We start from the raw sequence: 1,153,433 nt of genomic DNA, 5'->3' as shown, positions 1-1,153,433 counted from the left end.
TAGGAGACATGCAAAGCTCCTACTATACCACTGGTGTCATATGCACAATATCATAAGAAAACACAATACACAGATATACTAAAAATAAAGGTACTTTATTTTTATGACAATATGCCAAAATTATCTCAGTGAGTACCCTCTGTATGAGGATGCCAAATATACACAAGATATATGTACACAATACCAAAAATATGTATTAATAGCAAAAGGAAGTAATGCAAGCAATGTAAAGTTACAGTAGATTGCAATAGGAGCACATAGGTATAGGGCAACACAAACCATATACTCCAAAAGTGGAATGCGAACCACGAATGGACCCCAAACCTATGTGAGCTTGTAGAGGGTCGCTGGGACTGTAAGAAAACAGTGAGGGTTAGAAAAATAGCCCACCCCAAGACCCTGAAAAGTAGGTGTAAAGTGAACCTATAACCCCCAGAGAGCACAGAAGTCGTGATAGGGGGTTTCTGCAAGGAAGACCAACACCAGCAAAGCAACAACAGTGGATTTCCGGACCTGAGTACCTGTGAAACAAGGGGACCAAGTCCAAGAGTCGCGACAATGTCGAGAGTGGGCAGATGCCTAGGAAATGCCAGCTGAGGGTGCAAAGAAGCTGCCACCGGATGGAAGAAGATTTGGTTTCTGCAAGAACGAAGAGGACTAGGAACTTCCCCTTTGGAGGATGGATGTCCCACGTCGTGAAGAAGCTTGCAGAGGTGTTCCCACGCAGAAAGACCGCAAACAAACCTTGCTAGCTGTAAGGGTCGCGGTTATGGATTTTGGATGCTGCTGTGGCCCAGGAGGGACCAGGATGTTGCCATTTGGATGAAGAGACAGAGGGGGCACCCAGCAAGTCAGGGAGCCCTCACAGAAGCAGGCAGCACCCGCAGAAGTACCGGATCAGGCACTTAGAAGAGGAGTGAACCGGAGTCCACCCGAAGTCAGAAAAGGGAGTCCCACAACGGCGGAGGACAACTCAGAAGGTAGTGCACTGCAGGTTAGAGTGTCGGGGACCCAGGCTTGGCTGTGCACGAAGGAAATCCTGGAAGAGTGCACAGGAGCCGGAGCAGCTGCAAATCACGCGGTACCCAGCAATGCAGTCTAGCATGGGGAAGCAACGACTTACCTCCACCAAACTTGGACTGAAGAGTCACTGGACTGTGGGAGTCACTTGGACAGAATTGCTGAGTTCCAGGGGCCACGCTCGTTGTGCTGAGAGGGGACCCAGAGGACCGGTGATGCAGTCTTTTGTTGCCTGCGGTTGCAGGGGGAAGATTCCGTCGACCCACAGGAGATTTTTTCAGAGCTCCTGGTGCAAGAAGGAGGCAGGCTACCCCCAGAGCATGCACCACCAGGAAACAGGCGAGAAAGCCAGCAGGATGAAGCGATACAAGGTTGCAGTAGTCGTCTTTGCTACTTTGTTGCGGTTTTGCAGGCGTCCTGAGCAGTCAGAGGTCGATCCTTTGGCAGAAGGTGAAGAGAGAGATGCAGAGGAACTCTGGTGAGCTCTTGCATTCGGTATCTGAAGAATTCCCCAAAGCAGAGACCCTAAATAGCCAGAAAAGGAGGTTTGGCTACCTAGGAAGGAGGATAGGCTAGTAAGACAGGTAAGAGCCTATCAGAAGGAGTCTCTGATGTCACCTGCTGGCCCTGGCCACTCTGAGCAGTCCAGTGTGCCAGCACACCTCTGAATCCAAGATGGCAGAGGTCTGGGGCACGCTGGAGGAGCTCTGGTCACTCCCCTTTCCTTTGTCCAGTTTCGCGCCAGAGCAGGGCTGGGGGATCCCTGAACCGGGGTAGACTGGCTTATGCAGAGATGGGCACCATCTTTTCCCATCAAAGCATTTCCAGAGGCTGGGGGAGGCTACTCCTCCCTAGCCCTGACACCTTTTTCCAAAGGGAGAGGGTGTAACACCCTCTCTCTGAGGAAGTCCTTTGTTCTGCCTTCCTGGGCCAAGCCTGGCTGGACCCCAGGAGGGCAGAAACCTGTCTGACGGGTTGGCAGCAGCAGCAGCTGCAGTGAAACCCCGGGAAAGGCAGTTTGGCAGTACCCCGGTCTGTGCTAGAGACTCGGGGGATCATGGAATTGTCTCCCCAATGCCAGAATGGCATTGGGGTGACAATTCCATGATCTTAGACATGTTACATGGCCCTGTTCGGAGTTACCATTGTGATGCTATACGTAGGTAGTGACCTATGTATAGTGCACACGTGAAATGGTGTCCCCGCACTCACAAAGTCCGGGGAATTTGCCCTGAACGATGTGGGGGCACCTTGGCTAGTGCCAGGGTGCCCACACACTAAGTAACTTAGCACCCAACCTTCACCAGGTAAAGGTTGACATATAGGTGACTTATAAGTTACTTAAGTGCAGTGGTAAATGGCTGTCAAATAACGTGGACGTTATTTCACTCGGGCTGCATTGGCAGGCCTGTGTAGGAATTGTCAGAGCTCCCTATGGGTGGCAAAAGAAATACTGCAGCCCACAGGGATCTCCTGGAACCCCAATACCCTGGGTACCTCAGTACCATATACTAGGGAATTATAAGGGTGTTCCAGTATGCCAATGTGAATTTGTGAAATTGGTCACTAGCCTGTTAGTGACAATTTAGAAAGCAGAGAGCATAACCACTGAGGTTTTGGTTAGCAGAGCCTCAGTGAGACAGTTAGTCATCACACAGGGAACACATACACAGCACACTTATGAGCACTGGGGCCCTGGCTGGCAGGGTCCCAGTGACACATACACTAAAATAACATATATACATTGAAATATGGGGGTAACATGCCAGGCAAGATGGTACTTTCCTACACATTTGCTCAGTATTCACTAGAGCCCAATAACAAGTCAAAAACTGTTTTTCAAAAGGAGTATAGCCCTCCCCAAAGTCAGATAGTTTTCTAGTCCAAAGCCCTGGGGGCACCCTCGTCCTCACCTGTTTCTGCCACATACTCAAGTTGGCATATTGTCCCTGATTCACATGTAAATCAGTGTTTCCCTCTTACACTGCGCAGAAATCTAAAGTCTGTTGAATTATTTCATTTGCCAAATCAAAATCACACAGCTGCTCTTCACTCCATTCAAACTCATGTTTTTTCCTAGTTACTTTGTACCAGAGTGTTAAGATTTTACTCAGATGAGGGCTATACTGTTTCCAAAAATCAAACAATCTCAAGAAACTCAGTGTCTCTTGCTTAGTGCAAATAGTAGAAAACTCCAAAATCTTCTGTTTTACTTGTGACAACATCTGTCTATGTTCTGGATTCCACTGAATTCTCAGAAACTGCACATTTTGCGACAGTACCTCTGTCTTGTCTGAATTAATTATACACATCGTACTCTGCAAAAGTGGTCTGAATATACCGGTAACATCGTCAGCTTTTTGCTCAGTGTAATCTTTTAAAGAATGCACTTTAACTCCTGCCAAAAACTGTGGGCTGCTCTGCACACCGAGAACAACGCTCTTCACATGAGGCTCACACTGCCCTCCACCTTTTTTAACCTCCTCATTACTGGAATGTGAAAAGTCAGATTCTCCTGTAACAGCTTTGTAAATTTCAGCTTTATCTTGCAATAATTTGTCCTGGCTAATTTGCTCACCTACATTCTTATTTTCATGTTCTAACTGTTTACATTTCTCATGTATTTTTCTGTAAGCAGACAAAAGCATCCAAACCCTCCAGTCAAGAACAAAAGGGACATTACTCCTTTCAAAAAGCACCTTTTCTAGATATGAAAACGCTTTTGTTTTATCCAAGCACTCATTCCAAAACTTAGAAAGTCTTGATAAACAAGAAAACATGTTTGTCACAGCACCATAAGGCAGTTTAACTTCACATGCATTTTCCAACATAGTCTGCGGTTCTTCCTTTAATTCTCTAAACAACAAAAAATTACACTTTTAAATTATGCACTTCTAATCTCCAATTCCACTCCCAGACTGACAACTCTACGCCAAAATGTTTTGCTTTCACTAATGACCGAGCTGACAAAAATCTCTGGAATGCACTTCTTAGTTTAAAGAAGACATTTATTATTACTTCATGAGGTTCCTGAGAGAGGAGATTAGTAGGTTGGAGGCACACATTTAAAAATAGTCACAGCAATGAAAGAAAAATATATAAAAGTGATTCTCAACTGCAAGGTACACAGCAAATATATGTGATTATATTATAGCATAACTGCCAAGCAAAGAATAAAGTGAGAATTAATCACCGTAGGGCCTATCACTGCTCTTCATCTTTCTCATGCCAGCAAGTTGATGACCCCTGTTCAACTGCGAGAAATAGTTTTTCCACCCTCACGGTAGGTCAGGCAGTTGACGTCCACTCCTGTCTGAAGTCTTGGAAAATCCCCCCTCGCTGCAGCCCAGGGGCACCTTTAATAGATTAAATAATCATGGGAAAAAGCCTTCCAAAAGGCCCTTCCCTCTCAGATGTGAATATTCAAAACATGCTGGCTACTGAGTTGGAAGAAACAACGTCGGAAGTTGGCCAAGTTTTCAAGGCTCTCTCTCCCACGGCCGAGTTCTTCCCTGCACCAAAGAAAAACACAAAATATGCGCTTCCTTATCATGCTATCGTGTTCAGTAAGAGAAAATACGAAAAACACAGGCTTAGTTTACCATGTGGAAAAACACAGCTCATCTGCAATGTCTCAACTGCAATGTCTAACCCCATTATAAAGCCAATAGGCAGCTTAAATGAATACAAAATGTAATGTGTAACGCCACGATAAAGCCAACAGGCAACTAAACTGAATACAAAATGTAATCTGCAACTGGTGAACATTGAACAACTAATATGCACAGTGGTGAAACACAAAGTCAATGGTCAAACATACTCTTTTTCACTACAGACCCAATGCCTCCCATCTGGGCTTCTGCTTGCCAGTTAGCCCTCGGCACCATTTGGGCCCTCTGCATCCGCTCAGGACACCAGATTGACTTTGGTACCGGTTCCCTTCCCCTGCTCCACATCCTACACCGAAACGTGATCAACCCTTATGCCAGCACTGTCAGCTCCAGACAGTGATGGCCAACCCATACTGCTGTCTGATGCTGAGATAACATTGTCCCACACTCCTCTTTCTGAGCCACAATACTTTTATCTTCCTTCTGACTCAGACACAGTGTTTCTACATCCTGGTAGAGCTTAGTTTTTTCATGAACTTTTCAACACAGTTTCAGACAAAGGGGGCTATGCTGCTGGATATGAGTTGCCCAAACATAGTCAGAGGAAATTGGTATGAGGATCTCCAGGATGCAAGTGGTTTGGATACCTCCCCAGACACTGGCCTACTTTCTCTCCCCCTAGACCTGCCACAGAAGAAAGTGCCTCCTTCACTATGGTTATGTGAAGGACAATGAAAGACTTTGATCTTTACCTACCCACTCTGCATGTTAAGACCAGTGTTCTGACTGAGGTTTTGCAGCCTTCCCAGTTGAGTTCTGAGCTTCTCCTCTTATTCAAAGAGGCTTTTACATATACACTTTTGCATTCCAGGGCCATACTGTGTTCCACCCTCCCTATCACAAGATGTCATCACCCTGCTCCTGGCGACCTTGCATTCCTCACTCAGCACCCACTCCTGTATGCCTTGTGGAGCATGCTTCAGCCAGAGGAGTGAACCCAAGTTCTTTTCCCACTACTCCCCCTGACAAGGAATTGAAGAGGATAGAGACCTTTAATAAGAGGCTTTTCTCCTTTGGCTGTTCTTTCCGTGGACGCCAGCTGTTTTTTAGGCCATTATTCTCACTCCTTGTTGGACTCTGGCCCATGTGTTGTCCATGGTTCCGGAAGAAACCAGGATCATTCTTTCCCAGGTAATTTAAGATGGTCATGATGCAGCAAAGTTCACCATCTGCTGCGGGCTGGATACTACTGATTACATCAATTAAGCTATTGACACTAGTATGGCTATTCACTGACACATCTGGATAAATCCAGCTGGCTTTCAGGAGGTGTTCAAGGCAGTCTTATGAAGATGCTATTTACTATTTCTCAAATCGCTGCCGCACCTCCCACCATCTTCAGATCCAAACAGTGCACTACAATTAAGTACATTGTGCAGAGTGTCCAGTGGATCCCCATTTGGTTTTGCAGAGGCAAAAGTAGACAGGAGTAATGCTCTATTTTGTGGTATTGTGGCTGAGCACTTATGCTTATCTGAGGGTAGTGCTAAGCATTTATTGTACTCACAGAGGTAATAAATGAGACCCACACTCAAAGAATAAATTGAAGGCCAATTTAGAAAAATAATATTTTTCTTATATATGCTTCAAACCCACGAACTTCGTAATCAGGTAAGTAGAATTTTAAACATAAATACTTTGCAGTTTCAGAAATCAGCACTTAGTGCAATTTTCAGAGTTCTCTCAATGTAATCATGGTTCACAATGATTTAAGGGGTCGACTTCAGGTAACAAAGGTAAGTACTGGAAACTAATCAGAACCACACCAACAGGTCACACCGGGCAGAACTGGGACGGCCAGGTGCAGAGGTGCAGTTAGGCGTTTGGTTCCCAATGGTTCTCTATAGGAGTTGGGCCTCATGACATAAACACTGCAGGCTCTAGATAAGAAGCCAGAGACAACAAGTAGGTAGGCAGTAGACTTGGGGTGCTCATGGACTTAGGTGCACCTTTGGTCCTCTTCACCTCATCCCAGGGGCGACGGATGCAGGGTGTCTTTAGGTGTCAGGTTTTCTCATCCAGGAGCACTCGCAGTGAGGGGTTTGGCGTGTTGAGACTGCAGGCTTCGTTGGGAAAAAACACCAGGAGTGGACCCAGGGAGGACTCAAGCTCTTAGGAACCAGGGGACATCATTGGCACCAGTGACCAACTTCAGATGGGGTCAGGGGCGACGGGTGCAATGGTTGCTGGATGTGACGGGTTTCCTCTCACCACAAGGCTGTGGGAGAGGGGGCCTGGGTGCAGAGGCTGCAGGCATCTCAGGTGAGTCCATGATGGGTGAGACCTGACTGGACTCGGTCTCTGGGCAGCTGGGGACTCGTGTTGGCACAGTTGGTTGGCTTCACCTCTGGTCATGGACGTTGGGTGCAGTGGTCACTTCAGGTGTTGGATCTTTGGGGTTCCATCAGCTGCAGAGTCTTTTCCGTGGAGTTTCTTGTTGTAGAGCAGGTCCACTGCTCACAGGAGACTTGAGTCTTTATTGAAGGCTGTATGAGTTGGCTTCTTGGGCAGAGTCCATTGAGATCAGCAGTCAGTCCAGCGTGGTCAGCTGCTTCTTGTTTTCCTCTTCTGCAGGTGCTATTCTTCTTTGTCTTTATCTTAGTCGGTCATCAGTATCTGAGCTCTAGCGTTCAAGTGTGCCACCGAAATACTAAATTTACGGGTGTTACAAGGAGTGCCAGGTGGTAGCCAATGGGCTGACCACCTTTAGGGTGACTACACCCTTCTTATGACCACTTCTGCTGGGAAGTAGGTGGCCTAATTCCTTCCAAACAAGATGGAGGAATTTAAAATTTTGTGACCCCTTCAGCTTGTCCCCCTCCTAATCTGTCTAATTTTCCCACCTGTGTTGCTGTCAAAAGTGGGGCCACGAGGGGAGAGTGGTCATCTCTGCCATTTGGAGAGACCTGGGTCACATTACAAAGGCGGCAAAGCCTTTGAAGCTTCTATAGGAAAGTACCATCTTGCCTGGCATGTTACCCCCATTTTCACTGTATATATGTTGTTTTAGTTGTATGTGTCACTGGGACCCTGCCAGCCAGGGCCCCAGTGCTCATAAGTGTGGCTGAATGTGTTACCTGTGTTATGACTAACTGTCTCACTGAGGCTCTGCTAATCAGAACCTCAGTGGTTATGCTCTCTCATTTCTTTCAAATTGTCACTAACAGGCTAGTGACCAATTTTACCAATTTACATTGGCTTACTGGAACACCCTTATAATTCCCTAGTATATGGTACTGAGGTACCCAGGATATTGGGGTTCCAGGAGATCCCTATGGGCTGCAGCATTTCTTTTGCCACCCATAGGGAGCTCTGACAATTCTTACACAGGCCTGCCACTGCAGCCTGAGTGAAATAACGTCCACGTTATTTCACAGCCATTTTACACTGCACTTAAGTAACTTATAAGTCACCTATATGTCTAACCTTTACCTCGTAAAGGTTGGGTGCTAAGTTACTTAGTGTGTGGGCACCCTGGCACTAGCCAAGGTGCCCCCACATTGTTCAGGGCCAATTCCCCGGACTTTGTGAGTGCGGGGACACCATTACACGCGTGCACTACATATAGGTCACTCCCTATATGTAGCTTCACAATTGTAACTCCGAATATGGCCATGTTGTGAGAAGGTAGCCTCTTTCTAGCCTTGTTACCCCCACTTTTGGCCTGTTTGTGAGTGTATGTCAGGGTGTTTGTCACTGTTTTCACTGTCTCACTGAGATCCTGATAGCCAGGCCTCAGTGCTCATAGTGAAAACACTATGTTTTCAGTATGTTTGTTCTGTGTCACTGGGATCCTGCTAGTCAGGACCCCAGTGCTCATAGGTTTGTGGCCTATATGTATGTGTCACTGGGACCCTGTCACACAGGGCCCCAGTGCTCATAGGTGTGCATGTATATGTTCCCTGTGTGGTGCCTAACTGTCTCACTGAGGCTCTGCTAACCAGAACCTCAGTGGTTATGCTCTCTCATTACTTTCAAATTGTCACTAACAGGCTAGTGACCAATTTTACCAATTTACATTGGCTTACTGGAACACCCTTATAATTCCCTAATATATGATACTGAGGTACCCAGGGTATTGGGGTTCCAGGAGATCCCTATGGGCTGCAGCATTTCTTTTGCCACCCATAGGGAGCTCTGACTATTCTTACACAGGCCTGCCACTGCAGCCTGAGTGAAATAACGTCCACGTTATTTCACAGCCATTTTACACTGCACTTAAGTAACTTATAAGTCACCTATATGTCTAACCTTTACCTGGTAAAGGTTAGGTGCAAAGTTACTTAGTGTGAGGGCACCCTGGCACTAGCCAAGGTGCCCCCACATTGTTCAGAGCCAATTCCCTGAACTTTGTGAGTGCGGGGACACCATTACACGCGTGCACTACATATAGGTCACTACCTATATGTAGCTTCACCATGGTAACTCCGAATATGGCCATGTAACATGTCTATGATCATGGAATTGCCCCCTCTATACCATCCTGGCATAGTTGGCACAATCCCATGATCCCAGTGGTCTGTAGCACAGACCCTGGTACTGCCAAACTGCCCTTCCTGGGGTTTCACTGCAGCTGCTGCTGCTGCCAACCCCTCAGACAGGCAGCTGCCCTCCTGGGGACCAGCCAGGCCTGGCCCAGGATGGCAGAACAAAGAACTTCCTCTGAGAGAGGGTGTGACACCCTCTCCCTTTGGAAAATGGTGTGAAGGCAGGGGAGGAGTAGCCTCCCCCAGCCTCTGGAAATGCTTTGTTGGGCACAGAGGTGCCCAATTCTGCATAAGCCAGTCTACACCGGTTCAGGGACCCCTTAGCCCCTGCTCTGGCACGAAACTGGACAAAGGAAAGGGGAGTGACCACTCCCCTGACCTGCACCTCCCCTGGGAGGTGTCCAGAGCTCCTCCAGTGTGCTCCAGACCTCTGCCATCTTGGAAACAGAGGTGCTGCTGGCACACTGGACTGCTCTGAGTGGCCAGTGCCACCAGGTGACGTCAGAGACTCCTGCTGATAGGCTCCTTCCGGTGTTAGTAGCCTTTCCTCTCTCCTAGGTAGCCAAACCCTCTTTTCTGGCTATTTAGGGTCTCTGTCTCTGGGGAAACTTTAGATAACGAATGCATGAGCTCAGCCGAGTTCCTCTGCATCTCCCTCTTCACCTTCTGATAAGGAATCGACCGCTGACCGCGCTGGAAGCCTGCAAACCTGCAACATAGTAGCAAAGACGACTACTGCAACTCTGTAACGCTGATCCTGCCGCCTTCTCGACTGTTTTCCTGCTTGTGCATGCTGTGGGGGTAGTCTGCCTCCTCTCTGCACCAGAAGCTCCGAAGAAATCTCCCGTGGGTCGACGGAATCTTCCCCCTGCAACCGCAGGCACCAAAAAGCTGCATTACCGGTCCCTTGGGTCTCCTCTCAGCACGACGAGCGAGGTCCCTCGAATCCAGCGACACCGTCCAAGTGACCCCCACAGTCCAGTGACTCTTCAGCCCAAGTTTGGTGGAGGTAAGTCCTTGCCTCACCTCGCTGGGCTGCATTGCTGGGAACCGCGACTTTGCAAGCTTCTCCGGCCCCTGTGCACTTCCGGCGGAAATCCTTCGTGCACAGCCAAGCCTGGGTCCACGGCACTCTAACCTGCATTGCACGACTTTCTAAGTTGGTCTCCGGCGACGTGGGACTCCTTTGTGCAACTTCGGCGAGCACCGTTTCACGCATCCTCGTAGTGCCTGTTTCTGGCACTTCTCCGGGTGCTACCTGCTTCAGTGAGGGCTCTTTGTCTTGCTCGACGTCCCCTCTCTCTGCAGGTCCAATTTGCGACCTTCTGGTCCCTCCTGGGCCCCAGCAGCGTCCAAAAACGCCAAACGCACGATTTGCGTGTAGCAAGGCTTGTTGGCGTCCATCCGGCGGGAAAACACTTCTGCACGACTCTCCAAGGCGTGGGGGATCCATCCTCCAAAGGGGAAGTCTCTAGCCCTTGTCGTTCCTGCAGTATTCACAGTTCTTCAGCCTAGTAAGAGCTTCTTTGCACCAACCGCTGGCATTTCTTGGGCATCTGCCCATCTCCGAGCTGCTTGTGACTTTTGGACTTGGTCCACTTGTTCCACAGGTACCCTCAGACAGGAATCCATCGTTGTTGCATTGCAGATTTGTGTTTTCCTTGCATTCTCCCTCTAACACGACTATTTTGTCCTTAGGGGAACTTTGGTGCACTTTGCACTCACTTTTCAGGGTCTTGGGGAGGGTTATTTTGCTAACTCTCACTATTTTCTAATAGTCCCAGCGACCCTCTACAAGGTCACATAGGTTTGGGGTCCATTCGTGGTTCGCATTCCACTTCTGGAGTATATGGTTTGTGTTGCCCCTATCCCTATGTTTCCCCATTGCATCCTATTGTAACTATACATTGTTTGCACTGTTTTCTAAGACTATACTGCATATTTTTGCTATTATGTATATATATCTTGTGTATATTTCCTATCCTCTCACTGAGGGTACACTCTAAGATACTTTGGCATATTGTCATAAAAATAAAGTACCTTTATTTTTAGTATAACTGTGTATTGTGTTTTCTTATGATATTGTGCATATGACACTAAGTGGTACTGTAGTAGCTTCACACGTCTCCTAGTTCAGCCTGAGCTGCTTTGCTAAGCTACCATTATCTATCAGCCTAAGCTGCTAGACACCCTATACACTAATAAGGGATAACTGGGCCTGGTGCAAGGTGCAAGTACCCCTTGGTACTCACTACAAGCCAGTCCAGCCTCCTACACATGTAACATGTCTATGATCATGGAATTGCCCCCTCTATGCCATCCTGGCATAGTTGGCACAATCCCATGATCCTACAGGTCTGTAGCTCAGACCTCGGTACTGCCAAACTGCCTTTCCCGGGGTTTCACTGCAGCTGCTGCTGCTGCCAACCCCTCAGACAGGTTTCTGCCCTCCTGGGGTCCAGCCAGGCTTGGCCCAGGAAGGCAGAACAAAGGACTTCCTCAGAGATAGGGTGTTACACCCTCTCCCTTTGGAAAATGGTGTTAAGGCAGGGGAGGAGTAGCCTCCCCCAGCCTCTGGAAATGCTTTCATGGGCACACATGGTGCCCATTTCTGCATAAGCCAGTCTACACCGGTTCAGGGACCCCTCAGCCCTGCTCTGGCGCGAAACTGGACAAAGGAAAGGGGAGTGACCACTCCCCTGACCTGCACCTCCCCTGGGAGGTGCCCAGAGCTCCTCCAGTGTGCTCCAGACCTCTGCTATCTTGGAAACAGAGGTGCTGCTGGCACACTGGACTGCTCTGAGTGGCCAGTGCCAGCAGGTGACGTCAGAGACTCCTTCTGATAGGCTCCTTCAGGTGTTGCTAGCCTATCCTCTCTCCTAAGTAGCCAAACCCTCTTTTCTGGCTATTTAGGGTCTCTGTCTTTGGGGATTCCTTAGATAACGAATGCAAGAGCTCATCCGAGTTCCTCTGCATCTCTCTCTTCACCTTCTGCCAAGGAATCAACTGCTGACCGCGCTGGAAGCCTGCAAATCTGCAACAAAGTAGCAAAGACGACTACTGCAACTCTGTAACGCTGATCCTGCCGCCATTCTCGACTGCTTTCCTGGTGGTGCATGCTGTGGGGTAGTCTGCCTCCTCTCTGCACTAGAAGCTCCGAAGAAATCTCCCGTGGGTCGACGGAATCGTCCCCCTGCAACCGCAGGCACCAAAGAACTGCATCACCGGTACCCTGGGTCTCCTCTCAGCACGACGAGCGAGGTCCCTTGAATCCAGCAACTCTGTCCAAGTGACTCCCACAGTCCAGTGACTCTTCAGTCCAAGTTTGTTGGAGGTAAGTCCTTGCCTCCCCACACCAGACTGCATTGCTGGGAACCGCGACTTTTGCAGCTACTCCGGCCTCCGTGCACTTCCGGCAGAAATCCTTTGTGCACAGTCCAGCCTGGGTCCACGGCACTCTAACCTGCATTGCACGACCTCCTAACTTGTCCTCTGGCGACGTGGGACTCCTTTGTGCAACTTCGGGTGAGCACCGTTTCACTCCACTTTGTAGTGCCTGTTCTGGCACTTCTGCGGGTGATGCCTGCTTCTGAGAGGGCTCCTTGTCTTGCTCGACGGCCCCTCTGTCCCCAGACGCAAATGGCGACATCCTGGTCCCTCCTGGGCCACAGCAGCATCCAAAAACCCTAACCGCACGATTTGCAGCTAGCAAGGCTTGTTGGCCGTCTTTCTTCAGGAAAACACTTTTGCACGACTCTCCACGGCGTGGGGGATCCATCCTCCAAAGGGGAAGTCTCTAGCCCTTGTCGTTCCTACAGAACCTTCAGCGTCTACTGTCCAGTGGCAGCTTCTTTGCATCCACAGCTGGCATTTCCTGGGCATCTGCCCATCTCCGACTTGCTTGTGACTTTTGGACTTGGTCCCCTTTTCCACAGGTACCCTCAACTGGAAATCCATTGTTGTTGCATTGCTGGTTTGTGTCTTTCCTGCAGAATTCCCCTATCATGACTTCTATGTCCTTTGGGGAACCTTAGTGCACTTTGCACTCACTTTTCAGGGTCTTGGGGTGGGCTATTTTTCTAACCCTAACTGTTTTCTTACAGTCCCAGCGACCCTCTACAAGGTCACATAGGTTTGGGGTCCATTCGTGGTTCGCATTCCACTTTTGGAGTATATGGTTTGTGTTGCCCCTATCCCTATGTGTCCCCATTGCATCCTATTGTAACTATACATTGTTTGCACTGTTTTCTAATACTATTACTGCATATTTTGGTATTGTGTACATATATCTTGTGTATATTTGCTATCCTCATACTGAGGGTACTCTCTGAGATACTTTTGGCATATTGTCATAAAAATAAAGTACCTTTATTTTTAGTATATCTGTGTATTGTGTTTTCTTATGATATTGTGCATATGACACTAGTGGTACTGTAGGAGCTTCACTCGTCTCCTAGTTCAGCCTAAGCTGCTCTGCTAAGCTACCATTATCTATCAGCCTAAGCTGCTAGACACCCTATACACTAATAAGGGATAACTCGGCCTGGTGCAAGGTGTAAGTACCCCTTGGTACTCACTACAAGCCAGTCCAGCCTCCTACATTGGTTGTGCAGTGGTGGGATAAGTGCTCTGTAACTACTTACCACTTTTGTCATTGTACTTTTCATAAGAGAAAAATATACAAAACAAGTTCAGTGTATGTACACCTAACCAAAAAGTTTTGCATTTCTTTTCTCACTTCTTTTCTAAAGTGCTGAAAAGTACTTCTAAACTTTCAAAAAGTTCTTAAAAAGTTTTTTAAGTTTTTTTTCCTGTCTTTCTAAAAGTTCTGACAAACTTTTTTTCCTTTTTCTGTCACTAAAACACTTTCTAAAATGTCTGGCACAGGCCAAACTGTTCATCTGTCCAAACTTGCTTATGATCACCTTAGCTGGAAAGTGTAGGAGGCTGGACTGGCTTGTAGTGAGTACCAAGGGGTACTTGCACCTTGCACCAGGCCCAGTTATCCCTTATTAGTGTATAGGGTGTCTAGCAGCATAGGCTGATAGATAATGGTAGCTTAGCAGAGCAGTTTAGGCTGAACTAGGAGGCGAGTGAAGCTCCTACAGTACCACTAGTGTCATATGCACAATATCATAAGAAAATACAATACACAGATATACTAAAAATAAAGGTACTTTATTTTTATGACAATATGCCAAAAGTATCTCAGTGAGTACCCTCAGTATGAGGGTAGCAAATATACACAAGATATATGTACACAATACCAAAATATGCAGTAATAGTATTAGAAAACAGTGCAAACAATGTATAGTTACAATAGGATGCAATGGAGACACATAGGGATAGGGGCAACACAAACCATATACTCCAAAAGTGGAATGCGAACCACGAATGGACCCCAAACCTATGTGACCTTGTAGAGGGTCGCTGGGACTATTAGAAAATAGTAATGGTTAGAAAAATAGCCCACCCCAAGACCCTGAAAAGTGAGTGCAAAGTGCACTAAAGTTCCCCAAAGGACATAGAAGTCGTGATAGGGGAATTCTGCAGGAAAGACACAAATCAGCAATGCAACAACGATGGATTTCCAGTCGAGGGTACCTGTGGAACAAGGGGACCAAGTCCAAAAGTCACAAGCAAGTCGGAGATGGGCAGATGCCCAGGAAATGCCAGCTGTGGGTGCAAAGAAGCTGCTACTGGACAGTAGAAGCTGGAGATTCTGCAGGAACGACAAGGGCTAGGAACTTCCCCTTTGGAGGACGGATCCCCCACGCCGTGGAGAGTCGTGCAGAAGTGTTTTCCTGAAGAAAGACCACCAACAAGCCTTGCTAGATGCAAATCGTGCGGTTAGGGTTTTTGGGTGCTGCTGTGGCCCAGGAGGGGCCAGGATGTCGCCAATTGCGTCTGGGGACAGAGGGGGCGTCGAGCAAGACAAGGAGCCCTCTCAGCAGCAGGCAGCACCCGCAGAAGTGCCAGAAACAGGCACTACAAGGATGCGTGAAACGGTGCTCACCCGAAGTCGCACAAAGGAGTCCCACGTCGCCGGAGGACAACTTAGGAGGTCGTGCAATGCAGGTTAGAGTGCCGTGGACCCAGGCTGGACTGTGCACAAAGGATTTCTGCCGGAAGTGCACGGAGGCCGGAGTAGCTGCAAAAGTCGCGGTTCCCAGAAATGCAGTCTGGCGTGGGGAGGCAAGGACTTACCTCCACCAAACTTGGACTGAAGAGTCACTGGACTGTGGGAGTCACTTGGACAGAGTTGCTGGATTCAAGGGACCTCGCTCGTCGTGCTGAGAGGAGACCCAAGGTACCGGTGATGCAGTTCTTTGGTGCCTGCAGTTGCAGGGGGACGATTCCGTCGACCCACAGGAGATTTCTTCGGAGCTTCTGGTGCAGAGAGGAGGCAGACTACCCCCACAGCATGCACCACCAGGAAAACAGTTGAGAAGGCGGCAGGATCAGCGTTACAGAGTTGCAGTAGTCGTCTTTGCTACTTTGTTGCAGTTTTGCAGGCTTCCAGCGCGGTCAGCAGTCGATTCCTTGGCAGAAGGTGAAGAGAGAGATGCAGAGGAACTCGGATGTGCTCTTGCATTCGTTATCTAAGGAATCCCAAGAGACAGAGACCCTAAAAAGCCAGAAAAGAGGGTTTGGCTACTGAGGAGAGAGGATAGGCTAGCAACACCTGAAGGAGCCTATCAGAAGGAGTCTCTGACGTCACCTGATGGCACTGTCCAGTCCAGTGTGCCAGCAGCACCTCTGTTTCCAAGATGGCAGAGGTCTGGAGCACACTGGTGGAGCTCTGGGCACCTCCCAGGGGAGGTACAGGTCAGGGGAGTGGTCACTCCCCTTTGTCCAGTTTCCCGCCAGAGCAGGGCTAAGGGGTCCCTGAACCGGTGTAGACTGGCTTATGCAGAAATGGGCACCATGTGTGCCCATGAAAGCATTTCCAGAGGCTGGGGGAGGCTACTCCTCCCCTGCCTTCACACCATTTTCCAAAGGGAGAGGGTGTAACACCCTCTCCCAGAGGAAGCCCTTTGTTCTGCCATCCTGGGCCAGGCCTGGCTGGACCCCAGGAGGGCAGAAGCCTGTCTGAGGGGTTGGCAGCAGCAGCAGCTGCAGTGAAACCCCGGGAAAGGCAGTTTGGCAGTACCAGGGTCTGTGCTACAGACCACTGGGATCATGGGATTGTGCCAACTATGCCAGGATGGTATAGAGGGGGCAATTCCATGATCATAGACATGTTACATGGCCATATTCGGAGTTACCATTGTGAAGCTACATATAGGTAGTGACCTATATGTAGTGCACGCGTGTAATGGTGTCCCCGCACTCACAAAGTCCGGGGAATTGGCCCTGAACAATGTGGGAGCACCTTGGCTAGTGCCAGGGTGCCCTCACACTAAGTAACTTTGCACCTAACCTTTACCAGGTAAAGGATAGACATATAGGTGACTTATAAGTTACTTAAGTGCAGTGTAAAATGGCTGTGAAATAACGTGGACGTTATTTGACTCAGGCTGCAGTGGCAGGCCTGTGTAAGATTTGTCAGAGCTCCCTATGGGTGGCAAAAGAAATGCTGCAGCCCATAGGGATCTCCTGGAACCCCAATACCCTGGGTACCTCAGTACCATATACTAGGGAATTATAAGGGTGTTCCAGTAAGCCAATGTAAATTGGTAAAATTGGTCACTAGCCTGTTAGTGACAATTTGAAAGAAATGAGAGAGCATAACCACTGAGGTTCTGATTAGCAGAGCCTCAGTGAGACAGTTAGTCATAACACAAGTAACACATTCAGGCACACTTATGAGCACTGGGGCCCTGGCTGGCAGGGTCCCAGTGACACATACAACTAAAACAACATATATACAGTGAAAAATGGGGGTAACATGCCAGGCAAGATAGTACTTTCCTACACAACCCCTCCCCCCCAAACGAAGGACAATAAGACTAGCCATGACCTGATGAGTCTTCATTGTCTAAGTGGAAATATCTGGAGAGTCCATCTGCATTGGAGTGGCTACTCCCAGGTCTATGTTCCACTGTATAGTCCATTCCCTGTAGGGATATGGACCACCTCAACAATTTAGGATTTTCACCTTTCATTTGTTTTAGCCAAAGTAGAGGTTTGTGGTCTGTCTGAACAATGAAGTGAGTGCCAAACAGGTATGGCCTCAACTTCTTCAGTGCCCAGACCACAGCAAAGGCCTACCTCTCAATGGCAGACCAACGCTTTTCTCTAGGGGTCAAACTTCTACTAATAAAAGCAACAGGTTGAACCTGGCCCTCAGAATTAAGTTGTGATAGGACTGCCCCTACTCCTAATTCAGATGCATCAGTTTGGACATAGAATTTTTTAGAGTAACAAGGGCTTTTCAGGACAGGTGCAGAGCACATGGCCTGCTTCAGCTCCTCAAAAGCTTTCTGACAGTTTGCTGTCCATAATACCTTTTTAGGCATCTTTTTGGATGTGAGGTCATTAAGAGGGGCTGCAATGGAGCCATAGTTCTTAATGAACCTCCTGTAATACCCAGTGAGGCCTAGGAAGGCTCTCACCTGAGTCTGAGTAGTAGGGGGAACCCAATCTATAATAGTTTGGATTTTCCCCTGAAGTGGTGCAATCTGTTCCCCACCAACAAGGTGTCCCAGATAAACCACCTTCCCCTGCCCTATCTGGCACTTTGAAGCCTTGATAGTGAGGCCTGCCTTTTGCAGGGCCTCTAAAACTTTCCATAGGTGGACCAGGTGATCATCCCAACTGGAGCTAAAGACAGCTATATCGTCCAGATATGCTGAACTAAAAGCTTCCAGCCCTTGCAAGACTGTGTTCACCAACCTCTGAAAAGTGGCAGGTGCATTTTTCAATCCAAAAGGCATTACTGTGAATTGGTAATGGCCTCCAATGGTTGAAAATGCAGTTTTAGGTTTAGCATCTTCTGATAATTTGATCTGCCAATACCCTGCAGTCAAATCAAAAGTGCTTAGATACTTGGCAGATGCCAGTGTATCTATGAGCTCATCTGCCCTGGGTATAGGGTGAGCATCAGTTTTGGTTACCTGGTTGAGACCTCTGTAGTCAACACAAAACCGCATTTCTTTCTTTCCATCCTTGGAATGAGGTTTTGGTGCAAGTACCACAGGAGAAGCCCATGGACTTTCAGAGGGCTCAACCACTCCCAGTTCTAACATTTTCTGCACCTCTTGCTTTATGCAGTCCCTGACATGGTCAGGCTGCCTATAGATTTTACTTTTGACAGGCAAGCTGTCTCCAGTATCTATAGTGTGCTCACACCAAGAAGTGGTACCTGGCACAGTAGAGAAGAGTTCAGAAAACTGACCCATGAGATTTATGCAATGGTCTTTCTGCTCAGCAGTAAGACAATCAGCCAAAACTACACCTTCCACAAGAGCATCTTGTTCTGTGGAAGAGAAGAGATCAGGTAGAGGATCACTGTCTTCTTCCTGTCCCTCATCAGTTGCCATGAGCAGGGTGAGATCAGTCCTGTCATAGTAGGGTTTAAGGCAATTGACATGGAGCACCCTAAGGGGACTCCTGGCAGTGCCTAAGTCAACTAAGTAGGTGACTTCACCCTTTTTCTCAACAATTGTGTGAGGTCCACTCCATTTATCTTGGAGTGATCTTGGGGCCACAGGCTCCAAGACCCACACTTTCTGCCCTGGTTTGTACTGAACCAAAACAGCCTTCTGGTCATGCCATTGCTTTTGGAGCTCTTGGCTGGCCTGAAGGTTTTTACTGGCCTTTTTCATGTACTCAGCCATCCTTGATCTGAGGCCAAGTACATAATCCACAATATCTTGCTTTGGAGCTTTTAAAGGTTGTTCCCAACCCTCCTTGACAAGTGTTAGTGGACCCCTAACAGGGTGTCTAAAGAGGAGTTCAAAGGGGCTGAAGCCCACTCCTTTCTGGGGTACCTCTCTGTAGGCAAAAAGGAGGCATGGTAACAGGATATCCCATCTCCTGCAGAGTTTTTCAGGGAGACCCATAATCATGCCTTTGAGAGTTTTGTTAAATATCTCCACCAGTCCATTTGTTTGTGGATGATAGGGTGTAGTGAACTTGTAAGTCACACCACACTCCTTCCACATGGCCTTTAAGTAAGCAGACATGAAATTGCTTCCTCTGTCTGATACTACTTCCTTTGGGAAGCCCACCCTAGAAAATATTCCCAGGAGGGCCTATGCCACTGCAGGTGCTGTAGTGGTCCTTAAAGGAATTGCTTCAGGATATCTTGTGGCATGGTCCACTACCACCAAGATAAATCTATTGCCTGAAGCAGTAGGAGGGTCAAGGGGGCCAACTATGTCAACCCCTACCCTTTCAAAGGGAACCCCAACCACAGGCAATCGAATAAGGTGTGCCTTTGGGGTGCCACCTGTCTTGCCACTGGCTTGACAGGTTTCACAGGACTTACAAAACTCTTTTGTGTCCTCAGACATTCTAGGCCAATGAAACAAGGGAACAAGCCTGTCCCAAGTTTTCATTTGTCCCAGATGTCCAGCTAGGGGAATGTCGTGGGCTAGAGTTAGGAGGAACTTTCTGTACTCCTGAGGAATCACTAACCTCCTGGCAGTTCCAGGTTTAGGATCCCTTGCTTCAGTGTACAAGAGGTTGTCCTCCCAGTAAACTCTGTGAGAGTCACTGACATCCCCATTAGCTTGTTTGACAGCTTGCTGTCTTAGACCCTCTAGTGTGGGACAGGTTTGCTGTGCCACACTCAGCTCCTCCCTGGCAGGCCCCCCTTCACCCAAAAGCTCAGCAGTGTCTGCTTCCAGCTCCTCTGGTGTAGGTTCTGCACAGGGTGGAAATTCTTCTTCCTCAGAGGTAGAATCCACTGTAGAGGGAGGGATAGTAGGAAGTGTTTTACTTCTACTAGCCCTAGCTTTAGGGAGCACTTGGTCCATTGTTCCAGGATCCAAGTCACCCAGTCCTTTTTGCTTTTTGGCCTGAGCCCTGGTTAAAGCAAAAATATGCCCTGGGATGCCCAGCATTGCTGCATGGGCCTCCAACTCCACATCTGACCAAGCTGATGTCTCCAAATCATTTCCTAGTAGACAGTCTACAGGTAAATCTGTGGCTACCACAACTTTCTTTGGACCAGTAACCCCCCCCCCCCCCCCAGTTGAGATTTACAACAGCTATGGGGTGGCTAAGTGTGTTGTTGTGAGCATCGGTTACTTGGTACTGGTGACCAAGTAGGTGTTGTTCAGGGTGGACCAGTTTCTCTATCACCATTGTGACACTGGCACCTCTGTCCCTGTAGGCCTGAACCTCAACACCATTTATTAGGGGTAGCTGCTTGTACTTATTGTAGGAGGCTGGACTGGCTTGTAGTGAGTACCAAGGGGTACTTGCACCTTGCACCAGGCCCAGTTATCCCTTATTAGTGTATAGGGTGTCTAGCAGCTTAGGCTGATAGATAATGGTAGCTTAGCAGAGCAGCTTAGGCTGAACTAGGAGACGTGTGAAGCTACTACAGTACCACTTAGTGTCATATGCACAATATCATAAGAAAACACAATACACAGTTATACTAAAAATAAAGGTACTTTATTTTTATGACAATATGCCAAAGTATCTTAGAGTGCACCCTCAGTGAGAGGATAGGAAATATACACAAGATATATATACACAATAGCAAAAATATGCAGTATAGTCTTAGAAAACAGTGCAAACAATGTATAGTTACAATAGGATGCAATGGGGAAACATAGGGATAGGGGCAACACAAACCATATACTCCAGAAGTGGAATGCGAACCACGAATGGACCCCAAACCTATGTGACCTTGTAGAGGGTCGCTGGGACTATTAGAAAATAGTGAGAGTTAGAAAAATAACCCTCCCCAAGACCCTGAAAAGTGAGTGCAAAGTGCACTAAAGTTCCCCTAAGGACAAAATAGTTGTGTTAGAGGAATAATGCAGGAAAGACACAAACCAGCAATGCAACAACTGTGGATTTCCAATCTAGGGTACCTGTGGAACAAGGGGACCAAGTCCAAAAGTCACAAGCAAGTCGGAGATGGGCAGATGCCCAGGAAATGCCAGCTGCGGGTGCAAAGAAGCTTCGACTGGACAGAAGAAGCTGAGGTTTCTGCAGGAACGAAAAGGGCTAGAGACTTCCCCTTTGGTGGACGGATCCCTCTCGCCTTGGAAAGTCGTGCAGAAGTGTTTTCCCGCCGGAAGGACGCCAACAAGCCTTGCTACACGCAAATCGTGCGTTTGGCGTTTTTGGACGCTGCTGGGGCCCAGGAGGGACCAGGAGGTCGCAAATTGGACCTGAAGAGAGAGGGGACGTCGAGCAAGACAAAGAGCCCTCCATGAAGCAGGTAGCACCCGGAGAAGTGCCAGAAACAGGCACTACGAGGATGCGTGAAACGGTGCTCGCCGAAGTTGCACAAAGGAGTCCCACGTCGCCGGAGACCAACTTAGAAAGTCGTGCAATGCAGGTTAGAGTGCCGTGGACCCAGGCTTGGCTGTGCACAAAGTATTTCCGCCGGAAGTGCACAGGGGCCGGAGTAGCTGCAAAGTCGCGGTTCCCAGCAATGCAGCCCAGCGAGGTGAGGCAAGGACTTACCTCCACCAAACTTGGGCTGAAGAGTCACTGGACTGTGGGGGTCACTTGGACAGAGTCGCTGGATTCGAGGGACCTCGCTCGTCGTGCTGAGAGGAGACCCAAGGGACCGGTAATGCAGCTTTTTGGTGCCTGCGGTTGCAGGGGGAAGATTCCGTCGACCCACGTGAGATTTCTTCGGAGCTTCTGGTGCAGAGAGGAGGCAGGCTACCCCCACAGCATGCACAAGCAGGAAAACAGTCGAGAAGGCGGCAGGATCAGCGTTACAGAGTTGCAGTAGTCGTCTTTGCTACTATGTTGCAGGTTTCCAGGCTTCCAGCGCGGTCAGCGGTCGTTTCCTTATCAGAAGGTGAAGAGAGAGATGCAGAGGAACTCGGCTGAGCTCATGCATTCGTTATCTAAAGTTTCCCCAGAGACAGAGACCCTAAATAGCCAGAAAAGAGGGTTTGGCTACCTAGGAGAGAGGAAAGGCTACTAACACCTGAAGGAGCCTATCAGCAGGAGTCTCTGACGTCACCTGGTGGCACTGGCCACTCAGAGCAGTCCAGTGTGCCAGCAGCACCTCTGTTTCCAAGATGGCAGAGGTCTGGAGCACACTGGAGGAGCTCTGGACACCTCCCAGGGGAAGTGCAGGTCAGGGGAGTGGTCACTCCCCTTTCCTTTGTCCAGTTTCGCGCCAGAGCAGGGGCTAAGGGGTCCCTGAACCGGTGTAGACTGGCTTATGCAGAATTGGGCACATCTGTGCCCAACAAAGCATTTCCAGAGGCTGGGGGAGGCTACTCCTCCCCTGCCTTCACACCATTTTCCAAAGGGAGAGGGTGTCACACCCTCTCTCAGAGGAAGTTCTTTGTTCTGCCATCCTGGGCCAGGCCTGGCTGGACCCCAGGAGGGCAGCTGCCTGTCTGAGAGGTTGGCAGCAGCTGCAGTGAAACCCCAGGAAGGGCAGTTTGGCAGTACCAGGGTCTGTGCTACAGACCACTGGGATCATGGGATTGTGCCAACTATGCCAGGATGGCATAGAGGGGGCAATTCCATGATCATAGACATGTTACATGGCCATATTCGGAGTTACCATTGTGAAGCTACATATAGGTAGTGACCTATATGTAGTGCACGCGTGTAATGGTGTCCCCGCACTCACAAAGTTCAGGGAATTGGCTCTGAACAATGTGGGGGCACCTTGGCTAGTGCCAGGGTGCCCTCACACTAAGTAACTTTGCACCTAACCTTTACCAGGTAAAGGTTAGACATATAGGTGACTTATAAGTTACTTAAGTGCAGTGTAAAATGGCTGTGAAATAACGTGGACGTTATTTCACTCAGGCTGCAGTGGCAGGCCTGTGTAAGAATTGTCAGAGCTCCCTATGGGTGGCAAAAGAAATGCTGCAGCCCATAGGGATCTCCTGGAACCCCAATACCCTGGGTACCTTAGTACCATATACTAGGGAATTATAAGGGTGTTCCAGTAAGCCAATGTAAATTGGTAAAAATGGTCACTAGCCTGTCAGTGACAATTTGGAAGTAATGAGAGAGCATAACCACTGAGGTTCTGGTTAGCAGAGCCTCAGTGAGACAGTTAGGCACCACACAGGGAACATACACATGCACACCTATGAGCACTGGGGCCCTGTGTGACAGGGTCCCAGTGACACATACATATAGGCCACAAACCTATGAGCACTGGGGTCCTGACCAGCAGGATCCCAGTGACACATAACAAACATACTGAAAACATAGTGTTTTCACTATGAGCACTGAGGCCTGGCTATCAGGATCCCAGTGAGACAGTGAAAACAGTGACAAACATCCTGACATACACTCACAAACAGGCCAAAAGTGGGGGTAACAAGGCTAGAAAGAGGCTACCTTCTCACACAATCCCCCCCCAAACGAAGGACAATAAGGCTAACCTTGGCCAGTTGAGACTTTATTGTCTAAGTGGTGATAAGTAGAGAGTAGCTCTGCAATAGACTGGTTACTCCCTTTATCATCCACTATATGGTTACTTCCCTGTGGGGATGTAAACCACCCTGTTTGAAGTTTTTTAGCTAAGCAACAATGTGAAGATGTATTTTCAGAGTTTCTATCAGTAAGTTTTAGGTTAGAGCAGTGGGAATTGTCCACTGAACCTATTTGTAGTGATGGAAATGCCAGACAGGAATGCTGTCTCAGAAAAGCCATAGCTGGGCAAAAACTTTGTCCATCTGGCTGGAAGAGAGAACAGGGATGCTGTTTCTCTTGAGTTGGAGCAGGGCAGGGATGCTGTCCTATGAGCTCCACACTAGGGCAGGGATGCTGTCCTAAGTGTTGTGAGGTAGTGCAGGGTTTCTGCACTAAAGTTTCTCTGGGAGGGTTGGAGGGATGCTCCATGTTAACTAAAATGGTGTTGTTTTTCTCACCAATGTTAGTTATCCCACAGAGAGGTACTTCCACCTCAGGGAGTTCAGCTTTGCCAGCTGATGATTCCCTTGGAACAGGTGCCACCCCAGGAGAGGTTTCTCCCACCACAGGAATAGTATCCTGAATGGTAGGGTGGTTAGGGGATACTGTGATACCCTTTTTACCTGTTGATGGAGAGGGATCCTGAGTTTTCAGGTCTTCTCTCCTTTGCTTTTTCATTTCACTTGAAATGAGAGGGAACAATTCCTCAGGGATGCCCAGCATGGCTGCATGGGCATAGAACTCTACATCAGCCCAACCTGAGGCCTCTAGGTCATTACCTAAGAGACAGTCTACAGGTAAGCTAGGTGATACCACCACCTGCTTAGGGCCAGTAACTCCACCCCAACTAAACTGAATTATAGCTAAGGGAAGAAACTTAGTGGAGTTATGGACATCAATAATCTTATACTGTTGTCCAATGATGTGTTGTTCAGGAGGCACTAGGTTTTCAGTCACCAAAGTGAAACTGGCACCTGTGTCCCTGTAGGCCAAGGCCTCAACACCATTTATTGAAACTGTCTGCCTGTACTTATCCATTGTAAGGGGACAAGCAGCCAGTGTGGCAAGGCCAGTGCCACTAGGTGTGACAGAAACTGTCTTGGGACTGATTACATCAGTTTCCACTATGGACCCATAAGTGAACCCAACTACACCCTTTGCTTGACTGTTGCCAGCAGTCCCACCACTAGTACCACTACTGCTAGGGGCACTAGAGCTTGATGTATTAGTGGTGGTAGGCTCAGGGGGTTTACCTGGACAGGACTTATCCCCTGGCCTATGGCCTCTATTTTTACACACAAAGCACCAAGGCTTTTTAATGTGTGCAGGTTGGGAAGAAGAGGAAGAATTTGTTTTATCCCCACCCTCTGAAGAGTGTTTAAGATTTGAAGTGGGATCTTTGGTTTTACCCTTATCCCCATGCTTATCTTGAGATTTTTCACCATCTTTCTTCTTATTGCCATCTTTGTCACCCCCTGTATGAACTTTTCTGTTCACCCTTGTTCTGACCCATTTGTCTGCCTTCTTTCCCAATTCTTGGGGAGAGGTCAGATCAGAGTCTACCAGGTACTGGTGCAACAAATCAGACACACAATTATTAAGTATATGCTCTCTCAGGATTGTGTTATACAGGCTTTCATAATCATTAACTTTACTGCCATGTAACCACCTCTCCAAGGCCTTCACTGAATGGTCAATGAAATCAACCCAGTCTTGTGAAGACTCCTTTTTGGTCTCTCTGAACTTTATCCTGTACTGTTCAGTGGTTAAGCCATAACCATCCAGGAGTGCATTCTTAAGAACTTGGAAATTATTAGCATCATTTTCTTTTACAGTAAGGAGCCTATCCCTACCTTTTCCACTAAATGATAGCCATAGGATAGCAGCCCACTGCCTTTGAGGGACATCCTGTACAACACAGGCCCTCTCAAGTGCAGCAAACCACTTGTTAATGTCATCCCCCTCCTTATAAGGGGGAACTATCTTGTGCAGATTCCTGGAATCATGCTCTTTTGCAGGATGACTATGGGGAATACTGCTGCTGCCACCATGGGTATCTAAACCCAACTTCTGTCTTTCCTTCTCTAATTCAAAAGACTGTCTATCCAAATCCAGCTGTTGCTTTTTAAGCTTCAGTCTGGTTTGTTCCACCCTCAACTTATTGAGTTCCCTCTCTAACATTCTGTCATCAGGGTTGGTGGGAGGGACATTTCTAGAAACAGAGCTATGATGGGAATGAACAGAAGGAGACCTGTCCCTTACAGAAGCCAACTTAACAGCTTGGTTTACAGAAACATTACTACCAGTATGGTGAGAATAAATGCTTTTGCTATGATGTGAGACAACACTATTTCTTTGGTGTGGCTCATCATCATTACCATCTATGCTAGATTGTCTAGTAATGGGCAGGCTAGGAAGTTTCTTTCCTGAATCTTTTCCTGGGGGAGTCCCTGAATCAGATTGGGAACTATTAGGTACTTTTTCAACAGATGGGCCACCTCTGGCCTTATCCTGTTCTCTAAGCATGTTAATTAACAGTTCCAAGGCAGGATTCTTCCCTACACTCAAACCTCTCTCTATACAGAGACTCCTTGCTCTTTTCCAGCTAAGGTTGTCATATGCAAGTTTGGACAGATCAACACTTTGGCCTGTGCCAGACATTTTTTAGAGAGAGTTAAAGTGATAGAGAAAGAGACAAAAGTTTTCAGAACTTTTTGGAAAGACAGAAAAAAACTTTTTAAACTTTTAAGAACTTTTTGAAAGTTTAGAAGTACTTTTCAGCACTTAGAAAAGAGTGAAAAGAGGAAATGCAAAACTTTTTGGTTAGGTGTACATACACTGAACTTGTTTTGTATATTTTTCTCTTATGAAAAGTACAATGACAAAAGTGGTAAGTAGTCTCAAACCACTTATCCCACCGCTGCACAACCAATGTAGGAGGCTGGACTGGCTTGTAGTGAGTACCCAGGGGGTACTTGCACCTTGCACCAGGCCCAGTTATCCCTTATTAGTGTATAGGGTGTCTAGCAGCAAAGGCTGATAGATAATGGTAGCTTAGCAGAGCAGCTTAGGCTGAACTAGGCGACGAGTGAAGCTCCTACAGTACCACTAGTGTCATATGCACAATATCATAAGAAAATACAATACACAGATATACTAAAAATAAAGGTACTTTATTTTTATGACAATATGTCAAAAGTATCTCAGTGAGTACCCTCAGTATGAGGATAGCAAATATACACAAGATATATGTACACAATACCAAAATATGCAGTAATAGTATTAGAAAACAGTGCAAACAATGTATAGTTACAATAGGATGCAATGGAGACACATAGGGATAGGGGCAACACAAACCATATACTCCAAAATTGGAATGCGAACCACGAATGGACCCCAAACCTATGTGACCTTGTAGAGGGTCGCTGGGACTATTAGAAAATAGTAAGGGTTAGAAAAATAGCCAACCCCAAGACCCTGAAAAGTGAGTGCAAAGTGCACTAAAGTTCCCCAAAGGACATAGAAGTCGTGATAGGGGAATTCTGCAGGAAAGACACAAATCAGCAATGCAACAACGATGGATTTCCAGTCGAGGGTACCTGTGGAACAAGGAGACCAAGTCCAAAAGTCACAAGCAAGTCGGAGATGGGCAGATGCCCAGGAAATACCAGCTGTGGGTGCAAAGAAGCTGCTACTGGACAGTAGAAGCTGGAGATTCTGCAGGAACGACAAGGGCTAGGAACTTCCCCTTTGGAGGACGGATCCCGCACACTGTGGAGAGTCGTGCAGAAGTGTTTTCCTGAAGAAAGACCACCAACAAGCCTTGCTAGCTGCAAATCGTGCAGTTAGGGTTTTTGGGTGCTGCTGTGGCCCAGGAGGGACCAGGATGTCGCCAATTGCGTCTGGGGACAGACGGGGCATGGAGCAAGACAAGGAGCCCTCTCAGCAGCAGGCAGCACCCGCAGAAGTGCCAGAAACAGGCACTACGAGGATGCATGAAACAGTGCTCACCCGAAGTCGCACAAAGGAGTCCCACGTCGCTGGAGGAAAACTTAGGAGGTCGTGCAATGCAGGTTAGAGTGCCGTGGACCCAGGCTGGACTGTGCACAAAGGATTTCCGCCGGAAGAGCACGGAGGCCGGAGTAGCTGCAAAAGTCGCGGTTCCCAGCAATGCAGTCTGGTGTGGGGAGGCAAGGACTTACCTCCAACAAACTTGGACTGAAGAGTCACTGGACTGTGGGAGTCACTTGGACAGAGCTGCTGGATTCAAGGGACCTCGCTCGTCGTGCTGAGAGGAGACCCAAGGTACCGGTGATGCAGTTCTTTGGTGCCTGCGGTTGCAGGGGGACGGTTCCGTCGACCCACGGGAGATTTATTCGGAGCTTCTAGTGCAGAGAGGAGGCAGACTACCCCCACAGCATGCACCACCAGGAAAACAGTCGAGAAGGCGGCAGGATCAGCATTACAGAGTTGCAGTAGTCGTCTTCGCTACTTTGTTGCAGTTTTGCAGGCTTCCAGCGCGGTCAGCAGTCGATTCCTTGGCAGAAGGTGAAGAGAGAGATGCAGAGGAACTCGGATGAGCTCTTGCATTCGTTATCTAAGGAATCCCAAGAGACAGAGACCCTAAATAGCCAGAAAAGAGGGTTTGGCTACCTAGGAGAGAGGATAGGCTAGCAACACCTGAAGGAGCCTATCAGAAGGAGTCTCTGACGTCACCTGATGGCACTAGCCACTCAGAGCAGTCCAGTGTGCCAGCATCACCTCTGTTTCCAAGATGGCAGAGGTCTGGAGCACACTGGAGGAGCTCTGGGCACCTCCCAGGGGAGGTACAGGTCAGGGGAGTGGTCACTCCCCTTCCCTTTGTCCAGTTTCGCGCCAGAGCAGGGCTAAGGGGTCCCTGAACCGGTGTAGACTGGCTTATGCAGAAATGGGCACCATGTGTGCCCATGAAAGCATTTCCAGAGGCTGGGGGAGGCTACTCCTCCCCTGCCTTAACACCATTTTCCAAAGGGAGAGGGTGTAACACCCTCTCTCAGAGGAAGTCCTTTGTTCTGCCATCCTGGGCCAGGCCTGGCTGGACCCCAGGAGGGCAGAAGCCTGTCTGAGGGGTTGGCAGCAGTAGCAGCTGCAGTGAAACCCTGAGAAAGGCAGTTTGGCAGTACCAGGGTCTGTGCTACAGACCACTGGGATCATGGGATTGTGCCAACTATGCCAGGATGGTATAGAGGGGGCAATTCCATGATCATAGACATGTTACATGGCCATATTCGGAGTTACCATTGTGAAGCTACATATAGGTAGTGACCTATATGTAGTGCACGCGTGTAATGGTGTCCCCGCACTCACAAAGTCCGGGGAATTGGCCCTGAACAATGTGGGGGCACCTTGGCTAGTGCCAGGGTGCCCTCACACTAAGTAACTTTGCACCTAACCTTTACCAGGTAAAGGATAGACATATAGGTGACTTATAAGTTACTTAAGTGCAGTGTAAAATGGCTGTGAAATAACGTGGACGTTATTTAACTCAGGCTGCAGTGGCAGGCCTGTGTAAGATTTGTCAGAGCTCCCTATGGGTGGCAAAAGAAATGCTGCAGCCCATAGGGATCTCCTGGAACCCCAATACCCTGGGTACCTCAGTACCATATACTAGGGAATTATAAGGGTGTTCCAGTAAGCCAATGTAAATTGGTAAAATTGGTCACTAGCCTGTTAGTGACAATTTGAAAGAAATGAGAGAGCATAACCACTGAGGTTCTGATTAGCATAGCCTCAGTGAGACAGTTAGTCATAACACAGGTAACACATTCAGGCACACTTATGAGCACTGGGGCCCTGACTGGCAGGGTCCCAGTGACACATACAACTAAAACAACATATATACAGTGAAAAATGGGGGTTACATGCCAGGCAAGATGGTACTTTCCTACAGAAAGGAGCAAGGAGTCTCTGCATAGAAAGAGGTTTAAGTGTAGGGAAGAATCCCCCCAGAGAACTATTGGTTAACATGCTTATAGAACAGGATAAGGCTAGAGGTGCCCCATCTGTTGAAAAAGTAGCTAATGGTTCACAATCTGATCCAGGGACACCCCTAGAAAAAGAGTCAGGAAAGAAACTTCCTAGCCTGCCCATTACAAGACAGCCTAGCATAGTTGGTACTGATGTAGAGTCACACCATACTGATAGTGTTGTCTCACATCATAGCAAGAGTATTCCTTCACATCATAGTAGAAGTGATGTTTCTGTTAACCAAGCTGTTAGGATGCCCTCTGTAAGGGACGGTTCTCCTTCTGTACATTCTCACCATACTTCTGTTTCAAGGAATGTCCCACCCACCCACCCTGATGACAGATTGTTAGAAAGGGAGCTCAATAGATTGAGAGTGGAACAAACCAGACTGAAGCTCAAGAAGCAACAGCTGGATTTGGATAGACAGTCCTTAGAAGTGGAAAGGGAAAGACAGAAATTGGGTTTAGAAACCCATGGTGGCAGCAGCAGTATTCCCAATAGTCATCCTGCAAAAGAGCATGATTCTAGGAATCTGCACAAGATAGTTCCCCCTTATAAGGAGGGGGATGACATTAACAAGTGGTTTGCTGCACTTGAGAGGGCCTGTGCTGTACAGGATGTCCCTCAAAGGCAGTGGGCTGCTATCCTATGGCTATCATTTAGTGGAAAGGGTAGGGATAGGCTCCTTACTGTGAAAGAAAGTGAAGCCAATGATTGCAAAGTTCTTAAGAATGCACTCCTGGATGGCTATGGCTTAACCACTGAACAGTACAGGATGAAGTTCAGAGAGACCAAAAAGGAGTCTTTACAAGACTGGGTTGATTTTGTTGACCATTCAGTGAAGGCCTTGGAGGGGTGGTTATATGGCAGTAAAGTTACTGATTATGAAAGCCTGTATAACTTGATCCTGAGAGAGCATATACTTAATAACTGTGTGTCTGATTTGTTACACCAGTACCTGGTGGACTCTGATCTGACCTCTCCCCAAGAATTGGGAAAGAAGGCAGACAAATGGGTCAGAACAAGGGTGAACAGAAAAGTTCATACAGGTGGTGACAAAGATGGCAACAAGAAGAAGGATGGTAAGTCTTCTGACAAGGGTGGGGACAAATCTGAAAATGAGACTTCATCAGGCCCACAAAAACACTCTGGTGGGGGTGGTGGGCCCAAATCCTCTTCTAATCAAAACAAAGAAAAGAAACCATGGTGCTATTTATGTAAAATAAAAGGCCATTGGACAACAGATCCCAGTTGTCCAAAGAAAAGCACCAAGCCTCCTACCACTACAACCCCTACTGCTACACCTAGTGTCCCTACTAATAGCAGTGGTGGTGGGAGCAAACCTACTAATAGCCAATCCAAGGGAGTAGCTGGGCTCACTTTTGGTAACTTAGTTGGGGTTGGTCTTGTTAGGGAGACCACAGAGGCTGTGTTAGTCTCTGAGGGGGCTATTGATTTAGCCACCTTAGTTGCTTGTCCCCTTAACATGGATAAGTACAAGCAGCTACCCCTAATAAATGGTGTTGAGGTTCAGGCCTACAGGGACACTGGTGCCAGTGTTACCATGGTAATAGGGAAACTGGTCCACCCTGAACAACACCTACTAGGTCACCAGTACCAAGTAACCGATGCTCACAACAACACACTTAGCCACCCCATGGCTGTTGTAAATCTCAACTGGGGGGGGTTACTGGTCCAAAGAAAGTTGTGGTAGCCTCAGATTTACCTGTAGACTGTCTACTAGGAAATGATTTGGAGACATCAGCTTGGTCAGATGTGGAGTTGGAGGCCCATGCAGCAATGCTGGGCATCCCAGGGCATATTTTTGCTTTAACCAGGGCTCAGGCCAAAAAGCAAAAAGGACAGGGTGGCTTGGATCCTGGAACAATGGACCAAGTGCTCCCTAAAGCTAGGGCTAGTAGAAGTAAAGCACTACCTACTATCCCTCCCTCTACAGTGGATTCTACTTCTGAGGAAGAAGAATTTCCACCCTGTGCAGAACCTACACCAGAGGAGCTGGAAGCAGACACTGCTGAGCTTTTGGGTGAAGGGGGGCCTGCCAGGGAGGAGCTGAGTGTGGCACAGCAAACCTGTCCCACACTAGAGGGTCTAAGACAGCAAGCTGTCAAACAAGCTAATGGGGATGTCAGTGACTCTCACAGAGTTTACTGGGAGGACAACCTCTTGTACACTGAAGCAAGGGATCCTAAACCTGGAACTGCCAGGAGGTTAGTGATTCCTCAGGAGTACAGAAAGTTCCTCCTAACTCTAGCCCACGATATTCCCCTAGCTGGACATTTGGGACAAATGAAAACTTGGGACAGACTTGTTCCCTTGTTTCATTGGCCTAGAATGTCAGAGGACACAAAATAATGTTTTCTTACAGTCCCAGCGACCCTCTACAAGGTCACATAGGTTTGGGGTCCATTCGTGGTTTGCATTCCACTTTTGGAGTATATGGTTTGTGTTGCCCCTATCCCTATGTTTCCCCATTGCATCCTATTGTACCTATACATTGTTTGCACTGTTTTCTAATACTATTACTGCATATTTTGGTATTGTGTACATATATCTTGTGTATATTTGCTATCCTCATACTGAGGGTACTCACTGAGATACTTTTGGCATATTGTCATAAAAATAAAGTACCTTTATTTTTAGTATATCTGTGTATTGTGTTTTCTTATGATATTGTGCATATGACACTAGTGGTACTGTAGGAGCTTCACTCGTCTCCTAGTTCAGCCTAAGCTGCTCTGCTAAGCTACCATTATCTATCAGCCTAAGCCGCTAGACACCCTATACACTAATAAGGGATAACTGGGCCTGGTGCAAGGTGTAAGTACCCCTTGGTACTCACTACAATCCAGTCCAGCCTCCTACAGCTTCCCACCCTGGAATTTCCATCATGCCTGGGTGGGGTGGTAACACCTCCGCCCAGTGCAGGCTTTTGTCTCAGGCCCTCAAGAGCACTGGCTTTCACCTTGGGGGCCAGAAACGTGTCTGTGGTGGCTGAAGTGGACAGAGGCAGTCAGTCAGCTCACTAGTCATTGGTAGGTTTTCAGGGGGCACCTCTAAGGTACCCTCGGTGTGCTTTTATTAATAAACCCATCACTGGGACCAATGAGGTTGTATTATTCTGAGATGTATGATATCAAATATCCCAGGATTTAGAGAAGCTATCATGTAGCTGGGGAACTCGTTATGATCAGTGTCCAGCACATGCTTTTAAAATTGCTCCCCTGTTCACTTACTATGTCTCAGAATCAACAGAGACATAGCAGGGGCATATCTGCTCATGCACTTAGGCCCTCACATGTGCCTTGACACACCTAGCCTCAGGGGTGACTTATACCTGGCATATGCAGTGATAAGGGACCTGGCACACAAGGGTGTGTGACAGGTCATGTTTTCAATTTAGCCTGCACCAACACATGCAGTCTGCGATGGCAGGACAATGTGGGTTTGGTGAGGGGTCCCTGGGGGGTGGCACAATTGCTGCTGCAGCCCTCAGAGACCTTCCTCGTCCAACCGGATGTGACCTATTGTGACCCTCCGCATCTTCAGCTCTGTGTTACAGGATAAATAACCCTATCAGTCAGCTCCTTCATCTATAGTCAGTTTCTAGTGGTTTGGCGCCAGGTTAGCGTCTGAGGCCTCCACTTCCTCAACCCTCTCCCTTGTGGTCTGCTTGTAATAAGCCCAAACTTACTGAGACTGAGCCAATGTCCTGTTGCCGTGTAGCCTTAGTGTCCACAATGCAGCAAGGATTTTTTCCAGTTGGGCATTGATTGCTTCTAATGAGGACCCAGGTTCCATCAAGCCAATAGTTGGGGCCTGAGAGTGGGTCCCAGTGGCACCCCCTTCTGCCTGGTTCTCAATTTACCCATGGTTGAAGGGTGAGCAGGTGGGCCTCCAAGGTCACGGAAGGCAGCTCCGGTGCCTCCCAAGGTAAGGCCCTTCTCACAAAGCTGAAGGTAAGGCCCTTCTCATAGAGCTGAAGGCAAGTCTGGAAGACCAGGGAGGGGGAAGTGGTGAGCGGGAGTCAGACGAACTCCAAAAGTCCAGAGCTGCAAAGGGGGGATGTGAGAAAGTAGCCTCTTTCTAGCCTTGTTACCCCCACTTTTGGCCTGTTTGTGAGTGTATGTCAGGGTGTTTTCACTGTTTCACTGGGATCCTGCTAGCCAGGGCCCAGTGCTCATAGTGAAAACCCTATGTTTTCAGTATGTTTGTTATGTGTCACTGGGACCCTGCTAGTCAGGACCCCAGTGCTCATAAGTTTGTGGCCTATATGTATGTGTTCCATGTGTGATGCCTAACTGTCTCACTGAGGCTCTGCTAACCAGAACCTCAGTGGTTATGCTCTCTCTTTACAAATTGTCACTAACAGGCTAGTGACCAATTTCACCAATTTACATTGGCATACTGGAACACCCTTATAATTCCCTAGTATATGGTACTGAGGTACCCAGGGTATTGGGGTTCCAGGAGATCCCTATGGGCTGCAGCATTTCTTGTGCCACCCATAGGGAGCTCTGACAATTCTTACACAGGCCTGCCAGTGCAGCCTGAGTGAAATAACGTCCACGTTATTTCACAGCCATTTACCACTGCACTTAAGTAACTTATAAGTCACCTATATGTCTAACCTTTACCTGGTAAAGGTTGGGTGCTAAGTTACTTAGTGTGTGGGCACCCTGGCACTAGCCAAGGTGCTCCCACATTGTTCAGGGCAAATTCCCCGGACTTTGTGAGTGCGGGGACACCATTACACGCGTGCACTATACATATGTCACGACATATGTATAGCGTCACAATGGTAACTCCGAACATGGCCATGTAACATGTCTAAGATCATGGAATTGTCACCCCAATGACATTCTGGCATTGGGGAGACAATTCCATGATCCCCGAGTCTCTAGCTCAGACCCGGGTACTGCCAAACTACTTTTCCCGGGGTTTCACTGCAGCTGATGCTGCTGCCAACCCCTCAGACAGGTTTCTGCCCTCCTGGGGTCCAGCCAGGCTTGGCCCAGGAAGGCAGAACAAAGGACTTCCTCAGAGAGAGGGTGTTACACCCTCTCCCTTTGGAAAAAGGTGTCAGGGCTGGGGAGGAGTAGCCTCCCCCAGCCTCTGGAAATGCTTTGATGGGCACAGATGGTGCCCATCTCTGCATAAGCCAGTCTACACCGGTTCAGGGATCCCCCAGCCCTGCTCTGGTGCGAAACTGGACAAAGGAAAGAGGAGTGACCACTCCCCTGACCTGCACCTCCCCTGGGAGGTGCCCAGAGCTCCTCCAGTGTGCTCCAGACCTCTGCCATCTTGGAAACAGAGGTGCTGCTGGCACACTGGACTACTCTGAGTGGCCAGTGCCAGCAGGTGACGTCAGAGACTCCTTCTGATAGGCTCCTTCAGGTGTTGCTAGCCTATCCTCTCTCCTAAGTAGCCAAACCTCCTTTTCTGGCTATTTAGGGTCTCTGCTTTGGGGAATTCTTTAGATAACGAATGCAAGAGCTCATCAGAGTTCCTCTGCATCTCTCTCTTCACCTTCTGCCAAGGAATCGACTGCTGACCACGCTGGAAGCCTGCAAAACTGCAGCAAAGTAGCAAAGACGACTACTGCGACCTTGTAACGCTGATCCTGCCGCCTTCTCGACTGTTTTCCTGGTGGTGCATGCTGTGGGGGTAGTCTGCCTCCTCTCTGCACTAGAAGCTCCGAAGAAATCTCCCGAGGGTCGACGGAATCGTCCCCCTGCAACCGCAGGCACCAAAGAACTGCATCACCGGTCCTCTGGGTCTCCTCTCAGCATGACGAGCGAGGTCCCTTGAACTCAGCAACTCTGTCCAAGTGACTCCCACAGTGTAGTGACTCTTCAGTCCAAGTTTGGTGGAGGTAAGTCCTTGCCTCATCCACGCTAAACTGCATTGCTGGGAACTGCTTGTTTTGCAGCTACTCCGGCTCCTGTGCACTCTTCCAGGATTTCCTTTGTGCACAGCCAAGCCTGGGTCCCCGGCACTCTAACCTGCAGTGCACGACCTCCTGAGTTGTCCTCTGGCATCGTGGGACCCTCTTTTGTGACTTCGGGTGAGCTCCGGTTCACTCCACTTCGTAGTGCCTGTTCCAGCACTTCTGCGGGTGCTGCTTGCTTCTGAGTGGGCTGCTTGTCTTGCTGGGCACCCCCTCTGTCTCCTCACGCAATTGGCGACATCCTGGTCCCTCCTGGGCTACAGCAGTATCCAAAAACCCTAACCGCGACCCTTGCAGCTAGCAAGGCTTGTTTGCGGTCTTTCTGCATGGAAACACCTCTGCACGACTCTTCACGATGTGGGACATCCATCCTCCAAAGGGGAAGTTTCTATCCCTTGTCGTTCTTGCAGAATCCACAGCTTCTACCATCCAGTGGCAGCTTCTTTGCACCCACAGCTGGCATTTCCTGGGCATCTGCCCACTCCCGACTTGATCGTGACTTTTGGACCTGGTCCCCTTGTTCCACAGGTACTCTCGTCAGGAAATCCATCGTTGTTGCATTGCTGGTGTTGGTCTTCCTTGTAGAATTCCCCTATCACAACTTCTGTGCTCTTTGGGGAACTTAGGTGCACTTTGCACCCACTTTTCAGGGTCTTGGGGTGGGCTATTTTTCTAACCCTCACTGTTTTCTTACAGTCCCAGCGACCCTGTACAAGGTCACATAGGTTTGGGGTCCATTCGTGGTTCGCATTCCACTTCTAGAGTATATGGTTTGTGTTGCCCCTATCCCTATGTGCCCCCATTGCATTCTATTGTGACTATACATTGTTTGCACTGTTTTCTATTGCTATTACTGCATAATTTTGGTATTGTGTACATATATCTTGTGTATATTTGCTATCCTCATACTGAGGGTACTCACTGAGATACTTTGGCATATTGTCATAAAAATAAAATACCTTTATTTTTAGTATATCTGTGTATTGTGTTTTCTTATGATATTGTGCATATGACACTAGTGGTACTGTAGGAGCTTCACTCGTCTCCTAGTTCAGCCTAAGCTGCTCTGCTAAGCTACCTTTTCTATCAGCCTAAGCTGCTAGACACCCCTCTACACTAATAAGGGATACCTGGGCCTGGTGCAAGGTGTAAGTACCTCTTGGTACCCACCACAAGCCAGTCCAGCCTCCTACATTGGTTGTGCAGCGGTGGGATAAGTACTTGCAACTACTTACCACTTTGTCATTTTGTACTTTTCATAAGAGAAAGATATACAAAACAAGTTCAGTGTATGTACACCTAACCAAAACGTTTTGCTTTTCTTCTCTTACTCTTTTACTAAGTGCTGAAAAGTACCTCTAAACTTTCAAAAAGTTGTAAAAGTTTTTTCTGTTCTTTAAAACGTTCTGAAACTCTTTCTTTCTTTTTCTGTCCCTTAAACTCTTGTCTATCATGTCTGGTACAGGCCAAACTCTTCATCTGGCCAGCATAGCTTATGACAACCTTAGCTGGAAGGAAGCAAGGAGTCTCTGCATAGATAGAGGTTTAGGGGTAGGGAAGAATCCCTCAAGACAACTGTTAGTCAATATGCTCATTGAACAAGATAAGACCTTAGTTGGCACTTCTGGTGAGAAATTAGCTGATGGTTCCCACTCTGATTCTGGGTCACCCCTAGTAAAGGAGTTAGAAGGGAACCTTCCCAGCCTGCCCCCTAGCAAGCCACCTAGCATGGCTGGTACTAATGTGACTTCACATCACAGTAAGAGTGTTACTTCTCATCACAGTAGGAGTGTTACTTCTGTGGCCAGAATGTTAGAGTGCCATCTGTTAGGGACAGGTCTCCCTCTGTTCATTCTCACCATTCTTCTGTGTCAAGGCATGCCCAACCCACCCTCCCTGAAGACAGAATGTTAGAAAGGGAGCTCAATAAATTGAGAGTGGAAGAGTCCAGGCTGAAGCTTAAAAAGCAACAGCTGGATCTAGACAGGGAAGCATTTGACTTAGAAAAAGAAATACAGAGGTTGGGGTTTGGACCCCATGGTGGCAGCAGCAGTATTCCAAATAGTCATCCTGCAAAAGAGCATGATTCTAGGAATCTGCACAAGATAGTTCCCCCTTACAAGGAGGGGGATGACATTAACAAGTGGTTTGCTGCACTTGAGAGGGCCTGTGTTGTACAGGAGGTCCCTCAAATGCAGTGGGCTGCTATCCTATGGCTATCTTTCAGTGGAAAGGGTAGGGATAGGCTCCTTACTGTGAAGGAAAGTGAAGCCAATAATTTTCCAATTCTTAAGAATGCACTCCTAGATGGTTATGGCTTAACCACTGAACAGTACAGGATCAAGTTCAGAGAAACCAAAAAGGAGTCTTCACAAGACTGGGTAGACTTTGTTCACCATTCAGTGAAGGCCTTGGAGGGGTGGTTACATGGCAGTAAAGTTTCTGACTATGAAAGCCTGTATAACTTAATCCTGAGAGAGCATATTCTTAATAATTGTGTGTCTGATTTGTTGCACCAATATCTAGTGGACTCAGATCTGACCTCTCCCCAAGAATTGGGAAAGAAGGCAGACAAATGGGTCAGAACAAGAGTGAACAGAAAAGTTAATTCAGGTGGTGACAAGGATGGCAAGAAGAAAGATGGTGAGAAATCTCAGGATAAGCATGGGGATAAGGGTAAAACCAAAGATCCTTCTTCAAATCCTAAACACTCTTCAGGGGGTGGGGATAAAACAAATTCTTCCTCTTCTTCTCAACCCACACACATTAAAAAGCCTTGGTGCTTTGTGTGTAAAAACAGAGGCCATAGGCCAGGGGATAAGTCCTGTCCAGGTAAACCCCCTGAGCCTACCACCACTAATACATCAAGCTCTAGTGCCCCTAGCAGTAGTGGTACTCGTGGTGGGACTGCTGGCAACAGTCAAGTTAAGGGTATAGTTGGGTTCACTTATGGGTCCATCATAGAAACTGGGGTAGTCAGTCCCAAGACAGTTTCTGTCACACCCAGTGGCATTGGCCTTGCCACACTGGCTGCTTGTCCCCTTACAATGGATAAGTACAGGCAGACAATTTCAATAAATGGTGTTGAGGCCCAGGCCTACAGGGACACAGGTGCCAGTATCACTTTGGTGACTGAAAAGCTTGTGGCTCCTGAACAACACATCATTGGACAACAGTATAAGATTATTGATGTCCATAACTCCACTAAGTTTCTTCCCTTAGCTATAGTTTGTAGGAGGCTGGACTGGCTTGTAGTGAGTACCAAGGGGTACTTGCACCTTGCACCAGGCCCAGTTATCCCTTATTAGTGTATAGGGTGTCTAGCAGCTTAGGCTGATAGATAATGGTAGCTTAGCAGAGCAGCTTAGGCTGAACTAGGAGACGTGTGAAGCTACTACAGTACCACTTAGTGTCATATGCACAATATCATAAGAAAACACAATACACAGTTATACTAAAAATAAAGGTACTTTATTTTTATGACAATATGCCAAAGTATCTTAGAGTGTACCCTCAGTGAGAGGATAGGAAATATACACAAGATATATATACACAATAGCAAAAATATGCAGTATAGTCTTAGAAAACAATGCAAACAATGTATAGTTACAATAGGATGCAATGGGGAAACATAGGGATATGGGCAACACAAACCATATACTCCAGAAGTGGAATGCGAACCACGAATGGACCCCAAACCTATGTGACCTTGTAGAGGGTCGCTGGGACTATTAGAAAATAGTGAGAGTTAGAAAAATAACCCTCCCCAAGACCCTGAAAAGTGAGTGCAAGGTGCACCAAAGTTCCCCTAAGGACAAAATAGTCGTGTTAGAGGGAAAATGCAAGGAAAACACAATTCAGCAGTGCAACAACGATGGATTCCTGACTGAGGGTACCTGTGGAACAAGGGGACCAAGTCCAAAAGTCACAAGCAACTCGGAGATGGGCAGATGCCCAAGAAATGCCAGCGGTTGGTGCAAAGAAGCTCTTACTAGGCTGAAGAACTGTGAATACTGCAGGAACGACAAGGGCTAGAGACTTCCCCTTTGGAGGATGGATCCCCCACGCCTTGGAGAGTCGTGCAGAAGTGTTTTCCCGCCGGATGGACGCCAACAAGCCTTGCTACACGCAAATCGTGCGTTTGACGTTTTTGGACGCTGCTGGGGCCCAGGAGGGACCAGGAGGTCGCAAATTGGACCTGCAGAGAGAGGGGACGTCGAGCAAGACAAAGAGCCCTCACTGAAGCAGGTAGCACCCGGAGAAGTGCCAGAAACAGGCACTACGAGGATGCGTGAAACGGTGCTCGCCGAAGTTGCACAAAGGAGTCCCACGTCGCCGGAGACCAACTTAGAAAGTCGTGCAATGCAGGTTAGAGTGCCGTGGACCCAGGCTTGGCTGTGCACGAAGGATTTCCGCCGGAAGTGCACAGGGGCCGGAGTAGCTTGCAAAGTCGCGGTTCCCAGCAATGCAGCCCAGCGAGGTGAGGCAAGGACTTACCTCCACCAAACTTGGGCTGAAGAGTCACTGGACTGTGGGGGTCACTTGGACGGTGTCGCTGGATTCGAGGGACCTCGCTCGTCGTGCTGAGAGGAGACCCAAGGGACCGGTAATGCAGCTTTTTGGTGCCTGCGGTTGCAGGGGGAAGATTCCGTCGACCCACGGGAGATTTCTTCGGAGCTTCTGGTGCAGAGAGGAGGCAGGCTACCCCCACAGCATGCACAAGCAGGAAAACAGTCGAGAAGGCGGCAGGATCAGCGTTACAGAGTTGCAGTAGTCGTCTTTGCTACTATGTTGCAGGTTTGCAGGCTTCCAGCGCGGTCAGCGGTCGATTCCTTATCAGAAGGTGAAGAGAGAGATGCAGAGGAACTCGGCTGAGCTCATGCATTCGTTATCTAAAGTTTCCCCAGAGACAGAGACCCTAAATAGCCAGAAAAGAGGGTTTGGCTACCTAGGAGAGAGGAAAGGCTACTAACACCTGAAGGAGCCTATCACAAGGAGTCTCTGACGTCACCTGGTGGCACTGGCCACTCAGAGCAGTCCAGTGTGCCAGCAGCACCTCTGTTTCCAAGATGGCAGAGGTCTGGAGCACACTGGAGGAGCTCTGGACACCTCCCAGGGGAGGTGCAGGTCAGGGGAGTGGTCACTCCCCTTTCCTTTGTCCAGTTTCGCGCCAGAGCAGGGGCTAAGGGGTCCCTGAACCGGTGTAGACTGGCTTATGCAGAATTGGGCACATCTGTGCCCAACAAAGCATTTCCAGAGGCTGGGGGAGGCTACTCCTCCCCTGCCTTCACACCATTTTCCAAAGGGAGAGGGTGTCACACCCTCTCTCAGAGGAAGTTCTTTGTTCTGCCATCCTGGGCCAGGCCTGGCTGGACCCCAGGAGGGCAGCTGCCTGTCTGAGGGGTTGGCAGCAGCAGCAGCTGCAGTGAAACCCCAGGAAGGGCAGTCTGGCAGTACCAGGGTCTGTGCTAAAGACCACTGGGATCATGGAATTGTACCAACAATGCCAGGATGGCATAGAGGGGGCAATTCCATGATCATAGACATGTTACATGGCCATATTCGGAGTTACCATGGTGAAGCTACATATAGGTAGTGACCTATATGTAGTGCACGCGTGTAATGGTGTCCCCGCACTCACAAAGTTCAGTGAATTGGCTCTGAACAATGTGGGGGCACCTTGGCTAGTGCCAGGGTGCCCTCACACTAAGTAACTTTGCACCTAACCTTTACCAGGTAAAGGTTAGACATATAGGTGACTTATAAGTTACTTAAGTGCAGTGTAAAATGGCTGTGAAATAACGTGGACGTTATTTCACTCAGGCTGCAGTGGCAGGCCTGTGTAAGAATTGTCAGAGCTCCCTGTGGGTGGCAAAAGAAATGCTGCAGCCCATAGGGATCTCCTGGAACCCCAATACCTCAGTACCATATACTAGGGAATTATAAGGGTGTTCCAGTAAGCCAATGTAAATTGGTAAAATTGGTCACTAGCCTGTTAGTGACAATTTAGAAAGAAATGAGAGAGCATAACCACTGAGGTTCTGATTAGCAGAGCCTCAGTGAGACAGTTAGTCACTACACAGGTAACACATTCAGGCACACTTATGAGCACTGGGGCCCTGGGTTACCAGGGTCCCAGTGACACATACGACTAAAACAACATATATACAGTGAAAAATGGGGGTAACATGCCAGGCAAGATGGTACTTTCCTACACAACCCCCCCCCAAACGAAGGACAATAAGACTAGCCATTACCTGATGAGTCTTCATTGTCTAAGTGGAAATATCTGGAGAGTCCATCTGCATTGGAGTAGCTACTCCAAGGTCTATGTTCCACTGTATAGTCCATTCCCTGTAGGGATATGGACCACCTCAACAATTTAGGATTTTCACCTTTCATTTGTTTTAGCCAAAGTAGAGGTTTGTGGTCTGTCTGAACAATGAAGTGAGTGCCAAACAGGTATGGCCTCAACTTCTTCAGAGCCCAGACCACAGCAAAGGCCTCCCTCTCAATGGCAGACCAACGCTTTTCTCTAGGGGTCAACCTTCTACTAATAAAAGCAACAGGTTGATCCTGGCCCTCAGAATTAAGTTGTGATAGGACTGCCCCTACTCCTAATTCAGATGCATCAGTTTGGACATAGAATTTTTTAGAGTAACAAGGGCTTTTCAGGACAGGTGCAGAGCACATGGCCTGCTTCAGCTCCTCAAAAGCTTTCTGACAGCTTGCTGTCCATAATACCTTTTTAGGCATTTTCTTGGACGTGAGGTCATTAAGAGGGGCTGCAATGGAGCCATAGTTCTTAATGAACCTCCTGTAATACCCAGTGAGGCCTAGGAAGGCTCTCACCTGAGTCTGAGTGGTAGGGGGAACCCAATCAATAATTGTTTGGATTTTCCCCTGCAGTGGTGCAATCTGTTCCCCACCAACAAGGTGTCCCAGATAAACCACCTTACCCTGCCCTATCTGGCACTTTGAAGCCTTGATAGTGAGGCCTGCCTTTTGCAGAGCCTCCAAAACTTTCCATAGGTGGACCAGGTGATCATCCCAGCTGGAGCTAAAGACAGCTATATCATCCAAATATGCTGCACTGAAAGCTTCCAGCCCTTGCAGGACTGTGTTCACCAACCTCTGAAAAGTGGCAGGTGCATTTTTCAAACCAAAAGGCATTACAGTAAACTGGTAATGTCCTCCAATGGTAGAAAATGCAGTCTTAGGTTTAGCATCTTCTGACAATTTGATCTGCCAATACCCTGCAGTCAAATCAAAAGTGCTTAGATACTTGGCAGATGCCAGTGTATCTATGAGCTCATCTGCCCTGGGTATAGGGTGAGCATCAGTTTTGGTTACCAAGTTGAGACCTCTATAGTCTACACAAAACCGCATTTCTTTCTTTCCATCTTTAGAATTGGGTTTTGGTACCAGTACCACAGGAGAAGCCCATGGACTGTCAGAGTGCTCAACCACTCCTAGTTCCAACATTTTCTGAACTTCTTGCTTTATGCAGTCCCTGACATGGTCAGGCTGCCTATAGATCTTACTTTTGACAGGTAAACTGTCTCCAGTATCTATAGTGTGCTCACACCAAGAAGTGGTGCCTGGCACAATGGAGAAGAGTTCTGAAAATTGTCCTAGGAGATTTATGCAATTATCTTTCTGCTCAGCAGTAAGACAATCAGCCAAAACTACACCTTCCACAAGAGCATCTTGTTCTGTGGAAGAGAAGAGATCAGGTAGAGGATCACTGTCTTCTTCCTGTCCCTCATCTGTTGCCATGAGCAGGGTGAGATCAGCCCTGTCATAGTAGGGTTTCAGGCGGTTGACATGGAGCACCCTAAGGGGACTCCTGGCAGTGCCTAAGTCAACCAAGTAGGTGACTTCACCCTTCTTTTCAACAATTGTGTGGGGTCCACTCCATTTATCTTGGAGTGCTCTTGGGGCCACAGGCTCCAAGACCCACACTTTCTGCCCTGGTTGGTACTGAACCAAAACAGCCTTCTGATCATGCCATTGCTTCTGGAGCTCTTGGCTGGCCTGAAGGTTTTTACTGGCCTTTTTCATGTACTCAGCCATCCTTGATCTGAGGCCAAGTACATAATCCACAATATCCTGCTTAGGAGCTTTTAAAGGTTGTTCCCAACCCTCCTTTACAAGTGTGAGTGGACCCCTAACAGGGTGTCCAAAAAGAAGTTCAAAGGGGCTGAAGCCCACTCCTTTTTGGGGTACCTCCCTGTAGGCAAAAAGGAGGCATGGTAGAAGGATATCCCATCTCCTGCGGAGTTTTTCAGGGAGTCCCATAATCATGCCTTTGAGAGTTTTATTAAATCTCTCTACCAGTCCATTTGTTTGTGGATGATAGGGTGTTGTGAACTTGTAAGTTACACCACACTCCTTCCACATGGCCTTTAAGTATGCAGACATGAAATTGCTTCCTCTGTCTGATACTACTTCCTTTGGGAAGCCCACCCTGGAAAATATTCCCAGGAGGGCCTTTGCCACTGCAGGAGCTGTAGTGGTCCTTAAAGGAATAGCTTCAGGATATCTTGTGGCATGGTCCACTACCACCAAGATAAACCTATTGCCTGAAGCAGTAGGAGGGTCAAGGGGGCCAACTATGTCAACCCCTACCCTTTCAAAGGGAACCCCAACCACAGGCAGTGGGATAAGGGGTGCCTTTGGAGTGCCACCTGTCTTGCCACTGGCTTGACAGGTTTCACAGGACTTACTAAATTCTTTTGTGTCCTCAGACATCCTAGGCCAATGAAACAATGGTACCAATCTGTCCCAAGTTTTCATTTGACCCAGGTGCCCAGCTAAGGGAATGTCATGTGCCAGTGTTAGGAGGAACGTTCTGTACTCCTGAGGAATCACTAATCTCCTGGCAGCTCCAGGTTTAGGATCCCTATGCTCAGTGTACAAGAGGTTGTCCTCCCAGTAAACTCTGTGAGAGTCACTGACATCCCCATTAGCCTGTTTGACAGCTTGCTGTCTGAGACCCTCTAATGTGGGACAGGTTTGCTGTGCCACACTCAGCTCCTCTCTGGCAGGCCCCACTTCACCCAAAAGCTCAGCAGTGTCTGCTTCCAGCTCCTCTGGTGTAGGTTCTGCACAGGGAGGGAATTCTTCTTCCTCAGAAGTAGAATCCACTGTAGAGGGAGGGATAGTAGGAAGTGATTTGCTTCTACTAGCCCTAGCTTTAGGGAGCACTTGGTCCATTGTTCCAGGATCCAAGCTTCCCTGTCCTTTTTGCTTTTTGGCCTGAGCCCTTGTCAAAGCAAAAATATGCCCTGGGATGCCCAGCATTGCTGCATGGGCCTCCAACTCCACATCTGACCAAGCTGATGTCTCCAAATCATTCCCTAATAGACAGTCTACAGGTAAATCTGAAGCTACCACAACTTTCTTTGGACCAGTTACCCCCCCCCCAGTTGAGATTTACAACAGCCATGGGGTGGCTTTGTGTTATGTTGTGAGCATCGGTTACTTGGTACTGGTGTCCAAGTATGTGTTGTTCAGGGTGCACCAGTTTCTCAATCACCATTGTGACACTGGCACCTGTGTCCCTGTAGGCCTGGACCTCAACACCATTTATTAGGGTTAGTTGCTTGTACTTCTCCAAGTTATGGGGGCAAGCAACCAAAGTGGCTAAATCAATAGCCCCTTCAGAGACTAAAGTAGCCTCTGTGGTCTCCCTAATCAGACCAACCCCAACTAAATTACCAAAAGTGAGCCCAGCTACTCCCTTGGATTGGCTATTAGTAGGTTTGCTCCCACCACCACTGCTATTAGTAGGGACACTAGGTGTAGCAGTAGGGGTAGTAGTGGTAGGAGCTGTGGTGCCTTTCTTTGGACAACTGGGATCTGTTGTCCAATGGCCTTTTATTTTACATAAATAGCACCATGGTTTCTTTTCCTTGTTCTGATTAAAGGAGGATTTGGACCCACCACCCCCACCAGAGTTTTTTTGTGGGCCTGATGAAGACTCATTTTTAGATTTGTCCCCACCCTTGTCAGAAGACTTACCATCCTTCTTTTTGTTGCCATCTTTGTCACCCCCTGTATGAACTTTTCTGTTCACTCTTGTTCTGACCCATTTGTCTGCCTTCTTTCCCAATTCTTGGGGAGAGGTCAGATCAGAGTCCACTAAGTACTGGTGCAACAAATCAGACACACAATTATTAAGAATATGCTCTCTCAGGATCAAGTTATACAGGCTGTCATAATCAGTAACTTTACTGCCATGTAACCACCCCTCCAAGGCCTTCACTGCCTGGTCAATGAAATCAACCCAGTCTTGTGAAGACTCCTTTTTGGTCTCTCTGAACTTTATCCTGTACTGTTCAGTGGTTAAGCCATAACCATCCAGGAGTGCATTCTTAAGAACTTGGAAATTATTGGCATCATTTTCTTTCACTGTAAGGAGCCTATCCCTACCTTTTCCACTAAATGATAGCCATAGGATAGCAGCCCACTGCTTTTGAGGGACATCCTGTACAGCACAGGCCCTCTCAAGTGCAGCAAACCACTTGTTAATGTCATCCCCCTCCTTATAAGGGGGAACTATCTTGTGCAGATTCCTGGAATCATGCTCTTTTGCAGGATGACTATGGGGAATACTGCTGCTGCCACCATGGGTATCTAAACCCAACTTCTGTCTTTCCCTCTCTATTTCTAAAGACTGTCTATCCAAATCCAGCTGTTGCTTCTTGAGCTTCAGTCTGGTTTGTTCCACTCTCAATCTATTGAGCTCCCTTTCTAACAATCTGTCATCAGGGTGGGTGGGAGGGACATTTCTAGATACAGAGGTATGATGGGAATGAACAGAAGGAGACCTGTCCCTTACAGAGGGCACCCTAACAGCTTGGCTACCAGCATAATGTGAGAGCACATCATCAGTATGGTGTGATTCAACCTCTGTACCAACTATGCTAGACTGTCTAGTAATGGGCAGGCTGAGAAGTTTCTTTCCTGAACCTTTTCCTGGGGGAGTCCCTGGATCAGATTGAGAACCATTAGCTACTTTTTCTACAGATTGGGCACTTATGGCCTTATCCTGTACTCTAAGCATATTAATTAACAGTTCTAAGGAAGGATTCTTCCCTACACTCAAACCTCTCTCTATGCAGAGACTCCTTGCTCCTTTCCAGCTAAGGTGATCATATGCAAGTTTGGACAGTTCAACATTTTTTCCTGTGCCAGACATTTTTTAGAGAGAGTTAAAGTGATAGAAAAAGAGAAAAAAGTTTTCAGAACTTTTTGGAAAGACAGAAAAAACTTTTTAAACTTTTAAGAACTTTTTGAAAGTTTAGGAGTACTTTTCAGCACTTAGAAAAGAGTGAAAAGAGGAAATGCAAAACTTTTTGGCTATGTGTATATACACTGACCTTGTTTTGTATATTTTTCTCTTATGAACAGTACAATGACAAGAGTGGTAAGTAGTCTCAAGCACTTATCCCACCACTGCACAACCAATGTAGGAGGCTGGACTGGCTTGTAGTGAGTACCAAGGGGTACTTGCACCTTGCACCAGGCCCAGTTATCCCTTATTAGTGTATAGGGTGTCTAGCAGCTTAGGCTGATAGATAATGGTAGCTTAGCAGAGCAGCTTAGGCTGAACTAGGAGACGTGTGAAGCTACTACAGTACCACTTAGTGTCATATGCACAATATCATAAGAAAACACAATACACAGTTATACTAAAAATAAAGGTACTTTATTTTTATGACAATATGCCAAAGTATCTTAGAGTGTACCCTCAGTGAGAGGATAGGAAATATACACAAGATATATATACACAATAGCAAAAATATGCAGTATAGTCTTAGAAAACAGTGCAAACAATGTATAGTTACAATAGGATGCAATGGGGAAACATAGGGATAGGGGCAACACAAACCATATACTCCAGAAGTGGAATGCGAACCACGAATGGACCCCAAACCTATGTGACCTTGTAGAGGGTCGCTGGGACTATTAGAAAATAGTGAGAGTTAGAAAAATAACCCTCCCCAAGACCCTGAAAAGTGAGTGCAAGGTGCACCAAAGTTCCCCTAAGGACAAAATAGTCGTGTTAGAGGGAAAATGCAAGGAAAACACAAATCAGCAATGCAACAACGATGGATTCCTGACTGAGGGTACCTGTGGAACAAGGGGACCAAGTCCAAAAGTCACAAGCAACTCGGAGATGGGCAGATGCCCAAGAAATGCCAGCGGTTGGTGCAAAGAAGCTCTTACTAGGCTGAAGAACTGTGAATACTGCAGGAACGACAAGGGCTAGAGACTTCCCCTTTGGAGGATGGATCCCCCACGCCTTGGAGAGTCGTGCAGAAGTGTTTTCCCGCCGGATGGACGCCAACAAGCCTTGCTACACGCAAATCGTGCGTTTGGCGTTTTTGGACGCTGCTGGGGCCCAGGAGGGACCAGGAGGTCGCAAATTGGACCTGCAGAGAGAGGGGACGTCGAGCAAGACAAAGCGCCCTCATTGAAGCAGGTAGCTCCCGGAGAAGTGCCAGAAACAGGCACTACGAGGATGCGTGAAACGGTGCTCGCCGAAGTTGCACAAAGGAGTCCCACGTCGCCGGAGACCAACTTAGAAAGTCGTGCAATGCAGGTTAGAGTGCCGTGGACCCAGGCTTGGCTGTGCACGAAGGATTTCCGCCGGAAGTGCACAGGGGCCGGAGTAGCTTGCAAAGTCGCGGTTCCCAGCAATGCAGCCCAGCGAGGTGAGGCAAGGACTTACCTCCACCAAACTTGGGCTGAAGAGTCACTGGACTGTGGGGGTCACTTGGACGGTGTCGCTGGATTCGAGGGACCTCGCTCGTCGTGCTGAGAGGAGACCCAAGGGACCGGTAATGCAGCTTTTTGGTGCCTGCGGTTGCAGGGGGAAGATTCCGTCGACCCACGGGAGATTTCTTCGGAGCTTCTGGTGCAGAGAGGAGGCAGGCTACCCCCACAGCATGCACAAGCAGGAAAACAGTCGAGAAGGCAGCAGGATCAGCGTTACAGAGTTGCAGTAGTCGTCTTTGCTACTATGTTGCAGGTTTGCAGGCTTCCAGCGCGGTCAGCGGTCGATTCCTTATCAGAAGGTGAAGAGAGAGATGCAGAAGAACTCGGCTGAGCTCATGCATTCGTTATCTAAAGTTTCCCCAGAGACAGAGACCCTAAATAGCCAGAAAAGAGGGTTTGGCTACCTAGGAGAGAGGAAAGGCTACTAACACCTGAAGGAGCCTATCACAAGGAGTCTCTGACGTCACCTGGTGGCACTGGCCACTCAGAGCAGTCCAGTGTGCCAGCAGCACCTCTGTTTCCAAGATGGCAGAGGTCTGGAGCACACTGGAGGAGCTCTGGACACCTCCCAGGGGAGGTGCAGGTCAGGGGAGAGGTCACTCCCCTTTCCTTTGTCCAGTTTCGCGCCAGAGCAGGGGCTAAGGGGTCCCTGAACCGGTGTAGACTGGCTTATGCAGAATTGGGCACATCTGTGCCCAACAAAGCATTTCCAGAGGCTGGGGGAGGCTACTCCTCCCCTGCCTTCACACCATTTTCCAAAGGGAGAGGGTGTCACACTCTCTCTCAGAGGAAGTTCTTTGTTCTGCCATCCTGGGCCAGGCCTGGCTGGACCCCAGGAGGGCAGCTGCCTGTCTGAGGGGTTGGCAGCAGCAGCAGCTGCAGTGAAACCCCAGGAAGGGCAGTCTGGCAGTACCAGGGTCTGTGCTACAGACCACTGGGATCATGGAATTGTACCAACAATGCCAGGATGGCATAGAGGGGGCAATTCCATGATCATAGACATGTTACATGGCCATATTCGGAGTTACCATGGTGAAGCTACATATAGGTAGTGACCTATATGTAGTGCACGCGTGTAATGGTGTCCCCGCACTCACAAAGTTCAGTGAATTGGCTCTGAACAATGTGGGGGCACCTTGGCTAGTGCCAGGGTGCCCTCACACTAAGTAACTTTGCACCTAACCTTTACCAGGTAAAGGTTAGACATATAGGTGACTTATAAGTTACTTAAGTGCAGTGTAAAATGGCTGTGAAATAACGTTGACGTTATTTCACTCAGGCTGCAGTGGCAGGCCTGTGTAAGAATTGTCAGAGCTCCCTATTGGTGGCAAAAGAAATGCTGCAGCCCATAGGGATCTCCTGGAACCCCAATACCCTGGGTACCTCAGTACCATATACTAGGGAATTATAAGGGTGTTCCAGTAAGCCAATGTAAATTGGTAAAATTGGTCACTAGCCTGTTAGTGACAATTTAGAAAGAAATGAGAGAGCATAACCACTGAGGTTCTGATTAGCAGAGCCTCAGTGAGACAGTTAGTCACTACACAGGTAACACATTCAGGCACACTTATGAGCACTGGGGCCCTGGGTTACCAGGGTCCCAGTGACACATACAACTAAAACAACATATATACAGTGAAAAATGGGGGTAACATGCCAGGCAAGATGGTACTTTCCTACATAGTTCAGCTTAGTTGGGGTGGAGTTACTGGCCCTAAGCAGGTGGTAGTATCACCTAGCTTACCTGTAGATTTTCTCTTAGGTAATGACCTAGAGGCCTCAGGTTGGGCTGATGTAGAGTTTTATACCCATGCAGCCATGCTGGGTATCCCTGAGGAATTGTTCCCTCTCATTTCTACTGAAATGAAAAAGCAAAGGAGAGAAGGCCTGAAAACTCAGGATCCCTCTCCAACAACAAGTACAAAGGGTATCACAGTATCCCCTAACCACCCTGCCATTCAGGATACCATTCCTGTGGTGGGAGAAACCTCTCCTGGGGTGGCACCTGTTCCAAGGGAATCATCAGCTGGCATAGCTGTACTCCCTGAGGTGGAAGTACCTCTCTGTGGGATAACTCATATTGGTGAGAAAAAGAGCACCATTTTTGTTAACATGGAGCATCCCTCCAACCCTCCCAGAGAAACTTTAGTGCAGAAACCCTGCACTGCCTCACAACACTTAGGACAGCATCCCTGCCCTAGTGTGGTGCTCAGAGGACAGCATCCCTGCCCTGCTCCAACTCAAGAGAAACAGCATCCCTGTTCTCTCTTCCAGCCATATGGACAACATTTTTGCCGAGCTATGGCTTTACTGAGACAGCATCCCTGTCTGGCATTCTCATCACTAGAAATAGGTTCAGTGGACAATTCCCACTGCTCTAAACTAAAACTTACTGATAGAAACTCTGAAAATATATCTTCACATTGTTGCCTAGCTAAAAAACTTCAAACAGGGTGGTTTACATCCCCACAGGGAAGTAACCATATAGTGGATGATAAAGGGAGTAACCAGTCTATTGCAGAGCTACTCTCTACTTATCACCACTTAGACAATAAAGTCTCAACTGGCCAAGGTTAGCCTTATTGTCCTTCGTTTGGGGGGGGGGGTTGTGTGAGAAAGTAGCCTCTTTCTAGCCTTGTTACCCCCACATTTGGCCTGTTTGTGAGTGTATGTCAGGGTGTTTTCACTGTTTCACTGGGATCCTGCTAGCCAGGGCCCAGTGCTCATAGTGAAAACCCTATGTTTTCAGTATGTTTGTTATGTGTCACTGGGACCCTGCTAGTCATGACCCCAGTGCTCATAAGTTTGTGGCCTATATGTATGTGTTCCCTGTGTGATGCCTAACTGTCTCACTAAGGCTCTGCTAACCAGAACCTCAGTGGTTATGCTCTCTCTTTACAAATTGTCACTAACAGGCTAGTGACCAATTTCACCAATTTACATTGGCATACTGGAACACCCTTATAATTCCCTAGTATATGGTACTGAGGTACCCAGGGTATTGGGGTTCCAGGAGATCCCTATGGGCTGCAGCATTTCTTGTGCCACCCATAGGGAGATCTGACAATTCTTACACAGGCCTGCCAGTGCAGCCTGAGTGAAATAACGTCCACGTTATTTCACAGCCATTTACCACTGCACTTAAGTAACTTATAAGTCACCTATATGTCTAACCTTTACCTGGTAAAGGTTGGGTGCTAAGTTACTTAGTGTGTGGGCACCCTGGCACTAGCCAAGGTGCTCCCACATTGTTCAGGGCAAATTCCCCAGACTTTGTGAGTGCGGGGACACCATTACACGCGTGCACTATACATATGTCACAACATATGTATAGCGTCACAATGGTAACTCCGAACATGGCCATGTAACATGTCTAAGATCATGGAATTGTCACCCCAATGCCATTCTGTCATTGGGGAGACAATTCCATGATCCCCTGAGTCTCTAGCTCAGACCCGGGTACTGCCAAACTACTTTTCCCGGGGTTTCACTGCAGCTGCTGCTGCTGCCAACCCCTCAGACAGGTTTCTGCCCTCCTGGGGTCCAGCCAGGCTTGGCCCAGGAAGGCAGAACAAAGGACTTCCTCAGAGAGAGGGTGTTACACCCTCTCCCTTTGGAAAAAGGTGTCAGGGCTGTGGAGGAGTAGCCTCCCCCAGCCTCTGGAAATGCTTTGATGGGCACAGATGGTGCCCATCTCTGCATAAGCCAGTCTACACCGGTTCAGGGATCCCCCAGCCCTGCTCTGGCGCGAAACTGGACAAAGGAAAGGGGAGTGACCACTCCCCTGACCTGCACCTCCCCTGGGAGGTGCCCAGAGCTCCTCCAGTGTGCTCCAGACCTCTGCCATGTTGAAAACAGAGGTGCTGCTGGCACACTGGACTACTCTGAGTGGCCAGTGCCAGCAGGTGACGTCAGAGACTCCTTCTGATATGCTCCTCCAGGTGTTGCTAGCCTATCCTCTCTCCTAAGTAGCCAAACCTCCTTTTCTGGCTATTTAGGGTCTCTGCTTTGGGGAATTCTTTAGATAACGAATGCAAGAACTCATCAGAGTTCCTCTGCATCTCTCTCTTCACCTTCTGCCAAGGAATCGACTGCTGACCGCGCTGGAAGCCTGCAAAACTGCAACAAAGTAGCAAAGACGACTACTGTGACCTTGTAACGCTGATCCTGCCGCCTTCTCTACTGTTTTCCTGGTGGTGCATGCTGTGGAGGTAGTCTGCCTCCTCTCTGCACTAGAAGCTCCGAAGAAATCTCCTGTGGGTCGACGGAATCTTCCTCCTGCAACCGCAGGCACCAAAGAACTGCATCACCGGTCCTCTGAGTCTCCACTCAGCACGACGAGCGAGGTCCCTTGAACTCAGCAACTCTGTCCAAGTGACTCCCACAGTCCAGTGACTCTTCAGTCCAAGTTTGGTGGAGGTAAGTCCTTGCCTCCCCACGCTAGACTGCATTGCTGGGAACCCACGTGTTTTGCAGCTATTCCAGCTCCTGTGCACTCTTCCAGGATTTCCTTTGTGCACAGCCAAGCCTGGGTCCCCGGCACTCTAACCTGCAGTGCAAGACCTCCTGAGTTGTCCTCTGGCATCGTGGGACCCTCTTTCGTGACTTCGGGTGAGCTCCGGTTCACTCCACTTCGTAGTGCCTGTTCCAGCACTTCTGCGGGTGCTGCTTGCTTCTGAGTGGGCTGCTTGTCTTGCTGGGCACCCCCTCTGTCTCCTCACGCAATTGGCGACATCCTGGTCCCTCCTGGGCTACAGCAGTATCCAAAAACCCTAACCGTGACCCTTGCAGCTAGCAAGGCTTGTTTGCGGTCTTTCTGCATGGAAACACCTCTGCACGACTCTTCACGATGTGGGACATCCATCCTCCAAAGGGGAAGTTTCTATCCCTTGTCGTTCTTGCAGAATCCACAGCTTCTACCATCCAGTGGCAGCTTCTTTGCACCCACAGCTGGCATTTCCTGGGCATCTGCCCACTCCCGACTTGATCGTGACTTTTGGACCTGGTCCCCTTGTTCCACAGGTACTCTCGTCAGGAAATCCATCGTTGTTGCATTGCTGGTGTTGGTCTTCCTTGCAGAATTCCCCTATCACGACTTCTGTGCTCTTTGGGGAACTTAGGTGCACTTTGCACCCACTTTTCAGGGTCTTGGGGTGGGCTATTTTTCTAACCCTCACTGTTTTCTTACAGTCCCAGCGACCCTCTACAAGTTCACATAGGTTTGGGGTCCATTCGTGGTTCGCATTCCACTTCTAGAGTATATGGTTTGTGTTGCCCCTATCCCTATGTGCCCCCATTGCATTCTATTGTGACTATACATTGTTTGCACTGTTTTCTATTGCTATTACTGTATAATTTTGGTATTGTGTACATATATCTTGTGTATATTTGCTATCCTCATACTGAGGGTACTCACTGAGATACTTTGGCATATTGTCATAAAAATAAAGTACCTTTATTTTTAGTATATCTGTGTATTGTGTTTTCTTATGATATTGTGCATATGACACTAGTGGTACTGTAGGAGCTTCACTCGCCTCCTAGTTCAGCCTAAGCTGCTCTGCTAAGCTACCTTTTCTATCAGCCTAAGCTGCTAGACACCCCTCTAGACTAATAAGGGATACCTGGGCCTGGTGCAAGGTGTAAGTACCTCTTGGTACCCACTACAAGCCAGTCCAGCCTCCTACAGGGGAGCAGAAGGCCTGCGGGGAATCAGGCACAATCAGATATCAATGTAGCGCAATGCAGTTCTTTCCCCGGTGCACCTGGCCAATGGGTATGTCAGTATGGCCCTCAGTAGGTCAGACCAGCAGAACCAGTCTACGGTCTCCTCCAGCAGGCAGGTCTGCTAAGGGAGTAATGGCCAGATACAACCTTGTCTGCTAGGAGACCCGAAGACCAGCAGCAAGGGCCACAAGATTCTCCAAACACCTCACAAGCACCCACTGCCTCTGGGCCCCAGGTCTCCACTCTCAGGAATGAGCAGCCTGCAGCGATAAGTGGGCCTAGGCCCTGGCCTCCATTGCTTCTCCACAATCATGCCAGGGCCCGTGTTAGGCCTCGAGTCCCTCACTCTTCTTCCCAGCCATGTCTAGGCCTCAGTGTTCTCAAGGAGGGGGAATCAGACCCCAGCGCTCTGTCTGGGGGCTCCGTCCTCTGGCGCCTAGGCCCCTCAAGGGAGGCCCCATCCTCTTCAGAGGCGGTAGTCCGGTCTCCAACTTCCACAGGGGCCCCTCTCGTTTATACTCATTGGGGTCGCCACTGTGCCCTCACAGGTTCAGGGGCTGTTTGCCAGGGTGCAGCAAGTCTTGTCAAAGGGACCCCTGTCCACTCCCTCCAGGTAGGAATCAGAAGTCTGTGGTCCAATGCAATTGGGCGCTCACTGCGGGTCCACACAGCAGGTCAGGTCCGATGTGAGCGCAGCTCCCAACCCACACCCACCATTTTCAGGCCTAAGAGGCTCTGTCACCTGAAAGGCCCCTCCTGCCTCGCTCGCTTCTGGGCTCTCTCATGGGCAGCAGAGCTCCAAGGCGGTTGTCACCACTCGTTGGGCATGAATCGCATCTCATGGCTGTGTTTGGGTCCTGATGGTAGAGGGTAAAGTACCTTCTGGCGCAGAGCAACAGACTCATACATCTGCCATCTTAGGCTCAGCAGCAACGCCCCCCACCCATTTTGCATTTTGACCAACAACCGTCCTCTTAGTGAATGTCAAGGCTGACTAGTGCATGCCAGCCCATAGATAATATCAAACCTGGTCGTCCAGAGGCATCCATCAAGCATCTATCACGCAGTTGTTAAAATGCAAAAGGGGTATTATTTCTTTCTTTAAACATGACACATGGAATCGCTTAAACTTATTCAGCGTGTCATGTTTCAAGAAAAACATACCATGGGCCTCTTTTGCATTTTGACTAACACCCTGGCACCAGGTCACACTTGTGGAGCCCAGAAGAGAAGGAAAGGAGAAGAGCCAATGTGAGGGGCACCAGGAAACGAGCCAATACGAGGAGAGCAGTGCCCGCACCACAATAAAGTAAATAGAGCAAAATATGAGAATATGCCATAATGAATATGGTACTGTATTCACAATAATGGCTTGCTTTGGCTCGTACAATGTGAATGGCCTCATGTGCAGTTTACACTGCACAAGACCATGACTCAGCCCTCCCTGCCCCCCCCCTAAACAAAAGGAGACACTGAGGTGCGGAGGCCAGACGAACCTTGCTTTCAGTTCGTTCTCAGTTCTCTGTGAAGGTCGACTCTGCTATATGTGCCTATATATTAATAAATATATTATTAAATGAATATTTAGTGGCAGGCGGACAAAGACAATATGACCCGGAGGCAGGAGGCCATCAGGAACTATGGGCAAGACTGCATTTCCCAAAATATTCTTATAGACTATAGTAGAACTGACTATGACAGCCCCCCGCCCCACGTGACTCGGTGCTGGGGTCCTCCCCACAGTAGGGGCTGCAGGGCCTTACGGTATGCTCCTGGCACCACCCAGAGCTTACATTGGTAACCAGTACATTCCGTCTGCCTTGGGACAGCCTTCTGGGAGAGGTGGAAGTGAGAGGTGTCTGGTTTCTATCGGCTCATATCAATCCTCTGGAGCTGAAGGCCATCCACTTGGCATTGAAAGCCTTCCTGTTTTCCATCAATGGGAAGCTAGTGCAGGTTCTCACACACAACACCACCGCCAAACGGTAGACCAACAAGCAGGGCAGGGTGGGATCATAGATTGTATGGCAGGAGATTTTGCGGTTCTGTACATGGCTAGACCGCCAAGGAATTTTCCAGTGACAAACCATCTGGTGAGTTTCTTTAATTCCAGAGCAGACCAATTAAACCCTCAGTGCCTTGAGGATTATGAATGGCAGTTACATTTGTAGGTAGCGTAGGGTCTTTTCTGTGAATAGGAAAAACCCTGGCCGGATTTCATCTCCATCACCATTAACCCACAATGTTGGATCTTTTGAGTGCTGGCGTTCCAAAGATCATCAATACAGAGCAGTGAGCTAAATAGACCACGCACCTCCCCCTTGTCCCAATGTGTCATACTGTCGTGCTCTCAACAAAAACACCTACTGCTCCAAAGGTGCAACCAAAAGAGGTCAAAAGGCCATATAATACAGTTGGAGGAGCACCAACAACAAATTTAAAAAAGTTGAATCCTTGAAGCAGATCTCTTCCAACACAGAGTTTATTTTCTTCTTACAACGAAAAGCAGCCAACGCGTTTCGTTCACCCCAAGTGAACTTCCTCAGGGCTGTAAAACAGACATATATACGATGTACGTATTCCTCATTAATAACATGACACAACATCATAGCCTAAACATATGATGAAACAACTGTGACTCTACATTTTACTATTCAAAGATAGGATTGAAAAGTAATACCCTAAACACCTCAATAACACGTTGAAAAACATTTATAAAGACATCAGTGCCACAGTGCATATTAAATATTTAGAATTAAAAAAACAAATATCCACATAAGACTCATAACAATGAAAAATAAACAGGTTTTTTTTTACCATGGGTCCAGTTTATAATTCTAATTGAACAAACGGAGTTCCCCCAGAGCTTGGGTGTACGAATATTTCCTACATCATTGCACTATTACATTCATTAATTAGGTGTATGTTCCCATACTGCTGTTTGATATGGATATATTATCCCTAATGAGAGCAATCGTATTCCCTTAATACAATAATCCAATTTGAAGTGATTGTAATGAAAAATGGGGCTTAAATAGAAAGGGCTGTTAGACATATTATGAGCCACCATAAGATACAGCAAAGGGATACATATAAAACTATTATTTAGCTACACCGTGCTAAACATTATTGTATTTCCAAAGTCTTATCCCTAAATCATGTCTAAGGTGAATTCAATAAGCATATACCACCCCTAGATGTAACACAAGGAGACTAGTTACATACCAATTGTATTGCTGGAGTTCCAAAGTTGTCTCATGTGAGGAGCCACATTCCCCACAGAATGAAACTCAGGACTCCTATAAGTTTTTCCACTGATACCTCTCCTGTCCCTAGTTCTGAAGAACCGACTGGACCCAAGTCATCCTAATAGCCCTAGATTAGGCTCGGAGAGTCTGGTATTCCGACCTCCTCAGCAGAAGTATCTATCCTCTGATCAGCCTTCCCCTTTGTGAGGATCTCCTGTAACAGCAGTAGGGCAGGGTTACTGCTGAAAAGTTTTCTGGATCCAGTCTGGCGTCTTGGGAAGTATTCAAAAGATGAGGAATGTGAGGTTAAAGTCTCTACCAGAAACCTTTTTTCTTTTTCTTTTTTGAGTCCTCATACATAGCCAAATACAGACAAGAGAAGCCACATCACGTTCTGGCCCTGGACCTCAGCCTGGTGGTCCACCAGAGCTCAGGTAGCGAGCGGCCCCATCAGACTTAGGGGGAAGGCAGAACCAGTCCACCCCCATCCTCCTAGTTGTTAGATCTTAAAGACTTAGGCGGTCATTATGAACATGGCGGGAAAGACCGCCGATCACCCTGTCGGCGGTGAACAGAATCCCGCCGTTGGTGGTGAATGGAAACCCACCATATAATGAACGAAAAACCCAACCCCGCCAAAAATCCCCAGATCACCACTCCCTGCCATGACTCTGTCGGCAGGAATCCCGGACCACCCCACCCGCCACCGCCAAGCACACCCACATCCCACTCTCCAAATAATGATGCACAAATCACCTCGGCGGACAGTGTAGGCCAGACGACCATTGGCAGCTGCGACTGCCACCTGCGGCAAGTGGATTCAACAGCAAGAAGTGCACACATTGGATAGGCGTCTGACCCACACACCTGACACACATCCAGAACCCCATAAACACCCCCAGACACACCCCACAAGCAGGACAAGAAGACGGAGAGCACCAGAGCCAGACAGTGAACACCAGCATACAGGAGACGCACATCGACCCACAGAAGAGCACCCTTACCTCATTCCCAGTCCCGACACCATCCACCACACTCGTCATGTCCCCCCCCAAAAATCCACGCTTCACCGAAAGCGAGTTAAGGACCATGGTGGATGAGATCTTGAAGGTGGAGCCACCTATCTTCGGGCCGAGGTGCAGCACACACCCATCGCCCAGAAATTGGAGCTGTGGCAGACCATTGTGAACAGGGTGAATGCAGTGGGACACCATCCACGCACCAGGGACGACATCCGGAAGAGATGGAACGACCTGCGGGGGAAGGTCCGGGGCATGGCATCCAGGCACCATATCGCAGTGCAGGTTACTGGGGGAGGACCGCCACCAACACCACCCGACTACACCGACTGGGAGGAAGAGGTACTGGCCATCCTGCACCCAGAGGGACTCACAGGACTCACTGGAGGAATGGACTCGGGTAAGCCATCTACAATTAACCCATATCTACCACAGCTGCAATGCATGCACCACCCCACCCCACCCACACCCACCTGGACTTACACCCCACCCAGCCATTACCCACTACATCCACCCGCTGCATGACCTCAAACCCACTAACAGGCCCACATAACTCCCGCTGTGCACATCCACCCACCCCTGCACGTACCCACAATGGAACAATACCCCCCACCACAATGCAACCCCACGCTGTCTCTAAATGCATTGTGAACCCTACAAAGGCACACTGGAAGGCCACTGAAAGTAACACCAGCACAAAATAGCCCAGTCCTGTACACCTCAAACCTTCATGCATATGTAACAGACATGTCTATGTCCCCCAACAGGCACCACCACCCATGCAACCCTAATGGATGGGACATGGAGTGCCACTTCCCTCCAGGGAGACAGAGGCACCTCACAAGACACTGGCGAAGGATCCCTGGACACTGATGAGCAGGCAGGCCCCTCACACAGTCCTGGACTCTCACTATGCAGCACCATCCACCCACGAAACCACTGTCACCCCTACCACCCAGTTAAGACCAGCAGCCCAGTACAAGTGGTACTGCCAGACATGTGCAGGGGACACAGGCACAGGGGGCTAGGGCAAGGGTCTCAGTGGGCCAGGGGCGAGGCCACAGGATGGATGCAGCAGCCCAGGACATTAGTTCAGAGGTATTGGGGGCCTACCAACATACCCAAGACAGGTTGGCACAGATTGTGTCCACCCTGGAGCAAAGTCATAGGATGCAGCAGGAACAACACCAACAGGCCATGGAGCAGTGGTAAGAGAACAATGCCACAATGGCCACCATAGCAGGAGCACTGCTGCAGTTGGTCAAAAACCAGTCTGACACCCACACCGGACAAGAGGCCCCCACAACAGCCCTGGACAACCAGCATCAGATGACCCAAGCAGCAGAAACATCCCAGGAACTATCTTCCCAGAAATCCCAAGGGCCAACCATGTCCCCCCAAGAAGCTCCACAACAGGTGCCCAAACGTACTCCCAGACCAAGATATGGCACTGGAAACCCAGCTAAGAACAAGGCCCCCTCCAACAATTGACAAATGCAAAGCAACCATCCCTCCCATTCCCCAACAACACTTAGCTGAGGGCAATTTGAAGTACTGTTTGACAAAATCGACCCATCAATACTACCAACAAGGCTGCCACCATGTTGGTTTTGAGGACCCCCCACCCTTACGACTCCCATCACTGTAAATAGCACAATTCACTCACTTCTACCAATAAAACACATTTCACACCTGTAACACTGTCCCCTGTCTTAAATTGTGAACAAAGTGGAGTATGGATGCAACTGGCAAAGGACAACTTTATTGGCAATTCTGTGCATGCTGGTAGTCCTGTGGGCCCAAATGGTGGCAAAGAGGGAATGCATATATTTTCAGTCAGTACCATGCAGAAGTGGGCAATGTATCGCCTATCATGACCAACCCCCCCTATATGACAGAGCACACTGACAGTATTAGTCACTAACCCCAATGACAGGCTTAAGTCCCACACAGTTATTGGAAGTAGAGTTGTATCAGTTGGTTCCTGGAATTGACATCTTCCCCTTCCTCATCCTCACCATTGCTCTCCTCACCTCTCTGAGGTAGCTGATCAGGACCTATAGCACCCTCCACCTCCAAGAGGGGGATAGAATGTCTCACTGCCACGTTGTGCAGCATGCAGCAGGCCACTACTATTCTACACACCTTATCAGGCCAATAGGCCAGGGAACCCCCAGAGATATGTAGACACAGGAATCTAGCCTTCAGGAGAACTATAGTTCGCTCTATTACCCTCCTAGTACGTCCATGGGCCTCATTGTAATTCCTCTCTGCATCCGTCCTGGTATTCCTCACTGGTGTCAGGAGCCAACGCAAGTTTGGATAGCCAGGATCACCTACAAAATGGTGCAATACAGACTCGTCATTGTTATGTCCCTTAGTGAGACAGGCTGTTTTTCTGCAATGTGTCAGTTAGTGACAGGCAAACTTACCTATGATCCACCCTCTGTCCTCTTGTAGTTGTTCCATCTTCTGTGGCACACTACTGTTCCTCAACACAAAGGAATCATGGACTGAACCTGGAAAAATGGCATTCACATGGGAAATTTACTGGTCGGCAGTACATACCAATTAGATGTTCATGGAGTGAAAGTTCTTCCTGTTTCTGTACACCTGTTCACTCACTCTTGGGGGGATGATAGCTATGTGTGTGCCATCGATGGCACCTATGACATGGGGAATGTTGGCAAAGGCATAGAAGTCAGACTTGATGGCAGGGAGGTCAGTACTTTGGGGAAATCTCACATAAGATTGCAGATGTAGTACAAATGCATTCAGAAATCTTGTCAGTACCTGGCTGAACATTGGCTGTGAAAAACCAGCACCCATGCCCACTGTCACTTAAAATGAGCCTGTGGCCAGGAAATGGAGTGCGGAGAGCACCTGCACTTCAATTGGAATGGCATGCTGATTACGATTTCCCAGAGTTAGTGCAGGATCCAGTAATGCACAAAGGTCCTGAATAGTTCCACATGTGAGTCTGTAAGTGATTATGATCGCATGCTCCACCATGGTCCCCAAATCCACAAGTGGTCTGTACACTGATGGTGCCCTTCCTCGCCACAAGGGTCGGTACCTACGAGGGGTTACAAAAAGGAGTGATGAAAACTCATACATAGGCACACTTGTCATCATTTTTGCACGCCATTGTTCATTGCGGTGTCTCTACAATAACTGCTACCTGATAGATATAAATTTACATCACAATGAGGGAAAAGAGTATTTCATGTGTGCTACAATACTGAATGGACAGAGGCCTAGATGCTTCATGTGGCTAGTAGGGCCTGCATTGTGAGTATTAATGAATTGCAGATGCGTAGGTAAAGCCAAAATGTCTGTCCACTTTTGTTCTGCCCTTTCGTTGTGGAAGTGACCTCATACTGCTAGTGGTTGACATCACAGCATAAGGCGGTGTTTACCGCTGTTCGCACCCTCATTGGTTAACATGGATGCCAATAGGGAATCCTGGCGTATCATGATCGCCGCCGGCATTGTGGGTGCACACCGCCGCGGAACGTATGTGTGTTCATCATCGTTTGATCACTTGACTCCCTGATCTCGTGCGAACAGCTACTCCACTCTGTGTACTGCTGTGAACTGCCTCTGGCTATGGTTGTGCCACGTGTTGCAGTGGAAAGGGCCCCGGCCTTCACCCAGGAAGAACCGGAGAAGCTAGTGGACGGGGTCCTGCCCCTGTACGCAAAAATGTATGGATGGCCAGAGGTACAGGTGAGTCTTGGTTTCGGGGTCACTGTGTGTGTGTGTATAGGAAAGTACCATCTTGCCTGGCATGTTACCCCCATTCTTCACCGTATGAATGTTGTTTTAGCCCTTATGTCACTGGGATCCTACCTGGCAGGACCCCAGTGCTCGTAGTATGTGCCCTGTATGTGTTCCGTGTGTGGGGCATAACTGTATCACTGAGGCTCTGCTAACCAGAACCTCAGTGTTTATGCTCTCTCTGCTTTCTAAATTTGTGACTGCAGGCTAGTGGCTAAATTTACCAATTCTCATTGGGCACACTGGTACACCCATATAATTCCCTTGAATATGGTACTAAGGTACCCAGGGTATTGGGGTTCGGGAGATCCCTATGGGCTGCAGCATTTCTTTTGCCACCCATATGGAGCTCAGACAATTCTTACACAGGCCTGCCACTGCAGCCTGAGTGAAATAACGTCCACATTATTTCACAGCCATTTTTCACTGCACAAAAGTAACTTATAAGTCACCTATATGTTTAACCTTCACCTGGTGAAGGTTGGGTGCAAAGTTACTTAGTGTGTGGGCACCCTGGCACTAGCCAAGGTGCCCCCACATCGTTCAGGGCAAATTCCCTGAACTTTGTGAGTGCGGGGACACAATACACACGTGCACTATACATAGGTCACAACCTATGTATAGCGTCACAATGGTAACTCAGAACATGGCCATGTAACATGTCTAAGATCATGGAATTGTCACCCTAATACCATTCTGGTATTGGGGGGACAATTCCATGATCCCCGGGTCTCCAGCACAGAACCCGGGTGCTGCCAAACTGCCTTTCCAGGGTTTTCACTGCAGCTGCTGCTGCTGCCAACCCCTCAGACAGGATTCTGCCCTCCTGGGGTCTGGGCAGTCCCAGCCCAGGAAGGCAGAACAAAGGATTTCCTCTGAGAGAGGGTGTTACACCCTCTCCCTTTGGAAATATGTGTGAAGGGCTGGGGAGGAGTAGCCTCCCCCAGCCTCTGGAAATGCTTTGATGGGCACAGATGGTGCCCATCTCTGCATAAGCCAGTCTACACCGGTTCAGGGTTCCCCCAGCCCTGCTCTGGCATGAAACTGGAGAAAGGAAAGGGGAGTGACCACTCCCCTGACCAGTACCTCCCAGGGGAGGTGCCCAGAGCTCCTCCAGTGTGTCCCAGACCTCTGCCATCTTGGAAACAGAGGTGTTGGGGTCACACTGGACTGCTCTGAGTGGCCAGTGCAAGAAGGTGACGTCAGAGACCCTTCCTGATAGGTGCTTACCTCTCTCTGTTGCCAATCCTCCTCTGAGGGCTATTTAGGGTCTCTCCTGTGGGCTTCTTATCAGATAACGAATTCAAGAGCTCACCAGAGTTCCTCTGCACTTCCTTCTTCAACTTCTGCCAAGGATCGACCGCTGACTGCTTGTCAAAGCCCAGCTCACCTGAGTTCTTGTTCAGTTCTGATGGAGGTTGAAGACAATCCGACCCCACCCTGAAACTGCTTGTTCCAGCACACTAGTTTTTAACACAGTGCACTAAGAACAGAAGCTCAAGGGTAGGGGCGAAGTGGATAAAATAAAAAAGAGAGACAACACCGTTCTTGCGTTTCCACTGTTGAAGTGCTGCACAAATCTGCAGCCCTTTCTGACTTCTGTAGAAACTGGTGCCTAATGAAACATAAACAAAGAACAGATAAGTGCAACCTATTCCTAAATGGGTTCCTGACTATCCCTTTATTTATTAGAAATTCTCTTCTAAAAGTACCTCTTGGATCCTGGTCTCGAGTTTCCAGGTTTGGAATGTGTTACTGCTCTGGGATGTGCTTTCTATTACTGTAAAGCTTCTAAAACATTAAACAAATACCGTTATCAGAATTACCAATATCAAACATTCATCTTAATATAACTAAAGCCTAAATTCCCAATAGCAGACTCACTTTTCCCATATCTCCAGAATCTTTTGGAAAACAAATACTGTACTTTTACATCAAAATACAGCATGTAATTTGTGCAAGTCCTTGATTTACTGTTTGCCTTGCTGTTAATGGTTTCCACTGTTCGATTCTTAAAAGTTCCATAAAAAAAAAACAATGTTTGTTTCACAAAGCTCCGCAAGGTATTCTTGCAACAAAGAGCCTGAATCACAATGTTCGTGGAAGGTATCTTGCTTCAAACCGTCCACACACGAATCCAGAAATTGTTGTCAAAGTTCCTTCAGGTAATAAAAAGTTTTGCACTTACTTGTTGCTGGCAAGAGATACTGATCAGTCTAACCTTGTCTTCTTTCTCTTTTGCAGGTTGTTTGTAGGAGAGAGGCTGAGGCAAGGAGGAACCGGAAACCAGAAGAAGGAAGAGCCAGCAGCTGCGCCCATTGAAGCCAATGAAAGTCTGTAGAGAGCAGGAGTGCCAGCGCCGAGGGATCTGTTCTCAGGTAAGCAGGAGGTAGACGAGCACAAGCACTGGGTGAGGCTCGGGGGCTGCCTTTTATAGATAGGGCTGGGTGTGGTTCGAAGAGCTGGGTGTGGTTTGAAGGGCTGGGTGTGGTCCTCACATGCTGCACATGTTCTTGAAAGGTGAGCAGAGCTGGGTGTGGTTTGAAGGGCTGGGTGTGGTCCTCACATGCTGCACATGTTCTTGAAAGGTGTGCAGAGTTTCAGTTATTATGCAAATGAGTTGAATTAACACATGGCCTAGGGAGGAGTGTTTTAAAGAAGCCTTGGTAAAAGCAAGGCCCAATGTGTAAACAAAACAGCACATTAAACAACATACACAGAAGCCTAAGGGGGGGGGGAAGGTGAGATAACAAGAAAGGGTTTGAATAGTAAGTTTAAAAGGGAGCTATTACAGAACCCACTAGTGCAGTGAGAGGGGACATGCTCTTTGCTGTGCACAAACCCTAACAGTTGCCCCCCTCAAAGGCCCTCCTACAGGACGGGGTTTTCCTGGGTTTTTTAAATAAAAACGTCTAATCAGCTGTGGGGCATGTACATATGATGCTGGTTCCCATGAATTCTCAGATTCATCATATCCTTTCCATTCTACTAAATAAAACAGACGTCCACTAATTCTTTTTGAGTCTTTTATGCTTTTCACTTCATATTCTAGATTTCCCTTAATTGGTATGGGTGGAGGTGGTGGTTCAGGTCGGGTTTTTGGGTTGTACGGCTTAAGCAAGGACACATGGAATGTAGTATGTACTGGATATTCTTTTGGTAAATCTAATTTTACTGTTACCGGGTTTACTATGGCAGTTATACTAAAGGGTCCAATGAAACGTGGTTGCAGCTTTCGGGATCCCTCTATGTTTAGGTTCTTTGTGGAGAGCCATACCTTGTCACCAATTTTATACATTGGGGCCTCAGATCTGTGTTTGTCTGCTTGTCTTTTCATGCTTTCCTTGTACTTTAATAAATGTTTCCTGGCTTTGTCTTGTATGTCACCTAACCTCGTTAGTCTATCCGTTACTGTAGGCAACAGGGACTCTTCTAACAAAATGGGTATAGCTCTTGGATGATACCCCTGCAAGAAATAGAATGGTGAGCAAAGTAGAGCTGAATGCTCAGTATTATTATAAACAAACTCCGCTACAGGGAGAGCTTCCAACCATTCACTAGAATAATTAGCCAATAAACAACGTAGCGTTTGAAGTAAGGTTTGGTTCAGTCGTTCAGTCTGTCCATCTGTCTCTGGGTGGAAAGCAGTGGATAATGCCACATCTATTTTCAGTTTTTCACATAATTTTTTCCAAAATCTAGAGTTGAACTGGCTCCCTCGATCTGACACCACTTTGCTTGGCAAACCATGTAAACGCACAATTTCCCTTATAAAAATATCGGCAAATTCTGCCGCCGTGGGTAATTTCCGTAATGGTACAAAATGTGCCATTTTAGATAAAAAATCCACTATAACCAACACTGTTGTGAAGGATTTTACAGGTGGTAAGCCTACAATAAAGTCTACGCTCACAGTGTGCCAAGGTTGCTTGGGTGTTGGCATTGGTATTAACAAGCCGTCAGGGGCCTTATGAGAAGATTTATGTCTTGCACAAATTGGACAGGTAGTGACAAATTGCTTAATGTCCTTTCTTATAGTGTCCCACCAAAAGTGTTTTTGCACATTTTCCAGGGTTTTTACCCAACCAGGATGACCTGCCAACGGTGAGGCGTGATGCCAAATTATCACCTGTGTTTGTAATTCAGAGGTGGGCACTAACAGCATGTTGTCGTGATACAATAAACCTCGTTGTATTGTGTTATGGGAATCCTTTAACCAATCCTGAGGTGCTATTTGCATGTGTGCATTATATAGATCTGTGATGAAATCCTTCTGTTGTACTGGTGCCAAAAAGTTTTGGGGAGGAATAATGGGTTCTCCTATTTTATCTTGTTTCATGTCTGAGGTATGTCCGTATCTAGATAACACATCAGATTGAATTTGTTGTGCACCTGGTCTATAGGTTATAACAAAGTCAAATGTGCTAAAAAAAATTAACCAGCGCATCTGACGTGGTGTTAGTGCTTTAAGTGATCCAAAAAACTGTAGGTTCTTATGGTCAGAAAAGATTGTAACTGGGTACTTGGCTCCCATTAAATGATGCCTCCATTCTGAAAAGGCTACTTTGATAGCTAGTAGTTCCCTTTCAGCCACAGTGTAATTTTGTTCAGCTGGTAATAACTTTTTGGAATAGAAGGCTATAGGATGTAACTGGCCATCTACTATATCTCGTTGAGAGAGAACTCCTCCTAAAGCTACTTGTGAAGCATCCGCTTCAACAAAAAAGGGCAAGTCAGGATCAGGATGTTTCAGAATTGGGGCTGAAGTGAACTTTTGTTTTAGGAGTTGAAAGGCGTGTGCCGCCTCATCAGTCCAAAGAAATCGTTGCCCTTTCCGCAACAAGGTAGTTATTGGGGCCGCAATGTCTGCAAAATGTGCAATAAACCTCCTATAAAAATTGGCGAAACCCAGAAATTTCTGAATATCTTTTACAAAGGATGGTTCTGGCCAATCAGCAATAGCACTGATTTTCTTTACATCCATAGTTATTCCTTGAGGTGACAGGCAGTATCCTAAAAAGTCCACCTTGCTGACATTAAAAGTACACTTTTCTAACTTAGCAAAAAGATGATTTTCTTTTAACTTTGATAATACTGCACGAACATGTTGGGTATGTTCTTCTGAGTTCTTAGAGTAAATGAGGATGTCGTCTATGTATACTATGACACAAACGTCCAGGAATTCGTGTAGGACCTCATTTATAAAGAACTGAAAGGCCGCAGGGGCATTACATAACCCAAAGGGCATTACTGTGTACTCAAATAAACCAAACTTTGTCTTGAAAGCTGTCTTCCACTCATCCCCCTCTTTTACTCGGACCAGGTGGTAAGCTCCCCGCAGATCTAGTTTAGTGTATACAGTAGAATGTCTTAATTGATCCAACAACACAGGTATTAGAGGAAGAGGATATTTATTCTTTATTGTAGCCTTATTTAGTCCTCTATAATCGATACACGCGCGCAGGGATTTATCCGGCTTCGGGATAAAAAAGAGTGGAGATGATACCGGAGATGTGGAATGACGGATGAACCCAGACTGTAGTAGGTCATCTAGGTAGGTTCTTAAGTATTTGGTTTCTTCGTCAGTCAAAGCATATACTCTGTTATTAGGTAAAGGGGCCCCTGGGATAAGATCTATACGGCAGTCATAAGACCGATGTGGGGGCAGCACACTAGCCTTTACTGGATCAAAGACGTCTTTAAAGTCAGAATATTCAGGAGGGAGACTTGGTTCATCTTGTGTAACACTAGCACAGTGTAATACTGTGCTCTGTTCTGTACCTGCTTCTTGATAGCAATTGGTTCTACAGAAAGAGGAATCCAAAGTAACAGTTCTATTCACCCAGTCAATTTTTGGGTTATGAGTTGTTAACCAGGGTACCCCGAGAATCAAACCAAAATTAGGAGTATCTATCAGATCAAAGCTAATCACCTCTGTGTGCCCGTTCTGACAGACCATAACAAGTGGACTTGTTTGTTTTGTGATTAATCCAGAGGTCAATTCTGACCCATCCACTGCACATACTGCTTCTGGACAAGGCTTTAAGCACATAGGAAGTCCTAAGTTTTCAGCTAACTTATTATCCACAAAATTTCCTGTCGCGCCTGAGTCCAGTAGGACAGGGAGAGAATGCCTCACTTGGGTAGTAACAATTAAAACGACCTGAATTATGAAATGTCTAGGTATGTGCGGTACCATGAAGGCTGCAGCATTAGAGGTTTGATTAAGATGTTTTCTCGAACAAGTAACCTCTCCCCTTGTCGAGCTTAATCGTTTCCCGAATCAGTTGAGGAGGTGGAGGAAACAGCACCCTTTTGTGGAGTTTTAGGCTTTACTGGACATTCTCTGGCAAAGTGACCTGCCCTGCCACAATATAAACATAATTGAAGTTTTCTCCTTCTTTCTTTTTCCTCTGATGTGAGTGGACCTCTGAGTGTCCCTATTTGCATAGGCTCAGGTTCAGGGAGTTTATTATCTGTGTCTTTCTTCTCGTGTTTAATAAAAGTTAACCGTGATTCCAGTTTGTATTTATCTCCCTTTCTTTCTCCTAGTCTATGTTCTAATTTCACAACTAAATCTACAAAGTCCGAATAGTCTTCTGGCAAATCAACGATATGAGCCAGCGCGTCTTTTAACTCGTCTCTCAAACCTTTATAAAAAAGGGAGACACGCTTTCCTTCTGGCCACTGTGTCTCGGTGAGTAAACGATTAAAACTAGTGAGATAGGTCAATAAATCCTTGTTACCTTGTTTAAGATTTAAAAGCTCATTATCACTTGCCTGCATGAAAGTGTGTTTTGCAAAAAGGCTGGTCATGGTACGTTTAAATTGATTCCAATTATGGAGGATGGGATCATCTCTATCCACGAAAGGAATTGACCAATTGGCTGCAGTGCCACCCAAATAAGACAAGACGAATGCCACTTTCGTAGCATCAGTAGGGAACTGTTGTGGCTTACAAACGAAGTGTAATTGACATTGATGGATAAAAACATGGAATTTGTTACTATCTCCATGAAAACGTTCAGGTGCTGCTAAGGGCACAGCATTAGGAACATTAACAGTAACCTCAACTGGGGGAGGCAAAGTTGTATGTTTTGATGGCGCCCCTGTCTCTGAGGTGGTTTTAAACAAAGGCGTAAAAGCTGTGTTCCACTGAGATCCCCTAAATTTATACCTGCTTAAATCCTGTTTTAAAGAGGTATTCTCCATCTTTAATCTCTCTATTTCCTCTTGCATATGTTGTAAGATGCCAGACACTGATTCATTATGAGCCAAGCCCTCATTTAGGGCCTGCGCCATATCCGTGACGTCAATGCCCTCTATTTCTTCCCCGGTATTCATCGTCCACCAGAACTGAATTTTTTTAAGGCTTGTGCTTCTGTCAAAGCCCAGCTCACCTGAGTTCTTGTTCAGTTCTGATGGAGGTTGAAGACAATCCGACCCAACCCTGAAACTGCTTGTTCCAGCACACTAGTTTTTAACACAGTGCACTAAGAACAGAAGCTCAAGGGTAGGGGCGAAGTGGATAAAATAAAAAAGAGAGACAACACCGTTCTTGCGTTTCCACTGTTGAAGTGCTGCACAAATCTGCAGCCCTTTCTGACTTCTGTAGAAACTGGTGCCTAATGAAACATAAACAAAGAACAGATAAGTGCAACCTATTCCTAAATGGGTTCCTGACTATCCCTTTATTTATTAGAAATTCTCTTCTAAAAGTACCTCTTGGATCCTGGTCTCGAGTTTCCAGGTTTGGAATGTGTTACTGCTCTGGGATGTGCTTTCTATTACTGTAAAGCTTCTAAAACATTAAACAAATACCGTTATCAGAATTACCAATATCAAACATTCATCTTAATATAACTAAAGCCTAAATTCCCAATAGCAGACTCACTTTTCCCATATCTCCAGAATCTTTTGGAAAACAAATACTGTACTTTTACATCAAAATACAGCATGTAATTTGTGCAAGTCCTTGATTTACTGTTTGCCTTGCTGTTAATGGTTTCCACTGTTCGATTCTTAAAAGTTCCATAAAAAAAAAACAATGTTTGTTTCACAAAGCTCCGCAAGGTATTCTTGCAACAAAGAGCCTGAATCACAATGTTCGTGGAAGGTATCTTGCTTCAAACCGTCCACACACGAATCCAGAAATTGTTGTCAAAGTTCCTTCAGGTAATAAAAAGTTTTGCACTTACTTGTTGCTGGCAAGAGATACTGATCAGTCTAACCTTGTCTTCTTTCTCTTTTGCAGGTTGTTTGTAGGAGAGAGGCTGAGGCAAGGAGGAACCGGAAACCAGAAGAAGGAAGAGCCAGCAGCTGCGCCCATTGAAGCCAATGAAAGTCTGTAGAGAGCAGGAGTGCCAGCGCCGAGGGATCTGTTCTCAGGTAAGCAGGAGGTAGACGAGCACAAGCACTGGGTGAGGCTCGGGGGCTGCCTTTTATAGATAGGGCTGGGTGTGGTTCGAAGAGCTGGGTGTGGTTTGAAGGGCTGGGTGTGGTCCTCACATGCTGCACATGTTCTTGAAAGGTGAGCAGAGCTGGGTGTGGTTTGAAGGGCTGGGTGTGGTCCTCACATGCTGCACATGTTCTTGAAAGGTGTGCAGAGTTTCAGTTATTATGCAAATGAGTTGAATTAACACATGGCCTAGGGAGGAGTGTTTTAAAGAAGCCTTGGTAAAAGCAAGGCCCAATGTGTAAACAAAACAGCACATTAAACAACATACACAGAAGCCTAAGGGGGGGGGAAGGTGAGATAACAAGAAAGGGTTTGAATAGTAAGTTTAAAAGGGAGCTATTACAGAACCCACTAGTGCAGTGAGAGGGGACATGCTCTTTGCTGTGCACAAACCCTAACACTGCTCCAGGACGCCTGCAAAACCGCAACAAAGTAGCAAGAGGACTACCAGCAACATTGTAGCGCCACATTGTGTCGGTTTTCTCAACTTTTTCCTGGTGGTGCATGCTCTGAGGGCTGTCTGCCTTCACCCTGCACTGGAAGTGAAGAAGAAATCTCCAGTGGGTCGACAGAATCTTCCCCCTGCCAACGCAGGTACCAAACGTCTGCATTACCGGTCCTCTGGGTCCCCTCTCATCTTGACGAGCGTGGTCTCTGGAACACAGGAGCTGGAGCCGAGTGCCCCCGACAGTCCAGTGGCCCTTCTGTTCAAATATGGTGGAAGTAAGTCCTTGCCTCCCCACGCCAGACAGTAATCCTGTGTACTGCGTGAACTGCAGCTGCTAGGGCTTCTGTGCACTTTTGCAAGACTTCCTTCGTGCACAACCTAGCCCAGGTCCCCAGCACTCCATCCTGCATTGCCCAACTCGCTGAGTTGTCCTCCGACTTTGTGAGACCCCCTTTTGTTGTGCTGAGACAACCTCTGTGCTCAGATCTTCTGAACGCCTGTTCAGGTGCTTCTGCATGTGCTGCCTGCTTCTGTGTGGGCTCACTTTGTTGCTGAGCGCCCCCTCTGTTTCTCCCTCCAAGGGGTGACCTCCTGGTCCTTCCTGGGCCCTGGCAGCAACCAAAATCCTCAACCATGACTCTTGCATCTAGCAAGGCTTGTTTGTGGTCTTTCTGCGTGGAAACAACTCTGCATCTTCCAGCACGCCGTGGGACATCTTCTGACCAAACCAGAAGTTCCTGGCACCTTCCATTGTTGCAGAATCTTCGGCTTCTTCCACCCAGAGGCAGCCCTTTTGCACCTTCATACGGGGTTTAGTGGGCTCCTACCCCCCCTGGACACTTGCATGACTCTTGGACTTGGTCCCCTTCCTTTGCAGGTCCTGAGGTCCAGGAATCCGTCTTCAGTGCTTTGCAGGCAGTTGTTGTTGTTGCAGAATCCCCTAACTCGACTTTACTGTCTTTCTGGGGTAGTAGGGTAACTTTACTCCTACTTTTCAGGGTTTTGGGGTGGGTATCTTGGACACCCTTAGTGTTTTCTTACACTCCCAGCTACCCTCTACACACTACGCTAGGCCTGGGGTCCATTCGTGGGTCGCATTCCATTTTTGGAACATATGGTTTGTGTTGCCCCTAGGCCTATTCTCTCCTATTGCATTATATTGTGTTCTACAGTGTTTGCACTACTTTTCTAACTGTTTACTTACCTGATTTTGGTTTGTGTGTGTATATTTTGTGTATATTACTTACCTTCTAAGGGAATATATCCTCTGAGATACTTTTGGCATATTGTCACTATAATAAACTACCTTTATTTTTAGTAACTCTGAGTATTGTGTTTCTTATGATATAGTGCTAAGTGATATAAGTGGTATAGTAGGAGCTTTGCATGTCTCCTAGTTCAGCCTAAGCTGCTCTGCTATAGCTACTTCTATCAGCCTAAACTGCTAGAACACTACTAATCTACTAATAAGGGATAACTAGACCTGGCACAGGGTGTAAGTACCACTAGGTACCCACTATAAGCCAGGCCAGCCTCCTACAGTTGATTGCACATATGTTTGCTTCTCTGAGCCTGCAAGGGCCATAGTGCATGGCATACTGCGTGCGACTGTCCTGTATGTCTGAGAGTACTGTCCGTCGCATAGTGGACGATTAGCCTGCTGTTCCTATTGTGCAAGTGCCTGAACTCTGTGTTCCATTTCTGTGTCGCCCTTTTAGGTCAGCGCCCACCAGAAGAGGGCGCATTTGCATGCTATCGCCAAGGAGGTACAGACATTGGGGGGTCTACAACCGGCGGAGCACCCACTGTAGAAAGAGGTGGGGGTACCTGCGGCGCTGGGCGCAAAAGATCAGTGAAGCCCAGCTGGGGAAGTCCTCCCAACGTGGAAGGGGTTCCCGTAGGGCACTGACCCCCCTCATGCGACAGTTCCTATCGGTGGCGTACCCAGACCTGGATGGCCATGGGCATAGTGAACAGTGCTGCCTGTTGGGTGTGTTTTCTGGCTGGGTGTATGTCTGGCCATTATGTACCTGCATTCAGCTATTTACAAGTGTCTCTCCTGTTTTGTCTCCCCATCCCTGTTCTCTTGTGTTGGTTTGGTACAGCATCAACATCAGGCGAGGGAGCTGAGGCACCGGCACGTGGGGAGGCAGCGGCCCACGGATCCTCCGAGGCAGAGACAACCGACACCCAGGGGACCATTGGGTGGGAGGGCGAGGGAACTTCCACGGGGGAGGCTACTACCACAGGAGGTAGTGACTCTGAGACCTCCTCCAATAGGGGCCCCCCGGCGGTGGCGGACCCTAGTGCACACACCACTACCATTACATCTTCCGCCACCCCATTCCATCACCGCCCTCCCTTCTGCTCCCCACTGAGTTGCCCATGCCTGCCCACCCAGAAAGGTGGGCATCTCCTGCATCCCAGGCACCTCCTCCCATGCCCCGGTCAGCCCTGCTGCCCTCACAGAGGAGGCTATGGACCTCCTGAGAACCATCTCTGTAGGGCAGACAACCATCGTCAATGCCATCCAGGGGCTAGCATCAGAGGTGCAGCAGACAAGTGTCTATCTGGATGGCATTCACAGTGCTGTGTCTGCCCTACAGAGACCTTTTCAGGCTCTGGCCTCCTCTTGGACGGCAGCCAGTTTCCCTGGCCATTCCGTCCCCCCTCCAACCTCCTCTACCCCTTCCAGCACCCCACTCCCTTCACCCGTCCAAAGTACACATTCAGACACACTGACAAGCACATCAACACACAAGAAGTACACTTCAAAACACAAGCACCATACATCCCACCACAAGCAATCACACAGCCAACAGACACCTTCACACACAATAACGTCCACTTCCCCCAGTGTGCCCACCTCTTCCGCCTCCCTGTCTGTCACCTCTACATCCACACCCTCATGCACTGCACCTTCACTCACTGTTACTGCTCCTCTTTCTGCACTCACCACAATAGCAGACATCCATACATGCACCCAATACACCACACCTGCACTCACCACCTCTACTGTAGTTGACACATGCAGCACACTCACCAGACTTGCAGACACCCGCACAACATACATCTACACTAGCTGTCTGTCTTCTCCCACTGTGTCCACCCCCACCTCCCAAGACACACACACGCACCAAGATACCCACCCATCAGACATCCACCACACCACAGCATACTGAGCAGTCACCTGCACCAACTACACGCACCCATACACCACATACATCCACTCCCTCTGCCTCCACTTCCATGCCCTCATCCACGCCCACCCCAATTGCTCCAAAGAAACTTTTCCTCTCCCGTGCTGACCTCTTCCAACCCACTGGCCCACCCCGTCTGGCCCCCAAACGTGCTCACCTTGCCCTTTCCGATCCTTCCACATCACAGCCCACCCCTGTCCGCCCTTCACATCCCTGTGCCCTTTCCCAAGATAAGAAAAACAGCCCGACAGAGCCTAGGCCATCCAGCTCCACCCTAGCCAAACAGCCCCCACCCCTTCAAAGGAGAAGCCCACCCCCGCTCCACCTTTACAAAGAAAGTCAAAGGCCCACCCCGCCGAAAATCCCCACCCCCACCACCCTCTGTCCCCCTTCCTTGAGGTGCCTGGATGCCCATATGGTGCCCCATTATGTTGAGTACCAAGCACTTGTGGGAGTCAGGTTGGGCCCGTTGTGGCCCATGACAATTGTCAATATACGGACTGGCCATTGGCCCTGTTTAAACTGTTTGTCTCTGTGAGCTTGTGATGAAAGTTTCTGTGTGGCCTGTGTTTGGCCTGCACGCCGTTAAACCCTGGTCATTTGTTTCACTTTTTTATGGGTGTGGGGATTTTGTATGTACTATGGTCAAGTTGGATTAGGCTTGTGTACCTCTCGCTGTGGGGTGTATGACTTGTGCTGCTATGAAGGGTTAGGGGGGTGTTGAGGGTGGGTGGAGTGGTGGGTATGTAACTGTGCCCTTTCCTCCCTTGTTTCGTAGGTTGCGGTACTTACCGTTGTCGTCTTCGTCGGCGGTCTCGGTCGTGGAGGTATATGGCAAGGAGCAGGGCTGGCATGATCTGCAGCTCTCTATTCATGGCTGCCGCAGCGCGTTCTGTAGGACTCCGGTGCGTGGGTCCTTTCTGCCTGGCTTTGTGTGGTGGTAGTTCCCGCCCCCGAACTGGTGGCGGAATGGTGGTTCATAATTTGATGGGCGGGTTGGGCCTTTCCAACGGCCTGTGGGCGGACTCTGCCATCGTCTTCGGCACTCCTCTCCTGACGGTGGGTGGTTCGCGGGATGCGTGTGTTTCATTTGGATCTTTATTTGGTGGTCCGGACCGCTCCTCTGTTGGGAGTTTCTACCGCCACCGCCAGCGGAGCGGAATGGACCGCCATGTTCATAATGAGGGCCTTAATCATTGGACTCTTACCGAAACCAAGACTCAAGTCTAATTAGTTCACACTGCCCTAATGCCTGCAGCAATGGTTCTATAAAAAACAAAAAAGGGTTCCCACATTCTAAGGGACCTATCCGAGCCATTACTACAGTCTAAATCAGAAATTTTCTTAACTGACAACAACCAATCCCTATGGGTGGGGGGGAGACTAGAGATCCACTTAATACATATTCCCCGCGGGGCTATCAGAACCAAATAGAAAAAGAGATGCATCAGAGGTATCTCCAGTCTAACACACAAACTACTCTTGGCAGTCTCATATAACCCAAAGACAGCCATTGGCAGAGTTATCTCATTACGCCTATTTATAATAGACAAGATCGACTTACCCACTTGTTCCCAAAAAGTATGAATCCTTGGGCACAGCCACCAAAGATGAATATCATCTGCACCCTCTAGGTCACACTTCGGGCAGCTACTCTTACCTTGAGGATCTATTCTAGCAAGCCTTTTAGGTGTCCAATAAGCCCAATATATGGTGAACAGGTGGTTCCACCTCAGGGGGGCAGACTTAACCACAGACCAGAGAACCTTCATGGAGGCCCGCCAAAAATAAGGAAGATCAAGTGCGGGAAACACCAGGTCCCATCCCTCTGTAGAGGGTGGGCAAGACGCATCTTCAGCTTGTATAAATGCCTAATACCCCTTTGAAACCTCTTTCTTTTGGCTCTGTGGACTGGTAATTTCCTTCTCCCATCCCGTAGAATACCCAGCCTCAGGTTCTCCATGCAGCCAACCTTTAATTTGCACGTACTTGAACCTAGATAATTTAGCATTAGATACTTCAGATAAGAATTCCCAAGAGCTAACAGAGCCCTCACTGACTAGTTGTCCCCACTGCACAATTCCTCCCTCTATCAATGGCTTAGCTAATACATCCTGGAGACACAGCGGAGTACCGGGAGAATTCCAGATTGGGGCCAACTCACTGTAATATGTGATACCCAGTCTTCTTCTTACTGCATACCAGATGCTGCAGGCATTAAAAAGAGTTTTTAGTCTAACTTTTTTGTAATACTTGGGGTGGCCAAATCTATAAAGAAACTGTGTACCCTTGTCCCGGAAACACCCTATCAGTGCCTGAAGTCGAGGGGAAAGATACTCCTTTAAAGAAGTGATCTCGCGTTTTTCAGCTGGAATGCCCAGTAGTAAAGCTGAAAACCCGGAAATGCAATTCCTCCATCTAGCTTTTTCTTTCTCAGTTTTTTCCATGCTATTCAGGGTTTTTTATAGGACCAAATTAAGCTAACTAATACCCCTGCAATCGCCTAAGCCATTCATTTTTAAAAGTTAAAGGGATAGCGTTAAAGTTAAAGGTGAATTTTGGCAGTACTACCATCTTTATTAAATTAGTTCTACCTAAAATAGAAAGGTGTAGGTGTGACCACTGAAGGAGTAACTTCTTTGTTTCCCTAGATGATGCTCGAAATTCACTTGAGCCATCTCTGCCAGATTCTTTACCACTTTGACACCTAAATATCGGATTTCGTCTTTCTCCAATGGGTTATCCAAAGGGCCATTTTAAGTGATTACTTCAGATTTATCTGTGTTAATTAAATAACCTGATATTTCTCCAAAAATAACAATGATTTCCAAAAGTGCTGGAAGAGCACATTGGGGGTTCTGTGTGCATATCAAAAGATCATCCGCATATAGAGCTTCCTTCAGGACCCAGCCGTGGTGTTGAAAAGGTGTGATTCTCTGATCTGCCCTGATTCTCCTACCAGTCAATATAAAGATTAAAGAGAAGAGGGGAGAGAAGGCAACCCGGTCGTGTCCCCCATTCCATCTTAAAATGTGGGGATGGAATGTCATTAACCAGAACCCGAGCTGATGGAGCCTTGTAAATAGTTTTAATTGCATTAAGAAAATTTTCACCCAAGTTATTACAGTTCGTTACCGCCTGCAGGATGAGCCAGCTCACTCGGGTCAAAAGCCTTGGCAGCATCAATTGTGGATATAGTTAGAGGCATGTTAAAAGTGTATGCAATATCAATTGCAGCAACTAGATCGTGGGTCAGGTCCCATAGATGTTGATTTCTCATGAAGCCTTTCTGGTTAATATGCACTAAATCACTGATCACATTATCCAACCTCCTTGCAAGCAGTTGCGCAAAATGTTTATAATCATTATTGAGCAGTGAAATAGGTCTGTAGGACTCACATTTTCTAGCATCTTTCTGAGGCTTTAGTATTAAGGTTATAATAGCTTCATTCCAGGAGGACGGGACCGTGAGAATCAAGTTCATTAACTGGATCAAGACTGGCGCAAGCTTGTCTCTCAGAAGTTTATATACTTCGGCAGGTATTTCGTCTGGACCGGGAGCCTTCCCATTTTTCAAACCAGCAATAACACTGTCCATCTCGCAAGGGAGAAAGCATTGATTGAGGCTCAAATTCTTAACTGAATCTAACCTGGGGAGTGTGTATCCCTTCAACCATTCTTCATTCGCCTCTGCTGAAATCACTGAGTCGTCTCTATATAGTTCAGAAAAATACTTGACAAATTCTCCTATAATGTCTTGGTCTTCTGAGGAGATTCTGCCATTTTCACCTAGTGTTACTCCTTTAATCCTATTCCTGATGTTATCAGACCTAGCCTTCCAAGCTAATAACTTGCCACAGCCTTCGCCATACTCAAAATGCGCCAGTTTGCTGGCTTCCCATCTACTCTTCACAATTGATTCTAAGAAGACCTCGAGTGAACTTTGGGCTTCCTGGATTTGATACTGTCGGTCTGCCTGCGTTATTGCGTCCTGAGAGGATAATCTTTGGGCTTGCAGGGTATGAAGTTTACTCTCAAGAGTCTCTATTGTTGTTCTGGTTCTCTTGGCTCTAAAAGCAGCGTAGCAAATCAGTTTTCCAGGGATAACGGCATTATATGCTTCCCAAACTGTGGCTATTTGAGCGGAACCTAAGTTGATCTAAAAAAATTCCTTGGAATCCCTTTTCAACTTTAAGACAAACTCTTCTTCCCTCAGGAGAGAATGATCCAGTGTCCATCTAGTGCAGGTACGAGAGTCAGACAGACTTATAGTCAGCTGAATGGCTGAGTGGTCCGAGAGATGTCTTGGCTAGTGGGAAATTGCCATTAGGTTATTTCAAAGTTTAATGTCTATCAGAAAGAAGTCAATTCTGGAAGCATGCCCGAGTTTCTTATTCCAAAAAGTGAACTCCTTGGTCTGTCCCATTCTGTTTCGCCAAGCATCAGTCAGGCTAAAATGTTCCATTATATTGTGTAAGCAAGCTCTCATATTAGGTGTACTAAAAGCCGATCTGGGGATAGACCTATCTATGGAAGGATTAAGCAAAACATTAAAGTTGCTCGTAGAGATCCCTAAGTGGGCCCGGGTCATCCACGTTAGGACCATAATACGATACTAAAGTGTGTTGGAGCCCTCCTAACTTAATATTTGCCAAGACCCATCTCTCCCTAGGTTCATCACCGATGTCTGTCAGCTGACTTCAAATGCTATTCTTCACTATAATAGCGACCCCTTTCACATTGCAAGATTGATGAGTACAAGCAAAGTGGGTGATCCATCTTTCTGACTTAAGAATACTCATCCATTCCTCATGTCTTAAATGGGTCTCCTGCAGGAGAATGATCTGGCTATCAGACAGTCTTAAGAACTCCAGAATTCTACTTCTACTGCTCACTCTAAGGCCATTTACATTCCAAGTCAACATTTAAGTTTAGATACATCGCCAGAGTACATCATCATGTCCTTATCCAAATAAGAATAAGAACCTCTTATCTGACCTCAACAGTTATACAATAGTGCAAGGAATCATTTTTTTTTTCATTTTCCCCCTTCCGCTATCTACCCATTGTGACCTTAATCGGATTGTTAAAAAAAAATAACATACTACTGTAGGAAAGTACCATCTTGCCTGGCATGTTACCCCCATATTTCACTGTATATATGTTGTTTTATTGTATGTGTCACTGGGACCTTGCCAGCCAGGGCCCCAGTGTTCATAAGTGTGCCCTGTATGTGTTCCCTGTGTGATGACTAACTGTCTCACTGAGGCTCTGCTAACCAGAACCTCAGTGGTTATGCTCTCTCTGCCTTCCAAATTGTCACTAACAGGCTAGTGACCAATTTCACCAATTCACATTGGCATACTGGAACACCCTTATAATTCCCTAGTATATGGTACTGAGGTACCCATGGTATTGGGGTTCCAGGAGATCCCTATGGGCTGCAGCATTTCTTTTGCTACCCATAGGGAGCTCTGACAATTCTTACACAGGCCTGCCACTGCAGCCTGAGTAAAATAACGTCCACGTTATTTCACAGCCATTTACCACTGCACTTAAGTAACTTATAAGTCACCTATATGTCTAACCTTCACCTGGTGAAGGTTGGGTGCTAAGTTACTTAGTGTGTGGGCACCCTGGCACTAGCCAAGGTGCCCCCACATCATTCAGGGCAAATTCCCCAGACTTTGTGAGTGCGGGGACACCATTTCATGCGTGCACTATACATAGGTCACTACCTATGTATAGCGTCACAATGGTAACTCCGAACATGGCCATGTAACATGTCTAAGATCATGGAATTGTCACCCCAATGCCATTCTGGCATTGGGGAGACAATTCCATGATCCCCCGAGTCTCTAGCACAGACCCGGGTACTGCCAAACTGGCTTTCCCGGGGTTTCACTGCAGCTGCTGCTGCTGCCAACCCCTCAGACAGGTTTCTGCCCTCCTGGGGTCCAGCCAGGCCTGGCCCAGGAAGGCAGAACAGAGGACTTCCTCAGAGAGAGGGTGTTACACCCTCTCCCTTTGGAAAAGGTGTCAGGGCTGGGGAGGAGTAGCCTCCCCCAGCCTCTGGAAATGCTTTGATGGGCACAGATGGTGCCCATCTCTGCATAAGCCAGTCTACACCGGTTCAGGGATCCCCCAGCCCTGCTCTGGCGCGAAACTGGACAAAGGAAAGGGGAGTGACCACTCCCCTCACCTGCACCTCCCAGGGGAGGTGCCCAGAGCTCCTCCAGTGTGTTCCAGACCTCTGCCATCTTGGAAACAGAGGTGTTGCTGGCACACTGGACTGCTCTGAGTGGCCAGTGCCATCAGGTGATGTCAGAGACTCCTTCTGATAGGCTCTTACCTGCGTTACTAACCTATCCTCCTTCCTAGGTAGCCAAACCTCCTTTTCTGGCTATTTAGGGTCTCTGCTTTGGGGAATTCTTCATATACCGAATGCAAGAGCTCACCAGAGTTCCTCTGCATCTCTCTCTTCACCTTCTGCCAAAGGATCGACCGCTGACTGCTCAGGACGCCTTCAAAACTGCAACAAAGTAGCAAAGACGACTACTGCAACCTTGTATCGCTTCTCCTGCCACCTTCTCAACTGTTTCCTGGTGGTGCATGCTCTGGGGGTAGCCTGCCTCCTCTCTGCACCAGGAGCTCTAAAGAAATCTCCAGTGGGACGACGGAATCTTCCCCCTGCAACCGCAGGCAACTAAAGGACTGCATCACCGGTCCTCTGGGTCCCCTCTCAGCACGACGAGCGGGGTCCCTGGAACTCAGCAACCATGTCCAAGTGCCTCCCACAGTCCAGTGACTCTTCAGTCCAAGTTTGGTGGAGGTAAGTCCTTGCCTCCCCACGCTAGACTGCATTGCTGGGTACCGCATGATTTTCAGCTGCTCCGGCTCCTGTGCACTCTTCCAGGATTTCCTTCGTGCACAGCCAAGCCTGGGTCCCCGACACTCTAACCTGCAGTGCACAACCTTCTGAGTTGTCCTCCGGCGTCGTGGGACTCCCTTTTTTGTCTTCGGGTGGACTCCGGTTAATTCCTCTTCCAAGTGCCTGTTCCGGTACTTCTGCGGGTGCTGCCTGCTTCTGTGAGGGCTCCCTGACTTGCTGGGCGCCCCCCTCTGTCTCCTCATCCAAGTGGCGACATCCTGGTCCCTCCTGGGCCACAGCAGCATCCAAAAACCCTAACCGCGACCCTTTCAGCTAGCAAGGTTTGTTTGCGGTCTTTCTGCGTGGGAACACCTCTGCAAGCTTCTTCACGACATGGGACATCCATCCTCCAAAGGGGAAGTTTCTAGCCCTCTTCGTTCTTGCAGAATCCACAGCTTCTACCATCCGGTGGCAGCTTCTTTGCACCCTCAGCTGGCATTTCCTGGGCATCTGCCCACTCTCGACATTGTCGCGACTCTTGGACTTGGTCCCCTTGTTTTTGCAGGTACTCAGGTCCGGAAATCCACTGTTGTTGCTTTGCTGGTGTTTGTCTTCCTTGCAGAAACCCCCTATCATGGCTTCTGTGCTCTCTGGGGGTTATAGGTGCACTTTACACCTACTTTTCAGGGTCTTGGGGTGGGCTATTTTTCTAACCCTCACTGTTTTCTTACAGTCCCAGCGACCCTCTACAAGCTCTCATAGGTTTGGGGTCCATTTGTGGTTCGCATTCCACTTTTGGAGTATATGGTTTGTGTTGCCCCTATACCTATGTGCTCCTATTGCAATCTACTGTAACTTTACATTGCTTGCATTACTTCCTTTTGCTATTACTGCATATTTTTGGTATTGTGTACATATATCTTGTGTATATTTGGCATCCTCATACTGAGGGTACTCACTGAGATACTTTTGGCATATTGTCATAAAAATAAAGTACCTTTATTTTTAGTATATCTGCGTATTATGTTTTCTTATGATATTGTGCATATGACACCAGTGGTATAGTAGGAGCTTTTCATGTCTCCTAGTTCAGCCTAAGCTGCTCTGCTATAGCTACCTTCTATCAGGCTAAGCTGCTAGAAACACCTCTTCTACACTAATAAGGGATAACTGGACCTGGTACAGAGTGTAGGTACCCCTTGGTTACCACTACAAGCCAGGCCAGCCTCCTACATACCCTTCCCCAAACCTTCCCTGGGGAACCCTCCTTGAAACCTTATTGGGTGGCTCATACTACCCTTAGGCCCCAGCCCACAGCAACAGACTAGCTCTCCCCCTTTATCTGATCAATCAAAACCTTTGCTTCTTGGGGATCACGAAAATTATACATTTTGTTTTTCCACATTACCCTCAAAGTGGCGGGGAACCTCAATTGTGGAGTGGCACCCAAAGACTTAGGGGGTCATTCCAACCCTGGCGGTCGGTGTTAAAGCGGCGGCCAACCCGCCAACAGGCAGGCGGTAAAAAAAATGGAATTCTGACCCTGGCGGGAACCGCCAACACAGGCCGCCACTTTAACACTCCGACCGCCACGGCGGGGCAAACAAACAGCGCGGCGGTCACCGCCAACAGACAGGTGGCAGACAATGTACCGCCCACCCTATCACGACCCACCAATCCGCCACCTTTTCCGGGGCGGGAGCCCCGCCGATAAAAACACGGCGGAAACAGACCACGAACGGGAAAACGCTCACCTCGATACACTCCACGAGGAATCTGGACAGCATGGAACCCGAATTAAACATCCTACCAGCGATTGTCTACCTGCTCCTCTACCAAGAGCACGAACGCCGCCGCAGGAGACAACGGTGAGTACTGCACCTACGACACAGGGGAGGGGGAGGAAAAAAGATTACGGGCAAACACATACGCGACCCCCCCCCCCAAATCCCCACTCACCAATGCAGAGCAACAAGTCTGAGTTACACCCCCCAAACCCCCCGGAATAATTCAAAGACAAAATAAAATGATCATTAAAATAGAAGTATATTAAAGCATATTTGAACTTAAGTGAAATATGAAATTTATAAAATAAATAAATCACAACATGAACAATGTATACATAGTCCAAAAGTCCGGCACATATTGGCTACATGCCATTGTTCGTGGGCCAATGTGCATAAACACATGGGCAAAGCCCACACACGAGACCCGATTCCATTGGAGAGAACACTGCTGGGGCATCAGATAATAAAACCACAGGCACCTCAGGGGGAAGGGAAGGGGGGGCACCTCAGCCACATGAGTCCACGACGCCAGATCCACGAGGGGCCTCCATGCCCACTGTACCATCCTGGGGAGTGCAAAGCCACAGTCCATCAGGTGGATTACAGACTCCACTGGTTATGGAGGAGGCATGGTGCCCAGAGTGCTTCGTGAAGCCCTGCCCGACACAGATACAGCCCTGCCAATGGGCCAGCGGTGCTTGAGATGAAGGGCCCAGCGGAGCGGTGCTTGACAGGAGGGGCCCAGCGGAGCGGTGCAGAGACGGCGGGGTCCAGCGGAGCGGTACTTGAGATGAAGGGCCCAGCGGAGCGGTGCTTGACAGGAAGGGCCCAGCGGAGCGGTGCCTGACAGGAGGGGCCCAGCGGAGCGGTGCAGAGACGGCGGGGCCCAGTGGAGCGGTGCTTGAGATGAAGGGCCCAGCGGAGCGGTGCTTGACAGGAAGGACCCAGCGGAGCGGTGCATGAGATGAAGGGCCCAGCGGAGCGGTGCCTGACAGGAGGGGCCCAGCGGAGCGGTGCAGAGACGGCGGGGCCCAGCGGAGCGGTGCTTGACAGGAAGGGCCCAGCGGAGCGGTGCAGAGACGGCGGGGCCCAGCGGAGCGGTGCTTGAGATGAAGGGCCCAGCGGAGCGGTGCTTGACAGGAAGGGCCCAGCGGAGCGGTGCTTGAGATGAAGGGCCCAGCGGAGCGGTGCCTGACAGGAGGGGCCCAGCGGAGCGGTGTAGAGACGGCGGGGCCCAGCGGAGCGGTGCTTGACAGGAAGGGCCCAGCGGAGCGGTGCTTGACAGGAAGGGCCCAGCGGAGCGGTGCAGAGACGGCGGGGCCCAGCGGAGCGGTGCTTGACAGGAAGGGCCCAGCGGAGCGGTGCTTGACAGGAAGGGCCCAGCGGAGCGCTGCTTGACAGGAAGGGCCCAGCGGAGCGGTGCAGAGACGGCGGGGCCCAGCGGAGCGGTGCTTGAGATGAAGGGCCCAGCGGAGCGGTGCTTGACAGGAAGGGCCCAGCGGAGCGGTGCTTGAGATGAAGGGCCCAGCGGAGCGGTGCCTGACAGGAGGGGCCCAGCGGAGCGGTGCAGAGACGGCGGGGCCCAGCGGAGCGGTGCTTGAGATGAAGGGCCCAGCGGAGCGGTGCCTGACAGGAGGGGCCCAGCGGAGCGGTGCTTGAGATGAAGGGCCCAGCGGAGCAGTGCTTGACAGGAAGGGCCCAGCGGAGCGGTGCTTGACAGGAAGGGCCCAGCGGAGCGGTACAGAGACGGCGGGGCCCTGTTCAGCGGTGCTTCTCTTGGCGGGGCCCTGTTCAGCGGTGCTTCTCACGGCGGGGCCCTGTTCAGCGGTGCTTCTCTTCGCGGGGCCCTGTTCAGCGGTGCTTCTCACGGCGGGGCCCTGTTCAGCGGTGCTTGTCTTGTGTTCCTAGGGAACCAGATCTGGGCAATTATTCCCGCTCAGTCGCCATCCGACCTATCGCTTGCGGGGCCCTCCTTTGCTGGACTCCTGGTCCCGTGGGTGTCCTCCGTCACACCCCAAATGGGGCTGGTGGGGCCCTCCTGGGCAGCTCGCCTGCTGCCGGACTTGTCCGCCCTGCTGCCCTTGCCCCCCTTGGCCGAATCTCTGGGGCCCTTGCCTCCCTTTGTGGATGGGCCAGGTGACGGTGCAAGGGTGGTGTCCTTGGGGGCAGCCGTCTCAGGCCTGTCGCGCCGGCCCTTCCCTTTTTTGGTTCTTTTCCCAGGGGGTGGGCTGGCTGTCCCCTTGCTGCTGGCCAGTGTTCCTGCCCTAGGAGCTGGTGGACTCCAATAGCCCTGAACGATGGTCCTAGTAGGTGCAGGGCTTGTGGTGGCTGAGGTGCTGTTTGGACTCTTACGAGATGGAGGGGGTGGGTCAGGTGATGCAAAGAGGTTAATTTTGGAGAGGAACAACTTTTTAGGAGCAATGGGAAGGGTAGGTGCAGTGGGTATGGGAGTGGAGGGAGAGGATGTGATTGTAGGAGAGTCAAGTGTGCTGTCTTTGGGTGCAGGTGCTTGTGCTGGAGGCTGTGGTGAGGTGGATGGCTGTTGGGTGGGTGGCTGCCGGCGTTTGTGTGGCTTGGAAGAGGGAGTGACAGACAAACTGGGAGAGGCCACAGGGGACGTGTAAATGGCAGTGGGGGTGGTGACTGCACGTGTGCGGACTGTTCCGGTGGGTGTGGTGGTGATGGACGTAGTGGCTGATGGTGGTGTGCATGCAGGTGTGAGTGGAGACGTCACAGGGAGGGAGGAGGGAGACGAGGAGGAGGGGGACACAGAGGAGGCAGTGGCTGTTGGCATGTCTGCATGTGGATGTTGCTTGGGTGAATGCTTGTGTGATCTGTGGTGCTTATGTCTGGATGAGCTGCCCTTGGGTGTTGAGGTGTGTGCAGGCTGGTCTGTAGATGTGTCTGGGATAGGCAGAGGAACAGGGGAGTGGGACTGGGTTGAGGAAGTTGGAGGGGGAGGCTAGAGACAGGGACAATTGCTGCCGTCAGTGCTGAGGCCAGAGCGTTGAACGATCGCTGATGGGCTGCCTGACCCGAATGAATGCCCTCCAGGTATGCATTGCTCCGATGCACCTCCCTTTCTACCCCCTGGATGGCATTCAAAAGGGTAGACTGCCCAACAATGAGCGTCTGAAGGAGGTCAATGATCTCCGCACTGAGGGCAGCAGGGGTAACTGGGGCAGGACCTGAGGTGCCAGGGGCGAAGGAGATGGCCGGCTTCCTGCCCGAGCGGGCACGGGGCGGAAGCTGAGGGGCTGCTGGGAGGGTGGAGCTGGTGCGCTGGGTGGCGGCTGTACCTGTTGTTGCGGTGGGCACGGATGTTGCCGCCACCACAAGGGAGCTCCCTTCCGAGGACGTGTCGGTGTCACTGACGTCTCCATGGGTCCCCGTTGTGGAGCCCCCCTCGCACTCCGTCTCACTGGTTAACTCCGAGTTGGTTGCAGGGCCCTCCGGGGCCATGTGAGATGCAGCTCCCTCGTGCGCCGATGCCACTTCTCCTCCGCCTGATGATGCTAATGCACACATGAACAGGAAAACCAAAAAAAAGGGGGGGGGGGAGAAGAAAGAAAGACATGTTGAGTGCATGCATTGGCGGCACCGTTGGCGGAGAGGACAGACACAGAAGCCCTCTGCACTACGCCGCTCATTCGGGGTACACTACTCAATTATAGTGACTTGGCCTACAAGTCTATGGCCGACAAATGCACACATAGGTGAGCCCGGGCCATGGATAGCTGTACTTAGCACCCTACAGAGGTGGGGGTGGGGGCACAGGGCCATGTCTAACGGAGGGGCCTAGCCTACAGAAACCGCCCTGGCCTAGAGATAGCCACAGCCCTCCTCCCCCACCCAGACGCCTCCACTGTGCGCTAATATAGCGGAATGTGCTGATACTCACCCCCTTGTGTCTGCTGTGATGTCCTCACGCGCCCATCCAAATCGGGGTAGGCCACCGCCAGGATCCGGGACATCAGGGGGGTCAATTGACGACTTGCACCCCTCCTACGTTGGGAGGCCATCCCCAGCAGAGCCTTGGCGGTCTTTCTGCTCCCGCGGCGGATGTCCTCCCACCTCTTGCGGCAGTGGGTGCGCTGTCTGTTGTGGACCCCCAGGGCCCGGACGTCGTTGGCGATGGCACGCCAAATGTCGATCTTCTGATGGCCGCTGACCTATGTGACATGTACAGGGTGGAAAAAGAAATATCATCACTTTTCTGCATGGTCGATGTGCGCGGCCCCCCCTCCCCAACCTTGCCATGTGGCACATGCTCTCATCTGTCGTGCGTTGCACTCCTCATTTGCTCCCCTCCCCACCATCTTACATCCACCCCACTCAACACAGGCATAGCCCATACTACGTGCTCCCAGTGTACTTACCTGTTGGTCTGGAGGACCGTAGAGTAGCGCATACTGGGGGAGGACCCCATCAACAAGTTTATCCAATTCCTCAGATGTGAAGGCAGGGGCCCTTTCCCCAGTCGCAGCAGCCATTGTCTCTTCCAGACCGAGTTCACAGCAGCACTTGCAGTATAGGTCCTCTCCTGTGGATGATCAGGTCTCGAGTGATTAAGCAAGTAGAAAATGGCGGTCACGCCCGCGGCGGTGCGTACCGCGGCGGGACATACCGCAACCGCCGGCGCACATCGTCATTGCCTCCTGAGACCCATAGGGTTCAATGTTAACCAATGCTGCTTTGCGCCACGGTCTTCGACCGCCTACCGCCACGGTGTGCCACGCCAGCGCATTGACCTCACATCCCATTGTCACACTTCACAGGTCAGGCAGCCGCCATTTCAAGGGCCCACATGGCTGAATTTCTACGGCGTCACACAGGCCTAGGCCTTGCATTGCCACTCATACAAGCCATTCAATGCATAGCGAATCGTGTACTGTGCAAGCTGTGGTTACGTACCTGTGGGTTGCTTGACTCTGTGCTCCATGTTGTCCTTCCTAGGCACCGTCCGCTGGGACTTGCGAGGAGATGGAGGAATCCTCCCGTGTACAGACCGCTGGTGGACCTGTCGACAATGGAAGAAAGACATGTCATACTTACATACAGACTTGACCGAGCCACTATACAGGAACTGTGTGCCCAGCTGGAGCCAGACCTGATGTCCCCCATTCGCCAACCCACAGGGATTCCCCCTCTGGTGCAGGTTCTGTCAGTACTCCATTTTTTGGCAAGTGGATCATTCCAAACAACAGTGGCCATATCATCAGGGATGTCTCAGCCTATGTTTTCTAAGGTTTTGTCCAGAGTGTTGTTTGCCCTGATGAAATACATGCGGAGCTACATTGTTTTCCCTGAGGTGGCCGATTTGGCTACAGTGAAGGGTGATTTCTATGCCCTTGGACATATCCCCAACATCATTGGTGCCATTGATGGGACCCATGTGGCCTTGGTTCCCCCCAGTGGAAGTAAGCAGGTGTACAGGAACAGAAAAAGTTATCATTCTATGAATGTCCAGGTGGTCTGTTTGGCTGACCAGTACATCTCCCATGTGTAGGAAAGTACCATCTTGCCTGGCATGTTACCCCCATTTTTCACTGTATATATGTTGTTTTAGTTGTATGTGTCACTGGGACCCTGGTAACCCAGGGCCCCAGTGCTCATAAGTGTGCCTGAATGTGTTACCTGTGTAGTGACTAACTGTCTCACTGAGGCTCTGCTAATCAGAACCTCAGTGGTTATGCTCTCTCATTTCTTTCCAAATTGTCACTAACAGGCTAGTGACCATTTTTACCAATTTACATTGGCTTACTGGAACACCCTTATAATTCCCTAGTATATGGTACTGAGGTACCCAGGGTATTGGGGTTCCAGGAAATCCCTATGGGCTGCAGCATTTCTTTTGCCACCCATAGGGAGCTCTGACAATTCTTACACAGGCCTGCCACTGCAGCCTGAGTGAAATAACGTCCACGTTATTTCACAGCCATTTTACACTGCACTTAAGTAACTTATAAGTCACCTATATGTCTAACCTTTACCTGGTAAAGGTTAGGTGCAAAGTTACTTAGTGTGAGGGCACCCTGGCACTAGCCAAGGTGCCCCCACATTGTTCAGAGCCAATTCCCTGAACTTTGTGAGTGCGGGGACACCATTACACGCGTGCACTACATATAGGTCACTACCTATATGTAGCTTCACAATGGTAACTCCGAATATGGCCATGTAACATGTCTATGATCATGGAATTGCCCCCTCTATGCCATCCTGGCATAGTTGGCACAATCCCATGATCCCAGTGGTCTGTAGCACAGACCCTGGTACTGCCAAACTGCCCTTCCTGGGGTTTCACTGCAGCTGCTGCTGCTGCCAACCCCTCAGACAGGCATCTGCCCTCCTGGGGTCCAGCCAGGCCTGGCCCAGGATGGCAGAACAAAGGACTTCCTCTGAGAGAGGGTGTTACACCCTCTCCCTTTGGAAAATGGTGTGAAGGCAGGGGAGGAGTAGCCTCCCCCAGCCTCTGGAAATGCTTTCTTGGGCACAGATGTGCCCAATTCTGCATAAGCCAGTCTACACCGGTTCAGGGACCCCTTAGCCCCTGCTCTGGCGCGAAACTGGACAAAGGAAAGGGGAGTGACCACTCCCCTGACCTGCACCTCCCCTGGGAGGTGTCCAGAGCTCCTCCAGTGTGCTCCAGACCTCTGCCATCTTGGAAACAGAGGTGCTGCTGGCACACTGGACTGCTCTGAGTGGCCAGTGCCACCAGGTGACGTCAGAGACTCCTGCTGATAGGCTCCTTCAGGTGTTAGTAGCCTATCCTCTCTCCTAGGTAGCCAAACCCTCTTTTCTGGCTATTTAGGGTCTCTGGGCCTGATTACAACTTTGGAGGACGGTGTTAATCCGTTCCAAATGTGACGGATATACCACCTACCGTATTACGAGTCCATTATATCTTATGGAACTCGTAATACGGTAGGTGGTAAATCCGTCACATTTGGGACGGATTAACACCGTCCTCCAAAGTTGTAATCAGGCCCTCTGTCTCTGGGGAAACTTTAGATAACGAATGCAAGAGCTCATCCGAGTTCCTCTGCATCTCTCTCTTCACCTTCTGCCAAGGAATCGACTGCTGACCGCGCTGGAAGCCTGCAAACCTGCAACATAGTAGCAAAGACGACTACTGCAACTCTGTAACGCTGATCCTGCCGCCTTCTCGACTGTTTTCCTGCTTGTGCACGCTGTGGGGGTAGTCTGCCTCCTCTCTGCACCAGAAGCTCCGAAGAAATCTCCCGTGGGTCGACGGAATCTTCCCCCTGCAACCGCAGGCACCAAAAAGCTGCATTACCGGTCCCTTGGGTCTCCTCTCAGCACGACGAGCGAGGTCCCTCGAATCCAGCGACTCTGTCCAAGCGACCCCCACAGTCCAGTGACTCTTCAGTCCAAATTTGGTGGAGGTAAGTCCTTGCCTCACCTCGCTGGGCTGCATTGCTGGGAACCGCGACTTTTGCACCTACCCCGGCCCCTGTGCACTTCCGGCGGAAATCCTTTGTGCACAGCCAAGCCTGGGTCCACGGCACTCTAACCTGCATTGCACGACTTTCTAAGTTGGTCTCCGGCGACGTGGGACTCCTTTGTGCGACTTCGGGTGAGCACCGTTTCACGCATCCTCGTAGTGCCTGTTTCTGGCACTTCTCTGGGTGCTACCTGCTGCTGAGAGGGCTACTTGTCTTGCTCGACGTCCCCTCTCTCTCCTGGTCCAATTTGCGACCTCCTGGTCCCTCCAGGGCCACAGCAGCGTCCAAAAACGCTAACCGCACGATTTGCAGCTAGCAAGGCTTGTTGGCGTTCTTTCGGCGGGAAAACACTTCTGCACGACTCTCCACGGCGAGAGGGATCCGTCCACCAAAGGGGAAGTCTCTAGCCCTTTTCGTTCCTGCAGAAACCTCAGCTTCTTCTATCCAGTAGAAGCTTCTTTGCATCCACAGCATGCATTTCCTGGGCATATGCCCATCTCCGACTTGCTTGTGACTTTTGGACTTGGTCCCCTTGTTCCACAGGTACCCTAGATTGGAAATCCACAGTTGTTGCATTGTTGGTTTGTGTCTTTCCTGCATGATTCCTCTAACACGACTTCTTTGTCCTTAGGGGAACTTTAGTGCACTTTGCACTCACTTTTCAGGGTCTTGGGGAGGGTTATTTTTCTAACTCTCACTATTTTCTAATAGTCCCAGCGACCCTCTACAAGGTCACATAGGTTTGGGGTCCATTCGTGGTTCGCATTCCACTTTTGGAGTATATGGTTTGTGTTGCCCCTATCCCTATGTGTCCCCATTGCATCCTATTGTAACTATACATTGTTTGCACTGTTTTCTAAGACTATACTGCATATTTTTGCTATTGTGTATATATATCTTGTGTATATTTCCTATCCTCTCACTGAGGGTACACTCTAAGATACTTTGGCATATTGTCATAAAAATAAAGTACCTTTATTTTTAGTATAACTGTGTATTGTGTTTTCTTATGATATTGTGCATATGACACTAAGTGGTACTGTAGTAGCTTCACACGTCTCCTAGTTCAGCCTAAGCTGCTCTGCTAAGCTACCATTATCTATCAGCCTAAGCTGCTAGACACCCTATACACTAATAAGGGATAACTGGGCCTGGTGCAAGGTGCAAGTACCCCTAGGTACTCACTACAAGCCAGTCCAGCCTCCTACATTGGTTGTGCAGCGGTGGGATAAGTGCTTTGAGACTACTTACCACTCTTGTCATTGTACTTTTCATAAGAGAAAAATATACAAAACAATGTCAGTGTATATACACATAGCCAAAAAGTTTTGCATTTCCTCTTTTCACTCTTTTCTAAGTGCTGAAAAGTACTTCTAACTTTCTAAAAAGTTCTAAAAAGTTTTAAAAGTTTTTTTCTCTGTCTTTCTAAAAGCTCTGACAAACTTTTTATCTTTTTCTATCACTTTAACTCTCTCTAAAAATGTCTGGCACAGGCCAAAATGTTGATCTGTCCAAACTTGCATATGACCACCTTAGCTGGAAAGGAGCAAGGAGTCTCTGCACAGAGAGAGGTTTGAGTGTAGGGAAGAATCCTTCCTTAGAACTGTTAATTAACATGCTTAGAGAACAGGATAAGGCCATAAGTGCCCCATCTGTTGAAAAAGTAGCTAATGGTTCTCAATCTGATCCAGGGACTCCCCCAGGAAAAGATTCAGGAAAGAAACTTCCTAGCCTGCCCATTACTAGACAGTCTAGCATAGTTGGTAATGATGATGAGCCACACCATATAAATAGTGTTGTCTCACATCATAGCAAAAGCATTTATTCTCACCATACTGGTAGTGATGTTTCTGTTAGCCAAGCTGTTAGGGTGGCTTCTGTAAGGGACAGGTCTCCTTCTGTCCATTCTCACCATACTTCTGTTTCAAGGCATGTCCCTCCCACCCACCCTGATGACAGATTGTTAGATAGGGAGCTCAATAGATTGAGAGTGGAACAAACCAGACTGAAGCTCAAGAAGCAACAGCTGGATTTGGATAGACAGACTTTAGAAGTAGAGAAGGAGAGACAGAAACTGGGTTTAGAAACCCATGGTGGCAGCAGCAGTATTCCCCATAGTCATCCTGTAAAAGAGCATGATTCCAGGAATCTGCACAAGATAGTTCCCCCTTACAAGGAGGGGGATGACATTAACAAGTGGTTTGCTGCACTTGAGAGGGCCTGTGTTGTACAGGATGTCCCTCAAAGGCAGTGGGCTGCTATCCTATGGCTATCATTTAGTGGAAAAGGTAGGGATAGGCTCCTTACTGTGAAAGAAAATGATGCTAATAATTTCCAAGTTCTTAAGAATGCACTCCTGGATGGTTATGGCTTAACCACTGAACAATACAGGATAAAGTTCAGAGAGACCAAAAAGGAGTCTTCACAAGACTGGATTGATTTCATTGACCATTCAGTGAAGGCCTTGGAGGGGTGGTTACATGGCAGTAAAGTTACTGATTATGACAGCCTGTATAACTTGATCCTGAGAGAGCATATTCTTAATAATTGTGTGTCTGATTTGTTGCACCAGTACTTGGTGGACTCTGATCTGACCTCTCCCCAAGAATAGGGAAAGAAGGCAGACAAATGGGTCAGAACAAGGGTGAACAGAAAAGTTCATACAGGGGGTGACAAAGATGGCAACAAAAAGAAGGATGGTAAGTCTTCTGACAAGGGTGGGGACAAATCTAAAAATGAGTCTTCATCAGGCCCACAAAAACACTCTGGTGGGGGTGGTGGGCCCAAATCCTCCTTTAATCAGAACAAGGAAAAGAAACCATGGTGCTATTTATGTCAAATAAAAGGCCATTGGACAACAGATCCCAGTTGTCCAAAGAAAGGCACCAAGCCTCCTACCACTACAACCCCTACTGCTACACCTAGTGTCCCTACTAATAGCAGTGGTGGTGGGAGCAAACCTACTAATAGCCAATCCAAGGGAGTAGCTGGGCTCACTATTGGTAACTTAGTTGGGGTTGGCCTTGTTAGGGAGGCCACAGAGGCTGTGTTAGTCTCTGAGGGGGCTATTGATTTAGCCACCTTAGTTGCTTGTCCCCTTAATATGGATAAGTACAAGCAGCATCCCCTAATAAATGGTGTTGAGGTTCAGGCCTACAGGGACACTGGTGCCAGTGTGACTATGGTCATAGAGAAACTGGTCCACCCTGAACAACACCTACTTGGTCACCAGTACCAAGTAACCGATGCTCACAACAACACACTTAGCCACCCCATGGCTGTTGTTAATCTCAACTGGGGGGGGGGTTACTGGTCCAAAGAAAGTTGTGGTAGCTTCAGATTTACCTGTAGACTGTCTATTAGGGAATGATTTGGAGACATCAGCTTGGTCAGATGTGGAGTTGGAGGCCCATGCAGCAATGCTGGGCATCCCAGGGCATATTTTTGCTTTGACAAGGGCTCAGGCCAAAAAGCAAAAAGGACAGGGAAGCTTGGATCCTGGAACAATGGACCAAGTGCTCCCTAAAGCTAGGGCTAGTAGAAGCAAACCACTTCCTACTATCCCTCCCTCTACAGTGGATTCAACTTCTGAGGAAGAAGAATTCCCTCCCTGTGCAGAACCTACACCAGAGGAGCTGGAAGCAGACACTGCTGAGCTTTTGGGTGAAGGGGGGCCTGCCAGAGAGGAGCTGAGTGTGGCACAGCAAACCTGTCCCACATTAGAGGGTCTCAGACAGCAAGCTGTCAAACAGGCTAATGGGGATGTCAGTGACTCTCACAGAGTTTACTGGGAGGACAACCTCTTGTACACTGAGCATAGGGATCCTAAACCTGGAGCTGCCAGGAGATTAGTGATTCCTCAGGAGTACAGAAAGTTCCTCCTAACCCTGGCACATGACATTCCCTTAGCTGGGCATCTAGGACAAATGAAAACTTGGGACAGACTTGTTCCCCTGTTTCATTGGCCTAGAATGTCTGAGGACACAAAGGAATTTTGTAAGTCCTGTGAAACCTGTCAAGCCAGTGGCAAGACAGGTGGCACCCCAAAGGCACCCCTTATTCCACTGCCTGTGGTTGGGGTTCCCTTTGAAAGGGTAGGGGTTGACATAGTTGGCCCCCTTGACCCTCCTACTGCTTCAGGCAATAGATTTATCTTGGTGGTAGTGGACCATGCCACAAGATATCCTGAAGCTATTCCTTTAAGGACCACTACAGCACCTGCAGTGGCAAATGCCCTCCTGGGAATATTTTCCAGGGTGGGCTTCCCAAAGGAAGTAGTATCAGACAGGGGAAGCAATTTCATGTCTGCATACTTAAAGGCCATGTGGAAGGAGTGTGGTGTAACGTACAAGTTCACAACACCCTATCATCCACAAACAAATGGACTGGTGGAGAGATTTAATAAAACTCTCAAAGGCATGATTATGGGTCTCCCTGAAAAACTCCGCAGGAGATGGGATATCCTTCTACCATGCCTCCTTTTTACCTACAGGGAGGTACCCCAGAAAGGAGTGGGCTTCAGCCCCTTTGAACTTCTTTTTGGACACCCTGTTAGGGGTCCACTCACACTTGTAAAGGAGGGTTGGGAACAACCTTTAAAAGCTCCTAAGCAGGATATTGTGGATTATGTACTTGGCCTCAGATCAAGGATGGCTGAGTACATGAAAAAGGCCAGTAAAAACCTTCAGGCCAGCCAAGAGCTCCAGAAGCAATGGCATGATCAGAAGGCTGTTTTGGTTCAGTACCAACCAGGGCAGAAAGTGTGGGTCTTGGAGCCTGTGGCCCCAAGAGCACTCCAAGATAAATGGAGTGGACCCCACACAATTGTTGAAAAGAAGGGAGAAGTCACCTATTTAGTTGACTTAGGCGCTGCCAGGAGTCCCCTTAGGGTGCTCCATGTCAACCGCCTGAAACCCTACTATGACAGGGCTGATCTCACCCTGCTCATGGCAACTGATGAGGGACAGGAAGAAGACAGTGATCCTCTACCTGATCTCTTCTCTTCCACAGAACAAGATGCTCTTGTGGAAGGTGTAGTTTTGGCTGATTGTCTTACTGCTGAGCAGAAAGATAATTGCATAAATCTCCTAGATCAATTCTCTGAACTCTTCTCTACTGTGCCAGGTACCACTTCTTGGTGTGAGCACACTATAGATACTGGAGACAGTTTACCTGTCAAAAGTAAGATCTATAGGCAGCCTGACCATGTCAGGGACTGCATAAAGCAAGAGGTCCAGAAAATGTTAGAACTAGGAGTAGTTGAGCACTCTGACAGTCCATGGGCTTCTCCTGTGGTACTGGTACCAAAACCCCATTCCAAAGATGGAAAGAAGGAAATGCGGTTTTGTGTAGACTATAGAGGTCTCAACTTGGTAACCAAAACTGATGCTCACCCTATACCCAGGGCAGATGAGCTCATAGATACACTGGCATCTGCCAAGTATCTAAGCACTTTTGATTTGACTGCAGGGTATTGGCAGATCAAATTGTCAGAAGATGCAAAACCTAAGACTGCATTTTCTACCATTGGAGGACATTACCAGTTTACTGTAATGCCTTTTGGTTTGAAAAATGCACCTGCCACTTTTCAGAGGTTGGTGAACACAGTCCTACAAGGGCTGGAAGCTTTCAGTGCAGCATATTTGGACGATATAGCTGTCTTTAGCTCCAGCTGGGATGATCACCTGGTCCACCTATGGAAAGTTTTGGAGGCCCTGCAAAAGGCAGGCCTCACTATCAAGGCTTCAAAGTGCCAGATAGGGCAGGGTAAGGTGGTTTATCTGGGACACCTTGTTGGTGGGGAACAGATTGCACCACTTCAGGGGAAAATCCAAACAATTATTGATTGGGTTCCCCCTACCACTCAGACTCAGGTGAGAGCCTTCCTAGGCCTCACTGGGTATTACAGGAGGTTCATTAAGAACTATGGCTCCATTGCAGCCCCTCTTAATGACCTCACATCCAAGAAAATGCCTAAAAAGGTATTATGGACAGCAAACTGTCAGAAAGCTTTTGAGGAGCTGAAGCAGGCCATGTGCTCTGCACCTGTCCTGAAAAGCCCTTGTTACTCTAAAAAATTCTATGTCCAAACTGATGCATCTGAATTAGGAGTAGGGGCAGTCCTATCACAACTTAATTCTGAGGGCCAGGATCAACCTGTTGCTTTTATTAGTAGGAGGTTGACCCCTAGAGAAAAGCGTTGGTCTGCCATTGAGAGGGAGGCGTTTGCTGTGGTCTGGGCACCGAAGAAGTTGAGGCCATACCTGTTTGGTACTCACTTCATTGTTCAGACAGACCACAAACCTCTACGTTGGCTAAAACAAATGAAAGGTGAAAATCCTAAATTGTTGAGGTGGTCCATATCCCTACAGGGAATGGACTATACAGTGGAACATAGACCTGGGAGTAGCCACTCCAATGCAGATGGACTCTCCAGATATTTCCACTTAGACAATGAAGACTCATCAGGTCATGGCTAGTCTTATTGTCCTTCGTTTGGGGGGGGGTTGTGTAGGAAAGTACCATCTTGCCTGGCATGTTACCCCCATTTTTCACTGTATATATGTTGTTTTAGTTGTATGTGTCACTGGGACCCTGGTAACCCAGGGCCCCAGTGCTCATAAGTGTGCCTGAATGTGTTACCTGTGTAGTGACTAACTGTCTCACTGAGGCTCTGCTAATCAGAACCTCAGTGGTTATGCTCTCTCATTTCTTTCCAAATTGTCACTAACAGGCTAGTGACCATTTTTACCAATTTACATTGGCTTACTGGAACACCCTTATAATTCCCTAGTATATGGTACTGAGGTACCCAGGGTATTGGGGTTCCAGGAGATCCCTATGGGCTGCAGCATTTCTTTTGCCACCCATAGGGAGCTCTGACAATTCTTACACAGGCCTGCCACTGCAGCCTGAGTGAAATAACGTCCACGTTATTTCACAGCCATTTTACACTGCACTTAAGTAACTTATAAGTCACCTATATGTCTAACCTTTACCTGGTAAAGGTTAGGTGCAAAGTTACTTAGTGTGAGGGCACCCTGGCACTAGCCAAGGTGCCCCCACATTGTTCAGAGCCAATTCCCTGAACTTTGTGAGTGCGGGGACACCATTACACGCGTGCACTACATATAGGTCACTACCTATATGTAGCTTCACAATGGTAACTCCGAATATGGCCATGTAACATGTCTATGATCATGGAATTGCCCCCTCTATACCATCCTGGCATAGTTGGCACAATCCCATGATCCCAGTGGTCTGTAGCACAGACCCTGGTACTGCCAAACTGCCCTTCCTGGGGTTTCACTGCAGCTGCTGCTGCTGCCAACCCCTCAGACAGGCATCTGCCCTCCTGGGGTCCAGCCAGGCCTGGCCCAGGATGGCAGAACAAATAACTTCCTCTGAGAGAGGGTGTGACACCCTCTCCCTTTGGAAAATGGTGTGAAGGCAGGGGAGGAGTAGCCTCCCCCAGCCTCTGGAAATGCTTTCTTGGGCAGAGATGTGCCCAATTCTGCATAAGCCAGTCTACACCGGTTCAGGGGACCCCTTAGCCCTGCTCTGGCGCGAAACTGGACAAAGGAAAGGGGAGTGACCACTCCCCTGACCTGCACCTCCCCTGGGAGGTGTCCAGAGCTCCTCCAGTGTGCTCCAGACCTCTGCCATCTTGGAAACAGAGGTGCTGCTGGCACACTGGACTGCTCTGAGTGGCCAGTGCCACCAGGTGACGTCAGAGACTCCTGCTGATAGGCTCCTTCAGGTGTTAGTAGCCTATCCTCTCTCCTAGGTAGCCAAACCCTCTTTTCTGGCTATTTAGGGTCTCTGTCTCTGGGGAAACTTTAGATAACGAATGCAAGAGCTCATCCGAGTTCCTCTGCATCTCTCTCTTCACCTTCTGCCAAGGAATCGACTGCTGACCGCGCTGGAAGCCTGCAAACCTGCAACATAGTAGCAAAGACGACTACTGCAACTCTGTAACGCTGATCCTGCCGCCTTCTCGACTGTTTTCCTGCTTGTGCATGCTGTGGGGGTAGTCTGCCTCCTCTCTGCACCAAAAGCTCCGAAGAAATCTCCCGTGGGTCGACGGAATCTTCCCCCTGCAACCGCAGGCACCAAAAAGCTGCATTACCGGTCCCTTGGTCCTCCTCTCAGCACGACGAGCGAGGTCCCTCGAATCCAGCGACTCTGTCCAAGTGACCCCCACAGTCCAGTGACTCTTCAGTCCAAGTTTGGTGGAGGTAAGTCCTTGCCTCACCTCGCTGGGCTGCATTGCTGGAAACCGCGACTTTTGCAGCTACTCCGGCCCCTGTGCACTTCCGGCGGAAATCCTTTGTGCACAGCCAAGCCTGGGTCCACGGCACTCTAACCTGCATTGCACGACTTTCTAAGTTGGTCTCTGGCGATGTGGGACTCCTTTGTGCGACTTCGGGTGAGCACCGTTTCACGCATCCTCGTAGTGCCTGTTTCTGGCACTTCTCCGGGTGCTACCTGCTTCAGAGAGGGCTCCTTGTCTTGATCGACGTCCCCTCTATCTGCTGGTCCAATTTGCAACCTCCTGGTCCCTCCTGGGCCTCAGCAGCATCCAAAAACGCTAACCGCAGGATTTGCAGCTAGCAAGGCTTGTTGACGTTCTTTTGGCGAGAAAACACTTCTGCACGACTCTCTATGGCGAGAGGGATCCGTCCACCAAAGGGGAAGTCTCTAGCCCTTTTCGTTCCTGCAGAAACCTCAGCTTCTTCTGTCCAGTAGAAGCTTCTTTGCACCCGCAGCTGGCATTTCCTGGGCATCTGCCCATCTCCGACTTGCTTGTGACTTTTGGACTTGGTCCCCTTGTTCCACAGGTACCCTAGATTGGAAATCCACAGTTGTTGCATTGTTGGTTTGTGTCTTTCCTGCATTATTCCTCTAACACGACTTCTTTGTCCTTAGGGGAACTTTAGTGCACTTTGCACTCACTTTTCAGGGTCTTGGGGAGGGTTATTTTTCTAACTCTCACTATTTTCTAATAGTCCCAGCGACCCTCTACAAGGTCACATAGGTTTGGGGTCCATTCATGGTTCGCATTCCACTTTTGGAGTATATGGTTTGTGTTGCCCCTATCCCTATGTTTCCCCATTGCATCCTATCTTAACTATACATTGTTTGCACTGTTTTCTAAGACTATACTGCATATTTTTGCTATTGTGTATATATATCTTGTGTATATTTCCTATCCTCTCACTGAGGGTACACTCTAAGATACTTTGGCATATTGTCATAAAAATAAAGTACCTTTATTTTTAGTATAACTGTGTATTGTGTTTTCTTATGATATTGTGCATATGACACTAAGTGGTACTGTAGTAGCTTCACACGTCTCCTAGTTCAGCCTAAGCTGCTCTGCTAAGCTACCATTATCTATCAGCCTAAGCTGCTAGACACCCTATACACTAATAAGGGATAACTGGGCCTGGTGCAAGGTGCAAGTACCCCTAGGTACTCACTACAAGCCAGTCCAGCCTCCTACACCTAGGATGTCTGAGGACACAAAAGAATTTTGTAAGTCCTGTGAAACCTGTCAAGCCAGTGGCAAGACAGGTGGCACCCCAAAGGCACCCCTTATTCCACTGCCTGTGGTTGGGGTTCCCTTAAAAAGGGTAGGGGTTGACATAGTTGGCCCCCTTGACCCTCCTACTGCTTCAGGCAATAGATTTATCTTGGTGGTAGTGGACCATGCCACAAGATATCCTGAAGCTATTCCTTTAAGGACCACTACAGCACCTGCAGTGGCAAAGGCCCTCCTGGGAATATTTTCCAGGGTGGGCTTCCCAAAGGAAGTAGTATCAGACAGGGGAAGCAATTTCATGTCTGCATACTTAAAGGCCATGTGGAAGGAGTGTGGTGTAACATACAAGTTCACAACACCCTATCATCCACAAACAAATGGACTGGTGGAGAGGTTTAATAAAACTCTCAAAGGCATGATTATGGGTCTCCCTGAAAAACTCCGCAGGAGATGGGATATCCTTCTACCATGCCTCCTTTTTGCCTACAGGGAGGTACCCCAGAAAGGAGTGGGCTTCAGCCCCTTTGAACTTCTTTTTGGACACCCTGTTAGGGGTCCACTCACACTTGTAAAGGAGGGTTGGGAACAACCTTTAAAAGCTCCTAAGCAGGATATTGTGGATTATGTACTTGGCTTCAGATCAAGAATGGCTGAGTACATGAAAAAGGCCAGTAAAAACCTTCAGGCCAGCCAAGAGCTCCAGAAGCAATGGCATGATCAGAAGGCTGTTTTGGTTCAGTACCAACCAGGGCAGAAAGTGTGGGTCTTGGAGCCTGTGGCCCCAAGAGCACTCCAAGATAAATGGAGTGGTCCCCACACAATTGTTGAAAAGAAGGGAGAAGTCACCTATTTAGTTGACTTAGGCACTGCCAGGAGTCCCCTTAGGGTGCTCCATGTCAACCGCCTGAAACCCTACTATGACAGGGCTGATCTCACCCTGCTCATGGCAACTGATGAGGGACAGGAAGAAGACAGTGATCCTCTACCTGATCTCTTCTCTTCCACAGAACAAGATGCTCTTGTGGAAGGTGTAGTTTTGGCTGACTGTCTTACTGCTGAGCAGAAAGACAATTGCATAAATCTCCTAGATCAATTCTCTGAACTCTTCTCTACTGTGCCAGGTACCACTTCTTGGTGTGAGCACACTATAGATACTGGAGACAGCTTGCCTGTCAAAAGTAAGATCTATAGGCAGCCTGACCATGTCAGGGACTGCATAAAGCAAGAGGTCCAGAAAATGTTGGAACTAGGAGTGGTTGAGCACTCTGACAGTCCATGGGCTTCTCCTGTGGTACTAGTACCAAAACCCCATTCCAAAGATGGAAAGAAGGAAATGCGGTTTTGTGTAGACTATAGAGGTCTCAACGTGGTAACCAAAACTGATGCTCACCCTATACCCAGGGCAGATGAGCTCATAGATACACTGGCATCTGCCAAGTATCTAAGCACTTTTGATTTGACTGCAGGGTATTGGCAGATCAAATTGTCAGAAGATGCTAAACCTAAGACTGCATTTTCTACCATTGGAGGACATTACCAGTTTACTGTAATGCCTTTTGGTTTGAAAAATGCACCTGCCACTTTTCAGAGGCTGGTGAACACAGTCCTGCAAGGGCTGGAAGCTTTCAGTGCAGCATATTTGGACGATATAGCTGTCTTTAGCTCCAGCTGGGATGATCACCTGGTCCACCTATGGAAAGTTTTGGAGGCCCTGCAAAAGGCAGGCCTCACTATCAAGGCTTCAAAGTGCCAGATAGGGCAGGGTAAGGTGGTTTATCTGGGACACCTTGTTGGTGGGGAACAGATTGCACCACTTCAGGGGGAAATCCAAACAATTATTGATTGGGTTCCCCCTACCACTCAGACTCAGGTGAGAGCCTTCCTAGGCCTCACTGGGTATTACAGGAGGTTCATTAAGAACTATGGCTCCATTGCAGCCCCTCTTAATGACCTCACATCCAAGAAAATGCCTAAAAAGGTATTATGGACAGCAAACTGTCAGAAAGCTTTTGAGGAGCTGAAGCAGGCCATGTGCTCTGCACCTGTCCTGAAAAGCCCTTGTTACTCTAAACAGTTCTATGTCCAAACTGATGCATCTGAATTAGGAGTAGGGGCAGTCCTATCACAACTTAATTCTGAGGGCCAGGATCAACCTGTTGCTTTTATTAGTAGGAGGTTGACCCCTAGAGAAAAGCGTTGGTCTGCCATTGAGAGGGAGGCCTTTGCTGTGGTCTGGGCACTGAAGAAGTTGAGGCCATACCTGTTTGGCACTCACTTCATTGTTCAGACAGACCACAAACCTCTACTTTGGCTAAAACAAATGAAAGGTGAAAATCCTAAATTGTTGAGGTGGTCCATATCCCTACAGGGAAAGGACTATACAGTGGAACATAGGCTTGGGAGTAGCCACTCCAATGCAGATGGACTCTCCAGATATTTCCACTTAGACAATGAAGACTCATCAGGTCATGGCTAGTCTTATTGTCCTTCGTTTGGGGGGGGGGGTTGTGTAGGAAAGTACCATCTTGCCTGGCATGTTACCCCCATTTTTCACTGTATATATGTTGTTTTAGTTGTATGTGTCACTGGGACCCTGGTAACCCAGGGCCCCAGTGCTCATAAGTGTGCCTGAATGTGTTACCTGTGTAGTGACTAACTGTCTCACTGAGGCTCTGCTAATCAGAACCTCAGTGGTTATGCTCTCTCATTTCTTTCCAAATTGTCACTAACAGGCTAGTGACCATTTTTACCAATTTACATTGGCTTACTGGAACACCCTTATAATTCCCTAGTATATGGTACTGAGGTACCCAGGGTATTGGGGTTCCAGGAGATCCCTATGGGCTGCAGCAATTCTTTTGCCACCCATAGGGAGCTCTGACAATTCTTACACAGGCCTGCCACTGCAGCCTGAGTGAAATAACGTCCACGTTATTTCACAGCCATTTTACACTGCACTTAAGTAACTTATAAGTCACCTATATGTCTAACCTTTACCTGGTAAAGGTTAGGTGCAAAGTTGCTTAGTGTGAGGGCACCCTGGCACTAGCCAAGGTGCCCCCACATTGTTCAGAGCCAATTCCCTGAACTTTGTGAGTGCGGGGACACCATTACACGCGTGCACTGGCTTCACAATGGTAACTCCGAATATGGCCATGTAACATGTCTATGATCATGGAATTGCCCCCTCTATGCCATCCTGGCATAGTTGGCACAATCCCATGATCCCAGTGGTCTGTAGCACAGACCCTGGTACTGCCAAACTGCCCTTCCTGGGGTTTCACTGCAGCTGCTGCTGCTGCCAACCCCTCAGACAGGCATCTGCCCTCCTGGGGTCCAGCCAGGCCTGGCCCAGGATGGCAGAACAAAGGACTTCCTCTGAGAGAGGGTTTTACACCCTCTCCCTTTGGAAAATGGTGTGAAGGCAGGGGAGGAGTAGCCTCCCCCAGCCTCTGGAAATGCTTTCTTGGGCACAGATGTGCCCAATTCTGCATAAGCCAGTCTACACCGGTTCAGGGACCCCTTAGCCCCTGCTCTGGCGCGAAACTGGACAAAGGAAAGGGGAGTGACCACTCCCCTGACCTGCACCTCCCCTGGGAGGTGTCCAGAGCTCCTCCAGTGTGCTCCAGACCTCTGCCATCTTGGAAACAGAGGTGCTGCTGGCACACTGGACTGCTCTGAGTGGCCAGTGCCACCAGGTGACGTCAGAGACTCCTGCTGATAGGCTCCTTCAGGTGTTAGTAGCCTATCCTCTCTCCTAGGTAGCCAAACCCTCTTTTCTGGCTATTTAGGGTCTCTGTCTCTGGGGAAACTTTAGATAACGAATGCAAGAGCTCATCCGAGTTCCTCTGCATCTCTCTCTTCACCTTCTGCCAAGGAATCGACTGCTGACCGTGCTGGAAGCCTGCAAACCTGCAACATAGTAGCAAAGACAACTACTGCAACTCTGTAACGCTGATCCTGCCACCTTCTCGACTGTTTTCCTGCTTGTGCATGCTGTGGGGGTAGTCTGCCTCCTCTCTGCACCAGAAGCTCCGAAGAAATCTCCCGTGGGTCGACGGAATCTTCCCCCTGCAACCGCAGGCACCAAAAAGCTGCATTACCCTTCCCTTGGGTCTCCTCTCAGCACGACGAGCGAGGTCCCTCGAATGCAGCGACTCTGTCCAAGCGACCCCCACAGTCAAGTGACTCTTCAGTCCAAGTTTGGTGGAGGTAAGTCCTTGCCTCACCTCGCTGGGCTGCATTGCTGGGAACCGCGACTTTTGCAGCTACCCCGGCCCCTGTGCACTTCCGGCAGAAATCCTTTGTGCACAGCCAAGCCTGGGTCCACGGCACTCTAACCTGCATTGCACGACTTTCTAAGTTGGTCTCCGGCGACGTGGGACTCCTTTGTGCGACTTCGGGTGAGCATCGTTTCACGCATCATCGTAGTGCCTGTTTCTGGCACTTCTCCGGGTGCTACCTGCTGCTGAGAGGGCTCCTTGTCTTGCTCGATGTCCCCTCTCTCTCCTGGTCCCTCCAGGGCCACAGCAGCGTCCAAAAACGCTAACTGCACAATTTGCAGCTAGCAAGGCTTGTTGGCGTTCTTTCGGCGGGAAAACACTTCTGCACGACTCTCCACGGCGAGAGGGATCCGTCCACCAAAGGGGAAGTCTCTAGCCCTTTTCGTTCCTGCAGAAACCTCAGCTTCTTCTGTCCAGTAGAAGCTTCTTTGCATCCACAGCTGGCATTTCCTGGGCATATGCCCATCTCCGACTTGCTTGTGACTTTTGGACTTGGTCCCCTTGTTCCACAGGTACCCTAGATTGGAAATCCACAGTTGTTGCATTGTTGGTTTGTGTCTTTCCTGCATGATTCCTCTAACACGACTTCTTTGTCCTTAGGGGAACTTTAGTGCACTTTGCACTCACTTTTCAGGGTCTTGGGGAGGGTTATTTTTCTAACGCTCACTATTTTCTAATAGTCCCAGCGACCCTCTACAAGGTCACATAGGTTTGGGGTCCATTCGTGGTTCGCATTCCACTTTTGGAGTATATGGTTTGTGTTGCCCCTATCCCTATGTTTCCCCATTGCATCCTATTGTAACTATACATTGTTTGCACTGTTTTCTAAGACTATACTGCATATTTTTGCTATTGTGTATATATATCTTGTGTATATTTCCTATCCTCTCACTGAGCGTACACTCTAAGATACTTTGGCATATTGTCATAAAAATAAAGTACCTTTATTTTTAGTATAACTGTGTATTGTGTTTTCTTATGATATTGTACATATGACACTAAGTGGTACTGTAGTAGCTTCACACGTCTCCTAGTTCAGCCTAAGCTGCTCTGCTAAGCTACCATTATCTATCAGCCTAAGCTGCTAGACACCCTATACACTAATAAGGGATAACTGGGCCTGGTGCAAGGTGCGAGTACCCCTTGGTACTCACTACAAGCCAGTCCAGCCTCCTACACCATGTAAATGCCAAGTTCCCTGGGTCAGTGCATGACGCGTACATCAGGCGAAATAGCAGCATCCCTTTTGTGATGGAACAGCTACAGAGACACCGTGTGTGGCTAATAGGTGACTCTGGTTACCCCAACCTGTCGTGGCTACTTACCCCAGTGAGGAATCCCAGGACAAGGGCAGAGGAACGCTACAATGAGGCCCATGGGCGAACTAGGAGGATTATAGAAAGAACCTTCGGCCTCCTGAAGGCCAGGTTTAGGTGCCTGCATATGACAGGGGGATCCCTAATGTACTCACCAAAGAAGGTGTGCCATATCATCGTGGCCTGCTGTATGCTTCACAACCTGGCTTTGCGACGCCAGGTGCCTTTCCTGCAGGAGGATGGTCCAGATGGTGGTGTTGTAGCAGCTGTGGAGCCTGTGGAGAGTGAAGAGGAGGAGGACGACGGGGACGACACAGACAACAGGGACACAGTGATACAACAGTATTTTCAGTAGCACACAGGTACGAATCAACCACGCCATTTTACATTTACTTAAAGTCTCCTGCCTCTCTACTGTCTGAGTTCCCCCCCAGTTCCTGTTAACTGAGTTGTGACTTTCCCTTCCGTTTTCAGAGCTGTGGGCCCCACTGCGTGACCTCTGCTTTGTTTGCCCATGGACTACAGCTGTGTGACAGTGGTATGTTGTCATCACAATGTAACTGAACATTTTGGCACCGTTATGTCTAATACATTTGTTCAAAATACAAGCAGACTTCAGATTTTTTTTGTGCAAGAAGTGATTTAATTAAAGTGCTAAATTTAAGGAACATGATTGTAAAACGGGGATGGGTGATGGTGGAGTAATGTTCATGGCAGAGTCCAGTTCTCAGTCGCACAGGTGCATTGTCCATATGCCTGTGGAAGGATGGAGCAGGGGCAGTTCAAGGTTGGACAGGGTGACAATGTGGGACAGTGGGATGACATCAGGGGGTATCGTTTGCTGGCGGGGGTCTTGGCATCCTACTCTGTCTTCTTGTGAGATCTCAGGTTCCGCTTGCGGGGTGGTTCTTCTTCTGCAGGAGGTGGGGTTCTGGTGGCCTGTTGTTGTGTGGGGGCCTCCTGTCCACTAGCGCCGGCGGAGGTGGCAGGCTGTTCCTGGTCCAGGCTAGTGACATGGGCCCTTTGTGGTGCCACATGGTCCCGCAATGTGGTGACTATCTGGTTTAGGGCCACGACGATGGTCCCCATTGCGGAACTAATGTTCCTCAGTTCCTCTCTGAACCCCTTGTACTGTTGCTCCTGCATGACCTGGATCTCCTGGAACCTGGCCAGTACCGTAGCCATCGTCTCCTGGGAGTGGTGGTATGCTCCCATGATGGAGGAGAGGGCCTCTTGGAGAGTCGGTTCCCTGGGCCTGTCCCCCCCCTGTCACACAGCAGCCCTCCCAGTTCCCCTGTTTCCCTGGGCCTCTGTCCCCTGGACGGTGTGCCCACTACCACTGCCCCCAGGTCCCTGTTGTTGTTGGGGTGGTGGGTCAACCTGGGTGCCCTGTAGTGGTGGACACACCGCTGATTGACGTGTCCTGGGGACAGAGGCATGGCCCCGCTGGGTGGGAGCTGTGCTGGTGTTCCCAGAGGGGGTTACGTCTGGTGTAGCCTGTGGCTGTCTGTGGGGAACCGACTGTCTCGAGGTCCCCGATGGGCCGGGCTGGTCATCAGGGTCCAGGGAGACAGAGCTGCTGTCATCACTGGGGGCCTCTTCTGGGGGTGGGATGGACATCTCTGGACCCTCCGTGGCGGTGTGGTGGCGTTCGGGTCCTGCAGGGGTATAAGAGTATGGTTATTGCTTCTGTGTGTGGCATTTCGTGTAATGGGTGGGTGGCTGTGTACCCCAGTGCTGGCATTCCCTTGTGGGGGCTTTTGTGACGGTGGCTTGTGGGGGTGATGGGTGTGTGCAGTGGGCATGCTTTGGGGATGGGTGTCCATGCTTTGGGGACGCACGCAGGGCTAGGTTTTGGGATGGGTTGGATGTGATGGTGAGCCATTTTCAAGGAGTTGGTGTGATGGGGGTGGGGGTGAGGGTGGGGGTATGATTTGGCATGCAGGTGGGGTGGGGGGAATGGAGTAGTGAAGATTTGACTTACCAGAGTCCATTCCTCCGCCTACTCCTGCGAGGCCCTCAGGATGCAGGATGTGCAAGACTTCCTCCTCCCATGCTGTGAATTCTGGGGGAGTAGGTGGGGGTCCGCCGCCAGTCCGCTGTACCGCAATGTTGTGCCTTGATACCATGGAACGCACCTTCCCCCGTAGGTCGTTCCACTGCTTCCTGATGTCGTCCCGATTGCGTGGATGCTGTCCCACAGCATTGACCCTGTCCACTATTCTTTGCCATAGCTCCATCTTCCTGGCAATGGTGGTGTGCTGCACCTGTGCCCCGAAGAGCTGGGGCTCTACACTAACTATTTCCTCCACCATGACCCTGAGTTCTGCGTCAGAGAACCTGGGGTGTCTTTGGGGTGCCATGGGGTGGTGTGGATGAGGTGAGGGGTGGTGTATGTGTTGTAGAGTGTGGTGAGTGTGGTGGTGTATGGTGTTTTGTGCATGGAAATTGTGCGGGTGATGTTGTGATTTGCCTCTGTGTGATGGTCTACTCTATGCTGTGCTCTCTCTCTCTGTCCTTCACTCGCAATTGTGGTCGTAAGGGTTTGTGGGTGATGTGGGTGTGTGTTTTATATTTAATTGGGTGTGTGGGAGTGGTGTGTGTATGTGTCTCAGGTGTGTGTATTTTGAATTATCCAATGTGGTTGTGTTTTGTAAAGGTGTGTGTATTTTGACCGCGGCGGTGTGTACCGCCAATGGAATACCGCGGTTGAAAGACCGCGGCAGGGATTTGTGGGTCGGAATGGTATGGGCGTATTTCTGTTGGCGTGACGGTGGAGGTTTGGTCATCGCCAGTTTCCCGCTGACCTTTGGTGTGGCGGACTTTTGTGGATGTCTGGTTTTTGGCGGTTTGCCAGTTGCGGGTCAGAATAACCGTGGCGGTTTACCGCGGCCGCGGCGGTGTTATGGCGGCCTCCTGGCCGGCGGTAAGCGACTTTTACCGCTTAGGTCAGAATGACCCCCTTAAACTCCTGCAAAGCCTTCCCCAGCTCCCAACGTCGATCTAACGTTGCCCTAGACATATCAGATCTTATTAGGAATGACCAACCCTCATGCCGAAAACCCTGGACTTTGAGAGCTTCTGCAAGAATCAATTCCTTTACTGGATATGAGGCAAAATTGACGAGCACCTTTCTAGGTTTCTCCTTGTCAGGATTTCTCTTGAAAGGGTCTCGATGGACTCTCTGAATTTCTGAGGCCAGATCATGGGAGGTCACCGTCGGGATATGGTCTTTGATCAAGGCTATTATGAAGTCTTTAAAATTGTCCCCTTCCACACCTTCTGGAATATTAAAAAATCTGAGATTATTCCTCCTACAGTGATTTTCCAGGGATTCCCGTTTCTCTCTCAGGTCCTTCTGACTTTGTTTCAGTGTTTGAACCTCATGAGAATTAAACTCCACTTCTGCCTGTAGTGCCCCTATAGAGGATTCCATAGTCGCTAGTCTCTCCGTAGGATTAGGGATTTTCGCATCTAGACCATCACAGAGCCCCTGGATTTTAGCTTGGTTGGATTCAGAAACGGCAAATTTGTCTCTCATCTCATGCAGTAACGACTGGAGGAGAGAATCCGTATGTGCTACATTAGTTCTATCGGACTCTACCTCACATGGAAGCACAGAAGCCTCTACCAGAAACCTTGTTACCAAAGGTAAGTAAGTTATTCATTATGAATACTTTGAATACGATATGCAATCACTCATTCATCCATGCGATGTAATCCCTTAATTTATTAACCATTGACTCACTGACTCATCTCCATAATGACACACATACACATTCGTCATCCATAAAAGTTTCATTTTAAAGAAACTTAATTTGTTGGCTTTGTCGGTGCTTATTATAAATAGTGTCAAGAAAGCCTCTTATGTAGCAGTTAACTTGCTGGAAGGTTACAAGCTTGAGAATATGTTCTGTGTCCAGTTTAAAGTTTAAGGAGCATTTACAGTTTTTCTGCAATGTATTATAAAAGAGCTTCCAAAACTCTTGCAACCAATCAAAGCTTTTTCTGTTTCTTCTTTTTGTTTTAGGTGTGAAAATTAATTTACTGAATACTAGTGACATGGAAGCAATAGAAGGAATTATCTAAGGCCAGGTGGCTAGAATGGGTGCACTAAGAAACTCTTACTCTGAATTATATCAGTTTCTATTCTTATAATATTGATGTTTGCTATACGACTTGGTTTATTATGAAGAGTAAATAAAAAACAACTTGCATTTACGTTTGTTTGTGGAATTCAGCGTTATTTCCCTATTCGAATAGGAGTGACATTCCAAATGTACATCCATTCAACTACAAAATTGTTGGCATCAGTCATGCAGCACCTGCAGCACAGGAGGGGTTGCTTCCGCCCTTCCTGGGAGGGATTCATTTCCATTACCAAATAAAATCTGTGAGATGTGGAAGACTCAAGGTCAAGGTCCCTTCATCATAATCTGCGGTGGAGGACATCATTTTGAATTACTCCACTGACTCACTTCTGGCACCTGGCATAAGGAGCTGAGAGAGTTTATACACAATTGAACAGTTGTTAGCCACACACAAGGTGCAGCTTCGGGGAAGGGGGTGTTTGGGGTGTGACACTTCCAAATACATGCAACCATGACTTGGTAGTTGGGTATGGGGGCCCTGAGATGGGTCTGCTGTGCCTGTGCCATTGTTTCTCTGCATGCACCTAGAATAAAAGAAAAAACAGTAACCTTTGATATAAAACAGCTGAGAGAAAGAAAGCACAGATATAAATCTGGTGGCTAAATTCAAAACAGTGAAACCAGATAAACCGGAATCAATACCAGCTTCCCTGCTTGTACAAATTGTATAATTATAGGGAAAACATTTATTTCACAGAGCCCCTTTTTTCCTTATTGTCACTCTGAGAACCTGGCCTGGTTTGTAGTAGGTACCAGAGGTACTTACACCTTATACCAGGTCCAGTGATCCACCTCAGGGAAATGTAGGCAATGTCTAGCAGCTTAGGCTGTCTAGAGGTAGCTGTAGCTGAACAGCCAAAGCTGAACTAGGAGACATGCAAAGCTCTTGCAATACCACTTGTAGTCACACAGTACTTACACACAAGAAAGACAATACTCAGTGTTAGCAAAAATAAAGGTCCTTTATTTCAGTGACACAAGGCCAAAAATATCTTAGAGGCTATACTCCCTTAGGAGGTAAGTATTACACACAATATATACACTAGTAACCAAAATCAGGTAAGTAGACACTGATAAAATAGTGCAGACAGTGAAAAACACAATAGACTGCAATGGGCCTAGGGGGAACACAAACCATATACTAAAATAATGGAATGCGAATGTCGGTTTCCCACCTAGGCAAGTGTAGTGTGTAGAAGGGCGCTAGGAGTGTAAGAAAACACCAAAGGTAAGCCAAATACCCCACCCCAGAGCCCAGGAAGGTAGGAGTAAAGTACAGCAAGTTTCCTCATAACACTCTACAAGTTGAGAGAAAAGATATTGCAAAAACCAAGCAAGATTGCAAGACACCAATGATGGATTCCTGGACCTGAAGACCTGTGGGGAGAGGAAGACAAGTCCAGAGGTCGATGAAGAGTCCAGGAAGAACAGGAGCCCCTGCTAACCCGGGTGAAGGTGCAAAGTGGATTTTCCGGTTGGAAGAAAAAGTCAGAAATGCACCAAAGAAGACAGCTGCAGGTTCCTGGTTGGTGCAGGAGATGTCTCACGTCGAGTAGAAGAATGCATGCTGGTTTTCATCGTTGGATTCTGCCAACAAGCCTTGGCTCACCAACAAACGCGTTTGGTGGGAAAAGGCGCTACCCGGGCCCAGGAGGCACCTAGGGGTCCTGACTCAGGATGAGGAGAGAGAGGCCGAAGTGACCCTGACTGTCCAAAGGTCCAGCTGTCCAAATTTGGTGGAGGTAAAAGCTTGCCTCCGTGCCATTCAGTAGCCCTGTGCACTGCGCCTTCTGCAGCTCCTTGGGTCTCTGTGCACTTCTTCCAATAATCCTTCGTGCATAGCGTAGCCCAGGTCCCCAACACTCTATCCTGCGATGCTCAGCTCCCTGAGTTATTCACCGGCAGCGTGCGTTTTTGCATAATCCATTACCATGACTTATAGTGTGTTCTGAGGAAACTTGCTGTATTTTACTCCTACTTTCCTGGGCTCTGGGGTGGGGTATTTTACTTACCTTTGGTGTTTTCTTACACTCCCAGTGGCCCTCTAGACACTACAATTGCCTAGGTGGGAAACCAATATTCGCATTCCACTATTTTAGTATATGGTTTGTGTTCCACCTAGGCCCATTGCAATCTACTGTGTTTTTCACTGTCTGCACTATTTTATGAGTGTTTAATTACCTGCTTTTGGTTACTAGTGTATATTGTGTATAATACCTCCTAAGGGAGCATAGCCTCTAAGGTATATTTGACCTTGTGTCACTGAAATAAAGTACCTTTATTTTTGCTAACACTGAGTATTGTCTTTCTTGTGTGTAAGTACTGTGTTCCCAAAGCTGTGCATGTCTCCTAGTTAAGCCTTGGCTGGTCAGCTACAGCTACCTCTGGACAGCCTAAGCTGCTAGATACTGCCTACATTTCACTAATAAGGGATAACTGGACCTGGTATAAGGTGTAAGTACCTACGGTATCCACTACAAACCAGGCCAGCCTCCTACGATTTGTTTTAACCATAAGAGAGGTTTGCGTTCTGTCTGAACTATAAACTGAATCCCAAATAAGTATGGTCTCAACTTTTTCAGGGCCCAGACCATAGCAAAGGCCTCCCTGTAGGAAAGTACCATCTTGCCTGGCATGTTACCCCCATATTTCACTGTATATATGTTGTGTTAGTGTATGTGTAACTGGGACTCTGCCAGCCAGGGCCCCAGAGCTCATAACTGTGCCCTGTATGTGTTCCCTGTGTGATGACTGTAGGAGGCTGGCCTGGCTTGTAGTGGGTACCAAGGGGTACTTACACTCTGTACCAGGTCCAGTTATCCCTTATTAGTGTAGAAGAGGTGTTTCTAGCAGCTTAGGCTGATAGAAGGTAGCTATAGCAGAGCAGCTCAGGCTGAACTAGGAGACATGCAAAGCTCCTACTATACCACTGGTGTCATATGCACAATATCATAAGAAAACACAATACACAGATATATTAAAAATAAAGGTACTTTATTTTTATGACAATATGCTAAAAGTATCTCAGTGAGTACCCTCAGTATGAGGATGCCAAATATACACAAGATATATGTACACAATACCAAAAATATGCAGTAATAGCAAAAGGAAGTAATGCAAGCAATGTAAAGTTACAGTAGATTGCAATAGGAGCACATAGGTATAGGGGCAACACAAACCATATACTCCAAAAGTGGAATGCGAACCACGAATGGACCCCAAACCTATGTGAGCTTGTAGAGGGTCGCGGGGACTGTAAGAAAACAGTGAGGGCTAGAAAAATAGCCCACCCCAAGACCCTGAAAGGTAGGTGTAAAGTGCACCTACTACCCCCAGAGAGCACAGAAGTCGTGATTGGGGGATTCTGCAGGAAGAACAAACACCAATAATGCAACAACAGTGGATTTCCGGACCTGAGTACCTGTAAGACAAGGGGACCAAGTCCAATAGTCGCGACAGTGTCGAAAGTGGGCAGATGCCCAGGAAATGCCAGCTGAGGGTGCAAAGAAGCTGCCACCGGATTGAAGAAGCTTTGGTTTCTGCAAGAACGAAGAGGACTTGCAGAGATCTTCCCACGCAGAAAGACCGCAAACAAGCCTTGCTAGCTGCAAGGGTCGCGGTTAGGGTTTTTGGGTGCTGCTGTGGCCCGAGAGGGACCAGGATGTCGCCACTTGGATGAGGAGACAGAGGGGGCGCCCAGCAAGTCAGGGAGCCCTAGCAGAAGCAGGCAGCACCCACATGTAGGAAAGTACCATCTTGCCTGGCATGTTACCCCCATATGTCACTGTATATATGTTGTTTTAGTGTATGTGTCACTGGGACCCTGCCAGCCAGGGCCCCAGTGCTCATAAGTGTGCCCTGTATGTGTTCCCTGTGTGATGACTAACTGTCTCACTGAGGCTCTGCTAACCAGAACCTCAGTGGTTATGCTCTCTCTGCTTTCCAAATTGTCACTAACAGGCTAGTGACCAATTTCACCAATTCACATTGGCATACTGGAACACCCTTATAATTCCCTAGTATATGGTACTGAGGTACCCAGGGTATTGGGGTTCCAGGAGATCCCTATGAGCTGCAGCATTTTGTTTTCTACCCATAGGGAGCTCTGACAATTATTACACAGGCCTGCCACTGCAGCCCGAGTGAAATAACGTCCACGTTATTTCACAGCCATTTACGACTGCACTTAAGTAACTTATAAGTCACCTATATGTCTAACCTTCACCTGGTGAAGGTTGGGTGCAAAGTTACTTAGTGTGTGGGCACCCTGGCACCAGCCAAGGTGCCCCCACATTGTTCAGGGCAAATTCCCTGGACTTTGTGAGTGCGGGGACACCATTACATGCGTGCACTATACATAGGTAACTACCTATGTATAGCGTCACAATGGTAACTCCGAAAATGGCCATGTAACATGTCTAAGATCATGGAATTGTCACCCCAATGCCATTCTGGCATTGGGGAGACAATTCCATGATCCCCCGAGTCTCTAGCACAAACCCGGGTACTGCCAAACTGCCTTTCCCGGGGATTCACTGCAGCTGCTGCCAACCCCTCAGACCGGTTTCTGCCCTCCTGGGGTCCAGCCAGGCCTGGCCCAGGAAGGCAGAACAAAGGACTTCCTCAGAGAGAGGGTGTTACACCCTCTCCCTTTGGAAAAAGGTGTCAGGGCTGGGGAGGAGTAGCCTCCCCCAGCCTCTGGAAATGCTTTGATGGACACAGATGGTGCCCATCTCTGCATAAGCCAGTCTACACCGGTTCAAGGATCCCCCAGCCCTGCTCTGGCGCGAAACTGGACAAAGGAAAGGGGAGTGACCACTTCCCTGACCTGCACCTCCCAGGGGAGGTGCCCAGAGCTCCTCCAGTGTGCTCCAGACCTCTGCCATCTTGGAAACAGAGGTGTCGCTGGCACACTGGACTGCTCTAAGTGGCCAGTGCCATCAGGTGACGTCAGAGACTCCTTCTGATAGGCTCTTACCTGTGTTACTAGCCTATCCTCCTTCCTAGGTAGCCAAACCTCCTTTTCTGGCTATTTAGGGTCTCTGCTTTGGGGAATTCTTCAGATACCGAATGCAAGAGCTCACCAGAGTTCCTCTGCATCTCTCTCTTTACCTTCTGCCAAAGGATCGACCGCTGACTGCTCAGGACGCCTGCAAAACCGCAACAAAGTATCAAAGACGACTACTGCAACCTTGTATCACTGATCCTGCCGCCTTCTCGACTGTTTCCTGGTGGTGCATGCTCTGGGGGTAGCCTGCCTCCTTTCTGCACCAGGAGCTCTGAAGAAATCTTCAGTGGGTCGACGGAATCTTCCCCCTGCAACCGCAGGCAACAAAAGACTGCATCACCGGTCCTCTGGGTCCCCTCTCAGCATGACGAGCGTGGTCCCTGGAACTCAGCAACTCTGTCCAAGTGACTCCCACAGTCCAGTGACTCTTCAGTCCAAGTTTGGTGGAGGTAAGTCCTTGCCTCCCCACGCTAGACTGCATTGCTGGGTACCACGTGATTTGCAGCTGCTCCGGCTCCTGTGCACTCTTCCAGGATTTCCTTTGTGCACAGCCAAGCCTGGGTCCCTGACACTCTAACCTGCAGTGCACAACCTTCTGAGTTGTCCTGCGGCGTTGTGGGACTCCCTTTTGTGTCTTAGGGTGGACTCCGGTTCACTCCTCTTCCAAGTGCCTGTTCTGGTACTTCTGCGGGTGCTGCCTGCTTCTGTGGAGGCTCCCGGACTTGCTGGGCGCCCCCTCTGTCTCCTCATCCAAGTGGCAACATCCTGGTTCCTCCTGGGCCACAGCAGCATCCAAAAACCCCAACTGCGATCCTTGCAGCTAGCAAGGCTTGTTTGCAGTCTTTCTGCGTGGGAACACCTCTGCAAGCTTCTTCACGACGTGGGACATCCATCCTCCAAAGGGGAAGTTTCTAGCCCTCTTCGTTCTTGCAGAATCCACAGCTTCTACCATCCGGTGGCAGCTTCTTTGCACCCTCAGCTGGCATTTCCTGGGCATCTGCCCACCCTCTACATTGTCGCGACTCTTGGACTTGTTCCACAGGTACTCAGGTCCGGAAATCCACTTTGGTTGCTTTGCTGGTGTTGGTCTTCCTTGCAGAAACACCCTATCACGACTTTTGTGCTCTCTGGGGGTTATAGGTGCACTTTACACCTACTTTTCAGGGTCTTGGGGTGGGCTAGTTTTTCCACCCTCACTGTTTTCTTACAGTGCCAGCGACCCTCTACAAGCTCACATAGGTTTGGGGTCCATTCGTGGTTCGCAATCCACTTTTGGAGTATATGGTTTGTGTTGCCCCTACACCTATGTGCTCCTATTGCAATCTATTGTAACTTTACACTGCTTGCATTACTTCCTTTTGCTATTACTGCATATTCTTGGTATTGTGTACATATATCTTTTGTATATTTGGCATCCTCATACTGAGGGTACTCACTGAGATACTTTTGGCATATTGTCATAAAAATAAAGTACCTTTATTTTTAGTATATCTGTGTATTGTGTTTTCTTATGATATTGTGCATATGACACCAGTGGTATAGTAGGAGCTTTGCATGTCTCCTAGTTCAGCCTAAGCTGCTCTGCTATAGCTACCTTCTATCAGCCTAAGCTGCTAGAAACACCTCTTCTATACTAAAAAGGGATACCTGGACCTGGTACAGAGTGTAAGTACCCCTTGGTACCCACTACAAGCCAGGCCAGCCTCCTACATGGGTTGTGCAGCGGTGGGATAAGTACTTGCAACTACTTACCACTTTGTCATATTGTACTTTACATATGAGAAAAATATACAAAACAAGTTCAGTGTATGTACACCTAACCAAAAAGTTTTGCTTTTCTTCTTTTACACTATCTGCTAAGTGCTGAAAAGTACTCCAAAACTTTCAAAAAAGTTTCAAAAGTTTGAAAAAGTTTTTTTCCTGTTCTTTAAAAAGTCCTGAAACTTTTTCTATCTTTTATCTGTCTGTAAACCTTTTTCTATCATGTCTGGTGTAGGAACTACTCTTAATTTGGTCAATACTACTTATGACCACCTTAACTTTAAGAGCCTAAGGAGTCTCTGCATTGATAGAGGTTTAGTGGTATGTAAGAACCCTTCTAGAGAGTTAGGGCCAGATGTAGGAAAGGTTTAGCGACTCGCAAACGGCGAAAAACACCGTTTGCGAGTCGCTAAACCCCATCTGGTATGTAGAAATGCATTTTGCGAGTCAGAACCGACTCGCAAAATGCATTTCCGAGTCGCAAATAGGAAGGGGTGTTCCCTTCCTATTTGCGAGTCGCAGTGGTATGCAATTCCATTTGCGACGGACTGGCAGTTACCATCCACTTGAAGTGGATGGTAACTCACTCGCAAACGGGAAGGGGTCCCAATGGGACCCCTTCCCCTTTGTGACTGGACCTAATAATAATTTTTCAGAGCAGGCAGTGGTCCAATGGACCACTACCTGCCCTGAAAAATACCGAAACAAAAGGTTTCGGTTTATTTTTCAAAGTGCAGCTCGTTTTCCTTTAAGGAAAACGGATTGCACTTTGAAAAAAAAAAAAATGCTTTATTTAAAAGCAGTCACGGACACGGAGGTCTGCTGTTCCCAGCAGGCCTCCATCCCCGTGAGTGCCCTGAGTCGCTATGGGGTCGCAAAATGCGACCCACCTCATTAATATTAATGAGGTGGGTCTTTGCGACCCCATAGCGACTCGCAGAAGGTGTCTGAGACACCTTTCTGCATCCCAAATTGCGACTTGCAATTTGCGAGTCGCAGGGACTCGCAAATTGCAAGTCGCAATTTGGGAGTTTCCTACATCTGGCCCTTACTGTCTAATATGCTTATTGAGAATGATAAGGCCCAGAGTGGCACCTCATCTGAAAAGTTGATAGATAGCTCACACTCTGACTCAGGAGAGCCCCCAGTAGGAGTGTTGCAGGGTTCCCTTCTTAATTTGCCCCTTAGCAGACCACCTAGCAATGCTGGTAGTAATAGAGGCTCCCATCACAGTAGGGATGTTTTTATTCCTGGAGGCCAGGTTGTTAGAGTGCCAACTGTTAGGGACATTTCTCCCTCTGCACATTCAAATCTTTCTTCTGTGTCAAAACATTCCCAACCCACCCACCCTGATGACAAGATGTTAGAAAGGGAACTCAATAAATTGAGAGTGGAAGAGACCAGGCTGAAGCTTAAACAGCAACAGCTGGCTCTAGACAGGGAATCCCTAGACTTAGAAAAAGAGAGACAGAGGTTGGGGTTTGGACCCCATGGTGGCAGCAGCAGTATTCCAGATAGCAATCCTGTGAGAGAACATGATTCTAGGAATCTGCATAAGATAGTTCCCCCTTACATGGAGGGGGATGACATTAACAAGTGGTTTGCTGCACTTGAGAGGGCCTGTATGGTACAGGGGGTCCCTCAAAGGCAGTGGGCTGCTATCCTATGGCTATCTTTCAGTGGAAAGGGTAGGGATAGGCTCCTTACTGTTAAGGAAAGTGATGCCAATAATTTTACAGTTTTGAAGAATGCACTCTTGGATGGATTTGGCTTAACCACTGAACAATACAGGATTAAGTTCAGAGAAACCAGAAAAGAGTCCTCACAAGACTAGGTAGACTTTGTTGACTATTCAGTGAAGGCCTTGGAGGGGAGGTGTAGACTGGTCTCGGCGACTGCGTCTTCCCTACCTCGGAACCGCCATCATTCCTCCAGTTCCTTCGATACGGCGTTGCGTTCCCCTAGCAACGAGGGGACGCTACGTCGCGGCAGCAGCGTCAACTTCCTGGTTAGGGAAGTTGAAAAGAAGACGGACTACGCTTCTTCAGGGGTGAACGCCACGGAGAAGACGCCGACCGGTGGACTGACAGAACCAGAGACAGCGAGCCCGAACACACAGGAGCCCTTCAGCGGAGCGTGCGACCAGACGCCAATTGCAGCAGCCGGAGAGATACAAAAGACGCGAGAGTCCCGCCACGACCCCGGAGGGTCGTGGCTTTGGAAGGTACGGTCCCTCCTAGGGACAAGAGGGTCACCGGGAAACGCGGGCACTGGGGAAGGGAAACAGGGAGGCGGGAGAAAGGGAAGAGAGGGCCACTGAACCACAGAAAAGGGAGGGCAGAAGACCGAGGAATTGTACAGGCACCAGAACCCACCCTTTCACTGTGACACTTTCTCACCAACCCACCCTGCTTGCTTCCTTCCCCCTGTAGATCACAATAACAGTACCCCGATCCCACAGAAGGACTTACCCGTTTCTTTCTTTTTCCTCTATGCTCCCGGAAACCGCCTGAGAGGTCCACATTCCCCACCGTCACGACAGCCCGGAGAAAAGACCTAAGAAGAAAGAAGAAAATAATTAGAACGAGTGACAGGAAGAATCAATTGTAAACAAAAATAGAAATATCGAACAAAGTAAATTCTCTGTGAACACGAAATAGAGAATAAAAATATACGATAAGATCCGTGTACCACTTCTCCGACTCAGTTCCTATATGCGCTCGTATACACCAGCCTACCACAGTGGTGTCAGAAGTAGGATCTTTTGAAATCCCTGGTAGGCTAACGAGCTGTAGACATCATGAGCGAATCTCCAACCCTTGAGGACATGATCAAACAACTCGCAGAAGGACAAAGACATCTGCAGTTGGTGTGGGAAGCACATCAAAGAGAGGCCAAGGAGGACAGGGAGGCTTTACAATCGGCCTTAAAGAGTCAGGCTACGATTTTAGCCAATAATCAACTGGTACATGAAACCGCATTACAAAAGTTAACCGATACAATAGCCGCCAGTAAAGTACATCCCAACGTCCCTTGCTCGGTCCTGCAAAAGTACCAGGAAGGCGAGGACCCAGATTCCTTTTTTACAAACTTTGAGCGGGTAGCCTCATCCGCTCAATGGCCAGAAGACCGATGGGGTCAGTATGTGGCACCCCTACTTACTGGGTTCCTACAAATAGCATATCAATCCGCCAATCCTGACGGCACCACTTCCTACAAAGATAAAAAAAAGTATTCTTGCACGAGTAGGCCATGATACGGAATACTATCGGTTAAAGTTCAGGAAAGTAAAGTGGGGTACGAACGAAGACCCTCGCTCCTACTTCCGGGTGAAGGACTTGGCTCTGAAATGGTTGGGACCTATAGGGACAACCAGGGAGGATGTCATTAAGACTATTATTTTGGAACAATATTTGGATTCCTTACCCCCTAGCACCAAGAATTGGATCAGGCAACACCCAAAGGTGGACACTGAGGTCGCTATAGACTTGGCCTGTGCTTACCATCGCTCCGCGGAAGTCAAACCCTTATCACCAAGACCCTTCCTAAAAAAAAACACACCTCCACCAAAACCAGTTCCCAGGTACCTTCCGGAAGAATCCCGGTTCCCTAAACCAGTGGAACATCACCCTATGCAGTCCCCACAATGTTTCCACTGCGGAGATTGGGGTCATATTGCAAGGGTATGTCCTAGGAAAGCAGAAGGACCGGAACCCATGGAGATTGGGGTCACTTGTCGTAGAGTCCTCTGTACCGGAAAAGGAAATGAGAAATTTAAACACGTTGTCAAAATAAATGGACAGCCCATCTCTGCGTTAATAGACTCGGGATGCAGCCAGTCGGTAATCCGGAAAGATCTAATAAACCTTAATAATCCAGCCACAGATCAATGGGTCTCTATCTGTTGTATACATGGAGATAAAGGAAATTACCCCCTGGCACTGGTCAAAGATGAATGGGGTCCATTTCAAGATCTTGTCCCAATAGGGGTTATGGATCGATTAATAGAAGACTGTATTATAGGAACTGACTATGTCCGATTCTACAATCTTTTAGATCAGACCCGTGTCCAGACCGCAATCCCAGAGTGGTGGACCGAAGCCCCTTTCTTCAATTGTACCATTGAAGGCCCTCCCAACCGTAAGAAACTCACTCGAACAGAGAAAAGACGAGAGAAAGCACGATATCAGGAAGCCCGAGAGACCAAGGGGGACCATAAGATAGTGGCAGAAATTAGCAGCGCACCCATGTCCTTTCGGGCCAGCCAGAGAGAAGACCCTACCCTTACACATGCATGGAACTCGGCCAAAACAGAGATCACCAATGAGGTGGGTCCTTATTTTCTTGTCCAAAAAAATCTCCTTTATAGAATAACCACGACTGTCACGGGAGAAACGAAGCAACAACTAGTAGTCCCTGAACCATATCAAGCCCAAGTACTATTTTTAGCCCATAATCAACCTGGGGGAGGTCATTATGGCCGAGAAAAAACAGAAGAATATCTCATGCGTAGATTTTATTGGCCCGGGGTTTATGCCCAGACAAGAAGATATTGCTCCCAATGTCCTAGATGCCAGCTTACTGAACCAGGAATGCCCAGAAAAGCACCTCTATACCCTTTACCCATTATTGATGTCCCTTTTAGCAGGGTGGGTATGGACCTAGTTGGTCCACTGCTTCCCTCCTCTAAAGGACACACCTATATCTTAGTTATAGTGGACTACGCGACTAGATACCCCGAAGCTATTCCCTTGTCCAGTATGACAACAAAAACAGTAGCGCAAGCCATGATAACAGTTTTTTCCCGAACAGGTTTCCCTCAGGAGATACTGACAGATCAGGGTACACCTTTTATGTCAAAACTCATGAAACAGATATGTCAGATATTAGGAATTACCCAACTGAAGACCTCGGTCTACCACCCCCAAACAGACGGGTTGGTAGAACGATATAACGCAGTATCAAGACATTGTTACGGAAAACCATAGACGATTCCGGTCGCGACTGGGATCAGAAGCTCCCCTTGGTCCTTTATGCTATACGAACACACGAACAGTCTTCTACGGGTCACAGTCCGTTTGAATTGGTATTCGGGAGACAACCTCGTTGTCTCCTAGATATGGCCGCCGAGACATGGGAAGAGGAACAGGAAGAAGGGAAACCCCTGCTTGACTATGTCCACCAACTAAAAAGTCAATTACAAACTCTATGGGAAGATGTCCATAGACATTTAACGACGGCTCAAACACAGCAAAAGAACTACTATGATAAGGGAAGCAAATTACGCTCTTTCCTCCCAAATGACCAGGTCCTCATAATGCGGCCCACATCTGACCATAAATTAATTGCTAAATGGCAAGGACCCTATAGGTTCATTAGAGCAGTCTCTCCTGTTACCTACCTCATAGAGGTAAATACCCACCGAGGAAAACACAGATTTACCATATCAATTTACTAAAACAATGGAGACCTACAGATGAGGCAGAGAATCAAACAGCCCCTAGTTGTTTTGTCTCACCGTCCAAAGAACTAGATGTAGAACTATGCCCTCTAAGAAAAACAAGTCCAGAAGGGAAACCCGGTATCAATATGGCGCTAACTGAAACTGAGAAACATCAACTATATACACTTTTAAAACAACATCCCCATTTCTTTTCAGAAATACCGGGTAAAACTCCTCTGATCCACCACAATATTAAAACACCAGTAGGACACATAGTACGCCTTTGCCCTTATCGCATACTTGAGGCACGGAAGCCTATAATCGAAGACGAAATTAAAAAAATGTTAGCACTAGGTGTCATTGAACCCTCTAACAGTCCCTGGAATTCTCCTGTAGTACTTGTTCCAAAACCCGACGGTTCTTTTAGATTTTGTATCGATTTTCGCAAACTTAATGATATCTCTCTATTCGATACGTACCCTATTCCTAGAGTCGATGACATCTTGGAAAAACTAGGGAAGGCCCGCTACTTATCCACCCTTGATTTGACAAAGGGGTATTGGCAAATTCCCCTTGCACCAGACACTAAGGAAAAGACAGCCTTCTCAACCTCATCCGGCCTCTACCAATTCACAGTTGTACCTTTTGGTCTCCACGGCGCTCCTGCGACATTCCAGTGCCTGATGGATCAGGTCTTAAAGCCATTTCAGAACTTTACCGCAGCATACCTAGACGACATTGTCATTTATAGCAACACCTGGCACGATCACTTACTACATCTTCATGAGATTTTTTCCGCTTTAACAGAGGCCGGTTTAACAGCCAATCCCAAGAAATGTATATTGGGGAACACTGAAATCTCATACCTAGGTTACGTGATAGGGAACGGCACCCTTCAACCGCAAAAAAACAAAGTTGAGGCCATACTCCAAGCAACGAAACCAATAACAAAAAAAGATTTACGATCGTTCTTAGGGTTAGTAGGGTACTATCGACGATTCATTCCCAACTATTCAACCATTGCAGCTCCTCTGTCTGACCTACTGACTAAACACAGCCCCACGAGACTCGCACAGTTCACCGAAACCCAGAATCGTAGTTTTGAACGGTTAAAACATTCCCTTACCACGGACCCGATACTGAAATGTCCTGATTTTTCTAAAACTTTCCACCTGTATACTGATGCCTCGGGCGTCGGTCTCGGGGCTGTACTCACTCAACCCGATGATGACGGATTCGACCACCCAGTGGTCTTTATAAGTAGAAAACTTTTTCCAAGGGAGACCCACTACCCTACTATTGAAAAAGAATGTCTCGCCATTAAATGGGCGATTGAATCCCTGCAATATTATCTTTTGGGCAGATCCTTCGTCCTGTACACTGACCATGCCCCTCTCACATGGCTCGCCTCTCACAAAGACTCTAACTCTAGAGTGTTAAGATGGTTCCTAGAACTACAACCATTTACATTCCAGGTCCGCCACATTCCTGGCTCACAACAAGGTCCCGCCGACTACCTCTCACGGTTTCCTCCTTCCTCCTCCTCGATCCTCGAGCAGTCCCGATCATGGGAAGGGGACTGTAGACAGGTCTCGGCGACCGCGTCTTCCCTACCTCGGAACCGCCATCATTCCTCCAGCTCCCTCGATACGGCGTTGCGTTCCCCTAGCAACGAGGGGACGCTACGTTGCGGCAGCAGCGTCAACTTCCTGGTTACGGAAGTTGAAAAGAAGACGGACTACGCTTCTACAGGGGTGAACGCCACGGAGAAGACGCCGACCGGTGGACTGACAGAACCAGAGACAGCAAGCCCGAACACACAGGAGCCCTTCAGCGGAGCGTGCAACCAGACGCCGATTGCAGCAGCCGGAGAGATACAAAAGACGCCGGAGGGTCGTGGCTTTGGAAGGTACAAGAGGGTCACCGGGAAACGCGGGCACTGGGGAAGGGAAACAGGGAGGTGGGAGAAAGGGAAGAGAGGGCCACTGAACCACAGAAAAGGGAGGGCGGAAGACCGAGGAATTGTACAGGCACCAGAACCCACCCTTTCACTGTGACACCTTCTCACCAACCCACCCTGCTTGCTTCCTTCCCCCTGTAGATCACAATAACAGTACCCCGATCCCACAGAAGGACTTACCCGTTTCTTTCTTTTTCCTCTATGCTCCCGGAAACTGCCTGAGAGGTCCACATTCCCCACCGTCACGACAGCCCAGAGAAAAGACCTAAGAAGAAAGAAGAAAATAATTAGAACGAGTGACAGGAAGAATCAATTGTAAACAAAAATAGAAATATCGAACAAAGTAAATTCTTTGTGAACACGAAATAGAGAATAAAAATATACGATAAGATCCGTGTACCACTTCTCCGACTCAGTTGCTATATGCGCTCGTATACACCAGCCTTCCACAGGAGGTTACATGGCAGTAAAGTTTCTGACTATGAAAGCCTGTACAATCTAATCTTGAGAGAGCATATTCTGAATAACTGTGTGTCTGATTTGTTACACCAATATCTAGTGGACTCAGATCTGACCTCTCCCCAAGAATTAGGAAAGAAGGCAGACAAATGGGTCAGAACAAGAGTGAACAGAAAAGTTCATACAGGGGGTGACAAGGATGGCAAGAAGAAGGATGGTAAGTCTTCAGACAAGGGTGGGAACAAATCTAAAAATGTGTCTTCATCAGGCCCACAAAAACACTCTGGTGGGGGTGGTGGGTCCAAATCCTCTTCTAATCAAGTAAAGAAACCATGGTGCTATTTATGTAAAGTAAAAGGCCATTGGACAACTGATGTCAGTTGTCCAAAGAAAAGCACCAAGCCTCCCACTACCACAACCCCTGCTGCAACCTCTAGTGCCCCTAGTAATAGCAGTGGTGGTGGGAACAAACCTACTAATAGCCAATCCAAGGGAGAAGCTGGGCTTACTTTTGGTAATTTAGTTGGGGTTGGTCTTGTTAGGGAGACCACAGAGGCTGTGTTAGTCTCTGAAGGTGCCATTGATTTTGCCACCTTAGTTGCTTGTCCCCTTAACATGGATAAGTACAAGCAACTTCCCCTAATCAATGGTGTTGAGGTTCAGGCCTACAGGGACACAGGTGCCAGTGTTACCATGGTAATAGAGAAACTGGTACACCCGGAACAACACCTACTTGGTCAGCAGTACCAAGTGACAGACGCTCATAACAACACTCTTAGCCACCCCATGGCTGATGTGAATCTCAACTTGGGGGGGAGGGGTTACTGGTCCAAAGAAAGTTGTGGTTGCGTCAGATTTACCTGTAGACTGTCTACTAGGGAATGATTTAGAGACATCAGCTTGGGCAGAAGTGGAGTTGGAGGCTCATGCAGCAATGCTGGGCATTCCGGGGCATATTTTTGCTTTGACAAGGGCTCAGGCCAAAAAGCAAAAAGGACAGGGTGACTTGGATCCTGGAACAATGGACCAAGAGCTCCCTAAAGCTAGGGTTAGTAAGGGTAAATCCCTACCCACTATCCCTCCCTCTACAGATGATTCTACTTCTGAGGAAGAATAATTTCCCCCCTGTGCAGAACCTTCACCAGAGGAGCTGGCAGCAGACACTGCTGAGCTTTTGGGTGGAGGGGGGCCTGCCAGGGAGGAGCTGAGTGTGGCACAGCAAACCTGTCCCACATTAGAGGGTCTAAGACAGCAAGCTGTCAAACAACAAAATGGGGATGTCAGTGATTCACATAGAGTTTACTGGGAGGACAACCTCTTGTACACAGAGGCAAGGGACCCAAAACCTGGAGCAGCCAGGAGATTGGTCATTCCCCTGCAGTAGAGAGAGTTCCTCCTAACTATGGCACACGACATTCCCTTGGCTGGACATTTGGGTCAGATTAAAACATGGGAAAGGCTTGTCCCCCTGTTTCACTGGCCTAGGATGTCAGAGGACACAAAAGACTTTTGTAAGTCCTGCGTGACCTGCCAAGCCAGTGGCAAGACTGGTGGCACCCCAAAGGCTCCCCTTATTCCACTGCCTGTGGTTGGGGTTCCTTTTGAAAGGGTAGGGGTTGACATAGTTGGCCCCCTTGACCCTCCTACTGCTTCATGCAATAGGTTTGTCTTGGTGGTAGTGGACCATGCCACAAGATAGCCTGAAGCAATTCCTCTAAGGACCACTACAGCTCCTGCAGTGGCAAAAGCCCTCCTGGGAATCTTTTCCAGGGTGGGTTTCCCAAAAGAGGTTGTATCAGACAGGCGTAGCAACTTTATGTCTGCACACTTAAAGGCCATGTGGAAGGAATGTGGTGTAACATACAAATTCACCACACCTTGTCATCCACAAACAAATGGACTGGTAGAGAGGTTTAATAAAACTCTCAAAGGAATGATAATGAGACTCCCTGAAAAACTCAGGAGGAGATGGGATGTCCTGTTACCTTGCCTCCTTTTTGCTTACAGGGAGGTACCCCAGTAAGGACTGGGCTTCAGCCCCTTTGAACTCCTATTTGGACACCCTGTAAGAGGTCCCCTAACACTTGTGAAGGAGGTTTGGGAACAACTTTTAACAGTTCCAAAGCAAGACATAGTGGACGATGTACTCGGCCTAAGATCCAGAATGGCTGAGTACATGACAAAGGCCAGTAAAAACCTTCAGGGCAGCCAAGAGCTCCAAAAGCAATGGCATGACCAGAAGGCTGTTGTGATTCAGTACCAACCAGGACAGAAGGTGTGAGTATTGGAGCCTGTGGCCCCAAGAGCACTCCAAGACAAATGGAGTGGTCCCCACATCATTGTTGAAAAGAAGGGAGAAGTCACCTATTTGGTTGACCTGGGCACTGCCAGGAGTCCCCTTAGGGTGCTCCATGTCAATCGCCTACTATGACAGGGCTGATCTCACCCTGCTCATGGCAACAGATGAAGGACAGGAAGATGAGAGTGACCCTCTCCATGATCTATTCTCTTCCACAGAACAGGATGCTCTAGTGGAAGGTGTAGTTTTGGCAGACTGTCTTACTGCTAAGCAGAAAGACAACTGCATAAATCTCCTGGGTCAATTTTCTGAACTCTTTTCTACTGTGCCAGGCACCACTTCTTGGTGTGAGCACACTATGGATACTGGAGACAGCATGCCTGTCAAAAGTAAGATCTATAGGCAGCCTGACCATGTCAGGGACTGCATAAAACAAGAAGTTCAGAAAATGCTTGAACTAGGAGTGGTTGAACATTCTGAAAGCCCACGGGCCTCTCCTGTGGTGGTTGTACCAAAGCCTCACTCAAAAGATGGGAAAAGAGAGATGAGGCTTTGTGTAGATTACAGAGGTCTCAACCAGGTAACTAAAACTGATGCTCACCCTATACCCAGGGCAGATGAGCTCATAGATACACTGGCATCTGCCAAGTATCTAAGCACCTTTGATTTGACTGCAGGGTATTGGAAGATCAAGTTATCAGAGGATGCTAAAGCAAAAACTGCATTTTCGACTATTGGAGGGCACTACCAATTCACAGTAATGCACTTTGGTTTGAAAAATTCACCTGCCACTTTTCAGAGGTTGGTGAATACAGTCCTGCAAGGGTTGGAAGCTTTTAGTGCAGCATATCTAGATGATATAGCTGTCTTTCGCTCTACCTGGGATGATCACCTGGTCCACCTCTGGAAAGTTTTGGAGGCCCTGCAAAAGGCAGGCCTCACTATCAAGGCTTCAAAGTGCCAGATAGGGCAGGGGAAAGTGGTTTATCTGGGACACCTGGTAGGTGGAGAACAGATTGCACCACTTCAGGGGAAAATCCAAACTATCATGGATTGGGTTCCCCCTACAACTCAGACCCAGGTGAGAGCCTTCTTAGGCCTCACTGGGTATTACAGGAGGTTCATTAAGAACTATGGCTCCATTGCAGCCCCACTTAATGACCTCACCTCCAAGAAAATGCCTAAAAAGGTATTGTGGACAGCTAGCTGTCAGAAAGCTTTTGAGGAGCTGAAACAGGCCATGTGCACTGCACCTGTCCTAAAAAGCCCATGTTACTCCAAGAAATTCATTGTTCAAACTGATGCATCTGAATTAGGGGTAGGGGCAGTCTTATCACAACTCAATTCTGAGGGCCAGGATCAACCTGTTGCTTTTATCAGCCGGAGGTTGACCCCTAGAGAAAAGCGTTGGTCTGCCATAGAGAGGGAGGCCTTTGCTGTGGTCTGGGCACTGAAGAAGTTGAGGCCATACCTGTTTGGCACTCACTTCATTGTTCAGACAGACCACAAACCTCTACTTTGGCTAAAACAAATGAAAGGTGAAAACCCTAAATTGTTGATGTTGTCCATATCTCTACAGGGAATAGACAATACAGTGGAACATAGACCTGGGAGTACCCACTCCAATGCAGATGGACTCTCCAGATATTTCCACTTAGACAATGAAGACTCATCAGGTCATGGCTAGTCTTATTGTCCTTCGCTTTGGGGGGGTGGGGTTGTGTAGGAAAGTACCATCTTGCCTGGCATGTTACCCCCATATTTCACTGTATATATGTTGTTTTGGTGTATATGTCACTGGGACCCTGCCAGCCAGGGCCCCAGTGCTCATAAGTGTGCCCTGTATGTGTTCCCTGTGTGATGACTAACTGTCTCACTGAGGCTCTGTTAACCAGAACCTCATTGGTTATGCTCTCTCTGCTTTCCAAATTGTTACTAACAGTCTAGTGACCAATTTCACCAATTCACATTGGCATACTGGAACACCCTTATAATTCCCTAGTATATGGTACTGAGGTACCCAGGGTAATGGGGTTCCAGGAGATCCCTATGGGCTGCAGCATTTCTTTTGCCACCCATAGGGAGCTCTGACAATTCTTACACAGGCCTGCCACTGCAGCCTGAGTGAAATAACATCCACGTTATTTCACAGCCATTTACCACTGCACTTAAGTAACTTATAAGTCACCTATATGTCTAACCTTCATCTGGTGAAGGTTGGGTGCAAAGTTACTTAGTGTGTGGGCACCCTGGCAATAGCCAAGGTGCCCCCACATTGTTCAGGGCAAATTCCCCGGACTTTGTGAGTGCGGGGACACCATTACACACGTGCACTATACATAGGTCACTACCTATGTATAGCGTCACAATTGTAACTCCGAACATGGCCATGTAACATGTCTAAGATCATGGAATTGTCACCACAATGCCATTCTGGAATTGGGGAGACAATTCCATGATCCCCCGAGTCTCTAGCACAGACCCGGGTACTGCCAAACTGCCTTTCCCGGGGTTTCACGGCAGCTGCTGCCAACCCCTCAGACAGGTTTCTGCCCTCCTGGGGTCCAGCCATGCTTGGCCCAGGAAGGCAGAACAAAGGACTTCCTCAGAGAGAGGGTGTTACACCCTCTCCCTTTGAAAAATGGTGTTAGGGCTGGGGAGGAGTAGCCTCCCCCAGCCTCTGGAAATGCTTTCATGGGCACAGATGGTGCCCATTTCTGCATAAGCCAGTCTACACCGGTTCAGGGACCCCTCAGCCCTGCTCTGGCGCGAAACTGGACAAAGGAAAGGGGAGTGACCACTCCCCTGACCTGCACCTCCCCTGGGAGGTGCCCAGAGCTCCTCCAGTGTGCTCCAGACCTCTGCCATCTTGGAAACAGAGGTGCGGATGGCACACTGGACAGCTCTGAGTGGCCAGTGCCATCAGGTGACGTCAGAGACTCCTTCTTATAGGCTCCTTCAGGTGTTGCTAGCCTATCTTCTCTCCTAAGTAGCCAAACCCTCTTTTCTGGCTATTTAGGGTCTCTGCTTTGGGGATTTCCTTAGATAACGAATGCAAGAGCTCATCCGAGTTCCTCTGCATCTCTCTCTTCACCTTCTGCCAAGGAATCGACTGCTGACCGCGCTGGAAGCCTGCAAAACTGCAACAAAGTAGCGAAGACGACTACTGCAACTCTGTAACGCTGATCCTGCCGCCTTCTCAACTGTTTTCCTGGTGGTGCATGCTGTGGGGGTAGTCTGCCTCCTCTCTGCACTAGAAGCTCCGAAGAAATCTCCCATGTGTCGACGGAATCGTCCCCCTGAAACCGCAGGCACCAAAGAACTGCATCACCGGTACCCTGGGTCTCCTCTCAGCACGACGAGCGAGGTCCCTTGAATCCAGCAACTCTGTCCAAGTGACTCCCACAGTCCAGTGACTCTTCAGTCCAAGATTGGTGGAGGTAAGTCCTTGCCTCCCCACGCCAGACTGCATTGCTGGGAACCGCGACTTTTGCAGCTACTCCGGCCTCCGTGCACTTCCGGTGGAAATCCTTTGTGCACAGTCCAGCCTGGGTCCACGGCACTCTAACATGCATTGCACGACCTCCTAAGTTGTCCTCTGGCGACGTGGGACTCCTTTGTGCGACTTCGGGTGAGCACTGTTTCACTAAACTTTGTAGTGCCTGTTCCGGCACTTCTGCGGGTGCTGCCTGCTTCTGAGAGGGCTCCTTGTCTTGCTCGACGCCCCCTCTGTCCCCAGACGCAATTGGCGACATCCTGGTCCCTCCTGGGCCCCAGCAGCATCCAAAAACCCTAACCGTACGATTTGCAGCTAGCAAGGCTTGTTGGCGGTCTTTCTTCAGGAAAACACTTCTGCACGACTCTCCACGGCGTGGGGGATCCATCCTCAAAAGGGGAAGTCTCTAGCCCTTGTCGTTCCTGCAGAACCTTCAGCTTCTACTGTCCAGTAGCAGCTTCTTTTCATCCACAGCTGGCATTTCCTGGGCATCTGCCCATCTCCGACTTGCTTGTGACTTTTGGACTTGGTCCCCTTGTTCCACAGGTATCCTCAACTGGAAATCCATCGTTGTTGCATTGCTGGTTTGTGTCTTTCCTGCAGAATTCCCCTATCACGACTTCTATGTCCTTTGGGGAACTTTAGTGCACTTTGCACTCACTTTTCAGGGTCTTGGGGTTGGCTATTTTTCTAACCCTTACTATTTTCTAATAGTCCCAGTGACCCTCTACAAGATCACATAGGTTTGGGGTCCATTCGTGGTTCGCATTCCACTTTTGGAGTATATGGTTTGTGTTGCCCCTATCCCTATGTGTCCCCATTGCATCCTATTGTAACTATACATTGTTTGCACTGTTTTCTAATACTATTACTGAATATTTTGGTATTGTGTACATATATCTTGTGTATATTTGCTATCCTCATACTGAGGGTACTCACTGAGATACTTTTGGCATATTGTCATAAAAATAAAGTACCTTTATTTTTAGTATATCTGTGTATTGTGTTTTCTTATGATATTGTGCATATGACACTAGTGGTACTGTAGGAGCTTCACTCGTCTCCTACTTCAGCCTAAGCTGCTCTGCTAAGCTACCATTATCTATCAGCCTAAGCTGCTAGACACCCTATACACTAATAAGGGATAACTGGGCCTGGTGCAAGGTGTAAGTACCCCTTGGTACTCACTACAAGCCAGTCCAGCCTCCTATAAATGTGAATTGGTGAAATTGGTCACTAGCCTGTTAGTGACAATTTGGAAGGCAGAGAGAGCATAACCACTGAGGTTCTGCTTAGCAGAGCCTCAGTGAGACAGTTAGTCATCACACAGGGAACAAATACAGGGCACACTTATGAGCGCTGGGGCCCTGGCTGGCAGGGTCCCAGTGACACATACACTAAAACAACATATATACAGTGAAATATGGGGGTAACATGCCAGGCAAGATGGTACTTTCCTACACAACCCCCCCCCCTCAAACGAAGGACAATAAGACTAGCCATGACCTGATGAGTCTTCATTGTCTAAGTGGAAATATCTGGAGAGTCCATCTGCATTGGAGTGGGTACTCCGAGGTCTATGTTCCACTGTATAGTCCATTCCCTGTAGAGATATGGACCACCTCAACAATTTAGGGTTTTCACCTTTCATTTGTTTTAGCCAAAGTAGAGGTTTGTGGTATGTCTGAACAATGAAGTGGGTGCCAAACAGGTATGGCCTCAACTTCTTCAGTGCCCAGACCACAGCAAAGGCCTCCCTCTCTATGGCTGACCAACGCTTTTCTCTAGGGGTCAACCTCCTGCTGATAAAAGCAACAGGTTGATCCTGGCCCTCAGAATTTAGTTGTGATAAGACTGCCCCTACCCCTAATTCAGATGCACCAGTTTGAACAATGAATTTCTTGGAGTAACATGGGCTTTTTAGGACAGGTGCAGTGCACATGGCCTGTTTCAGCTCCTCAAACGCTTTCTGACAGCTAGCTGTCCACAATACCTTTTTAGGCATCTTCTTGGAAGTGAGGTCATTAACTGGGGCTGCAATGGAGCCATAGTTCTTAATGAACCTCCTGTAATACCCAGTGAGGCCAAAGAAGGCTCTCATCTGGGTCTGAGTTGTAGGGGGAACCCAATCTATGATAGTTTGGATTTTCCCCTGAAGTGGTGCAATCTGTTCTCCACCTACCAGGTGTCCCAGATAAACCACTTTCCCCTGCCCTATCTGGCACTTTGAAGCCTTGATAGTGAGGCCTGCCTTTTGCAGGGCCTCCAAAACTTCCCACAGGTGGACCAGGTGATCATCCCAGGTGGAGCTAAAGACAGTTATATCATCTAGATATGCTGCACTAAAAGACTCCAACCCCTGCAGGACTGTATTCACCAACCTCTGAAAAGTGGCAGGTGCATTTTTCAAACCAAAGGGCATTACTGTGAATTGGTAGTGCCCTCCAATAGTCGAAAATGCAGTTTTTGCTTTAGCATCCTCTGATAACTTGATCTGCCAATATCCTGCAGTCAAATCAAAGGTGCTTAGATACTTGGCAGAAGCCAGTGTATCTATTAGCTCATCTGCCCTTGGTATAGGTTGAGCATCAGTTTTTATTACCTGGTTGAGACCTCTGTAATCTACACAAAACCTCATTTCCCTTTTTCCATCTTTGGAGTGAGGCTTTGGGTCAAGCACCACAGGAGAGGCCCATGGGCTTTCAGAATGTTCAACCACTCCCAGTTCAAGCATTTTCTGAACTTCTTGTTTTATGCAGTCCCTGACATGGTCAGGCTGCCTATAGATCTTACTTTTGACAGGCATGCTGTCTCCAGTATCTCCAGTGTGCTCACACCAAGAAGTGGTGCCTGGCACAGTAGAAAAGAGTTCAGAAAACTGACCTAGGAGATTTATGCAGTTGTCTTTCTGCTCAGCAATAAGACAGTCTGCCAAAACTACACCTTCCACTAGAGCATATTGTTCTATGGAAGAGAAAAGATCAGGGAGAGGGTCAATCTCTTCTTCCTGTCCTTCATCTGTTGCCATGAGCAGGGTGAGATCAGCCCTGTCATAGTAGGGTTTTAGGCGATTGACATGGAGCACCCTAAGGGCACTCCTGGCAGTGCCCAGGTCAACCAAGTAGGGGACCTCTCCCTTCTTTTCAACAATGATGTGGGGTCCATTCCATTTGTATTGGAGTGCTCTTGGGGCCACAGGGTCCAATACCCACACCTTCTGTCCTGGTTGGTACTGAATCAGAACAGCCTTCTGGTCATGCCATTGCTTTTGGAGCTCTTGGCTGGCCTGAAGGTTTTTACTGGCCTTTTTGATATACTCAGCCGTTCTGGATCTTAGGCCGAGTACATAGTCCACTATGTCTTGCTTAAAGGTTGTTCCCAACCCTCCTTCACAAGTATTAGGGGACCTCTTACGGGGTGTCCAAATAGGAGTTCAAAGGGGCTGAAGCCCACTCCTTTCTGAGGTACCTCCCTGTAAGCAAAAAGGAGGCAAGGTAACAGGACATCCCATCTCCTCCTGAGTTTTTCAGGGAGTCCCATTATCATTCCTTTGAGAGTTTTATTAAACCTCTCTACCAGTCCATTTGTTTGTGGATGATAAGGTGTGGTGAATTTGTATGTTACACCACATTCCTTCCACATGGCCTTCAAGTATGCAGACATAAAGTTGCTACCCCTGTCTGATACAACCTCTTTTGGGAAACCCACCCTGGAAAAGATTCCCAGGAGGGCTTTTCCCACTGCAGGTGCTTTAGTGGTCCTTAGAGGAATTGCTTCAGGATATCTTGGGCATGGTCCACTACCACCAAGATAAACCTATTGCCTGAAGCAGTAGGAGGGTCAAGGGGGCCAACTATGTCAACCCCTACCCTTTCAAAGGGAACCCCAACCACAGGCAGTGGAATAAGGGGAGCCTTTGGGGTACCACGAGTCTTGCCACTGGCTTGGCAGGTCACACAGGACTTACAAAAATCCTTTGTGTCCTCTGACATCCTAGGCCAGGGAAACAGGGGGACAAGCCTTTCCCATGTTTTAATCTGACCCAAATGTCCAGCCAAGGGAATGTCACGTGCCAGAGTTAGGAGGAACTCTCTGTACTGCAGGGGAATGACCAATCTCCTGGCTGCTCCAGGTTTTGGGTCCCTTGCCTCTGTGTACAAGAGGTTGTCCTCCCAGTAAACTCTATGTGAGTCACTGACATCCCCATTTTGCTGTTTGACAGCTTGCTGTCTTAGACCCTCTAATGTGGGACAGGTTTGCTGTGCCACACTCAGCTCCTCCCTGGCAGGCCCCCCTCCACCCAAAAGCTCAGCAGTGTCTGCTGCCTGCTCCTCTGGTGAAGGTTCTGCACAGAGGGGGAATTCTTCTTCCTCAGAAGTTGAATCATCTGTAGAGGGAGGGATAGTGGGTATGGATTTACCCTTACTAACCCTAGCTTTAGGGAGAACTTGGTCCATTGTTTCAGGATCCATGTCACCCTGTCCTTTTTGCTTTTTGGTCTGAGCCCTTGTCAAAGCAAAAATATGCCCAGGAATGCCCAGCATTGCTGCATGAACCTCCAACCCCACTTCTGCCCAAGTTGATGTCTCTAAATCATTCCCTAGTAGACAGTCTACAGGTAAATCTGAGGCCACCACAACTTTCTTTGGACCAGTAACCACCCCCCACCCCCCAGTTGAGATTCACAACAGCCATGGGGTGGCTAAGAGTGTTGTTATGAGCGTCTGTCACTTGGTTCTGGTGACCAAGTAGGTGTTGTTCAGGGTGTACCAATTTCTCTATTACCATGGTAACAATGGCACCTGTGTCCCTGTAGGCCTGAACCTCAACACCATTGATTAAGGGAAGTTGCTTGTACTTATCCATATTAAGGGGACAAGCAACCAAGGTGGCCAAATCAATGGCACCTTCAGAGACTAACACAGCCTCTGTGGGCTCCCTAACAAGACCGACCCCAACTAAATTACCAAAAGTGAGCCCAGCTACTCCCTTGGATTGGCTATTAGTAGGTTAGCTCCCACCACCACTGCTATTACTAGGGGCACTAGAGGTTGCAGTAGGGGTTGTGGTAGTGGGAGGCTTGGTGCTTTTCTTTGGACAACTGGCATCAGTTGTCCAATGGCCTTTTACTTTACATAAATAGCACCATGGTTTCTTTACTTGATTAGAAGAGGATTTGGACCCACCACCCCCACCAGAGTGTTTTTGTGGGCCTGATTAAGGCTCATTTTTAGATTTGTCCCCACCCTTGTCTGAAGACTTACCATCCTTCTTCTTGCCATCCTTGTCACCCCCTGTATGAACTTTTGTGTTCACTCTTGTTCTGACCCATTTGTCTGCCTTCTTTCCCAATTCTTCGGGAGAGGTCATATCTGAGTCCACTAGATATTGGTGTAACAAATCAGACACACAGTTATTCAGAATATGCTCTCTCAGGATTAGATTGTACAGGCTTTCATAGTCAGAAACTTTACTGCCATGTAACCACCCCTCCAAGGCCTTCACTGAATAGTCAACAAAGTCTACCCAGTCTTGTGAGGGCTCTTATCTGGTTTCTCTGAACTTAATCCTGTATTGTTCAGTGGTTAAGCCAAATCCATCCAAAAGTGCATTCTTCAAAACTGTACAATTATTGGCATCACGTTCCTTCACAGTAAGGAGCCTATCCCTACCCTTTCCACTGAAAGATAGCCATAGGATAGCAGCCCACTGCCTTTGAGGGACCCCCTGTACCATACAGGCCCTCTCAAGTGCAGCAAACCACTGTAGGAGGCTGGACTGGCTTGTAGTGAGTACCAAGGGGTACTTGCACCTTGCACCAGGCCCAGTTATCCCTTATTAGTGTATAGGGTGTCTAGCAGCTTAGGCTGATAGATAATGGTAGCTTAGCAGAGCAGCTTAGGCTGAACTAGGAGACGTGTGAAGCTACTACAGTACCACTTAGTGTCATATGCACAATATCATAAGAAAACACAATACACAGTTATACTAAAAATAAAGGTACTTTATTTTTATGACAATATGCCAAAGTATCTTAGAGTGTACCCTCAGTGAGAGGATAGGAAATATACACAAGATATATATACACAATAGCAAAAATATGCAGTATAGTCTTAGAAAACAGGGCAAACAATGTATAGTTACAATAGGATGCAATGGGGAAACATAGGGATAGGGGCAACACAAACCATATACTCCAAAAGTGGAATGCGAACCACGAATGGACCCCAAACCTATGTGACCTTGTAGAGGGTCGCTGGGACTATTAGAAAATAGTGAGAGTTAGAAAAATAACCCTCCCCAAGACCCTGAAAAGTGAGTGCAAAGTGCACTAAAGTTCCCCTAAGGACAAAGTAGTCGTGTTAGAGGAATAATGCAGGAAAGACACAAACCAGCAATGCAACAACTGTGGATTTCCAATCTAGGGTACCTGTGGAACAAGGGGACCAAGTCCAAAAGTCACAAGCAAGTCGGAGATGGGAAGATGCCCAGGAAATGCCAGCTGCGGGTGCAAAGAAGCTTCTACTGGACAGAAGAAGCTGAGGTTTCTGCAGGAACGAAAAGGGCTAGAGACTTCCCCTTTGATGGACGGATCCCTCTCGCCTTGGAGAGTCGTGCAGAAGTGTTTTCCCGCCGGAAGGACGCCAACAAGCCTTGCTAGTCGCAAATTGTGCGTTTGGCGTTTTTGGACGCTGCTGGGGCCCAGGAGGGACCAGGAGGTCGCAAATTGGACCTGAAGAGAGAGGGGACGTCGAGCAAGACAAAGAGCCCTCACTGAAGCAGGTAGCACCCGGAGAAGTGCCAGAAACAGGCACTACGATGGTGCGTGAAACGGTGCTCGCCGAAGTTGCACAAAGGAGTCCCACGTCGCCGGAGACCAACTTAGAAAGTCGTGCAATGCAGGTTAGAGTGCCGTGGACCCAGGCTTGGCTGTGCACAAAGGATTTCCGCCGGAAGTGCACAGGGGCCGGAGTAGCTGCAAAGTCGCGGTTCCCAGCAATGCAGCCCAGCGAGGTGAGGCAAGGACTTACCTCCACCAAACTTGGGCTGAAGAGTCACTGGACTGTGGGGGTCACTTGGACAGAGTCGCTGGATTCGAGGGACCTCGCTCGTCGTGCTGAGAGGAGACCCAAGGGACCCGTAATGCAGCTTTTTGGTGCCTGCAGTTGCAGGGGGAAGATTCTGTCGACCCACGGGAGATTTCTTCGGAGCTTCTGGTGCAGAGAGGAGGCAGGCTACCCCCACAGCATGCACAAGCAGGAAAACAGTCGAGAAGGCGGCAGGATCAGCGTTACAGAGTTGCAGTAGTCGTCTTTGCTACTATGTTGCAGGTTTGCAGGCTTCCAGCGCGGTCAGCGGTCGTTTCCTTATCAGAAGGTGAAGAGAGAGATGCAGAGGAACTCGGATGAGCTCTTGCATTCGTTATCTAAAGTTTCCCCAGAGGCAGAGACCCTAAATAGCCAGAAAAGAGGGTTTGGCTACCTAGGAGAGAGGATAGGCTAGCAACACCTGAGGGAGCCTATCACAAGGAGTCTCTGACGTCGCCTGGTGGCACTGGCCACTCAGAGCAGTCCAGTGTGCCAGCAGCACCTCTGTTTCCAAGATGGCAGAGGTCTGGAGCACACTGGAGGAGCTCTGGACACCTCCCAGGGGAGGTGCAGGTCAGGGGAGTGGTCACTCCCCTTTCCTTTGTCCAGTTTCGCGCCAGAGCAGGGCTAAGGGGTCCCCTGAACCGGTGTAGACTGGCTTATGCAGAATTGGGCACATCTGTGCCCAACAAAGCATTTCCAGAGGCTGGGGGAGGCTACTCCTCCCCTGCCTTCACACCATTTTCCAAAGGGAGAGGGTGTCACACCCTCTCTCAGAGGAAGTTCTTTGTTCTGCCATCCTGGGCCAGGCCTGGCTGGACCCCAGGAGGGCAGCTGCCTGTCTGAGGGGTTGGCAGCAGCAGCAGCTGCAGTGAAACCCCAGGAAGGGCAGTTTGGCAGTACCAGGGTCTGTGCTACAGACCACTGGGATCATGGGATTGTGCCAACTATGCCAGGATGGCATAGAGGGGGCAATTCCATGATCATAGACATGTTACATGGCCATATTCGGAGTTACCATTGTGAAGCTACATATAGGTAGTGACCTATATGTAGTGCACGCGTGTAATGGTGTCCCCGCGCTCACAAAGTTCAGGGAATTGGCTCTGAACAATGTGGGGGCACCTTGGCTAGTGCCAGGGTGCCCTCACACTAAGTAACTTTGCACCTAACCTTTACCAGGTAAAGGTTAGACATATAGGTGACTTATAAGTTACTTAAGTGCAGTGTAAAATGGCTGTGAAATAACGTGGACGTTATTTCACTCAGGCTGCAGTGGCAGGCCTGTGTAAGAATTGTCAGAGCTCCCTATGGGTGGCAAAAGAAATGCTGCAGCCCATAGGGATCTCCTGGAACCCCAATACCCTGGGTACCTCAGTACCATATACTAGGGAATTATAAGGGTGTTCCAGTAAGCCAATGTAAATTGGTAAAAATGGTCACTAGCCTGTCAGTGACAATTTGGAAAGAAATGAGAGAGCATAACCACTGAGGTTCTGGTTAGCAGAGCCTCAGTGAGACAGTTAGTCACTACACAGGTAACACATTCAGGCACACTTATGAGCACTGGGGCCCTGGGTTACCAGGGTCCCAGTGACACATACAACTAAAACAACAAATGTACAGTGAAAAATGGGGGTAACATGCCAGGCAAGATGGTACTTTCCTACAACCACTTGTTAATGTCATCCCCCTCCTTGTAAGGGGGAACTATCTTGTGCAGATTCCTTGAATCATGCTCTTTCACAGGATTGCTATCAGGAATACTGCTGCTGCCACTATGGGGTCCAAACCCCAACCTCGGTCTCTCTTTTTCTAAGTCTAGGGATTCCCTGTCTAGAGCCAGCTGTTGCTGTTTAAGCTTCAGCCTGGTCTCTTTCACTCTCAACTTATTGAGTTCCCTTTCTAATATCTTGTCATCAGGGTGGGTGGGTTGGGAATGTTTTGACACAGAAGAAATATTTGAATGAGCAGAGGGAGACCTGTCCCTAACAGTTGGCACCCTAACAACCTGGCCTCCAGAAACAAAAACATCCCTACTGTGATGGGAGCTTCTATTACTACCAGCATTGCTAGGTGGTCTGCTAAGGGGCAGATTAAGAAGGGAACCCTGTAGCACTCTATCAAGGGGCTCCCCTGAGTCAGAGTGTGAGCTATCTTTCAACTTTTCAGATGAGGTGCCAACCTGGTCCTTATCATTCTCAATAAGCATATTAGACAGTAACTCTCTAGAAGGGTTCTTCCCTACCACTAAACCTCTATCAATGCAGAGACTCCCTAGGCTCTTAAAGTTAAGGTGGTCATAAGTTGTATTGACCAAATTAAGAGGGGTTCTGTAGGAGGCTGGCCTGGTTTGTAGTGGTACCAAGGGGTACTTACACTCTGCACCAGGTCCAGTTATCCCTTATTAGTGTAGAAGAGGTGTCTAGCAGCTTAGGCTGATAGAAAAGGTAGCTTAGCAGAGCAGCTTAGGCTGAACTAGGAGACGTGTAAAGCTCCCACTATACCACTGGTGTCATATGCACAGTATCATAAGAAAACACAATACACAGATATACTAAAAATAAAGGTACTTTATTTTTATGACAATATCCCAAAAGTATCTCAGTGAGTACCCTCAGTATGAGGATAGCAAATATACACAAGATATATGTACACAATACCAAAATTATGCAGTAATAGCAATAGAAAGCAATGCAAGCAATGTACAGTCACAATAGATTGCAATGAGAGCACATAGGTATAGGGGCAACACAAACCATATACTCTAGAAGTGGAATGCGAACCACGAATGGACCCCAAACCTATGTGAGCTTGTAGAGGGTCGCTGGGACTGTAAGAAAACAGTGAGGGTTAGAAAAATAGCCAACCCCAAGACCCTGAAAAGTGGGTGCAAAGTGCACCTAAGTTCCCCAGAGAGCACAGAAGTTGTGATAGGGGAATTCTGCAAGGAAGACCAACACCAGCAATGCAACAACGATGGATTTCCGGACGAGAGTACCTGTGGAACAAGGGGACCAAGTCCAAAAGTCACGATCAAGTCGGAAGTGGGCAGATGCCCAGGAAATGCCAGTTGTGGGTGCAAAGAAGCTGCCACCGGATGGTAGAAGCTGTGGATTCTGCAAGAACGAAGAGGACTAGGAACTTCCCCTTTGGAGGATGGATGTCCCACGTCGTGAAGAAGCTTGCAGAGGTGTTTCCATGCAGAAAGACCGTAAACAAGCCTTGCTAGCTGCAAGGGTCGCGGTTAGGGTTTTTGGATGCTGCTGTGGCCCAGGAGGGACCAAGATGTCGCCAATTGCGTGAGGAGACAGAGGGGGCGTCCAGCAAGATAAAGAGCCCACTCAGAAGCAAGCAGCACCCGCAGAAGTGCTGGAACAGGCACTACGAAGAGGAGTGAACCGGAGCTCGCCCGAAGTCACAAAGGAAGGTCCCACGACGCCGGAGGACAACTCAGGAGGTCGTGCGCTGCAGGTTATAGTGTCGGGGACCCAGGCTTGGCTGTGCACAAAGGAAATCCTGGAAGAGTGCACAGGAGCCGGAGAAGCTGCAAATCACGCGGTACCCAGCAATGCAGTCTAGCGTGGGGAGGCAAGGACTTACCTCCACCAAATTTGGACTGAAGAGTCACTGGACTGTGGGAGTCACTTGGACCGAGTTGCTGAGTTCCAGGGACCACGATCGTCGTGCTGAGAGGGGACCCAGAGGACCGGTGATGCAGTCTTTTGGTGCCTGCGGTTGCAGGGGGAGGATTCCGTCCTCCCACGGGAGATTTCTTCGGAGCTTCTAGTGCAGAGAGGAGGCAGACTACCCCCACAGCATGCACCACCAGGAAAACAGTCGAGAATGCGGCCGGATCAGCGATTCAAGGTCGCAGTAGTCGTCTTTGCTACTTTGTTGCAGTTTTGCAGGCTTCCAGAGCAGTCAGCGGTCGATTCCTTGGCAGAAGGTGAAGAGAGAGATGCAGAGGAACTCTGATGAGCTCTTGCATTCGTTATCTGAAGAATTCCCCAAAGCAGAGACCCTAAATTGCTAGAAAAGGAGGTTTGGCTACTTAGGAGAGAGGATAGGCTAGTAACACCTGTAGGAGCCTATCAGAAGGAGTCTCTGACGTCACCTGCTGGCACTAGCCACTCAGAACAGTCCAGTGTGCCAGCAGCACCTCTGTTTCCAATATGGCAGAGGTCTGGAGCACACTGGAGGAGCTCTGGGCACCTCCAAGGGGAGGTGCAGGTCAGGGGAGTGGTCACTCCCCTTTCCTTTGTCCAGTTTCGCGCCAGAGCAGGGCTGGGGGATCCCTGAACCGGTGTAGACTGGCTTATGCAGAAATGGGCACCATCTGTGCCCATGAAAGCATTTCCAGAGGCTGGGGGAGGCTACTCCTCCCCAGCCCTGACACCTTTTTCCAAAGGGAGAGGGTGTAACACCCTCTCTCTGAGGAAGTCCTTTGTTCTGCCTTCCTGGACCAAGCCTGGCTGGACCCCAGGAGGGCAGAAACCTGTCTGAGGGGTTGGCAGCAGCAGCAGCTGCAGTGAAACCCCGGGAAAGGTAGTTTGGCAGTACCCGGTCTGTGCTAGAGACTCGGGGGATTATGGAATTGCCTCCCCAATGCCAGAATGGCATTGGGGTGACAATTCCATGATCTTAGACATGTTACATGGCCATGTTCGGAGTTACCATTGTGACGCTATACATATGTCGTGACATATGTATAGTGCCCGCATGTAATGGTGTCCCCGCACTCACAAAGTCCGGAGAATTTGCCCTGAACAATGTGGGGACACCTTGGCTAGTGCCAGGGTGCCCACACACTAAGTAACTTAGCACCCAACCTTTACCAGGTAAAGGTTAGACATATAGGTGACTTATAAGTCACAGTGCAGTGGTAAATGGCTGTGAAATAACGTGGACGTTATTTCACTCAGGCTGCAGTGGCAGGCCTGTGTAAGAATTGTCAGAGTTCCCTATGGGTGGCAAAAGAAATGCTGCAGCCCATAGGGATCTCCTGGAACCCCAATACCCTGGGTACCTCAGTACCATATACTAGGGAATTATAAGGGTGTTCCAGTATGCCAATGTAAATTGGTGAAATTGGTCACTAGCCTGTTAGTGACAATTTGGAAAGAAATGAGAGAGCATAACCACTGAGGTTCTGGTTAGCAGAGCCTCAGTGAGACAGTTAGTCATAACACAGGTAACACATACAGGGCACACTTATGGGCACTGGGGCCCTGGCTGGCAGGGTCCCAGTGACACATACAACTAAAACAACATATATACAGTGAAATATGGGGGTAACATGCCAGGCAAGATGGTACTTTCCTACAGGTTCCTACACCAGACATGATAGAAGAACGTTTAGGGACAGATAACAGAGAGAAAAAGTTTAAGGACTTTTTAAAGAACAGAAAAAAAAACTTTTTCAACTTATTGAAACTTTTAGAAAGTTTAGGAGTACTTTTCAGCACTTAGCAGATAGTGTAAGAGAAGAAAAGCAAAACTTTTTGGTTAGGTGTACACATACTGACTTTGTTTTGTATATTATTCTCTTATGAAAAGTACAAAATGACAAAGTGGTAAGTAGTTGCAAGTACTTATCCCACCGCTGCACAACCAATGTAGGAGGCTGGCCTGGCTTGTAGTGGGTACCAAGGAGTACTTACATTCTGTACCAGGTCCAGTTATTCCTTATTAGTGTAGAAGAGGTGTTTCTAGCAGCTTAGGCTGATAGAAGGTAGCTATAGCAGAGCAGCTTAGGCTGAACTTGGAGGCATGCAAAGCTCCTACTATACCACTGGTGTCATATGCACAATATCATAAGAAAACACAATACACAGATATACTAAAAATAAAGGTACTTTATTTTTATGACAATATGCCAAAAGTATCTCAGTGAGTACCCTCAGTATGAGGATGCCAAATATACACAAGATATATGTACACAATACCAAAAATATGCAGTAATAGCAAAAGGACGTAATGCAAGCAATGTAAAATTACAGTAGATTGCAATAGGAGCACATAGGTATAGGGGCAACACAAACCATATACTTCAAAAGTGGAATGCGAACCACGAATGGACCCCAAACCTATGTGAGCTTGTAGAGGGTCGCTGGGACTGTAAGAAAACAGTGAGGGTTAGAAAAATAGCCCACCCCAAGACCCTGAAAAGTAGGTGTAAAGTGCACCTATAACCCCCAGAGAGCAAATAAGTCGTGATAGGGGGTTTCTGCAAGGAAGACCAACACCAGCAAAGCAACCAAAGTGGATTTGCGGACCTGAGTACCTGTGGAACAAGGGGACCAAGTCCAAGAGTCGCGACAATGTCGAGAGTGGGCAGATGCCCAGGAAATGCCAGCTGAGGGTGCAAAGAAGCTGCCACTGTATGGTAGAAGCTGTGGATTCTGCAAGAACGAAGAGGGCTAGAAACTTCCCCTTTGGAGGATGGATGTCCCACGTTGTGAAGAAGCTTGCAGAGGTGTTCCCACGCAGAAAGACCGCAAACAAGCCTTGCTAGCTGCAATGGTCGCGGTTAGGGTTTTTGGATGCTGGTGTGGCCCAGGAGGGACCAGGATGTCGCCACTTGGATGAGGAGACAGAGGGGGCGCCCAGCAAGTCAGGGAGCCCTGCACAGAAGCAGGCAGCACCCGCAGAAGTACCGGAACAGGCACTTAGAAGATGAGTGAACCAGAGTCCACGCGAAGTCACAAAAGGGAGTCCCACGACGCCGGAGGACAACTCAGGAGGTTGTGCACTGCAGGTTAGAGTGTCGGGGACCCAGGCTTGGCTGTGCACGAAGGAAATCCTGGAAGAGTGCACAGGAGCCGGAGCATCTGCAAATCACGCAGTACCCAGCAATGCAGTCTAGCGAGGGGAGGCAAGGACTTACAACTATGTCAACCCCTACCCTTTCAAAGGGGACCCCAACCACAGGTAGTGGAATAAGGGGAGCCTTTGGTGTGCTACCGGTCTTGCCACTGGCTTGGCAGGTCACAGAAGACTTGCAAAAATCTTTACTGTCCTCTGACATCCTAGGCCAGTGAAACAGGGGGACAAGCCTTTACCATGTTATGATCTGGCCCAAATGCCCAGCCAAAGGAATGTCATGTGCAAGAGTTAGGAGGAACTCTCTGTACTGCAGGGGAATGACCAATCTCCTGGCTGCTCCAGGTTTTGGGTCCCTTGCCTCGGTGTACAAGAGATTGTCCTCCCAGTAAACTCTATGTGAGTCACTGAAATCCCCATTTTGCTGCTTGACATCTTGCTGTCTGAGACCCTCTAGTGTGGGACAGGTTTGCTGTGCCACACTCAGCTCTTCCCTTGCAGGCCCCCCTCCACCCAAAAGCTCAGCAGTGTCTGCTGCCAGCTCATCTGGTGAAGGTTCTGCACAGGGAGGAAATTCTTCTTCCTCAGAAGGAGAATCATCTGTAGAGGGAGGGATAGTGGGTAGGGATTTACCCTTGTTACCCCTAGCCTTAGGGAGCACTTGGTCCATTGTTCCAGGATCCAAGTTACCCTGTCATTTTTGCTTTTTGGCCTGAGCCCTTGTCAAAGCAAAAATATGCCCAGGAATGCCCAGCATTGCTGCATGAGCCTCCAACTCCACTTCTGCCCAAGCTGATGTCTCTAAATCGTTCCCTAGTAGACAGTCTACAGGTAAATCTGAGGCAACCACAACTTTCTTTGGACCAGTAAGCCTCCCCCCCCCAGTTGAGATTTACAACAGCCATGGGGTGGCTAAGAGTGTTGTTATGAGCGTCTGTCTCTTGGTACTGGTGACCAAGTAGGTGTTGTTCAGGGTGTACCAGTTTCTCTATTACTATGTTAACACTGGCACCTGTGTCCCTGTAGGCCTGAACCTCAACACCATTTATTAGGGGAAGTTGCTTGTACTTATCCATATTAAGGGGACAAGCAACCAAGGTGGCCAATTCAATGGCACCTTCAGAGACTAACACAGCCTCTGTGGTCTCCCTAACAAGACCAACCCCAACTAAATTACCAAAAGTGAGCCCAGCTACTCCCTTGGATTGGCTATTAGTAGGTTTGCTCCCACCACCACGGCTATTACTAGGGGCACTAGGTGTAGCAGTAGGGGTTGTGGTAGTGGGAGGCTTGGTGCTTTTCTTTGGACAACTGGCATCAGTTGTCCAATGGCCTTTTACTTTACATAAATAGCACCATGGTTTCTTTACTTGATTAGAAGAGGATTTGGACCCACCACCCCCACCAGAGTGTTTTTGTGGGCCTGATGAAGACTCATTTTTGATTTGTCCCCACCCTTGTCTGAAGACTTACCATCCTTCTTCTTGCCATCCTTGTCACCCCCTGTATGAACTTTTCTGTTCACTCTTGTTCTGACCCATTTGTCTGCCTTCTTTCCCAATTCTTGGGGAGAGGTCAGATCTGAGTCCACTAGATATTGGTGTAACAAATCAGACACACAGTTATTCAGAATATGCTCTCTCAGGGTCAGATTATACAGGCTTTCATAGTCAGAAACTTTACTGCCATGTAATACCCCTCCAAGGCCTTCACTGAATAGTCAACAAAGTCTACCCAGTCTTGTGAGGACTCTTTTCTGGTTTCTCTGAACTTAATCCTGTAGTGTTCAGTGGTTAAGCCAAATCCATCCAAGAGTTTCATTCTTTAAAACTGTAAAATTATTGGCATCACTTTCCTTCACAGTAAGGAGCCTATCCCTTCCCTTTCCACTGAAAGATAGCCATAGGATAGCAGCCCACTGCCTTTGAGGGACCCCCTGTACAACACAGGCCCTCTCAAGTGCAGCAAACCACTTGTTAATGTCATCCTCCTCCTTGTAAGGGGGAACTATCTTATGCAGATTCCTAGAATCATGCTCTTTCACAGGATTACTATCTGGAATACTGCTGCTGACACCATGGGGTCCTAACCCCAACCTCTGTCTCTCTTTCTCTAAGTCTAAAGATTCCCTGTCTAGAGCCAGCTGTTGCTGTTTAAGCTTCAGCCTGGACTCTTCCACTCTCAATCTATTGAGTTCCCTTTCTAACAATCTGTCATCACGGTGGGTGGGTTGGGCATGCTTTGACACAGAAGAATGATGTGAATGAACAGAGGGAGACCTGCCCCTAACAGTTGGCACTCTAACAACTTGGCCTGCAGGAATAATATCCCTACTGTGATGTGAGCTCACATTACTACCAGCTATACTAGGTGGTCTGCTAAGGGGCAGGTTGGGAAGGTCACCTTCTAACACTCTTACTGGGGGTGCACCTGAGTCAGAGTGTGAACCATCTCCTAACTTCTCAATGGATGTGCCAGCTAAGGCCTTATCATTCTCAATAAGCATGTTAGATAACAATTCTCTAGAGGGATTCTTTCCCACCCCTAAACCTCTATCAATGCAGAGACTCCTTAAACCCTTCCAGTTAAGGTGGTCATAAGCTGAGCTGACCAAGTTATTTGAAGTTTCTACATCAGACATGATAGAAGAAAGGTTTAGGGACAGATAAAAGAGAGAAAAAGTTTCAGGACTTTTTAAGGAAACAGAAAAAAAACTTTTTCAACTTTTTAGAAACTTTTTGAAAGTTTAGAGGTACTTTTCAGCACTTAACAGATAGTGTAAAAGAAGAAAAGCAAAACTTTTTGGTTAGGTGTACATACACTGAACTTGTTTTGTATATTATTCTCTTATGAAAAGTACACAATGACAAAGTGCTAAGTAGTTACAAGTACTTATCCCACCGCTGCACAACCAATGTAGGAGGCTGGCCTGGCTTGTAGTGGGTACCAAGGGGTACTTACACTCTGTACCAGGTCCAGTTATCCCTTATTAGTGTAGAAGAGGTGTTTCTAGCAGCTTAGGCTGATAGAAGGTAGCTATAGCAGAGCAGCTTAGGCGAACTAGGAGACATGCAAAGCTCCTACTATACCACTGGTGTCATATGCACAATATCACAAGAAAACACAATACACAGATATACTAAAAATAAAGGTACTTTATTTTTATGACAATATGCCAAAAGTATTGCAGTGAGTACCCTCAGTATGAGGATGCCAAATATACACAAGATATATGTACACAATACCAAAAATATGTAGTAATAGCAAAAGGAAGTAATGCAAGCAATGTAAAGTTACATTAGATTGCAATAGGAGCACATAGGTATAGGGGCAACACAAACCATATACTCCAAAAGTGGAATGCGAACTACGAATGGACTCCAAACCTACGTGAGCTTGTAGAGGGTCGCTGGGGCTGTAAGAAAACAGTGAGGGTTAGAAAAATAGCCCACCCCAAGACCCTGAAAAGTAGGTGTGAAGTGCACCTATATTCCCCAGAGAGCACAGAAGTCGTGATAGGGGAATTCTGCAAGGAAGACCAACACCAGCAATGCAATCAAAGTGGATTTCCGGACGAGAGTACCTGTGGAACAAGGGGACCACGTCCAAGAGTCGCAACAAAGTCGAGAGTGGGCAGATGCCCACGAAATGCCAGCTGAAGGTGCAAAGAAGCTGCCACCAGATGGTAGAAGCTGTGGATTCTGCAAGAACGAAGAGGACTAGGAACTTCCCCTTTGGAGGATGGATGCTGCTGTGGCCCAGGAGGGACCAGGATGTCGCCACTTGGATGAGGAGCCAGAGGGGGCGCCCAGCAAGTCAGGGAGCCCTCACAGAAGCAGGCAGCACCTGCAGAAGTACTGGACAAGGCACGTGGAAGAGGAGTGAACCGGAGCTCACCCGAAGACACAAAAGGGAGTCCCACGACGCCGGAGGACAACTCAGGAGGTTGTGCACTGCAGGTTAGAGTGTCGGGGACCCAGGCTTGGCTGTGCACGAAGGAAATCCTGGAAGAGTGCAAAGGAGCCGGAGGAGCTGCAAATCACGCGGTACCCAGCAATGCAGTCTAGCGTGGGGAGGAAAGGACTTACCTCCACCAAACTTGGACTGAAGAGTCACTGGACTGTGGGAGTCACTTGGACAGAGTTGCTGAGTTCCAGGGACCACGCTCGCCGTGCTGAGAGGGGACCCAGAGGACCGGTGATGCAGTCTTTTGCTGCCTGCGGTTGCAGCGGGAAGATTCCATCGTCCACCGGGAGATTTCTTCAGAGCTCCTGGTGCAAGAAGGAGGCAGGCTACCCCCAGAGCATGCACCACCAGGAAACAGGTGAGAAAGCAGAAGGATAAGCGATACAAGGTTGCAGTAGTCGTCTTTGCTACTTTGTTGCAGTTTTGCAGGAGTCCTGAGCAGTCAGCGGTCGATCCTTTGGCAGAAGGTGAAGAGAGAGATGCAGAGGAACTCTGATGAGCTCTTGCATTCGTTATCTAAAGAATTCCCCAAAGCAGAGACCTTAAATAGCCAGAAAAGGAGGTTTGGCTACCTAGGAAGGAGGATAGGCAAGCAACACAGGTAAGAGCCTATCAGAAGGAGTCTCTGACGTCACCTGCTGGCACTGGCCACTCAGAGCAGTCCAGTGTGCCAGCAGCACCTCTGTTTCCAAGATGGCAGAGGTCTGGAGAAACACTGGAGGAGCTCTGGGCACCTCCCCTGGAAGGTGCAGGTCAGGGGAGTGGTCACTCCCCTTTCCTTTGTCCAGTTTTGCGCCAGAGCAGGGCTGGGGGATCCCTCAACTGGTGTAGACTGGCTTATGCAGAGATGGGCACCATCTGTGCCCTTCAAAGCATTTCCAGAGGCTGGGGGAGGCTACTCCTCCCCAGCCCTGACACCTTTTTCCAAAGGGAGAGGGGGTAACACCCTCTCTCTGAGGAAGTCCTTTGTTCTGCCTTCCTGGGCAAGGCCTGGCTGGACCCCAGGAGGGCAGAAACCTGTCTGAGGGGTTGGCAGCAGCAGCAAAACCCCGGGAAAGGCAGTTTGGCAGTACCCGGGTCTGTGCTAGAGACTCGGGGATCATGGAATTGTCTCCCCAATGCCAGAATGGCATTGGGGTGACAATTCCATGATCTTAGACATGTTACGTGGCCATGTTCGGAGTTACCATTGTGACGCTATACATAGGTAGTGACCTATGTATAGTGCACGCGTGAAATGGTGTCCCCGCACTCACAAAGTCCGGGGAATTTGCCCTGAACGATGTGGGGGCACCTTGGCTAGTGCCAGGGTGCCCACACACTAAGTAACTTTGCACCCAACCTTCACCAGGTGAAGGTTAGACATATAGGTGACTTATAAGTTACTTAAGTGCAGTGGTAAATGGCTGTGAAATAACGTGGACGTTATTTCACTCAGGTTGCAGTGGCAGGCCTGTGTAAGAATTGTCAGAGCTCCCTATGGGTAGCAAAAGAAATGCTGCAGCCCATAGGGATCTCCTGGAACCCCAATACCCTGGGTACCTCAGTACCATATACTAGGGAATTATAAGTGTGTTCCAGTATGCCAATGTGAATTGGTGAAATTGGTCACTAGCCTGTTAGTGAGAATTTGAAAAGCAAAGAGAGCATAACCACTGAGTTTCTGGTTAGCAGAGCCTCAGTGAGACAGTTAGTCATCACACAGGGATCACATACAGGGCACACTTATGAGCACTGGGGCCCTGGCTGTCAGGGTCCCAGTGACACCTACACTAAAACAACATATATACAGTGAAATATGGGGGTAACATGCCAGGCAAGATGGTACTTTCCTACACAGGCCCAGGGAACCGACACTCCACGAGGCACTCTCCAACATCATGAGAGCATACCACCATTCCCAGGAGACCATGGGCATGGTACTGGACAAGTTTCAGGAGACCCAGCGGCTGCAGGAGGAACACTGCCTGGGGATCAGGGAGGACTTGAAGTCCATTAACACCACCCTGGTCACCATTGCAGGGGTGCTGGCAGACCTTGTCAACACCATGAGGGACACAGTGGGACACAAACGGGCCCCCTGACACTAGCCTGGACGATGAGGAGCCCTCCACCTCCGCCGGCGCTAGTGGACAGGAGGCACCGCCACAGGACCAACAGGCCACCAGCACCCCACCCCCTGCAGAAGGAGAACCACCCCACGAACGATCCCTGAGATCCAGGAACAAGACAGAGAACATTGCCAAGACCCCCCACCAGGAAATAAGACCCTCCTGAATATCACCCTTCTGTCCCACGTTGTCACCCTGTCTACCTTAAACTGCCATTGCTCCCCTTCCTATGCCCCATTGGACAATGCACCTGTGAGACCAAGAGACTGGACTCTGCCATGGACATTCCTCCACCATCACCCCAGTCCATTGCACACACCCCTCCACTTATTAGCACAGAAATAAACACCCTTGAATCATCAAACAATCTGGAGTCAGTCTGTGCTTTCACAAATGTGTAATTGCAACATCTATGAAATATAGCAATGTCAATGTACTTGTTCACATGCCAGTGTTACACATCTGTAGACAAGCAGTAAACATAGCATAGGGCACAAATTGGGACCCAGATCTGTGAAATGGAAAGCCAAAGTGACAAGTCAGGGTCCATACACAGAGGTAAAAAGGCAGATTTATGCTAGGTCCTACAATAGTATGAGATGTGGGAAGCAGTTCCATCCTCTTACCTGTGTCTCACTGGAAGTATTGCATGATGATGCTGTTTCGGTTGTCTACATCTTCTTCTTCTGCCTCCTCTTCTTCACTGTCCACAGGCTCCACAGCTGCCACAAGACCACCATCAGGCCCATCCTCCTGCAGAAAAGGCACATGGCATTGCAAAGCCAGGTTGTGCAACATACAGCAGGCCACGATGATCTGGCACACCTTCTTCAGTGAGTAGTATAGGGATCCACCTGTCAGACGGAGGCACCGGAATCTGGCCTTCAGGGGGCCGAAGGTGTGCTCTATTATTCTCCTAGTTCGCCCATGTGCCTCATTGTAGCGTTCCTCTGCACTTGTCCTGGGATTCCTCACTGGGGTCAGTAGCCATGACAGGTTGGGATAACCAGAGTCACTTGCAAATATCGAGGGACAACTGTTAGACATCCTCCAAACATTAGGGAATCTCCCATACCCAGACAGAAAATGAAACTGTGTGGGGACTTTAGGCTCACCTATTAACCACACCCGGTGCCTCTGGAGTTGCCCCATCACATAAGGGATGCTGCTATTCCTCAAAATGTAAGCATCATGCACTGAGCCAGGATACTTGGCACTCACATGGGAGATGTTCTGGTCTGCCAAACACACCATCTGCACATTCATAGAATGGTAGCTTTTGCGGTTTCTGTACACCTGTTCATTCCTGAGGGGGGGAACAAGTGCCACATGTGTACCATCAATGGCACCAATGATGTTGGGGATATGTCCCAGGGCATAAAAGTCACCTTTCACTGTGGGCAAATCCTCCACCTGAGGGAAAGCGATGTAGCTGCGCATGTGTTTCAGCAGGGCAGATAACACTCTGGACAACACGTTAGAGAACATTGGCTGGGACATCCCTGATGCCATGGCTACTGTTGTCTGAAAAGACCCACTGGCCAGGAAATGGAGTACTGACAGGACCTGCACTAGAGGATGTATTCCTGTGGGATGGCAGATGGCTGACATCAGGTCAGGCTCCAACTGGGCACACAGTTCCTGGATTGTTGCACGATCAAGTCTGTAAGTGATAATTATGTGTCTGTCTTCCATTGTCGACAGGTCCACCAGGGGTCTGTACACCGGAGGATGCCGCCATCTCATCACCTGCCCCAGTGGACGTGCCCTATGGAGGAGAACGGTGAGCAGAGGGTCATACAACACATAGGTTTCACAAGGCTGTTTAGCATAATAGTGAACTATTCTTTGTGTGCCTTGTCTGTCCGTATTCATGGCCTAAATAGGTGTGACGCAGTTATTTGGCCTGCCATGTGGCCCCCTGAAATGGCGGCTGCCTGACGTGTAAGGTGGGACAAGGGGAAATGGGGTAACTGCGCTGGCGTTGTACACCGTCGCGGTAGGCGGTCAAAGACCACGGCGCAATTCACCATTGGTTATCATTGGGCCCTATGGGTTCCAGGAGCCAATGACGATGTACGCCGGCAGTGACGGTACACACTGCCGCGGACGTGACCGCCATTTTCTATCAGTTCCTTCACTTGATACCTGACCTTCATCAGGAGAGGACCTACACTGCAAGTGCTGCTGTGACCTGTGTCTGGAAGCGACAATGGCTACAGTGTCTGGAGAAAGGGCCCCTGCTTTCATTGTGGAGGAGTTGGAGAAACCGGTGGATGGGGTCCTCCCCCAGTATACGCAACTGTACGGTCCTCCAGACAAACAGGTGAGTAAACTGTGTGCATGGTGGATGGCACATGATTGTATGGAGTGTCCTAGATGGAAGAGACAGGGGGGGACAGGCCAGCATGTGAGGATGGTGTGTGTATGTATTTCTGGGCCAGGGTGGGAGGTTTGTGGCCAATGTGTGAGAAGAACTGTACGGGAGAGTAACATCCATTTTAACTTCACGTTTCCTCTAGATCAGCGCCCATCAGAAGAAGGGGATTTGGCATGCCATTGTCAAGTCAGTGCGGTCCCTGGGTGTCTACCATAGACGGAGCACCCACTGCCGGAAAAGATGGGAGGACTTGGCCTGCTTGACCAAGAAGACAGTGGAGGCCCAGCTGGGGATGGCCTCCCAATGCTGAAGGGGTGCCCGTCGCACCATGACCCCCCTGATGTACCTGATCCTGGCGGTGGCATATCCTGAGTTGGATGGGCGCTTGAGGGCATCACAGCAGCCACAAGGGGGTGAGTACACTCTCATTCAGCTGTCTCTGCGCGCATTACGAGGTGTCTGGGTGGGGGAGGTGGGCTGTGGGTTCCCCTAGGCCAGGGCAGACGCGCAAAAGTAGATCCATTGATTTGTAGCCTCATTTCCTGTCCAACCCCAAAGGTAATATTTGCCCTCTACACCTAGTCAAGCTCCTATGGCTTCCAGCTGTGCATAATATGGTTTCCGACCCTCCAACTTCCTCTACCCAGACCCAATCCACTGTACCTCAGCCTATCCCAAGCACACCATCAGACAAGCATGCACACTCATCAACACACAATAGTGGACATGGCAAACATAAGCACCACACATCCCACCGGCATTCACACAAGCACCATCTCCATGCAGACACACCAACATCCACTGCCTCCACTGCACCTGCCACTTTTCAGAGGTTGGTGAACACAGTCCTGCAAGGGCTGGAAGCTTTCAGTGCAGCATATTTGGACGATATAGCTGTCTTTAGCTCCAGCTGGGATGATCACCTGGTCCACCTATGGAAAGTTTTGGAGGCCCTGCAAAAGGCAGGCCTCACTATCAAGGCTTCAAAGTGCCAGATAGAGCAGGGTAAGGTGGTTTATCTGGGACACCTTGTTGGTGGGGAACAGATTGCACCACTTCAGGGGAAAATCCAAACAATTATTGATTGGGTTCCCCCTACCACTCAGACTCAGGTAAGAGCCTTTCTAGGCCTCACTGGGTATTACAGGAGGTTCATTAAGAACTATGGCTCCATTGCAGCCCCTCTTAATGACCTCACATCCAAGAAAATGCCTAAAAAGGTATTATGGACAGCAAACTGTCAGAAAGCTTTTGAGGAGCTGAAGCAGGCCATGTGCTCTGCACCTGTCCTGAAAAGCCCTTGTTACTCTAAAATATTTTATGTCCAAACTGATGCATCTGAATTAGGAGTAGGGGCAGTCCTATCACAACTTAATTCTGAGGGCCAGGATCAACCTGTTGCTTTTATTAGTAGGAGGTGGACCCCTAGAGAAAAGCGTTGGTCTGCCATTGAGAGGGAGGCCTTTGCTGTGGTCTGGGCTCTGAAGAAGTTGAGGCCATACCTGTTTGGCACTCACTTCATTGTTCAGACAGACCACAAACCTCTACTTTGGCTAAAACAAATGAAAGGTGAAAATCCTAAATTGTTGAGGTGGTCCATATCCCTACAGGAAATGGACTATACAGTGGAACATAGACCTGGGAGTAGCCACTCCAATGCAGATGGACTCTCCAGATATTTCCACTTAGACAATGAAGACTCATCAGGTCATGGCTAGTCTTATTGTCCTTCGTTTGGGGGGGGGTTGTGTAGGAAAGTACCATCTTGCCTGGCATGTTACCCCCATTTTTCACTGTATATATGTTGTTTTAGTTGTATGTGTCACTGGGACCCTGGTAACCCAGGGCCCCAGTGCTCATAAGTGTGCCTGAATGTGTTACCTGTGTAGTGACTAACTGTCTCACTGAGGCTCTGCTAATCAGAACCTCAGTGGTTATGCTCTCTCATTTCTTTCCAAATTGTCACTAACAGGCTAGTGACCATTTTTACCAATTTACATTGGCTTACTGGAACACCCTTATAATTCCCTAGTATATGGTACTGAGGTACCCAGGGTATTGGGGTTCCAGGAGATCCCTATGGGCTGCAGCATTTCTTTTGCCACCCATAGGGAGCTCTGACAATTCTTACACAGGCCTGCCACTGCAGCCTGAGTGAAATAACGTCCACGTTATTTCACAGCCATTTTACACTGCACTTAAGTAACTTATAAGTCACCTATATGTCTAACCTTTACCTGGTAAAGGTTAGGTGCAAAGTTACTTAGTGTGTGGGCACCCTGGCACTAGCCAAGGTGCCCCCACATTGTTCAGAGCCAATTCACTGAACTTTGTGAGTGCGGGGACACCATTACACGCGTGCACTACATATAGGTCACTACCTATATGTAGCTTCACAATGGTAACTCCGAAAATGGCCATGTAACATGTCTATGATCATGGAATTGCCCCCTCTATGCCATCCTGGCATAGTTGGCACAATCCCATGATCCCAGTGGTCTGTAGCACAGACCCTGGTACTGCCAAACTGCCCTTCCTGGGGTTTCACTGCAGCTGCTGCTGCTGCCAACCTCTCAGACAGGCATCTGCCCTCCTGGGGTCCAGCCAGGCCTGGCCCAGGATGGCAGAACAAAGAACTTCCTCTGAGAGAGGGTGTGACACCCTCTCCCTTTGGAAAATGGTGTGAAGGCAGGGGAGGAGTAGCCTCCCCCAGCCTCTGGAAATGCTTTGTTGGGCACAGAGGTGCCCAATTCTGCATAAGCCAGTCTACACCGGTTCAGGGACCCCTTAGCCCCTGCTCTGGCGCGAAACTGGACAAAGGAAAGGGGAGTGACCACTCCCCTGACCTGCACCTCCCCTGGGAGGTGTCCAGAGCTCCTCCAGTGTGCTCCAGACCTCTGCCATCTTGGAAACAGAGGTGCTGCTGGCACACTGGACTGCTCTGAGTGGCCAGTGCCACCAGGTGACGTCAGAGACTCCTGCTGATAGGCTCCTTCAGGTGTTAGTAGCCTATCCTCTCTCCTAGGTAGCCAAACCCTCTTTTCTGGCTATTTAGGGTCTCTGTCTCTGGGGAAACTTCAGATAACGAATGCAAGAGCTCATCCGAGTTCCTCTGCATCTCTCTCTTCACCTTCTGATAAGGAATCGACTGCTGACCGCGCTGGAAGCCTGCAAACCTGCAACATAGTAGCAAAGACAACTACTGCAACTCTGTAACGCTGATCCTGCCGCCTTCTCTACTGTTTTCCTGCTTGTGCATGCTGTGGGGGTAGTCTGCCTCCTCTCTGCACCAGAAGCTCCGAAGAAATCTCCCGTGGGTCGACGGAATCTTCCCCCTGCAACCGCAGGCACCAAAAAGCTGCATTACCGGTCCCTTGGGTCTCCTCTCAGCACGACGAGCGAGGTCCCTCGAATCCAGCGACTCTGTCCAAGTGACCCCCACAGTCCAGTGACTCTTCAGTCCAAGTTTGGTGGAGGTAAGTCCTTGCCTCACCTCGCTGGGATGCATTGCTGGGAACCGCGACTTTGCAGCTACTCCGGCCCCTGTGCACTTACGGCGGAAATCCTTTGTGCACAGCCAAGCCTGGGTCCACGGCACTCTAACCTGCATTGCACGACTTTCTAAGTTGGTCTCCGGCGACGTGGGACTCCTTTGTGCAACTTCGGCGAGCACCGTTTCACGCATCCTCGTAGTGCCTGTTTCTGGCATTTCTCCGGGTGCTACCTGCTTCAGTGAGGGCTCTTTGTCTTGCTCGACGTCCCCTCTCTCTTCAGGTCCAATTTGCGACCTCCTGGTCCCTCCTGGGCCCCAGCAGCGCCCAAAAACGCCAAACGCACGATTTGCAACTAGCAAGGCTTGTTGGCGTTCTTTCGGCGGGAAAACACTTCTGCACCACTCTCCACGGCGAGAGGGATCCGTCCACCAAAGGGGAAGTCTCTAGCCCTTTTCGTTCCTGCAGAAACCTCAGCTTCTTCTGTCCAGTAGAAGCTTCTTTGCACCCGCAGCTGGCATTTCCTGGGCATCTGCCCATCTCCGACTTGCTTGTGACTTTTGGACTTGGTCCCCTTGTTCCACAGGTACCCTAGATTGGAAATCCACAGTTGTTGCATTGCTGGTTTGTGTCTTTCCTGCATTATTCCTCTAACACGACTTCTTTGTCCTTAGGGGAACTTTAGTGCACTTTGCACTCACTTTTCAGGGTCTTGGGGAGGGTTATTTTTCTAACTCTCACTATTTTCTAATAGTCCCAGCGACCCTCTACAAGGTCACATAGGTTTGGGGTCCATTCGTGGTTCGCATTCCACTTTTGGAGTATATGGTTTGTGTTGCCCCTATCCCTATGTTTCCCCATTGCATCCTATTGTAACTATACATTGTTTGCACTGTTTTCTAAGACTATACTGCATATTTTTGCTATTGTGTATATATATCTTGTGTATATTTCCTATCCTCTCACTGAGGGTACACTCTAAGATACTTTGGCATATTGTCATAAAAATAAAGTACCTTTATTTTTAGTATAACTGTGTATTGTGTTTTCTTATGATATTGTGCATATGACACTAGGTGGTACTGTAGTAGCTTCACACGTCTCCTAGTTCAGCCTAAGCTGCTCTGCTAAGCTACCATTATCTATCAGCCTAAGCTGCTAGACACCCTATACACTAATAAGGGATAACTGGGCCTGGTGCAAGGTGCAAGTACCCCTTGGTACTCACTACAAGCCAGTCCAGCCTCCTACACCGCTCACGTGCAATCACCACCCCACTACCATTAACACATCCCCTGTATCCTCTCCCAGTGTGTCTGTCAGCCCTCCTCCCAAACTACACAAACGCAGGCACACACCCACCCAACAGCCATCCACCTCACAACAGCCTCCGGCCCATGCATTTTCACCCAAATTCAGCAGACGTACACCTCCTACAACCACTACCTCTTCCTCCACTCCCAAACCCCCTCCATCTTCCTGTAGGAGGCTGGACTGGCTTGTAGTGAGTACCAAGGGGTACTTGCACCTTGCACCAGGCCCTGTTATCCCTTATTAGTGTATAGGGTGTCTAGCAGCTTAGGCTGATAGATAATGGTAGCTTAGCAGAGCAGCTTAGGCTGAACTAGGAGACGTGTGAAGCTACTACAGTACCACTTAGTGTCATATGCACAATATCATAAGAAAACACAATACACAGTTATACTAAAAATAAAGGTACTTTATTTTTATGACAATATGCCAAAGTATCTTAGAGGGTACCCTCAGTGAGAGGATAGGAAATATACACAAGATATATATACACAATAGCAAAAATATGCAGTATAGTCTTAGAAAACAGTGCAAACAATGTATAGTTACAATAGGATGCAATGGGGAAACATAGGGATAGGGGCAACACAAACCATATACTCCAGAAGTGGAATGCGAACCACGAATGGACCCCAAACCTATGTGACCTTGTAGAGGGTCGCTGGGACTATTAGAAAATAGTGAGAGTTAGAAAAATAACCCTCCCCAAGACCCTGAAAAGTGAGTGCAAAGTGCACTAAAGTTCCCCTAAGGACAAAATAGTCGTGTTAGAGGGAGAATGCAAGGAAAACACAAATCAGCAATGCAACAACGATGGATTCCTGACTGAGGGTACCTGTGGAACAAGGGGACCAAGTCCAAAAGTCACAAGCAGCTCGGAGATGGGCAGATGCCCAAGAAATGCCAGCGGTTGGTGCAAAGAAGCTTTTACTAGGCTGAAGAACTGTGAATACTGCAGGAACGACAAGGGCTAGAGACTTCCCCTTTGGAGGATGGATCCCCCACGCCTTGGAGAGTCGTGCAGAAGTGTTTTCCCGCCGGATGGACGCCAACAAGCCTTGCTACACGCAAATCGTGCGTTTGGCGTTTTTGGACGCAGCTGGGGCCCAGGAGGGACCAGGAGGTCGCAAATTGGACCTGCAGAGAGAGGGGACGTCGAGCAAGACAAAGAGCCCCCACTGAAGCAGGTAGCACCCGGAGAAGTGCCAGAAACAGGCACTACGAGGATGCGTGAAACGGTGCTCGCCGAAGTTGCACAAAGGAGTCCCACGTCGCCGGAGACCAACTTAGAAAGTCGTGCAATGCAGGTTAGAGTGCCGTGGACCCAGGCTTGGCTGTGCACACAGGATTTCCGCCGGAAGTGCACAGGGGCCGGAGTAGCTTGCAAAGTCGCGGTTCCCAGCAATGCAGCCCAGCGAGGTGAGGCAAGGACTTACCTCCACCAAACTTGGGCTGAAGAGTCACTGGACTGTGGGGGTCACTTGGACAGCGTCGCTGGATTCGAGGGACCTCGCTCGTCGTGCTGAGAGGAGACCCAAGGGACCGGTAATGCAGCTTTTTGGTGCCTGCGGTTGCAGAGGGAAGATTCCGTCGACCCACGGGAGATTTCTTCGGAGCTTCTGGTGCAGAGAGGAGGCAGACTACCCCCACAGCATGCACAAGCAGGAAAACAGTCGAGAAGGCGGCAGGATCAGCGTTACAGAGTTGCAGTAGTCGTCTTTGCTACTATGTTGCAGGTTTGCAGGCTTCCAGCGCGGTCAGCGGTCGATTCCTTATCAGAAGGTGAAGAGGGAGATGCAGAGGAACTCGGCTGAGCTCATGCATTCGTTATCTGAAGTTTCCCCAGAGACAGAGACCCTAAATAGCCAGAAAAGAGGGTTTGGCTACCTAGGAGAGAGGAAAGGCTACTAACACCTGAAGGAGCCTATCACAAGGAGTCTCTGACGTCACCTGGTGGCACTGGCCACTCAGAGCAGTCCAGTGTGCCAGCAGCACCTCTGTTTCCAAGATGGCAGAGGTCTGGAGCACACTGGAGGAGCTCTGGACACCTCCCAGGGGAGGTGCAGGTCAGGGGAGTGGTCACTCCCTTTTCCTTTGTCCAGTTTCGCGCCAGAGCAGGGGCTAAGGGGTCCCTGAACCGGTGTAGACTGGCTTATGCAGAATTGGGCACATCTGTGCCCAACAAAGCATTTCCAGAGGCTGGGGGAGGCTACTCCTCCCCTGCCTTCACACCATTTTCCAAAGGGAGAGGGTGTCACACCCTCTCTCAGAGGAAGTTCTTTGTTCTGCCATCCTGGGCCAGGCCTGGCTGGACCCCAGGAGGGAAGCTGCCTGTCTGAGGGGTTGGCAGCAGCAGCAGCTGCAGAGAAACCCCAGGAAGGGCAGTCTGGCAGTACCAGGGTCTGTGCTACAGACCACTGGGATCATGGAATTGTACCAACAATGCCAGGATGGCATAGAGGGGGCAATTCCATGATCATAGACATGTTACATGGCCATATTCGGAGTTACCATGGTGAAGCTACATATAGGTAGTGACCTATATGTAGTGCACGCGTGTAATGGTGTCCCCGCACTCACAAAGTTCAGTGAATTGGCTCTGAGCAATGTGGGGGCACCTTGGCTAGTGCCAGGGTGCCCTCACACTAAGTAACTTTGCACCTAACCTTTACCAGGTAAAGGTTAGACATATAGGTGACTTATAAGTTACTTAAGTGCAGTGTAAAATGGCTGTGAAATAACGTGGACGTTATTTCACTCAGGCTGCAGTGGCAGGCCTGTGTAAGATTTGTCAGAGCTCCCTATGGGTGGCAAAAGAAATGCTGCAGCCCATAGGGATCTCCTGGAACCCCAATACCCTGGGTACCTCAGTACCATATACTAGGGAATTATAAGGGTGTTCCAGTAAGCCAATGTAAATTGGTAAAAATGGTCACTAGCCTGTCAGTGACAATTTGGAAAGAAATGAGAGAGCATAACCACTGAGGTTCTGATTAGCAGAGCCTCAGTGAGACAGTTAGTCACTACACAGGTAACACATTCAGGCACACTTATGAGCACTGGGGCCCTGGGTTACCAGGGTCCCAGTGACACATACAACTAAAACAACATATATACAGTGAAAGATGGGGGTAACATGCCAGGCAAGATGGTACTTTCCTACACAACCCCCCCCCCAAACGAAGGACAATAAGACTAGCCATTACCTGATGAGTCTTCATTGTCTAAGTGGAAATATCTGGAGAGTCCATCTGCATTGGAGTGGCTACTCCCAGGTCTATGTTCCACTGTATAGTCCATTCCCTGTAGGGATATGGACCACCTCAACAATTTAGGATTTTCACCTTTCATTTGTTTTAGCCAAAGTAGAGGTTTGTGGTCTGTCTGAACAATGAAGTGAGTGCCAAACAGGTATGGCCTCAACTTCTTCAGAGCCCAGACCACAGCAAAGGCCTCCCTCTCAATGGCAGACCAACGCTTTTCTCTAGGGGTCAACCTTCTACTAATAAAAGCAACAGGTTGATCCTGGCCCTCAGAATTAAGTTGTGATAGGACTGCCCCTACTCCTAATTCAGATGCATCAGTTTGGACATAGAATTTTTTAGAGTAACAAGGGCTTTTCAGGACAGGTGCAGAGCACATGGCCTGCTTCAGCTCCTCAAAAGCTTTCTGACAGTTTGCTGTCCATAATACCTTTTTAGGCATTTTCTTGGATGTGAGGTCATTAAGAGGGGCTGCAATGGAGCCATAGTTCTTAATGAACCTCCTGTAATACCCAGTGAGGCCTAGGAAGGCTCTCACCTGAGTCTGAGTGGTAGGGGGAACCCAATCAATAATAGTTTGGATTTTCCCCTGAAGTGGTGCAATCTGTTCCCCACCAACAAGGTGTCCCAGATAAACCACCTTACCCTGCCCTATCTGGCACTTTGAAGCCTTGATAGTGAGGCCTGCCTTTTGCAGGGCCTCCAAAACTTTCCATAGGTGGACCAGGTGATCATCCCAGCTGGAGCTAAATACAGCTATATCATCCAAATATGCTGCACTGAAAGCTTCCAGCCCTTGCAGGACTGTGTTCACCAACCTCTGAAAAGTGGCAGGTGCATTTTTCAAACCAAAAGGCATTACAGTAAACTGGTAATGTCCTCCAATGGTAGAAAATGCAGTCTTAGATTTAGCATCTTCTGACAATTTGATCTGCCAATACCCTGCAGTCAAATCAAAAGTGCTTACATACTTGGCAGATGCCAGTGTATCTATGAGCTCATCTGCCCTGGGTATAGGGTGAGCATCAGTTTTGGTTACCAAGTTGAGACCTCTATAGTCGACACAAAACCTAATTTCCTTCTTTCCATCTTTAGAATTGGGTTTTGGTACCAGTACCACAGGAGAAGCCCATGGACTGTCAGAGTGCTCAACCACTCCTAGTTCCAACATCTTCTGAACTTCTTGCTTTATGCAGTCCCTGACATGGTCAGGCTGCCTATAGATCTTACTTTTGACAGGTAAACTGTCTCCAGTATCTATAGTGTGCTCACACCAAGAAGTGGTGCCTGGCACAATGGAGAAGAGTTCTGAAAATTGTCCTAGGAGATTTATGCAATTATCTTTCTGCTCAGCAGTAAGACAATCAGCCAAAACTACCCCTTCCACAAGAGCATCTTGTTCTGTGGAAGAGAAGAGATCAGGTAGAGGATCACTGTCTTCTTCCTGTCCCTCATCTGTTGCCATGAGCAGGGTGAGATCAGCCCTGTCATAGTAGGGTTTCAGGCGGTTGACATGGAGCACCCTAAGGGGACTCCTGGCAGTGCCTAAGTCAACCAAGAAGGTGACTTCACCCTTCTTTTCAACAATTGTGTGGGGTCCACTCCATTTATCTTGGAGTGCTCTTGGGGCCACAGGCTCCAAGACCCACACTTTCTGCCCTGGTTGGTACTGAACCAAAACAGCCTTCTGATCATGCCATTGCTTCTGGAGCTCTTGGCTGGCCTGAAGGTTTTTACTGGCCTTTTTCATGTACTCAGCCATCCTTGATCTGAGGCCAAGTACATAATCCACAATATCCTGCTTAGGAGCTTTTAGAGGTTGTTCCCAACCCTCCTTTACAAGTGTGAGTGGACCCCTAACAGGGTGTCCAAAAAGAAGTTCAAAGGGGCTGAAGCCCACTCCTTTCTGGGGTACCTCCCTGTAGGCAAAAAGGAGGCATGGTAGAAGGATATCCCATCTCCTGCGGAGTTTTTCAGGGAGTCCCATAATCATGCCTTTGAGAGTTTTATTAAATCTCTCCACCAGTCCATTTGTTTGTGGATGATAGGGTGTTGTGAACTTGTAAGTTACACCACACTCCTTCCACATGGCCTTTAAGTATGCAGACATGAAATTGCTTCCTCTGTCTGATACTACTTCCTTTGGGAAGCCCACCCTGGAAAATATTCCCAGGAGGGCCTTTGCCACTGCAGGAGCTGTAGTGGTCCTTAAAGGAATAGCTTCAGGATATCTTGTGGCATGGTCCACTACCACCAAGATAAACCTATTGCCTGAAGCAGTAGGAGGGTCAAGGGGGCCAACTATGTCAACCCCTACCCTTTCAAAGGGAACCCCAACCACAGGCAGTGGGATAAGGGGTGCCTTTGGAGTGCCACCTGTCTTGCCACTGGCTTGACAGGTTTCACAGGACTTACAAAATTCTTTTGTGTCCTCAGACATCCTAGGCCAATGAAACAATGGTACCAATCTGTCCCAAGTTTTCATTTGACCCAGGTGCCCAGCTAAGGGAATGTCATGTGCCAGTGTTAGGAGGAACTTTCTGTACTCCTGAGGAATCACTAATCTCCTGGCAGCTCCAGGTTTAGGATCCCTATGCTCAGTGTACAAGAGGTTGTCCTCCCAGTAAACTCTGTGTGAGTCACTGACATCCCCATTAGCCTGTTTGACAGCTTGCTGTCTGAGACCCTCTAATGTGGGACAGGTTTGCTGTGCCACACTCAGCTCCTCTCTGGCAGGCCCCCCTTCACCCAAAAGCTCAGCAGTGTCTGCTTCCAGCTCCTCTGGTGTAGGTTCTGCACAGGGAGGGAATTCTTCTTCCTCAGAAGTAGAATCCACTGTAGAGGGAGGGATAGTAGGAAGTGGTTTGCTTCTACTAGCCCTAGCTTTAGGGAGCACTTGGTCCATTGTTCCAGGATCCAAGCTTCCCTGTCCTTTTTGCTTTTTGGCCTGAGCCCTTGTCAAAGCAAAAATATGCCCTGGGATGCCCAGCATTGCTGCATGGGCCTCCAACTCCACATCTGACCAAGCTGATGTCTCCAAATCGTTCCCTAATAGACAGTCTACAGGTAAATCTGAAGCTACCACAACTTTCTTTGGACCAGATACCCCCCCCCCAGTTGAGATTTACAACAGCCATGGGGTGGCTTTGTGTTATGTTGTGAGCATCGGTTACTTGGTACTGGTGTCCAAGTATGTGTTGTTCAGGGTGCACCAGTTTCTCAATCACCATTGTGACACTGGCACCTGTGTCCCTGTAGGCCTGGACCTCAACACCATTTATTAGGGTTAGTTGCTTGTACTTCTCCAAGTTATGGGGGCAAGCAACCAAAGTGGCTAAGTCAATAGCCCCTTCAGAGACTAAAGTAGCCTCTGTGGTCTCCCTAATCAGACCAACCCCAACTAAATTACCAAAAGTGAGCCCAGCTACTCCCTTGGATTGGCTATTAGTAGGTTTGCTCCCACCACCACTGCTATTAGTAGGGACACTAGGTGTAGCAGTAGGGGTTGTAGTGGTAGGAGCTGTGGTGCCTTTCTTTGGACAACTGGGATCTGTTGTCCAATGGCCTTTTATCTTACATAAATAGCACCATGGTTTCTTTTCCTTGTTCTGATTAAAGGAGGATTTGGACCCACCACCCCCCCCAGAGTGTTTTTGTGGGCCTGATGAAGACTCATTTTTAGATTTGTCCCCACCCTTGTCAGAAGACTTACCATCCTTCTTTTTGTTGCCATCTTTGTCACCCCCTGTATGAACTTTTCTGTTCACTCTTGTTCTGACCCATTTGTCTGCCTTCTTTCCCAATTCTTGGGGAGAGGTCAGATCAGAGTCCACCAAGTACTGGTGCAACAAATCAGACACACAATTATTAAGAATATGCTCTCTCAGGATCAAGTTATACAGGCTGTCATAATCAGTAACTTTACTGCCATGTAACCACCCCTCCAAGGCCTTCACTGCCTGGTCAATGAAATCAACCCAGTCTTGTGAAGACTCCTTTTTGGTATCTCTGAACTTTATCCTGTACTGTTCAGTGGTTAAGCCATAACCATCCAGGAGTGCATTCTTAAGAACTTGGAAATTATTAGCATCATTTTCTTTTACAGTAAGGAGCCTATCCCTACCTTTTCCAGTGAATGATAGCCATAGGATAGCAGCCCACTGCTTTTGAGGGACATCCTGTACAGCACAGGCCCTCTCAAGTGCAGCAAACCACTTGTTAATGTCATCCCCCTCCTTATAAGGGGGAACTATCTTGTGCAGATTCCTGGAATCATGCTCTTTTGCAGGATGACTATGGGGAATACTGCTGCTGCCACCATGGGTATCTAAACATATCTTCTGTCTTTCCCTCTCTATTTCTAAAGACTGTCTATCCAAATCCAGCTGTTGCTTCTTGAGCTTCAGTCTGGTTTGCTCCACTCTCAATCTATTGAGCTCCCTTTCTAACAATCTGTCATCAGGGTGGGTGGGAGGGACATTTCTAGATACAGAGGTATGATGGGAATGAACAGAAGGAGACCTGTCCCTTACAAGGGGCACCCTAACAGCTTGGCTACCAGCATAATGTGAGAGCACATCATCAGTATGATGTGATTCAACCTCTGTACCAACTATGCTAGACTGTCTAGTAATGGGCAGGCTGAGAAGTTTCTTTCCTGAACCTTTTCCTGGGGGAGTCCCTGGATCAGATTGAGAACCATTAGCTACTTTTTCTACAGATTGGGCACTTATGGCCTTATCCTGTACTCTAAGCATATTAATTAACAGTTCTAAGGAAGGATTCTTCCCTACACTCAAACCTCTCTCTATGCAGAGACTCCTTGCTCCTTTCCAGCTAAGGTGATCATATGCAAGTTTGGACAGTTCAACTTTTTGGCCTGTGCCAGACATTTTTAGAGAGAGTTAAAGTGATAGACAAAGAGAAAAAAGTTTTCAGAACTTTTTGGAAAGACAGAAAAAAAACTTTTTAAACTTTTAAGAACTTTTTGAAAGTTTAGAAGTACTTTTCAGCACTTAGAAAAGAGTGAAAAGAGGAAATGCAAAACTTTTTGGCTATGTGTATATACACTGACCTTGTTTTGTATATTTTTCTCCTATGAAAAGTACAATGACAAGAGTGGTAAGTAGTCTCAAAGCACTTATCCCACCGCTGCACAACCAATGTAGGAGGCTGGACTGGCTTGTAGTGAGTACCAAGGGGTACTTGCACCTTGCACCAGGCCCAGTTATCCCTTATTAGTGTATAGGGTGTCTAGCAGCTTAGGCTGATAGATAATGGTAGCTTAGCAGAGCAGCTTAGGCTGAACTAGGAGACGTGTGAAGCTACTACAGTACCACTTAGTGTCATATGCACAATATCATAAGAAAACACAATACACAGTTATACTAAAAATAAAGGTACTTTATTTTTATGACAATATGCCAAAGTATCTTAGAGGGTACCCTCAGTGAGAGGATAGGAAATATACACAAGATATATATACACAATAGCAAAAATATGCAGTACAGTCTTAGAAAACAGTGCAAACAATGTATAGTTACAATAGGATGCAATGGGGCAACATAGGGATAGGGGCAACACAAACCATATAATCCAGAAGTGGAATGCGAACCACGAATGGACCCCAAACCTATGTGACCTTGTAGAGGGTCGCTGGGACTATTAGAAAATAGTGAGAGTTAGAAAAATAACCCTCCCCAAGACCCTGAAAAATGAGTGCAAAGTGCACTAAAGTTCCCCTAAGGACAAAATAGTCGTGTTAGAGGGAGAATGCAAGGAAAACACAAATCAGCAATGCAACAACGATGGATTCCTGACTGAGGGTACCTGTGGAACAAGGGGACCAAGTCCAAAAGTCACAAGCAGCTCGGAGATGGGCAGATGCCCAAGAAATGCCAGCAGTTGGTGCAAAGAAGCTCTTACTAGGCTGAAGAACTGTGAATACTGCAGGAACGACAAGGGCTAGAGACTTCCCCTTTGGAGGATGGATCCCCCACGCCTTGGAGAGTCGTGCAGAAGTGTTTTCCCGCCGGATGGACGCCAACAAGCCTTGCTATACGCAAATCGTGCGTTTGGCGTTTTTGGACGCAGCTGGGGCCCAGGAGGGACCAGGAGGTCGCAAATTGGACCTGCAGAGAGAGGGGACGTCGAGCAAGACAAAGAGCCCTCACTGAAGCAGGTAGCACCCGGAGAAGTGCCAGAAACAGGCACTACGAGGATGCGTGAAACGGTGCTCGCCGAAGTTGCACAAAGGAGTCGCCGGAGACCAACTTAGAAAGTCGTGCAATGCAGGTTAGAGTGCCGTGGACCCAGGCTTGGCTGTGCACACAGGATTTCCGCCGGAAGTGCACAGGGGCCGGAGTAGCTTGCAAAGTCGCGGTTCCCAGCAATGCAGCCCAGCGAGGTGAGGCAAGGACTTACCTCCACCAAACTTGGGCTGAAGAGTCACTGGACTGTGGGGGTCACTTGGACAGCGTCGCTGGATTCGAGGGACCTCGCTCGTCGTGCTGAGAGGAGACCCAAGGGACCGGTAATGCAGCTTTTTGGTGCCTGCGGTTGCAGGGGGAAGATTCCGTCGACCCACGGAGATTTCTTCGGAGCTTCTGGTGCAGAGAGGAGGCAGACTACCCCCACAGCATGCACAAGCAGGAAAACAGTCGAGAAGGCGGCAGGATCAGCGTTACAGAGTTGCAGTAGTCGTCTTTGCTACTATGTTGCAGGTTTGCAGGCTTCCAGCGCGGTCAGCGGTCGATTCCTTATCAGAAGGTGAAGAGGGAGATGCAGAGGAACTCGGCTGAGCTCATGCATTCGTTATCTGAAGTTTCCCCAGAGACAGAGACCCTAAATAGCCAGAAAAGAGGGTTTGGCTACCTAGGAGAGAGGAAAGGCTACTAACACCTGAAGGAGCCTATCACAAGGAGTCTCTGACGTCACCTGGTGGCACTGGCCACTCAGAGCAGTCCAGTGTGCCAGCAGCACCTCTGTTTCCAAGATGGCAGAGGTCTGGAGCACACTGGAGGAGCTCTGGACACCTCCCAGGGGAGGTGCAGGTCAGGGGAGTGGTCACTCCCCTTTCCTTTGTCCAGTTTCGCACCAGAGCAGGGGCTAAGGGGTCCCTGAACCGGTGTAGACTGGCTTATGCAGAATTGGGCACATCTGTGCCCAACAAAGCATTTCCAGAGGCTGGGGGAGGCTACTCCTCCCCTGCCTTCACACCATTTTCCAAAGGGAGAGGGTGTCACACCCTCTCTCAGAGGAAGTTCTTTGTTCTGCCATCCTGGGCCAGGCCTGGCTGGACCCCAGGAGGGCAGCTGCCTGTCTGAGGGGTTGGCAGCAGCAGCAGCTGCAGAGAAACCCCAGGAAGGGCAGTCTGGCAGTACCAGGGTCTGTGCTACAGACCACTGGGATCATGGAATTGTACCAACAATGCCAGGATGGCATAGAGGGGGCAATTCCATGATCATAGACATGTTACATGGCCATATTCGGAGTTACCATGGTGAAGCTACATATAGGTAGTGACCTATATGTAGTGCACGCGTGTAATGGTGTCCCCGCACTCACAAAGTTCAGTGAATTGGCTCTGAGCAATGTGGGGGCACCTTGGCTAGTGCCAGGGTGCCCTCACACTAAGTAACTTTGCACCTAACCTTTACCAGGTAAAGGTTAGACATATAGGTGACTTATAAGTTACTTAAGTGCAGTGTAAAATGGCTGTGAAATAACGTGGACGTTATTTCACTCAGGCTGCAGTGGCAGGCCTGTGTAAGATTTGTCAGAGCTCCCTATGGGTGGCAAAAGAAATGCTGCAGCCCATAGGGATCTCCTGGAACCCCAATACCCTGGGTACCTCAGTACCATATACTAGGGAATTATAAGGGTGTTCCAGTAAGCCAATGTAAATTGGTAAAAATGGTCACTAGCCTGTCAGTGACAATTTGGAAAGAAATGAGAGAGCATAACCACTGAGGTTCTGATTAGCAGAGCCTCAGTGAGACAGTTAGTCACTACACAGGTAACACATTCAGGCACACTTATGAGCACTGGGGCCCTGGGTTACCAGGGTCCCAGTGACACATACAACTAAAACAACATATATACAGTGAAAGATGGGGGTAACATGCCAGGCAAGATGGTACTTTCCTACACAACCCCCCCCCCCAAACGAAGGACAATAAGACTAGCCATTACCTGATGAGTCTTCATTGTCTAAGTGGAAATATCTGGAGAGTCCATCTGCATTGGAGTGGCTACTCCCAGGTCTATGTTCCACTGTATAGTCCATTCCCTGTAGGGATATGGACCACCTCAACAATTTAGGATTTTCACCTTTCATTTGTTTTAGCCAAAGTAGAGGTTTGTGGTCTGTCTGAACAATGAAGTGAGTGCCAAACAGGTATGGCCTCAACTTCTTCAGAGCCCAGACCACAGCAAAGGCCTCCCTCTCAATGGCAGACCAACGCTTTTCTCTAGGGGTCAACCTTCTACTAATAAAAGCAACAGGTTGATCCTGGCCCTCAGAATTAAGTTGTGATAGGACTGCCCCTACTCCTAATTCAGATGCATCAGTTTGGACATAGAATTTTTTAGAGTAACAAGGGCTTTTCAGGACAGGTGCAGAGCACATGGCCTGCTTCAGCTCCTCAAAAGCTTTCTGACAGTTTGCTGTCCATAATACCTTTTTAGGCATTTTCTTGGATGTGAGGTCATTAAGAGGGGCTGCAATGGAGCCATAGTTCTTAATGAACCTCCTGTAATACCCAGTGAGGCCTAGGAAGGCTCTCACCTGAGTCTGAGTGGTAGGGGGAACCCAATCAATAATAGTTTGGATTTTCCCCTGAAGTGGTGCAATCTGTTCCCCACCAACAAGGTGTCCCAGATAAACCACCTTACCCTGCCCTATCTGGCACTTTGAAGCCTTGATAGTGAGGCCTGCCTTTTGCAGGGCCTCCAAAACTTTCCATAGGTGGACCAGGTGATCATCCCAGCTGGAGCTAAATACAGCTATATCATCCAAATATGCTGCACTGAAAGCTTCCAGCCCTTGCAGGACTGTGTTCACCAACCTCTGAAAAGTGGCAGGTGCATTTTTCAAACCAAAAGGCATTACAGTAAACTGGTAATGTCCTCCAATGGTAGAAAATGCAGTCTTAGATTTAGCATCTTCTGACAATTTGATCTGCCAATACCCTGCAGTCAAATCAAAAGTGCTTACATACTTGGCAGATGCCAGTGTATCTATGAGCTCATCTGCCCTGGGTATAGGGTGAGCATCAGTTTTGGTTACCAAGTTGAGACCTCTATAGTCGACACAAAACCTAATTTCCTTCTTTCCATCTTTAGAATTGGGTTTTGGTACCAGTACCACAGGAGAAGCCCATGGACTGTCAGAGTGCTCAACCACTCCTAGTTCCAACATCTTCTGAACTTCTTGCTTTATGCAGTCCCTGACATGGTCAGGCTGCCTATAGATCTTACTTTTGACAGGTAAACTGTCTCCAGTATCTATAGTGTGCTCACACCAAGAAGTGGTGCCTGGCACAATGGAGAAGAGTTCTGAAAATTGTCCTAGGAGATTTATGCAATTATCTTTCTGCTCAGCAGTAAGACAATCAGCCAAAACTACCCCTTCCACAAGAGCATCTTGTTCTGTGGAAGAGAAGAGATCAGGTAGAGGATCACTGTCTTCTTCCTGTCCCTCATCTGTTGCCATGAGCAGGGTGAGATCAGCCCTGTCATAGTAGGGTTTCAGGCGGTTGACATGGAGCACCCTAAGGGGACTCCTGGCAGTGCCTAAGTCAACCAAGTAGGTGACTTCACCCTTCTTTTCAACAATTGTGTGGGGTCCACTCCATTTATCTTGGAGTGCTCTTGGGGCCACAGGCTCCAAGACCCACACTTTCTGCCCTGGTTGGTACTGAACCAAAACAGCCTTCTGATCATGCCATTGCTTCTGGAGCTCTTGGCTGGCCTGAAGGTTTTTACTGGCCTTTTTCATGTACTCAGCCATCCTTGATCTGAGGCCAAGTACATAATCCACAATATCCTGCTTAGGAGCTTTTAGAGGTTGTTCCCAACCCTCCTTTACAAGTGTGAGTGGACCCCTAACAGGGTGTCCAAAAAGAAGTTCAAAGGGGCTGAAGCCCACTCCTTTCTGGGGTACCTCCCTGTAGGCAAAAAGGAGGCATGGTAGAAGGATATCCCATCTCCTGCGGAGTTTTTCAGGGAGTCCCATAATCATGCCTTTGAGAGTTTTATTAAATCTCTCCACCAGTCCATTTGTTTGTGGATGATAGGGTGTTGTGAACTTGTAAGTTACACCACACTCCTTCCACATGGCCTTTAAGTATGCAGACATGAAATTGCTTCCTCTGTCTGATACTACTTCCTTTGGGAAGCCCACCCTGGAAAATATTCCCAGGAGGGCCTTTGCCACTGCAGGAGCTGTAGTGGTCCTTAAAGGAATAGCTTCAGGATATCTTGTGGCATGGTCCACTACCACCAAGATAAACCTATTGCCTGAAGCAGTAGGAGGGTCAAGGGGGCCAACTATGTCAACCCCTACCCTTTCAAAGGGAACCCCAACCACAGGCAGTGGGATAAGGGGTGCCTTTGGAGTGCCACCTGTCTTGCCACTGGCTTGACAGGTTTCACAGGACTTACAAAATTCTTTTGTGTCCTCAGACATCCTAGGCCAATGAAACAATGGTACCAATCTGTCCCAAGTTTTCATTTGACCCAGGTGCCCAGCTAAGGGAATGTCATGTGCCAGTGTTAGGAGGAACTTTCTGTACTCCTGAGGAATCACTAATCTCCTGGCAGCTCCAGGTTTAGGATCCCTATGCTCAGTGTACAAGAGGTTGTCCTCCCAGTAAACTCTGTGTGAGTCACTGACATCCCCATTAGCCTGTTTGACAGCTTGCTGTCTGAGACCCTCTAATGTGGGACAGGTTTGCTGTGCCACACTCAGCTCCTCTCTGGCAGGCCCCCCTTCACCCAAAAGCTCAGCAGTGTCTGCTTCCAGCTCCTCTGGTGTAGGTTCTGCACAGGGAGGGAATTCTTCTTCCTCAGAAGTAGAATCCACTGTAGAGGGAGGGATAGTAGGAAGTGGTTTGCTTCTACTAGCCCTAGCTTTAGGGAGCACTTGGTCCATTGTTCCAGGATCCAAGCTTCCCTGTCCTTTTTGCTTTTTGGCCTGAGCCCTTGTCAAAGCAAAAATATGCCCTGGGATGCCCAGCATTGCTGCATGGGCCTCCAACTCCACATCTGACCAAGCTGATGTCTCCAAATCGTTCCCTAATAGACAGTCTACAGGTAAATCTGAAGCTACCACAACATTCTTTGGACCAGATACCCCCCCCAGTTGAGATTTACAACAGCCATGGGGTGGCTTTGTGTTATGTTGTGAGCATCGGTTACTTGGTACTGGTGTCCAAGTATGTGTTGTTCAGGGTGCACCAGTTTCTCAATCACCATTGTGACACTGGCACCTGTGTCCCTGTAGGCCTGGACCTCAACACCATTTATTAGGGTTAGTTGCTTGTACTTCTCCAAGTTATGGGGGCAAGCAACCAAAGTGGCTAAGTCAATAGCCCCTTCAGAGACTAAAGTAGCCTCTGTGGTCTCCCTAATCAGACCAACCCCAACTAAATTACCAAAAGTGAGCCCAGCTACTCCCTTGGATTGGCTATTAGTAGGTTTGCTCCCACCACCACTGCTATTAGTAGGGACACTAGGTGTAGCAGTAGGGGTTGTAGTGGTAGGAGCTGTGGTGCCTTTCTTTGGACAACTGGGATCTGTTGTCCAATGGCCTTTTATCTTACATAAATAGCACCATGGTTTCTTTTCCTTGTTCTGATTAAAGGAGGATTTGGACCCACCACCCCCCCCAGAGTGTTTTTGTGGGCCTGATGAAGACTCATTTTTAGATTTGTCCCCACCCTTGTCAGAAGACTTACCATCCTTCTTTTTGTTGCCATCTTTGTCACCCCCTGTATGAACTTTTCTGTTCACTCTTGTTCTGACCCATTTGTCTGCCTTCTTTCCCAATTCTTGGGGAGAGGTCAGATCAGAGTCCACCAAGTACTGGTGCAACAAATCAGACACACAATTATTAAGAATATGCTCTCTCAGGATCAAGTTATACAGGCTGTCATAATCAGTAACTTTACTGCCATGTAACCACCCCTCCAAGGCCTTCACTGCCTGGTCAATGAAATCAACCCAGTCTTGTGAAGACTCCTTTTTGGTATCTCTGAACTTTATCCTGTACTGTTCAGTGGTTAAGCCATAACCATCCAGGAGTGCATTCTTAAGAACTTGGAAATTATTAGCATCATTTTCTTTTACAGTAAGGAGCCTATCCCTACCTTTTCCAGTGAATGATAGCCATAGGATAGCAGCCCACTGCTTTTGAGGGACATCCTGTACAGCACAGGCCCTCTCAAGTGCAGCAAACCACTTGTTAATGTCATCCCCCTCCTTATAAGGGGGAACTATCTTGTGCAGATTCCTGGAATCATGCTCTTTTGCAGGATGAGTATGGGGAATACTGCTGCTGCCACCATGGGTATCTAAACCCATCTTCTGTCTTTCCCTCTCTATTTCTAAAGACTGTCTATCCAAATCCAGCTGTTGCTTCTTGAGCTTCAGTCTGGTTTGCTCCACTCTCAATCTATTGAGCTCCCTTTCTAACAATCTGTCATCAGGGTGGGTGGGAGGGACATTTCTAGATACAGAGGTATGATGGGAATGAACAGAAGGAGACCTGTCCCTTACAAGGGGCACCCTAACAGCTTGGCTACCAGCATAATGTGAGAGCACATCATCAGTATGATGTGATTCAACCTCTGTACCAACTATGCTAGACTGTCTAGTAATGGGCAGGCTGAGAAGTTTCTTTCCTGAACCTTTTCCTGGGGGAGTCCCTGGATCAGATTGAGAACCATTAGCTACTTTTTCTACAGATTGGGCACTTATGGCCTTATCCTGTACTCTAAGCATATTAATTAACAGTTCTAAGGAAGGATTCTTCCCTACACTCAAACCTCTCTCTATGCAGAGACTCCTTGCTCCTTTCCAGCTAAGGTGATCATATGCAAGTTTGGACAGTTCAACTTTTTGGCCTGTGCCAGACATTTTTAGAGAGAGTTAAAGTGATAGACAAAGAGAAAAAAGTTTTCAGAACTTTTTGGAAAGACAGAAAAAAAACTTTTTAAACTTTTAAGAACTTTTTGAAAGTTTAGAAGTACTTTTCAGCACTTAGAAAAGAGTGAAAAGAGGAAATGCAAAACTTTTTGGCTATGTGTATATACACTGACCTTGTTTTGTATATTTTTCTCCTATGAAAAGTACAATGACAAGAGTGGTAAGTAGTCTCAAAGCACTTATCCCACCGCTGCACAACCAATGTAGGAGGCTGGACTGGCTTGTAGTGAGTACCAAGGGGTACTTGCACCTTGCACCAGGCCCAGTTATCCCTTATTAGTGTATAGGGTGTCTAGCAGCTTAGGCTGATAGATAATGGTAGCTTAGCAGAGCAGCTTAGGCTGAACTAGGAGACGTGTGAAGCTACTACAGTACCACTTAGTGTCATATGCACAATATCATAAGAAAACACAATACACAGTTATACTAAAAATAAAGGTACTTTATTTTTATGACAATATGCCAAAGTATCTTAGAGGGTACCCTCAGTGAGAGGATAGGAAATATACACAAGATATATATACACAATAGCAAAAATATGCAGTATAGTCTTAGAAAACAGTGCAAACAATGTATAGTTACAATAGGATGCAATGGGGAAACATAGGGATAGGGGCAACACAAACCATATACTCCAGAAGTGGAATGCGAACCACGAATGGACCCCAAACCTATGTGACCTTGTAGAGGGTCGCTGGGACTATTAGAAAATAGTGAGAGTTAGAAAAATAACCCTCCCCAAGACCCTGAAAAGTGAGTGCAAAGTGCACTAAAGTTCCCCTAAGGACAAAATAGTCGTGTTAGAGGGAGAATGCAAGGAAAACACAAATCAGCAATGCAACAACAATGGATTCCTGACTGAGGGTACCTGTGGAACAAGGGGACCAAGTCCAAAAGTCACAAGCAGCTCGGAGATGGGCAGATGCCCAAGAAATGCCAGCGGTTGGTGCAAAGAAGCTCTTACTAGGCTGAAGAACTGTGAATACTGCAGGAACGACAAGGGCTAGAGACTTCCCCTTTGGAGGATGGATCCCCCACGCCTTGGAGAGTCGTGCAGAAGTGTTTTCCCGCCGGATGGACGCCAACAAGCCTTGCTACACGCAAATCGTGCGTTTGGCGTTTTTGGACGCAGCTGGGGCCCAGGAGGGACCAGGAGGTCGCAAATTGGACCTGCAGAGAGAGGGGACGTCGAGCAAGACAAAGAGCCCTCACTGAAGCAGGTAGCACCCGGAGAAGTGCCAGAAACAGGCACTACGAGGATGCGTGAAACGGTGCTCGCCGAAGTTGCACAAAGGAGTCCCACGTGGCCGGAGACCAACTTAGAAAGTCGTGCAATGCAGGTTAGAGTGCCGTGGACCCAGGCTTGGCTGTGCACACAGGATTTCCGCCGGAAGTGCACAGGGGCCGGAGTAGCTTGCAAAGTCGCGGTTCCCAGCAATGCAGCCCAGCGAGGTGAGGCAAGGACTTACCTCCACCAAACTTGGGCTGAAGAGTCACTGGACTGTGGGGGTCACTTGGACAGCGTCGCTGGATTCGAGGGACCTCGCTCGTCGTGCTGAGAGGAGACCCAAGGGACCGGTAATGCAGCTTTTTGGTGCCTGCGGTTGCAGGGGGAAGATTCCGTCGACCCACGGGAGATTTCTTCGGAGCTTCTGGTGCAGAGAGGAGGCAGACTACCCCCACAGCATGCACAAGCAGGAAAACAGTCGAGAAGGCGGCAGGATCAGCGTTACAGAGTTGCAGTAGTCGTCTTTGCTACTATGTTGCAGGTTTGCAGGCTTCCAGCGCTGTAAGCGGTCGATTCCTTATCAGAAGGTGAAGAGGGAGATGCAGAGGAACTCGGCTGAGCTCATGCATTCGTTATCTGAAGTTTCCCCAGAGACAGAGACCCTAAATAGCCAGAAAAGAGGGTTTGGCTACCTAGGAGAGAGGAAAGGCTACTAACACCTGAAGGAGCCTATCACAAGGAGTCTCTGACGTCACCTGGTGGCACTGGCCACTCAGAGCAGTCCAGTGTGCCAGCAGCACCTCTGTTTCCAAGATGGCAGAGGTCTGGAGCACACTGGAGGAGCTCTGGACACCTCCCAGGGGAGGTGCAGGTCAGGGGAGTGGTCACTCCCCTTTCCTTTGTCCAGTTTCGCGCCAGAGCAGGGGCTAAGGGGTCCCTGAACCGGTGTAGACTGGCTTATGCAGAATTGGGCACATCTGTGCCCAACAAAGCATTTCCAGAGGCTGGGGGAGGCTACTCCTCCCCTGCCTTCACACCATTTTCCAAAGGGAGAGGGTGTCACACCCTCTCTCAGAGGAAGTTCTTTGTTCTGGCATCCTGGGCCAGGCCTGGCTGGACCCCAGGAGGGCAGCTGCCTGTCTGAGGGGTTGGCAGCAGCAGCAGCTGCAGAGAAACCCCAGGAAGGGCAGTCTGGCAGTACCAGGGTCTGTGCTACAGACCACTGGGATCATGGAATTGTACCAACAATGCCAGGATGGCATAGAGGGGGCAATTCCATGATCATAGACATGTTACATGGCCATATTCGGAGTTACCATGGTGAAGCTACATATAGGTAGTGACCTATATGTAGTGCACGCGTGTAATGGTGTCCCCGCACTCACAAAGTTCAGTGAATTGGCTCTGAGCAATGTGGGGGCACCTTGGCTAGTGCCAGGGTGCCCTCACACTAAGTAACTTTGCACCTAACCTTTACCAGGTAAAGGTTAGACATATAGGTGACTTATAAGTTACTTAAGTGCAGTGTAAAATGGCTGTGAAATAACGTGGACGTTATTTCACTCAGGCTGCAGTGGCAGGCCTGTGTAAGATTTGTCAGAGCTCCCTATGGGTGGCAAAAGAAATGCTGCAGCCCATAGGGATCTCCTGGAACCCCAATACCCTGGGTACCTCAGTACCATATACTAGGGAATTATAAGGGTGTTCCAGTAAGCCAATGTAAATTGGTAAAAATGGTCACTAGCCTGTCAGTGACAATTTGGAAAGAAATGAGAGAGCATAACCACTGAGGTTCTGATTAGCAGAGCCTCAGTGAGACAGTTAGTCACTACACAGGTAACACATTCAGGCACACTTATGAGCACTGGGGCCCTGGGTTACCAGGGTCCCAGTGACACATACAACTAAAACAACATATATACAGTGAAAGATGGGGGTAACATGCCAGGCAAGATGGTACTTTCCTACACTTCCCGTCCCAGTGTGTCTAAGAAACTCTTCATCGCAAACTTTGACCTCTTCCGTACACCTCCCCCCCGTCCTTCCCCTAGGGCCAGGCTGTCCAGGTCCCAGCACCTCAGCCACCAAATCCTCCAGCACAGTGGTCTCAGCAAGTCTGGTCACATCGCGGGCAGTACCCATCAGGATTGCCAGTGTCCCACCTAGCGAGGCCAAGGAGCATGCCGTTCCTCCACCTGCCAAGGTGAAGAAGGTGCCCACATGCCGGAGGGAGAAGCCGCTCCTACCAGCAAGCAAGGGCTCCTCCAAGCCAAAAGGGGACAGTGGCAAGGCACCAGCAGCGACATCAAAGGTGGGGAAGGGACACAAGTCAAAGAGCAGGTCAGGACAGGGCTCGGAGGCTCCGGCTGAGGAACCAGAATCACCCCTTCTGTCAACCACAACATCAACCAGTACGGCGGTGGACACCGCCACCTGCACCGCCACCAGCACCACCACCTGCACGTCTGCTGCCTCAGCAACAGTCCCCAACATCATCTCCAGTGGGCAGCCATCCGAGGCTGCAGGAGACGTCCTGCTGCGCCCCTCAACAGGTGCAGACACATGCACCACCGCCAGCACCTCTGCCACAGACACCGCCGCAAGCACCGCCACCAGCCCCGCGACGTGCTCAGACAGTGCCACCACAGCTGACATGGCAATCATCCCCAGTGGCCAGCCGTCCGAGTCTGCAGGAGACATCCTGGACTCTGCCCAGCATACATGAGGCATGACTCCCAGCACTGTTTGTACCAGCAGGTGGCAGGCGAAGTCGCAGCAGGGTGGAGTGTGCCTCTGCCTCCATGGGGTATCATGCTACCTGTTCCCAGGCAATCTCATGGCACACACACCCAGGTGAGGGAATGGGACCTGCCACACTGCATGTGAAGCACTCTGTGCACCAAGCCCCTTCCAGAACCAGTGGAGATTCACATCCACTACCTCTGTCCTTGGCAGGATGAAGCACTCTGGGCACAAAGCCCCCTCCAGAACCAGTGGAGATTCACATCCACTACCTCTGTCCTTGGCAGGATGAAGCACTCTGGGCACCAAGCCCTCTCCAGAACCAGTGGAGATTCACATCCACTACCTCTGTCCTTGGCAGGATGAAGCACTCTGGGCACCGAGACTGTAGCTTAGCAATCCCCAGGATAAAGCAGTGGGCAAACCACCCACTTGAGAGACTTGAGAGACTGTGGCTTAGCCCTCCCAGGATAAAGCAGTGGGCAAACCACCCTCTGGAGAGACTTGAGAGAATGTGGCTTTGCACTCCCCAGGACCAATCAGTGGGCATGGAGCCCCCTCGTGGAGCAGTGGTGTAGTCCATTCATCCGGCTGAGGTGCCCCCCCTCCCCCTGAGGTGCCTGTTTATTTTCCATCTAATGCCCCTGCATTGTTCTCTCTGTTTTGAGTCAGGGATCTTGTGTGGGCTTCGCCCATGCATTTTGGCACACTGATCCACGGACAATGATTTCATTAATATCCGGACTTGTGTAGTTGGTGTACATACTTGTATATACTGATTTTTGAATTTGGCTTATCTGATATTTAATTGATTACACTTGTTACAATAATTTCCTTTTGTCCTTGCGTTCTTCCAGGGGGTGACGGGGTGTATGTGTAATGTTGCTGCATGTATTTGTGTGTATGGTGTTGTGGGTGAGGGTGGGGGGTGGGGGTGTTGCGTGTTGCGTGTGTGTGTCACTCTCTTTTCCCTCCCCCCCTCCCCTGTGTGCTAGGTGCAGTACTCACTGTGGTCGCCGCAGGCGTCTTTGCTGCTCCTGATACAAGAGGAGGTAGACCAGCATGGGCAGAACCTGTAACTCGGGCTCCATGGCATCCTGGTTGTTCGTAAAGTGTCGAAAGGTGAGTGGTTTCCGTTCCAAGTCCTGTTTCCGCAATGCTTTTGATGGCCTTGGTACCGCCCCAGAAAAGGTGGCGGATAGGCGTGTTGTAATACAGTGGGCGGAACCCTGTGTTCTGCCTGTCTGTTGGCGGTTACTGCTGCAGTGTTTGTTTCTACCGCCGCAGCAGTCGGAGTGTTAAAGTGGCTGTCTATGTTGGCGGTTTCCGCCATGGTCGTGATTCCATTTTGTTTTCCGCTGGCCTGTGGCGGTATTACCGCTGCTTTAACACCGACAGCCAGGGTTGTAATGAGGGCCAATGTCTTCTTGATGATTAATAAAGATTGATTAATAAAAAGGAAAAGTTTATCATATGATTAGAATTGTAATCACTAGGGAAAAAAATTATTAACCTTTTCCATGAGTGATGGTTATTTCTGATTAATATGTTTTTTTTTCTTGGTTCCTTGAGTGTTGATATTGATTTATTGATGCTGATTATTGGTTCAGTAATCACTGCATGATTAGGATACTCCATGCGATTCAAAAGGTTCATCGACCTATACGCGTCCCTTTGTAAGTTTACTTACTAAGGATCAGGTGCGCTAGCTTATGTGTCAGGAAGGAAACCCCGGCAGACACGGAATATCATTTTTAACGTAGTACTGGATTGCATGTTACATGAACCCAGTACCAGATGGTTACTGGAATGTTATATTAAATTGGCTTTGATGTAGTTCATGCCTCGAAATTAACCAAAGCAGCTATGCACTCACACTTTCTCTTGTTGTTAGTGGGGTTTCCTTTAGAATTGTGTATGTTGTATAGATCTTATTTCCTGCTTCAAATTTTAATGGAGTTACTCATACGTTTGTATTCTCTGGAATGGTTTTATAGTGTAATGTTTGTCAAATACCCCTATTTTGAGATTTGTTTGCAAATCGCGAAATGGCTAAAGGATGGAGGGTCTGTCTAAAGGAAACAGCGCACTGTCCAATGGCGTAACTAAATTGGGCATTTGTTACGTCACTGACACTGTCTCACTGACGCCTAAAAACAAGCATTTGCAATGCAACGGGTCTCGCGGTTGCTCATGTTAGAGCTGATAGTGTTGTAAACTCCTAACCCGACTTTTCACCTATCTGCAAAAGTGCATTTATGTAAGTAACCCAAAAAAGTGCAATTAACTATGTAAAGCGCTCGACTTCTGCCAAGCGAAATCGTGCTAGTAAATTAGAGAAAAAGTAGTCCACGAGCAGGACAGAAAACAGCGAGCCTCGCATGTTTTCTGTACTTGGTCCAGTGCTTTAAATGGGCCGGTACTGAGTACCGTCACTTTTTTATTTTGAGAGGGTGAGTACCGGCACATCTCAGGAAAAACGTAATACTTTTAATTGGAGAGTACCGGCACTTCTCGGAAACAAGTAGGTACTCTGGCACAGAGTACCTTCACTTTAATTTTTCAGTTTCAAACACTGACTTGGTCGATGCGCTGGAGGAGGGCTAGCCACCGGAAAAGGCATGATGTATGCATGCCTTCGACTAATGAAAGCAAGCAGATTTTATTAGGCAAGCCCACGAACCAATGAAAAACACTGACGTGAAGTCGACAGGGTTCCAAGCCCTTTTCTAAACACTAAATCGTCTCGCTGCGATACGCATGCGCGACCCTAACTAGGTGCTCTATTTAGACTCGTCTCAGTTTGGTTCATGCCATGTGTGTGTGTTTTTTTTTTATTTTTTAGAACGGGACGGTCAGTGAGCCAAAGACCGTTGGTGGGCTGGCTGCCAGCACCCACCTGATGTTGCTATACTTCTAAACAGAAATAAAAGTTAATTACTCTCCTTCATTCCTGGGAGTACTTCCTTTTCCTAGGAACTAGTTGTCAAGTCTTCCCACGCCCCCAAGCAGTTACGTCGTATGCATGCTTCATCATAGTCCGTTTTCGATGCCTCATCATGTCTGCTATGTACTTGTCTCGGATTGATGACGTTCTGAGGCGGGGGTACATTTTTAAGAGTTAACCAGTTCTGTGCGACGTTTCGATTATTTTAAGATGGAACGGCTGCTTCGAATGTCCCGTTTCGTGAGGTTGCGCGCACCCCCGTTTTCTCATCTGAGGCATGTTTTTAAGTACTATTGTAGTTGGAGAAGCAGGTCGCTGGTCCGGAAGCAGAGTCACTTTTTTATCGGTGAGAGAAACGTAATACCTTTAGTGACGATAGTTGATTGGATACTAATGGCAAGTGATAGAATATTCCAAAATGTACTTGGTTACGAAGACGACGTGGGATCTGAGGGCCGTACAGTATAGGAAGGAGCAAGGCTCGCCGCGCGCCTGGCACTACGTTAAAAGGTCTGCACTGTATTTGAACTTGGAGGTTGGTGCATCTAAAACGTCGAGCTGGCTTTTCACCATAGTTTGTGTTTTAAGCGCGAGAAAGACGACAGTGAATATATAATCCAAAAGTTTGTCATTTTTAACGTCTTATTTATGTTGTAGGACATTTGTCGTTTAATGTAAATACCAAATATTATGATGGCTTAGTGCTGTCTTATCCATCCTAAGTAACACGGCGGGCGTAAACTCTCATGGAAAGGTTTTAAGTGCTGGAGCCACCAAGTGACTAATTTGCGAGCAGACACCGAATGACGGGGATGAAGTGACAATGTGCAGTTTGTAACATTTTTGCTAAAGAACAAATACGTTCATGTTTAGAGAAAAAATGTGACTACTTCCAAAAGGAGAAAGATGAAAAGTGGGGCTGAGAATAACGGAAAAGCGAAGGTAGAACGTGTGACAGGGAAGAAAAGGAGTGACAATTTAGAGAAAAAAGAGGGGTGGGAAGTTAAAACAGTAATAGAGAGGTGCTAGAGATAAAATGTGTGAAAGAGGGACAAAAAGACAGTAAGAGGGAAGAGAGACTAAGAAACAGAAGACATGGTAAGAACCGGGGACCATGTATTTTGGATAGCAGATAGGGATAATCCTAAAACTTGAGGAAGTAGTTGAAAATTAGGTATTTACAACACTGCAGTTATTGTAATGAATCATAAAAAACTTAGCTAGTTCCTATCGATGTACAGGAAGCCTAGCAGCAACTTTAAGTGAAAATTGTTCATAGTAGTGTTAAGACTGTCCACGCTAGAAGAAGTAGTGTGGTGATCTAGTGCAGCTCATGATGCCTAGGAATGTTCATGGGGGATTCTATGTTCCATGATTGAATGTGTATGTTTGAGTAAACGACAGTTGGCCTGGTGCTGCTATGATGAAGACATGAATAAACACTTTCTCCTGAATACATACAGCATTGGTGCATTTTATTGTTATTATGCACATCTAGTTCCCGTAATTTTGGCGACGGTTTCGACAATGAACCTAGTCAGCTGTACTAATCGAGCTGGAGAATGACCGCTTATCGTACTACTGGATGCTAGTGAAGTGAGTAATTGAGTGTTTAAACTCTATAATGAACTAATTAATGTTGTTTCTTAAAATAGCTATGTGAAGTGACTTGATTGTGAAGTGGAGTGCCCGAATGTGATTGATTATAACGCTACGTGTTGTAACCCGAGATGAACTTCAAATTTGACAATTACATTGGTTAGTGAAAACGACATCACATTTTTGGGAGCACATTGGGGGAGTGTCCGGGCGTACTTCAGTCTTAGTTGATTGCACTGGCATAATTACAAAAAAATAACAGTTTCAAAGTGGACTTAGTCCTGTAGTGCACACTATCCACCATAATAGGCAACATCCTGAAGGGTGCGAAGAGTTCATGTGCTCCAGCGCAAACAGAGAAGACAGTTGTCTTCTCTGCCATTGTGCACTTCAGCATCTCAGACAATCAACACGCCATCACCAAGCACCACAGCCTCCCCCACCGCAGCTGAGGCAAGATAACAGAGACACTGTGAAATCAGGCCTTCAGCACTACCCAACCCAAAGTATCATCAGACTTCAACCAGGCTGTTCACAATTTCTCCTCCTGGATCACCAAAAGTGCAGTTGCTCTGCTGAAACCAGCAAAAACCTGCAAAACAGTAAAATGTTAGTTGGTTCGCCCCAGAGCTCAGAACCACCAAATGCAACTGCTACCAACTTGAGAAGTGATGGCTGCACCCCCACCTACAGAGCCTCTCACTAATCAGCTCTCAGCAAATACCACAGGCTCATCAAGGAAGCCAGGAGAGCAACCATCAAAGCCTGTATCAAGACAGACAACCACACAAAGCAGCTCTTCAAAATAGTCAATGATTTCTCTAACCCGAGAGCCACAGAAAACACCACCCACCCCTCCCAAGATATCTCCAACTCCCTTTCTGTATACTTCCACAACAAGATTGTTACAATCAACAATTCCCCCCCCCCCCCCCCCCAATCTCAAATCCACCATTCTCAGCCTGGACAACCTCAACCAACCAGCAACTAGCGCACTCCATCTGAATAATCACCTGGTCTCCATTCACCACTCAGACCACCACAGCCATCATGTCCTTCTTGCACTTGGGGCACCCTTCGACCCCTGCTCCCACAGCCTCTTCAACCTCGGGTCCAACCCTGTCGGCACGAATCACACCAGCATTGTCAACACCTCCATCTCCACAGCAGTCTTCCCGAATGGATGCAAACGCAGAGGTCTGACTCCTCCTAAAGAAACCCTCTTCTGACCCCAGCGATCTAAAAAAATTATCTGATTTCCATGTGCTCCTTTATCCATCCAAAGTACTTGAGGAAGCCGTCTACAAACAGCTCACCGTATACCTAGAATGCAGCCACCTACTTGATGCCTCAATATCTGGTTTCAGTGCCAACCACAGCACCAAGACCGTGCTGATCGCAGCCACAGACATCAGAACTCTCCTCAACCACGGAGAAACCGTGGCCCTGATTCTCCTCTACCTCTGCTGCATTCAGCACCGTCCCCCACGCACACAGAGCATCCAGCTGCCTCCCTTCACCTCAGGACCCAAGAACATCATATGCCTTGTACCCCAAGGATCATCCCTCAGCCCACCGTTTAACGTCTACATGACCACCCTTGTAGATGTCATTAGATCCCACGGATTCAACATAATCTACTCAGACAACACTCTACCCAAAAACCCCTCTAATGCCAAAACCAGCTTCAATGACACCAAGATCAATGTAGCAAACTGGATGAGAGGGAACTGCCTAAAGCTCAACTCCGACAAGACACAAGTACTGATCTTTGGAAGGAACATCTCTGTCTGGAACCAGAGCTGGTGGCCCGCAGAACTTGGTCCCACACTGACACCAACTGACCATGCACGCCTCCTAGGCATCATCCTTGACAACGAGCTGACCATGAAACAACAAATCAATGCAGTGACCGCCTCCTGCTTCCACATCGTTTGCATGCTCCGCAAAATCTTTAGATGGCTCCCTATCATTACCAGAAAGATCATCACCCAAGTCCACGTAACAAGTTGCATCAACTACACCAACGCCCTCTATGCTGGCACCGGCATTTCCACCTAGTTCCTCAGAAGACTCCAGATCAACCATACAGACTGTTGCCAGAGTCATCCTGGACCTCCCCAAGTGGATCCACGTCACCTCCCACCTCAGAAAACTTCACTGGCTCCCCATCTGAAAGAGATGCCAGTTCAAGATCCTCATGCATGCCTACAAAATCAAGGACCACCCTACATCAACAAGTGACTGAAATTATTCCATCTACCTAACAATTAGCCAAAGATGTGGAGTAATAGGACGCAAAGCTAGCACTGCCACAAGCCCCCCTCTGATCCTTATCTCTGAAATATATAAAGCACAAATCCGTGCTGCGGCCCTATATGGAGCAGAACTTTGGGGATTACATAGACAGATGGATAGTCTCCAAACCAAAGAAAACAACTTCCTCAGACACATATCTAGACTGGGGAGGGGCACGCCAATGCTCCCCCTCAGACTGGACCTGGGCTTAAATAGTATCAAAGATATAGCCTATCTAAGACCACTCCTGTATTGGGTCAGACTATGGAAAACAGACGAACTTGAACCCTACAGGGCAGCAGTTAAAGAACTATTACCACCTCATCACGGATGGGAAAAGGTACGGTGGCTCAGGGAGATGAAAGTGGCATGGACCAAACTGAGACTATCCCAGTACTGGGAGAACCCCGAGATGATTCCTGGCAGTGCTAAACGCCTGATCAAAGAACATTATTGGGCAAAAATCAACGAGGAATCTCTCGGTTCACATGTGTCAGGTCGGCTGACAGCTGAATTCCTGCTGGTCAAACACGTTCCCTTCCCTGAAAGCTCCCTGGATCTACCCATACCAGCCCGTGCTCGCTCGCTACTACTCCAGCTCAGGTACGGGACATTGGCGGTTAATAGCTACACGGCTGGTTGGTCGACTAACAGTTCCCCATCGGACAAATGCATAAATTGTCATTTATGCAAGGAAACAGCTGAACACATCCTATTTTTCTGCCCTCTGTACAAAGGTCCCCGAGGGAAGTGGATTATTCCCTTGTGCAGAACACTCCAACCACTATCCCGCAACAGTCTATTCAGAATATGTAAATACGACACTTCCATACTGATAATCAGCGCTGTTTCTAAATATCTGGCAGCAGCATGGAAAATTCGTAATAGGACTATTCTTGATTTTAACTCACTGTTTGAAGAGCTGTCTTGAAAACAGTAAATCAGCATCCTGTCATATCAGCCTTGGGCTCTAATTGTAAACCGCGAATTATTGAGCACAAAAAAAAAAAAACGTATCTCTGAATAAGTGCTATATTGAGTTATTTTAACTAAAGTGTTTTATAAATTTAAAATTATACTTAATTTTATAAATTGTCAAGATGCAATTTATTGGATTAATTAACCCAAAAAACTAATTAACCTAGAGCATCAGCCACCACTGACTGACTTCTTAAATTTTTTAACCAGTTTTACTGTCTGGAGTTTCAATGCCTGATTTTATATAGAGATGTGCCACACCACAGCTTTTACGTTATCATTATTCTACTGTTCAGGGTTATGTACAGGGTAAGATCCAGAGACTATTCCGAGCACCTCTTTCACCCCTCCTATTTATGTAATCTTTCTCAGGCAGCTACTGGACCCCTACTTTTTTTTTACTATTGTTCCTTTTATTGTGTACTGGTTTATGGTTTTTATCTTACTGTACGTATGTATATATTTTTTAAATCTTTTAAATGGCCCAAATTTGGACCGAATAAACTATTGATTGATTGATATTCCATCTACCTACCAAAAAAAAAAACTTTGCTCCTCCTCTCTTGCCCTCGGCCCAGTATCCATCGCAGCGGGGGCTGAGCCTTCTCCTACTTCATTGCTAAGTCTTAGAACAAACTGCCCATCCACCTTGAACTGCGCCCTCCCTAATGGACTTAAGAAAGAAACTTAAGGCCTGGCTTTTGATGTAGACACAGCAGACCGGCACCCGATACCCCTAGGGAGTAGCAGTGCTGCGCTTTACAAATGACTGATTGATCGCACATATGCAGTGAGCTGAAATTTATCGCCTGTTCAGCTTTCAGTTATGCTCGCACTGTTCCAGGGCCGTTTGTGGTTTAGTGGAGTGGCACATAGTGGGTGCCATCTTTGTGCATTTCAATGATGCGCACACTAATGATCAACCTACAACAATGATAGCTGTTTGTTATTATGTGATAATCACACTTTAGTCACTGTGTGGTACAAGGAATTTGTACGTACTGTTCAATAACACATTCACTAAACTCATCGTATCTACACTTGTTTGTTGTGCCAACATAATATATTAACCCCTTCGCTGCCAGGCCACTGTTGTCCCCCCCCCCCCCCCCTCCTGCCTCAGGTGGGCAGACATTTTCTTACGCTATTTGGGGCAGTTCGCGCTTAGGCCCTCATAACTTTTTTTCCACATAAGCTACCCGCGGCAAATTTGCATCTTTTTTCTTGTTTTTTTTTTTTTCTTTTTTCAACATCCTAGGGATTCTAGAGGTACCCAGAGTTTGTGGGTTCCCCTGAAGGAGATAAGAAATTAGCCAAAATACAGCGAAAATTAATAAAACAAAACAAAGTGCTGCAGATGAAGGCTTGTGGTTTTTCCCCCTGAAAAAGGCATCAACAAAGGGTTTGCGGTACTAAAATCGCCATCTTCCAGGAACAGGCAGACTTGAATCAGAAAACCCAAATTTCAACACAATTTTGGCATTTTAGTGGGACATACCCCATTTTTACTATTTTTTTTTTTTTTTTTTTTTTTTTTTTTTTTGGTGCTTTCAGCCTCCTTCCAGTTAGTGACCGAAATGGGTATGAAACCAATGCTGGATCCCGGAAAGCTAAACATTTCTGAAAAGTTGACAACATTCTGAATTCAGCAAGGGGTAATTTGTTTAGATCCTACAAAGGCTTCCTACAGAAAATAATAGCTGAAAGGAAAATATATTGAAACTGAGGTGAAAAAAACAGCCATTTTTCTCCATGTTTTACTCTAACTTTTTACTGCGATGTCAGATTTTTTAAAGCAATATACCGTGACATCTCCTGGACTCTTCTGGTTGCGGGGATATATAGAGCTTGTAGGTTCATCGAGAACCCTAGGTACCCATAGCCAATAAAGGAGCTGCACCTTGCAATGGGTTTTCATTCTATACCGGGTATACAGTACTTCATTAGGTGTCAAGAAAACCTCTGTATTTCCAAAATGGGCACAAGGTAAGGTGTTGAGAAACAGTGGTTATTTGCTCATCTCTGAATTCCGGGATGCCCATACTAGCATGTGAATTACAGGGCATTTCTCAAGTAGAAGTCTTCTTTTTTTTTTTTTTTTTTTTTTTTTTTTTTTTTTTTTACACACACTGTCCTACATTTAGGAGGAGAAAATGTAGAGAAGGACAATGGGCAATAACACTTGTTTTGCTATTCTGTGTTCCCCCAAGTCTCCCAATACAAATGGTACCTCACTTGTGTGGGTAGGCCTAGCGCTGCAACAGGAAATGCCCCAAAACACAACGTGGACATATCACATTTTCCCAAAGAAAACAGAGCTGTTTTTTTGCAAAGTGCCTAGCTGTGGATTTTTGCCTCTAGCTCAGTTGGCACCCAGGGAAACCTAGCAAACCTGCACATTTTTGAAAACTAGACACCTAGGGGAATCCACGATGGGGTGACTTGTGGGGCTCTCACCAGGTTCTGTTACCCAGAATCCTTTGCAAACCTCAAAATTCGGCCCCAAAAAAATGTTTCCTCTCATTTTGGTGTCAGAAAGTTCTGGAAACTAAGAGGAGACACAAATTTCCTTCCACCCAGTGCTCCCCCAAGTCTCCCGATAAAAATGGTACCTCACTTCTGTGGGTTGGCCTTGCGCCCGCGACAGGAAACGCCCCAAAACACTATCTGGACACATCAAAATTATCAAATACAAACTACCTGATTTTGCGGGGGGTGCACCTGTTTTTTTGGTCCTGGGCTTATCAGCCATCTAGGGTAACCTACCAAATCCAGACATTTCTGAAAACCAGACACTCAAGGATGTCCAGGGAAGTGTGACTTGTGTGGATCCCCAATGTTTTCTTACCCAGAAGCCTTAGCAAAACTCAAATTTAGCTAAAAAAAAAAAAATCAAATTTTTCCCACATTTCTGTGTGGGATCACCGCACTGGGACAAATTTCCTACTGCCCGACGTTCCCCTCAGTCTCCCGATAAAAATGACAACTCCCTTCTGTAGGTGGGCCAAGTGCCTGTGACAGGGAAGAGCTGAAAACATGTCAAATTGAGGGGGAACCAAAGCGGGTCTGTAGGAAGTTGGCTCTGTATGTACTATGTCAAAGTAAGAAATAGCATGCACAGAGTCCAAGGGTTCCCCTTAGAGGTATGATAGTGGCAAAAAGAGATAATTCTAATGCTCTATTTTGTGGTAGTGTGGTCGAGCAGTAGGCTTATCAGAGGGTAGTGTTAAGCATTTGTTGTACACACACAGGCAATAAATGAGGAACACACACTCAAAGACAATTCCAGGCCAATAGGTTTTTGTATAGAAAAATATATTTTCTTAGTTTATTTTAAGAACCACAGGTTCAAGAGTTACAAACAATAATTTAAATGAAAGGAATTTCACTTAGGAACTTTGAATTAGCAAAATAGCATATACAGTTTTCACACAAATGGCAAATAGCTATTTTAAAACTAGACACTGTACAATTTTTAACAGTTCCTGGGGGAGGTAAGTGTTTGTTAGTTTTGAAGGTAAGTAAACCACCTACGGGGTTCAAAGTTGGGTCCAAGGTAGCCCACCGTTGAGGGTTCAGAGCAACCCCAAAGTTACCACACCAGCAGCTCAGGGCCGGTCAGGTGCAGAGGTCAAAGTGGTGCCCAAAACGCATAGGCTTCAATGGAGAAGGGGGTGCCCCGGTTCCAGTCTGCCAGCAGGTAAGTACCCACGTCTTCGGAGGGCAAACCAGGGGGGTTTTGTAGGGCACTGAGGGGGACACAAGTCAGCACAAAAAGTACACCCTCAGCGGCACGGGGCGGCCGGGTGCAGTGTGCAAACAGGCGTCTGGTTCGCAATAGGTTTCAATGGGATACCAAGGGGTCTCTTTAGCGATGCGGGGGGGGTGTTCCTCGGAGTAGCCACCACCTGGGCAAGGGAGAGGGCCACCTGGGGGTCGCTCCTGCACTGGAGGTCGGATCTTTCAGGTCCTGGGGGCTGCGGGTGCAGTGTCTTTACCAGGCATTGGGTCTTTGAAGCAGGCAGTTGCTGTCGGGGAGCCTCGGGTTTCCCTCTGCAGGCGTCGCTGTGGGTGCTCGGGGGGGGGTCAACTCTGGCTAGTCACGGTCTCGTAGTCGCCGGGGAGTCCTCCCTGTGGTGTTCTCCACAAGTCGAGCCCGGGGCGTCGGGTGCAGAGTGCAAAGCCTCACATTTCTGGCGGGAAACGTGTGTTGTTTCAAAGTTACTTCTTTGTTGTGAAGTTGCAGTCTTTGTGGCGCAGAGCCACTGTCTCAGGAGTTCTTGGTCCTTCTAGATGCAGGCTAGTCCTCTGAGGCTTCAGAGGTCGCTGGACCCTGTGGAACGTGTCGCTGGAGCAGTGTCTTTAGAAGTGGGGAGACAGGCCGGTAGAGCTGGGGCCAAAGCAGTTTGTGTCTCCGTCTTCTCTGCAGGTTTTCAGCTCAGCAGTCCTTCTTCTTCTTAGGTTGCAGGAATCTATCTTGCTGTGTTCTGGGAGCCCCTAAATACTCGATTTAGGGGTGTGTTTAGGTCTGTGGGGTTAGTAGCCAATGACTACTAGCCCTGAGGGTGGCTACACCCTCTTTGTGCCTCCTCCCGGTGGGGAGGGGGGCACATCCCTATCCCTATTGGGGGAATCCTCCATCTGCAAGATGTAGGATTTCTAAAAGTCAGTCACCTCAGCTCGGGACACCTTAGGGGGTGTCCTGGCTGGCCAGTGACTCCTCCTTGTTTTTCTCATTATCTCCTCCGGCCTTGCCGCCAAAAGTGGGGCTGTGGCCGGAGGGGGCGGGCAACTCCACTAGCTGGAGTGCCCTGGGGTGCTGTAACAAAGGGGGTGAGCCTTTGAGGCTCACCGCCAGGTGTTACAGTTCCTGCAGGGGGAGGTGAGAAGCACCTCCACCCAGTACAGGCTTTACTAGCCACAGAGTGACAAAGGCACTCTCCCCATGTGGCCAGCAACATGTCTGGTGTGTGGCAGGCTGCTAAAACTAGTCAGCCCACACTGGTAGTCGGTTAAGGTTTCAGGGGGCACCTCTAAGGTGCCCTCTGGGGTGTATGTTACAATAAAATGTACACTGGCATCAGTGTGTATTTATTGTGCTGAGAAGTTTGATACCAAACTTCACAGTTTTCAGTGTAGCTATTATGGTGCTGTGGAGTTCGTGCATGACAGACTCCCAGACCATATACTCTTATGGCTACCCTGCACTTACAATGTCTAAGGTTTTGCTTAGACACTGTAGGGGCATAGTGCTCATGCACTTATGCCCTCACCTACGGTATAGTGCACCCTGCCTTAGGGCTGAAAGGCGCGCTAGAGGGGTGACTGATCTATACCTGTAGGCAGTGTGAGGTTGGCATGGCACCCTGAGGGGAGTGCCATGTCGACTTAGTCGGTTTATCCCCACTAGCACACACAAGCTGGCAAGCAGTGTGTCTGTGCTGAGTGAGGGGTGCCCAGGGTGGCATAAGACATGCTGCAGCCCTTAGAGACCTTCCCTGGCATCAGGGCCCTTGCTACCAGGGGTACGAGTTACAAGGGACTTACCTGGATGCCAGGGTGTACCAATTGTGGAAACAAAAGTACAGGTTAGGGAAAGAACACTGGTGCTGGGGCCTGATTAGCAGGCCTCAGCACACTTTCAAATCATAACTTGGCATCAGCAAAGGCAAAAAGTCAGGGGGTAACCATGCCAAGGAGGCATTTCCTTACAGGGTCCAAAAGGGCAGTTTGAAAAAAACATTTTTAGACTGACAAGTGCAGCAGAATGTTTATCGGTATAGACGAGACAGTTTTGGGTGGCAGGAAGTTTGTGGATTTCTGCAGATTCCGGAACGTTCCAGCGCAAAAAAATGTGGGAAAAATGTGTGATTTCCAGCAAAGTTAGAGGTTTGCAGGGCATTGTGGGTAAGAAAATGGTACAGGGTGCATGTGAAGCACACAACCCTGGAATCAACTGGATGTTTAGTTTTCAGATGTGTCTAGGTCTTGTGGATTTTTCTACATGGCAGCATCCCAAAGTCCAAAAAGTGGAGCCCTCACCATTCCAAGTGGGACGATTATGAGCGTTACCTAGCGCTCATGGCCCAAATGTAAAACCCAAAATAATCAAATGTCCTCTTCCTTGTCGTGGGATAAGATGTTTTAGTGTGTGGGGTAGGGCTGAAAGACTGTTACCCCATTCAGTTGGGGTGGGGGCATAACCAGGCCTATACTGGTTGGAAGCCACCTCCCCGCTTTTTTTTTTTTGTTGGTAATTTCCTAGCATCTAGTAGACTTTCTGCCCCCCCCGGGGTGTGGATCGGGGGGTAATTGCCCAGTCTGCCGACTTGTGGGCAGAACAACTTTGGCCCCATTTATTTGGGGTGGGTGTGTGGCCATACCCCCACCCTCTTATTTTGAAAGAAAAATATTCCCTGGTCTCTGGTGGGCTTTAGATGGGCCTTCCAAAAATAGGCCGATTTGCCCCCAAGGGGGGCAGATATAGCCAACAGTAATGTGCCCCCATGGGGAGCAACCCTTGCCCAAGGGACTGCCCCCCCCCCCAACAAAACACACACACCAATCCCTGGTGTCTAGTGGTTTCTGCCCCCCTTGGGGGCAGATTGGCCTAACAAAAATAGGCCGATCTGCCCATAAGAGGGGCAGAAATAGCCTAAATACAATTTGCCCCCCCCCCCGGGGAGCGACACTTGCCTAAGGGGTAGCTCCCCATTCATAAAAACATAAAGTAAAAAAAATATATATATATATATATATACACACACACAGGGAGTGCAGAATTATTAGGCAAATTAGTATTTTGACCACATCATCCTCTTTATGCATGTTGTCTTACTCCAAGCTGTATAGGCTCGAAAGCCTACTACCAATTAAGCATATTAGGTGATGTGCATCTCTGTAATGAGAAGGGGTGTGGTCTAATGACATCAACACCCTATATCAGGTGTGCATAATTATTAGGCAACTTCCTTTCCTTTGGCAAAATGGGTCAAAAGAAGGACTTGACAGGCTCAGAAAAGTCCAAAATAGTGAGATATCTTGCAGAGGGATGCAGCACTCTTAAAATTGCAAAGCTTCTGAAGCGTGATCATCGAACAATCAAGCGTTTCATTCAAAATAGTCAACAGGGTCGCAAGAAGCGTGTGGAAAAACCAAGGCGCAAAATAACTGCCCATGAACTGAGAAAAGTCAAGCGTGCAGCTGCCACGATGCCACTTGCCACCAGTTTGGCCATATTTCAGAGCTGCAACATCACTGGAGTGCCCAAAAGCACAAGGTGTGCAATACTCAGAGGCATGGCCAAGGTAAGAAAGGCTGAAAGACGACCACCACTGAACAAGACACACAAGCTGAAACGTCAAGACTGGGCCAAGAAATATCTCAAGACTGATTTTTCTAAGGTTTTATGGACTGATGAAATGAGAGTGAGTCTTGATGGGCCAGATGGATGGGCCCGTGGCTGGATTGGTAAAGGGCAGAGAGCTCCAGTCCGACTCAGACGCCAGCAAGGTGGAGGTGGAGTACTGGTTTGGGCTGGTATCATCAAAGATGAGCTTGTGGGGCCTTTTCGGGTTGAGGATGGAGTCAAGCTCAACTCCCAGTCCTACTGCCAGTTCCTGGAAGACACCTTCTTCAAGCAGTGGTACAGGAAGAAGTCTGCATCCTTCAAGAAAAACATGATTTTCATGCAGGACAATGCTCCATCACACGCGTCCAAGTACTCCACAGCGTGGCTGGCAAGAAAGGGTATAAAAGAAGGAAATCTAATGACATGGCCTCCTTGTTCACCTGATCTGAACCCCATTGAGAACCTGTGGTCCATCATCAAATGTGAGATTTACAAGGAGGGAAAACAGTACACCTCTCTGAACAGTGTCTGGGAGGCTGTGGTTGCTGCTGCACGCAATGTTGATGGTGAACAGATCAAAACACTGACAGAATCCATGGATGGCAGGCTTTTGAGTGTCCTTGCAAAGAAAGGTGGCTATATTGGTCACTGATTTGTTTTTGTTTTGTTTTTGAATGTCAGAAATGTATATTTGTGAATGTTGAGATGTTATATTGGTTTCACTGGTAATGAAAAATAATTGAAATGGGTATATATTTTTTTTTGTTAAGTTGCCTAATAATTATGCACAGTGATAGTCACCTGCACACACAGATATCCCCCTTACATAGCTAAATCTAAAAACAAACTAAAAACTACTTCCAAAAATATTCAGTTTTGATATTAATGAGTTTTTTGGGTTCATTGAGAACATGGTTGTTGTTCAATAATAAAATTAATCCTCAAAAATACAACTTGCCTAATAATTCTGCACTCCCTGTGTGTGTGTATGTGTATATATATATATATATATATATATATATATATATATATATATATATATAATCTCTATCTATTCCGGGTTTTCTGTCTCGCCCCTGGGGGCAGACATGGCCTAAAAATATTTTGCCCATCCTGGGGAGCGACCGTTGGCCAAGGGGGCGCTCTCCTTATGTGTAAGTATAAAAACAATAAAAAGTCCCTGGTGTCTAGTGGTTTCTGCCAAATAATTTGCCCCCCTGGGAAGCGACCCTTGCCTAAGGGGTCGCTCCCCACATTAAAAAATAAACAAAAAATTATCCATGGTGTTTCTGGCCCCTGGGGGCAGAGCGACCTAATTATGTTAGGCCGATATGCCCCTCGGTGGGGCAGAAATGGGCTAAAAATAATATAGCCCCCTAGGGAGCGACCCTTGCCCAAGGGGCTGCTCCCTTTTATTGAAAATACCTAAAAAATAAATAAAGCATTTCTCTTCCAGGATCTGAGGTGACCTGATAGGTCAGCGTGCGATTTGCACGTGAACGTCATCAGACTTCACTGGGGGGGGGGGGGGGTTTTGGTCGGCGGTGGAATGGGAAGCGGAAGCATTTCCCCTTCCATCCCCGACTGGGGTGTGTGGGAGGGAGGCCCACGATGGGCCAGGTACAGTACGAGCTGGTCTCGTCCCAGGCAGACGTCGACCATGTGCCTGGACGAGACCAGCTCGTCCTGGGCATGGGAGGGGTTAAAGACAACAACAAATACCTTGTGTGTATTTTTCTGTGATTTGCTCCCTGCAATTATCCCACATTTACCAAAGTCTCCAGATGAGTTTCGAACAAGTGGGACTGCTGCGGTTGTCATCTTGGAAGGCGTGGCACAGAAGACCATTTATTCAGTGATGTGCACATTTATCAAGCATGTTTCTTTTGACAGTGATGCACACACTATATTAGCAAACAGCTTATCACTATTACACATGAGACAAATTTCATTCTTGGGAAGTGTGCCACATAATGCGCACACTCAAATGACTAACCTTGCACAAAAGTTGTGTAATGTTGTTAGGGTGAGAGTACAACCATAAAGTAACCGTGATAAATATCCTTTGCATCTGATGAAAGAAAATGGTATTCAGTGACAGCCATGCGGAGTGTGAATGTGCCTCCGCCATTTATGCAGGTGCCAGGTGAAACGCCCATTAAGTGGAAGACTTAATACAGGGCGTTTACAAAAGACCTGGCGGCAATTTGGGGAAATAGATATTGTCCTGAAAGATTTTTTTATTAGAGCATCATTTAGAATTTGAATGGTAGGCAATTTATGAACATGTGCCTCCCATAGTATAGGATGCTTCTAAAGAAGGAATTGAGCTGGATGAATATCAGGAGGCAGTACAATATTTAAAAACACAGATTAACACTCAACCTAGTCTGATAGTGAACAGGCACAAGATTTCACACCTGAGCAGCACCAGGAAGAGTCAGTTGATACATTTGTTACTGCTTTACGAATGCTAGCTGCAGACTGTGAATTTGAGAAATTTGCAACTCAACTACTCAAAGCCTAAATTGTTGTCAGGTGTTGGGACAAGAAAGTCCAAGTAAAATCGCTCACTCTAAAAAAAAAAAAAAAATCCATCCTTAGTGGAGACTATTGACATTGTAAAAAGCATTGAGATTTTGCGCAAAGCATCTAAAGAACTAGTTGAAAGAGAACCTAGGGGTGAGCGTTGTAACAGTTAAAAAATACTAAGGGACACAATGCATGGAAAAAAGGATCGGTAAAGAAAAAAAAAGAAGGGAACAAACCAGAAAAAGTAACCATTTTTCAAACGAAAAAAGTTTGTTTTCGTTGGGGGTTTCCCAACCACACACACTACAGGTCGGCAATGTCCACCCAAAAATGTAAATTGTTGGATTTGTGGCAAATTTGCCAAGCTTTACCAGAGGAACAAGAGCAGGGTAGGCACAGTAACTCAGAATGACAGTGGGACAGAATGGAACAAGTTATGTGAAAATATTAGAGAGATGATTTTGATTGTACATGAAGGTGATGAGTTGGAGTATGTTGACCCATATTATGAAGTGGTAGTTGATAAAGAATTACGTTTATTTTGTAGATTAAGGTGCAAAAATGACAATAATTAAGGGTAGAAGGAGTTATTACCAACAGATAGATGTCCAGTATCTTTTGATGGAAATAAGATTGACCTGGTGGGTTATTTTGAGTGTTCTTTACAGTTTAGACAGAAAAAATTTGAGTAAGTTGTTTGTGGCAAGAAAGGGGTTGAACATTTCGGGTTTATACCACCAAGATTTATTAGGGAAGACACTGACACCTGGAAGGAAAGTGCAAGTGTAATTTGTGAAAGACCAACTGGACACGTCAACCAAAGGGTTGAATCAAGAAAAATTTAAAGGAGTGTTTAAGAGTGGTTTGGGAAATATTAAAGACTTCAAGCACCAGATCAGAGTGAAGGATGGCTAGTTCCTGTTAAACATAAGATGAAGAATTTACCTTTCAGTTTTAGGGAAGAATTGGCAGAGATGCTGAGGAAAATGACCAAAGACGAAATGATTGAACTCGTGCAGTCCTCATTATGGGTGTCACCTTTGGTGATTGATAAGAAATATAGTGTAGTGTTAAGAATTTGTGTTGATTTGTGGAGTTTGAATAAAGTTATATGGGTAGATTCACTTCTATCAAGTATTGATGATATTGTCACAGAGTTTTTCTGGGTCAAAGGTGTTCAATAAGATTGTCTTGGCATCAGCCTATTGCCATGTTAAATTGGATCATACTAGCAGACGCTTGAAGGCATTTGTTTCACCATCTGTTTTTCAAAGTATCATGGAATCGGTCTGGCAAGGGGTTAAAGGTGTGGTCATGTTTAAGGGTGACGTATTCATAGATGCAAAAGATATCCAAGAGCATGATAGTGTTACAAATGGTGTTTGAAAGACTAAACATAGCAGGTATTGTTGCAAACGTTAAGGAGTTTGTTTTGCAAAGTCTAGCATGGAATATTTTAGACATGTCATTTCTGAGGAAGGTGTCGAACCTGACTTCCAGGGTTGGTGGATGCCAATAGACAGGCTCATGTTCCCTAGACTAAGAAAAAAGTTTACACTTTTTCATGGGTTTTCGAGTTTTACACCGTTTAATTAAGGAGTTCTCAGAGAAGACAGAACATTTATGATTGCTACTCAAGAAGAATAAGGTTTTTGAGTGGAATGAGAGTTGCAACGCAGAATTTAAACTGTTAAAACAGGAAAGTGGGTCAGCAATGGGTTTAGCACCTTTTAATGCTAATGGTCAATGTTTGATCACAATGGTTGCCAGTAACGATGGGTTAGGTGTGACATTGTCAAAGTTGACCTCTAAAGGGAAAAAGATTATCGGTTTTGCCTTGGGTACACCAATGGATAATGAGAAGATATTTTCTGTCATCGGGAAGGAGTTAATGGCATGCTGCTGGGTAGTTGAGCACTTGACGAGTTCTGTTTGGGAAACAAAATTTACTTTGATTACAGATTACAAGCCATTAGTAAATAACCCCAGTGGTGGTGTGATCAAGGCTCAGACTCCAAGAATAGCTAGGTTAAGTTATAAATTGCTTCAGTACCTTTTTGATGTTCATCATATAGATGGTGGAAGAAATGAGGGCGGATTATCTGTCAAGAGCACAGCAAGGGTGTGATGGTTCACCTTTATCCCAAAATAAAGACGGTGATGAGGAATGTCTCATTGCCTCCATTGATATATATATTGTGACAGTGGTTTTGGTGAAAGTGAGCGGTTTGTCACATGTTTCTGAACAAGCTTGAGATCCTCATCCTCCATCAAACCTTCAGAGGGAAGGCCAAAGGAGAAACTTCTACATCCCAATTTACATCCATAGCTGAAGGTGGCGGATGAGCTTACTTTGGAAAAAAGAAATATGGTGATGAGAGGGGACAAGTTTATGCCACCAAGGTGTTCATGCAGCATACCCATACGTGTTGGCCATGGTGGTCATTTAGGCCTGATGATGCCTAAGAGGAATATTAGATTAGTTTATTGATAGCCCAGCATGGATATTGGAATTCATGGGTGTGGAATTTAACAAAATATCTTCTTGTCCATGGGACAGGTTGCTTCATAAATCTACTTGTCCAGTAAAACATCTACTTGTCCCTTCGGCGCCACGTAGTGCAGCGACAAACTATGGCCGCAATCTCATTATGTAAGAGCTCTGATAATAGCCTCTGTGATTATGCCAGGTCTAATACTCTAGTAGGGCTTGAATACTAGCAATTTCAAGCCTTACTATAGCAATTGCTTTTATTTTGCCACCTTTCTGCAGATCTACATACTTGGGTTGGAGTAAGTAGTAAACAATACTTCCAGGGCTGGAATGCCTTTGATTCTCTCCAAGCCTACTAACTTGCATGTTTTAAGGATTTTCACCAGCTCTTCTCTAATCTTTCCCCCTACTGAGAAAGGATGGAAATTTACTCCTGATAAGGGCAAAAGCGGAAGTTCTATCAGGGTTGGGGAAAAAAATGTGGTTGGAGGAAAGTGAACTTGTAAACGCTCAATAGATTTTCACATGAGCAAATCTAAATTTGCTCGTGCTAAAATACAGTTCACAAATATTTCTAGGAGTACGATTTCCTGGTCTACTTCTGTAAATTCTTGTCCCTTCATGAAAGCCACTAATGCAAAGACAAACATCATGGGTGCACTTTTGTGACTTTCTTAAATTGGGCCCTAATTAGGTCTGGCATTAGCCAAGACAATTTGTTTTTATTAAAATTCTGTTTTTCTCTCTATCTGTTGATCAACTGGCTTAGCTGTGAGTGATGGTTTTCTACAAGGAGCATATTGGCACAGAAAATAGTTTTGTTCCGTGCTAGGAAGTATTGTGGCAATGTGTGCTTTTTGAGACCAAACTTTTTGCCAAAGATTTACAATGGCAAGAGAATAGCAGCTCCTACAGCAATAAAGTGTTGCAAAAGCTATGTCAAAACAAGACACGCATTGACAAAACCGAAAGACTGACCACCAATGTCAGATTGGCTTTGCCAGTGCTTGCTATATTCATGTTTCCCATAATCTTGTTGATGGTTTTTCATCATGAATATTTTTGGAAAATGCTAGCATGCATCAACACATTTTACTAAAAGATACTTTGAAAAATAGTACCTAAAATTTCACAGTAATTTAGCCAAACTTTTTTTTTCTACTTGCATTTTTTTCTGAACATTTTATTTTGAAAGCAAATAATCATCTTTCTTGCTTATAAGCTTCAGCCAACATTTGCATCTAATCCAATATCATCCTGGGAGCATTAGACAAAGCCTCATATTAAACTTTGAAATGAGTGGAACCACTGTCAGTAGTGCAGTGTGACCTTACAATGTTTAATAAGAGCGCACACCCTAATAATAAAGACTTTGCATAAGTGAACCATAAATACAAATTCAAACAGCATTAACATATAGGCACAAATATTACCTGAACTGCAGACAGTTTCCTTCCCTGTAAATTGACAGCCAAAAAGTTTGTGCTTAAGAGGGTTGGGCCTGCTTGTCCCAAGGACAAAATAAACATGAAAACTTGTCGCCATTGACCCCTAACAATATGTCCTGGGCGTTGGGCTATAGGAATTCTACACCCCTGAAATTGTTCAAGCAGTCAGTGAGTGTGGATCTGTGCCTTTAGTGATAAATCTCTGATGACAAGTATTCCACATCTTCATCCTGTCGAGTTTCCTGAATGTCTGTGGTCAAAGTTGTCAATAGATTTTATTGTGCCATTCAGGGCTGTTCCTCAAAATAAGAGAGATGCTGGGGTGGTCGTTGATTAGGACAGCAAATGTTGAGAGGTTGATGTGCCTAACACCAAAGCAGTAATATTCATTTTCCACAATTTCTTTTTCTTTATTAGAGAAGGCTTCCCTTAGACAATGGGGTGCAATTTGTCTCTAGCGAAATGAGACAGACGTGTGGTGTGATTCACAAATGTCTGTCATTGTATCACTCACAGGCAAAGGTTTGGTGGAGAAGATGAATCAAATGTTGGCAGAATGTGCAGTGGGCGGTCAAAAATGAGATCAGTATGTGCAGAGCTGTTGAGGGCACGCTTTTTTCCCACCGTACTACTCCTAGTAGTGTAACAGACAAAACACCTTTTGAGATCATGAGGGGTCGTTTACCTTCTCTTCCAATGTGTCCATCATGGTTGAAGATTTGGAGGTCTAAGACTGAGCATGAATGGATCAAAGATTTTGAAACTTTATCAAAGATGGAAAGAAGTCAGACAAAAACGAGAGTATTTACTTTAAATAAAAAAAATGGAACCAGTAAAACAAGTGGTAGAATTTAAATGGGGATTGGCTTGCATCGGAGAACCAGTACATGTACAACATGCGTTGGTAAAGCCAATCAGTAATCCACGAGCTATAGGCGTTGTCAGTGTTAATGTGTTTTAGCTGTGTGTTATGCATTGACTCTAAACCCTGCCTTCTTTTGTGTACGGTGCTGTTTATTTTGACATACAGGTTGTCGGCAGAAGAAAATAATGTTATAGCTGGTGTTGGCCGTTATTTGACAGTGGGTCAGAGAGAGCAATATGGGCGAAGGTAGAAGGGGACAGAACGACACAGAGGAGAGTAGAAGGTAAGGTACACTGAGGGGTGCGCAGAAGCAAATGGTGCTTCAGAGTGACAGCGCACTGGTGAGAGAAGCATATAGGAGAGACTGCCATGCGCTGCTGGTGTGCTATATGAGAAAGCAAAGAACAATTGAACTTTTGTTGGAGAATTGCAGTGCAACATTTGCTTTTTCCAACATCAAACATTTTACACCTTCTGCTACCCAACCAATTGTTTCATACCATTTTGGGTCAGTTTAAAGTTCATATTTAGTAAAAAATAATAGTGGAATCATTTTTTTCTTTGTTTTTATGTCCATCTTCTTCCATTCCCATCGCTTTATGCAGCTAAATATAAACCACTGACATTCTAATGTTATCTCCAAGACTATAATATCTTCCGTACTAACATCAAAGTAAGTGCTTAATTTCCTCAGGTATAGAAATGATTCTGAGGGAACCGAAAACACTGCATGTCAAACCAAATAAATATAACACGATATAGGAGGCATGGCTAAGCATGATGGCCGACTGGATGTCGGTCCATGAGCTCTCGTCCACATCTAGTAAATATCCTTGCTAAATCCTGTCCTGATGCAGACATCCACCAACTGTGGTGCCTTCTGAGGCCCCCCCCCTACCGTCTGCCTGGGGGCCGGGGAATTGGTCAGTGCAGTGGGGACTTCTTTAGGTGCCCTGCCACGCTGCATGGATGAGTACCTTGAGGGCCGGTGAGCAGAGGCCACCATAGAGGTGTTGCAGAGTGGTGTCCCCTGTGTGCTGGGACCATACTATAAGGTGCGGTTGCCACCCATATCCTCCCTAAAACCAATAAAACTTCTTTGTGGACTCTCCGGGGCCTGCAGGCTGCGACCTCCTCCGAGTGGCACTGGAAGAAGTGATTGTGGACCGTGAGGTTGATGAGCAGAGTCGGCCACAGGAGCACTGAGGAGCTCTGGAGGCCTAGAGTCCTGTGTGGGCTGAGGAGTGGATCTCGCCCGCTGATACCATCCTCATGGGGGCCAGAAGTGTGACTAACCATCTCCTTAAGTGAGTCTGTTACAGACGGGGGCCCCCCTTTGGGCCACTTGAGACTGTCAATGGTGGGAGTGGCTGCGGAGGAGCCCCCAACTGCGGTCGAGGCGGCCCCGGGAGCGGGAGGCCCTCTTTGGAAAGACTGAGCAGGGAGCGCGGGTCCTTGGAGGGTGGCCTAGTGGCTGATTGTGGGCTCCCTTGGGTGGAGGTGGAGGGACCGGGAAGCCAGCTGAGTGGTGGCGCTGCTTAGTGTAGAGGGCCGGCCTGGTCCCTGAGGCCTGCAAATCAGCCGTGATCTGCAGGGACTGGAGTGCGTAGAGCTGATCTAGTAGAGATTGAGGTCTGTTGTGGGGGGGGGGGGGCAGAGATCTGATGGCGGCGCTGTGGGCATAGGAGTGTGATTTCTGCCCTGCTCCTAGAGTGCCCAGGCTACGCGGCAAGTGAGACTGCCAAGGTTGGAGTGGACACCTGGTGCATGGGGCTTTCATCATTGAGTGGTCATTGTGCACATTGGACTTCCCCCCCTTCCCCCCCCCAGGCGTTGATTTAGGGTAGCCACCACAGCGGCAGGTGACTCCGAGAGTGGGGTACAGACGGGAGAACCCCTAGGGGACACTTTCAAGGATCCTGCAGATTGGGGCTTGTGGACTGCACCTTGCACATATCCCCTGGAAAGGTGAGCAGCCCTCTGGAGGCGCTGGTTATCGCATCCACCGTGGTCAAAGATAAATGCTCCCAAGATGCAACAGAGGAACAAGATTCTCAATTATACACAGGTCCTGCTGCTTCTGCTGTTGGGGGAGGGGAGGTACTGCTAGCGACCCCTCTGGATCAAAGAAGGGGGAGCAGCGATGCTCCTCCATGACTGACCTCATGGTGACGATCCAAGGCTCGAAGATGGAAGTGATCAATAAGATTGAGACATTTGCTATTGAGGTAAACTTACTTCGCACAGATCTGCGTAAAGTCTCTGATGTCCTGGCTGGGGCGAAACAGAATGTGGATGCCCTCCAGCAAGAAGTCCTTTACCTCTGATCAACGGTAGTTGACCTCCAGAAATTGACGGCACGTCTGGAGGAACACATTGAGGACTCGGGGTGGGGGGGGAGGGGAGGGGGGGGGGGGGTGTCTCCCGGAGGAACAGTTTCCACGCGTATTTTTTTTAATTTTTTTTAATTTATTTATTTTTTTAGAAGGTGGAGGGACCATCCACTGAATTGTTCCTAATGGAGTGGATAACGACATCTCTCATGCCCTAAAAGCTTTCTAAATTTTTCACAATATAGCGGGCTCACAGAGCACTTGCCCCCTCCGCCATAGCCCAGAGCCCCACCGAGGGCCATTATTGCTAAAATTTTTCATTTCCAGGCTAGGGATATGATTCTGCAATGGGTCAGAGTGCAGCTTCCTCCGAGGTTACTGAAGAGGCCAATATTAATGGGTACAGGACCAGAGAAAGCCGTTTCTGGCTGTCCATTATTATTATTATTTTTTTTTTTTTAAATGAGACCTTAACTATTCCAGGCCAAGCTCAGAGTGTAACATGGAGGTTCAGTAATCTTATTCTTCAGCCGGGCGGAAGCTAGTGACTGGCTGGGCGCTCTCCCGCAGCCCGTGGGTCAGAATCCGGGCCACCGGGATCGGGACACCCTTGCTATCCAGAACCAGTCTGCCCATCCAGGGAGAAGAAAAGGTGGACGGAGAAGGGCTGAGTTGAATAAAGGTTTGTTCGGATGGTACCTTGACGGCAACTGCTGATGTACCTGACACAGAGGAGTCCTTTCATAGGCAGAGCAGTGCTTCCGAGGCATCACGTGATACCACTGTTATGGTTTGATCCCAATCACTAGGATGAGGCTTTGCTCTGGGACTGCGAGCACCCAGGGAGGTGGTGCCGTTTTCTAAATGTGGCTTGGCAATAGAATCTCTCGGGTGTGTTACTCGGGGGTGATGCTAGTATGAAAACCGGGGGCAAGTGACTCCTAACAGGTGGCGGCGGTTGGCTGCCTGGTGGACTTTGATGAGGAGAGTACCGCATGAGGGAATATTGATGTTGATATTTTTTCCTTGGGCTTATATTTGGGGACAGGAGTCTCTAGCAGTGAATTGGGAGATGCAGAGGGGGGGAGTTTGAGTGCATTCTGCCTTGCATCCTCTCCGATATCCTCACCTCTAGCGTAGCAGACAAGTTTTAATACTGTTTGAGATTTTGAATTAATTGTTTTTTCCAGTTGGGGTAATTGCCCCGTTAGACAAGCACCCTTTCACATTTTTCCATCTAAAACGCTATGAGACTTCAATAGCATTTTTACAGGACACACATATCTGGGGGGACCGTATCCGATTTCCGGACGGAGATGGAAGGGACAGATATATGCAAGCTCTTACTCCGGATACGCAAGAGGAGTGTTAATTTGGGTAGCTCTGGGGGTACCTTTCCTACACACAGACCATGTGATGGATCCATAGGGTCGGTACGTGGTCATATATAAATTGCAGTAAGGGCGTGAGGTGTGCTTGATTAATGTATATGCACACACTGTCCCACATTTTACTCTTCTGAAGCCCAGGCAGCAGCCCCCTTCCTTACTGCCGATGTAATCTTAGCTGTGGATTGAAAGTGTGTTCTGGATGGCGACATGGCCTGTCTCCTCCTCACCAACATACTTAACCCCATATAACTGAGGCAGTGAACAATATGATGCATGAATTGCAGCTCTGGGACATCATGAGGGCCTGTAATCCACAAACCCTACAATTTTCATGTTGTACCCCCACCGCTGGCACCCGTAGCCAATTGGATTATTATCCAATCTCAGGGAAGCTAGCTCCCAGTGTGTCCAATGTTGTATACTTGCTGTGATTTGTCAGGCCACTCCCTGGTGCTTTTAACTCTCTGGAATACTACTGGGAGACCACTGATTCTGTAATGGCGCCTACAAGCAGAGGCGTTGTCGAACGCCCCCACCCCCTTTTGATCACACACTTGGAAATTCACTGACCCTTTATTTCCAGGACAATTGGGGTACGTCAAATAGCAAGGTCACTGATGAGGAGGCGATGAAGTCAGTCATTTGAGGTGTCTATCTTAAGATGACTTATGGGGTTCGCCAGCAACTGAAAAGAGATATCAAGATCCTCAAAAAAGATCTGGGGGACATTGCAAAGGACCTCCTGTTCAAACTTGAGTGATTAGGAGAGTGGTGCAGTGCCTGCAAATCCTTACTTGATAACTGGTGTAGATTAGATAAACACCTTTATACAGCTTATCACCAATGGCCTCCACGCGGAGGGGGATAAAACAGGGGCCATGTTAGTTCGGACATTTAGTCTGCACGTAGAGGGCCATTAATGAGGTGTTTCGCTCACATCTCAGTCTCCGCTACGCTCACCCACCACTGATAAGCTTGAGTATTATTGAGGACTGTTTGTCAGTCAGTGCTCTTGGCGCTCATGGGCCAGCGGTGCTTGTGGCGGCGGTGTCCTGTTCAGCGGTGCTTGTGGCGGCGGTGTCCTTTGCAGCGGTGCTTGTGGCGGCGGTGTCCTTGGCAGCGACTGAGCTGCTGGCGGTCCTGTCTGGGCCAGCGGGGCTGGTGCTGGCGTTTTGCCTCCTGGCTAGCCGGGCTGGTGCTGGCAGTCCTGTCTGGGCCAGCGGGGCTGGTGCTGGCGGTCCTGTCTGGGCCCTGTCCGCGCCAGCGGGCTGCTGCTGGTGGGGCTGATGGCGGTCTTCCCAGACTTGCCGGGTTTCTTGTGCCCCTTCCCCACCTTGGAAGGTGTTGCAGCGGACTCCACACTCCCACCTTTACCCCTGGGAGCGGCTTTGGTGGCTGGTGTCATCCCCCTCTCCTTCCGGGCACTGTCCAACTTATTATGCTTGACAGGTGGGGGACTGTCCGTGCTGTGGCTCCTTGCCACACTGGCTGCCCTGGTGCACTCCAGAATCCGGTGACTACTGGCACCACTGATCCCGCCGATGTCGTGGCTGAGGTGCTAGGTTGAGACCTGGAGAGTCAGGCCCTAGGAGACTGACTGGGTGGGGGAGGTGAGGGAAAGAGGTCAAGGGTTGACAGGAAAAGTTTCTTGGGAACACTGGGACGGGTAGCTGGAGGGGGTTTGGGAGTGGAGGAAGAGGTTGTGGTTGTAGGAGGTGTACGTTTGGTGACTGTGGGTGAAGGTGAGTGCGCTGGAGGCTGTCGTGAGGTGTATGGCTGTTGGGTGGGTGTGTGCCTTCGTTTGTTCACCTTGAGAGGTGACGTCACAGACACACTGGGAGAGGACACGGGATGTGTGAATGGTAGTGGGGGTGGTGACTGCAAGTGAGCGGGGTGTGGTGGTGTGTGTGCTGGTGATGGGAGTAGTGGCTGTAGATGTAGTGCATGCAGGTGTGAGTGGAGACGAGACTGGGAGGGAGGAGGAGGGGAACACAGTGGAGGCTGTGGATGTTGCTATGTCTGCATGTGTGTGATGTTTGCGTGAGTGCCTGTGGGATGTGTGGTGCTTATGTTTGCCAGAGCTTCCTTTGTATGTTTGGGTGTGTGCATGCTGGTCTGATGGTGTGCTTGGGGGTAGGCTGAGGTACAGGGGTGTGGGTCTAGGTGGAGGAATTTGGAGGTGGGAGGCTAGAGACGGGGACAATGGCTGCCATCAGTGCTGAGGCCAGAGTCTGAAAAGCTCGCTGAACGGCTGCCTGACCAGAATAAATGCCCTCCAGGAATGCATTTGTTTGTTGCAACTGTCTCTCTACACCCTGGATGGCATTCAAAATGGTAGACTGCCCAACAGTGAGGGACCTGAGGAGGTCAATGGCCTCCTCACTGAGGGCAGCAGGGGTGACTGGGGCAGGGCCTGAGGTGCCTGGGGCGAAGGAGATGCCCACCCTCCTGGGTGAGCAGGCACAGGGCAAAGGCTGAGGGGCTGCTGGGAGGGTGGTGCTGGTAGGGGGGGGCAGCTGTACCTGTAGATGTGGGGGGCACAGATGGGCCCGCCACCACAAGGGAGCTCCCATCTGAGGATGAGTCCGTATCACTGGTGTCCGCTCCTGTCCCCGCCATGGAGCTCCCCTCGCCCTCCGTCCCACTGGTGAAATCAGACTCCGTAGTGTTGCCCTCCAGGGCTGTGTGGGATGCAGCTCCCTCTTGCTCCGGTGCCACTGCTCCTCCGCCTGATGATGCTAATGCACACAAGAACAGGGAGACCACAAAAAGGGGGGGGGGCCACAGAAGAAAGACATGTTGAGTGCATTCATTACCGCTACCATTGGCGGACACGACAGACACAGAAGCCCCCCGCACTACGCCACGCACTTGGGGTCCACTATGCAATCCCTGGGACATGGCCTACAAGGCTATGGCCGACATCTGCACACATGGATGTCACAGGAACCTGACTAGGTGTAGTTAGCACTGTACCCAGGTGGGGTGGGGTGCCACAGGGCCTGCCTGAAAAAGGGGACCTAACTAGCGCACACGCCCTGGCTTAGGGGAACCCACAGCCCACCTCCCCCACCCAGACACCTCCACTGCACGCTGAATCAGCAGAATGAGAGTGTACTCACCCCCTTGTTGCTGCAGTGATGCCCTCAAGCACCCATCCAACTCTGGGTAAGCCACCGCCAGGATCCTGAACATCAGAGGGGGTCATGGTGCAACAGGCACCCCTCCCACGTTGGGAGGCCATCCCCAGCTGGGCCACCGCCGTCTTCTTGCTCCAGCGGTGAACGACCTCCCATCTCTTACGGCAGTGGGTGCTCCTTCTGTGATAGCCCCCAGGGTCCGGACGTCCTTGCCGATGGCACGCCAGATATCCTTCTTCTGGTGGGCGCTGACATACATTAATTGTACAGGGGAAAACGAGAAGTTATTACCAACTGCACCGTCAGTCTTTGGCCCGCATCCCTACCCTTGCCATGTGGCACATGCATTCACCGTCGTTTCATGCATGCCTCATTTCCCCCCACCCCCCCACCATCTTTCATCCACCCCACTCCACACAGGCATAGCTCATACAGCAGACTTCCAGTGTACTGTTTGTCTGGAGGACCGTAGAGTAGCGTGTACTGGGGAGGACCCCATCCACAAGTTTCTCCAACTCCTCCTATATGAAGGCAGGGGCCCTTTCCCCAGACGCACGAGCCATTGTCTCTTCCAGACTGAAGTCACAGCAGCACTTGCAGTGTAGGTCCTCTCCTGTCGAAGATCAGATATCGAGTGATTGGGCAACTCCAGAGGCACAGTGTGTGGCTATTAGGTGAGCACCTGGAACCAAATCAGTGGGAATAGTTGTCTGGGTGTGGGGATATCCCTACAGGTTAGTGTGTGTCTAACAGTTGTCCCTCGCCATTTGCAGGTGACTCTGGTTACCCCAACCTGTCATGGCTACTGACCCCAGTGAGGAATCCCAGGACAAGGGCAGAGGAACGCTACAATGAGGCCTATGGGCGGACTAGGAGAATTATAGAGAGGACCTTCGGCCTCCTAAAGGCCAGATTCAGGTGCCTCCATATGACCGGTGGCTTCCTATTCTACTCACCAATGAAGGTATGCCAGATCATCGTGGCCTGCTGTATGCTTCACAACTTAGCTTTGTGACGACAGGTGCCTTTTCTGCAGGAAGATGGTCCAGCTGGAGGTGTTGTGGCAGCTGTGGAGCCTGTGGACAGTGAAGAGGAGGAAGCAGAAGAAGAGGACATCGACAACAGGAACTCAGTTATCCTGCAATACTTCCAGTGAGACACAGGTAAGAAGACAAACCTGCCTACTGCATGTAATTTAACACTACCACCTCTCTTCTGTCTGTCCTTTTCACCCAGTGTATGGTCACTGAGTTTTCAATTTCCCTTACGATTTCACAGATGTGGGTCCCACTGTGTGACATCTGCTTTGTTTCCTCATGGAATAGAGCTGTGTGACATAGGTATGTTGACATTACAATTAAAAGAGCATTTTGTCACTGTAATGGCTAATACACTATTTCGAAATCGCAGACAGACTCCAGATTGTTTTGTGCTTTAAGGGTGTTTATTTTAGTGCTCAATATTGGAGAATGGTGAGGGGTGATGGTAGAGGAATGTCCATGGCAGAGTCCAGTCTATTTGTTTCACAGGTGCATTGTCCAAAGGGGCATAGGAAGTGTAGCTGGGGCAGTTTGAGGATGGATGGGGTGACAAGGTGGGACAAAAGGGTGACATTCAGGGTGGTCTCATTTCTTGGCGGGGGTCTTGGCATCGTTCTCTGTCTTTGTCCTGGATCTCAGGGACCGTTTGAGGGGTAGTTCTCCATCTGCAGGAGGTGGGGTGCTGGTGTGGTGGTCCTGTGGCGGTGCCTCCTGTCCACTAGCGCCGGCAGTTCATCGTCCAGGCTAATGTCAGGGGCCCCTTGTTGTGCCACAGTGTCCCTCCTGGTGTTGAGGACTTCCTTCAGCACCCCTACGATGGTGCACAGGGTGGAATTGATGGATCTGAGTTCCTCCCTGAAGCCCAATTACTGTTCCTCCTGCAGCCGCTGGGTCTCCTGAAACTTGGCCAGTACCATTGCCATTGTCTCCTGGGAATGATGGTATACTCCCATGATGTTGGAGAGGGCCTCGTGGAGAGTGGGTTGCCTGGGCCTGTCCTCCCCCTGTCGCACAGCAGCCCTCCCAGTTCCCCTGTGTTCCTGGGCCTCTGTCCCCTGAACGGTGTGCCCACTACCACTGCCCCCAGGTCCCTGTTGGGATGGTGGGTTAGCCTGGGTTCCCTGTAGTGGTGGACACACTGCTGATTGACAAGTCCTGGGGACAGAGGTATGGGCCTGCTGGGTGGGTGCTGTGCTGGAGTTTCCAGAGGGGGGAAGCTCTGTGGTGGCCTGTGACTTTGTGAGGGGATCAGACTGTCCCGAGGTCCCAGATGGGCCGGGCTGGTCATCTAGATCCAGTTGGACAGAGCTGCTGTCATCACTGTGGGCCTCTTCTGTTGGTTGTGTGGACCCTCCTGTGCGATGACGTTGGGTAGGGGTCCTGCAGGGGTGTAAAAGCATGATTATTGCATCTGTGTGTACCATGGTGTGCAATGGGTGGGTGACCGTGTACCCCAGTACTTGCATTCCTGTGTGGGACCTTGTGTGATGATGGTTTAGGGGGTGTATGGGTATGTGCTGTGGCCATGCATTGGTGATGGGTGTCCATGCTTTGGTGTTGCATGCAGGGCTTGGTGTTGGGATGTGTGATTTGTGATAGTGGGACATGTGTGAGGAGTTGGGGTGAGGGTGGGGGTATGTCATAGCATGCAGGTAGGGTGGGGGATAAGGTATTAAGGTTTGACTTACCAGAGTCCATTCCTCGAGCTACTCCTTTGAGCCCCTCAGGATGCAGTATAGCCAAGACCTGCTCCTCCCATGTTGTTAGTTGTGGGGGAGGAGGTGGGGGTCCGCCGCCAGTCCTCTGTACCGCAAGGTGGTGTCTGGATACCACGGAACGCACCTTCCCCCGTAGGTCGTTCCACCTCTTCCTGATGTCATCCCTATTTCTTGGGTGCTGTCCCACTGCGTTGACCCTGTCCACTATTCTGCACCATAGCTCCATCTTCCTAGCAACGGAGGTGTGCTGCACCTGTGATCCGAATAGCTGTGGCTCTACCCGGATGATTTTCTCCACCATGACCCTGAGCTCCTCCTCAGAGAACCTGGGGTGTCTTTGCCGTGCCATGGGGTGGTGTGGGTGATGTGTGGAGAAAGTGTGTTGTGATCTGTGGGGTGATATTTAGTGGTGTGTTGTGTGGGGTGCGTGGATGTTATGTGGGTGATGGTGTTGTGTGCCTGTTGGCGTGACGGTGGAGGTTTTGTTATCGCCAGTTTATCACTGACCTTTGGTGTGGCGGACTTGTGTGGGTGTCTGGATTTTGGCGGATTCCGAGCTGTGCGTCATAATTACTGCAGCGGAATTCCGCGGCCGCGGCGGTGTGTTGGCGGTCTTCGGCACGGCGGTAAGCGGCTTTTACTGCCAATGTTGTAATGACCCCCTATGTTTCTTAAACTGCTCCCTTTTTTTTTCTTATTATTCCTCTCACCCTCATAATTTTATTCAGTGAGTCTTTTCACACCAACCTGGAGGTCTCTCCTTGCTCGTTCATGTTAACTACACTCCTGGTGATGGCAGGGAGGAAGACTCCTCATCTCTCATTTATACAGAGAGTTGCACGAGGACTTGCCAGGGAAACCCAGGCTGGTTCAGGCTAGATGGGAGGACGTGGTGCCAGAACTCCTACCCGAGCGTGATTGGGGACATATTCATGAGGGGGTACGTCTGGCTAGCTCTAATGCCTGTCTCAATACTTTTTAACTTTACAACTTCAGCAAGATTCCACCAATTACCTCCTTCAACTTGGATGGCATTGGCAAGAATCTTCAAAACTCTAACAGGTCTCCCATTTTAGCTCCCCCCCCCCCCCCCCTCCTTTTTTTTTTTTTTTTTTTTTTTTACATGTGTTGGTGACCTAATACAAACCATATTTCCAACTTGTAAAGGTGTTAATTTGAGACACTTTTTTGTTTCATACCATTTCTTTTGTTTTTGTTGAATTTGATTCATGGTTTCTCTTACCACCTGCATCAAACTTGTCACATCAGAATTATTGTTTTAAATCCCTTTGCCATCCACACTGGTCTAAAGCTTGTTTTTGCCATTCTTCCCCTTAAAACTCAAAAGGAGGGACTTTTGTAGATGAGTGAGGTGTTGTTGTGTAAAAACAAAATTGTACTATTTAAAGACTTCTCTATATCATGGTGTCCATTTTTGGCCCACTTAATACACTCACTACAACCCGATTCATCCTCTCCACCAGACCATTGGTTTGTGGATGATAAAGAGAACTCTTCACATGTTTAATGCAACAAGATTCCGCAAACTTTTCAAAATCATGGCTTACACATTGAGTACATTATCTGAAATGAGTCTCTGGGAAAACGTCTCTCATAAACATTTCCTTAAGGAAATCAACTGCTACTCTAGTGGTAGTTTCCTTAACCATTTTAGTCTTGGGCCTTTTAGATGCATAATCCATCAACACCAAAATGTACTTAGTACCACAAGATAATGCATCGTAAGGTCCCATAACGTCAATCCCTAACTTTTCCCATGGCCTGTCTGGACACTTGATGGGCATAAAAGGAGGTGTGAATGCTTTCAAACTTTTATGAGCTGATCCACAAACACAACAATTGCCAGTTAACTCCTCCACATCCATTTTTGGCCACCAAAATGTTTCATTAATACGACGACGGTAAGGGACATCCCCAAATGGCCCGCATGTGCCTTCTTGATAATATCCACTCTGACTGAATGTGTTGGAATAATCTTATCCGTACATAACATTCCACCTTCAATAGAAATCTCACTACTTACTTTACAGTAAGGTTGCAACAACAGAGACATTTCTCACAGGGCCACCCATTTCTAACCATTTTGCAAACTTGTTGCAAAATACCATCTGTCATCGCAAGCATCCATTCATTCTCTATGCATGTACACATATCAGGTACATCCATAGCTGCTACTATACAATCTTCCTTCACCAGATCAGAAAATTCTACTACTTCTTCATCTTCTTTCTTTTGCGGAAAATATGACAAATAGTCAACTTTTCCATTCTTTCTCCTGTAAGATAGTCCGAATCAAACTGATAAAGTTTTGAGAGTAACCTCAGAATTCTGGGGGTACAGCACTTATTCCCTCCACTACCCAGTATACTGACGTAAGGGTTTACGGTCAGTTAACAACTTGAAACGCTTTCCCCAAATATATTATCTAAACTTTTTACTGGCCCATGCACATTCTAATAGTTCCTTCTCGAAAACAGAATATTGAAGTTCCGCTTCTCTGAGCAAGATACAAAAGCCACTGTCTTTTCAGAGCGATAGACTTCTTGTGTTAACATAGCTCCTAGACCTACTTGACTGGCATCAACAGTAATACATCATGATTGTTTGGGGTCAAAAAGTTTGAGAGCTCCACTCTGACCTAGCATCACTTTAATTTCTTGAAATGCTTTTATACACTTGTTCTACCACACAAACTATTCCTTTCTTGAACAACTTGCTAGTAGGACACACCTTGGTAGCAAAGTCTGGCATGTATCTGGAGTAAAACTCCCATAAATCAGGTAAAAATGTAACCCCTGTTTTGTCTGTTGGCGGAGGAGCCATGTTGATTGCATCAACTAAACCTGGTCTCAGTTTGATTCCTTCCGCAGAATTCACATGTCCTAAGTACTCAACTTCTGTGCATCCAAACTTAGACTTTTCTGTTTCCAGTACCTCGCCTTGTTTTTGAAAAAACGCTTAATATTTTCTTGTTTGGCATCATCAACCACAGAAGCAATTTCAGGCTCTGATTTGTTCTCGGATTCCACAACACAAACTGTATTTTTGTTTTGTGGCTTTTTTATTTTTTTTTTTAAACACACTTTTAGAAAAATGCTCCAATTTTTTTTTTTGTTGTTATAAGAAACCTTAATTGCTGGACACTCTTCCCTCCGCCCCTTTTGCATGTGGAGTGTTATCCCACCAAAAGCATAAGTGTATTGGTGAACCCAGAGTTAAAGCTCTTGTTTGGTCTTACCCCCCTTCTGCACAGGTTTGATGATTGCAGCTACTTTAAGCATTTCAATTGGGTGATCATCAAGCTCCTTTTTAAGGAGGCTTGTGAAATCTCCATGCTTTTTGCTACCTTGATGGTCTCTTCAAGAGTTGGATTACTCATGGCTAATACGTTCTGCCTGATTTGTTTGTCTTTACATTGACACACAAACTGATCTCTGATAAGTTGGTCCATGAAAGTTTCAAATATGCGAATGGAAGCAAGTCTACGTAGTACTGAAATGTATGACTCCACACCTTCTCTTTCATTTTGTTTTCTTTAAAAAAAAAAATTGTCTCAAGACTATAAGACTGGGTTGCTTGTCAAACCTATTCTTCAGTTTCAAAACAGCTGTTTTATATTCATCTAAAGAATTATCAACCTCTTGTACAGGTGCATCAGGTAGGTGTTTGTAGACCGATCTACCTTCAAACCCTAAAGTTTGAAGAATACATTTTTTCCTTTCTGGACTCAATCTTAAGGCTATTATAGTGCCTAAATACATTTCAAATGTATCAAACCATACATCCTACTTAACAGGAGGTTAACCTGGCGTATCTAATAATGCTGGTGGTGGTGGCGAAACCCCTAGAATATTAGACATGCTTTATGTTAAAATAACTTAATATTATACGAGTGCTGTTTGAATCCTTTTTCTATAAGATAATATAGTAAGGTGTGCGAATCACAGTGATCCGCACTGTGAGATAAAGCACAGTATTTACGTAAAAATAGTATGGTATGTGAATCTCTGCGATCTGCTCTCCTAAAGCAAAACAAAGCACAGTCAGCCATATAGAAACAAAACACGTTGCTTAAAACAAAAAAAACAAAACCTGGGTATCCTTGATTAGCTGTGCGCATCACCGCGATCCGCACCTTGACTGACGAAGCTCAGCAGACGACCGGCAAACTGTGGCGCTCGCAAGTCAGGCAGTGTCTAACCGGAACGTCTCACTCGTAGGACAGCATACAGAAAGGCATCACAAACTGGCAGATTCAGGCAGAATCGGAAAATGTCTGCACGTAAAACGCGATGATGTGGCTCTACGAACCAGGAACCACTCATTCTGCGCACGACATACGAAGATAACTTCACAAACAGGTAGGATCAGGCTGAATAGTAAAAGGTCTGTGCGTCCGACGTAGCGGATTCCTCACCGCAAATCATCACCGGGTTTTCACAGAATGTAATATTGCCAATAATATGCAAATTATGGTAAGATACGAGTTCCTTCACCGCTCCATGTTCCTCCTTCACTGCTCCGCATCCACTGCAGGGTTAATTATTACTGCTGCAGTCTCAGCTCTACGGTGCTGAGTAATCCAATTACGATATTCTCCACAAGCTGACAAAATCAGAAAAGTAGGCAAATCCAGGGTGGTACTGTTCTGTGCTTAACTCCTCCTTATGTTCCAAAAAATCTTCCTGTACAAAATAAGAAATAATTTCACAAACAAACCACACGTAGGTCCGTGCGTATAGTCAGTTCATTGTCAAAAATCCTGCAGTAAGTACTTTGACCACAGGATGAACATAAGTACTGGTTTATTAGTAGAGGCTACACGGTTGTGGAGCAGCGCAGCCAGCGTACATCCAGATCATCTTATGTTCATAGAATAACTGTCCAACATTTCCACTATCAACATTCTAAGAATGTTCCTACTCGCAGTCCAGCACCAGAATGTATTACATCATCACAGTTCTACAAAGTGCCTCTATCTATCATGGGGAGGATTGCTGTGTCTAAAATGATACTGCTCCCTCATTGTCTTTACACACTCCAGGGATAATTTTATATTATCCTCAGAGTGCTTTAAAATAATTAACAGTATCATCATAGCTCTACTATGGGTGGATAAATGCAAATGCATAAGTGTCCCCATACTGCAATGGACGGGACGAATAAAGGTTCCTAACGTGGAGTTGTATTATATGTCCACACATTTACAGCATGCTTTCCCTTGGCTTGATCTGGGGAATCCAAGGAGAAAGCCTTGTTGAGAGGTTCCTATGTGAAGGGTGAGCTTCTGGTGCTTCTAATGCCGAGCTCCAGGGTTCCCCCCCAGGCACTCCGTAGCTGTTAAGACAGGTGGCGGATGTAGGAGGCTGGCCTGGCTTGTAGTGGGTACCAAGGGGTACTTACACTCTGTGCCAGGTCCAGTTATCCCTTATTAGTGTAGAAGAAGTGTTTCTAGCAGCTTAGGCTGATAGAAGGTAGCTATAGCAGAGCAGCTTAGGCTGAACTAGGAGACATGCAAAGCTCCTACTATACCACTGGTGTCATATGCACAACATCATAAGAAAACACAATACAGAGATATACTAAAAATAAAGGTACTTTATTTTTATGACAATATGCCAAAAGTATCTCAGTGAGTACCCTCAGTATGAGGATGCCAAATATACACGATATATGTACACAATACCAAAAATATGCAGTAATAGCAAAAGGAAGTAATGCAAGCAATGTAAAGTTACAGTAGATTGCAATAGGAGCACATAGGTATAGGGGCAACACAAACCATATACTCCAAAAGTGGAATGTGAACCACGAATGGACCCCAAACCTATGTGAGCTTGTAGAGGGTTGCTGGGACTGTAAGAAAACAGTGAGGGTTAGAAAAATAGCCCACCCCAAGACCGTGAAAAGTAGGTGTAAAGTGCACCTATAACCCCCAGAGAGCACAGAAGTCGTGATAGGGGGTTTCTGCAAGGAAGACCAACACCAGCAAAGCAACAACAGTGGATTTCCGGACCCAAGTACCTGTGAAACAAGGGGACCAAGTCCAAGAGTCGCGACAATGTCGTGAGTGGGCAGATGCCCAGGAAATGCCAGCGGAGGGTGCAAAGAAGCTGCCACCGGATGGTAGAAGCTGTGGATTCTGCAAGAACGAAGAGGACTAGGAACTTCCCCTTTGGAGGATGGATGTCCCACGTCGTGCAGAAGCTTGCAGAGGTGTTCCCAGGCAGAAAGACCGCAAACAAGCCTTGCTAGCTGAAAGGGTCGGGGTTAGGGTTTATGGTTGCTGCTGTGGCCCAGGAGGGACCAGGATGTCGCCACTTGGATGAGGAGACAGAGGGTGCGCCCAGCAAGTCAGGGAGCCCTTACAGAAGCAGGCACTTGGAAGAGGAGTGAACCGGAGTCCACCCGAAGTCAGAAAAGGGAGTCCCATGGTGCCGGAGGACAACTCAGAAGGTTGTGCACTGCAGGTTAGTGTCTGGGACCCAGGCTTGGCTGTTCACAAAGGAAATGCTGGAAGAGTGCACAGGAGCCGGAGCAGCTGCAAATCACGCGGTACCCAGCAATGCAGTCTAGCGTGGGGAGGCAAGGACTTGCCTCCACCAAACTTGGACTGAAGAGTCACTGGACTGTGGGAGTCACTTGGACAGAGTTGCTGAGTTCCAGGAACCATGCTCGTCGTGCTGAGAGGGGACCCAGAGGACTGGTGATGCAGTCTTTTGTTGCCTGCGGTTGCAGGGGGAGGATTCCGTCGTCCCACGGGAGATTTCTTCAGAGCTCCTGGTGCAGAGAGGAGGCAGGCTACCCCCAGAGCATGCACCACCAGGAAACAGGCGAGAAAGCGGCAGGGTCAGCGATACAAGGTTCCAGTAGTCGTATTTGCTACTTTGTTGCGGTTTTGCAGGTGTCCTGAGCAGTCAGCAGTCGATCCTTTGGCAGAAGGTGAAGAGAGAGATGCAGAGGAACTCTGGTGAGCTCTTGCATTCGGTATCTGAAGAATTCCCCAAAGCAGAGACCCTAAATAGCCAGAAAAGGAGGTTTGGCTACCTAGGAAGGAGGATAGGCTAGTAACACAGGTAAGAGCCTATCAGAAGGAGTCTCTGACGTCACCTGCTGGCCCTGGCCACTCAGAGCAGTCCAGTGTGCCAGCAGACCTCTGAATCCAAGATGGCAGAGGTCTGGGGCACGCTGGAGGAGCTCTGGGCACCTCCCCTGGGAGGTGCAGGTCAGGGAAGTGGTCACTCCCCTTTCCTTTGTCCAGTTTCGCGCCAGAGCAGGGCTGGGGGATCCCTGAACCGGTGTAGACTGGCTTATGCAGAGATGGGCACCATCTGTGCCCATCAAAGCATTTCCAGAGGCTGGGGGAGGCTACTCCTCCCCAGTCCTGACACCTTTTTCCAAAAGGAGAGGGTTTAACACCCTCTCTCTGAGGAAGTCCTTTGTTCTGCCTTCCTGGGCCAGGCCTGGCTGGACCCCAGGAGGGCAGAAACCTGTCTGAGGGGTTGGCAGCAGCTGCAGTGAAACCCCGGGAAAGGCAGTTTGGAAGTACCCAGGTCTGTGCTAGAGACTCTGGGGATCATGGAATTGTCTCTCCAATTCCAGAATGGCATTGGGGTGACAATTCCATGATCTTAGACATGTTACATGGCCATGTTCGGAGTTACCATTGTGACTCTATACATAGGCAGTGACCTATGTATAGTGCACGCGTGTAATGGTGTCCCCGCACTCACAAAGTCTGGGGAATTTGCCCTGAACAATGTGGGGGCACCTTGGCTAGTGCCAGGGTGCCCACACACTAAGTAACTGAGCACCCAACCTTCACCAGGTGAAGGTTAGACATCTAGGTGACTTATAAGTTACTTAAGTGCAGTGGTAAATGGCTGTGAAATAACGTGGACGTTATTTCACTCAGGCTGCAGTGGCAGGCCTGTGTAAGAATTGTCAGAGCTCCCTATGGGTGGCAAAAGAAATGCTGCAGCCCATAGGGATCTCCTGGAAATTTAGAAAGCAGAGAGAGCATAACCACTGAGGTTCTGGTTAGCAGAGCCTCAGTTAGACAGTTAGTCATCACACAGGGAACACATACAGGGCACACTTATGAGCACTGGGGCCCTGTCTGGCAGGCTCCCAGTGACACATACACTAAAACAACATATATATACAGTGAAATATGGGGGTAACATGCCAGGCACGATGGTACTTTCCTACAGCGGACATGTGGGAGGGTGCTGTTAAGAGGGTTATCCAACAGGAACTATTGTCCTCTAACCTGCCCCTTTGGGTCCTCCAACCATTTCACAAAATGGCAGAATCCATGACAGTCCAAAGATGGAGTCTGCACTACTCTAAGTGACCTCTACCCAGAGGGCCACTTTATAACGATGATAGAGGCGTTTGATACATTCCAACTTGGGCCAGACCAATTCCTGCAGTATAGCAAAATCTCTACAACAGCGAGGGAACTCTGACCCACCTTCCTGGAGGTCTCTCCTTGCTCGTTCATGTTAACTACACTCCTGGTGATGGCAGGGAGGAAGACTCCTCATCTCTCATTTATACAGAGAGTTGCACGAGGACTTGCCAGGGAAACCCAGGCTGGTTCAGGCTAGATGGGAGGACGTGGTGCCAGAACTCCTACCCGAGCGTGATTGGGGACATATTCATGAGGGGGTACGTCTGGCTAGCTCTAATGCCTGTCTCAAACTTATACAATAAAATTGTATTCACCAAATGTGTCTCTCCCCTAGGACGCTTCATGTGATATACTCTACATCCCATGACGAATGTCCACGTTGTCCTGAACCTGGAGCCGATTTTGTGCATTTGGTGTGGAAATGCATGGTTCTCTTGACATATGGGAGACCATTAATAGAGCCTCCAGCTGGAAGCTGCAATTAACACTGCAATCATTTAGCCTAAACCTTATCCCATCTCCTGCTACTAAAAAACAAAAACAAATCAATAGGAAGTTTTGTTTTCTTAAGCCTTATGTCGGCTAACTCCAAATAGCCAGACTTTGGCTGAACCAGGAGCCACCTAGACTGGAGGCTTAGTTGCTGAATGTCAGTGAATAGGCCATTGCTGAAGAAATCCAAATGTTACGTTATGTTATGTTAATTCAATTTGTATAGCGCATAGCTACCTGAAGGCCTCCCAGCGCTTTAACAGAACCTGAAGTCAGAAGATGCAAGAAGTTAGTATAGCCATGTTTTCAATAGCCGCCTGAAGCTAAGTTCCTGGTCAGTGAGACGAAGGGGTAGAGGCAGAGAATTCCATAGCCTTGTCCCTAAAAATGACAGAGACCTACCACCCCATCTGGCCCTTTTTATATGCCGGACTGCTGGTAGGGCAGATGAGGACCCAAGGTTTCTTGATGGTTTATAAAACATTGCCAGAGATTGTAAATGTGGCGGACCTTAATCATGTAGAGATCTATGTATATAGCAAAGGGCCTTAAATTGAATACGTTGCTCAACTCGAAGGCAATGCAGGGTTTGAAGAGCAGATTGAGCAGATTTGTATTTAGGGATATTGAAGATCAATCTAGCGGCCATATTCTGAACCACTTGAAGCTTCCTCTTAACGTATTTTGGGGACCCTAAAAAAAGGCATTCCCATAGTCCAGTCGGGAACTAATCAGTGACCGAATAATAAGTCTCTTGGCCATGAAGGGAAGAATTTTCAACACCTTCCTTAGAAGTCTGAATATACCAAAGCACACGGCTGAGGTTTTCTTTGCCTGTTGGTCCATGGCTATCCATGGGTCAAGCCAAATCCCAAGGCTCTTAATCTATTCCTTGGGGGCAGGCAGCTCTCTCAAATACTGCATACTAGAGGAAGATGGTGATAGCAGAACTTGAGAGCCCAAAAAATGACAATGACAACCCAGATAATTGCAATAAAATACAAACCAGAGGAAATTTGCAAAGCAAATGAGTCGAATACAAAAAGTCCATTGACGATGTATAGGAGTCCAGAGCTTATATTGCTAAAACCATTTGTCACAAATGTAGTGTTTGTTTTTTGTAAGATACCCAACATGTCAAAAATAGGTTGGATATTTAGTGGTCAGTAGACAGACAATTTAAGCTGGAGATTGGGTTTGTAGGTCGAAAAAAATAGAGCTGCTGAATATTGACATTCCGATTTTGCTAAAGTGCATTGGTGATAAAGCAATAATAGGTCAAAATGGACCTCTGAAGTCCTACGTTTAGGTGAAAAGAGTAAAACACCACAGCGTTTCCCGGCTTACATTTAACATGTTTTACATCATCCAGCATTTTCTAAGACCCTCATCACTAGTGGCAATGTAACTGGTGTGGTATATTTCGCACCTACTAAAATCTGAGTGCAGTGAGTCAAAATTTTAACTTGTGGATTTTGGTTCTTGCTGTACCAAAATTCTAACTTTCTAGTAAATTCTGGGGAGTTTCCCTCGATAAAAGTTGGCAGGGTTGGCCTGATAATTATCGCAAAACTCAAAATTGCAATATGTTCAATAACAGCAGTTATTGCACGTTTTACAACTAACTGGGCAGTCCTAGTGAGAACGTAAGAGTACTTGCTTCTCCAGATGTTTCTTTATTTTTGTCTTTAATGCAACATACAACTCTTTTATAGTGCTTATCGTGCACTGAGAAGGTTCTAGGTTTCTGGGTGTGTTCAACCTCTCAGTGGACGTTTATGACTAGGCACGATCAAGACAGCTGGAGTTGAAGATTAATGCAGTGTACGTTTTTTGCGATGCCTGTCAGTAGGTCATGCTGTTCAGACTAGATGATCAATCGATCCGTGGCCTCTCCTCCGAGCATACAGGGCAATGGTTGTATATGTATTAATTTTAATTTACATTTTACTTGAAAGTGTGTTAAGTAGATACACAGTTGTTGAAATACTGACTGTTAGAAAAAGAAAATGCACGGTGTGGGGGTGAGAGAGCTAACGAGGTCATGGTGAAGGGTAGGTGTTTTAAAGGATAGAGTAACAAAACAATGAAGTGGAATTAAATGATGTCTGAGACTTACAAATCAATAATTTCAAAAACATGGCGAGAGAAAGGGCATATTTGACTAACAGACTGAGAGATGACAGTGGAAAGTGGTGTGGAATGAACAAGACACTTTGAAGACAACTCTTTTCCACTGACCTTAGTAATGTTTAATTTAGTCTAATATTTTTAGAATTGAAAATTTAAAATCTAATTTACGAAATAATAATCATTATTGTTGCTCGTTTGTCAGGTACTGCTAAAAGCATTGGCAAAATAAATAGTTCTGGCTCACTTTAGGTGTATGCTGTTGTTTTGTATATCTGAATGAATTAGAATACTCGCTGTGTTAAGCACGTATTCTAGTACGTGTTTTAAGCCCCACCCGTAGAGAGACCCCCCCCCTTCTTTGAAATGATTCCCTATTATGCTTCATAGGCAGTGTCCACTTCAGAGACTCACCTCCCTCCGCTTTCATCCCATTTAAAGCACTAGTAATTATCTGTTTGTCTCTGAGCTAAACATATCATACTGAATGAAACCTCATAGTCCTTCCGTTCGGTAATAACTGTGCAATGTAAACTAGTCATACAAAACAATTGAGTTTACTATAAACACTGCATTGAAACCGTAGAATGAATCCTAATTAGACCATAACCCTTTGCTACTATTTGGGGCTCCATACCAGTAAAGGGAGCTCTACTCATCCCCTTCACAGTAGGTCTGTCAGCATAGTCTTGGAATCGCATTTAAACAAAAGGTCTAACCTCACGTAACCAATAATGCATCTGAAAAAGGAGAACAGATTCACCTTGCAGTGTACTGTTCTTCATCTTCATCTTCATCTTGTCTCAGGGGCAAGGACTGCAGCCCGAACACAGGAACTCCATTCTGAGACTCTTTAGGCTTTTCTTCTTCAGCTACTTGTGAGTGAGGAAACGGTGTCATCTAGTTACAAGACAGGGTCTTGCATCTCTGTTCACTTTGATTAGCCTTCTTTTTAGGCTAGTGGAAACTATATACCACTGAAGTAGTGTGATGCACCATTTTAGACGTTATTACCTTCAACTGATTTTAGATGATTGTTCCATGAAAGATTGCCCAAGTAATCTTCTGTGAAATTGTGGCAGTTTCAATATATCACTTTCATGCAACTTATAAAGGAAACCCTTCAAATTGATAAGATGTTTGACATTGATTTCTTTGTCACATTGTGTTTAAAATATCCAGCAGTTGAGGTTAATTTATATTGAATTGTGTGTGTGTGTGCGCGCAATTTTTCTTTCGTGTTGTATTTAGATTTAAATAATCATTCCCGGGGAGTGAAAACACAGCACTATAAAAATCAATTTTAAAGCTATTGAGGTAACTCAGTAAGCTAACTAAGCACTCTTAATTGAAATACAATTAATGCAAGTCACAGGATCAGATCCTGCCATCACTGGCACAACCATTTTTATCCATTCAAAGTTGATTAAACTACCACCACTGATTTGGATAATTTTAAGAGCTGTTCCTAACAGACTTACGAAAACGTACAACTATGCTAGCAAGTAATTTATCAAGGGCAAGTTTTTTTTAATTTTTTTTTTTTTACCAAGAATGTTCAGCATAACCACACAGAATTGTTCTGAATGGGGTGGTAGCTGGCCACAATCAGAAACTTTGTAACTTTTTTTCATTTTGTTCATCTTGAGATATGTTAGAATCAATAGAGTCCTTGCATAACTGTCTTTCTTGGTCCTTAAATATAAATATTGCATGGTAGATTGCTGCGCCTAGCAATGACTGCAGCGCACAGAGACCCTTCATTGGAGCACACAGATAAAAAAAAAATAGTGAACATTGCTGGTGACCCTCCATTATTCTGTTTGTTTGCAGATGGAAGGGATGCAAAGATGACAATAGGACGACCAGACATTGTGTCAGCAAATGACTTAGCATTGAACACTATGCATTTGTCTGAATGAAAGGTCCTTAATGCCCCTGTTACAAGGCATTGCTGCCCAACAGACAGTCTTTTGAGGCAAATCCACAGGAATAGAAGTATGAATTGATTACAGGCGCAATATATTTATACTGATTGATGGAGCAGTGGCTTGATGTGGATAACGATTGGGATGAATTGTATAGAAGACACCTTAAGCCTACCCCCCCCTCATGTTAAGGCTGTTAAGGTGACCCCACCCCCCTTTTTTTGGGGGGGGGGGTCAGTCCCAGGCAGGTGGTGGTCCCCAGGACCGAAACCTGCCCAGGGATGGGGGGGGAGGGGTACAGGCAGGCACCCCTCTCCCCTTCAAATAATTGGCTGGGCCCTGGCAGATGGGGTCCCCAGGGCCTAAGTCGGCCCAGGCAGTGGGGGCGCGTGACCCCCCTCTTTATTTTTTGTGGATTGGCCAGGCCCCAGGGGAGCCGAATTTGGCCCAGTGAGAGGGTCTGTGTACCACCCCCCCTCATGGGTTGCCTAGGTATGGGGTGGGGGAGTGGGGAGACAGGGACTGGCCACAGGCCATGCTGTGCGGCCAACCCTCCACACGTGTGTGGCATGGGTTTGAGTGCCTACTGGATGGCTGGCAGCAGGGTTGGATTAATGTAACATAATTTAATATTACTTATGATTAATTTTACCTAATGTTAAAAAAAAAAAAAAAACTAGCAATTCACTGAAAAAAGCAAAAGTTACATGGATTTTAGAGTTAGGTTTTACATGCACAAAACCATTGCAATTCAACATTTATAGTTATCAAAAGAATCTGTAACTCATGCCTTAAGGTAACTGTAGCTTGTTCCCTCGCAATCCACTCACACTTAACCCACTTATTAAATCAGTAATCACACCATTCAAAATATAACTGCAATATTTGAAATAAAATTATTGATGAGAGAACTGCATGGCGGGCGCACGGACCTACATTTTTCTCTTCCATGATGGGAGTTGTTAAAGCTCCTGCCAAGCGAAAGCAAACTATCTCCAAAGAACGGGAGACAGGGAGCTGGACCCAGGGCCATTAATGGCGCTAGGAGTGGGGGGGGGCAGGCGCCCCCCCCCCCCCTCCTTTCAGTTTGTACAGGTTGGCCCCAGGGAGGTGGTAGTCCCAGGTGCTTAATATTGCCCGGGAGGGGGCCACGCACACCCCTTCCACATGATCTATTGGACTCCTTCGGGTTGGCGATCAGTGGCTGGCACCAGTGTCCCTCCATGTGCTGGTGGCTTCTGAGGAACTCCTTTTTTATTTACTTCCCAGCCGTTGGTGTGCCTGTAGGGTCGGGCGGGGTGACTGCCTTAAGTTACTGCGCTTGTTGCCCACACACTTCTTCGGAGGTCCGTCACTGCCCTGTGGAATGCCACCCTTTCTGTATGCTGCTGTACTCCAGATCCTGTTGTGCTTGCATGTAAGCTGTGATCACATCCTGGGAGCTGCTGGAGCCTTGAAGTTGTGTTACCATGCTTGCATTGCCTGGCATCACCTCTGAAATCTAATCCAGCCGAGTAGTTGCTTAAATGAACACGTATTCCTAAATAGCTTATTAACATGTGTTTTATAGAAGCATAACAAGTAATTTACCAGAAGAGAGAAATTCATATTCTACCCTTTAATGCTGTCGCAGGTGCCTTCAGAGTCTGCTTTTTTGTATATCTGTCAGGTCTGCATTATTATCAGGGCCATATCCGTGTTCTGTTCTCCTGAGGCAGCACACGGACCCACAGTCTCACATCTTTCTCCTACAGCAGTGGGTGCTCTGGTATCTCGGATTCGGGTCTGGTAATTAGACCTCTGCAGACCAAGGCCAGTCTCTCTTGATGTCCCTGGAGGGATGCTTGCGGAAATCAATGACAAAGCCATCTACATGCCCACCTCTCCCACAGACACACCAGGTGCTATCCATATGCCCACCTCTCACACAGACATACCACCTCTCACACAGAGTAGTAGCTCCCCACAATGGTGCTTAATGTCTCTCATAGAGGGCGAGCGTGCATCCCAACATTTGAGATGATGAAAACAGGAAGTTTTTGAAAAAAAATAATAGGAAAGATGTATTTCTCTCATTCTATTGAAGGAGAGCTAATTTCGGTGCGAGAGACAGCCAAAAACAAAGCAATTTTTTACTTTAAAAATTGGGAGTCTTCCGTCTGAATCAGGTCGATTGGAATGAATAGGCAAGTGTCACACTTTGGAGTGGTCTTGTTCATTGAATACGAGTCTCACACTTTTGGGCAAAGTCACACTTGCTGGCCTAAAAATCCACAACTGAAACAGGAGCACAGTCTGACGGACTGTGTATCTCTCAATGAGTGCACTCTTGCGCACTGAATGGAAATTCCACAACTTGGTGAAAAGGCACAAATAAACTTGAATTGGCCCTGTCATAGCATTTTTTAAAAATAAAATTGAACCCATGTAACACAACAGCTCGACTGCTGTACAACATGAAAAAAGTATTGGTAAAGGCAATAGGTTTCTCATAGGCGACACCTATTGGCTTTGCCAATGCTTGTTAGGGTTTAGGGTGGGTAAGGCTTTTTTGGGTGGCAAGGGTAGTTTTAGGGTTTTGGGGTGGGTATGATTTAGGGGTTGTGAAATAAAATGGATTGTCACATAAGAGCAGTCAGGTTGGGATATTCACAGCAAATCTGACAATTTTACTTTGGATTCGCCTACAAAGGTTTTGCACTTTGGTTCATTATTTCGTTTGGCTCCAGCAACCCACTTAGGGCAAAATGAAAAAATTGCAGGACCACCACAACCAGCATGCACTGCTCACTTGAGAGGCCCACTGGGGCGGACTTGTATTTAAAGAGAATAATCAGGTGCCTGTAATTAGACAAGCTGAAGCCATGCCGGTCTTTTCAGTAAGAAAGAAATGCCTGGAACACTTCCAGCACTGGCTGCACCTATGAGGGTGAAACACTTTTATATTTTTCTCTGCTGAAGAAAGGATTGACCTAGAAACACGTGTCCAGAGATGATTTTATAACTTAAGGCCTGGAATAATGAAACTGCTTAAAGAATTCACTGTGAGTTGCTGGCTTTGCTTTTTCTTCCCGTTTATATAACCTGTTGGGAGTGCGCTTTCACATGAGGACAACTTCGTTTTTGATATATATATTCGGTGGCATATGTAGCTGCAGATACACATGCTGTGCATTATCCTGCCATCTAGTGTTGGGCTCTGAGTGTTACAAGTTGTTTTTCTTTGAAGAAGTCTTTTCAAGTCACGAGACCGAGGGACTCCTCCCTTTTCGGCTCCATTGCGCATGGGCGTCGACTCCATCTTAGACTGTTTTCTTTCCGCCATCTGGTTCGGACGTGTTCCTCTTTGCTCTGTATTTCGAATCGGGAAAGTTAGCTAAATATCGAAAATTCGACAGTATTGTTCGCGCTTGGTACCGGTTTAGTGTAAGCGTATCGACACCGATAGTAGAAGCGCTCAGACGGCCCTTCGGGGCTTCCGCTCTCCTGCGGGGCCTGGTCGGCCCGACCGCATCCATTGACGAAACTAATGGACCGGGACCCCCTTCCGCTGCTGTCCGAAGTGCCACTTCAAGTATCCCTATACAGACCAACACTTTGTCTGTAATCTGTGTTTATCACCAGAACACAGGGAGGATACTTGTGAGGCCTGTCTGGCGTTTCGATCAAAAAAGACCCAACGTGATCGAAGAGCGAGAAGACTTCAAATGGCGTTGACACCGAGAGAACAACTCGACTTCGAAGAGGAGGACAGAATTTCCATCCAGGGGACGTACTCTGACGAATCCGAAAGCGAACGACCCACGACGGTGCAGAAAACAGTGAGTAAAACTGCCCCGTCCAAAACTCACACAAAGATCGTAAAGGCCAAGGGAATGCCACAGCCAGCAGGCCATGGCTTAACCCATCGAAAAAAAGGTGACCAAACATCGAAAGCCGAAAAAGGCCAAAGAATTGCCGAAGACATCCGACTCCGGTCAAGATTCAGGCACCGAACGATCTCCGCACAGAGAGTGCGACTCACCCAAGGTGAGAAAAGTAATGTCGGAACCGAAAAAGACTTTCTCAGAAGCATCGGTACCGAAACAAGCGGCTTCGGAGCCGAAAAGAAGCTCTTACACAGAAGAGCAAGGACTTTCCAGCCAAATGCATGAAAAACACAGATTTGAGCAGGAAATAAGTATGGGGGAACCAGACCATACGCAAAGGAGGTTGCATATCCAGAAAGAGACTGGAAAAATACAAACTCTTCCTCCAATCAAAACCAAACGAAAGCTGGCATTTCAAGAGTCAGAAATGCAGCCAAAGGCGAAAGTGGCCAGAGATAAAACCCCACCACCGAGGTTTTCGCCACAACCTTCCCCACTACACTCACCACTTCTGTCCCCGGTAACAACACCTCCAAGGCAGTCACCTACGCATACAGGGATGACACAGGATGATCCGGATGAATGGGACTTATATGATGCTCCAGTATCGGACAATAGCCCAGATTGTTACCCAACAAGGCCGTCCCCTCCAGAGGACAGTACTGCATATACGCAGGTACTATCAAGGGCAGCTACGTTCCACAATGTAGCAATGCATTCAGTGTCAATAGAGGATGATTTCCTGTTCAACACCTTGGCATCCACCCACACTTCCTACCAGAGTCTGCCAATGCTCCCGGGCATGCCCAAGCACGCAAAACAGGTATTCCAGGAGCCAGTTAAAGGAAGGGCTATCACGCCTAGGGTGGAGAAAAAATACATGCCTCCCCCAACGGACCCTGTGTTTATAACACAGCAACTTACACCAGACTCAGTGGTTGTAGGAGCAGCAAGAAAGAGGGCAAACTCTCAATCGTCAGACGCTCTACCGCCTGACAAAGAGAGTAGGAAGTTTGATGCAGCGGGCAAACGAGTGGCAGCACAGGAAGCCAATCAATGGCGGATCGCAAACTCACAAGCCCTACTGGCTCGCTACGACAGGGCACACTGGGACAAGATGCAACATATTATACAGCACTTGCCCAAAGAACACTAGAAACGTGCCCAACAGGTTGTGAAAGAAGCACAAGCAATATCCAACAACCAAATAAGGTCCGCATTAGACTCTGCAGACACAGCAGCACGAACAGTCAACACTGCGGTAACCATTCGCAGGCATGCATGGTTACGAAACTCTGGATTCAAGCCAGAAATCCAACAAGGTGTGTTAAACATGCCTTTTAACCAAGAAAAATTGTTTGGGCCCGAGGTGGACACAGCAATTGATAAATTAAAGAAGGACACGGACACGGCCAAAGCCATGAGTGCGCTCTACTCCCCACAGAGCAGACACATATTTAGAAACCCACATTTTAGAGGGGGGTTTCGTATGCAAACAGCAGAGCCTTCCACCTCGCAAACCAGACCCACCTATCAGGGACAATACCAGAGAGGAGGGTTTCGAGGCTCATATAGGGCTGGACAATTCCCAAGAGCAAGGAGAACATTCCAAACACCTAAGACAAGTCAAACCAAACAGTGACTTCAATGTCCCAAAACCCCAACACTTAACACCAGTGGGGGGGTGAATTACTGCATATTACCTAAACTGGAGACACATGACTACGGACACATGGGTCCTAGCCATTATCCAACATGATTATTGCATAGAATTCATAAATTTCCCGCCAGATGTGCCCCCAAGGGCACACAATATGTCCAAACAACACTTAGACCTGTTACAACTAGAGGTCCAAGCATTGGTACAAAAACAAGCAATAGTTAGTACCCAACCATCAGAAAGGAACAGGTGTCTACTCACTATATTTCCTAATTCCAAAGAAAGACAAAACGTTAAGACCCGTATTAGACCTCAGAACGCTGAATCTCTTCATCAAGTCAGATCACTTCCACATGGTAACACTTCAAGACGTGGTTCCCTTACTAAAAAAAAGAGGACTACATGTCAACGTTAGATCTCAAGGATGCATACTTTCACATACCCATACATCCTTCTCACAGAAAATACTTAAGGTTTGTAATACACGGCGAGCACTATCAATTCAAAGTGTTACCATTCGGGATAACAACAGCCCCAAGGGTATTCACAAAATGCCTTGCAGTAGTAGCCGCTCAAATAAGGAGACAGCACATGCACGTATTCCCATACTTAGACGACTGGTTAATAAAAACCAACACTCAACAACAGTGTCTTCTTCACACGCAATACGTTATTGAAACTCTACACAAACTAGGATTTTCTATAAATTACCAAAAATCACATCTGCAGCCATCCCAAATACAACAATACTTGGGAGCAACACTCAACACACAAAAAGCGCGATTGCCACTCCAAGTCCACAAAGGGTACAAGCGTTCCAAAATATAACATTAAACATACAGCCAAACCAACACTACCAAGTAAAGTTTGTAACGAAACTTCTAGGCATGATGTCTTCATGCATAGCCATTGTCCCAAACGCGAGATTACACATGCGGCCCTTACAACAGTGCCTAGCAAAACAATGGACACAAGCACAGGGTCAACTCCAAGATCTAGTGTTGGTAGACCGCCAGACACACTTCTCGCTTCAATGGTGGAACCCTATAAATTTAAACCAAGGGTGGCCATTCCAGGACCCAGTGCCTCAAGACGTGATCACAACAGATGCTTCCATGATGGGGTGGGGAGCACACCTCAACCAGCCCAGCATACAGGGACAATGGGCCAATCAACAAAAACAGCTGCACATAAATCATTTAGAACTGTTGGCAGTGTTTCTAGCATTAAAAGCATTTCAACCACTGATAGCCCACAAACACATTCTTGTCAAAACCGACAACATGACGACAATGTATTACCTCAACAAACAAGGAGGGACACACTTGTCACAACTGTGTCTATTAGCACAGAAAATTTGGCATTGGGCAATTCACAATCACATTTGCCTAATAGAACAATACATCCCAGGCATTCAGAACCAGTTGGCCGACAATCTCAGTTGAGATCACCAACAAACACGAATGGGAAATTCATCCCCAGATCCTACAAGATTACTTTCTACGCTGGGGAACACCACAAATAGACCTATTCGCAACAAAAGAAAACGCAAAATGCCAAAACTTCGCATCCAGGTACCCACAGCCTCACTCCCAGGGCAATGCGTTATGGATGAGTTGGTCAGGGATATTTGCTTACGCTTTTCCCCCTCTCCCACTCATTCCTTATCTGGTAAACAAACTAACTCAAAACAAACTCAAACTAATATTTATAGCACCAACCTGGGCCTGCCAACCGTGGTACACAACACTGCTAGACTTATCAGTAGTGCCTCACATCAAATTACCAAACAGGCCAGATCTGTTAACTCAACACAAACAACAGATCAGACACCCGAATCCAGCATCGCTCAATCTAGCGATCTGGCTCCTGAAGTCTTAGAATTCGGACATCTAAACCTCACACAGGAATATATGGAGGTCATCAAACAGGCTAGAAAACCTACTACAAGACATTGCTACGCAAATAAATGGAAGCGATTTGTTTATTACTGTCATAATAACCAAATTCAACCATTACACGCTTCCGCTACACACATTGTAAGCTACTTACTACACTTACAAAATCTAAATTAGCTTTTTCATCCATTAAAATACATCTCACAGCAATTTCAGCTTATCTGCAAATTACACATTCAACTTCACTATTTAGGATCCCAGTCATAAAAGCTTTTATGGAGAACACCACCAGTTCCTTCGTGGATCCTCCATATTGTATTAACGTGACTCATGGGTTCACCATTCGAACCCATGCACTCTTGTGAAATGCAATACTTAACTTGGAAAGTAGCCTTCCTAATAGCTATCACATCTCTCAGAAGAGTAAGTGAAATACAAGCCTTTACCATACAGGAACCCTTTATACAAATACACAAACATAAAGTGGTTCTACGTACAAATCCAAATTGTTTGCCAAAAGTTATATCACCGTTCCACTTAAACCAAACTGTGGAACTCCCACTGTTTTTTCCACAACCAGACTCCGTAGCTGAAAGAGCATTACATACATTAGACATAAAAAGAGCTCTAATGTACTACATTGATAGAACCAAACCGTTTCGCAAAACAAAACAATTGTTTGTAGCTTGTGTAGGAGGCTGGACTGGCTTGTAGTGAGTACCAAGGGGTACTTACACCTTGCACCAGGCCCAGTTATCCCTTATTAGTGTATAGGGTGTCTAGCAGCATAGGCTGATAGATAATGGTATCTTAGCAGAGCAGCTTAGGCTGAACTAGGAGACGAGTGAAGCTCCTACAGTACCACTAGTGTCATATGCACAATATCATAAGAAAACACAATACACAGATATACTAAAAATAAAGATACTTTATTTTTATGACAATATGCCAAAAGTATCTCAGTGAGTACCCTCAGTATGAGGATAGCAAATATACACAAGATATATGTACACAATACCCAAATATGCAGTAATAGTATTAGAAAACAGTGCAAACAATGTATAGTTACAATAGGATGCAATGGGGACACCTAGGGATAGGGGCAATACAAACCATATACTCCAAAAGTGGAATGCGAACCACGAATGGACCCCAAACCTATGTGACCTTGTAGAGGGTCGCTGGGACTGTAAGAAAACAGTTAGGGTTAGAAAAATAGCCCACCCCAAGACCCTGAAAAGTGAGTGCAAATTGCACTAAAGTTCCCCAAAGGACTTATAAGTCGTGATAGGGGAATTCTGCAGGAAAGACACAAATCAGCAATGCAACAACGATGGCTTTCCAAACGAGGGTACCTGTGGAACAAGGGGACCAAGTCCAAAAGTCACAAGCAAGTCGGAGATGGGCAGATGCCCAGGAAATGCCAGCTGTGGGTGCAAAGAAGCTGCTACTGGACAGTAGAAGCTGAAGATTCTGCAGGAACGACAAGGGCTAGGAGCTTCCCCTTTGGAGGACGGATCCCCCACGCCGTGGAGAGTCGTGCAGAAGTGTTTTCCTGAAGAAAGACCGCCAACAAGCCTTGCTAGCTGCAAATCGTGCGGTTAGGGTTTTTGGATGCTGCTGTGGCCCAGGAGGGACCAGGATGTCGCCAATTGCGTCTGGGGACAGAGGGGGCGTCAAGCAAGACAAGGAGCCCTCTCAGAAGCAGGCAGCACCCGCAGAAGTGCCGGAACAGGCACTACGAAGTGGAGAGAAACGGTGCTCACCCGAAGTCGCACAAAGGAGTCCCACGTCGCCGGAGGACAACTTAGGAGGTCGTGCAATGCAGGTTAGAGTGCCGTGGACCCAGGCTGGACTGTGCACAAAGGATTTCCGCCGGAAGTGCACGGAGGCCAGAGTAGCTGCAAAAGTCGCGGTTCCCAGCAATGCAGTCTGGCGTGGGGAGGCAAGGACTTACCTCCACCAAACTTGGACTGAAGAGTCACTGGACTGTGGGAGTCACTTGGACAGAGTTGCTGGATTCAAGGGACCTCGCTCGTCGTGCTGAGAGGAGACCCAGGGTACCGGTGATGCAGTTCTTTGGTGCCTGCGGTTGCAGGGGGACGATTCCGTCGACCCACGGGAGATTTCTTCGGAGCTTCTAGTGCAGAGAGGAGGCAGACTACCCCCACAGCATGCACCACCAGGAAAGCAGTCGAGAAGGCGGCAGGATCAGCGTTACAGAGTTGCAGTAGTCGTCTTTGCTACTTTGTTGCAGTTTTGCAGGCTTCCAGCACGGTCAGCTGTCGATTCCTTGGCAGAAGGTGAAGAGAGAGATGCAGAGGAACTCGGATGAGCTCTTGCATTCGTTATCTAAGGAAATCCCCAAAGCAGAGACCCTAAATAGCCAGAAAAGAGGGTTTGGTTACTTAGGAGAGAAGATAGGCTAGCAACACCTGAAGGAGCCTATCAGAAGGAGTCTTTGACGTCACCTGATGGCACTGGCCACTCAGAGCAGTCCAGTGTGCCAGCAACACCTCTGTTTCCAAGATTGCAGAGGTCTGGAGCACACTGGAGGAGCTCTGGGCACCTCCCAGGGGAGGTACAGGTCAGGGGAGTGGTCACTCCCCTTTCCTTTGTCCAGTTTCGCGCCAGAGCAGGGCTAAGGGGTCCCTGAACCGGTGTAGACTGGCTTATGCAGAAATGGGCACCATGTGTGCCCATGAAAGCATTTCCAGAGGCTGGGGGAGGCTACTCCTCCCCTGCCTTCACACCATTTTCCAAAGGGAGAGGGTGTAACACCCTCTCTCAAAGGAATTCCTTTGTTCTGCCATCCTGGGCCAGGCCTGGCTGGACCCCAGGAGAGCAGAAGCCTGTCTGAGGGGCTGGCAGCAGCAGCAGCTGCAGTGAAACCCCGGGAAAGGCAGTTTGGCAGTACCAGGGTCTGTGCTACAGACCACTGGGATCATGGGATTGTGCCAACTATGCCAGGATGGCATAGAGGGGGCAATTCCATGATCATAGACCTGTTACATGGCCATATTCGGAGTTACCATTGTGAAGCTACATATAGGTAGTGACCTATATCTAGTGCACGTGTGTAATGGTGTCCCCGCACTCACAAAGTCTGGGGAATTGGCCCTGAACAATGTGGGGGCACCTTGGCTAGTGCCAGGGTGCCCTCACACTAAGTAACTTTGCACCTAACCTTTACCAGGTAAAGGTTAGACATATAGGTGACTTATAAGTTACTTAAGTGCAGTGTAAAATGGCTGTGAAATAACGTGGACGTTATTTCACTCAGGCTGCAGTGGCAGGCCTGTTTAAGAATTGTCAGAGCTCCCTATGGGTGGCAAAAGAAATGCTGCAGCCCATAGGGATCTCCTGGAACCCCAATACCCTGGGTATCTCAGTACCATATTCTAGGGAATTATAAGGGTGTTCCAGTAAGCCAATATAAATTGGTAAAATTGGTCACTAGCCTGTTAGTGACAATTTGAAAGAAATGAGAGAGCATAACCACTGAGGTTCTGATTAGCAGAGCCTCAGTGAGACAGTTAGTCATAACACAGGTAACACATACAGGCACACTTATGAGCACTGGGGCCCTGGCTGGCAGGGTCCCAGTGACACATACAACTAAAACAACACATATACAGTGAAAAATGGGGTTAACATGCCAGGCAAGATGGTACTTTCCTACACAACCCCCCCCCCCCCCCCCCCCCCCCCCCCCCAAACGAAGGACAATAAGACTAGCCAGGACCTGATGAGTCTTCATTGTCTAAGTGGAAATATCTGGAGAGTCCATCTGCATTGGAGTGGCTACTCCCAGGTCTATGTTCCACTGTGGGATATGGACCACCTCAACAATTTAGGGTTTTCACCTTTCATTTGTTTTGGCCAAAGTAGAGGTTTGTGGTCTGTCTGAACAATGAAGTGAGTGCCAAACAGGTATGGCCTCAACTTCTTCAGTGCCCAGACCACAGCAAAGGCCTCTCTCTCAATGGCAGACCAACGCTTTTCTCTAGGGGTCAACCTCCTACTAATAAAAGCAACAGGTTGATCCTGACCCTCAGAATTAAGTTGTGATAGGACTGCCCCTACTCCTAATTCAGATGCATCAGTTTGGACATAGAATTTTTTTAGAGTAACAAGGGCTTTTCAGGACAGGTGCAGAGCACATGGCCTGCTTCAGCTCCTCAAAAGCTTTCTGACAGTTTGCTGTCCACAATACCTTTTTAGGCATTTGCTTGGATGTGAGGTCATTAAGAGGGGCTGCAATGGAGCCATAGTTCTTAATGAACCTCCTGTAATACCCAGTGAGGCCTAGGAAGGCTCTCACCTGAGTCTGAGTAGTAGGGGGAACCCCATCTATAATAGTTTGGATTTTTCCCCTGAAGTGGTGCAATCTGTTCCCCCACCAACAAGGTGTCCCAGATAAACCACCTTTCCCTGCCCTATCTGGCACTTTGAAGCCTTGATAGTGAGGCCTGCCTTTTGCAGGGCCTCTAAAACTTTCCATATGTGGACCAGGTGATCATCCCAGCTGGAGCTAAAGACAGCTATATCGTCCAAATATGCTGCACTAAAAGCTTCCAGCCCTTGCAGGACTGTGTTCACCAACCTCTGAAAAGTGGCAGGTGCATTTTTCAATCCAAAAGGCATTACTGTGAATTGGTAATGGCCTCCAATGGTAGAAAATGCAGTCTTAGGTTTAGCATCTTCTGACAATTTGATCTGCCAATACCCTGCAGTCAAATCAAAAGTGCTTAGATACTTGGCAGATGCCAGTGTATCTATGAGGTCATCTGCCCTGGGTATAGGGTGAGCATCAGTTTTGGTTACCTGGTTGAGACCTCTGTAGTTTACAGAAAACCGCATTTCTTTCTTTCCATCCTTGGAATGAGGTTTTGGTACAAGTACCATAGGAGAAGCCCATGGACTTTCAGAGTGCTCAACCACTCCCAGTTCTAACATTTTCTGCACCTCTTGCTTTATGCAGTCTTTGACATGGTCTGGCTGCCTATAGATCTTACTTTTGACAGGCAAGCTGTCTCCAGTATCTATAGTGTGCTCACACCAAGAAGTGGTACCTGGCACAGTAGAGAAGAGTTCAGAAAACTGACCCAGGAGATTTATGCAATGGTCTTTCTGCTCAGCAGTAAGACAATCTGCCAAAATTACACCTTCCACTAGAGCATCTTGTTCTGTGGAAGAGAAGAGATCAGGTAGAGGATCACTGTCTTCTTCCTGTCCCTCATCAGTTGCCATGAGCAGGGTGAGATCAGCCCTGTCATAGTAGGGTTTCAGGCAATTGACATGGAGCACCCTAAGGGGACTCCTGGCAGTGCCTAAGTCAACTAAGTAGGTGACTTTACCCTTTTTCTCAACAATTGTGTGGGGTCCACTCCATTTATCTTGGAGTGCTCTTGGGGCCACAGGCTCCAAGACCCACACTTTCTGCCCTGGTTTGTACTGAACCAAAACAGCCTTCTGGTCATGCCATTGCTTCTGGAGCTCTTGGCTGGCCTGAAGGTTTTTACTGGCCTTTTTCATGTACTCAGCCATCCTTGATCTTAGGCCAAGTACATAATCCACAATATCTTGCTTTGAAGCTTTTAAAGGTTGTTCCCAACCCTCCTTGACAAGTGTTAGTGGACCCCTAACAGGGTGTCCAAAGAGGAGTTCAAAGGGGCTAAAGCCCACTCCTTTCTGGGGTACCTCCCTGTAGGCAAAAAGGAGGCGTGGTAAAAGGATATCCCATCTTCTGCGGAGTTTTTCAGGGAGTCCCATAATCATGCCTTTGAGAGTTTTGTTAAATCTCTCCACCAGTCCATTTGTTTGTGGATGATAGGGTGTAGTGAACTTGTAAGTCACACCACACTCCTTCCACATTGCCTTTAAGTAAGTAGAGAAGAAATTGCTTCCCCTGTCTGATACCACCTCTTTTGGGAAGCCCACCCTGGAAAATATTCCCAGGAGGGCCTTTGCCACTGCAGGTGCTGTAGTGGTCCTTAGAGGAATTGCTTCAGGATATCTTGTGGCATGGTCCACTACCACCAAGATAAACCTATTGCCTGAAGCAGTAGGAGGGTCAAGGGGGCCAACTATGTTAACTCCTACCCTTTCAAAGGGAACCCTAACCACAGGCAGTGGGATTTGGGGTGCCACCGGTCTTGCCACTGGCTTGACAGGTTTCACAGGACTTACAAAATTCCTTTGTGTCCTCTGACATTCTAGGCCAATGAAACAAGGGAACAAGTCTGTCCCACGTTTTCATTTGCCCCAAATGCCCAGCTAGGGGAATGTCGTGGGCTAGAGTTAGGAGGAACTTTCTGTACTCCTGAGGAATCACTAACCTCCTGGCAGTTCCAGGTTTAGGATCCCTTGCTTCAGTGTACAAGAGGTTGTCCTCCCAGTAAACTCTGTGAGAGTCACTGACATCCCCATTAGCTTGTTTGACAGCTTGCTGTCTTAGACCCTCTAGTGTGGGACAGGTCTGCTGTGCCACACTCGGCTCCTCCCTGGCAGGCCCCCCTTCACCCAAAAGCTCAGCAGTGTCTGCTTCCAGCTCCTCTGGTGTAGGTTCTGCACAGGGTGGAAATTCTTCTTCCTCAGAAGTAGAATCCACTGTAGAGGGAGGGATAGTAGGTAGTGCTTTACTTCTACTGGCCCTAGCTTTAGGGAGCACTTGGTCCATTGTTCCAGGATCCAAGTCACCCTGTCCTTTTTGCTTTTTGGCCTGAGCCCTGGTTAAAGCAAAAATATGCCCTGGGATGCCCAGCATTGCTGCATGGGCCTCCAACTCCACATCTGACCAAGCTGATGTCTCCAAATCATTTCCTAGTAGACAGTCTACAGGTAAATCTGAGGCTACCACAACTTTCTTTGGACCAGTAACCCCCCCCCCCCCCCCCCGGTTGAGATTTACAACAGCCATGGGGTGGCTAAGTGTGTTGTTGTGAGCATCGGTTACTTGGTACTGGTGACCAAGTAGGTGTTGTTCAGGGTGGACCAGTTTCTCTATCACCATTGTGCCACTGGCACCTGTGTCCCTGTAGGCCTGAACCTCAACACCATTTATTAGGGGTAGTTGCTTGTACTTATCCATGTTAAGGGGACAAGCAACCAAGGTGGCTAAATCAATAGCCCCCTCAGAGACTAACACAGCCTCTGTGGTCTCCCTAATCAGACCAACCCCAACTACGTTACCAAAAGTGAGCCCAGCTACTCCCTTGGATTGGCTATTAGTAGGTTTGCTCCCACCACCACTGCTATTAGTAGGGACACTAGGTGTAGCAGTAGGGGTTGTAGTGGTAGGAGGCTTGGTGCTCTTTTTTGGGCAACTGGGATCAGTTGTCCAATGGCCTTTTATTTTACATAAATAGCACCATGGTTTCTTTTCTTTGTTTTGATTTGAAGAGGATTTGGGCCCACCACCCCCACCAGAGTGTTTTTGTGGGCCTGATGAAGACTCATTTTTAGATTTGTCCCCACCCTTGTCTGAAGACTTACCATCCTTCTTCTTGTTGCCATCTTTGTCACCTCTTGTATGAACTTTTCTGTTCACCCTTGTTCTGACCCATTTGTCTGCCTTCTTTCCCAATTCCTGGGGAGAGGTCAGATCAGAGTCCACCAAGTACTGGTGCAACAAATCAGACACACAATTATTAAGAATATGCTCTCTCAGGATCAAGTTATACAGGCTGTCCTAATCAGTAACTTTACTGCCATGTAACCACCCCTCCAAGGCCTTCACTGAATGGTCAATGAAATCAACCCAGTCTTGTGAAGACTCCTTTTTGGTCTCTCTGAACTTTATCCTGTACTGTTCAGTGGTTAAGCCATAACCATCCAGGAGTGCATTATTAAGAACTGTAAAAGTATTGGCATCACTTTCTTTCACAGTAAGGAGCCTATCCCTACCTTTTCCACTAAATGATAGCCATAGGATAGCAGCCCACTGCCTTTGAGGGACATCCTGTACTAACTTTTTGGTTAGGTGTACATACACTGAACTTGTTTTGTATATTTTTCTGTTATGAAAAGTACAATGACAAAAGTGGTAAGTAGTCTCAAAGCACTTATCCCAGTGCGTGGGCTAGAGTGACGTCCTCGTCGACGTGCAGAGACTAGGAAGAAGATTTCCGTCGAATGCTGGCGCCATGGGAGTATTCATTAGGTGAGGAATCCACAGGTAGCTAATGTATCCACCAGAAAAGTCGTTACCGAAGGTAAGTAACTCGTTCTTCTGGCCCCCAGACTCTGGATCACTCTACCTCTGGAGCTGTGTCTTTTGGAGCATGAAGGCCTGGCTTTTTGGTGTCCGAATATCCCGGTCAGTATTATTCTGACCACCGATTGTGTCGATGGCAGCTCTGGGAGGCTTCCGGGTAGTCATATGCTATATAAGACCAATAGAATAGTTCTAGAGGTTCGTACCTAACCCTAGGTCTATACTGAGAGCATAGCGGGTGTTCCCTTTTGCCTTGCCCAATCTAAGGAATGAGCCTTAGCCCCATCCCTGGAGATAATGTCAGGAGTCGGCCTGCAGTGTGGATGACAATCCTCTTGAGAAGCTGGAAGTTTAGCACTGGCAAACCTGCATGCCAGATACAGCATTTGTCCCAGGATGGTTGCTGCTGGAATTGCCTCTGCCCCTTCGGGGTCAGTTATATAGTAAACCCACACTGTGCTGGTAGGACATTTCTGATGTTAACAGCTGTGTCCTGAATGGCCAACACAAGAACCGAGATATTTTGTACAGTGTTCTTACCCTTGAACAAAATGTTCTGATTACATTTCAAGAAAAGGCTAACTAAACAACTAGTTTGTGCAGTATATTCCTTTTTTCCCTAACATTTCTGATATTGATTTTGTAATCAAACAACAATACAAATATAACATCCCACCTAGACCCCCCCCCCAGATCCAGATAGAGGTATTACTTTGCTTATGTGTTTCCCTGATAATTAGGGCATGATATTCAAACAGCATAAATAGAACTGTATACAGCACAGTTGGTGGTGCTGAAGGTCTGTGGACAAACCTCCCCTCAAACTTTCCAGCTTGCTCTTTTCATTCATTGACAGAACTCATTCCATTCTCCACAATTTCTTGCTGTAAGTGGACCTCCATTATGTCCTGCTCAGTTCTACCCCACTGGTCAGTCCAGCTGTCTACCAATCTATGTCTTACCCAACATTCCACTTGCATCCATCGGGGTAGTTTCCACAGCCATTGTTTCCAAGTGGTTGATTTGGTTAGTCATCCATCGTAGTTCTATACATTTCTCCTCAGTCAGTTCTGCTGTACTTTTATACTATGTTTGTCTCTGTGTGTACTGTTGTCTGGATGGGGTAAAGAACTGATATTTTGCGTTCAGCCAGAACCCTGAGTGGGCCCGACCTTCGCAAGTGTGTTGTGTGTCGCACCCGAAGTATCTGTTGGGTTTCTCAATGTCAGCAATATATCATCTGGATAAAGCAAGATGACCTCCTGTTTACCTCCCACAAGGATCCTGGTATCTTCGTGTCTGAAGCGTGTAAGTTGGACTAGTGATTCAGTAACTACAGCGAATAGCAACAGTTAGAGGGGGGACCTCTGTCTAGCCCCTCTCTATTGGCCAGTTGTCTGAGATTCTGTGGCCTACCATCACTCTTTCTGTGCTGTTCATGTACAGCAATGCCACCCTCTTCAAGTAATCTGCTCCCAGATCATACCTGCGCAACATTTGTTTCATTAATGTCCAGTTGATACTATCCAAGGCCTTTTAAGCATCCAGACTGGCTATCACACAGGGTTCCATCCCTTTTGATGCTTGTTCCATATTAAGGAATGCCTTCCAAATAATAGCGGTGGTGGTAAGGCCACCCACAAACCCCGATTGATCCCTCTCATCTACTTTAGATAGTCATTGCACCAGTATTTTTATATACACACTGATCATCGATAGGGGGCGGTAGTATTTACAGTTTGTCGGGTCCCTGCCTGATTTGGACTGAACTACCATATTGGCCTCCGTCAGCAATTCTGGTAGCACACCCTTTTCGAAGGCTTCCATGTACATGGCCAGCAGTGGCTCACACAGCAGATCCACGTACGCCTGGTAGAACTGGACAATATGCCCATTTATACCTGGTGTCTTCCCCGTATCCATGTGTTTGATGGCCCATCTTATGTCTTACTCGTCAAGTGGTGCATTCAGTGTTGCTCTTGCATCCTTATCTAATTTAGGGATATGTACTTCTTTGAGGATAGTTGCTATGCCTACACCGTCATCCTGGCCGTTTTTTCAAATCGGCCAAAATATCCCCCTGGGCAGTCAGGGAGACTTCATTTTTATCTTTGGATTCCACAGCATTTCTACCTCTCTCTCTATTAACCAGCCAGGTTAACAGCCTACCAGGGCGGTCCCCCTGTTTGTGTTGCATTTCTGTACACATCTTATAATTGTGCTTCCCAAGGGGGTCCCAGACCTCATCTAGCCTCCCCCTGCAGCCCTTGTCACGTTTCTCACATCTCTTCAGTACGTGGGGCTTGGCTGGCAATGTCCTCAATCTGTTGTTCTAGTTTTTGTGACTGTGTTTTCCATGGATTTGCCCACCCCAAATGTTGTGGCCAGGCATTTTCCCCGTAAGGTTACCTTGAAGGCCTCCCAGAGCATCCCATCCGATAACACTGTACCTGTGTTTATAGCAAAGAACCCCTGTATCACCTCCCTAATTTCCTCCTGAAACACCTAGTCTAGTAACGTTCGAGGCTGTAGATGCCACTGTGGTACTGATGCCACATAATACTTGGTTTAACAGCTCTACTGTGAGTGGAGTGTGGTTTGACAATGTTCAGTCGAAGTAGTGGGTCACACCAAGTTGCATAATTTGTTCTGGGTCGACAAACACATCTGTCCTAGAGAATGTCCAATGCTGGGGGGGTGGTGAGGAACAGAGGGGTTAGAAATAATAACCTCTTGTATTGGCATGCTGTGTCCTCCATAGCTCCAATACGTTGTGTGTCTATAGCCTCTAGTAGGGCCCTGGGGGATCTGCCAAGTGGTCCAGTGTTAGGCCTGGTGCTTTTGCTGTCACCCATCCATAGTATGTCGTGGTGAGCGTATGATTTTGGGATTTGTTCCACTGTCTCAACAAAATCGGGCATGTTGACATTTTGGGCATGTGCGTTTAGAAGCACTGTGCGTCTGCATCCTACATACTGGCCATCTGCTGCCTTTAGTTCAACAGTTGTTCTGAGGGGGGAACACTAGCATCCACCCACAATAACAGCCTGCGTGCCGAGGAAGTGAAACTAGAATACCATAATCTACCGTCCATTTAGTCTGCAATTTCTTGGGGTAGTAGGTGTCTCTTGTAACATCACTAATTTTACCTGGTGTTTCCTTGCCAAAGACCAGATTCTCTGTCGCTTAATGGGATTCTGTATCCCTTTAACGTTCCAGGATAACGGTGTCATCCCCATGTATGCACGTGACCCAGGCTTCTCTCTCTGGTTATCTGAAACAAATACCTCCTTAAGCAACAAACTATCCGTGATACCCTTCCTCCTCTCTCCCATGTGGCCCACCCCAACTTGGCCTCCACAATCGACCCATATGATGTCATCATCCCCCTCCCCCTGAACTGCTCCTACTGCAATACCCCAGCAGTCCCCCTGTGGGGATGCCTCTGTAGTCTCGCCCTGAGATCTCACACAAACGTTGGAGAGTAGTATTGTAATGCATGCCTCTCTGATCACAGCTGACTCAAGACATTCTCAGTCTGATGTAAAGCACCCCCCTTTGGGCTTGGACATAATACCATCAGTGATCCTCCCCACCCCCTATCAAAGCCCCATGCCAGTAGTTACGTGGTTCCCCTCAGTTCTCCAGTCAATGACTTGCAGCAAACTGCATAGAGTCCTCTGCGTTATCAAAGAAGTGTCTCTTCCCTTGGATATCTCAGATCTCGTCCCTTTGTTTCTGCGTCACTCCATGAACGACCTCCATCTCCATTGGGTGGCCACTCCATATTCCGGGTAGGAAGAAATCCAGTTTCCATTATGCTCTGTTACCCTGTTGTTTCGCCACTGCCAATGTGCTCACCTTATCTTTGTATTGTAGCATGTGCGGTGGGGCCCCTGGTTTGGGTCTGCCACCTGGTGTTCTGTGGGCTCTGTCCACCGGCAGCTCCCCTCATCTCCCAGCACAGGTAAGACCGTGACCAGCCAAGATTCAAGGAACTGTTCCAGTGGAGTGGTCTTTGTCCCCGCAGGTGAGCCAAGTATGCAGACATATTTGCTTCTCGACCGGTCCTCCAAGTCTACCAGTTATGCTGCTGCACCTATAGTTTCCTGTCCTGATCTTCCAGTTGACTAGTGTGCGCCAGATCACCTTGTCCATGCCATCGGCTCTAATTCCCAAATCTTTTACACAGTTCCTTAGCTTGTCCATATCTTGGTGTTGTAGCACCACTATGAAGACCACCCCCTGTGTTTTCCTGTTTTCTCTGTAATGGCCTTGTTGCCTTGTTGCCTTCCTGGATTACATTTTCAATAACCAGGTTTGACAGAGGTGAGAGGTGCCCCCATGTTGGGCTCCTGGTTAGGGACAGCGTTCTGTGCCATTCTGGCCAGTCCTTCCTCAATAGAGTGGCAGGTTTTAGAGGCCATACCCTAGCCCCCTTTGGGCTTTGGTGGCATTCATGTCTGGCAGTGGGACGCTCATGAGGTTGGGGCCCTTGGCAAATCAGTCAGTCCCCAACTGCACCCACTGGGAGCAAGGGGACAAAGCCATGCAGCGTGTCAGTTGGGGCGAGGTGAACCCCTTACCCCAAATCCCCAGGGCCACCACTCGAGCAGCCATCTGGGCCAGCCTTAAAAGTGCATGTGGTGGGCTGTGCAGTTGTGTATGGTTAGTGGGGTGATCCAATTCTGGGTAGGTAGTCTTGTCCAAGTGTGAGCCCCCATGCATGTTTCACTGAGGAGCCCTCTGCTAAGAGAGCTCCATGTCAGTCTTTTCAATTTTCGAATATAGGAGAAGCTGGGTTGGATGATTTGGTTAATCTCTTGGCCTCAATTTTGCTTCGTGTTCATGGGGGCGATGATCATACCGTTATAATTGTGCAGTACATTTTTTTGCCGTGGAGGGGTGTAGGTGGATTCGCTGTCCTAGGGGCTTCTCCGTGCAGTGGATCCTATGTGTCTCCCTAATAGATGTAAGGCACCCTGGGGCCGTTAGGCCTGAAAGTTGCCCACCTCTGTGCCATGTAGCCCCTCCCCTTCTCCGATCAGGAGTGCCACCAGCTCCATAAGCCTCCCGGAATTGCCTGTGCTAGGGGATGCCTCACTTTCCCCCTGCATCTGTCTGAGCATGTGTAGTGGGGGCTGGTGGCAGTCATCCCTTCCCCTCGATGTGCCTCAATTTACGCTCTCCATGCTGCACCTCCCTTCAACCGCCGGCGCCACAGACAGCACTAGTCACCTGGAATCGTTTGAGGCCGTCCCTTCAGAGGTACCACGCCACTTGCTGCCAGTGATCCAGTCTTAACCCGCGGGTACCTTCTGTGGAGCTCCGGTTCCGGATCCACAGGTGGGCGGCTGTCCCCGCAATCCGTGCTGCAGTCTCTTCACGGTCCAAGCGCTGAGCCCGGTCACCGTGGTCCCGCTGTGTACTTTATGGGGCGGGTGATCACTGTCTCCTAAGTCTTGAGAACCCACCATTCTCAGTCTCTTAGAGATTGAGGCGAAGGAGCTGGCCCTGAAATAAACAAAAAAAAGACCCTAAAAGAGTAGAGGGTATAGGTGGGGATGAAACCCCAAAGACATGGTGGTAGCAACCAGGATCCAGAGGTGCATACAGGTGGTACTTTTGATCCCAGGTTGCCCAAGGTTATTGTTCCTATGTTTGTAGAAGGGTATGCCAGGCAAATGGCTGGCTTCCTGTGAGAAAGCTCCCAGGATGAGAATGGGGGGACTTAACATGGGGGGGGGGGGGCTCTTCTTTTGGAAACTGATTCCAGCAGTAAAGAGAAATACTGTTTACCACCTCATCCCCCAGTGTCAAGTCATACTCGCATGAAGGAGGCTCTCATTGAGCTATTTGATTTCACCCCAGAGTATAGGCTTAAGTTAAGGAACATACACAAGGGGTCAACACAGACACGGGTGGCCATTTCGATGGCTTTGTGATGTCACTCGAAGGCTGTATGAAGGATAACAAGGTAGATACTTACGAGGGGCTTTACAATTTAGGAGTAAACAAGCACATAATCCACAAACTGTACCTCAGAGAAGTTACTCCAGCATCTGGTTGATACAGTTTTTTCTAGCTCTTGAGAGCTGAGCAAGTAAACTGATGAATGAGTTAGAATAAGAGTAACCAAGAAGTCCAGGGTTGGGGAGGGAGGGGGGCTGTTAAGCTGGTGATTCTTGAGGTTGGTAGCAATCACCTCCATTACCCTGAGGTGAATGGAATCCCCACCTCTGCCCTGAAAAACCCTGGTGTTAGTCACTCCATAGTGGTGGTCTGTTTAGTGTCCCCAGACAAGTATTTGCCAGGAGAGGTAAAGAAAGTAAGGGCACCCCCAGGGGAGGTCACAAACAAAACTGTGGCCATAGCCACCCTAGAAGTAGGGGGTACCCGTATCTGGCATAGGGTGGTATCAGTCCTGAGCTCCCCCTAGATTGCATCCTAGGCAGTGACCTCGAAGAGGTTGGTCTGAACCCGTTGGTGGCAGCCTTCCAGCGTGCTGCCCAACCCAAGGATCCTGGAGGGCCCTGTCTCTAAGGTTAGGGGACAGAGGACCCAGACAAAAAGTAAAAGTAGGAAAGGAAGACCACTGTTAACAATGACCTAGGAAGTCAAGGGCATTCTGCCCCAGTGAGGGAACACCCTACGTATAATAGATACAGGGCAACTGGCCTGCCTCTTTACACTTATAACATAGTCATCAGGACCAGGGCAGAAATTTCTCATGTTTATAATCTCCCACTTTTAATAAATACTTCTCATATAAACTGATTTGCTAAGTTGAAACACTTCTGCATGTTAAAGTAACACACTATCTTGAATCTGGAAGATAATTTAACATATTCTAATGTGATGTTTGTTGCTTGATTTACATGTCAAATATTTTGTGGGCTTGTCTCATCATTCGTCTTCGATCCAGAGCCGACTCTTGGCTCAGCTCTCCCTGTTAATTTGTTGGCTTGCCAACCTCTACTCACTACTTGCTCTGGGCTGCAGTCAGTTGTTAATTTGTGCTCCCTCCATTTCCATGACACAGATTGTCTGTACCTCAGTCTAGTGAAAAGAGAAACCATACATGTCACCACCTCTTTAAGTGGAATGAAAAAAGTGGGAAGGCTCTGAAACGGGCATGGCAAAAAAGGCTAACTGTTACTGTGGTTTGTTGAATGTGAAGTGGTCTTCAGAGTGTCACAATCACCTTCTCACCTGTAAGAAGTGCATTTTCATTTACATTTACCATGTTGTTTTTAAAGCATTTTGTACCCCCTTCTCATACTTTGGCATACAATCACAGTTACAGTGCCAACGTTGCTCTGTGGGTTCTGCAGCAGGGCCAACCGTTGGATGCACGATATTCTGAACATCTTTGTGATTCATTAAAAGGTATTGTGCAAGTCTCTTACTTCCAACAACCTCAACTCCAGAGCTGTCCATCATGTCCCATTATAAACACCTACCTGCAACCTGAGCTTGCATTGATGCAAAACTCCCAGCATATAAAAATAAATATTGCAACATACAAAAAGCTGTCTCAGGGTGTCAGAACAGGTATTTGATGACTATGCCACTCTGTATTAATTCAATTTTGTTAGACTGCATACTTTCCATTAGGTCTGCCCACAGGAGGAAACAGATGCATGTTTATGCAACAAGTGCAACACTAATCTGTGATACGGCAGAGAGAACATTGTATTTGTGTAGTTGGTGCTAGCTTCCCAGTTTGTTTGTATTCATTTTTAGCAACCAACCCTACTGAGATGCTGAGTAATGGAACACAACAAATTCATACGCTTTGAAGTTGAGTACAAAATTACACTTCTAATGAGTACCTACTTGTCTGTGGAACAAGTTTTCCTAAATCTGCTAGTCCTGTCAAAAAATCCTCTTGTCCATTTATTGTCACGTAACATGGCTACACATATTGGCAGCAATATCATTATATAAGAGCTCTGATAATAGTCTCTCTGACAATACCAGAACTCATGCTATAGAGGAGTTTGAATACTAGCTGTTCCCTTAGTTTGCCATCTTTTTGCTGATATAGGTACTGGGGCTGAAGGTAGCAGTAAGCAATACAAGCTTTGAATGCCCTTTTGAGTCTGTGCAAACCTGCTAACTAGCATGTTTTAGGAGTTTTGACAAGCTCTTCTCTCATCTTTTCCCTTGCTAGGAATAGTTTGAAGTTTACTCCTTACAAGGGCGTAAGTAAAACTTTTGGGGAAAAAAGTTCACTCAAATAATGAATGAGCAATAAAGATGTCATTAAATCTTGTTTTTATCTCGTCACATTGGCTTGGCATTCAGGCAGAGGTCAACAGTCAATTTGTCTTTCTACTGTTACTCGTCCTTCTCTGACTTTGAAGTTAGAGGATTTTGTGAAGTGAACTATGTGACAATTGTGTTGTGCATTAAAATGGGAAATGTGCTGCCTAAAATGAGAGTTCACTACCACATCATGCTTTAGTAATATATTTATTAAAAGTGAGTTTTTAAACATGAACTCTGAACTATTCTTGCCCTGATGACAATGCGATCAGTGAACTAAGAGGCAACCCAGAGGTCATGTGTACCCTATATGTGGGCTCGATCTTCTTAGACATGGAGCAAAGTTTTAGTCTAGTAAATAAAAAACATTTTTTACAGTGGACATTGTGAACTTGCATATTTGAATGTGCTCTTGTATGCGATAATGAAGGAAAAGGTGGCTACATAAAATGTAATATTTGCTTGGGATCACAGTTTGAGACCAGTTTAAGGGTTAAGTACATTACAGTTTGATCGAGTAGATCATTCATGTTACTAGACCTGCAGGTCTGATAAAAGTTTTATGATTGTTTGAGGCTTGATCAATTATTATTATTTACATAGCCACCCTGGTTTGTTCATATGGTTTATAGCCATGTTGCAGCAGAGGCACAATTGCTCACTGCTCTGTATTGGACTCTAGGGACCTTTCACAGTTGTTTATTTAGTTTAGAATATATTGCTTACTTCTTTGGCCATTCAGTTCTATTTCATTTTTATTTATTTGTAATCATCTTTCTGTGATTGTTTTCCTACGACACGTTCTGATAAGTACCTTAAATCTTAAATTACAGGTACCCATTATGAAGGGTTTTTCCTGAAATGCTTTGGGTCTACGATGAAATGGAATACCGTTGTTTACTGTTATTCTGAATAGTAACACGCTGCAGACACACTTTTGAGTAGCATTTCACAAGAACTTTGTAGAGTGCCACATTCAAGACTTTAATAAAGGAACAGTGGAAGAATTGTGCACTATTGTTTCCTTCAGTGTTTATCTTGTTTAAATTGGAAGCCTGTGAATCAGTAGGTTGTGCGTCTTGGGTCTGGTCAACTGTTCAGATATCAGCTATTGACTTTAGCAATGTTGATGTCTTGACGTTGCGTTTTTGACCATTTTCTGTTTCAGGTGCCATGCCCACCAACACAAGTGAGGTACCATTTTGATTGTGAGACATGTGGGAACACTGGGCATTAGGAAATCCATTGCTCTGCACATTCCAGTACTTTCATTCACAGAAATTTGAAGGAAATGTGTGGTTTTAGCCTATGTTTGAGGTTTGCAATGGCTTCTTGGTTAGAAAACCTGGTGGGAGCTACACAAGTCACCCCCCTCTGGATTCCCCTTGTCTAGTTTGCAAAATATCTGGTAAAAGTCAAACTGCGCACCCACCCATTATTCGAGTACACGCATATACTGAGTGTTTAGATTTGGTACAAGGGTGAGTGTAAAGTTCAAAATATAAGTTTCATTAACAAATGACTCCACGCAATTTAAAACTTAAAAATCCATGTTAATAATAAGCTAATTGAAATTTCAAAGCCCTGAACCTTTGACTCGCAGCTTGTGAGATGTAGCGTCCAGGCAAGGCACCAACTGCATTTCAGGCCTTTTAGATTACTTTCATGTGTCGCACACAGAAAAACATTGAAACCGTCGGCTGCAGGCCCAACACATTGCAACACTCACAACAACAAATGGCGCCATTGAGGGGTCCTTCACTTTCATACATCTACAAGACTGACAAAACAGTCAGACCACCAATCATCCACTCATCACCCAACTTACAAACACCAGCAGCAAGTCACTCCAACATTTGCACTGCCAGTTAGCCTCCACTACACACCCTTTCAGCCGCCGCTACACATACAACAGCCTGATGAAACACCACTACACACACACCGTCAGTGAATCACCAACAGCATGGAGACACACACACACACACACACACACACACACACACACACACACACACACACACACACACACACACACCACCGCTACAAACTGTGCCAGCCAGCCATCAGCACACACACACAAACGCTGCCAGCTGTCAACCAGATCACAGTGAATCTCCGTGCCACCTTCATTTCTAAAACATTTCCAGAATGAACAAGCTCCACATTCAAAGCAGATAAGGAACAACAAATTAAACAAACTGAAGACAGCACATTAATTAAATTTTTGAGCACTGGGGCCCTGGCTGGCAGGCTCCCATTGTCACATAGACTAAAACAACATATATACAGTGAAATATGGGTGTAACATGCCAGGCAAGATGGTACTTTCCTACAATGTGCTACAGGTGTTTCTAAACATGTGAAACAATTGGCAACCTGGAGTCAAAACAGAAAATATATAGCAAAACAGAGCATAGTGTTGGTTGCCTTTCGTTGTTATGGTTGTTCCCAGTACTTGAGTTGTGTATGTGACAGTGTAAAACACATGGGCACATACTGGATAGGATTAGGACATTCAACTCTCCTTTCATGCTCCTCTTTGGACACAGACTCTTCCTCTCCAACAAGGAAAGTATTTTTGTGTATTGGTGGAATGTATTCAGGAAAGTGGAGATCTTTCAGTCTGGTTACATCCTCAACTACTCAACTACTGTTTGTGACAGACAAACTAGATTATAGAACTCTTGATTACTCTAATGCAAGAAGGCTGACTGTTAGAGACCGTGGAGGGTGCCAAATGAACAGCCAACTTCTTGTACCAGAAATGAACTTTTGAGGAGGATTGCAAGGCTCCAGTCTTTGATTTAATCTTTCCACACCGTCCAGAATGCTCACTGGGTTGTGCAGATATGCTACCTGACCCCAGATAGTCACAGGTGATGTATTTTCATTAAGAATAGTTGTGAGCATGTCGACAACTCTTCTGTCCAAACCCTTCAAAACAAGTAGGTCATGGCTGTCTAAAGTACTGCTCTGTCCCTTTGATGTTTCTTACATTCATTCAGGGTAAGCTTTAGTGTTAGAATGCATTGTGCCGTATGCCACAGTGCCCACTTTAAACACTTCTTCAAATAATTGTACCCTGTGTAGATATTTTCCACATATAAATGGTAACCTTTGCCAAAAAGTTCCCACGTAGTTGATTTCACTATCTCAAAAAATGGAAGGACTATCAGGGAGTCAATTGAAGAATCTCCCTGAAATTATTATACACAAATCCAGTGGCTTTTCACACAATATATACAGCTTAATACCATAATACACTCTTTTGCTGGGTATGTACGGTCTGAAACTCCAACCATGCATGAACAGGGCCAGAGACTTGTCCATAGATATTTCTTGATAAGGAATGTGGACCTCTGAGAAATGATCAACTAAATGGTTGAGGACAAGCTGAAACTTGAAGAGGCAGTCACAGTCAGGGTGATCTTGTTTGTGGTGATCTTGTGGCAACAATGTAGCATTATCCACAAATTGCAGCATCGACTGCAGATGCAAATACCGATCTTGAGTCATGGTTGCTGGAAAAATAGTTGCAGTCATGGGACTAGTAGACCAATATAAAGACAGCAATGGCTTTCTTAGCAACCCGTCAAACCCTAGAACTGCTTCATCTCATGTAGACTTGTAGGAGTCCCTTGAGAAGCTCTAGAGTGGGTCTTAAGCATGTCACTGTTGTCCCTCAAACACTGCTCTGTATACAAATAAATTTGCTCAGCAGTATCATCTAAAAGCACATCAGCAGGAAAGAGCTGGAAGAAAAATGCCAAGAGTTCTCTGTATTAACTTTACGCCCTTCAACCCCACCAAAGGCAGGCCAGAGTTCCGCACTTCTATTGGGAAGCCTTCCAGCTCTTGGGTGCAGTCCAGTTTGCTCTTGCTGCGCTACAGGCACGTCAAGGTCATCCTATAAATAAGGCACTTCATCAACGCTAATAGTTGAATCATCAGATGATGATTTCTCTTGGACACAACGTTCACTGTTGGAATCTTTCAATCATCATAACTGTAACCAAAGAACAGAGAACTATGAACACTGCTTCAAACTGGAAATCAACAAAATGACTGTATCAAACAGCAAATACAGCTGTTGAAGTATAACAATTGGGAAAGAAGCTATCAATAAAAACAACACAAAGAACATCCTACTTCTAAACAATACCTAGAAACCTCTTGGCTTGCACCACAGACAGCTAGACTGAATATCAACCGGTATCTAGAATGTGCACTGTTTGGGACGGCCCAGCATTGCCACCTGACATGAGGTGCATCTACCTGAACCTGAGCCCCTCTGGGCTGCACCATGCACCCAGGAGTATCCTTGATGACCTTTCAACAGGCCCCCAATGGCCCCCAAAGTATCACAACCTTGCCTAATTGTGACAGTGTTATCACCTGGTACTGGATCCTGCCACCTCCCCAAAATTGGTAGGTTAGTGTAGGCAAGTCCACTTTGCCAGTAATGGGGAGGGAGGGCAGCCCTGTGAGAGCTAACTGGCCCATGACTTTAACACAGATTGCCACCAGACAGTAGAAGACTTTATTGCCTGTATTGCTGGCTGGGCTAACAGCATACCCCCTCACCACTGAGCTGGTGCCTCCATATTGCAACCACAGATTTTGAGGGGTTACACTTGGGAAGACTGTAACTACCTTTTTCTTATTTGCTTTCTGTAAACTTATTCTTGACATTTGTTAGAAGAGTGGCACATTGGTTAAAACAGTCCTCCATAGACCTTAGACTACATTACATCTTATTCTATACTTTAGTTACAACCCACCCTTCAGGAACTACAACAGCTGGTAACAATGAGGTTCTCTTTCTATTTAATTTTCTGTATGCAGATCTACTGGGCCTGGCTGGAGAGACAACCAGGGTTCACATCTGGGGTCCCACTTTTATCCTCTGAGTTCTGCACCCATACCTCTCCTAATCTCCTTTTTCCTCTTGCCACAAACTGGCATCACCCTTCTACTGTTCATGGAAACAGCCTCCATGACAAGACCCTGCATATGCCAATGAAGAGAGCATTCCACCGCCACCCCCCAGGACTGCCGCACAGGACACATCTTCATTTTCAACTTCAGGCCCAGACAAACTAGATGGCATGTTCCAGGCCAGTGAAAACACCAAAAGATCCCTTGGCGCAGTTGCAATAGAAGTTAATCTATTGCAGATGGCCAAGGAAAACTGGAGGACAGTTTCTCACAAGCTGAAAAAGGTGCCTCTGGTTTGCAATCTCACACTACAGAACTTCAACAGCAACTCTTAGACCTGGTGAAGAGGGTTCACTTTCTTGAGGTTTGGGCTGAGGATGTGAAGGGTTGCTCTTTGCTCAATAACATCCAAGTTATGGGGATGCCTGAGAGTGCTGAAGGCTCAGATGTAGTTGAATTTCTAGAATCCTGGTTTAAAGAATGACCTCAGGTCATGCCCTCTTTGCTTTATTCTCCATTAAACAGGCCCATCTCCTCCCAGCCTGCCACCCTCCTCTGGTTGCCCTGCCACCACAGATTGTCACACACATAGTGCTTTTCTGTGACCGAGATGTCACCTTTAATGCCACTAGACAAGCTGGGAACTTAGAGAAGTACATTTATCGCGCTTTATGGAGACAACCTCCTGCTCTTTCTGGCTGATCGCAGTGCGACAGGCCCCTGATGTCCCCCGGATCCTCCAGCTTTGTGTACCGCTTCTTCCAGAGCTCACTTGGGCCCTCAACCTTAACTCATTGAGGATAGCCCTATGTATAATGATGATACTCCCTAGATCTTATGTTTTCCAGAACGTCCCGATTTATCTGCCACATCACTGGTTTAAAGCCCTTGATGACTTTGCCTCAGCATTTCTTTGTGGCAACTCCAGGCCTAGCCTGGCTCTTGCCTACTGCCAACGTGCACCTTAAGACGGGGGTGACTAATCACTACTTCTATTACCTGATTGTTCAACTCGTAGTGATCGAGTGGTTCTCTGGGTGGGGGGGGGAGATTTCAGATTTAGCCTATCACTATAGCTCACACCCTGGAGTTCCCCTGAATAGGAGCGATGATGTACAGGTTCCCTGTTCCTACCACTGTCCCAACAGTGATCAGGACCTTGTTCCTCATGTGTAAAGCTGCTCTCTGACAGATGCACTGGGAGACTTAACTGACACACCAGATACCATTGTGGCATGGTACCTGGGTGAGGGACGTGGCTGCACTGCAGGGGTTCCAGAAATGGGCCCTTATCTGCATCACCCAATTGGGTGATATCTGGCCCGGGTCCCACATTTGTTCATTCCAGGAATTACAAGATGTCTACTCTGTGCGACCCACACAGTTTTACAGATACTTGCAACTCCGACACGCAACTGCCCATGTTCCCCAAGAAGCTCCGTCATCGGAGTTCAGTCCACTGGAGGCCAAAGACCTGATGGTTACCCTGGAGAAGGGAGGCATACCACAGATTTACCGCACCCTCATTAACAATGTACCTACCACTTTAGACCACATTGGGACAGGTGCTTGGGCCCCTTGGAGATTGATGATTGACCCAATGCCATTTTGGCTCCTCCAGGTCATAACCATATCTTCCAGTCTGAGATTAATTCAAACTTGTTATCTTTACTGCACCTGCCTCACTCCCCTCCGATTGCACTGAGCTGATTTTCTCTCGAGCCCTGCTTGCTCTCGGTTCACAGAGACCACTGCTGATTTTTGCCATATGGTATGGTCCTGCACACCAATCCACAAATACTGGGTGGAAATAGTGGGAGAACTCACTCATGTTCTGGGTTGACAGGTCCCAGATACTCCTTTGGTTCTACCTTTGGGGTTTTTGGAGGGCTTTGGGCAGACAGGGCGTTCCTAGGTACCTCTGCCATGGTAGCCAAACAAAATAGAGCAGTTAAGTGGAAAAGTCCTACGCCTCCAACCCTACCACAATAGTGCAAAGGGCTGGATCTGTGTGCTATGCAGGAAAAACGCATATGAGGCAAAGAGGCTGTCCAAAGCATGATCGGGTTTGGGGTGAATGTTTTGGGAATATAGGTTGATGTGAGTACCTTTAATCTCCTTCCTATGGCTGTCTTTTGTTGCGCACCTGTTGCGGGTACATTACTCATGTTACATGGTTGTCACAAATTTTATTTGAAATGTACCCTGTTCAGATTTCTGAGAAAACTGTACCACTGTTAGTAAAAAACAAAGTTGGTTATCAAACTATATGTATATATGTATATATATGTATATATGTTTGATGGCATGTGTAGCTGCAGATACACATGCTGTACATTATCCTGCCATCTAGTGTTGGGCTCGGAGTGTTACAAGTTGTTTTTCTTCGAAGAACTCTTTTCGAGTCACGAGACCGAGGGACTCCTCCCCTTTCGGCTCCATTGTGCATGGGAGTCGACTCCATCTTAGATTGTTTTTTTTTTTTCCGCCATCGAGTTCGGGCGTGTTCCTCTTCGCTCCGTATTTCGGTTCAGAAAAGTTAGTTAAACGGAAAATTCGACGGTATTGTTTGCGATCGGTATCGGGTTAGGCATAGCACATCGACACCGAAGAAAAGAAGAACTCCGGCAGCCCTTCGGGGCTTCCACTCCTCGACAGGGCCTGGTCGGCCCGACCGCGTGCATCTTCAAGGCTCATGGAACGGACCCCATTCCGCTTCTGCCCCAAATGCCACGCTAAGTATCCTTACACAGACCAATATTTGGTCTGTAATCTGTGTTTGTCCCCTGAACACAAAGAGGATACGTGCGAGGCCTGTCGGGCATTTCAGCCCAAGAAGACGCTGCACGACCGGAGAGCTCGAAGGCTTTAAATGGCGTCAACACCGGCCGGACACCCCGACTTCGAAGAGCAGGAGACATTCTCCATCCCAGATTCGGACGAGCCCGAGAGTGAGCAGCCGACGAGGCAACAAACCGTGAGTAAACAAGCCCCGGCCAAAACTCACTCGAAAATCATGAAGGCCCAGGGGACGCCACCGCCGACAGGCCATTGCTTTACCTGAAAGCACGGTGACCAAGCATCGTCACCAAAAAGGGGCACACAGCAGCCGAAGACATCCGACTCCGGCCGAGATACCGGCTCAGAAAATACTCGGCACTGAGATACCGGCTCCGACCAAACTCGGCACTGAGAGATTGGCACCCCAAAATCAAAAAAGGTTTCCTCGGAGCCGAAAGACTACTGAGAAGGTGTTGGTGCCTAAACACCCAGCCTCAGAGCCGAAACAAAGCTCCTATACAGAGGAACAGGGCCTTTCCTCACAACTACAAGGCCACAAGTTTGGACAAGAACTGGAGATGGCAGAGCCAGACCATACACAGAGGAGGCTCCACATACAAAAAGACACAGGGAAAATAAGAACTCTTCCCCCAATTAAAATGAAGCGGAAGCTCGCATTCCATGAAATGGAAATGCAGCCACAAGCAAAGGTGGCGAAAGAAAAAACACCACCACATTTTTCGCCACAGCCATCGCCACTGCCCTCACCACCCCAATAGCAACACCCCCAATGATGCAGTCACCAACGCACACAGGGATGAGCCAAGATGACCCAGATGCATGGGCTCTGTACGATGCACCAGTCTCTGATAATAGTCCGGACTCCTACCCAGCAAGGCCATCACCACCAGAGGACAGTACTGCTCATATGCAGGTGGTTTCCAGGGCAGCTACTTTCCATAACGTAGCATTACATTCGGAACCTATAGAAGATGATTTTTTTATTCAATACCCTGTCATCAACACATAGCCAATACCAAAGCTTGCCAATGTTACCAGGCATGTTGAAACACGTCAAACAGGTGTTTCAAGACCCGGTCAAGAGCAGAGCCATCACACCTAGGGTGGAGAAGAAATATAAACCTCCCCCTACGGACCCTGTTTACATTATGCAAAAACTAACTCCTGATTCAGTGGTAGTAGGAGTGGCCCGGTGAAGGGCAAACTCAGACTTCTGGAGACGCACCACCACCCGACAATGAAAGTCGGAAATTCGATGCAGCAGGCAAAAGGGTGGCAGCACAGGCAGCCAATCAATGGCGAATTGCTAATTCGCAAGCTCTACTGGCAAGATACGACAGTGCACACTGGGACGAAATGCAACATTTCATTGAACACCTTCCCAAAGAGTTCCAGAAGCGTGCCAAACAGGTTGTAGAGGAGGGCCAAAGTATCTCCAACAACCAAATAAGATCGGCTATGGACTCAGCAGACACAGCCGCCAGAACAGTAAACACGGCGGTCACCATTCGGAGACACGCATGGCTACGCACCTCCGGATTTAAGCCAGAGATCCAGCAGGCTGTGCTGAATATGCCTTTCAGCGGACAATAATTGTTTGGGCCGGAGGTGGATACAGCTGTAGACAAACTAAAGAAAGACACTGACAGGGCCAAAGCCATGGGTGCACTCTACTCCCCACAGAGCAGAGGCACTTTTATGAAGCCACACTTTAGAGGGGGGTTTCGGGCCCAAGCCACAGAACCTTCCACCTCACAGGGCAGACCCACATACCAGGGCCAATACCAAAGAGGAGGTTTTCGGGGACAATATAGGGGTGGACAGTTCCCTAAACCAAGAGGGAAATTCCAAAGCTCAAAAACACCACAAACTAAACAGTGACTCCAACGTCACAAACCCCCAACACATAACACCTGTGGGGGGGGAGACTCACAGAGTATTACCAAAATTGGCAAAACATAACTACAGACTTGTGGGTTCTAGCCATTATCCAACATGGTTATTGCATAGAATTCTGACAATTACCACCAAATGTGCCTCCAAGAGCACACAACCTGTCCAAACAAAACTTGGATCTGTTACAAATAGAAGTCCAAGCATTGTTACAAAAAGAAGCAATAGAACTAGTACCCAACCATCAAAAAGGAACAGGTGTTTACTTCCCTGTATTTCCTAATTCCAAAAAAGGACAAAACACTGAGACCCATATTAGACCTCAGAACACTAAATCTTTACATCAAATCAGATCACTTTCACATGGTTACACTTCAAGACGTGATTCCCTTGCCTTGCTCAAACAACAGGACTACATGTCAACATTAGATCTCAAGGATGCTTACTTCCACATACCCATACATCCTTCCCACAGGAAATACTTAAGGTTTGCAATCCAAGGCGTACATTACCAATTCAAAGTGTTACCGTTCGGGATAACAATAGCACCAATACTATTCACAGAATGCCTTGCAGTAGTAGCTGCTCATATCAGGAGGCAGCACATGCACGTATTCCCTTACTTAGACAATTGGTTAATAAAAACCTGCACTCGGCAACAGTGTCTTCTACACACAAAATACGTCATAGAAACCCTTCACAAGCTAGGGTTCTCTATAAATTACCAAAAGTCACATCTACAACCGTGTCAAATACAACAATACTTAGGAGCAACAATCAACACACAGAAAGGGATTGCCACTCCAAGTCCACAAAGGGTACAATCATTCCAAAATGTAATACTAAACATACACCCAAACCAACACTATCAGGTGAGGTTTGTGATGAAACTTCTAGGCATGATGTCTTCATGCATAGCCATTGTCCCAAACGCAAGACTACACATGTGGCCCTTACAACAGTGCCTAGCAACACAATGGACACAAGCACAGGGTCAACTTCAAGATCTAGTGTTGATAGACCGCCAAACACACTCCTCGCTTCAATGGTGGAAGCCTATAAATTTAAACCAAGGGCAGCCATTCCAAGACCCTGTGCCTCAATCCGTGATCACAACAGATGCTTCGATGGTAGGGTGGGGAGCACACCTCAACCAGCACAGCATACAGGAACAATGGGACGCTCAACAAAGCCAACTTCATATAAATCATCTAGAACTGCTAGCAGTGTTTCTAGCGCTGAAAGCATTTAAACCGTTAATAGCCCACAAACACATTCTTGTCAAAACAGACAACATGACGACAATGTATTACCTAAACAAACAGGGAGGGACACACTCATCACAACTGTGTCTTTTAGCACAAAGGATTTGGCATTGGGCGATTCACAATCACATTCGCCTAATAGCACAGTACATCCAAGGAATTCAGAACCAGTTAGCCGACAATCTCAGTCGAGATCACCAACAAACCCACGAATGGGAAATTCATCCCCAGACACTACAAACTTACTTTCGAAGGTGGGAAACACCGCAAATAGACCTATTCACAACAAAAGAAAACTCAAAATGCCAAAACTTTGCGTCCAGGTATCCACACCCTCACTCCAAGGGCAATGCGTTATGGATAAGTTGGTCAGGGATATTTGCTTACGCTTTTCCCCCTCTCCCACTCCTTCCGTATCTAGTAAACAAATTGAGTCAAAACAAACTCAAACTCATACTAATAGCACCAACTTGGGCTCGCCAACCATGGTACACAACACTACTAGATCTGTCAGTAGTACCTCATATCAAACTACCAAACAGACCAGATCTGTTAACTCAACACAAACAACAGATCAGACACCCGAATCCAGCATCGCTCAATCTAGCAATCTGGCTCCTGAAGTCCTGACACTTAGACCTTACTCAAGAATGTATGTAGGTCATTAAACAGGCTAGGAAACCTACTACAAGACACTGTTATGCAAATAAATGGAAATGATTTGTTTATTACTACTATAATAATCAAATTCAACCACTACATGTGTCCGCAAAAAACATTGTAAGCTACTTATTACACTTACAAAAATCGAAGCTAGCTTTTTCATCCATTAAAATACATCTCACAGCAATATCTGCCTATCTGCAGATTACACATTCAACATCACTCTTTAGAATCCCAGTCATCAAAGCATTTATGGAGGGTCTAAAGAGAATCATACCCCCGAGAACACCACCAGTTCCCTCATGGAACCTCAGTATTGTATTAACACGACTCATGGGTCCACCATTTGAACCCATGCACTCTTGTGAGATGCAATACTTAACCTGGAAAGTAGCCTTCCTAATAGCTATCACATCTCTTAGAAGAGTAAGTGAAATACAAGCATTTACTATACAAGTATCCTTTATACAAATACCACAAACATAAAGTGGTTCTACGCACAAATCCCAAATTTTTACCAAAAGTTATATCACCGTTCCACCTAAACCAAACCGTGGAACTCCCAGTCTTTTTTCCACAACCAGACTCGGTAGCCGAAAGAGCCCTACATACATTAGACATCAAAAGGGCACTAATGTATTACATTGATAGGACAAAACAATTTCGCAAGACAAAACAATTGTTTGTAGCCTTCCAAAAACCTCATGCAGAAAATCCAATATCCAAACAAGGCATTGCCAGATGGATAGTGAAATGTATTCAAACTTCCTATGTGAAACAAAGAGAGACCTGCCTATTACACCAAAGGCACACTCCACTAGAAAGAAAGGCACCACAATGGCCTTTCTAGGGAATATACCTATGTCAGAAATCTGTAAGGCAGCCACATGGTCTACGCCTCATACATTCACAAAACATTACTGTGTAGATGTGTTAACAACACAACAAGCCACAGTAGGACAGGCAGTATTATGAACATTATTTCAAACAACTTCAACTCCTACAGGCTAAGCCACCGCTTTTGGGGAGATAACTGCTTACTAGTCTATGCACAGCATGTGTATCTGCAGCTACACATGCCATCGAACGGAAAAGTCCCTTACCCAGTGTACATCTGTTCATGGCATGAGACGCTGCAGATTCACATGCGCCCTCCCGCCTCCCCGGGACCCTGTAGCCGTTATAAGTTGATAAATTATATATATTATTTGCTGAAAAAACTTGTACATTTGTAAATATATATCACTTTTAGACACATTATGTACATACATACTTACTCCATTGCATGGGCACCTTTACTATATACACAACTCCTACTTCACCCTCTGCGGGGAAAAACAATCTAAGATGGAGTCGACGCCCATGCACAATGGAGCCGAAAGGGGAGGAGTCCCTCGGTCTCGTGACTCGAAAATACTTCTTCGAAGAAAAACCACTTGTAACACTTCGAGCCCAACACAGGACCGACACTTTGGATTTGTTTAAATACAACGATGGTGCCCGGCATATGGGTTTGATTCTGAAGATAGCAAGGAGATACTTATCTCTTGCCTGTGTACATACACTGTAAAATTTTATGACAAAGGAGTCGGACTTCCAAAGCGCCTAGTGCTCTCTTCACTTAAAACATTACCTATTTTGCTGATGTGGCCCTGATTCTCGGGGCCCGGAGACTTTGCTCTTTCTACAGTTTGTTTACTTTACGAGGCACGGTGAGCACAAGATAATTTGTAGATCTCATTTTAACTGGGAACATGGAGATTGTGTTTACACAAGGGGATTTGAGATGCACGTTCGGCATTTCCATTTAGAAGAACTGTGAATTCATGCAGGAATGTGCTTAAACATCATATGCTCGACAAATCAGTATATTGTTTTTTGAATACGAGGATGTAATATTTTTTAAGAACGTGACACTTTGAGCATGAAGTCAACCCGTATATTTATAACCCGGTATTTCACACGTTTTCATTCAGCAGTAAACATGAACGTGCAGCGAAGGAGCACTGCTTCCTTTGGCTTGTAGCTGAAAGTTATCTGGGAGTTATTAACATCGGCAAAGAACTGTGATTTCATTCAGGAATGTGTTGTATTACCACATGCTCTATAAATCAGCACATTGTCTAACTTTGGATCCGAGGATGGCGTATTTTCAAAAACGAAATTTTGATCATGTAGCTAATCTGCAAATTTTTGAAACTTTGGATTTCACATACGTTTTCAATTAGCAGTAAAATGAACGTGCAGCGAAGGAGAAGCCTCTCCATTTGGCTCACAGCTGAAAGTTATATGGGAACTATAAATACCAGCATCCTGCTCGTCTATTAAGATGACAGAAACCACCAGGAAGAAGACTGATGTCGAAATGCGTCGTGGTGCCAGATATAGCCTCAACCAGCATTAAGAGGAATAAATGTGCAGTTGATTGCAATCTCCGGGAGTGCAGCGTTTTCTTCTCCTTGTTATATTTAGGGTTTGGTCCTTTACCCTAACGCAGCACCGGCAGTTAGGCACATCGTTGTTCCAGGACCGACACTTTGGAGATATATATATATATATATATACAGACCAACTCTGGTGGGCGAATAAGGAGATACAATACCTGGCCATCTATTTCTATCACTAATGTCTAATTGGAAAGCAATTTGTCCAGGACCGTTGTCTCTCTGAAGAGACAGATTGTTTTTTGGGGGGGCCCGTCCACTTTCCATTATTGAGGAAATTGCCATTTGTTAAATGGTAGTGCTGCCAAGACTCCTGTTATGAAATTTTACCACTTTGCCTTACTAGTGGTCATTTCATGAATTGGACATGCTGTTTGGTGCTACTGACAATGCAGTGTGGAGTTGGCCCCATCTCTTCGCCTACCAGTAGATCAAGGAAGCCTAGGAGAGCCCTATTTCACATCCTATTTAAAAACCAATTACAGTGGGTGGTGCCTCTCCTCTCACGGCTCGCCCTTGAGGAGACAGGAGCGACACGACCCATCGACCTCTGCAGATCACCAGTGTTAATTACCTTGTACACCCCAGATCTAAACAGACTCCTAACTGTTCCAAACTGGTACCTGTAATTCACTGTTGTATAATACGTTGCTGCAGAATTACAAAAGACCCTTCTCCTTATGCATCTAATGTAACAGCACTGGGTCTCCCCAGATCCTAGGGAACACTAGGTAAAGCATACTTGACCCCATTGACAAGGATTGGTATAGAGACCCTAGAAAATCTGGTTTAAGTTGCTAAACTTTGGATCCCTACAATACCAGTATACTTTGCCTGAGGATCAATTTCTTATCTATGAGCAGTTAGTCCACCTAATTAGAACCACCCGGGTGAACATAGATTCTCAACCCCCAATGCATACTTTACTCCAGACCCTCTACTCCATTGAACCTGGTAGACAATGTATCAGCTGGCTCTCTATACCCATACAATCATCGACCCCAGATCCGCTTGAAACCGCACTGCGGTACATGGGAACCCGAATTTGCAATATCCCTTTGTATTAAAGTGTGCGACTCCAAATGAGCATCTCATAAAATATCAAGAAGCACCAAATTTAAATTCATTGAATTCTTTACCTCACACAGAGCATACCTTTCTCCCGAACGGATAAATAGAATACTCCTGGGCTCTGCTGCGTCCTGGTCACAATTACTTTCCCTAAAAGCTGATTTTTATTTATTTCTTTTTAACACTACATGTTGTGGACCTGTCTGTCACTTCCTGTTTTGTGTAGGCCTGCACGGATTTTTGACCTTAGTCACATCTTTCTCTGCATTTGATACTTGGTCTGCTTGTGCTCTGGGACTATACAAGCAACCTAAAACTCACAGGGGTGTTGCCTGTTTTGTGTACCTGGGTTTCCTCATTGCAGAATGAGTGATTACATAATGGTGAAAGGCCCCTACTCCACCACTGGTCCTGTCCTGGAGGCGCACCTTAATACAATAGGTGAAATCCAAAAGCAAGTCCTTGCACAGGGAGGAAGCTAGGGTCTTATGCACGCACCCAATTGCTATCTCCTGGGACGATATTTGGTCCTACCTAAAGTCTGCTTCACACAAAGGTCTTCTGTCTTCATTTTTTATGTTCTGTTTATTAGTATTTGAGTTAATGACAAACCATACAGACAACAACACATACTACATGTGTGTTACTGCTCCACAGAAACGGTGCTATTTAGCGTCACAAATTGTGTTTTACAGAGAAGAAGGTTGCCGTGAGGAACTGTGTAGTGTTCTGGCTCGCAGCATCGGCGCGCTGTGTTTTCTTTGATCCGCGCGCCGCTCTCGCGAACCGGTTCGGCACGAGACGCGTTCTGTCAACGCTCCGTGCCTAACGAATTTGTTTTAAAAATGTGAAGAGAGCGTCGGAAGAAGCTGGACAAAGGAGCTTCCCTGTTATATGTTGCTAGGGTGGTTTCTATAAATAAATAAATCTGGACGAAATCCACTTACGTTTGAGCGGCTTCATTACGACATTTGTGGCGACGAGGAGAAAAACCACCCAACGAACCCACAAGTCAAGATTTGGAGGTGTTTTCCTTTCGTCATGAGCAGCGCTGTGAGTCTAAACCCCGCCCCTACAACTAGAAAGCTAACCTTAAGACTCTAATTCTGTTTTTTTTGTGGCCTCTCCAACAAAGCCTCATTTTACAACTAGAGCGCTAACTTCTTTTTGTGAATTTTGTTGTGGATCAGAACAAACGCCATTTTTTCTTTTACTAAAGATTTCTGAACATTTATTTTTAAAGCAGAAGACTTTTTAAATTGTTGATTGTTACCTACATAAAGTATTTGCTCTGGAATCAGTATGCAGGCTGTTACACCTCCACCACCTTTTTTAGAAACTCCTGGTGAACCACCTATCACATGGAAACGTTGGTTTGATTTTGCTTCCAGAGTCAGACCTATCTCAAACTTACTGAAAGCGAAAGTAGATTTTAATTGGAATAGAGATTGCATTGAAGCATTTGAATGGATTAAACTTCAGCTTTCCAAATGTGTGGGACTGAAACCGTTTAATCCTGAGCTGAAGTCTGTACTCACTGTTGATGCCAGTAATGTGGGTTTAGGTGCAGTTCTTATGCAACAAACCCCTGATGGTGAAAACACTGTGGGTTTTGCTTCCAGAGTCCTAAGAGATTCGGATTACCTGTATTCGGTTATTGAAAAGGAGCTCTTAGCCTGCTGGTGGGCGATAGAGAAATTCTGCACTTATCTCTGGGGTACTAAGTTTTTGCTCCAGACAGACCACAAACCTCTCATTTTTATATTAAGTGGGAGGAATGTAAAAAATTGTTCGCCCAGGATTGCAAGGTTCTCCGCTCGTCTCCTTCAATTTCAATTTGATATTCAGCATATTTCTGGTGGAAAAAATGCACGAGCTGACTTTCTGTCTAGGTTCCCTGCGGTTTCCCCATCACAGGTCTTAAAAGATGAATGTGACGATGAGAGTTGCATAATAGCTTCTCTTGAATTGGATGATGCTGGTCCATTTTCTGAAGCAGAATGGATTTCGGCTACAGATAGTGATCCTGTCTTGAAAAACGTTTCTAAATTTATCAGTGAGGGGTGGCCTAAGGAGAAGTCTTTGGAACCGGATATTCAGCCTTTTAAAAAAATTTATGAAGAATTATCATTGGAGGGCGGATTGGTTATGAGATCGGACAAGTTGATACCCCCTCATGTTTTCAAACAACAAATAATAACAAAAGCCCATGAGGGACACCTAGGTTCGACTTTCACTAAACGTAGGTTACGTTCATTTTTCTGGTGGCCCCAAATGGATACAGAAATAGATAATCTAGTCAAGGGTTGTGTTATTTGCGCATCTAGCGATAAAGTTCTTAAAACATCTGTACCACCCTTAATGCCCATTGAACTGCCGGAGAGACCCTGGGTGAAACTAGGTGTTGATTTGATTGGTCCTTTTTACACCCTGCCGTCAAATGCTAAGTTTGCTTTAGTCCTATTAGATTATTACTCAAAATGGCCAGAAGTTAGGTTTATTAGCGAACCAAATTCAAAAGCTGTGGTGAAATTTATTAGAGATGTGTGCATGAGGGAGGGTTTCCCCGAATACATTGTTTCTGATAACGGGGTGCAATTTGTTTCCAATGAAGTGGAACAGTTTTTCAGGAGTAGTAGTATTAAACACCTAAAAAGTTCTTTGTTTCACCCTCAAACTAATGGCCTTGTAGAACGCTTTAATCGGGTCCTGGGTGATTGTATTAAATGGGCCATACAGAACAAAGTTGACAATCACTCTGCTACTCAATCAATGTTGTGGTTCTATAGGACTACACCCCAGTCTTCCCCTTTGGTTTCTCCTTTCGAATTATTACGAGGTAGGAAACCAGCCACTGAGTTTAAGCCTGCGTGGATGTTCAAGTTATTGAAACAAGAGGTGTGTGTCCAAAGCTTAGATCATTTTGTGAGAAGGAATGTAGCAAGGGCTCAAATTTCACAAAAACTCCATTATGATGAAAGGAGGAAAGTGTCTGATTTGGAGGTGAATGCGGGAGATTTCGTGAAAATCAAATTTGGGGGTTTCATCAAGAAATGTGACTCAAAGTTTTCGTCACCGGTTTTAGTCAACAAAGTATGTGGAAATGCTGTCAGGGTTGAGGGTGGTCATTGGTGGAACAAGTCTAAGGTTGTGAAAGTTCTTCCTCCAGCCATATGAGCCTGTTAGTTGGTGATGCTGAGCGTCATAAAAATTGTGATTTTCAGGATGATGGTTCGAATGAGCGTGAGGGTGCAGGCAAGGTTCGTGATGATTTCTCCATGGTACGCAGAAGTACTCGTATAAGACGTAAGCCTTACAGATTTAGATGAATATATGTATTGTTATTTTTTGTATTCCTTTGGAATATTGCTGTTATAAATTCAATTGTTCTTTGCCTCTCGTTGTTTTATGTTTTTTTTTTGTTTTTTGTCAATACTTATATTCCATTGTAATTGTCTAAATAGAGTTGTTTAGTGTAGGAGGCTGGACTGGCTTGTAGTGAGTACCAAGGGGTACTTGCACCTTGCACCAGGCCCAGTTATCCCTTATTAGTGTATAGGGTGTCTAGCAGCTTAGGCTGATAGATAATGGTAGCTTAGCAGAGCAGCTTAGGCTGAACTAGGAGACGTGTGAAGCTACTACAGTACCACCTAGTGTCATATGCACAATATCATAAGAATACACAGTTATACTAAAAATAAAGGTACTTTATTTTTATGACAATATGCCAAAGTATCTTAGAGTGTACCCTCAGTGAGAGGATAGGAAATATACACAAGATATATATACACAATAGCAAAAATATGCAGTATAGTCTTAGAAAACAGTGCAAACAATGTATAGTTACAATAGGATGCAATGGGGAAACATAGGGATAGGGGCAACACAAACCATATACTCAAAGTGGAATGCGAACCACGAATGGACCTCAAACCTATGTGACCTTGTAGAGGGTCGCTGGGACTATTAGAAAATAGTGAGAGTTAAAAAAATAACCCTCCCCAAGACCCTGAAAAGTGAGTGCAAAGTGCACTAAAGTTCCCCCAAGGACAAAGAAGTCGTGTTAGAGGAATAATGCAGGAAAGACACAAACCAGCAATGCAACAACTGTGGATTTCCAATCTAGGGTACCTGTGGAACAAGGGGACCAAGTCCAAAAGTCACAAGCAAGTCGGAGATGGGCAGATGCCCAGGAAATGCCAGCTGCGGGTGCAAAGAAACTTCTACTGGACAGAAGAAGCTGAGGTTTCTGCAGGAACGAAAAGGGCTAGAGACTTCCCCTTTGGTGGACGGATCCCTCTCGCCGTGGAGAGTCGTGCAGAAGTGTTTTCCTGCCGAAAGAACGCCAACAAGCCTTGCTAGCTGCAAATCGTGCGTTTGGCGTTTTTGGACGCTGCTGGGGCCCAGGAGGTCGCAAATTGGACCTGAAGAGAGAGGGGATGTCGAGCAAGACAAAGAGCCCTCACTGAAGCAGGTAGCACCCGGAGAAGTGCCAGAAACAGGCACTACGAGGATGCGTGAAACGGTGCTCACCGAAGTTGCACAAAGGAGTCCCACGTCGCCGGAGACCAACTTAGAAAGTCGTGCAATGCAGGTTAGAGTGCCGTGGACCCAGGCTTGGCTGTGCACAAAGGATTTCCACCGGAAGTGCACAGGGGCCGGAGTAGCTGCAAAGTCGCGGTTCCCAGCAATGCAGCCCAGCGAGGTGAGGCAAGGACTTACCTCCACCAAACTTGGACTGAAGAGTCACTGGACTGTGGGGGTCACTTGGACAGAGTCGCTGGATTCGAGGGACCTCGCTCGTCGTGCTGAGAGGAGACCCAAGGGACCGGTAATGCAGCTTTTTGGTGCCTGCGGTTGCAGGGGGAAGATTCCGTCGACCCACGGAGATTTCTTCGGAGCTTCTGGTGCAGAGAGGAGGCAGACTACCCCCACAGCATGCACAAGCAGGAAAACAGTCGAGAAGGCGGCAGGATCAGCGTTACAGAGTTGCAGTAGTCGTCTTTGCTACTATGTTGCAGGTTTGCAGGCTTCCAGCGCGGTCAGCAGTCGATTCCTTATCAGAAGGTGAAGAGAGAGATGCAGAGGAACTCGGATGAGCTCTTGCATTCGTTATCTGAAGTTTCCCCAGAGACAGAGACCCTAAATAGCCAGAAAAGAGGGTTTGGCTACCTAGGAGAGAGGATAGGCTACTAACACCTGAAGGAGCCTATCAGCAGGAGTCTCTGACGTCACCTGGTGGCACTGGCCACTCAGAGCAGTCCAGTGTGCCAGCAGCACCTCTGTTTCCAAGATGGCAGAGGTCTGGAGCACACTGGAGGAGCTCTGGACACCTCCCAGGGGAGGTGCATGTCAGGGGAGTGGTCACTCCCCTTTCCTTTGTCCAGTTTCGCGCCAGAGCAGGGGCTAAGGGGTCCCTGAACCGGTGTAGAATGGCTTATGCAGAATTGGGCACCTCTGTGCCCAACAAAGCATTTCCAGAGGCTGGGGGAGGCTACTCCTCCCCTGCCTTCACACAATTTTCCAAAGGGAGAGGGTGTCACACCCTCTCTCAGAGGAAGTTCTTTGTTCTGCCATCCTGGGCCAGGCCTGGCTGGACCCCAGGAGGGCAGATGCCTGTCTGAGGGGTTGGCAGCAGCAGCAGCTGCAGTGAAACCCCAGGAAGGGCAGTTTGGCAGTACCAGGGTCTGTGCTACAGACCACTGGGATCATGGGATTGTGCCAACTATGACAGGATGGCATAGAGGGGGTAATTCCATGATCATAGACATGTTACATGGCCATATTCGGAGTTACCATTGTGAAGCTACATATAGGTAGTGACCTATATGTAGTGAACGCGTGTAATGGTGTCCCCGCACTCACAAAGTTCAGGGAATTGGCTCTGAACAATGTGGGGGCACCTTGGCTAGTGCCAGGGTGCCCTCACACTAAGTAACTTTGCACCTAACCTTTACCAGGTAAAGGTTAGACATATAGGTGACTTATAAGTTACTTAAGTGCAGTGTAAAAATGGCTGTGAAATAACGTGGACGTTATTTCACTCAGGCTGCAGTGGCAGGCCTGTGTAAGAATTGTCAGAGCTCCCTATGGGTGGCAAAAGAAATGCTGCAGCCCATAGGGATCTCCTGGAACCCCAATGCCCTGGGTACCTCAGTACCATATACTAGGGAATTATAAGGGTGTTCCAGTAAGCCAATGTAAATTGGTAAAAATGGTCACTAGCCTGTTAGTGACAATTTGGAAAGAAATGAGAGAGCATAACCACTGAGGTTCTGATTAGCAGAGCCTCAGTGAGACAGTTAGGCACTACACAGGGAACACACACACATATAGGCCACAAACTTATGAGCACTGGGGTCCTGACTAGCAGGGTCCCAGTGACACATAACAAACATACTGAAAACATAGGGTTTTCACTATGAGCACTGGGCCCTGGCAAGCAGGATCCCAGTGATACAGTGAAAACACCCTGACATACACTCACAAACAGGCCCAAAGTGGGGGTAACAAGGCTAGAAAGAGGCTACTTTCTCACATTTAGTATAACTACAAGTTGTATTAGTGCTATATTCTGAGTGTAGTATGTATAGTTTTCCAATGTACGGTTATATGTTTTCTCTTCCTTTTTGTTTTTTTGGAAGAAGAAAACCCATGTAGTGTTCTGGCTCGCGGCATCGGCGCGCAGTGTTTTCTTTGATCCGCGCACCGCTCTCGCGAACCGGTTCGGCACAAGACGCGTTCTGTCAACGCTCCGTGCCGCCCGAATTCGTTTTAAAAATGTGAAGAGAGCGTTGGAAGAAGCTGGACAAAGGAGCTTCCCTGTTATATGTTGCTAGGGTGGTTTCTATAAATAAATAAATCTGGACGAAATCCACTTACGTTTGAGCGGCTTCATTACGACAAACTGGCCTCAAATTAACATGCAAGCGTCTGTAGGTGGGAGGACAACCACATAGGAGAAAACATTTGATACAAGCATAATAGTCCAGCAGGAGGGTGAGCTACATAGTCATCAAGAAGCAAACAATTCAATTTTTGAGTAATAAAACAGTCAAAGTAATACAACAATCAAAGAAACCTGAGCTCTCGGCTACATACTCTGCATCTGGTCAGGATAGCACATGAGTAAGCTAGTCAATATAATAGTCCTAGATCCTGGAACATAGTGCACAGGGAACAAGTCTGACACCCCATGTTGGCCCAGTGATTAAGTTGGGCGTTGATCATCTGCCGCTCGCACTCCACCTTCTAGTAGGCTAATAGGGTCTTCAGTGGCATGTTGTGTGGTAGTCTGGAAATCACTCAGGATGGTGTCCCAAATGAGGTCATAAGGTATTTGTGCAGCCTTGGATTATCTTCCCTGTGCAGGGTGCCACTCTCCACCTGGGCCCATGTGATGCTGGCCTGCGTCCAGGCTGCCAGAGCTGGAGGCTTGTGTGATTTTCAGTGTTGAATAATAGGGCGCTGGCTGTCAGCAGTCCAGGAGCAGGAGGTTGACCCCATGTTTCTTGTACCTGTGATGAAGACCTAGGAGACATTTTTCCCACGTATGTAGTGCAGAGCTCCCCCTAACACGTGGATAAATGATGTGTGACACCCCGCCAGTAGCCGCAAAGGGGCAGACAGGTCCATAGCGTATGGAGTAGGTCTGCCTCAACTAGTTGACAGCGAGGACACGCAGCATCTGTATTTGGGATTTGGGAGTCAAATAAATGGAAATGGCCTGGGGCAAGCCTTCGTCTTCCATCAAAGACTTGCTTGGGAGTAGGGTACCATCACGTTAAAGATCCTCCTGGGTGTGGAGCCCCACTGCATGCCAAGCGGTCAGTTCCGCCAGCGATGTAATGTTGTGTCCCCTGGGTGTATTTAACAGGGCTATCACCAGTGCCTGGGGTATCCTCTATTGTGTGAGGTAAAGACATCGGTGGAAGCAGCGATATGCCACTTCCAAGTGCACAAGGTTGGGTGTGGGTATCCGGGGTGCAAGAATGAAACTTGTGAAGAGTGTTGAGTATGCTCCAGGCGGATACCGTCATGGCAGTCAGCCAGTTGTAAGCCTTCTAGCCATTTACCCACCCATTTGAGTTGGGAGGTGAGGTAGTACTGTCGAGGCTTGGTACTGCAAGCCCGCCCTGGTCTCTAGGCAAGTAAAGTTTTGAGAGCGCTGCTCTGAAACAAGATTTGTTCCAAATGAATCTCTCAATAATCTTTCAAAAATGCGAAAAAAGGGTAGTTGGCTGTAAAGGGGGAGATTGACAAATAGTAAAAAAGGAAGGGGAGGACATCCATTTTATGAAAGTCTATTCGGCCTGTTACTGACAATGGTAGCGTTTGCCAGAAGGTCATCTGAGTCCTGAGGGAGATGGTAACTCATGTGATTGCCAGCAAATAGGTAAGTGAGTGATACATCCAGATGCCGAAGTACCGTAACGTAGTAGGTTGCCAAGCTATTGGAACCTCGTTTAGGGTAAAATTTGGGTTCGGCACCATGTGCTTGAAGGGGAACAGGCAAGATTTAGCCCAATTGACCTTCAGGACAGAGAGATCAGCAAAGTGATTGTGTGTCAGGGTGATTGTAGTAGGGATTGAGTGTACATCTCTGAGGTAAAGGAGCAGATCATCTGCATAGAGAGAGATTGAATGGATTCCGTAATCCAGGGGAATACCCCAGTCTTCACCCTGTTCCAGAAGGGCCATGGCCAGTGGTTCATTTATCAGGGAAAACAGGAGCGGGGAAAGTGGGCAACCCTGTCTGGTTCCTCTGCATTGGTGGATTGGCTCCGACTTGAAGGAGCCCGTCTTAACCCTGTTTAAGGGCTAGGTATAGAGCAATTTAACAAATCGAAAAAAAAATGGATTCCCAATATTTTAGCACAGTAGCGTTTCAAACAGGAATGCCCACTCCAGAGTCAAAGGCCTTCTCTAGATCGATTACAAGGCATCCTGCCTGGGGCCACTGGTGCAGAGCATACTTTAGGACATAAAAGAAAGGCTGCAGGTTGAGAGAAGTATTGCGAGGGTGGACCCATTCTGATCTGGATGGATCTGTGTCGGAGCTAGGAGTGCTAGCTGATCCACAAGGATTTTGGCCAACGCTTGATAATCTGTATTAAGCAGCGTCAGGGGTCTGTATGAACCCAATGCAGATGGATCCCTACCTGGTTTGAGAAGGGAGATGAGCAATTCCTCGTTAAGTGAAGTAGGGAGGCATGAGGCTGTTGAGGTCTCTTCACACAACATTTGTAAGCGAGGGGCAAGGAGAGGAGCGTAAGCTTTGTAAAATTAGGCAGGCTGTCTGGGCCAGGGGGTCCTGCTTATGGCGAGGGTCCCTATGGATTCCTGTATTTCAAGAAGTGTGATGGTCTTCAAGTTCTGTCCATTGTGCCTGCGTGATATGGAGCACGGGCACAGTAGAGAGAAGGTAACCAACGTCATCTAGATTGTCACTGGACACCGACTGGTATGAGGTATAGCAGCGTTTCCGCAGCAGACCTCAGTGCAATAATGGAGAGTTTCAGTTGTTCGTCGTGCTAACAGCCATGCCAACAACTGGCCAGATCGATCGGCCATGGTGTGATTTTGAGCCAAGTGGGCAGCAAAGTTGAGAGAATGGAGCCTCTCTAATAGCAAAGTGTGTTTGTACCGCTGCCAGGTAGCGAGAATTCGCTGTGTCGTGCATCATCTGGGGTTCATGTTCTAGGAGCTTACATTCATTTTAGGATATGTCTTTGCCGTGCTGTTTGCGCATGTTCCAGTTCACCCTTAAGCAATGGCCTCTGAGTGTCACTTAAACCACGCCCCACTTCACTTGATCTAATAGTTGCTGTTTCATTATGGAGTTCAAAATAATCTGTGATAACAGAGCTAAGTGAGGCCTGTAAGGGGGGGGAGTCTTCTAACGCTGCTGTTTGCAACCGCCAATCGAGAATAATAAGAGCGTCTGTGTCCCACATGAATTGTAAATATTGGGGATTATGATCGGTGTGGGTGCGGCCTAATTAATCAGTGTGTGTGATAGAGGGGAGAAGGTTAGGTGTACCGCCCAGCCGATTTGATTCTGACATGTAAGTGGTGTGGCAAAGAGAAAAAGGAGTAAACTCTTGCATTTGCATATCACAAGTGCTAAATGTCAACTGTTTGCGGTGCTGAAGCCAGCATTGCAGTGCCTGTTTGTTGGAGGTCATGGCAGTGGAGGAAATGAGCTATCGGTGTCAGTGCTCGAAACACAATGGAAGTCACGGAACTCCACTCTAGTGGGATAGCGTACCAGACAAGTTTTGGAGAAATGAGGCCTTGTCTGTCTTAGGTGCATATATGGTGCCTATGAGAAGATGGCAACCGTCCAAACGGCCCTTTACGAATACATTCCGCCTTCTACATCCACAACTACATCTTCCGTCGTAAAGGGGACCTCTGGCTTAACCCAAATCAGTACGCCCCTGGTATAGGGGAAGAAATTAGTGGCAAATGCCAGACTGTGCCATCGCCTTTGATGCTTTGTTGCTTAAATGTGTGTTAAATGCGTTTCTTGCAACAGCGCTGGGTGGGTGGAGCAGCGTTTGATATGAGTAGACTTCCTATCGGCTCGAGGGGTATGCCTTCCCTGCACAATCCTGGTTATGAGGTTAGTGTGAGTCATGTTGTCATTGAAGGAGAATGCAGCGATCAACTACCTCACATCCATTGGGTGGCCCATGCATGAGCAGTGTTGGCATCATGTAGATGTGAGCAGCAGGGTCGGGTCCTATATAACAGAAGAGTTTAACCGGGAAAAAAACCAAGAGATAAGTGAATACCATCAGAGCAGAGTGATGGCATGTATCCGCCCAAACAGCAGAACTGCGTGTCCCGAAGGCCCTCAAGACCTGGCTGTTTGAATAAGCTTCTTGGACCTGCAAGCGCCAGGATACCCTATCGGGTGATTAGTTGCGTTTATAAATCAATACACACAACAAAGAGGGAGCAAGGAGGGTAGGTCCGACAGCCAAAGATGGGGGTCCCTAATGCAATGAGGATGATTGTGCACCAGCTATCGGTAAGTAAACAGTTCCCCAGCTGGACCAGGTAGCTGTGTTTCATCGGCATAACAAATCAAGGAAGTGTAGGAACGGGCAACTGTAAAGAAATAACAAAAAAGGTTAGAAGAGCACAGATACTATCAGTAGGCCACAGTGAACACAAACTTGACGTGTTAGCTGAAAGTGGTTAGGTGTTTTTTTTTTTTTTTTTAGGTTTCACACAAGCTTTATTCGGCCAGCAGACCATCAAAGCAATACAATACGAATAAATAATCATCATGAATAAAACAATACGAATCTACCATAAACCAAGTTTAAGAAAAAATAATAAAATCCATTCTTGCCCAACTTAAAAACAGTTAAGAACATTGTAGATAGAAGTTACGTATACGCCATGCCGCTAATAAAAACTTGCTTACAGCATAAATTAACACACTTGAATTGTGACTTTTTAAAATCCTCCGAGCTAAAGCACATTTTCTTAACTTCATTTCCCGACAAATTTTGCGGATCCATTTAGACCTTGGGGTTAAATAAGCAGGGCAAAAAAACATAAAATGCTCTACTGTTTCAGAGAAATTGCCACACAGTATCAGACGTTAAATTGGATCCCCAGCTGCTCGTCAAGGCCATCAATGGTAATGTTCCAAAGCGGAATCTGGCATACAGTCCTTTGCCTAATAGGTCAGGTATTCTATCTAGGTATTATTCAAATTCAGGGTACCATTTAAAATCAATAAAGAGATTGGTTAAACGACCACTAGATTTGTGGGAAATATAGTTGTTCCGTATATAAGACCAGTAGGCTCCCTTCAATACTTTTACATGGGATTTCTCCAGTTGATGAGGATTCTCCCATAAATCTCTCAGTCCCAATGTACAAAACCAGCTGGATACATGTTTGATCCATGGGATAGAGGTGGAATTAGACCATTTTAGCAATTCTAGAAGTGAGGACTTGTATACGACCAGTTCAGGGACTATCCATAACCTCACCCAATACAACAAAGGACGTAAGACGATTAGATCAGCCATTCGTTTAACCCTAAGTCTAGAAATAAGGGGATTAATGGGGTGCTAATCGGGCATGCACATAAAGCCCGTGCAAAGCTATTCTCAATTTTAGTAATTCTGCTACAATCTGACATGCCCCAAATCTCTGCACCATAGGCAGCAGCACCCTGCGCCTTGGCCACATAAATCTTTATTGCTGGAGAAACAGCTTTGGCAATCGTGCTCCTATAAAGGCGCAATATGGATGCTGCCCGATGTTGCAGAAGCCCAGCACTCTTGCTAACCTGTTCCTCCCAATGAAGTAAATCTGTGAGCCTCACACCCAGGTAATCGATGGAGCTAACCTGGTCCAAAATAACACCATCTAACCTTATAGTGCATTTCTTCTGAGGGCCGGAGCGAAGCACCATCAATTTAGTTTTCTTCAGGTTCAGCTCTAGACCAGAATTCCAACAAAATGAATTTGTCCACGAGAATTTGTAAACCCATGGGGGTTTTTGAAATGAGTAAGGAATCATCCGCAAAAAGGAGAATAGGAATTTTCTGATTGACTAAAGTAGGAGCATCATTCTGACATGCCCTTAATTCTTGCACCACCTCGTTAATAAATAGAGAAAACAGGAGTGGTGCTAGCACACACCCCTGTCGAACGCCTCTTTTAATAGGGAATTTGTTAGTCAGTTCACCTTGGTTAGCCCACCTCAATTGCGCATATGTGTCTTCATGCATGCGTTTCAATAGGTGAATTATATTAGCTGGTATCCCTATTTTGTATAGCACTTCCCAAAGTTTCCCTCTTGGGACCAAATCAAAGGCAGAACGCAAATCAACAAAGGCAACATATAAGGTTTGCTTTGCCAGAAATACATATTTCCAATGTAACACAGCCAACCTGAAGGCCTGGTCTACCGTACTTATTTTAGGCCGGAAACCCGCCTGCAGCGGTGAAAGAATCTGCTGTTCCGTGACCCAGCTTGATAGTCTACCTAGAAGCTGTTTGGCAGAGATTTTTTGCAAATTATCAATTAAACTGACCGGTCTAAAGTTGGTTGGGAGATTTGAGTTACCCTTTTTGTAGATGGGAATAATTTCGGCACCCTTCCACGTCTCGGGAATCTGCCCTCCTTCACGACAACACCACCATCCTCACCTGGAACCCAACCACCACCGAGGAAACCACCCGCATCATGAACTCCATCCACTCAGGATCACCATCCGACCCCTGCCCGCACCACATCTTCAACAAAGCCGACAACATCATCGCACCCCACCTCCGAGACGTCATCAACGCGTCCTTTACCACCACCACCTTCCCGGAGAACTGGAAACACGCCGAAATCAACGCCCTCCTAAAAAAAAACAACAGCAGACCCCACCGAACTCAAAAACCTCCGGCCCATCTCGCTCCTACCGTTCCCCGCCAAAGTGATTGAGAAAATCGTCAACGCTCAACTCACCACCGCCCTGGAAACCAACGACTCTCTCGACCCCTCACAGTTCGGCTTCAGAGCTAATCACAGCACCGAGACCGCCCTCATTGCAGCCACGAACGACATCAGATCCCTGACCGACAAAGGAGAAACTGTGGCCCTCATCCTCCTGGACCTCTCTGCAGCCTTCGACACGGTATGCCACCGTACCCTGATACGCCGCCTCAGCAACGCCGGCATCAGAGGCAAGGCCCTGGAATGGATCATCTCCTTCCTCTCCGGAAGAACTCAGAGTCCGCCTCCCCCCCTTCAGATCCACAGCCACGGAGATCATCTGCGGCGTCCCCCAAGGATCCTCCCTCAGCCCCACCCTCTTCAACATCTACATGACCCCCCTGGCGAACATCGCACGAAAACACGGACTCAACCTCATATCCTACGCCGACGACACCCAGCTCATCTTATCCCTCACCAACAACCCCACCTCAGCAAGAGCCAGACTACACGAAGGCATGAAGGAAGTAGCGAACTGGATGACAGACAGCCGGCTTAAACTGAATACAGAGAAGACGGAGGTCCTCATCCTCTGCCCTACACCAACCGCCTGGGACGACTCCTGGTGGCCTCCCGCCCTAGGCAGCACTCCCCAACCCACCGACCACGCACGCAACCTCGGCTTCATCCTGGACTCTTCCCTCTCCATGACCAGACAGGTCAACTCGGTGACCACGGCATGCTTCAACACCCTCCGCATGCTCTGCAAGATCTTCCGCTGGATCCCCACCGACACCAGGAAGACAGTCACCCACGCCCTCGTCACCAGTCGCTTGGACTATGGGAACACTCTGTACGCCGGCATCACCATCAAGCTGCAGAGGAAACTTCAACGAATCCAGAACGCTGCCGCACGACTCATCCTGAACATACCCCGCCACCACCACATCTCCGGACACCTGAAGAAACTTCACTGGCTACCAGTCAACAAGAGGATCACCTTCAGACTCCTCACCCACGCACACAAAGCCCTGCACAACCTCGGACCAAAACTCATCAACCACCGCGTCTCCTTCTACACTCCTCCGCGCACCCTACGCTCGACCGGACAAGCCCTGGCAGCCGTACCCCGCATCCGCAAAGCCACCGCCGGAGGAAGATCCTTTTCTTTCCTGGCAGCGAAGACCTGGAACTCTCTTCCCAGCCATCTTCGTGCCATACAGGACCACCTCTCCTTCAGAAGGCAGCTCAAGACCTGGCTCTTCAAGCACTGACCCCCCCCCCCCCCCAGCGCCTTGAGACCCTTACGGGTGAGTAGCGCGCTTTATAAATGTGATTGATTGATTGATTGATTTATAAATGTGATTGAGTACGGCCATTACAAGCCCTGAGGCCAAACTTTAAACATAGTGAGGCCAACTGAGCTGCAACACATGAACGTGGGCAAGGGCTATCACCATTCAATTGTGGAATCCCCCATAATTCATCCTCTTCCACAGTTAAATCACTAAAATATTCAGAGGGTTCGAAGGTACAATTTAGTATAGTATCTAAAAAAGAGTAGAGTTAAAATATGTGATTCTGATCCTCGTGAAACTGATTGGGCGTATACGTTTATAAGAGTAATGTTAAAATTCGGTTGGAAAGAGATTTGTAGACCCATCAAATCCACACAGTCAAATTTTAAGACCTTATAATCACATTGAAGATTTGGATTTAAAAGAATTAAAAGTCCCCCTTGTGCACGACCTGTTGCTTTCTCAGATGGCTGTGCAGGGATATTAAAAGAAAGGAACCCATCTATACTAGTTCGACCCTCAACCCAAGTTTCTTGGAAGAGACATACATCTTGGGACTTTATATAAGTAACCCAATCAATATCGTCCAATTTCCTAGCAAGGCCAGCAAGATTCCAAGTCATTATGGATAAACCAATAGTGTCTATTTTAATGTCATAGGTTGAGGGAGAAGCATCCTTGTAGTTCAACTCATTAGCAGTGGTCTTGTCAAAACTATTTATTTGAGATTCCTCTAAAGTGTCCCTGTTGAGAGCTTTTTGGGCAGAAGACAGTCATACAGAACCATGGTGCGTGTGTTCGCCGTTCTCCCTGGAATCTCTCCTATAATCATGGGCATTATGACCATACACAGGGGCCTGATTTAAATCAACTAGTTTGGAGATTAACATGATGCCTTCTACTTTTAGCCCCTTGAACTGGCACATGCGTGCAACAAATTCAATGAGTTGAAAGTGGTTATGTGGAGCATAGTTCAGATAATGTTGTCACCAGAGGGCCATGTGGCTAATGAGACATTGTTGCTGAAGAATTTGCCAGAGTTTGCCAGAGTTGTCAGGGTCAGAGTTCTGGGTGGTATCTCAGATAGTAGCTCTGATAGTAGCTAATATTTGTAAATCACAACTTTATTATAATATTTTTTGCTCCATATTGGGGGAAGCATTAGGATGAGGGAAACATTGTGGTTGGTGTTGGCGCCCACAACGCCGACCCCCCAGTGGGACAGCAAGGCACTGCCAACTCAATTGAGGATTGACAAGTAACTGCAAGCATGGGCGACTCCAGCCAGTCCCAGGCATCTCTTTGGGGATTCAAAAAAGCGTGTTGTTCTCTCAGTGACAGCACAAAAGCATGCAGTAAACACTAGTATTTTAAATCCAGGTTACGGAGGCAATGTTTAACAGTCAAGGAAGAGTTCCGGGAAAAACATTACATGGCCATTGTCAACGATGATGTCTTTCAGTTTCTGTGTTTCTTGTAAGATGTATTCACGGTCACAGTAATGAAACAGACGGAACAGTAGTGGTGTAGGATTGCAGCCAGAAGGGTTGTTTTTGTGTCTGAACCTGTTCGGCATGTTCAGTTGAGAAGAACTGCAATAGAGCAGTTGGAGGCAGTAAATCATGCATCCAGTGTTCAATGTATGCTACTGCGTCTTGCCTCTCAACCCCCTTGGGAAGGCCAACTAGGCAGACATTGTTCCTCCTGGAGCAGCCTTCCACATCCTCTACCCTGCACTTCAGGGTGTGCACATGCTCCACGAGCTCTTCGAGGGTCAACTCCACTTCATGGGACTTTGGCTGGAGCTCAGCAAGAGTTTGTTCTGTAGCATGGACCTTATCGGCTAGCTTGTGGTCGTTGGTGTTAAGTGTGAGGTCAGCTGCCACATAGTCAATTGTGCTTTCCAGGGAGGCCCTGGCTTTCTCAACTGCTTCCAAGACAATATCCGATTTGTCCTCAGTGGATGGTAGCTGGGGAGGTACGATGGGTCAGGACCACTAGTCGCAGCGCCAACAGTAGCAGGCGTGCAAGTTGGTGTATTCTTAGTGCCCGAGTGGGGGGCACCCCATGGTGGTACAATAAACGGATGGAGTTTAAGTGAAGGGGCCAGGTTACTGCACCAAAGAGCCCGCTCTCGGACACCTGTGGACTCCCATAGATGCCGCAGCACAAGCAGACCAGTTTTTCCGGGTGATGTCACACATTAGGAAAGGTATTGGCGTGGATGGTGGTGAAGAGAGCAGGAGTGGGTGCCTGCAAAGTTTAAGCATGTGTCAGTCTGATGCAGGTGGCCAATCTGGGTATGGCGGTTCAGGCGGTGAAGGACCAGTGAGGGTGTGGCACAATTGAGGCTTGGTCCTAACAGGGCAAGGCACCCTTCGTTGTGGTATTCCAGGGGTAAAGTGGTCACTTTTGCAACCAGTTGTATTGCAGTCACTCCAGGTCACTGTAAGAAAGGGCCTGCTTGCAGGCGCTGTTGGGTACAAAGAGGTGCTGTAGCACCAGCAGCCTGGTATGCCCGAGGGTCTCTGGTTGTTGTGTGCTTGAGTCTCTGGAGGACTAAGATACAGACTCAGGGCAGAGTGGGGAAGTGCAGCAGATAGTTTTCAGGTAGCCAGTGGCAGGTGGTGCATATGATGAAATGTGGATAAATGGGGTTTACAAGCGGAACCTCACTATATTGCGTCCTCTATTTTGGCTGTGCAAGCCCCCCCTACCTCCTGAGCCACACTTTGACTTGATAATTTGTACTATCTCGTGCACCTTTTACTGCATTTCTCTTCATCCTGGCCTGTAGTTACTGTCCCTGCACTAACATTCTCAAACTTATTTTACCCTATGCCTTAGCTCCCCTCAGACAATTAGTAGTGCCCTTATTCATTTAGTTGATTTAACAAGCACACCATTAACTCCAATAGCTTGACTAGCTAAGGTGCATTGTCGATGCACTGCTATTTTGGTACGATCTACAATTAAATATGTGGTTCAATTGTACTTGATGTAAGGAATAAGAAAATTCAGGAACCACTTTCAATATTGATGCTAGCGTTGCTGTTAATATCTCAACTACCAAACTATAGAACAATTATAGAGATGGCTAAAAGTCATGAATGGTCGCAAAGTTGAGAATAGAAGTACTAATGCAGAGATTTGTAGCATTTGTAGTCAAACTTTTGGTAATGATAGCCACATGGGGAGAATACTTTAGAAGGTTCAAGATGTGTTTGTTCCACTTATTTTCCTTACTTTAAATTATGACTGGCAATTGGAAAGGGCTGTAGAAATTGTGGGAAAGTAGGGCATTTTGCCCAAATCTGGCCTTGGGATAAGAGATCTAACAAGTATCACAACAACCAAGAAGCTTATACTACAGGTTCTAAGGGTGAAACACATCCAGTTTTAAACAGCCCTCCTATAAGTGATGTTTCAGAAGATAGTGATTTGTCCTGGTGAAAAAAGTCTCAGTTCAGGGTAAGACATTGGTATTAATGGTGGATTCTGGTTCATCTGGGACCATCATCACCAAAGAATACTTAACAGAAAACTTTGAAGAATTAAGTTAAGTCCTTGTGATACAGTAGCTAGAAATTTCAATGGTACCAGAATAGATATGTTTTGATTTTACAAGGTGGACCTGAAGTTTAAAGATCACTCAGCTAGGATTATCGATGTATTGCTACTATGGAAATGAATGTACTAGGATGGAACGATGTATGGATGTTGGATATAGTACTCTATCGTGAGAATAAAGAAAACAAGATCTTTAAACGTTCCTCGGAACATGAGTAGGATGAGGTAATGTTTTCTGAAGTATTTCCAAACAGTTCAGACAAATTAAAGAGTTTAATGCATGAAGTTTTTTTTATAATCGTGCTGTCAAACACATTAGACAGACACAGGTGTACATTTTGAATGTACGTCAAGAACTAAGTATTATTAAACAAACTCATACAAGAAAAAATAATTGAGGAAATAGATTCTTCGAGTGGGTATCTCCTGTTGCATTGGCTAAGAAGGCAAGATTTTGTTTAAATTTAGACAGGACGTTGAATTCCAACTTTTCGCTGGATTGTCACCCCTCCCCAACATTAATAAACTTGTGCCCCTGCATGAGGGAGCAAAGGTTTTCAACCAGCACATCATCAAATCACTTTAAATTCAGAATCTTTTTATTTGACTGCCTTTTTTGATGCCACAATGACTTTATCAGTATAAGGAGAGTGCCTTTTGGGTTGGGGCATGCAGTATCAGTTTTCCAGTGAGTGATTCATCATTTTTTTTTAAAGAATGTTGTGATACTTTTGTGAAATGCTTACAAGATAATATTCTTGTTTTCTCTTCCAATGTGAATTCACATAAGATGCATTTATTTGAAGTGTGCTAGACTTAAAGATCACAACCTCACTTTGAATGGAGAAACCTGCAATCTCTTTGTGACAAAGTTATATACTTGGCCACACGATTTCAGGGTAAGGCATACTTTCCAAAGAATGTATAGTAGATGCTATCAGAAATGTGTCCGCGCATTTTCTGGTCTTTGCAGATATTTCAGCAAATTTGTAGATATTTTTTCAGAAAGATAGAACCTTTGAGAATGCTGATGAGAAATAACACTGAATTCAGATGGACAGAAATCCAACAGGTTGCTTCTAACACTTATGAAATGACTATTGCAAAGGCCCTATTCCCTAACCTTTTCCCCACAACAAACAATGTGTGATGAAGCCTGAGGATAGTATGTATATCATAGGGGCAGTACTGGAATCTAACTTTTGCATCTAGGGAACTGAATAGTCCAGAGCTGAAATACGCAGTTCTAGAAAAAGTTCTCCTGGCTGAACTCTGGAGTGTGTGGAACACTAGAAACTTTATTTGGGGGCACAGCTGTGTTCTTTTGACAGATCACACACCACTGCTGGGTATCCTATTCTCAGGTGGAGGGTCACGTTCCATAGCTTGAACCTCTAGATTGTTCTGTAGGTTGCAGGAATGCTGATTTGGAATATGTAACAGTAAAAGAATGTGTTATAATTATTGTCTGTTGATACTTCCATGTGACAGATTGAAAATCGGGAATAATGTTAAATTGGTGTGGTAGCAAGAGTTGAAAGTGTGACGGCTGGATTTTCTCTTGGCATTACTGAAAGTACTTGGGTAGAAGCTGAAAGGAACGATTCATTTTTTAAAGAAGTGAAGTCCTTTAAGAGACAAGTGGCCAAAACACACAATATTACATTCAGAATCGGGTCCAATTTGGAGTATTTTAGTAGAGTTATCTGTGGAAGGTGAACTATTTTATATGTCTGGGAAGGGTGTGTTCCCCGTGCAGGGTTTGTGCAAATATTTTGCACATAGGACTTCTTGATCCTGGAATGTTTATGATGAAAAGATTATTAAGGTAACATTTTTTATGGCTGACTTTAGATAAAGATGGTGGACCTATTGGTAAGGAATGTGGATGAGTGCAGCTGAAGTGAAAGAGCAGAAAGACACAACTTTGCTCTTTTAAATACATTGTAATGGCTAAGAGTTCCCTGCAAAAAGCTAGCCATGGACATATAGGGTCTTTTCAGTTGTCTTCCCAACGCGTCATGTTTTGCTGAGGTTAACGATTTCTCAAAGCTGCCAGAAATAAAATTTGTGAGTCACATAACTAGTCTGATGGAAATGTAATTTCTTAACTACCTTTTTTCAAAAGAAGGCACTCTATAATGGTGTCCGGTTAGCTTGCTGTGAAATTAAACAATGTGTGAATTCTGTGTATCAAACATATTACCACATCATAGTATGATCCTCAATATATTGATCAAGTGGAACAATTTAACATGGCAATGAATGATAGTATCACCTTGGCCACAAATAATGGAGTAGATGGGAAGGATTTTTTAAGTACGGAACTGTGGGCATATAGGGTGATCACATATGGAAGCACTGAAGAAACTAGCCAAAATACATCAATGTTGTTTTTTTAAAAAGAAAATGGAAAACAGAGCTGCAGAAGAAGGCTTGTGGTTTTTGTCCCCTGAAAATGGCATCAGCAAAGGGTTTGAGTTACTAAAATCACCATCTTCCCAGCTATCAGGAACAGGCAGACTTGAATCCGAAAATCACATTTTTCAACATAATTTTGGCATTTTACTGGGACATACCCCATTTTTAGTGTTGAGCCTGCATCAGCATGCGCTTGCGCATGCGTATCTCTTGCGATACGCTGTAGTAGTTAGAAAAGGGCTCGAAGCCCCGCCCATGTCACGTCAGTGTCTTTCATTTGTTCACAAAGGCTTGCCTTTTAAAATCTGCTTGCTTTCATTAGTGGAAGGCAGGCATACGTCATGCCGTTTCCGGTGGTTAGCCCTCCTTAAGTGCAGCGACCAAGTACTGAAAACATACGAGGCTCGCTGTTTTCCGTCCCGTTTGTGGACTACTTTTTCTCTTTTTTTGCAATACGATTTCGCTGGGCAGAAGTTGAGCGCTTTGCATGACTTCGACCCTGTTACATAGTTAATTGCACTTTTGCCTGTTAAATAGATAATTGCAATTTTGCCGATAGGTTTCACTACGAGTGAACTGTAGCTGCGCGATCATGCTCTTTTATTTCTCCATTTAATGATGCAAGAAAAGTCAGTTTGGGAGTTTACAACTGCTAATAGCTCTAACTCTGAGTAATGTGAGACCTATTGCATTGCAAATGCTTGTTACTATTTTTGGTGCTTTTAGCCTCCTTCCAGTTAGAGACATAAATGGGTGTGAAACCAATGCTGGATCCTGGTCAGCTAAACATTTCTAAAAAGTAGACAAAATTCTGAATTCAGAAAGGGGTCATTTGTGTGTCATCCTTCAAAGGTTTTCCTGCAGAAAATAACGGCTGAAATAAAAAAAAAAATGAAATTGAGGTGAAAACAGCAATTTTTCTCCACGTTTTGCTCTGCAACTGTTTCCTGTGATGTCAGATTTTCAAAAGCGATATCGCATTACATCTGCTGGATTCTTCTGGTTGTGGGGATATATAGGGTTTTGTAGGTTCATCAAGAACTCTAGGTACCCAGAGCCAATAAAGGAGCTGCACCTTGCAATTGGTTTTCCTTGTATACCAGGTATATAGCAATTCATTTGCTGAAATATAAAGAGTGAAAAATAGGGATCAAGGAAACCTCTGTATTTCCAAAATGGGCACAAGATAAGGTGTTGAGAAGCAGTGGTTAATTGCATATCCTTGAATTCCGGGGTCCCCATACTAGCATGTGAATTAAAGGGCATTTCTCAAATAGATGTCTTTTTTACACACTGCCTTACATTTGGAAGGAGAAAATGTAGAGAATGACAAAACCTAGCAACCTATATATTTTTGAAAACTAGACACCTAGGGAATTCAGAATGGGGTGACTTGCGAGTCTCTCACCAGGTTGTGTTATCCACAATCCTTTGCAAACCTCAAAATTTGGCAAAAAACACACCTTTTCCTCAGATTTCGGTGATGGAAAGTTCTGGAATCGGAGAGGAGCCACAAAGTTCCATCCACCCAGCATTCCCCCAAGTCTCTGGATAAAAGTACCTCACTTGTGTTGGAAGGCCTAGTGCCCACGACAGAAAATGACCCAAAAAACAACATGGACACACCACATTTTCGCAAAGAAAACAGACCTGTTCTTTGCAAAGTGCCTAGCTGTGGATTTTGGCCTCTGACTCAGCCGGCACCTAGCGAAACCTACCAAACCTGTAAAAAATATATATTTTTTTTAAACTAGACACCTAGGCGAATCCAAGATAAGGTGACTTGTGGTGCTCTCACCAGGTTGTGTAACCCATAATCCTTTGCAAACCTAAATTTGGCAAAAAAACCCTTTTCTTCACATTTCAGTGCTGCAAAGCTCTGGAATCTGAGGGGAGCCACACACTTCCGTCTACCCAGCATTCCCCCAGGTCTAATGATTAAAAAAAAAAAAAAAAAAAAAAAAAAATGGTACCTCACTTTTGTATTAGGCCAAGTTCCTGCGACAGGAAATGCACTAAAACAATATGTGGACACATCAAAATTATCAAATACAAATTACCTGTTTTTTTTGGGGTCGCTCCCCTCCCTTTATAAAAATAAACCAAAAAAAACAAACATCCCTGGTGTTTAGTGGCATTCCTGAGAGGCGTGCAAAGGAAAGGCCTTTCCTTTCCATGCCTCCATGACCTCCCCTACCCCCCTACTGAGGAGAAACTAATCTGTTTCTCCTCAGTCGCGCTGGAAGCCATGCTTTCAGCGTGGTGGGAGGCGACCTCTGATGAGGGACGCAGACGTCAGTGGAGGGGGTTCAGGGGGGTCGTCTGTGACAGTGGAAGCGATTCCCCTTTCATCCCTGCCCTGAGAGGGCTGGAGGGGGAGTGCTCATGCTCCAGTACAAAAACGCAATGGTTACGTCCTAGGCACAGGAGCACTTTCCTAAAACTTTGACAGTCTTTCCTGATGCGAATCTTCAACGGAATCTCATTCCAAAGGGCTGCCCCTTGAACTCTGAAAGATCCTTTTCCCCCATTTGGAGCAACTGGTAGAGGGACACGCAGGTGCCTATGGTGCTTGAGCGCAGTGATGCAGTAAGTAGGTAACGCTAACATTTCCATTTGGAGATTAGATTGGTGAAGGCTCTCTCGTACTAGGTTTTCTTGGACCTTTTGCAAGCGTCAGATATATTTTTGGGTAGATGCCAATTTGTCATTAAACAAATCTGATTGCATAAAGTTATTAGTGAACGTGATTTTGTGAGTGTAAGTTAAGAAAGACATAATGCGTTGAAGAGCTATATATATATATATATATATATATATATATATATATATATATATATATATATATATATATATATATATATTGAAGAGCAGTCGGGATAGGTTGAGCCTAAAGGTACACCCCAAAGAGAAGTCGTTGAAAAAGAGGAATTGTCCATTTGAATAATCTGCATGTGCTCTGCCTGATGCAAATGACAAATGTTTATATTCTACATATCTTGCTCGTATTAATATAATCGGTACTCAACAGGTGTCTATTTAAGTTAATCACAGATTAGAGGGGAAGGCTAGTGTTGTAGCTTTGTTAAAAACGATTTTGTCAAAAACATGCTTTCACTTTGTGCTGGCAAGACAACAGTTAGTTAAACAGAAATGTCTGTGTAAACCGGGCTGGTTAAGTTCAACCTTTCATTTTCCCTAATTATATGGATTAAGTGCCCTCGTATTTGGTAATTGTAACATCTGCTCTTTTCTGTGCTACTAAATGTGCAAACAGCAAGGAATGAACAAAATGTTATTTTTCACAATGGCACTTGCTTCCCTTCTTTGAGTAATGGACAAAATGACCCCTTTTGTGCCGTGCCTTTACCCTTCATAAAAACAGCGACTGGTAGAGATCTCCATCAGTACAGCTATGAGCCAACAAGAATAGAATTAAAAGTAAAATATTGAACAATAACACTCGGTTGCAGGTGTTGTAACCCAACCAAATAGTTCTTGCCAAAAAGCAAAAAATAATGATGAGCAAATATTGTGAGATTTTGGTCTTCCCCCAAACCTGTGCTGACTCTGGTAGTAAGAAGGTGGACTTAAGACTATTTACCGGTTTGATGGTGGCCCAAAAGGAAACCTTTGCTTTTGACACTAGCTGCCTCCTTGGGAAAGTAAGGGAAGGAGGTGGATGGAAGAAATGTCACCTGAGCCCCTAGTGGCTTAAACTTGCTCTACGAATAGTGTTGCTTCATTCACTCCATTCAGAGTCCCAAAACGTCACCTTGAACCGCTGCAGGAACCCAGAGACTCTGATTTCTTCCAGTCTTTTTGATGGCAATACACCAAGAGCCCCTACTGCATTTCAGTTGCTGTTGTGATTCTCTTCTCTAATGAGGCTGACACAGGAAGCTGTAAGCATCCCTCTCATATTTCTACGAACAGAGCCCATCTCTCCCCACCCCCCTTTCTTATGACCGTAGCTTTGAGATTGTTTATAAACAACCCAGACTTGGAATATTTGAGAGATTCTGTGATCACAAATCCCTGTCTCCTGTGGAGCAGAATACTCTGGAGCATGCTTCTCCACCCAGTAGCTTGTGAACTAATGCAGCTCTCCAGCTACCTTTTAACTACTGTAGCTCTTCGGCTACCTGTGAGTAGCTCTCCTGAATGCAGCCCAGAAGATTAAATTAGAAGCTTTTGTTTTGGTGAAATAATATGTATGTATATTAAAATTGAAACGTGTGTTTTTGAAATTAGAATGTGTTTATTTTTAGAACTCCTAATATCCAAAGTGTATTTTATCTTGCTGCCACTGGCATTGCAGCTATTGCTGTTACGTATTACCAGTATAGAGGCATTTCAAATATACAAAGCCTTTTTTGCGTTACTGCTGGCAGCCCTGCACCACATTTCACTGCTGCTAATCTTGCATATGTTGATAACTAATTTATTTTTGTCTGATGTAGTCAACACTAATATCTGTAGCTCGGGAGAGTTCCATTGAACAGAAATAGCTCTTATTACTTAAGTGGTTCAAGACCCCTAGTCCAGAGTCACTGTACAGCACGGCTAAAAATCTTTGTTGAAGTCAGTAGGTCTCATAGGTGAGACCTAGTGGCTTTGCCAAATGCTTGTTTGCCAACATAGCCCTTTCAGTTTGATTTCTTGTTCTGTTTTGATATCTCTTTTGGGCCACTCTCTTTGTCTGTTAGGTGGCATAATGCCGCATAATCACTGTTAATATGGTGGGTAAAAAAATAGTTTTTTTTTTCCCTGCTCATGACCGAACCCCCTTCCTAATCTGCCCAGCTCTAACATTCCAAGAAGCCTTTCTGGCTTATTAGCCAGTTGTATTCAGCAGGCGTGTCTTGACTCTGCCAAAAGTGTCTTAACATTATAAGGAGCCATTTGGCAGTTACGCAAGCACTGATTGAAGATGTCGGTGATTGTATGGCACAGTCAGCAGTTATTCTGACATCATTGTGCTTTTTTTAATTGGGCGTCCATGTGTATGTGTCTGGGATTTCCATCCATCAGTGTATGTAGTTTTGCCTCATTTGTAATTTAAAATGGTGTGTGGGTTATTATGTAGCAGGTAAATAACTTAGTTTGAACATGCTTACGATCTTGGCATTGTTTTATTTGTATGGAAGGGAGTGCCAAAGAACTTTGCCTTTTTTGTTGAGCTCGATTGCTAATTGTCTGCCTTATGTAGATTGATTTCTAGGCTGCCAGGTAAATAGTTGTGATGCAGTGTCATGGTTGTGATGGTAAGTATGTTCAGACTGACTTTTTTCCCCAATGGTTCTATGAACTATGTATGAAGGAATTCTTGCAAGAATTCCTGGTAGTTATATCTGCTTTGTGTTGTAATGTGTGCAACGGCTAGAATAAGAACTCTGAATGGAAAGGTACTATGTAATGGCTATTTTTTGGATGGGAAGACCAGTGTTGGGTAGAGCAACAGCCAAATACATGGGCTAGGAGTTCGGTCCAGTGTGTTCTGTTGGTTTAATTGTGTTATCATGGTGGCACATACGGTGTGTGAGCAAGGAACTATATGGCATATTGTGCCCTATTAGATATTTGTAAAGAGCGAGTCACTTACCATTGGTAACGCTTTTTCTGGTGGATACACTAGCTACCTGTGGATTCCTCACCTAATGAATTCTCCCGATGCGTAGCATTCGATGGAAACTTCTCTCCAGCTCTGCACGTCGGCGAGGACGTCACCATTGCCCGACTCCACGGGGCTCCACCGGACGTCATCGGGGCAATAAGAGGCCCTTGCCGGCGTGCTGACGTCAGTTTACGCCATTTTTGACGTGCCATTGAAACAAATAGAGAAACATGGACATTCCAAGCACTTCATAACTGTATCCAATAAACCTTTATGGAAAAAGCAAAAGCCAATAATAGAAACAATAGCAATGCACCTTTGTAAAAGTTCTGCACAATTATATATATAACATATATATGTTCGATGGCATGTGTAGCTGCAGATACACATGCTGTGCATTATCCTGCCATCTAGTGTTGGGCTCAGAGTGTTACAAGTTGTTTTTCTTCGAAGAAGTCTTTTTGAGTCACGAGACAGAGGGACTCCTCCCTTTAGGCTCCATTGCGTATGGGCGTCAACTCCATCTTACATTGTTTTCTTTCCGCCATCGGGTTCGGGCGTGTTCCTCTTCGCTCCGTATTTCGAATCGGGAAAGTTAGCTAAATATCGAAAATTTTACGGTATTGTTTGCGCTCGGGACCGGTTTCGTGTTAGCGTATCGACACCGATAGTAGAAGCGGCCCTTCGCGGCTTCTGCTCTTCAGCGGGCCTGGTCGGCCCGACTTCATCCATCGATGAAACTAGTGGACCGGACCCCCTTCCGCTTCTGTCCGAAGTGCCACTCGAAGTATCCTTATACACACCAACACTCGGTCTGTAATCTGTGTCTATCACCAGAACACAGGGAGGATACTTGTGAGGCCTGTCGGGCGTTTCGATCTAAAAAAGACTCTACGGGATCGAAGAGCCAGAAGACTACAAATGGCGTCGACACTGAGAGAACAACTTGACGTCGAAGAGGAGGAAAGAATTTCCATCCAGGGGACGGACTCAGACGATTCCGAAAGTGAGCGACCCACGATGATGCAGAAAACAGTGAGTAAAACTGCCCCGTCCAAGACTCACACAAAGATTGTTAAGGCCAAGGGGATGCCACCGCCAGCAGGCCATGGCTTAACCCATCGAAAAGAGGGTGACCAAACATCGGCACCGAAAAAGGCCAAAGACTTGCCGAAGACATCCGACTCCGGTCGGGATTCAGACACCGAACGATCTCGACACCAAGAGTTCGACTCACCCAAGGTGAGGAAAGTAACGTCGCAACCGAAAAAGGCTTTATCGGAAGCATCGGTACTGAAAAAAGTGGCTTCGCAGCCGAAAAGAAGCTCTTACACAGAAGAGCAAGGACTTTCCAGCCAAATGCATGAACACAGATTTGAGCAGGAAATAAGTATGGGGGAACCAGACCATACCCAAAGGAGGTTGCATATCCAGAAAGAGACTGGAAAAATACAAACTCTTCCTCCAATTAAAACCAAAAGAAAGCTGGCATTTCATGAGTCAGAAATGCAGCCGAAGGCAAAGGTGGCAAGAGATAAAACCCCACCACGAAGGTTTTCGCCACAACCTTCTCCACTACACTCACCACAGCTGTCCCCGGTAACAACACCTCCAATGCAGTCACCTACTCATACAGGGATGACACAGGATGATACGGATGCAAGGGACTTATGATGCTCCAGTATCAGACAACAGCCCAGATTTTTACCCAACAAGGCCGTCACCTCCAGAGGACAGTGCTGCATATACGCAGGTGCTATCAAGGGCAGCTACATTCCACAATGTAGCAATGCATTCAGAGCCAATAGAGGATGATTTCCTATTCAACACCTTGGCATCCACCCACACTTCATACCAGAGTCTGCCAATATTCCTGGGCATGCTCAAGTACGCAAAACAGGTCTTCCAAGACCCAGTTAAGGGAAGGGCTATTACGCCTAGGGTGGAGAAAAAATACAAACCTCCCCCAACGGACCCTGTGTTTATAACACAGCAGCTTACACCAGACTCTGTGGTTGTAGGAGCAGCAAGAAAAAGGGCAAACTCTCAATCGTCAGGAGACGCACCACCGCCTGACAAAGAGAGTAGGAAGTTTGATCCAGTGGGCAAACGTGTGGCAGCACAGGCAGCCAATCGATGGCGGATTGCAGACTCACAAGCCCTGCTGGCTCGCTAAGACAGGGCACACTGGGACGAGATGCAACTCATTATACAACACTTGCCCAAAGAACACCAAAACAGGTTGTGGAAGAAGGACCAGCAATATCCAACCACCAAATAAGACCCGCATTAGACTCTGCAGACACAGCAGCACGAACAGTCAACACTGCGGTAACCATTCGCAGGCATGCATGGTTAAGAAGCTCCGGCTTCATACCAGAAATTCAACAAGCTGTGTTAAACATGCCTCTTAACCAGGAACAATTGTTTGGGCCAGAAGTGGACACTGCAATTGAAAAATTAAAGAAGGACACTGACACGGCCAAAGCCTTGGGCGCGCTCTACTCCCCACAGAGCAGAGGCACATTTAGAAAGCCACAATTTAGAGGGGGGTTTTGAATGCAAACACCAGAGCCTTCCACCTCGCAAACCAGACCTAACTATCAGGGACAATACCAGAGAGAAGTGTTTCGTGGCTCATACAGAGGTGGACAATTCCCAAGAGGAAGGGGAAAATTCCAAACACCTCAGACAAATCAAACCAAACAGTGACTTCAATGTCACAAAACCCCAACACTTATCACCAGTGGGGGGGGGAGACTTACCACATACTACCAAAACTGGACACACATAACTACGGACGCATGGGTCCTAGCCATTATCCAACATGGTTATTGCATAGAATTCATAAATTTCCCGCCAGATGTGCCCCCAAGTGCACAAAATATGTCCAAACAACACTTAGACCTATTACAACTAGAGGTCCAAGCATTATTACAAAAACAAGCAATAGAGTTAGTACCCAAACATCAGAAAGGAACAGGTGTCTACTCACTATATTTCCTAATTCCAAAAAAAGGACAAAATGTTAAGACCTATATTAGACCTCAGAACACTGAATCTCTTCATCAAGTCAGATCACTTTCACATGGTAACACTTCAAGACGTGGTTCCCTTACTAAAAAAAAGAGGATTTCATGTCAACGTTAGATCTCAAGGATGCCTACTTTCACATACTCATACATCCTTCCCACAGAAAATACTTAAGGTTTGTAATACACGGCGTACACTATCAATTCAAAGTGTTACCATTCGGGATAACAACAGCCCCAAGGGTATTCACAAAATGCCTTGCAGTAGTAGCCGCTCACATAAGGAGACAGCACATGCACGTATTCCCATACTTAGACGACTGGTTAATAAAAACCAGCACTCAACAACAGTGTCTTCTTCACACGCAATATGTTATAGAAACTCTACACAAACTAGGATTTTCTATAAATTACCAAAAATCACATCTGCAGCCATCCCGAATACAACAGTACTTGGGAGCAACACTCAACACACAAAAAGCGATTGCCACGCCAAGTCCACAGAGTACAAGCGTTCCAAAATATAACATCAAACATACAGCCAAACCAACACTACCAAGTAAGGTTTGTAATGAAACTTCTAGGCATGGTGTCTTCATGCATAGCCATTGTTCCAAACGTAAGATTATACATGCGGCCTTTACAACAGTGCCTAGCAAAACAATGGACACAGGCACAGGGTCATCTCCAAGATCTAGTGTTGATAGACCGCCAGACACACTTCTCGCTTCAATGGTGGAATCCTATCAATTTAAACAAAGCGCGGCCATTCCAGGACCCAGTGCCTCAAGATGTGATCACAACAGATGCTTCCATGATGGGGAGCACACCTCAACAAGCACAGCATACTGGGACAATGGGGCAATCAACTAAAACAATTCCACATAAATCATTTAGAACTGTTGGCAGTGTTTCTAGCATTAAAAGCATTTCAACCACTAATAGCCCTCAAACACATTCTTGTCAAAACCGACAACATGACAACAATGTATTATCTCAACAACGAGGGACACACTTGTCACAACTGTGTCTCTTAGCCCAAAAAGTTTGGCATTGGGCAATTCACAATCACATTCGCCTAATAGCACAATACATCCCAGGCATTCAGAACCAGTTGGCCGACAATCTCAGTCGAGATCATCAGCAAACACACGAATGGGAAATTCATCCCCAGATCCTACAGGATTACTTCCAACGCTGGGGAACACCAAAAATAGACCTATTTGCAACAAAAGAAAACGCAAAATGCCAAAACTTTGCGTCCAGGTACCCACACCCTTAATCAAAGGGCAATGCGTTATGGATCAGTTGGTCAGGGATATTTGCTTATGCTTTTCCCCCTCTCCCACTCCTTCCTTATCTGGTAAACAAACTAAGTCAAAACAAACTAATTCTCATAGCACCAACCTGGGCTCACCAACCGTGGTACACAACACTACTGGACCTATCTGTAGTACCTCACATCAAATTACCTAACAGGCCAGATCTGTTAATTCAACACAAACAACAGATCCGACATCCAAATCCAGCATCGCTCAATCTAGCAATCTGGCTCCTGAAGTCTTAGAATTTGGGCACTTAGACCTTACACAAGAATGAATGGAGGTCATTAAACAAGCTAGAAAACCTACTACAAGACATTGTTACGCAAACAAATGGAAAAGATTTGTTCATTACTGCCACAATAATCAAATTCAACCACTACATGCTTCCGCAAAGGACATTGTAAGCTATTTATTACACTTACAAAAGTCTAAGCTAGCATTCTCTTCAATTAAAATACATCTCACAGCAATATCTGCCTATCTGCAGATTACACATTCAACATCGCTTTTTAGAATCCCAGTCCTAAAAGCATTTATGGGGGGATTAAAAAGAATCATACCCCCGAGAACACTACCAGTACCTTCGTGGAACTTTAATATTGTATTAACACGACTCATGGGACCACCATTTGAACCCATGCACTCTTGTGAAATGCAATACTTAACTTGGAATGTAGCCTTTCTAATAGCTATCACATCACTTAGAAGAGTAAGTGAGATACAAGCATTTAATATACAAGAACCCTTTATACAAATACATAAACATAAAGTGGTTCTCCGTACAAATCCCAAATTCCTACCAAAGGTTATATCCTCATTCCACCTAAACCAAACGGTGGAACTCCCAGTCTTCTTTCCACAACCAGACTCAGTAGCCGAAAGAGCCTTCCATACATTGGACATAAAAAGAGCACCAATGTATTACATTGACAGAACAAAACAATTTTGTAAAACAAAACAATTGTTCGTAGCCTTCCAAAAACCTCATGCAGGTAATCCTATATCCAAACAAGGCATTGCCAGATGGATAGTTAAATGTATTCAAACTTGCTATATTAAAGCAAAAAGAGATTTACCTATTACACCAAGAGCACATTCCACTAGGAAAAAAGGCGCCACAGTGGCTTTTTTAGGAAATATACCTATGACAGAAATTTGTAAGGCAGCCACCTGGTCTACGCCTCATACATTCACGAAGCATTACTGTGTAGATGTGCTAACACAACAAGCCACAGTAGGACAGGCTGTATTAAGAACATTATTTCAAACAACTACAGGCTAAGCCACCGCTTTTGGGGAGATTACTGCTTATTAGTCTATGCACAGCATATGTATCTGCAGCTACACATGCCATCGAACGGAAAATGTCACTTACCCAGTGTACATCTGTTCGTGGCATGAGACGCTGCAGATTCACATGCGCCCTCCCACCTCCCCGGGAGCCTGTAGCCGTTAGAAGTTGAATAAAAACTATAAATTTGTAAATAAATATTATTTTAATACACATTATGTACATACATACCTACTCCATTGCATGGGCACATTTATTATATTCACAACTCCTACCTCACCCTCTTCGGGGAAAACAATCTAAGATGGAGTTGATGCCCATGCGCAGTGGAGCCGAAAGGGAGGAGTTCCTCGGTCTCGTGACTCGAAAATACTTCTTCGAAGAAAAACAACTTGTAACACTCCGAGCCCAACACTAGATGGCAGGATAATGCACAGCATGTGAATCTGCAGCGTCTCATGCCACGAACAGATGTACACTGGGTAAGTGACATTTTCCATATATATATATATATATATAGGGCCATGAGGAATCCACAGGTAGCTAGTGTATCCACCAGAAACAGCGTTACCGAAGGTAAGTAACTTGCTCTTCTGATGGATACAACTACCTGTGGATTACTCACCTAATGAATAGTCCTAAAGCAGTACCACCTCGGAGGAGGGTGTCCGTCTGGTCATTCCAAGTACTCATGCAGCATAGACCGCGCAAAATGACCATCCCTCCTCACCGCTGAATCCAAGCAATAATGCTTAACAAAGGTGTGGAGGGAAGACCAAGTTGCGTCCTTACAAATGTCCGCCACTGGAACACCTCTAGCCAGGGCCAATGTGGTCGACTTGGCCCTGGTGGAATGGGCTCTGACCCCCTCAGGAGGATCCTTCTTCGCCAATGAATAACATATCTTAATACAAAGAACGACCCACCTGGACAGCGTTAGTTTGTGGACAGCCTTCCCCTTCCTCTTTCCCACGTATCCAATAAGAGTTGGTCATCCAAGCGGAACTCTCTCGTCCTGTGTATGTAAAAGCTGAGAGCCCTCCTAGGATCCAGTAGATGGAGTCTCTCCTCCTCCTTAGATGGATGCAGAGGAGGGTAGAATGTTGAGAGAGTGATGGATTGTCCCAAATGAAACTGAGTCACTACCTTGGGGAGGAAAGCCGCCCTGGTCCTCAGAACCACTTTGTCCTTATGAAAGGTTGTAATAGGTGGGTGAACAGAAAGCGCCTGAAGCTCACTCACACGTCTAGCCGACGTGATGGCCGTCAGAAACACAGTTTTTAGAACTAAAAACCTTAAAGGGCAAGAATGAAGTGGCTCAAAAGGAGAGCCCATCAAAAAGGTTAACACCAGATTTAAATCCCACTGGGGCATGATAAACGGAGTGAGAGGAAACCTACTGGTAAGCCCCTTCAAAACGTCAACACTAAAGGGGATTTGAACAAAGAGTGTTGATCAGGAAGACTTAATAAGGCCGAAAGAGCCAAAAGATAGCCTTTGACAGTGGCCACAGCGCAACCTCGCCGCGCCAATGACAAAGCAAACATCAATATATGACAGATGGGCACTTAAGGGATTAATTTGTCGCTCTCCACACCAATGAACAAATTTAGCCCATCTTCCCGCATAGACAGGCTTGGTGGAGTGTTGCCGGGCCGATAAAATAACTTCCACCACATCCGATGGGAGAGAAAAGGAACTCTGATTGCCCCGTTCAATATCCAGGCATGAAAGTGCATGCTCTGGAGGTGGGGGTGTAGAACCTGCCCCTGCGACTGCGAGAGGAGGTCTGCCCTGTGAGGGAGACTGAGCGGAGGGCACAGTGAGAGTTGGAGTAGGTCTGCATACCACACCCTTTGTGGCCATTCCGGAGCTATTAGAATGACTTGGGCCCGGTCTTGGCGAATCTTCCTGAGAAACCGAGGAATCAAGGGTATGGGAAAAACGCATAAAGCAACTGGCCGCACCAGGACATCTGAAACGCGTCCCGCAACGCTCCCTGCATCAGATACTGAAGGCTGCAGAACAACGGGCAGTGCGCGTTCTCCAGAGTGGCAAATAGGTCTATCCGGGTAAAACCCCACATCCGAAAGATGTAAAGAACCAGATCCGGGTGAAGACGCCACTCGTGATCGTCTGAGAAGAGCCGACTGAGACCGTCCGCACGCACGTTTTGAACCCCGGCCAGATGGTTTGCTATTATGCAAAGCCGATGGTCCTGTGCCCAGGACCAGAGCTGCAGAGCCTCTCTGCAGAGAAGGTACAACCCTACTCCTCTCTGCTTGTTGATGTACCACATCGCGGTTGTGTTGTCCGTCAGGACTTGAACCGACTGTCCGCAAAGGACAGGGAGGAAGGCCTTGAGGGCCAAACGAATCGCCCGCAGTTCCAGCAGATAGATATGAAACATCTGCTCCACTGGAGACCAACGACCCTTGATCTCCAGGTCCCCCAGATGAGCTCCCCACCCCAAAGTGGAGGCATCCTTTATCACTGTGGTCACTGGAGGAGGCAGCAAAAACTGCTTTCCTTGAGACAGGTTGCCGCCCGCAGCCCACCATTGTAGATCCGCAGCAGTGTCTCTGGAGATCTTTATCGACTCCTCAAGATCCCCTCTGTGTTAAAACCACTGCCTGCGGAGGCACCACTGAAGAGCCCTCATGTGCCAGCGTGCATGAGTGACCAACAGAATGCAAGAAGCGAACAAACCGAGCAAACAAAGGACCTTTTATGACCGGAACAACCGCTCCTTCTTGAAACATCGGAATCAACTCCTGAATGTCCTGAATCCACTGTGGCGGAGGAAAGGCCCGATTCAATGTAGTGTCCAGTACTGCCCCAATGAATAGGAGGCTTTGAGAGGGCTCCAGGTGAGACTTGGCAACATTTATTGAAAAGCCCAGACTGAACAACAACTGGGTTGCCAGCTGCAGATGATGCAACACAAGCTCTGGAGACTTGGCTTTGATCAACCAATCGTCCAGGTAAGGGAATACCGCTATCCCTTTCCTTCTGAGGTCTGCTGCAACAACCGCCATCACCTTCGTGAAGACCCGAGGTGCGGAAGTAAGACCAAAAGGAAGGACCGCAAACTGGTAGTGTTGTGACCCTACCACAAAAAGTGCGACTTGAGAATGGGAATATGGAAATAAGCATCCTGCAAGTCGACCAACACCATCCAATCCTCCTTGTTCAACGCCATAAGTACCTGTGCTAGAGTCAGCATTTTGAATTTCTCCTGCTTGAGGAACCAATTCAAAATCCTCAGGTCCAAGATAGGTCTCAAACGACCATCCTTTTTGGGGATCAGAAAGTACCTTGAATAACATCCCTGACCCCTCTCCTGCTCGGGAACCAACTCCACTGCACCTTTTGACAATAGGGATAGATCCTCGTGTTCTAGCAACAGGAGATGATCTTCTGAACATAAGGAAGGACGGGGAGGGAAGGGAGGAGGAATCTCCCGAAAGGGAAGGGCATAGCCTTTCCTTACCACGCTGATGACCCAGGAATTGGATGTTATGGACTCCCACATGGGAAGAAAAAGAGACAACCTTCCCCCTACCTGAGAGGCATGGGACGCGATGGTGAGAGGACTAGGGCTGCTTTCCCTGTTGCATCCCCCCTGAGGAAGAGGAAGGGTGCTGATGCTGGGTGGCCCCTACCCCGCCCCCTAAATGATCTATAAGGGAGGCTTGAAGACTGCTGGCCTACCTGCTGCGATCTCCCATCGATCTCTGAAGCCCTTCGTCCAAAAACTCACAGCCGCCTAAAGGACCTAAAAGGGGTCGAAACAGCCTGCAGGCCCAAGGATTTAGCAGTGGCTCTACACTCCTTAAAGCGCTCTAACGCAGAGTCCGCTTTAGAGCCAAACAATTTAGCCCCATCAAAAGGCAAGTCCAAGAGCGTGGCCTGAACATCCGATGAGAATCCAGATGTGCGCAACCAAGCATGGCGCCTGGTGGCAATAGAGGTCCCAATGGCTCTAGCAACAGAGTCCGCGGTGTCCAGCCCTGACTGTATGACTTGGGTAGCTGCTGCCTGGGCATCCGAGAGGAGACCATGCAAGTCTTGGGGCATGTACGGTAACGCTGTATTTGCCGCATCCATTATTGCGTGAATGTATCTGCCAAGGATACACGTAGCATTAGCAGATTTCAATGCTATGCTACACGCGGAGAAAACCTTTTTGGCCGACTGGCACACCAGGAAAGGAGCCAGGAACAGATCGAGAAGAATAGGATGCCTGTACGACCAGACTCTCTAGAGATGGATGTTTAGAAAGAAATTCAGGGTCTCCAGGTGCTGACCAATACCGTCTGGCCACAGACCTGCTCACTGCCGACGAAGAAACCGGTTTCTTCCACACCTCTCCTATGGGATCCATGAGAGCTTCATTGAATGGTAACAATGGATCCGCAATGGCCGTGGCAGGATGAAGCACCTCCGTCAGGATATTAGTTTTAACTTGCGCCATAGGAAGGGGGAGTTCCAGGAAATCAGCAGCCTTCCTGATGACGGGATGGAACGTGGCTGCTTCCTCAGTATACTCCCCCTGGCGAGGCCAGATCCCACTCTGGGGAAGTATCCAGTCCACTGGCCGTATCCAACCCCTGAAACTCACTCTGGGGCTCCGCAATATCCCCCTCCTCAAGGAGCTGCCTCTGGTACTCCCTCTCCTCCAACAACCTGAGGACCTTCCTCCTGGACCGCAATTTGGCCTCCAACCCCGGCGTCGACATGGAGTGTAACGACGTCGGAGAGTGGTGCAGAGAAGGCGTCACCACAGGATCTCAGCATTCTCCCGACGCCGTAGATGGATCCATTGGCGCCGTGGACACACAACCTGCACCCATCTACTCCATACGGCTTCGGGACTCCTCCAACTCACCGGACACCGCGTCAAAGGCCTCTCCCTCGACGTGCCGGGCTAGTGTCTCCTGCCGGACAGAACGGCATAAACGGCGTCGGCCTGTATGGAGCCGGAACGCCTAAGTTAAAGCCGGCGCACCACCCCCCGGAGCCATGTTCTGGAAAATAGCAAACATGGCATTAGGAAATGCTGCCGGATCCGTACCCGGAGCCAGGAATGCAGGATAGTCTTGAGGAGCCGGCGCCGGACTCGAATCCGGAGCGCCTGGAGGTGCCGGAGAAGCATGTTGACTCTGAGTCTCCACCACCTCAAAGACCAACGGTGCCAGAGAAGACTGCGGAGTCAACGGTTGAGGAGACACCGTCGGGCTGACCTCCCAGGACTTTCGGTGTCGGGGTGATGGAGACCTCGACTCCGACCAGCCTCTGGATCGACGCCTGGAGTCACGATGACGCCGCTTCATGTGACTTGACTACCAAGACGATGATCTATGGTGCAGTTTTCTCTCCTTCTTAGCTTTTGCTAAGAACAATTTAGCCTCACGTTCTTTCAAGTCTTTCGGGTTCATTTTTTGGCATGAACCACATTCCTGGACGTCGTGTTCTGAACTCAGGCAATAAAGACAGTCGTTATGGGGGTCAGTCACTGACATCTGACCGCCGCATTCCCTGCAGGGCTTGATGCCCGACTTCTTCGGGCCGACATGTCGACAAAAATACGAAGTATCCCTTCTGAACAGCAAACGATACAGGTAGCTGGAAAAGTAACCGTTATCGAAGGCATGGAAAAAAGGGAACTGACGTCAGCACGCCGGCGAGGGCCTCTTATTGCCCCAATAATGTCAGGCGGAGCCGTGTGGAGTCAGGCAATTGTGACGTACTCGCCGACGTGTAGAGCTGGAGAGAAGTTTCCGTCGAATGCTACGCATGGGGAGAATTCATTAGGTGAGGAATCCACAGGTAGTTGTATCCATCAGAAATTGTCTAATATTTTTTTCAAAAGTTTGAAAGTGCACATTCCCTTGGAGACCTTGGCAACTTAGATTTGAGGTTGGCTTTGGGTATTTTCCATACTTTCAGCAATGTATACAGTGCAGACCTAGCCAGAGGGGCAGCGTAGCTGTGTGTGTGCGTTTTCATAAAAAGTTAGTATTTATCGTGCATTCAGCAGTTGGAATGGTAAAATGCACAGAAGAAAAGCCTTGTTAGCAGGCACAGCTTTTGACTTAATCCATTCTTCTTAAATTAATGTGGAAGCCTTGAACCATAATTTAGCCATGAAAACTCGAGGGACGTTTCTAGTGTAAAAAAATAAAAAAAAATTGACTGTTTGAGACCTTTCCTAACTGCACACCAGAGTTGTTAGTTTTGTCTTTCTTCCTTGCAGACCTTGATAAACAACTTGTCAAGTTCCACAAAACTTTGAAAGAAGCCCTTCCGACCAGCGACTGGACCCCTTTTGAGAAATCTGGTGATTTGCCTCCAGAGCGTGCGGATATTGTGATAGTTGGTGGTGGAGTGATTGGGTGGTCTATTGCCTACTGGCTGAAGAAGTTGGAGATGGTTCGCGAGGGTGTTAGAGTGCTGGTGGTGGAGAAAGATCCCACGGTAGGTTTTGTTGTATTCTCTGTTCTAGTGTCAGTTTTCATTAAAGTCTCTGGTCTTTTATGTAGGTTGATTTTAGTGATACATTTTATGTTATGACACGAATTACCAAGGCGGAGTAGTACAGATTGAAATGCAGAATCCCATCTTTCCATTTGTTAGAATTCTAAGGTGGGAGTTATGGCTTGCCATGCAAGCAAGATGACTGCCCAAGAGAGCAAATCCTGTATAATAACTGCTGTTAACGTGCATGTTAGGGGCTGAAAACTGCAGTTCTCTTCCAGGGCATCTCGCTCAATCGAAACAATTGACACTCCCAACAATCGCAGACTATGTCTAGGCTAAGAAGTTCACATTTTACTTTAATTTTTAAAATGAAAACATTCACTGTCATATCAGTCACCATAGAGTACTGACTCACTTCACACATTCATTGTGTCTGACTCTGCTATCGGTGTGCAAGGCCGATTTTGTAACATGGGTGATTGAACCGATTCAAGTTCAAGTTTTCGAAGGGAAAACCTTTAAAAAATAAACAGCTTTGGGGAAAGGTAGCCGCCTCATAAGACAAGATTTTATTGGTCCTTGTGAGGCACGCTTTGTGCATCGGTGTAGTAGTATTAACTGTAAAAGGAACTGTGCAGCTGACCAAGAGACAAAAGCTGTGAATCAGACTGCCCGAGTAGCAGCCTTAACTAGATCTCAAATGAAGTTCTACACATATCTTTACAGCCATAAATCCAGCCACGTAAACTGGGGAACCTGCTGCAGGTTTTCTTCCTAGATGCTCCTAAACTCTTAATTGAGAAACCATTGCGTTCGTTATCACAAAAGGAGTGGGGGACGGAGTAATACCTAATAGTCTGTCTAGTTAGTTTTAATCAAGAAGCATGTGAGGGGTTGGCTTCTGCACATACAGGGATAAAAGCTACCATAGCCATGCTACAGCAACGCTATTGGTGGCCTAATTTATTTAAACAGAGTAGGGACTATGTTAGACAGAGTGCCATTTGGTAGCAAATTAAACCCTCTACTGTTAGAAAACCCTCACCAGCTCCCCACATGATCTCCAATATCCCTTCTGAGTCATTTATTTGGACCATATCGGTCTCTTAAATTTGGCTAACTTATTTAAATACATATTGATAGTTATTTGATGCATGTTCTCAATTCCTATGGTTTTGACCACAGAGAAATGCAAATTCTTCAGCAGTCGCAAAAGATTCGCAGTGCCTTGTGTCAGTCAGGGCAAATCATTCAGGTAATGGTCCTGCGTTTGCCTCCAAGGCTTAAACGGATTTAATGTCTGTTCTGGGAGTTTGTCTGCAATTCAGCAAACCGTTAGGAGCTGAATAGAATGGTGTTGTAGAGATGGCTGATGGCGTAGTTAAGTAAGTTTTGACTGCTAAGGTGTTTAGTGATGTCTTAGTTGATACCATAATTTGTAAGCCGTTCAGAGAGCATTGAATAACTTGCATAGACGAATATAGGGAGGAATCACTCCATACAAGGTTCTCTTCAGAGTTCCTATGTTAGATAATTCTGTAAAAGTGTCGGTTGAAGATGAATTTGACTTGGAGCAATAGTGAATGTTTGATAATGTATATAAGAAGGGAGAGACAAGCTGTCAAACACAAACCACTCTGACGCCACCACCTGTGAAGAGAAAGTCATTACTGCTGCCGATGGGTGGGGTCCCAAAGTTGGGGATCTCGTTTGGGAGAAAATCCATGACAAGGAACCTTTTGAACCTTCTTACACAACAGACCACCCTTTGCTGTTCTTGCAGTAAAAGACAACAGAACTGTTATCATGCCTCCTTTGCCTGGATCAAGAAGCAGCAGACAGGTGTTTATCGACCAACAAAATGATATTGCTAGTCCTCTTAATCCATCCGCCGCAGACACTAATAAGGATTCAGACTAGTGTCTCCCAGCCTTTACCTTCTCTGGATACCATACCACCTGAACAGAGCAGTAACATTTCTAGCTCAACTTCTCAGCCAGAGATGTTTGAGCGTTACACACTACGCAGAACACTGAATGTAACAAACACAGCTGATGCTGCTGACGTGACAATTGATATCGTAGTAGACCATTGTCTACTACGATATTCCACATGATGCTCCTTCATTGAACTGGTACCTTTTTTGAGAATTCTGGGGAGCCAATGATTCCGAAAATGACTCTGGATATTTCTCTGAAGATTTTTCAACCCCTTTTGCAGTCACTCATTGCCAAAGACTGCTTTGTGCCTGTCAGTGGTTTTGTGGCACTCATGATTTCTCCGTGGTCCTGTGCTTAGATTCACATTATGTGGTTGTCAGTGATATTCGTCGTTCTACTGCTACTCAGCAGACATTTTGTTCCTATAAGAACAATTGAATTACCTGTGGTTCGAAAAACTATAGCCTCACTCTGCATCCCACAAAACCTTAAGAGGTTTTGTATGCTGCAAACTTTACAGCCTATCCTGTGCCAGCAGACATAGCCTTGGAAAAGCTCCATATCAGATTATGGGACCCACAGACATTTCAATTGCCTCGTGTGATAAAGTTTTCAATGAATGATGTTATACCTGGTTCTCTTCTGATGGATACAACTACCTGTGGATTCCTCACCTAATGAATACTCCCATGGCGCCAGCATTCGACGGAAATCTTCTTCCTAGCTTCTGCACGTCGACGTCACTCTAGCCCGCGCGACGCCTTCTGACGTCATACAGGCAATAAGAGGTCCTCGCCGACGTCAGTTCCCTTTTTTCCGTGCATTCGAAACGGTTATCTTCGAGGGAGCTACTGTTACTTTCGTAGTTACAGTGTATTTTCTGCTGCGTAGTTCTTCTCTGCGGTAATAATGTCTCAGAGAAAGTCGGGTTTCAAGCCCTGTCGAGAGTGTGGGGGCAAGATGTCCGTTACAGATCCTCACTCCGACTGTCTATGGTGTTTGAGCTCCGACCACGACGTCGCGACTTGCGATTCATGTCAGCACATGAATCCGAAGGCCCTCAAAGAACGTGAGGCTAAACTATTCATGGCGAAGTCGAACAGAAAGGAAAAACATCATAAAAAGTCTTCTTCGCCAAGGTCTCATCGGCGTCCTCGAGACTCCTGGCGCCGTAGAGATTCACGGCGTCATTCCAGCAAGGAGACTCGTTCAAGGTCGCCTTCGGCTCGGCGTCGGAGAACTTGGGAGGTCAGTCCCACGGTCACGCCGCATCCATCGACGCCGTTGCCCTCTCCGGCGTCACCGACTTCGCCTGGACAGGCGTCTGTGATTGAGGTGATGCAGCCTCTGGTGTTGTCTCCGGCGTCGCAGACGTCGAGGTCGGGGTCGCCTTCGATCCAGGCACCCCAGTATCCGGCTTTTCCCACCCCTGGAGCCGATAGTACCGCATTCCTGAATGCGATGTATACCATCTTTCAACAGATGGCTCCAGGGGGTGCTCTGGCTGGTCCTTCGGGGCCTTTGGCCTTTTCATTGGGTGATCCTGCGCCTCTACGGCCGGCACCCTTAATGCCCTTTCTCCCTTTTGGGAATGTGGGCTCGGCGCCGGTGGCCGCTCCGGTGGCTTCAGAGGGATTGGCCCCAGAGGTTTCCATCCCGTCGACGTCAGGATTTCGTCCTGTGACTCCGGTGGGTCCATCGGCTCCAAGATCTCTTCGTCCTGCTCCTTCAACGGCGCCGAAGCTGCCTGTGGCGCCGGACGCGGCGTCTGATACTTCTGGAGATCGGCACCGATCTTCGACTTCGGCGGAGGCCATGTCGACTCCGCGTATCGAGCAGAGACTACATTCGAGGAGGCGTGCTCTCCGTCTTTTGGTACAGCAGGAGTACCAACGAGTCCTGGAGGAAGGAGAGGTTGAGGACTCTGGTGATGGATTGCATGGTCTGGATACGGCCAGTGGGCTGGATACTTCCCCTGAGTGGGACCTTTCATCTCCAGGGGAGTATACGGAGGAGGCTGCTACCTTTCACGCTGTGGTAAGGAAGGCAGCTAACTTTCTGGACCTGCCTTTGCCGGTGGCAGAGGCGAAGCAGAATTTATTGACGGATGTATTGCATCCGGCCTCTGCTGCAGCAGAGCCTCTCTTGCCGTTTAATGAGGCTTTGCTTGATCCGGTGTTAGAGGTGTGGAAGAAGCCAGTATCTTCCTCGGCGGTTCATAGAGCTGTGGCCAGGAGATATCGAGCTGCACCATCTGACCCTGGCTTTCTTTCTAGACACCCTACGCCGGAGAGCTTGGTGGTGCAAGCCTCCTGTTCATCGAAGTCAGCGCCTGGATCTTTCCCGACGGTACCTGGAGACAGGGACTCCAAAAAGCTGGATGCACAATCCAAGAAAATATTTTCATCTTGCAGTTTGGCGTTGAAGGCCACCAACGCAACTTGCATTCTGGGGAGATACATCCATGCTCTTATGGACGATATTTCATCTTCATTTACGGAGCTTCCCCAGGGACTCTTGGATGTTGTCTCTGACGCCCAGGCTGCCGCAACCCAGATTATCCAGTCTGGGCTGGACACGACCGACTCGGTGGCTAGGGCGATGGGCACGGCGGTGGTGGGAAGGAGACAGGCCTGGCTCTGTAATTCAGGGTTATCTGCGGACGTGCAGTCGACCCTATTGGACCTCCCGTTTGATGGGGACAAACTGTTTGGAGCCAAGGCAGATTCGGCCTTGGAGCGATTTAAAGAGAGCAGGGCCACAGCCAAATCGTTAGGGCTGCAAGCTCCTTCTTCCTCTGCCTCTTCCAGGTTTTTCAGGAGGTTTCGTGGATTTGGGCGTGGCTCTTCCTCCTCTTCCTTTCGGGGGAGATGCCAGCAACCCGCCTCTTCCCACCCCTATAGATCATTTAGAGGGAGAGGTAGGGCCCGCACCAGAGGAGCCTCTAAACAGCACTTTGCCTCTTCCTCGTCCTCTGGAGGGGTGCAGCAGGGAAAGCAGCCTTAGGCTTCCACCATTTCCCACTCACTCCTCTCCTGTAGGGGGAAGGTTACGGCATTTTCTCCACAAGGTGGAGACTATTGCAACGGACACTTGGGTTATCAGTATTGTGGGAAAAGGCTACACCCTTCCCTTTCGGGAGTTTCCGCCCCCCATCCCGCCCCGCCCATCTTGTTGTTCAGAAGAACACCTCCTGTTGCTAGAACAGGAGGTTCAAGTCCTCCTTTCAAAGGGCGCGGTGGAGTTAGTCCCAGAGCAGGAAAGGGGTCGAGGTTGTTACTCAAGGTACTTCCTGATTCCCAAGAAGGATGGTCGGTTGAGACCGATCCTGGATCTGAGGATCTTGAATTGGTTCCTCAAACAGGAAAAGTTCAAGATGCTGGCCCTAGCACAGGTGCTTTTGGCGTTGAACAAAAGATTGGATGGTGTCTGTCGACTTGCAGGACGCTTATTTTCATATCCCGATACTCAAGTCGCACAGGAAGTATCTCCGGTTTGTGGTAGGGTCGCAGCACTATCAGTTTGCGGTCCTCCCGTTTGGTCTTACTTCAGCACCTCGAGTTTTCACGAAGGTGATGTCGGTGGCTGCGGCAGAGCTCAGAAGGAAGGGGATAGCAGTATTCCCTTACTTTGACGACTGGTTGATCAAAGCCAAGTCTCCGGAGCTTGTGTCGCATCATCTGCAGTCAACAACCCAGTTGTTGTTCGACCTGGGCTTTTTGGTGAACGTGCCCAAATCTCACCTGGAGCCCTCTCAGCGCTGCCTGTTCATAGGGGCAGTACTGGATACAACATTGAATCGAGCCTTTCCTCCGCCTCAGCGGATTCAAGATATTCAGGAATTGGTTCCAATGTTTCGAAATGGAGCGGTAGTTCCAGTCCTCAAGGTCTTTCGTCTGCTCGGTCTGTTTGCCTCCTGCATACTGTTGGTCACGCATGCTCGCTGGCATATGAGGGCTCTTCAGTGGTGCCTCCGAAGGCAGTGGCCTCAACACAAGGGAGATCTAGAAGGTGTGGTCAAGATCTCCAGAGATGCTGCTGTGGACTTGAAGTGGTGGATTGCGAGCAACAATCTTTCACAAGGAAAGCCGTTCGCGCAGTCGCCACCAGTGGCCACGGTCATAACGGATGCTTCCACTCTAGGGTGGGGAGCTCATCTGGGGGATCTGGAGATCAAAGGACTTTGGTCTCCATAGGAACAGATGTTTCATATCAATCTGTTAGAGTTACGGGCTGTACGTCTGGCTCTCAAGGCCTTCCTCCCTTCCCTTCGTGGTCAGTCGGTACAGGTCCTGACGGACAATACTACCACGATGTGGTACATCAACAAACCGGGAGGAGTAGGGTCGTACCTTCTCTGCAGAGAAGCTCTTCGACTATGGTCCTGGGCAAAGGACCATCAGATTTGCTTGGTAGCAAATCATCTGGCCGGGGTCTTGAATGTACGTGCGGACAGTCCCCGTCGCCAATTCTCGGCCGACCACGAGTGGCGTCTCCATCCAGATCAAGTCCGTTTAATCTTCCAGATGTGGGGGTTTCCTTGGATAGATCTGTTTGCCACTCTGGAGAACGCGCATTGTCCGTTATTCTGCAGCCTCCAGTATCCGGTGCAGGGTACATTGGGGGATGCGTTTCTGATAACCTGGTGCGACCAGTTGCTTTACGCGTTTCCCCCCCATACACTTGATTCCCCGAGTATTGAGGAAGATTCGCCAAGACCGGGCCCAAGTCATCTTAATAGCTCCGGATTGGCCAAGGAGGCTGTGGTACTCCGACCTTCTCCAACTCTCGCTGTGCCCTCTGCTCCGTCTCCCTCTCAGGGCAGACCTCCTCTCGCAGTCGCAGGGGCAGGTTTTACACCCCAACCTCCAGAGTCTACACCTACATGCCTGGAGATTGAACGGGGCAACCTGAGTTCCTTCTCTCTCCCGCCTGATGTAGTGGATGTTATATTAGCGGCCAGGCGACACTCCACTAAATCTATCTACGCTAATAGGTGGTCTAAATTTGTTATGTGGTGTGGAGAGAGACCGATTGATCCCTTACATGCTCATCTGTCTGACGTTTTGTCTTTTGCTCTGTCTCTAGCGCAGAAAGGTTGTGCGGTGGCTACCATTAAGGGTTATTTGTCGGCTTTGTCAGCCTTCATTTGTCTTCCAGACCAACCATCGTTATTTAAATCCCCTATTGTTCTCAGATTCTTGAAAGGTCTTCTAAATAAATATCCTCCAAAACCATTCGTTATGCCTCAATGGGATTTGTCCTTGGTCCTCACTTTCCTTATGGGGTCCCCTTTTGAGCCTATGCATTCTTGCCCCTTAAGGTATTTAGTTATTAAAACAGTCTTCCTGGTGCCTATAACATCTGCAAGGAGAGTGAGTGAGTTGCAAGCCTTATCAGTAAAACCCCCTTATACAACTTTTTATGGGGATAAGGTGGTGTTGAGGACCAAGGCTGCTTTCCTCCCGAAGGTTGTTTCACCTTTCCATTTGGCCCAGACAATTACTTTGTCCACGTTCTATCCTCCGCCTCATCCTTCTAAGGAGGAAGAGAGACTACATCGCTTGGACCCAAAGAGGGCGTTAAGCTTCTTCATTGATAGAACGAAGGATTTCAGGCTGGAGGATCAGCTGTTCATCGGATACGTGGGCAAGAGGAGAGGAAAGGCAGTCCACAAGAGAACACTCTCCAGGTGGGTTGTTCTTTGCATTAAAATCTGTTACTCTTTGGCAAAGAAGGATCCTCCTGATGGCATTAGAGCTCATTCCACCAGAGCTAAGTCGGCCACTTCGGCCTTGGCCAGGGGTGTTCCTGTGGTCGAAATCTGCAAGGCCACAACTTGGTCGTCCCTTCACACTTTTGCGAAACATTACTGTTTGGACTCTGAGGTCAGAAGGGATGGCCATTTTGCACGGTCAGTGCTGCAGGATTTCTTGGTTTGACCATTTTGGCACCCACCACCGGGCGTGGTACTGCTTTGGGACTCTATTCATTAGGTGAGGAATCCACAGGTAGTTGTATCCATCAGAAGAACGAGTTACTTACCTTCGGTAACGACTTTTCTGGTGGATACATTAGCTACCTGTGGATTCCTCACGGTCCCACCCGCCTCCCCGATGCCTTTCTGGTCTTACCAAGTAATCCTTGAGTGCGCTCCTCTTGGTCTTCAAGGCTGCAATAGATTTTGTATATATGGATACTTGTGTGTGTGTGTGTGTGTGTGTATATAATATATATATATGTATATAATATATCTTTTTGTATATACATGATTTGCATATATTTGTTTGATTTAAAAAAAAAAAAAAAAAAAAAAATAGTTATATTAAATCTACAGCCATTTTATTGCAATGTTGTGTGATTTACAATGTTATGGGATGTTGCCTTGCTCTTTCATTGCATTGGGTTATTATTCTCATGCACGTAAACAATTTTGGTACTGACGTCGGCACGTCGGCGAGGACCTCTTATTGCCTGTATGACGTCAGACGGCGTCGCGCGGACTAGAGTGACGTCCTCGTCGACGTGCAGAAGCTAGGAAGAAAATTTCCGTTGAATGCTGGCGCCATGGGATTATTCATTAGGTGAGGAATCCACAGGTAGCTAATGTATCCACCAGAAAAGTCGTTACCGAAGGTAAGTAACTCGTTCTTTTAGAAGATTGAGACTGTTAAAATAATTATATCTGATTTACAGGCATATGCTACTTGGAATAATAAGCATCCTTATTTAAATTCAGCATAATACAAATAAATGTATTGTTATCATCACTATGCAACTTATTTCATACATAGGACTAACTGTCCTAGAGAAATATACAATTACACACAATGGGAACATTGTGAGGCTCCACCTCCTGAGAGCCATTTTCTGAAAGAAATTACCTTACTTTCAGTGTTAAGTAGTCAGTTAGCCTTTTATTTTACACAGAAGCCACAGCAATTTCCGAAAAACCTAATCACTATCCACCAAATGATTTACTCCACGGAATTTAGTCAAAACCTGGCTATTTGAGGGTATGGGTATTGGAAAGCAAATGTTGATGAGAAGAGCATGTGGGAAACCAAACTCTTGCAGATTCAATGTAGTGAAGCCATAGCGAAGCCCAGCAAACTACTTACCTGGGATTTGGAACAATAATGGATTTAAAGAAACCTTCTATTCCCCAAGTTAGTCTGACTCTGTTCAGTAACTGGCAAATTCCTTCAGACATAAATAATGTGATACTAAATGGAACGTATAATTAATCAGTCTCCTGTTGAAGATTTAGCCTTATGGGCTTATAATTCTTAAACATGCATGCAGTGTTTCCTTTACAACACTCCTGGACCCAAACTTAATCGTCCTGATCTCCTTTTTTAAATACACTAAATACACAAAACACCTGTAGTGGTTACCACATATAGTGTAGGCAAATTAGGCCAACAGTGGATAGAACACTCTAGTTTCCCTGCAGTGAAGGAATACTCCTCTATTAATGAAAATATGATATTTTCTAAGTGTCTTCTGTGATCACTTCCTCAAAGAAATAAGATTTCTTGCCACAGGAATATATGCCACATACACCAAATTAAATATTTTGAAAAGGAAGCTGCATAACGAATTGGGCAACTAGATAAGGAAAACATACAAACAGTGTTTAAGGTTATTGAAATGGAATGCAACACATTCTAATAGAGTGTACCCGCTAAATCACATTTTGCCCCCAGCCGTGGACCTCATGAAAGGAGATCTGAAACTGTTACAACAGACAGGCTCAGTTTAAAGCTATTATACAACTAAAGCTGGCATTACAAACACTTCAAGTTTAGTGCCTTTGCAACTTCTTAATGAAGCAGCTTTATTCAAACCATATAATTTGACATTCATGCAAAAAACAGTGGCCAAGAAAGAACTCATAAAACTCTATTAAGTTAGAATAAATTGAAGATGCACCATTTACAGTCAGTGTCACGCCACCTATTACCTGGTTAACACATGAATACTATTTCCCTACCCATAACAGCCTTTCATTTTCATGATTGTCAAAAACAGAAATCAGTTTGGTTGGCATGAAATTATGCACAATTCACAACTATTCCATTCATGGAAATTACCTTTCACCCACATCCATTCAAATGAAAATGAAGATGGCACTGTATATATCAGTTTAGAAAAATGCAGAAATCCACTTGGACACTCCCTTTTGTGCAACTCCATATCATTGCATAGAGTGGGTAGCTCTTTGATGCCAGGGATAAATTGTGTTTTATCTGTATACCCTATGATCTCTATTCCCACACACCATGAACTTCTGAATAATATTTCTCATTTATTTTTAACAAATGTTCCTTGCTGTGGGTTGGTACTGGGACAGCCATACCAGATAAAGGTTTCGGAAACAATACAGTGTTATGGAAAGACCTTGTATCCTCCGCCTAGCAATGTTGTTAGAAACATCTTTTGGCCTAGTACAAGTATGAAATCTATACGTTTTGGTGACTTCAACAGACTGTTGTCTGTTCTCTTAGAAAAAGAAGCCCCTTTGACTTTAGGGGTTGAAGTTTATAATCTGCAGACAGCCAAGGCGGCTACAGAAATTCGGCAGCTGCTAAACAGACCACACCTGACACATTTTGCAGATATTGTGCAAACAATATTTAGTTCATCTGTAACAACTTGTGTTAGACATCTTTTTAAAAACATTGGATCTGGTCTAGGTACTGGATTTAAAGCAGCATTTAAATGGATTCCATCATTTTATTTTTTTTAATTTTCTGTTCTCCAGCCTTTTTGGAGGATTTCCAATTATAATATTGCCAATCAGCAGGGATATTGTCATCATTCTCTTGTTCCTCCAAGGTAATCAGCAACATGGAGTACCCATATCCAAATGAGAAAAGTTGCAGAGACTTTAGTACGCTACCTGGGACATGCTCGACTATCTGAACTCGGTGAGAACTGGATGCTCACCTTTCGTAAATTTAATGCTACACAACAAAAGTCTATCTTGTAGCGCTTAACCTGTCTGACTGACATCTTGGACTTACATCTGGAGCAGCCCCAAGTGGCTTATCTTGAAACGGATTTGATCTTACATCCTCTATATGAGCACAGGAGCAGTGCCAAACAATGCACAGGTCCCTTTCATAGGATGCTACCTATGACGGAGCAGTATCACCAGTGACACTTCAACACAGCTCTTGACAAATGGCTTGAATCATTGTTATTTTTCGAGCCTCCTGGGAAGGAGCCACAACCAGCATCAAGTGCCTCAGATAAGCAACCAGTTGCTGGTCCATCAAACACACAGACTATTGTCCATAAACATGCTTTTCACCCGTATCCTACATATGCACCCGACGATGTCAGCTTATCCTCTGAGGAGTAAACGTAAGAATTAAGTCGACCAACGAATCATGACCTCTATCCATCATATGTACCACAAAGCCTATACGAACTAAGAAATGAAAAGAAAATATTTTTTTCTTTATTGATGGACTTTTATTTATGCCTTTTTTATACTGCTTATTTTTTATCTGCCCTAGCTACATTATAGCTGGTATATTTTTTGCCCAACACGCTTAACATGGTTTGGATAGCTTATGAAATATGGTTTTACTAGCTGTAACACACGGATTACAATTATTCATGCTTCGCTATGTTAACTATATATTATCTCATGTTTACTTGTTTTATTTCTCTTTTTTGTCTGCAATGCAAAATTGGTTTTTATATTATAAACACTACATATAAATGTTTCAGACATGTATCTGATCCTAGATAATAATGGACGGTAACTTGAGATAATGAATTTCTCTACACATTAGTTACATTCCTACTGTTTAGACACGCCCCTGTAATGTCACATGCAGCCATTCTAGCCAGGGATGACTTAAAGTCTCAAATGTCCAATTCCATAGTGTGTAGGCCTGACTCCATCTTGGTTCATGGAGATCAGCATCTTCCTTAATTTTGACAATGGAAGCATCCATATTTCCTGATCTAAGCAGAGACATGTCTGCCTTTTAACACAGATGTTGCCAGACCTTCTTTCTAGGTATTGTGATATAGTCAGCTTCTTTGATTGACATAGATACAACATCTAATACATTTGTCTGAGTCAAATGCCTAAACCTCATTATGTCAAGGTTAAATTAGAACACATACAGACATAAGTAATACTTCTGTGTCAATTAAACATTAACTAGGTTCTTGAGGGGCGACAATACTGAGTCTTTCACATTAATTGCTGGTGTGTTGAACCAAGATTCCCTGTGGGTGGGAGAATACACCTTGTAGAGTTACACCAAAGTCGTAACTTAAGCATCAGGGGGGACTATACTGTGCTGTGTGCTGACTATGTCCTTCTCTACAAGAGCAATCCACAGAACACCGGCACCATTTTATGCACATGCTTGAACTCCACAGTAAAGCTTCAGGTCTAAAATTAAACTGGACCAAGTCCACATTTGTTCCAGTTAAGGGCGACCCCGGAGAATTAGATTGGTGGTCCCACCTCATGCTATCCCCTGAGAGTTTTAAGCACCAGTGGGTCCTTGTATCCTTAAGTCCAAAATAAACATGGAACCTTTATCTTCATCGACTCATGGACAGGGCCCATAGGGAGCTGGACTGATGGCCAGTCCTGCTTATGTATACCTTGGGCCTTGTGAGCGCATATAAAATTAATCTTTTCCCCAGGTGGTGGCATTTTTATTTCTTGTTCTATATATTTGTCTTTACAGGCTAACACTTTCCGTGGTTAATACTCTCCCAGTAGTACTAATTCAGCTCACATTTGAAGGCCTACATGATTCTGAACACACAAGCATTGCAGACCTTGAGTTGCTAAACAATTTCAGAGGACATTTTTAAAGGGGATTATTTTAGGACATATGGCCTGATGTTACCCTTGTGACTTACGCTTCACTTCAAGACTATTGAACACATCTCTGATTTTCATTGGTTGTTGGTCTCAAGTGGAATGTTGAGTCCACTTCAACCTCTTGGAGCTGAGGGTAGTCTTTTAGGTTTTACCTCATTTTTAGGGTGCATTTAGTGGAAACTGATGCATTCCATGACGAACCATACTTGCTCACAGGAATACCTGAATAAACAAGAAGGTGTAAGCGTCTCTGTAACAGCACTCTCTAGTGCATGTATTCATCCTTCCTTAAGGTTAAAGTCTGCAGTACGCATTTCCTCCAATCCTGCTTGTCCAGAATGTTTTTCAAGAAATAAGACTTCATAAAGCCCAAGTGAATTTATTTGTGTCTGGGTGGCAACTTTGATTTCCCAGCCTTACACAGCTGGCACAGGAAACAGTCAATGAAAGCTTCCCCTGATGTAGGATCTTCTCATTGAAATCCAGACAGATTGGTCAATACATGATTTCAGTCTTTCGACTTTAAACCTTCACACTTAAATGTCAGGTTCTTAACTTTAGGTATGTAAGACTTACTGCAGATGTTATTGAAATATTAAAACAAAAATGGACTATCTTAAATGTCAACTTAGTATTGCACTATGCTCTTCATTCAATGTTCTTGTTCATTTAACAGTTTGTATGAATGGAAATGGATCTGTCTTTTGGTCTTGATTGCGTGGTTCCTCCTAGTTGACAGTGGAAGGAATGGTTACATAGATGGATTAGTTTGGTCGAATCAGAATTTAGCAGCGAAGAGAGCAGAGGTAGCTTCTTTTGTATGGTGGAATTGTAAGGACATTATCTGATCACAGAAAATGGATTGAAATATTGACTAATGGTTACACAGGCAGTGCTTGGGAAGCTATAATTGTATCTTGGAATGTTAGTGATCTGGAATAATCCTTGTAGCAGCACGGTTTGGTTTCCTGTCTCAGTAGCCTAGTAATAAATATTGTTTTCCTCCAAGAATCTGAGCAGCTGTGTTGGAGACGTGAGTTCTTTGATAAAGCCTGGTGGCAGTTTTTTCTCCGATTATTGCAATTGCTCTAAGATATTCACCACTGGGCTGGATTTACTTTAGGCCGAAATGTGTTTTTATTTTAACCCCTTCGCTGCCAGGCCTTTTGCTCTCCTGTGTTAAGCCTTTTTTTTGACTATTTGGGGCAGTTTGCGCTTAGGCTCTCATAAGTTTTTGTCCACATAAGCTATCCACGCCAAATTTTCGTCCTTTTTTTCCAACATCCTAGGGATTCTAGGGGTACCCAGAGTTTGTGGGTTTCCCTGGAGGAGACCAAGAAATTAGCCAAAAGACATCAAACATTTCTTATTTTTTATTTTTTAAGGGCTGCAGAAGAAGGCTTGTGTTTTTTTCCCCTGAAAATGGCATCAACAAAGGGTTTGCGGTGCTAAAATCATCATCTTGCCAGCTTTCAGGAACAGGCAGACTTGAATCAGAAATCCACATTTTTCAACACAATTTATGCTTTTTACTGGGACATACCCCAGTTATACTATTTTTTTGTGCTTTCAGCCTCCTTCCAGCTGGTGACAGAAATGGGTGTTAAACCAGTGATGGATCCCGGACAGCTAAACATTTTTGAAAGATAAACAAAATTCTGAATTCAGCAAGGGGTCATTTGTGTAGATCCTACTAGATTTTCCTGCAGAAAATAACAGCTGAAATAATAAAATATTGAAATTCAGGTGAAAAAACCCAGCCATTTTTCTCCATGTTTTACTCTATATCTTTTTCCTGCAATGTTTGATTTTTTGACAGAAATATACCGTTATGTCTGCTGGACTCTGCTGGTTGTGGGGATAAATAGGGCTTGTAGGTTCATCAAGAACGCTAGGTACCAAGAGCCAATAAAGGAGCTACACCTTGCAATGGGTTTTCATTCTATACCGGTTATACAGCAATTCATTTGCTGAAATATAAAGAGTGAAAAATAGGTATCAGGAAAACCTTTGTATTTCAGAATAGGGTGTTGAGAAGCAGTGGCTATTTGCACATCTCTGAATTCCGGGGTGCCCATACTAGCATGTGAATTACAAGGCATTTCTCAAATAGATGTCTTTTTTTTTTTTTGACACAGTCTTACTTTTGGAAGGAAAAAACGTAGAGAAAGACAAGGGGCAATAACACTTGTTTTGCTATTCTGTGTTCCCGCAAGTCTCCCGATAAAAGTGGTACCTCACTTGCGTGGGTAGGCCTAATGCTTGCGATAGGCAACGCAACGTGGACACATCACATTTTTACATTGAAATCTGATGTGTTTTTTGCAAAGTGCCTAGCTGTAGATTTTGGCCTCTAGCTCAGCCGGTACCTAGGGAAACCTACTGCATTTTTAAAAACTAGACACCTATGGGAATCCAAGATGGGGTGACTTGTTCTCTCACCAGGCTCTGTTACCCAGAATCCTTTACAAACCTCAAAATTTGGCCAAAAGAACACTTTTTCCTCACATTTCGGTGACAAAGTTCTGGAATCTGAGAGGAGCCACAAATTTCCTTCCACCCACCGTTTCCCCAAGTCTCTCGATAAAAATGGTACCTCACTTGTGTGGGTAGGCCTAGTCTAGTGCCTGTGAAAGGAAATGCCCCTAAACACTATCTGGACACATAAAAATTTCCTTGGGCAAGGGTCGCTCCCCGAGGGGCCAAATTATTTTTAGGCCTCTTCTGCCCCCAGGGGTGGCAGAAACCTCTAGACACCAGAGACATATATATATATATATATATATATATATATATATATATATATATATATATATATATTTTATTTATCTTATGTTTTTATGTATCGGGAGCGACCCCTTAGGCAAAGGTCTAATTTTGCCCCCTGGGGAGCGTCCCTTGCCCAAGGGCCCGCTCCGCTAATGAGTAAGTCTGGGAAAAACAATTCCCTGGTGTCTAGTGGGCATTTCTGCTGCCTGATCGCATCGCGATCGGACAGCAGAAATGCTTGCAGAGACATGAAAGGAAAGGCCTTTCCTTTCTTTTCATGCCTCTGCTTGCCCCCTCCTCCCGAGTGAAAGGGAAATGCAGAGCATTTCTCTTCCAGGGGATCCTCATCAATAGTCATAAACATTGAATATTCCCGCCCTTGTGCGGGGACCCCGGAGCATGTATATATAAAATACATACATATTATCATGTGTAAAACAGCAATGCAGGCTATAATCATAAATAGGCTAAAATGCTTTATTTCTATGCAAGTTTTTTTTTTTTTTTTTTTTTTTAATATTATAAAATCACAATAGATCATAAATATCTACCTAAGCCCCAAAAACTGGACTTAGGGAAGTAAACAACAGTAAATAGCAGAGAAAAATAGAAAAAAACACATTGAAAAACAATGAAGCATTCTTAGAAAATAGGCTGCATGCAGGTTAACACAGGAGAACCATAAAAACTTTGGCACCGTGCCTTTAAGACCCTGAGCACCTCCAGTATCCCACCATGCCTCAGGGGTGAAGGGAAGGTGACAGTTGGTTCAGTTAGGTCAGTTCTTTTTTCCGGCTTCTTCTGAGAGGATCCTGGAGCATTGAGCTCTCAGTTTTTCTGAGTTTTTTCTTCAGAAAAATCCCTAAAAATAGTGTTTTTCCTGTTTACTCGACAGATAACATCTTTTGTCTGAGTTTGGCAGTCTTTTCTGACAGAAAATGCCATCTCTTTTTGTAAAATGTCCTTGTGGGAAGAAGAAAGCCCAGTCAGACCCACACTCTCTGTGTATTGTCTGCCTGCCACAGAGTCACTGTCCTGACACCTGCAAGTATTGTAAGAAGATGTCAAGGAGGACTCTCAAAGACAGAGAGAAAATCAGGCTACATGGGCTTCAGGAGAGGAAAAAGTCAACATCCGCTTCACTTCCCAGGCCTACAACAGAAGGAATGGCCAGATCGACGTCGACAGGTAGGATTGTGCCTGTTTGTTCTCCATCGACGTCATCGGCGCCACCGTCTCACCGGCATAGATCGCCGTCGACGGTGACCAGACCGACGTCGAGGGACAAAGCGTCGAAGCATGGACAGCACAGGGGTACATCTCCGTCGACGGCAGACCGCCGTTCGGCGTCGAGCCATCTCCGGCGCTCCCGTTCGCCGTCGAGAACATCTCGCCCCTTGGCGTCGAAGGACACAACGCCAAAAACACCACGACGGCATGAACATCCGCCGTCGACCACTCGCCACTCAACGTCGAGACACACGACGGCGAGTAGGTCCAGGTCCCGCGATCGGCGTCCAGACATTCAACGTCGAGACCTTCGACGTCAAGACCTTCGACGTCGAGAACAGACCAGCCATCGCAACTTTCGACGTCGAGGATGCAATCGACGTCGACACAACCTTCAGCTGTCACAGGCAGTAGAGCCAGCGGATAAAGCTCCCTCACCGGTGGTCTCTATACGGAGTGCATCATCCCATTCCAGAGCGGGCTCATCGGGGCATGTTTCTCCCATCACTCTATCACCTAGATGGTTAGAGAGCCTGAATAGACCGGCAGCATCCCCGGATTCCCAATACTCTAGGATGTATTCTCCTACTGCCTCATTACCTAGAACGCCATCGCCTACAGCTAGAGCAGGACGGGCTCGTTCTGCTTCTCGTCAGCCGACCACAAGACCTGCACACTCTGCTACAGCTTCTCGTAGCAGGTCTCGTTCCCGAAGGAGAACCAGGTCGCGAACACCACACAGAAGATCACCTTCTTGGTCTTCTTCAGGATCGTCTGTTGGGCGCTACTCCCCCACACTGACAGATTCTCCACCTGCTAGGATCTCACCGGTGGATGATATCACCACTTTTAATGAGGTTCTTTTAAGGGGAGCGCAGAAACTAAATATTGAGGTACCGGAGCCGGCCACCTCATCCTCGGTTATCTTTGAGACCCTACAACACAGATCAGTCTAGAGAAAACTGCTGCCACTAGTACCGGGTTTGCTACAACCTACTATGGACACCTTTCTGACTCCAGCCACTCAAGTCTGCCCCGGCTAGGATTCAAAAGAAGTACAAAGCTCCGGAGCAAGATCCTTTATTCCTGCGGAAGGATCCGCCACCAGACTCTGTTATCTTAGCCGCAGCCAGAAAAACACTCTGTGGCATCATCTTCCACAGTCCCCCCGGATAAGGAGAGCAGACACCTAGACTCCCTGGGGAGAAAGATGTGCGGTACGGCGGCATCTGCTATGAAGGTCTCCAGCGCCTCAGCACTTCTGGGCAGATATGACCGCTCTCTGTGGGACTCACTCCACAGATTTACAGAAAAGTTGCCCAGGGAAGATAGACAGGACTTCCAGGAAATCTTGCAGGAAGGGGGCCTAGTATCTAACCAGGTCATCAGCGCGGCGGCGGACGGGGCGGATTTGGCTGCGCATGGGTAAGCGCACGGAATCTGTGCTAGGAGGTCTTCCTGGCTACGGCTCACGGGTCTGAAACAGGAAGCACAGCAACGCATTTTAAACCTCCCATTCAGCGGGAATTCGTTGTTCGGTACCCACGCGGATGAAGAGATGGCCCGAATGAAAACGGAGGTGGACACTATGAGGGCAGTGGGCCTGGAACGTAAGAAAGACTTCAGGCGGAGGTACAGGCCGTACGACAGACGACCATTCCAGCAGAGGGTTCAAACCCCTCACTGGTCTCAGAGGCCACAACAACGACAGGGACGTCCCCTGTTTCAGGCACGTAGACCCACAAGAGACCGAGGGGCAAGTAGACCTCAACAGTCTACAGCAAAGACACCAACAAAGCAATGAAGCATTGCTTCCCTCAGCACTGTGCACCACTCCGGTGGGGGGGAAGTATTACGCATCATCTTCACGAGTGGCACTCCATCACAAGAGACAAATGGGTGCTCAATATTGTCGAACCTGGCTATTCTCTCCTTTTCAAAAAACCTCCGCCACACTTGCCGCCAGCAAGATGTTTTCCTTCTCATCTCAGCCTGCTACGCAAGGAAGTTCTTGCACTCCTACAAAAGAAAGCTGTAGAAAAGGTTCCTCCGGCACAAAAAGGAAAAGGGGTGTACTCCCGTTACTTTCTGGTGGCGAAAAAAGGTCAACAGGGCATCTTCAGGCCAATTCTGGACTTACGGCTCCTGAACAAGTACATAAGAAAACAGAAGTTCAGGATGCTAGCCCTTCACCAGATTGTTCCGCAACTGCATCAGGGAGACTGGATGTGCTCCATCGACCTACAGGATGCATATTTTCACATCCCAATAGCATCCAAACATCGGAAATTCTTACGTTTCCAGATAGCGTCACAGCACTACCAATTCAGAGTCCTACCATTCGGCCTGAAGTCTGCAACCCGAGTCTTTTCAAAATGTGTAGCAATGGTAGCGGCACATCTTCGAAGGCAAAAAATATTCGTCTACCCCTACCTGGGCGACTGGCTATTGAAGGCTTCCTCTCCGGATCAGGCGAGAAAACATCGAGACATTGTACTAAGAACTTTCGAGTCTCTAGGTCTTCAAATCAACCACAACAAGTCAACCTTGATTCCAACACAAAACCTCCACTACCTGGGAGCTATACTAAACACAGAGCTCCAAAGAGTGTATCCTTCGGAGGAACGACTTTTATCAATCCACAGGAAGTGTCAACAACTATTAACAGCCGATGCACCTACTGCTCGTCAGGTGACATCGCTTCTGGGCTCCATGGCTTCAAGCATCTTCATTGTCCCGAATGCCAGGCTACACATGAGGCCCCTTCAGGAGGCATTAGAGAACAACTGGAGCCAAAAGACTGGTCGCTGGGAGGACAGAGTACGACTACCAGCAGCGGCTTTTCAATCACTACAATGGTGGATGCAAAGACCTCACCTGTCGATAGGTTCTCCGTTTCACCAGACAATTCCAGCCGACACTCTGGTAACGGATGCGTCTCTTCAGGGTTGGGGTGCTCATCTGGGTTCCTTCCAAGCTCAGGGTCTGTGGTCCGACAAGGAAAAGAACTATCACATAAATCTACTGGAGCTCAGAGCGGTCCATCTGGCTCTCAAATCTTTCTCTCCATTGGTTCAGGGGAAATCTCTCCTAATTCAGACAGACAATACAACCACAATGTATTACCTGAACAAACAGGGGGGAACAAGATCACTACCTCTGTCTCGAGAGTCCCAAACGATATGGCATTGGCTCCTGGCCAGGGGAATGTCTATCACAGCGATACACCTGCCAGGTCAGCAAAACGTAGAGGCAGATTTCCTGAGCAGACATCTAGAAGACGCGCATGACTGGGTCCTACACGACGAAGTCGTCGAGGACATCTTCGGTCAATGGGGTCGACCCCAGTTGGATCTCTTTGCAGACGAAGCAAACAAGAAATGCCCAGACTTCGCATCCAGGTTCTGCCGTCCGGGATCTCAAGGGAATGCCCTGTTGATCAACTGGTCAGGGATATTTCTCTACGCCTTTCCACCGATTCCCCTCATACCGGCAGTAATCAACAAACTTTACAACTCCAGAACCAGAATGATTCTGATAGCGCCACAATGGCCCCGCCAATTCTGGTACACGGATCTACTCAACTTATCGGAAAAACCTCACAGGAGGTTGCCGTGCAGACCGGATCTCCTGAGCAGAATGGAAGGCAGAATCCTACATCCCAACCTTCCCTCTCTGAGCTTGACAGCATGGCTCCTGAATTCCTACAGTATGGGCAACTAGGGCTCTCACAGGAGTGCATGAACATCTTGAAAGAGTCAAAACGACCTTCCACGCGGCGTTCTTACGCTTTTAAGTGGAAGAGATTTTACATCTGGTGCTCTCAACCAGGTATAAATCCCATACGAGCTCAGGAGGATGTCATACTGTCCTATTTGCTTCATCTGGCGAAGTCTGGTCTGCAGGTATCTTCTATTAAGGTTCATTTGTCTGCGATTACAGCGTATCGTAAGTCGCCTTCTCAGGAATCCTTCTTTACGATACCTGTAGTCAAGGATTTCTTAGAAGGCTTGAAAAAGGTTTTTCCTCCCATTCGGAGACCTTCTCCTCCATGGGAACTGAATGTAGTCCTGTCAAAACTTATGGGCCCTCCCTTTGAACCTATCCACAAGGCCTCTTTACAGCACCTTACGTGGAAGACGGCTTTTTTGGTGGCCATTACTTCAGCGAGGAGGGTCAGCGAAATTCAGGCTCTGTCTTGCAGAGAACCGTACACGGTTTTTCACGATAATAGAGTGGTTCTGCGAACTCACCCATCTTTCCTTCCGAAGGTGGTGTCAGAATTCCATATCAATCAGACTATATCTTTACCGACTTTCTTTCCCAATCCGGAGACTCCGGCTGAGAAAGCATTGCATTCTTTAGACTTGAAAAGAGTGCTGAAATTCTATTTGGACAAAACAAAACCGATTAGACATTCTAACCATTTGTTTCTGAATTATGGTCATTTAAGAACAGGAGAGGCAGCGTCTAAACGAACGATATCAAGATGCATTGTGTCTTGTATTGTTAACACTTACCAACTGGCTAATAAGCAATTACTGGCTAGGCCAAAAGCGCATTCCACAAGGGGAAAAGCGGCTACTGCTGCCCTCCTTAACAATGTACCAATTTCCGAGATTTGTAAGGCTGCTACATGGAAGTCTGTGCATACCTTTACTAAGCATTACTGTTTAGACTCGGATGCAAGAGCGGATGCCCAGGTGGGGCAGGCCTCTCTTAGAAATCTATTTGCATGAATATGTATTCTTTCCTGCACTTCTTTCAGACAGTCCGCAGAGTTTAGGGATGGGCTTGCTAATCTATTCAATGTTTATGACTATTGATGAGGATCCCCTGGAAGAGAAGGATAAGTTACTTACCTGTAAATCCTAGTTCTCTTCCAGGGGTATCCTCATCAAAGTCATAAACAACCCACCCTCCTCCCCGGACTCAAGTCTCCTAGAAGTGCAGGACAGATTATCTTTCTGATCAGTTACACAGATTGTCACCGTAAAAAAGTACTGACCTAACTGTGAACCAACTGTCACCTTCCCTTCACCCCTGAGGCATGGTGGGATACTGGAGGTGCTCACGGTCTTAAAGGCACGGTGCCAAAGTTTTTATGGTTCTCCTGTGTTAACCTGCATGCAGCCTATTGGCTAAGAATGCTTCATTGTTTTTCAATGTGTTTTTTTCTATTTTTCTCTGCTATTTACTGCTGTTTACTTCCCTAAGTCCAGTTTTTGGGGCTTAGGTAGATATTTATGATCTATTGTGATTTTATAATATAAAAAAAAAAAAAAAAAAACTTGCATAGAAATAAAGCATTTTAGCCTATTTATGATTATAGCCTGCATTGCTGTTTTACACATGATAATATGTATGTATTTTATATATATATGCTCCGGGGTCCCCGCACAAGGGCGGGAATATTCAATGTTTATGACTTTGATGAGGATACCCCTGGAAGAGAACTAGGATTTACAGGTAAGTAACTTATCCTTCTCTTCCACATCGCGCTGGATGGGAGGTTACTTCTGATGCGGTCCGTCATCATACGTCACTGGGGGGGGGGGGGGTCGGGTCGGGATGGAAGGGAAAGCAATCTCCTCTTCCTGCCCAGCCATGGGGGGGGGAGGGGGGATGTTGAGCCGACTGAGGGAGCGCTAGCAAGCGCCGGTGCCGGGACGTAATGATTACGTCCTCGGTACAGGAGCACTGTAACGAGAAAATACACAAATTCTTCCCTACCACCAAAGACAGCAATGAATTACTCCTTTTACCAACTAGGTATTTGGGCATTCATGTTTTTTTCTGTCTTGTGCGGAGAGGCTGTCTAGGCATGTGGCATGCAGTCATCTTCACTTGTGGTGATTTAAATTACCCTAAGACAACAAGTGCAGATGAGTTTTCTCAGTTTAGATGACGGGAAACATAGGAATGGTGTTCAGTGTGTCTCAGTGTTATGAACTCTACAAGCAGTAGTCGGTGATGTTCTCTATTTCCAGCAGATACCAGAGTCCATAGTACCATTTTAATAATGGGGAAAAGGTTTGCTTATTGGCCAGGCAAAGTATGACATCTTGGGACTGGCAGTGTGGAACATGTATATACAAGAAAAAGTAATCAGAGGTAACTAATTGCACATCTGACAGGGCCTCTGACCTAAACATTTCCAAACTTTCACGCAATAACTATCAAGCAAGCTCTGGGTGCAGGGATGGGAGAGAATTGTGAATTTTTCAGTATTCAAAACTTGAATAAAAATTCAGGCAGGTGTAATAGATCAGTCTAGCTATACTCAACCATAAATCACAAAATGTCTGAACAATTCCACCACAAAAACACAATTGGGAGGACGGGGTTCTTGTAACGGGGGCAGGTCAGTAGTGTATCATTTGTAGCACTATGCCCCTCGTGAGCCTCAACTAGAGGCGAGACAAGGGTGGACTAAGGTGTATGGAATCGAAGGGGAATTTCCTTTACGGACTAGGTGGTCTTACACACTCTATGGTGTCATGCTTCATCATATGACCACCTAGCCCCACCCAGGTAGGACAATGCCACCTGGGCGGACTCAACCTCATTGTTAAAGGAACAGGAGGGAGTGCGTAAATCAATTCTGGTTCTGGAAAAGGGATCCAGCTAGACTAAGAAATAAAAACACCTAAACAGATACCTATGTAAGTATTTTAATAGAAGGTTCTGTTTGATGTGATTAAAAAGAGGACTGGGACACCAAAGTGAGAGTGATGACTCACTGGGTCTCCTATCTAAAAGGAAGAAACCGACATGTTTCTGCCCTCAAAATTGAGCTATGGAAGGTCTCAGGGCATTCATCAGGGCGAAGGATCCCTGCTATACATGCTTAGTAAGCGTTTGATAGATAGTAACAATTAAATAGAAATAATAATAAGTGACACCCGGATGGGCGGGGGGGGGGGCCTACCTTGCCGAGGAAATACCTGGGGAGTACCTAAAGGAAGTAAAACAAATCAGTCCGGTACTAGGGGTGACAAAGTGACACAGCAATACACAGCAATCCACAACACACGTGAATGGGAGCATGCAAGATGCAGCAATACTGGGTGCGTAAGGCATACTTCACATAAGTAATGGTATGGCACGTCATAGCGTGAAGGACAACAAGAAGGGGAGAATTTCTTACCCTATCACAAGAGGCTATTAGCCTCCGGTGTCCAGGAGAGGGAGCGTCCCCTTATAGTCAGACTCTAAGGATAGGGAAAGAAGGAATAAAAAGGGAAGAAGCCACATGAGAGGAAAAGGGGCAGACAGGGGATGGGGACCCCTAGGAAAACGAGGGCAAGGCCCTGGAATGTAGGACACCTATGCGGGTCCAGAACCTAAGATTAAAGGTAGAGGCATGGACAGGAAGAAGAATTAGTAAAAAGGGGGCTTATACTAAATAAAGGGGGAAGGGTAGAAAAAGGGAGGGGGAGAACAAAGGAAAGAGTTGAGTAACACAAAAGATTAATAATGATATAGGCAAGGAAAAACCAGGAACACTGCAACACATGCAAGAAAGTGAAGCAGTGGGGAAGAAGTAGAGGAAAAAAGAGGGGGAAAAGTAGAGAAATTCTTATCTGTACGTCCAATGGTGGCCGGCTCACTCACTGCATCAAAGGCGGGCGCTCTCTATGCGCCTAGACCGACCTCTCACAGGACCGCTTGAATAAAGTGGCCTGCGAGAGACTGGTAGTTATAGTATCATTGATTGCCGTAAAGGAGCCTCGGGTGCTGGTGCTCACCGTCGCGGCCCACGGTCCAGGCCCTAATTGGACGCGACTGGCGGAAGTTCGTTCGTCCAGCGAAAACGCGCCTCAACGTTGTGAGGGCAGGCGCCCGGAAGGACATTGCCGGTATGCCCCGGAGGCGATAGTACCCGGGGTGGCCGAAGAGGCAGGGAGGCAGCGAGGCAGCGCCCTCGCGAGGGACAGCGTCATGAAAGGCGCGGGGGACGCCAGGAGATGTAGTTTCCCGGCGGCCGAAGAGACAGAGCCCTCGCGCGGGACAGCGTCATGAAGGGCGCGGTCCCCGCGGGGGCCGCAGGGAGAAGTAGTTTCCCGGCTAGCGCGACAGTGGAAGGTCCCCGGTAGCCTACCGCCTGGGAGACAGGCAGGAGGCAAAGAGAGAGAGGGGGGAGGGGGGATGTTGAAAGAGGGGAAGTGTGGAGGGGGAGGGGAGAGGAAAGGTATGGCAAGAGGGTGAGACGAGGCAGAAAAAAGGGGGGGAAAAAAGAGAAAGAAGGAGAAAGAAAGGAGAAAAAAGGGGAAACAAACCAAGAAGGGGGGGGAAAGGAAGAGAGACCAAGGATGGGGAAGGGGAGGGGGTGCAAGAACACAAGGAGGGGAAAAGGAATTAGCGGTGCTGGGGAAGGGGGAAAAGAGGGAAGAGGGGGGAAAAAAGGGGTGGGAGGGAGGAGAGGAGAGAAGGCATGTGCAGAAGGGGGGGGGCAGGGAAGGCTAGGACTGAAAGAGTATATAGGTCATGAGAAAGGTCTAATGTTGGAGAGAGAACCAGGGTATCTCATCATTCAGACCCACCGTATCGGTGTGTAGCCTCCAAATCCAGCGTTGTTCAGCCCTAAACAGGTTATTTGACATGTTGGGGGTTGTGAGTGGAAATTGTTTGAGAATCGTCCATGACATATCGTCTGGAGAGTGATTTTTTTTTAACAGGAAATGGCTGGTAGGTTGTTTTTTTTTGCGTCTCGCTTGCACCGAATCGTACTTCTATGCACACAGATTCTGGTGCTGACCTTTCTAGTGGTCATACCCACATATTTGAGTGGGCAAGGGCATTTGATAAGATAGACTACGTTCTTGCTGTTACAATTCGTAAGTGATTTTTGAACCCCTGGGTTTTTTAGGTCAAGGTTGATGGAGGTGGATCTACGTGTAAGGCAGCACACGCTGCAGTTGCCACACGGGTAGTGGCCTGTGGGAGGTGAGGTCTGCCAATGCGTAGTCTGTGTTGTATGAGGCTTATCTTTAGGTCTTGTATGAACCACTATATCGCGTATATTGGTTGCCCTTTTATACGCATGTAGTGGCAGTTCAAAGGGTAAACCACCTGATGTGAGGATCTTCCAATTGTCTTTTATGATCTTCTGAATTGTGTTGGATAGAGGGTTGAACGTGGTGACACACACAATTTTCTCAAGGTCTGGTTTGGATGTTTGGGGTTGCAACAACTGATCCCTGTTATTGTTGCGTGCTCTCTTACGGGCTCTCCTGATCAAGTGTGGGGGGTAGTCCTTGGTGTATAACTTGTTGGTTAACTTATCAGCGTGTTTGTGGTAGTCAGCCGTAGACGAGCAGTTCCGTCTCAGACGTAGGAACTGGCCGACTGGGAGGTTATCTCTCAGAACTCGTGGGTGGAAACTCTGGTATTGTAGCAGATTGTTACAGTCCGTCGGTTTATAGTACACTTCTGTAGACAAACCACCATCGTGTTCGTAGATGAGTAGGTCAAGGAACGGTAGTCTATTATCACCTATGTTCATGGTGAAGGTGAGGAAGGGATTGGCCCCGTTGAGCCAGACGGCGAAAGCGAGGGCCTCTTCCTTACTGCCAGTCCATATCAGCAGTACGTCGTCAATGTATCTCATCCAGAGTTTTATCTGGTCTCGGTAGGGGTTGTCATCGTTGAGGACCACCAGTTTCTCGAAATTGTTGACATACAAGCAAGCCAAACTGGGGGCAAAAGTGCTGCCCATAGATGTCCCTTGTGTCTGTAGGAAGAAACTCTCTTCAAATTTGAAGAAGTTTCTTGTAAGAGCAAGGTGCGCTAGGTCCAGTACGAAACCCGGGGGGGGGGTTTGGATTCATCAATATTTGCTTCTAGGAGGTTGCTTATCACTTCCAGAGTGGCTTCTTGGGGGATGTTTGTATATAGCGATTCCACGTCTAGGGTGATCAGGAGTTCTTTTGTCTTGTCAAAGGACAAGGATTCCAGTAACAGTAGGACATGGGTGGCGTCCTTGAGTTAAGTCGGGATTCTTTTAACCAATGGTTGTAGGAAGAAATCCACAAACTTAGACAGGGGCTCTAACACTGAGCCTATCCCAGATACTATAGGTCTCCCGCGGGGTGGAATCTTTTCTTTGTGTACTTTTGGTAAGATATAGAAGTATGGGATTTTCGGATTAGCTTGTATTAGAAAGGCTGCCTCGTGTTCTGTGAGACAGTTATTCTCCGTCCCTTTTGTCACTAGGAAGGCAATTTCTTCTTGGATATCCGGTGTAGGGTCACGAGCCAGACTTTATAATGTTTGGTGTTGCCCAGAAGTCGCTCACATTCATCTTTGTACATTTTGTGTGGGAGAATCACCGTTGCCCCACCCTTGTCCGCTGGTTTTATAATAATGCTTGGGTCGGCTGTTAGGCTCTTGAGTGCCTCTTGCTCCTCCTTGCTCATGTTATGGAATATTTTGTTAGATGACTCAGCGAGCCCATTGATCTTAAGGGACACTGACTTCTCGAATGCCAGCACTTCAGGGGGCATTTGACCTGCTGCGGGACAGAAAGTCGACTTAGGTCGCAGGCCTGTGTTTTGCTCAGGGGTCTCTTATTCCTTCCCAAGGAAGAAGGTTTTTAAGCGAATCTTGTGGAACAAGCCTGCTAATTCTGTTCTGGTTTTAAACAAATCGACTTGTGGGGTAGGCACAACATTCAGACCTTTACTTAAAGCTCGAGTTTCGGCTTGACTTAATGACCGTTTGCTTAAGTTAATGATATTGATTGTTTTATCTGCGTCTAGTTTGGCTGTCTTGCTCGTCCCTGGGGTGGCCTCCCTGTATGTTGGGTTTTCCATGGTATCCTCTTTTCGGCGCCACTGCACTTCTTTTCTCCTCCCTTTGCCCCTCCCGTGACCTCTGTCTAAAAAAGGAGGTGGGGGGTTGGAGTAGGACCATTGGGCAGGGTGCTGCAGAAAGGGTGCTTGGTATTGTGGTGGGGGCCATACTGATTAGGCCAACCCTATTGTTGGTTGAAATATGGGGGGCAAGGGGGTTGCAATTCCATCTTCATCTTTTGTGTTTTGTTTATTGATCCATAACGAAAGTTCATGCAAAAACATAAAATTCCTTGTCACTTCTTTAAAAAAAAATCAGTTTTGAGGCTTCACAAAAGCTAATTCATCATATCATCCAGAACATCATAATCGCCTTCAAAATATGTACTTCTCATTTTGTCCAACACAATGTCACAATCTCCCACATTCATTTCATGAAAATGTAATTTTCAGATTATATCAAATTGTCCTCGGTAAAACTGTTTTCACATTTCTGAAGGTTCAGATCATCCTGGAGAGTGCACCAGAACACACGTGTACAAAACAATTTTACCAGCTTGTCATCCTGCATGTTGAGGAATGCACTTAAGTAAGTTTGAAATTTCAGACAGAGCCACAACATGTGTATAAGAGTACCACTGTCCGCCTGCAGCCCCTCAGGTCTTCATTTGTCCAATTACCACAGTTTCACTGGGGTTTGGTATAAATAGTCAGCTGTTTTGGCTAGGGTTTCTTTTGCTGTAGCAGATCTTGATGGTATGCATCCAAACATACCAACTCTTTCCCATCGCTTTTGAGTGTGGTTTTCAGAACGTTACCCAGCTAAAGGGGACACTGTTTAACATTAGTTTTAGATTGCTGTCTTTAGAGAGGTTCCACTGTTCATATTTAGTCGGTGGATGACTAGTCAAGGCTTCAGTTGTGGAGTGCAGCACCCCAGTGTCTGACTTGCGTGTAGTGATAGCACCTGGCCTCTGACATGTTGAAGTTTTTATTTGCTAGACACTTCTAGCTGCAGATTACTTATCTTGGCATAATTCCCAGGCGACAGACTGAATCCAGAAACTTTTCAGGCAGTATCACTGCAAGACCGTCGGTTGCATTCGTGCCAGAAGTGACGTGACAGTTGCTATATATGCGCCACGCCAGTGCACTGACAGCTCTTTTCTTTCCATGTTACTCTGTCGAATCCGGAGAGAGCTACCTCCTGTCATTTTTTTCGACAGACTCTTTTCAATGTTTTGTCAAGACTATTTTTTGGCACATGTATTCCAGTGTGTAGCGATTTTCCCCCAAGAAATCGGTGGGGTTTAAACTCTGTGGATCCTGTCACAGACAGATGTCTGTGACAAACCCCCATCTGGTTTGCCTGTGACTGCTATGCCATGAACCTCAAGTCACCAAGTTAGTGCTCCTTGAAGCTCCTAGTTGCCAGTCGACTCCAAGATGCTCCAGTTGCGAGGAAGATCCTGGGCCCTGTTCAGGGAGTTGTTCCAAGTGCTTGTCTTAGCGCTCAAAGTTGTCAAATCACCAAATTCCAAGAAATAGAAGAAGTTAAAGCTCTCTTCAATTATACTGTGCTGGTTCAAATCTTCTGAGGAGCTGTAAGAATGTCACTCTAGGCCACGCTTCCACACAGAGCCTGACTCTGGGTCTGCTCCACATCTGTCTGAGTTTTCCAGAGCAAGGGTGAACCCCCCCCCCCAAAAAAAACCTCTGTGAATTGTATGAGGCCATGCACTACATTTTTTGGCCAGCCGAGTCCACCCTCTGCGCCTGATGGGCCCTCTGAATCTGGTGCTGGATCTGGAACAGCTCTGACTGTGAAACCGCAAATTTATCTAGAGCTTGTTCCAGTAATGATGTTCCCGATGCTGCTGACCCAATCATTATAGCTGATTCTAATGCAAAGCCAGGCTGGCGTTGCCTGATGCTGAATCCACTGGCAGCAAGAAGTTTACCTTTTGAGAGCTAGTGCTTCCCTTTCTCGACAGGCCTGAGACAAGGCAGATTTAGCGTTGGAACAGCCAAGCTACTGCCAGGTCCTTGGGGCCTCTCCATGGCCCCATGCAACACCAATTCTGTCTTTTGCCTGTTCCGTGGCTATTGGTGTGGTCCCATGGCGCCGGAGAACAACTCAGCGAGTTGAGTGTCGCAGGGTGGAGTGCTGGGGACCTGGGCCAGGCTGAGCATAAAGGAATTTTACAAAGAGTGCACAGAGGCCTCAGGAGGTGAAAAAGACAGGGGTACTGTCGTTCTCAGGGAAGGCAAGGTCTTATCTCCTCCAAATGGCGTCAGCAGGACCTCAGGACAATCTGTCGATTATGTCCTCCCTTTGTGTCCTTAGGAGCACGCTCGTCGCTGTGAGAGGAGTCCCAGGGTACCGGTCGTCGCCTTGGAAGGTGCCTGCTTGGAGCAGGGGAGTGACTCGTCACTTCACGGGAGATTTCTTTGGTACTTCTGGTGCAGGATGAAGGTAGGGAGTCCTCCGAGCATGCACACCGTGGAAACTGTTGCAGTTGCTGACTTGGAGCTGAGGTTACTGAAGAAAAGTGTCTCTTGTAGACACTTTGTTGCAATTACAGTGTTTCTTGGAGCAGGCTGTGGTTGATCCGCAGAGGATGCTGAAGTTGTTGCAGAGGATTCCTGAAGGAAACTTGGAAGCAGAATCTGAACAGAACCCACAGGAGAGACCCTAAATAGCCCTGTTAGGGGGATTGGCTACCTTATCAGGTATGGACCTATCAGGAGGGGTCTCTGACATCACCTGCTGGCACTGGCCATTCACAGCCCTCCAGAGTGCACCCACCCCTTGCAAACCAAGATGGCTGAACTCTGGGACACACTGGAGGAGCTCTGGGCACCACCCCTGGGGTGGTGATGGACAGGGGAGTAGTCACTCTCCTTTCCTTTGTCTAGTTTCCCGCCAAAGCAGGGGAGAAGGGGTCCCTGAATCAGTGTAGACGGGTTTATGCAAGGAGGACCCAATCTGTGCCTTCACAGCATTTCCAGAGACTGGGGGAGGCTACCCCTCCCCAGCCTGTAACAAATATTTCCAAAGGGAGAGGGTGTAACACCCTACTCTCAGAGGAAATGCTTTGTTCTGCCTTCCTGGAACTGGGCTGCCCAAGACCCCAGGAGGGCAGAACCCGGTCTGTGAGGTGAACGAGCTGTAGCTGCAGTGCAAGCCTCAGAGAGCTGGTTTGGCAGTACTGGGGGTCCATGGTGGAGCCCCCAGGATGCATGGAATTGGCTCCCCAAAACCAGATTTGGAATCGGGGGACAATTCCATGATCTTAGACGTGTTACATGGCCATATTCAGAGTTACCATTGTGAAGCTACATATAGATATTGACCTATATGTAGTGCACACATGTAATGGCGTCCCCATACTCACAAAGTCCTGGGAAATGGCCTTGAACTATGTGGAGGCACCTTTGCTAGTGCTAGTAACTTTGCACCTAACCTTCAGCAAGTGAAGGTTAGACATATAGGTGACGTATAAGTTACTTAAGTCCAGTGAAAATGGCTGTGAAATAGTGTGTGCACTATTTCACGCAGGCTGCAATGGCAGTCCTGTGTAAGGGTTTGTCTGAGCTCCCTATGGGTGGCAAAAGAAATGCTGCAGCCCATATGGATCTCCTGGAACCCAGATGTCCTGGGTACCTAGGGGGTCGGGGTAACCATGCTAGAAAGAGGCATCTTTATCACACTTGGTGGGACAACCGGCCAGACTTAAAACTAGTCAGTGTATGCCCCAACACCCCATCCCCCCACCCCTACCCATGTTCAGCAGCCAGTCTCCAAATCACTTTAGTTTGCCCTCATTCCAATAATGGTGGCAGGTCCCACCTCACTAACCTTCTGCCAGCCCATAACATGGGACAAATGGTTACTTCAGATTGTTCAGTGGGGTTACTCTGTCTGTTTTCTAAAAACTGTGCTGCCCAGGCCCCCATCTACAGACAGGCTGGCAGAGAGCCACCCCCTCCCTGCTCAGTCAGGATGTACATGCTCTTTTGACCAAAGGAGTCATTGAGAGGGTGTTGGATTCCAGAATAGGTCGCAGTTGCGATTCCTGCTACTGGCTCAGGTTCTGTCTGCACTAGACCCTGCAAGGTTGAGCTGGACTTGCAGGAGTCCTAATTCCATATTCCTGTCCTGCCCACAAGCGCTATTTGCGGTTCATTATCAGTTTGCTGTGATCCATCTTCTCCCTATTCGTGCCACTCGGGTGTTCACTAAGGTGATGGCAGGGGTTATGAAAAGCCTGCGGAGGTCAAAGGTTTGTCTTCCTCTCACTTGACATCTGGCTGTTGAAAGATGGCTTGCCCCAGACTGTCGTCTCCCACCTCAAGACTATGGCAGACCTTCTGCCTTTGGTGGAGTTCACGAAACATTTACCAGAGTTGCACTGTAGGAAAGTACCATCTTACCTGGCATGTTACCCCCATATTTCACTGTATATATGTTGTTTTAGTCTGTGTCACTGGGACCCTGCCAGGCAGGGTCCCAGTGCTCATAAGTATGTGCCCTGTATGTGTTCCCTGTGTGATGCCTAACTGTCTCACTGAGGCTCTGCTAACCAGAACCTCAGTGGTTATGCTCTCTCTGCTTTCCAAATTTGTCACGAACAGGATGTGACTAAATTTACCAGTTCACATTGGCATACTGGTACACCCATATAATTCCCTATTATATGGTACTGAGGTACCCAGGGTATTGAGGTTCCAGGAGATCCCTATGGGCTGCAGCATTTCTTTTGCCACCCATAGGGAGCTCTGACAATTCTTACACAGGCCTGCCACTGCAGCCTGCGTGAAATAACGTCCACGTTATTTCACAGCCATTTACCACTGCACATAAGTAACTTCTAAGTCACCTATATGTCTAACCCTCACCTGGTGAAGGTTGGGTGCCAAGTTACTTAGTGTGTGGACACCCTGGCACTAGCCAAGGTGCCCCCACATCGTTCAGGGCAAATTCCCCAGACTTTTTACACACGTGCACCATACATAGGTCACTACCTATGTATAGCTTCACAATTATAACTCTGAACATGACCATGTAACATGTCTAAGATCATGGGATTGTCACCCCAATACCATTCTGGCATTGGGGGGACAATTCCATGATCCCCCGGGTCTCTAGCGCAAAACCCGGGTACTGCCAAACTGCCTTTCCGGGGTCTCCACTGCAGCTGCTGCTGCTGCCAACCCCTCAGAAAGGTTTCTGCCCTCCTTGGGTCCAGGCAGCCCTGGCCCAGGAAGGCAGAACAAAGGATTTCCTCTGAGAGAGGGTGTTACACCTTCTCCCTTTGGAAATAGGTGTGAAGGGCTGGGGAGGAGTAGCCTCCCCAGCCTCTGGAAATGCTTTGAAGGGTACAGATGGTGCCCATCTCTGTATAAGCCAGTCTACACCGCTTCAGGGATCCCCCAGCACTGCTCTGGCGTGAAACTGGACAAAGGAAAGGGGAGTGACCACTCCCCTGACTAGTACCTCCCAGGGGAGGTGCCCAGAGCTCCTCCAGTGTGTCCCAGACCTCTGCCATCTTGGAAACAGAGGTGTTGGGGGCACACTGGACTGCTCTGAGTGGCCAGTGCCAGCAGGTGATGTCAGAGGCTCCTTCTGATAGGCTCTTAGCTCTCTTGGTAGCCAATCCTCCTAACTTGGTAGTCAAACCTCCTTTTCTGGCTATTTAGGGTCTCTGCTTTGGGGAATTGTTCAGATAACGAATGCAAGAGCTCACCAGAGTTCCTCTGCATCTCCCTCTTTGACTTCTACCAAGGATCGACCAATGACTGCTCCAGGATGCCTGCAAAACCGCAACAAAGTAGCAAGACGACTACCAGCAACATTGTAGCGCCTAGTCCTGCTGGCTTTCTCAACTGTTTCCTGGTGGTGCATGCTCTGGGGGCAGCCTGCCTTCACCCTGCACCAGAAGTTCCGAAGAAATCTCCTGTGGGTCGACGGAATCTTCCCCCTGCTAACGCAGGCACCAAAAGACTGCAGCACTGGTCCTCTGGGTCTCCTCTCATCGAAACTAGCGTGGTCCCTGGAACACAGCAACTCTGTCCAATTGACTCCCACAGTCCAGTGACTCTTCAGTCCAAGTTTGGTGGAGGTAAGTCCTTACCACCCCACGCTAGACTGCAAAGCTGTGTACCACGTGATTTGCAGCTGCTCCGGCTCCTGTGCACTCTTCCAGGATTTCCATTGTGCACAGCCAAGCCTGGGTCCCCAGCACTCCGTCCTGCAGTGCACAACCTTCTGAGTTGTCCTCCGACGACGTGGGACTCCCTTTTGTAACTTCGCATGGACTCCGGTTCACTCTTCTTCCAAGTGCCTGTTGGGGGAATTCAGCGGGTGCTGCCTGCTTCTGTGAGGGCTCTCTGAGTTGCTGAGCGCCCCCTCTGTCTCCTCCTCCAAAAGGCGACATCCTGGTCCTTCCTGGTCCTCAGCAGCACCCAAAAACTTCTACTGCGACCCTTGCAGCTAGCAAGGCTTGTTTGTGGTCTTTCTGTGTGGGAACACCTCTGCAAGCTTCATTGCGACGTGGGACATCAGTCTTCGAAAGGAGAAGTCCCTAGTCCTCTTCTTTCTTGCAGAACTCCAAGCTTCTTCCAACTGGAGGCAGCTTCCTTGCACCTTCATCCGGGGTTTCCTGGGCTCCTGCCCCCCCTGGACACTGTTGCGACTATTGGACTTGGTCCCCTTGTCTTACAGGTACTCAGGTCCGGACATCCGTTGTCAGTGCACTGCTGGTGTTTGTTCTTCCTGCAGAATCCCCCTATCATGACTTCTTTGCTCTCTGGGGGTAGTATGTGCACTTTACTCCTACTTTTCAGGGTCTTGGGGTGGGGTATTTTTCTAACCCTAACTGTTTTCTTACAGTCCCAGTGACCCTCTACAAGCTCACATAGGTTTGGGGTCCATTCGTGGTTTGCATTCCACTTTTGGAGTATATGGTTTGTGTTGCCTCTATACCTATGTTCTCCTATTGCAACCTATTGTAATTCTACCCGGTTTGCATTACTTTTCTTGCTCTTACTTACCTGATTTGGGTTTGTGTACATATAACTTGTGTATAGTACTTACCTTCTTACTGAGGGTACTCACTGAGATACTTTTGGCATATTGTCATAAAAATAAAGTACCTTTATTTTTAGTAACTCTGTGTATTGTGTTTTCTTCTGATATTGAGCTATGATAAAAGTGGTATAGTAGGAGCTTTGCATGTCTCCTAGTTCAGCCTAAGCTGCTTTGCCATAGCTACCTTCTCTGTCTAAGCTGCTAGAACCACCTCTTCTACACTAATAAGGGATAACTGGACCTGGCACAGGGTGTAAGTACCTCTGGTACCCACTACAAGCCAGGCCAGCCTCCTACATGCACCTGTCTCCCTCTCAGACGATCTTTCATTGGAGCTATTCTGGATATAGTGCAGTTTTAGGCTTATTCTCCGGTGCGGCGAGTCCAAGATACTCAGGCTAGGATTCCAAGGTATCATAGCCTGACTCTGAAGCTCAGGAACAACTGGGCCCAAGTTATTCTTGTGGCTCTGGATTGGACACAGAGTATGGTATCCAGAACTCCTGAGCAAGAGCATCGGTCCTCTGGTCAGGCTGCCCCTTTGGGAGGATTTACTGTTGCACCAACAGGACAGGCTCCTTCAGCTGAAGTTGTGCACGCTCCACCTTCATATGTGAAGATGGAGCAGTTGGCAGTTTTTGACCTCCCCCCCTGAAGTCTGTGATGTTGTGGCAGCCAGCTGTCTCTTAACCGAGACAGTATACACCTTTTTGGGTCCCTTATCTGAAGTTTTGTAGTTTGATCTCACATTGGCTCCATAAGGCTTTACTTTGGGCACCGTTGAAGGGTACCGTTAAGCCATATTGGCATTCTTGGGGTTTCTAGATCGCTCTCCCTGTTCAAATCCCCTGTTGCCCTTTTCCCTTATGAACCTTAGAAACTGCCTTTCTAGGGCCATTAAATCAGCCAGGGGAATTAGTGAGCTGCAAGGGTTTGTGCAGCCTCCTTATATATCTTTCTTCCCAGGTTTACTGGTTCTGAAAATAGGTGCCTCTTTCCACCTGAAAGTGGTGACAACTTTTCAGGTGGACCAGACCCTCTCCTTTCCTACCTCTTGCTCCACCTTACCCTTCCAAAGAAGAGCAGAGACTCCACTGACTGGCCCCAAAAAGAGCATTGTCGTTTTACATTTATCATACCAGAGAGTTCCAGATGGACAGTCAACTTTCCATTCTGTTGTTTGAGGGCAAAGAAAGGGAAGGTCATGCAGAAACGGACCATCTCGAGATGAATAGTATCCTGCATCAAGATCTACTACATTTCGGCAAAGAAACAACCCCCTGAGGGCTTGCATGCTCATTCAAGCAGAGCCAAGGTTGCAAATACTGCGTTAGCTTGTGTAGTCTCTGTCCTGGGCATCTATTGGGCTGCAGCGTGTGCGACTCTGCACACTATCATGAAACACTATTTAGCTGACCACTACAAACCAGGAACGGGATCGAACACACGACAGTTGGACTTATCATGGTCCTGGTACAAACCTTGATTCGTTACCAAGGTGTACCGTCAAATATATATTGATATATCCACACATGTGATAAGCATGTTCTACACCGAATATTACAAGACGACCATATTGTGACACAGATCAAATAACTTACAGTCTTTAATGAGCCTTGAAAAAGTTGTTTTCACGACAAAACACGTGTCGGCCGTATATGCATGGATTGGTACAACGTTTGCTGTTCTCATTGAATACCCAAGAAGAATAAAGGACTTACATTTGGAATGCTTGGATGTGCTGTGGTTCTTTCAACTTAAATCACGAAACACTATTGTCTGGACATTCTGGTGTGTCGTAACAGACGCATTGCCTTATTTGTCCTCCAGGGGTTTCTTGTCTATATCTGGTAGCAGACCCACCTCCGGAGCGATATTGCTTGGGTATCTATTGTAAGGTAAGGAATCTGTGGCTAGAAGTGTCTGTCAAATGAGAAAATTATTATCTTCTGTAACAACTTAGCTAGTAGAGGCTCTAACTAGCGGCATATTCCTTATCAATCTTTCCACTCTGCAAATGTATTACATCATATATGGTTGGTTATTCTTAAGAAGTCCTTGGTGTCTGCACACTGGTACTGCAACAGCCTTCACAGTTCTGCCCTTCTGGCATTGAAAGGTCATGAAAAGTAACAAACGTCAGTGGACTTGGGTGGCACTTTTATAGGCACTGTACATGTCACTCTGACGCGTAGCCGAGTTACTGCTTGAAAAGTTTCCAGATCCATTCTGACACCTGAGGGTTATTTTAAGTTAAGGGATCGCCTGCTAGATACAGTCTCTACTAGATAAAACATTACTAAAGGCAAGTGTCTTATTCTTTTATGACACCTCTGTTGACACCACAGTCTGAAGACGTTGCTATTGATTGTTTGGGTCAATTCAGGATTTGCCAGAAATGACAGCAGAGGGAACATCTAAACTACTTTGTCCAAGGCCACCATCTTCCACATGGCTAAGATGGTTCCGGGGAAAGGCAAGGAAAACCGTCCCCATTCTCTGCTTTTTTCCAGAAGCCATGGTCCCTGGTAAGTGTGAGTTCAAGCTGTTGTTTGGTCCTTAAAGCACTATTGCTTCTCTGATTCAGCATGCTCCCATTTGACTATGTAAAGCTGTTGTGCTGCCTGCTAATATTGCCCAATGTTTGTGTTGGTCGCCGATGTTGTTATTCTCCAGGTAATGCATTACTGCACCTGCCTGATCATCTGTTTTGTAGTGGGCTATCCATCATCTGTTAGGTGCCTGTTTTGTTGGTTCTGCAGTGTTGGTATGATTGAGGCATGGTCTGAGCATGAAATGTGCTCCATCTAGGTAGATGTAAAATTCTGAGAAACTGCTCCTGTGACCAGAAAGTGATCCCGTTCGGCGTACGTATGGTGGGTCTCTTAATGATGCAATAATGTTCAAGAGTGCTACCCTTTGCAGAGAAGTTAAGCATTTTCTGCTACCCTTAGAGCATCATCTGGAATCATCCACAGCTGTGTGTGGCTCCGGGGTCTTCCGCCTCAACCTGGTGAAACGCAGAACTCGCACTACAGTATACCCTTGGGTTGTCTGCTAGACATTCTGGTTTGGCCTCCTCACACCCGATGATGTGATAAACACCCCAGTAAAATATGCACAAAAAAAAAGTGTTGGATGGAATGCTTCAATTAATCTCTGCCACTGATAATTACTTGGACCCGCATTCCACTCTGTTGTTATTTTGCACACCATGCCGCCTCAATTTGGACCCAACCATATGCAAGTCATTCTTGACCCTGATCCAGTGAGAGCAGTCCAGCCCGAACTGCCACGCCAGGTTCTCCCTGAACTGGAACACAAGCAACCTAGTTCTGGTTTCATCCTTCTTGGGGCTCACCAGACAGGTATAGCTTGGTCCCAGTGACAGTGTGTCCACGGGACCCATGTCTGGGCATACCCATTCCCAGCTATGTCCACAGAGGCCTTAACAGCTACATCAAACAGAAGAAAATGTTGATGTATCTCACATCCAGGTACTCAAACATTGCACTACTTCAGGAGACATACCTAGCTGCCATCGCAAATTGCAGAAAGATTATGATGGAAAAGTTATATTTGCTCTAGTACCTCACTCTAGGAGGGGTGGAACAGCTGTTCTTTTACTCAAGTGTGTTGTGGGTCATGATATAAAGGCCTGGGCCAATCCAGATGATGGATACATTTTTGCTAAACTCAAGATGCAATCTGTAGGACTGCAAACCTGTGTACTGCGATGATTTGCAGCTACTCCGGCTCCTGTGCACTCTTCCAGGATTTCCTTCGTGCACAGCCTAGCCCCCCAGCACTCCGTCCTGCAGTGCTCAACCCGCTGAGTTGGCCTCCGACATCGTGGCACCCTCCTTTGTGACTCTGAGCCAGCTGCAGTTCACAAATCTTCTAAGTGCCTGCTCCAGTACTTCTGCGGGTGCTGCCTGCTTCTGCGGGGGTTCTCTGAGTTGCTGAGCGCCCCCTCTGTCTCCTCCTCCAAGGCGGCGACATCCTGGTCCTTCCTGGTCCCCAGCAGCACCCAAAATCCTCAACCGCGACTCTTGCAGCTAGCAAGGCTTGTTTGCAATATTTCTGCCTGGAAACACTTCTGCAACCTCCAGCATGCCGTGGGACATCTGTCATCCAAAGGAGAAGTTCCTAGCTCTTTTTGTTGTTACAGAATCTTCGGCTTCTTCCACCCGAAGGCAGCCCTTTTGCACCTTCAGCCTGAGTTTTGTGGGCGCCTGCCCCCACTGGACACTATCGCGACTGTTGGACTTGGTCCCCTTCCTTTACAGGTCCTCAGGTCCAGGAATCCGTCTTCAGTGTTTTGCTGGTGCTTGTGATTCTTGCAGAATCCCCCATCACGACTATTCTGTCTTTCTGAGGTAGTAGGGTAACTTTACTCCTACTTTTCAGGGTCTTGGGGTGGGGTATCTTGGACACCCTTACTGTGTTCTCACAGTCCCAGCGACCCTCTACAACCTCCCATAGGTCTGGGGTGCATTCGTGATTTGCATTCCACTTTTGGAGTATATGGTTTGTGTTGTCCCTAGACCTATGTCTACCTATTGTGATTCTACATTGTTTGCACTACTTTTCTTACTGTTACTTACCTGTTTTGGGTTTGTGTAAATATAACTTGTGTATAGTACTTACCTTCTTACTGAGGGTACTCACTGAGATACTTTTGGCATATTGTCACTAAAATAAAGTACCTTTATTTGTAGTAACTCTGAGAATTGTGTTTTCTTATGATATTGTGCTATATGATATAAGTGGTATAGTAGGAGCTTTGCATGTCTCCTAGTTCAACCTAAGCTGCTTTGCCATAGCTACCCCTAACAGCCTAAGCTGCTAGAAACACCTCTCCTACTAATAAGGGATAACTGGACCTGGCACAAGGTGTAATTACCACAAGGTACCCGCTATAAGCCAGGCCAGCCTCCTACACAATCTGACTCTATCATTGTGAATAGCAAATATGCCTCAAATATCCAAACTTCACAGAATGTTATGTGAATTGGGCCACACTAAAATCCTGAAAGGTAGTGATTTGAATATCTCTGGACGGCCAAAACTGATTAGTAACGGAGACTAACTGGTTTTGTTGCATCGCTTCAAAGATCACGCTCTTCTGGCTCCAAGGTACCTTCTACATCCTAGAGACAAACACTTCACATTTCACTCCTGTCCACATCACATAGAGGCAAGAATCTGCTATTCCCTAGTCTCTGGATCTCATGTACCTGATCTCCCCATTTGAGACCACAACTTCTTGGATCATTACCTCAAACTAATAGAACTAGCCTTTGACGTCCTTCGACTGCCCAATGGAGATTGACGGATGCCAACTTGGAAATTCAAAGACCCAGAAGTGAATCCCAATCTGAAACAGCAATTGCAGTTTTTCCTGTCGACTGATGGCAAATTTATAACCTCGCACAAAAATGTTATGAGCACCCAGCAAAGCATTCGTGAAGGGGCCAATCCATGAGCGACTATGTTCTTCACCTGTGACGAAATAGAGGCGTGACATTGAAAGTCATGTACAAATCCTATCCGAACTATATTGATGGCTACCAATTTCAGACAGCCTCAAGCATCTGTTGCTAGCCAAGATGGACCTAACCTCTGCCTTCACCTCTCAGGAAGAGAAGGAGCTGGGTCCTTTAATCAATTAAAATTGCCCCGCGTTATTGCAGAATCTGCTAATATATTTGAAAGCGACATCCCTGACAGTGAAGTAGAAGAAGCCATCAAGACTATGCATTCTGGCAAAGCTCCACAGAATATGGCTTCTCCGTCAAATATTACAAGAAGAGTGTGCAGGTGATAACTCCCTTGTGTGTAAAGTGTTGAGATTGGAGATACTTCCAGTCACAGTTTAACAACTCTTGCACATAGAAGGATAAGTACCTGCATCATTGTGGTAGATACTGTCCCATATCATTAATATCGATATCAAAATTCTAGTGAATATCCTGGAACCACAACTGTGCAGGCTCATCCCCTTGCTAATTTATGGAAACAAAGGTGGATTTTTCCAGAACCGTTCCTCAGCTAATCAAGTGAGACTGCTGTCTCATGTTTTCTGGCAGATAAAACGGACCAGATTGTAGTATCCATAGACAGAGTCGAAAGGCCATACCTATTTCGAACTCTAAAACAAGCATGTTTAAAAAAGCTTTTGGAAGGAAACAGGCCATTAGTTGTGTGACCTGCACAAGGTCCACATTTGACCTCCACTGAGAACCAAACACCCCACTGTAGCAATTGACTTTCTCAAGGTAGCAGAGGAGACACGTCCAAGGCCTACTCAAGGGAGGTGGTGTGGACCAGTAATTACCATTTGCTGGCAACCTTCAATAGTTGTCCAGTCTGTGCTTTCTCTTTAGAAAAGTAAAAGTACATTTGTTAAACACACACACATGCACACTCTCCTCAGTAGTGTGCAGTAATGTACAAATATACAGAAGGCTGATGGAACTACCCTTTGACATTGTGTAATTACTTCTGACCACCTAAAGGGGTCGAGATCAACAACTCGAATGTAAAAAACCATCATATGAGGAGTAAATGTGGTAATCAATCATAGCTATGTATTAAGGCACTTTGTTAATAAAGCATATACATTTTGATCATTAATCAGGGTCAACATTATTATTTCAGTAAAGCATTTAACAATGAACTTTTCTTGTCTGTGTGTTTTTTAAATACGTCCAACCTTTGTAAATGCAGCTATAATAACAGCTCCTAGAGGGTATCACATTTTGATCTCAAAACATGTAACCACAAACTTCACCCGAGAGGGTGTTGTACGACCTGTACATGCTTTCAGACACATTTATGCCACAATAACTGTGACCATAAACGTAGCCTCTAGAGAGCATTGCACTCCCAGCTGTAGAGCCCATGCTCCAGACTAAGGATTGCTTGGAATTCATGACAAAACCTAGGATGGTCTTCTTTTTCCGGACAGTGCTGATCATTACTTTTAACAATGTCTTTGCAGGTGGGGCAGGCTCACCTCCAGTAGGGGGAGGTAGTGTGGTGGCACTCCCCTATCCCTCGTCACTTCATTGGGGATCCCAGGCCCTTCCCTTGAAGGGGCCTGGAGTTGGGGATCCCAGACCCCATGAATGAACCCTGGATGGGGATCCCTGGGCCTTTGCACGCTGCGGAGGGGGACCCATGCACACCCCATCCCAAATTTGGAAATTTAGCACAGTCCTTTTGGAGACACCTGGCTCTTGCCCACCCTGTGGTCAGTTATAAAGGCTGCAGTAGAGTTCAATGGCGCTGGGGCATCAAAAGTCACATTCTTCTTCTGCTGATATCTCAGGGCCAGTTGGGCCTATTTGCTCCATCTACGGCTTATTCTTCTCCTGGTGGTGAGCCCTTGCCACTTGCCTTGGCCTCCTGACCTCTAAGGGGATACTTTGCAGGGAGCTGATTACACTGGCTCCCTGCGTCAGCCTTTGTCTTTTGGAGCTTCTCTCCACCTTGGTGCAGAAGCCCAGTCTTCCCTCCGACTGGTCCTCGGAGGGTGTAAGGTGACCAAATTCCCTGCTCCTGGATGGAGCCCCATTGCGATTGGGTGTCCTCAGTCCAGAAGGGCATCAGGGGTTTTTGCTTCAAAGTGTCAATGTCTGCCTCCATCCAGTCTCTGTGTCCAGCAGCAAATCACAAGCAAGAGAATGTTCCCCCTTCCACAAAACCTTATAAGTGAGGGATGAAAGTTCCAGAAGTGAGGCATCTCTGGCCTATCGTGGGGGTGCCACATTACTCCTCCACCCCCTGTCTCAACCCTCCTGCACAGACTCCCGTACAGTTAAAAATGTTGTCACCAGGGTCTCACTAGCCACATCTGCTCTGGGGGCCTCAGCACTGCCCACTGCTGACATCCTTGACAGAGCCTTTCCCACTAGGTCTTTGAAGGGAGCCCCCTCCTGTGTTGGCTCCAGAGGTCTGATCTCCCTCCTTTATTCAGTGGTCTTGGGCTGACCTATCCCTGCTACTGTGTGACAGCTGATTGATGCAGATCTTTCCTTCCCACCCCTTTCCTCCTCACAAGCTGAGTGAAGCACTGCTAATAGTGCCCTTTGTGTGGGGAAGCCTTTGTCCTTGCTTTTGGAGAGAAATGTAATTAACATATCACAGGAGGGTGACCAAAAGTCTGGGCTCGGATTCTGAGCTGAGCCAGAGAAATATGACAATCCTGAATGACCCATAAGCTTTACAGATCTTTTTGGAACTCTCATATTCTGGTTTGGCATACTGATTCTGCCCCAGTTTGGCAAATCTCTAGTCTTTGTAGGCCGAAGATGCGCTGAGCTGCATTCTAAGGCAGTCTTGCCCAGAGGTGTATAATGGAGTGTCACCATACAAGATGGTAAACCAGACAGACATTCCTTATGAGTGTACACTAACATTATGAGGCCTACTCCAGGTCAGTGTGCAACCCTGCAGAGTCACTTCTGCACCAGGCTACCTGTGACCGAGCAGCTCATGAAGGGCATCTCCCAGGTGGCCCTTACCCTTGCTGCATCACAGCAGCCTTGTCCAAAAAGGCAGACCCTTGCGTTAAACGCTCACAGTTCATTTACCATGAGTTTACCATGGCTAAGCCGCCAGCTGTGGGGCTCACTAACAACAAGAAAGTCACATTCCAGTTGGTCACAACACAAAAAAACAGCTATTTGCTGAGCAGAGCCAATCACCTTACAGCTTTCTTCAAAAGGTTTGCCTGCTTTACCATACTCCAACAATTATGATTGTCTGCAACGTCTACCAATCAGATCAGTTCACTATTGCCAGAGGTCCCCGCCATTGTTGTTGCTGGTAAAAATGTAAATTAGCACTTGTATAGCGCACTACTCACCCGTTAGGGTCTCAAGGCGCTGTACTCATACCGCTATGGAACCCCTCCTGGCTTTTCCCTGTGAGGCGCCCACTCCTGAGCACCCCCAGGGTGAAGCCAGGCATCCAAGCGCTGTTGGGGCCGTTGTGGAGATTAAGCAAGCTATTGCCCAGAGTTGCAGAGTGGGACCCATGAATTAGATTAGGCACCCAGGTGAGAATTATCTGGTCAAGGGGAATTGAGCCCAAGACCTGCCGAAGCGGGACTTGAACCCTGGTCTTGAGCCAGAGCTCTGCTTCAGGGTCTGCCGCTCTAACCATTGAGCCACACTTCTCCACCTCTTCTTTTCCTGTTAGTACTTAAACCCCTGTAAAAGAAGATATACTAAATCCGTAACAAGCATTACTACAGTGGTGGTGGAAACCAAACTGCTCCTCTATGCACACAACATCTTGGTCCTTATTAATAATCCAGTAACCTTACTCTCTCATATTCAGGATATTCACTTTTGACCAATTTTCTGGCTACCAAATAACGTAAGGCTCTACCATTAAATCATAAACCACCCTCCACTGTAGCACTGCACATGGTACAACACTGTGATTAAATAAATAGGAATTCATGTTGGTCAGTACCTAGCACTGTCTGCCATATAAAACATGGAAGGCCTCTTCATGAGAAGGATACTTCACTTCGCCAAATGGTCTCACCTTAAACTGTCCTTATGTGGTCAAAAACAGACAGCCAAAATGGTGACAGCACCCCATTTCAGGTACCCATTTGGAATGATACCAACATGCATTCTGAACCATTTGATCAATGAACTGGATAAAGTGATCAAAGGCTATATCAGGGATGGTCTAAATCCTCGGCTCTTGCCCACTAAACTGCAAGCAGACATGGCATCATGTGGTTTGTGATTACCTGATATGTAACTTTACTACAAAACACACTACCTTGTGAATCTGGTGTATTTTTTCCTCCAGTGATCTGGAGCAGCTCGAATGGGTAACAATAGAATTACATCTTATGGGTCGACAGACCCCAAATGGTCACACTATATAGAGACATACAAACACAGAAAGGTAAAGGAACCCTCCTGATCGAGTAAACACTCTGAACATTGATGGTGCCACCCAAACTCATCCTACACCCATACCTACATGCTGACACCATGCTCTGGAACAACAAAAAAAGTACACTGAAATGGAGAGACTGCCGAATAGGCTGTTGAGGACGAATGGCTAAAAACCTTTGCACTTTATAGTACTCCATGACAAATTCCAATTGAATGGAAGGCAACAATGGAATTTCTTACAGTTATGCCACTGTTTGCAGCCATTGCTAGCTCCATTACCCAGCCCCCTTCAGCAACCCACAGTTTTTGACTATCTTTGGAAATGAGGTCTCATCAGTATTGTTCTCTGGGATGTACAAAGTCTTGATAGGAGGACACCATTCATGGCCTCTCCGATCCTATCTGAGAAATAATTGGCAGACCAAAATTGGAAAGGTCTACTAGGGTGCTGATTAGAAAAACCCCTTAAAATACATGACAGTGGTCTTTGGCTATCTCAGCTCAAGCGTACTTTATACAAGTTATTGCAGAACTGGCACTGGACCCCCCCAGAGACTGCGTCAGGCCAGCCTAACTCACATGATGGACTGTTGAAGATGTAGACACCAAGACAGAGACATTCAATATTTGCTATGGACCACCTGCTCTTCTCTCCAATAATTTTGGTGCAAGGTACTTGCCTCCATGAAAACTACTAGCTAACTTCTACTTCCTCCTACAGCAGAATGTATCTTTCTACATGACCCTATCAACATTTCAGATCTCACTAGACAAACCGAGAGATGGATTGTTACAGCTTTAGTGGTAGCCATGATGGCTATCCTTTGTAGAAGTAAGCAATGCACCTCTCCTACATACAATGACTGATTCTGTGATATGGTAATTACAGCTACTCAGAAACATCATTTAACATCTTCTGGATCAAACGGCCATATTTGATTGTATTTGTCTGCATTTTTAGTAGTGAACCCCCCTCAATCCCCAGTGACTGGGTGGAATCCTCACAGTCCTACTCATGGTATCTTCTAAGTGTTTGTGTGTTTCCCACTGATCAATATTTTTAGCCCAGCCATGGATTGGTCTTGTACGAAAAGATGCTAGTAGATGAAAGCAGCAGGATGCACGTTTGACTATTTGCACTTACTTGATCCAAGTTGTACAACTTGCATTGTATCTTGTAGGCCTTCAAACATGAACTGTATGCATTGTACCATGATAAACCTAGTAATAAAATAAAAAATGAAAAAAAAAATAATAAAATGGATGGCTATGGGATATTCCATGTGGTAAAGAGGGCGAAGAAAGCATTTTTTCAGATGGGCATTTCAACAGAACATTGTGTGAATTTAAGCATGCATTAATCCAAGACCTTGTCAGAGCAATGTTGCCACTCTTGCCAGACTGAAATTATCTGACTGACCTTATTTTTATCAGTATCTCCTTTGACCTGACTACTTATAGTTTTGTTTCTTGTATTGCTTTTCTCCTAGTACTCAAGAGCCTCCACTGTCCTGTCTGTGGGAGGGATCCGGCAGCAGTTCTCAATGCCCGAAAACATACAGATGTCCTTGTTCTCTGCCCATTTCCTACGAAATATAAATGTACGAAGACCACGTGGTAATTTATTTGGGGTTATGAGTTTTGTGGAGAGAGGCATTTTTTTAAATTAATGTAGCAGTTTTAGGTCCTGTCTACTAGACAGCACATGACATACTGTTAGCTTATTGTTAGCCTGCCCACCGCTTACCATTGGTTGGCTTTGTCACACCCATTTTTTTTTGCTTTTTATCTGTGAAATTGTGTGGGCTTTACTTCCTCTACTTTGCTTTGTCCCTCTCCTAAAGCAGGCTCACCCCCCATCCCTCCAACGATGCATTGTATACCATTCTGCACACAGCCAATCATTGCTCAAGATTATATGGTCTTTTGTGTCAGTCTCAGTTGTCTTGCTACTGTATGTTGCTCTCTTTCCTTTCTGTGTTCTCCCACCCTCAGGAGATTTTTGTTTTTGCTGCTGGTACATTGGTTACTTGTCTTCTTCCCGAATGCAGCATTGCAAACAGAGCCATTTCCAATAGACTTCTAGTAGTAGATTCCTTAGCTTTTGACTTTCCCCCCGGAGGGATGTGTAATTCCTATAGCCCAACAGTAGGTCATATTGTTTAGGGTCAATAACAACAAGTTGTCAAGTTTATTTTGTCCTTTGGCCAAGTAGGCCCAACCTCCTGCAACATACACGCTTTCGCTGTCAGTTGACAGGGAAGGGAACTGTCTACAGTTAAGGTAATATTTGTGTCCATAAGGGTGATGCTGTTTGAACTTGTATCTATGGTTCATTAATGCAGACCATTTATTGTTCGGGTGAGTAATCTAAAAAAACATTGGAAGGTCACACTGCACTACTGACAGTAGTTCCAGTAAAAAAAAGAAAAAAAAAAAGTATGCACACGTTTAAAAAGTTAAAAAATATGATGCTACATATAATACCCCTAGACTGCACTCTGATTAGATGCAAATGTTTGCAGGAGCTTTTAAGCAAGGTTTATGATTCTTTGTTTCAAAATAAAATGTTACGAAAATAATCCAAGTAGGTAAAAAAGGTTTTGCTAAATTACTGTGAAATTTTAGTTGTTTTTTGAAGCAGTATTTAGTAAACTGTGTTGATGCATCCTAGGATTTCCAAAGCAACATTCATAATGGAAAATCAGTGTAATCATTTTCAGCAAGATTATGGGAAACATGAAAATAAACAAGCCCAGGCAAAGCCAACATAGATGAAATTGGTGGTCAGTCTTTTGGTTTTAGCAATGCCTGTTTTGTTTTGACATGGCTTTTGTAGCACTTTATTGTTGCCGGAGCTGTAAGGCACTCACCATTGTAACAAACTTTGGCATAAAGCACAAAAAAAAGAAATTGGTCTTAAAAAGCACACATTGCTACAGTATTTCCTGGCACTGAACAAAACTACTTTGTGTGCTAATATGAACCTTGTGGAAGAGCAGAATGCTGTCACTCCCAGTAAAGCCAGCTGATAGATGGATAGAGAGAGAAATTTAATTTTAATAAAAACTAAATGTTTTGGCTAACGCTAGACCTAATTGGGGGCTCAATTCTTAAAGAAAGTCACAAAAGTGCAGCCATGGTATGTGTCTTTGCATTACTGGCTTTATGAATTCACAACAATTTGTGTTAAGTAGACCAGGAAATCATACTCCTAGAACATACTTGTGAACTGTATCTTAGCACAAGCAAATATGGATGTGTAGATTTGTTCATGCAAAATTCTATTGAGCATTTACAAGTTCACTTTCCCGCCAGCCACTTTTTCCCAAACCTGGAAGAACTTCTATTTCTGCCCTTGTCGGAAGTAAATTTCCAGCCTTTCTTGGTATGGGAAAAGATTAGGGAAGAGCTGGTTAAAATCTTCAAACATGCATGTTAGTAGGTTTGCACAGACTCAAAGGCATTCAAGCCCTGGAACTAATGCTTACTGCGCGGAGAGGTAAGAAAATTGCTGAAGTAGCACTTGAAATTGCTAGTATTCAAGCCCTACTATAGTATTAGCGCTGGCATAATCAAAAAGGCTATTATCAGAGCTCTCACAGAACGAGATTGCTGCCATAATTTGTTGCCGCACTATATGGCACCAAAGAGACAAGTAGATTTTTTTTTTAAAGGACAAGTAGATTTATGAAGCATACTGTCCCATGGACTGTAGGAAGCTTGCCTGGTGTGTGGTATACACCTATGGTCTTATCACCTTCTACCAGGTCCAGGTATCCCCTATTAGTGAAGTGTATGCAGTGCCTTGGAAGCCAGGGCTCTCCAGAGGTAGCTGTGGATGAGCAGCTAAGACTTATCTAGGAGACATGCAAAGCTTATGTAATACCACTATAGCCACACAGCACTATCACACATTAAAGAACCACACAGTGTTCCAAAAAAAAGGTACTTTACTATGGTAACACAAATATTAGAATACTAGTAGGCAGTCTCCACAACTGGAGGTAAGTAAACACTCTAAATATATACCCAATAGCAATCCGTACGGAGCATAAAAGCAACAAGCATTGGTGAAACTAATAGCAAATAGTGTAGGCCCTAGGAGGGGTCAAACCATATACTACGTAAGTGGAATGCGAGATACATTCCCCAAGCAAGGATGTGGAATCGTTAGAGGGGAGCTGGAGAAACTAGGAACCACAAAATGTGAGTACCAGAATGACCCCCAGCAACTAGGAGAGTACCTGGTTTTCTCCAAAACCAACAGGAGGATTTAGGAAAAGGATTGTGCAGGACCCAGAATAGACTAGGAGAAACCAAATGTGGATTCTGGCAGCAGAGAACCTGCAAAGGAAGGGGACCAAGTCCAGTTCGTGATGGAGTGTCCTGTGGGTGCAGGAGCCACTACCCACCCTACTCTGGGTGCAGGGCCAGGTCAACAGGGGAAGAAGACCAGCTGTGCAGCGCAGGAGATGAAGAGGAGTCCCTGAACAAATGCATATGGTGTCCCACTTCAGATGTCGGATTGCAGTGGGTCAGTGGTGCTGGAGAACCACCAACAAGCCCTGGCAAATGCAAAAGAAGAAACAGAAGAGTTGCAGGGCTGAAGAGGACCAGCAGGGTTCAGTGGGCTAGACCCTTGGAGAGGAGTCCAGGGTGACCCTCAGCAGTCTGGAAAGTCAGCAGAAGCAGTCTCAGTCCCCACAGGCAACCCACTGGCAGCAGGCATAGTAAGTCAGTGAGGCCCAGTTAGCCCACCTGAAGAAGAGTCCCACGTCACTGGAGCAGCAAATAGGAGACTGTGCTTGGCAGGAAGAAGTGCTAGGGGCAGGGGATACATGGAGCCTGAATATCCTTTGGAGCAGGAGCAAACAAGCCTCGGTATTTGCTGAAGTCGCATTGCACAGGGGTACGTCCTGTAAAGAGAGGCAAGGGCTTACTGTCTCCCAAGTTAGACAGCTGGCAGAGAGGACCAAGAGGACAACATTAGACCACTACCTGTGATGTAGGATTCACGCAGTTCCGAAGGAGAGGCAATCCATGCAGCCGGTCGTCTATACATTTGTTGCCTGTAGATGCAGGGGAGTGACTCTTTCACTCCAAGGGAGATTCCTTCTTACTTCTTGGTGCAGGCTGGAGTCTCGTCGACCTCCGAGGATGCACAGCCGGGGAAATGTTGCAGTTGCTAGAAGGAGCCGGAGAAACAATTTTGCAAAGTGGAGTTGTCCTAGTTGAAGATTGTTGGTTCATGAAGAGTCCATTTGCATTTCCAGTGGCCAGAAGATGAAGTAAACAATGCAGAGTATTCATGGTGGAATCTTGAACGTCGAATTTGAGGACCCACGCAAGAGGGGGAGACCCTAAATAGCCCTTGAAGGGGGATTGGTCACCTAGCAAGGTGACCACCTATCAGGAGGGGGCTGTGATGTCACTTGCCTGACCTGGTCACTCAGATGCTCCAAGGTGCCTCTGCACATCTTGGATTCAAAATGGCAGAATCCAGTGCCCATATGGAGGAGCTCTGGGCACCACCCCTGGGGCGGAGATGGACAGGGGAGTTGTCACTCCCCTTTCCTTTGTCCAGTTTCCGTGGACTGATGCAAACTGGTTTATGTAAGGAGAGCACCAAATGTGCCCTTCAAAGCATACCAGTGGTTTGGGAAGGCTACCACTCCCAAGACATGTAATACCTATTTCCATGAAAGAGGGTGTTACCTCCCTCTCTCACAGGAAATCCTTTGTTCTGCCTTCCTCTGCCTGAACTGGTCAAGCAGCAGGAGGGCAGAGACCTATTTGAGGGGTGGCAGCAGTGCAGGCTGCCTGGAAAACCCAAGAAGACTCAAAGGAGCAGTGCATAGAATCATACAACCAATACTGGCAACAGTATTGGGGTATGATTCCGACATGTTTGATACCAAAGATGCCCAAGTTCGGAGTTACCATTATGTAGCTGGACACAGGTTATGACGTGTCCAGTACACTGGTAAAATGGCTTCCCCGCTCTTATGAAGTCCAGTGCAATGGAACTGACGTTGGTAGGGGTACCTCTGCTCATGCAGGGATGCCCTTACACACAGGGTCCTGCACCCTGCCTCTGGGCTAGGAGAGCCTGCCATAGGGGTGACTTACAGTGACCTGTGGTGAAAGGCTGCATGCACCTTTTCACACAGGTTGGGATGGCAGGCCTGCAGACACAATTTACATTGGCTGTAGGAGGCTGGCCTGGCTTGTAGTGGGTACCAAAGGTACTTGCACCTTGTGCCAGGTCCAGTTATCCCTTATTAGTGTAGAAGAGGTGTTTCTAGCAGCTTAGGCTGATAAAAAGTAGCTATAGCAGAACAGCTTATGCTGAACTAGGAGACATGCAAAGCTCCTACTATACCACTGGTGTCATATGCACAATATCATAAGAAAACACAAAACACAGATATACTAAAAATAAAGGTACTTTATTTTTATGACAATATGCCAAAAGTATCTCAGTGTGTACCCTCAGTATGAGGATGCCAAATATACACAAGATATATGTACACAATACCAAAATTATGCAGTAATAGCAAAAGGAAGTAATGCAAGCAGTGTAAAGTTACAATAGATTGCAATAGGAGCACATAGGTATAGGGGCAACACAAACCATATACTCCAAAAGTGGAATGCGAACCACGAATGGACCCCAAACCTATGTGAGCTTGTAGAGGGTCGCTGGGACTGTAAGAAAACAGTGAGGGTTAGAAAAATAGCCCACCCCAAGACCCTGTAAGGTAGGTGTAAAGTGCACCTACTACCCCCAGAGAGCACAGAAGTCGTGATAGGGGGATTCTGCAAGGAAAACCAACACCAGCAATGCAACAACAGTGGATTTCCGGACCTGAGTACCTGTAAGACAACGGGACCAAGTCCAATAGTAGCAACAGTGTCGAGAGTGGGAAGGACCCCAGGAAATGCCAGCTGAGGGTGCAAGGAAGCTGCCACCGGATGGAAGAAGCTTGGTGTTTTGCAAGAACGAAGAGGACTAGGGACGTCCCCTTTGGAGGATGGATGTCCCACGTTGTGAAGGAGCTTGCAGAGGTGTTCCCGTGCAGAAAGACCGCAAACAATCCTTGCTAGCTGCAAGGGTCGCGGTTAGGGTTTTTGGATGCTGCTGTGGCCCAGGAGGGACCAGGATGTCGCCACTTAGATGAGGAGACAGAGGGGGCGCCCAGCAAGTCGGGGAGCCCTCACAGAAGCAGGCAGCACCCGCAGAAGTACCAGAACAGGCACTTGGAAGAGGAGTGAACCGGAGTCCACGCGAAGTCACAAAAGGGAGTCCCACAACACTAGAGGACAACTCAGAAGGTTGTGCACTGCAGGTTGGTGTGTCGGGGACCCAGGCTTGGCTGTGCACAAAGGAAATCCTGGAAGAGTGCACAGGAGCCGGAGCAGCTGCAAATCCGCGGTTCCCAGCAATGCAGTCTAGCGTGGGGAGGCAAGGACTTACCTCCACCAAACTTGGACTGAAGAGTCACTGGACTGTGGGAGCCACTTGGGCAGAGTTGCTGAGTTCCAGGAACCACGCTCGTCGTGCTGAGAGGGGACCCAGAGGACCGGTGATGCAGTCTTTTGTTGCCTGCGGTTGCAGGGGGAAGATTCCGTCGACCCACGGGAGATTTCTTCAGAGCTCCTGGTGCAGAGAGGAGGCAGGCTACCCCCAGAGCATGCACCACCAGGAAACAGTCAAGAAAGCCTGCAGGATGAAGCGATACAAGGTTGCAGTAGTCATCTTTGCTACTTTGTTGCGGTTTTGCAGGCGTCCTGAGCAGTCAGCGGTCGATCCTTTAGCAGAAGGTGAAGAGGGAGATGCAGAGGAACTCTGGTGAGCTCTTGCATTCGGTATCTGAAGAATTCCCCAAAGCAGAGACCCTAAATAGCCAGAAAAGGAGGTTTGGCTACCTAGGAAGGAGGATTGGGTACTAAGAGAGGTAAGAGCCTATCAGAAGGAGTCTCTGACGTCACCTGCTGGCACTGGCCACTCAGAGAAGTCCAGTTTGCCAGCAACACCTCTATTTCCAAGATGGCAGAGGTCTGGGGCACACTGGAGGAGCTCTGGGCACCTCCCCTGGGAGGTGCAGGTCAGGGGAGTGGTCACTCCCCTTTCCTTTGTCCAGTTTTGCGCCAGAGCAGGGCTGCGGGGATCCCTAAACTGGTGTAGACTGGCTTATGCAGAGATGGGCAGCATCTGTGCCCATCAAAGCATTTCCAGAGGCTGGGGGAGGCTACTCCTCCCCAGCCATCATACCTATTTCCAAAGGGAGAGGGTGTCACACCCTCTCTCAGAGAAAATCCTTTGTTCTGCCTTCCTGGGCCAGGGCTGCCTGGACCCCAGGAGGGCAGAAACCTGTCTGAGGGGTTGGCAGGAGTTGCAGTGGAGACCCAGGAAAGGCAGTTTGGCAGTACCCGGGTTCTGTGCTAGAGACCCAGGGGATCATGGAATTGTCTCCCCAATGCCAGAATGACATTGGGGTGACAATTCCATGATCTTAGACATGTTACATGGCCATGTTCGGAGTTACCATTGTGACGCTATACATAGGTAGTGACCCATGTATAGTGCACGCGTGTAATGGTGTCCCCGCACTCAGTCCGGGGAATTTGCCCTGAACGATGTGGGGCACCTTGGCTAGTGCCAGGGTGCCCACACACTAAGTAACTTTGCACCCAACCTTCACCAGGTGAAGGTTAGACATATAGGTGACTTATAAGTTACTTAAGTGCAGTGGTAAATGGCTGTGAAATAACGTGGATGTTATTTCACTCAGGCTGCACTGGCAGACCTGTGTAAGAATAGTCAGATCTCCCTATGGGTGGCAAAAGAAATGCTGCAGCCCATAGGGATCTCCTGGAACCCCAATACCCTGGGTACGTCAGTACCATATACTAGGGAATTATATGGGTGTACCAGTATGCCAATGTGAATTGGTGAAATTGGTCACTAGCCTGTTAGTGACAATTTGGAAAGCAGAGAGCGCATAACCACTGAGATTCTGGTTAGCAGAGCCTCAGTGAAACAGTTAGGCATCACACAGGGAACACATACATATAGGCCACAAACTTATGAGCACTGAGATCCTGGCTAGCAGGGTCCCAGTGACACATATCAAACATACTGAGAACATAGGGTTTTCACTATGAGCACTGGGCCCTGGCTAGCAGGATCCCAGTGAGACAGTGAAAACACCCTGACATATACTCACAAACAGGCCAAAAGTGGGGGTAGCAAGGCGAGAAAGAGCCTACTTTCTCACATCGGCTCCCATAGGAGGCACAATATATGCAGCAGCCTATGGGGAGCCCCAGTGCCCTGTGTACCCAAGTACCGTATACTATGGACTTTTAAGGGGGCAGTATGCCAATTGTGGGGTGTGTAAAGTCCTAGAACACAAATTTAGAAGGTGAGAGCACAATCACTGGGGTCCTGGTTAGCAGGATCCCAGGGAAAACAGTTTAAGCATACAGATAGCAGGCAAAAAGTGGTGGTAACCATGCCAAAAAAATGATACTTTCCTACATGGACAAGCAGATATTTTATTAAATTCCACACCCCTGTCCCCAGGCATTTGACTGCATCTGGAAACGTTTCAGTAGTGCTGTCCGATGATGCCATGTGGATCTGCACTGATGATGATCTGCTCCAGAAATGATGTGCGGAGCCTATATGGGTACCACCCCTGAGTGCTGATGTCATTTTCTTTACTTCTGTGCTACCAAACACAGGTCCAGAGCTCCCTTTATGTGTCTCTGACATTTACGTAGTAGTTTTACTCAATGTGCTGTGAATGCGAACCCTAACAATAACAGGTTTTAAGCCCTGTAGGGACTATCACAAACAAATGTCTGTGGCAGAAACCCACCAGGTGTGCTGGAATACGACTCCAAGTCCTTATGGGATTGCATATCGATGAACTCAATGGCCATCAGGCGATGTGAATCTTTACATTACCAAGCATAAAGAAACTCTTTCCCAGGACCGCTGCAAGTAACGGTCCACATGAAAAATTCCCTTTCTCAAAGCCAACAAAGTCACTCTAGAGGCCGGTGTCAGTCATGGTCTAAATCATCAGATAAGTCTAAAATGAAACACAAGAAAGCAAAGTGGGATTCTGCTCTCTTGCATTTATCTGAAGAGGCTGACTCCACAGCTCTAAATCTTACTCTTGCAGTTGGCATATAGTTTTTTTTTTTTTTGCAGCCGATCCTGCAGCTGGTTCTGGCACAACCTTAGTTTCTGGGGCCAACAGCCACGTCCTATCAGATGAGAGAGTTTTGCACAGCTATACTCTGGATCTTCGATCCCTTCCCACTACGTCTGGTGCACCTTCTGTCCCGAACCGGCCGAGAGGTCCTCTATCTAGAGTACCACCGACTGGTTCCTCTTTCCGACAGTTGGACCGTGTGAGCCCATCTTGCCACCAGACCCCCTTCAGGCACCATGAGCAATGCTGGCCTTAGGCTGTCAGATGCTGACAACATCAGTGCTGGAGGAGGAGGTCCAATAATTCTCTCTGATGCCAAGTGGACACAGGTCTGACCTTGACCGAAGTTGTGCCCGATACAGCCTGAGGTGCCACTTCCCAACTTTATTTCTCACCTCCATAAGGGAGAACTCATTGCATTCCCTTTTTGGTATGGACTTGGCAAACAAATATAACCAGAGTGATGGTTAGCCCTACCAGGATGACAATATTTATTATGGCTTAGAGGAGACTAGTGGTCTTGATACCTACTAGAAATGGACCAACTCCACCACCTGGACCGGCCACAGAGGCCTCCATTTTCTACCTGGTAGTACATACGGCGGCAGAAGTTCTTGACCTCCAGTTCCTCCCCTTGAAAGTTAAGTCCAATGTATTTACAGATGTTTGCCAACAGAGGCAAACCTCTTCTATGCCCCTTCTTCCATATAATGTGGCCTGACAGATGCTTCATAGGGGGGGGGCTGGGGTCAAGCGTAGGCTTTGCCCCCCCCCCCCCCCCCTCCTACCCCCTAATCAATCATCCGATTGCAAGGTGCCGTTGCCCTGCTCCAAGTGACCCTGCTTTTCTTTTGCAGACCCTTCCCCTGAAAGTCTAGTGGTGAAAGCCTCTACAAGGAGGTCTAATCCCATAACCTTGCCTACCACTACCCCCTTCCAGGAAATCTAAGCATGTGTAAACATTTCAGAAATAAGTATTTTCCTCTACCAGTCTGGCACACCAGCTGCTTGTTGGGACTTTATTCCCATGCCCTTTATGACTCGGTAGCGCAAGTCTTAACTGGTGTACCTGAAGTTCTGCAACCTGTTCTCACGAAGGCAATTTAAGACTATCAGTATGCTGCCAAGGTCATGATTCATTGTGGCTTGGACACCACCAGTGCCATTGGGTGGGCAATCAGCACCAGTCTTGCCATTTGCCTCCAGGCATGGCTACGATTGACTGGGTTCTCAGGCAGTCCATGTCCTGATGGATATGCCCTTCGACAGGACTTGCCTGTTTGGGGTTAAGACTGATTCTGCAGCAGTGTGTTTTAAAGAGAACGGCCAGTCCGCCAAACCTCGCCAAGTGCAACATTTCTGTGGCTCCTTTTGCGGAGCTGGTAGAGATGTTCCTTACTGCCAGCGTGTCCACTCTCAAAAAAGTAACTCAGTAATTTCGCTGTCGAGAGCTTGGTGCCTCCTGTGGCCAAATTCATTGGTCTGCTCAGTCTAACCCTCGCTCTGCAACCCCACCTGCCAAACTATTTTAGCATGTCCTTTCAACAGCACAGCCTGCCCAGTTTGAGATAAAATTCAACTAATCTTCCCAGATTTGCAGTCAATAAGATTAAACAGGTGGGTTCAACAGTTTTGTTGGAAGGGTGCCCGCATCGGAAGTAGAATGTGGATATTATTCCATTTCTTTCTGGTGTCCTAGAAAGATGGAGGCCTCTTGCTCCTTTTTTTTTTTTTCTTCTTTTTTTTGAGACCTACCCCCTCTCAACACTGACTTCCAGAAGGAGATATTCAAAATGCTCTTGAACCTCAAGACTAGATGATGATATTGGACCTACAGAACTGCTATTTCCATATACTACTTGTCGGCCTACCAGCACTACATTTAGTTTGTAGTGGGACAAAGGTGTTTTTGTTTTTTTGTACTCCCCTTTGGTCTCACCAGTGCACCTCAGGTGTTCGTGGTCGTGGTGGTGGTAGTAGTAGTAGCAGCACACCATCGGAAGTCAGGGGTGTGGCAGTCTTTGCCTACCTTGATGACTGGCTGTTGAAGGCGGGCTCGCCCCGTGAAGTCGTCAGCCACAACTAGACTATTACGAACTTCCTCTCATCCTTGGAGTTCACTATCAGTGTGCGGACGTCACACCTGACTTGTTCTCAGATGCTCCCTTTCAACTAAGCCATTCTTTACTCTGGTTGGTTTAGTCCTGTTTTCCCCAAAAAGTGTGTAGACATTCAGACTATGATCTTGATTTGTTTCAGTCTCGGTCCTGAATTTCAGAGAGGTTGACTTTGGGGCTACTGGTTGAGCATGCAAGGTGGCATATGTGGGCTATGCAGTGGGATCTGATGTTCCATTTGGCCCCACATAAAGGGGACCTCTCTGACAACATTCAGATTTCATAATAGACTTTGGAAGGCATGCAGTGGTGGGTGCTGGATAGTGATTGGGTCAGCAATAGATCCGTCTCTACCCCACCCATAGCTGAGAGTGTTGACAAAATGTTCTGGGCTGGGGCAGCCATCTAGGAGAGGTGGCGATCAGAGGCCTTTGGTCCCGGCATAGTCCCTGCTCCACATCAGTCTTCTGGTGTTGCAGGCCATTCATTTGGTGCTTAAAGCCTTTCTTCCACCCATCAAAAGGGAGGGTTTTTCAGGTCCTCATGGACAACATTATTGCCATGTGATATTTCAACAAACAGGACGGGATGGGGTCTCTGATACTAAGACAGGAGAAGCTGTGCCTCTGGAAATGACCTTTAGGGATTTTTCCTGGTGGTGCAGATTTTTGCAAAGTTTTTAAATAATTAGTTGGGCTACTCTGTCTCAGTTTGGGCAACCAAATCCAACCAGATGGCGGTCCTGGGGGCTAACTGGGTAAATTTTGACAGTTACCTGGCCACCTGAGCATTTTCCAGTCCAGTTCCAAACTTTACAGCATGACCGCCATAGACTTCAGTGCAGTGGTCTGGATGCTGGGGATACAGAATGAAAATATGGTCAAAGATGACCCGGTTGATGTGGGTGCCTTTGTAGTGATTCCTGGGTCCCCAGGTCGTGTGGGGCAAAATTGGCCACACACGTTGGGCTCCCATGAAGTCTTCTTTGAGACAGTAGAAGGCCAGCTGTTTCTGGGCTACTGGTCTCCAAACAAAGGGGCCACACCGAAATTCTTTAGTGGAGGCTAGTGTCCTTCTTAGGCGACCATTCTGGACTCTGGTGACACTCCGGGGTCTTGCTGACTCGGGTTCAACTTTTGACCATTGAGGATCGGTCTCTTGGGGTGTCTAACAGCAGTCAGTGGGGTTTCTTCCAGAGTGCCTACAAACTTGCAGGTTTGGGCTACTTCAGCTCTTTTGTCCCTAAAGTTGGTTCCAGGGGCTCAGCCAACTGACCCTTGGAGTCCCTGCTTTGGTCTGGGGCTACGGCATGACTTTTCCCTGAGCCAGGAGCCACAGGCACACTGTCCCAAAGTTGCTAGCCCAAGGTGCAGCAGGTGCAGTCCAGCAAACAGTGAAGCCTTTCTCCGAGCAGTCTAGGGGTCAGAAGGGCAGTCCTTCGGTCCTTGTTACAGTTCCAGATACCAGGTCCCCACCTTCTTGGTGAGGGGTTTCTGGCAATATGTGGCAGCTAACAATCCCAGAGTGCACTATTCTGACCACTCCCGAGATGCCTGCATCCTTTTTCCGGGTGTAAGAATCTTGGTTGCCCACCCTAGAGTTGTGACTACCTATGGGCTATAAGTCCACAGGAAAACCCGTTTGGGCACTGGTTTCCCCTCTCTGTCCCGGTCACCAGCCTGTCTACCTGAACAACGGGCACCCCCTCAGGAGTGTGATCTTCTCACCAAAGGAGGCTTCCCCTATGAAGCTCTCCTTTAGGACTAACATCCTAAGTGGCTTCCTCTGAAGGGGAAATAACGCCTCACCCTGCAGCAGGTCGCTGTTGTTCCTAAACTTGAAAGTTGTTCACACTACTTCACAAGTGGGCAGAAAGATGCCCATGTGAGGCTACTGGATCAGCTGTGCAATAGAGAGGCAACTTTCTAAAAGTGGCATTCCTTTGATAGTGACATTAAATTGGACTTGGGCATCAGGTGGACTTTAAAGCCATGGTTAAGTTGATACCTTACTGTAGGAAGTTGGCTCTGTATGTACTATTTCAAAGTAAGAAATAGCATGCACAGAGTCCAAGGGTTCCCCTTAGAGGTAAGATAGTGGCAAAAAGAGATAATTCTAATGCTCTGTTTTGTGGTAGTGTGGTAGAGCAGTAGGCTTATCAGAGGGTAGTGTTAAGCATTTGTTGTACACACGCAGGCAATAAATGAGGAACACACACTCAAAGACGATTCCAGGCCAATAGGTTTTTATATAGAAAAATATATTTTCTTAGTTTAAGAACCACAGGTTCAAGATTTACACGTAATACTTCAAATGAAAGGTATTTCACTCAGGTATCTTAGGAACTTTGAATCAACACAATATAATGTACAGTTTTAGCAAAAATGGCAATAAGCTATTTTAAAACTAGACATAGTGCAATTTTCAACAGTTCCTGGGGGAGGTAAGTTTTGGTTAGGTTTGCAGGTAAGTAAAACACCTACAGGGTTCAAAGTTGGGTCCAAGGTAGCCCACCGTTGGGGGTTCAGGGTAACCCCAAAGTTACCACACCAGCAGCTCAGGGCCGGTCAGGTGAAGAGGTCAAAGTGGTGCCCAAAACGCATAGGCTTCAATTGAGAAGGGGGTGCCCTGGTTCCAGTCTGCCAGCAGGTAAGTACCCGCAATTTCGGAAGGCAGACCAGGGGGGTTTTGTAGGGCGCCGGGGGGGGACACAATTTAGCACAAAAAGTACACCCTCAGTGGCACAGGGGCGGCCGGGTGCAGAGTGCAAACAGGTGTCGGGTTTGTAATAGGTTTCAATGGGGAGACCCAGTGGTCTTTTCAGCCACCACCTGGGCAAGGGAGAGGGCCACCTGGGGGGTCGCTCCTGCACTGGAGGTCGGACCCTTCAGGTCCTGGGGGCTGCGGGTGCAGTGTGTTTCCCAGGCGTCTGGTTCTTTGAAGCAGGCAGTCGCCGTCAGGGGGAGCCTCGGGATTCCCTCTGCAGGCGTCGCTGGGGGGTTCAGGGGGCTCAACTCTGGCTACTCACTGGGTCACAGTCGCCAGGGAGTCCTCCCTGTAGTGTTGGTTCTCTGCAGGTCGAGCCTGGGGCGTCGGATGCAGAGTGGAAAGTCTCACGCTTCCGGCGGGAAACGTGTGGTCTTTATAAGTTGCTTCTTTGTTGCAAAGTTGCAGTCTTTGTGGAACAGGGCTGTTGTCCTTGGGAGTTCTTGGTCCTTTTAGATGCAGGGTAGTCCTCTGAGGCTTCAGAGATCGCTGGACCCTGGGGGACGCGTCGCTGTTGCAGTTTTTCTTGAAGTGGGGAGGCAGGCCGGTAGGGCTGAGGCCAAAGCAGTTGGTGTCTCAGTCTTCTCTGCAGGGCTTCAGGTCAGCAGTCCTTCGTCTTCAGGTTGCAGGAATCTAGTTTCCTAGGTTGTGGGGAGCCCCTAAATACTGAATTTAGGGGTGTGTTTAGGTCTGGGAGGGCAGTAGCCAATGGCTACTGTCCTTGAGGGTGGCTACACCCTCTTTGTGCCTCCTCCCTTGGGGGGGGGGGGGGGGGGGGAGGGGTACATCCCTATTCCTATTGGGGGAATCCTCCAAAATCAAGATGGAGGATTTCTAAAGGCAGGGGTCACCTCAGCTCATGACACCTTAGGGGCTGTCCTGGCTGGTGGGTGACTCCTCCTTGTTTTTCTCATTATCTCCCCTGGACTTGCCACCAAAAGTGTGGGCTGTGTCCAGGGGGCGGGCATCTCCACTAGCTGGAGTGCCCTGGGGCATTGTAACACGAAGCCTGAGCCTTTGAGGCTCACTGCTAGGTGTTACAGTTCCTGCAAGGGGGGGGGTGTGAAGCACCTCCACCCAGAGCAGGCTTTTGTTTGTCCTCAGAGAGCACAAAGGCCCTCACCACATGGGGTCAGAAACTCGTCTCACAGCAGCAGGGTGGCACAGACCAGTCAGTCCTGCACTGAACAATTGGGTAAAATACAGGGGGCATCTCTAAGATGCCCTCTGTGTGCATTTTTTAATAAATCCAACACTGGCATCAGTGTGGGTTTATTATTCTGAGAAGTTTGATACCAAACTTCCCAGTATTCAGTGTAGCCATTATGGAGCTGTGGAGTTTGTTTTTGACAAACTCCCAGACCATATACTTAATAACGCCACACTGTACTTACAATGTCTAAGAATAGACTTAGACACTGTAGGGGCATACTGCTCATGCATCTATGCCCTCACCTGTGGTATAGTGCACCCTGCCTTAGGGCTGTAAGGCCTGCTAGAGGGGTGACTTAACTATGCCACAGGCTGCATTTTGTGTGCATGGCATCCTGAGGGGGATGCCATGTCGACTTTGCCTTTTTCTCACCACCAACACAAACAATCTGCAATGGCAGTGTGCATGTGTTACGTGAGGGGTCCCTGAGGGTGGGCTGCAGCACACCCTCAGGGACTTGTCTGTGGGGACTTACAAGGGACTTATCTGTGTGCCAGGGGTGTGCCAATTGTGGAAACAATGGTACATTTTAGGTGAAAGAACACTGGTGCTGGGGCCTGGTTAGCAGGGTCCCAGCACACTTCTTACTCAAGTCAGCATTAGTATCAGGCAAAACGTGGGGGGTATCTGCAACAGGGAGCCATTTCCTTACACTTACACTATCCAGTTAGTCCCATTCAGAAGTTAACCAAGCTGGGGGGCCAGTTGGTAACCCTGTACTGGCCAATGGGGCTACCATCGTTTCCAAAGGAAAACGGCAATTTAGAGGTGATGCTGCTAAGACATAAAAAATACATGTCCTGCCTAATAATATACAGCTTCCTGCCATAGGATTCTATAGGCCTTCTTTTGGGGAGCCTTACATATATTGTTAAGGGAAGTAGTGGTGTTGCCATTAGTTTGAATGGCAGTCAAACTAACAGTGTGACCACAGCTCTTCCAGTCTGCAGTGACCGGCTGGGAGCTATTTTGTGTTCTGTCACACATAGGGTGGCACAATCAGTGCTGCAACTCTAGGTGGACCCTCTGCTTTCCATGCCCTTGGTACCCTAGGTACCGTACACTAGGAACTTTTAAGTAAGTCTGCACTTGCAAGTTAGGTATAGCCAATTCGACAGTGCCTCACTGGCACTTCGGTCTTGTTAGCCATCCTTAGTGCAGTCTCAAAGTCGAAAAAAGGCATGGAGTCGACAAATGGTTGCAAAAAGTGATGGGAAATCTACAGCAAGTCTGTTTCTTTGCTCCTGAGGACTATTCAAAAGGTGAGATATCTGCAGCTAGTTAGTTTATCCAAAAAAGAGCGTTGATGAAGGTAGGTAACTTGTTCTCTTAAACACCAGTTTGCTGCCTTTCAGTGCCACCTAGTTGTCTCTAGAAGAACTGCAGCATAAATGAATATGTCAGCACCGATCGTGACAAGGCTACCTTAAACTAGAATTGGCAGTGCCAGCCGATCTCGCTTGTATATAAAGATAAGCGATACTTACTGACATTTCCAGTGTATATTTTAGGTACGGTCATAAAAATGAGCAGAGATGAGAGTTGATTTTGAAAAGATGTATGTAATTTTAAATCCGACGTTAGGAAGAACTGAGTTTTCAACCACACAGAGTGTAGAACAGTATTACTTTAAAGCTGAATGTGTTAGGATGAATGTAAAGATATTCTTGAAGTTTCTTTCCAGTAACTGAAGCAAATTAGACTCCTCTTTTATTGTCGAGATCCCTTTTATTGCTAGCGTAGGTGTTCCCGTAGCAGCATTCACCACTGGTGATCGAGTTGCATGTCATCGCACATGCTGCTTTTACATACGCTCAGCCTGGTATACATCATATCTCTTGGCCTTTTAATAAAAAACGCTTCCGGCATGTGTTTCAGCACTCAGGCATTTATTGGTCTTTTGTGGTCGGTAGGTTCATAAGAATGCTGTCTATATAGCTAGTCCGGGTTCAGGTGCAGTTACTGTTCCAGTCAGACTAAGAATTTATCACAGCCAGTCTGGCTGCATCTGATGCTGCAGCAGTCAACCACGTTTATTTATTGTTGGCCAGTTCCTACATTTTTGTAGCCAGTCTGAGTGGATGACATTTTCTCAGCTAATGCCGGCAAGCGTTTTAGCGATTGAGTTCAGGTGCCTGTCTTTATCATAGTCCTTCCAGGCACACTTAGTTTTTATGTCCAGTACAGGTTTATGCTGTAATACCTAGCTTCCGAAGCTGGAAGAGCCAGTCTGGTGGTGGATATTAGCTATTCCAGGAGCAAGTTCTAAAGCAGGTGGTAGGTGTGTTGCATTTTAGCTTGCTCATTCTTTTTCTATTGAGCTATTAACAATTTCTTTGCATGTATATTTGTAGGTATATCTGAAGAATTTTGATTGTGATATGGACATATTGCTCTTTTATTCCTAGGAGTACCTTGGCGTTTTAAATGAAGATCCAATTGACATCCAATTTAATCCATCGGGCTATCTCTTCCTAGCAAGTGAAAAAACTGCCCTTAAACTGGAGAAAAACGTTCAGATTCAGAGGTATAACGAGTTATCCAATGAATTGTTTTTCATGCGGTCTATTGTGTGATTTAGCATGTGTAAACCATCTACTACGGTTGAGCTGATAGGTTTAAAAGGAGGTCCACTTCTGTTATTCTTGCTTGGCAGATTGCAGTATCATGCTGTTAGTGAATGATATGATCATGTCATTCCCTAGCAGCTTAAGGCAGCGGGTCGTGGCAACACTTTAGAAAAGGTTAGTCAGTGACTGGCCTACATAAAGTCAACTTTCAAAAGATTTGCGAAGAAATGTGCATTTCTGGTCGATGTATTGAAACAATGTAGATGAATTATCATGCTATAGAAATGAATTAAATGATTTTTTTGTTGTTTCCAAGTTACTGTTATATTTTGTCTGAGGCTTACTCCATGCAGCAAAAAGACATATGTTGTTCATGAATGTTATTTTCTTACACATTATATTTTGAAGTCATTTATGATTCATTGGGATATTCTGTTCGAACAACATATGCTCTATGTTGGGAGAAAAATCGGAGTTCACTTCCAGTATGTAATAAATGGGTGATGTCTAAATCAAATTAGCATTATTTCTTGAGAAAATCAGGAGCTAGGGAACCATGTAAGGTGTGTACACCTTACTTGGGTGATTTGTAGTTTTGAATTATTTATTAATTCTTAAGCATATTTTGCACACAGTTGTGGCAAATCGTGAACACTGCATACACCATTCTAAATAGCAAAATTAGGGACACTTGAAGCAGTAATAGACATAATAGTTCCCTCCCCCCCCCCCCCCCCCCCCCCCAAAAAAAAAAAAAAAAACAATCAGGTAGTATGGTATCGCAAAAGCACAACCTTTGCTTATTGACCATCTCAAACTTCCGCAAAGTTCTGAACGTTGAGTGCCTCCTGTCCCATAATTACGCTGATCATCTCAGCCCACATATTGATATCTTACAGTGCTTTATCGTCTATCTTCTGTGCTGACCTCACACATTCTTATCTCTTCCGCCAGAGCCCACTCCACCCTTTCCATTCAACCCTTTTTCTCTCCCAATGGCCTAACTTGGGGTGCTTTTGTTTTGCCAACCTACTACTATTCGAGACTGAACAGCAAATATATATGGTATTTCTTATTTCTGATGGATACAACTACCTGTGGATTCCTCACTTATTGAATTCTCCCCTTGCGCCAGCTTTCAACGGAAATCTTCTTCCTAGCTTTCGCACGTCGACGTCACAATTACCCACGCGACACCGTCTGACGTCATACAGGCAATAAGAGGTCCTCGCCGACGTCCGTTCCCTTTTTTCCGTGCTTTCTAATGCCGGTTATTCTTCGAGGGAGCTACTGTTTCTACTCTGCGTAGTTACTGTTACTGTTTCTTTCTTCGAGAAAGAAAGCATGTCTCAAAGTCGGGTTTTAAGCCCTGCAATGAGTGCGGAGGCAAAATGTCGGTGACGGACCCACATATTGACTGTTTGTGGTGTCTCAGCTCCGACCACGACGTTGACAAATGTGACTCTTGTCAACGGATGAACCCGAAGGCGTTAGAGCGAGAGGCAAAACTCTTTTTGGCGAAATCCAAGAAGGAGAAGCGGCATCGACGCAAGTCATCTTCTCCGAAGTCCCATCGGCGTCATCGTGACTCCCAGTGTCTTCGTGAATCTCTGCGCCGGTCGAGTAGGGAGAGATCGCGTTCGAGGTCGCCTTCAGCTCTACGCCAAAAAACATGGGAAGTTAGCCCCACCATCTCGCCGCAGGTGCCTCTTGCATCACCAGCTTCGCTGACGTCGCCTTTGAATCCACCATCTGTGTTTGAGGTTCCTCAGCGTCAGGAGTTCTCACCGGCTTCTCAGACGCCGGGGCCAGCGCCGATGTCACCTCGAGCCCAGGCTCCACAGTATCTGGCTTTCCCGGCCCCAGTAGCCGACAGTTCCGCATTTTTAAATGCGATGTTTTCTATCTTTCAACAGATGGCTCCAGGTGGTGGACCGGCTGGCCCTTCGGGTCCATTGGCCTTCAATATGGGTGCTCCGGCTCCTTTACGACTGGCACCTTTCATGCCCTTCCTTCCGATGGGAGGTGTTGGCTCGGCACCGGTTCCTATGGCGTCAACTTCACAGCCGGTGACGCCAACTAGATCTGCTGGTCCGGCGCCAGAGCGTTCTCCTGTCCATCCTTTGCCTCATACGGCGCCAAAGAAGTCCCCAGTGCCGATGGATCCGCCGTCAGATGGATCCAAGGATCGGCGCCAGGCTTCGACGTCGGCTGACGCCCTGTCGACACCAAGAATTGAAGCCAGGTTGCATTCAAGAAGGCTTGCTCTTCGCCTTCTTGAGGAGCAGGAGTATCAGAAGCAGGCATTGGAGGAAGGAGAGATTGAGGAACCTCTGGGGGATCTCCAGGGTTTAGATACGGCAAGTGGTTTGGATACCTCTCCAGAATGGGACTTAACATCTCCTGGAGAATATACAGAGGAGGCTGCTTCATTCCACTCTGTAATAAAGCAGCTGATTTTTTGGACCTTTCCTTGCCGGTGTCTGAACCTAAGCCCAATATTTTAACTGAGGTTTTACAACCTGCTTAGACGGTTGCAGAGACACTTCTGCCCTTTAATGAGGCTCTGTTAGATCCAATTTTAGAGATCTGGAAGAAGCCGGTGTCATCTTCGGCAGTTAATAGATCGATGGCTCGCAGGCATAGAGTGGCTCCTGGGGACCCAGGCTCTTTGTCCAGGCACCCGACCCCAGAGAGCCTGGTGGTTCAGGCTTCATGTTCATCTCGAACTGCCCCAGGTTCTTTTCCGGGAGTGCCTTCAGACAGAGACTCAAAGAAAATGGATCAATCTTCCAAGAAGGCTTTCTCATCATGCAGCATGGCTTTAAAATCTACTAATGCCACATGCATTTTGGGGAGATACATCTACCCCCTAATGGATGAGATAAAGTTGTCCCATACTGAGGTGCCTCAGGAGGTGTTGAGTCTGGTCACCGATGCTCAAGCTGCGGCAACCCAAGTGATCCAGTCTAGGCTGGATACTACGGACTCTGTGGCCAGGGCTATGGGCACTGCTGTTGCTACCAGGAGGCAGGCCTGGCTTCGTTCCTCTGGTTTCTCATCGGATGTCCAGTCAGCCCTGCTGGACCTTCCCTTCGATGGGGATAAACTATTTGGATCCAAGGCGGACTCTGCCCTTGAGAGATTTAAGGAGAGTAGGGCCACAGCGAAGTCTTTAGGCTTGCAGGCCTCCTCTTCTGTTTCTTCGGGACACTTCAGAAGATTTAGGGGGTTTGGTTGTGGCTCATCCCCCTCCTTTCGGGGCAGATTTCAACAACAACCCGCCACTGCTCTCTCCTATAGATCGTACAGGGGGAGGGGTAGGGTCCGAACCAGGGGAGCCGCCCAGCAGCACTCTGCCTCTTCCTCTTCCTCTGGAGGGGTGCAGCATGGGAAGCAACCTTAGTCTTCCACCAATTCCTTCACATACCACTCCTGTAGGGGGGAGGTTATTGAACTTTCTCCGCAAGTGGGAGGATATAACATCAGACTCCTGGGTCACCAGCATTGTGGGGAAAGGCTATGCCCTTCCCTTTCGGGAGTTTCCTCCCCCCATCCCGCCCGCCCATCCTACTGTTCAGAAGAGCATCTCCTGTTACTAGAACAGGAGGTTCTAGTCCTCCTTTCAAAGGGTGCAGTGGAGTTGGTTCCAGAGCAGGAGAGGGGTCAGGGTTGTTACTCAAGATACTTCCTGATCCCCAAGAAGGATGGTCGGTTGAGGCCAATCCTGGACCTGAGGATGTTGAATTGGTTCCTCAAACAGGAAAAGTTCAAGATGCTGACCTTGGCTCAGGTGCTTTTGGCGTTGAACGAAGGAGATTGGATGGTGTCTGTCGACTTGCAGGATGCTTACTTTCACATCCCGATACTCAAGTTGCACAGGAAGTATCTCTGGTTTGTGGTGGGATCGCAGCACTATCAGTTTGCGGCCCTCCCGTTTGGTCTTACTTCAGCACCTCAAGTCTTCATAAAGGTGATGGCGGTGGTTGCAGCAGAGGTCAGAAGGAAGGGGATAGCGGTATTTCCTTACCTGGACGATTAGTTGATCAAAGCCAAGTCTCTGGAGCTCGTGCTGCGTCACCTGCAGTTGACAACCCAGTTGTTGTTCGACCTGGGTTTTTCTGTGAACGTGCCCAAATCTCACCTGGAGCCCTCTCAGCGCCTCCTGTTCATAGGGGCAGTACTGGATACAACATTGAATCGCGCCTTTCCTCCGCCTCAGCGGATTCAGGACATTCAGGCGTTGGTTCCAACGTTTCAAAGTGGAGCAGTCATTCCAGTCCTCAAGGTCCTACGTCTGCTCGGTCTGTTTGCTTCTTGCATTCTGTTGGTCACTCACCCTCGCTGGCACATGAGGGCTCTTCAGTGGTGCCCCCGAAAGCAGTGGTCTCAACACAAAGGAGATCTCGAGGGATCGGTAAAGATCTCCAGGGACGCTGCAGTGGATCTAAGATGGTGGGTTGCAGACGGCAATCTTTCTCAAGGAAGGCCGTTCTCGCAACCTCCGCCAGTGACCACAGTGATAACGGATGCTTCCAATCTAGGGTGGGGAGCTCATCTGGGGGGACCTGGAGGTCAAAGGTCATTGGTCTCCAGTGGAACAGATGTTTCACATAAATCTGTTGGAGTTGCGGGCAATACGTCTGGCTCTCAAGGCCTTTCTCCCTTCCCTTAGCGGTCAGTCGGTTCAGACGGACAATACTACTGCGATGTGGTATATAAACAAACAGGTAGGAGAAGGGTTGTACCTTCTCTGCAGAGAAGCTCTGCGACTATGGTCCTGGGCAAGGGACCATCGGATTTGCTTGGTAGCAAACCATCTGGCTGGAGTCTTGTGCGTGCGGAAAGTCTGTCGGCACTTCTCGAACAATCACGAGTGGCGTCTTCACCCAGATCTAGTCCGACAGATCTTCCAGATGTGGGGAATCCCTCGGGTAGATCTTTTTGCCACTCGGGAGAACTCACACTGCCCGTTGTTCTGCAGCCTCCAGTATCTGGTGCAAGGAACGTTGGGGGATGCGTTTCAGATGTCCTGGTGCGACCAGTTGCTTTACGCGTTCCCCCCCCCCCCCCCCTACCTTTGATTCCTCGGGTTCTGAGGAAAATTCGCCAAGACCGTGCCCAAGTCATCTTAATAGCTCTGGATTGGCCAAGGAGGGTATGGTATTCAGATCTTCTCCAACTCTCTCTGTGCCCCCCGCTCCATCTCCCTCTCAGGGCAGACCTTCTCTCACAATTGCAGGTTTTACACCCCCACCTCCAGAGCCTGCACCTTCATACCTGGAGATTGAACGGGGCAACCTGAGTTCCTTTTCTCTCCCACCTGAGGTAGTGGATGTTATCTTAGCGGCCAGGCGACACTCCACCAAATCTATCTACGCTAGCAGGTGGGCTAAATTTGTGTGTTGGTGTGCAGAAAGACAAATTTATCCCTTACGTGCCCACTTATCAGATGTCTTGTCTTTTGCATTGTCCCTGGCACAGAGGGGTTGTGTAGTGGCTACAGTCAAGGGCTATTTATCGGCCCCGTCAGCCTTTCTGTGTCTTCCAGACCAACCTTCTTTATTTAAATCTCCTTTGGTATTAAGATTTTTAAAAGGCCTCATTAATAAGTTTCCTCCCACTCCTTTCATTATGCCTCAGTGGGATTTGAACCTAGTCTTAACGTTTCTTATGTGTTCACCATTTGAGCCCATGCATTCTTGTCCCATAAGGTTATTGGTGTTAAAGACTGTTTTCCTTGTTGCGATCACTTCTGCTAGAAGAGTGAGTGAGCTGCAGGTTCTTTCTGTTAAGCCCCCGTATACATCCTTCTATATAGATAAGGTGGTGTTGAGGACCAAGGCTGCTTTCTTGCCGAAGGTTGTTTCACCCTTCCATATGAGTCAGACTATTATTCTCTCCTCTTTTTATCCTCCACCTCATCCTTCTAAAGAGGAAGAAAGACTACATCGTTTGGACCCGAGAAGAGCGCTGAGCTTCTTAATAGACAGAAAAGAGTTTAGATTGGAGGATCAACTCTTCATCGGGTACGTGGGAAAGAGGAGAGGAAGGGCAGTCCACAAGAGAACACTCTCCAGGTGGGTCATTCTTTGCATTAAGTTGTGTTATTCTCTGGCAAAGAAAGAACCCCCTGATGGAATAAGAGCTCATTCCACCAGAGCTAAGTCGACCTCTTCGTCCTTGGCTAGGGGTGTTCCTGTGGTTGACATCTGAAAGGCCGCAACTTGGTCATCCCTCCACACTTTCGCAAAGCATTACTGCTTGGATTCAGAAGTTAGGAGGGATGGCCATTTTGCACGGTCGGTGCTGCAGGATTTCTTGGTTTGACCATTCAGGCACCCTCCACCGAGTGCGGTACTGCTTTGGGACTCTATTCAATAAGTGAGGAATCCACAGGTAGTTGTATCCATCAGAAGAATGTGTTACTTACCTTCGGTATCGCCTTTTCTGATGGATACAACTACCTGTGGATTCCTCACCTCATGAATACTCCCATGGCGCCAGCATTCGACGGAAATCTTCTTACTAGTCTCTGCACGTCGACGAGGACGTCACTGTCGCCCACGCGACGCCGTCTGACGTCATACAGGCAATAAGAGGTCCTCGACGACGTGCGGACGTCAGTTCCCTTTTTTCCGTGCATTCGAAACGGTTATTTTCGAGGGAGCAACTGTTACTCTTGCGGTTACAGTGTATATCTTGCTGCGTAGTCTTTCGCTGTGGAAATAATGTCGCAGAGAAAGTCTGGATTTAAGCCTTGTCGTGAGTGTGGAGGCAAGATGTCGGTGACGGATCCTCATTCCGATTGCCTTTGGTGTTTGAGCTCCGACCACGACGTCTCGACTTGTGATTCATGTCAGCACATGAATCCAAAGGCTCTTAAAGAACGTGAGGCGAAGCTGTTTATGGCCAAGTCAAAGGAGAAGCATCACAAGAAGTCTTCTCCAAGACATCGGCGTCATCGAGACTCCCGGCGCCGTAGAGAATCTCGGCGTCATTCAAGGGAGGCTCGTTCCAGGTCTCCGGATCGGCGCCGAAGAACATGGGAGGTCAGCCCCACGGTTACGCCGCATCCTTCGACGCCGTTGCCTTCTCCGGCGTCTCCAACTTCACCTGGACAGGCGTCGGTGATTGAGGTATTGGAGCCTCAAGTGTTTTCTCCGGCGCAGACGCCGAGGCCGGCGTCGGGGTCGCCTCCGAGACAGGCACCCCAGTATCCGGCTTTTCCCACCCATGGAGCCGATAGTTCCGCATTCTTGAATGCGATGTATGCCATCTTCCAACAGATGGCTCCAGGGGGTGCTCCGGCTGGGCCTTTGGCCTTTTCTTTGGGTGATCCTGCGCCTCTTCGGCCGGCACCCTTTATGCCCTTTCTCCCGTTTGGGAACGTGGGCTCGGCGCCAGTGTCGGCGCCGGTGGCCGCTCCGGTGGCTTCGGAAGGATTGGCCCCAGGGATTTCCATCCCGTCGACGTCGAGATTTCGGCCTGTGACTCCGGTGGGTCCATCCGTTTCAACTGCTCTTCAGTCGGCGCCGAAGTTACCTGTGGCGCCGGATGCGGCGTCGGTGGCTTCGGAAGATCGGCGCCGATCTCCGACTTCGGCGGAGGCATTGTCGACTCCGCGGATTGAGCAACAACTGCATTCAAGGAGATGTGCTCTCCGGGTACTAGAAGAGCAGGAGTACCAACGAGCCCTAGAGGAAGGAGAGCTAGAGGACTCGGGTGATGGGCTGCGTGGACTGGAGTCGGCCAGTGGGCTGGACACTTCCCCTGAGTGGGACCTTTCGTCCCCGGGGGAATATACTGAGGAGGCTGCTTCCTTTCATGCAGTGGTACGGAAGGCAGCTAGTTTTTTGGACCTGCCTTTGCCGGTGGTGGAGGCGAAACAAAACCTTTTGACAGAGGTGTTACATCCGGCCTCAGCCGCGGCAGAGCCTCTGTTACCTTTTAAGGACGCTCTGCTGGATCCGTTTTTAGAGGTGTGGAAGAGGCCGGCATCTTCCCCAGCAGTTCACAGAGCCGCGGCCAGGAGGTATCGGGTGGCTCCAACTGACCCTGGTTTTCTGTCCAGGCACCCTACGCCGGAGAGCTTGGTGGTGCAGGCCTCCTGTTCGTCCAAGTCAGCGCCTGGTTCTTTTCCGACGGTGCCTGGGGACAGAGATTCAAAGAAGCTAGAGGCGCAGTCGAAGAAGATTTTTTCGTCCTGCAGTCTGGCGTTAAAAGCCACCAATGCAACCTGTATCCTGGGGAGGTATATTCATGCTCTGATGGATGACATCTCCTCTTCGTTTACAGAGCTTCCCCAGGGTCTTTTGGATCTTGTCTCAAATGCCCAGGCTGCTGCGACCCAAATTATCCAGACGGGACTGGATACCACCGACTCGGTAGCCAGAGCAATGGGCACAACTGTGGTGGCAAGGAGACAGGCCTGGCTCCGTAACTCGGGCTTTTCGGCTGATGTACAGTCCACATTGTTGGATCTCCCGTTTGATGGGGACAAACTGTTTGGGGCTAAGGCTGATTCGGCCTTGGAACGTTTTAAGGAAAGCAGGGCCACGGCTAAGTCGTTAGGGCTCCAAGCTCCTTCTTCCACGGCCTCTTCCAGATTTTTCAGGAGGTTTCGTGGATTTGGGCGTGGCTCTTCCTCCTCTTCCTTTCGGGGAAGATATCCGCAACCTGCCTCTTCCCATCCCTATAGATCTTTTAGGGGGAGAGGTAGGGTCCGCACCAGAGGAGCCTCTCAGCAGCACTCTGCCTCTTCCTCATCCTCTGGCGGGGTGCAGCAGGGGAAGCAGCCTTAGGCTTCCACCATTTCCAACTCACGCCTCTCCTGTAGGGGGAAGATTACAGCATTTTCTCACCAAATGGGAGACTGTTACGTCGGACAATTGGGTTCTCAGTGTTGTGGGAAAAGGCTACACCCTTCCTTTTCGGGAGTTTCCGCCCCTCATCCCGCCCCGCCCTTCGTATTGTTCACAAGAACACCTCCTGTTGCTAGAACAGGAGGTAGAAGTCCTCCTTTTAAAGGGCGCGGTGGAGTTGGTCCCGGAGCAGGAAAGGGGTCAAGGAGTTTACTCAAGGTATTTCCTGATTCCCAAGAAGGATGGTCGTTTGAGACCAATTCTGGACCTGAGGATCTTGAATTGGTTCCTCAAGCAGGAAAAGTTCAAGATGCTGACCCTAGCACAGGTGCTTTTGGCGTTGAACATGGAAGACTGGATGGTGTCTGTCGACTTGCAGGATGCTTACTTTCATATCCCGATACTCAAGTCACACAGGAAGTATCTCCGGTTTGTGGTGGGATCGCAACACTATCAGTTTGCGGTCCTTCCGTTTGGTCTTACTTCAGCACCTCGAGTCTTCACGAAGGTGATGTCGGTGGTTGCGGCAGAGCTCAGAAGGAAGGGGATAGCAGTATTCCCTTACTTGGACGACTGGTTGATCAAAGCCAAGTCCCCGGAGCTTGTGTTGCGTCATCTGCAGTCAACAACCCAGTTGTTGTTCGACCTGGGTTTTTCGGTGAACGAGCCCAAATCTCACCTAGAGCCCTCTCAGCGCCTCCTGTTCATAGGGGCAGTACTGGATACAACATTGGGTCGGGCCTTTCCTCCGCCTCAGCGGATTCAAGATATTCAGGATTTGGTTCCAATGTTTCGAAATGGAGCGGTAGTTCCAGTCCTCAAGGTCCTTCGTCTGCTCGGTCTTTTTGCCTCCTGCATTCTGTTGGTCACGCATGCTCGCTGGCACATGAGGGCTCTTCAGTGGTGCCTCCGAAGGCAGTGGTCTCAACTCAGAGGGGATCTAGAGGGTACTGTCAAGATCTCCAGAGATGCTGCTGTGGATTTGAAGTGGTGGATTGTAAGCAACAATCTTTCGCAAGGAAAGCCGTTCCAGCAGTCGCCACCAGTGGCCACAGTCATAACGGATGCTTCCACTCTAGGGTGGGGAGCTCATCTGGGGGATCTGGAGATCAAAGGTCTTTGGTCTCCAGAGGAACAGATTTTTCACATCAATCTGTTAGAATTACGGGCTGTACGTCTGGCTCTCAAGGCCTTCCTCCCTTCCCTTCATGGTCAGTCGGTACAGGTCCTAACGGACAATACTACCACGATGTGGTACATAAACGAGCAGGGAGGAGTGGGGTCGTACCTTCTCTGCAGAGAAGCTCTTCGACTATGGTCCTGAGCAAAGGACCATCGGATTTGCTTGATAGCAAACCATCTGGCCGGAGTTTTGAACGTGCGTGCGGACAGTCTCAGTCGCCACTTCTCGGCAGACCACGAGTGGCGTCTCCATCCAGATCAAGTCCGTTTAATCTTCCAGAGGTGGGGGTTTCCTCGGGTAGATCTGTTCGCCACTCGAGAGAACGCGCATTGTCCGTTGTTCTGAAGCCTTCAGTATCCGATGCAGGAAGCGTTGGGGGACGCGTTTCAAATGACCTGGTGCGGCCAGTTGCTTTACGCGTTTCCTCCCATACCCTTGATTCCTCGAGTATTGAGGAAGATTCGCCAAGACCGGGCTCTAGTAATCTTAATAGCTCCGGATTGGCCAAGGAGGGTGTGGTACTCCGACCTTCTCCAACTCTCAATGTGCCCGCCGCTCCGTCTCCCTTTCAGGGCAGACCTCCTCTCGCAGTCGCAGGGGCAGGTTCTACACCCCAACCTCCAGAGTCTGCACCTACATGCCTGGAGATTGAACGGGGCAACCGGAGTTCCTTCTCTCTCCCGCCTGAGGTAGTGGATGTTATATTAGCGGCCAGGCGACACTCCACTAAATCTATCTACGCTAATAGGTGGTCTAAATTTGTTGCGTGGTGTGGAGAGAGGCAGATTGATCCTTTGCATGCTCATCTATCGGACGTTTTGTCTTTTGCTCTATCTCTGGCGCAGAAAGGTTGTGCAGTGGCTACCATTAAAGGTTATTTATCGGCCTTGTCAGCCTTCTTATGTCTTCCAGACCAACCATCTTTATTTAAATCCCCTATTGTTATCAGATTCTTGAAAGGTCTTCTAAATCAATATCCTCCAAAGCCATTCGTTATGCCGCAATGGGATTTGTCCTTAGTCCTGACTTTCCTTATGGGGTCCCCTTTTGAACCTATGCATTCTTGCCCCTTGAGGTATTTGGTTTTAAAAACAGTCTTCCTGATAGCTATAACATCAGCAAGGAGAGTGAGTGAGTTGCAGGCCTTATCAGTAAAACCCCCTTATACAACTTTTTATGGGGATAAGGTGGTGTTGAGGACCAAGGCTGCTTTCCTCCCGAAGGTTGTTTCACCCTTCCATTTGGCTCAGGCAATTACTTTGTCCACGTTCTATCCTCCGCCTCATCCTTCCAAAGAGGAAGAAAGACTGCACCGTCTGGACCCAAAGAGAGCGTTGAGCTTCTTTATCGATAGAACAAAGGATTTCAGGCTGGAGGATCAGCTGTTTATTGGATACGTGGGCAAGAGGAGAGGAAAGGCAGTCCACAAGAGAACACTATCCAGGTGGGTTGTTCTTTGCATTAAAATATGTTACTCTTTGGCAAAGAAGGATCCTCCTGAGGGCATTAGAGCTCATTCCACCAGAGCTAAGTCGGCCACTTCGGCCTTGGCCAGAGGTGTTCCTGTGGTCGACATCTGCAAGGCCGCAACTTGGTCGTCCCTTCACACTTTTGCAAAACATTACTGTTTGGATTCTGAGGTTAGAAGGGACGGCCATTTTGCACGGTCAGTGCTGCAGGATTTCTTGGTTTGACCATTTAGGCACCCACCGCCGGGCGTGGTACTGCTTTGGGACTCTATTCATGAGGTGAGGAATCCACAGGTAGTTGTATCCATCAGAAGAACGAGTTACTTACCTTCGGTAACGACTTTTCTGGTGGATACATTAGCTACCTGTGGATTCCTCACGGTCCCACCCGCCTCCCCGTTGCCTTTCTGGTCTTACCAAGTAATCCTTGAGTGCGCTCCTCTTGGTCTTTGAGGGTGCAATAGATGTATATATAATATATTTATATATATATATATGTATATATGTATATATCTTTATGTATATACTTGGTGTGTGTATATATTTTAAAAGAGAGAGTTTTATATATATATATATGTACATAAAAAGATTTACAGTTATTCATACAATGTGGTGTATTTTTACAATATAATGGATGTTGCCTTGCTCTTTCATTGCATTGCCTGGTTGTTCTCATGCACGTAAAAAATGATTGGTACTGACGTCCGCACGTCGTCGAGGACCTCTTATTGCCTGTATGACGTCAGACGGCGTCGCGTGGGCGACAGTGACGTCCTCGTCGACGTGCAGAGACTAGTAAGAAGATTTCCGTCGAATGCTGGCGCCATGGGAGTATTCATGAGGTGAGGAATCCACAGGTAGCTAATGTATCCACCAGAAAAGTCGTTACCGAAGGTAAGTAACTCGTTCTTCTGGTGGATACATTAGCTACCTGTGGATTCCTCACGGTCCCTCCTGCCTCCCTGTTGCCTTGCCTATCCTTGGGTGTGCTCCTCTTGGTAGTTGATGGTTTTCAAATATAATGTATATATTTATGTATATAAGTACATTTAAAAAAAAAAAAAGAAAGGAGAGTTTGTAAGATTACTATACATAGTATTGACATTTCTGATGGATACAACTACCTGTGGATTCCTCACCTAATGAATACTCCCATGGCGCCAGCATTCGACGGAAATCTTCTTCCTAGTCTCTGCACGTCGACGAGGACGTCACTCTAGCCCACGCGACGCCGTCTGACGTCATACAGGCAATAAGAGGTCCTCGACGACGTGCCGACGTCAGTTCCCTTTTTTCCGTGCATTCGAAACGGTTATCTTCGAGGGAGCTACTGTTACTTTAGTGGTTACAGTGTGTTTTCTGCTGCGTAGTTCTTCTCTGCGGTAACAATGTCTCAGAGAAAGTCGGGTTTCAAGCCCTGTCGAGAGTGTGGGGGCAAGATGTCCGTTACAGATCCTCACTCCGACTGTCTCTGGTGCTTGAGCTCCGATCATTACATTGTGACTTGCGATTCATGTCAGCACATGAATCCGAAGGCCCTCAAGGAACGTGAGGCTAAATTATTCCTGGCGAAGTCGAAGAGAAAGGAAAAACATCACAAGAAGTCTTCCTCGCCAAGGTCTCATCGGCGTCATCGAGACTCCCGGCGCCGTAGAGATTCACGGCGTCATTCAAGCTAGGAGTCTCGTTCGAGGTCGCCTTCGGCTCGACGTCGGAGGACTTGGGAGGTCAGTCCCACGGTCACACCGCATCCATCGACGCCGTTGCCCTCTCCGGCGTCACCGACTTCGCCTGGACAAGCGTCTGTGGTTGAGGTGATGCAGCCTCTTGTGATGTCTCCGGCGTCGCGGACGTTGAGGCCGGCGTCGGGGTCGCCTTCGATTCAGGCACCTCAGTATCCGGCTTTTCCAGCCCCCGGAGCCGATAGTACCGCATTTCTGAATGCGATGTATACCATCTTTCAGCAGATGGCTCCAGGAGGTGCTCCGGCTGGTCCTCCGGGGCCTTTGGCCTTTTCATTGGGTGATCCTGCGCCTCTTCGGCCGGCACCCTTTATGCCCTTTCTCCCTTTTGGGAATGTGGGCTCGGCGCCGGTGGCCGCTCCGGTGGCTTCAGAGGGATTGGCTCCGGATGTTTCCATCCCGTCGACGTCGGGATTTTGTCCTGCTCCTTCATCGGCGCCGAAGCGGTCTGCGGCGCCGGATGCGGCATCGGATGCTTCTGGAGATCGGCGCCGATCTTCGACTTCGGCAGAGGCCATGTCGACTCCGCGCATTGAGCAGAGACTACATTCAAGGAGGCGTGCTCTCCGTCTGTTGGAAGAGCAGGAGTACCAGCGAGTCCTGGAGGAAGGAGAGGTTGAGGACTCGGGTGATGGACTGCATGGTCTGGATACGGCCAGTGGGCTGGATACTTCCCCTGAGTGGGACCTTTCATCTCCAGGGGAGTATACGGAGGTGGCTGCTACCTTTCACGCGGTGGTGAGGAAGGCGGCTAATTTTCTGGACCTGCCTTTGCCAGTGGCAGAGGCGAAGCAGAATTTATTGACGGAGGTGCTGCATCCGGCCTCTGCTGCAGCGGAGCCTCTCTTGCCGTTTAATGAGGCTTTGCTTGTTCCGGTGTTGCAGGTGTGGAAGAAGCCTGTATCTTCCTCGGCAGTTCATAGGGCTGTGGCCAGGAGATATCGGACTGCACCATCTGACCCTGGCTTTCTTTCAAGACACCCTACGCCGGAGAGCTTGGTGGTGGAAGCCTCCTGTTCATCAAAATCAGCGCCTGGATCCTTCCCGACGGTGCCAGGAGACAGGGACTCCAAAAAACTGGATGCGCAATCCAAGAAAATATTTTCTTCTTGCAGTTTGGCGTTGAAGGCCACCAACGCAACTTGCATTCTGGGGAGATATGTCCATGCTCTTATGGATGATATTTCATCTTCTTTTACGGAGCTTCCCCAGGGACTCTTGGATGTTGTCTCAGACGCCCAGGCTGCCGCAACCCAGATTATCCAGTCTGGACTGGACACGACCGACTCGGTGGCTAGGGCGATGGGCACGGCTGTGGTGGCAAGGAGACAGGCGTGGCTCCGTAATTCAGGGTTTTCTGCGGATGTACAGTCGACCCTATTAGACCTCCCGTTTGATGGGGACAAACTGTTTGGAGCAAAGGCAGATTCGGCCTTGGAGCGATTTAAAGAGAGCAGGGCCACAGCCAAATCGTTAGGGCTGCAAGCTCCTTCTTCCTCTGCCTCTTCCAGGTTTTTCAGGAGGTTTCGTGGATTTGGGCGTGGCTCTTCCTCCTCTTCCTTTCGGGGGAGGTTCCAGCAAGCTGCCTCTTCTCACCCCTATAGATCATTTAGAGGGAGAGGTAGGGCCCGCACCAGAGGAGCCTCTCAACAGCACTCTGCCTCTTCCTTGTCCTCTGGAGGGGTGCAGCAGGGAAAGCAGCCTTAGGCTTCCACCATTTCCCACTCACTCCTCTCCTGTAGGGGGAAGATTACAGCATTTTCTCACCAAATGGGAGACTGTTACGTCGGACAATTGGGTTATCAGTATTATGGAGAAAGGCTACACCCTTCCCTTTCGGGAGTTTCCGCCCCCCCTCCCACCCCGCCCATCTTATTGTTCAGAAGAACACCTCCTGTTGTTAGAACAGGAGGTTCAAGTCCTCCTTTCAAAGGGCGCGGTGGAGTTGGTTCCAGAGCAGGAAAGGGGTCAAGGTTGTTACTCAAGGTACTTCCTGATTCCCAAGAAAGATGGTCGGTTGAGACCGATCCTGGATCTGAGGATCTTGAATTGGTTCCTCAATCAGGAAAAGTTCAAGATGCTGACCCTAGCACAGGTGCTTTTGGCGTTGAACAAAGAAGATTGGATGGTGTCTGTCGACTTGCAGGATGCTTATTTTCATATCCCGATACTCAAGTCGCACAGGAAGTATCTCCGATTTGTGGTAGGGTCGCAGCACTATCAGTTTGCGGTCCTCCCGTTTGGTCTTACTTCAGCACCTCGAGTCTTCACGAAGGTGATGTCAGTGGTTGCGGCAGAGCTCAGAAGGAAGGGGATAGCAGTATTCCCTTACTTGGACGACTGGTTGATCAAAGCCAAGTCCCCGGAGCTTGTGTCGTATCATCTGCAGTCAACAACCCAGTTGTTGTTCGACCTGGGCTTTTCGGTGAACGTGCCCAAATCTCACCTGGAGCCCTCTCAGCGCCTCCTGTTCATAGGGGCAGTACTGGATACAACATTGAATCGAGCCTTTCCTCCGCCTCAGCGGGTTCAAGATATTCAGGAATTGGTTCCAATGTTTCGAAATGGAGCGGTAGTTCCAGTCCTCAAGGTCCTTCGTCTGCTCGGTCTGTTTGCCTCCTGCATACTGTTGGTCACGCATGCTCGCTGGCACATGAGGGCTCTTCAGTGGTGCATCCGAAGGCAGTGGTCTCAACACAAGGGAGATCTAGAAGGTGCAGTCAAGATCTCCAGAGATGCTGCTGTGGACTTGAAGTGGTGGATTGCGTGCAACAATCTTTCGTAGGAAAGCCGTTCGCGCAGTCGCCACCAGTGGCCACGGTCATAACGGATGCTTCCACTCTAGGGTGGGGAGCTCATCTGGGGGATCTGGAGATCAAAGAACTTTGGTCTCCAGAGGAACAGAGGTTTCATATCAATCTGTTAGAGTTACGGGCTGTACGTCTGGCTCTCAAGGCCTTCCTCCCTTCCCTTCGTGGTCAGTCGGTACAGGTCCTGACTGACAATACTACCACGATGTGGTACATAAACAAACAGGGAGGAGTAGGGTCGTACCTTCTCTGCAGAGAAGCTCTTCGACTATGGTCCTGGGCAAAGGACCATCAGATTTGCTTGGTAGCAAATCATCTGGCTGGGGTCTTGAATGTACGTGCGGACAGTCTCAGTCGCCAATTCTCGGCCGACCACGAGTGGCGTCTCCATCCAGATCAAGTCCGTTTAATCTTCCAGATGTGGGGGTTTCCTCGGATAGATCTGTTTGCCACTCTGGAGAACGCGCATTGTCCGTTATTCTGCAGCCTCCAGTATCCGGTGCAGGGAGCATTGGGGGACGCGTTTCTGATAACCTGGTGCGACCAGTTGCTTTACGCGTTTCCCCCCATACCCTTGATTCCTCGAGTGTTGAGGAAGATTCGCCAAGACCGGGCCCAAGTCATCTTAATAGCTCCGGATTGGCCAAGGAGGGTGTGGTACTCCGACCTTCTCCAACTCTCGCTGTGCCCTCCGCTCCATCTCCCTCTCAGGGCAGACCTCCTCTCGCAGTCGCAGGGGCAGGTTTTACACCCCAACCTCCAGAGTCTACACCTACATGCCTGGAGATTGAACGGGGCAACCTGAGTTCCTTCTCTCTCCCGCCTGATGTAGTGGATGTTATATTAGCGGCCGGGCGACACTCCACTAAATCTATCTACGCTAATAGGTGGTCTAAATTTGTTATCTGGTGTGGAGAGAGACAGATTGATCCCTTACATGCTCATCTGTCAGATGTTTTGTCTTTTGCTCTGTCTCTAGCGCAGAAAGGTTGTGCAGTGGCTACCATTAAAGGTTATTTGTCTGCCCTGTCAGCCTTCATTTGTCTTCCAGGTCAACCATCGTTATTTAAATCCCCTATTGTTCTCAGATTCTTGAAAGGTCTTCTAAATAAATATCCTCCAAAACCATTCGTTATGCCTCAATGGGATTTGTCCTTGGTCCTCACTTTCCCTATGGCGTCCCCTTTTGAGCCTATGCATTCTTGCCCCTTAAGGTATTTGATTATTAAAACAGTCTTCCTGGTGACTATAACATCTGCAAGGAGAGTGAGTGAGTTGCAAGCCTTATCGGTAAAACCCCCTTATACAACTTTTTATGGGGATAAGGTGGTGTTGAGGACCAAGGCTGCTTTCCTCCCGAAGGTTGTTTCACCCTTCCATTTGGCCCAGACAATTACTTTGTCCACGTTCTATCCTCCGCCTCATCCTTCAAAGGAGGAAGAGAGACTACATCGATTGGACCCAAAGAGGGCGTTAAGCTTCTACATTGATAGAACGAAGGACTTCAGGCTGGAGGATCAGCTGTTCATCGGATACGTGGGCAAGAGGAGAGGAAAGGCAGTCCACAAGAGAACACTCTCCAGGTGGGTTGTTCTTTGCATTAAAATCTGTTACTCTTTGGCAAAGAAGGATCCTCCTGATGGCATTAGAGCTCATTCCACCAGAGCCAAGTCAGCCACTACGGCCTTGGCCAGAGGTGTTCCTGTGGTCGACATCTGCAAGGCCGCAACTTGGTCGTCCCTTCACACTTTTGCGAAACATTACTGTTTGGACTCTGAGGTCAGAAGGGACGGCCATTTTGCACGGTCAGTGCTGCAGGATTTCTTGGTTTGACCATTTCGGCACCCTCCACCGGGAGTGGTACTGCTTTGGGACTCTATTCATTAGATGAGGAATCCACAGGTAGCTGTATCCATCAGAAGAACGAGTTACTTACCTTCGGTAACGACTTTTCTGGTGGATACATTAGCTACCTGTGGATTCCTCACGGTCCCACCCGCCTCCCCGTTGCCTTTCTGGTCTTACCAAGTAATCCTTGAGTGCGCTCCTCTTGGTCTTCAAGGTTGCACTAGATGTTGTATATATGGATACTTGTATATATTTATATGTGTATATATATATATATGTATATATCTTGTGTATATACATGATTTGCATATATTTGTTGGTTTAAAAAAAAAAAAAAAGTTATATTAAATCTACAACCATTTTATTGCAATGTTGTGTATTTTACAATGTTATGGGATGTTGCCTTGCTCTTTCATTGCATTGGGTTGTTGTTCTCCTGCACGTAAAAAATGTTGGTACTGACGTCGGCACGTCGTCGAGGACCTCTTATTGCCTGTATGACGTCAGACGGCGTCGCGTGGGCTAGAGTGACGTCCTTGTCGACGTGCAGAGACTAGGAAGAAGATTTCCGTTGAATGCTGGCGCCATGGGAGTATTCATTAGGTGAGGAATCCACAGGTAGCTAATGTATCCACCAGAAAAGTCGTTACCGAAGGTAAGTAACTCGTTCTTTTGGACTGATGTTTTTATCTTTTGGTGTAATTAAATATTGTTATATGATTATTTGTTTCAATGGCCTATTCGTCTCAGAGGCACGTAAAAAATGTTGGTACTGAAGTCGGCACGTCGGCGAGGACCTCTTATTGCCTGTATGACATCAGACAGCGCTGCGTGGGCAATTGTGACGTCCTCGTCGACGTGCGAAAGCTAGGAAGAAGATTTCCGTCGAAAGCTGGCGCAAGGGGAGAATTCAATAAGTGAGGAATCCACAGGTAGCTAATGTATCCACCAGAAAAGGCGTTAACGAAGGTAAGTAACTCGTTCTTTTGGGTCAGGGAATAATCTGCAGGAGATAGCGTTTCACCTCTCTCTCTCTAACCCAGCTGCTGTAACATTATTCAATCTGGTTGTTACCTTGTCCCAGGGGTGTGAAATTCCTATAGCTGGACGCGCAGTACATATTATTTGGTGTCAAAGAGAGGATGTTTTCATGTTTATTTTGGCCTCGGGACAAATAGGCCCATCCTCCTGCAGCACACACCCTTTAGCTGCCAGTTTACAGTACCACATAATGGATTTGAAAGGGAATTGTCTGCAGTTAAGGGTATATTTGGTCCATGTGTTAATGCAGTTCAAACTTGTATTTCTGATGGATACAACTACCTGTGGATTCCTCACCTCATGAATACTCCCATGGCGCCAGCATTCGACGGAAATCTTCTTACTAGTCTCTGCACGTCGACGAGGACGTCACTGTCGCCCACGCGACGCCGTCTGACGTCATACAGGCAATAAGAGGTCGTCGACGACGTGCGGACGTCAGTTCCCTTTTTTCCGTGCATTCGAAACGGTTATCTTCGAGGGAGCAACTGTTACTCTTGCGGTTACAGTGTATATCTTGCTGCGTAGTCTTTCGCTGTGGAAATAATGTCGCAGAGAAAGTCTGGATTTAAGCCTTGTCGTGAGTGTGGAGGCAAGATGTCGGTGACGGATCCTCATTCCGATTGCCTTTGGTGTTTGAGCTCCGACCACGACGTCTCGACTTGTGATTCATGTCAGCACATGAATCCAAAGGCTCTTAAAGAACGTGAGGCGAAGCTGTTTATGGCCAAGTCAAAGGAGAAGCATCACAAGAAGTCTTCTCCAAGACATCGGCGTCATCGAGACTCCCGGCGCCGTAGAGAATCTCGGCGTCATTCAAGGGAGGCTCGTTCCAGGTCTCCGGATCGGCGCCGAAGAACATGGGAGGTCAGCCCCACGGTTACGCCGCATCCTTCGACGCCGTTGCCTTCTCCGGCGTCTCCAACTTCACCTGGACAGGCGTCGGTGATTGAGGTATTGGAGCCTCAAGTGTTTTCTCCGGCGCAGACGCCGAGGCCGGCGTCGGGGTCGCCTCCGAGACAGGCACCCCAGTATCCGGCTTTTCCCACCCCTGGAGCCGATAGTTCCGCATTCTTGAATGCGATGTATGCCATCTTCCAACAGATGGCTCCAGGGGGTGCTCCGGCTGGGCCTTTGGCCTTTTCTTTGGGTGATCCTGCGCCTCTTCGGCCGGCACCCTTTATGCCCTTTCTCCCGTTTGGGAACGTGGGCTCGGCGCCAGTGTCGGCGCCGGTGGCCGCTCCGGTGGCTTCGGAAGGATTGGCCCCAGGGATTTCCATCTCGTCGACGTCGAGATTTCGGGCTGTGACTCCGGTGGGTCCATCCGTTTCAACTGCTCTTCAGTCGGCGCCGAAGTTACCTGTGGCGCCGGATGCGGCGTCGGTGGCTTCGGAAGATCAGCGCCGATCTCCGACTTCGGCGGAGGCATTGTCGACTCCGCGGATTGAGCAACGACTGCATTCAAGGAGACGTGCTCTCCGGGTACTAGAAGAGCAGGAGTACCAACGAGCCCTAGAGGAAGGAGAGCTAGAGGACTCGGGTGATGGGCTGCGTGGACTGGAGTCGGCCAGTGGGCTGGACACTTCCCCTGAGTGGGACCTTTCGTCCCCGGGGGAATATACTGAGGAGGCTGCTTCCTTTCATGCAGTGGTACGGAAGGCAGCTAGTTTTTTGGACCTGCCTTTGCCGGTGGTGGAGGCGAAACAAAACCTTTTGACAGAGGTGTTACATCCGGCCTCAGCCGCGGCGGAGCCTCTGTTACCTTTTAATGACGCTCTGCTGGATCCGGTTTTAGAGGTGTGGAAGAGGCCGGCATCTTCCCCAGCAGTTCACAGAGCCGCGGCCAGGAGGTATCGGGCGGCTCCAACTGACCCTGGTTTTCTGTCCAGGCACCCTACGCCGGAGAGCTTGGTGGTGCAGGCCTCCTGTTCGTCCAAGTCAGCGCCTGGTTCTTTTCCGACGGTGCCTGGGGACAGAGATTCAAAGAAGCTAGAGGCGCAGTCGAAGAAGATTTTTTTCGTCCTGCAGTCTGGCATTAAAAGCCACCAATGCAACCTGTATCCTGGGGAGGTATATTCATGCTCTGATGGATGACATCTCCTCTTCGTTTACAGAGCTTCCCCAGGGTCTTTTGGATCTTGTCTCAAATGCCCAGGCTGCTGCGACCCAAATTATCCAGACGGGACTGGATACCACCGACTCGGTAGCCAGAGCAATGGGCACAACTGTGGTGGCAAGGAGACAGGCCTGGCTCCGTAACTCGGGCTTTTCGGCTGATGTACAGTCCACATTGTTGGATCTCCCGTTTGATGGGGACAAACTGTTTGGGGCTAAGGCTGATTCGGCCTTGGAACGTTTTAAGGAAAGCAGGGCCACGGCTAAGTCGTTAGGGCTCCAAGCTCCTTCTTCCACGGCCTCTTCCAGATTTTTCAGGAGGTTTCGTGGATTTGGGCGTGGCTCTTCCTCCTCTTCCTTTCGGGGAAGATATCAGCAACCTGCCTCTTCCCATCCCTATAGATCTTTTAGGGGGAGAGGTAGGGTCCGCACCAGAGGAGCCTCTCAGCAGCACTCTGCCTCTTCCTCATCCTCTGGCGGGGTGCAGCAGGGGAAGCAGCCTTAGGCTTCCACCATTTCCAACTCACGCCTCTCCTGTAGGGGGAAGATTACAGCATTTTCTCACCAAATGGGAGACTGTTACGTCGGACAATTGGGTTCTCAGTGTTGTGGGAAAAGGCTACACCCTTCCTTTTCGGGAGTTTCCGCCCCTCATCCCGCCCCGCCCTTCGTATTGTTCACAAGAACACCTCCTGTTGCTAGAACAGGAGGTAGAAGTCCTCCTTTTAAAGGGCGCGGTGGAGTTGGTCCCGGAGCAGGAAAGGGGTCAAGGAGTTTACTCAAGGTATTTCCTGATTCCCAAGAAGGATGGTCGTTTGAGACCAATTCTGGACCTGAGGATCTTGAATTGGTTCCTCAAGCAGGAAAAGTTCAAGATGCTGACCCTAGCACAGGTGCTTTTGGCGTTGAACATGGAAGACTGGATGGTGTCTGTCGACTTGAAGGATGCTTACTTTCATATCCCGATACTCAAGTCACACAGGAAGTATCTCCGGTTTGTGGTGGGATCGCAACACTATCAGTTTGCGGTCCTTCCGTTTGGTCTTACTTCAGCACCTCGAGTCTTCACGAAGGTGATGTCGGTGGTTGCGGCAGAGCTCCGAAGGAAGGGGATAGCAGTATTCCCTTACTTGGACGACTGGTTGATCAAAGCCAAGTCCCCGGAGCTTGTGTTGCGTCATCTGCAGTCAACAACCCAGTTGTTGTTCGACCTGGGTTTTTCGGTGAACGAGCCCAAATCTCACCTAGAGCCCTCTCAGCGCCTCCTGTTCATAGGGGCAGTACTGGATACAACATTGGGTCGGGCCTTTCCTCCGCCTCAGCGGATTCAAGATATTCAGGATTTGGTTCCAATGTTTCGAAATGGAGCGGTAGTTCCAGTCCTCAAGGTCCTTCGTCTGCTCGGTCTTTTCGCCTCCTGCATTCTGTTGGTCACGCATGCTCGCTGGCACATGAGGGCTCTTCAGTGGTGCCTCCGAAGGCAGTGGTCTCAATACAGAGGGGATCTAGAGGGTTCTGTCAAGATCTCCAGAGATGCTGCTGTGGATTTGAAGTGGTGGATTGTAAGCAACAATCTTTCGCAAGGAAAGCCGTTCCAGCAGTCGCCACCAGTGGCCACAGTCATAACGGATGCTTCCACTCTAGGGTGGGGAGCTCATCTGGGGGATCTGGAGATCAAAGGTCTTTGGTCTCCAGAGGAACAGATTTTTCACATCAATCTGTTAGAATTACGGGCTGTACGTCTGGCTCTCAAGGCCTTCCTCCCTTCCCTTCGTGGTCAGTCGGTACAGGTCCTAACGGACAATACTACCACGATGTGGTACATAAACAAGCAGGGAGGAGTGGGGTCGTACCTTCTCTGCAGAGAAGCTCTTCGACTATGGTCCTGGGCAAAGGACCATCGGATTTGCTTGATAGCAAACCATCTGGCCGGAGTTTTGAACGTGCGTGCGGACAGTCTCAGTCGCCACTTCTCGGCAGACCACGAGTGGCGTCTCCATCCAGATCAAGTCCGTTTAATCTTCCAGAGGTGGGGGTTTCCTCGGGTAGATCTGTTCGCCACTCGAGAGAACGCGCATTGTCCGTTGTTCTGCAGCCTTCAGTATCCGATGCAGGAAGCGTTGGGGGACGCGTTTCAAATGACCTGGTGCGGCCAGTTGCTTTACGCGTTTCCTCCCATACCCTTGATTCCTCGAGTATTGAGGAAGATTCGCCAAGACCGGGCTCTAGTAATCTTAATAGCTGTGGATTGGCCAAGGAGGGTGTGGTACTCCGACCTTCTCCAACTCTCAATGTGCCCGCCGCTCCGTCTCCCTTTCAGGGCAGACCTCCTCTCGCAGTCGCAGGGGCAGGTTCTACACCCCAACCTCCAGAGTCTGCACCTACATGCCTGGAGATTGAACGGGGCAACCGGAGTTCCTTCTCTCTCCCGCCTGAGGTAGTGGATGTTATATTAGCGGCCAGGCGACACTCCACTAAATCTATCTACGCTAATAGGTGGTCTAAATTTGTTGCGTGGTGTGGAGAGAGGCAGATTGATCCTTTGCATGCTCATCTATCGGACGTTTTGTCTTTTGCTCTCTCTGGCGCAGAAAGGTTGTGCAGTGGCTACCATTAAAGGTTATTTATCGGCCTTGTCAGCCTTCTTATGTCTTCCAGACCAACCATCTTTATTTAAATCCCCTATTGTTATCAGATTCTTGAAAGGTCTTCTAAATCAATATCCTCCAAAGCCATTCGTTATGCCGCAATGGGATTTGTCCTTAGTCCTGACTTTCCTTATGGGGTCCCCTTTTGAACCTATGCATTCTTGCCCCTTGAGGTATTTGGTTTTAAAAACAGTCTTCCTGATAGCTATAACATCAGCAAGGAGAGTGAGTGAGTTGCAGACCTTATCAGTAAAACCCCCTTATACAACTTTTTATGGGGATAAGGTGGTGTTGAGGACCAAGGCTGCTTTCCTCCCGAAGGTTGTTTCACCCTTCCATTTGGCTCAGGCAATTACTTTGTCCACGTTCTATCCTCCGCCTCATCCTTCCAAAGAGGAAGAAAGACTGCACCGTCTGGACCCAAAGAGAGCGTTGAGCTTCTTTATCGATAGAACAAAGGATTTCAGGCTGGAGGATCAGCTGTTTATTGGATACGTGGGCAAGAGGAGAGGAAAGGCAGTCCACAAGAGAACACTATCCAGGTGGGTTGTTCTTTGCATTAAAATATGTTACTCTTTGGCAAAGAAGGATCCTCCTGAGGGCATTAGAGCTCATTCCACCAGAGCTAAGTCGGCCACTTCGGCCTTGGCCAGAGGTGTTCCTGTGGTCGACATCTGCAAGGCCGCAACTTGGTCGTCCCTTCACACTTTTGCAAAACATTACTGTTTGGATTCTGAGGTTAGAAGGGACGGCCATTTTGCACGGTCAGTGCTGCAGGATTTCTTGGTTTGACCATTTAGGCACCCACCGCCGGGCGTGGTACTGCTTTGGGACTCTATTCATGAGGTGAGGAATCCACAGGTAGTTGTATCCATCAGAAGAACGAGTTACTTACCTTCGGTAACGACTTTTCTGGTGGATACATTAGCTACCTGTGGATTCCTCACGGTCCCACCCGCCTCCCCGTTGCCTTTCTGGTCTTACCAAGTAATCCTTGAGTGCGCTCCTCTTGGTCTTTGAGGGTGCAATAGATGTATATATAATATATTTATATATATATATGTATATATGTATATATCTTTATGTATATACTTGGTGTGTGTATATATTTTAAAAGAGAGAGTTTTATATATATATATATGTACATAAAAAGATTTACAGTTATTCATACAATGTGGTGTATTTTTACAATATAATGGATGTTGCCTTGCTCTTTCATTGCATTGGCTGGTTGTTCTCATGCACGTAAAAAATGATTGGTACTGACGTCCGCACGTCGTCGAGGACCTCTTATTGCCTGTATGACGTCAGATGGCGTCGCGTGGGCGACAGTGACGTCCTCGTCGACGTGCAGAGACTAGTAAGAAGATTTCCGTCGAATGCTGGCGCCATGGGAGTATTCATGAGGTGAGGAATCCACAGGTAGCTAATGTATCCACCAGAAAAGTCGTTACCGAAGGTAAGTAACTCGTTCTTGTGGTTCATTAACACAAGGCCTTTTTCATTAGGGTGAGTGCTCTAAGGAAATGTTGTAGGCTCAGACTGCACTACTGAGAGGTTCCAACATAAATGGTTACACATGTTTGCAACGTTTACCACTATGAGGCTAGGTATAATGCTTCCAGAATGCTCTCTGGTAAGATGCAAGGCCCACGGGCCCAGGCATCGTCAGGAGTGTCGACAAAGGGTACGACTGATGCCGGTCTGGATCCCGATGCAGATCCTTGGGTGCCTTTCAGAGCCGAGGCCGAAGCGCCTGGTGTGGAACCCAAAGGGGCTCCTTCTAATCTTGCAGGCCCGAAAACTCCCCGACAGGGCTGGCCTGCCCAAAGGTGAGGCGCATAGCCTCATAAAATTCCTTTAATAGGGCAGGGATGGCTCCAGCTCCCGGAAGGCACGAAGCCGACCCAGAAACAGGCTTGAAGATGGAGGCCTAGAGCAAGGATGCTCCTCCTCCGCATCTCATCGTCTGATAGGGTGAAGTCAAAGAACGCTTGTGCTTCTTCGACTCTTCTGGTACTTAACTGAATGATCCAACGATTTGGAGTCGGATGAGGAAGAGTGGTGAAGGCTCCGCAAGTGGTCTTTGGGCCTTTCTCTCGACTGAGAGTGATGCAGAGTTGGACACCGCTCCCTCAAAGCTTTCGGGTTCATGGCCTGTCTGAGCACGACCACAAACACACCAGGTGAGGGTCCGTCACCGACAGCAGTGACAGGAGTTGCAGGGCTTGAAGCTGGTCTTCTGTGACGCCATCTCGACGCACCATAAGTCAAAAAAACGTAAACAAAAAGTCAAAAGGGCAGTCAAAAAGCAACTGAAAGAGTAAGTCTCTCTGGATCTGCGCATAGGCTGGCGCGGAAAGAAAACAACAAACGTCAGTGCGCCCTGTTGGCACCTGTATGCAACCTGAAATATCCTATCCGGTGACCACGACACCAACGACCGATGCGGAGCCGATCGACGCCACCTAACGGCTTGCAAGAGTACTGCTCAAAGAAAAATCTCTGGATCCAGACTGATGCCTAGTGGAAATTCTAAGGTATGGAATCTGCAGCTAGAATATGTCTGTACCAGATATTTTGTTACCAAAGGTAACTTGTTCTTTAGTATGAGCAGTGTAGATTTGCTTATGCAAAAATCTGTTGAGCGGTCGAAGATTAGCGAAGAGCTGATGAAACCCCTAAAAATGCAAGTGAGTAGATTTGCTCAGACTCGAAAGGCCCTTCCAACCCTGGAACTATTGCTTACTGCTACCTCTAGCCCCAGTATGTAGATCTGCAGAAAGGTGACAAAATAGGGGAATTGCTAGTATTCAAACCCTGCTATAATATGAGCCCTTGCATAATCGGAGAGGCTATTATCATAGCTCTTATATAATGAGATTGCTGCCATAATTTGGTGCCACTCTACATGGCACCAAAGGGAGTAGTGGATTTCTTTACAGGACATGCAGATTTGTAAGGCAACCTGTCCCACAGACAAGTAGATATTTTATTAAATTCCACACCCCTGTCACCTCAGTAAGTGTTCAATTCCATGCACGATCAGGTCATATGAAGAAATGCGTCACCCTACAACATCAACTAGGGCGGGCAGGCAGGCACAAGACACCTGCGGATGTATCTTGATTAGTGTGACCAGTGTTAAATATGTTTGACGTAGTTAAAGTGTTTTAATTTTAAACGGGCATTACTGGACACAACTTGTACCTGAGCACATACTAAGTTCTACTCTCTGTCCTTCAGTGGGGTATGTAAATCTTGTCCCAACGTGCCCTGACATTCAGGGGCTTGTTTTAGAGCTTTGAAAAGTATATTATAATTTGCTGCTATTGGCCCATTTCCAATAGTAAAGTTAAGGCAGCAGACACATCTGGCGACCTTGAGAATCCTAAAAAGATTTACTTGCAGTTTTATTTAATGTTGCGTATTGTAAAAACTCTTGTAGTCTGTATCTGAATGCCTCCTTACCATCTGCAGAGGTTGTATGCTCCTTGCTAGGGTATAATGTCACAAAGGTATGGCATCCCTCTTCCCTCCTACTTATCCCCTGGAGATTACTGCAAGTGCTGCAACCATCATGTCTTTAGCTAAGGTAACTGAGTGGGCCTTATTTTTCTTTTTACCACAGTTCCCCATACACCTGCTGTTTGGTGCACTGCATGCAGCACTTAGTCCTCAGTTCTGCCATCCCTCATAAGGAATATTAGTAGTGTACTTCCCCCGAATGTTCCCCAGAGTAGTCTTTTCTACCAGTTAGATACATTGTCAAACCACTTTGCAGCATGTTGAAGCTGTGCTGTTATGTAGTATGTTTCCAAGTCCAGCAGCCCCAGGGTCCTTCCTTTGTCAGTCTCTTCTGAGTATTTCTAGCCACATTTTGCTCCTTTTTCATACCCAGGTCAGGGAGACCATGAGACTGTTCAGTTTGTTAAATATAGAGAGGAGCAGAGTGCAGAATGGAAAGCTTAACACTTTTTGCCACTGCTGTTCTGCCCATGATAGATTGTGAGAGGATGTTCTAGAGCTATATATAGAGTCTTGGAGTCCCTGCATTACTCTGCCCATATTGTAATCGTATAGTTTTTTTGGGGTATGCACCACCTGGACTCCCAGATACCACAATTGTTTTATCTCCTTCTACAGACCCAACTGAGGGAGCACTTTGGGTATCCTTCCTCTTCAAGAGCCCAAGCAAAGCAGCACTGTTTTAATCTTATTGGCTTTCAATCTTGAGCTGTGCAGGAATCTGTCCAGTTCCCTCAATAATATGAACAAGGACCTGTCCAGTTGACGAAGATACACTAAAGCATCATCTGTATTTAACGAGACTGGGTGCACAACCTCATTGGTCACAATGCCCCACTCTGGGAGCACCTCACGCAGTCTAATTGCCAGTGGCTCAACCACTAGGGCATACAATATCGGAGAGAGAGGTAGCCCTGATTGACACCCTTCGCTTTGTTCCATTGTGCAGATAAAATGCCTTCCAGCCTCGCCTTAGCCACTGGGTCTGTGTATAACAACTTAAAATCTGGCCTATTCCCATGCATCAGAACTGCGAACATGTACTCCCTGTTTAGGGTATTGAACGCCTTTTCGATATCTAGTGTAACTAATACCTCACACACCTCAGTGTTTGCAGTTTCATGCAGGACATGATCAATACATCTTAAATTTAGTGATGTGCTGTGTCCTTGTATAATTCTGTTGTGGTCTTAGTGCATCAAGGTGCTCATTATACTTGTCTGTCAGTTCTCCAGGATTTTATAACCATTTTTGTGTTAACGTTTACTATGGATAACGGACTGTAAGATCCCACCAGGATGAGGTTCTATCTTGTTTGGGCACTAATATGACAACAGCTTCCCTCATGTTATTTGGGAGCCAACTCATCTCATTGGCTTTAATCTCCAAGCAGACATGGCATTGTTAGTCTGGTAATAATCTGCTGGCAAGCCATCCGAGTCCAAAGTTTTCCTCCAAAGCAGATTTTTGAGAACCTCTGTAATTTACTCTTGGGTAGTGTTTACTCCTAGTCTGTTCACTTTGTATCATCACTGTCCAAGGTCAGAGATAACTGGTGGTACACATGTGTCAAGTATTGTTGTAGAGTATCAATTATACCAATCTGTGTGTGGGCCATACTCCAGTTGGGCTACTTCAGGCTTAGCAGAGAAGTGAGGGAGGGGGGCATAAATGTGGCAGTTGTTACAGTTTCAGGAGCCACACACCGGGAGTCTCCCTGATTTATCCCCCTCCCTGTGCAGTTTCTGTTTTGGTGATGAATTTGTATAAGGCAGAGGTCTTCAAACTTTTTGATGCTGGGACCCCAAAATATTTTAGGTGTAAGGACCCCTTCCAACAAAAATTTCTACAACCTGGTACTCCTCATCGACAATCATAAACATCTCCAATTCCCAAAGTAAATCATTTTCACAATGAGGAAATAATATTAAACAGTGTTTAGCAGTCCAAAGGTAAGTAGTGTAGGTGCATGGTTAAAGTTGTGGCTAAAACTAAGGTCCGAATATATGAGGAATTGGCGTAGGGCTGTGGCGCAAATCTTCTTGCTAACTGCCCTACGGCAATAGAAAAGGGCAGGAATGGACCCTATTTCTGAAATACAGTGTGTTTCTGTCATTTCCCCCGTGCCAGTGCACAAATTGCTGATAGAGCCAACGAAGGCAGGATTGTTTTTGTGCAGGAAGGGGTACCTTCCTATACATAAACAATCCAGAGAGGCATTTTCCTCCTTTTATATGCGCAGCAGATAGCAACACACATGGAAAGAGAAAAAAACAAGTAGTAATTAAAACATTTTTCCTCATTACCCCTGCTCTGGGGAGGTGTATGGTTTTGCCACTGCTCCAGTTTACGTGATTTTGTGAATCTAGGGCAGCATCAAAATCCATGGGTGTTGCTTTGGAAGACCATCACAATGCCCGTGGATTGCCTCCTTGATGCAAAGTAAGGCAACACAGTGGCTTGCACTGCTTTGCTTTATTCATATCTATGACACAATGCTAAGCCATGCAGAGTGGCTTTGCGTCGCCTTATAGGTATGAATGAGAGGCTTGTGCAGCCGGAGCATCACGTGATGCTCTGGAGGTGCAAGCCTCTAATAAATAAGCCCCAAAATATTATACGTTTTTTTTTTTTTTAAATATATTATTATTATTATTATTATTATTATTATTATTATTAGTCTTTCACCATCCGGTAGCTACATATAGAATAACAGGGAACTTAAATATAAAATAAAAATAAAAGAAAGATGAAGATGTTACTCATTGGGAGATGCATTTTTGTGCATTATGAAACCTCTATTAGTTAGTGCACTGCAGAGGTCTGTGTGTAAAAGAAAAGCAAAAGAATGAATTCTTGGTTGGTGCCGTGGAGAATAGTGACTTGAGGCCACAGCCTGTGACAGAAAGCACTGTGAATGTGTGAGGCATTATTTTATAGTTGCATTACACACAATATAAGATAGGCCACTACAAAAAGGCTTAGATAAAATGGTGTTTCCGAAATGTAGATTTAAGTATTATCAGAGCATATGTAATGCCATATTTAATAGTTGTCTCTTCAGCACTTCCAGGTGAAGTAAGCACTATGTAAATAAAATTACAATTAAAATCACACACTTCACAGTACTGTTGTTAACTCTGCACTACTACCCCTAAAGAATAAATTTATGGTATCCTTTATAGTTGCAGATTACCCTTTACATTTGCAGAGCAGAGCAGCTTGTAGCACACATGTGCATTTCATTCAGGAAGCAGGCACCTTGACACAAAAGCATTTTTTTAGCTGTCTGTGTGGCTTTATTTCCCAGCACTGGAGACTCAGTAAATAAAAGTTCAGCTGAGGCATTTTAATGATGGGAGAAGTGAGGCTGGGGGAATGCGTGACTCCCTGCCCATGTCTCCAGGGCTCCCCTGGGGGCCGTGACCCCCAGATTAAAGGTCTCTGGAATAAGGTATCCTATGTTTTGTCATCTTGCACTTCGTCTCCACACACTCCTTTCTCACCAAAGGATACTCTGCCTTCCGTCCCTGCATCTCCAACTGAGAACAAATTGCAATTGAACCTCCAGATCACACCATACAACTTCTTCATACATTTTCCCATCAGGACCATTTTCATTGCTTTGCACATCACAGCTTTTGTCTCAGTTGTAGTCCACTTGTTCTCTAAATATTTGCTAAGTGCCTTCCACATTTTTGGTTTGAAACCTTTATAATGTGGGGCCTCCAGGTTTAATCTCCACATTGGTATATGCAGTCACACCCCAGTCTCACCATATTCCAACATCATAGGTGAGCTGCCGGAGAGAAACCTGCCCAGATACTGAGCGGACTTTATCTTAAAAGCTGCACCTCTCATAGCAAGCACTCCTTCAAATCTGTGTGTACTATGGGTAGAAGAGTAACAGGAATAGTCCTGCACCAGTATGTGTAGCTTTCTACACACATGTATGCAATGTAATTTGCGCATGTCCTCCTGGAGCGCTCTCACCATTGGAAGTTTTGTTTTGCAGCCTGCCTGGATGCCTCATACACTGACCAACATCTGGTGTGTAACTTGTGCCTTTCTCTAGATCATCATGAAGACACTTTTGAGGCATTCCAATCATTTCAGTCCAAAAAGATGCCACACGATCAACGCATAAGATGAGCCAAGATGTCTTGATGCACCATCGAGGAGACTCCCGGCATATTTGGGACCTGAAGACTTCCAGCATCAGGTCCAAGTACTAATACAGATACTGGCCTGTACCAAGCAAAGCCCTCTCCTCCAGATGATACCACCACATATCATGACATAGAAAAGGGCTGCTTGCTACCACAAGGTTCAACTCCACACTGAACCTTTGAAAGATGACTTCCTGTTTGAGACACTTTCCTCATCACAAAGGGCAACCCGGTATCTACCCATTTCTGATGGATACAACTACCTGTGGATTCCTCACCTAATGAATACTCCCATGGCGCCAGCTTTTGACGGAAATCTTCTTCCTAGCTTCTGCACGTCGACGAGGACGTCACATTTGCCCACGCGACGCCGTCTGACGTCATACAGGCAATAAGAAGTCCTCGCTGACGTCAGTTCCCTTTTTTCCGTGCCATTCGAAACGGTTATCTTCGAGGGAGCTACTGTTGCTTTTCGAGTTAGTGTATTTTTCTGCTGTATGTTTTTTCTCTGAGGTTACTATGTCTCAGAGGAAGTCTGGTTTCAAGCCCTGTTGAGAGTGTGGGGGCAAAATGTCGGTTACTGACCCACATTCGGACTGTTTGTGGTGTTTGAGTTCCGACCACGACGTGGCCACGTGTGATTCATGTCAACACATGAATCCGAAAGCCCTGAAGGAGCGAGAAGCCAAACTCTTTATGGCGAAGTCGAAGAGAAAGGAGAAGAGACATCATAGAAAATCCTCCTCGCCGAAGTCCCATCGACGTCATCGAGACTCCAAGCGTCGTCAGGACTCCCGGCGCCATTCGAGCAAGGAGAGGTCTCGATCGAAGTCGCCATCGGCTCGGCGTCGGAAGATTTGGGAGGTCAGTCCCACTGTCACTCCTCATCCATCGACGCCGTTGCCTTCTCCGGCTTCACCGACTTCGCCTGGGCAGACGTCTTCAGTGTTTGAGGTGCCACAGCCTCAGGTGTTCTCACCGACGTCGAGGCCGGCTTCGGGGTCGCCTTCGCAACAGGCACCCCAGTATCCGGCTTTCCCGGCCCCTGGAGCCGATAATACCGCATTTTTAAATGCAATGTTTACCATCTTCCAGCCGATGGCTCCAGGCAGTGCTCCGACTGGTCCTTCGGGTCCGTTGTCTTTCAGCTTAGGTGCTCCGGCGCTGCTACGGCCAGCACCCTTCATGCCCTTTCCCCTTGGGGAATGTGGGCTCGGCGCCGGTGTCGGCTCCGGTGGCTCCAGAGAATTCGGCCCCGGAGGTATCGGCTTCGAGGTTTCGGCCAGTGACCCCGGCAGGGCCTTCTGAGACTCCGAGACACACTTCTCTTCATCCGACTCCTGGCTCGGCGTCGAAGCTTCCTGTGGCGCCTGACATGGCATCGGATGGATCCGGTGATCGGCGTCGTTCCTCGACTTCTGCAGACGCCATGTCGACGCCGCGAATTGAGGAGAGGTTACATTCGAGGAGACGTGCTCTCCGTCTCTTGGAGGAACAGGAATATCAACGTGTCCTGGAGGAAGGAGAAATTGAGGATTCTGGCGAGGGTCTTCATGGACTGGATACAGCTAGTGGCCTTGATACTTCCTCTGAGTGGGACTTGTCATCTCCAGGGGAGTATACTGAAGAGGCGGACACTTTTCATGCTGTGATAAGGAAGGCGGCTAACTTCCTCGAACTGCCTTTGCCGGTGGCTGAGGCGAAACAAAATTTACTGACTGAGGTCTTACATCCGGCCTCTACATTGGCAGAGCCTCTTTTGCCATTTAACGAGGCGCTGATTGAACCGGTATTGGAGGTTTGGGAGAAGCCAGTATCTTCCTCGGCTGTCAATAGGTCTGTGGCCAGGAGGTATCGGGCTGCACCATCTGACCCTGGCTTTCTTTCCAGACACCCTACGCCGGAAAGCTTGGTGGTCCAGGCTTCCTGTTCTGCAAGATCTGCGCCTGGATCTTTTCCAACAGTGCCGGCGGACAGAGACTCCAAAAAGTTTGACTCACAGTCAAAGAAAGTGTTTTCGTCTTGTAGCATGGCGTTAAAGTCCACCAACGCTACGTGTATCTTGGGGAGGTACATCTATGCTCTTATGGACGAGATAACATCATTGCATACAGAGCTTCCTCAAGGACTCTTGAATCTCGTGTCGGATGCTCAGGCTGCTGCAACCCAGGTTATCCAATCTGGGTTGGATGCGACTGACTCGGTGGCTAGAGCGATGGGCACGGCGGTGGTTGCGAGAAGACCGGCTTGGCTTCGCAACTCAGGGTTCTCTTCGGATGTGCAGTCGACCCTGTTGGACCTCCCGTTTGATGGGGACAAACTTTTTGGTGCCAAAGCAGATTCGGCCTTGGAGAGGTTTAAGGAGAGCAGGGCCACGGCCAAGTCATTAGGACTGCAAGCCGCTTCTTCTGCCTCCTCCAGGTTTTTTTAGGAGGTTTCGAGGTTTTGGTCGTGGCTCATCCTCCTCTTCCTTTCGAGGGAAATTCCAACAACCTACCTCCTCTCTCACCTTTAGATCATTTAGAGGGAGAGGTAGGGTCCGTACCAGAGGAGCCTCTCAGCAGCACTCTGCCTCTTCCTCGTCCTCTGGCGAGGTGCAGCAGGGGAAGCAGCCTTAGGCTTCCACCGATTCCCACTCACTCCTCTCCTGTAGGGGGAAGGTTACTACATTTTCTTCACAAGTGGGAGGTCATCACATCAGACACCTGGGTTACCAGCATTGTGGGAAAAGGCTACACCCTTCCCTTTCAGGAGTTTCCGCCCCCCATCCCGCCCCGCCCATCTTATTGTTCAGAAGAACACCTCCTGTTGTTAGAACAGGAGGTTCAAGTCCTCCTTTCAAAGGGCGCAGTGGAGTTGGTTCCAGAGCAGGAAAAGGGTCAAGGTTGTTACTCAAGGTACTTCCTGATTCCCAAGAAGGATGGTCGGTTGAGACCAATCCTGGACCTGAGGATTTTGAATTGGTTCCTTAAACAGGAAAAGTTCAAGATGCTGACCCTAGCTCAGGTGCTTTTGGCGTTGAACAAGGGAGATTGGATGGTATCTGTCGACTTGCAGGATGCTTACTTTCATATCCCGATACTCAAGTTGCACAGGAAGTATCTCCGATTTGTGGTGGGGTCGCAGCACTATCAGTTTGCGGTCCTCCGGTTTGGTCTTACTTCAGCACCTCGAGTCTTCACGAAGGTGATGTCTGTGGTTGCGGCAGAGCTCAGAAGGAAGGGGATAGCAGTATTCCCTTACCTGGACGACTGGTTGATCAAAGCCAAGTCCCCGGAGCTTGTATTGCATCATCTGCAGTCGACAACCCATTTGTTGTTCGACCTGGGGTCTTCGGTGAACGTGCCCAAATCTCACCTAGAGCCCTCTCAACGCCTCCTGTTCATAGGGGCAGTACTGGATACAACATTGGATCAAGCCTTTCCTCCGCCTCAGCGGATTCAAGATATTCAGGAGTTGGTTCCAATGTTTCGAAGTGGAGCGGTCGTTCCAGTCCTCAAGGTCCTTCGTCTGCTCGGTCTGTTTGCCTCCTGCACACTGTTGGTCACGCATGCTCGCTGGCACATGAGGGCTCTACAGTGGTGCCTCCGAAGGCAGTGGTCTCAACACAGAGGAGATCTCGAAGGTTCTGTCAGGATCTCCAGAGATGCTGCCACGGATTTGAAGTGGTGGATTGCGGATGACAATCTTTCCCAAGGAAGGCCGTTCACGCAGCCTCCACCAGTGACCACGGTCATAACAGATGCTTCCACTCTAGGGTGGGGAGCTCATCTGGGGGACCTGGAAATCAAAGGTCTTTGGTCTCCAGTGGAACAGATGTTTCATATCAATCTGTTGGAGTTACGGGCTTTACGTCTGGCTCTCAAGGCCTTCCTCCCATCCCTTCGCGGTCAGTTGGTTCAGGTCCTGACGGACAATACTACCGTGATGTGGTATATAAACAAACAGGGAGGCGTGGGGTCGTATCTTCTCTGCAGAGAAGCTCTTCGACTATGGTCCTGGGCGAAGGACCATCGGATTTGCTTGGTAGCAAATCATCTGGCCGGAGTCTTGAATGTACGTGCGGACAGTCTCAGTCGCCATTTCTCGGCCGACCACGAGTGGCATCTCCATTCAGATCAAGTCCGTCTAATCTTCCTGTTGTGGGGGTTTCCTCAGATAGATCTGTTTGCCACCCGGGAGAACTCGCACTGTCCGTTATTCTGCAGCCTCCAGTATTCGGTGCAGGGAGCTTTGGGGGACGCGTTTCAGAGAACCTGGTGCGACCAGTTGCTTTACGCGTTTCCCCCCATACCCTTGATTCCTCGAGTATTGAGGAAAATTCGCCAAGACCGGGCCCAAGTAATCTTAATAGCTCCGGATTGGCCAAGGAGGGTTTGGTATTCCGACCTTCTCCAACTCTCACTGTGCCCTCCGCTCCGTCTCCCTCTCAGGGCAGACCTCCTTTCGCAGTCGCAGGGGCAGGTTTTACACCCCAACCTCCAGAGTCTGCACCTACATGCCTGGAGATTGAACGGGGCAACCTGAGTTCCTTCTCTCTCCCGCCTGATGTAGTGGATGTTATCTTAGCGGCCAGGCGACACTCCACTAAATCTATCTACGCTAATAGGTGGTCTAAATTTGTGGTATGGTGTGGAGAGAGACAGATTGATCCCTTACGTGCTCATTTGTCAGATATTTGATCCTTTGCTTTGTCTTTAGCACAGAGGGGTTGTGTAGTGGCTACTATTAAAGGTTACTTGTCTGCCTTGTCAGCCTTCATTTGTCTTCCAGACCAACCTTCGTTATTTAAATCTCCTATAGTACTTAGATTCTTGAAGGGCCTTATGAATAAATATCCTCCAAATCCTTTCGTTATGCCTCAATGGGATTTGTCCTTGGTCCTGACTTTCCTTATGGGGTCCCCTTTTGAGCCTATGCATTCTTGCCCCTTAAGGTTCTTAGTTTTTAAAACCGTCTTCCTGGTGGCTATAACATCTGCAAGGAGAGTGAGTGAATTGCAGGCTTTATCGGTAAAACCCCCTTATACAACTTTTTATGGGGATAAGGTGGTGTTGAGGACCAAGGCTGCCTTCCTTCCGAAGGTTGTTTCACCCTTCCATTTGGCCCAGACAATTACTCTGTCCACGTTCTGTCTTCCGCCTCATCCTTCAAAGGAAGAAGAGAGACTACATCGCTTGGACCCAAAGAGGGCGTTAAGCTTTTACATAGACAGAACGAAGGATTTCAGGCTGGAGGATCAGCTTTTCATCGGATACGTGGGCAAGAGGAGAGGAAAGACAGTCCACAAGAGAACACTCTCCAGGTGGGTTGTTCTTTGCATTAAAATATGTTACTCTTTAGCAAAGAAGGATCCTCCTGATGGTATTAGAGCTCATTCCACCAGGGCTAAGTCGGCCACTTCAGCCTTGGCTAGAGGTGTTCCTGTGGTCGACATCTGCAAGGCCGCAACTTGGTCGTCCCTTCACACTTTTGCGAAGCATTACTGCTTGGACTCCGAGGTCAGAAGGGACGGCCATTTTGCATGGTCAGTGCTGCAGGATTTCTTGGTTTGACCATACAGGCAACCACCACTGGGCGCGGTACTGCTTTGGGACTCTATTCATTAGGTGAGGAATCCACAGGTAGTTGTATCCATCAGAAGAACGAGTTACTTACCTTCGGTAACAACTTTTCTGGTGGATACATTAGCTACCTGTGGATTCCTCACGGTCCCACCCGCCTCCCCGTTGCCTTTTTGGTCTCACCAATTAATTCTTGAGTGTGCTCCTCTTGGTCTTGAGGACTGCAATAGATTATGTATATATGGACATATGTATATTTTTATATGTATATATATATATTTAGAATATATATTTATTTATTTAAAAAAAAATATATATATGTATGTTAAATTTATAGCCATCTTCTTGCAATGATGTGTGGTTTACAATCTTATGAGATGTTGCTTTTGTCTTTCATCACATTAGATTATTGTTCTCAGGCACGTAAAAAATGTTGGTACTGACGTCTGCACGTCGGCGAGGACTTCTTATTGCCTGTATGACGTCAGACGGCGTCGCATGGGCAAATGTGACGTCCTCGTCGACGTGCAGAAGCTAGGAAGAAGATTTCCGTTGAAAGCTGGCGCCATGGGAGTATTCATTAGGTGAGGAATCCACAGGTAGCTAATGTATCCACCAGAAAAGTCGTTACCGAAGGTAAGTAACTCGTTCGTTAGAGGTTATGCTCAGACGTACCCCGGATGTTTTTAAAGACCCAGTTAAGTGAAGAGTTATAACACCAAAAGTCAACAAAAAATATAAAGCTTCTCCTACCAACCCAACATATATAACAAGACAGTTACCACTTGCTGGGTAGTCGCTATAGCACAAAAAAGGGAAAATGCTCAACCATCTGGCGAGGCACCACCCCCAAATAATGAAAGCAGGAAAATTGATGCAGTGGAAAAGATAGTGGCAGCACAATTCGCAAACCAATGGAGAGTTGTCAACTCCTTTAGTCTGTTTCCCGCCATGAAAGGGCGCACTGGAATGAAATAGAGGGGCTCCTCCAACGTCTCTCAGAGCAATATAAAAAGATGGCATTTGAGATTGCCTCAGAGGGAAACTAATTCCCAAGTCCTCTATTAGATGTGCTCTTGATGCAGCTGACACAGCTGCCAAAGGAATCCATACTAGCAGGCACATCGGACAACATGCATGGCTTAGAGTTTCCTGGGTGCACCAGAGCATACTAGCACTCCCATTTGGCATCTTTTTGGCCCTCAAGTGGACTCTCTACTTGAAAACAATAAAAAGACAACGAAGCATCCAAGGCCGTGGGAGAATTAGACATTGTAGGAAGTTGGCTCTCTATGTACTATTTCAAAGTAAGAAATAGCATGCACAGAGTCCAAGGGTTCCCCTTAGAGGTAAGATAGTGGCAAAAAGAGATAATTCTAATGCTCTATTTTGTGGTAGTGTGGTCGAGCAGTAGGCTTATCAGAGGGTAGTGTTAAGCATTTGTTGTACACACACAGGCAATAAATGAGGAACACACACTCAAAGACAATTCCAGGCCAATAGGTTTTTGTATAGAAAATTATCTTTTCTTAGTTTATTTTAAGAACCACAGGTTCAAGATTTACAATCAATACTTCAAATGAAAGGTACTTCACTTAGGTATCATAGGAACTTTGAATCAGCAAAATAGCATATACAGTTTTCACACACATGGCAATAAGCTATTTTAAAACTGGACACCCTGCAATTTTCAACAGTTCCTGGGGGAGGTAAGTTTTTGTTAGTTTTGCAGGTAAGTAAACCACCTACAGGGTTCAAAGTTGGGTCCAAGGTAGCCCACCTTTGGGGGTTCAGGGCAACCCCAAAGTTACCACACCAGCGGGTCAGGTGCAGAGGTCAAAGTGGTGCCCAAAACACATAGGCTTCAATGGAGAAGGGGGTGCCCTGGTTATAGTCTGCCAGCAGACCCGCGTCTTCGGAGGGCAGACCAGGGGGGTTTTGTAGGGCACCGGGGGGGACACAAGTCAGCACAAAAAGTACACCCTCAGCGGCACGGGGGCGGCCGGGTGCAGAGTGCATGGCACTCTCCTCAGGGTGCCATGCCAACCTCACACTGCCTACAGGTATAGATAAGTCACCCCTCTAGCAGGCCTTACAGCCCTAAGGCAGAGTGCACTATACCATAGGTGAGGGCATAAGTGCATGAGCACTATGCCCCTACAGTGTCTAAGCAAAACCTTAGACATTGTAAGTGCAGGGTAGCCATAAGAGTATATGGTCTGGGAGTCTGTCAGGCACGAACTCCACAGCACCATAATGGCTACACTGAAAACTAGGAAGTTTGGTATCAAACTTCTCAGCACAATAAATGCACACTGATGCCAGTGTACATTTTATTGTAACATACACCCCAGAGGGCACCTTAGAGGTGCCCCCTGAACCCTTAACCGACTACCCGTGTAGGCTGACTAGTTTTAGCAGCCTGCCACACACCAGACATGTTGCTGGCCACATGGGGAGAGTGCCTTTGTCACTCTGTGGCTAGTAACAAAGCCTGTACTGGGTAGAGGTGCTTCTCACCTCCCCCTGCAGGAACTGGAACACCTGGCGGTGAGCCTCAAAGGCTCACCCCCTTTGTTACAGCACCCCAGGGGCACTCCAGCTTGTGGAGTTGCCCGCCTCCTCCGGCCACGGCCCCACTTTTGGCGGCAAGGCTGGAGGAGATAATGAGAAAAACAAGGAGTCACTGGCCAGTCAGGACAGCCCCTAAGGTGCCCTGCGCTGAGGTGACTCTGACTTTTAGAAATCCTCCATCTTGCAGATGGAGGATTCCCCCAATAGGATTAGGGCTGTGCCCCCCTCCCCTCAGGGAGGAGGCACAAAGAGGGTGTAGCCACCCTCAGGGCTAGTAGCCATTGGCTACTAACCCCCCAGACCTAAACACACCCCTAAATTCAGTATTTAGGGGCTCCCCAGAACCTAGGAACTCAGATTCCTGCAACCTAAGAAGAAGAGGACTGCTGAGCTGAAAACCTGCAGAGAAGACGGAGACACCAGCTGCTTTGGCCCCAGCTCTACCGGCCTGTCTCCCCACTTCTAAAGAAACTGCTCCAGCGACACGTTCCCAGGTCCAGCAACCTCTGAAGCCTCAGAGGACTACCCTGCATCTAGAAGGACCAAGAACTCCCGAGGACAGCGGCTCTGTTCCCCAAAGACTGCAACTTTGCAACAAAGAAGCAACTTTGAAACAACACACGTTTCCCGCCGGAAGCGTGAGACTTTGCACTCTGCACCCAAGGCCCCCGTCTCGACTTGTGGAGAACAAACACCACAGGGAGGACTCCCCGGCGAGTACGAGACCGTGAGTAGCCAGAGTTGACCCCCCTGAGCCCCCACAGCGACGCCTGCAGAGGGAATCCCGAGGCTCCCCCTGACTGCGACTGCCTGCTTCTAAGACCCGACGCCTGGTAAAGACACTGCACCCGCAGCCCCTAGGACCTGAAGGATCCGACCTCCAGTGCAGGAGCGACCCCCAGGTGGCCCTCTCCCTTGCCCAGGTGGTGGCTACCCCGAGGAGCCCCCCCTTGCCTGCCTGCATCGCTGAAGAGACCCCTTGGTCTCCCATTGATTTCTATTGCAAACCTGACGCTTGTTTTCACACTGCACCCGGCCGCCCCCGTGCCGCTGAGGGTGTACTTTTTGTGTGGACTTGTGTCCCCCCCCGGTGCCCTACAAAACCCCCCTGGTCTGCCCTCCGAAGACGTGGGTACTTACCTGCTGGCAGACTGGAACCAGGGCACCCCCTTCTCCATTGAAGCCTATGCGTTTTGGGCACCACTTTGACCTCTGCACCTGACCGGCCCTGAGCTGCTGGTGTGGTAACTTTGGGGTTGCTCTGAACCCCCAACGGTGGGCTACCTTGGACCCAAACTTGAACCCCGTAGGTGGTTCACTTACCTGCAAAAACTAACAAACACTTACCTCCCCCAGGAACTGTTGAAAATTGCACTGTCTAGTTTTAAAATAGCTATATGTCATTTATGTGAAAACTGTATATGCTATTTTGCTAATTCAAAGTTCCTAAAGTACCTACCTGAAATACCTTTCATTTGAAGTATTACTTGTAAATCTTGAACCTGTGGTTCTTAAAATAAACTAAGAAAATATATTTTTCTATACAAAAACCTATTGGCCTGGAATTGTCTGAGTGTGTGTTCCTCATTTATTGCCTGTGTGTGTACAACAAATGCTTAACACTACTCCTCTGATAAGCCTACTGCTCGACCACACTACCACAAAATAGAGCATTAGAATTATCTCTTTTTGCCACTATCTTACCTCTAAGGGGAACCCTTGGACTCTGTGCATGCTATTTCTCACTTTGAAATAGTACATACAGAGCCAACTTCCTACACTGTGTCACAGTATATGAGGCTTCGTAGCCACGCCTGCACCGTTGTCTGCGTCCCAGAGCCCCAAAGTAGAGCTATCTTTCGCCTTGCCAAGAGAAGAGCTAGAACTGTAAAGTGTCAGAGAGGTTTAGCAATACTCTCAACATATCCCATCAATGCCATCAGGGGGTCAGGGGCAACAATGGTAACCACCTTAGATGACAATCTATAAAAAAAACATTTCTCAGATATTCCGCCACTTGTCACATGTCCATGTTAAATGAGCAAAATATGCATTTTCTGCTTTACACTTCAGGCATGCAGAGGATCGAGAGAGGTCTATTTCTGTCAAGGCACTAGGCGTCACATAGATTCTACGAAGTCTTTCATAATGTACAAGTTTGTGTCTATGATTTAAAGGTGGCGTGCATGTTTGAGAACAACAATTATACCATATCTTATCGGACAGCTGATGCCCCAGGTCCGCCTTAGGCACCCTCCTGTCCTGAACGGTGAAAAGCTCAAAGGATGCACGGTACAGCCTGGAAACCAAGCCAGCGCTGGAGTGTGCTGTTATAATTAATGTGAGAGGTGAGAAATCAGAGGGCGCTACTGGGTAAGTAGGCAAAAGCACCCATATTGTGCTTTGCAAATGTCGGAGGACGAAATGATCCATGTATGTGGCGGATTCAAAACAACTGTCCTCTGTTCGCGAGAATATATGATCTTGCTGGAAGAGGTCGCCCATGGTGGAAAGCCAGGGAGAGCAAATCATATGTTGTACCAGCTTCTCTGCTGTAAGGGGGGAGCCATGGAGTGTTGCCTAGAGGGAGCACCGCTGAGTATACCAAGTTACAAGACAGAAAGCGAGCCAGGCGACGCCAAGCCCAGCACATTGTGGCCAAAGGCTGGGCTTTTGCAGGATCCAATTGATGGCCAAGTGGCAACAGCAATTGTAATTAAATAGGAAACACAGAGGTCCAGCTCGGTATTGTGTATGGTAGCCGGGCATTCAGGTGATACCAATAGTACGCGTAGTGGCATTGGGCAGCTAGATAGTATATTTGAAAATGGGGGACCCAAAACCCCCACGCTCATACTGATTGTCAGTACCTCCCAATGCACACAGAGGCACTTTCCAGCCCAAATCACACGTCAGAAAACTCTATAGTGTAGTGACAAATGTGTTGGTGAGGGGAATCGGTATCATCATCAATACTTTATTCGGTTCATATAGACCATAAAAACATCCAATATATGCATACTTAAAATTTCTTGAGCATTTAATAAATAACATTATTAATAAAAATTTTGGATGCCAAAAGTGGCATATTTATAGTTCAGCACAGCCTGCCTTGTCTCTACGTCTTCCAAATTATGTAGGTGAGAGAAGGCAAGATGGCTAGTTCTAATACCTTTAGACAAATAATAAGACGTAAAAACCTTTTTCTTGGAGTATCATAAACAGTACAAAAAAAAGTATAAAGTGCAAAGTGCTTTGTGGTGTTTTTTCCATCACAACAGCACGGTAGAAGATTCTTAAACCAAGTTCCACGGGTAGGAAATGCTACCAAATAGTGTAATATATTCAAACGTAGCCTGGTAAGTAGAAACCTTTGTCCCTCAAGACTGGTAGTAACCAAATCTAACATTGGGTGTGGTTGCTGGGACTGCTTCCTCACCTGATTTCGATCTATGATTGTATTTAGCTTTGAATCATGAATTTGTTGCCAATATTTACTCCAGTATTGGAACTTTCATAGATACACATACTTGAATCATTCCCCGTTGTCGAGATGGGAGTCCCCGGTATAATTTACACCAGTAGTGTCAAGATATAATTACAAAGAAAAAAGGCCTTAGGCCTCTTCAATTTAACAATCTATCAGAGTCATTTTGTGAAAAGGACCAAACTTGAGCATCCACCGATCAGGCAACAGCACCCTCTAGAATCCTCCTGAGGGAAGCTCCAGCACCTCAGATTTTCTACTGCATGTTGTGCTAGGGAGTCTCCTCAGAGCTCTGCTCTTTCTTCACACCTTTTCAACATTTTCTCTCAGAGAAACTTATCTAACTTGATTTGTCAACTATTTTCCAACTATGTCTGACAAGGAGAAGAAGGGTCTTTTCAGACACTGCAAGACTTGTGGAAAGAAAAGGCTTCATTCTGACGACCCTCACCAGGACTGCATTTACAGCCTCTACCCAGACCATTCAGCTAAAGACTGTAAGATTTGTCGTACCTTTTCCTCTAAGACTTTAAAGGACAGGGAAGGCAGATTATTGATATGGCTGCAGAAACTAAAACATAGAGATAATCCAGTTTCTGATTCTGAGAGTGATGAATCTTCAACATCCAAGAGATCATCAAAGAGGGCGAGATCAGGCTCAAGATCTCCCTCCCAACTCTCAAGAAAAGCCCACAAAAAGACTGCTTCAGGGTCTTATAAGGGCCACAGCCCATCTTCCTCTCCGAAGAAAACTTCCAGTAAAGAGGGGAGAAGTAATTCTACCAGTTCAGAGAGGCACAGAAAATCTTCCTCTGTACCACCATCTGTGCCTTTTAAGAAGCCATCCTCTGTAACTGGGGAAAAAAGCACCGTCGACGACAGATTCATCGTCGACGGTACCGTAGGTGAGTACTTTTCCGACGACGACATCCAGTTATGCGCTTCCACTGTCGACGGCTCCGCCGGTGACAACGTCGACGAGGACAGGTACCCCACCGTCGACGAGAACTGCAGCTACGATATCAGTGTCGACGACCGTCTACACGTCGTCATCGTCGACTGCACTGATGTCGTAGCTGCAGTACCTCAGAGTGGTGTTGGCTGATTACAGCAGGCGATTTCCCCCTCAAGGAGAACAACCTCCCCATCGCCCGTCTCTGGGGTTACCACTCCACATTAGAGGCCAACTTCCTTACCTCTCACGAATGTAGCTACTCCTGATATGACACTTCCTCAGGATACGGACATCTCAGAGGGAGATCAGGAAGAAGGGGAGCTCATGGACACTCTCTCCGAGTGGGACGAATACATCATCCCTGCTCCTCCTTCTCCTTAATCTAAGGTGGAATCCCCACCAGAAGACACAGGGGGGTTTCACAATCCTCTAGAGAGAGCTGCCAAAACGTTTTGCTTTACCAATGCCAATCAAGCAAACAGACTGTTTCCTTTACGACTTCAAGGAACCTTTTCAGAAATCTGTACGCTCTACCCGATGGTTAACTACCTGTGGGAGGAGGGTCTTAAAGTCATGTATAATCCGGCTATAGTTACTGCAGTACTGCCTCGTTTAGATAAGAAATACAAGGCACCGGGCGATGCACCAACATGTCTAACTGGACACCCTCCTCCGGATTCGGTGGTAGCTCAGGCAGCACAAAGAAGATCTAAAAACCCTTCTGCCCCGATTTCCGCACCCCCAGACAAAGAGGGTAGACGGCTAGATAATATAGGTGAAAGGTTTTCCTCTATGGCTAGCCTAGTGGTAAGAGCGGTCAACTCTTTGGCTGTACTGGCGAGGTTTGATAAGCAACTTTGGGCGGACATTGCACCTTATATTGGGCAGTTGCCGGAAGATACAAGATCTGAGGCAAACAAAACCGTACAGAAGGGTCAACGCACGTCTGCAGAACTTATCGACTGTGCTATGGACATTGCAACCACTGCTTTTCGACAGCTCGCCAGTGCAGCGGTGCTTAGAAGACAAGATTGGCTTAAAGCTACCTCTTTCCGTCCAGAGGTGCAAAATAAAATCTTGGACTTACCTTTTGATGGCCAGGCGTTGTTTGGGAAACGCATTGATGACTCCTTACAATCCATCAAATCAGACACGGCAAGGTCACTAGGGACCCTGCAATATCGAAAGTCTTCCTTTCGACCTAGAGGACGTGGCCAACCCTCATACAGAGGAGGATATCCGCAACAGATATTCTACCTATCCTTCCTCTTCCCAACAATATCACCAATACTACTCACAGAGCAACCGCCGCAACCAGCATATGGTAGACCTGGAGGTCGTGGACGCTCAACCCGCCCGGCCAAAGATTCGGCTCGTAGAGCCGGATGCATCCGAGGCTCCGGCTACGTCCAACTCTCTTCCTTTCATTCTGGGCGGGAGGATATCTCTATTCCTCGAACAATGGCAAGCCGTCACTTCAGACAAGTGGGTCTTACAATTAGTGAAACAGGGCCATACTTTAGAATTTACCCAACTACCTCCCTCCAAACCCCCCCCCCCCCCGCAGGACTCCTTCAAGATACCCTCAACAACTCAAAAAGGAGATCAGCAAAATGCTTCTCAAAGGAGCTATAGAGAAGGTACCTCGAGCCCAGCGGGGAACAGGATTTTATTCCAGGTTCTTCCTCATTCGGAAAAAATGGAAGGATTGGAGGCCGATCCTCGATTTAAGGGAGCTAAATTCCTACTTAAAAAAGCAATTGTTCCGTATGATCAGCCTACAAGATGTCCTCCTGCGTCTCAACCAGGGAGATTTCATGTCTACCCTAGACCTGAAAGAAGCATACTTCCACATACCCATCCACCCGGCCCACAGAAAATACCTGAGATTCACCATAGCCGGCAGCCATTTTCAATTCCGTGTCCTTCCTTTCGGACTGAAATCAGCCCCCAGAATCTTTACCAAATGTCTAGCACCAATCGCAGCCTTTCTCAGAAGGCGAAAACACCAAATTTTTCCATACTTAGACGATTGGCTGATAAAGGCAAAGACCTACGCAGGAGCACACAGATCAACAAAAAAGTGCGTTTCCTTACTAACCAACCTCTGACTCACCATCAACTGGGAAAAATCCAAGCCTCTACCAGCACGCAACATTACCTTTCTAGGGGCAAAACTGGACACACAATCCACCATTGCATGTCCCACCTTAGAGAGGCAACAAAGGTTACTGACTCTAATAAATTCCATACAGAAAAGATACAAGGTTACTGTCCGTCTGTTCAAGTCTCTGTTGGGCATGATGTCTTCATGCATACCTCCTAGTTCCTCTATGCCGTCTAAAGATGCGCCCCTTGCAGGAGCAACTGAATTGTCAATGGCTCCAAGTGTCAGGCACTTTCGAGGATCAGATACACATAACTCCAACAATGTTCTGAGCTCTGAGATGGTGGTCTCTAAGGCATCATCTATCAATAGGCCTTTAGTTTCTACAGCAGCCAGCTCCGTGGACCATAACAACGGATGCAACCCTGGAAGGCTGGGGGCTATGCTACAGGATCTGCAAATAAGTAGCAAATGGCCACTGCATCTGGCATCAATACAGATCAATTGGCTGGAGCTCAGAGCAGTGCGCCTGGCATTACAGGCTTTTCTTCCCAAGATCTCAGGATCGCAAGTGGTAATAAGGACGGACAACACCACCACAATGCGTTACCTCAACAAACAAGGAGGCACAAGATCTCTCACTCTCTCCAGAGAAGCCCAGAGAATCTGGAATTGGGCCTCGCATCAAGGCATCACATTATCAGCGGTACACTTGCCGGGAATGGACAACAAGACAGCAGATGCACTCAGCAGGCAGAAGTCGAGCTGCCACGAGTGGGAGCTAGACCAGTCAATAGTGAACCACATTTTTTTCCCCGTGGGGGAACACCGACAGTAGACCTGTTTGCAAGCAAGCACAACGCCAAATGCCAGTTCTTCGCAAGTTGGCATCACCAGAAGGGATCTTGGGGGAATGCGTTTTTGATAGTCTGGTCAGACATTTTTGCTTACGCCTTTCCTCCAATTCCGTTGATCCCATGGGTCCTCACGAAGGTGAAAGCAGAGCCATGCACTCTGATATTAATAGCTCCGTACTGGCCACGTCAGCATTGGTTCGCGGAACAACTTCTTCTGTCAATCAAGCCTCACATTCCGCTGGAGCCGTTTCCCCAAATGTTGACAATGAACAATGGCCAGGTTTGGCACCTGGATCCGAAGTGGATGCGTCTATCAGCATGGCTCCTGACCACAGGGAGTTCGCACATTTGAATATCCCACAGGAGTGTAGTGATATTTTGTCAAAAGCCAGAGCGGATAGCACCAATAAAACGTATTATTGTAAATGGAGACGATTCTGTGTCTGATGTCATCAACGACAGATTAACCCTTTGGTCTCTCCACCAGAGGAAATATTACTGTACCTTTTGCAGCTAGCTCAAGCTGGCCTGGCACATTCTTCCATTAAAGTTCACCTAGCAGAGATAGCTGCATACAGACGTTCGGATGCTTCACCCTCACTCTACTCCTCTCATCTGATAAAGAGGTTCCTGAAGGGGCTTTTCAGAGTTTTCCCTCCTTTCAGACCACCACCTCCTTCGTGGAACCTAAATATCGTCTTAGCACAACTGATGAAACATCCGTTTGAGCCGATCCATCGTGCTTCTCTCAAGTTCCTTTCATGGAAGGTTGCTTTATTGGTAGCTCTCACATCAGCTAGGCGAGTCAGCGAGGTGCAAGCTCTCGCCATTCAAGAGCCATTCCTACAGCTTAAACATGACAGACTGCTAATGCGCACTAACCCGCATTTTATTCCAAAGGTTCCTTCAGACTTTCACATCAATGAACCTTTAGTCTTCAAATCCTTTTTTCCTCATCCATCCACTCCGGCTGAGAGGGCATTACACTCCTTAGACGATAAAAGATGTGTTCAATTCTATTTGGACAGGACTAAATCTTTTCGACACTATAATTAGCTATTCGTGGCATACGGTGCTCCTAGGAAAGGTCATCCACTCTCCAAGCAGAGTATTTCCAGATGGATCGCCTCAGCCATTCGCTTCTGCCATCAAGCAGCGGGCAAACCTCTGCACTCACCTGTACATGCTCACTCCACGAGGGCAGTCTCATCGTCAGCGACGCTGTTCGCCGGAGTTTCACTACAAGACATTTGTAGGGCAGCAACATGGAGGAGCTGTCATACATTAACAAAACACTAGTGCTTGGAATCTCTATCTCAGGGAGAGGTAGCAGTGGGTCAAGTGGTTCTCAGTAATCTCTTCAGGTGGAGGTGAGCCATCTCTTCTCCATCCCTCCATCCTGGAACAGGTATGCACATTGTTTAAATCCTTTATATGCGCTTACACAGTTAAAAAAAAAAATAAGAAAAATAAACAAGAATAAGAGAACATTCTGACAGACAGATAAGTGGTCATTTTTAATGATAGTATTCATATTACATACGTGTTTTGGGATACTTTTTGCTTTGCCATTCTGGATATCTATATGTGTGTGTGTGTATGTATGTATGTTTGTGTGTATATATATATATATATATATATATATATATATATATATATATATAGTGAGGTATACCTTTTATAGTTATATAAATTTATATACAGGAATATAATGAGGTTTCATGTATCAAGGTGTTTTCGATCAAATATGTTATTATACTACAATGTGCATAGCTACTGCTCTCTACTCTGATTCAAGCATGTGAATCTATTAAAGTTCCAATACTGGAGTAAGAAAATAAGTTACTTACCTGTAACTGTAGTTCTCCAGTATTGAAATCTTTCATAGATTCACATGCAACCCACCCGCCTCCCCGGAGAAGCTCACTTCACCTCTCTCTCGCTCTCTCTCTCTTTTTTCCTATATTGTACGCACTTGTGCTTGGAAAATCTGAGGTGCTGGAGCTTCACTCAGGAGGATTCTAGAGGGTGCTGTCGCCTGATTGGTGGATGCTCAAGTTTGGTCCTTTTCACAAAATGACTGATAGACTGGTGTAAATTATACCGGGGACTCCCATCTCGACGACGGGGAATGATTCAAGCATGTGAATCTATGAAAGATTCCAATACTGGAGAACTACAGTTACAGTAAAGTAACTTATTTTCATTTCCTTTACCCTTTTGATGTCCCGCCTTGCCAGAAGATCCGGCATGAGGAAAAGCTTCCCTATCCCAAGAGAGAAAAAAGAGTGAACCTATCTGAGCCAGGGTATGTCCATTGACCGTGATAATGAAAAGCATTCCTGGATCACCGTTCTACATTAGTGGGCTTCAGGATTTGACCACATTTTTAACCATAATAATACAGGTTGAAGCTTTATGTAGTCAGATATACCTCTCAAACCCACTTCTTCGTGACAAAACGTTACTGAGGTTGATTGCAAGACTGCTAATAACCTCCTTAAAAACTTATTTTCAGCAACCTGGAGGCTCGAGCATTCAGCATAACCCCAGACCCCTGCTCCAAAAGTCGCAATAGAGAGACATTTACTAATAAAAACAATCATCATCTCTTTGACGCGTTTATGCCCTAATTTTTTCGAAAATCTAAAGACTGCATCTATGGCTCTTTGAAATTTGTGTTAAACGTACATTTACAAAAAATTTCCAATTCAAATCGACATCACCCCCAAATACGTAAAATGTGGGACTTTGAGTATTTCTTCCCCTTCCAAGATGAATTTTTTAGTTTTTGCTAACTTTGGCCCGATCTTCATCGCAAATGACTTTGATCTATTGATTTTAAGACCGAGGTTTCCCATGAATGTATTAAAAGCATTCAATAAAATTTGAAGACCATTTGCTGTCCTTGAAATAAGTACAGCATCATCTGTGTATAGAAGTACTGGGATTGGGGAATTAAGTAGTGGCAAATCCTTCCCCATTTCACAGAGACATTTTTCCAACCCATTTATATAGAGAAGGAAAAGAAAGGGAGCCAGCACACAGCCCTGTCTGACCCCCTTTAATTAAGAGAATGTATCCGTTAGATCACCCTCCTGGGAGTATCGGACTCATGCCGAAGTACAGGCATGAAGTCTACTGAGTAACACAATTATGTCTTTATCCACCCCCATATTTAACATGACCGTCCACAATTTCTCTCTTGTCAACTGTGTCAAATGCACAGGACTGATCCATAAACGCTAGGTGTACACAGCCCTTTTTTGCTTTCGGGTATTTTTGGACTATCAAGGTCAAGTTAAGTGCCTGTTCGACTGTACCCAACCCTGGGCGAAACCCGAACTGCACCTCTGACAAGCAATTAGTCTTCATTACCCAGTTTTCCAGCTTATTTAAAATCACGCGACCTAATATCTTGAATGAGCTATCCAAAAGGGAGATTGGGCGATAACATGATGGGTTTGCCCTTTTCCCCTTCTTAAAAATCAGGACAATAATCGCCTCTCTCCAAGTATCTACTAAAGGACCGGTCATGGCAGCTCTCAAGACATTAGGGAATCAGTATGTTAACAAAGAGATTTTAAAAAACGCAGAAGTACTGCCATTTTATTTAACCCCTTAGCTGCTGGGCCTTTTCCCCCCAGTGCTGAGCCCTTTTTTGGCTATTTGGGGTAGTTCGCGCTTAGGGCTTCATAACTTTTTGTCCACATAAGCTAACCACGCCAAATTTACGTCCCTTTTTTCCCAACATCCTAGGGATTCTAATGGTACCCAGAGTTTGTGGTTTATCCTGGAGGAGACCAAGAAAATAGCCAAAATACAGTGAAAATTTTGTTTTTTCCACAAAAATGGGAAAAAAGGGCCGCAGAAGAAGGCTTGTGGTTTTTTCCCTGAAAATGCCATCAACAAAGGGTTTCTGGTGCTGAAATCACTATCTTCCCACCTGTCAGGAACGGGCAGACTTGAATCAGAAAACCACATTTTCCAACACAAATTTGGCATTTTACTGGGACATACCCCATTTTTACTATTTTTGGTGCTTTCAACCTCCTTCCAGTTAGTGACAGGAATGGGTGTGAAACCAATGCTGGATCCCGGAAAGCTAAACATTCCTGAAAACTAGACAAAATTCTGAATTCAGCAAGGGGTCATTTGTGTAGATCCTACAAGGTTTTCCTACAGAAAATAACAGCTGAAATAAAAAAAATATTGAAATTGAGCTGAAAACAACAGCCATTTTTCTTTGTTTTACTCTGTAACTTTTTCCTGCGATGTCAGATTTCTGAAAGCAATATACCGTTTTGTCAGCTGGACTCTTCTGGTTGCGGGATATAAAGGGCTTGTAGGTTCATCAAGAACCCTAGGTACCCAGAGCCAATAAATGAGCTGCACCCTGCAGTTGGTTTTCATTCTATACTGGGTATACAGCAATTCATTTGCTGAAATATGAAGAGTGAAAAAGAGGTATCAAGAAAACCTTTGCATTTCCAAAATGGGATCAAGATAAGGTTTTGAGGAGCAGTGGTTATTTGCACATCTCTGAATTCCGAGGTGCCCATACTAGCATGTGAATTGCAGGGCATTTCTCAAATAGACGTCTTTTTTACACACTCTCTTATATTTGGAAGGAAAAAATGTAGAGAAAGATAAGGGGCAATAACACTTGTTTTGCTATTCTATGTTCCTCCAAGTCTCCCGATAAAAATGATACCTCACTTGTGTGGGTAGGCCTAGCGCCTGCAACAGGAAATGCCCCAAAACACAACGTGGACACATCCCATTTTTTGACAAAATACAGAGCTGTTTTTTGCAAAGTGCCTACCTGTAGATTTTGGCCTCTAGCTCAGCCGGCACATAGGGAAACCTACCAAACCTGTGCATTTTTGAAAACTAGAGACCTAGGGGAATCCAAGATGGGGTGACTCGTGGGGCTCTGACCAGGTTCTGTTACCCAGAATCCTTTGCAAACCTCAAAGTGGCTAACAAAACAAGTTTTCCTCACATTTCGGTGACAGAAAGTTGTGGAATCTGAGAGGAGCCACAAATTTCCTTCCACCCAGCGTTCCCCCAAGTCTCCCGATAAAAATGATACCTCACTTGTGTGGGTAGGCCTAGCGCCCGCGACAGGAATGGATCACACAAGGGTCAATGGTAGTCCCTGCTTGAGGTCTACTGTTAACCCTGGAGTGATTCATTCCTGAAGCAGGCACTAGGCGCAGGCACACAAGCGGGGTTGTGTTTTTATCAGGACAAGTGGGGAAACACTGGGTGGTAGGAATTTTGAGGATCCCTGCAGATCCCTGGACTTCTGCTAATTTTTAAGCACATAATGTAATTTCAAGGGGATTCTGGGTGAAGGAAAACTGGTGAGAGCCATGCAAGTCCTGCACCCTTGGACTCCCCTGGTACTAGTTTGTTAAAGTTAACCCACCACTCACACTGGTTGGTTTTAGCACCTCCAGAAATTATGGTTTCAATGCATGAATACTTATCAAAGTATCTGAATATTGAAACCAAGCCTTCTGAAGGTGGGCCATAAAGCCGCGTCCAGGCACCAACCTCTTTATGGTCCATTCACACGCAACAAACAACCCTTTCATATTGCCAGCCACGGGCCCAATCCAATCAATCACTCCACTCACATTAACTTACCGCTGCCAGACAAGGGCCCATCACATTCACACGCCACAGAACGGAATAAGTTTGACTACATTTTACCACCTGTCAAGTAACTGCCTCCTTCTTCCTTAACATTACCAAATGCATGCGTAACAAACCTTTACTAATGACTCCTGTGACAGCCACCTGAGGCTCAGGAAGACATGTTTTTCATGCGCCTTTAACGCACTCTCTGTGCTAAATCCAACTCCTTCCAGTTTGTGGATGCAAGTTGGGGGTGTCCGAGTATGCTGTACAAAGCGATTCCTCGAACTGAGTGAGCATATTTACCTTTGAAACTAAGGAAGACATGCTGGGGATTTCTCATGCTGTTACCTAAAGAGAAGGTCATAGGCTACCTGCCTCCTTCTTCCTTAACATTACCAAATGCATGCGTAACAAACCTTTACTAATGACTCCTGTGACAGCCACCTGAGGCTCAGGAAGGCATGTTTTTCATGCGCCTTTAACGCACTCTCTGTGCTAAATCCAACTCCTTCCAGTTTGTGGAAGCAAGTTGGGGGTGTCCGAGTATGCCGTACAAAGCGATTCCTCGAACTGAGTGAGCATATCTACCTTTGAAACTAAGGGAGACATGCTGGGTATTTCTCATGATGTTCCCTAAAGAGAAGGTCATAGGCTATGGAAAAGGGTAGTGTTTGGTACATAGGGGAGTCCATGAGAACGTAGCATATGTCCCAGCCAACATTATGTGCAGTGATGTGACTATAATGCACTTATACAGCAAACTGAACATCTACTAAGTTCTGATGGAGGATGAACATGAAAAGCAGGTCAAACACTGACCTATACAAGTCATTCTCCTTCAGTGCTGGGATGGCACCAATGGGTTTGAATCCATAGGTGTAGATGATGTACATCTGTACTACCTTTACTATCTGCCTTCTACCTGTGCAATAACCCTGTGAAGGCACTCCTACCATAAGCTTTCCTTACCCATCCATGTCTCTGTTCTCATCAGAGTCCTGGCTAATCCTGTATAATAGCCAAGTGAACCTATACTAGTTTGTGGAAGCAAGTTGGGGGTTTCCAAGCATGCCCTACAAAGTGATTCCTCGAACTGAGAGAGCATATCTACCGTTGAAAGTAAGGTAGACATGCAGGTGAAGAAAGGGTACTCCGTGGCAATGTGGCATATGTTCTGTCTACTAGTATATGCAGTAGGGGGAAGAAAATGCATGTTAATTGAACAGAACACCGACCACGCCAAAAGGAAGTCCATGATGAAGTAAAATTCTGTGGCTCCTTGCCTAACGAAGCAGTGGGCCATGGACGTTCGGTATCCATGCACTGCCACTGAAGGTATTAGCCAACAGCAGCTCAACCTCAGTCGATTTCCCAGAACTTTGCTTTAGTATGATACAACGTAAAGCAAGTAGGGATACAGAGGCCTGGTTGTGATGGACACTGGGGACAGTAATACCGACTCTCCTGCCGCTTTCCATGCTTTGAGCACACTTTACAGCGACGACATGGACAATCCTTTTTGGGTGTTTTAGGTATGCGATCAGCAAAGTGTCGCTCCTGCAGCCTTGCCACATCCTCCAGAACATATGAGGTGGAGGCTGCTGCTTCTTCTGTAACAGCAGTGAGGCTTTCAATTACAGACAACTGGAAGTCAAGGAAAGTCATGAGTCTTCCTGTTGTTGTCTGACAGTAAACAACATACGCATTATATGTTGCCATCTGAATCAGGTGGGTAAACAGTTTCTTGTACCAAGTGCGAGTTTTACGACACGCATTGTATGGTTGAAGAACCTGGTCGTTCTTGTCCACTCCACCCATGTACTTATTGTAATCGAGCATACAGATGGGCTTGTGGACTTCGGCCATCTGACCCCAAACCGTGATGGGAGAAGTGCTCTCATCATGAATTGTAGTGAGCACGTATACATCACGTCTATCTAGGAACTTGACTGCGAGCAGTTCGTTAGAACGCAATGCAGTACTCTGTGATTTCTGGAGCTTCTTGCAAACAAGCTCCCCTGGAATCCTTTGCGGTTAAAACGAACTGTACCGCAGGCCACAGTGCCAGCTTTGTAGAGCTCACTGAACAGCTCTACTCCTGTATAGAAATTATCCACATAAAGGTTATAACCTTTGTGAAGAAGTGGCTGGACAAGTTCCCATACAATCTTACCTGTGACCCCTAACGCAGGAGGGCAACCTACAGGGTTTAGGGTAGAATCCTTCCCTGTATACACTCTCAGGCTGTACACATAGCCAGTAGAGCTCTCACACAGCATGTACAGCTTTATGCCATAGCGAGCTCTTTTGCTCGCAATGTACTGTCTGAAAAGCAGCCGTCCTTTGTACAGGATCAAGGACTCATCGACTGCTATATTCTTTCCAGGAGTATATATCTCTGGAAACCTGGCAGACAAATGTTCCACGACATGGCCGAATTTTGAACAACCTGTCATGATCTGGATGGTCCCGGGGCAATGCAGCAGAATTGTCATTGAAATGCAGCATGCGCTGCAGTAGCAAAAGACGATCTCTGCTCATGTATGGTGCGAAGATGGGAGTTACCCAAACCGTGCGAGTCGTCCAGTAGGACTGCAAGGTGGGTTTCTGTACTAACCCCATTTTGAGCGTAAGGCCCAAAAATATCTTCAACTCCGCCAGCGAAGTGGGAGTCCACTGGCGAGCCCTAGAACGGGGCCCTAGAGTGCGTCCGCACTCCCTCAGAAATTAGTCTGCACGCAAATTTGTTTGCTGCACAACTTTCTGAAGAAAGTCAACATCCAAAAACATATAGATGTAGTCGACTGGCAAAAAGTTAGCTGTATCGACTTTACATCCAGCGTCACCAGTAAAAGGTGGAATTTGGGGCTGAACCAAACAGGGGGGCTGCCAAGAGAGCACTCTCTCTGTGCTTGCGGCAGCAAGCACGTGCTCTCTGGGTTCGGCTAACCCAATGTGGTCCCGCTGCCCAGAATGTGCTTGCGAAGGGACAGCACGGATGTCGTCATTGTCTCCTTCAGACTCCCTGGAAGAGGTGTCGTCAGATGGGACTCCGCCGACTGAAAAATCACTCCCAGAATCTGCCCCATTGTCCTCTCCCTCAGATGCTGTCTGTGTCTGCTGTCTCAGTCTCTGAGCCTACATCAGAACTGTCCTCCATAACCCGAGCTAGGGCTTGATCAGCAGTCATCCAGCGAGACGCCATCTCTGCAACTGGCCAAACTGGCCCTCTAAATTACTAGCCTACGTAGAAGGCAGATAGTCACAAATTGCTTGTGGGTATGTTTGTTGTGTGCAACAGGAAATGTCGTCACCTTACCTTCGCTTCTTCTCCAATTCTGCAGATTCTCTGAAAACACTGAAAAAAAACAAAAAAAGAATGTATTACTTCACCTTACCACACACCCTGTGCAACAGTCATTTTTGTTGCTCTGCCTCCCATTACCACCTCTTCTAATTCCCTCAGTACTACCCAGCAAAAGTACCACTCATATCTCCATAGTCCCCCTGGCATTACATTTGTTTTAAAGCGCAGGTAACGCTTGCCTTTACTAATCCACTCAGCTACTTCATGGCAACTGCCACTACAGAAAAGACATGCATGTATATATGTATATATATATGTATATATATGTGTGTGTGTGTATATATATATATATATATATATATATATATATATATATATATATATATATATACAAGCAACAGCCACGTACGCGTTTCGACTCTCAAGGATTCTTGATCAATATAATGGATGTTGCCTTGCTCTTTCATTGCATTGCCTGGTTGTTCTCATGCACGTAAAAAATGATTGGTACTGACGTCGTCGAGGACCTCTTATTGCCTGTATGACGTCAGACGGCGTCGCGTGGGCGACAGTGACGTCCTCGTCGACGTGCAGAGACTAGTAAGAAGATTTCCGTCGAATGCTGGCGCCATGGGAGTACTCATGAGGTGAGGAATCCACAGGTAGCTAATGTATCCACCAGAAAAGTCGTTACCGAAGGTAAGTAACTCGTTCGTTTGTGCTTGAGTTCAAGCTTCTCTTATTCTTGCGGAAGATTATTTTCAAGCAGGTGTTCCTCCCTATATATTCTTACCATCATGGAGATGGCAGCACTCCTAAAATGTTTTGAATGCATCGCAATGGGTTTGTAAAGATGTATCCCGTAGGCCATTCTCTGAAAATTAGTCTTTAATACCCTGTACTATTTTTTTACTGAGCCTCATGCAATTTTCGTTTGTTTTTTGCCTTGCATTTTAGAGAACACTTGTGGATGGCCAAAAACGACTACCCCTTCAATCTCAGCCCATGAAGCTTGCATCATGTGATGGTGGAATTAAGCCCCTAACATGGAGGGTGACTAGCTTCAATTCTAAATATAGCTTAGGAGTGAAATTGTAATCTTAATACTAGATGCATAGTGGGACATTGAGTATCTGTAGAACTTTAACAACTATAAAGAGTGCAAGTAGGGTGAAGTAGCCACCTGCCCATATTAGGTAGACCTATCTTTCGGTCGTCTTAGTTTCTTGTGTTATCTCCCTGCAGCAAGAGGCATGGGGAAATAGTGTGGTGTAGATATTTTGTGTTGTGCTCTGTCATGTGAAGCACCCCTATTTCATGCTTATAACCTTTGGTGTCTGGGTAACTGGAATCCCCTGCAATACTTTTAACAGAGTAAAATCCTTTGGGTCTGTTTTTTAATCTCCAATCAATAATACCTAGTGCAGCCCTTCATTTCCCCTCTGTAAATTAAGGTCTGTGCATTTATTCTGGCAGTCATCTCTTTCCACTCAGGCTAGAGGATAATTGCCTCCTATCTCTGTAGCCTCTATATGCCTGCATTCAACTTCTCGTGGAATTGGATGGCTTACTCTCATTCGCCCAGGGCGTCTTAGATGGTGTTCTTTGATTGTCCGCTGTAGGAAAGGCATCTTTGTTTTATAAGTCCTCGTTGTTGCTCCGCCTAATACCCAAGAGGGCCCGCCCTCTTTTGAAGACTGTCTTTTTCATGCCTTTCTAGGCCAATTTTATGCCCATTGGCATGACCCATCTGTTTCACATTTGTCACTTAAAAAGCTCCAGGATCATCTTTTTGATCTTCTCCTTTAAGGGAAACTGGAAGGTTTCACCATTACTCCCCTAGGTCGTTCCTTGATTGTTTTGCTGTCTGCCTGCTGTCTTTTTGCTCAGTTCCTTTGGGCATTCCTCATCTACTCTCAAGACTCCTTTGATAGTTCTTCATGTTCTAATCCTCCAGTCCTTATTCAAAAATGTTAATGTGAATGGCCTCTCAACGAGATGTATTTTCTACATCTTCATATTTTGAGTACGGTCACTGAGCTTGCAATTCAAAGTGAAAAACAGTGATGGTGACCAGTTGCTCAAATTCTACTTCACCCCAAATTTTGCCTTTGGCCTATTTTACAGCCGTCCATTTTGATTTGCCTTCTTTTCCAAGACTTCAGTTTGGCCATACTGTCTTAAAGTTTTCTCCAAAGCTAGTTTCACTTCCGTCAAGCATGCTTTTAGGTCTTCTTAAATATGGAAATGGTTACTTACCTGTAGAAGTAGTGCTGCAGCTTGAAGAATTTTGTGCATTAATATGCTGTGTATCATTCCACTTCTACTGGTTGAGTCCAGAGTTCTTCTGTCCAATCTTTTTTTTATTTCTTTTTACTGCTGGGCAGTGTTGACTATTTGGTGTTTAATGTCCTATCCTGTGACATCAGAGATCAGCCCCGGAAAGCAATTAACTTGGGTGCCATCTTCCGATTATTTTTTCCCATTTTACCTTTTGTTCTGTGTTCTTGTCTCATTGTTGCTTACTTGGACTACTCCTTCATTGTGATACTTTTGATTCCATGCACCTCGTTTTCGCGGAGGTGGCTGGGTCGCATATGAATCCAGAAAATTCAACTGCAAAACTACTCCTACAGGTAAGGTAAGTAACTATTTCTTTTTGCAAGGTGAATCTTTACTTGATTCACATGTTGTGCATCAAATATGTAGCGTTATCTACACCCAACCCATCCACCCTGCTGCCATCCCCTCCTGGGGTTGAAGTGAGTTTGTGGAATAGAAAGGAAAAACTAAAGAAAATTACACCCAAGACAACACAATACACATTGTGCACTTTTCCAAGGAGAAATTCACTCGCAATAAAACACAAGCTAAATATGCTGATACTATTACGCCATTTACAAAAACGCATTCATGCTGGGCAATGATACTTATTTGGAGTAAACCGTACAAAAAAGATTTTCTTATGAAACACATGCTTCACAAGCTGCAGATCTACCAGTGCCGAAATCGCAAACAGGAGTCCCAATAAAATAACTCGCACAACAAGGCAAACACCAGTCCGCACACACCACCAGGCAAGTGCCAGTCTGCACACACCGTCAACCAAGCGCAAGTCCACACATGAGCAGCTGAGTACACATGCAGCTAGCCAAACACCAGTACATGCAGACCGTCGGCTAAACTCCAGTGTGTGTGTGTTCTCTCTCTCTCTCTCTCTCTCTCTCTCTCTCTCTCTCTCTCTCTCTCTCTCTCTCTCTCTCTCTCTCTCTCTCTCTCTCTCTCTCTCTCTCTCTCTCTCTCTCTCTCTCTCTCTCTCTCTCTCTCCCCTCCATCTAAAAATATGGTGAGTCTGCCCCTCCCCCCCTTTTAAAATATGGAGAGTCTGTCCCCAAGGGAGGCAGAAATTGCAAAATACTTGCTCTAATAAAGGGGAGCGACCCTTGCCAAAGTGGCCTTTCCCGACATATAAATGAATAAAAATCCCCAGCATCTAGTGGCTTTTTGCCCCTTTGGGTGTAGATGGGCCTACAAATATGGCCAAATTGTATGCCCCCATTAAGGGAGCTCCCCAAACAAAAACTGCACAAAGAAATCTGTGGCGGTCCAGTGGGTACATTCCTGATGCACGAATGCAGAGACACACTGGGGGAAAGGAAAAACCCTTCCCTTTCCCCTTGATGCCTCTTTGCCCACCCCAAACCATCCTCGGAGGGGAAAAATCGACGTACTTTTCCTCCAACCACGCTGGAAGCAAAGGGCTTCTAGCACATCCCAGCAGCTTATGATGATGTCTGCGTGTGCCGAGCGCACCAATGTCATCAGATCGGGGAGGGGGTTTGGGTGGTAGGGGAAGTGCTTCTGCTGCCATGCCTGGGGTTGCTTTACAGGGGTAGCCCGTGGGTAGAGCACCAGCGTGCTTCCCGTGTGGGTAGGTGCGAGGGCGGCTTGGAGCAGTCCTATGCACATGTCCACTGTTTGTGCAAACTGCCCAAGCCGCCAGACCCACCGAAAGGATTAATATTCGACCTAGCCCCCTTAAACCCAGTCTTACTAAGAGTATCCCACAGAAAAACACTGCACACAAAGAGCACACTGCTGAAATTACACTAAAATTAACTGTATTGTGCAGTTATCATCTGTACTAACCGCACATCACTTATTAAGTACCTTTCAGTCTAATCTCACAAGTATAGAGTCCAGAATCACCAAAAAGGCATCATTGGTTGAGCTGCCAGGATTGTAAGAGAAGAGACAGATCAAGTTGTTTTCAAACACTGAGCTGAAAGAGAGAGGTAGCCATGCTCAGTGCCATCAGGATATTCGTACTACTTCTTATAATTGTCTGTGCATTGGCTATTGTCCAGAGACCCATTAAGGACAAGTGTTACACAGAAACACTTTGATCAGAATTTAGTGAATCTTGTGTCTATTGGGGACAATAGGGACATGGAAAGACCTACCTTGATTTTAATCTAATCTCAGGGACCATTAATAGAATACAAAGGTTCACCTTCGGGTAATTGTATCTATTTATTATCAGGATGGCCCCACGAGAGTAGAAACCTGTCCAACCCCCCCCAAGTTCGATGATGTAAAAAGGCCTCCAGAAGAGATTCATCTATGTGGGTCCCATTTGAACAAGCAGATTATTTTCATCTGTCGAACGGGGAGCAAAACACGAGGATGAAGCATTCAATATTTGTCAGTGGCGGTTTTTGCGTCCATAATGTGGAAGCCTTCTATACTTCGGTAGAACAATATTCTGAAGCATGTGTTGGAATGTCACATTGGCTGCATTTCGGTTCTCGATCATTAGATGATGCATGATGAACTTCTAAAAGTATCCTCTCACTTCCCCTTTTAATGATTGGTATTGATCAGAGACAGCCTCGGACAATATGCATTGCAGAGCATTGGCTAAATTGGTTCCTTTAATTTTATTCAGAGGCTAGATTGAACCAAAGTCGTAGGCTGCAGTGAAAAACGCATATCAAAGTGAAATGTTTTATGAGTACAGTGCTTAAATAACAGAAGTATCTTGCTCAGTGGCTAATGTGCTCACTTACCAGGAAAGAGACCCCTAACTCTCTGACCCCACTGCCTTCTACCACACTATAGACCTGCATCCAAAGTCCAGTGGTCAATATAAAAGCCCTGCAGTCCACTGGACTGCAACACCAGCTTATAAAGACCGAAGACAGACCTCAAATCACCTGCCCCCAACCCCATTATCCCACAGTGATATCTCTGTCACTTCCATTCCCTATGCTTCCCTATCCCTTTTTGCCCCCTACCTTACCTTTTTATGATCTGGCCTGCAGTGCAGCTGTTGCCAGACAATTATGTGGGCATCACTAGAGTGTGACTTAGGCTCTGCCTACACATGGAGAGTCAGGAGTACATGTTTTGATTGGGTAAAAGCCATGTGTTTCCACAAAAAAGTGCTTGCTGTGCACACAGCTGTGATCATTTTGTTAATCCAGCTGCTTGAGCTTGTACGTTCAGGGACACAGACATGAGACTGTAATGCTATTAAAATGACTTAGATAACTAGATAATTGTTGGTTTTCTCTAGCAGCAGTACAGATGGGAGGAGGGCAGTCATTAACCTAGATGGATGCTTAGGCCTGGTTTGACAGTGCAACTGTCAGCTGGCTTTTTAACTTTCACTAATATTATTATACAGCTCTTTGCTTCCACACAAATACATATCTATTCCCATACAATTTACTGGTAATGTTTCACATTCCAACACAACATTCCTTTAAAGACAGACCTATTGGCATTGTCAATGCTTGTTCACTTTTTTTTAGCTGTTCTTCCATGGTTCCTTTGGAAGAGCGTCTCTCTCTTTTTAAAAAAAAATGTTGGTGGGTCAGCTGCAATCCTGATGTGTTCACGGGCTACAGCTGTCTGCTTTTTTATTTGTTGTTTTACTTGGGTGCCCCCCATGCCCCAGCTCTGTTTTTATTACGAAGGTGCCCCCTTATTCCTGCTCCTCAGCTCCACTGTTCTAGACAGTATGACACTTGCTACTTCTGCATAATTTTTGTTGTAACAGTACAGGTGTCGGAATGTCCAGTGCAGTAGACTATGTGGCAGTATGGCCAAATTCCAGATGCAGCCAATCTTACCCTGAAAACATGTTAATCTCAACAAGGGAGAATGGGAGGAGGAGAGGACGCCTGAAACTCTCTGTATAAGCAATCAGTAATTCATTTTTCAGTCATGTTCTGGTCATGAGTAGGTTGGGAGCTCCAAACTGCTCCCTTCATCGCCACTCCTCATTTTGGATAAATTATCACAATATGGACTCCTTTAGGGTGACCTACTGGCAATAGAATATTGGCAGTCGTGTATTTGACTACACTTTTAAGAGCCATAACTGAACATACCTGCAATGTTCTAATTGTTAAAAATGCTCAAAACTGCCAAGTGGCCGCGTTTCTTGTGAAGCATCTCCAACGAGTCCTGATAGTTTAGCCAACAAAGCAATCTTTGCATGTTTGGACTTATACTTTAATATTGTAAAAATTCCATCGTTCAAAGTGCTTTTGACAGTCTAAACTGCCGGGACTCGTCATTATCACATCGGGCTGATTGGCACCTGGCCGTAATAAAGTGACAAAATAAAAGAATGAACCTCATTTTTTGTCACACGTTTTTGACGCCTTCCAGACTCCTATACATTTTAGCTGCCTTGTTAACAATGCTTTTCAATTTCATATATGGGATTTTAAAAAAAAAGTAAGATAGACCCTCTTTTCTGGGGGGAAAAAAACTTTGAATATGCCGATCTACTCTGCGATCGCACTTGAAATGTTTAGCTCCTTTGTTAACAATGCTTTTCAATTTCATATATTGGATGTTTTGTTTAAAAAAAGTTAAGATGGAACATATTTTCTGGAAAAAAAAAACTTTGAATATGCCTACATACCCAGCGATCACATTGAAATGTTTGACTTGCTTGTGAAAATTTTTAATGTAGTGCAGAAAATCGACTTGGTCTGTATTTGTTAGTGTGTGTCCCCAGTCCCGCTTAAAATTATTTAAATCTCTTGCAGTAGCTAACATTTTATAGCATAAATTTGTTTGTCATTTTGGCGGCCCCGAATTCAATTATTTTACACCATGTTTGGGGTGAGAGTGGATTGGGAGAGGGCGGGGGCAGGGAGTGCGTTGAAAGGTTGGAAGGCCATTGCACTAAGCTATGTTAGGGGCATGTGCGCACTCATCTTGAATAGGTCTGTGCAGCTTAGAAAACATGGTTAAAACGTATATGCCACTTTGCTTTGTAATGCCACGTGAGCACCGTTAAAGTTGTACAGAAATATTTACAAAATCTGTAGCTTGTGTACCAGATATCTACTTTAGTGAAAGAAGTGCTTTAGTAGTCATTATTTTCTGATGCCTGTATTTGTGTTCACTAATTAACTTACGTTTCCAGGTCTGAGGGTGCAAAAGTGGCATTACTACATCCGGAAGAGCTGAAAAAGAAATTCCCCTGGATCAACTCAGAAGGCATTGTCCTTGCTTCATATGGTACTTGTGACTTTGACCGGGCTGGTTATTGTAATTTGTATGATATATTGGGGGCAGAGTTTGTTGTCCATAGGGTATTCTGTTTCTTATTAATGCGTTTGCTGGCATTGCTTTATTTTATGACAATTGCTTCCGTTGTAGGCATTTAGATTTCAGGAGTTTACATGGTATCAGGTAACCTTTCCAGCTTGAACTTCACCCAGTAGTGATCAGATTACTTTGTTCCCCCAAGCTGTCCACATTTTGCCCTTATTTTTCCCAACAACATTTTGTGACCTCCTGCTGATGGGCTTCCATTGCCTAACAACAAACACCCACCACCAACGATATTTCAAAACCTCTCTTCCAGTCAGCCTGTACTTTGCCAATTGTGTTTATTTAACCTTCTTCTGATGGCATATATGAACTGAATACAGGTTACCACCTTCTGCTTCCTTTAACATTCATGGGCATGCCACTCCACGAGTGTCCCTAGCAAGGGGTGGATGAAGTAAAGGACTTTGTACTGCTTGTATCTCTTCAGGCCACGAAGGGCCTAGGAGAAGACTCAAGAGCTCTGGCCCTCAGAAAAGCCATCAGCACAACATGCATGGTTTACGTTCTCTTAAAAAAAAAAAAAAAAAAAAAAAAAAAAAAAAAAACACTCACTCACTCCACAACCTCATCCAAACACCACTGATTAGCAGCCATACCCTGCAAAACATGCTCATCAAGGCACATTCTAGCCCACTAGACAGCTGGCATTACTACACAAGACAACCTAGATGCACTCTCCATCACAGACACATTGTCCATGCTGACTTGAACACACATCAGCAACATCTTCATCCTTGTAACCTACAGCATCCAACACTAGATTACAAACACAAGGTAGGCAGTGGACTAGGTTCCATCCACTTGTCATCCTGACCTTGCATCTTGGAGATTCAACAATACTTACATTATTTCAGATGCTATTTCTCCCTCTGTGCATCTCAGACAGCCTTCCTTGAGACGATAATGTCATTTGCATGCTATATAGGCATGCCCCCCTGACTTTTTATTTTGTCTCTGGCATCATATTAATCTAAGTCTTGGTGGAGAGGCCTAGGCATGTCTCGGACTACGTGAGGTCCTTGATCAGTCCTCTGACCTGGAGCGATGCACTAAGTTGTTATTACTGACAGTGGTCTGCTCTCCCTGTTGTAGGTAGGGACAATCCATTTACCGGCAGTGGCAGCATACCATGGTTAGGGGACGTCAGTAGTGTGACCAGATCTTTTTATCTGTGTAACAGGCGTTGATGCCTTTTGGCCCACTTGCATATTGTTCCTCTTCTAGACGTATACCCAGACCTTTTGTCCTGAATATTGCAAGAGTGTTTTAAGTGTCTAGAAATTGTAATACATGCATATACATGTGTGTGTGTGTGTGTGTGTGTGTGTCAGAGGCTAGCAGAATCCATTTTGGATATCCATGGTCTAGCCTAACACAAGGTGGAGGGTGAGCACTGTGCTTCCAGACAGCAGAAGTGTACTGTTGCTTTCCTGTAGCTGGAGGGAGGCGATCCAGCCACTGGAATGAAGGGAGTGGAGACTGAGTTGCCATATACATTGTATGAGCCCTTTGGATTAGCAAGGAGATGCTGATTAGTCTTTCTGTACACTGCCATTAGGTGGATTGTAGGGGTGAGGGATAGGACTGCACATTCTGTTGTGAAGGGTGGGGGCATCTCTCACTGATGTCTGCCATTTTGTCTTGTCCTGGCTTTTCCTTCAGTTGGGCGAATGACAGCCAGGTGCAGATACCTCACACCCCTTTGTGCCTCTGTTGTGGGTACAAAATGGAGACAGGCCCACTGTGACCTGCTGTGAGAAGCATTACTTTATTCAAAGGCTATCTGAAAATAACATGGAGAGAGAACATTTCAGAGGAGAAATGCCCCAGAAGAGCTCTACAGGAGAAAGTGTAGCCATATTCACTTTCTAGAGAGTTGGCTAAAACCTTGCGATCAGACACCGTCTAACACCGCCCCCCCCCCCCCCCAACACACACACACACACACACACACACCACCTCCAACCCCTTCCCATTGTGTTCCTTTTTCAAGTATGCATCAGGGCTTGTGTCTGCATGACAGTCAGTTTCAAAGAGATGAGGGGACATCACATGAAGGTTCAGCTTCTGCTGGAGGAGCTCTTGACATGCCCTGAAGCACCTAGAAGCTTGCCTATCTGCTGTGAGGGAGGAGACTGCTTGGATCTGCAGAAGACAGATTAGGAGGAGCGAGGCCAAGAGCATCCACGGTGCCTGTGGGACGTCTAGTAAGCTGGGCTGCTTGAGAGTGACTTGCCAGCTCACTTCGACTCAGCCAGTAGCACAGGAGAGCCTCACCTGACACAAAGCTCGTAGATTGTTCCATATCTCATGGAGGGGTAAGGCCCCAATAGACTGAGCATATTTTATTGTGGGCAGGTAAAAAACTACACCTGAGTCTGGTTCATGCCACTCCTGAACTGATCAAAAAGAACCCCATATCTAGGGAAGATCGTTAGAAAGTAGAGAAAGATCGGGGCGGGTGAAATGTCTACGCAGTGGACCCTGACTTACATAATAATTAAAATGTGTCGTATTTATTGCAGCTGTATGGTTCTTGTAAAGATGAGCACTAGGTTGGACAGTAAGATTATTGTAGCTGATCATTTAAAGCTGAGCTCGAGCACTGTCATACTACCGCCCTGAAAAGCCAGTGACTGCTTGTTCCCGCTTCCCTGACAGTAAAGTGTGGAAAGATTTTATTTGGCCCATTTTGCAGAACCATAGTAGGATAGGCACTGCGCCATTAGAAGCAAACAACCTTAACCTTCATGGCTGAGAGCAAAAATCCCTGCCTGCCCTGTGGGCCCCCTTTATACATCTCTAGATTGCAGTTGACAAGCACCTTTTTAACAGAAATTGCTGTTTCATTCAGCATTTGTTCATAATGCCACATCAGCAAGATTAATTCTGGCTGGGCTGAAGGTGACCTGGGGTAAAACCAGTCTGTACCTGATGGAACCTAGAGCCAACCCGGCTTGGGACAGTCCCATGGAATCCCTCCCCACATGAGAGCCCTTCACGTTTACATGTCTAGGTGTACAAGTTTGTTGTGAAGCTGACCTAGATGCCAATCCTGTGTGTGCTGTTAGGTTTCTTCAACTGCATGTGTCCTTCTGGCAGTCCCTTCCACTTACAACAGCTGGGCGGATAGCATTGTACAAGATGATTAGTTTGCCTTGCCTACTTCATTACACACACTTAATGTGTGTTATCCTTAGATGGCATTTTAAAGAATTAGACGGTTTATTGGTGGACTTGAAATGGAATGGGGGTCTCCCGCAGGGAACCTTAGACATTCTGAAAAGACTGAGGGGGTCAAGGGAAACTTGGTATCCCTGACTTTGAACAGTGCTACTTAGCCCAAATCCAATGTCTAATGTGCTGGCTTGCAGTACAGCACAAGGCCAAGCTTAAGGAAGAACCACAGGGGGCTGGAATAGCAAAGCTAGCTCATTGGGTCCTTCGGCCGTTTAGGCCCCACAACTTCACATCCTACCTTGTGCGCATAGAACAGTATTATCAATGGCGAGCACTGTAAGATCTGCTGGGTATCAAGCTGTATAAACATGCCATAACCCTTGACTTCTTAACTTGACTTGTTGTTTACCTACACTGGATCTATCAACCGTAGTAGAGTGACGAAGTTCGATCAATTTGAACTCACTACAGCGAGGGACCTTTTTTGAGAATGGAGTTTTAATCATATTTGATCTGTATATGGGCCGCAGTGGGCTCTCACCAGGATAATTCTTAAAACACAGGGCCATATTAGCAGAAATGCATACATTATGGTTTATATCCCACAAAGAACAGTAGCCATATAGCTACATGCAGACACACTTTACCACGGATATAGTCTGTAGGGTTATCAACTGGCTACATATATATTTACTAAATATATGTACCTAACCTTTTAGCAAACTGAAGTTTAGCTAGGAAAAATACCTGGATTACTCAATCAGAGACAAATATTGGAAGGAACTTCCGAAATACTTCAGAAAGGTTTCTCCTAATACTCAACTCTAACAGATCGAATATTGCCAGTCGCAGAGGGCATACATATCCCTATATACGATCAGTAAATTGCAGCCATATGGACTGGCACATTGTCACCACTGCCTTATTAGTCCTTCTGGATGATGTTGGACTGTCCCGCTCTTGGCTAGATTTGGCATGAGGTTGGAGACACTACAGCAGAAGTAGTTGGTAGAAAGCATTACATGACATCTGACGCTTGTCTCCTGGGTTTCTCCCTCGTCCTAGTCAGAGACAAAATATGCTGACTTTTTCGTAGTGCTGGCAAAGAAAGCCATAACAATGCAGTGGAAATCCACATAACAGGCCTACTAATCCAGCAATTGGAGTCAGCAGTTGAGAAATTAATAACTAGTGAGAGCACTGCACTAAGCAAAGAGGAAGCCAATGGCCTTCGCCAATACTGTGTAGCCATGCAATAAAATTAGAAGTCTAACCCTTTTTTGAGACCAGAAAGGGTTATACAAATTCCCTGTGAAAAAGTGGACAACAATCCCACTACTTGTGAGCGACTTGCTAGGAATACAAAATACGACAGACCACAAGACATTTACTCCCAATGCGTCTTTTCCCTCTTCCCATCGCAGAACATGTTTTACTGGGTTCCGCACCTGCCCTAGCTATCAGGGAACTGTTTAGATGATGTTATGATTTTAAGCATGTTTGTTGATAAAAATAACTTGAAAAGGGCACTTTACCTGCGACACAATCTTAATTGTATAGCATATCTCACAAAAACAACATTGATAACCAAGATAGTGGCGAGATATGCAGCATGTGTTGTGTGCATTATAACTTACTATAAACAATGTTTTACATTGATAAATGTGCATTGCGCCGTCAATTAAATTGAAGATGATTCCTGTTTTTTTTGGTGTACATCAATTACAAAGAAAGCAAGCATTTGCAATGTAATAGGTCTCGCATTTGTTTGAGGTAGAGCCATTGGTGTTGTAAATGCATAACTGGACTTTTCTTGACACATAAATTGGTCAACCCTGCCACATAATTTGGTCCTCTGTCACTTAATTCCAGTGGCCCTGCATTTAACTGAAGCACTTCCATTTACCTTCTTCCTCTATTTGCAGCAAAAAATGAAAACATTGCCAATATTTATTATGTTTATTTATATTATTATTTTGGGCCCCCAACCTAGTGTGGGGACCCAGAGACTAAAAAAAAAAACACGTCCTGTTGACCGTTTTGATGGTGGTCCCATTGTCTTAGGACCACCACACTGAGTTATGGGGAAATTGTTTTTGTAAAAATAATGCCTTGCAAAGCATTATTATGGGAAGAGTTTCCAGTGTAGTGAATATTTAAGTGTCTTGACTGTAATGCTCAGAACAGCCCCTAGAGGACACCACAATAAAAATAGCATTTGTAAGAAACCTGGTTGTGTAACCATACAGTCAGCCCCCGGAGAGCATAATCACATGAAAACAGAATTGCAGAACGTAATGCATTGTACAATATATTTATCCCCTAGAGGACGTAGTGCATTATACATTTTCAGGCCTACTGCAATAATATTACAAATTAGGCCAACAAAAACTATTCCCAGCTGTAAAACAAAAGTTCCAGCCATGAGAACTTAAGAAGACACTAAATGGTGGGAGAGGTTACTATTTTGGGGTCCCCCCAACCTAGTGTGGGGACCCAGAGATGACCTGGACAGAACAAGCACAGCGTGCTGAACATTTTGATGGTGGTCCCATTGTCCTAGGACCACCACATGGAAATGTGGTCATGCAACCATATAGTCAGCCCCTAGAGAGCATAACCATCTGAAAATAGAATGGCAAAATGTAATGCAATGTAACCATAAATTTAGCCCCTAGAGGGTGTAATGTATTACACATTTTCAGGCTTACTAGAATAATATTATAATATAATATTATAATATAATATAATGATATAATATAATGTAATAATATTAAGGCCCTTAAAACACAAACTATTCACAGCTGTAAAACAAACATACCAGCCATAAGAGAGCTTAAAAAGACACAATGGTGGGAGGGGTCCCAACCTAGTGTGCGGATTCAGAGATGACCTAGACAGAAAGTCGTCACGCTGACCATTTTGATGGTGATCCCTTTGGCCTCGGATCACCATACAGTAAGTTATGGGCAAAAATATTTTTGTAAAAGGAATGCCCTGCAAAGCATTATGGTGCGAGTTTCCAAGTGCAGTGAATATTGTAGTATTTCGACTATAATGTTACGAACAGCATCTAGAGGACACCACAAAAAAATTAGCATTTGGAAGAAACATGGTCATGTAACTATATACTCAGCCCCTAGAGGGCATAACCACATGAAAAGAGAATGGCAGACAGTAATGCTATGTAACCATATATTTAGCCCCTAGAGGGTGTAGTGCCTTAAACATTTTGAGGCCTACAGCAATATTATGACATAGAAGGACCTTAAGAACACAAACTACTCACAGCTGGAAAACAAAAGATTCAGCCGTGAGAACTCAGACACTGAATGGTGCGAACGGTTACTATTATGGGGTCCCCCCAACCTAGTATGGGGACCCCGAGATGAGCTAGACAGAAAAAGTTTGTCATGCTGCTGACCGTTTTGATGCTGGTTCCATTGTCCTAGGACTACCACACTGTAAGTTATGGGCAAAAATATTTTGTAAAAGGAATGCCCGCAAAGCATTATGGGGCGAGTATCTGAGTGCAGCAAATATTGTAGTATCTTGACTGTAATGCTTAGAACAGCCCCTAGAGGACAGCGCAAAAATATAGGATTTGGAAGAAACATTGTCATGTAACCACATAGCCTGTAAAGGGTATAATCACATGAAAAGAGAATGGCAGAAGGTAATGCAATTTAACCGTATATTTAGCTCCTAATGGGTGTTTTGCCTCATGAATTTTCAGGCCTACTGCAATAATTTACAAAAAGGCCCTTAAAAACACAAACTACTCCCAGCTGTAAAACAAAAGTTCCAGCCATGAAATCTTGAAAAGACACAATGGTGGGAGAGGTTACTATTTTGGAGTCCCCCACCAAGCTAGTGTGGGAATCCAGAGATGACCTAGACGGAATGAACACGTCTTGCTGAACGTTTTGGTGGTAGTCCCATTGTCGTAGGACCACCACAGGCTGAGTTAAGAGCCAAAATGTTTTGTTAAAGAAATGCCCTGCAGATAATGAAATACTGGATATATATTTTGATAATAACTGAGATATCATTATTTTTGGATGATTTTATTTTAATTAAGATTTTGATCTATTTGGGGTGTTTTTTAAATTGTTTTAATTGTGCGGTGCTGTGGGGTTCTTTTCAAATAATCTGTTTTTTATGTCTAGTTAAACCATGCGTATATTTTCTAAGGGAGCGGGGTCTTCTGTAATTATTTGGGCTGATGAAGAAGACCGAATGGTTGAAACGCGTAGCCCATGCAAGTCGAGAAATTGTTCTCCTTAAAATATGGTGACAGTCTTAAATAAATAAATCATTTGTTGCTTGGAGTGCCGTTTGGATAACCTTCCTTGTTATATTAAAACACGTTATAGTTTGGTTCTGAATAAAACCATAGAAATTCAGCAGTTATTTTAAGTAACTATAACTCGCGGCCTAAGGCAACTATAACTCACGCCCCTGCCATGCACAGTAGTTTCTTCAATAGTTTGACTGCTATTGTTTCACTTATATTTTTAATTTAATGACTTCATAGAAATTGTCATGAGTGCTGTAATATCTGTGGTAATTAGCAGTGCATCACGAGGGCATTAGTTATAGTTTCCTTATAGTTACCTTAAGTCTGCAGCTAGTCCCTGCGGCCATCCGCCTATAACCACCCAACCCTGCGTCGATACCAGGTGACTCCTTGCTTTTCAGTTTCCAGACATACATATGACATTCGAACCAAAGATTTTAATGGCATGAACACGTACATTTTCATTCACTAGGAATGTTTAACATTCAAAATGCTTAGAAATAGACAAACTACCATGAAATACCCGGATTTGAATTTCCAACCTACTGAGTGACAGTCCAAGAGCTTTACCAGTGGGCCACAAGAGAAACTTGTCTGCTGTGTCTCAAAACATAACTATAACATTTGCACCCAAACATCTTGCCAGTATGACACGTTGACGTTATTGCATGGAGAGACCATTGTAATAACAATCTTGTGCTCTCTACCATGGGATGGAAGAGAGAGAGAGAGAGAGAGAGTGAGTGAGTGAGTGACAGGACCATGGGGTGAGCATAACGGCCACTGCAGTCCTAGTCTGCTCCCCGCACTGTGGGAGCCAGCATTGCTGCCGCAAGCAGGGGGCTTCTTGAAATAGCAACTCCCTGCTTGCGGCAGCAATGTTTGCCTCTGTTTCCCTGCATGCATATTTGTGCGCAGGGAAACAGATGAAAACTTTCTGCAGCCGGGAGCTGTCAACAGCTCCAACTTGCAAAAAGCAGATTAATGTTTGCTTTTGCTTGGTGGGAAAAACTCCAAACAGCTACCTCTCAAGGGTGGGAATCTTGGGAGGTAGCAGTGGTCCCTGGAGGCCAGGATCTGCAGCGTACCCCCTTCATTTATTACAGCCCCCAGGGAGGTGGTGGTCCCTGGGGGGGGGGGGGGGGGGGAGGAGGAGGAGGAGCCACCCCCTGCACACATTAAAGGTAGTGTCCCAAGTTAGGTAGTGGTCCCGGGGGCTTTCATAAGCCCTAGGAGGGGGTCTCTTGAACCTCCCTCCTATTTTTTTTTTTTTTTTACAGTATGCCCCCGGGACCTGGCTCACCTGAGGACACAAAAGAAAAGAAATATTGCGGGAGATTGCGCTTGCTTTAAAAAAAAAAAAGTGACATTTGTAGATTTGTCTCGATTCCTGCAGTGATTTTTTAAAAATCCTTGGAAGCCTTGGGGGTGGCCCCTGTGGGACCCCTGCCCCAAGGCTAGAGGGCTAGGGTAACGGAACCACCTACCCCCTTTTAATTTTTTATTTTTTTTGTTTGAGACTGGACTGAAGCAGAGTCTCAAAATGGCTGGCAACACTTCCTGGTTGAAGTGTTGGCAGCAAATCAGATCTCAGCACATGGTCAGAAGAGTTCACGGAGCCTTCGCATCCCGGGATATACAAATTAGATTTTTCTTTAATATCTCAAAAACTACTGTAGGGATTTACAGCAAATAACAAAAAGGTTTCTTTCTGGACCAAGAACTAGCTTTCTGCCTAATTTGGTGTAAATAAGGCCAGCGGTTTGGGCTGTAGTCGTTTTCAAAATCCCTGCGGAAATTAACATGGGGAAAACGTGTTTTGGGACCCACCCTTTTTCTTAGCCTCCGCTTGATGGATCACCCCGAAACTTTCCAGACAGCAGCTGATGTGAGCGTCAAATTGTTTTAGAAAACTTTGTGAAGATTCATTAACCGGCGTCAAAGATATATTTACGTAAAAAAAAATGCTTTTTCTAGCCAAACTAGGCCCGAACTATAACTACCTTGTGGCGACTGCCACTAGATAATATCTCTCTCTCTACATATATATTAACTAAAACAAACAAAGGTTACAGGGAATTTTTAGTTTAGCTCACATTTTAAACATACAAAACCATAGTAATTCAGCTGTTATAGTTAGTTATTTCAAGTACAACTTGTGCCCCGGAGAGTTGGTGGATATTTCATTCTTCAGCCCCAGGGAGGTGATGGTCTCCGGATCATTAGTAAGCAATAGGAGGGGGCCCTGTGTGCTCCATCCTGTATAAAGTCCCAGAGGTCCTGGTCCACCCGGGGGCTATATAAACTAAAAATGAAGGAGACCCCGTTTTTTAATTTAAATTCTCTGCAATATCCGTGGGTCCAGCCGCAGAGTTAGCTGAGAATTTTTATGTAAACAACTTTTGATGCCTGGCGGGGCCACAGGGGGACCGTGGGCCAAGCCTAAGGGTTCAGGGTACTTCTACCCTGGCCCCTTTTCTAATTTTTTTTAATTTTTTTAATTTATTGGGGGACTCTGCTGAAGCCCGCTGCCAATAGTTCTTGTTTGAAGTGTTTGCAGCCAATCAGAACTCAGCAGGAGATCTTACTGGATCCGCAGCCTTAGATATACAAATTTATTTTCCCTTTAATCTCCCAAAAACTACAGAACGAATTTGCACCAAATAAAAGTGATCTGCGGACCAAAGGCTACCTTTTTGCCAATTTTTTTTTTAGTTCTGTCCAGTGGTTTGGGCTGCAGGCGTGTCTATAGAGTCTATGGGAATTAACATAGGAAACACACTTTTTTGTGACCTTCTCCCCCCTTTTTTCTTGACCTGTGCTTGACAGATCATCCCTAAACTTTCCAAGCACAACAGGACCCTAGATGGCAGCTTTTTTTGGAAAATTTTGTGAAGTTTCGTTAAACGGTGTGAAAGATCTAGGCAAGTCACAAAACGCTTTTTCAGTGGAAATTAGGTCCTAACTATAACTACCTACTAGCAATATGCATATATGCTCAATGGCATGTGTAGCTGCAGATACCCATGCTATGCATTATTCCACCATCTAGTGTTGGGCTCGGAGTGTTACAAGTTGTTCTTCTTCGAAGAAGTGTTTTCGGAGTCACAGGATCGAGTGGTGACTCCTCTCGGTCATAATGCACATGGGCATCGACTCTGTTGCTAGATTGTTTTCTTTCCACTGTCTGGTCCTCGCTTCGAGATTTTGAATCCGAAACTTTAGAAAACTTCTTTCACCATCGGTATTGTTTAGATCGCGTTTCCACCTACTCTCGAACCAATAGTATAGTTGAAAACTAAATATTGCCCTTCTGGGCGTGTGCGCCCGACTCGGGCCTACCACTTCGAAGCCTGATGGATCGGACTCCATTTCGATTTTGTCCCTGATGGCACGCAAAATTTCCATACACAGACCCAACATCCTGTATGAAATCTGTGTCTTTCCTCCGATCACAAAGAAGAGGATTGCGAGGCCTGTCAATCATCTCGGTCCAAGAAGACCCTGCGTGATCGGAGAGCTAGGAGACTAGAAATGGCATCGAAGAGTACCGAACATATTGACACCGTGGAGGAAGAACAGGCACAGATGGCACTTTCCATCAGACACATCGACTCCGAAGAAGACTCGGAGAAAGATAGACTCATCAATGCTAGTCAGCACGTGAGTACGACTGCCCCTACGCGCACTCATAAAAAGTCCTTGAAGGCTTTGGATGCACCACTGCCAGAGAGCCATGGTTTGACACAAAAGAAGATTCTTGTCGACCGAACTTCGGGTTCGGTGTCGAAAAAGACCAAACCTCCGTCGATACTGAGTCGAGCAAATCAATCAAGAACTCACCTTCTGAACCGAAGTCGAATTCTCCACTCTTCGGAGCCGATACAACCGGCTGTATTATCGGGCCCGAAAAAACCATCATCTTCAGAGCCGAAAAAGTCTTCTTATTCAGAAGAACAAGGACTTTCGAGCCATCTTAAGCAGAGCTCAAAATCACTTGATGAACGATCATATAGACGGTCTGATCATGTTTCTGAAGATACAGAGGTTCAACTCATTCTTGAAATCATGGATGAGAGACAATCAAAGATTCATATCCATAAAATGACTGGCAGAATAATTACTGCACCTCCACTGCAAACCAAGAGAAAGTTGGCTTTCCAAGAACATTTAGATACTGCTCTATCACCAGCAAAGATTTTCAAACGGAAGAAACCATTACCTATCCATACTTCTCCCCCTCATTCACCACAACTTTCTTTTTCGCCACCACCCACTAGCCCACTACCTTTGCCTTCACCACCTCTGCCTTCACCACCTCATTCACAATATTCTCACGGTGATAGTTGATCCTTGGGATCTCTATGATCCAGATCCTATTCCTGCCAATGATCCGGACTTATACCCTTTAAAACCTTCTCCACCAGAAGACACTACTGCATACACGCAGGTTATTTCTAGAGCAGCATCATAAGATTGGGTGCTTATGCACACTGAACCTTTAGAGGAGCATTTTCTTTTCAACATCTTATCCTCCACACACTCAAGCTATCAGTGCCTCCCAGTGCTACCTGGCATGATTAAGCATGCGGATGAAATATTTAGTGAGTCAGTCAAAGCTAGGGTTTTAACACCACGTATTGACAAATATAAGCCTGCACCTACAGACCCTGCTTAAGTTACTCACCAAGTACCTCCAGACTCAGTGCTTGTGAGTGCAGCCAGGAATAAGGCTAACAGCCAGTCGTCAGGGGATGGTCCTCCCCCTGACAAAGAGATTAGAAAATTTGATGCTGCTAGCAAGAGGGTAGCGACACAAGCTGCAAACCAATGGCGAATTGCCAACTCGCAAGCCTTGCTGGCAAGGTATGATGGAGCCCACTGGAACGAGATGCAGGAACTCCTACAACACCTCCCAAAAGAACACCAAAAAAAGAGCACAACAGATTGTTGAGGAGGGTCAGGCCATAATTAACAATCAAATACGGTCTGCCCTTGATGCTGCAGATACAGCAGCTAGAAGCATGAATACTGCTGTCACCATACGCAGACATGCATGGCTACGTTCATCTGGTTTCAAGCCAGAAATACAGCAGACAGTGGTGAATATGCCTTTCAATAAAAACACCTGTTTGGTCCTGAGGTGGACACTGCCATAGAAAAACTCAGGACAGACACTGTAAAAGCAACAGGTGCCTTGTATACAACACCTTACAGAGGCTCCTTTCGTAGGCAACAATTTAGAGGAGGTTTCAAGCCACAATCCACACAGGCTTCTACCTCCCAGGCAAAACCAGGGCAACAACAGCAGTACCAAAGAGGGGGATTTAGAGGTTCTTATAGAGGCCAACACTTTAGAACCAGAGGCAAATTCCAGGCCTTGAAACAAGCCACTACCCCATCTAAACAGTGACTTATTAACCATCCCTCAACCCCACACATCTCCTGTGGGGGGAAGACTGCAGCAGTTCCACTCTCAATGGCACAATATCACCACAGACCAATGGTTATTGTCAATTATCCGTAATGGCTATTGCCTAGAATTGATTTCTACTCCTCCAAACATTCCTCCACGTTATCACAAATTGTCCCAGAACTCAATGTTCTATTACAACAAGAGGTATAATCGCTACTACTAAAACCGGCAATAGAATTGGTCCCACATTCTCAACAAGGAACAGGAGTATACTCACTATACTTCCTCATACCCAAAAAGGATGGCACTTTCAGACCCATCCTAGACCTCAGATCCCTAAATCTATGTATCCTGTCAGAACACTTTCACATGGTAACTCTGCAGGGCATCATTCCACTACTACAAAAACAAGATTACATGACTGCATTAGATCGTAAAGACACATATTTCTATATACCCATCCATACAGCTCACAGAAAACGCCTCAGATTTGTAATAGCAGGAAAACATTACCAATTCAAAGTTCTCCCATTCAGCATAACCGCTCCAAGAGTATTTACAAAATGTCTAGAGGTAGTAGCAGCTTATCTAAGAAAACAACCCATACATGCCTTTCCTTATCTAGTTGATTGGCTAATAAAATCAAGCAATTTTATATAATATCAACAACACACTCAATATACAATAGAGACCCTACACACACACACACACACACTAGGGTTCACTCAACTACCAAAAATCCCATCTTCAGCCAGCACAGGTGCAACCTTACATAGGTGTTATACACAAAAAGCATTAGCCTATCCAAATCCACAAAGGATACAAGCAGACCACAATAACAGATGCATCAATGACAGGTTGGGGAGCCCATCTCAACAACCTTACCCTTCAAGGGGTATGGGATTCAAAACTGTTAAATTATCATATAAACCATTTAGAATTATTAGCTGTGTTTCTTGCCTTAAAAGCGTTTCAGCCACTTCTCAAACACAAGACTGTCTTGATAAAAACCAACAATATGGCAACCATGTATTACCAAAAGAAACAGGGCGGGACACATTCATCTCAACTGTCCCTTCTAGCCCAAACAATATGGAAATGGGCAGTTCACAATCCAATTAATCTACTAGCAGAATACATCCCAGGAATACACAATCAGCTAGCGGATCTCCTAAGCAGAACACACGGACAGATACACGAGTGTGAAATTCACTCTCTTGTATTTCATCAGTACTTTCAAAAGTGGGGGACACCAGAAATAGACCTATTGGCAACAAGCGAAATCACAAACTGCCAAAACATTGCGTCTAGTCACCCACACCCTCTGTCCTAGGGCAATGCTCTATGGATCAAATGGTCAGGGATATTTGCTTACGCTTTTTCCCCTCTTCCACTACTTCCATTTCTGGTCAGCAAACTGCGTCAGACCTCTCAGCATGATACTCAGCCCCAACGTGGGCACGACAACATTGGTATACAACACTCTGTCAGCGAGACTGGATCCTCGGGGTTTGCGCCTGTTCCCAATATAGCCACCTCTTGGCAGCTCCAAACTCTACTAGCCGTTACAGCACAGAGTTAAAGAATGGCCAAGCGGGGATGGGGTTTAGGTTGGGAACAGCGGGGAAGGAGACCTGTGGAAGCAAGAGTTAAGAACACAATAGCAAAGTCATTCACATTATTCTTCATGAACTTTGTTTTAACTTACTGCTCTAATAACGTGAGAGATCAAGAACTTTTCAATAATGTGACCTTTTTATAATCATATACTCTGAACATTGAACTTTCTCAAGTTAATCCTTAGAATAGCAATTTAATCACAACAAGAGTCAATGAGTACATTTGTTCCCAAAGAATTAACTGCTACAGGATTCATGAATTATACTGTAGAATAGGCAAACGGACTAAACTTGTTTTGTCAAGAAAGGTCACACTTTGTTTGATCCAAGTTTCAAGATTCAGTTGCCCAGAAATGATTGCGCACCCTAATGCCAGACTGCCCATCAAGACTCAAGTACCTGGAATAATCGCGCGCTTGGCCGATCTGAAAGGCAAGGGTTAATTGCCAAGAATGAATCGCACACACTGTTGCCGATTCAACCATCAAGATTCAAATGCCAAGAAATGATCGCGCACTCTCCCGATCCGAACTGCAAGAGTTAATTGCCAAGAATGAATCTCACACACTGTTGCCGATTCAACCATCAAGATTTAAATGCCTCAAAATTATGGCGCACCATGCTGATCTGAACTGCAAGGATTAAGTGCCAAGAATAAATCACACACGCGGTAAATCACAAAGCCAAAAACTCAAATGTTTCTAGAAAAACGGAGTCGAGGTCTTTCCTGAACTCCGCCTTACCGCCTGCTTGAAGATCAGCAAGATAATGAGGACAGGGCCAGGAAATGTCCAAGTAGGCCTCCGGAACCAGAGCCCTGGAAAATGCTGCTGCTCTCCACCGGGATCTCTGAATAGTGAGCACGTGGAGCTGGGCTGGGTTCCTTAAATAGACCCAAGCCCACCCATCTGCCACACCTAGCCAGGTTGCAGGAAAGGCTTGGAAATAAACAATACATTGCAAACAGTATTAATGACATTTCAAGATAAATACCTGTAATGCAAAAAGTTAATATGCAATATCAGCACACAAAGCATGAATCACTACATTGCATAAGATCTGTCATCCTGCATTATGTTGCCCGTAGAGCGCGTACTATCCTGGTGTTGAAACACTCCTAGACTTGTCAGTAATACCTCACTGCAAACTTCTAAACAGACCAGATTTGTTATCGCAAAACAAAGGACAAATCAGACATCCAAATCCCAGTGCTCAACTTAGCGATTTGGCTCCTGAAGTCATAGAATTTGGATACTTAAAACTTCTATTAGAATGCATGGAAGTTCTCAAACAATCATGCAAGCCTACAACTAGACAATGCTATGCTAACAAATGGAAACAATTTGTTTATTACTGTCAATCTAAACATACTGATCCACTTATAGCATCAATTCAAGATATTGTATGCTACCTACTTCATTTACAGAAGTCAAATTTAGCTTTCTCATCTATTAAAATTCATGTTACTGCAATATCAGTATATTTGCAGACTGTACAACATACTTCACTCTTTAGAGTACCAGTTATCAAAGCCTTCATGGAAGGACTAAACCGTATTATTCCACCTAGAACACAACCTATTCCTGCTTGGAATCTCAATATTGTACTCACAAGACTAATGGGCCCACCTCTTGAACCCATGCTTTACTGTGAGATTTAATTCTTAACCTGGAAAGTTGCTTTCCTAGTGGCTATTACGAAGAGTTAGTGAAATACAAGCATTCACTCTTGAAAAACCTTTTTTCAAGGACACAAACATAAAGTTGTGCTTAGAACTAATCCAAAATTTCTGCCAAAAGTGACATCACCTTTTCACATAAACCAAACAGTGAAATTGCCAGTCTTCTTCCCACAGCCAGATTCAATTGCAGAAAGAGCCCTTCACACTCTTGACCTTAAAAGAGCTCTTATGTACTATGTGGATAGAGCAAAAGAATTCCGAAAAATAAAGCAGCTTTTCGTTGCTTTTCAACAACCACATAAAGGGAATGCTCTCTGTAAACAAGGATTAGCAAGGTGGATTGTTAAATGTATACAAACATGTTACATTAAGGCAAAAAGACAACTTTTAATCACACCTAAAGCACATTCCACTAAGAAAAAAGGTACATCTATGGCATTTTTAGGAAACATACCAATGGCAGACATATGTAAAGCTGCCACATGGTCTAGACCACATACATTTACAAAGCATTACTGTGTAGATGTATTTTCAAAGCAACAGCCCAATGTTGGTCAAGCTGTTTTAAGAACACTATTTCAAACCACTCCAACTCGCTAGCCACCGCATTTCTTGGGGAGAGGAACTGCTTTTTAGTCTATGCATAGCATGTGTATCTGCAGCTACACATGCCATCAAACGGAAAATGTCACTTATCCAGTGTACATCTGTTTGTGGCATGCAGTGCTGCAGATTCACATGCACCCTCCCTCCTCCCCGGAAGCCTGTAGTTGTTTCAGTTTTTATATTTTGTACATATGTATATACATTTACATTTGCATGGACATCTATTTTTACTTACTATTTCTAAACAACATTTATATTGCCACACTCTATCACTCCTTCCTACACCCTTTTGCTGGAAAACAATCTAACAACTGAGTCGATGCCCATGCACAGTATGATCGAGCGGAGGAATCACTCGATCCTGTGACTCTGAAAATACTTTTTTTGAAGAAAAACAACTTGCAACAGTCCGAGCCCAACACTAGATGGCAGAATAATGCATAGCACGTGAATCTGCAACACTTCATGCCACGAACAGATGTACACTGGGAAAGTGACATTTTCCATATATGCATATCTGTGAATTTGGGGATTATTTTGTATTTTTTTTTAAGCGCAGGCACTTGTTTATAATATAATTGTAAAAAGAACAAGTGATGGATGGAATGCTGAACAATGTCAAACACTTACTCCTAGTACGGAGAGGGGTTGAATGTTTGATTGGTTCTACATTCCATCCATCATTTGTGTTTGTTTGCTTTTGTTGCCGTAATTGCGCCGGGTATGCCCAGACGTGGATCCCGGGCTCACTATGCCACTGGATTCAAGCTAGCCTGGTTGATGAAGGGTGATACCATGAAACCGGTCCCTAGATGCTTGTTTCCGGTTTGGGGATAACCTGGCCTGGCAGTTCGGGCTGGACTGTTCCATGGGGAACAGAGTCCAGACTGATTTGCATATCGCTGGGTCCAAACTGCGGTGGCATGGTGAGCAAAAGAACTGATATCTGTGACTGTGGGTGAATGTTTGATTGGTTCTACATACCGTCCGTCATTTGTTTGTTTGTGGTTTATAATATAGACCCTGGGTGGGCCAGGTCCCTGGGGTATGTGGGAAGATATAAAAAATAAAACGGGTGCATGGTCCTCCCCTTAAGGCTCTTTCGAGCCCTGGGAACCACCACCTCCTCAGAGCTTTTTAAAAATCTCGGACGGGCCGCACAGACTCCCCTCCATTGGGCTCTCATGAGCCCTGGGGACCGCCACCTTCCCGGGGCTTTAATAATATGGAAGAGGGGTGGCTCAGACCCCCCTTATGTGGTTTGGAAATGCCCTGGTGCCCACCACCTCCCTGGGGCTAAATTTACATTTATTGAGGGGGCCACACCCCCACCCCTCCTCCCAGGGACCACCATCTCCCTTGGGCAGTAACATATTTTAAACTCTGAGGAGGCCGAGCAGCCCCTCCTTTTGGGCCAAATGCAGCTCCCGGGGACCACCACCTCCGCGGGCCGGCCCTTGCAAATTATAGGAGGGGGGGGCTTTGCGGCCCCCTCCTAGAGTCAGTAATGCCCCTTCGGACCACCACACCCTAGGGCTAACTCCTGCTGTCTCCTGGGTTGCCCACCCTGTGACAGCTCCTGCCAAGCTAGAGCAAACACTAACTCCGCTCCCAGCAAGCAGGAGCTGTAAAACTGCTCCCGCTTCTAGGAGTAGAGTTCATCTATTTTCCTGTCTGCTGTCATGCAGGCAGGGAAACAGATGAAAGATTGCTCCCTTACTGGAGCTGCATATTTAGCAGCTCCCTGCCTGCAGGAGCAAATGCCAACTTCCACAGGCGCTCCCATAGGAGACGGGGAGACGCTTGGGACTGCAAGTGCATTAAGGCTTTCTCTGCAGTCCCCATCAAAGCACACTGGGTACCTGGGTGCCCAGGTACAAATGGCTGGGCACTGAAGGACTGGGCTGAAAATGCCCCGCGGGGGGGGGGGTTTGTGCAACTCTTCTCTTTTTATAATTGCTGGGATGGAGTTCCTGGGACCACAGTCAGCCCGGGGAGGGGCGGGCCACCCGGTCCCCTTTCCATTAATTGGCTTGGCCCCAGGGGATGGGATTTTTGGGGCCTAATTCGGCCCTGGGAGGGAGCGGCCAGGTGGCACACGGCCCCCCTCTACTAATATTTGCCCAGGCCCCTGGGGATAGGGTTCTGCGCTCCCCCCTGCCTTCATTTCAGCTGTTATAGTTATTTTGGGCAACTATAACTCACGCCCTCGCCATGCACTGCTATTTACCCCAGTTATTACATCACTTATGACATCTTCTTTAATGTTATTGATAGTATCAGTGTAACATTTACAGTAAAATTGATTAGGTAACTGTGCATAATGAAGGTGCGAGTTAGTTATCTTAGGAAACAAGTTATAATTACTTGAAATAACTCTTACTATAACGCCTGAATTTTTATGGTTTTATGTGTAAAATATGAACATAACTATAACATCCCTGTAATCTTTTTTTGTTGTTGTTTTTTTTGTGGAAAATACATGTATATGTCTTGTATCGTTCAGTGGCAGGCGCCACTGGGTAGTTTTCATTACCATCTTGTTTCCATAGGAAATGGATTTTTTGTGTTGCTAACAACTTGGGCACAGTTTGAAAAATTGCCCCAAAGCTTTCCCCAAAAGTTTTTTTTTTTTTTTTTTTTTTTTTTTTTTGTTTGTTTGCCCAGTTTGCACACAGATTGTTTTGGGGTGATCCATCAAGCGGGGAAGAGTAGAAAAGGGTGGTCGCAAAATGCATTTTCCCATAGGAACTATAGACACAGCTACAGACTGAACCTCTGAAAAGATTAACACCAAATCTTGCAGAAAGCCAGAGCTAGGTCCAGAAAGAGTTCTTATTGTGTTTTGATGTAAATCCATTCAATGATTTTTGAGTAATTAATGAATAAATACGTTTTATATATAGGGATGTGGAGGGTCCACAGATTCTAACAGATCTCACATTGGGATCCGATTAGTTGCCACCACCGCAACCCGGAAGTGGTGGCAGAAATCTTTGAAGTCTGTACTCTGAAGTTGTAAAAAAAAAAAAAAAAAAAACAAGACGAGGAGCCGGGTAGGAATATCCTGATCCCCTAGCCCTGGTGGTGGGGTCCCAGGGTGACCCCGCCTTAGCCAAAAAATTATTTTAGTTATTTATTTTTAAAAATGTTCTGCAACTGAATAAGATCAGCAAAATCTTGGCAATGTTTTTATTTTTTATTTTTTTTAAGCACGGTCTCTCGCACCTTGTTTTTTATTAAGTGGGCCTGGTCCCAGGGGGAACAACTATTTTTAATTTGGGGGATGCGGGTGTGCATGGCCACCTTCTCCGGCTGATTTCGTCCCCATGGACCCCGTTCCTGGGGCCCAGCTGCATAGTGAGGGGTCCCTGTGGCCCCCCTCTGGTCCATGTTCAGCCCCAAGAACCCCTTGCCCTGAGGCTCAGATACAGAGTAAAGAGGTAGGGGGGTGCGTGCCCCCTCCCACCCCCCATTCCAGCCTGATTTCAGTCCGAGAGCCCCATCCCCCATGACCTGGACCTGTTTGCGGTGGGGGAGAGGTGAACAGCCATGTTCCTCAGCCATTAATGTCCCTGGGGACCCTGTCCCCCAGAATTAGCTCATATGCTTAGCCCTGGGTGCCCACCTGTGGGACAAAGGGCTTCCCTGCTCGCCCTGGCAGTCTGGAAATTTCCTTGCTTGTCAAGGGCAGGGCAGGTTTCCACAAAGGGGGGTTGTAGTGAAAATAAGTATGTTTGACCACTGACTTTGTGTTTCACCACTGTGCATATTAGTTGTTCAATGCTCACCAGTTGCAGATTACATTTTGTATTCAATTTAGCTGCCTATTGGCTTCATCGTGGCGTTAGACATTGCAGTTGAGACATTGCAGATAAGCTGTGTTTTTCCACATGGTAAACTAAGCTTGTGTTTTTCATATTTTCTCTTACCGAACACGATAGCATGATAAGGAAGCGCATATTTTATGTTTTTCTTCAGTGCAGAAAACAGATTGACCTTGAAAGGCGGGTCTCGAAACGATGGCCAGCTTCTGATGGATACAACTATCTGTGGATTCCTCACCTAATGAATTCTCCCCATGCGTAGCATTCGACGGACACTTCTCTCTCTCTAGCTCTGCAAGTCGGCGAGGACCTCACAATTGCCCGACTCCACGCGGCTCCGTGGAGTATATTCCGTGGCAATAAGAGGTCCTCGCCGCCGTGCTGACGTCAGTTCCCTTTTTTCCGTGCCTTCGATAACGGTTACTTTCTGATGGATACAACTACCTGTGGATTCCTCACTCATTGAATTTTCCCCATGCACCAGCATCCCACGGAAATTTTCTCCTAGCTTCTGCACGTCGACGAGGACGTCATAATTGCCCGGCTCCCACACAATGCCATCTGACATCATACGGGCAATAAGAGGTCCTCGCCGGCGTGCTGAGGCCAGTTCCCTTTTTCCGTGCCTTCAAGCGACGGTTATTCTTCGCGGGAGCAACTGTTTCTGCTCTGCGTAGTTAGTTTCTATTTCTTTCAATATGTCACAGCGAAAGTCGGGCTTTAAGCCTTGTAGAGAGTGCGGAAGCAAGATGTCGGTGACAGACCCACATGTGGATTGCTTGTGGTGTCTGAGCTCCGACCATGAAGTGGAGAAATGTGAACGCATGAATCCTAAGGCGTTGAAGGAACGGGAGGCTAAGCTGTTTTTGGCAAAGTCCAAAAAGAAAGAGAAGCGGCATCGGCGCAGATCGTTATCGCCTAAATCTCATCGGCGCCACCGTGACTCCCGGCACCATCGTGAATCTCGGCACCGGTCGAGTAGAGAGCGTTCACGCTCGAGGTCGCCTTTGGTTCGGCGCCGTAAGACATGGGAGGTTAGTCCCACCATCACTCCTCAGCCGCAGTCGCCTCCCGGTTCCCAGACGAGTCCGCCATCTGTCTTCGAGGTCGTACCACAACAGGAACCAGAGTTTTCACCTGCTTCAGAGATGCCGGTGCCATTATCACCTCGAGCACAGGCTCCACAGTATCCGTCATTCCCGGCGCCAGCTGCTGATAGTTCCGCATTTCTAAATGCGATGTTTGCCATTTTTCAACAAATGGCTCCAGGTGCTGGTCCGGCTGGTCCTTCAGGGCCATTGGCCTTTAATATGGGTGCTCCGGCTCCTTTATGACCGGCACCTTTCATGCCCTTCCTTCCAATGGGAGGTGCTGGCACGGCGCCGGTTCCTTTGGCGTCGCCTACACAACCTGCGACTCCGATGAGGACTGCTGTCCCGGCGCCGGAGAGTTATTCGCCTTCTCATCCTCGGTCAGCGCCGAAGAAGCCCACGACGCCGATGGATCCGGCGTCGGATGGATCGGAGGATCGGCGTCAGGCGAGGTCATCGACGTCGGCGGACGCCTTGTCGACGCCAAGGATCGAGGCCTGTCTTCATTCTAGGAGGCTAGCTCTTCGCCTCCTTGAAGAACAGGAATATAGAAAGCAGGCCTTGGAGGAGGGTGATATTGAAGAGCCTCTTGTAGATCTTCAGGGTTTGGACACTGCAAGTGGCTTAGACACTTCTCCAGAGTGGGATTTAACATCTCCTGGGGAATATACAGAGGAAGCTGCTTCTTTCCACTCTGTTTTAAGGAAAGCAGCTGACTTTTTGGGCCTTCCCCTCCCAGTGGCTGAGGCAAAACCCAACATACTGACAGAAGTGCTACATCCGACTTCAGCAGTTGCAGAGCCACTTTTGCCTTTTAATGAGGCTCATCTAGATCCAATTCTGGAGATTTGGAAAAAGCCAGTTACATCTACGGCTGTTAATAGGACAGTGGCGCGCAGATATCGTGTGGCTCCTGCGGATCCAAGCTTTTTGTCGAGGCACCCGACTCCAGAAAGCTTGGTTGTACAAGCTTCATGCTCATCACGCACTGCTCCAGGTCCTTTTCCGGGTGTGCCTTCGGACAGAGACTCTAAAAAGATGGACCAGTCTTCAAAAAAGACATTTTCATCTTGTAGTATGGCCCTCAAGTCCACGAATGCCACATGTATCTTGGGCAGATACATCTACGCCCTTATGGAGGAGATCAAGTCATCTCATTCTGAATTGCCTCAGGAGGTGTTGGGCCTTGTCTCCGATGCTCAGGCTGCGGCGACCTAAGTAATCCAGTGAGGGCTGGACATGACTGATTCTGTGGCCAGGGCTATGGGCACCACTGTTGCTACGAGGAGACAGGCCTGGCTTGGTTCTTCAGGGTTTTCATCAGATGTTCAATCAGCCCTGCTGGATCTACCCTTTGATGGGGATAAACTTTTTGGGTCGAAGGCGGACTCTGCCCTTGAAAGATTTAAAGAGAGTAGAGCCACAGCAAAATCGTTAGGCTTGCAGGCTTCCTCTTCTGTTTCTTCTCGATTGTTCAGAAGATTTAGGGGGTTTGGTTGTGGCTCCTCCTTTTGGGGCAGGTTTCAGCAGCAAGCCACCACTGCCCTCCCCTATAGATCATACAGGGGGAGGGGTAGGGTTCGAACCAGAGGGGCCACCCAGCAGCACTCTGCCTCTTCCTCTTCCTCTGAAGGGGTGCAGCATGGGAAGCAGCCTTAGTCTTCCACCAATTCCTTTGCATACCACTTCTGTAGGGGGGAGGTTAATAAACTTTCTCCACATGTGGGAGGCAATAACATCGGACTCCTGGGTCACCAGTATTGTGGGGAAAGGCTATGCCTTTCCCTTTCGGGAGTTTCCACCCCCCATCCCGCCCCGTCCATCCTTCTGTTCAGAAGAACATCTCCTGTTACTAGAACAGGAGGTTCTGGTCCTCCTTTCAAAGGGTGCAGTGGAGTTGGTTCCAGAGCAGGAGAGGGGTCAGGGTTGTTATTCAAGATATTTCCTGATCACCAAGAAGGATGGTCGTTTGAGACCAATCCTGGACCTGAGGATTTTGAATTGGTTCCTCAAACAGGAAAAGTTCAAGATGCTGACCCTAGCTCAGGTGCTTTTGGCGTTGAACGAAGGAGATTGGATGGTGTCTGTCGACTTGCAGCATGCTTACTTTCATATCCCTGTACTCAAGTCGCACAGGAAGTATCTCCGGTTTGTGGTGGGATCGCAGCACTATCAGTTTGCGGTCCTTCCGTTTGGTCTTACTTAAGCACCTCAAGTCTTCACGAAGGTGATGGCAGTGGTTGCAGCAGAGCTCCGAAGGAAGGGGATAGCGGTATTTCCTTACCTAGACGATTGGTTGATCAAAGCCAATTCCCCGGAGCTCGTGTTGCGTCACCTGCAGTCGACAACCCAGTTGTTGATCGATCTGGGCTTTTCGGTAAACGTGCCCAAATCTCACCTGGAGCCCTCTCAGCGCCTCCTATTCATAGAGACAGTACTGGACACAACATTGAATCATGCCTTTCCTCCGCCTCAGCGGATTCAGGACATTCAGGAGTTGGTTCCAATGTTTCAAAGTGGAGCGGTCATTCCAATCCTAAAGGTCCTTCGTCTGCTCGGTCTTTTCGCTTCTTGCATTCTGTTGGTCACTCATGCTCGCTGGCACATGAGGGCTCTTCAGTGGTGCCTCCGCAAGCAGTGGTATCAGCACAAAGGAGATCTCGGGGAGTCGATAAAGATCTCCAGAGACACTGCAGCGGATCTCTGATGGTGGGCTGCGGAAGGCAAACTTTCTCAAGGAAAGCCTTTTTCCCAGCCAGCTCCAGTGGCCACAGTGATAACGGATGCTTCCACTCTAGGGTGGGGAGCTCATCTGGAGGATCTGGAGAATCTGGAGATCAAGAGTCATTAGTCCCCAGTAGAGCAGAGGTTTCATATCAATCTACTAGAACTGCGAGCGATTTGTTTGGCCCTCAATGTCTTCCTCCCTTCCCTTCGCGGTCAGTCAGTTCAGATTCTGACGGACAACACGACCGCAATGTAGTATATCAACAAACACGGGGGTGTAGGGTCGTACCTTCTTTGCAGAGAGGCTCTACGACTCTGGTCCTGGGCTCGGGACCATCGGCTTTGTGTTGTGGCAAACTGTAGGAGGCTGGCCTGGCTTGTAGTGGGTACCAGAGGTACATACACCTTGTGCCAGGTCCAGTTATCCCTTATTAGTGTAGAAGAGGTGTTTCTAGCAGCTAAGGCTGATAGAAGGTAGTTAAGGCAAAGCAGCTTAGGCTGAACTAGGAGACATGGAAAGCTCCTACTATACCACTGGTGTCATATGCACAATATCATAAGAAAACACAATACACAGATATACTAAAAATAAAGGTACTTTATTTTTATGACAATGCCAAAAGTATCTCCGTGAGTACCCTCAGTATTAGGATGAGAAATATACACAAGATATATGTACACAATACCAAAATTATGCAGTAATAGCAAAAGGAAGTAATGCAAGCAGTGTAAAGTTACAATAGATTGCAATAGGAGCACATAGGTATAGGGGCAACACAAACCATATACTCCAAAAGTGGAATGCGAACCACGAATGGACCCCAAACCTATGTGAGCTTGTAGAGGGTCGCTGGGACTGTAAGAAAACAGTGAGGGTTAGAAAAATAGCCCACCCCAAGACCCTGTAAGGTAGGTGTAAAGTGCACCTATAACCCCCAGAGAGCACAGAAGTTGTGATAGGGGGATTCTACAAGGAAAACTAACACCAGCAATGCAACAACAGTGGATTTCCGGACCCGAGTACCTGTAAGACAAGGGGACCAAGTCCAAGAGTCGCGACAGTGTCGAGAGTGGGCAGGAGCCCAGGAAATGGCAGCTGAGGGTGCAAGGAAGCTGCCACTGGATGGAAGAAGCTTGGTGTTTTGCAAGAACGAAGAGGACTAGGAACTTCCCTTTTGGAGGATGGATGTCCCACGTCGTGAAGCTTGCAGAGGTGTTCCCACGCAGAAAGACCGCAAACAAGCCTTGCTAGCTCCAAGGGTCGCGGTTAGGGTTTTTGGATGCTGCTGTGGCCCAGGAGGGACCAGGATGTCGCCACTTGGATGAGGAGACAGAGGGGGCGCCCAGCAAGTCAGGGAGCCCTCACAGAAGCAGGCAGCACCCGCAGAAGTACCGGATCAGGCACTTAGAAGAGGAGTGAACCGGAGTCCACCCGAAGTCAGAAAAGGGAGTCCCACAACGCCGGAGGACAACTCAGAAGGTTGTGCACTGCAGCTTAGAGTGTCGGGGACCCAGGCTTGGTTGTGCACGAAGGAAATCCTGGAAGAGTGCACAGGAGCCGGAGCAGCTGCAAATCACGTGGTACCCAGCAGTGCAGTCTAGCGTGGGGAGGCAAGGACTTACCTCCACCAAACTTGGACTGGAGAGTCACTGGACTGTGGTAGTCACTTGGACAGAGTTGCTGAGTTCCAGGGACCACGCTCGTCGCGCTGAGAGGGGACCCAGAGGACCGGTGATGCAGTCTTTTGTTGCCTGCGGTTGCAGGGGGAAGATTCCGTCGACCCACGGGAGATTTCTTCAGAGCTCCTGGTGCAAGAAGGAGGCAGGCTGCTGTAGGAGGCTGGACTGGCTTGTAGTGAGTACCAAGGGGTACTTGCACCTTGCACCAGGCCCAGTTATCCCTTATTAGTGTATAGGGTGTCTAGCAGCTTAGGCTGATAGATAATGGTAGCTTAGCAGAGCAGCTTAGGCTGAACTAGGAGACGTGTGAAGCTACTACAGTACCACTTAGTGTCATATGCACAATATCATAAGAAAACGCAATACACAGTTATACTAAAAATAAAGGTACTTTATTTTTATGACAATATGCCAAAGTATCTTAGAGTGTACCCTCAGTGAGAGGATAGGAAATATACACAAGATATATATACACAATAGCAAAAATATGCAGTATAGTCTTAGAAAACAGTGCAAACAATGTATAGTTACAATAGGATGCAATGGGGAAACATAGGGATAGGGGCAACACAAACCATATACTCCAAAAGTGGAATGCGAACCACGAATGGACCCCAAACCTATGTGACCTTGTAGAGGGTCGCTGGGACTATTAGAAAATAGTGAGAGTTAGAAAAATAACCCTCCCCAAGACCCTGAAAAGTGAGTGCAAAGTGCACTAAAGTTCCCCTAAGGACAAAGTAGTCGTGTTAGAGGAATAATGCAGGAAAGACACAAACCAGCAATGCAACAACTGTGGATTTCCAATCTAGGGTACCTGTGGAACAAGGGGACCAAGTCCAAAAGTCACAAGCAAGTCGGAGATGGGCAGATGCCCAGGAAATGCCAGCTGCGGGTGCAAAGAAGCTTCGACTGGACAGAAGAAGCTGAGGTTTCTGCAGGAACTAAAAGGGCTAGAGACTTCCCCTTTGGTGGACGGATCCCTCTCGCCTTGGAGAGTCGTGCAGAAGTGTTTTCCCGCCGGAAGGACGCCAACAAGCCTTGCTACACGCAAATCGTGCGTTTGGCGTTTTTGGACGCTGCTGGGGCCCAGGAGGTCGCAAATTGGACCTGAAGAGAGAGGGGACGTCGAGCAAGACAAAGAGCCCTCACTGAAGCAGGTAGCACCCGGAGAAGTGCCAGAAACAGGCACTACGAGGATGCGTGAAACGGTGCTCGCCGAAGTTGCACAAAGGAGTCCCACGTCGCCGGAGACCAACTTAGAAAGTCGTGCAATGCAGGTTAGAGTGCCGTGGACCCAGGCTTGGCTGTGCACAAAGGATTTCCGCCGGAAGTGCACAGGGGCCGGAGTAGCTTGCAAAGTCGCGGTTCCCAGCAATGCAGCCCAGCGAGGTGAGGCAAGGACTTACCTCCACCAAACTTGGACTGAAGAGTCACTGGACTGTGGGGGTCACTTGGACAGGGTCGCTGGATTCGAGGGACCTCGCTCGTCGTGCTGAGAGGAGACCCAAGGGACCGGTGATGCAGCTTTTTGGTGCCTGCGGTTGCAGGGCGAAGATTCCGTCGACCCACGGGAGATTTCTTCGGAGCTTCTGGTGCAGAGAGGAGGCAGGCTACCCCACAGCATGCACAAGCAGGAAAACAGTCGAGAAGGCGGCAGGATCAGCGTTACAGAGTTGCAGTAGTCGTCTTTGCTACTATGTTGCAGGTTTGCAGGCTTCCAGCGCGGTCAGCGGTCGTTTCCTTATCAGAAGGTGAAGAGAGAGATGCAGAGGAACTCGGCTGAGCTCATGCATTCGTTATCTAAAGTTTCCCCAGAGACAGAGACCCTAAATAGCCAGAAAAGAGGGTTTGGCTACCTAGGAGAGAGGATAGGCTACTAACACCTGAAGGAGCCTATCAGCAGGAGTCTCTGACGTCACCTGGTGGCACTGGCCACTCAGAGCAGTCCAGTGTGCCAGCAGCACCTCTGTTTCCAAGATGGCAGAGGTCTGGAGCACACTGGAGGAGCTCTGGACACCTCCCAGGGGAGGTGCAGGTCAGGGGAGTGGTCACTCCCCTTTCCTTTGTCCAGTTTCGCGCCAGAGCAGGGGCTAAGGGGTCCCTGAACCGGTGTAGACTGGCTTATGCAGAATTGGGCACATCTGTGCCCAAGAAAGCATTCCCAGAGGCTGGGGGAGGCTACTCCTCCCCTGCCTTCACACCATTTTCCAAAGGGAGAGGGTGTCACACCCTCTCTCAGAGGAAGTTCTTTGTTCTGCCATCCTGGGCCAGGCCTGGCTGAACCCCAGGAGGGCAGCTGCCTGTCTGAGGGGTTGGCAGCAGCTGCAGTGAAACCCCAGGAAGGGCAGTTTGGCAGTACCAGGGTCTGTGCTACAGACCACTGGGATCATGGGATTGTGCCAACTATGCCAGGATGGCATAGAGGGGGCAATTCCATGATCATAGACATGTTACATGGCCATATTCGGAGTTACCATTGTGAAGCTACATATAGGTAGTGACCTATATGTAGTGCACGCGTGTAATGGTGTCCCCGCACTCACAAAGTTCAGGGAATTGGCTCTGAACAATGTGGGGGCACCTTGGCTAGTGCCAGGGTGCCCTCACACTAAGTAACTTTGCACCTAACCTTTACCAGGTAAAGGTTAGACATATAGGTGACTTATAAGTTACTTAAGTGCAGTGTAAAATGGCTGTGAAATAACGTGGACGTTATTTCACTCAGGCTGCAGTGGCAGGCCTGTGTAAGAATTGTCAGAGCTCCCTATGGGTGGCAAAAGAAATGCTGCAGCCCATAGGGATCTCCTGGAACCCCAATACCCTGGGTACCTCAGTACCATATACTAGGGAATTATAAGGGTGTTCCAGTAAGCCAATGTAAATTGGTAAAATTGGTCACTAGCCTGTTAGTGACAATTTGAAAGTAATGAGAGGGCATAACCACTGAGGTTCTGGTTAGCAGAGCCTCAGTGAGACAGTTAGGCACCACACAGGGAACACATACATGCACACCTATGAGCACTGGGGCCCTGTGTGACAGGGTCCCAGTGACACATACATATAGGCCACAACCTTATGAGCACTGGGGTCCTGACTAGCAGGGTCCCAGTGACACATAACAAACATACTGAAAACATAGTGTTTTCACTATGAGCACTGGGGCCTAGCCATCAGGATCCCAGTGAGACAGTGAAAACAGTGACAAACATCCTGACATACACTCACAAACAGGCCAAAAGTGGGGGTAACAAGGCTAGAAAGAGGCTACTTTCTCACAGCTACCCCCAGAGCATGCACCACCAGGAAACAGGCGAGAAAGCGGCAGGATCAGCGATACAAGGTTGCAGTAGTCGTCTTTGCTACTTTCTTGCGGTTTTGCAGGCGTCCTGAGCAGTCAGCGGTCGATCCTTTGGCACAAGATGAAGAGGGAGATGCAGAGGAACTCTGGTGAGCTCTTGTATTTGTTATCTGAAGAATTCCCCAAAGCAGAGACCCTAAATAGCCAGAAAAGGAGGTTTGGCTACCTAGGAAGGAGGATTGGCTACTAAGAGATGTAAGAGCCTATCAGAAGGAGTCTCTGACATCACCTGCTGGCACTGGCCACTCAGAGCAGTCCAGTGTGCCAGCAACACCTCTGTTTCCAAGATGGCTGAGGTCTGGGGCACACTGGAGGAGCTCTGTACACCTCCCCTGGGAGGTGCAGGTCAGGGGAGTGGTCACTCCCCTTTCCTTTGTCCAGTTTTGCGCCAGAGCAGGGCTGGGGGATCCCTAAGCCGGTGTAGACTGGCTTATGAAGAGATGGGCAGCATCTGTGCCCATCAAAGCATTTCCAGAGGCTGGGGGAGGCTACTCCTCCCCAGCCATCACACCTATTTCCAAAGGGAGAGGGTGTCACACCCTCTCTCAGAGGAAATCCTTTGTTCTGCCTTCTTGGGCCAGGGCTGCCTGGACCCCAGGAGGGCAGAAACCTGTCTTGAGGGGTTGGCAGCAGCTGCAGTGGAGACCCCCGAAAGGCAGTTTGGCAGTACCTGGGTTCTGTGCTAGAGAACCGGGGGAATCCTGGAATTTGATCTTAGACGTGTTACATGGCCATGTTCGGAGTTACCATTGTGACGCTATACATAGGTAGTGACCTATGCATAGTGCACGTGTGTAATGGTGTCCCCGCACTCACAAAGTCTGGGGTATTTGCCCTGAACAATGTGGGGGCACCTTGGCTAGTGCCAGGGTGCCCACACACTAAGTAACTTTGCACCCAACCTTCACCAGGTGAAGGTTAGACATATAGGTGACTTATAAGTTACTTAAGTGCAGTGGTAAATGGCTGTGAAATAACATGGACGTTATTTCACTCAGGCTGCACTGGCAGTCCTGTGTAAGAATAGTCAGATCTCCCTATGGGTGGCAAAAGAAATGCTGCAGCCCATAGGGATCTCCTGGAACCCCAATACCCTGGGTACCTCAGTACCATATAGTAGGGAATTATATGGGTGTTCCAGTATGCCAATGTGAATTGGTGAAATTGGTCACTAGCCTATTAGTGACAATTTGAGGTTAACCACTGAGGTTCTGGTTAGCAGAGCCTCAGTGAGACAGTTAGTCATCACACAGGGAACACATACAGGGCACACTCTTATGAGCACTGGGGCCCTGCCTGGCAGGGTCCCAGTGACACATAGACTAAAACAACATATATACAGTAAAATATGGGGGTAACATGCCAGGCAAGATGGTTCTTTCCTACACAGACCATTTGGCCGGGGTCCAAAACGTACGAGAGGACAGACTCAGTCGCTTCTTCTAGGACGACCACAAGTGGCATCTGCATCTGGATCTGGTTCTTTACTTCTTTCGGATGTGGGTTTTTCTCCGAATAGACCTGTTTGCCACTTGGGAGAACGCGCACTGTCCGACGTTCTGCAGCCTTCAGTATCCAATGCAAGGAGCGTTGGGGGACGCGTTTCAGATGTCCTGGTGCGACCAGTTGCTTTACGCGTTTCCTCCCATACCCTTGATTCCTCGGTGTAAGGAAATTTCTCCTTGGCATGGCTACCCCCGACTTTTTGCCTTTGCTGATGCCAAGTTATGATTTGAAAGTGTACTGAGGCCTGCTAACCAGGCCCCAGCACAAGTGTTCTTTCCCTAAAACTGTACCTTTGTCTCCACAATTGGCACACCCTGGCATCCAGGTAAGTCTCTTGTAACTGGTACCCCTGGTACCAAGGGCCCTGATGCCAGGGAAGGTCTCTAAGGGCTGTGGCATGTCTTATGCCACCCTGGGGACCCCTCACTCAGCACAGACACACTGCTTGCTTGTGTGCTGGTGGGTAGAAAATGACTGTCGACATGGCACTCCCCTCAGGGTGCCATGCCAACCTCACACTGCCTACAGGTTTAGATAAGTCACCCCTCTAGCAGGCCTTACAGCCCTAAGGCAGGGTGCACTATACCACAGGTGAGGGTATAGGTGCATGAGCACTATGCCCCTACAGTGTCTAAGCAAAACCTTAGACATTATAAGTGCAGGGTAGCCATAAGAGTATATGGTCTGGGAGTCTGTCATACAAGAACTCCACAGCACCATAATTGCTACACTGAAAAATGGGAAGTTTGGTATCTAACTTCTCAGCTCAATAAATGCACACTGATGCCAGTGTAGATTTTATTGTGAAATACACCCAGAGGGCATCTTAGAGATGCCCCCTGAAAACATACCCGACTTCCAGTGTGGTCTGACTAGTTTTGCCAGCCTGCCACACACCAGACATGTTGCTGGCCACATGGGGAGAGTGCCTTTGTCACTCTGTGGCTAGTAACAAAGCCTGTACTGGGTGGAGGTGCTCCTCACCACCCCCTGCAGGAACTGTAACACCTGGCTATGAGCCTCAAATGCTCACCCCCTTTGTTACAGCGCCATAGGGCATCCCAGCTAGTGGAGATGCCCGCCCCCCCTGCCCTCCCTCCCCCCCCCCCCCCCCCCACCCCCCACGAGCCACGGCCCCACTTTTGGCGGCAAGGCCGGAGGAGATAATGAGAAAAACAAGGAGGAGTCACTGGCCAGTCCAGACAACCCCTAAGGTGTCGTGAGCTGAGGTGACTGACTTTTAGAAATCCTCCACCTTGCAGATGGAGGACTCCCCCTATAGGATTAGGGTTGTGCCCCCTCCCCTCAGGGAGGAGGCACAAAGAGGGTGTAGCCACCCTCCGGGCTAGTAACCATTGGCTACTAACCCCCAGACTTAAACACCCCCCTAAATTGGGTATTTAGGGGCCCCCAGAACCAAGCAAGATAGATTACTGGAACCTGAAGACGAAGAAGGACTGCTGACCTGAAGCCCTGCAGAGAAGACAGAGACACCAACTGCTTTGGGCCCAGCCCTACCGGCCTGTCTCCCCACTTAAGGAAAACTATAACAGCGATGCGTCCCCCAGGGTCCAGCGACCACTGAAGCCTCAGAGGACTACCCTGCATCTAAAAGGACCAAGACCTCCCGAGGACAGCGGCCCTGTTCCACAAAGACTGGAACTTTGCAACAAAGAAGCAGCTTTTAAAGATCACACGTTTCCCGCCGGAAGCGTGAGACTTTCCACTCTGCACCCGACGCCCCCGGCTCGACCTGCGGAAACCAACACTACAAGGAGGACTCCCCGGCGACTGTGAGCCCGTGAGTAGCCAGAGTTGACCCCCCTGAACCCCCCCAGCGACACCTGCAGAGGGAATCCAGAGGCTCCCCCTGACCGCGACTGCCTGCTTCAAAGAACCCGATGCCTGGGAAACACACTGCACCCGCAGCCCCCAGGACCTGAAGGATCCGACCTCCAGTATAGGAGCGACCCCAGGTGGCCCTCTTCCCTTGCCCAGGTGGTGGCTACCCCGAGGAGCCCCCCCCCCCTTGCCTTCCTTCATCGCTGAAGAGACCTCTGGGTCTCCCATTGAAACCTATTGCAAACCCAGCGCCTGTTTGCACTCTGCACCCGGCCGCCCCTGTGCCGCTGAGGGTGTATTTTTTGTGCTGACTTGTGTTGTCCGTCCCCCCCCCCCCCTAATCCCCCTGTGCCCTACAAAACCCCCCTCGTCTGCCCTCCGAAGTCACGGGTACTTTGCTGGCAGACTGGAACCGGGGCACCCCCTTCTCCATTGAAGCCTATGCATTTTGGGCACCACTTTGACCCCTGCACCTGACCGGCCCTGAGCTGCTGGTGTGGTAACTTTGGGGTTTCCCTGAACCCCCAACAATGGGCTACCTTGGACCCAACTTTGAACCCTGTAAGTGCTTTACTTACCTGAAAAACAACCAAATACTTACCTCCCCCAGGAACTGTTGAATTTTGCACTTTGTCCAATTTTAAAATAGCTTATTGCCATTTTCGCCAAAACTGTACATGCTATTGTGATAATTCAAAGTTCCTAAGATACCTGAGTGAAATACCTTTCATTTAAAGTATTGTTTGTAAATCTTGAACCTGTGGTTCTTAAAATAAACTAAGAAAATATATTTTTCTATATAAAAACCTATTGGCCAGGAATTGTCTTTGAGTGTGTGTTCCTCATTTATTGCCTGTGTGTGTACAACAAATGCTTAACCCTACCCTCTGATAAGCCTACTGCTCGACCACACTACCACGAAATAGAGCATTAGAATTATCTCTTTTTGCCACTATCTTACCTCTAAGGGGAACCCTTGGACTCTGTGCATGCTATTTCTTGCTTTGAAATAGTGCATACAGAGCCAACTTCCTACATTGGTGGGTCAGCGGTGGGGTACAAGACTTTGCATTTGCTGGACTACTCAGCCAATACCTGATCACACAACTAAATTCCCAAAATTGTAATTAGAAACTGATTTTTGAAATTTGAGGCTATTTTTCTAAATTTTTTAAAGTCCTGCTGAGGCCTTGTGTTAGTCCCTGTTGGCATTTCTTTTAGAGTTTAAAAGTTTTGTAAAAGTTTGATTTAAGTTCTAGAGATAGTTTTAGATTCTTAAAAAGTATTCCAACTTTTAGAAACAAAATGTCGTCTACAGAAGAGATAGTGATGGAACTCAACCTCACCCCTTACCTGCACCTTAGGATGACAGAGTTAAGGTCTCTCTGTAAAATCAAAAAGATAAAAACTGGTTCAAACCCTACCAAAGTACAGCTCCAGGAGCTCTTGGCAGAGTTTGCTAAAAACAACCCCTCTGATGATGGCCTCACAGAGGGGGACACTTGTGATTTGGAGGAACTCCCACTTCCAGTCCTAGATAGGGAGACCAGGGTTTCTCCAACCCTGACTCCACAAGTGATAGTCAGAGATGCTGCTTCTCTCACAGGAGAGTCCAGCAACTCTGGAAGCATTGAGGGCAGCCTCAATGAAGATGACCTCCTGTAAGCCAGGATGGCCAAAAGATTGGCTTTGGAATTCAGATCCTAGCCATAGAAAGGGAAAGACAAGAGATGGGCTTAGGTCCCATCAATAGTGGCAGCAATTTAAATAGGGTCAGAGATTCTCCTGACATGCTAAAAATACCTAAAGGGATTGTAACTAAATATGAAGATGGTCTTGACAACACCAAATGGTTCACAGCTTTTGAGAGGGCTTGTGCAACCAGAAAAGTAAACAGATCTCACTGGGGTGCTCTCCTTTGGGAAATGTTCTCTGGAAAGTGTAGGGATAGACTCCTCACACTCTCTGGAAAAGATGCAGAATCCTATGACCTCATGAAGGCTACCCTGATTGAAAGCTTTGGATTCTCAACTGAGGAGTACAGGATTGGGTTCTGGGGGCTCAAAAATCCTCGAGCCAGACCTGGGTTGATTTTGTTGACTTCTCAGTCAAAACACTAGATGGTTGGATTAATGGCAGTGGTGTAAATGATTATGATGGGCTGTACAATCTGTTTATGAAAGAACACCTGTTAAGTAATTGTTTCAATGATAAACTGCATCAGCATCTGGTAGACCTAGGACCAATTTCTCCCCAAGAATTGGGAAAGAAGGCGGACCATTGGGTCAAGACTAGGGTGACCAAGACTTCCACAGGGGTGACCAAAAGAAAGAGGTCACAAAGACTCCCCAGGGGAAGAGTGTTGAGACATCCAAGGGTAAAAGTAAAGAGTCTTCTACAGACCCCCAAAAACCTGCTCAGGAGGGAGGGTCCAAAGCTTCTTCACAATCCAGTTTTGGGTACAAGGGTAAAAGCTTTGATCCCAAAAAGGCCTGGTGTCATAGCTGTAATCAGCAAGGACACCAAACTGGAGACAAGGCCTGTCCTAAGAAAGGTTCTTCTACTACTACTACTACTACTACTACTACTACTACTACTACTACTACTACTACTACTCCGGTTAGCACTGGAATAGCCAGTCTCCAGGTGGGATCAACAGTGTGCCCAGAGCAAATCCGGGTTCACACTGAAGCTACATTAGTTTCTGAGGGTGGGGTGGACTTAGCCACACTGGCTGCCTGGCCCCCTAATATGCAAAAATACAGGCAGCAACTCCTAATTAATGGGACTAGTGTAGAAGGCCTGAGGGATACAGGTGCCAGTGTCACCATGGTGACAGAGAAACTGGTTTCCCCTGGTCAATACCTGGCTGGACAAACTTATCCAGTCACCAACGCTGACAATCAGACTAAAGTACATCCCATGGCTATGGTAACTTTAGAGTGGGGAGGGGTCAATGGCCTGAAACAGGTGGTGGTCTCCTCAAATATCCCTGTAGACTGTTTGCTTGGAAATGACCTGGAGTCCTCAGCATGGGTTCAGGTAGAACTCAAAACCCATGCAGCCATGCTGGGTATCCCTGAACTGGTGTGTGTCAAGACAAGGGCACAGTGCAAGGCTCAGGGTGAAAAAGTGGTGTTGGAGCCTGGAATAATGGCCCAACCCTCCAAGAGGAAAGGAAAGAAGACTGGGGAACCAGCTTCAACAGAACAAAAGAAAGGGAACCTCTCTTCCCAGGAAGAAGTTCTGCCCTCTGAGGGAACTGAGCCCATGGAGTTGGAACCTTATCAGGTTGAACTCTTGGGCCCAGGGGGACCCACAAGGGAACAGTTGTGTAAGGGTCAAGAAACATGTCCCTCTCTTGAAGGCCTTAGGCAGCAAGCTGCTGAAGAGACCAAGGGAAAAATCACTGGAACACAGTCTACTGGGAAGATGGACTCCTCTACACTGAGGCAAGAGATCCCAAACCTGGTGCCACTAGGAGAGTGGTAGTGCCTCAGGAGTTTAGGAAGTTCATTCTGACCTTAGCTCGTGATATTCCACTTGCTGGGCTTTTGGGACAAACAAAGACTTGGGAGAGGTTAGTCAACCATTTCTAACGGCCCAACATGTCCCAGAAAGTAAAGGAGTTTTGTGTCTCCTGTGCCACCTGTCAAGCCAGTGGTAAGACAGGTGGACACTCAAAGGCCCCCCTCATTCCACTTCCAGTGGTGGGGGTCCCCTTTGAAAGAGTGGGTGTGGACATAGTGGGTCCACTTTAACCTCCCACAGCCTCAGGCACCCAGTATATCCTAGTGGTAGTGGATCATGCCACTAGGTACCCTGAAGCAATTCCCCTTAGGTCCACTACTGCCCCTGCAGTAGCTAAAGCACTCATTGGTATCTTTACCAGAGTGGGATTTCCTAAGGAGGTTGTGTCTGACAGGGGTACCAACTTCATGCCAGCATACCAGAAGCATATGTGGAATGAGTGTGGGGTGCCTTACAAATTCACCACACCATCCACAAACCAATGGTCTTGTACAAAGATTTAACAAGACATTTAAAGGCATGATCATGGGGCTCCCTGAAAAGCTCAAAAGGAGGTCGGATGTCCTCTTGCCATGTCTGCTTTTCGCCTACATAGAGGTGCCTCAGAAGGGAGTAGGGTTTTCCTCCTTTGAGCTTCTGTTTGGCCATCCTGTAAGGGGACCACTTTCTCTTGTAAAAGAAGGCTGGGAGAGACCTCTTCATGAGCCTAAACAAGATATAGTGGACTATGTACTAGGCCTACGTTCAAGGCTTTCAGAGTACATGGAAAAGGCAAGTAAAAACCTTGAGGCCAGCCAACAGCTCCAGAAGATGTGGTATGACCAAAAGGCTGCTATGATTGAATTTCAGCCAGGACAGAAAGTCTGGGTTCTGGAGCCTGTGGCTCCCAGGGCACCACAGGACAGATGGAGTGGCCCTTACCCAGTGCTAGAGAGAAAGAGTCAGGTCACCTACCTGGTAGACCTAGGCACTAGCAGGACCCCCAAAAGGGTGATCCATGTGAACCGCCTCAAACTCTTCCATGACAGGGCAGATGTGAATCTGTTGATGGTGACAGATGAGGACCAGGAAGCTGAGAGTGAACCTCTCCTTGATCTCCTCTCCACTGACCCTAAAGATTGCTCAGTAGATGGAGTGATCTATTCAGACACCCTCTCTGGCCAACAGCAATCTGACTGTAGGAAAGTCTTACAACAGTTTGCTGAGCTCTTTTCCCTAACCCCTGGTCAGACACACCTATGTACCCATGATATGGACACAGGAGACCGCATGCCTGTCAAAAACAAAATATTCAGACAGTCTGACCATTTAAGGAAAGCATCTAAGTGGAAGTCCACAAGATGCTGGAATTGGGAGTCATTGAGCACTCTGACAGCCCCTGGGCTAGCCCAGTGGTCTTAGTTCCCAAACCTCACACCAAGGATGGTAAGAGAGATGAGGTTTTGTGTGGACTACAGAGGACTTAATTCTGTCACCAAGACAGATGCCCATCCCATTCCAAGGGCAGATGAATTAATTGACAAACTAGGTGCTGCCAGATACTTAAGTACATTCGACTTGACAGCAGGGTACTGGCAAATCAAAATGGCACCAGGAGCAAAAGAAAAGAGCATTCTCCACACCTGATGGGCATTATCAGTTTACTGTTATGCCCTTTGGCATAAAGAATGCCCCTGCCACCTTCCAAAGGTTGGTGAATTAAGTCCTTGCTGGCTTGGAGTCCTTTAGTGCAGCTTATCTTGACGATATTGCTGTCGTTAGCTCCAGCTGGCAGGATCACCTGATCTACCTGAAGAAGGTTTTGAAGGCCCTGCAAGCAGCAGGCCTCTCTATCAAGGCATCCAAATGTCAGATAGGGCAGGGAACTGTGGTTTACTTGGGACACCTTGTAGGTGAGGCCAAGTTCAGCCACTCCAACCCAAGATCCAGACTATTCTGGACTGGGTAGCTCCAAAAATCCAGACTCAAGTCAGGGCATTCCTTGGCTTGACTGGCTACTACAGGAGGTTTGTGAAGGGATATGGATCCATAGTGACACTCTTCACAGAACGTACCTCCAAGAAAATGCCTAAAAAGGTAAACTGGACTATGGAAAGGCAACAGGCCTTGACACCCTGAAACAAGCTATGTGCATAGCACCAGTTCTAAAAGCTCCAGATTACTCCAAGCAGTTCATTGTGCAGACTGATGCCTCTGAACATGGGATAGGGGCAGTTTTGTCCCAAACAAATGATGATGGCCTTGACCAGCCTGTTGCTTTCATTAGCAGGAGGTTACTCCCCAGGGAGCAGTGTTTCAGTGCCATTGAGAGTGAGGCCTTTGCTGTGGTTTGGTCCCTGAAGAAGCTGAGACCATACCTCTTTGGTACTCACTTTGTAGTTCAAACTGACCACAGACCTCTCAGATGGCTAATGCAAATGAAAGGGGAAAATCCAAAACTGTTGAGGTGGTCCATCTCCCTACAGGGAATGGACTTTATAGTGGAACACAGACCTGGGACTGCCCATGCCAATGCAGATGGCCTTTCCAGGTTCTTCCACTTAGAAAATGAAGACTCTCTTGGGAAAGGTAAGTCTCATCCTCTTTTGTTTGGGGGGTGGGGTTGTGTAAGGAAATGCCTCCTTGGCATGGTTACCCCCTGACTTTTTGCCTTTGCTGATGCCAAGTTATGATTTGAAAGGGTGCTGAGGCCTGCTAACTAGGCCCCAGCACCAGTGTTCTTTCCCTAAAACTGTACCTTTGTCTCGCACACCCTGGCATCCAGGTAAGTCCCGTGTAACTGGTACCCCTGGTACCAAGGGCCCTGATGCCAGGGAAGGTCTCTAAGGGCTGCAGCATGTCTTATGCCAACCCGAGGACCCCCCACTCAGCACAGACACACTGCTTGCCAGCTTGTGTGTGCTGGTGGGGAGAAAATGACTAAGTCGACATGGCACTCCCCTCAGGGTGCCATGCCAACCTCACACTGCCTATGGCATAGATAAGTCACCCCTCTAGCAGGCCTTACAGCCCTAAGGAAGGGTGCACTATACCACAGGTGAGGGCATAAGTGCATGAGCACTATGCCCCTACAGTGTCTAAGCAAAATCTTAGACATTGCAAGTGCAGGGTAGCCATAAGAGTATATGGTTTGGGTGTTTGTCATACACGAACTCCACAGCACCATAATGGCTACACTGAAAAATGGGAAGTTTGGTATCAAACTTCTCAGCACAATAAATGCACACTGATGGCAGTGTAGATTTTATTGTGAAATACACCCAGAGGGCATCTTAGAGATGCCCCCTGAAAACATACCCGACTTCCAGTGTGGGCTGACTAGTTTTGCCAGCTTGCCACACACCAGACATGTTGCTGGCCACTTGGGGAGAGTGCCTTTGTCACTCTGTGGCTAGTAACAAAGCCTGTACTGGGTGGAGGTGCTTCTCACCTCCCCCTGCAGGAAGTGTAACACCTGGCGGTGAGCCTCAAAGGCTCACCCCCTTTGTTACAGCTCCACAGTACATCCCAGCTAGTGGAGATGCCTGCCCCCTCCAGCCACGGCCCCACTTTTGGCGGCAAGGCCGGAGGAGATAATGAGAAAAACAAGGAGTCGTCACTGGCCAGTCAGGACAACTCCTAAGGTGTCCTGAGCTGAGGTGACTCTGACTTTTGGAAATCCTCCATTTTGCAGATGGAGGATTCCCTCAGTAGGATTAGGGATGTGCCCCCTCCCCTCATGAAGGAGGCACAATGAGGGTGTAGCCACCCTCAGGGCTAATAGCCATTGGCTACTAACCCCCCAGACCTAAGCACACCCCTAAATTGAGTATTTAGGGGCGCCCACAACCAAGCAAGATAGATTCCTGCAACCTGAAGACGAAGGAGGACTGCTGACGTCAAGCCCTGCTGAGAAGACGGAGACACCAATTGCTTTGGCCCCAGCCCTACCGGCCTGTCTCCCCACTTCAAGAAAAACTGCAACAGCAACGCGTCCCCCCAGGTCCCGCGACCTCTGAAGCCTCAGAGGACTACCCTGCATCTAAAAGGACCAAGAACTCCTGAGGACAGCGGCCCTGTTCCACAAAGACTGCAACTTTGCAACAAAGAAGCAACTTTTAAAGACCACACGTTTCCCACCGTGAGACTTTCTACTCTGCACCCAACGCCCCCGGCTCGACCTGCGGAAAACTAACACTACAGGGAGGACTCCCCGGCGACTGCGAGCCCGTGAGTAGCCAGAGTTGACCCCCCCCCCCCCGAGCCTCCCCAGTGACGCCTGGAGAGGGAATCCAGAGGCTCCCCCTGACCGCGACTGCCTGCTTCAAAGAACCCGACGCCTGGTAAACACACTGCACCCGCAGCCCCCAGGACCTGAAGGATCCGACTTCCAGTGCAGGAGTGACCCCAAGGTGGCCCTCTCCCTTGCTCAGGTGGTGGCTACTCCGACGGCCTCGCAACCACCCCCCCTTTATTGCCTGTGTGTACAACAAATGCTTAACACTACCCTCTGATAAGCCTACTGCTCGACCACACTACCACAAAATAGAGCATTAGAATTATCTTTTTGCCACTATCTTACCTCTAAGGGGAACCCTTGGACTCTGTGCATGCTATTTCTTGCTTTGAAATAGTGCATACAGAGCCAACTTCCTACACTCGGGTTTTGAGGAAGGTTCGCCAAGACCGGGCTCAAGTCGTTCTAATAGCTCTGGATTGGCCACGAAGGGTGTGGTATGCAGATCTACTATGAATCTCACTGTGCCCTCCGCTCCGTCTCCCTCTCAGGGCAGACCTCCTCTCGCAGTCTCAGGGGCAGGTTCTACACCCCTACCTCCAGAGCCTGCACCTTCATGCCTGGAGATTGAACGGGGCAACCTGAGTTACTTCTCTCTCCCACCAGAGGTGGTGAACGTTCTTTTATCAGCCAGGCGACAATCCACCAAGTCGGTCTATGCGAGTAGGTGGGCTAATTTTGTTCGTTGGTGTGGAGAGAAGAAAATTGATCCCTTAAGTGCCCATCTTTCTGATATTTTATTGTTCACATTGTCGTTGGCTCAGCGTGGTAGTGCTGTGGCCACTGTTAAAGGCTATCTTTTGGCCCTTTCGGCTTTTTTATATCTTCCAGATCAGCCTTCTTTATTCAAATCTCCCTTAGTTTTGCGATTTTTGAGGGGGCTTAATAATAGATTTCCTCCCATGCCTTTTATTATGCCGCAGTGGGATCTGGATTTGGTGTTGACTTTTTTGATGGGCTCCCCCTTTGAGCCACTTCATTCATGCCCATTAAGGTATTTGTTTTTCAAAACTGTTTTTGACAGCCATTACGTTGGCCAGATGTATTAGTGAATTGCAAGCCCTCTGTTCAGCCGCCTTTCACGACTTTTTATAAGGACAAAGTGGTTTTGAGGACCAGGGTGGCTTTCCTCCGCAAGGTGCTGTCTCCATTTCACTTGGGACAGTCCATAACTCTCTCGACGTTCTACCCTCCTCCGCATCCATCTAAGGAGGAGGAAAGACTCCATCGTCTGGACCCTAGGAGGGCTCTCAGCTTTTATATCGACAGGACTAGAGAGTTCCGGTTGGATGAACAACTCTTTATCGGATACGGGGGGAAGGGGAAGGCCGTCCACAAGAGAACACTCTCCAGGTGGGTCGTTCTTTGTATAAAAATATGTTACTCATTGGCAAAGAAGGATCCTCCTGAGGGGATCAGAGCCCATTCCACCAGGGCCAAGTCGACCTCATCAGCTTTGGCCAGAGGTGTTCCGATGGTGGACATCTGTAAGGCCGCATTTTGGTCCTCCCTCCACACCTTTGTGAAGCATTATTGTTTGGATGCGGAGGTGCGGAGGGATGGCCATTTTGCGCGGTCTGTGCTGCAGGAGTTCCTGGTTTGACCAGACGGACACCCTCCTCCGAGGTTGTACTGTTTTGGGACTCTATTCATTAGGTGAGGAATCCACAGGTAGTTGTATCCATCAGAAGAGCAAGTCACTTACCTTCGGTAACGCTTTTTCTGGTGGATCCATTAGCTACCTGTGGATTCCTCATGGTCCCTCCCACCTCCCCGTTGTCTGTCTGGTCATGCCGGGATCTCCTTGGGTGTGCGCTTCAGTGCTTTGATTTCAATGTTTTTATATATGTATATATGTTTATAGTTGTTTTCCAGACTATTTTCAATTTTGCAGACTGTTCATGAAGGTATGCTCCTTTTGAGGAGTTGTGGAAAAGTTTTTAGGTGAAGGTTCTCTATAAAGGTGATTTTTTCTCAAATCCTGAAGGGTGTGAATTGTCGATGTTCTCTATGTTTCAAAGGCGCGTCAAAAGTGGCGTGAACTGACGTCGGTGAGGACCTCTTATTGCCACAATGACATCACACGGAGCCGCGTGGAGTCGGGCAATTGTGACGTCCTCGCCGACATGCAGAGCGAGAGAGAAGTTTCCGTCGAATGCTACGCATGGGGAGAATTCATTAGGTGAGGAATCCACAGGTAGCTAATGTATCCACCAGAAAAAGCGTTACCGGATGTAAGTAACTTGCTCTTTCAACACATTCCTGTCAAGGTTTACCTAAACAAGCCAGTATTTTTGAATAATTCACATCTGAGAGGAAAGGGCCTTTCAGAAGGCTTTTTCACATGATTATTTAACCTGTAAAAGGTGTCCCTGAGCAGCAGCGAGGGGGAGTTTTCAGAGACTTCAGTCAGGATTGGACGTCAAATGTCTGACATCCTGTGAGGGTGGAAAACACTTTCTCGCAGTTGAAAAGGGGTCATCAACTTCCTGGCATGAGAAAGATGAAGAACATTGACAGGCCCTACGGTGATGAATTTTGACTTTATTCTTTGCTTTGCAATTATGCTATAATATAATCACATATATTTGCTGTGTACATTGCAGTTGAGAATCACTTTGATATATTTTCCTTTCATTGCTCTGACTATTTTTTAACGTGTGCCTCCAACCTACTAATCTCCTTTCTCCGGAACCTCGTGGTGAAGTAATAATAAATGTCTTCTTTAAACTAAGAAGTGCATTCCAGAGATTTTTGTCAGCTTGGCCATTAGTGAAAGCAAAACGGGGGCCCAAGCTACTCTCTCTCCACAGAGGTTTTCCTGCCATTAGTGCAGGCCACATCCACAGGAAGGGTAGGGTGGGAGGTTTTTCCTACATGTATTGACCTCCACCAAGAGTTCCCATGGTGGGGAACCCTGAGGAATGTTCCAACTGTGGGAGGAGGGTGCATAAAAGTTGTGGTTCCCACTGTCCCCACAGCTTATCTTGTGGGGAGGGTGAGCAATCCAGGGGTGGCCCCAAAAGAGAATGGTACTTGAGATAGGAGGTGTATTGGTACCCCCTTGTTTCCCTAGGTGGGCTAAATAACTAATCCTGGGGAGATGGGGAGGAATCTCACTAGATTCCAGGAGGGTTAGTAGTGGACCTTGATGTGTCAGAGTGTTGGGTAGGTGGTTGCTAGAAATGGGGTCTCTAGTTGGTAGTGGTTTGTACACTGTCCAAGTAGGCTCCCTCACTCTAGTCAGGGTAAGGGAGCAACATAGCTAAGATAACCCCTGCTCCCTCCCTTGGTAGCTTGACTCAAGCCGTCAGGCTAGTCTCAGAGGCAATGTGTAGGATATTTGTACCCACACACACAATGACACAGTGAAACCACTACAAAAGGACTCCACATCAGTTTAGAAAAATAGCCAGTCTGTATCTGAATGAAACAAGATCAAAACAACGCAAATCCAACATACACAAGTAAAAAAAAAAAAACTCTCTCAAAGTTTAAGTGAGTCTTTAACCATATGAATCAATGGTTTTATCTCTTTAGCACAAAGTACCTTTGATGCTTCAGAAACAAAGATGATGCAGGCCACAAGGGAGGTGAGATGCCAGAAAAGCAAAGCAATGCGTTGTTTCCATACTGCGCAGGTGCGACGATGTGTTGGTTCCTTACTAGTAGAGGAGGTGATGTGTTGATTCTTTCCTTGCCGGAAAGGTGATGCATCAATATCCGGACACATATCTTCAGATCATTATTGTGATGCGGGGTTGATGACAAATTGACGCACAGGGACGATGTGTGTAAAATCTAGACACGCTGTGATGATGGAACTTTGAAACATGTGCTGCATCAGTTCAGGAGGCGCTGTGCCGGTTTTTCAGCTGCAAGACAGGCGCTGCATGGATTCTTTGGGCACAGCAGGTTTATGTATGGATTTTCTCCAACCAGATCACCAGCTTGCACTTCCAAGGGCCCAGGGATTGGAGTTGGCACCAATTGGGAAGTTAGGACTCTTAGCAGAAGAGCCCAGGAACTGGCAAATGAAGAATTTGTTTTTGAGACTTCTCAACAGAAGGCAAGCTCAGTCCAGGTCCTTGGAGAACCTTCGGAAGCCTGATGTTGAAAGCAAAGTCCAGTCCTTTCACTCCCAGGACAAAAGTAGCAAGAGGCAGGCCAGCACAACAAAGCAACAGGCAGAATGGCAGTCCCTCCTACAGCATCCAGCTCTTCTACCTGACAATTTCCCCAGTCCAGAAGGATTCTAACTATCTGGTGTTAGAGGTCCAGTACTTATACCCATTTCTGTCTCTGAAGTAGGCTAACTTCCAAGAGAAGTCTTTGTAGTGCACAATACCCTGCCTTTTCCTGCTCTGGCCCCAGACACACTCCAGGTGGTTGGAGACTGCTTTGTGTGAGGACAGGCTCAGCACTATTCAGGTACAAGTGTCAGCTCCTCCCACCACTCCAGCTCAGGAAGACCAATCTGGATATGCACGGCACACCTCAGCGCCCTTTGTGTGACTGTCTAAAGTAAAAGCACAAACAGCCCGACTGTCATCCTGACCCAGATGTGTATATTTTTTTTTCATATACTTTAGTCGATTGAATAAAAACAATCATAAAAGCAGATAATTCATATTAAAAACATCACTCAATATTTAAAATAGTATAAAAACAGTAAGTCAAACAGTATCTAAAAGGACCGTATAGCGAGATTACATAACAAGGAATTAAATACATTCACGTAAAAACCACAGTTCAAAAACATGACAGAGAAAATCAGTATAAGAGTGTGTTTTAAAACAAAAACTATTGTCATTAATAAAATGCGTTTAAAATGTATGCAAATATGAAAGCCCTATCTAGGTAATTTGGTAATATGGTCTGGCCTTCATCACTTCACATAAAAATAAAGCTATTCCATTGCAAATCACAATTGATGGTAAGGACAGAAGGTAATTAAAGGCAGGACGACATTGTTTAAAATGCATTGATTTTAAAAATGGAATCACAAATGCTTTCCTTAGGTCTGCATAAAATTTACAAAAAAAGAGAATGTGTATTGTACTTTGCTCAGACACTACCTCACAGGGACATTTTACCAAGACAGGGGTCCAATCGTTAATACATGGGAAGCTAACAAGACAATGGAAAATCTCTAATCTTAAACGAGTAAGGACAATCCGATGCCTTGGGTTCAGTACATTGCTCAAATATGGCTCTGTAAAAAAAAAAAAAAATCTTTATATAATTTAGCCAAGGAATTTTCAGCGGGTAAGATAATGCCATTGCGTCTTCTATGATGGCCCTATTCAGCCTAGCGGAATCAGAAGTCCATACTTTATGCCATAATAGGATTGGTTGGATACAAATTAAATCTATAAAGTATGATAACCCCAGTTCCATATGGCATGCCCAGTGTAGGGGTAGATTTTGGAGCATTAAAATAGACTTTAAAAAATCGTTTTCAACTATCTGTAGGTTGTTGCAGTTCCTATATCCCCAGAGTCCTGCCCCGTACAAGGCAAGAGAAACACATCTTGCATTGTACAATGTCATCATATCCTTGGGAGTCGCTCTACCAACCTTTTTCGAAAAGTTTTTTATGGCCATGATCGTTTTAGTAAATGACAGCTTCCTTGATTTTATGGCTTGTGACCATGTCCCTTCATTATCGAACGTGATGCCTAAATATGAAAACGTTCCTGTAACGTCTAGTTTCGTACCTTTTAGCATAATCTGGGGTTTCTTAATGGAATTTCTGCCACGTCATCAAAAAGTTTTAGAATTGTTGATTCTGAGACCTAAGGCTTCCATATGCTTATCAAAGGTTGTGAGTAGCCTCTGCAATGCTACTGGGGTGCGGGCCATCAAAACGGCATCATCTGCGTACAGGAGTGCTGGGATCTTTCGAGAGCCAGCTTGTGGGAGGTCACTGCAAGCGTCCGATATTACCCCCTCTAATTTGTTAATATATAAGGCAAACAGTAGTGGCGATAGTATGCAGCCTTGTTGTACCCCGCGTTCAATAGGGAAAGCTGAGGTGCATTCACCCTGAAGCGCATAACGCACCTTGGCTTTAGCTTCAGCGTATAGTTCCCTAATAAAATGAACAATAGTTAGATCTACCCCCATGTCCAATAAGATAGGCCATAATTTACTATGGACCACACAGTCAAATGCTGAAGTCAGATTGACAAACACTAAATATAAGGCTCCGGCCTTGGCCCTCATGTTTTTGCCGAGTATAATGTCTAAATTCAGAGCCTGCTCCATGGTCCCTATTCCAGCCCTAAAGCCATATTGCAAGTCCGAAAGAATGTTATTTTCCTCCGTACAATCTCTTAATCTATTTAGAACAATTCGTCCAGCAATCTTTGCAAGAGTATCAAGCAGAGAGATTGGGCGGTAGCATGCAGGATTTTGACGATCTCCCTTTTTGAAGATAGGAACAATGATGGACTCAGCCCAGGTCGGTATAAAGACTGTGGTGCAGCAGGCACGTAAAACTTGAGTTAGTAGTGGGCCCCAAAGTGAAACATTCGACTTGTAGATATCAATTGGGACTCCATCTGGGCCCGGCGCTTTCCCGCTTTTGCTAGCGTTAGTTGCCTCTATAACCTCCTTGAGGCTAAATGGAGGAGAAATAGATTGAGGAACTGGTCTCAGAGAGTTCGGTTCCAAGACCAAATCTTGAGCGGAGTATATACTAGAGAAAAAAGAAACCCAATCCTCTTCAGTAATGGCTGTTTCAATTGATGGTAATGTTCCAACACACAGAAGAGGAGAGTTTACAATTTCCAAAATTTAACGTTATCATTCCTAAGGCTTGCTTTATGAAGAGAATGCCAAGCCTCGTTTTTTAAATTCTGTTTTCTTCTTCTTATAGCCTTTTTATACTCCTTCCTCCGAAGGCTGATGTCATGTCTATCAGGGTTTTGTCTGTGTAGGCACAGTTTAATATTTTTATAGGCTTGAGTACATTCACTATCAAACCATCTTTTGCCTACACAAGGTCTAGATTTGCCAAAGCTAACTGTAAGAGAATTTTTGATTTCAGTAGTTATTACAGTAAAAGCGTTAATACAAGCCTGCGGGCAAATGTTGTCTGAAAGACACATTTCAAACTCTTTGGAGAGTTTGCTCATTAATTGTTTCATGAACTGCGTAGGCTCGAGCTGTGACCAGCGGATAGTGTAGCCATTTCTTGTTCCCAATTTTATATTCTCTACCTTCTCCGTTGGTTCCTTGTGTTTAGTGATGGCTTGGGGGAATACAAGGCTTAAACTTTGGGGGTAGTGGTCGCTAAACAAAGCATCTTGAATATTATATTCAGACACATAAGTAGTAAGATTATTAGATAATATTATAAAATCAATTATTGTGTTAGCATGTCTGCCATTGAATGTGGGTTTTAACTGTGGTTTACAATGATTTAAACTATTGCACAGAAGGAGATCAAATTGAAACAACGTTTCATTCAGCAAATTACCATGATGATTATGTGTAAAGTGGTATGAGTCGTCATCTCCACCCGTGCCAAAAGGACAGAATTTTTCCACGGATTGAGGACACAAATGTGTGTTAAAATCCCCCCCCCCCCAACACAATAAAAGTGTCATTATGCGCTGAGTTACATACTCGGTCCAGATCTTCCTGCAACAGCTTGAGTACAAAAAAAAAGCTTTGTTGAGGAACATTATTATAAAAGTTAATAATCACCATTTGTGCAATGATTCTTAATTTACATGAGATCAGTTGATAAAATGGGTTAGAGATTAGTCTTAGATCCTTAATTAAATTGAACTTGTTGGAGATGAAAGTACACAGCCCACCTTTTGCCCTGCCCTGTGAGCAAGGAACGGCGTGGGTGTGAAGTGTCCTAAAACCATTTATGTTGATAGGGTCCATGGAGCAAGTCTCTTGTAAACTCACCCAGTGAAAAGATCGAATATATTCTAACCAGTCTTCATTCTTACTTTTCGAGCGCAGACTCGCCACATTCCAAAATAAAAATGAGTAATCCTCTCCCCCAGTTTTAGTCCCTTGCCCCACAGAAGACTGTTTTGATACTATGTCCTTTGACTGGATGGAGAGTCCACTTATTGGCGCTACGTTATTAGCAGTTTGACTCGGTTCAACATCCATCTCCATCTGTCCATCTTCATTGCTCTCCACCAAACCATGCCCACTCTTTAATGGATCGGAAACTGGGATTAGCGTAATGGTCATAGGCCCACCCATTTCCTGATCAAATGATTGTCAATCGACACCTTCCAATGAGAGGGCATGAAATCTATTTTTGGATGGGATCGAGTAATATCTTTCCGACCTAGTTGTTTGTTTGTCAGAATTAAAACCAAGACAGACCTGGTCAATGTTGTGCGTATAGAAGAAACCCAGAGGCAACAGAATGGTGCCATAGTCTGTAATCTGCCGCGGGCTTAGGTGACTCAAGATGTCTTTGACCAGTTTCATAGATTTAAAATAGAGTACCACGCAGTCCCCCCTAAATGACTTCTGATTCTTTCCCACCCATTTTACCCTCCTGACCATTTTAATATCCTCAAAGAGGACTTCTGTCATGCCAGATTTCATGCGGGTTCCAATCCAATTCAAGGATTTATTCCTCAACGCTGTCCATGATTCCCTGTGGTCCCCAGAAAGAGTGGGGACATTTGCCAGGACTATCACATAGGGAATTGCCGCTGGTGGCAGGTCTAATGTGTCTCTTGATGTTAAAGAAGGATCTTGGGAGAGTTTCAGGCTGGTCAATGTTTCCCCTCTGTTTAGCCGTGCTTTTTGGTGTGGGGAACTGCTGATACTAACTGGTGGAGGGCATAAATCTACATGTCTTTGGATGGGCTGATGCATATGTGGTGGCTGTTTATGCACTTGTAAGGGGTTACTGTTTGAGCCTGGTTCGTCACGATGTTGGGTAGTGACGGCTGTTACACTTACGCTTGCAAACTGAGCCTTCATTAAATTGACCATTGACTCCACACTTTCCTGCAATCGTGTTAAACGTTCAATCATTTGGTCAAAAAGGGGCCTACCTAGATCTTCCACAGAGTTAATAGTCTCTAAGGAATTAATTTCCGTATTCACTATAGGTTGTGCATTCCTATGACCATGTTTTGAGTTCTTGCAGAGAGTATGTGCATGTTGAGTAGATTCAGTAAGTGAAGGTTCAGGATTACCTCGTCTAATCTTATCAAGTGGCTCTTGACTGGGGGCTTTATCCTTACTGACTAATTTGGGTTTCCTTAAACGTTTAGGAGGAGGTGGATGGTCGCCGTCATCTGAAATAGTCAGTTATATCCTGAATACATCCATTCTTACCTCTAATTTGAGGTCCAGTTACCGGATAATTAGTCAATTGTAGTGGTGTGGGGAAATGGGGAAGGTCCGAAGATTGAGTTAAAATTCTTTCCTCAACGTTAATGATTTGTTTATCAATTGCCCCCATAGCTCCTGAAATAAATTTTAATATTGTTGAGGAATCTTTCTGGGAGGTAGTATCTTTTAAGCTGGATTGCTTCCTTTTACCCATTCTCACTAATTATTTGTCCCTATCGAAAAAAGGCAAAATAGTTATGCTAAACATACAGTGTTCCTCTCTGATAGAGGTAATGAGGCTAATGAGAATGAGTAGAATAAAAAATGCTATATGCTGTAGCAAAAATAAGGCAAAAAAAGAAAGAAAGAGTGACCTCCCACAGTGCTGTGGGGCTGTTTTATGAGGTCAAAGAGGCAAGATTAAAGCACTGCTTCAAAAAATCAAGAAGGAAGGGTAAGCAAAAGTACCTGTTTAGGTTTGGGTGCCCAAACAAGTGATTGCACAGAAGATGTCAGGGGGGTGGCCCAGCCCAGACTTTGCCAGGCGCAGGACGGGCCCGCCCTTGGTCCGGGCTTCGCCTGCACGCGTCCCGTGGGGTTGGAGCACAAGATGAAATTTAAAGGGCTCCTGCCCCTGTGGCCGCCGCCTCCTCTGCAAGATGAAATTTAAAGGGCTCCTGCCCCTGTGGCCGGCGCCTCCTCGATCAGTTCGCGCTTCCCGCAGGGTGGGAGCGCAAGATTAAATTTAAAGGGCTTCTGCCCCTGTGGCCGCCGCCTCTATCAGTTTGCGCTTCCCCTACAGATGTGTATTTATCAGACAGGCAGAAGCACAGAATGGTTAACCAAGGAAATGCCCTCTTTCTAAAAGTGGCATTTTCAAACTTACAGTTCAAAAGCCAACCTTACCAAAATATGTATTTTTAAATTGTGAATTCAGAGACCCTAAACTCCAATGATAAGCTACACTTAAAAGATATTTAAAGGTAGTTCCCATGTTACCCTATGGGAAAGATGTAGTAAAAGGAAAGGTTTGGGCCTGGCAAGAGCGTGCACTTGCCAGGTCGAAATGGCAGTTTAAAACTGCACAAACATACACTGCAATGGCACGTCTGAGACATGACTACAGGGCTAATCATGTGGGTGGCGCAATCCTTGCTGCAGGCCCATTAGTAGCATTTGATGTGCAGGCCCTGGGCACCCACTGTGCACTGTACTAGGGACTTACTAGTAAATCAAATATGCCAATCATGGAGAAACCAAACACCAATACATTTTAGGCAGAGATCATATGCACTTTAGCACTGGTAAGGTGCCCAGAGCTCTAAAGCCAACAAAAAAGGGTCAGACAAAATAGAAGAAGGAATGCAAAAAACTTTGAGGATAACCCTACAAAAAGGGGCCAGATCCAACACTGGTAATCCAAGAAAGCAAAACGATTTCATACCGGAGTGAGGTTGTTATGAATCTGAGGTGGTGCCTGGGGCAGTGCCTGGCCGAGTGACCAATCAGGTAGGTCCTGTGGGGTCAGACCCCAGGTCAAGACAGGGGCCAGGAAGGGATGGTGCTCTGAGCAGTCAGCGTGTGACAGGCTGCAGAGATTTTGCCTTAGCAGGCACCTGACTGGTACACTTTAGGTGTACCAGTGTTACAGTGCATCCCTGGGGCGCCTTGAGGTGGCATAGCTGGTGTATGTGGCCCTCAGCAAGGTGCAGAAGGCTGGTTTGCCTGCAGTGGCACAACCAGGAAGCCAGGGGTGGTGGGGCCTACCTTAAGAGTAGGGACCCTGTGCTTCAGACTTGATCAGTGTAGTTGGTTCTCCCCTTGACTATCACTCTGGAATGCCAGTGGGGCTGCGGAGCACTTTGCCTGGCAGTCTTCTGAAGGGTGCACAGTAGGTGTACCAAGTATAGGACAGGTGTCCTGAGGTGGAAGGCAACAGCGTGTACCTACAGGGTCACCTGTCAAGTTCCAAGAAAGGGATCTTTTGGGTCCCTGGAGGGAATACCGGCTCGCTGCTGGGAGACCCGGGAGGGCCCAAGGAAATGGGCCTGGGTGAAGGTGACCCAGGGTTCGCGACTCTCAAGGCACTCTGACGGGGGAGCATATCTCTCAAAGTGGAGGGTGCATGGAGCCTTGCAGCGTAGAACAAAGATAGGGTCTAGGCTCCTCAGTTGGTTTCTGTGTGGTACTTTCTGGTGGGGAGTGAGCTGCAGGGTTGTGTGATGAGGCACCCTCAGTGATTCTCCCCTGACCCTGCCAATGTGGTGGTGAATTATGGGTCAGACTGGTATCCTTTCTGGGAGCCTTGCCAAGGGTGCGTCTCCGCAAAGGAAGATGTACCAAGAATACAAATGAACTGTTCTTTCTTCATGGGAAACAGTCATCCTGAAAGGGTGGTAGCAGCTAAAGACCCCACCATTTCTGCTGTGGTTGAGGGATGTGGAAATCCGGAAGAGAGAAAGTACTGGGAGGCGTGAACTCCAGAAGGGGGATTAGCCAGTCTCCCAAGGGGATGTGTTCTAGACCTTATCCCGTGTAGAGACATCAGTGAGGAGGCACTGAGCCCTTGTCTGAGAGAGGGGTAGAAATAGTGTTGCATGACCCAAGGAAATAAGTCTGCTCATTCCATGCAGACAATGTGTGACCCTGATGCATTCAACCTAGAACCACAAGGGTTCAGAGAGCAGACTGTGTCCCTGGTAGGGAGATGTGGTCTCATGGCAAGGTGAGGTAGGTGGTCTTATTGACCAATTGCCAGCATAAGGTTTGTGGAATACTGACAACGGGCAAGTAGGGTGTCTGGTCAGAACCCCATGTCTCTTGTATCGCTGACTAGGCAAAGAATACCCCTGCCTAGCAGCTGTATCTTCCCAGTAAGAATCAGCTGGCCACAGCGTGTGAGACCATGGTTCTGCCTATCCAATCCACCTGGATTTTTAACTTTTTGATCACCTGGCTTTAGACCTTTTACTGTGGTGGATCCTCATAACTTGGAACTCAACCACAGTAAACTCATGGCAAATGGACTGTACATGTCTACCTCCAATGTCCACCTTTTAAGATAAGGTCGCTGTGGTGTAGCAGAGGGTAAGAGGCCCTTGGCTGGTTACACGTGTGTGTACACATTTATGAGGGCTGTATGTGGGAGACTCCTGGTGTACATAGCTGAGGAACTGCGCACAGATAGCCTGGTGCAGGAGGGGCTATGCAGTGTTGGCTGTTGACCTGGGATAGACTCTATAATGTGGGTGTACACATATACAGTAGGGAAAGTCAGTGTGGTTTACTGTCTTGTCTGCATAGACTCTTCATTATGCACTTATCGGGAATTCTGTCTTAGGGCGCGGCTCCGCCTTCGCTTTGTCTGCAGATTCGGGAGTCATATCGATGTACTGTAACTTGTGTAAAAAGAACAATTCTGTTAAGTCCAAAGACATATCTGTATAGTGTATGGGTCATCCAGGAATGTCATCTTTCTCAGGCACAGCTCAGGGTCACATCCCAGGCCACTTGTCAGTTTGCTAGGCGGGGGTTAATTACTTTTCTCTCTAGACGCAGGAACAAAGGCCTTGCCTACAAAAGGAGCAATTGACAGTGAATAAGTCACCTCCTGAAAAGGAAAGGAATTGGGCAGACTTCTCTGCATCAGTAAGCCTGCTGTCACCATATGCCCTGATGAGGGCCTGCTTAAGCCCACTAAGCAATGGAGGGAACCAAGACCACTATAGCCAAATCAGGAGGGTGTTTCCTTTATGGTTCAAATTTCTTTAGTTTTCAGTGTGAAAAGGAAAAAGAGAAGAACTCAAGGGGTGTTGCTGCACCCAACAGTCTGACAAGGACAAGTCAAACAATGCATACCTCCCTGTCCAAGGTCTCCCCTGATAACTGGTGGAAGAGAGCCCGTACCTTTGCTGATATATCCTCCTCTTCGGCCCCGGTTGGTACTCCCCGGATGATGTTTTGCCTCAACCAATTCTACAGGTCCTCAGTATGAACCTGGAGTTCGATTTGTTGGTCTTGTAGCCGTATTATTTCTTGTTGTCGTTGCTTTGTCTCCTCGTCTCTGGTGTTCTCATGCTCTTCCAGAGTGACCACTCTCTCACCGACCTCCTCCAGTTTCCGACGCACTACCTTCAGGTCCTTTGACAGGACTCTATTCGCCGCCTGTATATCATCTCTAAGCGATTTAAAGAGGCCTTCCAGGAAGCTCCTTGTGACAGGTGCCCCATTACCCTCTTGAAATCATTCCAGGTATCTAGGACTTGTCACCAGAAGCAAAAAGAGACCAAGCTTGTCCAAATCATCCCAACAGGGCCAGAGTTAGGGCCTTTTGATGTGCTGTGACCTTTGATTCCCAGTGCGATCCTGAAGTGTATGGAGCTCTGCTACCATAGGATTTATTTTCCCCAGGGTGTGCCAGCGCCCGGGGGTCGCTGCCAAAAGGATTACGAATGTCATCATTGGAAGGGAGCAGGCGTTGGGGCCCCCCCTTCCCCCAGCATCTAAAGTGGCTTGGGGAGCTCATCCCTCAGGCTAGGCTCATGTTAAGGGGGCTGGGACACCATCCCCAGACCTTGATGACAGCAGAGGAAGGGGAGGCGGCGTCTGTTTTTTCCCTGAAAATCAGCTGGAGCAGAAGGGGCCTAGGACCCCATCTCTGAGCTCACGAGAAGACGAAGCAGTCGGGGAGCGCTCTCACACTCTCCCCCCCCCCCCCCCCCCCACCCCCCCCCCCAGAGGTGCGGGAATGGGACCTAGGACGCAATCCAGAGAATCGAGGAGGACAGGGGAGAGCTGCCGCCCTCCCCGCAAGCCCTAAAACTTACAATTCCTGCGGCAGCACAAGGGAGTGTAGTCTGCGTATGGAGCCGGCTCAGGCAGCCTGGGGTAGGGTTCTGAGGCTGTCCTGTGATATTGTACCATGCTGGGTGCCCGGAAGGGACTGGGCACCGTCGAAAGAAAGAAAAGAGCCATTGGTGCAATGCCTTGCGGCCTTAATGTAAGGGGTGCAAGAAAAGAAAAAAAGGGAAAGCAACTGAGGACGTGGCTCTCCCTTGCAGCGGGGGAGACACTCAAATATGCACATACTCGCGGAGGAGTGCCCCATATTGCCCTGCGGGGCTTGTCCACATTTTTATTTATTTATTAAAAACACTTGTTTTCTGCCCGTGGTGGTGGCAGGAGGAAAGGGTCATCACTAAAGGCAGCTTAAGTTCAGGGGAGCTGCAGAGCAGCATGGCCTAACCCCAAAAAGATCTCCAGGGTCCCCACCCTAATTTGAGGGGAGGGGACTTTGAAAGGTAACCCCTCGGAGGTTTCTCATTGCTTTCAAGTACTCCCCAGGCTGAAGCTTTTGCTCCGCTGCTGGGAGTGCTGGACCCTCTAGGAGTGAAGTCTGTGGCTGCAGTCGTCTGTGGCCTGAAGCAGGTCAACAGAAGGTTTTCATGTTGCACAAAAACCATGTAGGGGTGAAAGGCTGTATATACTCATGTTGTGGTTAGAACTGTGATGCTTCTTGGAGCTCTGTTGTACTGCAATGCCTTATGTTGATGGCTAAATAAAGTATATTTTGCGAACACCACCTAGGGGTGAAAGGATGTAATGGTACATGTTGTGATCATAAGTTTGATGCCCTGTAGGGCCTACGGTTAAAGTGCAACACCCTCTTGGGGTGAAAGTCTGTAATTGCAGTGTTGTAATTACACGCCATGCCCTTTAGGGGGCTACGTTCAGTTTGTGTGGTGGACTCAACGTCATGCTGAGTACACAAATCAAACAAACATGTATATATATTGCCACTGTTGAATTCTTTGAAGAAATGACTCTGACAGACACATGTTCAAAAGTAGATATGTTTTCTTGACCATTTCAAGGGCGTTCATTCCAAGTTATGTTCAGTTATTGCATTTCCATACAGGTAAATATTTTGACATTGAATTTGTTGATATAGACTTCACTTTGGGAGGGGCAAGAGTAAATATGCAATGTCACTAAGAAGCATTTCCATCTGCTTATGTATAATTGTAAAATGCTGCGTAGAATTGGGCAGTGTGTGCGTAATGTATTTTTCAAAAGAAAAAGCACAGACTCAACAATCTTTTATTAAGTGTTATTACTGCGTATCTGTGAATGGGGATTGCTAGCCCACACCACCTCCCCGAGTTAGGCTTGGGACTGCTCTTCTTTGCTACCCCAAGAGAGCCAAACACTACAATGGGGTATTTGGTTCCCAGTGGAGGACACATGTGGACCCATTACTTGTGCAGGCCACACATCTAATAACCGATTTTCTTACAGTGAGAGTTTGGTTTGTGAGTAGCTGTGTGAGTGTCTGTATGGGTGTACAAGCAGGTATCTAAATGACTGTATGAGTATGTGAGAAGTGAGTGTCTGTATAAGTCTGTGAGTTTGAGAGTGGCTGTATTGGACTTTAAGTGGGTGTTTGACTGTGTAAGTGGTTGTACATGTTTTTTCAATAGTACTCCAGAACACTCTCACAATGTAATCTAATCCGAGAACACTGGAAGAACTAATCTGTAAAATACATTACTCCAATGGCTGGTGCTATTCATATGTATAAAAATAAGAAAAAACACACATGAATTAATATTACACTGTATAAAATTATACATGAAAGTTAGACATTTTATCAGTGCATAAAGAATCATCCTTGAACAGTGGGAATAACAAAACAATCATATAGATTGTATATGAAAACTCACAGCTCCAGTGTGTCCGGGCAAATAAGCAACACTTTGCAGAGGGGGTGTGGCCTAGGAGCTGAAGATGGCAGAAGTGTCTTGAGACAGCTCCACTGCCTACAAACCGCAATCACCAATAATCCTGCTACAACACATCGCATCCTCCCACAGCTGCAACCCACTACAACAGTGAGAAAACTCTGGGGGCATGGCCACGTGACGAGGAGGGGCCTGTAGCTCGATCTCCTCCCCACTCAATCGTGGCACATACCAACAGCCTGCCAGCCTGCCTGCAGACCCAGCTGAGCAACGCCAACCATCCAGCAGCAGACATATCACTGCCCCGGCATGCCCGACAATAGCTGCCACAGGCCTCGCCCGAACTGTCGCAAGGAGATTACCACCCAACATCAAGGGGGCACCCTGACCACTGGAGCAACGTGCAAGCCCGATCCTCGCCAGCCAACGCGGATGCTAGAGATCATTCTCCCAGGTGGATCCCGAATCACCTGCGAGCAACACATAAACACATATTGAAGCCATGCCGTGGGCAGACAGAAAGGCCTCAAGCCTTCTTCCACCCCTCCCTCACTGACTCCTGATCAAGAAGTGCATCCCTTGTGCGAACCAAGATCCTCCAAGCCCCAGCACGTCACAGCCGACAAGCTCAACGCTATCCTTCAAGCCCTAGAATCCATAAGGACCTCTGTGGAGGCCCGCTTCAACGTAATACGCTTTGAGTCCGGACGTCTCAGCAAGATCAGCGCAGATTGGCAGCCAGGGTCACCGATGCTGCGCATCAACTGTCAGATCTAACTCCTTGCCTATCCTCGCAAGAGCAAAGCACCGGAGACCTCATGGACCTCATATACTGGGTGAAGCACCTGGAGGCAGAGCGAAGTCGCAGTGGATAGGGCCAGGTGCAACAATGTCTGCATTGTGGGCCTCCCGTAGGGAACAAAGGACTCCCAGCCAATGATAGACTTTCTGGAGACGTGGATAGTCGTTCACACCTGCCAGCACTTTGATTACCCCCCAAACCCCCCCCCCCCCCACTTCATCATGGAGATGGCACACAGCGGCCTGGCACGCAGCCTCCTCTGGGGATCACTCCTGTGTTCAAGTGGCTAGACTTGCAGTGCCCCTGCAATACGAGATTGGCCGGATACATGTCTTCCCGGAATACATGGCCCTGTCCAATACTCTTTACTTTTCCAGGCAAAACTAAAAATTCTACTTGTCAACCGGATGCACCTCTAAGAAAACCCCTCCTCTGCCTGGGACTGGATAGAAACCCACTTTGAAGGCACCCTCAGACTAGCGTTCTCCCAGTCTGCCCAGCAGTGGCCAAAACCAGATGAAAGGCGCAGAAGATAATTGCGGAACCATCAACCGCTGCCGGCGCCCAGGGCTCTGTCTCCCAATTCATCCTGACACAGTCAGCAATCAGTCCTCAATGCACTGTTGCAATCCGCCAGACCTCACCATCCCACCGCTCTTGCTCCAGCACCCTGGGAAGTGATAGAGAGACACTCCGGAGATGACCTACCACTGGAATTCCAGATGGGACCAGCGGTGATACTGCAAACAGCAAACAAACTTTAGCGATATCAACCCCAGGCAGACAGGTCACAACACCACTGAACCACACAAAGCCTGAAAACAAACTCCTCTATACGTGCCATCACAGCGTCATCTGATCACCCCCAAGGTGCTCAATAGCGGACACCCACTGATTGCGTGTCTGGTGGCTCTCAACCAGCAAATTCAAGGAACATGCAAAGACTCTCCAGCCGCCCCCACTTCCAAGATAGCACTACTCTATTACAGTTTGGGCGTCAAGCCCCAGTTAGTTTCGGTTTGTTATTTTGGCATTTTGTTTAACATCCTTGCATGGCAGAGCAATGGATACAGGACTACCGGTGACTCACACCCACTTCAAGGGCATCTTGGCCTATGCCGCCATCCCAGCGCCACCTCCTATACCTGCACTAATGTCACCACCACACAAAGTATGGTTCCTCACGCTTAATGCGAGAGGGATGCACTCTGCCAGATGACACTACTCCACATATGTGTACCTCAAGTGCCAAAATGACCAAATATACTTTTTACAGTAGACCCATCGCACAGAGAGAGAGCTACAGCACCTCATATGTCACTGGAGGAGCACCATAATAGGCACATTGGCAAGAGGGGGCCTCATCTGGCTCCGCCTAGGCAACCTATTCCAACTGCATAGGTCAATTGTATATAGAGTGAGTGATCCTGGGCAGCATCAAGCCCCCAACACAGACCGAGCCCCGTTCTGGACCACCCTATCGGACACACTAATATATTGGGTTGGCCTCCCCTGGCTCCTGGGAGCGACTACAACAATGTCCTCGACATCTCAGTAGATCGGGCCCATCCTCCTCTCTGCCCCAACTCGCCAGTTCTCTCCTACATTCTTTGCTTGGGTCGACCTGTGGAGATTGCAAGACACCTGGAGGGTACATAACCCACAAATCAGCCTCTACTCTCACTAATCTGCCCTTCATGAGCTGTACGTGCGTCAAGATAGGTTCCTTTGCACCCCTGAGCTTATCGTTTGAATAGCCACAACAGACTATTTGGGCAGGGTTCTCTCCGACCTTGCTGCACACATCCTAGAGGTAGAATGGGGAGCTCCTAGTCCCCTGTACCCCTTTAGAGGCTTCAAAAGGAAATATGAGACGATTAAGTGTTCACCGACTCTCTCCTTACCCATATCACCGGTTACTTTGCCGACAATCACGAAATGGCCACAGCAAGTGGGATAGAGTGGGACGCCATTAAGGATGTATCCCAAGGGCGCTGTATCAAAACTGTGACATAGGTCTGGCATCAACTGTGATGGTCCCTGAAAAAGCCCAATAAGGAGGTCATGGACCTCAATAATAGACCCCCCAGTCCACCCTTGTGATGCTGCAGCCCACAACGCCCTGCTACTGCCCAAGAAGCAGCAGGCAGCATTGATAAAGAGCCTCCACTGCTATAATTTCAAAGAATATACAACCCAAATTCACTCGCAGGGAGACAAAACCCGGTTGTCTGCTGGTTTGGCTGACCTGGTAAAAATGGCATACCCCACAATAACAAACTGCTATGCCTTCAGGGCAGAAGCTGCATAACCAGCCCTCCATACTGGAAGCCTTCTATGCTTATTACTCATCCCTCTTCACCCAACCAACGGCCCTCCAACAGCCGCAGTCCAGGGCTTCCTAAACCCCCTTTCCCTCCCAACAATCCACGCAGCCCAAGGGGCCGAACTTTGACGAGCTAATCACTGTAGAGGAGGTGAAGCAGGCCATACATACCCTCGCCCACTCCACGCCTTAATGGGTTCCCCATTGAGTACTATGCGCACTATGCCAGCATTCTGGCCCCCAAACTAGTAGCGGTTTATAACGAAGCTCTAGCTATGGGCTCCCTCCCCCAGTCAGTGCAGGAGTCTTTGCTAATCTTGCTGCTGAAGCCAGACTGAGACCCTACCAACCCCTCCTTCTACCTCCCGATCGCCATACTAGGCGACGTCTGCAAGATCCTGGGCAGCTGCTTCCAAAACTGATCCACCCAGACCAAAATGACTTAGTGCCAGGCCACAACATCTCCTACAGTATACGCTGCCTATTCCATGTGATGGACCAGGCCATGTGGTACCCCCAGGCCACCTTATTCATTCTAGACGTACAGAAGGCCTCAGCTCTCTCTCTCTTAGGAGTGTTTATGCACAACACTCCGGACATTGGTACTTAGACCCTGCCTCCTTGTCTACACCAAACTGCTATACATGAACCCCAGTCAGGATATGCCACGTCCTGTCCTCCTCCTGTCCTCCTCCTTCCCAGTCAGCCGTGGTACCCGACAAGGCTGCCCCTTATCCCCAGTCCTATTCTCCATAGCCATGGAGCAACTGGCACACTGCCTGAGGTGACAGCCCCGCATGGGGGATTCTGCTGAATGGAGACACACATGCAGTGTCCCTATATGTGAATTATGTCTTACTTTACATTTGGGACACGCTGGCCGACACCACCCCGCTGTGGACCGCGCTCCAAGAATTTAAAGCCGCGGCTGGGCTTTGCCTTAACTGGGGAAAGTCATACATCTTTCCATTCTGGAAATAGACCCCACCACACCCTTTCGCCATAGGCCTGCACCCCTTACTTGGCAGTCCACTGCCCCACGCTACCAGGGGGTTCGCTTATATCACTCCCCAGGCAACTTATTCAAGGGCAACCTCTACAAGACATACACCTCCCTGCCCTCTCATGTACGCTTCTAGCAAAAGCTTCCCATAGCCCTTACTGGACAAATCGCGCTGTCCAAAATGATCATTCTTCCCAGGTTACTTTATTTCTTTGTCAATCTGCCCATATTCTGCCACCCAAGAAGCTTCTTTCGAGCCCTAGATCAGTTGCTAGGCGACCTGTTCTGGAACGCGGGCAGGCACAGGGGAACTCTTTGCAACTTACAACTACCAGTAACACACAGAGGCCTTGGTGCCCCCTCTTTTGAATCTTATTATCTAGCGGCCCAACTTCAATGGGTGGCTCATTGGCTGGCAGGTAAAAACACCTTTGAAACCTCCACCACCCCTGCTTCCCACTTACATGCTTAGACAGCTCCTCCAACCCACCATCAAACTACACCACACATGGTTACTTTTGGGCTGGTTAGCCCAAAAATATCTCACCAGAACCTTCCCCCTGACTAACAGAACTAAACCCTACGCCCCTAACATTCCACTGCCGGGATTACCCAGTGCGTCAGGTGCTTTGACCACAGGTCAGCTAACGGTATGGCGAGCACACAGATTTAAACAGATGGGGACCTCTTTTGGGATGGTCAGATCCTGACATTTGATCAGCTTTAACAGGAATAGGCAATTCCCCCCAGCAATTTCTCATGTACGGATGCCTCCTGGCTTCCATGCGTTCACAATGGGGACCCCTCACTTAAGAACCGTCCAGACAGTGTCATACATACCCTGTACTTAATGGCCCAAAGGCGCCTCCGCATCACATGGATTTACAAAGCCATCAGAGCATACAGACACTCCATAACCTGCCTTTGGCAGAGCTCGGAGGACGACATGGGGGGTGGCGGGGCCTTTCCATGACTTGGAATGGACCAGGGCATTGGAATCCCTCACAATAGTGCCCAGAAATGCAAGTTTCGAAAATATCCAATATATGATTTTACATCGAGGTTACCTGACCCCCTCCTGCCTAAGCAAACTATTCATGATGACTCGCTTAACCTGCCCGCAGTACCTTCAAGCCGCGGCAGACCTGCAGCACATGTTCTGGTCCTGCCCAGCACTGCCCCTGGGATGAAATTCATACCACCTTAGCCGCGGTCACAGAACTTGATACAGTCAAAACATGGACAGCCACAGCACTGAGACTGTTCCCTCATGAGAAACATCACAAAGTAAGGCCCCGTTTCACCAACCTGCCACTCCTGTTGGCCACATGTCTGCTAGCTGTGCACTGGAAAGCCCCACACCCGCCCACACTGGCTCAAAGGCACACATTACTTTCACGCTGGGGAGAGGCGGAAAGCTCTGCATTGCACTGGGATGAAGCCCGCCACTTAAGATGATGTTCCATAGTAGCAGCTTGGGATACCATGCTCCTACAGCTCAAAGAGCGAACAAGAGAACTCCTCATCGCTCCCCTCCACGCCGAGTCAGACGCCTCAGACCTTGGAGCAAATATACTCTATCCCTCCCTTCTACCCCCTTCACTAGGCACCCTCCCAAGTGGGCGAGACAGCCTTTCCATCTATCACTCTTACGCCCGGTACTCTACCCAATCAGACATAGATGCATTACCCGTCCTCAGTTAATACCCCCCTTTTTATCATCCCCAGTTCAGGACTCTCATCCTAATTTAACTTCCCCACTCAAGTCCTGCAAGATGTTAATAGTGTTATTACCCTCACGAACAGCAGGAAGCAGGGAATATTCGAATACTACACACTGCTTTAAAATTCGTAGTCTCAGTATCTAATTTATTGCCATCTACTCTGCATTGTTGCAGCATTAAAATGCCATAATTCCCAGTTCTTGCAGTGTGTAAAGTCGACAACATCTGTATGACAATTTGGACATGTATTATTTTGTGTAGCTTTTATCACTAATCTCTCAAAAGACAGTTTTGGATTCTGGTAGCATTAAATTATACACTCCAACTCTGTTTGTGTAGTTGATGTATGAGCAATCCTCGTATTCCTGATGCCACAAGTAACAGTCCAAATAAATCACTAAACAGTATCTCCTCCTCTTCTAAAACAGCAAACATATCATTTAAAACCTCTGGTGCTTCCTCTTGAGTATTTTGAGTAAACTGTACAGATCCACTAAATATATCTATAGTGTCTCAAATCACTGATGCAGAATGTATTTTTGTTCTCTCACTACGCAGACAGTTGAACAAAGCAAACCGTGTAGAATACAATACCTTCTGTTGTATCTCTTGAATTGCATCTTCAACACCAGGTAATACAAGCAATACTAATGCTCATTAATAAGAATTTGCAATGTGAGCATCTTTTGTTAAAAACATATTCAGTGGATCTAATGGGAGCACAATTTACTTTTCATCGACAATTTAAAATCATTGTTATCAATGTATACTCTAGATCTGTCCCAAGGGGTACTGAGTCTCAAATTCTGATACAACTGTCAGAATTTCTTGACTCCTTTTGTCCCCCATTCTATCTAATAATAGCAGGTGATTTCAACTGAACCTTTGAACCCTCCAATTTGATTACTGGACTAACAGAAGAGGATGATGAAATGTGGGGAATCCCGCAGCTAACAGATAATCATCTATGTACCCAAACTCGCGTAGCCCTTCAGTTGGCTTCGCTATGCTTGAGGTATGGGCTGCGGGCTTGCATCGGTCGTACACCATCTGATTTAAATATGGCACCTACTTTCAAACGTGGGATATCTTCAAGTGTAATTTACTATTTTCTACTTGATGTTAGATTGTGGCCACTATTGAAGGATATAAAGGTGGAACTTCGATGTGAAAGTGATCATAATCCCTTGTTACTATCCATGGATGGGGAAGTCTTTAGGAGAACTCTGAACCCACAACGCACAGTGGTTCCCTCCCCATTGTTGAACAACCACCACACTAGGGTTTCTTGGCCAAAGGTCTTGTCTAGCTCCTATGCAATTAGTGGGATTTACAAATTCTTTATGGATAAGCTGGCAATCTACACGGACTGCGAAGTTGATAACATCCCCATTCTGGATATTCATCAAGAAATGTTAAAGGGACTGCAGAGGTTCTTCTATAAAAAAAAATCTTGTGTTAAATTTGGTGTTGATTTCACCAATGGCGAGAGAGGGTGGTTTGACGAGGGCTGTAGTAGGGCTAAATCTGAACTAAAAGCTGCCATTAAGACAGGTTGCCTAGCAGAGATTCAACCAGCCAGGCGATTATATAAGAAGGTTCAAATGGTAGCTAAAAAGTCATGGGAAGATCCATTATGGCAAGGCTTGATCCATGCTACTGACAACAAAAATTATGTGATGTTTTGGGACTTATTGTCCAAAGGGCAAGGAGGAAGCAGGAGGCCTATCGGGAATCACATTCAACCTGAGATTTGGATAGATCACTTCACCCAACTTTATGCTACCCCCTACAACTCCTTGGCTGGTCACTTTCCAGCATACGATTCATTAACTCCACGGTTGGCTAGCCGGGGGGATTGGTATGAACCACTTGTTTTCTCTATAGAGGAAACTAAAGTTGCAATACATTTCTTAAAACCAGGGAAAGCACCAGGGCCAGATAAGATACCATGTGATCTTTATAAATCAGAAATTTCTATCTGGTCTTGGTACATTAACCTGATTTCAAATAGAAATGCCGCTGGTGGTGCAATTCCAAGCACCTGGAAGGGAGCAGAAATAATTCCCATTTTCAAAAAGGGCAACGCAAATTCCCATACCAATTACAAACCCATCAGCTTGATTGATAATCTGCAGAAAATGTTTGCTAAACAATTGCTAGAGAGTTTAACTACTTGGGTTCAAGACCACCAGGCCCTCTCTATGCTACAAGCGGGTTTTCGATCTAAAACTAGCACGATTGACCAGGTTTTTAGATTGACACTTCTGTATTGGAAATACGTGGCTCTTGCTAAACAACCTTTATATGTTGTTTTCATGGAACTTAGAGCTGCCTTCGATCTGGTCTCTAAAGAAAAGTTGTGGGAAGCACTATTTCAGATGGGTGTTCCCATAAATGTAGTTTTTCTTCTTCAGCGGCTACCTGCTAATACGTATGCGCAAGTGAGGTGGGGTGCCCAGGGAGAACTGACAGGCAAAATCCCCATACGGAGGGGAGTCCGCCAGGGTTGTGTTCTGGCCCCCATACTATTCACCTTATTCATTAACAAAGTAGTTCAAATTCTATCCTCTTGTTCCAATGACGCTCCCACCTTGAATGGGCAGAAGATCCCAATATTATTGTTTGCCGAGGACTCACTTCTTATCTCTAAGACCCTCATGGGCCTCCAAATCCTTGTGGATAGATTTAAATCTTTTTGTGATGACCGTGGTTTGGAACTGAATGCCATAACAAAATTGATGATGTTCACTTCCGGCTCCGGTCGGAAGTGCACCACCAATTTCGATGGGGCCTCATTAAGCAGAGTTAAGACTATAGACTATTTGGGAGTGCGTTTATCAAATAACTTGCACTGGGAGGATCAAATCAATAAAAGCTTGGGGCTTCTTCAGCACAGAGCGGCCGCTATCCTGCTCTGCTATAAGAATTCCTTATCTAAAGCTGTATCTCCAGCCATTAAAATCTATTTGGCAAAGGCGCAGGGTGCCGCAGCTTATGGTGCTGAAATATGTGGATTCTCCCATAGCAAACGATTAATAGTAGGAGAAAATAACTTTGATGGGGCTCTACTAGCATGCCCCCGTAGTACCCCCTTGATCCCTATGTTTTTGGACCTAGGCTTTAAACGTATAGCTGACCTGATAGCGATCCTGGGTAGGGATTTGGACTGTCCCTGAGCTTATTGTATATAGAGATTCAGCACTCGATCTACTAAGGAGGCTGAAAGCGGCCACTATTCCATGGGTCAAGCACGTTTCCAATTGGTTTTGTATTCTTAGATTACGAAGGTTTGGGACAAGCCACACAAGCTGGAAAGATGTGATAAAACTCTTTTGAAGATAGCGTACTGGTCCCATGTAAAAAAAATAAAAAAACTGGTCCACTGTATATCTTATGGCCAGTTGACCAAGTCATTTAGCGATCTTAAGTGGTATCCCCAATATGAACCATATCTTGATCGGATTCCCGACTTACTGGGGGAAGGGTCTCTATGCACGCTTCCGTTTTGGAACCCTCCCGTTGTTATCTTTTACCAAAAGCTGGGGCACCACTCCATCTATTGATCTTTGTCCAGCTTGTCTTGGCTGTTCTGAAACTATTGAATTTTTTTTTTTTTTTGCTCTGTATATACTGGTACAAGATCAAAAAGGTTACTTCCAACGTGTCAAGACTTGGGCTTGAGCCAGTGTTCTTCAGCTATCAGGATTTTAAAAAGTGATACTTCTAAATCTGTAATCCTCGCGGTTAGCAAGTTCCTTGTGACCGCGTGGCGTATAAGACATCGTTTATTGAATTAAATCTTTTAGCTCTGCCATCAACTACCAATTGAAGATACGAATATAGGGAAATACCTTCTTTGTTTTAAATTATTGGATATATTTATTAAGTTAAGCTAGTTGTTTTTATCTTTGTTTTAATTCTGTTATGTATGTATTTTATGCTTTGATGGCCGTTTAGACAGAATAAAGCTTTGCTATTGAAACTTCAATACGAGCAATACATTTACCACAATATTAGCGTAGAAGTTCACACCAGAGGGGTGGGACAATTGATAACCAGCAATATCTCCCTCAATTTCAATTTTTCTTACAATTTCCTCCTCTTTTATTTCCTTCTTCGCAACAAAATCACACACTGTTTTTTGACTTTCCGCTTTGGACACATGAAACGTTTCTCATAAACTGGATACTGTCATAAATGAGGGGCATACAGACTTCTTAATTGGTTGTATTCATTATGCCAACTTGAGTCTGTTTACTCTGCTCTCGTTAAATGCAACTAGATACAAAGCAGTGTCCTAACTCGAGGCAAAGCTACATATGACATACCTTCCTCAAACACTGTACTACCAATAATTATAAATGCTGCATCTAAACTTAAACCTTGTGATTTATGTATAGCAACAGCATGTGCTAGAGAAACTGGAAATTGTTTCCTTCAAAGATATAAGTCTTTCACAAGCAAATAATGTGCAGTAGATTGTCCAAGTTGCTTTGCGTTGTCAACCTGTATTCCATCTCATTCCTACTAGGAAAATAAATAAAACCAGCAACTTTAACCATAGCACCCATTAACCAAATGTCCTTCAGCATTCCAATTTCGGCGTACAATAACCCTACAGTTTTTGCATAGACTTAAGGATTTCTTCAATCCTGCTGATTTTTCTAATGAATCTAGTTTTGCTTGTAACTTTTAATTAAGAAATACAGTGACACTCTGTTTAATGTTATCATTTGTCTTTAGTTGCAAAATTTCTTCTTTCCCAATTTCAGCAGTTCTTTGTTGAAAGAGGCACACTCCTCTAATGTAGGCATTAGGCACAAAATATGTGTATCTTCTTGTATGAAGGTGAGTATTAGTTCTGCCGCTATCTTCGTAGAAAACACCTTCCCTCTTTTGAACACCAACTCTAATAGCTTTCAAAATAGTACCATATTCAACGTCTCGTTTCCTGTATATTCCTGATTAATTGTGTTCTAAATTTAACCAAATACTCACATTTCCCATGCTTCCCAAAGAAATCCTAGTTTCATCTTAAAGCAGTGTTTTGAATAGGGACTGACCCTTCACAGGTGTAAGTTGCAGTAGACCTGCAATAATTATCAAATGTTTTCCTCCAAATAGGACATAACCTGTTCTCAAAACCTCTTGCATTCTTAAATGTACAAAGGCAGGCACTAGGTTTGAGACCATCCTCACCTCTTCAATGATTAGAAGTTTCAAATGTTTTAATACCCTTGACACTTCATGACAAGCTTCACCAGATTACCTTTTGGTATTCCAGTTTGTTGTCACAGACAGCTTCAAAAGGCGATGCAAAATACCTTTGATATTGTACAGTTAATCTAGTGGGTGCTGTAACCACATGATACATTTCAGTCTGTAGTCAACTGTAGAAAGGCAGTAACAACTTTTTTTAAAGAAACGTTTAACAGTGCGAGCCTGATGCTGACATACAACAGTATAGGTTGAAATGTTGAGCATGCACACTTTCTTGTCCTGAAACAATCCATGCTCTGCTGTAGCTTGCACCTCCATATGTATATGTATTTTGATTTGCTCATCATTTAGCTATGCAACTAAATCTGCCAAAGCAGTAGTTTCCTGATTTGCATGATCCACTGCAGTATTCAACACATTCGTTCATTGCAATAGCAGACTCGTTTTCAATTATTGGATGCTCAAGTGGGTCCTGACTTTGTGAACCTTGGCTGCTTTGTGAACTCTCTTAGCTACCTCAGCAGCAATTGTCTTCCTGTTGAGTTTCATCATTCAGCATTTTCAAGTAGTTTGGAAATACTGAGCACTCATTGCCATCCTTTGCAGCATTGAAAAATGCTTCATAGCAGTCAAACTCTCCCTGTAATTCTCTCACAACGCCAATGTTTAAACAGCTGCAAAAGTGCCAAATAGACAAATTCTATCTTCAAAGCATGTATGGCAGTAGATACACATGGCCTGCATATTATTGCCATCTAGTGTTGGGTTCAGATGTGTTCAAGTTGTTTTTCTACGGAGAAGTCTTTCAAGGAGCAAGCTAAAGTGACTACTCCTCTCTGTGATAATGCGCATGGGTATCAATTCCGTTGTTAGATTGTTTTCTTTCTGCCAGCGGGATCAGATGTGGTGTTCGGCACTGTGGTTCGAAACAGTTTTGTGCTCCCTTCGGTTTGTTGTTCACCTCTATACCTGTTGGTATTGTTTTCAATTGTGTTCTATCAGCGTGCATCGTAATAAGGAGAAAACTGTTGCTCATCGATTCGACGTGCTCCACTCCCGGTCTTTGGGCCTGGCCTGATTCTCACTTCATCGTTTTCGACCAATGATGCGCTGCTAATGGAACTTAATCCATTTCGCTTCTGTCCCAGCTGCCACGCAAAATACCAGTGGACTGACCTCCACCAGGTTTGCAACCTGTGCCTATCTCCTGATCTTAAGAAAGAGGACTGTGAGGCCTGTTGATCCTTTCGATCGAAGAAAACTTGGTGGGACCGTTGGGTGCTCTACAGAGAGATGGAGCATAAAGATATTGAAGTGACACAAACATCTTCGGCCAAGAAGATGTTGAGGAAGAACTGCACTAGGCCTTGGTAGCTGAGGAAGAGGCCTTTTCCATCAAAGACTCTGACTCTGACTCCGACCTAGAGATCGGTCTACAGACGCAGGACCTTCCTCCAGGCCATGCAGTGATTACACATGCCAATACATTTATCATGATGCAATGGGGCAGATTATTTGCTGGGATATTAGGCAGGTGTGCTCCTAACTGTTTGTGACTTTAAAAAGGCTCCCTTGAGCCACTGGGCTGACGAGCTCTGGAGCAGGCACTGGCATGCCAGTGAAGAGGTATTGAAACCGGATGATTAATGGCAGCATTTCCAGCACCCCACAAATTTGTTCTCTGCTGAAGAAGGGATTAACCCAGAAACACATGTGTCCAGAGATGCACAGCAAAGGCTGCACCTATTTAGAGGTGAAATATTTAAAAGTAACTGAGTTCGTTTTTTGAGGAAACTACATTTATCATGGAGCAATGGGGCAGATTATTTGCTGGGATGTTAGGCAGGTGTGCTCCTAACTGTTTGGGATCTTCGGCCAAGAAGATGTTGAGGAAGAACTGCACTAGGCCTTGGTAGCTGAGGAAGAGGCCTTTTCCATCAAAGACTCTGACTCTGACTCCGACCTAGAGATCGGTCTACAGACGCAGGACCTTCCTCCAGGCCATGCAGTGATTACACATGCCCCTGTGCAGTCGACCAAGAGACACTCGGTTCTACTCAAAACTACGTCTCATAGGCCACCACTACCAACAGGCCATGGTAGGCATCAACGCTTTGCCAATGATGCCCATCTGTGGGCTAAACGCGAAGCTGATAACCCCCCGTCCTCATCCCCCATATCCCCACTGAATCACCCAACCCCCTACCGCTCTTTCCGAACAGAGTCGACCAGTCTCGGTGCAGAGTCGACCTTCTGCCTCATCGGCTCAGAGCACCCCAGCCTCAACCGCTTCGGCTCCGTGTACCTTCGTGCCGAAACTGCAATCTAATGTGGCACTTAAATGCTACATTCAGGCAGTGGCTCCAGAACTGATCCTCCTAACCATGTATAAAAGATTCAATCCGAACTAGAAGAAACTACGTATACAGCCTCTCACTGTTCAGATTTTAGCTAAAGCAGTGCAGCTGGCACCCCTACCATCCAAGCGCCAACTCTCTTTTGAAGAGGCTATAGGCTTACCGGTGCCTCCTAAGAGGAAGGAGGAGGACATAATATCCAGTCCTCTGCTTTCTCCTCTGCCTGCTTCTCTGCCACCTCAACTAACTCCTCCACTCCCCTATCCACCACCCCCCTTCACCACACCATCACTATATGAGTGATATAGGGGACATTACTCAACAGGGCTCCCCACAGTCATACACTGGACATCATGAGAAGCAGATGATACAGATCAACAGCCCACATAACATCAGATCAGTGGGTACTGGACATTACCCAGCATGGTTATCGTCAGAAGCTTATCACCACACCTCCAAGCATGCCACCTCGCAAATACTAACTCTCTATAGAATATGAAAAACGGCTCAAACAAAAAGTGCAGGTCCTGTTGCACAATTGAGCCGTAGAGCCTGTCCCTCTTCAGCAACAAGGCTCAGGAGTATACTCCCTATACTTTCTAATCCCGCAAAAAGATGGATCACTTGGCCTGTATCAGACCTCAGACCATTAACCTCTTAGCCGCTGGGCCAGTCCCCCCCCACCTCCCCGTGCTGAGCCCTTTTTTGGCTATTTGCGGTAGTTCGCGCTTAGGCCTTCATAACTTTTTGTCCACGTGCCAAATTTGTGTCCTTTTTTTCCAACATCCCAGGGATTCTAACGGTACCCAGAGTTTGTGGTTTCCCCTGGAGGAGACCAAGAAATTTGCCAAAATAGAGCAAAAACTTGTTTTTTGTATAATAAAATTGGGAAAAAAGGGCTGCCGAAGAACACTTGTGGTTTTTCCCCTGAAAATGGCATCAACAAAGGGTTTGCGGTGCTAAAATCACCAGCTTCCCAGCTTTCAGGAAAAGGCAGACTTGAATCAGAAAACCACATTTTTCAACACAATTTTGGCATTTTTCTGAGACATACCCCATTTTTACTATTTTTTGTGCTTTCAGCCTCCTTCCATTTAGTGACAGAAATGGATGTGAAACCAATGCTGGATCCCGGAAAGCTAACTATTTTTGAAAAATAAACAAAATTCTGAATTCAGCAAAGGTTCATTTGTGTAGATCCTACAAGGTTTTCCTACAGAAAATAACAGCTGAAATAAAAAAAAAAATGAAATTGAGCTGAAAACAGCCATTTTTCTTTGTTTTACTCTGTAACTTTTTCCTGCAATGTCAAATTTTTTAAAGCAATATACCGTTATGTCTGCTGGACTCTTCTAGTGGCTTGGATATATAGGGCTTGTAGGTTCATCAAGAACCCTAGGTACCCAGAGCCAATAAATGAGCTGCACCCTTCAGTTGGTTTTCATTCCATACTGGGTATACAGCAATTAATTTGCTGAAATATGAAAAGTGAAAAATAGGTATCAAGAAAACCTTGGTATTTCCAAAATGGGCTCAGGATAAGGTGTTGAGGAGCAGTGGTTATGTGCACATCTCTGAATTCCGGGGTGCCCGTACTAGCATGTGAATTGCAGGGCATTTCTCAAATAGACGTCTTTTTTACACACACTCTTATATTTGGAAGGAACAATAAAGAAAGACAAGGGGCAATAACACTTGTTTTGCTATTCTATATTCCCCCAAGTCTCCCGATAAAAATGGTACCTCACTTGTGTGGGTAGGCCTAGCGCCCGCGACAGGAAATGCCCCAAAACACAACGTGGACACATCCCATTTTTTGACAGAAAACAGAGGTGTTTTTTGCAAAGTGCCTACCTGTAGATTTTGACCTCTAGGTCAGCCGGCACCTAGGGAAACTTACCAAACCTGTGCATTTGTGAAAACTAAAGACCTAGGGAAATCCAAGATGGGGTGACTTGTGGGGCTCTGACCAGGTTCTGTTACTCAGAATCCTTTGCAAACCTCAAAATTTGGTTAAAAAAAACATGTTTTCCTCACATTTTGGTGACAGAAAGTTCTGGAATCTGAAAGGAGCCACAAATTTCCTTCCACCCAGCGTTCCCCCAAGTCTCCCGATAAAAATGATACCTCACTTGTGTGGGTAGGCCTAGTGCCCGCGAAAGGAGTGGATTGCACAAGGGTCAATGGTAGTTCTTGCATGAGGGCTACTGTTAACCCTGGAGTGATCCATTCCTGAAGCAGGCACTAGGCGCAGACACACAAGAGGTGTTGTGTTTATCAGGACAAGTGGGGAAACACTGGGTGGTAGGAATTTTGAGGATGCCTGCACATCCCTGTAGTTTCTGTGATTAAAAAAGAAAGGAAAAATAGTAGTTTTAATCAATGTTTCACTTTTGCAGGGTATTCTGGGTATCCAAACACAAAACATTTACGTGGGCTGCCTTGGGTGTCTAGTTTTCAGAAATGTCTGCGTTTGGTAGGTTTCCCTATATGGCTGCAGAGCCCAGGACCAAATACTTAGGTGACTGTCTTAAAAAACGAGGCTGTTTTGTGGTAGGTCATTTTAAGGTCTCCACAATCCGTTTTGGGTACTTCCCTGTTGTGCTCACTTGCCCACTCACTAAAGTGAGGCAGTTTTTCGCTGGAGACTTAGTGGAACTTGGGGCTCCCTGCAGATCCCTGGACTTCTGCTCATTGGAACACAAGGCAAATGTGTTTTTTAAGCACATTTTGTGATTTCAAGGGCATTCTGGGTGAAGGAAAACTGGTGAGAACCACGCAAGTCCTGCACCCTTGGACTCCCCTGGTACTAGTTTGTTAAAGTTAACCCACCACTCACACTGGTTGGTTTTAGCACCTCCAGAAAGTATCTGAATATTGAAACCAAGCCTTCTGAAGGTGGGCCATAAAGCCGCGTCCAGGCACCAACCTCTTTATGGTCCATTCACGCACAACAAACAACCCTTTCATATCGCCAGCCAAGGGCCCAATCCAACCAATCACTGCACTCACATTAACTTACTGCTGCCAGACAAGGGCCCATCACATTCACACGCCACAGAATGGAATACATTTTACCACCTGTCAAGTAACTGCCTCCTTCTTCCTTAACTTTACCAAATGCAAGCGTAACAAACCTTTAATAATGACTCCTGTGACAGCCACCTGAGGCTCAGGAAGACATGTTTTTCATGCGCCTTTAACGCGCACTCTGTGCTAAATCCAACTCCTTCCAGTTTGTGGATGCAAGTTGGGGGTGTCCGAGTATGGCGTACAAAGCGATTCCTCGAACTGAGTGAGCATATCTCCCTTTGAAACTAAGGGAGACCTGCTGGGGATTTCTCATGCTGTTCCCTAAATAGAAGGTCATAGGCTATGAAAAAGGGTAGTGTTTGGTACATAGGGGAGTCCATGAGAATGTAGCTGGGACATATGCTAACATTATGTGCAGTGATGTGACTGTAATGCACTTATACAGCAAACTGAACATCTACTAACTTCTGATGGAGGATGAACATGAAAAGCAGGTCAAACACTGACCTATACAAGTCATTCTCCTTCAGTGCTGGGATGGCACCAAGGGGTTTGAATCCATAGGTGTAGATGATGTACATCTGTACTACCTTTACTATCTGCCTTCTACCTATGCAATAACCCTGTGAAGGCACACCTACCATAAGTTTTCCTTACCCATTCATGTCTCTGTTCTCATCAGAGTCCTGGCTAATCCTGTATAATTGCCAAGTGAACCTATACTAGTTTGTGGATGCAAGTTGGGGGTTTCCAAGAATGCCGTACAAAGTGATTCCTCTAACTGAGAGAGCATATCTACTGTTGAAAGTAAGGTAGACATGCTGGTGAAGAAAGGGTACTCCGTGACAATGTGGCATATGTTCTGTCCAATAGTATATGCAGTAGGGGGAATATAATGCATGTTAATTGAACAGAACACTGACCACGTTCTGACAGTGGATTTAGCTCTCAAGCAGTCCAAAAGGAAGTCCATGATGAAGTAAAATTCTGTGGCTCCTTGCCTAACGAAGCAGGGGCCCATGGACGTTTGGTATCCATGCACTGCCACTGAAAGGATTACCCAACAGCAGCTCAACCTCAGTCGATTTCCCAGAACTTTGCTTTAGTATGATACAACGTAAAGCAAGTATGCATACAGAGGCCTGGTTGTGATGGACACTGGGGACAGTAATACCGACTCTCCTGCTGCTTTCTATGCTTCGAGCAAACTTTACAGCGACGACATGGACGATCCTTTTTGGGTGTTTTAGGAATGCGATCAGCAAAGTGTCGCTCCTGCAGCCTTGCCACATCCTCCAGAACATATGAGGTGGAGGCTGCTGCTTCTGCTTCTGTAACAACAGTGAGGCTTTCAATTATAGACAACTGGAAGTCAAGGAAAGTCATGAGTCTTCCTGTGGTTGTCTGACGGTAAACAACATATGCATTATATGTTGCCATCTGAATCTGGTGGGTAAACAGTTTCTTGTACCAAGTGCAAGTTTTACGACACACATTGTATGGTTGAAGAACCTGGTCGTTCTTGTCCACTCCGCCCATGTACTTATTGTAATCAAGTATACAGATGGGCTTGTGGACTTCGGCAGTCTGACCCCAAACTGTGATGGGAGAAGTGCTCTCATCATGAATTGTAGTGAGCACGTATACATCACGCCTATCTAAGAACTTGACTGCGAGCAGTTTGTTAGAACGCAATGCAGTGCTCTCTGATTTCTGGAGCTTCTTACAAACCAGCTCCTGCGGGAATCCTTTGCGGTTACAACGAACTATACCGCAGGCCACAGTGCCAGCTTTGCAGAGCTCACTGAACAGCTCTACTCCTGTATAGAAATTGTCCACATAAAGGTTATAACCTTTGTGAAGAAGTGGCTGGACAAGTTCCCATACAATCTTACCTGTGACCCCCTAACGCGGGAGGGCAACCTACCAGGTTTAGGGTAGAGTGATTCCCTGTATACACTCTCAAGCTGTACACATAGCCAGAAGAGCACTCACACAGCACATACAGCTTTTTTCCATAGCGATCTCTTTTGCTCGCAATGTACTGTCTGAAAAGCAGCCGTCCTTTGTACAGGATCAAGGACTCATTGACTGCTATATTCTTTCCAGGAGTATAGATCTCTGGAAACCTGGCAGACAAATGTTCCACGACAGGCCCAATTTTGAACAACCTGTCATGGTCTGGATGGTCCCGGGGCAATGCAGCAGAATTGTCATTGAAATGCAGCATGTGCTGCAGTAGAAAAAACGATCTCTGCTCATGTATGGTGCGAAGATGGGGGTTACCCAAACCGTGCGAGTCGTCCAGTAGGACTGCAAGGTGGGTTTCTGCACTAACCCCATTTTGAGCGTAAGGCCCAAAAATATCTTCAACTCTGCCAGCGAAGTGGGAGTCCATTGGCGTGCCCTAGAACGGGGCCCTAGGGTGCCTCCACGCTCCCTCAGAAATTGGTCTGCACGCAAATTTGTTTGCTGCACAATTTCCTGAAGGAAGTCAACATCCAAAAATAGAAGGACGTAGTCGACCGGCAAAAAGTTCGCTGTATCGACTTTTCATCCAGCGTCACCAGTAAAAGGTGGAATTTGGGGCTGAACTAAACAGGGGGGCTGCCAAGAGAGCACTCTCTCTGTGCTTGTGGCCGCATGCACCTGCTCTCTGGGTTTGACTAACCCGATGTTGTCCCGCTGCACAGACTGTGCTTGCGAAGGGACAGCACGGCTGTCGTCATCCTCTCCTTCAGAATCACTGGAAGAGGTGTCAGATGGGACTCCGCCGACTGAAAAATCACTCCCAGATTCTACCCCATTGTCCTCTCCCTCAGATTCTGTCTCAGTATCTGCTGTCTCAGTCTCTGATCCTACATCATAGTTGTACTCTATAACCCGAGTTAGGGCTTGATCAGCAGTCATCCAACGAGACGCCATCTATGCTACTGGCTAAACCGTCCCTCTAGAGTTCTAGCCTACGTAGAAGGCAGATAGTCACAAAATTGCTCCTGGGTATGTGTCCAATAGGAAATGTTGTCCCCTTACCTTCGCTTCTTCTCCAATTCAGCAGATTATCTGAAGACACTGGAAAAAACAAAAAAGATAGTATTACTTCACCTTACCACATACCCATCATCACAGCCTTTAGCACTGGTGGCACCCAGTGCGACAGTCAGCTAAATACATATAAATGTATATCCTTTGCAGCAGGACAATAAACCATCTGCGCTACTTTGTCATCAAAACTGCCACTAGACAAAAGACAGAGATATATATATATCTTTTATATATGTGTGGTTTCCGTGTGTCTGTGTGTATATGTGTATATATATATATATATAATAGCAACCACATATATAAGTCTACACTTCCTCCAAATATTTGGAGGAAGTGTGGACTTGTATGTATATATATATATATATATATATATATATATATACACACACACATATAGATTTGTCATATATAGAGAGAGAGAGAAAGAGACTCTCTACATCACTTTTTTTTTTTCATACATGTGTGCTTTCCCTTGACAAAGCACACATGTATTAAAAAAAAAAAAATTACACAGGGCCGACCCCCCCAAAGAAGATCCCTGGTGCCTAGGGGCGTTTCCTGGCCATGGATCTATTTACACAGGGCCGACCCCCCCAAAGAAGATCCCTGGTGCCTAGGGGCGTTTCCTGCCCATGGATCACAGCCGTGCTGCGATCCATGGGCATGAAACGGTGCCAGGAAGTCATTGATGGAAAGGGGAGACTCTCCCCTTTCCATGGATGCTTCCCTGGCATCTTGGGAGGCCGTTTTAGCCTTTTTTTCCCCACCGGAGTAGGGAGAGGGCGCTTACCTGCTTCTCTCGCTGCTCCGGTGAGGAAAATGTGACGTCCTCGCGGCGCGCTGACGTCACAGAGGGGCGGGAGGGGGGTGGGTGGGGTTAGACGCGGAAGTTGTTCTGCGTCTCCCACGGGGGACTCGCACCAGGGGGGTAGTGCGGGTGTCTGCCAGTGGCCGACGCCCGCACCCAAGGGGTTAAATGGTTACATCCTATCAGAACACTCTCACATGGTAACTCAATCCATCAGGCTTTCCACGCGGTAAGCCTGAACAGCCCAGAGTTGTGCGCACGCGCCCCAAAGGGCAAAATGAAGATTCCGACGATACTAATGGTTCAATGCTAGATGGGAAACGTGATCAAGACAATACAGGCGATTAAATAGGTTTTCTGATTAGAAATCCCAGAGCAAGAGGAAGCACGTCCAAACCTGCCAGCGGAAAGAAAACAATAACAATGGAGTCGATGCCCGTGCGCACTGTAACCAAGAGGTTCCGATCCTGTGACTCCGAAAAGACTTCTTTGAAGAAAAACAACTTGTAACATTCCGAGCCCAACACTAGATGTCGGAAGAACTATGCATAGCATGTGTATCTGCAGCTACACATGCCATTGAACATACATATATATCTCCTACTGGCAGTTGCCAGTAGGTGGTTATCGTTAGGACATAGTTTTTATAGGAAAAGTGTTTTTTGTTTTGCTAATATCTTCAGCGAAATTTCAAAATAGTGTACCAGTCAATTCAGCTGCTGCCTGTAAAGTTTCGAGGTGATTCATCGAACAGAGGCCCCAAAACGTGTTTTCCCCCATTGCATTTTCCCATAGGGATTTTAGACACAACTACATTCCATTCCAGACAGCTAAACAAAATTACACCATATTTGGCAGAAAGATAGATCTTGGCCCAGAAAGATATATTTTTGTAATCTGCAGCAAATCTGTTCAGTAGGTTTGGAGTTTTTCAAAAAAAAAAATATGTATATCTAGAAATCCATGCACCAACAGCAATACACTGGTTGGCTGCACCCCGAGAGGAAAGTGGTGGATGCCGTTTTGTGGTTTGGGACACCGTTCCAGAGCAGGGGGGGGATAAAATTGTATATAAGTGACAAGGGACTGATGGAGGGTCTCAGAGGGAGCCCTCATGGGCAATCAATTGTCCAAAAACCACCACTACCTCCCGCACTTATTCACTCTCACACACACACACACACATTTAAGTGACTGTAAGGGTGTGTGAGTGCCTGTGTGGGTACCTCTGGTTGGGTCTGATTGGTGTGTGGTGGTCTGGTCTTGGTTCATGTATTTTAAATGCTTGGCGTAGTACTACCGTCAGCAACTAGATCAACTAATTATGATATCTCGCAAAATACTGCTAAAGTGCTTACTGCAGTACATAGCGTTACAATCATTCTTTATACTTGACAATCCTTGGCCACACGTTCGGTAAAAAGATGTGCTTGTATTCTTTATCTAAAAGAACAAGGCTTATACTTGTAAATCTAACATATACGGGAAGTATGAATTGTTTACAAAGTCAGTTATCTTACTGAAGTTAATGCAATCAGTAATGTCATCAGTGATGCCATTGCTTTTTTAATTTGTGGTCTCATCTATATAACGAGAGCTAATGAACTGTGAGTGAGTAGTTGTGTGTAGGTACGATTATGTAGCTTAATAAAACAGGTTCATTTAGGTTGTTTATTGTCAAGGACGCTTTTTGACAGTGTACATAAAGAACTGTGGGGGTCATTCCAACTTCGGCGGGCGGCGGAGGCCGCCTGCCAAAGTTCCCCCGCCAGAAGACCGCACCGCGGTCAAAAGACCGCGGCGGTCATTCTGGCTTTCCCGCTGGGCTGGCGGGCGACCACCAAAAGGCCGCCCGCCCAGCGGGAAAGCACCAGCAACGAGGATGCCGGCTCCGAATGGAGCCGGCGGAGTTGCTGGTGTGCGACGGGTGCAGTTGCACCCATCGCGATTTTCAGTGTCTGCCAAGCAGACACTGAAAATCAATGTGGGGCCCTGTTAGGGGGCCCCTGCAGTGCCCATGCCAGCCTGGTTCTGGCGGGGAAAACCGCCAGAACCAGGCTGGCGGGAAGGGGGTCGGAATCCCCATGGCGGCGCTGCTTGCAGCACCGCCGTGGAGGATTCACAGGGGCAGCGGGAAACCGGCAGGAAACCGGCGGGAAACCGCCGGCTTCCCTTTTCTGACCGCGGCTTTAACGCCGCGGTCAGAATTGCCCTTGATGCACCGCCAGCCTGTTGGCGGTGCATCCTCCAACCATGGTCGGAATGACCCCCTTAATGTTCCTTTTGATGTTGATTTTAGTGGTTGTATTTGGTTTTCTTAAGAAATGCTTTGGCACCCACCCAAAGTACGTACTAGTCACAGATGTTTGCCTTTATCTCGACCCTCTGTCTAGCTCCCTGTTTTTTTTATTCCAATCAGTGTATGGTCATCAGCTGAACACTGTGCCCAGTTGACCGGTACCAGTACCCTCTGGGAGTTGTGCTTCTGCCATGGCCATCAGGTTTAATCGTGATATTAGCAGATGGCCATACTTTGCATCCACCCAGTCCACCTGCTTTCAGAGTTCACAAAGTGTGGTTTTGGCTGTTCCCTGCTAGGAACAAACCTTGGATGTTCACATCAGCCTCTGCACATGGGATGAGGCCTTTGGCCATGTCCTGCACTCTACACTGCACCCCAAATTCGTGCCAGAGCGAGGGCGTAACCCTGTACCACACCCTCCATTCACTTTTTCAACCCATCTGTACATGCTGAGCTTAGCCTTTTATAACTCTCACTTGTGGTGGAGTAAGCCCCTATTGAAATGATTCCAGGAGTGTATTTTGTAGGCATTGCACAAAGACATCATGGCAGTCTGTTAACAGCAGGTGACATCACATAATTGCCTGGATGAGGTATTTTGTAGTTCTTTTACCCTTCCACACATTGGGGAATATGTATTAGCCTCCCCACTGTGTTCAAGGTTTTGTCAGCCGTCCCTTGCTGGTCAGCGGAGGGTGGTAAATGTTTAGCCTCCAGGGCCTTGCCCAAGGATGTGGGAATTTACCATTCTTCCTACTATGCTTAAGAGTGTGAGTGTTTGAGGCCATAGTTTATTTGTAAACCTTTGTTCTGGCCAGACCAGCAGGGGTCTATTTGAAGGCCCTTTGGATTTTGAATCCCATCTCAGCCTGTCATAACAGTTAATGGAGAGATCTGTTTAATATCTATATCATCACCCACTTAAGCATATTGCAGCATCACTTCTCCCACTGTGATTTTTAGATCAAGCCTACCAGCAACTTGCATGAGCTTCCAGCCCGCTCATTTATTATCATTGACTGTCTACCTGATTTGCATGCTTACCTATTTGTTGGCTTGATTCTTGTCCTTCTTGTGTTTGTCCTTCCCCTGGAGCACAGCCACTTCACCATATCTCTGATAACCTTTTTTTTTTGTTTATCTCTCCCCAGCTCTGTTTTTCAGAACAATTTATTTTCGTTTGCTTAAGCACTCCATGAGAATGCATGTTTCTAGCTCTTCTCTCCCCTTTTCTCCCGAGTGCTCCCCCCAAATACACACCCCTCGCTCTTTGTTGGTCTCTTGTGTACTTACCTAATACTTACCTAATCCACCCAACCCCCACGCACCATGTTGTTAATTTGTCTTGTCGCAAATGCATCCCCCATCCCAAAAGGATTGAAAAACAAACTCGTGGATTGGCCAATGCTGAACATCTCTCAAGCAGCACACAGTCCTAAAGGTTAAAAAAGCCTTTCTTTAATGTGTTGACTAATTATAGCTACTGCATTTCCGTACTCCGCTGTTAGCAAGCTGCACTCAAGTCTGCAGCTCTTCTCCACATACCTCTAGATACATTTTCGCCTTTTTCACCACTTTGTAGATGCAGTAGTTTCCCCTTCCTTTCTTTCTTGCAGAAAACAACCAAAGCGCAGTAAAACTGACTACAGCTCCCAGCAAGTGTTGTGTATAAGCAACTAATAAGCATGGTGGTTTCCTTGTCTCTTTCCCTCTTAAATCAACTGACAACAGAGCTGTAACTCATTGCAGTTAGCATGTAATGAAATTGACCTCACATCAAGAACTCGTCAGCAACCTCCTATTATGTCTCCAAGTTACAGCCAGAATGCCTAATTCCAAACTTCTTTCAGCTCACTTCAGATCTACGTATCTTATCACAGGAATTCGCCGTTCTTTAGACAAACATCATTATCACTTGATACCACTGCCAACCTCTCAAAAGCTGATACTCGATATGATTCTGCGCAGAGGGACAAACAAATGATCACTGATACAATGTTTATCTCCTTGCTGATCTCTTTTCTATGTTTAGCTCTGTGCCACACCAGTGCGGCAGCTTCCGCCTGTGGGCTGCCAGGTGAAAGTATTGGGTGGTTTCACAACTTTTCATTAATTCTCTTTAGTTTTTGTGATAAGAAGCTGGCAGAATCTTTCATTGTTAAATTGAATGGCCAGTGAGATGTGCTTGTATCAAATGAGCTATTTCACGGTGAACCTCACTCAACCTTGAAGCAGCTGCTTTGTACTCTGAAGCAAACAGCACGCTATGTTTTGGCTTAGAGGTGGCTTTGTTTTTTCCTAGCATAATTAAAAAAACAGAAAAGAAAATATGCGCCTTTGGTCAGCCTTTTTCATCCATTGATGTGTTGTAATGGCATTCACATTTTGCTATCGACCACCATAAAATACAGCTTGACACGATGAGTCTGCTGTCCTCAGCAATTTGTTGTCTATACTGTGTCTGACAGCATTTTGCGTGGGCACATACCCACATCCATCCGAAACATTTGCCTACTCCCGTGCCATGAATAGTAGGCAAAACTTTGTATTTAATTTTTCATTTTTTTTTTTTTTTTTTTACTTTAATTTTGTTTTGCAATTATACACATAACCTCGGACTGTGGTATTTTAGCGCTCTCCCTTGGGTGCTGCTCCACCCCTCCCTGTGTGCGCTCTGTTTTCTGCTTCTCCCTCCGCCTGTCCCTGTGCTCCAGGTTTCACTCGTCATCGTATACTGCTTTGACCCCCATGCTCTCACCTCGTTTTATTATTTCATCCCCTCTCTCCTTCCCCAGCCAGGCCCTCAGCGTTCATTGTTAATGAATTTGTGTGGATAATAGGCATGGTGTCATAAGGGGTGCTTGAGAGTGTGGGAAGCTTGCCTTGCTCGTCCCGTACAGTGTGGGTAAAAGAGAAACTTGTTTGTTCGGTAGGTGTCCAGTGCGGTTATTTTTCCCATTGCGACTTAGTGAGCAGTGCTTTTACCACCCACGTTGTTTTTTTTGTTGTTTTTTTTGCTTATTTCATTTTTCTTTTCTTCAGGTCTCGAGAACGAGGGCTGGTTCGATCCGTGGACTCTTCTTAATGCCTTCCGTCAAAAAGCCCTATCCATGGGGGTTTGGCAGTGCCATGGAGAGGTGACAGGTAAACATAAACAGGTGGCACAATCTTGACACTTGCTATTGCCATTTAAATGTTTCGTTTTCCCATCCATATATATAGCATAATGCATGTCATTGCTGAATAAATAAGCGACCAATGCATACAGCTAATGTAAAAACATAATTTTGAGGTTTTATCAACATGTTTGAAATATCCTAATGCTCGCAACAAAATGAAATGAGGACCGGAAATGTAAACATTGTGAATCAGATGCAGCACAAAATGGTGATAGTCCGTTTTACACAGAATCTAAGATCACTGCTAGTCACCACTATCAATGTAAATTAAAATACTTTGATAAACGTCTTAAAAACTGACTGACACAGATGCAGTCTTGGTTTGAAAGACCTACAAGAGTAAACAAATAAGGTTCCCCTATTGGGCGATAGAATGACTTTTTTTTTTTTTTTTTTTTTTTTTATAAATCATTCCCTCATGTTAAATAATGCAAGACTTAGATTTAAATGTCTTTCAAGACTGTAAACTCATCCCACAAATGCAACAGGTGGATTTTCGCACGCTGTTACTTTTCATCTGTGCATTGAAAGTGATATCGCTAATACTGATTCTGAATGTTTTGGGACATAGCCAATATTAGATACCTCTGGGGGAAGCATTATGATAGGTAGAGACCAAAACAAACCCTAGCTTCATAATCTGCAAGGAATTATAGCCAGATATATAACTAAATCATTTTTGTAATGTAATATTTCTTTTAAACCTGTTTGTGGGCCCTGGGTCTAGAAACCAGAGCTCATCAGGTTCATATCGTCCTGTGACCCTTTTGAGAAACTACCCAATATTTCATTGTGAGTTGGAAGAAATCGCTTCTCACAGTAGTCAACCCTTTCCTATCGCAGCCAACCTTGCACAAATTGTGAAAACAAAGGCGAGCAGAGTAATCACACAATTTGTCAGCAAAGGTTTCACCACATTCTTATGGCAGATCTCGCATAAGTGCTGTGATGTATTCTGACGAGGCTTCCCACCAGAGAGACCTCCGTTTTCTCTTGTTTATTATTCAATTTCCCAACAGTGTTGGTGTTGATGACATTTATAATTGTGGAACAAAAAACCTCATATTTCATTAAAATAAATGTACTCCTGTTATTTCAAAATAAATTTTAATTTATTGAAATAGACAGCTCTGATGATTAAGACAGATTTGCAGATTTGAAAATGACCCTTTAGTTGTAGGCGTCAATGTTCTTTTAACCGGTGTATCGACCTTCCATGTGTATTTTGGGAGCTCTTCCTGAAAGTCCTGATTTTTGCTTAGGGCCAGGTTAATTGTTGGACAGTTTAGCTTTGATGTCCTTGTTTTTTGCAGATGGTTAGAAAATTCACCCATTTTCGTTTGAGTGTCTTTTTGTGGACTCATTGGTGACTTTTTGTGCCTTTTTTAGCTACCAACAAAGCAACTTTACAGATTGAAGTAGTTGGGTATTTATTGAAAACACTAGCTGAAGAGTCGATTTCTTGCTTCTCTTGCACACTTTGATACAGGATTGACATTTGAGCTGAGCTTGGCAGCTGGCCAATCCATTAGTGTTTTCCTTGATTTATTTTACCGTTAGCAGTCAAATAGCACAAATTACACTTACCTTGCCACGTTGTATGGCAACTCCAAGGGACGGGAGCTTCAGCTACTTTCCATAATAATGTTTAAAGGAAAAATGATTGATTCTTGTTTTAACAGATCTAAATTGAATTAAAAAAAGCAATAACCTTTGTGTATTGTAATTCTGGGAGAAAGTATGCATGGTGTATTACTTAATATTTTGTGATATTTAGATCGGAGTATCAACCGAATTCTTAAATATCGTTCAAAGTGACCATGTGGTATTTCCGAACAAAGGTCTGAGGTCTCCTTACGAGCCTCTCTGCTGGCCGTCGGTGGGCTGTAGCTTTGTCCTCTGGAACTTGACTTCCGATTAAAAATAGACTCATAATGATCCAAGTTTCATTTAAGGGATAGTCTTCTTAAGATTAATGTTGAATTGAAGATGTAGTGTGTGACGGAATTCTTCCTAGTAGGAGCAGAAGTCTGTGAGATAGTCTGTGAAAAAGTGCTAAAATGGGGCCAAAGTTAAATCATTAACATCAATAGAGTGTCAGAGAGAGCAGAGCAGTCCTTCACTGAGTTAACAAATTTATACTTAACCCCTTCGCTGCCAGGCCTTTTCCCCCTCCTGTGCCAGGCCTTTTTTTGCCTATTTGGGGCAGTTCGCGCTTAGGCCCGCATAACTTTTTGTCCACATAAGCTAACCAAGCCAAATTTGCGTCCTTTTTTTCCAACATCCCAGGGATTCTGGAGGTACCCAGACTTTGTGGGTTCCCCTGAAAGAGGCCAAGAAATTGGCCAAAATACAGGGAAAATTGTTTTTTTCAAAAAAATTGGAAAAAGTGGCTGCCGAAGAAGGCTTGTGGTTTTTCCCCTGAAAATGGCATCAACAAAGGGTTTGCGGTGCTAAACTCAGCAGCTTCCCAGCTTTCAGGAACAGGCAGACTTGAATCAGAAAACCCAATTTTTCAACACAATTTTGGCATTTTTCTGGGACATACCCCATTTTTGCAATTTTTTGTGCTTTCAGCCTCCTTCCAGTCAGTGACAGAAATGGCATGAAACCAATGCTGGATCCCAGAAACCTAAACATTTCTGAAACGTAGACAAAATTCTGAATTCAGCAAGGGGTCATTTGTGTAGATCCTACAAGGGTTTCCTACAGAAAATAACAACTGAAAAAGAAAAATATTGAAATTTAGGTGAAAAAAACATAAATGTTTCTCTACGTTTTACTCTGTAACTTTTCCCTGCAATGTCAGATTATCGAAAGCAATATACCGTTACGTCTGCTGGACTCCTCTGGTTGCGGGGATATATAGGGCTTAAATGAGCTGCACCCTGACGTGCGTTTTCATTCTATACCGGGTATACAGCAATTAATTTGCTGAAATATAAAGAGTAAAAAATTGCTATCAAGAAAACCTTTGTATTTCCAAAAAGGGCACAAGATAAGGTGTTGAGGAGCAGTGGTTATTTGCACATCTCTGAATTCCGGGGTGACCATACTAGCATGTGAATTACAGGGCTTTTCTCAAATAGATGTCTTTTTTACACACTCTCCTATATTTGGAAGGAAAAAATGTAGAGAAAGACAAGGGGCAATAACACTTGTTTTGCTAATCTATGTTCCCCCAAGTCTCCCGATAAAAATGATACCTCACTTGTGTGGGTAGGCCTAGCGCCCGCGACAGGAAACGCCCCAAAGCGCAACGTGGACACATCCAAATTTTTGGAAGAAAACAGAGGTGTTTTTTGCGAAGTGCCTACCTGTAGATTTTGGCCTCTAGCTCAGCCGGCACCTAGGGAAACCTACCAAACCTGTGCATTTCTGAAAACTAGAGACCTAGGGGAATCCAAGGAGGGGTGACTTGCGGGGCTCGGACCAGGTTCTGTTACCCCGAATCCTTTGCAAACCTCAAAATTTGGCTAAAAAAACACATGTTCCTCACATTTCTGTGGCAGAAAGTTCTGGAATCTGAGAGGAGACAAAAATGTACTTTCACTCAGCATTCCCCCAAGTCTCCCGATAAAAATGATACCTCACTTGTGTGGGTAGGCCCTAGCGCCCGCGACAGGAAACGCCCCAAAGCGCAACGTGGAGTCATCCAAATTTTTGGAAGACAACAGAGGTGTTTTTTGCGAAGTGCCTACCTGTAGATTTTGGCCTCTAGCTCAGCCGGCACCTAGGGAAACCTACCAAACCTGTGCATTTCTGAAAACTAGAGACCTAGGGGAATCCAAGGAGGGGTGACTTGCGGGGCTCGGACCAGGTTCTGTTACCCAGAATCCTTTGCAAACCTCAAAATTTGGCTAAAAAAACACATGTTCCTCACATTTCTGTGGCAGAAAGTTCTGGAATCTGAGAGGAGCTACAAATTTCCTTCCACCCAGCGTTCCCCCAAGTCTCCCGATAAAAATGATACCTCACTTGCGTGGGTAGGCCTAGCGCCCGCGACAGGAAACCCCCCAAAGCGCAACGTGGACACATCCAAATTTTTGGAAGACAACAGAGGTGATTTTTGCGAAGTACCTACCTGTAGATTTTGGCCTCTAGCTCAGCCGGCACCTAGGGAAACCTACCAAACCTGTGCATTTCTGAAAACTAGAGACCTAGGGGAATCCAAAGAGGGGTGACTTGCGGGGCTCGGACCAGGTTCTGTTACCCAGAATCCTTTGCAAACCTCAAAATTTGGCTAAAAAAACACATGTTCCTCACATTTCTGTGCCCGAAAGTTCTGGAATCTGAGAGGAGCCACAAATTTCCTTCCCCCCAGCGTTCCCCCAAGTCTCCCGATAAAAATGATACCTCACTTGTGTGGGTAGGCCTAGTGCCGGCGACAGGAAACACCCCAAAGCGCAACGTGGACACATCACATTTTTTCATAGAAAACAGGGCCTACCTGTGGATTTTGGCCTCTAGCTCAGCCGGCACCTGGGGAAACCTAGCAAACCAGCGCATTTTTGAAAACTAGAAACCCAGGGGAATCCAAGATGGGATGAATTCTGGGGCTCTGACCAGGTTCTGTTACCCAGAATCCTTTGCAAACCTCAAAATTTGGCTAAAAAAACATGTTTTTCTCACATTTCAGTGACAGAAAGTTCTGGAATCTGAGAGGAGCCACAAATTTCCTTCCACCTAGCGTTCCCCCAAGTCTCCCGATAAAAATGATACCTCACTGGTGTGGGTAGGCCTAGCGCCCGCGACAGGAAATGGCCCAAAACACAACGTTGACACATCACATTTTTTCATAGAAAACCGTGCCTACCTGTGGATTTTGGCCTCTAGCTCAGCCGGGCCCAGGGGGGGCAGAAATGGCCTAAAATAAATTTGTCCCCCACCCCCCAACCCCCCTGCCCCCCCCGGGAGCGACCCTTGCCTATGGGGTCGCCCCCCCTTGCGTGACATTGGTGCCAAAAAAAAAATCCCCGGTGCCTAGTGGTTTCTGCCCCCCTTGGGGGCAGATTGACCTACAATCGGCCAATCTGCCCCCAGGGGGGGCAGAAATGGCCTAAAATAAATTTACCCCCCCACCCCCACCCCCCACGGGGAGCGACCCTTGCCTGCAAGGTCGCTCCCCTTGCGTGACTGCGCAAAAAAAAGATCCCTGGTGCCTAGTGGTTTCTGCCCCCCTTGGGGGCAGATTGACCTACAATCGGCCAATCTGCCCCCAAGGGGGGCAGAAATGGTCTAAATACAATTTGCCCCCCAGGGGAGCGACCCTTGCCTAATGCGTCGCTCCCCATCTGTAAAACACAACAACAAAAATCCCTGGTGCCTAGTGGTTTCTGCCCCCCGTGGGGGTAGATCGGCCTAATAAAAATAGGCTGATCTGCCCCCATGGGGGGCAGAAAATGCCTAAAATAAATTTGCCCCCCAAGGGAACGACGCTTGCCTAAGGGGTCGCTCCCTTTACGTGAAAAACAAACAAACAAAAAAAACTCCCTGGTGTCTAGTGGTTTCTGCCCCCCTTGGGGGCAGATTGGCCTCATAAAAATAAGCCAATCTGCCCCCAAAGGGGGCAGAAATGGCCTAAATATAATTTCCCCCTATGGGAGCGACCCTTGCCTAAGGGGTCGCATCCCACACCTAAAAAACAAAAGAAAACAAATAAAAAAACAAACAAAAAAAAAAGTATCCCTGGTGTCTAGAGGTTTCTGCCCCCACTGGGGGCAGATCGGCCTAATAATAGGCCGATCTGCCCCCAGGGGGGCAGAAAAGGCCTTAAAAAAAAATGACCCCCTGGGAGCGACCCTTGCCCAAGGGGTCGCTCCCTTCTGTCAATTTCATATAAAAAAAAAGAAATCCCTGGTGTCTAGTGGGGTTTCAAAAGCCGGATTGCAAGCAATCCGGCTTTTGAAACCCTCGGAGAGACTTCAGAGGGAAGGAAATACATTTCCTTCCCTTTGAAGCCCCTCCGGGCCTCCCCCACGTGATCGAAAGAGAAATGCTGAGCATTTCTCTTTCGATCGCGCTGGAAGCTCTGCTTCCAGCGCGATGGGGGAGGTTGTGTGATTGTCAGCGCGCGCTCGCGCGCTGACGTCACAAGGGGGGTGGGTCGGGGGTTGAAGGGGAAGGGATTCCCCTGTCAGCCCTGACCTAGGGGGGTGGGGGGGGGGCGGCCCTCGGGAGGAGCGCTAGCGCTTCTCCCGAGGGCAGCATTCAGGACGTAATGGTTACATCCATGGCGCCAAACGGGCGCTGCCATGGACGTAACCATTACGTCCGTGGCGGGGAAGGGGTTAAAATAGCTCAGATTTTTTTTTTGTTTCAAGGATTTCAGGGTTAGATTCTATAATATTCTTTGGTTTAGATGGCAGCTGATGGAGTAGAGTGCCGACATGAGCTCCAGCAGTCATTTTTCCTGGTTGCTGTCCTGGTTTCCTGGTTCAGGAGTCTTTCGACTCGCTTCCTGCTAATGATTTGAAGGCATGCTGTATGGCAGGTCACAATGTTGTGGTTAACGTGAGTCTGCACATTTCCTTTCACCTTATGCATTCCAGCTTCCAGACGTTCTCTTGGACATATAGTTCGGCCCGTCATTGATCACGTTGCAATGCTTTCTGTTTTTCATCTATATTATTATATTCTGATGGATACAACTACCTGTGGATTCCTCACCTAATGAATACTCCCATTGCGCCAGCATTCGATGGAAATCTTCTTCCTAGCTTCTGCACGTCGACGAGGACGTCACAATTGCCCACGCGACGCCGTCTGACGTCATACAGGCAATAAGAGGTCCTTGCCGACGTCAGTTCCCTTTTTTCCGTGCCATTCGAAACGGTTATCTTCGAGGGAGCTACTGTTACTGTATCACAGTTACAGTGTGTTTTTGGCTATTTTTACTTTGAGACATATGAATCCTAAGGCCCTGAAAGAGCGTGAGGCCAAACTTTTTCTTGCAAAATCGAAAAAGGAGGAGAAGAGACATCACCGAAAGTCGTCGTCACTGAAGTCTCATCGGCGTCATTGGGACTCCCGGCGTCGTCGAGAATCACGGCGCCGGTCGAGTAGGGAGAGGTCTCGATCGAGGTCACCATCAACTCGACGTCAGAAGACTTGGGAAGTCAGTCCCACTGTCACTCCCCAGCCGACGACACCGTTACCATCTCCGGCTTCACCGACTTCACCCATTTCATCGGGCCATCCTCCTTCAGTGTTCGAGGTTCCGCAGCCTCAGATGTTTTCTCCGTCTTTGCAGACGTCGAGACCGGTGTCGGTGTCGCCTTCGAACCAGGCACCTCAGTACCCGGCTTTCCCGGCCCCTGGAACTGATAGTACCGCATTCCTGAATGTGATGTTTTCCATCTTCCAACAGATGGCTCCAGGTGGTGGACCGGCTGGTTCTTCGGGCTGTTTGGCCTTCAACATGGGTGCTCCGGCTCCACTTCGACCGGCACCCTTTATGCCCTTTCTTCCCCTGGGCAACGTGGGCTTTGGCTCCGGTGGCTTTGGCTCCGGTGGCTTTGGCTCCTGAGGCTTCGATGTCTCAGCCAGTAATGCCGACTAGCCCTCCTCCGACTCCGGGACAGTCTTCCCACCGTCCGGCTCCTTGTTCGGCGCCGAAGAGAACCATGGTGCCTGTAGACCCGGCGTCTGACGGATCCGAGGATCGGCGTCATTCTTCGATGTCCGCTGACGCCATGTCGACGCCGAGGATAGAGGAGAGGCTGCATTCGAGGAGGCTTGCTCTTCGCCTCCTCGAAGAACAGGAATACCGGTGGCAAGCCTTGGAGGAGGGGGAGATCGAGGAATCTCATGAGGGTCTCCATGGACTTGACACGGCTAGTGGTCTGGATACCTCCCCTGAATGGGACTTGTCATCACCTGGGGAGTACACAGAGGAGGCAGCCACTTTTCATTCTGTCATCAGAAAGGCAGCTGACTTTCTGGACCTCCCTTTGCCAGTGACTGAGGCCAAGCAGAACATCTTGACGGAAGTGTTGCACCCTGTCTCTAGATCTGCAGAGCCACTTTTGCCTTTCAATGAAGCACTGCTAGACCCCATTATGGAAGTCTGGAAGAAGCCGGTGTCTTCTTCAGCCGTCAATAGATCTGTGGCTCGGAGGTGTATCGGGTTGCACCGGCTGACCCAGGCTTTCTTTCCAGGCATCCAACACCTGAAAGCCTGGTGGTCCAGGCTTCGTGCTCAGCTCGATCTGCTCCTGGGTCCTTTCCAGCTGTTCCCTCGGATAGAGACTCGAAGAAGATGGACATGTCATCCAAGAAGGTGTTCTCGTCATGTATCTTAGGGAGATACATTTATGCCCTGATGGACGAGATTAAATCGACGCACACAGAGGTTCCTCAGGAATTATTGAGCCTGGTCTCTGACGCTCAGGCAGCTGCAACCCAGGTTATTCAATCTGGGTTGGATACATCTGACTCGGTTTGCTAGAGCAATGGGCACTGCTGTGGCTACGAGGAGGCAGGCCTGGCTTCGTAGCTCTGGATTTTCCTCTGATGTGCAGTCGACCCTATTGGACCTTCCTTTTGATGGTGACCAGCTTTTTGGTGCCAAGGCAGATTCGGCCTTAGAAAGGTTTGAAGAGAGTAGGGCCACCGCCAAGTCGCTGGGCTTGCAAGCCACTTCTTCTACTTCCTCCAGATTTTTTAGGAGGTTTCGAGGATTTCGTCGTGGTTCCTCCTCCTCCTCCTCCTTTTGAGGGAAATTCCAGCAAACCCACCTCTGCTCTCTCCTTTAGATCTTTCAGAGGGAGGGGTAGGGTCCATACCAGGGGAGCCACTCAGCAGCACTCTGCCTCTTCCTCATCCTCTGGAGGGGTGCAACATGGGAAGCAGCCTTAGGCTTTCACCAATTCCCTCTCACTCCACTCCTGTAGGGGGGAGGTTACTGAATTTTCTCCACAAGTGAGATGTCATAACATCAGACTCCTGGGTTACCAGCATTGTGAGAAAAGGCTATACCCTACCCTTTCGGGAGTTTCCGCCCCCCATCCCGCCCCGCCCATCTTATTGTTCAGAAGAACACCTCCTGTTGTTAGAACAGAAGGTTCAAGTCCTCCTTTCAAAGGGCACGGTGGAGTTGGTTCCAGAGCAGGAAAGGGGTCAAGGTTGTTACTCGAGATACTTCCTGATTCCCAAGAAGGATGGTCGGTTGAGGCCAATCCTGGACCTAAGGATCTTGAATTGGTTGCTCAAACAGGAAAAGTTCAAGAGGCTGACCCTAGCTCAGGTGCTTTTGGTGCTGAACAATGGAGATTGGATGGTGTCTGTCGACTTGCAGGATGCTTACTTTCATATCCCGTTACTCAAGTCGCACAGGAAGTATCTCCGGTTTGTAGTAGGGTCACAGCACTGTCAGTTTGCGGTCCTCCCGTTTGGTCTTACTTCAGCACCTCGAGTCTTCACGAAGGTGATGTCGGTGGTTGCAGCGGAGCTCAGAAGGAAGGGGATAGCAGTATTTCCTTATCTGGACGACTGGTTGATCAAAGCCAAGTCTCCGGAGCTCATGTTGCATCACCTTCAGTCGACGACTCAGTTGTTGTTCGACCTGGGTTTTTCGGTGAACGTGCCCAAATCTCACCTAGAGCCCTCTCAGCGCCTCCTGTTCATAGGGGCAGTACTGGATACAACATTGAATCAAGCCTTTCCTCCGCCTCAGCGGATTCAGGGCATTCAGGCGTTGGTTCCAATGTTTCGAATTGGAGCGGTTATTCCGGTCCTCAAGGTCCTACGTCTGCTCGGTCTGTTTGCTTCTTGCATACTGTTGGTCACGCATGCTCGCTAGCACATGAGGGCTCTTCAGTGGTGCCTCCGAAGGCAGTGGCCTCAACACAAAGGAGATCTCGAAGGCTCGGTGACTATCTCCAGAGATGCTGCCACGGATTTGAAATGGTGGATTGCGGACGGCAATCTTTCCCGAGGAAGGCTGTTCTCGCAAGTTCCACCGGTGGCCACAGTAGGCGGGGAGCTCATCTGGGGGACCTGGAAATCAAAGGTCTTTGGTCTCCAGTGGAACAGATGTTTCATATCAATCTGTTGGAGTTACGGGCTGTACGTCTGGCTCTCAAGGCCTTCCTCCCATCCCTTCGCGGTCAGTCGGTTCAAGTCCTCGCGGACAATACTACTGCGATGTGGAATATAAACAAACAGGGAGGGGTAGGGTCGTACCTTCTCTGCAGAGAAGCTCTTCGGCTATGGTCCTGGGCAAAGGACCATCAGATTTGCTTGGTAGCAAATCATCTGGCCGGAGTCTTGAATGTACGTGCGGACAGTCTCATTTGCCATTTCTCGGCCGATCACGAGTGGCGTCTCCATCCAGATCAAGTCAGTCTAATCTTCCAGATGTGGGGGTTTCCTCGGATAGATCTGTTTGCCACCTGGGAGAACTCGCACTGCCCGTTATTCTGCAGCCTCCAGTATCCGGTACAAGGAGCGTTGGGGGACGCGTTTCAGATGACCTGGTGCGACCAGTTGCTTTACGCGTTTCCCCCCATACCCTTGATTCCTCAAGTATTGAGGAAAATACGCCAAGACCGGGCCCAAGTCATCTTAATAGCTCCGGATTGGCCAAGGAGGGTATGGTACACGGACCTTCTCCAACTCTCACTGTGCCCTCCGCTCCGTCTCCCTCTCAGGGCAGACCTCCTCTCGCAGTCGCAGGGGCAGGTTTTACACCCCCACCTCCAGAGCCTGCACCTTCATGCCTGGAGATTGAACAGGGCAACCTGAGTTCTTTCTCTCTCCCGCCTGATGTAGTGGATGTTATCTTAGCGGCCAGGCGACACTCCACTAAATCTATCTACGCTAATAGGTGGTCTAAATTTGTGGTTTGGTTTTGAGAGAGGCAGATTGATCCCTTACGTGCTCACTTGTCAGATGTTTTATCTTTTACATTGTCTCTAGCACAGAGGGGTTGTGCAGTAGCTACGGTTAAGGGATACTTGCCTGCCCTTTCAGCCTTTCTTTGTCTTCCAGACCAGCCTTCTTTGTTCAAATCCCCAATAATACTTAGATTCTTGAAGGGTCTTATGAATAAATTCCCTCCAACTCCTTTCGTTATGCCTCAATGGGATTTTAACTTGGTTCTAACTTTCCTTATGGGGTCCCCTTTTGAGCCTATGCACTCTTGCCCCATGAGATTATTGGTCCTAAAGACGTTTTTTCTGGTTGCAATTACTTCTGCAAGGAGAGTGAGTGAGTTGCAAGCTCTATCTGTAAAACCCCCTTATACATCTTTTTATGTAGATAAGGTGGTGTTGAGGACCAAGGCTGCTTTCCTACCAAAGGTTGTTTCACCCTTTCATTTGGCCCAGACGATTACTCTTTCCACGTTTTATCCTCCGCCTCATCCTTCAAAGGAAGAAGAGAGACTTCACCGCTTAGATCCAAGGAGGGCGCTAAGCTTTTATATAGACAGAACGAAGGATTTCAGCTCTTCATCGGGTACGTTGGAAAGAGGATAGGAAAGGCAGTCCACAAGAGAACACTCTCCAGGTGGGTTGTTCTTTGCATTAAAATGTGTTACTCTTTAGCAAAGAAAGAACCCCCTGATGGTATAAGAGCTCATTCCACCAGAGCTAAGTCGGCCTCTTCGGCCTTGGCTAGGGGTGTTCCTGTGGTTGACATCTGCAAGGCCGCAACTTGGTCATCCCTTCATACTTTTGCGAAGCATTACTGCTTGGACTCTGAGGTCAGAAGGGATGGCCATTTTGCACGGTCGGTGCTGCAGGATTTCTTGGTTTGACCATTCAGGCACCCTCCACCGAGTGCGGTACTGCTTTGGGACTCTATTCATTAGGTGAGGAATCTACAGGTAGTTGTATCCATCAGAAGAACGAGTTAGTTACCTTCGGTAACAACTTTTCTGGTGGATACATTAGCTACCTGTGGATTCCTCACGGTCCCACCCGCCTCCCCGTTGCCTGCCTGGTCTAGCCAAGTAATTCTTGAGTGTGCTCCTCTTGGTTTTGAGGACTTGTATATATTCTGTATATATGTTCATATTTATATATATTGTTCATATATTTATTTGTTTAAAAAAAAAAAAAAAGGATTGAGTTCTTAGAATGATGTGTTTATTTGGAATATCATTAAATATTACTATTTGTTCTTTTATCTCAGTGGCCTATTATTCTCAGGCACGTAAAAAATGTTGGTACTGACGTCGGCACGTCGGCGAGGACCTCTTATTGCCTGTATGATGTCAGACGGCGTCGCGTGGGCAATTGTGACGTCCTCGTCGACGTGCAGAAGCTAGGAAGAAGATTTCCGTCGAATGCTGGCGCAATGGGAGTATTCATTAGGTGAGGAATCCACAGGTAGCTAATGTATCCACCAGAAAAGTTGTTACCGAAGGTAAGTAACTCGTTCATTACATTGGTTCCCCTGGGGTAGCAAGATCAAATCGTTTATGAAATGCACTGTAATGAAATCCACAGCTAAAGACCAGCACACAGCAGCACAGGCACAGAATAAAGCCATCAACCCAATAGCTGCAGTCTCTGTGAGCATCCCTTGCTGCTGATTGCTTTACATTCCATTCATTTTTATTTCAGCGATCCTGTTGATGTTTCTCAGTTCATCATATCAAAACAGTAAACTTTACAGTAGAAGGTTATTCATTAATACTTTACGGTACCTGATCTAACCCACTTTTGATTTTGACTATCCCGTCTACTAGCCTAGACTCCTACAACTGTAAGCTTTCCATAGTAAATTGTCTACTGCATATTGGGCTTCTTTATACACTGTGAAGCACATAGTTGTTTATAAATCGGTTTTATACCAGGCATTGCTTATATGCCTTTAATAAGGGTCGACAAATAGAAAATGTATTGGGCGTGTCTAGTCCTCACTCATCAAAAGGACAGAGAAGTCATGCATTTGCTTCTCTCTGCGCTCAATACCTGTAAACAGTTCGGGCGCATATGAACTGATTCCATAGGCTGCTTTGGGTGGGCCATGGAAAGTTGGTGCCAGACCCGGTTAGGTTGTGCTAGGAGTGGAGGGGGCAGAGTTCAAGCAGGGGCTACTGGACCTCTGCAGTGGATTCTCTGGTCATTTGCCTCTGTCCTGGGGCCATCCTCCTACTTTTCTTCAAAATTGGCAAAGTACATCCTCTTCAGCTCTTGAATCTATGGTAGCGATAACAAGCAGCCATAGGCTTTTCATGGAGATTGTGTGCGGGTACACAAGCTCAGCACTCAACAATCACAGTGGAGCAATAACTGAATGTCCAACTCTGCTTTACTTTGAAGGAAAAATACTTTAATCTATGCAAATAAGCCCTGATATTTCACAGCAGTGGAAAAACAGGCACAATTCTTGCCTGGGCACTAAATTTATTGCACCTCCTAGTCTGCTCCAACTCGCCCCTCTCTTGTGCATGTTCGCTCCCTGAGGTGAGTCCAAGTTTACCTCTGCACCCTGGGTTTGTTTATCTAATGAAAGCTTCTGGGTTTAGGTGCAAACTGCCCTGGCTTTAGCGTCTGTGTTCAGTGCCTCTTGCAAATCTCAGATTTACTGTCTCAATCAGTTCAAGCCTTAGAGTTTGAGTCCAGTCACCAGTAGGAGAGGCTTGCTGCATCTATATTACTGCACTCCTACTTCTGGTAGAGATATGCCTACTTGGTTCTGGATCAGCTTTCCAAAGAGGACCACAGCAGAACATCTACGGTAGCTGGCTTTTGACTTCCTCTGCTGCTGGTGTCTGTTCTGGCAGGAGAAAAATCCCCTTTCGGGTTACTGGTGTGTTGCAGTCGGTGGGTCAAATGCCACATCAGTACTAGAGCAGCCACTACAGGAGTCACAGGTTCAGCTGCAGAGCAGCTCTGGGGCAGTTGTTTGAAAAAGCTGTGACTAGGCCTGTCGAGCAACAATCTTCAGAACAGCAGCTTAGTCTGCCGTGTGCACTATAGCTTCTTGTCTGTGTTACATTCTGCCTTAAACAGCTTCATGATGCTAGTGAAATATACCTTGACATGAGATTGTGGTTGGCGGCATGATTCTTATGGGCATAGTTTTCGTGTGGGTCATGGTGACAAATGCCTGAATAGACCTCATGAAGAGTCTGCAGCCCACGTCGTGGGCATACAAATTGGTTTTCTCCTTCTTTTAGCTGGCAAACCCACACAACTCAGGGGGGCAAGCTGCTCTGGCTCTTGAGGTGAGTCACACTGCTTCAGGATTCACAGGCTTCTTCCCTTCCTCAGTAGCAGGTTAGCTTCAGGTCAGAGATTCAGCTACTTCAAGCAAGACTGGACTCCAGGCTTTGTCCCCTCACCTCTCGAAAGCTGAGTCAACTCTGGTTGCATAGCTGCCCTTTGTGTACTTTGTGAAGCACTTCTTTTCTTAGGTGAAAGGACCTTGGATCTGGAACAACAAGTAAGTCAGTGGCTCCCACTGTTATACAGTCAGAGCAGATGGGAATGTGCATTCTCTGTGAGCATTTTCAGAAGGGGACTGGGGTGGTTCTTCTTTCATCTGTCCTACCAGGTTGTTCTCTCAAGACATCAGTCATACAAAGGCTGATGGGAGGAATGCTTGTAAGTAGTCAGACCACTGCCAGTCACTCGGGTTAGCATTCCAACCTATTATTTTTCACCCGCTATGACGCTATAGGCAAATGCCTACCTTATGCAAATCAGTACTAACCCTGTTCCTCATGGGAGCAATTCATGCTGATCTGTAAGGTGACCAAAGGTAGGCCCATACATGGCCTTGTTCTCACTGTGCCACTAGAACTAAGCTACATCTGACTGAAGAGCCCCAGTCATAGCAAAACTGGTCTTGGTTTGCTTGTGTTGCGCTTCAGGGAGGTCCTAGCCTGGCAGTTTGGGCTGGACTGCTCCTGTTGTAGCATGGCCAAGACTGATCAGCCTTTGTCTAGATCCAAACTGGGGTGGCATGGTGGGCAAAATAAAGATGGGTTATAATACTTCCCCTGAGCAATTACCAGTGGTTAGAAGTATTGCAATCAGTCCTCCCATCACCTTTGGTAGGTTTGATATTTTCCAGAGACCGCCTCTGCATATTGGTACGCTTTACAGTGGGGTAGTCACCATCCTGGTGTACCCAGAGAATCTACAAAATACAGTGTACCCTGCTGATTAATGTTGCAAGGGGCTGAGGTAACCATTCAGCCTTACACACAGCAAAATGCCCCTTAGACATCATCAAATCTGTATGCTCCTTCCTCCTTTGGTAAACAAAATCAAATGAAAGCATCTGCCAAAGCATTATTTATTTTATTTCAGTATACCCATTTCAATATCTCAGTTATAAATTGACCCTATATACACCTATAATAGGTCACATTAACCCACTTCAGTGTCTGTATCTCCTTCATCCAGCTTCAGGAAAGTCTGTAATACACTTCAACTGTCTGCGACACAAACACCCCAAAACAAAGTACTCATCTCTGTCTTATGCATAGGGACAGGCAGTTCTCTCAAAATGGAACATACAAACCTACATCACTCTGGTTCTCTCATATTTGTAATGCATGTACCACAGAGGCCATGCGGACAGGGCAATTTGGACAAGGACCCGACTTAGCACGTAAAAGCAGAACTTTCACGACAGGGCCTCTAGGCCTAAAGTAAGTAAGTCCCGGTCACAACTACTGGTATGCTGTCATCAACGCACCACGTGGTATACCAATGACAGGGACAGTAGACTATTGTCAGTCTAATGAGGACACAGACACCCCCCCCGGGTTGTGTGTGGTAATATCAATAGAGGAGTTGTACGAAGACAGAAGCATTAGAATCTGTATAGAGTTGGAGTCATCAGCTGTGATGAAAGTTCCCACAAAGGTAGAATGTACAGTTTATTGAAGTTACCAGAGAACGAGCATATGATTACAGGAGTCCTCACAGAGATACTATGTAAATGTAATCATGTCCAAGTTCCCACAGAGATATTGTGAGATTATTGCGATATTCAAGTCTCCATAGTTAGTGCATGACGATGATTGAGTTCAATTCCCCACCGAAATAGTGTGTAAACGCAAAGCTGAAACCCCAATACAGAGAATGTGAAGCTAATGATGTTCACGTCCAAACGAAGCTTGTGTGTAACTATGGGAATGGTTAAGTATCCACAGACATGGTATGCTATTACTTTTATGTTCAAGTCCACGCAGAGGTTGTGTGTAATTATTGAAATGCTCAAGTCCCCACAAAGATGGTATGTTATTATAGTGATATTCAGGTCCCCACAAAGGTAGATTGTTATTATATCAATGTTCAAGTCCCCACATTGATAGTGTGTTATTATAGTGATCTTCATGCCCCCCACAAAGATAGTGTGCTATTATAGTGGTGCTCATGTCCCCACAAGATATTGTGTTTTTATAGTGATGTTCAAGTCCCCACAGAGACACTGAGCAAAGATGATTGTATTCAAGTCCCCAATGAAATAGTGTGTAAAGACAAAGCGTGTACTGTCCTACTGAGTGTGAAGCTAATGATGTTCAAGTCCAAACAGAGGTTGTGTGTAACTCCAGGAATGGTCAAAACACCACAGAGATGGTATGTTATTATAGTAATGTTCAAGTTCCCACAAATATAGTGTGTTATTATAGCGTTGTTCAAGTCGCCACAAGGATAGTGTATTATTATAGTGCTGTTTAAGTCCCCAAAGAGGTACAGTGATATAATTGTGATGTTCAAGTCCACACAAAGGTAGTGTGAGAAGATGATTGTGATCAAATCTCCACCAGAGAGTGCGAAGCTAATGATGATCAAGTCCAAACAGAGGTTGTGTGTAATTGAAGGAATGCTGAATTAAACACTGAGATGGTTTGTTATTATAGTGATGTTCAAGTCCCCACAAATACAGTGTGTTATTATAGTGTTGTTCAAGTCCCAACAAATATAGTGTATTTTTATAGTGTTGTTCAATGCCCCACAAAGACTGTGTTAATATAGTGATGTTCAAGTTCCCACAGAGATAGTTTATGAAGATGATTGTGTTTAAGTCCCCACTCCGAGGGTAGGTTTGTCCTGCTGAAAGTCAAACTGGTTGTCTCCCCACTTATCATAGGTAGCATTTACACCCCTAACTCTGACCAGACTCTTTCCTGCGGTACCTCTCTACTATATTAGAAAAACAGGCACAGTTCCCCTGGGTCACAGAAGGCAATTTCAACAGCATCTTAGACAAACGGTTAGACAGTTCACACCCTTCTGATGGATACAACTACCTGTGGATGCCTCACCTATTGAATACTCCCATTGCGCCAGCATTCGACGGAAATCTTCTTCCTAGCTTCTGCACGTCGACGAGGACGTCACCATTGCCCACGCGACGCTGTCTGACGTCATACAGGCAATAAGAGGTCCTCGCCGACGTCAGTTCCCTTTTTTCCATGCCATTCGAAACGGTTATCTTCGAGGGAGCTACTGTTGCTACTCGACGTAGTTATTTTTGCTGTTTTGCTTGAGACATTACAATGTTGCAAAGAAAGTCAGGATTCAAGCCCTGCAACGTGTGCAGTGGCAAAATGTCGGTTACGGACCCACATTCTGACTGTTTGTGGTGTCTTAGTTCCGACCACGACGTTGACAAGTGCGATTCTTGTCAACGTATGAATCCGAAGGCCTTAAAAGAACGTGAGGCCAAGCTTTTTTTGGCGAAGTCACAGAAGAAGGAGAAAAGACCTCACCGCAAATCGTCTTCACCGAAGTCGCATCGGCGACATCGGGACTCTCGGCGTCGTTGAGAATCTCGACGCCGGTCGAGTAGGGAGAGGTCTCGATCGAGGTCACCTTCGACTCGACGTCGGAAGACTTGGGTAGTTAGTCCCACCGTCTCTCCCCAGCCGCCGACGCCGCTGGCATCTCGGACTTCCCCGACTTCACCGATGTCACCTGTTAATCCTCCTTCGGTGTTCGAGGTTCCATGGCCTCAGGTGTTTTCTCCGACCATGCAGACGTCGGGACCGGCGTCGATGTCGCCTTCGACCCAGGCACCTCAGTACCCGGCTTTCCCGGCCCCTGGAGCCGATAGTTCCGCATTCTTGAATGCGATGTTCTCCATCTTCCGACAGATGGCTCCAGGTGGTGGACCGGCTGCTCCTTCAGGCCCTTTGGCCTTCAACATGGGTGGTCCGGCTCCACTACGACCAGCACCCTTTATGCCCGTTCTTCCCTTGGGAAATGTGGGCTCGGCGCCGGTGTCGGCGCCTGTGGCGTCAGTGTCTCAGCCAGCGACGCCGAGTAGACCTCCACCGGCTCCGGAACAGTCTTCTGTCCTACCTACTCCTCGTTCGGCGCCAAAGAAATCCATGGCGCTGTTAGATCCAGCGTCTGATGGATCCGAGGAGTGGCGTCAAGCTTTGACATCTGCTGACGCCATGTCGACGCCGAGGATAGAGGAGAGACTGCATTCGAGGAGGCTTGCTCTACGCCTCCTCGAAGAGCAGGAATATCGGAGACAGACATTGGAGGAAGGGAAGATTGAGGACTCTCGTGAAGATCTCCATGGCTTGGACACAGCTAGTGGTCTGGACACCTCTCCAGAATGGGACTTGTCGTCACCTGGAGAGTACATAGAGGAGGCAGCAACTTTTCATTCGGTCATCAGAAAGGCGGCTGACTTTTTGGACCTCCCTTTGCCGGTGTCTGAGCCCAAGCCAAACATCTTGACAGAAGTGTTGCACCCTGCCTCAACAACTGCAGAACCACTTTTGCCTTTTAATGAGGCACTGTTGGATCCCATCATGGAAATCTGGAAGAAGACAGTGTCATCTTCGGCTCGGAGATATCGAGTTGCGCCTGCTGATCCAGGCTTCCTTTCCAGGCACCCAACAACGGAAAGCCTAGTGGTTCAGGCTTCTTGCTCAGCCCGATCTGCTCCAGGATCCTTTCCAGCTGTGCCCTCAGATAGAGACTCTAAAAAAAAAATGGACATATTGTCGAAGAAGGCTTTCTCGTCATGTAGCATGGCTTTGAAATCCACCAATGCTACGTGTATTTTAGGGAGATACATTTACGCCCTGATGGACGAGATTAAGTCGACTCATACTGAGGGGCCTCAAGAATTAATGAGCCTGGTTTCTGATGCTCAAGCAGCGGCAACCCAGGTTATTCAATCTGGGTTAGATACGACCGACTCTGTTGCTAGAGCTATGGGTACTGCTGTGGCTACCAGGAGGCAAGCCTGGCTTCGTAGCTCTGGATTTTCTTCTGATGTACAATCAACCCTCTTGGACCTTCCTTTCGATGGCGATAAGCTTTTCAGCTCCAATGCTGATTCAGCTCTAGAGAGGTTCAAAGAGAGTAGGGCCACTGCCAAGTCTTTGGGATTGCAAGCCTCTTCTTCTGCTTCCTCCAGATTGTTTTAGGAGGTTTCGAGGATTTGGTTGTGGTTCCTCCTCCTCCTTTCGAGGAAAATTCCAGCATCAACCCACCTCTGCTCTCTCCTATAGATCTTACAGAGGGAGGGGTAGGGTTCGCACCAGGGGAGCCACTCAGCAGCACTCTGCCTCTTCCTCTGGAGGGGTGCAGCATGGGAAGCAGCCTTAGACTTCCGCCAATTCCTTCTCACTCCACTCCTGTAGGGGGGAGGTTATTGAACTTTCTCCACAAGTGGGAGGTCATAACATCAGACTCCTGGGTTACCAGCATTGTGAGGAAAGGCTATGCCCTACCCTTTCAGGAGTTTCCACCCCCCATCCAGCCCCGCCCTTCCTACTGTACAGAAGATCATCTCCTGTTGCTACAACAGGAGGTTCAAGTCCTCCTTTCAAAGGGTGCGGTGGAGTTGGTTCCACAGCAGGAAAGGGGTCAGGGTTGTTACTCAAGATACTTCCTGATCCCCAAGAAGGATGGTCGGTTAAGGCCAATTCTGGACCTGAGGATCTTGAATTGGTTCCTCAAACAGGAAAAGTTCAAGATGCTGACCCTAGCTCAGGTGCTTTTGGCGCTGAACGATGGAGATTGGATGGTGTCTTTCGACTTGCAGGATGCTTATTTTCATATCCCGATACTCAAGTCGCACAGGAAGTATCTCCGGTTTGTGGTGGGGTCTCAGCACTATCAGTTTGCGGTCCTTCCGTTTGGTCTTACTTCAGCACCCCAAGTCTTCACGAAGGTGATGTCTGTGATTGCGGCAGAGCTCAGAAGGAAGGGGATAGCAGTGTTCCTGTACCTGGACGACTGGTTGATCAAAGCCAAGTCTCCGGAGCTCGTGTTGCGTCACCTTCAGTCGACAACCCAGTTGTTGTTCGACCTGGGTTTTTCAGTGAATGTACCCAAATCTCACCTAGAGCCCTCTCAGCGCCTCCTGTTCATAGGGGCAGTACTGGATACAACCTTGAATCGCGCCTTTCCTCCGCCTCAGCGGATTCAGGACATTCAGGCGTTGGTTCCAATGTTTCAAAGTGGAGCGGTCATTCCGGTCCTCAAGGTCCTACGCCTGCTGGGTCTGTGTGCATTCTGCTGGTCACTCATGCTCGCTGGCACATGAGGGCTCTTCAGTGGTGCCTCCGGAAGCAGTGGTCTCAACACAAAGGCGATCTCGAGGGTTCAGTGAAGATCTCCAGAGATGCTGCCATGGATTTAAAATGGTGGGTTTCGGACGGCAATCTTTCCCGAGGAAGGCCGTCCTCGCAAATGCAGGCGGTGGCCACAGTAATAACGGATGCTTCCACTCTAGGGTGGGGAGCTCATCTGGGGGACCTGGAGATCAAAGGTCTTTGGTCTCCAGTAGAACAGATGTTTAATCTGATATATAAATCTGTTGGAGTTGTGTACGTCTGGCTCTCAAGGCCTTCCTCCCGTCCCTTCGCGGTCAGTCGGTTCAGGTCCTAACGGACAATACTACCGCGATGTGGTATATAAACAAGCAGGGAGGAGTAGGGTTGTACCTTCTCTGCAGAGAAGCTCTACGACTTTGGTCCTGGGCAAAGGACCATCAGATTTGCTTGGTAGCAAATCATCTGGCCGGAGTCTTGAACGTACGTGCGGACAGTCTCATTTGCCATTTCTCGGCCGATCACGAGTGGCGTCTCCATCCAGATCAAGTCCGTCTAATCTTCCAGATGTGGGGGTTTCCTCGGATAGATCTGTTTGCCACTCTGGAGAACGCGCATTGTCAGTTATTCTGCAGCCTCCAGTATCCGGTGCAGGGTACATTGGGGGATGCGTTTCTGATAACCTGGTGCGACCAGTTGCTTTACGCGTTTCCCCCCATACCTTTGATTCCTCGAGTTTTGAGGAAAATACGCCAAGACCGTGCCCAAGTCCTCTTAATAGCTCCGGATTGGCCAAGGAGGGTATGGTACACGGACCTTCTCCAACTCTCTCTGTGCCCCCCGCTCCGTCTCCCTCTCAGGGCAGACCTCCTCTCACAGTCGCAGGGGCAGGTTTTACACCTCCAGAGCCTGCACCTTCATGTCTGGAGATTGAACGGGGCAACCTGAGTTCCTTTTCTCTCCCGCCTGATGTAGTGGATGTTATCTTATCGGCCAGGCGACACTCCACTAAATCTATCTACGCTAATAGGTGGGCTAAATTTGTGATTTGGTGTGGAGAGAGGCAAATTGATCCCTTACGTGCTCGGATGTCTTGTCTTTTGCATTGTCTCTGGCACAGAGGGGTTGTGCAGTGGCTACGGTTAAGGGATATTTATCTGCCCTGTCAGCCTTTCTATGTCTTCCGGACCAGCCTTCTCTATTCAAATCCCTTATAGTACTTAGATTTTTGAAAGGTCTTATTAACAAATTTCCTCCCACTCCTTTCATTATGCCTCAGTGGGATTTAAACCTGGTTCTGACTTTTCTTATGGGTTCCCTGTTTGAGCCTATGCATTCTTGCCCCTTAAGGTTGTTGGTCCTAAAGACTGTTTTCCTGGTTGCAATTACTTCTGCAAGAAGAGTGAGTGAGCTGCAGGCTCTATCGGTTAAACCTCCTTACACATCTTTTTATGGGGATAAGGTGGTGTTGAGGACCAAGGCTGCTTTCCTACAGAAGGTTGTTTCACCCTTTCATATGGCCCAAACGATTACTCTTTCCTCGTTTTATCCTCCGCCTCATCCTTCAAAAGAAGAGAGACTACACCGCTTAGACCCGAGGAGAGCGCTAAGCTTTTATGTGGACAGAACGAAGGATTTCAGGCTGGAGGATCAGCTCTTCATCGTCTACGTGGGAAAGAGGAGAGGAAAGGCAGTCCACAAGAGAACACGCTCCAGGTGGGTCATTCTTTGCATTAAAATGTGTTACTCTTTAGCAAAGAAAGAACCCCCTGATGGTATAAGAGCTCATTCCACCAGAGCTAAATCGGCCTCTTCAGCCTTGGCTAGTGGTGTTCCTGTGGTTGACATCTGCAAGGCTGCAACTTGGTCATCCCTCCACACTTTTGCGAAGCATTACTGCTTGGACTCTGAGGTTAGGAGGGATGGCCATTTTGCACGGTCAGTGCTGCAGGATTTCTTGGTTTGACCATTCAGGCACCCACCACCGAGTGCGGTACTGCTTTGGAGCTCTATTCAATAGGTGAGGAATCCACAGGTAGTTGTATCCATCAGAAGAACGAGTTACTTACCTTCGGTAACAACTTTTCTGGTGGATACATTAGCTACCTGTGGATTCCTCACGGTCCCACCCGCCTCCCTGTTGCCTGTCTGGTCTAACCAAGTTATTCTTGGGTGTGCTCCTCTTGGTATTTGAGGGCTTGTAAATATACTGTATATATTTATTTATTTATTTGTTAAAAAAAAAATCTTGTGTTTTTGGAATGATGTTTTTATCTTGAATACTATTAAATATTGTTATTTGATTGATTGTCTCAATGGACTGAGTCTCAGGCACGTAAAAAATGTTGGTACTGACGTCGGCACGTCAGCGAGGACCTCTTATTGCCTGTATGACGTCAGACGGTGTCGCGTGGGCAATGGTGACGTCCTCGTCGACGTGCAGAAGCTAGGAAGAAGATTTCCGTAGAATGCTGGCGCAATGGGAGTATTCAGTAGGTGAGGAATCCACAGGTAGCTAATGTATCCACCAGAAAAGTCGTTACCGAAGGTTAGTAACTCGTTCTTCTCTCCCAGACACCTCCAGTGTCGCCAGCACTCAGGACCTGCCCTCCTGACTCACTTATTGGTCTCTCCAGGATGCGTGGCACTTTCACAATCAGGGATCCTTCTCCCTGATACAACACTTTTAAGTTTGCCTGGACAGGATGGGGTGTTGTATTGCCCTCTGCCTGTTGGTTTCTTCTTCTGATTACCTGGGTTGGATGGTTTGGGACCACAATCCCATACTACTTTGCTTATCCTGAGGCAGAGCATACTCCCCTAGTCCCACTTGGCTAATACAACCTTCGAAGCTGGAGGACACAGCCTTCGGATGCACTGTTAGACCTGTCAGCTCTAGGGTGGTCTTACCCCAAACATTTTGCCCTGTTTGCCTCACATTTTTGTTGTATTTTGTTTGTTGGCCCTAGGACTCTGAGCACCTTACAACTGCTTTCCAGTGCTAAAGTGCATGCACTTCTCCCCCCAAATATGGTAAAATTAGTGTATCCACAATTGACGTATTTAACTTACTTGTAAGCCCCTTGTTAAGTGGTATACCACATACCAAGTGCCTGTACACTAAATGCTACAAGTGGGCCTGCAGCACTGATTGTGCCACCCACAGAAGTAGCCTTTCAAACCTGTTTCAGGCCGGCCATTGCAGAGCCTGTGTGTGCCCTTTAGTCTTGGCACTTAAAAGCTCTTGCTATGCCTTAAACTTCTCTCTTTTTTTTTTTTTCACATATAGGTCATCCCTAAGGTAGGCCCTAGGCAGCACATAGAGCAGGGTCCTATGTAAGTAAAATGCAGGACATGGACTTTTAAGTTTTACATGTCCTGATAGTGAAAAACACCCAAAGTTATTTTTCACTGTTGTGAGGCCTAACCCTCTCTTAGGCCAACATTGGGAATTCCTTAATATACTTTTAAGCTGTACTTCCTGACCAGAAATGAGTAGTTACATCATGTTTCATGTCATTGGAATGTTAATGATAAATCCTCTTTACTGGTATAGTCAGATTTTACATTGCTATTTTAGAAATGCCTCTTTTAGAAAGTGGGCATTTCTCTGCTCTTACTGCCCTGCGTGCCTGTCAGCCTGCCTTCAATACACATCCGAGGAGGGTGTGTCTAATGTCCAGATAATGACAACTAAAGAGCCAACTTTTTTGCAGTTTACCTCAACTGTTCAATATGAGCTTGGACATCCAGAGGGTTAAATATACTCCAAACTGAGTTCCTGTTATTTTTTGCAAGGTTTGCTGTTTAAGTTGAATATAATGTACTACACTCTGTTTGATGGCTTATTTCTCCTTTCTTAATAGATTTATCAGTGAATGGTTCATTTCTTTGCAATTGCATCTTGTATGCATGTGTAGCTATTTCAGTAAAAAAAAAAAAAGGTATAACTTTATTTATTCTTTCGCTACAAACAAAGGTTAAAGTGGACAAAAATATGCATTTCTAAATTATGAAGTTATATAAATTTAAAGATGCTGCATACATTTTAAATTTAAGGTATAATTATAACTGAGGAATTTCTAATGTTTGCGTATTTTGCATTTAGTTTGTATAGAAAGAATAAATAAAGTTGTCCTAAATATAACAAAGTTTTATCCTTTGTTTTTTTTAATTGAATCTCAATGTTTTTTATTTTTAATAAACATGTTTTGAAATTGTAGAGTTTACTGTCATCGAGTGGAGTGTTAAGTGGCGTGTGCTACAGTACAGTGTACGAGAGTGCCATAAAGTGTATTAATCTAGATAAGAGTATATTATTTCAGAGTGGAGTAGAATATAGTGGAATGTGGTACAGGGGAGTGGCATGCAGTGGAAAAGCATACAGTGAAGTTGCGAAGATTGGAGTGGTGTAGAGTGTAATAGCATACAGTGAAGTGGCGTAGAGTGCCCTGGCATAGAGTGGAGCTCTTTACAATGGAGTGAGGTATAGTACAGTGGCATACAATACAATAGCATAGAGTGTCATGGAATATAGTGGTATAGAGTGAATAGCATATAGTGGAGTGTCATACAGCGGATGTCGCAGAGTGTAGTGGCATAGAGGGGAACAGCATGTAGTGGAGTGGTATACAGATAGAAAGGCATAGAGTGGATTGGCGTGCAGTGGAGTGTTGTATAGTTCAATGGCATAGAGTGGAGTGAGGTATACTGTAGTGGCGTACAGTGGAATAGTATCGAGTGGGGTGGCATAAAGTGGAGTGGCATACAGGGGAATAGTATACACTCTAGTGGCGTACAGTGGAACAGCATGGAGTGACACAGTGGAGTAGCGTAGAGTAGAATAGTGTACAATATAGTAGCATAGAGGAGAGTGGTGTAGAGTGGAGTGAGCTACAATGTAGTGGTGTATAATGGATTAGGGTAGACTGAGTGGCATATAGTGGAGTGGTGTACAATGTAGTGGTGTAGAGTGGAGTGTAGCAGAGTGGAATACATTATAGTGGAGTGTTGTAGAACAGAGTAGACTAGTGACGTGTAGTGTAATAGTGTACTATGGAGTGGCATAGAGTGGAGTGCTTTATAGTAGTGTTATACATTAGAATAGGGTAGAGTGGATTGACAGAGGAGTGGCGTACAGTGGAGTGATGTACAGTGTAATAGTGTACAGTGCATTGTCGTAGAGAGGAGTGGCATGAAGTGGAGTGGCGTACAGTGGAATAGCGTATATTAGAGTCGGATAGAGTGGAATAGCGTACACTAGAATAGTGTAGAGTGTTGGTGTATTGTTTAGTAGCATACAGTGGAGAGGGCTACACTGGAGTGTCGTACAATTGAGTAGCATACAGTTCAAGAGAGTACGGTAGAGTGGTGTACAGTGCAGTGGTGTACATTGGAATATGTTAGAGTAGAGTGCATAGAGTGGAATAACCAGTCGGTTTATTCTAGCTCAGATCTTGATGTCGCTCATTCAGTCACTGATATACTGCCTGAAGATCATTCTCCAATCTGCAGCATTGAAGCTATGTCTGCTCTAACAAGTGCAGGGAACTCTAGGCCTGCCTTTTATAAGCTTCTCTCCTGGAATGTAGCTGGCATTAGAACTGAAATTGTAGATCCGATCTGGGGTGGTTTTATTGAGGCTTTCAATATATTATCGTCCTACAAGAGACATGGGCCTATAGCATAGAGGCTGACCCCTCTGAAGCAGGTCGACCTTGCAGAGGGTTGTTGACATGGGTGAAAATCATGCCAGATGTTATGGTTAAAAAAACTGGACATAAACAGCAAAGATATTTTGAGTTTAAGCATTAGCAGGCCAAAGGGGTGCAGGGTTAAAATTTGTAATGTTCATAATAGTTTCACTCCTAAGAATAGAGAATCACTGACATTGAAGTTGCTTGCTTGCCACCTCTCAGATGAAGACCCAGTAATAATCGCAGGTGACTTCAACACCACATTCGACCCACTGGAAGGGCTCTCTTCAGTCATGAAGGGGGGGTGGGGGGGTGGGGGGGAGGTGATGAAGCTAGGGGTATCCAGAAACTGGAGGCCAAACTGCTCAGCTCAAGGTTGGATGTGGCACTCCAACTGCTGTCTCCTACCATGGCCTTTGAGTGCGTGCCTGTAATGGCAGTTTTACCTCCGATAAGGGCAGCGCCACAGCTGTTGCCAGAGGGTCTAGCCTGAGTAGGATTGATTACATCCTCCTTAATATTGATATATGGCATTTTGCTCTTGACTTTGAAGTGTTGTCTTCTCAGGACAGAGACCATAATGCACTCCACTTGACTCTTAACCTCTTAGCTGCTGGGCCTCCCCCCGTGCTGAGCCCTTTTTTGGCTAATTGGGGTAGTTCACGCTTAGGCCTTCATAACATTTTGTCCACATAAGCTATCCATGCCAAATTTGCGTCTTTTTTTTTTTTTTTTTTTTTTCAACACCCTAGGGATTCTAATGGTACCCAAAGTTTGTGGTTTCCCCTGGAGGAGACCAAGAAATTAGCCAAAATACAGTGAAAATTACGTTTTTAAAAAAAAAACAAATGTTAAAAAAGGGCTGCCGAAGAAGGCTTGTGGTTTTTTTCCCTGAAAATGGCATCAACAAAGGGTTTCTGGTGCTAAAATCACCATCTTCCCACCTTTCAGGAACGGGCAGACTTGAATCAGAAAACCACATTTTTCAACACAATTTTGGCATTTTACTGGGACATACCCCATTTTCACTATTTTTGGTGCTTTCAGCCTCCTTCCAGTTAGTGACAGGAATGGGTGTGAAACCAATGCTGGATCCCGGAAAGCTAAACATTTCTGAAAAGTAGACAAAATTCTGAATTCAGCAGGGGGTCATTTGTGTAGATCCTACAAGGTTTTCCTACAGAAAATAACAGCTTAAATAAAAAAAACATTGAAAGTGAGCTGAAAAAAACAGCCATTTTTCACCACGTTTTACTCTAACTTTTTCCTGCAGTGTCAGATTTTTTAAAAGCAATATACCGTTACGTGTGCTGGACTCTTCCGGTTGCGAGGATATATAGGGCTTGTAGGTTCATCAAGATCCCTAGGTACCTAGAGCCAATAAATGAGCTGCACCTTGCAATGGGTTTTCATTCTATACCGGGTATACAGCAATTCATTTGCTGAAATCTAAAGAGTGAAAAATAGGTATCAAGCAAACCTTTGTATTTCCAAAATGGGCATAAGATAAGGTGTTGAGAAGCAGTGGTTATTTGCACATCTCTGACTTCCGGGGTGCCCATACTAGCATGTGAATTACAGGCCATTTCTCAAATAGACGTCTTTTTTTACACACTGTCTTACATTTGGAAGGAAAAAATGTAGAGAAAGACAAGGGGCAATAACACTTGTTTTGCTAGTCTGTGTTCCCCCAAGTCTCCCGATAAAAATGGTACCTCACTTGCGTGGGTAGGCCTAATGCTCGCGACAGGAAACGCAACATGGACACATCACATTTTTATATTGAAATCTGACTTGTTTTTTGCAAAGTGCCTACCTGTAGATGTTGGCCTCTCGCTCAGCCGGCACCTAGGGAAACCTAGCAAACCTTGGCATTTTTGAAAACTAGACACCTAGGGGAATCCAAGATGAGGGGACTTGTGGTGCTCTGACCAGGTTCTGTTACCCAGAATCATTTGCAAACCTCAATATTTGGCTAAAAAAACACATTTTCTTCACATTTCGGTGACAAAGTTCTGGAATCTGAGAGGAGACACAAATTACATTCCACCCAGTGTGCCCCCAAGTCTCCCTATAAAAATGGTACCTCACTTGTGTGGTAGGCCTAGCGCCCGCGACATGAAATGCCCCAAAACACAACGTGGACACATCCCATTTTTTCACAGAAAACAGAGGTGTTTTTTACAAATTGCCTACCTGTGGATTTTGGCCTCCAGCTCAGCCGGCACCTGGGGAAACCTAGCAAACCTGCGCATTTTTTTTAAAACTAGAGACCTAGGGGAATCCAAGATGGGGTGACTTGTGGGGCTCTGACCAGGTTCTGTTACCCAGAATCCTTTGCAAACCTCAAAATTTGGCTAAAAAAACACATTTTTCTCACATTTCGGTGACAGAAAGTTCTGGAATCTGAGAGGAGCCACAAATTTCCTTCCACCCAGCGTTCCCCCAAGTCTCCCGATAAAAATGGTACCTCACTTGTGTGGGTAGGCCTGGTGCCCGCGACAGGAATAGATCACACAACGGTCAATGTTGGTCCTTACATGAGGCAGCTATTGACCCTGGGGTGATCCATTCCTGACGCAGGCACTAGGTGTAGGCACTCAAGTGGGGTAGTGTTTTTATCAGGACAGGTGAGGAATCACTTGTTGGTAGGAATTTTGTGGATCCCAGCATATTCCTGTAGTTTGTGTGACAGAAATGTGAGAAAAATAGAGTTTTTATTCAACATTTCAGCTTTGCAGGGTATTCTGGGTAAAAAAAACTTTGGGGAATCCACACAAGTCACACCTCTGTGGACTCCCCCGAATGTCTAGTTTCCAGAAATGTTTGGGTTTAATGTGTTTCTCTATATGGCCGCCGAACCCAGGACTTACAAAACCAGTTTGTTTTGCGATAGATCATTTTGATGTCTCCACAATACGATTTGGGCGGGGGAATTTGGGGCTGAACTAAATTGGGGCGCTCCCAAGAGAGCACTCTCTCTCTTTGCTTGCCGCCGCATTCACCTGCTCTCTGGGTTGGGCTAACCCACTATTACCCAGTTGCACAGACTGCTTGCGAAGGGACAGCAGGACTGTCCTCATCTCCTCCCTCATAATTTACTGGAAGAGGAGTTATCAAATGGGACTCCTCCGACTGAAAAAATCACTCCCAGAGTCTGCGCCATTGTCCTATCCCTCAGATGCTGTCTCAGTATCTGATGTCTCAGTCTCTGATCCTATGTCAGAGCTGTCCTCTATAACCTGAGTGACAGCAGCAGTCATCCATCAAGATGCCATCTCTGCTATTGGCTAAACTGTTGCTCTAAAACACTAGCCTACGCAGACAGTCACAAAATCGATGGTGTCTGTGAGATACGTGCAACAGTAGAGGCCACCTTACCTGTGCTTCTTCCCTCAATCAGCACGTTCTTTCAAGACACTCAAAAAACACCTTGTCACATACCATTCGTGTCAGTCTTTAGCACCTCCTGCGCCCAGTCCAACAATCATTATTGGTGCTCCCACTCCCTCCTCCTCCGATTCCTTCATTACCACCCAGCAAAAGTGCCCTTCATCTCTCCATAGCCGCCCTCCACCCCGCACATACATTTCATTTGTATTATAGCGCAGGTAATGGCTGACTTTACTAATGTACTCAGCTATTTACATAAAATACAGATTTGCTCTTTGCAGTAGGCATATAAACCTTCTGCGCTTCTCTATGGCACTAAAACTGCCTAGACAAGTCTTGACCCTTTTTGGTTGCAGAAACATAATCACAATACTTACTTGACTTTTTTTATTGCTGCCTAAAAGCTACAGTTGAAAAGCGTCAATTGAAGTATGTGCATTGCTTTGAAGACGCAAGCTGCAACTGCAAGACAACTGGTGGCAAATCTACATATATATATGTATATGTGTATATATGTGTGTATGTGTGTATATATATATATATATATATATATATATATATATATATATATGATGGCATGTGTAGCTGCAGATACACATGCTGTGCATTATCCTGCCATCTAGTGTTGGGCTTGGAGTGTTAGAAGTTGTTTTTCTTCGAAGAAGTCTTTTCGAGTCATGAGACCGAGGGACTCCTCCCTTTCCGCTCCATTGCGCATGGGCGTCGACTCCATCTTAGATTGTTTTTTTTCCGCCATCGGGTTCGGACGTGTTCCTCTTCGCTCCGTGTTTCGGTTCGGAAAAATTAGTTAACAATCTGAAAATTCAACGGTATTGTTTGCGCTCTGTATCGGGTTAGTGATAGCACATCGACACCGAAGAAAAGAAGAGCTCCGGCAGCCCTTCGGGGCTTCCACTCCTCGGCGGGCCTGGTGCATCTTCAAGGCTCATGGAACGGACCCCATTCCGCTTCTGCCCCAAATGCCACGCTAAGTATCCTTATACAGACCAACATTTGGTCTGTAATTTGTGTTTGTCCCCCGAACACAAAGAGGATACGTGCGAAGCATGTCGGGCATTTCGTTCGAAGAAGACGCTGCCGGACCGAAGAGCTCGAAGACTTCAAATGGCGTCGACACAGGCCGGGCACACCGACGAAGAAGAGGAGACATTCTTCATTCCAGATTCGGACTCGGACGAGCCCGAAAGTGAGCAGCCACAGAGGCAACAAACCGTGAGTAAACCAGCCCCGACAAAAACTCACTCAAAGATCATGAAGGCCCAGGGGACGCCACCGCCAACAGGCCATGGCTTTACCCGCAAGCACGGTGACCAAACATCGGCACCGAAAAAGGCCTCACAGCAGCCGAAGACATCCGACTCCGGTCGTGATACCAGCACCGAATATACTCGCACCGAGATACCGGCTCCGACCAGATCCGGCACAGAGAAATCGGAACCCCGAAATCCAAAAAGGTTTCTTCGGAGCCTAAAAAGACAGCTGAAAAGGTTTCGGTGCCGAAACACCCAGCCTCTGAGCCGAAACAAAGCTCCTATATGGATGAACAGGGCCTTTCCTCACAATTACAAGGCCACAGGTTTGAACAAGAACTGGGTTTGGGAGAGCCAGACCATACCCAGAGGAGGCTCCATATACAGAAGGACACGGGGAAAATAAGTACACTTCCCCCAATTAGGATGAAGCAGAAGCTTGCATTCCATGAGGCAGAAATGCAGCCAAAAGCAAAAGTGGCTAAAGAAAAGACACCACCACAGTTTTCTCCACAGCCATCGCCACCACCCTCACCACATCTGTCCCCAATAGCAACACCCCCAATGGTGCAGTCACCAACGCACACAGGGATGAGCCAAGATGACCCAGATGCATGGGATCTGTACGATGCACCAGTCTCTGATAATAGTCCGGATTGCTACCCGGCAAGGCCATCACCACCAGAAGACAGTAATGCTTACATGCAGGTGGGTTCCAGGGCAGCTACTTTTCATAACATAGCATTGCATTCAGAAACAATAGAAGATGAATTATTATTCAATACCCTGTCATCAACACACAACCAATATAAAAGTTTGCCAATGTTACCAGGCATGTTAAAACACGCCAAACAGGTGTTTCAAGACCCAGTCAAGAGCAGAGCCATCACACCTAGGGTGGAAAAGAAATATAAACCTCCCCCTACGGACCCTGTGTACATTACGAAACAGATGACTCCTGTTTCAGTTGTAGTGGGAGCAGCCCGGAAAAGGGCAAACTCACAAACTTTTGGGGACGCACCACCACCCGACAAAGTCGGAAATTCAGAAGCTGCAGGCAAAAGGGTGGCAGCACAAGCAGCCAATCAATGGCGAATTGCCAATTCGCAGGCTCTATTGGCAAGATACGACAGGGCACATTGGGAAGAAATGCAACATTTCATTGAACACCTTCCAAAAGAGTTCCAGAAGCGTGCCCAACAGGTTGTAGAGGAAGGCCAAACCATCTCCAACAATGAAATAAGGTCGACTATGGACTCAGCACACACGGCGGCCAGAACAATAAACACGGCAGTCACCATTCGGAGACACGCATGGCTACGCACCTCCGGATTAAAGCCAGAGATCCAGCAGGCTGTGCTGAATATGCCTTTCAACGGACAACAATTGTTTGGGCCGGAGGTGGATACAGCAATAGACAAACTAAAGAAAGACACTGACACGGCCAAAGCCATGGGCGCGCTCTACTCCCCACAAAACAGAGGCACTTTTAGGAAGCCACACTTTAGAGGGGGGTTTCGGGCCCAAACCACAGAGCCTTCTACCTCACAGGGCAGACCCACATACCACGGCCAATACCAAAGAGGAGGCTTTCGGGGACAATATAGGGGTGGACAGTTCCCTAAAACAAGAGGGAAATTCCAAAGCCCAAAAACCCCACAAACTAAACAGTGACTCCAACGTCACAAACCCCCAACACACAACACCAGTGGGGGGGAGACTCACAGATTATTACCAAAATTGGAAACACATAACTACGGACTCGTGGGTCCTAGCCATTATCCAACATGGTTATTGCATAGAATTCCTACAAACACCACCAAATGTGCCACCAAGAGCACACAACATGTCCAAACAGCACTTAGATCTGTTACAACTAGAAGTCCAAGCGTTGTTACAAAAAGAAGCAATAGAACTAGTACCCAACCATCAAAAAGGAACAGGTGTTTACTCCCTGTATTTCCTAATTCCAAAAAAGGACAAAACACTGAGACCCATATTAGACCTCAGAACACTAAACCTTTACATCAAATCAGATCACTTTCACTTGGTGACACTTCAAGACGTGATTCCCTTGCTCAAACAACAGGACTACATGTCAACATTAGATCTCAAGGCTGCTTACTTCCACATACCCATACATCCTTCCCACAGGAAATACTTAAGGTTTGTAATCCAAGGCGTGCATTACCAATTCAAAGTGTTACCGTTCGGGATAACAACAGCACCAAGGGTATTCACAAAATGCCTTGCGGTAGTAGCTGCTTATATCAGGAGACAGCACATGCACGTCTTCCCTTACTTAGACCATTGGTTAATAAAAACCAACACTCAGCAACAGTGTCTTCAACACACAAAATACGTCATAGAAAGCCTTCACAAGCTAGGGTTCTCTATAAACTACCAAAAATCACATCTACAACCGTGTCAAATACAACAATACTTAGGAGCAACAATCAACACACAAACAGGGATTGCCACTCCAAGTCCACAAAGGGTACAAGCATTCAAAAATATAATACTAAACATGCACCCAAACCAGCACTATCAAGTGAGGTTTGTGATGAAACTTCTAGGCATGATGTCTTCATGCATAGCCATTGTCCCAAACGCAAGACTACACATGCGGCCCTTACAACAGTGCCTAACAACACAATTGACACAAGCATAGGGTCAACTTCAAGATCTAGTGTTGATAGACCGCCAAACACACTCCTCGCTTCAGTGGTGGAATCCTATCAATTTAAACCAAGGGTGGCCATTCCAAGACCCTGTGCCTCAATACGTGATCACAACAGATTCTTCCATTGTAGGGTGGGGAGCATGCCTCAACCAGCACAGCATACAGGGACAATGGGACGATCAATCAACAAAGCCAACTTCATATAAATCATCTAGAACTACTAGCAGTATTTCTAGCATTGAAAGCATTTCAACCGTTAATAGCCGACAAACACATTCTTGTCAAAACAGACAACATGACAACAATGTATTACCTAAACAAACAGGGAGGGACACAATCATCACAGCTGTCTCTTAGAAGATTTGGCATTGGGCGATTCACAATCACATTCGCCTAATAGCACAGTACATCCCAGGAATTCAAAACCAGTTAGCCGACAATCTCAGTCGACACCACCAACAAACCCACGAATGGGAAATTCATCCCCAGATACTACAAACTTACTTTCAAAGCTGGGGAACACCACGAATAGACCTATTCTCCACAAAAGAAAACACAAAATGCCAAAACTTCGTGTCCAGGTATCCACACCCTCACTCCAAGGGCAATGCGTTATGTATGAGTTGGTCAGGGATATTTGCTTACGCTTTTCCCCCTCTCCCACTCCTTCCGTATCTAGTAAACAAATTGAGTCAAAACAAACTCAAACTAATACTAATAGCACCAACTTGGGCTCGCCAGCCATGGTACACAACACTACTAAATCTGTCAGTAGTACCTCATATCAAACTACCAAACAGACCAGATCTGTTAACGCAACACAAACAACAGATCAGACACCCGAATCCAGCATCGCTCAATCTAGCAATCTGGCTCCTGAAATCTTAGAATTTGGACATTTAGACCTTACACAAGAATGTATGGAGGTCATTAAACAAGCAAGAAAACCTACTACAAGACATTGTTACGCAAATAAATAGAAAAGATTTGTTTATTACTGTCATAATAATCAAATTCAACCACTACATGCGTCCGCAAAAAACATTGTAAGTTACTTATTACACTTACAAAAATCAAATCTAGCTTTTTCATCCATTAAAATACATCTCACAGCAATATCTGCCTATTTGCAGATTACACATTCAAAATCACTCTTTAGAATCCCAGTCATCAAAGCATTTATGGAGGGTCTAAAAAGAATCATACCCCCAAGAACACCACCAGTTCCCTCATGGAACCTCAATATTGTATTAACACGACTCATGGGTCCACCATTTGAACCCATGCACTCTTGTGAAATGCAATACTTAACCTGGAAAGTAGCCTTCCTAATAGCTATCACATCTCTTAGAAGAGTAAGTGAAATACAAGCATTTACTATACAAGAACCCTTTATACAAATACACAAACATAAAGTGGTTCTACGCACAAATCCCAAATTTTTACCAAAAGTTATATCACCGTTCCACCTAAACCAAACAGTGGAACTCCCAGTCTTTTTTCCACAACCAGACTCAGTAGCCGAAAGAGCATTACATACATTAGACATCAAAAGAGCTCTAATGTATTACATTGATAGAACAAAACTATTTCGCAAGACAAAACAATTGTTTGTAGCCTTCCAAAAACCTCATGCAGGAAATCCAATATCCAAACAAGGCATTGCCAGATGGATAGTGAAATGTATTCAAACCTGCTATGTGAAAGCAGAGAGACCTGCCTATTACCCCAAAGGCACATTCCACTAGAAAGAAAGGCGCCACAATGGCCTTTCTAGGAAATATACCTATGACAGAAATCTGTAAGGCAGCCACATGGTCTACGCCTCATACATTCACAAAACATTACTGTGTAGATGTGTTAACAACACAACAAGCCACAGTAGGACAGGCAGTATTACGAACATTATTTCAAACAACTTCAACTCCTACAGGCTAAGCCACCGCTTTGGGGAGTAACTGCTTACTAGTCTATGCAGAGCATGTGTATCTGCAGCTACACATGCCATCGAACGGAAAATGTCACTTACCCAGTCTACATCTGTTCATGGCATGAGACGCTGCAGATTCACATGCGCCCTCCCGCCTCCCCGGGAGCCTGTAGCCGTTTGTTGATAAACTGTATATTATAGGTTGATGTAAATTTGGAAATATATATCACTTTTAATCACATTATGTACATACATACTTACTCCATTGCATGAGCACCTTTACTATATACACAACTCCTACCTCACCCTCTGCGGGAAAAACAATCTAAGATGGAGTCGACGCCCATGCGCAATGGAGCCAAAAGGGAGGAGTCCCTCGGTCTTGTGACTCAAAAAGACTTCTTAGAAGAAAAACAACTTGTAACACTCCGAGTCCAACACTAGATGGCAGGATAATGTACAGCATGTGAATCTGCAGCGTCTCATGCCACGAACAGATGTACACTGGGTAATTGACATTTTCCATATCACTTTTATATGTGGGTCTGGTTTTCTTGGGGGCTGATCGCAGCCCACAGGGAAACCAGACACGTATTGACAAAAGTGATATATCTATATATATATATATATATATATATATATATATATGTTCGATGGCATGTGTAGCTGCAGATACACATGCTGTGCACATCCCGCCATCTGTTGTTGGGCTCGGAGTGTTACAAGTTGTTTTTCTTCGAAGAAGTCTTTTCGAGTCACGAGACCGAGGGACTCCTCCCATTTCGACCCCATTGCGCATGGGCGTCGAAGATACTTGTGAGGCCTGTCGAGCGTTTCGGTCCAGAAAGACGTTAAGAGACCGAAGAGCCAGAAGACTGCAGATGGCGTCGACGCCGACAGGACAAGAGGTTTTCGAAGAGGAAGAGGAAGCTTTCTCTATCCACGAGTCGGACTCGGAAGAGCTCGAGGCCAAAGAAATGCCGAAAACCGTGAGTAAGACGTCGAAACATAAGACTCACGAGAAGTCAACAAAAGCCCAGGGGACGCCACCGCCAACAGGCCATGGCTTAACCCAAAAAATAGGTGACCGAGCCAAGGCACCGAAAAAGGGCACGCTGGTGTCGAAGTCATCCGACTCCGGTCGAGATACCGCCACACAGCAATCTCGGACCTGAGACATCGGCTCAGAGAAATTTCGGCACAGTGACAGCGGCACTGAACAAATTCGGCACCAAGAAACCTCCACGCCGAAAATTACAAAGGTTTCTTCGGAGCCTAAAAAGACATCCGAAAAAATTTCGGTTCCGAAACATCCAGCCTCTGAGCCAAAAACAGGTTCCTATACAGAGGAACAAGGATTGTCCTCCCAAATTCAAAAACATAGATTTGGAGAGGAACTTCAAGCTGTAGAGCCAGACTATACTCAAAGAAGGCTCCACATTCATCAAGACACAGGGAAGATAACCACTCTTCCCCCAATTAAAATAAAAAGAAAACTTGCCTTTCAAAAAAAGGACAAGGAGCCACAGGCAAAGGTGGCAAAGAACACAACTCCACCACCGTCTCCACCACCATCAGTGCACACATCACCAGTAGCAACTCCACCACTGATGCACTCCCCGACTCATACTGCCATGAGTCAAGATGATCCCGATGCATGGGACCTTTACGATGCTCCAGTATCGGACAACAGCCCAGACTCGTACCCTGCCAGGCCGTCCCCTCCTGAGGACAGTACATCTTACACACAGGTGATCGCAAGGGCAGCTGCTTTCCATAACGTCACCTTGCATTCCGAACCAATTGAGGATGACTTTTTGTTTAACACGCTATCCTCCACTCATAGCCAATACCAAAGACTACCTATGCTCCCAGGAATGCTAAAACATTAAAAACAAATCTTTCAGGATCCTGTTAAAGGCCGAGCCATAACTCCAAGGGTGGAGAAAAAGTACAAGCCACCACCAACAGATCCTGTTTATGTTACAACCCAGTTAACACCGGACTCAGTAGTTGTCGGGGCAGCTCGTAAGAGAGCCAACTCTCATACCTCGGGGGACGCACCACCTCCAGACAAAGAGAGTCGCAAATTTGATGCTGCGGGCAAAAGGGTTGCAGCACAAGCAGCAAACCAATGGCGCATTGCCAATTCACAAGCACTTTTGGCAAGATATGATAGAGCTCACTGGGATGAGATGCAACATTTGATAGAACACTTACCCAAGGAGTTCCAAAAAAGAGCACAACAAGTGGTGGAAGAAGGACAAAGTATCTCTAATAATCAGATACGGTCTTCAATGGATGCAGCAGATACGGCTGCAAGGACAGTAAATACTGCAATAACAATAAGAAGGCACGCATGGCTGCGCACGTCCGGTTTCAAGCCGGAAATTCAACAAGCCGTGCTAAATATGCCATTTAATGAACAGCAGTTGTTTGGGCCGGAAGTCGACACTGCTATTGATAAACTCAAGAAAGACACTGATATGGCAAAAGCCATGGGCGCACTCTACTCCCCGCAGAGCAGAGGCACATTTCGCAAAACACCTTTTAGGGGAGGGTTTTGAGGACAACCTACAGAAACCACAACATCTCAAATAAGGCCCACTTACCAAAGCCAATATCAGCGGGGAAGTTTTCGGGGGCAATATAGAGGGGGACAATTCCCCCCAAAATAGAGGAAAATTCCAAAGCCCCAAAAGTCCTCAAAATAAGCAGTGACTTACAAGTCACACATCCCCATCACATAACACCTGTGGGGGGAAGACTAAGCCAATTTTACAAACATTGGGAGGAGATAACAACAGATACTTGGGTACTAGCAATTATCCAGCATGGTTATTGCATAGAATTTCGCGAATTCCCTCCAACAGTCCCACCGAAAACACAGTATGTCAAAACAACATATAAATCTTCTAGGATTAGAAGTTCAAGCATTGCTCCAAAAAGAAGCAATAGAATTAGTACCAAAACAAGAACTAAACACAGGAGTTTACTCACTGTACTTTCTGATACCCAAAAAGGACAAAACTATAAGACCTATACTAGATCTCAGAATATTAAATACATACATCAAATCAGACCACTTTCACATGGTTACATTACAAGAAGTAATCCCACTGCTCAAACAACAAGACTACATGACAACACTGGATCTAAAGGATGCATATTTCCATATACCAATACATCCTTCACACAGAAAGTATCTAAGGTTTGTATTCCAAGGGATACATTACCAATTCAAAGTGTTGCCATTTGGAATAACGACTGCGCCAAGAGTTTTTACAAAATGTCTAGCAGTAGTAGCTGCACATATCAGAAGGCAGCAAATACATGTGTTCCCGTACCTAGACGATTGGTTAATCAAAACCAACACGCAAATACAGTGTTCACAACACACAAATTATGTCATAGAAACCCTACACAAACTAGGTTTCTCAATCAATTACTCAAAGTCACACCTTCTGCCATGTCAAACACAGCAATACCTAGGAGCAACAATCAACACAGTAAAAGGAATTGCCACTCCAAGTCCACAAAGAGTCCAAACATTCCACTATGTAATACAAGCCATGTATCCAAACCAAAAGATACAGGTCAAATTAGTAATGAAACTCCTAGGCATGATGTCCTCATGCATAACCATTGTCCCAAACGCAAGGTTGCACATGCGGCCCTTACAACAGTGCCTAGCATCACAGTAGTCTCAGGCACAGGGTCAACTTCTAGATCTGGTGTTGATAGACCGCCAAACATACATCTCGCTTCAATGGTGGAACAGTATAAATTTAAACCAAGGGTGGCCTTTTCAAGACCCAGTGCCACAATACGTAATAACAACAGATGCATCCATGACAGGGTGGGGAGCACACCTCAATCAGCCCAGCATCCAAGGACAATGGAACATTCAGCAAAGACAGTTTCATATAAACCACTTAGAACTGTTAGCTGTGTTTCTAGCGCTGAAAGCATTTCAACCCATAATAACCCACAAATACACTCTTGTCAAAATAGACAACATGACAACAATGTATTACCTAAACAAACAGGGAGGAACACACTCGACACAGTTGTGTCTCCTAACACAAAAAATATGGCATTGGGCGATTCACAACCACATTCGCCTAATAGCACAATTTATTCCAGGGATTCAGAATCAGTTAGCAGACAATCTCTCTCGGGATCACCAACAGATCCACGAATGGGAAATTCACCCCCAAATACTGAACACTTACTTCAGAATGTGGGGAACGCCACAAATAGATCTATTTGCAACAAAAGAAAACTCAAAATGCCAAAACTTCGCATCCAGGTACCCACAACATCAGTCTCAGGGCAATGCACTATGGATGAACTGGTCAGGGATATTTGCGTACGATTTTCCCCCTCTCCCACTTCTTCCATATCTAGTAAACAAGTTGAGTCAAAACAAACTCAAACTCATACTAATAGCACCAACATGGGCAAGGCAACCTTGGTACACAACACTACTAGACCTTTCAGTAGTACCTCATGTCAAACTGCCAAACAGGCCAGATCTGTTAACACAACACAAACAACAGATCAGACATCCAAATCCAGCATCGTTGAATCTAGCAATTTGGCTCCTGAAATCCTAGAATTCAGGCACTTAGACCTCACACAGGAATGTATGGAGGTCATAAAACAAGCTAGAAAACCTACCACTAGACACTGCTATGCAAATAAGTGGAAAAGATTTGTTTATTACTGCCATAATAATCAAATTCAACCTTTACACGCATCTGCAAAAGAGATAGTAGGATACTTACTACATTTGCAAAAATCTAACCTAGCTTTCTCTTCCATTAAAATACATCTTACGACAATTTCAGCTTACCTACAAATTACGCACTCAATTTAATTGTTTAGGATACCAGTCATAAAAGCGTTTATGGAAGGCCTAAAGAGAATTATACCACCAAGAACACCACCAGTTCCTTCATGGAACCTCAACATTGTTCTAACACGACTCATGGGTCCACCTTTTGAGCCCATGCACTCTTGTGAAATGCAATACTTAACATGGAAAGTTGCATTTTTAATTGCCATCACATCTCTAAGAAGAGTGAGTGAAATTCAAGCACTTACCATTCAAGAACCATTTATTCAAATACACCAAAATAAAGTTGTTCTACGGACCAATCCTAAATTTTTACCAAAAGTAATCTCACCGTTCCACTTGAATCAAACGGTAGAATTACCAGTGTTCTTCCCACGGCCAGATTCTGTAGCTGAAAGAGCACTACATACATTAGACATCAAAAGAGCACTAATGTACTACATTGACAGAACAAAACTAATTCGAAAGACAAAACAACTATTTATTGCCTTTCAAAAACCTCATACAGGAAATCCAATTTCAAAACAAGGCATTGCCAGATGGATAGGTAAGTGCATTCAAACCTGCTATCTTAAAGCTAAAAGAGGACTGCCTATTACACCAAAGGCACACTCAACCAGAAAGAAAGGTGCTACCATGGCCTTTCTAGGAAATATTCCAATGAGCGAAATATGTAAGGCAGCAACATGGTCTACGCCTCATACATTTACCAAGCACTACTGTGTAGATGTGCTAACTGCACAACAAGCAACAGTAGGTCAAGCTGTACTAAGAACATTATTTCAAACTACTTCAACTCCTACAGGCTGAACCACTGCTTTTGGGGAGATAACTGCTTACTAGTCTATGCACAGCATGTGTATCTGCAGCTACACATGCCATCGAATGGAAAATGTCACTTACCCAGTGTACATCTGTTCGTGGCATTAGTCGCTGCAGATTCACATGCGCCCACCCGCCTCCCCGGGAGCCTGTAGCCGTTTAGAAGTAGATCTTAAACATTTGTACATTTGTAAATATATTACTTGAAACTTCATTATGTACATACGCATTCACTCCATTGCATGGGCACTATTACTAGCATACACAACTCCTACCTCACCCTCTGCGGGCAAAACAATCTAAGATGGAGTCGACGCCCATGCGCAATGGAGTCGAAATGGGAGGAGTCCCTCGGTCTCGTGACTCGAAAAGACTTCTTCGAAGAAAAACAACTTGTAACACTCCGAGTCCAACACCAGATGGCGGGATGTGCACAGCATGTGAATCTGCAGCGACTAATGCCACGAACAGATGTACACTGGGTAAGTGACATTTTCCATATATATATATATATATATATATATATATATATATATGTTCGGTGGCATGTGTAGCTGCAGATACACATGCTGTGCATAGTACGCCGTCTGGTGTTGGGCTCGGAGTGTTACAAGTTGTTTTTCTTCGAAGAAGTCTTTTCGAGTCACGAGACCGAGGGACTCCTCCCACTTCGGTTCCATTGCGCATGGGCGTCGATTCCATCTTAGATTGGTTTTTTTCCGCCATCGGGTTCGGACGTGTTCCTTTTCGCTCCGTGTTTCGGGTCGAAAAGTTAGTCAGAATCTCGGGAAAATTCGTCGGTATTGTTTCGTTCGGTATCGGGATAGTTAGGGCGAATCGACACCGAACCTTCAAGAACTCTGGTAGCCCTTCGGGGTATTTTCGATCCCCCGTCGGGGCCTGGTCGGCCCGACCGCGTGCAACACGATGACTGATGGAACGGACCCCGTTCCGATTATGTCCTAAATGCCACAATAAATATCCCTTATACAGACCAACATTTGGTCTGTAACTTGTGCCTGTCCCCCGAGCACAAGGAGGAGACGTGTGAGGCCTGTCGCGCTTTTCGTTCGAGAAAAACGCTCAGAGACCGAAGAGCCAGGAGGTTGCAGATGGCGTCCACGCCGACAGGACAACAACGGTTCGAGGAAGAGGAAGAAGAAACTTTCTCCATCCACGAGTCGGATTCCGAAGAATTCGACGTCGAAGAGCAACCAACCGTGAGTAAAACGTCGAAACAAAGATCACACGAAAAAACAGACAAAGCCCAGGGGACGCCACTGCCAACAGGCCATAGCTTAACCCATAAAGTAGGTGACCGTCCATCGGCACCGAAAAAGGGCGAGCTGGTGCAGAAGTCGTCCGACTCAGGTCGAGACACAGGCACGCAGCAATCTCGGGACCGAGAGAGTGGTGCAGAAAAGGGTCGACACAGAGACAGCGGCACCAAAGCTGCTCGGCACAGAGACAGCGGCACCGAAACTGCTCGGCACAGAGACAGCGGCACCGAAGATGGTCGGCACCGAGAGGGCACGACACCGAAAAAAAGAAAGATCTCGTCGGAGCCGAAAAAAACTAAAGACACGGTTTCTGTGCCAAAACACCCGGCAACCGAACCGAAAACCAGTTCCTACTCAGAGGAACAATCACTGTCCTCCCAACTAAAAAGACACAGATTTGAGGAGGAATTAAAAACAACAGAAGTAGATCACACGCAAAAGCGGATCTTTATCCAAAGGGGTACAGGGAAGATCAGCACTCTTCCCCCAATCAGAAGGAAAAGGAAACTTGACTCCCAGCAACAAGACAAGCCACCACAAGCAACGGTGGTAAAGAAGGTAACTCCTCCACCCTCTCCACCACCGTCAACTCATGTATCACTAGCACAGACTCCACCACAATCACCAGCTCATACCACCATGAGCCAAGATGATCAGGATGCATGGGACCTCTATGACGCTCCAGTATCGGACAATAGCCCAGAGTCGTACCCAACTAAACTCTCACCACCTGAGGACAGTACAGCATATGCACAGGTGGTAGCTAGGGCAGCCCAATTTCATAATGTATCGCTACATTCGGAGCCTATCGAGGATGACTTCCTCTTTAACACCCTGTCCTCCACCCATAGCCATTATCAAAGCCTTCCTATGCTCCCGGGAATGCTAAGGCACGCTAAACAGATTTTTAAGGAGCCAGTTAAAAGCAGAGCAATAACTCCAAGGGTGGAGAAAAAATACAAGGCACCGCCCACAGACCCTGCTTTTATTACATCACAACTGACACCAGATTCAGTAGTCGTAGGAGCAGCTCGTAAAAGAGCCAACTCGCATACATCAGGCGACGCACCACCTCCGGACAAGGAGAGCCGCAAGTTTGATGCAGCTGGGAAAAGGGTTGCAGCACAAGCTGCAAATCAGTGGCACATCGCCAACTCGCAAGCACTCCTAGCGCGATACGACAGGGCCCATTGGGACGAGATGCAGCATTTCATCGAGCACCTCCCCAAAGAATTCCAGAAACGAGCGCAACAAGTGGTTGAAGAGGGACAAAATATCTCCAACAACCAGATACGTTCTTCTATGGATGCAGCAGATACAGCTGCAAGAACAATAAATACTGCTGTGACCATAAGGAGGCACGCATGGCTGCGCACATCTGGCTTCAAACCTGAGATCCAACAGGCAGTGCTCAATATGCCGTTTAATGAACAGCAATTGTTTGGGCCAGAAGTGGACACTGCAATTGAAAAATTAAAGAAGGACACCGACACAGCCAAAGCCGTGGGCGCACTCTATTCCCCGCAGGGCAGAGGCACATTTGGCACATTTCGCAAAACAACTTTCAGAGGAGGGTTTTGAGGTCAAGCCACAGAAGCCAGCACCTCACAAGCAAGACCACCTACCTACCAGGGACAATATCAAAGGGGAGGCTTTCGGGGCCAATACAGAGGGGGCCAATTCCCAAGAAACCGGGGAAGATTTCAAGGTCCCAAAACCCCTCAAAATAAACAGTGACTCACAGGTCACACAACCCCTTCACACAACACCAGTGGGGGTAGGACTAAGCCAGTTCTACAAATCTTGGGAGGAAATAACAACAGACACTTGGGTCTTAGCAATTATCCAACATGGTTATTGCATAGAATTTCTCCAAATCCCTCCAAACGTCACACCGAAAACACACAATATGTCAAAACAGCATATAGACCTTCTAGGACTAGAAGTTCAAGCATTACTGCAAAAAGACGCAATATAATTAGTACCAAATCCACAAAAGAACACAGGAGTTTACTCACTGTACTTTCTAATACCCATAAAAGACAAAAGTCTGAGACCAATATTAGATCTCAGAACACTAAACACCTACATCAAATCAGACCACTTTCACATGGTCACGTTACAAGACGTAATACCACTGCTGAAACAGCAAGACTACATGACAACGTTAGATCTAAAAGACGCGTATTTCCATATACCGATACATCCCTCGCACAGGAAATACCTAAGGTTCGTATTCAAAGGAATACATTACCAATTCAAAGTGTTGCCATTCGGAATAACAACAGCGCCAAGAGTCTTTACAAAATGTCTAGCAGTAGTAGCTGCACATATCAGGAGGTAGCAAATACACGTGTTCCCGTACCTAGACGATTGGTTAATCAAGACCAACTCGCTAACAAAGTGTTCACACCACACAGATTATGTTATACAAACCCTTTACAAGCTGGGTTTCTCCATCAACTATGCAAAGTCACACCTTTTGCTGTGTCAAACACAGCAATACTTAGGAGCAACAATCAACACAACAGAAGGGATAGCCACTCCAAGTCCACAAAGGGTTCAAACTTTTCACAAGGTGATACAAGCCATGTATCCAACACAAAAGATACATGCAAAGATGGTATTAAAACTCCTAGGCTTGATGTCCTCATGCATAGCCATTGTCCCAAACGCAAGATTGCACATGCGGCCCTTGCAACAGTGCCTAGCATCACAATGGTCACATGCACAGGGTCAACGTCTAGATCTGGTGTTGATAGACCGCCAAACATACATCTCGCTTCTATGGTGGAACAGTACAAATTTAAACAAAGGGCGGCCTTTCCAAGACCCAGTGCCACAATACGTGATAACAGCAGATGCTTCCATGACAGGGTGGGGAGCACACCTCAATCAACACAGCATCCAAGGACAATGGGACGTACATCAAAGAAAGTTTCATATTAATCACCTAGAACTGTTAGCAGTATTTCTAGCGTTGAAAGCATTCCAACCCATGATAACCCACAAATACATTCTTGTCAAAACAGACAACATGACGACAATGTATTATTTAAACAAACAGGGGGGGACACATTCGACACAGTTGTGTCTCCTAACACAAAAAAATATGGCATTGGGCAATTCACAACCACATTTGCCTAATAGCACAGTTTATTCCAGGGATCCAGAACCAGCTAGCAGACAATCTCTCTCGGGATCACCAACAGGTCCACGAATGGGAAATTCACCCCCAAATCCTGAACACTTACTTCCAAATTTGGGGAACACCTCAAATAGATCTATTTGCAACAAAAGAAAACGCAAAATGCCAAAACTTCGCATCCAGGTACCCACACCGGCAATCCCAAGGCAATGCTCTATGGATGAATTGGTCAGGGATATTTGCGTACGCTTTTCCCCCTCTCCCTCTCCTTCCATATCTAGTAAACCGATTGAGTCAAATCAAACTCAAACTCATACTAATAGCACCAACATGGGCAAGACAACCTTGGTATACGACACTACTAGACCTGTCAGTAGTACCTCATGTCAAACTACCCAACAGGCCAGATCTGTTAACACAACACAAACAACAGATCAGGCATCCAAACCCTGCATCGCTGAATCTAGCAATTTGGCTCCTGAAATCCTAGAATTTGGACACTTAGGCCTCACTCAAGAGTGTATGGAGGTCATTAAACAAGCTAGAAAACCTTCCACTAGACACTGCTATGCAAGTAAATGGAAAAGATTTGTTTGTTACTGTCATAATAATCAAATTCAACCATTGGATGCATCTCCGAAAGATGTAGTAGGATATTTACTACATTTACAAAAATCAAATCTAGCTTTCTCTTCCATAAAAATACATCTCGCAGCAATATCTGCTTACCTGCAGATTACTCATTCAACTTCCCTATTTAGAATACCTGTCATTAAAGCGTTTATGGAGGGCCTAAAGAGAATTATACCACCAAGGACACCACCTGTTCCTTGATGGAACCTCAACATTGTCTTAACAAGGCTCATGGGTCCACCTTTCGAACCCATGCATTCTTGTGAAATGCAATACTTAACGTGGAAGGGTGCATTTCTCATTGCCATTACATCTCTAAGAAGAGTAAGTGAAATACAGGCGTTTACCATACAAGAACCATTTATTCAAATACACAAAAATAAGGTCGTTCTAAGAACAAATCCAAAATTCTTACCAAAGGTTATCTCACCGTTCCACTTAAACCAAACAGTGGAATTACCAGTGTTCTTCCCACAGCCAGATTCAATAGCTGAAAGAGCACTACATACATTAGACATCAAGAGAGCGCTAATGTACTACATTGACAGGACAAAAGAAATTAGGAAGACAAAACAACTATTTATTGCCTTCCAAAAACCTCATACAGGAAATCCAATTTCAAAACCAGGTATTGCCAGATGGATAGTAAGGTGCATCCAAACCTGCTATCTTAAAGCAAAGAGAGAACTGCCTATTACAGCAAAGGCACACTCAACCAGAAAGAAAGGTGCTACTATGGCCTTTCTAGGAAATATTCCAATGAACGAAATATGTAAGGCAGCAACATGGTCTACGCCTCATACATTTACTAAACACTACTGTGTAGATGTGTTATCTGCACAACAGGCCACAGTAGGTCAAGCCGTACTAAGAACTTTATTTCAAACTACTTCCACTCCTACAGGCTGAACCACCGCTTTTGGGGAGATAACTGCTTACTAGTCTATGCACAGCATGTGTATCTGCAGCTACACATGCCACCGAACGGAAAATGTCACTTACCCAGTGTACATCTGTTCGTGGCATTAGTCGCTGCCGATTCACATGCGCCCACCCTCCTCCCCGGGAGCCTGTAGCCATTTAGAAGTAGATCTTGAACATTTGTACATTTGTAAATATATTACATTAAACGTTCATTGTGTACATACGTATTTATTCCATTGCATGGGCACTATTATTAGCGTACACAACTCCTACCTCACCCTCTGCGGGGAAAACAATCTAAGATGGAGTCGACGCCCATGCGCAATGGAACCGAAGTGGGAGGAGACCCTCGGTCTCGTGACTCGAAAAGACTTCTTCGAAGAAAAACAACTTGTAACACTCCGAGCCCAACACCAGACGGCGGACTATGCACAGCATGTGAATCTGCAGCGACTAATGCCACGAACAGATGTACACTGGGTAAGTGACATTTTCCATATATATATATATATATATATATATATATATATATATATATATATATATCTCTATCTATAGATCTATATATATATTTATATATTTATATATATATATATCTATATATATATATATATATATATAGATCTATATATTTTTTAGTTGTTGTATGGTTTCCTTGGGGGCCACAGTGGCGCAATCGTGCACCTACCTTTAAAAAAAAAAATATATATATATGCGGGGGGGGGTTATGGGGGTGAATGGGCATTTTCCGAGGGGGGCGACCCCCCCCCCAAGTGAAATCCCTGGTGTCTAGTGGTGTTTCCTGGCCCCCGATCGCAGCTGTGCTGCGATCCGGTGGCCAGGAAACACTTTCAGGAAGGCCTCGTAAGAAAGGGGAGACTCTCCCCTTTCTTACGAGGCCTTCCCGAACGTGGGGCAGGCCGTTTGTGGGGGAAATCCACAAAGTGACGGCAGCGCAAGGGGCGGATGGGGGGCGGGGGGAGACACGGAAGAGCTTCCGTGTCTCTCAGGGAACAAAAAAAAATAAAAAATCCTCGGGTGCGACGCACCCGAGGATTTATTAACCCCCTTCCTGGTGTCGGCCACTGGTCGTGACCCGCACCAGGGAAGTAGTGCGGGCGTCGGGCAGTGGCGGACACCCGCATTTAAAGGGTTAATGACAACCTGGTAAAGCCTCGACCTTCTGCGGCGCCGCTATCCCATGTCTTGTCCCTGATAAATAATAGGAAGGTGGTAAAATGATCCAGAATCATTATGAATCCAGATCTGCTTAGGCAAATTCATGCTGTACTGAGCACTATTTTGGGACCCTTTGATGACCCTCCATTGGATGACTTCCCCTAGGGCAAATTGCACAATGATCTGTTTAATGCATTGTATCTTGTATACACCAATGCAAGGTCACTAAAGGTAGGCTGAGGTGTGCTCCACCTTGGTACCTGAATGAGGGCTAGGAGTCAAAAAATATATTAAGGGCAATTAAATTGTGTGACAGTGATTTAACTAAACAACAAAGAGCAAACCACAAATCTGTTATTGCCTATTGCAAGTAGGATTGGATCAACTCAAACTGGTTGGCACTTGTCATAGCTTCTTGAGCCAATAACCAGAAGCTATTCTGGCAGATCTTTTAGAATGGCTATTTTAAAAACCTTCAGCCAAACAGTTGCGTCAGTCCAACCCCAGGAATGGGTTCAACACTTTAGGGATTTGTATGCTGCAATCCTCCAGCTATCCCCATTCCCGGCCGAATGCAAAATAGCTTCACCTTCCAAGACCTGCCCCCACTCTGACACACCCATTTGTTTTAGTTTGGAGGAAATGTTTCTGACCCTGGGGACCCATTCTGAGCCTGGTGTATTGGTTCCCTATATAAATTTAATATCCAGTAAAATCCTATAATGCAGAAGCATACCCCCATCTTGTTTAGGGGTGAAATAATACCTATAGGTAAAAAGGGCGATCAAACCTTGCCATGTAATTACAGATCTATTAGCTTGATAGGTAACCTCCAGAAGGTGTTTTGCCATCAAATTCTAGTTAGATTACGGGTCTGGATATACGAAAGGAAAATCTTATTCCCTTTTCAAGAGGTGTTCTGCTCCAAAGTGAGTACCATTGACCAGGTATTCCACTTGAATTTAATTATATAGAAATATCTTACACTCTCAAATGATCATTTGTACCTAGCTTTTGTTGATTTGAAAGCTGCTTTTGACTTGATCCCAAGACATTTGCCGTGATCCGCTTTGGCTCAGATGGGGGTTGAGCCATGCCTTCTGGATGTCCTTGTGAGATTACATGAGATTAATTTTTCGCAAGTCAGATGTGGAGTTATATCCATGACAGTCCTAAGCTGGGGGGTCTGCTTTATTATTTCCAGATGACAAGGCGTTACTTTCTCGCAACCCTCCCGGCTTGCAAAATCGACTTAATTGCTTTGCAGAATATTGTGAGCTCGAAGGGCTAGAAGTTAAAATTTCTAAAACTAAAATTGTGGTCCTCAATTCACATAAGTCTTTCAGGGGCGAGTTTTCCATGTGTGAGGCTAGACTCCGTCAAGTTGATAACTTTGATTATCTGGAAGAGGACAAAACCTCCAGATGGAAGTCGTAAATCGGAACTGTTTCTGCTGTATAGTGCTTCACATTGATCAAGCAGTATAAGGCATCCACACCGAAATCAGTTTCACCAGCAATTGAGGTATAAAGCGCAAAGGTTTAATCAGTGACATAGTACAGTGCAGAACTATGGGGTCCTGAGAATGTTAGCAGACTGGTTTTGAGGGAACCTTCTAAGTAGCAACCTATAGTCCTGTTATTTTTTGACACCGGGCTAAGGTGGATTGGTGACCAAGTTAGGTTTAGACCTCTCCTCTTCTGGGTTAGATTGTGGTCGACACTTGAACTTGCAATGTACAGATCAGCTCTGGAGGAGGTTGTCAACCACAGAAGTAGGCTGACAATACCTTGGCTTAGCTATATTAAATCCAAGATGAGTATATTAGGCCTAAGGATACTATGGTGTACCCCTGCTCAAATCAATAGCAATTCCAAGACCATAGTCAAAGTGCAGTTTTGGGCTTACATTCTAAATCCACATCATCTCAATGCCAAAGAAAAGGCCAAACCTGGAGGGCTAGCTGATAAGTTCTTGCTATTCAAAACTGTTCCTTCTTTAGAACCCTCTATGGATGATTTGTTCCACCCCTGCTGATTAAATTGAGGATCAGTACCCTGATATTAAAACAAACCCACACACAAGTTAGCTCCCACCAACCCAGGTGCGCACAATTTATCCCCTCTGTAATTTCCACTCAGAGGATGTGTAGCATTTGCTTTGCTTCTGCCTGCCTTATGGGAGGCTGAGGAAATCGTGGATAAAACCACTGTGTATTACTTCCAGCATAAGGCACTTTAGCACAGCATCGCAAATCGGACTGTAGCATTAAGATGGCACTTAGTCTTGGCACGTTCTTGTTAGCTGTTAGGCGTGCCAGGCAAGCAGCAGGCTTACCATTATAAAATGCTGATTCTCATATTGATCGTCTGTTGTACTTATAACTGCTATGTTTTGATGTTTGAAATGGTTTCAATGCATACTTTGCTGTCATTTTGTGTATAGGCAATGATAGCTGTATGCTATATTTTTCTCTTTCCTTTTCTACTTTTATATATATTTTTTATTCGATTTATGTAAATGTTTGTTAAACTCTGTTTATTGCTGTTTTATGGGCTTGTACCCAAAATAAGCATATTTTGATTAAATCATCAATAAAGAAGCCGTGGGGGACAAGATGGCGGCAAGATCTGACATTCCTTAGCGAGCTCTACCGAGGCCTGCAAAACTCCGGATCTAATCGGGGGTATCCAAGCCGGAGATGCCCTAATCTACATTTACAGCTCACCCTTGGTCAGCCACAGTGTTGAAGAGTGCCTAGGGATTTTGACCTACACCTCCTCAAATGCACATAGGCTGGAGCCATACCTGGGCATCTGACTGCGGTGCCCGCATGAGGCAGTTCTGGGCCATGCTTTGCCACTGCTTTGAGCTGCACACACCCTACATAACTAAGATGGCGCTGACTGGAGGAGACAGTTGTGCTTCTATTAATTATCCTGGCGGGACTGACCAAGCACAGTAACGACAGAGGTGAGCCCTGGGACACACAGATGCCCACTGAAGTGCTGCATATAAGCCTATAGGACCCCACTACCATCGCCCACTGCACTGCGAGACAAACTGGACCCATATCCCCGCTGGGGACCGCAATGGTTTGTAGCCACCTAGAAGACTACTGGACCCCAGGTGACCTGTTGCTGATTGTTGGTCTGGCTGCTTGATGCTCAGAGCTCTCGGACCTTGTTGCTGCCGCCAGCAGCTATCGCATGACTGGGGAGTGTTAGAGAAACGTACCGGATTGGAGAGGAGCTGGGCTCTGAGGCCACAACTAGAACTAAACAACAAGCGCTTGCCACTTGGTAGACCCCGGTCACATACTGTTATTAGTGACTGCGTTTTGGGGGCGTGGACTGGCCTGTCTTGTAGAACAACTAATAGAGGGCTGCTGACTGGCCTGCTGCCCCAAACTGAATCAAAGGAGACAAGATGAAGAGCCTGTTGGCTGCAGTGTTATTCCCACTCATACCTACCAGCCGAGCTCCCTATTCAGCCCCAATCTAAAGCCACAGTCCTGGGGGAAGTCTGGCACTACACAGATTACCACCTGAACCCCAAGCAGGGGACGTCTTCCAACTACGCAGCGATACCTGGGGGCCACTGTGACGGGAGCCCTAACACCACACCTGGAAGACACTCCCCCTGTCTGTTGTAGGACATATACCTTTATTAAAGATGATTGCGATACCCTGACTGCTGAACTACTTTGGAGTGTTGCCAATTTGGATTATGAGAGCGATGTTTGGTGATACTGATTCCCTTGCCAATTCATTTATATGGAGATTGGGCCGTGGGTGGATGACACTGACTACCTTGCACAGACCATTAGGTGATGGGGGCCTAGCTGTCCCTGACTTTGAAACTTCCTATTTGGCCACATAGATACAATTGTTGACCCAGTGGATAGTGGGCAGACGATCTCTGGGACAAGAGCTGTGTCTGGGGATTCTTGAACTTGGACAGCTGATTAAGGTATTAATTGCACTGAAGAGCCCTACAGACACAGATACCACAGAAATTAAGGTTTTGAGACACTGCCGGACCAGGTGGATGCAAAAAACACAAGTGAAGTTCTCAAATACACTTCACAAACTACTCACAGGGGTAATTAGCAAACAATTTCTCACTGGGAGGCAATTGGAGTGACAACACAGAGAGCCATATAGGAAGATGGTTCTTCTCCTGCTCGAAGAATTCCAGGCGGAATTTGACCTGCAGCCTAGTCATTTTTTGTTACATAGCACTGTGACAGCTGCCATTTGTAAACACTGGGGTATGGGCCTGATAGAACATCATCATTGAGGACCTTTAATGCTTTTACCTGCCTCTAAAGGGCGATTCGGCGAGACGTGCTACCTTTGAACAAACTTCGCACCTGCTGGGGGGAGGATCTATGAGACCCCATTCCAGAGAAAGACTGAGAGACCATACTAGAGAGAATACCCAAAATCTCAAGAAATGCCCCATTTAAATGGATACATTTTATGTCTTACATACTGCGTACCTAATACCTGGGAGTATAGCTAAGTTTTTTCGTGTAGCAGATGTCAGGTGTCCACGGTGTGGAGAGATAGGGACGTATTTTTTTACATATGTTCTGGACCTGCCCAAATCTTGCAGATTATTGGGAGGGGGTCACTACCACAGTAGCAGAAATTGTAGACAAAGTCTCATATGAGCCTGCCTACTGTCTCCTGAGTTGATTTAAGTGCCCTTCTACAAGTGTTGTCAGAGTGCATGATGACGCCGCTGTCTGTCCCCCGAACACACGTGCATGTCTTCCATGAGGGATAAGGCTTTCTGGGTGCTGATACAATGGACTCCAGGGGGGCACGCAAGTCAGGAGACGTAAAAACATCCTGCTTGTGAACCTACTGCATAAGTTTAGATATTTTCAAAGCAAAATATTGTTAGATTTTTTTGGCTTTGCAGATCTGTTGTGAACCATTTTGATGTGTACTTCTGTTCTGGGCTCCGTGGGAGATAAACGGATCCGGCATGATTTTTAACAACACATAAAAATGTAAACTGAGACTATAAAATTGATGTTTGAGGTGAGTGGTTTAGTAAAATTACATACAAGGTTATATCTCAATAAGTGATTCTATTTTAAAAGGTTACAACAGTCAAAATGGGGAGCACCCTGTCTTCCATTCCAGCATTTGTGACCCCAAGGCATCATGGTAAATGCAGTCATTAGCACAAATTTGAATAGAGTTTTGAAAGTTTTTCACCATATGTTGGTGCGGCAAGTGGCGTATCTTCGGACACGTGTTTCTGGCTATTTGGCCGTCATCAGCGAAGAGCAACGTGTAGCTGGCGGGGTTGCTTGAAATGCCGCCTTGTAAGTATTCACAGGTTTAACTACCACTCAAGAAGGCGCACAGGTGCTTCACCCGAGCTCGTCAGCTCAGAGGCTCACGGGAGCCTTAATTACAACAGTCAAAATGGGGAGCACCCTGTCTTCCATTCCAGCATTTGTGACCCCAAGGCATCATGGTAAATGCCGTCATTAGCACAAATTTGAATAGAGTTTTGAAAGTTTTTCACCATATGTTGGTGCGGCAAGTGGCGTATCTTCGGACACGTGTTTCTGGCTATTTGGCCGTCATCAGCGAAGAGCAACGTGTAGCTGGCGGGGTTGCTTGAGATGCCGCCTTGTAGGTATTCACAGGTTTAAGTACCACTCAAGAAGGCGCACAGGTGCTTCACCCGAGCTCGTCAGCTCAGAGGCTCACGGGAGCATTTACCATGATGCCTTGGGGTCACAAATGCTGGAATGGAAGACAGGGTGCTCCCCATTTTGACTGTTATAATTAAGGCTTCCGTGAGCCTCTGAGCTGACGAGCTCGGGTGAAGCACCTGTGCGCCTTCTTGAGTGGTACTTAAACCTGTGAATACTTTCAAGGCGGCATTTCAAGCAACCCCACCAGCTACACGTTGCTCTTCGCTGATGACTGCCAAATAGCCAGAAACACGTGTCCGAAGATACGGCACTCGCCGCACCAACTTATGGTGAAAAACTTTCAAAACTCTATTCAAATTCGTGCTGACTGCATTTACCATGATGCCTTGGGGTCACAAATGCTGGAGTGGAAGACAGGGTGCTCCCCATTTTGACTGCTATTTTAAAAGGTTGTTTTAATATATATTTCCGGATTCGTGGTCACGTGACGGATCCGCAAATTCAATGGACACAGCAACAAATGGATTTAATTGGTTAAAGCTCCTGCCAGCCTTTTCTGTAGGAAGTTCCTCAACATTTTTCCACTTTGGAGGTGTTGAAAATTCACAACTTTGAGACACAGGTGGAGCCTTTTGTTGTGTTTTTTTTTTTCTTTTTCTAGGAAAAGTGGCATCTGTGCGAGATAGATCAGGAGAGCCAGCATTCATCATAAGATGAACCTCCTAGGAAAAGAAAATGAGTCGATGGCTTGGAATTTGACTGAATATGAGTACCAGTGTGTGTGTGTTGGGGGGGGGGGGGTGAGTGGGTGTATCAGTGTGTGAGTTAGTGTGTGAGTGTAGGAAAGTACCCTCTTCTTGGCATGTTACCCCCAATTTCTGCCTGTCAGTGCGTTTGACTGTGTTCACTGGGATCCTGCTAACCAGGACCCCAGTGATTATGCTCTCTCGCCTCTAAATTTAGTCAATGCATACTGGTAACCCAGTATTTCACCCACAATGTGCATACTGGTCCCCCCTTATAAGTCTCTAGTATATGGTACCTAGGTATACAGGGCATTGGGGTTCCAGGGATCCCTATGGGCTGCAGCATTTATTTTGCCACCTATAGGGAGCCCATGCAAAGGCTTCTACTGGACTGCCATTGCAGCCTGTGTGAAATGATGCATGCACCCTTTCACTGCCATTTACACTGCACCAGGTCACTTATAACTCACCCATATTGCAGGCCTACTAGCCCTGAAGGCTGGGTGCAGAGTACCTGTAAGTGAGGGCACCCCTTCGCAGGCAGAGGCGCCCCCACGACCTCCAGGACCATTTCCCCGGACTTTGAGAGTGCGGGGACACCATTTTACACATGCACTGGACATAGGTCACCACTTATGTCCAGCTTCACAAAGGTAACTCCGACTATGGCCATGTTTGGTATCAAACATGTTGGAAGTATACCCCAAAGTTTGTGCAAGCATTGGTTTTATGATTCCATGCAATTTGGGGGCTCCTTAGAGGACCCCCAGTACTGCCATTACAGCCTTCTGAGGTTTTCCAGGTAGCCCCAGCTGTTTCCACCTCACAGACAGGTTTCCGCCCTCCTGTTGCTCAAGCAGCCCGAGCCCAAGAAGGCAGAACAAAGCTTTTCCCTTGAGAGAGGGGTGTTTACCCCCTCTCCCTTTGGAAATAGGTGCTTCAGTAGGCACCTCTCTGCAGCGACAACGGGTGGCTTGTGGTCCCCTCACCTGACAAAGTGTGTGGATCCAGCATCACGGGTGGTGAACTGAAGTGGTCCCAATGGTCCTGACGTCCTACTGTCCAACTTTGGTGGCGGTAAGAGCTTGCACCCCCACGCAAGATAGTACCTCAGTGCACTGTGTGTTTTGCAGTTGCTGCGGCTTGTTGGCATCTTTCCACGAACTTCTTCATGCACCGTGCAGCTCCAGCCCCCAGCACTCCTTCCTGCGGCGTGGGACATCATCTGCACCAACTAGGAACCCGTATCAGTCTTCTTGGGTGCACTACTGACTGTTCTTCACCAGAGGTTCTTCTTTTGTCCCTTCATCCGGGTTAGCAGGGGCTCCTGTTCTCCCTGGACTCTTCAGTGCTTCTCGGACTTGGTCCCCTTCTTCCACAGGTAATCAGATCCAGGACTTCATCGTTGGTGTCTTGCAGTCTCTTCTGGTTCTTGCATAATCTTCTTTCTTGTGTGTTTTAGGAAAGTTACTATGATTTACTCCTGCTTTCCTGGGCTCTGGGGTGGGTTCTATTACTTACCTTTGGTGTTTTCTAATACTTCCAGCTCCCCTCTACACAGCACTTGCCTAGGTGGGAAACCGACTTTCGCATTCAACTTTCTTAGTATATGGTTTGTGTTCCCCCAGCCCCATTGCTAACTATTGTGATTTTCGCTATTTGCTCTATTTTCTAACTGTTTTTTCAGCTATTTCTGCATACTAGTGTATATCATTTGTGTATTACTTAACTCCTAAGAGAGTATAGTATCTATGGTATTTTTGGCATTTGTGTCCCCAAAATAAAGTACCTTTATTTTTGTAACACTGATTTTTTTAGGTTCATGTGTGCGAGTACTGTGTGATTACAGTGGTATTGTATGAGCTTTGCATGTCTCCTAGTTAGGCCTTGGCTGCTCATCCACACTACCCCTAGAGAGCCTGGCTTCTAGACACTGACTACATTTCACTAATAAGGGATAACCGGACCTGGTATAAGGTGTAAATACCTTAGGTACCGACTACAAACCAGGCCAGCCTCCTACAGTGAGTGGCTGTATCAGTGTGTGAGTGGGTGTGGGACTGGCTGTATCAGTGTGTGAGAAGCTTTATCGGTTTGTGAGTGGGAAGTATCTGCAAGTGTGTGTCTCGGTAAGTGTGTGAGTGGGTAAGTGCCTGTATCAGTGTATGAGTGGCAGTGGGGGTGTGAGTGAGTTTGTCAGTGACTGAGCAAGTGTGGGTATGTGAGTAGGTGTATTGATGTGTGAGTGGCTGTGTGAGGAGTTTTGTTGGTCTGTGAGTGGGTATGTGAGTGACTGTATGACTGTTAATGGGGATGTAAATGTCTAAGTAGGTGTGTGAGTGTCTGAGTGGGTGGCTAAGTCGGTGAGTGTGTGGGCGTGTGAGTAGCTGTGTGTGTGTATGGGTGTGCAAATGGGTCTTTGAATGAATGTGTTATGTCAGAAGTGAGTGTCTGTATATGCAGTGTGCATTTGAGAGGTTGTATGGGACTGTAAGTGGGTGTGTTTTTTTAATTGTAGTCGAGAACACCCTCACTGTGACACTCTAATGGAACAACACTGGAAGAAATAATTTGCAAACCACAGAACTGAATAGATGTTGCAATTCATCTGTATAAAAATAAAATAAATCAAGAATGAATTAGTATTACAATTTATAAAATTATAAAATAAACATACAATTTTTTAACAGTGCATAATATCATAATAGCAACAAATGACTATACATTCTCCATGCTCTAAGACTGTTTTAATAAAACACAGCATTTCATTTTCCCTTTTTTACTGTTCTCCGCTACCTATACAACATAGATGATGTATAGACTGTATAAAAAAAACTGCACAGTATGTCACTGCAAATAAGCAACAGTGCATTGCGCTCACTACAATTTTTTAAACAATGATTTTATCTGTATTTGCACTAAAACGTAAAGAGCTATGTGCTGAAAATATAAACATAATCATAAGAAGTACTGCATTTAAAGTACTACAGATGCAAAGCAAAGCCTTAAAAAGATAACACCCTCGGTAGGCCACATGATGTCATGAATTCTGAGAATGTATTTACAAGAAGTACAGTATTCCACTTTTACAACTGTAATCCTCCTTTGATTTTTGGTTCCAGAAACAAAAGATGGAAATTTGCTAACTTTAAGTCAATCTTTGTTTCAGTTTAAGGTTGCTATCATTGCATTCAGTCCTCCACTTTTATTTCTTTAGATACACAGTGTAGTGGCCAGATCAAATAGTAATTCCTTCATAAAAAATGAGTCACAATAGTAGGTTTCACCAAAGATAGATATTTGTTCTGCTTTAAAGTTGGTAATCTCACTATGTAATTTGCTGTCATCTGCTCTGCATCATTGTAGTGTTCAAATAGCATACTTCCCACTTCTTGCTACATGTAAAGTCAACAGAACATCTGTTTGACAATCTTAACATACATTGAGTTGAGTAGCTTTTTTCAGTAATGTCATAAGTTACACTTTTGGAATCTGGTAATGTTAAATAAAACCCTCCAATTCTATTTGTGTTGTTGAGGTGTATGAGCAATCTTCACGTTTATGGTGCCTCGAGTAAGTAAGTACAAACCAGTCATTTACAGGTATCTCTTCTTCTGAGACACCAAATATCACCATTAAAAACTCCTGTGCATCCTGTTGAGTATTTTTAGTAAAGTGTACAGATCCACTACATGGATCTACAGTGTCTCGAATTACTGATGCTCGGTGTATTTTCGTTCTCTCAGTAAGCAGATGGTTCAACAAACCATATAGTGCATACCAAAATACCTTCTGTTTCTCTTGAATTACATTTACAATGCAAGGTAGTATAAACAAAACATTTACCACAACATTAGCATAGCAGTTTACATCAAAGCGTGATGGATCGGACTCCATTCCGATTCTGTCCTTGCTGCCACGCGAAATTTCCATACACAGATCAACACCTGGTATGTAATCTGTGTCTCTCTCCCGATCACCGAGAAGAGGATTGTGAAGCCTGTCGATTGTTCCGATCCAAAAAGTCACTACATGACCGGAGAGCCAGGAGATTGGAGATGGCATCGAAAAGTATATCGGCACACTTGAGGAAGAAAAGGTGCAGACGGCAGTTTCCTTTCAGGACACCAACTCCGAAGAAGACTCGGAGGAAGACATCCAAATCATCACTGCTGGCCAGCACGTGAGTACGACTGCCCCTACGACCACTCCAAAAGAGTCCTTGAAGGCCTTGGGTGCACCACTGCCAGAAAGCCATGGTTCCACCCGTAAAAAAATACTCGGCGACCGACCTTTGGGTTCGGTGCCGAAACAGGCCACACCTACTTCGATAACGGAGTCAAGCAAAACCACCAAAAGCTCAACGTCCGACCCGAGACGGCGTCCACACTCTTACGCGTCAAAACCTTGACATCCTGCCTTGGAGCCGAAACAACATGCTGTGTTTTCGGGCTCGAAAAAACTGCAAACTTTGGAGCCGAAAAAGTATTCCTACACAGAGGAGCAAGGACTTTCGAGCCATCTTAAGCAGAGCTCCAAGCCATATGATGAACAGTCCTCGAAATCATCGAAACCATCAGAATAGATTTCTGAGGACACTGAAATTCAACCCATTCTCTAAATCATGAATGAGAGACAATCAAGAATCCATATCCATAAAGAGACTGGCAGAATAATTACTGCAGCTCCTCCACAAACTAAAAGAAAGTTGGCTTTTCGGAACCATCTAGATACTGCTCCACCACCAGCAAAGATTTTTAAACGGAAGGAGAAGCCATTACCTCTACATACTTCTTCCCCTCCTTCACCACAATATTCTTTTTCATCACCACCCACTAGCCCACCACCTTTGCATTCACCAACTCACTCACATACTTATTCTCATGGTGATAGGGTTGATCCTTGGAATCTGTATGATCTAGATCCCGTACCTGCTAATGACCCAGACTTATATCCTTCCAAACCTTCCCCACCAGAAGACACTACTGCAAACACGCAGGTCGTTTCTAGGGCAGCAGCATACCACGGGGTACTTATGCACAGTGAGCCTTTGGAAGAGGATTTTCTATTTAATACCTTATCCTCCATGGGCTCTCGTTACCAGTGCCTCCCAATGCTACCTGGCATGATAAAACATGCAGATGAGATATTTAATGAGCTGGTTAAAGCTATGGTTTTAACACCACGCATTGATAAGAAATATAAGCCTGCACCTACAGACCCTGCTTACATTACCCATCAAGTACCTCCAGACTCAGTGGTTGTCAGTGCAGCCAGAAAAAGGGCCAATAGTCAGTCATCAGGGTATGCCGTCCCCCTGATGAAGAAAGTAGGAAATTCAATGCTGCTGGCAAGAGGGTAGCTACACAAGCAGCTAACCAATGGTGAATTGCAAACTCAAAAGCCTTGCTAGCAAGGTATGATAGAGCTCAATGGGACGAGATGCAGGAGCTATTACAACACCTGCCAAAAGAGCATCAAAAAAGGGCTCAAGAAATTGAGGAAGGTCAGGCCATAAGTAATAACCAGATACCGTCTGTCGTTGATGCTGCAGATACACCAGCTAGAAGTATGAATACTGCTGTCACCATACACAGACACGCATGGTTACGTTCCTCTGGTTTCAAGCCAGAAATACAGCAGACAGTACTGAATATATGTTCGGGGGAAAAAAAAGAAAAAAACGTTTAGTCCTGAAGTTGACACCACAGTAGGAAAGACTGACACTGCCAAAGCAATGGGAGCCTTATACACAAGACCTTATAGAGGCTCCTTTCGTAAGCAGCAATTTAGAGGAGGGTTCAAGCCCCAATCTACGGAGGCCTCTACCTCCAAGCCTAAATAAGGTCATCAGCAGCAGTACCAGAGAGGGGAATTTAGAGGCTCTCATAGAGGACAACACATCGGAGCCAGAGGCAAATTCCAGGCCTCAAAAAATGTCACTACCCCATCAAAACAGTCACTTCATAAGCAGGCCACCACCCCACACATCTCCTGTGGGGGCAGACTGCAGCAATTCCACTCCCAGTGGCAAAATATCATCACAGACCAATGGGTACTCTCAATTACCTGCAATGGTTATTGCCTTGAATTGATTTCTACCCCTCCAAATATTACTCATCGTTATCACAGGTTGTCCCTAGAACACAACGTTCTATTACAACAAGAAGTACAATCGCTACTACTAAAAGAGGCAATAGAATTAATTTGAAAGTCTCAACACGGAACAGGGGTGTGTTCACTATACTTCCTCAATCCCAAAAAGGATGGCACTCTCAGACCACTTAATCTATATATCCTGTCAGAACACTTTCATATGGAAGCTCTACAGGACGTCATTCCACTACTACAAAAACAAGATTACATGACCGCATTAGATCTCAAAGATGCGTATTTCCATCTACCCATCCATCCAGCTCACAGAAAATACTTAGTTTGTGATACCTGGAAAGCATTACCAATTCAAAGTTCTGCCATTCGGCATAACAGCTCCAAGGGTATTCACAAAATGTCTAGCAGTAGCAGCAGCTTACCTAAGAAGGCAACACATACATGTCTTTCCTTATCTAGATGATTGGCTAATAAAATCAAGCAATTTTATACAATGTCAACAACACACTCAATACACAATAAAATCCCTACATACATTGGGGTTCACTCTCAATTACCAAAAATCCCACCTTCAACCAGCACAGGTGCAACCTTACCTAGGTGCTATTCTCAATACACAAAAAACCTTAGCCTATCCAACTACACAAAGGATACTAGCTTTCCAAAATATCATACCACAAATGCAGCCAAATCAACAATATACTGTAAGATTTATCATGAAACTATTGGGAATTATGGCATCCTGCATAGCAATAGTACCACATGCAAGACTAAACATGAGAACACTACAACAGTGCCTCTCACAACAATGGTCTCAAGCACAGTGTCACTTGCAAGATCTAGTATTGTTAGACCGCCAAACTCACAAGTCCCTTCAATGGTGGAATCTGAGCAATTTAATGAAGGGGCGGTCATTTCAAGACCCTGTGCCTCAGACCACATTAACAACAGATGCATCATTGATAGGCTAGCAAGCTCATCTCAACAACCTTACCATACAAGGGGAATGGGTTTCAAAACCGCTAAATTATCACATAAACCATTTAGAATTATTAGCTGTATTCCTTGCCCTAAAAGCGTTTCAACCTCTTCTCAAACACAAAACTGTCTTGATAAAACCAGACAATATGACAACCATGTATTATCTAAAGAAACAAGGCGGGACACATTCATCTAAACTTTCCCTTCAAGCCCAAACAATATGGAAATGGGCAATTCACAATCACATTCATCTACTAGCAGAATACATTCCAGGAATACATAATCAGCTAGCGGATCTCCTAAGCAGAACACACCAACAGATACAGGAATGGGAGATTCACTCTCAGGTACTTCAACGGTACTTCCAAAAGTGGGGGACACCAGAAATAGACCTGTTTGCAACAAGCGAAAATGCAAAATGCCAAAACTTGGCATCCAGACACCCACACCCTCCATCCAAGGGCAATGCTCTATTGATCAACTCGTCATTGATATTTGCTTACGCGTTTCCCCTCTCCCACTACTTCCATTACTTGGTAAACAAACTGTGTCAAACCTCTTACCATGATTCTCATAGCCCACACGTGGGCACCACAACACTGGTAACCAACACTCCTAGACCGGTCAGTAGTACCACACTACAAACTTCCAAACAGACCTGATTTGCTAACACAAAACAAGGGACAAATCAAACATCCCAATCCCGGTGCTCTCAATTTAGCGATTTGGCTCCAGAAGTCATAGAATTTGAATACTTACAACTTCCATTAGAATGTATTGAAGTTCTCAAACAAGCATGCAAGCCTAAAACTAGACAATGCTATGCAAACAAGTGGAAACAATTTGTTTATTAGTCAATCTAAAAATACTGACCCACTTATAGCATCAGTACAAGATATTGTATGCTATCTACTTCATTTACAAAAGTCAAATTTAGCTTTCTCATCTATTAAAATCCATCTTACTGTCATATTAGCATATTTGCAGACCACAACATACCTCTCTCTTTAGATATCCAGTTATCAAAGCCTTCATGGAAGGACTAAATAATATCATTCTACCTAGAACACCACCAGTTCCTGCTTGGAATCTCAATATTGTACTCACAAGACTAACAGGTCCACCTTTTGAACCCATGCATTCCTGTGCGATTCAATTTCTAACTTGGAAAGATGCTTTCCTAGTAGTGATTACTTCATTAAGAAGAGTTAGTGAAATACAAGCATTCACTCTTGAGGAACCTTTTTCCAAGTACACAAACAAAGTTGCACTTAGAACGAATCCAACATTTTTGCCAAAGGTTGTATCACCTTTTCACATAAACCAAACAGTGGAATTGCCAGTCTTCTTCCCACAGCCAGATTCAACTGCAGAAAGAGCTCTCCACTCTCTTGATCTTAAAAGAGCTCTAATGTATTATGTAAATAGAACAATAGAGTTTAGAAAAGAGAAAACTAAACAGCTTTTTGTTGCTTTTCAACAACCACATAAAGTTAATCCTATCTCTAAACAAGGATTAGCTAGATGGATTGGTAAATGTATTCAAACATGTTACATTAAGGCAAAACAACAACTTTTAATAACACCTAATAACACCTAAAGCACATTCCACTAGGAAAAAAGGTGCTTCTATGGCATTCTTAGGAAACATACCAATGGCAGAGATATGCAGAGCTGCCACATGGTCCACACCACATACATTTACAAAACATTACTGGGTGGATGTACTTTCAAAGCAACAGGCCAATGCTGGTCAAGCTGGTCAAGCTGTCCTAAAAACATTATTTCAAACAACTCCAGCTCCTTCAGGCTAGCCACTGCATTATTTTGGGTAGCAAACTGCTTTTTAGTCTATGCATAGCATGTGTATCTGCAGCTACACATGCCATCGAACAGAAAATGTAACTTACCCAGTGTACATCTGTTTGTGGCATGTAGTGCTACATCTGTTTGTGGCATGTATGGCTCCTCCCCGGAAGCTTATAGTCGTTGCAGTTCATTATTTGTACATATGTTTATATATTTACAATTGCATGGACATCTATTTTACTTATTACTTCTGATGGATACAACTACCTGTGGATTCCTTACCTTATGAATTCGTCCTTGCTTCAGCATCCGACGGAAACTCTTCTTCCTAGCTGTTAACGTCGACGAGGACGTCCTAATGGCACGGCTCCACGTGACTCCGTCTGACGTCAACGTGCCATTAAGAGGTCCTCGTCGGCGTACTGACGTCAGTTTTCCTTTTTTCCGTGCCTTCAACGCCAACGGTTTTTCTTCCTGGCTCGTTGATAACTGTAGCGCTTTTTGGTGGTTACAATGTCGCTTCCCAAAAAAGTCCGGTTTCAAGCCGTGTAGAGAATGCGGGGGGTCGGATGTCGGTGACCGACCCCCATTTGGATTGTATTTGGTGCCTTAGTTCGGAGCATGATGTAGAAGGATGCTCTTCGTGCCAGAGCATGAATCCGAAAGCTCTGAAGGAACGTGAGGCGAAGCTCTTCTTGCAAAAGCGAAGAAGAAGGGCCATAAGGATTCCTCCCATGCTTCTCCCAAAAGATATAAGAAGCGGCGTCATCATGACTCTAGGCGCCGTCATGACTCTCGGCACTGTTCGGAGCGGAGCCGGTCGAGGTCTTGATCTTCTCGACGTCAGAAGATATGGGAGATGAGCCCTAAAGTTACGCCTCAGCCCGAGAGTCCGGAGTTGTCGCCGGCGCCATCCGTATTTGAGGTCGTTCAGGGTAGCCCTCAGTTTTCGCCGGCGTCGAGGGAGCCTGATGTACAGCAGACCTCGGCTCAACAGTACCCTGCTTTTCCCGGCTTCAGGGACGGATCTGGCTGCATTTCGGAATGCCTTGTATGCCGTGTTCCAATCCATGGCCCCTGCTGATGCACCGGCGGGTCCCACTGGGCTATTGGCGTTTACTCTGGGTTCTCCGGCGCCGTACCAGGCTGCTCCATTCATGCCCTTTTGCCCTTCAGAGACTGGCGGTTCGGCGCCGAGGGTATCACCTGGCAGGAGTCCTCCTCTGGTGCCGGTGGATCCTTCTTCACGTCCGCCGACTCCTTCTCCGCGTCATCCAACGTTGTTGATGTCCCCATCCAGGGCGGCTCCATCACCTTCCTGCCAACCGACACCGAGAAGGTCATCGGTCGACTCCATGCCGGCGTCGGGTGAATCTAGGAGTCGTCCATCTCTTCCTGGGCACTTTCGGGATTCGAAGTCGTTGGCGTCGATGGATTCTTTGTCGACGCCGGCCTTAGAGACGCATCTTCGATCTCGAAAGAAGGCTTTGAGACTTTTAGATGAAGAGGAATACAGACAGTTGGAGGAAGGCGAGATTGAGCCTTCGGATGAGTTCCAAGGTCTTGCCACTGCAAGTGATCTGGATACTTCCCCGGAGTGGGACATTGCGTCTCCGGGGGAGTTTACAGAAGAGGCCGCTTCCTTCCATCCAGTGGTTAAGAAGGCAGATGAGTACCTGGATTTACCTTTGTCTGTGGCAGAGGTGAAAACTAACCTGCTCACAGAGGTACTACATCCCCCCTCGCCCAGTGCTGACCCTTTGTTGCCTTTCAATGAGGCTTTACCTGAGCCTATTCTAGACTTGTAGAAGAAGCCAGTAACAACTCCGGCTGTGAACAGGGCAGTGGCGAGGAGACATAGGGGCGCACCAGGAGATCTGGTTTTTCTATCACGACATCAGACTCTGGAAAGCTTAGTAGTACAAGCGTCCTGTTCTGCAAGGTCTGCTCCTGGGACTTTCCCTTGAGTCCCTACTGATAGAGAGTCCAAAAGGATGGAGCAGTCTTCAAAAAAGATCTTTTCATCTTGTAGTATGGCGCTTAAGGCTACTAATTCTACCTGTGTGCTGGGCAGATACGTCCACGCCCTTATGGACTCCGCTAAAGAGATGGTAAAAGAACTGCCACAAGAGATGCAGAAATCTTTTGGTTCCCTTTTTATGGATGCGCAGACAACTGCTTAGCAAATAATACAATCTGGCCTGGACACTTCAGATTCCATAGCCAGGGCCATGGGAACACCTGTGGCTACTAGGAGGCATGCATGGTTAAGGTCCTCTGGTTTTTCTTCAGATGTTCAATCCACCCTAATGGATCTACTATTTGATGGAGAGAAGTTGTTTGGGGACAAGGCGGACTCTGCCCTTGAACTGTTTAAGGACTGTCTGGCCCAGTAGCCTTCCAATCCGCCCTATCGTGCCTTTAGAGGGCGGGGTAGGGGTAGAGCTAGAGGTCCAGCCCAGCAGTTGTCATCTTCTTCATCCTCCTCTGGTGGACAGCAGCAGAAGCAGCCCTAGTTTTCCCCACTTTATCAACCATTCTTCTCCTGTAGGGGGAAGATTAAGTCTTTTTCTGCAGAAATGGAAGTCGATTACAACAGACTTCGGGGTGCTAGGAATTGTGGAAAAGGGCCATGCCCTCCCCTTTCAGGAGTTCCTTCCTCCCTTCCCCCCCCGTCCCTCCTTTTGTTCAGAAGACCATCTTCTGTTGTTACAACAGGAGGTTGTCACCATGTTGGCAAAAGGTGCTATAGAGTTGGTGCCGTTGCAGGAAAGGGGTCAGGGGTGTTATTCAAGATATTTCCTGATTCCCAAATTGGACGGTCGTTTACGGCCGATCCTAGACTTGAGGATTTTGAATTTATTCCTCAAGCAGGAAAAATTCAAAAGTCTGACCCTAGCGCAGGTTCTTTTGGCGTTGAACGAAGGAGACTGGATGGTGTCTGTCGACTTGCAGGACGCGTACTTTCATGTCCCGATAATCAAGTCGCACAGGAAGTATCTCCGGTTTGTGGTCGGAACGCAGCACTACCAGTTTGCTGTCCTTCCGTTTGGACTTACTTCAGCACCTCGGGTTTTCACAAAGTGATGTCAGTTGTTGCAGCACATCTCAGAAAGAGGGAAGTAGCGTTTTTTCCTTACTTGGACGATTGGTTGATCAAAGCCTAGTCTCCAGAGTTAGTGTTGTCTCATCTGCGAATGACAACACAGTTTTGTTCGATCTGGGCTTTTCAGTAAATGTACCCAAATCTCACCTGGAGCCCTCTCAACGCCTCCTGTTCATAGGGACAGTACTGGACACAGCAATGTTTCGGGCCTTCCCCCCAGCCTCAGCGGGTTCGGGACATTCAGGCGCTGATTCCATTGTTTCAGGGTGGAGCGGCAGTTCCAGTCCTCAAGGTCTTACGCCTGCTAGGTCTGTTTGCTTCTTGCATTCTGTTGGTCACTCACACTCGCTGGCATATGAGGGCTCTTCAGTGGTGCCTCCGCAGGCAGTGGTTCCAGCACAAAGGGGATCTTCATTGGTGGACAGTGGACGGCAACCTTTCCCAAGGAAAACCATTTTCACTACCACCTCCTGTGGCCACAGTAATATCGGATGCTTCCACTCTAGGGTGGGAAGCTCATCTGGGGGACCTGGAGGTCAAGGGTCTTTGGTCTCCAGCGGAACAGATGCTGCATATCAATCTGTTGGAATTGCGGGCAGTACTTTTGGTGCTCAAGGCCTTCCTCCCTACCCTTCGCGGTCAGTCAGTTCAGATCTTGACGGACAACACTACCGCGATGTGGTATATAAACAAGCAGGGAGGATTGGGGTCGTACCTTCTTTGCAGAGAAGCCCTGTGACTCTGGTCCTGGGCTCAGGACCATCAGATTTGCTTAATAGCAAATCATTTAGCTGGAGTTCTGAATGTACGTGCGAACGGTCTCAGTCGTCACTTCTCAATAGATCACGAGTGGCGTCTTAATCCAGACCTGGTCCTCCACATCTTCGGGCAGGGCCCCAGTGCTCATAAGTGTGCCCTGTATGTGTTCCCTGTGTGATGACTGACTGTCTCACTGAGGCGCTGCTAACCAGAACCTCAGTGGTTATGCTCTCTCTGCTTTCCAAATTTTCACTAACAGGCTAGTGACCAATTTCACCAATTCACATTTGCATACTGGAACACCCTTATAATTCCCTAGTATATGGTCCTGAGGTACCCAGGTTATTGGGGTTCCAGGAGATCCCTATGGGCTGCAGCATCTCTTTTGCCACCCATAGGGAGATCTGACTATTCTTACACAGGCCTGCCAGTGCAGCCTGAGTGAAATAACGTCCACGTTATTTCACAGCCATTTACCACTGCACTTAAGTAACTTACTAGTCACCTATATGTCTAACCTTCACCTGGTGAAGGTTGGGTGCAAACTTACTTAGTGTGTGGGCACCCTGGCACTAGCCAAGGTGCCCCCACATTGTTCAGGGCAAATTCCCCGGACTTTGTTAGTGCGGGGACACCATTTCACGCATGCACTATACATAGGTCACTACCTATGTATACCTTCACAATGGTAACTCCGAACATGGCCATGTAACATGTCTAAGATCATGGAATTGTCACCCCCGGGTCTCTAGCACAGAACCCGGGTACTGCCAAACTGCCTTTCCGGGGTCTCCACTGCAGCTGCTGCTGCTGCCAACCCCTCAGACAGGTTTCTGCCCTCCTGGGGTCCAGGCAGCCCTGGCCCAGGAAGGCAGAACAAAGGATTTCCTCTGAGAGAGGGTGTGACACCCTCTCCCTTTGGAAATAGGTGTGATGGCTGGGGAGGAGTAGCCTCCCCCAGCCTCTGGAAATGCTTTGATGGGCACAGATGCTGCCCATCTCTGCATAAGCCAGTCTACACCGGTTTAGGGATCCCCCAGCCCTGCTCTGGCGCGAAACTGGACAAAGGAAAGGGGAGTGACCACTCCCCTGACCTGCACCTCCCCTGGGAGGTGCCCAGAGCTCCTCCAGTGTGCTCCAGACCTCTGCCATCTTGGAAACCGAGGTGTTGCTGGCACACTGGACTGCTCTGAGTGGCCAGTGCCAGCAGGTGACGTCAGACTCCTTCTGATAGGCTCTTACCTTTCATACTAGCCTATCCTCCTTCCTAGGTAGCCAAACCTCCTTTTCTGGCTATTTAGGGTCTCTGCTTTGGGGAATTCTTCAGATACCGAATGCAAGAGCTCACCAGAAATCCTCTGCATCTCCCTCTTCACCTTCTGCCAAAGGATCGACCGCTGACTGCTCAGGACGCCTGCAAAACCGCAATAAAGTAGCAAAGACGACTTCTGCAACCTTGTATCGCTTCATCCTGCCGGCTTTCTCAACTGTTTCCTGGTGGTGCATGCTCTGGGGGTAGCCTGCCTCCTTTCTGTACCAGGAGCTCTGAAGAAATCTCCCGTGGGTCGACGGAATCTTCCCCCTGCAACCGCAGGCAACAAGACTGCATCACCGGTCCTCTGGGTCCCCTCTCAGCACAACGAGCGTGGTCCCTGGAACTCGGCAACTCTGTCCAAGTGACTCCCACAGTCCAGTGACTCTTCAATCCAGGTTTGGTGGAGGTAAGTCCTTGCCGCCCCACGCTAGACTGCATTGCTGGGTAGCGTGTGATTTGCAGCTGCTTTGGCTCCTGTGCACTCTTCCAGGATTTCCTTCCTGCACAGCCAAGCCTGGGTCCCCGACACTCTAACCTGCAGTGCACAACCTTCTGAGTTGTCCTCCGGCGTTGTGGGACTCCCTTTTGTGACTTCGCGTGGACTCCGGTTCACTCCTCTTCTAAGTGCCTGTTCCGGTACTTCTGCGGGTGCTGCCTGCTTCTGTGAGGGCTCCCTGACTTGCTTGGCGCCCCCTCTGTCTCCTCATCCAAGTGGCGACATCCTGGTCCCTCCTGGGCCACAGCAGCATCCAAAAACCCTAACCGCGACCCTTGCAGCTAGCAAGACTTGTTTGCGGTCTTTCTGCGCGGGAACACCTCTGCAAGCGTCTTCACGACGTGGGACATCCGTCCTCCAAAGGGGAAGTTCCTAGTCCTCTTCGGTCTTGCAAAACACCAAGCTTCTTCCATCCGGTGGCAGCTTCCTTGCACCCTCAGCTGCCATTTCCTGGGCTCCTGCCCACTCTCGACACTGTTGCGACTCTTGGACTTGGTCCTCTTGTCTTACAGGTACTCCGGTCCGGAAATCCACTGTTGTTGCATTGCTGGTGTTGGTTTTCCTTGCAGAATCCCCCTATCACGACTTCTGTGCTCTCTGGGGGTTGTAGGTGCACTTTACACCTACCTTACAGGGTCTTGGGGTGGGCTATTTTTCTAACCCTCACTGTTTTCTTATAGCCCCAGCGACCGGCTACAAGCTCACATAGGTTTGGGGTCCATTCGTGGTTCGCATTCCACTTTTGGAGTATATGGTTTGTGTTGCCCCTTTTATACCCATGTTCTCCTGTTGCAATCTATTGTAACTTTACACTGCTTGCATTACTTCCTTTTGCTATTACTGCATAATTTTGGTATTGTGTACATATATCTTGTGTATATTTGGCATCCTCATACTGAGGGTACTCACTGAGATACTTTTGGCATATTGTCATAAAAATAAAGTACCTTTATTTTTAGTATATCTGTGTATTGTGTTTTCTTATGATATTGTGCATATGACACCAGTGGTATAGTAGGAGCTTTGCATGTCTCCTAGTTCAGCCTAAGCTGCTCTGCTATAGCTACCTTCTATCATCCTAAGCTGCTAGAAACACCTCTTCTACACTAATAAGGGATAACTGGACCTGGCACAAGGTGTAAGTACTTTTGGTACCCACTACAAGCCAGGCAAGCCTCCTACACCGGTTCGCTATGTAACCTCAGTCAATCATTCCAGCATTCTGCTGCTGGAGGTTCTTCCTTTTAAAGAAGGGGGCATAGAATTGGTTTTAGATAAGATGAGGCCAGGAGTGTTTCTCTTCTTCTTTTCTTGTTCATAAGAAAGATGCGGCCTTCCTTCCATGCTCTGTTTCTTACCCATCTTCCCTTCCATCACAACAAGAGCCTCAAGATGCTTTGGCCTAGTGACTATCCTTTTGTCTCTGAAGCATGAAGACTGGACCGTGTCCCTAGTCCTGTAGGGTGCAAATTTTCATATTTCTGATGGATACAACTACCTGTGGATTCCTCACCTTATGAATTCGTCCTTGCGCCAGCATCCGACGGAAAGTCTTCTTCCTAGCTGTCGACGAGGACGTCATAATGGTACGGCTCCACGTGACTCCGTCTGACGTAAACGTGCCAATAAGAGGTCCTCGTTGGCGTGCTGACACCAGTTTTCCTTTTTTTCGTGCCTTCGACGCCAACGTTTTTTCTTTCCTGGCTCGTTGATTACTGTTGCGTTTTGGTGGTTACACTGTCTCCCCCAAAGAAATCGGGTTTTAAGCCCTGTAAAGAATGTGGAGGTCGGATGTCGGTAACCGATCCACATTTGGATTGTATCTGGTGTCTTAGCTCTGAGCACGACGTCAAAGGGTGTAGGTCGTGCCAGAACATGAACCCTAAGGCCCTTAACTTTTCATGGCGAAAGCCAAGAAGAAGGGCCTAAGAGTTTCCTCCCAAGCTTCGCCAAAAAAGCATAGAAGCGGCGTCACCATGATTCACGACGCCGTCATGACTCTTGGCGCCGGTCTGAGCGGAGCTGATCGAGGTCTCCTTCTGCTCCACGCCAAAGAACATGGGAGATGAGCTCTACTGTGACGCCTCAGCCCAGGAGTCCGGAGATATCTCCTGCGCCGGCAGTCTATGAGGTGACTCATCATAGCCCTCAGTTTTCACCGGCGTCGCAGGAGCCTGATGTGCAGCAGGCTCAAGAACAGCAATATCCTGCTTTCCCGGCTCCAGGAGCAGATCCGGCAGTATTTTTTAAATGCAATGTATGCCGTTTTCCAGTCCATGGCTCCTGCTGGTGCACCGGTGGGTCCCACAGGGCCATTGCGTTTGACTTGGGCTCCCCGGCGCCGTATAAGGCGGCTCCGTTTATGCCGTTTTGCCCTGCTGAAGTTGTCAGATCGGTGCCGAGGATGTCTCCTCGTGGAAGATCTTCACCAGCTGGGTCTGTGGCTCCAACATTGCGTCACCCTACGCCATCGCCACGTCATTCAACGTCTATGTTGTCTCCTTCCCGGCCGGCCCCATCGCATTCATGCCAGCCGACTCCGCAGAAGACGTCATTGGAATCCATGCCGACGCCAGGTGATGCTAGGAGTCATCCATCTCTTCCTGTGCCCTACCGGGATTCGAAGTCTTCGGCGTCGGTAGATTCGTTATTGACGCCGACTTTGGAAACACGCCTTAGGTCCCGGAGAAAGGCATTACGACTCCTGGAGGAGGAAGAGTACAGGCAGTTAGAAGAGGGTGAGATTGGGCCTTTGGATGAGTACCAAGGCTTGGGGTTTGCAAGCGGCAGGATACTTCCCCGGAATGGGACATTGCCTCTCCGGGGGAGTTTACAGAGGAGGCAGCATCTTTTCATACAGTGATCAGAAAAGCAGCATAGTTTTTAGACTTGCCCTTGTCTGTGGCGGAGGTGAAAACCAACCTGCTGACTGAGGTGTTGCACCCCTCTACGTCCGCTGCCGATCCTTTACTGCCCTTCAACGAGGCGTTGACTGAGCCCATTCTGGACCTGTGGAGGAAGCTGGTTATGACTCCAGCAGTGAACAGGGCAATAGCGAGGAGACATAGGGGCGCACCCGGGGATCCGGGTGTCCTGTCATGCCATCCGACTCCTGAAAGGTTGGTAGTCCAGGCATCTTGCTCCGCGAAGTCTGCTGCTGGAACATTACCTGTGGTCCCAACTGATAGGGAGTCCAAGAGGATGGAGCAGTCTTCTAAGAAGATCTTTTCATCATGCAGCATGGCGCTCAAGGCTGCAAATTCTACCTGTGTGCTGGGCAGGTATGTCCACGCCCTTATGGACTCTGCTAAAGAGATGGTCAGATCTTCAGCAGGATGTACAGAGGTCCTTTGGATCTCTTTTTTCGGATGCGCAGGCGGCTGCACAGCAGATTATACAGTTTGGCCTGGACACGACGGATTCGGTAGCCAGGGCCATGGGGACATCTGTGGCTGCTAGGAGGCATGCCTGGTTGAGGTCCTCCGGGTTTTCCTCGGACGTTCAAACCATCTTGTTGGATCTACCATTCGATGGCGAGAAGTTGTTTGGAGAAAAGGCGGATTCTGCCCTTGAGAGGTTTAAAGACAGTCGGGCAACAGCTAAGTCTTTAGGCTTACAGACTACCACTGCTACTTCTTATAGACCTTTTCGCATATTCAGGGGGTTTGTACGTGGTTCTGCCTTTCGGAGGCCCCAGTACTTGGCCCAACAACCTGCCAATCCACCCTATCGTTCCTTTAGAGGGCGGGGTAGGGGTAGAGCTAGAGGGGCAGTCCAGCAGCCTTCATCATCATCCTCTTCCACTGGTGGACAACAGCCCTAGTTTTCCCCACTTTATCGTTTATACCTCTCCTGTAGGGGGAAGGCTTTTTCTCCGCAAGTGGGAGTCGATAACAACGGACTCTTGGGTGTTAAAGATTGTGGAAAAAGGATATGCTCTCCCCTTTCAGGAGTCCCCTCCTCCTTCCCTCCTCCCCCCCCCCCCATCCTTCATGTTGTTCAGAAGACCATCTTCTGTTGTTACAACAGGAAGTTCTGGCCATGTTATCAAAGGGTGCAATAGAGTTGGTGCAGGAAAGGGGTCAGGGTTGTTATTCAAGATATTTCCTGATTCCTAAAACGGACGTTCATCTAAGACCGATCCTGGACTTGAGGATTTTGAATTTGTTCCTCAAACAGGAGAAATTCAAAATGCTGACCCTAGCGCAGGTGCTATTGGCACAAAGGAGACTGGATGGTGTCTGTCGACTTGCAGGTTGCGTACTTTCATATTCCGATACTCAAGTCGCACAGGAAGTATCTCCGGTTTGTGGTGGGGTCGCAACACTACCAGTTTGCAGTCCTTCCATTTGGACTTACTTCAGCACCTCGAGTTTTAACGAAGGTGATGGCAGTGGTTGCAGCACATCTCAGAAGGAAGGGAGTAGCGGTATTTCCCTACCTGGACGATTGGTTAATCAAAGCCAAGTCTCCAGAGCTTGTGCTGTCTCATCTGCGGATGACAACCCAGTTGTTGTTCGATCTGGGTTTTTCGGTAAACGTACCCAAATCTCACCAGGAGCCCTCAATGCCTCCTGTTCATAGGGGCAGTACTGGACACAACATTGTTTCGGGCCTACCCCCCGCCTCAGCGGATTCGGGACATTCAGGCGCTGATTCCAATGTTTCAGAATGGAGCGGCTGTTCCAGTCCTCAAAGTCTTAAGCCTGCTCGGTCTGTTTGCCTCTTGCATTCTGTTGGTCACTCACGCACGCTGGCATATGAGGGCTCTTCAGTGGTGCCTCCGCAGGCAGTGGTTCCAGCACAAAGGAGATCTCGGGGATTCGATAAGGATCTCCAGGGCCACTGCAGCGGATCTTCAATGGTGGATGGTGGACGGCAACCTTTCCCAAGGAAAACAGTTTTCGCTACCACCGCCAGTGGCCACAGTGGTATTGGATGCTTCCACTCTAGGGTGGGGAGCTCATCTGGGGGACCTGGAGATCAAGGGTTATTGGTCTCCAGCGGAACAGATGTTGCACATCAATCTGTTGGAATTGCGGGCAATACGTTTGGCGCTCAAGGCCTTCCTCCCTTCCGTTCGCGGTCAGTCATTTCAGGTCCTGACGGACAACACTACCGCGATGTGGTACATAAACAAGCAGGGAGGGGTTGGGTTGTACCTTCTCTGCAGAGAGGCTCTGCGACTCTGGTCCTGGGTTCAGGACCATCGGATTTGCTTAATAGCAAATTATTTGGCCTGAGTTCTGAATGTACGTGCGGACGGTCTCAGTCGTCACTACTCAGTAGATCACGAGTGGTGGCGTCTCCATCCGGACCTGGTCCTCTACATCTTCGGGATGTGGGGTTCACCTCAGGTTTATCTATTCGCCACTCTGGAGAACGCGCACTGGTCGTTGTTCTGCAGCCTCCAGTATCCGATGCAAGGAGCGTTGGGGGACGCGTTTCAGATGTCCTGGAGCGGCCAGTTGCTTTATGCGTTTCCCCCCCATACCCTTGATTCCTCGGGTTCTGAGGAAGGTTCGTCAAGACCAGGCCCAAGTCATCTTGGGGGCACCGGACTGGTCGAGAAGGGTGTGGTGCACAGACCTTCAACTCTCTCAGTGCCCTCTGCTCCGTCTCCCACTCAGGGCAGACCTCCTCTCACAGTCGCAGGGGCAGGTTCTACACCCTCACCTCCAGAGCCTGCACCTTCATGCCTGGAGATTGAACGGGGCAACCTGAGTTCCTTTTCTCTCCCACCGGATGTAGTGGATGTTATTCTGTCATCCAGGCGACACTCCAATAAATCCATTTATGCCGGTAGGTGGGCAAAATTTGTGGTTTGGTGCGAAGAGAATCAAAAAGATCCCTTAAAGGCCCACCTTTCAGATGTTCTTTTGTTTGCTCTTGATTTAGCAAAGAAAGGCTGTACGGTTGCTACAGTTAAGGGCTATTTAGCGGCTCTGTCGGCTTTTCTTTGCCTTCTGGACCAGCCTTCTTTATTCAAATCTCCGATTGTAAATAGGTTCATTAAGGGATTAGTTAATAAGTTTCCTCCCACGCCCTTTCACATGCCTCAATGGGATTTAAATCTGGTTTTGACATTTCTGATGGGTTCGCCTTTTGAGCCCATGCATTCATGCCCGTTAAGATAGTTAGTCCGTAAGACTGTTTTCTTGATTGCAATTACCTCTGCTAGAAGGGTTGGGGAGCTTCAAGCCCTTTCCATTAAACCCCCTTTACCATGTTTTTCCCTCATAAAGTGGTGCTGAAAACCAGGGCAGCTTTTCTGCCAAAAGATGTCACTCCTTTTCATATGGGACAGACTATTACCCTTCCCTCTTTCTATCCTCCTCCACACCCCTCTAAAGATGAAGAGACTCCATCGATTGGACCCAAAAAGGGCTCTTAGTTTCTACTTGGAGAGAACAAAAGACTTTTGTCTGGATTTTCAGCTGTTCGTGGGTATGTTGGACAGCGGAAGGGCAGAGCGGTCCAGAAACGAACTATCTCCAGGTGGGTCATCCTTTGTATAAAAGTTTGCTACTCACTGGCGAAGAAAGTTCCCCCTGAGGGTATCAGGGCCCATTCCACCAGGGCTAAGTCGGCCACTTCGGCCCTAGCAGAGGGGTTCCAATAGTGGACATTTGTAAGGTGGCAACTTGGGCGACCCTCCATACCTTCGCAAAACATTACTGTTTGGATTCTGAGGTGAGGAGGGACGGCCATTTTCCACGCTCTGTATTGCAGGATTTCTTGGTGTAATCAGGCGGGCACCCACCACGGAGTGCGGTACGACTTTGGGACTCTATTCATAAGGTAAGGAATCCACAGGTAGTTGTATCCATCAGAAGAACAAGTTACTTAACTTCGGTAACGCTTTTTCTGGTGGATACACTAGCTACCTGTAGATTCCTCACAGTCCCTCCCGCCTCCCCGTTGCCTGCCTGATTGCACAGATATGGTTGCAAAGGTTTATATATATTTATGTGTTCGATGGCATGTGTAGCTGCAGATACACATGCTTTGCATATCCCGCCATCTAGTGTTGGGCTCGGAGTGTTACAAGTTGTTTTTCTTTGAATAAGTCTTTTCGAGTCACGAGATTGAGGGACTCCTCCCCTTTCGGCTCCATTGCGCATGGGCGTCGTCTCCATCTTAGATTGGTTTTTTTCTGCCATCGGGTTCGGACGTGTTCCTTTTCGCTCCGCGTTTTGGTTCGGAAAGTTAGTTAGAATCTCGAAAAATTTGACGGTATTGTTTGCGTTCGGTATCTGCTTAGTTACAACGGATCGACACCGACTTTTGAAGAGCTCCGGTGGCCCTTTGGGGTTTTTTCGATCCCCCGTCGAGGCCTGGTCGGCCCGACCACGTGTCTCTTCAAGGCTGATGGAACGGACCCCATTCCGCTTCTGCCCCAAATTCCACAACAAGTATCCTTATACAGATCAGCACTTGGTCTGTAACTTGTGTTTGTCTCCAGAACACAGGGAAGATACTTGTGAAGCCTGTCGGGCGTTTCGGTCGAGGAAGACATTAAGAGGCCGAAGAGCAAGAAGACTGCAAATGGCTTCTGCGGCGACAGGACAAAGACACTTGGAAGAGGAAGAAGAAACCTTCTCCATCCAGGAGTCTGACTTGGACGAGGTCGATCCCGAAGAGACCGTCGACACACAAAACTCACGAGAAGACCACAAAAGCCCAGGGGACGCCACCGCCAGCAGGCCATGGCTTAACCCGAAAATTAGGTGACCGATCATCGGCACCGAAAAAGGGCACGCATGTGTCGAAGTCATCAGACTCCGGTCGAGATACCGGCACACAGCAAACTCGAGCCCGAGACAGCGGGTCCGAGCAAGTTCGGCATTGAGAGGGCGGCACCGAAACGAGTTGGCACCGAGAGACCAGGACGCCGAAAATAAAGTGTCGTCTGAGCCGAAAAAGACTACCGAAAAGGTTTCCATTCCGAAACATCCAGCCTCGGAACCGAAATCAAGTTCCTACACAGAGGAACAAGGACTGTCCTCCCAAATGCAAGGACATTAGTTCGGACAAGAACTAGAGTCAATAGAGCCAGACTACACTCCGAGAAGGCTCCACATCCAAAAGGACAGAGGGAAGATAAGTACTCTTCCCCCAATTAGGATGAAAAGAAGACTTGCCTTTCAAGAAAAGGACAAGTAGCCACAGGCAAAGGTGGCAAGACAAACAACACCGCCACCATCTCCACCACCATCAACGCACACATCACCGGTAGCCACTCCACCACTGATGCAATCCCCAACTCATACTGGAATGAGTCAGGATGATCCCGACGCATGGGATCTTTATAATGCGCCAGTGTCAGATAACAGCCCAGACTGTTACCCAGCGAGGCCTTCGCCACCTGAGGACAGTACAGCCTACACACAGGTGGTGTCAAAAGCAGCGGCATTTCATAATGTCACCTTGCATGTAGAACCTATTGAGGATGACTTTTTGTTTAACACACTATCCTCCACTCATAGCCAATACCAAAGCTTACCTATGCTACCTGGAATGCTGAAACACTCCAAACAGGTGTTTCAGGAGCCCGTAAAGGGCAGGGCCATAACTCCAAGGTGGAAAAAAAGTACAAGCCACCACCAACAGACCCTGTATATATCACGCTTCAATTAACACCAGACTCTGTGGTAGTAGGGGCAGCTCGCAAGAGAGCAAACTCTCACACCTCGGGAGATGCACCTACTCCAAACAAGGAGAGTCACAAGTTCGACGCTGCGGGGAAAAGGGTTGCAGCACAAGCGGCAAACCAATGGCGCATTGCCAACTCACAAGCACTGCTGGCAAGATATGATAGGGCTCATTGGGACGAAATGCAGCATTTCATAGAACACTTACCCAAAGAGTTCCAGAAAAGGGCACAACAAGTGGTGGAAGAAGGACAAAGTATCTAAAATAATCAGATACGGTCAGCAATGGACGCAGCAGATACAGCTGCTAGGACAGTAAATACGTCAGTAACCATAAGGAGACATGCATGGTTGCGTACGTCAGGATTCAAGCCGGAAATACAGCAGGCCGTGCTGAATATGCCTTTTAACGGACAGCAGTTGTTTGGGCCGGAGGTGGACACTACTATCGAAAAACTTAAAAAGGACACTGATACTGCCAAAGCCATGGGCGCACTCTACTCCCCACAGAGCAGAGGCACATTTCGCAAACCGCAGTTTTGTGGGGGGGTTTCAGGGACAAACTACAGAACCCACAACCTCACAAACAAGGCCCACTTATCAGAGACAATATCAGCGGGGAAGTTTTCGGGGACAATATAGAGGGGGACAATTCCAAAAGAGTAGAGGAAAGTTCCGAAGTCCCAAAACGCCTCAAAACAAGCAGTGACTTCCACGTCACAAATCCCCAACACAACACCTGTGGGGGGGGAGACTAACCAAGTTTTACAAACATTGGGAGGAAATAACAGATACTTGGGTCCTAGCAATTATCCAGCATGGTTATTGCATAGAATTTCTCAAATTCCCGCCAAACGTCCCACCGAAAACACACAATATGTCAAAAGAACACATGGATCTTCTAGGACTAGAAGTCCAAGCGTTGCTACAAAAAGGAGCAATAGAATTAGTGCCAATTCAATAGAAAGGAACAGGAGTTTACTCTCTGTACTTTCTCATACCCAAAAAGGACAAAACTCTAAGACCTATATTAGATCTCAGAACGTTAAATACCTACATCAAATCAGACCACTTTCACATGGTGACATTACAGGAAGTAATCCCACTGCTCAAACAACAAGACTACATGACAACACTAGACCTAAAGGATGCATATTTCCATATACCGATACATCCTTCACACAGAAAGTACTTAAGGTTTGTATTCAAGGGATACATTACCAATTCAAAGTGTTGTCGTTCGGGTTAACAACTTCGCCAAGAATTTTTACAAAATGCCTGGCAGTAGTGGCTGCACATATCAGGAGGCAGCAAATACATTTGTTCCCGTATCTAGACGATTGGTTAATCAAAACCAACACGCAAGAACGGTGTTCACAACACACAAAGTACGTAATAGAAACCCTCCACAAACTAGGTTTCTCACTCAACTACACAAAATCACACCTTCAGCCGTGTCAAACACAGCAATACTTAGGGGCGACAATCAACACAACAAAAGGGATTGCCACTCCAAGCCCACAAAGGGTACAAGCATTTCAGAATGTAATACAGGCCATGTATCCAAAACAAATGATACAAGTCAAGATGGTGATGAAACTACTAGGCATGATGTCCTCCTGCATAGCCATTGTCCCAAACGCAAGGTTGCACATGCGGCCCTTACAGCAGTGCCTAGCATCACAATGGTCACAGGTACAGGGTCAACTTTTAGATCTAGTGTTGATAGACCGCCAAACATACACCTCGCTTCAATGGTGGAACAATATAAATTTAAACCAAGGGCTGCCTTTCCAAGACCCGTACTGCCTCAATACGTAATAACAACAGATACCTCCATGATAGGGTGGGGAGCACACCTCAATCAACACAGCATCCAAGGACAATGGGACACTAAGCAGAGACAGCTTCACATAAATCACTTAGAACTGCTGGCAGTATTTCTAGCGTTGAAGGCATTTCAACCCATAATAAGCCACAAACACATTCTTGTCAAAACAGACAACATGACAACTATGTATTATCTGAACAAACAGGGAGGAACACACTCGACACAGTTGTGTCTCCTAGCACAAAAAATATGGCATTGGGCGATTCACAACCACATTCGCCTAATAGCAGTTTATTCCAGGGATTCAGAATCAGTTAGCAGACAATCTCTCTCGGGATCACCAACAGATCCACGAATGGGAGATTCACCCCCAAATACTACACATTTACTTTCAAAGATGGGGAACACCACAAATGGACCTATTTGCAACAAAAGAAAACGCAAAATGCCAAAACTTCGCATCCAGGTACCCACAAGAGCAATCTCAGGGCAATGCGTTCTGGATGAGTTGGTCAGGGATATTTGCATACGCTTTTCCCCCTCTCCTTCCATATCTGGTAAACAGATTGAGTCAAAACAAACTCAAACTCATATTAATAGCACCAACTTGGGCAAGACAACCTTGATACACAACACTACTAGACCTCTCAGTAGTGCCTCATGTCAAACTACCAAACAGACCAGATCTGTTAACTCAACACAAACAACAGATCAGACACCCAAATCCAGCATTGCTGAATCTAGCAATTTGGCTCCTGAAGTCTTAGAGTTCGGACACTTAGACCTTACACAGGAATGTATGGAAGTCCTAAAACAAGCTAGGAAACCAACCACTAGACCTTGTTATGCAAATAAGTGGAAGAGATTTGTTTATTATTGCCATAATAATCAAATTCAAGCCTTACACGCATCTGCCAAAGACATTGTAAGCTACTTACTACATTTGCAAAAGTCAAAGCTAGCTTTTTCATCCATTAAGATACATCTTACCGCAATTTCAGCTTATCTGCAAATTACGCACTCAACTTCACTATTTAGGATACCAGTCATAAAAGCGTTTATGGAAGGCCTATAGAGAATTATACCACCAAGAACACCACCAGTTCCTTCGTGGAACCTTAACATTGTCTTAACACGACTCATGGGTCCACCTTTTGAACCCATGCACTCATGTGAGATGCAATACTTAACATGGAAAGTTGCATTTCTAATCGCCATCACATCTCTAAGAAGAGTAAGTGAGATACAAGCATTTACCATACAAGAACCATTTATTCAGATACACAAGCATAAAGTAGTCTTACGAACAAATCCAAAATTCTTACCAAAAGTCATATCACCGTTCCACTTAAATCAAACAGTAGAACTACCAGTGTTCTTCCCACAGCCAGATTCTGTAGCTGAAAGAGCACTTCATACATTAGACATCAAAAGAGCGTTAATGTACTACATTGACAGAACAAAACAAATTCGGAAAACAAAACAATTATTTGTTGCTTTCCAAAAACCTCATACAGGAAATCCCATTTCTAAACAAGGCATTGCTAGATGGATAGTTAAATGCATTCAAACCTGTTATCTCAAAGCAAAAAGAGAACTGCCTATTACACCAAGGGCACACTCAACTAGAAAGAAAGGTGCTACCATGGCCTTTCTAGGAAACATTCCAATGACTGAAATATGTAAGGCAGCCAAATGGTCTATGCCTCATACGTTTACCAAGCACTACTGTGTGGATGTGTTAACAGCACAACAAGCCACAGTAGGGCAAGAAGTACTACGAACTTTGTTTCAAACAACTTCAACTCCTACAGGCTGAACCACCTCTTTTGGGGAGATAACTGCTTACTAGTCTATGCAAAGCATGTGTATCTGCAGCTATACATGCCATCGAACGGAAAATGTCACTTACCCAGTGTACATCTGTTCATGGCATGAGACGCTGTAGATTCACATGCGCCCACCCGCCTCCCCGGGAGCCTGTAGCCGTTTTCGAAGTTGATCTTGAACATTTGTAAATTTGTAAATATATCACTTTAAACTACATTATGTACATACATATTTACTCCATTGCATGGGCACTATTACTATAATGTACAACTCCTACCTCACCCTCTGCGGGGAAAACAATCTAAGATGGAGTCGACGCCCATGCGCAATGGAGCCGAAAGGGGAGGAGTCCCCCGATCTCGTTACTCGAAAAGACTTCTTTGAAGAAAAACAACTTGTAACACTCCGAGCCCACCACTAGATGGCGGGATATGCAAAACATGTGAATCTGCAGCGTCTCATGCCACGAACAGATGTGCACTGGGTAAGTGACATTTTCCATATATGTATATATGTGTGTAATTTGATATTTATATTTCATGTGAATATATGCAATTATGGGAAGTGTTCTTGTGTATATGTATTTTTTAAGTTTTTTATGGGTTGGTTCTCACCTGTTCGCTTCAAAGGCACGTAAAAAATGGGGTGAATCTGACGTCAGCACGCCGATGAGGATCTCTTATTGGCACGGTGACGTCAGACGGAGTCACGTGGAGCCGTGCCATTATGACGTCCTCGTCGACGTGGACAGCTAGGAAGAAGACTTTCCGTCGGATGCTGGCGCAAGGATGAATTCATAAGGTGAGAAATCCACAGGGAGCTAGTGTATCCACCAGAAAAAGCGTTACCGAAGGTAAGTAACTTGTTCTTCTGTCCTGCAGTCAGAGAGTAGGTACCTGCTCCACCCACTATCAATTTGCGGTCTTTCCATTCAGGCTAACAATAATCCCTTGTGTCTTCACAAAGGTAGTGCAGCGGATGAAGCGCAGCTTCACAAGTGAGCAGACCACCTTTAGACCATAGTTTCACTGCTCTCTGACCTCTGGTTTTTAGCAACCTCTCCAAACCTTCCCACTAGCCCGCCCAGTGTCTTTTCTTTTTCATGGGAGAGCTGGTTATGGTATCCCTTAATGCCTTTCCCATCCCCAGCGAATTGAGGCATACAGGCCCATGATTCTGATGTGTCGGGAGGGAGCTTTTCTTCCGGCCCTGGCAGTATTGCGCCTGCTAGTTCTACTTGCTTCTTATTGGTTCCCACGTTTTGGCACAAGCAGACACTTCAGTGCAGCCTCAGTTTCTTGTAGACTCAGCACCAAGGGATCTTGACGGACAACACTTGTATCTCCAGTTAGGCAGCACATAGCCTCTGGTGGTTGATGATGAAAGAACGTCTTACCCGCAGGAAGCCCAACTCTCCAAGGCTTGTACTGAAAGACATATCACAATATGGTACACCAGTATGCAAGCAGGCATGGTTTCATGCCCATTGTGGCAGGATGCCCAGAAGCTGTGGTCTTGGGAACAGTCTCAAGGTGTCTAGCTGGTCGTACATTATCTAGCATACTTCCCAAAGATGAATGCGAACAATCTCAGCCACTGTCATTTTGCTGTTTACGAGTGATGTCTCTACATGGATGTGGTCAGTCCATCCTCGCCTTCTGGTGCATCTCTCAGATAGACCTATGTGTCACTCAAATAGACACTCGCTGTCCACTGTTCTATGCTCTCTACATTCTGCTGAGCATGGCCTTGGGAGAGCTTTCTGCCTGAGGTGGGACTTAACTACTCACTACTTGCTAATGCTTTGGTTTCAAGGGAAGCTGCATAACTATCATGTGCAGGTAATCTTATTCATACCAGACAGGCTGGAGAAGATGTGGTCTTGGGTCCTGTGTTGTCCTTTTACACTTCATTTAGTAGCAGATATTTTGTTGCACTGAAAGTGACAGCTTCTGCACCCAAACCAACATAGTCCCCACTTTAACACCTCCTGAAGATTGACCTAGGTAACCGGAGGTCTTTTGATTTGCCTGTGGAGGCGGTGGATGTAACCTTGACAGTTCCTTGACTAAGAGTTTATTGTGGATGTTGGTCAGGCTTTATTTCTTCCTTTACTAAAAAGGAAGCTGATCTCCGCTAGGCACATGTGTACAGGTTTTTCAGGTTGATTAACAACATTTCCTGGGCTGTGGTAGCTCAGAGAAAGGCAATTCAGTGGTGGACAAATCAGATTGTTCTATGCATTAGGATCTGTTATGGTAAAGGTTCATAACCTGTGGTCTGTGGATCTCTGGGGTCCTTCAATGCTTGTTCAGGGTGTCTGGGGGGCAATCGTAAGTACTTCACATGTTTTTGTTGCTTCCTGATCACAGACACTGTTCCATCCAAGGTTCCAAGAGTATCTCGAGCTGAGCCAGTCTCCGATTTCTGGCTGAAACATGGCTTAGGCTTACATGTCTCATCCATCTTTGCTAATTGTACGTCAATGGTGCTGCCAAATGCAGATATGGCTATGCACATTAGCCTGGTAACATCTCTGCATGCTTATTATACTGCCCTGGCTGGGCAGGTTTGCCTGTGATTGCAGTCTCTGCCAGGGAGAGAGATTTTTGGCCTGCTGGCATACCTCCATTCTCCATTGTTTGTTCTTAGAAAGGAAGGTCCCCACTAGTGCAGCAACGGACAGTCAGTGCATTGCATGTTTTTAGTCACATACTTCAAACCAAAAATATGTTTAAATAAATAATGTTACTTTTACCCACACTGCTTTTATTATGGCCCCAGATGATACTACCTGTTGCCTACAGGCTATATAGACTGTAGTGAAGGTTCTTAAGCCACTGAGCTATGTCAACAATTTGTTTATTTGGCTGTACTTATTTATATCACTAAATGAAAGTGTTAATGAGTAAAATACTTGTTTTGAGCTTCTCTTGCAAACATATTGTGAAAACACTGACACAGCAATAAAGATAACTCAGTTGCTTAAAGCAGTGTTGCCTTCTGTGGCGAACAAGCCATGGGCTAGAGTCCCCAAAAGGTGTGCCACCTCAGTCTTCTATACTTCCAAAGTCACTAAATTAAGTACCAGTAATTAGGATAATTTAAGGCCTGTCCTCCTCAGCGAATAGAAACTGCTGAAGTGTTGTATGAAGTGTTTCAATGGTATATATAACAAATTGGTACTGCTTTTTACATGGACTGATACACTGTTTTAAAGGAGCAGGTGACCTGTGCTGTGCTATTGACCCTCTTTAGTTTGTTGCTGCTTTAACAGACAGCGTGTGTTGGTGCAGAAAAGTCCCCTGCATAGTGACGGACGTGGAGCCCTGCCCTGAGTTTTATACGGTTCATACGAATTAAGTAGGACTGTGTATCAGGTCAACATAAACTTTAGAATTAAGGAACGTAGTCCATCTCTGCCTTCAGGAAATGGTGACACAATTCCTAGCCAGCTCAGTGTCCCATCTGAAACCCTAAACTTACCTGAGTACCAGATGGTATCGGCAAGCTTGAACATTACTACTTTGATTTCTTAAGGAAACTGTGGAAACAGATTTACCCTTTTGTTGTTACATTGCACCCCTAAGGTTAGACACGAGAAAAATACGAAAATGTGTTTTTAAACATTTATTGAAACAATTATGTTCTTGTATAGAAAGCATGAGCTACGATTATTACGCAGATGAAATAAAGCATGGTAACCAGCATTGTAAGAATGGTAAAGAAGATAAACGATTCAACTGTGATACTGTTACTGTGTTGTTACACTCCTATCTGTCATGACCTACACTATTGGTAGCATAGTGGTAGGTACCCTCTGACAGATCATTTGGGATAGCCTCACCCCCCCATTCCTGGGTAAGATGTACTGGGAAACCAGGAAGCCAATCTGATGTAGTGAAGGCTATTGACTTGTGCAGGATTGAGGTCAGAGTCAGCAGGGCTGCATCTCAGTTACAGTGTACCATATTCCAGGGTAATCCCAGCAGAAGTGCTCTTCTGCTGTATGTAGCACAACTGCAGTTTATATAATGAAAGCACTGTTCATATTGCACTATGTCAGAAGTGCAGAGCTGATGTGATGATGTGTCTGGAGCTTTGGAGCTGTCTCCAGTGGACAATCATGATACAAGGGCATCACGTTCTGTGTGCCTAGCATTAGGTGGGGTGCATGTACAGTGTCTTCTCAATACATTATCATATAAGTGTAAAACCATGTAAAATGTCACCATCAGTGAAAGAAGCCAAATGAAAATGTGCAATCTAGAATGGAGACTCGACACAGGCTCTGCCATGCTTTAACATGAGTGCCTGAGCTGCAACAAAGTATGGGTCCCTGGTGCTGATTTTGGTTGTCATGGGTGAACACAGGTCATGTGTGTGCACCTAGACATAGGCCAGTCTCACGGATTGCAGTCTTGTTGGACCAGGAGGGATGGCCAGTGCTTTACTCTCATAGTGGTGAAAGGCCTACTGCCATTGCCAGGAGTTGGGTAACATGAGCGAGATGGTGGAAGCATACCATATATAGATCAATAGAAGTGACCATGCCTTTTTACCTGTGTCACTGTAGTGAGATCCATACGTTCACTCTTGTGTAAAGTATGCTGCTGTGTGCTAAACTCACTCTTGGCTTACATCAGTTTAGTATGTAGTGCTGTGCAGTACGTGGGTTGTATGCATGTTCTCGGTGAATTTGTGCCTGTGAATTTTACAATATGTGGAAGATTTTCAGTTCTAATTTGGCAGGCGCAGGGCTCACTGGAGAAGCATGAGGAGGTAGAGTAATCCCCCCAGACATATAATTGTGGATTGCTACATTCCTGTGAGCTGGTGGATCACACTAAGAGGAGAGCCAGGCTCTTCGGTATACTTGAAATCAGTGGTTCCCAACCTGTGGTCCAGGGACCCCTGGGAGTCCGCAAAGCCTTCTCAGGGGGTCTGCAAGTGCTTAGAAAATAACACTTTTGTAACAGATTGGGTCTCATGGCTTCCAAAAATGACTCAGTGGGGGTCCCCGGATTCCAATAATGATTCAGTGGGGGTCCTCAGGTTCCAATAATGATGAAGAGGGGGGCCACAGAAGTCAAAAAGTTGGTAACTACTGCTTTAAATCGTGCTCTTTAATTCAGGGAGAGATCACTTGAAAGGGGCCTGGGTACATCTCTGGAAGGCGATGGGGATTGCTAAGAGACTCCTAAAGAGTAAGGCTGGGGCTCAAGTGTAACTTTTTGATACACATATCACTGTGGCTAACTTCCAGGTGTGAACCTGTAGTCACTCCCATGACCTGTGTTGTGGGACTTTGTGATTTCGAGTTGCTACTGCTGTTATAGATTGATTGCTGGAAGGAGGACAGGGCGGAGGAGTGGGAATTTCAAAAGGAAGCAGACCCCCAGCACAATCTTCAAAGCCCAAGACCCTAAATTTGGTGTCTTGAAATGGACTATAAGAAGGGGAGCTTGAGGCTCCCAGAATTGTCAACTGTCAAGCAGCCAGTCGAGTTGGGCTGTGTGAGGAGGAAAAGCTCTGCAAGACTTCTTCCTGTGACCAGGGCTTTGGTTTAGGGCCTTCCAGCCTCCCAGCTAGGTGAGGAGGCGTCAGCCAGTGACATTCAAGACCACCTGTAACACCAGTGTCTGCCTACTTTCCAAGACTAGGTTCTCCTGTGAGGAAGAGGAGTGGACTGGTGGGAGGGAGGTCCACTGAGAGATTCTGGGGAATGGAGCCCTGTAGAGAGGTGTGACAAGATGGCTGCTGCACTATTTGGGTTGCTGCCCGCTTGCAAAGTGAACTTTGACCCTGTATGCCAGCTTGAGCTACCGGAAAGGATAAGTATCAGGCCTGTTGCTTGGTTCAAGCCATCATGAAGAGAGCCTGCCATGATCAGAACTGGTGGATCAGAACTGGAGCAGCCTACCCCCCACCTGGGGGAAGGATCAGAGGACATTACTGCCTCACTGGACGAAGCGCTGTGAAAGCCCAGCCAGTGCCCATGCAAAGCTGCAAGTGCTACTCACCACCAGTTACTGCCGCTCCTTGCAGAGACTTGAGTCACGCAATCCTTGCAGGAAATGGTAGGACTGGGCGTAGGGCCGAAAAGCCCTGGGTGAACTTGTATTGCCACATAGCACTTCGGATCCTGGAACAATTTTGATATGTATCAGAACTAGAGTGGGACTCGGACCAACAGTTGGACTTGATCTAATTGTCACTCATAGTGAATGGGGGATAACCACTATTGCTGATAAGAAGGAAGTTGGACTCTGCACCTGCCTGTTGAACACTAAAGCCCTGACCTCAGGGACTGTATATTGTTTGTATATGCTATTGGTAGACACAACATCCTTGTTTGGGATTCCCCCAAATGTTTTGCCTTCACCCCTCCTGTTTTGCTGAATTTTGTTTTGTTTTCTTTAGGACTCTATACACCGCTAACCAGTGATAAAGTGCTTTTGTTCTCGCCTACAAACATGGCAACATTTGCCTACACCCAATTGGCACATTTAATGTACTATAAGTCCCTAGTAAATGGTTCTGCATATACCCAAGGCATATAAATTAAATACTAGTAATGGGTCTGCAGCGCTTCTCTAAAGTAGCCTTTTAGTACATGTCTCAGGCTTGCCATTGCAGCCTGTACCACAGACTTACACTGCAGTTTTGGGCTGTCATAATGAACCACCTTTTGTTAGGCAAACACCTTCCATTTTATACTAAAGTCATGCCTACAGGTTTATAGTAGGGGTGCACTGTATTTAAAAAGTGGGATGTGTGCTTATGTTCTACATATCCTGGCAGTGAAAAACTTCTGAGGTTGTTTTACACTATTGTAAGGCCTATCTCTCCCATTGACTAACTCTTGGTTACCTTATTATGTTTAACAAGTGCTAACGTTAGGTTGGTAGCAGATAAAAATACACTTTTTACACTCAAATTAATTGTAAATTTAAATCCTCTTTAATGGTAAAGTTGGATTTTAAGTTAGAATTCTGAAAATCCAATTTTTAGAAAGTTGCCATTTTTCTTGTCTCAACCATGTGTGCCTTCTCCCAGTGTTCTGGTTCAAATGACTGTGAATGGCTCTGCTGTTGTGTGTTGCTTCCAGACAATAACAAAAAGTAAAAGTCAGCTTAGGTGTGGACAGGATGGGTCATCTTGACATAACTGGGAGTGGCTGTACCCAGCCCCAATTACACTTCAAATAGATTTGCCTCCTGACACAGAAATAAATCTGACACAAGTCCTGTCTTGCCTTTTGTCACTTTCAGACAGTTTGGAGCCACTGATAGTGGAAGAACCTTCCAGACCCAGATGTGGGGGTAGGGTAGAAAAGCTGACACAAGGTAAAAATATTGGAGCTCCAGAGCCTCTCTTCAAGGCTCTCAGATAAAGGAGAAAGTCTGCCTGCTGCTTAAAGGTTTGCCTTGCTTTCTGAGAAGGAAGACGGGACCTGCTTGCACAGGCAAACCAGAGTGACTTTGTGTTTGATGTCCACGATTGGCACATTGTGCTTTTAGGTGGTATTCTTACTAAACATTTATTTATTACGATGTAATCTGTTTCGAAATTGATTTGGGGTTGTTTTTGTGTTGTGTTTCCAGTTTATTACTGCTTGCATGCTGTATAAATATTTTATATATTGCCTCTAAATTAATCCTAACTGCTTTGTGCCAAGCTACCAGACTGTTAAGCAAAGGCTAATTTACAGACTTTCGTGGTTCACCCTGACCAGGGTTGTGGTTGTTGCATGAGTGGGGCTTCCACACACCTCCAACTAATAACTCAATTTCTTACAGGCATATTTCTCTTTGGGTTTGGATATAAATACTCCCTTTCATAAAATAATAGGTTGACTAGAAAACCCTTTATTGCTGCTATTGAACATATTTGATTTGTCAGCCTGTGTTCACTCCCTGTATCTACCTCCCAGCCCAAGACGCTTTGGACTGCTGGACCAACTCTATCACTGAGAGTCAAGTGCTGAATAGTACTTTGGTCCCGGGACATCACAAGTAATAGACCTCAAACCCACTTCTTTCCCCCCGCCAAACACCCCCACCCCCCCCCCCCCAAATTGGGCCTAGTAGCTCCTACTTGCTCTGTGGCCCACTGAGAAGAGTTCAGACAGCGTGCCAAATCTTAATTTCAATCATGTGGCAAAGAGGAAAATCTTTTCGAATACTTTTGCATTCGCACGCATACCAACAGCCATTAACCTCTGGTGAATTAATTATGTATGTGCCACTTAAGACATGACATATTGTTTGGCCTGCCATTACCTCCACATTTATCCACCCCTAAATACCCCTTGAAAAGGAGGCACCCTTGTGAAAGTGTCATGGCAATCCCATAACATAGGGATTCATAATCAGCCAGAGTCTTCCACTTTGGTTCTTTATGTTTTGATTGTATTCATGCATGTTTGTATGTTTTTCAGTGTATAAATTTCTCTTTGTGTTCAACCATTCTACTCCCAAATGGACCACTATATTGAAACCACATTTTGAAAAGACCTATGCCTTGAATGGTGAAACTTCGAAAATGTGTTGGAGTCTAATATCACTGACTCACCCTTGTGTTACCTGTTTGAGTCAGGCAAAACAGACAGACATTATTACATCTGTACAGTCTTGGTCACACCATCACAGTCCAGTGGGTTATTCTGCCTTCTGTATTAATCTGTTAGTGTTGAATTTTCTTGTACTCAGTCTTAACCTTCCTCCCACGCTTTAAATGGACAGGTACTGAGTATCCAGACCTCTTTAATTTGAAAGGGAAAGTACCTACATTTCACAGAAGGATTCCCTTTATTTAATGAGGGAGTGAAGTTACTTTTCATTAGTAAGAAGGTACTGTGGAAAAGTTACCAGCTCCTCTATATTTCCATTCGAAGCTTTGCTTCCAGCTATAATACGAGTATCATAAGACTGGGAAATAGACAAACGTCTTTGCAATACTATGTCTCCTCAAGACATTGGAAAGTTGTTCTTGTTCAGTGGGTATTATTGTTTGAGGGAGGGTGGACATGTGAACATCTACATAGGGCGGTCACAAAATTGTCAAATCCATGCATCAAATGTAATTTACTTGTTCAAATGCATGGGATTAGGTACAGATGGGGGCACGTGCAATGTTTAGGTGGCTAACTGGATGCTTTGTGGATGGAAAGAGAAAAAGAGATTGTATAAAAAGAAAAGGGATGAAGTTGAATTAAAGATGCCAGAGATTGAGTATATAGCATACTGAAGATTTTGGAGGAATCGAATTGCAAGAAGCAGAATGTGATGCAGAGACTAATATAGCTTTTTTTGTATTTTAGTGATTATAGATTAATTAGAGGAGGCATTTGTAGACATTTATGTGCATTCATATTTGTGCAAAATTAACAACATGCATAACATGTATGTACACCCTAAACCATATGTATAAATTTATGTGGTGTTATTTCCTTTGAACTGATTTTGGTATGACTGGTTAAAGGGTCTTTTCTCGATTTATGCCAACTAGGCTATAGCCAGGCCTCAACGCCATCTTGTTCAAAATGGATCTCACTCCGCACATTCACTGTCTACTATTCCAGCTGCACGTATTCATGCAACTCTTGTTTGTTTATTTTAAAGTGATGTTGTTTCTCAATAAGACTCTCTAGTATGTGTTCAGTAATATTTCAAGCTCTTTCATGCCTGCTTGCTGTGTTGCATTCATTCACAAACTCACTGTTGTTTTGGAACTAGTTTGTTCTGCCTTCTCATGATGACATTCGCATATGGAGACAGAATCAATATTCATGCAGTGGGACTGCGTTAGGTGGTAAGGCAATATGACATTCGTTATTTAATCTGATTTGCTGAGATTTTTATTATTTTACTCACACTACAGTGTATCTGCAGTTTCTATTGTATTCTATCAGAAGATTTCCTATATAAATCCCCAAATTTTGGGATGAGTCAGAACTCATTTCCGATGCTTCGAGGAATGCTGTCCGATTTCTTACTGGTTTGCTGCTTATTTGAAACCTAGAATATTTCAGATTTTTCTTGTTATTCGCTGTTGGCCTATTGCTAAGTGACTTCATGGCAACAATTGTATGCGCCTGCCCTTTGTACCTTTTAAAGTTTTGTCATAAATCTTTCTAAAATATCTATCTAAAATATCTAATTCCACCATACATATCACTTTTTAAGTTTTTATTTGACTGTTTTTGAAATGCTGATTTCCACCTTAACGTGAGACACATTGGTTCATGAAATTGAGGTTTAATACTGTCCTGTTCCACCCACTACTGGGTGTCCCACATTTCTTTGAGATGTCTTTGAAACTCTGGGAATGTAATTCTCTCTGATGATGAAGCTTAGTTCTTCAAAAATATTTATTGTCCTGTACAATTCACCTTGGAGGCACTTGGAGCACTGGTTCATCAGAAGGATGTTGTCCAGGTACACGTTAAGTTTTAGTCACTTGGGCTACAGTGCTTCTATGGCGACAAACTCATAGGTTTGAGCTTTGTAGAAGAACTGCAGGAATTGTTGTGTGGTGCAGAGATCAAAACCATTAGGTATGCATCCAAGATCAGCATTCTCAGTTATTTGTCTTTCAGGTCTAATCGCACCGTCCTGTCATTTGGGAGGAGCAAAATGTTTGAGGAGATGAATTCTCACCATAAAATAAAGTGGCAGTACACAAACAATTTTTTGAATTCTCACAAAATTGATGACCAGCCGATGATCTTTGTCTTACTTTTCTACAAGTAAGACATTGCTTACAGCGCCATTTGGATGGAGAGTTGCATAAACCATTGCTTCCTTGTGTTGCCAGTGCTTCCACCTCCTGGTAGATGAGGGAACTTCCCTCATGAAAAAATAAGGGGTCTTACTCTACTGTGTTGAGAGGGTATAACATAGAACTCTATTTAAAATCCAGTTATTTTTGGCTGGACCCATGCTTCTCCTTTTATCTCTGGTCACATGTGAAAAAATAATCTCCTAACTTTTGGTTGGGAAAAATTGCCTGTGACTCCTTGGTGCATTTGAAGCCCCACTAAATAATGCTGTTCCCCTCCACCTCTGGTTTCACCTTGCATAGGGAAGAATCAACCAAATCTTTCCTGATCCTGCCACTAGATGACACATTTGGGGCCTGGGCTGCTTAATGAGTGCCATCTATCTTTACCTCTTCCAACAAAATCCTCCTGGTCACTTTCTTCATTAATTTTGGAACTTTGTTAAAGGAGGAAATCATAGTGACGAATTTAGGGGTTTATGAAGAGACCTTTAGCCACTAATACGGCTTCATATGTTTCCAGCTCACCCAGTTTGGAATCTCTCTTGGTAAGGAGTATCACTTTTTGTTAGAAATTGTGCAGTTTGCATTTCACAAAAAGCATATAGCCCTTTGCACCTAATATATCTAGGGAAATCAGGATCCCTGTTTCCTTGGTCTTTTCCACCATGTCAAGAATCTTCTTTAGTGGCCATAAAATGTCCAGCAACTTGTCTTGATAAGCTCTCTGTGATCAATTGATCTTTTTCTTGGGATCGTTTATACACTTGACACAGAGTGTGGCTATTTTCCCATCTATCTCAGGAACAAATAAGATTTTGCTCTCAAGGGAGGATCTAGAACATTCCTCCCTAAAGCGGCTCTTTAATTCTTTGTCCAGGGGTTTCATCACCTTAATGGCAATGTATTATGCTACCCTTTTGTCTGGGGCCCTCTCAGAGAACTGTGGGTGATAAATGGCCTGGGTTTTTTGCATATCTGACCCCCTTTTGCCCTCCTGTGGGGTATTTCCTTCTAGTGTGGGACATTTGGTCCCTGCGGCAGGGAGCCAAGTTTGATTCTGGCCAGGTTTCTTCTTATAATCTTAATCTTGATCATGTGATCCATCCTCCTCATGGGGCTCACCTGGGAAAGAGGGTTTTGTCTAGATTTGAATGTAATCACAGACTCATGCTACCATAGAGAAGGGATTATGTGGTAGTCTGCACCTCTTCAAAAATGCCTCTCTCAGATCTTCAAAGGCATCTGTGGGAGATAGCTTTTTGCCTTGTGTGGTAGTGTTTGAGCTCCTAGGGGTACTTGGTCATGATGGGCCCCAAGTCTTCCCACACTGAAGGGTCCACGCTATGCACTGCTGCTGAAAGCAGCTCATGGATTAAGTCACTCTTTTGAAAGAGGAGCCTGAGGTTTCAAGATGGCTCTTTCCTTACTGCTCCCTAAGGAGATCCTGCTGCCGAGACTGCCATGGAGATCAAGACTGGATTATCAGTATTAGTATAACTATTATACTCGTCACAGGTTCACTAAAGCCCTAAGTAAGCAAACTAACTGGAAAGAGTAGCCCCGTCTGTTGGCAGTCTGAAGCGTAACAGTGCTCTTGCAGTAATCCCCTCCTCCATTCCTTTGTTAATCTACAACATTTTATCAGGATTGGATGTTTATCAGAGGTTTTTTCTGAGGTACTCCTGGATTGTGTAGCCAACCGGGTTACTATGTTGTTGGTTTATATGGTGCTGAGAATAAAATAGAGACATTTTAATGCATAATCCTCACCTCTAGTTATGACACTGAATCTACTTTATATTAAATAGCAACCCCAGAAGTATATTCTAGCTTTTCAGCTTGGACCATGAAATACTGAGATTTACTGAATAGAAAGCTGTACAGAAATCAACAAAGCAGTAATAAATTTACCTTTGACTTTCGTGTGAAACCCGGGCAGCTTTTCACAAAACAAAGCAGTGGGCAGTTCTTGATTGCCTTGTTGTAAACTGCACTGTTTAATGGGAATTGAGGAATGTTTTGTAGACCAGTCACTTAATCTCATTAAAGTAAATTTTGAAAATATCTTTTGGGCCATGTCCATGAGAGAAATGACTTTTCTTGAGTGGGGAACTTTTCGATTTCCAGATAAATAATGGGTACAATTTGCTCACTCCACCATTCAGAATCCTGCTTATAGATCCAGACAGGAACACAATTGAGACTCGCAGCACTGGAAAGGTTAATTGATTGTATAACCTTGACAATATCTTCTAGAGTAAGGGGTCTAATAAAATGTTACCAACTGTAAATTCTCGTGTCTGGTTAACTCCTAGCACCCTTCTATTGACCAATAGAACGCTATTCTTAGTGGGGGTCACATATTCAGGGACATCAATGTTCACTTTCAGACCAAGATTAACTTTAACCCATCAAATGTATCTTTCAGTTCTGTTTTTCATGTGCAATTGTGAATGTTAAGCTCACTTTTTTCTCCCCTCAGAACGTACAATGCCCCACAGTTCTGCCAGTCTAGGTTTCTACAAATGTACATCTTGCAGTAGGTAGTCATGTCCTTTAAATTGGATGGCAGGTAATCTTTGTGTGTATTTGGTACTCATGCACTGTTGACATTGTTTTTTCAAGGTTGAGAGTAAACCCTCATCCCAGTACAAGTCCTCCAATATAAAGATTAGAGAATAATTACAGCTAACATTCTGATCTGTGATAATTGCTGTACAGTTAAAAAGAAATTGAGGTGACATCAATACGTAATGAATACAAACTTAACTGTTTTCAGTGAAGTGTGAACTGAAAGAGAAAAAAAATATTAACAAATTTGAATTTCTGAAGGTGTTCCTCCATTTTCAACACAGTTTTTGAATAAATATAAGAGTTATAGCATCATAAATGATTTTTATAGGCTTTCAGAAGTTCAAAATCTTGAAGGTATTCCTTTAAATTGAAATCGCCTCTTACCATGTAGAGGGCCCTTAAATGTTTCTTTTGTAGGTGATTCAGGTCAGAACCTCAAGCTTTCGACCTTTCTTTAGTTATCTCGTGTTGCATATATTTTGGTATATGTTTATAAGGATAATTTAATTATAATGAACCCAGAGTCCACGAAAATCAGTTTGTGTTAAAACGATATAGGGGATGCTTGTGGCAATCCTAATAACTCAAGTAAAATGAGTCCCCAATTTCTAGATGAACTGCCTCTGATAGCTTATTTGTTAAGACATGTATCCCTCAATTTCCATCTCTTCCCACAGACAACTTTCTTGGAGTAAAAGGGTTGTTGACACTTTTAAAACCTTCCAACTTTGGTTGTGAGTGAGTCAGTCGGTCTAGGTCATGTTCATTCCATGATAGAAAAGAGATTTGGGTGTGGCTAGCAACAATAAACAGCCACGTTTTAATGCATAGTATTAAAGTTCTTGAAATTCAAGTTAATCTTTTTTGATCCGTTTCAAGTGTAAATTCAAGAATCTCACAAGCAAAGTCTTTCTATGGAATTTTTATACTGTAATCCTCACTTAAGTAATTTCTGATATCTACTTTACATAAAATAACAGTTTTCTACATTTGAACCTCCACTGCGACATATCTTTGGACCAGCTCTCCTGAAGTGATTAAATCAACTGCTTTAAAACTCAATTTGTTTTAAGCATGTTGTATTTTATTTCCATTGGAGGGGTGGGGGGCGGGGAGTGTCAGTTTGGATACTTCAGATTTTGACATTTTTAATTTAATTAGTTTAAGATCACGAAGTAATTTTCTTAAGGATATGTTCTGGTTGAAATACTCGTGGTATATTCATTTTTTTAACCAAATGAGTTTGGTTAATTGGGTGTTAATTTCCTAAGTTCTTTTTTCCTTTGAGTCTCCATTTTCCAGATGTGGGTTTCCCTACTAAGTTATTATACAACCATTATAACATCTGAGTTGGAAAGTTTACTAGACACCATAGATCTATTCTTGTAATTAATATAACTTTGTTTCCCTCCTTTTGTGGTTACATTTTTAAACAAAGCACTGCACGAAATACAAAGCTTCTTTCTAAACCATACTGAAGACTTAAATATTCTAGAACGATACTGAGACACATTAAGGGCCTGATTCACAAACTGCACCTTATAGTACATTTTGAAGTACTACAAAAGGTACTACAAATTACAATTTATGAACAACGTGCAGTTTTACATCTCTGCATTACCTATACTTATATGTGCAGAGGTCTCCACCCCGACTGTGGAGTCTGTGCACATGTAAGCATTCGGTTTAGTAGTAAATATGGGAGGGACACTTAGGAGTGGTTTAAAGAAGCATCAGATTTACTACTAAAGGGGATGGGACTATAGAGGAGTAAGAGGGGTTTAGGGAGATTTGGAGAAGTGTTTAGGTATGCTTCGACACCAACCCACACAACAAAAAGGCAACTGGAAAAATCAAGGGGTGGAGATGTGCAGCTTCAACTTTTGTTGCAAGTTTACACTGAGAGTTCGTGAAAACTGTAAGTGGTAAACTTACTTGAACACTCCCTAATGTAAGTTACCTTTGTGAGTCAAGCCCTAAATGGTTTATTGGGATCAGAGTTCCCTCCTTTAAGTTACAACCTGCAGTGCAGCATTTGGCTTAGCTGTTTTACCTGATTAAAAAAAATTATTAGTTTGACGAAGCTCAGGTCGGATACCCTGTAACTAAGTGCCTTGATTTTGATAGGCCTTAGCAACGGTAAGGAGAGTCTTCAGGATCCCCTAAAGGGAAACCTCCAATTTTAAATTGGACAGATAAGACATTAATTTCATTTGTTTCTCATTCCCTAGCATGTGTGCTATATTTGTTTTCCACATTCTTTGCCCCTACATGATTCTGGAAGACCTTATCAGTTCACTCGGCTTGAATACTGAGATGAAAAAAAGCCTAATTTGAGGCTCATCTCAAGATTTGTATCTTTGCAGATTTCAGGAGGAAGATAATCTTGTCTGCAACATCTTATGCAAATCTGTTACATTTTTGCTTACATTGCTAGTTGTACCCGCACCCATATTCTACTGGCTTACCTTATCAGAAATGTTCTTAGTATCATATATATATATATTTTTTTTAAGTGCCTCTTTTCGAAATGTCATATTGACGTTGCTAGTGAGGAAGTACTTTTGAGACTTTGGCGGCCTTTTGCAGGTTAATTGAAAATTAATTAAAAAATTGTCTTCCTTCGTACACTCTAAATCATTGTAGCTTACCTAATTGGAGGCTATTGATGTGACCGTCAGGTCAACAGTGCTCCAAGGCAGGTGCTGTCGACATGGAGGTCACGTGTCATGCAGTGGTCGAAGGACCCCTCTGATGCTGGCAAAAATAAGATCCCTTTTTAATTTTTCAGGTCAGGCTACCTCAGCAACACAAGGCTATTTTTTAAATTTTTTATATAACTATCAACACACATGCGTGTTGATGATTACTGTAAAAGTGAAAGCAAAAATGAGCCAGGAGCATCCCTCATTACCACAAACACTGATTATGAGGAAGAAGTATTGTTTGAAAGTGAGTGTCTTCCCTTTCCAATGTTAGATCTCCCTAGTGAATCCCTGTTTTGGAATCATCCTCCGAGGGCAATCCTTCAAACAAGAATCCATACGGCTAGACACCAAAGATTTGTTTTTGGTGGGAGTGGCCTCCTGTTTCCTAGGCCTTTGCCCCTCCTCATGGGCCCAAGCAATCTTTCTGACCCACCCTGGGGGCCAGAAGGGGGTTTACCCCCTTATCTATGTTGGTTTAGAGCCACGACTGCACCCTAAAAAGAAGGGGAAAAATACAGTCTTATTGCCTCCCTTCTTCCCCCTGGGAGCCGATTGGATGGTTTACCCCAATCTCTCCTGGGGTTAGAAAGTGTGCTAGACACTAGGGATTTTTTTGTTTAGGATAAGGGTGGGCTCGACCCATCGTGGCATAGGGCCATGTCCTCGCATTAATGTCTGAGACTTTCAATAAGTCCTTTTGCTTCTGACATACCCTCTAGAGCCTGAATTCACTGCCCAGCATCCAAGCTCTGTGCAAATGCAGTTTAAATTCTTTAAAAGACAGTATAACTGAATGAAACTTGCTGCAGGAAGTTTGAAAGGTAGAAACAGGCCTTGCTTTAAAAAGGGGTGGGTGAGATGCTAATGGTACTGATATGTGCATCTACATCTCTCTCTCTCTCTCTCTCTCTCTATATATATATATATATATATATATATATGTATATATATGTATGTATATATATGTATGTATATATATATATATATGTTCGATGGTATGTGTAGCTGCAGATACACATGCTTTGCACATCCCGCCATCTAGTGTTGGGGTCGGAGTGTTACAAGTTATTTTTCTTCGAAGAAGTCATTTCGAGTCACGAGATCGAGGGACTCCTCCCCTTTCGGCTCCATTGTGCATGGGCGTCGACTCCATCTTAGATTGTTTTTTTTCCGCCATCGGGTTCGGACGTGTTCCTTTTCGCTCCGTGTTTCGGGTCGGAAAGTTAGTTAGAATCTCAGAAAAAACGTCTGTATTGTTTGCGTTCGGTATCGGGTTAGTTACAACAGATCGACACCGACTTTGGAAGAGCACCGGTGGCCCTTCGGGGTTTTTTCGATCCCCCGTCGGCGCCTGGTCGGCCCGGCCACGTGTCTCTTCAAGGCTGATGGAACGGACCCCATTCCGCTTCTGCCCAAAATGTCACAAGTATCCGTATACAGATCAGCATCTGGTCTGTAACTTGTGTTTGTCTACAGAGCACAAGGAAGATACTTGTGAAGCCTGTCGAGCGTTTCGGTCGAGGAAGACATTAAGAGACCGAAGAGCAAGAAGACTGCAGATGGCGTCGGCGCCGACAGGGCAAGGGCGTTTCGAAGAGGAAGAAGAAACCTTCTCCATTCAGGAGTCCGACTCAGACGAGCTCAAGCCCGAAGAACCGTGAAAACCGTGAGTAAGACGTCGAAACATAAAACTCACGAGAAGACTACAAAAGCCCAGGGGACGCCACCGCCAACAGGCCATGGCTTAACCCGAAAAATAGGTGACCGATCATCGACACCGAAAAAGGGCACGCTTGTGTCGAAGTCATCCGACTCCGGTCGAGATACCGGCACACAGCAATCTTGGGCCCGAGACAGCGGCTCCGAGCAAGTTCGGCACCGAGACAGTGGCACAGAAATGGGTCGGCCCTGAGACACCACAACGCCGAAAATAAAGAAGGTTTCGTCGGAGCCCAAAAAGGCGACCGAAAAGGTTTCGATTCCGAAACACCCAGCCTTGGAACCGAAAACAGGTTCCTACACAGAGGAACAAGGGTTGTCCTCCCAAATGCAAGGACATAAGTTCGGACAAGAACTTGAATCAATGGAGCCAGACTACACTCAAAGGAGGCTCCACATTCAAAAGGACACAGGGAAGATAAGCACTCTTCCCCCAATTAAAATGAAAAGAAGACTTACCTTTCAAGAAAAGGACAAGCAGCCACAGGCAAAGGTGGCAAGACAAACAACTCCGCCACTATCTCCACCTCCATCAATGCACACATCACCAGTAGCCACTCCACCATTGATGCAATCCCCGACTCATACTGCAATGAGTCAAGATGATCCCGACGCATGGGCCCTTTATGATGCTCCAGTATCAGATAACAGCCCAGACTGTTACCCTGCAAGACCGTCGCCACCTGAAGACAGTACATCCTACATGCAGGTGGTCTCAAGGGCAGCTGCTTTTCATAACGTCACCTTGCATGCAGAACCGATTGAGGATGACTTTTTGTTTAATACACTATCCTCCACTCATAGTCAATACCAAAGCTTACCTATGCTTACTGGAATGCTAAAACACTCCATACAAGTATTTCAGGATCCTGTGAAAAGCAGGGCAATAACTCCAAGGGTGGAGAAAAAGTACAAGCCACCGCCAACAGACCCTGTTTATATTACGAAGCAGTTAACAACAGACTCTGTGGTTGTCGGGGCAGCTCGCAAGAGAGCAAACTCTCACACCTCGGGAGACGCTCCACCTCCAGACAAGGAGAGTCGCAAATTCGACGCTGCGGGGAAAAGGGTTGCAGCACAAGCCGCAAACCAATAGCGCATTGCCAACTCACAAGCACTTCTGGCAAGATATGATAGAGCTCATTGGGACGAAATGCAGCATTTCATAGAACACTTACCCAAAGAGTTCCAGAAAAGGGCACAACAAGTGGTGGAGGAAGGACAAAGTATCTCAAATAATCAGATACGGTCAGCTATGGATGCAGCAGATACAGCTGCAAGGACTGTAAATACTGCTGTAACAATAAGGAGACACGCATGGTTGCGTATGTCAGGATTCAAGCCGGAAATACAACAAGCCGTGCTGAATATGCCTTTAAATGAACAGCAGTTGTTTGGGCCGGAGGTGGACACTGCTATTGAGAAACTTAAAAAAGACACTGATATGGCAAAAGCCATGGGCGTGCTCTACTCCCCACAGAGCAGAGGCACATTTTGCAAGACACAATTTAGGGGGGGGTTTCGAGGTCAACCCACAGAAGCCACAACCTCACAAGCAAGGCCCACTTATCAAAGCCAATATCAGCGGGGAAGTTTTCGGGGGCAATATAGAGGGGAACAATTCCAAAAAAATAGAGGGAAGTTCCAAAGTCCCAAAACTCCTCAAAACAAACAGTGACTTCCACGTCACAAATCCCCAACACATAACACCTGTGGGGGGGAGACTAACCAAGTTCTACAAACATTGGGAGGATATAACAACAGACACTTGGGTCCTAGCAATTATCCAGCATGGTTATTGCATAGAATTTCTCAAATTCCCTCCAAACGTCCCACCAAAAAAACACAATATGTCAAAAGAACACATGGATCTTCTAGGACTAGAGGTCCAAGCGTTGCTACAAAAAGGAGCAATAGAATTAGTACCAATTCAACAGAAAGGAACAGGAGTTTACTCTCTGTACTTTATCATACCCAAAAAAGACAAGACTCTAAGACCTATATTAGATCTCAGAACATTAAATACCTACATCAAATCAGATCACTTTCACATGGTGACATTACAGGACGTAATCCCACTGCTCAAACAACAAGACTACATGACAACACTAGACCTAAAGGATGCATATTTCCATATACCGATACATCCTTCACACAGAAAGTACTTAAGGTTTGTATTCCAAGGGGTACATTACCAATTCAAGGTGTTGCCATTCGGAATAACAACTGCACCAAGAGTTTTTACAAAATGCCTGGCAGTCGTAGCTGCACATATCAGAAGGCAGCAAATACATGTGTTCCCGTACCTAGACGATTGGTTAATCAAAACCAACACGCTAGAACGGTGTTCACAACACACAAAGTATGTCATAGAAACCCTCCACAAACTAGGTTTCTCAATCAACTACACAAAATCACACCTTCAGCCGTGCAAAACACAGCAATACTTAGGGGCGACAATCAACACAGCAAAAGGGATTGCCACTCCAAGCCCACAAAGGGTACAGGCATTTCACAATGTAATACAGGCCATGTATCCAAAACAAAAAATACAAGTCAAAATGGTGATGAAACTCCTAGGCATGATGTCCTCATGCATAGCCATTGCCCCAAACGCAAGGTTGCACATGCGGCCCTTACAACAGTGCCTAGCATCACAATGGTCACAGGCACAGGGTCAACTTCTAGATCTAGTGTTGATAGACCGCCAAACATACACCTTGCTTCAATGGTGGAACAATATAAATTTAAACCAAGGGCGGCCTTTCCAAGACCCAGTGCCACAATATGTAATAACGACAGATGCCTCCATGATAGGGTGGGGAGCACACCTCAATCAACACAGCATCCAGGGACAATGGGACACTCAGCAAAAACAGTTTCACATAAATCACTTAGAACTACTGGCAGTATTTCTAGCGCTAAAGGCATTTCAACCCATAATAAGCCACAAACACATTCTTGTCAAAACAGACAACATGACAACAATGTATTACCTAAATAAACAGGGAGGGACACACTCAACACAGTTGTGTCACCTGGCACAGAGAATATGGCATTGGGCGATTCACAACCACATTCGCCTAATAGCACAATTTATTCCAGGGATTCAGAATCAGTTAGCAGACAATCTCTCTTGGGATCACCAACAGATCCACGAATGTGAGATTCACCCCCAAATACTGAACACATACTTCCAAAGTTGGGGAACACCACAAATAGATCTATTTGCAACAAAGGAAAACGCAAAATGCCGAAACTTCGCATCCAGGTACCCACAGGATCAGTCTCGGGGCAATGCGCTATGGATGAGTTGATCAGGGATATTTGCATACGCTTTTCCCCCTCTGTGAGAAGGTAGCCTCTTTCTAGCCTTGTTACCCCCACTTTTGGCCTGTTTGTGAGTGTATGTCAGGATGTTTGTCACTGTTTTCACTGTCTCACTGGGATCCTGATGGCTAGGCCCCAGTGCTCATAGTGAAAACACTATGTTTTCAGTATGTTTGTTATGTGTCACTGGGATCCTGCTGGTCAGGACCCCAGTGCTCATAGGTTTGTGGCCTATATGTATGTGTCACTGGGACCCTGTCACACAGGGCCCCAGTGCTCATAGGTGTGCATGTATATGTTCCCTGTGTGGTGCCTAACTGTCTCACTGAGGCTCTGCTAACCAGAACCTCAGTGGTTATGCTCTCTCATTACTTTCAAATTGTCACTAACAGGCTAGTGACCAATTTTACCAATTTACATTGGCTTACTGGAACACCCTTATAATTCCCTAGTATATGGTACTGAGGTACCCAGGGTATTGGGGTTCCAGGAGATCCCTATGGGCTGCAGCATTTCTTTTGCCCCCCATAGGGAGCTCTGACAATTCTTACACAGGCCTGCCACTGCAGCCTGAGTGAAATAACGTCCACGTTATTTCACAGCCATTTTACACTGCACTTAAGTAACTTATAAGTCACCTATATGTCTAACCTTTACCTGGTAAAGGTTAGGTGCAAAGTTACTTAGTGTGAGGGCATCCTGGCACTAGCCAAGGTGCCCCCACATTGTTCAGAGCCAATTCACTGAACTTTGTGAGTGCGGGGACACCATTACACGCGTGCACTACATATAGGTCACTACCTATATGTAGCTTCACCATGGTAACTCCGAATATGGCCATGTAACATGTCTATGATCATGGAATTGCCCCCTCTATGCCATCCTGGCATTGTTGGTACAATTCATGATCCCAGTGGTCTGTAGCACAGACCCTGGTACTGCCAAACTGCCCTTCCTGGGGTTTCACTGCAGCTGCTGCTGCTGCCAACCCCTCAGACAGGCAGCTGCCCTCCTGGGGTCCAGCCAGGCCTGGCCCAGGATGGCAGAACAAAGAACTTCCTCTGAGAGAGGGTGTGACACCCTCTCCCTTTGGAAAATGGTGTGAAGGCAGGGGAGGAGTAGCCTCCCCCAGCCTCTGGAAATGCTTTGTTGGGCACAGATGTGCCCAATTCTGCATAAGCCAGTCTACACCGGTTCAGGGACCCCTTAGCTCCTGCTCTGGCGCGAAACTGGACAAAGGAAAGGGGAGTGACCACTCCCCTGACCTGCACCTCCCCTGGGAGGTGTCCAGAGCTCCTCCAGTGTGCTCCAGACCTCTGCCATCTTGGAAACAGAGGTGCTGCTGGCACACTGGACTGCTCTGAGTGGCCAGTGCCACCAGGTGACGTCAGAGACTCCTGCTGATAGGCTCCTTCAGGTGTTAGTAGCCTTTCCTCTCTCCTAGGTAGCCAAACCCTCTTTTCTGGCTATTTAGGGTCTCTGTCTCTGGGGAAACTAGATAACGAATGCATGAGCTCAGCCGAGTTCCTCTGCATCTCTCTTCACCTTCTGATAAGGAAACGACCACTGACCGCGCTGGAAGCCTGCAAACCTGCAACATAGTAGCAAAGACGACTACTGCAACTCTGTAACGCTGATCCTGCCGCCTTCTCGACTGTTTTCCTGCTTGTGCATGCTGTGGGGGTAGCCTGCCTCCTCTCTGCACCAGAAGCTCCGAAGAAATCTCCCGTGGGTCGACGGAATCTTCCCCCTGCAACCGCAGGCACCAAAAAGCTGCATTACCGGTCCCTTGGGTCTCCTCTCAGCACGACGAGCGAGGTCCCTCGAATCCAGCGACGCTGTCCAAGTGACCCCCACAGTCCAGTGACTCTTCAGCCCAAGTTTGGTGGAGGTAAGTCCTTGCCTCACCTCGCTGGGCTGCATTGCTGGGAACCGCGACTTTGCAGCTACTCCGGTCCCTGTGCACTTCCGGCGGAAATCCTTCGTGCACAGCCAAGCCTGGGTCCACGGCACTCTAACCTGCATTGCACGACTTTCTAAGTTGGTCTCCGGCGACGTGGGACTCCTTTGTGCAACTTCGGCGAGCACCGTTTCACGCATCCTCGTAGTGCCTGTTTCTGGCACTTCTCCGGGTGCTACCTGCTTCAGTGAGGGCTCTTTGTCTTGCTCGACGTCCCCTCTCTCTGCAGGTCCAATTTGCGACCTCCTGGTCCCTCCTGGGCCCCAGCAGCGTCCAAAAACGCCAAACGCACGATTTGCGTGTAGCAAGGCTTGTTGGCGTCCTTTCGGCGGGAAAACACTTCTGCACGACTCTCCAAGGCAAGAGGGATCCGTCCACCAAAGGGGAAGTCTCTAGCCCTTTTCGTTCCTGCAGAAACCTCAGCTTCTTCTGTCCAGTCGAAGCTTCTTTGCACCCGCAGCTGGCATTTCCTGGGCATCTGCCCATCTCCGACTTGCTTGTGACTTTTGGACTTGGTCCCCTTGTTCCACAGGTACCCCAGATTGGAAATCCACAGTTGTTGCATTGCTGGTTTGTGTCTTTCCTGCATTATTCCTCTAACACGACTCTTTTGTCCTTAGGGGAACTTTAGTGCACTTTGCACTCACTTTTCAGGGTCTTGGGGAGGGTTATTTTTCTAACTCTCACTATTTTCTAATAGTCCCAGCGACCCTCTACAAGGTCACATAGGTTTGGGGTCCATTCGTGGTTCGCATTCCACTTCTGGAGTATATGGTTTGTGTTGCCCCTATCCCTATGTTTCCCCATTGCATCCTATTGTAACTATACATTGTTTGCACTGTTTTCTAAGACTATACTGCATATTTTTGCTATTGTGTATATATATCTTGTGTATATTTCCTATCCTCTTACTGAGGGTACACTCTAAGATACTTTGGCATATTGTCATAAAGATAAAGTACCTTTATTTTTAGTATAACTGTGTATTGTGTTTTCTTATGATATTGTGCATATGACACTAAGTGGTACTGTAGTAGCTTCACACGTCTCCTAGTTCAGCCTAAGCTGCTCTGCTAAGCTACCATTATCTATCAGCCTAAGCTGCTAGACACCCTATACACTAATAAGGGATAACTGGGCCTGGTGCAAGGTGCAAGTACCCCTTGGTACTCACTACAAGCCAGTCCAGCCTCCTACACCCTCTCCCACTCCTTCCATATCTTGTAAACAAGTTGAGTCAAAACAAACTCAGACTCATACTAATAGCGCCAACTTGGGCAAGACAACCTTGGTACACAACATTACTAGACCTCTCAGTAGTGCCTCATGTCAAACTACCAAACAGACCAGATCTGTTAACTCAACACAAACAACAGATCAGACACCCAAATCCAGCATCGCTGAATCTAGCAATTTGGCTCCTGAAGTCCTAGAGTTCGGACACTTAGACCTTACACAGGAATGTATGGAAGTCATAAAACAAGCTAGGAAACCTACCACTAGACATTGCTATGCAAATAAGTGGGAAAGATTTGTTTATTACTGCCATAGTAATCAAATTCAACCCTTACACGCATCTTCCAAAGACATCGTAAGATACTTACTACATTTACAAAAGTCAAAGCTAGCTTTTTCTTCCATTAAGATGCATCTTACCGCAATTTCAGCTTACCTGCAAATTACGCACTCATCTTCACTATTTAGGATACCAGTCATAAAGGCGTTTATGGAAGGCCTAAAGAGAATTATACCACCAAGAACACCACCAGTTCCTTCATGGAACCTCAACATTGTCTTACCACGACTCATGGGTCCACCTTTTGAGCCCATGCACTCTGGTGAAATGCAGTACTTAACATGGAAAGTTGCATTTCTAATTGCCATCACATCTCTAAGAAGAGTAAGTGAGATTCAAGCATTTACCATACAAGAACCATTTATTCAGATACACAAGCATAAAGTAGTTCTACGGACAAATCCTAAATTTTTACCAAAAGTCATATCACCGTTCCACTTGAATCAAACAGTAGAATTACCAGTGTTCTTCCCACAGCCAGATTCTGTAGCTGAAAGAGCACTACATACATTAGACATCAAAAGAGAGTTAATGTACTACATTGACAGAACAAAACAAATTTGGAAAACAAAACAATTATTTGTTGCTTTCCAAAAACCTCATGCAGGAAATCCAATTTCCAAACAAGGCATTGCTAGATGGATAGTTAAATGCATTCAAACTTGCTATCTCAAAGCAAAAAGAGAACTGCCTATTACACCAATGGCACACTCGACTAGAAAGAAAGGTGCTACCATGGCCTTTCTAGGAAATATTTCAATGACTGAAATATGTAAGGCAGCCACATGGTCTACGCCTCATACGTTTACCAAACACTACTGCGTGGATGTGTTAACAGCACAACAAGCCACAGTAGGCCAAGCAGTATTACAAACTTTGTTTCAAACAACTTCAACTCCTACAGGCTGAACCACCGCTTTTGGGGAGATAACTGCTTACTAGTCTATGCAAAGCATGTGTATCTGCAGCTACACATGCCATCGAACGGAAAATGTCACTTACCCAGTGTACATCTGTTCGTGGCATGAGTCGCTGCAGATTTACATGCGCCCACCCGCCTCCCCGGGAGCCTGTAGCCGTTTCGAAGTTGATCTTGAACATTTGCAAATTTGTAAATATAACACTTTAAACTACATTATGTACATACATATTCACTCCATTGCATGGGCACTATTAGCATAATACACAACTCCTACCTCACCCTCTGCGGGGAAAACAATCTAAGATGGAGTCGACGCCCATGCGCAATGGAGCCGAAAGGGGAGGAGTCCCTCGCTCTCGTGACTCGAAAAGACTTCTTCGAAGAAAAACAACTTGTAACACTCCGAGCCCAACACTAGATGGCGGGATGTGCAAAGCATGTGAATCTGCAGCGACTCATGCCACGAACAGATGTACACTGGGTAAGTGACATTTTCCATATATGGGAGCCCTCCCCCGCCCCTAAATGGAAATGATTTGACTTCATTCCTATTTTTTGCTCTCATTTTACATGCACTTTATATGTTTCATATGTACTTTTATGATCTTTATTGACCAAATAAAGAAAATATTTGATTCAATGATCTCACTGCAACGTTTGCAATGAAATTATTGATGAGAGAACTGCATGTCGGGTGCAGGTTAGAGTTACTTTAGGTACTGAGTTATCGTTTCTTGCGATAACCAACTATAACTGGTGAATTTCTGTGGTTTTGTTTTTACAGTTAAAAATATAAAGTTGTTACTAAACATTTCACCAGCTGTAACGTTACTCACAGCTTTGAACTTACAATAATAATTACCATATGTAAAGGCAACCCCGGCTGCGCCCTCCAGCCAACCTCCCCTCCATACAGCCAACTCCATGCAGAACCAGCCTTTGGTCATTCGCAGTGGGGGGTTGGCTATAAGGCCTGGCCCTGGGAACCCAATCACTCAGGACTTGTTAGTTTTAAGGATGTTAGTTTTTTTATTTAAAGGAAAGGGGACCATGCATTCCCCCTCCCCAACCTCCCACCCACCCCACCCACCCAACCGACCCACACAAAGTCATTATAAGCCCTGGGGACCCCCATCCCCCAGCATTCTTTTGAGGGGCAGGGGTGCACACAGCCATCCCATCCCCAGGCCAGTTTCAGCCCAGGGAACATTGTCCCCGGAGTCCAGCTTTCCTTTGAGGAGGTTGCATGTTGCCCATGTTCCTACGCTGATTTTTACCCTGAGGCACCCAGCCCCACCTCCCCAGGCAAATATTGGCCCTGGGAACCTATCTCCCAGGGCCCACATCATTTTTATGGGGAGGGGATCATGTGGCCCCCCTCCCTAGGCCAATTGTGTCCCCTGGGACCACATCCCCCAGGGCCCGGTTAGGTTTAGAGGGAGGGTGGCATGCAGTCCCCCTCATCGGGTCGATTTCAGCCTTGGGAGCCCGTCCCCTGTGGCCTGGTGCTGTGAAAGATGTGTGCCCACCCATGGCACCCACAAAGTTTTGTTTGAGGTTGCAGGGGAGGTAGCCCCAAGGCCTGCTTAGCCCTAGTCGTCTCCTGGCATAGTGCAGTAGCCAACATTGCTCCCACCTGCAGGAATCAGCTTCTAATGCTGCTCCCTACAGGCGTGAGCAATATTTTCATCTGTATCCCTTCCTGCTTCAGTGCAGGCAAGGAAACAGATTAAAGTTCAGCTCCCAGTGGGCTATGCACTTTTGAAGCTCCTGCCTGCTGGGAGCAGATTTGTAATTTGTTCCCCCTTGGCTGGAGATTTAAACATGCTCCTTCCAAGCAAGAGTAAACATAGGTTTCCCTGCCCACGCCGCATCAGGCTGGGAAACCACTATATCGGGGTATGGGCTCCTCAGGACATAACTTGTGAGCCAGCCCTGGGGGCTGGGGGTCTCTGGGGCCATAATGGCTCAGGGAGTGGGGCCGCGCAGCCCTACTCCCTTAAAGGAATTGGCTCTGGGGGAGGGCTCGGTGATTGGGGCTTTGTGGCCCCCTCTCCCCATTATTTACATTTTGGCCGTGGGGGTGAGCTCCCCGGGGCCCTTGGTTGCGGTCCTTGCTTCCCCACTCTGGATATAAACAGTTTTTAGTCCTGTGTTGGGCACTCCGGGGCCTTTCTAGGCTTAGTGAGGGGGGGGTGCCGCGCAGCACCCCAATATGAAATCAGCAAATCAGCACCGGGGGTAGGCTCCCGGGGGCATAAGGTTTTTAAGTGTAGCCAGGTCGCCTTTCTGTTGTGGGTTTTTTTACGCTCCTGCACGAGTCTTGCAGGATCTCACTGTTTTTTACTATTTTTTTTTTCCCCTTGTGTTCAAGGGGGGGGGGGCATCCCTCTGGGTCCCCACCATAGGGCCTAGGGAATCAGGTTATTCCTACCCTGCCCCCATATATCTTTAGCCAATCAGATTGATTGCTCTTACAGGAGGTTAACTCCTGCTGGAGTGAGATGACCCAAAGGGGCAATCAGGACACTATTTTTAAATTTACACTTCTTCGAGAGTCTCTCAAGACTTTCGCTAGCCCAACTGCCAAAATATACAATTGTTTTTTACCCTTAATTTCTCAACAACCTCTGAACGGATTTACACCAAAACACAAAAAACACAATCTACAGACCAAAATCTACCTTCCTGACAAATTTGATGTAATTTCGTTCAGCATTTTTTGCTGTAGCTCATCTGAAAGAAGTCTATGGAAAAATGCATGGGGATTTTGCATTTTCTGACCCACCCGACTTATTTTTTTTTTTCCCCACCCCGCATGACAGATCACTCCAAAACGTGTGTGTATGTATGTATGTATATGTATATGTATATGTATATGTATATATATATATATATATATATATATATATTACCCACCCTCCCTCACCCTCCCCGTTTGCCAGCACTCCAGAGTTCAATATCACTGGTTATATTTCTGGCAGCTAATGGCTGCTTTTACTGCACAAAATGCTGTAATTATAAAAAATAAATAAATAAAAAAAACATATTTCACAGTTAACTATAAAATATAGCTTTGTGGTGTCCACAGAACCCCTCTGTGGCAATATTGGACCATATTGAATGGTTACTGTGTATGTATACTCGAGTGTGTGTGTGTTTATTTATATATATATATATATATATATATATATATATATATATATATATATTTTTTTTTATATATGTGTGTTTTGATTTTATTTTATAAAATGCAGTGGTATAACAGCTCATATTTCATATGAATCGTGAACAGGTTAAATATCTATATTTCAAGGATTGCCAGTAAAGTATGGATTTCATCATCATTCTCATGTCAGCCCTAAACCACTCTGCACAGCTTTAACTCTATCATGGTTACTAGTATTATGGAGCATGGAGAACTAAAGTATGTGGAATGCGTATCTAAATCACAAGTCAAAAATCAAAATTAAGCAGCACCTTGCCTTTATTATTATTATCCATTTGAGATAGATACAATATTTTTGTTGAAATCTTCATATTTTACAAGTCACGTGGCAAATTACAGCGACAATGCAATACACCTATAGCTATATGGTAAATGGTGCATGAGTGCAGTCACAGGATCTCTTACATCTACTAACCCTCATAATTGCCAAGTGTTATAATTACAATCTTTTCCTGAAAGAGAAACAAAGTTTAAACATTCTTATTCCATCTGTGCCCATTGTTACTCACTTTGACGAAAATTGTGTTTTTAAGCTAACTACTGTATAGGCAGGTTCAAGAGTGTATGTATATTTGTGTGTGTGTGTGTGTATATATATATATATATATATATGTATATATATATATATATATATATGTGTATATATATATATATATATGTATATATATATATATATATATGTATATATATATATATATATATATATGTGTATATATATATATATATATATGTGTGTATATATGTATATATATATATGTGTATATATATATATATATATATGTGTGTATATATGTATATATATATATATGTATATATATATATATATTAAACTTAAATTATTATTGTAATTAGGTGAATGTCAGTGACCAGAAAGATAAACATTTTGAACTAGGAAAAACACAAATTCACCAGTTATATTTAGCAGAGATAACTGTAACTTGCGCCCCAGCCATGCACTGCTTATGACCTCGTATATTACATCACTCATAGCATGTTCTGTAACTCCATTAATGGCATCACTGATGACATCATCCAATGAGTGTGTCCGTTTGTTTTATAGTTGACATTGCAGTTGGTACCTACCATAGTACTTTTCTAACCAAGTCTGTGTCCAGATAATAGGTGTAAGCGTTTACAAAACGCATGCGTTTCTAATGCATCCCATGTGTGTAGAGGCATTGAGCACGTTATAAATCTTGGTATTGAAGAGTAACTCTTTGTGCAAATAAGTTGACGACTTGTGTCCAGTATCTTCCACACAAGTTGTTTGGTTCTACAGAAAACGTTTCCAACAGTGAAAGAATCTATGTAGTACATTGTAAGTGTTGTAAGCAACCTTAAGTTATCAGACAGAAATGTCTCAGCATTACAATTTTTACATAACATATAAGAATGTGTGCACCAGGTGCTACCTCTGTACATGCACTGCTTTGGCTTCTTAACAGAAGATGGGCTAGCTGTAAAAGTTTCACCACAATATGAAGGCTTCAGGTAGCATGCTTTTAAGCACCTTCAGACTTTGGTTATTTAAGAGACTAGAGCCTTTTTTGATAAGTGGTGTGTAGAGTGTATACTGTTCTTAGTAGATGCTTTCTAGTACTCTGTGGTGTATTTCTCACAAGAGTCTGTGTCTGCACAGAGTGTGGTACAGTCAAATCTTTCCATTAAGTAAACCCTGTTTACAGTACCTACTTTTCTACTTATATCAACTTCATTTCTGAGTGTAGGTTTGATGACTGTGAGGGGTCTTATACAGATAAAAGCTTCCTGGAGCAGGGCATTGATTTGGAGTAGGTGTTGAGTATCTTGAGGAACCCGGCTTTCTTTGAACTGTTGTGTACATATTGAACACCATGTGTAGTGAGGGTTGCCCATATATTTGTGGTTGATTGTTAATGTGAACTATGCTACCTGTGAAGTGTATAGTATAGAGTCAATATTGCACATAACCTGTGCTTGCCACACCCAAGGGATTTGTATGTGATGGCATTAATGGTGATTCATATTATTCTGAGCTGTTTTGTTCTTACGTTTAGGCTTTTGATGACATACTAGATTGTAGAGAAATGTGTGCAAAAGAAGTTTGGATGATGTCATCACTGATGCCATTTAAGATGTCATCAGTGATGTTATAAATTATGTCATAGGACATATCATGATTAATGTAACGTGAGGTCGTAAGCAGTGCATGGGGTCGCAAGTTATAGTTAGCTCTTCTAATTGTAACTGGTGAATTTCTGTGTATTTTTTAATTTCAAAACGTTAATGTTGTCATTGACAAATTCACCTAATTATAGTATTTTAACCTTTGTTTCTTCAGTGAATTTCTCAGTTTTTTATTTTTAAAGAAAGACATCTTTTATCCCATCTAACTATAAAGTTACCCTAACCTTTGTTTTTCAGTATTTTTTTTAACATAAAGTAATATTTTATTACTTGTATCACCTTTGGTTGTGAGTGGCAGCGGGTTGGGCGCAGGGCCTGGCTTGTGGCCAGGCCCCTTTGGCAAACTCCTCACAGGCAGCCATCACCACACTGCGCACAACCTTTGTCCCTGCACAGCAGAAAATTGGCAACAGGGGGCCAGGCCCTGTGGCCAACCCACCCTGAGCAGCCAACCTTACTCTGCACACAGCCATTTGCCCTGCAAGGCATGGCAATGGCTTGCAGTCAGGCCCTGCATTGTGCTTCCTGCAGATAGCTACCCAGAAGCAGCCACCCCCATGCTGTGAACACTTTTTTCTTGTACGTGGTTTGGGGGTAGCTGCATGGCCTGTGTTGCAGCCAAACCCTGCTTCCAGCTCTCTGCAGGCAATCCAATCCCATGCTGTGCAAAGCCTTTGGCCGTGCGCTGTGGAGGATTGTAAACAGGACTTGGCCTGGTGCCCGACACTGTGGCTAATCCCCCCCAGTAGGCTGCCAATCCCACACTGCACATAACCTATGGTGTGCGCTGTGCTCAGTGTGGTGTCCGGTCAATTAGAAGAATATGAACTTGCAATTGTGAAATATATTAACTTGTAAAACAGACGACCTTAACAAATGCTATTATCCTAAAAAAGGAATAGAATGCAGGCCACTAATGCATATTTTGTTCTATCTATGTCTAGGTTTTGGAATTGCAAATCAAGAAATGTTCACAGAAGATGGTGAGGAGCTGATGTTCACCCGGATTACTGAGGTTCAAGTGAGTCTTATATGGTTATCCTCTTTGGAGGTTGAGCCTACCAGCCACCATAAGCTCTCTGGTTGCAAATGGCCTATTGCCAGCTTACAAAGAACTTACATAACATTAAAGCCCACCCATTTCGAACCTTTGGTTGGCTTTACTGTCATTCTCATGTGCTTACTAATTCAATGGCTTGGCCTGTATCTTTTGTTTGTCTCTCCCCTGGTGCATATCCTCTCTACTTGTGCCCTTCCACTGCTCACTTTTAGGGAACTACTTTTTTCTTTCTGCTTAAGCACTTCAAGAGAGTGCATGTGTTTTCCAACTGCCTCCCACATCCATTTCTCCTGCCTGCACACACTCTGTCACCTGTATGCTTCTGTACTCTCCTGCACCCAGTGTTGCTCTTGTCTTGGTGCTTCTCCCTACGCCCACAAGTTGTTGTTTGTTTCTTTTACCTTCCTCCCACCGTCAAATCCACTACCTGTTGCTTTGTTAAAGTGTGAATGCAGTTTAGATTGTTTAACATGACAATGTAATTACATCACAATCTGCAGTGCAGCCCCCTTCCAACAACAGTTACAGTGCTGGTATGCGTTCTTTGTACACAAAATAAAGTGACCCCTTTCAGCTGAGTGCTTAAAAATGAATATGTACCTTGCTAATTTCTAAAGGATTCACCCAAAAGTTTGTTTTTGCACCTGTATGTGTCTACTCTCTACTTGTGGGTGCAAACCTCTTCTCAATGCACATTTGTGCCAAGATCAGTACTCCTGATGGCCTACATATGTGTTTGCTTCTACCCTGGTAGCATTCATTTTCATAGTTCCCTGATTTCCATTGATCGGTGTGAAATTAAATTACCTTCTTCATGCGCTGCCATTTCTGATGGATACACCTACCTGTGGATTCCTCACCTAAAGAATTCTCCCCTCGCGCCAGCTTCGACGGAAATTTCTTCTAGCTTTGCACGTCGACGATAACGTCACAATCGCCCGACTCCACGCGACGCCGTATGACGTCATCCAGGCAATAAAAAGCCCTCGTCGAGGTGCAGACGTCGGTTCCCTTTTTTCCGTGCCCGAGTAACGGTTAATTCTTCGAGGCTCACATGGAGCTACTGTTTCCAACGACGGTTACAATGTCGCAGCCAAGAAAATCTGACTTTAAACCATGTAACCAGTGCGGGGGTCGGATGTCTGTTACCGACCCCCATGAGAATTGCCTCTGGTGCCTTAGTTCCGACCATGAGGTTGAGTCATGTGGCTCATGTCAGCGCATGAACCCTAAGGCACTTAGAGAGGGAGGGGAAATTGTTCTTGGCTCGGTCCAAGAAAAAGGAGAGGTGTCATCGGAGGGAGTCTTCTTCGAAATCTCATCACCATCATAGTGACTCTCGGTGCCGTCATGGATCTCGGCACCGATCGATCAAGGGACGGTCTAGATCAAGATCGGCTTCTCCGTCAGCTCGGCGCCGTCCAACGTGGGAGATTAGCCCGACCGTCACCCCCTCCGCCTCCTACGACCCCGACGTCACCCGGGTCAGTCTTTGAGGTCGAGCCTCCCCAGAGGCCAAAAGGTTCTCCTGGCCAGGAGTTACCTGGACCTTCCTCTGCATCTATGCTGGCGCCGGTGTAGCAGCAATACCCGGCTTTCCTGACTCCGGGAACGGACCCTGCAGTGTTCTTAAATGCAATGTTTAATATTTTTACTTCCATGGCGCCGGGTGGAAGTCAAGCAGGTCCGTCTGGCCCTCTGCCCTTTAATTTGGGCGTTCCGGCGTCTTATAAATCGACTCCCTTCACCCCATTTTTATCTGCTGCACCTGAAGCGGCGCCGATGCCCATGACTTCGCCCAGACCGACTACACCTGCTACGGCGTCGATGGATTTGCCTCAGATCCGATCGACTGTCAAGAATCCTGTGGAGCCGGAGGTTCCGGCTTCGGACGGATCCGAGGTTCGGCGCCGACGAAGATCTTCGGCGTCAGCCGACGCCTTATCGACGCCAGGTCTGGAATCAAGGCTTAGATCAAGACGTCTGGCTCTGCGACTTTTGGAGGAGGAAGAGTATGCAAGACAACATCTCGAGGAGGGTGAAGTTTTGGAGCCCTCTGGTGACTTCCAGACTCTGGATACAGCCAGTGGCTTGGACACTTCCCTGGAGTGGGATCTAGCTTCCCCTGGAGAGATCACTGAGGAAGCTGCTTCATTCCACGCAGTCATTCGGAAGGCTGCTGACTTGTTAGACCTTCCCCTCCCTACTACGGAAGTCAAAAGGAATTTGTTAACAGAGGTTTTGCACCCGGCTTCTGCTGAGCCTCTTCTGCCCTTTAATGAGGCGCTGCTGGACCCTATTAAGGACATCTGGATGAAACCTGTGTCCACTGCTGCGGTCAACAGGGCGGTGGCTCGTCGCTATCGGGCGGCACCTGGTGATCCGGTGTATCTCTCCAGACAACCAACTCCGGAGAGTCTAGTGGTGCAAGCCTCATGTTCATCCAGATCCTCTCCTGGCTCGTTTCCTGGAACACCTGCAGACAGGGAATCAAAAAAGATGGACCATACTGCAAAAAAGACCTTTTCATCTTGCAGTATGGCCTTAAAGTCATCCAATGCGACTTGCATACTGGGGTGCTACATCCATGCCCTTATGGAAGAGGCGAAGGGCTACCCTAATTTGTCCCAGGAGATGTTGCAGCTGTTGGCGGATGCTCAAGCGGCAGCGACTCAGGTGATCCAGTCGGGATTGGACACTTCAGACTCGATGGCTAGAGAATTATGGGCACGACCATAGTTTCTAGGCGACAGTCTTGGCTACGATCATCTGGCTTCTCGTCGGACGTGCAGGCAACACTTCTTGATCTTCCCTTTGATGGAGAGAGGCTCTTCGGCACAAAGGCTGACTCTGCCCTGGAGCGTTTTAAGGAGAGCAGAGCTACTGCAAGATCTTTAGGACTCCAGTCTTCTGCCTCATCCTCCTTTAGAGGTTTTCGGAGGTTTAAAGGATTTGGACGTGGCTCTTCCTTTCGTGGAAGATTGCAAGGACCACAACAATCTGCTTCTACCCTGCCATACAGATCCTTCAGGGGCAGGGGCAGAGTCCGTACGAGAGGAGCCACCTTGCAGCACTCTGCCTCTTCCTCGGGAGGGGTGCAGCAAGGAAAGCAGCCGTAGTCCTCCTCCACTCCCTGTCCACGTGTCTCCGGTAGGGGGGAGACTTGCCAGTTTTCTTCCAATGTGGGAGGTTGTAACATCGGACTCCTGTGTCATCGACATTGTGAAGAAGGGGTACGCTCTTCCCTTTCGGGAATTCCCTCCTACCTTCCCTCCCCGCCCATCCTTCTATTCGGAAGACCCTCTTCTCCTATTACAGCAGGAAGTATTGTCCCTATTGGCAAAAGGTGCGATAGAGTTGGTTCCCGAGCAAGAGAGGGGTCAGGGTTGTTATTCAAGATACTTCCTGATTCCCAAAAAGGATGGTCGGTTGAGACCGATTTTGGACTTAAGGATTTTGAATTGGTTCCTCAAGCAGGAAAAATTCAAAATGCTGACCCTTTCGCAGGTTCTTTAGGCGTTGAACGAAGGAGACTGGATGGTGTCGGTCGATTTGCAGGACACGTATTTTCATATTCCGATCCTCAAATCGCACAGGAAGTATCTCAGTTTTGTGGTGGGATCACAACATTATCAGTTTGCGGTCCTCCCGTTTGGTCTTACTCCAGCACCTCTAGTCTTCACAAAGGTGATGGCGGTGGTAGCGGCAGAGCTCAGAAGAAGGGGAATAGCGGTATTTCCCTTTCTGATGGATAAACCTACCTGTGGATTCCTCACCTAAAGAATTCTCTCCTCGCGCCAGCCCTCAATGGAAATTTCTTCTAGCTCTGCACGTCGACGTCACAATCGTCCGACTCCACGCGACGCCACATGACGTCATCCAGGCAATAAGAAGCCCTCGTCGATGTGCAGGCGTCAGTTCCCTTTTTTCCGTGCCCGAGTAATCGTTAATTCTTCGAGGCTCACAGGGAGCTACTGTTTCCAACGGCGGTTACGATGTCACAGCCTAGAAAATCCGCCTTTAAACCTTGTAGCCAGTGCGGGGGTCGGATGTCCGTTACCGACCCCCACGAAAACTGCCTCTGGTGCCTTAGTTCTGACCATGAGGTAGAGTCATGCGGGTTGTGTCAACGCATGAACCCTAAGGCACTTAAGGAGAGGGAGGCGAAATTGTTCTTGGCTCGGTCCAAGAAGAAGGAGAGGCGTCATAGGAGGGAGTCTTCGTCAAGATCCTCGAGGTCTTGTCACCATCATAGTGACTCTCGGCGCCGTCATGGATCTCGGCGCGATCGAGCAAGGGACGGTCCAGATCAAGATCGGCATCTCTGTCAGCTCTGCGTCGTCCAGACGTGGGAGATAAGCCCGACCGTCACCCCTCCGCCTCCAACGACCCCGACGTCACAGGAGTTACCTGGACCCTCTTCGGCAGCTATGCCGGTGCAGCAGTACCCGGCTTTCCCGACTCCGGGATCGGATCCTGCAGCGTTTTTAAACGCAATGTATAACATCTTTACTTCCATGACGCCGGGTGGAAGTCATGCAGGTCCGTCTGGCCCTCTGGCCTATGATTTGGGTGTTCCGGTGTCTTACAGATCGGCGCCGTTCACCCCATTTTTATCTGCTGCACCTGAAGCGGCGCCGATGCCTATGACGTCGCCCAGGATGGCTACACCCGTTACGACGCCGTCGGATTCGCCTCGGATCCGATCGACGTCTAAGAACCCTTTGGAGCCAGAGCCTCCGGCTTCGGACGGATCCGAGGTTCGGCGCCGGCCGACGCCTTGTCGACTCCGTTCTTGGAGTTAAGACTTAAGTCAAGACGTCTGGCTCTTCGTCTCTTGGAGGAAGAAGAGTACGCAAGGCAACATCTGGAGGAAGGTGAAGTTATAGAGCCCTCTGGTGACTTCCAGGGACTGGATTCAGCTAGTGGCTTGGACACTACCCCGGAATGGGATCTAGCTTCCCCTGGAGAGGTCACGGAGGAAGCTGCCTCTTTCCACGCAGTCATTCGTGAGGCTGCAGACTTTTTGGATCTTCCCCTTCCTACCGCGGAGGTCAAGAGAAATTTATTAACAGAGGTTCTGCACCCGGCAGCTGCTTCTGCTGAGCCTCTTTTGCCATTCAATGAGGCTCTGCTGGACCCCATTAAGGATATCTGGCTGAAACCTGTGTCCACCGCTGCGGTCAACAGAGCGGTGGCTCGGCGGTACAGGACGGCGCCTGGGGATCCGGTGTTTCTCTCTAGACAACCAACTCCGGAGAGTCTAGTGGTGCAAGCCACATGTTCATCCAGATCCTCTCCTGGCTCGTTTCCTGGGACCCCTGCCGACAGGGAGTCAAAAAAGATGGACCATACTGCAAAAAAGACCTTTTCATCTTGCAGTATGGCCCTAAAATCTTCCAATGCAACATGCATACTGGGGCGTTACATCCATGCCCTTATGGAAGAGGCGAAGGGCCACCCTAATTTGTCCCAGGAGATGTTGCAGCTGTTAGCGGATGCTCAGGCGGCTGCGACGCAAGTGATCCAGTCTGGATTGGATTCTTCGGACTCGGTGGCTAGGGCTATGGGCACGACCATAGTTTCTAGACGGCAGTCCTGGCTATGGTCATCTGGCTTCTCGTCGGACGTGCAGGCCACACTTCTTGATCTTCCGTTTGATGGAGAGAAGCTCTTCGGCACAAAGGCTGACTCTGCCCTGGAACATTTTAAAGAAAGCAGAGCGGCTGCTAGGTCTTTGGGACTCCAGTCGTCGGCCTCATCCTCCTTTAGAGGCTTTCGGAGGTTTAAAGGATTTGGACGTGGTTCCTTTCGGGGAAGATTGCAAGGACCACAACAATCTGCTTCTACCCTGCCTTACAGATCCTTCAGGGGCAGAGTCCGTACGAGAGAAGCCACCTTGCAACACTCTGCCTCTTCCTCTGGAGGGGTGCAGCAAGGAAAGCAGCCGTAATCCTCCTCCACTCCCTGTCCATTAGTCTCCAGTAGGGGGAGACTTGCCAGTTTTCTTCCAATGTGGGAGGTCATAACATCGGACTCCTCGGTCATCGACATTGTGAAGAAGGGGTACGCTCTTCCCTTTCGGGAATTCCCTCCTACCTTCCCTCCCCGCCCATCCTTCTGTTCGGAAGACCATCTTCTATTACAGCAGGAAGTATTATCCCTATTAGAAAAAGGTGCGATAGAGTTGGTCCCCGAGCAAGAGAGGGGTCAGGGGTGTTATTCAAGATACTTCCTGATTCCCAAAAAGGACGGTCGGCTGAGACCGATTTTGGACTTGAGGATTTTGAATTGGTTCCTCAAACAGGAAAAATTCAAAATGCTGAACCTCTCACAGGTTCTTTTGGCGTTGAACGAAGGAGACTGGATGGTGTCGGTCGATTTGCAGGACGCGTATTTTCATATTCCGATCCTCAAATCGCACAGGAAGTATCTCCAGTTTGTAGTGGGATTGCAGCATTATCAGTTTGCGGTCCTTCCTTTTGGTCTTACTTCAGCACCTCGAGTCTTCACGAAGGTGATGGCGGTGGTAGCAGCAGAGCTCAGAAGAAGGGGGATAGCCGTGTTTCCCTATCTGGACGATTGGTTGATCAAGGCCAAAACTCCAGAGCTGGTGCGGTGCCATCTCCAGTCGACAACTCAATTGTTCTACGACCTGGGTTTTTCAATCAATGTGCCCAAATCTCACCTGGAGCCCTCTCAACGCCTCCTGTTCATAGGGGCAGTATTGGACACGACATTGAATCGGGCCTTTCCTCCACCCCAGCGGGTCCAGGACATTCAGGCGTTGATTCCAATGTTTCAAAATGGAGCGGTAGTTCCAGTCCTCAAGGTCCTTCGTCTACTCGGTCTGTTCGCTTCTTGCATACTGTTGGTCACTCATGCACGCTGGCACATGAGGGCTCTTCAGTGGTGCGTCCGCAGGCAGTGGTTTCAGAACAAAGGGGATCTCGAGGACTCGATAAAGATCTCCAGAGATACTGCAGTGGATCTTCAATGGTGGGCAGCGGTCGACAACCTGTCACAAGGAAGGCCGTTCTCGCTACCACCACCAGTGGCCACAGTGGTAACGGATGCTTCCACTCTAGCGTGGGGAGCTCATCTGGGAGACCTGGAGATCAAAGGCCTTTGGTCTCCTGTAGAACAGAGGTTACACATCAATCTGTTAGAATTGCGGGCAGTACGTCTGGCTCTCAAGGCCCTCCTCCCTTCCATTCGCGGTCAGTCAATCCAAGTTCTAACGGACAACACGACCGCGATGTGGTATATAAACAAACAGGGAGGAGTGGGGTCGTATCTTCTCTGCAGAGAAGCTCTTCGTCTCTGGTCCTGGCTTCAGGAGCACAAGATCTGCTTAGTTGCACATCATTTGGCCGGAGTCCTGAATGGGCGTGTGGACATTCTCAGTCGACGCAGGTCGGTCGACCACGAGTGGCGTCTTCATCCAGATCTGCTTCTGTATATCTTCCGGATGTGGGGATATCCACAAATAGATCTGTTTGCAACTCAAGAGAATGCGCAGTGCCCGCTATTTTGCAGCCTCCAGTATCCGGTGCAAGGAGCTTTGGGGGACGCGTTTCAGATGTCCTGGAAGGGTCAGTTACTTTACGTGTTTCCCCCCATACCCTTGATTCCTCGAGTTCTCAGGAAGATCCGCCAAGACCGAGCCCAAGTCATCCTAATAGCTCCGGATTGGCCGAGAAGGGTGTGGTATTCGGACCTTCTCCAGCTCTTTCAATGCCCGCGGCTCTGTCTCCCTTGCAGGGTGGCAAAGCAAAAACAACAAATGATGGACGGAATGCTGAACATTGTCAAACACTCACCCCCAGTCACAGATCTGGGTTTAATCCATCGTTCTTTTGCTCACCATGCCACCCCAGTTTGGACCCAGCCATATGCAAATCAGTCTTGACCCTGTTCCTCATGGGAACAGTCCAGCCCGGTCCTCACTGAACCGGAAACAAGCATCCTGGGACCGGTTTCGGGGTTTCACCCCTCATCAGCCAGGCTGTGGGTCCCGTGCTTCCCATGCCACTGGATTCAAGCTAGCCTGGCTGATGAGGGGTGAAACCCCGAAACCGGTCCCAGGATGCTCGTTTCCGGTCCAGTGAGGACCTGGCTTGGCAGTTCGGGCTGGACTGTTCCCATGAGGAACAGGGTCAAGACTGATTTGCATATGGCTGGGTCCAAACTGGGGTGGCATGGTGAGCAAAAGAACGATGGATTAAACCCAGATCTATGACTGGGGGTGAGTGTTTGACAATGTTCAGCATTCCGTCCATCATTTGTTGTTTTTCCCTTGCAGGGTGGACCTCATCTCGCAGTCGCAGGGGCAGATTCTACACCCCCACCTCCAGAGCCTGCATCTTCATGCCTGGAGATTGAACGGGGCAATCTGAGTTCCTTTTCTCTCCCACCAGATGTGGTGGAGGTTATTTTATCGGCCAGGCGACACTCCACCAAGTCAATCTATGCAAATCGTTGGGCTAAATTTGCAGGCTGGTGTGGAGAGAACAGTTTAGATCCCTTAAAAGCTTGTTTATCTGACATTTTGTCATTTGCACTCTATCTGCCACAGAAGGGTTGTGCGATTGCCACAGTCAAAGGTTATTTGTCTGCTCTATCCGCTTTTCTGTGCCTTCCTGATCAGCCATCCTTCTTTAAATCCCCTATTGTTTTAAAGTTCCTAAAGGGGCTCACTAACAAGTTTCCACCAACGCCATTCGTTATGCCTCAGTGGGACCTTAACTTAGTCTTAACGTTTCTAATGGGGTCCCCGTTTGAACCGATGCACTCTTGTTCTTTACGGTTCCTAGTATTCAAAACTGTTTTCCTGGTGGCCATAACATCTGCCAGAAGGGTTAGCGAGCTTCAGGCTCTCATTGTAGAACCCCCATACCTTTCTTTCTTTAAGGATAAAGTGGTGTTGAGGACCAAGGCGGCTTTCCTACCGAAGGTTGTTACACCCTTTCACCTGGGGCAGTCAATTACTCTCTCTTCCTTTTACCCTCCACCTCACCCATCCAAGGAGGAAGAGAGGCTCCACCAGCTGGATCCACGAAGAGCTCTGAGCTTCTATGTCGCCAGGACGAAAGAGTTCAGACAGGATGAACAGCTCTTCGTTGGATACATGGGGAAGAGGAAAGGTAGAGCGGTCCACAAGAGAACGCTGTCAAGGTGGGTCATTCTATGTATTAAGATCTGCTATTTTTTGGCGAAGAGAGATCCACCTGTGGGGCTTCGTGCCCATTCCACCAGGGCCAAAGCAGCTTCATCGGCTTTGGCTAGAAGTGTTCCTGTGGCTGACATCTGCAGGGCAGCGACCTGGGCATCCCTCCATACGTTTGCCAAGCATTACTGTTTGGATTCTGAGGTTAGGAGGGATGGCCATTTTGCTCGCTCGGTGCTGCAGGATTTCTTGGTTTGACCATTCGGGCACCCACCACTGGAGGTTATACTGCTTTGGGACTCAATTCTTTAGGTGAGGAATCCACAGGTAGGTGTATCCATCAGAAGAATAAGTTACTTACCTTCGGTAACGCTTTTTCTGGTGGATACAGTAACTACCTGTGGATTCCTCACGGTCCCACCCGCCTCCCCGTTGCCTGACTGGTCAAACCGAGAAATCCTTGGGTGCGCATCCTTATTCTTGTAATTATTATGTATATAATTGTTTCATGTATATAGTTATAATAACTGTATATGCAATTCCTCTGCGATTTAAGGTACTTCAAAGAAGACCTTTTGATCTTGGTTTATATATATGCACATTTTTATTTCTCTCTGGTATTAAGCATTCATTACTGTTATTTAGAATGTGTTTTATAATAAATGTTCTATTTTCGTTCATTTGGATGAATTTGTGCTCTTTAGGTTTATCCTGTTCGCCTCTGGCACGTAAAAAATTGTGATAACTGACGTCTGCACGTTGACGAGGGCTTCTTATTGCCTGGATGACGTCATACGGCGTCGCGTGTAGTCTGGCGATTGTGACGTCATCGTCGACGTGCAGAGCCAGAAGAAATTTCCGTGGAAGCTGGCGCGAGGGGAGAATTCTTTAGGTGAGGAATCCACAGGTAGTTACTGTATCCACCAGAAAAAGCGTTACCGAAGGTAAGTAACTTATTCTTATGGACCCTTATCAACTGGCATGTTCTTTTCTCTTTTTCTAGCTGATCAGCGAACGCAGACTACTAAATGAGCCATAGGTGGTCAGTTTGGGCTCGTATTGGGTAAAAGCACATAGGACACACACCTCATGTGAGGAAGATGACAATAAAGACACTCCAGGTGAAACCCCAAGACTACTACCCTCACGACCTTGGACACCAGCCAGCCTCCATAATATTGCTTAGAAGCTTCTCAAAATTAGAGAGGATACCCCAAAAGTTTAAGGACGATTTCTTGGCCATCATCGAATTGTTACAATCCAAATTGGGCTTACAGACCACGTACTGAAGTTCATAATTCTGGTAAAGGCTAGGGACCAGCTTCTCGATCTCTAGGAATGATGCTACTTTAAAGACAGCTAAGATATTTTTCTAAGCAGAATAATGCACATATTGTCAATCAAAGAAGACTGGACGAAAATCAGTCACAGTAACCAAAACAAGGGAGAAATCACCTGCTGATTACTTAGATCGATATTCAGAATGCATCAGAGACTGCCTCTAAGGCTGTGAGGACTGCCTTTGTTCAGGCAGTTCCCCCTCCAATGTAGGACAAATTAAATCTTTTTCTGTGGGTTGGCAAGCGGAAGCGCTGACAAAAATACTTGCTGTAGCTAATCATTGCATAGCAGTGAAAAAAGAAAGCATTTATAGGAAACCAATTATCATTTCTCCAAATAAAGAAATTTCAGTAGACACCATGAAGAAACAGCGAGGTGGGATGGGAAGGGGAGGTGGTAGCTTGAGGGGTCAAGAAAAGGGAGGAGGTCGGTTCATACTCTTGTTTCAGGTGTGGCTAATGATGTCACTGCAGGGAGAAATTACCGAATTGCCCAGTGGTGTCACTTGACTGACCCAAACAACCAAGTTTTTCACCACCTCGTCCACAACAGTTCATTCCCTACTAGGATAGCCCAAGAGAAGATAACTGCACCAGACACACATTAATCCCAATGGATTTAAGAAGGCAATTTTTCCGTCGGTTACTAATGGTATGGCCCCTCTTTTATTGATACTGCTGTCAGCCTTGAGGGTTTCTGATTTCCCTTCTGTTTTCAGGCAATTTGATTGATGCAGTCAACATTCTAAATCAGACTGTACTCCACAATGTCACTAGTCCTGTCAGTATATCTCGAAGTCCTATGTTTGAACAGCATGCTTTCTTCTGCAGTTCCTTTTCCTCTACCTCACAAGCTGGATCTCTGACTGCGCCAACCTCCTGGCCCCCCTGAAGACTCAAGCTAACACCAACAACCACAAGAAAAACTCCTGGTTCACCCCCGACCTCAAGGACTCCAAGAAAGAATGCCGCGCCCGCAAGAAGAAGTGGCGCCTCAACCAGACCGAGGAGAACATGTCAGCTCTCAAGGACGCCACCCGCCAACACCACCAACACCTCCGCGCCGCACGAAAAACAGCCTACCGGAACAGACTTGACAACAACGCCCACAACAGCAAGGAACTATTTGGCATCGTCAAAGAGCTCTCCAACCCGGACGCAGAAAACAACTCCATCCCTCCCTCACAAGACCTCTGTGACTCCCTCGCAACCTTCTTCCACCACAAGATCACCGATATATACAGCAGCTTCACGACTGCCAACGCGAAACCCCCCCCCCCCCCCCCCCCCCCCCCCCCCCTGGAACCCGCCACCGACATCACCACCATCCTCACCTGGAGCCCAACCACCACCGAGGAGACCACCCACGTCATGAACTCGATTCACTCTGGATCCCCATCGGACCCCTGCCCGCACCACATCTACAACAAGGCCGATAACATCATCGCACCGCACCTCCGAGACGTCATCAACGCCTCCCTCACCACCGCCACCTTCCCGGAGAGCTGGAAACACGCAGAGCTCAACGCCCTCTTAAAGAAACCCACAGCAGACCCCACGAACTCAAAAACTTCCGACCCATCTCTCTCCTACCGTTCCCCGCCAAAGTGATTGAGAAAATCGTCAACGCTCAACTCACCACCGCCCTGGAAACCAACGACTCCCTCGACCCCACACAGTTCGGTTTCAGGGCCAACCACAGCACCGAAACCGCCCTCATCGCAGCCACGGACGACATCAGAGCCCTGACCGACAAGGGAGAAACCGTGGCCCTCATACTCCTGGACCTCTCTGCAGCCTTCGACACGGTCTGCCACCGCACCCTGATACGCCGCCTCAGCAACGCTGGCATCAGAGGCAAGGCCCTGGAATGGATCGTCTCCTTCCTCTCCGGAAGGACTCAGAGAATCCGCCTGTCCCCCTTCAGATCCACAGCCACGGAGATCATCTGCGGCGTACCCCAAGGATCCTCCCTCAGCCCCACTCTCTTCAACGTCTACATGACTCCCCTGGCGAACATCGCACGCAAACACGGACTCGACCTCATATCCTACGCCGACGACACCCAGCTCATCATATCCCTCACCAACAACCCTACCTCAGCAAGGACCAGACTACATGACGGCATGAAGGAAGTAGCGAACTGGATGACAGACAGCCGGCTGAAACTGAACACAGATAAGACGGAGGTCCTCATTCTCGGCCCTACTCCCACCGCATGGGACGACTCCTGGTGGCCCCCCGCCCTAGGCAGCACTCCCCAACCCACCGACCACGCACGCAACCTCGGCTTCATCCTGGACTCATCCCTCTCCATGACCAGACAGGTTAACTCGGTGACCTCGGCATGCTTCAACACCCTCCGCATGCACCGCAAAATCTTCCGCTGGATCCCCACCGACACCAGGAAGACCGTCACCCACGCCCTCGTCACCAGCCGCTTGGACTACGGGAACACTCTGTACGCCGGCATCACCACCAAGCTGAAGAGGAAACTCCAACGGATCCAGAACGCTGCCGCACGACTCATCCTGGACATACCCCGCCACCACCACATCTCCGTACACCTAAAGAGACTCCATTGGCTCCCAGTCAACAAGAGGATCACCTTCAGACTCCTCACCCACGCACACAAAGCCCTTCACAACCTCGGACCCAAACTCATCAACAACCGCGTCTCCTTCTACACTCCTCCGCGCACTCTACGCTCGACCGGACAGGCCCTGGCAGCCGTACCCCGCATCTGCAAAGCCACCGCCGGAGGAAGATCCTTCTCTTTCCTGGCAGCGAAGACCTGGAACTCTCTGCCCAGCCACCTTCGCGCCATACCTGATCACCTCTCCTTCAGAAAGCAGCTCAAGACCTGGCTCTTCGAGCACTGACCACCCCCACTCCCCCCCCACCAGCGCCTTGAGACCCTTTATGGGTGAGTAGCGCACTTTATAAATACGAATGATTGATTGATTAATCATTTTTGACAATATCTTCTGGGCAAAATAAATTGTCTGTTTATTGCGGGACCAACAATTTTTATTTCAATGTTGATTATAAAAATGCTGTTTTATCTTAAATAAATGAGCGAGTCTGTAAGAATGCACTAGTGGTCTAGTGGGAACGATGTGTGCTTTACATTTCTCCGTAATCACTACAAACCACCCGATAAGTTGGTTAGAAGTAGACCATGGGTAACCTTTAGTGATGTTATTTTTCTGACTTCCATGTCTAATTCCGAGTGTTGTATATGAGATACCTTTTAAAAAACTCTGTATTTCCAACTCCCTATTGTCCGGTGACACTGAAACACAATTTAAAGCTTTGTAACATAAGGCAAGAATAATCTGAATTCAATATGTTTCTTACTATAGACAACTATGTTAGGATTACTTTAAACGGGTATAGGCTCATACACTACAAGATAGGAAATGCACATTATATTATAGAATTCACTTCCCTCTTAAGTTCAAACCTTGCCATAAGAACATTTATCTAAGTCTCTACAAAAATAAAGATCCTTTTTGCTCGTATCATTTGAGGAATAAGTACAACAAAAGTAGGGGTTCCGAATACTCAATAGATAACTCCTAAAAATAGTATTCAAATGTAATTTTAAATCCTTAACCACAAGTGAGATTCTAGAATATTTCTGTATATCTAGTTCAGTATATAGTCGACTTCAGAGAATAATAAGTCTGTACATTTTCCAAAACTCCTAACAACAAGGTCCCAGCTGCAGATAGTATGTATCTCCATTTCCTAACAAGGACGCTATGGAGCCAAGGAACTTATATTATGAGTTAAAGGTGGCTGTCACCATTGCAAGTCTTCTAATATTGCTGTGGCTCTAAGAGTCAAGTAGTCTCCCTTGGCTTAACTAATGTGTCTTGTCAATCAGAGACTCGAAGCATTTTGCTGGGGGCACCCACACATCTATCCTCTTTTGCTTCTAAAAGCATGTACCTCCAAGACGTTTGGAGTACCAGACATATGCACCAGCGCAAATAAGTATGAGCAGGCCACGGAACTTGACAAGCTGCTCCCTAAGATTCATCCACTTCAGAGGATTGCTTTGCTGTTATAGGACAGGTTTCTGCTTCTCTGTTGAGCATATAGTCAGTGCTAATTTCATTGAGATTGCATTGACATTTGTTTGAACCCCACGAAAAAGCCTCCCTTTATAAATATAAATCCCCTTGAAGGTGAAGTAGGAATTCCCCCCCCCCCCCTTTTTTCTTCATTATTGCAACAAGGTATCCTCACTTGTAACATCTGCAGTTATACAATTTACCCATCAAAAACCAAAAAAAAGGCATATGTTTTGTTGGGAACCTGAGAGCTGTCAACTAAATTGTGTTCAGTCCAGTTTCCCTGCTGTGCTGAATTCAGCAACAATTATGTCTGGTATCTCACCCAGTGCTATCTATTTCAAAGTGCTTGATTTATGTTCTGCATTATGTCCCATCCCTATTCATCTTGGTAGATCATTTATATTTGCCTTCTTGTTTGAAAAGAAACCACTAGTTTGGATGAAACTTCTGATGTGTGCTACGGAAAAGGTGCCCTCTAGTCTCCCCATCATCCATCCTTGTGAATTTTTAACATCCATAATGTGGCAAATTGTTTGATGGTTTGTTTGACTTCGATTCTTTGAAATTATACAAATGTAACACATTGAATTTAGTCTGTGAATTTGCCAAGAATGGTCACAAAACATCTAACGAGAAGTTTCGGTTTTCTGTTTACGTGCGGATCATGATATTTCAGAAGGAGAAAGAAATTTGTCCACATATCTTACCCAAGTTGTTCACTTATGATGTCCTACTGTGTCCCAAAAGCACACCCTTTTAATCATGGTTTGTTGTCTCCAGTGTATTTAAGATTGTTAATATTGACAAACCCCCTACAAGATATCACTTTGACATTTAGGAGCCTTTGCCTTGGTCCGAGGAGGAGGATGCGTTTCTTTGCTTTCCGACTGCTCAGTCCTTAGCCTCTCCACTAGGTTTGCCTGATGATTTCAAATCTTTCAGATTGCACTTTCAAGAATGAGGTTTTTACCCTCAGGGGTGTTGACTCAGATCAACAGGAGAGACACTTCCTCCTGAAAAAGAAAGCAAAAAATTAGATGCGGCAGGTAAGAGAGTGGCAGCTCAAGTAGCCAATCACTGGCACATTGTTAACACCCAGGCGTTACTATCCCGATACAATTGAGCTCACTAGGATGCCATGGAGGAGCTTCTGCAATATCTCCCAGAGGAACACCGTAAAAGGGGGTATAAATTGTGGCTGAGGGACAAACAATATAAAATAATTAAGTTAGATGTGCGCTTGATGCTGCTGATACAGCAGCGCGCAGTATTAACACCAGTGTCATCATTTGGCTGCATGCGTGGCTCAGGTGCTCAAGCTTTAAACCAGAGGTACAGCAGTCAGTGTTGAACATGCTCTTTGATAAAGAACATTTATTTGGCTCACAAGTGGATACCATACTTTGAAAGCTAAATAAAGATAATCAAACTGCCAAAGCTATGGGGGCAAGCCAAGCCAGTACACACAAGGGTACTTTGCGTCACACAGGATTTTCTAGAGGCTTTCGGTGACCATTTAGTTGACAGTCTTGCACTCAAACAAAGCCCATCTCTCAATATACCAGAGGTTATTTTAGAGGTCCCTACAGAGGGAAAAATATTAAAGGAAGAGGAAAGCCATTTACATATAGATGCTCCTTATTCACTACCAAACAATGACTTCCTCCGAACTCACACCACTCCTGTAGGGGGAAGATTACTACATTTTTACCCGTAATGGTCTCAAACTACCACAGATCAATGTGTACGTTCAATTGTCCAAAATGGTTACTGTTTGGAGCTCATTTCGACACCACCAAATATACTCCCTCGTAATCACTGACTCTCACAAGAATATCTCACTCTTCTCAAAGAGGAAGTACTTTCTTCTTCTCAAATGGGATATAGAACCAGTACCATTACAACACCAGGGCACGGGAGTTTACTCCCTGTATTTCCTAATACCAAAAAAGATGGTTCTCTCAGACCAATATTAGTTTTCAGACCCTTAAACCACTCCATCCTCTCAGAACACTTGCATATTTTCATTCTTCAGGATGTTATTCCCCTTCTTCAGCAAGGCGATTTCATGACAGAGTTCGACCTAAAGGACACTTGCTTTCACCTTTCAATTAATCTGGCATACCACAAATACCTAAGATTCGAAGTTGCAGGTAAACATTACCAATTCCAGCTATTACCATTCAGATTCACAGCCGCTCTGAGTATTCACAAAATGTGTCAGTGCCACACTCCTCACAATTCATCTCTTACACTTTCTGGGGTTCACCATCAATTACCTCAAATCAGATCTTCACCCTACAGCCCTATCTAGGAGCAATTCTCAATACATAATTAGGATTAGTGTTTTCCAGCACAGCCCAAATTCAAGCCTTTCAAACAATGATTGCTACATTAACAGAGAACCATACATACACAGTAAGGACTGTTAAGCGATTGTTATGGCTGGTGGCATCTTGCATTGCCATCATACCTCATGCTAGACTTCATATGTGTCCCCTTCAACAGCAGTGCCTTTCTCGACAATGGTCTCAAGCACAGGGTCAAATGGAAGATCTTGCGTTGTTGGACCGCCAGACTTATATCTCTCTGCATTGGTGGAACACCACAAACCTCATGAAAGGGCTGCCCTTTTTAGACCATGTGCCTCAGTTCACTCTCACGACAGACTCCTCAAATACTAGCTGGGGAGCTCATATCCAGAACCTCACAGTCCAGGGGCTACGGGACACCACTCAATAGTCTTTGGCACATTAATTACCTGGAACTGCAAGCAGCCTTCCTATTAATTAAAGCTTTCCTTCCACAATTGCAACACCAGGTAGTGTTGATATGTACAGGCAACATGACTACCATGTACTATCTTCAAAAATGGGAGGGACACAATCTCATCAACTATACCATCTTGCACAAACAATATGGAAATGGGCAATTCATCACCACATTCAGTTATGGCACAATATCTCCCAGGGAAAGACAATCGCTTTGCAGACCTGCTCAGCATGCAGCAACAAATCCACAAATGGGAACTCCACCCACAAGTCCTCCACTAGTACTTTCAAAAGTGGAGAACACCCCAAGTAGACCTATTTGCCGCAGCTCAAAACACAAAATGCCAAAACTTCATCTCCAGGTATCCGCATGCCCACTCCAAAGGCAATGCTCTGTGGATGAGTTGGTCAGGGATATTTGCTTACCCCCCTCTCCTACTCATTCCTTTACTGGTTCGGAAGCTCAAACAATCTTCCATCCTCATGATCCTGGTAGCTCCTGCATGGCACGTCAACAATGGTTCACAACACTTTTGAATCTTTTAATACTTCCACATCAGAAGCTCCCCAAAAGACCAGACCTCCTAACACAAAATCAGGGTCAAATAAGACATCCTGATCCCAAATCCCTCAACCTAGCGATATGGCTCCTGAGGTCCTAGAATTTGGGTATTTACAACTACCACAGGAATGTATGAATATTCTTAAAGAAGCTCATAACCTACAACTAGACAATGTTCCGAGGCAAAATGGAAACATTTTGTTTGCTATTGCCAAACACAAAACATTGACCCTCTTAAGCCAACTGTACAAGAGATTGTCTGTTATTTACATCACTTACAAAAAGCAAATCTTGCTTACACATTCATTTATCTACATTTGGCAGTCATAGCTGCATATCTTCAGAACAGACAGCATACTTCTTTGTTTAGAATTCGAGTTATCAAAGCATTTATGGAAGGATATAAAAGAATCATTCCACCAAGGATTCCTCCAGCCCCATCATGGAATCTTAACATTGTCCTCAAAAGGCTTATGGCTCCCTCTTCTGAGCCACTTGACTCCTGTTCTTTACAATTCCTGTTATCGAAAGCAGCTTTTTTAGTCGCTATCACATCCCTTAGATGTGTTGGTGAGTTCCAGGCTTTAACTTTGGAAGAACTTTTCTTCCAAATTCATAAGGAAAAAATTGTATTAGGAACTAATCCAAACATTCTTCCAAAAGAAGTTTCACAATTTCATATCAGTCAGTCAATAGAATTACCAGTTTCTTTTCCCCAACCAGATTCTGTAGCAGAAAGGGCTCTAAACACTCTCGGTGTTAAAAGGGCTCCTATGCATTATATAGATATAGCCAAAGACTTTAGGAAAACTAAACAACTTTTTGTGGCTTTTTCAATGCCCCCTAAAGGAGAGCCTATATCTAAAGCAAGTATAGCTAGATGGATAGTCATCTGTATTCAAAATTGCTAAAATAAAGCCAAACGACAATTACCTGTACCACATAGAGGGCATTCTACTAGGAAGAAAGGTGAATCAATAGCATTTTTAGGTAACATACCTATAGCAGATATTTGTAAAGCAGCCACATGGTCTACACCACATACCTTTACAAAACATTATTGTGTAGATGTACTTGCACGTCAACAAGCAAATGTTTGACCAGCAGTACTCAAAAATCCCTTCCAAACAATTACAACTCCTACACGCTAGCCACCGCTTCATGGAGGGACTGCTTTACAGTCTATGCACAGCATGTGTATCTACAGCCACACATGCCATCAAATGGAATATGTTACTTACCATTAGACATCTGTTCGTGGCATGTAGTGCTGTAGATTTACATGCGCCCGCCCTCCCTCCTTCCTGGATGCATACGGACTTTGCATTTTATTATTATGTTAACATTGTACATATGTAGGTACATTGCATGGACATATTTTCTGTTATACTCTCTATTTCTCTACTTCACTCTCCCAACTGCTGAGAAACAATCTAACAAAGGACTCGATGCCCATGCACAGTATTACCGAGAGGAGGAGTCACTTGATCCTGTGATGGAAAAGCTTCTTCGAAGAAAGACCAGTTGTTCCACTCCGAACCCAGCACTAGATGGTGAGCTTATGCAGAGCATGTAAATCTACAGCACTGAATGTCACGAACAGAAGTCTTCTGATGGATACAACTACCTGTGGATTCCTCACCTAATGAATTCTCCCATGGTGCCAGCATTCGACGGAAATCTTCTTCCTAGTCTCTGCACGTCGACGAGGACGTCACTCTAGCCCACGCGACGCCGTCTGACGTCATACAGGCAAAAAGAGGTCCTCGACGACGTGCCGACGTCAGTTCCCTTTTTTCCGTGCATTCGAAACGGTTATCTTCGAGGGAGCAACTGTTACTTTTGTGGTTACAGTGTATTTTTGCTGTGTAGTCTTTCGCTGTGGTAATAATGTCGCAGAGAAAGTCTGGATTCAAGCCTTGTCGTGAGTGTGGAGGCAAGATGTCAGTGACGGATCCTCATTCCGACTGCCTTTGGTGTTTGAGCTCCGACCACGACGTCTCGACTTGTGATTCATGCCAGCACATGAATCCAAAGGCCCTCAAGGAACGTGAGGCGAAGCTGTTTATGGCGAAATCGAAAAAAGAGAAGCATCACAAGAAGTCTTCTTCGCCAAGACATCGGCGTCATCGAGACTCCCGGCGCTGTAGAGAATCTCGGCGTCATTCGAGCAAGGAGACTCGTTCCAGGTCTTCGGATCGGCGCCGAAGGACATGGGAGATCAGTCCCACGGTTACGCCTCATCCTTCGACGCCGTTGCCCTCTCCGGCGTCTCCAACTTCACCTGGACAGGCGTCGGTGATTGAGGTATTGGAGCCTCAGGTGTTATCTCCGGCGTCGCAGACGTCGAGGCCGGCGTCGGGGTCGCCTCCGAGACAGGCACCCCAGTATCCGGCTTTTCCCACCCCTGGAGCCGATAGTTCCGCATTCTTGAATGCGATGTATGCCATCTTCCAACAGATGGCTCCAGGGGGTGCTCCGGCTGGGCCTTTGGCCTTTTCATTGGGTGATCCTGCGCCTCTTCGGCCGGCACCCTTTATGCCCTTTCTCCCTTTTGGGAACGTGGGCCCGGTGTCGGCGCCGGCGGCCGCTCCGGTGGCTTCAGAGGGATTGGCCCGGGGATTTCCATCCCGTCGACGTCGGGATTTCGGCCTGTGACTCCGGTGGGTCCATCTGCTTCGACTGCTTTTTCGTCGGCGCCGAAGTTACCTGTGGCGCCGGACGCGGCGTCGTTGGCTTCTGAAGATCGGCGCCGATCTTCGACTTCGGCGGAGGCATTGTCGACTCCGCGTATTGAGCAACGGCTTCATTCGAGGAGACGTGCTCTCCGTGTATTAGAAGAGCAGGAGTACCAACGAGCCCTGGAAGAAGGAGAGCTAGAGGACTCGGGTGATGGGCTGCGTGGTCTGGAGTCGGCCAGTGGGCTGGACACTTCCCCGGAGTGGGATCTTTCGTCCCCGGGAGAATATACTGAGGAGGCTGCTTCCTTTCACGCAGTGGTACGGAAGGCAGCTAGTTTTTTGGACCTGCCTTTGCCGGTGATGGAGGCAAAACAAAACCTTCTAACAGAGGTGCTACATCCGGCCTCAGCTGCGGCAGAGCCTCTTTTGCCATTTAATGACGCTCTGCTGGATCCGGTGTTAGAGGTGTGGAAGAGGCCGGCATCTTCCCCAGCAGTTCACAGGGCCGTGGCCAGGAGGTATCGGGTGGCTCCAACTGACCCTGGTTTTCTGTCTAGGCACCCTACGCCGGAGAGCTTGGTGGTGCAGGCCTCCTGTTCATCCAAGTCAGCGCCTGGTTCTTTCCCGACGGTGCCTGGGGACAGAGATTCAAAGAAACTGGAGGCGCAGTCCAAGAAGATTTTTTCATCCTGCAGTCTGGCGTTGAAGGCCACCAACGCAACCTGTATTCTGGGGAGGTATATTCATGCTCTGATGGATGACATTTCCTCATCATTTACAGAGCTTCCCCAGGGTCTTTTGGACGTTGTTTCAAATGCCCAGGCTGCTGCGACCCAGATTATCCAGACTGGACTGGATACGACCGACTCGGTGGCCAGAGCAATGGGCACAACTGTGGTGGCAAGGAGGCAGGCCTGGCTCCGTAACTCTGGCTTTTCTGCGGATGTACAGTCCACATTGTTGGATCTCCCGTTTGATGGGGACAAACTGTTTGGAGCCAAGGCTGATTCGTCCTTGGAACGTTTTAAGGAGAGCAGGGCCACGGCTAAGTCGTTAGGGCTCCAAGCTCCTTCTTCCACGGCCTCTTCCAGATTTTTCAGGAGGTTTCGTGGATTTGGGCGTGGCTCTTCCTCCTCTTCCTTTCGGGGAAGATATCAGCAACCTGCCTCTTCCCATCCCTATAGATCTTTTAGAGGGAGAGGTAGGGTCCGCACCAGAGGAGCGTCTCAGCAGCACTCTGCCTCTTCCTCATCCTCTGGCGGGGTGCAGCAGGGGAAGCAGCCTTAGGCTTCCACCATTCCCCACTCACTCCTCTCCTGTAGGGGGAAGATTACAGCATTTTCTCGCCAAATGGAAGACTGTTACAACGGACACTTGGGTTCTCAGTATTGTGGGAAAAGGCTACACCCTTCCCTTTTGGGAGTTCCCGCCCCTCATCCCGCCCCGCCCTCCTTATTGTTCAGAAGAACACCTCCTATTGCTAGAACAGGAGGTACAAGCCCTCCTTTCAAAGGGCGCGGTGGAGTTGGTCCCAGAGCAGGAAAGGGGTCGAGGATGTTACTCAAGGTATTTCCTGATTCCCAAGAAGGATGGTCGTTTGAGACCAATCCTGGACCTGAGGATCTTGAATTGGTTCCTCAAGCAGGAAAAGTTCAAGATGCTGACCCTAGCACAGGTGCTTTTGGCGTTGAACAAGGAAGACTGGATGGTGTCTGTCGACTTGCAGGATGCTTACTTTCATATCCCGATACTCAAGTCACACAGGAAGTATCTCCGGTTTGTGGTGGGATCGCAGCACTATCAGTTTGCGGTCCTTCCGTTTGGTCTTACTTCAGCACCTCGAGTCTTCGCGAAGGTGATGTCGGTGGTTGCGGCAGAACTCAGAAGGAAGGGGATAGCAGTATTCCCTTACTTGGACGACTGGTTGATCAAAGCCAAGTCCCCGGAGCTTGTGTCGCATCATCTGCAGTCAACAACCCAGTTGTTGTTCGACCTGGGGTTTTCGGTGAACGAGCCCAAATCTCACCTAGAGCCCTCTCAGCGCCTCCTGTTCATAGGGGCAGTACTGGATACAACATTGGGTCGGGCCTTTCCTCCGCCTCAGCGGATTCAAGATATTCAGGATTTGGTTCCAATGTTTCGAAATGGAGCGGTAGTTCCAGTCCTCAAGGTCCTTCGTCTGCTCGGTCTGTTTGCCTCCTGCATTCTGTTGGTCACGCATGCTCGCTGGCACATGAGGGCTCTTCAGTGGTGCCTCCGAAGGCAGTGGTCTCAACACAAAGGGGATCTAGAGAGTACTGTCAAGATCTCCAGAGATGCTGCTGTGGATTTGAAGTGGTGGATTGCAAGCAACAATCTTTCACAAGGAAAGCCGTTCGAGCAGTCGCCACCAGTGGCCACAGTCATAACGGATGCTTCCACTCTAGGGTGGGGAGCTCATCTGGGGGATCTGGAGATCAAAGGCCTTTGGTCTCCAGAGGAACAGATGTTTCACATCAATCTGTTAGTTACGGGCTGTACGTCTGGCTCTCAAGGCCTTCCTCCCTTCCCTTCGTGGTCAGTCGGTACAGGTTCTAACGGACAATACTACCACGATGTGGTACATAAACAAGCAGGGAGGAGTAGGGTCGTACCTTCTCTGCAGAGAAGCTCTTCGACTATGGTCCTGGACAAAGTACCATCAGATTTGCTTGATAGCAAACCATCTGGCCGGAGTCTTAAACGTGCGTGCGGACAGTCTCAGTCGCCAATTCTCGGCAGACCACGAGTGGCGTCTCCACCCAGATCAAGTCCGTTTAATCTTCCAGAGGTGGGGGTTTCCTCGGGTAGATCTGTTTGCCACTCGAGAGAACGCGCATTGTCCGTTATTCTGCAGTCTCCAGTATCCGATGCAGGGAGCGTTGGGGGACGCGTTTCAAATAACCTGGTACGCCCAGTTGCTTTACGCGTTTCCTCCCATACCCTTGATTCCTCGAGTATTGAGGAAGATTCGCCAGGACCGGGCTCTAGTCATCCTAATAGCTCCGGATTGGCCAAGGAGGGTATGGTACTCCGACCTTCTCCAACTCTCAATGTGCCCTCCGCTCCGTCTCCCTCTCAGGGCAGACCTCCTCTCGCAGTCGCAGGGGCAGGTTTTACACCCCAACCTCCAGAGTTTGCACCTACATGCCTGGAGATTGAACGGGGCAACCTGAGTTCCTTCTCTCTCCCGCCTGAGGTAGTGGATGTTATATTAGCGGCCAGGCGACACTCCACTAAATCTATCTACGCTAATAGATGGTCTAAATTTGTTGCGTGGTGTGGAGAGAGGCAGATTGATCCCTTACATGCTCATCTATCGGACATTTTGTCTTTTGCTCTGTCTCTAGCGCAGAAAGGTTGTGCAGTGGCTACCATTAAGGGTTATTTATCGGCCTTGTCAGCCTTCATATGTCTTCCAGACCAACCATCTTTATTTAAATCCCCTATTGTTATCAGATTCTTGAAAGGTCTTCTAAATAAATATCCTCCAAAACCATTCGTTATGCCGCAATGGGATTTGTCCTTGGTCCTGACTTTCCTTATGGGGTCCCCTTTTGAACCTATGCATTCTTGCCCCTTAAGGTATTTGTTTTTAAAAACAGTCTTCCTGATAGCTATAACATCAGCAAGGAGAGTGAGTGAGTTGCAGGCCTTATCAGTAAAACCTCCTTATACAACTTTTTATGGGGATAAGGTGGTGTTGAGGACCAAGGCTGCTTTCCTCCCGAAGGTTGTTTCACCTTTCCATTTGGCTCAGGCAATTACTTTGTCCACGTTCTATCCTCCGCCTCATCCTTCCAAAGAGGAAGAAAGACTGCACCGTCTAGACCGAAAGAGGGCGTTGAGCTTCTTTATTGATGGAACAAAGGATTTCAGGCTGGAGGATCAGCTGTTTATTGGATACGTGGGCAAGAGGAGAGGAAAGGCAGTCCACAAGAGAACACTATCCAGGTGGGTTGTTCTTTGCATTAAAATCTGTTACTCTTTGGCAAAGAAGGATCCTCCTGAGGGCATTAGAGCTCATTCCACCAGAGCTAAGTCGGCCACTTCGGCCTTGGCCAGAGGTGTTCCTGTGGTCGACATCTGCAAGGCCGCAACTTGGTCGTCCCTTCACACTTTTGCAAAACATTACTGTTTGGATTCTGAGGTTAGAAGGGACGGCCATTTTGCACGGTCAGTGCTGCAGGATTTCTTGGTTTGACCATTTAGGCACCCACCGCCAGGCGTGGTACTGCTTTGGGACTCTATTCATTAGGTGAGGAATCCACAGGTAGTTGTATCCATCAGAAGAACGAGTTACTTACCTTCGGTAACGACTTTTCTGGTGGATACATTAGCTACCTGTGGATTCCTCACGGTCCCACCCGCCTCCCCGTTGCCTTTCTGGTCTTACCAAGTAATCCTCGAGTGCGCTCCTCTTGGTCTTCGAGGGTGCAATAGATGTTGTATATAATATATTTATATATATGTATAGATCTTTGTGTATATACTTGATGTGTATATATATTTTTTTTAAAAAAAAGAGAGAGTTTTATATATATATATATATATATATAAAAGATTTACAGCTATTCAGGCAAATGTTGTGTATTTTACAATGTTATGGGATGTTGCCTTGCTCTTTCATTGCATTGCCTGGTTGTTCTCATGCACGTAAAAAATGATTGGTACTGACGTCGGCACGTCGTCGAGGACCTCTTATTGCCTGTATGACGTCAGACGGCGTCGCGTGGGCTAGAGTGACGTCCTCGTCGACGTGCAGAGACTAGGAAGAAGATTTCCGTCGAATGCTGGCGCCATGGGAGAATTCATTAGGTGAGGAATCCACAGGTAGCTAATGTATCCACCAGAAAAGTCGTTACCGAAGGTAAGTAACTCGTTCTTCTGGTAAGTAACATTTCCTTCTAATGGAAACTTCTCATTGCAGGTTCTTAACCTATAGAATAATCCCAGGTGCCAAACTATATCTGGATTTTAAAAAGCATTGATCTCCTGTGCCAGGAGGTGGTGCTATTGAGATTTCCTTGAGCCGTCCCATAAGGGACACTGTGGAGCCACATATAGGTGTTAGGCCTGTGCACGATATCAGTTTCTTTCTTTCGGCATCCTGTTTGACACGGATCCGGAGCTCTGCTCCCAACTTCGTCAGCTGTACCAACACCAAAATTCAACAATAGACAATGTGCCAAAGAAAATGTCTTCTGTCACGGCAATAGGTTTTATGCTGTGCTGCAACTGCATGGTTTAGATGTCTGTCACGTATTCTTGCAGCATTTGTTTGTGATGCTTAAGGTCCCCTCCCGATTTGAAGTTGTGCGACAAATGTCAGTGGCGGCTGCCACTGAGCAGGGGTGGGGAGGGGGCGTTAAAAACAAAAAGAAAATTAAAGAAAAAACAAAACACTTACCTTCTCCTTTGGGAGACACATTTGTCTCTTCTCTGTCCTCGTCCTCTTCCCGGCAGCACACAGACTCCAGGCTCTCCTCAGCTAATTACAATGCTGCTGTCACCAGCATGATGGCAGTGTCATGATTGGTGTGAGCGGCCTCATTCGGTGCTCACACAGGAAGTGGGACCCTGTACACTTTCTCCTCCCGGCAGTGCAATATAGTCGGGTGGAGGAATGCAAAGTGTGCATGTCTGTTTGGCCGACCCAAGAATGTGGCCAAACAGACATGCGCACGTATGGTGCACATAACCCCACTTCAACCAGCCCAGCCCCGACCCTAACCTGGCGCACAATGAAAAATAAAATCATAACAACATTTTGTTATCAGTTTATTTTTCCTTTTACTTAATGCAGTGGGGCGCTGCTCCTCCGCCGACAAATGCACACAATGGTGATCAAGTAGCGAGATCTGGAAACTCTACATTGTAGAAGATGTGAAGAATTCACTTTCAAGGCGGCAGTCCCACTACAAGTCCTGATTTTGATCTAAGATTTTGGGTGAGTGCATGTTTCAGTATAAGCACAGGAAGGCCAAGTGGGATTTGTCCTCCCTTTCGCTAATTCAGAAGAGGTGAGAAGCCGAGCTATCTGCATTCTCAGGACTCAACTCGACAGGTAAAGTCTGACTCTCAGCGTGCTTTACCATCTTCGGAATAGGCTCAGAGTACCCCAGGTTGTTGTTGACCTCGCAGCAGATAGAGGTCTTTAAAGAGGCCATGGTACAAATCGATTCCTTTTCATTCCGATACTCCTATAGGCCTTTTAGAGCCACAGAGGCCACTAGCCGCCCTTCTGCTGACTGACCCTGCTAAGCCTCCTTCCGTTTGTTTGCCAGCGCCGACTTAAGGTTCTGCATTGACCTCTGCGGCTGCACCAACTTTGACTCAGCAGTACCAGTTACATATCCTGTTCCCATGCTGATCTCCGATCCAGAGCCATTGTCAGCCCGTTCTAGATGTATATCGAACTATGAAATCATCAAAGCGCAGCCTCCAGCACTGGATGATCCACAGCCTAGGCACACCGAGCTGCTGGGATTTCCAATTACATTAAGGCATCTTTAATGGACAAAGCCTTTGTTTGATTAAGGCACTTTGGAGAAAAGGCCAATTTAGCACTATGTTTCAAAGACGGCTGTGTTACGGCCCGTTCCTTAGTCTTATTTTCATCAGCCTGCCTGTTTCATGAACAATACAGAAATTTTAGAGACTACTTACAGGGTCTAGCCTGTGAAAAAATGCTGCCCTTGCAACCAGCAAACCAAACTTTACACAGCTCTGGAAGGCGGAACGGTGGCTGGGTTCGCCAACACTGTCAAGTGCAGCAATCATTCACCTCCTTGTCATCCACAGCAGTGGCTTCCAAGCTGCTTTGATTTTCTCTTACAGGACCATACACATCCGGTAGAGGGCAGGATTCAATTTCTATACTTGGCTGGGAATCTTTCACTTCATATCAGTTACTGCTGCAAATTGCTTTAAAAAGGCATGCCGTAACATTCCTATCATCCCTTGTATGCTACTGGTTACTACTCCAGTTTTAGCAGATCATGCCACATACTTATGCAAAAAGTCAAGATGCTATGGACCAAGAAGCCATTGACAAATCACTGGACTTTCTGAACTTCATTCAGTCTTGGTGATTCACCTCAACACACCTTTGAGAGGACCTACATTTTATCCAGCTAGCAATCAAGCTGAACTGCTAAGATGTTAGCTCTCTACTTGGAGTAACAAGATAATTTATTATGACCTTCCTTAACCTGTAGCTTAAACCATTCATCAACTCGCCATACAGCAGAGGATCACCTTCATGCAGTTTAGTATGCAAGGTTGACTGTTCAGTGAGCACTACTGTTCACACATTTCTCACCCACAAGGTCCAAAAAGATGCACTCAGATCCACAGCAACACTTTATCAAAATGTATAAATACAGACCTGCACAATGTAAGGGGTCTAAAGTTAGGAACATCCTTGTATTCAAGGTAACAGATGTGTTTTTCTCTGAAGCTGTATTTGGGGCTTGTTTTATCTTGGTTTATGTATTATATTAGTTCATGCTGTCGAACTAACCTATTATATGTCCCACCATCATATTAACACCATCAGTAGTTGATTTTACCAAAAACTATATTTCTAAAACCATGTTAATAGCACCGATCATTGACTCTTCTGCTATCCTCTTTATGAAGCTGTATGATTGTCTCATTTACATTCCATATAATTACCTCACACATCACCAGTGGTTATGTTTTATATCCCTCAGTGGCATGCCTCCACTACATAAAAAGAGAAAAAGTCCTAGACTACCTTAACGCTGTGATACCGCACTGTTTCAGGAGAAACATCTATCAAAATTGGAATCTAGCAAACTCAAAAGAAATTTCATTGACACTGATAGCAGCAGCCGTGCAGCCTCAACTATCTTTTGGAAACAGATCTCGTGAACTCTAACTCACGTAAGAAATACAGAGTTGCCATGTTATTTAGGCAATCACTCCCACATGATTCTTATGGCTAGAGCCAACTGAGAGATAAGTATTCACTAAACCGCACACACTAGTTAAGCCTCTGATCATTGAGGCAACTAATGGACTTAATATTGACAGATAACATTTTCTGTCTACACTGTCGTGGACTACTTGTGAATTTGGTGCTACCCATATAGTAGTGGGGGTAGGCAGCAACTGGTGAGCTTCGAAAGTGGTACGGCGTGAAACCAAATCCTAACGTCTGCATGTAGGAGGCTGGTCTGGCTTGTAGTGGGTACCAAGGGGTACTTACACTCTGTACCAGGTCCAGTTATCCCTTATTAGTGTAGAAGAGGTGTTTCTAGCAGCTTAGGCTGATAGAAGGTAGCTATAGCAGAGCAGCTTAGGCTGAACTAGGAGACATGCAAAGCTCCTACTATACCACTGGTGTCATATGCACAATATAATAAGAAAACAAAATACACAGATATACCAAAAATAAAGGTACTTTATTTTTATGACAATATTCCAAAAGTATCTCAGTGAGTACCCTCAGTATGAGGATGCCAAATATACACAAGATATATGTACACAATACCAAAAATATGCAGTAATATCAAAAAGGAAGTAATGCAAGCAATGTAAAGTTACAGTAGATTGCAATAGGAGCACATAGGTATAGGGGCAACACAAACCATATACTCAAAAAGTGGAATGCGAACCACAAATGGACCCCAAACCTATGTGAGCTTGTAGAGGGTCGCTGGGACTGTAAGAAAACAGTGAGGGTTAGAAAACTAGCCCACCCCAAGACCCTGAAAAGTAGGTGTAAAGTGCACCTATAACCCCCAGACAGGAGCACAGAAGTCGTGATAGGGGGTTTCTGCAAAGAAGACCAACACCAGCAAAGCAACAACAGTGGATTTCCGGACCTGAGTACCTGTGAAACAAGGGGACCAAGTCCAAGAGTCGCGACAATGTTGTGAGGGGGCAGATGCCCAGGAAATGCCAGCTGAGGGTGCAAAGAAGCTGCCACCGGATGGAAGAAGCTCTGGTTTCTGCAAGAACGAAGAGGACTAGGAAGTTCCCCTTTGGAGGATGGATGTCCCACGTCGTGAAGAAGCTTGCAGAGGTGTTCCCACGCAGAAAGACCGCAAACAAGCCTTGCTAGCTGCAAGGGTCGCGGTTAGGGTTTTTGGATGCTGCTGTGGCCCAGGAGGGACTAGGATGTCGCCACTTGGATAAGGAGACAGAGGGGGCGCCCAGCAAGTCAGGGAGCCCTCACAAAAGCAGGCAGCACCCGCAGAAGTACCGGAACAGGCACTTGGAAGAGGAGTGAACCGGAGTCCTCCCGAAGTCACAAAAGGGAGTCCCACGACGCCGGAGGACAACTCAGAAGGTTGTGCACTGCAGGTTAGAGTGTCGGGGACCCAGGCTTGGCTGTGCACAAAGGAAATCCTGGAAGAGTGCACAGGAGCCGGAGCAGCTGCAAATCACACGGTACCCAGCAATGCAGTCTAGCGTGGGGAAGCAAGGACTTACCTCCACCAAACTTGGACTGAAGAGTCACTGGACTGTGGGAGTCACTTGGACAGAGTTGCTGAGTTCCAGGGACCACGCTCGTCGTGCTGAGAGGGCACCCAGAGGACCGGTGATGCAGTCTTTTGTTGCCTGCGGTTACAGGGGGAAGATTCCATCGACCCACAGGAGATTTCTTCAGAGCTCCTGGTGCAAGAAGGAGGCAGGCTACCCACAGAGCATGCACCACCAGGAAACAGGTGAGAAAGCCAGCAGGATGAAGCAATACAAGGTTGCAGTAGTCGTCTTCGCTACTTTGCTGCGGTTTTGCAGGCGTCCTGAGCAGTCAGCGGTCGATCCTTTGGCAGAAGGTGAAGAGAGAAGTGCAGAAGAACTCTGGTGAGCTCTTGCATTCGGTATCTGAAGAATTCCCCAAAGCAGAGACTCTAAATAGCCAGAAAAGGAGGTTTGGCTACCTAGGAAGGAGGATAGGCTAGTAACACAGGTAAGAGCCTATCAGAAGGAGTCTCTGACGTCACCTGCTGGCCCTGGCCACTCAGAGCAGTCCAGTGTGCCAGCACACCTCTGAATCCAAGATGGCAGAGGTCTGGGGCACGCTGGAGGAGCTCTGGGCACCTCCCCTGGGAGGTGCAGGTCAGGGGAGTGGTCACTCCCCTTTCCTTTGTCCAGTTTCGCGCCAGAGCAGGGCTGGGGGATCCCTGAACCGGTGTAGACTGGCTTATGCAGAGATGGGCACCATCTGTGCCCATCAAAGCATTTCCAGAGGCTGGGGGAGGATACTCCTCCCCAGCCCTGACACCTTTTCCAAAGGGAGAGGGTGTAACACCCTCTCTCTGAGGAAGTCCTTTGTTCTGCCTTCCTGGGCCAGGCCTGGCTGGACCCCAGGAGGGCAGAAACCTGTCTGAGGGGTTGGCAGCAGCTGCAGTGAAACCCCGGGAAAGGCAGTTTGGCAGTACCCTGGTCTATGCTAGAGACTCGGGGGTCATGGAATTGTCTCCCCAATGCCAGAATGGCATTGGTGTGACAATTCCATGATCTTAGACATGTTACATGGCTATGCTCGGAGTTACCATTGTGACGCTATAAATAGGTAGTGACCTATGTATAGTGCACACGTGTAATGATGTCCCCGCACTCACAAAGTCCGTGGAATTTGCCCTGAACGATGTGGGGGCACCTTGGCTAGTGCCAGGGTGCCCACACACTAAGTAACTTTGCACCCAACCTTCACCAGGTGAAGGTTAGACATATAGGTGACTTATAAGTTACTTAAGTGCAGTGGTAAATGGCTGTGAAAAAACGTGGACGTTATTTCACTCAGGCTGCAGTGGCAGGCCTGTGTAAGAATTGTCAGAGCTCCCTATGGGTGGCAAAAGAAATGCTGCAGCCCATAGGGATCTCCTGGAACCCCAATACCCTGGGTACCTCAGTACCATATACTAGGGAATTATATGGGTGTTCCAGTATGCCAATGTGAATTGGTGAAATTGGTCACTAGCCCGTTAGTGACAATTTAGAAAGCAGAGAGCATAACCACTGAGGTTCTGGTTAGCAGAGCCTCAGTGAGACAGTTAGGCATCACACAGGGAACACATACAGGGCACACTTATGAGCACTGGGGCCCTGGCTGGCAGGGTCCCAGTGACACATACACTAAAACAACATATATACAGTGAAATATGGGGGTAACTTGCCAGGCAAGATGGTACTTTCCTACACTGCACAAGTGAGCACAGCTGCCCTACAGAGGCTTTGGAAACGATGAGAAAGGTTGCAAGAAATAATGAGTATGAAGCTACCAGATACAGACCTGGGAAAGCATGATAGTTATTCAGTTTATGGTGCCTCAGAGTGAGACACCTAGAACATGACTGTGTATGAGAAACCTGGGACCGTTCCCGAATCACCCTGTTAAAACAACCACCTGAACAAATGGAAGAGAGCCGCTCAGAGCACTGTGCCTAAGGCAGAGAGTATGACTTGTGGAGGACTGTCTGTTACCAAAACACCTAGAAGACAAATGTGCCTGAGACTCGGAGAATTGCCACCAACATGTGCTGCTGACTTGCTCGTTGTACCCAGAGGAAAGAATGGGGAGAACAGAGAGTTTATGCCCGAGACAAGCAAGTACAGTTTCTGAGACACCCTGGTAATCGTGCCTTCTAAGACACCCCCAAAAGACTAAGACATCTGAGCTCTGTGGCTGAAATAGAAATACGTGGAGGACAGTGCCTGGTACTGAGACTTCAGGAGGATGACTGTTAGACACGAGATCCTTGAATGGTAGTCCCCCAAACCTTTTGCCTTCACCCCTCATGTGTTTTGGAATTTGTTTTTGTTGGCTTTAGGACTCTGCACACTTCACTGCTAACCAGTGCTGAAGGGGTTGTGCTCTCTCCTTTAAACATGGGAACATTTTCGTACACACAGTTGGCGTGATTAATTTACTTATAAGTCCCTAGTAAAGTGGTACTACAGGTAGCCAGGGTCAGTACATTAAATGCTACTAGTGAGGCTGCAGCACTTATTGTGCCACCCACTTAATCACAACTTAAAAACATGTTGCAGGCCTGCCAATGCAGTCTGTTTGTGCAGTTTTAAACTGACATTCAGACCAGGTAAAATAAACCTTTTGCCAGACATAAAACTCCCATTTTATTGCATGTAAATCACCTGTAGGTTATGACTTAAATAGCTCATTGGGCAGGGTGCAGTGTATTTAAAGAGTAGTTGGACGTGTACATTTACGTTTTTCATGTCCATGTAGAGAAACACTGCTAAATTATCTCTCCCATAGGATAACTTTGCCTGGAAGTGAGACATCCAGCAGATAACTGCACCTGAGACGTGAAGTAAGTTGCCACAACACCCTGATAACTCTTGGCCACTCCAAGTACTCACACTGGGACATCCTGAGAAACTGTCTCTAGGACGACTGGAAGGCAGTGTGTGCAAGAAAGACACACAGAGAGTGAATGCCCTGTTGGGAGTGAGTTAACCCCTGGATGTCTTTTCTTAAGGAAGAAAAGTTCTAAAGTTTCCAAATCTCTTGACTGAGCAGTTCATCAAGTCCAGACTTCTCTTTTTGATATGTGGGATTTGCAGACTCGCTGATAAACTTGTAAAGTCAAAACTGTAGCTCTCAGAATGGAGAGGGAAAAACGTACTCAATGAGTTGGGAACTTGAAATCTCTGCAAATGGATTGCCTCTAGACCATAACTTAATGGAGGATGAAAAAGGCAGGGCGCTAAAAGGGGTGTGGCCAAACAGGATAACTAGAATCCTTTTTCTAGAGGTGTAGCATATGCGTTGAAGTGCTTGGCTGAATAAATATGAACTAGAATTTTAGTGCTCATCAACTCAAAAAGCGTCTTACTTGACAACAAAACAAATGACAGTCAAAACAAAATATTTGTAAATCATTATCAATAATACATTTTGCAAGCTCTGTAATCACTTTGCACAGCAAGTGTTTCTGTTTCGGCAAGGGTCTGTCCAGAGTTGTCTCGCCCCGTGCCGCCTGTTACATGTGGAATTATCCTCACAATTTATGCTAAATATCCAAATGGGAATTAGTAGCTATGGATGAGAGCGAAGCCTTGGTAATGGCAAATTATGTATTGCACAAATGAAAAATAACAATAACAAACAGAAGCATGCCACATATGTCCAGTTATTTCCTGCAGCAGTGAGGAGTAATGCAGTGATGTAATCAAAGCCAAAAATGATCTTCTTTGCCCCATTTATGTGCTGAATTTGGCGACATTCAAATGAAAGTTTGAGGCAATTATGAGAGCTGTACTTATTGTATGACGTGGTTTGGAGCATTTACCTGTTCCGGTCACGGACAGCAGAGGAGTTTGATTTTTGGCACATTTGGTATGCTTGATTATTCCAAAATACTTTATTCAGTTTTAAAAAAAACATAAAAGTGCACAGCATAAACATAGCAATACAAAATTAATCTAATACATTTAAGATGATTGATTCATTTAGAAGCAATACACACAGCAGTGTGCAACATATACAATACATTATAAAAATCATAGTAGATAAAAAATTCTCAATGAATAAAATGATGGGTTTATAACCCATCGGGCTAGCACCAAAGTTGGTATGTAATTTCAAAGACCCTATACAGATATGTCTTCTGTCCCAAATTATCCAGTCTGCCACATCTACCCCAAATCTCTGGCACTGCTACGCCAACTGCAGTGCAAATATTTGGTAACTGTGTAAGCAATAGGTTTTTTGGTCTCAACATTCAGCAGCCTAAATACTACGGCACACTGTCTGACCCCAAGCAGTCTACAAATCGGAAGTGGCCAACAATTCCTATGTCTTACATACCCGGGGCAAAAGAAGTAAGATAGTCTCCTCTGCACAACACCACACTGGGTTGACCTGGCTTGATTACTGATCAGTCCTCTATTTTGCAGACCTGCTAAATTCTAAACATTTTCCACCATGTGAGAAGAGGGGATGGGGCTTTAGGTTGAGCACTGCTTGTGAGGCACTTCTTCCCACCCCCACACGAACCCAAATGCTTCTAGGTCTGCCACGAATGTCCTGCTGTGTTTTCACACACTCTAATGGATGTCGGCTGTTCAGAAGCTGGAAACTCGCACTATACCATGGTTACCAGCCCACCTTTTGATCTGTAGTGTGATATGGGCTTTTCACTGGTTTACTGGGTGAAGGAAGCTGTTATCCTGTTACATACTGTGGCATAGTGGGTGTTGTCAGGTCTGATTTTGTTTACTGAAAGAACTGGACCTTTGGTAGTACCAGTGGTGGTTGCCACTCAATGGAGGCGGTGGGGCACGGGGAGGAAGGAAGTGGTCGGGGTGAAAAAAGAGCTTAACTGTGGGGAAGACGTGTTCGTCTCCCCTCCGGCCTCGTCCTCTCCCTGTTCCCAGTCTTCCAGCCAATCATGATGCTGCTGTCACCAGCAACACCAGCACTGTGATTGGTTTGAGCGGCATGCTTCACCGTTCAGACTGGGAGTGGGAGCCTGTTCTCCACCCGGCTGTGCAATATAGCCAGGTAGAGAACATGCAAAGTGCGCATGGCTGTTTGGGGCCGTCCCAACACGGCCAGCCAAACAGACATGCACACTTTATAGTGCACATGCCCCTCCTCTGGCCCACTCCCTCCAGCCCAGTCCCACCCCTTCTCCCAGGAAAAATAAAATGATAATAATGTTATGTTATTATCATTTTATTTTTTTCTTTCTCCACAATCCAGTGGGGTGACGCTCCACCCCCTTTGCGAAGGATCCGCCCCTGGGTAATACTTGAGCCCATCTCACACGCACAAGTTTTTGGTTCCATAAATCTCTCAGGCTGCAGTGTGCCTTGGGGATAGGGAGCCAACAATTAAATGAGAGACTGAGTGTGGCCAAGGCAGCAGTGGAGCCAATTGCCTTTGTACTTCCCTGAAGGATGAAGTGCTTGGTGACATAGACCACCTAGAGGCACCACCACCACCCCCCCCCCCCACCCCCACCCCCAAAAGTGAAAAAGGTGAGTGGCCCCTGAGGATTTGACCAGTGTGGTTATGTGTGTGTGGACTGCTGAGGGGAAAGGAGAATGGTGGGCTACCTTGGTGAGAATGCCTGCTCCGTCTTAAAAAGCATTGGTTTGCAAAAGAGGGGCTGAACTAAACCACACCACCACGATTCAGGCAGCAACGTGTGGTGGGGCCCTGCACCAAATTGTTTGTGAACGCTCTCATGCATCCTATCTGATTGAAGGTCAACTGGTCAACATCTGTCTCGACTATGGAACTGTGGTACAATGCCAGTGAGAAACACATCTGGCTGTAAAATGGCACTTGAGCCATCTCAACATCAAATATGCCCTGCTATTCTCTGCTTGCTCCACATTACAATTAAAGCAGAAATCCACTTCTTTGACACAGCTTAGGAGGTATAGGATTGGCTGGAGCGACAAGATCGCTCACTGCCTGAGGCACGGGACAAGGAATACTGCTCTGGATGGCAAACACAGGAGTGGAGACGTCGCCTATGCCAGCACTCCAGGGTAACTCCCACCAAGATTGAAACACAAATGGAAAGGTAGAAAGCTGTTTGTTGTGCTGGGTGGCAGTGGAGGGTACATGGAATGGAGAACGATTCATTGTAGCATCTTAGTACCTGCCCCTGGGCATTCATGGGTGAGGGCCAGAGGAAGATGGATGATAGGATAAAATAACCTATGTGCATGTGGGAGAAGAGCTCAATCTTCCCCTACAGTGGGAACATGGCCAGGATACTTAATTCAGGAGAGATGTCTGGTGATGACACGCCTCAGTAGCTTCAGGGAAGCCCTGGTAATGGCAGACTCGTAGCAGATCGTCAACCTGAAGGGTTAAACAGAACTTCTCAGTACTAATACTCAGTATAGATTCTGAAACACAGCCTACCTCCACAAACGTAATTTGGATCACTCTCCATTGTTTACCGAACTTTTGGCACCAAGGTGTGGACACCCTCTGGTGGATGCATCCCTGGGAGATTAGACCTCCCAGAGATAAGTACAGCATGCAATGGCTAATTACCTTCAGTTAAGCAGGGGATCTTTAGCCTCAGGAAGGTACTCTGGAAAGCCTGTAAGGCAGTGCTAAGGGGCCACGTAATCTACCACATTAGAGGGAAAAGATTCTATAGAGTGACAAAGGTACTATAAGTAGAGGAGGAGAAAAAGAGGGTAGAGGAGACATGTGGAGACGTCTGGCAGATCACCTGTCACAGCTTAGATAAAACTACAGGCATATGTTGCACCAGGAAGCCAGAAAACACTAAAGGGCAAAGGAGAGTATGATTTATGAGCAAAGAACAAGGCAGGGAAACTACTAACCTGCTTAGCCAAAAATGAATGTAGGCCACAGATGGCTCTCAATGATGGACGTGGCTGAGGGTATAGCACAAATCTTCCAGGATCTATACACCCTAGACCTCTCCCCAGAGGTCAAGAAAGACGAGTAAATTTGTAACCGACATTCCAGTCCTACAGTTAGAGAGGCCTAATAGAAAATCCCTAGAGAAGGATATTAGAGAAGGGGAGACTGCAGAGGCCCTGTCCCATCTGAAAAGTAGAAATCACCAAGTGTTTCCCAGAATCTTTTATATGTGTTAAAATTAAGTTGGTGCAACCATTGAAGGACCCGTTTTATGCCTCCAGGCGACTAGGAGAGCTACCCAGAGATCTCGGACAGGCATATTTTATCATCATATGCAAACCGGGCAAGGTGCTGGAAAACTGCAATTCTGCCATTATCCCTTCTAAACATTGAAACCACAAAACTGGCTAAAGGCCTGGCAAACCGCCTAATGAAGGTCATCTACCACATTGTGGCCCGTGACAAGTCTGGCTTAATGCCATATAGGTCAACGAGACATAATCTCCGATGCCTGTTTGGTTTCCTGACCTGGAGAGTAAGAGAACTAGTTGTGATCTTGGTGCTTTGCCCCGAGAAAGCCTTTGATTAATGGGAATGGCCCTATCTCATGAACGTCTTGGAATATACTTTTTTTTTTTAAACATATTTTTTTATTGATTTTCAACAGTATAGTGTAAATAGCTGGTAGCAGCGATGCCTGTTACACCACGACTCTTTATCGAAGAAAGGACACAGTACATCATCCTTCGGCTGGTAATTTGACATCATAATCATTCGCCAGAACCTCACACATCTTCATTGGAATTACATGCCAATGCCATAATTAGGAATACAGTAATCTTCTAGTGAAGTTTGTCCCAGCCATTTGTCACAATCCCATAATATCAAACACACTTCATAATGTGGTCGCCCGGCGTCACTTACTATAAGGCCATAATATGTAAGTAATACGAGGAAGGGAACAAACCTTGGTGAAGATGAAAACTATATAACTGGAGACTATATGTCTGGTATGTGCGGTTCAGGGATAGAAGGGTATCCACAGAAAGTCACCCGATGGGGACTCTCAGTCCTGGAGGGGGACCACCGGAGTCGGAGGTGGAGGGCGAGCAAATGGGAACCAATAATCCCTGAGCAATGTTCAGAGTGTCTGCCCAGCTCGAGCATGGGGCGCATTCTCATCCCCACCCATCAATTACCTTGGGGACTAGATAAGCATCCGGGTTGAGGGGGGAAGGTAGAAGAGAAAGCCTGAACTCTAAGTGGCACAGAGTACTATCGTGTAATGGCTGCCTGTACAGTGGCAGGTCTCACTGCTGGCAGGGGTGAGCCTATTGGGCTTGTGTCCTCATTGCCCCCAGGGGCCATTTTGTTGGTCAGTTTCATTATATAGGTGTCCCAGAGTGTCGTAACCCCATCCGTACCTTGCGAACGTCTGTCTTGCTCTAATGCTTTAGCTTCTGCTGCAGGGGGATACTGCGTGTAGCCAGTCTGCCACACTGGGGCGTTGGGGTGCTTTCCAAGACATAGCAATAAGTCTTTGAATAGCACAAATGCAAGATCTACACATTTTAGATAGCGTTTAGTGTGTTTGTTTCTCTTTGCTATCCCCAGTAGACAGAAGAGTGGGTCCAGTGGGAGACGTACATCTATGATGTCCGACACATGTTGTACTATATGTGACCATGTGCTGTGTAACACCGGGCATTCCCATGTCATATGTTTAAAAACTGGCATGAAGGGGAAGCTCCTGGGAACATACTATGTAGGCAATGTGGTGTCAGATAAGTTTGATGAACATAACTGAATTGTGACTATTTCAATCTAGTGTTCCGTGAAACATCTCACACACGCTCCAATGTCATTCTCCATTGCTGTTCTGTCAAATCAATGGCCAAACAGGCATCCCATTAAGCCTTGCTACGGGAATGTGGCACACCCTGTGTCCCCCTTAGTGCTGTGTAGAGATTAAAAACGACCCTCCTCTCCGAGCCTTGTGTTAGTACAATGCAGCCCTGAATGTATTGTGGGCTCGGTTAAGCCCAACCACCAGACTTTCCCTATCACTGCTTGCACTGCTTCGTGAGCAAGGAACTGCCTTGTGTCCAGACCATAAACTTCGCTCAGATTTGAAAAGCAACGCAGCTATCCCTCTTCATAAAGGCCGCCTAAATATTCAAGGCCACCCTCCCTCCATGTGTTAAAGTTGTATATTTGAGTAGGGTCCTGGAAGGCTCTGGCAACCTCACGCAAATAAATTAAGACATCATCCGCATAGAGGGACGTGACATGCCACCGTCTGCCCACCCAGAGTCCCCAATCTAGTTCCCTCACCCGCAATTGCGCTGCCAACGGCTCCATAGCCAGTGCAAAAAGCACCGGTAAAAGAGAACAGCCCTGTCGTACCCCACTCTGGATGGAAAAAGATCAAGACACCTGACTACCAGTGCAGAGACTCGCCCGAGGAGAGTTGTATAGCAGTTGCATCCACCGTATAAAACGAGGGCCAAGTCCAAATTGTTCCAGGACCTGCATCAAGTAGGCCCAGCTAAACGTGTTGAATGCCTTTTTAAAGTCCGGGGATACAGCCACTGGGTGGTCCTTACCCATGGGAAACGCATCTATGATGGGGCATAGCCGTATGGTGGTGTAATCTGTGGCCCTGTGAGGCACAAATCTGCACTGATAGGTGTGAATTAAAGTAGAGATCACTGGTAGCAGTCTGTTTGCCAGGGTCTTGCTTAGGATCTTATAATCAATGTTTAGCATTGATAAGGGTCTATATGAGGCCACTTCAAGTGGGTCTTTCCCCGGTTTGTGTAACACTACTCTGAGTGCTGCGCAGCACGACTGTGTGAGTTCCCCTTGCTGACAAGACGCCCTATACATATCCAGCTACCGAGTTGCAAGTGTGTCCCTGTAAGTAGCTTAAATTCAACTGGAAACCCATCTAGTCCAGGGGTCTTTCCTCTGGCCATCTGTTGAATCGCTAATCGTATTTCGTCTAACTGTAACGGTTGCTCTAAGTCCTGCCTCTGCTGCTGTGTCAGGGTAGGCAGGGGCAGAGCTTGCAGAAGTGAGTGAATATGGGAACGGAAGGAGCAGGCGGTGCAGAGTACAGTGTTTGATAATACTATGTGAAGGTTTAATTATTTGCCTCCTAGGTGCTTACCAACTCACTCCTGTTGCGAATCGCCCCTACAACCGTCCTGGGTGCTTCCGAGCGCAGCAGCCCTGACAGTTTGTGCCCTCGCTTGTCCCAATCCTTATGTTGTTGGATCAGGTGTGCTTTGTAGTCTACATAACCTAGATGCCGCAGTTCTTCCCAGTGTTGACGGTGCTGAGTCATTAACAGTGGGTGTGCCAAGTGGTCACTTATGGCCTCCTTTTCCAGCCGATGTATATTATATTCAAGGTTCAATATACTACGCATAAGGGTAGATTTCACCCCCCCAAGAGGTGACCATACATTGGCCTCGCAAAACCACCTTCATCGCATCCCATTCCACTCTGAGGTCGCCTATAGAGCCTGAGTTTTGCTTCCACTTCCTCCAGCTCAGCTCCACCTGCTGCTGCCGCTGTTTCTGATCTCTTCAAGAGCCTTTCTGCTCTGAGATCGAGGACTGCCTCCACCCTCTGACACCTGCCTGCGCCTCATCCCTGTTGGTCCAGTGACTATCTGCTTCTGTCTCTTTTTTCACTCTTTTTGTCTGTTTTTCTGTTTTTATCCTCTCTTTTGCACTCTTTTGCTGCTGCTTCAGTGCTTTCACTGTGTGCTGTTCCAAGTGCTTGCTCCCTTCCGCTGCTTCCAATGCAGCCCTGCCCCCTACCTGCAAAGTTAATTGCTGCCCTCCCACTTCTCAGCTGACCGACCCCTCCCACCTCACCTTCTTAATGGTGGACGCTGCACAGTGAGAGGCGACTCCACTGATCTTCAGGTCAGCTTCTGATCACTCCCTCCTGCTCAGCTCCACCTGCTGCTGCAGCTGCTTCTGATCTCTTTAAGAGCCTGCCGTCTCTGAGAGTGAGGCCCACCTCCACCCACAGGCACCCGCCCGTGCTTCATCCCTGGTGGCTTAGTGGCCATCTGCTTCTATCTGATAGAGACTTATAGTTGCAGATTCCTTACCTTAGAATTTTCCCTGCAGAGATGTCCGTTCTTTTCTTTCTGTGCCACACGCTGATCCAGAGAGAGCTACCTTAGGTCAATTTTTGACCAACTTCAACACTTTTGTCGAACTTTTTGGTACGAGAATGTCCCCAAAGACCAGCTTCAAACCTTGCAAGGACTATCACTGCATGATGTCGGTGACTGATCCGCATCGGGTCTGCTCGCGGTGCCTGGAGCACGACCACGACCCAGTCGTGCTCTGAGTGCCAGCCCATGCACCCCAAGGCCTTAAGTGAGCGGTCCCTCAAGCTTATGGTGGCCCGGCGCTCAACTCCAAATAGGTCCCTGTCTCGCTCGAGAGAAAGTTCTCAAGACCGTTCGTGGAGCCACCACCACTCATCCTCCTCGAAGTCTTTGGATCAAGGTAAGAAGTCGTCTCAGAAATCTGGTCATCCTTCTACTTCACCCCATGGCTCGGATGATGCAACGCTGGAGGACCATCGTCGCTCAAGGCCTCCATCCTCTGAGCCTACTTTTGGGTCTGCTCCGCGCCTCCCTGAGATCCAGGAGCCGAGACGCCCCCTGTCAAATTAAAAGAAATCTATGAGGCACTGCGCCTCATTTTTGGGCAGTCCAACCCTGCTATGGTGCCTTCGAGCACAGGGGATTCGGTTGGAGGGCCTTCGGGTTCTGCGCTGGTGGCTCCGGCCACCGAAGTCCCCTCTGGATCCACGCTCGGATCTGTACTGATGCTGGTCGTACCATCAAGCCCCCTCCTTCGATGGGGGCCTGTTCATCCCAGGTTGGATTCTGACCCTTATTCTTATGGGTTTTAATTTGTGGAAGGATTGGAGGGGTCCCTGGACCCTTATGAATACCAGGATGCTCCTAACATGGACTGGGCACAGGAGTTGGGCGAGGCAGTGGTCTGGATACCTCCCCAAATTCTGGCATGCTGTCTCCTCCTACCGTGGCTACGTTGAAGGGAGCTACTCACTCCGTGGTGGTCAGTAGGGCGGCTGAGGTCCTTGGCCTTGAGCTGCCTACTGTTCAGGTCAGGTCTAATCTTCTAACAGGAGGTGCTTCAACCAGGGGCTTCCACCTCTGTGCTTCTTCTTCCAATCAATGACGCCCTCCCCAATGTTGTTTTGGGTACTTGGTCCAGACCCAACACAGGGGGCTCCTGTGAACAGGACAATCGCATGCCGCCATTGGCCCACCCCGAATGACCCTAAATTCCTGTCCCAACAACCCACCCTTGAGAGCCTTCTTATCCAGGCATCCTCATCCTTTGGCGCATTCCCTTCCGCACCTCCGGATAAGGAATCAAAAAGGCTGGAACAATTTGGGAAGATGTTTTCTGCCTCCAGTCTAGAGCTGGGGCCAGTGAACACTGCATGCCTTTTGGGCCTTATACTCACTCTGCGGGATACAACCGCGCAAGTCTTGCCGCAGACACCAGATGAGGTCCGTGCTATCGTCTCCCAAGCTGTTACCGATGGGAGATGTGGAAAAGTCTCCCTGGGTAGATCTGTTCTGACAACAGTGGCCTTGAGGCGCCACGCCTGGTGATCACCATCTGGTTTCTCAGGGGGATGTCCTCTAGACCCTTATGGTCATGCCCTTTGATGGCTGCTCTCTCTTTGGAGACAAGGGGGCACTCGGCGCTGGAGAGGTTCAAGTACTCCCGGGCTACGGCTTGGTCAGTCGGCCTTTCCACTGCCCCTCGTCCCCAACAGTTAACGTTTCACCCCTTTTGTGGCCATGGAAGGGGCTCCCTGTAGCATCCCTGTAAGGAAATGCCTCCTTGGCATGGTTACCCCCCTGACTTTTTGCCTTTTGTTGATGCCAGTTATGATTGAAAGTGTGCTGGGACCCTGCTGACCAGGCCCCAGCACCAGTGTTCTTTCCCTAAACTGTACCTTTGTTCCCACAATTGGCACAGCCCTGGCACCCAGATAAGTCCCTTGTAAATGGTACCCCTGGTACCAAGGGCCCTGATGCCAGGGAAGGTATTTGAGGGCTGCAGAATGTATTATGCCACCCTGGGACCCCTCACTCAGCACATGCACACTGCCTCACAGCTTGTGTGTGCTGGTGTGGAGAAAATGACTAAGTCGACATGACACTCCCCTCAGAGTGCCATGCCCACCTCACACTGCCTATGGCATAGGTAAGTCACTCCTCTAGCAGGCCTTACAGCCCTAAGGCAGGGTGCACTATACCACAGGAGAGGGCAAATGTGCAAGAGCACTATGCCCCTGGACCCCCACAGCGATGCATGCAGAGAGGATCCAGAGGCTCCCCCTGACTGCCTGGAACAAAGAACCCGCCGCCTGGACCAAGCACTGCACCCGCAGCCCCCAGGACCAGAAGGAACCGAACTCCAGTGCAGGAGTGACCATCAGGTGACCCTCTGTCTAGCCCAGTCAGTGGCTGGCCTGAGAAGCCCCCCTGTGCCCTGCCTGCACCGCCAGAGTGACTCCCGGGTCCCTCCATTGATTCCTGTTGAAAACCCGATGCCTGCTAAGCCCACTGCACCCGGCCGCCCCTGTGCCGCTGAGGGTGTGCTTTGTGTGCCTACTTCCCCTCCCCCCAAACCTCTCCTCCCCACCCCCACCACCAGTGCTCTACAAAACCCCACCCTGGTCTGCCCTCCGAAGACGCAGGTACTTACCCGTTGGCAGACTGGAACCGGAGCACCCCGGTTCTCCATAGTCTCCTAGGTGTTTTGGGCCCTCCTTTGACCTCTGCACTTGACTGGCCCTGTGTTGCTGGGGCGGTGACTTTGAGGTTGCCTAGAACCCCCAACGGTGGGCTGCCTATGCCCAGGAACCTGAACTTGTAAGTGCTTTACTTACCTGAACAACTAACCAAGACTTACCTCTCCCAGGAACTGTTGATTTTTGCATTGTGTCCACTTTTAAAATAGCTTATTGCCATTTTAACTACAACTGTGTATGTTACTGCTCTAATTCAAAGTTCCTTACTTACCTGTGTGGAGCACCTTGCATTTTATTTATTTACTTCAAATCTTGAATCTTGCGGTTCTAAAATAAATTAAGAAAATATATTTTTCTATATAAAAACCTATTGGCCTCTGATAAGCCTACTGCTCGACCACACTAGCACAAAATAGAGCATTAGAATTATCTAACTTTGACACTATCTTACCTCTCAGGGGAACCCTTGAACTCTATGCACACTATCTCTTACTTTGAGATAATACATACAGAGCCAACTTTCTACGGTGGTGGATCAGCGGTGGGGTCTAAGACTTTACATTTGCTGAACTAATCAGCCAATACCTGATCACACAAATAAATTCCAAAAATTGTCATTAGAAACTGATTTTGGAAATTTGAGATATTTTTCTACATTTTTAAAAGTCCTGCTAGGGCCTTGTGTAAGTCCCTGTTAGCATTTCTTTTAGAGTTTAAAAGTTTGTAAAAGTTTGGATTTAAGTTCCAGAAGTAGATTTTAGATTCTTAAAAAGTTTTCCCAACTTTTAGAGAAATAATGTCTAGCACAGATGAGAGGGTGGTGGAACTCAACCTCATCCCTTATCTGCATCTAGGGATGTCAGAGTTAAGTACTCTCTGTAAGCTAAAATAATATAAAGACGGGGTCCAACTCTACCAAAGTAAAGCTCCAGCAGCTTTTGGCAGAGTTTGCAAAGGACCACCCGTCGGAGGATAATCATACAGATGGGGAAGTTAGTGAACAGGAGGATGATTTCCCTCCTTCTGTCCTAACCAGGGAGAACAGGGTTTCTTAAACCCTGACTCCACAAGTAATAGTCAGAGAGACTAGTTCTTCCACAGGGGAGACCTGTAACTCTGGAAGCATTGAGGACAGCCTCAATGAAGATGACCTCCTGTTAGCCAGGATGGCGAAAAGATTGGCTTTGGAGAGACAGTTCTTAGCCATAGAAAGGGAAAGACAAGAGATGGGTTTAGCTCCCATCTATGGTGGCAGCAACTTAAATAGGGTCAGAGAGAATACTGACATCCTAAAAATCCCCAAAGGGATTGTAACAAAATATGAAGATAGTGATGATATCACCAAATGGTTCACAGCTTTTGAGAGGGCTTGTGCAACCAGAAAAGTAAACCAATCTTACTGGGGTGCTGTCCTTTGGGAAATGTTCACTGGAAAGTGTAGGGATAGACTCCTCGCGCTGTGTGGAAAAGATGCAGAATCCTATGTCCTCATTAAGGCTACCCTGATTGAGGGCTTTGGATTCTCAACTGAGTACAGGATTAGGTTCAGGGGGGGCTCAAAAATCCTCGACCCAGACCTGGGTTGATTTTGTTGACTTCTCAGTCAAAACACTAGATGGTTGGATAACTGGCAGTGGTGTAAATGATTATGATGGGCTGTATAACTTTTTTATGAAAGAACATCTGTTAAGTAATTGTTTCAATGACAAACTGCATCAACATCTGGTAGACCTAGGTCCAATTTCTCCCCAAGAATTGGGAAAGAAGGCAGACCATTGGGTCAAGACTGGGGTGACCAAGACAGAAAGGGGTCACAAAGCCTCCCCAGGGGAAGAGTGGTGAGACATCCAGTCGAAAAAGTAAAGTCTTCTACAGGGCCCCAAAAAGCTGCTCAGGAGGGTGGGCCCAGAGCCTCTTCACAGTCCTCAAATGTGTATAAGGGTAAAAACTTTCTTCCCAAGAAGGCCTGGTGTCACATCTGTACTCCGCATGGACACCAAACTGGAGACCAGGCCTGTCCCAAGAAAAGCCCCACAACAAATACTACTCCAGTTAGCACTGGAATAGCCAGTCTCCAGGTGGGATCAACAGTGTGCCTAGATCAAATCAGGGTTCACAGTGAAGCTACATTAGTCTCTGAAGGTGAGGTGGACCTAGCCACACTTGCTGCCTGGCCGCCTAACAAGCAAAAATACAGGCAGCAGCTCTTAATCAATGGGACTAGAGTAGAAGCCCTGAGGGATACAGGTGCCAGTGGCACAATGGTGACAGTCAAACTGGTTTCCCGAGGACAGTACCTGGCTGGACAGACATATCCAGTCACTAATGCTGACAATCAAACTAAAGTCCATCCAATGGTAATGGTAACTTTAGAATGAGGCTGGGTCACTGGCCTAAAACAGGTGGTAGTCTCCTTTGCAATTCCAGTAGAATGTCTGCTAGGGAATGATCTGGAGTCCTGAGCATGTGCGGAGGTAGAGCTCAATAACCATGCAGCCATGCTGGGTATCCCTGAACTGGCGTGTGTCAAGACAAGGGCACAGTGCAGGGCTTAGGGTGAAAAAGTAGTGTTGGAGTCTGGAATAATGGCCCAACCTTCCAAGAGAAAAGGAAAGAAGACTGAGGAACCAGCTTCAACACAGCAGAAGAAACAGAACCTATCTTCCCAGGAAGATGTTCTATCCCCTGAGGGAACGGAGTCCATGTAGCTGGAGCCTTACAAGGTTGAGCTCTTGGGCCCAGGGGGACCCGCAAGGGAACAGCTGTGTAAGGGGCAAGACACTTGTCCCTCTCTTGAAGGCCTAAGACAGCAAGCAGCTGAGCAAGAAAATAAAATATCAGTGGAACCCACAGGGTCTATTTGGAAGATGGACTCCTTTACACTGAGTCAAGAGATCCCAAGCCTGGTGCCACTAGGAGAGTGGTAGTGTCTCAGGAGTTTAGGGAGTTCATTCTGACCTTAGCATTCCCCTTGCTGGGCATTTGGGACAAACCAAGACATGGGAGAGATTAGTCAACCATTTCTACTGGCCCAATATGTCCCAGAAGGTAAAGGAGTTTTGCACCTCCTGTGTCACCTGTCAAGCCAGTGGTAAGACAGGTGACCATCCAAGGCTCCCCTCATTCCACTTCCAGTGGTGGGGGTCCAGTTTGAAAGAGTAGGAGTGGATATAGTGGGTCCACTGGAACCTCCCAGAGCATCAGGGAACCAGTATATCCTAGTAGTAGTGGATCTTGCTACTAGGTGTCCTGAAGCAATTCTCCTTAGGTCTACTACTGCCCCTGCAGTAGCCAAAGCACTCATAGGTATTTTTTACGAGTGGGATTTCCTAAGGAGGTGGTTTCTGACAGAGGTACCAACTTAATGTCAGCTTGCCTAAAACACATGTGGAATGAGTGTGGGGTGACTTACAAATTCATCACACCATACCATCCACAAACAAATGGTCTTGTTGAGATGTTTAACAAGACATTGAAGGGCATGATCATGGAGCTCCCTGAAAAATTCAAAAGGAGATAGGATGTCCTCTTACCATGTCTGCTTTCCGCCTACAGAGAGGTGCCACAGAAGGGAGTAGGGTTTTCCCCCCTTTGAGCTTCTGTTTGGCCATCCTGTAGGGGACAACTGGCACTTGTAAAAGAAGGCTGGGAGAGACCTCTCCATGAGCCGAAACAAGATGTGGTGGACTATGTAGTAGGCCTACGTTCAAGGATGGCAGAGTACATGGAAAAGGCAAGCAAAAACCTTGAGGCCAGCCAACAACTCCAGAAGATGTGGTATGACCAAAAGGCTGCTATATTTGAGTTTCAGCCAGGGCATAAAGTCTGGGTTCTGGAGCCAGTGGCTCCAAGGGCACTTCAGGACAGATGGAGTGGCCCTTACCCAGTGCTTGAGAAAGAGTCAGGTCTCCTACCTGGTGGGCCTAAGCACTAGCAGGACCCCCAAGAGGGTGATCCATGTGAACTGCCTCGAACTCTTTCATGACAGGGCAGATGTAAACATGTTAATGGTTACAGATGAGGACCAGGAAGCTGAGAGTGAACCTCTCCCTGATCTCCTCTCCACTGACCCGAAAGATGGCTCAGTAGATGGAGTGATCTATTCAGACACCCTCTCTGGCCAACAGCAGGCTGACTGCAGGCAAGTCCTCTAGCAGTTTGCTCAGCTCTTATCTTTAATCGGTGGTCAGACACGCCTGTGTACCCATGATGTGGACACAGGAGACAGTATGCCTGTCAAGAATAAAATATTCAGACAGTCTGATCAAGTTAAAGAAAGCATCAAAGTGGAAGTCCACAAGATGCTGGAGTTGGGAGCGATTGGGCATTCTGACAGTCCCGGGGCTATCCCAGTGGTCTTGGTCCCCAAACCTCACACAAAAGATGGCAAAAGAGAGATGAGGTTTTGTGTGGACTACGGAGGGCTCAACTCTGTCACCAAGAGAGATGCTCACCCCATCCCAAGGGCGGATGAGCTGATAGACAAATTAGGTGCTGCCAAATACTTAAGTACCTTTGACTTGACAGCTGGTTACTGGCAAATAAAAATGGCACCTGGAGCAAAAGAGAAAACAGCATTCTCTACACCTAATGGGCACTACCAGTTTACTGTGATGCCCTTTGGCTTAAAGAATGCCCCTGCCACCTTCCAAAGGTTGGTGAATCAAGTCCTTGCTGGCTTGGAGTCCTTTAGTGCAGCTTATCTTGATGATATTGCTGTCTGTAGCTCCAACTGGCAGGATCACCTTGTCCACCTGAAGAAGGTCTTGAAGGCCCTGCAAGCAGCAGGCCTCTCTATCAAGGCATCGAAATGTCAGATAGGGCAGGATACTGTGATTAACTTGGGTCACCTTGTAGGTGGAGGCCAAGTTCAGCCACTATTCTGGACTGGGTAGCTCCAAAAACCCAGACTAAAGTCAGGGCGTTCCTTGGTTTGACTGGGTACTATAGGAGGTTTGTGAAGGGTTATGGATCAATAGTGACACCCCTCACAGAACTGACCTCCAAGAAAATGCCCAAGAAGGTTAACTGGACTGGGGCCTGACACCCTGAAGCAAGCTATGTGTACGGCACCAGTTTTGAAAGCTCCAGATTATTCTAAGCAGTTCATTGTGCAGACACATGCCTCTGAGCATGGGATAGAAGCAGCCCTGTCCAAACCAAATGATGATGGCCTTGACCAGCCTGTTGCTTTTATTAGCTGGAGGTTACTCCCCAGGGAGCAGAGTTGGAGTGCCATTTAGAAGGAGGCCTTTGCTGTGGTTTGGTCCCTGAAGAAGTTGAGACCATACCTTTTTGGTACTCACTTCATAGTTCAAACTGACCACAGACCTCTCAGATGGCTGATGCAAATGAAAGGAGCAAACCCTACACTGTTGAGGTGGTCCATATCCCTACAGGGAATAGACTTTGTACTGGAACACAGACCTGAGACTGCCCATGCCAGTGCAGATGGCCTTTCCAGGTTCTTCCACTTAGAAAATGAAGACTCTCTTGGGAAAGGTTAGTCTCATCCTCATTCGTTTGGGGGTAAGGAAATGCCTCCTTGGCATGGTTACCCCCTGACTTTTTGCCTTTTGTTGATGACAGTTATGATTGAAAGTGTGCTGGTACCCTGCTAACCAGGCCCCAGCACCAGTGTTCTTTCCCTAAACTACCTTTGTTCCCACAATTGGCACAGCCCTGGCACCCAGATAAGTCCCTTGTAAATGGTACCCCTGGTACCAAGGGCCCTGATGCCAGGGAAGGTCTCTAAGGGCTGCAGAATGTATTATGCCACCCTGGGGACCCCTCACTCAGCACATGCACACTGCCTCACAGCTTGTGTGTGCTGGTGTGGAGAAAATGACTAAGTCGACATGGCACTCCCACAGAGTACCATGCCCACCTCACACTGCCTGTGGCATAGGTAAGTCACCCCTCTAGCAGGCCTTACAGCCCTAAGGCAGGGTGCACTATACCACAGGTGAGGGCATATGTGCAAGAGCACTATGCCCCTACAGTGTCTAAACAAAACCTTTGACACTGTAAGTGCAGGGTAGCTATAAAGAGCATGTGGTCTGTGGGGTGTCAAGTACGAACTCCACAGTTCCATAATGGCTACACTGAAAACTGGGAAGTTTGGTATCAAAGTTCTCAGAACAAAGCCTGTACTGATTGGAGGTGCTTCTCACCTCCCCCTGCAGAAACTGTAACACCTGGTGTTGAGCCTCAAAAGCTCATGGCTTTTGTTACAGCACCCCAGGGCATCCCAGCTAGTGGAGATGCCCGCCCTCCGGCCACTGCCCCCACGTTTGGCGGCAAGGCTGGAGGAGATAATTAGAAAAACAAGGAGTAGTCACCCACCAGTCAGGACAGCCCCTAAGTTTCCCAGAGCTGAGATGACCCCTGCCTTTCGAAATTCTCCATATTAAGTTTTGAGGATTTCCCCCAATAGGATTTGGGATGTGGCTCTTCACCCCCCCCCCCTCCCCCCTTCATGGAGAAGGCACAAAGAGAGTGTAGCCACCCTCCAGGACAGTAGCCATTGGCTACTGCCCTCCTGACCTAAACACACCCCTAAATTTTGTATTTAGGGGCACCCCAGAACCCAGGAAATCAGATTCCTGCAACCTACTACAAGAAGGATTGCTGACCTGAAAGCCCTGCAGAGACGACTGAGACAACTGACTTGGCCCCAGCCCCACCGGCCTGTCTCCAGACTCAAAGAACCTGCACAGCGACGCATCCGACGGGGACCAGCGACCTCTGAAGCCTCAGAGGAGTGCCATGACCCGAAGGACCAAGAAACTCCTGAGAACAGCGGCACTGTTGAAAAACAGCAACAACTTTGTAACTTTCTTGCAACTTTTAAAGGACTCGCTCTTCCCGCCGGAAGCGTGAGACTTCGCACTATGCACCTGACGTCCCTGGCTCGAGCTCCAGAGAACCAACACCACAGGGAGGACATCCAGGCGACTGCGACCTCGTGAGTAACCTGAGACTGTACCCCCACAGTGACGCATGCAGAGAGGATCCAGAGGCTCCCCCTGACTGCGACTGCCTGGAACAAAGAACCTGACGCCTGGACCAAGCACTGCACCCGCAGCCCCCAGGACCAGAAGGAACCGAACTCCAGTGCAGGAGTGACCATCAGGCGACCCTCTGCCTAGCCCAGTTGGTGGCTGGCCCAAGAAGCCCCCCTGTGTCCTGCCTGCACCCCGAGAGTGACCCCCAGGTCCCTCCATTGATTCCTATTGAAAACCCAACACCTGCTAAGCCCACTGCACCCGGCCGCCCCTGTGCCGCTGAGGATGTGTTTTGTGTCAGATCAAAAAAAGTATATACACAGTTCCAACATGCAAAATGTAACCATAAATCACAGGTCCCTGAGAGTCAAAATCTTTGAAGCAAGAGCCGTCACTCACCATTTGATGACATGCTTCATCATAGGGCTCTGCTCCTCGTTAGGCCGGCGCTGCAATGCCCGACGGGTCCCACGAGGGGGCTCTTTGACGGAGATCTTTTGCAGATAATGACAAGCCGGTCAAAAAAAATGAATACTGGATTGGTATAAAGAAAGAAAAAACTGTTAAAAATGACTAGAGGTACAATATATTTTAATTAGGCCTATGGTAACACGGCAGCGTTATCAGGTGCTGCGGGGCAAGTACATACGCCGTCTTCATTTGCTTCCCGGACTTTACGGGGAGGCACAGGCAGGGTCTACTTAGACCTCCCTTTTGTTTGTATGACCCATACTTGGGGGCATGTTTTTTGGACTTTGAAGTCGTTACGCGTAAGGAATACCTGGCCTTGATTTGGAAGGAACGCGGTTCTACCACTTTGGATTTTAAAAAAAGTTTTGAGTTAATTTCATCATGTGGATTTCAAACTGAACACCGTCAGCTACTCTTTTCTAAAAGTTTCTCTAGAGCCTTGAAAAAGTCAGAGAGGACGAAACACGTGTTGGCTGTTTTGTTTCTCATCTATGCCTGTTCATTCTGAGGAGTCAGACTGTTAGTGTAACCTGCTATATACTTTTTCAGATGTGGACTTAAACATCTTTGAACTATGATTCAACTACCGATCACTGAGGATTAAACGTTTCATACTAAGTCACCCGACTTTGGACTCATTTGTTTGGAGTGCCCTGGTTGCTCTTTTCTTAGATATTTTAATTAGGTATTTGACCTCTGACATAATTAAAAACTTATATCGGGGAGGCAATGGAACAATGTCTAAACTCCCCTAAAACAAATCAAGAAAAGTTCTTGGTAGTCACTAAATCTCTCGATATAGAGGTTAGTGCAAGTAGACACAGGATCCCCTGTACTACTCTTATATCTTGGTCTCCGGCAAAGAGCCCTCTCATGGGGCCCGTCAGGCATTGCAGCGCCGGCCTGACGAGGAGCAGAGCCCTATGATGAAGCATGTCACCGAATGGTGAGTGAGGGCTCTTGCTTCAAAGATTTTGACTCTCAGGGACCTGTGATTTATGGTTACATTTTGTATGTTGGAACTGTGTATATACTTTTTTTGATTGATAAGTTTAGGGAGATTTATACACAGGACCAGGACGTTATTTCTGAACCTCCCTCTTTATACTGTGCCCCACACCTTGATTTTTATTTTTATAGATGTGTGTTGTGTGCCTACTTGTGTCCCCCCCCCAGCGCTCTACAAAACCCTCCTGGTCTGCCCTCCAAAGAAGCAGGTACTTACCTGTTGGCAGACTGGAACCACAGCACCCCTGTTCTCCATAGACGCCTGTGTGTTTTGGGCCCACCTTTGACCTCTGCACCTGACCGGCCCTGTGTTGCTGGTGTGGTGACTTTAGGGTTCCCTTGAACCCCCCAACGGTGGGCTGCCTATGCCCAGGAACTTGAACTTGTAAGTGCTTTACTTACCTGAAAAACTAACCAATGATTGCCTCCCCCAGGAACTGTTGATTTTTGCACTGTGTCCACTTTTAAAATAGCTTATTGCCATTTTAACTAAAACTGTGTATTTCTGATGGATAGAACTACCTGTGGATTCCTCACCTAAAGAATTTAGGGCTTACGTCCTATCCTAGACCTTCGGGCCCTCAATCTCTTCCTCCAGAAGGAGAAATTCAAAATGCTCACCCTGGCTAAGGTCCTGTCTGCCTTTGACCCAGGAGACTGGATGGTAGCTTTGGACTTGCAGAGCTCTTACTTCCATATTCCCATCCTGCCTGCCCACAGACGTTACCTACGATTCGTGGTAGGTTGTGAGCACTTTCAATTTACAGTGCTCCCCTTCGGCCTTACCAACTCCCCTCAGGTGTTCACGAAAGTGTTGGCGTTGGTTGCTGCTCATCTGCGCAGGTTGGGGGTTTCAGTCTTCCCCTACTTTGACTGACTCGCCCCCCACCTTCAGACTATGGTGAACCTCCTGCACAAGCTGGGGTTCACTATAAACGTGCCAAAGTCACACCTGACACCCTCTCAGATGCTCCCTTTCATTGGAGCTTTTCTGGACACAGTGCAGTTTCGGGCCGATCTTCCCGAAAAGCAAGTCCAGGATATTCAGGCTATGATTTCGATCTTTCAGCTTCTATCTTATGTTTCGGTGAGACTGACTCTGAGGCTGCTGGGCCTCCTGGCCTCCTGCATCCTGCTAGTGACACATGCCAGATGGCATATTCGGGCTCTGCATTGGGACTTCCAGTGGGCGCAGCATCAGGGAAATCTCTCCAACATGGTCCAGATCTCGATAGTGACTGCAAAAGACCTGCAGTTGTGGCTTTCGAATGAGCATTGGGTCAGCAGCAGATCCCTTCTCCAACCAGATCTTTCCATACTGATGGACGTGTCACTTCTTGGTTGGGGCGGCCACATGGGAATGGCGTCGATCAGAGGCCTCTGGTCTTCGGCGGAGTCTGGGCTCCATATCACATGCTTGCGTTGAAAGCATTTCTTCCCCCTCTCAAAGGGAAAGTGTTCACAGACAACACTACCGCCATATGGTACTGCAACAAACAGGGCAGAGTAGGGTCCCAGACCCTTTGTCAGGAGGTGCTGCAGGAGGACATGGCTGGCCCATCAGGACATCACCTTGGTGGTTCAACATCTGGTGGTCTCTCTGGGCACCAGAGCAGACAAACTCAGCCGTCAGTGCATAGACTATCACGAATGGCGTCTCCTTCCGGAGGTGGCGCAAGGTTTCTTTCAGCAGTGGGGAGATCCTTGGTTAGATATGTTCGCCTCTGCAGAGAATGTGCCATGTCAGATGTTTTGGGCGTTGGAGTTTCCAAGGCGGCACTCGCTCGGAGTTGCTTTTCGTCTCAAGTGGAACTCCAGCCTCCTTTCCGCTTTTCAACCTGTATACCACTCCTATCCAGAGTTCTGAAGAAGATCCAGAAAAACTGGGCCCAAGTAATCTTGGTGGCTCTAGACTGGGCTCTGAGGGTATGGTATCCAGAGCTACTGAGCATGGCCACCGATCCTTCACTCAGACTGCCCCTTCGGGAGGATCTTCTGTCGCAGCAGCAGGGGACGGTTCAACACACAAACCTGTCCAATCTCTTCCTTCATGTGTGGAGATTGAGCAGCAGCAGCTGACTGCTTTTGACCTTCCACTCGAAGTCTGTGATGTAATCTTGGCAGCCAGGCATCCCTCCACCAAAATGGTATACACCTGTCGACATCAATTTGTGGAATGGTGAACCAACAAATCTGTTGATCCCCTCTCTGCTCCACTTTCTGAGGTTCTTTTGTTCATTCTTTCTTTGGCCCAGCAGGGCTTTGCCTTGGGCACCCTTAAAGGCCATTTTAAAGACTCCAGGACATTTCCTCACAGAAATGCAAGTAAAATGTGTTTTTAGGTAACTTTTGAGATTTGCATGGGATTCTGGGCAAAAACAACCAGTGAGAGCCACCCCAGTCATGCACCCCTGGACTCCCCTGGTTGTCTAGTTTAAAAAAATGTGCAGCTTTGCTTAGGTGCCGGTGGAGCTAGGGCCCAACATCCACAGCTACCCATAATGAGAAAAAAACAAGGAGTTCTTAGTAAAAGCCATCTTACCACCACAGATATAAATCTGGTACTAATTTGTTCAACTTAATCCACCAATCACACTGGTTGGTTTTAGCACCTCTGGAAATTCTGGCTTCAGAGAATAAATGCTTATCAAATAGTTTGAATATTGAAACCAAGCCTTCTGTAGGTGAGCCATAAAGCCTATTCACAGCACCAACCACTTTGTGGTCCATTCACACACCTTTCACGCACAACACATAAGACTTTCATACCGCTGGCTACAGGCCCAATCCAATTGAACAGTGCACTCAGAACAACATACTGCCGCCAGACAAGGGCCCATCACATTCATACGCCACAGGGCAGAATATGTTTGACTTCATTTTACCACTTGTCAAGTAACTGCCTCCTTCTACCTGAACATTACCGAGCGCACGTGTAGTGAACCTTTACTAATGGCTCCCATGACAGCCTCATGAGGCTCAGGAAGACATGTCTTTCATGCACCTTTAGCGCTCTCACAATGCTAAATACAACTTTGTGGATGCAAGTAGGGTGTGTCCAAAGATGCCTTGCGAGGCCTGTTCCTCTAACTTAGCGAGCATATCTGCCTTTGAAACTAAGGCATACATGCTGGGAAATTTTAACGAAGTTGAGAATAATCTATGAAGAATAGTAGTTTTTGACACACAGGATAGTCAGTGAGAATGTAGCTTATGTCCAATCCACTGTTATGTGCAGTGCTGTGACTGTAATGTACTTATCATACAGCAAACTGAACATATACTAAGTTCTGATGGCAGATGAACACGGCAAGCAGGTCAAACATTAACCAGAATGCAGAAGCAGTTGCAGCCCCCACGGCAACCCACTGGCAGCAGGCACAGATAGTTGTAGTGAGGCCCAGTCAGCACACCTGGAGTGGAGTACCACATTGCTGCATCAGCAGAGGGCAGACTGTCCTTGCAAGGATGAAGTTCTGGGGGCCGGGGCTACTCTGAGCCTGAAGATCCCTTGGCACAGGAGACAAGCGTTGGTTGCTGTAATGAAAATAATTATGTTTGACGACTGACTTTGTGCTGCGCCACTTTGCATTTGGATTACTTGTTCAGTGTTCACCAGTTGCAGATTACATTTTGTATTCAGTTTAGCTGCCTATTGACTTTATCGTGGTGTTAGACTTTGCAGTTGAGCTGTTTTTCCACATGGTAAACTGTTCTTGTTTTTCATATTCTTTCTCACCGAACAGTTAGTCAGTCAGCATGATAAGAATGTACATGTTTTTTCAGTGCAGGGAACGGTTCGGCCTTGGGAGGAGAGCCTTGAGATGTTGGCCAGTTTTCAACGTTTTTCTTCCAACTCCAGCATGTTTGAATATTTCTCTTTCATGGGAGTGTTTTTTTTTTCTTTTCAGAAAGCCCTTTCGGTTCTTTAAGGTATAAAAAGGTGGCCCTGCTCAGAAGCAGTTGAGTTTCCAAGACCTCAGTCAGGATTAGACGTCAAATGCCTGCCATTTGTCCTGTGAGGGTGGATATCTTTCTCGCTGTTGAATGGGGTAGTCTTCTTCCTTGCATGAGAAAGGTGAAGAGCTTGGCAGGCCCTACGGTGATGAATTTTTACTTTATTCTTTGCTTTGCAATTATGCTATAATATAATCACATATATTTGCTGTGTATATTGCAGTTGAGAATTATTTTGATACATTTTCCTTTCATTGCTGTGACTATTTTTAAATGTTTGATTTCGACCTACTAATCTCTTTTTTTTTTTTTTTTTTAGGAATCTCGTGGTGAAATAATAATAAATGTCTTCTTCGAACTGAGAAGTGCATTCCAGAGATTTTTGTCAGCTCAGTCATTAGTTAAAGCAATACAGTTGCTGCGAGAGTCGTGGTGCACAGGGGTACTGTCCTGCAAGGAGAGGCAAGGGCTCACTGTCTCCTAAGTTTGACAGCGGGCAAAAGAGGACCAAGACGACCACTCTAGACTTCAACCTGTGATGGAGGATCCACACAGTTCCAGAGGAGAGCAGATCCGCGCAGCCGGGTATCGTTGCCAAGGGTGTCTGCAGTTGCAGGGGAGTGACTCCTTCACTCCAAGGGAGATTCCTTCTTGCATCCTAGTGCAGCTGGAGTCTTGTCAACCCCAGAGGATGCACAGCCGGGGAGTTGCAGTCTTGTCGGTTCCTGAAGTGTCCAGTTGCAGTTCCGCTGGTCAGGAGCAGAAGTAAATGATACAGAGGAGTCCTGGTGGAGTCTTGCACTTCGAATCTGGGACCCACCCCCAAGGGAGTCCCTAAATACCCCTAAAAGGGGGTTTGGTCACCTTGCATGGTGACCAACTATCCGGAGGGGTCTCTGATGTCACCTGCCTGACCTGGCAACTCAGATGCTCCCAGGGGCCTCTCCCCATCTTGGTTTCAAGATGGCAGAATTGAGTGGCCACCTGGAGTAGCTCTGAACACCACCCCTAGGGTAGTCATGGACAGGGGAGTGGTCACTCCCCTTTGTCTAGTTTTGCGCCAGAGCAGGGACCCGCGTCCCTGAGCTGGTGCAAACCAGTTTATGCAAGGAGGGCACCAAATATGCCCTTCAAAGCAAACCAGTGGCTTAGGGAGGCTACCCCCCACCCAAGCCTTATAACACCCATTTCCAAGGGAGAGGGTGTTTCTTCCCATCTCCCACAGGAAATCCTTTGTTCTTTCTTCCTCTGCCTGAACTTGTCAAGCAGCAGGATGGCAGAAACCTGTCCGAAGGGCTGCAGCAGTGCGGGCTGCCTGGAAAGCCCTGGAAGACTGGTAGGAGCAATACTGGGAGGTCCTCTAAGGATCCCCCAGAGTGCATGGAATCATGTAACCAATACTGTCAACATTATTGGGGTATGATTCCGACATGTTTGATACCAAACATACTAAGGTTTGGAGTTACCATTATGTAGGTATGTCAGGTACATGGGTAAAATGGCTTTCCCACACATACGAAGTCCAGTGCAATGGAACTGGAGTTCGTAGGGGCACCTCTGCTCATGCAGGGGTGCCCTCACACACAGGGACCTGCACCCTGCCTTCTGGGCTTGAAGAGCCGACCATGAGGTGACTTACAGTGACATGGTGTATGGACCTGTGGTGAAAGGGTGCATGCACCTTTTGATGCAGGCTGCCAATGCAGGCCTGCAGACACATTTTGCACAGGCTCGCATGGGTGGCATAATACATGCTGCAGCCTATGGTGGACCCTTGGTGTCCCAGTGCCCTGGGTACCTAAGTACCATATACTAGGGACTTATAAGGTGACACCATTAAGCCAATTGTGTAGTGCACAAAGGTCCAAGGTAACCATATTTTGAGGGAGGACACAATCCCTGGGGTCTTGGTTTAAAGGATCCCATTGAAGACAGTCTAAGCACAATGATGATAGGCAAAAGGTGGGGGTAACCATGCCTATAAGAGGATACTTTACTACACATTCGATCGTTTGAGAACCCGAACTATGCATACCTTAATGCACTGTAGGAGTTGGATTATAAACATAATTGTTGTTTTGAACTACTCATACCACAATGCAATCGATGAGTGGGTCTGTGGTACGAACATAAGAATAGGCCCAGGGTCATGAGAAATGGGCTTAGGCTGCTCAACCCTGGATAGTAGTGGGCACCTGAGCCTGAGATTTTTTTGAGGAGTGCTTTACTGTGAGATCAAATTGATGTTCATACCAGAATGCTATGTATGAGGGAGTCTATGCAAGAGGCTGCGTAAAGGAGAGAAATAATATTGTTAACATCGTAAGCGACCCCCATTTAGAGAGAGCACAAAGTGGAATGAAACAGTTGCAAGCTCACAGAAATATATTTGTTACAAAGTGTGTATTTGGCCACAAATTGGGTCACTGCATACTACCAGTTCCAGAATGCATCAGTAATAGCATGCCTTGTCCGCACAGCATTGGTGCAAAAGGTTAGAGGACAAAGAAAAATTTAATGTTACATTTTACCACTAACATTTTTGGGTGGAATAAGTTAATAAGTGTTAAATAGAGTATATAAACTTGACGGTAAGTCTTTTGAAGCATGGCCGGTGGTGCGATCAGTGCCACCGCACCAGGTGTTGACTTCGGGTAGTGGCACCATGTTTGCAAGTATATGTTCCTTACCTCCAGCAATTTTCAGGCAACAATTAAAATGTCAAGATAACTCCAATGATTTATGGACATGCTATAGAGAGAGAGAGAGATCAACTGATCAGGTAGCATTGGGTTAATATGCATGCTGCAAAGTATGTGTACCATGCAGATCACGAAGTGCATTCAATTCTGACTTTGTTCTTCTCCAGATCAAGCGCTCCTAAAGTAGACTGTCTACCAGTATGGATGACGTGACTCCTACACCTTGTAGTCCTCTGTCTTTTGTAACATTTCCTATAAAATGATTTTCACACATATGATTGATTTGCCTCTGTGTAATGTGTTTGTGATGTAAAGTGCTTTGACATGTTTACATTAGCATGAGTGACACTATTAAACTAATTAAATGTATCTAAGAGAGAGTGTTTACGGATACTTGAGCACACTGTTAAATGGTGGTAATGAGGGAATCCGTGACAAAGGTGGTTATAGAGGACCACCAACGAACATTGTCGCACTGGGCGTCACCAGCGTGAAGTGTTAGCCCGTGTTCAACATCTTGGTGACTGAAACATGTTGGGCATTGTTACTGGCTTTTTCCTTTTTGGAAATAAAATACGATTGAACAGCCTGCTTCTAGTGCGGTCCTGTCCTTCCCTGGGCATTAGGATTGGAGGTTTTTTATCAATGTCCCCTGGATGTATCAATCGCACCCCGCAGGGAAAAAACAACTTTAAAAAAAAAAATATATGCCCCAGTGTGGGGGGCCAGCCAGTTAACACACAAGCTGAACCCCACTTGTCAATTCCCTGGTGACCTTGTGGGGGCCAGGAGTGATTCCTGATCATGGATTGTGTTGCATCGTTATTATGACCCTCAGGTTCTTTAGTGCCTGTTTCCAAAATTAAGTTTAATTCAAGTGTTCTCAAAGTTTCCTTTATGGGTATTCCAAAACATATAGTACATGGTCAGTCTGACAGATTTTTGACTGCTTTTGTTAACCCTTTCACTGCTGGGGTGTTTGCATCTCTGTGCTGGAAAGTTAAAAAAAAAAAAAAAATCTGTTTGGTTGTTTAAACGTATAAACCACGTTGGTTTCAACACACAACCATACCAAACTACGTGATTAATTCTCTGCACATTCAGGGCTATGTATTGGTGCAAACCCCGAATCAATCTTATTGCTGCTTCAGGATATATCCAAAAATGTGGAGAGATTTGATTTTCACGCAGACAGCCACACACACACACACGTACACCCCTCTGAACTGCCAAGTCCTCTTTGGACCATAAACAAGCATCCTGGGACCAATTTTTTGGGTGCCATCCCATATTAGCCAGGCTAGCCTGATTCCTGTGACATGCCGAGCACAACACCCACGTCTGGGCATACCCGTCCCACTTAAAGCAACATTCAGTAATCTGGACCAAAATCTTTTTTTTTTGTTTGCTCACCACGCTATTCCAGTTTGGACCCAGCCATAAGCAAAGCAGTCTTGACCCTGCTCCCCATGGGAACAATCCAGCCCGAACTGCCAGACCAGATCCTTCCTGGACCAGAAACAAGCATCCTGTGACCAGTTTTGGGACATCACAACTCATCAGCCAGGCTAGCTTGACTCCAGTGGCATGGCGTGCCCGGGACCCATGTCTGGGCTTATCCTTCCCATTTAGGGCGACAAATCCAGAAAGAAAAGATGATTGACACTGTTCAGCATTCCGTCCAACATTCAGCCTAATCAGCGATTTGGGCTTGAATACATAGATTTTTTTGCTCACCACACCATTCCAGTTTGGACCCAGCCATATGCAGATCAGTCTTGATCCTGCTCCCCAGGGGTTCAGTCCAGCCCAGATTGCCAGACCACATCCTTCCTGGACCATAAACTAGCATCCTGGGGACAGTTTCAGTTTATGGCCCCTCATCAGCCAGGGTAGCGTGACTTCAGTGGCATGGCAAGCACGGGCCCACCTCTGGGCACACTGGTCCCTCTTAGGGCAACAAATGCCAAAAGAAAAGATGATGGATGGAATGCTGAACAATGTCAAACATTCACCCTCAATCAGAGATCTGGGGCTGAATCTATCATTCTTTTTTTGCTCTTCTTTCCTTGCCAGTGTGGACCCAGCCATATGCAAATCAGTCTTGACCCTGCTCCCAATAGAAACAGTCCAGCCTCAACTGGCTGGCCAGGTCCTCACTAGACTGTAATCCTGGGGCCAAGCATCCTGGGGCCAGTTTTGGGGTATCACCCCTTATCAACAAGGCTAGCTTGACTCTGGTGGCATGGTGACCCACAACTGGGCATATCCATAACTACCAAGGTTTCAGATTTCATTTGTGTGATGTTTTCATAGTTTCAGTGTACTTATGAGTGACGTTCAACAACCAAATGTCTGACACTTAGAGTGACACTTTCACACAGGCAAAAACAAGCAATGAAGACCATGGAAACACATAAATATGCTAAATTACACCCATGTGAGCAACGAGAAACACTAATGAAACTGCTGCAAATTTTCACTAGGCAAAACTCATCCCTATCCATTGGGAACATTAATCTCCACGTTATCTTTGACTTGCGGAAGGAGTCCAGGGGTGTGGAATTTATTAAAATATCTACTTGTCCAGGGGACAGGTTGCTTCTCAAATCTACTTGTCCTGTAAAAAGATCTACTTGTCCCTTTGGTGCCATGTAGTGTGGCGACAAATTATGGCAGCAATCTCATTATGTAAGAACTCTGATAATAGCCTCTCTGATTATGCCAGGGCTACTACCATAGTAGGGCTTGAATACTTGCAATTTCAATCCCTACTGTAGCAATTTCCTTATTTTGCCACCTTTCTGCAGATCTCCATACTGGGGCTGGAGGAAGCAGTAAGCAATAGTTCCAGGGCTGGAATGCCTTTGAGTCTGCAAACCTACTAACCTGCATGTTTTAAAGATTTTCACCAGCTTCTCTCTAATATTTTCCCATAATAAGAAAGGTTGGACATTTACTCCTGACAATGGCAGAATTAGAACTTCTTCCAGGGTTGGGAAGAAAGTGGCTGGAGGGAAAATGAACTTGCAAATGCTCAATAGATTTTCACATGAGCAAATCTACACATGCGTATTTACCCATGCTAAAATACAGTTCACAAATATTTTATAGGGGTACGACATATACCATGGGTGCACTTTTGTGACTTTCTTTAAGAATTTGGGGCCACATGTAGGTAGGTTCAGATTTGCGACTCGCAAATTGCGAGTCGCAAATCCGAATGTAGGATGGTGTCCCTGACACCATCTGTGATTCGCAAGGGCTTCGCAAATGCCCACCTAATGAATAATCATGAAGTGGGTCGCAATTTGCAACCCCCTTGCGAATAGCGGACCTCACAGGGATGGTGGCTTGCTGGAGACAGCAGACCACCATGTCTGTGACTGCTTTTCAATAAAGCAGTTTCTTTTTTTTTTTTGTAATGCAGCCCGTTTTCTTTAAAGGAAAACGAGATGCATTACAAAAACGAAAAATGAAACTTCTTCGTAAAAAATTTTCAGCTGGACCACTGCCTGCTCTGAAAAAATGTTTACAGTGACATTCACAATGGGGAAGGGGTCCCATGGGGACCCCTTCCCTTTTGCGAAAGTGTTAGCACCCATTTGAAATGGGTGCAAACTGCAAATGGTTTGCGCCCACTTTCGCGGTCACAAAACAATCCTACATTGCACTTCAAGTCGCAGTTAGGAAGGGAACACCCCTTCCTAATTGCGACAACCCGTTTTGCGATTCAGTAACCAGGTTACCGAATCGCAAAACTGGGTTTGTGCATCGCAATATGCTTTTTGCACCTCGAAAACAGCGAAAGTCGTTGTTTGCGACATGCAAAAAGCTACCTACATGTGGGTCTTGGTCCCTAATTAGGTCTGATGTTAACAAAGACATTTTGTTTTTATTAAACTTCTATTTCTCTCTCTTTCGGCTGGCTTTACTGTGAGTGATCGCATTCTGCTCTTCCACAAGGAGCATATTGGCACACAAAGTAGTTTTGTTCAGTGTCAGGAACTACAGTGGCAATCAGTGACGTAACGAAATTGGAGGGTGCCCCTTTGCAAAGAACGTGGAGGAGCCCCCTCTCTAGACTCACTCAGGGCAGGTGCTGTGCTGAAGGGGCCCCCTGGAGGGCGGCTGCGGGGCCTTTGTTATGCCACTGGTGGAAACGTGTGCTTTTAGAGTTCAAAAACTTTTTGGGGGGGGTTTGCCAGTGTTTGTTACAATGTTGAGGGCCTGGTAGCTCCCACAACAATAAAGTGTTACAAAAGCCATGTCAAAACAAGACACGCATTGATGAAACTAAAAGACTTATAAAAATATGTCAGATCAGTTGGCTTTGTCAGTGTTTGTTTATTTTCATTCTTCCCATATTCGTGTTGAAAATGGTTACACTGATTTTCCATTAGAAATATTTTTGGGAAATACTAGCATGCATCAACACATTTTACTAAATGACACTTCATTTGCATCTAATCAGAGAGCATTCAGGGAGCATTATACTTAGCCTCATAGCCTAAACTTTTCAAACATGTGTATACACATTTATTTATTTTTTGTACTGGAACCAACGTCAGTAGTGAAGTGTGACCTTAAAACATTTATTTACAGCACTCACCCTAATAATGAAGGCTTTGAAATAATGAACCATAAATACAACTTCGAACAGCCTTATCTTATGGAAACACATTACCTCAACTGCAGAGAGTTCCACTCTCTGTAAACAAGCAGCCAAAGGGTTTGTGCTGCAGAGGGTTGGGCCTACTTGTCCCAAGGACAAAGTAAACATAAAAACTTGTTGCCCTTGACCCCAAACAAGATGTCCCGGGCGTCGGGCGATAGGAATTCCACTTCCCTGGAGACACTTGACAGTGCTGCGTAAATAATGCCTGCTGCCTCGGGTGAGTCGCTGTAGCTGCAATCTGTGGAGTCAGTCACTGGAGACAGCTGCTATGACAGTGTTGATTGAAGTAACGGTAAGCGTGCATGTTGTGGCACTGTGTCTTTAAAGCTGTGCCCTGTGCCTTTAGACACTCAGCGCACACAAAGTCTATGACTGGCACATCCCCTGGCAGTCCCCATGAGTAGGGGAGGTCAGCACATGTTAAGAATGTCAAGGATGACCTTTAATTATTAATTCTGCCGGCAGTAATTCCTGTGGGATCGTTCTGGCTGCAACCACTAACCACAGCCTTTCAGTGACAGTCATTGACTGTCACTGTGCCTATCTACACGTTCAGTGGCTACCGAAGTGAGGGAGGGCTGGATGACTAGTGTCTGTCTGTAGAGCGCTGTGAAGTCATGTCTGACCCAAGATGAAAAGTGTCCTTGCACCGGCCTGCTCCAGCCACCTGCAGGGCAGGTGAAACTATGAGGTCTCAAGGCTGCTGCAGCAGGTGAGCCGAGAGACAGCAGCCCATGATTTATGGTGGCAGGGACAGAATCTGCCCAACACACGCTGTGCCCAGCACACATGTTCCAGAGGCTGAGGCCGGTCCTGGCCACAGATTTGTATTTTTTTTTTAACCCACCGCCGACCCTTGCGAAAAGATTGTTTCAAAAGGAAAGTTCAATAAGTGACAATAAAAACGGGTCATATTTTGAATCCCCTGAGGCCGGCAGCTGTGAGTGCTGAGCAGATAAATAAATTGCCTAAGGCAGGCAGTGGCACAGCAAGCATCCGAAGTGCTTTAGTTGTTACAAACGGCAGCCCTTGATATTCTGAGGTTGGGGGCAGAGCTTGCCGCCGCGAGCAATGGCGGCCTTTTGTGTGAGGCTCCGTGGCAGAGGAGGAAGCCAGAGCCGTTTTGCATCGAATGACCTGACCCAGTCGGAATGCAATAGCAGGATCTGCAGTAGATACCATTTTTGCAAGGTTATGCCGATCGTAACCTTTTTATGAAGCCGTGGCCGGAGGAAATCAAAGCATGTGCTCCCGAGAGGCCTCTGGGTGATTACATATGACTGCCTGTTGAGGATCGACATCAAAGCTTATCAAAATGACAGAATCTTGAAATACAAACAAGGTATACTAAATTTACCTGCACGCATCAACCTCCCTTTTTGGAGCATTTTTTATCGGGGAATCAGATCTAATCATTTCATTGTTTAACGTTATGCCTTGTTGAACTTAGACACGACGTGTGCATGAGGAGGCGTGATTATGATCCGATCTTAATCCTTTACATGCTGCTGCTGTTTGTCAATGGATAAGGATTAACAAGGCCCTTCTTTTTGTAATAGTGACTTTAACAACAGAAATATAGCGCACCTAAGGGATAAAACACATAAAGGCCTTAAAAGTTTGTTGATAAACTCCTTTTCTCACCTTCCTATTGCCAATGGTGATGTTTGAACTTTTTTCTCTAATTGTTTCTCTCAATTAACTCCTTTGCGACTACCCTACTTCTATAAATATGAGGATACTTGAAATATACTGACTCTACGTGCATTCACCTCTGAATTTACTGGGGTGAAAGGTGGGTAAAAGATACTGATGATAACGAGAGCGATATAATGTCCAAATGCAATTTACCTCCTTCCGGAAATAATGCATTTTCATTTTTTGGAGATCACAAACTCTGCATTATAAAAAGTTTTTATTAAGTTTGTATATCTTCTTTTATGGTCTCAACGTGAACCTACTGATTCCGTGTTATACCCTGGAGTGTTTAAGGCTTTATGTCGAAGTCTAAGCATATTCGACACATGACATACAGTGAAGCTCTAACAATACCCAAGGCTAACGTAACAGTCTGTCTTCATGGCAACTTCCCCGACACCCATACAACTACTCTGGAAACTCTACTGAAAGAACTCTAAAAATTAAAACTTCAATATCTTTGGTCAATAATGCAGTTTCAATGACCACTCAAGAAGTTAAGTCTCTCAGGGACGAAGTTGCTCAATTCCATTCGACAAGGCAACAACTAGAAAGTCTCCTCACCGAAGTTGAATCATGCCTCGACAAGCTGCCTGAACAGGGACAAGACATATGGTATCTACAGCAAAAATCAACACATTCGGAAGATCACAGTTGAAGGACAAAATGAGAATTCTCTCGTAGGGGATTTCCATGTATAGTCATAAGCACTGAATAGTTCTGCGCGCCTGCGGGGACCCCGGAGCACTGATGTGAAGTATATTCTTAAGTGCAAATACCAGCCCTTTGAAAAAAGGTCTGTCAAAAAACACTTAAGAATAACAATGTGCAGCCTATGTGAACAGCTACACAGGCCAAATTGTTAAAAAGAAAAACAGTTGCGTGCAGAACTATTCAGTGCTTATGACTATCATGGAAATACCCCTACGAGAGAACTGGAGTTACAGGTAAGAAACCATTCCTTATCAGCCTCCCAGAGCAACTAGAGAAAGACGATATGACTCAATTCCTCATTAATTTAATTCCTCCTCTGACGGCACTCACTTTTTGAGGGTACACAGACAATCATAACAGCCAACTCTTGGCTTTACGTTCTAGGTTGAAGAAAAGAGACATTAAGGGGCATATTTTTACTATGTTTGGTCCAAATATGCGTCAAAAATTTGGATGCAAATTCAGCGGAAACCTTGCTCCATATTTATATTTTGACTCCCAACCCTGCAGACGTCATCAAAACTTCTTAGAATTTGAAATCATAGTGGTCCACACGCTTAAATGTTGACCTTGATGATAACTGAAATACCATTCTAGAAAGATGCAATAAAGAATTAAGGGACTCCCTCCTTAAATTCAACTTCTTCAAAATAATTAATCATTTGCATTGGTCTCCATCTGAGTTACGTTCAGCTAAATTAAGTCCTGACTCTTGTTGTCGATGTGGGACACCAGAGTGCGACGTTGCTCATATATTATGGGACTGTGCCAATATTCATATGTTTTAAGCTCAGATTGAAAACTATTAAAAAACACATTCTTTTATTAATGTCCCTCTGTCAAGTGGATTATCACTTTTGCATGACACTTCTGAATTGATACCTATGTCTGCTCACGCCTTCCAATGGTTGTCCACTGCAATTGGTCTAGGGAAAATTAATATTCTTCGTATTTGGGGTTTCAAGGTTATTCCAAGTCTTCAGTCCTGGCTGGAAGACATGTTTGAGGTGGCCAAACTTGAAAAGACGATTTTCAAACTGAAAGATAATCTTGTTCATTTTAATCTTATATTGTGTCCTTTTATAAACTTCAGTTAACTTTACACAAGGTTTTTTTCTTTTAGTGCTTATCACTTTTCTTTTTTTATACTTCTAATGAACATGGGTACATAATGTGAATTAGATTTGAAAGCATATTTGTCTTTATGTAAATATGCAGATTTATAATTGTTATACTCGACATTTATCAATGTTTGAATTTGCGATTTTAGTACTTAGTTTTATTATTAATTTAATATAGGATATTTAGTTGTTTTCGTCTTTTTATGTTTCTTTTTATTGAAAATTGTATTAATTAAGATAATAATCTTCTCTTGAGACTGATATGTAAAAGTCATTTTTTTTATTGTATTATGAGGAAAACGTTTTCAATAAAAAAAAGTGCTATTTAAAAAAAAAGATATTCTGAGGTTCCAGAGGGTATTGTGGTGCAGAGAACTGGTCCTGGTAGCACACAGCAGTGTCAAAATGTGCTCTTGAGAGCTGCTGCTTGTAGTTAACATAGTTTGGCGATATCATTACTTGTTGACAATCCATGTTAAATCCAATTATAGCAAAAAGAACAGCTCTAGAGCCACATAGGACAATAACAATTACAAGCTGTGCACTGCTGGCTGTTTTGGCATCTGCTGCCTGAGCTGTACATCAGACAAGTTAAAAATTCTAACAGAAACATTATTAATACAAATACCATTACCCAGCAATATCATTAAATGCAAATAGTACAACACTGCTCAGTCTGTGCCTCTCCAGAGGTGGAAATGACTCAGTGCCAGACAAATATATCGTAACAGACTGGGTCCGAAGCAGATTTCCATGGAAACCAGAGTCACCTCTTCTCTGGGCCAGGCTCTCACTGCCTAGGCATTGCAGAAAGGTTATAACAAATTACTCATGCTAAAATCAAATTGCCTCTAGCATTGCTCAGACGAGCTACAAATGCATGAGAATGTATTTTAGTGCGGTGATGCAGGTGCATGCACTAAAATGCGTTCTGTTAATCCCCGATGCATGGTACTTGGCAGGGCTGCATACTCGTCCTGCTTAGGGCGACAAATGCAAAAAGAACAGATGATGCACGGAATGCTGAACAATGTCAAACACTCGCCCTAAGTCAGAGGTCTGAGCTAGAATCCTTTTTTTGCTCACCTTGCCATTCTAGTTTGGACCCAGCCATATGCAAATCAGTCTTGACGCTGCTCCCCATGGGAACAATACAGCCCAAACTGCCAGGCCAAGTCCTGTGTGGAATGGAAACATGCATTCTGGGATCAGTTTCAGGATATCACCCCTCATTAGCTAGGCTAGCTTGAATCCATTGGCACAATGCACCCAGCGCCCACTTCTAGGCATACCTGAGGCACTTAGGGCAACAAATACAAAAACAGTAAGGTGATGGATGGACTTCTTGACTTAATCTCAGCCACCGGCAACTGCTTGGGCCACTTCCCAGTCCATCATTTTTTTTTCTCACAACGCCATTCTAGTTTGGACCCAGCCATGTGCAGATCAGTCTTGACCCTGCTCTCCATTGGATGAGTCCAGCCTGAACTGCCAGGTCATATCCTTCCTGAAACAGAAACAAGCATCTTGAAACCAGTTTCATGGTATCACCCCTTGTCAGCTAGTCTGGCTTGAGTCCGGTGGCATGGTGAGCATGGGACCCAAGTTGGGCATACCCTTCTCACTTAGTGTGAAAAATGCAAAAAAAAAGAGATGATGGACAGAAAGCTGAACAATGTCAAACATTCATCTGAATCCATTGTATTTTTACTCACCACACCATGCCAGTTTAGACCCAGCCATATGCAAATCAGTCTTGATCATGCTTCCTCCCCATACACACAGTCCCTGATACACTGATTGACACATTTAAATTTGGTAGATATTTGATGTCAGAAGCTTACATGTTATTCTCCAACGTTCATAGAATGTCATCAGTAGCAGACTACCAATTTATGGAGCAGAGAGTTGCACACAGAATTTAATCTTGTGAAATCAGAACACAGATCCTTTCTGACCATACACCTGTGGTCCTGTCATTCAGCGATACAGCGTTTAATACACAGGCTTGCAACAATTAATGGTGACTTAATTAAATAGCACTTCAGGTCTCACTATTCCGCCACTCGATCAGAAAATGAATTGAATGTTATTTTCAATGCGAAGGGTGGGGTTGCATGGGACACAAATGCGCCTAAAGTGTGCATTCTGTTGAGTGGACCTTGGTGAGCAAAGTGTGAGACATCTGGTGTGGTCAAGACCATTATGAGAGTGTGCACTGTCCACCCTGTCTCCTGGATGCCAGTGAACACCCTGTATGCCAGCTGGGGAAAACTTTGGGTCAAGGTAGAAAAAAGTTATGCAATGTTACCTGTACATGTTCTGCTGTGGCTACTCCCTAAATCATGCAATATGGAAAGCCTCTTATTCCCCGCTAAGATCAATGTGAGACACTGGTCAGCGATAATGAGATACGGAGGAGTGACTGCATCCTTAACAACCCTGGTTTTCCCACAAGGCATGCAAGAGGGGGCTTATAGGCAGTTTTTTTAGCCTCATGGCAACATTTAGTTATTTATATGATAGCGGCCATAATAGATCACAGGCATTGTGCCAACAGTTACTCCAGTATTGGAACTTTCATAGATTCACATGCTTGAATCATTCCCCGTCGTCGAGATGGGAGTCCCGGTATACATTTTCATAAGTAATGTTAAAACATATTGAAGAGAAAAAGGCCCTAGGCCTCTTCAATTTGATAGTCTATCAGAGTCATTTTGTGAAAATGACCAAACTTGATCCTCCACCAATCAGGCGACAGCACCCTTCAGAACCTCCTGAGAGAAGCTCTAGCACCTCAGATTTTCTACCGCACGTCGTGCTAGGGAGTCTCCTCAGAGCTCTGCTCTGTTTTCACACCTTTATTCAGCTCTTTTTCTCTCAGAGAAACTCAATAATTTTGATTTGTCAGCTATTTTTCAACTATGTCTGACAAGGAAAAGAAAAGTCTCTTTAGAGACTGCAAGACTTGAGGGAAGAAAAGACTTCACTCAGAAGATCCTCATCAAGACTGCATTTACTGCCTTTATCCAGATCATTCAGCCAAAGACTGTAAGATTTGCCATACTTTTTCTTCTAAAACCTTAAAGGATAGAGAAGGCAGATTACTAATATGGCTGCAGAAACTGAAGCATAGGAAGGATCCAGTTTCTGATTCTGAGAGTGAGTAATCATCAACATCCAAGAGATCAACTAAAAGAGCAAGATCACGCTCTAGATCTCCCTCACAAACCTCAAGGAAAGCCCTCAAAAAGACTGCTTCAGGGTCTTATAAGGGTCGCAGCCCATCTTCTTCCCCAACTAGACTCTCAAGTAAAGAGGGGGAAAAACGTTCTTCCAGTTCTGAGAGGCACAGGGAATCCTCATCTGTTCCTCCATCTGTGCCTTTCAAAAAGCCATCTTCTGTGACTGGAAAAAAGGCCTCGTCGACGGATTCCCCGTCGATGGCACCGTCGGTGGGCGCATTGCCGACAACTCCAACTACTTTAGGTGTTCCATCGTCAAACGGCTCCGTCGGCGACATAGTCGATGAGTACACCACCGTCGACGAGAACTACAACGACGACATCAGCGTCGACGACCGTCTACACCTCGTCATCGTCGACGGCGCTGAGGTCGGTATCAGCTTTACCGTCGACGAGGACTTCGTCGACGGTAGACTCGTCGGCGAAACTTGCGGCTATTAAAATAACAGTGCGTCCAGCATCGACGGCACCGTCTACGACAAAGTCGGTTTACACGTCGTCGACGAGATCGTCGACGACACCGTCGACGAGGGAAAAAATATCAAAAAAGAACAGAAACATTAACTCCAACCCACACTTCACCTAGTAAGGTATCCTCCCTGGTACCAGTACATCTTTTGGAGGGAGATGATGATTCAGACGAAGATGGACCTTTTGGTATGGCCCACAGCCCATCTGAATTGAATGTAAAATATCAGGAAGAGGAAGAATATGAGGAAGCTTATGATCCCCAGGCTTCCTTGGAGCATCAGCAGTATCAACAGGGAACGTATATCCCTTCCGACCTGCTTACTGGCCTTAGAGCCATGTTGGTGGATTATAACAGAAGGTTTCCTCCACAAGGAGAACAGCCTCATCCATCGCCCATTTCTGGTCCTTCTACTCCACATCAAAGACCGACGACTTTGCATCTCACAGATGTGGCTACCCCAGACATGACAATTCCCCAGGACACTGACATTTCTGATGGAGATCAAGAAGGAGAGCTCATAGATGCTCACTCAGAGTGGGACGAGTATATTATTCCTGCTCCACCTTCTCCTTCGAAGGTGGAATCCCCACCTGAAGACATTGGAGGTTTTCACAATCTCTTAGAGATGGCAGCCAAGCGCTTTGCATTACCACTACCGACGAAGCAAACAGATTGTTTCCTCTATGATTTTAAAGAGCCCTTCCAGAAGTCTGTGCGTTCCATCCCGATGGTGAACTATTTGTGGGAAGAAGGCCTTAAGGTCATGACTAATCCAGCAACAGTCACAGCAGTTTTACCACGTCTGGATAAGAAATACAAAGCTCCCGATGATGCCCCAACATGCTTAACAGGCCATCCTCCTCCAGATTCCGTAGTAGCTCAAGCGGCTCAAAGAAGATCAAAGAATCCTTCTGCTCCAATTTCTGCGCCCCCAGATAAGGAGGGTAGAAGGCTAGACAACATAGGAAAGAGATTTTCTTCTATGGCCAGCTTAGTGCTTAGAGCTGCCAACTCCTTGGCTATTTTGTCTCGATACGACAGACAGCTTTGGGCAGATATTGCACCTTTCATTAGTCAACTGCCGGAAGACGTAAAATCCGAGGCAAATAAGACTGTGCAAGAGGGTCAGCGCGCGTCTGCAGAGCTTATAGACTGCGCAATGGACATAGCGACCACTGCTTTCAGACAGCTTGCAGGCGCTGCTGTATTAAGAAGACAGGGCTGGCTCAAAGCCACCTCATTTCGTCCAGAAGTCCAGAATAAGATCCTAGACTTACCCTTTGATGGCCAAGCGTTATTTGGGAAACATGTGGGCGAAGCCCTACAATCAATTAAAACGGACACGGACACTGCAAGGTCACTAGGGACCCTGCAATATCGGAAATCGTCCTTTCGCCCTAGGGGGCGCGGCCAGCCCTCTTACAGAGGAGGGTATCAGCAACAGAGATACTCTTCCTACCCGTCATCTTCGCAACAATTTCGGCCATACTATTCCCAGAGACAACCGGCTCAACCAGCCTATAATAGACCGGCAGGCCGTGGACGCTCAACCCGCCCTGTTAAGGATGCAGCGCGTAGAACCTGATGTCTTCGAGGCGCCGGCTATGCCCAGTCTTCCTCCTGTCACCCTGGCCGTAAGAATTTCCTCATTTCTCAGTCAATGGCAAACCATTACGTCAGACAAGTGGGTCCTACAATTAGTGGAACAGGGCCATACTTTAGAATTTGTCCAGAAACCTCCCCCCAACCCTCCCCGCAGGACTCCTTCAAGATACCCTCAACAACTCAAGGAAGAGGTCTACAAGCTCCTTCTCAAGGGAGCTATAGAGAAGGTGCCGCGGGATCAAAGAGGAACAGGATTTTATTCCAGGTTCTTCATAATTTGAAAAAAGTGGAAGGATTGGAGACCGATCCTCGATTTAAGGCAACTAAATGTATACCTAAAGAAGCAATCGTTTCGAATGATCAGCCTGCAAGACGTCCTTCTGCGTCTCAATCAAAGAGATTTTATGTCATCGCTAGACCTCAAGGACGCATACTTCCACATACCAATCCACCCTGCCCACAGAAAGTATCTGAGATTTACCGTAGCCGGGAGCCATTATCAATATCGCGTCCTTCCTTTCGGGCTCAAATCAGCCCCAAGAATATTTACCAAATGCCTAGCACCAGTGGCAGCCTTTCTCAGGAGAAGAAAGCACCAGGTCTTTCCATACTTAGACGACTGGTTAATAAAGGCAAAGACTTACACAGGAGCACACAAGTCAACAAGAAAGTGCGTTTCCTTGCTGATCAATCTCAGATTCACGATCAACTGGGAGAAGTCCAACCCTCTACCAGGCCGCAGTATTACTTTTCTGGGAGCAAAACTGAACACGGAATCCGGCATCGCATGTCCCACGTTAGAGAGACAACAAAGGTTACTAACCCTAAAGAGTGTCATACAAAGAAGACAAAAGGTTACAGTCCGTCTCTTCAAATCACTATTGGGCATGATGTCTTCATGCATACCTCTGATCCCTCTGTGTCGGCTAAAGATGCGCCCCTTGCAGGAGCAGCTCAACCGTCAATGGCTTCAAGTATCAGGAACTTTCGAAGACCAGATACAAATTACTCCGACAATGATCAAAACTCTCAAGTGGTGGTCTCAAGACCATCATCTCTCAATCGGTCTCTCGTTTCTTCAACAGCCAGCCCCGTGGACCATAACAACAGATGCCTCACTGGAGGGCTGGGGCGCAGTATTACAGGACCTGAAAATAAGTGGCAGATGGTCAACTCATCCCGCATCAAGACATATCAATTGGCTAGAACTCAGGGCAGTGCACCTTGCTGTACAAGCGTTTCTCCCAAGAATCCATGGATCGCGAGTGGTGATAAGAACGGACAACACCACTACGATGCACTATCTCAACAAACAAGGAGGTACAAGATCTCTCACCCTCTCCAGGGAAGCCCAAGCGATCTGGAACTGGGCCTCGTAGCAAGGCGTCACACTATCGGCGGTGCACTTGCCGGGAATAAACAACAAAGCAGCAGATGCACTCAGCAGACAGAAATCGGAATGCCACGAGTGGGAATTAGACCAGACGGTACTCACCCAGATTTTTTCCCAGTGGGGAACACCAACAGTGGATCTGTTTGCGAAGAAGGACAACGCCAAATGCCAGTTCTTCGCAAGTTGGCATCACCAAAAGGAATCTTGGGGGAATGCGTTTTCGGTAGTCTGGTCAGACATCTTTGCTTACGCCTTTCCTCCCATTCCGTTGATCCCAAGGGTCCTCACAAAGATGAAAACAGAACCGTGCACTCTCATACTGATAGCCCCGTATTGGCCGCGCCAACATTGGTTCACGGAGCTCCTCATTCTCTCAGTCAAACCCCATATTCCGCTGGAGCCGTTACCTCATTTACTAACAATGAAAAACGGCCAAGTCCGACACCCCGATCCACACTCGCTGCGGTTAGCGGCATGGCTCCTCACCACAGAGAATTTGCGCATTTAAATATTCCGCAGGACTGCAGAGATATTTTGTCACACGCCAGAGCGGATAGCACTAACAAGGCGTATCAGTTTAAATGGAGGAGATTCTGTGCCTGGTGTCATCAACGTCAAATTGACCCTTTTCTTTCACTACCAGAAGAGATTTTGCCGTATCTCTTAGAGTTAGCTCGATCTGGCCTAGCACACTCGTCCATTAAAGTTCATATAGCAGCCATAGCTGCATACAGACGTTCAGAGGATACACCTTCGCTCTTCTCTTCTCGGCTGATTAAGAGAGTTCTAAAGGGGCTGTTCAGGGTTTACCTTCCTTTCAGACCTCCACCTCCTTCGTGGAACCTGAACATTGTTTTGGCACAACTGATGAAGCATCCTTTTGAACCGATCCACCGTACTTCCCTCAAACATTTATCGTGGAAGGTTGCCTTATTGATAGCCCTTACATCAGCTAGGCGGGTCAGTGAGGTACAAGCGCTCTCCATCCAAGAGCCATTCCTACAGTTTAAACAAGATAGACTACTAATGCGCACTAACCCGCATTTTATTCCAAAGGTTCCGTCAGACTTTCACATTAACGAACCTTTGGTCTTCAAGTCTTTTTTCCCTCATCCGTCTACTCCAGCGGAGAGAGCATTACACTCTCTAGACGTGAAAAGATGCGTTCAATTTTATTTGGACAGGACAAAAGCTTTTCGACGTTCTAATCAGCTATTTGTAGCGTACAGTGCCCCTAGGAAGGGGTACCCGCTATCCAAGCAGAGTATTTCAAGATGGATCGCCTCTGCTATTCGCTTCTGCCATCAGGCAGCGGGCAAACCTTTGCAGTCGTCTGTGCATGCTCACTCGACGAGAAAAGTCTCATCGTCAGCGGCACTGTTTGCCGGAGTGCCACTACAAGACATTTGTAGGGCAGCAACATGGAAGAGCTGTCATACCTTTACTAAGCACTATTGCTTGGAGTCCCTCTCGCACGGAGAGGTAGCAGTGGGCCAAGCTGTTCTCAGGAATCTCTTCAGGTGAAGGTGAGCCATTTCTCCTACATCCCTCCATCCTAGAAAACGTATGCACATCAAAAAAAAAAAAAAAAAAAAAAATGTATCTAAAGATAATTGATCACTATCATAATCCCATAGTCAGCGGGTTATCAGATATTGATCAGCTTTCATCACTGTCTTATGTTTTAATACTGGTTTGTTATTTAAATTTCAGCATGTATCTTCACAGGAATACCCTATTTATATTAGAGATAATGACATACTGTTATTTATGTATATATACGTGTGTATAAATAGATGTGTATATATGTATATCTATATATAGATGTTTATGTAGAAACATGTCAGTACACTCATATACTTCATCACTTTATACAGGATGATAAGATTTTGTGGTCTACAGGGAGTGCAGAATTATTAGGCAAGTTGTATTTTTGAGGATTAATTTTATTATTGAACAACAACCATGTTCTCAATGAACCCAAAAAACTCATTAATATCAAAACTGAATATTTTTGGAAGTATTTTTTAGTTTGTTTTTAGTTTTAGCTATGTTAGGGGGATATCTGTGTGTGCAGGTGACTATCACTGTGCATAATTATTAGGCAACTTAACAAAAAAAAATATATACCCATTTCAATTATTTATCATTACCAGTGAAACCAATATAACATCTCAACATTCACAAATATACATTTCTGACATTCAAAAACAAAACAAAAACAAATCAGTGACCAATATAGCCACCTATCTTTGCAAGGACACTCAAAAGCCTGCCATCCATGGATTCTGTCAGTGTTTTGATCTGTTCACCATCAACATTGCGTGCAGCAGCAACCACAGCCTCCCAGACACTGTTCAGAGAGGTGTACTGTTTTCCCTCCTTGTAAATCTCACATTTGATGATGGACCACAGGTTCTCAATGGGGTTCAGATCAGGTGAACAAGGAGGCCATGTCATTAGATTTCCTTCTTTTATACCCTTTCTTGCCAGCCACGCTGTGGAGTTCTTGGACGCGTGTGATGGAGCATTGTCCTGCATGAAAATCATGTTTTTCTTGAAGGATGCAGACTTCTTCCTGTACCACTGCTTGAAGAAGATGTCTTCCAGGAACTGGCAGTAGGACTGGGAGTTGAGCTTGACTCCATCCTCAACCCAAAAAGGCCCCACAAGCTCATCTTTGATGATACCAGCCCAAACCAGTACTCCACCTCCACCTTGCTGGCGTCTGAGTCGGACTGGAGCTCTCTGCCCTTTACCAATCCAGCCACGGGCCCATCCATCTGACCCATCAAGACTCACTCTCATTTCATCAGTCCATAAAACCTTAGAAAAATCAGTCTTGAGATATTTCTTGGCCCAGTCTTGACGTTTCAGCTTGTGTGTCTTGTTCAGTGGTGGTCGTCTTTCAGCCTTTCTTACCTTGGCCATGTCTCTGAGTATTGCACACCTTGTGCTTTTGGGCACTCCAGTGATGTTGCAGCTCTGAAATATGGCCAAACTGGTGGCAAGTGGCATCGTGGCAGCTGCACGCTTGACTTTTCTCAGTTCATGGGCAGTTATTTTGCGCCTTGGTTTTTCCACACGCTTCTTGCGACCCTGTTGACTATTTTGAATGAAACGCTTGATTGTTCGATGATCACGCTTCAGAAGCTTTGCAATTTTAAGAGTGCTGCATCCCTCTGCAAGATATCTCACTATTTTTGACTTTTCGGAGCCTGTCAAGTCCTTCTTTTGACCCATTTTGCCAAAGGAAAGGAAGTTGCCTAATAATTATGCACACCTGATATAGGGTGTTGATGTCATTAGACCACACCCCTTCTCATTACAGAGATGCACATCACCTAATATGCTTAATTGGTAGTAGGCTTTCGAGCCTATACAGCTTGGAGTAAGACAACATGCATAAAGAGGATGATGTGGTCAAAATACTCATTTGCCTTATAATTCTGCACTCCCTGTAAGATAACCTGTTTCTTAAAAGGGGTTGTCATTTTACAATGTGCATACTTATTGCTTTCTACTCTGATTCAAGCATGTGAATCTATGAAAGTTCCAATACTGGAGTAAGAAAATAAGTTACTTACCTGTAACTGTAGTTCTCCAGTATTGGAATCTTTCATAGATTCACATGCGACCCACTCACCTCCCCGGAGAAGCTCACTTCACCTCTTTCTTTCTAGTAATACATATACTCATTGTAATATACGCACTTGTGCGTGGAAAATCTGAGGTGCTAGAGCTTCTCTCAGGAGGTTCTGAAGGGTGCTGTCGCCTGATTGGTGGAGGATCAAGTTTGGTCCTTTTCACAAAATGACTCTGATAGACTATCAAATTGAAGAGGCCTAGGGCCTTTTTCTCTTCAATATGTTTTAACATTACTTATGAAAATTTATACCGGGACTCCCATCTCGACGACGGGGAATGATTCAAGCATGTGAATCTATGAAAGATTCCAATACTGGAGAACTACAGTTACAGGTAAGTAACTTATTTTCTTCTGGCAGTTAAACAGAATCAATCCCTTCAGGTACACAAAATTAATACACTGGGCTAAAGAAAAGAATCAGAAAACAGCATTAAGAGATTTCACCCCTCTTAAGTCTATCCTGAATAGTGGGTCACGTCAAGGGCGTGATCAAGCCTATATAGATTGCTTAATAATTTTCACTAATCAACAAAGCCACCTAAGTGTCCACTTTGGATTGAGAGTTCTCATAACGGAGGAATAAATGAATGGTCCAGTGCAGCAAATGCATCTATTAGCATACACCACAAAAAGAATGGCTATAAGACCATCTTATAATGGTATCTTACTCCAACCCGGCTCCATGCCCTGTTTGGTTTATTGGATGTATGCTGAAGAGGCTGCAGGAGGAAGGGAAAAATGGCTCACATATGGTGGTCCTGTGGTCCGGTATTTTGGAAGTAGGTTGCAGAGCAATTTAGGCTAATCATAGTAAATGAGTTACCTGTGAATCTCCTGTTGCTACCCTTGGACAGCATGTGTGATGGATTGAAATACCCTCTAACTATCCACATAGGCAAACTATGTATATTTTGCGTGCTGCCCCCTCACTATAGCTCACTTACTTACTGCTTACTTACTTACTTACCCTTACTTACACATTTGGGGGTGTAAACCACATGGTCGGCCAATCCTGCTGCCATCATCTGGGGTGGGAGATTACTAAACAGACTTCGCAAAGTCAACCCTGCCTCTGTGTGAAAACACAATAATATCATCCAGAGGAGGTTCTGCACTGAAAGCTAGTATTTGCATCTGATATTCTGTGCCGGATGCGATTAAAAGAATCGCCAGTATTGTACACTGGCGATTCTTCTGGAGGTACAAGGCTTAGGAAAAAGATTTGTATATTGAATAATTGGACACAAAACTAACAACAGATCTCTATAAGACTGTTGGGAAAAAGGTTCCTGAGACTGTTTGATAGCCTTCAACAAATGTAATTTCCTTGGTGCTGTTTTTCCAGGTTTTCAAATGTAAATTAGCATTGGTGTTTCCAGGTTTGCCTAGAAGGTCCACCTTGGCATTTTTAATTAATTTTTGTTGTAGAAGGTTATGCACCACGCTATGAATATTTGATGGTGTTTTCTAATATTTTATATATTAAAGTGGAGTCTTTAGTTTCTAAGTGATGGCAAAGATTAAAAGCAAGGGACTATAATAATCAAAATTTACAATGCCAATACTTTGGTTTAACTTTAAAAAACAAGACACTTTAGGACTTTGTCATATTTTCCCTGGATATAGGTTAATGTTCATTATGCATTTCATGTCGTCTTCGGTCAACCTTGTCCAGTAGCGCTGGCATGCCTTTGTCTTTCACAGGACATTGGGCCGCGTGGCATTCCCTAATTCCTCTTTTCCACCACTGCATTAGCTATGCAATGTCTTCTTTTTTGTCCCTCCCCAAATATTCTTGCCATGTCCATGTCATCCCCTGTTACTTTATCTCAATAGACAATGCATAATAGCCACTTTCACTGCTGGCCATCAAACAATGCTGTGCAATCTTTCAGTTATGCACATAGTTTGAAATCTTACACCTGGATCTGAAAAAGGCTAGATTAAGCCTCAGCTTTTGTCTCTGATTTCCTGTGTTGATATGCAGGTGCAGATGCCCAACAGCTTGGAGAGGCAGCCAGTGGAGTGTGCCGTAGTTATCAATGCTGCAGGTGCCTGGTCTTCCAAAGTGGCTCAGATGGCCCACATTGGGAGAGGACCTCCGAACTCTGTCAGTGGTGTGCAGCTGCCAGTCGAGCCAAGGAAGAGGTAAATATTTAAGTCCAGCAACATAATTGCATATTGTAACTCTATTTCACTTGCAAGACGTGGCACGATATGTTATGTTAATTAAATCAACTTGCAAAATACATTTAAAACAGTGAGGTAAATGAAATATTTCTTCGATTTCTCTTATTGGTCATCATTTACGTCTATTTTTTAAGGACTACATTAAAGGTTTTGTTCGCTTTTCTGATACTCTGAAGTACTGCTACATAATGCTGCCCCCTCCCATTGCTAATCCTTGGTACTCTAAGTTAAACACTTGCTTATTGATAGACATTCTCGCCAGTTTCTCCTCTCAGAGGTGAACAGTGGCCGCAATTCTCCTGGGTGAAAATTGAGATGTTTTTCTGAAATGCTGCTTTCCTTATTAGATATTCTTTTGGGTTGAAAAGGCTGTCAGGATACACATGAGAGAAAAACAGAGCTTAAGTGATTGTTCCACAGATGAATTTTAACATGCACAGTCACACCCTGCAATCCACTTGCGGAGCCCTCTCCTCACTCACAGTAAATTGTAGGTAGTGGCAAACATCAGATCTTGCACTTTTTAGAATTCCCTGGAAAAAGCCCGAAGGTTGAGTTTCCTTTCCAGTTCTTATCTAAATGAGGTTACTGTTTCCCCGGGTGATATTTGTCCTGTGAATGTAGCTTGGTTTATCTTTGGTATAAAGTTTATGCCTCTCACTGCTAAATAAATAGTCATAGTTGCCAAGCTTTTAATGTGCTTATGTGTGACATTGCCATGCTTTCATTTATACGTGACATTTCAATGCCTTATGCGTGGCATTTTTTCGCCTGTGGAACAATGCAGTTATGTTACTATAAAGCTATTCATTTCAGATATATCCCCATTTGGCAAGTTTAATATTCCAGAAAGGCCTGCCATAGCTGCAAAACTTCCAAAGCGAGTAGGAAAGATCACTGATAAGTCTTTTTTCTAATATGATTATCCTGGACATAAAACCTGTTGTCAGAACTCTAGCTTATTAAGGTTGTATGCTACGAAGGTACAGCATCTTTTGGTTGGCACTAATAAAGCATCACTGAAGGTCATAAGAATATCAGTTCAAGGCAGATTTGAACTGAAAGGTTTACTTTGGAATACTCTTGTGTGGTTCTCAGGAGTTCAGTGTGCTACTGGTCTCAGGGGATCAGCATAGAGTACCTGTTGTCTATAAATCTTACGAAAACAACTTGGATAAGCTAATTTATTACAACAGTTTTAGCCATGATTAACGGAGTCCTGCACAGTGACAAGTTCCTGCTGTTTTCAGCACAATCGTAATAATTTCACTGCTTGCTATTCATCACGCTCCTGTCAGAAATTTATATTTCTGTGAAACTACCTGTTTTATACTGTTCACCATCTACAAACATGTTGTAAATCACCACTACATATTAGTTTGGTGTTGTTTTTCTGAAGTAATTTTTATCCATGTCAGCGCTCTGCACTTGAGCTCAAGTTCTGCCTTTTTCAATTTGGTTCCCATGTACATATTGAACTGACACGTGCCGCTCACGTGGACTGGCACAATTAATTACCGTTACTCAGCCAGATACTGTGCTAACCTTGAACCGGCAGCTATGGGAAGGGCACCATGTGGAGTTACTTTATTTAAAGTTTATATTGGAAATCATAGCATTGAGCCTTAAGCAACACTGTCGCCCCACCTGCATTTCTCCCACTGCCTGGCACTCCTAGCACTGAGTGAGACGAATGGATTGAGAACCTTGAAAAACATTTAGTAGCCTTTGATGGGTTTGCTTTTTTCATCTACCAACAAAAAAACACTCCTCAGCTCATTAGGTAAAGAGGGACAGCACATATTTACATTTTATCACGGGCTATAGATTCCCAAAGCAATTCAACAGAGGATGTGTATAAAGAAGCGAAAAACAGACTGCAATTGAGATTTGCCAAGTCCGTTAATATTGTCATGACTAGACAGAAATTCTGTAAATCCCCTCAAAGCTCACAAAAAATTGAGTTTGTGACAAGACTTAGAGAAATTGCTTCCAAGTGCCAATTTGGTACCTTGACCGAGGACCTCATGCTGAATCAGCTAATTGTCCAGTGTTTTAGTAAGAAAGTACAGGAGCTTTTGTGGGTGGCCAGTAACCCGACCGTCAGGGATACTATTGCCATAGCGATGATAGTGGAAGAATTGCAAACTTGCACATCTGAAGTCAATGAAGATTCAGGAACTGGCAATGGTGAATGACATTCAACAACACTCTTTCCTTGCAGTCAGTGTAGTGGGGAAGAAAACACCACTCAATGGCATATGAACATAAGTCCTGACAATGAAAGTGTTGTGAATGGAATTGTTGCGAAGCATGCCTAGATGAGCAGATCCAAAGCCACATTTGTGATCAGGAACAAGGAAATAGACTTGATGGTAGATCTGGGTTCATTACATATCATAATGCATAAAGCTTTGTTTAGAAGCACTTGGACATCTGTAAAAGTGCTGCCCAAGGACATTATTCCCAGAGGTTTTCAAGGGACTACTATTGATGACGTAGAATATATGTGGCCAGAAGTTGCTTTTCGTGACCGCATAGTAAGAGGAAAATTATATATGACCCAAACTGGCCTTGCAATATTGGGGTGGGTGCACCAATACGATCTTAGCCTTATTATAAATCCCAGGGCTTAGGTCACTCAGTGCAAGTATTGTGACAGATTGTTTACCGCTACCAAATATTAATGAGTTGGTGCTTTTTTTGAGAAAAGGGAGATTTTTTCAAAGTTAGACCTTAAAAGCACCTATCAGCTACATCCAGGCTCGAGGTCCCTTACTGCATTTATAACGTCAGAAGACATCTTTCAATTTACCAGACTTACTTTCAGGTTAGTGCCCGCTGCGAACATATTCTAGCGCACAATGTCTGATATTTTGAAAGATGTTCAAAGCATAGTCCAAGGATGAATCTTTGGCAACACCATGAATGAACACAGTGTGGTTTTAGGAAGGAAGGATGTTAACCGTACTGACTGATGCAGGTATGAAGGTGTGGGTTGCTGAGGGTACTTCATCTCAGCAGCAGGAGTCAAAGCAAAAAAAAGATTTAATCAGTGCCTCCATAGTGAGCGCCAAGACTCTCTGTGAGGATGAATTGAGATAATTTATGGGATTAATAGAATATTACTCTCAATTTGTTATTAATTTTGCCTGAAAAACTGGGGATCTAAGGTTGAGGCCGTGAGATTTAGGTGCCTAGAGAGGTAACAACAAGCTTCTCAGACTGTTAAAAAATGAAATATAGCGAGCAGGTGTCTTCACACCATTTAATTTCGACAGGAGGTTCATTGGTGCAGTGCTTTCTCAGAAACATGAAAGAGAAGAGTTAACTGCTGCTGTTGCTTCTCATACTCTGAATTCGGCTGAGAGAGATTACTCAGTCGTAGAGAGGGAAGCCTTGACAGCAGCATGGCAAACTTTCAGACCTAGGGTTGGGAACTAGTGTTATGCTAGGAACAGACCACTATCCAATGCTAAAAATGTTGAGACCTGGGGGTGGGTGGGTGAGTGGTTGGTGGGGGGGGTCAGAGGGTGCAAATCAGAGCTTGTCAAGGCTAGCAAGATTTGCTCCAAGGTTATGTGTACGGTTGCAGAATTATGTAGCAGATTGCCTTTCCCGTTTACCAGATCAAAGTGAATTTGTGGTGGGTTTTGAAACTAAGACGTTGTGGCTTGCTTGTCTGAGTGAGTGAAGGTTTGAGTGCTACAGTCACAAAGGATGAGTGGAAGGTGGCAATACAGTGGGATGATGTGCTAAAAGAGGTATTTGAGATGATTTTTAAAGATGTTTGGAAAAGAGAGTTCTGTGGCAATAGATGTCAGACTCTATTGCAAAGTGGTTGATGAGTTGTATGTATATAGTGAACATCTGCTCATGAGGAGAAATAGGTTTGTTCCACCCTATGATTTCAGAAGCAAATTGGTTACATTGGCGCACCAGGGCATTTGGAGCAAACCATGACAAAGAAAAGACGTAGATACATTTTGGTGGACAGGGGATAATTGACTGTTCGGTGTACTAGGGGTTGAAGAGAATGAACATTATGGTGGATATAGAAGACGGCCCTCATTGAAGATCTTGGTGGACTATGATAAAAAAAATCTGTTTGGATTCCATTGATCTGTTGGCTGGGTTGCCGGATTGTCAGAGATTTGTTGTTGTGATTGTGGATGTGCATTCCAAGTGGCTGAAAGTGATTTCTATGATAACCATCACCACCATCAGTTCCATAAAGTTCTAGAAATAGGTATTTGTGAGACAAAGTGTCTTGATATTTGGTGGCATATAATGGTACACAATAGATTTGAGACTAAATGTGAGTGTTTGGGGGAAAATAATTATAAAACACATAAGAACATCACTCTATAACCCCTAGTCAAACGGTCAAGTGGAGAGGACCAACAGATTGGTCAAGTGCATGCTGGGAATTGCTGTAGAGAATGGTTTGGAAATGGAGAAAGCCTATGAGGGGCATGGTTTGGGCCTTTCACACCGCCTGCCAGTGAAAAGACTGGTTTGTCCCCTTTCTTTAGTATGCAATGGAGAAAAGATGGTATCATGTTGATTGGAAGAAGTATGGATGAGAGGCGTTGATAGAGTAAGAAAGAAGAGGAAGCAGTTTCTAGGTTGGTTGAGGCAGGTGATTGACTCAAGAAGAAGAGTATATTGTCCATATTCAAGGGACCAGTTAAAGTTAAGAGGACTTTGGATTGACGGGTAGGACGTGAGAGTGGTTGATGTGGAATTTAAGGCATGTGGCAAGTGAAGAGCAGGAGGTGAATCATGACCATCAGAGTAGTGTTTGGATGTTGAGGAGGGAGTGCCCTATGAAATGTGATGTTCAAGTTGCAGACAATAGAGGAACATTGATGTACAGGGCTGGGGTTGCCCAAGCTCTGGACCACCAAAGTCCTCAAGGCCAATATCAAAATTCACACAGATCCCCTTTTTTGTTTGAGGGATTTTGTCAGATAAAACAAGCTTATAAAGTGTTCTGTTTTACTTCTGGTGATTTCTCCACTGTTTTACATTATTTTCTGTTTGTTTTTCCGTTGTTGCAGGTTCATATCTTTTGTTGTTAACAAAAGGAAATGTGTTGTCATTTTAAGAGTTAGAATGTGATTTGGCTTGTTTACTTTGAAATCCTCTTGTGTGGTTTTCAGTTCAATTTGCTGCTGCCCTTCACGGATTAGCACAGCTGTCCATTTGGCAATAAATAAAGACAGACTTGAATGAGCCAATTTATTACAACATAACGTTTGGGGCATCTGGTCATGCCAAGAATCCCACCAGAGACAGCAGAAAAGTCCTTACAGCAGACAAGGGCGGCATGGGAGCACTGACAACATCCATTTGAGTCAACAGGCAGGCTGGTGACCCACTAAAGAAAGAAGATACTCAAGACTGATTACAGACAGTAAGGAAGACCTGGCAAGGCTAAAACAGCAGGGACATCACACACTAGAGATGCCGAAAAGGCTCATCAATAACCAGATGATGCAAGGAAGTTCCATCACCCTCTATAAAAAGCAGAGTGAAACCGACACCTATAGAAGACAGCAGGGAACCCATGAACCTCCAGAGACAGCAAAGAATAAGTGATAACCACTAGAAATAAGAGGAAAACTCAGAAATTGACAGCAATAGAATTGCACTGGTTTTTTCAGTGTGCTCCGAAGCAGGCCAAGTCTGTCAGGCAGACGATGACAGGTCTGCAGAGACATATTGAAGGATCTGACCACTAATTATATTGCAACACTGCACTGTGTGAAACCAAAAGACCAAGAGCCCGATTTGGATCTTGGCGGAGGTGTTACTCCATCACAAATGTGACAGATATCCTGTCCGCTGTATTATAATTCCATAATAGCCTATAGAACTTGTAATACGGCGGACAGGATATCTGTCACATTTGTGACGGAGTAACCCCTCGGCCAAGATCTAAATTAGGCCTGAGTCACTTAAAGGCAAACATTAGCAGTGCGACAATGTAGTTGGCTGCTGTGACTTATGTTTGTAGGAGCATTCCAGATCAACACAAACACATCCCCGCCACCCCAAGGGCCGTGGCTGGCAGTTAACAGTACAACTGTAGGGTGGGTTTGTGGAACCACCGGGCAATGCCATAAAGGCAGAGAAAATGTCCTCTTGCAGATAATGATGGTAACAATTGTCAACACTCTACTTAATAAATTACATCAGTTGTTAAGTGGTAACAGGTCTCAGTCTCTGATAGATTTGGTCTAAACCTATCAATAATACTATACACAATAAAATTCCAAAGTTCTAAATGTGTGGGTTTATTCAAAATATAGTTTCACTACGCAAAAGGAAAGGTAGATAGTAAATCCAGTAAATTCACAACCGGCTGACATATAAGGTCTGTCTTCAAAAGAAATTCTCAGAGAGCTTTCAGGGCAAAGCAGTACCTCTCAAAGGAAAGGCCTTGAAGCAAAAAATCTGCTAGCAATATGTCTGGCTCATCTCCAATTTGCACATTATTTAGTAAAGTTTCGGGAACAGAGTCACAGGCATCTCATGGCATATTACATAGAATTAACCTATTAGTTTGTACTTTACCAATATCTCCCTACCCATCTTATTGGTCAATGCCGTACATAATTATTTATGGTTTTAAGCCCCTGCTTATGAAATAACAGAAAACAACGGTTTGTTCAACTACGAGCAGAGCTTTGGCTAAGCAGCCTTGACATTGGTACATTGATACATCCTTCCCTCCAGAACAGATTAGATGTATACATAGGACCATGGCTGAGGTTGTATTTTCACTGAGAAAGAAACAGGCGCGTGGATAGCTCGTACACCTAAAACAGACATGCACTTTTCTGCAGGATTCCATGAATTATTGTCAGGGCAGCCTGGTAGGGCATAGCTATGCTAACTGAAGCATGTCTAATATACTTTTCTAACTAATTAAAACTCACTAACATTTCCCCTTTCTGATAATTATCACTATCACCCTACTCTACTGCAACATTTCTTTCATCAATCTTGGTTTTGTCTGTTTTTTCTACTACAGCCTTCAGGTCATCGTACATTTTGGTTTTCATCTCATCAAGTGTGATTTCTTCTTTACCTATCAATCTTAAATGTTTGTTTTTTTCTTGCCTCTGCAATTAGATCTTAAACTCCTAATTCAAAATGTTTCTAAGAGTTTGACTATTATGAAAAGACATGTTGACCTGTACTTTTTCTCTTCACTCTTCCATGACGCTTTTCCACTCACTTCACTCAAACTATTCAAATGCTAGACTCTTGGAAACACAAAAACTAAATAACAAAACATAGCCAAGTTTGTGGAAGTGTGCAGTAAGCAGTTTAATTCTAAACGCCTTTAAACTTAAGGTTAATACTTCTTGGCACATAAAATCAATCAATACATAATTATAAGCACCTGCACTATTTCCTACTAAATTCGAACTATCATAGTCACTATCTCCCATTCACATGAAGCAAACAATCCCTTCTTGATCTTTCCAAATGTTAAGACTTTGGTATGTTTGCAACTTGATAATTAAAAAAATTTCTTTTGACTGAAACGTAATTTTTCCTGGTCATGTTGGCAACTTTTTAAAATTGTTTTGTCAATGAATACGGATGTAGCAATCGCAACAATTAATGTGCCCTTTACAAGTTTTTAGTCAACTATGTACAATTTTTGAAGGTAAAACGATAATTATCTTTATGATCTAGCCAGTGAAATTTAATATCTGTGTCAAAGTAATCAAATCCTACCAAAAGCAAAAAATGTAAGGAAAATCACAGTCTGGCAAATACACCCCTAAGCCTAACCAGAGTGTTTTTAAGAGACTGCTTAATCTATTTTGTGGTTACAATGGCTCTTTCATGATCCCAAGATTATTTTGTTTGTGTTTAAACCAGTCTTCCTACTTGGAGTACTTCTCATGTTGAGTATTACCAGTGAAATAACATCTGGACATGTTAAGGATGTTGAGGCACACATCTTGTCTAGTTTGCATTTCATTACACCTTTCAGGTGCTCAACCACTCCTGAAGCTTTCAGATGATAGTTACAGTGAAACTTTGTTCATTATGTAAAGCAGTGCACAAACTCTTTGTGATTTCGTTCTTAACATGTGTGCTCTTGCTTGTCTCAATTGGAACTGGCAATCCGATCTTGGGATCATTCCCCCCGACCCCCCCCCCCCCCCCAAAATCGCAACTTGACAACAGACAATGCATCACATCTCCTTGTTAAGCAAACAATCAATAAAATATACTTCAAACTGTTAGACACACAGAAGTGTCTAAAACATGATTTAACATCATCTCATGTGCCGCACTTCCAATAGGAGGAGGACCTTGACCTTCTGACAGTAACTTTGCATACTTTCCCAAAATTGCATCCTTTGTAGATTTCAAACAAACTGCACAGAACTCCTGCAATTCATTTAAATACAATTCCAAACAACTCAGTCGCTGTAATTTAATCCTTTAGCTGCTGGGACTAAGCCCACATCCCGGCTCTGTGTACTGAGCCATTTTTTTGGCTATATGGGATTCTTCATACTTAGGGCTCCATAACTTTTTTCCACATTAACGTTCCACGCCAAATTTGCTGCATTTTTTTCCAACAGCCTGGGGATTCTGAAGGTACCTAGGGTTTGTGGATTTTCCTGGAGTGGACTGAGAAAATAGGCAAAATATAGCACACTTTAGAGTTTTTTTTTTTTTTTTTTTTTTAGAAAAATAGGGATCAAGTGCTCCAGTTAAGTGTCTTTTTTGCCTACAAATGGCATCCAGAAACAGTTTGCTGTGTTAAAGTCACTATCTTCCCAGCTTTCAGGAACATGCAGAGCTGAATCAAAAAAACTAAAACTGTACCACAGTTTTGGAATTTTTCTAAGAGGTAGCCTATTTTCCCTATTTTTGTGCCCCTACTTTCTGATTGTGGTGGATACCATTGTGAAACCCATGGGTGATTGTAGGACGCTGGCCTGGCTTGTAGTGGGTACCAGAGGTACTTACACCTTGCGCCAGGTCCAGTTATCCCTTAATAGTGTAGAAGAGGTGTTTCTAGCAGCTTAGGCTGATAGAAGGTAGCTATGGCAAAGCAGCTTAGGCTGAACTGGGAGACATGTAAAGCTCCTACTATACCACTGGTGTCATATGCACAATATCATAAGAAAACACAATACACAGAAGTACTAAAAATAAAGGTACTTTATTTTTATGACAATATGCCAAAAGTATCTCAGTGAGTACCCTCAGTATGAGGATAAGATATATACATAAGATAAATGTACACAAACCAAAATTATGCAGGTAATAGCAAGAAAAGTAATGCAAGCTGTGTAAAATTACAGTAGATTGAAATAGGAGCACATAGGCATAGGGGCAACACAAACCATATACTCCAAAAGTGGAATGCGAACCACGAATGGACCCCAAACCTATGTGAGCTTGTAGAGGGTCGCTGGGACTGTAAGAAAACAGTGAGGGTTAGAAAAATAGCCCACCCTAAGACCCTAAAAGGTAGGTGTAAAGTGCACCTACTACCCCCAGATAGCACAGAAGTCGTGATAGGGGGATTCTGCAGGAAGAACAAACACCAGCAATGCAACAACAGTGGATTTCCGGACCTGAGTAGCTGTAAGACAAGGGGACCAAGTCCAATAGTCTCAACAGTGTAGAGAGTGGGCAGGACCCCAGGAAATGCCAGCTGAGGGTGCAAGGAAGCTACCACCTGTTGGAAGAAGCTTGGAGTTCTGCAAGAAAGAAGAGAGCTAGGGACTTCTCCTTTGGAAGACGGACGTCCCACGTCGCGATGAAGCTTGCAGAGGTGTTCGCACGCAGAAAGACCGCAAACAAGCCTTGCTAGTTGCAAGGGTCGCGGTAGAGGTTTTTGGGTGCTGCTGTGGTCCAGGAGGGACCAGGATGTCGCCACTTGGATGAGGAGACAGAGGGGGCGCCCAGCAAGTCAAGGAGCCCTTACAGAAGCAGGCAGCACCCACAGAAGTACCTGAACAGGCACTTGGAAGAAAAGTGATCCGGAGTCACCTGAAGTTACAAAAGGGAGTCCCACGACGCCGGAGGACAACTCAGAAGGTTGTGCACTGCAGGTTAGAGTGTCGGGGACCCAGGCTTGGCTGAGCACGAAGGAAATCCTGGAAGAGTGCACAGGAGCCGGAGCAGCTGCAAATCACACGGTACCCAGCAATGCAGTCTAGCGTGGGGAGGCAAGGACTTACCTCCACCAAACTTGGACTGAAGAGTCACTGGACTGTGGGAGTCACTTGGACAGAGTTGCTGAGTTCCAGGGACCACGCTCGTTGTGCTGAGAGGGGACCCAGAGGACCAGTGATGCAGTCTTTTGGTGCCTGCGGTTGCAAGGGGAAGATTCCGTCGACCCACTGGAGATTTCTTCAGAGCTCCTGGTGCAGAGAGGAGGCAGGCTACCCCCAGAGCATGCACCACCTGGAAACAGTTGAGAAAGCCGGCAGGATGAAGCAATACAAGGTTGCTAGTAGTCGTCTTGCTACTTTGTTGCGGTTTTGCAGGCGTCCTGAGCAGTCAGCGGTCGATCCTTTGGCAGGAGGTGAAGAGGGAGATGCAGAGGAACTCTGAGCTCTTGCATTCTTTATCTGGTGAGATCCCCAAAGCAGAGACCCTAAATAGCCAGAAAAGGAGGTTTGGCTACCAGGGAAAGAGGATTGGCCACCAAGAGAGGTAAGAGCCTATCAGAAGGAGCCTCTGACGTCACCTGCTGGCACTGGCCACTCAGAGCAGTCCAGTGTGCCACAAACACCTCTGTTTCCAAGATGGCAGAGGTCTGGGATACACTGGAGGAGCTCTGGGCACCTCCCCTGGGAGGTGCAGGTCAGGGGAGTGGTCACTCCCCTTTCCTTTGTCCAGTTTCGCGCCAGAGCAGGGCTGCGGGATCCCTGAACCGGTGTAGACTGGCTTATGCAGAGATGGGCACCATCTGTGCCCATCAAAGCATTTCCAGAGGCTGGGGGAGGCTACTCCTCCCCAGCCCTCACACCTATTTCCAAAGGGAGAGGGTGTTACACCCTCTCTCAGAGGAAATCCTTTGTTCTGCCTTCCTGGGCCAGGGCTGCCTGGACCCCAGGAGGGCAGGAACCTGTCTGAGGGGTTGGCAGCAGCTGCAGTGGAGACAACGGAAAGGCAGTTTGGCAGTACCCGGGTTCAGTGCTAGAGACCCGGGGAATCATGGAATTGTCTCCCCAATGCCAGAATGGCATTGGGGTGACAATTCCATGATCTTAGACATGTTACATGGCCATGTTCGGAGTTACCGTTGGACGCTGTACATAGGTAGTGACCTATATACAGTGCACGCGTGTAATGGTGTCCCCGCACTCGCAAAGTCCGGGGAATTTGCCCTGAACGATGTGGGGGCACCTTGGCTAGTCCCAGGGTGCACACACACTAAGTAACTTTGCACCCAACCTTCACCAGGTGAAGGTTAGACATATAGGTGACTTATAAGTTACTTATGTGCAGTAGTAAATGGCTGTGAAATAATGTGGGCATTATTTCACTCAGGCTGCAGTGGCAGGCCTGTTTAAGAATTGTCAGAGCTCCCTATGGGTGGCAAAAGAAATGCTGCAGCCCATAGGGATCTCCTGAAACCCCAACCCCTTTGTACCTCAGTACCATATACAAGGGAATTATATGGGTGTACCAGTGTGCCAATGGGAATTGGTAAATTTAGTCACTAGCCTGTTAGTGACAAATTTGGAAAGCAGAGCGAGCATAACCACTGAGGTTCTGGTTAGCAGAGCCTTAGTGAGACAGTTAGGCATCACACAGGGAACACATATAGGCCACAAACCTATGAGCACTGGGGTCCTGGCTAGCAGGGTCCCAGTGACACATAACAAACATACTGACAACATAGGGTTTTCACTATAGCACTGGGCCCTGGCTAGCAGGATCCCAGTGAGACAGTGAAAACATTATTGGCGGCTAAGGAAACCTAAAATAAATCCAAACAACTTGACTGTTCTTGAAGGGCAGATTATTGATACCAGCCTCCATTAACTGCTAATCGGTACACAGGGCGAGAATGCAAAGTCGGTGCTGGCTCACCTCAGTGAACACACTCCGACAATGCTCCCAAGCCTGACTGTGCCAGGCTGCTCAAATTCTGTCCAAGTACCCCTTTTGTTCAAGAGATGTTCGCTGGCATCGGGTCCACCAATCCCATGTTTAATCCAAGCCTGCCAATGTGTTGAAGGGATCAATTAATTATCAAATTTAGACAGTCACATCCCCAAAAAATAAATGAAGCAGACATGAGGGGGCCAGGACAGAACCCGTAAATCATGATATGTGAAGTCTGCATTTGAAGCCCTGGGTAACCAATGTATAAATGGGAGGTGGAATGGATGTCTGTCAAAGGTTTCTACTATTGAATCTGATACTAGAAAGTTTGTCCCAAATTGCTTCCCCAGATTAGACAAGCTTGTTAATTGCCATAAAAATTTCTCTCAGCTTTGTGCCTCAATTGTGCTGAAATAAACTGTCATGGAGGGAAAATTAGATCTTATTCAATCGGTCCAGAAAACGTTTGATGATAGGACGTCTGTTGCAGTTAATGAAAATATGATCCAGAGCTGCCTGACCATCCAACCAGCCCAAGTGCAAATACCCAGCCTCCTAAATTGAACCTCACCAAGATGCCAAAGGGAAGTAAATATGACCCTGCACTCCTCATCCCCTGCCAGGCAAGCTCTGGCTACCTAGCATGTGCAAAGAAACCAGCCATCCTACCGTGCTGAAAGGCATCAGCAACTTTGTAATAACCAGGAACTCTGTAAATGGGACTCAGTCCTTTCCTAAGCTAAATCAAGACAATAACTGGCACCCACCCACATATTCCACCGGAATGCACACCTTACATAATTGTGCTTGAAAATGTACCCCGAGTTGATCATCGGCAGCCTGAATCCCATACTGCCCTGTTAAACAAAGTATTATGGTAGCTAAGAAAATGCTCTGGCTGGTCCAGAGATCTGTCAAGGGACATCATTACTACAAGTAGTCCCTCATGGGTCGGGCCGTCTGTAAAGACCTCATGTGGTGACTGTGTAATAATAAACTTTAGGATTCTGGATCTTGTACGGACTCTCTAAAACATCCTCTATGACGGCGGGGTATCAGAGCCCAACCTCTTGGCTTCTTTTATGCCCCAAAACCCGCCAATTACAATGGCTCTAAAATCCGAGAACTACAGCCTGGACCACCAAATATTTCTACTTGTGTTGCTGGAATAACTTAAGCTCTGCAGCGTAGCTCACCCCTTTCAACAGGTTTACACATTTGTCCTCACTGGAGCAGCTGGACTGACTATCGCAAGGTGCCAAAAGTCCCCAAAAGTTCTGTGAATCCAAACCTACTCTTATTCCTACTCCATCTCATACAAATTGTAATGTCAGAGCCTCCCAGGGAAAGATATGGAGTGTAATTTTGTGGAACGTTGCTGGTCTTCGATCCACACTAACAAACCCTGACTGCCTGAAGCTGGTAGAACAGACCCTCCACACCTAGATGGTTGTGGCATGTACCACACCTTGGCTCTTCCCTCAATCTCAGGCCGGTCAGTCGGTTTGGCTACCTTCATCTCAGTAAATCTGGTAGGGTCGGAGTTTGTGTAAATTCTACTAAACCGTATTACCATATTTTTTTAATCACTGAGCGGAAATGTTTTGATCTGCAGCAGATTAACTTTTAGTACAGTATAGTTGACCAAACTGTGACCGAGGTGGTGGATGGGCTAAAGGACTCTGTCCACAAGATACAGAATGACCCCAGGAAAAAATTATCATCTGGGTGGGTGATTTTAGTATTCAGTTGTGTAACAATTAATAAACAGCGCTTCTGATGGATACAACTACCTGTGGATTCCTCACCTCAAGAATTTTCCCCCACGCGCCAGCTTTGACTGAAGTTTTTCTTCTAGCTCTGCACGTCGACAATGACGTCACAATTGCCCGACTCCACGCGACGCCGTATGACGTCATCCAGGCAATAAGCAGCCCTCGTCGACGTGCAGACGTCAGTTCCCTTTTTTCTGTGCCTTCAAGTAACGTTTTTTCTTTGAGGCTACCAGGGAGCTACAGTTTCACTTCGGTGTAACTATGTTTCAACTGAGGAAATCGGGTTTTAAACCCTGTAACCAGTGTGGGGGTCGAATGTCGGTCACGGGCCCCCATGAAAATTGTTTATGGTGCCTTAGTTCCGACCATGAGGTCGAGTCATGCAGCTCATGCCAACGCATGAATCCTAAGGCCCTTAAGGAGCGGGAGGCAAAATTGTTTCTTGCCCATTCGAAGAAGAGGCATCATCGGAGAGTCTTCTTTGCGATCTTTGAAGACTCATTGACGCCATGGGGACTCTCGGCGTCGTCAGGAATCACCCAGCTGATGTGGGAGATTAGCCCGACTGTCACGCCTCCACTTCCGATGACTCCGGCTTCTTCGACGTCTCCACTGTCGGTGTTTGAGGTCGAGCCTCATCAGGAGCCGAGGGCTTCTCCGGAGCAGGAGATGCCTGGACCATCATCGGCTTCTCCTCCGGCGCCGGTTCCTCAGACTTATCCGGCTTTCCCGGCGCCAGGTACAGATCCCGCTGCATTTTTAAATGCAATGTTTAATATCTTTGCCACCATGGCACCTGGTGGAGGGCATGCGGGTCCGTCAGGTCCTTTGGCCTTTAACTTGGGTGCTCCGGCTCCTTACAAGCCGACACCCTTTATGCCCTTTCTTCCTTCTGGAACTGCTTCGGCGCCAATGCCTTTGCGTCGCCCAGAAGGCCTGTGACGCCGGCGACGTCCGTTGTTCCGGCGCCAATGAATTCGCCACAGATCCAGTCGACGGCTAAGTTGCCTATGGCGCCGGAGGGTCTGACGTTGGTTGGATCTGAGGAGCGTCGTCGTCGAAGATCTTATCTTATCAACGCTGGGGCTTGAATCCAGACTCCGATCCAGGAGATTGGCTTTACGGCACCTGGAAGAAGAGGAGTATAGCAGACTGCATTTAGAGGAAGGTGAGATCATGGAGCCTTCGGGAGACCTGCAGGGCTTAGATAGAGCAAGTGGCGTGGGCACTTCCCCTGAATGGGATCTGGCTTCCCCAGGGGAGTATACGGAGGAGGCTGCTTGATTTCATGCTGTGGTGAGGAAGGCTGCAGACTTTTTGGACCTTCCACTTCCTGCTGCGGAGGTGAAGACAAACCTCCTGACCGAAGTGCTGCATCCAGCGTCGGCGGTGGCAGAGCCTCTTTTGCCTTTCAATGAGGCTCTTTTGGACCCCATTAAAGACATCTGGAAAAAGCCAGTGACTTCGGCAGCCGTCAATAGCGCGGTACCGAGACGCTATTGTGTGGCCCCAGGTGATCCGGACTTTCTCACCAATCATCCAACTCCAGAGAGTTTGGTTGTTCAGGCGTCGTGCTCCTCCCGTTCAGCTCCTGGTTCGTTCCCCGGGGCCCCTGTGGACAGGGAGTCTAAGAAGATGGACCAGGCAGCAAAAAATACCTTTTCTTCTTGTAGCATGGCATTAAAGTCTACCAATGCGACTTTCATTTTGGGGCGTTATATTCTTGCCCTTATGGATGAGGCTAAGGGCCACCCTGGTTTGCCACAGGAGGTATTGAACCTATTGTTGGACGCTCAGGCGGCGACCCAGGTGATTCAATCTGGGCTAGACACCTCGGATTCAGTGGCAAGAGCTATGGGCACATCCATAGCGATGAGACGGCAGGCCTGGCTACGTTCATCAGGTTTCTCCCCGGATGTACAGACTACTCTCCTGGACCTGCCATTTGACGAAGATAAACTTTTTGGGGCAAAAGCCGATTCTGCTCTAGAATGTTTTAAAGAGAGTAGAGCCACTGCAAGGTCATTGGTATTTCAGGCAGCCACTGCCTCAACTTTTAGATCTTTTAGGAATTTTAGAGGTTTTGGTCGTGGCGCTTCCTTACGTGGCAGGCTCCATGCGGCAGGACAACAATCTGCAGGAACTCTACCTTCCAGATCCTTCAGGGGCAGGGGTAGAGTATGCACTAGAGGTGCCATCCAGCAGCACTCTGCCTCCCCCTCTTCCTCAGGAGGGGTGCAGCAGGAAAAGCAGCCTTAGTCCTTCAACACATCTCCGGTAGGGGGGAGACTTGCCCACTTTCTTCCCATGGGGGAGTCCATAACATCAGACTCCTGGGTCATCGGCATTGTGAAGAAGGGGTATGCTCTTCCCTTTTGGGAAATTCCTCCTCCCTTCCCTCCCCCTGTTCGGGCGAACATCTTCTGTTATTGCAACAGGAGGTAATGTCCCTTTTGTCGAAAGGCGCAGTGGAGATGGTTCCACAGCAGGAGAGGGGTCAGGACTGCTATTTGAGGTATTTCCTGATCCCCAAAAAGGATGGTCGGTTGCGACCAATCCTGGACCTGAGGATTTTGAATTGGTTCCTCAAACAGGAAAGATGCTGACCCTGTCACAGGTTCTTTTGGCGTTAAAGGAAGGAGATTGGATGGTGTCTGTCGATTTGCCGGATGCTTACTTCCATATTCCGATCCTCAAATCGCACAGGAAGTATCTCCGGTTTGTGGTGGGGTCGCAGCACCATCAGTTTGCGGTCCTTCTGTTTGGTTTTACTTCGGCACCTCGAGTCTTTACGATGGTGGTGGTAGCAGCAGAGCTCAGAAGAAAGGGAATAGCAGTATTTCCTTATCTGGACGCTTGGTTGATCAAAGCCAAGTCTCCGGAGCTCTTGCGGCGTCACCTGCAGTCGACAACTCAGTTGTTGTTCGACCTGGGATTCTCAGTGAATGTGCCCAAATCTCACCTGGAGCTCTCAACGCCTCCTGTTCATAGGGGCAGTACTGGACACAACATTGGATCGGGCCTTTCCTCCGCCGCAGCGGATTCAGGGCATTCAGGCGTGTTGATTCCAATGTTTCAAGATGGAGCGGTCGTTCCAGTCCTCAAGGTCCTTCGTCTGCTCGGTTTGTTCGCTTCTTGCATTCTGCTGGTCATGCATGGACGCTGGCACATGAGGGCTCTTCAGTGGTGCGTCTGCAGGCAGTGGTTTCAACACAAAGGAGATCTTGAGGATTCGATCAGGATCTCCAGAGACACTGCAGCGAATCTTCAATGGTGGGCTGCGGTCGGCAACCTGTCGCAAGGAAGGCCGTTCTCGCTGCCTCCGCCAGTGGCCACAGTTGTATTAGAGGCTTCCACTCAAGGGTGGGGAGCTTATCTGCGGGACCTGGAGATCAAAGGTCTTTGGTCTCCAGTAGAACAGAGGTTCCACATCAATCTGTTGGAATTGCGGGCTATCCGTCTGGCTCTCAAGGCCCTCCTCCCTTCCCTTCGCGGTTAGTCAGTCCAGGTCCTGACAGACAACACTACCGCGATGTGGTATATAAACAAGAAGGGAGGAGTGGGGTTGTATCTTCTCTGCAGAGAAGCTCTTCTACTCCGGTCCTGGCTTCAGGACCACAAGATTTGCTTGGTAGCAAATCATTTGGCCGGAGTTCTGAACGTGCGTGCAGGCGGTCTGTCAGCTCAGCTCAGCTCATCTCGTCCGATCACGAGTGGAGTCTTCATCAGGATCTGGTTCTTTACATCTTCCAGATGGACCTTTTTGCCACTCTGGAGAATGAGCACTGCCCGTCGTTCTGCAGCCTCCAGTATCCGGTGCAAGGAACGTTGGGGGGACGCGTTTCAGATGTCCTGGTATGGCCAGTTGCTTTACGCGTTTCACCCAATACCCTTGATTCGGGTTCTGAGGAAGATTCGCCAAGACCGGGCCCAAGTCATCTTAATAGCTCCGGATTGGCCAAGAAGGGTGTGGCATTCAGACCTTCTCCAACTCTCTCTGTGCCCTCCGTTCCGTCTCCCTTATAGGGCAGACCTGCTCTCGCAGTCCCAGGGGCAGGTTCTACACCCCCACCTCCAGAGCCTGCACCTTCACGCCTGGAGATTGAAGGGGCAATCTGAGTTCCTTTTCTCTCCCGCCGGAGGTGGTGGATGTTATTTTATCGGCCAGGCGACACTCCACCAAATCAATCAATGCAAGCAGGTGGGCCAGATTTGTCAGTTGGTGTGGAGAGAACCAAATTGATCCCTTGAAGGCTCATTTGTCTGATGTATTATTATTTGCTTTAACCTTGTCACAGAAAGGTTGTGCAGTTGCCACAGTTAAGGGCTATTTATCAGCGCTGTCTGCTTTTCTGTGTCTCCCAGACCAACCCTCTCTGTTTAGGTCACCTTTGGTATTGAGCTTCCTTAAGGGTCTCACTAATAAGTTTCCGCCCACTCCGTTTATTATGCCTCAGTGGGATCTTAATTTAGTATTGACCTTTCTTATGGGATCGCCATTTGAGCCGATGCACTCTTGTTCCTTAAGATTCTTAGTTTTGAAAACTGTATTTCTAGTGGCCATAACATCGGCCAGAAGAATGAGTGAGCTCCAGGCCCATAGTGTAGAGTCCCCATATCTTTCCTTTTTTAGAGACAGTGGTGTTAAGGACCAAGGCAGCTTTCCTCCCGAAGGTTGTTACACCCTTTCATTTGGGGCAGACCATTACTCTGTCTTCCTTTTACCCTCCGCCTCATCCATCCAAGGAGGAAGAGAGGCTTCACCGGTTGGATCCACGAAGAGCGTTGAGCTTCTTTGTCGACAGGACGAGGGAGTTCAGGCAAGACAATCAGCTCTTCATTGGATACGTGAAGAAGAGGAGAGACAGAGCAGTCCACAAGAGAACGCTGTCCAGGTGGGTCATTCTCTGTATCAAACTTTTTTATTTTTTAGCAAAGAAAGAACCCCCTGTAGGACTCCGAGCTCATTCCACCAGGGCTAAGGCTGCTTCATCGGCCTTGGCTAGGGGTGTTCCTGTAGTTGACATCTGCAAAGCGGCAACTTGGGCGTCCCTCCATACTTTTGTCAAACATTATTGTTTGGACTCTGAGGTCAGGAGGTATGGCCATTTTGCCCGCTCAGTGCTGCAGGATTTCTTGGTTTAACCATTCAGGCACCCACCTCCGGAGGTGGTACTGCTTTGGGACTCTATTCTTGAGGTGAGGAATCCACAGGTAGTTGTATCCATCAGAAGAACAAGTTACTTACCTTCGGTAACGCCTTTTCTGGTGGATACATTAGCTACCTGTGGATTCCTCACGGTCCCTCCCGCCTCCCCATTGCCTGTTTGGTCTTACCAAGAATTCCTTGGGTGAGCACCGGTTTATTGTATATTTGTATATAATAAATAGATGTATATGTACATATTTATTTATATATATGGTATTTTTTTAAGGAAACATGTTCAGATATGCATATGTGTGTGTGTATATATATATATATATATTTGTTTGTTTCCATATGAGTGTGTTTCCATTAGTATCGTTTTATATTGTTGCAATAAATGTTGGTATATAATTTTATTTTATGTAATTATATTTCTCTGCAAACTCAATGTTCACCTGTTCACCTCAAAGGCACGTAAAAAATGGTGATAACTGACGTCTGCACGTCGACGAGGGCTTCTTATTGCCTGGATTACATCATACGGTGTCGCGTGGAGTCGGGCAATTGTGACGTCATCGTTGACGTGCAGAGCTAGAAGAAAAATTTCCGTCGAAGCTGGCGCGTGGGGGAAAATTTTTGAGGTGAGGAATCCCCAGGTAGCTAATGTATCCACCAGAAAAGGCGTTACCGAATAAAAGCAAAGAAAACTTGTGTCCGTCTTGCCTTTATGGACTTGACATGTGCCTACGATACATTTGATTACTCCAAGTTGTGGCCAATCATGGAACAGCAAGGGATTGATGCTGGCATAATCACCCTGCTGCGTAGGCTTCATGCTCACACCACTGCAAGGATACGATATAGCAAGGATAGGGAGTTAACGGAGGAATTTTCTTCCACAGTAGGTGTAAGGCAAGGATGTTCCTTGGCACCGGTTCTATTTTAATCTATATCAACTGGCTAGAGGGTTTCCTGTGTAGTAAGGGAAAGGACATCCCAAAGATTGGCTTTATACCAAGGCCCCGTATTACTCTATAGAGACAACACGTTTTAATAGTGAGGTTTGCAAACGACCTCCAGACTCTCTAAGATGCTTTTAAAAATGTCATGGATCATTTTACGTGTTTGGGAGTGCCCGTTGATATATAGGATATAATTGGAAGCTCGAATTAAACATTCGGGCCCAGCAGTTCCAAAATTCTTTATTTGCTGTTTCTAGATTTCCCAGAAGGCTAGCACACAAACCAGTTAAAGAAATGTTGTGTATTTTTAAAGGAAATCAACTGCCCTTTTTGGCGCAGATGTCTGGGGCTACACCAACTCTTTGCAAACTATTGAAAACAAATTTCTAAGAAGGCTGTTAACTGTGCCCCAATCTACCCTGGCATCTTTTTGCCATGAAGAAGTTGGACTGGGCAATCAAGTAGATTATTTTAAAATGCAGCCTTTGTTGTTGTGACTTAAAAGATTGAATAAACATGAGGCCCATTTTTGTACAACAGTGTTAATAGACTGCTTATCTTTGGATGAGTCTCTGGATATACCATGGCTCCAGTATATCAAACTCCGCTTTACCAATATGGGCTACCCACAATGTTTCTCCAATCCAGACTTCCTCAGCAAGTTTCACCAGCTACCATTAAAGACCTTTTGTACGGCCATCTCAACCAGGCCCGCTCTAACAATAGGCATAGAGAGCAGGTAGACCCTATTGTTAAGGCTCCCTCACAGCCCGCACTGTATATGCAGACCCTTCTAAATGAGAGATACTAATTTTTGCTGTCCTGGTTTCGCCTTCAAACTATATACTTTCTGGCATCTTTCCCAGCCCAAGGCATTTGGTTTCCCTCACTCCCTCTGTGCCCCTGTGAAGGCTCCGTGCATCAATGGACAAAGTACTTAATTTTATTCTGTACTCTTTATACCTCATAGAGAAGGCAATTTCTCTGTCTAGTTATAGTTGTACTTGCGAACGTGGCCATATAGGTATAATGTGATTAGGAAAATTCCTGTCCCAGCCCACATGGTTGTGGTATAGCGTTGGTGCATGTGCTAGAGCCCAATCTGCAGCACAGGCGTCTTTTACTGGCTCTGGAACTAGGACTGAAAAAGATAGCAACATATCATCTCCTTGTGGGAGGGTTCTAACAAACTCTGGTAGCCAATCTTTTTCTGCCGGGAGAATATAGTAGCTGAGCATTAATCTTTCCCAGAAAATTACTTTAATTGTGTGCATTATGTCCCCCTCCTTTTGTTTAATTTGACACAATCTGGAGGGGTGACCCGCTTTTCTGGGATTTTGACTTCTATATAGTTGTTAGTTGTTCTCACAAACTCTTGAAAGATTCTGACAAACTACCTCTGCTGCTCTGTCTAGCAGAGTCACTGCCTATGTCTTGTTCTTCAGTAATGTTCTCAATATGTGTGTCATATTTAGTCGAAATCCGGACAACCACCTTATTTTAAATTGTGGTTCTTGCTTGGGAAGTTTCTCTTCCTTTCTTATTTTTACGTCAGACGAGCATTGAGTCCTTCTTTGGTTTCACATGCTCTTCTTGTCTCTGCTCTGACCACCCGCCTCTTGGTCCACTTGTCGGATGAGCCCTGAAAGGAATAAGAAGGACGTGTTATCAGTATACTGATAATTGTTAGGTGGTTTCAAATTATCACAATTTCAAAGGTTATAATGTTTCTCAGATATATCTGAATGCTGAGATTCTCTTCTTGATTTCACTTTATCTTTATTAGATTTTTGTTTGTCCGTGCGTTTTTTAGAAGACACCTACGCGTGTTTGGTGTTATCTTTTTCGGAATTGTTCATAAGCTGTGGCGTATTTGTCTGACCCCCAAGTTATCCCATCCTATACAAGTATAAGTCTCAGATGATTTTAGGTAGCTGGCATTCCTCATCTGTTTGAAGAAAGAACTTGTGAAAGCTGTTGGTGTACTTCCAGTGCTGCTGCTTCTCCTTTAATGTTTTCCAAAAGAATTAAGGACACTGTGACAAGACTGCTCATTAGTTTCATCCCCAATTTCATACTTTCAACCTAACGTGTGAAAGGGCCTATGGCAACCAATTTTGGTGGTCTTGATACAATAGAATTTCTTAATAATTGTAAGGTGTGTTAGCCAACATGTATGTGTGAAATTAGCATCGACTACAGAAAAATGGACCCATGAATGTTCAGTTTTGTACGCATCGTATGCCTCAACCCCAAACTTAACATCTCCTCCCCCATTTGGTAACCCATGAACAAGTAAAGGATGTGTGATAGCATGTCTACAATTTACTGTAATAACTACTGGATTCACTATAGAATTCAGAGGTATAAACACCAGATGTGGTATCCTTTTAAATTTTATGCTTGAACAACTTACAGATTAACATAGGTCCTAACTATATAGCTGAGGAGAATATTTCCCTAACACCGCAGATGTCTCCATCTAAAAAGTGATTAGGGCACCTTAGACATACGGGAAAGAACTACTCAGGAGATCGTTTAAATAAGTACCTGACCTTAATACATTGGTGGTGGCTTGTTACGGGGTTCCTACTTTGGTAATAGGACTGTGAGTTTAGGGCGGCAGCACCACTAAGTGTGGGAGACTAAGTGCAACTCACACCGTTAGTAGATGTCGACCTAACTCTTGGCTGCTCACAGAGCCTCACCCAAACCTCCAAACCTGTTGCGGTGAAAGGTGAGTGTGGCAACCTGAACCTGACATTCTGACTCCTCAGGGAAGTCGTGGAAATAGATCATACCCCTTTCATTCAATTACTCACGCATGCCAAGATGAGACACAAAATGCAAAATAGATTCTCAAAGCATTTATTGAAGCAATCACATTCTGTTATAAAAAACCATGTGCGGCGATAATTAGGCAAATGAAACAAAGCAAGGTATCCAAAATTACAATTAAAGTGAAGAAGACGAACAACCTCACCGTGTTGTGTGGTTCTAGATGTTCTAGAGATTCTTACCTATCCCTATGTCTACATCTGAGAGCATAGTGGTTGTAACCCTCTGCCTGGCCCGATATATGGGATTAGCTCCTACCCCATACCTTAATAGAATAGCAGTGGTCTGCGTGTTGTGTAGATGGCAATCCTCTTAGGAGGCTGCAAAGCCAGCACAAGCAAAGCTGCAGGTCTAAACAGTTGCCACAGTTAAGGATTGCTTGTCAGCCCTTTTGGTTTTTATCTGTTTACCAGATCAACCTTCCCTGTTTGGATTACTTATAGTTTTGAAGTTCATTAAAGGGTTACAAATAAATATCCTCCCACTCCCTTTATTATGCCTCAGTGGGATCTTAATTTGGTTCTAACTTAGCTGTTGTGCTCTCCATTTGAACCTCTTCATAGTTGTCCTTTGAGACTTAACTTTTTTAAGACTAGTTTTTCTTAGTGGCATAACTTCTGCAAGACAAGTTAGCGACCTTCAAGCCTCGAGTTAAACCTCCTTTCACAACATTTTTTCCTGATAAGCTGGTATTGAGAACCAAGGCTTCTTTCCTGCTAAAATGGTTACTCCCTTTCATTTGGGTCAGTCTAATGCTGTTTTCGTGTTCTATCCACCGCCACATCCAACCAATAAGGAGGAAATACTTCATTGCTTGGACTGCAAAAGAACTGTCAGTTTCTACGTGGACAAAACGTGTATTCAGACTGGATCAGCAACTCTTTGTGGAATAAATTGGAAAAATTAAGAGGAAAGCAGTTTCTAAGACGACTCTGTTGAAATAGGCGATTCTCTGTATCAGGGTCTACTATGTCATGGCACAAGGAGCCTTTTGCAGGTACTTATGCTCATTCTGTTAGAGCTAAATCTTCATGTTCTGCTTTGGCCAGAGGGGTTCTGATTGCCTATATTTGTAACGCAGCGACTTGGGCCTCCCTTCACATTTTCGTGAAACATTATTGTTTGGATTCCAAAGTGAAGAGGGACAGTCACTTTGTTCGTTCTGTTCTGCAGGATGTTTTGGTTTAGACAGACATGCGCGCACCTCAGGTTGTGGGACTGCTTGGGAATTCTATTCAAAAGGTGAATCCGCAGGTAGATGTATCTATCAGAAGAACAAGCTACTTACCTTTGATAACCTTTTGTCTGGATATAGTATGTACCTGGAGATTCCTCACCCACCCTCTGCCCCTTGTTTGTTTATACCAACGGAACCTGCTTATGTATATTTAATATGTATATGCGTATTAGTATGTTAAAACCTTGATGATTTTAAAATAATAAACTGCTCTTACAATTTTGATGTTAGTTCCATCAGTTTGTCTCAAAGGCACGTGAAACCTTTTTTGAAAACTGACATAAGCACACCAATGGGAACTCTTTTTGGCTCCACTGACATCACACGATGCTGCGTGTGGATGCTGACTCCCCTGTTGATGTGGGAGAGCTATTGAAAATAGTATCTGTCCAAGCTGGCCCATGGGGGATACTCAGAGGGTGAAGAATCCTCAAATAAATATGGTATCTACCAGAAAAAGCATTAACTAAAATAAGTGACTTCTTCATCACCATCATAATGACAGCCCCCAAACCACTTAGCAGAGTTTTACCATTGTCCGGGTTAGTAGGATTATTAGGTGTAGAAAACCAAATTATGTAGGATGGTTATCTAAATTATACAGAAAAAAATGCAAATTATGCACCATGTTTTCTGTCAGTATTGTCATCCAGTTGAGACAGAAAAAAAACATTTTTGGTGAAATCTGCAAATTTTGTAAATTACTTTGCAAAACACAGTAAATTATGCAGTGAACACAGCACAGTAACTATGCAGTCACTTAATTCCACCGACCCCCACCATTGGCCATTGTTTTATTGACTGTTTATTAAAACTTTGGCACAACCGCTTGATGCCAATATTGAACCATTTTACAGTTATCTGTTATATATTTGCTCTTTCTCTCTCTCTCTCTCTCTCTCTCTCTATATATATATATATATATATATATATATATATATATATATATATATATATATATATATATATACACACACACATATATATTCTTTTCATTAAAAAAATACAAGTCACAGGGGTGTTATTTAGCATTTACAAAAAACCTTAGAAATTCACTAAACAACAGAGGTTACAGGGATGTTATAGTTGGGTAGTTGGGTTCAGAGGCTCAGAGTTTACACTCAAACCATAGAAATTCATCTGTTAGTTATTTGAAATAACTATAACTCATGCCCTGCCAAGGACAGTTATCATCAACAATTTTATTGCAAATGTTGCAGTGATAATATCAATGATGCCATAGAAGATTCATGAATGATGTAATATATGGGGTAATTAGCTGTTCATGGTAAGGACGCAAATTATAGTTAACTGAGGGTAGGAGTTATAGTCACTTGAAATAACTCTCACAGCAGAATCTCTATGGTTTTGTGTGTGCAATTTCTGAACCTAACTATAACGTCCCTATAACCTTTGTATGTTTTTAATGAATTTCTAAGTTTTTTTAAATGCTAGTTGTTACCCCTAATTGCTCTATAACCTTTGATCTTTTCTGTGACTGTCTGTTTTTTTTTTTTTTTTTAACACAGCAGGGGTGGGGATGGGGAGGAGTGGCCGCATAAGTGTGGTGACTCCATATGTCTTGACATGCGATGTAAAGACAAGGAATGACTTCTGAATTTTAAAGGAAAGTTGTACTAGTGGAAGTATGCCATTTGAAGTGCATGTGGCACATGCTTTCCACTCTTTTCAGTATTCTCCAGAGTGAAACAATTCAAAATGAAGCCTATGAATTTGACTTGTAGTGTTAGGTGAATTGTGCATCGATGCATTTGGAGTTGAGTTTGATGGTAGTTGATAATTCAACTCATGTGGCCAGTTATACGCTAGCTGGTAATTTCTCAAATGATCCTTTTTTGAGCTCTTACTCTACTTGGTCTGATCATAAATTGGTGGTATTTTAATTTAAAATCTTGGATCCTTGCCATTCGTTACTTACTGAAAGGTTATTGCAAAAATTGCAACGTTGGTATAAAATTACGTCAGGAACTCTGGAGGATGTCTTAACTAATGCGAAGTTAAAGTTCGATGAGGATCAAGAGACTGCTTCTAGATTTTATAAGTGTATGCAAGAGATAGGACTTTGGATGAAGAGCAATTGTATAAAGCTCAACGCTGACAATACAGAAGTTTTACTTTTTGGTAAAAAATGCAATATTGTGGTTTTGTGCTTGGTGGCCCAGTGAATTGAGCTCATTTACCACTCCTGTAAAAACCATTAAAAAAAGTATTTGGGAGTAATCTTTGATGATTTCAGCTCAAGTCAATCAAGATTCAAATGTATACACCTCATTAGAATTCTTTAAAAAAAAATTAAAAAAAAGTTCCTCTTGCGCTTTGAAAATCAGTGGTAGCAGCAATTGCCTCTTTAAAAAAACTTCAAGCAGCCCAAAATGCCTCAGCCAGATTGATACTGGCTATATATGGAATTCTGTCTCAAAATAACTATTTAATTTGCACTGGCTCCGAGTGAGGAACGGATCACATTCAGAGCTAATTATAACATCCCTGTACCCTTTGTGTGGCTCATAAAGCCTTACATAATGTACGCCCAATAGGCATTAGAGACATATTTTCAGGGGTGTCCCCACAAGAATGCTCCATTCCTCCTTATCTAAAAATACAGTCAGTCACAAAGCGTCCCGATCAACTTGGGGTTGAAGATGTTTCTCATGGACAGCTACTAGATTATGTAACAGTCTACCTTAAATGACCAAATCTATTCAGAGCCACTCCCTTTTTAGGAAGGCCTTAAAAACCTGCTTTTTTCTAACTGAGTTTTGCGCTCCTTAAAATAATAGTTAAATCTACTTCCAATACCTAATAGCTTTCGACAGCTAAGACACACTATGGGGACAAGTGCGCTCACTACATATCTTTCTTTTATTTGAAAGGCTTTTATAAAATTCATAATATGATAGTAGTGTAAGTTGTTTATTTAGAACTCTTAAAAAGCAAATTACCGCCCCAAATGTAATGCAATTCTATTCTTTTTTAAGGCAGCATAAACACTGTCCTCCACGATGAAATAAAGGCCATTGCCGAATGGATGAAGAGCAGCTGCCTCAAACTCAATTCTGTCATTATGGAAGTCCTCTTCTTCGGCTCCACTCCCTCCCCATGGGATGACTCCTGGTGTCCTGCCATTCTCAGAGCCGCTCAGACTCCCACCGACCACACACGTAACCTAGGATTCATCTTGGACTCCTCATTATGTATGACCCAGCCATTCAATGCCATCTACTCCTCCTGCTTCAACACCCTCCGCATGTCCTGAAAGATCTACAAATGGATACCCATCGAAACCAGAAGAACAGTCACTCAAGCCCTCGTAGGCAGCAAACTGAACTACAGCAATGCCCTCAACGCAGGAACCATGGCCAAACTCCAGAAGAGGCTGCAACGCATCCAGAACGCCCTGCACGCCTCGTCCTGGACATCCGCCGCCACTGTCACATCACAGACCACCTGAGAGACCTGCACTAGTTCCCAGTCAACAAGAGCATCACATTCAAACTTCTCACCCACGCTCACAAAGCAGTGCACAACACAGGACCAGACTACCTCAACAGACGGCTCTCCTTCTACACCTCGACCCGACATCTCCGCTCCGCCGACCTCGCCCTCACAACTGTCCCACATGTCCGCAGAACTACAACCGGCGGTGGAACACTCTTCCCACCCACCTGCGCCAGACCAAAGACCTCCTTACCTTCAGGAAATTTCTCAAGACCTGGCTGTTCGAGCAGTAGAAGCACCTCCTCCCCACCCTTCTAACCTCTTTTCCTCAGCACATTGAGATCCTCACAGGTGAGTAGTGCGCTTTACAAACTCCTGATTGATTGATTGCTTGACTGTTTTGACATACTTAACGTCTGCCAGTCTGTACATAAAAAGCTTCTAACGAACATGCTTCAAGGTTTTTAGATCACAGTACAGACAGCTTTAACTATATGGATGGCAAATTTAAAATGCCCATCATACACAACTATGCGAGTTTGCACAAGTATCACAATGAAGGCGTGTGCATCATTGGCTATCTTGCAGTAAAGTTTCTTGAATAGAAAACCCTTTTCCAGCCACAAGCTCACATGCATCATGACCCATTGAAAAAGCCAATAGCTTAGCCTTTTAGAGCCAAGACCTATTGGCTTTCCTAGTGCTTGTTGTTACAGTACCAAATACATAACATAGAAGCATCTATTAAAACAGAGTGTTATTTAGGGCAGAATTCCAACACAATTTGAGTCTATGATGAAGGGGGAAGAAAATAAAAATAATGTTCTAAAAAGATTAGATTGTACAAAATTGAACCACACCTCTACCTATTTTGGGGTATGCTTCATCTCCACAAGTTAATGCTGGAATGCACTTTGCCTTAGTCACTTATAACAGTGGTTTTGTTAGGCTCATACACTTGCACGGCAGCTGGATAATATCCGTTGCCACCCCTACCTTGAAGTGGTAGCCATGATTCATATCTATTGACTTCCACAGCAAGATATTGGGGGAATGTATGAGGGGGGATCAGGGACAGGACTCTGAGGAATAAATCCTGTAACCCATGGGTCTTGGTTACTCACTCCATTTCAACTCTGCAATCCATATAAGTTCTTTTATGTACGAAAAGTAATTTTCTGGCCTGTCCCTTGAGCTTACAGAAGATTTGCAAGGATCTTTCTGTATTGTTGGGCTTCCTAGAAGGTGATGGAATGACTGTACCTTAAATCACAGGAAGAGAAGAAAGGGAGAGAGTTAAGACCCTGTAAGGAGACACCACTTACACGCACTTCCCATGGCATTGGCTGTGCAGAGGCCCCCTGCAGACCACCATCAGAATGCGCACTGTCTGTTTTGCAGACAGTGTGCATTCTGAGAGTGCTGGGCAGCCCTCTCTGTGCTACGAGATAGAACTCAGCTCCTTTAAGGGAGCCGAGTGCTATTTCAAAGCACTGTTCCTGCTGGTTATACCGGTGGGAACGCTCTATTTCAATGTTCCCGCCGGTCAGACTGGTGAAAACATTGTAATAGGGCAGCGTGGGACACCACTGCCATGGGGGTGGGGGTGGCGGCGTCCTCCCTGCGTTTTGCATGGACTGCCAAACTCGTATATCAGGCCCTTAATCTGCTGTCTTGATTAAAAGTTAGACAAGTTAAACAGTCTCCTTAGTGAACAATAATAATTTGACTCAATTGCACTGTGGCTCTAAAATAAAGATTTTCCGAAAGAAGTTCCTATGAATATGATGAGTTAAGGTGTTGCGTTCCACCCCAGTGAAGATGGTGCTTAATGAATTAGTACACTCACGCTGCAATCATTCTTGTGCTTTTGTTCCTAGGATGTCCTTCACGCAGCTTCATGTGAGTATGAAGAGGAGTCTCCCAACATGTGAGTTTAGCAAAGGGAGAAAAGCTCAACTGCTGTTTAGTCTTGGGCGGAATCCCTTTTTATAGTTCGCCCATGCCTAAGATGTCCAGCAACCAGGAAGTCTTGCATTTTCTCACATGGGTTAAGCCCCACTAAGAATCAATGCCGACTAGGAAGTCTTGCATCTCCTAGCGAGAGTTACAGCCTTATAGACTTTCTTGATATTAACAAAAACACAAGTTTATTCCTGTCAGTGTTTCACTGGAATTGTTCCTTATTTATAGTTTTAAGAATGTACTGGGCAGTTCTTGACACTACTAACAGAGCACACCATGTTTAAGACACGGTGTTTTTCAAGCGTGCCCTCATCTGTAGCTAGCCTAAACCTTTTGGTGATGCGGCAGTGGGTGCAAACAATTCATGAGTTTACGAACGTATTTTTTGTCTGCGCTGTTTTGACGTTGTTTTGATATTATGATTCTTGGGGCGTGCTGACGTCAGTTCCCTTTTTTCCGTGCCTTCGAGCGGCGGTTATTCTTCGAGGGTGCAACTGTTTCTGCTGTGTAGTTACAGTTTCTGTATCTATCGAAATGTCACAATGAAAGTCGGGCTTTAAGCCTTGTAGAGCGTGCGGGGCAAGTTGTGGATTGCTTGTGGTGTCTGAGCTCCGACCATGAAGTCGAAGAATGTGGATCCTGTCAACGCATGAATCCTAAAGCGTTGAAGGAACGAGAGGCTAATCTGTTTTTGGCGAAGTCCAAAAAGAAGGAAAAGCGGCACCGGCGCAGATCTTCATCACCGAAATCTCATCTACGTCACCGTGACTCCCGGCGCCGTCGTGATTCTCAACGCCGTTCGAGTAGAGATCGAGTAGAGATCGTTCACGCTCGAGGTCGCCTTCAGTTCGGCACCGTAAGACATGGGAGGTTAGTCCCACCATCACTCCTCAGCCGCAGTCGCCTCCCACTTCTCCGACTTCTCCACCGTCTGTCTTCGAGGTCGTACCTCAGCAGGAACCTGAGTTTTCACCTGCGCAATCTGAGATGCCTGGGCCGGCGCCGTTATCACCTCGGGCGCAGGCTCCGCAATATCCATTGTTCCCGGCACCAGGTGCTGATAGTTCCGCATTTCTTAATGCGATGTTTGCCATATTTGCACAGATGGCTCCGGGTGGTCGTCCAGCTGGTCCTTCGGGGCCATTGGCTTTTGATATGGGTGCTCTGGCTCCTTTACGACCGACACCTTTCATGCCCTTCCTTCCAATGCCGGTTCCTTTGGCGTCGCCTACAAGACCTGCGACTCCGATGAGGACTGCTGTCCCGGCGCCGGAGGGTTCTTCACCGTCTTGTCCTCTGCCTCAGTCGGCGCTGAAAAAGCCCACAGCGCCGATGGATCCGGCTTCGGATGGATCAGAGGATCGGCGTCAGGTGAGGTCATTGACGTCACTGGACGCCTTGTCGACGCCAAAGATCGAGGCAAGGCTTCATTCTGGGAGGCTAGCTCTTCGCCTCCTTGAGGAACAGGAGTATAACAGGCAGGCCTTGGAGGATGGTGAGATTGAGGAGCCTCTGGCAGATCTTCATGGTTTGGACACGGCTAGTGGCTTGGACACTTCCCCAGAGTGGGACTTGACATCTCCTGGGGAATATACAGAGGAGGCTGCTTCTTTCCACTCTGTGTTGAGAAAAGCAGCTGACTTTTTAGGCCTTCCCCTCCCAGTGGCTGAGGCGAAACCCAACATTTTGACAGAAGTGCTACATCCGGCCTCGGCTATTGCAGAACCTCTTTTGCCTTTTAATGAGGCTCTCCTTGATCCAATTATGGAGATTTGGAAAAAGCCAGTCACATCTACGGCTGTTAACAGGACAGTAGCGCGTAGATATTGTGTGGCTCCTGCGGATCCAGGCTTTCTGTCAAACCTCCCGACTCCAGAAAGATTGGTTGTGCAAGCTTCATGTTCCTCACGTACTGCTCCAGGTTCCTTACCGGGTGTTCCTTCGGACAGAGATTCTAAAAAGATGGACCAGTCTTCAAAAAAGACTTTCTCTTCTTGTAGTATGGCCCTTAAGTCCACGAATGCCACATGTATCTTGGGCAGATACATCTACACCCTTATGGAGGAGGTCAAGACATCTCATTCTGGATTACCTCAGGAGGTGTTGGACCTTTTGTAGGATGCTCAGGCTGCGGCGACCCAAGTAATCCAGTCAGGGCTGGACACAACTGATTCTGTGGCCAGGGCTATGGGCACCACTGTCGCTGCGAGAAGACAGGCCTGGCTTCGTTCTTCAGGTTTCTCTCCAGATGTTCAGTTGGCCCTGCTTGATCTACCCTTTGATGGGGATAAACATTTTGGGTCAAAGGCGGACTCTGCCCTTGAAAGGTTTAAAGAAAGTAGAGCCACAGCAAAATCTTTGGGCTTGCAGGCCTCCTTCTCTGTTTCTTCACGATCATTCAGAATGTTTAGGGGGTTTGGTCGTGGCTCCTCCTTTCGGGGCAGGTTTCAACAGCAAGCCACCACTGCCCTCCCCTACAGATTGTATAGGGGTAGGGATAGGGGTCGAACCAGAGGGGCCACCCAGCAGCACTCTGCCTCTTCCTCTTCCTCTGGAGGGGTGCAGCAGGCAAAGCAGCCTTAGTCATCCACTAATTCCCTTGCATACTACACCTGTAGGGAGGAGATTAATGTACTTTCTCCACATGTGGGAGGCAATAACATTGGACTCCTGGGTCACCAGTATTGTAGGGAAAGACTATGCCCTTCCCTTTCAGGAGTTTCCAACCCCCATCCCGCCCCGTCCATCCTTCTGTTCAGAAGAACATCTCCTGTTGTTGGAACAGGAGGTTCTAGTCCTCCTTTCAAGAGGTGCAGTAGAGTTGGTCCCAGAGCAGGAGAGGGGTCAGGGTTGTTATTCAAGATATTTCCTGATCCCCAAGAAGGATGGTCGGTTGAGACCAATCCTGGACCTGAGGATTTTGAATTGGTTCCTCAAACAGGAAAAGTTCAAGATGCTGACCCTAGCACAGGTGCTTTTGGCGTTGAAAGGAGGAGATTGGATGGTGTCTGTCGACTTGCAGGATGCTTACTTTCATATCCCGATACTCAAGTCGCACAGGAAGTATCTCCGGTTTGTGGTGGGATCGCAACACTATCAGTTTGCGGTCCTACCGTTTGGTCTTACTTCAGCACCTCAAGTCTTCACGAAGGTGATGGTGGTTGCGGCAGAGCTCAGGAGGAAGGGGATAACGATATTCCCTTACCTCATGGATACTCAAAGTACGGCCCACGGGCCTCATGCGGCCCCTCTGACCTTAACATGCGGCCCCCTGGGCAAGAGGAGCACTGGGCAGCTGTTTGTTCGACTCAGCACTTACTATAAAAATATTAAATAAACACACCCTCATTTATTTAAACTTAATTGGTGTTAAAGAAAGGAAGTGACTGGGGACTCCTGCACTTAACTTTAGAAACGCCTTCATTTTTTAAGACATCTTGCAGCATAAGTGTAACTATGTCAGTCACTTCAAAATTAAAAACGTGTATTTAGTTAACATACAGAACCTTTTCACCCTAGTACAATTTGTTATATCAGTACATTCAGATGTATTAATGTAAAAGTGATAGTTTTCAAACATTAATTCTTCCCCTTACCCTGGGAACACCACCAATAAATAGTAAATTTAAAGAGAGATGTCACTTGTTATGTGCGCTTTATGGCTGGCCTGGGTTCCCATCATACATGAACAACATTATAGTTTGTTCTCACACGTAAGCTTTATTCGGCCAACAGACCATCAAAGCAATACAATACAATACAATATAGAAATATAAATAAATATCATAATATCATAGCAAAAAAATTTAAGAAAAAGAAAGTAAAGTCCATGTTTGCCCGACTTGGAACAATTTCAAATCATTGTAGATAAAGTATGCGCCATGCCATTACTAAAAACTTACTTACTGCATAAATTGACACATTTGAATTATGGCTTTTTAAAATCCTCAAAGCTATAAAACATTTCCTTAAATTCAATTCCCGACAAATTTTATGGATCCATTTAAACCTTGGGGTTGAGTAAGCGGGACAAAAAACATAAAATGTTCTACTGTTTCGGAAGAAGTGCCACATGCGGGACAAATATCAGAGCTTAACTTAGGTCCCCATCTGCTCGTCAAGGCCTTCAAGGGTAATGTTCCGAATCGAAATCTGGCATACAAACTTTTTCCTAGTAAATCTGGTATTATATCTAAATATAGTTCGAACTCTGGGTACCACTTAAAGTCAATAAACAAGTTAGTTAAATGACCATTCGATTTTTGAGAAATGTAATTATTGCGTATGTGGGACCAGTAAGCTCCTTTCAGTATTTTTACATGGGACTTCACGAGCTGCTGGGGATCCTCCCAAAAGTTCCTCAATCCCAGCGTGCAAAACCAACCGGATACGAATTTGATCCATGGGATGGACGTAGAGTTAGGGCTTTTTAACAATTCTAATAGAGAAAGCTTATATATGGCCAGTTCGGGAACTACCCAAAGCCTCACCCAATATAATAGAGGCCGTAAGATAATTAAATCAGCTATTCGTTTAAACCCTAGATCTAAAAATAGGGGGGTTAATGGGGTGCTAGTAGGGCAAGCACATAAAGCCCGTGCAAAGCTATTCTCAATTTTGGTTATCCTACTACTATCTGACATGCCCCAAATCTCTGCGCCGTAAACAGCAGCACCCTGTGCCTTAGCCACATAAATCTTTACTGCTGGAGACACAACTTTAGCGACCGTATTCCTATAGAGGCGCAATATGGATGCTGCCCGATGTTGCAAGAGCCCAGCACTCTTGCCAACTTGTTCCTCCCAAAGGAGTGAATCTGTAAGTCTCACACCCAAGTAGTCAATGGAGCTAACCTGGTCCAAAATAGCTCCATCTAACCTAATAGTACATTTCTTACGAGGGCCAGAGCGAAGCACCATCAATTTCGTTTTCTTAGAGTTCAGCTCTAAACCAAAATTCCAGCAGAATGATTTAAATCTGTCCACAAGAATTTGCAACCCCATAGGGGTTTTTGAAATCAATAGAGAGTCGTCCGCAAACAGGAGAATTGGGATTTTCTGATTGACTAGGGAGGGAGCATCATTCTGGCATGTCATTAGTTCTTGGACCACCTCGTTGATGAATAAAGAAAACAGAAGTGGTGCAAGCACACATCCCTGACGGACACCTCTTTTAATGGGAAATTTGTTAGTCAATTCACCTAGATTGCCCCATCTTACTTGCGCGTATGTGCCTTCATGAATGCGCATTAATAGGTGGATAATATCGGGTGGTGCCCCTATTTTGTGTAACACTCCCCAAAGCTTATCTCTTGGGACCAAATCAAAAGCAGAGCGCAGAGCAACAAAAGTGACATATAGCGTTTGCTTTGCCAAGACTACATATTTCCAGTGTAGCACGGTCAACCTAAAAGCCTGGTCAACCGTACTATAGAGCGGAACCCTGCCTGAAGCGATGAAAGGATCTGCTGCTCCGTCGCCCAGCTCGATAGTCTAACTAACAACTGTTTGGCAAAGATTTTTTGTAAGTTGTCGATTAAACTGACCGGTCTGTAATTGATTGGAAAATTTACATTACCCTTTTTGTAGATTGGGATAATTTCTGCACCCTTCCACGTCTCAGGGATCTGTCCTGCTTTTGTGATTTTATTTGACAGTAGGTTAATATACCAGGTCCATATGGATAACTCTGATTTATAAAGGTCGCCTGGAATTTTATCGGGACCTGGGGCTTTACCTGACTTTAAAGAGTTGATAGCATCTGCAGTTTCTTCTAAGGAGAAACAAATATAACTCTCAGAGTTATATAGATTCCCATCAGGTGGAGAAGTGGCAAGGTTAGCATTTGGTAAAATTAGGGGGTCTAATCCCACTTTGTCACAGTCAGCAGCCCCAGTGGAGATAGTTCCTTCATACAAGAGAGAGAAGTGCTCCACCCAGGCTCCGGGTTGAATATGGTTCCTTAGATTAGACCTACCCCCTCTCTCGTACTTGGTCAGCAGTTCCCAGAAAAGCGTATTGTTGTTTGCTTTTGTAGCATCTAACAAATCCTGCCAAATAACATCTTCCCAATTTTTCTTTGATTGTAAAATTGTCTTTTTATACATACATCTTGCTTGTTTGATCGCCCCCGTGGACCCGGCCTTTATGACCTTTCTTAGCTCGGTCTTAGCCCTCATACATGCATCATTAAACCATCTACTGTTAGATGAACCCCCGTGTTGCCGGCTAACCATGGCTGCCTTTTTATAAAAAACACTTTGAAGTTTGACCATCATATCTTCGTGGATATCAAGAAGTGGGATGGCTTCTGGCTCAAAGTCTTCGTAAGCTGACAGATTATCTAGAAACACTTGATAAATCTTACGTAGCAAATAAGGGTTTGACATGACTTTGGGCCACCTCACCTTTGTATTAGCATTATTTAAAGTAGGGGGAGGGACCATTGATAGTTGCGTATTCGAGGTTCTACCAAAGATATTCCCAGAAAGGGTAAGCAGCAGTGGGAAGTGATCACTCTCGCATCTTGAATCTACCCTCATGTCTAGCAGCAGTGGCCAAAGACGCACATCCACCAAAAAATAATCAATTACACTGGCCACAGAACCTCGTAGGAATGTCGGTGCAAGGTTTAAGTCCGAAGGAGTTCGACCATTGCAGGCCCTTAGGCCAAACTTTAAGCATAATGTAGCGAGCTGTGCTGCGACATGAGCTTGGAGGATAACTATCCCCATCCAACTGTGCAATCCCCCATATTTCGTCCTCTTCCACAGTTAAATCACTAAGGAATGCAGAGGGTTCGAAAGTGCAATTTACATCCCCTGCGATAATTAAATAGGAAGTAGTTTGTATTGTGTCTAAAAAATCAGAGAGTAGAGTTAAAATATGTGATTCTGTACCACGTGCAACAGAACGGGCATAAACATTGATAAGAGTTATGTTAACATTTTGACGAAAATAAATTTGTAAACCCATCAAGTCGGGACAATCAAATTCTAAAACCTTATAATCACATTGGAGCTTTGAATTTAAAAGAATTAAAAGTCCCCCTTTTGCACGACCAGTTGCTTTCTCTGATGGCTGTGCAGGGATATTAAGAGAGAAACCCATCCATACTTGATTGGCCCTCGACCCAGGTTTCTTGGAAAAGACACACATCTTGTGACTTTATGTAAGCAACCCAGTCCACATCATCCAGTTTCCTAGCAAGGCCAGCAAGATTCCAAGTCATAATGGATAACCCATTAGTTCCCGTTACAGTCCCATGATTTGAGGGTAGAGCATCCTTGTAATTCGACTCATTAACGAGGGTCTTATCTGGTTTGACTATTGTGGATGCCACTAAATTATCCTGATTGACGGCTTTCTGGGAGGAAGACAGTCATACAGAACCATGACGCATAAATATGCCTTCCTCCCTAGAGCCTCTCTCATTAACATTGACAATGGGACCGAACACAGGAACCTGTTTTGAGTCAGTTAGATTAGAAACTAGCCTAATGCCTCCTCCTTTTAGCTCCTTGAGCTGTCCCTTGCGTGCAACAGAGTCAATAAGTTGGTCTGCCAAGAGTTTATCCAAAAACACAATCATAATTACATCAAGATTTGACCCAGAGGGGCTCCATCTTTCAGTTTTTAGAATGTCTGAGCGTATAACTGAAAGGCATCCCTGCCTATTGCGTATCCATTGAATAACCTTATTAAGTCTAGACTCTTGGCCCTCAACAGACCTGGATGGCAACTATGGGACATTAGTTAGGAAAAGAGTGTTGGCTCTGTGTTTAGGACCAATACTATTTGGAGACACATCTAAAGCACTATTCATTCTTCGAGAAGAAGGAATGCGAGCTGGATCCTTAGGAGGAGGGTTAGCAAGTAACTTTCTATTAGTTAGAAAAGGGCTTTCCTTATTTTTTAGTATATTGGTAGTAGGATTTTGCCTCATAGTGGAATGACAATTCGGTGGGGCAAAGGGGCTACCGATACGGTCTTCCTCGTTCCTTAACTTATCTCCACTGAGGGGAATACTGTTGCCCCCAGTGAGTTTATTTTTAGGATGGATAATATAAGAAGATATGTTACCTTCTGCGGCCCTCCTATAGGATCCAGATCTCTGGGCAAGGTAAGTTGGCCCCTCACATATATTAGCATTAGATGTAGCAGAATCGACTACCATAATTCCACCTACCCCTTCTGCCTCCGACTTCTGACATTTGCATCCCAATTGATGAGCCATATTCCCCTGGAGCAGTTTAGTTATCTGCAATACTAGTTCCTTAATTTCATCTACTCTCTGAAGAATTAAAGGCAATTTAGCTACACTGGCAGACAAATCAGAACAGTTTATTAAATCAAACATAGAAGCAGGTTTTGTGCAGCACACACCATGAAATCATATATTTCTAGGTCTATATGCGATAATGCAGAAAAAGGAGGAAAAGTGAATGTAAACAATTGCCTAGAATCACACAATTTGGAAAAGTGGGGAAGCCGGGATTAATTCCAGGTTTTCTGGTTTCCCACTGTTCATTTCAGCCACAAGATATCTATATATATATATATCTATATATATCTATTTATATATATATATATATATACACACAGGGAGTGCAGAATTATTAGGCAAGTTGTATTTTTGAGGATTAATTTTATTATTGAACAACAACCATGTTCTCAATGAACCCAAAAAACTCATTAATATCAAAGCTGACTATTTTTGGAAGTAGTTTTTAGTTTGTTTTTAGTTTTAGCTATGTTAGGGGGATATCTGTGTGTGCAGGTGACTATTACTGTGCATAATTATTAGGCAACTTAACAAAAAACAAATATATACCCATTTCAATTATTTATTATTACCAGTGAAACCAATATAACATCTCAACATTCACAAATATACATGTCTGACATTCAAAAACAAAACAAAAACAAATCAGTGACCAATATAGCCACCTTTCTTTGCAAGGACACTCAAAAGCCTGCCATCCATGGATTCTGTCAGTGTTTTGATCTGTTCACCATCAACATTGCGTGCAGCAGCAACCACAGCCTCCCAGACACTGTTCAGAGAGGTGTACTGTTTTCCCTCCTTGTAAATCTCACATTTGATGATGGACCACAGGTTCTCAATGGGGTTCAGATCAGGTGAACAAGGAGGCCATGTCATTAGATTTCCTTCTTTTATACCCTTTCTTGCCAGCCACGCTGTGGAGCACTTGGACGCGTGTGATGGAGCATTGTCCTGCATGAAAATCATGTTTTTCTTGAAGGATGTAGACTTCTTCCTGTACCACTGCTTGAAGAAGGTGTCTACCAGGAACTGGCAGTAGGACTGGGAGTTGAGCTTGACTCCATCCTCAACCCGAAAAGGCCCCACAAGCTCATCTTTGATGATACCAGCCCAAACCAGTACTCCACCTCCACCTTGCTGGCGTCTGAGTCGGACTGGAGCTCTCTGCCCTTTACCAATCCAGCCACGGGCCCATCCATCTGGCCCATCAAGACTCACTCTCATTTCATCAGTCCATAAAACCTTAGAAAATCAGTCTTGAGATATTTCTTGGCCCAGTCTTGACGTTTCAGCTTGTGTGTCTTGTTCAGTGGTGGTCGTCTTTCAGCCTTTCTTACCTTGGCCATGTCTCTGAGTATTGCACACCTTGTGCTTTTGGGCACTCCAGTGATGTTGCAGCTCTGAAATATGGCCAAACAGGTGGCAAGTGGCATCGTGGCAGCTGCACGCTTGACTTTTCTCAGTTCATGGGCAGTTATTTTGCGCCTTGGTTTTTCCACACGCTTCTTGCGACCCTGTTGACTATTTTGAATGAAACGCTTGATTGTTCGATGATCACGCTTCAGAAGCTTTGCAATTTTAAGAGTGCTGCATCCCTCTGCAAGATATCTCACTATTTTTGACTTTTCTGAGCCTGTCAAGTCCTTCTTTTGACCCATTTTGCCAAAGGAAAGGAAGTTGCCTAATAATTATGCACACCTGATATAGGGTGGTGATGTCATTAGACCACACCCCTTCTCATTACAGAGATGCACATCGCCTAATATGCTTAATTGGTAGTAGGCTTTCGAGCCTATACAGCTTGGAGTAAGACAACATGCATAAAGAGGATGATGTGGTCAAAATACTCATTTGCCTAATAATTCTGCACTCCCTGTGTATATATATATATATATATATATATATATATATATATATATATATCTATATATCTTTTGCTTCTCCTACACCTACCTTGCCACCAATTCCCCCAGGCACCCCAGCCAACCGCCACTGCCCTGGCATCAATGCGGCCCCCAGGCACATCACAGACCAAACTTTTTGGCCCCTGGAAAAATGTTTGCGAGTGCCCATGCCTTACCTAGACGATTGGTTGATCAAGGCCAAGTCGCCGGAGCTCGTGCTGCGTCACCTGCAGTCGACAACCCAGTTGTTGTTCGATCTGGGGTTTTCAGTGAACGTGCCCAAATCTCACCTGGAGCCCTCTCAATGTCTCCTGTTCATAGGGGCAGTACTGGACACTACATTGAATCGTGCCTTTCCTCCGCCCCAGCGGATTCAGGACATTCAGGCGTTGGTTCCAATGTTTCAAAGTGGAGCGGTCATTCCAGTCCTCAAGGTCCTTCGTCGTCTCGGTCTGTTCGCTTCTTGCATTCTGTTGGTCACTCATGCACGCTGGCACATGAGGGTTCTTCAGTGGTGCCTCCGAAGGCAGTGGTTTCAACACAAAGGGGATCTCGAGGAATCGGTAAAGATTTCCAGAGACGCTGCAGCGGATCTTCGATGGTGGGCTACGGACGGCAACCTTTCCCAAGGAAGGCCGTTCTCGCTGCCTCCTCCAGTGGCCACAGTGGTAACAGATGCTTCCACTCTAGGGTGGGGAGCTCATCTGGGGGACCTGGAGGTCAAAGGTCATTGGTCTCCAGTGGAACAGATGTTTCACATAAATCTGTTGGAATTGCTATTGATACGTCTGGCTCTCAAGGCCTTCCTCCCTTCCCTTCGCAGTCAGTCCAGGTCCTGACGGACAACACTACCGCGATGTGGTACATCAACAAGCAGGGAGAAGTAGGGTTGTACCTTCTCTGCAGAGAAGCTCTTCGGCTATGGTCCTGGGCAAGGGACCATCGGATTTGCTTGGTAGCAAACCATCTGGCTGGAGTCTTGAACGTGCGTGCAGACAATCTCAGGCGGCACATCTCGACCAATCACGAGTGGCGTCTTCATCCAGATCTAACCCTGTACATCTTCCAGATGTGGGGATTCCCTCGGGTAGATCTGTTTGCCACTCGGGAAAACGCGCACTGTCCATTGTACTGCAGCCTCCAGTATCCGGTGCAAGGAACGTTGGGGGACGCGTTTCAGATGTCCTGGTATGGCCAGTTGCTTTACGCGTTTCACCCAATACCCTTGATTCGGGTTCTGAGGAAGATTCGCCAAGACCGGGCCCAAGTCATCTTAATCGCCCTGGATTGGCCAAGAAGGGTGTGGTATTCAGATCTTCTCCAACTCTCACTGTGCCCCCCGCTCCGTCCCCCTCACAGGGCAGACCTCCTCTCACAATCACAGGGGCAGGCTTTACACCCCCACCTCCAGAGTCTGCACCGTCATGCCTGGAGATTGAACGGGGCAACTTGAGTTCCTTTTCTCTCCCACCCGAGGTGGTGGATGTTATTTTATCGGTCAGGCGACACTCCACCAAATCTATCTACGCTAGCAGGTGGGCTAGATTTGTGATTTGTGAATTGTGAATTGGTGTGGAGAGAAGCAAATTGATCCTTTACGTGCCCACTTATCGGACATTTTGTATTTTGCATTATCCTTGGCACAGAGGGGTTGTGCAGTTGCGACAGTTAAGGGCTACTTGTCGGCTCTGGCAGCCTTTCTGTGTCTGCCCGATGAACCCTGTTTATTTAAATCCCCCATTGTTTTGAGGTTCTTAAAGGGCCTGACTAATAGATATTGTCCCACTCCTTTCATTATGCCTCAGTGGAATTTGAACCTAGTTTTAACATTTCTTATGGGCTCACCGTGTGAGCCGATGCATTCTTGCCCCTTAAGGCTGTTGGTTCAAAAAAACTGTTTTCCTTGTTGCCATTACTTCGGCTAGAAGGGTGAGTGAGCTACAGGCTCTTTCTGTTAAGCCCCCTTACACATCCTTTTATGGGGATAAGGTGGTGTTGAGGACCAAGGCTGCTTTCTTGCGGAAGGTTGTTTCACCCTTCCATATGGGTCAGTCTATTACACTCTCCGCTTTTTATCCTCCACCTCATCCTTCGAAAGAGGAAAAATGACTGCATCGTCTGGACCCGAGAAGAGCACTGAGCTTCTTCGTCGATAGGACGAGGGAGTTCAGATTGGAAGATCAGCTCTTCATCGGGTACGTGGGAAAGAGGAAAGGAAAGGCAGTCCACAAGAGAACACTCTCCAGGTGGGTCATTCTTTGCATTAAGCTGTGTTACTCTGGCAAAGAAGGAACCCCCCTGATGGAATAAGAGCTCATTCCACCAGAGCTAAGTCGGCCTCTTCGGACCTGGCTAGAGGTGTTCCTGTGGTTGACATCTGCAAGGCCGCAACTTCGGCATCCCTCCACACTTTTGCGAAGCATTATTGCTTGGATTAGGAGGTGAGGAGGGCTGGCCATTTTGCACGGTCGGTGCTGCAGGATTTCTTGGTCTGACCATTCAGGCACCCTCCACCGAGTGCGGTACTGCTTTGGGACTCTATTCAATTAGTGAGGAATCCACAGGTACTTGTATCCATCAGAAGAACAAGTTACTTACCTTCGGTAACGCCTTTTCTGGTGGCTACACTAGCTACCTGTGGATTCCTCGCGGTTACACCCGCCTCCCCGTTGCCTGTCTGGTCTTACCAAAATTTCCTTGGGTGAGCACCTGTATATTGTTGATATGTTTATACTGATACAGATGTTATACATACATGTGTGTTTATATATATATATATGTTCGATGGCATGTGTAGCTGCAGATACACATGCTGTGCATATCCCGCCATCTAGTGTTGGGCTCGGAGTGTTAAAAGTTGTTTTTCTTCGAAGAAGTCTTTTCGAGTCACGAGATCGAGGGACTCCTCCCCTTTCGGCTCCATTGCGCATGGGCATCGACTCCATCTTAGATTGTTTTCTTTCCGCCATCGGGTTCGGACGTGTTCCTCTTATCTCCGTGTTTCGGTTCAGAAAGTTAGTTAAATCTCGGAAAATTCGACGGTATTGTTGGCGGTCGGTATCGGGTTAGTTAACGCAGATCGACACCGAATCAAGAAGAGCTCCGGTAGCCCTTCGGGGCTTCTATTCCCTGGCGGGGCCTGGTCGGCCCGACCGCTTGCATCTTCAAGGCTAATGGAACGGACCCCATTCCGCTTCTGCCCCGAATGCCACAACAAGTATCCTTACACAGATCAATATCTGGTCTGTAATTTGTGTTTGTCCCCCGAACACAAAGAGGATACCTGCGAGGCCTATCGGGCGTTTCGGTCGAAGAAAACGCTACGGGACCGGAGAGCACGAAGGCTTCAAATGGTGTCGGCGCCGTCAGGACACCACGACGCCGAGGAAGAGGAGACTTTTTCCATCGCTGACTCGGACGAGCCCGAAACAGAGCAGGCGCCGAAAACCGTGTGTCTATTTCAGACCCGGCCAAAACTCACGCAAAAATCATGAAGGCCCAGGGGACGCCACTGCCGGCAGGCCATGGCTTTAACCCGTAAAATCGGTGACCATCCTTGGCCACCGAAAAAGGGCACACACGTGTCGAAGTCATCTGACTCCGGTCGAGATCCCGGCACAGAGCATACTCTATACCGAGAACATGGCTCAGACCAGACTCGACATCGAGAGACCAGCTCCGAGATAAGTCGGCACCGAGAGATCGGCACACCGAAACCTAAAAAAGTGGCTTCGGAGCCGAAAAAGACTGTCGAAAAAGTTTCAGTACCGAAACACCCAGCTTCGGAGCCGAAAACAAGCTCCTACTCCGAAGAACAAGGCCTTTCAGAACAAGGCCACAAATTTGGACAAGAGCTAGAAGCAAGAGAGCCAGATTATACACAAAGAAGGCTCCATATTCAAAAGGAAACAGGGAAAATAAGAACTCTCCTCCTATAAGGATGAAAAGGAAACTTGCTTTCCAAGACAAAAAAAAACAACCACAAGGAAAAGTGGCAAAAGCAGTAACTCCACCTCACTCTTCGCCACAACCATCACCACACCACTCACCGCAACTGTCACCAATTGCAACCCCCCCCTATGATGCAATCACCAACGCACACAGGGATCAGCCAGGATGACCCAGATGCATGGGATCTATATGATGCGCCAGTATCAGATAATAGTCCAGACTGCTACCCAGCGAGGCCATCACCACCTGAAGACAGTACTGCCTACATGCAAGTGGTGTCCAGAGCAGCGGCTTTTCACAATGTGGCACTGCACGCAGAACCCATTGAGGATGACTTTTTATTTAATACTTTGTCGTAAACACACAGTCAGTACCAAAGTCTCCCGATGCTACCAGGGATGTTGAAACACGCAAAACAAGTATTTCAAGAACCTGTCAAAGGCAGAGCCATCACACCTAGGGTGGAGAAAAAGTACAAGCCTCCCCCTACAGACCCTGTATACATCACACAACAACTGATACCTGACTCAGTAGTAGTAGGCGTAGCACGTAAAAGGGCTAATTCACACACCTCAGGAGATGCACCACCATCCGACAAAGAAAGTCGAAAGTTTGATGCAGCGGGGAAAAGAGTTGCAGCACAGACGGCCAATCAATGGCGCATTGCCAATTTCCAGGCTTTATTGTCAAGATATGACAGGGCTCATTGGGATGAAATGCAGCACTTTATAGAACATCTGCCCAAAGAGTTCCAAAAGCGTGCACAACAAGTGGTGGAAGAGGGCCAAAGTATCTCGAACAACCAGATACGATCGGCAGTAGATGCAGCGGACACAGCTGCAAGAACTGTGAATACAGCAGTCACCATTCGGAGACACGCATGACTACGCACCTCCGGATTTAAGCCCGAAATCCAACAGGCTGTGCTTAATATGCCTTTTAATGGACAGCAGTTGTTTGGGCCGGAGGTGGACACAGCTGTAGAGAAGCTGAAAAAAGACACGGATACGGCCAAGGCCATGGGCGCCCTCTATTCCCCACAGAGCAGAGGCACATTTAGGAAGACACAATTTAGAGGGGGGTTTCGGGCCCAAAGCACAGAACCCTCAACCTCACAATCCAGACCCACATACCAGGGCCAGTATCAGAGAGGAGGCTTTCGGGGACAACACAGAGGTGGACAGTTCTCTAAAACTAGAGGAAAGTTCCAAAGCCCAAAGACCCCTCAAAATAAACATTGACTTCAGTGTCACAAATCAACAACACATAACACCAGTGGATGGGAGACTCACAGATTTTTACCAAAATTGGGAAGAAATAACAACAGACTCGTGGGTCCTAGCCATTATCCAACATGGTTATTGCATAGAATTCCTACAATTACCACCAAATGTGCCTCCAAGAACACACAGCTTGTCCAAACAGCCCTTGGATCTATTACAAATAGAAGTCCAAGCGTTGTTGCAAAAAGACGCAATAGAACTGGTACCCAATCATCAGAAAGGAACAGGTGTTTATTCCCTGTATTTTCTAATACCCAAAAAGGACAAAACTCTGAGACCCATCTTAGATCTCAGAACACTAAATCTTTATATCAAATCAGATCACTTTCACATGGTGACACTTCAAGACGTAATCCCCTTGCTCAAACAACAAGACTACATGTCAACATTAGATCTCAAGGATGCGTACTTCCATATACCCATACATCCTTCACACAGGAAATACTTAAGGTTTGTAATCCAAGGAGTACATTACCAATTCAAAGTGTTACCATTCGGGATAACAACAGCACCAAGGGTATTTACAAAATGCCTTGCAGTAGTAGCAGCCCATATCAGAAGACAGCACATACAGGGAATTCCCGTATCTAGACGATTGGTTAATCAAAACCAACACGCAGAAACAGTGTCTTCAACACACAAAATACGTCATAAAAACCCTTCACAAACTAGGGTTCTCACTAAACTACCAAAAATCAAACTTACAGCTGTGTCAAATACAACAATACTTAGGAGCAACAATCAACACAAAAAGGGATTGCCACTCCAAGTCCACAAAGGGTACAAGCATTCCAAAACTTAATAAAATGCATGCACCCAAACCAAAGGTTTCAGGTAAAATTAGTGATGAAACTACTAGGCATGATGTCCTCATGCATAGCCATTGTCCCAAACGCAAGATTACACATGCAGCCCTTACAACAGTGCCTAGCAACACAATGGTCACAAGCACAGGGTCAACTTCAAGATCTAGTGTTGATAGACCGCCAAACATACACCTCGCTTCAATGGTGGAATCCTATAAATTTAAACCAAGGGCGGCCTTTCCAAGACCCAGTGCCTCAATATGTGATCACAACAGATGCTTCCATGGTAGGGTGGGGAGCACACCTCAACCAACACAGCATCCAGGGACAATGGGACACTCAGCAGAAACAACTTCATATAAATCAGTTAGAACTACTAGCAGTGTTTCTAGCGTTGAAAGCATTTCAACCACAAATAGTCCACAAACACATTCTTGTCAAAACAGACAACATGACAACAATGTATTACCTAAACAAACAGGGAGGGACACACTCAACACAGTTGTGTCTCTTAGCACAAAAGATTTGGCATTGGGCGATTCACAATCACATTAGCCTGATAGCGCAATACATACCAGGAATTCAAAACCAGTTAGCCGACAATCTCAGTCGGGATCACAAACAGGTCCACGAATGGGAAATTCATCCCCAGATACTACAAACCTACATCAAAACCTGGGGAACACCGCAAATAGACCTATTGGCAACAAAAGAAAATGATAAATGCCAAAATTTCGCATCCAGGTACCCACAGCCTCACTCCAAGGGCAATGCGTTATAGATGAGTTGGTCAGGGATATTTGCTTACGCTTTCCCCCTCTCCCACTCATTCCGTATGTCGTAAACAAATTGAGTCAAAACAAATTCAAACTAATACTAATAGCACCATCTTGGGCACGACAACCTTGGTACACAACACTACTACACCTGTTAGTAGTGCCTCATATCAAACTACCAAACAGACCAGATCTGTTAACTCAACACAAACAACAGATCAGACACCCGAATCCAGCATCGCTCAATCTAGCAATCTGGCTCCTGAAGTCTTAGAGTTCGGACATCTAGACCTTACACAAGAATGTATGGAGGTCCTCAAACAGGCTAGAAAACTTACTACAAGACATTGCTACGCAAATAAATGGAAAAGATTTGTTTATTACTGTCATAATAATCAAATTCAGCCATTACACGCATCCGCGAAAAACATTGTAAGCTACTTACTACACTTAAAAAAGCCTGTTAGCTTTTTCATCCATTAAAATACATCTCACAGCAATTTCGGCCTATCTGCAAATTACACATTCAACTTCACTATTCAGAATCCCAGTCATAAAAGCATTTATGGAGGGTCTAAAAAGGATAATTCCACCAAGAACACCACCAGTTCCTTTGTGGAACCTCAATATTGTATTAACACGACTCATGGGCCCACCATTTGAACCCATGCACTCTTGTGAGATACAATACTTAACCTGGAAAGTAGCCTTCCTAATAGCTATCACATCTCTCAGAAGAGTAAGTGAAATACAAGCCTTTACTATACAAGAACCCTTTATACAAATACACAAACATAAAGTGGTTCTACGCACAAATCCCAAATTTTTGCCAAAAGTCATATCACCATTCCACTTAAATCAAACAGTGGAACTCCCAGTGTTCTTTCCAGAACCAGACTCTGTAACTGAAAGAGCATTACATACATTAGACATAAAAAGGGCACTAATGTATTACATTGATAGAACCAAACAAATTCGCAAAACAATTGTTTGTAGCTTTCCAAAAACCTCATGCAGGGAATCCAAAATCCAAACAAGGCATTGCCAGATGGATAGTTAAGTGTATTCAAACCTGTTATATGAAAGCAAAGGGAGAACTGCCTATTAGACCAAAGGCACACTCCACTAGAAAGAAAGGCACCACCATGGCCTTTCTAGGAAATATACCAATCACAGAAGTCTGTAAGGCAGCCACATGGTCTACGCCTCATACATTCACTAAACATTACTGCGTGGATGTGTTAACAACACAACAAGCCACAGTAGGACAAGCAGTATTAAGAACATTATTTCAAACAACTTCAACTCCTACAGGCTAAACCACCGCTTTTGGGGCGATAACTGCTTATTAGTTTATGCACAGCATGTGTATCTGCAGCTACACATGCCATCGAACGGAAAATGTCACTTACCCAGTGTACATCTGTTCGTGGCATGAGACGCTGCAGATTCATATGCACCCTCCCACCTCCCCGGGAGCCTGTAGCCGTTATAAGTTGATAAAAATAAAACTTGTAAATTTGTAAATATATCACTTTTAGTCACATTATGTACATACATACTTACTCCATTGCATGGGCACTATTACTATATACACAACTCCTACCTCACCCTCTGCGGGGAAAACAATCTAAGATGGAGTCGACGCCCATGCGCAATGGAGCCGAAAGGGGAGGAGTCCCTCGATCTCGTGACTCGAAAAGACTTTCTTCGAAGAAAAACAACTTGTAACACTCAGAGCTTAACACTAGATGGCGGGATATGCACAGCATGTGAATTTGCAGCGTCTCATGCCACGAACAGATGTACACTGGGTAAGTGACATTTTCCATATATATATATATATATATATGTGTGTGTAATTATTATTGGATATTTGTATATTGTTTTATATGTATATATTTATGTATATACATATTTATATGAATGTTTTTCTATTTGATTTAATTAAATATTATGGTATAAGATTTTATTTGATGTGTTCGTATCAGATCTATTTTATTGATATTTACCTGTTCGCCTCAAAGGCACATAAAAAATGTTGATAACTGACGTCAGCACGCCGGCGAGGACCTCTTATTGCCTGTATGACGTCAGGCGGCGTCGCGTGGGAGTCTGGCAATTGTGACGTCCTCGTCGATGTGCTGAAGCTAGGAAAAAATTTCCGTCGGATGCTGGCGCATAGGGAAAATTCAGTGAGTGAGGAATCCACAGGTAGCTAGTATATCCACCAGAAAAGGCGTTACCGAAGGTAAGTAACTTGTTCTTCCAGCTTATTTATAAAGTTTCAGTATTTACCCTGATCTCTGGATTTAGAGATCTCTGGGATTTGTCCCTATTTTTTTTGTATATACGCCATGTGTTCTTTTTAGGCAGCTTTTCTTTGCTCTTTCCTTAGATTCAGTATGATATTGATTTTATGTGGAAAGCTCTTCTAGCTTTTGTTGTCTTAACTCTTTAGTTAAGTTGAGTTTTTGGATTTTTCCAAAATACAAAGTTTATGACAAAATTGTTGCATCCTTACCTTTCTAGGCTGAGCACTCTTTACTTTAGATGCTTTATCAACTGTTGCTAAATTCTTTCAATTATTCAAAAGTATGCGCGTGACCGACGACCATGTCATTTTCTTTAGTAACTCAAACTGCCAGTATGGGTTCAACAAGCTAGTTTGGTGCCATTGTGAGTAACAGTTACTAATTATGATTTAGTAGTTGCTTTCTATTCTGTCGACAATTTCAAAACTAGATGAGAAACAAAGAAGGTTGAGTGGTACAAAAGTCTAGCCAGCTACTGTTTACCTTTGATTTGATGTATGGAAATGTGAAGTATTTTAACAATCTAACTTGTTCCGAATAGATCTTTCCACTGCTTGGGAATGGAGGCATCCAAAATAGCCCAGAGTAGTTTTTGCTCAGTAGGCCAAGGATCATTTAACAGACTATGAATTTTGTGTGTGTGTGTTTGGGGGGGGGGGTGGGGGTGGGGGGGGGGGTGGTTTTATATTCCATGTTGGTATATATTTATTGAAAAAAACAAAAGGTTAACGTAATGTTATGAATGAATGTCAGTGATAACATTAACGTTTTGAACTAAAAAAACACAGAAATTCACCAGTAATAGTTAGTAGAGTTAACTATAACGTGTGGTGCCGCCATGCACTGCCTACGACCTTACATATGGCATCACTCATTACATGTTCTATGAGATCATTTATGACATCAATGATGACATCTCAAATGACACCATTAATGCCATAACTAATGACATCATCCAGCAAGTGTGTTAGTTTGTTTTATAGTTTACGTAGTGGCTGGTACCTACCATATTACTTTTCTACCTAATTTTGTACAGCATGTGTCCAGCTAACCAGCGATAGTGTTCACAAAATGCATGTGCTACTAATGCATCATCGGTGTATAGATGTATTGACCCTGTTAAAGCCTTTGTATTGAAGAGTAATTCTGTGTACAGGTGGCAGTTGACCTGTGTTCGTTATGTTCCACACAAGCTTTTTGGTATTGCAGAAAATGTTTCCAGCAGAGCGAAGGTTCTACAGACTACATATTGTAAACAGCCTTGAGTTATTAGACAGAATCGTGTCAGTATGACAATTTCTACTAAACATAGAACACTATCTGCACCAGGTACTAACCTATGTACATGTGCTTGTTTTGCTTCTGAAGATGGGCTAGCTGTATGAAGACTGCAGGTAGTATGATCTTTAGCACCTTCAGACCTTGGTTATCTTATGTGAAAAGTTGCTTCCAGGACAAGTTTCGCATTGAATGTACACTGTGCTTAGCAGATACCTTTTAATCCTCAGTGTAGTTCTCATGTGAGTTTCACTGTCCGCAAACAGTGCTGTGCAGAGTAAACTTTCCATACAGTGAGCAGTCTTAACAGTGCCCACTTTTCTACTCATATGTACTTCATTTCCCAATGTATGTTCAGTATCTGTCAGAAGTTTGATACGAGTAAAGCCACCAGGGCAGTTTGTTTTTTAATCAAAGGGGATCGAGGCACATGATCCCGCTCCCCAAGCCTCTTTAGGTCTTGGGAACCCCATTCCCCAGGGACATGCATATATCTAAAAAAGGTTCTTTGAGCCCTGGGAACCCCATTCCCCGGGGCCACTCTTTTAAATAATGGAGACCACGAAGCACGTGGCCCCACTCCCCAGGCCACTTTCATCTACGGGGACCCCACCGCCTGGGGCTCAGTGTTGGGTTTAGGGAGAGCGGGGTATGCAAACCCCCTCCCCAGGCTGATTTTGGCCCTAGGGATCCCATTGCCTGGAGTTTGGGTTAGTGGAGGGGAGCACACAGCCCCATCCTCGGGCTGATTTTGTCACAGGGAACCCTAACTCCGGGGACCCCATCTCCCAGGGCCCGGCACCATTAAAGATGGCTGCCCTGGTGTCCACCCAGGGCACCCACCTTATTGTCACTGGGGGCTGCGGGGTGAGCCCCAAGACCCCGCGGCCCCAGCCGACTCCCCACATGTAGCCGGAGCTGGTATTGCTCTCGCCCAGAGGGAGCAGCTCCTAATGCTGCTCCCTCTGGGTGGGAGCAATATTTTGATCTGTTTCCCTCCCCTCATTACTGCGGACAGGCAAACTGATCTCAAGTCTGCTCCCAGCAAGCAGGAGCATTTTCAAAGCAAGACCAACCACATATATCCCTGCCCAGGCTGCTGTGTGCAGGGAAACCAATGGCTCAGTGTTGGGCTCCCTGGGACATAGCTGCTGAGCCAGCATCAGGGGATTGGGTTCCTGGGGCCATTAATGGCTCTGGGAAGGGGGCTGCCTGGCCCCCCTCCCTTTATCATTGGTTGCAGGGTTGGGCTCCCCAGTTCCTTTTAAGGCTCAGAGACGGGGCTGTGCAGCCCGCCCCATGTTCTTAAATTTCAGCCCTAGGGTTGGTCTCCCTCGGGCTTTGGAGGCTTGAGGAGGGGGGGCCATGTAGACCCCCTCCCCTTTAAGAAATCCACCCCAAGGTAGGTTCCCCCAGGGCATAAGGTAATTAATGCAGCCTAGCCACCATTTTGTTTTTTTATTGGATCGCACAAGAATCTTGCAGGGTTGCTGCATTTTTGCTGTTTTTTATCTTTTTCTTTTGTTCCTCCTGGAGAGGTCCCTATCGGTCCCCCATGGGGTGTAGGGGTCACGGTATCCCTACCCTGCCCCCATATGTCTTTATTTTTTACAGCTTCAAAACAGGAGACTAAGGGCCTGATTTAGAATTTGGCGGAGGGTGTTACTCCATCAAAAACATGACTGACATCCCATCCTCTGTATTACAACTCCTTTGTAGCCTATGGAACTTGTAATTTGGCGGATGGGATATCCGCCACGTTTGTGACAGACCCCTATGCCAAACTCTAAGTCAGTCCCTGAGTCCTGTAAGGGCTGCCAGCAAATATTTTCTTGTGTTGCTGGCAGCCAGTCGGAGCGCTTGCTCTCATAGGAGCTAACTCCAGTGCGGGTGAGATGACCCAAGGTAGCTAAAGTTCTCTGGGTCAGTCAGAATGCTCCATTTTTAAACTAGCACTTTTGTGAGAGTCTCTCGAAACTCTTGCGGGCCTAACCATCCAGATAGCTATATATATTTTTTTTCCTCAATTACACGAAAACTACTGAACGAATTTACACCAATTCACAAAAGGCATAATCTGTAGATCAAGATTGCAAATGCACCAAAGAGGCCATATCTACGCTACATCATATTCAGGGTATGCCTGAGGGGTGCTTTTTGCGTGGCTCCGGGGGTCCTGTTCCGCCATGGGGCACATGCCGACCCAGAGGGCCGATAAGTTATCTTTTACGGAACCCTAGAAGAAAAGGAATTATGCTTTGTAAATGTCTGTCTTCCTATTATTGACAGCCCAGATTACTACTCCAGCGTTATGACAGCAGCCTCACTGTATCTTACTGCGTAGTGAATGGGGCTTCAGACTGGAAGCTACCTAGAAATCATCCTAAGCCACACATGACCGAGGCCCTATGAGCCATAATATAAGAGTTGCACTTCAATAATATCTGGAGGGACAGACACCCTGCAGCCAGGGTATTTTCATGCTATCAACCTGCAGCGGGGACCCAGTCGCTTAGAAAACTGTCTGATCTTCCAGGAGATCACTCAAAAGGTCTTGGAGGTCTCCTGTTTGGCCCACTCGCTGTCTGACCATTACCCGATCCTGCTGGTCTTTGAAAGAGAACCTAGACGACCGCCGATCCATGGTGATTGCATGTGGAAGCACTTACAGAGCCACCATTCGCTGCAACAGTCGGGGAGTTCTTAATACATTATTTTAATGAGAAATTGATTTCTAACACACCCTGATAGGCTGACTGACTGGCAAAAAGCCTGCACAAAACTGTTGGATGACTGGCACAGGCTCAAGAAATACATTTACGTTGCATTTTGCCAGTGTCTGCTCATCGAGGGGAACAAAGCGGGGGTGATTCTAGTCCTACTGGTCCGGCAGGAGTTCCCTAGAAACCATATATTAATGCTCTGCAATAACTTAAGGAATCTGGTCTGAACACTGCGGGCTATCAATGAAATCTTTTGCACCCATCTTAGTAACACATACCGTGAGTGTTTGCAGATCCCCACGCACACTTGGGGGAGTACCTCTCGGACATCCCGTTCCCATGTCTTGATCGGCAGCCCAGGAAGACTTGGCTAAAACCATTGCTCGCAATGAAATTCTTATGGCGATCTGTTCCCTTGAAACAGCAAAAACCCTGGGCAGCGATGGTCTGCCTACAGAATTCTATCACAGGTATGCTGACTCTGTGGCTGACAAACTTTTTGAGGTATTTGAAAAGACTCTTCAGAGAGGCACTCTTCCAACTGCGATGTGCGAGGCACTTATAGTGATCGTCCCTAAGCCAGGTAGGGATCCAGCAACTACCTCAGCATACTGACCGATTTCACTCCTACATTTTGACATGAAACGCCTCACTAATGTGCTAACAGTCGGGATGTGTCCCAAAAAGAAATACCCTTCACAGTATTCAACTTCCTTAACACATATATCATGCTTCACAACTACAGGAAGACACCTGCGCACTGGCACTTGTAGATGTTGAACAGGCGTTTGACTCTGTATGTTGAGTTTACCTCTAGCACTTGCTCTGGAAAATAGGTATAGGCCCCAGATTTATCCAATGGTTCCAACTACTGTACTCCGATCCATTTGTTAGGGTACTCCCAGGTTGTGTGGTCTTAGACGTTTTGACTGTACAGAGGAACCAAACAGGGTTGCCCTCTCTCACCTCTCCTGGTTGCGATCCCTATGGAGTCACTGGCAGAGAAACTACGCAGGACGCTGGGCCCCAGGGGTATAATGTCGGGAGAGCCCACTCGCCTAGTCTCCCTCTACGCTGAGGATGTCTTGATATATCTGAGACAGTCTGTGTACTTTATGCCGATCCTCTTACAGGTTATGCAGGAAATGGGGGGGGGGGCTTTTGGGACTCCACGTCAACCCAAACAAATTGGAAATTTAACTGGGATTCCGTTTTGACACTCTCACATGCGGGTCTTCGCTGGGTAACCGAAAATGTTCAATATTTGGGCATCAAGATGACGTATACAGCACTGACATTCTTTGCCCTTAATATCCAAAAAGTGGTGGAAGGGCTTCGAACCTCTATCTGCTTCTGGAAAGTGTTGTCCCTGTCCATCTTGGGCAGAACAGCTATCACAAAATTATACTGCTGCCAAGGTGCCTCTACGAGCTCCAGGGCACCCTCTATGAGATTCCTAGGCATAATTTTAACACCATTGTCAGCCTTATGTGTCGGATTATCGACCCTTAGGCGGACGTGGGGTCAGGGATGCCTAGAAGTTCTCCACATTGAAGTATATTGCTGGGCAGCACACCTGCAAAATGCGGTCCACTGGCTGTACTCAGAGCATAATTGGGAAAAGCAGCTTCTAAAGGGTACTCCTGGTGAGCTCCCCTACCTGTCCTGTTAGTAAGTGGACTGTGAATCTTGCCAGATATGCCCCATCTTATCAAATTAGTAGCAACTATATGGGAACCGGCGGTCCATAAAGTGGTTCCGTTTGTACCCTACGCCCCAGACATGCCATTATGGGCTATACAGCCCTTCCTAGAAATCAACTGTTCTAAGTTGATACGGAGGTGGAAGAAGGGGGATGTACCACGATATGAAACATTTATCCGGGAGGCCAGTTTATTACACAAGAGGAAGCTACAGATTCATTTTCATTAGGTACAGGGCAATACCTGCAGTATGCGAAGATATAAGCTACCGCACGTGAGTTGTGGCCTACCTTCCCTGATGTGCCGCCACGTTCTAACACTTTAGTAACTCTGCTTGGTATGGCCCAAGGTTATAGATTGATTTCCCATATTTATAGGGCATTACGCAATGATTAACCTGTTATCCCAACTGCGCATCCAGACCAAATGAGAGGTGATGCTGGGGATCCCTTAGCAAATCAGGAGTGGATTAAAATCCACAAGGGGGATTCGTACAGTCAGTTCAAACTCCTGGTTTAAGCTACTGCAATACAACTACATACATCAAACATATCTTACTCCAAAAAAATGCTACACTCTATATACAAAACCTAGTCAGATAATGTCCCACGCTTTGGGAACCTAGCCGCACATTTTCTATACATGGAATGGGTATGCCTTGCTGTGGGCTCTTAACAGGGCCTCCAGATGGACTGTACCGATGAAGATGAGGCAGGTGCTGTTGTACCTGTTGCCATCTCCCCCCATCAAAAAACTCAGCAGAAAGTTCATCCTCCTGCGCTTGCTCTTAGCGAAGCAACGTATTATTGTGAAAAATGTATGAATCAGCTACCACCTGCTTGTGCATATTGGCACCGAGTTATCTCCGAATGGGCAACCGCAGAGGAGGTGCGAATGGGACATGTTCAGAGAGACGAAAAGTTGGATGATGACCTGTGTGCCTGGTCATCTATGCTGTCTGACTTGAAAGAGCTGCAAGACGTGCCCCCACTCTGAAAGTGTGGGGGAGTCTGTTGGGGAGGAGAGAAGTGAGGAAAGCCTCTGATACACACCTGAACACACCATGAACCTTTGCAGATGTGCATTTTTGTGGGACCACTTTCAAGATCTTACACAAGAACGAGGGGGAGGAGAGTTGTGTGGTTTTTGTGCTTCAAGTATCATATATACTGTTAGACCTGGCATCTTTGGCGTGGGCCCTGAAAGTGGTCCCAGGATGCTTGTTTCTGGTCTAGGAAGGACCTGGCCTGGCAGATGGGGCTGGACGGTTCCCAGGAGGAGCAGGGTCAAGACTGATTTGCATACTGCTGGGTCCAAACTGGGGTGGCATGATGAGCAAAAAAACAATGGATTAAATTCAAATCTGTGACTGGGAGTGTGTGTTTGAAAAGTTTCAGCACTCTGTCAATCATCCTTTTGTGTTGCCAACATGAAAATAAGTCAGGGACCCAATTTTAAAAATAGGACACAGAAGTTCACCCACAGATTCATGTTCTTGCATTGATACAGATTTCATGAATTTACAAAAGTTCACCGAAGTATGGCTGGAAGCTATACTGGGGGCAAACTTTTGTGAATTCCATTTTTGAATGAACAAGCATACATGGTCACAGGTTTCCATCCTGGCGGACCGCTCAAACTTTTATTGTTCCAAGGATGATAAAATGCATACCATTAAATTGGGTAACAATAAACATTGTGTTTTAGTATGAAGAAACCATGGGGTGAACATGTGCTACCCAACTACATGTTATTATATATATATATATATATATATATATATATATATATATATATATATATTCCGTGGCGTGTGTAGCTGCAGCTGCCATCTAGTGTTGGGCTCGGAGTGCTACAAGTTGTTTTTCTTCGAAGAAGTGTTTTCGAGTCACGGGATCGAGTGACTCCACCTCTTCGGCTCCATTGCCCATGGGCATCAACTCCATAGATTGTTTTCTTTCCGCCATCGGGTTTGGACGTGTTTCTTTTCTCTCTGATAGCTTGAGTCAGAAAAGTCTTAAAACTCTCTACTTCTCGTCGATATTGTTTCGATTGCGTACCATCTTCCATCAACCTTCGGTACCGTCAGGTCAAACATCTTTACTCGCCCTTCGGGGCGCCCGTGCCCAACTCGGGCCTGGTCTGGCCGACCGATTGGAAGCCTCATGGACCGGACCCATTCGGTTTTTGTCCTTGGTGCCATGCAAAATTTCCCTACACAGACCAACATCTCGTCTGTAATCTCGGTCATTCCCCACACCATTGGGAAGAAAATTGCGAGGCCTGCAGATCTTTCCGTTCGAAGAAAATGCTCAGGGACAGAAGAACACGTAGACTCGAGATGGGAGCCAAAAGCACCGAACGTCTTGACATCGAGGAGGAGGAGATCAGGCACACGGCTGTCTCCGTTTGAGGATCCGAGTCAGAGGAGGACAGACCGGTCAGAGCAGGACAGCACATGAGTACGCCTGCCCCTGTCCCAGCCAAGCCCAAACATAAGGCCTTGGGAACGCCACTGCCAGAAGGCCATGGCTCGACCCTTAAAAAAGACCTTTGGTGACCAACCAACAGCTTCGGCACCAAAAAAGGCCACGCCACCCAAGCCTTCGGACTCGAGCCAAAGCTCTGTCTGAGTTCACCAAGCATTGATCCTTCGAGTCGAAACCTTGAAAATCGTTTTCGGAGCCGATACCATCATCCACTCCGAGCCTTTCTATACTGAAAAAACCCAGCTTCAGAGCCGAAAAGGCCAATTTATACAGAGGAACGTGGACTTTTGCAAGCACTCAAAGAAAGCCATAAAATCACTGAGGAACACTCACAAATGGAGGCAATAGATGAAAGGCAAGCCAGAATTCACATCCACAAGGGCACTGGCAGAATGATAACAGCACCTCCTCTAAAGCCTAAGAGGAAATTAGCCTTTCAAGAAGAATTGGACACTGCTCAGCCACCAGCTAAAGTGCCAAAAATCGAAGAGAAACCTCCACCTCCTCAGTCTCCTCATTTGCTTATCTCTCCCCCTACTAGTCCCACACCTGTGCAATCTCCTGTACATTCATTTGATTCACAGCACGACAATGTGGACCCATGGGGATCTTTATAATCCAGATCCCATTCCAGATAACAACCCAGACTGCTATCCCTCTAAGCCATCACCACCAGAGGATAGTACAGGATACACTCAGGTCATAGCTACGGCGGCATCCTATCACAATGTCGCCATGCACACTGAGCCGTTAGAGGATGACTTCTTTTTTAACACACTCTCCTCTACACATACCACTTATCAGTCGCTTCCCATGCTCTCAGGCATGTTAAAGCATGCATAGCAAATATTCTAAGCTAGAATAATTACTCATAGGGTGGAGAAAAAATATAAGCTACCTGCCTCTGATTGTGCCTTTATCACACAACAATTGCCTCCCGACTCTGTAGTGGTAAGCGCAGCCAGGAAAAGAGCAAACTCTCAGTCATCGGGGGATGCACCCCCACTAGACAAGGAGAGCAGAAAGTTTGATGCTGCTGGCAAAAGGGTGGCATCTCATGCAGCCAACCATTGGAGGATAGCCAACTCCCAGGAATTGTTGGCTAGATATGATAGAGCCTGCTGGGATGAGATGAGATATAATACAACATCTCCCCAAAGAACAACAGAAAAGGGCGCAACAAATAGTTGAGGAAGGGCAAGCTATCACAAACCATCAGATCAGGTCAGCCCTCGACTCTGCAGACACAGCAGCTAGAGCAGTCAACACTGCTGTCACCATAAGAAGACACGCATGGCTTAAGTCTTCAGGACTTAAGCCTGAAATACAACAGGCGGTCCTCAATATGCCGTTTAACCAAAAAATACTTTTTAGCCCTGAGGTAGACACGGCTATTGAAAAAATGAAAAAGATTCGGACCCAGCTAAAGCCATGGGTGCTTTGTATACAACACAATACAGGGGATCCTTGCGTAAGCCCCAATTCAGAGGTGGATTTAGAACCCAAACACCCGAGGCATCCACCTCACAAACAAAGTTGGCCTACCAACCTCAATATCAAAGAGTTGGTTTCAAAAGCACTTACACAGGCCAGTACCCCAGAGGCAGGGAAAAATATCAGTCAACAAAACAAACCTCACAATAGCCAAAGCAGTGACTTAATCCATCCCTTCCCAGCTCACACCTCACCTGTGGGAGGAAGACTGCAAAGGTTCCACACCAATTGGCTACCCATCACAACAGACAACTGGGTATTATCAATTATCCGCAATGGCTATTGCATAGAATTGGCACAAACTCCACCAAAACCACACAACTTCTCCACACAACATATCGCCCTGTTGCAAGAGGAAGTAAAATCTCTCACTCAAACAAGCAATAGAGCCAGTGCCACAAAATCAACTAGCAACAGGAGTTTACTCACTGTATTTCCTCATTCCCTAAAAGGACGGAACCTTAAAGCCAATATCAGATCTCAGAACCCTCAATCTTTTCATCCTGTCAGAACACTTTCACATGGTAACACTACAGGATGTTGTCCCATTACTTCAACAGCACGATTTCATGACAACATTAAACCTCAAAGATGTGTATTTTCACATACCCATCCATCCAGTGCACAGAAAATATCTCAGGTTTGTGATTCAAGGGAAGCATTATAATTTCAAAGTGTTACCCTTCGGAATAACAGCAGCTCGGCGGTAGTTGCAGCCTGACTAAGAAGGCAACCTATTCATGTCTTCCCATATCTCGACAATTGGCTAATAAAATCCAACAGTCATACACTGTGTCAAAAACATAAGCATTATGTAATACAAACCCTACACAACCGAAGGTTCTCCATAAAGTACCAAAAATCACACCTACAAGCTGCGCAAATTAAACACTATTTAAGAGCTACACTAAATACGCAAGCAGCGCTAGCAAGCCCATGTCCACAAAGAATACAAGCATTTTGCAATATATTGCCACAAATACAGCCAGCCCAACTGCACACTGTCCAATTCGTCATGAAACTGTTGGGCATGATGGCATCCTGTATCGCCATTGTCCCACTTGCAAGACTAAACATGTGGCCTTTACAACAGTGCCTTGCACAGCAATGGTCACAGGCACAGGGTCAACTTCACGATCTAGTGTTGATAGACCGCCAATCATGCATGTCACTTCAGTGGTGGAATTCCACAAACCTAAACAAAGGGTGGCAATTTCAAGACCCTGTGCCTCAGACCATACTTACAACAGATGCATCAATAATTGGCTGGGGGGGGCTCACCTCAACTATCACAACATTCAAGGACAATGGGACGCCAAACACAAACAGTTACACATAAATCAACTAGAATTGGTAGCTGTATTTCAAGCACTCAAAGCTTTTCAGCCTCTTCTCACTCACAAGAACATCCTTACCAAAACAGACAACATGACAGCAATGTATTACCTAAACAAACAAGGAGGGACCCATTCATCCAAACTCTCCCTCCTAGCCCAAAAGATTTGGCAATGGGCAATCCACAGCAAGATTCACCTGGTAGCACAATACATTCCAGGGATACACAACCAATTGGCAGATGTTCTCAGCCGAGATCATCAACAAACATGAGTGGGAGATTCATCCTCAAGTGCTTCAGCTATACTTTCATCGTTGGGGAACACCAGACATAGATCTATTCGCCACCAGCAAAAACGCAAAATGCCAAAACCTTGCATCCAGGTACCCACATCCCCTATCCAAGGGCAATGCTCTATGGATGAACTGGTCAGGGATATTTGCTTACACTTTTCCCCCCTCCCACTCATTCCATTTCTAGTCAACAAACTATGTCGAAACAAGCTCAAACTCCTACTCATAGCACCAGTGTGGGCACGTCAACCCTGGTACACAACACTATTAGATCTGTCAGTAGTGCCACATATCAAACTCTCAAACAGACCAGATCTGTTAACAAAAAATAAACAACTGATCAGGCATCCAAATCCCAACATACTCAATCTAGTGATTTGGCTCCTGAAGTCATAGAGTTTGGGTATCTACAACTACCAACTAAATGTATGGAAGTAATTAAACAAGCAAGAAAACCCACTACCAGCCAGTGTTATGCAACCAAATGGAAAAGATTTGTGTATTACTGTCAATCTAAACAAATTACCCCTCGTTCAGCATCAATACAAGACATTGTATGTTATTTGCTTCATTTGCAAAAAGCAAACTTAGCTTTTTCATCCATTCAAATACATCTCACTGCAATCTCTGCGTACTTGCAAAATATACAACATAGCTCTTTATTTGGAGTTCCTGTTATCAAAACCTTCATGGAAGGATTAAAACGCATCATTCCACCTAGAACTCCTCCAGTGCCTGGGTGGAATCTAGACATAGTGCTCACACAACTTATGGGTCCACCATTTGAACCTATGCACTCATGTCAGATTCAATACCTAACATGGAAAGTTGCCTTCCTAATCCCTATTACTTCATTAAGAAGAGTTAGTGAAATCCAAGCTTTCACAATTCAAGAACCATTCATACAAGTACACAAACATAAAGTTGTACTTCGAACAAACCCTAAATTTCTCCAAAAAGTTATATCACCGTTTCATATCAATCAAACAGTGGAACTACCAGTCTTCTTCCCACAGCCAGACTTTGTAGCAGAAAGAGCCCTGCATACATTAGATATTAAAAGAGCCTTAATGTATTACATAGATAGAACAAAATCATTTAGGAAAACCAAATAGTTATTCGTGGCGTTCCAAAAACCACATACTGGTAACCCTATTTCAAAACAAGGTTTAGCAAGATGGATAGTAAAATGCATCCATACATGTTGCCTTATAGCTAAAAGGCAGCTCTTAGTTACACCTAAGGCACATTCCACAAGGAAAAAAGGGGCTACAATGGCTTTCTTAGGAAATATACCAATGGCCGAAATTTGTAAAGCAGCCACTTGGTCAACACCACATACATTTACCAAGCATTACTGTGTAGATGTGTTAGCAACACAGCAAGCCACAGTAGGTCAAGCTGTACGAAACACTATTTCAAACAACTTCAACTCCTACAGGCTAACCACCGCTTTTATGGGAGGTAAAACTGCTTTGTAGTCTATGCATAGCATGTGTATCTGTAGCAACACATGCCACAGAACGGAAAATGTCACTTATCTAGTGTACATCTGTTTGTGGCATGTTCCGCTGCAGATTCACATGCACCCTCCCACCTCCCTGGGAGCCTGTAGCAGTTTAAGTTCAACATTCACTTATACATACATATATATATTCCATTTGCATGGACATCTCTTTTCTTTATACTCTATCACTCCTACCTTACCCTCTGCGGGAAAACAGTCTAACATGGAGTCGATGCCCATGCGCAGTGGAGCCGAAGAGGAGTCACTCGATCCCGTGACTTGAAAACACTTCTTCGAAGAAAAACAACTTGTAACACTCCGAGCCCAACACTAGATGGCAGACTATGCATAGCATGTGAATCTGCAGCAGAACATGCCACAAACAGATGTACACTGGGTAAGTGACATTTTCTCTCTCTCATATATATATATATTCATGCTGAACTATTGCAAATTCACTCCTACACCTCATGTTTTCCTCTCCCCTAAGAAAAGTTCTGTTTCTGACCTTATCAGGAGAAAACGTCCAACCTTTGCTAGTTTAGGAAGAGATTGGACAGGAGTTGGTGAATGCCTAAATACCTTTTAACATGAAACTTAGTGGGTCTCACAGGGGCATCCCAACCCTGTTACTACCACTTTTACCCTACTTCAGTCCCTGTATGAATATTTGCAGAAATATGGGAAAATCAGAGCCTAACTAGAATCCAAATCCTGTTAGAATATATGTATATTCATAAACGCGGTTATCAGAGCCCTGAGATAATTAGAAGAATTCCTTCAATTTTCACCTCACTGCCAAGTAGATTTCTGGAGCTTAGAATCTATTGGGTATTGGATATTATAACAAATGTCCACCTCTGGCCTTCTCTTTTGAACAAAGGGATTGCCCACCTCAATGAAGGCCTGCTTGCCTGAACATGGGCAGACCCACACCACTACAGATTGACATCTCACGAGGTTTGGTCAGAGTTCGTAGTTTATTCTTCCTACCCTCGTATAAGCATTTCCATACTGTTACAGATAGGCGGGCAGGGTATTAAATGTGGCTGTCACGGCAAAAAAAAATGAGTTGAGCTTTCTACGTACATTAACAGTATGATTTTAATTCTCCTCTGACGAGTCATTCTGAGTGCAACGCCTCTGTTCTACTTCTCTCTGCAGGTATGCCTATGTATTCCATTGCCCTGATGGACCGGGTATGGAATGTCCGCTGTTGATTGACACTTCTGGCGCGTACTTCAGACGGGAGGGCATGGCTGGCAATTATATTGGTGGCATTTCACCAGCAGAGGTGAGCCCAACAGGAACTGATTGTTACAGTAGAGGCCAGCACATTAAATACGAGCGCAGATATAACTGAACTTAAAATAACATCATAACCATGCAGTCTCAGTTCCCCTTGTCATCTGTTTATTTCCACTTACAAGTGTTTGTTTATGGTTGTCTCTAGTCCTCACATTGTCCCCCTCGACCGTGGCCTCCTTTAGCTCTGTTCTTCCTGTAAGCTCCAATCTTAATTTTTAAGGTTGAGTGCAAAGTGCTCTGTCCCTGTTGTAATCTCTCTGTGGTCTTATAACCACGCCTCATTTCACACCCATCAGTTTGGTTGGTTCGTGGTCTTACCTTTTAAAATTTGCTTGATTTAATTAATGAAAGGCATGCATACGTCATGCCTTTTCCAGTGTTTAGCCCACCTCGAGCGCACCAGTAAAGTACTGAAACCATACAAGGCTCTGTGTTTTCCGTATGGTTTCTGGACTACTTTTTCTCCTTAATTTTGTAGGCAGCGCAAGCTCTCTGGGCAGTAGTCGATCACTTTGCATGACATCGACCCTATTACATGGCTATTTGCACTTTTGACGGTTACATGGATAACTACACTTTTGCCGATACGTTTCACTGCAAGCAAACTTCTGTTTCCTTTTATCTGTCTGCTTTGCGCTAATGGCTGCCTTTGGCTCGCTTATATGAAACTGTTTTACTTTTCATTTTCAGTTTATGTGGCAAGAAAAGTCTGGTTAGTTATGTGAAACTTTGTTACTTTTCATTTTTAGTTTGTGGCAAGAAAAGTCTGGTTAGCAGTTTAAATCACTATTAGCTTTAACTTGAGCAAACGCAAGACCCATTGCATTGCAAATGCTTGTTTATACTGCTCCTGATCATACTTTACCATTTCTTCCCCCTTTCGAGCATGTGCCTGCAGCCAACCCTCTTCTGGCGCTACTCTCCCTGCTAAGATAACTGCAGAGTTAGGCAGGGTGAGCGGGATCAGATTAGCATGAAATAAAAAGGAAGAAGTACTGCTTATGTTTTTAAATACATCTTGGTTCGACTAGCAGTGTGGTTGGAGATGAGGAGAACAGTGACTCACAGGGGTTTTAACTGTTATTTATTTGTCAACTTTTCAAAGCGTCATCTAACTGGGATTTGTTAGCGCGCTCTGCAATAAAAATAAATATGGAATGGCAAGGCAACTCTTTACGTAGTGGTTATTTTTGGTATTGTTAATACTTGCATGGCGCATAATATGCCATTAGTACTGTATAACAGCGTCCATATTAATTTGAAGCATGACTTTCCAATGATTTAATCGCAAACCAGATTTTTATTCAGTTTTGTGAAGGTGAGCAGTCCGTAAGGTGTGTATGTCGGTGTTCATGAGTTGTGAGTTTTTGGTGGGGGAGATAGGTGGGCTATACACAATTGTAGGAGGCTGGCCTGGTTTATAGTGGGTACCAAAGGTACTTACACCTTATACCAGGTCCGTTTATCCCTTATTAGTGAAATGTAGTCGGTGTCTAGAAGCCAGGCTGTCTAGAGGTAGCTGTAGGCAGAGCAGCGAAGGCTGAACTAGAAGACCTGCAACGTTCTTGTAATACCACTGTAGTCACACAGTACTCGCACACATGAAAGACAATACTCAGCCTTACAAAAATAAAGGTACTTTATTTTAGTGACACAAGGCCAAAAATAATTTGGAGACTATACTCCCTTACGAGGTAAGTAAATTACACAATATATACACTAGTAACCAAAAACAGGTAAGTACACAGTAAGAAAACAGTGCAAATAGTGAAAATCACAATAGGTTGCAATGGACCTGGGGGAACACAAACATATACTAGAATAATGGAATGAGAGTGTAGTGTGTAGAGGGGTGCTGGGAGTGTAAGAAACTCCAAAGATAAGTAATAGACCCCACCCCAGAGCCCAGGAAAGCAGGAGTAAAACACAGCACGTTTCCTAAAACACACTAGAAGTCGTGCTAGAAGATTATGCAAAAACCAGAAGAGACTGCAAGACCCCAGCAATGTATTCCTGGACCTGGAGACATGTGGAAGAAGGGGGCCAAGTCCAAGAAGCACTGGAGAGTCCAGGGATAACAGGAACCCCTGCTAACCTGGATGAAGGTGCAAAAGAAGAACCACTGGTGAGTAGACAATGTCAGTATTGCACCAAAGAAGACATATGCAGGTTCCTGGTTGGTGCAGAAGATGTCCCACGCCGGATGGATGAAAGCAGTCTGGTTTGCATCTCTGGATTCCGCCAACAAACCTTGGCACACTCAAAGCTCGAAGTTAGCGGAAAATGGTGCTGCCCGGGACCCAGAGGGACCTCTACCCTGGAGGGGGTGACTGAGGCGGCTCTCAGCAACTCAGAGAGCCCTCAGAAGACCAGGCAATGTGCACAGGAGTCCCACAGCCCGGGGACAAAGAAGGTGCAAATTGGAGGTCCATGCAGCATTACACAAAGGATTCCCACTCCGCCGGAGAACCCCTCAGGAAGCTGTGTGTCGCAGGATGGAGTGCTGGGGGCCTAAGCTGTGCTGTGCACAAACAACTTCTTGGAAGGTCGCACACAAACCTTTCCAGCTGCAAGTCATGCGGTGCACGTGGATACTGTCTTGCGTGGGGAGGCAAGCTCTTTCCTCCACCAAAGTTGGACAGCTGGACGTTGGGACTGTCGGAGTCACTTTAGTCCACCACCCGTTTTTCTGGATCCACACCTGTTGTCTGGAGAGGGGACCCAAGCCACCGGTTGTTGCTGCAGAGAGGTGCCTGCTGAAGCAGGGAAGTGACTGTCACTCCACAGGAGATTCCTTCAGTTCTTCTGGTGCAGGCGGAATACAGGAACTCCTCTGAGGATACACGACCTGGAAACTGTTGAAGTTGCTGGCAGGAGCTGAAGATACAATGTTGCAGAAGTCATCGTTGCATCTTTGTTGCAGTTTTGTAGAGTTCCTGGAGCGTTCAGCAGTTGTTCTGTTGGTAGAAGATGAAGTAAAGGATGCAGATGATTCCTGCTGGAGTCTTACAAACCGAATCTGAAGAAACACCCAGAGGATAGGCCCTAAATAGCCCTGAGATGGGGATTGGTCACCTAACCAGTAAGCACCTATCAGGAGGGGTCTCTGACGTCACCTGCTGTCACTGGCCACTCAGATGCTGCCAGAGTACCCCTCCACCTTGGAATTGAAGATGACAAAACCCAGGGACACTCTGGAGGAGTTCTGTGCACCACCCTTGGGGTGGTGATGGACAGGGGAGTGGTCACTCCACTTTCCTTTGTCCAGTTTCGCGCCAGAGCAGGGATTGGGGATCCCTGAACCGGTGTAGACTGAATTATGCAAGGAGGGCACCATCTGTGCCATTCAAAGCATTTCCAGAGGCTCTGGGAGGATACCCCTCCCTTGCCTGTAACACCTATTTGCAAAGGGAGAGGGTGTAACACCCCTCTACTAAAGGAAATGCTTTGTTCTGCCTTCCTGAGATTGAGCTGCTCAAGCCCCAGGAAGGCAGAATCCTGTCTGTGAGGTGGCTGCAGCTCGGGCTGCCTGGCAAACCTCAGAAGGCTGGTATGGCAGTACTGGGGTCCACTGTGGAGCCCCTAGAGTGCACCAAATACTGGAATCAGTACTGGGGTACAATTCCCAGTTGTCAGCCATATTCAGGGTTACCATTGTGATGCTGGACATAGGTATTGACCTATGTCAAGTGCACACTTAAAATGGCGTTCCCGCACTCACAAAATCTGGGAAAATGGCCCTGGATGACATGGGGGCACTTCTGCTAGTGCAGGGGTGCCCTCACACACAAGTACTTTGCACCCAGCCTTCAGGGTTGGAAGATCTGATATATAGGTGACTTATATGTCACCTGGTGTAGTGAAAATTGCTGTGAAATAGTGCATGCACTATTTCACACAGGCTGCAGTGGCGGTCCTGTAGAAGCCTTTGTATGGACTCCCAATGGGTAGCAAAACAAATGCTGCAGCCCATAGGGATCCCCTGGAACGCCATTGCCCTTGGTACCATATACTAGGGACTTGTAAGGGGGGACCAGTATGCCAATTTGGAGTGAAATACTGAGTTACCAGTATGTAGTGACAAATTTAGAAACAGAGAGAGCATGAGCAGTCGTGTCCTAATTAGCAGGACTCAGTGACAATTTAGAAAACAGTGAAACACACTAACAAGCAGGCCATAAAACATAAGCCCTTGGGCTCTCACCAGCTGGACCCTAGTGACACAGTCAAAAACACACTGACAGGCAGAAACTGGGGGGTAAGATGCCAAAAAGAGGGTACTTTCCTACACCAATTGCTTGTCTTTATTCATTTTGTTGCCTCCCTGTACTCGTTAGAAATGTTCTCACAGGCCGCCAGTCACATTGCCTATTGTTGAGTCCTCCCTTCCCCAACTCTTCCCACCACGCCTATCCTTGCGGGGTGAGGTACATTCTTGAATAGGTCAAATCATTATGGCTTATTGTTCATAGGATGCAAAACAAATCCCATAATCTTCAACGTTATATGCAGGACTTGGGTTTACTGTAGAATCAAGTGTGAGATACTGAACTAATCAGTGTCAGTACATTCAGTCTGGACCTCATTTGGATGTGGCTGGAGCACTGACACAGAAGCTTTTGCTGTGGTATGACGTTATCTATTTCTAGATCTTAACCATTGAAATCTGAGTATGTTGTTTCGTTATTGGACACATTGCCATTTTGACTATTCTCTCTGCAGCTAGCAAAGCATGTTCATAGTTGAAAATCAGTTAAAGCATACCATTTTAAACAAACTAAACCACTGAAATTCACCAGTTATGGGTATCTTAAATAACTATAAGTCGTACCCTAAAGTAACTATAACTCACACCTCTGCTATGCAGTGTTATCATCAATAATGTCATTTCAGATGTTGCAGTAATCTTATCAATGATGTTAAAGTACGTCACAAGTGATGATATTTTAGAGGTAATTAGCAGTGCATGGTAAGTGCTGCTCTCCCCCCCAACATTTTTTTATGTTGTGGGGGGCCGATTTTCTCCAGCCCTCATACCATTAAAAAATAGTTGGTGGTGCCCCTGCCCCTTTTAGGCAAATGAAAAATATAATTGAATATGCCCTAGGGCATTTTGGGGCAATCCTTGTATGGAGCTGTGAATAATAGAGTGGCTACTGCTGCTCATTTATTTATTTATTTTTGTAAAAAATTTTAAGTGGGTGTCCAATGATAACATATTCAAGTTTTGGGATTCCCCAGCCGGGTGCTGGCGGAGACTGGTTTTTTTTTTTTTTTTTTTTTTAATGTGGTGCCCACCCACAACATATTTCAGTGCTGGCCACGTGGGAAGCCCAGCAGCACTTGCCAACTCCCTAGCTAGCACCCATACCGGGTGTCCACAGGAGCTGCTTTTGTTTTTTTCTTCCTCAAGTGGGTACCCCTGTATCCACAGAGGGCACCCATATAATCCAATGCCTCTTCAGCCCCAGCTAGCTCTCGATCCAGCACCCGTTGTAGTGCTGGCAGGAGTCATCTGTCTTTTTTTTTCTATGCTCCCGCCCTAGCTGGAGGGTAGTTGTGTTCCCAGCCTGGGACAGTGTTGGCAGAAAATAAAATTCATATTCGCTCGCCACACCCTCTGTGGCAGGGAACACAGCAGTGTCCTCTGGATGTTGTCCCCAGGATACTGTAGATGTCAGTGGGCCCTGGGTTTAAGGTCCCAGTCTCCCATGTATGGTTCAGGTCACTAGTCCTATGCCCCCCCACCCCAAAACATAAAACCTGGCCCTGAGGAATGGTTAAGAGGGTAAGGGATGGAAGGGCTGCACCCCATCTCCCCTTTACAAAAACAATGGGCCCTGGGGGTGGGATCCCTGTGGCCTAAAAAAGCTCGGAAAGGAAGGGGGAGGGTACCCTCCCCCTTCCCATTTAATGAAAAAGCGGCCTAGGGGGACAGGGTCTCTTGGGCATAAAGAAGACTCTGGGAGAGGAGGGCCTCACACCCCCTTAAAAAAAAATGTTTTTAAAATAAATCCGCCGACCCCCTTCAGACCTGGCCCACCCCGGGCTGAGATTTTAAGAGGGCAAGAGCTTGTGTATTTTTTTATCAGCGCACAGTCCCACTCACCCCCCAATTCACAAGGGGCAGGGTATCCCTATTCTGACCTCCTTTGTTTTTATACTTTTTTCACAGGACAGGGAACTGAGTCCTGAAATGGCTGGTGCCACACTTTTGTTGATGTGTTGTCAGACTATCAGATTAAATCTTTTGATCTGTTGGATACGCAGATCATTCACGGCTTGATATATATATATATATATATATATATATATATATATATATATATATATATATATATATATATATATATATATATAGTGCCCTTGCCAAGCACAGTTTTCTTATCAGTAATGTTACTGCAAACGTCATACAAGATCTCATCAATGACATGATGTCATTACCAGAATTAATCAATGATTTTCAACTCACATGCTACAACTATGCAGATGACACACAACTACTCCTTAAATTGGAATTCCCTAAAGACATTGAAAACAGAGTTTCAGTTGCCTCAGCGCCGTTGATCAGTGGATGACTTGGAGTTTCCAAAACAGAAATACTCATGTGGTGACTGGAAAAATTATGACCCACTTTGCACCTGGCCGGATGATCTGGGACCACCTTCTCAAGTATCTAAGGAAGTTAAAAACCTCAAATTACCATGGACTCCAATTTAACAATGACTGCCCAAATGAACAAATTAGCACGATCAAGCTACACCACTTTGAAGACTCTGGATGCATCTTCCCCCACTTCGGATTTGCACACAAGGTGAAGGCTACTATCTCTCTTGTACTATCTAAACTGGATTACGCCAGTGGCCTCTACCATGGATCATTTATATCTACTATGAAAAAACTACAACGTATTCACAGCTCAACAGCCAGGCTACTATTACATGTCGAGCCACAAACCCACATCTCCCCTGCGTTGGTAGCACTACATTGGTTATCAGTTGCAAGAAGATCCGCCTTTGAGCTGCTTTGTATCACTCACAAAGCTATCCATGGAACAGGACCGGTTTGAATCAGAAACAAAATAACCAAATACATTCAACAAAGAAACCTCCGCTCAAGATTGGCAACCCGCCTTAAAAGATCACCATACAAGAAAAAGACAATTGGTGGTACACCCTTCTCTGTTCAAGCTCCCAAACTTTGGAATTCATTACCCCAAATATAAGATCCATGGATAACGATCTTGTCTTCAGAAGACTACTCAAGAGTTGGCTGTTTGCTTCATAACTGCCATATCCAAACTGCAATTGGCTGCATATGCCTGTGTTAAATATTTATTATCTGGTTATGTGTATATTCTAGATATGTATAGTTCTTTAAGAAATATGTATACTTACTATTTCATAATGATAAAATATTTACATACTCTTTAAGCCTGTTTAACAAATGTATTTTTCTCACGGTTAAATGTATATATGTGTGTATACGTGTGTTTGTATGTGTGTGTGTGTGTGTATTTACACATATATGTGTATATTATTCTAGACTTATGTTCATAGGTCATGGCATAGCTCCGAGGTAAGTTGGTATATTAGATACTTATGAATCCCTGCTTTCTTTTTTATATCACAATGAACAAATGTTACCTTAACTATTTTAACAGCAAGTATTTTACTATTGAAAAATTAAGGAAAGATGAATGTTCGAAAAGTACACTTATAAAATAACATAAAATATTGTAAATCTTGATAGTCTGTGTTCATACAATACGTTATATCTCATTGTTATAATACCCATCATTATATTCCTTACACATATATTTTCTTACTATGTATTTACATATCTATTTATTACTCTAAATAAAATTAAATAAATACAAAATAAAATAAAATGTACTCTCTTGTAAGCTTTACTCTGATTCCCTATCACCCCATGTCTCTATCAACCTATCCTCCATCCCCACTCTGACCCATACCAAACCCATTCTACTACGTTGTTCTCCAAAATTACACCTGCCTAACCTCTTCCCTCCTCTACCGCATCTAGCTCACCCAAACCTCAGTTTACTACTATGATCTCCCAAACAACCCCACTACATTCTCCGTCATTTATCTCACCTTTGACTAATTCAAAACCCCTTCTACTACTACAATCTCTTTCCACTTTCTACAGTCTCTTCCTTCCTCCATCTCTCCTTTACTCATCCCATGCCTCATCTTATTACTGTAAACTCCCAATGAACACTTCTGGATTCTTCCCTCCTCTATCCTTCCATTACTCTAGTCAATCCAACTAACAAACTTGCATATCCTATGCTCAAAGTAACTAATAATGTACTCATATTTTCCTGTACTGATCCACCACTAATTCCTCTTGGGTTCCGGAGTAATGTGCTACTTGCTGAAAAGCACTTCAATGCCTAGTGAGAGGTAATAAGCGCTATATAAATATAATTACAATAATATGTGGAGTATTTAGTGCTTGGCAAAGGCACACATTTTAGTTAACTTAGGGTGCGAGTTACAGTTACTTGAAACAACTCTATAACTGCTGAATTTCTGTGGTTTTGTATGAGTAAATTCAGAACCTAACTATAACGTCCCTATAACCTTTGTTTTTTTTCAGTAGATTTCTGTGTTTTTTTAACATAAAGTAATTTTAATTACTGTACGTTATTCCAACCCTCGCAGCACCCGGCCTTTGGCTGGGTACAGCGGAGGTTGGCTGTAGGGCGTGGCCAACCCAACCCTGCACTGCACACGGCCTTTGCAGTGTAGATTGGCCACAGGGCCCGGCCTGTGACCAACCCCTAAAACCACCCAACTCCGCACTGTGCATGGCCTTTGGCTCCTGCATTCACCCTAACCCAAGCTGCGCACCACTTTTGACAATGTGCAGCATGAGCTTGGATGCAGTGGGTTGTTTTTTTCCATTTTGTTTCTGGATCTGCGGATCCACCTGTGAATTAGAGGATCCATGGATCCAGCCGTGAATCGGACGGAATAAAAATATTTGGGAATTTTTTTGCCCACGGGGACCCCTCTGTGTCCTTTGAGGTCAGGATACCTGTATCCTGATCCCTTATGTGTTTTTTTTTTTACTGAACATTTCCCACTCCATGAGCCAATGCGACAAAAGAAAACGGCAGCCGCAATTTTTCTGTCAGGTTGCGGCCAGCCAATCATGACCTTTCTTTTCCCCAAATCACCGGATTCATGAATCTGAATCCTTATATATCTATATTTTTTAAACTCTAATATCTCTGAAACTACTGAACTGATTTACACCAAATCACAAAAAGTGTGCTTTCAGGACCAAGATCTAGCTTTCTGCCAAATTTGGTGTAATTTCGTTCAGCGGTTTGCGCTGTAGCCCGTTCTACTTTGGAAAAATCCCACTGACATAGAATGGGGAAAAAATATTTTGGGACGCACCCTTTTTCTCGGCCCTTGCTTGACAGATCACCCCAAAACTTTCTGGAAAGTAGCTGAACTGAGTAAAGTACAAATTTAGAACATTTTGTGAAGATTCGTCAGGCGGTGTCAAAGTTATTGGAAAAAATAAAAAACGTTCTGTCTGTAGTTAAAAAAAAAAAAAAAGTCCGATCTATAACTACCTAGTGACACCTGCCACTAAGTGAGATAAATATATATACACACACACACATACATTTTTAACCTTAATTTCTCAAAAACCACTGCGCAGGTGGACACCAAATCACAGAAAGCATGCTTTCTGGGCCAAGATCTAACTTTCTGCCAAATTTGGTGCAATACCATTAATCAGTTTTTGCAGTATCACTGTTGAAATTTTCCTGTGGAAATTGCATGGAGAAAACACATTTTGGGACCCCCATCCCATTTTCTCAGCACTCGCTTTGCAGATTACCCCTAAACTTAGGGTGGATGAACTTTTTTGGGGAAAGTTTCATGAAGATTAGTCAAACCTCACCAAAGTTATAAACAAAAACAAACATTATTTTCTTATGGTATGGAAACGTGGTCCTGACTACAGCTACCTAGTGGAGACCATCAATGGGTATGTATGTGTATATATTTCTATAAATATATATCTCCTAGTTTCCATAGGAAAAGCGTTTATTGTTTTGCCAATAACTTTGGTGCTGTTTGACAAATCTTCACAACATTTTCAAACCTGTTGTGCCTATCACTTCAGCTGCTGTCTGTAAAGTTCTGGGGTGATCCATCAAGCAGGGACCGAGAAAAAGGGAGGGGTCCTAAAAGCTATTTTCCCTATGGAATTTCCCACAGTGATTTTAGACACAACTGCAGCCCAAACCACTGACTGGAATTGCACTGAATTTTGTAGAAAGTTAGATCATGGTCCAAAAAGATTGCTTTTTTTTAAATTTGGTGTCAATGTATTCAGTAGTTTTGGAGTTATTAAAGTAAAAATATTTATTTATATCTAGTAATAATATCCCCTGCGGATCCAGGTGGATTAGCAGATCCATGCACCAACAGCTGTGCCTGCCATTTTCCTCACAGGGACTCCGTTCCCAGCGGGGAAGCTAAAATATAAAAGTGATACAAGATTTCAGGATAGAGGTACCCTGACCCCATGGGACTGATGCAGGGGTCTTTAAGCGTCCTATCATGGACAGGAAATTGTGCAAGAGAATTACCATATCCTCGTGGATTTTTGGGGATATGAGTGGGTCCGCAGATCCAGACCCTAATTCAAAGAAAAAAAATCCATACACCCACTCAGACACACACCACATAACCATGTGTGTGTGTGTTTTACCTAGTGGTGGTTACCACTCGGTAGTTATAGTTAGGTCTACTTTTCCATAGAAAGTGTGTTTTTTGGTTTGCTAATAATATCCACCCCTTTTGACAAATCTTCACAAAACTTTCCAAAACAAAAATTCATTCTCCTCAGCTTCTTCCTGGAAAGTTTCGGGGTGATCCGTCAAGGGAGGGCCGCGAAAAAAAAGAGCTGTCCCAAATCACAAAGTCCTGATAGACTTCTTTAAGACAGGCTACAGCAAAAACTGTTGAACAGAATTACTCCAAATTCGGCAGGAAGCGAGATCATAGGCTGCAGATTGTGCTTTTTTTGTGAATTGGTATACATTTTTCAGTAGTTTTTGATAATTTCAGTGTGATAAATAATTGCATATTTTGGGAGTTGGGTTTGCTGGAGTGTTGCAAGCCTCCAAATTCAGATTACAAATTCAAGAATGGGTTTCTGTGATTGGGAGAAAGTCCAGTTTTTCCCGTGATTCTTCACACTCTCAGGGGAGCGAGAGGCTCCAACGAGTCCTGTGAACGCACTGATTGGCTGGCTGTTGGAATGTTTGACATGAAATAGCTGCTGTTACTGTTTACTTTGAAAGATTGGAGATGTTGCGGAAGTCAAGGGAAAGAGCTATATAAGGGGGCAGGAGAAAGGCATCTTGTACCCCAAGATTTTGTCAGGAGGGCTTTCACAGGATCGTAAATAGTAAAAAGGAATAGATCAATACACTGTACTAGTAGGAATGCATATTGTGGTCCTTTTTTTTTTTTTTTAAGCGAAAGCTTGTAAGAGCTAAGTACATATGATGAGTAGAAGATTACTTATTTAAAACAAATGTTACAATGTTGCGTGACTTTTGCGGGATTGTGAAAATAGGAAGAGGTACTTGATTCTGGTACACACAGTTATTGTAGGAAGGAGTGTTACTGGAGATGGTGTTTATCTTAGTCTGCTATTTACGACCATTGGTTGGGAGTAGAGTTAAGACTCTTCACACTCATCCTATTACGCAGGTCTGTCATCTGAGTGAGAGGTCTGAAAGGAAAGCCAGTCCATCCACACACCCCAGTACGCACACCTGTCATCTGAGATAGAGGTCTCTAAGGAAAGGCAAGTCCATTCACAAACTCTACTATGCACACCCATCATCTGAGAGAGAGGTCTGGCAGGAGAGGGCAGTCCCTCCCTACACACTACTATACACACCAGTCATCTGAGAGAGAGAGGTCTCAAAGGAGAGGCCAATCGCTACTCTTACATCCTACAATGCACACCTGTCATCTGAGAGAGAGGTCTGAAGGAGAGGATAGTCTTTCCTCACTCACTATTATGCACAACCGTCATCTGAGAGAGGTCTTGACAGGCGAGGCCAGTCCCTCCCTCCTCACTACAACACATAACCATCATCTGATAGGTCCAAAAGGAGAGACCAGTCCATTCACACCTCTTACTACACACACTCTTCATCTGAGAGAGAAGTCTCAAAAGAAAGGCCATTCAATCCAGTATCCTACTATGCAAACCCGTCATTTGAGAGAGAGGCTTGAAAGGAAAGGCCAGTCCCTCCACACTCACAACTACACACATCAGTCATTTGAGACAGAGGTCTTGAAAGAGAGTCCACCCTACTAAGCGCACCCATCATTTGAGAGAGAAATCTGAAAGTTCATGTCCAGCGGGGGTTCCATTTCCATATGGTAATTAAGTATTACGTTACATTTTCTAAAAATCCTAGAAATTCACTGAAAAAAACAAAGGCTAAAGCAGTGTTACAGTTGAGTGAATTTGTTAGTGACAACATTAATATTTTGAACTAAAAAAACACATAAATTTACATTTGATAACACCCATTACATGTTCTATGAAATCACTTATAACATCACAGATATCATCTCAAATGGCATCATTGATGACATCATCAAAGCTTTGTTTCCTTGCATAGTGCTGTATAAATTGCTATGGCTTTACACATAGTATAGTTCACATAAAAAATCATGTGTACACTGGGTAAGTGACATTTTCCATATATATATATATATATCTCTTAAACACTCATGGGTATGGTGTTCAATCTGTATACAACTGTTCAGAGAAAGCCTAAACAGTGAATGCCATTTCCTCCTCAAATGTCCTGCTATGGACAACTGTTATCTGTATCAAACCCCTGACGAAACTGAACCTACATTAAGAAATGAATATGATTATCAGTACAAAACTGAATACTGTAAACATTGTTCGGTCTATGGCGAGAGTTCACTCTATAGGACACTATTTGCAAACGAAGAAACTCTTATAAGAAATACACTTCTGAGTATTCAAAAGAATCTACTAAGGGCAAGGCACATTCTATGCAATAGTTGGCAAAAAAGCACTATTTGCTAAAAGAAATAACAAGATCTGAAGGTGCTAAAAATCATACTACCTGCACCCTTCATACTGTGGTGAAAACTTTGAAGATAGCCCATCTTCTGAATCAAAGCAAGCATGCGTATAAAGGTTAGCACCTGGTGCACACACACTTCCATTTTAAGTATAAATGTTCATGCGGACACGATTCTCCCGAAAACTTAAGGCTGCTTATTAGTTAGTACCTACTACAAAGAATCGTTCTTTTTTTGTAGTCCTTTTCTGCAGAACCAAAAAGTTATGTGGAGCATAAAGAATACAAGTTGACTGTCACCTGCACACAGAGTTGGTCGTGAATACAAACATTCATAATATGTTCCGTACCTCTACAGAGCTATGATGCATTACGAACACATGCGTTTGGTAAACACTTACACCCATTAGTTGGACACAGGCTGTACAAAATTAGATTGAGAAAGTACTTTGTTAGTTATCTGCCATGATAGAAACTATAAAACAAACTTAACACGCTCTATGGATGATGTCAGGATTGTCTTTAATGTCTTTTGAGATGTCATAAATGATGTCATAGAACATATCATGAGTGATGTCATAAGTGAGATTACAAGCAGTGCAACTGGTGACATTTTTTTTCTTTCTTTTTTTAGTTCAGAACTTGAATGCTGTCACTGACAAACTCACCTGTATATAAAATTGCATTGTTGCCTGTATATTAATACATGACAATCCAGCATCTTTTCGATTTTACATGATGCTTCTTAAGAAAATCCATTATGAGACCCAGGAAGTCCCAGTTACCTTCCCAGGACTAGGGAGCTCTTCGGAGGCATACGAAGGAAGAGCTGAGAGAAGCAAGGGCAAAAAAGGAATAACAAGGTGCCAAGAAATACCAAAGCACTGATCAAGCAATGTGAACAGGAACCATACAACTAAGCAGTTGCAAGGCAACTTACTACTGCCACTCAGGTGCTTAAATTACCCATGGTGTGATTCTGCTGCATTCTGACTGGGTGACCTGTTTGTCCTTGCTGCTGTCCTTCTGCCCCAGTCTCGTATGAACTGGTCTCCACAGTCTCAAAGGTTGTAGCATTCTCTTTCTGCCCTACTTCCAGATATTTTGCCTTTTAGTAAGCAAGCCTCGTCTGCTCTGTCCCCGAGTCGTGACATAAACCGAGAAAGCATACATTTTAGATTTATACAGTCTGTAATACATTTATAAATACTGACTTTCTGTCATCCACCTTATGCACAAGGTTGAAATCACAACATGGAAAAAACAAATATGTGGCATCCAAAAAGAGTTTGAGTGTTAACTTCACAGGTCTGGGTTGACATACAAACTTGGGAAGAAATGAATATGTGATGTCAAAAAGAGACACGGTGTTAGTTTTTACAAATGTCGGAGTGTTCCAAGAGAGAAAGAAAATGTTTAGCACGTCCAAAATCGCATGATCTTATCAGTAAATAGATAAACAGAAATCCACTCTCCAAGTGACGGAGCAAGGAATCTGTTAAGAAGCATGGTCACCAAATGAAGTCTGCAGTTAGGAAAAGCAGCTCCGGAAGATGAAGTGAACTCTTTTTGGAAGTGAGTTACTTCAGTGAATTCTCTCCTTTTATGCGAATGTCTACAAGATGGCTGATATCCTCATGGTTCTCATGAGAGCATCTGTTCACACGAATCGCAAGATCGAGATTACTTTTGCTTTGTAGCATCCTTGCACTTGTGCTTGCAGCTATCTTATTCTCCTGTATGATAGCCTTAAGGAAATCTGACTTGGGCAAATATTGGTGATGATTCTTCCTAACTAATGAATCTTTTATGTAACCATTTACTTTAGTTTTTCCCTGTGACTGCACCATAGAATTTTCTTTTAACTGCATTAGCCTTCGTGACAGACTTATACAATTCTTAACGACATTCTTCACTGTGCATTGTGGGGCACTAAAAGGTTTGGGTTGCCCAGTTCTAATCATGATCAAGGCATCCCTTTACCCTTAGAGGTGAGAAACCAGATCATCTGTTCTTAGGAGACCAGGGTGTTTCCTGGCTCTGGTGTCTCTCTAAATTATTGGAAGGGGAAGGGTCATATTAGTGGCAGTCCAGCTCTTACCTTGCATCATGTATGAATGTGTGTCAAAACATTATAAATTCACTTCCCAAGTAACCATTTTGACTGAGTTGTTGAATGGAGCTAGCATAGTTAAAGGTTGGCTGATTCCCACGGAGAGGCACCAACATTTTCATGTTCAACCATCTAGGTGGATGAGTTCTATTCATAGTTTATATCCTTTTACTGATTCAGCTTGCAAACTATTTACAGAGTGAAGTTAAGCAGTAACATCACTAGCACTCTGATCTGAAGGAAGTATTTTTTCCAGCAAACAAATGTGTAAATTGGGTTTGGAACAGTTCATTATTTTTATGATGTGACTTTTTTTTCCCCAAGCTTAATATGTAAGCTCCTATCCAAGATGAAGGAAAGGAAGTGGTAGAGAGGAGTGGTGTTATTCATTTGTTTGTGTATCCCACACCTTTCATGTTAGACATCAAAAAGAGTATACATGGAAACAAATAGCCTAGAAGGAAGCCCAGCAGCTGAGGTGAATTGGGAAACTAAAATGTCAGCGGGTATGTGAAATGAAATATGGTATTGATTATTATTTCATCTTTGTTCTCCATAGGATTCAAGTTTTTGGGTTGTCTCTAAACTTTTCTCCACGACCAGCTGGTGTTTCTCTTTCCAGTGTACCATTTTCCCTAAGATCCTTCTGTTTATTCCCTACCCAAGGATCCATGCATTTGGAATTTCTCTAAACTTTTTGTTGAGAGCTTCTGGTGTTTCTCGTTTTAAAGTACAATTTTATTTGATAACGTTCCGTAAGACATTAGGTTGTTGGTTGACTGGGGTGTGAGCCGTCTTCAAGCAACAGCCAGTCCCTTGTACGGTGAACCCTAAAAAGCCACTAAATTAATTGTGCTTAACCCTGGGTAGCTTGGCATAAAAAGCAGCCATGCTTAACTTAAAGGCAATGTGATTGTGCAGTTGATCCCGAGCTACCAGTAGCTCCCAGACACCTTCAGAGTAACCCACATCCTTGATTTGATTTTGCTTCTAAATAAGCATAAGGTCAGACATGCATTTTAAAGTTAAGGGAAGGCTGTGTTTATTTTTCATTAATATCATCAGTCCGCAGATAGGGCCTGATAATGAGCAGTGCTCAGTCAGAAGAATGACCCAGGCTGTGACTGGGGCACAGAATTAAACAAGTGAAGCACTGAGATATTTAACTCTTAAATAAAAGTCCTTGTCAGCTCAATATTGAAGCTGTGAACAAAATAATGTTTCTGAATGCTTTTAAATAGAAGAAAATTAAAATGAAAAGTTACCTTAATGATTACCTTAATTCCTCATTTTAATTTTCTCCCATTTCACGTTCAGGCCTCTTGCTCCCAGTAGACACTGTCATAAGTATAACCGGAAAACAAAAATCATTTTCTTTAAATGAGAGAAATTTAAAGTACAGAAAAGTGTTATGTATTATATTTTTGCAGAACATTTTTCTGCAATTTAAATTGCAGTGCCACGTATAGGGAAAGGTATGCCCAGTGCCACAAGTACATACGACACAGGCTCTGTCACCCATACAAATAAATCCCATTCATATGCACACGTTAATACATCCCCCAAAAACTCACATACATGGCAGCCCATAATAGTGCCCCAAGTCAAATAATTTTGTTCAAACCATAGAATCTGGCTCTTTGAACATTATGCTTAAAATCAATGAAGCTGGGTGTGGGGTTGTCTGGTAACATTGTGCGAGCTGTTTAGCCTTCGCTAGCTCACAATGATATTCACTGATCAGAAGTTTCTCTCACAACAGAAGAGGTTGAAAACCCCTGGCGTAAAGTATTTATGCAGTACACAAAGAGCAGTATAGTGAAAACAGAGCACAATAAAAATCCGAAACCAATTTAGAAAAACAGAGAAAATGATAATAAATGGGTTGGCACCAAAACCATAAAAAAACAATTAGGAGAACTAGAGTTATGAATTTTGAGGATTAAGGTTCCAATTAGCACTTAAAAGCAAAATCGCCAACTTAGAGCATCTGGTCGCCCTAGACTGGGACAAAGTCAAACTTTAAAGCCAACCACAATGGAGCGCAGGTATGTGACACAGTGGATTGGGCTCGGTCAGCGCTTGCCTTCGGACTTTGAACATTTTCGATAAAAAAGTCTCTAAGAAGGTAGAAGTTCTGCAGGGCAAGGCTACAGGAGAATCCAAGAAGAGAGCATTGTCGTCAGATAGCCGTAGAGTGAAGCTGGGGGTGAAGATTTTTACCTTCGGACTTAGTTGTCGAGATGTAAGACAAAAATCTCCAGCAGTGCAAAGCAGAAAGCTGTAGTCGAAGACAGTTCCACCAGGTGGGATACCCTTTGGAGAACATAGCGGTAGAAGCCGCAAAGTCAGTGTGATTGGTAATGCAATTTGGGTAGATAGTTAAGCAGGTTGGTCCTCCTTCTAGTTCTTTAAACACTTTTTGGCCAAATTTTGTCAAAGTCCTCAGTTTTGGAAATTGGCAATCTCGGCACACTTAGCACTACAACAAAGGGTCCAGGAGTGGATGGAGACCTCTTGGAGGTTCACTCACTCAGGCTGAGTCCAGGTGCAGGTTCAAGATGGTGGGAGCCTGTAAAGTCCCGATGGCTCTGAACAGGCGGCCAGTAAACCACTTCTGGAAGTCCTAGGTGCAGCTGAAGATGCAGGGCTCAATATTAGGGCTAGCTTCTAAGGGTTCAGGGTAGGCTGCAGGCAACAAAGCAGTCCTGTCAGTTACAGCAGCAGTGGGATAGAGTGCACAGCAGGTCACAGCAGCAGGCTGTCTTTTGAGAGTCCTTCTGCAGGTTCAGTAGTGAACTCACTAATGGGTCTCAGCCTATTTTTATACCCTGGTTCTCTGCTCTTAGAAGGGGGGGAGGTTTACAGAAAGGTTGTTTGAAGTTCTAAGGGGTTTCCTGCCTCCCCTGCCCTAGCTCCTTGCTGGCTGCACTGACAACACAGGGTCGTTAAGCCTATTGTGTGGTGGCAGAGCACAGTCTATTCAGGTGCAAGTGGGACAGGGCCATGCCCCCAACTGACCCCTGCTTGTTTCCCCCCCCCACCCCTTTGTCATCCTGCCAGTGGAAGAGCCAGTCAGGCTCTGCTAATCCCACTATTTTGTGACTGTCTGGGGTGAAATCCATAAAGTCTCAACTGTGAGTTATTCCCAGTCATGTGACCTAACGTAGGCTAAAGGCACAGATTGGAGGGCAGGGAAATGCCAACTTTCAAAAAGTAGTATTTTCAAACTTGTAATGATAAATTTGACTTTACCATTTATCATTACAAGATCATAGATACCAAACATGCCATATCATCTTCCTCTCCTTTTTAATTGTAATAGGAGATCCCCAATGTTATCCTATGGGAGGGGTACACCTCACAGTAGTTAAAAACGAATTCAGGAGTTTCTCACTACTAGGACATGTAAAACGTAAAAGTACATGTCCTACTTTTTAATTTTACAGCACCCTGCCCTATGGGCTACCTAGGGCCAACCTTAGTGGTGACTTAGATGTAATAAAAGGGGTGTTTTAGGATAGCCTAGAGGTTTTCAATACAATGTCGCTATGGCAGTGGGACACTGCATTCAGGCTGCAATGGCAGGCCTGGGACATGTTTTTAGGTGCTTCATAAGTGGGTGGCACAAAGTGCTACAGGCTCACTGGTAGCATTTAATTTATGGGGCCTGGGTTTATGGTAGATCACTTTACAAGGGACTTACAAGTATATTAAATATACCAGTTGGGTATAAACCAATTACACCATTTTTTAGGGAGACATAACAGGCATTTTAGCACTGGTTAGCAGTGTTTGTTCTTTTGTTTTCTTTTAATTTTGGGGTATATCATTAAGTATTGCATTTTCAGGAAAGTGTGTGGCAAGAGTCATTAGGCTAGTAGACAAATTTGCACTAGTAGCAATAGGGTGTCTTCTGGGCCTCTCTCTCCCAGAAGCTCAAGCTTATGATTTTTCAGTTTGATTGCTCTAGGTCTTCCTGTCGTTTGTATGTGTGATTACTTTACTAGTTAAAGTCTATTTAACAAAGTTATTTAACCTACTGCCTCATTACTGTACCATCTGTATGTATTGTGTTTGTAGAATTTAATGGGGAAACGTAAGGTAGCAGAACCCATTTAGTGAACGCTTAAACATAGCAAGGTAATGAACAAAACTGATTGTTGGACCCTGAACAAAATTGATTTGTTAATTGGAGAGGTGGAATGAATTATTGGAAATATTAGTCCTCAAGCCAAGCCTAGACTAACAATTATGTAAATAGGAATCTCAAGCAGGCAGTGCACACAGTACCTAGTATGTTTATAAGGAAAGAACCTAGCAGCGGCTCCCCTAAGACTTCCATTACAACCGAGACATGTTGTCTTGTCGCGTAGGCTCTCATTATCCTAATGAGACTACTGGATTGGCAAGATCGTTCGCAGTGTGGAGGACTAAGTCTGACCCACGGTGAAGGACCCTTGTCACCCCAAATCCGGGTTTTACTCCGGCTAACTAGCAGTGCCTCATCTCTCCTGAAGGGAAGAGACAATTGGGCAGCCGAGCGCATGACATCTTAGTACTTCCCAGGGAAGTCGTGGTCACTCAGGTCACAACCAGTTCTCTTATACACAGTACGGTCTCATATAGAAATGACAAAGGCAGTTTAAGTTTTAAAGATTGGTTTAATAAAACGACTGCATTTTAGATAGCAAAACCTGAGCTGCAATAACCAGAACTACACAGCACAGTAGGATTAAAATAGTAACAATGAGAGTGAAGCACAAGAATAAGGCTATCATAGTGCAACTAGATTAGGTTCTCTCTAAGTTATATTCTGAGCACAGCATGTGAAGCTCTAAGCCTGCCTTTCAGGTTCCCCCGGGAGGTCATCAACCCTCATACCTGAGCAAAGGCCTGTAATATGCATCAGCGTCTGCAACGGGGCAGTCCGCATCTAGTTGTAGGTTCCTGGTGGGAATCTCCCTCTGACGTGTACTGGGACTAGAAAGTGTTTTTATAACTAACATGCAAATGTTCTAAGAAATGTCCCTACGTAAGAATGCGTGTTTTCTACGAACACCAGAGACTAAACTTCTACCACGTTTACCGGCAATGTACCAGACTATAGCCTTGACTGAAGCACAGGGTGAGCAAGAATGCACTGTTTGAGAACACAGTGCTGAACTAAGCTAAACAGTGTGATAGAAAGAAATAAAACAAGACCGTAAAACTGGTTATTGAAAAATAACAGTGCGAGGCTAATTAAAATGTATCTAGGGCAAAGTGCACAGAGGCCTAACATGTTAACCTAATGTGCATGAAGCTACATTAAAAAATGGCTACATTACACCCTCCCCTTGTCAGTAGAAAGTGGTTTAAGCCGAAGCTAAAAATGCCCTAAGCTAAAATGTAAGTAAAAAACCCTATCAAACTTCAACAAGTTAAGAGGACACTAAAGCATATTAATCCTCAATTTAAAAAATAAGCATGCAGCCAAATGCCAAATTCAAATGACTATGTCAATTTAGAATGAGTTAAATTCAAACAGTGGTCATGGAAAGCAGGAGATTCTCCACTTTGGCAGATGACAAAACCGGAAATTCCACGCCAAAGACTATCAAGGAGCAGGTGTGTTCCAAAGCCCCAGTGTCAACCAAGGCGGCATCCCATGCAGAGCCTGTGAACGAGTTAACATCAACTTCCTCCAGGAAGGGTAGCTCGCAATCAGCTTCTCGAAGCAAACGCAGCCGCAGCACGCATGTCTGGTAATGAGCCCTCATTGGGAACATCAACAGATCAGCATCAACCACTGGGGGGCGTTGCTGTGAGAGACAGACGTCCAGTGCATGTTCAAAAGAGCACCAACGGCACCGAAACACAGGCTGCACACAATCCAAAACCGGTCTGAATGACAGACCAGTCACACTCCAAATGTTCCAGGAGTGTTGCTCCAAAGTGCTGCATCATGCGTTCACTATACAGCTGCGCTTATGGGAGCGCCCTCATTTGTCCTTGTTGCGGCGGGACAGCCATTGCGGAAAAACAGCAACAGCAAAATGCCAGCTAATAAAGCCAAAGTTATCGGAAATCCCCGAAAAATGCTTCAGAAAATTGTATGAATAGCCGAAGGTATTAAACGGAATATGGAAGAAAAGGTGTGAACGAAACCAACACCAACGGCTTTGAAAAAATTTGCTAATCCAGCCGTGCTGGACGCATTAAATATACATCCCACGAGTTCACCAAAGTGGCTCGGAAAGTTGGTATTTAATAGGGACTGTATTTCCGCTGATGACCTTGCCACCTGAAGTGCGTAGGTCTTGCGTGCAGATGTAAGGGCCACATGCTTCTGAAACAATAAAGCCTTCAGTCTACTTAACTTGTCGAAATTCACCTTGGAAGTAGCAATGTGAGGCCAAATATCTGCTACCTCCTAATTTTAGTGGGGGGAAACAACACACTCCCGCAGCAAGTAACGACCTTAGTGACCGAAACAACGTAAACTATTCCGGCCTGCATGCCACAACAGTCTTCACTATTGAGGAGGATGTAGCTGACATTTGAAAGCACCTGGAATGTGCGTTTAATCAAGGGGACCAGAACTCCCTTCAGATAGCAAGCCAAGTTCGCCACCGAGGCATTACACGCCCCATGCAAGGACAGCTGCTTACAAATCATCGAATGGCTGACTGAAGTCTCGCATTCACTACCACTAAGAAAGACTTCTTTCATGCCATTGAGGCATTTGTACAAGAAGGGAAGCTCCCACACCTCATGGATGTAACTATCTCCCAACTTTTCTTATCTGCCTACCGGAACATGTTTCAAACAAGAAGTGAATTGTAATGTAGAAATGGGCAGATTAATAATCCCGTGTATCAACCACTCTGCAGAGGGTATCTCGGCCACGGTAAAAGGCAATCTTTCTAACTTTTCAATGTTGAGCAAGACCTAAGTCGCCTCCTTCTTAGCCATTAGTTGTTGTCGCGTTAGATTAAAGGAAAAAAATATTTCCCTGGCACTGATGTGCTGCCACGGAACGCGACCCGCCTTCAATGTCTGAAGTGTCCAACCCAACTGCATAATTTACCTGGTCTGACGCTGTCCATGATATAAAGAAGACATATCAGATCGTATAATGTCTATAGAAGAAGAAACAATGTTGTTAATTGTATATATCCGGTCGGACAAGGTGTGAATTCCATTATCCACAACAGCTAATGCTTTTTTCAGATTTTGCTGATCTATCTGCCTTAACCGGGCTGCAGCCTCTGGTTGGGAAAGTTTCCATATTTCATTGTACACTTCATACAAGTAACGCTTCCTACGTGGTGTCTTCGGGCCTGACAAAAAATATTGTAAGTCAGTGTTATTAGATAGGAGAGTGAGATGTGTCTTAACTGCATCTAGCGAGGATGATTTTAGCCATTGTTGGCACAATTTTCCCACACTATATGTTGTAATTATTTCAGCATGTTCTGGTGAGATATAGCGAGGGTCTGACCTACTTGTTCGGAAACCCCCCGAGGAGGTGACAAAACGTTGATGACACCCGTTGGTATCTATTGGCCACAATAAACTCCCACCTGGACGTGTCTGTGAAGCATTAAATGTACCATTCTGGACCTATTCAGTAAGCTCACTAAAAGTTGCATTTGTGTACTTCTGCCAGTTATCAAATTTTGCAGGGACGGGTATACTAGGCATGTTCAATTCTCTGATTGTAGCTAAGCCTAAACAGCTAGTCTGTTGTACTGTTTCATTTTAAAAAAATCATTTGAACGGGAATGAGACATGCTCTAAACAAAGTTTCTCTACCCTTGGTTTGCCAATTTTTTGTTCCCCAAACACTTTTCAAATCCACATTGTTTGACCAATATTCATAACCTTCAATTGATAACCGGGAAACAAAGGAGTCCGAATATATAAATTTCGTGTTGGTCAGCAACATTGGTTTATCTTTAGTCGGAGTCAACCTAAAATAATATGACTTAGCATTCATTTAATGATGCCCAGAAAAATACTTACATTTGTCAAAATAAGTTTTAGAACTCCCTTGTGGGGAAGTTAAGCAATGTTACCATTGCGTATAGTCAAATATAGTTTTTGGACTACTTGCTTTATGTTTGAAGTGGTGCCCATAACAATTATAGCAAAACATGTCACCATAATTGTCTTTAAACTGGTAAACATCTTCATTTTCATAGACAGTATAATATTGTAATTCTGTCATCATTGAGCCAATTGTCTTCACTTCCCAATCATCAGATACAATGCCTGGTATTACTATATCATTCATATATAACTTTAGGACATACAGTATTTGAATTATCTCAGTTGGACCGTATATATCAAACATTACTTTGTCCCACACAATCCCATTCGGAATTGGCACTGCAGAAATGTTCACAAAGGACAAGTCTCTTCGAACCCTATGTGATGAGAAATGTGTTTTCAACACCACCTCCACCTGTTCAACCGCTGATCTCTCAGGAAGAAAATGACCATGTATCAACAGAAAAAAGGTAATGACAAACCCAATCCAAAGAAAAAATGCTAGCATAGTCAATAAAAGTCACAGATAGTTCCATGGAAAAACAAAATACGTATCTTTAAGCCAACGCATCAGCTTACGTGGACCTGACAGGTCAGTAGTCGAAGAGGCAAACGAGTCCGACAGACCATCGTTGTTGTCGGCAAAGTAACCAGAGGCAGTTTGTGCAAAAGGTGTTGCCGTAGTCAATGGAGGAGTTGGTGTTTCTCACGGTCGTACACTGTAGATAGCACCATCCGTCACGTGTGTAGTCATGGTGACTTGATCAAATGTTTCTAAGTTGGTTGTTAGTGGAACTAATGCAAGATCATTATCCACCCTCCCCAAGATCGGAGAGGCAACAGTGTTGGTATAGATAACTTGAAGCAGAACTTCTTCCCCAGTAGTGAGAGGGATTCTGGTACTACTGGACGTTCCTCTTGGTCGGCTGTGTAGAATCGGCCAGTGTAACTTGACATTGTCAATAGAATCAAAGCGATTTTCTTTGGCACCTGCCAACAGGGGTAGAATAACAGTTCTCGTTCCGTTTATTCCCAACACAGGGACTGGTGCATAAGAAGGGCCAAATTATTTTTTCACTGCGACCTTTTCACGCACAAGATCCCCAACCCTGGGAATCCAGCCGGTAGGTGTTACTGGCACATCCTCAATTCCTGTGGAGGTGGCACTTTTAGAAGAGTTATCTTCACGGAACTGCTGTAATTCCTGTAAAACAGTGACACAATCATTTATGTCAAAAGGTGTTTCTGCCGCCTCCACACCAGGACCATCAAGATCCGGAACAAACGTTTGTGTTCCGAACAGGCACTCATATGAAGTACGACCCCCCCAGGAACCTTCTAGGCAGGTTATTTAGTGCTCTCTGAACTCCATGCAGGTGGGTTAGCCAACTACGACCCTTACCTAAGACTCTGGCTGTTCAGGATTGCTTTAAATCGCGGTTTAATCGATCAACAACAGAATTTCCCTCGGGATGAAATGGAGACGAGTACTGGAGCTGGACCCCCAACGAAGCCATGGTGTCCCTGAAAGCCCTTGAGGCAAAAGCAGGGCCCTGGTCCGAATGGAATGCCGCAACTGCATATGTACCGACAAAAACTCGCAAATGTTTAATAACAGTCCGAGCGTCAGCCGAGCGCTGTGGCCACACCCACACAAATCTAGAGCAAGAATCTCCAACGACTAGTATATATTTGTATGCACTATCCGGTGTTAGGGGACCGCAATGATCCAAATACACACATTGTAATGGTCTGTTGGATATTAAGAGGGGTGTCTGCGGCGGGCGCTTAGCTGTTGAAACCTTAATTTGTTGACAGATGTCACAACAAAGGACATACTGCTTAGTCTCTTTATAGAGACCAGGCCACCAGTAACGGGCCTGTAATAGCGAAATTGTAGCTGCCACGCCAGCATGTGCAGATGCCACTCTCTCATGCGCTGCTTTAATCAATTGTGGTCTTACAGCTTTATTGGGGATGTCACGTACACCTACGCCAGGAATATTAACATCAGCGTTCAGCATACTTCCCATGAAGTATTGATATTTATTTGGAAATCCTTTTGGAAAAGGCGTTCCATTAACTGTAGCTTTTATGGCAGCCATAATTTCTGTGTCTGGTTTGGAACTCAAACGAGTCACTGCAGCTACAGTGGCAACTGCCACTGCCGACTTTGCGGCTTCATCAGTCGAAGTATTTCTAGCAACGTGTATTCCAATGCGCTGGTGTCCAAGTGTATGCACAACATGGACTTTGGGTAGCGTCTCTTTCAGGTCTGCTACCTTCCCCCACAGTAGTCTGTGTTTTATGGTGTTGCCTTTTGAATCTCTGAACCCACTCAAGTGCCAGTAATGTAGGTATTCATTAAAAGACTGGACGCAATAATACGAATCACAAACAATCAGTGTGAACTGCGTCGGATCTGTATGTTATAGTGCCATTAGTAGAGCTTTTAGCTCAGCCAATTGTGCTGTACAATCCCCTAAGGTCTGCGTATAAGTATGTTGGGGCAGAATTTCTCCCCCTCCATACAGCCGCTCACTACCGCACATGCAGCAGAGTATTAGTGTTTTGTTCAGTCACTGGTTGCGCAGAGCCATCAGTGTACATGACTACTTGATATTGATCAATAGGCAACGTGTCAGCGGGAACTGGATATTCAACTTCATATTGTAGAAATTCCTGTGTTTGTAACTTTGGGTCAAAAATGTAGTCTACATCAGTGGCTGTTAAAGACGTAGCCCATTGTATCCATCACGGGTGAAGTGCTTTTGCATTTGGAACGCTAGCTTTTGTAACAGCCTCGAGGGGCGGAATAAGAGAAACGACAATAATGCGTTTCTCCTGGGCAAGAGGTCTTTCTTTAATAACAGCCATCTGTACAGCAGTGAGAATTTTCTCTGTGGGTGCAAATCGTTGTTCAGCAGCAGAATACAAGTGTGACTTGTATCCAATTGGGACTGTCTCACCCTCATTAAATGTGACATAAGTAAACCCAATGGCCCCAGCTATCACCCTGATGACCAAATGCATCTTATTGTCCCGTGTGTGTAGATGTTTTGCTGCTAGCATATCTGCTTGTAACTCCTGAAGAGTATGTGTATGTTCAATTGTCCAGAATTTGCTCGAAAAATCAGGATGTATTAATTCATATAATGGTTTGATGCGTGTAGCATAATCAGGAATGTATGTTCTGCCAAAATTTAGAAAGCCCAACAATGATTGGAGTTTCTTAATCGTATTTGGTGGTTGCAATTGTGCACACTTTTCTAAGAATTGTGGTACTAGGCTCTTACCTTCATTCGACAGCTCATATCCCAGGAATATGACGCTGAGGAAGGCAATTTTCGATTTTTTAAAGTTAAATTTGTAGCCGACTTTGGCAAACCCTACAACAATGCGGGCTACCCGTCTTAAATGTTGTAGCAACTCGTCATCTGTGAGATATTTATCATCCACATATGATAACGCTTCAGGGTCTAACTCGTGTAAAATAGCAGTCACACGAGCTGCAAACTGTCCTGGGCTGTTCTTATACCCTTGAGGCAAACGACAGAATTGTTTCTCGGAGCCTAGCACGCTAAAGCTTGTTAAATCTCGGCTTTCAGGTGCTATATTCTGGCAGAAGAATCCATTCGAGATATCCAAAGTCGTTTTATATTTTTTCTGCACAATGTTGCTCATTAGTGCGGCGCTATTTGAATTTTGTATAGCATATGTACGTGTATGTCCGTTCAAATGTCTGTAGTCTAAGACTATTCTATATGAATGGTCCGGTTTAGCTACAGGGAATAAAGGATTATTCATCGGTGAGACACAGGGTTCAATTACCCCCTGGTATTCTAATTGTGTAAGTATATCTCTCACCGGTGCCCTTGCTTCATGTTTAATGGGATACTGCGGTTGTGGCTGATGCTCACCTTTAAAAGGAATTACATGATATGGAGAATCCCTATCCCACCCTACGTGATTTCTATATAACGCAGGTGCCTGTGCGAGAGACCATTTTATTGAATAGGACTCAGCGAGTTCCTCTGGAACAAGGGGCGAGAAGGAAGGTTTAATAACCTCCTCCCCAGCTGGGCAGGTGCGGACAAAATCAGGCGGTCAATCTTGTTCGGCCAGCAAGATGTCATATATCTTAACTACACGATCCCAAAAGATTGCGTGTGTACTGCGTTCAATGTCTCCTTCCAATTGTAAAGTCACTGTATACACCCTATCGGGTTCGGAGACACGCATATCTGCTGTTTCTACTTGTATGAAGTCATCAGTTGCTTTCAAGTCCAGATGCTCTAGAAGATTCCGGCGAACTATTGTGACCTCTGCCGCGCTGTCTAGCAGTGCTAGAACCCATGTCTTGTTCTTCAAGAGAACCCTCTTCCTGAGTGGCATGTCTAACTGAGACTGCTGCCACCTTTTTCTTTTTAAACTGTTGTTTTTGTTGTATCGGTTTCTCTTCCTTCTTGACAGAAACCTTTGAGAGCGTTGTGATTCCTGTCTCGGTTTCACGTACTCTGTTCTCCGCTCTGATCGCCCACCTGTCTCATTTCTCTTTTCCGATGAGTCCTGAAAGGAACGAGATTGGCGTGTATCAGTATATTGATATCTATCAGGTGTTTTTATATTATCTCTATTTCTGAGATTATACCTATTCTGCGGGGTCTCCGTACGTGGAGATTCTCCCCTCTCTTTTTTCGGTGTTTGTTGTTTTTTCTCCCAGCGCTTCTTATTACCCTCAGGTTGCTGTTTAGTATTATCTTTATTAATTTTTCCCTGAATTTGAAGTTTTTGCGGTCTAGCCCCCAGGCTATCTCGACCGATACTGGAATAGGTTTCCGCTATTATTTTAGGCAGTTCCCGCTCCTGCTCTTGTTGCGGGACGTCACGAAGACGCATGCACACTGCAAGTGCAACTGCTCCCCCTTTAAGATTGCTTAGGATTATCGAAGAAACCGTGACAAAGTTGCCCATCAGTTGCGTTCCTAAATCTAAGGCCGGGGAAGTCCCGTATTCATCCTGAATTTGTTTAAGCACTTCCGGTAGGTTGGCTAATGTCGGTGTACTGTGTGCCGTTGTATCGAGCGCAGCAAACACCGTGCCCCATGTATTACAATGTTCCACTGTGGGAACCATCCCAAAGGGTACACACATAGTCAGTATTCTATGTTTATCCTGAGGTCCCGTATGGGGAAATACTGCCTCCAGCGTATTAATTTTCTGCGCCAGCCAAAATGAAGTCTCCTCCCGTTTTGCTGGGACTTTACCCATAATAGAGTGTACAGTCACTGGGTTTATACCTGGTGTTACTGCGTGTGGTAGTACTGGAGCAGCACGCGCTGGGTTTGTATTTAGTGTCTGCATCACAAATTGTACTAATCGTCTATATATTGCTGTTAATTCAGTATATAAGCGTCGAACCCCAGCCACTGCCAAATTGGCAGTCGCAGGATGTGATGTATATGTGACCAATAAAGGCCAGGTAGGACCATCATTACTTAGTGGACCTAACCTTACTGGTAATATTGTATGGGGTAGGGTGCCATCAAGCCAATTATTATGTTCTTAATAAGATAGAGGTATCTCTAAGTATGCGTACGCCCTGTATTGTCCAGGCGCGTTCGCTACTGTATATGTATGGAATGTATTTGTATTCCCATCAACTGCTGGAAATGTGACCAAAGAGTAAAAAAGTTCTGTTCTGTAGGCTGCGTGGGCGTCCACCACAAACGTGACCGGACACCCTGGGCCGCGAGGCCGTTTGCTAGTAAATGTGCCGTGAGTGGTTGTCTCATGTTAAGAGCTATTTGTACAACCTGGGAATTCGCCATTATAAAAAGCACCACGAGTTCAGAGAAGGCACACCAATATGGTTTCTTTATCCTTTTAAGGTTCAATCTTGAACAACCATCTGCTGTAATTAGGATTACCTATACCGTGGTGGCGGAAATCCTCAGTGCCACGGACGTCTCCGCAGAAGGAACTGAGGGATCATTATATTATATGAGACTGAGATAAACCGGTGGACCTGAAAATTAGAGCCAGACCAAACGTTGGCGGCGCCATGTCGCGTAGGCTTTCATTATCCTAATGAGACTACTGGATTTTTGGGCGGCAAGATCGTTCGCAGTGTGGGGGACTAAGTCTGACCCACAGTGAAGGACCCTTGTCACCCCAAATCCGTGTTTTGCTCCGGCTAACAAGCAGTGTCTCATCTCTCCTGAAGGGAAGAGACAATTGGGCAGCCGAGCGCATAACATCTTAGTACTTCCCAGAAAAGTCGTGGTCACTCAGGTCACAACCGGTTCTCTCATACACAGTACGGTCTCATATAGAAATGACAAAGGCAGTTTAAGTTTTAAAGATTGGTTTAGTAAAACGACTGCATTTTAGATAGCAAAGCGTGAGCTGCAATAACCAGAACTACACAACACAATAGGATTAAAATAGTAACGATGAGAGTGAAGCACAAGAATAAGGCTATCATAGTGCAACTAGATTAGGTTCTCTCTAAGTTATATTTTGAGCACAGCATGTGAAGCTCTAAGCCTGCCTTTCAGGTTCCCCCGGGAGGACATCAACCCTCATACCTGAGCAAAGGCCTGTAATCTGCATCAGCGTCTGCAACGGGGCAGTCAGCATCTAGTTGTAGGTTCCTGGTCGGAATCTCCCTCTGATGTGTACTGGGACTAGAAAGTGTTTTTATAACTAACATGCAAATGTTCTAAGAAAACGTCCTAAGTAAGAATGCGTGTTTTCTTTGAACACCAGAGACTAAACTTCTACCACGTTTACCGGCAATGTACCAGACTATAGCCTTGACTGAAGCACAGGGTGAGCAAGAATGCATTGTTTGAGAACACAGTGCTGAACTAAGCTAATCAGTGTGATCGAAAGAAATAAAACAAGTCCGTAAAACTGGTTATTGAAAAATAACAGTGCGAGGCTAAATAAAATGTATCTAGGGCAAAGTGCACAGAGGCCTAACATGTTAACCTAACGAACGTGCATGAAGCTACATAAACAAATGTCTACACTAGTCTAGCCCATACAGATGATTTACTTCCTGTGGATAACCCATGGGACACTTCTTTGGAGCCTACCGTTCTATGTAGCAACCAGTTTGCATGTTTGCAAACGGGGGAGGAGCCTACGTCCATATGTGTAGCAACATCAAATCAGCCTGATTTTGGGCTATCCTGTGATCAAATTTCTCCTCAGTTTGCAAACCTTTTGGGCACAGTCAATGCTGCCTCATTGTGCTGCCTCTTCATTAACTGAAGCTGTTTCAACATTGCTCCCTTCAGGCCCACAGCAGGGAGGAGGTTCAGAAGAGGGATGGATGTGATCTTGAATGGGATTGTTTTGCTTTCACTAATGTCCGAGCTGACAAAAAAAATCTCTGGAATGCACTTCTTAGTTCAAAGAAGACATTTATTATTACTTCACCACGAGGTTCATAAAAAAGAGATTAGTAGGTCGAAGGCACATGTTTAAAAATAGTCACAGCAATGAAAGGAAAATATATCAAAATGATTCTCAACTGCAATGTACCCAGCATATATATGTGATTATATTATAGCATAATTGCAAAGCAAAGGATAAAGTAAAAATTCATCACCGGAGGGCCTGCGAAGCTCTTCATCTTCATCATGCCAGCAAGATGATGACCCCATTCAACTGTGAAAAAGAGATATCCACCTTCACGGAACAAGTGTCAGGCATTTGACGTCTCATCCTGACCGAGGTCTTGGAAATTCCTTCGCTACTGAGCAGGGACACCTCTTTTATATCTTAAACAACCATGAAAGAACCTTCTAGAAGGCCCTCCTCTCAGATGGAAATATTTAAACATGCTGGCTACTGTAGGTCAGAGTTGGAAGAAGAACATTGAAAACTGGCCCGCCTTTCAAGGCTCTCCTTTCAAGGCCGACCTGTTCCCTGCACTGAAGAAAACAATCTGCAACTGGTGAACAATGAACAACTAATATGCAAAGTGGTGCAACACAAAGTCAGTGGTCAAACATAGCTATTTTTAATACAGCCGTCCTCTGTACTGAAAGCTAAGTCGGTTAATAAGTCTTTGGAGGAGTTTACTAACAACAAGTTATAGTCTTGTATGGACTCTCTATTCAAAACGTGAATTCTTGCTTAAGGGGTTATTAGGCCCTTTAGAAACTGTAAAAATATAGAGCAAGTTGTATTGGAGGTTGCCCTTCTGAGCGACCTAGATGCTTGCGATTGACACAAACTGCTAGCTGCAGGTATTCTGACAGGCCTTAGCTGTTCGGGTCCCCACCTCAGAGGGTGGATGTGTTTTTCCCCAGATATCGGTGATGATATACTCCTGCATAGTTGGAAAATTGCTGGGCTGTCATGTATATTCAAGGATGCTAATTGGATTAGTTTTGTAAAACGCTTTCACTTGATTTGTCTTCAATAGACCTGGGAATGTAGGACTACTTTCCACCTAGAGGGCTATAAAACATCCTTTACTCCGGCTGTTCAATCAGCGGGAGTTAGGGCATAAGGGGGTATGGTTATTTATGGTTCTAGTATGCTAAATGGACGGGTTAGATAGCTAGTTCCTGCAGTTTCCACATTACAAGCTCTTAAATTTACATTTGCCGGTTCTTTGGGCATCATTTTTACAATGTTAAAACCTGTTCTTTGGTCACGTCTAGCATTCCATTGGATTATGTTTATCACGTTGTTATGGTGCCAGCAAGGGGTGGGGAAGACAAACCTTATGTTGGTTGTGGATTTCAATACACAACCCTGCGGGTTGGAGGACCTCGAAAGTTTTGAATGTGAAAAGCAGGTTTTGCCTCCCAATACCTTACAAATGTGTTGTTTGTTATGAGAACCCCACTTGGAACACGCTGAGGAAGGTTCAGATTTAATGTTGATGTTGAGTGATTTTAACCCTGTATTTAGTATGGATATGCTTACAGTACCTCATGATGGGATAATCGTCCCAACTTGTACAGGAAGGGGTTATGCCTCTATTATTGACTGTTTTTGTAACAGCTATGTTATACCATTTGATTTCTAAATTAGATATTAGCTTTCAGCCTTTTAACAACCAAAGCCTTTTAACATTGAAAATGAGGGTCCCCCTTTGTCAGTAAGGAATACCCTACATTATCATATAGCCCGCAGAGCTAAAGCCAGGGGAGACCCTTGAGGTGATCGCTGATGGAGCTTGATATTTTTAAGTCCCTATTTTGCAGTTATGCGAAAGATTTGGCAATCTGTGTAGAGCTTTCTTACCCAGATAGTCCTTTTAACTGATTTTGGTGCTGTTGCAGAAAACGTTAGTCCTTCTCTTTGTAGCTGGTACTAGAGCCCCCAGTCAAACCCTAAAATGGTTTGATTCCAGTTGCTTGAGGGTCTTGTGTAATTTTTTTTTTTTTTTTTTTAAAGCACTTAAAACTTCCGCTAGAGATGGGGAATATGTGACTCGATATCCGTGTATTTACAAAGATGAGTTAAAGAGGAAGGGGCACCTAAGGGAAACGGCCTGAGAGGAGTTGGTACAATCTAGTGTATTTAAAAATAGTGCTGCATTTTGGAGCACTGCCAATCGGCCCTGATTTGCTCAGAAGAATGTTACAAGTTTATGCCATCATATACCTGCCCAGAAATGGGTGACCCATTTTGAGAAGACCTGCAATTGCCTAGTCCAGATAGTCCCAGGGGCTGAGGCCTAAGTGATGTGGAGAGGTCCAACCTGGTTCTTACCCTAGAAGAAGTCAGACAGGGCATTAAGGGTCTCAGCATAAATAAAGCACCAGGACCTGATGGGATCCCACTCAATTTATTTGTGTTACATCTTGATGTGTGGGCTCCAGTGCTTACTTTGGTTTTGAATGCTGCTGTGAGGGCAGGTCCTTCTCCCTCCTGGTCGTCCTGCCATTATTTAACAAAGGTGATGAGAGCAAGCCTGAGTGGTATAGACCAATATCTGTTCTAAATTCGGTAGTGAAGGTTTTGGGGAAGGTGACATTGGCTAGAATGCGCTCTTGGGCGGTGGTCAATAATATAATATCAGCATGCCAATATAGTTTTCAGCAGGATAAATCTACTATACTGTACATATAGCTTCATAATGAGTCAGGGGTGAGACCGGTATATTCTTGCCCTGTTCTTGTTTACTTTGTATCCAAATGGACTGGAGAAGGGCTTAGTAGATGCTAAGGCCAACTGCCCTTTAATTGGTTCACGCCCCCGGACTGTGTTATACGCAGATGATGTGGTTTCAATGGCAAGAACAGCTAATGATTTACAAACGTTATTGAATGCATTTGACAATTTCACATGGGATCTAGACTTTTGGGTTAATCTGTCCAAACCATACCTTATGGTGCTGGGCCCCAGACCTTCAAAACCTTAGAACTTTACCCTCTAGTTAAAGTTGGCAGTTTTCCGTATCTGGGGGTGCTGTTTGAATCTAAATTAGGTTGTAATCCACTGATTGAGGCTAAAAAATGGTTTCAAGAAAGACTGTGGGGGATGGCTTTAGCTTTATGGCTAGGTTGGGTAGTAGACTGCTGAAGGCCTTAATGAAAATTTATGAAGCAGAGTGGATAACTATGGCTGTGTATGGGTGCAGTGTTTGTGGGTATCTCCTTGTTAGAAATGTGGTCTTTGGTTGCCTGTCAGGTTACCCCTGTCCAAGCAAAGACCCTCACTCTAGTCAAGGCAAAGGAGAAACATACCTTGTTAACCCCTGCTCACCCTCTTGGTAGCTTTCTGGGCGTTGTTTTCTAGGGGGGTTTTGAAGGAGGATCTTTTTGCTTGCCTGATGAATTGGTGGTGTTTGCGTGTAGCATCCTTGAGTGCCGTGTGGTTGTCTGGAGTGCGTTCGAGTAGCCAAATTTGCTTGAGTTTTCGGCAGTGGCGTTTGGAGGCTTGGAGGTCGTCGGTCAACCAGGTGGCTTTTTTGTTGATGTGGTTGTTGGAGGGTTTTCTGAGTGGAGCAAGGCAGTCAGCGCAGTCGTTGATCCATAGCTTGAGGTTGTGTGCGGCGATGTCTGGGTTGGTGGGGTTGACGGGGGGGGTTTCTGGGCTAGGGCATTGGTTAGTTGAACTTCGGTGACTTTGCCCCATCATCAGGGTGGTTGTTCGGTGAGGTGGTGTTCTTTCTGTTTCTTGAAGGTGAAGTGGATGCAGTGGTGGTCGGTCCAGTAGAGTTCCGTGGTATGGTTGAAGGTGACGTGGTTGCTTGTGGAGAAGATGGGGTCAAGGGTGTGACCGGCTCTGTGGGTGGGTGTGTTGATGAGCTGTGTGAAGCCGAGGTTGGCGAGGTTTTCGGTCAGGGTGGTGGAGTTGGTGTCATTTTTGTTTTCGAGGTGAAAGTTCAGGTCCCCGAGGAGGATGTAGTCCGTGGAGGCGAGTGCGTGGGTGCTGGCCAGGTCGGCGATGGCATTGCTGAAAGGTGTCCTGGGGGTCTATAGATGAGTGTTCCTCTGAGCGTGGTGTTGGGGTCGGTGCGGACTTGGAAGTGAAGGAGTTCGGCGGCGCTGAAGGAGTCGTCCAGGGTGGTTTTGACTTCGAGGGTGGCTTTGTGGACGATGGCTATACCTCCTCCGGTTCTGTTGGTGCGGTCTCAGCGAGCGACTTTGTATCCGTTCGGGATGGCTATGGCGATGTCGATGTCAGGTGCTGAGGAGTCGTTCCACCAAGTTTTGGTTAGAAAGGCCACGTCTGGGGAGGTGGAGTCGAGCAGGTCCCAGAGTTCGATGGCGTGCTTGCGTGCTGAGCGGGTGTTGAGTATGCAACGGAGGTGGTTGGTCTTGATCCTAGGAGGTTTGTGGGCTCTGCTGCAGGTGAAGCTGCAGTTGTGGCAGGAGAATGGTCCATGCGTGCTCTTTGGAGAGGCCTGGAAGCAGGTGGCGTCTTGGCCGGAGTTGAGTGCGCAGAGGGTGTCGGAGTCGTAGCGGATGCTGGGGGTATGGTTGTTGTGAGGTCCAGGGGTTCTGGCGCTGGGCGCGGTCCAGGAGCGGACGGGCGCAGACGGGCTTGCCTCTGGCGCGCCTCGGGGGCATTTTGTGAGTCCGTGGGTCAATGATTTTCATCAAAAATTTGACTTTTTTCCTTGAATTCAAAATGACTCCAAATGATGTTTAAATCACTTCCCACGCAGCGCAAACACTGTTAAAGGCCTCATTGTTGCCAAATCAGCCATTTTCCTTCACCTTTACAAAATCTCAGAATTATACACTTTCGACCTTTGATATCATGAAAATGGCAACAAAAAAACTGATTATTTAAACTCCAAAAGTCCTAATTCACTTCAGCAAATCATAAAGTGTTAAAAATGCAACAATTGAAAACGGTCCATTTTGGAACTTCCTTAAGCATTTTGTGAGTCCGTGGGTCAATGATTTTCATAAAAAATTTGACTTTTTTCCTTGAATTCAAAAGGACTCCAAATGATGTTTAAATCACTTCCCACACAGCGCAAACACTGTTACAGGCCTCATTGTTGCCAAATCAGCCATTTTCCTTCACCTTTACAAAATGTCAGAATTATACACTTTCGACCTTTGATATCATGAAAATGGCAACAAAAAAACTGATTATTTAAACTCCAAAAGTCCTAATTCACTTCAGCAAATCATAAAGTGTTAAAAATGCAACAATTGAAAACGGTCCATTTTGGAACTTCCTTAAGCATTTTGTGAGTCCGTGGGTCAATGATTTTCATCAAAAAATTGACCTTTTGGCTTGAATTCAAAAGGACTGCAAAAGATGTTTAAATCACTTCCCACGCAGCGCAAACACTGTTTAAGGCCTCATTGTTGCCAAATCGGCCATTTTCTTTCCCTTTTACAAAATATCATATTTATAAACTTTCGACCTTTGATATCATGAAAATGGCAAAAATCCTGATTATTTAAACTCCAAAAATCATAATTCACTTCACCAATTCATAAAGAGTTAAAAATGGAACTATTGAAAACGGTCCATTTTGGAACTTCCTTAAGCATTTTGTAAGTCTGTGGGTCATCGATTTTCATAAAAAATTCTTACTTTTAGTTTGAATAAAAAATGAATCCATAAGAAGTTTAAATCACTTCCATAACATTTAAGCACTATCTAAGGTCTCATTATTAGAAAAAGGACCCTTTTCATTAACTTTTATGAAATCTCAAAACTATTCATTTTGGCCCCATTGAGAGCGTGGCAATGTCTCTAAACACGTTTAGATAATATCCAAATTTGATGATTCACTTCAACATGTCATAAAGAGTTAAAATTTGCAACAATTGAAAACGGTCCATTTTGGACCTTCCTGAAGCATTTTGTGAGTCCGTGGGTCAATGATTTTCATAAAAAATCTGACCATTTATCTTGAATTGAAAATTATTTTAAATGCTTTTTCAATCACTCCCCGTAGGTTATAAACAGTGTTTAAGGCCTTAATGTTACCAAGCGGGCCGGCCATTTTCATTCACTTTCACAAAATAAAAAAATTAGGCTTTTTGGCCCCTTGAGACCATGGCAATGTCTCTAAACATGTTTATTTAAGCCCCAAAAGTGATGATTCACTTCAACATATCATAAAGAATTAAAAGATGTAACAAATGAAAAAGGTCCATTTTGGACCTTTCTGAAACATTTCGTGAGCCCATGGGTAAATAATTTTCATCAAAAATCTGACCATTTAGCTTGAATTCAAAAGGACTCCAAATGCTGTTTAAATCACTCCCCGCAGGGTATAAACAGTGTTTAAGGCCTTAATGTTACCAAGCAAGCCATTTTCTTTCACTGTTACAAAATTAGGCATTTTGGCCCCTTGAGAGCATGGCAATGTCTCTAAACATGCTTATTTAAGCTCCAAAAGCGATGATTCACTTCAACATATCATAAAAGATGTAACACATGAAAAAAGGTACATTTTGGACCTTTCTGGAGCATTTCGTGAGTCCGTGGGTCAATGATTTTCATCAAAATTTTGACCTTTTGGCTTGAATTCAAAATTACTCCAAATTATGTTTAAATCACATTCCATGCTGCACAAACACTGTTTAAGGCCTCATTGTTGCCAAATCGGCCATTTTCATTCACTTTTACAAAATCTCATAATTATACACTTTCAACCTTTAATATCATGAAAATGGCAAAAAACCTGGTTATTTAACCTCCAAAAGTGATAATTCACTTCAGCAAATCATAAAGAGTTAAAAGATGCAACAATTGAAAGCGGTCAATTTAGAAACTTCCTGAAGCATTTCATAAGTCGGTGGGTCATCGATTTTCATTAAAAATCTTACTTTTAGTTTGAATCCAAAATGACTCCAAAAGAATTTTAAATCACTTTCGGAACATTTAAGCACTATCTAAGGTCTCATTCTTACAAAAATGGCCATTTTCGTTAACTTTTATAAATCTCAAAACTATGGATTTTGGTCCAATTGAGAGCATGGCAATGTCTCTAAACTCCATTATTTAAGCCCCAAATGTGATGATTCACCTCAACATGTCGTAAAGAGTTAAAAGATGCAACAATTGAAAACAGTCCATTTTGGACCTTCCTGAAGCATTTTGTGAGTCCGTGGGTCAATGATTTTTATAAAAAATCTGACCATTTCGCTTGAATTCAAAATGACTCCAAATGCTGTTTAAATCACTCCCCGCAGGGTATAAACAATGTTTAAGGCCTTAATGTAACCAAGCAGGCCATTTTCATTCACTGTTACAAAATCACAAAATTAGGCATTTTGGCCCCTTGAGAGCAGGGCAATGTCTCTAAACATGTTTATTTACGCCCCAAAAGTGATGATTCACTTCAACATATCAAGAATTAAAAGATGCAACACATGAAAAAGGTCCATTTTCATAAAAAAATTGACCTTTTGGCTTGAATTCAAAAGGACTCCAAAAGATGTTTAAATCACTTCCCACGCAGCGCAAACACCGTTTAAGGCCTCATTGTTGCCAAATCGGCCATTTTTTTGGTAGCTTGGCATGAGCAGAAAGGCTTAACCCAGAAGCAATGTGTAAAATATTGTACCAACACACATGGTAATACAGTGAAAACATCACAAAATGGACACCACTTAGAAAAATAGGTAATACTTATCTAAATCAAACAAGACCAAAATAGTAAAATCCAACATACAGAAGTCGAGATATGAATTTTCAGAATAATAGAAACCAATTGAAACGTTGATTTTACACAAAGAGCCTCATTACGACTTCAGCGGTTGAAGCCGCTGCAGGTAAAAAACTGCAGGACTGGAGGTCTTTTGCCCGCCATATTAGGAGTGTTCCGCTTGGCCAGCGGGCAAAAACAGCATTTTCCGCTTGCTGGGCCAGCGGAACACCCACCACAACATTGACGCTGGCTCCTAATTGAGCCAGCAGCAATGTTGTGGTGAGTCGGGTGCGACAGCGCCCGTCGCGCATTTCCGGGCAGTAAAATACACGATGGGGCAATGCATGGGGCCCCATACAGCTCATGCCAAGTGCAGGGGCCCCCCGAAACACCCATCCTGCCAGCCTTTCCATGGTGATGTTTACCGCCATGGAAAGGATGGTGGATGGGGACTTGTAATCCCCAGGGCAGCACTGCTGCCCTGGTGGATTACAACCTCTGGGACCGGCTTGCTGCAGGCTGGCTGCTCTGCCACCGTCATAATGGGGCGATCGGACCGCCCTGTCTGCGGCGGTTCGACCGCCATCACGCGCCAGCCTTGTAATGAGGCCCAAAGTATGTGGTTTGCATAAAAAATAAAGCCGAGCGAGCCTGCGTTAGTAAAAGTGAGCGATTTGTTGAATCATTACTCCCAAGTGAGACTGTGCATCCTTTCTTCTCCGGTGTTTTTCCTTCCTCGCAAGAGAGCGATGCGTCAATTTCCGGACTGGGCACCTCGGATCTGCGCAGGTTCACGATGACTCACACCCAGGGACGATGTGTGAGAAATTTGGTCGCACGGTGTTAAAAAACTACGCTGCGTGGAGTTTGCGTCGTTATCAGCAGTCGCAAGCGGGTGTTGCGCCATTTCACCAGTTGCGATGTATTGATCTCCCAGCTGCGATGCAGGTGGAGCGTCGATTTTTGCCACGCAGTGGGTGGCAAGTAGTTTTCAGCCGCGCTGCAGGTGGTGCATTGAACATTTCCACGCACGGTGTTCTGTGCATGGATTTCAGTCTTTGTTCTGCCAACTTCACCTCTCAAGGGCCCAGGGACTAGAAAGGACACGACTTGGCAGGGCAGGAGTCTCAGCAGAGAGTCCAGGAGCTGGCAGAGGAAGTCTTTGATGGCCCTGAGACTTCAAAACAGGAGGCAAGCTCAGTTCAAGCCCTTGGAGATTCTTCTCAAGCCGGAATGCACAACAAAGTCCAGTCTCTGTCCCCTTTCACAGGCAGAAGCAGCAACTGCAGGATAGCCCAACAACGCACAGTCACAGGCAGGGGCAGCACTTCTCCTCAGCTCTTCTCCTTGCCAGAGGTTCTTCTTGATCCCAGAAGTAATCTAAAAATCTGGAGTTTGGGGTACACTGCTTATACCCCTTTCTGCCTTTTAAAGTAGGTAAACTTCAAAGGAAAGTCTCTCTTGTTCACAAGATCCTACCTTGCCCAGGCCAGGCCCCAGACACACACCAGGGGGTTGGAGACTGCATTGTGTGAGGGCAGGCACAGCCCATTCAGGTGTAAGTGACCACTCCTCCCTCCACTCTAGCTCAGATGGCCCATCGGGATATGAAGGCTACTCCCAGGCTCACTTTGTGTCACTGTCTAGAGGGGATTCAAAGCCAGCACAACTGTCAGTCTGACCCAGACAAATGGTTTAAGCAGGAAAATGCCCACTTTCTAAAAGTGGCATTTTGAAACTGACAATTCAAAAACCAACCTTACCAAAAGATATGTTGCTAAATTGTGAGTTCAGAGACACCAAACTCCAAATTTCTGTCTCCTCTCAAAGGGAATCTACATATAAGTTATTTAAAGGCAGCCCCTGTGTTAACCCGAGAGAGATGGAGGCCTTGCTATAGTGAAAACTGTATTTCACTGTTAGGACATGTAAAACACTTCAGTACATGTCCCACCTTTAACATGCACTGCACCCTGGCCATGGGGCTACCTAGGGCCTACCCGAGGGGAACTGGCAGTTTAAAACCGCACACACAGACAATGCAGTGGCAGGTCTGAGCCATGTTTACAGGGCTACTAATGTGCCGATAGAGTAGAATAAATTTTTAAGGCGCGTACTTTGTGTTCCACAGAGCACATCAACTTATGTTGTGCACGAGGAGTTGGGGTAAGTATTTCAGTAACCCCTTAGCATTGTGCCCATTGATGACCTGGATCAGGATGTGGTCAAAGGAAGAACTGGCCCTAAACCGCCTAATTATGAGGGACTGTTTGCAGTTGGCCCATGCTTTGAAAATACCATGGTTAAGATTTGTATGGGACACCTTTATGAAGTTAGGTAGAGAGGGTGTTTTCCTTAATCTGGAGAGTATTGGTAAGGGTGATTTGAAATAAGTCAAAAATTCCTTCAGAGAAAGGGCATCCTTACTTGGGGAAGAGGTTGAGCTGGTTAACCCCTCTGTCTGCAAGTATGTTCTGACATCTACAACACAGGAGATGGAGCCCTACCCAATGATTGTGAAAAGCAACAGAGATAGAAGTTTATTAACCACTTTAGGGTAAACTTGTTGCACTTGTTTTTAGCTTCACCACAAAGATGCCATGATTTTAAACTTGTGGGCCCTTGCAATTGTGACAACATGTCGTCTCAGAACACATTGCACTTTATGTTGCTTCATTGTTCTCTTGTTTAAAGGGAGTGGTTTCATACTAGCCCGACCAGCTTTTTTATATCTGAAAATTCTATCAGGGAAATGGGTAATTGCTAATGTGTGTAGTTTTCTTTGAGCGCTGCGGTGTCTATTTGGAGTACTATTGATGATGATTTTTTTACATTTTGCGATCTATTTTCATTCTGCTTTATTTATTTACATGTCTTTATTGCATTGTATTCTGCTCTTGTATTTTATGGTTTCTAATTACAAACATAATAAAGAAGAATTTGAATTGAATTTGATATGAAGAACAAAATAGTGGTTTTCAAGTCTATAGTCTCACAATTGACAGGCCTAGTGAAACATCTTTTAGGGGCATCTGATGTAACTAGCAGTAGCAATATGAGCATGATGGAGGAGCTTTGCTGTGAGAGATCAACAATTAAATCAACTGTTATAAGCGAAGCTGGGGAACCTGCCCGATGATCAGTGAAGGACACAAGTTTGAAACCTGACATGTCAGCAGTTGGTCGAGGATCCAGCCATTTGAGAACTAGTAGAGTGGAGCACCCCTTAAGATCAGGCTCCGGATTTGGGCCCAGTCTACACCTAGCAGATTCATGGGGGGAGGAAGGGGGCAGAATGCCTGATTGGTGGGCAGGAGGTTCAAGAGTTCACCGGTTCACAGAAGGATTCCTCCACTACTTCTCTCCTCTCAATAATAAAAGTACCTAAGCTTAAATAATTTATGAATTATCTATGAATTTTGAATATGAAGATTCTTTGAAAAAAAGTGACTTTAAATCTGTCATTAGGGATGATATTATCTGTGCCAAAAGAAAATGCGTACATGGATACAAATTTGATCCAGTTGAGCGTACCCTAGCAAAGAATGGATTAGTAGCTATTAATGTAAGAACTTGCCCACCGAATCACTCCTCTATACAATTCAAATATTGAGGGAGTGCCACTTGTATATCTGAATCAAGTGTCCCATTTCCATCCTGATCATTAGGTTGACTGAATGTTGAAGCTGTCGTGTCTGGAGAAGCTTATGGAACTACTGATTAGACCTGACAGACCTAATTTGAGCCCCAACTCACTAGGTCAGCTGTGACCTCTTTATCAGTAAAGTGCCCAGATTGCTATACCATGGCTATACCATCTTAACCTGTTTTTACTTTTCATGAGCTGCAAGGCGTATCCCATGGTAGCTGAAAGAAAATTGACTGTGATGGGGTTTCCATTGTCTCCTGGAATGTGACAGGCGTATTCTCCAAATTGAGTTTGCCTGATTGGTGCTCCTCTGTTGATGGGTTCGTTATCTGCCTGTTTCAGGATACCTGGTGTACTGCACCAGTATTTAGACTTGGGTACCTATATTTTTTATGCAAGCTATGACAAATTTGCGTAGTCACCTCTTTGGTGGGCTAACAGTTTGGGTGAGGCTTTTATTGGATAGCAAAAGTGATAGAATTTGTATAGATTCTCCAGATAGTTTAGGGCTGAGCTTCAGCTCAGTTAAGACTCTGGAAATTTATAATGTATACGTGAGGGGGATCCAAGGTGGCAGGTCATCGGGCACAGTGCTGAAGCTATAAATCACTCTGCATATACTATTGCAGGTGAATATTTTAATACCACACTTGAATCCCTGGTACCCCCAGGGACATTTATCTTTCGGATAAGTTAAGTGGCCTGAGTGTGTATTTCTCTTGAGCCGTGCTGTAGGCAAAGGAGCACCAATTTTCAAATCCTGGAAAAGTGTTGAGGTGTTAACCATTTATTTAAATTAAAAAAAGGGGGGGTGGGGATCGCAGCCTCCTATCTAGCTATAGATCGATTAGTCCAATCACCTTGATGCAGAAGAGTTTCTGCTGGGTTGTGTTAGACAAAATTCGTATATGGGCTGAGAAAGGACACATACTTTTTCCCTTATAAGCAAGCTTTCGGGTAAAAAAAACAGCACCCTGGACCAGGTACTTCATCTTCTTTTAATATATTGGAAAATGGTGCTCATCGACAGAGGCCACTTATATGTGGCTTTTGTCAACTTAGTCTGCATTTGATCTGGTCCCCCGGCAAAACCTGTGGTAGGTACTTTGGCAGATGGGAATGCCTCTCAACATACTATCTTTTATTACTCTCCTACACAAAGATAACCATGCTAGTGTTCGCTGGGAAGCACAGAGGCAGCTCACAGACCTAATTCGGAACAGGGAGGGAGTCTGGCAGGACTGTATTATTGCACCAACCCTGTTCTCCCTTTACCTGAACGAAGTAGTGCATTTTTTTCGGTCGTTCCATCAGACGCATGCTCCCAGGCCAATGCAAAGGTCCCCACTTTGCTATTTGCCTCCTTGTACCACAAACACCCAAAGAGCTGCATACTTTATTTACACGTTTTGAAGAGTTCTACTCAACAAGGGGTCTGGTGGTTAATGTAACCAAGACCACATTTATGACATTAAATCAACATAAATCATAGAGAAGGAAAATGTATCTCGGAGGGGAGGAACTGGAAAGGATTGATGTGTTTGGGCATCAGTCACCTGGCATGTCTTGGAAACAACATATCAATAAAGCTACCTTTAAGCATAAACAGATAGCAGGTGCTGTTTAAAAGCAGCACCATGCCTCGTACAGCAAACCCATTTAGCCACCCCTTAAATTTTTTGTAGCCAATGCCTTGAGTGCAGCATTGTATTGTGCTGAACTATGGGGATTTGGCAATCTTTCTGATATAACCCAATCTAAATGTAGTTTTACCAATACCCTCGTGTCCCTTCTCCCAGTACACCTCCCCTCCCATTAGACCTCAACATGGGTAGGAGGCAAATCGCTGATAAGGGTGGGATCAGACCAGTTATATTTTGTCAGACTTACAACTACCCCTTCCAGGATATAATTAGGTTACACAAATTCCACAAAATTTAGTTTTGTAAAAACATAAAGGTTTTGTCTTCCCTGAGGCCTGCTTGGCTATTGGGTGTCTACTATCTGAATCACTTCATTCAAAATACCAAATCAAGATACTATATTGCCTTTGGGTGGACCAAAAGGAATCTGCTATTAACACAGGGGTACTCTTTATATACGTTTTGTGTGGTTCAAGGCCTCAGTATGAAAAACACCTGGATTGTATTACTAATCCCTTAGATAGGAAATTGTATGTTCAGTTCAGGTTAGGCTCCTGGCCATTCAAGACTTTTACTTCAAAATGGTTGTTTCAAAAACAGCCCTCATTGATCTGCCCGAGTGGGAAAATGTGCAAGGAAAATATTGCCCATGTTTTTTTTGTTTGCCCAGCTGATTTGCAGCCAAAACAGACTTGTATTATGTCGGTCTGGCTAACTCTAGACACAAAAAACAACTATAAGAATTTTACAGTCTGACCCTAGACCTCTATATGCTTGTGCTGTTGTGAAGTTTCTGGGCTGGATGCGGTTCATAAGACATAATACTTTAGCAGTTGCTTAGGTAGCTTGTACTGTAAAGCACATTTGCATATTACTAATAGCTAAGCTTTCTACCCCTCTTGCACTTAAGCTGCGCTGACATACCTTCTTGCACCCATATATTGCACACGTAGATGTGTTGTCTTGTTAAGTATTTACAATCGCTGTATAGTTTGATGCTCATAATGGTTGCTTATGATGCTATATAGCGATTACTCACATTAGGTGTGTTACATTTTTTAATCAGTTGCATTTGTACTGTATAACAAAGCTTATGACAATGGCATATGGCTGTGTTCTAACATTGATTCTCTGAGTAAGGTCGCCCAGTGCGAGTTTCTCCCGGCTTTTGATTTGGCTTTTTTGCACTTTCTTTTTAAATGCTGATTTTATTTGTCATTACCTGTTTGACTAGCACTAACAGCAATGCTGCTTTGACTCTATGCGCTGCTATTTAAATGTATGCGCAGATGTATCAACTGTCATGAATTTTAGGCATGTGCCTTTTTATTTTATATATATATATATATATATATATATATATATATATGTTCGATGGCATGTGTAGCTGCAGATACACATGCTGTGCACATCCCGCCATCTAGTGTTGGGCTCGGAGTGTTACAAGTTGTTTTTCTTCGAATAAGTCATTTCGAGTCACGAGATCGAGGGACTCCTCCCCTTTCAGCTCCATTGCGCATGGGCGTCGACTCCATCTTAGATTGTTTTTTTTCCGCCATCGGGTTCGGACGTGTTCCTTTTCGCTCCGTGTTTTGGGTCGGAAAGTTAGTTAGAATCTCAGAAAAATCGTCGGTATTGTTTGCGTTCGGTATTGGGTTAGTTACAACAGATCGACACTGACTTTGGAAGAGCTCCGGTGGCCCTTCGGGGTATTTTCCATCCCCCATCTGGGCTTGGTCGGCCCGGCCACATGTCTCTTCAAGGCTGATGGAACAGACCCCATTCCGATTCTGCCCAAAATGTCACAACAAGTATCCGTATACAGATCAGCATCTGGTCTGTAACTTGTGTTGGTCTCCAGAGCACAAGGAAGATACTTGTGAAGCCTGTCGAGCGTTTCGGTCGAGGAAGACATTAAGAGACCGAAGAGCGAGAAGACTGCAGATGGCGTCGGCGCCGACAGGACAAGGGCGTTTCGAGGAGGAAGAAGAAACCTTCTCCATTCAGGAGTCGGACTCAGACGAGCTTGAGCCCGAAGAAACGCCGAAAACCGTGAGTAAGACGTTGAAACATAAAACTCACGAGAAGACCACAAAAGCCCAGGGGACGCCACTGCCAACAGGCCATGGCTTAACCCGAAAAATAGGTGACCGATCATCGGCACTGAAAAAGGGCACGCTTGTGTCGAAGTCATCCGACTCCGGTCGAGATACCGGCACACAGCAATCTCGGGCCCGAGACAGCGGCTCCGAGCATGTTCGGCACCGAGACAGTGGCACCGAAATGGGTCGGCACCGAGACACCACGACGCCGAAAATAAAGAAGGTTTTGTCGGAGCCAAGAAAGGCGACCGAAAAGGTTTCGATTCCGAAACACCCAGCCTCGGAACCGAAAACAGGTTCCTACACAGAGGAACAGGGGTTGTCCTCCCAAATGCAAGGACATAAGTTCGGACAAGAACTTGAATCAATGGAGCCAGACTACACTCAAAGGAGGCTCCACATTCAAAAGGACACAGGGAAGATAAGCACTCTTCCCCCAATTAAAATGAAAAGAAGACTTGCCTTTCAAGAAAAGGACAAGCAGCCACAGGCAAAGGTGGCAAGACAAACAACTCCGCCACCATCTCCACCACCATCAATACACACATTACCGGTAGCCACTCCACCATTGATGCAATCCCCGACTCATACTGCAATGAGTCAAGATGATCCCGACGCATGGGACCTTGATGATGCCCCGGTATCAGATAACAGCCCAGACTGTTACCCTGCGAGACCGTCGCCACCTGAGGACAGTACATCCTACACGCAGGTGGTCTCAAGGGCAGCTGCTTTTCATAATGTCACCTTGCATGCAGAACCGATTGAAGATGACTTTTTGTTTAATACACTATCCTCCACTCATAGCCAATACCAAAGTTTACCTATGCTCCCTGGAATGCTAAAACACTCCAAACAAGTATTTCAGGATCCTGTGAAAAGCAGGGCAATAACTCCAAGGGTGGAGAAAAAGTACAAGCCACTGCCAACAGACCCTGTTTATATTACGCAGCAGTTAATACCAGACTCTGTGGTTGTAGGGGCAGCTCGCAAGAGAGCAAACTCTCACACCTTAGGAGACGCTCCACCTCCAGACAAGGAGAGTCGCAAATTCGACGCTGCGGGGAAAAGGGTTGCAACACAAGCAGCAAACCAATGGCGCATTGCCAATTCACAAGCACTTCTGGCAAGATATGATAGAGCTCATTGGGACGAAATGCAGCATTTCATAGAACACTTACCCAAAGAGTCCAGAAAAGGGCACAACAAGTGGTGGAGGAAGGACAAAGTATCTCAAATAATCAGATACGGTCAGCAATGGATGCAGCAGATACAGCTGCTAGGACTGTAAATACTGCAGTAACAATAAGAAGACACGCACGGTTGCGTACGTCCGGATTCAAGCCGGAAATACAACAAGCCGTGCTGAATATGCCTTTTAATGAACAGCAGTTGTTTGGGCCGGAGGTGGACACTGCTATTGAGAAACTTAAAAAAGACACTGATATGGCAAAAGCCATGGGCGCACTCTACTCCCCACAGAGCAGAGGCACATTTCACAAGACACAATTTAGAGGGGGGTTTTGAGGTCAAATCACAGAAGCCACAACCTCACAAGCAAGGCCCACTTACCAAAGCCAATATCAGCGGGGAAGTTTTTGGGGGCAATATAGAGGGGAGTTCCAAAGTCCCAAAACTCCTCAAAACAAGCAGTGACTTCCACATCACAAATCCCCAACACATAACACCTGTGGGGGGGAGACTAACCAAGTTTTACAAACATTGGGAGGAAATAACTACAGACACTTGGGTCCTAGCAATTATCCAGCATGGTTATTGCATAGAATTTCTCAAATTCCCTCCAAACGTCCCACCGAAAACACACAATATGTCAAAAGAACACATGGATCTTCTAGGACTAGAGGTCCAAGCATTGCTACAAAAAGGAGCAATAGAATTAGTACCAATTCAACAGAAAGGAACAGGAGTTTACTCTCTGTACTTTCTCATACCCAAAAAGGACAAGACTCTTAAGACCTATATTAGATCTCAGAACATTAAATACCTACATCAAATCAGATCACTTTCACATGGTGACATTACAGGACGTAATCCCACTGCTCAAACAACAAGACTACATGACAACACTAGACCTAAAGGATGCATATTTTCATATACCGATACATCCTTCACACAGGAAGTACTTAAGGTTTGTATTCCAAGGGGTACATTACCAATTCAAGGTGTTGCCATTCGGAATAACAAATGCACCAAGAGTTTTTACAAAATGCCTAGCAGTCGTAGCTGCACATTTCAGAAGGCAGCAAATACATGTGTTCCCGTACCTAGACGATTGGTTAATCAAAACCAACACGCTAGAACGGTGTTCACAACACACAAAGTATGTCATAGAAACCCTCCACAAACTAGGTTTCTCAATCAACTACACAAAGTCACACCTTCAGCCGTGTCAAACACAGCAATACTTAGGGGCGACAATCAACACAGCAAAAGGGATTGCCACTCCAAGCCCACAAAGGGTACAAGCATTTCACAATGTAATAAAGGCCATGTATCCAAAACAAAGAATACAAGTCAAAATGGTGATGAAACTCCTAGGCATGATGTCCTCATGCATAGCCATTGTCCCAAACGCAAGGTTACACATGCTGCCCTTACAACAGTGCCTAGCATCACAATGGTCACAGGCACAGGGTCAACTTCTAGATCTAGTGTTGATAGACCGCCAAACATACACCTCGCTTCAATGGTGGAACAATATAAATTTAAACCAAGGGCGGCCTTTCCAAGACCCAGTGCCACAATATGTAATAACCACAGATGCCTCCATGATAGGGTGGGGAGCACACCTCAATCAACACAGCATCCAGGGACAATGGGACACTCAGCAAAAACAGTTTCACATAAATCACTTAGAACTACTGGCAGTATTTCTAGCGCTAAAGGCATTTCAACCCATAATAAGCCACAAACACATTCTTGTCAAAACAGACAACATGACAACGATGTATTATCTAAACAAACAGGGAGGGACGCACTCAACACAGTTGTGTCTCCTGGCACAGAGAATATGGCATTGGGCGATTCACAACCACATTTGCCTAATAGCACAATTTAGTCCAGGGATTCAGAATCAGTTAGCAGACGATCTCTCTCGGGATCACCAACAGATCCACGAATGGGAGATTCACCCCCAAATACTGAACACTTACTTCCAAAGTTGGGGAACACCACAAATAGATCTATTTGCAACAAAAGAAAACGCAAAATGCCGAAACTTCGCATCCCGGTACCCACAAGATCAGTCTCAGGGCAATGCGTTATGGATGAGTTGGTCAGGGATATTTGCATACACTTTTCCCCCTCTCCCACTCCTTCCATATCTGATAAACAAGTTGAGTCAAAACAAACTCATACTAATAGCGCCAACTTGGGCAAGACAACCTTGGTACACAACACTACTAGACCTCTCAGTAATGCCTCATGTCAAATTACCAAACAGACCAGATCTGTTAATTCAACACAAACAACAAATCAGACACCCAAATCCAGCATCGCTGAATCTAGCAATTTGGCTCCTGAAGTCCTAGAGTTCGGACACTTAGAACTTACACAGGAATGTATGGAAGTCATAAAACAAGCTAGGAAACCTACCACTAGACATTGCTTTGCAAATAAGTGGAAAAGATTTGTTTATTACTGCCATAATAATCAAATTCAACCCTTACACGCATCTGCCAAAGACATCGTAAGATACTTACTACATTTGCAAAAGTCAAAGCTAGCTTTTTCTTCCATTAAGATACATCTTACCGCAATTTCAGCTTACCTGCAAATTACGCACTCAACTTCATTATTTAGGATACCAGTCATAAAAGCGTTTATGGAAGGCCTAAAGAGAATTATACCACCAAGAAAACCACCAGTTCCTTCATGGAACCTCAACATTGTCTTAACACGACTCATGGGTCCACCTTTTGAGCCCATGCACTCTTGTGAAATGCAATACTTAACATGGAAAGTTGCATTTCTAATTGCCATCACATCTCTAAGAAGAATAAATGAAATTCAAGCATTTACCATACAAGAACCATTTATTCAAATACACAAGCATAAAGTAATTCTACGGACAAATCCTAAATTTTTACCAAAAGTCATATCACCGTTCCACTTGAATCAATCAGTAGAATTACCAGTGTTCTTCCCACAGCCAGATTCTGTAGCTGAAAGAGCACTACATACATTAGACATCAAAAGAGCGTTAATGTACTACATTGACAGAACAAAACAAATTCAGAAAACAAAACAATTATTTGTTGCTTTCCAAAAACCTCATGCAGGAAATCCGATTTCCAAACAAGGCATTGCTAGATGGATAGTTAAATGCATTCAAACTTGCTATCTCAAAGCAAAAAGAGAACTGCCTATTACACCAAAGGCACACTCGACTAGAAAGAAAGGTGCTACCATGGCCTTTCTAGGAAATATTCCTATGACTGAAATATGTAAGGCAGCCACATGGTCTACGCCTCATACGTTTACCAAACACTACTGCGTGGATGTGTTAACAGCACAACAAGCCACAGTAGGCCAAGCAGTATTACGAACTTTGTTTCAAACAACTTCAACTCCTACAGGCTGAACCACTGCTTTTGGGGAGATAACTGCTTACTAGTCTATGCACAGCATGTGTATCTGCAGCTACACATGCCATAGAACGGAAAATGTCACTTACCCAGTGTACATCTGTTCGTGGCATGAGTCGCTGCAGATTCACATGCGCCCACCCGCCTCCCCGGGAGCCTGTAGCTTTTTCGAAGTTGATCTTGAACATTTGCAAATTTGTAAATATAACACTTTAAACTACATTATGTACATACATATTCACTCCATTGCATGGGCACTATAACTATAATACACAACTCCTACCTCACCCTCTGCGGGGAAAACAATCTAAGATGGAGTCGACGCCCATGCGCAATGGAGCCGAAAGGGGAGGAGTCCCTCGATCTCGTGACTCGAAATGACTTCTTCGAAGAAAAACAACTTGTAACACTCCGAGCCCAACACTAGATGGCGGGATGTGCACAGCATGTGAATCTGCAGCGACTTATGCCACAAACAGATGTACACTGGGTAAGTGACATTTTCCATACAGAACATTTATTGTTTCATTATTAATAGTATTTGAAGGATGCGTTACACCAAAATAAACATATTTTGACTGACTGATTTGACTCTTAAGAAAATTCCCGCTTTGACCTTCTTTTGATTAACTGGCAAAAATAGTAATCAGCTGGATACTCATACCTGTAGATATCTCATTTTTTGTATCCTTTCTGTGTGTCAGACTGGAAATGGAAAACTCAAAATAGTTGTGCTATACCTGTAGGTGGCACCATGTTGCTCCTTCTGCGCTCCACTTCACCCACCCAATCTCTGTCAAAGAGGACATTTTATCCAAGGCTAGAAAATAAGTGCCGCTCTCCATTGTGAGTACACGTATTGCTGAACACCTGCCAGATTTGCCAGGCTGGGTGCTATCATTGGTTCAAATGTCATCCTCTGAACTGACCACTGATAACCTCTTTTGAGGCTGTCATTTGCAAGGCAGCAGAGTTGATGGAGCCCTACCCCCACCCCATTTGGTTGCAGAATCTAACCCAAGGTGTTGACAACATTTTTCAACATACTTCTGTTGCCTCAGAAATGCTATTGATTTTAAATGAAGCACAGGTGGACCTCATCTTGGCAGCTTGGGAAAAGTTCTTCTCCATCCCAACATTTAGTTGTCAGGTAGCTGTCACCATCCTGCCCTTTGAAATCCTAAATTTCTCCCACCCACGCTCCTCTCAAATGTTTGTTGATGCAGGCATCTTCATCTTCACTGAAATAGAACGTCTTCACGCTCCCTTCAATCAGGAATCAGAGTGCTTTGATACTGTGGGATGGGGAAGGTATTCTGGACAGCAAAGACTAGCAACCAGTACTTATGACCTGATCCATGAGTTTGTGTTTGATAATGAGGTGCTATTCCTGTTTTCCATGGTTTTCCCTGGGGGTTTCTAAGTAAATGCCATTTAACAGTGACAGAAACTGTCTTAGAAAGTATTTTTCCTTTTTTCCAACGGTGCCCTTGAGAGGGTACTGAAGGTTTAAAAAGGCAGGGATGCTACTGGCATATCTTTGGTTCAAAGAGGATGGGAGGTTAGTAACCCATTCTAGATCTTAGGGTCCTTCATTTTTTTCATGTGAAAGGATAGGTTGGTGATGCTTTTGCTCAGCCAGTTTCTTCAGGCTGAAGGCCTTCAGGAATGGATCATTTTCCCTGTCTTGCAAGATGCTTACTTTCACATCTCTAGTCCCAAAGAAAATAGTTGAGGTTTTTCGTGGCGTTGCACCACTTCCAATTTGTACTTCTTCACTTTGGTGGCCTGACTGAGGCCCCTCAAGTACTTACCAACAACCTGGTCGTAATCGCAGCACATCTCTGAACACTTTCTGCACTTCATCACTCTTTTGTCCAAGTTGTGTTTTTTGTTTTCATCAGCTACCCCAAACCTCCTCATCGGGCAGTGCAGCACCTCCTGTTCACTGGTACGACACTTGATAACAGTATTCTGAAGGCCTTCCATCCTGAGCAGAGTTTTCAAGGCATTACAGATATGATCATGATGTTTCTTAGCAGAGCATCCTTTCTGGCTTGGGCAGTTGTCGTTCTGCTACATCACAGGGCTTTCTGCATTCTTCTGGTGCCATACACATGGTGGATACAGTCCCTAAAGTAGGGTTTATGTCTCCAGTGGTTTCAGCACTCAGACCAGATTTCCATCTTTCAAGAGGGGACTCGAAGTCTTCAGTGTTGGATGGATCTAGATCACATGACCCTCAGAAAATCATTTTCACTGCCTCCTGCTTTTGCCACAGTCATGAGAGATGCTTCTGTATTTTTGGATTGGGGAAGAGGCTGGTATCTGGAGGACATGGCAATCAGTCATCTGATCTCTTATGGAAAAGCGTTGTCACATGAAGGTGCTGTAGTTAATTACCATTTGGCTTCTGATTAAGGTCTTCTTGCCATCTATGAAGGAAAAGATAATTCAGGTTCTCACCAACAACATTACCATGATCTTACATCACCAAGCAAGGTGTAGAGTTGCGATCTGAGGTTGACCAGAGCGTTGGGCCTTGGCCAAGCAGGTCTTTCTGATGAGTCATCTGGCAGGTTCCCTCAATGTCATAGTGGTGGGTCTGAGCAGACATTGCCTCTCATGACATGAGTGGGAATTTTATCTGAGAGTGATAGATAGGATTTTAATCACCTAGGGCGTTCCACAGATGAGCCTGAGTGTGAAATAGGCCAGTGCCGAGTACCATCTGTGCTGTGTTCTCCAGTGGCCCTCTAACCAGGATTAACCAAATTGTGCAGTATCATAAGGAACATTTGTGAATGTACATTTTCACAATGTTTCCATTTTAATTCATATTAAATTGAATGTTTTACATCATTATCAGTTTAACTCCATAACACATCATTTAGATAATGGAAAGGCAACCATTTAACCTTTACAAAGGGTCTACTACTGTGTTGCACCATATGTATAATTTTATTTTTTAGTAACTCTGTATCTGCCTGAACTAGAAACAAGGCTGCAGCAGGTGTGAATTATGTGGTAAGTGAAGTAAATACACAATTATGTAAAAAAAATGCCATGGCCACACAGTTGCATAATTCCAGAGGACCTGGCTTGAAGGATCCTTTTAGGGTTCCTTGAATTTTTTGCCTCCCTTGACTGTCCTCCACTTGCTCTGATGGCACAACTTCTGCAGAAATTTTAGAGGGGACGAGTATAGTTGATTCTCATTGTCGGGTTGAATGATGGGAACCTGGTACTGCATTCAGAGTCTTATCTTCCAGCTTATCAATCAATCAAACAAATGTATAGAGCGTGCTACTCACCCGTGAGGTTCTCATGGCGCTGGGGGGAGAAGGGGGGTCACTGTTCGAACGGCCATGTCTTGAGTTTCTTTCTGAAAAGCAGGAGGTCTTGGGTCTTGCGGAGGTCGGTGGGGAGGGAGTTCCAAGCCTTGGGGGCGAGGTAGGAGAAAGATCTGCCTCCTGTGGTGGTGCGTTTGATGCAGGGGACTGTGGCGAGTGCGAGGTCGTCAGATCGGAGGTGGCGGTTGGGAGTGTGGAAGTTCACTCTTTCGTTGAGATAGGTTGGGCCGGCGTTGTGGAGGGACTTGTGCGTGTGGATGAGGATTTTGAAGGTGATCCTCTTGTCGATGGGGAGACAGTGAAGGGATTTGAGGTGTGATGAGATGTGTTCATGGCGAGGGAGGTGCAGGATGAGGCGTGCAGCTGTGTTCTGGAATCTCTGGAGTTTGAGTGTGATGCCGGCTTAGAGGGCGTTTCCGTAGTCTAGCCTGCTGCTGATGAGTGCGTGGTTGACCGTCTTTCTGGTCTCTGTGGGAATCCATTTGAAGGTATTTTTCAGCTTGCGAAGTGTGTTGAAACAGGAGGAGGTGACGGCGTTGATTTGCTGGGTCATGGAGAGGGGGGGGGTCCAGGATGATGCCAAGGTTGCGTGTGTGGTTTGCAGGGGTAGGTGCGGGGCCTAGGGCGCTGGGCCACCAGGAGTCGTCCCATATGGTTTTGTTGGGGCCAAAAATGATTATTTCGGTTTTGTTGGAGTTGAGCTTGAGGTGGTTGGCTGTCATCCAAGTGGCGGTGTCAAGGAGTGCAGCGTGGAGGTTGGTTTTGGCGGTAGTAGGGTTGCGGGTGAGGGAGAGGATGAGTTGGGTGTCGCCTGCGTAGGAGAAGATGGAGATTCCATGTGGTCGGAGGATTTTGGCGAGCGGGGTCATGTAAATGTTGAAGAGGGTGGGGCTGAGGGAGGATCCTTTGGGGACACCGCAGATGATTTTGGTGGCAGTGGAGAGGAAAGGAGGGAGGTGGACTTTTTGGGTTCTATTGGTGAGGAAGGAGGTGTGCCAATCTAGGGCATTGTGTTGAATCCCTGTGTTGTGGAGGCGTGTGCGTAGTGTATGATGGCAGACCGTGTCAAAGGCCGCGGTGAGGTCCAGGAGGATGAGTGCGAAGGTCTCACCCTTGTCGACTCTGGTTCTGATGTCGTCAGTACATGCGATGAGGGCGGTTTCCGTGCTGTGCAGAACCCGGACTGGGAGGGGTCGAGTGTGTTGTTTTCCTCAACTCAAGGAAGTGGGATAGGAGGGTGTTCACTAGTTTTTCAGTGACCTTGGCGGGGAAAGGGAGGAGAGAGATGGGGCGGTAGTTGGAGAGGTCGTCCGGGTAAGCTTTGGGCTTTTTTAGGAGTGCGGTGATTTCTGCGTGCTTCCAGGGGTCTGGGAAGGTGGCGGTGTTGAACGAGGTGTTGATTATGTTGCGATGGTTGGGCTGCCTTTGTTGTAGATGCAATGGGGGCAGGGGTCGGAGGGGGATCCAGAGTGGATGGAATTCATTGTTGTTTCAGTTTCTTCGTTGGTGGTTGGGGCCCAGGTGGTTAGTAGTTGGAGGGGGTGTGAGGGGGGTCTGTGTGGATTGGTGGGGGGTGTGTGTGGTGTGAATCTATTGTGTATGTCTAGGATTTTGCGGAGGAAGTAGTTTGAGAGGGAGTCGCAGAGGAGTTGTGTGTGTGCGTGGGTTGCTGGCTTTGGGTTTGGAGAGCTCATTGATGATGGTAAAGAGTTCTTTGCTGTTGTGGGAGTTACTATCTATGCGTTCCTTGTAGTATGCTCTTTTGGTGGTGCGTATGAGTTGGTGGTGATTGCGAACGGAGGTTTTGAGGGTGGAGAAGTTAGTGGTTGAGTGTTCCTGTCGCCAGGCTTTCTCTGCTTTTGCAGCATTTGCGTTTGGAGTCTTGGAGTTCAGTGGTGAACCATGGGGCATTCTTGATGTTGCGGCTGGTGATGTTTTTTCTGAGGGGGGCAAGTGAGTGCGCAGGTGGTGATCCATTTTGCGAGGTTGTGGGCAGCAGTGTTGGGGTCGTTGGTGTGGGCAGGTGGGTTCTGTGCCAGTTGGGAGTTCAGGTGTTCTGTGGGGATCTTGTCTCACAAGCGGTAGGGCGTGGTGTGTTGGTGGTGGTGTGTGGGGGGTTTGGCAGAGGAGAAGTGGGCGCAGTGGTGGTCGGTCCAGTGGAGTTCGGTGGTGTGGGTGTAGGTTATGTGTTGGCTCGAAGTGAAGATTGCGTCTAGGGTGTGTCCTGCTGTGTGTGTGGGTGCTGTGACCAGTTGTTTGAGTCCGAGGTTGGTGAGGTTGTCTAAGAGGGAAGAGGAGTTGTGGTCTTGAGGCTACTCCAAGTGAAAGTTGAAATCACAGATGGGGGGGATGTAGTCTTTGGAGGTGAGTGCGTGAGGGCTGATGGTGTCGGCGATGGTGTCGCAGAAGGGGGGGGCGTGGCCCTTGGGGTCTGTATATGAGTGTACCTCTGACGGTGGTATTGTTTATGTGGATTAGGAAGTGCATGTGTTCTGCGCTGTCGAGGGTGTTGTGTGCGTTGGTGGTGACCTTAATGGTGTCTTTGTGCAGGATGGCAATGCCGCCTCCTAGTTTGTTTAGGCGGTCTTTGCGTTGGAGTTTGTACCCATCAGGGGTGGCTGTGGCTATGTTTGGCTCAGAGAAGTGGTTCTTCCAGGTTTCCGTGAGGGAGACTATGTCAGGTGAGTGTGATGTGATGAGGTCCCAGAGTTCTATGGCGTGTTTGTGTAGGGATCGGGTGTTTAGGAGTAGGCAGTTGAGATGGTTGTGGGGGGTTGTGTTGTTGTGTTGTGTTATGACGTTGGTGTAGGGTGCTTGCTATGGGTTGTGGAGGTGTTGTGGAGTGTGTTCAGGTTGTGGTTTTTTTTGTGGTGGGGCCTGTTGGGGTGTGCGGGGGTTGTGCAGGAGTATGTTGTGTTGAGGTTGTGGTGTTTGGTGTGGGAGGCGCTGGAGTTGGTGTGGGGCGTGTGGGTGTTAGAGATGTGGGAGGTGGATCAGGAAAATCGGCAGGCGTAGCAGGTGAAGGGTCTGTGTGTATCTGGGGTTGGTTTGGGTGAATGCGGGGCGTGATCCTGGGTTGAGTGAGTGGAGTGTGTTTGTGGAGTAGTGTTGTCTGCGGGGGTCTTGCCTGGGGGATCCAGGGGGACTGGCACTGGGCGCGGTCCAGACGTGGGCGGGTGCAGACAGGCCTGCCTCTGGTGCGCCTCCGGCACGCGTCGGCTGCACAGCGGCCGCCATTAAGAGGGTGGGGTGGGAGGGTGGAGCAGCTGGAAGAAGGGAGGGAGGGCCAATGGGTGTGCACGAGGGGCGGGGCCACAGGGGAGGCAGCGTCAGGGGAAAGGGAGACAGGCCGGAGCCGGTGAAGAGGAAAAACGGGCAGGAGAGAGAGAGCGGAGCGAGCACTAAGAACAGGGGGGGCAGAAAGGCGCAGTGCAGAGGATCACAAGAAGAGTAGGACACTATGAAAAACGACATATACAGAATACCAAAAATACGTGCACGGCATATACTGAGTACAAAAATAGAAAAACACAAAAGGATTACTTACACAGTAGACCGGAGCTGCCTACCACTAGGCACCAGGGATGAGGCGAAGGTGGGTACCTGCGGGTGGAGGAGGGCCTTCGAACTGCTGTCCAGGCGGCAGTCGGACGGATCAGGGGCACGGGGGCAGGCTGGTGGAGCCAAGTGGACTCCTGGCCAGAACCAGGTCAGGGAGTCCCACGGGGCTCCGCGCAGCGGGTGCCATTAAGCGGGTGGGGTGGGAGAGTGGAGCAGCTGGGAGGAGGGAGAGAGGGCCAATGGGTGTGCACAGGGGCGGGGCCGCAGGGGAGGCAGCGGCAGTGGAAACGGAGACCGGCCGGAGCCGGTGAAGAGGAAAAACGGGCGGGAGAGAGAGAGCGGAGCGAGCACTAAGAACAGGGGGGCAGAAAGGCTCAGTGCAGAGGATCACAAGAAGAGTAGGAGGCTATGAAAAACGGCATATACAGAAAATACGGACACGGCATATACAGAGTACAGAAATAGAAAGATTTACCTACTACTCTTGGGAGCGCCACCAATGAGAGCACCTACCCTCCGAGAGGACCTGTCCGCTCAGTAGAGGTTTTGGAAATGCACCCCAATCTTCTCAGTGTCCGTTACATGCCAGAAGACAAAACAGTAGCCCTTAAGTAATTTTGATATCTAACATGAGGTTGTAGTTAACTTCCAACCAGTGCCGCATCCTTCCATAAATCTATTTTCCCTGGTGGCAGGTCGTGTTTCAAGTCCTGGTGTTCTGAAGAGCATGTGGATCTTCCTATGGCCAAATACCCTTTTTTCTATATATTCAGCTGAAAGGGGCTTTGCTTTAGACACTGCCAAATTTAATTTGGTGTCTGCATTTTTGTGTTTGCACAACTAGGCATCCATGTTCATACGTCCCATTGTGATACAGGGACTGATTTACAGTATTCCACTTTCCCCCTTTGTGATACTAGAGAGGAAGTTAAAACTCATATTTGCCTTTTTGATGGATTTGTCCTTTCTGGCTACTCACAGTTGTTCTCAGTTTGCTCAGTGTGAAGACTGTTCTTTATTTTCATCATATCGCTTGGCAGGTCTATGAGGTTAATGCTCTTGCTATCTTTTGGCTGTATGCCATATTGTGTCCAGGCAAGGTTCTTCTGTTCACCCGTGCCTCCTTCACGCATATGTTTCTGCCTTCCATATGGGATTGTCCATCACTTTGGCAACTTCCCTCCCACCATTGCCCAAGGATGAGAAATAGATTTGATAGTCTGGACCCTTGGCAGGCACTAATTTATTCCATAGACCGAACCAAGAAGGTTTGCACGAAAGATCGGCTGTTAATTGGCTCTGCCAAGTGCACGATGGTTAAAACCATTCAGAAATTGCTTTATCTTTGATGCAGAGAATCACTGTTGAGATATCCTGAAGATCAAGAACTACTATACCCTGACTAAAATAGAACTGCTTGATTGCATCAGGGCACATCTAGTAAGCCTTAAAGCTGCTTCCTTGGTCCTGTTCTGTGTCCATGTAGTGAACATCTGTTGTGCTACAATGTGGGCTACTGATGCATAGATGTCCATTTTGCGTGCTTCCATGCTTTGCTCTGTTGCCAGCAGGTTGTACATTGTCACTTTTAGAGGAGGAGCTTCCAAAAGGCACGTTTCACAGTATATGAATTGCTTTCATGTGCAAATATTGAGTAACTTCTGTGGATTGTTAGTTGCACTTCCCACCTGGAACAGAGCAACAGTGTGCCTTGCTTACCCCATCACATTTTTTGTTTGGTGCATTTTTTGAAGCTGTCCAAGGGTTACATGTGTGGTGTTACAGAACTAAAGAAATGTTAAATGAGAGGGTGATAATGAGGTGGTGTGAATTTAGCGTTCCTGAAAAAAATGGAAGGGTGTAAAGTAATCTATTAACAAGGGAGTGAAGGCCTTGATTTTAGAGTGAGTCCATGTGTGCAGAGGCAGAATCAGGTAATAGGGAATTGAGTATTCTTTAGGAACATGGAGATAGGGCAAGGACCATAAAGGACCAACAGGGATGGTTGTATCCAGAAAGTCCATGACTACATAATGGGCGTTAGTGTTGTGCTTTGGTTAAGAACTTTGCTACTTCGATGTCTAGAATGTCAACGCTAGGGAGAAGACTAAATGAGGTGAATGTTTTGCAAACAAAGTATGGTAATTGGGACCAAATCACAAAAAGGTTGCTGTTGCTCTTGATAAATCAATTAGAAAAATGTTGATTCCACATATGTGACAGTGGTCCAAAATTTGAGTAAGCTAGGAATCTTCAGTCTTCAGTTTTCTGCAGGGTGGAAGAACATAAGGACGCAGATTATCTATCCAGTTGGACTTGGTGTGAAGAGATTAAGCTATCTAAAGCTATTGAGATGGTCTATTATTTACAGTGTGAAGGTGCTGCATAGGAAGGAAATATTTTAAGAATATTAGGCATCAGGTACATTTTGGAGTGGGAAGGATTGTGGTGCAGGTATAATAGATTAGGAGCATTTGACCAAAAGTTTTATCTTTATTTTAGCATTTCCAACAACCTCTTGAGTACTTAATGTGCCACCTACTGGGTGCTCGATAATCAGTAAAGGATCGTGTCTGGTCATTAGTTACATGTTTTTGCACAGCATGAGCCACATCTTAAACGGTCTTCCAGAGCTGATGAGAGAACCTAGGAGAATGGTACACATGTTTAGGGTGGAGTGCGATGGCTGGAGCAAATCTAATGTAGATTTACATGTAACAAGGTATTTTTTACCTTCTGAGTTTAGGAGGTAGAAGTGATTTATTTTATTATATATCGCAAAGTATTTCAACTGATCGTTGGGCATTATTTGATTAATCATACTGTAGGGAATTGTTCCTGGCCGAGCTGCGTGGGAGTGAAGTCAGACCCTTGATGTTAGCTGCAACTGATCTCTCTAGTTGTCCAAGGAGTGAATCCTCTAGGGTAAATGTTTCAATAGGATACTTTTGCTCACTAGAACCAGAGCATCCAGCCAGTCCCAAGAGAAAACGCATGTGGTGTTTGACAACAAACTGCCGCACAGTTTCCTTAGCAGTAGCACCATAGAAGTTGCAGGGTCCGTACTAAGTTAAGTAAAGATAAGTGCTTAATCGGGGAAAAAAACACATTATAATCTATTAAGTAATTACATTTAACCAGTAGGAACAAATGGGGCCATGGGGTTGCCCTCACACATGCTTGTGCTGCTGGTAAATTGCTCAGCAATTGCAAGTTGTCTACTAATGCAAACGTTTCCAGAATGTTTTTTTTGTTTTGTTTTTTAATGTTGTGTTTTTTTTATTTTATTTTCTCTAGAACAGGTACCTGAAACATGAGCTGGCAGAAAGTTTCCAAAGTTTTTTTCCTTGGAACCACCACACAAGATGCTTTCTGACGGCCTTTCATCACCCTCTTCCAGCTGCCTATTATAATCATTTTTTACTTGCTTCTGTGCTTCCACACATTTTAGAGGAAAGTTCCACTCCAGCACTTCTGATCATTGAGTGTCTCTATACTCATTTGGCACTAGCCTTCCCAGTGTTCCTGGCACCTCCAGTCAGCAGCTTCTGTAAGGTGTTATATCTTCCCAGGCCCAATAACCTCAGCCATTTCCATAAATCAAGTTCTCCCCTTAGCGGAGAACAGCTGTTTTCAAGATTTTTTTGTTGTTGTCCTCATTCACTTGTCCAGCCTCTTGATGGAAGGAGATCAGATGAAATAACCACTAATCTCCCGCTAGAGACTCTTGTCCAGGACAACCCATAACTCTGATTGGCAGGGCCTCACCAGCCCACCTTAAGAACCACTGGGCACCTGTTTTAACGTAATCACAGGACAATATCTAATTGTTATGATTCTAGCCCATTTCTCAATGGGTCCCAGAATTTATGCTTCTTATCTAATTCTTTATCGCTTGTGTCCAAAATTAAATAATATATTAGCGAGTCCTTCCATTCCATCACCGTCGGGGGAGAAGGACTTATCCATTACTTACATATCTCCCGTCTTGCTAGGAGCATCATATAGAAGAGCAACTTAGCATCCTTTTTTGTATCCTTCCTGGAGCCCACTTGACAGCCAAAAATAACTAAAGAGGGGCTTACCTGATACACTCGGGGTAAAATAAATTTCACTACCTCACCAACCTCTTTCCAGAACAGACTGAGCTGGGGACATTCCCAAAACATGTGAATGTCGCTTGCCCGATCCTTGCCGCACTTTTTACAAGTTACCGGGGTGCCTTCCGTCACTTTAGACAGTTTCTCGGGGGACCTGAAGGCTCTGTGGATGGAGAACAAATGATTTCATCTTAAACAGGCAGATTTAACTGTAGCATACAAAAGAGAAGTAGATGCTTGCCATATATCACTTATCTGTACTCCGGGCAAGCATCCTCCCCAGATCTTCTCAGGCAAGTGGAAATCTCCATCTACAGTTTCCAATAATGTCCAATACCATTTTGCTACTTCTCTCTTTCCCACCGAGTCTTGAGATAGTAGTTCTTCCAATTCATTGGAGCCACCTACTTTTTCCTTGACGCACTTCAACCAGCTCCTTATTTGCAGATATTTAAATTTAGAAAGGCGTCCATCTACCATTATATTGAGGTCCTCATAAGGTAGTAACACTCCATCAGTGCAAATCTGACCCCATTTCACCAACCCTGCCTCCTTCAGAGGTTTCACCAAAGTATCTCTTGTCCATTCTGGTGAGCCCGGAGCATCCCAGAGAGGCGCGTATTTACTATAGAACGGTAACTTAGTAGCCCTCCTTAGATCATACCAGATATTAGCAGAATCTTGCAGTACTTTAAACCTCACCTTCTTAAAATATTTTGGATCTCCAAATTTATATAGGAACCCCGACTGTTTATCATAATCAGCTTCCATCATGACTTTCAGAACCTGCCCCAAATCTGAAATCTTCGACCCATTCAGTGCCCCTCTCATATTCTTAATGAAGACCGCCCAAGCATAATACTGAAGATCCGGCAGAACTAATCCGCCCTTCTCTTTTCTCCGTCTCAGTTCCTTCCATGCGATTCGCACTCCTTTGGAATCCAAATAAAAGAATTAATTGTACCTTGTAATTTACCCAACCATTCTTTCTTATATTTCAGCGGGATCGCATTAAAAAGAAATAAGACTTTTGGTAGTAGCGTCATCTTTACTAAATTAACTCTCCCGTAAATCGTAAGAGGTAAAGTAACCCAGCTCTTCATTAATTTAGTGACATCTGCCATAACTCTTTAGAAATTAACCTCAGCTAACTTATCTATGTCCTGTGTAATCACAACACCCAAATATTTCATTTTTCTTTTAATTAGCACACTCCCCTCTTGCATATTCCAAGTCATAATTTCAGTCTTTTCTTTATTAACCGAATATCCAGCAATTTCCCCAAATTCCCTTGTCAAATCTTCTAAAGCTGGTAGGGTTTGCGGCAAATCCGCTGTATAAACCAACAAATCATCCGCATACAAGGCAATTCTTTTGCTCCAACTCCCACCCGAAACGGAATTATCCTCTGTTCAATTCAAATTTTGCAAGCTAAAGGTTCAATATATATATTAAATAACAATGGAGATAATGGGCAACCCTGTCTCGTCCCAATCCCAATTTTAAAGGGATGTGTTAGAACCCCGTTAACCAGGATTTTTGCCTCCGCGTTTTGATATATTGTCCGCAATGCCCTAGTAAATTTCTCACCCAAATTAAAAAATTCGCAGAGGACCTCCAAGTAGACCCAGTTCACTCTATCAAACGCTTTTGTAGCGTCAATCATAACTAAGGCCAAAGGCTCCTTATATACTTGAGCCAGATCTATGGAGCTTATCAAGGACTGGGTCAGCTCTTGCATATATCTCCCCTTAATAAAGCCTTTCTAATCTTCATGTATCAATTTACCTTAGACTCCCCCCAATCTCCTTGCCAGGACTTTTGTAAATATTTTATAATCGCAATTTAATAAGGAGATCGGCCTATACGAGTCACAAATTTTTGGGTCCTTCCCAGGTTTTAAAATCAGAGTGATAGTGGCCTCCTTCCAGGTAGTGGGACAAGCACCCCCCTCCATCAAGATGTTATTACACAACTCGGTTAGAAATTTTGCTATGCTGCTTCCTAAAATTTTATAAACCTCAAAAGGCAACCCATCTGGCCCGGGTGCTTTCGCCGACTTCCCTACCTGTATACAATGCTCCACTTCTGCTTGCCCAATAGAATCATTCAAGACTTTATTATCCTGCTCTTCCAGGGCCACTAAATCCAGGTCCCTCAACCATTCCTTAACTTTCTCTATAGGTCCTTCTAGATCTTCTGTATACAGCTCCTTAAAGTGGTTTCGGAAAATCTCGCAAATCTCGTCGTCGCTATTAGAGACAGAACCTGACTCCTTATCCAAGATCCCGACCACCTTGTTCTTACCTAAATTTGTCCTTATTTTCCAGGCCAACAATTTCCCACAATTCTCTCCATACTCATAATGGGCAAATCTATTTGCCTCAACCCTCGCCTTAATCCTTCTGTCCAACACTGCTAGTATTTCATACCTTAACTTTTGATGTAATTCCGCAAGTTTCCTCCTTTTCCCCTCTTCTCCGGGAGTTAAATCTACCATTTCCTGCTCCACTTATTGAATACCCCCTTCCAACTGCCTGATTTCCTCCTTATACTCTTTCCTTTTAATCCAGGCCGCCCTTATTAATCTACCTCTTAGGAAAGCTTTAAAAGCATCCCATACCATATCAAGTGACGATGACCCCTCATTAAACTCAAAAAACTGCTCCACATCTGCTCTTAATCCTGCTACTATGTCCTTATCTAGTAACAGAGTTCTATCTAATGTCCACCTGTCCTGGGCGACCCTGCCTTTTAACCGAATACTCAAACTAACTGCAGAGTGATCCGATAGGTGGACACCAACGTGAGCTATTTCCCTTACCCAATCTCTTATCGTCCCATCCACCAAAACATAATCAATTCTTGATTGGTGCCTATATTTGTTGTTATCGTATGTATACCCCCGTTTTAACCCCATCTTTTCTCTCCATACATCATGCAGACCCAATTGCGACATCATAAATAACCGAGAGCGCATCTTCTGGTTAAATGTCGATCTGCTTCCAGAGGATCTATCAAATTGGTAATTCATCACGACATTAAAGTCGCCCATCCATATTACTGGGTCTGGAAAATGGATCAACTGCCGAAATAGCTCTTCCAGAGGTGCAGGGTCATCTTTATTAGGCCCATAATAAGCCACCAAAGTGAATGTAGAGTCAAACGCTACCAATTTCCAGATTACCCACCTACCCGCCTTATCAACTGGTCCCCCCTGAAAGGAAATCCTTGGATGTTTTTTGATTACAATAGCCACCCCTTTGCTTCCACCGGGCTGAATAGTACACGAAATCTGCTGGACCCAACTACATGATCTGAACAACTTAATGCATTCCTCATTAAACAAGTGAGTTTCCTGCAAAGCCAACACATTAACTTGTACGTCCCTAAAGTATTGCAGCAATCTTTTTTGCCTCTTTGCCACCCGGAGGCCATTGACATTCCAGGACAAAAGTCTCAGCTCATTATCTCCCATCTTCCAAAACCGACAAAGAAAAACTACTGAATGAGGATATATTTTTGGATTTTTTCCCCCCATGCTCCCCACCCTGTGATTACCTCCTCCTCCCCTCCCCCTACACCCTCGGAGAACCCCCTCGATTCCTAATCAAGGCGAAAACGCCTCGGGAAGGCCCCCAGACCTGTGTACGTAATGTAAGAAAAAGGAAAACTGTCACCCCCCGCCTTAGTCTATTTTTTCCAAGCTCTTTATCAGCTCATCAACTTCTTTACTGTCTCTAAAGTTACACATTTTGTTGTTCGCCATTACCTTCAAAGTGGCTGGGAATTTTAATTGGGCGGTAGCACCAAGCCCCTTTAAGACCTCAATTCTTCTCAACAGTTCCCACTGCTTATTTAAGGTCATACTTGATAGGTCTGACCTAATTTCGAACTTCGTACCTTCCACAGTCAGCATTCCCTTTCTTAATGCGGCAGACAAAATACGCTCCTTAATTGCATACGTCTGAAAGCAAACCAGGATTCTCCTGGGCTTGTCCTTATTGGGCCATCTCCGAGGGGGGTCCCTGTGCACCCTTTGAATATCTTTTGCGATAACATCTTCAGTGTCTTCGACCTGTACTCCTTGTTTAATCAAACGGACTATGAACTCTTTCAGGTCCCCCCCCCCTCCATACCTTCTGGTACTTTTAAGACTCTTAAATTGTTCCTTCTCTGGTTGTTTTCTAAAGACTCCAATTCAATAGGACATTTTCTTCTCCTGCTCTTAAACTCTGCAAATCCTCCTTGTTTTTTTCCAACGCTGACCTTAAATCTCCAACTTCTTCTTCCAGGGCAGCTGTCCTACCTGCCAGTTCGTCTGTTTTTCCGCCAAGAGTCTTGCACAGACCTCTTATCTCCTTCTGATTGGCATTTGAAGTCTCGAAACCAGCCCTAAGCTCCAAAGAGAGTGCTGTCAGCATTCCTGCAATAGATTGTTCCAAGGGTTCCTCTGCCGACCCCAACTGGTGCCCTTCTATACCCCGGGGAGAAAATCTCAAGCGATCTCCCAGGGACGTACCAGGCTGTTGGTTGACCACTCTAGTTCCTTGTTCGTCATTTAAATCAGATGCCTGTACTCCGTCTTTGTGCATGCCCTTAGTGCATTGAACTACTGCACCCTTTCCTCCTAAGGAGCCCGGGGCATTCAACTCGTTCGCATGCAGGTCCCCCAACACCTGAAGCCTATTCGGGTTACACTGAATCCACCCAATTTGGGCCACTGCCTCTCCCGAAACTGCCCCCTGTCCAGGTTCACTCCCCTCCATCCTTTGGGTGCTAGGAAGGACTCTGAAGTAAGTTTTTAAAGAGGGGGTAATTCTATGCTCTTTATTACATAAAGTCCCTCCTTTTAAATTTGGGACGACCTTTCCACCCCTTCTGTCGTTTCGCCTGCTATGAGTTCTTTGCTCTGGAAAGGCTCCCCCAGTATTCAGCTCTTCCTCCTTAGAGCCAAAAACCTTCTTACCGCTCCTGAGAGAATAAAATGTGCTCGGTTTACTTACTCCCGTCACTCCTGTCACCCCTCCTGCAGTATTTCCTACTTTTTTGCTCACCCCCCTAGGGCCAAGCATGCCGGTGTAGTCAGACTTTAAACCCTCTATTCCTTCTTGCATACCCCCTAGTGGGGCAATCCTTTGATTCAAGGGAGGCACATTACCTTTCCTGCCAAAGTCCTTCTCCTGGCAGGGAGATGAATCCCTTAGAAAGTCGCCCTTGTCTAGGGAAGCACTGCGTCTTGTGCTGCCCCTGCCGCCTTTCCCCCGGAGATGAATTCTAATTACGGCCTCCCTACCTCGCTGGTGCTCCCAGGCAGCCCGGGACCACAGAGCCGGCGCCGCCTTATCCAGACTTGCTTCCTCCACCTCGGCCGCCGTCCGGTAAGCAAAAAGGTTCTGCGGGGGTTTCCCTGAGGCTAGCGCGTTCTCATGGACATTATTGTTCCTTTTTTTAAAGAAAAATTCTAATCGGGTCTGAGCCTCCCCGCGGCCCACACTCTAGGCGGCCGCCATGTTCTCCGCCATGTCCCGCTGTTTTCAAGATTGTAAAGTAAATATCCTGATGATCTCGGTCTACAAACCTGCACAGTCCGTTCTGCACACGTCTTTGATACAGGGATTCACCTTAGCCTGGCAAAATCTCCTTTTCTGCTTTTCTCTGCCTACTACTAACTGAGAAGTTCCCTTTACTTCACAAACATTCTTTTACCGCTTTGTGCCTCTACATCTCAGGAACCAAGGCAACTTATAACCACTTCCCAATGTATGTTATATAACCAGATACATGAACGTGTTACTCCTACCTCTTGGACTTGTAATGTAATCTTTTTCAAATTGATGAGCTGAGAAAAGGAAGAAGTCAAAGAGAGATGAAGTGAAGGGTACTTTCTCTATTGCTTAAACATTCCATACCATAGAGTCATTACCTCTCTGGTCAGGTATGAAAGGATAAAAGCTGAACCGGCCATTTTGAGTACACATTTGGGTTGCCTCATGGTACTGTGACTGGTTGTTTCCAAGCTCAATCACCAATCTAGGTGTGCCTCCTATTTCTCTTGGAATGAGAGCTGCCAGACACATGCTTTCAGACTACTTAAAATATGCACCTCTCTAGTTCCACACAGCTCCACATTTAACATAGTAATGAAACATGTAGCCCCCACCTTTTGTCTCATGTTGAACAAGATAATGACAACTTTTCTATGTTAGCCCAGTGTCTGATCTCTTGTTAGTTCAGTCTTTCTGTCTAGACTGCACTGAAGAAGTGAAAATGTAGGGGGTGGGATCATGCAGTGAGTAAAGTTGCTGCTTTTCTCAGACCCCCTTCATCATCTTAGATTCCCTTGTAACTGAGCAAGATTCACTTGCTGCGACCAAGCCTTGTTCTCTCATGTTGAGTTTAAATTCTGAGGTACTGTACTTTCCCTCCTCTTCTACATCTGCCTCTCATCCTACTTCAGTCTACCTCCCTCCTGACACTCTGACTTTCACATCCTCTGCTAGAAACCTATGATTTATTGTTCGCTTATCTTTGCAGAGTTCATGATGCCAAAAAACACTACAGGGAAGGAACAGGTTCTAAACATATGTAAAGTCTGTTCATATATCTCATTACATGGAGCAAAAGCGACAATCAGTAAATTAGCCTATAACAGCCTACTAAATGCTCTTCCAATATTTTGACTTTTTTCATTGGAGAGAGAGTAAACCTTGCTACAAGACGCCTAAAAGGTTTTGCAGCGCATTCTCACAGAGCTTATTAACATCACAAATATGCCTGGCTTTCTGCTAAAAACAAGGCCCCATAAAAAACCCTGATTCTGGGATACTATGTAGAGGAGGCTGGCCTGGCTTATAGCGGGTACCTGATGGTACTTACACCTTGTGCCAGGTCAAGTTATACCTTATTAGTAGATTAGTAGTGTTTTAGCAGCTTAGGCTGATACAGGTAGCTATAGCAGAGCAGCTTAGGCTGAACTAGGAGACATGCAAAGCTCATACCACTTATATCATATAGCACTATATCATAAGAAATACAATACTCCGAGTTACTAAAAATAAAGGTACTTTATTTTAGTGACAATGTTCCAAAAATATCTGAGGATATACTCCCTTAGGAGGTAAGTAAAATACACAAAATATACACACAAACCAAAATCAGGTAAGTAAACAGTTACAAAACTAGTGCAAACACTGTGGAATACAATAGGATCCAATAGGCCTAGGGGCAACACAAACCATATACTCCAAAACTGGAATGCCAACCACGAATGGACCCCAGGCCTAGTGTAGTGTGTAGAGAGTCGCTGGGAGTGTAAGAAAACCCTAAGGGTGTCCAAGATACCCCACCGCAAGACACTGAAAAGTAGGAGTAAAGTTACCCTACTACCCCAGAAAGAGTGTAAAGTTGAGATAGGGGATTATGCAAAGACAATAACTGACTGCAAAGCACTAAAGACGGATTCCTGGACCTGAGGTCCTGTAAAGGAAGGGGACCAGGTCCAAGAGTCATGCAAGAGTCCATGGGGGGCAGGAGCCCACTAAACCCCGAATAAAGGTGCAAAAGGGCTGCCTCCGGGTGGAAGAAGCTGAAGATTCTGCAACAACTGAAGGTGCAAGGAACTTCTCCTTTGCACAGAAGATGTCCCACGGCGTGCTGGAGGATGCAGAGTTGTTTCCACGCAGAAAGACCACAAACAAGCCTTGCTAGCTGCAAAGGTCGCGGTTGAAGGAAATGGGTGCTGCCCGGGACCAGGAGGTCACCCCTTGGAGGAGGAGGTAGAGGGGGCGCTCAGCAGCACAGAGAGCCCACGCCGAAGCAGGCAGCACCTGCAGAAGCAATTGAACAGGTGTTCAAGAAATCTGAGCACATCGGTCGTCTCAACACTACAAAAGAGGGTCCCACGAAGACGGTGGTCAACTCAGCGAGTTGAGCAATGCAGGACGGAGTGCTGGGGACCTGGGCTATGCTGTGCACAAAGGATTCCTTGCAAAACTGCACAGTACCCCTAGCAGCTGCAGATCACGCAGTACACAGGATTACTGTCTGGCGTGGAGAGGCAAGGACTTACCTCCACCAAATTTGGACAGAAGGACCACTGGACTGTCGGGGTCACTTGGATCCAGCTCCTGTGTTCCAGGGACCAAGCTCGTCAAGATGAGGGGACCCAGAGAACCGGTGATGCAGAAGTTTGGTGCCTGCGTTAGCAGGGGGAAGATTCCATCGACCCACAGGAGATTTCTTCTAGGCTTCCAGTGCAGGGTGAAGGCAGACAGCCCTCAGAGCATGCACCACCAGGAAACAGTTGAGAAAGCCGGCAAAATTAGGCGCTACAATGTTGCTGGTAATCATCTTGCTACTTTGTTGCAGTTTTGCAGGCATCCTGGAGCAGTCAGTGGTCGATCCTTGGCAGAAGTTGGAGAGAGATGCAGAGGAACTCCGGTGAGCTCTTGCATTCGTTATCTGAAGAGAAACCCACATGAGAGACCCTAAATAGTCCTCAGAGGAGGATTGGCCACCTAACCAGGTAAGCACCTATCAGGAGGGGTCTCTGATGTCATCTGCTGGCACTGGCCACTCGGAGGTCTCCACTGTGCCCTCACTGTGCCCTGCATTCAAGATTGCAGAGGTCTGGGACACACTGGAGGAGCTCTGGGCACCACCCCTGGGGTGGTGATGGACAGGGGAGTGGTCACTCCCCTTTCCTTTGTCCAGTTTCGCGCCAGAGCAGGTGCTGGGGATCCCTGAACCGGTGTAGACTGGCTTATGCAAGGAGGGCACCATCTGTGCCCTTCAAAGCATTTCCCGAGGCTGGGGGAGGCTACTCCTCCCCAGCCCTTAACACCTATTTCCAAAGGGAGAGGGTGTAACACTCTCTCTGAGGAAATCCTTTGTTCTGCCTTCCTGAGACTGGGCTGCCCAGACCCCAGGAGGGCAGAATCCTGTCTGTGGGTTGGCAGCAGCGGTAGCTGCAGTGAAAACCCCAGAGAGCTAGTTTGGCAGTACCCAGGGTCCATGCTGGAGCCCCGGGGATGCATGGGATGGGCACCCCAATACCAGATTTGGCATGGGGGGGGGGCCAATTCCATGATCTTAGACATGTTACATGGCCGTATTCGGAGTTACCATTGTGAAGCTACATATAGGTATTGACCTATATGTAGTGCACGTGTGTAATGGTGTCCCCGCACTCACAAAGTCTGGGGAAATTGCCCTGAACAATGTGGGGGCATCTTGGCTAGTGCCAGGGTGCCCTCACACTTTGTAACTTTGCACCTAACCTTCACCAAGTGAGGGTTAGACATATAGGTGACTTATAAGTTATTTCAGTGCAGTGTAAAATGGCTGTGAAATAACGTGGACGTTATTTCACTCAGGCTGCAGTGGCAGTCCTGTGTAAGAATTGTCTGAGCTCCCTATGGGTGGCAAAAGAAATGCTGCAGCTCATAAGGATCTCCTGAAACCCCAACACCCGGGGTACCTAGGTACCATATACTAGGGAATTATAGGGTGTTCCAGTGTGCCAATCAGAATTGGTAAAAATGGTCACTAGCCTGCAGTGACAATTTTAAAAGCAGAGAGAGCATAAGCACTGAGATTTTGGTTACCAGAGTCTCAGTGGCTAAGTTAAGCACCACACAGGGAACACATATAGGCCACAAACTATGAGCACTGGGGTCCTGGCTAGCAGGATCCCAGTGACACAGGCAAAAACAAACTGACACACAAGTAAAAATGGGGGTAACATGCCAGGCAAGATGGTACTTTCCTACACTATGCAGTTAATAAAACAGGGCCCCATATAAACCCCTGATGTGGGGCTACTGTGCTGTTAATGAAACAACCAAAAAAGTGATGGAAAGAATGCTTGAACTACTCTCAGCCACTGCAGTGACTAAGACCCCCATTCCAAGCTATCGTACCCCGCTTGCCCTCTCCCCTTCTTTCTTCTAATCTAGATAGATACCAGCCTCATGTAAATGCATGCTGATCCTGCTCCAGTAGGAACAGTCCAGAATAAACTGCCAAATCAGGCTCCCTCCAGATGGAAGCCTGCAACCGCAGACCAATTTCAGTCGGCTATGGATTTTGTCAGTGAGTTGCAGATTGAGTTGTTTTGCAAGGTGGGCATGGGATCCACATTTAGAGTATACCTGTTGCATGTAGGGTGTCTAATGCAACAAACAACAAAGTCATTCTGTTAGTGCATATCCCCAGGCCCCTTCAGACATCCCAAGTGATTACCAACCATCCAGAACCTAACATTTTCTGGGCAGTACCTCCGCTCTTCACTCAGTCTACCTTGTGCCAACTCCTTCCACTTGTTTGGACCCTTCCAAAGTGGCTAACCAATCTCCTAAAAAGTTCAAAATAGTTGTAAAATGGTATGCTGCTACTAAAAAGCAAGAAATGTTAAATCGCTTGCATAGCCTTCAAACCGTTGTGTGGGTGAGCTTAGCACCTGTGACACAAAAGCCCCCAAAACTCAACATAAAGACATCAGCATTTTGTGTCAGTAAATGATCTGTTTTGGACATTGGGTAGCTGTGGTGTTTGGACCGGGATTCGACTGCCACCCATGGAAACCTACCAAATTGAGACATGTTTTAAAAACAAAACTCCTAGGGAGATCTAGGTTGGTGTGCCTCGCATGCATCCCACAATATTTTCTTACTCACAATGCTCTTCAAGCTTCAAATGTTGCCTGAAATCATAAATTGTTCTCCTACTTCTGTGATGAAAATTCCGGTATTGGTAGGGAATCCACAAAATTCCTGCCATCTAGTGTGCCCACACTTTCGCAAATAAAAACGATACCCCACTTGTGTGGCTCAATCTAGCACAGGTGACAGGAACAAGTTAAACCAAAGCAGCTTGTGATTCTCATAGCTACTTCTAACCTCATATTCCTCACCTTGCAAATACCTCTTGATGCCAGACTGGATCTGGAGAATTTGTACAGCAGTTGCCTCACCCGCAGCTCCATGCTGACTTTTCCCTACCCTGGAAGTGACACTGGAACCAACCACATACATATCCACACCTGCACTTGGATATCAGTTCCCTTTCTTTCTGTGCCTTCCAAAGCAGATCCGGAGCTTGTTCTTCACTCTTTAGTCTTGATTAAAAATGTTTTTTTCTTCAACATTTTCACACTTTATAAGGCACATGTCACTCCCCAAAATCAACTGGGTTTAAGCCATGAGGGGATTGTCACAAGAAAATGTCTGTAACTGACCTGCATAAGATATGTCATCATCCTCATCCTTGGCAGTCTATTTCAGATACAAGATCCATAAAACATTAAAAACAGTACAGCACAAGTGATTATCGCCTGAAATATAGTACAAAGTCACATAAAAGCATCAGCATAAAAAATGCTGAAATTGTGTGTTAAAGCATGTAAGTAATGTGCAGTCATAATGAATGGGGGCTCCTCGGTCAGGTTAATAACATTAATGTGCAAAGCTGGGAGCATACAGGTCTTCAATAAAATATAACCAATTCAACTTAAAACAACTAGACATTTAAAATCAATATTATACCAATACAGTCAACATCAGATGTACTTAGTTTTAGCTAAGTTATCAGAATTTAAGCTATGTTCCTTCCTACAACGAGGAGACCGAAATAAATGCAAGCACCCCTCTATGCTAATCAAGATTCATGTGCAGCAACAGTAACGTTTAAAGTGCTATTGGGATATAAGGAATGTATACTAGACAGTTTACTAGTAAAAACCAAAACCGGATCAAGAATCAATAGGGAGTCCTTGTCTTCCTTCATTAAAAATCTTTTACGAATAAACAAAGCAGAATATAAAAATTCAACAAACCAATAACAACCACCTCACTAGTGTCAAAGCTCAAAATTCTTAGTGCATGTGTGCATTGTCTAAATCCCATGAATTGACATGCCTGTTTTATCCATTTCCAATGTGGAAGAGCATATGATGTACAAAAAACTTAAGTGATGCAGTATTTCAGACTCTAGTTTTTAAGACGGACACATGCTATTGGTACAATTCTTCACACCACATTTGATACAAAAGCTATAAATGGGTAACGTCCCATATCTGAAGTTTAGCTACAGCTGCTTGGCTTAAAGAATGACTTCATGTGAGGGAATAACTTTATAATTTAAGAAATGAATAAGTGAAACTGCCCGACTTGTATCTCTTTACTTCCTCCTCCCATAGGTATGCCCATACCTTTTCTTTGTCATGATTTTGAGACTGATCTGGCTTCATCGGGAGATTCCCAAAGGGTATACAGTTCAGTTTTGGACAGCATACTTTTTACATAAGCTAACCAAGGGAATTTCAAATGGCCTTTTGTACATAGGAATTCCCTTAAAAGTAGCCTGTATGCCTCCAGTTCCTCCGCCGAACACAGTCTGTGCCAGTACACTAAAGGTCTCAACAGCAAAGTAGAGGTTATTTGGTAAAAGATATATCCAGAAGTTGGGGGAACACTCTGTGAAATATTAAGTAAGGTCCTAATGGACCTGTTTTCAGCCTCAACATGTCCATCAACATTCATGTGACCAAGTAGCTCCGATCCATGCAGAGCCAAGCTTTTGGCTCTGGCATTCTAAATCTCAGCAGCTGGGGAGAGGATTATTGCTTTAGTTGTCTTCAGTATCTTAATAACGGCTCCTGATTCCTGCTGAAACTTTAAAATGATCTTGCTGATTTGCAGTGTCGAATTTAGTTTATTTGGCAATCTAATTCTCAGATATACAAAATTGTAAACCTGTTCAAGGGGTTCCCCTGTCCCATATTACGGGATCTCACATCTATGTAAGGGTTAAAAGCTATGAACTTGATCCTGCTGATATTTATTTCCAAGCCCCTATTTCTGCAGAAAGTTTAGAAGCGATCAACTACAGCCTGTAACCCTAGAGGCGTTTTGGAAGTGAGAAGCAACCAAGAGAGTGATGATTTTATGAGTACCCATCTTCAGTGTTATTGTCAGGGAAGTCTAAGAACGTAACTAAGTCAGTCAAGTACAATGTGAAAAGAGTCGGATGTAAAACACAGCTCTGGAAAACTCTCTTCTTAATACTGAAAGAGTCAGTTAGTTCACCTCGATTTCCATATTTAACATGAGCACAATTAGTTGCGTTGAGTTTTATTAAGATTGACAAAATAACTCCTATATGCTTGAAACGTCCCAAGGTTTTGCCGCATCATCGAATAAAATGCTGATATGAAACAATAAAGACCACAAATAAGTGGCCCTTCTCCAACACTTTTCAAGTAAATAGTTCAAAAAACAAAAATTTGCTCAGTTGTACTCGTCTTTTGGTGAAAGCCACCTCGGAGATCTGCCAGAATATCATTATCCAGGGCCCACTCAGGCAGTTTCCCCAGTAACTGTCGACAAAATAGCCTTTGTAAGCCATCAATCAGGCTGGTGGTCCTATAATTATGTGGATTGCCCAGACAGCCATTCTTATAAATAGGGACGATCTTGGCGTCCTGCCAAGATCTAGGTATGGGTCTACCTTCCAAAATAGATTGCAAAAGCAAATTCATGTATGGGCCCCATATCAGTGATTCAGCAGTATACAAATCCCCAGGGATACAGTCTGAGCTGGGGGCTTTCCCCGGGGCTACCGCCTTTGGTGCTTCAAGGGTATCTTTAAGTATTAATAAGAATAGTTTTTTCATAGGTGGTTGAAAGCCTATGTTTTATGACTTTGCCATGGGGGGTTCTTTTGTTTGAGTATGAACTCTGGAGGTGCTTAATCCACACGCTGGGTTGCAAGTGGTAGTCGACATGAGAAACAGCATGCCGGATTCATCTTCTGAATATCTTCCTGCTGAAGGAAAAATTCAAAATGCTCATTTTGGCCTACCCTGGGCGTGAGCGATTGGATGGTGTGCTTGGACTTGCAGGACTCTTATTTTCACATACCAATCCTGCAGCCCTAGAGACATTGCTTCTCATCTATGGATGCCAGGAATACCAGTTTTCTCCTATCTCAGCGACTGGTTGTTGAAGGTGGGATTGCCAGAGTCAGTAGCGAACCACCTCCAGACGACTGTGAACCTCCTGACATCACTGAGGGTTCTCAATAAACAAGCCAAAGTCACAGGTGATTCCTTCGCGGAGGCTCCCTTTCATGGGTTCCATCTTGGATACGCTGCAGTGTTGGATATAATTTTGAAGTTTCGACCGCTGTGCTGGATTTCATTGAGTGTAGCTCTGAGGATCCTTGGCCTTTTAGCCTCCTTCATCCTCTTTGTTGTATCTTATTACCATAAAGACTGCATTCTTCATTATGATCACATCAGCTCGTCAGGTGAGCAAAGTTTTTCATGGGGTTCTCCGGGGCACAGAAAGGACCTCTGTGCAGTAGAGGACCCTGTCAAAGTGGATAGTTCTCTGCATTATATTTGCTACGCACTGACCAAAACGAAGGCAGCTTCCAGAAGGACTGTAAGCCCAGTCAACCAGGGCTAAGGCTGCTACCAACTGTTGGTACCAGTGTTGAGATTTCTAACATCTCCAAATGGATGAAGACCAACTGTATAAAGCTGAACTCTGACAATACCAAAACCGTGGTCTTGAGCACTTCACTGTGGGATTCCACCTGGTGGCCAACAGAGCTAGGACCAATACCCACCCCTACTCCTACACCATAAACCTGGGGATCACCATCAACAGCAAACTCTGCATGACCACCCAAGTCAACCTCCTCAGCACCTCATCCTTCCATACCCTGAAGATGCAGAGAAAGATTTCCAAATGGCTTCCAACCAGCACTTGGAAAAACCGTTACACATGCCTTGGTCACAAGCAAGCTGGTCTACTGGGACACCCTCTATGCCGGGATGAACAAAAACCTCTCCAGAAGGTAGCAGACCATTCAGAATTATGCAGCCATAATCGCTGTCAACCTTCCATGCTCCGCTCACATCACACCACACCACACCTGAAGGAGCTCCACTGAATGCCCATAAACATACAAGCACACATCAAACCCCTCACCCACACAGCAGTACGTAACACAGGCCCCAGCATATCTCAACAATTACATCTGCATTCACAAACCTTCCAAACACCTCTGCTCTTCCAGACTCCTACTTTCGCACATTCCATGCAAATGGAGAACCAGATCCAGCACTCAAGCCTCCTCCAACATAGCTTACTAAAGCTTGGTAGTGCAAGAAAGAAAATGAAATACATTTAAGTATATAACAGGATAAAATGAACAACAGTATTTTTTCATCTAGTGGAATATTGTATTTTGTACTACAATTTTGATTGTAATACATACCTTTCAAATGATATATTATGGTCTTTTAAAAGTTATTCCCAGGCTCCGTCTACTTGTGCATAAGTTACATAAGGTTGCTGTATCTTTCCATGGATGAATAAAGCTTTGTGTGCCTAGGCTGTTCCAAAGGAGGTCAAGGAAATGCAATGCGAAAGTGCTAATCTTCTTTAAAAAAAATAATAATAATAATAATAATGTGTTATTATTATACTAATTTTCTAATCTACGAGTGTAGAATTGTTGCATTGCTGAGACTGCAAGACTGGGGACATAACAGGCTGATGCCAGGATCGTATGTGAAGCAAATACAGTTAGATGTGCCTTACTTGCAAGTCCGCTCATATATTCCTGAAACCATTTTTCAATCCAGACATATATCACAACAATGCATGGAGTATGGCACATATTCAGAGGTTTGACTTCATCTATGAGTCTGGCCCAAATGAGATGACTCATTTCATGCATGATGAGAGTGACACCATTGTACAATTAGAGATTTTAGCATAAAGGTCAGAGAAGAGCTTGGTAAGACTGAACAAAGTGGCAACTATGCTGCTGTCCTATCCAAAACAATGGAAGCAAGGAAAGTCTCCTTTCACCACATTGTTTTTACCATTAAATGTTATTCACTACTAATAATGATATTTGTAAGGCTCTTGAAGGAAACTCTGAAAAGTCTTATGTAAACTATCATTAGGATTAGCCTAGTATGGCGGAATGAGGACTGTAGAGTAACGTGATGCAGGCTAATTCACTCCCATAACACAATAACCTCACACCTCAGTGGTTATCACGCATAATATGAAAACGGTTCCAACATATGTGCATAACAGAAACAACACCCTTTCAACCATGCAGCCTTTGCGGTGTTTGCTATGTAGGTGGGTAAATGCTTCAGTGCCCAAAATAGGGATAATAATTTCTATAAAAATGTGGCAAAAATATACAGTTTGAACTCCTGTTGCAGCAGTGAGAATAATTTTGCCCGTCTTTCCTCCTCCCTGACGACCCCCAGTGTGGGTACTATTTCGGTTCTCCTCTCATTAGGAGGCCAACTTCATCATGGCAGTTCCAGGCTGTAAGTTGATATATATAAATATAAGGACCGAAGATGGAACAGACATACAGAAAAATACGCCAGTTTCCGGAAAATGTCACCACATCGATAGAGGATATCTAATACAAAAAACATAAAAATCTGTCTTGAAACCATCTCTGTAGGACACTGATAGAAGGACGTGAACTGACATCAGTACATAGGGTGGAATCTTATATCGTGTTTTTAGCACCATATCTGTATATGTAGTTGAGCTGGAGCTGCACAGTGCCTTCTGCAAGCGATTGGGAGCTATTTCTAGTTTTGAGACTCCATCCTCTTGCCTGGAGAGGATTAAAGATGGGAGATGATTTGTAGTTGTAACTGCATTTATGTAGGGTTACTACCCCTGATAAAGACATTGAAGAGCAAGGTTGCATACTGGCCCGACAATTTTTAACATCCACATCAATGGGGCTGTTAAATGGCTATCCCAGTGTACGCATGATCCCCCTAAGTTAGCTGGAATTGCACTTCCGATATTAATGTTTGCCGACGATACCCTGCTTATCTCTAGAACTCCAATGGGTCTTCGGGCAGAATTGGATTCCTTCTTGGCCTTCTGTAAGGCGAGGGGCCTGGAAATTAACTCAATGAAAACAAAATTTATGGGGATATAACCATAATTAGTTTAAAGAGAGAATGGTCATCGATGGCTCCATAATTGAGCAGGTCAAACATTTTGATTACTTAGGGGCCTGGTTTTCTGATACAAGGATTTGGGCCCTTCAGCCGGAGAAGAGTAAAAATCTTAACCATAAGGCATACCCAATTAGTAGGAAACTAGGGGTGGTGCAGTGTCCCTGGTTCTTCAGATTTATAAAGCCACTGCCTTAGCGGCAGCCACTTATGGGGCAGAGATATGGGATTTTTCGGATGCTACCATCCTTTTAATAGCCGAGAATAACTTCATCAGAGGCTTGCTCAAGTTACCTACAGGCACGCCTCTGGTTGCATTGAAAATGGATCTAGCACTTAACCCTGTAAATTTGGTGGTGGCGTTAAAACCTCTGTTGTACTGGGTGAGTCTGTGGACAACTGAGGAGCTGACACCCTTCAGGGATTCTTTAATTGATCTAATTTCTAGTGACTCTTAGGTAATCACGCCTTGGCTGAAATACATTAAGACGCAGTGTGAGAAACTGAAAATGACAGACCTCTGGAATTCGCCAGCAGTGGCTGCCAAGGGTCTCAGCCAGACATTGAAAAGAGCTTACTGGAATTATGTTTTGGAACAGATTCGGTTGAATAATGGACATGAGAACTTGACTGGGCAATTTTTAAATGTCAAATGCTCTCCATCTTATGAAAGTTTCATGGATGAAATTTATCCGACCATTGCTAAGCCCCTAATTTACCCTACCTCCAATGTAGGTATGGCTCCTTCCCACAGAGACTGCTAACGGCAAAATGGGATAAGCTTTACTCCTCAATGTTCCGCCAATTCTGCCCCTGGAAAAAAAGAAACTGAAGAGCACTTCGTTTTTTTTCTGTCCCTAATACTCACAACCACACTGGAAATGGTTAACCACTGTAAGCTTTTGGGTGTCAGACACTATATTGAAGCTCTGAGAATTCTTAAATGTGATTAAAAGGCAGTGATAGTTTCTGGAGTATCCAAATATTTGGAGCAAATGTGGCACATCAGACGGAGGGTTATGTCCTAAGGTAAATCTCAATTAAACTATGCCATTTGCGCTGGTTGCAATCTTAGGGAACGCAAGAGTGGGTAATACTGCTTTTTATTACACTACTTATTATTGTGTTGTTGTATTCCTGCCCTTGTGACTTACTTCAGTAAGTTTAGGACTTACCTAGGTGTTCTACTTTACTTCAGACTAAGACAAAAAAAGGAATGCCAAAAATGCAGCACTGTTAGTCTCGGTAATGAATTTTTTAAGACACTTCTCATGTCTCATGCACAGGGAAAGATAATGGCGTGTTAAGCTAAGCACAAAATGGTCAAGATAGAGGTGATGGTTAAATACAAAGAGCATTACACTAGGTTGAGATGGTATGTTAAATGCATAGGCTGCGACCTTTGAGACTGTAGGGGTCCGCAATTTAGCCTTACGTTACACCTTTTACTCAATGCATTCCCGTCTCTTCTCTCTACATAGATAAAAGTAGGAGTAGCCAAGTAACATTTTTCAAAATATACCTGTAAATGCACTTTAGAGTCAATTGGGCCTTCTAATTTAGGCACTGGGCTGGCGTTTTGTGGTCCGGATAGATGGTGGCCTGAATTTGAGCACCTGTGTCCTGCATATGCATTTTTAGTCGTCGTGGCTGTTTAATTTATGCCTTGGAGTGGTGATGCGGCAAGTTGTCGTCAGTCTGTGGATTTAAATTGAGCAGCTTGCTTTTTAAGACTGTATCCTTTTCCCATATGTTTGTATATGTCTTTTAAAATTTCATTGGATGTTTAAATAATGTATTATGTTTTAATTGCAACGGGCATGGTTTTGTATTTTAATTTATGTATACTTTTATGGTTATTTAACCGAAATAAAGTAATTACGACTACTACATTGAAGAGCTCTGTCAGACAGCATGCTGCTCCAGAATCCAAGGTTAGGTGTTAATCCAGTGTTATTAATTATTGTTGGTTATATGGGTTAGTCTTGTGGATTCAAGCAAACCGTTCCATACATTCAATCCTGTTTATTTTCGGCAGACTAAACTAATAGGTGTAAGGAGTGATCATTTGTGAGGCGGTTGTTAGTCTTAAGATGCATGAACGAGGAAGAGGTTGTGATGTTTTAAATGAGTGGAAAACTTGCAAAAATATATTGTGTAAAACCGAAGTGATGGCGGTCGTCAATGACTTAATTGTTGGTCCCATTCTGAAAGGTGCGATTAAAAAATCTACAGATCTGCATGAGCAACAAACTCACTTTTGAGGCACAGGTACGGAAATTAGCAGTGAATTGCTTTGGCATTTTGAGAATGCTTAAAATTATATTAGACCTCCTACCCCCCTCCTCACGGAGGATCATGATCCAGGCCCTAGTTTTGCCACCCCTGGACTAAGGTAATTTCCCCTATCTCGGATGCCCACAATAATTAGTAAGGAGATTGCTGGTGGTGCCAAACGTGCATCTTCTTTTGAAGATCCTATAGCATCACTCTGTTGCGAGGTCTCCCTGCAGTGTTCAATATCTTTATTTGATTGTTAATTAAAAACATTCAAATAATGTATAATACTCATGCTATCCATATATCGCAGTAAAAGCATATAACGGATGTTTACACAAAAAAAAAAAGTTCAACGATCCACAAATGCTAAGAATGTCCTGAAAATAAGTCATAAATGTGCTGCGCCTAGGGGGTCCCAGAGTTCGCTGGTGAAGCGATCCTTGCTGCCACTCTGTCCATGAACTTCACAAACCGCACCACGAGCCTACAGTCCCTACCTTGAAAGCATCGTTTAGTTGCCTCCCGACGTAGGCGAGTATTAAGTTCTTGAAATAATGGCTTTAGCCACAATCACCTTTCCCCACAATCACCTTTCTCACTCAAAGCGATGTCAGGTGCACAAAACGTGGGCCAGTGATTCCTTCGGATAGGGGCAAAAACAACAACTAGCACCTGCCTGTGTGAATTTCCATCTTTGTGCTTCTTCTCCCACGCCGAATAGGCCCATACCGAGCCTCAGGAATCTTACTATATAGGTCTGTGACAGGGAGATTGTCAGGTAGGGTTGTGGGGTCAGCTCACTATAGGTTGCTATTACAAACCGATTAGGAGGTTTAGCTTGCAATGTAAGAATATTCTTTTTTGCTGACTGGTTTCTGACGGCCCTCCGTAGGATACATTTGAATGAGTCATATGAAATATTTCAAAGCCCAAGGAAGAGTCATTTGTAGTTCGATCAAACTCTTGCTAATAACCACTTCCCAAGGTGATAAGGACAAGTTTAATATTTCTTGACCCAGATAAAATGTGAAGCTTGTGGCTTCAGCTTTCTTTAATTCAAACCATAATTTCGGCACAATGGCCCCCTATGCCAATATTTGGTCTACAAAGCCAAATTCTATTTGAATCTGAGATTCCTTAGTGGAGTTAGGAAGCCGAAGCATTTGACTGAAGAACTTTAAGCGCTGCTGATTTAAACACAGTCTAATTTAACAGGAAAAGCTTCTAATCCATATACCAACGAGGGCAAAAACTTTGCTGTTCTAACTTGCAATAGTGGAACTGATGAGGGGGTTGTAAAAGTGAATGCAGCCGCTATCCCTGCCGCACTTTTTTGTGGGGTTTTCATATAAAGACCAGAGGCACCTGAGGCCTGAAATTCGATTCCGAGATACTTATAGGAATTCGTTTTTATCTATGGTGCCATCACCTAATTGATATGACCAAGAATGCCTCTTCCGTGTCCTTGTGAAAGAAACGATTTTAGTATTTTCTGGGTTAGTGCCGATTGGTGCCCCAGTAGCGGCCAGATTATTTAGTGCACCTTGCAGCCCAACTGCCGAAAAATCCAACAATACTGTTATCATAATATAATGTATAACGGTTCAATATTAAGTCTCGGAGGGCATGATTTTGAGTTGATCAGGGTGCGTTCAATGTAAGCTATAAGTATACTGAAAAGAGCAGGGGCTAGGACACATCAAGGGCGTCAATTCACCAAATTGCCAGGGTTAGCCGAAGTGACATCATACACCATTTGACCTTTACTTTCACTCACACATATGCTTACACATATACACATACACCCACTCTCTCATATAGACACTAATTTAGCCCTATACTCTATTCGATAAACTTCCGTCCTTGGTGAGCTTAACTTGCACCCAGTTATTCAAATAGAGAGTAAGAATGGCATTCAGTGTTTTTTTTTAATGCATTAGTGTTTTTAGGCCTCCCTGCACTGGCTACCTGTTAAACAGAGGATTCAATGTAAAGCTCTCCATATTGGCCTATCGAGCATAGCACAATAAGGGCCCTCTGTTGTTATGACACTTGATACAACCCTGTGCACCTACTAAGATTCTGAGATCCTCTACTTTATTTCGGATGGTGACCCCCTCAAGTCCAGAAGGTTAGAAGGGGTGATCGCTCGTTTTCTTATCTTGTTCCTAAATTATGGAGTTCCCTGCCTATCAAGTTACACAAGACAGAAGATTAACCGAGTTCCAAGAAGCTGTTGAAAACTTGGCTATTCATCCAATCTGGTTGAATTAGAGCCCCTGCTTTGTTCAGCTCTGGGAGGCCCATTTGGGAACCATGTGCTTTATAAGTGACCTGAAAAAAAATAACAAGCATTTGCAATGCAGTGGGTCTCGCGTTTGCTAGCGTTAGAGCTATTCGCGTTGTAAATTCCTAACTGGACTTTCCTTGCCACATAAATTAAAAATGAAAAGCAAAACAGTTGACATAAGCAAGCCAATTCAAAGCGCCACAGCCGCCATGAGCGTGAAGGAGAGATACAAAAGGAAAGAAGTTTGCATGCAGTCAGACGTATTGGTAAATGTGCAATTATCTATGTAGCAGTGTCAGTGACCAAGAAGGCAACAAAACTACCCCAAGGAGGGACAAACGTAAAGCATTTACCAATGATAACAAAGGATTTTTGAAAGGCAAACCCATGAAATAGTGATAGGCGTGCGGTGGGCGTGGTTAAAAGCCCGCAGATAGATTACAACAGTCCAGAGCGCTTGCACACTCGACCTAACAGGAAGGAAATCCCACACACTCATACCAATAAAAGCAAGCAAAGGAGAGTGACAATAAAGCCAATCAATGGTAAACAATGGGTGGGCTCTATGCCCACTGTAAGCAGACAATAGTTATTTTTGCGAACAGACTGCGTGTGCAGTCTGATAGGCAAGAACTAAACATAGCTGGGGTCAATAATATATTGGTGTACACTGGACAGTGATGTCCGATCTCCTGCTGTGTTCTGTTTCTCTCAAAGGGCACATATGTAAACGAATAGGTGCAGCAGGCAATGTGTATCCTCACCATCTTCCTGAGCACTAGTTAGACTACAACAGCTGTCTACTGAGCAGCTAACTAGCACGCTCACAGTAGTTCACATAAGAAAAGGGTACATTTTCTGCTATTGAGCAAGGACATTTAAAGGTTTTCCTGCTCCCTGATTCTTTTATTTCGGCAACAGTTTGGCACGAAAAGTAAATGCCATTAAATTTCCCAGATTAGATTAACACAGATGGAAGACCTCACTCACCATAGTGCTGTTAGCCTTCACCCTCACCTTCACAGCGGCGAAAGAAAAGAACATGGCTAGAGCTATGTCTTCGGCATGTTACTGGCTGAAATGAAGGCAAAATAGTTCATCTGCATTTTAAATGGACCGTTAAACTTCCCTGTTGATCACGTGATAACTGAGTTAAAAGTGACCAGACTAGCTCCTCACCTGCTGAGAATCGCCATCCACTGCAGAAGCAGCATTACATGCATACAATTTTACAGGGCACATCCCTATGTCCTACTTTGGAAAAAGGGATGAAGCAAATTTGACAGTTGGGAGTTTTTTCTGGTGCAGAGGTATCCCAGAGGGAAGCACGCCAAACCTCAAATGCCCCCTCCCCCTATACCACCTGCTGAACAATGAAGAAAAACTACTTGGGGAGCACCAGCATCTGTCACCAATGGGGTAGTGCGTATCGTAGTACGTGGTAAAGTGATCAAACGTAAGAATAAATCACCAGCATAGAGTGAAGAGAGAATACTCCTTCCTAACCCTTATACATCTTCTGACCATCTAGCATTCCCAGATTAGTTTACCTTCAATACATTATGGAATACTACACCACCACTTCTACAGATATGGAACACTACATCATTAAAGGTAATTACTACAAAGAAGTTAACTGTTTGAGTGCATTATTCCAGAAATAGGATAAGGGTGCCTTATAAAAATACATATAAAACAAGCACTGGTAAAGCAAATAGGTCTGGCATTGACTGGCCAGCCTTTGGCTTGGTTAATGCTAGTGTTGGTTTTTGTAAAACATTATTACTAGAGGAGCGGCTGAGTATCAGGGATATGAAAAACATTAATTAATAAATAAATAAAAACACTGACCAAAAGCATACTTTTTTCTTTTTTTTTTTTGGTCTTCAAAAGCTGCATTGCCACAGTAGTGCCTGTCACTGAAGGGAACTATTGTCTGTGTGCATATACTCTTTGTGAAATGGAATAATGTGTCACTAACACTCAGGTTAGTCAGTGTCTGAAGTGGACTGGTCCACTGCCCCATGCTGTAATGCGCAGAAGAAAGAAAAATTGGAATGACAACAAAAGACCAATGGATGAAAAGGGCGATATATCTTAGATATCCTCAAACGTAAAAATTAAGGTTTTATGGAGGGCTACCTCCACAGACATGTTAAAACCCCCTCACCCCGTACTAGTGGTGGCGATGTGGTAACACTCAATTTGATAACATAGACGCCACCCAGAGGGCAGCCAGAGGTTCATAATGCATCTGCTTATGAAAGGCTAACACATTCCCTTCATCACATGATCATTATATTTTGAGCCACAAGAGAGCGATTTCCTTCCAAGAGATCACAAGATTCACATATCGTGGGAGATTACACATACCATTATCCATTCTGTTCTACGAAAATATAACATATATCCGAAAAAGCTTTGGTTGCAAGTTACAGGCCCTTTGATTTGTCTTGAATAGCAACTTCCAATCATGAAATGGGGAAGCAGAAAAACATAAAAGGATCCTTGAATTTTGTGATGTTTAGCTCCACTATTCTATGGGAAGCCAGAGGGTCAATGCTGTGAGATTTGTACACCAGATTGAGTTTGTTTTTTCCTTGGCAGTTACACTCTTCCTCCACCATTTCTCCCTTGGTTACTCCTAAAGAAATTACAGAGTCGACAAAAAGGTACAATGATACAGAACCTATAACAGTAAAGATAGTGGCATTGTTGGTTATACAATTTTGCACTTCTGTGTACTTTAAACACGAGATTGTGGTGTTTTGTTTTAGTGGATTAACAAAAAAATCAGTACATTGAAATAAGAAAACGCAAAGGGATAAAGACGTTGTGCAACATGTTAAATAATTAAAAAATATTTTGAGCTTATGACATACCACTTAAGTACAGGATATTATACAAGTGACATGATGTGACATTTCTCACTGTATACATTTTTGCTTTTCACACATGATGGCATCACACATGCCTTGGAACTTAGGAGGAAATTCTTGGGTGTCCTCTAGAGCGAATTTATTTTCAGTATGCTGGTTGCCTAGTGAATAAAAACCCCTTCGTACCATAAATGAAAACATCCTTGCCGCCCAGATGTGAGGCTGGCGTAAATGTAAGCGAGTGAAAGAGGAGATGCAGATTTATCGGAGGTAAGTGCCTGGTGTGTTAGCAATTGGCTCAGATTAGAGCGAGAAATGCACAAAGTAGAACCCAGAAAACCATGTCTGTCTATCTCATTTTATTGAGAGCCGTGTTCTACTCAGCACTGCGCCAGCTGTTAAGTTTCCACGCAGAAGCCGCCATGAGTGGTTGTAATAAGAGGGTCAAGTAGGGCAAGCTTGCTGTAAAAGTGACTGCATGTAGTGAAGAAACCGCTGCAAAAATGTTTGTCCTGAGCCGTTTATGTATTTGTAAGGCTAACGGAGAGGCTCCGAAACTGACCTGCACAAGCAGGCCCTTCTCTGCCTCCCTCCCACATCGAGTCACTCATCCAAATCCAAAACACAGTATTTCTGATGGATACAACTACCTGTGGATTCCTCACTCCTTGAATTTTCCCCATGCGCCAGCATCCAATGGAAATTTTCTCCTGGCTTCTGCACGTCGACGAGGACGTCACAATTGCCCGGCTCCCACGTGACGCCGTCTGACGTCATATAGGCAATAAGAGGTCCTCGCCGGCGTGCTGATGTCGGTTCCCTTTTTTCCGTGCCTTCGAGCGACTGTTATTCTTCGAGGGAGCAACTGTTTCTGCTGCGTAGTTACAGTTACTGTTTCTATCAAGATGTCACAGCGAAAGTCGGGCTTTAAGCCTTGTAGAGAGTGCGGAGGCAAGATGTCGGTGACAGACCCACATGTGGATTGCTTGTGGTGTCTGAGCTCCGACCATGAAGTGGAGCAATGTGAATCCTGTCAACGCATGAATCCTAAGGCGTTGAAGGAATGGGAGGCTAAGCTGTTTTTGGCGAAGTCCAAAAAGAGGGAAAAGCGGCACCGGCGCAGATCGTCATCACCGAAATCTCATTGACTTCACCGTGACTCCCGGCACCGTCGTGATTCTCGACGCCGTTCGAGTAGAGAGCGTTCACGCTCGAGGACGCCTTCAGTTCGGCGCCGTAAGACATGGGAGGTTAGTCCCACCATCACTCCTCAGCCGCAGATGCCTCCCACTTCTCCGACGTCTCCGCCATCTGTCTTTGAGGTCGTACCTCAACAGGATCCTGAGTTTTCACCCACATCAGAGATGCCTGGGCCGGCGCCGTTATCACCTCGGGCGCAGGCTCCACAATAGCCATCATTCCCGGCGCCAGGTGCTGATAGTTCCGCATTTCTTAATGCGATGTTTGCCATTTTTCAACAGATGGCTCCAGGTGGTGGTCCGGCTGGTCCTTCGGGGCCATTGGCTTTTAATATGGGTGCTCCGGCTCCTTTACGACCGGCACCTTTCATGCCCTTCCTTCCAATGGGAGGTGCCTACAAGCCCTGCGACCCCGATGAGGACTGCTGTCCCGGCGCCGGAGGGTTCTTCACCATCTCGTCCTCTGCCTCAGTCGACGCCGAAAAAGCCCACCGCATCGGATGGATCAGAGGATCGGCGTCAGGCGAGGTCATCGACGGCAGATGCCTTGTCGACGCCAAGGATCGAGGCCAGGCTTCATTCTAGGAGGCTAGCTCTTCGCCTCCTTGAGGAGCAGGAGTATAGCAGGCAGGCCTTGGAGGAGGGTGAGATTGAGGAGCCTCTGACAGATCTTCATGGTTTGGACACGGCTAGTGGCTTGTACACTTCCCCGGAGTGGGACTTGGCATCTCCTGGGGAATATACAGAGGAGGCTGCTTCTCTTCCAGGGGATCCTCATCAATAGTCATAAACATTGAATATTCCCGGCGGGCTGCCGTCGACGGAGACCTGCCCCTGCTCTGATGTTCCCTCGACTCCGTTCCCTTCGACGTCGGGTGTGTCGCCGTCGACGGCGATCTATGCCGGTGGGACGGAGGTAGCGACGACGTCGACGGTGAACAAACAGGTATTTTCCTACCAGTCGACGTCGACCGGGCCATTCTCTCCTGAGAATGGCCTTCTGGATGCCTGGGGAGGACGATGTTCTTTTCCTCTCCTGAAGCCCATGAAGTCGGATCTTCTCTCTGTCTTTCAGAGTCCTCCTAGACATGTTCTTACAGTACTTACAAGTGTCAGGGCAGTGACTCTGAGGCAGGCACACTATGCACAGAGAGTGGGGATCTGACTGGGCCTTCTTCTTCCCACAAGCAGGGCATTTGACGAAAAGAGAAGGCATTTTTCTGTTAGAAAAAACCTTCCTAGCTCAGACAAAGATGTTACTTGTCGAGTGAAAAGTGAAAAAACGCTTTTTTAAAGAATTTTTCTGAGGAAAACTCAGAAAAACTGAGAGCTCAATGCTCCAGGATCCTCTCAGAAGAAGCCGGAAAAAAGAACTGACCTAACTGTGAACCAACTGTCACCTTTCCTTCACCCCTGAGGCATGGTGGGATACTGGAGGTGCTCAGGGTCTTAAAGGCACAGTGCCAACGTTTTTATGGTTCTCCTGTGTTAACCTACATGCAGCCTATTGGCTAAGAATGCTTCATTGTTTTTCAATGCAGTTTTCTCTATTTTTTCACTAGAGTTTGCTACTGCTTACTTCCCCAAGCCTAATTTTAGGAGCTTGGGTACTTATTTATGCTCTATTGTAGTATTTAAAAAAAAAAAATAATAACTTCATAGAAATAAAGCATTTTAGCCTGTTTTTAACATAATAGCCTGCATGACTGTTTGTTACACATGTATAATGTGTATATATTTTATATATGCTCCGGGGTCCCCGCACAAGGGCGGGAATATTCAATGTTTATGACTTTGATGAGGATACCCCTGGAAGAGAACTAGGATTTACAGGTAAGTAACTTATCCTTCTTTCCACTCTGTTTTAAGGAAAGCAGCTGACTTTTTAGGCCTGCCCCTCCCAGTGGCTGAGGCAAAACCCAACATTTTGACGGAAATACTACATCCGGCCTCGGCTATTGCAGAACCTCTTTTGCCTTTTAATGAGGCTCTCCTTGATCCAATTATGGAGATTTGGAAAAAGCCAGTCACATCTACGGCTGTAAACAGGATAGTAGCGCGCAGATATCTTGTGGCTCCTGCGGATCCAGGTTTTTTGTCGGGGCACCCAACTCCAGAAAGCTTGGTTGTGCAAGCTTCATGTTCCTCGCGTACTGCTTCTAAATAGATGGACCAGTCTTCAAAAAAGACTTTCTCTTCTTGTAGTATGGCCCTTAAGTCCATGAATGCCACATGTATCTTGGGCAGATACATCTACGCCCTTATGGAGGAGGTCAAGTCATCTCATTCAGGATTACCTCAGGTGGTGTTGGGCCTTGTGTCAGATGCTCAGGCTGCGGCCACCCAAGTAATCCAGTCAGGGCTGGACACAACTGATTCTGTAGCCAGGGCTATGGGCACCACTGTCGCTACGAGAAGACAGGCCTGGCTTCGTTCTTCAGGTTTTTCACCAGATGTTCAGTCGGCCCTGCTTGAACTACCCTTTGATGGGGATAAACTTTTTGGGTCAAAGGCGGACTCTGCCCTTGAAAGGTTTAAAGAAAGTAGAGCCACAGCAAAATCTTTAGGCTTACAGGCCTCCTCATCTGTTTCTTCATGATTGTTCAGAAGGTTTAGTGGGTTTGGTCGTGGCGCCTCCTTTCGGGGCAGGTTTCAACAGCAAGCCACTACTGCCCTCCCATATAGATCGTACAGGGGGAGGGGTAGGGTTCAAACCAGAGGGGCCACCCAGCAGCACTCTGCCTCTTCCTCTGGAGGGGTGCAGCACGGAAAGCAGCATTAGCCATCTACCAATTCCTTTGCATACTACTCCTGTAGGGGGGAGGTTAATGTACTTTCTCCACATGTGGGAGGCAATAACATTGGACTCCTGGGTCACCAGTATTGTGGGGAAAGGCTATGCCTTCCCTTTCGGGAGTTTCCACCCCCATCACGCCCCGTCCATCCTTCTGTTCGGAAGAACATCTCCTGTTGCTAGAACAGGAGGTTCTAGTCCTCCTTTCAAAGGGAGCAGTGTAGTTGATTCCAGAGCAGGAGAGGGGTCAGGGTTGTTATTCAAGATATTTCCTGATCCCCAAGAAGGATGGTCGGTTGAGACCAATCCTGGACCTGAGGATTTTGAATTGGTTCCTCAAACAGGGAAAGTTCAAGATGCTGACCCTAGCACAGGTGCTTTTGGCGTTGAAGGAAGGAGATTGGATGGTGTCTGTCGACTTGCAGGATGCTTACTTTCATATCCCGATACTCAAGTCGCACAGGAAGTATCTCCGGTTTGTGGTGGGATCGCAACACTATCAGTTTGCGGTCCTTCCGTTTGGTCTTACTTCAGCACCTCGAATCTTCACGAAGGTGATGGCGGTGGTTGCAGTAGAGCTCAGGAGGAAGGGGATAGCGGTATTTCCTTACCTAGACGATTGGTTGATCAAGGCCAAGTCTCCGGAGCTAGTGTTGCGTCACCTGCAGTCGACAACCCAGTTGTTGTTCGATATGGGCTTTTTGGTGAACGTGCCCAAATCTCACCTGGAGCCCTCAACGTCTCCTGTTCATAGGGGCGGTACTGGGCACAACATTGAATCATGCCTTTCCTCCACCCCAGCGGATTCAGGACATTCAGGTGTTGGTTCCAGTGTTTCAAAGTAGAGCGGTCATTCCAGTCCCCAAGGTCCTTCGTCTGCTCAACCTGTTTGCTTCTTGCATTCTGTTGGTCACTCATGCACGCTGGCACATAAGGGCTCTTCAGTGGTGCCTCCGAAAGCAGTGGTCTCAACACAAAGGGGATCTCGAGGGATCGGTGAAGATTTCCAGAGACGCTGCAGCGGATCTTCGATGGTGGGCTATGGACGGCAACCTTTCCCAAGGAAGGCCGTTCTCGCTGCCTCCTTCAGTGGCCACAGTGATAATGGATGCTTCCATTCTAGGGTGGGGAGAGCTCATCTGGATGACCTGGAGGTCAAAGATCATTGGTCTCCAGTAGAACAGATGTTTCACATAAATCTGTTGGAATTGCGGACGATAGGTCTGGCTCTCAAGGCCTTCCTCCCTTCCCTTCGTGGTCAGTCAGTCCAGGTCCTGACTGACAACACTACCGCGATGTGGTACATCAACAAGCAGGGACGAGTAGGGTCGTACCTTCTCTGCAGAGAAGCTCTTCGGCTATGGTCCTGGGCAAGGGACCATCGGATTTGCTTGGTAGCAAACCATCTGGCCGGAGTCTTGAACGTGCACGCGGACAGTCTCAGTCGGCACTTCTCGACCGATCACGAGTGGTGTCTTCATCCAGATCTAACCCTGTACATCTTCCAGTTGTGGGGATTCCATTGGGTAGATCTTTTTGCCACTCGGGAGAACGCGCACTGTCCGTTCTGCAGCCTCCAGTATCCGGTGCAAGGAACGTTGGGGGATGCGTTTCAGATGACCTGGTACGGCCAGTTGATTTACGCATTTCCCCCATACCCTTGATTCCTCGGGTTCTGAGGAAAATTCGCCAAGACCGGGCCCAAATCATCTTAATAGCTCCTGATTGGTGGCCAAGAAGGGTGTGGTATTCAGATCTTCTCCAACTCTCACTGTGCCCCCCGCTCCGTCTCCCTCACAGGGCAGACCTCCTCTCACAATCGCAGGGGCAGGTTTTACACCCCCACCTCCAGAGTCTGCACCTTCATGCCTGGAGATTGAACGGGGCAACCTGAGTTCCTTTTCTCTCCCACCCGAGGTGGTGGATGTTATTTTATCGGCCAGGCGACACTCCACTAAATCTATCTACGCTAGCAGGTGGGCTAAATTTGTGAATTGGTGTGGAGAGAAGCAAATTGATCCTTTACGTGCCCACTTATCAGACATTTTGTCTTTTGCATTATCCTTGGCACGGAGGGGTTGTGCAGTTGCGACAGTTAAGGGCTACTTGTCGGCTCTGTCAGCCTTTCTGTGTCTGCCTGACCAACCCTCTTTATTTAAATCCCCATTAGTTTTGAGGTTCATAAAGGGCCTGACTAATAGATGTCCTCCCACTCCTTTGATTATGCCTTAGTGGGATTTGAACCTAGTTTTAACATTTCTTATGGGCTCACAGTTTGAGCCGATTCATTCTTGCCCCTTAAGGCTATTGGTTCTAAAAACTGTTTTCCTTGTTGCCATTACTTCGGCTAGAAGGGTGAGTGAGCTACAGGCTTTTTCTGTTAAACCCCAGTACACATCCTTTTATGGGGATAAGGTGGTGTTGAGGACCAAGGCTGCTTTCTTGCCGAAGGTTGTTTCACCCTTCCATATGGGTCAGTCTATTACACTCTTCTCTTTTTATCCTCCACCTCATCCTTCGAAAGAGGAAGAAAGACTGCATCGTCTGGACCCGAGAAGAGCACTGAGCTTCTTCGTCGACAGAACGAAGGAGTTCAGATTGGAAGATCAGCTCTTCATCGGGTATGTGGGAAAGAGGAAAGGAAAGGCAGTCCACAAGAGAACACTCTCCAGGTGGGTCATTCTTTGCATTAAGCTGTGTTACTCTCTGGCAAAGAAGGAACCCCATGATGGAATAAGAGCTCATTCCACCAGAGCTAAGTCGGCCTCTTCGGCCTTAGCTAGAGGTGTTCCTGTGGTTGACATCTGCAAGGCCGCAACTTGGTCATCCCTCCACACTTTTGCGAAGCATTATTGCTTGGATTCGGAGGTGAGGAAGGATGGCCATTTTGCACGGTCGGTGCTGCAGGATTTCTTGGTCTGACCATTCAGGCACCCTCCACCGAGTGCGGTACTGCTTTGGGACTCTATTCAATGAGTAAGGAATCCACAGGTAGTTGTATCCATCAGAAGAACAAGTTACTTACCTTCAGTAACGCCTTTTCTGGTGGATACACTAGCTACCTGTGGATTCCTCGCGGCGAGCCAAGCCAAACCAAAGGCCTGGATTGAATCTAACGGTCCCAAAGCGAGCCCAGGCAGGAAAATGTTTGGCAGGTAAATCGTGCAAAAACACCATTTTAAGCAGGCATTTTTGCCTCCCATTTCAACAGTGCTCTAATGAATTTAGCAGAGCAGCCTGAGAAGATATATGGCCCCAATAAAAAAAGAGAGAGAGAGACTGACTCTCTGCAATGTGGGGGCATATGGTGTTTTTATTTAGTAAAATAAGCTTATTTTAGGGACCCTTTATTTAGTAAAATAAGCGTATTAGTAAAGTAAGCTTATTTTAGGAATGGGTTGAGGACAGCACTGGAATAAAGCTAAAACAAATGTCAGCGACATGGGAGGAGGTGGGAGGGACGGAATGCTGCTATAAAACACAGGCAGCTACCAGCCTAATCCACTCACATTGAAAGGGGAGCACCAAAGAAATTTCAAGAATAGTCCCTCATAGCAACAGATAAAGAAACCAAAGTGGAATAATCGTGTAGTTGATCATTGCTGCTATACACCAGGTCGAACGCCTATGCTGAACCTAAAAATTACTCAATGGCAGGGTGCCTGAGGGGGGAATCGGGGGAGAAATATTCAAGCTCTAAATGCCCCTGTAGACAGAGGTGAAAAGGGCACAAAGAGAGGGGGTAGAACCACTAACGGGAAAAGGAGAGAGGTACTAGAAGGGTGCAGCAATCAAGCTACCCACCCAAATTGGGTGGTAGACACTCAGGGGAAACAACACTTGATGCTGAAAATGGCACATTAACACATGAGCGCAGGAGGCACTCATAGATCCAGAAGCAAAAAACACAGGCAAGCGGCAGACTGAGTGCAATTGTTGGGGCCTGGACCGTGTGACGTCTCAGATTCAGAACTAGCGCAAGGGAAGGGGAAGCCCTTTGGTGTATGAGAACTTGCAAGATGAGAACCAACAGCCAGAAAGAAGGAGAAGAGGGATGGTGGAGTAACAAGGGTCCAGGGTGCTGTGACAGGAATCGCGAGAGACAGTTGCAGAATTTGACTGAACTGGGTCCCCTGTGGGGATGGAAGGCTAGAGAGATTGGTGGAATGCCCATGACAGATTGCAGACAGAATCACCTGTTGGTGGCGCCCTGTGCACCCATTACAAGCCCTTCCCTTCAACACAGACACCACAGAAGGCCAGTACACATTTTGCGACTGCACTGAGTCTCGGTGCCAATGGAGTAGACATAATGCATAAACTTGAATGGACTAAAGCAGTGGCAGAGATTCAGCGTGACTGATCCCTGGAAACTACCAACCACTGAAACTCTAGACAGAGGGATGGACGCATGAGAAGAAGACTCAGAGGACTAGATGATGAAACACCACCACCAAAGGTCAAACCAATGACATCTGAAGATTATCTAACAGAGAGAGCGAGAAAGAGAGAGAGCGACACGCTGAATCTGAGGACACCCAACCGAACTTCAACTGGCCACCATGAAGGTGACTGGCAGCCATACTAACACTCCTTTGTGGACTAGCACCCGAAGCACTGTATTTATGCTTATCAGCACAACTCATGATTGTTAATTTTACAGAAACTCAGTACACATGGGCAACAGACGTTATGTGAATTGGGGTGGGAGTCAGTTCGAAGGTAGGGTGGGGAGGGACTTGGTGGAAATGTTATAAGTTGATTAAGAGTCCAAGCCACACAGGACTTAAAAGGACACATGCGACCTGGGGGGAGGCAAGTGACACAGGAATGGGATCTGAAACATCTGGAATGACTCCACATCAACTGCTTCAGTGCGTGTTATGTCAACTGACTGGGCAGTAAAATTAAACGAGGCCCAGTAACCAAAGTGTTGACAAGAAATGCAGCAGATATAGTTCAGATATAGTTTTCCTTCAGAAAACGCATATTAAGGTCACAAATGAGAGAGACAGAAGAGAGGAAAATATATAGTAGCGAGCCACTCTGGCTCCACTATGGCCTCCAGGGGAGAGGAGATCCTAATCAGGAAAGCAGTGGATTTTCACATCACCAGAATATGGCTGAATGACCTAGGAAACTGCACTGCAGTGCTCGAAGACTGGGAGGGGGAAACTATAGCACCAGTAAACACATATATCCTGTCAGGGTTACAAGAGGACACATTACAATACTTGGGAAACCTGCTCACAGAAATACCACAGGCTTTAATAATACTATGGAGGATTTCAATGTGAGACTAGAGGCACACTTTGACCACTGCCAACAAGACATGGCTAACCCTAGCCGAGAAACTCCACTCATTCATTCAAGTACGAGGAATGGGGGCTATCTGGACAATATCACATGGGACACAGCTTTATACTTCTACCATTCAGGAGCGCATAACGCCAACTCTCGTATAAATTGCTTCCTTACACCAACTTCAGTGTTACACAGGTTCATGGAAGTAGAGCACAAAGCAACGGGAATACCTGATCATTTAACCCTAATCATCAAATTAGAAACTCAAAAGTTATCAGTAAAGGGAGAATGTAGATGGCGTCTGACCAACAAAAATGAAGTGGAGCATTTACACAGTGCCATTAAACATTACTTCAAAGATAACATTGATACAGTACGATTAGTATCCATTCTATGAGAGGCCTATAAAGTCACAATATGGGGCGTGAGAATATCAGAGGTAGGGGAGGATAACAGGAAGAGAGAAAAACATGTAAGGCAAAAGAAAGGGAACTCTTTAGACTTTGAGGTGGAATATATTCAGCGGCCCTTAGTGACAACGTAAACTAGCATTACACTAAAAAAGGAGGAATATCAGGTGATGATAACTGACAAAGTCAAACGATCCTATGTTGCCAAACACAAATGTATCTATGAATTTAGCGGACAAGCCGGGGAAGATCCTAGTGCGGCTCAGGAGTAGAGAACAAGAAAGGAATTATTTTCTGAGAAGTAATAATCCCAGATGGCATGACATCTCTAGGAAGTTAGACCATAGTGGCGCCACTGGCAGATCATATGCAGAAATTCTATGCAGAGAGGCTGCACCTGTCTGAGATGGACTTAAAAAGTTGATTTAACACTGATCCTCCAGGAGGCTGGTGAGTCATAGGGCAGTGGCACTAGAAGGGGACTTAACAAGGGCACCTTGTCACACGTACAAACAAACGTGATTCATATTGGTACGCGGCAACGATGCAAATGGCTAGCAGGTAATATAGCACTACCAGACAAAGAGAGCATGAATATTTGTGGGATGAACACATGTAACTTCAAGATTACGGAATATAGGCACAGTCATATATTAACCAGTGTCCCATGAAAGGGAAAAAAAAACAGGTATACACACAGTAAACAAAGAGCAAAAAAACATGTTACAGTTAAGTAATTGAGACAATACAATGTCCAGGCAGATACCAAGTAACAACACATATTTAGTCACTGTAGGGCAAAACAATAAATGGAATAAGATGTATCACGTTTGTTTGTACGTGTGACATTTCTGTAAATTTTGGGCCTAATTGAGCACTGGTTTACTTGATTTTTAACTTCAGATTGCCCCCCTTCCCCTTTTTTTTTTTTTTTTTTTTTTTTTGGGTCATCCTATTTTATATAATTTTTTCTACTTTTTCCACTTTCTCTTTTACTTTCTTTATTTATTATATTTATTTTTCCCTTCTACAATTATACACATGGTGTCTGTTTTTTATTTATTTTTTATTCACCTACGTGCTCAACTCGCTTTGGTTTCTTCTCTGCTGCATTCCCCCCCCCCCCCCCCCAATTTCCATGACACTATGGCCGATGCATCGCTGGTGAGTTAGAATTGTGTACAAGGTGCCGCGTTACCGGCACCTTGCTCACCGTCCTCTGTCTTTGTTCTTGACTATTTATCAAGTAGTCCTTCCTTACTGCTTATGTCACCGCTCAGCCCTTTAACCCCTTCCCCGCCACGGACGTAATGGTTACGTCCATGGCAGCGCCCGTGTGGCGCCATGGACGTAACCATTACGTCCTGAATGCTGCCCTCGGGAGAAGCGCTAGCGCTCATCCCGAGGGCCGCCCCCCCCCCACCCCCCTAGGTCAGGGCTGACAGGGGAATCCCTTCCCCTTCAACCCCCGACCCCCCCCACCCCCCTCTATGACGTCAGCGCGCGAGCTGACAATCACACAACCTCCCCCATCGCGCTGGAAGCAGAGCTTCAAGCGCGATCGAAAGAGAAATGCTCAGCATTTCTCTTTCGATCACGTGGGGGAGGCCCGGAGGGGCTTCAAAGGGAAGGAAATGTATTTCCTTCCCTTTGAAGTCTCTCCGAGGGTTTCAAAAGCCGGATTGCTTGCAATCCGGCTTTTGAAACCCCACTAGACACCAGGGATTTTTTTTTTTTTATATGAAATTGACAGAAGGGAGCGACCCCTTGGGCAAGGGTCGCTCCCAGGGGGTCATTTTCTTTTAAGGCCTTTTCTGCCCCCAGTGGGGGCAGAAACCTCTAGACACGAGGGATACTTTTTTTTTTTTTTGTTTTTTTATTTGTTTTCTTTGGTTTTTTAGGTGTGGGATGCGACCCCTTAGGCAAGGGTCGCTCCCATAGGGGGAAATTATATTTAGGCCATTTCTGCCCCCTTTGGGGGCAGATTGGCTTATTTTTATGAGGCCAATCTGCCCCCAAGGGGGGCAGAAACCACTAGACACCAGGGAGTTTTTTTTGTTTTTGTTTTTCACGTAAGGGGAGCGACCCCTTAGGCAAGGGTCGTTCCCTTGGGGGGCAAATTTATTTCAGGCCATTTCTGCCCCCCATGGGGGCAGATCAGCCTATTTTTATTAGGCCGATCTGCCCCCACGGGGGGCAGAAACCACTAGGCACCAGGGATTTTTGTTGTTGTTGTGTTTTACAGATGGGGAGCGTCCCCTTAGGCAAGGGTCGCTCCCCTGGAGGGGCAAATTGTATTTAGGCCATTTCTGCCCGCTTTGGGGGCAGATCGGACGATTTTAGGTCAATCTGCCCCCAAGGGGGGCAGAAACCACTAGGCACCAGGGATCTTTTTTTTGCGCCGTCACGCAAGGGGAGCGACCTTGTAGGCAAGGGTCGCTCCCCGGGGGGGGGTGAGGGGGGCAAATTTATTTTAGGCCATTTCTGCCCCCCCTGGGGGCAGATCGGCCTATTGGTATTAGGCCGATCTGCCCACAGGGGGGGCAGAAACCTCTAGGCGCCTGGGCAAATAGTTTTTTTGTGTTTTTTTTTTTGTTTGTTTGTTTGTTTTTTTAGAGATGGGGAGCGACGCATTAGGCAAGGGTCGCTCCCCTGGGGGGCAAATTGTATTTAGACCATTTCTGCCCCCTTTGGGGGCAGATTGGCCGATTGTAGGTCAATCTGCCCCCAAGGGGGGCAGAAACCACTAGCCACAGGGGATTTTTTTTTTGGCACCAATGTCACGCAAGGGGGGGCGACCCCATAGGCAAGGGTCGCTCCCGGGGGGGCAGGGGGGTTGGGGGGTGGGGGACAAATTTATTTTAGGCCATTTCTGCCCCCCCTGGGCCCGGCTGAGCTAGAGGCCAAAATCCACAGGTAGGCACTGTTTTCTATGAAAAAATGTGATGTGTCCACGTTGTGTTTTGGGCCATTTCCTGTCGCGGGCGCTAGGCCTACCCACACCAGTGAGGTATCATTTTTATCGGGAGACTTGGGGGAACGCTAGGTGGAAGGAAATTTGTGGCTCCTCTCAGATTCCAGAACTTTCTGTCACTGAAATGTGAGGAAAACATGTTTTTTTAGCCAAAATTTGAGGTTTGCAAAGGATTCTGGGTAACAGAACCTGGTCAGAGCCCCACAATTCACCCCATCTTGGATTCCCCTGGGTTTCTAGTTTTCAAAAATGCGCTGGTTTGCTAGGTTTCCCCAGGTGCCGGCTGAGCTAGAGGCCAAAATCTACAGGTAGGCACTTCGCAAAAAACACCTCTGTTTTTTTCCAAAATTTAGGATGTGTCCACGTTGCGCTTTGGGGTGTTTCCTGTCGCCGGCACTAGGCCTACCCACACAAGTGAGGTATCATTTTTATCGGGAGACTTGGGGCAACGCTGGGTGGAAGGAAATTTGTGGCTCCTCTCAGATTCCAGAACTTTCGGACACAGAAATGTGAGGAACATGTGTTTTTTTAGCCAAATTTTGAGGTTTGCAAAGGATTCTGGGTAACAGAACCTGGTCCGAGCCCCGCAAGTCACCCCTCCTTGGATTCCCCTAGGTCTCTAGTTTTCAGAAATGCACAGGTTTGGTAGGTTTCCCTAGGTGCCGGCTGAGCTAGAGGCCAAAATCTACAGGTAGGCACTTCGCAAAAATCACCTCTGTTGTCTTCCAAAAATTTGGATGTGTCCACGTTGCGCTTTGGGGCGTTTCCTGTCGCGGGCGCTAGGCCTACCCACACAAGTGAGGTATCATTTTTATCGGGAGACTTGGGGGAACGCTGGGTGAAAGGAAATTTGTGGCTCCTCTCAGATTCCAGATCTTTCTGCCACAGAAATGTGAGGAACATGTGTTTTTTTAGCCAAATTTTGAGATTTGCAAAGGATTCTGGGTAACAGAACCTGGTCCGAGCCCCGCAAGTCACCCCTCGTTGGATTCCCCTAGGTCTCTAGTTTTCAGAAATGCACAGGTTTGGTAGGTTTCCCTAGGTGCCGGCTGAGCTAGAGGCCAAAATCTACAGGTAGGCACTTCGCAAAAAACACCTCTGTTGTCTTCCAAAAATTTGGATGTGTCCACGTTGTGCTTTGGGGCGTTTCCTGTCGCGGGCGCTAGGCCTACCCACACAAGTGAGGTATCATTTTTATCGGGAGACTTGGGGGAACATAGATTAGCAAAACAAGTGTTATTGCCCCTTGTCTTTCTCTACATTTTTTCCTTCCAAATATAGGAGAGTGTGTAAAAAAGACATCTATTTGAGAAAAACCCTGTAATTCACATGCTAGTATGGTCACCCCGGAATTCAGAGATGTGCAAATAACCACTGCTCCTCAACACATTATCTTGTGCCCTTTTTGGAAATACAAAGGTTTTCTTGATAGCAATTTTTTACTCTTTATATTTCAGCAAATGAATTGCTGTATACCCAGTATAGAATGAAAACGCACGTCAGGGTGCAGCTCATTTATTGGCTCTGGGTTCCTCGGGTTCTTGATGAACCTACAAGCCTTATATATCCCCGCAACCAGAGGAGTCCAGCAGACGTAACGGTATATTGCTTCCGATAATCTGACATTGCAGGGAAAAGTTACAGAGTAAAACGTAGAGAAACATTTATGTTTTTTTCACCTAAATTTCAATATTTTTCTTTTTCAGTTGTTATTTTCTGTAGGAAACCCTTGTAGGATCTACACAAATGACCCCTTGCTGAATTCAGAATTTTGTCTACGTTTCAGAAATGTTTAGGTTTCTGGGATCCAGCATTGGTTTCATGCCCATTTCTGTCATTGACTGGAAGGAGGCTGAAAGCACAAAAAATTGCAAAAATGGGGTATGTCCCAGAAAAATGCCAAAATTGTGTTGAAAAATTGGGTTTTCTGATTCAAGTCTGCCTGTTCCTGAAAGCTGGGAAGCTGCTGAGTTTAGCACCGCAAACCCTTTGTTGATGCCATTTTCAGGGGAAAAACCACAAGCCTTCTTCTGCAGCCACTTTTTCAAATTTTTTTGAAAAAAACAAAATTTTCCCTGTATTTTGGCCAATTTATTGGCCTCTTTCAGGGGAACCCACAAAGTCTGGGTACCTCCTGAATCCCTAGGATGTTGGAAAAAAAGGACGCAAATTTGGCTTGGTTAGCTTATGTGGACAAAAAGTTATGCGGGCCTAAGCGCGAACTGCCCCAAATAGGCAAAAAAAGGCCTGGCACAGGAGGGGGAAAAGGCCTGGCAGCGAAGGGGTTAAACAGAGCGTTTTCCGCGTTCGCGGCTGTTTAGACTCGTTTCAAACTTTCACGTGACACGTCACTCGGCCGCGTATGGGGAGTCCTCCGTTTTGTATGTTTTACATTATTTGTTTTTGGTTTGGTGTCTGAAACGGTTTAATAATGCCTATCACCTTTCTGGTTTAATTGTTGGACTGTAGTTTCCGGTCGTAACGATTTTGACCAACAGTTGTTTATTTACATATGTCTTACGGCACTTGGCCGTGTACAGCGAGGCTCCCATTTTTTAGCTGGTGTGTTCCCCATTTAATTATCTTTCACGCTTACTCCGTGTTGTCCGGAATTTCGGACCGTTGCCTTTATTTCCGACCTTATCTGACTGCGTTAATTTAAAACGGGCTACGCTGTCACCGTTCTGACATTATTTCCCCGTTTTACTTCTAGGACTGCCTTTGGACTTATCAAGGTCCTTTTCTCAGTTGATTGTACTATCGCATGGATTTCTTCCAGTGGGACACGCATGTAACCAACCACCAGCTCTAAATACAGGTAGTCTACAGATTATTTCTGCTACATACATTAGTCTGCGTTACCTCTTTTGTCGATTCCCCTTTTTTGGTCTTTTCACTGACATGCAGTTTTTTGTCCACTTGCTTTCCAGTTCCAGATGTGCTAACAACACTGTAACTTAGAGAGGTTCAATTTCCTTACATACTATACCTGGTTCTAGGTACGGTCATTTATTTTTATTTCCCTCCCCTCTCTAGCATGCGCCGGTCTGTTTTTGGACTCTTCTTCATCAATTTGACTCCTTTACGCACGTTTCTCATTAGTCTTAGCAACATTCGCTCTGGGTATATGGCTTTAAGGTATGTGCACACTCCATGTTGGCTTAGATTTGGAAGTTCTTGCAAGTCTGTTTCACTTAGATGTTTTTATACGGTGTTTGTTCACTATTGTATATTTATTATTTCTTTTCTGGTCCTGTCATGCCACAGTGTTTTCCTTTAACTACATTGGGTCTGCGTTTTTCCGGCACTTCAACTTGGCTTCAGATTTTTTCTTTTTTAATACTGTGTGTTGGCTTTGCCTATACAGTGTTCAGTTTTTAACAAAATGAAACATCAGTATGTCACCATGTTTCTTTTGTAGCCTTGAAAAAGTCGCCTGCGTGACGAAACACGTGTTGGCTGTGTTTGATGGACGTTTCCTCTATGAAGTGAACTAAGTTTTCAATTAAAGAGACCTTCTTCTAAGAACGTGGGACACTTACGTGCCTTTTTTCTTCAACTATATTTACATACCTTGGATGTTACTAATCATATAATACTGTGGTCTAAATTGTGTGCTGTGGTCTTTTTTGTTCATTGTCATGTGTGTATAGCTATACACACTTATTGTGTTTATGGGTAGTTAGGCACCTGACCACTTGCACCATTTCTTAATTGTGCTCTCATTACTGTGTTTACTCCCTGGAGGTGCGGCATCTTACACCCTTACTACCCCTTTTCCTACACAATGTATTTAAAAGGCAGGACATGTACTTTTAAGTTTTACATGTCCTGGTAGTAAAAAGACTGCAAAAGTCGTTCTTCATTACTGCAAGGCCTATCTCTCCCAAGGGATAACATTGGGATTACCTTATTAAATTTTATAAGTGTAATTCCCAATTGTGAAGAGAGAGACTTTTTAAATTTGGTGTATCTGGAATCACAATTTAAAAACAAACTTATGGTTAAGTCAGACTTCGAATTGCGATTCTGAAAATGTTACTTTAAAAAAGTTGGCATTTTCTTATTTTAGCCATTACTTTAGCTATTTGTACCAGCTCCCTGTTTCTGATGTCTGGTGTGGTTGACAGCAGGGCTTTGTGTATTCCCGCAGACAGCAACACACAAAGGGAGCTCCATTACGGTCGACCTCAACTTTTGACTTTGTTCTGTCCGGCACGGCCAGATATCCCCAATAGTACTGCTTGGCTCCATTTTTATTTAAAGCTTTGAAATTCAACCTGGTGTGGAATAATTTTTGTGTGGTGTTTTCACAATTTTACTATTTGAAGGGTTGACCAACTACTTTATTCATGGCCTCTAAGTTAAGCCTTACTGCTCTGTGCAATGCTACCGGGGTGTGAGCGCAGGTTAATTTAGGGTTTGCTTGTGCCTTTCCCTGACTAGGATTGTGGTTGCTGCTTTACCAAGGCTTAAACCCCACTCAACCAACAACCCTGTTTCTAGCAGCCAGGCAGCAATGATGATTGCACTACCTAGATTTACATGTATTCTGTAGAACAGCCCACATACAATACCAAATTTTCTAGAGGCTTAATAGGTTACAAAGGTATGTGATATGGATAGATTGCCCACTAACAATAGCACTCTCAACACTCCAAGGCTTGGTATACAACAGGAGTATAGCCCTATCAAATGTTTGAAAATACAATGAGGCAGCTTACATCAGTATTGTGAGCGAATGGGCTTAGGCCCCACTGGATGACCCTGCATTTGGATTAGATTAAGCAACAATATGGGGGAAAGGTTACCTCCACATCCTCTATGGCGGTAAGCTGCCGACAGGTGCATCATCGGCACCGGCATCAGTGATTTCTGTCTGGTATGAGCTACAGAGAGACATGGGATTGGATAAAAGATTGACACCAGAGACCCCAGACCCCTCTATGGGTGGGTAACAAACTGGTCCCAGTGACTACACTCTGCATTTCAGAAAGTGTGAATTGATTGGCCTTTCCACACTAGAGGACTTATGGGATCCAAATGGCATAGTACCATTTGACCACCTTAGGAAGGAATATGACAAGGTACTCATACAAATGTTTAAATTCCTAGAGTTGTGCCAAGAGCTGCAAGCACAGATCCCTTTGGGAGATTAAACCAAAGAGGATTCCCCCTTGAAAAGAGGATTGCTGGATGGACATATGACCACAATGGCAATTTCCCGAACATACAGGACATGGATAAGAAACACACAGGGAGAACTGGGCAAATTACAGTCACACTGGCAGACAGGTATAGGGGAACTAGCTGATTATGACTGGGTAGATGCACTGCAATTTTCTCCCAAAAATGTTGTTCAGGCAAATTTTTGCCTAATCCAAATTGAAATACTACCTAGGGTGTGCTATATTAGAGTGCTACTACACAAAATACGCAGATTGGGAGATGATAATGGCCTATGCGCCTGTGGTCAGCAGGGCTCATTCGTACATATGTTTAATGATTGCCTGAAACTTTCAGTCATACTGGGAGGGAATATGGAACAGACTAGAGGAAGCAGTGGGTACATCGATAGACGGACACGCACCCTTAGTGCTATTGGGAATCTGGGATACCTCAGATATAACATCATAACTCCTTATTGACTTCAGTTTTTTATAAGCTAAAAGCTAAAATGTGCAGACATGACTGAGTGCAGCGCGTCCACAAGTACAGGATGGGTTCAGAGAAATGAATATATGCTAAGCTAAAGAAAAACTAGTATACTATTGTAGAGAATGGCCCAAGACGTTTGGGAAAATATGGAACGGTTGGTCCAAGCAAGATTAAAGATGCAGACCTAATGGGAAGAAAAACTTAGAATGATGAAGGCATGGAGGACATCTGAACTAAGTCAAGGTCAACCTGGATGGTTTGAAGGCACTAGACCGCTCAGAACAGATAACCAGTTGATGACACTTAATCCTACAAGGATGGATTGGTTAGTACTATACTCACCTGGGTCATAGCTACCCTGATCGATTCCTTCCTTGTGATTCTGAGCCTTACAGTCCTGGTTTTGTAATAGTATAAACAAGATTACAAATACCAGAATGAAAAGGAAACACCTGGACTAGGGGAGTTACAAACATAGGCTTTGCAGAGTAGTCTGCACTCTGTTTCTCTAAGCACACTTTCTCTAGAAATCACCCACCATACTTATTTCCCCCCTCACCACACTTTTGTGGATTCCCATTACTGAAAATTCATACATTGCCCTCCAAGTTTTAAATGGTAAACTTTTAAAGGCCATATATAGATTATGTAACCACATTTTTTTTAACCTAGCATGTGCTTTCTTCTGCCAAATGTAGACAAATATGCATCTTCTTTCTAATCGCCACTCATTTCCCCCGGGGACGTTATCAGCACCCTTTTACTCTTCTCAGCTAGAGATGGATGAGCCATTGAAAGCTCAAGCCAGGCTTGAGACCGAGGGCTGACTATGGCTCTGCCTTTTTCTTTCTTTTTTAAATTTATTTATTTATTTTTGCATTTAAAAAAAGCAAACCCCAACAAACAGCACAAAACAGCATTCACATACAGGGTACATACATAGACCAGATTCTGCTGGGAGGCCCCACAGAAAGCACAAACTTGTCCATGTTATCAAAATAATCACCAGTGGAAACCGATCCCAAACATGAGCACCTCTGTTTAGTATCGTAGGTGAACGTGAAGAACAGAAAACAACAGAGGGGAGAAGAGAGAGAGAGCATAATGAAAGTAGGGGCGAAAGCAGCGCTGTCAACATAGCACCCACAGAGGTAGGGGCCCATACGCTATAGCATATAAAGTATAACCGCCACAGCTGGAAGCTTAAGTGGAGGCACAAAAGGCTAGTCTTCTCCCAGTGCATGAGCTGCAAGAAAAGCTATTAAGGGGGCCCCTATATCCCTCGGACGGCAACCCTCCGGTATCAACTCCCAGGATACTGCAAGTTGCTCCTGACCGTACGCAGCATCTTTCAGCCACTCATCACAGCGAGGTATCCGCTTCCGTCCCCAACACATTGCCACCTTGCGCTTAGCCAGCAGCAGCAGCAATCCCACCAGCCACCTAGACGCAGACAGGATCTCCTCCACATAACCTAAAAGTGCCATTGCAGCAGTGCACGGCAACAGAAGCCCAGTCATCTCATCAATTGCGTGTAACACCTCAGACCAGTAACCACGCAGCGCCCCACAGTCCCACGGCAAATGCAGGAAATCCACTTCCAAGGCCGAGCAGCATACACAAATAGCATCCACTCTAAGCCCCATTTTCTTCAATCGGCTAGGCATATAGTACAGCCGGTGCAGGAAATTAAAATGGATTAGGCGCAATCTGTAATGAGGGAGAGCTCCCGCGTCTGAGCACAGCAATAGCGCCACTGCTTCTCTGAGATGGGCCCGCCTCCCAGAGTACCCCGGCCTTAGAATCAGCCAGAGGCTCCGGGGTCTGCAAGCGTACAGGCACGTAATGAAATGGCGAACGGGCGGCGCCTTGTACAATAATTCCAGCGCACGGCACAGAGGAGGCCCCGTTGTAAAGCAGGAGTATCAAGCCCGCAGCAAAGCCCTGGTCCTAAAAAAGAGTAAGTGATATAACGCGGTGTCACCGTACGCTCCCAGCGCATCCTCCAAGGAGATAAATGTTTCCACCAAGATTCCAAAGTAACTATATCTAACTCCCGGAGATGCTCAGATATCTGGCCATCCTCCAGTGGGGGGAGGCCTACTGCAACGCACACTGGCATCAAAGGTGCAAAAACCTTGCGCACTCCTGCCCGCTTCAGCAAACAAGTCCAGGCCTGTGCCGAGCACATCACGGTATCCACATCCCGTTGACGGGTCCTAAGCAGTCCTCCAAGCACACCTTCCAATCTGTCCGGCCAAACAGTCATTTTCTGCTGCCAGGTGCAGCAAATAGCGTATAGGATGCAGCCAGAAATGTATAAAATGGGCCTTCGCTTAGTAATGATAAAGTTCCAGATCCGGGGCCGCGAGTCAGAGGCAGATTTACAAAAAGATGCAAGAATTTGGGCAAGACTACCATCTTTGCTATTGCGAAGCGCCCGGTCAGCGACAACGGCAGCGAGGGCCAGACCGCCACCTTGTCCTCCAGCCATGCAACCGCTGCGCCGTAGTTAGATGACCCCATCTCTTCTGTCTTCCGGCTCAGCCAAATACCCAGGTAGCGCACCGGCCCATCCGCGCAGCTCAAGGTATAACTAGATCGGCACTGTACTGTGGCATCAGAAAGAGGTAGCACCACCGACTTGGACCAGTTAATAGTTACCTGGAGAGCCTGCCAAACTGAACAACCTCATCTAGCAGAACATCCAGAGGCAACTGCGGGTCACGGACATACAGCACAACGTCGTCTGCATACAAAGAGTTGAGAATAGGATGTTGCCGAACCTCCAGCCCACTATGATTATGGTGCTGCCGCGCCGCAAGGGGGTCCATTGCCAACGCAAATAGTAGTGGCAAAAGGCGGCAACCCTGGCGAGTACCCCTAGCAATCGAAAAAGGAGCTGACAACATCCCGTTAATTCTCAAGCGAGCAGTGGGCCGGGAATACAATAAACAAATCAGTTGAATAAATCTAGTGCAAAGAACCACTCTGGCCAGCAGGGCGAACATATACGACTAATCTATCGAATCAAACGCCTTTGCGGCATCCAGGAAGACTGCCGTCACACGAACATCAGACTCGATCCTACTAGAAATCGCTAAAAAAGGTACACAAGTTCTACAGTGTTGAACACCCAGGCACAAAGCCATACTGGGCCGGTAAGACCAAGGGTGCATGTAAAGGCTGAAGGTGCGTCGCAGTGAGCTCTGCCAAGATCTTGTTAACAATGTTTATTAGCGAGAGTGGCCGATACGAATCACAGTTACTAGGGTCCTTCAGAATCGTCACTGTAAGAGCCTCCCATAGCGAAGCCGGAAGGACACCCCTCTCAAGTGCTTCAGCGTAGACCTTGAGAAGGTGCGCCGCCAGAACATCTGCGTATTCCTCATAGAAAGCCAGCGCCAAACCATCCAGTCCTAGAGCCTTATCTCCTTGCAGACTGTGTATAGCCTGGATCACATCTTCAACCGAAAAATGGACATCCAGGCACTGTCTGTGGCAGTTTTCAAGCCAAAGCAGGCTAATCTCCTCTTAATAAGCAGTAGTTTCTGAATCACTCATCCCGGGCCGTTCAGCGTGCAAACTCAAATAGAAGTTGGACATGACGCGCTGAACCTCCACTGTGCCTGTCCGAAGCCTCCCAGTCAAGTCCATTAGATCCACAATGTAGTTCCCGTTCCACGGCCTACGAAGCATAGTCGCCAGCGTCTTCCCAGCCTGCTATCCCTCACCATATCGTCACGCCCTCGCCTCCTTGCCCAGGAAGCACACCTCGCGGAGGGCCGCCTCTTCATTGCAGGATAGCGTCTCCCGGATCTCAGCCAGAAGATCCGCTGACCAATTGGAGGCCAGCTGTTTCTCCAGGTCAGCAAGGCGCGCCTCCAGCGCTGATAGTTCCCAGCAAATTGCCTTCAGCACTACAGGCTGCTTGGCCAAACAGGTACCCCGGATCACAACCTTAAAGGCTTCCCAGAGAGTAGCGGCAGATGACACCGAGCCCTGATTGATCCAGAAATAGTCCACAATAGCAGTAGGAATCTCTTCCCAGAAGACATGGTTTCGCAACGCCCCACAAGGCAACTGCCACATAAACGCATGGCCAGGCCCATCGGGCACATGCAGCTCCCGCCAAACCGGGGAGTGATCCGAAAGAGTGCAAGGCATATGCTCAATGGACTTCGTCCATAGTTCCACATCTCTGGTACCCAACCACCTATCTAATCTAGACCAGCTGCATTGCACATAGTTATCACATGCCCTGCGTGTCTCCTCCATGTCTGGCCCTCCATAAATCCACCAAAGCACCATCAGCCATGAAGTGCGCCAACGACCTCGCGGCTGCCGTATGTTGAGGTCTGGCCCGGCTCTCGCAGTCCGCCTCCGGATCCAAGACCACATTAAAATCGCCACGCCATAAAATGGAGCCAGGGCCCAGCGATCCAATCAAACGCTAAAGTTCGCCAAATAACTCAGGATCATCAACATTGGGCCCTGTAGGAGGCTGGCCTGGCTTGTAGTGGGTACCAAAGGTACTTACACCTTGTGCCAGGTCCAGTTATCCCTTATTAGTGTAGAAGAGGTGTTTCTAGCAGCTTAGGCTGATAGGACGGTAGCTATGGCAAAGCAGCTTAGGCTGAACTAGGAGACATGTAAAGCTCCTACTATACCACTGGTGTCATATGAACAATATCATTAGAGAAAACAATACACAGAATTACTAAAAATAAAGGTACTTTATTTTTATGACAATATGCCAAAAGTATATCAGTGAGTACCCTCAGTATGAGGATAAGTTATATACACAAGATATATGTACACAAAACAAAATTATGCAGGTAATAGCAAAAAGAAGTAATGCAAGCAATGTAAAGTTACAGTAGATTGCAATAAGAGCACATATGTATAGGGGCAACACAAACCATATACTCCAAAAGTGGAATGCGAACCACGAATGGACCTCAAACCTCTGTGAGCTTGTAGAGGGTCACTGGGACTGTAAGAAAACAGTGAGGGTTAGAAAAATAGCCCACCCCAAGACCCTGGAAGGTAGGTGTAAAGTGCACCTACTACCCCCAGAGAGCACAGAAGTCGTGATAGGGGGATTCTGCAGGAAGAACAAACACCAGCAATGCACCAACATTGGATTTCTGGACCTGAGTACCTGTAAGATAAGGGGACCAAGTCCAATAGTCGCGACAGTGTCAAGTGTGCAGGAGCCCAGGAAATGCCAGCTGAGGGTGCAAGGAAGCTGCAACCGGTTGGAAGAAGCTTGGAGTTCTGCAAGAAAGAAGAGGACTATGAACTTCCCCTTTGGAGGATGGATGTCCCACGTCGTGAAGAAGCTTGCAGAGGTGTTCCCACGCAGAAAAAACGCAAACAAGCCTTGCTAGCTGCAAGGGTTGCAGATAGGGTTTTTGGGTGCTGCTGTGGCCCAGGAGGGACCAGGATGTCGCCACTTGGATGGGGAGACAGAGGGGGCGCCCAGCAATGTAGGGAGCCCTCACAGAAACAGACAGCACCCGCAGAAGTACCTGAACAGGCACTTAAAAGAAAACTGAACCAGAGTCCACCCGAAGTCACAAAAGGGAGTCCCACGACGCCGGAGGACAACTCAGAAGGTTGTGCACTGCAGGTTAGAGTGTCTGGGACCCAGGCTTGGCTGTGCACGAAGGAAATCCTGGAAGAGTGCACAGGACCCGGAGCAGCTGCAAATCACGCGGTACCCAGCAATGCAGTCTAGCGTGGGGAGGCAATGACTTACCTCCACCAAACTTGCACTGAAGAGTCACTGGACTGTGGGAGTCACTTGGACAGAGTTGCTGAGTTCCAGGGACCACGCTCGTCGTGCTGAGAGGGGACCCAGAGGACCGGTGATGCAGTCTTTTGTTGCCTGCGGTTGCAGGGGGAAGATTCCGTTGACCCACGGGAGATTTCTTCAGAGCTCCTGGTGCAGAGAGAAGGCAGGCTACCCCCAGAGCATGCACCACCTGGAAACAGTCGAGAAAGCCGGCAGGTTGAAGCGATACAAGGTTGCTTCTTGCTACTTTGTTTCGGTTTTGCAGGCGTCCTGAGCAGTCAGCGGTCGATCCTTTGGCAGAAGGTGAAGAGGGAGATGCAGAGGAACTCTGGTGAGTTCTAGCATTCGTTATCTGGTGAGATCCCCAAAGCAGAGACCCTAAATAGCCAGAAAAGGAGGTTTGGCTACCTAGGAAGGAGGATTGGCTACCAAGAGAGGTAAGAGCCTAGCAGAAGGAGCCTCTGATGTCACCTGCTGGCACTGGCCACTCAGAGCAGTCCAGTGTGCCACAAACACCTCTGTTTCCAAGATGGCAGAGGTCTGCGACACACTGGAGGAGTTCTGGGCACCTCCCCTGGGAGGTGCAGGTCAGGGGAGTGGTCACTCCCCTTTCCTTTGTCCAGTTTCACGCCAGAGCAGGGCTGGGGGATCCCTGAACCGGTGTAGACTGGCTTATGCAGAGATGGGCACCATCTGTGCCCATCAAAGCATTTCCAGAGGCTGGGGGAGGCTACTCCTCCCCTGCCTTCACACCTATTTCCAAAGGGAGAGGGTGTTACACCCTCTCTCAAAGGAAATCCTTTGTTCTGCCTTCCTGGGCCAGGGCTGCCTGGCCCCCAGGAGGGCAGAAACCTGTCTGAGGGGTTGGCAGCAGCTGCAGTGGAGACCCCGGAAAGGCAGTTTGGTAGTACCTGGGTTCTGTGCTAGAGTTGCCATGTTCGGAGTTACCATTATGACCTATGTACAGTGCAAGCGTGTAATGGTGTCCCTGCACTCACAAAGTCAGGGGAATATTCCCTCAACGATGTGGGGGCACCTTGGCTAGTGCCAGGGTGCCCACACACTAAGTAACTTTGCACCCAACCTTCACCAGGTGAAGGTTAGACATATAGGTGACTTATAAGTTACTTAAGTGCAGTGGTAAATGGCTGTGAAATAACCTGGACGTTATTTCACTCAGGCTGCACTGGCAGGCCTGTGTAAGAATTGTCAGAGCTCCCTATGGGTGGCAAAAGAAATGCTGCAGCCCATAGGGATCTCCTGGAACCCCAATACCCTGGGTACCTCAGTACCATATACTAGGGAATTATATGGGTGTACCAGTAGGCCAATGTGAATTGGTAAAGTTAGTCACTAGCCTGTTAAAGACCAATTTGGAAAGCAGAGAGAGCATAACAACTGAGGTTCTGGTTAGCAGAGCCTCTGTGAGACAGGCATCACACAGGGAACACATACAGGGTACATACTTATGAGCACTGGGGCCCTGCCTGGCAGGGTCCCAGTGGCACATAGACTAAAACAACATATATACAGTGAAATATGGGGGTAACATGCCAGGCAAGATGGTACTTCCCTACAGGCCCATAGAGAGATATCAAACAGAACTTCTGGCTTGTCATACAAAGTGCCTTTAAGCTTAACGTAACGCCCACCTTGGTCAACTACCACCCCAGCAGTGCGCCATGGCAATCCCTTCCGAATCAATATCGCCACTCCACGCGCATAGCCAGAGTACGTCGCCATGTGGCTTTCACCAATCCAGCCTGCCCTCACCCTCGACCAAGTGGGTCTCCTGTAGCATTCGTGGCGCTGTATGTAAGCCAACAGCAAGCGCTTCGTGCAGCCATCATTCAGCCCCCTGACATTCCAAGTGAGGCATCTAACAGCTGTCGCACTAGTACTCGCCATCCCAACAACCACCCAGTCACGTGCCCTCCCCAGCCATTCCACAGAAAGCAGCAGCTGCTAAAGAAAAAGGAAGAAAAAGAAAGGTAGAGTGTATAGCAGTTAGTCCCAACAACCAATAGTTCACACACCAATGCTATTCCCCCAATTTGGCCAGTCTAGCAGACCCACCCTCACACAAACTCAAAAGACAATGCAACACAGCGAACATCTGATTAGGACTCATCCAAGGGAGCATCAGCAAGGCAATCCGGGAACTGCCCCGAAAGGGGTGGATGGGCTGGAGCATCAGGATAACGTCCATAGCCAGGGACCAACACTGGAAACTCAGCTCAGGCCCAATCCGGTCAGATCCATCACAGATAAAGGGGCATCGCAACCCGAAGCCTTAGAATCAAGTTTAGTCAGTGTCACTGCCATCAGGGATCCCACATCTCCCACATCTGCCTCCGCGCCAGTCGGAGGTGCTTTTATGGAATTGTCGTGACATACCTGGCAGCCAGTTTCGGGTCTGTAAAGAAATGTAACTTGTCCTTGTGCAATACCTGCAGCTTGGCAGGATAAATGAGGGAAAACCTGGCATCCGTCTGACTCAAGGTGCGCTTAACCGAGAGGAACGCCCTGTAGGAAGTTGGCTCTGTATGTACTATTTCAAAGTAAGAAATATCATGCACAGAGTCCAAGGGTTCCCCTTAGAGGTAAGATAGTGGCAAAAAGAGAATTCTAATGCTCTATTTTGTGGTAGTGTGGTCCAGCAGTAGGCTTATCAGACGGTAGTGTTAAGCATTTGTTGTACACACACAGGCAATAAATGAGGAACACACACTCAAAGACAATTCCAGGCCAATAGTTTTTTTTTATCGAAAAATATATTTTCTTAGTTTATTTTAAGAAGCACAGGTTCAAGATTTACAAACCATACATTAAATGAAAGGTATTTCACTTAGGAACTTTAGGAACTTTGAATTAGCAAAATTGCATATACAATTTTCACACAAATGGCAATAAGCTATTTTAAAACTAGACAGTGCAATTTTCAACAGTTCCTGGGGGAGGTAAGTGTTTTAGTTTTGCAGGTAAGTAAACCACCTACGGGGTTCAAAGTTGGGTCCAAGGTAGCCCACCGTTGGGGGTTCAGAGCAACCCCAAAGTTACCACACCAGCAGTTCAGGGCCGGTCAGGTACAGAGGTCAAAGTGGTGCCCAAAACACATAGGCTTCAATGGAGAAGGGGGTGCCCCGGTTCCAGTCTGCCAGCAGGTAAGTACCCGCATCTTCGGAGGGCAGACCAGGGGGGTTGTGTAGGGCACCGGGGGGGGGGACAAAAGTCAGCACAAAAAGTACACCCTCAGCGGCACGGGGGCAGCCGGGTGCAGTGCGCAAACAGGCGTCGGGTTCGCAATAGGTGACAATGGGAGGCCAAGGGGTCTCTTCAGCGATGCAGGCAGGCAAGGGGGGCTCTTCGGGGTAGCCACCACCCTGGCAAGATAGAGGGCCATCTGGGGGTCGCTCATGCACTGGAGGTCGGATCCTTCAGATCCTGGAGGCAGCGGGACAGTGTCTTTACCAGGCGTCGGGTACAGTGTCTTTACCAGGCGTCAGGTCTTTGAAGCAGACAGTCGCGGTCAGGGGGAGCCTCGGGATTCCCTCTGCAGGTGTCGCTGTGGGGGCCCAGGGGGGTCAACTCTGGCTACTCACGGTCTCGTAGTCGCCGGGGAGTTCTCTCTGTGATGTTTGTTCTCCACAAGTCGAGCCGGGGGCGTCGGTTGCAGAGTGTAAAGTCTCACGCTTCCGGCGGGAAACGTGTGTTGTTTCAAAGTTGCTTCTTTGTTGCAAAGTTGCAGTCTTTGTGGAACAGAGCCGCTGTCCTCGGGAGTTCTTGGTCCTTCTAGATGCAGGGTAGTCCTCTGAGGCTTCAGAGGTCGCCGTTCCCTGTGGAACGCGTCACTGGAGTAGTGTCTTTAGAAGTGGGGAGACAGGCCGGTAGAGCTGGGGCCAAAGCAATTGGTGTCTCCGTCTTCTCTGCAGGTTTTCAGCTCAGCAGTCCTTCATCGTCTTAGTTTGCAGGAATATATCTTCCTAGGTTCTGGGGGCCCCTAAATACTCAATTTAGGGGTGTGTTTAGGTCTGGGGGGTTAGTAGCCAATGGCTAATAGCCCTGAGAGTGGCTACACCCTCTTTGTGCCTCCTCCCTTAGGGGAGGGGGGCACATCCCTAATCCTATTGGGGGAATCCTCCATCTGCAAGATGGAGGATTTCTAAAAGTCAGAGTCACCTCAGCTCAGGACACCTTAGGGGCTGTCCTGACTGGCCAGTGACTCCTCCTTGTTTTTCTCATTATCTCCTCCGGCCTTGCCGCCAAAAGTGGGGCCGTGGCCGAAGGGGGCGGGCAACTCCACTAGCTGGAGTGCCCTGGGGTGCTGTAACAATGGGGGTGAGCCTTTGAGGCTCACCGCCAGGTGTTAGAGTTCCTGCAGGGGGAGGTGAGAAGCACCTCCACCCAGTACAGGCTTTACTAGCCACAGAGTGACAAAGGCACTCTCCCCACGTGGCCAGCAACATGTCTGGTGTGTGGCAGGCTGCTAAAACTAGTCATCCCACACTGGTAGTCGGTTAAGGTTTCAGGGGGCACCTCTAAGGTGCCCTCTGGGGTGTATGTTACAATAAAATGTACACTTTCATCAGTGTGCATTTATTGTGCTGAGAAGTTTGATACGAAACTTCAGTCTTCAGTGTAGCCATTATGGTGCTGTGGAGTTCGTGCATGACAGACTCCCAGACCATATACTCTTATGGCTACCCTGCACTTACAATGTCTAAGGTTTTGCTTAGACACTGTAGGGGCATAGTGCTCATGCACTTATGCCCTCACCTATGGTATAGTGCACCCTGCCTTAGGGCTGTAAGGCCTGCTAGAGGGGTGACTTATCTATACCTATAGGCAGTGTGAGGTTGGCATGGCACCCTGAGGGGAGTGCCATGTCGACTTAGTCTTTTTATCCCCACTAGCACACACAAGCTGGCAAGCAGTGTTTCTGTGCTGAGTGAGGGGTCCCCAGGGTGGCATAAGACATGCTGCAACCCTTAGAGACCTTCCCTGGCATCAGGGCCCTTGGTCCCAGTTACAAGGGACTTACCTGGATGCCGGGGTGTGCCAATTGTGGAAACAAAAGTACAGGTTTGGGAAAGAACACTAGTGCTGGGGCCTGATTAGCAGGCCTCAGCACACTTTTAAATCATAACTTGGCATCAGCAAAGGCAAAAAGTCAGGGGGTAGCCATGCCAAGGAGGCATTTCCTTACACGCCCTATGAGCGGCATGTACCCCAGGAGTATAGTCCGGAAAAATGTTGAGCTCCGTGTTATTGTAGATCACTGGACGGCGTTCACAAGCCAACCGGAGTATTGTGTCCCTATCTCGATAGTTCAGCAGACTTACAATAATGAGCCACGTCGGCGTTTACTGGGGGCGAAGCAACCAGTGCGCCCGCTCAACTGCCAGCACCTGAGAGAGCTCACCCGGAAAAAGAGCTGCAAACATAGTCTCCATGTAATCCTCCATGCGTCCCATGGCTGTCGACTCCGGCAAGCCCAAGATGCGCACATTGTTGTGGCGGGACCGGGCTTTTACAGTCCTTGTTTTTATTCTGGATAAGTTCTAACACCCGCTCCATCCACAGTAGCTTCTCTCTATCCTCACGGCGGCCATCCTCTAGATCCGATGTGCGAGACTCCACGTGCTCGAGACAGATGGTGTGACCATCCACCCTCTCCTTCAAGCACTCCATCTGTTCAGTCAGATGGTCCAGTTTCCCATCAATACTAGCCAGGCTGTGTTTAAGGTCAACAAACACAGCTTTCATAGAGGACGACTGCATGTCCTTCTCTTGGGGTAGATCGTCTGAATATCTGCCATCTATGCCGCTTTTCTTATTGCCCTCTAACGTAAGTTTGGGCTGCTTCTGGTCCATCTTTCCTATGGCAAACAGCACTGTCCGTGCCACTCAGGTGCGCACTCCAAAACACACCAATGCGGAAAGCCACCCGGATAGAAGGAACGGCAAGAGGCATCAACGGTCACCCAGCGCACCCGGGGCCAAACGCCTTCACCTGCAGTCTGAAGGCGGCTCCAACTCGTCCAGTCCAAGATAAGGATGAATAGGCCCCGGCCTGCAGTGACGATGTTCACCAAAGGATGCGCCGTCTCCTGGTCCCAGCCACGGCTACGTCCTCCGTAACCACACGCGCAGCCTGCGGGCATCACTCTAGTAGGCTGCGGCGGAAGGCCCCTGCCCAAAGCGCCAGGCAGGACAACCAAATTTTGCCTCCAAACGTAGGGGGGACCACCACCCAACCGCAAGCCCCCCTGTAGCAGGCCTCGGAGCCTCCTCGGGCTACCAATGTGCGATTCCCCCCTTCAAGGCGATCACCGCAGCTCACGCTTTAGGCCCTGCGGCAGAGAGGAGCCCAAATGTAGCCCCGTCCATCCGCCCAGGCCGCCAGCACCCGAGAGATCCGCGGGCGGGTGTACCTGCCGAACAGGCCCCTCAGGTCTCCTCCAGAAATGGCCTCCGTGCTGCCGCTAAGAAGCCGCGGGGCAAAATCAGACAAGGGAGGGTGGGCAGGGGGCCGCCGCACCACACCTCTGACCACAGGAGCACCTCCATTCTTAGCTGCTCCCGCGCAATTACAAGGTAGACGGCGCCGTCCCCAGCGCTGCCTCCTTGCTCTGCGTACTGGCCACCGCTCCCGTAAGGGAATCTCCTGTGCCACTGGTCACCGCCTTGGCCATCACCTCTCCGCACCAGAAGATAAGCCCGTCCTACACCGGCAGCCTGACCCAGCAGAATAAATGCCGGATTAACGCTCCAGCCTGGCAGAGCCTCACAGAGTGGCGGCCATTTGCTGGCCGGCCAAGCCACGCCCCCGACTATGGCTTTGCTTGAAGTCTTCTTGGAACCTCCTTTTATGTGCAAGTTACTGATTTTGAAATCTTACTATAGGGCAGGACCGCAGCATAAATGACAATCTCTAACATACTGGATGTACATTCCCAAACAGCATACAGTACATATATTTCAAGTTACCAAACCTAAAACAATAAAAAGATGCAGAACTTTCTTTGGCACATGCATGGATCTGCCACAGTACTACCGACTGTACTTATCAAATCCTAAGAGCCAGATATAATAAAAATTTTATAATTTAAAGAAAACCATCTAAGACAGAAATGAGCAATTGAGATGCAGAAGAAGCAGCTGAGAGCCCCGATATTTAAAATAAATGAAAAAAAAGGCATATTATACATCTCGATATCCTTCTAGGAACAGCAGCATTTAATATTTTACAACCTTGTTCTCGCTAAAGGATGCAGCTGTATTCCCAGTCCAAATAAAGGTGCAGTAGAATAAAGTGCCATGTGCAGCAGAATCCCCCCAAATCTATTGGCGTAAAGTGTTACAAGCATTGAAACAAATTATTGAATTATTGAAGTTCAAGTCCAGTGAGCTACATACAAAACAGCCTCAGAGTATGTCTCACCAAATCCATACTAATGTACTTAACAAGACCTCCTGATGGAGCTGCCAAAACTGAACTAATAGAAATCTGACAACGTGAAGTGCAGCAGCATGGATAATATTCTAGTGCAGTGTGGAAAATAGAACCAGGATTTTTTTCTTAAAAAGTACTTAGCAGGAATGCCTAATGGAACCAACCAACCCTGAAAATCAATTCAAGGGGCTTAAATGGTGCCAAATAGTTGTGAACCTATTATATTCCCCCACACGCTTTGCATATACTTCTTCAAATTTGTTTGTCCTTAACAATTTCTCCCACCATTTCTGCAATCTAGGAACCTGATTAGTCCTTTAATTTTGAAGCATCAGGCATGGGGCTATAGTTAATACAATTGAGATTAAAAACCTGCCTTTCCTAACGGATTCTCTGGCTCTCCTTCGACACCCCAAATAATACTAGGCTAGCGTAGCGGACCATAGTAATCTTTACTTAGCCTCTCCCAAAAAATGTCTTAAGGCGGGATTATGAAGTTGGGAGAACGCCGCCAAGCCAACAGCCTCCCAACCTCTGTTTTACAATGTTCCTGTGGGGTCGAATTGCAGAGACAATGTTGCGTCACTGGCTTCAGCTCTGCGGGAGAGTCGAGGCCAATGTCGCTGCATTGTCTGTGTCGTCAGCACAGTCGGAATGCACACTGTTTCCATTGCAGACAATGCGCATCCTGACTGTGCTGACAGTCGGGTCCTGTCTTTGCCTTTCTGACAGCCTTTTCATGGCAGTGACCCCGCCATCACAAGGCCGGCGGAAAGGCAAGTCGTGATCAGAATGGCGGTGCTGATATTGGCCCCACAGTGCTTGACCACAGCTTTCTGCACTGCCGCACTGCAGGATCTCTGATCCTGGCAACCATGGAGGTCTTGTGGTGGTCTGACGATGAAGAGATTGGCAGGCCCTACGGTGATGAATTTTTAATTTATCCTTTGCTTTGCAATTATGCTTTAGTATAATCACATCTATTTGCTGTGCACATTGTAGTTGAGAATCATTTTGATATATTTTCCTTTCATTCCTATGACTATTTTTTAAACGTGTGCCTACGACCTACTAATCTCCTTCATTTTTTTAGGAACCCCCGTGGTGAAGTAATAACATATCTTCTTTGAACTAAGAAGTACATTCCAGAGATTTTGTGTAAGCTCGGTCATTAGGGAAAGCAAAACATTTTGGCGTAGTCAGTCTAAAAAAAAAAGTGGTTTGAAGTGCACGATTTAAAAGTGTAAATATTTTTTATTTGTTTTTTTGTTTAGAGACTTAAAGGAAGCACCTCAAACCATGTTTGAAAATGCATGTGAAGTTAAACTGCCTTATGGTGTTGTGACAAACACATTTTCTGGTTTATCAGGACTTTCGAAGTTTTGGGATGGGTGCTTGTATCAAACTAAAGTGTTTTCATATTTAGGAAAGGTGCTTTTTGAGAGGAATGATGTCCCTTTTGTTCTTGACAGGAGGGTTTGGATACTTTTGTCTGCTTACAGAAAAATGCATGAGAGATGTAAACATTTAGAATATGAAAATAAGAATTTACGTGAGCAAATTAGCCAGAACAAATTATTGCAAGATAAAGTTGAAATCTACCAAGCTGTTATAGGAGAATCTGGCTTTTTACATTCCAGTAATGAGGAGGTTAAAGAAGGTAGGGGCCAGTGTGAGCCTCATGAGAAGAGCGTAGTTCTCTGTGCGCAGAGCAGCCCACGTTTTTTGGCAGGAGTTGAAATGCATTCTTTAAAGGATTACACTGAGAGAAGCTGACGATGTTACCAGTATATTCAGACCACTTTTGCAGAGTATGAAGTGTACAATTAATTCAGACAAGACACAGGTACTGTCACAAAATGTGCAGTTTCTGGGAATTCCTTGGAATCCACAACATAGAGAGATGTTGTTTCACGTAAAAACAAGAGATTTTAGAGTTTGCTACTATTTGCACTAAGCAAGAGACACGGAGTTCCATGGAATTGTTTGATTTTTGGAAACCGTATGACCCTCATCTGAGTAAAATCTTAAAGCTTTGGTACAAATTACCCAGGAAAAAAACATGAGTTTGAATGGAGTGAGGAGCAGCTGTGTGCTTTTGATTTGGCAAATGAAATAATTCAACAGACTTTAGATTTGTGCGCAGTGCAAGAGGGAAACACTGATTTATATGTAACTGTTCAGGGACAATGTGCAAACTGGAGTATGTGGCAGAAAGAGGGGAGTACAAGGGTGCTCCTTGGGCTCTGGACTAGAAAACTACTTGACTTTGTGGAGCGCTATACTCCTTTTGAAAAACAGCTTTTGACTTGTTATTGGGCTCTAGTGGATACTGAGCAAATCACACTAAATTATAATGTAATTCTGTAATCTGAACTACCAATCATGCAGTGGGTAATGAATTCACCGCAATCTCACCGTATAGGACATACACAAGAGGCTAGCATCATACACTGGATCTGGTACATACAAGACAGGGCTCGAGTAGGACCAAAAGGCACTGCAGCCCTACATGAACAGGTGTCACAAGCCCCTGTACAGGATGAGGAGAGGGTGCAGAAGGTACCACAGGTAAAAGAGTCACCAGTGATATGGAGTGCACCATTTGAATTCTTGTCCCCTGAGAAAAGAAAGCATGGTTTGGTTCACTAATGTTTCATTGAAATAAGTGGGTACTAAAAGACATTGGAAGGCAGTGTCATACAATCCAGTTACTGAAAAGTCGTTGTCTACCACAGGGGAAGGAAAAAGTAGCCAATATGCAGAGTTGTACACTGTGTGTAAGGTTCTAAAGCAAGAGCTGCTTGGGACTTGTCATTTTTACACTGATTTTTGGTTCACTGCCAATAGATTAGCCATTTGGCTTTCCACATGACTTGCACATAACTGGTTCATTCATTCAAAGGAGGTGAGGAGCAAAGAGTTGTGGCAGGAAATTTGGGAAATGTTAAAACAGAGTAAAGTCATAGATGCTCATTGTCCCATTGACTCACTAGAACGCTGGTTCAATTCCCTTGCAGATGTCAAAGACAAAAGTTCAGAGGCAGAAGTGTCCACCCAGATTTCTGACTGGGTGGGGAAGACTAAGTGGGCGTACCAGAAACGTGGACACCTGGGAGAAAAAGCCACTTACAGGTGGGCAGAGATTAGAGGGATGCACTTTCCCATAGACTTAATAAAAAATAATTTTGCATTGTCCTATTTGTCAGCACACACAACAGAGATCTGTCCCTCAAACAGACCAAGATCAGTTGGGGAGAGGAAAGTTACCAGGACAGATATGGCAAATTGATTACATTGGACCACTACTGATTAATAGCGGGTGTCAATATGCCTGTACCGTAGTGGACATTTATTCTGGATACTTGATTGCTGTCCCTTGCAAACGTGCTACTCAGCACAGTATTATCAGAACTCTGGACTTGCTAATGTTATACTATGGAGTACCACTCCAGATGCAGAGCAACAATAGGCCACACTTCAAAGGCAAATTGGTGCAGGACTACTGTTCCCAGCACAATATTGAGTGGATATCATATTCCTTATTATCCACAGGTCTCAGGACTGATTGAGAAAAGAACAAGTCACTTACCTTTGGTAACGAGGTATCTGGTAGAGACTCTATCTAGCTGCAGATTCCTTACCTTTGAATTTCCTGGTGCCAGCTTCGAATCTGGAATTTTTCTGCTGAGCAGTACCCTGCGTGCGTGCTGTCGGGTGGCGTCGTTCGGATCCTCCTGCGTCGACCAGCTCCGTGTGTATCATTAGCGTCGTTGGTGCCGTCTATGACGTCACGGTTGTCTATATAGAAGCTGTCTCGGCGTGCGTACGTCAGTTCTTTTCCCACAACTTTCCACGCCGGAAGCGCAGATTCATGAAAGAACCAACAGATATGGATTTTATCTCTTTCACTGTTTGAAGTAAAAATTCTTACATGCCTTTAAGAAAGGCAAAAATGCCAAGATCATATATATATATATGTTCGATGGCATGTGTAGCTGCAGATACACATGCTGTGCACATCCCGCCATCTGGTGTTGGGCTCGGAGTGTTACAAGTTGTTTTTCTTCGAAGAAGTCTTTTCGAGTCACAAGACCGAGGGACTCCTCCCATTGCGCATGGGCGTCGACTCCATCTTAGATTGTTTTTTTTCCGCCATCGGGTTCGGACGTGTTCCTTTTCGCTCCGTGTTTCGGGTCGGAAAGTTAGTTAGAATCTCGGAAAAAACGTCGGTATTGTTTGCGTTCGGTATCGGGCTAGTTACAACAGATCGACACCGAATTTAGAAGAGTTCCGGTTGCCCTTCGGGGTTTTTTCGATCCCCGTCGGGGCCTGGTCGGCCCGGCTTCGTGTGAATTCAAGGCTGATGGAACGGACCCCATTCCGCTTCTGTCCAAAATGCCATAACAAGTATCCGTATACGGATCAGCATCTGGTCTGTAACTTGTGCTTGTACCCAGAGCACAAGGAAGATACTTGTGAGGCCTGTCGAGCGTTTCGGTCCAGAAAGACGTTAAGAGACCGAAGAGCCAGAAGACTGCAGATGGCGTCGACGCCGACAGAACAAGAGCGTTTCGAGGAAGAAGAGGAAGCTTTCTCTATCCGCGAATCGGACTCGGAAGAGCTCGAGGCCGAAGAAACGCCGAAAACCGTGAGTAAGACGTCGAAACATAAGACCCACGAGAAGTCAACAAGAGCCCAGGGGACGCCACCGCCAACAGGCCATGGCTTAACCCAAAAAAGCGGTGACCGAGCCAAGGCACTGAAAAAGGGCACGCTGGTGTCGAAGTCATCCGACTCCGGTCGAGATACCGCCACACAGCAATCTCGGACCCGAGACATCGGCTCTGAGAAATTTCGGCACCGAACAAATTCGGCACCGAGACACCACCACCCCGAAAATTACAAAGGTTTCTTCGGAGCCTAAAAAGACCTCCGAAAAAGTTTGGTTCCGAAACATCCAGCCTCGGAGCCGAGAACAGGTTCCTATACAGAGGAACAAGGATTAGCCTCACAAATGAAAAAACATAGATTTGGAGAGGAACTTCAAGCTGTAGAGCCAGACTATACTCAAAGGAGGCTCCACATTCATCAAGACACAGAGAAGATAACCACTCTTCCTCCAATTAAAACAAAAAGAAAACTTGCCTTTCACGAAAAGGACAAGGAGCCACAGGCAAAGGTGGCAAAGAAAACAACTCCACCACCTTCTCCACCACCATCAGTGCACACATCACCAGTAGCAACTCCTCCACTGATGCACTCACCGACTCATACTGCCATGAGTCAAGATGATCCCGATGCATGGGACCTTTACGATGCTCCAGTATCGGACAACAGCCCAGACTCGTACCCTACCAGGCCGTCCCCTCCTGAGGACAGTACATCTTACACACAGGTGATCGCAAGGGCAGCTGCTTTCCATAACGTCACCTTGCATTCAGAACCAATTGAGGATGACTTCTTGTTTAACACGCTAACCTCCACTCATAGCCAGTACCAAAGACTACCTATGCTCCCAGCATTCAAAACAAATCTTTCAGGATCCTGTTAAAGGCCGAGCCATGTGGTTCTAAAAATTCTGGACCCATGTAATTTACTTTGCCACAGCAGTACGATTTTAGTATCAAAAGACCGATAATGACTAGTACACTAAGCATGAGCATTTTCGCTCAATTCCAGCAGCGTTTTCACCTCGAAATCGCCATTTTCGTCCTGCACTCCCATTTTATACACGGCAGCCATTTTTAAAAGTTGCCCTCACATAGGCTTATAATACAGTCAGATTTGATTCCAAGGACACGTACACCTTGATTGACTTTTCTCTGACCTGGGCAAGCTGGAACCATTGCCTCAGGCCAAACCTGTTTGGTAAAGTCCCTCTCCCAGTGGCCAAATCAGATAGCATCAAGGCACACCAGGCCATAAAACCCTTATTATCGCTCACACACCCTACCTAACTTGCTCACACCTGCACCTGCTCTATTCTTCTTCTTACTTTACGAGGGGGAGGTGCCCGTTTTTATTAGGGGCCCACACTTATCTGATGTAAAATACTAGGCCTTGCCGGGTAATTTATTATGGGTTGGATGACATGAAATATGAGGTTTCATCATGACACTGTTTTTTCCTTTGTAGTGAAAACATGTGAATGACCAACCAAAATGTCAAGAATGTTTGCCTGAAGCTTAAAAAACTGTATATAAGGAAACCTGACTTTGCATTGACACAGTCTCCTGAGAACATACAAACCGTGCTGTTGTACTTCTAGGACGCTTGTCACTTGGTTGCAGCCAATAAATTCGATCTTTGACTTCACCTAGAAGACTCTGAGTTTCTGTGGTCTGAATCAGGAAAGTACCCAAGGTCTTTGGGTGTACCCTGGCACCGCTGGGTTACCGGATCAGTACCGGTTCTGAAAAACCCAGTACCTCAGTTGGCGCCCAACGTGGGGCGATACCAGCGGTACCGGTCCAAGCCTGAGGTCCGTGGGGAGCTTCGTGTGAAAATTCTGGAGGAAGGCCGCCACTTCATCGACCCCTGCATGTCGACGTGGTCCGAAAGTCTTTGCTGCGAGGTTCCCCGCTTCCCGGCGGCTACGAAGGACTGCTGCTCTGGCTATCGCCCTGATTTGGACCCTTGATGTTTGGTAGAGCGAAACGATAAGACGAGTCTTCTGGTGACGTCATCGATATTTTCAGTTAAGTATAAGTGGAGCGTCTCCCAGTCCTTAGTTGGACACTTGGTTTGGTCCTTAAGTTGGACATTTGGTTTGGTATCCCTTTGGGATCACTTTGATTTGGAACTTGCAAGTACCAAAGCCGAAGGACTTGTGTATTCACGAGACTATCGTAAACGATAATCCTTTGAAGTTTGAAGCTAGACTAGTGAGCGAAGATGCCTGGTCTTAGCAGACTTGGAAATTTGTTTTGTCTTGGTTGTAAAAGGGACTCCCGGTTGGAGGACTAACTCCAAGGGTGGAGAAAAAGTACAAGCCACCGCCAACAGATCCTGTTTATATTACAACGCAGTTAACTCCAGACTCAGTAGTTGTCGGGGCAGCTCGTAAGAGAGCAAACTCTCATACCTCGGGAGACGCACCACCTCCAGACAAAGAGAGTCGCAAATTTGATGCTGTGGGCAAAAGGGTTGCAGCACAGGCAGCAAACCAATGGCGCATTGCCAATTCACAAGCGCTTTTGGCAAGATATGACAGAGCCCACTGGGATGAGATGCAACATTTGATAGAACACTTACCCAAGGAGTTCCAAAAAAGAGCACAGCAAGTGGTGGAAGAAGGACAAAGTATCTCTAATAATTAGATACGGGCTTCAATGGATGCAGCAGATACGGCTGCAAGGACAGTAAATACTGCAATAACAATAAGAAGGCACGCATGGCTCCGCACGTCCGGTTTCAAGCCGGAAATTCAACAAGCCGTGCTAAATATGCCATTTAATGAAAAGCAGTTGTTTGGGCTGGAAGTCGACACTGCTATTGAGAAACTTAAGAAAGACACTGATACGGCAAAAGCCATGGGCGCACTCTACTCCCCGCAGAGCAGAGGCACCTTTCGCAAAGCACCTTTTAGGGGAGGGTTTCGAGGACAACCTACAGAAACCACAACATCACAAACAAAGCCCACTTACCAAAGCCAATATCAGCGGGGAAGTTTTCGGGGGCAATATAGAGGGGGACAATTCCAAAGAAGTAGAGGAAAATTCCAAAACCCCAAAAGTCCTCAAAATAAACAGTGACTCACAAGTCACACATCCCCATCACATAACACCTGTGGGGGGAAGATTAAGCCAATTTTACAAACATTGGGAGGAGATAACAACAGATACTTGGGTACTAGCAATTATCCAGCATGGTTATTGCATAGAATTTCGCGAATTCCCTCCAACAGTCCCACCGAAAACACACAGTATGTCGAAACAACATATAAATCTTCTAGGATTAGAAGTTTAAGCATTGCTCCAAAAAGAAGCAATAGAATTAGTACCAAAACAAGAACTAAACACAGGAGTTTACTCACTGTACTTTCTGATACCCAAAAAAGACAAAACTCTAAGACCTATACTAGATCTCAGAATATTAAATACATACATCAAATCAGACCATTTTCACATGGTTACATTACAAGAAGTAATCCCACTGCTCAAACAACAAGACTACATGACAACACTGGATCTAAAGGATGCATATTTCCATATACCAATACATCCTTCACACAGGAAGTACCTAAGGTTTGTATTCCAAGGGATACATTACCAATTCAAAGTGTTGCCATTCGGAATAACAACTGCGCCAAGAGTTTTTACTAAATGTCTAGCAGTAGTAGCTGCACATATCAGAAGGCAGCAAATACATGTGTTCCCGTACCTAGACGATTGGTTAATCAAAACCAACACGCAAAAACATTGTTCACAACACACAAATTACGTCATAGAAACCCTACACAAACTAGGTTTCTCAATCAATTACTCAAAGTCACACCTTCTGCCGTGTCAAACACAGCAATACCTATGAGCAACAATCAACACAGTAAAAGGAATTGCCACTCCAAGTCCACAAAGAGTCCAAACATTCCAAAATGTCATACAAGCCATGTATCCAAACCAAAAGATACAGGTCAAATTAGTAATGAAACTCCTAGGCATGATGTCCTCATGCATAGCCATTGTCCCAAAAGCAAGGTTGCACATGCGGACCTTACAACAGTGCCTAGCATCACAGTGGTCGCAGGCAGAGGGTCAACTTCTAGATCTGGTGTTGATAGACCGCCAAACATACATCTCGCTTCAATGGTGGAACAGTATAAATTTAAACCAAGGGCGGCCTTTTCAAGACCCAGTGCCACAATACGTAATAACGACAGATGCATCCATGACAGGGTGGGGAGCACACCTCAATCAGCACAGCATCCAAGGACAATGGGACATTCAGCAAAAACAGTTTCATATAAACCACTTAGAACTGTTAGCGGTATTTCTAGCTCTGAAAGCATTTCAACCCATAATAACCCACAAATACACTCTTGTCAAAACAGACAACATGACAACAATGTATTACCTAAACAAACAGGGAGGAACACACTCGACACAGTTGTGTCTCCTAACACAAAAAATATGGCATTGGGCGATTCACAACCACATTCGCCTAATAGCACAATTTATTCCAGGGATTCAGAATCAGTTAGCAGACAATCTCTCTCGGGATCACCAACAGATCCACGAATGGGAAATTCACCCCCAAATACTGAACACTTACTTCAGAATGTGGGGAACGCCACAAATAGATCTATTTGCAACAAAAGAAAACTCAAAATGCCAAAACTTCGCATCCAGGTACCCACAACATCAGTCTCAGGGCAATGCACTATGGATGAACTGGTCAGGGATATTTGGGTACGCTTTTCCCCCTCTCCCACTTCTTCCATATCTAGTAAACAAGTTGAGTCAAAACAAACTCAAACTCATACTAATAACACCAACATGGGCAAGGCAACCTTGGTACACAACAATACTAGACCTTTCAGTAGTACCTCATATCAAACTGCCAAACAGACCAGATCTGTTAACACAACACAAACAACAGATCAGACATCCAAATCCAGCATCGCTGAATCTAGCAATTTGGCTCCTGAAATCCTAGAATTCGGGCACTTAGACCTCACACAGGAATGTATGGAGGTCATAAAACAGGCTAGAAAAACCTACCACTAGACGCTGTTATGCAAATAAGTGGAAAAGATTTGTTTATTACTGCCATAATAAACAAATTCAACCTTTTCACGCATCTGTAAAAGAGATAGTAGGATACTTACTACATTTGCAGAAATCTAAACTAGCTTTCTCTTCCATTAAAATACATCTTACGGCAATTTCAGCTTACCTGCAAATTACGCACTCAACTTCATTATTTAGGATACCAGTCATAAAAGCGTTTATGGAAGGCCTAAAGAGAATTATACCACCAAGAACACCACCGGTTCCTTCATGGAACCTCAACATTGTCTTAACACGACTCATGGGTCCACCTTTTGAGCCCATGCACTCTTGTGAAATGCAATACTTAACGTGGAAAGTTGCATTTTTAATTGCCATCACATCTCTAAGAAGAGTGAGTGAAATTCAAGCATTTACCATTCAAGAACCATTTATTCAAATACACAAAAATAAAGTTGTTCTACGGACCAATCCTACATTTTTACCAAAAGTAATCTCACCGTTCCACTTGAATCAAACGGTAGAATTACAAGTGTTCTTCCCACAGCCAGATTCTGTAGCTGAAAGAGCACTACATACATCAGACATCAAAAGAGCACTAATGTACTACATTGACAGAACAAAACTAATTTGAAAGACAAAACAACTATTTATCGCCTTTCAAAAACCTCATACAGGAAATCCAATTTCAAAACAAGGCACTGCTAGATGGATAGTTAAGTGCATTCAAACATGCTATCTTAAAGCTAAAAGAGAACTGCCTATTACACCAAAGGCACACTCAACCAGAAAGAAAGGTGCTACCATGGCCTTTCTAGGAAATATTCCAATGAACGAAATATGTAAGGCAGCAACATGGTCTACGCCGCATACATTTACCAAGCACTACTGTGTAGATGTGTTAACTGCACAACAAGCAACAGTAGGTCAAGCTGTACTAAGAACATTATTTCAAACTACTTCAACTCCTACAGGCTGAACCACCGCTTTTGGGAAGATAACTGCTTATTAGTCTATGCACAGCATGTGTATCTGCAGCTACACATGCCATCGAACGGAAAATGTCACTTACCCAGTGTACATCTGTTCGTGGCATTAGTCGCTGCAGATTCACATGCGCCCACCCGCCTCCCCGGGAGCCTGTAGCCGTTCAGAAGTAGATCTTAAACATTTGTACATTTGTAAATATATTACTTTAAACTTCATTATGTACAGACGCATTCACTCCATTGCATGGGCACTATTACTAGCATACACAACTCCTACCTCACCCTCTGCAGGGAAAACAATCTAAGATGGAGTCGACGCCCATGCGCAATGGAGTCAAATGGGAGGAGTCCCTCGGTCTCGTGACTCGAAAAGACTTCTTCGAAGAAAAACAACTTGTAACACTCCGAGCCCAACACCAGATGGTGGGATGTGCACAACATGTGAATCTGCAGCGACTAATGCCACGAACAGATGTACACTGGGTAAGTGACATTTTATATATATATATATATATATATATATATATATACATTTGTATAAAAATATCCGCAGAGCGGGGAGGCTTGGTTGGGTGTAAGGAATCTGCAGCTAGATAGAGTCTCTACCAGATACCTCGTTACCGAAGGTAAGTAACTTGTTCATCTGATAGACTTCTAGCTGCAGCTTCCTTACCTTAGAATAGATACCCAAGCTATAACCCATGGCGGTGGCAAACACAAAGTCAGTGGTCAAACACCTCTATTTTTACTACTGGCATGCATAGACTGTATAGAGCCAATCCCCCACATCAACCTGTTGGCTGCACAAACATTGGTCAGGGACATCTGGGTACATTCTATGCAGAAAGTTAGGAGTGTGGTATGAACAACCATCAGGAGAGAAAGGACATTCTCCTAAAGTTTGCTGCTCTCAGAGACTTGTCTCCAAACTCTGAGGTGACCTGCCAATTGTCCTCTGTAAGTCTACATTGAGTTTTCTCATAGATTCTTTCAAGAAACCCAGGAATAACATCCTGGCTAAAAGTACTACGCAGCAAGCAGTACCAGTTCCCAATGCCTGTGAGCCTCCTCTTAACCAGTGCACGCAAAACTGAGATCTTATTAGAAGCAAAATGAGTTAGCTGTAAGAAGTTTCACCTAAAACTGTTGCTTTGGCCTCCACATCCAGGATTACCTCATCCCAGGTTATTTATTTGCCCCTCATAAAAAGCCATGAGACACCCAAAAAGTCAGCTCAGTCCTCGATAAAGACAGGCCGAAATGGTTACATTCCTGAATCTCAAGGTAGTTGAAGCCTACTGGGATCTGATAAAATTTCTCTAAGGCTGACATCCTATACCCCAACTCCTGAAGTGTCTTGTACCTTGTTTTCTTCAGCAATTTAGCTATTTTTTAAAAATAAAGGTTGGCAAACTAACTGTGGATTCCTGCACTACTTTGCTTAAAAAGAAATCATCCAATACTCCCTTCCCTTTAAGTAATTTTCCTACTAGATGAAAAAGCGCTGCATGACAGTACGTCCACATATGAGGTTGTGCCAGGCCTCCCTGAGCCTTCTCGAGCTGCAAGACACCAAATTTAGCCCTAGCAGCCTTCATATTCCAAATGAAACTTCTAAAAAAGAATTGAGTTCCTGAAAATAACTGCTATTGATTAATAGGGACGTTGGAAAACAAAAACAGAAATAAAGGTAATATTGACATCATAACTGTCACATTCCCGATAAACGTTAAGGGGAGGTGAGACCATCCATCCAGAAATTCTTGTGCCTTTCTCTGCATAGAGATGTAGTTCAACTGAAATAATTTGAGAAAAATGATCAGTAACACATATGCCTAAATACCTAATTAGGGTTTAAGTCCTTGCCTGTAAAATGAGTAATTCTTCAACTAATGCATTAGAAAGCAATGTTTCCATCTTGCTCTGGTTGACCTTGTACCCCCCTTTGCCCGTTTATTCCTCTAACAGGTCAAAAGTCCCTTGTACTTTATCTTTATAAGGGAGTAAGATACAAAATCACATTGTCTGCAACAACTTTGATTTAGACATCCCCTCTACCAGAGCTGCTATCACTGGTGTACTACAAAGTTTAACTGCTAATGGTTCAATAAAAAAACAAATAGTATTGGGGACCGGGGACATCCCTAATGGGTGCTCCTGTTGATAGACACCTCACCCACAACACCAGAATTCACTATTACCTTGATCTGCACTCCCTTGTACAAGTTCTTTAGCATAGTGACAAACTGCGAGGGGTGAACCAAATACTGCCAATCAAAGGAATAAGGCATCCCAATCAACCACGTTCTTGTTTCAGGTTTGACTGTAATTGCTGCCGCAGGCATGTGGTTAGATGGGAAGAAATCCATTGCATGAAGTTAAAAACAATTGTATTTGCAGCCATAAGGTGATTGGAAACAAATATGCTCTGGTCCTTTAGAATCAGCACTTGGTCCACTGGCATATCGCGTGTAGCCCATATTTTAGTCAGGAGTTTATAGTCCGCATTAAGCAGACTAATTGGTCTATCTATAAGAGTTGACCTTTGAAGGAGATTTTACTTTTTTGAGAAAACTAACTATAATGGATTCTTTAATGGAAGGAGGGACTACCTCACCTTCATTTATAAAATCAAAAAAATCAGCTAGAAGGGGAACCAGTTGCTTCACAAATAGCTTTTAAAATTCAGAGGGGAATCCATCATTACCACAAGTTTTTGTTTTGGGATTTTTTCCTAAAACTTCAAAAACCTCAGGCTCTGTTATTTTCCCTGTCACTGCTGTAGACATAGAATTGGGGATTTGCAGCAATCTTAACAAACTAAAATTCTGTGCTATGCGGGAGGAAGAAACCTGATATTTAGTTTCATATGGCTGTGTATAATGTTATAAAAAGAAAAACACGACTTCATCTTTCTCAAATACCCTTCTTTGAGTGGATGGATCCTCAATTTTCCTAACAGCAGATTTGTCGTGCTTAATCTGTGTAGCCCAATCTAAGAATTTTCCAATCTGCTGGCTCTCCTTATACAATTGTTGCTGATAGGCTTTAGAATTATTGATTTCTTCTAATATTAAAATTAAAAAAATCCTTTAGATTTTATTTAGTGTTCCCCAGACCCTTCACTAAAGAAGGGTCTGGGGAACTAATAACAGCCCTCATAATAGAATCAACCGCTGATTGTAGCTCCTTTTGTTTGCCTAATGCGCTCTTTGTTTTCCTTGGCTTTGTAAGCAAGGATACACCCATGTGCTGTGGCCTTGAAAGCTTTCCAAACAGAAAAAAGCAAGGCTGTATTTCTATTAATTGCAAAAAAAACTCAGAGATGAATGTCCCCACATCTTAAGCCACTCCTGGTTATTTAATAACCCTATCAAGTTGCCACCTAGACCCTGTTCTTGTAGGAGTAGCTAATCCTATTGAGCTTTAGACCACCGAATGATCCGAAAAAGCATTCGACCAAGTGTCCGATGCCAAAAAAAAAAATCAAGACGAGAGGCGCTTTGAAAGCACGGTGAGAAACATGTGAACTGTAATATACCAGGATGCTATATCCTAAATATGGGTTAAAATTATCAGGGTCATTCGATTTAAAATATTGGCAATTGCATTTTGATTTGTGTGTACTTTTTAATTTATTCGAATTGCTTATAGTATTCATTTTGAATTTTTGGATGTTATTATGTGAACCTTAAACTTCTTTTTTTTATAGTATTTTTTTCTCTGTTCACTGCAAGGGGTATTTAAGTATGGTTTGAAATGTGCCCAGGTTTTTTCAATTTGGCCATGATAAAGACACTTTGGTTTTGAAACACGTTGCCTTTGAGTCAGTTTCCTTCTTTATGGATAATATATATTTTTATATATTTTTTGCAAATAAAATTCTATTTTTGAGGAGTGGACATGTCGAGTGCGACTTCTTTCTACTTTTTTTGAATAAGTGCAGACATTTTTCTTATATTTTAAAACGAGTACCACTACCATTTCCTCGCACCAGCCTAATGAGTTGGATGTAGCTGGTTTAGTGGTTTTCTTTTTGTATATGTATATGTGTGTATATATATGTATATATATATGTGTGTGTATATATATATACATATATGAGCACAGTAATAAATGCACAGGTGGTGTCTGTACAGGAAAGTTGAACACACAACACAGACACGAGGGACTGAGACAGCTGCTCAAACTGCACTGCGCGGGCAGTGTTTGGCGGATTCAACGCGCAGTGAGCTCATCACAGCAACACCTTGACCAGCAGCAGCCTGTTTCCAATGCGGGAGTCCACTTGTCAGTGGCAGCGTTGCCCCCCCCCCCCTTCAGCCAGCTGGCTGATCCCGTCATGGCTGCGCCGCGATGGTGTCATTGGTTCGGCCGACTCTAGAGCTACAGACAGACGGCACTGTGCGAAGGTCCCTCATGCTGCACATGGTGGTGACGAACTGTATGAGCTTTTCCAGACGCTCCTTAAAGCTGGAAGGATTGACGATTTTAATGCTGCCGTGCCAGTACTTCGATCCTCAGCTAAACCTGGACTATGAACGGTTTAAGCTCTGCCAAGCGCAACAGACTGTTACGAAGTCAGCAGACATGTTTTATGCCAGGCTGTGAAAACTTGCAAGCACCTGCGTGGGCCTCAACCAGCACAAAGAGATCCGCACACAATCACTCAATCAATCAGGTATTTATAAAGCGCACTACTCACCCGGTAAGGTCTCAAGGCGCTAGGTGGGGAGAGAGCTACTGGTCAAAAAGCCAAGTCTTGAGGTGTTTCCTGAAAGATAGAAGGTCTTGGGTCAGGCGGAGGTGGAGTGGTAGGGAGTTCCAGGTCTTTGCGGCAAGGTGAGAGAATGATCTTCCTCCTGCGGTCGTGCTGCGGACGCGAGGTACGTAGGCGAGGGCGTGGTTGGCGAATCGAAGGTTGCGGGTGGGGGTGTGAAAGGTGAGTCTGTCGTTGAGGTAAGCGGGACCTGTGTTGTTGAGGGCCTTGTGTGCGTGGATGAGGATTTTGAAGGTGATCCTCTTTGATACTGGTAGCCAGTGTAGGTCTCTGAGGTGGGGTGAGATGTGGTCGCAGCGTGGGATGTCCAGAATGAGGCAGGCGGATGCGTTCTGGATTCTTTGCAGTTTTGTTTGGAGTTTGTTTGTTATTCCTGCATAAAGGGCGTTTCCGTAATCCAATCGGCTACTGGCCAAGGCGTGGGTGACGGTTTTCCTGGTTTCGATGGGAATCCATTTCAATATTCTGCAGAGCAGGCGGAGGGTGTTGTAGCAGGAAGAGGAGATGGTGTTGACCTGCTGAGTCATGCTGAGTGTGGAATCCAAGATGGAAACCCAAGTTGCGTGCGTGAGTGGTGAGTGATGGTGCGGATCCAAGGGAGGTGGACCACCAGGAGTCGTTCTAAGCTGAGGGGTTGGTGCTGAAGATGAGTAGTTCTGTCTTGTCTGTGTTTAACCTGAGGTGGCTTGATTCCATCCAGCTGGCGATGGCGTGGAGTCCGTTGTGGAGGTTGTCCTTTGCAGTAGTGGGATCTTTCATGAGGGAGATGATGAGCTTAGTGTTGTCAACGTAGGAGACTATGTTGTTGTGGTGTGTTCGTGCGATGTTGCCGAGGGGGGCCATGTACACGTTGAAAAGTGTGGGGCGGAGTGAAGATCCTTGAGGGACGCCACAGGTGATATTGGAGGCTTCTGATCGGAATGGCGGGAGGCGGACTCTTCGGTCCTGTCCGTAAGAAATGGCGAGATCCAGTCCAGGGCTTTGTCGCGGATTCCAGCGTTGTGGAGGCGTGAGCGGAGAGTGTGATGGCATACCGTGTCAAAAGCTGCGGAGAGGTCCAGGAGGGTGAGTGCTGCTGTTTCTCTTTTGTCGAGCATGGTCCTGATGTCATCTGTGGCTGCAATGAATGCGATCTCGGTGCTGTGGTTTTTGCAAACACAGGTCATCCAGGCGTGCCGTTCGAACATACTGCACAAGTTCATTCTGTGACAGCCTGGCATCATGCTGGACGAGATACTGATCCACAAACTCTCAGCCAGCTGAACTTCATGTCATAGAGGGTAACCGAGGGATCCTTCTTGGATGCCATACCTCCGAGGACCTGGAGCTCGTTTTTTTTGCATGTCAAATTCACAACGCATGCAGAGGCACCCGGAAGAGTTCCCTCAGCTATTCACAGAACTGGGCAAACTCAAGGGGAAGCAGATCAAATTGCACATCAACTGTACTTCTGACGGCGCTGTGACACCGCCGGGTTCCGTTCCATCTATAGCCGGCGGTGGAAAAAGAGCTGCAGGCCCTGGAGGACCAAGGAGTGACCAAGAAGGTCACCAGGCCTACCCCGGAGTGTTGCCACTGGTGATAGCGCCAGGCTACTTTGGCTTGGGAGCAATCTGCCTATGTGTGGGCTTGTGTTTGCCTAACTGCGCCATCAAGAGGAAGAGGCACATCACGCCTATGATGGATGACATCATTGCCGACTTGAATGGAGCCCAGTGGTTCTCCAAACTGGATCTAAATTCCGGATACCATCCACTAAAGCTAGCCCCTGAAAGCAGAAATATTACCACGTTCTCCACACATGTTGGGCTGCAGCGATAAAAGCTGCTTAGTTTCGTGATCTCAGTGATGATATTCTTTCCTTTACAGAGACTCTTGAGGATCATCATACCTGTCTAAGGGAACTCTCCAGTGGCTCTCCAACGCGGGCCTCACCCTTCACAAAAAGAAGTGCGCCTTCTACAAGAACTATGTTTATTTTTTTGGCTACATCTTTTCACACAAGGGGCTGCAAGTAGACCCCAATTTGGCGGACACCATCCGAAGTGCACCTGTATCGCCCAATGCAATGGAAGTACGGAGTTTTCTTGACATGGCAACATACTCTGGGAGGTTTATCCCTCAGTTGGCCACCTTGGCCGAACCTCTGCGGCATCTCACGAAGGCTGACACCAAGTGGACTTGGAACCTGGAGGCTAGCTAAGCCTTTTAAATCAAGGGAACGCTGCTGGACAAAGTGACTATGGCATACTTCCACACCCAGAAGAGGACAGAACTAGCGGTTGATGCCAGACCTGTCGGGATAGGTGCTGTCTTGCTGCAGAATCAACGGGATCAGGAGTGGGTGCCAGTAGCATATGCAAGCCGAGCTTTGCTGGCAACAGAGGCTCTCTATGCGCAAATTGAGAGAGAGGCTCTGACTATCTGCTGGGCCTGTCAACACTTCAACTTGTATGGGCAGGAGCTTCAGGTGGTCACTGACCACAAGCCTTTGGTTTCCTTGTTTGCCGGCTCAGCACGACTGGCTCCTCCGATGATTGAGCGCTGGGCTGGTTTGCTCCTACCCTACTGGTTCACAGTTATCTATCGACCACCAGTGAACAACCCGGCCGATTATTTGTCACAGCACCCTGGGGATCAACAGCACTGTGAACCCAAAGATGGGGAAGTGATGGAGAGTTTCATGAGGATGGTTGTTCAGGCAGCATCCCCGGTGGCCATGACATTGCCTGAGATAGCGAAGGCCTCATGCCAAGACCCGGTTATAGGTAGAGCGAAGGATGCCTTAGCCCAACAAGAGTGGAAGCATTTCAAGGATGGCACCAGGTCCCTTGATCCTGAGGAGCATTTGACCATGCGGAGAGTGCGTAATGAACGGTCTGTGGGGAACGAGGGTCTCCTGCGTGGCCAAAGAATAGTGGCTCCCCAATGCCTATGGGACAGGGTAGTTGAACTGACTCATCATAGACACCAAGGGGTGGCCAAGACAAAAGCTTGTCTCTGGAGAAAGGTGTGTTTCCAGGAATGGATGCCCTCGTTGATGCCTGAGTGAGGATGTGTCACTTGTGCGCCGTAAGCCATCAATCAGCCGACCGCCCCAGTGATCACGGAGTTGCCGTGCACCCGGCGGTGGTCAAAGATCAGCATGGACTTTGGAAGTTTTCCAGATGGGCCTATGACCTTGGTTATGATTGACTTGTACACCCGTTTCCCTGTGGTTGAAGCGGGTCGCATCAACCGGGTTTGAGCACGCAAGGCCTCTGCTGGAAAGGACTTTTGCCATGCTTAGCTTCCCGGACGAATTGAGAACAGATAACGTTTCACAGTTTCAGGTGCAAGAGTTTCAGGACTATCTGGGTCAGTTGGCCATACACCACCAGCGAATTACTCTGCACTGGCCTCAGGCTAATGGGGACGTCGAAAGGTTCTTGCGGACCCTCAATAGAACCCTGAAGATTGGTGTGGACCAAGGTGAGGATGCAGAGCGGTGCCTGCACAAGTTTCTGAGGGCTACATGCAGACACCTCATAGCACAACTGGCTGTGTTCCAGCAGCCCTGCTATTCCGTCAGCCTCCACAGGATTGCATCCTGGCAGACTCGCTGTGGCAGCCGAATGAGCTAGATGGAGAGGTCGTTCAAGAAAAAAGGAGAAAAAACAACCAGAAGACCAGCGACTGGAGAAGAACGAGATGCCCTTGATCTCAAGGTGGGTGACATGGTGGCTGTGAAGGACAGACACTCTGGCTGGAAGTTCCGGACCCCTCATGAACCTGGTGTGTGGAAAGTGGCTAAGATGAACGGGACAATGGTGACTGTTCAAAGAGGTGAGCAAAAGGTCACCCGGAATGTGTTGTGGTTTAAGTGAGTGGTGATGACGGTGCAAGTGATGGTGAGAACGAGGAGAAAGTAGGTGTTGGAGAAGCTGTGGCGGATGAGGTGCAGTGTGCCCTACAAGGGTCTCGCCAAGATCCTGTGCAGTCGATGGATGGAGTGAGCCAAATGGAGTTGGAGGGTCAGAGTGGGAGAAACCATCTGCGACCCAACACCAAGTCAGAGACTGCAGGATTTTGTATGCCAAATGGAGAACTGATCAAGTGGGGTTGAAGTGTTATTTACTTTCTGTTTCATCATTCATTGCTTGTGTTTTTTTGTTCTCTTCTTATGTCCTTTTCCCATGGTGCTTGGTATCTGCTTCATGGACGTGTGCCTGTAGTTAGGTTTTCTTTGAGTAACAAATTAGAGGGATGTAGAGAGCTGCCTGTAGAGCGCCACTCGGGCTCTCCTATACAGTGTTGCTATATGGGGACATGTCAGCCAGCCCTCATGCGAGGGAATAAAGAGTTGCTCTCCTGACCCTGACAGTCGACACGCTGGTGGTACAGCACTGTGTGGTTCTTGTGGCGCGGTGCCTACAAGCAAAAGCAATGCTGCGCAGTGGTCCACACAACACCGCCCAAGCTCACCACTATTGGAATCTCAAGCCCAGACAGAGCCAAACTTTCACAGGATTCTGACTGTGCCACATGCGGACCAATGTCAAAATGCTACCCTTGGCTCAGCATCCAGTGAATCATGGCAAGTATCCCTGTGCTACAAAAGGGTGTAATGCAGTCTGTCTGGTGTCAAGCGCTAGTATGCCTTTGGGCAAGGTTCGTGCTGTGTTAAATTGCCAAATGTCACCCACGCACTATTTTCATTCTCCAAAAATTAAGACAAAGTGTTTCCCTTTGTTGTCAGAAAGAGATATCTTGTGAGTGGCTGAATTGCACAGTATGAATCGGGGGATTATTCCTGGCTTTCCTGCTTTGCCAAATTGTGTGATCCTGGGCATATACTTTATTTCAACAAGCTTTCTTTTTGTTCTGATAATATGAGAGCTCCTTCGAATACTGGAGTTCAACGATATGCCCTGTATAAAAACATTGTTTGATTTTCTATACTGTAATGTTGCTCCATGAATAAGAAGTATCTAAGTGTTATCTGACCTACCTCCCAGTTCACTGATAGTAGTGTAATCAGGTTGTCAGCAAGAATGTTGCTCATTGTATGTTTAAAAACTCACTTTTGATAAATACTTCTCAAAGCAGATATAAACTGATGCACTAAGATGAAATTCTTCCATGTGTTAAACAATTAGACTTTTTGGACTTTTGAAGACACCCTATACTCTGTGATGTTTGTTGCATGATATGACACATATTTGTAAGGCTCTCCTCAGTTTGTGAACATGCTCATAGAGCCAGAACCTAGCCTCTCCCTGTTAATCTGTTGGCCTGCCCACTTCTGTGCTCTACTCATTGTACACCTTGCTTCAATCCCTTTAGAATCAGTATTTTGTGAGAAAGCACCCTTTCAAGTGCATGCCAACATTTAGGAACAGCATAAAGGGAAATAAATACAAAAGATTGTTGTGGTTTTCTTTATTCTGTAACTTGCATTGTTTTGGATTGGATGACAGGTTAAACAAGACTGCTGACTTTGTAACTGGGGAACCGAGTTCGAGTCCCCGATCACGCTGTGTAGGAAGTAAAAAGGGAAAGTAGTCCACAAACCATACAGAAAACATGGAGCCTCGTATGTTTTCAGTAATTGGCCGGTGTGCTCGAGAAGGGCTAAACACTAGGAAAGGCATGACGTATGCATTCCTTTAACAAATGAAATCAAGCAAATTTTATAAGGCAAGCCCACAAACTAATGGAAGTGATGGGCGTGGCATGGGCATGGTTACAAGCCCACAGAGAGATTACAGCAGGGACCAAAGTGATTGCGCTCTACCCTGAAAAAGATAGATATGCATGTGATTCAGAGAGATGAAGCATGGTAAGAATGGAAGTGAAAGAGAGGGCCAGTTGAAATTGTTTTTTAAATCAGTCAGATGATTGAGTAAATGCTAGTTTTTGTGCTGAATTTTGCAAATATAAGAGATTTGTTTTAGATAGTATGCAATTTGTGTGTGAAGATAATGCTGTATTAAGTACTTTTTATAGGCACCCCGGCCTTTCTGTAACTTGAAATGTCCTGCTGCACATCTTCCTGTGAAACTTAACGTAATGCTGTCTTTATTCAAAAATGCCTTAGTAATGTAATGCTTCAGAAAGTAGTTCTCAGACATGCAGCGTTCTATCTAAAAAAGAACAGTCTGTCCATTGCTACATTGCAAAGTTTGGAGGCGTAAAGTAATGGCTCCATGCATATATAGGGAAATCTTGAGAGCTTTAGGTTGTGCTCAAAGGACAGTAAGATTATAGCAATGTGAGAAAATAGATGGATAACTGATGCAAACCTCAAGAAGGAGATTCTGCAAATGCTAGTGTGGAAATCTTTTGCACTTCATCCACCACTAGAACGATGGTTACAGCATCGAGATGCCATTCAAGATAAATGCAAATTGTGTCTTAAATTCAGTATGTAGATATTAAAAAATATATATAAGTAACTCCTTTGTTAAAATATATTACTGATTGTGCCTTCAATTTTGCTATCTGTACGTTGTCCTTGTTTTTGCAATACATGCCATAAAAAGTTGAATTTGTGCTCTTATACACATTCCTTGCTTAACCAAAAAAGGATAAAAATGTTGAAAGCAGTTATAGCATGTGCTCCATGAAAAATGCAATAAGCTTTCCAACTGAGAATGTTTTTCCCCATAAGGATGGGGTTGCTTTCCTTTTAGTTTCTGCATGCAAGTACTGGAACCTTTTTAACGGAACAATTGAGCTACAGTGCTTTTCTTCCCAGTTCCTAAAAGCGTCCCACTTACACATGCTAAAGTGTAATTGTCTGCAAACTTCTGATGAAAAGCATTAAAGTTTTTGAGTATTGTAGAAATCACTTAAAAACATCTGACTATTGGGAGTAGTCTTCTAAGCATGTACAAACCTAAAAACATAAATCAATCGTGGGTCGCAATGGGTACAGTCCTAAAGCCTGTGGTTTTTATCAGCTTTAGTTTGATATATCTTTTTTTTTATTAAAATATGTTTATTTGTAGGACATATATATATATACTGCTGGTTTAATAGTTCTCTCTCTACTCAGAATGAGGAACCAGACATCAGCAATCTGGATGTAGAAGATTCTTTTTTCTATGAGAAGCTGTGGCCAAAATTGGCCCTGCGGGTTCCTATCTTCGAGTCTTTGAAGGTAATTTAGATTCTGATTGTTATGGAACCATTTGTGTTAAATTTATCTGACAAATGCTTTATTACTTTCTTTTTCTTGAATGAAATCCTGCATGAACTTGTTGCATTACCATTCAAAGGCTGCCTGTCTTGCACAGTGGATCTATTTAGACTGTCAGTTTTCATTTACATCCGCACTTTGCAAGAAATTGCTGGTCATGTGTGCACATATGCATGACGTAACTATTTTCACTGGGGTGCACCCCTCAGAAAATAAAAAGATATCTTACCCTCTTTATGATTGCAATCTAACGAGATTACTTACACAGTCGGGGGCATTCAGCTCATACCACAAATTTCTTTTATTCTAATGCAAATACAGAGCCACATGCCTTTGATATGCTTGATCACATATTTTTCTAAGTTGATAATGCAGTATGGAATTCTGAAATTCGCATTTGTAGAATTTTTCAATATGTTATCTATTAACTTCCCTTGCTGGTTGTCTGTTGAATTCCACTAACATATAATTCCTTGTTCATAATTATTGGAGGATACATTTAGCAGCCAACATGTGTTTTGCAGATAGAAGGTTCTGCTTACTCAGGATTCAGTATTGATGGATTGTAATCCACAATTCTACAGAATGATCTGTATTTGAAGATATCTGAATTTAGTTTCCAGTAATTTGTGTTAAGAAGTATTTGTCTTACTGATGCCAAGAAGAATATAATTGCCTTAGAGAATACAATAGACAGCAAGCTCTACGTTGAGACAGAGTAACAGTCTTGCCTTTTACAGGGTTTGTATCAGCATTATCGAGTCCCATATTCTTTAGGGCAACGGTTCTTCATCTGTGGTCGGGGCACACCTGGAGGTCCATGACGCCTACTCAGGGGTTCCTGACTGCTTAGAAAATTAAATAATATTCACAGCTTAATAAAAGTTTATATAACTAAAGAAGTAATCTGTAAAATTAAACAATTTAAAACGTTTTGTAAATGTGAAGGGATTTGAAATTGGAGGCTCAAAATTAAGTTTATCTTCACGTTGATGTGTCGAAGCAGCGCAAGCGCATCAGACAGAATATAGTAGGGATGATGGGTGGCCTCATTTGAATTTACAAAACCGCCATCCTTCCCATTAAAATTTGTATTTTTAAAAATGTGTTAATTTAAATAAAATATTTCATCATTTGTGTTTTGTCTGATGAATGTTTGTTTCTGTATCTTGGTGTATTGTTTGCGGTTGAGATCATCAAAATTGCCTAGGTCGGGATCTTCAAATTCCAATATTGACTCAGTGAGAATCCCCAGATTCCAATAATGATTCAGTGGTTAAAAGGTTAAGAACCAGTACTATAGGGCATTTACTTCTGCTAAATAAGTTGCTGGAATTCAGCAGACATCATCAAGAGAAGTTTATGGATTACGTGTTGAAATGTTCTACTTCTGTTTAGACAAGTATCTGGAATTTCATAGTGTCATTAACTTTAAAAATGTGTTTTGTCAAACACAGGGGTGTGGAATTTAATAAAATATCTACTTGTCCTCTAAACAAAATCTACTTGTCCCTTTAGTGCCATGTAGTGCTGTGACAAATTATAGCAGCCATCTCAGTATGTAAGAGCTCTGATAATAGCCCCTCTGATTATGCCAGGGCTACTACTATAGTAGGGCTTGAGTTCTTACAATTTCAGTCCTTACTACAGCAATTTCCTTGTTTTGCCACCATTTGGCAGATCTACATACTGGGGCTGGAGGAAGCAGTAAGCAATAGTTCCAGGGCTGGATTGCCTTTCAGTCTGCAAACCTACTAACTTGCATGTTTTAAGGATTTTCACGAGCTCTCCTCTAATCCTTTCCTATAATGAGAAAGGTTGGACATTTACTCCTGACAATGGCAGAAGTAGAAGTTCTTTGAGGATTTGGGAATAAAGTGGTTGGAAGGAAAGTGAACCTGTACACACTCAGTAGATTTTCACATGAGCAAATCTATACATGCATATTTGCTCGTGCTAAAATACAGTTCACAAATGTTTTCTAGGAGTAGGATTTCCTGGTCTACTTCTGTAAGTTCTTGTGAATTCATGAAAGCCAATGATGCAAAGACATACCATGGGTGCACTTTTGTGACTTTCTTTAAGAATTGGGTCCCTAATCAGGTCTGGCATTAACGAAGACGTTATTATTAAATTTCTATTTCTCTCACTATCGGCTGGCTTTACTGTGAGTGATCGTATTCTGCTCTTCCAAAAGGAGCGTATTGGCCCACAAAGTAGTTTTGTTCAGTGCCAGGAACTACTGTGGCATTCAGTGGTGTAACGAAATTGGAGACTGCAAAGAACATGGATGCGTCCCCCTCCACACTCACTCAAGGCAGGTGCTGTGCGAGGGAGACTCATGGTGGGGGGCTACGGGGCCTTTGTTACGCCACTGGTGGCAATGTGTGCTTTTTGAGATCAAAAGTTTTTTTCTTTTTGCCAGTGTTTGCTACAATGGTGAGTGCCTGGCAGCTCCCACAGCAATAAAGTGTTACAGAAGCCATGTCAAAACAAGACATGCATTTGAGAAACCAAAAGACTCAAAAAATGTCAGATTGGTTGGCTTTGTCGTGCCTGTTTATTTTAATGCTTCCAAAAATCGTTTTGAAAATGGTTACACTGAGTTTCCATTAGGAAATTTTTTGGAAATACTAGCATGCATCAACATTTTACTAAATGACGCTTCAAAGAAAAAGCACCTAAAATTTCATAGTAGTGAAATGTTTTTTTCCTACTTGCATTTTTTTCTGAACATTTTATTTTGAAAGCAGTCATCACTCTTGCTTGCAAGCTTCTGCAAACATTTGCATCTAATCAGAGAGCATTCTGGGAGCATTGTACTTAGCCTCATATTGTTAAAGTTTTTAAACGTGTACATTTTTGTTTTTTTAGTGGCACCTCTTTCAGTTGTACAGTGTGACCTTAAAGCGTTTGTTTACAGTGCTCACACTAATAATGAAGGCTTTTCATTAATGAACCATAAATACAAGTTTGAACAGCATTAACAATAGCTTAACACACATTACCTCAACTGCAGACAGTTCCCTTCTCAGTAAATTGGCAGCCAAAAGGTTTGTGCTGCAGGGGGTTTTTGTCCCAAGGACAATATAAACATGAACACTTGTTGCCCTTGACCCCAAACAATATTTCCCGGCATCCGCAATAGGCATTCCACATCCCTGCAAACAGCAATCACATTATATCAAAAGCTTTTTATCTGTGCATTGAAATTAAAATGTGATACATAGAATTTGTGTTATGAAGCAAATGCTTCTTATTAGTTAAGCATTGACTAGGCTTTGGAGTCTGGTTGGATTTCTGAATTAGTAGATTAGAGTTTGCAAATGTGTCTAGTTTAGTCTCAGACACTTGACTCATGTTTTTGAGTGTGAGCTACTTTAAGCAGATGGATACTAAGTGGTCAGCATCTTCAGCTGCACAGATGGATCTATGTTTTGCATGCAAAATGAAACTTCCGCTAGATAGATGGCTTTATGCCATTTTGCCTTAGTTAATAAACTGTTTTGTGCGGCGGTGGGCAGCTGTGCTATGGTGGTGCCTCACATGGGGACAATACTGTTTCATTTACAAAGGAATACGGGCTCAGAATTGAATAGTTCATGAAGCGCAAGAGAATGCAAAAAGTCTGTGAAAAGTGTAAAGACAGAAATGTTAGGTTTATTGTATTTGTGTTGGTGGTAACACACAATCATGGGGGTCTTGTTTTTCTTTTAAGGTGAAGTGTGCTTGGGCTGGTTACTACGATTACAATACCCATGACCAGAACGGTATCCTTGGAGTGCACCCACTGGTGAATAATCTGTACCTTGCCACAGGGTTCAGTGGACACGGCTTGCAGCAGTCTCCAGCAGTGGGCAGAGCCATTGCAGAACTTATCCTGAAGGGGAAATACACGTCTCTGGATCTCAGCGCCTTTGCATTCAAGAGGTTCTTCAAGGGGGAAAAAGCCTTGGAAAGAAACATTGTTTGATGGCACAAGGAGTGAACAAGTTGTAGGTCTGTATTATATTTGACCCACAAAAAGTATAAGATGTTGCAGAGTTATGCTGTGCTCTCTTTTACACAGTAATACACCACAAGAGTGGTCAGCGAATGCATCTCCAAACCTTTTGATTGTGCCTGCAAGCACCTCTTATGATAATGGATATATTCAAATCATATTTATATTTATGACAGAGCCTTTACACTTGAATAGTGGAAGGTATTGGTAGGTTGGAGAGAGGACAGAAGGTGAACTGTAATTTCTGATGGATACAACTACCTGTGGATTCCTCACCTTTTGAATTCGATCCCTGCGCCAGCATCCGACGGAAAGTCTTCTTCCTAGCTTTCTACGTCGACGAGGACGTCATAATAGCACAGCTCCACGTGACTCCGTCTGATGTCAACGTGCCAATAAGAGGTCCTCGTCTGCGTACTGACGTCAGTTTTCCTTTTTTCCGTGCCTTCGACGCCAATGGTTTTTCTTCCTGGCCCGTTGGTAACTGTAACGATTTTTGGAGGTTACAATGTCGCCTCTGAAGAAGTCCGGTTTCAAGCCGTGTAGAGAATGTGGGGGTTGGATGTAAGTGACCGACCCCCACTCGGACTGTATTTGGTGTCTTAGTTCCGAACATGATGTGGAAGGTTGCTCTTCATGTCAGAGCATGAAACCAAAAGCTCTGAAGGAGCGTGAGGCGAAGCAAAGAAGAAGGGCCATAAAAAGGATTCCTCCCATGCTTCTCCCAAAAAGCATAAGAAGCGGTGTCATCATGACTCTCGGCGTCGGTCGGAGCGGAGCCGATCGAGGAGTCGGTCGAGGTCTCGTTCATCACAACGCCAGAAGACATGGGAGATGAGTCCTACTGTCACGCCTCAGCAGGAGAGTCCGGAGTTGTCACCGGCACCTTCAGTTTGAGGTCACTCAGTGTAGCCCTCACTTTTCGCCGGCGCCGAGGGATCCTGATGTTCAGCAGACATCTGCACAGCAGTACCTGGCTTTCCCGACTCCAGGGACGGATCCGGCCGCATTTCTGAATGCAATGTATGCTGTTTTTCAATCCATGGCCCCTGCTGGTGCACCTGCGGGTCCCACGGGGCCATTGGCATTCAATTTGGGCTTGCAGGCGTCGTACAGGGCTGCTCCATTCATGCCCTTCTGCCCTACAGAGACTGGCGGTTCGGCGCCCAGGGTCTCCCCTGGCAGGAGTCCTCCGCCTGTGACTGTGGACCCATCTGCATGTCAACCGACTCCTTCTCCGCGCCATCCGGCGTCGTTGTTGTCTCCATCCAGACCGGCTCCATCTCCTTCCGGCCATTCGACTTCGAGAAGGTCATCTGCTGACTTCGTGTCGGCGGTCTAGGAGCCTTCCTGGCCCTGTTCAGGGTTCGTGATCGTCGGCGTCGATGGATTCTTTGTCGACGCCGGCCCTGGAAACACATCTTAGATCTCGGAGGAAGGCATTGAGACTTCTGGAGGAGGAGGAATACAGACAGCTTGAGGAAGGCGAGATCGAGCCTTCTGATGACTTCCAGGGTCTTACCACTGCAAGTGGTTTGGATACTTCCCCGGAGTGGGACATTGCGTCTCCGGGGGATTTTACTGAAGAGGCCGCTTCCTTCCATGCAGTGGTGAGGAAGGCAGCTGAGTATCTGGATTTGCCTTTGTCCGCAGCAGAAGTAAAAACTAACCTGCTCACAGAGGTACTTCATCCATCTTCGTCCAGTGCTGACCCTTTGCTGCCTTTCAATGAGGCTTTGACTGAGCCTATTTTGGACCTGTGGAAAAAGCCAGTGACATCTCCTGCTGTGAACAGAGCAGTGGCGATGAGACATAGAAGTGCCCAAGGAGATCCGTTTTTTCTGTCTCGTCACCCGACTCCGGAGAGCTTGGTAGTTCAGGCATCATGTTCTGCAAAGACTGCCCCTGGAACATTCCCTGGAGTTCCGACTGATAGGGAATCCAAGAGGATGGAGCAGTCTTCAAAGAAGATTTTTTCATCTTGCAGCATGGCCCTTAAAGATACCAATTCCACCTGTGTGCTAGGCAGATACATCCATGCCCTAATGGACTCTGCTAAGGAGATGGCGAGGGATCTGCCACAGGAGATGCAGAAATCATTTGGGTCCCTTTTCTTGGATGCTCAAGCTGCTGCACAGCAGATTATGCAATCTGGCCTGGATACCTCGGATTCTATTGCCAGGGCCATGGGAACATCGGTGGTTACAAGGAGGCATGCCTGGTTAAGGTCCTCTGGTTTCTCATCAGACTTACAATCCGCCTTAATGGACCTTCCGTTTGACGGGGAAAAGCTGTTTGGGGACAAGGCAGACTCTGCCCTTGAACTGTTTAAGGACTATCGGGCTACAGCTAAGTCCCTTGGTTTACAGGCCTCTACTACAACGCCTTATAGACCTTTTCGTAGGTTTCGAGGGTTCATTCGAGGCTCTGCCTTTCGAAGGTCACAGTCTTACGCCTAACAACCTGCCAATCCACCCTATTGTGCCTTCAGAGGGCGGGGTAGGGCTAGAGGTCCAGCCCAGCAGCTCTCTTCTTCTTCATCCTCCTCTGTTGGACAACAGCAGAAGCAGCACTAGTTTTCTCCACTTTATCAGCCATACGTCTCCTGTAGGGGGAAGATTGAGTCTTTTTCTGCAGAAATGGAGGTCAATTACAACAAACTCGTGGGTGCTAGGAATTGTGGAAAAGGGCTATGCTCTCCCCTTTCAGGAGTTCCCTCTTCCCTTTCCCCCCGTCCCTCCTTTTGTTCAGAAGACCATCTTCTGTTGTTGCAACAGGAGGTTGTCACCATGTTGGCAAAGGGCGCTATAGAGTTGGTGTCGTTGCAGGAAAGGGGTCAGGGGTGTTGTTCAAGATATTTCCTGATTCCCAAAGTGGACGGTCGGTTGCGTCCGATCCTAGACTTGAGGATTTTGAATTTGTTCCTCAAGCAGGAAAAATTCAAAATGCTGACCCTAGCGCAGGTACAATTGGCGTTGAACGAAGGAGACTGGATGGTGGTTGTCGACTTGCAGGACGCGTACTTTCATGTTCCCATAATCAAGTCGCACAGGAAGTATCTCCGTTTTGTGGTCGGATTGCAACACTACCAGTTTGCGGTCCTTCCGTTTGGACTTACTTCAGCACCTCGGGTTTTCACAAAGGTGATGGCAGTTGTTGAAGCACATCTCAGAAAGAGGGAAGTAGCGTTTTTTCCCTACCTGGACAATTGGTTGATCAAAGCCAAGTCTCCAGAGCTTGTGTTGTCTCATCTGCGAATGACAACCCAGTTGTTGTTCGATCTGGGTTTTTCTGTAAATGTGCCCAAATCTCACCTGGAGCCCTCTCAACGCCTCCTGTTCATAGGGGCAGTACTGGGCACGACAATGTTTCGGGCCTACCCCCGCCTCCGCGTGTTCGGGACATTCAGGCACTGATTCCGTTGTTTCAAATTGGAGCGGCAGTTCCAGTCCTCAAGGTCTTACGCCTGCTAGGTCTGTTTGCTTCTTGCATTCTCTTGGTCACTCATGCTCGCTGGCATATGAGGGCTCTTCAGTGGTGCCTCCGCAGACAGTGGTTCCAGCACAAGGGGGATCTCAGGAATTCAATAAAGATCTCCAAGGACGCTGTAGCGGATCTTCTTTGGTGGGCAGAGGATGGCAACCTTTCCCAAGGAAAACAGTTTTCACTGCCTCCTCCAGTGGCCACAGTGATTTCGGATGCTTCCACTCTAGGGTGGGGAGCTCATCTGGGGGACCTGGAGATCAAGGGTCATTGGTCTCCAGCGGAACAGATGTTGCATATCAATCTGTTGGAATTGCGGGCGGTACGTTTGGCGCTCAAGGCCTTCCTTCCTTCCCTTCGCGGTCAGTCAGTTCAAATTCTGACGGACAATACTACAGCGATGTGGTATATAAACAAGCAGGCAGGAGTGGGGTCGTACCTTCTCTGCAGAGAAGCCCTGCGACTCTGGTCCTTGGCTCAGGACCATCAGATTTGCTTAATAGCAAATCATTTGGCCGGGTTGCTGAATGTACGTTCGGACGGTCTCAGTCGTCACTTCTCATTAGATCACGAGTGGCGTCTCCATCCGGATCTAGTCCTCCACATCTTCGGGATGTGGGGTACTCCTCAGGTGGATTTATTCGCCACTCGGGAGAACGCGCATTGCCCGTATCCGATGCAAGGGGCGTTGGGGGACGCGTTTCAGATGTCCTGGAGCGGCCAGTTCCTTTACGCGTTTCCTCCCATACCCTTGATTCCTCGGGTTCTGAGGAAGATTTGTCAGGACCGGGCCCAAGTCATCTTGATGGCTCCGGACTGGCCGAGAAGGGTATGGTATACAGACCTGCTTCAACTCTCTCAGTGCCCTCCGCTCCGTCTCCCGCTCAGGGCAGACCTCCTCTCACAATCGCAGGGGCAGGTTTTACACCCCCACCTCCAGAGCCTGCCCCTTCATGCCTGGAGATTGAACGGGGCAACCTGAGTTCTTTTTCTCTCCCTCCGGATGTAGTGGATGTTATTCTCTCGCCAAGGCGACACTCCACTAAATCTATTTATGCCGGTAGGTGGGCAAAATTTGTACTGTGGTGTGGCGAGAACCAGAAAGATCCCTTAAAAGCCCACCTTTCAGATGTACTTTTGTTTGTTCTTAGTTTGGTGAAGAAAGGCTGTGCGATATCTACAGTTAAGGCTTACTTGGCAGCTCTGTCGGCGTTTCTTTGCCTTCCGGACCAGCCATCTTTAAGTCTCCAATTGTAAATAGGTTCCTTAAGGGTTTGGTGAATAGGTTTCCTCCTACTCCCTTTCACATGCCTCAGTGGGACTTAAATCTTGTTTTGACATTCTTAATGGGTCCGCCTTTTGAGCCCATGCATTCATGTCCATTGAGATATTTAGTCTTGAAGACCGTTTTCTTAATCGCAATCACTTCTGCCAGGAGGATTGGAGAGCTTCAGGCACTTTCCGTTAAGCCTCCTTTTACCATGTTTTTCCCTGATAAAGTGATTTTAAAAACCAGAGCTGCTTTTCTACAGAAAGTTGTCACCCCTTTTCATATAGGGCAAACTATCACTCTACCTGCGTTTTACCCTCCTCCTCACCCGTCTAAAGAAGAAGAGAGACTCCATAGGTTGGACCCTAAGAGGGCCCTGAGTTTTTACCTATAGAGGACTAAGGACTTTCGCTTAGATGATCAACTGTTTGTTGGGTATGCTGGACAGCAAAAGGGCAGAGCGGTTCAGAAAATAACTCTCTCCAGGTGGGTCATCTTGTGTATTAAGATTTGTTACTCTCTGGCGAAAAAAGTCCCTCCTGAAGGTATCAGGGCCCACTCTACTAGAGCAAAATCTGCATCCTCGGCTCTAGCGAGAGGAGTTCCATTAATAGATATATGTAAAGCAGCAACTTGGGCGTCCCTCCATACTTTCGTGAAACATTATTGTTTAGACTCTGAGATGAGGAGGGACGGTCATTTTGCTCGCTCGGTATTGCAAGATTTCTTGATGTAATCAGGCGGGCACCCACCACCGAGTGCGGTACTGCTTGGGACTCTATTCATAAGGTGAGGAATCCACAGGTAGTTGTATCCATCAGAGGAACAAGTTACTTACCTTCGGTAACGCTTTTTCTGGTGGATACACAAACTACCTGTGGATTCCTCACGGTCCCTCCCGCCTCCCCGTTGCCTGCCTGATTTCAGTTATCTTGCAGTCTTTGGATTAATATTTCTTCTTATATTTATATATTTGTATATATATATATATATATATATCTACGTATTTTTGTATATTCATGTATTTAAGGCGATAATGTAAATATATGGATTCAATGGACAAGATTTTTGTGTTCGTATATGTTTATATTTATATATCAATTTTTATGGTCGGTTTACACCTGTTAGCCTTAAGAGCACGAAAGAAAAATGAGGTGAAACTGACGTCAGTACGCCGACGAGGACCTCTTATTGGCACGTTGACGTCAGACGGAGTCACGTGGAGCCGTGCCATTATGACCTCGTTGACGTAGAAAGCTAGGAAGAAGACTTTCCATCGGATGCTGGCGCAAGGATCGAATTCATAAGGTGAGGAATCCACAGGTAGTTAGTGTATCCACCAGAAAAAGCGTTACCGAAGGTAAGTAACTTGGTCCTCTGATGGATACAACTTTCCGAAGTTGTCCCTGGCGCCTTCTGTTTAAGAGGTCACTCAATACAGCCCTCACTTTTCGCCGGCGCCTAGGGATCCTGATGTTCAGCAGACATCTGCACAGCAGTACCCGGCTTTCCCGACTCCAGGGACGGATCCGGCCGCATTTCTGAATGCGATGTATGCTGTTTTTCAATCCATGGCCCCTGCTGGTGCACCTGCGGGTCCCACGGGGCCATTGGCATTCAATTTGGGCTCGCCTGCGTCGTACAGGGCTGCTCCATTCATGCCCTTCTGCCCTACAGAGACTGGCGGTTTGGCGCCTAGGGTCTCCCCTGGCAGGAGTCCTCCGCCTGTGACTGTGGACCCGTCTGCATGTCAACCGACTCCTTCTCCGCGCCATCCGGCGTCGTTGTCTCCATTCAGACCGGCTCCATCTCCTTCCGGCCATTCGACTTCGAGAAGGTCATCTGCCGACTTCGTGTCTGCGCCGGTACCGGCGCCTGTTGAGTCTAGGAGCCTTCCTGGCCCTGTTCAGGGTTCGAGATAGTCGGCATCGATGTCTACACTCAAAGTAAGAAAAGAGTCCCCTTATGTTCTGCCCCCTGTCCAAACCAAACCATTGAGTTCTCTGGGGCAGTGGGAAGCCTTATCACTTTGTGAACCTTCCGTTGCTAAGCCCAGAGGGAACTCAAAAGAGTGAAATGTTAAATGAGCATGTATACATGTTGATGATGCTTGCTTGTAAGCACTCTTTACCTAGGCTCTCCTCTGTGGAATTGTGCAGCTCCATATGCTGGATAGGTGTTTTTTTAAACTTTAAATTAATTTATAAACAATAGGAAACAGACTTAATTTATCAGTAATGGCTAATTATAATTAATACAAGCATTTTCAATACAATGGGACTGCTCGAGTTAGAGCTATTAGCCTTGTAAATTCCTAACTGGACTTTTTTTGACACATAAATTGAAAATGAAAAGTAAAACTGTTGACATAAGCAAGCCAATTCAAGGTACCACGGCTGCCATGAGCGTGAGCACGAAGGAGAGACACAAAAGGAAAAAGAAGTTTGCTTGCTGGCAAACGTATCGGCAAACACGCAATGATCCATGTAACAGGGCCGATGGCCAAGGCGGTATCAAAACTGCCCCAAGGAGGGACAAACGTAAAGCATTTACCAATGATAACAAAGGGTTTTTGAAAGGCAATCCCATGAACGAGTGATAGTGATTGTGTGTGGTGGGTGTGGTTAAAGGCCCACAGATAGATTACAAAACGTCAGAGCACGTGCACGTTTAACCTAAAATGGTGGCAGGAGCTTCCAACGCCAACAAGCCCTTGTGCCCCAGTGTGTTCAAGCATATCCTCAGCCAAGAGAAAAGTAGTCTCTCTTGTGAATCTCTGGAAGGCTCTGAGCACTGGCAGCTATGATATGGACAAGAACAAGAGCTGAGTTAAGGCTACACTCAGAAGCCAGGTCAGCAAAGGTGCCCCAGCCCAGCTGAAGAGCAACAGGGCCTCCGGATCCTTCAAGGTGAACAAGAAGCAACTGGAGGGCAAGAAGGCAACCAAGAAGGCTGCTGCCAAGATGCCCAAAAAGGCTACCATCTGTGTCAAGAAGAGCCTAAAGAAGGTGAAGAAACTGCGGCAACAAAGAGCCCCCCAGGAAGACGAAAGCTCACTGCCAAGAAACTTGCCAAGAGTCCAGACAAGCCAGGGCTATGAATCCAAATCAGCCAAGTAAAGTCCAGCCAAGAGATTCAAAATAAAGGCAGTCAGAGCAGAAAAGCCTGAAATTACATTGCACAAAAGGAGAGGAATGTGAATAGTGCAATATGCTCGATACGAAACAAAATTTACTGCCATTGAACAACTATAAACCTGAATGAGGATAAATGCTGAAAGCGTAATCTCTGCAAACACTTGTCAAACAAAAAAAGCAAAGATAATCATAAGACTGCATTTCACTTATTCGGTATCAAATTAAAAAAAAAAATGAATTTCTGACTGCAATTTTAAGGTATGGCACACTTCCTCTGTCATTAATGCTCCTCATAGCACATTGTGATCTATCACTAAATGACAAGTTAAATAAAAGCATATTTTGGCCTGTACCTAATAGGAATGAATGTGCTTTGAAGGGGTATTGGATGACACGAGTATGATCTATGTGAAGGGAGATGCGTGACCACAGAGACAATACACTTTGGCAATGTGAATAAAAGAGAACACAAGTTGGCGAGTGGTGGGTAGAACACGCAGTTCTGTGCATGGACATACAGATCCTACAAACTACTGCATCTGAAACCTAACATGAGGTCAGTCCTTACTGAATTGTGCAGATCTTCATAACACAAATATCTGCTGTGCAGGTCCACAGACATTGTGAACAACAGTCAGCCCCATTAATCATAAAAATATGTACATTGTACAGAAACTGGCTGCACAACAACACTATTGCCCCCTTCATGAAAATGCATGAGTTGGGTACCCAACTGGGTCCTGCAGGTTTAGCGGCCTAGACAGCCCAGTTTAGCAAGCGGAGAGGCCAGCCGGTGCGGGCAGGCCTTTAATCTCAAGGCTGCACAGCAAGAATCCTGAAGACTGGTCACGTGGTCCACCTGGTGTATTTCAACACATGCCAGTGACAACGAGGTAGAAATAAATGTAGCACAGCAGAGGGCTGGGAACGAGTGACTATACCGCACTTTAACCCCTTCGCTGCCAGGCCTTTTTTGGCTATTTGGGGCAGTTCGCGCTTAGGCCCTCATAACTTTTTGTCCACATAAGCTAGCCAAGCCAAATTTGCGTCCTTTTTTTCCAACATCCTAGGGATTCTAGAGGTACCCAGACTTTGTGGGTTCCCCTAAAGGAGGCCAAGAAATTAGCCAAAATACAGTGAAAATTTCGTTTTTTTAAAAAAAACAGGAAAAAGTGGCTGCAGAAGAAGGCTTGTGTTTTTTTTCCCTGAAAATGGCATCAACAAAGGGTTTGCGGTGCTACAATCACCAGCTACCCAGCTTTCAGGAACAGGGAGACTTGAATCAGAAAACCCAATTTTTCAACACAAATTTGGCATTTTACTGGGACATACCCCATTTTTATGATTTTTTGTGCTTTCAGCCTCCTTCCAGTCAGTGACAGAAATGGGCGTGAAACCAATGCTGGATCCCAGAAACCTAAACCTAAAGGGGTCATTTGTGTAGATCCTACAAGGGTTTACTACAGAAAATAACAACTGAAAAAGAAAAATATTGAAATTGAGGTAAACAAACTGCAATTTTTCTCTACGTTTTACTCTAATTTTTTCATGTAATGTCTGATTTTTTAAATCAATATACCGTTACGTCTTCTGGACTCTTCTGGTTGAGGGGATATATAGGGCTTGTAGGCTCATCAAGAACCCTAGGTACCCATAGCCAATAAATGAGCTGCACTCAGCAGTGCGTTTTCATTCTATACCAGGTATACAGCAATTAATTTGCTGAAATATAAAGAGTGAAAAATAGCTCTCTAGAAAACCTTTGTATTTCCAAAATGGGCACAAGATAAGGTGTTGAGGAGCAGTGGTTATTTGCACATCTCTGAATTCCGGGGTGACCATACTAGCATGTGAATTACAGGGCATTTCTCAAATAGACGTCTTTTTTACACACTCTCTTATATTTGGTAGGAAAAAATGTAGAGAAAGACAAGGGGCAATAACACTTGTTTTGCTATTCTATGTTTCCCCCAAGTCTCCCGATAAAAATGATACCTCACTTGTGTGGGTAGGCCTAGCGCCCGCGACAGGAAATGCCCCAAAACACAACGTGGACACATCACATTTTTTGAAAGAAAACAGAGGTGTTTTTTTGCAAAGTGCCTACCTGTAGATTTTGGCCTCTAGCTCAGCCGGCACCTAGGGAAACCTACCAAACCTGTGCATTGTTTAAAACTAGAGACCTGGGGGAATCCAAGATGGGGTGACTTGTGGGGCTCTGACCAGGTTCTGTTACCCAGAATCCTTTGCAAACCTCAAAATTTGGCTAAAAAAACACATTTTCCTCACATTTCGGTGACAGAAAGTTCTGGAATCTAAGAGGAGCCACAAATTTCCTTCCACCCAGCGTTTCCCCAAGTCTCCCGATAAAAATGGGCCCGCAACAGGAAATGCCCCAAAACACAACGTGGACACATCACAATTTTTGACAGAAAACAGAGGTGTTTTTTGCAAAGTGCCTACCTGTGGATTTTGGCCTCTACCTCAGCTGTCCGGGGCGGGGGGCGGGGGGGCAGAAATGGCCTAAAATAAATTTGCCTCCCCCCCCCCAACCCCTCACCGGGAGGACCCTTGCCTACGGGGTCGCTCCCCTTGCTTGACATTGGCGCAAAAAAAAAGAATCCCCGGTGCCTAGTGGTTTCTGCCCCCTTGGGGGCAGATTGACCGAAAATCGGCCGATCTGCCCCCAAGGGGGTCAGAAATGGCTAAATAGAATTTGCCCCTCAGGGGAGCGGCCCTTGCCTAATGGGTCGATCCCCATCTCTAAAAAAAAAAAAAACACACACAAAAAAAAAAAATTGCCCCCTGGGGGCAGATCGGCCTAATAACAATAGGCCGATCTGCTGGCCTAAAATAAATTTGACCCACGGGGGGCGACCTTTGCCTATGGGGTCGCTCCCCTTGCATGACATTGGCGCAAACAAAAAAAAAATATCCCCGGTGGGGGGCAGATTAACCTAAAATCGGCCGATCTGCCCCCAAGGGGGGCAGAAATGGTCTAATTACAATTTGCCCCCCAGGGGAGCGACTCTTGCTTAATGGGTCGCTGCCCATCTCTAAAAAAACAAACAAACACAAAAAAACCACACCCAAAAAATTTGTCCTAGCGCCTAGAGGTTTCTGCCCCCACTGGGGGCAGATCGGCCTAATAACAGGCCGATCTGCCCCCGGGGGGGGGGGCAGAAATGGCCTAAAATAAATTTGCCCCCTCCCACCCCGGGAGCGACCCTTGCCTACGGGGTTGCTCCCCCTGCGTGACATTGGCGCAAAAACAAAATCTGCGGTTCCTAGTGGTTTCTGCCCGCCTTGGGGGCAGATTGGCGTAGCAAAAATCGTCCGAAGTGCAGAAATGGCCTAAATATAATTTTCCCCTCCAGGGGAGCGACCCTTGTCCAAGAGGTCGCTCCCCATCTGTAAAACAAAATTTTTTTTACTAAATCCCCGGTGCCTAGTGGTTTATCGGCCTAGTCAAAATAGGCTGATCTGCCCCCCCCAGGGGGGCAGAAATGGCCTCAAATAAATTTTCCCCCCAGGGGAGCGACCCTTGCCTAAGGAGTCGCTCCCCTTGCGGGAAATTCACGTTAAAAAAAAATCCCTGGTGTCCAGTGGTTTCTGTCCCCCTTGGGGGCAGATTGGCCTCATAAAAATAGGCCAATCTGCCCCCAAGGGCAGAAAGGGCCTAAATATAATTTGCCCCCTAGGGGAGTGACCCTTGCCTAAGGGGACTCTCCCCACCGCCCAAAAAACAAAACAGAACAAAACAAAAAGAAAAGAAAAAAAAAAAGATCCCTGGTGCCTAGAGGTTTCTGTCCCCCCCCTCCCCTGGGGGCAGAAAAGGCCTTCCAAAAAAATGCCCCCCCTGGAAGCGACTCTTGCCCAAGTGGTCGCTCCCTCATGCCACGTTCACAAAAAAAATGAAAATCCCTGGTGTCTTGTGGGCGTTTCAAAAGCCGGATTGCTTTGAAATTCCTTTCCTTCCATTTGAAGCCTCTCTGGGCCTCCCCCACGTTATCGAAAGAGAAATGCTTTGCTGAGCTTCGCACGCTGACGTCACAGGGAGGGGGCGTCGGGGTGGCAGGGGAATGGCTTCCCCCTCCATCCCTGCCCCTTGGGGGGGTGGGTGGGGAGCACATGAGGGGAGCACTAGCGCTCCCCCAAGTTCCCGGGTGCAGGACGAGGTGATCTCGTCCAAGGCACCTGGGAACCGATGCCTTGGACGAGATCCCCTCGTCCAGGGCACCGTAGGGGTTAAGGTAGCATCTGACACACGGATAAGGTTTGACCCATGGGTGGCTTTATCTGAAAAATTATTTTAAATACAAGCATTATGACCAAAACGGGCTTTTGAGTGTACAGCTACTGCAAAATCATTTGAGCACCCTATCTGCAGGGATCTGAAAAACTATTTTAAGTACAGATTATGACCAAAACTACTAACACCTGGCAAATTAATCTGTGTCCGCTTCTGTCTTGCAAGCTAGACAAATGTTACCGTGCACATGTACAGGATGCACCACACGGCTCCCATCTTTATATTACCCCCTGCAGCTATTTGAAGAGTAATAGCACATATCCAGATTGGGAAGATGGGCAAAGGCGATCGGAGGCAAATAACACTGATTAAAAAAAGTGCTGCAAAATCAATGAATTGGTAACAAGAGACACAACAAACAGGTTAGCCGGATGCTGGTTCTGTGAACTTCACGCTGGATATCAAGTTGCTCCTTGTTGCAATGAAACACTCTGGCCAGAGTTAACAGCGAGATAGATATTTTAGGTGTTTTTTCAGCAACATACATAGCCTACATGCTTTGACAGAGGAGAATTAAACATTCCATCCTTCACTTAAACAACAATCCCACAACTGCCTCACTTATGGCTAGTGCATTTTCAGAGTCATGATAGTAGCATCATGTGCTACAAAGTTCCATGTAAGTTGTTGCTTTTGAGTTATGTACCTCTATATTTGGGAAAGTTCTTCTTGGGTGAGTCTCATTACTTTTAGTGCAGGCAGGTGATTTCCCGGTATTATCGAGTCTTGTACGGAACGGGCCCAGTCTTTTTCATACAATATTAGCTTATATTCTGCCCACAGTATAATCGTTTCCTTAGCTAGCTTGTTCTAACATCTCGTCTTTTTTTTGTTGTTGTTTTTTTTTTGTTATAAAGAAAAGTTTTATTCGGTTTTGAGCATATATTTATATATATATATATATATATATATATATATATATATACATACACACACACACAAAGTGTCCGCTCTGTACAATACCGTCACAACAAGAAATAAATCTGCAGCCTTGCATGAGGCCCATCTGGAAGATAACGAGTTATGTGGAAAAAAAACAGCAACAGAGGATATGGAGAGCTCACTATGTTTTGAGGCCATATTAGCTCCACCATTTCCTCCACAACCATTCAGATTTCCGGGGACATCCATGTGCCATGTATATAGTTTCTTTAAGTTTACCACACCAGTCCATACCACCACTGCCGGGGCTGTGGAAGCTCTCCAGTAACGAGGAATGTCTCGCTTCGCAATCAGCATCCCAAGGCCTATTAGTGTCCCATCGCCACAGGGCCCACCCACATCATCAAGAATGCCCAGCAGTGGTACCCTCGTGCTCGCCTCGAACTGTATGCCCGGAATGTTGGATAGGGTAGAGGTGACAGTGGCACAAAAGGTCTGTATAACCTGGCACTAGCAAACCATATGGAACAGGTCACCCATTGGTTCTTTGCACCAAAGACATACAGATGAGTCACTGATGCCTGCACACCACATCCTGTGCGGTGATGAAATAGGCTTGGTGTAGGTATTTGAACTGCACAATACAAAAATTGGCGGAAATTGCCAACATAGAGCTCTCCAGTGTACCTCGTCCAACTCTCCCACTTTGTCCTCAGGACGCAGGCAAGTGTATGACCAGAGATTTATGTATTTGTGAGACCCCACCTTTACCAAAGGGGCCCGTAAGAATTTTGTTTTTCAAGGGGGCTGTTCTGAAAATGTGCGAACTGACTATGATAGGGTTATAGTGCAACAAGTTATTCTTTCATGGTGAGGTTCTCCTCTTTCCCCCTTCTTGCCAGTATCATTTGGATGGCTTCTACCAGGGTAGTTGCTATTTGCCTACTTTATTGAATTGTGGGATCTTCGGTCTTGGACTTGGAGGTCTGTTCCAGGTTCCATTGGAAATTCTTCTTCCAAGGCCCTTTCTACCACTTCAAGAACTTTCTCCTAGTATTTATTGAATTTGGGGCAGAGTAGCTGTGTCAGTTTGCTCGTAGTCATGCATCCTCTCCAATAATTGCCCTTTCTAAACTTGTCCAGTGTTGCCAATTTATTTAGTGTTCTAGTATGCCTGTTATGTGCTAATTCAAATTTGATATAACATTCCTTTCATGCCTCCCATCTTTCATCCATTTTTCTAAATTTGTTAGCAAGCACAATATCCTGCATCTCAATGAGGGGTGAAGGGCCCAGGGCGTAGTTTGTATTTGGGAGACTCTTTTGGATTCTGTGAGATGATGCTGACTTGTGAGGTCCCCCGAATGATTTCACTTGAGCATTGATGAAGAGTGAGCTGACTATTATGCATCTTTCTCTCTCCATTTCCTACATTTTTGCATATCATTTGCTTTTGTAAAATCTAATTTGAAACAGACATGGCTCTAGTGACATGAGAGGATTATAGTCTCTACCTCCTCTGGGCTCATTGGGGCTAAGGTAGCTGCCAGAGTCAAGTACCTTTTATGAGTTGGTCATTAAAATAACATTATGTATCCTGGAGTTTGGAATGAAGGCCTACAAGGCAGCCCTCAACAACTACCATCACCAAGGCAGCAAAAAGAGCAGCAATCACTGCTTGCATCAACATTGCAGCCAAACACATAAGAGAACTCTTCAGAATCATCAAGGAATTCTCTAACCCGATAGCCACTGAGACCACCATCCACCCATCCTAGGCACACTGCGACACCCTTTCAGACTGCTTCCACAGCAAGACTACCACAATATACAACACTTTCGACCCCCGGCCCTCCACCTCCACCCTAGACAACATCTCTCAAGCAGCAAACACCAGCCATGCAATATCCTCCAGGTCCCTGTTTACCACACAGACCACCGCAGCCATCATGTCATCCATCCACCCCGGGCCCCCACCGGCTTTTCAACCTCAGAGCCAACACAATTAGCATGGAATTAACCTGCATCCTCAGCACCTCCATCTCCACCCTCCACAGCAACCTTCCCGGACGAATGTAAGCATGTAGAGGTCAGTCCCCTCCTAAAGAAACACTCTGCCAACCCCAGCGACCTCAAAAACTACAGACCGAACTCCCTGCTCCCCTTCTTGGCCAAAGTGCTTGCGAAAGCCATTAACTAACAGCTCAACCACTACAATGAACAAAACTACCTTCTCAACACCTCACAATCAGGATCCTGGGCCAACCACAGGACGGAGACTGCACTGATCACCGCCACGGACGATATCAGGACCGTTCTCGACTGGTTAGAGTCGGCAGCTCTGATCCTTCTGGACCTCTCTGCTGCGTTCAATACAGTCTCCCTCCACAATCTCCTCAACAGATTGCGCAACATAGACATTCAACAAAACGCCCTTAAATGGGTCGCCTCTTTCTTCTTAGTCCGCACGCAAATCATCTGCCTTTCTCGCTTCACTCCTGCACCCAAGAAAATCACCTGCAGCGTATCCCAAGGATCCTTCCTCAGCCCAAACCCTGTGCAACATCTTCATGATCCCCTTGCAGACATCCTAAGATCCTACTGACTCAATATAGTCTCCTACGGCGACAACACTCAATGAATCCTCTCACTCACCGAAGACGCCCACAATGCCAAAGCCAACTTCCTCAACGTCATGACAAACATAGCACAATGGATGAAAAGCAACTGCTTCAAACTAAACACGGATCTTTGGGAAAACACCTTCATGACGGACTACACCTGGTGGCCTACAGAACTCGGACCAACGCCCTCTCCATCAGACCACACACAAAATCTCAGCATCATCCTCGACTGCCAACTATTCATGAATTAACATGTAAACTCAGTCACCTCCTCCTGCTTCTACATCCGTCGTATGCTCTGCCGAATCTTCAAATGGATCCATACCGACATCAGAATGACAGTCACCCACAACCTGGTCACCAGCCACCTTTGGTATGGCAAAGCTCTCTATGCCAAAGTTTCCTCCCAGCTACTTAAATGACTCCAGACTCTACAGAACACCGCAGCCAGACTCATCCACAATCTCTCTAAGCACTCTACCATCACCCCACGCCTTAGGAACGTCCACTGGCTCCCCGTCCAGAAGAGATGCCAATTCAAAGTCCTCACACTTGCATAAAAGCTCTCCACAACCTAGGACTGTCCTACATCGACTGAGCTTCAAAGTGCCAGCAAAACTCTGCCTCTCTAAACCTCACACACAACCCCTGCATCCACCACAGCAGAGGCTGCTCCTTTTCCTACACAGCAGCCAAGCCCTGGAACAGCATGCCCCTCTACCTCCGAACAGCTCCCTGGCAGACTTCAGAAGGAGATTCAATATGTGTTTTTTCGGCAGAGACACTGCACCCTCAATGCTCAGACACCCATAGGGGTGATAGTGCTGCGCTTTACAAATGCAGTGATTGAGTGATTGAATGTGAGGGATGACTATTTCTTCTTGTGGCACAGGTCTGTATAACACCCTGCTGGCCACCCTTGGTGTTTTTAAAGAGTCATCTTCAGATAGCAGGATGTGATGAATACTTGAGTTTCTGCAACGTAGTATCCTAACTTATAGTCTTAAATGTAGAATATTCCTGGCTATGTGCAGAGACCTTGGAACTAATACTCACTCTCTCTCTTGCTCTCTCTCTGTGTATATATGTCATGAGTGCTGTCACTGACCATGTCATGAGTGATGTAATATGAGGTCATAAGCAGTGCATTGTGGAAGCATAAGTTATAGTAAGGTGAGTTAACTATAACTGCTGAATTTGTATGGTATTGTACGTTTGAAATGTCAGTCTAACTATAATGTTCCTGTCCCCTATGTTTTTACTGTGAATTTCTATGTTTTTTAAACACAGTAGGGGGTTGGCCAACCTATTGCATTTTGCCACAACAAAAAACAAGGAGAGGGCAATGTGCAAAAATAACAAAGAAAAAGCTGTGAAAACTAGGGAAAAGCAAGCCGAAGGTACACAATAAAATGCAAGAAAAAGCCCGAGAACCTCCATAAAGAAAGGAAAAGGTAGGAGAGTGTACACTAAAAACAGGGTTGAAAGCAGTAAGAATGAAGGAAAAGCAAGAATAAGGCAGTGAAAAACAGGGAAAGGAGAAATTATTGAAAACGAGTGGAAACTAAGTAGAGAGCACACAAAATATGGGGTAAAAAGCAATGAGAAAGCAATGACAATGAGGGAAAAGCAGAGAAAAGGCAATAAAAAATGGAAGAAAAAAATATGAAAGTAGTGAGAATGAGGGAAGAGGAAAGCAGAGAAAAACAAGGGAAAAAGGAAGGAGAAAACAGTCATAACATAAATGTAAATATATACATTTTATTCCTTTCTTTTGAGAAAAAAAAATTGGATCAGCTGTATCATAACCATAGACGCGACAGACTATTCATGTTTTTGACTCAGCGGATTTGACAAAATTAAAGTCACAAATCTACGGACCGAAACCATGGGTCGACCCGATATCTGAACCAAAGCTTCTCATTTCTTTGGCAGAATTAGGACCCCACCCCACTGTTGTGGGTCCATATTAGTCTTGTTTGGGCATGTTTGTTAGCTTAGCTGGGACCTCTGTGGCCTGTGCCCTTTTACCATGATACATTGTTCTGTTTTGATTTATTCATTTTAGAGTGGCTTGCTTTTCAGCAATGGTTTATTTTCGTTATCACTTGCCATTTAGCTAAAGCGTTTTCATTATGGTTATGCATGACGTTTTCCATTGTGTTCCTTGCCCCAGGGGTTCACAAGATCAGAATGAGAAAGGTACAAGATATTTTATGGCATTGCTGCCACAAGATTGCGTAAACAATCTATTACTCATGTTCATGTCAGGACTAATTCGCAGAACAAAATATGTTTACCTGTGTAAACATCATGTGGGGCAAGGGCCGTTGGAGGGGTCCTTCTGGTCAGAAATTTTCATCCATGATGCATGCCATTTGGCAGTCGAGCTCAGCCTTGTCTCTGCAGCCAGATCAGGAGACGGAAGGCAGACTCTTGTGCCGAGGTAAGGGTGTGGGTGTGCCTATCATAGTCTGAACAGACAGATCGGGCTAACACTGCCTTGTCCTAGTTATAGGCTAGAGATTAGGAGTTAACTAAGAATCATTCATTCATGTTTATTGCAATATGTTGGGATTGTTAATTTTACATCAATGAATTTCTCAGTCCTAATCTTGTTATATCTGATTATCCTCATTATTGTAGCTCATGCATTTTACGCTCATGCATTTTATCGTAGATTGCAGTCTTTTCAATAAATCTATTAGAAACTATCCTGCATCTTCTTCTTTGCCTCTGTGTGTACAAGACATTGTTGATGAGAGGAAAGGGTATGGCCCATTCACTGTGACTCCCCTGAGAAGTCCCTAGAGTGCCATGCACTAGACTGCCACAAATCACCTCCACCCTTTGTGTCTGGATGTGGTACTGCTAGCAAGGCGGTTGGGTTGGGTTTGGCTGACAGTTGCCAAACCGGTGTTGGAGAGACTCCGTCACCCTCAAGCGGTGGTGCTGCGCCCCAAGTCAAGCAGTCTCGTGGTATCATGAGTCTCATGCCATTGCTGGGCTTGCAGCCACACCCTATAGTAGTTATTTCTGGTTTGAGCTCTCTGAGGTCAGAAAGCAGATCCAGTTCTCTTGTAATTTTTGCTGCTGTTTGATTGTTTTTGTATAGAAATGGCAACTGCTTCATCTGTGGAGGAACCTGTTGCAGGTACCAGCATCGAGGAAGAACAGCAGACATCCCCTCCCAAAATGGAGAGTGAAGTGTGGAAACATTTAATTATACAATCAGAGGAGAAGAAGGCCTCTGCCATATTCGTCCAGTGCAATATCTGTAGGAGGCAGCTATGTCCTGGTACTTCAAAAAAGTACTCACATGGAACGAGCTTCATGTGGAAACAACTGAAATCAATACACAAGATGGTATACAACTGAATGATGCAGAAGAAGGTAGCTGGAGAAAGACCTTCAACATCTTCTCGATCTCAACCACAGACCTCATCCTCCATGATTACCATGCCAGCTGCTTGTCTGGAACTGGCAAAAATGGTGAGACACTACAGCAAATGTCAAATGCCAATCGCCCTAGAGGTGTCCCCTGTAACAGCATTTGTCGTTGCTGTGCAGAATCACTGAAGCTAGTTTGTTGTTTCTTTATTTCAATTTGGAAAATGTTTGTTTGTCAACAGTGAAGCCAGCTGCTTCTTTTATTTTTCTTCTGCTCGACTGTTTCAGAGCCAATTTATTCTTTTTGAGATAAAAAAAAAACCAACATTTTAAAAAAACAAAAAAGAACTGTTTCACAAACCCTTCAAGAAAAAAACGGTTCTTGTCAGAGCCATTCCATTAACTCAATAAGAGTCATGCCTGTGTGCCATATGTGTTAGTGTGTGCTATGATGCGTGAGTATATGCATGCATGTGGGCCTTTGTATGTTAGTGTATGCATGATAATGTGCCTGGGTGTGTCAGTGTTTGCATGAGTGTCTGTGTGTGTCAATATATGCTTCAGTGAGTATTTGGGTGTGTCAGTGCATAAATCGCTGTGTACCTCTGTATGTAAGCGTATGCATCAGTTTGTGCCTGGGTGTGTCAGCATATGTGTTAGTGTCTACTTGAGTGTGTTAGTGTATGCAGCAGTGTATGCCTGGCTGGGTCAGTGTGTGCATCTGCCCACTTACTCTCTCAAAGAAAGGAAGTGTATGATCCACAATTATGTTGATGACATGCTGTTACTATTTAGAATTGATATTGATAACTCTCTAGAATCTAAAGAATTATTTAAAACTATCATGCTTTTTATCCGCAACTGGATGAACAACAATCACTTTAAATTGAATTCAGACAAAACTGAAATTGTCATCACCAAAAGTAAGGTTGATTATTGATCAGCATCATTTTGGCCCCCCTGAGATGGGAACTCCCTCAGTCCCTAAGAAATAAATTCAGAGTCTCGGTGTGATCACTGATGACGATTTATCAATGAAGCCTCAAATAGGAGAAGCAATCACTGAATCCTTCTATATGCTCTGGTGAATCAGGAAGATAGCCACATTTTTAACCTCAAAAGCCCTCATTCAGGCTGTCATTGCACTCGTAATTTCAGGCATATATTAGGTCAATGCCCTACACACTGGCCTCCCTAAATGTCTCATCAATAGGCTACAAACAGTCCAGAATCAGCAGCCCGACTCATATATAAACAACCCAATTGGTGCCACATCACCACCTGATGAAAAAACTCCATTGGTTACTGGTTGTTCAAAGAACCATATTCAAAACGGGCTGCATTAACTTCAAAACACTTTACAAAAGTCAGGGCTTTATCTCCTCTCACATTAAGAAATATACTCCCAACAGCACTTTGTGCTCCACTTACTTAAACTAACTGCTGGTTCCCAAATGTAAAGGGAAGAGGATTGGTAGAGCCAGATTTTTAATTCTCGCGCCTAACATGTAGAATTCCTTCCTCCGAGAAATCAGATTTGTCACCTACTATCAGAAGTTTGGCAAATTTATGAAAACCTGGTTATTCACCCAAGCATACAACTAACCACTCTGCTACAGCTTTTCCACCGTACTGCCCCCTTTTTTAGTGCCATGAAACCAAATGGTGAAGGAGCGCTCTATAAATTTTATTAACATAACATGCATAAGGGTATGCCTGGGTGTGTCAGTGTATGCATTAGTGTGTGTCTTTTTGTGTCGGTGTTTGCGTGAGTATCTGACTGGGTGGGTCAGTGAATGCGTCAGTGAGTACCTGGGAATGTGGGTGTATACATCTCTGTGTGCCTTGGTATGTTAGTGCATGTACCAGTGTGTGTCTGGCCATGTAAGTGTATGAGTGTGTGCATGGTTATGTCAGTGTATAAATTAGTGTGTGCCTGGGTATGTCAGCCTATGTATGAGTGTATGCATGGGTGTAGTAGTGTATGCAACAATTTGTGGTTGGATGTGTTACTATATGCATGAGTATATCAGTGGATGTATTTCTGTGTACCTGGGTGTGTGTATGCATGAGTGTGTGCCTGGATGCATCAATGCATGTGTAAGTGTGTGTCATTGTCTGCATTAGTATGTGCCTGGGTGTGTCAATACGTGCATAAGTATGTTCCTAGGTCTGATAATATGTGCAGGAGTGTGTGCATGAGCGTGTTAGTGTATGTGTCACTGTGTGCCTTGGTGTGTCAGTGTCTGCAGAAGTACATGCCTGAGAGTGGTACTGCGTGTATTCCTCTGTGTATGTAATAGTATGAGTGTGTGCCTGAATGTATCAGTGTCAGTGTGTGCCTGGGTGTGTCAGTGTATTCACCACGTCTTGCCTGGATGTGATAGTGTATGAATTCCTTTGTGAGTAAGTATGTGTGCATAAGTGTGTACCTGGATGTATCAGTGTATGTGTCAGTGTGTGCGTTGGTGTGTCAGTTTATGCATAAATACTTGCATGCATATATCAGTGTATGTGTGTGCCTGGGTGTGTCAGTATATGCATGAGTATGTTCATGGGTGTGATAGAGTATGTCTGAGTATCTGACTGTATGCATGAGTTTGTGTGTGAGTGAGTTAGTGTATGTATCAGTGTCTACCTGGGTGTAGTAGTGTATGTATTAGTGTGTGCCCATGTATGTGAGCGTATGCATGAGTGTCTGTTTGAGTGCATTAGTTTATGCATCAGTGTGTCCCTGGATGTGTTAGCATATGCATAAACATGTTCCTGGGAGTATTAACGTATTCATCAGTATATAGGTGGGTGTGTGACTTTATGCATCAGTGTGTATGCAGTTGTGTTGGTGTATGCATTAATATGTGCATGTGTGTGTCTATAGATGCTTGCGTGCCTGGATGCCTTAGTGTATGCATGAGTTTGTCCCTGTGTGTGTCTGTTTATAGATTAGTTTGTAACTGGGTGAGTGACTGTGTGCATGAGTGTGTGGTAGGTGTCAGTGCATGCGTGTGTGTCTGGCTTTGTTAGTGCGTGTATAAGTGTGCTTGTGCATATATTACTGTTTTCATTAGTCTGATATTGGTGTGTTAATAAAAGCACTAATGTCTGCTTGCCTGTATTTATAGATCTATTATGTATGCAGAAAGACGCAAATAGTTACCTACATTTCTGCTATAACCGGGTCCTTTATTCTTTGTAAAAACATAAATAGAAGTTAAACTTTCATATCACAAATTTCCTCAGTAACGTTTTAGAATCCTCAATGAAGAGGTCATTTTAGTAATAAGGCATGACAGATTTGTACCACTGTAAAGCAATCAGACATACAGTTTAAGTATTTTTCCCCTTTCCTTACACAATAAACGATGTGTTGCTTAGAGACTCATCATTGAACAGGGGGGGGGAGAAAATCCTGTAGAGTGTGCAAAAATACCCATAACTGCACAGTAGAATAAACACTTCTCAAAAGTACTCTTGACACAACTTGAATTTACATTTACTTTACTGTCATCAAAGTCTATGGGATACAAACCGGACAATGTTCTAACCTGTGTAGGCTACATATGACATACCTTTCTTAAAGACTGTACTACCAATATTAATTAATGCTGCTGCTACACTTAAACTTTGAGATTTATGGATTGTCACAACATATGCTAGAGACACTGGGAACTGCTTCCTCCGAACATACACATTTTTTCCAAGCAAGAAACACAGAACAGACCTTGCTATTTGTTTTAAACTTTCAACTTGATCAAATTTAATTGCTAGGTATTCAACCTCATTCCTGTTTGGAAACAAAATGACATCAATTACTGTACCCATGAGCGAATCTCTCAGTAAACATTTAAATTATACAGCAAAATTACCCTATAGTTTTTGCAAACATGTAAACACTTTTCTAAACCTGCATTTCTGGAAACAGACTTTTCCAATTAATCCAATTTTGATTATAATTTTTCAGTTAGCAGTACTGTCACCCCCTGGTGTTCATTTGATCTGTTGCTGTAAGTTCTATAATGTCTTGAAACTGGTGCATTCCTGAAGTGTGGGCATTAGGCACACAATTGATTTTTCTTCCTCAATAAAATTTAACATTAGTTGTGGTACTGAGTTCTTAGTAGGAAATAGGTTCTTTATAAGTCGACTCTCTGAGCAACGTTTTCCCAGTTTTGTGAAAGCTGCTACTCTAATACCCTTCAGAACATTTCTGTATTCCATGTCAGATGCTTGACACATATTCCTAATTAGTTCCTTGCATTGGAAGTTTAACAACATTTTTCCTTTTCCAATACTTCTAAAATAATTGTGAGTTTCTTCATGTAGAAGTGTCTTGAACAAAGGCTGTCCTTTCAGAGGGGTAAGCTGTAGTAGATCTCTGAATACAATTAAATGCTTTCCTCCAAATATGTCCTAGTGTCTTAATAATCTGTTGCATTTTCAAGTGGACAAAGGCAAGCATTAAGTTTGAGTCCATGCTCACCTCATCAATAATTCAGAGTTTCAATTTCCTTAATACTCTGGAAACTTCATGGCAAGCTTCTCCAGATAAATTTTCGTACTCCTTTTATTTTCTACAGGTATCATAAGTAGTCAATGCAGAGTTATTCCTTTAATGTTGTGTACAGCTAAACCTGTTGGTGCTGTTACAATACACAATAAATTTGAGTCAGTAGTCCTCTGTAGGTAAGTGGTGAGAATTTGAATTAAAAAGCTCTTCCCAGTGCCAGCTTGACCTCTGACATATAGTAGAATTGGCTTATTTTTTTAAAACATAGTTTATTGGGTTTTGTAGAACTTAATGCAGGCTGATGAGTCCCCCTTAGCCCTGATGACACTATTAGATATCTGTACTCATCTAGCATAGCACATTACTTTAGCAGTTTTTCCGCAATTTTGCAGTATCTGCAGTGAAGAACAACGTCAGTGCTTTACATACATATCTACCTATTGCTTGGGGCAAAACAACTAACCCTGTCTTTCTCTCCTTCCCCCGCTGGTGTGGTGCAACAGCAGGCCTAGTGTGTCTTTTGAGCCCATGTAGGTGAGCAGTGTAGCTGTCGCGTGTCCGCAGTTTGTCTTTCTTTTTTTTGTTTTGTTTTCTGTGTTCCCTGTGATCTCCTTGTTATGTCCTGTAGGCCTTTCATCTCATTCTTATTCCTCCTGGGGTTGTGTCAGGGCCATGACTAGTGATTCCCAAGCCCACGCATTATCCAATGTGCCTATCCCCTTATATGCCTCTCTTCGCAGTAGGTTCCCTTCACATTATTCTGCCCATCTATTCAACTCTTTCATCCAGGACAGCAAGGAGGGGCCTGTAGTTTTTTTTTTCCATTTTCTCGTGATTTCCCTCTTAGCCAATAGCAGACCCAGATCTTAAAATCTACTAGTGTTTTTTTTCTTAGCACTGTGTGGATACCAGTGCAGTAAGCAATGAGCGGGTGTGAGTAAAATAGGTTTTTCGATAATGTCAGCAAGTCATTTTACAACCTTTGTCCAGTATTGGTTAAGAACGGGACATGTCCACAGCATGTGCATGAAGGACGCCCCCTCCACTCTGCAGCAGTAAGAAGCTGCTTCTTGTGTGTTGAAATATCTATTAATCCTTCTGGGTGTAAATCTGCTCTTTGTAGGGTATAAAAGTTAATGAGCTGAAATCTGGCATTTCTGGAGGTTCTGGGTATTGCCCTTCCAATCTGCTTCTGGTATAGTGGTGCCTAAGTCTGCTTCCCACTTGATCCGTATTCCATTGATAGGCCTAAGGATCTCCGTTTGCAAATGTCGATATAGACAAGTAACTGCCTTCACTGTCTTGGGTGCTTGCAGGAAGTAAGAACAGTATGCATGAGTTTGCGGTTCAGCATTTCCCATTCCCCAGTGCCTATGTATGATTGTCAGTGCTACCCCGTGGTTCAGGAATTGTCCTCCTGGTAGATTAAATTCTGCGCTAAATGTCCCAAAGGGGGTTAGGATCCCATCCGGGAACAGGTCATCCAGTTTAGTTACACCTGCTGCAGTCCATGTCCCCCAGTCATGCCAGTTCCATCCCCCCTTCAGTAATGGCAAGACCGAAAGGGGGGTGTTCTGGGGAATATGGCAATTGAATATCCGATTTTGTTGTAAAGACCTGCAGGCTCATTCCAGCAGGTGTCTGAGCTCTCAGGACCATTCCAAGCTGCGCCGGGTATGCAGGTGTAAACTCATCTATCGGCCCCTCCTGCTGCCGTTTATTTGCCATCCATCTGGCGAGCCACTGCACCAACGCTGCCAAATAGTACAATTCGAAGTCCAGGGCTGCTAGACCTCCCTTCCGTACCGGATGTCGAAGTGTAGTTCATGCTACTCGCTGCCACCCCATATAAATGTTGTACTAACTGAGGTTAGTTCTTTGAAATAGGATTGGGGCACTCACAGAGGGAGCGTTCTGCAGAAGTACAAAAATCGTGGTAGTGCCAACATTTTCAGGAAGGCAATTCTGCCCGTCACTGATATGAGCAGTGTCTGCCAGAAGGCAATGGATGTCTTCAGGTTGCGAAGGCTTAGCCCGCAGTTGCCCTCAAACGTGTCCTGCACTGATCTATATATTCTGACCCCCAGGTATGGCAAGCAACGGGGCTCCACCTCCAAATCCCTGGGCAAGTTAACTGGGGTCTCATTTTCCTCAATAAGGAACAATTCTCTTTTGGACCAATTCACTAAGTCCTGAAACCTCTGCAAAGCTGTTCAACAGGGAAGATCGCTTCCCGTATCTTGTAAAAATAACAGATTATCAGCAGCATACAATGCAATACACTGTATGTCTTCCCCTGCTAGGTGTCCCTCAAAGTGAGGTCCCATCTGGGCTAAAGCTGCCAGGGGCTTTATGGAGGTAGTGAAAAGCAAGGGTGATAATGGGCATTCCTGCCGTGTACCTCGCTCTGCCCCAATCCCTTTGAAATAGTCTGACCCGTCCTCACTCTGGCTGTGAGGCTAGTATATAGGAGCTTCGTCCAAGCCACAAATCTCTGTCCAAGTCCCATACGGGTCATGACTTCATAGAGGTATTCCCACTCGAGGCTATCGAATGCCTTTTCAATATCTACAGATAATATAGCAGCATTGGTTCGGTTATATGCAGTATCTTCTAAGATAGCCATAAGACGTCTGATGTTAGCTGCCATGTTGCATTTGGGAATAAACCCTGATTGATCAGGGTGAATTAACTTGGCCCTAAAGGGGAGAAACCGAGAGGTCAAAATACTACTCAGGATCTTGTAACCTACATTCAACATAGAGCCTGTATGCTCCCACGTTTGATGCCTCTTTCCCTGCTTTAAGTAACTAGATGATTACTGCTTCTCTACTATTCGGTGGCAGGTGATCTAGTGCATACGCCTCGTTAAACGTCTTCACGAGTCTCGGGGCCAACTCTGTTGAGTAAGTATAATAAAATTCTATCGGTAGGCCATCCGATCCTGGAACTTTATCTCAGACCATTCTTTTAATAGCCCCCAGTACTTCGGGCACAGATATTCCTTACCCTAGGGTTACTGCATGGTACCAGCTCACGCGAGGGACTGTGATATCTTGCAGAGATCTGGTTCCTTGAGTGGGGTCAGCTTAGGGTCTACTACTATATAAAGTGCGATAAAGGCAGCATAGTAGGCATTTATTTCTTCTCTGGTTTCCAGAGGGGCCCTGACACTCGAGTTTATTTGCACTGTTGGAGAGCCCCTCCTTGCTGGGTTTGCAAGCCAAGCCAAAAGTCTACCCACCCGATCCCCTTTGTTATGTTGTCATACAATATAAGCCTTACAGTCAAACAAGCAGATCTGTTCTGTGTTTTCTGCCACTTGCTCCCTGACCTGCAGTCGTGTCTCTAGGTCTAGGTGGCCTGGTCTTTCCGATTCTAGAGAACGCAATCTAATTTCCGCATCTTTAATGTCTTATAGCAAGGTGGAGCGAACCCCAACCTTCTCTTAAATAAAATGACCTCTAGTCACTACCTTGAATGTTTCCCACTTTGCTTGAAAGTTTGAGGCCGTACCCTCATTATCGGCAAAACTACTGAAGGGAGATGTAACTAAAATGACTAACACAGAGGGATCGCGCTGCCCGGGATGCGCCTGTGCTGTTGATCGTCATTGGAGCTGAGCCTGCGTGGAGGGAGCCCCCGAGCCGTGACTGTGAGCCGGGGGGAAACGCAGCCTGGATACGGCAGCAGGGTGCCAGTGATGGACACTGGATGCGGCAAAAAGACAGCACTGGGCGGGCAGGGACCTTTGGTGCTGTTGGCTTGGGAATACTGGGAGCCGCGGTGGCGTGCAGGGCAGTCGGCGGCGGTGACTGAGAGGGCTTCGGGAAACAGGTCATTTCAAGAATTCCTCTCCTCCATCTTGAACCGAAGAATAAAACAGGATCGATCCTCGCCTTTGAACACACACGAATCAAAAAGTCACTTTATCCCATTGCATACTGTCAGGGTTTGATGCTTAAGTAGGCCACACTCACCTTCTCACTTACCATAAGACATGGGTAAAAACGAAGTCAGTATACATCTATTCAAAGAAGTGCTTAAATCCATTATGAGTAAGAGAAAGGTGGGGGGGGGGGGGGGGCAAAGGGTGGACACAGAACCTGGCCCCACAATCATTGACTCCTTCCTAGCTAGAGCAGTAGGGGTCATTTCGAAGGAAATTGACCTTATGGAAAGGCACTTGTCACTGGGAACAGTAAATTTAGGAGAAGATATAGGGGGAAACCAGGCACCCCACGATCATACACCGGTTTTCCATCCTGCACCTAACACCTTGGCTCTGACGGATGGAGACTCATCAATAGAACCCATGACCCCATCGAGTAACAACCCCATATCCCCTTGCCACTCGCCCATCGTAAAAAGAAACAAACGCTGCAGGAGGGGGGCGGATAGGCACTTGGGCCCTATTTTGGGTGGAAATACAGTACCCTCGGACTGGAAAGACCTCACACCCCTCCTTGATAACCTGCTGAAACCCATCCTCTCAAAACTGGAGGAAGAGGCGGGGAAGAAAATTTTGGACTACTGTAAGAAATCCCCCCCACTATCGAACCCCCTCAATCTAATGAACCCCGCAGCCCAGAACACCATTCCTAATACCCAAGACCACCCATCTGTCTCAAGGGGCACATATACCCTTGACCTGCAAGAGAACGATTCTAAATATCATCACTGAGGTCACATAGCAAGGACATCCAAGAGCAGATCAAGCTATAGCCCACCAAAGGATATTAAGGGGGCCCTAAGACACTGATACCTCTAGAGCACGGGATACTGCCTATACAAACAGACCACCGGACCACGCCCAAAGCGATGCCTACCCATGTCCAAAACAACCAGCTACAGGACATCACCCTACGTACCACCAGAAACATAGCCCCGCCCAGCTCCCCCAAAGGGAACCGCTACCCACAGTTAACTTACCGCCAGAGTCATGCCCTTACGTAATTATTATGACAAAATTTCCCCCCTTCACGGGCTGGCCAGACAGAGCACCAAGCTGATCTTAAGAACAAAGTTATGCACTGGCTAGCTCAGAACAATCTTTTCTCAGTGGGAAACGCCTATCAGATGATACTTACCCGGAGAGTGGGATGGGTGGGCCCTCTAGGGAAAGACCAAGAGGGGGACTGTGTCATCATCAACTTTAGAAACCCTGGTATAGCTAAGGACATCCTGTGCAGGGACTCATCTCAACCAAAAGATACTAACTCACTGGAACTGTCCCCGTTAGGATTATTTTATAGACATCTGCAACCAGGTCAACCAGGACGCCAAATCCTCCCTAGCATACCGCCAAGCTCTATGACGACATACCCAGGCGATAACACTCACAACATATACCTCACTACTCTGTTACCCGAAGCAATAAATATCAGATACTATCATCTTTTTCAGCTAACGACTGACTGGGAGGAGAGGGATTTGCAGAGCAAAAGGGGGAGAAGCATAGGATAAAAGAACCATCTAATGATGGTACAGACCAGACCCCTAACATGCACCCATTAGTCCCTCAGGACAGGGAAGAGATGGGACCTGGGGCCAGGATCACAACCGACTTGGGGGGGGGTTGTGCTAACAGAGGCACCCCCATTTGAAATTAATGTAGGTAGGGAGGACTTACGGCCCTAGGACCCTGACAGGAATATAACTGGCCGCCATTATTTTGTTACATGGAATGTGCAGGGTCTACGAGGTAAAATCATGTCGGAAGAATGGGGCTCACTCCTTAACAAGCTAGATGTGCTTTGCATCCAGGGAACCTGGTGCACCATGCCCACCCATGTATTTGGTTTTACCACACACTCACTACTAGCCACACCATCCCCATCTGGGAGGGCAAAGGGGGGGCTAGTGGTCCTTATCTCTAATAAACTTCCCGTAGTGGTCAAAAAGACCCTGATGGAGACCTCCCACTTTCAACTACTATGGGGGAGACACCAGAATAAGGCTGATATGATCATTATTAACTTTTACAATAACATCTTTGACATCACTAGACACAGGGTTGTTCATGCACTGAAACAAAGCTTGGAAAAACTGTTAAAAACCATTGGCGCCAACCCCATTATTATATGGGCCGGGGATTTTAATATCCAGCCCTGCACCCCTACCTCCCCCAGGTCGTGTGGATTTACTAATCCTTATGGGACAGGTTATGACCATTTCTCTCATAACAAGTATGGAGAAGTCTTTAACTTGATGCTATCTACCTATGATCTAACGCTCCTAGAACGTAAGCATAGCAACTCGAATTAAATCATCCCAACCCATAGGGGCGCAAAATGAACCTCAGTCATCGACCACATCATCCTGTCATCCTTTGCATTTATCAGCATAGACACGCCATATACAATGGTGTCTCTCCTTAGTGATCATGATGTGATTGTTCTTCCTTTGTCTTTCTGGGGGCCAAAGGATATATTCTATGCTACCTCAAATCAGATTGAAACATACAGATCAACAGGGTGAGATGGAAATGGGGGGACATAGTGCCTGTTGATATTCAACAGGACATTATATGTGGCTGTCATCAGGAAGTAGACTACTGTTTAAAGGAGGATACAGAGGCTACCAGGTTAATAAAGTGTTTTGGGATTATTACCGCCTATGTACAAGGGCTGCGGACATATAAACCTTCTCATAAACAGCCTCTGCATAAAAAGGGGTGGTTTGACCATGCTTGCACGAAAGCAAGGGGGAATCTTAAAGTGGCGCTGCAGTCTTCACATACAGACCCAGAAGGTATTAAGTCCCTGAGATCTATTTATAAGAAGAAACTAGAATGCAGGAAACAGGAACTGAGGGAGGATGCATGGTCTAAACTTGCCGAGGCAACACAGGCCAACAATACTAAATTGTTCTGGGCAACCATTAACGCTCCACTTCTCCCAGAATGGATGCCCCCAGATCTGGGTACTAGCGTAGACTGCGTAACATGGGTGACCCATTTTACAGAGGTCTTTAAGAAAGGGTCGGGCCACTAGATCTAACTAGACAGAACTCTCGGGAACAAGCTTACTTCCCAGAGATCACGATAGATGAGGTCTGTTCTGCAATCCAGGCAGGTGCAGAAGGCAAGGCTCCTGGACCAGACGGCGCCCCCTTGGATGTCTTTAAAAATAATACTTCCCTCTGGGCCCCTATCTTGACTAGAATTTGAAATCTGGCCCTATCTGGTGACTTTGTGCCATCTTAGTACACATCCATCATAATACCTATTTACAAGAAGGGGGACAAGTCAGACCCAAAAAATTATCGCCCAATCTCACTGCTGGACTCATCTTTGAAAACATGTAGTAGAATAATCCTGGAAAGACTAACGGACTGGGTGGAGGAAAATAACATCTTGTCACCGGTCCAGTATGGCTTTAGGAAAGGTCTAGGAACTATAGAGCAGTGTGTTAACCTAGACCTAATTATAGGTAAATACACCAAGGCTAAGAAAGGCGCCCTATGCTTATGCTTTGCTGACCTCAGTAGTGCCTTTGACCTTGCCGAACATGCACTTCTGTGGTCCACCCTATTAGAGATAGGCGTTCCAAGGTATATCATCAACTTCTTCGCCGACGTGTATAACAACATGCAGAGTACGCTTCGATCAACAAGGTGAATGTACCCTCCCCCCCCCCTTTGAGATAAGTAGAGGTATCCACCAAGGCTGTGTCCTTGCCCTGATACTGTTTTCCCTATACATCAATGTAGTAGACAAACAACTGCGGGGCCTGCAGGCAGACCCCCCATATGTGGCTGGTCACCCAGTACCTGCTCTACTCTATGCAGATGATGTAGTCATGATTTCCAGGACCCCTGTGGGGCTCCAAAAGTTAATGAGTGGTTTTGAACATTTTATGACATCCAAGGGTATGATCATTAATAAAACTAAAACATTTACTATGGCCTGTGGTAAGAAGATAAAAAAAACGCAGAAGATTCCACATTCAGAATAAGGAGATCAGTACAGTAGACTGTTTTAACTACTTAGGGGGTACTGTTTGCTAGTAATGGTAAATGGGATCAACAGATTTGCACAGGTAGAATTAAACACAGAAGTAATTCAGGAGCCATTTTTAGATTTGCAAGCAAACTAGGGAGTCGCTGTAGGAGGCTGGCCTGGCTTGTAGTGGGTACCAGAGGTACTTACACCTTGTGCCAGGTCCAGTTATCCCTTATTAGTGTAGAAGAGGTGTTTCTAGCAGCTTAGGCTGATAGAAGGTAGCTATAGCAGAGCAGCTTAGGCTGAACTAGGAGACATGCAAAGCTCCTACTATACCACTGGTGTCACATGCACAATATCACAAGAAAACACAATACACAGATATACTAAAAATAAAGGTACTTTATTTTTATGACAATATGCCAAAAGTATCTCAGTGAGTACCCTCAATACGAGGATGACAAATATACACAAGATATATGTACACAATATCAAAATTATGCAGTAATAGCAAAAAGAAGTAATGCAAGCAGTGTAAAGTTACAATAGATTGCAATAGGAGCACATAGGTATAGGGGCAACACAAACCATATACTCCAAAAGTGGAATGCGAACCACGAATGAACCGCAAACCTATGTGAGCTTGAAGAGGGTCGCTGGGACTGTAAGAAAACAGTGAGGGTTAGAAAAATAGCCCACCCCAAGACCCTGTAAGGTAGGTGTAAAGTGCACCTACAACCCCCAGAGAGCACAGAAGTCGTGATAGGGGGATGCTGCAAGGAAAACCAACACCAGCAAAGCAACAACAGTAGATTTCCGGACGAGAGTATCTGTAAGAGAAGGGGACCAAGTCCAAGAGTCACGACAGTGTCGAGAGTGGGCAGATGCCCAGGAAATGCCAGCTGAGGGTGCAAGGAAGCTGCCACCGGATGGGAGACGCTTGGTGTTTTGCAAGAACGAAGAGGACTAGGAACTTCCCCTTTGGAGGATGGATGTCCCACGTCGTGAAGAAGCTTGCAGAGGTGTTCCCACGCAGAAAGACCGCAAACAAGCCTTGCTAGCTGCAAGGGTCGCAGTTAGGGTTTTTGGATGCTGCTCTGGCCCAGGAGGGACCAGGATGTCGCGGCTTGGTTGAGGAGACAGAGGGGGCGCCCAGCAAGTCAGGGAGCCCTCACAGAATCAGGCAGCACCCGCAGAAGTACCGGATCAGGCACTTAGAAGAGGAGTGAACCGGAGTCCACCTGAAGTCGGAAAAGGGAGTCCCACCACGCCAGAGGACAACTCAGAAGGTTGTGCTCTGCAGGTTAGAGTGTCGGGGACCCAGGCTTGGCTGTGCACTAAGGAAATCCTGGAAGAGTGCACAGGAGCCGGAGCAGCTGCAAATCACGCGGTACCCAGCAATGCAGTCTAGTGTGGGGAGCAAGGACTTACCTCCACCAAACTTGGACTGAAGAGTCACTGGACTGTGGGAGTCACTTGGACATGGTTGCTGAGTTCCAGGGACCACGGTCGTCGTGCTGAGAGGGGACCCAGAGGACCGGTGATGCAGTCTTTTGTTGCCTGCGGTTGCAGGGGGAAGATTCCGTCGACCCACTGGAGATTTCTTCAGAGCTCCTGGTGCAAGAAGGAGGCAGGCTACCCCCAGAGCATGCACCTCCAGGCAACAGGCGAGAAAGCCGGCAGGATGAAGCGATACAAGGTTGCAGTAGTCATCTTTGCTACTTTGTTGCAGTTTTGCAGGCGTCCTGAGCAGTCAGCGGTCGAACCTTTGGCAGAAGGTGAAGAGGGAGATGCAGAGGAACTCTGGTGAGCTCTTGCATTCGGTATCTGAAGAATTCCCCAAAGCAGAGACCCTAAATAGCCAGAAAAGGAGGTTTGGCTACCTAGGAAGGAGGAAAGGCTAGTAAGAAAGGTAAGAGCCTATCAGAAGGAGTCTCTGACGTCACCTGATGGCACTGGCCACTAGCAGTCCAGTGTGCCAGCAACACCTCTGTTTCCAAGATGGCAGAGGTCTGGGGCACACTGGATGAGCTCTGGGCACCTTCCCTGGGAGGTGCAGGTCAGGGGAGTGGTCACTCCCCTTTCCTTTGTCCCGTTTCACGCCAGAGCAGGGCTGGGGGATCCCTAAACAGGTGTAGACTGGCTTTTGCAGAGATGGGCAGCATCTGTGCCCATCAAAGCATTTCCAGAGGCTGGGGGAGGCTACTCCTCCCCAGCCTTCACACCTATTTCCAAAGGGAGAGGGTGTCACACCCTCTCTCAGAGGAAATCCTTTGTTCTGCCTTCCTGGGCCAGGGCTGCCTGGACCCCAGGAGGGCAGAAACCTGTCTGAGGGGTTGGCAGCAGCAGCTGTAGTGGAGACCCCGGGAAGGCAGTTTGGCAGTACCCGGGTTCTGTGCTAGAGACCCGGGGATCATGGAATTGTTCCCCCAATGCCAGAATGGCATTGGGGTGACAATTCCATGATCTTAGACCTGTTACATGGCCATGTTCGGAGTTACCATTGACACGCTATACATAGGTAGTGACCTATGTATAGTGCACGTGTGAAATGGTAACCCCAATACCCTGGGTACCTCAGTACCATATACTAGGGAATTATAAGGGTGTTCCAGTATGCCAATGTGAATTGGTGAAATTGGTCACTAGCCTGTTAGTGACAATTTAGAAAGCAGAGAGAGCATAACCACGGAGGTTCTGGTTAGCAGAGCCTCAGTGAGACAGTTAGTCATCACACAGGGAACACATACAGGGCACACTTATGAGCACTGGGGCCCTGCCTGGCAGGGTCCCAGTGACACATAGGCTAAAACAACGTATATACAGTGAAATATGGGGGTAACCTGCCAGGCAAGATGGTCCTTTCCTACAGTCTCCCCATAGACACCATGTTGGAAATGTATAAGACCAGAGTAATCTCCACGGTTACCTACGGTGATGGGGTGTGGGGCCATACTAAAATGACTCCCCTACAAGTAGAAGAGAATAGCTTCCTGAAACGTATGCTTTACCTACCCACCTCAGCTTCCAACTGTTCTACACACGAAGAAGTGGGCTTACAATATCTGGAAGATGTGCTGCAGGTCAGACCCCTGCTCTTATGGCATAGTATATGGTCTAAGGAAGTAACTGGCTTCACTAAAAACCTAATACTGGATTGTTTGGTTCTGGATAACGTCATGAGCATTCCTTGGATAGCTTTTATTGAACTTTCTTTTAAAACCTTTTTTAATATATCTATTATTGTAAGGAAATGCCTCCTTGGCATGGTTACCCCCTGACTTTTTGCCTTTGCTGATGCCAAGTTATGATTTTAAAGTGTGCTGAGGCCTGCTAATCAGGCCCCAGCACCAGTGTTCTTTCCCTAACCTGTACTTTTGTTTCCACAATTGGCACACCCTGGCATCCAGGTAAGTACTCCTGGTACCAAGGGCCTTGATGCCATGGAAGTTCTCTAAGGGCTGCAGCATGTCTTATGCCACCCTGGGGACCCCTCACTCAGCACAGACACACTGCTTGCCAGCTTGTGTGTGCTAGTGGGGATAAAACAACTAAGTCGACATGGCACTCCCCTCAGGGTGCCATGCCAACCTCACACTGCCTATAGGTATAGATAAGTCACCCCTCTAGCAGGCCTTACAGCCCTAAGGCAGGGTGCACTATACCATAGGTGAGGGCATAAGTGCCTAAGCACTATGCCCCTACAGTGTCTAAGCAAAACCTTAGACATTGTAAGTGCAGGGTAGCCATAAGAGTATATGGTCTGGGAATCTGTCATGCACGAACTCCACAGCACCATAATGGCTACACTGAAAACTGTGAAGTTTGGTATCAAACTTCTCAGCACAATAAATGCACAGTGTACATTTTAGTGTAACATACACCCCAGAGGGCACCTTGGAGGTGCCCCCTGAAACCTTAACCAACTACCAGTGTGGGCTGACTAACCCCCCAGACCTAAACACACCCCTAAATCGAGTATTTAGGGGCTCTCAGAACACAGCAAGATAGATTCCTGCAACCTAAGACAAAGAAGGACTGCTGAGCTGAAAAACCTGCAGAGAAGACGGAGACACCAACTGCTTTGGCCCCAGCTCTACCGGCCTGTCTCCCCACTTCTAAAGACACTGCTCCAGCGACTCGTCCCACAGGGTCCAGCGACCTCTGAAACCTCAGAGGACTACCCTGCATCTAGAAGGACCAAGAACTCCAGAGGACAGCGGCTCTGTTCCCCAAAGACTGCAACTTTGCAACAAAGAAGCAACTTTGAAACAACACACGTTTTCCGCCGGAAGCGTGAGACTTTGCACTCTGCACCCAACGCACCCAGCTCGACTTGTGGAGAACAAACACCACAGGGAGGACTCCCCGGCGACTACGAGACCGTGAGTAGCCAGAGTTGACCCCCCTGGGCCCCCACAGTGACTCCTGCAGAGGGAATCCCGAGGCTCCCCCTGACCGCGACTGCCTGCTTCCAAGACCCGACGCCTGGTAAAGACACTGCACCGCAGCCCCCAGGACCTGAAGGATCCAACCTCCAGTGCAGAAGCGACCCGCAGGTGGCCCTCTCCCTTGCCCAGGTGGTGGCTACCCCGAGGAGCCCCCCCCCCTTTGCCTGCCTGCATCGCTGAAGAGACCCCTTGGTCTCCCATTGAAACCTATTGCGAACCAGACGCCTGTTTGTGCACTGCACCCGGCCGCCCCCGTGCTGCTGAGTGTGTACTGTTTGTGCTGACTTGTGTCCCCCCCCCGGTGCCCTACAAAACCCCCCTGGTCTGCCCTCGAAGACGCGGGTACTTACCTGCTGGCAGACTGGAACCGGGGCACCCCCTTCTCCATTGAAGCCTATGCGTTTTGGGCACCACTTTGACCTCTGCACCTGACCGGCCCTGAGCTGCTGGTGTGGTAACTTTGGGGTTGCTCTGAACCCCCAACGGTGGGCTACTTTGGACCCAATTTTGAACCCCGTAGGTGGTTTACTTACCTGCAAAACTAAAACACTTACCTCCCCCAGGAACTGTTGAAAATTGCACTGTCTAGTTTTAAAATAGCTTATTGCCATTTGTGTGAAAACTGTATATGCTATTTTGCTAATTCAAAGTTCCTAAGTGAAATACCTTTCATTTAAAGTATTGTTTGTAAATCTTGAACCTGTGCTTCTTAAAATAAACTAAGAAAATATATTTTTCTATATAAAAACCTATTGGCCTGGAATTGTCTTTGAGTGTGTGTTCCTCATTTATTGCCTGTGTGTGTACAACAAATGCTTAACACTACCCTCTGATAAGCCTACTGCTCGACCACACTACCACAAAATAGAGCATTAGAATTCTCTTTTTGCCACTATCTTACCTCTAAGGGGAACCCTAGGACTCTGTGCATGCTATTTCTTACTTTGAAATAGTACATACAGAGCCAACTTCCTACAATTATCCAGAATCCAGAGGACGCACTGACCTTCCCCCAAAAATTATTAAGGAAACATTTATAAAAGCTAAGGGGGGTACAAGGAAGATAGACAAATCTACCAAATCCACTGTTGGTTTTTATCTAGCCTATTCTACTAATGTAGGTAAATTCGGCTATCTCTCCATGGTCACTAACCCGCAAAACACAGGTTTGTTTTAACCAGGTTTAGGCTGGGGATAGCCCACCACCTAGTAGCATACCCTTGCGTTAGTCACTGTCCTCTAGAGACAGATAGATGCCCCTGTGACACAGTGAGTAAGCAAGGCACTTTACATTTTATTCTATTCTGTAGTTTCTATGAATATATTAGAGCCTTTTACCTTAAACCTGTTTTCCAACTATTCCACATAGGAACTCATCAGGGAGCACTGAAACTCTTGTTGGCCTTAGATTCTCCATATATATGCTATAGGGTAGCAAATTTTATTATAAAAGCAATGCACATCAGGAAAGTTCTTATCATACCCTGAAATCTGTACTTATGTTTTAGTCTTCTTTTAATTATTTAAATTGTTTATCTTGATTTTGTGCCATCGTTTATGTATTTTATTGTATACACCATGTACTTTTATGGCTTACTTTTGGTATAGCCAAATAAAGATTATGAAATGAAATACTGCCCTATTTGCTGCTGTGTCTTTTCCCAAAAGGGGGGGGATCCTCCAGCTTCTCCGGGTTTAGCCGCCAGCTCGGTATCGGCGTGAGCGGTTTCCCCCAGGATGATCTAAGCAGCACTGGATTTTGGTTTGATAGTGTGTGAGCGAGGTATTCGACACCCATTACCTTGATGTGAATTTCTGTGGAGCAAAGAAAATAATCTAGGAAGACATGTAGCCCATGGATGCTTGAGAAAAGGGTTAGTCCCTTTCTAGAGGGTCAAGTATGAGCTGTCCCGGAGTCCCCACTCTTCCTGCTGCTCTAGCAGCACCCTTGCTACCCTGTGCGCAGGTGAGCCCAGCAAGCGAGGGTGAGATCGATCCATCTCGGGGTCAAGTACGCAATTAAAATCGTCCTCCAGAACTACTCTGCTCATTAACATGTGAGGCAGTCGAGCTGTCAGTTGATCGAAGAAGAGTGATTGGTGTATATTGGGGCTATAAATATGAATCATTATTCTAATGAGACTACTGGATTTCGAGCGGCAGAATGGCCTACGGTGTGGGAGGCAGAGTCTGACCCACTACAGGTGATGCCTGTCGCTCCAGTCCGGGTTCTGCTCCGGCTAACTAGCAGTGCCTCATCTCTACCCACAGGCAGGGATGATTGGGCAGCCGAGCACATGACATAACTGTTTTTTTCTCAGGGAAGCCCTGGTCACTCAGGTCTTAACCGTTTCTCTCAGTTACATTAGTCTCACATACACAATGATAAACTGAGGCAGTATATGTTTCAATAATGCTTTAATAAAGCGACTGCATCTTAGATAGCAAAGCGTGGACTGCAATAACCAGGACGATACAGCAAAACAAGATTAAAATTGTGACAAGGAGAGTAAAGCATAGAAATAACACTACAATATTGTCACCACAGTCAATTGACTAATTCCTACCTAGGCTATGATAGAGCACAGCATGTTAAGCTCGAATTCTGCCCTTCAGGTTCCCATGGGTAGACATCATCCCCCATACCAGAGCAAAGGCCTGAAGTCTGCAAAACAGCTACAGCGAAGCATTCAGCTATCAGCATACAGTTGTGGTTCTCTGGCTGGAATCTCCCTCTAATGTGTAAGGGACAGGGAAGTGTTTTTATAATAAAACAGCTGATGTTCTGAGAAAATGTCCCTACGTAAGGATGTGTATTTTCTGTGAATGTCAGAGACTAAACTTACACCACGTTCACTGGCAACCTATCTTACTGCAGCCTTGGAAGAAGCACAGAGTGAGCAAGAATGTCTTGTTTGAGAATAGAGTGCTGGCCTAGGCAAAAACAGTCAGATAGAGAGAAAACAAAACAAGACCATAAAAGTGGCTACTGTAACAATAATAAAGAGAAGCCAAATAAAATATATCTAGATTAAAGTTCACAGTGGCAGGCCTAGTATGTTAAAATAACGTGCATGGAGATATAACTAAAATGGCTACACAACAATATCACAATTCCGAAAGTGTAGCAGTTTTGCCACAACTGTTTCGGCGCTGCCGGAGGGGCGGGGCTCTGGCTTGCACCCAATGCACTCTGGGTCGGTCACCTCGGTATGGGCTCCGGGCCCCAGCTCTCAGCACAGGCTCCGCTGGTGCGCTCTACCTGCCTCTGTCACTCCTGGACACTCCTGAGCCGCGGCAGCCGCCATTTTGAGGCCCTTGCAGTGTCCAAAGTCCACTGCCCGCCACCTTGCAGGACCCCACAACAGTCCGCTTTGTTGTGGATTTTCACCTCGTGGGGGCCTTGCCAAACTTATATGTTGGGTGGAGTCCCTGTGGAGGGCAGCACAGCAGCCAGATGGATCGGGCGAGGGCTCGGTTCCCCGGAGCTCTGAGGTTCCGCGTCTTACGCCATCAGCCGCTCGGCCATGCTCCTTAGTAGAATAGCCTTATATGTTAAACATTTACATTCATTCTTTTCATGGAGAAATCCATTCTCTATTTTTTTCGTTCACCTCCATATATATTTCTTTCTGCTCGTCATTCAGTTGTCCAACTAACTGCTCCAAAGCAACACTTTTTAATTTTCAATGATTGGTTTTCCAAGTTTATCTTGACTTAAAGATGCTGAACTTAGGCTGCTTTGTGAACTGTCCTTTCCTATCTCTGCAGCAGTTGTCTCACCCTTTTCAGTTTCATTAGTTAACATTTTCATCTAGTTGGGAAAGATTGAACACTGCATGGTGTCTTTCACAGCGTTGAAAGAATCCCTGTAGCAGTCATAATGTCTAAGTACCTCTGATTCAGAACACCAAGGCTTAAACAGTTGCAGAAGTGCCAAGTACATCCTTTTGTGTGTTGAACCAAACAACTGTTGTAGCCAAGTACAAATAATTTCCCCTTTTCTACGTTTTCGGTCGCATTGTTTCTATACTTATAGTGTTGCAACATTTCGTAAAGACAGTGTTCTTCAAGGAGTGGATTTCTTCTTGGATAGTAAGTATCCACCATATTTGCTTTAGACTATCTGTACTTTCTGGATCAAACTCTGCTAGATACTGAATTTCTGGGAGAGACTTCAAGACTCAGTTTCGCATGCTAGCAAGGCCTAGACTGGCCCAAACAATTCCCCTAGACTTAGAGTACAAACTGACTGAGCACAACCTTTCACAACATTCATAGGAACTTATCTCTCTATGCAAAACAAAAACATTTTCAAACTGAAGCTGTACAATTTCTTGTTAGACTTTTTTCCAGAAATCTTCTACATTTCCTTCGTTTCTGTGTTCTCTGATTTTGTAATGCACAAAGAGACACACTGAGCAACAGCAATGGAGTTATCTGCAACAAATTGTATATCTGTATTTGCATTCCAGAATGACAAGATTATAGTCATTAATATATTTGGGGGCTTCTGTACTGCTGGGATTGCAAGTATTTTTTGGTGATTTTTGTGTCAGTGTATGACTGCAGATAAAAAGCTGTCTGCGACAATACTTGCCACACCTATGTGTTTGAAAGCGTAAAACTTGTTGTCTTCGGTGTTTATAATCATTGTCTTTTGGAATGGTACATATCACCTAGTGTTCTGTGAAAGTCAGTACACAGCCATCACTGTCACTTACAAATTTTGGTTGAGTCTTTTATCCATGACAGCACGTGAATATTAGGAGCACCTCTTGCCTGGTACTCTTTATGCCAAAAGAAATATGTAGCTTCACCAAGTGGAGGATTTGTTTGATTACATATGAAATCCAACATGGCTTTAACCTTGTGATTAAAATACCTACAAACATTAGCAGGATCCAAAGAGCAAAACCTCCCTCAGATGCCCTTAATGTTTCAGTTTGTTTCTCTTAGAAACTCTAGTAAGTCATCCCATGCATAATCTGCACAACTGTCACAAAGCAAGTATGTGCACCTACATTTAAGTTCTCCATGACGGCGATACCAATATATGTTGGTATCATGTTGACATGCAATCAGATTAATCAGGTTGTATTCCAGCTTTTTGTCTTTACCTTGAACTTTGTCAACAAATTGTCTGGCAGAGAGATTTTGTAGATTCAGTCCTGTCTTTAGAATGTAGTTTACTGCATAATATAGTCATAACAGGTCACTCACAAACACTAGGTGGAATAGATAGGGTCTACACTGGCGAAATCTAGGGTCCTCTAAATATAGTTTAGTGGACCTGTACTCAGCTACTGGTATTTGTACAGGCCAATTCTCATACCGATCACCTACTCTACTGTCAAATTGGTGTGGAAAACAGTAAGCCTTTAAACTTTTTTCCCCACACACTTAATTGAGCTCCTTTTGCTTGTTTCATTTGAAAGAGATCAATAGCACCACCAATAGCTTCTTTGAAATGAAGTGGCTGGATACTGTAGTGCTCATATAATTCTTCTGATTTCTATTTATCCACGTATTTAATCTGTCCGCTTGATTGTAATGTCTCATGTTGTATGAGAATTGATACATAAACCTTTAATTGTTGAAGTTCTTCCAGTATTAATACCAATACCAATATGTTACATATTGCTCAAGCTGTCATTTTATTATCCTCTAACTTACAACAATCTCTACATATAGTTTCCTTTGTTGTCAAATCAACATGTTCTTCTACAAATAAATATGCACCAAATTCCTGCCACTTATCTCTATTTTCTTGCTCAATTTTTTCTTCTTGACAGTCGTTGCTTACCGCAGAGCTCCCAATTTACAGTTGCTTATTGTAACGTGAGCTCATGCTAGCTGTAACAAATGCAGGAGTTCATTGCTGTGATTCTAAAAGGTGCATCACGTGAATAGCTTTTACAAACTTCATCAGTAAGTAGCTCTGTATACATACATATATGTCAGTATGTAGTTGGGGGTAGATACTTCATTGTTAAACTGTCTGGTGGCACCACCTTCATCATATATACAGCACAGCTTTGCCAACATTTTACTAAGATGAAAAAAAAAAAAAAAAAGGCCTTAAGACCATGTCCCAACACTTAGCAGAAGATATGTGCAACAGTATCCTGTAAAGCATTTACCTTTGCTCTCTGTTTTGGAACAAATGTAGGGAAAGGGTGCCTGTCTGGTCATAGGGTGAACATACCTATAAAAAAAAGTATTGTTTCTTTAAGAAGCCAGCAGCTTTCCTGTCCCAGCATGCACTGTTCTGACAGTTTGCCCCACACTCCCAGTTCTTTGTTCCAGCACATGCTGTGAGGATCTCAGAACTCTTCATGGTTAATAACCCAGTTTTGTTCTTAAATTTATACTTCAACATTGGAGTTGTATATTGTTAATCGTCATTTGACGTCTGAAAGTTCCAATACATTTTTATCCATTTTTGTTAACTTTGAAGTTGATTTTCCCCTGACAATGCCATCTCTTTTCGTAAAATGCCCATCATGTAGAAGACAAATGGTTGTGTCAGACCCTTATGCAGTCTGTGTGGTTTGAGTCTCACCCACACATTCAGTAAAAGATTGCATGTTTTGTCAGAAAATAATTAATCATACCCTCAAAGGCAGTGAGGTAATTAGGCTGAGGGAGATGCTTCAAGAGAAAGAGGGGAATATTTAAAAAAGACAGAATAGAGACGTGTAACTCATCTGAAACTTCTCTCTCAGGAAAAGTGCTTCCGCGAAGGAACACATGAAGACAAGAGGCGCTGAAAATATCGGCACAATCATTCCAAGCACTTTAACAATGAAGTTGATACCTCAGCTTCAGATTCTAGTGGTACCATCTACTCTGAAATCATGCGCACCTGCTCCAAAGTCTCTTAGATGTCGATCTTTTTAATGCCACAAAGGCAACATCAAGGCATCACTGGTGGCTATCGTTGATATCCAGATCCAGGATTTCAATGTCAAGATCACTGTTGAGATCATCAGTGGCAAAAATATTGACGCCCAGAGTGTCCTCTGCATTAGTTTTCTCGATTTTCTCAATAGACACTGCTCCTTTGAAGCATACTGACCCTTTCCTAGCTCCAAGACTCATAATTGCAGCTGAAGATCCAATTCAAGAACCACTTGAACCTTTGAGCCTCTCATGTCTGAGGCTCCTCCAACGCCTTCATGACCTATCTGACACAAGGTCCGGTTGTTGCTCCCAGGGCTACAGCTATGTCACCTGACCTTTTAGACCTCAAACAACACCAGTTCTGCAAAAGACACCTTCATACAGCCCTAATAGGTGGAAAAGAAGACAATCTCCATCTTTCTCACCCACAACCGTAAGGTTGCATTCCACGGAGTCTTTTTTCTCCTATACACCTATGTCGCCAGCAGTATCACAAGTTAGAACATCTCAAATTGATGGCATACTAACTTTTCAAAATGTCATGATGATAGGAGCCACAAAACTAAACATCCAAATGAAAGGTCCATAAAGTGCGGTCTCTGTTATCACAGAGATGTGACAACCCAGAGCGTCTCCAATACCTAATCTTCAATTAGTCCCAGGTTCTGTGGAAATAGCTGGGGGGAAATAAATGTGTGTGGTTTTACAGAGCCTGGCTTCACTCTCAGACCTTTATTATTACTCCACATGGGCTCGGGTAGGGGTTACAGTTTTGCTTGGGTTGCTTTTTTAGTTCAGGTTAACATCCCTCGAGTTGCTATGAGAGTGGGTATGAGGGAAAGTTGATGGATTTTAATTGTATTCAGTTAGAAGAAGAGGGTGTCTCTTAGCCAAAATGGGCTAAACAAGGGCACCCAGTATATAGCTTAAAAGGTCATAGTGTTACACCCTAGATTATAGCAATTGTTAAGAGTTGGGTTCAGTATCAAGGACCTAAATTCACCAGCCAAGAGACTGGCAGTTTGAATCTTTTAAATAGCCTTGGGCAGACCTGTTCTTACTGCACGATACACACTTACTTGCAAAGAGTGGCCTAGGATGAAATCAAAATCCTTCCCAGTTCAACCATTCTCCTTTACTTTGGATAAGAAGGCAGGGGAGGCTGTCTACTGTAGTTGGTATTTCAGAGGTACAGTAAAGGTGGACAGAGCAGGCAGAATGCTGAGCCATGTTAGTTCTAGTGGATTCGAGAGATTACACTGTTGTCAATATGAGCTGAGATCAGGGCACCGCACTGCAGGACCAGTTTGTTTAAAAGGTAGTGCACCCTGTGAGATACTCTGAAGCCTGAGGAGCCAGCATTCACAGCAAAGAATTGACAGTTGGCTGACCCATAGGCGCAGGCCAAATTGGGCTTGAGAGGCCAGACATAAATGTAACCCATCGGCACAGGAATTTGTGCCTCCTGGCTACAGCGTAGGTGTCCAACCACACCGTCTTTGCTAACGACGGAGACATGGTTGCATTGGCAGTATGGACCTGAGCGATTGTAGCCTACCTGCGGCTCAGCAGAAGGAGGCTCCTTTGACTGCGAGTGCCTCCCTGTGGCCTGTAGTCGAGGCCCTCTGATTACCTGATGGAATGGTGGAGACCGATTGTGCCAGCGCTTTGGGATGGGCTGGAGGTAGGGACACCTGCCTGCTGCGTGGTCCTGCCTGCTTCCTCGCTGGTAGTAACGCACTGTAGCTGATAGCCTAGGGACACCTGAGCACTGGGTCCTTGCACCTGCTGCTTCTGCCCGGCGGCTAGCCGTGTTCATGCGTGGTCCTGTGTTTGCGAGATTAACCCCCCTCCCAAAAAACCCCACCATATCCCACTCCCACCTGCCACCCAAAGGGGTCCCAACTTCACTACTGAAGCTGCATGACTGGACCATCTACGCATATAGAGACCCTGCAACAGAAATTGCTCATATTCAGGTAATTCTGACTCCATGCCACCCACTGGATCACGCGTAAACAGATAAACACCAGGCTAAACTCTGATGTTTGAAAACTGTCCACCCCTCCCATTCCCCTTGCCCCCGACTACCACCCCTCTTACCCCCTCCCCCTCCAAGCTCCTTGAGGCTAGCCTTGTGAGGTGCAGGCATCTGACAGAGGCCACAGTGACACAGTTGAAGACTTTACTATCAAATATCTCATTGGTGATATCAGCAGCAGCCTGAAAAACATCTACTAAATGACTGACATGCTTACCAATCAGCTGGATTGCATGAGCAATCATCTTGACAAACATGATCTACTGTCTCAACTGGAGCACCGACTCTCCAATTCTGAAGATAGTGCAGCAGTAAACAACGAACACCAACTTCAAATGGGGAAAAATCCTTGTGTTCCTCAAAGTCAAGAACAAACACTTGGAGAAGCGCTCCAATAGAAACAGCATTAAAGTCCTTGGCCTTCCTGAATCCTTAACCATAACCACAGTTGAAGTCTACATTGTAGGAAAGTACCATCTTTTTTTAGCATGTTACCCCCATTTTTACCTGTATGTCAGTATGTTTTTGCCTGTCTCACTGGGATCCTGCTGGCCAGGACCCCGGTGCTCAGTGTATGGCCTAATATGTGTGTCTATATAGTGCTTAACCGTGTCACTGAGGCTCTGCTAATCAGAACCTCAGTGCTTATGCTCTCTCTCCTTTTAAATTTTTCACTATAGGCTAGTGACTTCATTTATCAATTTCAATTGGCACACTGGACCCCCCCTTATAAGTCCCTTGTATATGGTACCCAGGGCATTGGGGTTCCAGGAGATCCTTATGGGCTGCAGCATTTCCTTGGCACCCATAAGGAGCTCAGACAAACCCTTTCACAGGACTGCCACTGCAGCCTGTGTGAAATAGTGCACACTTTATTTCACAGCCATTTTCACTGCACTTAAGTAACTTATAAGTCACCTATATGTCTAACCTTCATTTAATGAAGGCGAGGTGCAAAGTTACTAAGTGTGAGGGCACCCTTGCACTAGCAAAGGTGCCCCCACATAGTTCAAGGCCAATTCCCGGAACTTTGTGAGTGCGGGGACGACATTACACGTGTGCACTACATATAGGTCAATACCTGTATGTAGCTTCACAATGGTAACCCCAAATTGGCCAGGTAAGGTGTCTAAGATCATAGAATTGTCCTCCCCTTCCAAATCTGGTACTGGGGAGCCAATTCCATGCATCCTGGGGGCTCCACCATGGACCCCCAGTACTGCCAAACCGCCTATCTGAGGCTTGGAAATGCTTTGAAGGTCACAGATGGTGCCCTCCTTGCATAAGCCAGTCTACACTGGTTCAAGGAACCCTTGTCCCTGCTCTGGCGCGAAACTGGACAAAAGAAAGAGGAGTGACCATTACCCTGTCCATCACCACCCTAGGGGTGGTGCCCAGAGCTCCTCCAGTGTGTCCCAGACTTCAGCCATCTTGCTTTGCAAGGTGTGGGGGCACTCTGGAGGGCTCTGAGTGGCCAGTGCCAGGTGACATCAGACCCCTCCTGATAGGTCCATACCTGATGAGGTAGCCAATCCCCCTCTCAAGGCTATTTAGGGTCTCTCCTGTGGGTTCTCTTCAGATTCTACTTGCAAGTTTCCAGCAGGAATCATCTGCAGCTACTGCTTCATACTCTGACCTCGGGTCAACCACAGACTGCTCCAGGAACCTCTGTAACAGCAACAAAGTATCCAGAAGGGCTACTTTTCCTCTGCAACTTTAGCTCCAGACAGGACTGAGGACTTCCCGGTCTTCACCCTGCACCAGAAGGACCGAAGAAATCCCCCGTAGGGTGATGGTCACTCCATGCTCAAGCAGGCACCTTCTAAGTTGATGACCGGTTCTCTTGGAATCCTCTCATGGCGATGACCGTGCTCCTTGGAACACAGAGGGTAGACCCCAATGACACAGACTGCCCGCAGGTCCTGCTGTCCCAATTTGGAGGAGGTAAGACCTTGCCTTCCCCAAGAACGTCCCTACCCCTGTGCAGCGTGTCTTCTTCACCTCCTGAGGCCTCTGTGCACTATTTGCAAAATTCCTTTGTGCACAGCCTGACCCAGGTCCCCAGCACTCTATCCTGCGACGCTCAACTCGCTGAGTTGATCTCCGGCAGCGTGGGACCTTCCTTTGTAGTGCTGCACAAACCGCATTTTGCACCTCCTTTGTCCCTGTGTCCTGGGACTCCGGTGGGTGCTATCTTGTGTTCTGAGGGCTCTCTGAAGTGCTGAGAGACCTCTCTTCCTCCTCACACAGAGTTGAGGCCCCCAGATCCCTCCTGGGTTCAGATAGCGCCAACTTGATGCAAAGTGCAACCAAGCCTTGTTGGAGGAATCCAGCACCAAAACTCACCTGCATCCAACTTCTCTTCGTGGGACATCCAGTGCATCACGCAGGAACCCGCTGACATCTTCCTTGGGTGCATTTCTGCAGTCTTTGTCCAACCGGGGACTCTTCTTTTGCACCCTCTTCTGGGTTGGCAGAGGTTCCTGTCCTTCCTGGAACTTCTTCCGACTTCTGGACTTGATCTCCTTCCTTTGCAGGTCTTCAGGCCCAGGAATCCGCCATATGTCGTTTGCAGTCTTGCTTAGGTCTAGCAATAACTCTAATCACAAGATGTAGTGTGTCCTAAAGAAACTTGAAGTACTTTACTCCTGTTTTTCTGGGCTCTGGGTTGGGGTATTTTACTTACCTTTACTGTATTATTACTCTCCCAGCAATTCTCTACACACTACACTTATCTGGGGGAAATTTGTGATTCACATTCCACTTTCTTATATGGTTTGTGTTGCCCCTAGACCTATTTTCTCCCTCTGCATTCTATAGCGTTTCCTTTTGTTTGCACTATCCTATGTCTAATTACTTGCCTTATTTTTGTGTCTAGTGTATCTATTGTGTATAATACTGACCTCCAGAAGGAGTATTGCCTCTAAGATATTTTTGGCCTTGTGTCACCCAAATAAACTACCTTTATTTTTGGTAACACTGAGTATTGTCTTTACTTGTGTATAAATACTGTGTAACGATAAGTGGTATTGCAGGATCTTTGCATGTCTCCTAGTTCAGCCTAAGCTGCTCTCCTATAGCTACCTCTATCAGCTGAAGTTGCTAGAACACTACTACATTTCACTAATAAGGGATACCGAGACCTGGTAAAAGGTGTAAGTACCCAAGATACCCACTGCAAAACAGGCCAGCCTCCTACATACATGGAGACCCAACTATGAGATTTGTATTGAGACTAACTGACCACCTTGATCTCTGTAGAGCATGTGCACCGATCCCTGTGGCTGCGCACCCTACCGGGGACTCCGGAGTACCCCATAGTTGCTCGACTGCTGCATTACAAGGATCGAGATACCATCTTGCTCTCTGAAGCTTTACTACTAAAGTAACAACCTATCCATCTCCCGGACTTCACTCGAGCTGTAGAGACCTCCAGCAGAGAGTTTCTGTCAGCCAAGCACCTGATGATGAAGACAGATCCATCATACACCCTCCCCTACCTGGGTGAGCTCCGAAACCACCTTAGGGAAGGCCTACTTCTTCACAGACAGTTACTGGCTATAAAAGTCTGCCACAGTCGTGCCTGCCAGCCAGCCACCTAAGGCTCTAAAGAATGATCAAGACACCTCAGTGACCATGATTGAAATTGACTTTGCCCAACTATTAATTTGCCCCCATCAGGCCACCTGTCCCCATTATGAGATATGGAGACTGTCTGCTTCACTGTGTCAACCCCAGGATTGATACTACTTGATTTCTTCTTAACTTTTCTTTTTTGAGAAGTAGAAACAATCTCAGTGGTTTGGGGTTGTTGAAGTGGGTAGGGTGTGAGGTGGGGGGTTTGCTTACACTTTGGTTTAGAGCAGTTGCTATTATTGTCTTCATAGCTCATTCTTCAGCTGCTGTCCTTATGCACCATGTTTTGATTTCCTGATGGCAGCCCCTTGTGTTTTATCCCCTTTTGAGCCTGACCCCTCAAGTGTAGCATTTACTGAACAAGCTGTGAGAAATGTTACATTCATGTCTGTAGGAGGCTGGCCTGGTTTGTAGTGGTACCAAGGGGTACTTACACTCTGCACCAGGTCCAGTTATCCCTTATTAGTGTAGAAGAGGTGTCTAGCAGCTTAGGCTGATAGAAAAGGTAGCTTAGCAGAGCAGCTTAGGCTGAACTAGGAGACGTGTAAAGCTCCTACTATACCACTGGTGTCATATGCACAATATCGTAAGAAAACACAATACACAGATATACTAAAAATAAAGGTACTTTATTTTTATGACAATATGCCAAAAGTATCTCAGTGAGTACCCTCAGTATGAAGATAGCAAATATACACAAGATATATGTACACAATACCAAAATTATGCAGTAATAGCAATAGAAAGCAATGCAAGCAATGTACAGTCACAATAGATTGCAATGAGAGCACATAGGTATAGGGGCAACACAAACCATATACTCTAGAAGTAGAATGCGAACCACGAATGGACCCCAAACCTATGTGAGCTTGTAGAGGGTCGCTGGGACTGTAAGAAAACAGTGAGGGTTAGAAAAATAGCCCACCCCAAGGCCCTGAAAAGTGGGTGCAAAGTACACCTAAGTTCCCAGAGAGCACAGAAGTCGTGATAGGGGAATTCTGCAAGGAAGACCAACACCAGCAATGCAACAACAATGGATTTCCAGACGAGAGTACCTGTGGAACAAGGGGACCAAGTCCAAGAGTCACGATCAAGTCGGGAGTGGGCAGATGCCCAGGAAATGCTAGCTGTGGGTGCAAAGAAGCTGCCACAGGATGGTAGAAGCTGTGGATTCTGCAAGAACAAAGAGGACTAGGAAGTTCCCCTTTGAAGGATGGATGTCCAACGTCGTCAAGAAGCTTGCAGAGGTGTTTCCGTGCAGAAAGACTGCAAACAAGCCTTGCTAGCTGCAAGGGTCGCGGTTTGGGTTTTTGGATGCTGCTGTGGCCCAGGAGGGACCAGGATGTCGCCAATTGCGTGAGGAGACAGAGGGGGCGTCCGGCAAGACAAGGAGCCCACTCAGAAGCAAGCAGCACAGGAGATTTCTTCAGAGCTTCTAGTGCAGAGAGGAGGCAGACTACCCCCACAGCATGCACCACCAGGAAAGCAGTCGAGAAGGCGGCTGGATCAGCGATACAAGGTTGCAGTAGTCGTCTTTGCTACTTTGTTGCGGTTTTGCAGGCATCCAGAGCAGTCAGCGGTCGGTTCCTTGGCAGAAGGTGAAGAGAGAGATGCAGAAGAACTCTGATGAGCTCTTGCATTCGTTATCTAAAGAATTCTCCAAAGCAGAGACCCTAAATAGCCAGAAAAGGAGGTTTGGCTACTTAGGAAGGAGGATAGGCTAGCAACACAGGTAAGAACCTATCAGAAGGAGTCTCGCGTCACCTGCTGGCCCTGGCCACTCAGAGCAGTCCAGTGTGCCAGCAGCACCTCTGTTTCCAAGATGGCAGAGGTCTGGAGCACACTGGAGGAGCTCTGGGCACCTCCCAGGGGAGGTGCAGGTCAGGGGAGTGGTCACTCCCCTTTCCTTTGTCCAATTTCGCGCCAGAGCAGGGCTGGGGGATCCCTAAACTGGTGTGGACTGGCTTATGCAGAGATGGGCCCCATCTGTGCCCATCAAAGCATTTCCAGAGGCTGGGGGAGGCTACTCCTCCCCAGCCTTCACACCTATTTCCAAAGGGAGAGGGTGTCACACCCTCTCTCAGAGGAAATCCTTTGTTCTGCCTTCCTGGGCCAGGGCTGCCTGGACCCCAGGGGGGCAGAAACCTGTCTGAGGGATTGGCAGCAGCTGCAGTGGAGACCCCGGAAAGGCAGTTTGGCAGTACCCGGGTTCTGTGCTAGAGACCCGGGGGATCATGGAATTGTCTCCCCAATGCCAGAATGGCATTGGGGTGACAATTCCATGATCTTAGACATGTTACATGGCCATGTTCGGAGTTACCATTGTGACGCTATACATAGGTAGTGACCTATGTATAGTGCACACGTGTAATGGTGTCCCCGCACTCACAAAGTCCGGGGAATTTGCCCCGAACAATGTGGGGGCACCTTGGCTAGTGCCAGGGTGCCCACACACTAAGTAACTTTGCACCCAACCTTCACCAGGTGAAGGTTAGACATATAGGTGACTTATAAGTTACTTAAGTGCAGTGTTAAATGGCTGTGAAATAACGTGGACGTTATTTCACTCAGGCTGCACTGGCAGGTCTGTGTAAGAATTGTCAGATCTCCCAATGGGTGGCAAAAGAAATGCTGCAGCCCATAGGGATCTCCTGGAACCCCAATACCCTGGGTACCTCAGTACCATATACTAGGTAATTATATGGGTGTACCAGTATGCCAATGTGAATTGGTGAAATTGGTCACTAGCCTGTTAGTGACAATTTGGAAAGCAGAGAGAGCATAACCACTGAGGTGCTGGTTCGCAGAGCCTCAGTGAGACAGTTAGGCATCACACAGGGAACACATACATATAGGCCACAAACTTATGAGCACTGGGGTCCTGGCTAGCAGGGTCCCAGTGACACATAACAAACATACTGACAACACAGCGTTTTCACTATGAGCACTGGGCCCTGGCTAGCAGGATCCCAGTGAGACAGTGAAAACACCCTGACATATACTCACAAACAGGCCAAAAGTGGGGTTAACAAGGCTAGAAAGAGGCTACTTTCTCACAATCATGCCAGATGGCATATGTGTGCTCTGCAGCAGGACATTAAGTTCCATTGGGCGCAGCATCAGGGGAATCACTCTGACATGGTGAGTGGTGGTTGGCGAAAGCCAGTTGGGTCAGAGTCCTCTTCCTTCCCTAACCAGATGTGACAGTAGTGACAGGTGGAGATCAAAGGACTCTGGTCTCCGTCGGAATCTGGCTCCACATCAACTTGCTGCATCTCTGTGCGATCTGGCTAACACTGAAAGCATTTCTTCCTTCTGTTTAGGGGATGTTGGTGCAGGTATTCACAGACAACACCACTGCCATGTGGTACTGCAACAAGCAGTGCGGGTGGGGTTGTGGACCCTTTGTCAGGAGGCTCTGCATCTCTGGACATGGCTGGAACAGCAAGGCATAATGCTGGTGGTTCAAAACCTGGCTTGTTCCCAACGCCAGGCTGGACAAACTCAGCCGTTGATGCCTAGTGGATCGTGAGTGGCGTCTTCATTCGTAGGTGGCGCAAGGACTCTTTCAGCAGTGCGGAGAGCCTTGGTTAGATCTGTTCGCCTCTGAAGAGAATGCTCAACTTCAGTAGTTTTGTGCGTTGGAGTTTCCAAGGTGGCTATCTCTTGGAGACGCTTTTTATCTCAAGTGGCTTTCAGGCCTCCGGTATGCCTTTCCACCTATACCACTTCTCCCCAGAGTTCTCAAGATCATCAGGAACGACCCGGCCGAGGTTATCCTTTTGCCTCTGAATTGGGCTATGGAGTCTGGTATGCCAAACTTCTGAACATGAGCATCGACCCTCCGATCAGGCTGCCCCTTTGGGAGGATCGTCTGTCGCAGTAGCAGGGGAGGGTTCTCTACTCGAACCTGTCAATTCTCTGCCACCTTACGTGGAGATTGAGTGGCGACAGTTAATAGCTTTTGACCTTCCTCCCGAAGTCTGTAAAGTTGTCTTGACAGCCGTACGGCCCTCCACCAAAACAGTATATGCCTGCTTTTGGAAATGGCCCTTCTGCAGGGTTATCCCCAGACTTTTTGCCTTCCTCCTTCTCTTTTTCTGACCTCATTTTTGCTGGTTTCTAGACTCTGCGCACTTTACCACTGCTAACCAGTGCTAAAGTGCATATGCTCTCTCCCTTTAAACATGGTAACATTGGATCATACCCAATTGGACTATTTAATGTACCTATAAGTCCCTAGTAATGTGCACTGTATGTGCCTTGGGCCTGTAGATTAAATGCTACTAGTGGGCCTGCAGCACTGGTTGTGCCACCCACTTAAGTAGCCCCTTAACCTAATCTCAGGCCTGCCATGGCAATGCTTGTGTGTGCAGTTTCACTGCCACTTCGACTTGGCATGTAAAAGTACTTGCCAAGCCTAAAACTCCCCTTTTTCTACATACAAGTCACCCCTAATGTGTGCCCTAGGTAACTCCTAGAGCAGGGTGCTGTGTGGGTAAAAGGCAGGACATGTACCTGTGTACTTTATATGTCCTGTTAGTGTAAAACCCCTAAATTCGTTTTTACACTACTGTGAGGCCTGCTCCCTTCATAGGCTAACATTGGGGCTGCTTTCATACATTGTTGAAGTGGCAGCTGCTGATCTGAAAGGAGCAGGAAGGTCATATTTAGTATGGCCAGAATGGTAATACAAAATCCTGCTGACTGGTGAAGTCTGATTTAATATTACTATTCTAGCAATGCCACTTTTAGAAAGTGAGCATTTCTTTGCACTTAAATCTTTCTGTGCCTTACAATCCACGTCTGGCTGGGCTTGGTTGACAGCTCCTTGTGCATTCACTCAGACACACCCCAAACACTGGGTACTCAGCCTCACTTGCATACATCTTCATTTTGAATGGGTCTTCCTGGGCTGGGAGGGTAGAGGGCCAGCTCTCACACAAAGGACTGCCACACCCCCTACTGGGACCCTGGCAGACAGGATTGAACTGAAAGGGGACCTGGTGCACTTCTTAGCCACTCTTTGAAGTCTCCCCCACTTCAATGGCACATTTGGGTATAAAACAGGGCCTCTGCCCTACCTCAGCAGACACTTGCTGGAGAAGAAACCTGAACCAGAAACTACATCCTGCCAAGAAGAACTGCCTGGGTGCTCAAAGGACTCACCTGTCTGCTTTCTACAAAGGACTGCTGCCTTGCTGAACTCTTGTCTGGCTGTAAAAGTGCTCTCCAAGGGCTTGGATAGAGCTTGCCTCCTGTTCCCTGAAGTCTCAGGACCAAAAAGACTTCTCTTTTTTATTTGGACTCTTCGCGCGACGAAAATTTCGAACGCACAGCTTGCTCCACGGCGAGAAAATCGCTGCACACCCACGCTGCTCGACGTGACCCCTACGGGGCGGCTGGAACTTTGACGCACGGACTCGCATGGACAACGCCGCCCGACTTCCAGAGGGGAAATGGACGCGATGCCTGCCGTGAGAAAAAAAAATCCACGCACCGCCTCGCAGAACGACGCGCAGCCGGAAAACAAGCCGAAGAATCCACGCACAGACCCTGGGACATCTGGTAATCCCGTGATCCATAGAAGGAGATGGTCCGCGTGCCGGAAAACGACGCACGTCTTCCCCGAGTGAAAAATGACACAAGTCCGTGTGTGAAGGGGCGAAACCGACGCACACACCATTTTTCCCTCCGTAGAACGACGCACGTCTCCCCACGTGTAAAATAACGACGCAAGTCAGTGTGTGAAAGGGCGTAACCGCAAACACCCTTTTTCCACGCATCTCCTTTTCTGCGGCCCTCTGCAGAGATTTTCCACTCCAAACCAGGTACTTTGTGCTTGAAAGAGACTTTGTTTGCTTTTTAAAGACTTAAGATACTTCATATCACTTTGTGGTGATATCTTTACAAATTCATATTGCATCTTTGATCTTTTTACGTGCTAATACCCAGATAAATATTATATATTTTTCTAAACACTGTGTGGTGTATTTTTGTGGTGCTATATTATGTTATTGTATGATCTATTGCACAAATGCTTTACACTTTGCCTTCTAAGTTAAGCCTGACTGCTCGTGTCAAGCTACCAGAGGGTGGGCACAGGATAATTTTGGATTGTGTGTGACTTACCCTGACTAGAGTGAGGGTTCTTGCTTAGACAGGGGGTAACCTGACTGCCAACCAAAAACCCCATTTTGAACACCTGCCAAATGGCAAAAAATTTTAAACTATTGTACAGAAAAGTCTATCGACCCTCGTTCTGCCTCTCTTTCTGATAGTCTTTTCTTCATTCTTACTCTTGCCCAGTAGGGCTGTGCTCTGGGCAGTCTTAAGTGTTACCCTTCTGCTCTGGCTGCTTTCCTGCAGCTGCTTGACCAACCCTCTTTATTTAAGTCCCCTATTGTAAATAGGTTTCTGAAAAGAGTTGTACATATGTTTCCCCTTTCACCCTTCATCTTGACTCAGTGGGACCTGAACCTGGTTCTCACGTACTTCATGTGTGCTCTATTTGAGCCATTACACAATTGTCCCCAGCTGCTTACCATCAAGACAGCCTTCTTAGTGACAATAACTTCTGCCTGGAGGGAGAATGAGCTACAGTCTTTATCATCCAAGCCTTCCTATCTTACTGTTTATCCTGACAAAGTGGTGCTTCCCTCCTGGGCTTAGTTCCTCCCGACGGTGGTGACCCCATTTAATTTGAGACAATCTGTCACCCTATCACACAGTGGAGTTGGGTAAAGTTGCCGCCACTCACTCGTACCGTTCTTCAGTTCTCATTTGGGGTTATTATTTTATGGATGAAAGGCCTCACCCACATATTAGTGGCATGCTTCATCATAGGCTAGTCCAACCCACCTAGCCAAGATGATACTGGCTTGGTGGTCTCAACTGCAGCCTCACAGGAAAACCAGCTCCTATTGGGGCAGGGAGCTCAGAATAAGTCTTATTCTGGTTGATTAAAACCAGAGTTACAGAAAGATAAAAAATTACCTTTGTGCGTGTCTAAAGGTGCTACTTTATTGATGATGGCCTGAGGTAAAGTTAAAAACAGACTCAATGGTGTAATAATGATCGCAAAGAATCATTACACCCTAATTACTTATCATATGAATTGCCTGCATGTTTCAGCCTCCACTTACAAGTCCTTAGCTTGTAAACCTTTTCTCAAGCAAGTCTTGCATCCTTTGTGAGGGCAAAAGTCTTAATTTTAATGTCCTACACTCAGTTACATGTCACGTACTCATACATGCAACAAGGTAAGACTAATTCCTACCTGGTCTTCTAGGCATCTCCTTGCGACAAGAGTAAGACAACGGGGAGAAAAACTGCAATTACTTTGTTCCCCACATTCCTTTTTCTATAAAGATACGCCAGTGGAACCAAAAACCACCCTAAATGTGTCACACTGCTGACCACACTCTGTGGATACAACTGTGGTAGTTCACAACACGTGTAATCACGACAAACTTTAGGAACTAAACATGCCATGTGTCTTACCCTGCTAGCCTTTGATGAAGCATGCCACTATTATGTGGGTGTGAGGCCTTTACATCCATAAAACAAAACCCCCTAGTGAGAAGTGAAGAACAGTACCAGTGAGTGTCAGCAACTTTAACCTACTCCACTGTGTGATAGGTTTAACATAGGTTGGGAGTTAGTGGAGACTCCTTTCTCTCCATTGTGTGTGCACAATCTGTCACCCTGCCTACCTTTTAGGCTCCTCCACATCCCTCTCAAGAGGAGGATCGACTCCACCATCTGGACCCACAAAGAGCTTTGTCATTCTCCTTAGCTACACAATAGAATTCCAGGTGGACGACCAACTCTTCATGGGTTATGTAGGTGCCAAAAAAAATACGTCAGACAGTACAGAAACATACCATTTCACGCTGGGTTGTTCTCTGTACCAAGATCTGATACTCTCTGGCTAAAAAGTGGCCTCCTGAGGGCCCATTCCACCAGGGGAAAAGCTGCAACGACTGCGTAAGCTTGTGGAGTTCCATTCCTGGGCATCTGCCAGGTGGCAACATGGGTGTCCCTGCACACATTTGCCAAACATTACTGCCTGGACAGTCAGTTTCACACTGACAATCATTTTGCCTGTTTGGTCCTCAGGACTAATTATTCTGGGTAAATTTGTCCTCAGCCCACCGCCAGGAGGATATCGCTTGGGTATCTATTCAAAGATAAGGAATCTGCAGCTAGAAGTCTCTATCAGATTGACAAGTTACTTACCTTCAGTAACACGTTATCTGGTACAGACAATATCGGCTGCAGATTCCTTACAGACTCACCCATGCCTCCCCGCTCTGTGGACGGATTTCTCGGGCTAGGGTTGTTCCCCTTTCAGGGCCCTATTTTTGACACACATTTGTCAGTTCACTTCAAGGCTCTGCGCTTCTGGCATGGAAAGTTGTGTAAAGTAACTGAAGTCAATGCTCCTGGGTGGCACCTATATAGGTGACCACAACGTCACTTCAGACGACGATGCCTGGAACCAAACAAAGCCACCCAACAATGCCCAGTGGTACTGCTCACGCAAACTTTTCCCGATCCAGTATGATGCCTGGGAAATTGAAAGGTAAGGAATCTGCCGCTAGATATTGTCTCTCCCAGATAATGTGTTACTGAAGGTAAGCAACTTGGTTTTTGATACCCAGGTACCAGCCATATCATTTACTAGGGACTTAGAGCTGCTAAAATCCTTGAAAATTAGTACAATTAGACATTTACCTTGTTTTAAGGAAAAGAGCACAGGCAGTGAGGGCCTGGTCAGCAGGGGCCCAGCACACTTTCAGTCAAAAAGCATCAGTAATAGGACAAAAATGGGGGTGACCATGTTAAAAAGGGCACATCTCTACAATATCCGCTTATGCTCCAGAAGTGGCTATCCTCTTTCGGAGAGGACTACATTGGCGGACCCTCGGACCGATCTGGGACATGGCAAGATGATGCATACTCCTGCATGGCATACTCTTAATAATGGTCACCATTGCCTGCGGTCCCAATGTTGACTCCCCAGATTTATTTTCTATTTTTTAGTGACCTGGAGGGGAGACACAGAAAATCACAAATTCACTGGAGGCCACAACCTTGTGCTGCTGTGTATTTGAAGTCCCTCCTGACTGACCAAGAAGTAGTTGATATCTGGTGTGCCAGACATCTCCTGGTGACCAAGGACATTTGATTAACTTCCTGCAGTGCATGGTACTGCGTAGATCAGTGACTGGTCACTAGAGCCATATGTTTGTGCACCTGAAACGTCAAGCACTGGCCCTGCACGCTATCGGATCATGCACTCTTGGTCAAAGCACTCTCCTCGGGTGGTTCACTGAACCGCCCCTTCACATGGCGTTTGCCTCCAAACTCACTTAGGGATTCGCCTAAAGCGGAGGTAAAAGGTCGCCTTTGCTGAATTCTTCCAAGAGTTCCTAGGCTCATTGGCCTCTGCAGGACTACTCTTGGAGGCCAGACTCCATCCGAAGTTCTCAAAGATTTGCACAGGCGACTGTGGGTGCTGGAGGGAGAACTTTGAGGGCTTGAGCTTTGCTATTTCATATTACAGATATGCAAAAACTGCCACAATTTTAAGACAAACTGTAGGAGGACAGATATTGCACCGAAAGTGAAGCCCTCTTTCTGCATAAGGAGGCCGTCACCTGTTGATTTGATGAAGGCGACAGAGCAAGCAAGATTCTGGCAACCCTACTGAAGAAAAAGTGACGCAAAACTACTGATTCTAATGTCATTCTTCAGCTGATGTCATTCAATCAATGCTTAAATATTGAACTACTCTTTATGTCTCTACTGGTGTGGTGCTTCCAGACAGGTTCATTAAACATTTTGATTCTATTCAACTACTCTGGTTCGCCAGTGGACAGACAATTGCTAGATGTCCCATTCACTACTGATAATATACTCCAAGCTGTCGTCAGCATGCAAGGCGACAAGGCCCCCAGGCTGGGCAGAGGGCTGGTTCAATTTTACTATGAATATGTGTAGGAACTAGCCTTGCATATATTGGTAATGTATGAGGAGCCAGGGTGACTGGTCTCCTGTCCCCACCTTGGCCCAGAAGGTCCTAATAATAAAAATATTAAAACCCCATACACTTCCTAATCTTTGTGACTCCTACGGGCTGCTTTCCTAGAAAAACATGGATAATCAAATTTGGGCGCTCATACTTGCAACCAGAATACTCCTCCCTTCTCCCCACCATTGTCAGACCGTACAAGTCTCATTTCGTCCTGGGGCGTTCCTGTGCGCACAAGCTGTGAACCCTCTTTGTCCTGCTGCATACTCTCTATGTTTTACTTTCAGCTGCAGCAGCCCTGTCCACCTTTTTCTATCAGAAGATCGCCGACATCCACGACAGCCTCAACACCACGCCTCCGTCAGACCCCACCCCTGAAAACTCCACCTGCACCAACTGCTTGACCGCCTGGACCTACGTAGACGACACTGAAACACGCAAGATCATGAACTCCATCCACTCAGGATCCCCTTCGGACCCATGCCCCCACCACGTTTACAACAAAGCCGACTCTACCATTGCCCCCCAACTTTGAAAGGTCATCAACTTATCCTTTGAAACCGCAACTTTCCCGGAAAGCTGGAAGCACGCTGAAATCCACGCCCTCCTTAAGAAGCCCAAGGTAGACCCCAACGACCTCAAAAACTTCCGACCGATCTCCCTGCTCCCCTTCCCGGCGAAGGTCACCGAGAAGATCGTCAACGCTCAGCTTACCCACCACCTCGAGGACAACTCCATCCTGGACTCCTCCCAGTCCAGCTTCAGACGCAACCACAGCACCGAGACTGCACTCCTCGCCGCCACAGATGACATCAGACAGCTAATGGACAACGGCGAAACATCAGCCCTCATCCTCCTCGACCTGTCCGCAGCCTTCGACACGGTCTGCCATCGCACCCTGTTAACACGCCTCCACGAAGCCGGAATACAAGAAAAAGCCCTCAACTGGATGATCTCATTCCTCTCCGGCAGAACCTAGAGAGTCCGCCTCCCACCCTTCTGCTCCGAAGCCACCAACATCATCTGCGGCGTACCCCAAGGCTCCTCACTGAGCCCGACGCTCTTCAAGATCTACATGGCCCCCCTCGCACAACTGGCCCGTCAGCACAACCTCAACATTCTCTTACGCCGACGACACCCAGCTCATCCTCTCCCTTACCAAAGACCCACACACCGCCAAAGCCAACCTCCACGAGGGAATGAAGTCCATCGCCGAGTGGATGAGATACAGCCGCCTGAAGTTGAACTCTGACAAGACAGAGGTCCTCATCCTCGGACGCACCCCCTCCGCCTGGGATGACTCCTGGTGGCCCACCTCGATGGGAGCCCCGCCAGCGCCAGCCAACCATGCACGCAACCTGGGTTTCGTCCTCGACTCCGCCCTCACCATGTCCAAGCAGGTCAACGCAGTTTCCTCCTCCTGCTACAACACCCTCCGCATGCTCCGTAGAATCTACAAATGGATCCCGACGGAAACCAGAAGAACGGTGACCCAGGCCCTCGTCAGCAGCAGACTAGACTACGGCAACGCACTCTACACAGGCATCCCAGCAAAAGACATCCGACGTCTTCAACGCATCCAAAACGCCTCCGCCACGGCTGGTCCTTGACGTACCCCGCCGCTGCCACATCTCCCACCACCTCAGAGACCTCCACTGGTTCCCCGTGGACAAGAGGATCACTTTCAAGCTCCTCACCCACGCTCACAAGGCACTCCACAACGCCGGACCAGCCTACCTGAACAACAGACTCAACTTCTACGCCCCCACCCGCCAACTCCGCTCTGCCAACCTCGCCATTGTTCCCCGCATCCAGCGCAAGACCTCCGGTGGCAGATCCTTCTCCTACCTTGCCGCCAAGACCTGGAACACCCTCCCGACCTCCCTGCAACAGACCCAGGACCTTCTCACCTTCAGGAGACTTCTTAAGACCTGGCTCTTCAACCAGTAGCAGCACCCCCCTCCTCCCTTTCAGCGCCTTGAAACCCTAACGGGTACGTAGTGCGCTCTACAAATGTTGTGATTGATTGATTGATTGATCTTCCTAGATGCTACAAAGGCCTTTAAATCCTTTTCGCCCTATTGCAATACTTTGGTTTTAGTCCTCCTCCTTCAGGTGATCAGGCTCCTGTATGCATGTCTTACTGCTAGGCTTAATTGTATAGTGTCTGACCCCATAATGATCCATGGAGGCACTGTATAGAGATGCTGGCTCTCCCCAATTTTATATGCAATTGCCATGGAACCTCCATGCTTGAGACAGCATCGTTCTGACCAAGTAAGATTAGGATGCATCGAGGTCCAGCACTCCCATCCTATTGAGGAATACCCAATTGAGAGGAGTAATCTACTCTTGAGGTTTGGACCTATTTAAACTCTTTACAGTCAAAATAGGTAAAAGATTGAGTCTGTCCACCCAATGAATTGAAGAGAAACACAGATGTGTTGTTGTTTTGTTTTTGTTCTACTTTGTCCTTAGTAATAGTATAATCCATTGGATGCTTTTCATCATGTAACTTTACAGAGAAGTCCTATTTTTGTACGCATTTTATATTCTTGGTATATTGCTAACAGCCAACATGTGTTTTGCCCCCTGTATAGCAGTACTGCCTGTGTCCGTCAATGTGGACACATTGATGGACACCTCATGCGAAGGGATTCAACCCGTGACTGAGAACTTTGTCAGGATTTTGAGAGGAGCTGCATGAACTCTTTATTTAAATTTTAAAGAACATACAGTTGCAGGACCTGAAGAATATTTCATGAGCCTTGAAAAAGTATTAGGCAATTCAGCCATGAAGGGTGTGAAACATGTGTCTGCTATTTTCAATATACCAACACTATTAAATATATACAAGTACGAGACTTATCTGTAAAGTTATACAGTGAAAAGCATACAATTGATTATACTATCACTAAGGAAAAATGAAAGGATAAAAACAAGACAGTGACCAATCTTTGAGTCTCTTTAGTTCATTGGATGGACACACTCACTTTTTTTCATCATCATTGTGACCGAGGTCTCAACTACATGTATGCAAATGACATCACCGCTTGTGACGCCCCCTCTCCACCCCCCCCCCCCCTCCCGCCCCCTCTCACACACACACACACACACACACACACACACACACACAGAACTTGGCACCTATGCTACGTCAATTCATATTGTTCAGGGCTCTGACCGGAATTATGATCAACTGGTCTAAATGGGTGATTTTTTTCCCTTACCCACAGCATAGGGAGATTTTCCATGGAGTTCCCTCTGGAATTGGCAAACAAAGCGATTAGATACCTTGGGATTTGAATCAGCAAAGACATGTTCTAGCCCTGTTGTGAGAATTATGGTAGGGCCATCGAATAGCTGCAGGAGAGAATTCCAGAATGGATCAGCCTGCCGGTGTTCCTGGCAAGGAGACTAGCCGTTGCCAAAATAGTGGTAGTGCCCAGGTTTCCCTATTTGTTGACCAATCTTCCCAAGTCATTTACTAGGGCCTTTTTTTAAAAAAAATTTATAGAGTTTGCTTCCTTTTGACCCGAAAGGCAAGGGCTGGCTGGCAGTCGCGGATTTTTTGACCCCTCTTCGGACAGGAAGGGTTAAGTGCTCCTGGCGTAGAACTGTATTATTACTGCATGCAGTCCAGTACACCTATCACAGGTTCCAACCTCACGCTGCACCTTCCCCACATTGCCATATAGGCAGACAGTGCACGCCCCTTCCCACTCACAACATCGGTCTGCGTTGCCTACCTTCCCTCCTCTAGTAGGCTGATCACAAGACTATACACCACAATGCAAGAGAATGTCCCAACAATCCAGCCTAAGGCAGTGGTGGGATGGTAGACTGACCTCAGTGAATATTTAATTGAAGAGAAGTGACAACATTGCTTCTTACTGACAGCTTGATTCTCACTCAACTACTGGCTGCGATTCGTACAAGTGAAATGTCTCCACCGTATATGTCATACTCCCATTGGGATACTCAAGATGGGCCTCCGACCTAACTCGTGATGCAGCCAAATGAGTGCTGACGTTATTTATCTAGCCTGGGGCTGCACAAAGCTGACTTTTGGACTGAAGTCCTCATTTGAATTTAAGATGTAACTGATCAACCAGTGCCGAGAACGCCGCTGGTGACATTGCTGGTACATACTCAAGATATTCTGACCGACACCGGACAGTGATGATGCCCGTAACCAAACGAAAGGTGACCATGCACTGGGAGCACTACATTAGCCCATACTTGAAAGAGTGGCAGATGTCACTTTCTGACAGGAGAAACTGGAAGACTACTATGGCAGAAAAGTCATACCGAGTCCCTTAGCACCAAATGGCCTCTACACCAGAGATATTGAAAGTGAAACTTCATGCTCTCTGCTTCATTAGAGTGCTTCTTGCCGGATATATCTTTTGTCCCTCTCTGCTGCCTTGGTCTTCAAATGCCTGGCTTTTCTCCTGAAACTCGGCAGGCCTTACCATTCGCGTTGTTGTATTCTGTCCAGCTGCCATAGACCTTCGTGCCTCCCATCAGTGTTGGCTTGATCCCCTTCGGTGTGGCTGCTGTCTTGTCATTCCTGCCTCTGAATTTCACCTGCTGTTGCCTGAACGTTCGTGCTGCATTTTTAAATTTTTTTTATGACTGCTTTGAATCTTCGTGCCCCGGATCTGAATACATTAAAAGCTTGCTCCTAACCCCTCCACACTGCTTTCCACCTCATCGTTTGGCAACCCGGTCCCCCCGCCCCTTTCCTCTCAATTTGCAAGGCACACTCAACCTCCCACTAGTGCGTATATTTGATTCCAGTGTGCCACCTTTTCCAGAGAAAGATACCGGTAGTGTTCAGGTTTTAAGATTCTGCTAAGGCCGAGGACATGAAAACCTTGTATGAAGTTGTCAATGTTCATTTTTAACATGGCCTTTCTGTCTGTTAGTTTAATTATCACTCAGGGTCATTAAGGCAGTTGTGGAACACATTCTAGGGTGTTTTCTTCTTACAGCTGCTGTTTAATAAATATGTACTGTTAAGGGGAACAAATACCGCTTTAGCTGATTCTTCCTAATTTTTGTACCGACAAGGACAACCTTAGCTGTACAGCAGGAATACCACATTCCTAGACAACGTTGCCAAAACTCTTGGCGATTTGTCATGGTCTCTGTTTATATGGCACACGTTATTAAAATGTGAAGCAATATTATTTTGTATTGTTTATATACACGTAAGGTTGTGTATAGCGCAGACGTTGAGCTTAATTCCGTTTGTGTTCTCTCCCATAGGCAGAGCCACTGGAAATGAGAATTTACGGCATTGGCTTGTTTCGAATCATGGATTTACGACATTTACCACATAACCCAACATCTACTGCATAATCTGCAGATGTTAACTATAGTAGGAATATAAATCTTTAGTCTGTTAAAATATATCCACCAGACCATTATAGTATTCATTACAATACTGTTTGCAGCATAAGAGGCCTCAGCAATTCAAAAAGTACTAAGGGCCTCTGCTGGGTCCACCAGACTCGAACCGAAAAACAATAAAATAGCAATTTTACTTCCTACCCATCAGACTAGACCCACGTTAAAATTAAGTCCATGCCTCCCGAAGCTTGATTACGCAGCTCAAACATTTGGCTACACACACAAAGGTATGAATATCCCTAAGCATCAGAAGGTGTATCATAGCAGGCCTCGCTTGTTTGAATTTTAAATCTTTGAGAAGAGGTATTAAAAATGTGTAGGAAAGCACCGTTTTTGACATGGTTAGGCCCCACTTCTTGCCTGGTATTTGGTGTGATTTTGACAAAGTGCACTGGGTTCCTCCTAACCAGGTCCCCAGTGCCAGATCTCTTTCTCTAAATTGTACAGTTGTTTCTCCAAACTGGCACAACCTTTAGCCCCTTCTTTAAGACCCTAGTAAATTATACCATTGGTACCTAGGGCCCCGGGGTACTATAGAACGCCCCTAAAGGCTGCAGCACGAATTGTGCCACCCTTGGGAAAACCGATCAAAAGCACCCAGTGCTGCCATCGCAGGCTGCATGACTTGGTGCAGACAAAAGTGAAAGCACAACTCATCGCACTTCCCCATTTGTCAGGTCCTCTACTACCCCATAGGATATTTGTAAGTCACCCCTACAGAAGGCCTACACCCTAAGGCAGGGTGCATTATGTCACATGTGAGGAAATATCTGTCTGTTGATTCTTAGACATAGTAAGTGGACAGGGAAGCCATTTTAAGTACATGTGCTGGACACTGGTCAATATGAGTTCCCCAGCTATATGATGGCTTTTCTGAACCCATGGATGTTTGGTATCAAACATCTTGTATTAATAAACCCTCACTGAATCTAGTGATAGATTTATTAATACATGCACTCAGACGGCACCTTAGAGATGCCCCCTGAAAACCTACCCAACTGCCAGTGTATTGATTGACTGACTGGTCTATAGCTGCACAGCCACCCTAGACAGATTTCTGACCTCCTGAGTGAAAACCAGTGCTCTTGGAGGCCAGGAACAAAGCCTGCTCTGGGCAGAGGTGTTATTGCCTCTTCCAGGCATAATGGACCTTCCAGGGAAGGAAGCTTCAGAGGACCAGCCGCCTTTCTTATACGATCCAGGTCTCTCCAGACGCTAGAGAAGACTACCCCCTGCCCTGACCCCGCTTTTGGGCGGCAAGACAGGCTGGAAAATTAGTAAGATTAGGAGATGTGCCCACTTCATGACAGTCCCACCACTACGGTAGACTAGCTGATGGACTTCCTCCATCTTGTTTTGAACGGAATTAGTATTCTAGGGTCAGGGTTATGCCCACTTCCCAGAGGAAGTGGTCACATAGAGGGTGCAGTCATCCTAAAGGTCAGCAACCCATCGGTTGCTGGCACTCACTGCCCCCAAATTGGGCATTCACCATACAGAGAGCCAGATTCCTACAAAAGTGGTTTCTGGGCCAGGTAAAATATGAACAGAACAATACAAAGTGCACAATTATTTGAGCAGATGAGCTATCACATTCACAGAGATCCAGAGTACCCTGAGCAGACCAACCCTTGGGAAAACTAATCCTGTGTACAAATCTTGTAAATAATTGACAATGATAAACATTAGTCACCCATGTTAGATATGATTCTGTTGAGGGTACTCTTTTTTTATTAAACGGAAGGCATCGGTGGCAGATTTCTTTAATTCATTATTTTCCCTTAGGGCAGCGACACGAGTGGTAAAATTACATTTAACCCACTTATAATCTGCTTTAGTGATCTTTTTAGGAGTAGGATATAAATCTGGTCGAACCAGCCTAATTACTTTCTATTTTATATAGCCAAGCCAGTGATTCGTTCTTACATTGTCCAGAGAAAGACAAACCCTAATTATCACTTTAAGGTTGGCTCACTTTTATAACACACCAGAATCCACTGTAGCAAAAGTCTTAATGCAATGGTGTCTGAGATGTATTTGAGACCCAATTTTTTGAGGACAACAAAGTTGACATACTTTAGGGGACTGGCAAAACATCTGTGTATGAAAAGCATCTTTTTGCATGTTCACCCCCACATTTTGGGACTGATGCTGCTGGTTTATTTTGACTTTGTGAGTACACCGAGTCTTTCTAACTAGACCTCAGTGCCAGTGTTTTAACCCCATACAAAACTATGTTTGAGTGGCTATTCCCAATTGGCAAGCACTGCCTTACCTATAAGTCCCTAGTAAATGGTTCCCAGGTACCCAGGGAATGTGAGACAGAGTGTCAACACAGGACTGCAGCACTGTTTGAGCCATCCTACATGTACAAAATGTGAAATACACCTCAGCCTGCCACTGCAGTGAGTCACACGTCTAACTCAACTTTGCTATTACCCCTAATGGCAAAGGGGCCACATCCCATAAGTATATATATCAGACTCCCCTAAAGCAGGCTTGCCAAGTCCTTTTTCAGGGAGCAATATACTCTTAAGTTAGACATGTATTTTAATATGTCTTTCCAGGAACACTTCCAAATTGTTGTTTTGGTGGGAAGGTTAGGAGCCCCATTGGCTAACACAGGGTTAAACGGTTTACACTTAAAAGCGGCTAACTTCTACCACTTAATCAGGTCTAGCAAGGTATTACATTAATCAGACAATTAAACCTGATCTGATGGTCAGATCGGATTTAAAGTCACTATTAATTTTAGACAACATTTTGAAAGTTGCTACCCTGCAATTCAGATAGTACAGTGGCCTCACAAACGCCATTCACACACAGACGAGTACTTCACCGCTTGGGGAGATGTGTGAACAACTTCCAGGCCTGGGAACAAAAGCATTATTTTGTGAACGAGGAGTGACTTCCTCCCCCAGAAAGGCTGCAAATGGTGTTGACCCAAAATGCGAGCTTCAAAGGTGAAGCCGCCTTTGAAGGGCGTCTGACAATAACACTTTTGAGCAGGATGCTTTGTGTCCCTGCAGACATCTAGGAGACTGGACCAAGAGGGGGCAACCAGTGTTAGAACCGTTTTTCCTGTGGGCTTGTAGCCCACGGGTAGCCACACCAGAGGGTGGGCTAGCTTGCTCCTCACAACCAAGACAGGGTCTTGCCATCTTGGAAGGGGCAAGAATAGGGCGTCTTGAATAGCCAGATGCTTCACATCACAGGAACTTAGTCACTAGGAAGGATGGGTCCCAGTAGCCCACTGGCTAGTGACCATGTGGTCCCCTTGGGGCTTGTTTCTAAGATAACATGGCCACCCTGGAACACCTACCCTCAGTTCACGTTTAGAGAAGAATAAAAAACGAAGAAGACTTGTCCTGCTGGCCTTGGGTTGCACAGAGAGAGGCTGCACAGCCAAGAGGAATTCACCTGCTGCACTTTTGGTTTAGTGAGCTGGAAACCTGCCTGTGGCTCCAGACATCAGGAAAACTTGATGTTCCAACTTCACCAACTCCAGTGACTCCATGGATCAGTTGGCTGATCCCCTGAAGCCAGCTACAGGCACACAAGCGGAAAGAGCCCAACGCAACAAAGTGGTAGCCCGTGTGGAAGTTTCCCTGCTACCAGTCGCTGGGCGCAGTAACAAAGAAATCAGAGAGATCCAAAATCTGTACCTGAGTCTGCCAGGCCAGGGACAGCTGTCAAAGACCGCATTAGTTGGGCTACAAGGGCACAAGCCCCCACCAAAGGTTTTGCCTCCAAATGTGGTGTATTGCCACCAGTGGCACAGCAGTAGCTGTGCAACAAACAGGACTTCCTTGTGAACATCCTTGCCTGTATCCCTCATCAAAAGGACCACTCCATTGTTTCCTATGGAGGTCTTGTGTTAAAGTTGGAAACTTGCGTCCGAGTCTCTCAGCTGGCCAGGTAACTGTGAAAATTACCCTTTCTGGCCTCCTAGACCTCGGCCCTTTCAGATTTGGTTGCCCAAGGTGCGCCAAAATACTTCAGCTAACTTTTTCAAACTTTCCAAGAGTTTTCAAACTTTGTTTACCAATGCTTGTTTTCTGTTGCATTTAAAGACATTTACAAGTTATAAAATCTGGAACCCTTTGGCTGATTTTGTTGATCAAGGACTCTAAAAGTCATAAAACTAAGCTCTATTTTTATAAATTGCTGTTGTCTTATTATTGTGTGATTTTCTTATTCTGCTATATGGTGCTGTTAAATGCTTCACGCTAAGTTCCTTTACTGAGCCTTAGTGCTCGAGCCACAGGTACTTAGGGTTAAGCTAGAGACTGTTCATTCCCAAAAGGGTCTCTGTGAGTGTACTTCTCGATAAGACTACCTGGCCCTATCATAACTACACCCAGATCTTCACATTGGTTACAGCTGTGGGATTCAGAACTTGTATTTAGCTGTACCATATAGTTAGTAAGTTGATAACAACTGATAAGAATTACAGGGTACTTTGCTAGCAAAGAGAAAAAAGGATAGTATTAAGCATTAAAAGAGAAGCATAAAAAGACCAGTCTTTATCTCCCCCTTCCCCCACCCTGCTCCACTCCCCCATTGTTCTATTTGCATTGTTCATTGTTTTTGGCAAAAAGCTGGGTCGAGACGCACATGGTTTTGATGAATCAGGGTTTCCTGCCGTCCACCTTTAGGGCAGTTGGTGTGACCATGGTGACTGTGTACGGACCCTCTAAATGTTTTTCTGGACCCAATTTCATATAAACACTTGATCTCCTACTTACACAGCTGTGAGGTCAACCTTAGCATTGTGATGATTTTATTTTTTTCTTGTCTACCTGTTTGGAGATGAAATTTGCAGACTATCAGTTCACACAAGTGCATATGCATTTCATGATTCAGTGCCTGTGCTGAACTTTCTCCTTGAAGTGTGCTTCTAGTGGCAGGGACTTGGATACTGATGGTCCTTCCTGTCACTGTTTGATGGATTGTCAAGTGACGGTCTGAACTTGGCGTATTCCTCAGGGAAAACAGTGCTATTGGCATACAGTATAGCCATTTTGTGTTTAAAGTGGTGCACAGTTTGCTGATTTGGCTCTTGAAGATAGTACTTTGCATTGGAAAAATTAGTGCCACAGTCAGATCTTATCCTTTCTGGGATTCCCTATGGTGTTATCACTTCCCGAACTAGGAATTTATTTGCCGACTTGGCATCACAATGGGCGCATGGTCCCTCTTCAACCCATAGGGAAAAGGGGGAGACCACGGCAATAAGGTACCTGTAGTTATCCATTATTGGATCTTTCATAAATTCACATGCTTGAATCATCCCTATCGTCGAAGTGGTAGTCCCACGGTATCCTAAAAAAAGCAGTTTCATAAATTCACATGCTTGAATCATCCCCGCCGTCGAAGCGGTAGTCCCACAGTATCCTAAAAAAGCAGTAAGTAAGAATATCCATAGGCTATAATGCTAGCAAACTCAAACATATAGCCTATGTCCTTTTGGAAACAAAAAAACACCAAAAAACTTGACCTATAACCAATGAGGCGCCAGCACCCTCTACAATATTCCCAAAAGAGGTTCTTTCACTCAGATTTTCTACGGCACGTCATGTGAAGGGCGTCTCCCTGAGCTATGCTCAGTTTTTTTCCTATCAGAACAACTTTCTGTCTCAGAAAATGTCAGATACTTTCAAGACAGGCCTCTTTCACCCTTATAAGACCTGTGGCAATAAAAGGCTCCATGTGGATGATCCACATAAAGATTGTCTGTGCTGCCTGCATCCCAAACATCAGGTGAAAGACTGCAAAATATGCCGCAACTTCTCTGCCACAACTCTGAGAGACAGAAAAGGAAGACTTCTAATATGGTTACAGTACTTCAAATGAGGAGAGTGAATTGGGTCTAAAGCTTCATGAAAGGTCTAGATCTTCTGACCAGGGGCAGGCGGAGGAAGGCAGGAAACCCTACAAAACACACCATAAAAACCCTTCCAAAACCTTATCAGTGTCAGCCTCCTCCCAGCCATCCTCTCCATGTCGCAAGAAAGAGCTACCCTTCTCCTTCCTCAGAGCCATCGATGTCTAGAAAGTTACCAATTAAATGGAAGTTGACGACAATGCTACCGTCAATGATTGTGACGTTACTGTTGTCACCATCTCGTTGACGAGACCCTCATCGACTATGACAACGTTGACTTTGGTTCTGAAAGCTCCAATCTCATCAGTTCGGGTGAGTGAGCAAAAACATTCATCGATGGAGCCGTCTGAGAAATCTCCTCTACCGCCAATGACTCAATTGTCGACAAAGACAACTTCAGAAAAACCTTCATCGGTGAGGGCTTCATCGACTAGGGCATTGTTGACGGAAACAGTTTAATCGACAAAGACACTGTGGTAGAGACCGATGATGGCTTCACCATTGACAAGACAGTCGACGGTAGCACCACCGACGAGACCGTCGACGGTAGCCCCACTGCCGAGACCATCGTCGTTGACAATACCATCATCGACAACGGCACTAGTTCCTACTATTCAAGACAATATGGTCCCCATTTCTGCTGGCTCTCTTGACCTTCAAGCAACAGTCAAGATCACAACCATTTTCAGATCTGCCTTACGTCCTGCAGATACATCCCCTTGTAAAGTAACATCTTTACTACCTAGCCACTTGCTGGCCTGGGAAGAGGCTGAGGACTGAAGGGTCAGAGAGATACCGTACAAATGCCTGCTTATTTAATTGAGGACTTATAGTCCATGCTCCAAGACTATAAAAGGAGATTTCCAGCTGCAGCTGAGGAGCAGCTGCAACAACCTTCCTACACCGAGGAATATGCCTCCACCTACGGCAACCCCTAGGTTCACACCTGCGTCAGCTATAGCCGTTTCCCCCACAGAGGACACCTCCTCTTTGGAAAATGAAAGGGAAGAAGGAGAAATTCTTATTCCTCAACATCCTAACATTGAATGGGATGATTATTTAGCCCTTACACCATCACTGCCACCTCCACATCCATCAGTTTCTCCTTTGGAGGATTTAGGAAGTTTCCATAATCTACTGGATAGAGCTGATTTCGTTTCAACTTACTAACATCTGTCTCGCATTCAGAATACTTCCTCCATGATTTTTAAGAACAGGCAAGAAAATCGATGAGGGCAATCTCCATCATAGACTTCATCTGCAGTGAATGTCTAAAGATTATGAAAAATTCAGCCACAGTCCCACCAGTGCCACCTAAACTGGATAAAAAGTATAAGGCTACAGACGACTCTCCAGCCTGTTTAACAGGGCACTCAAAACCAGATCCTGTCATATCTCATGCTGCCCAAAGAAGCTCTAAGAATCCATCTACACCCATTTCTGCCCCACCAGGCAAGGAGGGCAGATGCCTGGACAACATGGGCAAGAGGTTTTCATCGATGTCAGTCATTACTGTGCATGCTGCTTACATCCTGGCTATCTGAGGTCGCTAAGACCATCAAATGTGGTCTGACATGAATGCCTTCATCGATCTCATACCAGAAAGCAAACAACCTGAGGCCGGAAAGATACTACAGGAAGGGAAGCACACATCCGCAGAAATAATCATCTGTGCCCTGGACATAGCCTCTGCGGGTTTCCGACAGCGGGAGCAGCAGTTTTGCGCCGCCAAGGATGGTTAAAGGCGACCTCTTTTAGGCCTGAAGTCCAATCCAGAATATTAGACATAGCCCATGATGGCAAAACCCATTTTGGAAAACACATAAATGATGCCCTACTAGCCATCAAGACGGTTTCAGAGACTGCTCCTTCTCGGGGTACTCTACAGTACAAGAACTAGCCCTTTTGGGGAGCCATAGGTAGAGGTTTCTTGTCGTTTCGAGGTACCTACCATAGACAATACCATCAGTCACAGTACAGACAAGCTTACTAACAGTCTTATCGACAGCCATCTAAAGCAGCCTACATCAGACAAGGCGAAAGAAGAAAAGAGACCCCACAAGCTCAGGATCAAAGCCGTAAACAATGATCCTCATCAGGTGCTGGCTGCAGTTCAATGCTTTCCAAAAATCAATCCAGTGGGCGCAAACCTCTCAAATTATCAACAGAATTGGGAATGGATAACATCAGACAAATCGGTGCTGGATATAGTGACTCACGGACATATGCTAGAATTTGTACAGAAACCACCTAACCACCCTCCTGGGATATGGCATTCACTTCATCTTTATTTGCTAAAACAAGAAGTATTCCAAATGCTCTCCAAGGGTGCGATAGAAGAGGTCCCTATTCATCAGAGAGGCCTGGGATTTTATTCTCGGTTCTTTCTCATGAGAAAAAAGTCAGGAGAATGGAGGCCAATCCTAGGCCTCAGGCAACTTAACAAATTTCTGAGGAAACAATCCTTCCATATGATCACCCTGTTGGATATCCTTCCCCTTCTCAACAGCGGAGATTACATGACATTGTTGGATCTCCAAGATGCCTATTTCCACATGCCCATACACTCCAGGCATCACAAATACCTCTGCTTCACCATAGCCGGTGCTCATTATCAATTCAAGGTTCTCCGTTCAGATTAAAGTCAGTGCCAAGAATTTTCTCAAAGTGTCTCTCGCCTGTGGCAGCTGCTCTCTGCAACAAAGGCTTTCAAATTTTCCCGTATTTGTTTGATAAAGGCACCAACTCCACAGCAGGCCTCCAAGGCCACCAATGCCTGCCTAGCCTTATTTCACAGTTTAGGTTTAACGGTAAATCACCAAAAATCATCTACTCTTCCAACACGCAAGATGGTCTTTTTGGGTGCAAAACTCGTCTGTAGGAGGCTGACCTGGTTTGTAGTGGGTACCTTGGGTACTTACGTCTTATACCAGGTCCAGTTATCCCTTATTAGTGAAGTAGTAGTGTTCTAGCAGCTTAGGCTGATAGAGGTAGCTATAGCAAAGCAGCTTAGGCTGAACTAGGAGACATGCAAAGCTCATGCAATACCACTTATAGTTACACAATACTTATGCACAAGTAAAGACAATACTCAGTGTTGCCAAAAATAAAGGTAGTTTATTTGGATGACAGAGTACCACAAATATCTTAGAGGCAATACTCCTTCTGGAGGTAATTATTATACACAATATATACACAAGACACCAAAATTAGACAAGTAAATAGTCATAGAACAATGCAAACAATAGAAAATGCTATAGAGTGTAATGGGAGAAAATAAGTCTAGGGGCAGCACAAACCGTGTACTAAAAGTGGAATGTGAATCACAAATTCCCCCCTAGACAAATGTAGTGTGTGCAGAATCGCTGGGAGAGTAAGAATACAGTAAAGGTAAGTAAATTACCCCACCCCGAGCCCAGAAAGCAGGAGTAAAGTACTGCAAGTTTCCTTAGGACACACTACACCTCGTGATTGGGATTATGCAGTAACCAACCAAGTCTGCAAACAACAACTGCTGGATTCCTGGACCTGAAGACATGCAAAAGAAGGAGACCAAGTCCAGAAGTCGAAAGAAGTTCCAGGAAGGACAGGAGCCCCTGCCAACCCAGAAGAGGGTGCAAAAGAAGAGTCCACGGTTAGTCGAAGACTGCAGACATGCACCCTAGGAAGATGCCAGCGGGTTCCTGCATCATGCAAAGGATGTCTCACGACGTGAAGATCGCCTCAGATTTGATTTCTTGTTGGAAGATGCCAACATGCCTTGGCTGCAACAAAAGTGCATTTTGTGTCAAAATGGCGGTGGCTGGACCCAAGAGGGACCTGGGGGGTCTCAACTCTGTGAGGAGGAAGAGGGGGCTCTAAGCACTTTAGAGAGCCCTCAGGATGCCAGCCAGCATCCCCCGGGAGTCCCAGGACACTGGGACAAAGGAGGTGCAAAATGCAGTTGATGCAGCACAACAAAGGAAGGTCCCACGCCGCCGGAGAACAACTCAGCGAGTTGAGCGTCTCAGGATGGAGTGCTGGGGACCTGTGCAAGGCTGCGCACGAAGGAATTTTGGAAATAGTGCACAGAGACCTCAGGAGGTGAGAAGACGCAGTACACAGGGGTACCGTCGCTCTCTGGGAAGGCAAGGTGTTACCTCCTCTAAATTGCGTCAGCTGGACCTCAAGACAGTTTGTCGATGATGTCCACCCTCTGTGTCCTTAGGAGCACGCTCGTCGCTGTGAGAGGAGTCCAGGGGTACCGGTCGTTGTCTTGTAAGGTGCCTGCTGGAGCAGGGGAGTGATTCAGTTACCCCACGGGAGATTTCTTCGGTCCTTCTGGTGCAGGATGAAGACAGGGAGTCTCCAGAACGTGCACACCGTGGAAACTGTTGCAGTTGCTGACTTGGAGCTGAGGTTGCAGAAGAAAAGTGTCCCTTGTGGATACTTAGTTGCAGTTACAGCGGTTCCTGGCGCAGGCTGCGGTTGATCTGAGGTCAGAGGATGATGAAGTTGTTGCAGAGGATTCCTGAAGGAAACTTGCAAGCAGAATCTGAAGAGAACCCACACGAGAGACCCTAAATAGCCCTGAGAGGGGGATTGGGTACCTTATCAGGTCTGGACCTATCAGGAGGGGTCTCTGACGTCACCTGCTGGCACTGGCCACTCAGAGGCCTCCAGAGTGCCCCCACACCTTGCAAAACAAGATGGCTGAAGTCTGGGACACACTGGAGGAGCTCTGGGCACCACCCCTAGGGCGGTGATGGACAGGGGAGTGGTCACTCCCCTTTCCTTTGTCCAGTTGTGCGCCAGAGCAGGGGACAAAGGGCCCCTGAACCGGTGTAGACTGGCTTATGCAAGGAGGGCACCATTTGTGCCCTTCAAAGCATTTCCAGAGGCTTGGGGAGGCTACCCCTCCCCAGCCTGTAACACCTATTTCCAAAGGGAGAGGGTGTAACACCCTGCTCTCAGAGAAAATGCTTTGTTATGCCTTCCTGGGACTGGGCTGCCCAAACCCTAGGAGGGCAGAACCCTGTCTGTGAGGTGGCAGCAGCTGTAGCTGCAGTGCAAGCCTCAGAGAGCTGGTTTGGCAGTACTGGGTGTCCATGGTGGAGCCCCAAGGATGCATGGAATTGGCTCCCCAATACCAGATTTGGAATGGGGGGGACAATTCCATGATCTTAGACAAGTTACATGGCCATATTCGGAGTTACCATTGTGAAGCTACATATATGTAGTGTACGTGTGTAATGGTGTCCCCGCACCACAAAGTCCAGGGAAATGGCCCTGAACCATGTGGGGGCACCTTTGCTTTTGAAGGTTAGACATATAGGTGACTAGTAAGTTACATAAGTGCAGTGAAAATGACTGTGAAATAATGTGTGCGTTACTTCACACAGGCTGCAATGGCAGGCCTGTGCAAGGGTTTGTCTGAGCTCCTTATGGGTGGCAAAAGAAATGCTGCAGCCCATATGGATCTCCTGGAACCCCAATGCCCTGGGTACCTAGGTACCATATATTAGGGACTTATAAGGGGGGATCCAGTGTGCCAATTGACATTGGTAAATGAAGTCGCTAGCCTACAGTGACAAATTTAAAAGCAATGAGAGCATAAGCACTGAGGTTCTGATTAGCAGAGCCTCAGTGACACAGTTAAGCACTACACAGACACACACATTAGGCCCCAAACTATGAGCCTTTGGGTCCTGACCAGCTTGATCAGTGAGACAGGCAAAAACATACTGACATGTAGGTTAGCTAGCAGGATCCCAGTGACACAGTAAAAACACACTGACATACACTCACAAACAGGCCAAAAGTGGGGGTAACCATGCTAGAAAGAGGCTACTTTCTCACATCCATTTACTTGCAGGCACTCATCCAGTTAGTAATGATATTAGTTCACAATGTACATTATACCTTGTCTCTTCTTGTTACACAACATAACATAGTTCTGACCTCCCTAGCAATGTATATTGTTGAATCACTACTTTAACGCCAATTTAACCAAAGGTCAGTTTAGAGGAATTTTATTTGCAGATTCCTATAGTCCATACACATGTCCATATAACAAACGTTTTGGTCCTTATGGTAAATATTTTACAATCCAATATCAGTACTTAGTGTCCATTGGAGTATAGTCTCCACATTACAGCATCCTTATATTCCTCAGAACAGCCAACACGTGTTTCGTCAGGGAAATCTCCCACTCAACTTCATCAGGACTTCAATGTTTATAAGATCCTTTGTTTCCAAATTTCACTCATTAATGTTCATAGTTCATATTTCATGATTAATTGGCTTCCATATCTAGCCAAATGATTTAGCTCACTTATATGCATCTCTACTCAGCCGTCTCACCGCGACCTTCTGGTATCTTCTCAGGTCCGAATCATTCTGACTAGATATGGAAGCCAATTTCAAGTGTTACATGCCTCCCTGATGCCGATAGTAATCGTTTTAAATGTTCAACTTTTTCTGGCAGTACTGAATTTTCTCCCTCTCCACTTTGTATCAGCTGGACCGCCATGGAAAGGCTGGCGGAATAGGGGCGTCTGGGGCCCCCATGGACAAGCCGGGTCATGTTCGGGGCAGTGGAAAGCGCAGCAGGTGCTACTTCACCTGCCGCACCACCATATTGCCGCCAGCTCGTAATCAATCTTCATATAATCCAGAATGGTGTGGCAGAATGGATAATGCCAACATCATAGGGATCCTAAGTCCATAAGGTGCTTTGTACTAGTAATAGGTCTGCTTCTTTTACTGAATCAAACGCTCTGCTTGGTGTGGGTTTTCTGATTTCTAACACCGTTCTCAGTGGTATGTCTTCCTAAAAAGGTACCACTGGTCGTCCAGTATCTCCCTAACCATCTTCCCTGCTTCAAGGAAAATGACACAGGCCCCCAAACATTATTATGGTCACTGCCTATTAGAGTGCCATAGGTCGGTGATAATTCCTAAACCTCTATCTGTAATATCACTTCAGGATCCGACAGCCCAGAGTCTTGCCCCTGTTGTTTCAAATGGAATTCCTTGGGCAATTGAACCTCCTTTCCCAGTAACTCTGGTGTTTCTGCTATGATGGTGTATACTGCTGCAGTAAATGCCTCTATATCAGTGGGTTATGCTCTAAATTGGTCTGTGCTGTTAGTGCCGTTATTCTCGAAGGTGGAATTCCAGTTGTGGAACAAATCATGGTACCATCTTGTTAAAAAATAATGGTCATATTTAATTTGGCCATTAGATCGCTTCTTAACAAATTTGCTGGAGCAGTTAAGAGAGCCATCAATGTGCCTCCCTCCTACTTCCATCTTCACTGGTTTAGTAAAAGAAACCCTTATAACTTGGCCTGAGAATCCCTGTGTGTCTATGGATCTGTTGGAAATCGGAAGGCCTCCCTTTCTAATACAGGATTCTGTTGCTCCTGCATCTATGAGGAATGCATATTCTTGTCATTGGCTACCACCACAGTGGGTTTCTCATCTGGCCTGTGCAGTACTGACAAGAATGGGCACACAGAAATATTCTGTTGGCACGCTCATTTTCTGTATTCTCACAGGGTTCACCTGGAAAGGCTTTCCTCCCCTCATAACTACACCTCCTTGTCCACTTTGGATTCATAGTGGGGGCGGTGGCTAGTTATCCTGCTGAGGCAGTGCCTTCTGTACTTGGGGCACTGCTAGCAGCTGCACATTTTGCAAGGGTGTCTGGGGCATGTATATTATTTGTAGACTTTGCTGTGGCTGTACTGTCATATTCTCTGACTGAACTAAAATTCTCCTCCTCCATTTTGCTCATCCCGTCTTTTCATATTGCAGTCTCTGATAAGATGCCCCAACCCTTGACAATAATAACATGCCTAATCCCTTCTTGGAAGACCCATCCTACCTCTTTTTACTCCTTCTCCTCCTTCTCTGTTACTTTCTTGGATCCTTACATCATTCTGCTATTGCGGGTACAGTCTTTGGGGGACCGTTGGGCTGCCCCCGCAGACATTGCAGATATCTGAATGGCCGCTGCCACTACAGCACCTTTCATTGCTCCATTCTTTGCTAATTTCTGCTGCACCAACTTGGCTGCTGCTTTCTCTGTTACTTCCTGTTTGCCTTTTTCTTTCTCTTACTTTTTCTTGCAAAAATGGATTGTGTGCTTTAAGTTCGGTCCAGGGCTTGGCCTCCAGTGCCACTATTTTATCTAAGCTGTCCTGCACATCAGGGGGCAACCATTTTTGACAACATTATAAAATAGTACTGCATTACCTCCTGTCACTACCCAGCCCTGACCTACTTCCTGGGTCCATTTTTCTTTCATCTTGTTGATGTGTTGTGTGGGATCCTCATTTCATTACATAGACTGAGTCATGAGGGATCCGAAGTCTGGTCTGTCTGGAAATGTTTTCCTCAGCTAATCTTGTCCTTTAGAACTGACCAGATTAAATGGAGACCCATCACACCTGGTATAAGTGAGGGTAACGTTTTCAACTCCAGCCTTTTTAAAAACCATGTCTGTTTCATCTCCTCTGAGGGAACTATGCAGGCTTTTTACATCTTCTACTGCCAGAGTGATGCCTTCAGTCTGTTTTTCAAACACCCTGATCATTTCCTTCCTGACTCTTTGACCAGCAGCAACTATTTTCTGATGTTTTCCTTGTCCATTTTTGGCCAAGAAGCATAATGTGGTGCTCCAGGTCCATTAAGTATCAGGGGCATCTGACTCATCTTCTGGCCACAACTCATCTGTGGGGCTAACCGCTCGTTTCAGTCTGCTAAATTGTCCAAAATTGTACAACAGGGTGCCATCTGTTTTCCCCTTCAGAGACCGTCTCACTTGGAGTGAGGTCCACGCTGCGCAAATTTGCTGTGCTGGTCTGTTGTGGAGTGTCACCCATCCCCTAACCTCGCTGAATCCCATTCTGGGGTTTGGCTGGCCATGGGTGCTTTGGAACTGTAACCGCTCAAGCTCTATAGCTCAGGGTTTTCTACCTCTAGAGAGCACATCTTGCTCTCTTTCCCTTGCATCAGTTAGTTTAGTCAGTCCCCTTGCGTCCCTTGTGTAGTCTAGGTCAATGAGTGGTCCCCTACCCTAGTTCTCTGCCTAAGACTGTTTGCCCTCTTTGGCTTTGGTATTTGTTGGGTTAACTTGGGGGCCGCTGTCAGGGAGTGTGGAGGTGTTCCAATTTCAGGGTACTCTAACCCTACTGCGGCTTTCGGCAGCTGCACTAATCAGTAGATGCTAGGCACTGCAGGTGTGGTGCTCATAGGGTCATACATGGGTGGGAAAACAGACAAGGTATTAGGGGTATGGCTTTGAGAGGAGTCTTTTGACTTCACACAAAATATTCTCCATAAGGCTATGGTTGCTTCCCTTTTCTTTAGATTGATTCCTGCCTATTTACTTCTGAGGTACGTGATGACATGCTTAAATATCCTATTGTTGAATGATCCTTCTTTTGGCCAAGGTGCGTATGCTTTTGGTTGGCTTTAAACCACTCCAGGCTATACTTTCGTAATTTCTTGTCGTCACTGGAGAATACCTTCTGCATATGCCCCAGTGGGGTGTCTATAATTAGATATGTTTACTACTTACATTTTATATGTATTCTGCAGATCAAAAAATCTTTGCACAAATCTTATAGCACTTTGTCCATTTTTTTTCTACTTTTCATATCACAATATACATTACATTTTGAATTTTGCTTCGCCAATTCTATGGGGCACATTCTACTATAAATTTTTCTTTTTATGCAGTGCATATACAACAGCAGTTTGCACATTAATACAATACTACACAACAACATCACACTGTGGACCCCATTTCAGTCAACTATGCACGTGGTCACCTCCAGTCAAACTAAAGAAAAAATACAGCACAAAATTCTATTTTAGGCCAATAATCACATCTCTAATCTACTTCCGGTAAATGCAACTAGCAACCCTTGGCTACCTTCCTCCATGCCCCAGAGGAGATACTTTTCAGACTGGGCATTTTAGAAACCACAGAAAAATTGCCAGACATTATGTCCAGGATTGGGAATTTGAGTGTTCAGAGTTTAACTGGAAGTCAAGTTTAGCGACACCAGCTTTTCAACTGTCCTTTGGTGTCAAATGGAACACATCTCGGCACCTGCCGAGTTCGAACTTCCCATGTAGACCACTTCAACCTTTTCTTGGGAAGGACAGATTACTAGTTATTTAGGCACCTTGTTCATTTTGGAACACATTCATAATCCCCCGATATATGTTATAAAAAAAACAAAAATTGCATCCGGTATCCTTCTGTCTTTTACTATGTTAAATCCTATCTTTACACTACATTTGCATATATTTAACTTTGCCAAGACGAACACAACACACAATTCTATTCTACATCTGAGTTTAACTTTGCCAAGAAGAACACACTATCTCATATACAAGGGTTGTGATCTGCTTTGTCATCACCTTAAAAAGACAGCAGTAAGCAGATCCTTTCTCACTCGTTGTGCACAGGCATAACTTCAGCTTAAACCCGGCTTCTGCTTACCTCATCAAACTGTGCGCACTGGTCTCTCTGCAGTGGGGTGGTGGGGGGAGGCGAGGCGGTCTTCCAGTGCCAGCCGTCAGGGCAAAGGAATCTCCTGTCTGGCTTGCCAACTGTTACGGGGTGGGCAAAACGTTCTCAACTCAAATAACCATACAGACTCTTCTTGGCAGTCCAAAGACAGTATGTACCAACTGTCACGACAGGGAGAAAACCACTATGGACTGCACCTCAGCCTGTCCAAGCTACCTCTGCTGTTTTTCTCAAATGCCTGTTCGCAGGCAGGCCTTTTTATACAATTCAATACAATGCTTTATTACATATATTAATGTCGGTAATTGTAGGTTAAAGATTTAAGACCGAAAAACACTTAGACATGTAACCCCATAACCCTAAATTCCTGAACTAAACCGTTCTGCATTCTTCTTTATATTTTTGACAATCCTTTGAGAGAGCATACTTGGCCTAAGAATGCATGGGTGTTTCACAGATGTAACCTACTTAGAGTGGATACTGGCAGCATTGTATGCCTGCAGCCTCCGTGGGCTCAGAATTTAGTTTATTTCCCTGCACCATTTGTTTAATCAGAGCACCTGTCTAATCAGGGCACAATCTGTTTGACGGCATGGAGTGTGTGCTGGGGTCTTGTGTGCCGCTATCGTAAATACTTTGGGTCAGGTAGACATGAGCTGGCCTTTAAGAACCCTTTCAAGTTTCTTACTCCATTGCATTCTTGAGTGAACTTTTCACCTTGTTTGTGTCAATGTGGTAGTTGGGCCTAAATGTTTTTTTAACTATGAATGGCTGTGTGGTTTCTGCGTGGGCTTGATGTTGCGCAATATTTTCATGCTTCGTATTTTTTATATTGTGTTTATTCTTTACATTTCCTACAACAATTCACTTCACAGTTCAAACTGACAACAGGCCTCTCAAATGGCTGATGCAGATGAAAGGAGAGAACCCCAAACTGTTGAGGTGGTCCGTTGTCATAAAGGCTATGGACTTTACAGTGGAACACAAACCTCGGACCAACCATGCTAATGCAGATGGACTTTCAAGGTATTTCTACTTAGAAGATAAAAATCACAAGAATAGGGGTTAGATTGCTTATCAACTTTTGTCTGGGAGTTAGCCCTGTAAGGAAATTCATTTTTTTGCATGCTCACCCCTACTTTTTGGGACTGATGGTGATGGTTTTTCGACTTTCAGAGTACACCGAGGCCTGCTAACCAGACCTCAGTGCCAGTGTTTTAACCCCATCCAAAAGTATGTTTGATTGGCTGTCCCCAGTTGGCAAGCACTGCCTTATTTATATGTCCCTAGTATTTGATACCGAGGTATCCAGGACATGTAAGGCATAAGTGTAAGTGTTCACACAGGACTGCAGCACTGTTTGTGCCATTCTGTGTGTACAAAATGTGGGAGACCCCTCAACCTGCCACTGTAGACTGAAATGGCCGTGTGCCACACTGCTTCCTCAACTTTGCCGTTACCCCTAATGGCAAAGGGTCCACTTCCCTTAAGTGCATATAGCAGACTCCCCTAAAGCAGGCCTGCCAAGTCCTGTGGCGTGGAGCAATATACTCTTAAGTTAGACATATTTTTTTATATCTTTCCAGCTACACTTCCAAAATGTTGTTTTGCTGGGGAAGATAAGGAGCCCCATTGGCTAACAAAGGGGTAAACGGTTTATACTTAAAAGCATTCAACTTCTGAATGGGATCACCTAACCAGGTCAAGTAAAGTATCAAATTAATGGGACAATTAAACCCGATCTGATGGTCAGATCGGATTTAAAGTCACTATTAATTTTAGCAAGTTGCTACCCTGCACTCCAGTTAGTACAGTTGCCTCACAAAGGCCACTGATTCAAAGATGGGTTTCTGACTGTTTGGGGGGACATGTGAATGACTCCCAGGCCTGGGAACAAAAATATTATCCCAGGAACCAGGTGTAACCTCCTCCAGGAGGCCTGCAAAGGGTGTTTGCCCGAAAGGCGAGCTTCAAAGGTGAAGCTGCCTTTAAAGGGCCACTGACAACATTCCTCCGCAGGATGCCTTTTATTTCTGCAGACATTTAGGCACAGGGCCAAGAGGGGGAAACCAGTGTTAGAACGTTTTTTCCATGGACGTGTAGCCCGCTGGTCGCCACACCATGAGGGTGGGCTACCTTGCTCCTCACAACCAAGGAATGGGCAAGAATAGGGTACTCTGATATAGCCAGGTGCCACACATCACAGGAACTTCATCACTAGGAATGATGGGATCCACTAGCCCATTGTGTATTGACTGTGTGGTCCCCTTGGGCATGTTTCTGAGATAAAATGGGCACCCCTGGCACTCTTACCCTCAGTTCACATTTAGAGAAGAAAGAAGGACCGAAGAAGGCTTGTCTTGCTAGCCTTGGATTGCGCAGAGAGGCTGCACTGCAGAGAGGACTGCACCTGCTACACTTTTGGACTAGTGAGCTAAGACCCTGCTTGTGGCTCATGACAACGGGCAATCTCAATTCCCCAACTTCACTAACTCCAGTGACTCCAAGGATCAAGTGGCTGGTCCCCTGACACTGCTAAGAGGACACAATAGCGAAAAGAGCCCAATTCAACAAAGTGGTAGCCCCGTGAAACTTTCCCTGCTACCAGTCACCGGGTGCACCAACAAAGGAATCCAAGATAGTAAAAATCTGCACATGAGTCTGCCAGACTCCAGAGGGCTGTCAAAAAACAGATTTGTTGGAATACAAGGGCACAGGCCCCAACCAAAGTTTTTGCCCCCAACTGCAGTGTATCGTCTCCAGTGGCTCATCTGCAGCTATACAATCTCTGCAAGAAATAGGACTTCCAGGGATGTGGATCCATGTGACCAGGTGGACAGAGGAACCACCACAGTGTCACCCCCATGGACTGCGCCACAACAGGAGCATCCTTGTGAGCATCTTTGCCTGTATCCCTTGGCATCAGGACCACTCCAGTGGTTGCTTTGTGTTAAAGTTTAAAACTTGCTTTATGTTCGCTGTAGTGGCCAGGTAACTGTGCAGAGTATCTTTTCAGGCCTCCTAGATCTTGACCCTGTCGGATTTGGTCACCCAAGCCAGACCAGAATACTTCAACTAACTTTTTCAAACTTTACAAAAGTTTTCAAACTTTACATTTACCAATGCTTGTTTTGGGTTGAATTTAAAAGTTCTAAAACCTGTAACTCTGGAACCCTCTGGGCGATTTTGATGATCAAGGGCTCTAAAGATTTATTATAAAAAATAAAAAAAAGCTAGATTTTTATAAAGTGCTGCTGTGTCTTTTTATTGGTCTGTGATTTTCTTATTCTGCTAGATCGTGCTGTTAAATGCTTTAAACTAAGTGCCACTACTGAGTCCTACTGTTCGCAGGCACAGCTACCCAGGGTTGAGCTATAGGTTAAGTAAACTAGGCTGTACCTTCCCAAAGTGTTCTTTGCGAGTTTACTCCATGATAAGGCTACCTAGCCTTATCATATCGTACACCCAGATCCTCACAGTCTGCCAAGCCTGTTCTCATCCTGAATAATGTTACAATCCTTGTACCCCAGATATCACTGCCATAAGCTATAGCGGACACACATTTAGCACTATAAACTTAAATGAGGGGCTTAATTTGTTTCCTGCCCAACCTTTCACCAAAACTGCTCCCCATTAGCAAGCTTTTAGATGTAAAAAAGGGGACCCCAGGCATTCTCTTATCTATTTAAATACCCAAATAATCAAAGTTATGCACTTGTGCAGTATTGTTTTTTACAAGAAAGGGCTTTGTGCTTAGTGGGCTATGCACCAGCCACCATTACATACAAATGTGTACGATCTATAGGAAGATCTAAATGATCCATAAATCCTGGAAGTTTAGTAATAGTTTGATTTATTTATTTATAAAATTAGACCATTAAAATGCAATAAAACAGCCATACATAAAAAAGGTAAAACTCATAACCATCACTAAAACAAATACAATTGATACATTCCTTAAAAAACTAAAACAAGTGACAAGAGGCCCTCCTGACTTATTACTTCCTCACCATATTAAATGCCATTTGCCAGTACAATTTAACAGTCAGTTTGTGAGCTAATGCATTTCTAATTTTATCAATATAAGATATAAAGTGCTGTATAATTTAAACTAAACATACATATATGTAAACTTTTGAAACCACAACGTCTCAAATGAAATCGTTCATGAGAAGTAATTTGAATGCCAGCATTATAAAGTGCTATGTGCTATAATACTATAAGTTAGTTGTTAAGAGGTACTTTGTTTCAACCTTGAAACTAGAGAAATGCACATACAGTTGTATGAAATAATCTACTGTTTTAAACTGCATTCAATATCAATATGGCTGCACAATGGATTGAGAAAATAAAATAGTAAGTTCACCAAAACCCAGGGTTGGGGACAATTGAAAATAAGATAAACATTCCAGAAATCATAACCTGATATCTACCAATATTCCTGGACCGCAATTCTACATATAAAAGCGACAATTTTTTTTAAATACACACACTAGTTAAATAGAGTTCCACATCAAGGTTAGAATGTAAATCACATAAAGAACCAAACAAAAATAAAAGGCCTACAATCTTTGGGACTAATCCAAAAATAAGGCAGCATGAGCGTTCTTATTTATATTTGAATAACTATAAAAAAGATGGCTCTAATTAAAATCCCCGTCCATAAGCTGCTGAGCCCTTATCCAACTCAGAGACCAGAGGCTAGGGTAATCCTATGGCAAATAGACCAACGTAGATGGATCATATTCACATATTCTATAGGCGCTAGCTCGGTCATGCAATACCAGAACTTTGCACAAAGGGATAATCCACTTTCATCTAGGGCTCTTGTATAAGGGACAAAAAAACAACACGTGCTCAGGTGTTTACTTCCATGAGTGGCAATTTATACATTTGTCAGTCGTGGGGCTGCTTATCGACCAGCAGGCCGTGAAACTAAGCTGGAGGAATAAAGCACGGGCACGTGCGGGTATTGGGAGGTCCAAAAAATTCTCAGCCCGTGGTTCGTGTTTGACCAGCAAAAACTCTGCTGTCAACCGGCCTATCCCGTTACAATTAAAAGACTCGTTGTTGACTTTCCCCCAGTAGCTCCCTTTGACCAGTAGCCTGGCATTAGCGGGGATCAACTCTGGACTCTTCCAATAGTGGGGGAAACCCAGCTTATCCCAAGCTGATTTAATCTCCCTCAACCAACAAAGTTTTCCCCATCCCTGTTGCGGTGTTATAAGATCTTTGATTGCCACCCTAAAAGGTTCCAGTTCTTCCGTTTTCCATAGTCGGATCCAGTATAAAAGCGATCTCAGACCCGCTGTATCTTTAATGCTATTTATTCCTAAGTCGAGTCTGAGAAGGGATCATTGGTGTGCCCTTCCCTAACCTGGATATATGTCTGAGAAAATGATTTTCTTTAGTTTGTAAGACATCCAATTTTCTATAGGAACCCTAAAGTTCCGCTCCACACAGGGCAGCAGCACGGATTTGGACTTTATATATTTCGGAGATGGGGTTCAGAGGGGGGCTCACTGCAGCTCTTGCCTTGCGTTCTAGTACCCCACCTCTTTGACTTATAATGAGTGCCCCTTTTCTAATAGCTGCATCCCAACTGCCCAAGTCCGTTAGCCTAATGCCCAGATAATCATACTCTGAGACACTCTCCAAAAGGATTGAGTTCATTACTATATTTGCTTTTATTCTCTTTTTCGGGGCACTGTATATCATAAGTTTTGTTTTCTTAACATTAACATCCAGCCCATAATCTCTATAGAAAGCACAGAATTAGTTGACCAAATTTTGGATTCCCATAGATGTTTTGGCTAGCAGGATAGTGTAGGAAAGTACCATCTTGCCTGGCATGTTACCCCCATATTTCACTGTATATATGTTGTTTTAGTGTATGTGTCACTGGGACCCTGCCAGCCAGGGCCCCAGTGCTCATAAGTGTGCCCTGTATGTGTTCCCTGTGTGATGACTAACTGTCTCACTGAGGCTCTGCTAACCAGAACCTCAGTGGTTATGCTCTCTCTTTACTTTCTAAATTGTCACTAACAGGCTAGTGACCAATTTCACCAATTGACATTGGCATACTGGAACACCCTTACAATTCCCTAGTATATGGTACTGAGGTACCCAGGGTATTGGGGTTCCAGGAGATCCCTATGGGCTGAAGCATTTCTTTTGCCACCCATAGGGAGCACTGACAATTCTTACACAGGCCTGCCACTGCAGCCTGAGTGAAATAACGTCCACGTTATTTCACAGCCATTTACCACTGCACTTAAGTAACTTATAAGTCACCTATATGTCTAACCTTTACCTGGTAAAGGTTAGGTGCTAAGTTACTTAGTGTGTGGGCACCCTGGCACTAGCCAAGGTGCCCCCACATCGTTCAGGGCAAATTCCCCGGACTTTGTGAGTGGGGGGACACCATTACACGCGTGCACTATACATAGGTCACTACCTATGTATAGTGTCACAATGGTAACTCCGAACATGGCCATGTAACATGTCTAAGATCATGGAATTGTCACCCCAATGCCATTCTGGCATTGGGAAGACAATTCCATGATCCCCCGAGTCTCTAGCACAGACCCGGGTACTGCCAAACTGCCTTTCCTGGGGTTTCACTGCAGCTGCTGCCAACCCCTCAGACAGGTTTCTGCCCTCCTGGGGTCCAGCCAAGCTTGGCCCAGGAAGGCAGAACAAAGGACTTCCTCAGAGAGATGGTGTTACACCCTCTCCCTTTGGAAAAAGGTGTCAGGGCTGGGGAGGAGTAGCCTCCCCCAGCCTCTGGAAATGCTTTAATGGGCACAGATGGAGCCCATCTCTGCATAAGCCAGTCTACACCGGTTCAGGGATCCCCCAGCCCTGCTCTGGTGCGAAACTGGACAAAGGAAAGGGGAGTGACCACTCCCCTGACCTGCACCTCCCAGGGGAGGTGCCCAGAGCCCCTCCAGTGTGCTCCAGACCTCTGCCATCTTGGAAACAGAGGTGCTGCTGGCACACTGGACTGCTCAGAGTGGCCAGTGCCAGCAGGTGACGTCAGAGACTCCTTCTGATAGGCTCTTACCTGTGTTGCTAGCCTATCCTCCTTCCTAGGTAGCCAAACCTCCTTTTCTGGCTATTTAGGGTCTCTGCTTTGGGGAATTCTTTAGATAACGAATGCAAGTGCTCATCAGAGTTCCTCTGCATCTCCCTCTTCACCTTCTGCCAAAGGATCGACCGCTGACTGCTCAGGACGCCTGCAAAACCGCAACAAAGTAGCCAACGACGACTACTGCAACCTTGTATCGCTTCTCCTGCCGCTTTCTTGCCTGTTTCCTGGTGGTGCATGCTCTGGGGGTAGCCTGCCTCCTTCTTGCACCAGGAGCTCTGAAGAAATCTCCCGGGGGACGACGGAATCGTCCCCCTGCAACCGCAGGCAACAAGAGACTGCATCACCGGTCCTCTGGGTCCCCTCTCAGCACGACGAGCGTGGTCCCTGGAACTCAGCAACTCTGTCCAAGTGACTCCCACAGTCCAGTGACTCTTCAGTCCAAATTTGGTGGAGGTAAGTCCCTGCCTCCCCACGCTAGCTGCTCCGGCTCCTGTGCACTCTTCCAGGATTTCCTTTGTGCACAGCCAAGCCTGGGTCCCCGACACTCTAACCTGCAGTGCACAACCTTCTGAGATGTCCTCCGGCGTCGTGGGACTCCCTTTTGTGTCTTCGGGTGAGCTCCGGTTCACTCCTCTTCGTAGTGCCTGTTCAGGTACTTCTGCGGGTGCTGCCTGCTTTTGTGAGGGCTCCCTGACTTGCTGGCCGCCCCCTCTGTCTGCTCATCCAAGTGGCGACATCCTGGTCCCTCCTGAGCCACAGCAGTATCCAAAAACCCTAACCGTGACCCTTGCAGCTAGCAAGGCTTGTTTGCGGTCTTTCTGCAAGCTTTAGGGCGACGTGTGACATCCATCCTCCAAAAGGGAAGTTCCTAGTCCTCTTCTTTCTTGCAGAACTCCAAGCTTCTTCCAACAGGTGGCAGCTTCCTTGCACCCTTAGCTGGCATTTCCTGGGCTCCTGCCCACTCTCGACACTGTCACGACTATTGGACTTGGTCCCCTTGTCTGACAGGTACTGAGGTCTGGAAATCCACTGTTGGTGGTGTTTATTCTTCCTGCAGAATCCCCCTATCACGACTTCTGTGCTCTCTGGGGGTAGTAGGTGCACTTTATACCTGCCTTTCAGGGTCTTGGGGTGGGCTATTTTTCTAACCCTCACTGTTTTCCTACAGTCCCAGCGACCCTCTACAAGCTCACATAGGTTTGGGGTCCATTCGTGGTTCGCATTCCACTTTTGGAGTATATGGTTTGTGTTGCCCCTATACCTATGTGCTCCTATTGCAATCTACTGTAACTTTACATTGCTTGCATTACTTCCTTTTGCTATTACTGCATATTTTTGGTATTGTGTACATATATCTTGTGTATATTTGGCATCCTCATACTGAGGGTACTCACTGAGATACTTTTGGCATATTGTCATAAAAATAAAGTACCTTTATTTTTAGTATATCTGTGTATTGTGTTTTCTTATGATATTGTGCATATGACACCAGTGGTATAGTAGGAGCTTTGCATGTCTCCTTGTTCAGCCTAAGCTGCCCTGCTATAGCTACCTTCTATCAGCCTAAGCTGCTAGAAACACCTCTTCTACACTAATAAGGGATAACTGGACCTGATACAGAATGTAAGTACCCTTGGTACCCACTACAAGCCAGGCCAGCCTCCTACTTTGGTTGTGCAGCGGTGGGATAAGTACTTGCAACTACTTACCACTTTGTCATTTTGTACTTTTCATAAGAGAATAATATACAAAACAAGTTCAGTGTATGTACACCTAACGAAAAAAGTTTTGCTTTTCTTCTCTTACTCTATTTGCTAAGTGCTGAAAAGTACTTCTAAACTTTCAAAAAGTTTCTAAAAAGTTGAAAAAGTTTTTTTTTCTTCTGTTTCCTTAAAAAGTCCTGAAACTTTTTCTCTCTTTTTCTGTCCCTAAATCTTTCTTCTATCATGTCTGGTACAGATCCTACTCTTGATCTGGCCAGCTCTGCTTATGATAACCTTAGCTGGAAAGGGTTGAGGAGTCTCTGCATTGATAGAGGTTTAGGGGTAGGGAAGAATCCCTCTAGAGAATTGTTAAATAACATGCTCATTGAAAATGATAAGGCCGTAGCTGGCACATCAGTTGAGAAGTTAGGAGATGGTTCACACTCTGATTCTGGGGCACCCCCAGTAAGAATGTTAGATGGTATCCTTCCCAACCTGCCCCTTAGCAGACAACCTAGCATAACTGGTACTAATGTGAGCTCTCATCACAGTAGGGATGTCATTCCTGCAGGCCAGGTTGTTAGGGTGTTAACTGTTAGGGACAATTCTCCCTCTGTTCATTCACACCATTCTTCTGTGTCAAAGCATGCCCAACCCACCCACCCTGATGACAGAATGTTAGAAAGGGAGCGCAATAGATTGAGAGTGGAAGAGTCCAGGCTAAAGCTTAAACAGCAACAGCTGGCTCTAGACTAGGAATCTTTAGAGTTAGAAAAAGAAAGACAGAGGTTGGGGTTAGGACCCCATGGTGGCAGCAGCAGTATTACAGATAGTAATCCTGTGAAAGAGCATGATTCTAGGAATCTGCATAAGATAGTTCCCCCTTACAAGAGGGGGATGACATTAACAAGTGGTTTGCTGCACTTGAGAGGGCCTGTGTTGTACAGGGGGTCCCTCAAAGGCAGTGGGCTGCTATCCTATGGCTATCTTTCAGTGGAAAGGGTAGGGATAGGCTCCTTACTGTTAAGGAAAATGATGCCAATAATTTTACAGTTTTAAAGAATGCACTCTTGGATGGATTTGGCTTAACCACTGAACAATACAGGATTAAGTTCAGAGAAACCAGAAAAGAGTCTTCTCAAGACTGGGTAGACTTTGTTGACCATTCAGTGAAGGCCTTGGAGGGGTGGTTACATGGCAGTAAAGTTTCTGACTATGAAAGCTTATATAATCTGATCCTGAGAGAGCATATTCTGAATAACTGTGTGTCTGATTTGTTACACCAATATCTAGTGGACTCAGATCTGACCTCTCCCCAAGAATTGGGAAAGAAGGCAGACAAATGGGTCAGAACAAGAGTGAACAGAAAAGTTCATAAGGGGGTGACAAGGATGGCAAGAAGGATGGTAAGTCTTCAGACAAGGGTGGGGACAAATCTAAAAATGAGTCTTCATCAGGCCCACAAAAACACTCTGGTGGGGGTGGTGGGTCCAAATACTCTTCTAATCAAGTAAAGAAACCATGGTGATATTTATGTAAAGTAAAAGGCCATTGGACAACTGATGCCAGTTGTCCAAAGAAAAGCACCAAGCCTCCCACTACCACAACCCCTACTGCTACACCTAGTGCCCCTAGTAATAGCAGTGGTGGTAGGAGCAAACCTACTAATAGCCAAACCAAGGGAGTAGCTGGGCTCACTTTTGGTAATTTAGTGGGGTTGGTCTTGTTAGGGAGACCACAGAGGCTGTGTTAGTCTCTGAAGGTGCCATTGATTTGGCCACCTTGGTTGCTTGTCCCCTTAATATGGATAAGTACAAGCAACTTCCCCTAATAAATGGTGTTGAGGTTCAGGCCTACAGGGACACAGGTGCCAGTGTTACCATGGTAATAGAGAAACTGGTCCACCCTGAACAACACCTACTTGGTCACCAGTACCAAGTGACTGATGCTCATAACAACACTCTTAGCCACCCCATGGCTGTTGTGAATCTCAACTGGGGGGGGGGGGGTTACTGGTCCAAAGAAAGTTGTGGTTGCCTCAGATTTACCTGTAGACTGTCTACTAGGGAACGATTTAGAGACATCAGCTTGGGCAGACGTGGAGTTGGAGGCTCATGCAGCAATGCTGGGCATTCCTGGGCATATTTTTGCTTTGACAAGGGCTCATGCCAAAAAGCAAAAAGGACAGGGTGACTTGGATCCTGGAACAATGGACCAAGTGCTCCCTAAAGCTAGGGGTAGTAAAGGTAAATCCCTACCTACTATCCCTCCCTCTACAGATGATTCTACTTCTGAGGAAGAAGAATTTCCCCCCTGTGCAGAACCTTCACCAGAGGAGCTGGAAGCAGACACTGCTGAGCTTTTGGGTGGAGGGGGGCCTGCCAGGGAGGAGCTGAGTGTGGCACAGCAGACCTGTCCCACACTAGAGGGTTTAAGACAGCAAGCTGTCAAACAGCAAAATTGGGATGTCAGTGACTCACACAGAGTTTACTGGGAGGACAACCTCTTGTATACAGAGGCAAGGGACCCAAAACCTGGAGCTGCCAGGAGATTGGTTATTCCCCTGCAATACAGAGAGTTCCTCCTAACTCTAGCCCATGACATTCCCTTGGCTGGACATTTGGGGCAGATGAAAACATGGGAAAGGCTTGTCCCCCTGTTTCATTGGCCTAGAATGTCAGAGGACACAAAATATTTTTGTAGGTCCTGTGTCACCTGTCAAGCCAGTGGCAAGACTGGTGGCACCCCAAAGGCTCCCCTTATTCCACTGCCTGTGGTTGGGGTTCCCTTTGAAAGGGTAGGGGTTGACATAGTTGGCCCCCTTGACCCTCCTACTGTTTCAGGCAATAGGTTTATCCTTGTGGTAGTGGACCTTGCCACAAGATATCCTGAAGCAATTCCTCTAAGGACCACTACAGCTCCTGCAGTGGCAAAGGCCCTCCTGGGAATCTTTTCCAGGGTGGGTTTCCCAAAAGAGGTGGTATCAGACAGGGGTAGCAACTTTATGTCTGCATACTTGAAGGCCATGTGGAAGGAATGTGGTGTAACATACAATTTCATCACACCTTATCATCCACAAACAAATGGACTGGTTGAGAGATTTAATAAAACTCTCAAAGGACTGATAATGGGACTCCCTGAAAAACTCAGTTGGAGATGGGATGTCCTGTTACCTTGCCTCCTTTTTGCTTACAGGGAGTTACCCCAAAAAGGAGTGGGCTTCAGCCCCTTTGAACTCCTATTTGGACACCCTGTAAGAGGTCCTCTAACACTTGTAAAGGAGGGTTGGGAACAACCTTTAAAAGCTCCTAAGCAAGACATAGTGGACTATGTACTTGGCCTAAGATCCAGAATGGCTGAGTATATGAAAAAGGCCAGCAAAAACCTTCAGGCCAGCCAAGAGCTCCAAAAGCAATGGCATGACCAGAAGGCTGTTCTGATTCAGTACCAACCAGGACAGAAGGTGTGGGTCTTGGAGCCTGTGGCCCCAAGAGCACTCCAATACAAATGGAGTGGACCCCACATCATTGTTGAAAAGAAGGGAGAAGTCACCTACTTAGTTGACTTGGGCACTGCCAGGAGTCCCCTTAGGGTGCTCCATGTCAATCGCCTAAAACCCTACTATGACAGGGCTGATCTCACCCTGCGCATGGCAACAGATGAAGGACAGGAAGAAGAGAGTGACCCTCTCCCTGATCTCTTCTCTTCCACAGAACAAGATGCTCTAGTGGAAGGTGTAGTTCTCTTCCAGGGGATCCTCATCAATAGTCATAAACATTGAATATTCCCGCCCTTGTGCGGGGACCCCGGAGCATATATAAAATATATATACACATTATACATGTGTAACAAACAGTCATGCAGGCTATCATGTTAAAAACAGGCTAAAATGCTTTATTTCTATGAAGTTTTTTTTTTTTTTTTTTTTAAATACTACAATAGAGCATAAATAAGTACCCAAGCTCCTAAAACTAGGCTTGGGGAAGTAAGCAGTAGCAAACTCTAGTGAAAAAATAGAGAAAACTGCATTGAAAAACAATGAAGCATTCTTAGCCAATAGGCTGCATGTAGGTTAACACAGGAGAACCATAAAAACTTTGGCACTGTGCCTTTAAGACCCTGAGCACCTCCAGTATCCCACCATGCCTCAGGGGTGAAGGAAAGGTGACAGTTGGTTCACAGTTAGGTCAGTTCTTTTTTCCGGCTCCTTCTGAGAGGATCCTGGAGCATTGAGCTCTCAGTTTTTCTGAGTTTTCCTCAGAAAAATTCTTTAAAAAAGCGTTTTTTCACTTTTCACTCGACAAATAACATCTTTGTCTGAGCTGGGAAGGTTTTTTCTGACAGAAAAATGCCTTCTCTTTTTGTCAAATGCCCTGCTTGTGGGAAGAAGAAGGCCCAGTCAGATCCCCACTCTCTGTGCATAGTGTGCCTGCCTCAGAGTCACTGCCCTGACACTTGTCAGTACTGTAAGAACATGTCTAGGAGGACTCTGAAAGACAGAGAGAAGATCCGACTTCATGGGCTTCAGGAGAGGAAAAGAACATCGTCCTCCTCGCTCCCCAGGCATCCAGAAGGCCATTCTCAGGAGAGAATGGCCCGGTCGACGTCGACAGGTAGGAAAATACCTGTTTGTTCACCGTCGACGTCGTCGCTACCACCGTCCCACCGGCATAGATCGCCGTCGACGGCGACGCACCCGACGTCGAATGGAACGGTGTCGAGGGAACATCAGAGTAGGGGCAGGTCTCCGTCGACGGCAGCCCGCCGATCGACGTCGAGCCACCGCCGGCATGCCCGGTCGCCGCCAAAGGCTGTGCGCCCCCCGACGTCAGGACACACGACGTCGAGATCTCCACGACGGCACCGGAAACATCCGCCGTCAACCTCCCATCGCTCCACGTCGAGGCACACGACGGCGAGCAGGTCGAGGTCCAAGGAACGCCGTTCGACGTCAAGGCACTCAACGTCGAGGCAATCAACGTCGAGGCAGGACCAACCGACTGGGCGTCCTTCGACGTCGAAACAGCCATCGACGTCGAAGCAGGTCTTACCTGTCCAACAGGGAGCAGAACATCGCCCCTCGCCAGACAAGGCTCAATCTCCAGTGGTCTCCATACCGAGCGACTCTTCTCGGTCAAGAGCATCTCCTGGGCATGTCTCGCCCATCAACCTATCTCCGAGATGGCTGGAGAGCCTCAACAGACCAGCGGCCTCCCCAGATTCGCAATATTCGCGAATGTATTCACCCACTGCCTCCCCGCCAAGAACGCCATCGCCGACAGCCGGGGCAGAACGGGCTCGTTCAGCTCCTCGACAGCCGACCGCGAGGACTAGGCGCTCGGCTACAGCGTCCCGCAGCAGATCTCGCTCTCAACGGAGATCCAGGTCGCGCTCAAGAAGATCACCCTCTTGGTCTTCATCAGGTTCTTCTGTCAGGCGTTACTCACCTACTCTTACAGATTCACCACCTGCTAGAGTCTCACCAGTGGATGACATAACCACTTTCAACGAGGTGTTACTAAGAGGAGCACAGAAACTCAATATAGAGGTTCCAGAACCATCTACCTCCTCATCAATCATATTTGAGACACTACAACAGAGGTCAGCGTCGAAAAAGTTGCTGCCTCTAGTGCCTGGTTTGTTGCAGCCGACCATGGACACTTTTCTGGCCCCAGCCTCGCTTAAGTCTGCCCCGGCTCGGATTCTTAAAAAGTACAAGGCTCCAGAGCAAGACCCTTTATTCCTTAGGAAGGATCCGCCACCAGACTCAGTGATCATAGCTGCCGCCCGAAAGACCCACTCGGTGGCATCTTCATCCACAGTACCCCCGGATAAAGAGAGCAGGCATTTAGACTCTCTGGGAAGAAAGATGTGCGGGACAGCGGCTTCAGCAATGAAGGTCTCTAGTGCGTCTGCGCTCCTGGGCAGGTACGATCGTTCTCTGTGGGATTCCCTCAGTAGATTTACGGAAAAACTGCCCAGAGAAGACAGGCAAGATTTCCAAGAGATTCTACAGGAAGGATGCCTGGTATCTAACCAAGTTATCAGCGCGGCAGCGGATGGGGCGGATTTGGCGGCTCATGGGTACGCACATGGTATCTGTGCGAGGAGATCTTCCTGGCTGAGGCTCACTGGCTTGAAACAGGAGGCACAACAACGTATCCTGAATCTCCCATTTGCCGGGAATTCTCTATTCGGTGCCCATGCAGACGAAGAGATGGCCCGCATGAAGACCGAGGTGGATACCATGAAGGCGGTAGGCCTCGAAAGAAGGAAAGATTTCAGGCGGAGGTACAGACCGTACGATAGACGCCCTTTCCAACAGAGGGTTCAAACCCCTCATTGGTCGCAAAGGTCTCAGCAACGACAGGGGCGCCCTCTGTTTCAGCGAAGAAACACAAGGGAGCGAGGGTCAAGCAGACCTCAACAGTCCACTCCAAAAGCACCCACTAAACAATGAAGTCTCGCTTCCCTCGACACTGTACACCACTCCGGTGGGGGGAAGTATTATTGCTCATCTTCACGAGTGGCACTCTATCACAAGAGACAAATGGGTGCTCAATATTGTCGAACATGGCTATTCTCTTCTTTTCAAGCAGCCTCCACCACACTTGCCACCAACCAAACACAATCCGGCTCATCTCACCTTGCTACGCAAGGAGGCTCTCGCCCTCCTAAGAAAGAATGCCATAGAAAGGGTTCCACCTGCCCACAGAGGAAAGGGGGTCTACTCCCGTTATTTTCTAGTAACAAAGAAGGGTCAAGAGGGCGTTTTCAGGCCAATCCTGGATCTAAGACTGCTGAACAAATACATAAGAAAACAGAAGTTCAGAATGCTAGCGCTTCATCAAATTTTCCCTCAACTGCATCAGGGAGACTGGATGTGCTCTATCGACCTGCAGGATGCGTATTTCCACATCCCAATAGCTCCAAAGCATCAAATTCCTGCGCTTTCGAGTAGCGTTACAGCATTATCAGTTCAGGGTTCTACCCTTTGGCCTGAAATCTGCTCCAAGAGTTTTCTCGAAATGTATGGCAGTGGTGGCAGCGCATCTACGAAGACAAAGGATATACATATATCCATACCTAGACGACTGGCTACTAAAGGCTTCTTCTCCGGAGCAGGCGAGAAGCCATCGGGACATTGTACTAGGAGTTTGCGAAGCTCTGGGTCTTCAGGTCAATTACCAGAAGTCAACCTTGACTCCAACGCAGAGTCTTCACTACCTAGGAGCTATCATAAACACAAAACTACAAAAAGTGTATCCTTCGGAGGAACGACTGTCCTCAATAAACATGAAGTGCCAGGACCTGTTGAGAGCCAGCGCACCTACGGCACGTCAAGTGACATCACTACTGGGCTCCATGGCATCGTGCATCTTTATTGTCCCAAATGCCAGACTCCACATGAGACCTCTCCAAGAGGCATTGGAGGCCAATTGGAGCCAAAGAACAGGTCGCTGGGAAGACACAATGCAGCTACCGGAGGTAGCACTGCAATCATTGAGATGGTGGATGCACAGACCTTATCTGTCAGTGGGCGCTCCGTTTCACCAGGTACTTCCATCCGACACTCTGGTAACGGATGCGTCTCTTCAGGGATGGGGGGCTCATCTGGGTCCTTTTCAAGCGCAGGGTCTGTGGTCAGACAAGGAGAAGCAGTACCACATCAATCTGCTAGAACTCAGAGCGGTCCATCTGGCTCTCAAGTCTTTCACACCGCTAATTCAGGGGAAAACTCTATTGATACAGACGGACAATACAACCACGATGTATTACTTGAACAAACAAGGGGGAACGAGATCCCTACCCCTTTCACGAGAGTCCCAAGCGATATGGCATTGGCTCCTGGCCAGAGGAATGTCAATCACAGCAGTTCACCTGCCAGGTCAGCAGAACGTAGAAGCAGACTTTCTAAGCAGACACCTGGAGGACGCTCACGATTGGGTCCTGCACGACGAAGTCGCAGAATACATCTTCGCGCAATGGGGTCGGCCTCAACTGGACCTCTTCGCAGACGATGTAAACAGGAAATGCCCAGACTTCGCATCCAGGTTCTACCGTCCAGGATCTCGAGGGAATGCCCTGTTGATCGACTGGTCAGGGACATTTCTTTACGCTTTTCCTCCGATTCCCCTCATTCCGGCAGTGATCAGCAAACTTTACGGATCCAGGACCAGAATGATTCTTATAGCGCCACAATGGCCTCGACAATTCTGGTACACGGATCTCCTCAACCTGTCGGAAAAACCTCACAGGAGGTTGCCGTGCAGACCGGATCTTCTGAGCAGAATGGAGGGCAGGATTCTGCATCCCAACCTACCCTCTCTGAGCTTAACAGCATGGCTCCTGAATTCCTGCAGTATGGGCACCTAGGACTCTCGCAGGAGTGCATGAACATTTTGAAAGAGTCCAAACGGCCTTCCACGCGGCGTTCCTACGCTTTTAAGTGGAAGAGATTCTACATATGGTGCTGTCAGCAAGGCCATAATCCCATACGGGCGCAGGAGGACGTCATACTGTCCTATTTGCTTCACCTAGCGAAATCCGGTCTGCAGGTATCATCTATTAAGGTACATTTGTCTGCTATTACTGCCTATCGCAAGTCACCTTCTCAGGAATCCTTCTTTACGAAACCTGTAGTCAAGGATTTCTTAGAAGGTTTGAAGAAAGTTTTTCCGCCAATTCGGAGGCCTTCTCCTCCGTGGGAACTGAACATAGTCCTAGCAAAACTTATGGGCCCTCCTTTCGAGCCTATCCATAAGGCTTCCTTACAACACCTTACGTGGAAAACGGCTTTTCTGGTGGCCATTACTTCAGCGAGGAGGGTCAGTGAGATCCAGGCCTTGTCTGCAAAAGAACCGTACACGGTTTTTCATGACAATAGAGTAGTTCTGCGAACTCACCCATCTTTCCTTCCGAAGGTGGTGTCAGAATTCCATATTAATCAGACCATAACTTTACCGACGTTCTTTCCCAATCCGGAAACTCCGGCTGAGAAAGCATTGCACTCATTAGACTTGAAAAGAGTGCTGAAATTTTATCTGGACAAGACAAAATCGATTAGAAATTCTAACCGCTTGTTTGTGAACTATGGTCATTTAAGGACAGGAGAAGCAGCATCTAAGCGAACAATATCAAGATGGATAGTCTCTTGTATTGTTAATACTTACCAGCTAGCTAATAAACAATTGCTAGCCCGGCCTAGAGCGCATTCCACAAGGGGAAAAGCGGCTACAGCTGCTCTCCTTAACAATGTTCCTATATCTGAGATTTGTAAGGCTGCTACATGGAAGTCTGTACATACTTTTACAAGACATTATTGTTTAGACTCAGATGCAAGAGCGGATGCCCAAGTGGGGCAGGCCTCTCTAAGGAATTTATTTGCGTAAGTCATGTCTATTCCTGCACTTCTATCGGACAGTCCGCTGGGTTTAGGGATGGGCTTGCTAATCTATTCAATGTTTATGACTATTGATGAGGATCCCCTGGAAGAGAAGGATAAGTTACTTACCTGTAAATCCTAGTTCTCTTCCAGGGGTATCCTCATCAAAGTCATAAACAACCCACCCTCCTCCCCGGACACACGTCTACTGGAAGTGCAGGACAGACAGTATTTTGATTCAATTATACAAATTGTCACCGTAAAAAGAACTGACCTAACTGTGAACCAACTGTCACCTTTCCTTCACCCCTGAGGCATGGTGGGATACTGGAGGTGCTCAGGGTCTTAAAGGCACAGTGCCAAAGTTTTTATGGTTCTCCTGTGTTAACCTACATGCAGCCTATTGGCTAAGAATGCTTCATTGTTTTTCAATGCAGTTTTCTCTATTTTTTCACTAGAGTTTGCTACTGCTTACTTCCCCAAGCCTAGTTTTAGGAGCTTGGGTACTTATTTATGCTCTATTGTAGTATTTATAAAAAAAAAAAAAAAAAAAACTTCATAGAAATAAAGCATTTTAGCCTGTTTTTAACATGATAGCCTGCATGACTGTTTGTTACACATGTATAATGTGTATATATATTTTATATATGCTCCGGGGTCCCCGCACAAGGGCGGGAATATTCAATGTTTATGACTTTGATGAGGATACCCCTGGAAGAGAACTAGGATTTACAGGTAAGTAACTTATCCTTCTGGCAGACTGTCTTACTGCTGAGCAGAAAGACCACTGCATAAACCTCCTGGCTCAGTTTTCTGAACTGTTTTCTACTGTGCCAGGCACCACTTCTTGGTGTGAGCACACTATAGATACTGGAGACAGCATGCCTGTCAAAAGTAAGATCTATAGGCAGCCTGACCATGTCAGAGACTGCATAAACCAAGAAGTTCAGAAAATGCTTGAACTGGGAGTGGTTGAGCACTCTGAAAGTCCATGGGACTCTCCTGTGGTACTTGTACCAAAGCCTCATTCCAAAGATGGGAAAAGGGAAATTAGATTTTGTGTACATTACAGAGGTCTCAACCAGGTAACTAAAACTGATGCTCACCCTATACCCAGGGCAGATGAGCTAAAAGATACACTGGCATCTGCCAAGTATCTAAGCACCTTTGATTTGACTGCAGGGTATTGGCAGATCAAGTTATCAGAGGATGCTAAAGCAAAAACTGCATTTTCGACTATTGGAGGGCACTACCAATTCACAGTAATGCCCTTTGGTTTGAAAAATGCACCTGCCACTTTTCAGAGGTTGGTGAATACAGTCCTGCAAGGGTTGGAGGCTTTTAGTGCAGCATATCTAGATGATATAACTGTCTTTAGCTCCACCTGGGATGATCACCTGGTCCACCTGTGGAAAGTTTTGGAGGCCCTGCAAAAGGCAGGCCTCACTATCAAGGCTTCAAAGTGCCAAATAGGGCAGGGGAAAGTGGTTTATCTGGGACACCTTGTAGGTGGAGAACAGATTGCACTACTTCAGGGGAAAATCCAAACTATCATAGATTGGGTTCCCCCTACAACTCAGACCCAGGTGAGAGCCTTCTTAGGCCTCACTGGGTATTACAGGAGGTTCATAAAGAACTATGGCTCCATTGCAGGCCCTCTTAATGACCTCACGTCTAAGAAAATGCCTAAAAAGGTATTGTGGACAGCTAGCTATCAGAAAGCTTTTGAGGAGCTGAAACAGGCCATGTGCTCTGCACCTGTCCTAAAAAGCCCATGTTACTCCAAAGAATTCATTGTCCAAACTGATGCATCTGAATTAGGGGTAGGGGCAGTCTTACCACAACTGAATTCTGAGGGCCAGGATCAACCTGTTGCTTTTATCAGCAGGAGGTTGACCCCTAGAGAAAAGCGTTGGTCTGCCATAGAGAGGGAGGCCTTTGCTGTGGTCTGGGCACTGAAGATATTGAGGCCATACCTGTTTGGCACTCACTTCATTGTTCAGACAGACCACAAACCTCTACTTTGGCTAAAACAAATGAAAGGTGAAAACCCTAAATTGTTGAGGTGGTCCATATCTCTACAGGGAATGGACTATACAGTGGAACATAGACCTGGGAGTACCCACTCCAATGCAGATGGACTCTCCAGATATTTCCACTTAGACATTGAAGACTCATCAGGTCATGGCTAGTCTTATTGTCCTTCGTTGGGGGGGGGTTGTGTACGAAAGTACCATCTTGCGTGGCATATGACCCCCATATTTCACTGTATATGTGTTGTTTTAGTGTATGTGTCACTGGGACCCTGCCAGCCAGGGCCCCAGTGCTCATAAGTGGGCCCTGTATGTGTTCCCTGTGTGATGACTAACTGTCTCACTGAGGCTCTGCTATCCAGAACCTCAGTGGTTATGCTCTCTCTTTACTTTCTAAATTGTCACTAACAGGCTAGTGACCAATTTCACCAATTCACATTGGCATACTGGAACACCCTTATAATTCCCTAGTATATGGTACTGAGGTACCCAGGATATTGGGGTTCCAGGAGATCCCTATGGGCTGCCGCATTTCTTTTGCCACCCATAGGGAGCTCTGACAATTCTTACACAGGCCTGCCACTGCAGCCTGAGTGAAATAACGTCCACGTTATTTCACAGCCATTTACCACTGCACTTAAGTAACTTATAAGCACCTATATGTCTAACCTTTACCTGGTAAAGGTTGGGTGCTAAGTTACTTAGTGTGTGGGCACCCTGGCACTAGCCAAGGTGCCCCCACATCGTTCAGGGCAAATTCCCCGGACTTTGTGAGTGCGGGGACACCATTACACGCGTGCACTGGACATAGGTCACTACCTATGTACAGCGTCACAATGGTAACTCCGAACATGGCCATGTAACATGTCTAAGATCATGGAATTGCCACCCCAATGCCATCCTGGCATTGGGGAGACAATTCCATGATCCCCCGAGTCTCTAGCACAGACCCTGGTACTGCCAAACTACCTTTCCCGGGGTTTCACTGCAGCTGCTGCCAACCCCTCCGACAGATTTCTGCCCTCCTGGGGTCCAGCCAGGCCTGGCCCAGGAAGGCAGAACAAAGGACTTCCTCAGAGAGAGGGTGTTACACCCTCTCCCTTTGGAAAAAGGTGTCAGTGCTGGGGAGGAGTAGCCTCCCCCAGCCTCTGGAAATGCTTTGATGGGCACAGATGCTCCCCATCTCTGCATAAGCCAGGGGAGGTGCCCAGAGCTCCTCCAGTGTGCTCCAGACCTCTGCCATCTTGGAAATAGGCAAGACATCAGAACAGAGAATATTTTGCTAGATACTGGAAAGCCTCTGGCACAGGACATACTAACGTGTGTCACAATTGGTACAGCTGCTTCAAACTAGTTAAAGAAATTGAATTTTAATTGGAACGTAGTCAATTCAGGTTCATTCCACTGGTCAAAAACCCATGTAGCAGAGGAAGGAACTTACGTGACCACCTTATCCGTACCCCACCACAGAAGAGACAGAAGAAAACTGGCACCATTCGTACAACAGGGAGTCTTCCACCAGTTGTGGGTCATTTCCCTTGTACTTGCGCAGTATGCCATCTGACCATAGCCACAAAGATTATTGACTTTGACACCAATTTCACATAGACGCTCAGAAAACACACAAACTAACACTACCCATGTCAGCTATATGATCATGTGCCTGTGCAACCTTCATTACAACTCAAGCTCATGGTATGGCATTTTAAAACAGGAAGGGGAAAATGTGATATTTTCAACCAAGTGGTTACATCTACTGGCCCATGTTCGCACAGTAGCTGGCAACCTATGTTTGAGAATGCTGTTACTCCCACCCTTAATAACGTTTACTGTACTACTCAAGGTTCTCTCAGCCATGAGGTAATTTCCTTCTCTCGTAGGGGATTTCCATGTATAGTCATAAGCACTGAATAGTTCCACGCGCCTGCGGGGACCCCGGAGCACTGATGTGAAGTATATTCTTAAGTGCAAACACCAGCCGTTTGAAGAAAAGGTCTGTCAAAAAACACTTAAGAATAACATTGTGCAGCCTATGTGAACAGCTACACAGGCCAAATTGTTGAAAAGAAAATCAATAGTAGAGTAAATTCATGTTCAAACACCTATTTATTCTAGAAATGTAATAACAAATACATTCTCATACTTTATTTACACCTCTGATGAGAATAAAACAATGCAGGGCAGTGTAGCCCATAGGCTGCCATTATACAGAATGTAAATAGAGCTGTGCCTTTAAGAAAGCAAAGTCTTCCTGTATCCCATCATGCACAGCAACAGGCAGTTGCCTCAGTTCTTTTTTCCGGCTCCTGCTGACAGGACCCTGAAGCATTGAGCTCTACCTCACAAAGCTTTTTGTGACAGAAATTCATTGAAATATCTTTTGAATTTCATTTTCACTCGACGTTTTTACCTTTGAGTGATCATTTTCTACTGATTTCTGTTAAATTCTGACAGAATTTTGAGATTTTTCGAGTTAGAAATGCCTTCACTTTTTGATAAATGTCCTTCTTGTGGCAGAAAGAAGGCTAAAACAGATCCACATAGGGTCTGTATAATTTGTCTTCCATCCAGCCACAAACCGGAGTCGTGTGACATTTGTAAAACCTTCTCTAGAAGAACCCTTTGTGATAGAGAGAAGATCCGACTTCAGGCGAGAGAGGACAGGAGAAAAAGTGGCCATTCCACTACAGAGCGAGGAGAAGGTCAGGCTTCTACCAGGGCTCAACCTGTTTCCTCCATGACTCCTTCCAGACCTGCTGAAAAATGACATAGATCTCCGACGCCGTCGAGAGCGTCGACGTCGAAGCAGGGAACAGTGCCAACATGTTTGCCGTCGAGGAGTGGTTCGCCGGCGAGAAAAAGACATTGTTCGCCGTCGACAGCTATTTCGCCGTCGAGGCGGCGAAGACACCTGACGTCGAGAGGATCTGGGTCGCCGTCGACACGGCGCACACAGTCCACGCCAAGGAGATCCGAGTCGGGCTCGCCGTCGACACGGAGAGTGTTCACCGTCGGAGGCGTTCACCGTCACTGCACCGACGTCGAGGGTCGTCGTCGAGAGGTTCTCAGGGGCGAGACGAGTCGACGTCTAGAGGCACTCGCCGTCACCGCAGTTCGACGTCGAGGAGTGCTTCGACGTCGAGAAGACCATCTAAGAGGCCTAGAAGGGTTTATACAACCTCGGAATCCTCGGCCTCGCTTATCCTACTTCCAGCATCGCCACAGCTCTTGCAAAGGCAGTCGCCGTTACCACAGACGCCGGTAACACCTACGGCTCCTCTTCCGGCGCCTCCTCCAGAGTCTGTTCCGAGGACTCCAACGCGATCTGCAGGGCGTTCTGGATATTCGTCGAGGCGTACATCTACCTCTAGGCACCGTCGTCAGGAATCACATCATGGACATTCTTCATCGTCCACACGGGACTACTCGCCAACCTTATCGGACTCACCGTCCCCAAGAGTGTCCCCCATAGATGATGTCAACACATTTCAGGAGGTCTTAGTGAGAGGGGCAACCAAGCTGAATATCCCGCTAGCAGCTCCGGCCCCATCGACATCAGTAATCTTTGAGACCTTGCATCAAAAGACATCTTCACGACCTTTACTTCCACTGGTTCCGGGTCTTATTGAGCCAGCAATGGACATTTTTCTCACGCCGGCTACAACAAAGTCTGCTCCTTCCAGACTCATTAAAAAGTACCGTCCACCAGAGCAAGATCCTCTATTCTTGAGGTCGGACCCAGTACCAGACTCGGTAGTTATAGTGGCAGCGAAGAAATCTCATTCGACGTCACCGTCTTCCTCTGCTCCTCCAGACAAAGAGAGCAGAAAGATCGATGCTGCAGGAAGAAAAGTATGCTCGACGGCATCCATCACCATGAAAGCAGCCAGTGCCACTGCTTTATTAGGGAGATATGATCGATCCCTCTGGGACTCTATACTGCAGTTCGCGGAGCATCTCCCTAGGGACAAAAGGGAAGATTTCCTAGAGGTCGTGAGCGAGGGAGCTATGGTTTCTAACAAGATTATAAGTGCTGCGGCGGATTCTGCAACACTATCCACACATAACTATGCTCATGGTATAGCGCTCAGGAGACATGCATGGCTGCGGCTTACATCGCTTAAACCCGAAGCACAGCAGAGGATACAGAACCTACCTTTCTCAGGCTCCACTTTGTTCGGCTCTCATGCCGATGACGAGATGGCCAGAATGAAGTCGGAGCTGGATACCCTGAAAGCGGTAGGCATGGAGCGACCTAAAGAACAGCGAAAAGGATTCCGCCCATATCAAAGAAGACTGTTCACCCACAGGTATCAGACTCCACATTGGACGTCTTCACGCCCTCAGCAGCAGCATCAGAGGGGCTTCTCCAGAAGGTCGACAAGGGGTCGTTCAACACCTCAGACCCAGACACCTCGACAGGCGCCCGCGTCTAAGCCCTGAATCTTCGCTTCCCCCTCCTCCGTTATCCACTCCGGTAGGGGGAAGTATCTCAAATCATCTGGAGGAGTGGCTACGCATCACATCAGACGCCTGGGTTTTGAATATTGTGAGACATGGTTACGTTCTCAGATTCACCTGTCCTCCACCATCTGTTCCACCCAAAACAACCAACCGACACCTCGAAGCTCTTCAGTTAGAAGTCACCATCCTATTGCAAAAAAGAGCCATAGAACCCGTCCCGATCAGCCAGCAAGGGAAGGGGATTTATTCGAGGTATTTCCTTGTGCCAAAAAAAGACAAGCAAGAGTTTCGTCCCATTTTAGACCTAAGGACAGCAAACAAGTGGATTCGCAAAGAGAAATTCAGGATGCTATCCTTGCACCAAATTTACCCACATCTTCGTCAGGGCGACTGGCTCTGTGCAGTAGACCTTTGCGACGCTTATTTTCATATTCCGGTGGCCAAGAAACATCGAAAATTCTTAAGGTTCACCGTCGGAAAACCTCATTACCAATTTGCGGTTCTGCCCTTCGGCCTAAAATCAGCGCCGAGGACTTTTTCCAAATGCATGGCGGTGGTAGCCGCCCATTTGAGGAAGCATCGAATTTTTGTCTACCCCTATCTAGACGATTGGCTCATAAAAGCCTCCAGTTATCTAGAGACGCAACAACATTTCAAATGGACTCTACAGCTGTTACAGAAACTCGGTCTTCAAGTAAATCTCCTGAAATCCACAGCAACACCGGTTCAGAGGTTGCATTACTTAGGAGCCATTATAGATACAAATCTAGGAAAGGTGTTTCCTTCGGAGGAACGACGATTATCGATTCTCCAAAAGTGCAAACAACTGCAAAAGGCTCCACAGACCACTGCAAGAGTAATAGCTTCCCTACTGGGCTCGATGGCGTCTTGTATCCATCTCGTTCCCAATGCTCGCCTCCATATGAGACCATTACAGGAAAACCTGGAGGATCAATGGAGTCAACTAATTAACGAATGGGAGAACAAAGTCCTCCTTTCTCCCCACGCCTTACAGTCCCTCAAGTGGTGGTGTCTACCCGACAATCTCTTGGTGGGGATTCCGTTCCAACAACAGCCTCCAGCTCAAACCATAGTAACAGATGCGTCACTGCTCGGATGGGGAGCGCACATGGAACATCTTCGAGTCCAAGGCAAGTGGTCACAGAAAGAGAGTCTCTATCACATCAACCTGCTGGAACTTCGAGCGGTCCACCTTGCGCTCAAAGCTTTCCTTCCCTCTCTGAGAGCGGAAACTCTCCTTCTTCAGACGGACAACGTGGCCACCATGTACTATGTAAACAAACAAGGAGGCACCAGGTCCAGGATTTTATCCAGGGAGGCTCAGACAATCTGGCATTGGCTTCTAGCCAGGAACATGTCGCTAGTAGCAACTCACCTGCCGGGCATCCAGAATGTGCAAGCGGATGCTCTCAGCCGAGTAATGGACGAGAACCACGAGTGGGTTCTACACGACGACGTCGTTCATTCCATTTTCGCACTATGGGGTTCCCCCTCTATAGACCTGTTCGCAACCCCAGAAAACATAAAATGCCAAAACTTCGCCTCCAGATATTACCATCCAGGGACACTGGGGAATGCCCTGTGGATAAGCTGGTCAGGAGCATTTCTTTACGCCTTTCCACCGCTTCCCCTGATTCCGGCGGTCCTCCAGAAGTTATCCAATGCTCAGTCCAAAATGATCCTGATTGCTCCGGAATGGCCACGACAATGGTGGTTCCCAGACCTTCTTCACCGGTCACTCAAACCACACATCGGGCTCCCTTATCGTCCGGACCTGCTCACGAAGTTCGGAGGGCAGATATCTCATCCCAACCTCTCATCACTGAGTTTGGCAGCATGGCTCCTGAGCTAGTGCAATATGGACACTTGAACTTACCTCAGGACTGTATGGAAATCCTGAGAGAAGCTAAGCGCCCTTCCACACGATCCACTTATGCAAGCAAGTGGAAGAGATTTTGTGTGTGGTGTTTAGACAACAACATTGACCCGATATCCTGTGGAGAAGAGTCTATTCTGCCATACCTCCTAACATTGGCAAAATCGGGCTTACAATTATCATCAATAAAGGTACATTTGGTGGCTCTAACAGCATACAGGAAGAGCCCATCACAACCTTCCTTTTTTCGAATCCCAATTATTAAAGACTTCCTGGAGGGTTTAAAAAAGGTCTTTCCCCCCATTAGAAGGCCGTCTCCTCCATGGGAATTGAATGTTGTCCTATCGCGCCTGATGCTACCTCCATTCGAGCCAATACATAAGGCATCGCTTCAACATCTCACATGGAAAACTGCTTTTCTGGTGGCAATCACTTCAGCGCGTAGGGTCAGTGAAATCCAAGCCCTTTGCTCTCAGGAACCCTACACGGTTTTTCATTCTTCGAAAGTGGTAATGAGAACTCATCCAAAATTTTTACCGAAAGTCGTCTCCGATTTTCATGTGAATCAAACCATTTCACTTCCAACTTTCTTTCAAAATCCAGCTACTCCTGCTGAGAGAACGCTGCACTCTCTGGATGTAAAGAGGGTTTTGAAATTTTACTTGGACAGGACAAAATGCTTACGTAAATCACAACAGCTTTTTGTTAACTATGGCCCACTTAGAACAGGGTTGGGCACGTCTAAGCAATCACTATCCAGGTGGATTGTTTCATGTATAATGTTATGTTATCAGTTAGCGAACAAGTCCCTCAGTGGTAGGCCAAAAGCCCACTCTACTAGAGGGAAGGCAGCTACTACAGCCTTAATGAGAAATATACCTTTGGCAGAAATATGCAAGGCTGCCACTTGGAAGTCTGTCCATACCTTTACTCAGCATTACTGCCTTGATACAGACGCTAAGGCGGATGCACAGGTTGGACAGGCCTTGCTTAAGAACTTATTTGCATAACTTTAGTGTTTTGGCACTATTTTTCTGTCTGCTCCACCGCGGTTATGGGGATGGGCTTGCTACTCTATTCAGTGCTTATGACTATACATGGAAATCCCCTACGAGAGAAGGAATGGTTTCTTACCTGTAACTCCAGTTCTCTCGTAGGGGTATTTCCATGATAGTCATAAGCAACTCTCCCTCCTCCCCGGTGGAGTTCACATAGAAAAAGTTACCATAAATATGGTTGATGTTGGTACTCCAACAAAGCTTGTTCCAGGTTAAAAGCCTTCAAAAAGAACTGAGGCAACTGCCTGTTGCTGTGCATGATGGGATACAGGAAGACTTTGCTTTCTTAAAGGCACAGCTCTATTTACATTCTGTATAATGGCAGCCTATGGGCTACACTGCCCTGCATTGTTTTATTCTCATCAGAGGTGTAAATAAAGTATGAGAATGTATTTGTTATTACATTTCTAGAATAAATAGGTGTTTGAACATGAATTTACTCTACTATTGATTTTCTTTTCAACAATTTGGCCTGTGTAGCTGTTCACATAGGCTGCACAATGTTATTCTTAAGTGTTTTTTGACAGACCTTTTCTTCAAACGGCTGGTGTTTGCACTTAAGAATATACTTCACATCAGTGCTCCGGGGTCCCCGCAGGCGCGCGGAACTATTCAGTGCTTATGACTATCATGGAAATACCCCTACGAGAGAACTGGAGTTACAGGTAAGAAACCATTCCTTTTCCTTGATTAACCTGCAGTCCATTGTCAAGCATGGTACTGAAATTAAAGAGCTGATTCTGATGGATACACGTACCTGTGGATTCCTCACCTAAAGAATTATCCCCCTCGCGCCAGCCTACCCGGAAATTTCTTCTAGCTCTGCACGTCGACGATGACGTCACAATCGCCTGACTCCACGCGACGCCGTATGACGTCATCTAGGCAATAAGAAGCCCTCGTCGAAGTGCAGACGTCAGTTCCCTTTTTTCCGTGCCTCTGAGTAACGTTTTTTCTTCGAGGCTCACAGGGAGCTACAGTTACGTATTGACGGTTACAATGTCGCAACCAAGAAAATCCGGTTTTAAGCCTTGTAACCAGTGCGGGGGTCGAATGTCGGTTACTGATCCCCATGAGAATTGCCTCTGGTGCCTTAGTTCCAACCATGAGGTCGAGTCATGCGGCTCCTGCCAGCGCATGAACCCTAAGGCACTCAAGGAAAGAGAGTAAATTATTCTTGGCCCGTTCTAAGAAAGAGGAGAGGCGTCCTAGGAGAGAGTTGTCTTCGAGGGCTCATCATCGCCATGGAGACTCTCGGCACCGTCACCACTCCCAGCGCCGATCGAGTAAAGGACGGTCCAGGTCGGCATCTCCGTCAGCTCGGCGCCGTCCGACGTGGGAAATTAGCCTGACCGTCACTCCTCCGCCTCCTACGACTCCGACTTCACCTGGGTCGGTTTTCGAGGTATAGGCTCTTCAGAGACCAGAGGGTTCTCTTAACCAGGAATTGCCTGGCCCGTCTTCGGCTTCTATGCCGGCGCAACAGCAATATCCGGCTTTCCCGGCGCCGGGTATGGATCCTGCGGCTTTTTTGAATGCCATGTTTAACATTTTTTCCACCATGGCGCCGGGTGGAGGACAAGCAGGTCCGTCTGGCCCTTTGGCCTTTAATTTGGGTGTTCCGGCGTCTTATAAGTTGACGCCTTTCATGCCATTTTTATCTGCTGCAGCCGAAGTGGCGCTGATGCCCTTGACGTCGCCCAGGAGACCTGCAACACCTGCTACGGCGCCGATGGATTCGCCTCGGATCCAGTCCACAGTCAAGGTTCCTGTGGAGCCAGAGGGCCCGGCGTCGGATGGATCCGAGGTTCGGCGCCAACGAAGATCTTCGGCGTCGGCCGACGCCGGGTCTCGAATCTAGACTTCGATCCAGGCGTCTGGCTTTGCGCCTTCTGGAGGAGGAAGAGTACAGCAGACAACACCTGGAAGAGGGTGAAATCTTGGAGCCTTCCGGTGACTTTCAAGGACTGGATACTGCGAGTGGCATCGATACTTCCCCTGAGTGGGATCTGGCTTCCCCTGGGGAATATACTGAGGAAGCTGCATCTTTTCATGCAGTAATACGGAAGGCTGCAGTCTTCTTAGAACTTCCTCTTCCGGCTGCGGAGGTGAAGAGGAACCTTTTGACAGAGGTGCTACATCCAACTTCTGTGACGGCAGAGCCTCTCTTGCCTTTTAATGAGGCTCTTCTGGACCCCATCAAAAACATTTGGAAGAAACCTGTGTCTTCTGCAGCTGTCAACAGGGCGGTAGCATGACGCTATCTAGCGGCACCAGGTGACCCTGTCTTCCTCTCCAAGCACCCGACACCAGAGAGCTTAGTAGTTCAGGCCTCCTGTTCTTCCCGGTCCTCTCCTGGCTCGTTCCCCGGAACCCCTGCGGACAGGTAATCGAAGAAAATGGACCATTCTGCCAAAAAGGCCTTTTCTTCATGTAGTATGGCCTTGAAGTCAACCAACGCAACCTGCATTTTGGGACGTTATATTCATGCCCTTATGGAGGAAGCAAAAGGCCATCCGAACTTGTCACAGGGAGTGTTACAATTGCTGACGGACGCTCAGGCGGCGGCGACCCAGGTGATCCAGTCTGGGTTAGACACTTTGGACTCAGTGGCAAGAGCTATGGGCACATCCATAGTTTCGAGATGACAATCTTGGCTGCGTTCGTCTGGCTTTTCAACGTATGTGCAGGCGACTCTCCTGGATCTGCCTTTTGATGGTGAAAAACTCTTTGGGACAAAGGCAGATTCTGCTCTTGAACGATTTAAAGAGAGCAGGGCCACAGCAAGGTCGTTAGGACTTCAGTCGGCCTCCTCCTCCTCCTTTAGGTCTTATAGGAGGTTTAGGGGTTTTGGACGTGGCTCCTCCTTTCGTGGCAGATTCCAAGGACCACAACAATCTGCAAGCTCCCTGCCATACAGATCCTTCAGGGGCAGGGGCAGAGTCCGTACAAGAGGAGCCATCCAGCAGCACTCTGCCTCTTCCTCGGGTGGGGTGCAGCAGGGAAAGCAACCTTAGTCCTCCACCACTCCCTGTTCACTTGTCCCCGGTAGGGGGGAGACTTGCCCAATTTCTTCCAATGTGGGAGCTTGTAACAACAGATTCTTGGGTCATCGACATTGTGAAGAGGGGGTACGCTCTTCCCTTTCGGGAGTTCCCTCCTCCCTTCCCTCCCCGCCCATCCTTCTGTTCGGAAGACCATCTTCTGTTACTACAACAGGAGGTGTGTTATCCTTGTTGGCAAAAGGCGCAGTAGAGTTGGTTCCCGAGCAGGAGAGGGGTCAGGGCTGTTATTCAAGATACTTCTTGATCCCCAAAAAGGATGGTCGGTTAAGACCAATTCTGGACTTGAGGATTTTGAATTGGTTCCTCAGGCAGGAAAAGTTCAAAATGCTGACCCTTTCACAGGTTCTTTTGGCATTGAACGAAGGAGATTGGATGGTGTCTGTCGATTTGCAGGATGCCTACTTCCATATTCCGATCCTCAAATCGCACAGGAAGTATCTCCGGTTTGTGATGGGATCGCAGCATTATCAGTTTGCGGTCCTCCCGTTTGGTCTTACTTCAGCACCTCGAGTCTTCACAAAGGTGATGGCGCTGGTAGCGGCAGAGCTCAGAAGAAGGGGGATAGCGGTGTTTCCCTATCTGGACGATTGGTTGATCAAAGCCAAGACTCCGGAGCTCGTGCGGCGTCATCTCCAGTCGACAACTCAATTGTTGTACGACCTGGGTTTTTCAATCAATGTGCCCAAATCTCACCTGGAGCCCTCTCAACGCCTCCTGTTCATAGGGGCAGTATTGGACACGACATTGAATCGGGCCTTTCCTCCACCCCAGCGGGTTCAGGACATTCAGGCGCCGAGTCCAATGTTTCGAAATGGAGCGGTAGTTCCAGTCCTCAAGGTCCTTCATCTGCTCGGTCTGTTTGCTTCCTGCATACTGCTGGTCAATCATGCACGCTGGCACATGAGGGCTCTTCAGTGGTGCTTCCGCAGGCAGTGGTTTCAGCACAAAGGGGATCTCGAGGAATCGATAAAGATCTCCAGAGACACTGCAGTGGATCTTCAGTGGTGGGCAGCGGTCGACAACCTGTCACAAGGAAGGACGTTCTTGCTACCGCCACCAGTGGCCACAGTGGTAACAGATGCTTCCACTCTAGGGTGGGGAGTTCATCTGGGGGACCTGGAGGTCAAAGGCCTTTGGTCTCCAGTGGAACAGAGATTATACATCAATCTGTTGGAATTGCGGGCAGTACGTCTGGCTCTCAAGGCCTTCCTCCCTTCCATTCGCGGTCAGTCAGTCCAGATCCTAACGGACAATACTACCGCGATGTGGTATATAAACAAGCAGGGAGGGGTGGGATCGTACCTTCTCTGCAGAGAATCTCTTCGACTCTGGTCCTGGCTTCAGGAACACAAGATCTGCTTGGTAGCCCATCATTTGGCCAGAGCTCTGAACGTGCGTGCGGATGTTCTCAGTCGACGCAACTCGGTCGACCACGAGTGGCGTCTTCATCCAGATCTGGTTCTGTACATCTTCCAGATGTGGGGATATCCGCAGATAGATCTGTTTGCAATGCAGGAGAATGCGCAGTGCCCGTTATTTTGCAGCCTCCAGTATGCAGTGCAAGGAGCTTTGGGGGACGCGCTTCAGATGTCCTGAAAGAGTCAGTTGCTTTACGCGTTTCCTCCCATACCCTTGATTCCTCGAGTTCTGAGGAAGATCCGCCAAGACCGAGCCCAGGTCATCTTAATAGCTCCGGATTGGCCAAGAAGGGTGTGGTATTCAGAACTTCTCCAACTCTCTCAGTGCCCTCCACTCCGTCTCCCTTACAGGGTGGACCTCCTCTCGCAGTCACGGGCAGATTCTACACCCCCACCTCCAGAGTTTGCACCTTCATGCCTGGAGATTGAACGGGGCAATCTGAGTGCTTTTTCTATCCCACCGGATGTGGTGGATGTTATTTTATCGGCCAGGCGACACTCTACCAAATCGATCTATGCAAGTCGTTGGGCTAAATTTGTATGTTGGTGTGGAGAGAACAGAATTGATCCCTTAAAGGCTCGTTGTCTGACATATTGTCATTTGCTCTTTTCCTGGCGCAGAAAGGTTGTGCGGTTGCCACAGTCAAGGGTTATTTATCTGCACTGTCGGCTTTTCTGTGCCTTCCTGATCAGCCTTCCTTGTTTAAGTCTCCTATTGTTTTAAGGTTTGTAAAGGGGCTCACTAACAAATTTCCACCATCACCATTTGTTATGCCTCAGTGGGACCTTATTTAGTATTAACATTTTTAATGGGGTCTCCATTTGAACCAATGCATTCTTGAACTTTGCGGATGCAAGTTCTCAAGACTGTTTTCTTGGTGGCCATAACATCGGCCAGAAGGGTCAGTGAGCTTCAGGCTCTTAGTGTAGAGTCCCCATACCTTTCTTTCTTTAGAGACAAAGTGGTGTTAAGGACCAAGGCAGCTTTCCTCCCGAAGGTTGTTACACCCTTTCACTTGGGGCAGTCTATTACTCTCTCTTCCTTTTACCCACCAGCTGGATCCACGAAGAGCGCTGATCTTCTATGTCGACAGGACGAAGGAGTTCAGGCAAGATGATCAACTCTTCGTTGGATACGTGGGGAAGAGAAAAGGAAGAGCAATCCACAAGAGAACGCTATCCAGGTGGGTTATTCTATGTATCAAAATTTGTTATTCTTTGGCGAAGAAAGAACCACCTGTGGGGCTTCATGCCCATTCCACTAGAGCTAAAGCTGCTTCTTCGGCTTTGGCTAGGGGTGTTCCTGTGGTTGACATCTGCAGGGCGGCGACTTGGGCGTCCCTCCATACTTTTGTCAAACATTGTTTGGATTCTGAGGTTAGGAGGGATGGCCATTTTGCTCGCTCGGTGCTGCAGGATTTCTTGGTTTGACCATACGGGCACCCACCTCCGGAGGTAGTACTGCTTTGGGACTCTATTCTTTAGGTGAGGAATCCACAGGTAGGTGTATCCCTCAGAAGAATAAGTTACTTACCTTCAGTAACGCTTTTTCTGGTGGATACAGTAACTACCTGTGGATTCCTCACGGTCCAACCCGCCTCCCCATTGCCTGACTGGTCATACCATGAAATCCATGGCTGAGCATCCCTTGTCTTGTATATACCTGAATCATGTATATAGTTGGGGCATGTATATATGCATTTCTTCCACCAATTTAGTTAGTTCAAGGAAAACATGTTTGGATTTGTCTCACATATTTTACTTTCATATAGAGCACTTATTGCTGTTACCTCATTTTCTCTTTATTGTAATAAATGTTGTGATTTCATTCCATTTGATGTGACTATGTTCTCTTTAACGTCAATGTTCACCTGTTCGCCTCTATGGCACGTAAAAAATTGTGATAACTGACGTCTGCACGTCGACGAGAGCTTCTTATTGCCTAGATGACGTCATACGGCGTCGCGTGGAGTCGGGCGATTGTGACGTCGACGTGCAGAGCTAGAAGAAATTTCCGTTGAGGCTGGCGCGAGGGGGAGAATTCTTTAGGTGAGGAATCCACAGGTAGTTGCTGTATCCACCAGAAAAAGCGTTACCGAAGGTAAGTAACTTATTCTTCTCTCCCAGGGCTTAGACGGTTTGTTTATTACTGAGACCTTGGCAAGAGAAGACTAGACCCGAACTAGTAGAGGTTTTGCCTCCTGAATACGAAATCATTCGGTTAGATAGACCCCTTCGCTGAGAGGGAGGGCTGGCCTTGATTTTTTTAAATATCTCAAAACTGTTCATTAGAACCCATATACTCTGGTTCACCCAATATATATGAGGTGGCTTGTTTTAGAATTAAATCATAGCAACATTTTTGGGGCTCTTTGTCTACTGCTTTCCAAGCCCCCTAAGTATATGGAGGACTGGAGCTTTGGATTGGAACCTTACATTACCTGTCCCAATTTTACTATACAGGGGGACTTTAATTTCCATTTGGAGGACACTGTGTTGTGACTGCACTAGGCTGTTGGAACTAATGAAGGAATTTGATTTCACCCAAGTGGTGGAATTACCCACTTATATGGTAGGACACACTTTAGATGGTATCTATATTAATCACATGGCTATGGAGAAGGGTGATCTTCTCCCGATGTGGTGGACTTTGTGGTACTTTATAAAATGACTTTAAAGAAGGCCACCGATCAGCAGCAGAGCAATAGCACCACTTTCAGGAGTTGGAATAAAATTATCCCTGAAGACTTATTAGTTGCACTGACTGAATAATAAGGACTAATAGACCACTGGAGCGCACTGCATAGGATTTTAAAATCACCCTCCCCCCCCCCCTGATTCTAAGTTCAGGACTAGAACCAGAACATCTGCTCCCTGGTTCTCAGAGAGCTTAATTATTCTTAGACATCAGTGTAGAAGGCAAAGGCCGGAGATGGAAGCTCATGCCCTCTACTGAAGAAATAAATAAGGAACTGATGCACAGGTATAACCTGCCATTGTGACAGGTAAGTATTATTTTTTTATGAAAATTAGGTCAGTTATTAATACTCCTAAGGAACTTTTTAGACTGAACTACAGTCTTTCCACTCTGCAGGCCCAGCAAATTATGGAAAGTTCACAAGGCTTCTGTAAGTGTGACAGCTCACTTCAGGGACAAGATTATGAAGATTGCCTCTACATTGCTTTTAAAGTTAGAGAGCTTCTTTTGCACTTAAAATCAGGCCATGTGGTTGACTTGTGCTCTCCCCGAATTCTTCAGTTGATTCTGGATCAGATCACCTCTTTTCTTTTTAATCAAATTCTTACTACTGGTATCTTTTCCCCATCACAGAAAGAGGCAATAGCCCCCACCTCCCTTAAAAATGAAACCTTAGCAGTCTGTGTTCTCTCTTTCTTTTACCTGTGCTTGAGATCTTTGAAAAATGTTAATCAGAAAGTGATGAAGTTTCTGGCAACCCAAGGTCTTCCTTTGCCTTAAGGGTTTCCGGAGAGGCCACAGCATGGAGGCCCTACTGTTGGCTGCTAATGTCATCTGTTGCCAGGTGGACCACGGAGGATCTGCTATATTGGTGCTGCTGGACCTCTCAGCGCCATTCAATATGGTGTCCCCTTTCAGCCTGGTTCACAGATTGCACTGGGTGGGGATTAGGGACTCCGATTTGGCCCTGCTGGAGTCCTTTCTCACAAATAGAACCCATTCAATATTTAACCTGTATGTTGCCCCTCTGATGAAACTGAAAGTCTTTTGGTTTCCAAGTTGTATCATATGCGGATGATACCCAGATTATTGTCTCTATTGCAGATGACATTTGTGAGATAGCAGGTAGGTTTAAATACTGAATGACTGAAATGAATACCTGGATGAAAGAGAATTGGTTAAAATTAAATGCAGATGAGACAGAGATCCTGGTTTTTGTGAGCAAATGTTGGCATGTTCTGAATTGTGGTGACCGGACACCTGTGGCCCATTACCTCGGCTGGTTACTGAAACTAAAAATGTAGGTGTAATTTTTGATAGTATCCGCTCATTTGACTCTCAGGCCTAGAGGTCTATGAGCACCTGTTTCCGGATCATTAAAATCCTAAAAAAGATCTTCCCTTTCATTTCAGCCAAGCTCAGAGTGGTAGTGGTTATTGTTCTTTTTACTTGTCGGCTGGATTACTGCAACTTTCTGTATCTAAATTTTAATAAACCTACTCTCAATATATTGCAGGTTGTTCAAAATGCAGCTACTCGGTTGATCTTGGATGGCCCTAAACTGATAGGAGTGACATTCGGCCCCTCCATTGAATGCCGGTCACGAAGTGCGTGACTTTTAAAGCCTTTTGCTTGGTGCATACTGCCATGCATTTGCAGGGCCCGCTTGCCCTGAACACAGCCTTCCAATGGTATGTTCCCAACAGACTGTTGAGATCATCCTCGCTTAGGAAGGCGAATACACCAAGATTTAGGAAGGCCAAATGGGGCAGGCGGACTTTTTCGGTAGCTGCAGTCAAGTTGTGGAATACATCTGATAGACATCTAGCCGCAGATTCCTTACTTTAGAATCTGCCTCCCCCCGGTGCCAGACTGGATCTGAAATATTTTCCCCCAGTACATCTCCGCCTCAAAAGAGAACTTTGTGTTACTCTCTATTGACGTCAACCGAATATTATGTCTATGAAGTCCATATAATCTCCGCACAAACGTCAGTGCCTTCTTTTCCATGCTTGCAATGTGGATCCAAAGCAGTTAGGGGGAGTTTTTTGCCCCATTTTGTTGAGGAAACACTGTGCCTTTTTTGTGATGTTGTCTGGGTTTAAGTCCTGTGAATCTTGTGGCAGACAGATGTCAGTCACAGATCCTCATACCATCTGTATGTGGTGCCTAGGAGATCACCATGACTCTGAGGATTGTGGTTTCTTTTGCCGTCTTTAACTGATGGAGTTGGGAGAGCGTTTAATGAAAATTCAAGCAGCGTTCTATTAGAGGCCCCCCAGCGCCATCGGTCCTCGTCAAAGTCTAGAGACAGATTGAGGAGCTGGTTGTGTGAGGGTCCATCACCGTCGATGTCGAAGGAGACCCCAAAGCAGAAAACGTCAAAACCGATGTGCAAGTTATGTGCCTCCGATGCGGTTGAGGAGTCTTCATAGGAATCTACCCCGCACCTCCCTGTTTTTCCTCGAGCCAGGGTGATTCTAGCCCATATGCGGTAATAATATTATTCCCTGCATGAAGTCTTTGGACTTCAACCTCCCTCTGGTGCACTTTCTATGCGCAAGGAGGTGTCCTAACTGAACCCTCACTGGCGGGTTTGTCCTTTGTGTAAGTTAGGCCCTCGGGATCCATTATCTGATCCAAACCAGCACCGGTCACAGCCCTTTGGGTCCAATCAACACAGAACCCATTACGATGCAGAAATGTCACCGCAATTACACTGGACAGCATTGAATGTGGCGCCGATGACGCCAACCGATTTCAACAACTTTCCTTCTGCTCCTATACTACCTATTACTGTTTTTCATGCTGGGCAACACAGTTCTGAAGGTGAAGGAAAGGCTATGGGGTATCAAACCCCTTTGGACAACCATGTCCAACCTCCTTTGGAGGGACATTTTCTGACTGAACTGGGTGAGGCTACTGGACTTGAGTCCTCTCTAGTTTCAGACTTACTTTCTCCTCCTGGTATGGTGACTGGGATGAGTTCCATATATGCTTAAGTGTTGAGGAAAGCAGCTGTGGTCTTGGATTGGCAGCTTCCCTCAGTGGAGGTATCCACAGACCCTTTAGTGAATGTACTGCACCAGGGTGAGATGCTCTTACTCCCTTATAATGAGTCTGTATTTGACCTTTTGTTAGGAGCTTGGGCAAAACCAGTAACAGCAGTACCAGTGGGCCGGGCTATAGCCCATAGGCAGAACCTGCCCCTGGGTACCCAGGTTGTCTCCTAAGGCAACCCACCGCAAAGAGTCTAGTTGTGCAGGCAGCTATGGCTTCTGCAGACCCTAGTGTTTTTCCTCTTGGTCCACCAAACAGAGAGTCCAGATGGCTGGAAAATTGTGGGAGAAATATTTTCTCTTTAGTCAGTTCAGCATTGCAGTCGTTAAACACTGCATGTGTTCTGGGCAGGTTTTCCCATGCATTATGGGACTCAGTGTTGCATCTGCTTCCTTCTCTTCTTGATGACGCCAGTGGTGAACTCCTACAGATGGTACAGGATGGCCGAGAAGCAGCTAAATTCACCATAAAATGTGGTATGGATACCACAGGTTCAGTGGGTAGAGCAATGGCTCAATCAGTTGCGCTGCGCAGACATGCATAGCGGCGTCAATAAGGGGGGCCCATTGTCGGTCTTGATCTCATCCGGAAGACCAAACACGGCAAAGGCCTTCTTAAGTATTGGCCCGACATTGCTGAAGGCTGTCAACTTGATGACTTCAATAATCAGATATTTGGAATATCCATCCACTAGAACCAATGTGATCTGGCTGTCCAGGATCTCCTGAAATTAAGGCTGACCTTTGACCACAGGGTGGTGCACGGCCCTTCCATGATGACTGGTGCAGGCACATCGGGGATGGTCATTATGTCGGCAGGCCAGGCATTGTCACACAGATTCATCTACCCCTGCTTCAAAACCAGGAAACCACACTTTCTCTTGCATGCGCGTCTTCATTTTTGCCGTGCCTTGGTGTCCTCTGTGCTCTAGCATTGTCATTTGTTGCTGCAGTTGTAAGGGAATCACCATGCGGTGTTTTCGTCAGATGAGCCCATCAGGGGTCGAACTAAGTTTGTTCCATACTCAACATGCCCGTCCACTCGTTGTTATATCTGAGAAAGTCATGCCAAGAGCCGCTCAGAATGGCATCTCCCCTGATTGCATCAGATTTCTTTCATGTCTAATGTTTTGGGACAGCTGCTGTGAGCAAGTGCTCGGTTGCTTCCTCATTCGATGTGTTTTCTTCAGCCTGCTCTGACAGATGTCTTGACAAGAAGTCAGCTGAATTCCTACACCAGGCTGGTATACTACTTCCATGCAATAGTGCTGGAGCTGAATGGTGCACTGTTTGATTTGGGTAGGTGGGTGGGGCACAGTGCCCTTGAACAGTAGCACGAGTGGTTGGTGATCTGTGACTACACTGAATGATCTTCCCTGGAGATACAAACGGAAGTGTCCACAAGCCCACTTCATGGCCAGGGCCTCCTTCTCGATCTGGGCATAGCGCTGTTCTGTCGGGGTCAGGACCTTGCTGGCATATGCAAGTGGGGCTCACTAGCCAGGTTCAACTTCCTGGGGTAGGACAGCGACGAGACCCACCGGACTGGCATCAACCACGAGCCCAGTCTTCTATGTCAGGTTGGTCTCACACAGGAGTGCTTCCTTGAGCGCTTGAAACGTCCCTTCTTCCCAGCTCCCCCACACCTTTGTGAGGGCTGAGAGTGGCTGAGATAGGGTGGCTATGTTCGGTATGGATCTTCCACAGTACATTGTCATACCCTGGAAACTCTGTACTCCAGTCATAGTTTGTGGAGCCGGGGCTTCTCCAATAGCGTAGGATTTTCGCTGGTCCACTTGAATGCCCTCCTGGTTGAATACATTTGCGAAAAAATCAATAGATGTCTGAAAAAAGGAGCATTTCTCCTTATAGAGAGTGAGTCCATGCTCTCACAGCCGCTTGATGGTAGCCTTTAGGTGCTGATGGTGATCTTCAGCTGTGGTGGAATGGATCAGAATGTATTCACCGACGTTCATGACACCCAGTAGTCCTGACAAAGTATGTCGGATCACGTCCTGGAACACTTCGAGGCCAGATGATATGCTGAAGCTTAACTGTTTGTAACTTCTCAGTCTCACATGTGTCGAAAAGATGGTGATGTATCTGCTCTCCTCTGCTAGGTTTAGCTGGTGTTACCCGGCATTTAGGTCCAGTTTGGAAAACCATTTTGAGCCATTAAGGTTCACTATGATGTAATCTATTGTGAGAGTGATGTGCCTCTCTCTCCTGACTGCCTTGTTGGGGAGTCACATGTCCCCGATTTTTCCAGTCTGTTTTGATTTCTCTGCTATCACCATTGGTGATACCCATGGGGTGGGTCCTGACACCTTCCATGAGTTTGTTTAGCTCCCGTTCAACTAGTGGCCAGAGGTGAAATGGGATGTGCTGGTGTCGCAGAGCAACTGGCTTCACTACTTTGTTGATATGCAGCTGAATTGGAGGTGCTTTTCGACGGCCTGCTCCGGTGAACAGCTCCGGGAACGGCCCTAGCAGTTCGTCTATCTGGAATATTCTTATACTTCTTGCAAGGGACACCAGTTCCAAATCCTGTGCCAAATGACTGTTGAGGAGGGTGTCCACTTCTTTGTTGACCACATGAAACATAGTATGGGTTTCTTTGTCCTCCGACTGGACTTTCTGTCATTCCTCCCTTCAGTGGTAGAGCTGTGCGTCTCCTGTACGTAAATATTTTGCTATTAGATGGTGCCAGTGTGAGGCGGGTTTGGAGGCACTGAAAGTGTTCTATCCCAATTACATTAGCAGAGGCTCCTGTGTCGGAGTGCTTTTACTCTAGACCCTGCTATCTCAATTTTACACTTTGTCTGGGATCTCCTGTGCCTCTTAAGATCGCTTGGGAACAATATTAGGAACACTACTTCTGGAGAGGAGTCTTCGGGTATATAGTGTGGTGTCAGGAAGCACATGTCTTGGGAGTCCGGTTCTTCTTGCGTCAGTTGTTTGATTCCCCTTGTGGATGCAACCTTCCCTCTTGTTCCTTTCCCTCTTGAGCCTCTCCTGCAGACGGTGGCGAAATGGTTTAGCTTCCTGCAGTTAGAGCATGTCCACCCCTGAGCTGGACAGACTTTTGTGTTGTGTTTTTCTCCCCAAGAATACTAACAACGTCCCCCTTTTTTAGCCAGAATGTACATTCTGGGTTTTCTCCTTGTTTGCTGCATCTTCGTCGTGTCCACTCATTCCATCTTTGCCACTGGGGCTTTGTCTGGTGTTTGTGAGATGGCCAGGTTCATCTCTGCCACTCAAGCAGCCAATAGATCGTGAGATTGTGCCATTAGGAGTATTTCATGCAGGCTGATGTCGAGGTGTCTCAGTATGAGGCTTCTGAGCATTTTGTTCCTGCATCCCTGGATGATCTCTGCCCGTATCTTTTTCGGTTGATCATCTTCCATGCACGTGCTTGCGAGTTCTCTGAGCCAGGCATAGAAATGGTCAGTGGATTCTCCTTTCCTCTGACGTGCTTGGTGGAGTTTAAATCGCTCAAGTCCAGATTCAGTTGCAGATCAAAGTGCACATTTAGTGTTCTCACCGCCACGTCATAGTCATCAATTATGCTGGTGTTTGGGAGGTGTCTGAAGAGTTTATATATTTCATCCCCCCCTCCCCAAGTGAAGAAGTAGCAGCCTCTTGACTGCTCGGTCACATTCACAGGTGGCCACAAAGTGGTTCTCTAGTCCAACCCATATTTTCAACCAGGTAGACGCTGTTACTGGATCAGCAAGCTCGCTGAATGGTGGGAGCGCTCCTACCATGGGGTGCTGTTCTGGTGGGTGAACAACTATGTTGGTATGTGTAGGAAACTACCAACTTGCCTGGCATGTTACCCCCATATTTCACTGTATATATGTTGTTTTAGTGTATGTGTCACTGGGACCCTGCCAGCCAGGGCCCCAGTGCTCATAAGTGGGCCCTGTATGTGTTCCCTGTGTGATGACTAACTGTCTCACTGAGGCTCTGCTATCCAGAACCTCAGTGGTTATGCTCTCTCTTTACTTTCTAAATTGTCACTAACAGGCTAGTGACCAATTTCACCAATTCACATTGGCATACTGGAACACCCTTATAATTCCCTAGTATATGGTACTGAGGTACCCAGGGTATTGGGGTTCCAGGAGATCCCTATGGGCTGCAGCATTTCTTTTGCCACCCATAGGGAGCTCTGACAATTCTTACACAGGCCTGCCACTGCAGCCTGAGTGAAATAACATCCACGTTATTTCACAGCCATTTACCACTGCACTTAAGTAACTTATAAGTCACCTATATGCCTAACCTTTACCTGGTAAAGGTTGGGTGCTAAGTTACTTAGTGTGCGGGCACCCTGGCACTAGCCAAGGTGCCCCCACATCGTTCAGGGCAAATTCCCCGGACACCATTACACGCGTGCACTGGACATAGGTCACTACCTATGTACAGCGTCACAATGGTAACTCCGAACATGGCCATGTAACATGTCTAAGATCATGGAATTGCCACCCCAATGCCATCCTGGCATTGGGGAGACAATTCCATGATCCCCCGAGTCTCTAGCACAGACCCTGGTACTGCCAAACTACCTTTCCCGGGGTTTCACTGCAGCTGCTGCTGCTGCCAACCCCTCCGACAGATTTCTGCCCTCCTGGGGTCCAGCCAGGCCTGGCCCAGGAAGGCAGAACAAAGGACTTCCTCAGAGAGAGGGTGTTACACCCTCTCCTTTTGGAAAAAGGTGTCAGGGCTGGGGAGGAGTAGCCTCCCCCTGCCTCTGGAAATGCTTTGATGGGCACAGATGGTGCCCATCTCTGCATAAGCCAGTTTACACCGGTTCACGGATCCACCAGCCCTGCTCTGGCACGAAACTGTGGCAAAGGAAAGGGGAGGGACCACTCCCCCGACCTGCTCCTCCCAGGGGAGGTGCCCAGAGCTCCTCCAGTGTGCTCCAGACCTCTGCCATCTTGGAAACAGAGGTGCTGCTGGCACACTGGACTGCTCTGAGTGGCCAGTGCCAGCAGGTGACGTCAGAGACTCCTCCTGATAGGCTCTTATCTGTGTTGCTAGCCTATCCTCCTTCCTAAGTAGCCAAACCTCCTTTTCTGGCTATTTAGGGTCTCTGCTTTGGGGAATTCTTTAGATAACTAATGCAAGAGCTCATCAGAGTTCCTCTGCATCTCTCTCTTCACCTTCTGCCAAAGGATCGACCGCTGACTGCTCAGGACGCCTGCAAAACCGCAACAAAGTAGCAAAGACGACTACTGCAACCTTGTATCGCTGATCCTGCCGCTTTGTCGCCTGTTTCCTGGTGGTGCATGCTCTGGGGGTAGCCTGCCTCCTCTCTGCACTAGGAGCTCTGAAGAAATCTCCTGTGGGACGACGTAATCCTCCCCCTGCAACCGCAGGCAACAAAAGACTGCATCACCGGTCCTCTGGGTCCCCTCTCAGCACGACGAGCGTGGTCCCTGGAACTCAGCAACTCTGTCCAAGTGACTCCCACAGTCCAGTGACTCTTCAGTCCAAGTTTGGTGGAGGTAAGTCCTTGCCTCCCCACGCTAGACTGCACTGCTGGGTACCACGTGATTTGCAGCTGCTCCGGCTCCTGTGCACTCTTCCAGGATTTCCTTCGTGCACAGCCAAGCCTGGGTCCCCGACACTCTAACCTGCAGTGCACAACCTCCTGAGTTGTCCTCCGGCGTCGTGGGACTCCCTTTTGTGTCTTCGGGTGAGCTCCGGTTCACTCCTCTTCGTAGTGCCTGTTCCGGCACTTCTGTGGGTGCTGCCTGCTTTTGTGAGGGCTCCCTGTCTTGCTGGGCGCCCCCTCTGTCTCCTCACGCAAGTGGCGACATCCTGGTCCCTCCTGGGCCACAGCAGCATCCAAAAACCCTAACCGCGACCCTTGCAGCTAGCAAGGCTTGTTTGCGGTCTTTCTGCGTGGGAACACCTCTGCAAGCTTCTTCACGACGTGAGACATCCATCCTCCAAAGGGGAAGTTTCTAGCCCTCTTCGTTCTTGCAGAATCCACAGCTCCTACCATCCGGTGGCAGCTTCTTTGCACCCTCAGCTGGCATTTCCTGGGCATCTGCCCAATCTCGACTTTGTCGCGACTCTTGGACTTGGTCCCCTTGTTCCACAGGCACTCTCGTCCGGAAATCCACTTTGGTTGCATTGCTGGTGTTGGTCTTCCTTGCAGAATTCCCCTATCACGACTCCTGTGCTCTTTGGGGAATATAGGTGCACTTTACACCTACTTTTCAGGGTCTTGGGGTGGGCTATTTTTCTAACCCTCACTGTTTTCTTACAGTCCCAGCGACCCTCTACAAGCTCACATAGGTTTGGGGTCCATTCGTGGTTCGCATTCCACTTCTAGAGTATATGGTTTGTGTTGCCCCTATACCTATGTACTCCTATTGCAATCTACTGTAATTCTACATTGCTTGCATTACTTCCTTTTGCTATTACTGCATATTTTTGGTATTGTGTACATATCTTGTGTATATTTGGCATCCTCATACTGAGGGTACTCACTGAGATACTTTTGGCATATTGTCATAAAAATAAAGTACCTTTATTTTTAGTATATCTGTGTATTGTGTTTTCTTATGATATTGTGCATATGACACCAGTGGTATAGTAGGAGCTTTGCATGTCTCCTAGTTCAGCCTAAGCTACTCTGCTATAGCTACCTTCTATCAGCCTAAGCTGCTAGGAACACCTCTTCTACACTAATAAGGGATAACTGGACCTGGTACAGAGTGTAAGTACCCCTTGGTACCCACTACAAGCCAGGCCAGCCTCCTACAGTATGCCTGGGCAGCACTCCTCTGCTCAATTCAGTACGTACCCTTGTCAATCAATTATATTTCACTGTGAAGTGTTCCGATCATATGCCTTTACGCCGTTGGAGTGAGCTTTCATTGATGGCACTAGGGAGAGTCCCTTGATACCTTCCTTATTGCCTGTTGGTGCGGTAGCCAGATGTGGTATTGTTCCCTGTGGCCAGTAGATGAAGCATGTGGGGATGTTGTCAGGTACTGGCCCTGATGTGTGCGCCACATGTAAGGATTTCCTCAGAGACATTCATTCAGTCTCTCACAGCAGGCAAGCACAAATCCATCAGTGCTGCAGGTGTCCACAGATGCTGTAGGAAAGTACCATCTTGCCTGGCATGTTACCCCCATATATTTTTTTTTTTTTACTGTATGTATGTTTGTTTTTGCCTGTGTCACTGAAATCCTACTAGGCAGGACCCCAGTGCTCATAAAGTGTGCCCTGTAAGTGTTCCCTGTGTGGTGCCTAACTGTATCACTGAGGCTAATCAGAACCTCAGTGTTTATGCTCTCTCTACTTTTAAAATTGTCACTGCAGGCTACTGACTAATTTTACCAATTCTGATTGGCACACTAGAACACTCTTATAATTCCCTAGTATATGGTACCTAGGTACCCAGGGTATTGGGGTTCCAGGAGATCCCTATGGGCTGCAGCATTTCTTTTGCCACCCATAGGGAGCTCAGACAATTCTTACACAGGACTGCCACTGCAGCCTGAGTGAAATAACGTCCACGTTATTTCACAACCATTTTACACTGCACTTAAGTAACTTATAAGTCACCTATATGTCTAACCCTCACTTAGTGAAGGTTAGGTGCAAAGTTACTAAGTGTGTGGGCACCCTGGCACTAGCCAAGGTGACCCCACATTGTTCAGGGCAAATTCCCCGGACTTTGTGAGTGCGGGACACCATTACACGCATGCACTACATATAGGTCAATACCTATATGTAGCGTCACCATGGTAACTCCGAAAATGGCCATGTAACATGTCTAGGATCATGGAATTGTCACTCCAATACCATTCTGGTATTGGGGGGGACAGTTCCATGCATCCCTGGGGCTCCAGCATAGAGCCCGGGTACTGCCAAACGAACTCTCTGGGGTTTTCTCTGCAGCTACCGCTGCTGCCAACCGTCAGACAGGTTTCTGCCCCCCTGGGGCCTGTGCAGCCCAGTCCCAGGAAGGCAGAACAAAGGATTTCCTTTGGAATTAGGTGTGAAGGGCCTGAGAGAAGTAGCCTCTCCTGGCCTCTGGAAATGCTTTGAAGGGCACAGGTGGTGCCCTCCTTGCATAAGCCAGTCTACACCGGTTCAAGGATCCCCCCAGCCATGCTCTGGTGCAAAACTGGACAAAGGAAAGGGGAGTGACCACTCCCCTGGCCAACACCTCCCAAGGTGAGGTGCCCAGAGCTCCTCCAGTGTGTCCCAGACCTCTGCCATCTTGAAAGCAGAGGTGTGAGGGCACAATGGAGACCTCTGAGTGGCCAGTGCCAGCAGGTGACGTCAGAGACCCTCCTGATAGGTGCTTACCTTTCTCTGTAGCCAATACTCCTCTGAGGGCTATTTAGGGTCTCTCCTGTGGGTATCTCACCAGAAAACGAATGCAAGAGCTCACCAGAGTTCCTCTGCACTTCTCTCTTTGACTTCTGCCAAGGATCGACCGCTGACTGCTCCAGGACGCCTGCAAAACCGCAACAAAGTAGCAAGAAGACTACCAGCAACATTGTAGCGCCTCATCCTGCCGGCTTTCTCGACTGCTTCCTGGTGGTGCATGTTCTGCAGGCTGTCAGTCTTCACCCTGCACTGGAAGCCAAGAAGAAATCTCACGTGGGTTGACAGAATCTTCCGCCTGCCAACGCAGGCACCAAACTTCTGCATCACTGGTCCTCTGGGTTCCCTCATCTTGACGAGCGTGGTCCCTGGAACACAGGAGCTGGATCCAAGTGCCCCCGACAGCCCAGTGGCCCTTCTGTCCAAATTTGGTGGAGGCAAGTCCTTACCTCCCCACGCCAGACAGTAATCCTGTGTACTGCGTGAACTGCCGCTGCTAGGGCTTCTGTGCACTTTTGCAAGACTTCCTTCGTGCACAGCCTAGCCCAGGTCCCCAGCGCTCTGTCCTGCATTGCCCAACTCGCTGAGTTGGACTCCGACTTCGTGGGACCCTCTTTTGTTGTGCTGAGTCGACCGTCGTGCTCAGATCTTTTGAACGCCTCTATGGGTGCTGCCTGCTTCTGCATGGGCTCTCCGTGTTGCTGAGCGCCCCCTCTGTCTCTTCCTCCAAGGGTGACCTCCTGGTCCTTCCTGGGTCCTGGCAGCACCCAAAATCCTCAACAGCGACTCTTGCAGCTAGCAAGGCTTGTTTGAGGTCTTTCTGCATGGAAACAACTTTGCATCCTCCAACACGCCGTGGGACATCGTCTGACCAAAGGAGAAGTTACTGACCTCTTCCGTCGTTGCAGAATCTTTGGCTTCTTCCACCTGGAGGCAGCCCTTTTGCACCTTCATCCGGGGTTTAGTGGGCTCCTGCCCCCCCTGGACACTTGAATGACTCTTGGACTTGGTCCCCTTCCTTTGCAGGTCCTCAGGTCCAGGAATCCGTCTTCAGTGCTTTGCAGTCAGTTGTTGCCTTTGCAGAATCCCCTATCTCAGCTTTACTGTCTTTCTGGGGTAGTAGGGTAACTTTACTCCTACTTTTCAGGGTCTTGGGGTGGGGTATCTTGGACACCCTTAGTGTTTTCTTACACTCCCAGCGACCTTCTACACACTACACTAGGCCTGGGGTACATTTGTGGTTCGCGTTCTACTTTTGGAGTATATGGTTTGTGTTGCCCCTAGGCCTATTGTCTCCTATTGCATTCTATTGTGTTCTACAGTGTTTGCACTACTTTTCTAACTGTTTACTTACCTGATTTTGGTTTGTGTGTATAGTTTGTGTATATTACTTACCTCCTAAGGGAGTATATTCTCTGAGATACTTTTGGCATATTGTCACTAAAATAAAGTACCTTTATTTTTAGTAACTCTGAGTATTGTGTTTTCTTATGATATAGTACCAAGTGATATAAGTGGTATGGTAGGAGATTTGCATGTCTCCTAGTTCAGCCTAAACTGCTCTGCTATAGCTACCTCTATCAGCCTAAGCTGCTAGAACACCTCTAATCTACTAGTAAGGGATAACTGGACCTGGCACAAGGTGCCCACTATAAGCCAGGCCACCCGCCTACAGATGCCACTTACATGGAGGAGCAGGCTGGCATAAGTCAGGATGCATCCAGATGACAGCGGGGCACGGGGAGCTGCTGAGTGATCCACTGCACGTCTCTCAGAAGCCTGGGGGCAGGGCTTCCGACCGGCACTAGGCGGCATACTGGAGCAGGCCCAAGGGGCATAAACAGCGGGCCTTCAATGCCTGTGCAGCAGTCTTCACTCGGCCCCACGAGGCCTTCAGGCACCAAGTATGCTCAGCAAGTGCCGCCGGGAGGCCGCGATTGAGGCAGTCAGGGGCGAGGGGACACAAGACAGGGCAGGCGAGTGAGCGTGTGATCGAAACCCCCCTTGTTGTCAGTGTAATGAGGGGGAGGGGGGCACCCAGCCTGTGTACAATATAACGCCATGCTGAAATTAGACACCCGACCACTCTTACTATTTGTGTTGAGGGAAAAGACCCCGTGTGACCTTTCGTGCATTTATTTATATCCCCCGTCCCAGAGTAAACAGTCCGGGTCTATACAGGTCAACAAACAATGACATTGCCAGAGTGCTACTAGACCTGCACACATCTTTACAGTTCCATACCTGATTCTGAATTTAGATTTTGATCTTTGAATTTCATCTTAACTTAAATTGTTTCCACAGTCAATGTGCTCTGTTTCTTGATATTTAAAAATAAGGAATGTTTCACAATAAGCCTTTTTCCTTTTCGCAACTGCGGACTGGACTGATTTAGAAACAGTCTGGCTTTTGATGATCTCTTAATTTTAATTTTTAATTTACAATTCTAATTTTTGTTTCCATCTTATATGTGGTTCTACAGTGAAAATAACTAAACTGTATGATTTGGCCCACGGCACGTTTAGTATAGGGAACATTTCAAAGCAAGTCCTTCCTTGCTTTCTAAAAGACAAACTGGACCGCTAGATGCGGTCGGCACCTATTAACAATTAGCATCTCACAGACAGGTACAAATACAGAACTCGGCTGTCCGTCGGTCAGTATGCAGGACAGTGTTGATGCCATAAGCAGAAGTGCTGGCAACTAGCTCAATAAGTAAGTACTGAATCTTGCTTGTTCAAATTTACCTCTTGTTACATACGCTGTCTTGTTCCTACCAAGAGTATTCTTATTTTGTGTTCCTTGCTGTTCAAGATAGGATGTGCTGGTAATTATCCCACCTCCTCTCTATATCCTATAAGGCCCAGATATTTCTCTCATCAAAGTATGCCTATATTTCTGGCTCCTGTTTTTTCAGAGCAGTGAGGCACCTTTGAACAAAGTCACCACTGTTGGGGGCTTGTTCTGTTTTTAGATCTGTTTCAATTACCAACTGACTCATGTCCATTCTGCTTCAAACTCTTGCAAAGACGCAGTCTAGGAAACTGTTTCTGTATATCCTATATCAAATTGAGATATAGTGTGCACAGAGTCCAGGGGTTCCCCAGAGGCTTAACAGAGGCTAAAGTAAATACTACTAATGCTGTTATTTGTGGTAGTGTGGTCTAGCTGTTAGGCTTATCAGAAGGTAGTGCAAAGCATTTGTTGTACACACACAGGCAATAAATGAAGTGCACACTTAATTACTAATTTCAGGCCAATTGTTTTTCTATAGCAAAAATATATTTTGTTACTATATTTCTAGAACCACAAGATTCAGTTTGCAGGTACTTGCATTTGCAAGTAAGTATCCAACATATGTGTCAATACCACTTTGTTTCAGTTTGGCAAGTTAAATGATTTTCAAGAAAATAGCAAATATCTGTTTTAAAGTTGACTGCAAGTTTCAGAAACAGTTCTAGGGGGAAGTAATGATAGTACAGTTTTGAGGTAAGTACAAGACTTACAGTTCCAGTCTTCTGGGGTTAGAATGTCCACAGGTTGGGGTTCAAGTTAACCCCAAACACACACCACCATCAACAAGGGGTCAGCCGGGTGCACAGGGCAAAGTTGATGTAGATTTAAAAAGGGTTCCTTTGGAGACTGGGCACGCAAAATCAGGCCTGCTTTCAGGTATGTACCCCCGTGTTCGCAGGGCAGACCTGGAGTGTTTAGGTGAGCACCTGGGGGGACCACAGGTCGGCACCAAACATACACCCTCAGCAACACAGGAGCAGCCGGGTGCGGGGTGCAAACTGAGCATCGGGCTCCCAATGCTTTTCAATAGGGGGACCCCGGGGGTCACAAAGATGGTGCAGGCTAGGTCCAGGGGGTTGGTTTCGGAAAACTACAGGCTGGACAAGGAGGAGGGCCGTCTGCTGGACATGGTCAGATTCCCCAAGGCCAGGTGACTTCGGTTGCAGGGGGACCTTTAGACATAGGGAATCTTTGTCTGGTTCTCTCGCGGTCAGGGGGGTCCTCTGGATTTAGGCTGCAGGTATTGTCATGTTGGATAGGAGGGGTCAACCCAGGGTGGACACTAGGTCAGAATCGCCGGGGGACCAGCTGTAGTCAGTTGGGCCACTTGGACACTGGCCATGGGCATCAGGTGCAGAGTGGGAAGGGCTTGCAGACCCGGGGCGGTTCTGGAGTCCTGTACTTGAGTTTCTTTCTGGGCAGGGATGCTGTCCACAAGAAATCTTAGTCCTTTGAGGTACAGGCAGTCCTTGTGAGGCTTTTAAGAGGTTGCTGGTCCTGCAGGATGTCGCAGTTTTGTAGCAGGGCTTCAGAAGCTGGTGACAGGCCTGTAATGCTGAGGCCAAATCAGTCGGTGTCTTCAGGCTTCTCTGCTGGGGGTCAGTTTAGCAGTCCTCCTTCTTTCTTCTTGTCATCTTTTTGAGGTCGCCAGGAATATGACAAGTTAGGTTCATGGGAGCCCTTAAATCTTGGATTTAGGGGCATTACTGGGGTCAGGGAACAGTAGCCAATGGCTGCTGTCCCTGAGGGTGACTACACCCTTTCCGGTGTCCACTCCCTTTTGGGAGGGGGACACAGACCTAACTCTATTGGTCCCTGTCCTCCAAACCAAGATGGAGGATTTTGCAAGGAGGGAGTCAGTTCAGCTCTAGACACTTAGAGGTGGTCCTACTTGAGGTGGTCACTCCTCCTTGTTTTTCCTAACTTTCCTGCCGGACTTGCCACCAAAAGGGGGGCTTTGTCCGTGGGGGCGGGCACCTCCACTAGCTGGAGTGCCCTGGGGCACTGTAACAAGAGGCCTGAGCTTTTGAGGCTCACCACCGGGTGTTACAGTTCATGCAGGGGTGGAGGTGTGAAGCACCTTAACCCAGTGCAGGCTTTGTCTCTGGCCACAGAGAGCACAAAGGCTCTCACCCCATGGGGTCAGAAACTTGTCTGGAAGTGGCAGGCTGGCACAGACCGATCAGTCCTGCACTAGACGTTTGGCTAACCTACAAGGGGCATCTCTAAGATGTCCTCTGGGTGCATTTTTAAATAAATCCAACACTGGCATCAGTGTGGGTTTATTGTGCTGGAATGTTTGATACCAAACTTCCCAGACTTCAGTAAAGCCACTATGGAGCTGTGGAATTTGTAGTGACATATACTCAGTAGGGCCGCACTACACTTACAATGTCTAAAAATGGACTTAGACACTGCAGGGGCCTATTGCTCATGAAACTATGCCCTCAACTGTTGTATAGCACACCCTGCCTTAGGGCTGTAAGGCCTGCTAGAGGGTTGTCAGCATGGCACCCTGAGAGGGGTGCCATGTCTACTTTGCCTTTCTCCCCATCAGCGCACACAAGCTGCAATAGCAGTGTGCATTTGCTTGCTGAGGGGTACCCCAGGGTGGCATAATACATGCTGCGGCCCTTGGAGAATTTCCCTAGCCACAGGGCCCTTGGTACCATGGGTACCTTTTACAAAGGACTTAACTGTGTGCCAGGGGAGTGCCAGTTGTGGAAGCAGTGGTACAGGTTTAGGGAAAGAACACTGGTGCTGGGGCCTGGTTAGCAGGATCCCTGCACCTTCCCAGGCAAGTCAGCAACAATATCAGGCAAATAGTTGGGGGTAATAATGCCAAAAAGAGCTCTTTCCTACAGGCAGGGAACACATACTACCAAGTCACTCATTTTATGTATCTGTTTGTTACACTACTGCCTTATAAAAGGTTGTGTTGATACGTGACCTCTCTTCTTTATATGTCCTGTGGGTCGTGTGGTTATTTAATTCATAAGTTTCTATGGCCGCTTGGGTAGGCACATGAATACCGCCACATTTCCTAGTACCCACCTGATGATATAACTTCCTTAGTTCCTGTGCATGATATACACAATGGCAGTTGTGTGTACAAATGATATGGACGATGTTAGTCCTTCTTTTTGCCTCATAGAGCACATTGTTACATTAAATTTCACATTGGAATCCACTGAACAGGATAAGTGACTCTTCGTAAATGCACAAATTTGCTTGTCTGTACTGAATTTTCCATGTATTTTTCAGAGAGTAGCTCCTCATTATTTAATCAGTGTACTGACCATTAAACTTAAGTGGGGATTATCCTATGTTGCACCATTGGGGTCTGGTATTTTGAGATCCTGAAGAAAGCCAATGACCTGTTGAGGCGCATGTAGGCTGAAACATGTTGACCATGTTTGTAGATGTGAAGGATATATAACCCATCCGTAATACGTCTCAACCTTTTTAATATTGCCCCTGTCCCACTTCCAATAAATAGCATGTTATACGAGGTAATGTTAGCTCACTGCACTTTTTCACAGATCACATCATGTCTCTACATCAAGAGACTCTTTCTCCTGGTGGAGGCACCTCCCAATGATGAGGCTATCTGCTACTAGTTCATCTGTGGAAATTACATACCCCTGATAGAAACTAGTTGGTGAGGGTCTTAATATTATTTTCATAAGGATCTGATCTTGAGAATGGTGTGGTTTCACTCTTTTTGATATTTCTTGATTATTTTAAGGAAGCTGAGTGAATCTAAATTTTCGTGCTTTTCACTTCCTCCATTGATTCTTTGGAAACACCAGCAAGCATTGGCAGTGGTAAGGTGGAGGGAAAGCTATCTTATCTTCCGGATGCCCAGTAAAAAGTCAATAATGTGTAATGTGCTCATCATGGCACCAGGTTGCCTGACCAGGGGTCAAAGAGAAAAGCTCTGCAAACTGGCTGATGTGTTGCCTGCTGTCAGCTTGCTGCTGTGCAGTAAGGGTGCCAGACAAAACACCCTCCTCTGTACCATATTGTGGATTTGTTGACAGCAGGTCAGGGAGGATTTCACTTCTCGTCTGCTGTCCTCCATCAGTGACCATCATCATGGTCATGTCAGCCCTGCCTTGGTGTGGTTTGACAGTTCACATGGAACATCCTACAAGGGTTCCTTGTGATGCCTAAATTGACCAAATAAGTTACTTTCTCTTTCTTCCCAAAAATGGGGTAGGACCCAGCCCACTGAAAGACCCTGGGAATACTGGCTTGAACACCCACACCAACTAACCTGATTGGTACTAAACCAGTGCTGACTTTTGGTCATACCAAAGCTTGAGAATCTCTTGGATGGCCCTAGGTTTTTGTTTGCTTTCTTCATGTACTCAGCCATGTGTGAACACAGGCCCAGCACATAGTCTAATAAGTTCTGTTTGGGGTGTTTGAGCGTTGTTTCCCAAACTTTCCTCACCAGACCTAGATGACCCCTTACAGGATGGCCAAACAGAAGTTCAAAGAGGCTAAAGCCAACCCTCTTCTGAGAAGCTTCTCTCTAGGCAAACAAGAGGCAGGGTAACAGGAATGCCCATCTCTTGAGTTGTTCACGGAGTCCCATTATCATGCCTTTCATAGTTTTCTTGAACTTCTCAACTAAACCATTTGTCTGGGATGATAGGGGGTGGTGAACTTGTAACTTACACTACATTCATTCCACCTATCTTTCAAGTATGCAGACATGAAATTTGTTCCTCTAGCATAAACCACCTCTTTGGGAAACCCTACCCTGTGAAGATTACAAGGAGAGTCTTTGCCATTGCAGGAGCAGTGGCAGTCCTGTGAGGAATTTTCTCTGGGTACCTAATGGTATTGTCCACTATTACTAGAATAGATCTGTTCCCAGATGCTATAGGCGAGTCAGTGGATCCGACAATGTCCACCTCTACCCTCTCAAAAGATGTCCCAACCACTGGAAATAAAATTAAGAAAGCCTTTGGTTGCCCTCCTCTTTTGCCACTGGCTTGACAGGTGGTGCAGAAGCTGCAACACTCCTTTTCTTTCACAGACATTTGAGGCCAATTAAAATGGGCAACCAACCTCTCCCAGGTTTTGGTTTATCCCAGATGTCCAGCGAGGGGATGTCATGGGATAAGGTCCGAATAAACTCTCTGTACACCTGGGGGGGATCACCACTCTCCTTGCAGCCCCTGGTTTGGGGCCCTGGCCTCAGTATACAGGAGTCTAACTTCCTAATAGACTGTGTGAGTTCCACTGTCATAACCCTCTTATTGCCTTGCAGCCTGCTGCCTAAGGCCTTCAGGAATAGGGCATGACCTTTGCCCTTGGCATAGGTCTTCTCTGGAGGGCCCCCCTGCACTTAAGAGACCTGCCGGGCCAGGCTCCATCAGTGACAGTTCCCTCCTCCGGTGTCAGGGAATCTCCCTCTGCAGAACTCTGCCCTGATCCTGTGACCTCCTTGAAGCTGTCATAGCAGTCTTCCTGCCCTTTATCTGGGACTTAGTCTTGAGCCATTATTTCAGGCTCCACGTCCTCTTGACTTCCTGTCATGCTGCTTGTGCTATTGTTATCGCACACACCCACTCAGGGAGACCCATAATTTCTGAAAGAGCCTTCCTTTCTACCTTTGTCCTTGCAGACGTTTCAAGATAATTTCCCAAAATACATTTTACTGGGGGGCAGGGGACACAACCACCTTCTATGGGCCAGTAACCCCTCTCCGCTCTAAGCTTACCAAGGCCATTGGACGGAGCTTAGTCTCGTTATCAGCATTAGTTACCATGTGACTGACACCTGGTATCATTTGGTCTGGGGAAACCTGTATCCCTCAGAGCCTCTACCTTAGTCCCATTGATTTTAGGCTTTGTCCATACTTTTCCAGTCTTGGAGGTGAGACTGCACAGGGCCTCAATATCCATCTCAGCTAGGCAAACTAAAGTAGTGTCAATGTAACCTTTGGTCTCTCTACAATACACTTCTAACCCTACTCATATTCTAGCCAATTCCATGGACTTTCCACCACTGGTAGACTTCTTGGGGCATGCTGCATCAGCTTTCTTATGCCCTGACTTCTGACAGTCATAGCATACACCAGCCTTCCGGGCGGTCACAGTTCTTTCCTTGATACTCCTTTCCTTTGGACTGGGAAGAGTCTTTTGGCCCGCCCTACTAAGAAGTCTTTTTGGTGACCTTCAGAGATCCCCTTATTTATTCTTAGAAGTGCTCACCTCTTTCCCTTCCTGGGTAGTCTGAGCACCAATCTTCCTTCGGTCTTCCTGGACACACTAGTACTGATCTATTTGTCAGATGTCCTCCCCAGCTCCCTGGGAGAAGACACCTTAGAATCTACTAAATGATATCACAATTTCTTTATGGTACCATTGGATAGAATGTGCTCCTAAATAATTAAAATTTAAAGCCCTTCATATGTGTCCATCTCATTGTCTTTAATCCAGTCCTCTAGTGCTTTGACTGAGGAGTCTACAGTCCTCCCAAGTTTGGTGTTGGTCTTTTTGGGTGTCCCTAAACTTGACTCTGTACTTCTCTGTGGTGAGTCCTTCTATGGGGTCTCCTTCATGTGCCGACAGGACTCTGACACGTTCTCATTAAGGAGCAGAAGTCTATCTCTGCCCCCTATGAGAATAACTCCCAAAAATAAAAAGCCCTAGTGTTGGCAACCTATGTTCCTCAATTTGCAGGCCCTCTCATAGGCTGCGAAGCATATGTCAATGTCATCACCAATATTAAACCTGGAATAATCTTAGGGTCAACAAATTTCTCTTTTTCCCTAGGGACATTGCTGCCACCATCCTCCTAGGGCCTAAGCCCATCTTGTCCCTTCTTTCTTCAAGGGATAGTCTCCTTTACTCGAGTTCCAGATTTCTCTTCTCTAATGAAAGCAGGTCAAGCTCATTCTAGAGGTCTGCTGCCACCTTACAAGGGAAGCAAAAGGGTCCAGACGGAAAACTTCCTGTTAAAAATGCCGTTTTATAAAAGCTGTGGGAATTTGTCACCGGAGGGCCTGGGCCCCAGCACTCCTCAGGCAAATATACTGTAATATAGACTGGTGAGATCCCACTTAATAAGTGTCATGAGTCAAGTTCAACATGTTGTTTATTGTGAAGTATAGGAATTTGAAGTGAATTCGAGAATAACAATTTCTTCTTTAACACATATTAATTCAACCTGTGTTCATCGAAGTGTCAGCCAACACGTGTTTCGCCCCCTATTGCAAATACGCCAGGGCTTTCTGAAGGCATATCATAAAAGGTACAGAAATCCTCTGATACAAGTATCACAATTGTTGATAAAGATCGAACTGTGAATAAGTATGGAAAAATCCTTGCGTCGCGTCCCACGGTAAATCGCGACGCAAGGATTTTTCCATGACACTTATTAAGTGGGATCTCACCAGTCTATATTACTGCTGCCACCTTACCACTGGAGGGTCTGTTAGAGTGATGTCTGTCAATACCCACTAGGAAAGGAGGTCTGGGAACGGGTGGAGAGTTTTGGTCTTCATCGTCTTCCCTGACTGTATCAGTTAAGGCTTGGGCATGATCTTCACTTTCTCCAAGGTCATTTTCTGAGGTATTGATCTCTCTCTCTAGTCTCTCTTTTTCATAGGAACTGAGGAGTTTTTCAAGCTCCTCATTTTAGCAGTAGCTGTATAACTGTCCCAAGCTTTGGACAAGTCCTTTAGATTACTGATTCTCAGCACTGGGCTGACTGACAAGGCTTGACCCAAGGGTAGGTCGCTCCCCCTGCCGCTGCAGCTCCTCCAGGTTCCTGAGTTCCTGAGACCCACCTCACAGTAAGTACCACCCACCTCCCAGCCCCTCGCTCTGCCTCGCGCTACTCACCCTCTCTCCTGCTCCTGCTTCTTTTCTTCTTTTCTTCTTTTCTTCTTCTCTGTTCTTCCTCCTCGTCTGTAATCTTCTTCTGTACTCTTCTTTTCCCCGTCTTCTCTCTTCTTCTCTTCTGCCTCATCTTCTTCTGTGGTCTTCTGCCTTCTGTTCTTCGTTTTCTGTATCTTCTTCTGTGTTCTGGTCTCCTGTTCTTCGTTTTCTGTATCTTCTTCTGTGTTCTTCTGGTCTTCTGGTCTTCTGGTCTTCTGGTCTTCTGGTCTTCCGGTCTTCCGGTCTTCCGGTCTTCCGGTCTTCCGGTCTTCTGGTCTTCCGTCTTCGGCTCTTCTGCCTCCTCCGTCTTCTTCTCCCCGCGCCTGCCCTCCTGCTCCTGCCTCATCCCCCTCCCTCACTCGCCTCCCCCCTCTCTATCACCCCTATCTAACCCGTTCGCTATCTACCTCCCTCACTCCTCCTATCTACCTATCTCTCTATCCCACTATCTAATTCCCTCACTCTCCACCTCCTCCTATCTACCTATCTCTCTATCTATCTATCTCTCTATCTCTCCCCCCTTCCCGCCACCCCCTCTATTACCTATCTTCCTATCCTCTCTCTACCTCTCACCCTCACCCACCTCTACAATCCCCCCTTCCCTATCTTCACAACCCTACTCCTATCTTTCTCCCTCTTCTCCTAAACCTCCTAACACTCACCCCCCTCCACCCTTAAACCCCCCTCCCCCAGCTCTTCTCACTCTACCTGTCCCCCCCCTCCCTCGCGCTTTCCTGCCGCGACCTCCTGCACGCCCCCAGCTCCCATTCGCCCCCAGCTGACCCCTCCCCCCCCCCGCCCTCCTACCTCATATGGCGCCCGTTCGCGTCTGGCCGGCGCCCAGCGCCACGACCCCTGGTCCCCAGCTCTCCCAAGCCCCGCTGATCCGCTACGACCCCACCACCCTCCACGCCCTCAACCCAGGACGCTCCAACACCTGCTTCCAAGCTCACCCTAAACGCACCCATGGACCCTTCGCCTGCAACTCCTGCAAACGCATCTTCCACCACGCAACTACCACGACCACAAGCCCACGCGCCATCAACCATCTCAAGTGCATCCTGGTCAACGCTCGTTCCGTCCACAAGCACGCCGTTGAACTCTGGGACCTCCTGGACTCCACAGCCCCGGACGTCGCCTTCATCACAGAGACCTGGATGAACGCCTCCTCTGCTCCAGACATCGCCACCGCCATCCCCGAAGGCTACAAGATCTCCAGAAAAGACCGCACCAACCAAGTAGGAGGAGGTATCGCCATCGTCTTCAAAGACTCCATCAGCGTCACCACCTCCACCGAAGACACCCCTCTCGCCGCTGAACACCTGCATTTTCAGATTCGCACCGACCCGAGGACCACCCTCAGAGGATCCCTCATCTACCGTCCTCCCGGTCCGCGCGCCCCATTCAGCGACGCCATCGCCGACTTAATCTCCCCGCACGCCCTCGCCTCACCGGACTACATCCTCCTAGGCGACCTCAACTTTCATCTGGAACAAAACAACGACCCCAACACCACCACCCTGCTCGACAACCTCGCCAACCTCGGCCTCAAACAACTGGTGAACACCGCCACCCACATCGCCGGACACACGCTCGACCCTATCTTCTCCGCCAGCAAACACATCTTCTTCAGCCACACCTCCGCTCTACACTGGACCGACCACAGCTGTGTCCACTTCACATTCCGACGCGAGACCCGCCACCTCCGCACTCAACCCATCCCTCGTCGACAGTGGAACAAGATCCCCGAAGAACAACTCTTCTCCGCACTCGCCGCCAACCAACCCACCCTCACCACCGACCCCAACGACGCAGCCCTCAGCCTCACAAACTGGATCTCCAACTGCGCAGACAACCTTGCTCCCCTCAAACGCACGCATGGACAGACCAACACCAAAAAACCTCTCTGGTTCTCTGACACCCTCAAAGAATCAAAGAAAACTTGTCGCGCTCTCGAGAAGGCCTGGCGCAAGGACCACACCGCTGACAACATGACCGCCCTCAAGAACGCTACCCGCGAACACCACCACCTGATCCGCGCTGCTAAAAGGAACTTTTTCACCGACAGACTGGACAAAAACAGCCACAACAGCAGAGAACTCTTCAGCATCGTCAAGGAGTTCGCCAACGCCGTCACGCCCTCACAGGATTTGTGCGAATCCCTCGCCACCTTCTTCCACCGCAAGATCAGTGACCGCCACGACAGCTTCGGACACCAGACACAACCAAACACCACCGAACCCGCACCCCCGACCATCACCCTCAACAACTGGACCCACATCAACACTGAAGAAACCAAATCCACCATGAACTCTATCCACTCCGGCGCCCCTTCGGACCCCTGCCCTCACTTCATCTTTAACAAAGCCGACGACATCATCGCCCGCACCTCCAGGCCGTCATCAACTCTTCTTTTTCTTCTGCTACCTTCCCCGAATACTGGAAACACACCGAAGTCACCACCCTACTAAAGAAACCTACGGCTGACCCGAGCGACCTGAAAAACTTCCGCCCCATCTCTCTCCTGCCTTTCCCAGCCAAGGTAATAGAGAAGACCGTCAACAAACAGCTGACCACCTTCCTGGAAAACAACAACCTGCTCGACCCTTCACAAACCAGATTCCGAACCAACCACAGCACGGAAACTGCCCTCATCTCAGCCACAGACGACATCAGAACCCTGATGGACAACGGTGAAACAGTCGCCCTCATTCTCCTCGACCTTTCGGCTGCCTTCGACACCGTCTGTCATCGCACCCTAATCACCCGCCTCCGCTCCACCGGGATCCAAGGCCAGGCCCTGGACTGGATCGCCTCCTTCCTCTCAAACCGTTCCCAAAGAGTTTACCTCCCTCCGTTTCGCTCAGTACCCACCGAGATCATCTGCGGCGTACCCCAAGGCTCATCACTCAGCCCGACACTCTTCAATGTCTACATGAGCCCCCTCGCCAACATCGTACGCAAGCACGACATCATCATCATCATCTCCTACGCCGACGACACCCAACTTATACTCTCCCTCACTAAGGACCCCACCAGCGCCAAGACCAACCTACAAGAGGGTATGAAGGACGTCGCAGATTGGATGAGGCGCAGCCGCCTAAAGCTGAACTCTGAAAAAACTGAAGTCCTCATCCTCGGCAACACCCCGTCCGCCTGGGACGACTCCTGGTGGCCCACGGCCCTCGGCACCGCACCGGCCCCCGCAGACCACGCCCGCAACCTCGGCTTCATCTTGGACCCTCTTCTCACCATGACCAAGCAAGTCAACGCCGTGTCCTCCGCCTGCTTCCTCACCCTCCACATGCTCCGCAAGATCTTCCGCTGGATCCCCGCCGACACTGGAAAAACCGTAACCCACGCCCTCGTCACGAGCCGCCTGGACTACGGCAACACCCTCTACGCTGGAACCACAGCCAAACTCCAAAATCGCCTGCAACACATTCAAAACGCCTCGGCCCGCCTCATCCTCGACGTACCCCGCAACAGCCACATCTCCGCACACCTGAGACACCTGCATTGGCTCCCAGTCAGCAAAAGGATCACCTTTCGACTTCTCACCCACGCACACAAAGCCCTCCACGACAAGGGACCGAAATACCTCAACCGACGCCTCAGCTTCTACGTCCCCACCCGCCTCCTCCGTTCCTCTGGCCTCGCACTCGCTTCCGTCCCTCGCATCTGCTGCTCCACTGCGGGTGGGAGATCTTTCTCCTTCCTGGCGGCCAGGACCTGGAACTCCCTCCCCACCAGCCTCAGGACCACCCAGGACCACTCCGCTTTCCGGAGACTCCTAAAGACCTGGCTTTTCGAGCAGCAGTAACCCCCTCTTTCCCCTAGCGCCTTGAGACCCGCACGGGTGAGTAGCGCGCTTTATAAATGTTAATGATTTGATTTGATTTGAAGATTGTTACCAGCCTCCATGGTGCACTAGCTTTTACTTGAAATTTGGGACCTTATTAAAATGTTACAATAACCCATAAATCTTTTGCCTAACTTTCTGCAACTTTTGGAACTTTTAACACACTATTGGAATGGGGATCTACGCAGGGCCCTAACAATTCCAATTAAAACTTGTTTTTAAAAAAATTAGAAAAATGACTGCGTCCAATGACAAAAGAGAATTTCTCATACACTAAAAATACCTATGACCAAGCTTTACTGCGAAGCACAAGTTCAGGAACTCACTACTGTAACGTCAATGCAGGAAAGTGGAGTATTATGTATTAATGCTATTTAGGCTTCACTTGTCGAGATGGGGCCACTCACCTGAAAAGCAGGATGTCTGCAGGGGCGATGGTATGCCCCCTGACCTCCTGGAACACCTCTTGGCGCTTCCTGGTGGACACAGAAACCCCAGCAGGTATCCCAAAAGGAAAGGGGGAATGGAAGAGAGAGACAAAACACTGCCACGTCTTGCCAGTCCCTGTATTTCTGGGGGGGGGGGGCAGGTCATGGTTGACAGAGTGATAGTAGAGTTAGTGCACTCAACTTCCTTGAAACGGAATCTCTCCTTCTGATATGGGCACGGGAGCGGTAGAAGAACACCGGGATGCTCCAGCACTTTTCTTGGATAATAATAACTGTTGGCACAATTACTAACACTGCATTACCAAAAACCCAAACTGAGTACCATAACAATAATTACTGCAACACTAGAGCTGGCTTCACAGAGATTCACTGTTGCACACTACAATTAAAATTGTGGTTGCATTTAACATGCACAAGAATGACAAACAAGGGCATTAATTATATCACATATAACTTTCCTGCATGCATAGGGTTAAACTAAAAGGAACAAAAATAACCCAAGAAACACACATGTCCACTCTGGGTTTAAAGAGTTAGGGTGGCACAGTTTGGTTTGTTTTCATTGTGTGTGTGAAAAACCCTTCAAAAGCAAATTCCTCAAACCTGAAACACAGACATGAATGACACATTTTAAATCCAAGGGTTATGCTATTAGAGAAAGAAAAGTCACTTAAATGCTCCTTTTAAAATTGCACTGTCACGTTTTGTAGTACTTGACCTCAAGCAGATTTCCTGAAGCACATTTAGGCAAGTAACTACAATAATAATGTATAATGTTCAGAAATGCACTTGTCTCTTCAAGATAAGCACTCTGCCAAAATACGAGGTCTGAAATACAGCAGCTGTTCTACGAAAGCGCAGCGCTCAAAGAAAATGGAGAATACTAGTCACTTATCTGCAGTCTTTTCCGGAGTGCTGAAGGAATGCCTGTTTCAGCTGGTACAGGAACAAAGAAAGGAGTTGCCTCCAAAGTCCTGAATACGAGGATGACAGCAGGGGCTGGACTGCCAAATCAGATGCTGAGATCAAGTGAAACAAAGGAGGTGGCTAGTGGGAGTGTGGAAGTTCACTCTTTCGTTGAGGTAGGCTGGACCAGTGTTGTGAAGGGATTTGTGTGCGTGGATGAGGACTTTGAAGATGATCCCTTTGTCGATCAGAAGCCAGTGAAGGGATCGGAGGTGAGAGGAGATGTGTTCATGGCGTAGGAGGTCCAGGATGATTCAGGCGGCTGCATTCTGGATCCTCTGGAGTTTTTGCTTGAGCTTGACTGTGGTGCCAGCGTAGGGGGCATTTCCGTAGTCTAGCCTGCTGCTAATGAGTGCATGGGTGATGGTCTTTCTGGTCTCTATGGAAATTCATTTGAAGGTTTTTCGTAGCATGCGGAGGGTATTGAAACAGGAGGAGGTGATGGCGTTGATTTGCTGGGTCATGGAGAGAGAAGAATCCAAGATGATGCTGAGGTTGCGTGCGTGGGTGGCAAGTGTTGGGGGTAATCCTAGGCCGGCGGGCCACCAGGAGTCATCCCATATTGTTTTGTTGGGGCCGAAGATGATGATTTTGGTTTTGTTGGAGTTTAGCTTGAGGTGGCTTGCTGTCATCCATTTGGCGGTGTCGAGGAGTCCGGCGTGGAGGTTGGTTTTGGCGGTGGTAGGGTTTCGGGTGAGTGAGATGACGAGCTGGGTGTCATCTTCATAGGATAGGATGGTGATTTCGTGTGGCTGGAAGATGTTGGCGAGCAGGCCATGTAAATGTTGAAAAGAGTGGGGCTTAGGGAGGACCCTTGGGAGACTCCGCAGATGATCTTGGTGGCTGGAGAGTGGAAGGGAGGGAGGTGGACTTTCTGGGTTCTTTGGGGGAGGAAGGAGGCAAGCCAGTCCAGGGACTTGTGTCGGATACCGGCGTTGTAGAGGCGTGTGCAGAGTATTTGGTGGCAGACAGTATCGAAGGCAGTGGGAGAGGTCCAAGAGGATGAGTGCGACGGTCTCGCCCTTGTTGACTCTGGTTCTGATGTCGTCAGTACAGGCGATGAGGGCGGTCTCAGTGCTGTGGTTCTTGCGGAATCCAGACTGGGAGGTGTTGAGTGCGTTGTTTTCCTCTAGGAAGTGAGACAGGCAGGTGTTCACTAGTTTCTCAGCGACCTTGGCGGGGAATGGGAGAAGAGAAGTTGGGCAGTAGTTGGTGAGGTCCTCAGAGTCTGCTTTGGGCTTTTTCAGGAGTGCAGTGACTTCTGTGAGCTTCCAGGAGTCTGGGAAGGTGGTGGCGTTGAAAGAGTTGTTAATTACGGCGCAAAGCTTGGGAGCAATGGTTGGGCTGGCTTTGTTGAAAATGCGGTGGGGGCAGGGGTACGAGGGGGATGGAATTCATTTTTTTTCCAGTTTCTTTGTCGTTGGTAGGGGCCCAGGTGTGTAGTAGGTTGGGGGGGGTGAGTTGTTGCTGGTAGTGTTGGTGGTGGAGGTGGCGAGTGCTGGTGGTGTGAAGCTGTTGTGTATGTCTAAGATTTTGAGGTGGAAGTGGTTGGAGAGGGAGTCGCAGAGGTGTTGTGTGTCAGTGGGGTCGATGTTGCTGGCTTTGGGTTTGGAGAGCTCTTTGATGATGGTAAAGAGTTCCTTGCTGTTGTGAGTTACTGTCTATGCGTTCCTTGTAGTATGCCCTTTTGGTGGTGCATATGAGTTGGTGGTTTTGAGGGTGGAGAAGTTGGTGGTTGAGGGTTCCTGTCGCCAAGCTTTCTCTTTTTTGCGGCATTCACGCTTGGAGTTCAGTGGTGAGCCGGGGGCGTTCTTGATGTTGCGGGTGGTGATGTTTCTTTTAAGAGGGGCGAGTGAGTCAGTGCAGGTTGTAATCTATTGTGTGAGGTTATGGGCAGCAATGTTGGGGTCGTTGGTGTTGGGGGGGTTATGAGTGAGTTGTGCGTTCAGGTGTTCTGTGGGGATCTTGTCCCACATGCAGTAGGGTGTTGTGTGTTGGTGTTGGTGGTGGTGAGTGGGGGGTTTCGAGAAGGAGAAATGGATGCAGTGGTGGTCGGTCCAGTAGAGTTCGGTGGTGTGAGTGCAGGTTATGTGGTTGCTCGAGGTGAAGATTGCGTCTAGCGTGTGTCCTGCTGAGTGGGTGGGTGATGCGACCAGTTGAGTCCTAGGTTCGTGAGGTTATCTAGGAGGGATGTGGAGTTGTGGTCGTGGGGGTTCTCCAGGTGAAAGTTAGTCACCAAGGAGGATGTAGTCTTTGGAAGTAAGGGCGTGAGGGCTGATGGGGTCAGTGATGATGTCACAGAGGGGGGGTGAGGTCCTGGTGGTCTGTAGATGAGGGTTCCTCTGAGGGTGGTGTTGGCGTTTGTTAATTAGGAAGTGCATGTGTTCTGCGCTGTCTAGGGTGTTGTGTGTGTTGGTGGTGACCTTAATGGTGTTTTTTGTATAATGGCAATGCCACCTCCTGGTTTGTTTAGACGGTCTCTACGATGGATTTTGTAGCCATCTGGGATGGCTGTGGCTATGTTGGGCCCAGATGAGGGATTCATCCAAGTTTCCATGAGAAAGGCAATGTCTGCTGAGTGTGATGTCGTAAGGTCCCAGAGTTCGATGTCATGCTTGTGTACGGAGCGGGTGTTTAGGAGTATGCAGTTTAGGTGGTTGCGGGGGCTGTTGTTGTGGTGCGTGATGGTGTTGGTGTGGGGGGTTTTAGTGTTGTTGCGGAGAGTGGTAGCGTTGTGGGTTGTGTTGGGGTTGGTGAGGATTGTGTGGGTGTTTTGGGGGTTGGTGTTTTGGTGCGTGGTGGTGTTGCTGTGGGTTGTGGTGGTGGTGTTGAGTGTGCTAGGTTTGCATGGCTTGTTGGTGTTGGAGTAGGGTGTGTTGGGGTTGGTGAGGACTGTGTGGGAATTTTTGGTGTTGATGTGGTGTCTGGTGGTGGTGTTGTGGGGTGTGTTGGGGTTGGCGTGGGGCGCGTGGGTGTTTCTGGTGTTAGTGGGAGCGCAGGCGAACCGGCAAGCATAGCAGGTGAAGGGTCCCTGTGTGTGCTTGGGGGTTGGCTTGGGTGTAGGCAGGGAGCAGCCCTGGGTTGAGGGAGTGGAGTGTGGTGGTTGAGTAGTGTTGTCTGGGGGGTCAGGGTTGGGGGGACCAGGGGGACTAGCGCTGGGTGCGGTCCAGGCGTGGATGGGCGCAGACGGGCTTGCCTCTGGTGCGCCCGCTGTGCGCGGCCGCCATTAAGAGGGTGGGGTGGGAGGGAGGGCCAATGGGTGTGCGAGGGGGGCAGGCCGCAGGGGACGCAGCAGCAGGGGGATTGTGACCGTCAGGAGCCGGTAGAAAACGGGCGGCGATATTCAGGCAAGTAATGAGATAGAGGGGGTCACGGGGCCAAACACGCTATGCAAACAGAGCAAAACACAATCACAAAGGGTCAGAAAAAATAGGCTTAAGAAATAGACGCAAAAAACTACAATACGAAAAACACGAAGGAATACTTACACGACAACTAGGAAATGCCTACCACGAGGCACCAGGGATGAGGCGCAGGCATGTGCCTGCGGGTGGTGGAGGGCCTCGAACTGCTGTCCAGGCGGCAGTCGGCAGGATCAGGGGCACGGGGCTGGATTGTGGAGCCAAGTGGACTCCTGGCCAGAACCAGGTCAGGAAGTCACACCTTGCTTGGGGGTAATCAGTATTTGGTCCAGGACGAGCTGCAGTCGAGCAGTTCCAGGAAAGTTGCCAATGGGACAAGGTATCTCGCCATTTGTTAGTGCAGGTTCCTGTTGTCAGTGCAGGTTTTCTCTTGTCCTTTCTTCGCAAGTTGTTGCAGATCTGTGGTTCTGATGCCAAGTGAGCCCCTTAAATCCTACATTTAGAGGTGTTAGGGATGTGGGTGCAAGTAGTAGCAACTTGCCCCAGCTACTAATCTGTCCCGAGGTGACCACATCTAGTGGGTTGTGGCACCTTTTCTACCCAGAACCTTCTATTTTGCTGCTGTTTAAGATTGTAGAAGAGCAGACTACTCACCCTAGAAGGGTGGCTAGCCTTCTGACTAATTAATTTTCCTGCCTGCCTGGTGCAATTGTGCCTGGGGCAGGGGATTACTTTGTCCCCCATTGGGGAACTTCCTGCTTGCATATCAGAGGCCGTGCTCCCTTTGAAGCTTACCGCCTTGATATGCCGCTTCGCTAGCCTTCCTGGGAGGGATGGTGGGAGAGGGGTGTGACGTCCTTCCTGTCCAGGCCATTGTCCTGACCCCATAAATGTGTTCACACTACTGCCCAGGGAGGTTAGAATCCTGTTTCAGCAGCTGGGAGCAGGCAGCCAGTGCACAGGAGAACTGGGGCAATTCAGTGGGCAACCTCTAAAGTTACTCACTGGGTTCATGCCATTTCACCCTCAATTGAAGATTTTTGTCAGGGGTGAAAAGGCATGTTGTTTGACACCAAACATGACCCATTTCGGTGGTACCATAATGGAGCTGGGAACCTCAGGTGCCAGCCCATGTTATCCTGTGGTCTGTTTGATTAATTTCCCTATTGACATAGGTTCCTGAAAGGTCTTACACATCCTTTTCTTCCATCCGCATTCATTATGCCCGATGGGATCTAAATTTGGTTTTGACATTTCGGATGTGCACTCCTTTCGAGCCTCTCCACAATGGCCTCTCAGGCTTTTCACTTTGAAAACAGCCTTCCTTATGGCCATTCAATCTGCCCGAAGTTTGAACGAGCTGCAGGCATTATCATCTAACCCGGACTACTGATCCATCTATCCTGACAAAGTGGTGCTTCGCAGTAGGGCCTCCTTTCTGCCAAAAGTGGTTACACCCTTTCATGTAGGCTAAGCCCTCACCTTGCCTACTTTTTACACATCCCCACACCCTTCTAAGGAAGAGGCGAGAATCCACCACCTGAACCTAAAAAGAGTGTTGGTGTTCTACCTTGATTGTACAAAAGAATTCCTGATTGATTGATCAACTCTTTGTCCAATATCTGGGTGCAAAGAAAGGTCGAGCAGTACAGAAGCAGACCATCTCGAGATGGGCCGTTCTCTGTATTAAGATCTTCTACAAACTGGTCGAGAAGTAACCCCCTGAGAGTTTGTGCGCTCATTCTACCTGAGCTAAAGCTGTGACCACTGCATTAGCACGCAGTTTCCAGTCTTTGACATCTGTCAGGCGGCAACGTGGGCATCTCTGCACATGTTGATTAAGCACCACTGCCTGGACAGGCAATACCTAGTCTGTTAAAAAAAAAAAAATGGTGGCTGCATCACAGTACTCTTAGCTGAATTAATCTTGTTCTCGAAAAAGGCAAGAATTCTACCCTCAACCCAGCTATTTCTAAAATTAATCACTATGCAAGGTTTCTGCCCTCCTTTGCTTGAATAGCTAAAGCCCAGGAAGGCAGAACAAAGGATTTCCTTAGGGAGAGGGGTGTTACACCCTCTCCCTTTGAATTTAGGTGTTACAGGCTTGGGAGGGGTAGCCTCCCCAAGTCACTGGAAATGCTTTGAAGGGCACATTTGGTGCCCTCCTTGCACAAACCAGTCTGCACTGGTTCATGGACCCCCCCCCCCCCCCCAGTCCCTGCTCTGGCTTGAAACTGGACAAAGGAAAGGGGAGTGAGCAATTCCCTGTCCCTCACCACCACCCCAGGGGTGGTGCTCAGAGCTCCTCCAGAGTGCCCCTGGATTTTGCCATCTTGAATTCAAGATTGGCAGGGAACTCTGAGAGCATCTGAGTGATCAGTGCCAGCAGGTGCTGTCAGAGCCCTCCTCTGATAGGTGCTTACCTGTTTAGGTGACCAATCCCCCTTTCAGGGCTATTTAGGGCCTCTCCTTTGGGTGGTTCCTCAGATTCAGAATCCTCTGCATCCTCCATTTCGACTTTTCACTGAAGAAACTGCATCTGGACTCTCCAGGAACTCTACAAGCTGCAACAAAGAAGCAAGACGCCTTCTGCATCATTGTATCTCTGGCTTCTGCCAGCAACTGCAACAGTTTCCTGGTTGTTAATCCTCTGAGGACAGCCTGCCTTCAGCCTACATCAGAAGATCGAAGGAATCTCCCTTGGGGTAAAGGAGTCGCTCCCGTGCTTCTGCAGGCACCGACTGCGACGACGACCAGCTGTGTGGATCCCCTCCTCTGCAGAGCAGCGTGGATCCTGAATCACAGGTGGTGGACTGAAGTGGTCCAGGTGGTCCTCTCTTCCAGCTGTCCCACTTTGGAGGAGGTAAGACCTTGCCTCCCCACGCAAGACAGTACCCCTGTGCACTGCGTCTTTTGTAGCTGCCAAAGCTTGTTGGCATCCTTCCTCCAAGTCCTTCGTACATCTTGTGGCTCCGGTCCCCAGCAATCTATCCTGCAATGCACAGCTTCCTGAGTGGTTCTCCTGCGTCGTGGAATCCTTTTGTCGTAGTGCTGCATGGGCCTCTTTTGCAACTTTCTTGTCCCCGTGCTGTGGGACTCCTGTGTGCGCTGCCTGGTCTTCTGTGAGCTCAGGAGCTCTCTGAGTTGCTGAGGCCCTCCTCTGACTCCCCCACCTTTGTAGAGTCCACCTGGTCGCGGGCAGCACCATTTTCCGCTAACCCCGGGTTTTGCACTTGCCAAGGCTTGTTGGCGGACTGCGACAACACAAACCCTACTGCAGTCCTCCATCTGGCGTGGGACATCACTTGCACCCTCCAGGAACCTGACTTTGTCTTCTTGGGTGCAGTGCTGACGTTTGTCTTCACCGGTGGTTCACCTTTTGCACCTTCATCTGGGTTAACAGGGGCTCCTGCTCTTCCTGGACTCTTCTGTGCTTCTTGGACTTGATCCCCTTCTTCCACAGGTCTTCTTGCCCAGGAATCCACTGTTTGTGTCTTGCAGTCTCTTCTGGGTTTTGCATAATTCTTCTTGTTTCTGTGTGTGTTCTAGGAAAGTTACTGTGATTTACTACTGCTTTCCTGGTCACTGGGGTGGGTTGTGGTACTTAACTTTGGCCTTTTCTAGTGCTCCCATCTCCCTTCTACACACTACACTTGCCTAGGTGGGGGACCGACTTGCACATCCACTTTCTTAGTATATGGTGTGTGTTCCCCCACGCCCATTTCTAACTATTGTGATGTGATTTTCACTAACTGCACTGCTTTCTGTTTTTATGCCTATTTATGCATACTAGTGTATATAATTTGTATGGTATTTTTGGTATTTGTGTCACCAAAATAAAGTACCTTTATTTTTGTAACACTGAGTATTTTCTTTCATGTGTGTGAGTACTGTGTGACTACAGTGGTATTGCATGAGCTTTTCATGTCCCCTAGATAAGTCTTGGCTGCTCATCCACAGCTACCTCTAGGGAGCCTGGCTTCTAGACACTGCCTACACAACACTAATAAGGGATAACTCGACCTGGTATAAGGTGTAAGTACCTTAGATACCTACTACAAACCAGGCCAGCCTCCTACGCTATTGCCATGTTTTTGTCCAGCTACTTGACCCCTGTTGTGGTTGTGCTGCAGTGGACTCACTTCCCTGCAGCTGAGTGTAAGATGCATTCAGGTTTCCCTGGGCTTGGTGTTGGGGATGGAGACTTTGCAGGACCTGGTCCTGGCTCATCGACCCCTACTTGTGATATGCCTTTAGCTGGCATCTGTTCGCCATGTGGCCCATTCCATGGCAACAATAACATTCTACAATGTCTGGCTGCTGCCAACCTCCCTGGTTTCTGTTGTAGCTGGGTTAAAACCCTCTGGGATTTTGCGGCAGAGCTCCCTTCAGAACTGGTGCCATTTGCACGCTAATGGCCAACGCTGCCTGCTCGCGGGTGGTCTTTTTCAATTTGTGTTGAACTAGCTTAGTGGTGTCTCTCTGAGCTTGCTCCTTTCTTTCCCTATTCTTCTCCGGTTTCTTTTTGTGATAGTGTAATATGTGAGCTTGTATCTCCCAACACGGTTTGGTGTTTAGTCCTACTACACTGTCCAATCCGCTTTGTATTTCGGTGCACAGCCCCTTTTTGAGGATATTGTAAAAGAATGTGACATGGGCCCATGTCGGTCCATGGCTGTCCTGTCTCGTGTCTCCATCTCTCTCTCAGCCTATCCAGAATGTCGGTTATCGTCTCCCTAGATTTCATGGTTTCTGCAATTAACTCTTCTACATCTGCGTAGCAGGGGAACATTTCCCTGAGAGCCATCCATATTAGGTGCCTGTCTGAACTGAATGTGGCCCGCCATGCTCGGTATTTGTCAGCGTAATTGCTGGGATGTGAGCTCAGGCAAACACCTTGTTAATCTGTTCTCCGAAAATACTTCTTAGCAGACTTTTTCAGCGCCTATCACTAGGTTTATTTTTGTGGTGGTGTTCTCAAAACATGAGATCTATTTCCCCGTCCCATCCAACAATGGTGACATTTTGGTCTTTAGCCCTTCTTTATCCATCTGAGACCATTTTGTGCCCTTGTGCAGTAGCAGGCATATGTTGGCTTTGGGTAGCTCCACTGGTTAAACTTTTTAGCCTTTGTGGGGAATGTGGTTTGCATATGAAGTAGTGGCTATTCCATGAAAGTTTGAGTGTTTTCTTTTTTAGGGGATAGTTAACCCCTTAGCTGCTGGGCCATTTCACCCCCCAGTGCTGAGCCCTTTTTTGGCTATTTGGGGTAGTTCGCGCTTAGGGCTTCATAACTTTTTGTCCACATAAGCTAACCACGCCAAATTTGCGTCCTTTTTTTCCAACATCCTAGGGATTCTAATGGTACCCAGAGTTTGTGGTTTACCCTGGAGGAGACCAAGAAAATAGCCAAAATACAGTGAAAATTTAGTTTTTTCCAAAAAAATGGGAAAAAAGGGCCGCCGAAGAAGGCTTGTGGTTTTTTCCCTGAAAATGCCATCAACAAAGGGTTTCTGGTGCTGAAATCACTATCTTCCCACCTTTCAGGAACGGGCAGACTTGAATCAGAAAACCACATTTTCCAACACAAATTTGGCATTTTACTGGGACATACCCCATTTTTACGATTTTTGGTGCTTTCAACCTCCTTCCAGTTAGTGACAGGGAATGGGTGTGAAACCAATGCTGGATCCCGGAAAGCTAAACATTTCTGAAAACTAGACAAAATTCTGAATTCAGCAAGGGGTCATTTGTGTAGATCTACAAGGTTTTCCTACAGAAAATAACAGCTGAAATAAAAAAATATTGAAATTGAGCTGAAAACAACAGCCATTTTTCTTTGTTTTACTCTGTAACTTTTTCCTGCGATGTCAGATTTCTGAAAGCAATATACCGTTTTGTCTGCTGGACTCTTCTGGTTGCGGGGATATAAAGGGCTTATAGGTTCATCAAGAACCCTAGGTACCCAGAGCCAATAAATGAGGTGCACCCTGCAGTTGGTTTTCATTCTATACTGGGTATACAGCAATTCATTTGCTGAAATATGAGGAGTGAAAAAGAGGTATCAAGAAAACCTTTGCATTTCCAAAATGGGATCAAGATAAGGTTTTGAGGAGCAGTGGTTATTTGCACATCTTTGAATTCCGAGGTGCCCATACTAGCATGTGAATTGCAGGGCATTTCTCAAATAGACGTCTTTTTTACACACTCTCTTATATTTGGAAGGAAAAAATGTAGAGAAAGATAAGGGGCAATAACACTTGTTTTGCTATTCTATGTTCCCCCAAGTCTCCCGATAAAAATGATACCTCACTTGTGTGGGTAGGCCTAGCGCCCGCGACAGGAAATGCCCCAAAACACAACGTGGACACATCCCATTTTTTCACAAAATACAGAGCTGTTTTTTTGCAAAGTGCATACCTGTAGATTATGGCCTCTAGCTCAGCCGGCACATAGGGAAACCTACCAAACCTGTACATTTTTGAAAACTAGAGACCTAGGGGAATCCAAGATGGGGTGACTCGCGGGGCTCTGACCAGGTTCTGTTACCCAGAATCCTTTGCAAACCTCAAAAAGTGGCTAAAAAAACAAGTTTTCCTCACATTTCGGTGACAGAAAGTTCTGGAATCTGAGAGGAGCCTCAATTTTCCTTCCACCCAGCGTCCCCCCAAGTCTCCCGATAAAAATGATACCTCACTTGTGTGGGTAGGCCTAGCGCCCGCGACAGGAAATGCCCCAAAACACAACGTGGACACATCACAGAAAACAGAGCTGTTTTTTGCAAAGTGCCTACCTGTAGATTTTGGCCTCTAGCTCAGCCGGCACCTAGGGAAACCTACCAAACCTGTACATTTTTGAAAACTAGAGACCTAGGGGAATCCAAGATGGGGTGACTCGCGGGGCTCTGACCAGGTTCTGTTACCCAGAATCCTTTGCAAACCTCAAAAAGTGGCTAAAAAAACAAGTTTTCCTCACATTTCGGTGACAGAAAGTTCTGGAATCGGAGAGGAGCCTCAAATTTCCTTCCACCCAGCGTCCCCCCAAGTCTCCCGATAAAAATGATACCTCACTTGTGTGGGTAGGCCTAGCGCCCGCGACAGGAAATGCCCCAAAACACAACGTGGACACATCACAGAAAACAGAGCTGTTTTTTGCAAAGTGCCTACCTGTAGATTTTGGCCTCTAGCTCAGCCGGCACCTAGGGAAACCTACCAAACCTGTACATTTTTGAAAACTAGAGACCTAGGGGAATCCAAGATGGGGTGACTCGCGGGGCTCTGACCAGGTTCTGTTACCCAGAATCCTTTGCAAACCTCAAAAAGTGGCTAAAAAAACAAGTTTTCCTCACATTTCGGTGACAGAAAGTTCTGGAATCGGAGAGGAGCCTCAAATTTCCTTCCACCCAGCGTCCCCCCAAGTCTCCCGATAAAAATGATACCTCACTTGTGTGGGTCGGCCTAGCGCCCGCGACAGGAAATGCCCCAAAACACAACGTGGACACATCACAGAAAACAGAGCTGTTTTTTGCAAAGTGCCTACCTGTAGATTTTGGCCTCTAGCTCAGCCGGCACCTAGGGAAACCTACCAAACCTGTGCATTTCTGAAAACTAGAGACCTAGGGGAATCCAAGGAGGGGTGACTTGCGGGGCTCGGACCAGGTTCTGTTACCCAGAATCCTTTGCAAACCTCAAAAAGTGGCTAAAAAAACAAGTTTTCCTCACATTTCGGTGACCGAAAGTTCTGGAATCTGAGAGGAGCCACAAATTTCCTTCCACCCAGCGTTCCCCCAAGCCTCCCGATAAAAATGATACCTCACTTGTGTGGTTAGGCCTGGTGCCTGCGACAGGAATAGATCACACAACGGTCAATGTTGGTCCTTACGTGAGGCAGCTGTTGACCCTGGGGTGATCCATTCCTGACACAGACACTAGGTGTAGGCACTCAAGTGGGGTAGTGTTTTTATCAGGACAGGTGAGGAGTCACTGGGTGGTAGGAATATTGTGGATCCCAGCATATTCCTGTAGTTTGTGTGACAGAAATGCGAGAAAAATTGAGTTTTTTTTCAACATTTCAGCTTTGCAGGGTATTCTGGGTAAGAAAACTTTGGGGAAGCCACACAAGTCACACCTCTGTGGACTCCCCCGAATGTCTAGTTTCCAGAAATGTTTGGGTTTAGTGTGTTTCTCTATATGGCCGCCGAATCCAGGACCAAAAACACAGGTGCCTGCCTTACAAAACCAGTTTGTTTTGCCATGGATAATTTTGATGTCTCCACAATATGATTTGGGTGGTGGAATTTGGGGCTGAACTAAATTGGGGAGCTCCCAAGAGAGCACTCTCTCTCTGCTTGCCGCCGCATTCACCTGCTCTCTGGGTTGGCCTAACCCACTATTACCCAGTTGCACAAACAGCTTGCGAAGGGACAGCAGGACTGTCCTCATCACCTCCCTCATAATGTACTGGAAGAGGAGTTATTGAATGGGACTCCTCTGACTGAAAAATCACTCCCAGAGTCTACGCCATTGTCCTATCCCTCAGATGCTGTCTCAGTCTCTGATCCTATGTCAGAGCGGTCCTCTGTAACCCGAGTGCAGGCAGCAGTCATCCATCAAGATGCCATCTCTGCTATTGGCTAAACTGTTGCTCTAAAACACTAGCCTACGTAGACAGTCACAAAATCGATGGTGTGTGAGATACGTGCAACAGTAGAGGCCACCTTACCTGCGCTTCTTCCCTCAATCAGCACGTACTTTCAAGACACTCAAACACCTTGTCACATACCATTCGTCACAGTCTTTAGCACCTCCTGCGCCCAGTCCAACAATCATTATTGGTGCTCCCACTCCCTCCTCCTCGGATTCCCTCATTACCACCCAGCAAAAGTGCCCTTCATCTCTCCATAGACTTTGCTAATGTACTCAGCTATTTACATAAAATACAGATTTGCTCTTTGCAGTAGGCATATAAACCTTCTGCGCTTCTTTATGGCACTAAAACTGCCACTAGACAAGTCGGACCCTTTTCCCCCCAGGGAAACCACACACATATTGACAAAAGTGATATATATATGACAGCCAATCACCTGAAACTCAACTCAAGCAAAACCGAAATAATCCTCTTTGGCCAACACAAAAACACCTGGGACCCCTCATGGTGGCCCACCACGCTAGGCCCTGCACCCACCCCCGCCAACCACGCACGCAACCTCAGCATCATCCTAGACTCCTCCCTCTCGATGACCCAACAAATCAACACTCTCACCTCCTCATGCTTCCACACACTCCGTATACTGAAAAACATTCAAATGGGTCCCCACAGAGACCAGAAAAACTGTCACTCACTCACACATCAGCAGTAGGCTTGATTACGGAAACGCCCTCTACGCCGGCACCACTCTAAAACTCAAGCGCAAACTACACGCATCTAGAACTCAGCAGCACGACTCATCCTCGACCTCCGCCGACACGAACACATCTCTCCACACCTCAAATCCCTCCACTGGCTCCCCATTGACAAAAGGATCACCTTCAAGATCCTCATCCTCGCACACAAATCACTCCACAACACAGGCCCTGCCTACCTCAACGAGAGTCACCTTCCACACCCCCACACGAAACGTCCGCTCAGCTGACCTCTCTCTCGCCTCTGTCCCCCGCATCAAACACACCACCACCGGGGGCAGATCCTTCTCCTACCTTGCACCCAAAACCTGGAACGCCCTCACAACCCACCTTCGCAAGACCCAAAACCTACTTCTTTTCAGGAAGGGCCTCAAAACCTGGCTTTTCGAACAGTGAACCTCCCAGCCCCTTTCCCTCCTCCCGCCCCCCCCCCCCCCCAAGCGCCTTGAGACCCTCACAGGTGAGTAGCACACTTTATAAATCTCTTTGGTATATATAGATCTACCTCTATATATATATCTATGTACATAGATATATCTATAGATATATCCATGTACATAGATATATCTATCTACATATCTATATAAATATAGATCTATATATAGATCTATTTTTTTTAGTTGTTGTATGGTTTCCTTGGGGGCCAAAATGGCCCCCAGGGAAACCCTACAACATCTAAAAAAAAAATGCCCCCACAGGGGGTCACCCTGCCCACGGGCGACCCCCTGTCATTATATATATTTTTTTTTTATTATTATTTTTTTAAAAACAATCCCCTGGGGGGGGGGGGTGCCCTCCTCCCCCCAGGGGGCACCTACCTTTTTTTTTTTAAATTAATTATGCCCCCGGGGGGGGGCGGCCCGTTTTCCGAGGGGGCCGCCCCCCCCAAAGTGAAATCCCTGGCGTCTAGTGGTGTTTCCTGGCCCCCGATCGCAGCTGTGCTGCGATCGGGGGCCAGGAAACACTTTCAGGAAGGCCTCGTAAGAAAGGGGAGACACTCCCCTTTCTTACGAGGCCTTCCCGAACGTGGGAAAGGCCGTTTTCCCCATGAAAGCAGGAAGCGCCGCAAGGCTGCTTCCTGCTTTGATGGGGAAAACACCTTTGCAACGTCGCACCCGAGGATTTATTGATACCCTTCCTGGTGTCGGCCACTGGTCGTGACCCGCACCAGGGAGGGTGTGTGGGCGTCGGCCAGTGGCCGACGCCCGCAACGAAGAGGTTAAACTTCTAGCTTTTCTGGTTTTAGGGAATCTTTAGTTATACGCATCTAACTTTTCTGGTGTAGGGAGTCTTAAGTTGTACTCTGGTCATGAGGAAATATACACACAGGAATTACTTGTTCTAACTATTTTACTACTCTACTATGAGCTCAGCATTATTTACAGATCCATGAGCATGTAATAAACACAAATAACAATGCATATGAAGGGTAACAATCCAGAAGAAAGTGTAGTTGTTAATTCAGACATCATGAAGTTTGGCATTAAAATAGCAATATCATGTTATGGACAACATTCACCTTTCCAAGCGCGATATCGAAAAAAGGCAACCTCCACGAGTCATGCTTCTTCCTAGTTTGCCATACGCCTAGTGCTAGGACTAAGGCTCTGATGTGTAGTCTCCTACCCTTCTGATGGCGTCTTCAGGCAGAACGTCCAGTCAGTTGCAGAGTCTGCTCACCTTTCCTTGTTGTGTAAATGTGAATCTGTCTGGACGGGGTCCCCTTCCTTTGGTCGCAGTCCGGTGCGAAGAACCAATCAGTCCCAGGCTGGCCCACCAAAACGTTGCTTGAATGTGAATTTACGTTGAAAAAACAAAAGACAAGAGGCGTGTTTTATACAATTCACTGGGTACCATAAAACAATTACAATATTCCTTTTGAGATGAAGAATGTGAACAATTCTCTGAGTCATAAATAAGGTCCTGATAACAAACGCAGGTGGGCCTCGACCTTGGGTAGGCACAATGTGGGCCAGTGGGTAATGTGTCCAGATATCAGGCCTGAGGAGCGTGCGATCTGTGTGTGTTGCTGTGTGTTTTGGAATGCACTCGCCCCTCTGGCCATGTGTGTTTTATTGGGGTCAATCTCCTTTGACCATTGTTGTGGTGTTGCGCCTGTCTGTGGGACTCTACATGTTTGTCTGCCAGCTACACACCACCCCACCTGTGACCTGTCAATCTGTAACCTCAGGCCTCGGTCTCAGAGTCTGCCTGACACATACTTTTGTGCCGGGGTGGATGGAGAGTTCATGACGGTTAAATTTAATAATGGTGATGCAACTTCTTATTTATGAATGTATCATTTGTACATCGACTAGTCCAATATTAACAAGGCTCTAGAAGAGGCCTTAAGGGTCTTATACCAACAGCGATACTCTAAAGAAGAGGCTCCTTAGAAGCAGTCTAAACCCATTGACGTAAACATTATAACTACAAGCTGCTGCAAGAATTGGGGGAGGTTTTGGTTGACCTCATTTCCACAGATGAGGTAATCTCTGCAGTAAGTAAGCCTAAGGATTGGAAATCTACGAGGCCGGATGATTATATGGCTACGATCTATAAACTATTTTGTAGTAAACTAGCCCCTACCATGACAATATTGTTCAATGATATAGCTGAAAGTGGAACAGTCGCCTCCACAATGAGAGAGGCAGTGATGGTAGTGATAACCAGGTAAACGTCTCCCCTTGTGAAGCTCCTACACATTATTCGCTCTCTTAAATACTGATATAAAACTACCCATTCAGACTGTGTCCCTTCCTCAATATAGTCCTCAATAAACTCATGGGGTCTTTTTTTTTAGCCATTCATTCCTGTGAAAAGCTATAGCTGTCCATGAAGGTACAATACTTGGTTGCAATCACTTCCTTGAACAGGCTTAATAGTGGTGCTATCTTTCATCCAGGTTCAGAAGGATCAGGTTGTCTTGTGGATGAATCCTTACTTCCTGCCAAAGGTGGACCCCACATTCTACATAATTCAAACTATTGGCTTACCAGCTTTCTTCCCACACCCTAAGACAGTGACCAAAAAAGTGTTACACACATATTAAGGGAACTGTAATGTCCTACATTGATCAGACTGAAGTCATTCGCAAGACAAAGCAACTTTTTATTGTTTGCAAAACCCCATTTGAAGAGCAGTCGGGTTTTGCCAGATGGATAGCTAAATTTATTCAGGTCTGAATGCCAAATCAAAATGGCTTCTATGTTTTGTACTTAGAGTACATTCTACTAGAAAGAAGGGAACACTGGCCTTCCAAGGTAACATACCAAAAGCAGACATATGCAGGGCTGGTTTGTGATAAACATCACACACTTTCACCGAGCAATACTGTGTAGATTTTCAGGCTTGACAAGAAGCACAAGTATGCAAACAGAACTTTATTACAAACATAGTCTTCATGTGCATGCTACCCATTGCTTTATATGCTATGCAATGCATGTGATCTACAGCAGCACATGCTAGTAATGTAAATATTATCCTGTAACTATGGTTTGTAGCTTGTAGTCTGTAGATGCACATGCTGCTTCCCTGTATACAAGTGATTGCTAGTTGACAATGCACCTGTATGGGTTTACTGCCCTGCTTCACGTTATTCAGCTTACTTCATTCACCCTTTTGGAAGAAAAGCAATCTGAAGTGAAGCCTTTCTCCTGGTGCATTGTGGGATTTAGGGTGGAATTACACTTGAAGACCAAAAACATCATGGAAGAAAAACAACTTCCAAAGTATGTGCCCAGCACTGGATGGCAGGAGTGTGCACAGCATGTGACCCTTCAGAACTGCAAGTTATACACTGATAGTTACATGGTCAGTAATATTTCCCTTCCATATGATTGCTGCTGGATAGAAAAAAGTATTTGCCTCCTTGTTAAACTTTATTTTTGAAAGCTAAAGAAAGGAAGCTAATACATTCTAAGAGAGAATGAGACATGTATAATTTAGAATTGTATGCGAAGAGTTTGAAAAAAGGGTGCATTTCCCTACTGCAAGCCAATGGAATCATTGTAGATGACCAGAAGTATGAGTATGACGCAGTAATCTGAGAAGTAAATGAGCTGCACATTTGAAGCATATATGCTGACAGTCTGAGAAATAGAGCTTTAGCTTAATCAAGCAGAGTTCCTACTAGCGCTTCTGTTATAGGAAAGTGAGCCAGTTTTTAGCTATGAGAAAGCCTTTTCTTTCAGATCTTAAAATATTGGAAACAAGAGAAAGATATTTTCTCAATATATGGAGAAAGCTTTAGAAATAAACCCTAGTTTTCAGAAACCCAGCCGTAGTGAGTCACTGACCAAGCAAATAAGGTCAGCAGTCAGAAATCCAGCAGGAAGGCGAGCCCATAAATAGCAGTGTTAAATTTTTGCCCAAGTTAAGTTGCCAGGAATTTACTGCCATCTAGTCTGCTACTGCCTTAAAACCCTAGAGGAAGTTGGCACATGTAATGTTGCATTCTCCATTCACTATTAGGATAATTTTTGTGTCAACCATATAACAGATACACATCAAATCCTGAATTAGTTTGACCATCGGATCTACACACAATAAACAAAGTAAAGTTCAAAGGTGACACTTGGGCTACTTCACAGTCATCTATAACTGAACTGGATCATGAGGCCTGCTTGGCTCTGATGTATAAGGAAGGAGTGCACCCAATCCAGAACAATACCTCTCACCTTTGTTCTTGCCAGCCTGTTTTTTAGGGTGGAATGACAGACCATTTCAAAAGAATTAGAGAGTTCAAGGAGGATGAGGGGCTCTGCCTCACCACATTGGTCCAGAGTCATCCGCAGTTTGTTTTAAACAGCGGTGCAACTCCTGGACTCTGGCAGTAGTGGAGGCTAACTGTATAGGATTCAAAAGATCATTGTTAGTAATAAATTTAGATAGTTGCCTTTTAACCAGCTTACCATATGCCTGATTTCTTTTCTTTTTTTTTTTTTTAACAAGAAGGCAACACATGCTAGTTTCCATTCAGACAGCAACTTGACTGGCCTGAAGGAAGAATTGGTTAGCTGTCTCATTAGTGAACAAACAGTAGGCACAGTCATGCAGAAGGTAAGTGCCCAGAAGTTTTCGGTTGAACCAGACCTAATAGAATTTATCATCTGTAATACATTGTCTGGTCTAACATATACAGAGGCCTACCTTTTCTGCTGGAACCTGAGTGGCCAGAAAAGGGCTCCTATCACTACATACCAATTCACAACCTCCAAGGACTCCCCGCCGAGGGAGAACCATAAAGAGGGGAAAATGTTACAAAACAGTACCACTTGTAACACTTTCATTTTGCATTGATAGCTTAGATATTGATGAGAAATACAACTGCTACGTGTTCGTACATCTGCAATACATTTGACATGAAAAAGACCTCAAGGTCAGTCCTGAGGAAGAGCCAATGTTTGCCTTTGATAACTCCTTCGTTATCGAGGCATATATCTACGTCTCTACATTCAATGCCACATGAGTCTAGGTAGGGACGTTCAACTTAGAGATTTGGCTGTGTCCCAGATGTCATAGAAAAGTTTACTTCTACTTCTGCAATTGGAAACTCATTAAACATTTTTTACAAATCAGTCATTATTTCTGCAGACTACCCTATACAAACTTCACTTCACCTTTTGCAGATTCTCGGTCTGCTGTTTTTTCCTCTTTCATCTTTATACCATGCCAGTTTCTCCACCAGCAAGAAGATTTACATATCTTCAAATAGTTCTAAGACATATGTATATGCCTTATTTTCCCAATTTATTGTTCTGTCTCAGAATACTATTGTGCCTACAGCGCTGCACAGCCTTACAACCCAAGTATTATTGAAGTTGACATGTTCAAACCATCAATGTTCAAACCACCAATTACAGGACCTTTCCTACAAGTGCGAGAGAAAGCCTACACCATCTATGTCTCTGCCCAGGAGGGAGACCGATAAGGACATCCCAGACAAGGATGTACATTCCAATTTCCTTACTGGGTTATCCACCAAGAGTATCTCTAGGGAATTATAATATGACTTTACAGGAGGTATTTGCAGGAGGGTCTGCCATTTTAAATATCTCTTGTAGACCACCAAGGCAATGTTGCCAGTGATTATGGGCTGGTGATACCAAGGGCACCTGCTCGACCTCTAGTTGGCTTCGTGGAGTTGGCTATAGAGAAAATGCTCACTTCGCTCCACTGTTGAAGGTGGCAGCCACAGTACTGCTGAAAAGGTCTATCCCTGCAAAGCACAGCTTTCTAAAATGGAGGTCCACAACTAAATTAGTTCATAGTGTTGACAGTAGTGAAACATCGTCTCTCAGCTTCTGTAACACTAGACAGAGAAAGAAAAGACGTGGACACTGGAGAAAGATGTATGGCACAATACGGGCAGCACTTAATGTATGTAGCACATAACCTATTCTATGAACATAACAGCTGTGGACGTCAATACAACCATTTTCCGTGGGCATCCTAAAGAGATGTCTTCAAGAGGTCTTAATCATAGTTGTCATTCCTTCAGTTCACTCAACAAGACCCATCATTCTGTCTTGGCCTTGCATTTGCTCACGTCTGCATCTAATAAACAAGCTGAATGGCCAAATGCAGGTCAGGGTGTCGTGGAAGGAGGGGCGGGGGTGTGTGGATCTCACCAAAGAGCCGTGCAGCAAGGTGGCAGCATATGCTGTTACTCTGGCAACCTGAGTGAACAAAATCTACCAAAATCCATCTTTACAAGGTACATCTGAAGTGACCAGCAAAACCCTTACATTTCTTAGAAAAGACCTGAGACGGGAGAATTGCTGGGCTGGAGCGCTGACCTACCTGGAGGATGGCAGAATGAGGAACTGACCCAGCGACAGTCTGCGCAGTGACATGCTCCAGTTACCAGAGTTGTGCAGTGAACAGTGTGAAACGCGGAGCCCCACCTGTGTTGCCAGACTCATGATGGTCGACAGGTGCTCTACAAGAGGTGGCGGGCGTTGGGTTGAGGAGTAGAGGGGTCTTGGGCGGTTGAAGCCTGGGATCCGCCTGGGTGGTGGGGAGCACCTTGAGTCGGCAAGCTTTATTAAGGTTGAAGGAGTTGATCTCACAAAGGTGCGTCCTCATGGCCACATTGCATAGCGAGTGAGGAAACCTTTTCTGCGACGAAAGATAAAGGAAAAGAGTGCTAGGAGGCAATATGAAGAGGGGCATAATCTGCAAGAGGCTAAACAGCTCTAAACCATATACTGCAACACAAACAGGCTGTCACTCCCTAAAACTAGACTGTTTTCAGTGTAAATAGTATTAACTGTACTTAAATAGTAGCAAACACCCAGACAGCAGTCGACTGGCTTTCAGAGTGAGCGGCCCTGTAAAGCAATTATAAATGTAGTAGCCCTTGATAAGGAGTGAAAGCAAGGCTGCTTGAGGCGGGAGAGTTTGGCATCACACATAGGTATTAATAGGCCTGTGAGGCGAGACTATAGCCTCGGCGAAACTGCTGCACACTGACAAAATATGAAAGGGTGTTGATAAACTGCAACTGAGCAGAGTGCAGACCACTGACGTGGGCCAAACCAACCACTGAACTAGCCTATGAAGGAGATTGTGAAATGCAAGAACTTTGCTGCTACAACTGAAAAAAAGTGCAAACTGTTAAAGCTAAAAATGAGAACATGGAAGGGCAATCGAGCCAAAGTGTGAGAATTGCGACTGTTCCTGAAACAATAGAAGCTTAAAAAATAGAAGTGCTTGTTGAATCCTTGCCTACAGCATTATTTGGTGTAGAGACATTTTCACAAGCCATTGTCGAGAGAGCACATAGGGTGCTCCCGCCTCGGCTGGTACAAAAGCCATGACCAATGTTAGCCCAGGATCTTGAACTGGTATGATCATAGCATATTGTGATGGCTGAAAACACATTGCAATACGAAGGATACACTATTGCCTCCTTCCAAGACTTCATCCAGTCTGTTTAGAAGGTGAGACATTCATATGAGGAGGTAAAACGCACCTACGAAAAATGGTTTATCAAGCCAAGGTCCAAACTTGAGCACAGAGGGAGAACTAAGCTCTGTATGACATCCAAACCTGCATCAGGCTTTTAGGGTCCATCAAAAACTGAAGAACACCTGCCTACCTGATGAATGGAATTGATGGAGCACTGGGCCCTGTTCTTACCATTTCTTCTGCAATAGATCTTGTAGTGTGCACAAGTGGCAAAGGAGAGTTAGTTTTTTTTTTCTTTAATATTTTTATTTTATTTTTGTTAAACCAACTCACCAAGACAGTAAAATTATTTTCCGTATACATTCTTGTCCGACGGACGTTTCTATTAACACAACGCATGATTGTACCAGACAGTTATAACCCTTTGTTAAACACACAAGCATGGCACATAATAACGTAGTTCTTTGCATAGTAAATCCTGGTACCCAGTGTGTGGTGATCGCTACTTATTGTGGGGTCTGACTCGGTGTCCCAATTGTGTCATCCTCCTGGGAGTCCAGCCCGTAGTAAGATCCCCACCATCCCCCATATCTTGTGAAACTTATGGGGATAGCCTCGATTTTTGTGTCATTTTCTCTGCTGCCATATAGAGATCTAGCCTCTATTGCCATTCTTGCATAGAGGGCACTTTTGGTGCTTCCCAATATCTAGCTAAGTGTCTTTTGGCCACTATCAAAGCCAGGGAGCAACAAATTAGTATGAACCGAGGTATGTCCACATCATTTGGGAGCCTAACAGGACATACCTCGTCTCATCCTGCAGGGGGACCTCCAGTATAGAGGAGAGTTACCGTAGAATTGTGGCCCCGTGTTTTAACATGAGGACAGTCCCATATTGTATGAAGGAAGGTCCCTATGGCCTCTTTGCAATGGAGGCAGTTGGGGCTGGAGGCCCCCCTCATCTTTTGTAGTTTGAAGCGATCATAGTAGATCCTGTGCAGTATTTTAAACTGTATGAGGCAAAGATGTGTTTTTTTTGGCCACTTCCCTTGGATGAATCAGTGCATGCCTCCCAGTCAATGTCTTCTAGCTCCCCCACATCTCTTTGTCATCTCGCTCTTAGATAACCCAGTGTGTCTGGCATGTTGCTGTTGAGTGTTCTGTATGTGGTGGATATTGCCCCTTTGCCCAGTTCTTCCATCAGTAGTTTTCCCTCTAGCGGGGCGTACTCCGGCAGCTCCTTCTCTCAGTCCTTCTGCCTGCCAGGTGTGTCTAAGCTGTGCATATTTTAAAAAATGGATAGTGTATATGGTATTCTTATTGCAGTGTGGCAAAGGGTATGAAACCTCCATGTTCCAGAATGTCTCCAATTTTCAAGATGCTGATAGTATCCCATAGATTGAATCTGCACAATTTTGCCAGTTTGTGGAGTCAGGTCCCCTTTCACAGGGTTGTTTGTTCGGTGACTTTGTGATTCCCAGCCCATTGTGTTTGTGGCTTTCCTCCACCCTTCAGTGACCACTCCTGATGCCCGTGGTAATGCTTGAGATACCTTCTCCCCATATAAATAGTGCAGCTGTGGTTTACCTTCTAGGAGGGCATGTTCAAGTCATCTAGTGGGGCATATATGCAGTCATTGATAATAATTAAGTGGGCCGCCCAGTAGGAACTCTCAAAGCCTGGGCAAGCCCATATTTATATGAATTTTGCCGTAACATTTTTAACAAGATTCTTGGGTTGGCTCCATCCCATAGCAGTTTCCTCCTCATTTATTTTAGTTAAATATGGTCTGAGACCTCGGGTACTAGGTTTTCTGTAGTACGTACAGAAATGTAGGGAGAGCAATCATTTTTAAATAGGGCCACTGTTCCCATCAGAGTGAGCGGGAGCCCCTCCATCTCATCACATCAGTTTGGAATTAAGCATGGACTTTCTCTATATTTTGCCTTGCACACCTTTCTCTATTAGTTGCGATGAACATCCCTAAATTCCTGAAACCTGTTTTGGTCACACGAAGCCCAGACGGTAGTGACGATTGGGCCTGGAGTCCCTTCAGGGCATAAAGCACTGACTTATCCCAATTGATGGGGTATCCCAAATGGGACTCGTATTCACTCAAAACATGGATTAATGCGGAGATGGTGGCCTCTGAATTAGGGACATATAGAGAGGACATCATCAGCGTATAGTGAGATTTTTTCCTCTTGCGTATCTGCCCCAGAGAGGAGAAACCCTCTGATGTTGGAATGTATTTGCACTGCACAGGCCAGAAGCTCCAGCGTCCGAGCGAACAGGAAAGGGGACAAGGGGCAGCCTTGTCTCATGCCCCTTCCAATTGGGAAGGTCTCCGATGTTAGCCCGTTAACCCTTACTGCTATTGGGTTTTTATACAGCAGTGATACCCATTTTCAGAATTGAGGACAAAATCCAAATTTAATTAGCATTTGATCCAGGAAGGGCCAATGTATTGCATCAAATGCTTTCTCTGCATCTAAGTAAAGCAATACATGGGGGGCCCTTTGTGTCTGAGTCATGGTTAGCCATTTGTGAGTGTCTCAGGTTGTGGCGGGTGGACCTATTAGGCAGGAACTCGGACTGGTCTCTATGTATTGGGGAGGTGATGACCTTTAGTAGTGAGCTGGCTAGGACTGTTGCCAGCAGTTTGGTCTCCACATTTAGCAGGTGTAAGGAAATGCCTCCTTGGCATGGTTACCCCCTGACTTTTTGCCTTTGCTGATGCTAAGTTTTGATTTGAAAGTGTGCTGAGGCCTGCTAACCAGGCCCCAGCACCAGTGTTCTTTCCCTAACCTGTACTTTTGTTTCCACAATTGGCACACCCTGGCATCCAGGTAAGTCCCTTGTAACTGGTACCAAGGGCCCTGATGCCAGGGAAGGTCTCTAAGGGCTGCAGCATATCTTATGCCACCCTGGGGACCCCTCACTCAGCACAGACACACTGCTTACCAGCTTGTGTGTGCTAGTGGGGATAAAAAGACTAAGTCGACATGGCACTCCCCTCAGGGTGCCATGCCAACCTCACACTTCCTACATGTATATATGTCACCCTCTAGCAGGCCTTACAGCCCTAAGGCAGGGTGCACTATACCATAGGTGAGGGCATAAGTGCATGAGCACTATGCCCCTACAGTGTCTAAGCAAAACCTTAGACATTGTAAGTGCAGGGTAGCCATAAGAGTATATGGTCTGGGAGTCTGTCATGCACGAACTCCACAGCACCATAATGGCTTCACTGAAAACTGAAGTTTGGTATCAAACTTCGCAGCACAATAAATGCACACTGATGCCAGTGTACATTTTATTGTAACATACACCCCAGAGGGCACCTTAGAGGTGCCCCCTGAAACCTTAACCGACTATCCGTGTAGGCTGACTAGTTTTAGCAGCCTGCCACACACCAGACATGTTGCTGGCCACATGGGGAGAGTGCCTTTGTCACTCTGTGGCTAGTAACAAAGCCTGTACTGGGTGGGGATGCCTCAAAGGCTCACCCCCTTTATTACAGCACACCAGGGCATTCCAGCTAGTGGAGTTGCCTGCACCCTCCGGCCACGGCCCCACTTTTGGCGGCAAGGCCAGAGGAGATAATGAGAAAAACAAGGAGTTGTCACTGGCCAGTCAGGACAGCCCCTAAGGCAACCTGAGCTGAGGTGACTCTGACTTTAAGAAATCCTCCATCTTGCAGATGGAGGATTCCCCCAATAGGGATAGGAATGTGCCCCCCTCCCCTCGGGAGGAGGCACAAAGAGGGTGTAGCCACCCTCAGGGCTAGTAGCCATTGGCTACTAACCCCCCAGACCTAAACACACCCCTAAATTTAGTATTTAGGGGCTCCCCAGAACCTAGGAACTCAGATTCCTGCAACCTTAGAAGAAGAGGACTGCTAAGCTGAAAAACCCTGCAGAGAAGACGGAGACACCAACTGCTTTGGTCCCAGCTCTACCGGCCTGTCTCCCCCCTTCTGAAGACACTGCTCCAGCGACGCTTTCCACAGGGACCAGCGACCTCTGAAGCCTCAGAGGACTGCCCTGCATCTAGAAGGACCAAGAACTCCAGAGGAAAGCAGCTCTGTTCACCAAAGACTGCAACTTTGCAACAAAGGAGCAACTTTGAAACAACTTGTGTTTCCCGCCGGAAGCGTGAGACTTGGCACTCTGCACCCGACGCCCCCGGCTTGACTTGTGGAGAACAAACACTTCAGGGAGGACTCCCCGGCAACTGTGAGACCGTGAGTAGCCAGAGTTGCCCCCCACCCCCCAAACCCCCACAGCGACGCCTGCAGAGGGAATCCCGATGCTCCCCCTGACCGCGACTGCCTGCTTCTAAGAACCCGACGCCTGGTAGGGACACTGCACCCGCAGCCCCCAGGACCTGAAGGATCCGAACTCCAGTGCAGGAGTGACCCCCAGGAGGCCCTCTCCCTTGCCCAGGTGGTGGCTACCCCGAGGAGACCCCCTTTGCCTGCCTGCATCGCTGAAGAGACCCCTTGGCCTCCCATTGCTTTCTATTACAAACCAGATGCTTGTTTACACACTGCACCCGGCCGCCCCCGTGCTGCTGAGGGTGTACTTTCTGTGTGGACTTGTGTCCCCCCCCCCCCCCCCCCCCCCCCCCCCGGTGCCCTACAAAACCCCCCTGGTCTGCCCTCCGAAGACACGGGTACTTACCTGCTGGCAGACTGGAACCAGGGCACCCCCTTCTCCATTGAAGCCTATGCGTTTTGGGCACCACTTTGACCTCTGCACCTGACCGGCCCTGAGCTGCTGGTGTGGTAACTTTGGGGTTGCTCTGAACCCCCAACGGTGGGCTACCTTGGACCCAAACTTAAACCCCGTAGGTGGTTTACTTACCTTCAAAAACTAACAAACTCTTACTTCCCCCAGGAACTGTTGAAAATTGCACTGTCTAGTTTTAAAATAGCTATATGTCATTTATGTGAAAACTGTATATGCTATTTTGCTAATTCAAAGTTCCTAAAGTACCTACCGGCAATACCTTTCATTTGAAGTAATACATGTAAATCTTGAACCTGTGGTTCTTAAAATAAACTAAGAAAATATATTTTTCTATACAAAAACCTATTGGCCTGGAATTGTCTTTGAGTGTGTGTTCCTCATTTATTGTGTATGTACAACAAATGCTTAACACTACCCTCTGATAAGCCTACTGCTCAACCACACTACAACAAATTAGAGCATTAGAATTATCTCTTTTTGCCACTATCTTACCTCTAAGGGGAACCCTTGGACTCTGTGCATACTATTCCTTACTTAGAAATAGTGCATACAGAGCCAACTTCTTACAGCAGGTACATTGGGCTGTATGATCCTCATAATTCCCTAGGTTTACCCTCCTTTGGGATGACCACTATAGTGCCCCGGTGCAGATCTGAGGGGATTTCTCCTACATCTTGAGCCCTCTATAAATAGGTTTAATAGATGTAGCCCTAGTATATTCTATTGTACAGTAATAGATATAGCCCTAGTATATTCTCTTGTACAGTTCTGTCGGTATTCTGTTGGGACCCAGGGTCTTTCTTCGGTTGCAACTTCGATATTGCGGCCTGCACTTTGGGTAATGTAGCCTCCCCGTGCAGCTGTTCACGGGCGTCCATGTCCAACGCTGGTGTGGGAATCACAGCGAGATAGTGACTTATGGCATCTATATCATGAGGGGGCTTAGCCTTATAGAATTCCTCATAGTAGTGAGCGAATTCCTCCACGATAGCTTGGGCTTCTCTCACATGGTTAAGGACTGTGTGCTCCCACTGGGCATTCTGTTCTCCCCTGTTCAAACAGACCAGCAGTTTTCTGGCTTGATCTCCCGCCTCATAGATGTGGTGCACCGGGACAATCATCTGCTTTTGGCCCCGTACTGCACCAGGTTCCTATATTCTGTTTTCAGTCTGCAATCTGATGGGTTCTCAGGGGGTCTGCAGGAAGAGTTAGTTTCAATCCGCAATTCAATTAATGGTGTAAACCATATGGTCACACATTAAGGACAAAGAAAAAGTAAATAAAGTTAAATTAATTTTATTACAAATTAGGGACCAAACTAATGCAGATGAATCTCAAAACATGTTATACAAGAACAGAATCACCAAAGGTGAAAGGAAACATCAGATAACATATCACAATAACATAGGCATACAAGAATTTCAATTGAAGCAATATCAAATATGAGAAATAGGATCTGATGATCAGTGTACAAGCTTCAGTCCTCTTGTCTGTGCATGAATAAATCTAAAATAATCGAAATGAATCCTAAACTGTGTTAAAGCCTGGGAACCCTAGTTAGTTCTTGGGAATCAGGAAGGTTTCAGTATGGTGGAGACCTCAGTTGAAGTTCTCCATTCAAGGTGTTGTATAAAGCCACATAAGAAACTAAGGGCAGAGAGGTCTATACTCGTCCAAGTTCAGGGAAAGACTGCCCTCTTGACTAAGTGTGAATACCAGTTACGTTCATAGAACATTCAATAATTCCACATCAACACCAGTAGTTTTCCGTCATCCCACAATTCAAATTGACACCTCCATTTGAATCTCCCATCCCACGGCTTGAACATCAGAATTAACTTGTATGTCTCCCTGCTCCTGATAAAACATAATTAGGAATCTTTTCGTCTTAGTTTGTTAGCACTTCACATCCTTGCCAAGCTATCCTACCAGACCTCACTGTCTCCAATACACAATATGCCTTACACTAACTGGAATTATATGAACGTACCTGCAAGGAAAACTACATTGCAGTGCAAGCAAAACTTCTTGTTGAAGGCTAAAGACAAGAAACCGAATGCTTAACGCTTTTGGTCAAGCTAACTTAGCAAAATAGTAGGTGCACATTCAGAATTCCGCGTTTATAAGTGCAGTTTTACAGTTATTGGATAAATGCAAACATAACTGAAACATGAATAGATAAGGAAACCTTAAAGCAATATAACTCAAAATGCACAAGTATAAATGTGAACAAGTACTACAAACTTTCATGTTAAATGCAAACATTAGAACACACACCTATATATCAAATTCTAATAACAGTGAATGCATCTTCAATAATACATTGTGGTGCTTCACTTTACAATGATTGTGCCAGAGCACACAGAACATATTATTTTGATTACAAGTTTATATGGTTTTTGTAACGTACAGGGCTGAAACTGAAGGTACACTTCTCCAATCCCCCTTCTGATGGTGAATCCAGCCATCACATCAATGTAAGGATTTATCACATGGACCATGTAGTTTTCAGCATTTTTAGTCTGGACTCCTCCAGACGTTTCATGTCATGATAATATCTACACTTATTCTCCTCCAGCTTCACAACTGCACTTCCCCTTTTTACTTCTTGTATGGATTTCACCTTGTTGTATCCCTTAAAGGCCACAACCAGAAATATTGTACAAAGGACAATTATCAACAATGGTCTCAAGATGGGACCTATTCCACTTCCTAGGTTTCCAAACCACCTGCCAACTGCAGCATACCCATTTACAATTGCTTCTCAAGCACCTCTTTGATTCCAATTCCTTTAAATGTTCCTTCAACCCAGAAATATACTTAATTTAGGCCTTCATATCCTTACTCTTATCAGGTATATAGGCCCAACACTGTTAAACCTTCAATATCTGGCAGATTCCTCCCTCCTTGGCAAGCAGAATGTCTAATGCAAGACGCTTCTGCAAAACTGTAGATCATATAGCTTTCATTTAAGTGTCTACATCCAATAAGGCTCCTGCCCTATTAGTGGACAGTTTATCTACTTTGGTAGACAACTTTCTAATTTTCAAATCATTTAGAATCAGTCCTGCAGATGGAATCATTGCACCAAAGATATCTCCTACCACTTCTTCAGCACTAACACCTCTTCTAGATCTAGGATTCATTTCCCAGATAGGATTATAGAAATGCTCTGCTTCTTGTGTTTTCGGAAAAAAACTGTCCCTAAATAGCAAACATTATACCATCCCCTAGGCAACTTAAGACATGCATGCCTTCCACAAATAAAATAAAATCCTGGAATTACTGGGACTTCTCCAACTAAAAATAGCCTCCTGTTTCCTCTAACTTCTAAAGTGTAATCATAATCACTCCGCCCCACATAATTTGTAACAACGCCAAACAAATTCCCTGCTGCTTGGTGCTCAATTTATTCCTTCGTCCATTTATACTGAGTGTTAAGGTCCTTGTCCGCTTTTGATTTAGCCTCCAAATCTCTTCTTCTATCTTCAAACAAATTCAGAAATTTCTTTTCAACATCTGTCACACTACAGGTCTAATTATTTTGATGTGCATAAACAGGATCTAATGTAATGACAGGTTTAACACTACAAGTGACACCATACGGAATGTGATGGTATGCAATACCCTCTGCATCTGAGACCGGCAATTGCGTGCACACATAGCAATCCCTCACCTACATTGTTTCAATCAGTGCTTAATTTGTCAATAAAAAGGTGCTGGTGCCCAAAGCCCTCCTCTTAAACATGCTTCTGCTGCAATTAAATGTGTGAGCACGGAATAGTGAGGCAGCGTAATCCTGAAGCCATCTCGGACCTCTTCAATCCATTTAAGCTACATTCAGCTCACACCTGCAGCTTTCTGCTTTCTCTCATTGTGACGCTTTTTTGTTTTTTTCTTCCTCCGTGTCTTTTGCTCGCAGCAAATGCTTGATGCCCCCAAAAATAAGTGCTGGTGCTCAGCACCGGAAATAACGAGCACAAATTAAGCACTGGTTTCAATGTATTCATAAAGCAAGTTAAAATAAGCTTTTGAAGAACAGTCTCCTCTAGATGCATCTACATGTAACTCTTCCTCATCTAGTGTGTATAACCTATTACCTACAGGATTCAGGGTTAAAGGGATATCACTAGGCAGTGATTTAACTACTTTGGAAGTTGTATATGAGGCTAATCCTACTCGGAGAACAATTAGTGCTATAACTACAACAAAAAGTGTGCCTACTAATATGTACCTATGTCTATTGTGATTTGCACTATGATTAGAACTAGCCTCCATCACTTCGCTAAAATCAGACCGCTAAGTGGAACATAGCAGCAGAGTCTTCGCTGTCCATTCCCACTTGTCCAAAAAAAAGTTCATGCAACAAAATGAAATTCTTTTATTTACAAGGTCTTCGTGAGGCTTCCTTAGCCCTACTCCATGTTCTTCTGAAGGACAACCTTATGCTCTTTCAGCAGACTCGGGCCTCAGTACTCTTCTTAATTCCCTAACAAAGTCAATGCAGATGTCTCTAAAAAAGAAATCACAGTTCAACTTCGCTAAAATTCACATCCATAAATGTCTCAGTCTATACAACAGCAAAGAAAATTCAAAGTGAAATTCAAGCAAAATAATAAATTCCCGGAGGTTCAGTTGGCTCTGCACCGTTATCCCAAAATTCCCCAAACTCTCTTTCTCAGTCATTGGCAGCAAAGTGTGTGCATTTGGGTAAAGAGTACCTCCGGCAGGTCACTCTAGTTCTTTTCAATCCTTTTGGTGCAAACCCTTCATTCTCACTTTCACTCAGACCAGAATTATCAGCATCCTCCAGGATAGTTTGAGACACACATTCGTCGGGCAAATTCATCCTCTATCTTTCTTGTCTCCTGGGCCAACGGTCTCCAGCTCCCATTCACGTTCTCACAGCACTAGGTTCTTCATCAGAGTCTGAATCTGACTCACTCACCACTACAGGATGAGACTCTTTTGTCTCAGCTTGGACTGTTGATCTCTCTAGACCCCACTCAGACCAAACAGGTGCAATTTCAGACTCTTCTTTGCCCCCAACAGCTTGTCTAACCTGCTTCTCTGTCACAACCGGCAATTCTGGGAGAGGTGATGCTCAACTCTGCAAGTACAGGAAGCATGTATCCAGTTGGGTGGAGCTCCACATTTAATAGCGATAGTTGTCACCAGGATGGCTTGGTATAGTCCACACCAATGAGGTTCTAGGCACAATTTCCTCACGTTTCACCAAGACCCTTTCTCCAGGACTGAGGTAGTGGCATTGCTTCTGATGTGGTGGGGCTGTGGCTGTTCGGACTTGATGAGTCACAGAACGCACTACGTCAGCCAGTCCTTTACAGTAATCAAGAATCATGTCATCTGTAATGTTCACAAGCATATTCGTAGGTATAGCTGGCAGTCTCATTGCTGTGCCTCCGATCAGTTACACTGCGAAAACTCATCAACACAAGAGGCAAAGCATCAGGCCATTTCAAAGATATTGAAGCGTACACTTTAACTAGTCTGGACTTCAGCGTGCCATTCACTTGCTCCACAATGCCAAAATCTTCTGGGCTATAGCTCCACCTGTAATGCTGCGCACAATATTTTGAGGACCTCATTGTTAAAGTCGGTCCCTCGATCTGACTCTAGAGAAGTCGGGAAACTGATCCTGAGAATACGTTCCCTCAGCAACAATTTGGCTACTGTGAAACCGTCATTTTATCTTGTGTGGTAAGCTTCAACCCAAAGCCCAAAGCGAGAAGATGCACACATCCACCAGGACATATTGCATCCCGTTGCACAAAGGTATCTTGATGAAGTTCAGCTGCATCCTGTTGAAGGGACCTCATAATCTTTCTATGTGACTCGGGTTTACTGTAGTTCTCTTTCCTACATTATTCTCCTTGCATATAACACATCTATCACACAACGCTTCAGCCATCAATCTCAATTTAGGATTAAACCAAGTCTGCCTGAACAATCGTATCATGGTGTGTCTTCCTGCATGAGCAGAACTGTGTAAATGTCTAGTCATTGGGGGAAACAGGCTACTTGGCAACACCAATCGTCTGCCCATTGAAAACCAAATGTCACCACCTCTCTTAACACAACCTGCTCTGACCCAATATTGCTGTTCTTCCTCTGACATCTCTTCCTGAAGCCTCTTTACCTTGCCCCATGTGTCTGCAGTTGTTAACAAAAGGTTGTAATTGGTCTCATCTGTCCCCTCATTTGTGTACACTCCACTAAAGGTGCAGACTTTGTGAGCACAATACTTTGCAACTTTATCAGCGTACCTATTGCATATTGTTATATAGGTGAGCCAAACACTTTACATCCTCAACTTGAGCAGGCATTTGTAGCACTTCAAGAAGCGTTCTTACTTGCTCACCATTACAGATAGGGGATCCCAAAGAAGTCATAAACCCCTATGGGACCTTAACTGTCAGAAATTGTGAGCAACACAAAAGCCATACTGACTATCCGTGAAAATAGTCACCTTCAGCTGGTCTGAGACACAGCAAGCTCTGGTAAGAGCAGTCACTTCAGCCACTTGTGTGGAAAATATTCCTTGAAGCTAAGAAGCTTTGCCAACTCCTGAAACTACAGACTGCATAGGCAGCTCTCAAACTTCCTCCATTGTCTCGTAAAGCATGAGGCATCCACAAACGATACAAAAACAGATTCTGGCTCATCTTGTATATCTGGTCTTGGCTTGGTGCATAGTTCAGTGAGATTGAGACAGTCATGCTCCACTTCACAATTATAATTTTCATTGTCTGCTGTAGGCAGCAAATTAGCAGGAGTCAGAACATCACAACACTTTAGAGTGAAGTTTTCAGCCGCAAGGATAACTTGCTCATACTATGTAAGGTGGCTATTGGTTGTGTGCTGTGTTCCAGTTCTTGTAACAGCAATTCAACAGAATGGGGAACAAAAACAGTCAAAGGGTGACCTATAACAATATTTACACACCTCTCTCTGTGGACATTGGGTCCTGCTTAAAGACAACCTGGCAGTTGCTATGGGGTCAAGAGTAGTAGAGAAATAGGCCACTGACCTTCGGTCATTTCCGTGTAACGGTGTAAGCGCTTAGAGAGCACAGCCCTCCCTCTCACTGCAGAAAAGTGCAATCACTTTTTGTGATTAGGCATTCCCAGTGCTTGGGGCATGACAGAGACTTTCTCTCAACTCTAGGAGGCAGTCAGGCAATTGTTATCCCAGGGTCCGGATGGGACACATACTTGTATGTCAGTCTCTGTAAATGATTCCCAGAAACATCCTGACTTCTCTCTGGGTGGTTGGTTCATTCATTTTCTGAATTGCTGAAATTCTCTCTTGTGATGCCTTCCTGGCTCCTTTTTCGTTGTGATGTCCAAGATACTGGCAGTATTGCAACTTGCTTGGCAGCACTTTGTGTCCATTCTCAGCAAGGTGTCTTGCTTGCAAGCTTCTTCGGTATTTTTAAGCCACCAACAGGTTCCAAATGTACTGTACCAGGACTGAATTTCAGGGCATAACTAGGGACTCCAGATTTTTTTTTTTTTAGCATATGGTTTAAAATGAACAGACTCTCCGGATGCACTTGTGGGACTCCACACAATGCCAAAACATGATTTCTGAACCGAAATGCAAAGAGTAACTGGGTGTCCTCATTCAGTGGTATAGAAAAGAAAGCTTCCACAAATCAGTGGCGGTGCACCACTCAGCCGCACATGGAATCGGAAATAAATTCACAGCTGGATTTGGTACCACAAGACATCGGTGAACAACAATATAGTTCACTTTTCTCAAATCCGAAGATCTGTGGTACTTAGTGCTAGGCTTCTGTAAGCCCATAATCAGTGACTTACATGGACTGCCCATTATCTCCTTCATGCCTTGTTGAATCATGGACTCAATTACTGGAGTAATCCCAGCAGTCATCTCAAGAGACAAATTATGCTGCAGTGTTTTTGGATACTCAGTGTTTGTCTTTGCTGTGATAAGGACAGTCTCAACACCTTTTATCAAATCTATGTCTGTTCCTGAGAAATCCCAAACCTCAGACGTAACTTTTTCTCTTTTGCTGGCAGGTCATGGTAATCATAGTCAGCAATACAGTATAAAGACCATCACTTGCAAGTTTGAAGGCAACGTCTTCCTCATGAGTCTGCTTTTCCACACCTTTTGGCGTGCAGAAGATTACACAATTAGGCTTGCAAAGGGGGACTCTTCCAAGGATACCCATTGGACTGGAACCACACACCACAAATTAGTGATTGTCTTCAAAGGACTCTATTTTCACAGGTACTTCTGCTGTTACTGGGGTTGTCATTTGCTTATTCACAACTCCTATTACTTGGGTCATTTTTCCTGAGAAGTTTGGGTTTAAAACTTCCACTGTTCACAGTAGAGCTGGTAGCACCAGTGTTGACCAAAAAGGACACGGTGGACATTTACCTTACCCCCCACAAATGGGCCACTTTGTTCTACCATCAAGACTGTGCTAAGTATGCAGTCTTCCTCCCTACTCAGGCACCATCAGACTAACTGATCGAAGACCTAATTCTCAAATGCCTCATACACAGGATACTGTTGAAATGGATTATTGTCCTGGAAAGCATTCTGGTTCACGTTTAGAACTTGGTTAGAGTACAATCTGGGACCATTCGCATTTCACTGTGGCAGTGGGGGGTTGTGGTACCTGTATCACTCAAACTTTGTGACACATTGAAATTCTGCACTCTCTGTCTCTGTATATTCTGTGACTTATTCTGGGACTGTGCAAATCCTGAATTTTGGACCTGATTAGCTGGATTAAGACAACATCCCCGCTTCCAGTGCTCAAAACTGTTGCAATAGCGACCAGGCTTGGTCTTCTTCAAACTGACAACATGTATTGCAGTACTTCCATCAGTCGAGACACCTCGACTCAGATCTTGCATCTCAAGAGCTCCCTCCTGATACACTACTTGCATAGGACTGACATTCCCTACAAAAGATTGATTCGGACTGCTTCTCTTCATCTGTGCAACCATCAACTTCTCTTCGTTCTTTCTGCTTCCTTTCTGTTTTGTCACTGCATTACTTTGCATATCTCAAGATCTCATCAACTAATTTATTTGGCCAACAAATCAAATGCAGAATTATCATGCTCATTTCAGGTCTCAATCCTGTCACAAACCTTGACACAAAATGTCCCATATCCTTGGACTCATGCTTCTCCATTCCACCACACAATTTAAACACCTGTAACAATTTCTCATAATAGGCATGAATCAACCCTTTGTGTTCTTGAGTCGTTCTGTCAATCTTAACCCAGTCAGTATCTTTATGCGACACCTTCAGTTTCACAATATTAGCACCTGCTGATACTTTTTCATCACTCTAGGTGACTGGCCTTTTGTCACTGGGTTTCTCATCGGCTGTTTCTCAGGCCATTCTGTGACTGTTTTACATTGCCCACAAGTCACTTGAAACTATAATATCAAACAGAGTATTCAAATCAACCCACAAAACCTGTGAAATCTTCACAAATCACTCAACCTGCGTGTACCATTCCACCTGATTTTTCTTTTCTCAATTTTGGAAGATCATTAGTAAATGATGCAAGATCACTCCTAATCCAAGGCACAGGGACTAACCTCCACTGGAAACTTCCCTCAACAGGAAATTTGAAGCATCCGCTCCTCCTTCTACAGGAGGGGTGGCTCTCCTGTCTGTCTCTTTGGTTCTTTCTTTCTCGCCCATCTACTTTCCCATTTATCTAGCTCATTCCATTTCTGAAAATGTTGATGCTATTCCTTAATCTGTGTTTTCATTCCTGAAGTCCTCATACAGGCCATGTGCTAGTCATTAAAATATACTCCTTAGTTCTTCTGAAAAGCTTTAGTCTTGTACAGATCTAAATCATATTTTTGAGCTAACTCGGATAGTCTGTCATAAACTTGTCCTGCATGTCGGGTGACATCCTTGCACATAAATTTAAATTAATTTTCTTGATGGGAATCCGTTCAAGATTTCCACTAATCATTTTATCCAATTCCAATTTTAATTTGGCCACATCCACCAAATTTGCTTTCACCGCCACTTGAAGGAGTATTAAAAGCCTTCACCCACTCGTCTGCTCCCTTAGCACTGAGACTACGTTGCACTACAGGGGTATTAAGCACAATCCCTTTCCTATGGGTGCTACTATTAGCATTTAAAGGTGGTTAACATCCAGGCAACATATACAGAAAGAACAGATTATGGACAGAATGCTGAACGATTACAAATGTGCCACCCTAAATGCGGTGGGTATGCACAGACGTGGGTCCCTGTCTCACTGTGCCACTGGATTCAAGCTTGCCTACCTGATGAGGGGTGATACCCAAAACTGGTTTCAGGATGCTTGTTTCCAGTACAAGGACGACCTGGCCTGGCAGTTTGGACTGGACTGGACTGTACTGTTCCCATGGGGAGCAAGGTCAAGACTGATTTGTAGGTGGCTGGGTCCAAACTGAGATGGCATGGTGGACTAAAAAACAATGGACTGGGATGCGTCCCGAGCGATTGCCAGTGGGTGAGAATAATTTAAGCATTCCATCCATCACATTGTTGTTGTTTTTTGGATTTGCCTCCCTAAGTGCGCCGGGTATGCCCAGACATGGGTCCCAGGCTCCCTGTGCCACTGGATTCAAGCTAGCCTGGCTGATGACAGGTGATACCCTGAAACTGGTCCTAGGATGCTTTTTTCTGGTCCAGGGAATACCTGGCATGGCAGTACAGGTTGGACTGTTCCCATGGGGGAACAGGGTCAAAGCTGATTTGCATATGGCTGGGTCCAAACGTCTGTGGCATGGTGAGCAAACAAATGATGGATTGGCATGTGACCCAAGTGACTGCCAGTGGCTGACATTAATTCAAGCATTCCATCCATCACCTTGTTTTTTTCCCATTCAGGCGCACCAGAACTAGACATCCTCTGGGGTGTCCCTGTGGGGGCAAAATCCCATTGACTCATAGTAGACTCATAATTGAATCAGCACTTGCAGCACACCTGTATTTGTTGTATCAGAGGAACAAATCATCTTGAATCCAGACTTACAGCAGTATTGCCTAATGCACTTACTCCACTAGGGACAGTCAAATTATAAGTTCTGTTTCCTTTCGAGTCAGGCTTGAACATAGGAACCACAGGAACAATAGTGACCAGGACTGTAAAAGCATCCAGAGTAGGGCTGTGGAGTTAACAGGGGCACAAGTTCCTGAACACTCATACCATGTTATGGCTGAGACTCACTGGTGGGGCTCCCACTGAACCAAAATGTCGGTTTACTGGTGCAGTTGCCACTCCATAATTCCCACCGACATTAGCACCATTTCTTCCTGTCACTCAGGTTTCATTATTCGGAGGTGAGCATTCAGACAGCAACGCATCCAAAAGACTATCATGAGGATCACTATCACTGATCTCACTCATATCATCTGGTTCCTTTCGGCTTTCCCTCTTCCCCTTTCCTTTCCTTCTCTTTCTCCCTCTCAAATGCTTCCCCTGTCAAGGCTGGGTACGGTCTAGCTCACTCTGTCATGTCAGTTTGCCATTTCTTTTGGTCAGCATCCTGTCTTAACATCAGTGTACATTCGCACTGCCTTTCGGGTTCTTTCCTTATATTTTTCCTTTTCTCTACCATGAGCCACACACGTTCAAGAATTAAGTGCTTCAAACTGTGCAGGAGGCTGTTTAATTTTGTTTAATATTTTCCTCAAATTTTCAGTGTCTCAAATGTGCCATAGCGTGCAAACCTCAGTAAACCTTCTTTGTCTGTGATCCCGTGCCTTTGACCAAGCCAAGTGCATGTGTGAGGCCCTACATTTATCGTCATATAAATGACCTGTTGTATCTTCAGGTGGTGCCTCTTCTCCCCCTTTGACAGGTATTGTTTATCTCCTCTAACTAAATCTCATATGGCCATTTAAACACTTCATTTCCAAGCCAAAATATCACCCTCCATTACAGTTTTCACACATGTACTTTGCTCAGCATTAAACACACATTGTGTAAATTACAAAACAAATAACTTATCTGATCCCCTGAAGAATCACCAGTATTCAATCACACAAGAATCATTGCAACCAAGCTCTCAAATGAAACCTTAACTGGCATAACTTGAATTGGTACAGTTTCTATCTGTGCATTAGGATGGACACACAGATAATTGTCCCTATCTCGATTGTGCTGTTGCTGAAGTCTCAAGACAAGCACCATGAAACTTCGCAGACATTAAAAAGTGTAGAAGACCCTGTATTGTAATATCATTCTAGGATCTGAGGTCACGTCGGACCTGATAGCAACTTCAGCTTCACCACACTAAAACACCACACTCACAACATTAAAACAAAATCTCTGCAAAACACCCTTCAAGCTCCGCAAAACACCACAAGTTAAACATAAGCCACTACAACCGTCGCCTCCGCTGGTGCACGCCTCTCTTGAATTGCGGGAACTCTGTTGATCCTCCAAACTGAAACAGGGCCTCTAGGGACTAGGATCTATGGACTAACTAGTCTAGGATGGAATATGTTAACTCGCTTTACTAAAGTACCCAAACATTCTCATTCTGCCACCATCTGATGGAACACGGGGCCCTGTGCTTACCGTTTCTCCTGCGCTAGATATTTGTAGTGTGCCTGAGTGGTAAAGGAGAGTTAGTTTCATTCTGCAATTCAATTAACAGTGTAAGCCATTTGGTCACATGTTAAGGACCAAGAAACAGTAAGCAATGTTAAATGAGTTTTATTACAAATTAAGGGCCAAACTAATACAGATGAATCTCAAAAACATGTTGTATAAATACACCATCATAAAAGGTGAACTGAAACGTCGGATAAGATTAAATCGCAATAACATAAGACATACAAGAATTTCAGTTGAAGCAATACAAAATATGAGATATAGGATTTGATGATCAGTGTACAAGCTTCAGTCCTCTTGTCTATGCAGGAAAAAAAATCTAAATGAATCCTAAACTAAGTCAGGAAACCCTAGTTAGTTCTGGGAAAATAGGAAGATGTCAGCATAGTGAATACATCAGTAGAAGTTCTCCAGTCGAGGTTGTATAGCATAAAGCCACTCAAGAAAATAAGGGCAGAGAGGCCTATACCGTTCAGAGTCTAAGGAAAACCTGCCTTTCAGCTAAGAGTGTGAAAACCAATTAAGCTCACAGAACATTTGAGAATTCCATAGCATCAACACAGTAGTTTTCTGTCTTCCCACAGTTGGCAACTCCATTTGAATCTCCCATCCCATGGGTTGAAAATTAGAACGATCTTGAATGTCTCCCTGCTCTTGTTACAACATAAATAGGAGTCTTTTCTTCTTGGTTCGTTACCTCTTCTCGTCCTTGCCAATATATTTTTCTGGACCCTTACTATCTGTATTACTCAAATATTCCTTTCACTGAGTGTAGAATCACATGATTGCATCTACAAGGAAGAGAACATTGTAGCGCATGGAAAACTTCACGTTGAAGGTTAAACACAAGAAACTGAATGCTCAACGCCTTTGCTTTAGCTAACTTGACAAAACAGTGCATATTCAGAATACACGATTATAAGTGCACTTTTACAATTATATGATAAATGCAATAATTATAAATGGAATCATGAGTACATAAGGACAACTTCAACAAAGCAATTTAACTCAAAATGCACAAATGTGAATGAGAACTACAAACTCATGTTAAAGTTAAACATTAGAACCCCCCACAAATATATGCAATTTTAATATCTACAGTGAAAGAACCTTCAATAATAAGTTTTGGTGCTTTGCTTTACATTAATAGTGTTAGGGCATACTGAATATATGATCTCGATTACGGGTTTGTGATCTCTGTAACGTACAGGGTTGAAAACAAAATTACACTTTGCCAGAATGCTTGAGTTAATTTCAGCCACTAGTAATTACTCGAGGCCCCATCCCAGATAATAGTTATTTTGAACACCATACCAGCTCAGTTTGTGTCCCAGACATATGCAAACCAGCCTTGACCCTGCTCCAGTTGGAACAGTCCAGCCTGAACTGCCAGGCCAAGTCTTCCATGAACCCACAAGAAACCTATGACCAGTTTCACCATAGTTAGGGCTCACTATCCAGATATAACTTGGTATGTGTGCGGGACCAATGTCTGGCATACCTATCCTACTCTTAGGGCGACACACTAAAGTATACAAAAAAGTGCTGGATGAAATGCTCAAATGAATCTCATTCACTAGTAATTACTTCGACCGCATCCCATGCCATAATTATTTTGCACACCCTGCCACATAGGTTTTGTATACTTATTTTTTGATAAATGTTTTTTAAAAAAAACACTTTTGATTGCTTTTAATAGAGACACAATAATACGAGGAAAGAAAACATCAGCCATCCCTAACCAGTTTACATGGAGTAGTAGGTCATCATAGTTCACTCCTTGCAAAATTACAGAAGCATCATGCCCAGGCAATTTCCTCCCAAAGCACAGCAGCTATAAAGTATCTGAGGTGGGTGGAGTTCATACTGTCATGTGTAGTTATCTGTGAACCCCCTGGATCTAAGAACTCACTCAGTAATGTCCCACAAACTTGCAGTTCCTCTTCTGCATTCACATCATAGCGAAACTTTTCGAGATGTAAGATCAAGTGATGGGCTCTCCCATCTCTAACAAACCCCAAAACATGAGTTATGTGGACAGAGCAGCAGGGTTTGTGAGTCACATTTTCCTGACTACGGCTGTTATGCTGGTGTGTTAAGAATTGCCCAGGCCCTAGACAAAGGTCTCTTACGCCGCCTGTAAGGTGATAAACTCCTAAATGGGACATACGCCTCCTAGGGTCTCACAACTACCCCCCAACCAAACAGTGACATCCACCAATATAGCAAATGTACGGAATGTCGAGAGGTCCCAGAATCTAAACTTTCTAGCAAAGGGGGCCCTACGCACTACCCAAACAGCCCATTCCCAAGGGGAAGCAATGTACCTTATAAGATAGAATACCACCCCTGCATCCCCCAACCCTCACCCCAACACATCAGTGATTGCAGGGAAGATATGTCATGTGTCCTGTCAGCTAGCATCGATTTCTTCCAGTTCCTCCTGGCCGACAGCCAGTGCGTGGAGTGCTGTAGCTAGAAGGCTAAATAATACTGTAGTTCCATGTTGGGGACCACCAGCCATCCTTCCAGCAAAGGCAGAAACAAAGTGTTTCCCATATCAAAGAAGTAAGAAGAGTGCAATTCCCTAAAGACTGCCTGGGTAAGGGTGTAAAATAAATGTTTGCATAGTATACAGGCATTTTGGCAAAGACACCTTCTTGGTCATGGCCACTCGACCCATCAGGGATAGGGGGAGGGTATACTGAAATTGGACTGACACACTCAGTTCCTTGGTAATCCTGTCTATATTATATTGCTTACTCTTTTGTGGGGTATGTGCCACCATAATCCCCAAGTAACTGAACTTATCAGTTTCCCTGCACAAGAGCAGGCAAGGAGGATGGTGCCAGGGCAGCCAGAGCAGCCAATGGTAACACTAACGATTTGTCATGGTTAACTCTAAGATTCATGGGGTCCCCAAAAGCATCCAAATACTGGAGGAGAAGAGGAAGGGACTCACGGTATGGGAATAAAATGAGGGTGTCATCCGTGGAAAGATACTTCAGATGATTAACATTTCCCACTTGGATTTCTCCAAGTCCAGCGTGGTCTGACAAATTTGTATTGCCAGAGGTTCCAGTGCTATGACGGAGAAGGGTAGAGAAGGGGCAGCCCTGACACGTACCCCTACCCACCACCCATATGTCCGAACATAATCAACCAACCTTTATTCTGGCCATTGGTCAGTATATAAAAAATGCATCCATGCTCAAAACTGTGCACCAAACCTCATTCCTTCAACACTCTAAGCTAGTGCCAGTCCACCATGTCAAATGCTTTAGCAATATCAATGGATCCACCGCCAGTTCCTCCTCCCTACCCTCCACCTCGTGCAGGACATGCATCAGCCACCTCAGGTTCATGGTAGTATTATATCCCAGGATAAAGCCACACTGATCCTCATGGACCAATTGAGAAATATCTGAGCGCATCCTAAGGGCCAAAGCCTTACAAAGGACCTTCATGTCCGTATTTATCATTGTGAGCGGACAATAGGTGGATGGATCTGAGGCAGTAGCACCGGGCTTTAATATTCGAAGACAGCTTCTAACATCTAGACGTATCATTGCATCAGAGCTGTACCTCTAACGCAGCATGGCTGTCATTATATAAATGATGCACTGACTCAGGAGGGGCAGAGGGGCATTCCAGCCACAAGCATCCTGAGACAAATGCTGTGTTTTGACCTGCAGCTTGGCTAGTGCTGATTCTCCAGTTTCCTGAAAGAGATGGTCATCTACACTTCAGGCCAATTCCTGGTTCATTCATCCAGGTGTGGAGACTAAGGCTATCTTAGATCTTGCGAAGGCAGAAAGTATACTTACTATGCTCTCAGTATAGGGTTAGTGATAGGTAGGAATCTCTAGACAATATTTGCCATGGTTGGATTGTTTATTCTCCTCACCATGTTCGTAATGCTGATAACATTGCTTTGTTTTATCTGCCTAATTGTCGCAGCTAGTTATCTTTATGCAAGACTACAATTATTTCAATAAATGTTTTGAAAACTTATCTTGTATCTCTCTAGTGTTTCCCCTGGGCATGCATGAGTAAGACAACAAAAAGGGTAAGATAGGTTTACTCGGTTCCTTTGGGGATCAGTGTCATGTCCAAGTTGCCGTAATCACCTTCAACCCCAGTAAGGTTAGGGATTGGGTGAGGCACTGTGAGCCAGGTATTGCACCAACAACTTCTGATGGTGTGGACAGACTCAGTCCCCATACTCTGAAGTTCTCTTGTCCTAATACGCAGTCCTATTATTTTAGTAGGAACCATATACCATGGCACCACCAACGTTCATAGACCAGGCACTTATTTAGCCGGTTTCCTGATTAGTTCTTTTATGTGTCCAAGGTCCCCTGTTCACCTTAAAACTGAGAGTTCTGTGGTGTTAGGGTTTCAGGCCTTTGCAGCATTATAGGAAGTACATATATGTGCAGGTTGTTGAAATTTGAACATTTGAAGGATACCCCACCTTAGTAATTCCCCTCTCTGAATTCCATACATTAAAATGGCGAATGCAATTAATATTCCTGGTAACAACAGGCATGCTGTTACAGCACATTTAAAATTAAAGGGGCTACATATTAGGGGTAGATCTGTTACCTTTGTGATTGAGAAGTTTCCTTTGTGGTTGAGGCTCACAATGTGTACAAAACTGAAGTATTTTACTCATGGGGCACTTTTCCTGCAGTGGATGCTAATACAAACACATTCCCTACATAGACTGAGGCCAACGCATGAGGCCAATACAGACCATATCAAGAACTAGAAGTACCATTAACATTTCAGGAACACCAAAATTGTTTCCAGTGTGCCCTACCGCACGTTTAAGAAAACAGCCTGCGTCCCTTCAGTAGTGACGGGGCCACATGGCCAGTTCTAGCCAGTTATACACCATATCTTAATATACAGCAACTAGCTCTTGCCGATTTACACCCTTTATATAATAATTTAGTTGGACTATACAGACGTTTAGCACAGTTTGTTAGGCGCACAATAACAACTGCCTCAGCACTGTCTATTCTAGCTGTACAACCACAATTAGCTACACCTGGGTTTAATCCAATAACTTTCAATGCTAATTTTGGGTAAGAATCCCATCAGACAGGAGGAAATTCTGTTCTGGATAGCATCAAAAATAAATCGGCTTGAAGCAGTATTTCCCCACACGTGCCCCCAGATAAACATAGAATTCTCACCATTTGATTGCCACCTGGGATGCTTCCCTCCATTGACAACTGTGCCACATGGAGTACAGTCTTTTCTGCAATATATACCATAACTCCTGGAACACCATCACTTGCTGTTTTGCCCGATGTGCTAAAACAGATTCAGAGTTAATTTGGGGCTGCCCCTGCCCTGGACTTGTGGATAAAACTAATGGGCAACTTTACCACAGTAACCTCAATTATTTTAGGAAATATTAAAGGGGACTCAGCAGCATTTACAATATGACAATGCCTTGTGCAGGTCGTGGTAGCAGACCAGGAGCATGAACACCTATATATCTATAGTTTGAGATAATTTGGGGGGGCCAGACCAAATAAGCCACACCTTAGGGGTGGTTCTGACAGACAATATCAAGCATGCACTTGAGTCTTCTAAAAAAACAAAAAAAAACATAAAATCATGGGGGCAAATCTCTGCAACCAGAGGCTTCTGACAAATGTTATAATGTACACAATGATGATACATTAAAACAGCCTACTAGGTATCAGTACACCAATATAATGCCCTTTTTGTACCTTTCAGGACTCATCGGACTAATAGAATGAGTGGGGTAGTCAGAGCGCAGACAAGAAGAGTATGCGAAACCAAAAAAATAACTCGCAACATTAATTTAACATCATTGCAAAAAAAAGAAGAGAAACGTCCACTACAAAAACCCCACTTCAAGAAGAAGAGTTTGTGGATGCAAAAGCAGCTAATGACTTTATGGAAGTCGAAACCCCAGATCAGCGGGTCACCCTTCCAGACAGATTGAGTAAATTGAACATACAAATTGAGGGTGACCTAATACACACATCAAAAGTGATTTTCTGTAAAAAGTTAATTCTTAGCTATGATATTTTTTTGGCTGAAAAAGATTACCACCTGAGTTTGTTAAAACACTCCCACGAAGGGAAGATGTAATCCTGCCATCTTTCTCAGTCCTTCTTCCTGAAGAAGTTAAACAAGCATAAGCCACAGAATGGACTCATGTATGAGCCCTGGCATTATACTGCAGTCATGTAGGCTGGGATGAGTATTTGCCTTATTATGTAATACCCATAAGGTCATTTCATGTAATACCCATAAGGTCAGACCCTCAAATGCAACCAAAATACCCAATCAATCATGAAGGGAAAGCTCCAATAAGAGAAATTGTCTCACACCACGAGTACCAGCAAGTACTTGAACCCTGTGTATTTCCTATGAATAACCTGTTGTGTCCAGTAGCTAAACTGGATCACTCTTATAGAATAGATTATATGCATTTCAACAGTCATACACACACTTACAATACAAAATTCACACCGTATGACTTAAATGAACAATATTGTTTGTAAAATATACAAAACAACCCTTGATATTACCAACAGTTTTTTTTTTCTACCAAAATATAGCACCTGAAAGGAGGGACTTAACCGCTTTTTCCAAACTCTGCTCTCAACACTATTTTTGTCTCTCTCAGGGGCATAAGAACAGTCCTGGATTGTATACTGCCCATGTTACGTCAATAATGCATGATATTGATCCAGGAGCATTGTACTATGTTGATGATATATAACTCATGGATGATGACTTAAAGACACATCTAGCCAGATTAAATCGCATTGTGTTGAGATTTGCTGAACATGGCTACAAATTCAATTTAAAAATAAATAAATAAATAACCTTTTTCAGTGTCCTATTTTTAGGATACGAGTTTTCAAATGAGGGAAAGAGCTTAGCACCACAGTTCCTAGAGAAGTGTGCCCTATTACAGCCATCAAATACTATTAAAAAAATTGCAGTCCTTGCTAAGCTTCTTCAGTTTTGGCAGAACCTACATACCAGAATATGCACAATGCATAAAACCTTTGTACGATTTAATTTGCCATGTTTTTCCAATACACATTCGATACCTGAATATACACAGGTACTAAGAGCATTGCAGACTGACATGCTTGAAGCATGATGCTTAAATACATGTGTCAACAAAACAATTGAGGTCATCCGTATAATCCCAGGTGCCATTTATTTCACCTATGCCACACTTAAAGAAGATGACACAATGCCGATTGCATATAAATCACATCTATATTCTAATGCAGAATTGTGTTTTGCTTCCGCTGAAAAAATACTGACTGCAGTTCAGATGGCTGTCATAAAGGAAAAACCACTGGCTCAAAGGAAACGGATAATTTTGGTTACTTGTGTTCCAGCTTTAGAGGCTGTCGCAAAGTCTAGTGTCTCAAGCGCAAAAGCCTTGCATCCTAAATGAATACAATGGGTCACTTTTCTAACTACTAGTGATTTGAACTATGGACCGAATTTAGATCTTGGTGGTAACGGTCCCACTGTTGATTTTTTTACTTAAAACCTGTCCCCGCTGTGAAGGTCCACCTGCCGGATATAGATTTTTGTGGTCCCATAGGCAGGAGCCAGCAATTTGTCCTGCCACCTCTTTCAAGAAACTCCGCCTGCGTCAACTGCACCATAGGAAGTAGTGACTGCTGACGGGACTCCAGCTACCTTTACTACCATGCAGATTTGGATGTGCCTTACCGCAAAGCAAAATGTGGCAGTCCGACCTCCATATTTGAATTGTTGGACTGGGTGGAGGTGGGAGTTGGTGGGGGGATTGGGGAAATGAGGTAAAAACATACCTTTTCCTCCAACTCCACCTCCATTTTCGAGTGGGCATGACCTGCAATCACTACTGGCACTGACTCACAGTTAAAATGTGCCCTCCCGTCGCCAGACTCGAAGGTAGGGAACCCGCATTTTCTAGGGTACACTGGGTGGGCACTGCATGTTAGTTCGGCACCACTCCAGACATATACATGTCACAGTAATTTTTTTAATTACTATAACATGCATATGTCAGGAACACAAATGTATCACATGCTTGGGGACAAACTGGCACAACACGCATTTCGCACATACATGTCATTGTGGTATCATTATTTATTGCCAAATTAATGGTTTCACCACTATGACTGTATAATCATACTTGTCAACTGTGTCCATGTGTGCACATTATAAGGGGACCTGTATCGGTAAGGCTGTGCTGCCTGTTGTGTATGTTGGAAAATACGTGTATGTGATTGTGCTCAATTAGATTAGCTGGTTGAGGTAGAGGAAGCTGGAGTGGATGATGTGGTTGTGTCTGTGTGTCTCCTGCATATGGGGTTGGTTGTGTGTTGTGTTGCTGTGTGAAACATTCAAATGAGTGTTGTCGTGGCGAACAATGTGCTTAGTTGTGCTTTTGTGTGAGTGTTTATATAGCTGAGTGTGTAGTTGTGTTAGTTGTTGTGGTTATGTCACGTGTGGGTGTTGTGTATTGGATGTATGGCTGTGGGTGTGTTTGGCATGATCGGGCTGTTCGGTTTTGAAGTGGCAATGGATGACAGTGTATATATGGTGTGTTGAGTCGTGCGGGGAACACAGTTGGCTAAGGTACAGTGTGTATGTGTAGTACTTACCTGTATTCCATGGGCATTGCCATTGTATAGTGTTTATTGGGTCCAGTGACAGTCCCCTTCCATCAGAAATCCACCAGTATGACACTGCCTGCACAGCTAAAACATCTAAATATGGCCGATGAAAACTTAACTCTATGATGGTTTGAAAGGGCGCCCCGTCATGGCGGTCTGCAGTGTAGCCATAACACATCTAAATACGGTGGTCTGAAAATAGTCACCGCTTGGCGGTAACACCATCAAGATCTAAATCAGGCCCTATGTCTTTGACCCTACTTTACAAACTCAAGAATTTCTTCAGTATGAACAAGAGTACCTCATGCCCTGCAACACAATGCCTCCAGACAAGTATAAATACATATTATATATTGATGGTTCAGCCCAGCCTGCTATAAACACCAAACATCAATACTCAGCCGCTTGCATAGCTGTATATGGAGTAATGAGGGATGGACAATTCCACCCTCATCAAACTTTTACGCTGTCCCTAGGGGATTGCGCTGCACAACTGGCTGAATTAAAAGCTTGGATTCTGGCACTAGAACATATGTATCCAGAATTCCCCACACGTCTAGTGTGCGATTCGTATTACTGTATCCATTCTTTTACTAAAATTTTGCATTATTGGCGCCTCAGTGGATTCAGAGACTCAAGAGGGAATACTACAAAGCATAAAGTGCTTTGGGGAAAGGTAACAGAACTCAGTCTGCCACTGACTCATGTAATTCATACATTGAGTCATCAACTTGTAGGAATACATAATGTAGGGAATTCACTGGCTGATGAAGCAGCCAAATCTGCAGCTAATACTGCAACTGTAGCTGCGATTACTTGTTCTCATACAAGGGTGGATGAGGATATCATGGCTGCCGTTAATGTTTTTTGCAACGGCACCCCTTTACCAAAAACATATCCAGCAAAATATTCCTACCACTTAAGTGCACAAAACATTACTTTTGCTACCATTCCATAGGTGGGTGATCATGTAATACCCAACCAAGACCTCAGGCTAGAACTAATTAAAGCTGTGTATGTGACTGTAGCATCTGCCCATGCTGGTGTGGTGGCCACAGTCTCTGTTACAAAAAATGCTGTTGTTGACATGGTCTGTACAAGTAGACAAAACAATATGTGCTTAGTTGTGACATTTGTTAACAAATTAAAGGTTCCACCATTGCATGCTCATAGTGGACACCCCCTTAGTTTCAAACAAACTGCCGACAGCCTCTGATGGTGTGGACGGACTCAGTCCCTGCACTCTGAAGTTCTGTTGTCCTAATACGCAGTCCTAGTATTTTAGCAGAAACTGTATAACACCATCTTTTGGCCAAAGGTGCCATTGAGAGGGTACCTATGGCAGAAGTAGACCTTGGGTAATATTCCCACTACTTCCTAGTGCTGAAAAAGGATGGAGGACTTCACCCTGTCCTAGATCTCTGCCCTCTCAGTGCTTTTCTGCAGAAAGAGAAATTCAGAATGCTCACCCTGGCTCAGGTCTTGTCTACCCTGGAGACTCAATGGTAGCGCTGGATTTCCAGGACACTTATTTTCACATCCCCATCCTGCAAGCCCACAGGCATTACCTGCGGTTCACAGTCTGCCACAAGCACTTTGTTTTTTCTGCTCCCCTTTGGTCTCACCAGTGCCCCTCGAGTGTTCACAAAAATGATGGTGGCAGTTGTAGCCCTTCTTTTGAGGTCTGGCATTGCAGTCCTCCTCTACCTCAACGATTTGCTGCTGAAGGCGGGCTCACCCGCAGGCTGTCCTCAGCATCCTCTAGAAGACGGCAAACCTTTTGCATTTGCTGGGTTTCACTATCAACATGCCCAAGTCACACCTGACTCTCTGAGATGCTCTCTTTCATCAGAGCCAATCTGGATACAGTGCAGTTCCACACCTATCCACTGGAGCAGAGAGTACCGGATATTTGGGCTATGATCCCAATGTTTCAACCTCAATCCCGGACTTTGGTTAGACTAACTCTGGTGCTGGTGGTTCTGATAGTCTCCTGCATCCTACTGGTAATGCACGCTAGATGGCATATGCTGGCTCTGCAGTGGAATCTGGAGTCTCAGTAGTTGTAGCACCAGGAGAACCTCTCCAGCCGATACAGATTTCAAGAGAGACTACTAAAGACCTGCAGTGGTGGCTGACGAAACATGATTGAGTCAGCAGCAGACCTCTCTTTCGCCCCACCCAGAGCTGACAGTGGTGTCAAATACATCACTTCTGGGTTGGGGTGACCATCTGGGAGAGGTGGAGATCATAGGACTCTGGTCTTCGCCAGACCTTTAGCTTCATATCAGTTTTCTGCAGCTGAGAGCGATCCTCTTGGCACTGAAATCATTCCTTCTATCAAAGGTTGATGGTGTTTGAGGAGAACACCACTACCATGTGGTACTGCAACAAACAGGGTGGAGTGGGGTAATCAACCCCATGCCAGGAGGCTCTGCACATCTGGAGTTGGCTGGAGCACCAGGACATCTTCCTTGTGGTACAACAAGTGGCAGGCTCCTTGAATGTCAGAGCAGGCAAACTCATCCAGTATTGCCTTGCGGATCACGCAAATGGCAAATCCACCTCGAGATGGCACAATGCCTCTTCCAAGCATCGGTGAGAACCCTGGCTCAATCGGTTTGCCATTGCTGAGAATATGCAATGTCAGGACTTCTACATGTTGGAGTTTCAAAAGTGGCTTTCCGCTGAGGCGCATTCCATTTAGAATGGAACTCGAGACTCCTGTACACCTTTCTGCCGAAGCTGTTTCTGCCCGAGTTCTTTGGAAGTACAGACTTGGCCCAGAATTTCCTAGTAACTGCGGATTGGGCATGGAGATTATGGTATTGCAAACTCCTGAGCTTGAGCATTGGTCCTCTTATCAAGCTACCCACAGGAGTATCTCCTGTCGTAGCAGCAGGGCAGGGTCCTACACTGGACCTTGTGCACACTCTAACGTCTTGCTTGGAGATGGAGTGGCAACAGCTGAGAGTCTTTGATCTCCTGTCATTCAGTCAATCAATCAGTATTTGTTAAGTGCAACTACTCACCTGTGAGGGTCTCAAGGCGCTGAGGGTGGGGGGTGGTTGGATGTAGAGCATCCATCAGTGGGGTGGTTCTTCAAATAGCCATGTCTTCAGCTATTTCGTGAAGTTGAGGAGGGGTGGTCTGTCTGAGGTGGGGCAGTAGTGCGTTCCAGACTGTGGTGGCGAGGTAGGAGAGTGAGTGTCCGCCTGTTCTTATTTTTCTGATGTGGGGTACTTCGGCAAGAGAGAGCTGGGCTGAGCGTAGGGTCCTGTGGGGTACTTGGAAATTGGGTCGCCTGTTCAGGTAGGCTGGTCCGGTGTATTGGAGGGCTTTGTATGCATGGGTGAGGAACTTTGATGGTGATTCTTTTCCCTATGGGGAGCCAGTGTAGAGTGCGCAGGTGCTGGGAGATGTGACAGTGTTGAGGTAGGTCAAGGACCAGTCTGGCGGCGGCGTTCAAGATGTTCTGTAGGATTGGGATGAAGTCATTGGGATAAGTTTGTGGCCTGGTGCTCCTCTCATTATGTTGTCTCCCTTTCCGTATCATTGTTGAGGGTGTTGATGTTCACTTTATCTTTAATCTGGTAAGGCCGTTCCCTGGGTACTTTTATGGGTTACTCGACGGCCAATTCGGCTTTCCTGCGGTTGCCAGATCAACCTTCCCTTTTTAAGTCATCCGTTTTGATGAGTTTCTATAGGAGGCTGGCCTGGATTGTAGTGGGTACCTTGGGTACTTAAACATTATACCAAGTCCAGTTATCCCTTCTTAGTGAAGTAGTAGTGTTCTAGCAGCTTAGGCTGATAGCGGTAGCTATAGCAGAGCAGCTTAGGCTGAACTAGGAGACATGCAAAGCTCATGCAATACCACTTATAGTTACACAGTACTTATACACAAGTAAAGACAATATTCAGGGTTACCAAAAATAAAGGTAGTTTATTTGGGTGACATACTACCAAAAATATCTTAGAGACAATACTCCTTCTGGAGGTAAGTATTATACACTAGACACCTGAATTAGACAAGTAAATAGTAATAGAACAATGCAAACAGTAGGAAATCCTATAGAATGCAATGGGAGCAAATAGGTCTATGGGGAACCCAAACCATATACTAAGAAAGTGGAATGTGAACCACGAATTCCCCCTTAGACAGGTGTAGTTTGTGCAGAATTGCTGGGAGAGTAAGAATACAGTAAAGATAAGTAAATTACCCCACCCCAGAGCCCAGAAAAGCAGGAGTAAAGTACTGCAAGTTTCCTTAGGACACACTAAACCTTGTTTTTTGTGATTTTACAGCAGCCAACCAAGTCTGCAAAGAACAACTGCTGGATTATTGGACCTGAAGACCTGCACAGGAAGGGGACCAAGTCCAGAAGTCTAAAGAAGTTCCAGGAAGGACAGGAGCCCCTGCCAACCCAGAAGAGGGTGCAAAAGAAGAGTCCCTGGTCAGTCAAAGACTGCAGAAATGCCCCCTAGAAAGATGCCAGTGGGTTCCTGCGTGATGCAAAAGATGTCCCATGGCGTGAAGATCGTTGCAGATGAGATTTCATGTTGGAAGGCGCCAACAAGCATTGGCTACGACAAAAGTGTGTTTTTTGTTAAAATGGTGCTGGATGGACCCGGGGGACTCACATCTATGTGAGGAGGAAGAGGGGCTCTCAGCACTTTAGAGAGCCCTCAGGATGCCATCCAGGACCCCCAGAAGCCACAGGATCTGGGTTCAAAGGAGATGCAAAACGCAGTTGATGCAGCACAACAAAAGAAGGTCCCACGCCGCCCGATACCAACTTAATTTTTGACAATTTCATATTTCTTCACACTTACAGAACCTTTACAAATTTTCAGTGTTACATTTTGCTTCTTTATTTATATATACATTTTAAATATGTAAAAAAATGTTTACTTTTTTTTTCAATTCAGATTGAATTCGCAGGGTGGAGTGCTGGGGACTTGGGCCAGGCTGTGCACGAAGGAATTTTGCAAAGAGTGCACAGAGGCCTCAGGAAGTGAAGAAGAGACAGTACACATGGGTACTGTCGTTCTTGGGGAAGGCAAGGTCTTACCTCCTCCAAATTGCATCAGCAGACCTCCCTCTGTGTCCGAAGGTGCACGCTTGTTGTTGTGAGAGGAGTCCCTGGGTACCGGTTGCCATCTTGGAAGGTGCCTGCTTGGGGCAGGGGTGTGACTCCGTCACTCCACTGGCAATGTCTTTGGTTCTTCTGGTGCAGGATGAAGACAGGGAGTCACCAGAGCGTGCACACCGTGGAAACTGTTGCAGTTGCTGACTTGGAGCTGAGGTTGCTGAAGAAAAGTGTCTCTTGTAGACACTTTGTTGCAGTTACAGCGTTTCTTGGAGCAGACTGCGGTTGATCCGAGGTCAGAAGAGTCTGATGATGTTGCAGAGGATTCCTAAAGGAAACCTGCAAGCAGATTCTGAAGAGAACCCACAGGAGAGACCCTAAATAGCCCTGAGAGGGGGATTGGCTACCTTATCAGTTATGGCCCTATCAGGAGGGGTCTCTGACATCACCTGCTGCCACTGGCCACTCAGAGCCCTCCAGAGTGTCCCCACACCTTGCAAAGCATGATGGCTGAAGTCTGGGACACACTGGAGGAGCTCTGGCCACCACCCCTGGGGTGGTGATGGACAGGGGAGTGGTCACTCCCCTTTCCTTTGTCCAGTTTCCCGCCAGAGCAGGGGAGAAGGGGTCCCTGAACCGGTGTAGACTGGTTTACGCAAGGAGGGCACCATCTGTGCCCTTCAAAGCATTTCCAGAGGCTGGGGGACGCTACCCCTCCCCAGCCTGTAATACCTATTTCCAAAGGGAAAGGGTGTAACACCCTAGTCTCAGAGGAAATGTTTTGTTCTGCCTTCCTGGGACTGGGCTGCCCAACCCCAGGAGGGCAGACCCCTGTCTGTGAGGTGGCAGCAGCTTTAACTGCAGTGCAAGCCTCAGAGAGCTGGTTTGGCAGTACTTGGGGGTCCATGGTGGAGCCCCCAGGATGCATGGAATTGGCTCCCCAATACCATAATTTGGAATGGGGGGGACAATTCCATGATCTTAGACATGTTACATGGCCATATTTGGAGTTACCGTTGTAACGCTACATATAGCTATTGACCTATATGTAGTGCACACGTGTAATGGTGTCCCGCACTCACAGGGAAATGGCCCTGAACTATGTGGGGGCACCTTTGCTAGTTCAAGGGTGCCCTCACACTTAGTAACTTTGCACCTAACCTTCAGCAAGTGAAGGTTAGGCAAATAGGTGACATATAAGTTACTTAAGTGCAGTGAAAATGGCTGTGAAACACTATTTCACGCAGGCTACAATGGCAGGCCTGTGCAAGGGTTTGTCTGAGCTCCCTATGGGTGACAAAAGAAATGCTGCAGCCCATATGGATCTCCGGGAACCCCAATGCCCCGGGTACCTAGGTACCATATACTAGGGACTTATAAGGGGGGTCCAGTATGCCAAATTAAATTGGTAAAGAAGTCACTGGCCTACAGTGACAATTTTAAAAGCAGAGAGAGCATAAGCATTGAGTTTCTGATTGGCAGAGCCTCAGTGACACAGTTAGGCACTACACAGGCATACACATTAGGCCACAAACTATGAGCACTGAGGTCCTGGCTGGCAGGATCCCAATGAGATAGGCAAAACACACTGACATATAGGTTTTTATCTATGAGCACTGGGGTCACGGCTAGCAGGGTCCCAGTGACACAGTAAAAACACACTGACACACTCACAAACAGGTCTTTGATGCAGCAAGGGTAAGGGGCCCATGGCTGGTTACCTATGCACACGTGCGCACACATGTAAGGGCTGTGCATGGGAGACTCCCGTTGTACGAAGCCTGGTAACTGCGCACTGTTAGCTTGCAGAGGGGACTCTGCAGGATTGAATATTGACCTGGTGTAGGCCTCGTAATGTTAGTGTACATTCGTAGGTAAAGTCAGTGTGGTTTACTGTCTTGTCTGCAGTGACACTCCACTATACACCTATTGGGAGGTCTGCCTTAGAGTGCAGCTTTGCTTACCTTTAGCCTACAGCGACCAGAGGCATATTGAATTGGCTCATAACCCCTGCTGGAAAATCAATTTTGCAAGTTCCAAAAACGTTTGTTCAGGTTATTGGTCATCCAGGAATGTCCTATTTCATTAGCTCAGCTAAGGATCAGAGCCCTGGGCTTTTGGCACCCTGTTGTGCCAAGTTAATTATAATTCTCTCCAGTAGCAGGAACAAAGAAATCCCCTCACAAAGGGAGAAATTAACAGTGCTTCACTCTGCTTCTGAGGAGGAAAGGAGTGTGGCAAAATGATCTGCACCAATCAGTCAGCAGTCACACTGTACCAGGAATGGGCCTGCCCATACCCACTAAACAAAGAAGGGAGCACAGACTTCTGAAGCCAACACAGGAGGGGGCTTCCTAGGAAGATTTGGTTGGAACGGCCCTGGCAGTAATGTCAGAGAGGGGCGGAGCTGAGATGTGGGAAGTGACTCCTCTATGAAACTATTTTGAAACGTCCCAGCAGGCTGTGCAGGAAGGTTGGGACAGGACGGAGAGGTGAAGTAGCACCCCTGGATAGGCCAGAGAGGCCTCACTTCTGGAACCTACTGCCCCATGTAAAAAGTGTTGCACAGGAGGAGAACTCTCTCTTAGTTGTGATATTCTGCTGGACACTGGAGCTGGAAGCAGCACCCATGGACACTTGGAAGGAATAACCCCTTGTTGCCATCTGGACAAAGGACTCTAACTTCAGTTGACTCCAAGGTCAGTGGGGCTCTCCCCAGGACCAGGACCCCCTAAACCACTTGAGGGCTAGTTGGAGGAAAGATTGGACTTCTGCACTAAGGAAGAGAGAGGCCCAGAGGAAATTAAGGAGAATGGGAGTCTCAGGGAGCCAGTGAAACCAGCTCACGGCAAATTTTGGCATGTTTAAGGCCAAAAGGACGAGGGAACGTGCTCCATGTGACTAGGGCTTGCCACGCAGAGCAAAATGAGTTGAAATGAATGCAAAATGGCCCAGTGGGTCCAGCGATATCAGTAGGAGAATGGTCTTGGCCTTCAGTGAGGCCCACAGCATGCAAGAAGAGGTTCTAAACTTCTAAAATGCTGGTAGGGGACGTGCGAGGGCCTGAGGACCCCATCCCCTGGCTGGCTATGGAGTATGAGGGGCCTTGTTCGTGATGCCAAATCCATGGTTTCCCTTGACTACTTCGTACCCAGTGTTGTTGCTTCCAATCTTGGCATTGAAGTTCCCCATAAGTGTGGTGATGTCTCTTTCAAGGCATTTCTCCAGGATGGAGTGTAGTCTGTTGTAAAACTCTTCTTATTCCTCTTCTTTGCTGTCATTTGTAAGTACATAGCACAGGATCACATTCATGTCGATCCTCTTTTTCTTTGTGCGGAAGGTTGCTATGATGACTCTGAGACTATGGGCTTCCCTTCTAATCAGAGCTCTGCTGGCTGCTGGTGTTAGCGTCAGTGCTACTGCCCGAGTATGTGGGGTGTTTTCTTCTTCATGTCTAGAATACAGTAGCATTCCTCCTGGAGCCAGTCTTCTCTGTCCAGACTGTATCCATCTGGTCTTAATGATGCCAAGCAGGGCTAAGTTGTATTTTTTCACCTCTGCTGCCACCTGGGCTGCCTTGCCTGTCTCAAACATGGTCCTCCTATACCACGTCCCTATGGCGATGGTCTCGTCGAAAGCAGGGGGAGCGGCTTTGTGGTTTCCATGGATCTCTGGCTTTCACCACAAGGTGTCATTGTTCTCCATGAAGGAGATTCCTCTCTTCCCAATGCCGGGATATCTTTTGGTGCACATCTCTGTAGCTAGGATTTTTTAACATAGTAGGGTAGCTAGCCCAACAAATACCCCTCGTCCTTTTGCAGTTGGGCTTGGGACCGACCATGGCAGAATTCAGACCCCCTTTGGATGTCTCTAAAACCACACAAGAGACTTCCATGCAACCCAGACCTATTCATAAGGGACAGCTTTTCCACCCAAATGTTAGCTTGGCAGCATGGCTACTGAAATTATATAGTATAGACATTTCAGGCTTGCATGGAGTACATAAAGGGAGCTAAGAGACCTGGAACGAGCTTTTTTTTGCATTAGCTTGAAAAAGATTCTACCTATTGTGTTAGCAGCAAGGTCACAATCTGGTTTCATGCCAGCAAAATGTCAGCTTACAATACTTCCTAAATTTAGCTACAGCCAAACTGCTGTTTGCCTCAACAAAAGTACACCTTGCAGCTTTAACCGCATAGAGAAACGTTCCTCACCAAGCCTCAAAGTCTCAGTGATGAAGGATTTTTGGAGGGTTTAAATAAATTCTGCCTTTCTGTCCTCAGTCCTCCTTCATAAGAGTTAAATTTAGTGCACTCAAAATTAAAGCCATCTCCATTCAAACATCTGCACAAGACCTCATTGTGGCATCTCTCATGGGAGACAGCCTATTTGGTGGCAAACACCTCCACTTGTAGAGTTAGTGAGGTGCTCAGATTTTGAACCCTGCACAATCGTCCATTATAATAGGACGTCATAACATCCTTCCAAACCCGTAGGCCTTAAGAGGGGTCCTAGAAATCCACATTAATCAATCAGTTATCTTACTGATGTTCTATACTAATCCTTCCCATCAGTATGCATGTTCATCACACTCACCAGAAGTCAGTAGAGTATTGAGGCTCTATCTAGAGAAGACTGAAACCTAAAGGAAATAACACCTATATTGGGATTCATTGGGCCAGTAAGTGCTGGTTTCCTGTTGGATTGTCGCCTCGTTTACCTCTTGTTATCTATTGATTGTTGAGGCCTTATCCTGCAGGCCTAAATGACATTAAATAGGGCGAAAAACATCCATGACAGTCAGGTTACAGAATGTCCCCTTAGATGATATCTGTAGGGCACCCACTTAGAAGTCTGTTGATACATTCACAAGACAACATTGATTAGTTTCTCATACTCGAGCTAGAAATCTTGATGGGTTCTGGGGTTTACTTGCTACTCTTGATGTTTCACTGTCAATGAAGATCTTATGATGTAGATGCAGTGGCTACATGTAGTCCTGGTTCCCCATCTTAGGAATCTTCTTTTAATCATAAACGAGCCACCTGCTTCCCTGGCTTTTCATTTGTTCTTTAAGGGACTAAGGAAACACATTTCTTATGACTAATTTAATCCATCAAAGGAAACTGCCAGTATTAGGCATAATAGCATAGGGAATCCTTTGGAGACTTAGGGCCATATGTACCAACACATTTTCCCATAGACACAGAAAGGGCAAAACTGCTTGATACATCTGGCCCTTAATGTGATGGGGTGCTTTTTCAGCTCTTCCACTGTCAAAGTCTGCCACACTGCTTATTTTCTTTCCTTAGTTTGACGTGTTAGGCAACAATTTACATTTTCGGTGCTTTATTTTATTTTTACATGGAGATTTTTTCTGAAACAGCCCTAAAATTTTAGAAATGTCATCCTAAGTCAAAAGGCTGTTTTCCTTTATTGTAATGTTGGGCTCGTCGCCATCTTCACAATATATGCAATGTTAAAATATTCTCTGCACCCCTCACACAGCGGTTAATGATCCTAATGTTTCTAACATCAATGACAATTCATGCAAAGCATAATCAAGATTAAAAGTAACAATTTCTTACTTTTTCGGCATTTACGAATCTTTATCGGAGACATCAAAAAAGTAATTGTCCTCCACTATGATGGCTGATGAATGGTAAACAACCGTAAAACGTGGATATCCCTTTAGACCATTTAAAACAAAAATAATCTTCTGTTAGTAGAAGATTTGAAGTGATATCGAAAATTCAGGCTCCGTAAAGAGGTAGTTCAAACTTCACCGTTCTTTTGCTTATCTGACTGCATTTCCCACTCATGTCCTTCATATTGCAGCACTGCAGTCAGAGCTTTATGCCAATTTTTCTATTTGGCCATTTTTTTAAAGTCAAGGGTCACAAATATAAGGCATTTATATAGTAAAACAAATTCCAGAATCCATAAGCTGTAGATGGTGGTGCGGGGGGGAATGGATGAGGGCAGGAGAGGAGACCACCGGCATCCTGGAAGTGGCCATTTGGAGGCCGTGGCGGTTTGTACCACACGGTTAACGTGTTCCGATCCCATTAACTCTACATGCAAATCTTCTCCTTACGGTGGGAACATTTGAGAAGAGTTCTCTTACTACCTGCGGTCTGAACCAGTAAGCTCACTTTAATGGGAGCAATAGTGTGTCTATGTCTCCAACATCGACCTGGTTTGAAAGGCAGCTGTGCTGCTTGAGGTCTTAGAATATGAGATCAATATAACTTATCAGTTTAGTATCCTACAATAGGAATATGCCAAAAAATTTAGACGTGAAGGAGGAAGAGACTTTATACGTTTGACAAATGAAAGGAGAGCATGCATAAATGCATAACTAAACCCCTATCACCAATGCAATTTGCTACTGCAGTAGAGGCCCTAGATGAGTGGATTCGGGTTGATGCCAAGGTATGGGAAGGTTTGGGGGCTCAATGTTATATGGCCACCACACAAATGTTTAAATATTTGCAACTACGACACGCCCTACAAGCCAGGATCCCTAAGGGCAGGAATGCAGGGATAATTTCCCACTTGAAATGCAACGGTTGGAAGGGCATATGACTAAAAAAAAAAGCCATTTCCCTCACATATGCCACGCTGATAAGGAACATACAGGGAGAATTAACGCGGCTATGGGGCACCATGGCAGAGGGACATAGGAGAATTGAAGGACGAAGCCTGGAGGGAGGACCTGCAATTCCTCAGAAAAGTAGTCATAAGAGCAAGATTTTGTTTACTACAATTACAAATCCAACACAGAACGTGTTACACTCGAGTACTCCTACACAGAATAGGCAGGGCCCAAGACGACCTGTCTCCTACAATGTGGCAGCAGGACACACACATTCACACCTTGTGGGACTGTCTAAAACTCCTACCCTTTTGGAAAGGAGTGCTCCATACTTTAGAAATGCCACTGCTGTGTCAAAATTTGTGAATGCCCTGATGGCACTGCAGGGAATATGGGCAGAATCCAATGCAACGTCTTACAATAAACTGCTGATCAACTTGGGTTACATAGTAGCAAAGAGAAACTTTGCCCTGAAATGGGATAGCACATCTTAGCTGAGACTACAGGACTGGGTGGAGGGAATGGGTCTATGTAGGGTGAAAAAAATGGCCTACAAGGGCAGGAGATGTATCCATAAACACAAAAACGTGTAGGGAGGATGGGCCCCAGGGACAAATAACAAAGAGAGAAAAAGAGATAATGAATGATAACTGGAGATGAACCATCTTAGAACTCCCAAGGAAATGAGGAGGGTGCCCAAACCATAGGATCAGAATTGTGACATAGGAAGGGGACTCAAAGGGGAGGCTGTGTTACTACAAGGGAAACTACATGTAACCAGCGGGGGTGAAAGGGTGGAGGAGGGTTCAGGGTGGGAGATATGAGGGTGTGGAATTAATTCAACTGACCATGCCTAACTTGTTTGGATTGATAATCATTTGCTATCAAAACTTAATCAAATGCTTTGGAAAAAAAATACATAACTAAGACCTACATTTTTTGGTCAAATCCTTAGTGAAATGATGCTGAAAAAGTCACCTTTGTGGAGTTCTGGTTTTCTGTGAAGACCATGAATTACTATCTGTAAATTAAATGGTGTTCAGCAATCTTATTAACAAGGATTGGCGACAAATGGCTTTAAAAGAATGTTGTGTGATAATGTGAAGTATTAAAAGTAGATAGCACGATAATGGATTTGGATTTGTATAGAAGAAAAGAAGTATAGAATAATTTTGGTGTAGGTTAAAAGGTTAGGCCGACATTTGTACTGTCAAGCCAGAACTACAAATCCATGTAGGTTAATGACTTCCCTTCTTCCATCTGTGCTATTGTCAGAGAAAAACATCTGCTTTTCCAAGAAAATGTAACAGCATGTGTGCACCCTTGAAAGTTCAACCCCAGGCAGCTGGATAAATAAACAGAATGATCACAGCTATCACAGGAGGGCATGTGCTTTTTGGTGGAATCACAGCTTCTTCCCAATCTAAACGTACTTTTGACTCCCAACATTTGGGCAGGGCCTAAGCCCCTCTTCTGGTGTTCTCACATAATTGTATGACGACAGCTGTACTGTCAAACCAGGCCATAGAAATGGTGCTTTAAATTACACAATTTGGCCCCATTTGTTTTAAGTTCTTAAATTAAAGGGGTTGGTGCACAAATCAGTTGTAAGAATGGAGTTGAGGGAGGCAAGCTTTGCTTGCTGCGATTCAAAAATGTATGCCTCACTGTTTGAATGGGATTTCATTGATTGTAATGCAAACTTTCCTGACATAATTCTTTCTTGCCAAAACTAGGCTAATAAAGGTGCAACATTTTTAATCTAATTTTCTGAACGTTTGCATCAAGTCCTCATGAAAATGCCCATTGCTCAGAATAAACTGTCAACAAGTGAGCTTATTGTCAGTTAGTATCTTTCAAGGTTTGTTCAGTGCATTGAAATTTCATAGAGGGCAGTACCAAAAATTACCAGCTACCACTCACCAAAGTACAGAATATTAAACTGCATCAGATGCTTGTGTCGAATGAAGTATGCTACAATCTTCTGAAACATTACTAGACTATGTAAGCCCAGTATCTAACTGGCATTTAAATAGATCTTCATTATCTTTCCATGAAAGACATGAGAACATTGCAATAATGAAGCCTGCTATTAAATAGCTTGTGTTTACAATTGCTCATTCTTTATTATTAAATTGTAAAAATCCTCCATATACCCAATTAGCAATAGAGAGCCCTATTCACAAACTGCATTTTGCACTTGTTAAATAGTGTTACAGAAGCTACTCGTACTACAAAATGTGATTCACAAACCTATGGGCATAGACTCCTGTCTGTTATGTGAGATCTCCACACAGATGGGTGTATGTTTCAGTAGTAAACTTCTGTCTCCCAAGGTGGGCACCTCGGGAGATGGGGAACCGTTCCTGGCGGTCCATTAATGGCTCCAGGAGGGGGGCCAACTGTTCACTACTTTGTTTGCACGGGCCGGGCCCAGGGAGGTGGCGGTCCACAGGGCCGAAAATGGCATGGGAGAGGCCCACCTCTCCATTTTCTCATACTGTGCTATGCAGAGGTGGTGATCCCTGGGGTAATTTTTCAAGCATGGGGGGGGGGGGGGGTTTGTGCAGCCCCCCTCTTATTTTCTTTGCAAGCCCCGGGGAGGTTGCAATCTCCAGGACATTTAAAGGCCTACGGAGGGGGGGGGCTCACAGCCCCCATTCTTTAATTCCTTTGATTTGTTTTTTTTACATTTAGATCCCCGGGGAGTTGGCAGTCCTTGGGGCCCAAAATGGCCTTGGGGAGGAGGGCATCATGCACTCCCCTCCCCATTTCTTTTCATTATATATGCCCCCGTGACCTAGCCCACCCGCAGGCTGATAGAGAAACAAAGTGCGGAAAACTGTGCTTATTTTTTATTTTTTTTATTTCTCGGAATCCCCAGATCCACCGCAGTTTCAATAAATTTTTGGGGGAAAATTCCTCAGGGTTTTCCTACTCTGCCTCCCTTTCTTTATTTTTTACTTTATTTTTGGGACTCGGCTGAGTCAATCCCAAAATGACTGCCAAATCTTCGTGGTTGAAGTGTTTGCAGCCAATCAGATATCAGCAAGGGGACTGTCTGATCCACGGAGGATCCTCATCCCGAGATAGCTCTATTTTTCTAACTTTACATTTCTCAAACTACTGAATGGGTTTACACCAAATAACAAAAAGGGCGCTTTCTGGACAAAGAACTACCTTTCTGCCCAATTTGGCCTAATTCCGTCCAGGAGTTCAGACTCTAGTCATGTCAAAAAATCCCAACGGAAATTGCATGGGGTAAATGTTTTGGGTGTCTCCTTTTTCTCTGACCCCGCTTGACGTATCATCCAGAAACTTTCAAGACAGCAGCTGAACTGACTGGTGTACTAGTTGTGCAAAGTTTGTGAAGATTTGTCAAATGGCACTAAAGTTATTGACAAAACAAAAAACATTTTTACTATACTAGGTCCTAACTATATAACTACCTATTTGCAACTGCCAGTAGGCAATGTGTGTATATATATATATATGTGTGGTTGTGTATGTATCTGTGTGTATATATATATATATATATATATATATATATATATATACACACACACACACACATTTTTCCTAGTGGTGGTGGCCATAGTTAGGAAAATGGTTCCATAGAAGGAGCTTTTTTTGACTTGCCTATATCTTTAGCACAGTTTAATAAATCTTCACAAAATGTTCCCAAAAAAGTGCTCAGGTGAGTCTTGTTGCACACGGAAAGTTTTGGGGTGATCAGTCAGCAGCCGAGGAAAAAGGGGGGTAAAAAAAACATGCCTTTCCCATGTTAATTCCCCTAGAACCTTTGAACACGACTACAGCCCCGAACCACTGGATTGAATTACACCACATTTGGCAGAAAATTAGCTTTTGGTATGCAGATTTTGCCTATTTGGTGCAAATCCGTTTAGGAGATATTAAAGAGAAAACAAATTTGTATATCTAGGGTCGCGAATCCTTTGTCATGAATTTGCGAAATAATGACGAGCTCATGCAGGGAAATGCACAGCTCTGATTGGCTGCCAACGTTTCAAACCAGGAAGTGTTGGCAGCCATCTTGGGACTCGGCTACAGCCGAGTGCCATTATAAAACAAAAAAGAAAAGGGGCCAGGGTAGTGACATCCTGACCCCTTAGCTCTGTTGCTGAGGACCTAGAGCTGGCTTCTCCAACTAGTAGCTCGTGAGCTACTGGTGGCTTGCCAGCTACAAAAAAGTAGCTCCCATTTGTGCAGTCCAGCCTAATAACATAGAAGCTTTTGCTTGTTAACTAAGATATGTATAGACATTTTGAAAATGTGTGTATTTTCAGAACCTGTAGGCTGTTATTTGTACAAAATATATGAATTTCTGAAAACTACTCAAAGCTGATATTTCAGTGATTCTGCATTAGGAAGACTTATTGCCAAAATTATTATTACATTGGTGATAGGGGCATTGCAGCCATGGTTGTTACATGTTATCCAGGAAGAGACATTTTCTGACAATACTAGAGATGCACTGAGGTCCTTAGTACTGGTAATCTTGCACAAAGCATCTACTAATGTTAACTTGTATGATGTCACTATTACAACAACAATATTTGTTTGTAGCTCACAATGAGTTTTGTTGAACATAAGTAGCTCTGATTACATAAAAGGTTGGAGACCCCTGCCCTAGAGGGAGCCCGCGAGGACCAAAAAACCCCTTTAAAAAAAAAAAAAGTTTTGCTGGCAATTCGCAAAATTCACAAATTTGCAGCAAAATTTTCTTCTAAAAAAAAAAAGCACAGGCTCCCATGCTTGTGGGGGAGGTCTCAGGCCAAAGTAAATAATAAAGGGGGGGGGCGGCACAGGGCCCCCCTCCTGGGTATTCAGTGCCCCAGGGACCACCACCTCCCAAGGGCTTGATTGTATTTGAATGCGGTGGAGGTGCGCGTCCCCACACAGCCCTGGGGATAACCACCAACCCGGGCTTCTTTCTGTTTCAATGAGGGAGGGGCCACCCCACTGACCACAGCCCAGTAATCACCACCACCCTAACCCCCACCCTCCCTGCCCAGGGCTTGCTTGTATTTGAATGCAGGGGAGCACGGCCCCTCCGCAGCCCCGGGGACCACCATCTCCCCGGGGCAAACGTGACAAAAAAGAAAGGGGGTCTGTTTCGGACCCCCTGAACCCCAGGAATCACCAACTCCCTTGGGCTAAAATCACAGTTGAAGGGCCACGCGGCCCCCCTTGTGGAGCCATTGCCTTGCTACTAAGAGAAGCTCCCTGCGTTGGGGAGCAATGCTGGCTCCTGCAGGACACAGGGAGCCGGCTAGGACCGCTGGGGCCTTCAGCCTTCCTCCACGGTGTACTCACACACACTCTCACACACACTCACACTCGCACTCTTACTTTCAGTGGTGTCTTCTTGCACTTACCTCTATAAATCCTAGTATCGCTTGGCAGTGTGTTTATCTACTGGTGTTTTTACTGTTAAACCTTCCTAGTGATGGAACATTCATATTTCTTTCCAGTCACATGTGTGGGTTTGACTGTCATAGGTGTGTCTCGAAACATCATAGTAAGGAGTCACCTATGACCTAAAGGTTACAGTCACAGACCCACGCACTGAATGTTGAGACTCCAGGTGTGCCTGCGGTTGTTTTCCTTCTTTAATTTATTTTAACCTTCAAAAGTTTAAAGTTCATACTGAAAGGTCATCTCACTCATTTTAATTGACAAAATACATTTTTCCTTTCAATTTGTCCAGAAATATTGCATTCTAAGTAGATCATCCATCAGAGCCTAAAAAACTCTCTAGCGGTCTCCCTCTTTCTCTCTGTTTCTATCTTTCCCCCACTCACCTACCCCCTCAGACCCTTACACACCCACTCACAGCCCCCCTCAGATTCTCACGCACCCATTCACAGACCCACTCAGACACTCAAGCACCCACTCAGACTCACAGACCTGCAAAGACACTGATACACCCAATAAGACACTGATGCACACACTCTCAGACCCAGAATGAGACTCACAGCCACTCTCGCCCCCAGATACACCCTCTCACAGCCAGATAGACATGCTGCAGCCAACTCCCGCTGCACATGGCTGTGGGTGGGGTTAGGTGGTTAGGGGGGTTGGCTGCAAACCAGACCTTGCGGGCAACCCCTGCCGCACACGGCTGAAGGCTGTGCTTGGCACCAGTTTGGGTGCGTATAGGGGGTTAGCCCGGTGGCCAACCACCACTATGTATGGCGAAAGGCAGTGCACGGTGATGGTTGGCTTAATGTACTATACTTAATTTTTTTTTTTTAAACAGAGAAATTTACTGAAAAAAACAAAGGTTACAGGGGTGTTATAGTTAGGCTCACATTGTAAACGTTCAAAACCATAGATATTCAACTGTTATAGTTAGTTAGCTCAAGTTAACTATAACTGGTGCCTTTTGGTAACTATAACTCGTTCCCTCACCGTGCACTGCTAATTACCCCACAAATAACAGCACTCATGACTTCTTTGATAACATCATTGATAATATCAATGTAGTATTTGCAGTAAAAATGTTGACTTTCCATGGCTGAGGCAGGAGTCTGGTCTTTACTGCCACTGAGGACACTTTGGGGCAAAATTTGTTTTCTTGTGCCAGCCTTGCATTGAGATCCATGAACAAGGCATGCCTTTTGGGCCTTTATTCCCACACTCTGTGGGATATGATTGTGCAAGTGCTGCCACAGAACCCAGAGACCCGGGCCCCCCTTTCTCAGGCTGATGGGAGAGATGCAACAAAGTTCACGATTCGCTGTGGACTAGGCACAACTGACTCACTTGGCAGAGCAGTTTCATCAACAGTGGCCATTTGATGCCACGCCTGGTTGAGAATGACTGTCTTTTCAGGTGATGTTCAGGCTTCTCTTATGGACATGCCCGTCAATGGCACTCGTCTCTTCAGAGACCATGCATATTTGGCGCTTGAGTGCTTCAAGGATTCTCAAGCTACAGCCAGGTCTTTGGGCCTCTCTTCGCCCGCACCACCCCTAGTCTGCCTTTTGCCCCTTTCTTGTGAATGAAAGGGGCTTCCTGCTATGCCAGTTTCCTCTTAGCCATGCATGATTCCTAGCCCCTGTGTTGCCAAAGGCACAGTGCCCATAGAGCTCTTGGGTCAGTTAGCCAGCAGTCTGCTCAGTCCACCACCTGCCGACAGCTGCAGCCTCCAAACATTCCTAATCACCATCACCTTCCCCACTGGCAGTCTATAAAATTGGACAGGTGGGTTTCGCAGATTGTCTGAAGGAGCTGCTCACTCCCCTTTGAGACTACTATGTCCCCCATGCCACCATCTTTCGATCAGATGATGGAGGATCATCTGTCCCTTATCTATGAAGGAGTTGTGGCTCTCTTGGCCAAGGGAGCCATAGAAAGGGTTCCAGTGCCAGAGGTTGGCTGTGTTTGCTATTCACGCTACTTTCTGGTACCCAAAAAGGACAAATGCCTTCATCTTATTTTAGATCTCCAGACCCTCAACCTCTTCCTCAAGAAGGAGAAATTCAAATGCTAATGTTAGCTCAGGTCTTGTCTGCCCTGGACCCAGGAGACTGGATGGTAGCGTTGGACTTGCAGGATGCTTAATTCCACATTCCCATTCTGCCTGCCCACAGACCTTACCTATGGTTTACGGTAGACCATGAGCACTTTCAGTTCATTGTGCTTCATTTTGGCTTCACCAGCACCCCTCTGGTGTTCTCCAAGATGAAGGCAGTGGTTGCAGCTCATCTGCGGAGATCAGGGGTACCAGTCTTCACCTATCTCGATGACTGGCTGTTGAAGGCACTCTCACCCCAGCCTGTCATCTCCCACCTACAGACTATGGCGAACCTTCTGCATTCGCTGGGGTTCACTATCATTGGGCCCAAGTCACACCTGACTCCCTCTCAGACTCTCCAGTTCATCAGACCTGTTCTGGACACAGTGCATTTTCAGGCATATCCTCCCAGTGAGTCCAGGATATTCAGGCAATGATACAGATGTTTCAGCCTCTATCCTGGATTTTGGGGAGACTGACTCTGAGGCTGCTGGGCCTCATGGCCTCCTGCATCCTGCTAGTAACACATGCCTGCTGGAATATGCAGGCTCCGTAGTGGGACCTGAAGTTCCAGTGGGTGCAGCATTGGAGTCCGAACTTGGTCCATACCTTGTATGGAACTGCAGAAGACCTCCAGCAGTAGCTCACAAATCATGATTGGGTCACAAGTAGACCCCTCTCCCTTCCTCAACCAGATCTCACAAAAGTGACGGATGCATCACTCCTGGGCCGTGGTTGCTATCCGGGAGAGGTAGACATCAGGGGACTCTGGTTTCCGGTGGCAGCAGGACTTTCCATCAACATGCTGGAGCTCCTAGCAATCCAACTGGCATTGAAAGCCTTTCTACCCTCCATCAAGGGAAGGCCATGTGGTACTGCAAAAAACTGGGCAGGGTAGGGTTGTGGACTGTATGTCAAGAGGCTCTGCGTCCCTGGATTTGGCTGGAACTGTAGGGCATATCCCTGGTAGTTCAACACCTGGCTGGATTTCTGAACATCAGGGCAGACAAACTCAGCCGTTGATGTCTAGCGTATCACAAATAGCCTCTCCACCCAGAGGTTGCACAAGGTCTCTTTCAGCAGTTGGGAAAGCCTTGGTTAGATCTGTTTGCTACCATGAAGAACATGTAATTTCAGCAGTTTTGAGAGCTGGAGTTTCCAAGGAAGCTCTCACTCTGCATCGCTTTTCGCCTTAAGTGGAGCTCAGGCCTCCTGTATGCCTTTCCGCTTATACGACTCCTGCCCAGAGTTCTCAAGAAGATCAGGAACAGCTGGGCCCAAGTCGTTCTTGTGACTCGAGACTGGGCATGGAGAGTCTGGTGTTCTGAGCTATTGAGCATGGCCATCGATCTTCCGATGAGGCTGCCCCTTCGGGATGATCTATCACAGCAACAGGAGAGGGTTCTTCACTCAAACTTGTCCACTCTCTGCATTCTTGCGTGTAGATTGAGCGGCAACAGTTAACCGCTTTCAACCTTCCTCCTGAAGTCTATAATGTAATCTTGGCAGCCAGTCGTCCTTTCCATGAAATAGGTATGTGCCTGCCATTGAAAAAATATTTGTGGCTTTTTGTACAGAGAAGCTTGTTGATCCTCTCTCTGCCCCTCTTTCTGGAGGCTTTTTATTCTATCACTTGTCTAATAGGGCTCTGCTGTAGACACTCTTAAGGGCTGTCTGCTCTTTCTGCCTCCTTGTGGTTGTCTGACTAAACCTCCTTGTTTAAATCCCTTATGGTATATAGATTTTTTTAAAGTGTTTTGTTGACCTTTATCCTCCCTTTATCATGCTTCAATGGGATCTCAATTCTGTCCTGACATTTCTCACAAATTGTCCCCTCAGGCTTCTGACACTGAAAACAGCCTTCCTTGTGGCAATTACATCGGCACGCAGAGTGAGTGATCTGCAAACCTCATCTTTGTTGCCTTACCTCCCTGTGTACGCTGACAAGGTGGTACTTCGCACAAGGGCCTCCTTTCTACTGAAAGTGATCACCCCTTTTCATGTGGGTCAGTCCATCAGACTGCCTACATTTTTCACTCCTCCACATCCCTCTAAAGAAGAAGAGTGACTCCACTGTCTGGACCCAAAAAGAGTGTTATTGTTCTACCTTAACCGCACTCAAGAGTTCTGGGTGGACAACCAACTCTTAGTGGGGTATGTTGGTGCGAAGAAAGGTAGAGCTGTGCAGAAGAGCGCCATTTCTTAGGTGATCGTTTGCTGCATTAAAATCTGCTACGCACTGACCAAGAAGCAACCTCCTGAAGGATTGCATGATCATTCCACTACAGCAAAAGCAGCTTCCACTGCTTTAGCGCGCAGAGTTTAGTCCTTGTTATGTGCCAGGCAGCTACTATGTGGGCCTCACTGCACATGTTTACCAAGCACTACTGCCTGGACAGTCAGGTCTATTATGATGGGTACTTGAGCATTCGGTCCTACAGGACTTCCTCATCTGAAATTAGCCAGCAGACACCACCTCCGGGGATGGTATTATTTGCGTATCTATACGAAGATAAGGAATCTGCAGCTCGAAGCCTCTATCTGATGGACAGGTTACTTACCTTTGGTAACACCTTATCTGTTAGAGACTATAACTAGCTCCAGATTCTTTACCGACTCATTCATCCTCCCTGCTCTGCGGACAGATTTCGAAGGGCAGAGTTGACCCCTTTCAGTTATTCACACCAGTGGTCAGTGCTCTTCATGGCTCCATGCTGCTGGCATAGAAAGTCGTGAAAAGTAAGTGGCGCCAGCGTGTCACCTATATAGATACTGCAATGTCACTTCCGGCGTAGGCACCGCCATGGGACGTGGAGCCGATCGACGGCACGCAGGGGTACTGCTCACGAAAAATCTTCCAGATGCAGTCTGGCGCCTGGGAAATTCCAAGGTAAGGAATCTGCAGCTAGATACAAGGCCTGATTTAGAGTGTGGAAGATGGGGTTACTTCATCACAAACGTGACAGCTGTCCCGTCCGCCGTATTACAATTCAGTTATAGCCTGTGGAAGCCATAATATGGTGGACTGGATAGAAGTCACGTTTTTCACAGGTTAACATGTCCGCCAAACTCTAAAACAGGCCAATATCTCTACCAGATAAGGCCCTACCGAAGGGAAGTAACCTGTCCATTGTTTCATAGGGCTCTCTCTGACACAGTGGCAGAGATCTCCACCTATGTGTGCTATTGTACTAGTAGTAAACTCACACATGTAATTCCTAGTGTAGAAGGATCCACTTTCTTCTTTGAAGGGGTGGAGATATGTAAGTCTACACCTAGGTGTAAGTCGACACTCGGAAATAGTGAATATCAAAAAAGTGTAGCTTTACACCCAAAGATGGTAGTAAATATACAATGGTGTAAATATAGATAGGGATGTGCTTTTCTGAATAGGCACCAACGTGTTTAGACCAGAAGATTAATTTGTCAGCCCCCCTCAAGCTTTTAAGTGTAGAAAGAGGTTGTATTTTTTTTTCCAAAGGTGACAGACATCCCTGTGTGGATGTTTGTTTCCCCTGACTCCTCAAAATCTGGGTCAGTTTTTGCTTCGTTCAGTTTCAGCAAGCAAGCTTTGCTTCATCCCAAAAGACTGACTTGGCAGTCTTGTAAATTTTGACTGGTTTGTCCATCTTATTTATTTTAATGTATTTGTTGTTGGCGTGTGTTTGTGTTACTGTACTTGTTTGTGGTTTTGTTTTTTGGTGAAATTGTGATTGTAGATGTTTAAATCATAACCACCTCCCGTAAAAATGATGAAAAATAAACATATTGAATGAAATGCCTTTGTATCTCTTGAACTTGAGAGCTATTCGCTCAGATGGCTGAGTGTGTTTATTTTTGTCTTTCAGGAGGCTCCCAGGAAACATCAAAAGAGCTATGGCCAAATTCTGATTCATCTACTGACTGATGTTTTACAGCTGGCTAGCTGCCCTTCGTGGTACACTGAATAAAACTGAACTCTACCATAGCTAGCTTTTGCCTACAAGCCAATGAAAAAAAAATTGCATGTACACTTAAGTTATTACTGGGAATCAAGTTTGAATATCGCAGTAACACAGGTGTAAGAATTTATGACAAAGAGATTACTTCTGCAAGTCCAGATTGGCTTGACTTGATTAATATTTTTAAACATGAGTTTAAGATTACATAAAGGGCAGTAAGGTGAGCTTATATGAAGTGACTGTGATCCACTGATTTTGCATTAATTGATCGACACTTTTTTATGATGTGTGGGTAGTGTGATAATTTTGTGAATCTCACTAAGACAAGCAACATTGTAGCTGACACAAATCTCACTTTAGGAAACCATTAGAGCTACAGGGATATCGTACTATAGAAGACCAGATAAGTCTGCCACGTTAAGAATCGGTACAGCCCCATTTAATTGTATACATTTCTATGCAGCACCATGCCCCTTGCACAATATATTGATGCTTGTTGATTAAATCATATTGCGACATGGTATGAAATAAAAAATGGATTCAAGCCATGCCGCGCTAATTGCTTCCCTGTTGCGTGTGCTTTGCTGGTTGGTACTAGCTAAAAAGGGTCTGTCTCTGAGACAACATATGTGCCTTGCGGCATTCTCATCCTTTATAGATCAACAATTTAGAAAAAGCTAATTAGCTTTGTCACCTTTGTTTTGGCCTTTGCACTTTCCACCTTCATCAGCTCCAAGAAATAAGGCTTGTCATTGTTGCTTGCTCCTTGCAGGTTTACTCCTTTTCAGTTTCAATCTGAAGGAGACCATTCAAAAAATCTGAATGGTATGGTGGTCCTGCCAGACTTTGTGGGAGCCTATGTCAATGCTTCTCCATAAGTCTGCTAAAGACCCTACTGTGTGTTGATCCGGCCATCCTGTGAAACTGCGGTTTTTCTAAAACATTTTATTGGTTTTGTATTAAACATTGAAAAGCCAGGTATTTTGTGACAAATTAATGAGCACATAGTCTATGACACCAGGGTCTGTAATTACAGAAGCGATGGTTGTGTACCTCAAAACCTTTCACATTTCTTAGTCTTCGTTATTGTAGTAAAGTCAACAGTGCATAACCTATAATTATAAAAACTCTCTTCTCAGAGTCTTATGAACTATATTATCCTTAACCCACTCTCCTCCCTTATATGAACCCTCACTTCTGCTTTATCCAAAGGCGCCAGATTTTCTTTTATTTTTGGGAGCATTCTTGTTCTTCATACACATTATTTTCAGCGGTATACACAAGTCCATACTTGATATCATAGTTCATGGGTGGTACAGTAGAGCTTTACAGCAATTTTGCGATCTCTCAAAGGTTGATCATTAGTTCTTGATTGCAAAGTGTATGTTGTGATCCCATATTGCTAGTACAATGGTTTTTGCCTCTTCAAAATGTGTGATCCATGTTATAGCCTCCAAGAAGTTCCTTGTTCCGTCATAGATTTCCTGTAACTAGGATAGAACCATAGAATGTATCTGTAGAGCCCCTGCTGAGGGCTATACCGGTTGTTAAATGCCTGGATCTGAGTTATAGTCCTGAGCCCAGGGAGACGGCCTTTAACAATCAGTATAGCCCGAGACACAGTGGCTGTAAGGCTATTCAAACACTCCACCCTCTGAGGATAAAATGTTCTAAATAAACAAGGAGAAACAAAAAGACATACATTGGATTGTTGGAGTAGAAGGCTTATAGAGGTGCTCTTGGTCCGCAGCTACTCCATTGTCTTTAGTGGAGCTCTCAGCATTTCAGTGTTCTACTATGAAAGAAATTTCTGAACTGTCCACATCCGCTGAGGCAAAGTTCGGTGTTCGACTTCCCAAATGTCTTCATCACTGTTAGAGTATCGCTCAGTGCAAGATAGTACGTTGTATTGGCTGAATTCTGCAATGATTGCCACTCCTGAAGCATACTGAACGCCTCCCTCAATTCATTGCCCTCTAGATCTGCCTAGCTCAGCTCATCTGTTTGATATCTTGTCAGTTAATGTTAGACCTGACAGCCTTAGTGTGGTCTTCCCCCAAACTTTTTGCCTGCTAGCCTCCAGTCTTGCTGAATTTGTTTTTGTTCGTCTTAGGGCTTTGTGCACTTTACCACTAAGGCCAATGCTAAAGTGCCTGTGCTCTCCATAAAACATGGTTTAATTGGCATATACCAAAATTGGCATATTTGATTTACTTGTACGTACCTTGTGGTGTAGTATTACATGTACCCATGACCTGTAAATTAAATACTACCACTGGGCCTGTAGCACGTATTGTGCCACCCACTCAAGTAGCCCTCCTAAAACATGTCCCAGGTTGCCATTGCAGCCTGAAGGCAGTGTTATACTGCCATGTTTACTTGCCATTTAGAAGCCCTTGCAAAACATTATACTCCCCTTTTGCTACATATAAGGCACCCCTGAGATAGGCCCTCGGAAGCTCATAGAACAGGGTGCTATATGATTAAAAGGTAGGGCATGTGATTTTAGGTTTTATATGTTCTGGTAGTAAAAAAACTCCCAAATATTTGAAAGGAGGTAAATCGGTCATGTTTAGCCCCTGTGGAATTGTAATGATAAATCCTGTTTAATAGTGAAATCTATTTTATCATTACAAGTTTGAAAATGACACTTCTAGAAAGTTCGCATTTAGCTGCTCTTAACCCTGTGTGCCTCCAGCTCGTCTCTCATTGCACATCTAGGTTGAGTGACAGTGGGCATTGTGTATTCCCTCCAGACAGTCACACACAGTGGGGGGCTTAGGTGCGACCTGATGGGCAGTCCTAGAAGGATTTGAGTGTAGGCTGTGGCCTCTGTGCACTTTAAAGACTCTTCTTTGATGTCTTCCCCGACTGCAAAGTCACCACTGGGTATAAGAACTAGACCTCAGCTCCCACCACTCCAGTACATTTCTGGACCTGTGGATACTTTGCAAGGAAAAAGAGGTGCTGTGCTGCTACAAGGACTGCCACTCTGCTGGACTACTACTCCTGCTTTGTGGTGCTGACCTGCTTCTCTCTTGCCTGGGAGTGAGAAGGACTAGACCTTCTTCTCTCTACCTCAGAACCCAGAGAGACTTCAAGGATCAGCTTACTGTCCTCCTGATCTGAAGTCTCATGGACCTAAAAGACTTCCAACCAACCTACTACTGCAACTGGACTCTGCCAGCTGCTGGACTCTGCCAGCTGTGAGTTTTTCCTGCCAGATGGTGCCACTGCAGACCTGGAACCTTGTAAGTGGACCTAGGGTGCTGCTTCAGCAGAACCAATGCATGTCTGCAGTTGCATGAACAGAACCGGTGCATTGCCTTTGGAACCAACACAGCAACACTTTCTTCGGTGCAAGCTCCCTACATCCCTTGGGATGACAGCCTCAACGATAATGCTGAACTCCACATCGCAGCCATTGCGCTCATCGGATTCAGTGCACCATCTCGACATGAAGACACCCAGCACCCAAACTCCCCCACATCTCAGCTCCGGTGCATCGCCAGGGGGGAACTTGGAATCATCTCCTCAGCTGCAATGGAAAAATCAACTCATCTCCTTGATCGTGTGGTTTGGACCTAACTCAACACCTCTGCTCTAGGACTTAAGGTATTTTGTTTCAGTGAGCCCAGAAGGGTCCCTGTAGCCGCCTGTGCTCTGTCTGTCAGCCTGAACTTTTGACCTTGTCCCGGTTCAGCGGGACCATATACCCTCAGTTGCTTCTTTCTTCTAAGCGCTATTTTACAGTTTTGTCTTTAAAAATTTATTACTCAAGTTCTACTTATTTGATTTTTGTCATTTTGGTCTTTTTTTTTTGTTTTTTTTTTTTAATTAAGTACTATTTTTTCTATTTTTCTTACCAGTTGTGGTATCTTTTTGTGTGCTGTTTTTACTGTTTAGAGTGTTGCACAAATACTTTACACATTGCCTTTAAGCTGAGCCTGACTGCTTTCTGCCAAGCTACTGGGGTGAGGATGGGGTAGCACAGGTTAATTTAGGGTTTGCCTGACAATTACCCTGACTAGGATTGTGGTTGCTGTTTGACTAAGGTTTACAGCCCAATCAATTAACAACCCAATTTCTAACAGTTGAGGTTTTGTATATTAATGAGAATGATTTGTTGATTAACAGCTTTTAGGAGTGGGTAGCCATCTGGTGGTTACATTTTAATAGTGATGTTTCCCCAAAACATGCCTTATCTATAAATGTTGTAATATCTCGGTCTGTGATTGCTTAAGCTAGCCCTGGAGGCTCTCAAAAGGATTTAAATCGTCCCTACTCCACATGTCACTTAAGGTTGGAAATGTTATCCCATCCGTCAAAGCCTTGTAAATGTTTCTGTTTAGCTAGTATACCGCTAGCCCACAGTGGAGTCATTAATTACAATCATCTGTGATGCCAGTAGCATATACGTAAGTGCAATGCGCCATCATATACATCTCAAGTTAACTTGGACATTCCTATTCTATGACAAGAACCATCCCACAACAGATTTTGAGCTATTTCCCCTACTTACCTGAAAAATTCTTTCAGCCTTGCTAAGTACCACGCTATGCAGGTTAGTATAACACGTTTGAATACTGGTGTCAGCATCATCCTGCTTAAATGTTGTCACGCTGAATGAATTGCACGAAAACCAAGGCGCTGTAGCACCCGATGCATAGCACTTTGCAGGCTGGAGAAGATGTGATTGTCAACTGCTGAGCAAGCAGTTGGAGGGTAAGCTGGGCCAGGTGAGGTGTGGTTGCCTTGGATACCAACCAGGGCACAAGTCCTAAAAAAAAAAAAAGAAGTGGGGGGGACTAACCAAGTTAGGCAATATACAAGTGACATCATGGTGAATGACATGACAGCGTGACATCACAGCATCACAGGAAGTGACATCACAGCTCATGACCTTGAGAACTGACATCACAAGTGACATCACATCTTAACACTTCACACACATTTTGCAGGTCTATCATGGGCACATATGAGCAAATTATGAGATTTAATAAATGAGAAGAACACAACCCTTTCACAAAATGTGAGCTTCAATTTATATATTTATTTTTTAAAACCTGTGCCGCAAAGAAGCTGGCAACAAGGAGGAACATAGCACTAAATCTATTCTGCAAAATTGGTTGCAAAGTCTACATTTTAAAGTATCTCATGGGGTTAAGGCAACTGTTGCACAAATTTTTATGTGCCTAGTAAATCCCAAGTAACAATAATAATAAGTTAACTTTGAAGGTTGAAGTATTTGCTGGAGAGACCTCTGTTTTCTCTCACTGCAGTTCTGAATTAAATGAGTGTAGAGGGTTGATGTGTCTCCAGCAAAGCACAACATGCAGATGACAGATTTTTATTTTATGTAGCTAGGTAAGTGAGTTCTTCCTTTTAACACAGAGATCCTTTTGTTACTCACAGTTCATAAATTGTAATCCTTCTAATATTGCACACTGAAAAGAACATGTGACTCCTACACCTTGTAACCCTCAGTGTCTTATGTAACACATTTTGTACATTGATTTACACATTTGTAGGATTTATTGTCAATGTATATGTGATGTGAAGAACTTTTCAACCCTGCATTGGGATGAGTAGGGCTGTTAAAAAAAAAAAAAAAAAAAAACAATTATTTAAATTGTTAATTGTATAAAGACTGGAACAGACCTACACATCTGATATTCTTACAGTGCACAGCATATCACTTATATTGGGATTGACTGACCTAAAAAGCATGCCTCTCAAGTATTTGTGAAGTGATGACAACAAGCTGTGTGCCTTTGTTTGCCTTCCCTTTCATATGCATCTAGGTGGAGGCTCAGAATGCTCCAGGGGCGGCTCCTCCGTTAGGGTGGAGGAGCGTTGTCCCCCTGCCAGTAGCAGCAGGGGCTGTAAACCTTTAGAAACAAAACGACAAACGCTGTTTATTGTGGTTTTATTTCTAAGGGGCAGGGCAGTGGGGGTGACGAGCAGTGAGGGGCGTGCACAGAGCACTCCCCTCAGTGCGCATGTATGTTTGGCTGGCTGTCTCGGGCTGGCCAAACACACATGCACACAAGGGATCTCTCCAACCCAGCACTGTGTAGCCGAGTTGGAGAGAGCTAGCCAAGGCTCCCAGTCTGCATTGGAGCACCCAACCAGGGCTCTCCAGACAATCATAACATTGCACTGAGCAGCGCCATGATTGGCACTGGGCAGGTTGGGAGCCTGTGCCTAGAGTGCGGAAGCAGTGACACGGCAGCAGCTCTGCGACTAAGTAAGTTGAATTTTTTTTATATGTGTGTAGCCTGGCAGCGGTTCTGCTGCATGGTTAAAAACAGCACCAGATTCTACTTAATGTATGCCTACAGTGCGCTCCCCGTTTACATTTCATGTCTTACTTTAGCTTGCATTCCCTAAGAGCATTTGTATTTTGCAAATGATCTGGGGTTATAGTATTTTCCTTGACCTCGCACTCACATCACCCGGGGGGAGGTGCAACAGAGAAGCGAACATGTGTCACACCGGAGCAAGACATCAACAGAAAGCACAAACCTCAAGAAACACATTTTACTTTATTTTACATTCTTCAGGAGTATTTTAATTTAGTTTTTTCTGTAGTTTAATAAAACGTGACTGTTCTACAGCGCATACTTGAACCTGAGTCAGCTATAGCTAAGTTTGACTTCTAGGTGGATGTTTATGATGGGGTATGATCAACAGGTGTGCAGCCGTTGCTCAAGGCAGTAAAATATCTTCACAGCACTTGTCGGCGGGTCATAAATGTGTTAAGCCTACATGCTTATCCAATCCTTGTCGTCTCTGCAGAGCACACCGTGATTTTCAAATCTGTGCCAATTGTAATTATCCTTTTGATATGTATTCAGATAAGAAGGCAGTGAGAGGATGGGTGGGTGACGTGGGGGCGGGGGGAACACAAGGAGCAAAGACTGCGAAACTGAGTGAAAAGAAAAGTAGTGAACAGGAAAGAAATTATGTGTAAGCCATGCAGATGGAGGATTTCAGAAAGATGTGGAGGGAAAACATTTTGAATCCTATTTATTCACAACAAAACTGATTGTTAACAAGCATTGACAATTACAATATGTGTTGCTTGTTTTAGGATTGTTAATTTTTTTGTGTTTATCTGAATGCAAAACTAGAAAACTCAAATATTAGTCACTGCTTAGATTTACTTAAGATTTAGTGTCACTCAGTGTCACACATTTGACAGTTGAATGGCACTCATATGTATGCACACCAAAAACTTAGAAATGGCAAACATAAGTGTAGGAAAGTACCATCTTGCCTGGCATGTTGCCCCCATATTTCACTGTATATATGTTGTTTTAGTTGTATGTGTCACTGGGACCCTGCCAGCCAGGGCCCCAGTGCTCATAAGTGTGCCCTGTTTGTGTTACCTGTGTTATGACTGTCTCACTGAGGCTCTGCTAATCAGAACCTCAGTGGTTATGCTCTCTCATTTCTTTCTAAATTGTCACTAACAGGCTAGTGACCAATTTTACCAATTTACATTGGCATACTGGAACACCCTTATAATTCCCTAGTATATGGTACTGAGGTACCCAGGGTATTGGGGTTCCAGGAGATCCCTATGGGCTGCAGCATTTCTTTTGCCACCCATAGGGAGCTCTGACAATTCTTACACAGGCCTGCCACTGCAGCCTGAGTGAAATAACGTCCACGTTATTTCACAGCCATTTTACACTGCACTTAAGTAACTTATAAGTCACCTATATGTCTAACCTTTACCTGGTAAAGGTTGGGTGCTAAGTTACTTAGTGTGTGGGCACCCTGGCACTAGCCAAGGTGCCCCCACATTGTTCAGGGCCAATTCCCCGGACTTTGTGAGTGCGGGGACACCATTACACGCGTGCACTATACATAGGCCACTACCTATGTATAGCTTCACAATGGTAACTCCGAATATGGCCATGTAACATGTCTAAGATCATGGAATTGCCCCCCCAATGCCATCCTCGTATTGGGGAGACAATCCCATGATTCTTCGGGTCTCTAGCACAGACCCGGGTACTGCCAAACTGCCTTTCCCGGGGTTTCACTGCAGCTGCTGCTGCTGCCAACCCCTCAGACAGGTTTCTGCCCTCCTGGAGGTCCAGCCAGGCTTGGCCCAGGAAGGCAGAACAAAGGACTTCCTCAAAGAGAGGGTGTTACACCCTCTCCCTTTGGAAAAAGGTGTTAAGGCAGGGGAGGAGTAGCCTCCCCCAGCCTCTGGAAATGCTTTCATGGGCACAGATGGTGCCCATTTCTGCATAAGCCAGTCTACACCGGTTCAGGGATCCCCCAGCCCTGCTCTGGCGCGAAACTGGACAAAGGGAAGGGGAGTGACCACTCCCCTGACCTGCACCTCCCCTGGGAGGTGCCCAGAGCTCCTCCAGTGTGCTCCAGACCTCTGCCATCTTGGAAACAGAGGTGCTGCTGGCACACTGGACTGCTCTGAGTGGCCAGGGCCAGCAGGTGACGTCCGAGACTCCTTTTGATAGGCTCTTACCTGTGTTGCTAGCCTATCCTCTCACCTAGGTAGCCAAACCTCCTTTTCTGGTTATTTAGGGTCTCTGCTTTGGGGAATTCTTCAGATAACGAATGCAAGAGCTCATCAGAGTTCCTCTGCATCTCTCTTCACCTTCTGCCAAGGAACCGACTGCTGACCGCGCTGGAAGCCTGCAAAACTGCAACAAAGTAGCAACGACGACTACTGCGACCTTGTAACGCTGATTCTGCCGCCTTCTCGACTGTTTTCCTGGTGGTGCATGCTGTGGGGGTAGTCTGCCTCCTCTCTGCACTAGAAGCTCCGAAGAAATCTCCCGTGGGTCGACGGAATCTTCCCCCTGCAACCGCGGGCACCAAAGAACTGCATCACCGGTCCTCTGGGTCTCCTCTCAGCACGACGAGCGAGGTCCCTTGAACTCAGCAACTCTGTCCAAGTGACTCCCACAGTCCAGTGACTCTTCAGTCCAAGTTTGGTGGCGGTAAGTCCTTGCCTCCCCACGCTAGACTGCATTGCTGGGAACCGCGAGTTTTGCAGCTACTCCGGCTCCTGTGCACTCTTCGAGGATTTCCTTTGTGCACAGCCAAGCCTGGGTCCCCGGCACTCTAACCTGCATTGCACGACCTCCTGACTTGTCCTCCGGCTTCGCGGGACCCTCTTGTGCAACTTCGGGTGAGCTCCGGTTCACTCCACTTCGTAGTGCCTGTTCCGGCACTTCTGCGGGTGCTGCTTGCTTCTGAGTGGGCTCCTTTTCTTGCTGGGCGCCCCCCTCTGCCCCCTCACGCAATTGGCGACATCCTGGTCCCTCCTGGGCCACAGCAGCATTCAAAAACCCTAACCGCGACCCTTGCAGCTAGCAAGGCTTGTTTGCGGTCTTTCTGCACGGAAACACTTCTGCACGACTCTTCACGACGTGGGACATCCATCTTCCAAAGGGGAAGTTTCTAGCCCTCTTCATTCTTGCAGAATACGCAGCTTCTACCATCCGGTGGCAGCTTCTTTGCACCCACAACTGGCATTTCCTGGGCATGTGCCCACTCCCTACTTGATCGTGACTCTTGGACTTGGTCCCCTTGTTCCACAGGTACTCTTGTCAGGAAATCCATCGTTGTTGCATTGCTGGTGTTGTTTCTGGCAGCAATCCCCTATCACGACTTCTGTGCTCTTTGGGGAACTTAGGTGCACTTTGCACCCACTTTTCAGGGTCTTGGGGTGGGCTATTTTTCTAACCCTCACTGTTTTCTTCCAGTCCCAGCGACCCTCTACAAGGTCACATAGGTTTGGGGTCCATTCGTGGTTCGCATTCCACTTCTAGAGTATATGGTTTGTGTTGCCCCTATCCCTATGTGCTCCCATTGCATTCTATTGTGACTATACATTGTTTGCACTGTTTTCTATTGCTATTACTGCATATTTTGGTATTGTGTACATATATCTTGTGTATATTTGCTATCCTCATACTGAGGGTACTCACTGAGATACTTTTGGCATATTGTCATAAAAATAAAGTACCTTTATTTTTAGTATATCTGTGTATTGTGTTTTCTTATGATATTGTGCATATGACACTAGTGGTACTGTAGGAGCTTCACTCGTCTCCTAGTTCAGCCTAAGCTGCTCTCCTAAGCTACCTTTTCTATCAGCCTAAGCTGCTAGACAACCCTCTACACTAATAAGGGATAGCTGGACCTGGTGCAAGGTGTAAGTACCCCTTGGTACCCACTACAAGCCAGGCCAGCCTCCTACAATAAGCAATCTGAAAACTTGGCAGCTATGTTCTTTTGGTATGTTATAAGGTGTGTTTTAATTTAGAGTAAATAAATCATTTTATAAAGTGCTGCAGGTCCTTAAGTGCTCCTGCCAGCAATCTGCAGTGTCTGATGCAGTTTTAAACAGTCTGTGTAGATTACATTTCACAGAGTGTTTCTCTTTTTTTGTTATATATAATTCCAAATATGTAAAGACTTGGGTCCATATGTACAAAGATCGCCATGTGCGATTCCAAAATTGCGTATCTTAACAAATCGCAATTTGGGAATCACAAATGGGAATGTACAAAAATTGCAATATGCTAATTGCAATTCCCATGCAGTCCCACTCTCAATTAGGAAATTACAATTTAGGAAATTGCTAAATTGTGATTTCCTTATATGAAATCGCCTATTTTGCACATATGGGCCTATAATGGACACAGACTACTCAGAATAGGCAAGAAAATGCCACATAATCAAGGTCAGACCAGGATACAAAATAGGCCTGAGCACCAGTATAAAAAATGGCCCCCATTAGCAAGCCACATTGCTCAAATAATGGCCATATTTGCAAATCAGGCCATTTTTTAACTTCTAAAGACACGTGTAAGGGCATCATGCAAGGTATGGGAGATTGCACCTTTTTTTCATGCTGCAGGCAATGCTTGTAGAAATACCACAGAACTCTACAGTAAAACCAAGCATTGGCAATGCAAATAGGTCTGGATTTACAATAATGTTGCATGCCATTGTAAAGCATTATAAATAAAAATAAAAAAAAACATAACATGCATCCAATTTTGTGGGAGCAATGAAATGTAGAACAAAATTAGTGTGGGTGAAAGACAGGTGCCAAAGGGGCACCAAAGGCAAGCCCATCTGCGCCCAGCCATGCCTGGTCCGTACCCAGGAGCCCTGGAAGTCAGACCACCCACAGGTAGCCCGCCGCAAAAATCAGAACTCTGGACCCTGGTTGCCTCACTTCTCATCACGCAATGGCAGGGCTGTTTGCTTGCCACCCCTGTCTCTTCACTTGCAACTCAGGGCCTCCTGCCTTCACAGATACCCACTTTGCCACTGCAACCCTTAACCCCGCCCCCTCCAAAACCTCTTTGATGTCTCCTGCTCAATGTTTGGCCCCTCTGCAAGAATGCCACCAAAGTCTGGGACACCATCACCACCCTGGCCCCTCAGGTGATACTCATTGCAGACACCTGACCCAACCACTCCTCTGCCCCTGACATCGCAACACCCAATGACTACAAGATGGCACACCAAAGTGACACCAACAAACACAGCAGAGGCTTCACCATCATCAACGAGGAAACAATCCAATATACCACCACCGAGGACCTCATCACACCGAACATGGAACACCTTAATTTCTAAATCCACACTGATGGCAAAATGACCATCAAAGGCACCCTCACCTACAGACTCCCAGGACCATGCACCAGTTTGTGACACCAGTACTGACTTCATCTCCCCACTAGCTATCAAGTCCAAGCAGTACATCTTCCTCGGTGACCTCAACTTCCACAAGGACGACCCCATGGACACTAACTCTGCTAACCTCCTAGAACGCATGAGCAACATTGGTCTGACCCAGCTAGTCACTGACCCCCACACACAGAGCAGGACACACACTGGACCCGAATTTCACGGCTAGCAACAGGGTCAAATACAGCCATGCCACAGCACTCACCTGAAGCGACCACTCTCATCGTCCACTTCACCATCGCAGGATTACCATGCACTACCAACAGCCCCCCCACCCATGTCCCCATTCTGCCGCTGGAACAATGTAACACAGACCCAATGAATGGATGCCCTCAACAACACCCAGGCTAACCCCACAACCAGTCTGGAACAAGCAGCACAATACTTCACCACCTGGATCACCAGTGCCGCTGACAAACTCATCACCATCTAACAAGCTAGGACCCGCAGAGCCAGTTGCCACACACCAGTACTCAGGGCAATGAAACGCACCTGCAGGCAACTGGAGTAAAGATGTCGTGCCAGAGACAACACCACCTACCAAGTCACTTTCAAGTCCACCCTAAACAAATACCACCAGCAACTTATGGACACATAAAAAGACGCCATGACAAACTGCATTGAAGCAAGTGCAAAACACACCAAAGTACTCTTGCAACTTTAGATTTGATGCAAGATTTGCTTGCTTATTGTTTTTTGTTGTTGTTTTTTTTGTTTTTTTAAATGACTAATGGTGTATGACGGAACCATGCATGTCATTACCACGCAAGTCTTAAAAACGGAATAGTGAGTTTTTTTTTTTTTTTACTGGTAAGTATGAACCCTTTATATTATTACCTACTGGGGGTCACATGTAGGTAGTTATAGTAAGGACCATGTTCCTAAAGGAAAAGCGTTTTTTAACTTGTCTTTATCTTTGGTGCCATTTGACGGATCTTCATGAAATTTTCCAAAACGAAGTGTACGGGTGATTCTTGTTGGCATGGAAAGTTTCGGGGTGATCCATCAAGCGGGGGCAGAGAAAAAGGTGGAACGGGGATTAAAAAGAAAAGTGCCTTTCCAATGTTAATTCCCCATAGGAGATTTGAACACAACTACAGCCTGAACCACTGGATGGAATTTCACCGAATTTGGAAGAAAGCTAGATTTCTTTCAGTAGATTGTGCTTTTTGTTATTTGGTGTAAATCTGTTCAGTAGTTTAGAAATTTAAGGAAATCCAAATTTGTATATCTAGGGCCGTGGATCTTCCCCGAAGACTTTGCGAAGAATAACAAGCTTATGAAGGGAAATCCAGAGTTCTGATTGGCTGCCAAAACTTCAACCAGGACAAAAAAACTGAAAAAGGGGCAGGGTTGGAATACCCTGAGCCCCAAGCTGCCTTCTTGGGGTCTTAGAGGAGCCCTGGCAGTGCAAAAAAAACACTTTTTTAATAAAAAAAATAATAATAATCTTTGCTACAAATTTGTGAATTTTGAGGCAAAAATGGGGGGGGGGGGGGGGAACAAGCGGTCTCCCGGGTAAGCCTAGTCCCAGAGGCATGCAGTGCCTGTAAAATAAATAAAGGTGGGCCTTCCAAGGGCTTATTTAAGCCCTGGGTACCACTAGCTCCCTGGGGCTTAAAGTAAATAGTATGCGGGGACCACCCTCTCCCCGGGGCAAAATACTATATTTATAAAAAGTGTGAAGGGGGGTCCTGTGGACTACATCACAGAGGTTACAGTTAGGAAATAAAATGTAAAAAACATTAGAGATTCACTTTTAAAAAAACGGTTACAGGGACGTTATACTTAAGAAACAACATAAAAATAAAAAAAACTTAGAAATTCGCTGAAAAAGCCCAAAGGTTACAAGGACGTGATATTTAGGAAATTGAATGAAAAAACCTTAGAAATTCAATGAAAAAACAAAGGTTGCAGGGACATTATAGCCAGGCTCATATTTCACTCATTCAAAACCAGTAAAATTCAGCAGTTACAGTTACCTGAGCTTGTTATAACTTACACCTCTGCAATGCACTGTTTATTACCTCACATATTACATTACTCATGGCATGGTCAGTGACATCACTGATGGCACCATCCATGTACAGGTTCTCATTCACCCACTCACATACCTATTTACAGACCCGTATAAGTACTCACACAGTCACTCATCCATGGAAACACACACACACCCACTCACTCACTTTTACAGGCACTCACACAATCACTCATTCACCCATACAGGTACTCACACAACCAGTCACCCATACTACCACTCAGAGCCATATACACCCCCATACAGCTACTTACACACCTACTTTCTCACCTATACAGTCACTCACACACACTCATTCACCCATAGTCTCAACACAGCTACTCCCTCACCCACCAATACAAGCATTCACACATCCAACCACTAAAATACCCATTCACAAAAACATAGAAGCACTCATACATCCGCTCACTCACCCATACATCCAATCACAGCGACACTTACTCTACAATACGGCCACTCACACAGCAACTCACTTAACCAAACAGCCACTCACTCACCATACACCCATTTACACAGCCTGTCATTCACTCATACAGCCATCCAGGCACCCACACACTAATCCATACAGTCACTTACACACCCACTCGTCTACCCATACAGTCACGCACACAGCCACTCATTCTCCCATAAAGCCTCTGACACACCCACTCACTCACCAATATATTCACTCACAGAGCCACTCATTCACCCACACAGCTACTCTCATAAATACTTATACACCCATACTGGCATTCACACACCCATACAGGCACTCAGACACCTACCCACACTCAGATACGTACAGTCACACAGCCACTCACATAATATATGTTAGAAATAGTATCACTGAGTAGTACAGAAAGTATACTATTTTAAGTTTTGTAGTACCTTGGTATATATGCTTAAAACTGATAAAACTTTTAGAAAACACTCAAAGATTGATGTCATGAGTGTAATTTGAGATGTCATCAGTGATGTAACTGGCCATGTCATGAGTGATATAATATGCGAGGTCATAAGCAGTGCATTGCTTGGGCATAAGTTATAGTTAGCTCAGGTATCCATAACTGCTGAATTTCACTGGTTTTATACGAGTGAAATGTGAGCCCAACTATAGTACATCTGTAACCTTTGTTTTTTTTTCAGTGAAAAAAATATAAAAAAATAAAATATATATATATAATTGTTTATGCTTACCTGTATAATACTTACATTATCAGAGTTTTTCTTTGTAAATTCATGCATAGAGAAGGCATATGCATGGTAAAAACAGTTAACAGGTAAGTATTATCCATATATATATATATATATATAAAATATACTTTTTTTTTTATACCCACCACAAACACCAATATACCCTTGCCAACAAAAATTTCGCACCCACCTTAAAAAGGCCCTTGCCCTTACATATATATGCATAAACCGATTTCAATACAAAAATAGTTTTTCTCTTAAAATGTTACTAAAAACTTGGTGACGCATCCTCGCGCAATGAAAAGCCCTCATTCAATTGCTTATTGCTGTATTTGGATGTTAAACATGAATTTTATTTGATCAGCATGAGTGATTCATCCTTAAGGTGTTAACGCTATATTGTACCAACCAGGCTACACTTTTACGAATAAAATGATATCAGAATTCATACCCATACACTGGGACGCTCAACAGATATGTGATTTACTTAATGATGTGTGCATTTGGGACTCAACTTTTGAAATACATTATACAACGAATACTCTATGCATACCGAATACTTATGAAAGTGTTCCACGGGCCAATTCACAGTGCAAAAAGAAATTCAAGTCTAAAATGCTTATCGAATTTTCTAAGCCTCAACTTACTGAGACTCTACTTTCTGACACCTCCGTTAAAAGGTAATATGTGCAGTAACCAGTTTTTCTTCACTTCACACACCTCAGACTGATAAAACGTCTTCGCTCTGCATTATCTGTCCCTTACAAGATTCTTAGCAGGCACGCTTGTAGGGTTCTCTGACTCTCACAGCACCCAACGTTTTAAACAGACAGCTTCCATGTTTTCAATTTGCTGATGTGTGACATTTCCAATTTTTCAGTGGGCTATATGTGACATGCCAATGCCTTACCCGTGACACTTTATCGCAGAGATAAATATAAAAAATTACGTTTTAGGAAATGTCATCGTCTAGAAATTATATCAAACCAGCTGCAAAAGCTATCCCTTTTCCGGAGAAGAGTCAGGTTCGTCATGTTACCTCTCAAAAGGGAGAATACTCATTCAGTAGAAGCACTCTTATCACGGCCACCAGGTTAGAGTTGAGCGCTTGTAACTTGGGGCGGAGTCAGGAGCTTGAGTGGCGCGAGTCTGGTGAAGGAGACAAAAGGAGGCTGTTCTTGCAGGGATTGCAGATAAACTGGGAGAAGACCAAAAAGCATGCAAACTACATGACACAGCACAATATTCGTCAGTTCCTGAACATCTACCGCTGTGTGATGGCGCGCCACCGGGTCGTGCTAAAGTGAGGTGAGCCTGCGGGAGTGGGATAGTTATTTCCACCTGTACTGTGGTCTCTCGGTCTTGTGCCTGAATCTGGTGCACCTGACCCGGTGAAAGCCTGCATCCTCCCACAGCTGCAACAGATGGGTGATGATTGGTGTGTTGGAGAACTACCAGTGTAGTCTTACGTACCTGCGCACAAGTGTCACGTCAACTGGCATATCAAATTCTGGCAAATGATTGGTTCTAATGAAGCACCTCCACACAATATGTGCGTAGACTGATCTAAATACGGTGGCTGGAGAAGGTGTGACCCTCCGGCTGTAATGTTTAGTGTGTGTTGCGTGACATTGGTCATTGCTTCTGGTACTTGATTGGGTAAGACCATCTTTAGATTCACTCTTCTATGGTGACTGCATGGTAGCCTAATTACAGTAACCAGAGCACGCTTAGCTAAGATTCTGCTCACTGCAGGTACGCAGCTACAAATCTTACCCGTTGATAGTTCTTTAGTGGGTTCATTTTTGACATAGAGGGCAGCAAAAAAAGCAAGAACGACTGCAATATGTTTTTAAATGCGAATCCGTGCTCTAGCCCTAGATATATTTGTAAACTAGCTTGTTGTTCTTGGTCCTCCAGACATCTTGGCACACCTGTGGCACCGAAGTAGACAATAATCAGGTGAGTGAACTGCTTGATTTAGTCTCAGTCACTTAAAATGGATCCCAGATAACTTGTAGTCTTTGTCTTTTCTCTTGCAGCAGCACAGATTGGATGAGGTGAGCAATGAGAAATGCATTGCAGTCCTAGCACCCTCGCCTTTCATCATTAAGTTTTGACTTCAGAATTTAGATTTGTGTCTGAGGACAGTACGTGATGCCCAGGCCTACACTTTTATCACCATGGAATTCTAGGTCTGGCTTGACAGTGCAACTGGTGCTTGATCATATGTGAGCAATAGAAAAGAACTTTAAAAGTACTACTGAGAGAGGGGCCCATTCTCCAATTACATGTTTGTTCCACTAAGTGAAAGATTTGATTGGGACTAAAGTGTGTGCTTCCACTAAAAAGCCTGATTGTATTGCACTTTTTGGATTGTGGTAAAGCTTTTACTTAGTATAGTATGACTGAATTGGTTATGATGGCAATCCAAAGATTATGGCTATAGACCATAAAGACAGTAGATGTGACATATTTATTATGGAAAGTATAAGTTAAAGTCTGAGTAATAACCATCCATAATTTAATTCCTGCTATCAAAGCCTAGAGCTAGGTGTTATGTTATACAGAATATCTCAGCATGAAAATAGTAGGCAGGATGTTAGTACTGAATACCCCCTCTGAAAACCATGGTTATAAAACACTTGCACTGTCAGAATTATTGTTTATAAGGCAGACCTATTGGCATTGCCAATGCTTGTTCTAAATTGAGAAGAGTCATCTGTTGGTTATGGTCTTTGTTGGTGAATGATTTTGGACAGTGCATGACAGTTACAATATGTGTAAAATAAACTTGAAAATTACATGACTGCCTTAATGGATTTTAAAAGCTAAACCAGAGAAGTGAGGGGGTCCTTGTTCTACCTTTTTGTTGGTGGTCAGACCTAGGTCCCGATTTAAACGCGGGTGGTAATGGAAAATACTTTTATTTCTGGTGGAAGTGCTAAGGATCAAATAGATTCCACCATTGGTTTTTCCTTCATCACACCATACCTATGGTAAAGAAAGTCAACCTATGGATTCTCCTCTAGATGTAGCATTTACATCTAAATTTGGAGGATTTTGCATCCCCACCTACCTCTTCATCAGGCTCGTACACATTTTGACTGTAAGAACACCGAGACTTGATCTATCCTTATTGATTTATTTTTCAGATTTATATAGCTCATGGTTACCGAAGATATATATGTTCTTTGCATTTAACAGTAATGCAAATAATACTTATACAAAACTAGTATTAGTGAAATAGGTGGGTGAGAGGAAGGCTTGAAGTAGATAAATAGAGGGGGAGTAGAGTTGGGGTAAATGCATCAAGGGAAGTAGAGGAGGTCGTGGGGAGGGGCAAGAGTAGACGTAGGAAGTGAGATGGTGAGTAGAGGAAGCAGCATTTTATAGGAAGAGAGAAATAGACATTAGGGTGAGGTGGAAAAGAGTGATGGGGAGGGTGGCGATTGCGTATGGAGAAAGATAGGAGTATGAACAGGAACAGAGTAGAAGAATAATATCTGTGAGTAACGGACCAAACCTATGGTTAATAGGGATTCTGGTTCCAATGCAGTTATAGATGAGTCCTTAATGGACAACAGAAGGGTTGTTTTGGTTCTGATTACTATAGGCAAGGAGTTCTAGAATTTTGAGGCTGCTCCTGGGAATGATTGATTAACGGCATGCAAGTTTCAGAGTAAAGGAATTTTAAGAAGGAAGTTGTCTTTGCTTCTGAGTTTCCTGGTGCCTCTGGCATCTTAAGTAGATTGGTTAGAAAAGTAGGGCTTTTGACGGGATCACATTGAAGGCTAGGCAGCCTAGCTTGAACTTTATTCTGGCCTAAATGGGAAGACAGTGTTGTTCTTGGGGAGATGTGATTGAATTGCCTTGAAGAAATGGGATCCAGAGGACGCCTTGGGTGCAGCTCGACAACCTGGACTTTACAGGCAACCTGGCCCTACTCTGTCATACCACATCTACAGATGAAGGAGAAGACAGACAAAGTGGCAGCCACATCAGCACCACATTGCCTCAACATCCACAGGGAAAACCCCAAATCCTGAAGGCTAACATGACCAGCAAAATTACAGTCATTCTTGCAGGCGATGCACTGGAAGAGGTTGAGGCCTTCACGTACCTGGGCAGTGTTACGGACAAGCAAGGCAACACAGATGCCAATGTCAAGGCAAGAATAGGCAAAGGAAGAGCTGCCTTCATTCAGCTAAAGAAGACCTGGAGCTCCAAGCCCTTAACACTGCAAACCAAGATCAGGCTTTTTAACACCAACGTAATATCGGTCCTTCTGTATGGAGCAGAAATTTGGAGGACAACCACCAACAAAGTCCAGACCCTCTTCGACATGTTTGTTAGACCTGTAATTCTTGGCGTGGTTTCCCCTGTCTTTTTGCCTCTTCTTCCTGTATTTTTGACTGTGTGCTGGATTTCATTTTTGCTGGTTTTGGTACTATGGGCACTTTGCTACTGCTAACCAGTGCTAATGTGCAAGTGCTCTCTATGTAAATTGTGATTATGATTGGTTATTCCTGATTGGCATATTTGATTTACTAGTAGGTCCTTAGTAAAGTGCATTAGAGGTGCCCAGGGCCTGTCAATCAAATGGGACTAGGGGCCTGCAGCACTGATTGTGCCACCCACGTGAGTAGCCATGTAAACATGTCTCAGACCTGCCACTGCAGTGTCTGTGTGTGCAATCTTGCACTTCCAGTTCGGGCCCAATCCTTCCCTTTTAGTACAAGTAAGGCACCCTTAGATATGTCAGAGGCAACCCCGTGGGCAGGGTACAGTGTATTTAAAAGGTAGGACATGTACTGGTGTGTTTTACCTATCCTGATAGTGAAATACTGCAAAATTTGTTTTTCACTATTACAAGGTCTATCTCTCACATAGGTTAACATGGGGATTGCCTTTAAATACATTTTTAAGTGCAGTTTCCCATTGGGACCAGATGGAGATAAGGATTTCAGGGTCTCTGAACTCACAATTTGTAAATACATCTTTTCGTAAAGTTGTTTTGTTCTTGCTCAACCATTCTGTGCCTCTGCTTGACTGCTGAATCCACGTCTGGGTCAGACTGACAATTGGGCTGTTCATGAAATCACTCTAGACGGTAAAAAAAGGGGAGCGGAGGTGTGCCCTGCATGTCCTAATGAGTCTTCCTTGGCTAGAGTGGGAGGGAGGAGCTGTCACTTGCACTTGAAGGGGCTGTGTCTGTCCCCTCACAATAAAGTCTCCAACCCTGTAGAGTGAAGTTGGGGCAGGGCAAGAATGAGGCAGGGTCTTGGGCACTACAATGCCTTTCCTGAGGTTTGCCTACTTCAGAGGCAGAAATGAGTATAAGTAGTGGACCCAAAACCCTAGACTTTTAAAACAGTTCTGGATCAAGATGAACCTCTACCAAAGAGAAGAGCTGTGAGGAGGAGTATTGCCCCTTTGCCTCATGTGCTTTGCTGGGTTGGCCTGCAGTTGCTGCTTCTGCCTTAAAGAGGACAAAGACTGGACTTTGCTGTGTATCCTGCTTCTGAAGATTCTCCAAGGGCTTGGACTGAGCTTGCCTTCTGTTAAGAAGTCTCGGGGACATCAAAGACTTCACCTGCCAGCACCTGTGCTCTCTTGCTGAGACCCCTGACTTGCGAAGTGGTGCCACATCCAGTCCCTAGGCTCCTGGAAAGAGAAGTTGGCAGAACTTGAGTGAAAATCCATGCACTGGAGCCGAGCGGCAGAAAAATCGATGCAGCGCCTGCATGGCGGCTGAAAAATTGATGGCGCGCCAGTGAAATTGACGCATCGTCAGCTCAGCATGGATTCTTCCTTGCCGTGCATCTGAATTTTCCACTCATCATCCCTGGGCATCACATCTTCAGCATCACTGCACGGACCGAGGCTGCTTGTGTGGAATTCAACGCATCTCTTTCCTGCGAGGAAAGAATCAACGCATCGCTTACCTGGCAGAGAAAGAATCGACGCACGGCCTCACTTGCGAGTAAGGAATCAAAGCATTGCTTGCTTTTCCGATGCACGTTAACCCCTGCAGGTTTTTTATTGACACATACCAGGTACTTTATGCTAAAACAACACATCCATTGATTCTTATGGATTAAGACTCTTTTTACTCTAAAATCTTCACTTGTGCATGTTGAATTTTTGTCGTTTTGGTCGTGTTTGCTTTAGATAAGTATTGTCTATGTCTATTTTTCTAAACTGGTGTGGATTTCTTTTGTGGTGTTTTCTTTGTGTGACTGTGTATGTGCAAATACCTTACACATTGTGTCTGAGATAATTCTGGCTGCTTGTGCCAAGCTACCAAGGGGGTGAGCAGGGGTTATCTGAGCTGTCTATCTCCTTTACCTTGTCTAGAGTGAGGGTCCCTACTTGGACAGGGTGTGAACTGACTGCCAACTATAGACCCCATTTCTAACAACCTTGATTAGGTATCAGTGTTGAGCTATTCAGTTTAAGAAATAGGTATCTGTATCATTATTGCCTGATCTTATTGTAGGAGACGGTTAGAATCGTTTTGTCTCCTTAACATACATATATAGTTAGGTAGAGTTGGTGTCTTTATGTAGGGGTGATATCGCACCAAGATGTCGCCCATTGTGAAAGACTGTGTTGTGTCCTGTATCTGAAAAGTCAATTGCTTTTCCTCATCCAAACTATGTATATAGTTTAGATGTTGGCAGGTCATTTAATTTGTATTGAGTAGAGTCATTGTTGGATAATATATACTTGAATCAATGCACTTGAGCAATATGTATTATATAAACATTGGACTTTGCATTAGAGAAAGGCACCATTTTAATTTGGCGCCCACGTGAATCTCTCTGGTGACCATACATTTGTGTTGCGCTAATAAGATCATAAGTGCGGGCCGTCCAGTATTTAAAGATGAGCATAAATCAGCGCTTGTAAACCATTAGAATCCTACCAACTCTGAGGATGCTGGCCGCATTGCAAACGTGGAAATGAAGATAAATAAGGCCCGCAGCTTAAGAGATGGTTGTGAAACTTGGATGTATAGATCTTTGAGGAAGGGAAAGGGGCATGGTCTGGACTTTGAGAGGAGGCGGTATGTGTAATATTAGGTGCTGTATGTTCTATATCATGTCAAGTCATGGAGAGTGCAGCTTTTTAGTTTTATGTCAATGTAAACCATAATGGAGTAATTTTTCTAGCAATGTTATGGCAGGCAGAAACATATTTTTTTAAACAAAAACTGGAAAGGGATTATTTGGTATTTCTGGGAAAGAGAGTCAACGTTTACTGTTTTAAATGTGGATAAATAATCACTTAAATGAGTTTGCATTGACAGCTGCATAGAATCAGCTTAGGGAGTTTTGTAAAGTGAAAGTATTACAGAGTCTATTTATAGACATGCTATTTTGGGCAAGACTCTGTATTGATCATGTTCCATATCTTCATTTACCCTTAAGGCATCTGTAAGTTTGTTTTGTGATAAGCTCCAAGAAGGGTGCAACTGCAGTTTGTGCTTTGGCTAACTGCATGGATCCAAGCATTACATGATTTGGAAGGGGGACCATATGTAGGGGTAAATATCATCATTGATTGGCACATTATAGTTGATATATTAGTTAAGAAGCAATTCAGAAACGTCTATGTGCCCTCATTTTCTCCATTAGGATATACTGTTTACCCCAAGTGTGAAGCACCACACAACAAAAGAATAAAGGGGAAATATATGAATGCGGCTGCAGTCTATATTATATTTAAGAACTATGTGACTGTGGGTGCAATATGAATGGTATTCCAACATTGGATGTAAGGTTCCTGAGAGTGTGTGTTGGTGGTTTCATTCTCTTCTTTTGACACTATGAGTTTATTAAAAATATGCAACAGTGTGGGATCTTCAAGGTGGTAGGAGCTTTCACTTTTTTCACCCTGCTAGGACTTAAGCAAGCAAAGACTTTTGTTAAATGCTTCTTTCACTTTCTCAAACACCGAGTTTTCTGATGATTTGGTAAGGTCTGGTTCAGAGCGCTAATGCTTAGACATTTTGAAGCTAACTTCATCTGAAATTGTGGTTGTGACCCATATATATATATATATATATATATATATATATATATATATATATATATATGTGTGCATTTATGTGTGTGTGTGTGTGTTTATGTATATATAAATATATAAATCCTTTTTTATATTAATAGAGATGTCCCCACTTGTTGGATTGGGCTAATTAAGAAATTTAAGAGTAATAGGTCCTGAAGAAGGTGTTCGAAAGTACCTGCATTCCACCAAGACGCGCATTGGCCAATGTTTGGAAAACCCCAGTTCAAGCCGCATCGATGGAAGTCTGAAGAAGAATGGTCTCCTAGGGTGTCTATTAAAGATTTTTGTTTTGGGAGTTTAAACGACTTGTATATATGAAGTGGGTGAGAGTGGTGTATGAGTAAGAGATAGTGATTGGCGAGTGGGGTGACCATATATCATATTGTTGTGTATTGTATTTTTTGTTTTGATCTTGTATTTACTGAAGTGCTGTTTGTGAAATCAATGTGTGCATTTTAAGCACTTAAGTTATCTAAAAAAAAGTTTATGTAAAAATTAAATAAATGTAAATAAGTAATTGTTAGAAAATAAATCATGCAAAATGAAATAAAAATGAACACACGTTTTTACTGGATCTCTTCACATTGGATTATTTATATTGCTGAATGAACATAGGCACTCCCCAAGGCTGAGAGGTCTGTCTAGTACCTGCCAATGTTCAAAATCATGACCATGTGTAGTACTGAAAACTTTAAGGTCCCACTTTTGGGTACAAATCATCACCACAAGGTTCGGAAAGAAATATAAACCTGCCCCAGACGACCCAGTATACCTCATGAGACATGCTATATTAGACTCCTTGTTTTGCACACAACCAGAAAAAGAACCTGTGCCCATGCAACACCCCTCTTCCAGACAACAAGATGAAGAAGATTGATTCAACAGGAAAGCAAGATCCTATGGAAGCACCCCCTAAGGGAGAATCACCAGTTCATTCTGACTGCTCTCTAAATACGATAGCTATCACTGGAAGGGGTTGGTCAAACATCTCACAGAGGTATACCCCAAAAAGAAACATGAACTTGCCAGAGAAGGCAAAGTTATCTCCAGCTCACTATGAAGCGCCCTGGAATCTGCTGATACTGCCTTCAGGATGGTAAATAACAGCATCATGTTGCAACACCGTGCATAGATTAGGATGTCTGGGTTCAAGTCAAAAGAAAACAAGGAAGCACCTCATTAGTATCTCATTCAGCACATTCGAAAAGCATCTGTTTAGTCCTCAAGTGGCCAGTATGCTTGAGAAAATCAAGAAAGCTACAGAAACTGCTAAGGACATAGATGTTCTACACACACAAAAACATCCAACTCTGCGTTTTGCAAGTTGCAGACAAGAGGACTTACCAAGCCTACAGCCCCTATAGAAACACAGGAATACAAGCAGGACCAGTCCTTTCAAGAAAGCAAAGCATCAAAATCTACAGCAAAGATGGTTAGCATTGGACTGGCAGAGGCAACAATAGATGCAGCTCCAGCAGACACACCTCTACTAGCCAACAGTGACTCATCTATCATTCCACCTGATCACACTACACCTGTAAGGGAGAAAAGGAGCATATTCCTTTCATAATGAAAGAAAATACCCTTGGACAGCTGTGTCCTCTTGGTTCCACACCACCAAACAGATCACGTTTTTGTCACACAATGAGTCGAGACCGCTTAAGAGTAAAGTGCTGGTGCTCCTCCATAAAGGTGCCACTAAGCAGGTGCCCCTCCACCAGCAGGGCCCAGGAGTGCACTCATGTACTTTCTTATCCCCAAAAAGGATGGAACTCAGCATAAATCATAGACTTCAGGCCATTGAACAAGTACATACTTTGAGTATTTCAAAATGATCATCCTTCAGGATGTCCGTGCTGCTCTGTATACGTGGTTAGATGTTGACCCTCAACAGCAAGGACGCAAACACATTCAAAATTCAGTGGCTTTTTTTCCTGTGGCTCACCGTTAATGCAAAAATATTTGCATCTCCTACCCCTCCAAATTCACCACTTTTTAGGTTCTGTCCTAAATATTGCTACAGGGAAAGCCTACCCAAACCAAGGGCGGGTGATTGCACTTCAAAGGTTGCTTCCTGTTTTTCAGACATCACATCCCATCACAGCTGGGGCGATAATAAAACTGTTAAGGATGATGGCTTCATGCATAGCAATACTGCCTCATGCAAGATGACACATGTGGCCACTACAGTAGTGTCTAGCGAGACAATACTTTCAGGCAGAGAGCAAGTGGGAAGAGCTATTGTTGGTAGAGCCTAGTGTTCAGCACAGCTCAAAATGATGGACCCAGAAGAACTTATTATTGGATTGAACATTTTTCAAACAACAACTTTGGCTGATAATGAACACTGATGCCGTTCTTATGCACTGAGTTTGCGGTTAATGCAAAAAGATTTGCATCTCTAACCCCTCTAAATGCAGCCCTTTTTAGGTACTGTCCTAAATATTGCTATAGGGAAAGCCTGCCCAAACCAAGAGTGGCTGATTGCACTTCAAAGGCTGCTTCCTGTTTTTCAGACATTACATACCATCAAAGTCAGGATGATGATAAAACTGTTGAGGGTGACAGCTTCATGCATAGCAATAATGCCTCATGCAAGATTACACATGTGACCACTATAATTGTGACTAGTGAGGCAATACTTTCAAGGTGAGGTCCAGTGGGAAGAGCCAGTGTTGGTAGTCCCTATTGTTCAGCACAGCTTAGAACGATGGACACAGAAGAACTTATTATTGGATTGCCCATTTTTCAAACATCAACCGCGGTTGACCATTAACACTGATGCCTTTCTCATGCACTGGGAGGAAAACCTTAACCACATGATGATCTGGGAGTTCTAGACACAGAATCAACAGGTTTGTTGCATCATCTGCCTGGATTAAACAGCATTCATAAATATAAACAATTTATAGCAACTTACTTAAATACACTTCTATTTTGATTTCAAAAACTTTATTGGTTTATAAAACATACATACATATTATATTGGTGTTCTAAATAAACAGTGCCCCCCTCCATCATCTAGACATCAATGAGCTTACAGAATGAAATGAGAGAAACAGCAGAAAAAAACAAAAAGATTGCAACATATCATTGTAAGTAGTTCTTATACATCCATAATGTATAGAATCTATGAAGAGCAAGTTTATTATAAAGACGTGATTGTTGTATAACAATATGCATAGAGCAGCATGATTTTTCATGGTTTCTTAATCTCAACAAGATGTAGATATAGTTTGTCACATGGAGATTGTAGGAGGGTTAGATGACTACTCTAACAATAAATAACCATTCTTTCAATTTTTGAACCAACAGTGCCCATTGCTCTTGATGCCAAAAAGGCTTTTGCTAAAGTTGCTTTGAATTTCTTAACAGCAACTTTACACAAATTTCAGTTAGGTCTGGACTTTATACAAATTGTAACAATTGTCTATGCTACATCATTTACTAGTGTCCAAGTAAATGTCACTCTCTTGGATGCTTTCAATCTAAGGCAGGGTACCAGACAAGGTTGCCCACTGTCATGAGCGCTGTTTCTGCTGTATAAAATCAGGTTCTAACAATAGTGTCAAGCACCTTTTATGCTATTGTGGTTAAAGCAGCTGCCTACGCAGACAACATCCCAGTCTTTACTGAAGATGTGGAACAATCTATCACAGCTTTGTCTCAAACTATAGAAACCTACTAGTAACTCTGGTTAAGCCTTGAATAGAGACAAATAGGAGGTCATGACTTTAAACAAATTGGGAGGGAGAGAACTTTAGGCAACTTGGAGGCTTGCCTTGCAACCCAAATATGTAAAATATCATGGTGTTAGAACTTAATGAAAATTTGTTTTAACACAAAATATCAATACCTTGTGGAGAGTTGTTCTCCCAGATTCTTATGTTTGTGGGACAGGATTGAACCATTAACATGATGTTCACCCCCAATGGTTAGCTACACATTGAGTATGATCCTGGCAGTGCCTTAAGAAGACTTCTTCTCCAAACTAGATATCTTGAATTCCTTTCTCTGGAATGGCAAACACTTAAGGATTTCTCAGAAAAAGCTCAGATTTCCTAAGGAACAAGGATGTGCAAAATTAGCAAATGTATATTGTTTTAAATTAATTCTTCTATTGCCTAAATTAAACTTTAACAGTAATCAACTGCAATCTAACCCTTCTACTAACCCTATTCTTGTATCTTGCTAAATACAGTTATTTTTAGCAATAACCCTAATTTGTAATGTTCTGAAGAGAACTGGAACAGAGAACCCCCTCTGACCCTAAGATACAAGAAAATATTGATTGAGAGGCACATAGCCATCTACTGAAACACATATGCAGCCTAGATTACAGAAATTGTGCATCTAGGAACAACAGACTGGGGAAGAAAGTTGGCAGGCTCCTGTCATGACTCATTCATGACTCATTCATACAGCGACAGCGATTAGGGGGTTATCAGTCACTGAAAATCGAGATGACTCTGTGAGGTGTATATGCACAGGAGAGTATAAATATGTCTTCAAGCATTACAATTAGGAGCTACCCACAGAACAAAATCGCTGGGAGAATATGACCTTGATTTCTGGACAGAGCTAATTTAGCCTCCACCACCAAATCAAGTGGCTGACCTGGAGGAGCCATTGGTGTTACCAGAGATCAAAGAAGCTTTTACTGACTTCATTACCCAGAAAACACCCAGAGCTGGTAGGCTCCCAATGGAGCTTTGTAAGATTTATGCCACTAAACTAGGTTAAAAACCCCATACTTAAACTCTAAAGTGTGGGTGTCGGCCAATTGCCGACACTAGGGAAATATTTAAAGGCCTCTCTGATGCTCTGCACCAGAGGGAGTCCTTTATTATTATTATTATTATTTTTAATCAGGCTGCTTGCAGTGCACACTGACATCATTACAGTAAATTGAAAGTAAAGCAGCCAATGAGCTTGTTTTACATTCACCACACCAGTGCTTAGGGGACTTCTCAGCCCCAAGCACAGATTGCTTTAGGAGAGGTATTGTTGGAAAGGAGAGAATCTCCTTTATCCAGTGCTGCCTCTGCCCCGTAGATCCCTTCTTGGAGGTCATCACAGGAGAGCGATCCCCAAGCAGGGATCCACCGACTGGGCAGAATAGATGAGGGAGATGCCCCTTAGGCAAGAGCTTGTGTACCCCTAGCCCCTTTAAATGTTTTTGTCATATTGCCCCTTCACAAATTTACCCCTCCCCAGTGGTAGGGCAGAAGGCCCACTGGACTCCAGCAATTTATTTTTTATTTTTTTTAGAAATATTGGGGTGGGGACGCCCACAATATAAATAAATGCACTGACAGTCATTTCTCAGCCCAGGGGGGCACGTGGTTGGGATTACCCCATCTGCACCTCCCACTCCCCCCCCCCCCCCCCCCAATGCCATGGCTGTGCCCCCTCTCCAAATAAATGTGCCTAGTCTTTCTGCCCCCCACTCTGCAAACCCTGGCAGGGGAATTAAAACAAATATATTTGGGAGCAGTTGGGATTACCCCCAATCTGCCCCCCCATGGTAGGCAGACAGAAAGCCCACTAGATACCAGAGATATTTAAAAAAACAGGGTTGCAAGCTGCCTACTATGGGCATTGTTATGCCCCCACCCCAAATAAACAAGGCAACAGTATTTCTGACACCTGTGTGGGGACAGATTGGGATGATTCCCCCCCGCATCCCCTACCCCCCCCCAAGATTTGCATTGGTGGTGCCACAGGCTGGCCCCAAATATCAAAGCTACCCCTATTGCTTAACTCTCAACCAAGTGTTTTTAGGGTCTTATGCATATATGGTCTGTTGGCCCACCCACAAAAGTGGGGTACCATTCTTATCTGGCGACGTGGACATTCAGGGCGGTAGGAAACTTGTGGCTTCCTGCAAATTCCACAACTTTCCGTCACAGAAAAGTGAGGAAAATGTGTTTTTCTAGTCAAAGATTGTGGTTTGCAAGGGATTCTGGATAAATAATAGGCTGGTGAGAGCCACCCAAGTCACCCTACCCTAGACCCCCCTAAGTGTCTAGTTTTCTAAAATGTGCAACTTTGCTAGGTTTCTCTAGGTGATGGCTAGCTAGGGCTCAAACTCCACAGCTACCCATTTGCAAAAAAAGGGTCATTTTAGAGTAGACAAATGTTATGTGTCCGTATTGTGTTTTGGGCTGTTTGCTGTTGCAGGCACTACGCCTACCCACACAAGTGAGGTACTGTTTCGATCAGGAGACTTGGAAGGTAGCCTTGGTGGGAGGAAGTATGTAACGTCCTGTCCTGCAGATTCCAGAACATTCCATCACAGAAAAATTAGGATAATGTGTGTTTTTTTTTTTTTTTGTCAACACTTCAGGTTTGGAAGGGATTCTGGGTAGAGTAACTTGGTGATAGCCACACAAGCACTCTCAGCCCTTTATTCCCCAAGGTGTCTAGTTTCAAAGATGTGCAGGTCTGCTAGGATTCCCTAGGTGCCAGCTGAGCTAGGGCTTAAAATCCTCAGCGCTCCTCTTTGCAAAAAATAAAAACAAGTGAGGTACCTTTTTCATCTGGAGGCTTGGGAATACCGGGTGTAAGGAAGTTTGTGGCTTTCCGCATATTCCTGGAATGTGGCGAAAATGTGCTTTGCAAGAGATTCTGGGTAAAAAAAAGCTTGTGAGAGCCATGCAAGTGACCCCACTGTGATTCCTTCAAGTGTACTGTTTTAAATTTCCTAGGGGCCCACTATGGTAGGTCCCAAAATACACAGCTTGCAATAAAAGGGTAAGTTTTGAGTGGAGAAATGTGATGTATCCATGTTTCATTATGGGACATTTTATGTCACGGGCCTACCTGCACAAGTGAAGTACCATTTGTGTCTGGAGACATGTTGGCAAATAGAATAGTAGAACATTTGTTATTACTAATTGGAGTTCACAGCATTTGTGCCTTCCAAATGTAAGCCAGTGTGCAAGAAAGATGACATTTTGTAAAATGCCCTCTGAATCACACACTGCCCTCTGAATCACTCACTAATATGGATGCCCACAAATTCGGAGATAACAAGTAACTACTGCTTCTGAATTACGCATCTTGTGCCCATTTTAGAAATACATAAGTTTTCTTGATTCCAATTTTTCACTCTACATATTTCATCACATGAATTGGTTTATACTCTGTACACAATGAACAACCATTGTATTGTACAGCTCAGTTGCTGGCTTTGGGTACTTAAGATTCTTAGAGAACCTACAAACTATT

The 1,153,433-nt window shown here is 46.3% G+C and overlaps 1 protein-coding gene across 7 annotated transcripts; it reads left to right on the top strand.

Moving 5' to 3' along the window:
• Nucleotides 1-180,890: 180,890 nt before the first annotated feature.
• Nucleotides 180,891-1,123,703, top strand: FOXRED1 (FAD dependent oxidoreductase domain containing 1). Of its 7 annotated transcripts, XR_011201503.1 has the most exons (13): nt 180,892-181,107; nt 300,200-300,420; nt 346,541-346,651; nt 363,787-363,905; nt 427,316-427,410; nt 509,888-509,989; nt 623,582-623,658; nt 703,231-703,391; nt 766,238-766,367; nt 906,403-906,507; nt 910,265-910,545; nt 929,373-929,749; nt 1,123,067-1,123,703. XR_011201503.1 is itself a non-coding variant. In XM_069224510.1 (12 exons), exons 1-11 carry the CDS (start codon nt 180,972-180,974, stop codon nt 910,517-910,519), a joined length of 1,512 nt encoding a protein of 503 aa, XP_069080611.1. In that variant the 5' UTR covers nt 180,892-180,971; the 3' UTR covers nt 910,520-910,545; nt 1,123,067-1,123,703. The 7 variants fall into 7 exon arrangements, 5 of the variants coding, with proteins under 5 accessions (XP_069080612.1, XP_069080611.1, XP_069080613.1 ...); XM_069224510.1 differs by lacking the exon at nt 929,373-929,749; XR_011201504.1 differs by lacking the exons at nt 180,892-181,107; nt 300,200-300,420 and adding an exon at nt 337,510-337,646.
• The last annotated feature ends 29,730 nt before the right edge of the window (nt 1,123,704-1,153,433 follow it).

This window comes from Pleurodeles waltl, chromosome 3_1, assembly GCF_031143425.1.
Source record: "Pleurodeles waltl isolate 20211129_DDA chromosome 3_1, aPleWal1.hap1.20221129, whole genome shotgun sequence".
Taxonomy (NCBI): domain Eukaryota; kingdom Metazoa; phylum Chordata; class Amphibia; order Caudata; family Salamandridae; genus Pleurodeles; species Pleurodeles waltl.
Note: the sequence above shows the minus strand (reverse complement) of the source record. Positions and strands in the feature narration are given on the sequence as shown.

Excerpts from the sequence above, each read along its gene's own strand:
- FOXRED1 (XM_069224510.1), top strand. The coding sequence starts at position 180,972 with ATGGAACGGCTGCTTCGAATGTCCCGTTTCGTGAGGTTGCGCGCACCC. Across the intron at positions 300,421-346,540 it reads TGGTGGAGAAAGATCCCACG|TACTCAAGAGCCTCCACTGT; the intron begins GTAGGTTTTGTT and ends CTTTTCTCCTAG. Across the intron at positions 509,990-623,581 it reads GTGCCATGGAGAGGTGACAG|GTTTTGGAATTGCAAATCAA; the intron begins GTAAACATAAAC and ends ATCTATGTCTAG.